At 39.2% G+C, this 907,522-nt stretch overlaps 11 protein-coding genes, 5 non-coding genes and 3 pseudogenes across 58 annotated transcripts; 11 read left to right on the top strand and 8 right to left on the bottom strand.

Annotated features, from left to right (window-relative positions):
- Positions 1–63,769: 63,769 nt before the first annotated feature.
- ADK (adenosine kinase) lies at positions 63,770–553,929 on the bottom strand. Of its 6 annotated transcripts, none has more exons than XM_027595865.2 (11): positions 553,771–553,925; positions 512,311–512,385; positions 489,804–489,857; positions 395,175–395,253; positions 321,064–321,236; positions 317,421–317,529; positions 225,029–225,199; positions 161,006–161,041; positions 151,676–151,790; positions 98,330–98,416; positions 63,770–64,583 (listed from the first exon to the last, which is right to left on the bottom strand). In XM_027595865.2, the coding sequence occupies exons 1-11, from the start codon at positions 553,833–553,835 to the stop codon at positions 64,459–64,461; spliced, it is 1,089 nt and encodes a 362-aa protein (XP_027451666.1). In that variant the 5' UTR covers positions 553,836–553,925; the 3' UTR covers positions 63,770–64,458. The 6 variants fall into 6 exon arrangements, with proteins under 6 accessions (XP_027451666.1, XP_027451669.1, XP_027451671.1 ...); XM_027595866.2 differs by lacking the exon at positions 553,771–553,925 and adding an exon at positions 532,327–532,509 and having other exon boundaries at positions 63,776–64,583; XM_027595868.2 differs by lacking the exon at positions 98,330–98,416 and having other exon boundaries at positions 553,771–553,929.
- Positions 66,313–66,419, top strand: LOC113924029. The gene has a single exon (XR_003520513.1). It is a non-coding gene; the product is annotated as a U6 spliceosomal RNA (small nuclear RNA).
- LOC113923993 lies at positions 143,314–143,392 on the top strand. The gene has a single exon (XR_003520497.1). It is a non-coding gene; the product is annotated as a small nucleolar RNA U2-19 (small nucleolar RNA).
- LOC113923991 lies at positions 143,549–143,617 on the top strand. Its single transcript, XR_003520495.1, has one exon. It is a non-coding gene; the product is annotated as a small nucleolar RNA U2-30 (small nucleolar RNA).
- Positions 183,451–183,885, top strand: LOC113923347 (40S ribosomal protein S19-like). The gene has a single exon (XM_035724224.1). It carries the CDS (start codon positions 183,451–183,453, stop codon positions 183,883–183,885), a length of 435 nt encoding a protein of 144 aa, XP_035580117.1.
- On the top strand, positions 353,002–353,070 carry LOC113923997. Its single transcript, XR_003520501.1, has one exon. It is a non-coding gene; the product is annotated as a small nucleolar RNA SNORD2 (small nucleolar RNA).
- Positions 523,407–524,125, top strand: LOC113923724 (annotated as a pseudogene).
- Positions 551,752–551,824, bottom strand: TRNAK-CUU. Its single transcript has one exon. It is a non-coding gene; the product is annotated as a tRNA-Lys (tRNA).
- Positions 553,930–554,110: 181 nt separating the features above from the next.
- Positions 554,111–576,307, top strand: AP3M1 (adaptor related protein complex 3 subunit mu 1). 6 transcript variants are annotated; one of them, XM_027595862.2, is made up of 11 exons: positions 554,111–554,336; positions 554,494–554,607; positions 559,890–559,956; positions 563,420–563,695; positions 564,360–564,531; positions 567,285–567,422; positions 568,793–568,878; positions 569,847–569,980; positions 570,834–571,041; positions 572,306–572,450; positions 572,931–576,307. In XM_027595862.2, the coding sequence occupies exons 4-11, from the start codon at positions 563,423–563,425 to the stop codon at positions 573,029–573,031; spliced, it is 1,257 nt and encodes a 418-aa protein (XP_027451663.1). In that variant the 5' UTR covers positions 554,111–554,336; positions 554,494–554,607; positions 559,890–559,956; positions 563,420–563,422; the 3' UTR covers positions 573,032–576,307. The 6 variants fall into 6 exon arrangements, with proteins under 6 accessions (XP_027451663.1, XP_027451665.1, XP_027451660.1 ...); XM_027595864.2 differs by having other exon boundaries at positions 554,112–554,336; positions 563,526–563,695; XM_027595859.2 differs by lacking the exon at positions 559,890–559,956 and having other exon boundaries at positions 554,112–554,336.
- Positions 576,308–576,391: 84 nt separating this feature from the next.
- On the bottom strand, positions 576,392–687,196 carry VCL (vinculin). Of its 2 annotated transcripts, XM_027595856.2 has the most exons (22): positions 686,767–687,196; positions 650,728–650,798; positions 624,416–624,566; positions 624,124–624,232; positions 622,337–622,459; positions 620,369–620,529; positions 612,500–612,590; positions 611,545–611,692; positions 604,451–604,604; positions 603,554–603,729; positions 600,384–600,574; positions 598,593–598,792; positions 597,334–597,462; positions 592,617–592,766; positions 590,881–590,989; positions 589,458–589,760; positions 588,049–588,173; positions 586,572–586,757; positions 583,498–583,701; positions 581,324–581,527; positions 580,808–580,912; positions 576,392–578,521 (listed from the first exon to the last, which is right to left on the bottom strand). In XM_027595856.2, the coding sequence occupies exons 1-22, from the start codon at positions 687,079–687,081 to the stop codon at positions 578,375–578,377; spliced, it is 3,552 nt and encodes a 1,183-aa protein (XP_027451657.1). In that variant the 5' UTR covers positions 687,082–687,196; the 3' UTR covers positions 576,392–578,374. The 2 variants fall into 2 exon arrangements, with proteins under 2 accessions (XP_027451657.1, XP_027451658.1); XM_027595857.2 differs by lacking the exon at positions 583,498–583,701 and having other exon boundaries at positions 686,767–687,188.
- On the top strand, positions 671,642–672,456 carry LOC113923725 (annotated as a pseudogene).
- A 24,529-nt stretch (positions 687,197–711,725) lies between the features above and the next one.
- LOC113923584 lies at positions 711,726–712,843 on the top strand (annotated as a pseudogene).
- Positions 712,844–756,097: 43,254 nt separating this feature from the next.
- Positions 756,098–762,190, bottom strand: PLAU (plasminogen activator, urokinase). Its single transcript, XM_027597186.2, has 11 exons — positions 761,802–762,190; positions 761,406–761,493; positions 760,911–760,944; positions 760,653–760,760; positions 760,148–760,322; positions 759,870–759,961; positions 759,468–759,684; positions 759,111–759,259; positions 758,414–758,554; positions 757,907–758,055; positions 756,098–757,237 (listed from the first exon to the last, which is right to left on the bottom strand). The coding sequence occupies exons 2-11, from the start codon at positions 761,460–761,462 to the stop codon at positions 757,061–757,063; spliced, it is 1,299 nt and encodes a 432-aa protein (XP_027452987.1). The 5' UTR covers positions 761,463–761,493; positions 761,802–762,190; the 3' UTR covers positions 756,098–757,060.
- Positions 762,191–791,725: 29,535 nt separating this feature from the next.
- Positions 791,726–847,615, top strand: CAMK2G (calcium/calmodulin dependent protein kinase II gamma). Of its 26 annotated transcripts, none has more exons than XM_027591873.1 (23): positions 791,726–791,902; positions 793,261–793,355; positions 804,329–804,388; positions 811,784–811,838; positions 812,728–812,793; positions 815,188–815,260; positions 815,408–815,510; positions 815,944–816,027; positions 816,453–816,547; positions 817,151–817,273; positions 821,013–821,096; positions 821,340–821,382; positions 823,931–823,993; positions 826,079–826,122; positions 833,390–833,422; positions 835,592–835,660; positions 836,814–836,858; positions 839,120–839,168; positions 840,361–840,474; positions 842,737–842,812; positions 843,122–843,216; positions 844,705–844,949; positions 845,601–847,615. In XM_027591873.1, the coding sequence occupies exons 1-22, from the start codon at positions 791,838–791,840 to the stop codon at positions 844,935–844,937; spliced, it is 1,767 nt and encodes a 588-aa protein (XP_027447674.1). In that variant the 5' UTR covers positions 791,726–791,837; the 3' UTR covers positions 844,938–844,949; positions 845,601–847,615. The 26 variants fall into 26 exon arrangements, with proteins under 26 accessions (XP_027447674.1, XP_027447682.1, XP_027447706.1 ...); XM_027591881.1 differs by lacking the exon at positions 845,601–847,615 and adding an exon at positions 845,294–845,350; XM_027591894.2 differs by lacking the exon at positions 791,726–791,902 and adding an exon at positions 792,644–792,812.
- Positions 847,616–848,105: 490 nt separating this feature from the next.
- Positions 848,106–856,685, top strand: NDST2 (N-deacetylase and N-sulfotransferase 2). Of its 3 annotated transcripts, none has more exons than XM_027588901.2 (14): positions 848,106–848,334; positions 850,648–851,987; positions 852,180–852,267; positions 852,582–852,736; positions 852,902–853,087; positions 853,364–853,492; positions 853,624–853,806; positions 853,901–853,997; positions 854,675–854,798; positions 854,926–855,100; positions 855,302–855,472; positions 855,568–855,677; positions 855,849–855,951; positions 856,048–856,685. In XM_027588901.2, exons 2-14 carry the CDS (start codon positions 850,983–850,985, stop codon positions 856,171–856,173), a joined length of 2,652 nt encoding a protein of 883 aa, XP_027444702.1. In that variant the 5' UTR covers positions 848,106–848,334; positions 850,648–850,982; the 3' UTR covers positions 856,174–856,685. The 3 variants fall into 3 exon arrangements, with proteins under 3 accessions (XP_027444702.1, XP_027444703.1, XP_027444698.1); XM_027588902.2 differs by lacking the exon at positions 848,106–848,334 and adding an exon at positions 849,097–850,560 and having other exon boundaries at positions 855,353–855,472; XM_027588897.2 differs by lacking the exon at positions 848,106–848,334 and adding an exon at positions 849,099–850,560.
- A 112-nt stretch (positions 856,686–856,797) lies between these two features.
- Positions 856,798–871,233, bottom strand: ZSWIM8 (zinc finger SWIM-type containing 8). The gene is given in 27 exon segments (XM_027588867.2): positions 856,798–857,275; positions 857,397–857,575; positions 857,832–857,883; positions 857,885–857,952; positions 858,114–858,290; positions 858,436–858,595; positions 858,833–859,321; positions 859,858–860,081; positions 860,243–860,532; positions 860,709–860,937; positions 861,034–861,192; positions 861,291–861,531; positions 862,215–862,339; positions 862,930–863,028; positions 863,240–863,423; positions 863,530–863,709; positions 863,847–863,978; positions 864,728–865,721; positions 866,094–866,269; positions 866,389–866,590; positions 866,829–866,949; positions 867,084–867,165; positions 867,281–867,388; positions 867,565–867,737; positions 867,917–868,011; positions 868,259–868,412; positions 870,534–871,233. Coding segments are annotated over 27 exon segments (5,505 nt in total). The 5' UTR covers positions 870,742–871,233; the 3' UTR covers positions 856,798–857,071.
- A 450-nt stretch (positions 871,234–871,683) lies between these two features.
- On the bottom strand, positions 871,684–874,178 carry CHCHD1 (coiled-coil-helix-coiled-coil-helix domain containing 1). The gene is made up of 3 exons (XM_027588904.1): positions 874,036–874,178; positions 873,795–873,913; positions 871,684–873,194 (listed from the first exon to the last, which is right to left on the bottom strand). Exons 1-3 carry the CDS (start codon positions 874,157–874,159, stop codon positions 873,084–873,086), a joined length of 354 nt encoding a protein of 117 aa, XP_027444705.1. The 5' UTR covers positions 874,160–874,178; the 3' UTR covers positions 871,684–873,083.
- Positions 874,179–876,560: 2,382 nt separating this feature from the next.
- FUT11 (fucosyltransferase 11) lies at positions 876,561–881,531 on the bottom strand. Of its 2 annotated transcripts, none has more exons than XM_027591294.1 (3): positions 880,714–881,531; positions 879,964–880,589; positions 876,561–878,561 (listed from the first exon to the last, which is right to left on the bottom strand). In XM_027591294.1, the coding sequence occupies exons 1-3, from the start codon at positions 881,419–881,421 to the stop codon at positions 878,414–878,416; spliced, it is 1,482 nt and encodes a 493-aa protein (XP_027447095.1). In that variant the 5' UTR covers positions 881,422–881,531; the 3' UTR covers positions 876,561–878,413. The 2 variants fall into 2 exon arrangements, with proteins under 2 accessions (XP_027447095.1, XP_027447088.1); XM_027591287.1 differs by having other exon boundaries at positions 876,561–878,095.
- A 108-nt stretch (positions 881,532–881,639) lies between these two features.
- On the bottom strand, positions 881,640–906,600 carry SEC24C (SEC24 homolog C, COPII coat complex component). Of its 4 annotated transcripts, none has more exons than XM_027591248.2 (23): positions 906,120–906,600; positions 904,188–904,387; positions 901,988–902,123; positions 893,274–893,449; positions 892,692–893,063; positions 892,252–892,388; positions 889,462–889,573; positions 888,905–889,032; positions 887,606–887,744; positions 887,277–887,392; positions 887,009–887,133; positions 886,668–886,859; positions 886,367–886,460; positions 886,039–886,155; positions 885,511–885,681; positions 884,906–885,002; positions 884,658–884,803; positions 884,293–884,431; positions 884,030–884,148; positions 883,758–883,937; positions 883,321–883,512; positions 882,996–883,085; positions 881,640–882,863 (listed from the first exon to the last, which is right to left on the bottom strand). In XM_027591248.2, exons 2-23 carry the CDS (start codon positions 904,357–904,359, stop codon positions 882,723–882,725), a joined length of 3,291 nt encoding a protein of 1,096 aa, XP_027447049.1. In that variant the 5' UTR covers positions 904,360–904,387; positions 906,120–906,600; the 3' UTR covers positions 881,640–882,722. The 4 variants fall into 4 exon arrangements, with proteins under 4 accessions (XP_027447049.1, XP_027447043.1, XP_027447035.1 ...); XM_027591242.2 differs by adding an exon at positions 904,485–904,613 and having other exon boundaries at positions 884,658–885,002; positions 906,120–906,153; XM_027591234.2 differs by having other exon boundaries at positions 884,658–885,002; positions 906,120–906,259.
- Positions 906,601–907,522: the final 922 nt, after the last annotated feature.

The following is a 907,522-nucleotide window of genomic DNA, read 5'->3' as shown; positions in this document are numbered from 1 at the left end:
AGACGCGGGCAGGAGGGGGGAAACTGCCCCCTCAAGATGCCCTCTCCCGGCCTGCGATGAGCTGGAGAGCTCAGAGCTGCGTTCTGAGTGCTTTCTTGGGCGGTGCAGCCGGATGGCAGAGGTGCTGGGGGCGGGGGGAGTGGGGGAAAGACCGCTGGGGGGCCCTTCCCCCCTCTCCTCTAGCCAGCGCTCTAAAGAAGGCTGATGGCGAAGTTCGGTTTTCCAGGCTTCCCCTGGGCCCCCCGAGTTCCTGAGGCCCACATGAGGGAGGCTGGGGCTCCTCTGGCCGCCCAGGCGAGGCCACTCTGACGCTGCCCACATGCCTCCCAGCGCCCTCCAGACTAAAAAGAGCGTTCCTCGCTCTTCCCGAGGATGGATGGGATGCTGGCAGGGGAGACTTCAGAAAATAGGAAAAGTAGGCTCGAGAAATGGCTCCTACAGAGTTGGAGTTCGAAGTTTCCCTTCTGAGGCGCCATTTCTTCGGGAGAGGGAGAACTATGGCTTTGTAAAAGAACCAAGTTCCAGGCTTGGTGGCCTGGATGGAAAACCACCTGTTGACTGAAGTCTGTCCCTGGAATCAGGGAGATTTGGGGCCCTGGCAGGGTGAGGCAAGGTGCCAGGGAGAGGCCCCCGGCTTCCTGCCCTGGTTGCCTCCAACATCCCCATGCCACTGACACTGCAGCAGCATCTTCAATTCCCCATTCAAAACCACTGTGCAAACTAGGTAGGTACTTTGTTAGTGCAACTTATCTCAGACAAAACAAGCAGCACAACCCTGTCAACAAATGCAGAGCACAATACACACTTCACTTTGTAAAGATGTCTGCTCCTCTGGGGGGTGAGCTGCCCCTACTTACATGCTTCTTGGCAACAAGGTGAGAAAGGAGCTAAGACAAAGGGCACAGAGTTGGATGAAAGGATAGAAAAAGGGAGAGGGGAGCTGAAGAGTTGTAATACTACACTCAAAACTGTCACCGGTTCCATTATAAACCCCTTTTATAGGTGTTTTATTACTTGGTTGTTAGTTTTTAAAACACAAACCTCTTTAGATTAAATCTTGGCATTCGCAGGCTCAGCTCAGGGAAACAAAACACAGGGAAAGTTCCCCCATCCACCCCCGGCTTGGCTACTTTTGAGCTACACTACTTTTGAGCTACATTACTGATAAACAAACAGCGGGTTGGGTTTCCTCAGTCTCTCTCTCTTATTTAGTTATCTTCAGTAGCTGGCTCAAGGTGAATTTTTACAAGCATTAGTTCATAATTCAGCCTAGTTCATTTAGGTATTTCAAAGAGTAGGACATTTATAAGGTAGGCTCTTTAAAAAATGCAGGTGCTGGGGTTTCTCTTCTCCCAAGAAGTTACTACATAAACTTAAGAATCCTGGCAGACACATTAGCCTTTATGTTCTATTTTTCCCCCCTATGGTCTGCCCAGATGCACTTTATTTTGTAACTTAGATTTGAGTCCCCCAGACTGCATTTTATCTCAAGTAATAAAAATAAACCACATCTTAATTAAAAACAAGTTTCAAAACCCCAAATCTGTACACTCAAACTTAAGTATGCTAAAGAAGCAACCGAAGACATTAAAAGCTAAAAAGTCCACATTTAAGATTGAATTGTAGGAGATTTATGAGCATCTAACACTTGCTATCACTAATGAGTTAGCCACATCAATTTCCAGTGAGACACCTTAAGAGCCACCTTTAGAGAGAATTGGTCCTTATTTGCCTAAACTTGTGCTCCCGTAAACCCAGGAGCTGGCAAACACAGAAGAGAGAAATATCTTTACCCAACATCTTGATGTGTTTTTTGATATTCTTTTCTTAGCATAGCTCTCTAACGGCCATGGCAAGGAAAGGGAATGTGTTGCTTTCCCCTTGATATTTCCCTCTGAGGTTACTTGTCCTTTGAGAAATCTTCGCTCTTCAGTTAAGTGGAACTGGAAAGGACCACAGAGGCATAGCCAGAGATACTTAATGCTTACTCCTAAACCTTTCTCTTATCTGTGGTATCTCATGTCCTCTGCTGAGCTGAACAGCTCAATTAAGAAGGTAACCTAGAAATAACTTGATTGAAAACCAAGCATCCTGCAAAAGTTGCAAGCTAACTGTGTTCGAGGATTATGAATCCAGGGGCTCATTTAACCAGTCCTCCTGCCTCCCTCTAAACCGCTGCCAGTAGCCACCTGGCAGAATTACTGGCCACAATTACTGACAAGGACATTCATACTGCTCAGTGAGGTCCATAGATCGCTGGCATCAGAATGATCTGGGCATGAGTGCCTAAAACACAGTTTCCTCAGCCTACCCCAGAGATTTTGATTCAGTAGGTGTCAAGTACGGCTCCCAACTCCACATTTTTAGCCCATAACTTGACTTGAAGCTTATGATCACTGAATTTGAGAACCACTGGCTAGGCTGAATCCTCTTCTTCCCCAGCTGGGAAGGAATGTATATTCTCTCAATGTCTTAACCAGGTTAAGTTCATCTCCAGTACTGGGATGATTCCGAGGTCTGACCTATTTGTCCTTGAGTTGTAAGGAAGGATAAAAAAGAATGCAGAGGAACTTCAGGAGCTGAAGGGAACCTGGAGGGTTTGATCTGTTGGGTTTGTTTACTTGCTCTGAGGCAAGCCAGACAAACCGCCTGATAAGAGGTATCACTTCTACAGACAAGTCCTTCTGGAGGAAATAAGGTAAGGAGGCAGCAAGCAGGGAACGCAAACTGATTTGTCCAGACCTCAGTGCATGATGAATCTACTTATTTCAGTTAGTCATTTAAAAAGCATTGGTCTGCACCCCACTTCCCACTGCCACATGAAATCCTCTCTTTTCATTGACCAGAAACGGTGTCCCCACAGGGTCACAAGGTCTAGTTACATCAGTCAAGGACAGAGGGGTCCTTGATGGGTCAAATCATCCATTTTTTTTTATTAAACTTTTTTTTTTTTTTGACAGAGAGAGACACAGCAAGAGAAGGAACACAAGCAGGGCGAGTGGGAGAGGGAGAAGCAGGCCTCCCGCTGAGCAGGGAGCCCGATGCGGGGCTTGATCCCAGGACCCTGGGATCATGACCTGAGCCGAAGGCAGACGCTTAATGACTGAGCCACCCAGGCGCCCCTCAAATCATCCATTTTTAATAGGCTAGCAATTTTAATCTATGGCTTTGTATGAACAGCCCATATTATCCTAAATACCAGTATTCTGTACCTACATCCCATTTGTGTGTTCCCACTTAAAAATCGTTCATGTCTTTAAAATGCATTCTGGATCAAGTCTACACTCCTTCATTAATCTACTTCTAAGGCTGTGTACATCTGCACACAACCGATTACTCATCTCTAGCTTCTCCCAGCCCAGCACACTCCTCTGTGCACAGCACACAGAGTTCCCTCTGCAGCTCTGCCTCCCTATATTATCTGATGAAGACCTTGAAGAAGGAGTCCTCCAAATCACAGCTTGGCTGCTGCCCCTTCTATGAAGTTTTCCTGATCTTTGCAGGTAGCCCGGAGAACTTTGAGCATACCTTTACTCCAGCCCTGGCACTTGTTAAGGGCACTGTTATTATTTGTTGAATTACAGAATAAATGAAAGTGCTTACCACACTCTCTTTTCATATTTTGCCCTTCTGTTTGCCGCATTAGCTTTTCTACGAATAGACCAGCTTGATCATCTGTGTAACTGCCCTATTACCTGACACATAGAAGCTACGTAATTAAAGAAACACAGTGAGTACATAGCTGTGGTTCCCAGGCCTGGCTGCATGTTAGAATCACCTGAGGAATTTTTCAACCAGCCTAATGCCTAAGTCCCACCCGAGGCCACTTAAATAAAAATACCTGGGGATGGGGGCGCCTGGGTGGCTCAGTTGGTTAAGCGACTGCCTTCGATTCAGGTCATGATCCTGGAGTCCTGGGATCGAGACCCGCATCGGGCTCCCTGCTCAGCAGGGAGTCTGCTTCTCCCTCTGACCCTCTTCCCCCTCGTGCTCTCTATCTCTCATTCTCTCTCTCTCAAATAAAAAAATAAAATCTTTGAAAAAATATCTGGGGATGTGGCCCATTCATCAGGGTTGTTTTTTGTTTTTGTTTTCGTTTTGGTTTTGGTTTTTTAGGGGGTTTTTTGGTTGGTGTTTTACACAGACTCCACACCCAACCTGGGGTTTGAATTCCTGTTGGAGATCAAGAGTCACATGCTCTACTGAGCCAAGCAAGCCAGGCGCCCCTTAGGTTGTTTTTTTTTTGGTTTTTTTTTTTAAAGCACCCTGTGCCATCAGAGTAAAAAAAATTTGATTTATATAAACCAGCAGGATGCCTCAAATTAACTGAGAAACTGAAGAAGAAAGGAGGATGGTAAAAGAGCTCAAAATTAGCTAAATGTTGCTAATTTTAGAGAGGGCAGAGTTCTCAGGGATCTTTCCATTTTTGTTGAGACTCAAAGGTGTGGTGGTCTTAATAAAGATTCAGTTTTTAGCACCAGGTTATCCCTAAGAAAATTTGAACTACCCCAATGGTTAATTTAATGATTCCCAGTTGTTTGGATCTTGAAATTTGGGGAAACTGACAGAGTTGCCAACTTTTCATTTTGATAATAAAGGCATTTTTAAAAAGAACTGCCATCTACTATCTGCATCATCTCATAGAAGAAAGGGCATTTTAGCTCCCAAAATAGTAAGAAAAACATACTCTCTGAATAAAGGATAGCCCCCCACCTCCATGAAATGAAAGTGGGCAACTTCACATCAACATGTAGAATTTTTCTTCCTCCCCCCACCCCCCCCACCCCCCGTTTTCAATGCAGACAGTGAAATCTTATCTCAAGTCTGGCTAGCTGACCGGAGTACATTTAGAAATCACTAAGCTATACTTTTCCAGGGGTTAAGAAACTATACATCATGTTGAGAATCTAACCACTAACAATTTTCTCCAATATGCCTTATGCAATGTGCTCAACTGATCAAAGGTGGTTTTCCCTTATTCTATCTTCAATACAGAAAGAAAATACACAACTTAGAGGGCCAGTTGCAAGAGTATATGGAAGACAGCATCAGGTTAAAAGTAGGACACCAGGTTTTTACCCATCTCTGCCACCAACTAATGTGTGTTCTTGGCAAATCACAGAGTAGTGTTATCTTAAAACTTGGGTTTTCTGGGATCGCATGCCCCATGTGGGCAGCGTAATCCTCAGAGCTTAACACAATGCCTGGTTCATCACAGATGCTCAAGAAATATTTGTGACATTAATGAAGAGATTAAATCAAGGGGGTTATTTTACATCATATATGGAAAATGGTCTTAACCAAGGCTCCAAATCCTACAACTTAAATAGTAAAGTACAAATCTCTGCCCTTATTAATTTATTATTAATTTACCCTGTGATTCCTAAAAGGTCATTATTCTTGTACGTAAAGTGCCTAAAGAATTGATGAAAGAATGAAACTTCTGAATAACTTTTTTTCCCACTGCATTTTTAATTGTAAACTTTTTATACATACTTGTCATAGAAAGTATGGATAATAAAGAAAGAGAAGGAAAATAAGGAGAAACATTAGTTGTAGGTCCTTACACTGAAAGATAATATTTTGGGACATTTTCTTCTAACTTTTTACCTCAGTCAAGATTTGTATTGTTAGTGGAGGTTGAGATAAAATTTTCAGCTAAGGAAACTAGAGAAGTAAAGAGTAACTTACAAGAACTTACTAGAATGCTGAGCCTATCAGAGGGTTATTATTATTCCATGTCTGGAAAAATACCAATTTTTCAATGGCATTACAGACAGAGATCCTGACGTAAGTCTTTCCAGCTATTAGGTGTTCAATGCACTCAACCTCCCATCATTCAAGTTAGCAAACCTAAAACATCCCCAAGAAAGCCAAGGGGATCCGCCTGGTGAACCATAAGACCAGCCTGCTGCCTTTCCTGGTATTAGCAACAAACTGCTCTTGGGAGAACATGGTTGAGCTTGATCATAACAACCTTGCCAGAAATTCCTTCAGGGTTGGACCCAGGGTTGGTTTATATTCTCCAATTTGCCTTGCACCATGGTAATAATAAACGATATTGAGTAAAATTAAAATAGAGGTAAGGAATCTGTTCTAGGGCCCCTGGGTGGCTCAGTTGGTTAAGCGACTGCCTTCGGCTCAGGTCATGATCCTGGAGTCCCAGGATCGAGTCCCACACAGGGTTCCCTGCTGAGGAGGAAGTCTGCTTCTCCCTCTGACTCTCCTCCCTCTCGTGCTTTCTGTCTCTCATTCTCTCTCTCTCTCAAATAAATAAAATCTTCAAAAAAAAAAAAAAAAGGAATCTGTTCCAAAATTCATGAATTAGATTGTAAACCTCATAAGCTTAAAGATTTCTTATGCAGTGTTTTACACATCATAAGCATTCAGGAAATATATGAAGTTTGGATAGATACATTTCCTAACCACTGTAAAAGAGTACTTCCTGTTACCAAATCGAAAACCACTTTTTATGTATGTTTGTTGAGGAGTATCTTTAAACATTTAACATTTTAGCATTTGACCAATGGGTGTGTTTTATTTATTATATACTACATTTGCTTTTTTTTTTTGCTATATATGTATATACACAGACTGGAGCCAGTTCCATCTGACTAAGCTCAAGAGTTCCATACTTCCTCTCCTTCGGAGAGGACGGAGCTCCTCTCCATCCCCACAAAGGTTTTAAGTGCCTCCTCTATAGAGTTTGTGGCCTATTAATCCACTCCATGTGGCTCTTCAGTGGCTGATGACATATATATCTAATAGCTGAGATGGAGATCTTCTGTTTTCTTTCAATTGTAATGCCACATATTGAATGATAACCTTCGGTAAAGTCTATAATGGCTCCTGATTTTGTTTCCTGAATCGTAACAGATGACGTGAAATAACAACTCTTAAGTTCAGTTTATTTGTTTGTAGTATCTCAATCTCTGGCAGAGAGATTAACGTTCACCAAATATTCCCCGTGCTCCCCTACATTTCCTAGCCTTCCTTCCAATTAGGTTAGAACCCTGTGGCTTGTTTCAGCCAATGGCTAATGAGCAGAAGTGGCATGCATGACTTCTGGGTCGAGAGAGTTAAGGAACCAGGGTGGTCATTCTCCATTCCTCTCTTTCCCTTCCGAAGCATCTCACAAGCCATGTGTCCCAGAGGAGGAGCTACAAGTTGGCAGAGCCATAATTAGCCTGGACCCTTAAGTGATTGAATGGAGCAGATTCTTCCTAACCTTCTCCTACACACACCCCACCACTTGCTTTGACATGTAATAGGAGAAATAAACATGGTTGGGTGAGTCCAAGGAGATGTTAAGTTTGTCTACTACAGTAGGCAATAGTGTTGCATAAGCTAAATTAATATATTCCCGAAAATACAATACTTTACAAATACCTTTCTTAAATCTCAGTGGCTGTCACTGAGGTAAGAGCACTTCCCTTCCCACAAATTATCCTTTCCTCCAAGTACCCCACTTGACAGCCCAGTGGCCAGAGTTGTGATGGATACGTCAGCTCTATCAAGTTATGTTGGAACTTCCCCACAGTACTTCAGCAAAACTACTGATGGGATGGAAAGAGTTAAAAAGTGGATTTGCTTCTCCATGTGAATAAAACCTGGGAAAGCCTGAAGCTGGAGTGTCCATTCTCAGGCGAGAATCTACCGTTTTGCCCCAACAGGGGAGAAAAGCAAGTCAGAATAACCTTAGCGCTTCAGTGTGACTACGTTGGCTTCCAAATAATTAACTTTCTCACGACTGTATAAATTGAGCTTTTTTGAAATATGGACATTCCTTGGGAAGACAGGGGCTGCTTCTGAGAGAGAAATTCTGCCCCAGTCCATTCTGTAGCCTCCTTGTATCTCCTCAGCCTAGTCCTGGAGCTCCAAGAAATGAGGAACAACCAAGGAGCTGATGTGCAACGTAGCAAGGAGAAGCACATTCTATTCCTGCTAATTAAAGGAGCAGGGGGACGCCTGTTGGTCCTTGGGTTGTATACTTCTGTGGCTCCACACAAAACCTCTAAAGATAAAAAACAGTGTGGGAACTCGGGATGCTGAAGTGGACTGAGAGAGCATGTTTGCGGAACATGGCTTTAGGGTGCTCCTCGGTGTAACTTTATTATTAATAGCTAGCGCTTGGGCAGTACTTACAGTGCTAAGTCATTTCCGCGAATAGCCTCATTTGATCATCACATTTCTTTTTAAATACTGCTACTGTCTCCCATTTTACAAACAAGGAAACTGTGGCCCCGAGGTGTTGAGCAGCTGGAAAGAGGTCAGAATTCCCACCTGGCTCAACATTGCCCTCTGGGGCCGCCGCTGCGGGGTGTGTGGGGCAGATCGCGAGCGCTGAGAGCCACTGCGCAACCCGCCCTCCCGCACTGCCCGGGCGGCGCCCGTGGGCCAGGGGCAGCCCTGAGAACCGACGCCCTCACCCAGGCACGCAGGCCCGAGGCCCCTGGCCAGACCGGAGACGGGCGCCACCGATGATCGGAACGAACGGAGGAGGGACGCCAGGGAGGGCAACGTGGTGTCTGGGGCGGAAGGAAGGCGTCGCGGCACGTGTCGGAAAAGAGAGAGAGAGAAGGTGCCGGGGCAGCTACGGAGGAAAGAACCGTCCCAGGCCAGGCCTTGAAGAAAGCCTGAGGCCCAACCATTTCCAGGCTGTAAGGACGCTGTAATAACCACTTTTGGGCTTGCAAAAGCCTCTCACTTCATTGCTCCAAGAATCCTTTTACAGGGAGAGAGACGAAGGGGCGAAGACACTACGGCTTCCCCCAGGCAGCGGCGGGAGCAGGGCCTTCTCAGCGCAGGGCCGGTGCCCGCCGTGCCCTCCCCCGCCAGCGCCGGGCGATGCTCTGCGCCCGTCATTCCGCATCGCACGGTGCCCGCTAAGTCACTCAGCTGTCACAATCCGGCCTGGAGCCGCAGGGTACGGAGTCATCCCGGCGAGACCCGGCCGGCCCGGGGGCGGGGGCCAGAAGGCCGGGCAGTGTCCGCGCGCGAAGGAGCACCAGGGGCATCTCGCCAAGCTGCTAAATTAGCCGGGCTGTTGTTTTGCTTTTAATTTTTGTGTGAATTCAAGAACAGGTCGCGGATGTCTTGGCAGCGTGTGAATGCGACCCTTTCCGAAAGAATTCCCCTTGCTGAAGGGCCTCTGTCAGGCGCGCAAAACTCGCAGTGAGAAGCGGGCTTTGGCAGAAGCCTCCTGCTCGCCCTCCTCGCTTCTGGTTACTCGGCCTCCCTTCCCCGCGGGCCTGCCTCCCGGAACCCCGCGCCTCCGGGGCCACCACCTCCCCCGCCTCGCCGGGCCGTGCGCCTGCCCCCTTCCAGCCAGGAAGAGGGAGCCAGGGCCCGAGTCTGGGCCTGGCATGGCCTCTGCGCCCTCCGCAGTCCGGGAGCCCTCGCCCGGCCCAGTGGCTGGGGAAAGCAGGCAGAAGGTTCTGGAAACGGACAGGCTTGCTCCTGGGCGAGCTGTATAAGGCGCTGTGAAAATGTGCGCCTGCCTCCGGGCACTCCAGCCTAGGAAGTCCCGAGGCCATCACCAGCCCGACATCAACAAACGGAAGGAAAGGGCCATTCCAGTGATGATGGCCCCAGACCATCATCATCCTTTGTTGCTCTAGCAGAAAGCGATACACAGCTGGTACATCCTAGTGTTGGTTTTCTTTAAGCACCACACCCAAGTCCTTGCTGCCACCTGCCTCAATCTGCATGTGCGCGATTTCTCCCAGAGGGTTTTGCCCCAGGCCTCCTAGACCTGGCTCTCCAGCTTCCCGGCAAGGCCACAGAGCCACAACACCCCATCTGGTTGCCCCGGCTGCTGCTTTTGCCCACGCTAGCCGGTGTCTTCAGCTGAGACTAGGTTAGAATCGACAGGTTACATTTGTAAGAAAGTTTAATATATTTTAAAAGTACATGGTCAACCATGAACACTTGACGAAAAAGTACAAAACAGCTAATAAATGTATGAAAAATGTTCAGATTCACTAGTTACTGAAGACCTGTGAGACAGTATTTTTTTTCCCTTCCAAAAGAGCAAAATGAAAATATGGAATTCTAAACGCCGGCCTGTGTGTGACAAATTTAGTATTAGTACTCAGTTGGGAGTCTAACCTGGTATGAGACTTCTGGAAAGTGATCTGACAAAGTTTATTGACAGCCTTGCAAACGCTCCACTCAGATGAGTGGGCTCTAAGTCAGGGGCTTGGGAGCCAAGCAGATATGAGTCCTGACCACCCACCATTGCAGCTGTGCAAGTGACTTTGCCTCTTTTAAATCCCTTTTCTCAAATAGGAGGAAAGTGGGGCTGCTCCTCCCTACCTCACAGGGCTGTTGTAGGAAGAGAAAAAATATAGGCTGCTTAACAGTGATGCTTGCTGCAATGGTTGTTATAAATTTTTGACCCGGTTATCTGGATTGTCCCAAGGAAATACGATGAGATGTGGAGAGCGATTCATACACAAAAGGTTTGCGTGCACGCGCGCGCGCGCGCACAGACACACACACAAAGTCTATCTAGCATAGCTTATGAAAACATGGAAACCACAGCCATGTACCCAGCATTAGTGGAAAAGTTAAGAAAATTATGGTATGGTTTTATAAATACATTCTGTGATAGCATATGATATGTACTGTTCTGTACCTTGCTTTTTTCAATTAATAGTATATTTTACAAGTTTTAAGTGTGTCTGCAGGATGAAAGCCTAACATTGGAATTGTTGGGTCAAAGGATGTGCATTTTACATTTTGAAAACTACGGCCAACTTGCCCCATAGAGAGGTTGTCCAATGCACACCCCCCTCACAGATACTGGAAAGCCTGTTTCCCCAGCTCTCTGCAATAAAATTATCAACCTTTTATTCTTGGCTAAGGTGGAAGTGGTAGCCCATTGAAATTTCAATTTGCATTTCTCTTATTATGAGTGAGGTTGAGCACCTTTACATATGTTTAAGAGCCATTCGTATTTCCTTTTCACTGAATTGTAGGCTCAAGTAACTTTGGCCGCAGTTTCTATTGAGTAGTGGGTCTTTTTTTTTTTTTTGCATTGTTTTAGCCCTCGGGCTGACACATATGCAAATGTATTTTTCCTCCAGTTTATCACTTGTTTTTAAGTTTTGGGTGGTTTTTCCATTCACCCTTAAAAAAAATGCATTGTCTAGGTTCTAAACAGTTGCTTTTTCTGTGCGATAACACACTCTATTGTCCGCACCCACCGACTCTTCTGTCTCTGAGCTCCTTCAGGGCAGGGACCATGACTTTCATCTAGTTCACTCCGTGAAGCCCCAGTGGGCACCCACCAGATTCTTGTTCAGTGACTATAGTCCCACCTTGAGAATGAGTGCCAAGAACCTGTGCTCTTGTAGGTAAATTTACACAGTATACAAGGAAAAAACATTCTCGATTTCTATCAACTTATGCCACTTGCCACAAAACAGTCACATTCAAACTGTGACAAACACATAGTAAATTTTCACAGTCATATCCCAGCCTCAGAGGTCACCAGCCTCAACATCCAAAAGCACATGAGTTGAGAAATCCGCCCCTAGCCTCCCAGCCAGCTTAGCCCCAGCCCAGCCCCGGGCAGACTCACTGTGCTCTGGGTCCCCACTAAGCGGGCTGACGGGCAAGCCCCCATCCGCAGGGCCTGGGTCCGCTTTGGAAGACCCTCAACTCGTCTTCTCGGGGGCCTGGGAGGAAAAGGAAAGTCCCTTTCTAACAGCAGAGAGCCGGGTGGCTCAGATTGTGTCATGCAAATGATTAACTCTAATCTATGGAGATTTTGGAGCATTCCTGGCCTCACCAGGAAAAACCAAGAAAATTCAAATTTAAAAAAAGGCAGAGGAAGAGAGATTAGAACTATTTACAGCCTTGAGCAGAGGTGGGCCAGGCGAGGCAACGCTGCCAGGTGTCTCATATATTACTGCTGATCAGGGGTAAAATTGGCCAGAGGTATGAAATTAAACCTTGTCCTCGAAGCTGACTGCATTTTGGAGCTTCGCCATCAGTCTCGGTTTTCGAAGAGCCACATTTCATGAGCAAGGGACATCGTTGTGACATGAGGAGGGCTGTGTTCAGGCTTCCGATACTCTACTCACATGGCTTAACCCCCTCTCCCCAGAAAGCGTAAGGGAGCCACTCGAAACTATGACTCCAACCAGACCAGAGATAGCGGAGATATTTTTATATTTTTGCATATAGTAAAGGCTTTTTTATTTCAAATTTTTTTATTTTGAAAAATGTCAAATTTACAGAAAATTTGCAAAAACAATTCAATGAAATCCCATACACTCTTTACCTAGATTCACCAGTTATTTTTGCTACATTTGCTTTATCTCTCTGTATACAATATATACTATTCGTACCTTTTTAACGAACTATGAGGGCAAATTTAGACTTCTACCCCTAAATATTTCTATCTTTGCTGCTAACATTAAGGACAGCCTTTTAAATAATTACAGTACAATTATCAAATTCAGAAAATTTAACATTGTTAAATTACTGTTATCTAATCTGCAGTTCATATTCAAATTTCACTAATTGTCCCAATAAAGCTCTTAATAGCTTTTTTGTTTCCAGACCAGGATCCAATCCTGGCTCCATTTAGTTGTTTTGTCTTCTTAATTTCCTTTAATCTGGAAGAATTCCTCAACCTGATCTTTATGACCTTGATATTTTTAAAGATCACAGGCCAGTTATTACATAGAATTTCCTTTAGTTTGGGTTTTCTGATGTTTTTCTCGTGATTCGATTCAGATTATGCATTTTTGATAAAAAATACCTTTAATTGCTCATGCTTCTTTGTATAGTATAACCAAATTATCAAGTGAGTCATATTTTGAAACAAATTTTTTCATTACAGTTCATATTCATTTGCAGCTTATTTTCTAATACACTATTTTCTACATTTTTGTACTATTTTGGTCAATTTTCAACATGGTAAAATACATTTTTTTGCATTTAGTGTTCTTTTTTGTTTGTCTTGGATTTGGGGGGGTTTTTTTGTTTGTTTTTGTAACCTTTTGCCCAACATGGGGTTTGAACTCACCACCCAATGATCAAGAGTCGCCTGCTCCACTGTCAGCCAGGTGTTTATTATTTTGAACACAGATCAGGATGTCTCTTGCTGGCTCACTCTCTTTTCGTCAGGTGTTTTTTGCATCTGTTTATAATATTTGGATATTGACAGTTTATCTTGAAATTAAAAAGTCGTTCCCCCCAGACCAAGTCTCTTTTGTTCTCCTTTGCATCCCTGTGTCTAGCAACAGTAATATCTGGCAACACTCAGGAAGCCTTTGGGAAACACTGGTAAACTCAGTGAATTAATTTCGTGGATGCACACTGGATTTTCTCAATTCAGGTCCTATGCAGCAAATGGTGTTGGTTTTTATTAATTACTGGACACATTGAGAAACAGAAGAATTCAGGGATTACAATTTTACAAAAATCTTTTCTACTGATGATTTAAGTATCTCAATCTTCCAATGAGCCCAAAGTCCACCATCTTTGACTGAAGCCCTACTTGAGCACTAGTACATTTGAAAAGGGAAGGCTGTGGCTGGAGGTGGGGAGTTGGCTGGTCAGAAGCTGGGTTTCTCTGAGGAAAGGCTCCTCCCAGAAATGCAGGCAGAGACAGGCCGGGGGCTTTCAGGCTCTACTGAAGGACACCAAGCCTGAATGCAGAGAATGTGACCTCAGTCACTCCTTAGTTTGAACCTTCTAACCTGCAGTCTGGTTCACAGTCACGTCAGCCTGAAGCTCTGGGCACTTGGTGGGCTAGAGTCTGCCCACCTCTCCCGGCTCAGCCTTACCATTGTTCCTCTTCTCTCCTCGGAGTTCGGATGTTTGCTTCACTGATGAAAAGAGGCTCAAATTCACAGAGAATTACACAAAAGTAAACTATAATGAAATATCCGTTTAAATTGATCAGACTGGCAAAGATCAGATAGATTAATTATATCCAGGAATGTGGCCAAAAATACTTTTATAGACTTTCATATATTTTACGGCATCTGCTTAAATTTAAGGTGTCTCTACCTGTGGATCAAACTAGTCCACCCTGGGAATCTTTCCTATAGAAATACTCGCATATGGGCGCCTGGGTGGCTCAGTTGGTTGGGCGACTGCCTTCGGCTCGGGTCATGATCCTGGAGTCCCGGGATCGAGTCCCGCATCGGGCTCCCCGCTCGGCAGGGAGTCTGCTTCTCCCTCTGACCCTCTCCCCTCTCATGCTCTATCTCATTCTCTCTCTCAAATAAATAAATAAAATCTTTAAAAAAAAAAAAAAAAAAAAAAGAAATACTCGCATAAATACAGAAAGAAATACATAAAAGTATGTTTGCTGTAAGTCTTTTGTAGTAAGGAAAACACGGAAACTGCTCACTCAACTGTCCACCAATAAGGGCTTATAGGGAGATACAATTGGCTGTCAAAGAGCTTAGAAAAAGAACAAGGTAGATCTGCATGTCCAAGATATATTGTTAAACGGAAAAAGCAATTTGCAAAACAGATTAAATATGGTTATTAATATTGTGAAAATATTAATTAGCTTAATTTTAATATATGCACAGCTAAAAATCTGGAAAACCTACATTAAACTACAAACAATGATTAGCTCAGAAATGTGGGATTATAGGAGGCTTTCACATTCTCTGTTCTGTACATTTGTGGGTTTTTTTGTTTTGTTTTTTTAAGATTTTATTTATTTGAGAAAGAGAGAGCATGAGCAGGGAGAGGAGCAGAGGGAGAAGCAGACGCCGTGCTGAGCAGGGAGCCTGACATGGACTCCATCCCAAGACCGGAGATCGTGACCTGAACTGAAGGTAGATGCTTAACCAACTGAGCCACCCAGGTGCTCCTGTTCTGTACATTTGTGATGTTTAAAATTTTTGTAAGAAATATTTGAGGGGCACCTGTCTGGCTCAGTGTGTGGGGTATGCAACTCTTGATCTTGGGGTCGTGAGTTTGAACCCCACGATGGGGGTAGAGACGGCTTAAAAACGCACACAAAAAAAGAACTATTATTTGAAAATCAGATAAAAACCCACAAAGATTTAAAAAAAAGCCCACTAGTCAAAAAAACTGGTAGTGTGTGGAACCAGGAAATTGGTGGGGGTCCAGATGCAGCAAGACTGACCACGTGTTGACAACTGCTGAAGCTATGGAAGGGGTATGTAGAGATTCTTTCTATTCTCTAAATTCATACATGTTAGAATATTTCATAATAAAAAGTAAAACAACAACAAAACAACCCACGAGAAAACCTCAATGGCCAGGGCAACAGCAAGTACTGCCTGCATGTCAGTTACGGAACGGTGGAGTTCTACACAGTTCCTTAAACATCTAAGTTTAGATTTTAGTGGGTAGAGAATGAGGTGCATTATTTAGAAGTATGAAAACTGGGGGCACCTGGGTAGCTCAGTCGATTAAGCGTCTGCCTTCGGCTCAGGTCATGATCCCAGGGTCCTGGGATTGAGCCCCTCATCGGGCTCCTTCCTCAGCGGGGAGCCTGCTTCTCCCTGCCTGCCGCTCTGCTTAGTTGTGTTCTCTATCTTTGTCAAATAAGTAAATAAAATCTTAAAAAAAAAAAAAGTATGAAAACTGATTTTTAGAAAAAATTTATATTTTATGTTAAATAAAATTATATTTTATATTTTTATACTTTGTATAAATCTAGTTGGAGAGAAGGATTAGGGGTGAGGAGGCTGACTAGAAATCACTTTGCCACAGGCCAGCAGCAAAAAGGTAGAAAAGAAGGATCCGTTAGGGGGTGCCTGGGTGGCTCAGTCGTTAAGCATCTGCCTTCAGCTCAGGTCATGATCCCAGGGTCCTGGGATCGAGCTCCACATCGGGCTCTCTGCTCGGTGGGAAGCCTGCTTCTCCCTCTCCCACTCCCCCTGCTTGTGTTCCCTCTCTTGCTGTGTCTCTCTCTGTCAAATAAATAAATAAAATCTTTAAAAAAAAAAAAGTATCAGAGGTAGGATGGAAGACCCACAGAAAAGTCAGGGCGCCCCGGCTGGCTCACTCAGAAGAGCATGCGGCTGTTGATCTCGGGGTTGTGGGTTGGAGCCCCGTGTTGGGTGTAGAGATTACTGAAAAAACAAAACAAGGCAAAAAAACCTTAAAAAAAAAAACTGTCATGGTGACTGTTGGAGGATGGGGAGGTGCAAGAGGACTCCCAGCTAACATCGCAGTTCTGCTTCAGAGAATTTGGTAGGCTGGTGGGGCCGTCGACAGACTCAGGAACCCGTCGGTTTTTTGAGTGCCACACTCCCGTCTGCTTTGTCCGCACTGCCCACCCAGGAAACCGCCCCAGGCTCTCTAGCTGCCTTTGAGCTGGCTCTTGCCTGGATTAAGCAGAGCTTGAACAACTCGCCTCTACCTGTATTCCACTTTTTCCTCTCTATTCCAACCAACTCCATTTTCCATTTCTTGTAGGGTTCCGTATTTGGCTATAGGAGTTAGCCAGCAGGGTGTGTGTGGTTGTGTGTGTGTGTGGGTGTGTGTTGTAATATTCATTTATTCATCTAGTGTCTTTAAGTACCTACAAACCCAGATGTTGTTTGAGCACACACAAAAATGAATAGAATAGACAAGTTACTGGTCTTCTGGAGCCTACCATCCATTTTTCCACCATCACATAAGTAGTTGTGTTTGTTTTTCTCCTTTAAAAAATTATTATTATCATTGTAGTAAAATACACATAACATAAAATGTACCATCCTGGGCGCCTGGGTGGCTCAGTCGTTAAGCGTCTGCCTTCGGCTCAGGTCATGATCCCAGGGTCCTGGGATCGAGTCCCACGTCGGGCTCCCCACTCAGCAGGAAGCTTGCTTCTCCCTCTCCCACGCTCCCTGCTTGCGTTCCCTCTCTTGCTGTCTCTCTCTCTGTTAAAAAATAAATTAAAAAATCTTTAAAAAAATAAAATAAAATAAAATATACCATCCTAACCATTTTTAAACATACATTTAGGCATTAATTACATTCATTCTCGCAAGAGTGAAACTCCTCTCCTTACCTATTAAATAATAACTGCCTATTGCAGCCCTCCTCCCTGCCCCTAGCAACCACCATTCTGCTTTCTCTCTATTCTATTTCTGTCTCTGAGTAGATACGTACCTCAGATAAATGGAGTTATACAGTATTTGTCTTTTTGTGCCTAGCTTATTTCATTTAGCATATGGTCCTCTAGGTTCATCCATGTTGTAGCATGTGTCAGAATTCTTTTCCTTCTTAAGGCTGAATTAACATTCTGTTGTATGTATAGCCCATATTTTCTTGGGTTGCTTCCACCTTTGGGGTATTGTGATAATGCTGCTGTGAACATGGGCGTGCAAATATTTCTTTGAATCTCTGCTTTCAAGTCTTCAGGTATATAACCAGAAGTGGAATTGCTGGATCATATGGTAATTCTATTTTTAATTTTTTTGAGGAACTGCCCTGCTGTTTTCTATAGCAACTGCACTATTTTACATTCTCACCAACAGTGAACCACAGGGGTTCTGATTTCTCCAAATCCTCACACACTTCTTAGGTTGTTTGCTTGTTTGTTTTTGTAGCAGCCATCCTAATGGGTGGGAAGTGGCAGGATAGATTTTAAAATATTAAACTGATTTGCAACTAATATTGCTCAAGGATACACGATTTTCAACTCGAAAGCTTCTTTCGCCCTATATTAAACCACCGCAATCAGAGGCAGGAAGCTTTGGGAAGGACCAGCGGTGAGTCCCCTTCTTGCCAGGTGCTTAATCCCAGCATCCTGAATACAGCATACTGGAGGATTCAAAACAGTCTTTTTGTTTTGTTTTGTTTTGTTTTGTTTTGTTTTGTTTTGTTTTAGTGAGCAAGAGAGAGAGCACGAGTAGGGGGAGGAGCAGAGGGAGAAGAAGCAGACTCCCCGCTGAGCAGGGAGGCTGACTGGGATTCGACCCAGGGATCATGACCTGAGCGGAAGGCAGACGCTTAACCTACTGAGCCACCCAGGTGCCCTGGAGGGTTCAGTTTACTCCATATAGAGTTGCACTTTAGATCAGTTTAAGTTTACATGAGTTAATTCATTTAAGCACTTAGAACAGGGCCTGACATATCATAAGCTCTGTGTAAGCACTTGTTAAATAAAATAATAAAAATGTTTTTCTAGTTTTGTGGCTTCTTTGGAGGTACTGATGGAATGTAAGAATTGCATATTATCCTGGAAAGAAATATTAGTTTAGCAAAGCTTTACGGAAAGCCTGTATACCCAAGATTATTTGAGGCACTGGAAGGGGACACAGGAGATGGCCCCTCACTGCGGGGGGACTGTGGCACACCAGTAGGAACAGTTTCTGAACTTCAAGTTTCGGCTTACCCTGAATTAAAAACATGAGTGCTCAGCTTGCATCGACTCTGGAACAGCACCACATGCTGGGCACTGTTCTGGGCATTTTATACGCCATTTCTAATCCTCGCCATAGCCTTCTAAAGCAGAAATTAATCCCAATGTACAGATGATGAAATCTAGACCCTATGGAGTTCAGTGACTTGTCCAAGATGGGGAGCATGGTAGGAGAGAAGTCTAGGAGGGAAACAGGGCCAGCTCACCCCAGAGCTTGAGACCTTCAGGTTCATGAGCTTCTGCCTTTTATGGAGTCTTGCCACAAGCCAGGATAAGCCTTTACATGCAGGACTCATCATGGGGCTCATCATTAGTGGAAGAACCTTCAGGGAGGGACTTTCACCAAAGAGAAACTGGAGGCAGAGTGAAGCTAAATCATCAGCTAGGAAAAAGTGGGTTCATTCCCCAGTTGCCAGACACCTGGAAGGGTGTTTAAGCACTAACTAAGGGTTTAAAAAGAGTCCTCTTGGGGCGCCTGGGTGGCTCAGTCGTTAAGCGTCTGCCTTCGGTTCAGGTCATGATCCCAGGGTACTGGGATCGAGCCCCGCAAGGGGCTCCCTGCTCAGCAGGAAGCCCGCTTCTCCCTCTCCCACTCCCCCTGCTTGTGTTCCAGCTCTCGCTGTGTCTCTCTCTGTCAAATAAATAAATAAAATCTTAAAAAAAGAGAGAGAGAGAGAGAGAGAGACCTCTTGCATCAAAATCACCTTTGCATATCAAAATGCAGACCCCAGGGCCCCCACCCCAGGCCTGCTAAATAAAAATCCGTTTAGGATTTGGATATTTCAATAAAGCTTTCCCTGGAGCCTAAAAATGAGGGAAACAGCCCACTGAGAGTTAAACCATGAAATCAGCATTAAAGAATCCAGGCAAGATACGCAGTCACATCTAAAGGGACAGATGAGTCTTCCTCTTCCCTCTTAACACTAACCAGATTGATTGTATTTACAAAATAAGGGATGGATGAATAGGAGAAAATGTTATGACCTTGTCATAGAGGAGCATTTCTTAAACAAGGCCCAAAAAGTACAAACCTTAAAAGGATTCAAATATTCAACTGTATAAAAATTAAAAACTTCTGTATAACAAAAGATGTCTTTAAAAAAAAAGTGATGACAAGCCAGAGAGGGGAGAAGCTATTTACATTACATTTAATCAACAACAGATTGTGTATAATTAACACAAGCTCAATATCTAAAATATATAAAGAACTTTTAAAAAATCAATTTTAAAAAAGAGAGAGGGGCACCTGGGTAGCTCAGTCGGTTGAACATCTGCCTTCGGCTCAGGTCATGATCCTGGGTCCTGGGATCAAGCCCCACGTCGTTGGGCTCCCTGCTCAGCGGTGAGTCTGCTTCTCCCTCTGCCCTTCCCCCTGCTCATGCTCTCTCTCTCTTTCTCTCAAATAAATAAAAATCTTTAAAAATAAAGATAAATAGGGCGCCTGGGTGGCTCAGTTGGTCGGGCGACTGCCTTTGGCTCAGGTCATGATCCTGGAGTCCCAGGATCGAGTCCCGCATCGGGCTCCCTGCTCAGCAGGGAGTCTGCTTCTCCCTCTGACCCTCTTCCCTCTCCTGCTCTCTGTCTCTCATTCTCTCTCAAATAAATGGATAAAATCTTTAAAAATAAATAAATAAATAAATAAAAGCTTATCTTAAAAAAAATAAAATAAAGATAAATAAATTTTAAAAGGGAGCTATATCTTAGAATATTGACCAAAGGACATGATCAGGTGGTTAGAAGAAAAGCCCAAACCACAAATAAATGTGTGGAAAGGTGTTCAGCTTTACCGGGGATAGAAAAATGCAAATTGAAACCACAGAGAGACATTTTAAGGGCCAGGGAGGCTAGACAACAAACGAAACTTCACACACAACTGATGCCCATGTAAAGTGGGACGCGCTCTTTGCAGAGAAATTTGGCAAGAACTAATAACATTAAAGAGGCAAATACCCCACAATCCCAGCAATTCTTCTAGAAAAATTCTCCCACATCGGCTCAAGGGACAAATAAAAAAAAAAAAAGTCCACTGTATCATTGTATATAATAAAAATGGAGACAATTTAAACTAATAGAGTGAATAAATAAGTGTATATCCTAGAGTAGAACACCATGCAAAAGTTAAAATAAATGAACGAGATGTAACAATAAATATCAAATACTTGAATCAACATTTTATTTTTTTTTAAGATTTTATTTATTTATCTGAAAGAGAGAGAGCACAAGCTGGGGGGGTGGGGAGAGCAGAGGGAGAGGAAGAAGCAGACTCCCTGCTGAACAGGGAGCCTGACTTGAGCCTGGATCCCAGGACCCGGGGATCATGACCTGAGCCAAAGGCAGACACCCAACTGACTGAGCCACCCAGGTGCCCTGAATCAACATCTTAAAATAGAAGTCAGATCATCACATCCCTCCTCTGCTCCAAACACTTCAATGGTCCCCCCATTCCATGAGGAAAGAAAAATTTTCACAATGGCCTACAAGCTTCTCTGTGTTTGGCATCCTCTATCCCATCTCTTATTTTTCTGACATTACCTGGAATGTGCTCCATGACTTCCTCCTTCACTTCCATCAAGTCTCCGTTCAGATGTCACCTTTAACGTGAGGCACACCCCAATCACCCAGTTTACAATTTATAATTACAATTATAAATTACAGTCAAAAATGCCTCTCCCCTAGATGCTCAAGCCCACCTGTCCTGTTGTACTTTTCCTCTCTCTCTAGCATGATCTCCTTTAAATATATCATTCCCATATATTAGTTTTTGTCTTCCCCTAGTAGAAAGTAAGTTGCATGAGGGCAGAGATCTTTGTCAGCTTTGTTTCCTGCTGTATCCCAGACTCCAAGAATGAATGAACACAGCTAAATCTCAAAATCATATTAACCAATAAAATCATGATGCAGAAGGACATTTATGGTATGATATCACACTACATAAAGTTCTAAGACCTGTAAAACAATACTGCATATTGTTTATATATGCATACATTTAGTAAAAGTATAAAAACTTGAGGGAATGATAAATTTAGGATAGTAATTATCTCTCATTTTGGGAGTTGGGGCACGGATTGCAATTTATTTGTAAAGTTTTGTCTTAAAAAATTGATGTGAGACAAATATGACAAAATCTTGACACTTGGCAAAGCTGAGAAAATAATTCTAGTGTTTTCTTTGCAAGGCTTGAAATATTCCATAACTTTAGAAGAAAAAAAAAAATAAATGGCTTCAAAAAGAGTTAGGTTAGCCTGACTAAGCTAGACAAGGACAAAAGCTTGGAGAGAAGCTGTGCCACCAGGAAATCATTGCAGTTCCTTTAGCTAAGACCACTCTATTCTGAAAGGAAGCTATCAACTAGGAAGTACTGAGCCACTAAAGGCCACTAAGTGCTGGCAAGGATGTGGAGTGATTGACACTTTCAGACACACTGGAAAACTCTCTGTCAGCATTATTAAAGCTGAACAGATGATGTCCTATGATACAGCAATTCTGCTCTCAAGGATATAACTAACAGAAATGCATAGGCAAGACCTCAAAAGACATGTACAAGAATATTCATAGCATGGGGCGCCTGGGTGGCTCAGTCGTTAAGCGTCTGCCTTCGGCTCAGGTCGTGATCCTAGAGCCCCATGTCGGGCTCCCTGCTCCACAGGAAGCCTGCTTCTCCCTCTCCTGCTCCCCCTGCTTGAGTTCCCTCTCTCGCTGTGTCTCTCTCTGTCAAATAAATAAATAAAATCTTAAAAAAAAAAAAGAATATTCATAGCAGCATCATTCGTAATCGTCATGAACTGGAAACAACCCAAATGTCCACCAAGAGAACAGATCTATATGGGGCACCTGGGTGGCTCAGTCGGTTAAGCAACTGCCTTCCACTCAGCTCTCCTGGGATCGAGTCCCACATCCCCACATCGGGCTCCCTGCTCAACAGGGAGCCTGCTTATCCCTCTCCCTCTGCCCCTCCACTCTGCTCCTGCTCTTTCTCTCAAATAAATAAATAAAATCTTAAAAAAAAGAGAGAGAGAACAGATATATAAACTGCAGTGTATTCATATTGGAGTACTTAGAACAATGAAAATTAACTACAGCACATACAGCACCACAGGTAATGTTGAATCCAAAAAGCCAGATACAAAAAAATTCATGCTGTATGATTTCATTTATATATGGTTAAAAATCAGCAAAATGAAAATGGGGTGTTAGAAGCCATGAAACTGTTCAGTTTGGAGAAGAGGGAGGAGGTAGTAGTTGGGAGGAGTCACAGGGGGTTAGAATTTCTTGACTGGGGGGTGGTTCCAAGGTTTGGTTCACTTTGTTTGTTTTTTTTTAAGATTTTATTTTTTAAGTAATCTATACACCCGATGTGGGGTTCCAACTCACAACTTCAAGATCAAGAGTCGCATGTTCTTCCTACTGATCCAGCCAGGTGCCCCATGAATATGATTTAATTTCTAAGTGCAAGCCACATTATTTGGTTTCTCCTATTTTTGCAAGTTATTCCTTTTTTTTTTTTTTAGAGTAGTTGTTTGTTCGTTTGTATTTAAGTAGGCTCCACATGCAACGTGGGGCTTGAACTCATGACCCTGAGATCAAGATAACATGCTTTACAGTCTGAGCCAGCTGAGCGCCCCTCTTTGCAAGTTATTCATCCATTAACTCAACAACTATTTAGCCCTCTGCTACATGGAGGATATACAATGATGAACAAAATCGGACATGGTACTTGGTTTTGTGGGGCCTACCGACTCATGCTATAGGCAGTGCTAATGAACCGTTCACATAAAGAGCACTACTGTTTTACACTCTATACATAACTGGCTTTTGGCTATGCTGGAGAATGCTTTATAAAGTTAGTGTGCAAGTTTTTCATGTGAACATATATTCTCATTTTTCTTGCTTTCTTCCTAGGAATGGCTATGTCATACGGTAACTCTGTGATTAACATTTGGAGGATCTGCCAGACTATTTGGTAAAGTGGTTGCATCGTTTACATTCCCATCAACACTGTACAAGAGTTTTAACTTCTCCACATTCTTGCCAACATTTGTTATTGTGTTTTTCTATTATTATTATGGCCATCATAGTGGGTGTGAAGTGGTATTTCATTGTGGTTTTGATTCACATTTCCATGATGGCTAATGATGTTAAGGATCTTTTCACATGCTATTTGGCCATTTATATATATTTTTTTTTTGAGAAATATTTTCAGATCTTTTGCTCATTTTTAATTAGGTTATCTTTTTATTAAGTCAACAATATTTTGTAGTTTTCAATGTACCATGCTGCACTTCTTTGTTAATTTTACTTCAAAATATTTTGTTCTTTTTGAATAAAATTATAAGTTGTAAATTTAATTGTTTCCTTAAGTGCATTTTTGGATTGGTCAATGTCAATGTATAGAAATACAATTAATTTTGGTATATTGATCTTGTATCCTGCAACCCTTCTGAACTTGTTTATTAGTAATAATAGTTTTTTTGTGGACTCCATAGGATTTTCTATATACAAGATCTTATCACCTGTGAAAGAGATAGTTTTATTTCTTTCTTTTCAAATCTGGATGCCTTTTATTTCCTTTCTTGCCTAATTGTCTTGGCTATAACCTCCATCACAATGTTGAATACAACTGGCAAGAATGGACATCTTTGTCTTGTTCCCAGTGTAAGAGGGAAAGCTTTCAATCTCTCATTATTAAGTGTGCTGTTAGCTGAGAGTTTTTCATTGATGCCCTTTATCAGAGTGAGGAAGTTCTTAGTTTGGTGAGTGTTTGGATCATGAATGAATGGTGAATGTTGTCAAACTTTTTCTGCATCTATTGAGTTCATTTGATTTTGGTCTTTTGTTCTATAAATAGGTGAGTTACATTAATTTTTGTGTGTTAAACCAACCTTGGGTTCCTGGGATAAATCCTACGTGGTTGTGGAGTATAATCCTTTTGATATGTCACTAAATTTGGTTTGCTAGTGTGTTGTTGAGGATTTTGCATCTATATTCTTATGGGATTTTGGTTTGTAGTTTTCTTTATGCTGGTTTTGGGATGAGGGTAATATTGGTCTCATAGAATGAGTTTGGAAATAATCCCTCCTCTTCTATTTCTTGGAAGACTTTGTGAAGGATGGTGTTAATTCTTTAAACAGATGGTAGAATGCACCAGTGAAGCCATCTGGTCCTGGGCTTTACTCTGTTGGAAAGTTTTTGATGACTGATTTGGTCTTTTTACTTATTATGGATCTATTCAGATTCTGTATTTCTTTTTGAATAGTTTCAGTAGTTTCTTCTTTCTAGGAATTTGTTGGTTTCATTTAGTTTACCTGATTTGTTACCATACAATTATTCATAGAACAGTTTTTGGGGGTACAACTAACAATTCATTCTTGATTTTAATAATTTGAATATTGTTTCTTTTTTTTCTCTATCAATCAGTCTAGCTAAATGTTTGTCAATTTCATTGATCTTTTCAAAGAACCAACTTTTGGGTTGTTAATATTCTCTGTTTTTCTGTTCTTAATTCACTTACTTTTGCTCTGAATTTTACTATTTATTTTCTTCTGTTTGCGTCGAGTTTAGTTTTGCTCTTCTTTTTCTCATTTCTTAAGGTGAAAGTTTAAGTTACTAAAGTTGAGATCTTTCTTCTTTTTAATATAGTTACTTAAAGCCATACATTTCCTCCTAAGCATTGCTTTCATTGCATTCCATAAGTTTTGGTATGTTGGGTTTTCATTTTCATTCATCTCAAAGTATTTTGTAATTTCCCCTGTGACTTCTTTGACCCACTGGTTATTTAAGAGTATAGTGTATAATTTCAACATATTTGTGAATTTCCCAAATAGCCCTCTGTTATAGATTTGTACTTTCATTGTGATCAGAGGCATATTTGTATGATTTCAATCCTTTTAAATTTATTGAAAAAATTGCATGGCCTAACATATGGCCTATCCTGGAAAATATTCCATGTGCATTGGAGAAGAAAGTATATTCTGCTGTTGTTAGTGTATTCTATAGATGTCTGTTAGTTGGCTTATAGTGTTGTTCAATTTTTCAATTTCCTAGTTGATCTTCTATCTAGTTATTCCACCCGTTATTGAAAATAGGATATTAAGTCTTCAACTATTTTAGTGAATTGTCTATTTCTTGCTTCAGTTCTGACTGTTTTTGCTTCATATATTTTGGGGCTTTGTTATACATATATATATCCATAGATGTATGCTTATTGTTTTGTCTTCTTAATATATTGGCCATTTTATAAGTATATCATCTTCTTTGTCTGTAGTAACTACTTTTATTATAAAGTACATTTTGCCTGATATTTCTGTAGACATCCCAGTCTTTCAGTTACTGTTTGCATGGCATATATTTTTCCATCTCTTTGCTTTTAACCAATCTGTGTCTTTGAATCTAAAATGTGTCTCCCTTAGGGGCGATTGCCTGGCTCAGTTGGAAGAGCATGTGACTCTTCATCTCAGGGTCGAGTTTGAGTCCCATGTTCAGTGTAGAGATTTCTTAAATAAATAATTTTTAAAAGGTTAAAAAAAATAAGGACACCTGTGTGGCTCAGTTGGTAAGTGTCTGATTTCAGCTCAGGTCTTGACCTCAGGGGCCTGGGGGGACCTGGGAGGAGGGGCACAGGGAGAGGGACAGTCTTAACCAGACTTTATGATGAGCACAGAGCCAGATATGGGGCTCGATCTCAGGACCCTGAGATCATGACCCGAGCCAAAACCAAGAGTCAGATGCTTAACTGACTGAGCCACCCAGGTGCCCCATAACAGAAGTTTTATATCAATATCATAAGTAGAAAAGCCCATATCACTTGCCTTCATTCATTTAAATATATATATTAATGTTTATTAATTTAAAAAAAAGATTCCTTTGTGTATTCCCTAAAGTGATCTTGGGTACCATACCTTGGGAAACACCACTTCTCATTCAGCACTCTTCCTATCCTATACATTGCCCATTTACTTGGCATGTGGAATTCCTGATTTCTCCATGTCCTTTGCCTTTGCAAAGGTGGAGATGCTGTGTCCTGTAGAAGACAAAAATTTATTTGGTTTAATTTGAATTTATCTGGAGTAGTCTCGAGATGGTCCGGCAGAGCCCGTCAGGCTTTGGTGCTCCAGTTTGTACTCTGCTGCCCTTCATTGTTCCCATTCACTGCATCCCCCTGGTGCCCACTCCAGGGTGAAGGTGCCATGAGCTGCTTCTGAGTACAAGGCATTAGATTTTAATGATTTGTAAATCTGATTTCCCAAAAAGATGAAGATAAGTGCCTATGTGAATACTTAGACCCACCAGAAAAAAGAAACCTATCATTATTGTACACCAGGTCATGGTCTCCAAATAGCCTGGGACTGGTTTTTATGCTATGGAACATAAAGTATCTCTAAACATGTTAGGAGAAATTATTTTTTTTGGAGAAGTTATTTTTTGTAAAATATCCTACATAATTATATCATTGCCACTGATTTGTAATTTCCATTATAAACAAGTTTGCTGAGAGGTTCATAACTCTGCTTTAGTTTCCATAAAGCGCCTTTTTGGCAGGTAGATTGTTGAATTGGATGCAAATCCTCTCTCCAAATTAAGTGAAAACTTGTTAAGTCACTTTATTTAGATCAAGGAGGGATTTTGATTTATTTCTGGAGAGGGTACAGATACTTTTTGATCCTGCCACTTCCCGCAGCTATAGAAAGGCTGTTTTACAAGGAGAAACTGGGGAGGTTTGCCTTGGTTCACATTTGAGTACTGCTGAAAACTGGAAGGCTGTTTTCCTTCTTGGATGCTGAGGGGCCCAACTGCCAGACGACAGGGAGTTAGAAACCAGTTCCCCTGGGCTCTGCTAGGGGTGAACCCACGCCTGCCTGCAGGTGTGTCTTCCCCTCTGCAGGTGAGGCCCCCTAATGTCCTACCCCCAGCTCTGCCCCTCCTGCCTGGCTGTGGTCACCACAGTTCAGTTCTGCCACGAAGTGGCCTCCAGTGTCAGCAGGCCTGGGCAGGCCTCCAGGCTGCCATATCTGTGGTCCCAACCTCCTGCAGAATTTGATTAGAAGAATTTGGGGGGTGCACCTGGGTGGCTTAGTTGGTTGAGAGAGCAACTCTTGATTTCCACTCAGGTCATGATCTCAGGGTCCTGAGATCAAGCCCGGTGTCAGGCTACAGTGGGGGGCGGGGGGGCGGTGTCTGATGAGATTCTCTCTCCTCCCTTTCCTTCTGCCCCACCCCCCACTCTCACGCTCTTTCTCTCAAATAAATAAATCTTAAAAAAAATTAAGAAGGAAAAGAAGAATTTTAGGGGCCCTTGTGAGAGGGACTGGTCTCTGGCCAATCTGTGACTGGTTAGTTCCCCAGTATCCCAAACTGATAAGTGACTGTGGCAAATACATCACAGTCACTAATTTTTCAAAATGTAAAGTCTAAACATTCCATCCAGATTCTTGGAAAGAATATTAGCTACAAGTTTTTCTTTTAGGGGCCCAGTGAAGTCAATGATGAAGTGGTTTTGGCTTCTCTTGTGTAGGTCTTCTTAAGTGGGTGTGAAGGGGAAGGAAGGTGTCTTTTGACACCTCTCGTTTGCATTTGTTTTTTGAGCATTTTTGTTTCTCAGTGACAGCAGCTTGGTGACCACACGGAGAACAGCAGGGGCTCTGCCTTCCGTCTGAGTCATTCCCAAGTGCTCACAGTTTCATGTTCGTACAGAATAATTCCTATGAAGAAGAATTCATTCTCCGCTGTTAACATACCAGTGATTCCTGCGTCTAATGCTAGGTGTTAACATCCTGTATGTCAGGGAGGCTGCAGTTGCCCGGGCTGGTGCCTTTCATCATTCTGCTTCACCTACCTGGAAAGCCATCTGTGTTTTTAACTGCCCATCTCAAATGCCAAATCATCCAGGTTGCTTTTCCATCTCTCCCTACTGGAAACATCCATAGCACTTTGTGGGTTTCTCCTTGAGCTTCCCTCACTCTTCCCACATGCCGGACTGCGTGCACCTTGAAAACAGGACCTGTGTCACTTCACATCCTGAATCCACCCTGACGACCCGGAGGAGCTGACCACATTATTTATTGAATTCAATCAAATTTCACCTCTCTTTGCTTCTTTATTTTCTATTCCCCCCCCCATTGGAACCCTTAGCTTCAGTCTTCACTAGTTTCTGGATGTACTTTCTCTTTCTATTCATCCAACTCTTCATTCATTGGACATCTTTGTGTGCCTTCCAAGAATAGGGCACTGGACTAGGCACTGGGGAGGTCACAGGAAGCCAAACACTGTCCCAGGTGCCAAGTAGCCCCAGTCTAAGGGGAGGAACAGGGAAGAGGGAAGGACACAGAGCGGGGGAGGCCACTGAGGCAGTTTTGGGAAAATGGGGAGGCCATCCACGGCTGCAGTGCCTAAGCTGAGACCCCTGGCATTTGCTGGTATATTCCCGCTGCTTGGAGGGACTCTCTTCAACCCCTGAGAGCAAATCCACATGGTTCCCTCCCCTCCAAACCCTCCTCCTGGAGGTGGCCTCCTCTCTCAGTTTTCAAGATGGTTGCCCTCCTGGTCCTTTGACATCCTGCTCTGTCTTTCTCAGAATCCAATGGTGTTAGCAAGTTTTTGTTCTCCACCTTCTCCCCATTCTTCCTGGTTGGGCCTACATGTGGATGCGGATGACTTCTCAACGAGTGTCTCTAAGACCTGTCTTCTCGCCTGAAATACATCGCGACCAGCCTGCTGGATCTAGCCTGCTACAGACATGCCGTCCTATCCTCAAACTCTGGCCCTGTAAAGAACAGAACGGGGTGTTTTCCTTCTGAGTAACTGCTCCTGAGACAGTCCGGTTATTCTCTAAAGGTTTTAGGCTGGAACCAGGTAGGAGGCAGGGCACCACCTGCTTTTATCTTTTTAGGTAACTGATACAAAGTCTACCCTTGTCATGTTCTCTCCCAATTAGACACATTCTTTTGTGACAAATACAACCATACCATTTTATTATTTGTCTCTGTTCATAGGTAAGTGTTTCTACCTGCTGCGTCAAGAAGCCCCAGCTCATAGCCTACCTCTCCGATGTGGCATAACCATCGCAAACGGCTGAAGAATTTGGCGGCGCGGGGTGGGGGGGCACCTGGGTGGCTTAGTTGGTTGAGAGAGCAACTCTTGATTTCCACTCAGGTCATGATCTCAGGGTCATGAGCTCCCATTGGTTGGGTTTGCTTGTGGCCGGTCATCTGAATACCAGTCAGTGCTGCTAGGTTTTGGGAAGGGGGCCATTGCTACTAATCACCAAATGCGTCCAGCTCTCAGCCTTTGCAGGACATGGTCGAATTGCATTTCTCAGCCCGCTTGTGGTTGGGTGGGGCCATGTATGTAACTAGTAGCTCGTGAGTCCTCGGGGAAGTACTGTGCCTGGGCTGAGGCATTTCATTTTGAGTGCAAGACCCTTCTGAGGTCCGTCCCTTTGCAGAGTGACTGTCAATACTTGCAACAACAGCTGCTTCCCCAGCCTGGGCCCTGCGAGGGGGAGATGGGAGCAGTGGCTCCAGCCAGCTCATGATAGACACAGAGCTCAAGTGAGAAATAAGGCTTTGTTGTTAGGAACCACAGAGGTTTGGGGTGTTTGTAATGTATCTTAAATTGACTAGCATCCTACTAGTGTGAAATGAAATCCTACTTAGCACCTTTCATATGTCAGGCATGCATCCTCCGATTTTTATAAGTAAATAGCTGACATACGCATTTCCATGAAATTTGTAGATAAAATTCCCCAAAGCAAGAGGTTTCTCTCTCTCTAAACAATGGTTGAAAATATATACACATTCTTAGCGCATATTTTACGCAAACATAACCTGTGTCCAAGCAGACTGTGGAGCGCACTGCTGAGTCCGTAAGGTAGGCTGTGCCCACACCTAGTGGCCGAGCTGCGCGAACAACAGCCCGGCCCACGCTCGCTCTGCGGCTCAGTGCTGACTCGGTGTCTGCGGCCCCGGCCGGCGGTGGCTGCCTCAGGCTCCTTTGTTTCCACTGTCACTCACTTCAACAAGTCAGAAGCGGTGTTTCCACTGGTGTCAACCCCTCCAGTCTTTCTCATCCCTGTTCTAACCTGCCACCAGAGTTCCAAGTTAGAAGTGCCCCTCGTGGTCACACACCCACTTCTCGAACCCCAGGACAAAGAAAGGGAAGCCAGGTGGGACCACCTCTGAGTGGCAGAGGACAGACCCTCCCCTCCCCCCCACGCCGGGTCCCGCCAAGGCCAGTACTTGCAGGTCCTACCATAGACCTCATTCCCTCCGCTTCAAATGCTGCTCCAATCTCTAACCCCAATGTGGGACTCGAACTCACAACCCCAGGATCAAGAGTTGTAAGCTCTACTGACTGAGCCAGCCGGGTGCCCTGCACATAGGTTCTTAATAAAGAAGCTAATGTTCTGGGCGCCTGGGTGGCTCAGTTGGTTAAGCGACTGCCTTTGGCTCAGGTCATGATCCCAAAACCCGGGATCGAGTCCCTGTCGGGCTCTCTCCTTGGCAAGGAGTCTGCTTCTCCCTCTTGTGATCTCTCTCTCACTCTCTCTCTCAAATAAATAAAATAAAATCTTTAAAGAAAAGGAAAAAAAAGAAGGAAAAGCTAATGTTCCATTGAAAAGAGGCAGAAGAGAGCTTCTTCAGCCAGATCTTCTGACTCCATGTTTTCCTTTGGCCCACGTGATCAGGAGTCACTCTGCAGGCAAGTTCTGATGGTGGCCAATGGCCAACTATTGCATCTTTTGAGGCATCTCCATTTCACACCAATTTCTTTCATTTTCGAGAGCATTTAGAATAGGACAGAATCTCCACACAAGGTCCATCCAGGTTTAGACTACCCCCCTCTCTGAAGCTTGAATCTTTCCCACAGGATTATGAATAAATTGTAGTCCTGTCTCTCTATGGATACACCCAAGGCAAGAAGAATTTTTTTGCTTTTTAAGTAGTAAGTTCAGTTAGTGGATGACTTGGAAATAATGGTAACAGCAACAACAACCACTATTTTTTGGGCCCTCACATCAAGGTCAGATATATCATCTCCTTTTAATTCTTAAAATAACTATCGGAGGTAGTTATTATTAGTCCATTTCACAGAGAAGCACAGAGAACTTATTTGCTCAAAGTCACACTATTATTTTAACAGTGCAGATCTAGGTTCAAACCCCAGACCCATCGGACTACAAAACCTGTGTTCCTAAGCACCCTTCCCATTCCAAATACATGGTTGTGGTAGAAAACAGATTTGAGGTTCTCTTCCACTCTCCGGGCACACAGGAGGGCTACATTTCCCAGAACTTTGTTGGTTAGGTGGGATGGTAGTACTATTTCTAGCCTGGAACTTCTAGGCTGAGGCATCTAAGAGCAGGTGTGAGTTCTCCACTTTCTCTTTTCCCTGTTGCAGTAACCCTAGAAGCAGTAAGATAGGGGAGCTATGACATGAGAGGTGCCTGGATCTCGAGTGGCCTGCATTTAATTTGCTTGAGCAGGATACAAACTCTTATGTGTTAAGCCTCTAGAATTTAAGGTTTGTTTGTTCTTGTAGTGTCGACTTTCCCATCCTGAGTATTAAAGCTGCATATTATAATTGCCTCCATTTATTTTCCTTTTGATTGGAGTTCTGCCTTCTAGGCAAGGATATGCCACACAGTGTCAGTTTCTGGCACCTGCTATATCGTTTTATTTGTGTTTGTCTCCTATGTGTTGATCTCATGGCACTGAATAGTTCGGATCTTCTTAGCAGGTCAGAGATTATGTTTTATATTTCTTCTTTATGCTAGCAGCTCTAGGCACAAAATTAGTGTGGAAGCAATGCTAGTTAATTGTTAAATCTGTAATACCCCAAAAAAGACTATTTGTATTTACTCTGGTTTTTATAAGTCACTATTCGTTAGACTTTTAAGTTCAGTTGAGGACACTATTCTATTTATAAGTCTAGAATATTTTAGCAATTTCTCTTAAGGAACTTTTAAATAATAATTTGGTCCCATTTACAGATTCAGTTAAATACTTTCAACCATTTAAAACTGCATTTATAAATGTAATATATTCTATTTCCTTTTAAAAGTACTTCAATTGTCTGGCAAACCCTCCCAAAGTACCTAAGTAATTTGTATAAATCTAATAAATTTTTTTAAAGATTTTATTTATTTATTCATGAGAGACAGAGAGAGAGAGAGGCAGAGGGAGAAGCAGGCTCCCCCGGAGCAGGGAGCCCGATGCGGGACTCGATCCCAGGACTCCGGGATCATGACCTGAGCCGAAGGCAGACGCCCAACCATCTGAGCCACCCAGGCGCCCCTAAATCTAATAAATTAAACATACAGATATGGTGAACCTAATTTCTCTGAAATGTCTTACTACATATAAACTTGGTATGATTTCTACTTAAAAATCATAAATGTAAATCAGTTATCTGATTACATGTTTCTGATACAAATACAAGTTTATACAAAAGTTGAAAGTATAGTACAGAGACATTTTTCTAAACCATTTGAGAATAAGTTGCCAATCTGATGCCCTATCACCTCTGAGTATTTTAGTGTGTGCTTTCTTACAGACAAGGACATTCTCTTATACAACCACAACACAGCCATTCCAATCAGGAAATTAACACTGATGCATCACTATTATTAACCCTCAGACCACATTCAAGTTTTGTCTCTAGTCCCAACAATGTCCGTTAGAGCAAAGGGATTCTGTGGAGCACCATGTGTTCATGTAGTTGTCACTGTCTTTGTTCTCCTTCAATCTGGAACCATTCCTTAGCCTGTCTTTGACTTCCATGTCCTTGATATTTTTGAAACTTGTAGGCCAATTACTTTGTAGAATATTCCCTAGTTTGGATATATCTGATCCTCATGTTAGGTCCAGGGGCGCCTGGGGGGCTCAGTCGTTAAGCGTCTGCCTTCGGCTCAGGTCGTGATCCCAGGGTCCTGGGATCGAGCCCCGCATCGGGCTCCCTGCTCCGCGGGAAGCCTGCTTCTCCCTCTCCCACTCCCCCTGCTTGTGCGCTCTCTCTCGCTCTCTCTCTGTCAAATAAATAAATAAAATCTTAAAAAAAAAAAACAACACAACAACTCTCCTGTCTTTACCTGGGTTTCCTGTGGTAAAAGAAGGTGAGACAAACTCATGTTAGGTTCAGGCTATGTATCTTGAGCAGGAATATCATAGAAGACACGTTGTGTTCTTCCTACTGCATTGTATCGATTGGTGTGCGATTTCAGTTTTTCTTATTACTTTATCATGTTCACTTTGATTACTTGATTAAGATGGTGCTTTGCTGTAAACTTAATTTTTAGTCCCTTTGTAACTTAAGAGTATTTCGAAGGTATACAAATATCCTGATTTTGTAAAAGTTTTTATAAAACCCTTTATTTATTTATGCCTGTACATTTCCTGTTTTGTTCAATGGGTTATAATCCATTACTACTCTTCTTGGTTTTGATTCTCATAGTACCTCTAATCAAGCTGGCTTGTTCCATTTGACATGCTGCAAGGTAATTTTTTTGAGCATTCCTTTGCTTCATGGCACAATAAGATGTTTCAGGTTTCTATTGTACCTTCCCTGCCCTAGCCCTGGAATCATCCATTTCTCCAAGGAGCCATGGAAAATAGTATTAGAAGCCAGGACCTGCCCTTCTGGGTATGCTCATTGCCATTGGGGTAATGTTGCTCCCAATCCTTCCATTGGACAGAAAACAGAGAAAATTGGCTTCCATTGCCCTTCATATGTTTACTTATCTGGTCAATAGCTTTGTATTGATTAATCAGTCAATCTCCCACCTGGGCGGCCACCCACTTTTCCCTGCTTGCACTCTCTCCTCTGAGCCTCCCCCTGCCTGGATCTCCTTCTCATCCTACTTGGGATCTGACGCCCTGCCCTGGTCCGTTGCAGCTCCTCACTCTTTCTGAAGATGCAGTAGATTCTCATCTGAGGTAGTTCTGTTCTATAAAGTTGTTGCAAACACTGAATTAGTGAATACCCAATCTCTGCTCCTAAGGGAAATACAGAGTTAGGTTCCTGAGGGCCTCTGGCCACATTTTTGTCAACCAATCAATACATACCTTGTTTTATGGGCATTTCTTACTATTTAAGCTTCTTATTTGGTAGATATTGTTGATTCATTAACATTCAACTCACAGCCAACAGCACTGTAGCCCACGCCTGAGTGAAGCTTATCTACCACACATATGTTCTCTGTAAGGCACATCACAGCCTTCTTGCATTTGGGAAAAGCAGACAGAACTTCAGGACTACACTTGGAGGCCATCTTAAACAGCGAAATCAGCAATAAATAGAACCAAAATGTGAAACACGCGGCACTAACTAGACCAAGAAAAGGACAGTATTATTTACAGTACGAGAGCTGAGCAACAAGGCAGAGCCTTGTTCAGCCTCAGCTGGGAAGGTGTTCCTGGGGTGTCTCAAATTTTTTGCTGCTCTGTGCATGTCTGTGAATGACTGCAAAAGCTCTGTGAGTATTGATTTTGAGGTTACAAATGCATTTTAGTCCGTAGGTGAATTTGCAAATATGAGATCCACAAATAATGAGGACTGACTACGAATCTATTTTGCTCTGCCTCACCTGATGGCTTTCTTCAGACAGACAGGGAAGGAGAGGGAAGGGGAGGAAGAGGGAGAGATGGACCGCAGATTTGAAATTACAGACACAAGACTGAGCTGTTACACTAACAGGCCAAATTGCTTTCAGCATGATAAGTACATAAAGAAACTGAGGAAGTACAAACATCTTAACCTGAACATATTAATACTATGACTTTTCTTCTTTTCAAAACTTCCATAATTAATTCTAAGATAATCATCCATTAGGGGAATGATATTATCTCACACAATTTCTGGAGTTATCTCACATATCTTTTTTTTTTTAAAGATTTTTTATTTATTTATTTGACAGAGAGAGAGACACAGTGAGAGAGGGACCACAAGCAGGGGGAGTGGGAGAGGGAGAAGCAGGCTTCCCACTAAGCAGGGAGCCCCATGCGGGGCTCAATCTCAGGACCCTGGGATCATGACCTGAGCCGAAGGCAGACGCCTAATGACTGAGCCACCCAGACGCCCCTCATATATCATTTTTGAGGTTGCTGCGTTGACCTACTTGAGGTTGCAAAAGTGCCAGAGAAGTGGCTGCTGATGGGATTCTTTTTTTTTTAAAGATTTTATTTATTTATTTATTTATTTATTTATTTATTTATTTATTTAAATTGTATGTATGAAAGGCTTCCAATTTAATTTTTTTAAGATTTTATTTATTTATTTGAGAGAGAGAGAATGAGAGATAGAGAGCATGAGAGGGAAGAGGGTCAGAGGGAGTAGCAGATTCCCCGCCAAGCAGGGAGCCCGATGTGGGACTCAATCCCGGGACTCCAGGATCATGACCTGAGCTGAAGGTAGTCGCTTAACCAACTGAGCCACCCAGGCACCCTATTTATTTATTTGACAGAGAGAGACACAGCAAGAGCAGGAACACAAATAGGGGGAGTGGGAGAGGGAGAAGCAGGCTTCCCGCTGAGCAGGGAGCCCGATGTGGGACTCGATCCCAGGACCCTGGGATCATGACCTGAGCCGAAGGCAGACGCTTAACAACTGAGCCACCCAGGCACCCATGCTGATGGGATTCTTGTTGGTGACTTTGACAGGACTCAGGGAATCCAAGCCACATGCCTAGGATCACAAGAGCTGGCTGTGCCATCTCTTCCCAGCTCTACATTCTGGGATTGTGTTAGTAATTTGAAATTGGCCATGTTGGGTATATTTACCCCCATGGAAATCTGCAAATGCTACAAGTCAGGGCTTTTTTGGAGAACTGGTTGTTAAATCTTAACTGGCATACCACTGCCATGAACCCTATTTATAGTTGCTGTGCCATTGACTCTGTAACCCAAAAAGGGAATGCTCACAAAGCCAGAGACCTTCTGACCTCTACTCACAGAAGTCTTCAACCCTTATATTGTTTGTTCAGATACTGCATTTCTTTGGCTCTTAAGATACATAACCTCAACTCTAAAGATTTAAATTTGATGGAGTCCTGGGGCTCCTGGCTGGCTCAGTTGGGAGAGCATGCGACTCCTGATCTTGGGGTCATAAGTTTGAGCCCCATGTTGGGTGCAGAGATTACTAAAAATAAGTAAACGAATAAACTTAAAAAAAACCTGGATAAATTTGATGGATTCCTGCATTCTTTTACCTTCTTAGGAACACAACTCTTACAATATGGAAATAAAATCTGCTGAGTCTAGGCCCTCTTTCTCAGCTTTGTCCAGTTCAGTCATGACCTTGAAGGTGATTCTATGTACCCCCCCATCTCCACCTCCTACTTGATGCATGTCCTCCTGCAGTGTCCAGCCCAGAATTCTCATGCTATAAATTTTCCTTTCTTTTTTTCTGTGTAGGGTCCAGATCCAGGCTCCTTTTGTGGATAAGTTCCCTGGCTTCCAAGCTTGGGGTGCAGGGACCCCCTGCCCTGCCTGCAGGTCTCCTTGAGCTGGGTGAGCCGCCATATCCAGCTCCTTTAACACCTGGCACCAGCATGTGGACAAAGAACTCATGCTGTTTGCTGCTCCTGGGGACTCAGGCTGTAAAACTACAGGCCAAGTTGTTAAACTCAGAGGCAGGTAGACAGCCAAACAGGGCCATGGCTGCCTGGCATCTGGGTTTTGGCAGACAGAGCAGTTTCTCCATCTGTGGGGGCCTTGGTGTGGCCTTTCCCTCCAGGAGGCAATGCCAGTATAATTTATTGGGCCATAATTGTTGAAAGGAATAGTCCTTCAGGCCATTCATTCAGGCCAAAAATGTTTCTTTATGGAGCATTCTCAGTGTTCTCAGCCTTGTGCTATGTGGAATGTGTGTGTGTGTGTGTATGTGTGTGTTGAGAGTCACCAGAAAGACCAAGACCCAGTCCCTCTTCTGTGATTTACCAGTTGAGCAACAAGAGAAAGCAGAATATGCTAATTGTAGGGGCATCTGATGGCTCAGTCGGTGGAGCATGTGACTCTTGATCTCGGAGCTGTGAGTTCAAGCCCCACACTGGGTGTAGAGATTACTTACAAAAAAATATTTAAAAATAAATAAAAAAATAAAATGAAGGTATTTCTTAAAAAAAAAAAATATGCTAAATGCCAAATAAGCAGTAGAAACCGAAAATGCTAAAGAATTTCAAAGGAAACACTTTTCATCACCATGATGAACAGCCTTCACAGGGTTGGTTTGAAGGATGGAGAGGATTCAGTCAGTGAAGAGCAAAGTGAGAGAGCACCTCACCGGGAAGAAGAGCTCACAGGATGGGAATGGAAGGACCCAGGACCCGTCCAGGGAGTGGCAACTTGTAGGCATGCAGTTCCCGAGGTTGTGGCTCCTGGGGAAGGTCTCCTGAGAGAAGAGCTGAAGATGTGGGCAGAGGCCACATGGGAGAGGACCTTAAATAACAGGCAAAGAAATTTAAACTCCACTTGGTAGGAAACAGAAACCCTCCCTGAAAGTTGTTTTGTTTTTAAAGATTTTATCTATTTATTTGAGAAAGAGACAGAGAGAGAGAGAGTGAGCGAGTGCGTGCAAGTGGGGGGGAGGGGCAGAAGAGAGGGAGAAGCAGACTCCTTGCTGAGCACAGAGCCCAACATGGGGCTTGATCCCTGGATCCTGAGATCATGACCTGAGCTGAAGTCAGACGCTTAACTGACTGAGCCACCCAGGTGCCCCTCACCAAAAGTTTTTAAGGAGAGGAGTGGCATGATCTGGTCTGTGTCAAATGAAGTCAAAATTGGGATTTCTGTTCTTATCGTTGGAGGTATTTTCTCTAAGAGGAGCTTTAGCGATGTTCTGAGATTGCCAGGCCGAGGGGGTCATGAGTGAAGGAAGAAAGACGGGTTTCCAAGAACATCTCTTCTGTGCCCACGGGGCTGTTCTCACCTGGTCACCATCTGTAAGCAGATGCCAGAGATGATACTGTGGTCCATAATAATAATGACAACCATAACAACAAGAATAGGTAAAATTTACTGATCAATTTCTAGGTGCTAGATCCTGAGCTAAGCACTCTACTATGATTTTGTAAAGTACTTATATCAACTGTATGAAGTAGATACTATTATTATCTCCATTTTACAGATGAGAAAACTAAAGCACAGAGAAGTGAAGGGATTTACCTAAGGTCACAGTGGTCCAAGTGACAAGGTCCAAGTGACAGTGGGAAGATGAGGACCCAGCACTGGCTGAGCTCTGCCCTCCTACACTGTATATATTCTCTTCTGAGATGAGTCGCTTTCTCTCTGGAGCTGTCCCCAGGATATCTGGGCAAGGTTGTGAATGGAAGGCTGGATTTCAACCCAAGCAGGTGGTTTAGCAAGTGGTGGACAGACCACATTCCAAGGGTGACAGAGAGTGAATTCAGATTGCCTTGGAAGGTGTTTTCTAGGGCATGTTCCAGGTTTTGACCACCATCCTTATAGTTCAATTAGCTTAATGATGAATGAATGGGGGAATGAATGAATTGATTGCTAACTGGTGGCCCACAGAATATCTGCTCTACAGATATTTTTGTCCCACATGCCGCTAAAAAAAAACCATAGAGTCAATGTTTTAAAATCAAGTGATTTTTTAAAAAATCCAGAATTCTAAATTCTCTTATGCAATTTGGAAATCTGGCAAGAGTACATTAGCATTTCTGCAGAGCAACAGTCAGCTGGAGTAAGCAGCAGCTGTCCCCCACGCCCGCCCACGCCAAGGGGCTTTATTCCCTGTTCACAGAGCCCACAGCACTCACACAGAGTGTGCACTTATACCAGCCTCGTTGACCCATTTATGTCACCTCCTTGGTCTCTACAGGTATTTGATTTTGAAACCCTGTTGACAGATGCTTCCCTAAATAATCATAGGTGAAGTGAAAATGGGAGGAATAGCAAGAAAATGGATAACATCAAGCTCCAGAAAGATTTAATCAATAGATGTCCATCTAGTGAAAGTTTAATAGAGATAAATATAAAGTCTTACAACTGTTTGTTAAACCAAGTGTGCTGGGGGGGGGGGGGGCACAGGGATATGGCTTAACAGTAATAAACTGAAAAAAAATCCCCACAAGTTTTAGCTGATGAAAACCTCAGTGTGAGTCAATGGCATGATGTAAGTGTCAAAAAAGCTGTGACTTTAGGCTATATTAACAGAAGTATATGGCCAATGTTTTGCTTCCTCATAACAGGGATTAGAGGTGTACTGCATAGCCTCCCGGGAAGAGTACAAATTAATTTCACAGGGTGGACGCTGAGGGAGGCCAGATATTGACTCGGTGGAAGGATGCTGCCCAGAGCTGCCCAGAAGCAGAATAGCAGCTCAGGGCAAGTGGTGTGTTCCCTGGAAATTAGAGTGTTCAAGCATGAACAGGATGACTGCTTGGCACAAATCTGGAGTAGCAGTTGGGAACAGTCAGAGGATGATTTGTCTCAGAGAACTTCAGGTCCATCTTGACCCTCACATTCCATGATTCTGTGTGCTAGAAGTCTCTTTGGAGAAAGGGAAGCGAATAGTAACCTTTGAGCCATTTCATGTGTGAGAGCTACACATATGGTGCTAGTTTGGCAGAAAGCACTGGTTAACTGTGAAAACATTTGGCAAGATCTTTGAAAGCTGAGGCCTCCCTGCCTTAGGCTCATCACTGGCGGGCCCACTGTGGTTCTTCAGATGTGAGTTGGGCAGAAGATGGCATTTTGTCACCTCCTGGGTTTGTGGAATGGCCAAACTTGCAGTAGAGACATGGTGCACATTGAGGAGACACACAGGTGTTGAGGAATTAAGTGATAGCCACTGTATACAAACAACTTGCTAGTTATTGGGGGTCCCTGTGCAGCCTCAAGCCAAATCCAGAAGTCTGCTCCCCGACAACCCTTGGTAAGCAGTGGGTTAGCTGCGGGTCTGTTGTATCTAATGCACATGGTTGCAGCACACAGGAGAAGATTCTATGCAGAGGGAAAGAACATGGGCTCCGGAGTCAGACAGCCTGGGTTCAAATCCTGCTCCAGATTACTCCTGTGTAAAAGGCGGATAATCACACCTACCTACAAGCTATTACATAAAGTGCTTTTAACTTAGGAAATGATCAACAGAAATTAACCAAAGACTTGTTTTTCTTTATGAATATTTTGAAGACTGGCCTGTTTTTCTTGTTTTCGTCCTGCTGTGCTTTGTGAGGCTGCTTGGATTTCAGCAGCTGTGGCCCCTTAGAGAAAACCTGTGTCCAGGAGCCTGGATGGAAGGATTAGGAGACAGGAGCTCCAGTTATGGGCAAGATCAACCCGCTGTTCATACAAAGAGATCATCACTGGCAGTTTTAAAAGGAAGCTCCTGGGGTGCCTGGTAGAGCTTGCAACTCTTGATCTCAGGGTCATGAGTTCAAGCCCCATGTTGGGGGTAGAGCTTACTTAAAAATTTTTTTTTTCAAGATAAAAACTTCAAAAATTAAAAAAAAAAAGGAAGCTCCTTATTTGCCATCTACCTCAGCATCTCCTGTAAGAGGCTCTGCGGGAGGAATTTCTGTCTCCAGCTCCTCAAAGTGCCACCTGCAGGTCCTCAAAATGCCAAGCACACCCTGCCTGGGGCCTTTTTGCTTATTGGTTCTTCTGCCTGAAACAACCTTGCCTCAGATATGTGCATGACTCAATCTGTTTCTTCATTCAAATATCTTCTTGTTGGAGGAAACTTCCCTGAGCAGCATAACTAGAATAGCATCTTTCCCCTTGTCCCGATTTATCTTTCTTGCCCCGAACACCACCTGACATATGATGTAATTAGTTATCTCTGTTGCCTCACTATGGGTGTTCTGTAGGGGCCTGGTCATAAACGGAGCTCTTTCCCCAGGGCCTGGAAACTGCTGATGAAGGTGAGGTCTCAACGAACATTTTCGAGGTGGGTACTTTACTACGACTTTCTGGGTGGCTTTATTGCTTCCCTGAAAACCTCTACCCCAAACCATCCTGACTTTACTCTGAGTAATGGGTCTGTGGCCAAACAGCAATTCCTAGAGAGAGACCACTACCCCCTCCCAACAACCCCCCTCACCCCCAGCCCTGGGCACTGGAATGGGCCTGTTTTGGAACTGTCTCCCCTACCTTTTGCTTCCCTGCTGCTGCAGAAGGTAAACAATAACAGCAAGAGCAGGGGCAGGAGCAGGGGCTCCTGGAAGAATGAGACACTTACTCACATAAAGGGGAAGCAGGACAAAGCACCCCATTTCTATGGAGCCATGCAGAATAATCCCTGGAAATGGGGAGCACTTACCAATCCTGTCTTTCAGTAGTCCAATTGTCTGGCACCACAGAGCTGTTAAAGCTGTTTATAGATGGGCTTTCACACTCGAGCCAGGAAAGAATCTACTTCTGATTGTGCAGCTGAAGGTAGACCTTTAATATGTCTCATCTGTATAGAGCCATTGCGTTTTATTCACAGGGAAGATCATGTTGACTCCTTTGGCCCTTAAAGGGCTGATTCTGTTGAAGCAATTACTCACCACAGTTCACATGCTGTCTCAACCTGGATTTCAAAGCTGCGTTTGGCATTAGAAAGAGTCAACTGGCTCTGTGTGTGTGTGTGTGTGTGTGTGTGTGTGTGTGTGTTTAGCATTTGGCCTTGTTGGGCAGTGGGAACTTTTGGGCTGACAGTTCAAGGAGTATCTTCTGATAGAAAGTGGTCAATAAAAAAAAAATCTTGCCATTTGCAATGCCATGGATGGAACTAGAGGGTATTATGCTAAGCGAAATAAGTCAATCAGAGAAAGACAAGTATCATATGATCTCACTGATATGAGGAATTTGAGAAACAAGGCAGAGGATCATAGGGAAAGGGAGGGAAAAATGAAACAAGAGGAAACCAGAGAGGGAGACAAACCATCAGAGACTCTGAATCTCAGGAAACAAACTGAAGGTTGCTGGACTGGAGCGGGGTGGGAGGGATGGGGTGGCTGGGTGATGGACATTGGGGAGGGTATGTGCTATGGTGAGCGCCGTGAATTGTGCAAGACTGATGAATCACAGACGTGTACCCCTGAAACAAATAATACATTATATGTTAATAAAAAGAAAAAAAAAGTGGCCAAATGGATATGACCATGGATCTTAAATGAGGAGACATTTTTGGATTTCTATGAATACAATTAGGTTTTGCATGATATTGATTTAAAAAAATCTAACTGATAAAAGTAAACAACTCACAGAGTGGGGGAGTGAGGGCTGAAAAACAACATTTAGATTTTAGTAAGCTAATGAATTCAGCAATTAGCTGCATTTTGTATTCTGTATCTGTCCTTCATAACATGCAGCATACGCCGCATTTGTCCTTCTCGCCAGAGCTTGCCATAAGCTGGTTCTGGCCACAGAGAATGGACAGAGGCTCCCACCTTTCCTTCAAAACAGGGGATGGAAATATGGTGAGAGTATGTGTTTGGTGACCCTGGGTATATTCAATGCCCATAAAAAATGGCCGAGCCCAGACAGAAGATTGGCAGAGATCATGGCCTTTTATTAAGGATCTTCAGGCATGTTATAAACCAACTCTGGAACAAGCAAACACGTACCTATTTCCATCTCCATGCCACTCCCCCTCATCTCACTCAATAAGATGGTGAGTCATTAAATGGTGGAGTCTCTGAGTCATTCCCCTGGGTCTAGAAAGTGCCTGGCACAGGGTGCTCAATAAGGACTGTTGAATAGAATTGAATGATCACAAAACAGAATTTCAGAAATGGAAGGACTTCAGAGATCATCTAGGCCAAGACCCTGATTTCGTAGAGGAGGTGAGAGAATTTGCCTAAGAACCCAAAGGCTGGTGGCCACCAATGACCAGGGCTCTTGCTTTCTTGCCAGACCTTTTTTGAAAAACAGGGCTGAGCGTGGCCTTGGCATTTGTGAAACATCTTTCAGGGGTGTGTGTGTGTGTGTGTGTGTGTGTGTGTGTGTGATGTGGCGGGCAGAGCCAGGGCCTCCTTATTCCCTAGGAGGCAAGCCTGGGGTTTTCCTGGATGGCCCAGGACCAGGCTCTCCATGGCACTGTGAACCTAATAGTGCTCATGGGGACGTGAGACTGTGTCATCCTATGGCAGTGCTTAGCACACAGTAGGTGCTCAGAAAGTATCCATTGAATGAATCAGCTACTAAAGGTATTTTGAGATGGACCATGTAGAAAAGGCTATAGAGTTACAGCATAAAAAGAGAAAGAAAACACACACTTTGACAGAACATTTATATCTAAATGAATCTTGTCTTCCAAAGAATTCATGTTTTGAGGCTATATACATTTATTTCAATGTGCTGCTACCGTTCAAAACTTTTGAAAGCTCTCTTTTTGGCATTTCCTCCTGAGTTCTTTAACTAAGTCATATAAAACCAAAGTCAAAAAGGAAAAAAGGGGGGGCACCTGGCTGTCTCAGTTGGTAGAGCATGTGACTCTTGGTCTTGCGGTTGTGAGTTTGAGCCCCATGTTGGATGTAGAGATTACCTAAAATAAAATCTTTAAAGAAAATATGAAATAAAACCAGTGTCATTACTTTATAGTCACGTCTTCTTTTTTGATCTAAACATAACTTCCTCAGTCAACCCTCCCATCATATTCGTTCTATTTTACTTCTTAAAAGATGTTTATTAGAAGTCTTTTGTATGCTGACATTACTGACTTCAAGATTTAGAATCCAATCATACTGTATATATGAGCAGTGAATACTCATCGAACGCCAGTCACTGTTTATAAGCACTTCATAGAAAATGATTTATTTAATCCCCACAACAATTTTATTTATTTTATTTAATTTTTAAAGATTTATTTGAGAGAGGGGGACAGAGTGCACGTGCACATGTGCACAAGTTGGGGCAAAGAACAGGGAGGGGGAAAGAATCTTAAGCAGACTCCCCACAGACCTCAGAGCCTAACATAGGGCTGGATTTCACAACCCTGAGACCACGACCTGAGCTAAAATCAAGAATCAGACACTTTGATCCACCCAGGCGCCCCTCCTCACAACAACTTAAAAGGTAGACATGAAAATTGAAGTTGAGAGAGGTTAAACAGATTGCCTCATGACACAAAACTTGGAAGAGATAGGTTTTGAATATAGGTCTGACTCCAAGCCCAATGGCCTGAACATTCCGCTATTTACCAAGTCAGAAGTTACTCTTCAACAGGACTTTTTAAAGAAAGATTTTATTTATTTGACAGAGAGCGCAGCAGAGGGAGAGGGAGAAGCAGACTCCCCGCTGAGCAGGGAGCCCAATGTGGGACTCCATCTCAGGACCCTGGGATCACAACCTGAGCCAAAGGCAGACGCTTAACTGACTGAGCCACCCAGGAGCCCCAGGATATTTTTTTAAAGGAAGCTCTAGACCCAACATGGGGCTTGAACTCACAACCCCAAGATCAAGAGTAGCATGCTCTACCGACTGAGTCAGCCAGGTGCCCCTCTTCAACATGATTTTTAAGGGCTCTGTGGTATTCCAGCATATACTTGACTATAACTTACCAAAGCAGCTTTCTATTGCAGACCATTTAAATGATTTCCATTAAAAATATTTTAAGGAATTCCATGATGAATATCCTTGAACATAAATCTTTACATATATTGCTTGATCTTTTCTTTAGAAAAAAATTCTAGATACAGCATTTCCAGGTCATATTTTAAAGGCTTTTAACCATCTTCTACAGCGTATGAAGTCCTTGCCTCCCAGTACTTATATTATCATTATTTAAATCATTGCCAGTCTGGGAGGTATAAAAAGGTAACTTATTTTGATTTGTATTTTCATGTTTATTAGTGAGGATAAACATTTCTTTTTTCCATTTGTATTATTCTTTTGTGAATTGCCTTTTGTTCATTTTATCTGAAAGTTTGTCTTTTTCCTTTTGCTTTGCAAGAGTGTTTTTCAAATTAAAGAATAGTCCTTTATCTATCATATTGCCAATATTTTACCCCGTTTGTGGTTTGCCTTTTCATTTTAAAAAAATCAATCATAAGTTTTAAAATTTTATATAGGCAAATCTATGCATCTTTTATTATTTTTTAAAGATTTTAAAATTATTTTTAAATAATCTCTACACCTAACATGGGGCTCGAACTTACAACTCTTGAGATCAAGAGTTACATGCTCTACCTACTGAGCCAGCCAGGTGCCCCCTTTTATGATTTTTGCTTTAGGTACTCTCCTTTGAAAAACCTTTATGACTCATGATTATATAAACACTTTCTATATTCTCCAGTTATTTTAAGGTATTAAAAAAATAACTCATTAGGGCGCCTGGGTGGCGAAGTCAGTTAGGCTTCTGAGTCTTGGTTTTGACTCAGGCTATGATATCAGGGTCGCAGGATCGAGCCCCGTGTTGGGTTCCACATTCAATGCAGAGTCTGCTTAAGACTTTAACTCCCTCTCCCTCTGCCCCTTCCCCCTAAAATCAATCAATCAATCAATCTTTTAAAAAATAACTCATCTATTTGGAGTTTTACCTTGATGATTGACATGTAGTAGGAACTCAAGCTTAATTCTTCCAAACAGAAACCAAGTACCCCAGCACTGTTTGCTAGCATATTTTCCCCCTCTGATTTTTTTATTGAGATATTATTGACATATAACATCATATTAATTTCAGGTGTCAACATAATGGTTTGATATTTGTATATTGTGAAACGATCACCACAGTAAGTCTAGTTAACATCTGTCACCATAGTTACAAATTATTTTTCTTGTGATGAGAACTTTTAAGATCTACTCTCTTAGCAACTTTCAAATATGCAATACAGTATCATCAACTCTAGTTACCATGCTCCATTATATCCCCATGACTTATTTATTTTATAACTGGAAGTTTGTACCTTTTGACCCCCTTCACCTATTTCACCCTCTAATTTTATTTTATTTTTTTAGGATTTTTAAAAAAAGATTTCATTTATTTATTTGAGAGAGAGAGAATGAGAGATAGCACGAGAGGGAAGAGGGTTAGAGGGAGAAGCAGACTCCCTGCCGAGCAGGGAGCCCGATGTGGGACTCGATCCTGGGACTCCAGGATCATGACCTGAGCCGAAGGCAGTCGCTTAACCAACTGAGCCACCCAGGCGCCCTCACCCTCTGATTTTAAATGCTACTTTTATCATATACTAAATACTTGTATATATTTAGGTCTGTTGGAAAGTTTTAAATTTTATTTTACTGAGCTATGCCAAATCTCAATGTTTTAATTACTGTCTTTATACTTGTTTTTAATACTTAAAATATCCCCTCATATTTCTTTTTTCTTCCCCCAAAATTCATTGACTCAGCTCTTCCAAAATCTCTTTTGGATTTTAATGGGAACTGCATTACATTTATAAATTAGTTTGAGGAGAAGTGACATCTTTATAATATTCCATTTGCCTATCCACGGATGTGACATGTCTCTCATGTATTTATCTTTTTTAAAATAGTACACGTTTTATTCTTTGTTTTCAGGATCATTTAGGAAATATTTCTTTCCTTTTTCCATCTTTATTGAGGTAGAGTTGACAATTTAAAATTGTATATATTTAAGGTGTTTGGCTTGATGATTTGATACACATAACCATTGTGAAATGATCACTGCAATGAAGGTAATGAACATACACATCACTTCACATAGTTAACCTTTTCTTTTCTCTTTTCTCTTCTTTTTGTGATGAGAACATTTAGGATTTACCACCCTCTTAGCAAATTTCAAGTATACAATACAGTTTTTTTTTTAAGATTTTATTTATTTTTTTGAGAGAGAGCATGAGGACAAGCCCGGCAAGGGACGGAGGCAGAGGGAGAAGCAGACTCCCCCCATGAGCAGGGAGTCTGATGCGGAGCTCGATCCCAGGACCCTGCGATCATGACCTGAACTTAAGGCAGATGCTTAACCTACTGAGCCACCCAGGTGCCCTACAATACAATATTTTTAACTATAGTTGCATTGTTGTACATATATTTATCTCCTTTTATGTACCTTGGTAAAATTTTGCTCTTTCCTTCAAGTATTTCTTAAAGACATTTTGTTTATTCCTGAGTGAAACATATACACGTATACACACACACACACATATATACACTTATGCATTTTTATATACTTACATAGAATTGCTATAATTGCTACTTGAATGGGAGCTTTTTCTTCTCATTTTACTTTCAAATGGATTGATAGTGAATATTCAGTCATTCAGCAAATACTTATTGTTTACTGCATGCTAGTCATTATGTTGGATACCAGGACAATGCTATGTACCAAACAGACACTGTATATAGTATTAATAAATTCTAGAATATTGATCATCTTTGCATTTCTGGGCCAAGCCCTGCTTGGTAATGGAATAATATTAATATATTGTACTGATGGGTTAGATTTAGTGGTATTCCATTTAGGATGGATGTAAGTTTATTAATTCCATATAAGTAACTTAAGTGAGATTATTCTGGTCTAGACTAGCCTGTGGGTTGTGTGTGTGTATGTGTGTGTGTGTTTATGTTAGCTTTATAAAATAAATTGGAAACCTCCCCATTATTTCTATAATGTATATAACATTGGAATTAAGTGTTTCATTCTTATTCCTTGACAATCACATTAAATCATTAGGTTTAAGCTGTAAGACTAAAATTGGGAAAAGGCCCCAGGTTTTCTGAGTCTCAGACCTTTGAAGAATTTATGGAAACAAGACAGAAGGAGGATTTATACAGCAACAAGCCAGATGGCAAGAAATACATTTCATGTTTTGGTCCTGCCCCTTCTCTGGGGAACAGTGAACTTATATGTGCACTTCTTGGAAGGACTGGCTTTTTTTCCAGGGAGGACACCAAGTATGCCCCCATTCTAGAGCTTTCCAATACTCTTGGTTGGTGCCAGACTGGACTGATGACTGGAGGCAGGGGTGACCAATTGGCTCTGTATGAAGTGAGTAGAAAATTCCAGTGATGGCAAGGAGGGGGCAAAAAGCAGCACCAATGCTGTTCTTTTCTCAAAGAGCCTCCCCATAGAAACCGCAGATATTAGACACGGGTAAAAGTCCAATGTCTCCCACTTCTTGTCTTTATCCTCTGCATCTTTCTGAATTGGTACAGCTGCAGCTAAGTCTTTCAGGCCAGTTCCATGCCTGCTGCAGAACCCAGTGTCAGAGCCAACTCGTGAGCCCAAAGCCCGGGTTCTGTGATATAAGAGAATCCCTCCCACTGTATTTTTATTGATATCCCTGAATGTATCTTCCAATTTTAAAATCTAAGCACCACTCCCCTTACCTTCCCTGACAAAGAATTTTTAAGCACATGGAGTTCCTAAATCTTTTCCTGATAACTCTTGTGTTGGTTTTTTTTCTACCGCCATGTAACAAATTGGCACAATTTAGAAGCTTAAAACAATACACACCTTACAGTTCTGTAATCACCAGTCTGGTGGTACTTTCCTTCACATTTCAAAATGCCTAAATCAAGCTATCTGTAGGGACTTTTTCCTTACTGGAGGCTCTGGGGAAGAATCCTCTAACAAGTTCACTCTGGTGGTCGGTCAAATTCACTTCCTTGTGGTTGGAGAGCTGAGGCCCCGTTTCCTTTCTGGCTGTCAGCGTAGAGCCCTGGAGCCCCTCTCAGCTCCTTAAGGTTTCCTGTATTCCTTGTCACATTGCTTCTACATTTTCCAAGCCAGTGATGGTGCACCAAGTCCATCCCATGTTTCAAATCTGCCTGACTTCTTCTGCCTCATCTCTCCTACTTCCTGCTGGAGAAAGTTCTCTGCTTTTAAAGGCTCACCCAGATTAGACTGGGCTCACCCAGATCATCCAGAATAATCTCCTTATTTTAAAGCCGGTAACCTTAATTACATCTGCAAGGTCCCTTTTGCCATGTTACATAATATGCTCACAGTTTTCAGGGATTAGGGCATGCACATTTGTGGGACTGTTACGCTTATCAAAGCTTTCATTTCTTCATTTTCTATGCAGGATATTTTAGGATCATCTTTTCCCTTGAAAAGGAAGACAGTTCCATCCTTTTGGAAAAAATAAACTGCCAGTCATCATCGTGCCCAAAACTCACACAGACATCATGCTTTCAGTTTATGACCATAAGGTTATTTGATTCTTGCATCAGACTCAGTAAAATTCATTTGGTGGATTTAAAGATTGAGACAGTCAAATATTGACACACCATTAGGTGGCACTTGATTAGAAAGCTTGCTTCTGCCTGAACTTTCCCAAGGCCGCAGTCTGACAAGATGGAAAGGAAACCCTGAAGTAAACGGAGCAAAGTGGGGGATGGCATCCTTAGTCATTACACAAAAATCTTAAAGACAAAAACTATCCAAGACTTGAAAGTAATTTGTACATTCAAACTAACTTTAGAGAGCTCAATTATTACTTAGCAAATGTAAACAGGTTATTTAAAATCTTTTACACATAATTTTTATAAATCCTGGGGTCAAAAAATTACCTCTAATAAATTTTATTGGCTGCAACATTTGTCTTATGTTAATACTGAGCAAATTTCCATGGAGTGCTTATTATATGCAGGAAGGCATATCCTACTTACTCTGGCCCATATTTTGCACCAAGCTGTGTTTCTCTGAAATGGCATTGTACAACAAAAATAGAATTCCAACCATATATGTAATTTTAACAGCTTTTTTTGAAATATAATTTACATGCCATTAAGTTTACCTGTTTAAAGCATATGATTCAATGGCCTTTAGTATATTTATAGAATTGTGCGATCATCACCATAATCTAATTTTAGAATTTTTCATCATCTCCAATAGAAAGCTTTATCCATTAGCGGTCACTTCCAATTCTCCCTTACCCTTAGGCTTAGGCAGCCACTAATCTACTTCCTGTTTCTACAGATTTTGCTTTTCATATAAATGGGATCATACAGCATATGGTGTTCTGTGATGGCTCTTTCACTCAGCATAACATTTTTGATGTTCATTCATGTTGTACCATGTATTAATACTTGATTTCTTTTTATGTCTGAATATAATATTCCATTATATGGATATAGCATATTTGTTTACCATTCATTTGTTTACCATTCATTACCATTCATTACCATTCATCCAATGTTGATGGACATTTGAGTTGCTTCTGATTTTTGGCCATTATGCTGCTATGGAGATTCATGCACAAATTTCTTTGTGTGGATATGTGTTTTCATTTCTCTTGGGTAGATATGTAGAAGTAGAATTGCCAGGTCTGATGATTACTCCATGTTTAGCTTTTTGATTTTTTACAACAGCTATACCATTTTATATTATTAACACATATGGAATTTTATTTTATTTTATTTTTTTCTGCCAAAACAAACTTTATTGCACCAAAAAGAAAAAAAAAACTTCATTTATGTACAGTCAGATATGGAATTTTAAAAATAGCTTTATTGAGGTATAATTGACATACAATGAAATATACATATATAAAGTATACGATTTCATAAGTTTTAACATATGTATGTACCTGTGAAGCCATCTCATACTCAAGATAATGAGCATATCCATCACTCCAAAATTTTCCTTGTTCCTCTTTGAAATCCATTCTTTCCACTTCTCCCTCTTAATCACCCCATTATTCCTGAGCAACCACTGAACTGCTTTCTGTCACTAGGGTTCAGTTTGCATTTTCTAGAATTTTACATAAAAGAAATCACATAATATGTACACATTTTTGTCTGGCTTTTTTCACTGAGCATAATTATTTTAAGATTCATCCTTGTTATTGAATATATTAATAATTCATTCATTTTATTGATGAATAGTTCAATAATTCATTCATTTTTTATTGATGAGTAGTATTCTGTTGTGTGTATATACCTCAATTTGTTTATTCATTCACCTATTGATAGACATTTGGGTTGCTTCCAGTTTAGGGCTATTATAAATAAAGCCACTGTGAACATTCATGCACAAGTCTTTGTATGAATGTAGGCTTTCATTTTCCTTGGGTAAATACCTGAATGGAATGTTTGGATTATGTGGTAGGTATATATTTAATATTTTTAGAAACTTCCAAAATTTTTTCTAAAGTGGTCTTACCATTTTATATCCTGCTAGCAGTATATAAGACTTCCAGTTCCTCCACATCCTCACCAACACTTGATATGGTCAGTTTTAATTTGATTTGATTTAATTTAATTTAATTCTATTGATTCCAATCAGTGTGAAGAGTTACTTCTTTGTAGTTTTAATTTGCATTTTTTCTTTTTATTGAATAAATTTGATAGGTAACATTGTCTAAGTTTAAGATGTACAGCATGTTACTTTCATACATTATATATGATTGCCAATGTGGTGATATTTATTACATTACATAATTGTAGTACAAATTTGTTGTCTATGTTTATTATACTGTATATTAGCTCTCTATGGCTTATTTACCACTCATTACAAGTTTGTGCCCTTAAACACCATCACTCTTACCTCCTCCCACCCATACCCTGGTAACCACCATTTTACTCTGGTTTTTACATGTTTAACCTTTTTTAGATTTTCCATGTAAGTGATATTGTACATTATTTGTCTTTCTCTTTCTGATTTATCTCGCTTAGCATAATATGCTCAAGGTCCATCAATACTGTCACAAACGGAAGGATATCCTCCTTTTTCATGGCTGAATAATATTCCATTGTATATATGTACCACATCTTTTTTATTCATTTATCTGTTGATGAATACTGGCTTGTTTCCATATCTTGTCTACTGAAAATGTAACTTGCATTTTCTTAATGATCAATGATACTGAGCATCCTTTCATGTGCTTGTTTGGTTAAGTATACATTCAAATCTGTCTACTTATAAAACTGGGTTTTTAAAAATAGAGTTTTGAGAGTTCATTATATATTCTTTATACAAGTTCTTTATCAGATGTGTGTTTGCAAGCATATTTTCCCATTCTGGGGCTTATCTTTTCATTCTCTTAACAGTGTCTTTTGAAGAAGAGAGCATTTAATTTTGATGAAGTCCAAATTATCAATTTTCCATTTTGGGATTGTGCTTTTGGTGTCATATCTAAAAACTTTTTGGCCAATTTACTATGAAGATTTTATCCGGTTTATTTTGTATAAGTTTTATAGTTTCAGACTTTATATTTAGGTGTATGATCCATTTTGAGATAATTTTTATATATGAGATATGCAAGATATAGACAGTAAGCGATACATTGAAGGTTTTTTTGTTTTTCTTTTTGTTTTTGCACAGGACTATCCACTTGTTCCAGCACCATTTGTTGAAAATCTATCCTTTCTCCACTGAATTACTTTTGGATTTTTAACAAAAATCAGTTGCCAGAGAATTAAAATTTCAGAAATAAATCCATATGCTTATAACCATTTGTTTTTTGACAAGAGTGCCAAGACAATTTATTCAGGAGAAAACGGACTTTTCAATAGTGTTGAAGCAACTGGGTACTTATGTATAAAAGAATGAAGTTGGACCCCTACCTCACTACCATACAAAAAAATTAACTCAAATAACTCATAGACCTAAATATAAGAGGTAAAACTATAAAACACTTAGAAGAAAATTAGTAAGTACTTATGACCTTGGGTAAGGCAATGGTTTTTTGGATATGACACCAAAAGCACAAGTGACAAACAAAAATAAACAAATAAACTAGGCTACATCAAAATTAGAACATTTTGCGCTACAAATAATACCACCAAGGAAGTGAAAAAGCAACCTAAAGAATGGGAGAAAATATTTGAAGATCATCATCTGTAAAGGAAATCCATAACAAGGCAAATAACACAATTAAAAAAAAATGAACTACAGGGGCACCTAGCTGTCTCAGTTTGAAGAGCATGTGGCTCTTGATCTTGGGATTGTGAGCCCCGTGTTAGGTGTAGAAATTACATAAATAAGTAAACTTAAGAAAAATGAATTAAAGATTTGAAAATACATTCATCCAAAGAAGATGAAAGCTGAAAGCCCACAAAAAGAAGCTCAACATCATTAGTCATTAGGGAAATACAAATCAAAACTATAATGAGATACCACTTCATACCTTCTAGAATGGCTATAGCAACAACAATGAAACCCAAAACAACAATAACAACAATAACCAGAAAATAAAAAATGTTGTTGAGGATGTGGAGAGACTGGAAATCTTGTACATTGCTGGCAGGAATGTGAAGTGGTTCAGCTACTGTGGAAAACAGTTTGGTGGTTTCTCTAAAAGTTAAAAATACAATTACCAGATGACCCTGCAATTCCACTCCTAAGTATATACCCAAAAGATTGAAAACAGGCACTTAAACAGATACTTGTATGATAATAATCACTGTAGCATTTTTCACAAGAGCCGAAAGATGGAAACAATTCAAATGCCCATCAACAGATGAATGGATAAACAAAATGTGGTATATAAACACAGTGGAATAGTATTCAGCTGTCAAAAGGAATGACATTCTGATGCAGACTATATATGCCATGGATAAACTTTGAAAACATTATGGTAAGTGAAAGAAGCCAGAAATAAAAAGGCAAATAATGCATGATTCCACTTATATGAAATACCTAGAAATTAATAGCAATAGAAAGTAGATTACAGGTGTTCAGAGATGGAGTTTTATTGCTTAATGGGTACAGAGTTTCTACTTGGAGTGATGGAAAATTTTGGAACTAGATAATGGTGATGGTCACACAACATTGTGAATGTAATTAGTGCCACTTTGAAGTTGTATACTTCAAATGGCATCCTTCATGTTATATGTATTTTACCACACACACACATAAAACATAATGAGATACCACTTCACATTCACTAGGATGGATATAATCAAACAGATAAGGAATAACAAGTGTTGGCAAGGATGTGGAGAAATTGGACCCTTAATACACTTCTGGTGGGAATGTAAAGCTGTGGCTATTTTATTTTATTTTATTTTTTTTAAAGATTTATTTATTTATTTGACAGAGAGAGAGTGAGAGAGAGGGAACACAAGCAGGGGGAGTGGGAGAGGGAGAAGCAGGCTTCCCGCGGAGCAGGGAGCCCGATGCAGGGCTCGATCCCAGGATCCTGGGATCATGACCTGAGCCGAAGGCAGACGCTTAACGACTGAGCCACCCAGGCGCCCCAGCTGTGGCAATTTTAGAAAATAGTTTTTCGGTTCCTTGAAAAGTAAAACACAAAGTTTACATATGGTTCAACAATTCCATTCCTGTATATCTATCCAAGAGAAATGAAAACATGTCCACATAAAAATTTGTACACAGATGTCCATAGCAGCATTATTCATAGTAGCCAAAAAGTGGGAACAACCTCAGTGTCTATCAACTGATGAATGAATAAATAAAATACACTATATCCTTATGATGTAATATTATTTGGTAACTGGAAGGAATGGAGGGCTGAGGCATGCCACAATATAGATGAACCTTGAAAAAATGATGCTATGTGAAAGAAGCTAGTCATAGAAGACCAGTTGTGTATAATTCTGTTTATACAAAATGTCCAGAATAAGCAAATCTGGAGAGAAAGAAAGTAGATTAGGGTTGCTTAGGGTTGAGGGAGATAGCAGGGGAAATGGGGAGTGGCTGCTAATAACTACAGGGTTTCTTCTTGGGTGGATAAAAATAATCTGTAGATTGCAGTGACTGTTGCACAACTGTGAACTTACCAAAAAACATTGAATTGTACCCATTTGAATGGGTAAGTAGTATGGTTTATAAATTATGTCTTATAAAGCTGCTAAAGAATCACTTGTCATTTATGTTTCTGAACTCTATTCTGTTCCATTTATCTCTATGCAAATGTCACACTGTTTTGATTACTGGGGCTTTATAATATATCTGGAATCAGGTAATGTAAATCCCCTAACCTTGCTCTTCTTTTTCAAAGTTGTTTTGGCTATTATAGGCCCTGTGACTTTCATTTGAATTTTAGAATCAGTTTTCACAAAAGAAGCCGGCAGAAGTTCTGATTGTGATTGCATAGCATCTATAGATCAATTTGGGGACAAGTGGTATCTTCACATTGCTGAGTCTTCTGATCTATGAAGAAAGTAAGTCTTTTTATTTATTTAGACCTTCTTTAATTTGTTTTGGCAGCATTCTGAAAAAGTTGATTCTCACAATTTTTGCTAGTTTTTAGTTGCTCTTATAGAGAGGTGGACTTTTGGCATTCCTTACTTGGTTATTTTCACTGACGCCTCTCTTCTAAGTCTTTCAAAACTGGCTTACTTTAAACTTGCAGAACTACTCATCCAATTAGCCACATTTCAAGTGCTCAATAGCCACATGGGGCTAGTAGCTACCATACTGGATAGTGCAGGCCTGTAAGAATATATTCATTATAGTTATTTAAAAAATATAAATGAGAAACAAGGTCTCTAATTGCTTTTTTGTACCTGGGACAGAACTGATTTCATGGCAAGGTAAGTACTCTATGAACCATAGGTAGCAAATAATAATAATCACCACCTCTTAAGTACTTTACTTAATGCCAGATAACATTTGAAGACTTACATGTATTAATGCTTTTATTCTTGACAACAACCTAATGGGGTAGGTATTATTGTGCTTTAAAGATGCAGAAAACAAAACACCAATAAGTTAAGCAACTTACCCAATGTCTCATAGCTAAAAAGTATCAGTCAGGATTCAAACCTTGGAAGTCTGGTTTAAGCCCATGCTGTTAACCACCACTCTATGCTACTTAGCCGACCTTAAAGAAGGAATTCAGAGAAAATTATTTTGACCAAAGGAGAACAGGGTAGGGAAGAAACACCCCTATACAGAGCATTAAAAACATAATACAGTCCAAAACACACTTGCAAGAAAAAACACCTCACATTTTTATTGAGTGCTATATACCTCTACCTAGCACATTACTTGACACTTAGTAAGCAGTGAATATTTGTTGAATGAATGAATGACTCCTGCATATTTATACATTGTGCTAGTTCTTTGAAAATGTCTCACACGAAGTCATTTTAAAGAACAGAAACTGAAGCTCAGGCTGGTGAAATAATTTTCCCCCTTAGTTGCTAGATGGTGCAGAGATTAGACTAGAGCCCAGTTCTCAAATTCTAACTCCGCTATAGCTTTTTCTGACATGAGAAAGGATCAAGAAGTCACAAAGGATAAAAGCTTGTACCATATCACACAATCATGCTTCATTTATGTGCATGTAGATTATGTAGTTGGGATGGGGAGAGAAGGTGGTCCAGCTGTGGCACCCTGGCTACCCTTTTCTCTAAGAATGAAGTTAAATAAGAAAGAGAGGGTTCTAGTGTGGAGAATGTGATCAGAAATATAGGCAGATGATATAAACAATTATCGCTGTCCTGGCAGCTAAAATCCTTGGTGATTTTGCCATCCCCAAGTCTTTAACTCACCACAGGCATCTGCAGAAATGGGAGAGGACTTCACTGAGCAAACATTTATTCAGCATTCACTATGTGGCAGTGGATAGTCCTACCTTAGAAAAAGGCATATACATCAGTAAACAATTATATATTATGATTGTATAAGCTGAGGTACATATAAGGAAATATGCAATGTACTTAAGGATATAAAAGGACAGAGCAGCAACTAACCTGGGAGGCTTAGAGAAAGCTCCTTAAAGGACCTGACTTTTGGACTGGATCTACAACTCAGTTGTAGAGGGAAAACAGTAATCCAGATAAAGGCGTGAGCATAGTTACATGTTTGGCCTGGAGTGAAGGGTTACAAGGAGGGATGGCATTCCGAAGGCTGTTAAAGTGGTTAAGTGGTGGATGGTCAAGGAGTTTAAACAGGCTTGTGGGGGTGGAGGCTTCTTGACACTGAAGAGAGCAGAGGATTTTAAACAGATGAGGTAAATAACTGAAACATTTACAACCCTTCTGGACCCATACAACCATTGTTTTTCACTTTCTTTCTTTCTGTTTTTTTTTAAGATTTATTTATTTGACACAGAGAGAGAGAGCACAAGTAGGCAGAGCAGCAGGCAGAGGGAGAGGGAGAGGCAGGCTTCTCGCTGAACAGGGGGCCCAATGTGGGACTCGATTCCAGGACCCTGAGATCATGACCTGAGCCGAAGGCAGCCGCTTAAGGGACTGAGCCACCCAGGCGCCCCTGTTTTTCACTTTCAGGACAGTATTCAAACATTACATGAGATATTCAACTTTATTATAAAATATGCTTTGTGTTAGATGATTTTGCCCAACTGTAGGCTAATGTAAGTGTTTTGAGTACATTTAGGGTAGGCTGGGTTAAGCTATGATTAGGTGTATTGCATGCATTTTTGACTTATAATATTTTCTACTTATGATGAGTTTATTGGGATGTAATTCCATTGTAAGTTGAGGAAGATCTGTGTATGATTTTTATGATGTACTGTTTTACCTTCTTCATGAGATGCTGCTATTGATCAAGTTTCATAGGTTTTCCTAAGTATTTTATATTTTTTCCCAATGGTAGGAAAGATTTCAACCATATGGAAATGTTGAAAAGCAAACATCCATTTACTACCTAGATTCCACAATTAACATTTTGCTGTATTTGCTATATATTTATTCATCCCTCTTTCCATTCATCTTATTTTCTGATGCACTTCACTGTAAATTGAAGACATCAATGCACTTCATCTCTGTTGGTATGTATATCATTAACTAGAATTCATTATTTGCTTAGGGTTCTTTGTATGATTAAATAATCATGGAACTCAAGTAGTACATTCTCTAAGTTTTGACAAATGCATACACTTGTGTATCCCCTATGATGACATGGAACATCACTGTCAGCTTAGAAAGTCCCCTCATCTCCCGTCCCAGTTTCCACTTCTACTCTCTCCTACAAAGCCCATCCTTGGTCTGATGTTTTCACTATAGGTTGGTTTTGCCTGTTGTAGAACTTTTTATGGAATCTTAAAGTTTGTGCTCTTTCATGTCTGGCTTCTTTCACTCAGTAAAATGTTTTTGAGATTGATTCATGTTGTTTCATCAGTAGTTAATTTCTTTCTTTTGCAGAGTATTATTCCATTGTTTGAATATACCAGTTTTTATCTATTCTCCTGCTGTTGGACAACTCCCCTGTTTCTAGTTTCTGGCAACAGTGAATAAAACTGCTATAAATAGTCTAATACAAGTCTTTTTGTGGACATATGCTTTCATTCCTCTTGGGTAAATACCAGAGTGGAATGGCTGGCTGAAAGAATAGGTGTGTTTAATTTTATAAGAAACTTCCAGGCCTTTTTCCAAAATGGTTGTTCCATTTTACATGTGTTGCTTCACATCCTCTCTAACATTTGGTGTTGTCATTTAAATTTTAGTCATTCTAGTACAGAGCTAACTCATTGAAATTTTAATGTTCATTTCTCTACGACTAATGACACTGAATACTTTATCATGTGCTTATTGGCCATTCAAATATTTTCTTTTGTAAGGTCATCTGTCTTTTCATTGTTGAGTTGTAGGAGTTTTTAATCTATTCTAAATATAAATTCTTTGTTGAAATATATGTGTTGTGAATACTTTATCCTGGCCTGTAGCTTGTTTATTCATATTCTTAATAGTGTCTTGATGAATAAAAAGTTAAAAATTTTTTGGAGTTCAGTTTATCAGTATTTTTTCTTTCGTGGCTAGTGCTTTCAAAACCCTTTCCAAGAAACTTGTGCCTACCCCCAACTGAAAATATTCTCGTATGTCTTCTAAAAGCATAATAGTTTTGGCTTTTATATTACGGCCATGATCCATCTCAAACTTTTATGTATGGTGTGAGGTAAGTTTCCTTTTTTCTCATATAGATATCAAATTGTTATAGCATTGTCTATTGAAAAGACTTTCCCCACTGGGTTGCTTTGGTACCTTTGTAAAATATCAAACTACTACATATTTAAGTTTATTTAACCATTTATAAAATGTTTTTACATATACATTCTCTTAACATTCTCTCACTGGGGGTGGATATGTTTTCCTCATTTTACAGTTGAGAAAACCAAGGCTCAGAGTAGTTCAAGAACTTGTCCAACGAGATACAGAGCTGGGGACTAGAACACAGAACTACTACTGAATCCTGAAAAAAAAATGTTTACATTTTAAAACTATTTTATCTAATGGAAATATTACTAAATGGACACTTTTTCTGAAGGTGATGTAGTAACAGAAATGAGTAAGTGCATATTTTTATATTTCAACATTGGTGGTAGTTTTAGATTGCCAGCCAAACATTTGCTTCCTTTGTAGGCTTATGTATGTCTAAAACAGTTTTTACATTAGGCATCTTTGTTTTAAAAGGGTAAAAAATTACAATGCTTGCCTTGCAAAATTTGGTAAGAATAATAATAATAGCTTTTAATAGCTTTTGGTAAGAATAAAAGTTGCTTGGACTTTAGTTAAGATAAAGAATGTATTTCCCTCACCCTGATCTAAAAAAAAAAAAAAAAAAAAGTCCTACTTTTTTTATTTTTTCAGAGAAATACAGCAGTATTTGAAGGTACACATCATGAAGATAGATGGAAAAACTGTAAGAAAACACAATAGCTACTCTTGCTTTTTTTTTTTCCCCTTTCTCCCCTACTCTGTTACATACTTGAGCACCCAGCTTGTCTTCAAATGCTTGTACTACCTTCTTTTCCAATCTGATGGAAGCAGTTTTCTGGCAACCTTGATCATTTGCTGAGACTTGGCCAACCTCAATGTTCTAATTCTCCAGATCACCTATGCCTGCTCCTGAATTATCAGTCTTCTATGCCTATCTCATTTGTCCAACTGTGACTCACAAATAAATGGCCTGTCTTTCTGGCTCACTATTCAGGGAAGAACCACCTTTCCCCAAGTACAGGGAGGCAACCTTATTAAAACCACTGGTCCATAATATAATTATATGTTAAAGATGTCACAACTGAAGTATCTACATCTGGTGAATTACATAGACTAAGAGAGTCACACAGGTATTTGAAGCCAACCTGGGGCCAAGAGCTCATGTCTTCTTGGTAACTTCATTATTCTTCTCCCATACTGCATGTCCTCCCCCCAAATATCTGTTAAGCCAAGATGCTATAAAGTGAAACTAGGTTAACTATTCCTCACTCTAAGATGCAAAAACTGAGGCCATAGTGGGGAATGTGTAACAACCAATCGGAGTCAGGTTTCTGAGACCAAGTCTGTTGGGCTAGCCATTACTTTTGTCTTTTATCAAAACAGAGAACTAAAAAAGGCGTCATAAACTCAAGGACAAATACACATATCCCAATGACTATTTTTTATTACAAGAGAGTTGTGTGATCTTTGTGCATGGTAAGTGCTACCAAATAGCACACTTCGGAATCTCCTTCTGAGAGTGACTGTCAGGAGTCTAGGTAGTGAGTGGTACCTGATCAATAGTCTTGGGATAGGAAAGTTTCTCATCAGAAAAAGTAGAAAATGTTTACCAGTGCCCCTCCTACTTACTTAGGAGGAAGACATTCTGTAATAGTTTTAATATGATAAAGGTACCCTAGTGCTCAAACTAATTGTTCTTGAGAGACAAAGTTGTAGGTCTTAACTTCCTGATTTCAAAACTTACTCAAAGCTCCAATAATCGAAACAGTCTGAACTGGTATGAGGATAGACATAAAGACCAATGGAATGGAACTGAGAGTCCAGAAACTGAACCCTACATTTATGGCCAATTGATTTTTGACAAGGGTGCCTAGACAATTCAATAATGGAGAAAATAGTCTTTTCAATAAGGTGCTGGGATAACTGCAAGAGAATTAATTTAGACTCTCTACCTCACGTATCTACAAGAACAAACTTAAAATGGATCAAAGATTTAAATATAAGAGCAAAACCTATAAAACTCTTAGAAGAAAACACAGGTGTTATTCTTTGTGATCTTGGATTAGGCAAACGATTTCTTAGATAGGAAACCAAAAGCACAAATGACAAAAGAAAAAAGAGACCAATTGGACTTTATACAAATTAAAAACATTTGTACTTCAAGGGACACCAACCAGAAAGTAAAAACACCCCAGAGAATGGAAGAACAAATTTGTAAATCACATACCTGATGAGACATATCTAGAATATATAAAGCACTCTTAGAACTCAACAATGAAAGGACAAATCACTCAGTTAAGAATGGGCAAGACAGGGGCCCTGGGTGGCTCAGTAGGTTGAGTGTCTGACTCTTAGTTTCAGCTCAGGTCATGATCTCTGGGTTGTGAAATTAAGCCCTGTGTGGGGCTCCACACTCAGCACAGAGTCTGCTTAAGATTCTTTCTCTCCCTCTGCCCTTCCCCCAGCTTGTATGCTTGCTCTCTCTCTCTCTCTCAAATAAATAAATATTTTTTTTTAAGGTTTTCATTTATTTATTTGAGAGAGAGCGAGAGTGATCACAGAGGGAGATGGAAAGGGAGAAGGAGACTTGCTGCTGAGCAGAGAGCTCGATGCGGGGCTCAATCCCAGGACCCTGAGATCATGACCTGAGCTGAAGGCAGATGCTTAACTGACTGAGCCACCCAGGAACCCTGAAAATAAAGAAATCTTTAAAAAGATAAAAATAATAAAAATGGGCAAGGGATACAAATAGACTTTTCTCCAAAGAAAAAATATAAATGGTCAATAAGCACATAAAAAAGATGCTCAGTATCATTAGTCACTGGGGAAATGCAAATCAAAACCATAATGAAATATCCCTTCATACCCACCAAAATGGTTACAATCAGAGAGATAATAGCAAGCCCTGGGGATGGTGTGGAAAAAATTGAACCCTCAAACCTTGTGGTGAGAATGTAAAATGGTATAGTCTCTTTAGAAAAAGTTTGGAGTTTCTAAAAAAGTTAAACATTGGATTACCATGTCTCCCAGCAATTCCACTCCTAGGTATATACACCAAAGAACTGAAAACATATCCACACAAAAAACTTGTACATGAATGTTCATAGCAACACTATTCATAATAGCCAAAAAAGTGCTAACAACCCAAAAGTCCATCAACTGATGAAGAGATAAACAGAATCTGGTATATCTATACAATAAAATATTATTTGGCAAATAAAAAAAGTACTGATATATGCTATAAGATGCTAAGTGAAAGAAGCCAGACACAAAAGAACACATATTTTATGACTTCATTCTTAGGAATGTTCAGAACAGGCAGATCTATAGAGACAGAAAATAGATTAGTTGTTGCCAGGGGATGGGGAGTGTGGTGAATTGGGAGATACAGTGTTTCTTTTTGGGGTGATAAAAATGGTGATGGATATACAGTTTCGTGAATACACTAAAACCCAATGAATTGTATGAATTATATCTTAATTAAAAAAAGAAAAAGACAAACAAGTATAGCATACCTGAAAGTTTTCCAAAACATAAACAAAAACTTGAACACTTCTCTATGGTTTGAATTCAGTTTTATAAATGTTACCTTTTTTTTTTCTTTTTTAAAGATTTTATTTATTTATTTATTTATTAGAGAGAGAGAGAGAGAGAGAGTAGGTGTGTTAGTGGGGGGAGGAGCAGAGGGATACTGGGGCGGGGGCAAGAATCTCAAGCAGACTCTACACATGGAGCCTCATGCAGGGCTCCACTTGGGGCTCGATCTCACCATCCTGACCCGAAACCAAGAGTTGGACCCTTGGGCGCCTGGGTGGCTCAGATGGTTAAGCGTCTGCCTTCGGCTCAGGTCATGATCCCAGGGTCCTGGGATCGAGTCCCGCATGGGGCTCCCTGCTCCTTGGGAGCCTGCTTCTCCCTCTGCTTCTCTCTCTCTCTCTCTTTCTCCCTCTCTTTCTCTCCTCCTCTGTCTCTCATGAATAAATAAATAAAATCTTTAAAAAAAAAATATTGTAAAAAAAAAAAAAGAGTTGGACCCTTAATCTACTAAGCCATCTAGGCACCCCACCTTTTTCTTCTTCAACAATAATAATCATAGTGATAAAAATAGCAACTTATTAAACACTTACTAGGCATGTAGCAAGCATTTTATACTTGGTATTCTCTCTCAGATCATCTCAATGATCTTGTACATGGAGTTATTATCCCATTTTATAGAAAGGCAATTGAAGATAAAAAAGGCTGAGTAGGGGCGCCTGGGTGGCTCAGAAGGTTAAGCGTCTGCCTTCAGCTCAGGTCATGATCTCAGGGTCCTGGGATTGAGCCCCGTGTAGGTCTCCCTCCTCAGCGGGGAGTCTGTTTCTCCCTCCCCCTCTGCTGCTCCCCCTGCTTGTGCTTTCTCTGTCAAATAAATTAAAAAAAAAAAAAAAAAAAGAGGCTGAGTAATTTGCACAAGGTTATGTAAAGGTAATTAAGTCTGACTCCAGAGGTTCTCTTATGCAATTCCATTTTCCTTAAAACAGTGACTTACCGGTCTCCAATACTAATTTCTTTTTCAATGTATTATGTTGTTCTTTCTATCACCATCAATGAATTAGATATCATTTTGGGGCCTAATATTAAATAATGATCTTACTTCCTTAGTTTATTGAGCACAGAGCAAAGACAGAAAAAATTCCATTATGGTAAGTTTTTATTTGTATCAAATCACAGAGTATCATAGGTAAATATAAGATTATAATTTGAATACTGTAATATAACATAATTTGGCAAATTATTTAATTATCCAAAGTTTATTACATGTTTGAGTATGTGCTAAAGAGATTATTTGGCATAACTTGGCAAGATACATATTTCTCTACTTTATTTGACCATTTATCATTTATCTATGTGGTATACGTATACGTATGCATATACACACGTACATATACACTTACACACACTCCTAAATTAAATATACTTGTATAAAAAGCTGAAGATTGATGTGTTAGAATTAATTCCTGTTTAAAAATCTATTATATTAAACTGCATCTGCATTCAAAGCAGAAATGTAAAAACTGATCAATTTGCTAAATACACATGAATTTACAAAATAATTGAAAATGAAATAAAAATTTCCATTGAAATGTTATATTCCTGTTTAATCAACATTTAAGTGGCACTACCAAACTATGGAAATTGACATTTTTTTAGGTTGAGAGAATAAAGATTCTACTGAGCATTACTGTATTCCCTAAATTAGGAATGAATATTATTATAGTAGGAAAAGAAGGCAGATAATTTTCTTCTTTATTAATATGGGAATTCTCAGGAAGCAATCAGGGCAGTGTCTATACTCCTGGGCTTGGGTTTCCTGCTTTTCTATCAGTGGAAGTCTGGCTTCTCAGGAAAAGTGCAGCCAGTCCGCCTAATTATGACGCTTGCAGCATAGTGACCAGCACGGACGCATTCAGTCAGGGGCTTGTCAGAGACCAGTTGAGACAGAAAACCTGGAACACAGACAAAAGGGAAGAACATGAGTATTGCTATTATAACAGTATGAGAAAGGTCATTTTGGGTCAGGCCAAAAATTAGTCTATGTACCTATCCCTTTCTTCAGTGTTGATAGTTAAGTGTTAAACCTCAAGTGTTAGAGAGTTCTTCCCCCAAACATCATGAGCTTCCCTCGATATTTCTTTTAAAGAGCTCAAGTTGGGACATGACGACTCACCATCAAGTCATTCTAGTCTTTGTATGCCTAAAGCATCATCATGCTTTCCTTTAGTTTTGAGATTAAGAGGTTGTGAGTAAGAAGTACTGGCCAAATAATATTACCTTGGGTTTTTGTAGCCGAGAAGGTATTCGTTATCCCTCTCCATCTGTCTGGACTCCTTACATGTTGTTATTCCTAGCATATTGCTTTTGGGCAAAATTCTATCATCTGGATGTCTCTCCAAGTACAGACTTAAGAGCTGAAGAGTTACAAAGGACCTTACATCTCCCTTTTACTCCAAAAAGCAACAGTGAAGTGATCTCTATAGTCAAACACCATGGACCAGCTTGACATTAAAATAAATGTGATAAAGTAGAAAACAGTGTTGAGGACTTCTGTTTCTGCCCAAGATGAAATAAAAGGAAATACACTTATGCTTTCTCCAGAAACAACTCAAATAAAGACAAAGTAAATGAAACAAGATTTTTCAAATACTGTAAAAGATCCATGAAAGAAGGGAAACAAATGGGATAAACTGTAAAATTGCTCTAGCTTACCACCTAGAGAGAGTTACTAGGCTACAACTCAAGGAGCGACAACCTAGGCAGAGCTCAACAGTCTCACTGAGTTGAGGAGATGGGTTTGGGAGTCTAAGGAGGACAACATTAAACATGTAGGCAGAATGATCAGCAAATAAGAGAGAGAAGACATAAATTACCAGTATTGGGAATAAGAGAGATGATGTCACTACAGAATCTATATACACTAAAAGAATAATAAACATTACCAACTTTGTGCCAATAGATTTGACAAGTTGATGAATTGGACAAATTCCTGGAAAGACACAAACTATCAAAGCTCAAGCTCAGGAAGAAATAGATAACCTGATTAGCTTTGTACCTATTAAATATATTGATTTTACACTTAAAAAGCTTCCCATAAAGACAATTCCAGGCCCAGGTGGTGTCACTGGTGAATTCTAACAAATATTTAAGGAGTAAAAATAATATTAGTCCTATACAATAACCCCTTCAGAAAGCTGAAAACTGAAAGTACTTCTTAACTTACTCCTTGAAGCCAGCATTACTCCTACACCAAAATAAAAAAAAGATGCAAATATTTTAAAGAAAATTTTAGCAAATCAAATCCAATAGTATATTTAAAAATATAATAATTTATTATTATAAACCCACCTAGGAATGCAAGGTTGGTTTAACACTCAAAAATTAGTCAATATAATTTAGCATAACTAACAAAACCATAAGATAACCAAATACAAGAAGAAAAAGCATTTGGCAAAATCCAACATACATTTCTAATAACAACTTTAAGCAACCTAGGAATAGAAGGGAACATGCTCACCCTGATAGAGGGCACTTAAAAAATTTACAGTTAAAATTATTAATGGTGGATGATGGAATGTTTTCCCCTTAAGATCAAGACAAAAATGTTTGTTCTTCAACACTGTACTGGACACTTTAGCCAGTGCAATAAGGCAAACAAAAGAAATAAGTAAAAGGTATCAAGTGCTAACTTTGTCAGCACATATACTAAAATTGGAATAATACAGAGAAGATTAGCATGGCCCTTGCACAAGGATGATAAGCAAATTCGTGAAATGTTTCACATTTAAAAAAAAAGGCATCAAGATGGAGAAAGAAGTAAAACTGTCTTTATTTGCAAATGGTATAATTGTCTAAGTCTATGGTTCTCAATAGTGGATAATTTTGCTCCCCCCCACAGCCCCAGGACATTTGGCAATGTCTGGCAATTTTTGGTTTTCACAACTGGGGCAGAGGGTGCTACCGGCATCTAGTGAGTAGAATGAGGGATGCTGCTAAAAATCTTACAATGTCTATAATCTGAGATTGAGAAACTACTGGTCTTTGTAAAATATCCTATGGAATCTAGAAAAAAGTTACTAGAACTAGGAAGTGACTTTAGTAAAGTTGCAGGATAGCAAGATCACTACACAAAAATCAACTGAATTTCCATACTGTATACACACCATACTGTGTGTATATATAGCAACTGTATGTACAGCAACAGTTAGAAATTGATATTAAAAATAGCTTTTACCATACCATGAAATATGTGTAGTAATTGATACAAGTATAAGACCTGCACACTGAAAAAGGACAAAACAATGCCGAAAATAGTAGTAAAAAAAACCTATAAAAATGGAGGGATAGAAAGTGTTCACAGGTCAGGAGATTCAATATTATTAAGAGCACTAAGAAAATTTTCTGTGGAAAATTCCAGCAAGCTTTTCTTTTTTTTTTAAAGATTTTATTTATTTACTTGTCAGATAGAGAGAGAGAGAAAAACACAAACAGGGGGAGTGGCAGGCAGAGGGAGAAGCAGGCTTCCCGCTGAGCAGGGAGCCCGATGTGAGACTTGATTCCAGGACCCCAAGATCATGACCTGAGCCGAAGGCAGATGCTTAACCAACTAAGCCATCCAGGCATCCCTCCAGCAGGTTTTTCTTATAGAAACTGACAAGCTGATTCCAATATTTATGTGGCTATGCAAAAGACTAAGATTAGTCAAACACATCTTTAAAAACAAGACTACCTGAGTTAAAACTTATTATAGAACTAAAATAATCAAGACACTATGCTATTGGCATAAAGAAAGACAGATCAATGCAACTGCACAAAGAGTCCAGAAATAAACCTACTTCTTTTTTACTTTTTTCCTTTAATTTTTATTGTTATGTTAATCCCCATACATTACATCATTAGTTTTTGATGTAGTGTTCCATGATTCATTGTTTGTGCATAATACCCAGTGCTCCACGTAGAATGTGCCCTCTTTAATACCCATCACCAGGCTAACCCATCCCCCCACCCCCCTCCCCTCTAGAACCCTCAGTTTGTTTTTCAGAATCCATCATCTCTCATGGTTCGTCTCCCCCTCCAATTTCCCCCCCTCATTCTTCCCCTCCTGCTATCTTCTTCTTCTTCTTTTTTTTTTTTAACTGATATTGCATTATTTGTTTCAGAGGTACGGATCTGTGATTCAACAGTCTTGCACACAGAAATAAACCTACTTCTATAACATCAATTGATTTTTGACAAAAGTACCAAAGCAATCCAGTGGAGAAAAGAAAATTTTTTAAACAAATGGTCTTAGAACAGTTGGATGGCATATTTGAGAAAAAAAACAAACCACTTCAACCCTTACCTACCTCACATCACCTACAGAAATTAACTTGAAATGGATCACAGCTCTACCTGTAAGAGCTAAAACTATACAATTCTGAGAAGGAAACATAGAAAATCTTAGTGATTTTGAATTTGCCAAAAAAATCTCAGAAGACATAAAAAGTACAAACTTTTACATAGGAAAAAATAACTGGACTTTTCCAAATTAAATACTTCTACACCTCCGTAATAAGAAACAACCAATAAAAAATGGGTTCAAAAGAGTTGAAGTAACATTTTAGCAAAGAAGATAAACAAATGCCAAATAAGCTCAGGAAAAGATGTTCAACACCATTACTCATTAGAGAAATGCAAATTAAAAGCCGCAATTAGATACTACTGTCAACCCACTAGAATGGCTAAAATTAAAAAAGACTGACCATAACAAGTGTTGGCAAGGGTCTGGGTCATTTGGAACTCTCATATATTGATAGTGGGAATATAAAATTATTAATACCACTTTGAAAACCATATGTCAGTGTCTTAAAAAGTCAAACATACATTTACCATATGACCTAGTCATTCTATTTCTAGGCATTTAACTCAAGGTAAATGAAAGCATATATTCACACCAAAGATTTGTAGTGAATGTTCACAGCAGCTTCATTTATAATAGCCCCAAACTGGAAATGATTCAAATGTGGATGAGAAGAGGAAGGAAGCCAGGATTACAAAAGAGCATGGGAGTAGTGGAGATGTCTACAGTGATGGTTTCATGGATGTGTGTTATGTTAACATTTGCAAGATTATACCGTTTAAATATGTGCAGTTTATTGTATATCAGTTATAGTAAAATAAAACTATAAAAGAAGAAAAAAGGGAGAAAGTATTATAGTTACAAATAAGACAGGTCAAGAACAGAAGAATCTGGGGCTATTTTCCCTCTAGGGAAAAACGTGAGCTGCTTAGCAGTACTCAAATACTCAGAAGAACAGATAATGAGAAACTGTTCTGTAGCCAGGCTTCCAGGCTGTTCCCTAGGCCCTGGCAGCCTGCTGGGGGTGAAGATTAATTGAGAAGCTGTGGTATAATGACCTGTAGAGAGCATTATAAGAGATTTATGTTCTTTCTTCTCTACCACTCTGACCACACAAGCTTTTTCCCTGTCAGATTTGGGGAATGCTCTGTATCTAGTAAAATAAGTATTCCCAACCAAAGAATAAAATTAATTTGGTTAATGGAGTGATATATTTTGAAGACATTTGCTTAGAATGTGAAATCACTCCCTCAAGAGGTTTAGTAAGAGTATTTTATCATTTGAGTTTTCAGGTAACAAAGGTCAATGTTAACTTTCAGCCAAACTGTGAAACTAAAATGCTCAGCCCACACAGTGAATGAAGCAGACACCAAATTCAGAGTCAGATCAGCTTACAATGGAAACACGTCTATGGGAAGCCTTATATGCAACATCTGTTTTCCTCATTCCTTCTGGTATGATCTTTGTGAGAAAAAGAAAAGCTTACGTTTATGAAATATTTTTGTGAAGCATAAGTACCAGCATCCTCTTTCTAAGAGAAGAGCTAGTTGATGTCTGAAGTGAAGTGCTCTGAAGAGACATTTGCATTGACAAGTGGAAAGCCTGAATGCAGAAAAAAGCTAAGACCTTTGCCCCAGGTGAATAACAGTTTTCAATAATCTATTTTGAAAAACCAGCTGAGACAAACTACAGATGTTATATAATTAATTTTAAGTGGAAGCTTCATAAAGTAGCTGATGTGAATCTTAAAGGTTGTGTAAAATGGTTTAAACAAAGGGAGCTTATGTGTTAAGAATCATAGGGAATCCTATTATAACATGAATAAACATTCTAAGATAATTTTTTATTGTGTAAAAGATATATACAACCTAGTTTACCATTTTAACCATTTTTAAGCGTGCAATTCATGGCATTAAGATCATTTTGCAAAGTTGTGTAATTGTCACTTCTATCAATTTCCAGAACTTTTTCATCGCTTCAACAGAAACTCTCTATTCTTTATTTTATTTTATGTTTTTAAAGATTTTATTTATTTATTTATTTGACAGAGAGAGAGACAGCGAGAGAGAGACAGCGAGAGAGGGAACCCAAGCAGGGGGGAGTGGGAGAGGGAGAAGCAGGCCTCCTGCTGAGCAGGGAGCCCGATGTGGGGCTCGATCCCAGGACCCTGGGACCATGACCTGAGCCGAAGGCAGTCGCTTAACCAACTGAGACACCCAGGCGCCCCGAAACTCTATATTCTTTAAACAATAACTCTCTAATTCCGCCATACTTCTGGCCTCTGGCAACTGCTACTCTACTTTCTGTCTCTATGAATTTGCCTATTCTAGGTACCTCATATGAGTAGGATCACAATATTTGTCCTTTTGTGTCTGGCTTATTTGACTTACTGCAATGTTTCCCAATATAATTTTTTAAGTTAGAATTTTTAATTATTAGTTGACCAAAATGTATTTTAAATAAAACCCTTTATTTGGAAATAATTACAAATTCACAGGAAGGCTGCAAGAATAAAGATAATGTGAAAACATCCACATATCCTTTACCCAGATGCACTTATTGTTAACATTTTACTCCTTTTGTGCACATATACTCTCTCTTTATACAGGTTTTAGCTGTATTTGCATTTATCATGCTTCTTTACCTTTAAATACATCGGTGTTTCCTGAGAATTATTCTCTTACATAACCATAGTTATTAACCTCAATAACACTGTTAGAATACCGTTATTTAATTTTACTCTCCATATTCCAGTTTTGTCAATGATCCAATAATGTTCTTTTTGTTGTTGTTGTTAAAGACATTTTTATTTTTAAGTAATCTCTACACCCAACATGGGGATTTGAACTCATAATCCTGAGATCGAGTTGCATGCTCTACTGCCTGAGCCAGACAGGCACTCCCAAATAATGTTCTTTTTTTTTTTTAATGTTTTATTTATTTATTCATGAGAGTCAGAGAGAGAGAGAGAGAGAGGCAGGGGCAGAGGGAGAAGCAGGCTCCCCTCTGAGCAGGGAGCCTGATGCGGGACTCGATACCAGGACCCTGAGATCATGACCTGAGCCGAAGGCAGATGCTTAACCATCTGAGCCACCCAGGCGCCCCCCAAATAATGTTCTTTATACCACTTTTTTTCCTTTCAGGATAGAATTTAGTGTAGGATTTGTTATGTTTTTGGTCTTCTATACTTTCGGAACATTCCTCAGACTTTCTTTGACTTTTGTGACAGGGACTTTTTTTTTAAGATTTTATTTATTTATTCGACAGAGAGACAGCACAAGCAGGCAGAGTGGCAGGCAGAGGAGAGGGAGAAGCAGGCTCTCCACTGAGCAGGGAGCCGGACGTGGGGCTCAATCCCAGGACCCTGGGATCATGACCTGAGCTGAAGGCAGCGGCTTAACCGAATGAGCCACCCAGGTGCCCATGTGACAGGGACATTTTTGAAGCATATAGTCTTCCCCTACCTCCTATATAGCAGAGTGATTCTCATTTTGGGTTTGTCTGGTATTTCCTCATTTAATTCAGATTATACATTTCTGGCCAGCATACTAGAAAAATTATGTTGTGTCTTTCTCAGGGTATCACATTTAGAGGCACATTATGCCCAGTTGCTAGTCACCGGTGATGTTCATTTTGATTACCTGGATATAGTTTCCAATGCTTTGCAGTCACAAAGAATGCCACAGTGGATAACCTTTTGCATATATACCTTTGTGTTGTTGAGGGGTGATGTATCTTCAGGATAAATTTCTAGAAGTAGAATTTTTGGGTTGAAGAGTAGATACATTAAGTAGTTTTGTTAGATATTGCCAAATCCCCTTTCGTAGAAGTTGAATGACTTTGTATTTCCACTAGTAATGTTTAATAAGAGTGCTCATTTCCCCACAACCTCACCAACAGAGTGTACTGTCAAGCTTTGATTTTGCCAATGGGTTAGAAATGATATCTCAATGTAATTTTAATTTGCATTTCTCTTATTATGAGTGAGGCTGAACATTTTATATGTTTAAAGAACAAATCTCTCGTTTGTTCTTATCTTTCACTTATTCTTCTAAAGGATTTTTGGTCTTCCTCTATTTTTAAAAGTTATTTGCATTTTGGGGATATTATTCTAATAAAGTATTTTTTTAGATAGGGAAAAATATCAACAATAGCAATATGCTATTAATATATACAAATACTATTCAGCAAGGAAACAAAGTGATTATTCATATCTTATTCACTGAATGTGGTGAATTTTAAAGAGTACGGTTGGCACACACTATAACAGATAAATATGGCTTGCAGATATATATCAAAAAAGAAGTTTGCTCTCTTTTAGTAAAGATTTTGGGTCTATCAGGAATTCAACAAGAAAAATCTTACATGACTGACTTGGCATGTGTGCTCAACATGAAAAAGTCACCTAGGAACGCTTTTTGTTGGTGCTTTTTTCCTGGTTCTTATGGTCCTCATCAGTACATTATCTTGAAAACGAAGGGTAAGGTTCTGCATATATGCCTTCCAACATAGTCAAGAGAACAAAAACAGGAGGCATAACACTGGAGAACAAGAAACATCAGAACAGGTTTCCAATCAGGAACTCATACGCTGAGGCAGTTGTGCCTTTCTACTTTGGTTCCTCCTCTCTGGTATCTGTATAACTCCTTTCTAATCCTTCTACCAATAGGCTTATTCCCACAGCCTCTTTGACTCTTCTGAAATTTAGGTCATGTCATGAACCTTAGGTCTCAAGCTCTTGAGGCATACGGTGGGTGAAGACTTCTCATTGACAAATGAATTTGGTTCCTAGGGCTAGTGTTGGCTGGCTCTGAATCTTGGAACAATCATAGATCCAGAGCTATCAGAATAAACCTCTGTCCATTAGCAATTAGTGTAGCTTCTTACCTTCTGGTTACTTTCATTTGGATTTTTCTTTTACCAGTGTTAAGGAGAGTGATCGACTTTAGCATAATTGAATGCAGTATTTGAGATGAGACCTGAAACATGCGTTTAAACTGTGCAGAGAGGAGGTGCTAGGCTAGTTTCCTCCAAGCACACAGAGGTGGGATGGCTGGTATGGACAAAAGGCAATATAATTTCCTGACTTAATTTGTCTGTTTTATGTAGTTACCATATTAGAGATATAATACCTAGAATTTCCTCAGTGTCATTTACAGAAAAGTGAGAAATATTGTCAGTAGGTATGAAAGCCTTAATCAAGACACTTAAGAGCTAGGGATATTTTAGAAAGAAATGAACAAAGTCTGTAAGTCAATTTTTTCTTTTCCATAGTTCCTTCCCTAATAGTTTTCATGGTGGGTGGAACTAAAAGCCCAGTAGACTCTATTATTTTTCATTCAATATTGACAACAAAAAGAATGACTTAGCTTTTCTGGTTGTCATAAAATAAGAAAGCCATGCCACACAGATTTTATGAATTTGGAAGAATTAAGGTTTTTGTTGTTGTTGTTATTGTTTGTTTTGATTACTGATTCAATTTCATTGCGAGTAATAGGTCTGTTCAAATTTTCGATTTCTTCCTGATTCAGTTTTGGAAAGTTATACATCTCTAGGAATTTATCCATTTTTTCTAGGTTGTCCAATTGCCATATAAGTTTTCATAATATTCTCTTATAAACATTTGTATTTCTGTGGTGTTAGTTGTTGTTTCTGCTTCATTTCTGATTTTATTTATGTGAGTCTTCTTTCTTTTTTCTTGATGAGTCTAGCTAAGAGTTTATCAATTTTGTTGATCTTTTCAAAGAACAAGCTTCTGATTTCATTGATCTGTTCTTTTGTTTTTTAAGTTTCTGTTTCATTTATTTCTGCTCTAATCTTTATTATTTCCTTCCTTCTACTGGCTTTGTTCTTTATTTTCTAGCTTCTTTAGGTATAAGGTTAGGTTGTTTATGTGAGATTTTTCTTTTCTTGGTTCTTGAGATAGGCCTGTATTGCTATAATCTTCCCTCTTAAAACAGCTTTTGCTGCATCCCAAAGATTTTGGATCACTGTGTTTTCATTTTCATTGTGCCATGTATTTTTTTAATTTCCTCTTTGATTTCTTTGTTGACCCATTCATTGTTTAGTAGCATGTTATTTAGCCTCCATATATCTGTGTTCTTTCCAGATTTTTTCTTGTGTTTAATAAAGAAAAGATAAATAAACAGGAAGGAATACAAACATAACACTAAAAAAGCCATCAAACTACAAGGAAAGAGAGCAAGAAAAGAAGAAAGGAACAGAGAGGAACTAGAAAAACAACCAGAAAACAAGTAACAAAATGGCAAAAAGTACATACTTATCAATTATTACTTTAAATGTAAATGGACTAAACGCTCTAATCTAGACAGGGTGATTGAATGGATGAAAAAATAAGACCTATGTATATGTTGCCGACAAGAGACTCACTTCAGACCTAAAAACACATGCAGATTGGAAGTGAAAGGATAATAGGAAAAATATTTACTGTGCAAATGGAAGCAAAAAGAAAGCTGGGGTAGCAATACTTACATCGGACAAAATAGACATTATTTATTTATTTGTCTTTTAAGTAGGGTCAGTGCCCAGCATGGAGCTCAAGGTGAGGCTTGAACTCATGACCCTGAGATCAAGACCTGAGTTGAGATCAAGAGTCAGACACTCAACTGACTCAGCCATCCAGGTGCCCCTGGGCAAAATAGACTTTAAAACAAAGACAATAAGAGACAGAGCTTTCTCTGTCTACATAAAGGAAACAATTCAACAATTCAACAAGAAGATATAACAATTCAACAATTCAACAAAAAGATATAACAATCGTAAATAGCTATGCACCCAACACAGGCACACAGGAGCACCTAAATATATAAAGCAACTATTAATAGACACAAAGGAAGAAAGTTATTAGTAATACAGTAACAGTAGGGGACTTTAACATCCCACTTACATCAATGGATAGATCATCCAGACAGAAAAATCAACAAGGAAACAGTGGCTTTGAATGACACACTGGACCAGATGGACATAACATATATACAGAACATTCCAACCAAAAACAGCAGAATACACAGTCTTTTCAAGCGCACATGGAACATTCTCCAGAATAGATCACATGTTAGGCCACAAAACAAGTCTCAATAAATACAAAAAGATCAAAATCATATCATGCATCTTTTCTGAACACAATGGAAGAATGAAATTTAATAATTCACCTTTTACAAGTGTTAGCATCTTGTATTATCTCAAATTGCTTCTCCAACGATACTGCATAAGTACAGCAGTGATTATCTCTTTATTTCTTATATAGTCCCCCAAACCTTTTAATATACAGACCATAACAGGCCATAATATGTATATGGAGAGAAAAATATTTGAAAAGCATTTTTAGAATATATGTAATTTTCTTTAAAAATCACATTTTATGCTAAATTTAATTCTTATACATTTGTTTACCTGACAATATAGACAAATGTATATGTGTCTGAAGTAGTTTTTAAGCCATATAATTTAAAGGTCAGAGGAAACTACCAATATGAAATAGAGTAATACCTCTAGTACAAGACTTGAAGCAACAGCAGTTTCCATGGTCATGTATATTACACTTTCAATGACCACCCCTTATAACTTCACTTAGAGCCTATTTAGTTCAAGAACGCAAGGGAAAATTTTTTTTTCTTGATTGTAAAAGTAATAACCAATAAATGTAGAAAAGGTAGGAAAAAACAGTAAAACAGTAGAATTAAGAAGTAAATAAAACACACATAGTCCCATTATAAAGAAAAATCAGTGCTATTTAATATAGCATGGAGAGCCTAACAAGAGCAATAAGACTAAGAAAAAAAATTAAAAAGTGTAAAAAATCAAATAAATTTGTTGTTATTTTCAGTTGAGAGGACTGTATATAGAAAACCCCAAATATGGGCGCCTGGGTGGCTCAGTCGGTTAAGTGTCCAGACTATTGATTTCAGCTCGGGTCATGATTTCGGGGTCGTGGGACTGAGCCCCATGTTGGGCTCTGGGCTCAGCACGAAGTCTTTAGATTCTCTCTCTCCCTCTGCCCCTCCCCCATTCTCAAATAAATACATAAATCTAAAAAGAAAAAAAAAAGAAAACCCCAAATAATCTATAAATTGTTGGACTTAAGGGACTTTGGAAAGATTGCTAGTTATAAGAAAACTATACAAAAATCAATTATTCATATATATATATCAGCAACTATTCATATATGTATATATATCAGAAAACAAAAGAAATTTGAAAAAAGATACAAAAGCAACATAAATTATGCCAGCCTCTAATGAACAAAACTATAAATCCTTATCAAGCAACATTATAAAGGACCTAAATAAATAGAGAGATATGCCAGGTTCTTGGATAAGAAGATTCATTAATACAAAATCAAAGTCTCAACAAGTTTTTAGGGAACTGACAAGTTGATCCTAAAATCTGTATGAAAAATAAAGAATCAAGAAAAGCCAAACATTCCTACTGAAGAAAAACAGGTAGGAAAGGCCAGATCCAACACTTATTATAAAACTATAATAAAAACAGTGTACAGTGTGGTATTGACATAGGTATAAATAGTACAAAGGAAAAGAAAAGATAGTCCTGAAATGGGCCTATGCAAATGTGGAAACTTAAGCTTCAGTGGAATTAGCATTATGAATACATGGTGAAAGGATAGTTTATTAGAAAACAGTGTTTAGGCAACTAATTTTTGATTTAGAAAAATAAAATTACCTTATTCCATATTAAAAAAAATCCAGATGTAGCAAGGAATTAAATGTGAATGGCAAAACTGTAGGACTTTTAGAAGAAAATGAAGAATATACTAATGTTGTAGAGGTAAGAAGGATTCTTAAATAAGACACAAAAAGCACAAACTAACTCTAAAATAAAATACTAAAATATTCAACTATGCTGAAATGAAAACTTCTGTTTCTCCAAAGATACCTTACAGAGAAGGGAAAAAACAAATCGAATTTGTTTTCTGGATATTAATATCTAATTAGTATTAATCACACATATGTATCTCGGTATCATACTATAGATATTGTCATATAGCCCTTTTTCACTTAATATATATTATCTAAACAATGTAATACCATTTTTCACTGAAGAGATCAGTAAAGATAAAAATAGTTAATACACTGTATTATCAAAGAGAGTGAACATAATTATATACTGGAGTGTAAGTTAGCACTATTTTTGAAGGGCACTTAGGCAATATCTACCAAAACTGTAAGTGTACAGGGGTGCCTGGCTGGCTCAGTCAGAAGAGTATGCGACTTTTGATCTTGGGGTCGTAAATTTGAGCTCCACACTGGATGTACAGATTACCTAAATAAATAAACTTAAAAAAGCAAAACCAAAAACCTGTAAGTACACAAAGGCTCCAAGCTCAGCAAATCTTCTAAGAATTGGAAATGACCTCTAAGCTACATTTATGCATATATGTGTACAAAGGCCTATATGCAAGGACACTCACTGCAGCATTGTAATGAAAAAGACCAACTTAATATTAATACTATATCTAATATACAGAACATATTAAAGTATCCTTGCTTGTCACAGTAATATCCTTTATAGATTTTTTTTCCTGCTTCATTTCTAATCCAGGATCACAGTTCCATTTGGTTACCATGTTCCTTTAGTCTCTTTCAATCTAGAAAAGTACCCCCTCCTATTCAGTAGTTCAAAACTGGCATTTTTTAAGAGTCCAGCTAAGTTGTTTTGCTTAATATCCCTCAATCTGGGTTTGTCTAATGTTTCTTCATGATTACATTCAGGTTTAACAAGTTTGGAAGGGGTATCACAGAAATGATGCTGTGTCCTTCTTAGAGTATTTCACTGGGGGTACATGGTGTTGGTTTGTTCCATCCTTGATGATGTTAAGTTTGATCACTTGGCTAAGGTAGTATCAACCATATTTCTTCTTAAAAACACTGTATAATTTATGTTAAAAAAACCCATCAATTTGAAGAGGGGAGTGGCTAAATCCATGGAATGGAATAATATAAAGCAGTTAGCCAGAATGAGGTAGATCTTTATGTGCTGCTATGAAGCAATGTCCAAGATATGAGTAAATGAAAGACCAAGGGTATAAAACAGTAAGCACAGTATATAGTATTCTCATTTGATAAAAACTGGGATATTAATACATACACAAACTTGTACATGTGCAGGATATTTCTAGATGGATTTAATAAAACTAGCAAAGAGGGAGGGGGGTGGGGGGATGGGTTAGCCTGGTGGTGGGTATTAGGGAGGGCACATTCTGCGTGGAGCACCGGGTGTTATGCACAAACAATGAATCATGGAACACGACATCAAAAACTAATGATGTAATGTGTGGTGATTAGCATAACAATAAAAATTATATAAAAAAAAAACTAGCAAAGAAAGCTGCCTCGAGGAGGGGAATTAGAGGATTGGGGTAGGACCAATGTTTACTTTTCATTGTATCTATTACTTCTACTATATATGTATATATCCTTTTTGTACTGCTGTATTTTCTACTTATTTTATTGTTTCTGCAATAAAAAGTATATTATTTTCCCATATTTTTAAATATTCCTAGAGGCCATGCTTTTTAAATGTGGACATAGCAGGGGCGCCTGGGTGGCTCAGTCGTTGAGCGTCTGCCTTCAGCTCAGGTCATGATCCCAGGGTCCTGGGATCGAGCCCCGCATTGGGCTCCCTGCTCCGCGGGAAGCCTGCTTCTCCCTCTCCCACTCCCCCTGCTTGTGTTCCCTCTCTCGCTGTGTCTCTCTCTCTGTCAAATAAACAAACAAAATCTTTAAAAAAAAAATGTGGATATAGCATAATTTACTTAATCCTAGTATTGGCTATTTAGGTTGTTTCTATTTTTTTTTTTTTTTACTACAAGTAACGCTGTGATGAATATCTTTATAAAATTCTTATGGCATTAATCATTATGCACATTTTTAATTTCCTTAGGATAAATTTCCTTAAGGGTAATTAATATTTTTTCAGGCTTTACATACTTATTGACAAATTTCTTTTCAAAAAGATCTTATTAGTGTACACTCCCAACAGCATTTTTGCTATTAAAAAATTCTGTTTGATAATTTGAAAAGTTAAAGGCAGAATCTTGTCTTAATTTAGTTATTTGTTATTAGGGATAGTGAAAACATTTTTGTTTATATGCCTACTAGCCATTTGTATTTCTTTTTATAAACTGAAGACAACTTTTACCCATTTTTCTGTTGGAATACTTCTCTTCTTTTATTGATTTTTAAGAGACATTCGCGGTTTGTCTACTATATATGTTGCAAATACTTTTCCTTACTTTGTCATTTGTCTTTTATTTTTATTGTGATACAGAGAGATTAATTTTTTTTAAAGTATTTTTTTTTAAAGATTTATTTATTTGACAGAGAGGTAGAGAGAGAGCACAAGTAGGCAGAGAAGCAGGCAGAGGGAGAGGGAGAAGCAGGCTCCCCGCAGAGCAGGGAGCCTGATGTGGGGCTCGATCCCGAGCTCGATCCCAGGATCCTGGGATCATGACCTGAGCCAAAGGCAGCCGCTTGACCGACTGAGCCACCCAGGTGCCCAGATTAACCTTTTGTTAATAAATTTTCCACTGAATTTAGGCTGAGAAAGGTCTTCCACACCATGAGATCAGATAAATATTAGACTGCCTTTTCTTTTAGTTCATTTGTGGTCATTTAACTTTTTATTCCATCTGGAAATTCTTTGAGTAGGATGATTGGTAGAGATCAACATTTGTTTTTTCCAAAAAGTTATATTTTTTTCCACTACCATGCCTTAAATAATCCATCCTGTTCCAGTTGTTTTTAAACATTTTATTTGGAAATAATTTTAAATTTTCAGAAGAACTTCACAGGTAGTACAGAGTGCTGTTTGTACCTATCCTACGTGTGTTTCCTTCCATTTTTAGTCTTTTGTAAGATCCATGCAATACACTTTAGAAACTTTTTTTTTTTTTTTTTTTGAGAGAAAGAGAATGTGCATGAGCGAGGGGTAGGGGTGGAGGGAGCAGAGGGAGAGAGAGAATCTTAAGCAGGCTCCACACTCAGGATGGAGCCTGATGAGAGGCTCAATCTCATGAGGCTGAGATCATGACCTGAGCCGAAATCAAGAGTCAGACGCTTATTTGATTGAGCCACCAAGGTGCCCCCACTTTAGAAACCTTTTTATTCAAAATAATAAAAAGGCAAAAATCTTATGTGTATCTAAAAAGGTAACATTATCATTTCCAGATTTCAAAGATGATTTTTTATGTTATTTGCTCATCTCCTAAATATTCTACAATAAGCAATATTACTTTTATAATCCAAAAAAAGCCAATAACAATAACATGGGGATATTTAACTATTCAGATAAATAGTTAAGAATAACTCATTCAAGAATTTCAGCTAAGTGATGTTTTGTTCTAACAGTTTTCCACTTATGCCTTTAGAATTCATTAATAATTATAGCCACTTGGGAATAGAGCTTTCCACAAAGTAAATCAGTGTCAGTATCAGTATAAGCACAATGAAATTGGTCACTCTTCTTAGAAGATTCCTCAAGGACATAAAGGTCTTTACTACTTTCTGTATTCTTACACTTAGGGAAACACAGGCTGTGTGAGAGGACATATCTCAGAAAGTTTCTGAGGAGACTTTACCTCAGTCTTTCTTCCCCAAATGAAGTCTTCCTCTATAGAAACTATATGCCAAGTAAATCAGTCTGCATCTTTTGAAATGGAAATTCAAGGACCAATGCTTCCCCAGAAGGGATTGCTGGGAAAATTCCTGACAGAATTAAGCAGAAAGGATCACTGTATTTGGATAGAGTGGCTATTATGTGCTATCAATGAAAACAAGCTTTTTGGTAAAAACGGTGAGGTCACTGGCCATAAGACACTCAGCACCATAGGACACCATAGCTGATGAAGCTGGGAAACAGGACATACACATACACTGAAGATACTAATAAAATGACATAGGTGGAAGAAAAGTTTTTTCACTTTGGCATTTTAAAAAAATAAACTCTATTTTTTGGAACATTTTTAAGTTTATAGAAAATGGAATGTACAGAGTTCCTTTATACCCTCTCATCCCTCCATACTTCAATTTCCCCTATTGTTAACCTCTTGCATTGGTGTGGTACATTTGTTACAATTGATGAGCCAATATTGATTCATTTGTCGTTTGTTTTTTGAGAGAGAGAGAGTGTGAGTGCCTGCAAGCTTCGGAGGGAGGGGCAGAGGGAGAGAGAATCTTAAGCAGGCTCCATACTCAGGGCCGAGCCCCACGCGGGGCTTGATCTCACGACCTGAGACCTGAGCTGCAATCAAGAGTCAGATGCTTAACCGACTGAGCCACCCAGGTGCCCCAATGTTGATTCATTATTAACAACTAAAGTCCATGGTTTATATTAGGGTTCACTTTTTGTGTTGTTCTTTCTATAAGACTTGAAAAATGTTTAATGTATAGTATAGTATAGTTTTGCTGCCTTAAAAAAAACCTTTTGTACTCTACCCATTTATCTGTCTCTACTCCCCACCCCAACTCCTTGACAACCACTGATATTTGTGTCCATAGTTTTGCCTTTCCCAGAATGTCATGTAGTTGGAATCATACAGTATATAGCCTTTTTAGATGGCCTCTTTAATTTAGTACTCTGTGTTTAAGTTTCCTCTCTATCTTTTCATGGCTTGATAGCTCACTTCTTTTTGTGACTGAATACTATTCCATTGTGTGCCACAGTTTGTTTATCCAGTCACCTACTGAAGGACATCATGCTTCCAAGTTTTGCCAATTAAATTGATCAAGGTTGTTATCGACATGTGCATCCATTTTAACATGGACATAAGTTTTCAATTTATTTGGGTATGTACCAAGGAGTATGATTGCTGGGTCGTATGGTAAGAAGGTGTTTTGTAAGAAATTGCCAAACTGTTTTCCAAAGTGGCTGTACCATTTTGCATTCCCATTAGCAATGAATGAGAGTTCCTGGTGCTGCACATCCTCACCACATGGACCACGCATATAAACTTAAGAAGTTTTGGTAAAATGATATGACCGAAAGAATGGTTTTTCCATTAGAAAAAAAAAGTCTTAATATTTACTTAAAAAGAAAAACTTCCTCAAACAAAATGGACTGTTTAAAAGTATATGCATTATACCAAACTCACTTATCTAGTCCACTGTTTGGTAAATTTATTTATTGTATGTTTTTTGTCTTCAGAAAGCTACACAGTTCATCTCAGAATCCATTGGTACTTTTCTAAGGCTTTGGCTCAGATCCTTGAAGACTGGGTCAATGATCTAATGAATCATTTGAATTCCTGAATGTTACAATACTATGATTTCCCTACTGTCTCCATCCCTTGCCCGACCCCAGCTCATTCATTTAAGTTATCAATGTTCTTTATACATGAGTAATATCAAACTACACACTGTATAGTAGTGACAAGTTAATTACATAGTTATTAAGAGATAATGTGGGAGTAGTAACATAAGTTATCATGTAATTTACCTTTGTTCTTTGAGACATTACCATGTAATTAAAGCAAACCTGATATAATATTTTACAGCAACTAACAGTGCTGAATTCTATATTCCCCCATCCTTCTCCCTGTAAAAAATTTGCTCTCAGTCTTTTCTGGGTCAATTTGATTTTTTCAATTCTTTGTTTGTTTTCCACCTTCCTTAGACATCTACACTTTAGTGATGATTTATGTGCTTTCTTAAACTGGTCTGCTATATCTTCTAGATCAATAGTTACCAGATACATGCTGCCACATGGCACACGAAATGGTCAACCTAAAGGCTGTGTTTTTTTTTTTTAAGGCTGTAGTTTTATTAAATGTAGCTGCTTTAGAGAGTAAGATACATACTAAAACTTTGACTAGTCTAGTCCTCAATTTAGTAGACTCATGCTACTACCACTCCTATACTTAATGTTTTATAATAAGAAGCAAATGAAAAAGAAAAACCCAGAATGCCATCAAAAATCCTTTGATTTATTCAATCAGTCAACAGCTTTCAAGTGCCTACCATTACTAGACATCACGATTCAAAGATGGATAAAGCATAGTGTTTGTCTTTGAGAATTTTATAGTTTTAGGGGAGAAAACTATGTATATACTTTAAAAATAATCCTAGCAGAAGTGTGAAGTATGAACTTAACTAGGAAAGAGATTGTTAGCAGAGAGATCAAACTGGAATCTAGTGCAATATTTTAGGAGCAGTTCTCAAAGTGTGGTCTCTGGATCACCTGAGTCCCACCCTAGACCTACCGAATCAGAAATTGGACAGGGCCCAGCAATTGTCTTTTAACAAGTCTTCCATGTGATCCTGATGCATGTTCAAGTTTGAGAACCACTGTTCTAGGTGATAGATAATAAGGATAGGAAAGAGAAAAAACAGGTTTAGTGATTTGATGTGGGTGCTGATGAAAAGTTAGGCAGTTAAGGACAATTCTGTGGCTTAAAGCTGAGGAAACTGTGTGGACAATGAAACATGGGCTTTGTCCCAGACTCAGTTCATGTCAAGCGCTCTTCACTAGAGATTCTTATTGCTTCCTCTGGGGAGGATCTACTTTTAACTCCACTCCCACCTGCCAGTGGAGGAATGTCAGCAAAGATCCTAGGTAGGACAGGAGAGAAGTGCTGTTATTTGATGCACTGGACCTTCACTGAGCATTTTAGCAAACCAAATTTAGAGATCTACAGATATACACAATATATTCTGTGAAATCTTTTTTTTTTTTAAAGATTTTATTTGTTTATTTGAGAGAGAGAATGAGAAAGAGAGAGCATGAGAGGGGGGAGGGTCAGAGGGAGAAGCAGACTCCCTGCTGAGCAGGGAGCCCGATGTGGGACTCGATCCCGGGACTCCAGGATCATGACCTGAGCCGAAGGCAGCCGCTCAACCGACTGAGCCACTCAGAAGCCCTATTCTGTGAAATCTTGAGTGGAGCCTCTGACCTGTATGCTACTGCCTATTAGCAGGAACTGATTTACAGATTTACAATCTTGAGAATTAGTTTTCTTATTTGTATTATAAATACTTAGGACAATTGATATTAGATGTTGCCTTCTTTCCTAACACATGTATACTCTCCATATTTACCTCTATTTTTTTTGAAGTAATCTCTATGTGTAATGTGGGGCTCGAACTCATGACCCACCCTGAGATCAACAGTCACATGCTCTAGGGACTGAGCCAACCAGGCGTCTCTCCATATTTACCTCTATTTTAAGTAACAGTAAGAAAAAGGTAGCTATGATCAGTCTCTCTGTCACTGGATTAGTTACATACACGTTAGCACGGGTTACTCTTTTTTTAATTTAAAAAACAATTTTTTTTTAGCATGGGTTAACCTTAAATTAAAGCGACCTGATACTAACGTATGGCCTACTCTGCTATTTCCTGACTCATTCCACACCTTCTGACAAAATTCTTTAATAACCAGTTTCTTAGATCTATTGACTAGAATGGTTTTTATTTGATGGTAGGGTACAAGTCTGCTTGCAGCTGGCCATGTGATTGATTGATTGATTCATAGAACTAATATTTACTGCATATTTACTCTATGCCAGGCACTCTGTTGGGTCCTGGGGATACAGTGGTGAATAAGACACATGGAGTCCCTGTTCTCCTGAAGCTTATATTTTAATGAGGGAGATAAAAAAAATCCCAAGTAATAAGTTAGTAATTAAGATAACTAAGATAATAAATAATAAGATAATTCTAGAGAGTGTTAAGTGCTGTTAAGGAAAATAACTGTGTGTAGAAGTAGAGAATAAGAGTGAAGGGACCCACATTACACAGGATAATTAGAGAAGAGGTGACTTTTAAGTTGAAACTGAGAATGAGAAAGAGATAGCCATGTAAAGAGTAGGGGAAGATAATTCTAGGCTAAGGGAGCTCCACGTGCAAAGTGTATAAGGCCTGAAAGAAGAAGACCAATATAGCCAGAGCATGTAAGCAAAGCTGAGAGCAGCATGAAATACAGATTCATGGATAGCAGATCATATAGATCTTTTCAGGCCACTACAGGAGTTTAGAGTTTTAGTCTAAGTTCAACTAAAAGCCACTGAAGCAAGGAAGTGAAGTAATTCGATTTCTTCCTAAAAGCGTTATTTTGGCTACTGTGTAGAAAATGGAATGGAGAGTAAGAAAGAGTGAAAGTATGAAGATCAGTTAGGAGCCACTATAGTAAGTAGAAAACAGGCCTGACCTAAAGTGATGGGAGACAAGTGGACGGATTTGAGGTAAGATGATATGAGATATATTCTAAAAATTGACTCAAAGAACTCACTGAAGGTATGGACAGATGGAAAGGAATGCATCACTTGTACACTGTTGGTGGGAATGCAAACTGGTGCAGCCACTTTGGAGAATAGTATGGAGGTTCCTCAAAAAGTTAGAAGTAGAACTACCTTACAATCTAGCAATTGCACTATTAGGTATTTACCCCAAACATACAAAAACATGAATTCAAAGGGTTACATGCACTCTGATGTTTATAGCAGCATTATTTACAATAGCCAAATATGGAAGCAGCCCAAGTGTCCATCCATAGGTGAATAAAGACGTGGTATGTATATACGCACACAATGGAATATTACTCAGGCATAAAAAAGAATGAAATCTTGCCATTTGCAATGACGTGGATAGAGCTACAGAGTATAATGCTAAACAAAATGAGTCAGAGAAAAACAAATACCATATGATCACTCACATGTGGAATTTAAGAAACAAAACAAATGAGCAAAGGGAAGAAAATAGAGAGAGAGAGAGAACCCAAGAAACAGACTCTTAATTATAGAGAACAAACTGATGGTTACCAGAGGGGAGTTGGGTGGGGCGGTGGGTAAAACAGATGATAAGGATTAAGGAGGGCACTTGTGATGAGCACCGGGTGATGTATGGATTGTTGAATCACTATATTGTACACCTGAAACTAATATAAAACTATATGTTAACTATACTGGAATCAAAATAAAAACTTAATAAAAAAACTGAATCCTAGGTTTCCAGCTTGAGATTCAGGATATTTGAATCACACATGTATTGTGTGATAGATGGACTGTACTGAAGGGAACACTTTTAGGACCATAATTATGAGAAAAAGGGTGTAGATAGGCATACAAACATACACATTGACAGAACCCAACCATCTATCCATTACCCTTTTAAGAAAAATCACCTCCTCTCTAGCATTGCTGAGGGGGTTGGTTGATAGATTTTGTGCATGTAAATCAATCCTTACTACTAACTGAACCAAGGAGAGGGCATATGACCCAAGAGCAAACAACTTATGGTTCTGCCAGTGTCCTACTTATGAATGGCACCAAAACTGAGCTAATGGAAAGCAAAGAAAGACCAGAAAGCTGATTATGAGGTAGGAGGAAGCCCACATGCAATGGCAGCTGAATAACATTACTGTGTAAGCACTGGAGTGAAGATCCAGGAATATCTGCTGTTCAGGTCTCTAGAACTGATTTGAATCTAGAATTACCATCTGGCTCCACTCTCAATGAAAACCTGTCCAGTTTTGGCTCTTGTTTGAGATTCCTTTTATTACAGATAGCACTTAATGAGGCCTTATGATGCTTTACACACATTATTTAACTTTCATGATAACCCAAATGAGGTAGGTGCTCCTTATCGTCATTTTTATAGATAAGGAAACTAAGGCTTAGGAAATGTTAACTAACTTGTCCATAGTCCTACAACTAGTTAATGGCAGTACCAGGACTCAAACCTGTATCTTGTGACCCACTGTCTTAATTATTGTTACAATGTCTTCTTTAATGCTTGTGCGCTTCCTTAAAAAAATTCCTCGTCCTGAGCTAAATGAAATGAGTTTCTATTCCTTTTGTTCAAAGGAGTCAGATGAAATAGTCCCTTAAAACTGAAGTGTGGCTGCCTACTGTATCTTGTCCTCCCTTCCATGCCAACAAGCTCCCTCACATAGTTGTGAGGTAAGAAGATTGAATAGAACAAAATATATTGCTGTATTGAGGGGATTTTGAAATGTACATGTAAAATATAGGATGATATGTGGGGCGCCTGGGTGGCTCAGTTGTTGGGCATATGCCTTCGGCTCAGGTCATGATCTTAGGGTCCTGGGATCAAGCCCTGCATCGGGCTCCCTGCTTGGCGGGAAGCCTGCTTCTCCCTCTCCCACTCCCCCTGCTTGTGTTCCCTCTCTTGCTGTGTCTCTCTCTGTCAAATAAATAAAATAAAACCTTTAAAAAAAAAACAGGATGATATGTTATAATCATAAATCCATATCATTTTCCCCCTGCTTTTGAATACTTTAATATAGAATGAAGATATAACTACAAATGTGAAAGGGGCACCTGGCTGGCTGAGTTGGTAGAGCATGCAACTCTTGATCTTGGGGTCATGAGTTCAAGCCCCATGTTGGGCCTAGAGCTTACTTAAATAAAGAAATAAATACAACTGTGGAAAACCAATTTCCTCTTCTATCTTCTGAAAAATTAAAAGAAAGAGCTCTGGTGGTGTTCCATTATGTAACAAAACTTTATAATCTACTATTTCATGGCTTAAAGACTTAATTAACTCAGGGTAGAATTTGGCTTATAACTACATAGCATTTCAAAGGCAAAGAACCGCAGCTCTCTGGGGTGCCTGGGTGGCTCAGTCGGTTAAGCGTCTGCCTTTGGCTCAGGTCATGATTCCAGGGTCTTGGGATGGAGCCCCACTTTGGGCTCCTTGGTGAGCAGGGAGCCTGCTTCTCCCTCTACCTGCTGTTCCCGCTGCTTGTGCTCTCTCCCTCTTACACAAATAAATAAAATCTTAAAAAAAAAAAACTGCACCCCCCCAACATCTTTCACTGTCCTTTTTGACAGAGTCTGTTGCATCTAGGCTTTAGAAGAGGTCATCTCTCAGATTATCATTATTTTTATTAGTCATTTAGGCAGATTGGGGCAGTAGTACCAGAGGGCATGGGAAGTTCACTATAGTGCAGTGAATAAATGATTACAGCTATGAGAGGAAGACTAATTTTAAATTTAATGGTCAAACTTATTTTAAATAAGTTTTCAGTTTTGTGTTCATCATCCCAGGTGAATGATTTTTTCCAACTATGATGTTTTTCTAGCCATTTGCAAGAGGGCAGGTAGAGTGTTTATATGAATACCTTTCATCAAATTTAATAGCTAGTTCAGTTTCCATAGAAGGTAAGCAACCCCTCAGTCTGACCTTTCCTTTTACACAGATGTGCATCAACTTTTATCTTTAAGATGATGACTAACTTATAGCAGCTAGAATATTTTAGATTTTTCTTTAATGAAGAATGATATTTAGGAACAAGGGTGGCATTGACAGTTTTATATGTCTAGGTCATGTTGTGCTATAAAAACATTTAAGTTTAATAAAGATGTTAACAGGATATTTTTTCTACAACATGTGTTTTAAATATTTTATAATTGCTTTACCACTTCTTTAAAATTGATGTTTCAGAAAAATCACATACTTCTTCTGTTGGTATGAGTATAGATCAGTGTCCCTTTACATTGTGTTCTGGTGTTAATCTAATTACTAGACTGAGAAAAAGTCTGGAAAACCTTTACCCATTAAATTCATATATTTAATAAGTCACAACCTTGAAATCTTGCTCTACCTGAAAGCACCATTAAAAGTGCTTGACTATTATTACTAGAGGAAATTTTTAATAAAAGCTAATTAAGCTACAAAACTCCCAAGCGGTTAACTGATTTTAGGGGCTAAATTTCTGGTACTTCTAATTATCCTCTGATGGCTTTACTTAGTGTTTCATAACCATGACAGATGACAATGAAAAGCTGCAGTGAAATTCATCCACCCTGACACTGTGCTAAGCACCGGTTTCTCCCTCTCCAAGTTAAATCAATACTCTGTTTGAGTAAACACATTTACAGCTTTATTAGGATGTCTTGCTTGTTCTGTAACAGCTACTTGAAGCTGTGGTAACAAATCGACTCAACTCTGTTAAACCTAGAGAGCTGGGTAAGAGGCCCATCGATAAGGTTGTTATAAAAATAAACTGCAGGAGATCAGAAAGCTGGGGCAAACAGTCTGGTAAATGTCAATATTTTCCTTTACAGAGGATGACAAAAACAGTGAGATCATGTGGAAAGTCTTTTTTTCCCCCTTAACAATGTTTCTTGTTTCAATTGGATAAAAGCATTTCTTCTTTTTGTGCACAACTCTTCTGAATGAAATTTTTGCTTCCTAATTCCCATGTGCATCTGGAACAGGAAGCTGATGTAAATATTTGGTATTTTCCCTGCCATTTCAGATACTTTATTTTCCTTCATATTTAGAGGTTTATTTTGGCAATCGGTGACTTTGTAAAGTGACTTTATTCAAGTTATCTGGAGTAGCTGGTGGCTCAGTCTTACCTTCTTTTTATTAATTAAACAAAACTTTTGTCATCTATGTTTGGGAGGTCATTGCCGTGTAGTATTCACTCTTGCTATAAAACCTTTGAGACCTGATGTTGTACTTTCCAAATTAGAACTCCCATATTTATGTATTTAACAAGACCAAACAGTGCTAGCTTTAGACAGGCCACACAATCTCCTGACTAGTAGTACATAAAAATATCTGCTACCTATTAGGAGCAAGCTTCGACAGTGGCGATAGCCCTACCAAACAAGAACTCTCATACCCTCTTTTCAATGTTCACAGGTTGCTCAAAGGACTAACATCTGGCAGGAAATTCCCACTTCAATTTGGCTAGCTTAGACTACCCAGATGTGACAAAGCAATGGTTTCCCCCAGCAGAAAAATGCTCTGCATGTAAAGTCTTTTTCTTTCATTTTCTATGTGGCCTAGTTAGTAAAATTTTGTTTTGTTATGCTTTGACTTCATGTTGACTACCAACTAGTCATGAACTCAAGTAACAAGTTATGACCCATATGCTAGAAAACACAGATTTTTCTGGGAAAAGAAAGTCAACAAACATTACATTTCGAAATAACTTAAAAAGCTACTTTGCCTGCCGGGGTAAGGTCTGACTTAGTAGGTATTTGCATAATGAAAACCAAAGCCTAAGTGGTGTCAGATGGTGCAGTGACTGACATAGACAGGAAGTCAATTCAGAGCAAAGGCTCCTTTGCAATAGCTCAGCACCACACACCCTCCCATACAAAGTGAGCAACTGAGCAGCCCGATAAAACATATAGGCAAGTGGCCAGTGCTATAACTATGAGGATAACTTATTTCCTTTTTCTGGTGACTGAAAATGGAAACCTGTCAGATTCTGTTAACATGGCATGGGATTCTGCAGGCAAATTAAAAAAAACACCAAACCCAAAAACTTTAAATGCCCCCAATTCAGGAAAGACCCTGAAGAGGACCACGAAACAGTATGTTTTACTCATATAGGTAAGTTGCCCTTCTGCCCCAACCCCTTTCAAAATACTGCTTTAAAGATCATTCCTCCTCATGAAACAAAAATGTACAAGATCAGGTTAGAATTTGAATTTTCAACCTAATGTGTGATCTCTTGATGTGGTTCCCAAAACAAAAGTGTAGCATATGCTTCTGTTTATAAGTTGAAGTCAAACATCTTGGATACCCACATGCCAAGAAAAAGTACATCAAAGGCTTCTATCCATTTGGGATATTGACTCTTGACTTATATATTTCCAAGAGGCCTATATAACAGACTGCTCAACAGACAACTTTCATTTGGGTTATTAACATGTATAATTACTGGACCATGAATTAACAAGTCAGGAGATCTGGCTCCTAATATTGCATATTTGCAATTAACTCCTTTTCTTTGGGACTCACTTTCCTCATCCATCGAATGGAGACTTCTGAACAGATCATGGTTTTCATACCCAACATTGACTTATTCCAGGTAGTTATTTTATGAGCCACCAAATAAAATGTAGGTAAGGCCAAATGAGGATTTGTTTAATCTCATTTCATTCTGATTCAGATAAGACCTCATATGAACATAGTTTCACGACTGAAAACAGTTTAAAAACCTGAAAACCAGAAAATGTGATTTTTAAAAATATTCCCTCTCAGGGAATGGCTCAGTTGGTTAAGCGTCTGCCTTCAGCTCAGGTCATGATCCCGGGGTCCTGGGATCGAGCCCTGGATCTGCCTCCTTCCTCAGCGGGGAGCCTACTTCTCCCTCTGTCTGCTGCTCCCCCTGCTTGTGCTCTCTCTCTCTGACAAATAAATAAATAAATAAAATCTTTAAAAAAAGTATTCCCTTTCAGCACTAACATATTAAGTATATAGTTAAAAGCAAAAAGACTCATCAGGACAAGGTCATACCTGCTAGAATAAGGAGATGATAACAAGCTTATTTATGTGAGCTTATATATGTCCTAATTCATAAGCAAGATAACTAATATTGTTATTATTTAACTCAGCTGAAAAACTGTTATTTGATCAAATGACAAGTTCTCAAAGCAGGGTGGTTCTAAAATTTTAAGAGCATTTGATGAAAGAAACTGGTTTTTAATCTGCCATTTATTTCATAGACTAGAAATAAAACAAACATATCTCATCTCTATAAAATGTCAATGTTAACTGGATAATTAAATGAAAAATAAATTAAGAGCCTGTGATCATACCACAGATTTGGGAATTCATATATCTGAAGTGAGAATAGTTGTAAATTTAGTAATTGTGTAGTTAATTTTTGTTTTATTCAGACCTACTGATAGTAAATAGCTTTACAACATCAGAGGTTATGTTTTACACAAATTTTCATATAAGAAGTTTGGCAAGTTGTTTCTAATGACTTATTCTAATGAATAAGACTTCTGTTAGGTCCCTGGATTGGCCAGGCTATGTATCAGTACTATGAACCTGATTTTATTTATTTTGATTTTATTAATTACAAAGTCAATAAAAGGTACAGTGTACCAAATTCAAACATAAATGAGACAAGACTTAAAACTGAATACATTTAGCTTCATGAAAACTTACTATATTGTTCCTACCTTTTTTCATCTTGGTATTAGCTGATAAAATCTGTTAGGTCATAAATAGGCATCAGTCTATGGGCTAGTGTTTAGAAAACCATTTTGGTTATTTCTCCTCCCTTGGAGGGGAAGATAAGATGATATACTAATAGAGCAGAGTATAATAAAATAATTAGGGGTAAGAACTCTGGGGCCAAACTTTGAGTTTGAATCCAGGTTTTCACTGTGATTTTGGGCATACTTAATCTCTTGTACCTCTGAGACTAGAGGAACTGTCCAGCTGAGCCTAGGCCCAGTTGCCAATCAACAGATTTGTGGAGCTAAGTAAATGGTTGTTGTTTTAGGTCAAAAAGTTTTGGGTGTGGTTTATTAATTATACAACTAATACATGTTATATGAATCAGACAGATAGGGTGGGTAAAACTGACCAAATCCATGTAATAGCAGCTGGGGCCACTAATGAATTTGAGTTGGTTCCATTTGACTTACAAATATCAGGAAGCTGATACACATATATTTTGCCATGTCACAATTCTAAGAAAATTAACTTTGCTTAAGACATTTCCTCTGGTCCTCTGCCACTAAATACAATCTTATGAACATCAACAGTGTTTTCTTGGAATAAACATTTCTTAGTAATCTTCAAATATAGGAAACTTAGGTTCATATTTGAGCTTCAGGGGCGGATAGTCTTCATGGCTCAGACTATCTTTGTCGTATCCAAACCTCCAGAAGGCAAAATCCTTTGAATTCCATTATCTATTTATAATTGCTTCTAGGTGAAGGCCATCCAGGATACTAGATCTTTGAGGAAGCATTCATGCTTGTGAGAGATTCCAGACTTTACAACCTAAAATCATCCAGTATTCCATGTGAACTAAAGTTATTTCCCTTTTTTGTCATGGCTTGAGAAGCATCTTTACCTCTTTTAACCAACAAAGGCTTAAATAATCTTAGGCAATGTTCCTGAAATTTGTTCCTGGTCCCACATCAGCTTTTCTAAATGTCTGGATGTTAACACTAGAATAGCATGTCATGAAGTGTTCTTTGAGTGTGCAAGGTGTGAATCTCCCCTCCACTTCCATGAATTTGAGCTGCTATCTGTGATGAATTTCATATTCCTAATGATGAAGTCAATTTCATACCTCATTTGATGGTTTTAAGGAAAACTGCTGCTTAAGAAAGAAAATACCAAAGATGTCCTACTTAAGACAGGGACAGGTATTATTGTTAACAGACAGGGAAAGGTATATTTTCCTTGGGTGTGGGTGTGGGGTGGGTAAGAGTATGCAGTTCTCATCTTGGTCCCCATCAAATAAATCCTCTGCATACAAAGGTCCTATGAAAGTTCTGATTTTTGAGTGAGTTAGTGTGAGAAATAACATATTTAAGTTATTTCCTAGTTTTCTGAGTTGGACAGCTAAGAAAAGAGGTGGTGCAGAAAAAAGAAAAACCCACAAGAATTCTGCACCACTTCTTTGCAGAGTACAATTTAGCAGCAATTAAGAAGAATGGGAGAGGGGCACCTGGGTGGCACAGTTGGTTAAGCGACTGCCTTCAGCTCAGGTCATGATCCCAGGGTCCTGGGACCGAGCCCGCATCGGGCTCCCCCTGCTCTTTGGGGAGGCTGCTTCTCCCTCTGCCTCTGTCTGCCACTCCCCTTGCTTGTTCTCTCTCTGTCAAATAAATAAATAAAATCTTTAAAATTAAAAAAAAAAAGAAGAATGGGAGAGTAAGCTACACATGTTTGGGAACAAACAAACAAGGTGAGACTAGAAAATACAAAGATAATTTAGAGAATCCCCACGACTCTCCAAAGTGTAGCCATGTGCTACATGAAAAGGAAATAGCATCCTTGTTTTAGTTTTAGAAACAAATCTTTGTCTTAACCAAAATTTTTTTTGAAAACGAATTAGAAAGTAAAATTAATGCTTCTTTTTATTAGATGGGAACTAGGGTAATTATTTACATTGGGAATGCTAAGTGGCTTTAATAGTCATGTGTATGCTGTAGGTATTATCTTTTAGGGCAATATATTTTCCCTGCTAAACCTGTCATGAGAAACTTAAAAAGTATTAGAGGTAGCACACTTACTTTACTGTCATTCAAAAGAAACTGTTCTAAGCTATATATGGCTCTTAACCACATTTAACGAAGCTTTTTTAATCCTAAGAATGTTGGTCCTTGGGTGAGGTCTTCAGTCTTTTATCTGAGAGCTATATATATGTGCTTGGGCATAATCTGTCAAAGGTATACTCACTTTTAGTCTAAAGATGATTTGTAGGTCTAGTCCATATTCCTACAGCTGCCATAAAACATACAACTAAATCATATTAGATTAACACAGGCTGGTATTGACAGCCCACTGGGAACATATTGATTAGGTCCTCTTTCATGTTATTTGTTATGATTTTTCTTCTCAGTTTCATTTACTGGGAAGACACAGGGGAAGAGATTTCACCAGGAACAATGACAGTGCCTGTCACAAAATGTTCTCAATGTTTCCATTTGTTACTATGGCAGTGACAAAGAGGGTTCCAAATGAAAAGGCAGACCTGCTGTGACAAAGCACAGCAGGACAACAGGAAGAAATTTTCTCCTGACCTGGGAAATTAGGAAATCACACTTAGAGATTATAGAATTGTCTCCATTTCCAAGGGTACAATCGTACCACTTGGGCTTTTGAGGGAGCATGTGAAAAGGGTAGTTCCATCAGGCCTGGTTACGGACAAATAAAAGGGCAAATGTTACAGAGTGCTTAAGCTCTCCAAATAGAACAAGGAGGCATGCTTGTAGAAACTAGAGGGAATTTTCACTGTTACTGAACCCCTGAGATGGAACTATGAATTTAATTTATGTACATGTGGGATACTCATTTTAAAATTATACATGAAAATCTATGATGTACTCTAGTTGTATATCTCTTATGTGGCTAATAAGAACACATGGCACTCTGGTACTGGGATGTGTAAGTAGCACATGGTAGATGAAGTGATGCTTTATCCAAGAGCTTGAAATTGGGACTGGAATACAGTTATGCAAAGTCACAAAAGACAGAAATACTCTTAAGCCAGCAAAACTTCAAGGTAAGAGGAGGAATATATTATCTATCTAAAGATAGAATGTGTCAATCAGAGAGGAGATATGTTAATAAGGCAATAAAATACAGCAAAGAAAAAGAAACTACATAGTAAATACAAAAGTTGCCATTGCCTCTCCATTCATGTTCAAGGTAGAGAAGTATGTTTCAAGAGCTGGAGTATTTCCAATCCTAGTAGAAAGGCTTTCCCTAGTGTAGAGATGGAAGTTGGGGTTTTTAACCAATGGATGTTTTAGTATTTCCTACTGATAAGACCATCTCTATTGTAAGATGGAATGCATTAGCCTGGTGCTATTAAATGGTTGATTCATATAACTCCTTGTATTTAGATTCCATGCTGACCCAGCAAGTTTATGGTCTGTCTTTCTGTATCTCTGTAGTGCAATCAATTCTACTGCCTAGCAAAAAGCTCCTGGTTCAAACTCACCAGGGACTATAGTCCTTCGATTATTTTCCCTTTCCCTTTCTCTTTTTTTTTGCTGCAACAATCTTACCCTAGAGTCCTCAGAATCCTATCAGGTAACAAAAGCTCCTGTTCAATACATGAAATCATCTATTCAGATAATAGAAAGATTCTCTTTGGCAAAACCCAGCTTTTGTTAGTAAGGCTGGTCTATGGCTCTCAGTCCTAATGATGAGATTTCCTTAAAAGTTTAGAGAAGCAATATAGTGCACTAAGAGCACTGACTCTGGAACCAGACTGCCTGGATCGAATCTTGGCTCTTGTACTCTCTAGCTATGAGACTTTGTGCAAGTTACCTAACCCCTCTATGTCTCAGTTTCCTCACCAGTAAAATGGGGTTATTAATAACCTACTGCAGGGTCACCTGGGTGGCTCAGTAGGTTTAGTCCAATTCTTGATTTCGACTCAGGTTGTGATCTCAGGGTCATGAGACTGAGCCCTGCTTTGGGCTCGGGCTCAGTGGAGTCCGCTTCTCTCCCTCTCCTTTTGCCCCTTCCCCTGCTTGTGCACGTGTGCTCACTCTCTCTCCCAAATAAATAAATAAATCTAAAAAAAAAAAAAAGCCCTGCTTCAGTGAGCTTTTATGAACATTAAATGAGTTAATATATGTAAAATGCTTAAGGTGCTTACTGGCTAGTAAGTGCTATATAAATGCTATCTATTACTATACTGTACAGTTTGACTTACACAGAATGTGCTAAACATGCCAACATAAGTCTTTCAATGCTAAAATGACTTTAGAGTGTTCATGTCATTGCATGACTCAGTCTTTCAGGATCTGATTATCCTACTCAGAGTAGGGTTAAAGTGAGAAAAATGGCTACCAGTAAAGTCCTGCCTAGTGTCAGCCTGCCTTCCACTTTATAGTGATTTCAACAGCATGTAGTGAAACCCAGTGTCTGGATCCAGGGTATGATAAAAGTGAATAAAGTGAGGAAGCTGCCAACATATTACACAAGGGGTTGACAAATTAGAGCCTGAGGGCCAAATCCAGCCTGTGGCCTGTTTCTGTATAAGTGGAGAGCTACAAAAGGTTTTTACATTTTTAGAATGTTATAAAAAAACAAAACAAAAACAAAAAGCAAGCAAGCACACAAACAAAACAAGAATAATATGCAACGCAGCTTGTATAGGACTTGCAAACTTAAAATATTCACTATCTGACCCTTTACAAAAAAAGTTTGTGGCTCCGTGTTCCACACTCTTCCCTTACTACTTACTTCACTGTACCCCAACAATAAATACATAGGTAGACAGAGTGAGATATAAAAGAGGCTGATAATCCTGTAACAGAGAGCCCAGGTGCTTTGGTGAGGTAGTTCATTTATTATCCTTACCACAACACAAATGGGTACCTAGCTGTTCCTACTTCAGTACCCTAAGAATGACTTCTCTCTCCCTCAGAAAGTCCATATGTTCTTACCTAGTACTGGAAACATTCTAGGTAGTTAGGTGTTCATCAAGGAGTCTGTTTTCGCAGGGCTAGGTGGCCCAGGACCCAAGGTAGTGACTAATTAGGTCACCATCATATTTATGATGGCCTCACAATGTGCCTTACTAAATATTTAAAAAACAATAGAATACTTACTGTTTTAAATATTTAAAGTACTTAAATAATGCACACACAAGGGATAAGTTTTAAAAGTTATGTACTAAGATTCCTGGTTTAACCAATTTTACACAAGAAATCCATAGTGTTTCCTTAATGTATTATAGAATTTAGCCCAATTCTGGATATTTTTAGCCTACATGAATTTATAGCTCTGAGGAAATATGGCATAGGAAAAATAGCTGGAAAACACTCTAATCAATGAGGAAGCCTTTCAGAGCAAAGACACAAAAGATACAAGCATTACAGTAAAGTAGAATGCTCTCTGTGGTATGTACTCTTTCCAAAGAATAAGGCATGGGGCATGCTATGAGTCTATTGGTTAACAGCTCACTGAAAAGTAGGCATGAAGTTTCAAAGAAGAAAATATGAAAAATCTATCTTGGTGAAAAAGAGCATTAAAACAAAAGAATATCTATATTTGAAACAATACTATGTTAAAACCATCACATAATTTAAATTTCCCATGATTCAAATTATCTTCCCAGGAAAGGAGGACAAGGGTCAATTCTATTTGCCTTTGTTCCTTGTTCAGCTTGATGTTATAAGAAATAAAGAGAGATCAAGAGGGACTTTTCTCGGTTATCATTCAGGAATCTAAAGCTTTCTAGAGACCACCGTCTAGCTTAACTACACTTAACTAGAAGGGGTTTAGATATATCAAAAGAACTTTTGAACCAGATTTTAGATCAATCTAATTCATCAAGCTAAGAATCTTCCAACTGTCTTCATCTTATTTTTGAGTACTCATTCCAAAAATGACTTAGTCCTTATAAATTGTGCCAGTTCTTACTAAGCCTGAACCAGACAAAAATTTAACCCTTCCTAAAGTACATTTATGAACATTTAACTATTGTCTTAGAAACAGATGTTTTAATCAAATGATATAATCCACAGACATCATCCTTAGTTAATATTCACCACAACTTGTTTTGAAGAACAATAATATGTTAACATTTAAGCCTGAAGGCCTAAGAATATACTATATACTGTACTTGATACAGCTTGTTTATGCAATATTCTCACAGACACAATTAATCTTGTGAAAATGACTGGAGTACAGCACAATAGCAAATTATCTTTGAGCCCCAAATAAGTATTTTTCCAATAGTAAAAATACCCTCATAATACTCACAGTGATAGTAGCATATGGAAAGAACGTTAGGAGTTAATTATTTAAAAGAAGAAATTATTAAATTCATAAATCTTGGCTATGTAGTGGAGGCAAGGGTTAAAGGAATGTTTAAATTGTAAGTATGAAATAAATGAATCTGTACCTCCAACAAATGCATCTCCAGCTCCATTGGTATCAACAATTTCTTTCTGGTTTTGATCCAAGACAGAAAAAGCGGTGACTTCACTTTCTGCAAGTAGAGCCAAAGAAAGGCAGACTGACTTCTCTTTGTAACACTCAATACAGAAACTCACCTAGTAAACTTTGAAGCTCCTGCATCATTCATCATTCAAAGAGAGAGACAACATGAGTTCCATATTCTCCACATGAGTACTTGGGAACCAAGGCAAAGTCATCTGTAAACAATGCTTTTTTTTGGGTAATTTTCAGCATACAGATACTGTATGTGTTTTGTTAGAGTTATACCTAGGTAGATCACATATTTTGGGAATGATTGTAAACCACAGCAGTACCTTTTTGGACAGTAAAAATACTTGAACAGAAACTCCGAGTGAAAGGAAGATTTGTAAGGACTGGATCATGGATCCCTAATAAAGCTTCAAGCCTGACTGCATTCTTGGCAGTGAAATCTTGGATACAGTTAAAGAGCTATAAATTTAAAATATATAAATAAAGAGTCTTGGGTGTTTCTCTACAGAAAAATCACAATGGCATGATAAAAACATAACTACTATTCTGTTATAATTCTTCATGCCAATGTTAAGAATTACTGATTTTACTGGGTTTATTACAAATAACCGAATCTGGTTACTTTTAACAAAGGAGTCGCTATTTCCTTTAAACTGTTAACTAACAAAAGGGAAAGCTAGGTAGAACAAAAGGGACAGTGCAATGGATCCTTGTCTTATAGCAGTCTGGACTAGGGTTTGATTGTTTTGACTATAAAGTAACCTAATACAGTACTTTAAACTTGGCACATGCCAGTGGAATGGAGTTATTTGTGATGAAATTTGGCCCAGAGGACATCTGCAAAAGATTGGACAGTGCTTTTTATTGGTGGCTGGAACTTCTGAAATCACAAATTTGCATCCCTTCTGAGGACAGATGTGGCCAAAACTTGTAAACTTCAGTCTCACCTAAGATCAAGAGAGAGATGGAAAAGGAGATACTGAGCACCTTAGGGTCTTAATAAAGAACCCAAGAATCTCAAAAAGCATATTCTGTCTGTCTTCTGTTACCTGGTATTAATGGATACTTTCAACAAGAGATAAGCACAGATAGGATAATGAAAAAAAAATCCTACTGGAAAGACTGATATTCAAGAAGAGGATTCTTCACTTAGTAATCCCTTTTGACCACATGACTGTAGAGGCTAACAGACTCCATCAGAAGCATCTATTTAAACTCTTTAAGTAACTAACTTTCCACTTTTTAACACCAGGACCTACATGGTAGTTAGCAGGATTTTGATTAATTGGAAGTTAAGGCAGAAATATCCAGGATTAAATTTTTTAGGGAGTATGCAGTACACACTGCTACACAGGCAAAAAAAAAAAAAAAAAAAAAATTAAGCAGACTTTACTAGAAATAATTAGGAAAGGGCTACAGTCTGATTTAGGAAAAAGGACTATACCATAAATATTTATAAAGAAATCTGATTTTATTACTTCCAAGTACAAGTCATACTATAGAGAGAATTAACAACTATAAAGTCAGAACAAACAGCCACTAAATAAGTAAAATGAGCTAAGTTAATGATGCTATTACCATTTATAATAGGGTTACATTATGTAATAATAAAATATGTCTATAAAACACTTTAGGTAATGTAAGTGTTAATATAAAATTAATTACTGGATTATAGATTTGAAAAATAATTACATATAAATGGTAAGTAAGCCATAATTAGATATAATTCCTTGAGTTCTTTGTTAGAAAAAGTCATGGATTTTTGGTTGGGTAAATCTTTATTTATGAATTAGAGCCTAATTCAAAATGGAAGAGATTACTTGTAACTTTGTTCTTGAGAATCGTGACTTCTTGGTTTAAAACTGAAAATTCTAAACGAATGCAGTTTTCTGGATATATGTGTATATCCTTGAGATGTTTTATCCTTAGGTGACATAGAAGTTCAATTTCTTGTAATATAAAGAATTATTTTTAACCTTTTCTACTCATTAATGCAAACAGATATATAAGAATATCAAGACTGCAAAAGAGCTGTCATAAATTGTTATATAGTCCAGTCTCTATTATCTTCTGTATCTAGAGTTATGAGAGCTCCCTTCAAAATAATGACCCTGAAAATTTGCAAGATCCTGAAATGTGTTCTAAATTATTGAAGGATTGAAAAATGTTCAGTAATATTTAAGTTCAATTATGTTTGGAACATTCTGATTTTTTGAAATGAAATGATCTAAGTTAATTTAGAGAGCTATTTAAAAACCCCGAACACATGGGGCACCTGGGTGGCTCAGTCGGTTAAGCATCTGACTCTTTGATTTTGGCTCAGGTCATGATCTCAGGGTTGTGAAATCCAGCCTCACGTCCTTGGTCTCTGCACTCAGCATGGAGTCTGCTTGAGATTCTTTCCCTCAGTCCCTCCCCCCCCACTCTCTCTTTCAAATAAATAAGTAAATCTTAAAAAAAAAAAATACCCCACACAACTAACTTCACCAGCATGACCTAGTCCACAGCCTTCTGGACAATGTATTGAATGACCATAGGAAATACCTCACTAAATCTTAAGATACACTTATAGGCATGAACATTATTCAGCCTGTGAGGCCCAGGACACTCACATGACTTATGTGGACCTAGTTTTCTTAGGTGTAAAATGGGGCTGGAGTAGCTATGGGAAGAAGTAGCAAAAATAACTTTCTATCTTAGTTGTAGAAAAATGACACTGTCAGTTCTGAGCAAATGCTTCTAAATAAGCGCTTAAGACAAGTTAGAGCCTTTTATTCCCGTGCTTTATTCATTCTATAACTGGGAGCCTGTATGTCCCATTCCCTTTCACCCATTTTGCTACTCCCCTCATCTCCCTCCCCTCTGGCGACCATCAGTTTGTCTTCTGTATTTGTAAGTCTGATTCTGCCTTTTGTTTTTTTATTCATTTATTTTGTTTTTAGATTTCACATGTAACTGAAATCACATGATACTTCTCTTTCTCTGACTTAAGTGGAATCACTCTGTTGTACCCCGGAAACTATGTAACACTGTGTCAACTATACTCAGATAAAAGTTTTTAAAAAGTAAAGTGTATAATACATGGGAGAATATTTCTAATACTATATGGAATTAATAATAAAAAGAATTAGTGATTTTTTTTATATCTAATGATCTTTTTTGTTGTTAAAGATTTTATTTTTAAGTAATCTCTACACTCAACATGGGGCTTGAACTCATAACCCAGAGAGCAAGAGTTGCATTCTGCATCAACTAAGCCAGCCAGGAACCCTATATGATTTTTTATACCTTAAAAAAAAAAAAGTAAGTCTTAAGAGCCACTGTTTCTCAAATCTTTCCAAACTTTAGTAAAGTAAGAAGGAAAAGGATTTCCTATTTTCCAGATTTCTGTGAAACCACAAAATCATGAGCTTCCTTGAGCAGACAGGAAAGAAAAAAGAACAATTCAGTTGATACCAGATTTGCTTGGTATCATTTATTAGATAAGATCCGCAAGGCACCTTCATCAAGAACAATGAAATTTAGCTTACTTAAAATACAAAATAATAAAAATCAGACATTTTCTGGCCAGTTTATCTAAGCAAATAATTTACTCTTCACTTTACTATGATATAAGCTTCACTACCTAACTTAGAAGGGCAGTCTGTCTAGAATCAAAACATCTTCACACGCCTATAATGCTAAGTCAATTATGGTAGAAATAGCAAATTCATACATTATTTAACTGAAAAAATGATAAAAAATTCAGTCACTCAATGCCAAACAACTAGATTAAATGCTTCTGTAGCTTTACCGCTACTAAATTAACTATGTTTTAGCACTGTATACCTACAACCCCATGATAATTAATATCCTTAGAAAAGATATTTTATTTTATTTTACTTTTAAAGATTTTATTTATTTATTTGACAGAGAGAGAGATAGTGAGAGCAGGAACACAAGTAGGGGGAGTGAGAGAGGGAGAAGCAGGCTTCCCGCCGAGCAGGGAGCCCGATGTGGGACTCGATCCCAAGCTGAAGGCAGCCGCTTAACCGACTGAGCCACCCAGGCGCCCCTATTTGGACATAATTTTAAGTTAACAGGAAAGTTTGATGAAAAATACAGAGAACTCCTATATAACATTTATCCAGATTTACCAGTTTTTAACATTTTGCCACAATTTTTTATCAATCCTTCCATATATATGTACATATTAATTATTATTAATTTTTTTAAGCCATTTGAGGGTAAGTTGCTTATATCATTCCCTTTACTTCTTAATAATACAGTGTGTATTTCTAAGAAATAGATATTCTTTTAGGTAACCATGATACAGTTGATAAATTTAAAAACTTAATATTTTTATTTTATCTAATCTATATTCCATATTCCAATTTTGTTAATTGTCCTAGTGTCTTTTACAGTTTTTTCCCATTAACTACAGGATCCAGTCCAGAATCACAAATTGCTTTTAGTTGTATTTGCTTGTTTTTAATTTAATGTTTTGAATAGGTAATGCATACATATAGTTAAAAAACACAAATTTATTAAAAGGTAGCCTATAAAAAAGTTCTTTCTCACTTCTTATCTCCAATTCATCCAGTTTCTAATCCTACTGCTTTCCAATCTGATTATCACTGTTACTGCTTTTCTGTATATCCTTCCAGAATTTCTCTATGCATATACAAGTAAACACATTCTTATTTTTTTTCTTTTTTCTAAAAGATATTATTTATTTATTAGAGAGAGGGAAAGAGTGAGTGAGCGGGAGGGAAAGGGACAGAGAATCTGAAGCAGACTCTGTGCTGAGCTCAGAGCTGGATGTCGGGCTCGATCCCACAACTGCAAGATCATGACCGGAGCCAAAACCAAGAGTCAAACCAGAGTCAGAGGCTTAACAGACTGAGCTGCCCAGGCACCCCTCCCTTTTTATTCTTAAAAAAGTATCCATTTATGAAGGCTGCTCTGGACCTTGTTTTTTCACTTGGAAATCTTTCTATGTTGGTAAGCAGAGAATGTTTGCATTTTTATCGCTGCATAATAGTCCATTGTATGGATATACTATAATTTATTTAAGCAGTCCTTTATTGATGGACTTTTAGGTTGTTTTCAGTCTTCTGTTATTACACACACTGTTGCAAGGCACTAATGCTTTTATTTTAAGTAGACCCTGAGTTTAATTATTTTACTTAAAAGCCAAGTCAATAATTACATTCCTACTTTTTATAGGAAAACCAAACTATTATACAAACAACATGAAATATGCCTGTGTCAAAGAAAAACCAAACTATTATACAAAGAACATGAAATATGCCTGTGTCAAAGAATAGGAAAAAAGTGAGAATCCAGGAAATGCTTTTCTTTTCATTAGGATACACGTACCAGGATATGAGCAAAGACACCCTAATAAACAGGGTAATGAAACAGATGACAAATTCTACTAATAATAGAGATTTATAGAACAATCCTAATTAACAAGGACTTTTGGGGAATGAAGAGCTCTGGGTTAATTTAATTTTCTGGTTAACTAAAGAAAAAGCAGAAAGTCTTTTTAGTTAGAAATCTTTCTAAATGTATTAATATAATAATATACCATGACATCCCTGCTTTAATTAGTTTAGTTTATTGAACTGAAAGAAAATTTCTTTGATAATAGAAAATCCTACAGCACATGTTAATGTCATTATTCTGAACATCAATTCTTATTGTAGCTCCAAAGGTGTAAGTGCTTTCATAAAAGGCAGGATAAATGGAATGGTTGGAGGAACACTGGATTAGGACTCAAAAGACCCATGGTTTTAGTCTGGTTTTGGTTCAGCTACTTTATTCAACAAATGCTTATTAAGAGCTTATCATGTATCAGGCACTCAGAGACTGAGAATGTAGATGTGAATAGGACAGACAAAAACCCTGCTCTCATGAGACCTACATTCTAGTGAGGATAGACCGTATACAAGTAACAACAACAGAAAAAATGAACACGATAATTTGAGAAAATAATAAATGCCACAAAGAAGATAAAACAGGATGATGTGATGAAGTACGACCAGGGAGGCGAATTAATTTAAATGGGTGCTACTTCTTTGCTGAGGAGGTGATGTTTGAATTGAGACTTAAATAGCAAGAAGGAGCCAGCCATGGGAAGATCCAGGTGCAGAATATACAAGAGCAGAGGCTCTGGGCTAGCAACAACCTTGGTGAACTAAGCCCGTGTAAGGTTAAGAAGGCCGCTGTAACTACAGTGTAGTGAGTGTGGGGGGTTGGTAGAATTTCATTCTATGTAAAACGGGAAACCATGGGAAGGTTTTAATTTTTTTCAAAGATTTAGTTATTTATTTTGAGAGAGGGAACACATGTGTGGAAGCACAATGGGGTAGGGAGGAAGGGGCAGAGGGAAAGCGTGAGAAAGTCTCAAGCAGACTCCATGCTGAGTGCAGAGCCTGATGTGGGGGCTTGATCTCAGGACCCTGAGATCATGATCCTGAGATCACGACCTGAACTGAAACTAAGAGTTGACACTTAACTGTCTGTGCCACCCAGGCACCCCCATTGTAAGGTTTTAAACAGGGGACTGACATGATCCCATCTTTGATTTAAAAAGATTATTTGGGGGCGCCTGGATGGCTCAGTCGTTAAGCGTCTGCCTTCGGCTCAGGTCATGATCCCAGGGTCCTGGGATCGAGCCCCGCATCGGGCTCCCTGCTCAGTGGGAAGCCTGCTTCTCCCTCTCCCACTCCCCCTGCTTGTGTTCCCTCTCTCACTGTGTTTCTCTCTGTCAAATAAGTAAATAAAATCTTTAGAAAAAAAAATAAAAAGATTATCTGGCAGCCTTATACAGAATGGACAGAATGGTGGGGTTTGGGAGTAGAGTCAATGATGCTACTTTTTAAGACCTTGCACAAGTCACTATGTAACTTACCCTCAGTTTTATTATACTTAGAAGATGAGAGGGGTACCTGGGTGGCTTAGTTGGTTAAGCATGGGACTCTTGATTTCGGCTCAGGTCATGATCTCAAGGTCATGAGATTGAGCCCTGTGTTGGGCTCTGTGCTCAGCCGGGAGTCTCCTTGAGATTCTCTCTCTACCTCTGCCCCTCCCCCCACTTGCACACATGCGTGCTCTCTCTCAAATAAATAATCTTAAAAAAAAAGGAAAATGAGAATACTGGTTCTAGCTATTTTCTGTGATTCTTATATGGATTAAGTATTAACATTATGAAAGCACCCTTTCAAATATAAAGCCCTATCCAATTTTTTTTAATTCTTAGATATGGTTTAATACTCTTGGCCATTTCTGTGCATCACAACACGAAAATTTTGCTGCTTAGGATCTCTCTGTAGAGGTTATAGAGAATGCAAAGGCTATGTTTTTCAACCTCTCATTTATGTGTTTGTATGTGTAAATGTAATGCATATCGGTATATATTGATACATAATTTTATAAGGTGTTCTTAGGAGCTTATTTTCTTCAATCAGGTAACAAATATTTGTTGAGCACTTGCCATGAGCTCCTTATACTCTACTAGATCCTTTGGGGGAGATACAGGAGAAATATTAAGACATCATCTGTCTTCTGAAATAATTTATAATCTAGACAGAAAGAGAAATCTAGCACATGTGAAAGAATTTATAAAGTATCATACAACATAATATTTTTTATAACTGCAACAGGAATTCAAAGAAGGAAAGAAACAATGTGAGTTTAATTAAGTGGAGATGGTTTCATGGAGAAGACTGAACTTAAGCTAGGTCTTGCAGATGTGGATAGTGAAGAGGAGAGGAAATAAAGGTATATATATTCCAGGAGGCAGAGAAAGAAATAAGTTTATATGTTATATAAGGAAAGAAATAATGCAAGATGGGTGGAGTCCAGCCATCTCTAGAAAGACAGATGTTTAGATTTAATACATCAAACAATGGGATGCAATTTCAGTTTTTGAGCTAGCAAAGTGACACTGAAGTGCTAACTGTGCACCAACTGCTTTATATACTTCATATCATATATTTCTCAATGCAATCCCATGAGTTAGGTAATAATGACCTGACTTTATAAATGAAGACATTGAGGCTCACAGAGGTTGTCAACTGCTTTAGGGTCCTGTGGCAAAGGACTTTGGGGCAAAAAAAAAATATGAGAGAATAAAATGGGATTCCAAAGTTACCATTTGACCAACACTGCTATCATTTTTTTCTGAAAAAAGGGTGATCATGGAAAAAACCAAGATTTTGATTAAGCAGTATACAGCAGTTAATTGACATTTAAATTCCCGTTCTAACTCCTGTACTGATAACTAAATTTGACCAAATTAAGTAGATAAATACTCCTAAGGGAACAGAGGCAGTATAATATTGTATTAAGAATATAAGTCAGACTGCGTGGGTTTATATTCCCAATTACTAGTAAATTCCCATTTACTAGCTCATAACCAAGTCAAACTTTATGCCTCAATTTTCTCATGTGCAAAATAAGGACAATAACAGTAATTATCTCATAGTGTTTCTGTGAGGCTAAATCAGTTAATACATGTAGAGCACTTAGACAAAAGTTGGCACATAGTAAGCATTTCATGAATAAATGGACAAGAATATTATTAATCTTAAAATAAGACTCTTGGGTATAGGGGATTGAGATCACACTTAAAACTGCTGCTACTGAAGACATAGTTTTTTTTTTTAAGATTTTATTTATTTATTTGACAGAGAGAGACAGCGAGAGAGAGACAGGCAGGGGGAGTGGGAGAGGGAGAAGCAGGCTTCCCACAGAGCAGGGAGCCCGATGCGGGACTCGATCCCAGGACCCTGGGATCATGACCTGAGCCGAAGGCAGATGCTCAACGACTGAGCCACCCAGGCACCCCTGAAGACATGGTTTTGATATGCAACACTACCATCATTGTTTGTAGTAAAGCCTCCCAGTTTGTTCATGTTTTCTTTGAATTTCCTACAAATGTTTCTAGTAAATGTCAGTTAAAATCTTCAGTGCTGAATATAGACAGAGAGTAGAAGAGTATTTGTTTAGAATATGAAAATAGTTTTCCATAGAAAAGTGACCAAGTGGGTGCCTGGGTGGCTTAGTTGGTTAAGCATCCGACTCTTGGTTTCAGCTCAGGTCATGACCTTATGGGTCGTGAGATTGAGGTCTGCATTGGGTTCCATGCTCAGCCGGGCCTCTGCATGGAGATTCTCTCCCTCTGCCCCTCCCCCCATTCATGCTCTCTCTCAAGTAAATAAATAAATCTGAAAAAAAAAATCCGTAAGAAAAATGACCAAGAAAACAATGATAAATGGAATTACTGCTTTAAAACCTTATTTCCCCTTTGTTTGGTGTCTGCCTCCCTCCCTCCCAAGGTTTCTGATACCTTTAATAGGTTCACCACATAAAGCACATCTCTTTAACCTTATATAAAGCAGTTCATTTAAACTGTTCTCTCTCCGGCGCCTGGGTGGCTCAGTTGGTTGAGCGACTGCCTTCGGCTCAGGTCATGATCCTGGAGTCCCGGGATCGAGTCCCACATCGGGCTCCCTGCTCGGCAGGGAGTCTGCTTCTCCCTCTGACCCTCTTCCCTCTCGTGCTATCTCTCTCATTCTCTCTCTCTCAAAAAATAAATAAAATCTTTAAAAAAAAACAAAACTGTTCTCTCTTCTTTTTTCTATGCACTTGCTCTATTCTCGTATCTATAAAAACTGGTTTCCTCTGTGGCTTAGCTCATATGTCACTGGCCACCTACAGACTGCCTAACCTTGTTGAGATTCCTAGCCCTGATTCAGTCAGCTGTGCCCAGGGAAGCAGCTAGGGCTCATGGCACAAACCTTGGCTACTTAGGTAAGAAGGGCTACAGGAAAGTCAATTTGTCTGATGATCTTTAGTACCCAGAACTATGCTTTGTGCATTACAGGTGCTCAGTAAACATTTGTTGAACAGACTTATTTTTTCATGAGTACAAATCCGATCATACTATTCTGTTACAAACCCTTTGATGGTTCTCTATTGAAGTCTTAACTCTAGGACATGAATCTAGCCTACTGTTTAAACCTTATCTTTCACCATTTCCTGAGCTGTGATTGTTTCTCTGTCATGCTCATAATTTTTCAAATGTGTCATGCTTTTTTTTATACCTATGTACATACATACCTGCTTTACTGCTCAAATCATCTTTCACTACTAGTTCCAAATCCCAGGTAAGGTTCCTGGATGCAGTCCCTGACTTCTCAGGGTCCTGCTTAGAAGCAGAGCTAACTGCTTCCTCTTTTATGCCATCATTTATAACCTTCACATATCTCTAAGAAAGGACTTATCATATTTATAGTTTTACTTATTTACAAGCATTTTTCTCTACTAAACTATGAGCTCCTTGTGGGTAGGAATCATGACTTAATCATAGTCCCAGTAGGCAGTAGGTGCTCAATAAACATTTATTACTGAATGATTATTTTCTACTAGATCTTAACTTCCTTAAGACTGGTCTCTTTTTCATGTAGTAGAGTATGAACTCACGATGTATTTTCTGAATGATTTTTGAGTAAGTGGTATCTAATTATAACATACTTCTCTAGGTTAGTTTAGTAAACCAAGTAAACTAAAGGTTCTAGTTGTCCATGATCCTGTTTTTTAGAGTTATTAGGATTTAGTCTAGCATTCTAAATGCTTGAATGAAAAGAAATCATACAAGTACCTGAAAATCAGAGGGTAATATACTATTTCAATAGTGAATACATTCAACCTTGTGTAACTTGTCCTAAAAATCTTTCCAGATCTAATTGTGCTGAACACATCCTGGAGAAATAATAAAAATATATGATCGGCACCTTCAAGCCAGTTGCTTTCCATCATTAAGAAATGAAGACATTTTTATGATTCAATAAACCTAAGTTCAGATCCTGTTTAAAGATAGAAGGTTCTGATAAAGGGACTTGGAGTTAAATCTTAGATTGGATCAAATCAGGGCAATCAAATGGATCACAGTAACAAGGGTGAGGTTCACCTCATGAAAATACCATATAAGTCCAACCAACATCTATATGTATGTGATCCTTCCTTATAAAGAAATTGTAGGCTGTTAAAACTAGAATAGGAATAGGCATTTGTTACATAATTTGGACCAAGGCATCATGGTTATGAAAAACACTGAGTGATCAAACATCAATGGCTTTCTTAAATTTTTTTTGTGTGGTTTAGTCCTAATCACTGCAGTAGGAGGATACAGGACATTATTGATATTCTAAATGTACCCCTTCCTAATGTCATGTATTTCCTTCTGAGTACAATAGTGAAGATTTTCAAAATGATATGCATATGCAAAGTTGTTCTCTTTTATTAAGAAAAAGCAATTGATGCCACTACTTCTAATTGTGGACTTCCCATCAGTAAGATTTCTGTTTGAATTATTGACGGTGGCAATGGCAAATGTTTATGAAGTTTACAAAGGAAAAGCTGCATCAGATATGACAGGACCAGTGTCTCCTTTTTTCTTTTTATAGATTAGAAGAAATCTTAGAGCAAGAAAGCAATGCTGAAATATCACTGATGTTTTAGTGCAATCTGGTTTGCAGGGATGATAATGCTTCAAGGTAATGTCATAGATTTATGTTGGAAGAAAAATGTTTTTAAAATATTTATACTGTACAATAAAGCTAAAGTTCCCCAAAGTATGAGGTCAATTTCAATGGGTGCCCTGACAAACATGGATAAAAGTTATGAGTACTATCTATCATCCAATAAACTAAACTGGAATCACAGATAACTTGACTACTTGCAGTATAGCGATAAACACCAGTCAACAACCATTCTACCCAATTTAAACAGAATACTTTTCTTTATTGAGTCATTTGCCAATCTCTCTTGCACTTAAAAGTAGATTAAAATGTGTAAACGTATGGTTAATTACCTGTTAAAAAACCCCTCTCAAGTACCATATTTTACAATGCTTTTAAAGGTTGGTTGTACTTCTCATCATTCCTTATGAACAGAAGTTGCAGCATCAGATTTTTAAAAAGTTGCAGGAATAATTTAAGGCTCATACTCATGCCTATCAGGAGATTAAGAAGAATGGCATAGCCCTATTTATTAAAATGATAAAGACCCTGTGTCAAAGCAGGCTGGTGTTTGTCATCCAAACACTGTGCCAATTACTGCAATTCCTCTCAGAATTGGTCCTACTAATGATCCTTAGCTGGTGCTTCCATTTCCCTCCCCAAAATATCATTTTAAATGTCTTCTCAAGTCACCAAATAATTCTCACCCTCAGAGAGAAGAGAAGCTGTTAGGTATCAAGTCTTTACACTTTGCCAGTTATGTTGAACTACTATCAGTTCTTCCATCAAACAATAAAAGAATCAGTATCTTTGTTTCTCAGACTGGAAGGAAGTGGCAGACAATTCAATTTATTAACACCACATTGTATAGCAGTTATGTCACATAGCTATTTATACTCTAGTCTATGTAAACGGCACCTGCTAGACTTGGCCTATTCATAGATGACAATACTATTTATACTTCCTCAGATGACCCAGAGGCAATATACAAATTGGTCAAGCTATAGAAGTCAGTGCAGCAAGGCTGGTGTCATTAATTGTGTGGTATGTGAAGTTTTAATGTTGGTTACATCTGGACAGAAGAAATTTGTGGTGTGCTAGTTAATTCTTTGAAAAGACAAAGTCTTGTACACCCAAAGAAGTAAAAGAAGCAATAACAGCCTTACAGGTCAGATACCCATTTATTCATTCTTTTCTTTTTTTTTCTTTGAGTGAGGGAGGGATGGAGAGAGAGAAAGAAAGAGAGGACAAGTAAGCGTGAGCAGGGGTGGAGGGGCAGTGTGAGAGGGAGAGAGAGAATCTCAAGCAGGTTCCATGACCAGTGTGGAGCCCGATGCAGTGCTTGATCTCATGACCCTGAGATTATGACCTGAGCCGAAACCAAAGTAGCATGCTTAACTGACTGAGCCACCCAGGTGCCTCATTTGTTCATCTATTTTAATACCTCATTTTAGATAATATTTAGGTAAATGTTCTATGTGAGCTGTAATATACAATGAAAGTATCAGCAGTTAGTTTTTGTTTCACTCTAAAGGCTGCTGATAAGGAAAGGGAAAAAAACTCAAAGTTCTGGTTAACTCATTCTGAAAGTCTGGAATTTGAGTGTCTGAGGGTAAGGTCCACATTTTCTGATGATGATGGCAATACCCTAAATACTTTGAGAGTGAAGGGAACCACACAGGTGGCTTCTACTCCTCACAGCCAGTTATCTTGGTTTTAAACGCATGGAGATAGACACAACTTTTATCCCTTCAGGGAATCATGAGCACAAGCTTTCGTGTTCCTCAGAGAACGTGAACATTTTATCCAGCATATTCCAACACTAGGAAGCCACTCTAGATATCAGATAATGCTTCTTTCTTGATTATACATTTATGAATTAAGTGGGAAGAAATGGGGACAGCTATTGAAAGCTAGAAGAGGAGCACCTGGGTAGCTCAGTCCTTTAAGCGTCTGCCTTCAGCTCAGGTCATCATCTTAGGGTCCTGGGATGGAGCCCTGTGTTGGGCTCCCTGCTCAGCGGGTGGTCTGCTTCTCCCTCTGTGATCTCTCTCATTCTCTCTCAAATAAATAAATAAATAAATAAATAAATAAATAAATAAAATCTTTAAAAAAAAAAGAAATCTAAAAGAAAGTCCATTATTTTAGTACTCAATAAATACTCAGTGACTGCCAGTAGAATTTAGAAGACTTCTAAGCTAGCAATCAAGTACATTTTCTAATAAACTAATTTTTATATACTATTTTTTTTGAGAGAGAGAAAGAGAAAGCATGAATAGGGAGGGGCAGTGGGAGAAGGAGAGAGAATCTTAAGTAGGTTCCACGCTCAGTGTGGAGCCTGATGTGGGGCTTGATCCCATAACCCTGAGATCATGACCTGAGCCAAAATCAAGAAGTGGATGCTCAACAGACTGGGTTACACAGGTGCCCCTAATTTTTATATAGTATTTTAACAAGAGAGAAAACTTCTGTATTCATTAGATATTTTCTTAGCAGATACTATGGGGATTACAACTAACTTCCTAAATATATAACAATCTAGTCTGAATTGATACCAACTTAGCCTCAACAGCATACAAATCCTTTCTTCCCATACAGTTCCTTCCCTGCTTCTGTTGTTGTTATAAAATTACATCTTTATACATGTGTGCCAATTAACATATATTTATAATTACTATACAATGTATCTGTCTTTTAAATCATGTATGAAATAAAAGAGTTACAAACCAAAAATGCATTAATACTGGCTATTACATTTACCATCATGGTTACCTTTGCTGGAGTTCTTTCTTTCTTCATATGGCTATGGTCTAGCTTCTGTTCATTTCAGCCTGAAGGATTCCCTTCAGTATTTCTCACAGGGCCGGTCTATGAGACCTGAACTCCTAGTACTGAACTCCTTTAGCTTTTGTTTAACTGGAAATGTCTTAATTTTTCCTTCACTTCTGACTGACAGTTTTGTCAGATATAGAACTTGTGTATTCTTAAGCCCATTTTTTCAGATGTTAAATTACAAACATAATGATCAAAAAAGCTAATTCACCAAGTAAATTCTCCATTATTGATAACGCATTTTAATATGTGGAAGGTCCAAGAAGATAAAATTGTAGTGTGGCCAAAGCTCAGTGCTGAGCTCAAGACAGGAAAGCTTTTCAAAAACTAGTTGCTGATTGTACTTTGATAATTAAATATATGAACCTATGATCCTTTTAGGCTCACCTAATTAGTATCAAATGAGTTTACTTAATTACAGCTGTAAATTAAATGCATAGAGTTTGTCTCATCTCAAAATAATTACATGTGCATTGGAATGTGAATTATGGAACATTAATTTGTAGTTTATCGATTATTCCCTAAACAGAGCCTGGGACTCATTAGGATATAAAGTTATTATCATAGCAGTTTTGATAAATAGCTCTTAGGAAGGGTTCCTGAAAAATGTCTGCATATAAGTTCTTTAAAGGAAAGGTGTACATGTATCAGAATTGGTACTGGACAGACATTTATTGTAAAGCCCCAGCCTAGAAAAATGTGCTCTCTGAAGTATTTGGGTGAGAGGCACAAATATGTATATGTATATGTATAAAATCTCCACCTTCATTCTGCATGGAGCTAGAAAATTTTCAGGTTTATAGTAAAGGCTTCAATTACTTCAAGTCTTTTAGCGCAAGTCAAACTATTACCTCTAACAAACCAGTTCTTAGGATCCCTCAGAGCAAATGATAAGCTAACGATCATGTTAAAAAAGCTTCTGCGATGCTCTTTATACCCAAAAACCACAAAAAAGGGGGCAAAAACTCTTATCTTCCTTTATTCTTTGGCTACTTTACTATAGCAGGGCTTTCCTCCCTTCTTTATATGATCTTTAAAAAAAATGTGAGAAGGGAAGAAAAATTTCCTGCTAGAAAATGAATGGAATTATTAAAGGCATAAATACAGACTAATCAGGTAGAGAAAATATTCTAACTCTAGACTTTTTTTTTTAAAGGAAATAACTATGTTGATCACTTGGGAAAAAATAGTTTAGTTCAAATGGGACTCACTCAACTTAAGATTTTTAATTTTTTGTGAGGGAGAGGAATCTTAATCACCAATTGAAGTATTTCAAATGCAATTTCATGAACAGGCCTCAGATTTTCCTTAAATATAAAATGAATTTAAATAAGAACATGAGATTTTCTTGTTAAAATAAGACAAGCTTTTCAGAACAGTCCCTTGCTCTACTTGCTTTAAATGTACCCATTGTTTTTCCTATTTTCCTATTCCTGCTCAATTGTGAGACAGCTCCCATTGATCACACCAATAACTTACTGTGCTTATATTATTTCTCTTCATTTTTTGTGGATATTTGGCACTGTGTGCAAAAAAGGAACTCTGCTGCCACAGAGCCTAAAGAATGCACCTGGCTGCTTACGGTAAATGCTCCCATTTTTCCAGTTAGGAGTAGTGGCATCATCAGGCTTCAAAAAAGCAACAGAGGTAAAGGCTGAACAGGTACGTTAAGGCTTTCTTCTGCCATTTGGAATTTCTAAGTTTGGCCACCATGGCTTTTTTTCTTGCTATATTTGTAATTTTCTGCATTTTTCTCCCTTTAAATATAGAGGCTGAGGGAAAGACCTCAGCATAATAATTGTGTTTTAATTCGGCCCAATTCTGGCCTATAGCAAACATCTCACTACATTGTGATTAATTCTAAAGAACATAACTTACTCTCATGTTCAGTGGGTCTGTGTTTGAATCTAACTAGTGGCTTCCTCATTTTCTGCTGCCTTTCTTTCTTTTCTCTGTGTTAACTTAATCCCCAAAGTGACTGAGGAATTATAAACTGCCATTCTCCTGCTACACAAAATATCTGTATTATGCAATTCACATTTCAAGGGACTTACATTATTAGTCTTGAATCATGTGTTCAAATTTAGACTTCTGTAAAAAATGACAAGATGAATGAGAGCACTGTAATCTAGGCAACCATAATTATACAATTATTGATGAAGTTCCTGTTGATAAACAATGCAAACATTAGGAAATACTATTTTGCAATTAAATGACGAAGAAAGCTGTTTATTGCCTTCTATTCTATCCTCTGTTAATAAGACTGAAGTTGCAGATGTTCATGTATGCTGCATTGATGTTAAATGGTGCATGATGCTCTAGGTGGTTCCCATAACCTTGCTTTGTCTACTATGAACTGACTCAATTGATATGATAATAGAGAAAAGAGCGGGGCTGAACTGGCACAATTTGCATAGCCTTGAAATTTGCTATTATTGGACAGCCAACTGCTCCTATAAGTTCTTGTTCACTTGTCATTGACAACAATATGTTAGACAAACAATATTTTGAAATTAACCACTCAGGTGGGGGCATCACTTATTGAAGCTTTTATCCCATCAAACAAGGTACTCATCAGTGCATTTCTAAAGCCAACAATGGGAATTTTGTGATCTTTGGGATCAATTACTATTAAATTTAGTACAAAGAGAGCAGACAACTTTCAGGGGTCATAAAACAGTGGTAGTACTTGCTGCTTTTTGACACAGGAATTATATTTGGAATATACCTCTTTCCCTTTCACAGAACCTTTATTTCGATCTCATCATTAAATATTATATTTTAGGTTAAGAAATAATAAAATCTTCAATGTTGCTTAATATTACTTGTTACTTTACTCATGAAAAAAAAAATCATCATATAAGATACTCCTTACAAGAATAGTAGGAATTGCTCTGATCCATGAAAATGACACACTAGAAAACCTCACACACTGAAGAAAATCCCAATATATTCCAAAAACGTTTTGAACAAGTAATAGGAGAATAGCTAGAAAAGTACCACAATTTTAAGGGAGAACTCTGAGTTTAGAATTTATGGGCATATATAATGAATGAAAGGGTAGAAGACAGTAAATATACCTTTGGTGGGTGGGCGATTAAAACAATTAGGAGATGAGAGAAGAATTGCAAATAAATGGGAATAATGTAATTTAAAGTTAAAACAACAAAATAGTTTAAATAAAAAAACCTAGAAAAGCTAATATGGAAAATTTAATGCTCATGAAAGTGTAATGCAAAATGGAAAACACAACTGGGCCATTCTGTAATACCTAGAGGTCAATATTTAACATTTAACTCCCCAAAGAGCAAATTCCTATATGACTGGTTGGGTAAGAGATGGGATAAAGGAATTTAGAGAAATACCCTATGAAAGAAACTGTGCACACACAGAATTAATGTTTTAAAAAAGAGCCTAGAGTGGTTTTTAAGGCAAACCCAATTCTTTAGCTTAATTCAAGGTTTAAACAATAGTTTGTTCTGATGTTTTGTTTTCAGTTGGTTTAAATTCTAAATTACAACAAGACCTTTCATTCTAAGCATTAGTTTTAAAACAAGACTAGAATATATATAAACCCATGAATGAAAATGGAGCCAATGTACATTGTATTCACTGTCCCCCCCTTATTGGGCTTATCCCTGAGGAGAGAACTATAATCTGTTAAATTCATACTTCCTATCTGATCAATATCAGGCTTGGCCATGTGACTTGCTTCATCTAATGAAATGTGAAGGGAAATGATGCAAGAGCTATAACTACTATGTAGTTCTTTCATTTCCCCATCTTTAGTACAAGTAGCATGTTCTGCATTGGGGCTGTCCCTCAGTTTTGGTCCTAGAATAAATACACCATGGAGTAGTGCCTCAGCTAACCAAGTGTAGAACAAGAATGTAACAGAAAAATAAATATCTATTATTGAAAGTCATTCAGATTTTGAAGGTTATTTGTTAGGCTACTACCTGAGCCTAATCCAATTAATAAACATATAAAAAAGGCAACACTATAACTTTTTTTTTTTAAAGATTTTATTTATTTATTTGACAGAGAGAGACACAGCGAGAGAGGGAACACAAGCAGGGGGAGTGGGAGAGGGAGAAGCAGGCTTCCCGCTGAGCAGGGAGCCCGATGCGGGGCTTGAACCCAGGACCCTGGGATCATGACCCGAGCTGAAGACAGATGCTTAACGACTGAGCCATCCAGGCGCCCAGCACTATGACTTTTAATGCAAAGAGAATTCAAAATTATGAGATGAAGGCTATAGAGTAACTGCTTATTTGAATAATGCCTTCCCTTTTTCTGAACCAAGTATAAAATCAGACTGAACATTCAAGAAGTGCTCTTAAAGACTACCTGGATGAATGTGGTACAGATAAGATGTGTATCTGAGGATGTCCTGATAAGACATCCTGACCCTGTTTCCTAAGTATCCCAGGAGTCCAGAGAAATACTAATATTAATTTAAGTAAGTTCTAGGAGCTTTTGATAATGGCAGACTACATAATTTAGACCAACTGTCTCAAGAACAATTAGAACGTCTGGATAAAATGTATTTTTAAAAATGTGCTTGAAGGGGCGCCTGGGTGGCTCAGTCATTAAGCGTCTGCCTTCGGCTCAGGTCATGACCCCAGGGTCCTGGGATCAAGCCCCGCATCGGGCTCCCTGCTCCGTGGGAAGCCTGCTTCTCCCTCTCCCACTCCGCCTGCTTGTGTTCCCTTTCTTGCTGTGTCTCTCTCTGTCAAATAAATAAATAAAATCTTAAAAAAAAAAAAAGTGCTTGAAGGCATTGAAGACCTAATAAAAGAGTGAAGAATTACCAGAATGGGATCTTAAGGATGACAGGGCCCAGTGAGGAGTCTGGTGTTTGAGACTGCTAGGAAGACAAAATTTGGAATCTAGAGCCTGTCAAGAGAAGTGGCGCTGGTAAAACCTCTTTATGCAAGGAAACCCAAAGGGCTGCACCTACGATTAAGGGTAAACAGGAAGTAGACAGGCCTAGGCAATGGACAACAGCTTAGTTTCCAATTCTGAATTCCTAAACTTAGATCAAGATGATTCTAGTGTGCCAGTGTTTCTGTAACTGCCAAAATCAAACATGAATCATCCTATGTCTCACATTATTTCTGCAAAGAATTTTCCAAATACACTGTCTTGCTCACAGTAAAAAATGAATAGTAAATAAATAGTAAATAAGGAGGCAAGGTAGGAAATTAAAACCAGCAGAAATTATATAATAGAAAGTAGTCCCAAATAGTTCCAGATATTGAACTATCAAACAGAAACTTTGAAATAACTATGCTTACTGAACTTCAGCAGAGGACTATAAAGTATAAAAAAATTGAAGTTAAGAATCAATAGGTTTAAATGGAAATTGAAAATATGAATTTGGTGGATAAATTCAACAGAAACTTAGACACAGCCTAGAAAAGAATTAGTGAACTGGAAGACAGATCAGAAGAAAATATCCAGAATGCAGCACTGCCAAGATGGGTAAGATATATTCTACACAGTTCCTGAAACTGGAATTAGGACCAGTGAACAGAAATGATAAAATAAATTCTGTTTAACAGAAGAAAAAACTTTTTAACATTTTGGGGTTTATAAAACTGAAATGAATAGATCTACTAGGTACTGAGTATTTTAAAGAGGATTCCTGAATTGATTTTGGAATATGATAAGATGATGTCTACTCCCTTTTTAAGACCTTAAGTTTTTGTAAGAATTCAGAGACTTATTAATTAAATGGAAGTGTCTCATGAGATAAAGTTTGGAAAAGTACAGTATGATCCTATATATGTAAAATTATGTAATGTGTGCATGGAAGACCTTAGTAGAAAGACGTCTTAAAGGATAATCACTAAATTGTTAATTTTTGCTATCTCTGATGGGGGAATTTCAGTGGATATTTTATTTATGGTCCTATGTTGAGGATGGTATTGGTAATCATGAGATCAGAGCATTATAGCTAAAAGTATTACATTAGAGTAGGTGTTCTCAAATTTTTTGGTTCTAGGACTCTTATGCTCCTAAAAATTGAGAACCTCAAATAGCTTTTGTTTATGTTGAGTTATATTTATCAATATTTACTGTTTTAGAAATTTTAAAAGATGTATTAGTAAACCAGTTACATTTCAACATATTTGTATGAAAAATAACAAAATATTCCAAACAAAAATGAGAAAAGAGTGACATTTATATTTTTACTGATCTCTTTAATGTCTGGTTTAATAAAAGACAGCTGGGTTTTCATATCTGTTTTAGTATTCAATTTGTTGGTATATCACACATTATGTAGTCTCTAGAAAACTCTCCTGAAATTGAGAGTCAAAAAAGCAAATAATATCTTAGTATTATTGTGAAATAGCTTTGACTTCATGGAAGAGACAATTTGAAGGAGTCTCAGAGACCTCTAATGGGTCCATACTTTGAAAACTGCTGCATTACAGTAAGGGTTATAGTTGTCACCATACTGAGATGGTAGACCTGCTTACTCTGGATAAGCTGTAAGTACAAGAGTATGTCAGTTCTGCTGGGCTTACAGCTGTGTTTAGTGGGATAGGCCAGTAAGGAATTAATGCTCTGCAGCTTAAAAAGTGAAGATCCCAAACAGTGCTGAGATGAAAGCAAGCTGGCAAACAAGAATATTTTAGATTTCTCTAGGCAGATAAAGTGTCACTGTGCTGATCCCTTCATGTAATAATAGGCCTGAATTAATTATTCCAGCCCACAGTTGCTTTGTTGTTACAGCAAACAGAAGTAAAGTTTGATATAAATGCACTAGACAAGTAGATTAGCTAAGGCCTGAGGTGGGAGAACTAACAAAGGTCTCCAAAGTGAAGACAGACTGATTTCCACATTAGAATCCTGGTGACTTAAGACCAAGATATAAACCCAACCTGAGACAGAGGGAGATCTGAAGTCGGCCTAGCATGGCAGTCACAGACACACACACACACACACACACGCACACACACACACAGGTCTGCAGCTCACATTATCATGAAAGGCATGATTTAGCCAATTTTATCAGAAACAAAATTAAAAGGCATTGAACTTTGGTCCTACTAGGCTCAAACAATTTTGAGGACTTAAAAAGAATTATTAAGTGTTGTAGACACCATTCTTCTTCCTTAATCGAGAAAGCTCAGAGTTCCTCAATTGCAGAGAATTTAATACAACCGTTTGGTGACAGGATATTTTTATCCTTTTCCCATGGTGTTAAACCCTTATAGTGAAATATCATTTTTTTAAAAGATTTTATTTATTTATTTGACAGAGAGAGACACAGAGGGAGAAGGAACGCAAGCAGGGGGAGTGGGTGAGGGAGAAGCAGGCTTCCTGCAGAGCAGGGAGCCCGATGTGGGGCTTGATCCCAGGACCCTGGGATCGTGACCTGAGCCGAAGGCAGATGCTTAATGACTGAGCCACCCAGGTGCCCCGTGAAATACCATTTTATATTTGACTAATCCTTAAAAGAAAGATGACGGAAAGAACGGTGCCAGAGAAATAAGGTTTACATCCTATCCCCCCAAAATTCTTTTAATTACATTTTCATTATTTTAATATCTAGACCAGGGGATGTCCAACTGTGGCCTGGGGGCTGAATCTGGCTAGTGCCTATTTTTGTAAATAAAGTTTTATTGGAACACAGCTACACCCATTTGTTTATGTATATTGTTACATATGGCTGCTTTCATGCTACAGAAACAGAGTTGAACAGTTGTGACTGCTCTGTGCTGTGCTGCAAAGCTGAGAATATTTACTGTTTGGCCCTTTACAGAAAAACTCACTGACTCCTTATCTAGATACATAGTCTGTTAGAACCACAAGTTATATTAGAGATTTTCTAGTCCTTTCATTTTATGGTGAATAAAATGAAGCCTAGAGAATTGAAAAAAGCAACACAGTGAGCACACAGAAGACAAGTGGAAGCACCCTAGCACATGGGATTCCTTCTTTGCTATTTTCTAGCCTACTCATTCCACACTAGGAATGCTCTGCCTAAAGCAAGAGTCCTGTGGAGTCTCTTAAAAGCCACATATGGTCCTGGCACAGAAATCGTTTTTTCAACACCTGGGTAACCAGGCTGTGTAGGTCCTGGGAGTGCAGCAGTGCCCTCAGCATCAGTTCTAGCCAACCCCTGAGGAGTTAGATCTGAGAGAGAGCCACTTTCAAGGCCCTGCCTCATTAGTCCCTGCTGCCACCAATCTAGCTCAGAGAAAATTGATCCTTCCCTCATGCCTGCTGCACCAAGGCCAGTCTTGGGAAAGAGGTTTTGTTCATAGAGGATTTGTTAATTAAGTCATCACTGTATTAATGAAACCCCAGAGCTTCAGCCACTAGTTGTCTATGTTACTTTAGGGTAGCTAAATTTGTTAATTAAAAGGAATATGTTCCTTTAGAAATACCTAATAATTTAAAAAAATAAAATAAAAATAAGATATGGAAAACACATAGTATTTATCCTCTTACCCCCTATTGTAATCACTCTTGCTATTTTGATGGTAATGGTAATTTTATATTCTGATTTTTTTATACTTACATGAAAGTCCACAAATTTTAAGTTAATGAAGTTTCACAAAATGAATGAACCCATTGTTTTGGTTTACTTTTCATCTAACATACATGTAGTCTCAAACTGCTGCATTATTAATGGTAGTATCAATAAATAACATAGTTTACCCATTAAAGTTCCTTTTAATTTTTACTATTATATGTAAAAATGACACAAATATTTTTCACATGTAGTTGCTCCCATATTTTTAGTTATTTAAATTCCATGAACTGAAGTTACTGTATAAAAGGGTATAAATACTTTCACTATTTATAGTCTAGCAATATTATAAGGGCATCTGACTAACCACACTCCAAGCATCAAACAGTGTATTCTTTTGAAAGATTCTCTTATATCACATATCCCAATTTGAACTTCTTTATTAAAGTCATAGCCAGGGGGCACCTGGGTGGCTCAGTCGTTAGGCGTCTGCCTTCAGCTCAGGTCATGATCCCAGAGTCCTGGGATCGAGCCCCGCATCGGGCTCCCTGCTCTGCGGGAAGCCTGCTTCTCCCCCTCCCACTCCCCCTGCTTGTGTTCCCTCTCTCGCTGTCTCTCTCTGTCAAAAAATAAATAAAATCTTAAAAAAAAAAAAGTCATAGCCAGGATGACATTGTCAGAGAGCCATTTATAGTCTGATTCTAAAAGGAAAGCTCATTAATAAAGCAAAAGTGTACAAAGGTTAGGAGAAAGTTTTATTAAAAGTGTTTATTATGATCTGGGGCACCTGAAACACTGATCATTCTGCATCTCTCACAAGGAAAAAATATTCAAACTAATGTGATATTGATGTATTCTAAAAGCTGCTTAAAAGCCAGTTTAATGGGGCGTCTGGGTGGCTCAGTTAGTTAAGTGTCTGTCTTGGCTTAGGTCATGATCTGGGGTTCCTGGGATGGAGCCCCACATCAGGCTCCCTGCTCAGTGGGGAGCCTGCTTCTTCCTCTCCCTCTGCCCCTCCCCCTGCTTGTGCTCTCTCTCTCTCAAATAAATAGATAAAATCTTAAAAAAAAAAGCCAGTTTAACATCCATCCCAAAGATACCAACTCTCAAGAAAAATTATCACTAGAATCAGCATAGGTTCACAAGCATATATACACAAATGTACAGCTTTATAAAGTATATTATTTTAAGACTCTAGTTAAAAATCACTACACTCAATTCATCATAACTCAGGTAGCCTAGATTTCTTCAAGTTGTGTATATATATTTAAAAATGGCTAACTTTGGGGGCGCCTGGGTGGCTCAGTCAGTTAAGTGGCTGCTTTTGGCTCAGGTCATGATCCCAGGGTCCTGGGATCAAGGCCCGTGTTGGGCTCCCTGCTTAGCAGGGAGCCTGCTTCTCCCTCTCCTCCTGCTTGTGCTCTCTCTCTGTCAAATAAATAAATAAAATCTTAAAAAAAAAATGGCTAACTTTTTTATATGGATGATGGTGCAGAACTAAAAAAATATTATATCTGACTATTCTTAAATTAAGTTAATTTCTTTTACTAATAGCTTTATTGAGGTATGACTGACAATAAACAGTACATATTTAAAGTGTACAGTTTGATAAGTTTGAATAAATAATTCTAAAAATTTCTTTGTGCTTATTAGTAAACCCCCACCTCTTCCTGCCCTCCAGGCCCCAAGCAACCATTCATTTGGATCCACAGTATCAAAGTTTGATTTGGATTTTTAATCAATTACTCTATAATGATTCAGGTAATGTTGCCTATACTAAATGGATTTTTTTCTCCATAAATGGATATGTAATTTGAACAACAGAGGTTACTTTCTAGGAAAATTTCTGAGCTACATATTCACTGGACCAATAGCAGCTTTAAGCATTCTGCTAAGTGCCAGTCTTCTGTAGAGGCTGCCAGTCTTGTCATATATTAACACATAATTACAGACTTCCAGCATTAGCTGATAATTGGTGGTTCTTGAAACAACAGTATTTTAAAACAAATGAAAGAGGAATTAATTTGATTATTTAAAACCAAACCTTTGGAACATTCACAGCAATTCTGTTTCTTCTACAGTTATCCCATATGTATTTAAAGATTTCTTTTTCTTCTGAGTTAAGAAAAACATTCATTCAGGTAATTTTTCTTTTCTTTTACAGTTTGTAATTATTCCAATGGTCAACTGGCACAATAATCAACTCTAGGTTGTTGGTTGACTGTAAGAACCTATGTATTTGATATTTAGACTTTCACTGATGTAGTTCTTAATACTGAGTTCCTATTTCTTTGTATTATCATCTTTCCAGTCCCACTTAAATTCAAAATCTTTGGATCACTTTTGTCTTCTTACATAGTCACTAAATCCTATTAAACCTTCTTTCATGATGTGTTTTTGTCTTTAGTAATACGATCTTTATCTTTCTAGCTTCTTGTACCTATGCTTAGCTTGCACTGAAGGCATATGAAATATGCTCCCTGTGCATGATGCTTGACTCTTCTTTGCCTATGTTTTGGCATACATTGTTTCTTTTGTGTAGATTTTTGCGGGGGGGGGTCTTCTTTGCTTGTCAAGCCTCAACTAACCATCTAATGTAAAATCTTGTATAAAGCACTTCTTAGACTCCTCCATGCAATTAATTGTTTCTTCTTCTTAGGTCTTTATAACACTTTAAGCATTCATCTACTACAGCTCTTACTAAAACAAATTGTGATTATTTCTTTACACATCTCTATTTCATATATTGTGAGTTCCCTGTAGGTAGAAACCACCATATATACAGTATATTACTAGTGCCTAGAATACATTAGGTCCTCAATTCCTATATGTGGGTTAAATAAATTCTTTTCTATTAGCTTTTCACCATTCTAATTCAAATCCCTCCTAGTGCACATCCAAGTTTTTGCTTCCAAATAGGTGTGCTTGATTATAAACCCTGCTTCTTCCAGGTGATTTTATATACTAGCATGGAACTGTATCTCCTAAACTGCTGTTTTGGATCATATTATTTCTCTGCTCAAAACCCTTTAATAGGGGCGCCTGGGTGGCTCAGATGGTTAAGTGTCTGCCTTCAGCTCAGGTCATGATCCCAGGGTCCTGGGATCGAGCCCCGCATCGGGCTTCCTGCTCTGCGGGAAGCCTGCTTCTCCCTCTCCCACTCCCTCTGCTTGTGTTCCCTCTTTCGCTGTGTCTCTCTCTGTCAAATAAATAAATAAAATCTTTAAAAAAAAACCCCTTTAATAACTTCTTACATCCTTTCAAATCAGACCCAACTCCTTAATAAAGGATTCCCAAAATCTCAGTGCAATCTAACCGTAAGTTCTCCCTTTCTTTTTCTTTTGCTTTATCATCTATTCATTTTCCTTACAAAAACTCTATACTAGTCATATAGAAGTACTTATATTTTCTGGAACATCTTGTAGTCTCTATTTTTGCTACATTATTCTTTAAAAAAATAGGTTCTCTATTGTTTGCACCCCCTTTGAAAGAAGACTTTTTTTTTTTTTTAAAGATTATTTATTTATTTGACAGAGAGAGACACCAGTGAGAAAGGAAACACAAGCAGGGGGAGTGGGAGAGGGAGAAGCAGGCTTCCCGCTGAGCAGGGAGCCCGATGCGGGGCTCGATCCCAGGACCCTGGGATCATGACCTGAGCCGAAGGCAGATGTTTAACGACTGAGCCACCCAGGCGCCCCTGAAAGAAGACTTTTTATTGAGGTACAACACCTATACAGAAAAGTGTATAAATTGGAAGCCTGATCCTCAAGGACTGACAGACTAAATGGAGAGACAGAGAAGGTTCTAGCCATCCCTAATGAGTCCAGCCTGCAGCCAACACCTACCTAATGCAGCCACACTAGTGATCACTGTCAAGGCCAGGGGAACAACTGCCCAGCTGAGTCTCTGGCCTTGCAGAACTGTGAGAAAATAAAACTGCTATTATTTTTAAGCTATTAATTTGTGGGGTGGTTTGTTATGTTGAAATACTCTCTTCTTGCAATACCAATCCCCTCCAAGGGTAACCTGACTTCTATTTCCACTGACTTTATACAAACAGAATCACATGGTGTGTTATTTTTGTTTATATGAAAATGTCTTTATTTTACCTTCATCCTTGAAGAAAAATTTTGCTGGGTATAGAATTCTGGGTTGGTAGATTTATTTCAGCACTTTAAAGATTTTATTTTTATATAATCTCCATTGTTAATGCAGAACTTGAACTTATAACCCCAAGATCAAGAATTGCATGCTCTACTGAGCCAACCAGACACCCCCACTTTCAGCACCTTAAAGATGTTGTTCCACTCGCTTTTTACCAACACTGTTTTTGATAATAATTGTTCATATGATTTTCCCTTTGTATGTAATGTGCTACTTTGCTCTAGCAACTTTTAATACCTTCCTTTTATCTTTTGGTTTGGTAGTCTGATTATAATCTGTTTAGTTTTGGTTTTCTTTGTATTTATTCTGTTTGTGGCTCATGGAACGTCCTCAGTCTACAACTTCATGTCTCTGATAAGAATTAGAAAACTTTCAGTCCTTATTTCATCAAATATTTCTCCTGCCCCATTCTCTCTCTCCTTTCCTTCTGGGACTCCAATTACATACACATTAAGCCCTGTGATATTGTCCCACAGGTTACAGAAGCTCTATTCATTCTGTTTCAGTCTTTTTTTTTTTCTTTGTTCTTCGCACTTGTAATCTCTGTAGCTCTGTATTCAAATTGGCTGGCTCTCCTGTCGTCTCTAAACTGTTGAAAGAGCACCTATTGAATTTTTTATTTCAGAGATTGTATTTCTCATTTCTAGAATTTCCAGTTTTTAAAGCTTCTATTTCTCTGTTGAGATTTTCTAATTGTTCATTCATATGAGCAAATTTCCTTTTACATCTTAGAGTACAGTTAAAATAATTATTTTAAAATTGTGTGTTAATTCCAACATTAAAGTCATTTCACAGTTGGTCTCTACTGATTTTTTTTTTTTAAATGTCAGTATAGTTGACACACAATGTTACAGTAGTTTCAGGTGTATAACACAGTGTTTCAACTTCTTTATAAATTATGTTATGCTCACCACAAGTATAGTTATCATCTGCTCTCACACAACACTATTATAATAGCAGTGAGTATGCTGTACCTTTTATTCCTGTGACTTACTCCTTCCATAACTGGAAGGCTGTATCTCCCACTCCCCTTCAGCCATTTGCCCATCCCTCTATTCCCTTGCCCTCTGGCAACCATTAGTTTGTTCTCTGTATTTATAGGTCCAATTCTGCCCTTTTTTCCCTGATTCTGCTTTTTTGTTGTTCATTCATTTTGTTTTCTAGATTCTACATGAGTAAAATCATATAGTATTTGTCTTTCTCAGTCTGACTTATTTCACATAGCGTAATATCCTTCAGGTCCATCCATGTTGTCACAAATGACATAATCCATCCTTTTTTATGGCTGGGTAATATTCCTGTGTGTGTGTGTGTGTACACACATATTACATCTTACTTACACACTTGTCTATCAATGGAAAACTTAGGCTGCTTGCCTTCACATCTTGGCTATTGTAAATAATGCCAAGGCTGGGGCGCCTGGGTGGCTCAGTTGGTTAAGTGTCTGCTTTTAGCTCAGGTCATGATCTGGGGGTCCTGGGATTGAGTCCCACATTGGGCTCCCTGCTCAGCGGGACCCTGCTTCTCCCTCTACCTGCTGCTCCCCCTGCTTGTGCTTTTTTCCTCTCTCTGACAAATAAAAAAATAATAATAATAATGCCAAGGCTGCAATGAACATAGGGCTGCATATATCTTTTTGAATTAGTGTTTTCATTTTCTTTTGGTAGATACCCAGTTCCACTGTTTTCTCTTTTTTTCTTCATTGTGCATGTTTCTTTGTATATCTTATAATTTTATTTTTATTTTATTTTTATTTATTTATTTATTTATTTATTTATTTAAAGAATTTATTTATTTATTTATTTGACAGAGAGAGAGACACAGCGAGAGAGGGAACACAAGCAGGGGGAGTGGGAGAGGGAGAAGCAGGCTTCCCGCCGAGCAGGGAGCCTGATGTGGGGCTTGATCCCAGGATCCCGGGATCATGACCTGAGCCGAAGGCAGCCGCTTAACGACTGAGCCACCCAGGTGCCCCGTATGTCTTATAATTTTAGATTGTATCCTGAATATTGTAAATGAGATGTTTTGGAGTAGGGGTTGGCAAACTACAGCCAGTGGGCAGGTCACCTGATTTGTGAATAAAGTTTTAGTGGAACACAGCCATGTCCCCTTGCACATGTATTGTCTATAGATGCTTTTGCATTACAATAGCATAGTTGAGTAGTTGCAACAGAGACCACTTGGCCTATAAGTCTAAAATATGCAATCTTGGGGCACCTGGGTGGCTCAGTCATTAAGGATCTGCCTTTGGGTCAGGTCATGATCCCAGGGTCCTGGGATCAAGCCCCACATTGGGCTCACTGCTCAGCAGGAAGCCTGCTTCTCCCTCTCCCACTCCCCCTGCTTGTGTTCCCTCTCTCGTTGTGTCTCTCTCTGTCAAATAAATAAAATCTTAAAAAACATAAATAAAAATAAAATATGTAATCTATAACCCTTTAAGAAAAAGTTTGCTGACCCCTGTTGTAGAGACTAGTCAACTGTGTTTCCATGAAGAGGGTTATTTATTTTTTTTTCATAAAGTAGGCAGTTAATCTTTGCTAGACTCAAATTCTAACCTGTCAGTCAGACTGCATGTTTTCTATCAAGTTTTAGGCATGCTACTTAATGCCAATTTGGGCTTGCCCTAGAGATAAAAGCCACAAAAAGAGTAAACTTAAGACCATTCCCTTGCTAATACAGATTCTCCTTCAGTTTCTGCTTAATTTTCATTGTTTTCTAGTGTTCCCAGGTTGTTGCTTTTATAATATTTTGTTCAGCATTACAATTGCTTCCTTGGAGAAAGAATGGTCTAAAAGGAACTGTTTTTACTCTAAGTTGGAAGTCAGGATTCAGTCTTATAGGTATGATTTCTCAACATTATGTCTGTTATATTCATTCATATTGTTAAGTGTAGTAGTAATTCATTCTCTTTTCATTACATATTCCACCATATTAATATATCATTTATTTATCCATTTTACTGTTTATAGAGATTTGTATTGTTTCTAATTATTTTGGTCATTACAAATAGTATTGCTCTGTTATAACAAAAGACTAGAAATAACCAAGATGTACAATGGACGATTAGTAAAATAAATGACAGTGCATTAATGAAATGGAATATTAGGTAGTCCTAAAAACATGGAACAATCTCCAAGATATATTAACTGAAAAAGCAAGGTGTGGAAAAATATGCATAACTGACTTCCAATAGAAGCACTGGTTGACTCTTGGAAAAATAACTGAATAGATGAGGAAAAAGATTAAGAAGAAAAATTTCATGCTTTGTAAATGTATGATACATTAAAAACAAATTTATAGAAAAGCACAAAAGCACAAATACATTATGTATATCTTCCCATGTTAATAAAACGCTTTTATGACTAATCAATTTCTATCTTATAGATATGTTAATAAATTCTCTATGGTTGAATATTTAGACTAGAATGAGTAAGATCTCTGTGAAGTAATATGGAGAGATTTCCTAGATAGGTTACAAAGTGAAAAAAGCAAAGTACAAGAGCGTACCAACAGTGGGCCATCTTTCAAGTAAAAAGGAAGGGGAAATAAAATATTCATGTATCTGCTCATTTGGGCATAAACAAATCTAGGAATGAAATGTCTATCAACTGTTGATGGATAAATAGAATGTGGTATATTTATATATAATGGGTATCCCCCTAAAATTCATGTCTACCTGGAACCTCAGAATGTGACCTTATTTAAAACTAAGGTAGATATAATTGCATATGTAATGAGTTAAGAGTATCCTTATAATAAGAGGTGAGGACAGACAAAGATAACAGCTATAAGCCAAGACTATCAAGAAATGCTAAGGACTGATTGCCAAGAGCCACCAGAAGCTAGGAAGATACAAGGAATTCTTCCCTATAGACTTCAGAGGGAACATGGCCCTGTAATATCTTTATCACTCTACATGCTGATATCTAGAGACTTTTAGCCTTTAGAAATGTGAGAGAATAAATTTATGTTGTTTTAAGCCACCTAATTTGTAGTAATTTGTTATGGTAGCCCTAGGAAATGGAATATTACATGGCAATAAAAAGGAATGAATTATTGATACATGCTACAAAATGGATGAACCTTGAAAACATTATACCAAATGAAAGAAGCTTGTACGAAACACCTTGTAAGAGTACATTTTTGTGGGTTTCTAGAATAGGTATATGCACAGAGATTAGTGGTAGCAAAGGGCTGGCAGAAATTGGAGAAACTGAGGAGAGAGTTTCTTTTCGGGTGATAAAAATGTTCTAAAATTGATTGTGGTGATAGGTGCACACTCTGTGAATATACCAAAAAATTGAATTATACATTTTAAATGAGTAAATTATATGATATGTGAATTATATTTCAATAAAGCTGCTTGGGGAAAAATAAGATGAAATACAGGAAGGATAAATCAGAAACTAATGAATTCAGTTGTCTCCAAGAGGTAAGTGGAAAAAGGACAGAAGAATGGGAAAATGGGAATGGAGAAAGGATGTGGGAAGAGGGACAATTCACTGAGTATATCTTTGTAAATAGACACCATGGTATCTATACAGCATGGTAACTTTCTACAAATCATTAAAAAAGTTAAAATTAACCATGGGGCAAAATGCTGTTGTGTTATATTAGTGTAGGCAATATCAGTATGAACTCATATTTAAATATATATATAGGGGACACCTGGGTGGCTCAGTCAGTTAAGCATCTGCCTTCGGCTCAGGTCATGATCCCGGGGTCCTGGGATCGAGCCCCGCATCGGGCTCCCTGCTTCTCCCTCTCCCACTCCCCCTGCTTGTGTTCCCTCTCTTGCTGTCTCTCGCTCTCTGTCAAATAAATAAATAAAAATCTTTAAAAAAATATATATATATATACACATGCACACACACAGATACAGGAATAGATATAGACAAATAGATATAGAAATATAGAGATGTATGCATATATTCATATATTTCTTAATTCCATCCACAGAGAAACCTAGGAGAAAAAATAAGCCAGTAGCAATGAGAACAGCTAGTGCCAATAAAAGGAACTAGAATTTTGAGAAATGGCTGATTCCATGCTTAGGGCAGGAAAACTTGGAGCATCTTGTATCAGAATATAAAGAAGTCAAAAAATGACAGCAATATGTCAAAAGGGTATAACAGCCATCCTGAAGGCACTTCCAATGTCCAAATCTAGGACAATCTGAGCAAAAAATAAAAAAGAATAGCAAAGAATTTTAATCATAGAATAAAATGAATATCCCACAAGTCCATACTGACATAAATAAGTATATGAATAAATAAATAAATGGGCAGAAGAGAAAGCTCTTCCTGACAATAGAATTCTAATTAATCATGTATGGGGAATAATAAAAATAATCATTATTTGGCTAACACGACAGTAATAATTATTTTTATTCCCCCCCTTTTTTTTTTGAGAGAGAGAGAGAGAAGCGTGTGAGAGCAGGGGGAGGAGCAGAGGGAGAATGAGAGAGAGAATCTTAAGCAGGGTCCACGCTGAGTGTGGACCCCGATGTGGGGCTCAAGATCATGACCTGAACCGAAATAAAGAAATCAAAAGTTGGATGCTTAACTGACTGAGCCACCCAGGCGCCCCCACAGAATAATTATTACTGAGTAATCAGTGGCTGCTAAAATTAGACAGCAAAAGTATGATGAGACCAAAAAAGAAAAAAAAAAGATGAAAGACACATAATCTCAAAGTATTTCCCCACAAGATATTTATGGAGAAATATGAGAGGCACCACCTTAACCAAGTGATCAAAATTAACACCATCACTAATGAGGCATATTGGTATCATAAATGTCCTGATGTGATATGCTGAGAGCATAATTTCATTTCTGTGGTATTCTTACCTAAAATGTATAACCTGAATTTAGTCAAACCCAAATTGAGAGACATTATATAAAATAATTGGGTAGCACTCCTCAAAAGTGTCAAAGTTATGGAAGACAAAGGCAAAACTGAAGAACTATGCCAGAGTGTCAAGAGAAGAGAAGAAATGGACTACTAATGCAATGTGGGGCCCTGGATTGTATTCTAGACCAGAAAAACAACATTAGTGAGAGAACTGGCAACATCTGAATAAGGTCTGTAGCTTTATTAACAGTATTCCTACAATATTAATTTCCTGGTTTTTACAGCTGTACTATGGTTATATAAAATGTTAGTGTTTAGGAAAGCTGGGTGAAGGATATATGGAAGAGCTCTACTATTTTTGCAATCTCTGCTGTAAAATGAGAAGTTAAAAATATTAAAAAAATTTAAGATCAATGCTGTTATGAATATCCTTGTATGTAAATCTTTGTGCATATGCTAAATTATTCCATAGCATTAATTCCTGTAACTAAAATTACTGAGTCAAAGGATATGCATATTTTAAAGGCTTTTGATATGTATTCTCAAGCTGTCACCCAAGAAAGCTGTACAAAATTTCTCTCACCAGCAGTGGGTCTCAATTATTTTTCAAATTTCCAACATGTACTAGATGATCTCTAAGGTCATTTCTAGTTCTGATCTGCACCAAAACCTCACTTATGTTGCACAAACCAGTTTACACGTCACTTAAAAAATATACTGTTTTCCTGATCACTAGTGTAAAGTGAACTCATGCCATTATTTCTGCAGCCCATTTCTTGGTAAAATTCAAATAATGTTTTCTATACACGGTTTTCTAATGTGTATCTCACCTGCTTTCTTTAAGTCTAAGCTCCCTGAAGGAAGGGCCATATACCTTTGTTTCCAATATTACCCTCGCACAGTATATATGCTATACACAGCAGTGGTTCAATTCAGCATTTCAGGAGTTAAGTTGCAACTTCCTTCTTGTCATAGACATGTTCCGATACCTTATTGGTTGATATTTCAAGTCCTGTATTGTTTGCATGAGGTCCTTCCTCGTTTTGCCCTCCTTGTATCTTTCCTGGGTCTTCATAGTTCAGGCTGTACTTGCAGAGTTAGATACCCCAACATTAAGCTAGTCCTAACAAGGGCAGGATACGTATCAAGAGTAGGGCACGGAATTATTTAGACTATGTAAGCTGTGGTAGCCCAAGCGGAACTGCAAAGCTTTTGTTTTACTTTAATAAATTGTCTTCTGCACTAATCAATCCTGAGAACTGGCCCGGGCTTCAGTCTAGATTGTCTATCCTTAGCCCTGAGTGATTATCCTTCCTAACATTCTAGGCTCCACCTTCTAAAAACTAAACTGTTTGCTAGCTCCTGGCAACCCTTCCTTTTAGAAGACCAGCACAGCTCCATTTATATAAGAATCGACTTCTCTGAATGATACTGATTGCTTCCTGAGAAAGAACTTTTTTCCTTTTTCCACTACCACTCCTAGCTCACATAATATCTTGGTGTGTTCATACCAGAATTGCTGAGGCTGCCGTACCCTTGGAGGCTGTACTTAAAATGACTTAGTGCCAGATTTGCTACCGACTCCTGTGTCCAGACACTTTATCTCAACATCTGCCTCACCTGAGTTAAGTTTTTTCCCAGTCCCTGCTGGCTCTGCTTTCCTGACTTTCCTATTTAACCAATCCGCTATGCCTCCATCCTGGACCATTAATCTAACTTACTATAATCTACCTTATCACAGCTTTGACTTGTCAACTATAGAAACAGCACAAAAGGTCAACACCTGGGTAAAAATCATCACCCCAACAGGATCTATTTAATATTTCCATTTTCCTCTGTTTAGGTAAAATTCAGAATAACTCAAAGGGAAAAGCTAGCTATGCTTTGAAGCTGAATTGAAACAACCAAATAATACACAGTAACACATGGAAAACTGAGCTGTAAACAGATCCCAGATTAAATGTCAGTACTGTCAATGGTGACAAATGCCTTTATGCTTTATAGATAAGCTTACAAGTGGCATGCTGGGTTGGGTTGTTGCTATCAGGTGTCAAAGAAACCTAATGACCCCCATTATGATCTACTTCTTATGCTGGCATACCAACGAGCAGGTTTCTAAAAGTTTACTGCAGCTGAATGTTCAGTTAAGGTTTAATATACATATTAAACATATATTAACATATCCATATAACATATAAGTCAATATACTAATATATTTAACAAATATATTACATATAATAAGCATGCATTTATCTTTTTCCTCGAAATGGTTCTTTGTACTTCTAAAACACCCAATAAAAAAAATCTAAATGTAGATATCCTTTATAGAGGCATGTGAAGATAGAAATGGATAAATCTAAGGCTATTTCAAAATAAAGCTTTTTTGATTATCCTTTGTGTCAAATTCTGAAAGGAGCTATAGCCAAGGCTCTAAAAAGCTTATATCTATATGGATTTGCTATAATGGCTTAAGGTTTAAATGCTTTAACAGATTCCAGAATAGCTGACTGCAAAACTATTTGTTTGATCATAACAAAGAGCACTGTTGATCTTTCACAATAATCATGCTATGATCTGTAATTTATGATGGAAATATAATGGTTAATCCTACTGCAAGTCACAAAAATTCAAGGCCATGGTTTACTTTCTAGGACTCCTGGGCATATTCAGATTAACCAGCAGTTTAGACAGAAATATGAAACTCGCTCAGGATCCATGTAACTGTTTCATGGAACCAGATCTTTTGGCTAGGCCTCCACTCATTGTTCCCCCTCCAATCTTTCTTAATACCTAGGTATACTCTAGATATTTAAGCAACATCTAGAAGGAATAAGATCATTTTAAAACAGTTTCTTCATTAAAATGTGAGTCACAGAAAACAGTGTTCTCTAGAAAATGTGATGACAAAGATTTATATGAAAAATTTCACAAAAAATCCACTTTGAATCACAGAATATTATCACATTACACAGCTTGTAAATGTAGACTCTTTAGTGGAGACATAAGCCTACTTCTCTCAATTTTACTTGGCTCTATCATTCACTTATTAAACCCTAAACCAGGAATACCTCCTGGAAATGGGAGATATTTCTCTAGTGTTACCTGCTGTTTCTATATAGATTTAAAAGTGGGGTGAATATAGTTTATTTAATTTTAAACATTATTTTGAACTTCTATTTCTAGCTTCCAGTGTTTATTATCAGAATTTCTGTAATTTTATTAACAGCTATATTATCTCCTAAGTTAGTGTCAACTGTAAATTTTATTAATGGGCTATTACTCTTTTTCTTTAATTTAAGGGAAAAAATACTGAATAAAGCCAATCCAGCAGCATTTCTTTTAGAAAGCACTTTAGTATGAACTGTCTCCATGACTGAATTCATTACCCTTTTGCATTAGTCTTTGTTTATCATCTTTAAACCAAACCAATCTTTATTAATTTTCTAAGGCATTTTCCCTAGTGCTCTTACCATGATTTATATATAGCTCTTTTTCTCTACAATTTTCCTAACCCTATCAAATTTGTCTCACTTCCACCCCATGGGTTTGTTCATTACTAATACCTTTTAGAGGGATTACTGCAGCTTTTATTCTTTGGCATTTAATTAAAAAAAAAAAGATCTTCATGTTTAGTATTTGTTGATCCCTCTGAAACAGGGTTTTATAAACAAATAGAAGTGCATTATGATAAACTGATCACAAGATGTTTCTCAGCCCAAACGAGCTCTTCTTTCTCCGTATGCACTTTAAGATTTTATTTATTTATTTATTTATTTATTTACTTGAGAGAGAGAGAGAGAGAGAGAGAGGGCACGTGGGTGGCTCAGTTGGTTAAGCGTCTGCCTTCAGCTCAGGTCATGATCCCAGGGCCCAGGGATAGAGCCCTACATCAGGCTCTCTGCTCAGCAGGGAGCGTGCTTCTCCCTCTCCCTCTGCCTGCTGCTTCCCCTGCTTGTGTTCTCTTTCTCTGTCACATAAATAAAATCTTTAACAATAAAAGAAGAGAGAGGGAGAACGAAAGTGAGCAGGGGGAAGAGCAGAAGGAGAGAAATAATCTCCACGCTGAGTGCAGAGCCTGATGCAGAGTTCAGTCTCATGACCCTGAGATCATGACTTGAACAGAAATCAAGAGTCGGATGCCTAACCCACTGAGCCACCCAGGCACCCCCCCCCCGTATGTATTTTAAGCACTTAAGCATGTACTGCCCAGCAAAGCATTCAAAGCCTTATCACAACTTACCATTCACACTTACCCACAAGTCTCTCCCCAATATTTTACGTTCTGTAAAGAAGGCCTTTATAGGCCTCTTTGCTTTTTTATCGTATTATTCCATTAATTTACATTCCTTTGTAATCTCAACTTGCCAAAAATGAACTGTATTCTTCAAAGCCTAATCAAAACATCACTTCCTTTGTGAAATTTTCCCCAATTCCTTGTGCCTTCTGTTCTATAAAGGGTAGTTCATTAAAGTCATATACTACTTCTCATTATTGTGTATAGGATTATGTCTCTCTTAGACTTTAAGAAATGGAGTTTTTGTCTTATTTATCTTTATGATCACAATTCCTGACACATAGTAGGCACTCAGTAAAACCATACCGATTTGAATTCATTTGTCCTGTTACTCTGCTGTTTTATCTATAGCTATCTTGCCTCTCTGACCTGTCCTGTTAGAGATTCTCCGATTTCTTTAAGTTCTGTATTACCTGGCATATTCTTAGCACATGATCAAGAACCTTTGGGTTGGAAGAAATGTTAGAAATAGCACAACCCAAAAACTCAACCAATACAAGAATTCATTTTAGTAAATACCTCTGTTTAACTATCTCTCTAATAAGGAGCATGACAATATGGACTGGTTTGCTCAGGATAGCCCTAGTATAATTAATGGCACTGCGTTCACTCTCAAAAGTATCTGAGTTTTGTTATTTCATGGTCATCTTAATAATGAAAAACTGCTTGCTTCCTCACAAGTAGTGGACAGCTGAACAATCCTAATTATTGTATCTTTTGAATTCTGAACCATGTGGATGTATTACCTATTCACAGATCATTTTTAAAAATTTCCCCTTTGTTATAGGTGAGTAAGGGTAGAGTTGTAGGACTAAATGAAATAATTAAGAGAACAGGCAAAATTTAATATGATAAATAAATTAAGGGCGCCTGGGTGGCTCAGTCAGTTAAGTGTCTGACTTAATTTTGGCTCAGGTCATGATCTCAGGGTCACGAGATCAAGCCTGCGTTGGGCTCCATGCTGGTGTGGAGCCTGATTAAGATTCTCTCCCTCTCTCCCCACTTCTGTGTGCAGGCATGTGCACATGCTCTCTCTCTCTCTCTCTCTCTCAAAAAAAAAAAAAAATATATATATATATATATATGATAAATAAATTGAATAGGGGGTTAAGTGCAAAATGATTAATTTGACAAAAGATTAGGACATTTTCTTGAGACTTTAGATTGCTTATTAAACCAGAAAGGCACTGAATATGAGAACTTAAAATAGCTTAATAGAAGCAGAGAAAAGCTAAATAAACTTCATGGGCCAAGATTAAATAACAGGGGAAAATCCTTAGGAATAGTGGCTTCTATTTTGGCTACTTCAAAGGTCAATGAATATAAAAAATGATGTTCACTTCTAAAGAAGTTTAATTAGGATAAACTATCTTGGCTAAGGCTTAAAGGAATAAGGCAACAGATAAGTCTTCATTTAAGTATAGTTTTTAATATCCAATGAGCAACACTGTATTCCTTTTAACCCAGGAAAATTTTAACTGTTCATTTATCTGAATCAGATTTTTCTGCTATACCTACAAAGACTTTTATCTGAGCCAAAAACACGCATGCCATGTTTCAGCCAAACTAAAATTCTGCCGCCAAGCTGTAATGCTCTGAAAAATAAATTTTGGAGTCTAACTGAATTATAGAAGAATCACTCATTAGGTACAAACAATAATTATTCTGAAAAACATTTGGTAATATACTTCTTAGATAAATATCCATTTATAATATATTTTCAAGAGCTTTCAAGAAATTGATTATTTGGAGTATTAAAAGATGGAAACATTCTCTAAGAACCATTTAAGTTGATGTGTACATATATATCTATAAATGTGTAGGTAAATGTAGCTATCATCTAGATATCCATTCACATACACATAATGCATTTATAAGATATATATACACACCTCCACATGAGAATGTTTTAACCAGCTCTAAAAAATTCTAAAGAATTTAAATCTTTATTAATATTCTATATTAAGAAATTAATATATAAAATCTTAAAATTGGAGACTATTTGTCTGAAGCTCTGAGAAAGACAGTTAACCAAATAGCTTCTAGATCATATATGGATGTTTTCTTGAGTCAAAGGTCTCTGGATGTATTCCTACAAGATTTATCCTACTAAAATCTACTGGTATTGATCTAGTGGTTAAGTGTAATAAAGAAGCAGAAAGTGATCCTTTAAATACACATTCTCAGATACAGTATAAGCCAGGGTTTTCCCAGCCTCGGCATTACTGACAATTTGAGCCAGATAAATCTCTGTTGTGGATGGATGTCCTGTACATTACAGGATGTATAAGTGGCATCTTTGGCCTCTATCCACTAGATGCCAGTTGAGTTCCCCCATTCTCTACTGCCCACCCAGCTGGGACAACCAAAAGTGATGGGAAAAATTGCTCCTGGTTGAGAACCACTACTGTAAATAAGTGAGGCAACGTGGTATAGAACAGATTAGACTATATCGGGGTTCAAGAGGTTGGATTCTGATCCAGTTTTTTGGCTCTAACTTTGGGATCTTGCATAAATTATTGCAGTCAGCCATTCTCAAAGCAGGTTATGGATGCTGGTATTGCTAAATCATCTAAGAACCTTATATAACAGATGAATCTACTTAACTTTCTTGGGCCATGTATTTTTCTATTTTATAATTAAAAATATTGACTAGGAACTTTGATTTAGGCCCTAATGCCATAGCTTGTGATAAACCACTTCCTATACCACTTCCTATACAGCTAGAAAAGCAGTAAAAATAAAAGAATAATAAATGGAGGTATGAGAGCACTGTCAAGGTAGCCAAGATTTGCTAAGACAAGATCCCTAAGAGTAGAAAACCTTAAAGAGCTAGGCTGACATTTTAAAAGTTGATTTTCCCCTCAGGGCATTTGCAAATTTTTGGCACTTGATTAGAAGTTGAGAATCTAGGAAAAGGGCTTTTAATAAGAGGTAGAGAAGCCAACAGAGCTTTTGACAATCTCCAGCATTGCTGAGAAACTGGAGTTTGGGGCTGCCAAGGTAGTCAGAATTGAGGTGTCATGTTCTTGAAGAGAAGGAAACATAGTGGAGTAAGCCTGACACTCAGGGCTCTTCTTTGAGGTATTTGTTAAATCTGTAATGTCATAGGACAAGAAGGCAAGACACTAAGCAGAAGACCTCTAAAAGGCAGAGTAGTATTTTTAGCAGTTGTATGGTGCCAATGACAACCTACCAAGGAGTATGGACCCTAGTAAATACTGTAGGATTTCAGTTTTAATTTCAGGAGAGCTATAACATAGGAGTGGAGGCAAATGAGAAGCCTTACAAAAACTGTAAGCCAACCTTTAGTTGGTTCAGTCCTCAATAGAAATGCTGTAATTTAGCATGGACAATATTTAGCATTTAATGAAAATTTATCAGGCAAACCAAGATATAAGGCCCTCTTAAAAGAAGTAAAAAAAAACAAACCAGGGGTGCCTGAGTGGCTCAGTCAATAACCATCTGCCTTCAGCTCAGGTCATGATCCCAGGGTCCTGGGATCGAGCCCCGCATCGGGCTCCTTGCTCAGCCGGGAGCCTGCTTCTCCCTCTCCCACTCCCCCTGCTTGTGTTCCCTCTCTAGCTGTGTCTGTCAAATAAATAAAATCTTAAAAAAAAAAAGGAAGTAAAAAAACCAGACCCATAGATGACTGAGATATTATAATTTTTGGACAGGCAATTTATTATTACTGTGATTAACATGTTCAAAAAATAAATGACAAGGTAGATATTTATAGAATAGAACTGACAGCAATAAAAAAGAATCAAGTAATATAGGAAATAAAAACGTGACTATTGAAATGAAGAACTCAACAGATGTGCTGAAATGCAGATTGGAGAAAGTAGAAGAGAGGATAGTGAACTAAATGCCAGGTCAGTACAAATATATAAGCTGAAACTTGAGGAGGAAAAAATGATAAAAAATACAAAAAAAAATCATAAAAGACATATGGGACACAATAAAAAGGCCTAAGATATGAGTAACTGGTGTCCCAACTGGAAAGAGAGGAATGCAGTATCTAAAGAGATAATGGTTGGAAAATCTCCAAAACTGGTAAGAGTCATCAGCCACAGTTTAAGAAGTACTAAAAACCCCAGCAGGAAAAATACAAGAAAAACCAGAGACAAGTCCAAAGTTAAAGTCAAAGAAAAATTCTAAAAGCAGACAAAGAAAGTAGAAATATATCCAAAGAAGCAAGAATAAGACTAACAACTGACTTCTTGACAAAAATAAGAGAATCCAAAGATTATGGAAGGTCATCGTTAAAGAGTCAAAGAATATAACTTCCAATGTAGAGTTCTGTACTTAGAGAGGCAAAATAAAAGATATCTGCAGGGGCACCTTGGGTGGGTCAGTTGGTTAGGTATCCCACTCTTGTTTTTGGCTCAGGTCATGGACTCAGGGTCGTTAAGACTGAGCCCTGTGTTGGGCTCTGTACTGGACATGGAGCCTCCTTCGGATTCCCTCTCTGTCTCCCACTCTGTATGCAAACTGCCCCCCCCAACTTGCTCCCTTTCTTTCTCAAAAAAAAAAAAAACAACAAAATCTGTAAACAAAAACTAAGAGAATTCACACACTGAGTGAAAAGTAAAAGAAGCTGTGTAGGCAGAAGAAAAATAATAATATAATTCATAATTGTCCAGATGAAAACATGGAAATACAGGAAGAGGAGAAAAACAATGGAAAGAGTAAAATTCAACTACACAAAATGATTAACAGTATTTTGTCACTACAAGGCATTAAAATGTAGAATTAAGGTGACTGACAAGAATAATACAAAAGGTTGGAAATATTAAATGGAATTAAAATGTTCTAAGATCCTACCATTGTATGAGAAGTGGCAAACCTTATAGTTTATATTTGACTTTAATATGTCAAGGATACATTTTGTAATCTTTAGAGCAAACATCAAAAGGATATACAACTGCCAAGCAAATAGAAAAGGAAATGAGAATAAAAAATACCTGTTCAATCTAAAAGAAGCAGGAAAGAAGAAAAAAAAGAAGATAAACATGTGGCATACAGGAAAAAAAAAGTAAGATATGAGATAGGAATCTAATTATATGAGTAATGTATATTAAATATAGACTCCAATTAAAAGATAGAACGAATTAAAAAAATAAAAAGTGCATTCCAATTACAAAAAAAATCTTGTATTTAAGAACATAGAAAGGTTGAAAGTAAAAGGATGGAAAAGACATGCAAATACTAAAACAACCTAAAGCTAGCATAGTTATACTAATCATAGATACAAAAGATATTCAGGTAGGCATCATTAGAGGTAAAGAAGGATATTTCCAAATGAGAAAAGGTTCAATCCATCAGGAAGATACAAGAATTCTAAACTTATATACATGTAAGCTATATACATGTATATATAACTTACACATGAAAGATAGCTTCAAAATACATAAAGCAAAATTAGATGGAACCAAAAGAAGAGATATAAAAATCCCAATCGTAACAGGACACTTTAATAAATGTCTCTCAATAACTGATAAAACAAGCAGACAAAAACTAAGCAAGAGTATAAGTGATCTGGACAACAAACTCAACAAACTTGACTTTACTGTATATACTAAGACTATATTTAAGAATGTCAGCATATTAAAAAAAGAATGTCGGCATATACATTGTTTTCAAATGCACAAAGAATGTGTATAAAATTGACCACATGATGTTCAATAAGACAAAATTTCAACAAATTTTGAAGAACTCAAAATCATTCTGCATATCTGACCACAATGAAATTAAACGAAAAACTAGAAACAAAAAGATAACTGGAAAATCTCCAAATATATTTCAGATATTTAAAAATTAAGCAAAACTTCCTAAATAACTTACGGATTAAAGAAGAAATCACAATAGGAATTAGAAAATGTTTTGTACTAAAAATAACGAAAACAGACATACCAATATTTAGAAATTAAATATGTAAAAAATAGAAGAAAGTAAATAGTATCCAAAATTCAAAAAATAAAAAACCAAACATTCAATGAAGAAAATTAACAAAGGCAGAGTTGGTTCTTTTCTTTTTTAAAGATTTTATTTATTTGTTTGGGAGAGAGAGAGAGAGCACAAGCAGACTTGATGGTGACCAGGGAGTACATCACGGGGCTCAATCCCAAGACCCTGGGATCATGACCTGAGCTGAAGGCAGATGCTTAACCAACTGAGCCACCCAGGTGCCCCAGTTCTTTATAAGACTAATAAAATTGATAAATCTTGTCATGGCCATGAAAATGTGCCTCTCAGATGTGCCAAGGGGAGCTATGCTTTGAAATTCACCACTGCATTCATATTGAGGCCATGCTTCCCATGAGCACAAGAGAAATAGCCTGGAGACCTATACCTGAGATATGTGGGACTCCTCTGGGCAACTCTGGCTTGAGAACTCCTCTCTGGCCTTGTTCAAAACTTAATTAATATTGCAATCTATGCGTCTTCCTGCCCAACTTTTCTTCAGTCCTGCTCTCCAGCACAGGGGTCAGACCTGCACCACAATTTGAGAGGTCTCCCTATTTCCTCTGGCTCCTAACTTATCTTCCATTACAGGTGTTTCCTTCAGTAAATCTCTTGAATGTCTAACTTCATCTTGGCATCTACTTCTTTGAAAATCCAAATTAGCATAAACTTATAGGAAGGGTGATCAAGGAAAAGAGAAAAAGCATAAATTTAATTCTAAGATTAGGAATTAAAAAAGGAACATCACTATAGATCCTATAGTAATTAAGAGGATGAGAGAATATTAGAAATAATTTTATGCTAATAAATTTGAGTATTTAGATAAAGTAGACAAATTCTGAGAGAAAAATAACTTATCAAAACTGACAAAGGAAGAAATAGAAAAACACGGACATTCCTATTCAATTAAAGAAGAATCTGTAATTAACAGCTTCTCTAGGCCCACATATTTTGATGGGTGATCTCTTTCAAATATTTACATGAAAATGACCTCAAGCTTATAAAACTCTCCCAGAACAGAAAAAGGGCACTGCCTAATTCACTTTATAAGGTCATCATAATGTTCCTACCCAAACTAACAAGGACGTTACAAAAAAGGAAAATTAAGAAACAAACTCTTTCATAACAACACTGCAAAAATATGAGAAAAATATAATCAAATCAAATCCAGTGATACATTAAAAGAATATCATGACTATATTGGGACTATCCCAAGAATGCAAAGGTGGTTTACCCTTCCAAAATCAAGCTGTAATTCACACATTAAAAAGGGGGGGGAGAAAAATCATATAGTAATTTCTAATAGATGCAGAAAAGTTATTTGATAAAATTCAACATCCTTTAATGACTAAAAACACCTTAACATCATCAACAATAAAACTCTTTGCAAACTATTAATGAAAGGAAACTTCTTGAATCTGTTAAGGGGTATCTATAAAGAGACTACAGCAAACTTTATCCTTTTTGATGAAATACTGAAGGTTTTCCATAGGAGATTGGGAATGAGATGAAGATACTCATGATAACCATTTCAATTATACTCATATTCATTGTGCTTTGCTGTGCTAATCGTGCAGTAAGAAAAATAAAAAAATAAATACAAAGATTGGGAAAGAAGAGATGAAACTGTCATTATTCACAGATGATGTCATTATATACATAGAAAATCCAAAAGAATCAACAGACATATTATTACAATTAATAAGTGGAAACAATGTCATTGTAAAAAATTTATAAACCAGTGAGACACAAACAGAAACTGAAACTAAAAGGATGCCATTTAAAATGGATAGCATCATTCCCTGAGATCTGCTCTTACTGAAAGGAATCAATATAAAAATAGACAAATCTGAGCATCAGAAGACCTTCTAGTCTATCTGATGCATGATCTCTGTAGTTCTGAGAAGCAAAAGTATTTAAAACAACAAGGGCTTGTATCTGGAGTTGTGAGGTGTGTGTGCATCTGTGTGTACAAAGGTGACAGTGGGTAACTGAGGACTTGTTGATGGATGATGAGATTGGGGGGTGGATATGTGTGTATATGAAAGACTAATCAGTTCTGAGCAATGATGGAAAGGTTTTCTACTAACCTTTATAACTATGAAGGTTTCTATACTTCATCTGAACTCAGAATTAAAAAAAAAAGATAGTATCAAAAAACAATAAGTGGGACGCCTGGCTGGCTTAGTTGGTAGAGCATGTGACACTTGATCACAAGGTCATGAATTCAAGCCCCATGTTGGGCACAGAGCTCACTTAAAAAAATACAAAAAACAAATAATAGGACTATTATAAAAGTTACATATATGAGACCATTATACTGAAAAAACTAACATTTTGAGAAAAATTAAAGACCACTAAATTAACAGAGAAAAATACTCTATGGATTGGAAGACACAATATTGTAAAGATGTCAATTCCTTCCAAACTGGTTCACAGATTCAATATAAAATTCAATTCAATAAAATTCTAGTAAGAACTAAAAAATTCCAAGGGGGCAACAACAATCTGATTCTAAAATTTATGTGGAAATGCAAAGAGGTAAGAAAAGCCAGGATAACCTTGAAGAACAAAGTTGGAAGTTTGGCATTACCAAATAAAAAGACTAATTATAAGCTAAGTAATTAAGAGACTGTAAACTGGTTATAAGGATAAAGAAAACAATGGAATAGAACAGTCTAGAAAAAGACTCACAGATATAAGGTAATGTGAAATGTGACAAACGTGTCAATTTATTGCTGTAAAGGAAAGGATGTTCCTTTTAATAAATGATTGTGGGTCAACTCGTTATTCATATGGTCAAAAGAAAAGAATTATCCCTCTACCCTGTAACCATATATAAAAATTAATTCTAATTCCAGAAGGACTGTAAATCCAGATGAAAAGAATAACATAAAAAATTTAGGGATAAGAAAAGAACAACAGGAAAATCTCTTAATGAGCTAGGGATATCCAAAGATTTTCTTTAAAATAATATGAAAAGTATTACCCATAAGGGGAAAACATTATTAACTGGACTATATTAAAAATGAAGAGCTTTATTTCTCAAAAGATACCATACAGAGAATGGAAAGGCAAGCTACAAGGTGGGAGAATATATTTGCAATACATTTATCTAGGAAAAGACTCGAATGCAGATTGCAAAAAGAATTATACATCAATAAGACAATCTAATATGGCAAAAGACAGGAACTTTACAAAAGAAGATATCTAAATTCTAATAAGCAGATGAAAAGGTGCCCCACTTCACTAAATTAGGGAAATTCTAATGAAAAACACAATGAGAAACTAGAGCATACTCACCAGAATGGCTAAAATAAAAAACATGGACGGTAGAAAATGCTGATGAAAATATGGAAAAATAAAAGCCATTCTATATACTTCTGGTGGTCATATAAATTGGTACCACCACTTCGGAAAACTAGAAGTGGAACTCTTCTGTAGTATAACTATGGTGGTGGTTGCATGATCTTATGCATTTGTTAAAGCACGCAGAACTGTGACACCATGAGGGGTGAACTGTACTTATTAAAAAACCAACCTAGATATGAAAGGAAATCAAAATGGAATACAAACTCTTAGAAGTAAACCTAACTGTATTACAAATGAATAATGTAACCACACCGAAGTGGATGTAAAAGAACTAACCTGAAGTGACTTTGGATAACAGTATTTTGACCAAACATCAGAGGGCTAAAGATAAAAAGAACTGTAAGCAAATATTGTACTCTAGGAAGTAAATATGTTTTGCACAAGGGTGTGGGTAAATAATTCGAAACTACTTTAGGATGGAACAAATAAGTAAATATATTTTAGATAATGAGAGCCAGAATTTTCAATGTCAGAGGAAGAAGTTAAACGGAAGGAAAGGGTGTAGGCTAGAATGAACTCTGTTGTTGGACTGGAATCAAAGGTATCAGCAGTTTCAAGTCATGGAATTCAAATATATAAATAGATAGATAGATATGGAAATAAATACAGATGGATATGTATGCATGAGTTATTATATGTACAAATATTGCCAATCTATTTGCTAAGAGGGTCCCAAAGCAATGATTCTCAATTAGCAATGAGCATGTCTAGCACCCAGATCTGGGTTTCTAAATATCGTTTGCTAATTAAAGGAACCAGGGTTACTTGAAGAAGTGGTTGATTCTAGGACTGTAGCAGGGAAAATACAAGTACCTAAAGCATCATAGGTTGTCAAAAAGTAAGATAATGCTCAAAAAAGGATGGAGACAGAGCAAGATAAAAAGTCTATATACTGGGTGATTCTACTTCAAAAAGAGGGAGAACTAATGGTTAGTAGTAGAAACCAAAATAATAATGGCTTCTAAAGTGCTACAAGTGTTCTGTCTTGATCCGGTGGTAGTGACATAGGTATGTTCACTTAATAAAAGTAGTACCAGCTTCATATGCATAAAACTTAAAAACAAACTATATAAGATGTTCTATATTTTGATTGGTGATTATTTAGTGAAATAATATGTGCACTTTACTATATGTAATCTATACCTCAATAAATCTGACTAAAGGTCCTACCAAAATAATGCTATAATAGGGTTAACATTTGCCTAGGCTAATCTCCCAGGCCTAGGTCTCCCCAGGGCTAGGTCTGAGATCACTATACCATACAAACCATGCCCCAAAGATATTCCTTTGTCAGGAATGTGACAGTTCCACATATGTTATTCTAAATTATTTTTGACTGCTTGGTTAATTAAAGGACTTTGTCTTTTGTGGTTACAAAAATCTAAAAATGGAACATGAGTTAATATTCTAGTTGTTTATATTCCTAGTTAAGAAATATACAGTCTTCAAAATCCAAAGAACATTTTTCTATGAATGTCATACATAGACATTCTGAAAGAATGCTACTTAATTTGTTCTATCTGCACCATCACCAACCTATACCAACAAGATCATCATTTAAAATTGTTTTGGCTATAGTAGAGAACATTTTCAAAAATGACTTACAACAATTTTTTGTAGGAATAGGAGTTGTGATGATGTGCTGACATTATTCTTCCAGCTGCTGAAGTTGTTTTTCTTTAGAGTTTACATTTTCTATTCCACACTTTCTGTACTTTATGTCTACCAGAACTGTAAAGCACATTGACCTTTTCTTATAATGTACAGCACTGAGTACTAACAAAGAACATGAAAACTTAACTAGAAAATGGGGTGACAAGTTTCTTTAAGGTCTCAGGAACATGAAGACAAGTAACTCCAATAACCCCATTTACTTATAAGGAAATGATAAAGGGCACTATGATGTGACTATCTTAAATTATAAGCTAATCAAATGCAGTTACTATTTAAAATAATATATGTAGATTGCTAGTAATAGATGAGTACATGACACTTTGTGATGTATCAAGAGAGAGAAGCATTCACCAAGACTTATTGAAGTACTAGATGCTTAGCTGCTAAAAGGTTCTGCTTCTATTATCCCACAAAATCATAAACTTGAGGCAACATTATCGAATCACCTAATCCAATGGTTCTTAAAGTGAGAGATGGAGGATAGACAGCATTGCTATATTACCTAAGGGATCTTTTCAACAAATACACAACACTACATTTCCCATCCCACAGACTCTATAATTCCCATTCTCATACATCTTCTTGAGGATATATATTCTAATACTCTTCACAGGGATGTATCAGGTTGAATCGAACATACTTCCATGAAGGCAGGGCTATATTTACTAGAAGTCCACTAGGTGATTCTGACATGGCAGCCCCTGTCTTCCAGTTGAAAACCTAATGACCTAATCTATTTCCTCCTATCGGGCAAAATTACAATTCAAACAACGCAGAAAGAATTCTGAAAGTATTCAGAAAAGTCTACAATTTATTCTTTAGTGGACCTATTTCATTGTGTCACATATGAGCCAAAGTGTGAAATGCATTATTTTCAATTTAGAATAAAAATCTTATTGCTTTTTCCAATATTTAGGGACATATTTAGTACAGAAATTTGGAGAAATGTAAACTTTCTGTAAAGACATATATATCTGTATATGTGTATGTATGTTGTATGTATGTATATATGCATGTATATAAAATATTTATTTTTATAATTGCTAGTATAATAAGGTGTTAATATATGAAGACCTCACTAGTAGGTGCTGTCTGGTAGGCAATAAAAATCTTTAGTCTTAGTTTTTCTACATTTATAGACATAGGAATGACTTCCTTGACCTGACTCCCATGCTACCTAACAGGTTCATTTAATATTTATTAAGAGGATCAAAATGTACAGAATCATATTTTCTTTCCTGCTGTTATTCCTGGCTTCTTACTCATTACTTTCCAGTGCTCCTTGTCACTCCCCTTCCCCAACACCCCCAAAAAGCTTGGAACTCAATTAGCCTGCAAGCAATGAGACAATGGTTGATAGTGACAAAACTTCTGCACTAGATGGATATACAAAATGGATACACAACTGAAACAGAGGTGACCAAAAAAAACCAGGATTCACAATTTAGCAAAGAGGAATTCAAAGAACTGCATGTATAAAATAACAGAAAGTGGTTTATAGACACCATATCTCAAAAGGAGAAAGGTCTCTAGAATTAAATACCAAGAAAACGGATTTTGTTACATTATTGTTAAATGCCAAAAACTTAGCAATGATCATTTAAAAATACTCTACCATGTGAGGTTTAAGACAATGATTCCTAATTAGTGTTTTAATAAGTGTGTTAGCACTGCCTTGTGCCATTCTGGAATGTCACTTATGGCAAATTAAGGGACACTTTCCCTCCCCATCTTCCATTAGTATTTTAATGCTAGGAGGTGGGAAAAAGCTGATCCATATTCAAGAGCAAAGGAGGAAAAACAATAACAAATTGGCATCTCTTCTGTGAATTGCCCCACAGGCCAAGCATTTTTATGTTCTTAATCATTATTAAATGACTTAACATGACACCCAGAGCCTGGCAAATGATTGCATCCTGACATGAGAACGAATTACAAATGAAATGAAAGATCAAGCCGTATTAGAGGACTGCCTCTGGGAAATGAAAATCTTTAATTCTCTTTTATTATTGACATTTATTTGGCTGCCATGAATAACAACATAGCAAAGAGATTCGGCTACGCTTGTGCACTGAATAGCTTATCCCAGGGCTCAAAACTACATTAACATTTATCATGTTTGCTTTTGTAGCTGACACCACTGAACAGATTCTCTATCCATCTTGTATTTATCATGCATTGCAGATATAGTGCATCCTCTAATTTAAGTTCATTTTCATATAGTAGGAAGAGCAAAGATTAGCCAATGTCTTTCCTCAAATAAATTCCTGCTAGTAAGTATTCCTAGGAATGGCTTAATAGATTTAATAAAGAACAAAAGGAGTTGACAAAGAAATTTAGTCACAGGAAGGGGGGGCTAATTTTAAAGGTTTCAACTTTGGGGAAATTGTGCAAATTTACAATGAGGAAGACACTTGTATGATATGTATATCAGGAATATATAAAGCCTTAAAATAAATGTCTCCATAAAGAGCAACCAAATAGCATTTTATGAATCTGAAGGCAGTACTACAGTTCCTGTAAGATGTCTGCATGTTTTTCACTTTTCCAAATAGTGTTCCTTGCTAAGACAGAACAGGCCACATACTATACGAAGACAGCAATCCAGATACTTATTATCAATGCAGGGATATCTTTTCATGACATTTCCCTTCTCTCTTGCACAAATTAACAGTGTTGCTTTTTCTGTCATATCAAAGATTATATGGTACCTGATGCCTTTGCACATATGATCCTCTTCACTAATATGACTGGATTGCCCTCCTTTCTTTAAATTCTTCCTAGAATTCAAGGTTCAGCAAGGATATCAATGTATCTTGAAAATCACTTAGTATCTCTGATTTTTTTTTTTAAAGGCTTATTTATTTTAGAGAGAGAGAGGGAGTGTGAGCATGAGCGTGGAGAGGGGCAGAGGGAGAGGAAGAGAATCTCAAGCAGACAGCCAGATGTGGGGCTTGATCCCATGACCCCAAGATCATGACCTATGCAGAAACCAAGAGCTGAACTCTCAAATGACTGAGCCACCCAGGCACCCCTGTATCTCTGATTCTTGACTGAAAATTATTTTTTAGTTTTCTATTTTATAATTTTAATCATGGAAAATTTTAAACATATACACAAATGGAGGTAATAACATAATGACCACCCCTCGTATACCCATCACCCAGCTTCTACAATTATTAACTCATGATGAATCTCATTTTATCTATAACCCCACTTCACTATTTGTCACTCACTGAATTATTATGAAATAAATATTTTTGGAAGTAAGTCTTTGAATCTTGCTTTTGACAATTCTAAAGTAAGAAAGTCAGAATGAATTAATTCTAAGGTTCCTTTTCCCCAAAATTTGACAATAATTTCTTCTTTGACCCTTTCCAGGCTTATAGATTTAATTCAACAAAAATTTACTTCATATTCACTATAACATCTTTCTTCAAGCTTAATCAATTGATCTCCTTCTCTGAGTCAATACAACCTATATAGTCTGTACCAATAATCAAGAAGTATAATTATACTTCTTTGGATTTATATTTTTATGTGTATTAATTTTATTTCCAACTTAGATGCTTAAGGCTCATATCTTAAATTTCTGTTTAACAGTGTACTAAAAGAAACACAAAGGTAATTAATTGCTACTGTTTATAATAATTATTAATTAACTGATGGGTTTTAATTTTAATGGTTCAGACAGAATTAACAGGTTTGTATTTGGCTTTAATAGTAGGTAGCATCATACTGACAGTATTAATCATTTTAACCAATAAAATGCTTGTTTACTAGATGAAATTCCTATTCTATTTCTGTGTCATAAAATAGATGACTGAGTAAAAACAGAAGTGAGGTTTTCTTCTTGAAGTTTAAAGCTAGAGGATGTAATTTCTCTCTGGATTTTATTTGTTTATAATTAGATAAATTCATTTAAGTTAAGCATAGGAATTTGCTAAGTAAAATTTTTTTCAGGAAAGACATTACTAGATTGACAGTATCTCCAAAATACCAGAGTAAATAAACTAAATCAAAGTAGATTTACTCAACTGAATTTTAATAAATTACCTTCTTGAAAATGAAATCTTTCCTACTGAGACAGAAGGTAGGAATATTTACTAAAATAAAAACACTACAAAAGGTACATTTTCACAGAAATAGAACAAACAACCCTAAAATTTATATAGAACCACAAAAGACCCCTAATAGTCAAAGCAATCTTGAGAAAGAATGAGGCTGGAGGCATCACACTTCCTGATTTCAAACTATATTACAAAGATATAGTAATCAAATCAGTATGGTACTGGCATCAAAACAGACACCTGGAAAGGAGTGTCTTCAATGAATGGTGCTGGGAAAACTGCCACATGCAAAAGAATGAAACTGGATCATTATTATGGATGTCCAACAAGTACATGAAAAGATGCTTAACAGTAGTAATCATCAGGGAAATGCAAATCAAAACCACAGTGAGATAACACCTAACACCTGTTAGAATGCCTATTATCAAAAAGATGAGAAATAAATGTAGGTGAGGTCATGGAGAAAAGGGAACACTTGTGCATTGTTGGTGGGACTCTAAATTGGTATAGTCTCTATGGAAAACAGTATGGAAGTTCTTCAAAAAATTAAAAAAAGAACTACCATATGATCCATAATTTCATTTCTGGGTATTTATCTGAAAGAAACAAAAACACTAACTCTATACCCCCATGTTCACTGCAACATTATTTATTATAGCTAAGATAATAGCTAAGTGTCCACTATGGATGAATGGATAAAGAAAATGTGGTGTGATAGAATATTATTCAGCCATAAAAAAAGAGAAGAAAATCCTGCCATTTAAACAAAATGGATGAACCCTGAGTGCATTATGCCAAGTGAAATCATTCAGAGAGAGAAAGACAAATGCTGTATGATCTTGCTGGTATGTGGAATCTACAAAAAAAACAAAGCAAAACTGAACTTACAAATACAGAGAACAGACTGGTGGTTGCCAGATGCGGGGGTTGGGGTAGGGTAAGCAAAATGTACGAAGGTGGTAAAAAAGAATTATGTTGTTTTCAAATAAATTATAATATAAATAATATAGAATTCTGTTATAAATGATTAATCTTCATTATACTGGGCTTTGCATACAATTTCCACACGTACCTGTAGCCATTATAGTATCTTCTCTCCCTTGGGTGAAAATCACGACTCGCTGCCTCTTCAGGTTCACCTTTGGTAGAGCTTGTGCCTTTCTGGCTATCTCTTTAATGTCTTCCGTCTATTAATAGAGAGGAGGAAAAAGTTCTCATAACCAGTACAATAAAGCAAAACTTACTAGTAGATTAAGGATTTAGCTTGTCATGTTCAAAATAGGAGAGATACACACCCCTATTATAAGAGTTACTCTTTTAAAATTTCAATGATATACAAAAGTAAATAGTACAATAGCCTCCAAGGAACCCACCATCAAGTTGCAACAATTTTAAATTTATGATAAATTTTATTTCATCTACAGTCTCACTCACTTACCTTTCATATTATTTTGAAGCAAATCCCAGATACAATATAATATTATCTGTAAATGTTTTATTATGTATCCCTGAAAGGTAATGACTTAAACATAACCACATAACTACTATATTTTTAAAAATTAACAATAATTTCTCAATATTAGCAAGTAGCCATTTTCAAATTTCCAATTAAGGAGATTTTCTAAAGAAAAATAGGACTATTTAATTATTTTAGAGGTTTGGAGAATTATGCTGACTCTGGAAATAATGTTGCTAAAATGCCAATTTTTTCAAAGAACTAAAATGAGAGAAGGAGATGCTGTTTCCTATAGACTTAATTTTATTTAAAAAAGATAAAATTACAAAAAACCACAAGGTAATTCTAGAAACTTGGATGCTATTTTTCATATCACATAGGTCACGAAGTTTTACATCATAAATGTTCTGACTTGAAATCTAACTCTTGAGCTATTATCAGTAGGATTTTTAGAATCATGGTTTTTTTTTTTAAGGATTTTATTTATTTATTTGACAGAGAGAGAGGGAACACAAGCAGGGGGAGCGGGAGAAGCAGGCTTCCCACAGAGCAGGTAGCCCAACGTGGGGCTCGATCCCAGGACCCCGGAACCATGACCTGAGCTGAAGGCAGATGCCTAGCAACTGAACCACCCAGGTGCCCCTAGAATCATGTTTTTTTTAAAAGATTTATTTATTTATTTGTTTGTTTGAGAGAGAAAGAGAGAACACATGCATGAGCAGAGGAGTGGAGAGAGAGAATCCCAAACAGACTCTAAGCTGAGCATGAAGCCCGACATGGGGCTCGACCCGACGACCCATGAGATCACAACCTGAGCTGAAACCAGGAGTTGGATGCTCAACTGACTGAGCCACCCAGTTGCCCCTAGGATCATGTTTTCAACAATTTTAGGTAATTTAAAAATCCATGTTTGAATTCAGTGGGCCTCTAATCATCCATGGTTTGGGCTTTATTGGTACTCTATCACTGTGCAGTTTCAAACAGTTAATGGAGAGAGACACAGACCAGAGGAGAAATATATCTGAGTGGCATCAAGAAAGTTTAATTAGAATATATAAGACAGAAAAATTTAGGTATTCAAGGTAGACAAGTCATAATGATTACAGTGAACATCAGAAACTATGACATTTTTAAAGGTATGAAAATTCTTAGTGAAATATTTGTATGTTGTTTATCCACTACATACTAAGAAATTCCAGATGATACATGAAGCTAAGCTTCTACTACACCTAACATGATGATTCCAGATGACCGTTGTTTCTGAAAAGAACAGCCATGTGTGGTAAGACAATGCTGCTGACCTTTCAAACACGCTGACTATTTCACTTTTGGTTGCCTATTTTAGAACAAAACTAAGCCTGAACTCTGACAATATAAGAAAAGAAATTCCCTCAGTTTTGGGGGAAGGACTATTAGAAATGACTAGTTACAGCTGAAAGGACAAAAAATAAAATAAAATAAAATAAAAAAAGGCACATGACAATGTTTTCACTCTCTCAAATAAATGTATACATTTAATTAAAATGACTGACATATATTCTCCCAATCTCCTTACCACACTTAAGTTTTACAACTGTCAGAGTTTTGCTTACGATTGAGTACATTCATATTTAATAAAGATAAAGGGGTAAAGCCCAGAAACACATTCACTTTATCATCTTGGGAGCAGAATACCATGTACGTAATGTTTTTTAAATAGAGGTCTTTCTTCAATGTGGTATAAGAAATAAATTAAGAATGAGAATCTATGGTTGTCTTCTACCAAGCCAGTGGGAAGATATATGTATTTTTTATGGGAGTTTTGGTAACCTAATCAAAAAAACCTTTCTTATGTCTCAAATGAAATCTTATAAAAATGGCAATTCAAGATTGAAATAAACTTCCCAAATATAAAACACAAATCTTTACAGGATGGTTAAACTTTATTCTAATTGTATCCATGTCCACAGTTCATATGAAACTCATCTGTCACTCTGGGATCACTGTCCGTGAACACCAAATCTAAATTTCTTAACTATGCCTTCGAGGAGCCATTGCTTTGGCCTCAATAGCTGATTCTCATCTAGTATGAAAACTTTTCTTAAAACCTCAATTTTGTTTTCTCAAAGCTAAATATTTCTAGTTCTGCAGCTACCTACACTTCCCTACAGATTCTTCTCCCTTATACTTGGGCTAATATCTTAGCAGAATTATGAAATTACAAGGGACTTGAGAGTGTGACACACCTAGATGTGTGCACCTTGAGCAGGTAAATAAAACTCTATGAGGCTCCATTTCCTCATCTACAAATCTAAGAAAATATTTATGTTAAAAGACACTGGAGGAGGAGTGCCTGAGAGGCACAGTGAGTTGAGCATCTAACTCTTGGTTTCAGCTCAGTTTGTGATCTCAGGGTCATGGGATCAAGCCCTGCCTCGGGCTCTGGGCTCAGAGTAGGGTCTGCTTAAAGATTCTCGCTCCCTCTCCCTTTGCCCCTTGCCCTGCACGGTCTCTCTCTCTGTGTCTCTCTCAAATAAAATCTTTAAAAAAAATGATGTTGTGAAAGAAATATGCCCAAATAGTGGGCAAAAGTTTGAAGAGACTCAGGATATTTGCATAGTCTCAAAGTATCTCCCCTAAGATACTTCTCATTATAGATTAGTAGGTGAAATGAGATATTTGCATAGTCCCCAAATATCACCTCCAAGATATTTAATAAATACTATGAGAAAATAGTAACTTTACAAAAAATAAACTGGCAAACATCACCTTAATCCAGTGATGAAAGTGAACATCATCAACATTAAGACAACGGGACATCATGTGTGTCCCCAATATGATACACTGAGAAGTGCAACTCACTTCTGTGATATTTCTGGCAAAATGCATAACCTCAACTTAATTAACAGAAAATATCAGAGAAACTCAAATTGAGGGGCATCTATAAAATAATTGGCAAGTACTCTTCAAAAGGATTAAGATCATGAACAAGGAAAGAATGAGAAACTGTCACAGATAGGAAGAGACAAAGGAGACATGACAAATAAATGCAATTTGTTTTCCTGGGTTAGATTCTCAAACAGAAAAAGGAAATTAAGGAGAAACTGGTGAAATCAGAATAAAGGCTGTAGTTCAGTTACTGGTAGCATACTAATGTTAACTTCCTTGTTTTGATCATTATACCTTCATTTGTGTAAGATGTTACATTAGGGAAAGCTTAGTGTACTATTTTTGCAAATTTGTAAGTCTAAAATTTCAAAATGAAAACTTGAAAATAATTGTTGTGAGGATGAACGAAGATGAGGTAAGTGGAAGACCTTAATGCAATATTTAGCACATGTTAAGTACTTAATAAATACTAATTTCTTTCCTCTAATGACCATCATTTTAATACTCTCCAAAAGTGTCATATCCCAAAATCTCTAGAAGGGCCCTTAAGAGTTTTGAGTATTGGGAATTCAAGTATGGTATCTAATAAGGGAGGAAAGGAAAAAGGGGGTAGGAGTAGAAGAAAGCTCATACAATTTAGCTATGAGCCATGTATATAGCTCTGAGGGCTCACTAGATCTTAACTTCTACAGGCAGTAGGTATTATTCCTATATCCTCATTTTGTAGGAGAATAAACTGAGTCACAGAGAGGTTAAGAAGCTTCCTAAGGTCACAAATATACTAAGTGGTGGAACCAGGGCTAGCATCCACAAAGTCTGACTCCAGAAATTACACTCTTAATCAATATTCCACGCTATCCGCAGATTGTACTGCTTTTTGAATTCCGGCAACGTGCTTCCTGTTGTTATCACAAAACTATAGCATGTTCAACTGAAATAATTTTTCTGCCACATGCACAAGTCATTACTGATCTTGAATTTAAGTTTGCTGTTTTTTTCTCTTGATTATTCTGGCTTGTATTTTACCCTAGTGATTTTCAATTTTTGATTTCTAAGATATTTCTCATTTTCCAAGGTCATTTGGAAATCTAATCTCCTCCTCCAATATGTTAGGATGTGAGTAAGAAAGAAGTGTAGTATATAAAGAGTACGAGACTCTTTAAGCTCTGGTTCTGGCTCCCTGATATATTAGCTATGTGTGACCTTGAACAAGTCATGTAGCCTATTTTTTTAATCTGCTGAACTGATATGGTAATACACGCCCTACCTACCCCCAAAAGGTTTGTGTGAAAATTAAATGTATTAATCATATGTTGGAAAAGGTTTTATATAAACTGTGAGGCATTTTATAAATGTTAAATTATGCTTTTATTGTCACTGCTGATTACACACTTAAATTTAGCATTGTCTTCCGAATTAAAGAAAACAGTCTCTTCTTTCCATTTTTAACAAGCTGATGATACAAATGTTAATACTGTCATAATCTACCTACTCCTATAGAATACCAATTGTGGTGTTCCCACACACTGCCTCACTTAACCATATCACATTCTTTTGTCTTCCAAACAGAACCTCCTATAATAATTATGGTGTTCACATGACGTGTCAGTCTCCAGTCTTATCTCCTACTACCTCCCCCTCGCTTACTTCATTCCAGTCACATTGGCCTTCTGTCAGTTCTTGGAGTACACAGTACCTTATGCTCTTTCCCTTTTGGGCCTATGTGCTCTTGTTCCCTCTGTTTGAAATTTGTTTCCCTGTTGTTTGTTTGTTTTGCTTTTTTCTGTCAATGCTAGATATCCGTATTTTTCAAGTTTTGCTTTCCTCAGAGAGTCATTCCTTGACTATCGCATCTAAAAAATAGGAACCCCTCCCATGTTCTCTTTCACAGTATACTCTCCGGTCATTTCTGTCTTGTCTTCAGGGTCTATCAAAGTGTTAGGCACAGAGTTAGTGCTCAGTAAATATTTACTGAATGAATAAATGACTAAATGAAGAGCATTAAAAGACTACCTTTCTCTTTCTGTTAATTTACTCTTTTAAAACTGTCCTCTTTTGGGACTCAGTCACCTAGAAAAGCAGCATTGTACTCTCTTAGCCAGCAGGACCTAACATAGTGTCTTATTTCCAGAAACTCTGGGTGATCGTTCATTGTATTCTTTGTATTTGTGAGGAACACAAGAACCTTAGAAAAATCTTGGGAGAATTCTTTGGGAATCAATACCTCCTGAATACTCTGTGGACTTTCTATCCAGTGTTGATCAATGGAATTTTCTGTGATGATGGATATGTTCTATATCTGCACTAATATGGTAGTCCCTAGCTACATAGGCTGTAGAGTGCTTTTGAAATATGCCTATTGAGATTTAGGAACTGAATTTTAAATTTTATTTAATTTTAATTAATTTGAATTTAAATAGCCACATGTGGCTAATGGATGCCATATTGGATAACACAATTCAATACTTTCCTGTCTCAGTGGTATAAGATGATAGAGTCATCAACGGTCAGAGAAAGATTACAAGTTTGAGATCCTCTGGATAGAGTCAGGGGCTGTGGGGAAAGTTGGAAAAGGGAAAAGGATTGCTTTGTTTCCTCTGTGATCAGAAGTAATAAATCTTCGAGATCCAAAATAAAATTAAAATTTGTTGCTTGGAGTAAACTGAATAAATGACCTAGTAGAGAAGGTATGAATTATCTTCATCATTTGGCATAGAGTCCATTGCACAAAGAATGATAATACAAAGAATATTATATTTAGGCTTTGGAGGTATTTTCTTTATTTAATTTAAATCAATTTTCAATACAGCTTTTATAAAAGGTTTCATAATGAAACATATTTTTAAGTTATTTTTATTTAGGTTCTGAAAATATAAACCTTTAATCGCTTCAGTTCAAGATAAAGTAGATTTAAAAACACACTGCAGTCTGAACTGATTTTCCAGAATAATAAAAGGCCTCATGAAACTTTTTACCTCAAGAATTGTCATTTTAAATTCTTAGCAGGTCTGTCATTTAAATCAGGCACTATGCAATTTTCTATCATATATATATATATATATATATCCTCTCTCTTCTGCTTTGTGCTCTGCCCAGCTTCAGTTTTTATCTCATTCTCCAGTGCCCTCCTAAGCTGCCTCTTCTTACTAAAAATTGCCCAATTCATTTTAAAGATTAAAGATTTTTTTAAAAAGAAAGATTATCTAAAATTTGCAGAGAAGCTAACCAGAATATCATAAACAATGCCACTGAAGATATTTCCTGATGAATAAACACTGGTTATTTTTAGAGGCATTTGGACTGGTCTGTTAACAGACATATCACTAGTGGCAATATTCAGTGGCTTTGGGAACTGATTGGGATTTATAAGAGAAAATGAGGGTATGACAGCAGAGCTGGTGGAAAGAAAAAAAAGGCTCACCTTTCTTTTTAATCTTTTCATTTCTTTCCTCATGCATGCCCCCATTTAGAGGTAAAATTAAGGTTGAGAGGGGTAAAATGCAGATTTTGTCTCATTTGTCACAGTAGACCAGAGAGCACTGACACAGTTCTATAGGTATTAAACCATTAAGATAAAGTGATTTATTCTTGTTTGATTCTTTAAAAACACCAAGTTTCAAACCTAGGCTTTCCTATTACTGTCTAATGGACTGAGGAAACTTTAATGACATTTTAAAAATCACTGAATTCCCCTAGATAGCATTCCATATATGGATTATATTTAATAACAAAAATATTCTACTCATGGCTCTTACATATTTTGCAATGCTTGTAGTATTTTAGGGAACCCATGAAGGGTGACATCAAGACACGGTGTGCTTTACCTAATCTAACTATCACTGTCAACATCACCAACAGAGTAGTTTTGCTACGTTAGAAGGTAATAAGATACACTATTATAAACATCATCACTTTGTTTATATGCTGTAATCAATTATGGCAGATTTATGGTTAAAAAAAACAATTCTAGAATTGGTAAATAAGAACTAATAGAAAGGTTAATACAGTGCCGGTTAGCAGAAAATAGAAAAAGTATTTTGTCACTAAGACTGAATTTAAACCAAGCATATTCAAAGCATGTAGCTCAAGTGGGCAATAAAAGTACAAATTTGGGTTTAATAAACTATTTAAAATTATCTGCAGGTACTACGATCATTTGTTATGTAACATGTTATAGTTCTAAGCATATACAAAACCAGTTATTTTCTAGAACTAAAATACATTTTTTAATGTTAGCACTGAAAGCAAGCTATAAATTTACACTGGACAAGCGCTTATCTATGGAGAATATTGATGTAACAAAAGAGAGTATCGATTGTTAATATTAAAACTTAACATTAGGGCGCCTGGGTGGCTCAGTTGGTTAAGCGACTGCCTTCGGCTCAGGTCATGATCCCGGAGTCCCAGGATCGAGTCCCACATCGGGCTCCCTGCTCGGCAGGGAGTCTGCTCCTCCCTCTGACCCTCTTCCCTCTCGTGCTCTCTATCTCTCATTCTCTCTCTCTCAAATAAATAAATAAAATCTTAAAAAAAAAAACAACTTAACATTAGTGAAACCTTAAGATATGACTGAAAACATGTACTTATATTTTCATGATCAAAACATTTAATGTTTACATTGAATATTACCCTGAGTATATTTACTTATGAATACCAATCACCAGTTTGGGAAATTACAAAGTGAAACTTAAATTAGATTCAACAAATACTTGGAAATTTTTATTCCTTCTACATGTGACTCAATCCTATATTTATAAGAATATATTAAAACAAAAAAAGAAAACTCCCAAGCAGCTATCATAGTTCTAATAATCAAGTATTTTGAGGCAAGCTTTTCTGCCCTGATATGGTTTTTTCATAGAATATGTATACCAGAAGCTACTGTCTTCCTCCAAGAAGAGGAAGCTTTATGTCTGGTTGTCAAGTCCTATGACATGGGTAACATGCACATGTATTACTTTGTTGCTCGATAATGAATCTGCCTTTAGTACATTTAAATAATAGTTCCATCACAAATTCATACAACACTTTTCTCTAAAGAGTTCAAAGTGAGCTTACTGATACATCTAATCAATGCTCACAGCTTCTCTAGATGGTAGACAATGCTGAGCATGTAAATAAAGAGTTTCTATATTCCAGCTCTAGTCAGTTTAATTTTTAAAAATTACTACCATGCAACATTCCAAGTTGCTGTAGAGAACACAGCATTCTACATAGTTCTGGCTCAATAAATATGATGCTTATAAAACTTATAAACTCAGTTTATGAATTCTCTGTCAGTTAACCTGGGTTCAGATTAAAGTCAGTGTTTTCTAATAATCAACTAGAAGATGGATATTATATAGATAAAAACATGGTCTTGTCTGTTATCCTAATTTCGCCAACAACCACCACATGGAGTTTTGAATCTTGACAACTAATACTTCCACTGGGAAAACAGAATTAGGACCTAGAAATTAAAGCCAATTATTGATACCTGGTTTCAGAAAATTAATAGATGTTTTATGCTATCCAAAAAAAAAAAAAAAGAGAGAGATGGAAAAAAGGGATTAAAACAGGAAGTTTATATGAGCAGGATTTAAATTAATCAGTTCATAACAACTGTTAAGTACAACCTTTTGGAAATTAATTTGCATAATGATAATCTACATGTGGTAGGGGTGAAATTATTTAAATGACATTATATTTCACTATTTAGTCTTGCTCCACCACTGCTTTAGCAGTGAATCCTTATGAAATGTAATACAGCTAATGAGGTAGCTTTTTAACTGAACAAACTGACAGGCCCCATATCTGCAGAGGCAGCTTGAAACCGTGCCCAACCTCTTGGCTTCCCAAGAGGCTTTTCAAAATTCAATAAATAACATCTGTAGGCGATGTTGGGTGCAGACCTAGCAGAGTGCGTCATAACACTGTGCTGGCAGAACAAAGAAACCATGACGACTGCCAAGTTTCCATGGCAACTGCTGCGAGGCTCTGAGAGTATAATAGCACATCAATCACTGTCCAAAAGAACTTCATTATCAGCTAGAAAAAACCTTTAGGATCTGTTTAGTGTGCAATTGTGGGTTAACTCACCTCAAAGCCTTGCTCTCTAGCAAAAGTGGCAGCTTCCTGAAATAAAAAAAAAAAGAACAGTTAATTATAAAGTGCTAGGTAATGAAGAAATAATCCATTTTGAAACTCATTCAAACAGTCTTCTTTTTATACAATTATCTCAATATACCCACATAGTTCAATTTTTATTCTTACACCAAAAAAGGTTTCTTTTCTTCCCTTGCCATGAAAAAAAAAAGGCAGCATAATGTCAACACACTTCACAAGTTAGAATAAAGAAGATGTAGTGCATGTTTTTACTGTAGCTGTCACAGTGAGTTCAGGTGTTTTGACCCCAGCAAAGAAAGACAATCATTTGAAACCTAAGGAACATACTGGTGGTTGTGTTTTTAATTGAAACAATACCTTTCAGAAAAGCTCTTCTGCAGAGAAGCATCACTGCTAATAAATGTATAGATTCAGAAAAATCATTTTGCAATCCCTAATGAAATTTATTCAGGCAAGGATCATCAATGGATGCTAAATTTATTAGATAAAAGTATGACGGGAAGCTGAGTATTTCATGGAATCAAAATATCACAGATTATATGCCGGTCACGGGGGGCAAAGTGTAACTTTATAATGGAAGGATCAAGCTGTCATCACCTTAAAACCCAGTGATTGATCTTATCAGTTTTCATCATTAATACTGGAATCACCAAATATTCTGTGCCTTCCATTATGATGCAGTATAAAGGACACAGCACCACCTATAAAGTTTTCTGACCGCATTTTTAACATTAATTAATCAAAACTTTGATTCAATAACTGCAGTCTACAGAAGATACAGAGGATAGGAGAACAAGTTAAATGATACAATGAGAAAGTAAATGGACAAATCCATAAAGTAGGACATTCTACAGGACAAATAGCTTGGTCTTTTCAATAAATCAGTGTCATGATAACTTGGGGAGGGGAAAAATAACCAAGAGCAACGTACAGACCTTTACTGAATCTTGTTTTTAACAAACGATTCAAGAAAGGCATTTTTCGGACAATTAGAGAAATTTGATTATGAAACAGGATTGAGATAACATTAGGAATTATTATTTGTTAAGGTACGTGTCCTTAATTTTAGAGGTTTCTTCTCAAGTATTTAGGGATAAAATGGCGTGATATATATAATCTACTTTAGAATACTTAAAAAAATTAAAGTGAAGTAAAAATGGCAAAATGTTATCAACTACTAAATCTAGATGTAGTTTATCACTCAAATTTTCAATATATTGTCATACAATTTGTTAGCATTGTCTTTGTTATTTGATGCTCTTTTCAAATTTGTATTTTGTTGCCTTTTTTTCCAATCTAAGTTTTTCATGGAGCTAACTGCTCAAACATGCCACTTTTTTTGATATTTTCTATTTTCCATTTTTTCTTTCTCACTGAGGTTATTCAGAATTGTATAGTCAGATGTGGGGGATGTTTTCCTGAAAAAAAAAATCTAGATGTATTTAGTAGTTCTATTTTGTCTGTTTGAAAACTTTTATAGCACACGGTCTTCCTCCTCCCCAATTTCTCTTTTATATAGATGACAGGGTAACAAAAGTTGAACATTAAAAAAAGAGTTAAAATTTTTATTTTATTTTTTAAAGATTTTATCTATTTATTAGAGAGAGAGAGAGTACGAGAGGGGGAAGGAGCAGAGGGAGAGAGAGAGAGAATCTCAAGCAGACTACATGCTGAGTGTGGAGCCTGACACAGGGCTGGATCTCACGACCCTGAGATTATAACCTGAGTTGGAATCAAGAGTCGGATGCTTCACCAACTGAGCCACCCAGGTACCCCTAGTTAAAATTTTTAAATTCACAGTTTTTCTAGGTTCCTGAATATCTTAGGGGCACAATCTGATGAACATTACTATATCCACTAATGCTCCTAAAACAGGCTATCAAATGACAAAAACACATCTGTGTAACCAAGTCCTTTCCCTTTCTGTACTCTCTGCATATATTTTAATTTTAGGACTGATACAGAAAATAGAAGCAATATTACTTTTCATCTCAACTTCCCTCTTGAAAATGAAAAAAAAAATACTGCAGACAACTGTCAAGAGCCTCTACATCTTAACTTACATTCCTCCAAAATTATCTTTGCCAAGAGATATTAATAGAAGGATGGGATTTGAGCCTGAGTAGTGAGCAGATCCAACTCAACTGAAACGACTGCCGCACCAAACCATGTAAGGCAGAAAGTAAGTCAGTGTCTCCAGCACAAATTTGGGTACTATCTACGTGTTAAGGAAAACACTGGGAAAAGAAGTATGTATGACTTACGGTCCAATATACTAATGATATATAGAGTTAAAGACCCATTGTGAGGGCTTGAAAAGGTCGAAATGGATGATTACAGCTAAATGCTTAAGTTAATAGAAAGACATAAGCTGAAAGTACAATTCCTTAGGCTGTTCACTAGAGAAGCACAAGGGTGATCAAGTTAGCCTTGGTGATGTAGATTAACGAAAAACTGAATTAATGATCTTAACAATCGGTACAAGCAAGGTTGGCCTCTCTGATTATTTACGTATAATAGAACTTGATACACCATATAGTCAATAATATTTGCTGGCCTGGATTTCAAGGAAAAGGATAAGTTTCAAAAGATATCAATATAATATTTTTCCAAGCTGTCCAATCCAAGAATTAACCAAGCTAATTCTTATATCAAGAAGATAACTGAAAAGCTCTGCTAGAACTGCTTATTTATATAGAGCTTCATCAGAGGCATGAAAGAAGTCCAGAGAACTAGAAGACAAAATTAATATGAAGAATCTGTATGACTAAAACTGCACTAAGACATAAAAAACTCAAAATTCAACATCCAGTGGTTAAAATGCTTTTTTAATGTCCAGTTTTGCCCACACAGATGTAAGAAGCAATTAACTGTGATCTCTTATGGTATAGTGGAACTGACTAATTGCAAGAAGACACATATATAAATGTCAGATCATTATTTTTTAAGGAAACCAGGCCTGGGGACACTTCCACATCTGTAAACTATTTGTAGCACCAACGTATTTCTGATTGAGGAAGGACATGCTGAAGAAAAGTCGACTCAGTATTTTATCTTAGCGCCCCCTCACACAGGTTTGCAGAGCTGTGCCCTATCACTGAAAAGCTAAGCACTTGTTCTATAGCTTAAAAAGATCTTATCTCCTGACTTCCTCCTACCTTCTTTTGATCTTGAGCTGGTGCCCCCAGTCACTCCATTAGAGAAGGCAGCTGGCTCACATCACTGCAGACTTTCCCACAGCTAACCTCTGATCTGAAGGTGTTTGTAGATACAATGATGGAACAACATTTATTTTTCCCTCCCAGCAAAACAAATAATAAAACAACATAGGGGAACAGTTTGACCTAGTGCATTTTAACCAGAGTTTTAGTCCTCAGATTCACTGCATGGAGAGAGGGACAGAAAGAAAAGGCATTAGGTCTGAAAGTAGGGAAGGAAAAAGGGGTATGGATGTGGGCAGAAAAGTAAGGCAGGTTCCAAATATCAGGGTTAATTCCGAGTGAACTGATCATACTAAACTGAAAAGGACTTTTTAGTGTCCTTTTTTTGCAGTAAAAGTGAGAAAAGAAAAGGACTTTTTAGTATCCTTTTTTTGCAGTAAAAGTGAGAAAAGAAAACAAGCATGTCCCCATCTGTGCTGCCCCAGGGCGCCACGTACTGAGTTCACAAATCTAATGAAGCAGTCAGGTTAAAATCCAACCGCAGAGTGGATGTGACGTGTAGAGAACAGCTAGGGTTAGAATAGAGAAGCAGGGCGGTTCCTAATGCAGGTGATTATCCATGTGATAATCATTATATTTACAGGCTTTCCATTTTGGATCTGACATCAAAAATCACAGAGGAGGAAGGATTAAGGAAATAAACAACTGACAGAGGTTATTCCTGCTCCCCTGAGAGTGCAGCACTTTTATTCATGCATGACAAGCAACAAAAGCAAAACCAAACAGGCCAGGAAAGAGTATTTCTGAGAAGGCTGGATTTCACATTAACACTTCTTTCCATTTTGATAACTTTCACTATTATTCAGTTCCCCGACAGGTCACATTTTCAGAATTAGTTCCCATTGTTGTCTATGCTCTAATACAGTATCATTTCTGGTTTACAATGAATGATACTCACATAATATGTCTTTTACAACAGCAAACTCATTTTTTCCTTCCTGGAATTGAGTGTTGTGAATAAAATGACATATAATTAAAGTCTCAGACTCTCATCTACACCATGTTATTTAGGATTTGCAGTAGGCTTGCTGCTTCATCGACCAGGCTAAAAGGGGGCTAGTGAAACAACCACCAAGTATGGGTTTTGAGTTTTTTTTTTTTTAAAGGAGCTGAAATTCATGGTTAATGAAAACTATGGAATACTTGCATTATGAGCTATTTAAAGGGATTAGCAAGCCACTATTAGAAAGCACAGTCCTCAGATTATACAGAAAGGAAGGAGAAACTCAGGTGCACGTTTGTGTGTATCAAAGAGCTATTTCCTTTATATTCAACTGAGGAGAAAACTGTTTTCTCTGCAGTTTGTCTGATAACACCTCAGTTTTAATTTATAAAGCAGAATGATCTGTAATCAATATTAAACTAAAATCATAAGTTGTCCATATTCTTATTTCAATTCCAATTATTTGTTACTACTTATATGGAAATACAAATGATTTCTGTATATTGACCTTGTACCCTCTGACTTTCTGAAATATACTTCTTAGTTTAGGAACTATTATTTTGCTAAAAAAAGATAGTTTTCTATCTTTCTTTACATACCACATACCACAAAGTTATTTTGTGAAGTTAGCAAATGCCTTTAAAAACAAAATTTACCTCTCTTTTCTCCAGGGTGATCTGAAGGGTATGACTACTAACCACTAAGTACCAGCACTCATAGCTCATAACCCTTGCCCCTGCATTTCCTGCTCTTCACTTTAAGGCACTGAATCCATTTAGAACCATTATCTGCTTGCTAATGTTACCACTCTATTTTTGATCTCAGACATGAGGGGTCCTGATATTACCAGGCTGAAATTTCATGGAATGAAACAAAAAAGGAGAAGATCCAACTCGACCAAAGAAAGGTAACTTCTGACTATCCACAGAAAGCAGCCCATCCATCCAAAACAAACTACTTTGTTGCTCCAAAGCATGGAGGAAGCAGAAAATTCAATGGAGGGCTTGCCATGGTCCTCACTCAAGTAACAGGAGTCCAGAGCTTTGGAGAAAGCCAAGGGTGAATGGAGCCACCAAACCAGTAATGTTGTTTTTACTTTGTTACCTCTTCATTCAACAAGTATTTATCTCCTATGTATAGTTTTAGGCTAACAGATACTATTAACCTAGAGGTATATCACCACTATAGCTGTTGCAGACCTTACAATGGTATTAGACTTTGATTCAATAATATTTGAAACAATACTGTAAATCCTAAATGGTGTGGTGTAGGTGAGAGCCTATAACACAGTCTTCTAAGAATGTTATCTGTCTTTCTTTCTATATACAAAATTCACATATTTGTATATACATTTAAATGTATCATGCTTTCTTTGAATGGCCTTAAGTGTAAGATAGTACTGGTCAGGAGGCCAAATGGAAAGAGTACAGGCGGTTGGGTGCCTGGCTGGCTTAGCTGGTGGAGCATGTGACTCTTGACCTTGGGGTTGTGAGTTCAAGCCCCACATTGGGTATAGAGATTACTTAAAAAAAAAGAAAAGAAAAGAAAGAAATCTTAAAAAAAAAAAAAGGAAAGAGTACAGGGCTTAGAATCAGAAGACCTACACTAAAGGTGTAGTTTTACAGCAATCTTGAACAAGTCACTCAGTGTATCAGTTTATATCAATAAAATTGATGCCAATAATATCTGTTGCATTAGATTGTTGCTAGGGATAAATGGAATATTTATAATGTGAACCTTACAAGTAAAATCATTTTGCCTACTGAATTCAGGTTCTTGATAAGATCTCAGTATAGTTTAAACAAGTTCCAGAGCATCCAGAGGACATTCAGTGATTTGTCTTATCTCTGGATCATATGTGTAGCCTCCAGATTGGCTTCCAATGATCCCCTAACTGCTCGCACTCAAACTTTTGTATAATTCCCTCCCCTTGAGTGTGGGCTGGACTCAATGACTTGCTTCTAAAAATATATGACAAAAGTGATGAGATGCCTTGTTTATTCTTTTACTCACATGCTCTCTGAGCTTCTACTCTAGAGGAAAGCTGTCATGAGTATACCTATGGCCCATGGCTAACCACTGGTGAGGACCTGAGGCTTGGCAACAGACATATGAGTGATTATGGAAATGGATTCTCCCCCAGTAGTGATATGATTACAGCCATGGCTGACATTTGATTACAGCCTTTTGAGAGACTCCAAGTTAAAGGCACCAAGCTAAGCTATGTTTGGAATCACCATCCACATTTTATGTATGAGAATGCTAAGCCTTAGAGAGGTTAAGTAACACGGTCCAATTAAGATAGTTCAGATTATGTTAATCCTTACAAAAATCCTCACAAAAATCAAATGGAAGTAAATGTGGTCAGCAGATCAATCACAGGGTGAGCAAATTATGTAAAGATAATTTAGATACATACTATCTAAATGGTTTTGTATAACTGATTATGGTTAACAATTTCTTCTATACAGATAACTGGGATATATTATCTTTTACATAAAATTTGTTTTTTGGCCTCAAGTTTAGTTTCAATTTACAATGTCTTTCATTATTCTGAAGCAATGATTACCTTACTGAGAATAGAGTAAGATATTTAAGTAGTGCCAGATCCTCAGGTGAGAAAAATATTATTGAATCAAAGTCTAATACCATCATAAGGTCTGCGACAGCTGTAGCAGTGATACACTTCTAAGTCATGCTGATATTTAATGATAAAGAACTACCTGCTGTTTATTTCTTTTCATATAATATATGATAAAGACTTATGTTGCTTAAGCTTTTAAATATTTCCTCATGCTGTCCTTCAGACTAAGAATTACCTTTTCTTTATGCTATCTAAAAAGTCATTTATATACTTTTTATGACACTGCATTAATGTTATACTATTTTTAATATACTAGTTTTGATGAGGAAAAGTTTGAATTTAAAAATAAAGTGGGGGTGCCTGGGTGGCTCAGTCAGTTGAGCATCTGCCTTTGGCTGGGGTCATGATCCCAGGGTCCCGGGATCGAGCCCTGCATCAGGCTCCCTGCTCAGTGGGGAGCCTGCTTCTCCCTCTGCCTTTCACCCACTCATGCTCTCTCTCACTCTTGCTCTCCCTCAAATAAATAAATAAAATCTTTAAAAAAATAAAAATAAAGTAAAAGAAGGGTAGAGAAAAATCAGTAAGTAAATTATGTGCCTGGGAACTGCTTTTTAAAATAAATTTTATTTACAAAAATTTCTGTACTGGCTTTTCCAAAGAATATAACACAGAACTTTTTGGGGATTTTCAACCTGTGCTGTGACATTTATTACCATATGCTTCCTGTCTGCAGAATGCTGAATAGAAATATTATTTAACATTTATTGAGTGCCAAAAACTCAGTGGGGCAAAGTATAAGCTAAAAGACATTCATGGCCCCTATCCAACAGATTTATAATAAAAGTTACACAGACAGTATATAAATTATACCTCAATAAACATGACTGGAAAAAAAATTAGGCAGCCAAAACACAAGCCAAAAAAATTAGGTGTAGCTTAGGACATACCTAACCCTTTCACAAAGTGATTTATTAGCTGATGAGTCTATTATAGCAAGAAGAGTTGTTCATTCCCACCTTTAAGCATATTTAATAGTGGTAACTAAAGGCAAACAAAGTTAGGAAAAATACTTCAACAAAATTTGATTGATTAGCTATTTTGGTAACTTCTAGACTAACCCAAGTTTTTCAGATACTGAAGAAAGAGGAGAGATGATAGCATAAGAAAAATCTCAGACCTCTTATTGGATATTATATTTTCATTTTTAATGAGACAACACATGCTTGGCACAAAGGAAACACTCAACAAATGTCTATTATTTTCCTTATCTCATTTGATCCTCATAAAAATACCATTAAATAGGTTTCTCATATCACAGATGTATCTGAATGTTCACAGAAATTAAAGTATGTCCAAGAGCATATAGCAGTAATTGTTATAGGTAGCACTTGGATCTGAGCCTTCCTAAATGGTTTGTGGTGGTCTTCTACTGATGAACTCCTTCAGCTTTTTTATGTCTAAAAAAGTCTTTGTTTTGTTTTCGGTTTTTTTGAAAGATATTTTTGCTGGGTATAGAATTCTAGGTTGTCAATTTTTTTTCTTTCAGTGCTCTATGCTTGCATTGTTTCAGATGCTAAGATTGCCATCATTCTAATCTTTGTTTCTCTGAATATCTGTCTTTAAAAAAAAAAAAATCAACCTGGCTGCTTTTAAGAGCTTATCGCTGATTTCATGCAATTTCATTATGTTTCTTGGTATGGTTTTCTCCTTGTTTTTTCTGCTTGTGATTTGTTGAACTTCTTGATTTGTGGATTTATAGTTTTCATCAAATTTGGAACATTCAGGACTTCAAATGTTTTTTCATTCACTCTCCTCTTTCCTAAGACTCCAAATATGTATATTAGATCACCTGATATTGTCCCACAGCTCATTCATGCATGGTTTATTGTTTTTCAAAGACTATTTTTTTTCTCTCAGTGTTTAATTTCGAATAGCTTCTGCTGCTGTGTCTTAAATTACTTACTTAAATTAATTACTATTTTTTCTTCTGCAATGTCTGTTTTCATCCAGCTCATTTTACCTCTCTAGAAGTTCAATCTTTTTTATGTTTCTTAACAGGCTTATGCTTTCCTTTACCTTCTTGAAATACAGAATATATTTAGAAATGTTAATCCTTGTCAAATAATTCTAACATCTGTGCCATTTCTAAATCCATTTCTATTGTTTGATACTTGTCCTAATTTTGGATTGTATTTTCCTGCACCTTTGCATGCTCAATAATTTTGACTGGATGCTGGACATTAGGACATTTTATGTTTTTGGATGCTGGATTTTTGGTAATACTTTACATATTTGTGAGGTTTATTCTGAAATTCAGTTAGGTTACTTGGAAACAGTTTGGTCCTTTCTAGGTTTATTTTTAAGCTTTGAGAGGTGAAATGAGAGCAGCCTTTAATCTAAAGCAAATTTGGTACCCTACTGATGTAATATCTTTTTGAATACTAAATAAAATATCCCATTTATTAGAGAGAGGTTTCTCCATTCTGGCTACTGGGGACATAAACTGCTATCAGCCTGTGTGAACTTAGGGGAATGTTCTGTCTGCTTCTTTCCAATGGTTTCATCCTTTACCTTGAACACTCTCCTTATACACATGTGCTGACCAGTATCCAGCTAAAGACTCCAGGGAACCCCTTGCAGATATTTAGTGTGTGAGCTCTGTCTCTGTGCAGCTTTCTTCTCTGGTACTCTTTCCTGTAAATTGTAGCCATCTTGGCCTCCTTCAGTTCTTAACTCAGTTGGACCTCTGGTTTTAGTTCATTTGGACCTCTGGGTTTGGGACCCCCCTTCCTGCACTGCAGACTAGAAATTCTGTTTAAACAGAATGCTATGGCAATTGTAGGATTCTCTCATTTGTTTACCTTCTCTGAGGGATCACTGTCCTGTGCTGCCTACTGTCTGGAGACTGTTTTATTTATTTTGTCTGGTTTTACGCTGTTTAAGGAGGGAAGATAAATCAGGTCTCTCTTACTCAATTATTCCAGCAGAAGTTCAGTGTGGGTCCATCTTAAAGTACAGATCCTAAAATATCCTGGCACATTCAACAAATCTGTAGTTTTCTACTTAATGGTTAAAAAAGCTTATGACCAAGCCAAAGACAAAAGAGATTGATCATTTATTTTAAGCATCTCATACATTGCTTTTTGCATCTTATTGTACAAAGGATACAGTTCCTATATTTAGAGCTGCTTCACTAAATCATAAACACTCTACTTTATCAGTAACTAATATTTGAAACTCTCTGAAGAATAACTCTAGTTTTAAACCCTTTTTTACTTACATGTCTTATATAATTGTCATTTTCTTGCTTTTTATCTTACCAACTAGAAAGCCCCAGATAGGTAGTAACATCTTTCCTTTTTAAAAAAATTTTCTCGCGGGGCACCTGGGTGGCTCAGTTGGTTAATCGACTGCCTTTGGCTCAGGTCATGAACCTGGAGTCCCGGGATCGAGTCCCGCATTGGGCTCCCTGCTTGGCAGGGAGTCTGCTTCTCCCTCTGGCCCTCCCCTCTCTCATGCTCTCTCTCTCAAATAAATAAAATCTTAAAAAATAAATAAATAAAAAAATAAAAAATTTTCTCGGGGCGCCTGGGTGGCTCAGTCGTTAAGCGTCTGCCTTCGGCTCAGGTCATGATCCCAGGGTCCTTGTATTGAGCCCCGCATCGGGCTCCCTGCTCTGCGGGGAGCCTGCTTCTCCCTCTCCTACTGCCCCCACTTGTGTTCCCTCTCTCGCTGTGTCTCTCTCTGTCAAATAAATAAATAAAATCTTTAAAAAAATTTTTTTTCTCCCTGATCCTCTCTTTCAACCAATAGAGAGGGTTTTACTATAATGTATGATCAACACATTATGCCCAGGGTCGGCAGCCTGCAAGACAAATTCAGCCCACTGCCTGTTTTAATAAATAAAGTTTTCCTGGAACATAGCAGTGCTCATTCATTTACATATTGTCTATTATTGCTTTCATGTTACCACAGCAGAGTTAACTAGTTCAATAGAGACCATACTAACTGGACTTCTACAGAAAAAGTTTGCTTACCCCTGAATTATGCTACTAGTAGGGTATTTATGTTTCAAAACAGATTTTTTTCTTTTTAATTAAGTTACTAATGAAGAATTGAAGGCCCTATGGGGAGCAGACTCCAGCTTATTAGCCTTAAGAAAAGTAAAATGTGTATCTTTTGACAGGTCTTATTTCTTTCATTCACTGGCAAAGAAAAAACAACAACAAAAAACTAAAACCATTAAAAAGACAGTAAAAGTCATAAATAACCAATTCTTATGAGTTTAGATACATACGTATGCAGGATGAGAAAGGCATTATGGATCAGTGCTAAGTATTAGACAAAGTGAAGATCTCAGATGGGGAGAGATTAGCATTCTTGTTAAGTGTCTAATGATTCCTTTCTCTCAGTTCAAAGGCGTACCAATACATTTTATATTTTCCATATTCTAAGCATGATCCTTCCCAAGTTGTCAAGGTGTGATACCACTGCCACTATAAAGCCCACCCCCTGGGACCACTCTCATGGCCCAACTTATTCTAGTTTGAAAGTTGTACAAAAATTAACTTTTAGAAAATAAGGTAAAAATAAAATGAAAACCATATATAAAACACCAAAATGGACAACTGCACAGGGCAGAGTTGTTTTTATAAACCTTTCTATGAGCAAAGTGGCAAGGGTAAGGTGTGAGATATGGCAGAGGAATATGGATGTCACAGAGATCACCAGTTTCCAGTTGTTCTGACTCTTAAGTTCAGACCTATAACAAAGCTCCTTTATTCCTTAGGTCTCTTGGTCTTCTGAGGAAGAAGAGAGAATATTAATATTCACAGTCCAAAATGTTACTGGACTAAGTAAAAAAGGGAATTTATAGGACTACATTGTGATTTAATAACATAACAAAATATAGTAAAAACAAAAAAGCATCTAGTCTCCTATCTCTAGTAGAAAAAAAACAAACAAGAAAAAGGTAATTTCTCCCCAGGTCTGAATTTTAACCTATGGATATGTATATACAATATCACTTTTGGGGCACCTGGGTGGCTCAGTCATTAAGCGTCTGCCTTCGGCTCAGGTCATGATCTCAGGGTCCTGGGATCGAGCCCCGCATCAGGCTCCCTGCTCTGCAGGAAGCCTGCTTCTCCCTCCCCACTCCCCCTGCTTGTGTTCCCTCTCTCGCAGTCTCTCTCTCTGTCAAATAAATAAATAAAATCTTAAAAAAAAATACCACTTTCAAATATCACCAATAACCAGTATTATTTTCTTCCTTTTCGCTAGCTAATAATAATTATGTACAGATTGTATTATAATGCTGCTTTAGAAGTCCAACATATAAGCATACTTAAATTTTCATAATGGCCAGTGGGAAGTAGCTGGGATAGCCATGGAAGTAATGATCAACACAGGTATCTTCAGAAAGAAGAAAAAGAAGTCAAAGAAAAAAATCCAATGTGCATGAAAAAGAAATTAGCCAAATGTACAAGTCAGGCTATTAAAAAAAAAAATCACAGAAAAGGTAGGAAACACCAAATAGAGCATGTAGCAGGGTCTCAAATGTCAGATGGAAAGTGTGATTTCACCTACCATTGCTGTATGAAAAAGAAATAGGTTTGCAAAGATACTGAATATTTCTGAAAAGATTGGATAATGAAATGGGAGCCAATCATTTTAGTCTAAAAACTAGAATTCAAGAAATGTCTATCTTTTACCTCTTGTCCGAATCTGAGAGAACACATTATCCAATCTTAGTGCTTGCCTGTGGAGTTCTGGAGTCTCCATGACAAAGAATGAGTTTTCACTGGGTATCAACAACACATGGGTAATTGAAGGTAATACAGCACAGAGCTAGTAACAAAATACTGGCATTTTTATTGCACTAAACGTTATAAAGTGATTGGGCTAACAGATGGGATTTTGTTAACAGCAATTTTGACTTACTGTACCTTGTATTACAAGTTGGCTTCCACCTACATCCATTTCAGAGACTGTGTTCTCACCAATCTTAGCCTTTCCTCTTGACTTTTTTGAATAGGACTTAACTGCTTTTCTTGAGGGAAGTAGGATTTCTGCATAGTGTAAAATTTAGGAATAATTTTTAAAAATAAGATGAGTACTCATTTCCTTCTATTCTTTCAGAGGTTTAGTTTCAATCTCCAAATTTCTTTGCATTGCCAATTACTCTTCATTTCTTGAGTAAATATTTTCCCTCCTTTGGGTCTCTGGACAATTTTCTCCAACTTACTCCTGTACATTCAAGCTCTTTTGTTTGGATTTCCCAATTCCAATGGATAATTTAAGAGATGAGAAATGAGACTTAACTGATATTTCAGTTTGAATTTCCTACCCTGTCCTAGAAACTTCCTACTTTTCTGTTGTATATCTTCTTTCCTTTTTTTTTTAAGATTTATTTATTTGAGAGAGAGAGAGAGAGAGAGAGAGAGAGTGATAGTGGGGGGAGGGGCAGAGAGACTCTCCAGCAGACTCCCCGCATAATGGGGAGCCTGATGCAGGGCTTGATTTCATGACCTGAGCTGAAGTCAAGAGTTGGAGGCTTAACTGACTGAGCCACTCAGGCTCTTCTTTCCCTTTCTTCTCTCATCTTTCTGTTGCTTATCTTCTTTCTCATTTGTTAATTCTTTAAAGACAGTCTTTCTCTAGAATTCAGTTACCAATTTTCTGATCTGTTTTCTCTTTACATTTTTTGGGGGGTAATTTCCTCTATTATTTTTACTTGATATCATCATCATATATCCTGCTTCACTTCCAGAGTTCCTTTGACACTTTCTCTTTGCATCTGATAGCTTCAAGTTTTTGCCAAGTACATTTTATAAGCATAAGGCCTATAACATCTGTAACCTTGTTTTCATTCCTACCAACACAACCTTAGGTCAGGCCTGTACTACTGCTTGCCTAGATTAGTCACTTAACCAGTCTTTGGTACCAGTCACCCTCAGCTTGAATGCATCCTTGCACATGACCATTAGATTCACCTTCCTAAATATCAACTTCGATTAGCCTTTGCCCAAAAAGCTATTGCTTACTGATAAAAGTCCTAGTTCCACAGTCTGACTTTCAATGTCCTCCATAAAGTGCCCCTACTTTTCCTTTCTAGCCTGATCTTTTACTATTCCCTTATACATGTACCAGATGCCACTCAAACTAGAATACTTGCTATTCTCTGAACATGCCTCAGGCTTTTTTGCCTTCATGCTACCTTGCACATGTAGGCACTAAATGAATTAGAATACCCTTCAACCACCCTTGTCAAAATCCTATCAATCCCTCCAGGGTTAGTTCAACCATCTTCTGCTTAATGGAAGCCTTCTTGAATTGTTCATGGTCTCTCCTTTCCCTATCTCCAGATGTGGCTTTCTGCATTGCAGAAGAGTTTTGTTCAATTTGTAAAGGTTTCTCTTATGGCAATTATGTGAAGACTGGAAACATAGTTATTTGTATAGACAGTTTATCTTTCCTACTATATTACGAATTCTAAGTGCAGAAACTTTCACTTTGTATCCTAAAAGCATCTAACATATTGCTCTGCACAGAATAGATAATAAATCCTTGTTGATTCACCAAATGATAAAGACAAAGCACTTGCCTACATTAAGCAAAGAAGAAATACCTCTGCAATACCTTTATATTGACTTGATTTCTTGTGTTCATACTTTATTTTTGGGATCAGAGTTCACTAACTTAGTGCTGTGTAAATGCCTCTATTATGCTATTTCTTGCACTGCATTATAATTTATTTACATGGTCTCTTTTCTCCCCTAGTTTATGAGCTTCTTTAGAACTGGGTTTTATATCTTATCCTAGAACTTTGCCTTGCACTTAGTGTGATTAAATAAATGTGCACTGGAATGAGTTAAACCGATCAAAAGAATGTTTTTTAAAAAGGCAAAAGATCTTTGTATGTATGAGTACTGAGATTTTCAAGAATGAGATCTACGATTTGGTGAAATATTTCATAAATTGCTGGTTTGCTGGTTCTGTGAGAATATTTATGCAGTCCATATCTTGGTCATAGCTGCAGTCCTGCTCTGGAAAGTTACCATAAAGGATGTTGGCATTTGCCTCATTTCCAAGTGATATACAAATAACCAGGTGATCGTTTTTCCTAAGAGAATACTTTATTCTGAATTTTAAAATTATAATTATATTTTCAAAGACATAGAGAGTTCAGACATCACTGGCAGATACTGGGTATCACAGAGTACAATATAAGGATAAGTGTCAAAAAATTTACAATAGAAGCAGCAAGAATAGCAAAAAACAAACCAACAAGTTAACTAAACAAAAACCACAAAACACCCTACATACAGATTAAATAACAGGGGTAAATAGTAAACACAATTCAGTTTGAGGACTTGGTAAGCTACCAACTAAGCACTTTTATGACAAGCTACTATTTTACTTTGCTGAGCTGCAAGATAATTAGAAAATTTACAGCATGTGGGATAAAAACAGAAGTCTAAATGAGCTTATAACCAGCAATAAGTCACTATGGTACACTTCACAATTTTAAAATGAAACCTTTCTTTTTTCTCTAGCAAATAAATACTAATATATGCTTGTAGGACTTCTCTTGGTTATGATGATCTGGGTGGATTTCGGTTATCTGTTGTAGGCATAAAAGGGGGTAGCAATAACTATCTTCCATCTGTTTCAAGAACTTTAGCAACCAATTAACATATTAGATACCACTTATTTCCACGGTTATATGGCACTCTGCTAGACTCATCTGATTAACCAAAAATAAGAATAATTAAGATGAATGCAAAAACTGAAGTCAGAGTATAGTAGATTGCAATTGAAATTAAAAGGAAAGAGAACAAAAGAAGGCTTTATGGTGGAAGGGAAATTTTTTTTAAAGTAAACCCTACCCCCAACGTGGGGCTTGAACTCATAGCCCCAACATCAAGAGTTGCATGCTCTACTGACTGAGGCAGCCAGGTGCCCCAGAATTTGATACAAACCTAGAAAGATAGGTAAAAATTTAGGTGAATATATAATAAGGAAGGACATAGAGGTATGGAAAATGAAAGGTGTATTCTGGGAACAAGCAAGTGGTCCAATTTGGCTGGATCATAAGGGATGAGTAGAGGAGCAGAAAGCACTACAATTTGAAAGGTAGAGTTAGTCTTTAATAAGCTAGGACAATGGATTTATTAATTTATTTAACAATGTAGTATGTAGATAGAGAAGGTGAGAGACACTAAAGTTTTTGAGTAGGTAAGTGGCATAATTAGGACTAGATTTGAGAAAGATTAGCTTACCTAGTAGCATTATGCAGACTGGATATAAAAGGGAAGACAAATGAAGATTCCTACATGGCAAATCAGAAAACAGATGACTAATACAAAATATTTTAACTCAAAGAATAAAGTATAGAAATGACAAGTTCTGGGGCGCCTGGGTGGCTCAGTCGGTTAAGCCTCTGACTCTTGGTTTTTGCTCAGGTCATGATCTCAGGGCTGTGAGACGGAGCCCCACGTTAGGCTCCACACAGTGTGGAGTAGGCTTGAGATTCATTCACCGTCCCCTTCTGCTCCTCCCCCCTGCTCACACACACTCTCTCTCTCGAAATAGATAAAATCTTTAAAAAAAAATTAAAAGAAGAAAGAAAACAACAAGTTCTAAGATACACACAATATAATGAATTTTAGGTAAACAATCAGCTTGCTTTCCATGTTCATAAAATAATAGTATAAAAACAGTCCTAGAGTTGGAATAAAGAAACATGATTTCCAATTCTTGCTTTGCCTCTTACTTTACCTCTCATGTGACTTTGGGCAAGACACAAATTCTTTTTCTCAGATTCCTCATCTCAAAAATGAGAAGCTTATAATACTTTCTCAAGTCCTTCTGATTCTAAAATTCAATGACCATAAAAATGATTTTATGGAAGGTCCCTAACAACCAGACAACCTCCTATCAGGGAGAGTTTCATAAGCAAGAAGTCCAGCGACTTTGGCCTAAATCAGTGAGTAGATTTAAGTATCTGTCATTTTCTACTGCTTATATCTTTTTGCAAAAGGTAAAGTAACTTTTTAGAAGACAGGAAGATTCATTCCTTCTTTAAACACCAAAATTCAAGAAACCTTTCGCCTTATTCATGGATACTTAAACCCTTGCCAAGAAAAACAAACTGTAAAAGATGGAGGTTGGAAAATGTGAATCATCACTGGTATTAAAACCTACATTTAATAATTATGTTGTAGTTTAAAACTACTGCTGAATCCCATTAGGTTTTTAAACATAAATTCAATAAGAATTTATGATTTTATAAATGGCATTTAAATGTATTCAGAAGTAGAAACAAGAACCATCTGATAGAGAAGTGATTGTGGTTAAAACGAAAAGAAGGAGAAAATAAAGACATAAGGAGGCCAGAAGGTGAAGGAGAGGAAGGAAATAGAAAGTAATGATTCTATGGCTAGAGTTAGGCAAATGCTTATAAATTCATCTTTTGTGTTATGAATTTTCTTACTTGATGGGATTCTGAATTAATACTACAATAAAAGATGAGGCACCTGTCATTTAAGAAGCAGAAATTATTTCAGCAGAACTTTGTGCCAAGTTCTTTAGGATTTTCAGAACATATGGAAATATGCACCACATGACTGAAAATAACAATTTGGCCTTTATTCCACATCCAATTTGGATTTTATTTAACTGTCTTCTAAAATTTTTATTCCATCTTAATTTTATCATATTCATTAATCTGAAAACTAGAATTGCAAGTGGGGTCTTATAACATTGTTCCTCTTCCTAAAACAGGCTTTATGTCTTATTTTTGATACAACCACTTGTTTAAAAGATCACCAGTGTCATAGGCAGTAATCTTGAATTGTTAAAATCTTTAACTCTCTTAATTCAGTTGTAGGGAATAGTTTTGCAAATATTGTTTCATCAACTCAAGAGGCACTTACTAAGGACACAGTAATGTTTCTGGAGCACTGCTGGAGCTAGGCTGAATTCTAAGACCTGTAATTTGACTTTCCAGGCCGTAACTCCCTTTTTCTCAATGCTTTTACTTTCACCTGACCTTCAGACTTCCAGGGCTTTAAAACCATATTCAAAAAAATTTAGGGCCCCACAAGGTCTATATACTTTTTCTGTCCATGCTACTAAGCAATTTTCTTAGGGTCCTCAAGGACAGAATAGGGAAGGAAAAGAGTAAAATGTCAATCTTTCTTTTTTTTTAAGATTTTATTTATTTATTTGAGGGGGAGAGAGAGAGAGAGTGCATGAGGGGAGGGGCAGAGAGAGAGGGCGAGAGAGAATCTCAAGCAGATTCCCGGCTGAGCATGGACTCCAACATGGGGCTTGATCCCACGACCCTGAGATCATGAACTGCGCTGAAACCAAGAGTTGGTCACTTAACCAACTGAGTCACCCAGGCACCTCATAAAATGCCAATCTTGAAGGGCCAATGGAAAATGCCGAACACAAGAAGTTACATCTAAGCTACTAAAGCAACCGGCCTTGGCCAAGATTCTCACACTCCAAGAAGCATCAGAGCCACTGGACTTGAAGGGCTAACAGTAGGTATCTCTCAGTAGAGACAATGCGGACAGAAGACTTGGCGGGGGTGGGGGGGGATGTTTTACTTCGTGAGAACCTTGAGGAGGTGAAGGAAAGTACCCCAGTAGTGAATTATACTTAGTTTTCCAGGAAAGGGATTTAAAATGGTATTTCATTTAATTCAAGGAAAATAAGATTAAAGTGATTTGGACTGTGTGTGTGGATCATGTGAAATTAAGGAGCAAGAACACAGCAAACACACACACACACACACACACATACACACACACACGCAAAGGCTACAATAAAAAAGTAACGTATCTTTTATCAAATACATGATAGTATAGTGTACAAAAGTTAAGAAATATATACTCACATGGTGAAAAAATTCAGAGTTCAAAAAAAAATGGAATAGGGTTAGTCAGGAAAAGTTTGTTAGAGAAAAAAGGATTTCTGTGTTGTACCTTGAAAAAGCATCTTGGGGAGAAAAACACTAAAAGCATAAGAGCAAAAACTATTACAGGATTCTAAGGAAATCACAGGACTGGGGTACATGGACCATCAAAAAGAATAGATGAAATACCATTAGTTTTCAGGTTTTGAAAATTAAAGGTAGAATGTAATATATTTTCTTTTTTTCAAGTGGCTTTCCTCCAAATCTTGATGGACTCCTTTAATTTAAATGGTCTTTTCTGGGAGATATCAGAGATTCTGACTTTTGACTCTAAGCAAAGAACTATTAGAAGCCAAAGATACAGACAGCAGAGAGATGCCTGGGGAAGTTTATATGTGAAATAGGTTGTTTTTCTAGACATACTTGTTAGGCAATTATTGTACAACAGTATTCACTAAAGTAGTAGCTTTCAAGGTTTCTTAACAGCAACCACAGTAAAATATTCCCTTTACTTTGCAACATGCCATACACAAACATATGTACACATGCATTTATATAAATGTATATCCTTGTATCTTTTATACTGATTTCACTCAGAACTGCTAATTTTGTCCCCTAAAGTAAAAGTAGGTATATTATTTACAAAGTAACATGGGCCTTTGAAATTCAGACTTGAGAAAGTTCCTTAAGGGAATTTTATAGTGACTAGAACATAGTAAGTACTCAATATATTAATCTATCCTTTCACTTAATAAGCACCCACTACGTGCCAAGGACTGTTAAGAACTAGTAATAGAGTAATATTAAGGGGGATGTTTAAAACTGTATTTTAAGGCTGGTTGTGGTGTGGATGAAGAAGGAATCTCTAAGAGATTGATAGTTGAGGCTTAGAGAATGAGTAAGAGTTAACTGGGTGAATAATACTGAATAATGGGGTAAAAATAGGTCAAGGCAGAGGGAAGAGCATTTGCAAAGAGCCTGAGAGGACAGGAGAAAGAGTTCAATGGTTTTTATAACTGAAAATAGGCCAGTGTGGCAGCAGAATAGTTAGTGGACAGACAGTGTTATGGATTCTGAATTTTGTTCTCAGTGAAAAACCAAATAAAGCAAATAACCATATCACAATATAACCAAACAAAGAAAAAATGGTATTTGTTCAATGTAAAACTAAATCCAGAAACCAAATTTAATTTTGCCCTTGACCTGGTTTGCAAGGACAGTTTTAAAGTTATAGAGCATAAAATATAATGCAAGTGTACTTGACACAAAGAACACTGATATAATTTCTTGCCAAAGCAGGCATTTATTGAAAGCACATGTACTACACTAAAAAGGATCCTAAAATTTTATGTGCCACATTTGATAAGGGATCTAATTTATATTCTGGCATTTAGCTGGAAGCCTGGATTAGTGATGCAGTAACATAATAAGGACCTAATTTTCTCTGTTCTTTTATAGATATGTCATATTCACTTGGTCACTGGCAATTCCAATTAGCACAAACTGATGCACTAATTTCAAACAAAGGTTAAAGGTCATGAACAAGGCGAGTAAGACCATCTCTAAAGAAAATGAAACAAATTGCTTATCAGTGAAAATGGATTTGCACCCATTCCAATATACTCTAGTCCTTGAACCCATCCCCAAATCAAACTTTTTATGGCTTTTCTACCTGTTCTACTTGCCCTAGTTCTGTACAAAGTACCCTATAGACATATATTTTTAAAGTCTATATTCCTTTAAAAATGCCATATAGGCCTTATTTATTCAAAAAGCATTTATCAAGTATGTAGTATGTGAAGGCAGTGGGCCATAAAGAAAAGACATGAATCATATTTTTGTACTTCTCCTGTAATGGTATTTTCCACAATTAATGCTGGTGTTTCTCTGGCTCACTTTCCTCCTACACTATCTATCTTGCTCACTGTTTTATCAGGAGAAGTGCTTGGCACCTAGAAGGCAATTAAATATTTTTTGAATTAATAAATGGTTTTTAGGGACCTTTAGTGGTGAGAAGTTTGTGTAAATGCTCAAGAACACCAGATATAAATGACTAAGCACCAAAAAAAACCCTCCCAACTAAATGTCACTTGAATTTAACTGTAGACCATAATATTAGAGGGCAAACTTTGGGGATCCATTATAAAAAATTATAAGGTAAAGTTGGGAGGCAAGGCGATGAAGAAACAGTAAAACTGTGTCACTAATCCTTATAAGACCTTTTACAACATGCTTTGGATCCTCCAAAGAGTACAAAATTCATTCTGATAAAAGCCATGTCTACAAAATTCATTAAATATCCAGATTTTCAATTCTGCACCCTAAGAAACATATTTCTGCATACCAAGATCTCTCATATATAATAGCAATATAAAGTGACAACTAGTTTAATTGAACTGAAAATGGAGTACTTTCAGTGTCCCACCTACTTTCTTAGGTAATTCTTATAGGGCCTCAGGTGAAAGACTAAGTCAATTCAAACATATTCCTAAATGAGGTATTTCTTTTTGTGGTATTAAAAAACAAAAATTAAGTTGAGAGCTTTAATGGGCTTCAGATTTTACAACTGTAAAAAGAAGGGATAGATTCAGATGGCCTCTTAAGGGGACCCTTCTAGTTCTAAGTCTTGTTTTATGACCAGTGACGAAGCTTATTTTCTGAGTGTGACTGTGGTTCCTGTAGTATGATTATATTACTTGAAAATATTTGTGGAGTTACTAGTTGTAGGGAAGTATTTTTTACGATTATTATGATCAAGAAAAGAATTATTTAAATGATGTCTAAAGGATTATGATGGCTTTTTTTTTTTTTAATGTGTCTACTTGGTTAGGCTGAACTATCTTCCCCAGTTATGCAATCGAGCACTAATCTAGTTGCTGCTGTGATGGAATTTTGCAAATGTAATTAGAGTCCCTAATCAGTTGACTTTAAGTTAATCAAAGGGAGATTATCCCAGGTGGGCCTGACTTAATTAGGTGAGCCCTGTAAAAGAGAGCTTAGGCTTTCCCTGAGCTGAGAGACTAACCAGCTTATGTCCACAGGGTTTCAACCTATTTATGATCCTCCTTTCCTAACTGGATTTTGGGTTTACTTTGCTAGCCTCTAGAACTGCATACGCCAATGCCTTATAACAAATTCCTATATCTGTATCTACTTGTTCTGCTTCTCTGTTTTAACTCTGATTCATATAATGATGCTTTATAAATTATAAAAAGGGAACACTTTAAAATATTTTAACAATTCCAATCTATTTCAATAAAATGAGTGAAGCTGAGGAATAGACATGTGTATATTGGGCGGATGAAGTCTATATTCAGAGGAAGGTTTGAGGTGTTCAAAGGTTACCTTTGATGCCCTATCCCCAGATTCACACTGTTCATCTTTTCCCCTTACCTCAGACTACTAGTCTTCTCATTGTCTCTTACTTTTCCTATCCAAAACTGAGATGAGGAAAGGCTCTTAAACTTACTCACACTGTGGTATTAATACTCAACAACACTTAAAATGCTAAAATTTCCAGAAGGTCCTTCAACTTTAATAGAGTAAAAGCTTTAAGACAAAGGAGTAATTGGCAAGTGGTGGAAAAAGCAGACTTAAATTCATAAACTCTCAGATGACTGTGTATTCTGCCTACGTGTAAACTGGCCATGTTCAGTTGTTTTGATGATTTCTTTTTTTTAAATACCATTTCATTAAAATTAAAGTTTTGCCCTTTCCCCTGGCTGGCAGCGCGGAGGCCGCACGATGCCTGTGGTTACTGTAAAAGACATGAACCAGCAGGAGTTTGTCAGAGCTCTGGCAGCCTTCCTCAAAAAGTCTGGGAAGCTGAAAGTCCCTGAATGGGTGGACACTGTCAAGCTGACCAAGCATAAAGAGCTTGCTCCCTACAATGACAACTGGTTCTACACACGAACTGCTTCCACAGCACGGCACCTGTACCTCCAGGGTGGCGCTGGGGTTGGCTCCATGACCAAGACCTATGGGGGACGTCAGAGAAATGGGGTCATGCCCAGCCATTTCAGTAGAGGCTCCAAGAGCGTGGCTTGCAGGGTCCTCCAAGCCCTAGAAGGGCTGAAAATGGTGGAAAAGGACCAAGATAGGGGCTGCAAACTGACACCTCAGGGACAGAGAGATCTGGACAGAATTGGACAGGTGGCAGCTGCCAACAAGAAGCATTAGAGCAAATGCTGGGTCAATAAATTGCCTCGTTTGTAAAATAAGTAAATAAGTAAATAAATAAATAAATAAATAAAATTAAAGTTTGACTGACACATAGTGTTACACTAGTTCTGGGTGTACAACATAGTGATTCAACAAGCCTATACTTTATGCTATGCTCACCACAAGTGTAGCCACCATCTGTCACCATACAGTGCTATTACAGTATCATTGGCTAAATTCCCTATGCTGTACCTTTCATTCCATATTTCACTTATCTGTGGAATTAACAAAAAAAACAGGGGCACCTGGGTGGCTCAGTTGTTAAGCATCTGATTTCAGCTCAGGTCATGATCCCAGGGTCCTGGGATCGAGTCCCGCATCGGGCTCTCCGCTCCACTGGAAACCTGCTTCTCCCTCTCCCACTCCCCCTGCTTGTGTTCCTGCTCTTGCTATCTCTCTCTGTCAAATAAATAAATAAATAAAATCTTTAAAAAAATAAAATAAAATAAAACACAAATGAATAAAAAAACAAACAAAAAGCAGAAACAGACCCATAAATACAGAGAACTGATGGTTGCCAGAGGGGAGGGGGGGTGGGGGATAGGCAAAATGAGTGAAGGGGAGTGGGAGATATAGACTTTTTATGATTTCTTCATTTACATTCTAGAAATGACTGTAGCCAAAGCTTCCACACCAGTAACATTTCCTTAGCAGGTAATACTGCTCCAAAAGAGACAGTTTTTTCTATTGTTTTATTTTGGTTTTGGGAAGGGGTAATCTTTATACATCATTGGATAATTATAATTTATTTTATTATTTAACTTTTTTTTATAAGAGATGGGAACGGGAGAGGGGCAGAGGGAAAGGAAGAGAGAGAATCTTAAGCAGGCTCGATGCCCAGCACAGAGCCCAACATGGGGCTTGATCTCACAACCCTGAGATCATGACCTGAGCCAAAATCAAGAGTCAGACACTTAACCGACTGAGCCACCCAGGCACACCTATCATTTAATTTTTATTTTTAATTTTTTTTCTTTATCATTTAACTTTTAAAGTACTTAATGCTACATATTCCAAACTAGACCACCACGAGCTCTTTGAAGACAGGCTTGTAACTCACATTAAAAACAAACAAATGAACAAAACATTCTAGGGCACCTGGCTGGCTCAGTTAGTGGAGCATGAGACTCCTGGTCTCGGGGTCGTGAGTTTGAGCCCCACATTGGGGGCAGAGATTAAATTAAAAGAAAAAAGTTCCACTACTTCTTTTTCTTGTAAGAGCCCAGCAATAAAACAGGTACCCAATAAATATTTGTTGATTTAATAATTTCTAGAACAGTATGTAGAATGAGGATAATTGTGGTTTGCCTTTTATGTAAAGGAATTTTTCCTGCTCTGTGTGGAAATGCCAGTAGCCATGCCTTTCATAATAATACCATAACTAGGAAAGGTGTAGATGTATTAGCCACAAAACTAATAGTAAATATTAAGACACATAAAAGACTAAACTAGTTAAATTTCATAAAAGGACAAACTACTTATCTGTTGTTATATGTAGCTTTTTAGTTTTGCTTTACATATTACACATTTTCACTTTACAGTAATGTTCAAAAGTAGCTGCTAATAATTCTAGAGAATTTGGTCATGTTATGTGTTAATTTGTTTTACAGCAATATTCAGAAGTACCTGCTAGCCATTCTAGAGAATTTGGCCTATTGCTATGCTAAAACATTGTTGCAAATATGATTATATCTTTAGATTGTACATAGACTATTGACCCATCATCTAGCAGACACCTGATATACCATAGAACTCAGATGGTTAGATTCTGTAAACAAGTGAACGAATATGTACATGAGACCCATATGAAATGGACAACTCAATATTAATAAGGGTTAGAAGCTATAAAAAACAAGACTAATAAATCTAACTATATATAAATTAAAAACCTCCATATACTAGAAAGCACCAAAAATAAAGACAAAAGACAAACTGGAAGGAACATTTACAAGTCAACTAGGAATTTTTTCTAGTGAACAAAGGAAAGGAAACACAAAAGAAAAAAGTTAGTAGGGAAAACTGAACCATCCAAAAGAAAGAGAGACAAAGAATTAAGGAGAGAACAGAAGATGAAAATACAAATGGCTTAGAAACATGAAAAGATGTAACTCTAGAAATACAAATTAAAATGATGAGATGTCATTTAAAATTTATCATTTCAGCAAAGCTTAAAAACACATTTAAATTGGGGATATGATTTGGTAGAAACTCTTAGGGCAATAGGCAATATCTATCAAAATTTAAATTTTCATTTCCTAAGAATCGGCAGTTATAGTTCTAGAAATTGAGCCTACAGAAAAATTTACATAAAAGTACAAGACATAGGGGTGCCTGGGTGGCTCAGTCCATTGAGCGTCTGCCTTCGGCTCAGGTCATGATCCCAGGGTCCTGGGATCAAGGCCCGCATCAGGCTCCCTGCTCAGTAGAGAGCCTGCTTCTCCCTCTCCCTCTGCTGCTCCCCCTGCTTGTGCTCGCTCTCTCTCTCTGTCAAATAAATAAATAAAATCTTTTTTTAAAAAAAGTATAAGACATATATTAACACAGCACTATTTACAATAACAAAAAATAGACAAATCCCAATAGCTTTCAATAGGAGAACAAATTATGGTACAGTCATTTAATAATACAATTATTATAAAAAATAAGGAAGATAAAGTCTGTATTAACAAGAAAAGCAATCTAGGTTGTTAGGAAAAAAGCTGCAAAGCAGAAGTATAGTATGCTCTCAAAATAAATGTTTTTAATACTTCATATAATAAAAAATAATCTGGAAGGGCATACCCCAAACTAAGAGATTATCTCTTATGAGATGTGGTGGGATTACAGAAGTTTTCTTTCTGTATTACCTATTTCTGTAGTGTGCAACCTTTTTTCTTTTTAGAAAGTTTTATTTATTTATTTTTAATTTAATTATTTTTTTTAGATTTTATTTAAACTCAAGTTAGTTAACATATAGTGTATTATTATTTTCAGGGGTAGAATTTAGTGATTCATCAGTTGCATATTACACTCAGTGCTCATTACATCAAGTGCCCTCCTTAATGCCCATCATCCAATTACCTCATTCTCCCAATCACCTCCCCTCTAGCAGCCCTCAGTTTATTCCCTATAGTTAAGAGTCTCTTATGGTTTGCCTTCCTCTATGTTTTTATCTTATTTTATTTTTCCTTTCCTTCCCCTATGTTCATCAGTGTAGTGTACCATTTTTCAATAATGACCAAGAAAGAAAATAATAAGGTTCAAGTACAAGACTATAATGACATCTCTGGTCACTTGCTCTACTTTGTTGTAAATTATCTGGATATAAAAGTACCCATATTACATAGGTTTTTTTTTTTTTAAAGATTTATTTGAGAGAGAGATCGCACGCTTGCAAACACACGTGCGAGCAGGCGGAGAGGCAGAAGAGAGGGACAGAGAGAATTCTCAAGCGGACTCCCTCTTGAGTGCAGAGCCTGACGTGGGCTCAATTCTAGTGCCCTGAGATCATGACCTGAGCTGAAATCCAGAGTCCAACACTTAACCATCTGAGCCAACCAGGCACACCTACATAGTTTATGTAATACTAAATCACATGTTTTTCAAATTATAAAAGGGGATGAAAAAACACAAATATTAAACAATCAACATATATCCCCCATTAGTAGTAGCCAGCCAGACAAATATGTACGCCTATTTAGCTGCTTCTTCCTTTTTTAAAAAAGATTTTATTTATTTGAGAGCGAGCAAGAGGGAGCGAGCTCGAGCAGGGTAAAGGGCAGAGGGAGAAGCAGACTCCCCACTGAGCAGGGAGCCTGATGTGGGACTGGATCCCAGGACTCTGGGATCATGACCTGAGCTGAAAGGCAGATGCTTAACCGACAGCCACCCAGGCACCCTTAGCTTCTTAAATTTACTAATTTGTGTGTGAAGACCAGTGATTCACCTCTTACAAAATTTAGTCAAGAGTATAAGGTAAGGAGGAAATAAAGCACTGGAATCCTCCGCTACCTATAGTGTAGCTGTTTCTAGTAGTTTCAGTACATAATATTTAAAAATTTTAATTTATAGTTCTAGTGACAATAGGTGTAGTACAACTGGCAGCTCAAATTGAAATTTCCTTATATTTCCTTATTTTATTCTAGTGCTTATTTTATATGTTAGAAATAGTTACAGAGTAGCATCATTCACTAACATGTTATAGTACTTGGACTATTTCAAGTAAATATATAAGATCCACAGTAATAGGGGTATGCACCTGTTTTATTTCTTGAGGACTGACAGTCTACTACATACTCTAAAAGAACACAAGAGTAAGGTAGAAGTGGGGACCTGACGGCATCAATCACAGAAATCTGCTGTCCTTTTTGATACACTGCTGTGTAACCCATGCTTAAATCTTACAGAGCAATAATGGTCCTAAAAGGGAACTAATAGTGTATCTCCAGCTGTGCCTGGCATCCTCCTCTCCTCAAATTCTCAAAAGAATCCTATTTTTTAAAAACTTGATACATAAAAGCAAACAGTAGGAGAAAAGCTAAGATTGGTTAAGGATTGGTCAATAAGATAGAGAAAATGTTTCCATCCCTGGTATATATGCCCCTTCCGTCTAATCGCCTGAGTGGTACTGATATTCCAGTAGAAGATACTTGGTTAAATATATAATAGCAGAGTCCCTGCTGGTCAAAGCTAGTAAAGCTGTCCTTTTAGCTCAGTGGCAAAGAATATATACCATATAGTACAAGAAAGGTTGGAGACTTGATATGTACTCTTGCCAATTGCTTTTTACTTTAAAAGCTTTCTAAATCAATGACAAGCTATCTGCACCAAGAAGGGTATGGAATGGCCTCAAGTTGTAGATGCAGCCCTTATGTAGAAAATAAGCATGGCTCATATGGCATATTGCTGTTCTCTATTTTAGAACTAGCACAGGAACCATGTGATGTGTTCATTGCTATGGTAACTACATTTCAGTAGTGAACAGGAGAGCAAACGGGCATGTAAAACATGTATAAGTTGTCAATATTTAAGTAATTGCTGTCCTGGAGCTGCAATAACTTAAATTTCCTTGCTGCATGGCTTATTAAAATAAAATTCCACCCCTTACATATTTTTTTTAAATGAGGTTAATAAGCCTTCACTCCCCATAATGCCTTCCCCATTCAAGAAAACAAATGCATAATGTCTTTCAGACGGGGTTTCAGTTGCTTCATGGAGAACTACTGTTATTGTTACTAGAGATCCAGGCTTCTAAAAAACTATGTGCAGTGTACTATAAGATATAAAGACGAAGGGAGTCTCAGCCTGGTCAAAAGAAAAAAAGTGCTCTGCCTACTTTCTCTAGGGGGTTGAGTCTACTGGTAGGACCAACAAAGTCCAGTTTTTAGGTTGATTTAGGGGGGAAAAAATCTCTGATTCGACATCAGAGTTAGTTCACCTCTATGTCCTCTCTTACCAGTGCAACCTAGAAAGAAGATCCTCCGAAGACTTGGTTATCTTCGATTACCTTTAGATCGGTCTCTGACTGTCCTGCATTTCAATGTATATTTAATTTTAAACTTTTTGTATGATGCCGCTTAGGAACAGAAATCATAACAAGTTTCTCTCCCAATCCTCCCTCTCCTCTGATCCTCCCCCTCTCCCTCTCTTTTGATCCATGGTTCTGATTTGTGAAACAGCAAAAGGGATTTTACACCAATGACTTAAAAAAGGTTAATTAGTTGAATGAGTTAAAAATGTAATTAAGGGGGCGCCTGGGTGGCTCAGTTGGTTGAGTGTTGGCCTCTTGGTTTCATCTCAGAACATGATCTCAGGGTTGTGAGATCAAGCCCCAAGTTGGGCTCCATGCTGGGCGTGGAGCCTGCTTGGGATTCTCGCTCTCTCTCTGTCCTCTGGCACCCCACTCGTGCACACACTCTGTCTCTCTCTCAACAAAAATATAATGAAAAAAGTCAGCCCCTAATACAAATTATATTAAAAAGTTAAATTTATACCAAATTTCATATTATCTTAAGCCTGTGGTTACATTAATAAAATGGCTTACCACAATGACTGTAATACTATGGTTATGGGGGCACCTGGGTAGCGCAGTTAGTTAAGTGTCTGCCTTTGGCTCAGGTCATGATCCTGGGGGCCTGGGATTGAGCCCTATGTCGGACTCCCTGCTCAGTGGGGAGTCTGTTTCTCCCTCTCCCTCTGCTCCTCCCCACTGCTCACGCTCTCTCAATCTCAAATCAATAAATAAAATCTTTAAAAAAATACTATGGTTATGAATAAAAATAAGCTATATCTGCATGTACACAAAATTACGTTTTTATGTAAATACTTTGGAGTTCTTTTATAAAGGACCATTTCTGTGAGAAATAAAACACTGTTTCACTAGAACAAATATTAATATCAAAATGGACTACTAAAAAAACCCATCAGAATTATGGTTATTCTTTATAGTGAATGACAATGTTCTTATAACTTGGTATTAACTTTTACCTGCAACTTTTTTTTGTTACAACCTTCAAATTTAGAAAATACAGTACCATTTATTGGAACATGGAGGAAAATCACACTAATATGTGATAAAGGACATTATATTTACAGTCTATATTTTATACATATAATTATTCATACAGAAATTTAGCTGAAAAGATAATAAATTTGTATAAAGAAGAGTAATTTGTACTTTGTGCTGTTTCAGCAGTAAGAATAATTTCTTCACACTCATTGGTTCAGTGGCACCATATGGGGCATGTGGATCTTCAGATACCAAAAATGTCTCCAAGATACATTTCATTCTAGTGTGTTAAAACTTTCTACCCTGCAGCTGTCATTATAACTATATAATTCATACCCTACTATAAAAATGCAAATCATATAGCTTACTGTGCTTATAGGAATAGAAGGAATTTCTAATGGTATCTATATTTCCAAGTCATAAATACAACTCTTTGTTAGAAGCATTCCATACATGTGAAGTCACTGATAATTTTGCTGATTTAACAACAAATGGGGTCAAAGAATGAGAAAGGAAATGGGACCAAAAAATATTTCAACAGAAAATTATATAGCAATGTAAATTAATAAACTTTTGCTACATACAGCAACATGGATGAATCACAGAAACCTATTATTGAAGAAAAAGAGCAATACCATAATACACCATTTCTATAAAGCTAAAAGGGGGTGAAGCACATAATATACTGTATAAAAACATGTATGTATATATACACACATATATGTATACATATATATATGTACATATGCAAGGGATAGATATATACACCCGCAATGAAATGAAAATACAAAATCAGAATAGGCATAGCTCTGCAAGGGATTGCTAAAAGCTTTAAATACTTCAAATGAAGGGGGAAGCAGAGGCATCTGCTTTGTAACATGTGTTACACATATTCTTTGATCATATTAAATATTTCATTATAAAGAAAAAAGAAAAATATACGACAAGAGAAAAAGAGTTCATCAATGTACAATTACTTTACCATGGTCAAAACATTATAGTTCACATTTTACCACAAGAAATGGTAAGAGAACAGAGTACAAGAGCCTACCGTGGGAAATCACCTTTTTTCCTCAATATATATGCAAAGGCAAAAAGGCAAAATATTCACCTTTTTCCACAGGTAATCTTTAGTCAATTTGTTTAGATAATCTTTTCATAATTTGTACACCATATATAAGTATATAAAAAATAGCATTAAATAAAAAACTGTTTTCTTTCTCTAGAAACAGAGGATTTCTTTTTTTAATTTTTTTAAATTTTTTTATTTTTTATTTTATTTTTTTAAAGATTTTATTTATTTGACAGAGAGAGAGACAGCAAGAGAGGGAACACAAGCTAGGGGGAGGGGGAGGGGGAGAGGGAGAAGCAGGCTTCCCGCGGAGCAGGGAGCCCGATGCAGGGCTCGATCCCAGGACCCTGGGATCATGACCTGAGCCAAAGGCAGACGCTTAACCGACTGAGCCACCCAGGAGCCCCGCAGGATTTCTTTTTTTTAAATTAATTTTATTATGTTATATTAGTCACCATACATCATTAGTTTTTTTTTTTAAAGATTTTATTTATTTATTTGAGAGAAAGAATGAGAGAGAGAGAGAGCACATGAGAGGGGAGAGGGTCAGAGGGAGAAGCAGACTCCCTGCGGAGCAGGGAGCCCGATGCGGGACTCGATCCTGGGACTCCAGGATCATGACCTGAGCCGAAGGCAGTGGCTTAACCAACCGAGCCATCCAGGCGCCCACATCATTAGTTTTTGATGTAGTGTTCCATGATTCATTGTTTCTGTATAACATCCAGGGCTCCATGCCATACATGCTCTCTTTAATACCCATCACCACGTTAACCCATCCCCCACCCCCCTCCCCTCTAGAACCCTCAGTTTGTTTCTCAGAGTCCATAGTGTCTCATGGTTCGCAGGATTTATTTTTCTTATAAAAAATGGTGAGACATTAATAGAATCGCTTGGTTGGCTCACAATTAGCTATTATTCATAGCATTTTGTATTTTCTTGTTATTGAGATATAAATAAATGTACAGTATGATGGCACAGATCTTAAATGTTCACCCCAAACAAGATACAGAACATTTCCATCATCGAGAAAGTTCTCTACTGTCCCTCACTAGTCAATCCCTTTGCCTCCTTAACAAAGAAGGAACACTTTCTGACTTCCATCATAGATTGTTTACATGGAATATAGAATGCAAATATTCTTTTGTGTCTGACTCTTTTGTTCAACATAATATTTTCTGAGATTTATCCTTGTGGTTGGGGACATCAGCAGTTCATTCCTTTTTATTTTCTAGTAGTGTACTATAAATGAATATACTATAATTTGTTGAAAAATTATCCTGTTGATGGACATTTCTGTCTCCCGCTATGAATATTTTTATGTAAGTCTTTTTGTGGATATACGTTTTTGCTCTTCTTGGGTAAATGACTTGCTGAGTCGTAGGGCAGATGTATGATGAACTTTATAAAGCAAACAAAATAACTCCCAAATAATTTTCCAAATTTGTGGTCCCATCAGCAAAGAATGAGAGCTCCAGTTGTTCCATACCCTTGCCAACACTTGGTGGCCCTATTAACTTAAACCACTGAAGTGGGTAGGCAATGGTATCTTCACTGTGGTGTTAATTTGTATTTCCCTCATGATTAAGGATGTTGAGCCCCTTTTCATGTGCTCATTGGCCATTAGAGTATTCCTTTTGTTGAAGTGTCCAAATATTTTGCCCAATTTTTTTTTATTGTGCTGTTTGTCGTCTTACTGATTTGTAGGAGTTCTTTATATATTCTGTATATAATCCTTTGTCAGATAGATGAATTGGGAAATGTTTTCTCCTCATCTGTGGTTGGCCTATTTGTTATCTTAGTGTCCTTTAAAAAAAAGTAATTTTATTAAGGCATTAATTTACACTCTACAAAAGTACAATACGGGGAGGTTAGTGACCCATGTTCAAGGGTCAATATACTAATATTGGCAAGCGGATAATTATTTAACTACCAAGAATATAAAGACTTTAAGAATTGATTGTGCTATCCTGATTCCCTACTACTATGCCAAGTCAACACATGTGTACTATACCTCTATTCCAATCTGTTAAAAACAATGTGGCCATGTCAAAGCACAGAGCTTGTAACGCTACCACCACTGCTCAAAAGCTTCCAATATCTTCCTTTTGTTGCTGCAAGCAGGACAAGACCAGGGGAGAGCAATTATGAGGCTATTGTAATAATCCAGAAAAGTGATGATAGCATCAGGAACCAGAAGGAAGGCAAGAAAAGTGGTAAGATGTAGTCAGATTTTCAATATATACTGAAAGCAGATTCAAAAGCAACTGCTTTGATTAAAGTTAATATGTAACAATGGTTATTAAAGCTTCCTGACTGCCAATCACTAGACATCTATCCCCGACCTAAAACTGCCACTCAAGGTCTATAAACTAAGAACGACATCTAGACACCATAAACTTCTTTAAGATGCTCAAAGAATCAAGAAATAATCTCTTAGATGTATATGGCATGTCTACCGCTATCAAAACCTCCATCATAATTTCAGCGAGTCAACATAAATTTTACACCTATTATACACATGAAAACTACAGGTGATAAAAATAAATCATAACATCTTTTTGCCTACTCTAATCTCTCCTTCCTCAAAGAATATATAATCTACTAAATCATCCATATATTAAGATAAAAAACCAAAGCTGTATAAGAACCAAGTGTGATAGCCTAAAGAATATTCTATAAACTCGGGGAGATGAAGATTTCATAGAAGAAACTGGATCTATCCCTTATGACACAACATAACCCTATCCCCAACTTAGGTTTTTAGGAATATACCCTCATTTTATGTGATTTCAGAACAAAGTACATTCCTTTCATAATATGTGTCTATTTGTAATTATAAGTTAATGAGTGGTTTAATTAATGTTGCCACTCTCATTAGACTAAAATCCATGAGTGTAGAAGTCCTGTCTATTCTTGTTTACCAAAGTATCCCCCATATCTGATAAATGGTAGAAACTTAATAAATCATTATATTTCATTTTAAAAATATCTTTATATTTCACATTTCTATTTCAGTTGAATAAAGGAAGGCAGGATGTCCAAATTTGTCTGCCAGGTATTCCAAACTCATGGAAATTTGATTCTTATCAACTTAGATACAACAGGTAACCTTTGTCCCTAAAGGTCTGATTTTATTCATAGTGCAAATTCATTCATTCATTTATTCATTCACTCATTCTTTCAGAAAATATTTATGGAGTATCTACAGTGTGCAGGCACTGTTTAAGGGGTTGGGGATGTAGCAGTGAATGAGACACAAAGTCTTTATCCTTATGGACTATACTTCATAGAAACTACACTCACTCCTGCTTCAGTGGCATTCTCAAGCCATTCATTCTAGGAAACGTTGTCTTCACTTCCCTCCATCACTATCATGAAGTTTTTCTGAACACTCAATCCTCCAGTAGGGTCGACAGATAAAATACAAAAAACTTAGCTAAGTTTGAATTTCAGATATGCAATGATTAATTTTTTAGTGGATATCCCAAATATTGTGTGTCCCATCTGAAATTCAAAATTAAATGGATACCCTATATTTCTGTTTCCTAAATCGGGCAACCTCATTATCTGGTAATTTCCCCCATTTCCAAATTTCCAATCTAATTATATTCAGAATCATAGAGATTAACATTTAATTATTGCCTTCTGTAGGATTTTTGTTTTATTGCTCCATGTTGTAAGCACTTAACAAACACTTGATAGATGTATTCAGAAATTTAAATTACAATTAAGATTTATTTATAAGACGTTCTTCCCAACTGTATTAGTAATACTAAAAAAATGAGAAATTGTAAAAATGTCTAATACAGGACTAATGAAAATAAAAAATATATAGCCACCCAAAATGATAATTGAAAGAACAATTAATGACACTAGAAAATGCTAAAAATGTACTAAATGAGAAAAAGGATATAAAATTATAATGGAAATAATTTCAATTTCTTGAAATTTTGCATACATAGAACAGTTGGCTCTACTCTTTAAAAATGCCAATATCATGAAAGAGAGAGAATGACCAAGGAACTGTTCCAGATTAAAGGAAACCAAGAGCTATGGTATGTAAAGGCAATGTATGCTCCTAGATTGGATTTTGGAGTAGGAAAACAAAATTGCTAGAAAGGGCATTCTTGGGAGAACTAGAAACATTTGAATATGTACTGTGGTTAGGTGTATCGTATGCCAAGAGAGGGAACGCTCAAAGCATAGGGGAGAAATGTAATTGTCCTCTTCTTACAACTCTTCTCTAAGTTGGAAATCATTTCAAACTAAACAGTTTAAAAATACATATGGAGAGGGGCGCCTGGGTGGCTCAGTTGGTTGAGCGACTGCCTTCGGCTCAGGTCATGATCCTGGAGTCCCGGGATCGAGTCCCACATCGGGCTCCCTGCTCAGCGGGGAGTCTGCTTCTCCCTCTGACCCTCTTCCCTCTCGAGCTCTCTATCTCTCATTCTCTCTCTCTCAAATAAATAAACAAAAAATCTTAAAAAAAAATACATATGGAGAAAACACTGTAAGAAAATACAAGAAAAAATTTAGAGTCATTAATGCTGGTTGATATGATGAATGTTGATTTTAATTTTTTCTTTGCATGTTTCTATATTTTTCATTCTCTACAATGAGCATGCATTATTATTATTATAGCTGGAAATTTAAGAAAATCATTTAAAGGTACTTTGATGAAATATACAATTCACAATTCATTAATTTGTCAAGTTTATCTATTTTGATGTCCCATGTTGATATTTTATAAACCTCAGGATAAGAAATTATTGTAAACATTTTATTAAATGATCATTGTAAAATAAATTACAGGACTGAATATATTCAATTACTTTCCTAAGAAGTAGAGGTAACCAAAAATGAGTGTCAGAAGTTTGTTCATCTACTAATACTAGTCTACTCTTTTACCCACTATCCAGAATATTCTACTGTCCTATAAGTAATTTTTTTAAAATACAGGTAATTTTTAAAGGCTCTAACTTGAAATTGATCTAGGTATAAGCAACCTTTCCAGAAATATTCCCTCTACTCATGTTACTTATCTTACAGAGACAAAGGCAATCTGAAAACTAAAATCAGCAATGTCTTGGGAATATTATTCTATTGCTTAGAAAAAAAAAGAAATACAAATCCTGAGGTGAGTTAACATAAATCTGAGAGTATCTAAAGAAATAGAGATGAGAATATTTCCAGAAAAGGCCTACCTCTTCCTATGCCCTTGCCACCCAGTAATTAATGTATTAAAATTACATTTTTAGAGGCAACCCTGTCTCATAGATCTTCCACTTCTTCCATTTGTTATTTGAAAAACAGTACTAAGTACCATTCAGCTGTGATAATGTTGCTTCGTAAATTTAAAACTTTTTCACCCATTGTGTAGCTGTCGAAATGTCCTCAACAATAAGCAAAAATTCTGCTAATTTATTTTGCAGTATTCCTTGTGGTGCATTTCTAATCCACATAAGAAGAAATATAAACTCTGACTTTAGCGTAACAAAGGTGAAGTATGACTATGAAGGAGTAAACAATGTTCCCCCTGGAAGAGGTAGGAACTGGAGAAGTCATTTCTGAATTAATGCCATGACGAGAGAAAGAAAATATGTATTTCCTCATATGGTAAGAAATTAATTTTCTACAACCTATCAACCCAAATTGGCTTGACTCTGTAAATAAAAGAATTCTATTTATCAAATTAAGAATTCTAACTTAATTTGAATAAATGATTGCTAATATCCACTCTATTAACTACTGTCTTCATGTTTAATATTAGTTTTATTCAGATCAATTACTGAAAAAGTACACTGCCTCTCAAAATGAATTATTCATTATCGCTTATAAATAGCTCATATAGCTCAAAAGGAATCGTAGTTTAACATTAAACAACGATAACGGAAACACCATATCTGTTGGGCTTAAAAATATCTAACACAAATCCTATGAGCAGTCATATTTCTGAATGAATATTAGAACACCCTTCCAAGGAAAAGGAATTAAAAATAGGAGGAGCCCATCAGCTCTTAAATATAGGAAACCATGATAGATTTAAGTCTTCTGTTATTTAGTCAGCAAAATTTGACAACTGGGAGCTCAAGTCCTAGTCCTCTAGCCTTCTCTACACTGTCGATAAAAGCAGAGAGGAAGAAAGCTGACAAAATGCTTTTGGTGGAAACCAGAGTCCCTGGGCTTGTTAAATTAGTACAGGGTTACCATAAAACTTAGGCTTTTAAACTATTTACATTAGCTGGGACCCCTAAATTGGACCTGAATCTAATATGTGAAAACATACTGCAGATTCCTATTTTGAAAAAAGTTGAGAGGAGAGACTGTGATAAGTAACTGACTGTATATAATAGCAGTGCTAACATTATTAAGAAATTTTAGAATACCTAGTACAGAATACCAGGACTGACACAGAATATATTCTCAATAAACTCTGTTCAAATTGAAGAACATTAAATCACTAAGAGAGTACCTTAAACTAAAAGGAAGAAACTAAACTTTTAACTCCATTCCTTTCAAAATCTATCACCCAATAATTCTGTTTTTATATTGATCACTTTGGCAAAGCACACAATTTGGGTATTACCAAAATTGTGAAAGATATTCTTTCATACTTATGCCTGTGCTCAAGATCATCTAGATTCTACTTTACTTGCATTGTATTCTGCGATAACAGAGAGAAGTAAAATAAGATATCACTGACTTGTTTTTACATAACATTTTGTATTTCTGAAATCATATTTTAATATTGACAAAACTAGAGTATACTTCTTACCATTTTTCAGATGAGAAAATTAAGGGCTAGAGAGGTTAAATAGACCACACAGCTTAATCTGCTAACAGATTAGAGGTTCCATTGACTCCCAGGCTAGCACTCTAATAACCATATCATACAGGAGAGTACATCTATTAAAGAAATAAAGTATTTATATATATATATGTATATATATATATATATATACCCCCATTAGTTCTTGAGGAAGAGGCTAAATGGAAATGATATAAAAACTGGGAAATCTATTGTTTATACTTGAACTCAGGTCCAATGTAGATGAGCAAGCCCCAGATACTCTGCTTCATGATATCCTTCTGACTTTGAAAAGGTGACAACTGAAAGTAATATACAAATCTTAGTCACAAATAGTAATTAATTATCCTCTGTGCCATTTTACCAAGAACATGTCATCATCCTTGACTTTTTAAGTTTTTATTTATTTACTTCAGAAAGAGAGAGAGCATGAGTAGGGGGGAGGGGAAGACAGAGAGGAACAAGCAGACTCCCTGCTGAGAGGGGAGCTTGATGGGGGGCTCCATCCCAGGACCCTGGGATCATGACCTGAGCCAAAGTCAGATGCTTAACCAACTGAGCCACCCAGGTGCCCCCTTGACTTTTTCTTTCAATCTATTAATAAATCCTTGTTGGTTCCATCTTCAAAATATATCCAGACTTAAACATTCTCATTACTGCTGCCACTGCCACCTTGGTCTAAACCTCTATCATCTTTTGCTTAGATTATTGGTATAACTTAACAATGAGTCTCTTTGATTTTGCCTTTGCGTCTTTTCTAGTGTAGTCTTTCTTACTAAAGTATCAGTTTAAGAAGGTGGGTATTTTTGTGTTTTGATTCCCGGGATTTAGCACATAAGAGTCACTCAAAAAGTATTTAATTAATAAACACAACAGTCAGAATAATCCCTTTAAGAGGTAAATCTTACCATTTCACTCCCATGTTTAAAACCACACCCATTTCCCTCCTATCTAAATAAAAGTTAAAGTCCTTTAATTGGCCTCCAAGACCCTGAATAATCTAGCACCCCATATAGTCCTACCTCATCTCTTACTGCTTCCCTTTCTAGCCATACTAGTCTCACTGAAGTCCATTTACTGTCCATCTGCCTAGAATGCTCTTTCCTCAGATACGTCCTCCAGATCTCTGCTCAAACACTACTTTTTCAGTAAGATGTGCTCTGATCATCCTACACATATGTTTTAGATATATTTTTAGTGTCTAAAATAAAGATTATTTTTTAAAAAAACACGAGTAAAACATCATTACCCATCTTTAAAAAAAATTAACAGTATTTCCTTAATAGCAACTAATAATCCAATCACTGTTCATACTTCCCCCATTGCCTTGTACGTTTTTCTGTTGTTGTTTTTTTCCAGTTTGTTCAACCGGGATTGGGACACAAAGTCTATGCATTGTTTATTCGTTGACATATCTGTTAGGTTTCTTATAACCTACACATTTTCTCTCTTCCTCTTTTAAAATGGTGAGTCATTTGTCCTGAAGAATGTCTCTGTGTTGTTCCCATGAGGCTTTCCTGAGGAAACCACTACACAATAAGCTTCAGATCAAAACTACTAAAGAAACATCAACACAGAATAAACATCACACTAAATATATAGTTACTTATAGAACTAAGAATAAATGAGAATAACAGCGAGAGAATAACATATAATGACTATATACTCTAAAAATGTAGTATAAATTGTAAAAATGGGAGAAAACAGAATCACAAGTAAAAAATTAAAAATATTTTTGATAATCACATTGGTAGTGGTGGCAGTAAGAATATTATTTTGAGACTGTTGTATATGTTCAATGGCATAAAGTAAATGAGCAAGTATATGGATTTCTACATCTATCATGTCCTATGTTCTAAAGAACCAGGATTCTCAGTGTGAAAAAAAGGGAATAAAACATATACTATAGAGGTTAGGTAAAAACCCTGTAGCCTGAAAGCTGAATTGGAAATAACAGCACAAATTCATGGGTTAGTTAAGTTAAAAAATTAAATACACATACAGATATATATGTGAATATATATTTATAAGAATGTGTGTGTGTGTGTGCATATATAATACTCATATTTCCTAGCTCTATCCACAGAAGAGGACTACAACAATAAAGAAACAATCTTTAAAAAAATTTTTTTTAAATTATTTTTAAAATTCAAGTATAATTAACATAAGTGCTATATTAGTTTCAGGTGTACAATACAAAGTGATTCAACAATTCTACACATTACTCAGTGCTCATCACAGTAAGTATACTCTTAATTCCCTTCACCTATTTCATCCATCCCTCCACCCACCTCCTCTCCGGTAACCACAAGTTTGTTCTCTATACTTAAAGTCTGGTTTTTGTCTTCTCTTCTTTGTTCATTTGTTTTGTTTCTTAAATTCCACATATGAGTTGAATAATATGGTATTTGTCTTACTCTGACTTATTTCACTTAGCATTATTTTTTTTAAAGATTTTATTTATTTGAGATAGAGAGAGAGAGAGCGAGAGAGCAGGAACACAAGCAGGGAGAGTGGGAGAAGGAGAAGCAGGCTTCCTGCTGGGCAGGGAGCCCGATGCGGGGCTCGATCCCAAGATCCTGGGATCATGACCTGAGCTGAAAGCAGACCCTTAACCAACTGAGCCACCCAGGCGCCCCTCACTTAGCATTATATCTTTAGATCCATCCATCTTGTTGCAAATAACAAGATTTCATTCTTTTTAATGGCTGAATAATATTCCATTGTGTGTGTACACACACACACTATCTTGTTTATACATTCATCTATCGATGGACACTTGGGTTGCTTCCATTTTGGCTATTATAAACAATGGTGCAATAAACATAAGGGTGAATATATTGCTGTGAATTAGTGTTTTCATATTCTTCAGGTAAATACCCAGTAGTACGATTACCGGATCATACAGTAGTTCTACAGTCAATTTTTTGAGGAATCTCCATGTTTTCTATGGTGGCTGCACCAGTTTGCATTCCCATCAACAGTGCATGAGGGTTCCTTTTTCTCCACATCTTTGCCAAAACATGTTGTTTCTTGTGTTTTTGATTTTAGCCATTCCGACAGGTATGAGGTGATATTGTAATTTTGATTTGTAATTCCCTGATGATGAGTGATGCTGAGCATCTTTTCATGTGTCTATTGGCCATCTGTATGTCCTCTTTGGAGAAATTTCTGTTCCTGTCTTCTGCCCATTTTTAATTGCATTATTTGTATTTTTGGTGTTGAGTTGTATCAGTTCTTTATGTATTTTGGATAGTCACCCCTTGTTGGCTATGTCATTTGCAAATATCGTCTCTCATTCAGTACGTAGCCTTTTAGTTTTGTTGATTATTCCCTTTGCTGTGCAGAAGCTTTTTATTTTGATGTAGTCCCAATAATTTATTTTTGCTTTTGTTTCCCTTGCCTCAGGAGACATATCTAGAAGGATGTTGCCATAGCCAGTGTCAAAGAAATTACTGCCTCTGTTCTTTTCTAGAATTTTTAGTTTCAGATCTCACATTTAGATCTTTAATTCATTTTGAGTTTATTTTTGTGTATGGTGTAAGAAAAGTGGTCAATTTCATTCTTTTGCATGTAGCTGTCCTGTTTTCCCAACACCATTTGTTGAAGAGACTTTTTCCCGTTTCATATTCTTGCATCCTTTGTTGTAGATTAATTGACCATATAATTGTGTGTTCATTTCTGGGCTTTCTATTCTTTTTTCTAATTTTATTTAAATTCAATTAATTAACATACAGTGTATCATTAGTTTCAGAGGCAGAGTTCAATTATTCATCAGCTGCATATGACACCCAGTGCTCATTACATCACGTGCCCTCCTTAATGCCCATCACCCAGTTACCCCATGCCCCTACCCACCTCTCCTCCAGCAACTGTCAGTTTGTTTCCTATAGTTTAGAGCCTCTTATGGTTTATTTCACCCTCTGATTTCATCTTATTTTATTTTTCCCTCCCTTCCTCTATGATCCTGTTTTGTTTCTTAAATTACACATGAGTAAAATCATATGATAATTGTCTTTTTCTGTTGACTTATTTCCCTTAGCATAATACCTTCTAGGTCCATCTAAATTGTTGCAAATGTTAAGATTTCATTTTCTTGATGGCTGAATAATATTCCATTCTGTGTGTGTGTGTGTGTGTGTGTGTGTGTGTGTGTGTGTGTGTGTGTGTGTGTATACCACATCTTTATCCATTCATCTGTTGATGGACATCTAGGCTCTTTTCATAGTTTGGCTATTGTGGACATTGCTGCTATGAACATTGGGGTGCAGGTGCCCTTTTGGATCACTACATTTGTATCCTTTGGGTAAATACCTAGTAGTGCAATTGCTGGGTTGTAGGACAGTTCTATTTTTAAGTTTTTGAGGAGCCTCCATACTGTTCTCCAGAGTGGCTGTACTAGGTTGCATTCCCACCAACAGTGTAAGAGGGTTCCCCTTTCTCCACATCCTCACCAACATTTGTTGTTTCCTGACTTGTTAATTTTAGCCATTCTGACTGGTGTTGTGCTTTTTATTCTGTTGCATTGATCTATGTGTTTATTTTTGTGCCAATACTATACTGTTTTGATTACTACAGCTTTGTAGTATATCTTGAAATCTGGGATTGTCAAACCTCTAGTTTTGTTCCTCTTTTTCAAGATTATTTTGTCTATTTGGGGTCTCTTTGGTTCCATATGAATTTTAGGATTATTTGTTCTAGTCCTGTGAAAAATGCTGTTGGGTGATCTCATAGGGATTGCATTACGTCTGCAGATTGCTTTGGGTAGTATGAACATTTTAACAATGCTTGTTCTCCCAATCTATAAGTATGGGATATCTTTCCATTTCTTTGTGTCATCTTCAATTTCTTTCATCATTGTTTTATAGTTTCCAGAGTACAGGTCTTTTACCACTTTGGTTAAGATTATTCTAGGTATTTTATTATTTTTGGTGCAATTGAAAATGGGATTGTTTTCTTAATTCAATGGGGAAACAATCTTGTAGCAATGAGTATCCCTACCACCCATGCTGTAGTCTCAAAATAAACATTCTTCCAAATGTCTGTTTTCATTACTTACCTCTGTCATTTCAAATTTTGTGTACTTGTACTTTATCTCCTTTTTATGGATTAGATTATGAGATTCTGTATTCCCTTACCCCAATTACAAAGCTTGTACAAATAATAATCTATTCACTATACCCTTAATGTAGTATAATAAAGAATGTATCTGGTCCTTGTCCTAGGTTCCTGACACAGTTTAAAAACCCTTGAAATTCCCACCAACAGCGTAAGAGGGTTCCCCTTTCTCCACATCCTTGCCAACATTTGTTGTTCTCTGTCTTGTTAATTTTAGTCATTCTAACTGGTATAAGGTGGTATCTCATTATGGTTTTGATTTGTTTTTCCCTGATGGCAAGTGATGTGGAGCACTTTTTCATGTCTGTTGGCCATTTGGATGTCTTCTCTGGAGAAGTGTCTTCTGCCCATTTCTTGACTGGATTACTTGTTTTTTGGGTGTTCAGTTTGAGAAGTTTTTTATAGATCTTCGATACCAGCCCTTTATCTGTTATGTCATTTGCAAATATCTTCTCCCATTCTGTGGGTTACCTTTTTGTTTTGTTGACTGTATCCTTTGCCGTGCAGAAGCTTTTTATCTTGATGAAGTCACAATTGTTCATTTTTGCTTTTGTTTCCCTCGCCTTTAAAGACGTGTCTTGCAAGAAGTTGCTGCGATTGAGGTCAAAGAGGTTATTGCCTGTGTTCTCCTCTAGGATTTTGATGGATTCCTGTCTCATATTTAGGTCTTTCATCCATTTTGAATTTATCTTTGTGTATGGTGTAAGAGAATGGTCCAGTTTCATTCTTCTGCATGTGGCTGTCCAATTTTCCCAGCACCATTTATTGAAGAGACTGTCTTTTTTCCATTGGATATTCTTTCCTGCTTTGTCGAAGATTAGTTGACCACAGAGTTGAGGGTCCATTTCTGGGCTCTCTATTCTGTTCCATCGATCTATGTGTCTGTTTTTGTGTCAGTAACATGCTGTCTTGATGATTACAGCTTTGTAATACAGCTTGAAGTCAGGCATTGTAATGCCCCCAGCTTTGGTTTTCTTTTTCAACATTCCTTGGATATTTGGGGTCCTTTCTAGTTCCATACAAATTTTAAGGTGAACCCTCTTACAGTGTTGGCAGAAATGCAAGCTGGTACAGCCACCCTGGAAAACAGTATGAAGGTTCCTTGGAAGTTAAAAATAGAGCTACCCTATGACCCAGCAATTACACTACTGAGTATTCACCCCAAAGATACAGATGTAGTAGAAAGGGGCACATGCACTCCAATGTTCATAGCAGCAATGTCCACAACAGCCGAAATGTGGAAGGAGCAACGATGTCCTTCAACAGATGAATGGATAAAGAAGATGTGATTCATATATACAATGGAATATTACTTAGCTATCAGGAAGGATGAATACCTACCATTTACATTGACATGGACAGAACTGGAGGGTATTATGCTAAGTGAAATAAGTCAATCAGAGAAAGACAATTATCAGATGGTTTCACTCACATGTGGAATATAAGGAAAAGCACAGAGGACCACAGGGACAGGGAGGGAAACTGAATGGGAAGAAATCAGAGAGGGAGCCAAACCAGGAGAGACTCTTGACTCTGGGAAACAAACTGAGGGTTGTGGAAAGGGAGGTGGGTGGAGGGGATGGGGTAACTGGGTGATGGGCATTAGGGAGGGCATGTGATGTGATGAGCACTGGGTACTGTACACAACTGATCAATCATTGAACATTACATCAAAACTAATGATGTATTATATGTTGGTTAGTTGAATTTAGATTTAAAAAATAAAAATAAAAACCCTTGAAATTTTCTGACTGATAGGAGTATCTTTTTTATGAGGTAACTCATTGTGGGTCCCTAAATAGCTTCAAGATTGGGTTGGAACTTCAGGTCCACCCACCTTCCAAAGATGGGGGAATTAGAGATTGATCAATCATACCTATGAAGAAACTACAATAAAAATTCTGGACACTGAGGCTTAGTGGAGCTTCCTGGTGGGCAAACACACTGGTGTGGTAGGAAGGTGATACACCTTGAGTATAATGGGAGAAGTCATAAAGCTCTGTCTAAGATCCTAATAGATGCTTCCCTATGCATCTCTGCATCTGGCTGTTTCTGAGTTGTATCTTTAAAATAAAGCTGTAATTTTAAGTATAGTGCCTTCTTGGGTTCTATGAGTCATCTAGATGAATTATTAAACCTGAGAGGGTTGTGGGAATCCCCGAACTTGTAGCCAAGTTGGTTAGAAGTGTCGGTGGCCAAAGTTCAGCTGGAATCTTAAGTAGGGGCAGACTTACGAAGAATTGAGCCCTTAAACCTTTATAAGTCTGATGCTAAATCTGGGTAGTTACTGTCACAATTCAATTGCAGCCCACCCTGTTGCTGTGGAAACAATACTAAGGTAAAAAGTGATGATCAAGGAAAAGCAAAGTACACAAGCATACATTGTGCGTGTTGTCACCTAGTGCTAGCGCCTACAGGGCAAGAAAAATGTATGCATTTTTAAACTATAAAAATGATAGGGCTCAGTATTTTTCAGTTTTACTTGATACATATCTACAAAATATTTCTTCACACTGTTGCAAGAGTTACGAATTTTAGGGCTGCCATTCAAATTCAAGAGCCAACCTAATAGCCCATGTAATGTACAATGTTCTATTTTAGGAAGCAATAAAGAGAACATTCAAAGTTTATTTAATTACAGGTTAATTTTAATTTTGCATAGTTTTAATTTTATGTTACATAGAATACATAAAACTGTCAAAGCAAGGATCAATATTTTATTCTAAAAATATTTTAAATGTCAAACATAAAGTAGTTAAAAATTTAGTTTGGTAGATTCAGATTTAAGATCAAATCTTAAATCTTAGATCTCTCTAAGATCAAAAGTGGTGATTAAGTAGGAGCATAAAGATTTGTAAAGGTAACTATTCTCTATAATTTGCAAAGATTCAAACTCTCCCTAGAGAGGAAAAAATTTATTCACTCATTTATTAAATATTTAATAATTACATATATGTTAAGCAGTAGGACTCTAATGAAGAATGAAAGTGTGCTGTGAAGGAACACATTCTAGTAAAAGAAAACCCACTAAGATGTCATTACTAAACAACGTAAGTTGTATAATGACACACAAAATATTACAGAATCACATTTAAAAAAAGACTAGGTGATTGGTGGTGGAGGTGGTGGAGAAGTAGGGGAGAAGGCGTGAAGGGGGTAATATATGAACTGAGGACTGTTTTTTTTTTTAAGATTTTATTTTTAAGTAATCTCTACACACAGAGTGGGGCTCGAACTCACAACCCCAAGTTGCATGTTCTACTGATTGAGCCAGCCAGGCACTCCAGTATATGAACTGAATTTTAATGGATAAGTAGAAGTTTACCAGATAGAATTGGAGAGAAATGAGGATAAAGACAGAAGGAGTGGCATATGAAAGGACATGAAGCCAAAAATGACCACGGTGTATTCTGTAGTACAGGAGAAAAAGGAGCTTGTGGGAGAGAAGTAAGAGATAAAGATAAAAATAAAGGGCCAGAAGGGCGCCTGGGTGGCTCAGTCTTTAAGCATCTGCATTCGGCTAGGGTCATGATCCCAAGGTCCTGGGATCGAGCCCTGCATCGGGCTCCCTGCTCAGTGGGAAGCCTGCTTCTCCCTCTCTCACTCCCCCTGTTGTGGTCCCTCTCTCGCTGTCTCTCTCTCTGTCAAATAAATAAATAAAATCTTAAAAAAAAAAAATAAATAAAGGGCCAGAAAAAAAAAACTAACTAAAGAGTATATAATGGGGATTCATTCATATTTATCTAATGTTTTTAAACAAACAAGCAAAAATGAAATGAGTCTTTAAAATCTATACCTTAAAGAATGATCACTTTTTATTTCTTGGATTATTTCTACTGTGCTAAAATGAATTGGCTCGTAGGGCTAAATCATGTTAGTCTTAATTCAGTTTAATTCTTGCAGCAATTAAAAACAATTTTTTTTTAAGTAAGCTCTATGCCCAACATGGGACTTGAATTCGTGACTCTGAGATCAAAGATAAAATGCTCTACCGACTGAGCCACTGACATAAGGCTAGAATTTTACCCTTTTAGTGAATTCTTATTAGATGGATAATTAAACATTAAAATAACTCCTTTAGATATAGGCATTCATATGCATTGCTGTTGGGAGAGCAATTTGGCAATATCTAACAAAACCACATATGTACTTATCCTTTGACCCAACCGTCCCACTTGTAGGAATTTACCCTGAAAAAACACCTCTATTAACATAAAAATGAGTGCATAAAGTTATTCAATTAAAGACTGCTTTTAACTGCAAAATACTGGAAACAACCTAAATGCCCATAATAACAAGAGAGTGACTGAATAAATTCTGGTACATTCACACAGTACAGGTACAATGCAGCTATTAAAAAAGTGAGGAAGATCTCTCTGAGCTTTTATGGAATAATTTCCAAGATACAATTAACAACAACAAATAAGAGCTAAATGCAAGGAGAAGCTAGAGTATACTGCATTTCATGTAACAAAGAAGGGATATAAGAAAATAAGAAAATACATATGTTGCTTCTAATTTATGCTAAAAGAAATGTAGGAATTTAAGCCAAAAACTAATGAGATTACCCACAGGGCAGAGAGTAGGTGGGAAGAAACAGAGTAGAAGAACGAGAGAAGGAGCAAAGTAGATGAGAAATGAGGTCGTAGGGAGTGACACTTATAAGTAAGTTTTTTGCACACTTCTGGTGTTTAAAACCATGTAAATGTTTCACATACTTAAAAAAAATTAAAATAATTCAGAATGTTGGGGAATCCTAATAGAATGCAAATAGTAGTAAATGAACCTAACTGTAATTAAATATAATAACCACCCTGAGGGATTGGGGGGAAAAAAAAACTGACCTAAGTCACCTAAAAAAAAGTATTTTGACTAATATACTCAAAAACTAAAGACAAAAAGAGTTATACATAAATAGTGAAGTCTAGTTCATAAATCTCTTTTTCACAGCAAGTATTAGTTATCTATTACTGCATGAGAAACTGCTCCAAAACTTAGTGGCTTTAAACAACGAACGCTTATCTCATGGATAAGGAATCCAGGGCTGGCTTCGCTTAGGTGCCTCTTCATCAAAGTCTTTCCAAAGGCTTCAACCATGGCATGGGCCAAGGCCGCAGTCATCACATGTTTAAGGGCTCATGTGCTTCAAAGCTCGCTCATATGGCTGTTGGTAGCCCTCAAGTCCTCTCTGGCTACTGACTGGGGACAACATTCCTTGCTATGTGAGTCTGCCTTTAGGTTTACTCAAAACATGGCAGCTTGCTTTTCCCAGAGTGAGGGCTCCAAAAGTGAGAACAAGAGAGGGAAAATGAGACAGAAGTCATAGTACTTTTGTAATGTAATTTTGGAAATGACCTATTACCACTTTTGCCAGAGTCTATTTGTTACAAATCACTCTACCTAGACCCATGGGCAAGGAGAGGAGACTATATAAGACCATGAATACCAGGACAAAGGGATCAGTGTGGGACATTTTATAGGCTGCCTATCACAGTCTGTCTTCTAGCCTACAATTTATGTCCCTTCTACATGCAAAATATATTCACCTTCTCCCAAGGGTGGTTTTGCAATTCTGAAACTACTTTATATATACTTTAGATCTGAGCAAATAAGTCATTAAATTGTAGATAATGAAAGCCAGGTTTCTTACTGCCAAAGAAAGGAAATATGAATAAGGAAAGAAGGCTAGCTTTAACCCTGTGGCATTAGACTGCAGTCTGAAGTATTATTATGGTGTCATGTTTTTCTATTCTTTTTTTTTTAAATTTAAATTCAATTAGCCAATATATAGTACATCATTAGTTTTTGGTGTAGTGTTCAATCATTCATTAGTTGTGTATAACACCCAGTGCTCATCATATCACGTGCCCTCCTTAATTCCCATCATCCAGTTACCCCATCCCTCCACCCACCTCCCTTTCCACAACCCTCAGTTTGTTTCCTGGAGTCAAGATACTCTCATGATTTGTCTCCCTCTCTGATTTCTTCCCATTCAGCTTTCCTTCCCTTCCCCTATGACCTTCTGTGCTATTTCTTATATTGTTTTTTAATATAAAGAGCTACAGATAGGTGGAAAGATACAGATGTGTATGTTCATATATACATATTTCTTAGATCTGTCTGTTGAGAGGACCCAGAAGTAAAGACAACCAACCAGTAGCACTGAGCACATCTAGTTTCCAACTCTTGGTTTCTAAATATTAATTTCTAATAAATTAGTCTCCAATGAACCAGGACTCTATAGGGAAATGGATGATTCCAGGGCTGAGACAAAGAAAATATAAGATGAACTTCGAATGACTTGTGGTACCAGAAAGTAAAGTGCTCAAAAATTAATGAGTGTACATCAAAAGAACAGAGGAGCCAACATGAAGAAGCTCCTAATAGCCCAAATCAGGACAACTGGAGAAACAACACAATGACTGCAATGGATTATAACCCATAGAATAAAATAAATGTCCATAAATTATAAGTTAAGGAATTAATAACTGGGGAGAAGGTGCAGCACAGAAAAATCACCTTACATGAAAAAAAAACATCATTTGGCAAATACCAAAATAATTACTGGAGGCAAGAATCATCAGATAGATGCTAAAAGTAGTGGGTAAAATATAATGAAAGAACAAAATATTTACATAGTCTCTTGTATTTTCCCATAAGATACTTATTAATTAAATTACAAAAGGAAAAATAACCTTAAAGTACATAAACTGGGTCAACATCTCCTTAACCAAGTGATCAAAATTAATATAACTAGTAATGAGAAACGTTGAAATCTTGATACACAGTATGAAAAAAGACACAACAGCATTTCTGAGATATTCTCGCCAAAAAAGCATTTAATTAGAGGAAATATTAGTCAATCCTACACTGAAGGACATTCTATAAAATAACTGGCCAGTACTCTTCAAAGTGTCATGGTCATAAAAGACACAGAAAAACCAAGGAGTTGTTCCAGATTAAAGAGACCAAGGAAACATGAAAACTAAATGCAATACAGGATCCTAGGTTGGGTCTGAATCAGAAAAAGGACATCAGGAATTTTCCAAATATGAACATTCTACATAACCACTGTAGAATCACCATTCAGAAATGACTGTTGATAAAATACTATTACTAATTTACAGAACCTATTTAAATTTTGCTAATTATCCGCCTAACATCAAAGAGGAAAGGCACAGAAAAAATTCAAGCTGAGTCAAAAACCAGATTTTCTGAATAAAGTCCAGTGCTCTTTCCATTGTCATATAAATTTAATTTTTATGCATAAGAAGTCAGTTTCATTTAAGAAATTTAATAAGACATTTTAAAATGAATTAAATAAGAACTTTAAATATTTACTCATTACCTTTATATCATGGCATACTAGGCAGATGATAATTATGATAGCCACAAATTTGTAGTACAGTAACTGAAATAATCAAATAAAAAGATTAATTGAAATGCTGAGTAACATGGTACGTATGGCATTAAGTAAAATATGATTATCTACAAAGCAATTCAAGCTATTTCAAATTGCTGTTTTTTTGTTTTTTGTTTTTACCAATAATGGATAGTAGTCTGGGAATGACTTAAAAACCTTCCTCTTTGGAGAGACAATGGAGTTGATAAGGGGATGGAGAGAAAGGGAGCAAGAAAGGAAGGGTATATTGGTAGGGATCAGAAGAGAAAAGGAGAAAAGGAGTTAAGGAGAAGGGAAGAAAGGGAGATGTAAATCACATAGTTATATAGCCTTTGGCTCTTTCTGAATCCTTCCAATAGCACATCTTTACAACATGCTACTGACATGAGGAGCCTCCCTTGTGCTACAGTGAATTTTTTCCCCCGGGGCCAGTAAAATATATCAGAAAAACCCTAAGGAGAAAGTTAAATCCAGGAACTAAATAGTGATCTTATGATGCCATAGTCCTGTCTTAATTGAAATTTCATTATCCTCCTATAAATATGTCAAATTTTATAAGAGCACCACAAGTTTTTATTTATTTTTTGAAAGGGTTATGTATCTTCTCTGAAAACATCTCTTTCCACCTTCCTTGACTGATCTTATAACCACCTTAGATTTTGTCTATATCAAAGGCTCCTCTCACTGCTTATAGCAAAGAAAGAGGAATGGAAAGATCTGTATGAACAGTCTCAGGAAGGTGACTTCCACTTTTCCTTGGAAGAAACAAGGCCCTTCTGTATAACTAAAGGGGTAGCATTACCATTTTAGATAATCCACATTCATGATGGGAATACCTTGAAATAAGGAAAAAAAAAAAAAGACCATCTCTTCTACTGTCAGAATATGGATCTGGTGAGAGGCTGGCTCTCTGCAAATGTTTAAACATCATGTATCTTAAGGACTTAGATTTGACAAAAAGATAAAAATTAAAAAAAGAAATTCTCTTAGAATAAAATATGCATAGACTTGAGAGACAAAGAACTTCCAAAATTAAAAATAATAACTTTACAAAGAAGAGAAAGTTTCCTAACCAAAGAAATTATCTGAGTGAAGGTGTATTCATGTATAGCACTTATCATATTTGGCACATGTAATTTATAGATTTATAGATTTTCATATTGAAATAGCAAATATCTTCCATTTTACAGATGTACAAAAACTGAGCAGATAAAACAGAGTTATCAAAGCAGTGCTTTTAATTGTAATTAACCTTTGATAAACTCTGTTTTATCTGAACCTTTGATAATCTATTTTAAAGAATAGATTCTTTAAAAAGAATCAATGGCTATTAGATTAAAATGGACTTAACAGTGTAAACAATAAATACCAATAAAATCCCCTCCCCCACTCCCCAAATAGGTAAACAGAGAAGAAAAACCTAATCTATTCCATTTGGTTTGGTAAAAAGATTATAAGAGTTTACTTATAAGGAAACAGCCATTGATAGGTTTAAAAAAAAAGGATTCAAATATCTAAAGCCAATTTTACATTTCTTTCAAAATGTCCTGATGCATTCTTCCAAAGTAGCATTCGTGTTTTTGGCTGTGTATCACTGTCCTAATGAGACTGAAGAGCGACTCGACAATAACACAACCACATCAACAAACTGCAGAGTTATGATCACTGTTTCGTGACTCATTCATTGATAAAATAGATATATTTTTTAAAAAGTTAAATCATCACTGAGGAAAAAGTAATTTTTGTTTTCCTGGTCTATACCACAGATTTTAAATATAGTGAATCCTCTGTAGGGTCAAGAGGTTTAAAATGGATTTCCCTGCAAGATAATGGGAATATTGCCAGCAAAAGGACTGATGAAACAGAGTAATATATAATCTTTATAAATAGAAATCATCTGTGAGATTCAAAATACTAGGTATATGAGAGGGAGTTTTATCTAAAATGTTATCATTCTTAATCTGTCTGAAATAATTAAACTGAATTCTTCTGTCTGATTTTCAAGCTGTATTTTATTATTTAAACGATCTTAAAGTGCATTGTATGGGTGATGTGACGTTTCACTGTGGAATTAAGTGGTATTTCTTGACAAAGCAGTTATTATCATGAGATAATTGACCTTATTTGAGCGTTAAGCATCCTGAGGCAAAGTTGAGTGTACTTAATCCTGGCAGGTTAATTATCTAGTGATTATGGAGCCTTGAAAGGTATTACTCTTAAGAACCCTTTGCAAAATGACACTATTCAAAAAAACTTCTTAATTTAATAAAAATGAAAAACAAGAAGAATAATCAAGTTCTTTAGTCATGTATTGCTAGATAATGACTACAAAGCAGCTTTCGTTAGCAGGCATCAATGGATATAATTAACTGCATGTAGAAAGTTCTTTATTAAGCTGATTACACGTGATTCCAGCTAACAAATGTTTGTTGCTGAAGAGAAATATTTTAAACTTTGACAATGTCAAAAAAAATTAAAAATACAATATAACATTTAATGAAGCTCTATACTAGTTTCAAAACTACCTTAACAAGAAATTGTTAAATTCAGGTGTGCAGTTTCAAAGTACAAAATGCAACGTAACAGGGCACCAAAAAGTTTTGAGGTAACAGAGAAATTTGTTTCTATGCATTTCTGAATCTCAGTTAAAAGTAAACCACGCAAATCAAAATCACAAAGAGATGGTACTTCACATCCATTAGGAATGCTACTGTCAAAAAAAGGGGAAAATTGCATTAGGAAGGATACAGAGAAATTGGAACTATTGTGCTTTGCTGGTGGGAATAGAAATGGTGCAGCTGCTGTGGAAAAGAATTTGGTGGTTCCTCAAAAAGTTAAACATAGAATCTGGCAATTCCACTTTTAGGTAAATACCTAAAAGTCTTGAAAGGAGGTACTCCAACAGATGCTTATACAGCAGTGTTCATAGCAGCATGATACACAAAAACCGAAAGGCAAAAAAAAATTGAATGTCTATTAACAGATGACTGAATAAACAAAGACAAAAAGTCTGATACATGTTACATGGATAAACACTGAAAACATTAAGTTAAGGTGAAATGACACACATAAACAGACAACTATTGTGTGATCCTACTTAAATGAGGAACCTAGAATAGGCAAATTCATAGACAATAGAATAGTGGTTATCAGAGATGTGGGGAGTTATTGTTTAATATGTACATAGCTTCTGCTTGAGATGATGAAGGGTTCTGGAAATGGATACTGATGATGGCTGCACAACATTGTGGGTGTATTTAATGCTACTGAATTGTACACTTAAAAATGGTAAATTTTCTGTTGTGTTATTTTTTACCACAATGAAAGAAAAGAAAGAAAAAAGTAAATTATATCACTTAATAATTATACTTTGTTTTTTATCACATTGATGCAGCAATGGTATTCCTGCGGACACTTCTACTTTGTGTCTGGATTTGCCCAACCAAATATTTTCAGATATTCCCTAGAGAAGAATATCATTTTCTCTGGGCAAATCAGATAAAAGAAATAGTGAGGATGAGAAATGGGAAAAACTTGGCTTGAAAGGTACTACAGTTGAGCCTGTAATACTAACAATGAAAAAAGAATAACTATCTAAAATTAAATATGGTAGGCATTTTATTTTAGATTTCAGAACAAGGATTTTGCTGATTTAGAATAAAATTGGTCAGTGTTACTGAATATTAGAATATGTAAGAAAATTAATCCTTAGGTTTTTAAAAAACATTTTAAGCTCTAAGAAATAACTTAAAGGAATAGCTGACTAATAAATCAGTAAGTAGATTAAAATAAGGAAAAATCTATGCATTTTATTAATTTATAAATATATATCATTTGCTAATATTTAAAGTAGTGTCAAAACTTTGAGTTTGTGTCTGCTGACTGGTATTCTAGAGTCTTTCTTATAGAACCAAATCCATAATTCATAGTTTCTGATTTCCAGTTTCAGTTTCTTTAAAGCAGAGTGAAAGCTTGTAGACATTTATAAAGCTACTCCTGAGCATATTTACAGCTTTTCTCTTCTTTTATTATTTTATAATTTTCATGCCCACATCTAATTCAAGAGCAACTTTTGAAAGCAATTTATCTTTACTGAATTTTGTACCCCACCTTAATTCATTAATCAAATCCTCATTCCATTTGTAATCACATTTATCAGATTATGTTATAACTAAATAATTAATAATGAAGACAAACTGCATTAAAAAGGTTTAGGAACAAATAAATTGACTCTTGGTAAACAAAGAACACTGTGGGAAGAGAAGTAAGGTGGTATACCAGAGAATAGTCTAATATCCATGAGTTCTCCCTCATTTACCTGTAACTACCTGTTATGTTTTATCAAAGGAATGAGGTGTGCATGTTATCTAAGCAAGCTAGTTAAGTAAAACTTAATTAAGAGAGGAATAAGATCACTCCTAATAACACTACCAATACCACCTAACAAAAACCAAATACTTTTTATGAGTAAAGCTGCAACTTTACATGCATTAGAAAACCAGCCACAGGTTGTGTATATTAAATGATGCTTTTTTAAAGATTTTATTTATTTATTTGAGAGAGAGAGAGAACATGAGTGCACAAGAGCACAAACTGGGGAGGGAGCAGAGGGAGAAGCAGACCCCCACTGAGCCGGGAGCCTGACACAGGGCTCTGTCCCAGGACCCCAATATCATGACCTGAGCCTAAGGCAGAACTTAACCGACTGACAAACCCAGGCACCCCTAAATGATGGTTTTTGTGGAAAACATTTGTAACTTTAAAGCATTACTCAATGGTGGGGTACGATAATTTATAAAAGTCTGTAAGATTAAAACCCAAGACTGTCAAAGCACTTGATAACACCACTGAAGACTGTCAATGGCTTGATAATACCATTGAAATACAAGGAAATCTTTCACAGAAATAACAAATTTGATACAGGGTCAACAAAAAAAATAAATTGGTACTTATTCATTTGACACTGGTTCTTTGGAACTTTTTATTTGAGTGACTCGATTAATTTTTCCTACATTTAAACTTCTATAAATGGAATCACAGTACATATATTTTAAAAACTTTGAGATATAATTGTCATATAATAATCTGCACAAATTAAAAGTAAGTAGATAGGTGTTGACACATGAATCAAGTCCTGAAACCATAACCACACTCAAGATAAGGAACATATCCATTACTTCCAACATTTTCCTAATGTCCATTTGTGTGATCATTGCCTCACAGTACATCTCTATCCCTAGGCAACCACGGATCTACTCTCTGTCACTATAGGTTAGTTTGAATTTTCTAGAATTTACTTTAGATAGAATCATACAGAGTGTACTTTTGCCTGGCATCTCATCTTTCACTCAGCATATATATTCTAAGATTCATCCATGTAGGTGCATATATAAATAGTTCACTTCTTTTATAGTTGAGTAGTATTCTACTGTATGGATATGTAACAATTTGTTTATCCAGTCACCAGTTGATAGACATTTGGATTCTTTCCAGACATTGGTTATTACAAATAAAACTGCTATGAGCATTTGTGTATGTCTTTATATGAACATATGCTTTCATTTCTCTTGGGTAAATACCTATGAGTGGAATAGCAAGGTCATATGGTGGGTGTATATGTCACTTTCTAAGGAACTGGAAAACTATTTTTCAAAGCATTTGTACTATTTTACATTCTCACCAGCTGGGTATGACAGTTCTAGCTCTATACTTTGCCAGTATTTGGTATGGTCACACTTTTTAATTTTGGACACTCGAAGAGCTATACAGTTGTATGGACTGAGGTTTGCTTTTTTGGATATGGGTATTCAATTGCTACAGCATGATTTGTTAAAAAGACTATTCCCCATGGAATGACCTCTGAAACTGCTGAAAAATCAATTATGGGTCTATTTATGGACTATCCCTTCTGTTCCCTGACCTACTTGTCTATCTTTAGGCCAATGCCACATTGTATTGATTACTGTAGCTTTATAGAAAGTCTTGAAACCATGTAATATTATAGGTCCTCTGATTTTTTTTTTTTTCAAAATTGGCCTGGCTATTCTAGTCCAGAATTTTCCATATGAATTTTAGAATAAGTCTGATGACTTCTACCGAAAAAGACTGCTGGGATTTTGATTAAATTATGTTGGATCCATACACAAATTTGAGAACTGACACTTAACAATAGTCTTAAAGAAACATGAATATGCTATTTCTTTCCATTTAATTCTTAAGTTTTCTCAACAATGTTTTGTAGTGTTTAATATATACAAACTTTGCATATCTCTTTCCTCAGATTTATTCCAAATATGTCATACATATTTATGATATCAGAAATAACATTTTAACTTTTTATTTATTTTTTAAAGTTTTATTTAAGTAATCTCTACACCCCACACGGGGCTCGAACTCACAACCCTGAGATCAAGAGTAGCATGCTCCTCCAAACTGAGCCAGCCAGGTGCCCTGGTATCAGAAATAGTATTATAAAAAATTAATTAATTAAGTAATTGTTATTTATTTATTTCTCTCCAGGAGAGAGCCAAGCAGACTCCCTGCTGAGCATGGAGCCTGATGTGGGGGGCTCTATCCCATGACTCTGAGATCATGACCCGAGCTGAAATCAAGAGCTGGATGCTTAACTGACTGAGCCACCCAGGTGCCCCAGAAATAGTATTTTTAAATATCAATTTCCAAGTGTTTGCTGTTAATATATAGAAATACAATTGGTTTTTGTATGTTTATCTTGTATCCCACAACCTTGCTAAACTCTTTTAGTTGTAATAGCTTTTTGCAGATTTTATAGAATAAAAAAACCCAATAATGGTATTTGATAATAGACATAATTTTACTTCTTTCTAATCTGGATGTTTTTTCATGCCTTGCTAGCACTGTACAATGTTGAACAGAAGTTGAGAGTTTTGTTTTGTTTCTGATCTTATAAAGAAAATATTCAGTCTTTCATCACCAAGTATGATGTTAGCTGTACATTATTTGTGAATATCCTTTGTTGGACTGAATAAGTTTTCTTCTACTAGTATTCTGAAGGCTTTTATCAGGAAAGGATGTCGGATTTCATCAAATGTTTTCTCCATCTCTATTCAGATGATCATGTTTTCTTCTTAGTTTTATTAAAATGGATTATATTGATTGATTTCTGCATTCCTGGTCATGATGATTATTTTTTCTATATATTGTTGGGTTTGATTTGCTAAAATTATCTTAAGAATTTTGCATCTATTTTTATGAGGGATATTGGTCTGTAGCTTTTAATTCTTTGTTTGATTTTTGGTACTATTTCTTCTTCAATAGTTTGGGATAGTTTGTATTGAACTGTTCTTATTTCTTCCTTAAATTTGTGCCAGAATTCAACACAGCAGCAACACACTGCAAATCTGGGTTTTCTTTGTGGGAAAGGTTTTAACTAAAAATTCAATCTCTTTAATAGGTAACCTGAATAGCCCTATTTCTATTTCTTCTTGAGTGTGCTTTGGTACTGTATGTTTTTCAAGGAATTTGTCCATTACATACAGGTTGTCAATTATATTGGAATAATACTGTTAGGAGAGGAACCACAGTATCTTCTACTCTAGTCTAATTTGCCCCATTAGTGTTCTGAGTACTCTATCTGGAGCCCCATGAATTATGAGGTTATTTACTCTGGCTCACAGAACAAGAATGATTACAGGTTCTACAAGCACTCTGAGGATTATTCCCTCTAATCTTTTCAGGTGGTTTTAGCCTTCACTACTTTCCTGACAAATATGCACTGATTGGTTCTCAACTGAAGACTTGGGTGGGACTCTGCAAATCTGCATTCCCTGTCTATGCAGCTCTTTGTTTTCTGGTACTCTAGCTGTCCAGCTGTTAGATTTCCCGAATTTTTGGCTCCATCTCCTCAGTTCAAAAGAGACTACCAAGAGGGTCCCCCCTCCGCCTTTGTGCTGTGGCCTGGAAATTCTTTCCAAACAATAAGCTGAGGTAATCATAGGGATCACATCATTCATTCATTGTCTCACAATGATCAATGTGAAGAGAGAACCTTGGTGGACAAGGCATTTTAAAATTTTTAATATTAAGGTTATCAGGAAAACTTTAAAGCATCATTAGTAGTATATAGCCTTCTGAAAAAGGGAAGGTGGTATCAGGTAGAAAATAAGAGCCAAGTTTGTTTTGTTTTGGCTAACTGTTGACATTTTGAAAATTTATGGTAAACACAGGTGTTTTTTTTTTTTAATTTTATTTATTTGAGAGAGGGAGAGAGTGCACACGTGCAAGAGCGCAAAATGGGGTGGGGAGAGAGGCAGAGGGAGAGGAAATGCAGACACCCCACTGAGCAGGCAGCCCAACATAGGGCCTGGGATCCCAGGACCTGGGATCATGACCTGAGCCAAAGGCAGATGCTTAACCGATTGAGCCACCAGGTGCCCCAATAAGCACAGATTTGATTGTTGTTTTGGGGGTGAGGGGGAGAAAGAAACATAAAACAATCCTATATGTATTCTCTGAGGAATATATTTTATACTTCATTGCATTTTAGAAATAAAATGTCCCTTTTTCTCCTGGAGACTTAAAGATAGTTTATGATTACTAAAGTATTCAAGGAGAACAATGAGAGGTGAGATTAAAGAAATAAAACAAAGCCACACTTGCTTTTTATAATCAATATGGACTCATTTACATTTATCCTTATTAAATTTCATCACTCAACTGATATTTCCAGTCTATTAAAGTTTTCAAAAGTCTCATTTTGACATTCAACTTACTTGATATTTGTTAAGGTATTGCATTATTTGCATTCTCTGCATTTGCATTATCTGCAAATACAGCTTTATCTGAATCACTGATAGCTGAGCAAAGCTCAGAATAAACACTGAGACATATCACTAGAAAACTATTTATTTATCAGCAGAAATTTTGAGACTGGTTCAACAAAATACCAAATAATTGCCCTGTATCCAATATTTATTATCCTATAATCCATATTATGACAGATGGTCTCAAATATACTATACATCCATTGTTTATTGGTCTGCCATAATAGGCACTACATATCTACTGAAATGAATTTAAATGAATAGTAATTACACCAACAAAGTAAAAAGCTATCCTGACATGACTTGTAACTTGTAATTTTACAACTTCCTCTTCTAGGTAGGGAAAAACGATTCCTTTAATTTTCTATACTATATATAGATTATAATAGCATAATATCTCTACTATTCTCTAAGTCCTAGTCTAACTTTACTGGTTTGTAGAATAAATCATTTCAACAATGTGGCAAAATATATATAAGACAAAATTTTACCATTTTAAATGTTCAATTCAGTGACATTGTACATTCATAATGTTGTGCAACCATCACCATTATCCATTTCCAGACCTTTTTTGTTATCCAAAGAAGCTCTGTACCCATTAAGCATAACTCCCAATTCCCCCTTTCCTGCAGTTCCTGGTAACCACTATTCTACTGCCTGTCTCTATGAATTTGATTATTCTAGGCACCTCATATAAGTGGAGTCCTGAAAGCCAAACTGTGGAAAGAGCCGAGATGCCCTTCAAAAGATGAATGGATAAAGAAGATGTGGTCCATATATACAACGGAATATTACTCAGCCATCAGAAAGGATGAATACCCAACTTTTGCATCAACATGGATGGGACTGGAGGGGATTATGCTAAGTGAAATAAGTCAAGCAGAGAAAGTCAATTATCATATGGTTTCACTTATTTGTGGAACCTAAGGAATAGCATGGAGGACTTTAGGAGAAGGAAGGGAAAAATGGGGGGGGGAATTGGAGGGAGAGACGAACCATGAGAGACAATGGACTCTGAGAAACAAACCGAGGGTTTTAGAGGGGAGGGGGGTAGGGGGATGCGTTAGCCCGGTGATGGGTATTAAGGAGGGCATGTACTGCATGGAGCTCTGGGTGTTATAGGACAACAATGAATCGTGGGTCACTACATCAAAGACTAATGATGACTAACATAACATAAAAAAAAAAAAAGTGGAGTCCTTATAGGAAAATCCAGTCGTGTATGGCTTATTTCAGTTAACATAATGTTTGCAAAATTCATTCATGTTGCATTATGTATCAGGGTTTCATTTCTTTTTAAGGCTGAATAACAGTCCATTTTATGTATATACCAAATTTTATCCATTCATTTATCTATTGGAAATACTGCTGCCATAAATATTGGTGTGCAAGTATTTGAGTCCCTGCTTTCAGGACTTTTGGATATATACCAATTAGGAGAACTGCTGGATCATATGGTAATAATTCTATGTTTGACATTTTGAGGAACCACCAAATCGTTTTCCATAGCAGGAGCACCATTTCACATTCCAATCACCAATGCAAAAGGGTTTCAATTTCTCCACCTCCTTGGCAATTTTTTTCCCCTTCCATATTTTTGAAAATAATGTGTATCAAGTGGTATCTCATTTTGGTTTTTTAATGCATTTCAGTAATAATTAGTGATGGTAAGCATGTTTTCATGTGCTTATTAGCCATTTATGTATCTTCTTTGGAGAAATGTTTATTTAAGTCCTTTGATAATTTATGAATTGGGTTGTTTCCTTGTTGAGATATATATTCTAGATGTTAATCCCTTACCAGATATATCATTTGCAAATATTTCCTCTCACTCCATGGGCTTTCACTTTGTTTTTTTAAAGTTTTATTTAAATTCCAGTTAGTTAACATACAGTGTAATATTAATTTCAGATGTGCCTTACAGTGATTCAACACTTCATAGTGGCCTCACAGAATGAATTTGGAAGTTTTTCTTCCTTTTCTATTTTTGGAATATTTTGAGAAGAATAGGTATTAACTTTTTATTAACTTTATTATTTTTTTAAGATTTTATTTATTTGAGAGAGAGAGAGAAAGAGTGAGCAGAGATGCAGAGGGAGAGGGAGAAGCAGACTCTCCACAGAGCAGGGAGTCTAAAGTGGGGCTTGATCCCAGGACCCAGGGATCATGACTTGAGCTGAATGCAGACACTTAACCCACAAGCCACTCAGGCACCCCTTAACTTTTCTTTAAATGTTTAGTAAAATTTGCCTTTGAAGCCATCTGGTCCTGGACTTTTGTTTGTTAGGAGGTTTTTTTTAAATTTTATTATGTTAATCACCACACATTACATCATTAGTTTTTGATGTAGTGTTCCATGATTCATTGTTTGTATATAACAACCAGTGCTCCATTCAGTACGTGCCCTCTTTAATACCCATCACCAGGCTAACCCATCCCCCTCCCCCCTCCCCTCTAGAACCCTCAGTTTGTTTCTCAGAGTCCATAGTCTTTCATGGTTCTTCTCCCCCTCCAATTTCCCCCCCAGGGAATTTTTGGTTACTGATTCAGTTTCCTTGCTTGTTATGGGTCTAAGTTTTCTATTTCTTCCTGTTTCAGTTTTGGTAATTTATATGTTTCTAGGAATTTATCCATTTCTTCCAGGTTGTTCAATTTGTTGGCATATAGTTTTTCAACATATTCTAATTGTTTGTTATTTCTGTGGTGTTGGCTGTCATTTTTCCTTTCTCATTTGTGATTTTATTTATTTGGGTCCTTTCTCTTTTCTTTTGATAAGACTGGGTTGAGGTTTATCAATTTTATTAATTTTTTCAAAGAACCAGCTCCTGATCTGTTCTATTTTTTTTTAGCTTCTATATTATTTACTTCTGTTCTTTTTTTTTTTTTAAGATTTTTTATTTATTCATGACAGACAGAGAGAGAGAGAGAGAGAGAGAGAGAAGCAGAGGGAGAAGCAGACTCCCAAGGAGCAGGGAGCCCGATACGGAACTCGATCCCGGGACCCCGGGATCATGACCTGAGCCGAAGGCAGACGCTTAACCATCTGAGCCACCCAGGCGCCCTATTTACTTCTGTTCTAACCTTTATTATTTCCTTCCTTCTGCTGGCTTTAGGCTTTACTTTTTTTTTTTTTAAGATTTATTTATTTATTTATTTAAGAGGGAGAGAGTGCAAGCAGGGGGAGCGGCAGGCAGAGGGAGAGGGAGAAGCAGGCTTCCCCGCCGAGCAGGGAGCTGAATGTGGGGCTCAATCCCAGGACCCTGGGATCATGACCCCAGCCCAAGGCAGATGCTTAACTGACTGAGCCACCCAGGCACCCCTAGGCTTTACTTTTTTGATAGTGTCCTTTGATGCACAAAAGTTTTTAATTTTGATGAAGTCCAATTATTTTTTCTTGTCCTTGCTGTGCATTTGGAGTTTTGTTTTTTTTTTAAGTGAAGACCATTTTCGTATCATCAGCATTTTCTGCAGACCTAATAATCTGTGCCTCTATTTTCTTCTATTCTTCTAAATCTATGCCAAACTTTTAGCTTTATTCTCTGGTTCTATAAATGCTTTCCATCTTTTTTTTTACATGTGTTTAACAGATGTGAGCTTTTGGGGTTTTTTTTTTTAGATTTTTAAAATTTGAGAGAGAGTGCGTGTGTACACACAAGTGGGAAGAGGGGCGGAGGGAGAGAAAGAATCTCCAGCAGACTGTACTGAGCGTGGAGCCCCATGTGGGGCTCGATTTCACGACTCTGAGATCATGACCTGAGCCAAATCGAAGAGTCGGATGCTTAACCGACTGAGCCATGCACACACCCAAATGGGAACTCTAATTAAAGAATTTTCTGTGTCCTCTACAATGTTGTATTTCTAAGGCTCCTCCCTGTTTTCTTCCTAATTATGGTCATTTGATATTACAAAGTCAGAACTGAATTTTTGATGGTATTCAATCCTCCCAAGTTACCTTTAATTATAAAGTCTTTCTTTGGAATGATATTTATCTTTTTAAAAGTTTTAAAAATTTGTCTTTTTAAAGTACAGAGCATATATTTAAGTACTGCCAGTCTGATCTTTCCTAACTACAGAGAACTCTGAGTTCAAATATCAATTTCTCCCAAGGATTCTCAGGCCACCATACTGATGACCAATTCTTTCATGTTGTTTTATTTATTTTTTTTTAAAGGGCAGATTAGCACTTTTCCTAGTTACTTCCTTTTTCCTTCAGAAAATAAAACTAGCAATAAAGGAAATATGAAATGTAGATTTTAATCAAATGAGACTTCCAGCAGATACCAGTAGTTCAAGGCCATTACCACTATTTCTTGCCATTGTCAGTTTATAAATCATCAAGAATGTAGCATTTCCTTCAAAGTGTCTTTGAAGATATTCATACCATATTATTTCTACAAATCACCAAGGTGATCTCATAAATTATGTTGAGGTCAAATTTATGTTATTCTATACAGACAACACAGTTATCTTATTTGGATACAAAATCAGTGAATATAATCAAACTGTGTTACAATGGTATAATTCAAATCAAAATGGATTTCTGGGATAGTTAGTACAACATGTTCACTTTACACATAAAGACCCTGAGATTCATGAAAGTTAAGTGATACTGCCCAGGTCACAAGAAGATATACTGAAGGTCTCTCTTTTTTTCTGGTTCATGGATGTTTAAAGTCTATAGGTTAAACAGAAGCTATAAATACTATGTGAGCAAAAAAATTATTTTCCACTAATTTAGAATAAAAGAAAGTATAATCTTGGTAAAAAGGAAAAGCTGTGAAAGTTTTTAAAAAAACCCTATTTTATCACCTTCAAATACAACATACAAATATTAGCAAAAATGATATTAATAAAAAATTAATACAAATTATAATATACCAACATTTACTCATAATTTAGACTCATACTTTGAATAAATAGTTAAATTCATAAAACATTAATTTTATACCAAATGCCCCTTACCTTAGTCCATGAAAATTTCAGGGGAAACACTATTTAACTGGTCAGAAGAAAAATCAGTTGATGTGAAGGGATCAGGATAAGGGGAAGGGTTGATTGAAAGGATGAAAGGGGTGACAGAAATGATTTTTATCTTGATCGTGGTCATGACTACATATCAGGTATGCATTTGCAAAAGTTCACAGAAATGTACATTAAAAAGAGTTAATTTTATTATATGTAAATTATAAACCTCAATAATCTAACCCTTTAAAAGACCAATTTTTTACTATGAAAGAAAACTAGTATATACTGAATACTAAAAATACTGAATTAGAGGGGTCCAAACTGAGGCAGTTTTGTTGTGTAATTTTCAATTATATTTATGCAAATATTTCAGTTTTTAATCTCTAAACTTATACACAAACCAAAAAAAACAGAAAAAGACCACTTATTTTTTTAAAAAGTAACTCACCGTCTCATTTCCAAAAAGTATGTCAATATAAGGCATAACTTTCATCAATGATTCCTTGTAGAACTGACTAATAAATGGTGCAGACAAATTCAAAGTGAAAACTCTGTTGTTTTCAGAAGCATGTTTAGCCACTTTTAATACCGACTCTGGGGAAACTGTAAGGAAAAAGCCCTGGATAAAGAAAAAAAGGAGGGGAAATTAAAAATGCCATCTCCACAGAGTCATTCTTGGTCAGAATAAAAGACACCTATAAAAACTACAAACGTCTATATAACATAAACTTTAAAATACAATTATAAAATTCAAGGCAGGGCGCCTGGGTGGCTTAGTCGATTAAGCGTCTGCCTTCGGCTCAGGTCATGATCCCAGGGTCCTGGGATCGAGCCCCACATCGGGCTCCCTGCTCCGTGGGAAGCCTGCTTCCCCCTCCCCTACTCCCCCTGCTTGTGTTCCCTCTCTCGCTGTGTCTCTCTCTGTCAAATAAATAAATAAAATCTTAAAAAAAAATAAATAAAATGCAAGGCAGAAAGCAGCAGCATTTGATTAGAAGAAAAATCTATCATTGAGTACAATATGCTTAGTGTGTGCCATTATGTCAGAGTATAACACATTACTTACTTCATATTAGATCTGTATACTCAATACTGAAAGAATTCTGGGAATCCACATAAGAAAAAATATTTCAAAGGTCTCATTTGAGACAATAATTACATTTAAATTACAGAAATAGTAATGAAGGCAGATTGGATTCTTTTAGCTTCTTATGAACAGTTTGGATTCTTATAAGCGACATACTATTTATTAAAAAATGAAATTAGTTTAGAAATGAAATTAGTTTCCTAAAATCATAGCTTGTTAACTTATGCCTAAAATGAATTTTTTAGGAAGATCCTGAGTTGAAAATTTCACATAATGAGAAAATAATACAGTAATAATAGAAAAATATTTTAGTTAAAATTTTGTCAGGAAAGCTGTATTTTAAAATGCTATTTATCTACATTTTAAACATTAATAAAAGCATTTTAAAAATAGATTTATACCTTCTAGATAAAAGTGTAAGCAAAGACATGGATGCTTACAAAGGAAATTGGTTTGAATGGTGCACAAGAGAGTGAAGGAATACACAAAGAGCAACAGAAGATAAAGTCAGAAAGGCCAGGTGAGTCAAGAATGCAAAAGGCCTTGAATGGCAGGTGAGGAGTCAGGGTAGGGTGGGGAACAATGATGGGTAATGAAGATTTCCTTGAAAGAAAGGAATAACAAGCTTGTGTGAAAATTTAAAGGAAAGTTGATCTGGATAGCAACAATTCAACGACAGTCAAAAGCAGAAAAGAAAAACGTAAAGGAGAGTACAAGAAGAAGGCAAATAAGGACAGTAAATGATGACAGAGAAATCCAACAAGGAAAATTTTTAAGATACTTAAAGGTACTGAATGCTATCAATGGATAGAGAAAGAAAGGATGAGCAAATGCCACTGGATTTGATGATTAAGAGAAAGTACTTATGGGATAAATGTTAAAAAAAAAAAAAAGTCAGGGGCGCCTGGGTGGCTTAGTCGGTTAAGCATCTGCCTTCAGCTCAGGTCATGATCCCAGGGTCCTGGGATTGAGCCCCGCATCGGGCTCCCTGCTCCGCGGGAAGCCTGCTTCTCCCTCTCCCACTCCCCCAGCTTGTGCTCCCTCTCTCGCTGTGTCTCTCTCTCTCTGTCAAATAAATAAAATCTTAAAAAATAAAATAAAATAAAATAAAATAAAGTCAGCTGTTAAAGAATGGTGAGAAAGTAGGGGTAAAAATTAAAAATTATTTTGGAAGATTTATCAATGAAAATTAATAGACTCATCTGAAACTTACTGATTTACTGAGCAATTATTGTGTTCCAGGCACTACACTAAAAGTTTTATGTATATTAACCCAATTATTATCATTTTTTCCTTGTATCAAATGTATGAGATGGAGACTGTTATTCTCATTTTTATGAATAAAAAGGGCAAAATAGGCATGTGAAGAAATGTCCCCCCAGGTCATACAGTTTATATGTGATGGAGCTTAGATTCAAATGACTAGAGATAATGCCCCTGGTTTGAATAAGTAATTGAAAAGAAAAGAGAAGAAAGATATTTTACTGGGGGGAGAGGAGTGGGAGAGTTGTTTTTAAGAATAGCATTAAGTTGGAGCATTTCTGATCTTTAACAAGAAGGATCTACTGGAGAAAGAGAAGAATGAAGAAGCAAGATAAGGAGGATGATTAGAAAGAACAAGGAACCAGAGGAGTTAGGGCAGTGGGAACCAGAAGGAAAGAAGAGTTAAGCTTATAAACGGAAGAAATAATCATGCAAATGTAAAGGAAACTTCTTTTAAAATTACAAAAGGGGTACTGAAATATTCAACTACAACTGAGGGACTAACCACTTTCATTATGTAAACTTTAGAAAAAATTTTTTTTCTATTACTTTCAAATTGAATATTAAAAGAATATTAAAAAATTAACTTTGAGGCAGGAGTCATGTATACTTGGATTTGAAGGGTTTATTGCCCTTATAAACTCTGAGATATTAAGAGAGAATTTTCCAGTATAATTGTTTCTTATTAAAGTATTGCTAATGAAATTCTAATAAAAATGTTTCCTTATTATAATAACATAATATCTTCTCATTATTTTAAAATCCATTTATTATTTACCAATATTCAACTGTTCTAAAAGGTAACAAGTCTTAGTCCTAGGTGACGTTATTTTTTAAATGTTTTCACCTTACTTTTTTAACCAACTACCATGTCACTTGCAAACTATGAACATCCAAGCTGTTTCCTTTGCTATTTTTGTCACTTGGAGAATTAAAATGAACAGTTTATATAGCATCTTGTCTCCATAGTAATATGTATGTACTTGCTTTTTAGTCTTTCATTTAATGAGGAGCGTTTAAAGCTAACCCCCCTTCCATCTCTCCCCAAACTGTTCCAGCATGAAATAAAAACCTCCCAGAGCTAGCATTCTGCCAGCTGTGGATTAACCACAGACAACCACAGAATGGTCTACACAAATAGTAACCTGGTCAAATAATTAGGCTTCTCACCAACTTTGGACTGAAAATTTGATCTGTGCTAAAATACATCTGATTGTAATTTAAGGTACTGAACAGTATGCCCCTGGAGTCCAAATCTGGCCTCATTCCAAATGTGTGTATGTGTGTTTTACTTTAAAATGCAACACAAGAGTATTGTGATGTGGACAATATAACTTCCTAAATTGTTTAAATACTAAATATTTACTTAAAGTAAAACAAGAGACTATTTAAAAATTGAATTAATTTAAATTGTGAATTTCCCTCATTTAAAAGCTGATAGTTTTTTATATATTCTTTATAAAATTGACAAAATGGATTTGTGTTCCATTATAGTGCAAAGACTTAAAATTGATGCCAACCATAACTTTTCTTCCTAGATTTATATCCTTTGCTAGGCGACACGTTCTAGACTGTATTATCATCAAAAATAAAAACAGTGCCATTATAAAAAAATTTTTTTGAAGTGTCAGGTTTGCAATAAAAACAGGCCAATGTTTATATGGCTATAGTTTAGAAAAATACTCTATATAATCAACAAACTCTTGTGATTTTTCTAATTAGGGGTTTCAGTCTATACAACAGTTAATCCTATTACTCTTTGTCCCTATGAGTACCAGAAAGCAAAGCAGATTCTAACACTTAAGAGATCTGATAATATTAATCAGTATTGAGAGTGAGGGAAGACGATTTTATCCATTAAAATGGTAAAACAAAACAGAATAAAAAGGAATAGGAGGAATGGGGAAAGACTAAGGCAGAGCCAAAGAACCATTTTTGCATCACCAGACTTAATACTTAGAAATCTCAAATACATGTGTTTGAACTGCACAGGTCCACTTACACGGATTTTTTTGGATAAATATAGCACAGTCCTACAAATGTATTTTCTCTTCCTTATAATTTTCTTAATAACATTTTCGTTTCTCTAGCTTACTTTATTATAATATGTATTTAATAGACTGTTGATGTTATCGGTAAGGCTTCTGGTCAACAGTAGTTAACTATTATCAGTAGTTAAGTTTTGGTGAGTCAAAAGTTATACGCACATTTTTTGACTGTGCAGGGTGCTGGCACCCCTAACCCCTGTGTTCCTCAAGAATTAACTGTACATATGGGGCGCCTGGGTGGCTCAGCCGTTAAGTGTCTGCCTTTGGCTCAGGTCGTGATCTCGGGGCCTGGGATCAAGTCCCGAGTCAGGCTCCCCGCTCCGCGTGAAGCCTGCTTCTCCCTCTCCATTCCCCCTGCTTGTGTTTCCTCTCTCACTGTGTCTCTCTCTGTCAAATAAATAAATAAAATCTTAAAAAAAAAAAATCAACTGTACATAAATTTGTCATCCAACTACTCTAAGTATTTCTTGGTGTAGTTTAATTTTTAAAAAAGATTTATTTATTTATTTGACAGAAAGAGAGAGAGAGAGAGTGAGCACAAGCAGGGGGAGAGGCAGGAAGCCCCATGTGGGCTCGATCCCAGACCATGGGGAATCATGAGCTGAGCCAATGCAGCCGCTTAACCAACTGAGCCACCCAGGTGCCCCTCTTGGTGCAGTTTAATTGCTACACAGGAGGATGTAAGAAATTAAACTGTTTAAATTGCTCTTCTTGCTCTTTACCAGTATATACTTTAATTCAGGAAAATCATTTGATGTTCTTTTTAATTGTCCTTACCTAAGAGCACAAATTCTTTTTATTATTTCCATTAACAATTATCTAAAGAATAGAGGTGTGTGTGTGTGTGCACATGTGCTCATATACATTGTAAATTTTAGGGATTTTTGGAAGTATAAAAATAAAAGCAAACAAAAGACCAGGAAAAACGTCTACAGTAAGTATGACACAGTGTTAATATCTTTAGTCTACAAAGTTTTAAAAATAGATTAAGAATTAAACAAACCTGAGGACACCAATAGATAAATGTGCCAAGAACATGAAAATGCATTCCATTAAAAGCAAAAAAGAAATACACTGATAAATAAATATATAGACAAGTATTCCTTTCTAGCAATTAAAGAAACAACATGGTGAAGAAAGGTTCTTCAGTGATGAAGAAAGGTTGGTGAAATTAATATATTAATACTGCCGGTGGGAGTGCAACTGACACTTTCTCAGAAAATAATTTGAAAATACACATGAGAAACCACAAACAAATTCATACTCTTTGACCCAATAATTCTATTTTTGAGAGTCTACTTTAAGGAAATAATCTAAAATATGGGAAAATATTAATTCATGAACATATCAGTACACTATTTTACTGAAAATCTGGAAACAGTGTAAATACTTAATGATTGAGAAGGAAATAGTCAAGAAAGAATTAGCATATTCTATTTTATCACTCTAACCCTGGCTGTTGATCATTAATAATGTGGCTAGTTAAAAAAAAATGTTACTAGTTCAACTGAAGATCTGAATGTCAAATTTTATTTAATTTTAATTTAAATGTAAGAAGACATGTAGCTAATGAGCACGTGCAATGTGGCTAGTGTGACTGTGGAACTTGATTTTAATTTAATTTATTTAAATTTAGAAATAGAAGCTGCTAAACATAATTTTATTGTTTTGGTAGGTCTACATTTCATTTTGATCATTGACAATCTAATGACCGAACTGATTGCTGTAAATTTAAGATAGACACCAATTTTAAAGGCTTAGTATGAACAAAAGAATGTCAAGAATATAATAATTTTATATAATTACATGTTGAAATGAAAAATATTTAGTTATATTAAGATAAATAAAATACATTATTAACATTAATTTTACCTGTTTCCTTTTACTTTTTCAATGTGGTTACTAGAAAATTTTCAACTATATGTGACATATTTCCGTTGGAAACTGCTGCTCTAGAGAATAACTTTGAAAATTTTTAAAATTATGATTATGGAAAAATTATGATTATGAAAACTAAGTGGAAAAGTGGAAAATGTTTACACCACATAAATGTTAAATGAAACATAAAGCATACAAATAGTGTGCACAAAATACGGTTATAAAGTACACTAAATCAAAAGGAAAAAAATGGAAGAGAATACACCCAGATTAAAATGGTTAAATGTGAGTAGAAAAATTACGAATAACTTTAATTTTTTTTAATTTTTCAAATTTTGGTGATGCCATTCAATTCTCTTCTGATAAAAATTATTTAAAAGACAAAATATTTTGTTATTTGAAGTAAATCTCTACACAAACAAGAGATGTTTATAAATGGTGAGAAGCTTAATTCAATAAACAAGAGTCAGCACATAAACAGCTGGGAGTAAGTCTATCTTGCTTCTTCAAGAAGATGGCAGAAAAAAGGAAAAAACTAAATATGAGACTGGTGACTTTGGTAAACCTAAATCACTATTCACAACAGCAAAAGAGAAAATTAAGAAGGAAGTGTGGTAACAGAAAAATATTTGGCCAACCAAAGAGTGCTCCCAAACCTGGACTACCAATGATGAGAGGGCTGAGAGTTTCAGATGGCTGTGTCTGAAGGCATACCACTGTTGTCTGTTCTAAAGAACATATTTAGTCTGTTTTCCATAGCCTGATGAAGGTGCCATAGTAACACTTGTCAGAGAATGAGGCTGAAAGAATGAATAAGGGGCGCCTGGGTGGCTCAGTCTGCCTTCGGCTCAGGTCATGATCCCAGAGTCCTGGGATCGAGCCCCGCATCAGGTTCCTTGCTCAGCGGGAAGCCTGCTTCTCCCTCTCCCACTCCCCTTGCTTGTGTTCCCTCTCTCGCTGTGTCTCTCTCTGTCAAATAAATAAATCTTAAAAAAAAAAATGAATAAATGAGAAGCCAAAGAACAAATACAACCACCAAATAGTATGTTTTCTTCTTCTTAATAGGATCTACATGTTTTGTACATCTCCCAGAGAGTGTGAAATGTATTTCCTTATAGGAGAGAGAGGACCAAATATGAATTATGACAAAGCATAGTTCCTATGTGCTTGTAAGGAAAATACTGACTTTGACAACCATTAAGATAATGTATAAATTGTTTACAATACAATGTTATGATATGCACTACACTTCATACCAATGACAGCAATAGAATCACTAAAAGAAAAAAGCCAGAACAAATGCATTAGCAAATGCTTGTTACCACTGACTGAACGTAATGCATCAACGGAACAAAATAATTTGCCTAGGTCTTCCTGCCTATGTGGCTCCTTTTGGAAGCATCAGTGAAATCACTCATTCCACATACATTTTAATCTTTAGGAATTAAAATACCTTCAATCTTAACTATTCTATGAACGTATAAGTTAGCTTTTCTTCCATCTGAAATAATCCCCTGAAAAAGCATGTAACAGGAGGCAGCAAGACATAGTGGAAAGAAGATAGGTTTTAGAGGGACATACATAAGATATTAATCACAGCTTTGCTGGAAGTGAAAGGCAGTGTTAGACATCCTGCAAGTCCATTTCTAGGGGAAAAGATAAGGAAAACGTGGTAAATGCACACTATTATATAGAGATTAAAAGCAATAAACCAGAAATATATACATCGGATTGGACAAGCTATATAGTTCATACTTTTATATATTGTGCATAATGTAAACACATATCTAAAAAATGATACATTTTTCAAGGATATAAAACTCATATCAAACACATTAGAGTTCCCATGGTGAGAAGAGGAAAAGGATTAGGGATCAGGAATGATAAGAAAAATAAAATAATTAGAGAGGAGCCATGTCTAAGCCAGATGAAAATAATTTGACAGGATTCACTCAATTCTTAGCATCAGAGAGTTTAAACAAACCAGTATACTTACTTACTTACTTATTTATTTATAAGCAAACTCTACACCCAGCATGGGGCTTGAACTCAACAACCCTGAGACCAAGAGTAGCATGTTCTACCCACCGAGCCAGCCAGATACCCCAACAGCATACTTATTTTTAACACTTTCGCCAATCTGACTACTATTTAACTGTGATTTGGGGTTATGTAACTTCCCTAGGCCTCACCTCATTGCTTTCATCTGAAAAATGGGAATGGTAATACCTATCAATGTCATTGTAAGACCTAAATGAGTGCTTAATACAATGTTTGTCATGTTATATGTGCTTCACACGTTTCCATTTTATTATTACTATTTCTGTAGTAATATGAAGAACATTAGAAAGTTGTTTTGTTTTTGCATGAATGGTGAGTTCTACAGTTATAAGTCGTACTTACAATACTGAACAAAAGTATGCTCTTTAACGTCAATATACAGTTTGATATTTCCTTTGAAATATAAAAACATAAAATCCATCATTCCCTTTCCAAAAGCTCTGCCTCCTCTCTTTCCTTGATTTAATCATCCTATATCCTGCTGACAGATTAATCACCCTAATCACTCTTCTTTTCCTAGCAAATTAAATCCAAATGCCTCACACCCCAGCATTCAAAACTCTCCACAAAATACTCCAACTTCCACAGTAAGCCAGCTGTAACCTCTATTACTCCACAACATATGTCCTTGCTTCAATCATAATGATTTGTTTCTCCCAAAAGAAGTCTTCTGACTCTTTATATTGTTCTTTCTATCCGAAATATCCACTACCTCTACCTGTGGAATTTTACCACTCCATCAAGACCCATTTAAATCTATATTTAAATCTGAATTTCATCCCAAAAAGACTTAACTACGTTCCCACCAAGATGTACTCATTCCTCATTGAACCTCCTTAATATGTAATATGAATTTTATTTTGTTTATTTTTAAACAACTTGCATTTGCCTTATCTCCCTTACCTGACTGTAAATAACCTTAAGGGCCAGTATACTTTTTAAAATGTTTGCTCCAGTACAAAGCACAGTGTATACAGTATACAGATAATTTAAAAATATCTGGTTAAATTTTTATTGAGAGTCCATCTAGATTCCCATGTAACTGGAATGCTATTTTGAAAAAAAGAAAAGAAAAAAGAACTGCTGCATTTTCACATGCAAAGAGAAGAGTATATTCATTTCAGAGCTGGACAACTCTTTAGTTCAGAGGATCTGAAACTTTCTCAGTTCCTAGCACCCTTAGGGTATAAGTAATTTTTTTCATGGTGCTCTAAGACAGGCCTAACAGTTCTAGGTGTTTTGTTTTGTTTTGTTTTTTAACAGTCAGGTCCAAATGACCTAATAAGTACTGATAATGGAAATAAGTACTGAAAATGGAAATAATTTACCCTACACAAGAGAAGTAAATCTGAGTATAAGGGTGGCATTCTGGGGAGCAGAAGTAAGAGGATTTTACAGAAATGCACTCTGACTGGATGATGGCAGTGGGGTACCCTGAAAGTAAAATACAACCAATGAAAACTTGCCTGTGGCTGGGATGCCCTAACAACTTTAGCAGTGATGATACCTAGTAATCAATTTTCATTTGTTTTCTAACCTATGTAGTGTTAAAATCCCTCTCTGCTAACCTAAACTTGCCATAAAAATTAGCTCTTCACCTTCCAAATGTGTAAATAATTTTTCATTTATGCTCAATAAAGTTTGGATTTAAGAATTATTATCTTTGGGGCGCCTGGGTGGCTCAGTTGGTTCAGCAACTGCCTTCGGCTCAGGTCATGATCCTGGAGTCCCGGGATCGAGTCCCGCATCAGGCTCCCTGCTCGGCAGGGAGTCTGCTTCTCCCTCTGGCCATCTTCCCTCTCATGCTCTCTGTCTCTCATTCTCTCTCTCTCAAATAAATAAATAAAATCTTAAAAAAAAAAAGAATTATTATCTTTGTCCTCAAATCCAATGTTTAATGTCTAATCAATTTTTTAAAAAGATTTTATTTATTTATTTGAGAGAGAGAGCAGAGTGAGAGTGACCAGAGCCAAAGGCAGACGCTTAACTGACTGAGCCACCCAGGCACCGATATCCAATCAATTTTTAACTCTGTAGTAACTCTTCCAACTATGCCATCTTTCTCATTAATATAACATTAGTATTAACTTCCCATTAATATACCCTCATTATTTTGTAAACACTACTGCAACAGCTTCCTGTTTTGGCAAAATTCCTTGGTTCAAAGACCTTAAATGGCTCATTTCTTAATAATACATTTAAGTTCCTGACATGGCATTAAAAATTCTCTAATCTATCTTTCCTACATTACCTCTGATGATTCACCTTCATGAAACTCTTATTCTGACCACATGGGTCTTCTAGCTAGCCTAAGTAGAAATCCTATACTTTCCTATATACTTTCATTTGCTGGTGATATTTATTCACTCTCTAGAATCTGTTCTTTACCTTCCACTTAGTCAACAAAAGCAAGGGTTGGCAAATGTTTTCTGTTAAAGGCCCAATAGAAAATATTTTAGGTTTGTGGGGCATATGATTTCTACTGCGAAAACTCAACTTTGCTATTGTAGCGCTAAAGCAGTTATATACAATACAAAGAAGACTGGGCATGGCTGTGTTTGAATAAAACTTTATTCACAATAATAGGCAGTGGGTGAAATCTGGCCCAAGGGTCATATTTGCTGACTCTTGAACTAAAGGGAAAGAAAGAAACACACACTACTAAGTGGAAATGAAAACAATCACTAAAATACAAAGAAAGTTGGTAGAGAATATTAGCAGGAAATCCAATGTAGGGCATAATGACTGTTAGTTTCCTCTTAATAATAAAGAGCATGAAGAAATTGAAGGTTAAAGTGGGTTTAGAGAGAGAATGAAACTAGAATTATATTTCCAGATGTCCTATCTTGAATTGAGAACATCTGACTATTTTCTGAGGTTAGCACTAAGACAACACAAGTTGCTACATTTGAGTAGTACACCCATTTTCCATAGCATACAGATATCTTGTTTTAGGTGTTGTTGCTCCCCATCTGCACCCCTCCATCCCACTCAATGCTTTTCCCTAGAAGTAGAGGAAGTGGTAGAATGTGTTAATAAAGCTAACCAATATTTCTGAAGACAATTTTTGAATTTTTAAAAACAAATCATAATTGGAGTGCCTGGCTTGATCATCTGGGTGAACATGTGACTCTTGATCTTGGGGTTGTGAGTTCAAGTCCCACGTCGGGCACAGAGATTACTTAGAAAAACAAACAAACAAATCATAATCGTGGTAGAAGCCTGGGGTTCACAAACCAGGCAACTGTAGACTATAGTTAAAATACAGGGTGGCTTCTTTGATTGCCAAGGTATTACAGAGAGCAGTGCTCTTTTAATTTCAAACTTTGGCCTGCTTCTTGGCAAATTACTAAAATAAACACTGCTATTCTCACTTTTTAAAAAAGTAGCTGGCACAAATGAGCTTTCTTTGTCTTTATTTTTATGTAGACGTAAAAACTGGAGTAGTATATTCCCCTGAAATACAAAAAATAGCAACAGATAATATAGTAGCTTGTTATAGTTAAAAAAAAGAAATGAGACTAGAAATTCTAGTCTAGGTTTTAAACAAGCTACTTTGAAACATTTGAGCAATATATTTAATCTTGAGCTCTGGTTTCTTCAATTACAAAAACAGATAAAAGGTTGGGTGGATGATCTTCAGAGACCCTTCCAACTCAAAAATAGAATTCAGGGATGCCTGGCTGTCTCAGTCAGTAGATGCAACTCTTGATCTTGGGGTTGTGAGTTCAAGAACACACTGGGTACAGAGTTTACTTAAAATAAATAAATAAAGGGGCATTAAAAAACTAGAACTCAGGTTTAAAATTAACAACTGTTAACTGAGGTGAAATTCATATAACATAAAATTAACCATTTTTATTTAACTTTTTAAAAGATTTATTTATGATTAGAGAGTGAGTGTGCATGTGCGGGGCAGGGGGAGGGGCAGAGGAAGATGAAGAGAGAATCTCAAGCAGACTCCCTGCTGAGAGCAGAGCCCAACTCAGAACTCGATCCCAAGACCTTGAGATCATGATCTGAGCCAAAATCAAGAGTTGACGCATAACCAACTGAGCCACCCAGGTGCCCCAAAATTAACCACTTTAAAGTGAACAATTCAATGTCCTTTAATACATTAACAATGTTGTACACCATCACCTCCATTTAGTTTCGAAACGTTTTCATCACCCCAAAAAAGAAACCCCCTAACTCATTAAAAAGTTACTCCTAGCCACTGGCAACTGCTAATCTATTTTTTGTTTCTATGGATTTATATATTCTGGGTTTTCATATAAATGGAATCATACATTATATGATCTTTTCTGTCTGGCTTCTTTCACTTCGCATAACATTTCTGAAGTTCATTCATGGTGTAGTATGTTGCATATTTGTTGCTTTTTATGGCCAAATAATATTCCATTGCAAAGACATCTCACAATGTGTTTATCCATCTATCTGCTTAGAGGCATTTGGCTTGCTTTCATAACTCATTTTTTTCCATAATATTTTTAGAAGCAATAAATAATATACATGTACATATCAAAAGTGCACTTCGAACATAGGAAAGAGCAAAACTGTCAATAAATACACTTACATTGACCCTGACATTTTCTCCTTTGTGCTGCCAGCATGTCAAAAGGAAAGGAAGGATTGCTTTTAGACTTGAATAATTTCTTTACTGCTGAAGCCAAACCTGATTGCTACCTGATTAATATCCAGCCACTCACAACAGTAGCACAAGAAGTCAAAAAGGTACAGATAACTCATGACACTAGCTATGAAAACTTTATGATATTGAAAGTTTGTATGTTAATGAAATATTATTTTTCAGATCATATATCACTTAGACATTGCCTTCTGGCTATTAAGTTATATGACTTGATATAATTTTTAAGATAAGAAGAGTGACTAAAATGCATTTTTAATACTGATATAGGGCAGTAGTTTTTTTTCTTTCTTTTTTAAGATTTTATTTATTTGACAGAGAGAGCAGCAGAGGGAGAGGGAGAAGCAGACTCCCCGCTGAGCAGGGAGCCCAATGTGGGGCTTGATCCCAGGACCCTGAGATCATGACCTGAGCTGACAGCAGCCACTTAACCAACTGAGCCACCCAGGTGCCTCTAAGACAGTAGTTTTCAAAGTGTAATTCCTGAATCAGCAGCTATAGTATCACTAGGAACTTGGTAAAAATGAAAAACTTAGGTCCCACCCCAGACCTATGCAATCAGAAAATGTGGGTGGGCACAGCAATCTGTTTTCGCAAGCCCTCCAGGTGGTTTTCATCCATGTTAAAGTATGAAAACCACTGATCTAGAATAATAAAAGATCCATTCATCATCCTTAAGACTCTTATCCAACATAGAGAAACTAAAAATCTTTATGAAGATGGCAAAGAGGGGACCCACTAAAAATATAAAACCTATCTGTAGTGGAGGAAATACAGGTTGTATCATTTTGTTCCAAGAGGTAGTTCTAACATTATCTAGACAAAAATTAGGATTAATTCTAGATATGTCTCCTGAGGCCAGGGAAACAAAAGCAAAAATAAACTAATGGGGACTACATCAAAATAAAAATCTGCATAGCAAAGGAAATAATCAACAAAACTAAAAGATAACCTCCGAATGGGAGAAGATATTTGCAAATGATGTATCTAATAAGGGGTTAGTATCCAAAATATATATATATATTTTTTAAATTTTTTATTGTTATGTTAATCACCATATATTACATCATTAGTTTTTGATGTAGTGTTCCATGATTCATTGTTTGTGCATAACACCCTGTGCTCCACGCAGAATGTGCCCTCCTCAATACCCATCACCAGGCCAACCCATCCCAGTATCCAAAATATATAAAGAATTGATACAACTCAATACCAAAAAACCAAATAATACAATTAAAAAATTGGCAGAAGACGTGAACAGACATTTCTCCAAAGAAGACATGGAGTTGGTCAGCCAACAGACACATAAAAAGATGCTCAACATTACTCATCATTAGGGAAATGCAAATCAAAACCACAATATCACTGCACACCTGTCAGGATGCCTAAAATCAAAAACACAAGAAACAAGTGTTGGTGAGGATGTAGAGAAAAAGGAACCCTTGTGCACTGTCGGTGGGAATGCAAACTGGAGCAAGCCACCGTAGAAAACAGTAGGGAGGTTCCTCAAAAAATTAAAAGAACAACCGTATGATCCAGTAATCACATTACTGGGTACTTACCCAAGGAATATGAAAAACCTAATTAAAAATGATATAGGCATGCCTATGTTTATAGTAGTATTATTTATAATAGTCAAATTACGGAAGCAGCCCAAGTCTCTGTTGACGAATGGATAAAGATTTGGTATATAAATACAATGGAATATTATTCAGCCATAAAAAAGAATGAAATCTTGCTATTTGCAATAACATGGGTGGATCTAGAGAGTATAATGTTAAGCAAAATAAATTCAGTCTGAGAAAGACAAATACTATATGATTTCACTCATATGTGGAATTTAAGAAACAAAACAAAGGGGAAAAAATAGACAAACCAAAAAACAGACCCATAATTATAGAGAACAATCAGATGGTTACCAGGGAGGAGTTGGGCGGGAGGATGGGAAGGATATTAAGAGTATGCTTATCTTGACGAGCTCTGAGTAACTTACAGAGTTGCTGAATTACTATATTGTACACATGAATCACTATATTGTACACCTGAAACTGATATAACACTCTATGTTAACTATAGTGTAATTAAAATAAAATAATTTTTACCAAAATTAGTTTGCCTATAACTATGACATCGGCCCAAACACAGCCATTCTACTATTATTTGGTCCATTTATTGGGCTTCCAAATTATTTCCCATGGAAAGAGGGTTCTGCAGCTAAAATATTTAAAATTAAACCTCAGAGAGGTTGCTTTACTTGTCCAAGGTCATACAACTAATGATTTGAGGAGGCACTAGAATTCCAGTTTACCGTCTCTTATCTGCTTACTTGCTTATATTCAATGATGCCATGTTCTATAAATAAATAATGAAACAACTTCAAAAAAAAAAAGGTCAAGGAGAATATAACTCAGATTGGGTTAAGCCTGGGGGTAAAATGAAGTACACAGCACAGGCATCTTGAATTAACTCTGAATCTAGTTCTAAGTTTCTTGACAGCCAAAGCAAAATGTTAAGACATCCAGTTACCTGGCTTTCATTCTTGAAGAGATGAAAAATAACATTTTTGTATGAGAAACATTTGGGTTTTTTTTTAAGATTTTATTTATTTACTTGACACAGAGAGAGAGAGAGCACAAGCAGGGAGGAGCAAAAGGCAGAGGGAGAGGGAGAAGCAGACTCCCCACTGAGCAGGGAGCTCAATGTACGGCTCGATCCCAGTTTTGGGATTACGACCTGAGCTAAAGGCAAACGCTTAACCAAATGAGCCCGGCACCCCAAGAAACATTTGGTTCTAAAACATACTTGTCATATGGTGCATAACATATAGTACACTGATTAATATAGAAGACTATGCTGTCTGCAACAACTTCTCAATAGGAAGTTCAGTCTATATATTGTAACACTCTTCAGTAAAAGACTATGGCCTTGATATTGAAACAACTCAGTGAAGGCAAAGCAGATGGGAGTAAAGACCAAGTAAATAGTTCTCTGATGTCTTAGCATAAAACTTGGAGTTTTTAGAATAAGGATAGACTCTATGTTCCTTAAATAATCCTCTATCAATATCAATTCTCTAAAGCATAGGGTGAGAAAACAGTTGAAGAGTAGACAATTTGAGGTTGTACTTTTTTTTATAAAATCTTTTTTTTAAATTTTATTTTATTATGTTATGTTAGTCACCATACATTACATCATTAGTTTTTGATGTAGTGTTCCATGATTCCTTGTTTGCGTATAACACCCAGTGAGTGCTCCATTCAATACGTGCCCTCCTTAATACCCATCATCAGGCTAACCTATCCCCCCACCTCCTTCCCCTCTAAAACCCTCAGTTTGTTTCTCAGGTTGTAATTTTTTCTAAGAGTCTTCTCATTTGCTACATGTTTCATAATACCAGGCCACCCACTCTATTATATAAGGAATAATCAAATTATTTGTCATGGGAATCTGCTTAGTGGTAAAACCTTTATGATTTATATAAGGTAAACGTCAGTATAAGAAGATATACATTACTGTTCTATAACACAATTTGCTCAAAGAGATTTTCACCAACTATTCTAGGTAGTACTACAATGTACTCAAACTTATCATTTTTATATGGCTTTATTTATTTTTAAACATAACATTCATCACTACCTAACATTATGTTATACATTCACTTATTTATTTTATTTGTTCTCTCTACTATTGGAATGTAGTATCTAGCAGGGCGAGAACATCTGTTTTATTCATTATTGCATCCCTAGAGCAATGCCGGGCATGTAGTTAGAAAAATATTTTAAATATTTTTTGAATGAATGAGTTTACTTAGACTGGAGAGAGGGGTGGAAAAAGAGATGGTATAAAGTTAAAACATATTAATTTGAGAAAACTAGGTAGCTGAAGCAAGGGCTGCCACCTATATTTATCTCTTTCCAAGACAGTACAGAACAAGGATGGAAAAATAAATCTACAAAAAACATGCCCTCAGCATAACCTGAAGACAAAAAAGAATGCCCAAACATCAAAATAACTACAATTAAAAAGAGAGAAACCACCAAGTTCCATTGTAAGATCTCTTACATTCATGCCCCATCCCCACTCTATCATGAGGCCTTGTGGAGAGCAAAGGTAGTTTGACAAAAACTGTTGGGTAAAGAGAATTTGGTAACTGGGCTAAAGGTCAAACTAAAACTACTGTCAGAAGGGTGATATCCATCCTAAATATGAAAATATTAAACAGGTATCCAAGTAGATCCGAGGAGGAAATTAAAAGTACACTAACTTTAAAGGGGTGTTCTTTAAAATGCACATTTCCTGAGGAAGAGAAAAAAGGCAAAAAAGAAGCCCCTTTGGCAACTAAGCAATGAAGATGAAAAGAAGGAAAGGGAAATTTTAGGGTTTTGAACGAGAGCACAAAGTTGGAGAACTCACAATCCCTAACCTATCCCAGAAGAAAAACATACTGAAAACAACTCTTATCCCCACTCCACAAAACAAATCTACTAAAGAATCTGCACTTTGATAGACTGATGGAAGAGGGTACTGTGTTTACTAGGAATCATTTAAAGGACCATAATACAGTCTCCCCCCGCCCCCCCCACATACACATAGCCACACTGACCAAGAGGAGTAACAGACAGCTACGAAACGTCAGAAATGAAAATCAATACATATCAACTGAGGAAAACTCCATCAAGGAAAATCAATCTGAGGCAGGAGAAAATAACAAGGCAATACCACAAATGGAATGAAATATAGTCAAACAAGCATTTGAAGATATGAAAACCCATCATGAATCTGAAATTCCAAAATTAAGAACAGAAATAAATAAAACAACAGAAAGAGAGTTGACTGAACTCAGCAAAGAGAAAGGAAGACAAAGATACAATCAATTCAGAAATGAAGAATAAATTACAGGGTGCCCAAGGAAGAATAAACTCAAATGAAAATTTAATAAGGGACACTGAAGAAAGGCAGGAAACTAAAAGAGAATGAAAATGAGATAATAAGGAGGTAAAAAGAGTCAGAGACGAATAATAGAAATAGAAGACAGGGAAAAGAGGAATAACATTCATACTGTTTGAATACCCTCCTCCCCCAAAATACAAGGGAACAAAGTTAATATTTAAAACTAATATCCCAAAAAACTTTTAAAGAATAAGAAAGACTTGAATCTAGACACTGAAAGGGCCCACTGGATACCTGGGAAAATGAACCCATAATGAGCAACCTGTAGATGTATCAGAGTGAAACTATTATATTTCAAGAATAAAAACCAGACCTCCAGGTACAATAATCAAATAATTTATAAAGGCAAAATAATTTGACTGGTTTTAGACTTTTCAAAACCAACATATGAAACAAGGCAACAATTGAGCAGCAAATTTTTAAAAATTCAAAGAAAGAGTAAACCAAAGATTTTTATATCCAGACAAGCTTTCCATTAAATATAAAGACTTAGAAAAACAGATTTTAATACACAGAATTTAGGTAATTCTGTGCCCATGAGTTGTTTTGAGGGGTCTGTTAGAGAAGGAGTTTTGAAATGATGGTAAACATTTAAAAATATATACATGTACATCTATGACTACAATAAAAATAGAAGTAAGGGTAAAAGAGTAAGGTACAAATTTTATATGTTAGGAAAAGAAGATTATATGGTACAAATTTTATTTGTTAGGATAAAAAGATAATAACCTAAGTAAATGTAACTAAAAATGATACAGAAGTTAACAGAATAAAATAAAGGGCTGTTATATACACAATAGATGAGAGTTAAAGCATACCACCCAGACAAACCAGACAGTAAAAGGTAAGTAAAATAACAGGGGACTTAGAAAAGATCAAAAAGATCATTTAAAAAGGTGTAAGTAGGGGTGCCTGAGTCTGCCTTCAGCTCAGGTCGTGATCCCAGGGTCCTGGGATCGAGCCCCGCATCCGGCTCCCTGCTCAGCAGGGAGTCTGCTTCTCCCTCTCCCTTTGCCTCTCCTCTCTACTTGTTCTCTCTCTTTCTTTCTCAAATAAGCAAATCGTTTTTTAAAAATGTTTAAGTATAAAGGTAACCACTAAAACAAAAATATAAATATAAACCTCTTCCTAATAAACACAGGCAACTTTTCTAAAATTTAAAAACAAAATCGTATTTTTCACAGGCAAACTTGATGAGTGAACTGAGAACATTCAAAAAGTCATTTCTCTTGTCTTTAAGAAGGACTGTATTTGCTCAATGAGCAACAAATACCACTGTTTCTGGCAAATAGTAGGTGATTAATAAATGTATAAGAAATGAGATGAATCTTCATTTTTGGCCACATGTTGGCAGTATGCTATTTTTATTTAGAAATGCTGCTAAAAGAAATGCCACACTTTTGCTCTAATCAAATAGAATATTAGCTATCTCAGACCATAAAACTATTGATTCCTTTTTTTAAAAAGATTTTATTTATTTATTTGACAGACAGAGAGAGAGCGAGAGAGGGAACACAAGCAGAGGGAGTGGGAGAGGGAGAAGCAGGCTTCCTGTGGAGCAGGGAGCCCAATGCGGGGCTTGATCTCAGGACCCTGGGATCATGACCTGACCCGAAGGCAGATACTTAACGACTGAGCCACCCAGGTGCCCCAATATTATTGATTCTTAAATACTTACTTAAATGGATTAGATTATTTAAAAGTCAGAGATTAAGGAAAACTTCATTATAATTATTTCTAACTACTGATAGATCTTAATGAGAAATAATTAAAAGATGTAGAGCTGGTTTTAAGATAGCATTTCTGATGCCGGAGTATAGATATTTCTACACATTCTCTTCTCAAAAATCACCTCAAAATAACACAGAGAATGAGAAACTAAAACAAAACTCCTTTATAAATAAAACTAGAAGATACTGACAATCACGGATTGTAACATCTGAAGGCAGAAAGTACATGGAGAAGTGGTGACAAGATTTGCAGAGTAAAAGACACTAAAGTACAAATTCCAACAAGAAACAAGCTTATTCACCCAAATAACCTTGGGAAGTTCAGAAAACGAAAGTGTCAGGTATCTACTGGAGCTGAAAATTAGGGAAGATGATTAAGAGTAAACTTTGAGATTTCCATTCGCATCCCATATAGCCAGACAAATATCCTTCCCTTACCTCTGCAAGAAAATGGAAAGAAGGTAGGCTAGGAAAGAACTGGAAAAGTTTCAAGCTCAGGAACTCCAAGCATAAAGGAAAACAGAGTTCAAGACCAAGTGCTGAAAATAGGCCGGCATGGTTATGTGAATATCTATATACCACATAGCCCTTCAAACCCTTTTCCTGACTAGTATTCTGGCTTAAGTTCAGTCAAGCATACTGGAGGATCCCATCTTCTCTGGAGAAACTAAATAGCCCTGAAGAAGACTTTCAAATGATCTCTCCTATGAAAAAGCTGTCTTTTATTCAAATGCCCCAAGAAGTTCAAAAAAGTCTCATTTTGTGCAAGTCTAATCAGGTATTCATTCAGTGTATCACTCCAAAATATAAACAATCAGCATTACCAGATATTTGAGAGAGTCTCTAACAAAAAGTGAAAATACAGAAAAGGGAATTCCAATAAGACAGAAAAACAGAAAAAGATCAAGTGAAAAATAAGAAAAGTAGAGGATCAATCCAAGCAATCAAATTTCTGACTAACGAAAGTTCCAAAAGGAAAGGACAAAAAGTTGTAGGACAAAAACTATAAAAGAATGACATTAAAAAATTCTCCAGAACTTCCTTATTGTCTAGATTTATAGGAACCAATAGTTAACACAACAAATGAAAAGACCATTATTATTGGTGAGGAAAATTTAGAAAACCAGAGATAAAGATTATAAATGCTTTTAGAAAAAAAAATCAGGTCACACACAAAGGTCAGGAAAAAAAGACTTCTCAAAAGCAACATCTGAGGTTAGAATATAATACAGCAATTACTGCACAATTCTAAGTGGATTTTCCTTCCTAGAATTCCATATGCAGCCAGACTATTAACCTAGAGTGAGAATAAATGATGGTGATATTTTGAAATATTTAGGTCTCTAAATATTTATCTCTTTTGTATTCTCTCTCAGAAAGTTAACAGAGGATGTGTACCTTCAGAACAAGAATTTAAGGAAGAATCCATGGAATTCTAGAAATCAAGTATTCAACACAGATCAGAGATGAAGGGAATTTCAGGATGATAGTGAAAAAAGGCATTGTATGATCTTTATCTCAAATTAAAACCATTAAGACTTTTATAAATAGCTTAAGTAGTAATAACAGATTTTTTCTTGTGTCCATTTTAAGCTGATACAGTATTTAATATTTAATTGACAAATGCTTGCATATTATCAAATCTTACTATTAGAATTTTATAGGGTCATTATTTTGGGTGACTCAATGTATCACATTTTTGAGATAAAAAGATGACATTCCATTCCACTGAGAAATACATAATTCTTCTTATGAATAAAAGATAAGAATTAAAATAATCACAGATGTACAGATACAAATCTAATCTAACACCTGATACATGAGTGTGTACAACACTATTTCTACCCTGAGTTGCAATCTGTGAGTTACTAAGAGAAAAATCAGTGGAAGTTTCAAGCAAAAGAAGTTTTTGGGATCATCTTCTTGAATCCCACTACCAGGAGAAAACTAAGACAAACATCAACCAACTGAAAAGAACTGTGTTATTCAAGAACTAATGATGTAATGTATGGTGATTAACATAACAATAAAAAAATAAAAAAAAAGAACTGTGTTATTGGCAGAGATGAAAGGTATTAAAATCTTTGGCCTTTTGGATTATTTTGAATAGGAGACTGAAGCTGGAATACTGCATCAACGATTTATTTTTCTCTAGTATTATGGAAATAACCGTAACCATTAAAGCTTAAGTTAGGCTCTGAAGCTTTGTTCTAATCGTGGCAACGTATTCTGGAGATCATATGCTGCATTGGGATATAATATGGTACCATCTAGATATAAAGAATGTAAAAATACAAAAGACTACATTTTCAAGGGCAATTTTCTTCTGTATAATTAAATTTGTGGCTGTTGGTAAATCCCTGGCAATATTTTGTGGGTTAACATAGTTCTATGTTATCACTAATTACGTAATATATACCATACGTTGAACCTATTTAGAGTTAGTATTTAAGTATCTTTACAGAAACACACTGATAAAATCAATATTGCAATGAATGCATAAAGAAGTTTTTATTTCCTCATTTTTATCTAATTTGGAAAATCTCTCCTAAAACATTTAAAACATGCTTATTTTTTTACTTATTGAAATACTTTCCAAATTCAGAATAAGGAAAAGAAGAAATTTGAAAAGAATAAAGGGAAGGAATTTTAAGTATATAGATTATGACTGGCAAAATGATTCATTTTCAGAACTATTAGTTAAATGTTCTAATACTTTCAAAAATATGGGCTCAAATATTATTAAGTTAAAAATGATGTGGGCTATTTGTGATTTAACAAACTTATAAAACTCAAATCATTTTACATGATTTTATAGAATTTCTTAAAAAAGCATTTCAAACCCCACTGTATTATTCCTACTTACACAAGGCTTTTCTCTACCTGACATTTAGTCGTTTCAGTAAATTAGATATAATGTTGTGTCTTAGGTCTAAAAAAATTCTGTGCATTCCATTTTAACTGGATAAAGTGGAAATTGGTTTAATTCTGTGAGTTAGCATTTAGTAGATATACACAGAACTTAGGTTGATCCATCACACTGTGATCCAACTGGAAAATAATCAGAAAATTATCCCATCCTGCTCTGAGTCTGGCATAGTTCACAGCGGCATTTTTAGAACTAGATATACCCCTATTTCAAAAAATGCTATCAAAAACAGGGTGTGGAGGGAAATGATTTCATAACATCAGATTTTAATTCAAATTTAAACATTCCAAAGATTTTTTCTCATATATGTACACACACACACACACACACACACACACACACACACACACACACACACGGTCTAGTCCACTGAATATACAACATATATACTAAAGGTATCTGCACCCTTCCTCAAGTCATTATCTCAGCTGGGAATAAGTCTCCTTTCCTCACTGCTCTAGTCTCTACCCAAAATTGATGACCTTCCTTTACTGATACAAATTTGCTGAATTTATCTGAGTAGTATTTTTTTTATGCTTATCATAAAAGCTTTCTCCTAAGTATATTCTAATGTCTTTTGACCTGCAGTCTACCTTTTATATTGTAGAACTCAATATGATTGAAAAGATGATAAAGCATACAAAGTGTTCTTTTTTATTTTTATATTTTTAGAGAGAAAGAGGGAGTGAGGGAGGAGGGGCAGAGGGAGAAGGAGAGAGAGAATCCCAAGCAGGCTCCATGCCCAGCATGAGCCTGATGCAGGACTCCATCTCACAACCCTGAAACCATGACCCAAGCCGAAATCAAGAGTTGGATGCCCAACTGACTGAGCAACCCCAGGCGCCCCACATATAAGCAAAGTGTTCTATATGAACTTTCTTACTATAAAATGTGTAATTATCTTCTGCGATTCAAACTATGACGTTGTGAACTCAATGGCAGTTCTGTCTTATACTGTTACTCAATTAGCAAAGATCCAGGTAATAAGATCAAGAACTGTAACGACAGCAGCAGCTATACTTTTTAGAGTATTATATGTGCCAGGCTCCTTCCTAAGTGCTCCAAATATATTAACTCATTTAATCATTACTAAAACCCTAAGAGATAGGTACTATTATTACCCTATTTGATATACTTTGAAATTAAAGTATAATTAACATACAGTGCTATATTTGTTTCAGGTGAACAGTATAATAATTCATAAATTCTATACATTACGAGGTGCTCATTAAGGTAAGTGTGTGTGTGTGTGTGTGTGTGTGTGTGTGTGTGTGTATTTTTTTTTAAGGGAAGTGTACTCTTGATACCCTTTATTTCCACCCCTCCTCACTCCCTCCCCTCTGTAACCGTCAGTTTGTTCTTGGTATTTAAGAGTGTTTTTCTTCTTTTTTATCCTTTGTTTTATTTCTTAAATTCACACATGAGTGAAATCATACAGGGTGTATCTCTCATGGACATATTTCACGTAGCACTATAACTCTAGGTCCATCCATGTTGTTGCAAATGGCAGTATCTCATTCTTTTTTATGGCTGAGCAATATTTCATTACACACACACACACACACACACACACAGAGCACATCTTCTTTATCCATTTATCTATGGATGGATACTTGGGGTGTTTCCGTGTCTTGGCTATTGTAAATAATGTTGCAACACACATAGGGGTGTATATATTGTTTTGAATTAGTCTTTTTGTATTCTTTGGGTAAATATCCAACAGTGTGATTACTGGATCATATGCTGGGGTAAATATCCAACAGTGTGATTACTGGATCATATGCTGGTTCTACTTAAGTTTTTGAGGAAACTCCATACTGTTTTTGACAGTGGCTGTACCAGTTTGCATTCCCAACAGTGCACGAGGATTCCCTTTTCTCCACATCTTTGCCAAGACTTGTTGTTTCTTGTGTTTTTTATTTTAGCCATTGTGACAAGTGTGAAGTAACATCTCATTGTAGTTTTGATTTGCATTTCCCTGATGATGAGTAATGTTGAGCATCTTTTCATGTATCTGTTGGCCACCTGTTTATCTTCTTTCAAAAAAGTGCCTATTTAGGTCCTCTGCCCATTTTGGTGTTGAGTTGTATAAGTCTTTATATATAACCTCTTATTGAATACATCATTTACAAATATCTTCTACTCAGTAGGTTGTCTTTTTGTTGTGTCGATGGTTTCCTTTGCTGTGCAAAAGGTTTTTCTTTTGGTATAGTTCCAATAGTTTAATTTTGCTTTTATTTCGCCTGTCTGAGGAGACATATCTAGAAAAATGTTTCTACAGCTGGTGTCAAAGAAATCACTGCCTATTTTCTAACCTAATAGATATTATCGGAAAATTTCATCTGAAAGAAATTTTCCTTTCAAGTGCATATGAACCTTCTCCAGAACAGATCAAATGTTAGGCCAAAGAACAAGTCTCAATAAATTAAAAAAGACTGAAACCATATCATACATATTTTATGACCACAATGGTATGAAACTAGAAGTCAATCACAAGGAAATATCTGGAAAGAACACAAATACATGGGGGTTAAATAACATACTACTAAACAATGAATGGATCAACCAAGAAATCAAAGAGAAAATAACAATACATGGAGACAAATGAAAATGAAAACACAATGGTCCAAAATCTTTGGGATGCATCAAAAGCTGTTCAAAGAGGGAAGACTATAGCAATAAAGGCCTACCTCAAGAAACAAGAAAAGTGTCAAGCAACCTAACCTTACACCTAAAGGACAGAAAAAGAACAAATAAAGTCCAAAGCCAATAGAAGGAAGAAAATAATAAAGATTAGAGTAGAAATAAATGAAATAGAGACTAAAAACACAATAGAACAGATCAATGAAACCAGGAGCTGGTTCTTTTAAAAGATCAACAAAATTGATAAACTTTTAGCCAGACTTACTAAAAAAGAGAGAAACACAAAGAGAGAAACAGAGAGAGAACTCAGATAAATAAAATCAGAAATGAAGGAGGAGAAATAACAACCAACACCACAGAAATACAAAGGATTATAAGAGAATATTATGAAAAATTATATCCCATTTGGACAACCTAGAAGAAATGGATAAATTCCTAGAAACATGTAATATCCCAAGGCTGAATCATGAATAGAAAATTTGAACAGACCAATTACTAGCAACGATAATCAAAAAAACTCCCAACAAACCCAAAAGTCCAGGACCAGGCGGCTTCACAGGTGAATTCTATAAAACCCTTAAAGAAGAGTTAATACCTATTCATGTCAAACTATTCCAAAAATTAGAAGAGGAAGGAAAACTCCAAATTCATTCTACAAGGCCAGCATTACCCTAATACCAAAAACAGATAAAGATACCACAAAAAAAGAAAACTACTGGTCAATATCTTTGATGAACATAGATGCAAAAATCCTCAACAAAATATTAGCAAGCTGAGTCCAAAAGGACATTAAGAAGAATCATTCACCAATACCAAGTGGGATTTATTCCACGAATGCAAGCATGGTTCAGTATTTGCAAATCTATCAGTGTGATACATCACATTAACAAGAGAAAGTATAAATACCACATGATCATTTCTATAGATGCAAAAAGCACTTGACAAATTACAACATCCATTTATGATAAAAACTCTTAGTAAAGTACGTTTAGAGGGAACATACCTCAACATAATAAAGGCCATCTGAGAAAATAATCTCATTTACAATTACCCCCAAAATAATAAAATATCTAGCAATAAACTTAACCAAGGTGGTGAAAGACCTGTAATCCAAAAACTGTAAAATACTGATGAAAGAAATTGAAGATGACACAAACAAACGGAAAGATATTCCGTGCTCATGGATTGGAAGAACAAATATTGTTAAAATGACCATAATACCCAAAGCAATCTACAGACTTAATGTAATCCCTATCAAAATCCCAACAATATTTTTCACAGAACTAGAACAAATAATATGAAAATTTGTATGAAACCAAAAAATACCATGAGTGGCCAAAGCAAGCTTGAGAAAGAAGAACAAATGTGAAGGTAGCACAAGCCCAGATTCCAAGATACAATACAAAGCTAGAATAATTGAAACAGAATGGTACCTGCACAAAAATGACACACAGATCAGTAGAACAGAATACAGAACCCAGAAATAAACCTGTTCATATGGTTAATTAATCCATGATAAAGGAGGCAAGAATATACAATGGGAAGAGATAGTTTACAAATGGTGCTCAGAAAACTGGACAGCTATATGCAAAAGAATGAAATTGGGCCATTTTCTCATACCATACATAAAGATAAATTCAAAAAAATTAAAGACCTAAATGTGAGGCCTAAAACCATAAAAGTAGAAGAACACCCCATTTGATATTTGAGGAACGAGGTCAGATATGGCAAATGATTCATCTAAGATAACACATTTGCTAAGTGGTGGAATCAGGCTATAAATCTGGACAATTTTAGCCTATAAGTCATGTTGTTATCTTTTCTAACAACTACTCCTTCCTAAACTGAAGCATAAATTCATACAAGAAAATATTCTTAATAGCAAATAATACCTTTAGCATGTACAAAAATTAGGTTCCAATCAGTTTAATTACTAAAAAATACTACAAAAAGGGGCTTACTATAAAATATTTATACCCAACCCTTTTCTAAACCAAACTGCATTATTTTCAAGAATATAAGTAATTTTGAGGGCTTTTAATTTTTCATCAAGCTATGATAATCAACGTTTACAAAACCCCTTTAAGAATATAAGGCAACAATTTGAGATGCATGGATGGACCTGCCTGGAGGATATTACACTAAGTGAAATAAGTTAGGCTGAGAAAGACAAATACCATATGATTTTACTCATATGTGGAAACTATAAAAAAAAACAAATGAATAAAAAAACAAAAAGCTGAATCAGACCTGTAAATATAGTGGACTAATGGTTGCCAGAGAGGGGTCTGGGTTGATGGGCCAAATGGGTGACAGGGAGTGGGGGATACAGGATTCCAGTTATGGAATGATTAAGCCATGGGAATAAAAGGCACAGAACAATGAATATAGTCAATGACATTGTAATAGTGTTGCATGGTGAAAGATGATAGCTACACTTGTGAGCATAATACAGCATAAAGTTGTCAAATCACTATGTTGTGCCCCTGCAATGAATATAACATTGTGTGTCATATACCTCAAAAAATTAACTTTAAAAAGTATAAAAAAAAGAATATAAGGCAACAACAGGGCTCTTCTAAAACTGCAAAACTAATCCTGATTAGGAAGCATTCTGAATAAGGACTTCCACATAATAAAAAAAAAGATCCAATGGCAACCATGACATAAGGCACAACTTGACAAGCTTAAATATAATAAATACTGCATCACAGATTTGTGAAATGTGAATTCTTATCGGGAATAAGAAGTGTTTATTGTTCCTGAGAAACATAATAACAAGGATGCATTATCAAGGGCATAGCCTGTGCTGGCAGGATTACATTTGTTATTTCTAATTGTCATCCAAATCCTGAGAAGGAAAATTTATTATTTCATTTTACAGATAAAGAAACTAAGAACCAGAATGGTTAAATAACTACCTTTTGACAAGTAGCTAGTAAGTGCATGACTGAACCGGGACCTAAACTCAGGTCTAATCTCAAAGGGAATAATCCACATCACTCTGTCTCTCAAGGCAATAGATTTTCATTAAAGGAATATACACATATTTATGATAAAGTCTTAAAAATGTATTGAAAGCAGCTTTGTTTAAAACATATATCATTAGCTTCAACACGCTAATCGAAATGGAAGACTGGAATCTGTGGGTGTGCTTCTGATTCTCTACTCTCTTCCACTATTTATTGTAGTACCACTATCACAATATCTTTATTACTTTTGTTATAATTTGGTTGCTCTTTATAGACAGGCAATTAACTTCCTCCATCTTTTTTCGTTTTTTAAAGATTTATTTATTTGAGAGAAAGAGTGAGTGAGTGGGGAGAGGAGCAGAGGGAGAGAATCTCAAGCAGACTCCCTGCTGAGGGCAGAGTCGGACACGGGGCTCAATCTCACCACCCATGCAATCATGACCTGAGCCGAAACCAAGAGTCCGACACTTAACCAACTAAGCCACCCAGGTGTGCTCATCTTGTTTGTCTTTAAGAGGGTCTTGAACACTAATGATTCTTTGAATTTCCAAAAACATTTAAGAATCCATTTGTCAATTTACACATATACACAGTGCTACTTGTTAGGATTTTTACCAGAATTCCACTGAATCTACAGATCAGTCTGAGCACTGATACTGGATCTTTACAAGATTGAGTCTTCTAACCCATGAATATTAAAAATGTATCTTTGTTTATTTAAGTCTCAAGTTTATGTTTATAATTTTTCATTATGTTTATAGTTTTTTGTACAGAGCTCTTGTATATGACTCATGAGATAAAGTTCCAGATATCAGATACAATTAGTGTCCAAAAGTAACAAAATTTACTGGGCTGTAAGGAATTCATATCTTCAACCTTAACAAATAATGAAATAGTGTTTTCCAAAGTATGTTAGAGTTACTAAACTTAATCCTGGGCAGCATTTGAAAGTGTTAAACTTTAAAACGATCTTTTCCTTTATGTTTTGGTGTCGTCCTCAAGAAATCATTCCTTACCACCAAAGTCATATACAGATATTCCTCAGTGTTACCTTCAAGAGGCTCTTTAACGTAAATATTTAGATCTACAGTTCACTTGAAATTGTTTTCTGTGTACGGTATACAACAGGAATTCAGTTTTGTTTTTTTCTTTATAAAAGAATAATCATCCAGCATCACTTGTTGAATAATCAACTATTTCTTCACTGAGTTTGCAATGCTAGCTCTTTCATATACCAAGTTACTATGTATGGGGGGGTCTCTTAGTCCTCCCCAACTATTTCAAAAGTCTTTCTATCATTGTGTCAATAGTGCATTGTCTAAACAACACAACTGTAAAATATTTGCACATATGGTAGGATATGTACCACCTCCCCTTATTGTGCTTCTTCAGGAGTATCTTAATTACTTTGGCTTTTGACATTCCATGGAAACTTATGGTAAAGTTCCCAAGAATCTTATTTGCATGTTCATTGGAATGGCATTGCTTTATGGCTATGTGTAGGGAGAAATGACACTTTAAATGACACTAAAACTTTCACTTTATGAATGTATTATAAGAATATTTTTGATATTAGACTTAAAATTTAATAACCAAAAATAAGAGCGTTTCATCAATAGCTGAAAGTCACTAGAAACTATGGCAAATTTTCCCTAGATATCACCAAAGTTTAATGAAAAGGAAATGTGATATAACGTGTTTGAGGATAATGACAAGAAAACATAAAGTTACTTTTTGTATTTGGTTATTTATGTATTTATGTGTTATGGCATTCAGACCATTAAATAAACTGATGCATATGTATGATAAGGAAAAATCCTGCTATTATGGAACACATTCTTAACCCCTTCCTTATATGAACTTCCTGTAAAATGGCTTAGGGAAAAAAACACACCTTCTTCAAACAGAAAAATCAAAAGGGGACCAGCTGTACAGTGATAAAAGAAAAATTAAACTCAAAATAAATGACACATGAAAGACATTTTATATATATATATATGTATATATGGAACATACAAATATTCATAACTGAATACATATAGATAAATTTCAGGAAGCAAAGATCCCTATTAATCAAAGATATGAAAGCATGGAGAAGATAGTTATATATATTAACAAGGGATATATAACGTGGGTTCAAGGAGAAATGTAAAAGAAAAAAAACCAGAATAGAAATACAAAAGACATTGGTAACAACGTAGTAAATGAAACAGAGGCAGGATGGGGCAGGTAGAGTAAGCAAAATTATTGGGAATTAATGGAAGTAATAAAATAAGTTAGTAAGAAATGGGCAGAAAACCACTGAGGATATTTAGGTCAGTGAAAATACTATATATGAAACTATAATGATGGATACATGCCATTATACATTTGTCCAAATCCACTGAATATACAACACCAAGAGTGAACCCTATTGTAAACTACGGACCTTAGGGTATTATGATGTGTCAATGTAGGTTCATCAATTGTGATAAATGAGCCACTCTGCTGGGAGATGTGGATAATGCGGGAGGCTACGGTTGGGTGAGGGCAGGGCTATATGGGAAATCTCTGTAGTTTCCTCTCAGTTTTGCTGTGAACCTAAAACTGCTTTTAAAAAAGAATATTTTTAAAATAAATAAGTGCAGAATTAAAAAAACCTATAAACACTAAAACAAATAAATCTATGATAATGATATTCCTAAATTACAGTAATAAAATAGATAATAAAAAGTAAAAAATGTATTTGAAGATAACTGCATTCACCTTAAGTGAAATTTTTACTCAAATCCTTTCAATAAGCAACAGTAACAAGGAGAGGAAATAAAACAACACATTATCATTTCTTCAGCTTTACTAAGGTGAAGAATTCAGGGAAGAAAGGAAAGAAAAAGGTAAAACTACTGCAGAAATAAATTACAAAATGTCCAAGAGAGATTATATTCAAATGAAAATATAATACTGGACACTAAAGAAATTAAGGCAAACAACAAAGAGAATAAAAATGAGATAAGAAAGAAAAAGGACCAGAGAGAAAATGGACGACATGGAAGACACGCAAAGAAGATCCAACACATGCACAGTTAATAGTCCCAAGAAATATAAAACACATGGATAGAAATATTTTAAATATCAGAAAAATTTCCAAAATTAAAGAAAATTGAATCTACATATTTAAAAGACTTAAGACTGTATACCTAGGAAAACTGGCCACAAATAATAAAATGTGAGACAAATCCTGGTAAAATTATTTGACTTTAATGACAAAATATTCTCAGAGCCTCTAAGCAAAAAGATACAATTATTCATAAGGGTAAGACAATTAGGCTGGTATTAGACTTCTCAAGAGCACTATACAAAGGAGGACAACTGAAGAGCAATACTTTCATGAAATAAAGTCAAAGATTTGTATCCAGCCAAGCTGTCCTTCAAATATAAAAGTTATAGAAAAAAAAAAAAGAAAACAAAAGAAAACAGGGAATAGTATCTACATGTGCCCCTTTCCTGAATAATCTATTATAAGATAAGGCAAGAGATAACTGGGGAAAACTCCAAGGACTGTTGATGAGGATTCACTATATGTAATTATAGAACTATAATTATAAATTAAAATGATGGAAGGAAGGATCATTTATAAATATTATATACTCTGAGAAAACAGAAATAATGTAATTTAAAAATTGAGAAGGGGGAAAGAAACAAGTAGAATAACATCAGTGACTACAGTATAGGTAGTAAGTGGGGATCAAAGAATACCATTTAAAACTTGATAGTAAAATGTTAAGAAAAAAGAGGAATAAGGGTACTATAAAAGGTATAAATAAAAGTTCACAGTGGAAAATTTACAAAAACCTTTCAAAATAAAAACAGCAAAGAAAACACACCACATGGAGAGAAAAACAGCATACATAATACATTCAGTAATTATCACATAGAATAACATGACAGAGTTGACAGAGTGAGGCTAAATACATCAGTGCCTATTAAAAGAAAATAGTTTTTTCTTTTTTTTTTAGAGAGAGAGAGAGAGAGAAAGAGCGCATGCATATGCATGGGGTGGGGGGAGGGGCAGAAAGAGAGGGAGAGAGAGACTCTTAAGCAGGCTCCATGCCCAGCCAGAGCTCGATCTCACGTGACCTGAGCCGAAATCAAGAGTCGGATGATTAACCGAAAGAGCCACCCAGGTGCTCCTGAAAGAAAATAATTTTCAAATTGCTTCAGGAAGAAAAACTAAACTTTCTGCTATATAGCAAAGACACCCAAACAGAGTCATTCGAAGTAGGTAGAAGAGATAAAGATAAACCAGGCCAACGGGAACAACAGTAACAACAACAACAAAACCCTGAAGTTGCAATTTTGTTACAAAGATACATTTGAGAAAAACTCTGTAGAAATAAAACCTAAGTCTGTAGCTGGAAAGAACATAACTTTGACATGTAACAGTTAAGAACAAGACATACCCTAGTAAAGGTAAGGAATTCAAATCACAAAATGAAGACTTTAGTGAACTAGCAAGAAGATCAAGTAACTTATAAGGATGGAGAATGGGACAGAATCAGTCTATTCTCAATAATTCAACAAATGTTTATTAGGTATATGCTAAGTAGTGAGTACTAACCTAGACTCTCAGAATTCAGCAGTAAAAAATTAGACCATATCCCTTGATTATTAATTTGGCATTTGGCTGGATAGAGACAGACAACAAAGAAATAAAACAAGAAATATATCTATCAGGTGGTAGAAAAGTGAAACTAGAGAAGAGAACAGAGTTACCATTGAAGAGGAAAGAAATACATATGAGTGCTCAGACTACTCAAAGCACCAGGTAGAGCCACAAGACAATGAAGCAATACTTATCATCTCAAGGGAAATCTAGCTAAGAATTTTATATCTGACTAACGTGTCAATGAAGTATAAATGAAATAATAAAACTTCTGAACATAAAAGACTGGGGTATATAGTTTCTATGTGGCTTTCTGAGGAAATCATTGAGAATAAACTTTAGCAAAACAGAGGTGAAGTGACTTAATTATTATAAAACCTTGGCAATGAATGTTTTTAACTGTTAAGAATAAGACCCAAAAGTGTGAGTGGGTCAGAATGATTATCGTTATAGAACAGAATGTAAATGTTATAAACGAGGGCAATAAAGATATATATAAAATACAGTAGATGAGAGAGGAAGGTAAGAGAGTATGAGATTTCCTTATCTTTTATAGCCTGGGGTCAAAGAGATTCTGAAAAGTTGAGAAGTCATGTAATTGCAGTTCTAAGTATACTTCGAAGTATAAAGGGAAAGAAACATTTTGTAAGAAAAAGGAATGAAGCATTCCTCATTAGAATCTATAGTTAATACCTTAAAAAGTTTTATCTTATATAAAGGTACAAATCTAAAGGTAATCATTAGAATAAAAACACAAGCCTTATATATTATTGGAAGAAACACAAACACGAACCAAAGGAAGGGGAGACCACTGCAGAAGATTAAAAAAAAAAAAACCTTATAAAACAGAAAGCATAAAAATGACAGAATTCAGCCCCCCAAAATATACTTTACACAATAAACATGAACTCTTGATTCATACAGCATGGATGAATCTGAAATGCATTTAGCTACGAGAAAGAAGACAGCTCCAATAGGCTACATATTGTAGGATGATTCCATTTAAGTAACACAGGAAAATACAAAACTAAAGAGATGAAAAGCTAATTGTTTCCCAGGGACTGTGGGTGGGGACAGAGGTTGTCTATAAAGGAGACATACTCTTGAATTTTTAGGGTAATAGTATGTCTCTGCACTGGTGTATCCATGACTATTTGTTAAAACCTAGAGAATGGTATGTCAAAATGAGTTACTTTTAGGGAATGCAAATGTTAAAACATCAGTTAGGATGCTGGGAAAACTTAGGATGGAATACCAACTGTGACAAATTAGTCTAACTATATTACATATGTATGATGCAATTTTATTGCAGGTGGTAGGGAAGAAAGGAGTTAACTTAAATTGAACAAAAAGTACTTTGTTTAGATAATATAAGCTTAAAGACAAAAAAAGAACTGTATATTAACACTGTACTTTAATTTGTAAATTTGTTTATTAGAGGAGTATGAGCGTAGCAATTTTTTGAAACTACTTTGCAGGTATACCAAGGTTGAGCAAGTAAAGTCAATATATGTCAATGAGTACCAGCTTTCTCACTATCAGAGAAAAAAAGTTACAAATAAGCAAAAAGAAATGCCACACACACACACACACACACACACACGTATGTATAGGAAATAAATATACTATGTGTGTAATACTTGAGCAAATAAACATAAATATATTTCCTAGCTCTATTTGCAGAGAGAACCCAGAAGCAATGACAACTAGTAGCACACCTGATGTCCAGATGTTGGTTTTTAAATATCATTCTTCAATAAATGGAACCAGGAAATATGGAAATGGAAAAATAAACAGGTTGAGGCATGGCAAGTACCAAAAGGTAAAGAAGAGCTAAAAAGGGAAGAGGACCGTCACAAGGATACAGAAGCCAGCCTGAGAGAGCTCCCCAATAGTCAAAGCCAGTATCTGAGCAATAAAATTAGTGGAGTATTGGATTATAACCCCCAAACTAAATAAACATCCATTATCCATATTGATACATTTTTCCAGCTTTATTGAGATATAACTGATAGATAACATTGTGTAAGATTAAGTTGCATGACATGATTTGACATACATATATATTATGAAATGATTATTATAAATAAGGTTAGTCAATACAAGCATCAGCTCACAGTTACCTTTTTTAATGTGGTAAAAACATATAAAAGTGAGTAATGGGTACACAGGGGTTCAATATGATAGTTCATGTATTTTTATGATTTCATATTTTCCATAATAAAATCGTTCAAAAAACTATAGGTTTTTAGAGCTGGAAGAGACTTTAAAAATTATCTATTTGTCTTCCAATTTTAGAAGAAGTGTAGGCTCAGAACATTTATTAAACTTGAACATTAGCACCAAAACTATGATTAATATTTGAAACCCGATTTGCAATCTAGTGCTTTATCTAATACACAATACAGACTCCTTCATGAAAGCTCTATCAATGAGCACAGAATATATATCATAAATTTTATTGCTGCCTCTATAGCTAGCTAAATACTAAAAACCATTCCATTAAAAATTATTAAAAATTGACATGACAGCAATGTCATATTTGAAAAGGTAACTAGATATGAAGGTTTGGAGAACATAAGTTTATTAAAATTGTGTTGAATCACTATATTGTACACCTGAAATTAATATTACACTGTATGTTAACTAAGAGGAATTTAAATAAAAACGAAAAATATAAAAATAAAAGTAAACTAAAGGCCATCAAAAAAATAAAAGTAAAGGAATTTTTAGTTCATTTTTATTTGAGTTTCTCACCTTAAAAACATCAAAAATACTACAAAGACATCCCTATTGAGTGGCCTCAAAAATAAGAATAGCAATAAGTCAGTTAAGGCACAGCCTTTGTCTGAGAAGGTGAAGGGAGGCTCTCTTTAAGAGTCGTAACTGTACATCTATCTACTTTCCTAAGGGCCTTTTAATACCACTAGCTATAATACCACCTTCTCCCTCTCCCCAGTCAGAATCATTGACCACCTGGGACCCTTGAATAGAAACAGTACTGAGTGGAAAAGGGCACTTGAGAAGAGAAGTATAGTTGTACTTTAACAGTGTAATAAAATACAAAAAGTTAAGAGGAGGAAATTGCCTATAGAGTGCAGTGAGAACTAATGAGGAAATGTGGTATAAGGGAAAAAAGATGGGGTAGTACCTGAGCTTGAAACTGGCTGTCAGAGACTAATGAGGTACGTGACCTCTATCTAGTTCCATAAAGATGACAGTTACCTTATTCAATAAACAGAGATTGCAAACTCAGCTATCATGCAAAAATAAATTATATATAAATCGTGATTCTGAGGCACTACAAGATAAACTTTAATATACAGTGGTAAATAAAAATGAACAATGAGAATTAATATTGTCAACATGAAATATTTGTTATGAAAAATTCAAATAGAGAAAAAGAGTGAAAAGTTATCTATAACCTACTTCCTAGAGATAAAAATGTGTAATTTTTCTATTCATTTTTAACTACCATGAAAAAGAAAAGATTTAATATATTATTATTATACTATGAAATTATCTGGATAATTTCCATTTATTATAATGCAGCACTGAATGTAGTAAGTAAAAAAATTTTGCCTCATTCTTTTGGATTCTGAGTATTAATGACTGGCAATCTGGACTGTGAAATCAAAGACACAAGGAAAGCCTGGGAGATATAAATAATCCGTAACTTCAGGTTAACACTTGCTGTGACTTTATGTACTATCAACTCAAGATAGAGGTGTCCAGAAATGGCAGTTCACTGTTTTTCACTGCACCAAGTAACTCACAGATTCTTTGATACAGACTTAAAACAGTGATAGATAGAGTGTTAGGTTATTCATAAGGTGAAGGGACCAGTAAAAGTACCCATGAATTTTATTTTAATGCTAAAAGATAGCCACTGTTCTTTCTTTGAGGTCATCTACCTTCACTGAAATAGTATACTAGATAAAATAAATGAAAAAAAAAAAGAAGTAGGTAATTACATTGCTGGATCAATCAATAATCTATACTTACAAAAGATAAAATTTTGATCTATATCTTTTCCTTCTATATTTTCCAAAAGTATCTAAAATTAATCATCTCAAAAAATATATATACATACAGAGTAATACAGCCATATATATTCATTTATCATTTTACTCTTCTTAGGAAGATCTGCAATTTCATAAATTAATTTCTTTATCTAGATTAAATTGGATGGAGGATTTTAGATATTGCATGTAAATACTACTAAATCATTAGATGTCTCATGTAACATATTAAATGAAGATATGACATTTCAGCTAATGAAGCAAAGCCATTTATCTTGAAATTTGCTTGCTATAGAAAGAGAAACCTTTAAACGTGGCCTTAAGTTTGCAAAAATCAGCAACTTTAATCTATCCACTTTCTTTGACCTTTACACTCAACCTCAAAAAAATGTTCAGCAACATAAATTCAATCTCAAAAGGCTGCTGCAGATCTCATTTTCTGCTGTTTTTCCATTAGGTATTTATGGGACTTGCTAGTGTTACAAGGGACTAGTAAAACGCCAAAGTAATCCTGCAGTTCCTGTGTATGAATTCAGCTTTTCCCTTTGAGATGATAACTTTTTTTTCCCTTGCCAAGGTCTTTTCAGAATTGAGTATAAAACTAAGACTATAGGTGTAATGTTCTTTTTTAAGGGTAGGATGGGTGAGTCCAGACAAGGAAGAGGGAAAGAACATTAACCAGGTTTAGCAGTTAAACTATTGAAACAAAATAATTTTTTCAAGCCATTAAGGTAGCTTGTTACACATTTGTACTAATTGAAATCACAGCATGATTACATAGGACAGAAACTGAATCCAATGAATTCTGAAGTTCGAAGATCTCAGCTGTGTGCATGCCTTCTCTTAACTGCACAGGAAACCAGCTGCTTCCATTTATGAACTGCATTGAACACATGTGCACCAGTAGAGCCATGACATAACATGTAACACTATACTTTAAACAAGGTTGCCAAGAAGGGGGAGGGTGTACAAATATGTTAGTGAGACAAAAAACATTATATATGCTTTTTAAAAATGTTAGGAAAGAAAACAACTTCAAGTTGTATTTCCATTAATGTGCTTCATAATTCATTACAATATAAATAATGCAATCAATGAACTTAAAAAGAAATCAATTCACTCATTATAAATATATAAGTGTATCAAAGTCCAAATCAAGTCTGAGACAAAGAGAAATATTAAATTAGTCAATCCTATCACTCATTATGGACAATGATATAGGATACTGGGCTATGAGACTAAAACGTCCCGTAATTTATACAAAACTAAACCAAATTCTCTCCATTTCCCTCACTTCAGTTAACAGAAGTTCCATCTTTATTTCTTTCTCACATACCTTACTTCCAATCCAACAGGAAATTCTTTTATACCTAGTTGCAAACTATATTCAGAATCTAATCGCTTTCTCACCACTTCCGCTGCTAATGACCTAATCTAGTCTACCATATCTCTCACTTGAATTATTGCAATGGTCTCTAAATTGATTTCCCTACTTCTATTTTTTTTAAAGATTTTATTTATTCATTTGACAGAGAGAGAGAGAGACAGAAAGAGACAGAGAGAGAGCGTGAATGCACAAGCTGGGGGAGCTGCAAGCAGAGGGAGAGGTTCGAAGCAGGCTACCTTCAGAGTGGAGATCCTGATGCGGGGCTCAATCCCAGGACCCTGGGATCATGACTCGAGCCAAAGGCAAATGCTTACCCTACTCAGCCACCCAGGTGCCCCGATTTCCCTACTTTTATATTTGCCTCATTCAGTTCCTTGTCCACAAAGCAGCCAGATTAACCTACTGAAATGTAAGTCAGGTTATTTTTCTCCTCTACAAAAAGCCCTCTAAAGTATTTTTTTTTTCATTCAGAGTAAAAAAATAAAGTCTTTACAATGTCCTATAAGGTCTTATTCAACATGTCCCTCAACTCTTTCCTTCTATAATTTTATCTCCTACTACTTTTCCCATTGCTCACTCCACTCCAGCCATATTAGCCTCCTTGTTTCCTTTTCAATTTGTTTTTGTTTCTTTGTTTCAAGTTGTTACTTAAATTCTAGTTAGTTAACACATAGTGTAATATTGGCTTCAGGAAGCCTCCTTGTTTCTTAAATATGCTATGCTCCTAGCATAGAGCCTTAATACTTACTATTTATTCCCTGTGTCTGGATTGTTTTTCTCTGGAATATGTGCATGACTGGCTCCTTTAACATCTTCAAATTTTTACTTAAATGTTAACATCTTCAAATTTTTACTTAAATGTTACCTTTTTGGGTAAGACTTTCCCCTCATCGTCCTATTTGAAAGTGTAGCCCCTCTCTCCAAGCCCCAGCACTCTGTAGCCTCCTTTTCTGTTTTATTTTTCTCTATAGTTCTTATTATCATATAATATACTATATATTTTGTTTCAAGTCTTTACCCACTAAAATGTTAGTTCCCTGGGGTTAGTAATTTTTAATGGTTTTGGTCACTCTATATTTTCAGCACATAGAAAAGTACCAGGCACAAAGCCTTTAATAGAAATTAGGTATGTAAAACATTTAAATTTAAGTACATTTCTTTTTTTTTAAGATTTATTTATTTGAGAGAGAGAGCAAGTGAGTGTGCAAGCAGGGGAGGGGGAGAGGGAGAGAGAATCCTCAAGCAGACTCCCTGCTGAGTGTGGAGCCAAATGTGGGGCCAATCCCACAACCCTGAAGTCATGACCCCAGCCGAAATCAAGAGTCGGATGCTTAACTGACTGAGCCACTCAGGTGTCTCTCCCATCCCCACTTTCAGAGAGAAACAGTGCATACGCATGAGGGACAGGAAGGGGGCAGAAGGAGAGACAGAGAGAGAAAATCTTAAGCAGGCTCTACACCTGATATGGCAGCTCAATCTCATGACTTGAAGATCATGACCAGAGCTGAAACCAAGAGTCAGATGCTTAACGAACTGAGCCTCCCATGTGCCCCTAAATATAAGTACATTTCTAAAGATGTTATTTTTTGAACTGCTGTTTCTGTATCTCAAGTAAAAATGATTAAAAGTTCATGAAATATTCTTTCAAGGTCTGATGGAAACAAAAATACAGTAAAACTCTAGAATAGTATCATTCCATGAATTTATAAATTCTTATTTTAATTGACTAAGAAAGAGCACACTCTCCCCTGTTCTCACAAAGATAAAAATTCCCAGAAATCAGAACACAAAGGATACAGAAAAAGCTGAGGGTTGTGTATAAAATGTATCTTACATATAGTCCTGAAATTTTTCTTGGTAGTCATTGTTCATTAGTACAAATGCTTTACGTGGATAATTTTGGAAGCATACAGGTAATACATGTGTACAGGAATCTTTGGGTATCCCAGAATACACCAATTCAGATTAATCATAAAAGCAACAGTCCTTTCTAATTCAGTAAACATCACTTGAGGAAGTTTTGCTTATGATTTTTCCTTATAATACATTTAGGATCTATATATTCCCAAATCATAATCTAGGATCATTTCCTTGAGTTTTATTAGTATTTTATTTACAGTTTGCCTAATTCCTTGAGGATTAAGGTGATTTAGAAGGATGTAAAAAAGGTAAGACCATGACTAAAAAGAGGAAAACAGAATAAACCTTAAATGCATGCCATAATCTACACAAAAGAGATTTGCTTTTAGCCTTCTCATAACCATGGGAAAAAAGAAAAATACAGAGAGAGATAAAACTAAAAATGTACAAAAGATTGGCATCTGGGCAAAAAGCATATGGAGGTTCTTTGCTTAAAAAATATACAAAGATAAAATAATCACATTAGATAGAAATTTCTCAAGAACTTTATAGTTTTGTTGTTTAGTTCCCCCCCCCCCCATGTTTATTAATGATATCTGAGTCATCACCATCTTGGAATTCCAGAAGACAACTATGAGAAATAACACAAATCCTTACACCCATGAAATATGGATATGCTAATTAAAACTTCTCTTTTTATCCTATGTGAGAGTCATCTTTCCTTTATGTGTATATCTAAACCTAAAGCTAATCAGTTTTTCATCCCTACTACAGCTTTCCCTTCTCATTTAAAGGTAATTTTTCAGAAAGAATCCAAGTTCTTATCATTTCAGAAGGGTAACTGTTATTTGATAAGCTGTAGAGAACAATAAAATATGTCATAATGGATGCCAAGCAGGTGACTAGGTTTATTCACTACCTAAGATCATGGCAGATGTGAGCCAAGCTATGAAAGCTAAATTTGTGAACGGCAACGAACTATCTTGTTCTTTCATTTTGAAGTGGATGGCTCAGCTATGACTAAACTGTAAGACTCTACCTGATGGCAAAAACACAAAAATTATGTGGATCTTTGAAATTAGATATGAAACATATATAAGTTATTGAATTATTTTCAAAAACTTTAATAGCTGGTTGTAGGAGAAAATGTGGTCTCTATATTTTTTAAAACTTTCTTTCCTAAGCTTTTTTTCTCTACAGGTTGATCTACAGAATTTTAGAAAAACTCTTCAAATGTACTCTTAAAAACAGTTATATTTTTTGTGGGAGTACCATGATAAATGTGTTTTTTTCTTAAGATGTTGTATAACTCCTAATTTTTCCAAATTGTTGAAAACATTTTCATGTTCCCTATAACAGGTCAATACTTTAAAAAATATATGAATGATATCATAAAACTATCCAAAGCAATGTTGTATGCAAATTTGCTGGTGCTTAGAATTTGCAGTTCTAGTATAAAAACAAAACAAATAAACAAAAAAGACACACAACAAAGAGATTAGACTGTTCTCAAAACCTGTAAGGCATTTGTCTAAGATTTAAAACAGACATGCTTTTAAAGTCAAGAACTTTCAAATGCAACAGTTAATCCACATAATAATTCAACAACCAAGATAGGTTCAAAGTTCTAACAGATACCATATGCAACCTGTAATAAAACCTGAGTTAAGATATTTCAAGCAACAGGATAATTTCATTTTCCATTTTAAGTACCCATTTATTTTTAGTTAACAGGCTATGATATAGCACATGAAAATGTTGTAATTACTGTACAATAAAACCCTAGTACAGATAAGATATTTTATTATTAGCCAGGAAGCTAGGACTTGGGGAGCAATATTTCAGAAACATTTTTCTATGGTTACTACAGGCAATACATACTGAATTTACCATTAATTGTAAAAAGTCGTGAAGTCTAGGAAATGTTAAATCTAGCTAAGAAAGCTGATGAAACAGCAGGAGAGTTATATTTACCTTGAAAATGTATGTGTTCCAAATCATCATCCATTATATTGAGCACCTACTATAAGTAAAGGTCTAGGTCAGTCATAAAGGGAATATATGTTTGTAAGGCATTCTACCACTGCAATGGTAATTACCAAAAAAAAAAAAAAAAAGCATTGAGATACAGAAGGGTCAGTGATATATCTAAAATATTCCACATTTTAAACTGGAAGGAAACAATTAAATGAAGTGCAAACAGAATTGTCAGGACTTTTCTCTTTTCCAACATACAGAATCTAAATCTTTGTCCTGACAATCATAACAACAGAGGATTACATAAGCCATTCCGACTAGGAAGGTGAGAAAAGTTTTAAAATGTAATCAATGTGCAGATAAAATCAGATGTTAGCTGAGTAAAGGAAGAAGTATATTTACTGTTTTTTGCTAACAGTTTTTGAGACAAAGGAACAAGTGTCTGGCAGCTGAAACAAGAAAAGTTGGGAACTTAAACGGCATTGTTAGAAGGAAATATCATTTTCTATTTCTGGCTTCTCAAGTTTATAGTTGGTTTACTCTAAGGACTTATTCTAAGTATTCCTCAGTTTAATCACAGAAGATGTTCTGTAAATTTAAAGACAGAAAACTGGCAACCCTCATCAGCAGTATTTCAATATTACAATAGTGTCTTTTATTAGAAACTCAGTACTCCTAATTCATTCATCTGCTAGACAGAACTTCCTGGCTAAGAGTCCATTGTGATGACATAATTTCTGACAAAGGCATTCTCAGTAAAATGGAGACTACCAGGACTAATTATTATAGTTTTACTTTAAATATTTTCTTAAGCTGTTTGTAATTAATGTAATAAAAGGAACACTTTACTAGAATACACACGACACATCATGTCACCCTGAAGGAGTAACTTCACAGAGCAAAAGGCATAAACAGATAAAAATCCTGTAGATTTCATATTTTTTAGGGATAACTGTGCTTATTCTATAGTGTTTGCAGCACAGTGTGTAAACTGTACGTAGTAGGTATAAGACAAACAGGGTAATCTGACTCTCTGAGTGAGACGGAAACAGTCACATTGAATATAAAATCCTAACTGAAATTTCAGCATCTTTGAATAGGAATCTCTCCATTATTTGCATTATAAAAAAATCAAATGGAATTAATGAACATCTGAAAAAACTACAATCTTTTTAACATTCATGTAACTTTTTTAAAGCAACAATACTATACATGTGAGATAAATAAAAATACAACCCACAAATTGGATATACAAATGTCTGAAATTTCACAATTGCAAAACAGCAGAAGCATAAACACAACAAGTGAAACAAGCTCCACCCTCCCCACTACCCCCAACAACCAAAATGACTTCGTGTGTGTGTGTGTGTGTGTGTGTGTGTGTGTGTGTGTGTGTGTGTGTGTGTGTGTTTTAGTATCACACAGCTAATGTCAAAAGGACCTTTTGGTACACAGAGGTATCACAAGGACTTTTTTGTTTTTCCATCAAAAACTGCTTTATCTGGGGTAAGCTTGAGAAAATAATGTTCAAAGAGTGCTCAATAGCAGGTGTTCTTTCACAGTATTTTCCCCTTGGGGTAGAGGAACAGTTAGTTAGGTAGCCACAGAGAGAAACAAGCTTCCAAACCCAAATCTCTCTCTAATTTGAAATTTGAAAATAAAACAGACTGTCTTGTATTTCTTAAAGTGTAAGTGTAATTATGGGAAGAAATACTCTTGGACGCTAAAAGCAAGAATTGCTCATGGGGGTGGGGGTGTGGGTGGGAACATATTTAGATTTTTTTTTCTTTTTAAATCATTGGGAAACAAGAAAGAACTAATAAAGGTTGGCATGGCAATTAAGCAAGGAGGAAAAAAAAATCACTGCCTTATTTTAGCAGTGAAAATGTATGACTCCTGACTACAGAAAGCTGACTTTTTGTATGAGTATTTTCCAAACTGTGTCTTGCTAAACCCTAGCATCCCCTGAGAAATAAAAAGTTATTTTATGAAAAAAGGGTTTTGTCCCCCAGTAAAGAAATCTGTTCAATTTTTGCCTATCCTTACAGTTGCCAGTTAATTTCGAAATGAAACTCTTTTCTCATGGAATATAACTTGGAAAAAGATTACTTTTCACTATATGTTAAGGTAGGGTATTCATGTGCATATTTATTTATTTTTTTAATTTATTTTTTTAAAGATTTTATTTATTTGAGAGAGAGAGAATGAGAGAGAGAGAGCACATGAGAGGGGGCAGGATCAGAGGGAGAAGCAGACTCCCCACCGAGCAGGGAGCCCAATGCAGGACTCGATCCAGGGACTCCAGGATCATGACCTGAGCCAAAGGCAGTCGCTTAACCAAATGAGTTACCCAGGCGCCCTTCATGTGCATATATAAAGAAAAAATCTTTTAATCAAATTTTCATTATTCGATGTTCTTTCCCATATTAAGCCTTAACTGACCAAAAGAACTCTACAGTTAGGGAAGAAAACTAGATGGTCTGTGGGCTGATCCTAAAGGTGAGGTAGATAAGTAATTCCAAAAGCAGTATGGCAAAGAAAGGTATTTATTATTGCTTGTTTTGTCAGCTGAAACACGTGGAAGCTGGTAGTATAGGTGTAATGTGTAGAATGTCTATACCAAACTGGATCTGCATCAACTTACTAGAAGTAAGGAGCAATAATAAAATTTTCAAAGCCAAACTGAATGAGAATATACAACTTTTCTTTGGAATAGGTCTCAGAGTACCCACACCTGAATGACAGGAAAGAGCAGTAACTTCAAACTCGGGTGTGAGTGGAAACATGAGGGATCTGGGGAATAAATCCGAAGTTAAAATTTCTTAATCATCCATTTTTAAAAAATCATGGAAATACTGCATTAAAATGTTTTCACGCAAAATTAAAAAAATTACTCCCAATTTTGCATTCAAGAAGATGTGTCATACTCCTGATATTTTTCGAGCCAGTTTGAAAGGCAGGGACTTAGGTCAATTAAGAAAACAGCTAATACAAAACTGTTTGCTTGTTTTGCCAAGAGAATAACACAATGATCTGGGCCAATATTTCAAGTATCAGTCTGTCATTCAATTTACTGATCTCATGTTAGGTGCTAACCACCGTCTTTAGGGCCACAAAACATTCTCTCTCCTTTCATGACAAATGGTTCTTGGTCCTCAAAAATATCAAGCATTCTTTACCCTCTGTTCCATTTGTCTGGAACACTGGTATTTCAGATATATACATGACTTGCCCCTCAAATAATTTCTACCTCTGTCAGAAGTACTTTTTTTATCTTTAAAGGGATCTTCCAAGAACACTGTTTAGAAGAGAGTATCCCTATTCCCTGCCAGTTAAGTTCTAACTGTTTCCCTGGTTTATTCTTCTATAAAGTACTTACTGCCACTGGACTTCCATAAAGTACTTACTACCACCTAAATATATACTACATAATTGTTTATTATACCCTACTCCTTTCCTTTGCTTCTCTGGAATGAAAGGTCCCTGGAAGCAAGGAGTTTTGCTTCCGCAGTATACCTGGTATCCTGCATATAGTATGAATTCACTTAATATTTGCTGTTGAACCTGAATGCCAAATGGATTAGGAGAGAGTATATTAAATGGAAGTGACTCAGTCAGGAAGTAATGACTGAGACAAAATCTGATGGAACTGTAGAGTTAACTAGGTAAAGGTAGGTGAGATTATGAGGTTGTTCCAGCAGAGAAGAATGAAATCTAGAAATCCAGTGTGGCTGGAGCTGGGAGAACAATATATGAAGACAGGCAAGATAGGCAGGTAGAAACCAGATAAAGAAAGGTCTTTTTGGTAAGTCAAAAAAGATTTTAAATTAAATTCTTCCTTAAAGATTTGCTTAGAGCTTGAAGAGGCAGAGAATAGTTTTTGCATGTCGTAAAGCCAGGTGACTGCAATGTACATTAATAAAAAAAATCATTTCAGAAATATTCATGTAATTTAGATGAGGCAATATTTTTCAAAAAGAAAGTTAAATATTTTCTATGTTACACAAACGGAAGTCACTTAGGAATCATGAAATCAAACCTGGAGCTTCTGATCATATCACTTAAATTAACAAATCACTTTACTTCTTGTATAAATGAGAGTGTTAGCTCTCCAAAGGTGTTCCTGAACAGCCAAGGAATAGGCAGATGCTACTTACTCGATATAACTCAACCAAAAACGCAAAAGTTAACCACCTTTTCTGAACTGTGAGGTTGTTTTGTACATAGTTCTGTTCCAGTGAACTATAAAGAACTGTCATTATACTGAGTAAACTACTAGTCAAATGTGTTATGTCTTTTATATATAGATTGTCTTTTTATTGGGATCCAACCTCTCTTGTTGGCATTTCTTTGACTTAACTTTGGAATAAATATATATAAAATTTAACATTGAGTCTGGCAAATAACAAAAATATCTTCATAGCAAATATTTGGTGAGCATTTCTTGTGGGCATGCACTGTTCTGACAATTTAAACATGTTATCTCATTTTATCATTATGAGGTAGGTATTATCATCTTCCCCTTTTTGCAGATGAAGAAAGTGAGGTTCAGAAGTTAACTTCCCAATCACACAGCTAGTAAGTACTGAAACTTGATTCTATGTCCTGATACTTTAACTCCAAGGTATACCCTCTTAACCAATACAATATTCTTGTCTTAAAATAGCAGAAAGTTAAGTTCCTAATGAATATTATTATTTTTATATATATTTTAATACAAAATATTAAGAATATTTCTATACATGATTTACATTTCATATACTCATTGCAGTAATTCTAAAACCTGGTCCCCAAGTTGCCTCAAATGTACTCTACTGATGGTTTCTTCAAAATAATCAAGTACAATAATGAAACAAATTGAATCAAGTACTGCACTAGGAAAACAGTTCCAAATAACGCTTTTTTAGATGGAGAAAGAAGAAAAAAATGGCACCAATGATTCCCAGAATGTATAAATTAAGCCAAACAATTTTTATCTAATCAATGCTGTAGCAGTCCCAAAGACTTAGGTGGTCTTCATTTAACATTCTTACTTCTGATGTGCTAAAGAAAGGCCCATTCACTGCAAAAGTTAAGGAACCAAGCATATGGGCATCTGTTACCTATGAGAAAATTTTAAGATATTAATAAAACTCGAATTTACAAAGTGTTTTGCCTTGCTAAAATTAAATATATGTATGCTTTTAAAGTTTTCTGGCAATTACTAAATAATTTTTAGATTCAATTCTTGTCATTGTTTTCTAAATTCATTATGGCGTCTATCATGAATATCCATAAGTTTAAAACAGGTCTTATAAAACAAAGCCAAAAATTTCATTAGTCCTTTAAAAATTGTGTTAATTAAAATATTATTAAGTTATTAAATTACAAGTTTATGAGTTGTTACTTTTTATGAAATCAATCAATGAAATGGTTGTTTCAATCCTTTTTTCTAGAATTTTATAGGTTGGGGAGGGGAGAGAAATGAGAAGAAAAGGAAATAATCATAAAATGATGAAGTAATTTTTTAAAAGCAAAATCACTGAAAGACCACTAATAACTTCAAGTGAAATGCCATATAAAAGCTTTTAATTGCCTTAAATTTGTGAAAAACTACCCAGGAGATCAACAAATTCACATCAATGAACTGCATTATACTAATAAGAGACCCCTGGCCTCTAGCCAGAGAGAACAAACAAAACGAACCATTCTCACATGGCTGCAAATTATCCAAAAGGAAGAGAAAGAGACAGTCAAAGAAACATGTTTGCACGGTGGGAAAAAGATCAAATATTGATCAGTCCAAACTGAGGTAATTAGAGCCATAGTCAAGGAGGAGGGATGTATGTTCTTAGTCCTAAGAATTGCATCCTAAATGTTGAGCATATTAGTTGTTCACTAGGACTGTTGGACTGTCCTTAAAAAAAAAAAAAAAATCCATGAAACATTTGCATGGTACCAGGTGGTCATACTTTTAAAATTTAATAACTTCTTGACCCTTTAAGAAATCATCTCATTTGTGTGATTTTCAGAAAGATTTATAAGATTTGCTTGAATTGTATCTCTATTACCATGAGACTAATCATTTGCCCATATGTTAAACCATGGTTTGTCAAATAACCAGAAAGTAAAATAACTGCAAAATGAAGACAATTTAAAATCACTACATCTGATTAAGTGTCTATACACATCTATAAAGTATGAAGCTTACATGAATTTTTCTAATTTTTATTATAGTAAAACCTAGGCATTTCCCCTTTTTTATGAAGATATCACCACTATCATTGTTGAAAACTTCAGTGGTTACCATAATCTAAAAAAAAAAATGGAAAAAACTCTTAATAGTCCATGGCAAGAAGCAAACCAGAAATTTGTCTATTACTCATTCCAAATGAATTTTTTCATTTAAGATTATTCTAATTATAACCACTAAGTACATAAGATATCTACATTATATGTTACATTAAAATATCTACATTAACAATTTGTGGTCAGGGGTGCCTGGAAGGCTCAGTCTGATTCTTGATTTCGGCTCAGGTCATGATTTCGGCTCAGGTCATGATTTCAGAGTCATGAGATTAAGCGGCCCCTCAGGTCACGCTCTGCGCTCAGTGTGGAGTTGCTTGAGATTATCTCTCTCCCTTGGGGCACCTGGGTGGCTCAGTCGTTAAGCGTCTGCCTTCAGCTCAGGTCAAGGTCCCAGGGTCCTGGGATCAAGCCCCACATCAGGCTCCCTGCTCCACGGGAGGCCTGCTTCTCCCTCTCCCACTCCCCCTGCTTGTGTTTCCTCTCTCGCTGTGTCTCTAACAAATAAATAAAATCTTAAAAAAAAAAGAGAGATTATCTCTCTCCCTCTGCTTCCCCGCCCCCCCAAGCTCTCTCCCAAAATAAACAAAATCTTAAAAAAAAATTTGTCATCATGACATAAACTAGAATGAAAATGTTCACCAGAATCAACTTGCCATGAAAGACTGTTCTCAAAAACACCAGAATAAAAGTTTTATTACTGTTCTGTAGTAATATGAAGCTCTCACTTATAAATTTCCTAACATATATCCAAAGGATTGTTTCTACATCTATTTATAAATTCATGGTTTTATAAAGTTGAAATAAATATAAAGCTTGTAAATCTAACCTTATTTCTTCCTACCACATTCATGTGTGTTGATCAATTACAGACTAATTTTTAAAATTCTGTAACGGGGCGCCTGGGTGGCTCAGTCATTAAGTGTCTGCCTTGGGCTCAGGTCATGATCCCAGGGTCCTAGAATTGAGCCCCGCATCGGGCTCCCTGCTTGGCGGGAAGCCTGCTTCTCCCTCTCCCATTCCCCCTGCTTGTGTTCCCTCTCTCACTGTGTCTCTCTCTGTCAAATCAATGAATAAAATCTTTAAAAAAAAAAAAAAATTCTGTAACAAATAGCAATCATTAACAGCTTTAAGGAAGGCAGTACCACAAAGCTTTTTTACCATAAATTCAGTACTTCAGAAGCAGTCAATAAGTGGAATGAATGCCTATTTCCACATTCTAGCTAATGACATAATTCATATGCAGATAAAATTATAGGTAAATCTGAAAATTTTAAATTCATTTATCTAAAATATATCTTTCATGTTTTCTTATCAACCAAGTCTGTTTTGTTAGTTGCAGTCACTAAAATACTATTTGTTCAAAATAAGGTATATTGTTCTTTTAATCACGCATGATTATATGTAACTTAATTTTTGTGTAACACATCATGTCTACACTATTAACAATTAATTATAGTTGGTTCACTATGAACAAGCAAACAGGCAATTGAGATACTTAATCAATATACTGGTTCTGATTAAGTTCTTTCATGCCTCTTTTCCCAAAATACCAAATACAGGAAAAAGTAAATAAATACTAATATAATCCTTATTTTATATTAAGAGTTATGTTCCTATGCTTTCAAAGAATCATGTATTGTTTTCACCTTTCACACTTTCTAGCATTTTACTCCTTCATTTTAGGATGGTTTTGTTCTATCATTTACTTCTTAACAAAAAGAGAATGAATTACATCCATTTGTGCCAAATGCTTGATCCCAGTGCAGCTTTCACAGCTGGAATAAAATACTCAAATAGTCACTTTAGTAGCTTTGCTATCTATTAGCCCTTCCACCCCTATGTTTTTTTCTGAAATGCTAGAAAAAGTGGATCAGGACATGGGATGAAAATGAACTGCTAATCTAGATGTCACCTCAAAAAAATAGGTTTCATTTCTAAATTTTTCATCACATTTCAAGAAATAGATATACTCATCTTTCATCATTAGCATTTTTCACCATATCTATAATCATGTGATAAAAGCCACCAGTACTCCCTGAGAAAGAGTGCAGTTAAGCCAACTGTTCCCCAGAACACTGCTTTTATCGTCTCTTTGGTAAAAAGTGAAAAAGTAAATACGCTGCTCTGCATTTTGTTACCTAGTTTGCAGATAACTCTACTGGCAAAAATAGATAATAAAGCAGTGTTTATCTTTCTAGTAATAAAATCACTAAGAAGCCATCGGAGTAAGATAGCCTGTGTTCCCTCCCACTCCCCACAAGGAAATGTCTGCATCTTATTGATTGGTATTATAAAATTAGGATCAATTGAAAAATTTATAAAATAAGTACAACTATTACTTTACCTTTTACATAAAAATCCCAGGAAAAACTAATTTAACTATGAAAGAAAATAAAAGCAGGAGAGCCATAGTTCCTACAAATTTTAAAAGCACAAAAAAGAGGAAGGATGTCCAGTTGTTCCTTTGACATTTTTCTAATACTTAGAAGTGGAAACACAGTGGGAAATACAGCAATTTCTGTGTATTAACAGACCACTGACCTACAAATGATATAGGAAGGTAAAAAGATAGCACAGTTAATTAATCTTTAAACCATTTATCTCATAAATCTTTAATCCCCAAACAAATATTTGTACTCAGTAGGATAAAACTACATCAGCTTTCCTTTATATTCAACTGCTTTGCCTTGTTTCACGGAAAAGCTTATAAAGATGTCTTGTTCACTGAAAGATACCAAACCAGAAAAACTTTATAATGCTTTAAGACAAAATAACTGAGCATAAAATTTAAGTACATAAAAGTAGGAATACTGAAAAAATCAGCTTACTATTCTTCAATTACATTATATATTTCAATTATATATTTCAAATATTTTGGTTTCTCTTAGTCTCCAAGGAGATGTATTACAAAACTAAGTTTGGATTTCTCCTGTATGTTGTTTTCAGTGAATTCAACAAGCAATATTTATTATCTTTTAAATGTAAAGCAATAAAGCACTATAAGACAAGATCCAAAACTGCATAATAATTCTTGCCCTCAGAGGGTTCACAGTCTTGTGAGGGAAGATGTGTTAGAAAATGACTTTCTCCAATATAGGAATTGGGGCTGTATTGATTGTTAACTAAGTTAAATATGGTGCTTTGATTTCAAGTACAATCACCTCTGAATGTATAGGATGGATCATGCTATAACACAGGTTTGAAGTTATCCTTTTATTCATTATTTAATCCACTTAAACAATAAACAATTGCAGAACACTTTTTTTCTAGGTATTGTGTCAGGCCAGGGTGATACAAAGAAAAATAACATAAATACCAGCTTTTAGAACGCTCACAGTTTAGCTCTACTCTTGGTGTTATCATCTCTTTATCCTCTTAAGTCACTAAACATGTTCCGCCTCATTCTGTGTTTAATCACACATTGGATCAGATCACTCCTTTTCTGTCAATCCAACTAGAGTTATGATTCAAGGTTTACCTCTTCTATCAATTCTTTCAATGATTTCAGGCAGTATTTGATTGAACTAAGATTTAAGATTTGGAAAAAACTTAAGAGACCTAATGTTTCCTTTTAAAATCTCAGCAAAATACTAGGTATATATAATGTATTCTTAAAAAAAGAGTTAAAAAAACTCAAAGTAATATCGCATGCATAATACATAAAAACAAAGACCAAATACACTGAATTTGCTATTTCTTTCACAGAAATTTATCTCTGATGTTTTTGATGTGATAACTTGGCTAGGCTACAAACTCCAGTTATTCAATCCAATACTAACTTAGGTGTTACACTGGAGGTATTTTTCAGATATAGTTAAAACTCCTAATCAGTTGACATCTAGTAAAGCACTATCCATGATAATCTGGAAGGGCAGACTGAATCAGTTGGAAGGCCTTAAAATCATAGTCAAGGTTTCCCTGACAGAATAAATTCTACCTAATAAGACAGTTTTGGCCTGCGCCTATGGAGTTTGAGCCTGCTGGTGATCTTCAAAGAGATCTTTGTGCTGGTGTCACAAAGAAGGAGGACAGGGTTTTATGTAGAAGTTGCTTAATATCCTGGGGCAAGACAAGAGGTCAAGCAAGTCTATATGGAGGAGGAGGTGACATAAAAGGAATATTTATAATATGCCAGATTATATATTTATATATATATATATACACATTGTTCATTTAATCCTCCTAATTAAATGAAGTAAACATTATTCCCATTTCCAGATGGGAAAGCTGAGACTTAGAGTTGTCCAAGGTCACATAGCTAATAAGTAGCAGAATCAGCATTTGAACACAAGCTTATTTTTAAAGCTCCAATTTTTTAATCTGCATTGTAGACTCTTAGAAGGAAATGATTCCCTAACAATATGAAGGATCATTCCTTGAGTACTTATGATGTCAGACCATTTTATTAAGCATTTAAATGTATTTTTTAAAAAAAAGATTTTATTTATCTTTTTGACAGAGACATGGCAAGAGAGGGAACACAAGCAGGGGGAGTGGGAGAGGGAAAAGCAGGCTTCCCACGGAGCAGGGAGCCCAATGCAGGTCTCGATCCCAGGACCCTGGGATCATGACCTGAGCCAAAACCAAGAGTCGGACTGGACGCTCAAATGACTGACCCACCCAGGTGCCCCTGGACTTTTTAGAACCTTTTGAGGTAAGGATTTTCATAACCTCCATTTTATAAATGAGGGAACTAAGGTGGGAAATTGACACAGAGTAGTAGGATATTAGTCAAAACTTAAGAATCATCTCAATTCAGTGCCCTGGGAGTAGTCCATAGCCGATTTACTTTCTTCTGGGGGGACAGGAGAGTGGAGGGATATTTAAGTAACATAAATATTATGGCTGCTAATTTAAAAATCAGTATGAACATAATAAAAGATGTGTGATAGAGAGTATTACCGGAAAGGTAGAAGATTTGAAATGCTTTCAGTAAAGCATTACAAAAATAAGAATCAAAACCCAGACCTTCCTCAGTAAAAATCAGTGAGCAAGGGGGCACCTGGGTAGCTCAGTGAGTTAAACGAATAACTCTTGGTTTCAGCTCAGGTTGTGATGTCAGGGTCATGGGCCCCACAAATGTTCCACACTCAGCAGGGAGTCGGCTTGAGAATCTTTCCCTCTCTCTCTGCCCCTCCCATGGCTCACGGTTTCTCTAAAATGAATGAATAAATATCAGTGAGTGAGGAACATGGGCTGCTTTAAGACTAATCATATATACTTTGGCTTACAAAATCAAGGCAGAAGTTTGCTTAAAATCATTGTAATACATAAACTAGAGCAAATACAGTTGATGAAACAAGTTTATAACTGTCTCAACATATTTCAAAGCTCCAAACGTAACAAGAAACTGAAGACTACTTGAAGATAGTTGTCTTCCCATTTCATTCACTTTATGTACCTGGAAACCACTAGCATAAAGGGTTAAATGCAAATGTACAATTACCCACCCGCTCAATACTATTCTTCCAAATTATAGTCTCATATCACACTCCTTCTGAAAAGGATTTTATGGTTCCCAACTGCTTACAGTATAGAGTTTATACTTCTAAGCATGGAATATAAGGTCCTTCTGATTTTTTTACATTCTTCCACATGCAACCTAGCTTTAGTATTTCACAATCTGTTCCTCAGGAGAGGTTAATAAGTTCTCTTTGAAAAAAGCTTGAGTGGCAAATAGATTTTTAAAAGCTGCATATCATATCTCCCTCTGGGCAATTAAAAATGAACATCAGCCTATTAAGGGGAGGGGGCAGGTTGGAAGGATTTGAGAAAATAAGTAAATTACACAAGGGTTACACAATTAGTGTCAGAATACCCCCATCCCCCCACAAAGTTCAAGTAATTAGAATAAGGAGATAAATTATCAGTCTTAAATCAGTACAAAAGGAAAAGTTAAAGCCGTTTAAAGTACATACCACCAACTTTAGCATTTACCGGGCAGAATCTATTCCCAAATTATTTACTGGGTTTTGACTAACCTACTATTTAAGTGTAATAAAAAGTATGTTTAAGCTGCATGCTTCAATTAATTCAAAATCACTACTAAAGTCAAAATACTATATATGTTCATTTATGTATTCATATTTAAACAGCTCTTTTTTAAAAAGGTAGAAGTTTCAAAAATGATAGAAGTTGAGTGAATTGCAATCCCTGAGAGAGATGAGAGCAGTTATAATTCTTTCATTTATACTTGACATTTTCCATTACCCGTTCTTAGAATTCTCAGTAAACAATTACTTGCACTCACTTTATGATTTAGGTAAGGCTCAACAGCCACTTCCTCTAAATAAGGAAACCAAGGTTAAGAGAGGTTAAATGCCTCAGAGCAGATCAGAGGTGGAACTAGCTATATAACTGTGGGGTTCTCAGGAAATAATTTACTCTTTCCTTCCAGCAGGTGTAAACATACTAAGACATGTGATATTACTGACATTCCAAGAAAGCTTCTTTTACATTTCAACCACTTTCTTTCACTCAAAGGCACTTAAAAAGTATTGTATAATAATAGAAAAATATATAAAAGAATGAATAGCAAAGCAAGTTATAAACAAATATAGGAATTATTATTACAATCAGCAGGACTTTACTCTTTATTAAGTAAAAATTACATAATAATTGCTTGGTTTACTGGAAAATTCTTAAAGAATGAATAATAAGAAACATAAGGTGTTAATGAAATTGTATTTACATTAATGACATTCACACTTGTTATTAACATGTTAATCACTAAGTATTCAAGATTTGTCAAGCCAGGAGCAGCTGATTTTAACAGAAGATCTTTTCAGCAGAGGCTGTGTATAACTATCTGTAAATTTCATGTCAGATTAGGGAAAGAAAAAATTTTTTTGAAAAAACTGTGAAAGTGTATAAAAACTAATTGTGCATGTAATGAATTAATTCTTTATGAAAATACTGAAAAATCCATTTACAGCCCACTATTTACATTTATTTTTCTAAATTAGTGATTATGACATTAAAATATAAATTCTATCAGAATGCTTACTCTCAATGTCTTCTTTTTCTTTTCTAACCTCTATCTTTAATCTTCTGAGTGTATGTGCACTATAATCAGACGTTGTGAAAATTATACTGTTACAGGAAATGGATTTTGTGATTTCTGGCAAGAAATACAGCAATCAGGCAAATGAAGCATTAGAGAAAAAAACTATTTTTTTATGAAAAATAATGGATCAAGATATTAATGACCACCACCCCTAAACTCATCACTGGATGTTGAAGAAAAAGAATCTAAATCCCTTAAGGCTGAATTAAGAAGGAAAGGTTCTTTAAAAGACAAAACCTTCTTTATTCCACATTATAAATTATATGTTTATACTGCTGTAATCATAGGAGAGACATTGCCAGAGGAGAAGCTGCCTTAGAGGATACTCCCTACATCCCTCATTGCTTTCCATGTCTGCTTACTGAGGTAAGTAAGAACCTCTTTATTTTTAAAAGGGAAGACTAGAAAGCAACTGAAAGATATTTACTCTTTAAAGGTTCCTATCAGTTATATCATCATGAAGAAAGAGAAGATAAGTGAGTCTACTAACTCCCAAATATGTGTTCATCACAAAACGGACACATATGCCCCATTAACAGTACAAAACCTCAGACAGGATTTACCATCAAGAGACTTTTCCTCTGTTTTCACTACAGGTCCTCTGCTTTCACTACAGGTCCCCTGCTTTCTACCTAATTAATGCTTTAATTTAGCTATATTTAAGTGTTAAGGATTTATGGAGTATTGTGGGATATTAACCCACATTTGTACATGGGTTTGATTTCTGTGGGGAAACGAATTTTAAGCTCAAATAACTAAATTACAAATAAACTTTGGGCATGTTGCTCATTTGTTCACATTGGATGAAGTGCCCAAGAGATAATCATGTTAACTGGTAGGTCAGTTGCATATACCTGAAATGGAGAGGCAAGTGAGAGGTGATGTATAAATTTCTGATATCAATTCTTCCTCACTGGATTACCAACATTTGATTTTCATTCTAAATTCTGTAATATATTTAACCAACAAGGACTATGGTGAAATGAATACGTTAACAACACCATGATGTATCATAAAAATAACAAATAAAACAGCAGTAATAATACTTTTACATTATAAATTTCTTCAAGGTGTCCCTCTCTAAATTTATGCTTATAATACTACAAATAAATATACTTCTAAATATTAATTTCTTTGTTCTTATTAGGTATGCCAAGCAAGTCTAAGCAGTCTAAAATTTCTGTAAAACCACCTTTTTTAAAAAATAACAAATTTATTGAGACTAATTCACATACCATACAATGCACACATTTAAAGTGCATAATTAAGTGGGTTTTAGTATATTCACAGAGATATGCAATCATAGCACATTTCTACTTTTTGGGTATTATGAATAATGCTGTTATGAACATTCATGTACAAATTTTTGTGTAGATACAGGCTTTCATTTCTCTTGTGTATACACCTAGAAGTGAAATTCCTGGGTCATACGGTCACTTTATATTCAGCCTTTTGCGGAACTGCAAACATTCCTACCAGCAGTGCATGAGGGAATCCAGTTTCTCCATCCTTGTCAGCACTTGTTATTATCTGTCTTTTGTTTATAGCCATCTGTGAGTGTGCAGTTGAATTGCATTCCAGTTTTGATTTGCTTTTCTCTGATAGCTAAAGATGTTGAGCATCTTTAAACAAACACCTCTGTTTTCTATGTGTTTCAGGAAGTGGATTTAAGGACTTGAGTTTGTAAGGCTACAGAATTAGTACAAAGGTGATAAAATTACAGTTGTTGCCTTTGACAGCTTAGCTGAGGAAACCCTCACATATACTAAGTAAGCATTTACCACTCTAATTTATATTGTAATAGATCTTATCCTTCCTAAGAAATTGGTAGTTCAATAGAGACAGAACCCCTGTTTTCTTCAGGTTGGTATCTGCCAAATTACTTAATAGGATACACAGAGTAGGCAGTCTTTTTTTTTTTCCTCAGAGTAGGCAGTCTTAATCAATGTTTAAACTAATACATTTAATGTCTGATCTCATATTACTTTCACAAATCCCTAAGATAGAATGGACTGGTAGTATTCAATCCCCTTTAGAAAAATAATGATCATAAATAATTATGCTTTCAATTACTGAGACCATTACAAAACTCCAAATTTCCTAATCCCAAGTTTAGTACTCAGTATGCCTTTGATTAGGCAAGAGACTCTTCATGTTCAGATGATCCAAGTTTTAAAGAATGCATATATCTTATAAAGCAGTGTTGGTTTTTTTTTTAATATTTTATTTATTGATTTGTCAGAGAGAGAGACCACAAGCAGGGGGAGCAGCGGGCAGAGCAGGCAGAGGGAGAAGCAGGCTCCCCGTTGAGCAAGGAGCCCAATGAGGGACTCGATCTTAGGACCCTGGGGTCATGACCTGAGCCAAAGGAAGATGCTTAGCCAACTGAGCCACTCAGGCATCCCAATGTCATTTTTTTTTTTTAAAGTAGGTTTCACGCCCAGCACAGAACCCAATGTGGGGCTTAAACTCATGACCCTGAGACCAAGACGTGCGCTGAGACCAAGAGTCAGATACTTAACTGAATGAGCCACCCAGACACCCCTAAAGCAATGTCTTTATTTTGGTGTATGAACACAAATAACTACTTCACATGTATTAAAATTAAAAAATACCATCTCATTAAAATATGATAAAACATAATTTTCTTATTAATTGTGAAATAAGTGATCAATGGAGTCTTTTGTTCCTCACAAGTATAAGAGGCAAAATTGGAGAATATTGGTTTACTTTGATGAACCTGTAATGAGGGCTTGAATTTCAGTTCCAAATCTACAACTTAGGAGTTGGGTAACCTTGACCAAATTATTTAACTTCTCTGAGCTTTAGTTTCTGCATTTTTCAAGTGGAAAACAGAGTTTAACTCAAAGAGCTATTGTGGGGGCTAAATATGTAATGTACTAGCATGTACCAAGCATGTATTGAAAAAAACGATTATTCAAGAAAACATTGCATATGTATCCAATGTGGAATCCATTTGCAAATAAAAAATTCTTTAACCTATAACAAGCCAGTAGGAATACTCTAAAATCTTAGCTTGATGGGGAACTAGGTGACAGAGATGGGAAAGAGATGAACCTGTACCATTTGAATTATATATTATTTGCATATATTATATATTCAAGTTAGTCAACAAAACAAATAACCAAATAGCTTTAATTATTTAATTATTAAAAGAAAAAATCATGTTATGAAAAAGCTATTTCTATATTATATGACCTAATAACATGGGTCGCTAATACCAAATGTATATGCTTATAAGAAATTACACATTTCTATATATTGAAATTCAGCCATGTTGGTTTGTAAAGCAAGTATGTGATTATTTCAAATTGGGACTTAATTTAAACATTAAATTAAATGAACATAAAATGGTTTAACACTAGAGATTTAATTTTATGTGATTCATTTAGTATGTTTGCTTGATTTACTGTATATTATACATTTTATAAACATGAAAACCATATTTACTGATTTAAATAAACATTTTTAATATAAAAGACAAACTTTCTTGTGGAAGCCAAGACAGATTATAATCCATTAATATATCTTTCAACAAAAAGGATGAAATCTTCCACTGGTTAGGCTGATAAACTCTTTCATGTCAAAACTAAGCCTCTTTATCATGATAACCCAGAATAATGGTTGGCTGCTCTAGGCACTTTATCTACTTTACAGATGAAAAATCAGCTCTACTTTCATGGAATTAGATTAATGCCATAACAGGAAATACTTCTGGGGCTGAACTTGCTTCATGCCTTCAAAGCTGCCTGTAAATTTAAAGTACTTCCTGAATTCAAAAGATAAGACAGGAGAAGGAAAAAGAAAAACAGTACAGTGACCTTTTTACTAAAGGAAAATATTGCTTCCTGAAAAAGCTGTTGAAAGCTACTTGCTAAGGGCATTATGCTCTAGAAAGCCTAGGGAAAGTCTGTTTTAGTTGAACATGGGGATTCTGGTTACGTATCAGACAGTTGTTATAAATCTGCTCTTTCTATAATCCTTTTTGATAAACTTTCTTCAAGTCATCATGGTGAAAGCTGAAGTAATAACTTTCTCAGCTTACAGTACATAGAAAACTGCTCACTATTTTACATATAACATTTTATAAAGGATTACAGTTTAACACACTTGGAAAAATGCTGACCCCAAGCTCTAGAATTAAATTTTGGTTCAGAACATGTACCAAAGGTAGCAAATCCAGTTAACACTTATTGGCAGTCTACTTAACATTAAAAAAAAAAGGAAGCATTATATGGAACAAATATAATAAAACAAATGATTATATGATCTAAAACAGAAGGGAGAAAGGAGGATATCGGACTGCAATGAAAACAACAAAGAAAAACAACAGAAATACAACAATCTATCTGTTTGTCTATCTATCAATCTATCTATCTGGCTGCTTACAATGTGCTCAGCACCGTGAAGTGTACAAAAAGGCATCAGGGTGCCAGGGTGGTTCAGTCGGTTAAGGATCTACCTTTGGTTTGGGTCATGATCCCTGGGTCCCAGTGGGCCTGCTTCTCTCTCTCCCTCTGCCCCTACTCCCAGCTCGTGCTCTCTCTCAAAAAATAAAATTCTTAAAAAAAAAAAAAAGAAAGAAAAACATCTATAGAAGCATACTGACTGTACATTAAATACTGGGCACTATACTAAGTGCTACAGGTTATGTGATTATTAAGACAGGCAAGGACTTACTTTACACCTTCTCATCTAGCTAGCATTAGAGGAGGAAATAGACAAGGTAATACCAAATGAGATAAATCAATAAAGGCAACTAGCATGGTCATATGATAGGTAGTGAGTGGGTTTAAAGTGAACAATGACAACAGTTCATAGAAAGCAGGATAAGCAGTTTTAGATAGGTGATCAGAAAAAGTCTTGCTGAGAGGATGATACTTGAGTTGAAAGCCGAAGGGTTTCAACAAGTCAGCCCTTAGAACACTTGGGTCATAAGAGTGAAGGACCTGAAAAGGAAAAGATCTTGGATGTTTAAGGAAGTGTCAATGAGAGAAGGAATGGAATAAGATGATATGACTTGTGAGAAAAAGACATAAGACATTTAGAGTCTTATACATCATTGCACGAAGTATGGACTTTATTCTGTGAGCAACTATCAGCTATGCAAGGGATTTTAACACCAAAGTATCTTATGCTGATTTGTATTTTTAAAAGATCACCCCAATTATTCTGTGGAGAATAGCCTGGAAGAGTTAAAAAGTAAAAGTGAGGAGACCAGTTAATGCAGTAAGCCAGGAGTAAAATAATAATGTGTCATAATAAAATAATAATTACTGATAAAAGAATAAATAAATTCCAGATATACTTTAAAGATTGAGACTTTCTGAAGGAAAAAGGATAATCAAGGATGACTTCTACGGTTTGACCAGACAATCCTGAGCCTTACAGTGGTACCATGTATAGAGATGTATTAGACATAAAGTAGGATCAGGATCAAGAGTAAACATCAAAATAATATCAAGATAATATATTACTAAACAATGAATTGGTCAACCAAGAAATCAAAGAAGATATAAAAAATTACATGGAAACAAACGAAAACACAACAGTCCAAAATATTTGAGATGCAGCAAAAGTGATTCTAAGAGGTAAGTTTACAGCAATACAGGCCTACCTCAAGAATCAAGAAAAACCTCAAATAAATAACCTAACCTTACACATAAAGGAGCTAAAAAAAGAACAAAAAAACCCAAAACCAGCAAAAGGAAGGAAATAATAAGATTAGAGCAGAAATAAATGATATAGAAACTAAAAAACAATATAACAGATCAATGAAACAAGGAGCTGGTACTTTGAAAACATCAACAAAATTGATAAACCTGTAGCCAGACTCATTAAAAAAAAAAAAAGAAGACTCAAATAAAACCACAAATGAAAGAGAAATAACCAACATCAGAGAAATACAAACGATTGTTAAGAAAATATTATGAAAAATTATACACCAACGTATTGGAAAACCTAGAAGAAATGGAGAAATTCCCAGAAACATAACTTACCAAAACTGAAGCAGGAAGAAATAGAAAATTTGAACATACTGATTACCAGCAAAGAAATTGAATCAGTAATCAAAAAACTCCCAACAAACAAAAGTTCAGGACCAGATGGCTTCATGGGTGAATGCTACCAAACACTCAAAGCAGACTTAATATGTATTCGTGTCAAACTATTCCTAAAAACAGAAGAGGAAGGAAAACTTTCAAATTCATTGTATGAGGACAGCATTACCCTGACACCAAAACCAGACAGATTCCATTAAAAAACGGAACTATAAGCCAGTATCTCTGATGAACATAGATGCCAAAGTTCTTAATAAAATACTAAGAAACTAAGTCCATAAGTACATTAAAAAAAAAAAAAAAATCAGGAGTGCCTGGGTGGCTCAGTCATTAAGCGTCTGCCTTCGGCTCAGGTCATGATCCCAGGGTCCTGGGATTGAGCCCTGTATCGGGCTCCCTGCTCTGCGGGAAGCCTGCTTGTGTTCCTGTTCTTGCTGTGTCTCTCTCTGTCAAATAAATAAATAAAATCTTTAAAAAAAGAAAAAAAATCATTTGCCATGATCAAGTTGGATTTAGTCTCAGGATGCAAGCATGGTTCAATATTCTCGAATCCATCAGTGTGATACATCACATCAATAAGAGAAAGGATAAAAATCATATGGTCATTTCAATAGATGCAGGAAAAGCATGTAATATATAATATGATAAAAACCCTCAACAAAGTAGGTTTAGAGGGAACATACTTTATATGAAAAACCCACAGTGAACATCATACTCGACAAAAATTGAGAGCTTTCCCCTTAAGGTCAGGAACAAAACAAGGAATATCCACTCTCACTACTTTTATTCAACATAGTACTGAAAGTCTTAGCCACAGCAATCAGACAACAAAGAAATAAAAGGTATCCAAATTGGTAAGGAAAAAGTAAAACTTACACTATTTGCAGATGACGTGATACCATATATAGAAAACCCAAAAGACTCCACCAAAAAACTACTAGAATAAATGAATTCAGTAAAGTTGCAGGATATAAAATCAATGTACAGAAATCTGTTGCATTACTATACACTAATAAAGAAGCACAAGGAGAAATTAAGAAAACAATCCCATTTACAATTACACCAAAAATAATAAAATACCTATAAATAAACAAAGAAGTGGAAGATGTGTACTCTGAAAAGTATAAAAACACTGATGAAATAAACTGAAAATGACATAGAAATGAAGGACGTTCCATGCTCATGGATTGGAAGAACAAATAATGTTAAAATGTCTATACTACCCAAAGCAATCTACAGATTTAATGTAATCCTGATCAAAATACCAACAGTATTTTTCATAGAACTAGAACAAACAATCCTAAAATTTGTATAGAACCACAAAGAACCCCTAACAGCCAAAGCAATCATGAAAAAAGAAAAATAAAACTAAAGGTATCAAATCCCAAACTTCAAGTTATATTACAAAGCTGTATTGATCAAAACAGTATGGTCCTGGCACAAAAACAGACACACAGATCAACAGAATAGGACAAAAAACCCAGAAATAAACCTACAATTACATGGTCAATTAATCTTTGACAAAAGAGGCAAGAATATGCAACGGGAAAAAGACTGTCTCTTAAACAAATGGTGTTGGGAAAACTGGACAGCCACGTGCAAAAGAGTGAAACTGGACCTTTCTTTCTTACACCATACACAAAAATAAACTAACTCAAAATGGAATAAAGACCTAAATGTCACACCTGAAACCATAAAAATCTCAGAAGAAAGGACAGGCAGTAATTTCTCTGACACTGGCCATTGCAACATCTTTCTAGATACGTCTCCCGAGGCAAGGGAAATAAAAGGAAAAATAAACAACTGGGACTACACTTCTGCACAGCAAAGGAAACAATCAACAAAACTGAAAGGTAACCTATGGAATGGGAAAAGATATTTGCAAATGATAAATGTGGTAAGGGGTTAGTATCCAAAATATATAAAGAACTAGACAACTCAACACCAAAAAAAAAAAAATCCAATCAAAAAATTGGCAGAAGACATGCATAGACATTTCTCCAAAGACATCCAGATAGCCAACAGACATATGAAGATGCTCAACATCACTCATCATTAAGGAAATGCAAATCAAAACTACAATGAGATACCATCTCACACTTGTCAGAATGGCTAAAATCAAAACCACAAGAAACAACAAGTGTTGATGAGGATGTGGAGAATTGACCTTCTTATTTATCATTCTGGTTCTCTTACTTTCTTCCTGTGGATTTAGGTCACCATCTAATGTCATTTTCTTACTTCAATACAGCTTTGGTTCCACCCACCTCCTTTGTGCTGTTATTATTATATATAGTACATTCTGATATGTTATAGAGATAAGAATACAACTTTATATATAATATATAAAGTTTATACTGACATATAAATTTATATGTAAATTGTTTATATATTTTAATTAATATATATTTGTATACACTTGCTTTTTAGTTGAGAAAAACAAATATGCAATAATACGATCTTTCATAATTAACTAACTTTATTGGTACTCTGTTTTATTGTGTATAAATGTGAATTATGGTCTGTTGTCACTTTCAGCTTGAAAAATTCTCTAGCATTTCTTGTAAGGCAGATCTGCTAGCAACAAATTCTTTATATTTGCTTATCTAGGTAAGTATTTTGTCTTCATTTTTTAGATCTTTCTGCTGGACAGAAGGTTATTTATTGATGATTTTTTTCTCTCTGCACTTGAAATATGTCATCTCACTGCCTTCTGGTCTTCATTGATTCTGATGAGATGTCAGCTAAAAATCTTACTGGTGTTCCCTTTTACATGATGACTTTTTTTTTTCCTTTCTGCTTTCACGATTCCCTCTGTTCTCTTTCAAAAATTTGACTATTATGTGTCTTGCACTTATCCTACTTGGCATTCATTGAGCTTCTGAGATGTGTAGATTAATGTTTTTCAATAAGTTTGGGAAGTCTTCAGCCATTATTTCCTCAAATATTTTTCTGTCCTTATTTCCAGACATCATAGTAGATATAAAATAGAACTAGGCATGAAAATATTTCTATCCTCTCACCACGTGATCATCTATCATATCTTTTTCAGCCAATATACAACTGCCAATCTCTTATGTCTTTAGGTGAAATTTCCCTCTCAACAGCACTCATTAACTTTATGCAATCTGCTACTATCATCATCTCCCTGATGTAGTCCTTCTCAAGCTCTCTGTGGTAAAGGACAAATGGGTTATTTTAACCCATTCCACCCTGGACCCATATATGGCACTTCTGTGTATGACTCGTGTACAGATTGTACCACAAGAAGCTCATCACAGCTATTGCCCACCACTGAAGTTGTCCATTCCCGGTTCAATGACGAATCCAGTGATCATGCACCTGGATGCTGGGGGCAATGTGAACTTGCTAAAAAGTTTCTAAATACTTACTCTCAGTTTCTGTATTTAACTCATTGCAGACTGGGATCAAACCTTTCCCAGACCATACTTTGGTCCAGTGATTTTTTTTTTTAAACTGTCACCAGTGGTATAATCAAGGTCTACTACTCAGTTCACTCAGTGATGAACTCTTATCTTTCATAGCCATCCTTCTCTCTATCTCCTCTGTCAGTTTTAATTTTACTTCTTCATTTAGGTATTCATTACTTTTGGTATTCTTCTTCCTATATTCTTTCTCTTGATAATCTCAATACTCTAGAAGTTTTACCAAATCCATCATTATAGCAGATGCCCAAATCTGTGCCTTTAGCTCTGACTCACCTCCAAAGTGCCAGAGTTACAGTTTAGATTACCTATGGGTAATCTGGCATTTCTATTTCAACATGTCCTAAAACAAATTCATTATATATCTAGACAATCATTGCTTCCTCCGGATTTATTAACAGAGCCATATTCTCTCAACTTATCCAAGACCATAACCTCTAACTTGTTTTAGTCTGCCACACACATTCCTTTCCAAAAGCTCTTGCATGCTCTCTCCTTTCTTACTGGTATTTTAGTTAACATCCTTACCTCTCTTGACTTGACCTAGACTAAAGTAACACTTTTCTAATTAGTGTTCCTCTAAGTAATCTCTCTCAACCCAGGTCAGGTTAATATAGCCAGCACAGTTCTGATCTTACTACTTCACTATCTACTCAAAAACTTTCAAAAATACTTCATTGCTTTAGCACTCCACGATATAGCACTAATTTCAAATTTTGCCACTAATATAAATAAGTCTGACAAGCAACAATTTCCTTAACATACCAAGCAACTGTAAACATCAGTTAATAGTTACTGAATAAATAACTGAAATGATGAAAACATTTAGTTTCAAAATAACTCGGATTAAAAATCACTCTCTATTTATATGATTATATGCTTTTATATTACTATTCTTTTTACCAAAACCATCTATAACCAATGCTATTTTCACATGTCTAATAATATTGCTGCTGGTTTTACTTTTGGACGAACTACATTCTAGCCTCCTGCTGTTACTGAGAAATGCATTAAAGCAGGTCACGTGGTTTTCCTCATGTCAACAAATGATGGCTCAATTAGGCAGATAAGTATCTACAGCCCTCAGCAGAATCTTCAGTCCATTCTCAGCAGTTTAGAAAAGCACTCTGGTTAGCATTAGAGCTAAGGAAAGGAACACTTGTAATTCTTTAAGCATTCAATTAAATTTTTAAATTCAAGACTGGCTATTGAATGTTTCCAAACACAAACAGTGTGGAAGTAGACTTTCACCATGAATGAGCACTCTAAAATCTGATGTGTATGTAAATTTCTTAATGAAATGAGATTATGACATTTCTGATTCACTGTTTGCAGTATAAACACTTATGGATGATCCATTTTGCTAATTTTCTCATCAACAGAATAATTCTATGTTGGATTGCTAATTAATGGGCAGTGTTTGCTTGCAATGAAGCAAAGGACCTCCAACTAAAATACATGGAACTACTGATGAGTCACCTTGTTGAATAAAGTCTTACACTTAATGAAAGGAAACCTTAGGAATGCAGAGTACAAATGAAAATCAGGAAGCAGAAAAGGTCCCAGAGTAGTCAAACACCAAAATATTTAGTACTTGACTTATTTACTCTTTTCTTCCTCTTCTTTTTTCTAAAGGTGTGATTGACTGATTGATTGATTTATGGAAAGCGTGAGGAGGCAGAGGGACAGAGGGAGAGGGAGAAAGAAACTCAGACTCTGTGATGAGCTCAGAGCCCAATATGGGGCTTGATCCCATGACCCCGAGATCATGACCTGAGCTGAGCCCTGAGATCACGACCTGAGCTGAAATCAAGAGTTAGATGCTTAAATGACTGAGTCACCCCGGTGCCCCTATTTACTCTTTTCTAAAAATGATACCTACCTAGTAAGATTTTTCACAACCTAAAAAATTAGAAATAATAAAAAAAAGAAGAACATTGTTAATGATGATACATACCAGCTCTAGAAGTGGTAAAATTATTACAAAATATCTAAATGCATTTAAAAGACATAGCACTTTGGGGCCAAGTAAAATAAAATAAATGTACCGTAGAATAGACCCATATGAAAGCCCAATAAATAATAGATACTGTAAATGATGATCTTTAGACATGAAGAAAAACTGATATTCAGGGAAGTGATGGAAGAAGACTATGAATTTGAACCATTTGTATATATAGCTACATCGATATATGAAAGAAAAGAATGTAGAGAAGGTTCCACTAAATATTTTTTTTTTAAGATTTTATTTACTTATTTGTCAGAGAGAGAGAGAGAGAGCACAAGCAGGGAGTGGCAGGCAGAGGGAGAAGCAGGCTTCCTGCCGAGCAAGGAGCCCAATGTGGGACTCGATACTAGGACCTTTGGATCATGACGTGAGCTGAAGGCAGACACTTAACCAACTGAGCCACCCAGGCGTCCCCCACTCAGTATTTTTTTTTAAAGATTTTATTTATTTATTTGACACAGAGAGAGAGTGTGAGCAAGCACAAGCAGGGGGAGTGGGAGAGGGAGAAGCAGGCTCCCCACTGAGCAGGGAGCCCGATGCGGGGCTCGATCCCAGGACACTGGGATCTGCCTGAGGGTCTAGCTTCAACCAAAGGCACCCTCACCCCCCACTGAATATTTTAAGACTCACTACTGTCCTTGACAATTCTGGATGAATATCACTAAACAAAGTTTTAATAATACTAATCATAGTATTAAATTTATCCCGATGAAAAAAAATTGTCTATAGATTACTTATCACTGTTGCCAGTAAAAGGATGCAATGTGAGACATCCCTCAAAGACATGGAAATAAAGGGGTGCCTGGTTGGCTCACTCTGAAGAGCATGTGACTCCTGATCTTGTGGTCATGAGTTCAAGCCCCACACTGGGTGTAGAGATTACTTAAATAAATAAACTTCAAAAAAAAGGTTAAAAAAAAAAGGAAATAAGGAATATCAATACCATGTTTTAGTCAACAATAAAACAACAAAATAAGATGAGATATGCAATATGGCCTGTTTGACTATATTAACAAATCTAGAGAAAAGATTATGCTGAGGTTAGGAATATGGTTAATGTTGACAGGTTGTGAAAGAGAGACAAAGGCAACAGTTAAATATTACCTATTAAAGAAGAGCTCAGGAAGGCTTGATCTATGGACATTTATCTTTTTTGTTCCTAAGGGATGAGATAAATGTAACATACTCAGATGCTATTAAAGTTAATTTATTCAAGTCCTCTTATTCTGACTCCACAGAGAAAATATTTAGCTTCCAACTTAAATTTATCTACAGATAGAGAACGTGCAGATTAAGTGGACACAAACATTTGGGTTTGTGTGATAATTATATTTTCTACTATGAATGAATAAGGTGACCTACAGGTTTTCACATATAATTCTGAACTTGGTAAACTGAATCATCCTTGCCACACAGGGGACACTCCTTGAACACCTGGCTCTGGTGGCCAGGGAGGCTTGCACTCCTGGGTTCCAAGGGACTGTAACAATCAGAGAGACAGTTTTTGGCAGGCTACCACACTCAGGGCACTACAAAGGCCAGACTGAAACACATCCCCAATCTTTTTGTTGGAAAGGTTTATTTACTTGTCCTCGAGTTTCAGCCAGAGGGGCAGGCTTCAGGTTTGCCATATATCTAGATGCAATGGAGGTAGTCGCAGGGAAAATAGGCCACAGGGCCCCATCTTTGCACTCTCTCTTTTGGGGAGGCAAAGGAGCTTATACACTCATCTAAAGCCACATTATTTTGCAACTGTCACCCAAGGGACACCTCCAGATAACTTGTTCTGGAGGCCAGCAGGGTTTATGACTGTGGTCCCAAAGGACTGTATATAATTGCATACTTTAAAAGCTGCTGCCTGAGGGTCTAGCTTCCAATCTAGGTACTGACTGAGATCCTCCCTTCTGAACACTGACAGGTCTTGGCACACTGTAAACAACTGGGACTTATCAAGAATAAGTCAGGTTGCTTACACAATCACAAAGGCTTGAGAGACAACCACAAGCTAAGGCAAGGATCAAAGGTAAGTTTCATCTCTTACAGAAAGTCACTACTTCAAGACCGGGAGAGGCAGCTATTTCAGCTAATACATAAAAACTAACAGAGAGTCAAGTACATGAGGAAATATAGCACTACATTCCACACAACAGAACTAAATAAAATCTCAGGGTGAAAAAAAAAACACAACCTTAATGATAGGGAGGTAAGTAATTTACCCAATAAAAAGTTCAAAGTAATGGTTGTAAAGATGATCACTGAACTTGGGAGAAGCATGAATGAACACAGTGGCAACTTCAACAAAGAGACAGAAAATATAAGAAAGTACCAAACAGAATTCACAGAACTGAGGAATATAATAATTGAGCTGAAGAATAAACTAAAAGAAGCAAAAGAAAAAAATCAGTGATCTAGAATACAGGGCAGTAGAACTCACCCAGAGTACCAAAAAGAAAAAAGAATTTAAAAAAAGTGAGGATAGCTTAAGGGAAATATTGAATGGGATATCATTTGCATTTCAGAGTTCCCAAAAGGAGAAGAGAGAAGGGGGGGGGGGCGCAGAAAACTTATTGAAGAAATAATGGCTGAAAACGTCCCTAACCTGGGCAGGAAACAGATGTCCAGATCCAGAAGCCCAGAGAGGTGCAAATAAGAATCCAAAGAAACACACACCAAGACACATTGTAATTACAATGTCAAAAGTTACAGATAAAGAGAGAATCTTAAAAACAACAAGAGAAAAATAACTTGTTATGCACAAAGAAACCCCCATGAGACTATATGCTGATTTTTCAACAGAAATTTTGCAGACCAGAGAGAGTGGCAAGATATATTCAAGTGCTGAAGGGAAAAAAAACTTCCAACCCAGAATACTTTACCCTGCAAGGTTATCTTCAGAATTGAAGGTACGATAAAGAGTTTTCCAAACAAGTAAAAGCTAAGGGAGTTCACTACCATTAAATTGATGTTACAAGAAATGTTAAAGAAACTTCTTTAAGCTGAATGGAAAGAATTAATTAGTAATAAGAAAACATATAAAAGTAGAAATCTAACTGGTAAGTGTAAATATACAGTAAGGTAGGGGATTAATCATTTATAAAGCTATTATGAAGGTTAAAATACAAAAGTAGTAAAAATAACCATAATTACAATAATCAGTTCAGAGATACACAAAATAAAGAGATGTAAAATGTGACATCAGAATCATAAAATGTTGGGGTGGAGGGAAATAAAAATATACAGCTTTAGAATGCATTCAAACTTAACTTGCTTTCAAATTAAAATAAACTATTATATATATGTGGGCTGTTATATGTGAGCCTCATGGTAACCACAAAGCAAAAACCTGTAGTGGATACATAAAATATAATATAAAGGAACTAAGCATAACAACACTGAAGAAAGTCATCACGAGAAGGGAAGATAGCAAGAGAAGAAAGGAAACATGAAGGAACTACAAAACAGCCAGAAAACAATTAAGGAAATGGCAGTAGGAACATATCTTTAAATGTAAGTGGACTAAATTCACCAATCAAAAGACAATGAGCGGTTGAATGGATTTAAAAAAAAAGACCCATCTATATGCTACTTATAAGACACTTACCTAAGATGTAAGAACACACATAAATTGAAAATAAAGGGATGGAAAAAGGTGTTCCACGTTAATGGAAACCAAAAGACAACTAGGGTAGCTATATTTATATCAGACAAAATAGGATTTAAAACAATATAATAAAAGACAAAAAGGGCATTACATAATTATAAATGGGTCAATCCAACAAGAGGATATAACATTTGTAAATATTTAGGCACCCAACATAGGAGCACCTGAATACAAAAATCAAATGTTAACAGACCTATAGGGAGAAACTGGCAGCAAAACAGTAATGGGGAACTTTAATACCTCACTTAAACCAATGGAAAGATCTTTTAGACAGAAAACCATTGAGGAAACATCAGCCTTAAATGACACATTAGACCAGATGGACATAATAGATATACACAGAACATTTCATCCAAAAGCAGCAGAATACACATTCTTCTCAAGTGCACATAGAACATTCTCCAGGAGAGATCACATGTTAGGCCCCAATATAAGACTCAATAAGTTTATGAACACTGAAATATCACGCATATTTTCTGACCACAATGGTGTGAGACTAGAAATCAATTACAAGAAGAAAACTAGAAAAATCACAAATATGTGGAGATTAAACAATACACTACTGAATAACCAATGGGTCAACAAAGAAATCAAAGGAGAAATCAAAAAATACCTGTAGACAATGAAAATGGAAATACAACTTCCAAAATCTATGGAATAAAAGCCATTTTTAGGGGAAAGTTTACAGGCTTACCTCACGAATCAACAAAAATATCAAATAATCTAACTTTACACCTGAAATAATAGGAAAAAGACGACAAATGAGCTCGAAGTTCATAGAAGGAAGGAAATAACAAATATCAAAGTGTAAGTAAATGAAACAGATGAGAGGTGCCTGGCGGATCAGTTGGTGGGGCATGCGACTCTTGATCTTGAGGTTGTAAGCTCAAGCCCAACGTTACACGTAGAGATAACTTAAAAAAAAAGAAACAGATGAAAAAGATAATAGAAAATATCAATGAAACTAAGAGCTAGTTCTTTGAAAAGATAAACAAGATTGACTACCTTTAACTAGAGAATTCAAATAAATAAAAGCAGAAACTAAACATGAGATTACAACTGAAACCACAGAAATCGAAAGGATCATGAGAAACTACTGTGAACAATTATAAGCTAACAAATTGGACCTAGAAAAAAATGGACAAATTCTTAGGAACATTCAATTTTCCAAGACTGAATCATGAAGAAATGGAACATCTGAACAGACCATCACTAGCAAGGAGACTGAATCAGTAGTCAAAAACCTGCCATCAAAGAAAAGTCTAAAGCCAGATGGCTTCACTGGTGACTTTTACCAAAGATTTAAAGAAGATTTAATACTTATCCTTCTCAAACTTAAAAAAAAAAAAGGGTGGGGGGGGAGGAAATACTTCAAAATTCATTTTATGGGGCCAGCATTACCCTGACACCAAAACCAGACAAGAACACACAAGAAAAGAATTGCCAATATTCTTGATGAACATAGATTCAAATAATATCCTCAATGAAATATTAGTAAATGAATTTCAACATGGCATTCAAAGGATCATACATCATGCTTAAGTGGTTTTTATTCTGGGGATGCAAATATGGTTCAACATCTACAAATCATTAAACATGACATACATTAACAAAATAAAGGATAAAAATCACACTATCATCTCAATAGATGAAGGAAAAGCATGTGACGTTATTCAACACCATTTATGATAAACACTCTTAAAACAGTGGGTATAGACAGAATGTACATCTACATAATAAAGGCTGTATATGATAAGTCCACAGCTAACATCATACTCAATGATGAAATGCTGAAAGCTTTTCCTCTAAGATCAGAAACAAGACAAAGACATCCACTCTCACCATTTTTATTCAATAGTGTTGAAAATCCTTGCCAGAGATATTAGGCAAGAAAAAGAAATAAAAGGCATCCAAATCCAAAAGGAAGAGGTAAAACTGCTACTATGTACAGGTAACATGATATTTTATATAGAAACCCTAAAGATTCCACCAAAAACTCTTTAAAATAAAAAAATTCAGTAAAGATGGAGGATACAATATCAATATACAACAATCTGATTCATTTCTCTACAATAACAAACTATCCTAAAGAGAAATTAATTATATATTTACACAGATATCTCTAATATAATCCATCCACCACAGTGTTCTTTCCTGTGTTTTTACACTTCACATTTCATTTCCTTTTTTCCACAGTGAAAACACAGGTCCCTAATGGTATCAACTCATTTACTCACATGCTCAAAAAAGTTTCAGAATTAGTTTGCCAGCACCCCCAAAATAAACAAATTTACTAAAAAGAGTTTTGGATTTGTTTTTGTAATAATTTCCTCCTCTGGCCCAAACTGAAGATCTATATAGTCCAATATTGTGCTCATAAATTACTTGGATTGGTCTTCCTTTCTTTTTTGTCTTCACTGTGATTATAATATTCATTTCACTTTTGCCAATTAAGTTCATTTGTTTCAGTTTCCTTACAGTTCTAGGTCCCATATCCTACTGATAACATTTTTACTTAAACTTTTGAATAGGTAGGATATTAATATGTTATCATAATTACCAAAAAATATACCCCCAAGAAGTGTTCGTGCCCTCCCATATCTTTTCCACTGTACTTTCTTTTCTACCACATGAAGTTACTGATTTTATTGTCTTCTGCTTTATCCTCCCTGCATATATGGCATGTTTTATTTTTCCTTTTTTTAATATATAAAAAGTATTGCTCTTTTGTGCTTTCCTAACATTTCCTGGAAATCACTCCATAGTGATCTATTGTATATAGTACCGTAGAGTTTATTTAACCAATCTCCTATGATTGGTCATTTATATAGTTTCTAGTATTTAGCAATTATTAATATGCTGCAATGAATAATCTTAGGAAAATTATTTTTATATGCTGAAAAGATTGGATTCCTGGATTAAATTAATTCTCATGTGTGCAGACTTTTATTTTTACTCTCATGTGTAATTAGTGTGGGGGATATTGTGGAGGAATATTTAATGACATGAGCAAACATTCATTAATTATTAAGAAATAAAAATCATATTATGAAATAGTAGATACAGTACAATGCAAATTGTATAAAAACTCAAAGAGACACAAGTATTCACAAAATATAAACATGTATGATGGGACTGTGGGGGATTTTAACATTCTTTTTTTTTGTATTTCTCAAGTTTAATGTAATCATCATGTGTTATGTTTACAATTAAAAAACAATAAATTATACTTGCAAACAAGAAGAAGGAATTCCATTTCTGACAGTAAAGCTGACTTAAGTACCATAACACAGCCCTTTTGCTAAAAACAACAAATGATAAGTTAAAAATAGAAAACAAAAGAATCTTTTTTGTTTTAAATATACTGCTTGGTTGACACGGAATACTCAGAAAGCTAAAACAAAGTAAAATGGAAATCCAGAGAGGTAAGCAAACACTCAAATGTCTTTCATTCAGGGGATATGGAAAACCCATGAATTGAGCTTCAGTTTTCGCAGCCGTGTACAGAGAGCTGGCAGTGGTATGCTGGAGCCAGCTTGTGAAAGCTAACTATACATATCTTTACCCAAATTCATGTTCAGTGACTTCACATTGGTAGCTTGAAATCAGCCATAATATAAAATTCAAAAATATTACAAATAAGGACTTTTCCGCCCCCTCTGGAGAACCAGTTTTAAAATATTTACCAGCATACTACCGAGCCCAAGATTGAGGAGAGAAATCCTATGTATACCAAACACAGGGAGCCTAATTGGAGATCTCCATATAAAGCCGTATGCCTAGTAGAACTTAGTAGAACACCTATCCCACAGAAAGAATCAGCAAGGAAATTTGCCTGTTTCAAACTTGGGTGGAGATAAAAATCTCTTCCCTGAAAATTTAACCAGAAGCCCACCCTCATGAAAGTTTATGGATCTGGAACTCGTGCTACCTATGCAGCCCGCAGAACTTTAAGCCTAAAATTTATTTTAGTGTGTTCTCAGGTTGACAGTATCCCCAGGCTCTTGGCGGATTCACATGCAAATCCTCTCTTTGGAAACAAATCTTCATGTCAGCCTCAGAAATTACCACAAATAATGAACATGAGCTCACACACAAAAAGTGAGGCAGCCTGAAGTACAAGCTAGCAGAAACAACAGACAACAAAATCAGAACTGCAAAAGTTTTAAATATCAGACTAGGTACAACAAAATAGAAAATAATAATTTAATATATTTTTAAAAATAAAATTATTATAAATAGGAGAAAGCAGTGAAAAGTTTATCAAAATGATGAAAGAAGCAGATTTGAGAGAAAGAAATGAAAATCTTAAAGAAATGTATATTAAAATTCAATAGACAGATAAAACAGAATATTAGATACCACTACAGACAGACAGATGATAAAGTAAATCTGGACGAAGTGTCAAGAATGTAGCAAAGAAAACAAAGATACAGTAACTATGTTAAGAGGTGAAGAGTTGAAGAGCTACAGTAGAGGGTGCCTGGGTGGCTCAGTCGGTTAAGCGACTGCCTTCAGCTCAGGTCATGATCCTGAAGTCCCAGGATTGAGTCTTGCAACGGGCTCCCTGCTCGGTGGGGAGTCTGCTTCTCCCTCTGACACTCTCCCCTCTCGTGCTCTCTTTCAAATAAATAAATGAGATCTTTAAAAATAGAATAAAATAAAATAAAATTTGAAGAGCTACAAAAAATGATCAAGGATACATATATGGTTAAGCTATAAAGTATGGTAATAAAAATCATAAAATTCAAGATCATGGTTACCTTTGGGGTGGAGAGAAACATGGGATCACGAGGAGCACACAGAGATTCAAAGATACTAATAATGTCCTGTTTCTTAAGATATATGGTAGGTACACATATTTTATTTTATAAATAATGTTTTATTTGGAAGTAATTGTGGATTTACAGAAAAACTCCAAACATAATAAACAGAGTTCCCATATACCAGTTTGCACTATGTTAAAATATTACCATGGTCCATTTGTCTAAACTGAGAAAACAACTTTGTTGCATTACTATTAACTAAAGACCAGACTTAATTTAAATTTCTCCAGTTTTTACACTAATACCCCCCCCTTTTTTTTTGTTCTGGATCCAATCCAAGAAACCACTTTGTATTTAGCTGTCATGTCTCCTTAGCCTCCTCTTGTCAGTGACAAGTTCTCAGTCTCTCCTTGATTTTATGACCTTGGCAGTTTTGAGGAATATTCTTTAGGTATTCTGTAGAATGTCCATCTGTTTGGAGATTGTCTGATGTTTTTCTCATGATCAGATTAGGGCTATGGGTTTGGGAAAAGAATATAAGATACTCCATGTTCATGTTGCATTTTCCCTGCCCTAGCCCTAGAATCAGCCATTTCTCCAGAGAACTCTAGGTCCTTTTATTGGAGAATGGTATTTACAAACCCAAGTCAGGCTGTGAGGTATGTTTGTCACTACTGGGATGTCACTGCTTCTAAGCCTTCTCAGTAGACAGAACTAGGAAATATATGTCTGTATCTAATCCATGTATAAACATATATCTGTAATTATTTCTGCATTTATCCATTTATATATATTAAGCTAAACCTAAATTCGTAAGATTTTCTCCAACTCTAATCCAGTACCACAGAGTTTTACTCTAGCTCTTCCCCTTGCTTCTCTTGTTTTATTTCCCTCTCTGATGGTGAGAAACCTGAATCACAACATTCATCATTTATTTAGATATCTGTTCAACCCCAGGATATATGCAAAGCAGGCTCAGAATTATTAACCCATACCCTTACAAGAAACAAATTTACCAACTAAAATACAGTGCTTCTGTAATGTTCTTTTGCCTTCAGTTTCACATTTTCCAGTCTAGACACCATTTTCCAAAGTTACTTAGGTCAGCTCCTTTTTTTCTCCCACCCCTTCAGTGAGGTAATGTCATATATTTGTAATAGAGGTAGAGTTATTTGTCACAGACTGCACTACATCCTAGGATTCACAACATTTAAAAAATTTTGCATATATTAAAGTTAACTCCTTGTGATGTACAGTTCTATGGGCTTAAGAAATGCACAGAATCAAGTATCTACCCTATAGTACTATGCAGAACAGTTCTATAACCCTAAAAATGAACATGTGTGTCCTCTTTGTAGTCAACCATTTTCTTTACCTGTCTTTTGTAATTTTTATATCTGAAATGATTAAAAATCAGAGTATAAAAGTTAAAATATCGTGATTCTTCACAGAATAAAGCCTAACATTGTAAGGAGAGTCATTGCTTAAAAGTTACTAGAATTGAGAACTTATAATCTTTCACTTTAAAAGCTCTAGACTGCAGAAAAGTCACCCAAGTTCTTTAACTAGCTTTTCCATGGCATTAATGTAAAACATGTGAGACTATGAGATCAATTTTGACATTGTTCATGGTTGAGAGTTGGGTTCTAGTCCCAAGCACCCATTTTCTACATTTATAAAATGTTCTCCAAGGGAAGAATCCACAATCTTTGCTCACACATATGTTTAGGATTGAACTGTTAATGGCTTATTATAGAGCTATGAAAACATAAAACTATATTGCAATGACAATAAACTAGAAAACTATCTTACAGACTATTCAGTGTTGCTATATCAATTACATGATTATTTCATCTTAGTAGATATGCTCTGATAGCTGCCCAGTATCACAGATCTAAAGCATTCAATTTCAGGAGGGTAGTTCCTAATACAGATAATATAAGAACAATAAATATCTCCAGGCTGCTTATTTGTACTCTCTCCATTAAAAACAAAACAAAACATGAGGCAGGAAAGTTTCCATTTTACTTACACTTAAATAGTGTTGGTAAGTCTGTACAGATTTCACGTACAATTTTAGAATCATGTCCCCAAAGGCAGTGTCATCTGGTAAGGTGGTTAACTGTATCGGTTTAAGCAGTACAATCTACTTGCTGGCAGTAACATCAGTTAAAGACTTAAAGTTTAGCTTTCTCCCCCTGGTGGTAGTGTCTGTGTTGATAACATTTAAAAAATATTTGTATAGTATCTTAATGTTTATGGCTGCTACAGTCAATTATAGGTAGGCAATTTGGGGATAGAAGTAGATTTAAATGGAATCGAAGCAGATATCAAAACACTTCTGAAGGAAGCACTTGTCTCCTATAGTTCCTCTTTTTTTCCAAAATGCAATTACAACCATTACATCATTGTAAATTACATGCTGGGGTTATCTCAGTAGGTAACTGCCAAATGTAAAACTTACAGAAGGTCTTCGATGTAATAATGATGTTTTATCATTTTAATTACAAACTCTTTAAAAAACTCCCTAAAGTGTACCAATTGGGGTGGTCTAAATTAACACTATCTTAGTCGCCCAAGGGTAGTAAAAATAGATTGAACTACCAAATTTCATCATACTTATAGCAGCTGTCTTCCTGCCTCTAGGAAGCTAAGTATTTAACAAAGCAGACAGCTTGGCATTGGCATCTGATTAGCAGTGTGTGTATTGTCAGATAGAATGTGCTTGGCTCTTTTGTTCCAGGGTTTGATTAGAAATCTGGAAAACAGTGCATCATGTAACTTTATTCTTAAAGCTTCCAAAAGGTAAATAAACTGTGATGCTTCCTCTGGTATTGTACATGAAAACTGATCAATGCTTTTCTGGTAATATGCTTTATCAAAACCCAGAAAATTTACATAAAAGAATTATTTTTTTTAAACACATCACAGACTGAAATAGGCAGATCTTATTATCATTTAAAATATTTTATAAATTAAAAATATTTTTATAATTAAGGCTTTGAGTCACATTGAGTCCCATAATTAAAATACTGTTGGTGGGGAGGAAATGATCCTTTTAGAGCATACAAATAGAAGATTCTATTCCTAAAATTATCATCTAGATGGAGATTCAGAAAAAAATTTTAAAACGCCTATGAACATCTTATTGGAAAAATAACAACCTTGTAAGAATAGTATTGTTTTGATGCAGGTGCCCAAACATTAAACTATGAAACGGTGACTATCATTACCTTCTCCCCACAAATTTCTTTGAAAATTTATTACAAATGATTGTGCTTATTGGCAAAGTTCAAAATCAGTAGAGCCCATGCAAACAATCTACTTCAATGAGAAGTACATTCTTTTACTCTATCAAATCCATCGGAGGTAATCAGACTGGATGTTTTATTCAACAGGGCTGAAGAAAATTGTTCTACAATAGGTTAATTCAAAATGGCAGCATAGAAAATGCATCTGTCAGTGGGGATCAAATTACAGGGCAAGCTCCTCTCAATGCTTAGAAAAACAAGTCTGCAGTTCTACAGATTATGTGCCTGTGTGTGTTTAAAGGGGTGGGAAAGGAGCTAAATATCTGAGCTAACCTCCAATTAAAGTCAATCATAAAAACAGCCAATTTAATGAGTGCGGATTTCTTTGGGTAATTATAACACCAACCACTTTTTTCTCTTTTAAATCTGTAATTCTGCCTTCTTGTTATTGCTTGCTTTGTCATTAATCGCCTCAGGACCTTGATTTCCTAGCAACAGACTGCCACCAAACATTTGGCTCCTGTTCAACATTTTCTTTGTGAAAAATGGCACTGCTGTTGCCGCCTGGGCTGCTGCAGCTAGACTGGCTGTGTAAGTGCTCTAATAATGTATTCCACTGGAAAAAAAAAAATCACATGATATGGGGTGCAATGACTGAGCTCAGTTAATTACTGAGCTGGGAAGTTTATCTACAATCTAAAAGCTGTGTTGAGGGGAAGGGGATATAAGGATTAAAAAGGTGCTCCTTCCATTATCAATAATTTACAGGTGAGAATTTACAAAGAAATATTTTATTCTTGAGTTGACAGGCTTCTGTTTAAGTTTACTTAGAAAAGGGTACAAAAAGCCAATGTCTCTTAAATGTTGCTTGATAAATTCTTACTCTATAAAATGGCCCCAAACACACAAAAGAATCACAGAATAACTTGCTGCAATTTTAAAAAGCAAATTAACCTATGTATCTGTCAGCTGTTTCTTTTCTACTTAAGGCAAAAATCATGTGTATATGTAAATATGCTACGAGATGGCAGAATGAGGTTTTCTTTCACAATATGAACACTAGACACAATGAAAACAGAATAATTCAAAATGTTTTGATATACTGTATACTTAAATAACTATTTTATAATCCATGATAGCAGAAAAAAGATGTTTATCATTATTTTTGAAATGAGTCAACTAAGCTTGAAGAAGTCATAATTGGAAACCTAATGATAAGGTAGGTATTTTACCATTTTTTACTTGGTAGGTTTATTAAGATTTTTTCTGCCTTAGAAATACTACCAACCCCAGTAATAATAGTTATGGAAATTAACATGGCATGTCAGATATGGTTCGCTGATACCTTGCTTTAGTTCTCAGAAACACGGCTATATAAGAATGGCATGTTTCAGGATTGCTGTCAGGATATGATAATTTAATATACCCAAGAGTACACTAAGTATTATGGAAGCATCTGTGAAACTAATAAGTCAGTGGACATTCCGATTCTTAGCAATGTCTACATCCTTTATAAAAAACTTCCCACAAAGTACAGTCCCAACTCAGCTCATTTGAGGAAGAGAAAAATGCTACAGGTTTACCTGAAAATATCACAACAAACACCATAACAGACTGAAATAAAAATGACATTCGGGAATATTTATAAAAGAGCAACAGCATTAAAAGGCCGTTGGTTAATTAAGGGAGTTAAAATATACATATATTTTTAGGAGAGAGCAAATGAAGATATTTGAATGATGTTAGAGAATTCTGTATATCACTGGCCTGAAACCACATCATCTCACCACTGAATCTGACTCCCCACTTTAATATATTTTTACAAAAATCAATTCTTAACTGATATAGGAAAGTAAATACATATTCACAATCAGAAAAGTTTTAGAAATTCAGAATGGACATTTTTAAATATGGAACTGTAATGGACTATGTACCATTTTAATTCACCATTTGCTATGACAGAAGTTTTTGACCTGGGCTCCGAGAATTACAAAAAGTCTTTTGAAATCTATAAACTTCCAAACATTAAATGAAAAATTTCTGAGTAAATAAATTTTTCTGGGACAGTTCAAAACTAAGAAAAGATTAAAAATCACTACTCTAAAACTATCAATCTACCTGAGAAATGCTAGCTATATTCCCAAGTAAAATAATATTTTAAAGATTCAATTTAGTTTATTATAGCTGTCAAATTAAATAAATGTTAACCTTACAAGAAGCTATGTAAGTGTAAAAATATTTTTGAGGAATGAATAATGAAATACATGGCGCTCTTTTACTTTCTTACATGTGTATCTTTTTGGAAAAGTTGAACTAAGAAGTTTTTGGTGGGTTATTGTACATTTTATATTTTATTTCATTGTGACTGTTTCTGTCATATCCCCTAAATTTAACAATACTATAATAATATGGTGTGGTCTTAAATTCTTTATAGAATGAAGAAAGAAAGACTTTGAAAAAGGAATATACAAAATGACTAAAAAATTGGTGCCAGAAATCTGTATAGAGGACAAGAGGAATGTAATGTGGAAAAGCAGCAATCTTTCATCACATCTTCCAACTATGTAGAATTTGCTAATATCAGTACAATGTCAGAGTAAAAGATAGCAGGAATATGTCCTAGAAGTCTAGATGGTTCCCTCTAGCTTCCAGAAGCTATTTCTAAGGGGTAGAGAGAAAACACAAGAGGTTAGAGTCAAATGAGCTATACTAAACGGCTTAGAAACCTATGTTGGTCTGAAATTGGGTAACAGCAAATATAAATTTATTTACGAACTTGCCTTCCTGAGTTAAGTATTAGAAGGAAGAAAATGTTTTTTTATGTTTTCATTCCACTTTACCAAATATAATTTTTTAAAAAAACTTCATCTACTGTATGTCATCCATCCAAATAAAAAATTCATTGACATTTTAAAGAACTGATCCCCAAACATTGTTGTATTATGTATCTAGAACAAATAAAAGAACAAAAGCTTGAAAGACCCTTTTAAAGTGCCTGCAAGAGAGAAACAGCAGCAAGAAATCAAAATAGACATATTCCAACTTCTATTACATATGTCAAAGAACAAAGACATATAAATTCATTATTTATCTAATTAGGAACAATTATATCATTTGTAGCCATAACACCTGAATATCACTGAAATTATGATGAGAGATGTAGATATAAGACTGAATCCAGGGGCCACTGGGAATAACTGCTAATGGGTACAAAGTTTCTTTCTATGGTGATGTGAATGTTTTAAAATTAGATTATGGTGATGGTTACAGAACCCTGTACATATTCTATCACCCAACTGTACACTTTAAACAGGTAAACTTTATGGTATATAAATATCTCCGTAAAACTAGTATAAAAAGATTAAAGCCAATTTTATTTATCTAGGATAGACAACAGAACACATGGGTTACGTCATTTAAGATATAAAGCCTCTGTAATGTGTACAGAAAAATATGTTGAAAAACAGACTTACACATACAGATCCTAGACTATTTATGTCCAGCTTACATACAATTTCAAAGATAGGACAACACATAAAAATGTACACTGCCATCATGTTTATAAAATTTCCCTCTCTTAATCATGTTTATTAAAGAGATTTAGTAAACATTTCATCTTCTTAGTCAATTGCTGATTGGTCTGAAATACATAAATAAAGTACATGGATGTGGAAACATTTCAGTAGATGGTTTGTTAATTCATTTGGGGCTCTGTATAAAGGTTTACTGTCTTAACAACTAAGTGCTATACACATGTTTATTTTCTTACTATTCTAAGGCAATTAGCACATAGTGTGGTTTCTAACCTCATATAAAATTCCAGGGCTTCATTATAATGCCACAAGTCCAAAACACAAAAAATTTCCAATCTTTATCTTTAGAGTTCAAAACTTCTTTGACCGATACTATCTTAATTCTACAAAGAGAAAATATTATTCTATTTAATTAAAAATAATCTTACTTTGATATTCCCTCCCCTTGTTAGAGTTTTACATTTGATAACTTGACTAAATAAGACAACAAAAATTATAGGAATACAGGAGTAAATTGCACAGCTTGGAGAAAATATTTATCCACAAAAATCACAAAGTATTAGCCTAAAAAAGTGATAATGTTATTAGCATTTAATGTGCCCCCCCAAAAAAACCTAGAGAAATTGGAAAGTCAAACACTTGAGCAAAAAATACAGGAATAAATCCAAATGATGATCACTGATTTGACCAATATAATGAGAGTTCTAATACATAAGAGTTGAAAACTGCATTTAGAACACAGATAAAATGAAAAGTCAGTGGTAGTTCAACCATCCTAACTCCTTAAGCAATAATCTCAGAAGAATATTATAAAGATTAATAAATTCCAAGTGTTTTGAATTCTATCTAAATGTTTCATAAAGAATTGTGACATCATTAAATCAGATGTCATTTATAAAACAGCTTAAATTTTTAAAAAATTCCATTAGTTACTCTGCCAAAGTATATTCATTTTAAAAGTACACCTTCCAAAAGATAATATTACAAAGCCTTTTTCCATGGTCTACTATCATTTAATACAATGAGTTTAAGTAACGTCCATAAGTCAGTAAAACTTTATCTTCAAACTGTCCAGATTTTAAGCGGGGGTTATAAATCTCAAGCATACATATTAAAGTAATAGTTATGTTTCATTTTTTTTTACATTACTCCAGTTTCTATTAGGTTACCATTATAAGACAAATTCACTCACTTTCACTAGAACCTTTTTCAAATCTGTTTACAAGAGAGCTAAGAATATCAGATGATACATACTGAATTTTGAGCATAATCAAAACAAACTTTAAAATTCATAGCCAAGTTTTACTTGCAGGCATATCTTTTGGTAAATATCAAAAGACAACCTAATCCTAAAAAAATAGTAATTACATATTTTATTACACATTCATTCTAATTAGTCAACCAATATTCATAGAAAACATTGCTAAAAGAAAATTTTCAAATATATGATCTCTTAGACTATATTTCTTACAACTTATCACAACACCTATTTTAAGGATGTTAGTTCTTGCTTTCAAGCAAATGACAAAGGTATTTAAGTGTAACTAAGTCTAAATAACAGTTTTACTAAGATAAATTATTACTCAAGGCATCATTAAGTATTTTAGTAGAAAACCCAACCAGGCCAAACAAAATGAGAGATGTAAAACCCAAACAGTGATTATTACTTGTCCTTTATATACAAATACTCCTATTTCTTTCAAAATATGAACTCTATTCTATTCTTCCAAGGTTGTACACTTCTCCAAACCATGTGTCTTCTACTCATCTCTAATCATACCTTCTTTTATTCCAGAAGCACACTTTAGTAACACTTTTCTTGAACACCCTACTCTCACAAAAGCTATCTTTCTCAAAATGGTAGGATTCTAGGCTGAAAAGAGGTAAGTGGTCAAGACAGAGTTATAAAATAAACATACAGAGGGGAAAAAGAGATCCGTAATCAGCCATGGGAACTGGAAAGAAGAAAATAAACATAGTTGCCAAAAGAAAATTCCAACTACAAGTACCATATTCACAGACAATGACTGACAAACTATGATTCTCTATTCTTTCATTTAAAGGGCTTAATTTTCAATCAGTAAAGAAGGGCACACATCTAGTTAAGTTTATGAAGAATAAGTCACAAGGTACTGAAAGCTTTTCATAAACCTATTTCTTAAATATCTGCTAAACTCTCCCCATGATAAGTCTAAACTTGCAAGCTGATTAGTATTTGAAACTTGGAACCTTTTCTCAAAAAAATGTTATTAGAAATAATGCATAGATTTCTACACAAAATCCCACTGTATTTACAATATAGTCTAAAACACTATAAAGGGGTGATTAAAAATATTAGAAAAAATTACTATAACATTAGTAATTATACACAGATGAATAGCTATATATTTATTAAGCTGAGGATTTTAAAAACTATTTTTAATTGATAAAATGGTAACTAAAGAATTTTTACAGAATCTAGAATAATAGTTTGGGGGAACTTATGAGGCTGAATCAACCTCAAAACCAATTTAAAACACATTTCTTGGGGTGCCTGGGTGGCTCAGTCGTTAAGTATCTGCCTTCAGCTCAGGTCATCATCCCAGGGTCCTGGGATCGAGCCCCATGTCGGGCTCCCTGCTCAGCGGGAAGCCTGCTTCTCCTTCTCCCACTCCCCCTGCTTCTGTTCCCTCTGTCGCTGTGTCTCCCTGTGTCAAATAAATAAAATGCTTAAAAAAAATAAAAATAAATTTAAAAACCCTCATTTCTCAGGGTGGCAACTAACTCTTTGATTTTGGTTCAGGTCATAATCTCAGGGTCATGAGATCGAGCCCCATATAGAGTTCTGCATTGGGCATGATTCTCTCTCTCTCTCTCTCTCCCTTTACTCCCACCCCCACAAAATGATAAAACTCATCTCACCAAAACTTGAAATTTTTGCTGTTACTTGATTATTCCCTCTAACACATTTATTAGTGATGGTTCTTGTCATTCTAGCTTTCAAATAGTTCAAGGAAGGAAAAATAAAATTTGGGGACAGGAAAAGAAAAAAAATAATGAGGTTGACTGAGAACTAAATCTGCATTTTGAAATAAATACCATGTTCCATGAAAGTCAGTATAGAACAATAGACACAGAGATAAATCATGGCTAAGTTATTAACAAGGTCAAATTCAAATTCAAATTCAAAAACAAAATTAGTTAGGTGATCTTGCAGAAAAAGAGAATCATCTAACGTAAAAGGAAAATCAACCTGGGGATTTCAGCTTCCAAACAAGATGGAATAATGGGGAATGGATTTACGCTTAAACAATTTAAACTTAAACAATTATAAAAATGGAAAAAAACCATATAAAACAATCTTCAGACACTGAATAATAATCCAACAAGGAACAGTATCAGGTGAATCCTACAATTGCTCAAACTTACTCCCTGAGTAAGTAAGCTGCATTTCAGACAGCAAGAGTCTTAAGTAGAGTCATTCGTCTCCACTTGGGGAGGCCACAGTGGCCAGCACATGCAAGGGCAGATACTGGACAAGACAGAGGTGACAGAAGGAAGAGATTTGAAATGAAAACTTGAAATCTGTAGGAGTTTCCCATTGAGTCTTCAGCACATGTGCATAAGGAAACAACCCAATGGCAAGGTAAGAACCAGAAAATAAAAAAACAAAAAAACATGTGGAATAAAATTTATAGACAAGGATATTAAAACATCTGTTATAACTACACTACCTAAGTTAAAAATGAGAGATGGCAACATGAATATGTAAAGTAGTCATGGCAGGAGTGAAGAAGGCCCAAATCAAATTTCCAGGGATGAAACTATCATGTCTGAGATAAAATATATACTCTTGTTGGGATTCATGGCAGATTAGACATTGTAACAGAAATTATTAAGTCTAAGACACAGCAATAGTAATTGTGCAAAAATGAAGAAAAGAGAGAGAAAAAAATGAAAAAAGCATTCTAAGGTAAGGGACAATCCAAGTGGCTTAATAACTGGATTTTCCAAGAAGGGATGAGGGTGGGGAGAGAAAATGTTTACAGAAAAATTTCCAAACTGAACAAACCACATTCACATGAAATACAAAAAAAATGATACCAAGGCACATCATAATAAAAATGCTTAAAACCAGTGATAGAAAATCTTAAAAGAGAAAAAGAGATAGATATGGAGAAACAATAAGGATGACTTCCTTTCTAAAAACAATGCAAGGCAGAAGACAGTGGAGAAACAGGGACTGTATATATCCTTCAACATTAAACAAAAACAGAAACAAACATGATGCATACAACAACGGTTTCTAAAAGTATGGACATCAAGGATGAAAAATACTGATCTTTGAGAGATGGGAAACCATCCAGGTGAGCCCTAACACTGAATCAGCATACTGCCTTGTGAGAGGTCCCAGGCTACAGCACCAGATGTTGAAATGGGAAGGACAGAGCCCAGGGAGTCAGGGAGACAGAGCTGAGGGTGGGAAGAAGCAGTTAGAGTGCAGAGGCTAGAACAGCAGAGAAGAGAAAACATTACAGAAGAACACTGGAAATCTGCAGATTCCTCTTGAACATTCATCAGATCAGAACCTAGGAACGAGCCATCCAAAAGAATGAGAGGGAAAAGGATTAGAGGAAACAGTACCTGGGGCACACATAATTCTGGGAATAGTGTCTGTTTCTACCATCTAGAGCAGAAGAACTCATTATTAACAGGGCATTGAACAGAGCACAGGGAAGTCTTGCCTCAGTAGCAGGAAACATGTAGCTTTAGACCAGGGTTTCTTAACCTTGGCTCTACTGATATTTAGAACTGGATAATCCTTTATTGTGCAGTGTGCTGTCTCATGCACTATAGGATGCTCAGCAACATTTCTGTCCTATATTTACTAGTATCAACACTCACTCATCACAATAATAAATATCTCCAGATTTTGCCAAATGTCCCTGAAGGGGAAAATTGTCCCTGGTTAAGAAACCACTGCCATTAAATGAATACCACTCTGGACTCACCTAACAAGGCATAAAAGCAAGATCAAAATACATCAGACTTGCCCCAAGTAACATAACTGCATCCCAGAATAAGCCTCTAGAAGATTTATCAATGATAGGTAATGATTACTATACCTACAAAGAGAAAGGAAAACACAATCCTTAATAAGGAGGATAACTAATCCTTAAAACTACCTGAGAACTGACACAGGTGTAAAGACTAACAGAGAAAGACATCAAAATAGCTCTTTTAACTGTATTTTATGTGTCCAAAGTTAAGTAGAGACAAATCAATCTTATAGATATGAAAATAACAAATGAAATGAAGAATACTCTGAATGGGGTTAATGACAGTTCAGATATTACAGGAGAAAATATTAGTGAACTAGAAGGCATAGCAAAAGAAACTAGCCAAAGTGAAACACAGCAAAAAAAAAAGAATCCATAAAAAAGAAAAGGATGGTATATCCCTGAACTATGAGACAACTTCATGGGTAATTTGAGACCCAAAGTTGGGGGGCAGCTGGGCAGAAAATATATTTAAAATAATGGCTGAAAACATTCCAAACATAATAAAAATTATAAATCCACAGCTGTAAGAAGTTAAACCCCATGTATAAGAAACATCAAAAAGAATACACTGAGGCACAATATAATCAGACTGATCAAAAACAGTGATAAATAAAAAATCTTAACAGCAGCCAGGGTTGGGGGTATGTGAAATGTTACATTCAAAGGAACAAAGGTATGGATGTCAGATTTCTCACTGAAACCAATTCAAATGAGAAGAGAGTAAAGCAACATTTTTCAAGTACTGAAAGAACAACAACAAAAAAAAACTGTCAACCTAGAACTGGCAAAAATCTCTTTTAAAAATAAAGGTGAAATAAAGAAGTTTTCAAACATACAAAAGCTGAAAACATTCATCACCAACAGACCCAAATATATGAAATGCTAAAAATGTTCTTCAGGCAGAAGGAAAATGATACCAGATGGAAATCTAATTCTAAGCAAAGGAATGCAGAGAACTGGAAGTGGTAATTAAATGGGTAAATATGTTTTTTAATTGTTGAAATCTCTTTAAAAGATATTTGACAATTTAAACAAAAATAATGCATTATAATGTTTATAACAGAAGTAAAAGTAAAATTTGTTGTATGGTATGTCAATTATATATTAATAAACCTGTTTAAAAAACAATTAAAAATTTTAAAAAAGGAAAATGTGACAATGATAGCATAAAGGCTTGGAGAGGTGAAACTGAAGTATGCTATTGTAAGATTATTATACTATATGTGGCAGTTTATATTATTACATAAAGGCAGACATGGCTCAGTTGATAGAGTATGCATTTCTTCAGGGTTGTGAGTTTGAGACCAACACTAGGCAGAAACCTTAATTTAATAAAAAATGAAGGCAGACAGTGATGAGTTAAAGATGTATATTATCAACCTTAATGCAGTCACTAAAATTGAAAAAAAAAGTTGAGATATTAAGGCAATGATGGAAATAAAAATACTGGATTAACCTAAAAGAAGGCAGGAGAGCATAAAAACAGAATGAAGGACAAACAGGACAAACAGAAAACAAATACCAAGATGATGAAGTAAAATCTAACCATATCAATAATCACATTAAATGGGAATGGTATAAACAGCCCACTTAAAAGGTAGACATTGTTAGGCTGCACAAAAATTAAGATCCAATGATAAGTTTTCTACAAGAGATGCACTTTAAAAATAAAGACAGGGTGCCTGGGTGGCTCAGTCGGTTAAGTGTCTGCCTTCGGCTCAGGTCATGATCCCAGGGTCCTGGGATCGAGCCCCAAGTCAGGCTCCCTGCTCAGCAGGAGACCTGCTTCTCCCTCTCCCTCTGCCGCTCCCCCTGCTTGTGCTCTCTCTAGCTCTCTATCAGACAAAATAGTTGTGGGTACAAAGTATAATACCACACATAAATATTTCAAAATGACAAGTGGGTCAAATAATCAATTCTACACCTTTAAACACACTGTTTAAACACACTGAAGAAAAATCTGATAGAACTGCAAAGAAGAATATACAAATCCATAATAATAGTAAGAAAAAGATCTCTGGGAAATCTCCATATTTAGAAAATAAACAACATGCTTCTAAATAACTCACGAATCAAAGAAGAAAGTAAAAGAGAAAGCAGAAAATTTTATAAGCTGAATGAAAATGAAAACATGACATATCAAAATTTATGGGAGGTAGCCAAATCAATGCTTACAGTGAAATTTATAGCACTAAATGTCTGTAGAAAAGTCTCAAATCAATGAATTATTTTTCCACCTTAAGAAACAAAGCACAGGTGGAACAGGAATGTAGGATGAGGATGAAGAGTAGAAGAGGAGCAAATCAAATCTAAAGTAAGCAGAAATACAGAAATAATAAAGAACAGAAATAAAAATCAACCTGGGCTCAGGTTTCCCATAAAGTTGCTAAAAAATGAAGCAATATTTACAAAGTAGTACTTTGTTTCACAAAATACTACACCAAGCAAGTTGTCATTTTTGTATAAAGAAACAAGAAGTAAATAAAATCTCAAGAAGAGAGAAGCTCTGAGTCCTTCACTGGGGGGAAAATGATGACAAAATGCAGCCAAATGAGGGATATTCAAAATAAACAATAAAGGAATGAGAAGACAGGGTAAGATAATTGGTGGTGGTTAAGCATTTAACTCATTTAAATGTAGAAACAAGACTGTAAGTATTATGGTTATAGAATAGAATGCAAATATTTAAATCCTCATGCTAAAATGAAGAGCACCTAAAATTTATTTTTTCAAAAATGGAATTAGCTATCACCATAACCAGTAATCCTTAATTACATACTAACAAGGAGTTTGGGAATTTGGTTTAAACTTCATAGGAGATGAAGGTAAAGGGAGATGTAAACACTTATTTAAACTAAAAGAAAATGCTAGTATATGCATATTCCACTTCAGCTTTTTATCAGCAGAGTTTTTTTTTTTTTTAAAGATTTTATTTATTTATTTGAGAGAGAGAGAGAATGAGAGATAGAAAGCATGAGAGGGAAGAGGGTCAGAGGGAGAAGCAGACTCCCTGCTGAGCAGGAAGCCCAATGCGGGACTCGATCCCGGGACTCCAGGATCATGACCTGAGCCGAAGGCAGTCGCTTAACCAACTGAGCCACCCAGGCGCCCTCAGCAGAGTTTTTGATGTGAACTCTGCATTGTAGATTTACTGAATTATGTGACAGAGAAAATGATCAAGGTTTTGGATTTTCTCAATGCTCATGACCATTATTAATTTATGGAATAGTGGAAAGAAGAGCTGAGTATGTAGATCTGGTTTACAAAATGCAGACAGATGTCTTAATTATGGAAATTTGTTAAATATATGTACTGAGCTGCTTCCTCAGACCAAGAAATTTTGAAGTTAAAGAGCTCCCAGAATTTCAACTTGTTAAACCTCAGTAGTTTATAATGATAATGTAAGAAGATTGCTGACTCTATAGAATCAATAGGGAGGAACCCAGCTAATTTGTTGAAGTAAGTATTGATATATCTACTCAATCTAAACTTGTGGTTTGAGCATATGCTAAGAAAAGACTACACTGGATGTTCTGACCTCAAAGGAAAATAAAGGTTTAAAAGAATGTAGAGGTAGTATATGTAAGTGATGAATCACTAAATTCTACTCCTGAAACTAATATTATACTATATGTTAACTAACTAGAAATTAAATAAAAACTTGAAACATTAAAAAAATTAAATTAAAAAATAATAGAAGAATGGCAGAATATTTTTGTACAAATATCATTACATTTCAGAAGAAATTTCACAGATTTTAATTAGTAAGAATTATGCTCTTAGTTAATAGCAAAATAGTTATAGAATATACAGCATCCAAGGTATCCCATAAGACTCTAATATTTTCAGAACTATTTTAAAATAGCCAAACTCTCCACAAACTATTGATTTACCTGGCACTGTAAAAGACCATTCTTTTTACGAAACTGCTGAAACAGAAACTAAAATCTAACAATTCAGCGATATCAGCTGGAATCCATTTTGATATTTGTTTCTGGCTGTTTTTTGACAAGTTTCAAAAATAATTCAGTTTTCCTTATTAATCTGACCCAAAATGATCACTCTACATTTTATATAAACTGGACTTGTATAAATAGTTAATACTATTATAAAAATTCTAATTTACCCAAAGTTGGCTAGATGCATTATAGTATATAATTGTTAAAACTGTAAGTTGTTTGCAAGTTGGGTCTATACTCCTATAAAAATTCCATTCATCCAGGGTTGGCCAATGTTAGTATACATAACTGTTTAAACTGAGTGTTTCCACTCATAATTTGGAGTCCAATTGCCATATATCTAAATAAAAATATAATTGCCTGGTAAATGTAGTTTTCCACCATAATATATTGTCATACTTCACAGCCAATATAAATAATATAACATAAATAATGTCAAATTTTTAAACCATGTGTTGTAAGAAAATCAGACTTTCAAATGTACAATGGTTTGAAATAGCACATAAATCCCCCCTAAAGAATCACACTACAAAAATATGCTCCCAAGATACTAACAAAAAAAATTAGACCATTTGGAGAAATAGAAGATAATCAAGAGGGAATATTTTTTATTTTTTGAAATGTTTTCTCACATACTGTCTAAAGAGCTAACATGATTTCCCTCTATAAAATCCTTTCAATGTAAGCATTTACTTGACATTATAAAGGGGCAGGATTTGCCATACAGAAGAATCAATAATAACCTTGTAAAGCCTAAAGCAGTGAACATAAACATGCTGTAGGAGACATTAACACTAGACTGAAAGAAATAATTATACTTTCAATAAACATGCTCCTACTGGATAATCAATTTTTTACACATCTTTGCAGCTGTTTCACAGCTCAGGTAGTGAATGGCAGCAGCTGTTATATCAAAACCATATATTATATGCATATGAGGTACTTTTAATTTTTCATAGGTATCTACTTATTTGTGATCAGCCACATTTAACTCATATTAAATAAAAACAAGGTATTCATGGGGTGATTAATTCAGGAGGATTTTTAGTACCATCTTATTTTAGAAGTGAATTCTTAAACCAATTATTTTTATGTCAGAATATTTAATAATTCAAATTACATGCTGCCCTTATTCCTAGATTTAAGAGATTTGTCACAATCAATGTTTCTGAAATATTAAATTAAAACGTGTCATGGTAATTACTATGGAATAAACAGCAATTAAGATTTTTTAGGCAAATAAGCTCAAACTGTTTGCAGTGCATATTTATACCACTAATATTTTCCCACACAATGCATGCATCATTCACAACAAGCAGCCTAAAAACACAAAATGTAAATTTGTAGAATTATTTCAACAAATCTTAAGATCTTTTGATTTAGTATGGAATTTGATACTTAGTTAAGAAATATCTATGTATAATGTATCCAAAAAGAGGTAGACTCAAATGTTAAGTAATACAAATAATGTTACCATAAAATGATAATGTTTTTGTTCTGTACTTGTAACATAGAACCTGACATATGCTGTAAATAATTTGCAGGATAAGTAAAAGACAATTATTTAAAAATGTATATGCACTAACAAACTATAATTAATAGTGTAAATATATACCCGAAATTTGAATTAGGTAAATACTTACTGCTATATAATAAACTCTTGCTTTTTCTACCAATGTCCAGTTTTTCTCCATATCAAGATGTTTTTCCTTTTTATAACAATTGGCAGCAGCAAGATTAGCCACAAGGGACCTAAACCAACAACAAAAATCAAGTAGGCTTTAATTCTATAGCTAAAGTTGTCATTAATACAATTAGTTAGCAATACTATTTTCAAATTTTGTTTTACACTTTCTTAATTTTTCAAAATTTCTATACATTGATATTAATAAATGTAAATAAAATTAAATTTGTTTTGAGCACTTTTTGAGACTTCTGTGTTGTCTTTGAGATAGAGATATTAATCTGTGCTCTAAATACCACCTGGTATTTTAAGAAACTGGAATTTATGTTTCCTTTGGTACTAAAATGATAAGATTATCTATTTTCTACATTTTAATAGTTCAAAATACAGTTAGGAAATTAAACTACTATGTTATTATGCAAAAAATTATGCAAAAAAGATATATACATATACATACAACTATACAACTAAACACTTCAGTTTTTAAGTATCAACATACTATATACATTGATTATTTAATCTAATGATTTGAAAGTCAACCATGGGATTAATTTCACAAAACACACCTATAAATGTAGGCCCTATTTACTATGAGGTATTAATTTGCAAACCAGTACATTTTAAAGACTGGAGTAAAATTAGTTTCTATAGTTGAAAACTCCCTATACAGGTCCAGTTTTGCAGCTGAAAAATCTAAGCAGGATACTGCATTTAAAATCTTGCTACACATGGCAGATAGGAATTTTGGTTACTGCCCAACAATTAAAGTTAATAAAATAATTATTTATGTTAAATACAAATTAATAAAAATATTTTTTCTCATTCTGACCCAGAAATTAGAAAATAACTTGCCATGTTTTCACTCTTTCTAATCAAAAGGGAACAGTTATGGTTAAAAAATGGATACATCATTTCATCACTTGAGATTTTTATAATATGGCTGGTTCCTCTGTTAAGGAAAAAATTGATTCTCTGCCAAAACATATTTCTACTCATCTATATGCCAATTGACTACTGAAGGATATCAATTCAATTTATGCTCAATTAAATTATTAAAAATAAGAACAATGTGAATCAGTATATTTATATGCAAGTATTACTATATTATCGAGTTAGGAATTAGTCCCAATTTATAAAAAGTCAGTAATCATGACTTTAGCAAAATTCTGACTGAAATGGTTATATATAAAAATAAAAAACAAACACTTCTGCTACCAGTTACTAAATTCTATTTTGATAATAAAACTACTCTTTGATAGGAAACGACACTGTTTCTCCAAAAGGTAAGTATTCTCACTATCCAAATGAATGTGGTTCAGAGTTTAGAGAGTGAGAACCTGAATTAAGAAGAATACTGCATTACCCCAATTCTTTTATTCCTGGGTTTTAGATAGTGGTAGTAAGAGTTACCAGCCCTATCTAGAACAAATTATCCAAATCTATTAGGTCCTATAATTTAATTGATAATGTATTTGATAGTGGGAGTTTCCCCCCAGTTTCTGACTTCCAGTATTACCTGAACATCAATGATCACTATATCCATAATATTAGTATATTAATTAAGCTTCTGATATCTGGGAGACCTAATATTATCATAACTGCTCTTTAAAATAGCAATTTAGCACCAAAAAAAAAAAAAAACAATTTAGCAATTTTACACTAGCCTGAGAGGTAGCAGATGCAAAACCTGACTTATTTTTCACTAATGAGAAAAGCGCACCTGCATATTAAAGTTGGTTTTAGGAAAACTGAAAACGGAAAAGGTCTAAATAAGTATATTTCAATGTTTGAACAATAAACGGTTTTATTTATTAAAACCTTAATGATAAAGTTCTCCTATACACAAAAAATAAAATTACAGGAAAGGTTTAAAAATGGCTTTGGCACTCTCTAGAGCTTGTTTAAACTTCAGAAATCCTCCCCCTAAGAGGGAGGAATTCACCCCTTTTTGCAAAGAGGAAACGGAAGATTTATTTGCTTTACATCCTTGGCCCCAGCAGGATCCCTGCCGCCGGTGGTGGGGCAGGAAAGTCCAGCCTCACCTCTGCTCCTATCTCCCAGGGGCCTCATGGGCTTGTGTGCCTCTCGGGGCCCACTGCCACATGACACGATATGACCTATACTGCTTTGGTGGGGTGTTATCGGGTTCCAAAGGAATATGCTTTGCCTATGTTGTTCTTATTAGAGATCACGAAGGGGAGTTTGTTTTTGGCGATATTTTAAAAAAATGCTAGTTTCCTTCCAGAGTGGACACTGCCTGAGGGCCAGAACTCTGCCTGCCTTGTTCACATCTATATTCCCAGGAACTAGAATGGTACTTGTCACCCGTGAGGAGCACATTTTTTAAGGAATGAATTGAGCAATACCATGATATGATAACTTGATCTTTTAAAAGTTGTATTTTAGTTATTTAATGACTACTGGCCAGAAGGGTGTCAGGTCCTTAACGTACATCTGCTAAAGGTCAAGGAGTAAGCAAAGTAAGAAAGAGGAAGGGAGCAAGGGAAGAGAAAGAAGGGAGGAAATAAAGGAAGACAAGAGGCAAATAAGAAAGGAGAGGAAGAAGGGCAAGGACGGAGACAGGGAATGGAGGAGGATACACTAAATATTTCTAGGTATAAGGAAAGTAAAATTTCCAGTGAATTGCTATTTAGAAAGAGACATCATTGTTGATTTTAATAACATAATAGCTAGGGGGCACCTGGGTGGCTCAGTCGTTAAATGTCTGCCTTCAGCTCAGGTCCTGATCTCAGGGTCCTGGGATCGAGCCCTGCATCGCATCGGGCTCCCTGCTCCATGGGAAGCCTGCTTCTCCCTCTCCCACTCCCCCTGCTTGTGTTCCCTCTCTCTCTCTGTTAAATAAATAAATAAAATCTTTAAAAAAATAATAATATAATAGCTAGAAAAGTTATTTTGTTTTTCCCTTGCAAAGGAGAAAAAAGGATGTGCTTATGAGCAACATAGTACGTACTGAAGAAAAACCTCCATGTGGCTGCAAGAGGCACGAATACAACCAATGTATGGAAAGTCCTGAGACATAGATTTCAAGTTCATAGAAAGAAGAATTTTCTAAAAAGTAAAACTGTATAGAAATGTAATGATTGGTTTTTTGAGTGGTGCATTACTCATGACTGAAGCTGTTTGATATGGATAGATGACTATTTGCCAGAAATGCTTTACATGACCTAATTCATATGACACTGGATATAACGCAGTATTTTATATATGTTACAAAATACATGCGTTAATCTGTCTATGTATCTGAATATTCCAATCTCAGCATTCTTTTCATTCCAGTTTCAGCAAGAAACTATAAGACCCTGAATAAAATGTTTTCCTTATTTTCCTTTTCTGATCCTAATTACAAAAATTAGAGAGTGGGATAGATAATCTCAAAACTTTCATTCCATATGCCTCATGAATACAAAAGCAGGTATAACAAGGGTACTTTTTTTAAAAGAAAAATTATATAAGAAGAGTTACTGAAACATTGAAAGCAATTAAAAACATGAAATCTAAATTCCAAATTCAGATTGGAATTCAGATTTTATGACTGAAATTCAATGTCAGTTAGTACAAACCTTCTTTGGAATTACACTGACCTGTTGCTACCAGTGATGCACACAGCACAAGTTCCTGTTGTTTGCTCATTTTGTTCATAGTAATGAGCATCCACATGGGCTTCAGCAGCTTTTTTCTTCAAGATCTCTCCAAATGTATCTGTCCCAATACATCCAAAAAATGTTGCTGCTTTGTATGGCTGCTGAATCATCCACTGAAAAACAGGAACATGAATAATTTTAATGGCTTAGAAATATGGTACACATAGAATGGTGGCATAAAAGGGATACTTTGTTAGATGCTGTGGCTGTTATGAATGGAATTCCAATCCTAACGCTTATGGTAACAAACTTGATAAAACAACCACATAAAATCTTATTATACTACTTTCAGGGAGAGAAACAGAGCATAGTGGGGTTAAAAACTCAGAATCTAGTCACCTAGACTCTAGGTCAATGCTAGCTTGATATAGAAAAATAATAGTGAGTCCCAACAGAAGTAGAGTAGCACTGCCATTAAAAGCCCAGAATCTATACTGAAGACTGTCTGGGTTTAAATCCTGCCTCTGCTAATTATTACCTGTATGAGTAAAAGCATGTCACATTTCTATACATTATTTTTAATTATTGTTAATCTCTTACTGTGCATAATTTATAAATTAAACTTTATAATGGTTATGTGTGTATAGGAAAAAATCATAATATATATGGGGATCAGTATATATTATTTCTATACATTTCTATACCTCATTTTCCTCACCTATAAATGGAAAAATATATAAGTACACCTCATGAGGTTGTTGAGAATTAAACTAAATAACTTAAATTAATGTATATGCACTGTTGAGCATAGTATCCAGCACATAGTAAACGATATACACTAGCTGTGGTGGTCACTATTATTTTCATACTTGTAATTCATATGTAAATTAAGCTAAAATATGATTAAGTCTAATAAATTGTTCTAAAAATTCAAAAATAGTGTTAAAAATTATAATTCTAATATCTCAGTATTTCAGTAGTCTCAAACTTTAATTTCCTTGCTATAAACTGACAGTGGACTGCTTTTAAAATGTGCATTTTAAACTATACCATGAACTATTACCTTTCATAATTATCTCAAATTTCTGAGATTTCTAATACTTACATTAGCTATTCTTTTTTTAAAAATGTTTTATTTTTTAATTTAATTTGATTACATTATGTTAGTCACCATACAATACATCATTAGTTTTTGATGTAGTACTATTCTAAAACTGTCATCTATTTTGTTTGTTTGCTTCTAAAACCAGCCAAATATCCTATATACTAAGTCAAAAGACATTAAAAGCTTACCACATTCTCAAATATTTGAGGTATAAAAGAAATGCATATATACTTGAGAGTTAAAGGGATGAAGAGACAAAAAGTAACAAAGAAAACTATAAGATAAATATACAATAACTGTCTAGGGATTTGTTCTGAGGATACATGTCCACAAATATGAAACAACATATGCATAAGTACTCGTTAAGACATCATATGTAATGCCAAAATGTCAGAAACAACTTAAATGCCCATCCATAGAAGACTGGTTGAATAAACTGATATATCCCCTCAATGGAACATCACATAGCAACTTAAAAAAAACAATCAAACAAGGATAAGCTATGCAGAGTAATCCATTTATATAGAGTGATTGCTAGGATCTTTTCTGAAGATTTAAAAAAAAGACCAGAGTTCAAAAGTGTGTCTGTATGTGTGCATGTATACTTTAAGAGACAGTGAGAATTAAAATCATATATATCCTTTTAGTACATACACATATTCTTTCAGAATTTATACATAATTTTAAGTTTCCTTATTTTGTAAAAAGAAACACAGAAAGAATAAACCATGAACTAAAGAAAAATGGTTTTCTATCAGGGTGGGTGGGAAAGGAATAAAGAAACTGAAACAGAAGAAAGATTCCTCTGAATGTGCTACTACATATAAAGTAGCCTTTTGAAATGCTAAAATTGTACATTTTTGAAAGTGTAATTCAATTTGAATTTTAAATTCATTAGGAAAAAAGGTGATAAAGTTGAATACACAGAAATAAAGAAATCAAAGAAAATATAAAATTGTAACATCTCTATAGAAAAAATACAAATAACTTTCAATATACTATTACTTTTCAATATACTAATATAAGGAACAAAAACCAAAAAATATTGGAGGATAGAACATTTGAAATTATTGGCTCAGAAGAGCAAAAAGAAAGAAAGAATGAAAAAGAGTAAAAAGAAACTTACAGAAATGGGCGCCTGGGTGGGGCTGTCGGTTAAGTGTCCGACTCTTGTTTTCAGCTCAGCTCATGACCTCAGGGTTGTGAGATCAAGCCCCATGTCAGCTTAAGATTCTTTTTCTCTCCCTCTCTCCCTTCCCCACCACCTCCCTCTCTAAAAAAAAAAAAAAGAAAAAAAAAAGAAATAATATTTGCATTATGAGAATTCCAGAAGAAGAAAAAAAGGACAGAAAGTATATTTAAGCAATAAGGGCTGAAAACTTCCTGAACAGAGAAACAGAAAGGGACATCCAGATCCATGAGGCCAAATAGGTTGAATATGAATAGGGCTACACTGAGACACATTATAATTAAATTGTCAAAAGTTAAAGACAAAGAAAGAATTTTAAAAGCAGCAAAAGAAAATAGAGAAGTTATATACAAGAAAACCCTCATATGATTATGGGTAGATTTCTCAACAGAAACTACAGGCCAGGAGAAAATGAGATGAAACATTCAAAGTATTAAAAGAAAAAAAAATGTTAATCAAGAATTCTATATCCAGCAAAGCTGTCCTTCAGAAATGAAGGAGGGATAAAGACTTTCCCAAACAAACAAAAGCTGAGGGAGTTCATTACCACTAAACCCTGCTTATAAGAAATGCTAAATGGAGTTCCTTGAGTGGAAAGGATGCTAATTAACAACATAATAACAATATAAGAAGGTAGCATAAAACTAACCGGTAATGGTAAATATGCCATCAAAGTTAGATTCTGTAATATGGTAATTGTGGTACGTAATTCACTTAGAACTTCAGTTTTAAGTTCAAAAACATGAATGTAGTAAAAATAACCATAAACACAATAATCTGTAATTAGTTACACAATATAAAAACATGCAAATTGTAATAGCAATAACTTAAAGTGAGAGGGGGAAGAGAAGTAAAAGTGTAAAATTTAGGAATTCTAATGAAGTTAAGTTGTTATTGGCTTAAAATAGAGTGTTATAATTTTAACATATTTTATGTAAGCTTCATGGTAACCACAGGGGAAAACTTGTAACAATTACACAAAAATACATGATAAAAAAGTCAAAGCATATTGTTACTGAAAGAGATCATCTACAATACATATCTACAATACAATTAAGAAACAATTAACAAAATGGCAACAGTAAGTCCTTATCTATTGAGAATTACAGTAGTCTCCCCTTATCTGCAGAAGATATGTTCCCAGATCCCCAGTAGATACCTGAAACTGCTGATAGTACTGATCCCCACATATATTATGATTTTTTCCTATACACACGTATCTATTATAAAGTTTAATTTATAAATTACACACAGTAAGAGATTAACAATAACTAATAATAAAATAGAAAAATATTAACAATATACTGTAACAATAGTTACATGAATATGCTTTCTCTCTAAGTATCTTATTGCACTTTACTCGACCTTTTTGGGATGAGTGATGATAAAATGCCTAGATGATGAGATTAAGGCGAATAACATAGGTACTGTGACACACAGCATTATGCTACTACTGATGTTCTGATGATAGGAGAGGAAAAGGATCATCTGAATCCAGACTATGGTTGACTGTAGGTAACTGAAACTGTAGACTAGGGCGAAGGCATGGTGGGGTAATACAGTATTTTAAACATAAAAAGATTAAATCCTCCAATCCAAAGACACAGAATGTCTGAATTTAAAAACCAAGATCCAATAAGATGTTGCCTACAAGAGACTCACTTTCAGCCTTAAAGACACATATAGACTGAGAGTGAAGGGATGGAAAAAGGCATTTCAAAGAAATGGTAACCAAAACAAAGCAGGGGCAACCATGCTAATATCAGACAAAGTAGACTTTAAACTAAAAGTGGTACAAAGACAAAGAAAGTCATTATATAATGATAAAGGGGCCAATCCATACATAAGGTTTAACAATTGTAAATATTTATGCACCCAACACTGGAGCACGTAAATATATAAGAAAGAAACACAGCTAAAAGGAGTAATGAAAGCAATACAATAATGGCTAGGGACTTTAATACCCCACTCTTAACAATGAATCATCCAGATTATCCAAATAGAGAATCAGAGAATGGGAGAATGAGAATAAGGTAACAGCGTATTTCAACAAAACTATAGATCAAATGGACCTAACAGAAATATAGCGAACATTCTATCCAACAGCAGCAGAATATACATTCTTCCCCAAGTGCATACAGAGTATTTTCTAGGCTAGTTCATATGATAGACCACAAAACAAATCTTAGCAAATTCATTAAGACTGAAATCATACCAAGTATCTTCTTTGACTACAACGGCATGAAACCAGAAATCAATAACAAGAGGAAATCTGGAAAATGCACAAACACACGAAAATTAAACAACACTCTCCTGAAAAATCCAATGGATCAAAGAAGAAATTAAAAGGGGAACAAAAAAAATTTCTTGAGACAAATGAAAATGAAAAAACAACATACCAGAATTTGGGGGATGCAGCAAAAGCAATTATAATGGGGAAGTTTATACTAATAACTGCTTACACTAACAAGCATGAAAGATTCTAAATTAACAAACGTTATGCCTTATGAAACTAGAAAAAGAAGAACAAACAGCCCAAAGGTAGGTGAAGGAAGGAAATAATGCAGATTAAAGCAGACATAAATGAAATAGAGAACAGAAAACAATAGAAAAGATTAACCAAACTAAAGGCTGATTCTTTGAAAAGATAAGCAAAATTCACAGTGCTTAGCTAGACTAACCAAAGGGGAAGAAAAAAAAAAGAGAGAATACAAATCAAAATTATAAACAAAAAAAGAAAGCAATACAACTGATACCACAGAAATAGAAAGGATCATAAGAGGCTACTATGAACAATTATATGCCAACAAACTGGACAACCTATAGAAGTAATAAAAAAATTCTTAGAAACATATAATTTACAAAGACTGAATAAGGATGAAATACAAAATATGAATAAACCAATTACTATTAAGGAGATTGAATCAGTAATAAAAACTCTCTAAATGAAGAAAAGCCCAGGGCTAGATGACTTCATTGGTGAATTTTACCAAAGATTTAAATAGAAATTAACATCAATCCCTCTCACACTCTTCCAAAAAACTGAAGAGGAGGGAACACTTTAACATTTGTTTTATAAGTCAGCATTATCCTGATACAAAAGCCAAATAAAGACACTAGTTGGGGGGCGGGAATAATGGCAGGCCAATATCCTGATGAATGTAGATGCAAAAATTCTCAACCAAATACTAACAAACCGAATTCAGCACCACATTAAAAGGATCATTCACCATGATCAAACTGGATTTATCCCAAGGATGCAATGATGGTCCAACATACACAAATGATAGAATGAAAGGAAAAAAATCATATGATCATCTTAATAGACACAGAAAAAGCATTTGACAAAATTCAACATCTGTTCATGATAAAAACACTTAACTAAGCATAAAAAAACATATCTCAACAATATAAAGGCCATATGTAATAAACCCAAAGCTAATAACATACTCAATGCTGAGAGATTAAAAGCTTTTTCTCTATGATCGGGAACAAGACAAGAATGCCCACTCTCACCACTCCTACTTAACACAGTACTGAAAATCCTAGCTAGAGCAATCAGGCAAGAAAAAGAAAAGGCATCATTATTGGAAAGGAAAAAGTAAAATCATCTTTATTTGCAGATGCTGTGATTTTATATATAGGAAATCAACCAAAAAAAAGCTAGAACTAATCAATCAACTCAGTAAAGTTGTAAGATACAAAATAAACATACAAAAATCAGTGGCATTTCTATACATTAACAACAAATTCTCTGAAAAAGAATTTTAAAAATTAGTTCCATTTACAATAGTAGCAAATAAACAATAAAATACCTAGGAATAAAGTGAATCCAGGAGGTTAAAAAATCTCTATTCTTAAAACTACAAGATATTGATGAAAGAAATCAACAAGACACAAGTAAACAGAAAGGCATCCCATGTTCATGGACTGGGAAAATTAATACTGTTAAAAAGGCAATACTACCAAAAGCCATCTATGGATTTAATGCAAAACCTATCAAGATTCCAATGGCCTTTTCTATAGAAATAAACAATCCTAAAATTTAGATGGAATAAGACCCCAAATATCCAAAAATAAAGTGAGAAAGAAGGTCAAAGCAGGAGGTGTCACATTTTCTGATTTCGGGCTATACTATAAAGTTATAGTAATTAAAACAGCATGGCACTGGCATAAAAACAGAAAAACAAACCAATAGAACAGAATCAAGAGCCCAGGAATAAACCCAAACATATATGGCCAACTAGTATTTGACAAAGAAGCCAAAAATACCCAAGGGAGAAAACACAGTCTCTCCAATAAATGTGCTGAGAAAATTTGCTATTCACATGTAAAAAGAATGAAACTTGACCCCCTAATTTACACCACTCAAAACATTAATGTGAAGTGGATTAAAGACTTAAATGTATGACCTGCAGTCATGAAACTCTGAAGAAAACATAGGAAAAAAAACTCCCTGACATGGGTCTTAGAAATGAATTTTTGGAAATTACAACTAAAGCACAAATAACAATATCAAACAAACAAACAAACAAACAAAAAAACAAGTGGGACTACATCAAACTAAAAATCTTCTGCATTGCAAAAGAAACCATCAACAAAGTGAAAAGAAAACCTATGGAATGGGAAAAAATATTTGTAAACCATATATCTGATAAGGGCTTAATATCCAAAATATATAAAAAACCCATAAAACCCAGTAGCAGAAAAACAATCAAATTTAAAATGGGTAAAGGACCTGAATAGACATTTTTCCAAAGAAAATATATGATTGGGCAACAGGTACATAAAATGGTGCTCAACACTGCTAATCATTAAAGAAATGCAATTAAAACCACAGTGAGATATCACCTCATGCCTGTTAGAATGGCTATTATTGGGGCACCTGAGTGGCTCAGTCATTAAACACCCGACTCTTGATTTTGGCTCAGGTCATGATCTCAGGGTCAAGAGATGGAGCCCCACACTGGGGCTGAGGATTCCCTCTCTCCCTCTGCCCCTCCACCCTCCCCTGCTCCAAAAAAAAAAAGAAAGAAAAAGAAAGAAAGAAAGAAAAAGAAAGAAAGAAAGAAAGAAAGAAAGAAAGAAAGAAAGAAAGAAAGAAGAAAGAAAGAAAGAAAGAAAGAAAGAAAGAAAGAAAGAAAGAAAGAAAGAAAGAAAAAAAGAAAGAAAAAAAGAAAAAGGGCCATTATCAAAAAGACAGAGATAACAATAATGATGTGGATGTAGAGAACCATTATGAACTAATGGTGGGAATGTAAATTGGTACAGCTACTATGAAGAACAGTTTGGAGTTCCTCAAAAAATTAAAAATAGGGGTTGCCTGGCTGGCTCAGTTTGTAGAGCATGCAAATCTTGATCTCCTGAAGTCATGAGTTCAAGCCCCATGTTGGGTGTAGAGATTATTAAGAAAAAAAAATTAAAAAATAGAACTACCATATGATCCAGCAATTCTATTCTGGGAATATATCCAAAAGGAATGAAAACAATAATTCAAAAAGATATTTGTAGGGGTGCCTGGGTGGCTCAGTCAGTTAAGCATCTGCCTTGGGCAAAGGTCATGATCCCAGAGTCCTGGGATTGAGTGCCGCATCAGACTCCCTGCTCAGTGAGGAACCTGCTTCTCTCTCTCCCTCTGCCTCTCCCCCTGTGCTCTCCCTTTCAAAAAAATAAAATAAAATCTAAAAAAAAAAAAAAAAAGATATTTGTAGCCTCATGTTCACAGCAGCATTATTTATAATAGCTAAGACATGGAAGCAACCTAAGTGTCCATAAAGGGATGAATGGATATATTTTTTTTTATTCATGTAGAAAGCATGGTTAAATGATCAACCATGTCTGTTTTACATGGTAAAATACAAAAACAAAATCAGTAACAAATTTTAGTATGATTATGATTATTTAAATAACTTAATATGCCATTAAATAATAGGAAACTTCATTCAGTGAACGTGAAGCCATTATGATGTAATTAAGCCTAATTAAATCAAAGTTTACATGTTCAAACTACAGTGTAAAAAAGGGGTGATACCCAGCCTTAAATCTGACTTGTAACTCTTCCATTACCAATCAATATTACTTAAACCTGCAAGACAAAAAAAAAAAAAAAGAAAAATAACAGAAATATTCATCAGGTTTTGTTGGAATTCCATCATGGAATATTTCATCACAGGAAACTGGCTAACATCCTATTTTTGATATTAGTATATTGGGACACTTGACAAAAATACGAGAACTTTACTCTTGACCAGTGATTTTGATTTAGGTTTGTCAATCCATTGTGAGAGTTTACTAGGCCAAAGTAAACACACAGAACTAACAGAAGCCAGGTTCACTGCTTCAAAGCACTTAATAACCTGGCTGAGTTATTAAAGATGTTATAATCAGAAAGTTGAAATAAATTAAAAGTAATTTTTTAAAAAGTTTATAATTTGATAAGTTTTATTAAAATTTTAGCAATTCTCTAACTTTATCTCAAATACAATGTGTTACCAATACTTCACCAATCAGTTTCCTACCATTCTGACATCCAGTTAATAAACATTTAATGCATGTCTAGTAGAGGATAAGAAGATGAAAGTGACAGTGTCCCTAATATAGTCACACCATGACATTTTCAGATTCTCCAGAAGAGATTCAACCCTTTTCATAACCTCTTATGATGCTGCTTTTAGCTAAAACAAATTGCTCAGCTTGTCTTTGTTTATGTATGTATACTACATCCTTAAATACCTATCTTTAACTCTCCTAAAATAGTCCAGAATTACATGTATGCTGTGAATAACTAGAAAACAAAACCAGAAGGAAACAAGCACAGAATTTTCAGACACTGGACAAAGGCAGAGCAGGACTGTGATCTCTGGCAGAAAAGAAACAAGGTAGGACCTTCCATCATGTAGGCTCTCTGCCAGTAGGCAATTTCCAGACTGTGGTGTGGGGAGAAAGAAGCCAAACAGAGCCAGGCATTCTAGTGAAAAGAGATAAGTGTTCAAGGAGAGTCAAGAGACTAGAAATTGTAAAAAAAAAAAAAAAAAAAAAAAAAAGTTTCAGAGAGTCGTGTGCTACAATCATACTCTTGAGGCTCTGCCCGAATTCCAACCAATCTGCAAATTTAAGGAATATATGAGATCACAAGGAATCTACATAAATGCTTCAGGATTAAAAATTGAGTTTATGAAGTTCTCAGGATTCAGTAGCAATATACAAAATCTAATGTAATTCTACATACTATCCAGGAACAGTTGAAAATTAAAGTTAAGAAAATATTGTCATTTATAATCACATTAAAAATGAAATATACTGGGATAAAATTTGAGAAAACGAGTGCAAGACCTATACATAAAACACTAAAAAGTTTGCTGAGGGGAAAAAAAACTATATAAATGGAGAGCTATACTAAATGCATGGATTAGAACTCAATATTCTTAAGACAGCAATTCTCCCCAAACTGATTCACAGATTTATTGCAACCCCAGTCAGTACCGCAATAGGATTTCTGAAGATACCAAAAAGCTGATTCTCTAAATCAACAGTAAAGGAAAGGGAACTAGAAAAGTCAAAGATTGGGAGGTATGTCAGTGTGAGGTAAGCCAACATTGCTAAACCCCAATTTCTTCAAATATAAAATGCAGATAATACAATCTATGATCTTATAAGGATGTTTCAAGGTTTAAAAACAGACTAACAAGCCATGCAATTTAGTTCAGTAAATGATACTTATTATAGTTGAATCTCTTTTATACAGAATGAAAGGGCTCACACTACGCTATAAGAACACTTAAGTGGAGATCAAGAAAGCCACAGCCATAATTGGTAACTTTAAATAAATATGTGAATTAGTTGATTTCAATTTTAAAAGCAACACTAAAGGCAGAATGCCAACAGAAAAGACCCAGGAGAGAGATTAATTGCAGCTGAGGGGATCAGAAAAGGCTTCCAGAGACAGGTGACATGATCAATTCGTCTATGAACAATGGGCATAATATTCAAAAATGGCTATAAGCTGCCTCCTTTCCTATCTTAGGAATTTTATCACGGTGTCCCTAAGGCAAAGGAAATTCTATGTATTAAATAGTTAGTTCCAAACAACTTAATAAGTTATTTATTTCCTAACAATTTAGCATGTCATGCACCATAAAATTCTCAAACCTTGGAATCAGATTGCCACCAATCCCATTTCCTGTTTCACCCTGATTCTTGTGCAGTACTTAAGTTTTTTTTTTCTTTTTTACCACCCCAAACCCAGCTTGGTAGAGTATCTGATACTACCAAAGGAATGTAGCAATCTAACTTTAAAATAGAAATATCTGGAGCTAGTGGTTCATGCTCTTTCTGATAGGTGTCACTGTTTTGTTAGAAAAATTTAAAATATCTTGTGGACCCAATGTGGGTTTGTCATAGAATCCACAGATTGGAAAATAAAAAAGTATAGTGTTAACAAAAACAATGAAAAAGAGAAATGAAGAACTATTAGGAATAAAATGACAGAGCACTACGTGGGAGGGAAAACTGTGAGAAAAGATGATCCAGGCCAGATCATTAAATGCCACATTAAGAAGCTGAGGCAGCAGGGGCACCTGGTTGGCTCAGTTAGAACATGTGACTCTTGATCTAGCCATTGTGAATTCGAGTCCCAAGCTGGGTGTAGAGATTATTTAAAAAATAAATTTAAAAAACCTTAAAAGAAAGAAGTTGAGGCAGCATTTTGTAGGTAGACAGGTGCAATGAGATAAGAGATGATGCCTCATTAAGGTAAGGAAGCAGAAAACTTACAACTGAATTTAAATAGGTGCTAAATAAATGACACATTAAGTTTCATGTTAAGAGTCTTTAACAACATACAGAAAGACTCCTAGGGGCACCTGGGTGGCTCAGTCAATTAGGCGTCCAACTCTTGGTTTTGGCTTTGGATTGAGCCCTGTGTCGGGCTCCACACTCAGCAAGGAGTTTGCTTGAGGATTTCTCTCCCTCTCCCTTGGCCCTTTCCCCCACTTGCACGTGCTCTCTCTCTCTCTCTCTAAAATAAACAAGTCTTTTTAATAAAAAGGAAAAAAAGAGAGAGATTTCTAGTAATATTAACTTTACCTTCCAGATGAATTTCCTCCTTGCCACCTAATGTAGTATTTAGGACAATATAACTGAAAATGATGCTCAAGAGCCAGTCACATCTAAGATAATGCTACATACTTTAGTTCAATTTGTAATAGAATAATGAAGAATGACACTAAAATAATGATACTAAAATAGTTGCAGGATAAGCCAAAGATAAGCAATTTTATATCAGAAAACCCAATGAGGAATTTCAGGAAAACTAAACCACAACGAAAAGAAATTATATGTCAACTGGGAAATAACTGCAAAAAGCAGATTGCAAAGGTTTATCAGGAAATCAAAACTGAAGTAGTTGGTTAGGAAACCAGCGTATATCACATGACTTAAAGGGCTGATTGTCTCAGATGACTGCTATGCTACCAAGTGACACAGTGAAACACAAAATTTTCAAAAATATTATTAAAGAATCTATTCTCCCTCAATAACTAGTATGTTATACTCCTTTCCTGACAAAACTGCTGTTTCCCTTGTTGACAGGTGTCCTATTAATAAAAATTGACTTGTGATAGTCCTACTATTATCCCCAATAATCTTTAGTTATTTCTCTTGTTAAATACCTGTTAACATCTATTTCTCAGAAGAAATTTTAGGAAACTTTGGCCTAGTAAGAAAAAAGCATAAATGTTAGGCTCAGATTTATATAAATTCATTCAGTTGTGTGACACTAAATTATATACTCTATCAGAGCTTTTACTTCTTACAGAATTATTGTGAGAATTAAATAAGATAAACGATGTGCCTATAGCAATGCCCGTTAAATAGCATTGATGATGAAAATAATAACAGGGCACTGAGATATGATTAAAAACTTCTAGTCTGATTTCATTGAACTCATTCCATAAATATTTGTGATCATTTACCAGTTGTTGGGCATTATTATAGTAAATAATGGATAAAGCAGCATTTCTCTCTCTTTTGTAGGCTTCCTTTCTTTCCCCTTGGTGTTCTGCAGGCCTGGATCCAAGAATTATCTGCCCTTTTTTTTTTTTTTAATTTTATTTATTTATTTGAGAGAGAGAGAGAGCATGAGATGGGGGAGGGTCTGAGGGAGAAGCAGACTCACCGCTGAGCAGGGAGCCCGATGCGGGACTCGATTCCGGGACTCCAAGATCATGACCTGAGCCGAAGGCAGTCGCTTAACCAACTGAGCCACCGAGGCGTCCTTATCTGCCCTTTTTACCCTACACACTTTTTCTGGGTATGATCTAATCTATCCCCACAGTTTAAATTCCCATCTATACACTGAGACTTCTCACCTCTCTTTTTTGTTTAGACCTGTCTTCAGATTATTGATCTGAATATCCAAATGCCTCTGACCCTATTTTGCCACTAAATCTAGACATTTCTACTTCTCTCTATCTCCATTATTACCACTTAAGTGCAAGCCACCATCTTCTCTCAATTAGACTACTCTCAAAGTTTCTTTAAAAAATTTTGTGGAAATGTATTCACATACCATAAAAGTTATCACTTTAAAGAATATAATTCAGTTGTTTCCTATATATTCACAAGGTTGTGCAACCATCACCACTATCTAACTCCGGGACATTTCATCTCTCCAAAAAGAAACCTGTGTCCAGGGGCCCCTGGGTGGCCCCAGTCAGCTAAATGTCTGCCTTCGGCTCAGGTGATGATCCTGGAGTCCCAGAATTGAGCCCCATGTCCGGCTCCCCGCTCAATGGGGCGTCTGCTTCTTCCTCTGCCCCTCCCCCCACTCGTGTGTGCATGCACACATTCTCTCAAATAAATATTAGAATCTTAAAAAAAGAAACCTGCGTCTGTTAGCAATCATGCCCCATTCTTCTCCCAACTCTAACCTCCACGACCATTTGCAAAAGATCCCTCTGCCTTCAGTTCTTTTGTGTGTGTTTATATTTATTTTATTATATTTTAATTTTTTTATTGTAATTCCAGTTAACAAACAGTGTTGTATTAGTTTCAGGTGTACAATACAGTGATTCAACTCCCTTGCCTTCAGCTCTGCTTCCTTCCAATTCACTACACTTTGAGTTATCTTTCAAAAAAGTCTTTCAAGCAGAGTTCCAACAATTTTATGATTGAACCACCAACTGCTTCTCCAAGTTCATCTAAAGGTATTCACTCTCTGGAATGCAATGTTCTAGTATCATTCCATTCATATTCCCATTCCATTCATATTTTATCTCTTGTTCTTTCTAGCTTAGATTATAGACCTCACTTTCTTGGGTAAGCTATTCTTGAACACTAGACTAAATGCCCATGTTTTATTTTGTCACACTTCACACCAGTCAGAATGGCTAGTAGTAAAAAGACAAGGAATAAGAGTTGGCAAGGATGCGGAGAAAAGGGAACCCTTATGCCCGGATGGTGGGAATGTAAACTGGAGCAACCACTGTGGAAAAGAGTTTGACAGTTCCTCAAAATACTAAAAATAGAGGGGCACCTGAGGGGCACAGTTGATTGGGCATCCGACTCTTGGTTTTGGCTCAGGTAGTGATCTCAGGGTGCTGGGATCCAGCCCTGCATGGGACTTGGCCAGGAGTTTGCTTGAAGATTCTCTCTCTCCCTCTCCCCCTGCTCTTTCTCTCTCAAATAAATAAATGAACCTTTTAAAAAAAATATTCGAGCCAAAGGCAGACACTTAACTGACTAAGCCACCCAGGTGCCCCCAAAAAATCTGATCTTAAAAAGTCTGGAAAATGTCTTCAGAAACAGAATTCAATACAGCACTTCCACAACATTAAGTGAAATTACTAAATTCCCTTATATAATAAAATGATGTTGTTGATGATGTTGTAAATATGTGGCAATATCCTGATGGGGTTCAGAACATACTACTCCAAATTATGGCACACTGGTTGAAGGAATTTGAGAAAACAGCAGAAGCAGGACAGTCACTCTGACCTTCCTCCCCTTCTTCCCCGAAACAGGTCATAAAAACTTCATGTGAGAGGTGCTTTCCCTATATTTGGAGGAAGAGAGCTCCCTCATCTCCAAAGACAAAGGGACTAAAAGAATCTTAAAAAAAGGCCTTGCTAAATTTCCCTCAGTTTTACTACAGTTGCCTCATACTCTCTGACCTATCATGTTTCTACAAAATTTCCCACTATTCATCAGGCCTAGCATAAAAATACTCAGGTCAAACTGTTTCTTTGAGTCTTAATTTTCTAATGAAGGCTCTGTGTCACCACAAACTTATATTAAATAAGTCTGTATGCTTTGTCAGTTTAATTTTCAGATCTAGCCAGGGACCCTGAGAGGGTTTAGGAATACTTTTTCCTCCCCTAACCCCCAAGCAACTTCAAATTAAAGGAGATTGTAGGAAGAGCTGCTGTGGAGTTTAAATGACATTTTTATTCACCCATATGTTTATTATAATTTAAAATTAATTTCTAAAATCATATTATGATTTTTTGCATATATTCCAAACACTTTCCCCAAGCAACTTAAGAAAAACTGCACTAAAACCAAATTAAACGAAAGGTTAGCTAAAAAACATAAAATCAGTCAAAGGTGAATTAGAAAAAACAATATACTTAAGAGCTAAATTAGTGAGTACTTACCATATGTCTGCCATTACGCTAGTTCTTTACCTACTAAGTTATCTCTCAGTTAATCTTAACCACCATGCACAAGGTAAATACTATTCTAATTCACAGGTGAGGAAGCAGAGACCGTAGGTCAGTGGAAGAACTCAAGTCTGTATGATTTCAGAAGGTATACTCTCAGTCATTACTCCAGATATGAGGAAAGAAAGGGAAGTGAAGAAAATCATGGAATGAATGTCATCAGACCTCAGTCATAGAACTAACTGGCTTGAAAAAGAATAGCTGTGTAACCTTGTAGAAGTATTTAATTTCCCTGGTTATCATTGTCCTTCATTGTAAAAGTCAGAAAATTATGGTGATTTTCTAAAAGATCTATCACTTCAAGCTATGAAAAGAACTGAAAAATATATGGTATATATACCAAGGAAAAAATCCAAATAGAACTTTATCATGGCCAATTAAAACTAGTACAGAGAGGTGAGGAGGGTAAGAAACCTTTAGAGAGAAAGCACAGTGGTCTTTAGGGGTAAAAATGTCACTCAGATGCATTTGCCCAGAAATTCTACAAAATCCACAGAGAAGCATGCCAACTAACAACCAAAGAGCAAGAAAAGAATTGAGAAAAATCTTTCCCCTTTACTATTTCTAACATACATGTTGTAAAAAGCAAAATCCCTCCAGGCAGTAAACATCTGCCCATCAACACCTATCAGCAGCAACATCAAAAACATAAGGCAAAGGTCAAGTCAAAGTTTATTGACAATGATGAACTATGACAGCCTCTATTAAATTACCCCTTCCTTCAAGGTGTATGTGATCAAAGCAGCAAAGATATTTTCACTCAGTCACATAACAAGCTATTTGTTGAGATTGAAACATCTGGTCAGTATCTCCTAACACTGCAATTTCATGCACAGTTAGCATTAGGGCACATTTCTTCTCTTCTTACAGGGTCCATAAGGGTGGCACATATGGCTGATCATTTCATTCAAAAAGGATTCAATTCAAGGCATTACACACAATCGTCTGTGCTTTATGGTGTTTTAAGTCTACCTGCCATCGTTTTCCATCATCATTGCTCACTGCTGTTCTCTTCTACTATAAAAGCCTGCAAATATGACAGAGCACTTAAAGCTTAACAGCTTTCCTCCACAGCTTTCCTCCACTGGAGTTAGAAAGCATTTAAGGCAAAGGAATCTATAAAGTGGCAAGTCATTTTCCATTGTCAAAAACTCCCAATACATTAAACTGTTTACCACTTTATTTACCACTTAAGCAAAGATCTAATACAGATTGAAAAAATAATTTTTAATGTCAAATCAAATGCTTGATTTTCTGCATGACAGAATTATGAAAGTACATTCTTTTGGTATAATTTTAAGTTACAATAAATGACTTGAAAACAGTATCATAGAAACATTTAAAAATTAATTTAATAGGGGTTTCAGAATATATTTTTTAACTTCACAAAAAGCAATTCTATACTAAGAGAATAGGAATGCTACAATTTTATCAGTACCATATGCTGAAAATTTTCCTCTTGAAATGCATGCATTTGTTGCCATGGTAACACGGCCCTTTCTTAAACACTTATGGTAGTAAACCTGAACTCACACCATAGATTTCTTTTTCCCTTTCTTCCTTTAGGAAAGGAAAAAACTGGGTGGGGGAAGGAGACATCTTTGAAGCTACTGTTTCAGATTTCCTTTGACCCATCTCCCTGACAAGTAGTATAACTGTATGAGTAGAGTTGTCTTCTGAGATGTAAGAATTTGCACAGACAATAACCAAATGAATTTCAATAAGGAAATAGTCTTCTAGTGATAAAGAACCACTTATGACCACCTTACAATAAGCAATATGCAATGGCTGATTAAAGAAGGAGAATATCAAAATAACAAGACTGAACTAAAATCTAAGTTAGGTGTAATGTCTAGGACTGCTACCCTAGCATATAATGTAAATATAATGTTTATTCAGTTGTTCATTAATTTCATCAGTCAAGCTATTTATTGAATGGGTTTACAGGCCATGCACTATCCCAGCACTGGAACACAAAATTAAACAAGTCGGACATGTTTCTGTCTCACGGAGATTCTACACCGAGCAAAACAAAACGTAAAACAAACAAAAACATTAAACAGAAAAATAACTGTAAGAAATGCTATGAAGGAAAAAACAAATGGCTGAGAAGGATGATGGGTGAGAGAGAGGGGCAAGGAAAAGTATCTACTTTAAATAGACCTAAGGACATTTAAATTGAGATATAAATATGCAAATGAGCTAATCAGGTACAGAGTGAGCTTAGGGGTTGGGGGATTTTCCAAACAGAAATACCAAGGGCAAATCTTCTGAGGCAAGAAAGAGGTTGGCATATTAAAAAAATTGAAAAGCAGTGTGGCTAAAGCTCAGTGAAGGAGATGGAGAGTAGCTAAGATAAATTTGGAAAAATATGCAGGTTTCAGAACATGCACACCTTGCTGGCGATGGGAAGGAGAATAAATTTTATTCAGCATGCAATAGGATGTCACTGAAGGGTCCTAAACAAAAAAGCAAAATTATCAAATTTAAATAAGGATCGCTTTTGCTACTGTATTATAAAAGGATTTTATACTGTATATAAAAGTAGAGGAAGTAGGTAATTTTGTGTTCCAGGTGTTATTCACATCCCTAACCAGTCCTTTGGAAAAGCTTATTGGTTCTATCTTTAAATTATTTCCAGAATTTAACCACTTTTTTTCAACCACTTTCATTAATTCCACTGCTCTCAACCATCTAAGTTACCATAACCTCTTGCTTGGATTGTTGCAATAGTTTCCTTAATCTCCTTACTTCCATCCTTGACATTTTACTTTTAAAATGTTAAGTCAGTGAATGCCATTCCTTTGCTCAAATCCTGCAATGCTCTCCATATCACTCATTGAGAAGCAAAAATCCTTACATTAGTCTGTGAGGCCCTAAAGGATCCAGTCACTCTCCTTTACCTCCTGCTGTCTCTTGCACTTGTCTCTTGCACTTGTCATATTCTGCTCCAACCAAATTCAACTCCTTGCAGGATTTTGAAACATGCCAAGCATGCCCTCTCTTAGCAACTGCTGACATCTCTACCAGACTGGATTTCCCTAGCTAGCCAGATGGCTCTTCCTTCATCTTGAAAGTCTATACTCAAATCTCTTCTCAAGGAAATTGTTCCCACACATCCCATTTAATATTGTAAAATGCCTCTTTTGTTCCAACATTCCCAATACCATATTCTTCTACTTTTTGTTCCTATTCTAATTTCCTCATATATCACATTCATTACATTTCTCCCTTCCACTAAAATACGAGCTCCATGAAGGCAGGAAATTTTTTTTTGATTGTTTCATTAGTTTATTTTTTCCTCACATTGCAGTAATACTTCTCCAGTGGTCCCTACCTACTTTTAAAATACATTTCCTTCCTTAATTTTAAAGTTTTTTTAAAAAATAACTTTCCTATTCAATATGTTACAGTTGCTGAATCAGGATAGTATAAGAAAAGAATGCTTCAAATATATCATATTAAAGAAACAAATTATCATCAAATTGCTTAGAGATTCTGAAGAGTTGAGAAGCTTTGTTTGTCATAATAATCTGCCATTGCTTTTTCTTTAACAATTATCCAGATAATTCTTACACAACTATTCTAAATGTATTGTAAATGAAGTACCAGTAACTCTTAAAATAGTGCTATTAACTGTGAATTACTAATGGGATATAGCCCAAGGGCAAAAGAAAAAACCTCACGGCAGTAAAATCTTAAGTTGTTTTCATAATGTCAGGATAAAATTATCCAATTTTTCCAACAAATCAATGAAAGGGGAAAAGGGAGGAGGGAATTTTACACAATGAAAGAAATTAAGACACATACCAAGGAAATATAATGCTTGGTGGATCTTGTTTGGGTCTTGATTCAAACAACCATAACAACTTTGAAAGAATTGGAGAAATTTGAACCTAGGTGGATATTAAATAATGTTAACCTAATTTCTTAGGTATGGGAATAGCACTGTAGTTGGTTTTTTTTTTTTAAGTCATTAAAAGTTGCAGATGCATAATGAAGTATTTATGGGTGAAAACTTTGAGATAGGAAAATGATGGGCAGATAAAGTGGGCAAATATGGAAAAATATTGATAATTGTTGAAGCTAGTTATGAGTACCTGGAGATTCATCATACTATTCTTCTTTATGGGGTTTGGATTTCTCATAATAACAAGTTTTTTACAAATGACACTGTAAGAACAGGAGTTAACAAAATTAGGACATCCTTCTGAGATGCAGAATCACCACTGCAGTTACAGATGATACCTCTATTAGATAAACTCTCCAGCCTTTCCTTGTTTCATCATTTGACATGGTAACTTCTATCTGAATAATCCTGCTCATGCATCCTACCACATGAATCTTGGGTGTTTTTCTAGTCATGGCAATGGACACATGTAAACTGCTACCTGAGGGCATCAAATTACATGTCCTGTGTGTGTGTGTGTGTGTGTGTGCAGGTTAGTATCTTTCTGCCTCAGTTCCTCATCTGTAAGATGGGGAAACTCACTGTAGCCCTATGTGGTAGATATCTCCACCTTACAGATAAGGAAACTGAGACAAGTTTAAATAATTTGTCCAAGGTTCATAGCTAATAATTATTCCCATAGTTCATGGCAACAAAAGTATATAACTCTGAAAGTTTTCTATATGACTCCACCTGTATATTTTAAAGAATTTCAAGGCAGGAAATTTTTATATTTTGCTCACCAATGCATCCCCAGCACTTGACACATAAGTAGATACTCCATAGGTATTTGATGAATTGTATCTTAATAACAAATCAAGAGATAGCAAATGAGAGAATAAATATCAAACATTTATTTATATGCTATCCATCACATATTCCTAAAACAGCATATTTATTTTAAAACAAGAATAAAATGAGAATAAAATAATGCTTCCAAAAATATTATCTATTAATATTACTGAAGGATGCATGTTATCACAGTCATTATTTAATAGTGTTATGGCCAGTATTACATCTTAAAATTAAATAAAGCACTAAAAACACTGAAAAGGTAAAAACATGTCACAATCTGCAAAAGAAAAGGAAAATATACATTCTTAAGATCTGCAATATTATTGAAAACAATTCACTCTTCATTATAAACCATGAAGTAGGTACACTTATAATTTCCCTTTTACAGATGAATAAACTGAGGCACAGAAAGTGTAAATAACCCAGGATTTGAATCTAGACATTTTACAAACAAAGCCCAAGTTTAAGACACTATTATATAATGATCCCTGAAGAGTATCCACTAAAAAAATATTAGAAATAGTAAAGAGAGTTTGGTAAGATGTTCAGTTACTAAAACATGTATTTAAAAACTTTCTTATATACTATTAATAACCTATTGGAAAAACAATAAGGAAAAATTTCTACATAGAATAGTAACAAGAAGAAACCACACTGAACCCACTGATCAATATTAGCATCACTAAAAGTGGAACAAAAAGATATGATGCGTTACAAATGAGATATAATAAAAATAACAAAGTACCAGTTTTAAGATTCTTGTCTAAGGAAACAAAAGCTGCATCTAAACAAACCTCTAGCTCTCACTATAAGCAAAGACTAAATATGAAGCAACTAATGAAATACAGAGAGTAAGATATTTTACAAATAAGCCCGTTTCTGTTAAAAAAAAAAAAAACTTTAAAAAAGGGGGAAGCAGCGGGACACCTGAGTGGCTCAGTCGGTTAAGCGTCTGTATTCGGCTCAGGTCATGATCCCAGAGTCCTGGGATCAAGCCCTGCGTCAGGCTCCCTGCTCAGTGAGGAGCCTGCTTCTCCCTCTGCCTGCTGCTTCCCCTGCTTGTGCTCTCTCTCTCTCTGACAAATAAATAAATAAAATCTTTAAAAAAAGGGGGGGAAGCAGGATTACTAACTAAATGATACAAAGTATAAATGGAATGTTTGATTCTTATTTAGATCCTGATTCAAATAAACCTATCAAAAACATGTATTTTTGAAACAATTATGAAAATAGGATTTGGAACTGGATATTAAATAGCATTAAGAAATTAATTTAAGGTAATAGTGTGTTGTTTTTTTTTAAAGTGTTATTCTTGGAAAGGCAATCTCAGGATTTAAAGATGAAATGACCAGAGAACTGGGACTTACCCCATTTGAGAAAAAGAAAAAAATTGGGCCAAATGCTGACACTTACTGAAGCTAGATAATGGGCACATGGGGTTCATTATACTATTCTATTTTTTTTTAAGATTTACTTATTTATTTGAGGGGGAAGAGGAAGAGAGAGAGAATCTGAACCAGACTCCCTACTGAGCACGGAGCCCCACTTGGGGCTCAATCTCAGGACCCTGAGATCATGACTTGAGCTGAAATCAAGTCGGACACTTAACTGACTGAGCCACCCAGGCACCCCTATACTATTCTACTTCTGTGTACATTTGAAATTTTCTATAATAAAAAGTAATATACACACATACAAAGTGGGAAATTAAAATGAAAATCTTGATGTAGAAAAAAAAGAAGACATTTACTCTAAAAAGTTTATTATAAAAATATTATTTTCTCTCCAGTGAACCTATAAATTCCAATGTGATATTTTGAAAACATCAATATGATCCTTAAATTAATCTGAGGGGATAATAGGAAAGTACATTCTGAAAAGAATGAGTAATAATGATAGTAGAGGGGCACCTGGCTGGCTCAGTCAGTAAAACACATGACTTGTTCTTAAGGTTCTGAGTTTAAGCCCCACATTGGGTGTAGAGTTTACTCAAAAAAAAAAAAAAAAAAATCATGTGAAGAGGGCTGGGAGGGAAGGATTTACTACCGGGTATTAAAATGTATTATTTGGCAACTGCAATTAAAACAATTTAGTACTGATACAGAAAGAAATCAATGAGAAAAGCAGAATTAAAATCACAGACCCAATGGCAATTACCTATCGCAATACAGTACAGGATACAGATGACATTTCATAGAAATGGGAAAAGAGCAAATTATTCGATATATTGAGCTAAGATAAATAGTCATGGGGGGGGGAACTCCCCTCACCCGTTAACCAAAAATATAAAAAAACAAATATAGACAATTCAGCAACATACTTTAAAACCTTAAAAGTCAGATAAATTTCCTAAATGAATGCCAACTAGTATAAAGGAAAATACTGACAGTTGTGACCAGATACAAACCTAAGATCACTACCCAGAAAAAAGTGTGCATATGTGGCAGGGAATAGAGGGTGCACAGGAAAAGGTGTATCCTTAATACATGAAGCACTCTCAAAAATCAATAAGAAAAAGATCCGAAAGATTGTCACAAGGATGGCAGTGCTTGAGAGAGTAATGACCACAGATACAGGCAATAATACACATACTCCTTTAATTTAGGTAAAAAATATAAGCATTTAAAACACCGAGAAAGCTATACATAGAACAACTGCAGCACTTTGCAAATACAAGAGCAATCTTCATTGGCTTTCAAATCTGTATTAAGGATGTGTTGATGCTATTTCCTGTTCAGAGTGAGGATGCCATATGTCTTTCAAGAAGCTCCCTTTGCCATTCTCATCATACTGCTGAGGTGCTTAAGCTATTCTTGCCTCTCCTGATTGAATCTAAGAGACATCAGCTTTGAGTCTGCCTATCCACCAAGTGTAAATAAGTGGTAATAACTGTATCATAGTACCAAGTGCTAATTTGTGAGGCCAGGTGAATCACAGGACAATTTCCCAGGCATATTTGTATCTCTGGTGGGCCCACACTTTACCCTGTCTGTATTTATTCTTACAATAAAATAAACAGCAATGAACAATAATCATGTATATTTTTTGCAAAGTAGTATCAGAATTACACAGTAACATCAGACAATTAAAATGTATAGAGTTCTTTTAGGAAAAAGATTTACATGCAAATAATTCAAGGAGAATTTTATTAGTAGCTCAACTATAACATCATCAGAATAAAAATGTTATTGGGCACACACCATGGAATTAAATACTTGTTAATCCAATAAACTTCTATTAAGCTCTTATTATATCTAAAGTACTCTATGAGGGAATACAAGCTCAAATAAGACCTTAAGGAGTTCACAGTCTACTGAAGAGCAGCAGAGAAACAATTAAAATACAATGAACATTACAAGAGAGACATGCACAAAATATTCTGAGAGCACCAAGAAGTTTGAGAGTAATGAAAACGTCAAAAAGAAAATGACAAGCTGTTTGTTGAAGGTTGAAGATTTGACCAGGCTGAGAACAAGTAAAAGAAAAGTAAATTGCACACAGAGAAAAATATGTGTAAAAACACAGAGGGATACTATGTTCAAAGCTTACTCAGGGAATTAGTAAAGCAGAGGGTCCATAATAGCATATTTTATGATAGACTAGTCATCCATAATACTGAAAAGCAGGCTGGAATCCGAGTTACATGATAAAAATGTATTTTAGGTAGACAATTTTGGCAACAATGTTCAGGACACTAAACAAAAAAAGTTGAGAGACAATTCTCCATGGGTCTATCATGTCTCTATAGGTCTTTATCAAAAAAAAAAAATTTTTTTTTTTAAAGCAAACAGCCTTAAAAGATAAAGATAGTGACTTTATCTCAGGGTAAAGGTTGGGCAGGTTTCTAGGAAGCACCTTTAAAGATTGGGGTTTCTTAAGTTCAAGATTACTCAATTGTGATATAAACTGCGAACACAACTTCCACCTGGGTCAATCTCCACATTGCCCCTGAGTGACTGGGAAGACAAGCAGAATCAACAGGAATATGAAACTCGTGCTTCCTGCTGTGCCTTGAGAAAAATTCATTTGCCTCTGACACAGTAGGCTCTTGTCTCTGTCAACATCTATGAAACTGTGGAAGACTAATTTGTTAGCTTGCAAGTGGGGTAAAATCCAAGACATTTCACTGTTTTTGACAAAACAAGAGGAGACCAGAGCAGGTCACAGGAAGACCAATTACCAAGCTATGTGGTATTAAGAAAAGAAACAAAGATCTCAACATTAAGAATTTATAAGGAAAGGAGGAAACAGATGTAAGAAACATTTTTTTTTTACAGGGAAAAAGGACAAGATTCGGGACTGATTAAATGTGGGAGGTGTGGAAGAGTGTAGGTTGAGTAGGACTATAGTGTCTCTCATTGGATAACTGATGGATGGTTATGTCATTAACAGGAAAAGATAATATAAGAACACGGAAGCAAGTGCAATGTGAAAAAGCCATAGAGTTTGAATATACAGAATTAAAAAGATATTAATGTAGAGATACTGGACTATTGCAAATTAGGTTTGTAGTTCCAGAAAGAGGCCAGGAATAGAGATAAATCACTGAGACTTAGCTACTGAAAAAGGTTCAGAAGACCCCTGAAAAACCCTGAGAACTTGTCAGGGTATCCACAAAGTCAACTTTTTTATTTTCAATTTTCACACTGTTGAGGCGTTATTTGCATTTTTACTATGTTGACATTTGCTTTCATACTGCAAATTCAATATGAAACTGCTGGCACCTAAGAACAAAAAGGGGCAGTGGAACCAAGTTGTCATAGTAGTCACCAAATTTAACACAACCTTGTGCTCATAAGATACCAACTAAATTTAAGAATATTTTGGAGAAGCAGCAAAAATCATTGATTTTTATTAAACAATGACCCTTAAATACACTTTTTAAAAATTCTCTTTGTATGAATGAAGTACAATGGTTTCCTGAGGAAAAGCACTTACGCAGTTAGTTGAGTTTCTACATGAGCTGCTCTTTTTATAAAAAAAAACAAACTTTTTATTTGAAAAAAATGATTGACAAATGATAGTTATTCAGACTTGGGTATATGGCAGACATTTTCTTGAAAATGAAAAAAAAGGAAGACTGTCACTTAAAAAAATAACTGCCAGGAATATTGCTAATAATAAAATTTAAGCTTTCAACTGAAAATTATAATTGTGTAAAACTTATACACCACAGTGAGATTTCCAATACATAAAAGACCATTTTCTTGAGATGGGTAGTGATATTGACAAATGAGACATTTTACATTTGCAAGATCTGCATAATAAACAAAAACTTTGCAAACGACCAATGCACCTCATTAAAAGTCACATATGGATAGAAGAGTTAAATAGACCAAAGGACTTTTTTTTAACATACAGCTTTGTAGAGATACAGTCCACATACAATACAGTTCATATTTAAAGTGTACAATTCAATGGCATCTAGTATATTCAGAGTTGTTCAAGCATCACTACATTAATTTTAGAATATTTTCAACACCTCCCAAAGAACCCCTTAACACTTAGTCGTCATACCCAAACTCTTGTACCCAGAAGCCCTGGGCAACCACTAATGTATTTTCTGTTGGCATAAATATGCATATTCAGGACATTTCACAGAGACGGAATCATAAAATATATGGGCTTTTGTAAATGGCTTCTTTCATCTAACAATGTTTTCAGGGTTCTTTTATATTGTGGCATGAATCAGTGCTTCATTTCTTTTTATAGCCAATATTCTATCAGATGGATACTCCACATTCTACTTATCCATTCATCAGTTGATGGGCACCGGTTGTTTTCACTTTTCTGCTATTATGACAAATACTGCTACGAACATTCGCGTACAGGATTTTATGCACATACCTGTTTTCATTTCTCTTGGGTATATGCCAGAATTGCTAGGCCATACAGTAACTGTATCTTTAGCCTTTTGAAGAAATGCCAGACTATATCCCAAAGCAGCTGCACTATTTTTTTGTTGGTTTTTAAAGATTTATTTTTTTATTTACTTTAGAGAAAGAGAGCGCATGTGTGAGTGGGGGAAAGGGCAAAGAGAGAGCAGACTCCCCATCCCACGACCCATGAGATCATGACCCAAGACAAAACCAAGAGTGGGATGCTTAATGACTGAGTCACCCAGGTGACCCACAGCTGCACTATTTTAAAACCCACCAGCACAGTTTTTCAACATCCTACCCCCAATTTTTGTATATGGTGTGAGGTAGGGGTACAACTCAATTTTTTTGCATGTAAATACCTCATTTTCTCAGCATCATTTGTTGAAAAGGCCATTTTTTTCTTTATTGGACTATCTTGATATCCTTGTCAAAAATTAACTGACCAAGAATGGATGAATTGCTGGATTCTTAAATCTATGACAACTAAATCTGACAAAGGCACAAAAATAATTCACTGGGGAAAGAATAGCTTTTTCAACAAATGATGCTAGAATTACTGGACAGTCATATACAAGAAAAAAAAATCTTCAACCCATTCTTTATAATATAAACAAAAATACTTCAAAATGGATCAAAATCTAAATGTAAAATCTGAAACTATAAAAATTCCAGAAAATGGGAGAAAATCTCTGTGATCCTGAATTGACTTGGATCAATACATTTTTAAATATAGATTTAAAATATATAACTGACATTAACTAAATGCTAGTGGTATAACTTTTTATCTTGGTCACTTAGTATCTCATACATAGATATATCATAATGACTGTAATTTCTCCCCTGTTGTTGAACATTTAGATTATATTCAATTTTCTAAATTACAAATACTGGCTTCCTATTTTCAATATTACTTATGCACATGACTTAACTAATTTTATCAGATAGATACCTAAACTAGGAATTACTGGGTCAAAGATTATGTGCATGTTAAATCTGTAAAGTTACTGCCAAATTGCTCTACCATAATGTGTATCTTACAGAAGAGTATAAAAGGGTATGAAAGAGTTCTCTGCTTTATATCTCTCCTAACACTGAATTCTAATCAGTTTATTTTTAACAATGTAACAACAAATATGGTAACTTTTATTTTAACTTTTATTTTTTATTGTTAATTAAGGTGAGGAGTTTTTCATTTACTTATAAACAACTCATATTTCTTATATAAATTGAATTACTCATCATATCTTTTGTTTACTTTTCAGTTGGGTTTTTTTTTTTCTTCTTCTTAATGATGCCAAGAATCCAAGAATCTGTTTTCATATTAGGGACATACTACCTCTTTGATGCATTTTGCAAATATTTTCCTTGTTTCTTTTCATCTTTATTTTCTTTCACCTAAAATCTTTTTGGCCTTTTAATGTATTTTGTATCTTTATAATTTATGAGATTAGAAACAATAAAAATTGACAGAGAAAGGTAAGCCAGTAAAGGGTACAGAGAAAGGACATCAAAGAGTTAATAAGCAAAGAACGAAGAGTATCATTTTTTCCTGAAAGATAATGAAAGTTCAGTTTCAAAACTGAGGGAATAATCAACAAATTAAACAACCTCAAGAGGGTCAATTAGGATCCAGATTTTTAAACAGTCATTGGATTTGACAATTAAATTATTAGTGACCTTTGTAAAAAAACATGTTTCCAAAGAGAGAGAAGATTGGGTGTTATACTCAACTAATGAATCACTGAACACATCAAAAACTAATGATGTGCTATATGGTGGCTAATTGAACATAATAATTAAAAAAAAATTGAGATCCCAGATTGCAGTTATTGAACAAACAATGAGTTGGAAAGTAGAGCAGTGGTGATAATAAATGTATAGTACTGGGGGGCTTGGGTGGCTCAATCGAGGCTCTGACCTCGATTAGGGGTCAGACTCTTGATTTCCACTCAGGTCATGATCTCAGGGTTCTGAGACAGAGCCCAGCATTGGGCTCTGCACTCGGCAGGGAGTCTGCTTAGGATTCTCTCTCTCACTCTCCTTTTGCCCCACACATCTCTAAAATAAATAAATAAATCTTAAAAAAATTTTTTTATAGTATGCTGTCAATACATCTGGTAGTGAAGGGAAAGGGGGATAACAGTTTGAAGTTCTAGAGAATGAAAAAGAACAGAATAGAGTTAAAAAGACACAATTATACAAACAAGTTTGAAGACAACAGGGAGAGAAGGTGAAGAAGTTGAAACCTGATGATTTCAATTATATTTACAGAGTTGGATATGAAGTTGCTTGCTGAGGGTAGGGTAAGAGGATACAGGAAATAAAGATTTGAACAAATACATAGAAAAATGACAATTGGAGAAGAAACGGAAAGTACTATAGATGCAGACATTTGTCACTCCCTTATAATGCCTAGAAAAATGTGTTGTACATAGATGGACTCACTGAATGGGTTTAAAATTTAATTTTAGATAATTAAAAAAATACATGCTTTAGGAAATTTAGTCTTTATGTTTTTTATATATAAATTTTATGTAACCAGTATGCTAATATAAGTCCACTGTGATGTGATTTCTCAAGAATAAAGAATAATTCTATTTATTTAATTTCTATAGAAATACATAAAAAATTCAGATTAAGGGTTGGCAATTTGATGAAGTGACAGCAACTGAATTTTATATTTAAAACATAGTATGAAAGATTTGCAAATGTCACTACAAATGGAATATTTAAAATTTCTCTAGGCATTTAATAAATAATATTTTAAATATATATACAACCCAAGAAATAAGAAAAATTTAAAATATTATAAAATGTAAGAATAATAATGAATTAGTCAAGTTTCTATCTAAACTATATTACCAGGAGTAATTGTAAATCATTTCTAAAATAAAAGGAAAAGTAAAAAGTACTAAAATTGTTAATCAATGGTAAAGCTTGTATCTAAACAAGTTAGAATGAATACTTAACTAAACGTATTCAGCTACTAAATGTATTCAGCTACTAAAGGTACTCTGAAAATGATCTTTTAATTAATAAACTAACATCAAGGGGGAAATTAGGTAAGGATTACGTGGGAACTCTCTGTACTACCTTTGAAACTTTTCTGTAAACCTAAAATTATTCCAAATATATTTTTAAAAACTAAAAATGAATTTTTTTAATTTTTTACTTTAAAATAATTTTATACCTAAAGAAAAGTTGCAGAAATAATACAGAGAATTCCCATACACCTTTTACAAAGCTTACCCTAATATTAGCATGTTATATAATGAATATTATCAAAATCATGGAATTGTTTTCAAATTTTGAAGTGCTTATCCTGCATATCATAAAAAAATCTGTGTCATAAAGCAGTATTTTTACTGCAAAATTTCTTTGACATGGTTTGTTCTACTCATCTCAGGTGATTAAAAGAACACATTTCTATTTGCAAGCAGAGTAAAACAAAGTAGTGTTTTCATCTATCAATTACATTCCTCAACTTTCTAGAATGTATTCCTATTTTGGAAATGAGTATACTTCAAGTGGATGAATAATAAAGTATTTATTGAAAATTATATAAGACATTAATTTTCAAAAGAATTTCTAGAAAGCAATCTACAATTTTCAAAAATATTACAGGATGAGCTAAGTGAGGGTTTGAAGACCAAGAATCTGTATAAGGACCCACCCCGTATATTATTATGATTTTCACCTAGTAGTCTCAATATCCAAGGTATGAAAGAGTGGTGGAAGGTAAGTTAGACTGATCTAGAATTGGTGGATAGGCATTGTGAAATAAAAGGACATAAAAACTGAGAGAAAAAATTAAGTGAGGTCAGATGGATTATCCAAGAGTAGTGGAATGGCAGACTTGAAGGCAGTGAAACTTAAGAGGTACAAGGGGTAGGAGAATTCTATGCAAAGAACTGAAATTATATGAGAAAAGTCAGGGAAAGATTACAAAGGATGAGACGCTTTAGTCAGACAGTAGAATATTGGAACATTAGATTTCATACATAGAACTGTAAGGGATGATGATATACAGCATGTAGACATGATAGAATGGGGCTGAAAAAGAACGAAGATCAACAAAGTCTGAAATTAGGATGATTACTGGGTTACAACAATGAAGTCAGGCTACCACCAGTTACATTATTCTATACCTTTCCAGCTTGGGAATCCTTGATAGATACCTATACAAGTCACAATTAAATTCACTTAAACATCTTTAGACTATAAAGATATAAAAGTTATTAAAATGTTCATTTTATCCTGCTTCTGTTGGACTCAAATAAATAACACAATTAAAAAAAAAAGACTGCCAAAGAAATGTTAAATTATCTTCAGAAGGGAGTATTAAGCAGGATTGTCATTTCATAATAGTTTTTTCCTATTTTTTTTAAAGATTTTATTTATTTGATAGAGAGAGACACCACAGCAAGAGAGGGAACACAAGCAGGGAGAGTGGGAGTGGGAGAGGGAGAAGCAAGCTTCCCACGGAGCAGGGAGCCCAATGCGGGGCTCAATCCCAGGACCCCGGGATCATGACCTGAGCCGAAGGCAGACACTCAATGACTGAGCTACCGAGGCGCCCCTTTCCTAGTTTTTCAAATAATGCCTACTATTATTAACTTGAACTGGAAGTAATATAGAGTTACTCATAAAAGTTTTATTTCTTCAAAAAGTAAAATCTGATTTGAAATATTTTAAAATTCAAGAAATGTATTCCAAACCAATGCTATAAAGAAATATTAAGCATTCAATAAATGCCTACTAACTCAGCATGGAAGGATCTGAAGTACATTGTAAAAATCATGCTGAGATTTAATATAAAGTCATTGTTCTGAGGAAAGCAAGAAAAAACAATGACTGAGACTATAACTGATATGAAAATATGAGTGGAATTTTTATTAAAATAAAAAGTACTGATTATCATAAATGTCCCATTTATTAGACAGAGTTAGGATTTAAATAACAATAACAAGTGATCATATAGGCACTAAGTAACAAAAAATAAAGTAAAAAATACAGGCAACTACTACTTCCAAAATTTTAGGTCTTCATTTAGTTCAGTTTTAACAGCTGTAAACACTATATGGACCCCTGGGAGTCAACTAGTATCAAAAATTACAAGTTATTAATAGATACACAAAAAAGTTTATTATTCAGAGAAACTACTACTTTGTAAGGTCCATAAAATAAATATTTCGATTCCGGGATAATTCATTACTCACTTCTAAGAAATAATTGGCACACAATGGAGATTCCTTGATAGACAAGACATGTACATAAATAAAGCATGTAATTAAACGAATGTATAAATTCTCTCTTGCAAAAAACAATCTCTTTCATACACTGATTATCAATGGATATGTCAGCATTATGGCTAAACCTCCCAGTTTTTCCTGAATATAAGTAAACAATAAATACACATCTTTGCAAAATGCATATGTTAGAAATCTAAACCATTTCAGAAAGTTGAGGGGAATTGACTATCTTTTGGCATGAGTGGGGCAGCAAACTTTAGATTATGATTTTTTTAATATATAAACATGACTGATTTTACATTTTTTCCAAACCCCAAATTTGCAACTGTTAATACACACATTTCACTGTGTATTTTTCATTATAATAACAATGAGAGACTATGGACTCTGAGAAACAAAATGAGGGTTCTAGAGGGGAGAGGGGTGGGGGTATGGGTTAGCCTGGTGATGGGTAGTAAAGAGCACATGTATTGAACGGAACACTGGGTGGTATATGCAAACAATGAGTCATGGAACACTACATCAAAAACTAATGATGTAATGTATGGTGATTAACATAATAAAAAATAATATATTGTTTGAAAAGGAAACATTATGATTAAAAATGTACTAGATGATCAGTAAAGCTATCCTGAAACTAACAGTTTACCACACCTCCACAATAAAAATTGCAAGAATATTCTGAAATACCTAAACATTACTCTATATGATCTTTGAAACTGTTAATCAAAGATTCTTAATAATAAATTCTTAAATATTTTCTATCCTAAACACGCATATCCCAAACTCATTTCTAACCATAATCTATTGAACCAATTGTTTATCAGAAGAAATTGAAGGGCTGCCTAGGTGGCTCAGTCGTTAAGCGTCTGCCTTCAGCTCAGGTCATGATCCCAGGGTACTGGGATCGAGTCCCGCATTTGGCTCCCTGCTCGGCAGGAAGCCTGCTTCTCCCTCTCCCACTCCCCCTGCTTGTGTTCCTGCTCTCGTTATCACTCTCTCTCTGTCAAATAAATAAATAAGATCTTTAAAAAAAAAAAAAGAAAGAAAAGAAATGATGGCAATCATCTTTCAGGACTGACCTAAAATGAAGAGAATACTCATTGCTGATCACTTGATTATTTGGACATAATTAATGTTCCAAACGGAATACATGGCATGAACAAGAAGTTGTGGTTTGATGTGAGGTCGGTTAAATTAAACAAAAAAATGAGAGAGAGAGAGAGAGAGAGAGACACTTCAAAAGGTCAATGAGATTAGCCTCCTTGGCTCTAATTTGTGAATACAGAACCATTGCTCCTAGGGGAAATAAAGGGTTAGGTTCCTGCAATGCCTTGGTTACATTCTTTGTCAACAAGTTAATATCACTACATAACTTTGTTTTTTGTGTCTTTTTGTTTAGAGAGACATTATTTTATTTATATTTATATACACACATATAAAAGCTGAACCACCCAGGAGCCCCTATCAGTGGTTTTAAATCAGTGGTTCTTAACCATTTTTGAAGTCTTGGATTTTTTTTTTTTTGAGAATATGATAAATTAAGTATCCTCCAGAAAAATCACACATTAAAAAATTATGTTTTTAATGGATTTAAGGACCTCCAATAGCTCCATAAACAGACCTCCATTTTAAATGATAACCCATAAATCATGGTTTAAAAATGCCAGCTTTAAAGGTTATAGGCAGGGGCACCTGGATGGCTCAGTCGATAAGCGTCTGCTTTCGGCTCACGTCATAATCCCAGGGTCCTGGGATCGAGCCCGCATCAGGATCCCTGCTCAGCAGGAAGCCTACTTCTCCCTCTCCCACTCCCCCTGCTTGTGTTCCCTCTCTCGCTGTCTCTTTCTCTGTCAAATAATAAATAAAATGTTTAAAAAAAAAAAGGTTATAGGCAAATTTTTAAAGCCTTCATTGATAACTATTTCAGATTTCGACTAATGCTTAAATCTTTGTATTTACAAAATAGCCATCATTATACCTATAAGCTTACATTTTCTGAATGCATATTACAATAATGATTATAGTTTATCAGCTAGATACAATATACAGTGAACATAAAATGCATTTGCAGTTTTCACTCTTTCCAAAACAAGTTTTCCTTGCCTTTCTTGCAGAATTACTATTTTTTAAAAATCTACAGAATATAACCGGAAAAGCAATACGTAAACTAATTTGGAGAATTCTTCATGCTTCTTAAAACACTCCAATTTGGGGACATGAACATATAAAGTGTGAAGTTTCATAGCACATCGATATTTTTATCAACTTTATAATTTTATTTGGTTCTCTACATATGAAATATCTAAAAATATTGATTGTAATCCAGTATCCCTTCACTCTCAAAGAAAAAGTTTGACTGCCAAAAACACTTTCATTTAAAATTTTTTTCTTTTTTTTCAAAAACAATTTTATATCTGTTTCACAACTGACACATTAACTTGGTAAATGTTTGTAAAGTACTAACAAGAAAGCAAGTGGTATTTTTTATTTTATTTTATTTTATTTTTTTAAAGATTTTATTTATTTATTTGAGAGAGAGAGAGAGAATGAGAGATAGAGAGCACGAGAGGGAAGAGGGTCAGAGGGAGAAGCAGACTCCCCGCTGAGCAGGGAGCCCGATGCGGGACTCGATCCTGGGACTCCAGGATCATGACCTGAGCCGAAGGCAGTCGCTCAACCGACTGAGCCACCCAGGCGCCCGCAAGTGGTATTTTTTAAAAAGAGAACAGAGAAAACAAATATCAGCAATTACTTTAGCATTAACCAATAACAGTTAATCAACAAAGGAAATTACACCTTTTCCATAATTATATATTAAGGTATGAAGAACTGCTAAGTGGAAACGTTCTATATTAAAAATTTCAAATGGTACTGGATACTGGATACTTAGTATGAAGACTAAAAAATAACTTATTGCATTTTAAGTACAGAGGGTTCAGACATTGAGAACACTTCTTAATGGCTAAAATGATTGCTTAGTAGGAGAAGTTGAGAAGTTGTCTCCCAATAAAGGGATAGGAGACCGGGTAGGGGTCTGAAGATAGGAATAAATTATTCAAGTAAATTCTGAAGAAAATAAGAAAGGTGACTAAAAGCAAACAAAAGAATTGAAAAAAGGTTGACGGCCCAACTTCATCCGAAAACTTGGGTTATTCTGCCTCTGTACAAACAGCATGATTTTATGCAAGTTTCTATCCATCATTTATTCTGTTATCATCCTGATTTCTTCTGGCATGATATGCAATTTGGAGTAACTGTGATTCAGAATATCCTAAGTAACCAGTCAATATTTACAAATTATGTATGCTGCTATTTTTTTCATAATCATCCGTGTCAGACAGTTCTAGCTATACTTCAGGAAATGTGGCTATATTTATGAATGGATATGTAGAGATGTAGTATCTGTAATAAGTGTTTGTTGATGATAGCTTATGTAAAACAAGAATACCGTCATCTTTCTCACATAGCCAAACACAGGATAAAGAATTCCTAGCTCTGGGAATGAAAGGTTTAGTCTATTTCTTATCTCCTACTATGAAATATATAATGCAAATTATATACACATTTAAGTGGGTATGAAGGGGTTTTTAATATAAAATTGTATTAGTAAAGGACTAATCCATATGTTTTTGCATAAACTATTTTATATTCTCTCTATATATAAAAATTTGAAATAAATGGACAATAGGTTTGTATTAGACACAGATGTTAATGTTAAATCAACTGTTCTATATATCACACAGAAACCTATGTTAATGCTAAATGAAGGAATTTCCCTTAAATGTTCCACAAGGTCAACTTACATAATGAGTTACTCCTTAAAACACAGGATTAATAAATAATACCCAAAGTATTACATAAGCCCTATCATTTGAAATCAATATTTATGGATATGAGGCAATTCCATAACAAGTAATATAGAGACGCTCTAATTTTGCCTCTGTCACAATTATGAGATAGATTTAGTTTTTAAACTTTTATTATAAATAAATGATACATTAAGTCCAGTTTTTTAGTTTGCATTATAAATCTAACTACTTAGAAATATGTTAACTTCAAAAATTCTAGAATTATTTTTATTCTCTGGGCATGAAGTAGATTCTTTTAATGAATTATTATTAAAGGTGATTATACTTATTTTTAAGTGTATTATGAAATATATGTATATATTTATACAAAATTTTACCCATATAAATAGAATTTCACCTCTAGATATCCCAATCTCAGCCTACCACCTTTTTTTAGTTTAACATATAGGGGTGGAGAGAAAATATTCAGTCAGAGATCATAAACGTGCAAATGTGATAGAATATTTATGTTATCTGCTTATGCCAAATTCTAGTCATTAGCACTATATTTCCTAGGTATGTTATCCACCTATGTAAGGCTTTAAAGCCAAACTGCAGTTCTGCTACTTACTAACTGCGCAGGCTTGCACTTCCTATAAACAAGTATTAATTCAGAAACCATCAAGGGTCTACCAAATTAGCCAGTGTCTGCCTGTTTCTTTCTCTTTTTTTCTCTACACACACACACACACACACACACACACACACAGAGTGACATAAGGACATGAGACCTCTGGATCAGAGACAAAGACAATTTATTGCTCATGGCAAAGACAGCAGCCAGAGCAATAACCTAGTGCTATATCCCTGAGTTGCAATCCTCATGGGGCAATGCAATGAAGGCTGGATATTACTGGCACGTGCAGCAGAGAACAGCACAGGAGAGTAATCCTAAAACTAAGAAACTCTCATCTTCTAAAGGTTTCTACTCTGCTCCAAAAAGAAAGATTACCCATTACTCTAGTATATAAGCAAATCTACAGGAAGGGAAAGGTGAGGTCTTTTATTTTTAATTTTGGCATGTCTCCAAGGAGGGACATGTTACTTATTTGCCTATCCAGAAATTTTTCCTTATACAAAACACTGGCAATGTAAATGCCTTTGCTTAGAGACTGTGCAGGCACATGAAAAATCTATCAGCCATCTCCCAACACTCAGTTTTCCATCTCTAAATGGGGATAATAACAGATGCAATGAAATTATATTGAAGTATTATAAGGATGGAGTAACTATCTGAGACAGAAAGACCTGAAACAAGGGACGACTGGGTGGCTCAGTCAGTTAAGTGTCTGCCTTCAGCTCAGGTCATGATTGAGTCCCACATCGGGGTCCTTGCTCAGCAGGAAGTCTGCTTCTACCTCTGCCTGCCACTCCCCACAGCTTGTGCTCTCTCTCTCTCTCTCTCTCTCTGACTAATAAATAATAAAATCTTTTTTTTTTTTTTAAGAAAGACTTGAAATAGGCTTGCTAAAGGTGTACTGAACAGTAGGGCTCTTGATTCACTTGATACAACATTTTAAAAAAAGGAAAACTCTAATATTTATAACAAGATACAAACCATCCTATGAAATGAATATTTTATAAAATAACCCAGTAATATCTATTATGTGAACAAGATGGAGAATATTCTTCCATTTATACTAATCAACATCTTTCAATGCTTTTCAAGCAGTAGTATGTGAGGCACTAATGGAGGATGATAACTGTAATGGGTCACAAGCATCATTTTTATAACTAATAGAACAGAATAAAAAACCAAAGTGCCTTGCAAGGTACGAAGGGCAGAAATTATTTAATGAAAAATTTCAGTTAAATATATACACACAGGCATCCATAGAAGTGATGTAAACTGTATTTCTTAGTGTGGATTGACAGACATATATATTTAGATATATGATAAGATAAATAAGTAGTTCTATAACCAAGAATTGGGAATTTATAAATAGTACCTAATATTTACCAACAAATGAGGAAACCTCAGTTTTAAACATAATGAAAATTAGAAAGAATATGGACCAACTGTCCAATTTGAACTGAAGACAAGATAGAAAGAACTGACTAAATTGTAAAAGAAAGAAAAAATTAGATGGTCTTGAGTAAGAGCTAAATATCTTAATGAAAAATTTGAATAATATTAAAAAACCTTCTAAGGACAATAAGCTGTTCTGTTCAGCTCCTGAAAATTCTATCTGTAAATCTTTCCCAACTCACCTGGCCCCACCCCCTACATTTCTAGCAATATCTAAGCATTAAAGAAGATAAAAGCCATATTAAATAACTACTACCCCAAAAGGGGCTTATAATAAAACAAAATTAAGCCTAGTCTACAAACATTGTATCATTAACTCTTGATTGCATAGGACTAAGTATATACTTTATATATCAGCTAAGATGTTTTTCTTCCTTTTTTGGGTCATTTTATTATTCCTCCAAGTGATAGAGAAGTTTTTAAAAAGCTGACATATACATACTTTGTTAATAATTCTAAAAAGTGAAATGATGAAAAAGCAACTAGGTGGTTTAACTTGTAGGAATAAATTTAGTCAGGAAAGCTGGTCTTGAACACTTAGCCCTTACTTATCACAGTACCTAGTCATGTGAGCTTGGCCAAGTAACAAATTCTCAAGATATGCATATAAAATTAGAAAAAATTTGACCGCAGTACAACCAAATCCACAGAGTGAATAAATAGTTATAATGAAGTTTTGGTGATTTACCACAGTCCTCTGCTTGGACTTCATGCATTAAGTGCATATGGCTTAAATAATCATAAGCACACACAGTGGAAGCAGTGAGTGAAAAGTGAGAAGCAATAAGATATCTAGCAACTCAAATTTAATTTAAGTGCTAATAGAACTTTCCCAGACTCCCTTTGAATCTGATACGGTTTTTTAAAAAAAACAATATAATTAAAAATGGAGAGATGCCATGAAATTTTGGAACCATAATAAGCCTTAGTAATCAAGACTAAAATAATCAGTGAATAGATTAAAAAGCTGAAGCACTTCCCCAAGATCACTTACCTACCTGACGGCAGAGCATGGAGAACACCTTCTATCTTGTGAGCTCCCACCATACCTGTCACTTGTTATGACTGTTTCTATCATCCAAGAGGTTTACAAAGTTTTTCTTAAGACTATACAAAAAGAAGTCTTTCTCTAAAGAGCCACAGAAGAGTTGAAATAAACTTCATGTTTTTACATTACCAGTATTCAGAGGTAATATTCATTCAAAACCACAAATGTTTTAATAGTAATATTCAAGGACTTCATTGATAATTATCAAAAAATGTTAAGGTTGAAGGATCTGTGTCATGGGGAAATTTTTATTATTTATAAAGGAATTGTGTAGGAGTCAAAGACATGCAATTTTTCCACAAAAGAAATCACACAAACACTGGAATCCTTCTGTGAGAGTCAATGAGTCTGTGGATGTGATTCACTTCAGGACAGCACAAGGTTTGCTACACAGATAAAAAGATAAAAATTACTATCTTGCCTCTGGCAGGAACTTATTCCAGATGCTCAGGGGAATGATGAGTTCACTTTTTCCTATTCCCACATGAAACTTCTTACTCAACAGCAGTAATCAGTAGAGAGAATAGTAAAGCCAGAGATTTAGTTGCTTGTATTATAATCCATACACCAATTGCTGAATACATATTGTAAGCACTGCTTAAAAGTGATGCTTTTTTTTTAAAAAATGAAAACCTTTTTTTAATGCAAAAGGATTTAGAGCATTTTTAAAGCTTTATTTCTATTCTATGCCTTTTTTTAATTTCAGAAAAGCATTTTTTAAGTCCCTAAGGAACTTTTATACACAAAATCAAATAAACTGAACATTTCAAAAACAAGATTGCTTTTTTTTCTTACATTATGGAATACTTTTAACTTTGCATTTGAATAATTTTAGTGTTTTCTTTCCACATTTAAGAGATTTTTAAGGCAGAAAAACAAAATATAAACAATATTGCTTCAAGTCAGACTGATTAGAAACTGAAAATCAATAAAAATGTAGACCAGTTTGCATTAATTATAAGTTAATTAATCAATTATAGTAGATGAGGCCCACCCATATTATAATTACATTTTATTGTAACTGTAAATCACTTATCAATATCATTAGTGGCATACAGGCATACAATTCTAAATGGCAATAAACTTTCAATACAAATATTTAATCTATCAGAGAAAAATGTAATGGCACATAAATTTAACTAAAGTGTTATATTTAATATTTGTATCTCCATGACAGAAGATAACCTTATAAAATACATAACCACTACTTAATAAGATTAAAATCTAGTATTCAAGAAACACCAAATAACTATTTTTATTTGTTTTTGGGATCTGCACCATGGCATGAAATAAGGGGAATAAACATGAACTTTTGACATATTAGATAACAGGAATTTTTAAATGTAATGAAAATTAAGCTTATTCAAATGTTTTTCTCAAAGGCCTTAGTAAAAAACGAGCTGTTTTATATACAGAGTAGAAGACGTTTTATGGAAGAGCAAACTGACTCCATTCAAATAATATAAAGGAACAAATTTCATACTGTCAGAACAATAATTATGATAACTATATCTAAAAGACATGTATGGGGGTGCCTGGGTGGCTCAGTGGACTGAGCATCCAACTCTTGGTTTCTGCCTAGGTGGTGGTCTGAGGTTTGTGGGATCAGGCCCTGGGTCGGGCTCTGTGTTCAGTGGGGAGTCAGTTTGAGATTCTCTCTCTCCCTCTCTCTCTGCCCTCCCCCTGCTTGCACCCCACTCTCTCCCTCTCTCTCAAATAAATAAATAAATCTTAAAAATAAAGAAATATATGTATGTCTACAGAAGACATATTTTAGATTAAAAGTTACACAGATTAAAAGTAAAAGGACAGAAAAAGATATACAAGTTTCTCTGAAAGTGGAGTATTCCTATGAAACCTTTCAAAAGCCAAAATGGCAAGAAGAAAAGAGTATTCCCTACTTTTCGAAAGTTTGTGTTAGACCACTTCACTTTTATGAAAGACCTACAATTAGAAACTGTTTTTGCTGACCAAAACAGCAGTTTAACTTAGGGGAAGAGAGTTTATAGAAGGCACCAAGGAATGGTGACATTTGTACTAAGTATATGCTTTACATTTTTAAAATCTTTAAACATTTGAAAATACACATATAGTCAACAATTACCCACAACAGCACAAGCCTGAGCATGCTGCTCTTGCAATGCATATTTCTGCACTAAGAAAGTTCATAAATGAACAACTGTCAAAACAATTTTCAATACGGTGTCAGCCAAATAAATATACAAAACTCCAAGAGTAGTTATTTGTATTATGTAAGCAACTACATGAGAGCCAACACATGGTGGATTTTGGATTGAGGACATCCAAACATAAAAAAACTCTGAAGAAGCCATAAGTAGAAAGCAAAAGAAAACAAACGAACAAAAACAGAGAGAGCAAGAAACATAGCCTGATGATGGGTATTAAAGAGGGCACATTCTGCATGGAGCACTGGGTGTTATACACAAACAATGAATCATGGAACACTACATCAAAAACTAATGATGTAATGTATGGTGATTAACATAACATAATAATAAAAAAAAGAAAAAAGGGTAATGATTATAAAACTCCATTGAATGTAGACTTGCCATATCAAGTATAAGAAATTTTGTTGATATTATAGTAAAAATGAATTTAAATGTGAAAGAAACAAATCCAGGACATCACTGAATATACCTTGGTAGTACACTATCAAGGAGAAGAAACATAACTATAAATAGTAAACTAACTTTTGATGTCACAAGGTTATATATAGCACAAGAAAATGAGGACCAAGCGTTCATGAATAAGGGCAGGCATAAAATTTATCTCGCTTTAAATTCCTGACATAAAGGATAAAGGTATATATCTGAATTTGCTTAGATATAAGATGCAAAGGATGTGATAAATAAGACTTACTGAATGACCAAGAATTAATCTTAACAATCACTAAGAAATATCTGTTTGGGAAGAAGTTTGTGGTGTTTTCTTTACAAGTATTTGAAAGGCACTGTCCAATGCTCTACATATTATACTATTACCAGTACAATTATATTCTGCAAATTGACAAAAATTAAATATTGATTAAACAAGTTACTACTGTATAAACATGTCAGCCATTTTAACTTTTCAAAAGTATGTATTTATTTAAATTGATAACACACAGCACATTATAAAAATGATTAAAACAGTAAGAAAGCACATTGAGTGGAAAATAATTCTCCCCAAATACCAATTCCTCAGTTTTCCTATGCTGGTTACCAGTTTTTATATACTCTTACCGAATTTCCATTGCTATTCATGTTTATTTCATCACTCTGTTCTGATCCCTTAATCTGTCAATCTACATACCCCTGAAATATATATACATTAAAACTACGTATCTTAAATTTTCCAGAAGAGTCCAAACTTCTATTCACTTTATCAAAGCAAATAGTACTACCCCTCATTTTCACAAAACATCAATTGCTTACTGTTTTGAATAGTAACATTAAGAGTTCCCAAACTAGAAAACAGAGTATATGATCTGAAATCTGGTTTAGAAAATATTTTAAGAATGAAAAGTCACTAGGTGCAGAAATGAAAACTGTCACATTATTCAAACTGTCAAATAGTATATGGGAATATAGGGAAACAAGTGAGTTCTTATATAATAATATAAACAATGCAAAATGTACATACATGGTGAAACATTGAAAACATTTCCTTAGATTTTTAACCAGTATTCTACAACTTTTCCTCCCCCCCACACACACCCCCAAAAAACACTATTTTTCTGGTCAATAGAGTTGAATTCTAAAATATGCTAAATGAATATAAATCAGTAGGTATTTTTAAAATCAAATGAAAGAATTTATAGTAATAGAATACATTAATATCAGCTCAAATATTTAAAATTCTCTAATATGTAAGAGAAAAATGGCCCTTCAAAACGGAAAAGAATTTCAGCAACGGGTTTTAAAATAACAACGAAATAAAGAGCAGAACAGACAAGACTACTATTGGCCTCTGGCTTCCCTCAATATAGAAGTATTATAAAGGGAAGAGAAAGCCAGCATTGATATAATAAAGAAACCTCCACTTTAATAAATCATTTTTTCAGGAAAAGGAGAAGTCTGCAAAATCTGTGAAAGTGATTTATCTTCAGGTGAATAAAATGAACAGCAATTGATCTTGTACCTAGGGAGTGATTCTTCGTCCACCAGTTACAAATATATCTCTGTTAAATATCACTAGAATGGGTTGGGTGGTCTCATGTTTTGAATAATTTATTTGTACATTTAAGATTTAGGATGTATTCTGAAGTTTTACACAGAATGCCACTGTTTCAGTTGGGTGATTAACTTTCCTATTATTTGGTCATTTTGTACATCTGTAAAATGAATGCAGCCTGGTATAAGAGCATATGAATGGCACTAAACACAGATTTGAAGAGGAATATCAAAGGTAAGAACTCCATGAGAAAATGATGTTTAAGCTGGAGACACATTAAATGGGTACAAATTGGTCAAATGAAGGAAAATCATTTCATAGGCAGAGGAGATTTTATGTTTATGCCAATGAGATAGGTGACCACCAAAAGCTTCAATTTATAGCATAGAATTCTGAAGAAATCGTGAGGGCCCTCTAGTTTTGTCTATAAAGTAGATCAGTTTGAAAATAAAACTATTTTAATTATACTTGCAATCCTGGAATTTTGTGAAGGTAAAAAATAGACAAAGGAAAAATAGTTTAGAAAATTTGTTTTCATCAATTAGTTCTGTAGTCTTTTAAGCCCTTGCTTTGTATTAAAAAAAAATACACATCATGGGATTATTCTGCCATGGAGAGAGAATTAGCTTAGATATAAGATGCAAATTATGTGAATAAATGGGGCTTACTCAATGACTACAGACTAATTTTAGATTCACAACAAACTGTAAAAATAGTACAAAGGGCTCCCACATCACCTTCTCCCAGCCTGCTCTAATGATAACATATTACATGACCATGGTCCATTTTCAAATTCAGGAACCTGACATTGGTACAGTAGTAAATTACTAAATCCATTCAGTTTCACTAGATTTTATATGCACTCTTGCTTGTGTGAGTGTTTTTACAGTCTATTAAAATCTTATCACCTGTATAGATTTGTGAAACAACCATCACCACAATCAATACATAGAACTGTTCCATCACCACCAAGAAGACCCCTCGTGCAACAACTTTATGTTCACACTATCCTCCTTTCCCGTTCATTCCTACCCTCTGGCAACCACTGTTCTATTTTCCAAAACATATGTTTTAAATTTCAAGAACATTGTATCTTTGAAGTCATACAGAATGCAACCTTTCAGATAGTTTTTTCAAACTCAGTGTGATGCCCTTGATACCCATTCAAATTGCTGTCTGTATCAATATGTTATTCCTTTTTAAAGCTGAGTAGTATTCCACTGTAGAGATATATCAGTTTGTTTATCCATTCACCTGTTGAAGGTTATTTGGATTGTTTCTAATTTGGAGCAATTACAAATAAAGCTGCTATAAATATTTGTGTATCAAGTTTTTGTGTGAACATAAGTTTTCATTTCTCTATTTAAATACTCAAGAATTCTGAGTCATATGGAATGTATGTTTAATTTTATAAGAAAAGCCAAACTGTTTCTCAGAGTGGCTATGTCATTTTACATTCCCACCAGCAGTGTATGAGAGATTCAGTCATTCCACATTCTCACTAGCACGTGTTATTGTCAGCATTTTTAATTTTTAACTATTCAAATATATATGCAGGGATTTTGTGTAGTTTTAATTTGTACTTTTCTGATGGCTAAAGACATTGAAAACATTTTATATGCTTATCTGCCATCTTATATATCCTTATCATTTAACATTTTAAAATATATGATCTGAAGAGGGAATATACAATAATATCTCTAAATGTGCAGTTAGGAAGCTCTTCTAGGTAATTAAATAGCATGACAACAGGGATAAATACACAATAAGTTACAGAAAATTTAATTTATCTAGAACATATCATTACAAGGATGACGTGATTAAAGTTATGTATTATAATAATCCAGGAAGGGCACTTAAAAGTCATAAGGGTATGCATCAAATGCTGTCAATGCCCCTCCCCTATCCTTTGGACCTACCCATTTGACCTTGCTCTGGTTACTTCTAACAGCTAGTATCTTCCTGTTTATAACTAAGAGCTTTTCTCCTGAACTGGTGAAATTTGCTATGACCACCTGAGCACTAGACAGGTGAACAATTCTATGGATTGCACTCCACAACCATTAACAGGAAATACACTCACACTTCCAGTCGGTTCATTCTGAAAGCAATTCTGACACTGATATTTCTCAAAATTTCTCCACAGTATAAAGCTCCAGCAACCTATCATGGTATCTGGCTTAATTACTTTTTACTGGTTGCACTGTCTTCCCTGAATCACCTCCCTGCCCCCTGCCGGTGTTACCTATAGCTCTCATATAGACCATTTGCTCTAAAATGTGTGTCCAAGGTTATGTTGCTGGAAAAACCTATAAAAATCAAACCACTCACCGCAACAAAATAAGTCTCCTTTAAAAATAAATATTTAAAACAAAAAGGTAGTGATAAGATGTATGCTTTCCTTTTACTATCTATTTACTTTTTATTAGTCCTATTATTTCAAAATCCCCTTCAACTAAGTAAACAGTACTTTCCTCTGCATACTGAAAAAACATTTTCTAACACATACAATTATATCAAAATCCAATAAGTGAAAATTTATATATCTATAACTATAAATATAAAGCATTTTCAACCTGTAAAATGTAATAATTTCAACTTCCAGACTCATTTTAACATGATTATAGAGACCAAAAACAAAGACAAAAAAAATCCCAAACACATCAAGGGTTACTATGAAGCTGCAGTAATCAGTTCAGCATGATATTGGAGAAAGAATAAATATACAGATCAATGGAACAGACTACAGAGTACAGAAATACAACCATATAATTGATTTTCAAGAAAAGCACAAAGGCAATTAAAACAATTTTTAAAAACTTCAGGAAAGGGTATGGACTAGAACAATTGGATATCCATATGCCAAAGAGGGAGAAAAAGAGGAACCTTGTTCCATATCTTCTTACACATACAAATATTAAATGAAAATGGATCAGAGATGTAAATATAAAAGGTAATTATTTTTATTAGAAAATACAGGAGAAAATCTTTCTGACCCTGGATTAGGCAAAGAGTTCTTAACTATCACATAAAAGCATAATCAATGAAAAACAAACTGATAAATTGCTAAGTACTTCTGCTCGTTGAAAGACACTATTCAGAAAATGAAAAGAACAGATGGGACAAAGTATTTGCAAATCACATATCTGATGATAGACGTGTATTCAGAATATATAAAGAACTCTCAAAACTCAGTAATAATTAAAATAACACAATGTTAACACAAAAACTTATACACAAATGTTTATGACAGCTTTATTCACAACCACCAAAAATGAAAACATTCCAAATATTCCTCTACTGGGAATGAATATATAAGCTGCAGTACATCTATACGATGGAATACTAGTCAGCTGTCAAAGAAATAAATTACTGATACACAACAAAATAGATGAGTCTCAGATGCACTTATGCCAACTGAAGGAAGCCAGACTGAAAAGCTATACACTGTATGATTCCATTCATTTGTGACAAGAACTCCAATGAGCTGCCAGATTCTGTGGGAGTTAATTTAGACAAGACAAAATGTATCACCTACTATGATGCAGTAAGAGGCTAAACCAGAGGGAGTGCCAGCTCTCCACGTCCATTTTCCCTCAAGGACCAGCATACTGGCCAAGGATCAGGTGTTTCAGCACAGATGTGGGGGTTCTTTGTCCAAGGAGACCCTGACAAAAGACTCTGGCAGTTTTATGATCCTAGGTCCCAGGGAAGGTAGAGAGAGAAGAGCTAGGAGTGGAAGAGTCCTGAGTACTAAGTTACAGCAGAGAAAGAGGTCTTCAAAGTTGCCTTCACTTCCCTAGTAAGAAGCTGTTGACAGAGGCATCTGAGGCAGGCCTCTCCGAAAGGCCCAGATAGAGAGGCCCCCAAATGAAGATGCATGGGCTAGGAATGCAGATATATGTGAGAACACATCCCCAGTGGGGGATGAGTCCTTGACCGAAACTGCCTTCAGAAACTGCAATGTACTGGCTTTGCACCAGGCTTTCCCACTAAAACCAGCTACGTAAAACCTTTGTAAATGCCTCTAATTGGGCCTAAAAAATCACACGGAAGATTTTGGCCAGGAGTTGGATTCCTCAATATGAAACACTGAAAAAAGCAGAACTATAGGGACAGAAAAATATGAGATATGGGATTTGATTTTACCCTGTTTAAAAGGCTAACAAAAAAGTCGGTGACTAAATTCATAGATGAAGGCAGAAGACATAAGACTTCTGGGTCAAACACAAAAGACTTTATTACTCATGGCAAAGTATAAGAATACAAGCATATTTGCACCAATTACCCTTCCCCCACATCCTACAGAGGTGAGACAATATGGTTCAAATAGATGCTATGTAGGCAGTGAGTTTGCACTGGCAGGTGAGGAACATCAAGCTAGGGAAACCACTAATTTTATAGCAAACAGTAATGAAGTCCGTTACCTCATATCCTAAGTCCACCAGCTGTATAAACAATGCTCAGAAATGTCCCAGGAAAAAGAGCAGTTAGAGCCTTAGTCTTGGCACACCAAGGAGCACTATCTCTACCAACAAAAACCGAGTAGTGATTGCCAGGAGCTGAGGTAGGGGAGGGCATGGGGAAATTCTATGGGGATGGAACTATTCTACAGCTTATTTCTGGCAGTGGTTACCTGACTGTGTGCATGTGTCATAATGTTATGGAACTGTGCATTAAAAAGGTCAATTTAACTGTATATAAATTATACATACATTTTTCAAATGGAAAAAAATACTGAAAAATAGTAAATCTAAAAGAAAAGAAAAGATACTTAGGACCTTGTGTTAACATCCACATGTAGCCCTTTCTGTATGTCTACTTTCAACTGCCAATTGCTTAATGTTTCCAACATTCATTTAAAGTTAACTGATGATACTTTTAAATATACTTAAGCCACCTATTCAAACTTATTGAATCTGGACTCAGTTTCTAAATCTCTTGTTTTTACAATTCTTGAGAAAGAAATAGCTTAAATTTGCAAAACAAAATAAATAAAATAGTAATATAGTTTACTGTTGCCTTTCAACTTTCTAAATGAAGACATCCAAAATACAGTAACATTTGCCAAGCTTCCCTTCACTCTCCCTACCACCAATATTAACTGACAAACAGAATAAATTTTAAAATCATTAAATTGCCATTGTTCATGTTTCTCCTATTGACCAGTGATCTAAACATTCATTTTAGTTAAGAAGGTTTTTAATAGAATGTAACATCTGTTTTATGTTACATGAGAGACAACAAAATTCTTCCTCTCTGACTGGATTATTAATGTTCATGCCTTCTATGGAGTTATTCTCTTCATTCAGCAGCCCCACACTAGCTCTCTAAAGTGCAACATACCCCCTGATGTAATACATTTTCCTGCTAACTGCACAATACCGTGGATATCATAACTTTAATGTGACACGCTGGTATTTCTTTTTTAAACCACAAATGCATTTCTTATTCTCAATCACAAATTTAAATTTCCTGTATATTCCCAGCCCACCAGGCATTTTTGTTTTAAAACAGCTGAATAAAAATAGATGATTTCTATTTTTTTATTTGTCATCTCATTTTTTATAGACCTCTCCAACTCTTAGAACGGAAAAGTGAAAAGGTATTTGTTTTTATGCTTTTACTACTAAATCAACTCAAGCTTCAGAAAAATTTTAAACTAGTCCATAACACATAAAATTATTTAAAATAATGTTTGCATTAAATTCATAACAAATACCTTTCAGAGAGGCATTGTTCCAGTGTTCAAAACTATTTTAACATGCATGTTTTGTTTTCATTTTTAAAAGTTCTCAAAATTTGGTATATAGTCCTCATTTTGTTTCTGAGATTTACACCAAGATTTATCTGAGGCCATCTTATATATCATGAATTAAAATGAAGGTAAAGTAATAGGCCACATGGAGTTATTATTGCATTTATATTACCATTAGCTTTTCTTGTTTTGCAATATTTTGTTCATTATGAATAAATTCTGACAAAAATGAGACAAACCACATCACTACTGATGATTCTCAATTAGTTCTTCAGTTCATTTCCCCTGCCTAACTCTAAGAAAACTACATATGGTTTAAACCACTGGTATTTTTTACTTTCTGCCAATACACAAATCATGCTTTTTTTGTGTGTTGACAACATTCCCATGAATAATTATAATAGTCTCCAAAGAGACCAGATGGTAATAAACTCTAGAGCAGATCTGGAAGCTAACCATAAATTTACCTTTTCATAGTCTCCCCACCATAATACAGTTCTTTGTGCTATGCTATTAAAAAAAATACTGGTGATAGAAACAATATGAGTATGCTTTGTACTTAAATAAAAAGATATACAATCATGTTAGGGTCTTTCATAACTATACACCCTTCATATTGTTATCATCAGCAATTTTTAAGACAGCATCAATCTGATAAGAGTTATGACATTATTAAACACATTTATAGTGATATTTATATTAGCAAAATTACTATTAAAGTAAAACACAAGAAATATGATCCAGTTAACAGCAACAAATGATTTGAAGTTAAAGAAATAGAAATATATATATAAGCCAAAGTTAATATAGAATTGCCATTGATTTTTATTTTGTTATTCTTCTGGGAAACATAATTAAATTATTCTGGCCATGCTTTCAATTTAAGTAAAATGTCTTGTATAATCATTTATCACTCCAATTATTTAAGAGTACAACTTTTGTGAGCAACAAAATCAACAGTGGTTTGCAAAGACAGAAGCATGTTTCAAAATTTTTAAAACACACCATGGTATATAGATTTAAATTTTAGGCACTTCCCTGCATCTGTAAAAACTAAAAGTTAGCCAAGAACCAAAAGCTAGTTATTTTGTACTTCTTTTTTTAATTTTTTTATTGTTATGTTAATCACCATATATTACATCATTTGTTTTTGATGTAGTGTTCCATGATTCATTGTTTGTTCATAAATTTTGTACTTCTTGATTTAAGCTACAATATTTCCAAATTCATTGTAATATATAGTCTGTAATGTTTCTGTTGTTAAATTATTCTTATAGCTCAAAACAACCAAGATATAAAATTGCAAAGAGAGAACAAAAAAATAAATAAATAAAACGAGACAAGAAAAATAAAGTTTAAACAGAAAACATAAATGCGGGGGAGCAGAGGTTGTAGACAACAGGGATAAACATAATAATATCCAGGGGCATCTGGATGGCTCAGTCGGTGGAGCATGCACCTCTTAATGTGGGGGTCATGAGTTCAAACCCACGTTGGGTGTAGAGATTACCTAAATAAATAAATGCTAATAATAATAATATCTGTCCAAAAGTATTTTATCTTTTGTTTGCTATTGTGAATGAGATTTATAGTTTGTATACCCAGTCTATTAATTTCAGTGCCTTGATACTGTAATTTTAAATCTAGCTAATAATTGAGTCTCTGTTTATAACTTGACTTTATTCCACTGGCGTTTTCCACCATATAATCAACAAAGATAGTGCTAATCTATTTCCCCATTTTATCTATAAAATATGATGCTGGCATTGGAATTGAGATAAAATCTATCATGTTAAAGAGTCATATATCTATCATCATTAATAGATGCTGCTTTAGAATCTTCAGAAAAGATTCTATTACTCCTTCTTTTATTGATATGTGACCAAAATAATAGATTTTGTAGTACTGAACCATCCCTAAATTCCCAGAATTAGCCCTACTTCCCAACTTGGTCACGATTATTAACGTGGTACTAGATTCTATTTCCAAATATTTTGAGATTTTTACAATAGTCACAAAGAGAATTAATCTATACTTTTCCCTTAGTTTTATGCTCACTTATTTTTCTTTCTGCTATCCATGTTGGGTTATGGAATTGATGTGAGACCACCTTAAAACAAAAATCTAAAAGCTTTTTTTCTCCTATGCTACCAAATTATTCAGAATTTTCTCAGAATTATCTGTCCCACATAGGTTTGGTGTATTTCCCCAATGAAGCCAACTAGGATTATTACTCTTGTGGAGAGAAAGTTCTTTGATAACCTGCTCTATTTCTTGTATGGGCATTATTCCATTCAAAGTTTTCATCTCTTTCTAGAGTGAATTTTGGCAATCTATCTCTCTTGGAAAATAGTTCATTCCATCCAACTATTTCATTTCATCCACAGAAATGTAAATGTAAACTTTCAATAGGATATTATTTTTCAAACATCATATTGACAAAGAACATTCTGAATAATATTCTGAATTAGTAAGGCTGTATTAAAACAAACATGTTCAGGGCACCTGGGCGGCTCAGTTGGTTAAGCATCCAACTCCTGATTTCCGCTCAGGTCATGATCTCAGGGTCCTAGGATGGAGCCAGCAAGCCCTTCCCCCCCCCCCCCCCGGCTTAGCAGGGAGTCTGCCTGTCTCTCTCTCCACTCTGCTCCTACCCCTGCTAGCGCTTGTGGGCACGCGCACTCTCTCGCTCTCTCTTAATTAAATAAATCGTTAAAAAAAAGTTCATTTAGTTCTGGTAGAAATAAAAATTTTTACATGATAAAATTTACACATGGAAAAAGCTGGCAACTTCTAAAAGTGTACCACACCTATACTGTTTGAGTCAACAATTCTCTTTCTAAGAATAAATGATAAAAGATTTACATACACAAATAGAAAATGTTACGTATATTAAGGTACTCACTGAAGCATCTTTGTAAGCCACCTAAATGTCCAAACATAAGGGATTCATTAAACAAATGACAATGCTGTCATAGAATCGGCCATTATGGCCATTAAAAAGAATTAGCCAGATCTATTTTGTAAGATACGGAACAATCTCCAATACGTGGTAAGAAAAAATCCAAGATACAAAACTACGTATATAGTATAACATACGCAGATAAAACACATTAATAGATATGCACACAGATGTAAAGGAAGAGAGTATTTTTGGAAGCATGTACAAAAAACTTGCTACGGGAATCACATATAATGAAATCAACTGGGCAAGCAGAGTATGGCCAAAGGAAAAAACACTCTACTTTTCAGTATACACTCTTATATAAGTACATTTAAAATTTTGGATTTTGTGCATATCAGTTATCTGTGGCTGCCAAACATAGTGGAAATATAATCTTACATAGTTGTTATGGCTCAGGATTTTGACAGTGGCTTAGCAGAGCAGTTCTAGCTCAGTATATCTCATTAGGCTGCAGTGAACAAGTGGGCCAGAGTTCCAATCATCTGAAGATTTGATTAGGCTGGCTCTTTCATATGGCTAGCATTTGGTGCTGGTTGGTGGTGGGAAAGCTTTACTCCTCCCTATGTGGACCTTCCCATAGGCTGGCTTGGGTGTCCTCATGACATGGTGGTTGACTTGATGGACATTCCAGAAGAAAATTATGTGGAATTAACAATGCCTTTCATGTTCTAACCTCAGAAATAGCACATGGTCATTGCCACACTTTCTGTGTGGCTCATAAATCTGGCTCATAATCAAGGGCAGGGAAACTAGGCTCCACCTTCTAAATGAAGGAATGTCAAAGAATGTGTGAACATACTTTTAAATAACCAAAGTGTACATATCACATTTTGGAAAATACAAATAGAATAATTTTATGAAATTAAAGCAAAAGATTCACTTAATTGTGGTAAAGACAAGCTTTCATCATTAATCAAAAGAATGATGTGAAAAGGACTGGGGGATTTAACTTTTATGAAATGATAAACACAGTTTCAATCCAAGACGAACATATGTTGACATCTGAAATTCAACCCATAATATGTGCTTCTGAGAAGTCACAGTAGGCAGAGTGGTAATTTAATAAATATATAACTGAAAATAGAAGTCTCTGGGAATATGAATATAGGTCTCTTGAAACTGGCTTTGTCCAGTGCAATTTATCCACGTGCCCCACCTACTTCATATAAATATTTTGTGAAAATACTAAAGAATTAAATCACATAATCTTTGATGATGATGTGGACATGGAACTCTAATAACATCTACCATAACAAAGTTTTTATCTGCCAGCCCTTTATCTACTATTCATACCTTTATTTTATACTTTACTCACACATACCCCAAATGTACATTGTACATTTTACAATGTACAAATGAGCAAAGTGAAGCACAGGAAAGCTATGCAAATTTGCCCAAGTCACACGCAGCAAGTAAGAACTCTCTCATATATTTTAATTGTAAATTTCCCAGAACTAAGCTCCAGAGTCAAGAAATGTATTGTACTAAGTCCATTTTCTTTTATTTGGAATACTATTTTTACATTATTTTCCCTAAATTGTGTTTTGGTGGCTCTATAAAACTACATGAACAAATTAAATTTACTTGAAAAAACAAAACAAAATGTTTTCTCCCCCAAAGAAATATAAAATTGTAGAACTACATAAACACACACACTGACTCACATACAACTGGAAGAAAACAAAACAAAACAAAAAGGTTATTGGTCATTTTTTCCTTTCTTTACTTTTCCAATTTTCTAACATATTATAAGTTTAACAATTAAAACCAATTAAAAATTTTAAAGAATGCTACATATATGCGGGTGTAAGGATAAGATGTAAATCTGCCACAACTTCTGAGATGCCAGGTTTAATTACCTGTAAAGGAGCCCAACAGCTTCTCTACCTACCAGATAGTCTCTCCAAAAACATAAGCCCTGTCAAATCAGAAGCTTTGTGCATGTCCCAAGTTCTATACATTACTTGTAGCCAATATGGCTACAAAATTAAGATTCATCTCTGAGGAACATAAAGGAGATGGTTAAGAATCGACAGCTGCTGCTTTTAAAAAAAAATTGCAACACTAACTACACTATTAGTGACTATGATTTTTCCCACATTTAGTAGAATTCTCCTCAGGGTAGGATTAAATCTGTGAGTTTTGGGAAGGGAAAATGACTCATTTTAAATAATTTAAGTAAGTGCTCTACATATTTAAAGTTTTAAAATTTCTCATCATTTAAGGAACACAATTTATATAAATGCTTCATGGAGATATTACTTCTCAGTTCCCCAATATTTTTAAATAACTCCACATTTCAAATATTAGTTTCCTATGTTAGTTATGTTAATCTACCTGAAGAACATTTCCTTTGATTTTTAATACAGAATAGGTGAGAACTATTACATAAAGCACAAAACCCTGGTGGCCAATAAGTATGAACAATTACTATTTTTAACAGAAGTGAAAAGTAATCTGATCTTTTTAAGAAAACATATCATTGTAATACTTCATATCTACATAAATGGTATGCCATCTTCATAAAGGACTCAACTGGTATTGCTTTTATAAAACTGAATCTAAGTTTCTTTAATTTGATCAGATCTCTAATTTCTAAAATTATCAATATTTTCACAGTTTTCTATTGTTAAATCACTTCTAAATACATAAATAGTAAATGGCAAAGTTTTGGGGTTTTTGTTTCTTTTAATGGCCAAGTTTTTAAGCTTAACTACACACATCTACAACCAATCTCTACTACCAAAAACAGTGTTTCTCAGTGGTCAGCTAACATCTACCCAACTAACCAATTTTCTTTTCCTTTATTTCAAGTCTGCTGCATAGCTGCTAATTTTCATGTAGAGACTTCTGAGAAAGAAGAAAATCCTGGTCTATGATGGAATGAACAGCAATTACTACCAGGTAAAACCTATGAAAATGGGGCCAAGGATTGTATCACCACATATTGAATTGTAAATGCTTTACATGGGAAGGATTCAAAAAGAAGAGTAGAAAATGATAGGGTTCCTTGTGCCAATTCTTCACTTTATCTCATCACATCCTGTATATACACACACACATACCTCTCTTTAGGTCCAAACATATCCAGAGCTTAATTTCAAAACCAGAGAAGAGGTACCTTAGCCTACTTTACACCTTTGTAATATTTCAAATTCCACTAACAGAAAATCAGGGTTTTTATTTCAGATTTTAAGTATTAAACAGGTACATATTCAAATAAGTTTAAAAATCAGTGTGAATACATTCTCTTGAAAATGCCAATGATGGAATGAGACTCTTGACTGCTAAAGGAGTAAACAAAGAAAATAGGAAGTCTGAACTTCAGTCCATTCAGGATTCTGAATGCAAGGCAACAATGCCTCTGAGGGGGAAAAGGAGAGACAAGAAAAGAGAGATGGGTGTTCTGAGGATCTGGTTACCTCTATGCAGTAATGCATAACGTAGTGCATAGGAAGCCAATATTCTGGCTCGCCTTCTCACAGTTAAAAAGGAGTATGAGGCAAATAATAGCACTGGGAAAGTAAGATCACAGATTCTGAAAATTAGACAATTCATTATTATAGATTACAGAATTTGATATTACACTACAATACTCAGACTATATCTATGAAGAATGAAGAGCAATTTCCTAAGATTTAAGACAAACTCTAAATATTTTAACAGATGTACAGTTCATTTACTGTTCAAGATTTTTATCAATAAGCTATTATATTCAAAAGACTAATCATAAAGTACCGTCATAAAAAAAACCAACTCTGTTGTAAGGATTTTCTTTTTGACATACTTAGAATTTCTTCCCCAGTGGAATCACAAGAAAGTTTTGGAAAAATATTCAACTTAAAATTAGAAAAACACTATTTTCCTATACATTTTGTCCTGGATACTATCAACAAAATTCCATGGCTTAAATGATGACCTTAAATGAGTATATCCTAGAAGTGTTTTTAAATTTCTACTTTATGTAACACAGAATGTGTTCAAAATTCAAACCTTTGGCTTAACCCTCAGAAATCAGCTAATCTAGGTATCAAAATGAATCTGGACATTATTTTCTTAAGTATGGTGAATATCTTATGATAGCATGTATTCAAAAGAATGTAAAAATCTTTTTTTCAAAATTTTGTGAACACTTGGGAGTCTTTGTGTTTAAAATGTAAAACATAGCACAAATTGCAAGAGGTAAAATTTCTTTTCTACTGAAATATAATTGACATATAACACTATTATTTTAGGTGTACAACACAGTGATTCAAATTTGTATATATTGGGAAATTATCATCACAGTAAGTCTAGCTGACATTTAGATGACATATACAGTTACAAGTTTTTTTCTTGTGATGAGCAGTGATTTCAAATTTGCAATACAGTATTATTAACTATAGTTACCACACTGTACATCACACCCCATGACTTATTTTATGACTGAAAGTTTGTACCTTTGATCCCCTTAGCTCACTTCTCCAATCCAGCCTCTGGCAACCACCAATCTGTTCTCTATATCTATGAGCTTGGTTTTGTGTATGTGTGTGTTTTAGACTCCACATGTGAGATCATATGTTATCTGTCTTTCTCCGTCTGACTTATTTCACCTAGCATAATGCCCTCAAGGTCCATCCATATTGTTGCAAATGCCAACATTTCCTTTTTTTATGGCTGAATAATACCTCATTCAATATGTGTGTGTGCACATGCATATACATCGCATCCTCTTTATTCATCCCTCAGTGGACACTTAGGTTGTTTCCATATCTTGGCTATTATAAATAATGCTGCAATGAACATGAAGGGTGTATAAAACTTTTCAAATTGGTATTTTCATTTCTTTGGATAAATACCCAGAAGTGGAATTGCTGGATTATATGGTAAATCTATTTTTGATTTTTTTTTTTAGGAACCTTTATACTGTTTTTCATAGAGGTGGCTCTATGTTACATTCCCACCAACAGTGCACAAGAGTTCCCTTTTTTCTACATCCTTGCCAACACTTGTTATTTCTAGTCTTTCTGATAAGAGCCACTTTTAATAGATGGGAGGTGATATGTGATGTGTGGTTTTGATTTGCATTTCCCTGACGATTTGTGGTGTTGAGCATCTTTTCATGTATTTATTGGCCATTTGTATGTCTTCTTTGGAAAAAATATCTCCTGCGATCTTCTGCTCATTTTTTTCAAGAGAAAGAGTGAGCAAGAGCAAGTGGTGGGAGGGAGAGGGAGAGACTCCCAAGCAGGCTCCATGCCCGGCATGGAACCCCACCCGAGGCTCAGTCTCACAACCCTGAGATCATGACCTGAGCCACAATCAAGAGTCAGACGCTTAACCAACTGAGCCACCCAGGTGTCCCTCTTTTGTTCATTCTTTTTTAAATTATTAATTTATTTTAGAGAGAGCGCTCACACGAATTGGGCGAGGGGCAGAGGGAGAAAATCTCAAGCGGATTCCCCACTGAGCACGGAACCCAACGCAGAGCTCAATCTCACAAGCCTGAGATTATGACCTGAGCCAAAATCAAGAGTTGGACACTTAACTGACTGAGCCATGTGGCGCCCCCTTCTGCTCATTTTAAAATCAAACTTTTTTTTGTTGTTTCGTTATTTTTCCTATTGAGTTGTATGAGTTCTTTATTTATTCTGGATATAACCTCTTATCAGATATATGATTTGCAAATATTTCTCCCATTCAGTATGTTGTCTTTCATTTTGTTAATGATTTCCTCTGCTCTGCAAAAGTGTTTTGGCTTGATACAGTCCCACTCATTTATTTTTCCTTTTGAGGCTTTTGCTGTCAGATTAAAAAAATCATCACCAAGACCAATGTCAAGGTGCTTACTGCCTATATTTTCTTCTAGGAGTTTTATGGTTATAAGTCTTAGATTCAAGTATTTAATACATTTTGGATTGATTTTTTTGTGTTGTATAAGACAGTGGCCAAGTTTTATTCTTTTGCATGTGCCTGTCAAGACTTTCTGGCATCATTTATTAAAGAGACTGTCCTTTCCCCACTGTATACTTACTTCTTTGTTGTAAATTAATTGACCATACATGCATGAGTTTGTTTCTGGGCTCTCATCCTGTTTCATTTATCCATGTGTCTGTTTTTATGCCAGGACCATACTGTTTTGATTACTATACCTCTGTAATATTAGCTTGAAATCAGGGTGTGTGATGACTCCAACTTCATTTTTCATTTTCAATACTGTTTTGGGTACTTATGGCCTTTGTGGCTCCATAAACATTTCAGGATTATTTGTTTATTTCTACTAGAAAATGCCATTGAGATTTTGATAGGGATTGCATTTAATCTCTAGATCTCTTTGGGTACTTTGGACATTTTAACAATATTCATTTTTCCAATCCACGATCAGAGAATATCTTTCCATTTATTTGTGTCTTTTTAAATTTCTTTCATTAATGTCTTGTAGTTTTCTGTATACAGGCCTTTCAGGTCCTTGGCTAAATTTATTCCTAGGTATTGTATTTTTTTGATGCAACTGTAAATGAGATAGCTTTCTTAATATCTCTTGCTTGATAGTTCATTATTAGTGCATAGAAATGTAACAGATTTTTGTATATTGATTTTGTATTCTATAAACATCTTAAATATCAACTTATAAAAGGGTATTCATGAGAGCCCCACATTTTACTTTACCTTATCTATTAATTAGGTAATAAATCATCATTATATTGCATTATATGTATGAGTCTAACAAATCAGAAATGATAACTATATATAAAACACATTTTTGGAGTATCATTGAAATGATTGCTTTTACATAAAGCAAATAAGATTTTACAACTCCATGATGTCACACACCAAAAATCAAATTCAACTAAAGCAATGTAGGACAACACAGCTAAGATTTTTTGATCATTTTCTATATGCCAGGCACTATTCTAAGTAACCTACATGTATTATCACATTTAATTCTCTTAAATTACAAAGTTGGCATTGTTATGAGTTATCATCATTTTACTTGTGAAGAAACTATGTGAAGAGCAGAGTTTAAGGTCACTCAGTATGTAAGCAGAAGAACAAGGACTGGAATCCACGTCTTTGCCTCTAAAGTAGTCTATACTCTTTACTGCTTTGTTTATACTGCCTGTCAAAATGTATAAATACATGGCATTCAAAGAAAAAAGTTAATAAATACACTAAAGGAAATACTTATATTTGTATAAAAAGCTGTTTTGGCCTGTCAAAAAATTAAATAAAATTAATACAAGTCATATAATCAAACAGCAAAAAAATATATAGCTTTATCACATAGGGTTATGTCTATTAATTGATCAAATCACTCAAAAACGTTCATTGAATGTCTTTTAAATGACAGAGATTGTTGGAGATGCTGAGGATAAACAGAGAACAAAACTGACAAAGTGCCTGCCATCATAATGCTTGTATTTTAGTAAATACAAAGGTAACTAAAAAGGGAAAAGTATTTAAATATTTTAACAATAGGATGAAAAGGGAAATAAATTATGTAATGAACTAAACACCTATTCTTAATATAAGTTGTAAAAATACGAGGATTAGAATAATTCTTCTCTAACATGGAACACATACCTTTAAAAGCCAATATTAAAATTCTCCACAGAGGTTTTGAATTCTTTTTTTTTTTTAAGACTTTATCTGACAGACAGAGAGAGAGAGAGAGAGAGAGAGCACAAGCAGAGGGAGCCGGCAGGCAGAGGGAGATGGAGAGGGAGAAGCAGGCTTCCCCACTGAGCAGGGAGCCCGTCGACTCGGTGCTCTGTCCCAGGACCCTGGGATCATGACCTGAGCTCAAGGCAGATGCTTAACTGACTGAACCACTCAGGCGCCCCAAGTTTTTGAATTCTTGATACTGCAATAGCATATGAAAAAGCATTAAACAAAAGAAAGGAAGAGAAAACAGTTTTCACGGAACAGGAGTAACTGGAAACTCAAGGAAGATATTAGCTAAAAAAAGTAACAGAATCAGTAAAGGAATGCTGAATCTGAGTATAAAATAACTATATCTTTTCTATACCAGCAATAATCACCTAGAAAGCATGATAAAAAAGAGATGTCATTATAAAGTTGTAGAAATAACAAGAATAAGAATGATATCACACTACACAATGCTTACAACCTATATGAAAGTATGAGGATCTTTATTAAAAAATTATAAAACACTACTATTTAACTAAAAAAACATGTATTTGACTCAGTAGAGATATTGTAATGTCATTCTACTGATCAAAACACAACATAAAGATGTGTGTTATCCCCAAATTAATTTATGACTTGTACCAAATTCCCATCAAACCTCAGGAGGGTTTTTTTTTTAATACATAGATAAAATGATTCTAAAGATCATTCTAAGGAAAGACTAAAGAACAGAAAATAAGTTTTGTGGAAAGAATAATGTACAACTAACTGGACTAAATATTTAGCAATAATTTAAAACTTTCTGAATCAGGGGACCCTGGGTGGCTCAGTCTGTTAAGCATCCGACTCTTAGTTTCTGCTCAGGTCATGATCTCAAGGTTGTGAGATTAAGCCCCATGTTGGGCTCAAGCTCAGTGTGCAGTCTGCTTGAGATTCTTTCCCCCTTCTTTTCCCTCTCCCTCCCTCTGCTTCTCCCCCTGCTTGCACACACACTCTTTCTCAGATAAAATCTTAAAAAAAAAAAAAAAACAAACTTTCTGGGGGCACCTGGGTGGCTCAGTCGGTTGGGCAGCTGCCTTCGGCTCGGGTCATGATCTCAGGGTCCTGGGATCAAGCCCTGCATCGGGCTCCTTGCTCAGCGGGGAGCCTGCTTCTCCTTCCCTCTCTGCCTGCCTGCCACTCCCCCTGCTTATGCTCTCTCTCTCCCTGTGTCAAATAAATAAAGTCTTAAAAAAAAAGAAAGGTTCGGGGATACATCTGAAGAAAAAAAAAAACTTTCTGAATCAGAGAGATTTGGGTTTCTAATTTTTCCCTGGGGGTAGGGCACTGGGGCTGAAGATAAAGAGGAGAAGGAAGTGACCAAGACAACTGTGTTAGAAACATGTTTCCAAATTCCTTTTTTTTTAGAGCATAGCCTTCTAGATTTCTGATTCCATGTTGTTTATACCTTTTATCATCTTTAAGCTATTTTATAAGTCTATACATTACTTACAGCAGTAATTCTTGTGTTTAAATCAGTAAATAAAATCTGACCCTATAGAGAGAATTAAAACCTGCCACCCCACCAAAGAGTCAGTTTTGTAATACTTCTAGATTTATTTCATCAACCACACATGTCTCTGGACTTTGAATTTTCTTTTAAATCAAATGTAACATCTTATCTGTTCATGTTCATTTTCTATGAGATTTATGACTTTACCTTTTTGAAAATATTAGGCTATAAAATTATTACAATTATTCCCATTAAAAAAAAAGAAACTGAAACTTGAAGAAGTTAACTGACTTGCCTGAGTTTTTGCTTGCCCAGTTTTGCTTAATTCCAAAGCATATCCTCTCCACCCCTAATCACTATGCCTTGCTAAAATGTAGACTATTTGGTTTTTTACTTTGTTATCTCAAGTATCTCACCATCAAAAGTACCAAAGAACACAGAAAAGCTCTAGGAAAGCTTTTCTTTAAAAAGCAGGCAGCTTGACAGTACCACTATATAATTTAATTGGCAAAGACCATCCTCATTGCCCAACCAACTAAACAAATGAGACTTTTTCTACCCAAAGAGGTCTGACTTTCTTTTTCAGTTCAAACAAATGAATACATTATCCATAAGACATTTACTTTTAAAGTATCTAAATTCTAACTCCAAAACAGAATGAAAAGGAATGGAACCAAGGCAAGAGTTTTATGCCCTGGATGAAATTAGAAACTGTCACTTGTAATATTTCTTACAGAAGTCTCTTTGTTTTGCTCTTCGGCAGGAGAAACACAATCTCAAATTGTACCCATGTTTAATGTCATACCATAGAACAATGCACCACATTGAAATTTATAAGATTTATACTGGTAAAAGAATCTCTTAATATAAGGTATAAAATTTAAGGAAAAAAATGGAAAGAAAAAAGAAGGAAGAAAGCATAAAGAGGAAAGGAAAGGACTGAGTGGGTAAAGAAGAGAGAGAAGGAGAAGATATATAAATTTTGCTTTACATTAAAAACCCAACAGACTTTCTGGTGGTGATGACCTCCCCAGGAGAACATGCCCCTCACAAAGGACCTTCTCCACCACTCCCAGAAGAGAAGAGGAAGCACAAGAGTAAGTTCGCAGAGCCCCAACTCCTCCTTCATAGAAGTGAAGTGGCCAGGATGCTACAAAATCACCATCTTTAGCCATGCACAAATGGTAGTTTTGTGTGTTGGCTTTTTCATTGTCCTCGGCCAGTCTATAGGACGAAAAGTAAGGCTTACAGAAGGATGCTTCTCTGATGGCAGGAGCACTAAAAATACCCTGTATTGAGATGAGTAGGAAACTATCCCAATAAACAGATGCCGGATAAATAAAAACAATAATAATAATAAGCAAAAATAAATTAAAAAAAATTAAAAATCTGCCATAACTTAGAAAAATGTCACAAATCCATTAAAATATCATTTAGGAAAACAAAACACTGCTTTCTTCACCTTGTTTAGCTACTAAAGTCTCTCACAACCTAATCCAACAAGGAAAAAGATTACCAAAGAAAGGAGGTATTAATTCATATTTAAATTTTTTTTCAACTGCAGAAATATTTTGAATAGTCAACTTTATTTTGTAAGACACAAATTACTTAAAATTATTCATAATCTTAAAATTGGCACCAACAGGAACCTCCTTTTTAATGACATAAGGTTTGACAAGCCTGTGTTGCATCACCATCTGCCACATCCTGCTCTTGTATTTATAAATACAGTTGTGTTATTGACGTTTCCACAACTGTTCCAGGTGTAAGACATTAGAATGGAGAATTCTCTTTGATCACTCCAACGTCATTTCTTCTTTTTAAATGTAAGCAGTATGGACTGCTCACAGATTCCCAGAGGTACATCTAGTAAAAAGCCTTTTAATCTCTAACTGGTTTTTTGAGGTAAAACAGGTCACAAAAAAAAAGAGATAATCAGAAATCTATATAAATACAGAATAATCACAGAGATTAACTGTTTTTTTAAAAGAAAAGAAATATGAAGGTCTTGATTTTCAATTTTAATTTCTAGATATTATGACTCAGTTGGAAATGCTATATGGTTCTTGAAATACCAGCTTTACAATTTTTGGTTCAACATGTTTCTATTCATTCAAATATGATTCTTGAAACTTAAAAAAAAAGGTTTTAGGAACTCAGTGTACATAGTTTGGGAAAGCTTTAAAACACAATTCTGGAAACTGGTTCATAAGACGACATTTGAATCAAAGAAAAACCAAAGCACACCCCTTCTCCTCCAGGTGAAATCCTGTATAAAAATATAAACACTGGTACTTAGTTCTCACAAAATTTAATTAAAATCAAAACAAAAACTTGGTGAAAATTTCAATAGTAGCTAAATATAAATATGGAGGATTATCTAACTAGGAAAAACATGAGAAATTGGAAAACTGGAAAGTTGATGATCTAAGAACCAGGTTAGGAATTAAAAGACAGAAATAAGGATCTAAGAATTCAAGAAAAGACAAAGCTAAATGTTTAATGCCTATGTGAAGAAAAAATTCAGATCCATTACTGATGGTTTTGTATATATGATTAAGGAAGAAAACCTGTAATTAGAAGGCTAGTGTCATCTCTACTACCTAAAGACAAATGGAGTCAGAAGGTAAGGAATATATATACACAAATATAGTAGTTTCTATAAAATGATCTAGAGTACAGCAAAGAAAGAAGTATTATTTTATCCCAAAGATCTCTGCTTTAAGTGAGAGAAAAATATACTTTATTTACAAAGATGGCAGTTACTAAAGTAACAGAAAAATGGTTACTCTTTATTACTGAATAGAGAGTCATAAAAATCCACATAGCCTCAACATTTTGGGGAGTGACAGGGAGAAGTAATAATTTATTCTGTTAAAAAGAAAACCACAGGTCCAAAATGAAGTCACTTATGTCAAGAGCCCCACATTAGCAAACCAAGACTTAATACCTAACCTAACTACAATTTCAATACCCCCAAGAATGTAACCTTTTAACCAGTCAACATGGAATTTCCTGGTCAGCACTAGGAAATGTACTGATAGATCCCTTTCAGTCCTCCTTAGAAGGGCAACATTTGTTCCTAACAATTTCCTTTTTCCCATTCCCTTTCTGCCTTTAAAAACTGTTCCTTTTTGGCAGCTCAGTAGAGCTCTCCTCTACTTGTAAGATGGGATGCTGCCTGATTCATAAATCACAAATCATTTAATAAAGCCAATTAGATCTTCAATTTCAGTTTTGTTATTTAACAATTATAAGGATGATCTACTTATAGTTCAGAACAAACAATGACAAACTTTTAACAACTACAGAACATTAGAAAAATCAGTAAGTCAATTTGCAGGAAACATAAAAACAAGTGAACTTATATAACTGAAAACAACATAGGAATATCACATGTAGCTGGTCATCAGGCTTCTGAAAAATTCAATAATTCAGAAAAAAGCATAAATGTCCAAGGATCAAAAAGGTATCTAAACATCAAGGAAAACTGCTGTCCCTAAGAAGCATGAAAGAAAGAGTTACTTTACTCAGAACTATATTTAAAATGATGGATCCTTGATTTTCCCTGACAACCTTCGATTCTTCCTAAATTGAAGATGACTGTAAGAAGTGGAAAGGGTATGTGAAAACACTCAAAACCTCAAACATATAGACAAGTCAAAACTGAAGTCTTCTAGGGAAGAGGGAAAAATCTCCAGTAAGGAGAGTAATCAGAAGTTCCAGTTAAAACACCTGAGTTCTAACTCTACTTTGCTTAGTTACTCATCATGGCATTTTTGTCTACCTTAATCAGAATCCTTCCTTATTAAAATGGAGACCACATTGTTTTGTCTATCTCATAAGCTGTTGTGAGGATCTAAAAAATAAGGATCACAAAGAGGTGATATTAGTAAGTTAAGTAGGCCAGGTTTAAGAAAACCAACAGCTCCAGTGTGGAAATAGAAAACAATAGGCCACTGGCCTTAATGTAGAGTAACCAAGATTTTAGAACGCTAACCCAAGAAGGGACATATCACACAATATATATATATAAATGATATAACAAATAATTATGGAACAAACTGGTAGACAGCTCCAAACTCGTTCAACAGAAACATCAAAAAAACAATCACCAAGCAGACCAACATATATATTATAGAAATCCAAGGAGAAAGAGAGAGGTATAGAAAAAAGTATCTAAAAATAGAATGACCTAAAACTTGCCAAATTTGATGAAATCCATGAATTTACAAGTCTAGAAGCCCGATGAACTCCAAGGAAGATAAAATCAAAGAAATCCATACCAAGCCTTGACCAAATTATCAATGACAAAGAAAGAATCTTAAAAACAGAGAGAAGTGACTTTTCATGAATAAGGGGTCCTCAATAAGATTAAAAGCTGACTTCTCAACAGTAACCATGGAGGCCACAAAGCAGTGAGATGACATACAAACTGCTAAAAGAAATGTCAACCAACAATTATATATCCAGCAAAACTACCCTTTATGAATAAAGGAGAAATTAAGCCATTACCAGATAAACAAAAGCTAAAGGAGTTTGTTAGTAGACTTGTCCTACAAGAAATGATAAAAGGAGTCCTTGAGACTGAAATGAAAGGACACTAGATGGTAACCTGAAGACATAACAAGAAATAAAAAAACACCGGTAAAGGTAACTGCATAGATAAATATAAAAGCCAACACTTTTGGTTTGCAATTCCTCTTTTATTCCTGTAGGAATTAAAAGGCAAATGAATAAAACAATAATTATAAATCGATATTAATAGGCACACCATGTATAAAGAAGTAATTACTGACAATAACAATATAAAGGGGGAGGATGGAAAGGCAAAGGAGAGGAATGTTTGTATGCCATTGAGACTAAGTTGGTTGGGTGCCTGGGTGGCTCAGTTGGTTAAGCGACTGCCTTCGGCTCAGGTTATGATCCTGGAGTCCCGGGATAGAGTCCCGCATCAGGCTCCCTGCTCAGCAGGGAGTCTGCTTCTCCCTCTGACCTTCCCCCCTCTCATGCTCTATCTCATTCTCTCTCTCAAATAAATAAATAAAATCTTTAAAAAAAAAAAGAAACTAAGTTGGTACTATTTACTAGGTTGTTATAAGTTTAGTATGTTAATTGCAATCCCCAAAGTAACCACTAAAAAAATAACTAAAACACACAAATGAAGTAAGAAAATCAAAATGGTACACTACCAAAAATACAAAACATATAAATAAGTACTTGACATGCTCTGAATTGTGTCCTACCCAAATTCATATGTTGAAGCCCTAAGCCCCAGAACTTAAGAATGCAACTATTATTATTTAGAGATAGAACCTTTAAAGTGGTAAATAAGTTAAAATGAGGCCCTTATCGTGAATCCTAACTCAATTTGACCATTATCCTTATAAAAATAGATACAAACACATAGACACCAGGGGTGTGAAGAGTGACAATTATGTGAAGAGACAGCAACAGGAGAGAGGACTCAGAAGAAATCAAAGCTGGGACGTCTGGTTGTTCAGTTGGTTGAGCAACTGATGTTGATTTCCACCCAGGTCATGATCTTGGGGTTGTGGGATGGGGGCCCCCCACATGGGGCTGGAGCTCCATGCTCAGCATGGAGACTGCTTGGGATTCTTCTCTTCCTCCCCCTTTCCCCTTCCCCTGCTCCTGTGTGCGTGCCAGTCCATGCACGTGTTCTCTCTCTCTCTCTCCCCCTCAAATAAATAAAATCTTAAAAAAAAAAAGAAGTAGAAGAAATCAAAGCTGCTAACACCTTGATCTTGGACTTCTAATATCCGGAACTCTGATTAAATAAATTTCTCTTGGATAACCACTCAGTCTGTGGTATTGCTATGGCAGCCTGAACAAAACAATACAGTACCTATCTGAAAGTATATATTATTCTGTATTATTTACTTTTCTGTTATATAAGTGTTAATATTTAAACAATAGGAACAATTAACAGTGATAATTAGTAATAATTAAAAGTAGGACTAATTAAATAATATGTGTGAGAAAATATAATAATTAGTTTCTTTTGTTAAAATAAATACAGCAACTTATTTTACCTTTTTTAACTCTTTATTGGAATTTAAATTTTATAGGCCATATTGTACATTCTTAATGTATATAAATGAAAGATTTTTTTAAAAGAAGAGTAAAAACAGTTGGATTAAACAGATATTGCCAGTATTTAGAAAAAATAACAATGACATGTTCCTTTTGTCCCATGAAATAGAATAGTTTTACTCTTTGTGTCTCTTTCCAATAACACTTCTCTGAACTGAGTAGAACCATTAGGACAGCCTTCTTTTTAGTGTGGTAAAACTGAATATAGTTAAATGTAAACTTCATTTTAATCACTCTGCCTGGATCAACTCCATATTCTTGGTGTCAGTCCTGTGATGATATCAAGCTAAATACCTCTCAATAAAAGCATCTGAGCATGGAATATTTAGGATTGTACTTACTAGGAATGGCTGGTATTTAGATATGTAAGAATTAGTTTCAAACTCTACAAAATATCCATCTACTTTGAATCTAAATGCTTGTTTTTGTATTCCAACTGTTTATCAATCATGTCCTTTGCACTGATAGTTTAAATTATATATGCTTTCCATGTGTAAAATGAACATCATTTCAGAAGCACACTGGTAATTTCAATTTATGCTGTCAAAGTTGCAATCCAAATGAGTTACAGTTTTAGTAAAGAAATTGAAAAGGTCTTATTTAACTTGGCTGCCCTTTTGTGGTGACTTTTTTTCCCCCACCTTGAGTTGCAAAGCAGTCATATTACACAAAAATGAGACATTTGTTTGTTGTATAAGTTTTTTCTACTCTCCGTATGGCTTCTTCAAATATCATCAAACACTTCTGGAGAAATGGCATATAAATTTCTGTTTTAGTAAAATCTTTTTCTCCATTCTCATCCTCAATGTATTGCCAAATTAGACAAGGACATTCTTCTTGTCTCACACTTTAAAAATATTTTACTGCAGGATATCTTTTCTAAGTCCAACAATTATAGCCATTTTTAAGGCACATGTCCAAGGAGGCTACCTCCTTCCATTTCTTTACAGTCAAAAATCACATTAAGTGCACCTGTACATATTGAGAAAATTGAAGTGTCCCAAAACCTTCACTACGAAACATCAATATCACAGGTAAGCAAATCATACCACTTTTTAGCAGTGTTGTATACAAGGGGTGCAGAATACTTTTCAGGTAAGATTTTCAAATTTTCATTAAAAAGAACTTTACACTGAAATTTTACAAAATTTAAATTTGCACTGTCAAACATGCAGATGAGAAAAGTCTAGAATTGTATTTGGACATCTCAACAATATTGTTTTATGCGGCCTGTGATTACAATGAAATCTCCAAGAACATAATTTAACAAATCAAAGTATCAAAGAACTAATGGAAACATTTTCTTGTTGACATGATTTGCCACATCACTTGATAATATCAAAGTATGGTTGTTGGTCAGATGTGACAGAATGAGCTGTACACTGATTATAAAGTGTTAACCTTTACTCTCTGTATGACTTTTAGTTATTTTTCCATAGAAGTGACGATCTTTGCAAATAATAATCCTTTTCAACATTTCTGCATATTTTTCCGTAGCTACCATGTAAGGTATTATTAAACCACAGAACAAGGAGAAATCCACTTAAACCTAGAACTGTGTGGGGAAATTACCCTGAAGCACTAGTAGCCTCCAAATATATAAACATGCCAGCTATCCCAGAAGGCAAAGAACAAAAAGGGCCTACCACCCAAATTAAGATGTTGATACTACAATTCATCCATTAGAAAACAACCACCACCACAAAAAACAGCAAGAAGCAAGGGGAAAACGCCAAGAATCATGGTGTAATACATTAGGAGGCAATCAAGTTAGGACCTCACTAGCTGAATGTTCAAATGCCCTGTCTATTCACCTCATCAGTCTTCCCTGATGATGTTGGTGTACTTATGAGAAGAGGGTCACAGTTTAAGCAAGGGGACCACAGACAGTAGTGCTTAGGATCACATGTACACACTCTACTTGTCCTCTAAGAGAAACTCAAGAGCAAAGATGCTAAAGCTTGAACAGTCAAGGTTTTATTTGCCTCTCCTGGGTAGTGTGTATGGGGCCAGAATAAGAACATACTAAGTGTCACTAATGAGTGGTTAATTTGGAATGATATAACTATTAGCTTAGTGGTACATGCTCATGATATGGTTTTCCATCCCTTTCTATAAATAATACTCTTATTTGTTACAACACAGTTTTTCTTTAGTCTATCCTTAGCAGTTTTACAGGTTACAAACTTACTGGCTATTTATATACAGAACACCAGATTTGCCTATTTCCCAAGCTACTTGATTATTTACTGTCTATACTTTAAAAAAAGTCCTATGACTTTTGGCTCAATCTTATAACTTACCAGTTTACTATATATGAATTCCATCCACCTGCTTTTTTTTCTTCTCTTTACAGAAGAACTGAGTATTTTCAAAATATATATTACATAAAACACATACAGATACAGAAAATACATATTTCACATGGTATATACCATCAAGAAGTCTATGAAAACTTAGATGGTCACTGAAATTTTACCCTTAGAATAGATCTCATCCTATTTCAGATCTACAGTTCGCAGCATCTGGCAGACATTCAGTTAGTGCAGCTCTACTGGGTTGCTAGTTGCTGCCTAATACTTGCTTCTTTAATAATGCAGAGTGATAGAAAAAATGGAAACCTGTAATCCAGGTGTTCTGGGGAGTGAAGGAGAACTCAAATGGATAAGAAAAGCCCCAAACCAACCAATCAAACACATTAACACAAAACAAAACCCAGTACTTTTCCCTGGTGGGGTATCCCTGTCAACTCCTTTCTATTGTATTTGCCTCAACTTTTTAGACAGCTCTAAGCTCAACCTCAGTGTCCTCATTGAACAAGACTATATCAGAATTAGATACAACTAAGACTGTATCAGGATTGTTCACTCTAAGGCTCTATTTTTTCAGTTTTTTCTTAAAATTTAAAAAAGAGAGCTTAAGTCACCAGTTACTACAGAGCACAATGACTAGAACGTAGCAGACACTCAATAAATATGAGCTTTATCTACAAATGAATCAGTTCTTCCTATTATTGTCTGCCAAGGAAAATCTGAGAAATCGTCCTTCTAAAGGAAAGTACTTCTAATGTACCATTTTTGAAAACTGTGAGGCGTCCTAGGCATAAATTATAATTTAGCAAATATGTAGTTAGATCATCAGATGGAAAGGAAAAGTAGTTTCAAAATATTAGGGGAAATGAAAAGCAAAACAAGATGGTTCAATTGAGGGCTAGACTGAAATTACTATTTTTAAGTGGATGAGAGCCACAATTCTGGTTGTCCTGTCCATAAATGGGTAAATTTAAGTTTTGTTAAGATGAAAAACATTCAGAAAAATAACAAAAAAAAAAGTCTTCAACCCTAGTGGTTTCCAAGCTTTCTTTTTAAAAGTAGTATAATTTTTATAAACATTATCACATTAATCCTTACAACTTCCAAGATAAGCTTTAACCACCACATTTACAGATGAAAGACCCAGATAAGCTGAATAAATTCCTCACGGCTTCAAGGCCAGTAAAGTGACAAAGCTTAAACTCAAACCCAGTTCAAACGTACTCCCATGGTCCCAAGAATAAGCCCATGCTCTTAAGTTGTTATGTTGCCTCATTGATTGCTCAAGAAGCGAATGAAATCTGTAACTTGATATCATTGCCTACGGAAGCATTTTAGAATCTTTTTTTTTTTTTTAAGATTTTATTTATTTATCTGACAGAGAGAGACACAGTGAGAAAGGGAACACAAGCAGGGGGAGTGGGAAATGGAGAAGCAGGCTTCCTGCGGAGCAGGGAGCCCAACGCAGGGCTTGATCCCAGGGCCCTGGGATCATGACCTGAGCTGAAGGCAGACACCCAATGACTGAGCCACCCAGGTGCCCCTAGAATCCATTTTTAAATTTACTTTTTAATTGTGGTAAAACAGACATACACTAAATTTACCTTTTTAATCAGATGTAAGTGTACAGTGCAGTGGCATTAAGTACATTCCCATTGTTGAAGAACCACCACCACTATCCATCTCCAGAACTTTTCCTCTTATAAAACTGAAACTCTATCATCATTAAGCAATAACTCCCCCTTCTTGCTAACCCTTGGCAATCACCATTCTACTTTCCATCTCTATGAATCTGACAACCTGAGGTATCTTATATAAGGATCATCAGTATTTGGCTTTTTGTGACTAGATTATTTCACTTAGCATAATGCCCTCAAGATTCATCCATGTTGTAGTATGTGTAAGAATTTCCTTCCTTTTAATAGCTCTATGTTTTCCTTTCAGCTATTGTAAATAATGCTGCTAAGAAGATGGGTGTACAAATACCTCTTCAAGACCCTTCTTTCAATTCTTTTGGGAATGTAATATGTCTTAGTCTGCTCAGGCTGCCATGATGAAATACCACAGACTGGATGGCATAAACAACAGAAATTTATTTCTCATAGTTCTGAAGGCACGGAAATCCAAGATCCCAGGTGCAATTTGGTTCCCGGAGATGACTCTCTTCCTGGCTTGTAGATGGCCATCCTCTCACTGCGTCCTCATGTGGTGGTGGGAGGGAGGGGCGGTGCAAAGTCTCTGGTGTATCTTCTTATAAGAGAACTAATTCTTCATGATTAGATAACTCATGTCCTCATCTAACCCCCTAATACCCCTCAAAGGCTCCATCTCCAAACTCCAAATACCATCACAATGGGAGTTAGGGCTTCAACACATATATCTAGGGGGACACAAACATATAGTCCATAGCATACTCAGAAGTGGAATTGCTGGATCAGATGATAATTCTATTTGTAATTTTTCTGAGGAAACAACTGTTTTCCAAAATGGATACACCATTTTACATGCTCACCAACAGTGTATGGGATTCCAATTTCTCTATCTCCTTGCCAACACAAACATAAAAAATGTTGATATGACAGTAGGCATCCTAATGGGCCTGAGTGGGCAGTATAACTTTTAAAATAATTCAATATTATATCAAAGTTAATATATAAAATATAAAGTAGAACAGCTCTGCTTTTAGAGAAACAAATCTAGAACAAATCAAGCATCACCCTTCCCTCCTTATGGCAGCTTCTGAGAGGCTCCACTAACAGTTGGAAAAACATCTTACAAAACAGACTGACAGTCTTATGCCAGGGGAGGAAGGGTTCAAGTCAGATAGAGAAAAATTGTTTTCATGGGTATCTCTTTTAGTTTTCCTAGTTCAAATTTAAAACTTCCTAAAATCAAGAACATGAGATAAAAATCCCACTGAGAAAATGGGAATTGTCGTGATTCAACTAGTAACTGAATATCATATTGGAGGTGTCCTTGGGAAGATTATAGAGTTTTACGTTCAGGTTTCTAGAAACCGGAGAAATCACATATGTGAGTACTGATGTATTTTTACTCTGGTTCTTGTAAACGGGTTTGTTTATCTGTCTCTTAGGGGTAGAAAGGATTGTTCCTATAACATTATATTGTACTTAATAGTTTATCATTCTTTCTCTGTGCCCCACTACCCCTTTCCCCAACTATATTTTCATTATAATGAAAGCTTCAAAAGTATGGACCAAGTCCATCATTAACATCTAACTAACATCTAATAGACTGCCTGGCACAGAGTAAGAATTTAATAAGTAATGAAGAAAAAGAGGAAGAACAGAAGAGGAAAATTTAGGATAGTGGTTAAAGAGAAAAGAAATGTTAAGTTTCCCAATATAAGCAAGAATTTTGTAAAAGGAATATTTCTTGTTTATTGATGTGTCTATCATATAGCACAGAGCTTTATACATATCAACACATGTTGGCTGAATTGCTTTGCATATGGTAAAAAAGAAAATGGATAGTCTGGCAATCAGGATACGATGTTAACCCCAAATTTACCACTAATAATAACAAAATAAAAATATTGTTTGATGGCCCAAAATTTTAAATTCTATTTACTTCCTTTTTTTAAAGCTAGGAACAAATAAAGTATTACTAGGATACATTGTTATGGGGCACATAAAATATTATGGAAGTTGCAAAATAATAATAGGAAATGACTGTTTTACTAAGGAGACTAATATCGGGTATAAATCAAATGAAGACTTTGATATTATGTTAAGTATAAACTTTGGAAAGGTAGAAATTAATGAAGATCCTCAAGTAAGGAGAAAATTTATTAGTGGACAGCTAGTAGTCTCCCAGATCCAGAAGGAAAAAAGACGGGGTGCCTGGGTGGCTCAGTCAAATGGGTGTCTACCTTTGGCTCAGGTCATGATCCCAGGGTCCTTGGATCGAGCCCCGTATCCGGCTCTCTGCTCAGTGGGGCTCCTACTTCTCTCCCTCTCTCTCTCTGCCCCTCCACCTGCTTGTGGTCTCTCTATCTCAAATAAATAAATAAAATCTTAAAAAAAAAAAAAAAAGACTGAAGAGGCAGCAGAATGTGCTTTAATAGATTGAGGCTTTAAAAAAATTATCTCTTACAGACAGAACTGTGCTCCTCTCCCCAAAAATTCATATATTGAAGCCCTAAACCACAATATGAGTGTTCTTGGATAGCACCTTTAGTTAAAGTTAAATAAGGTCCTATGAGTGAGGGCCTCATCCAGTAGGAATGATGTCCTTACCAGAAGTGAAACAAACACCAGAGATCTCTTTCTGAGTGGACACAGAAGAAAGGCCACGTGAGGACAAAGTGAGAAGGTAGCCAGGAAGGAATCCTTACCAGAAATCAATCCTGATGGCCCCGTGATTCTGGACTTCTAGCTTCCAGAACTGTGAGAAATAAATTTCTACGGTTTAAGCCACATAGTCTGTGGTATTTTGTTATGGCAGTTCAAGCAACTAATATATAACCTAAGGACAAAAAGTAAATGATCCTATTTTTGTTAAGCTGAGTTCACAAAGTGGTCAGCAGGAAGAGGTTTTACAGAAACAACACAAATCAATCGATAAATACAAGGACCTTCTCCTCAGGCCACTCCACACAAATGACCAGACTACCTTAGAAATTAATTTTTACAACTGAAAATATTTTAATAGTATGATGAAATCTGAGTTTTAGAAGTATGTGGGATAATTACACTGTATGTCTAAGTCAACTAAGACTTAGTTCAAAAAATCAGAAATTGTTCAACTTTTGTCAATTTTCCATTTCTCTAGTCTTTTAAAGTTACTTAAAATACAAAAGGAAAGCATTAATCAATGAGAATTCAAAATGACCTAAGTCCATCAGAGTTGACCTACAACTGCAGTAAGTAGGATTCTGAGCTAGTTTTCAAACCGCAGAGGTTAAGAACCAGAGGTAGCAGGTAAAGCTTTTTCATGTCCCTTGTGATTAGAAGTACACATAGAACATTAACACTCTCATTCAAGATTAGGTTAGGCTGTTGACTTGAAGAGTATATATCAAAATGAATTTATCCAATTATCCACTGGAAGATACAGATGGGTATAGATACAGAGACATGAATTTACACACACATGTAATATGTTTATGTATGTATATATGTATAAAAGGGATATGCCTATACAGCTGCATATAACACAAGAAAATCGGCAGTATCTTGTTATATGAATGTCCTTTCTGTATAATATATGAAATACCAAAGCCATAAAGTTTAATTATGTTTAAAGAAACTAAAAACCTGGGTACCTGGGTGGTACAGTAACTTAAAGGATCTGACTCTTGATTTTGGCTCAGGTCTGATCTCAGAGTCGTGAGATCAAGCCCCATGTCAGGCTCCATGCTCAGTGCAGAGCCTACTTGAGTTTCTCTCTCCCTCTCCCCTTGCCCCTCCCCCCCGCTTGCTTGCTCACTCTCCCAAATAAATAAATAAATCTTTAAAAAAATAAAAACAAAGAACTCTGGCACACTAATCAGAGTTAAAGTACAAATAAGAAATAAATACTTTCAACTGATAAAGGGAATAATATCCACAAAATATGAAGAATTCATATTAACACTGAAAAGTTATAAAATAAACAGTCAATAGATTCGACAAGTAATTAAGAAATATAAATGAACAATAAGCATATTAAAGGATGTTCAAGCTCACCAATAATCAAAGGAATAACAACTAAAATAAAATAATTTTTTTATTAGATGGGCAGTGATTGCTAAAATCCCAACTCAAAACCAACAAAACTATTTGACAGCAATAGTCTAGAGTCATTTTGAATCCATTTCTTTATAACTTTTAAAATAATTAACCAACCTGTGCCACTTTAATTGAATTCTGGGTAGAGCCACCAGCATGATACTCAACTTTGAATTTTTTTATAAGTTCATCAAACCTACAAGGAAATCACAGTAGAAAAAAAATTAGCATCTGTCAGTTGTCACAATGCAAATTTTTCTGACTAGAAGTACATTAAATTACAATTACTAAAATATTTTGAATTACATAATTCTGTTGAATGAACCGAAATATGTACAAAAAACAACTTTGCTGAATTTCAAAACTTAGGAAATTTCTTCCACAAATCCACAATTACAAAAATTTAAAATATATAAGCTGCCCATAATTAACCAATAAACTAAAAAAGGTAAAAAATAAAAATTCATAAATTATTATAAGTAATGCATAGTTTCCCATATTAAGTGATCTCTAGGATCCTTACAAATATATATTCTAATAAGTTTCAAGTTTTAGATATCATAAAGATAATCAGTTTATAATTTAAAGAACTGGGAAACTACACTGGGTTGTATGATTCTAAGCAAGTTGCTTGGTGACATAATTTCTGTATCTGCCAAATAAAGGCATAGAGAAAAATGATTTAAAGCTTTGATATACTTCATTATTTTGGCATCTGATAAAAGATATAAGACTTCTTTCCAGGAAAATACATACATTCACTACAAATGAAGCTTTCCATTTAGGATGATCCATGTACACACCTCCTACTACACATAGCAGCCAAAGGACTATGGACACTGATTTGAATAAATCTCAAATTAGATGGCATTTATTAATGTGGATCTCAAATCAATACTCCCTACATGTCTCTAGCATGTTAGAGTCTGTGGGAGAAACCCAAGGGACATTAAGTATGTAATTTAATTTCAAAGGGCTAACAAGCTTTGGAGGGACAAAAGGATGAATACACATGAGAAAACACAGAAAACTAGAAAACATCAAATTATTGAGTAAGAAAATATATGCAATGTAGGCAGCAAGTGCTACAGGAGGTCGGTCAAAAAGAGAGAGATTGGGAAATGAGTAGCATATTCAAGGAAAGTTTCAGTCTTGAAAAGTATTTTTAAACCTTTAAAAACTTTAAAGATAGAAGTAGATCCTTTCACTAAAATGAAACATTTCACAGAACCTCAAAATAAAAAAGACAAATATAGAGATGGTTATCTTAGGAATAGGAAAAATGGAGTTATACCCACTGCCATACCTCCAACTGCCTTGGAATTATATCTATAAAACCCTGAGATGCCAATAAACAAAATTAGCCAACCTGCCCAGAACTCTTGACAGCAGTATTTGTTACCACTAATAATACATTTAATGTAATAATAACAGTAGAGAAGGCAAAGTATATAGGCACAGATGCAGAGGTGGGTAGTTGCAGTAGTTCAAGGGAAGTTCTCTTCTACTTACTCTCTGAACTGGGTATCAGTTAAGAGTGATGTTAGAGATTAGAGGAGAAAGGAGAGTGAATGGATAAAGTAAACATACAGTGATCAATTGCTAGGTTCATTTGAGGTCCCTCCACTTTCAAAAACCAATTCCTCCAAAGGTTTTCGATCATATTTGTAATGAGTTCAATTACAAATCGGTGGCCTCCGAAAAGATACGTCCCCCCAGAACCAGTGAATGTAACCTTATTTGGAAAAAGAGTCTTTGCAGATACAAGTTAAGGATCTTGATAAGACCATCCCTCCTGTATTACTCAGGTGGGCCCTAAATCCAATAACAAGTCTTAGACCAAAGAGACACAAAGGAGAAGGCCATGTGAAGATGGAGGCAAAGACTGGGTGATAAGCCATAAGCCAAGAAAGCCAAGGAATGCCAAGACCCACCAAAAGCTAGAAGAGGCAAGAAGGATTCTCTCCTAGGCTCTTCAGAAGGAACACAGCCATGCCAACCCCCTTAATCCAGACATCTACCCTCTGGAACTGTGAGAGAATCGATTTTATTGTAAGCTCCCTATTTTATGGTAGTTATAGCAATACCATCCTTTCTCACATTCTCAAGGATTTCTTTCCTTAAGTGATAGCCTTCTTTAATCCATCATCAATTTCCCCCTTCAAACAACTACTAATGAAATAGCTATAATATTTGGGGGGGGGGAATGAGATGGGCCTAAATTTGTTTTATATACTAAAATCATAATAAATCAACTACAGTACATTTCTAAGAACTTGGGAAAGTTTAATGAAAAATGTAAAATGAAATGTCTATTTTGGAAGGCATACACATACTGTTCAACAGCAATCTGAATGCAGATCAGAATGCAAATTGCACCACTTCCTGTGTGTTCTTGGCCACATCTATGAATCCTTCTGTGTTTCACTTTCCAGTGAGGAAAGTAAAATAGCAGTTCAATAGTACCCACCTCATAAACTTGTGGTGAGCATTAAAAAAATCACGATTTGAATAAAATGCTTAAAACAGTAACTGTAGCCATATAATAAGTATTATATAAATGTCAGCTGTGGAACCTAACCCTAAAACCTCAGAGGGTTCTGAGTACCCATAAGTTTTAGGAAAACTGAATGATAGTTAAACAGGCTTCTTCAGAATATCTCAAGGCCTTTAATATGCTGATATGCACATTAAAATTCAAGATGGATATAATACACACACTTCCTAAGCTTTTTTGGTCATGTAATCCTTTTTCTCCAGATCATCTAACAAAATTAATGTTTTTTAAACCAGAATAGTCTAGAAATATTGGTCTAAATAAGGTAGCTACTGGCTTCCTACAGCTATAGACATTCAAATATAAGCTAATAAAGTTAAATAAAATTAAAAATTCAGTTCATCACACTAGCCATGTTTCAAGTGCTCAACAACCACATGTAAAGAGGGCTATCATACCGGATACACAAATAAAGAACATCCCACTCTTATAAAAAAGTACTATTGGATGGTGCAGGGAGAGAGTTCAATAACAAAAATAAACAACAGAGTAAACATGATCAATTTTAGAGATGAAATGGACCTAAAAGAGTGCCTTCATTTAAGAAATGGGAAAAGTTGGGGGCTCCGGGCTGGCTCAGTCAGTAGAGCTTGTGACTCTTGATCTCAGGGTCGTGGGTTTGAGGCCCCTGCTGGGTGTAGAGATTACTCAAAAAAATAAAAAAAAAAAAAAAGAAATGGGAAAAGTTAGGCATAAAGTTTGAGTGGATTGCCAAACAGAGGTCACATATGGCACAGTGGGTGAATCAAAATCAGAACTGTAGTATCAGAATACTTGTTAATCACAAACACACAAAAATCAATGTATATTTCTCCTCATTCCACCCAATGAAGAGAGTTTTCTATAGAAACCAAAATTTTGTTTATTAACATTACTTTTGGAATAAGTTCAAGAGGTACAAAAATATCAGGACCTCACATGTCAAGACAGTTGATGAAGCATATGTTTGCTTCCTCTTCCAAGTCTTACTGGATGTCAAAAAACATGTTTTATATATATTTATACATATACATATATATGAACAAATGTATAACAGCACCACTAAGCAAGCAAAGAGGCCACACACAGACCACAAATTTGAGAAATAATAAATCTAGCTTAACAGAAAGAAAATATAATGGAATTGACAAAGCAGTGATAGGAGACATAAAATAAGAGTAATTCCTTTAAACACTCTATTTGGAACACTCTCCAACCACTCCTACCTTATCCACAAGAGTAAAAGGTGTTTATATGTTCCAATCTGTAGTTGTAAAGTCCTCCATATCCTGACAATTGTGTAGCATCTTAGCCTACCTATTATTTTTTTTCTTAAAAAAAAAAACTGGGGGGAGGATGCCTGGGTGGCTCAGTCAGTAAAGCGTCTGCCTTTGGCTCAGGTCATTGAGTCCCGCATCAGGCCCCTTGCTCAGTGGGGATCCTGCTTCTCCCTCTGCCTGTGCTCTCTCTGACAAATGAATAAATAAAATCTTAAAAAAAATTAAAAAAATAAATTTTTTTTGGTAACAGCTTTATTGAGATACAATTCACATACCATACAACTCACTCATTTAAAGTCTACAATCCAATCATTTTAAATATATTCATAATTGTGCAACCATCACCACTATCACTTTGAGTATATTCATTAACTCATAAAGAAAATCCCCTACTTTAGTTATTGAAACCAAATATCCCCATCCCTAAGTAGCCACTCATCTACTTTCTATCTCTGTACTTTTGTCGGTTCTGGACATTTCATATAAATGAAATCATATAATACGTGTATGATTTTGTTGACCAGATTCTTTCACTTAGAATAATGTTATCAGTGTTCATACATGCTAGAGCATCTATCAGTACTTTATTCCTTTTTATGGATGAATAACATTGTGTTATATGGATATAGCATTTTTTTTGTCATTCACCCATCCCTGGACACATAGGTTGTCTTCATCTTTGGCTATTATGAATAATACTGTGATGAATATTCAACATGCAAGGTTTTGTGTGGACATACTATCTTCATTTCTCTTGGGCATACACCTAGGTTGTTGCTGGGTCAACTTGACTTTTTTTTTTTTAAAGATTTATTGATTTATTTTGAGAGAGTGAGAAAGTACATGAGAGCGGGGAGGGTTAGAGGGAGAAGCAGGCCCCTCGCCGAGCAGGGAGCCTGATGCGGGACTCGATCCCGGGACTCCAGGATCATGACCTGAGCCGAAGACAGTTGCTTAACCAACTGAGCCACCCAGGCACCCTCAACTTAACTTTTAATGGTTAAATTTAATTATTTAACTTTCTGAAGAACTGCTGCACTATATTCTACTACCTGACTAATTTTTTCTCAGAAACAATACAGGAAAATCTGTCTGCCTAACTATATGAAAAAGAAGCAACCAGAAAATAACAGTTTCTATAAATTAGCTTAACCTCTGCTGAAATTTTTACAAATATCAGTAGTTGAAAGGATGACCTGAACAATAAAAATGTGTGGATAAAAAATAAGATGGAAGTAAGAGAGTTGAAAACACCCAGGAAAACACCCCAAAATCCACAGGAAATATAAGAGATGAAAAGTATAAAAGCAAAATTAAGAGGCACAGACAATGGATCAGGTGGCCCAAGGTCCATTTAAGAAGAATGATGGGGGAGACTAGAGATAATGAAGAGTAAGAAAGAAATACCAGAAAAAAAGTCTTCAAAAGAGAAAAAAATATGATCTTCAGATTTGTCCAATATGAAGCAATTCTTTTAGGGAGGGGACTAGGATCTATACTTGGACAACACCTTGTTCAATTTCAGAACTGTTTTTTTTTTTTCAGAACTCTTTATATTAAGAGAAAACCTTAAGAACTTCTAGAGCGAAGAATAACAGATTATCTGAAAAGGAGTAAGAATAAATACACCAGACTTCTTAAAGAATATAGGATGCCAAAAAAAAAAAATTATATTCTATGCTAGAAGAAAAAAAAGATTTTCCAAATAGAATTCAATATCCTCTCAGATTATTAACTCATAAGGGAAAATATAATCTTCACATGTAAGTATTGTTTTCCCCTGCATTTATAAAACAAAAATAATATATTAATTTGGAGGTGTAACAATCAAAAAGAGACATAAGAAAGAAGACACCATGGTTGTTAAAAAAAGGGAAGAAAAAAATGAGAACTGTGTAGGACTTTGGAAGAGTAAAGGAATCCAAAAAGAAATTTAAAGAGGGCCCATTATATCTTATTACATGTAAAATTCTCCCTTAAGTAGCAAAAATTTTAATAACAAAGGAGTGTAGTTTCTGTTCTATGAATCCTTCCAATAATAGTTACCTAGTTATTTGGTAATGAGGTTTTGTTGGTTTTCAATTTTAGAATCTATGCTGAGATACAACATGTAACATTTAATTACAGTTGCAAACATTTTTAACACTTAGTAACATTTACAAAATGTAAAAACATATATAACACTGACATTTTGAAGATGGAAAAAGGGAGAGATGAAAGAGAAGTTTACTAATGTTCTTCATTTAAAGAGTCTAAGTATCTCGAATGTTAATAATCAACTTTGAAAAGAGGTTTTAAGTCTATTGTTTAAAGCCATAAAATCAGTGGAAAAATTAAAATACATAAAAAGCATAAACAAGGCAATGAGAAAGGAAAAAGAGAAAAAACAGTATAAGTGCACTATATTCTTCATCTTCCAGAGGAGAGTCAATAGACATGTAAATTTGTTAATTAAAGAATGGGGCATAACCCACATTAAGTAAATTTATAATGTAAACTAAAAACATTAACTGTTAGTACTTGTAGGTCTGTGGCGTGGAGAAGGAGGGAAGTTATATTGTTGGGCTTTCTTTTGTTTTTTTTATAAATTTCTTAAAGATATCGAAAATAAATGTGCAATTTAAAAAAAGTTATAAAGTAAACAGTTGGGTAACCTCCAGAATCATTATCACTATAGATACATACAAAGACAGAGCGAGAGAGATAATGATATATGTACGCTTTTTTTTTTAAGATTTTATTTATTTTTTTGACAGAGAGAGACACAGCGAGAGAAGGAACACAAGCAGGGGGAGTGGGAGAGAGAGAAGCAGGCTTCCCGCGGAGCAGGGAGCCCGATGCAGGGCTCGATCCCAAGACACTGGGATCATGACCTGAGCCAAAGGCAGACGCTTAACGACTGAGCCACCCAGGCGCCCCGATATATGTATGCTTGACCATCTCTGGGCTCTTAATTCTGACTCATTGATACATATGTCTACCCCTGCACAAACTGCATTTTGTCTTAATTACTATTGCCTTATAAGTCTTAATGAAAAACAAGTACCTTCACCTTGTTCTTCATGAGTGCACTGAATATTCTTGGTCCTTTGTACCTCCATATAAATGTACAACTAGATGTCAATTTCCAAAAAACAATTTGTAGAGATTCTGACTAGGATTGCATTAAATATATATATATGGGAAAATGATAACCTTTCCAATATTAAACTGTCTAAACCTTGATCACACTGTACATCACAATATATTTATTCAGGTCTTTAATATTTCTCAATTAGTTTCATAATTTTTGCCATAAATCTTGCACATCTTTTATTAGAATCACTATTTCATACTTCCTTTATTTTACTACTACTGTGATATTTGTTTAAACCTAATTTTTATTTGTTGATGGTATTTAGAAATATAATTCTTTTTTAAAGATTTATTTATTTATTTTAGAGAGAAAGAGAGCAAGCAAGAGCAGGGGGAAGGGGCAGAGGGAGAGAGAAAACCAAGCACACTCCACACTGAGCATGGAGCCTGACATGGGGCTCAATCTCATGACCCTGATATCAGATCTGAGCCAAAAACCAAGAGTCAGATACTTAACAAATTATGCCACCCAGAAGCCCCAGAAATAGAATTCTTTATATAACAATTTTTATCTATCCAAGTTGCTAATATCTCTAATTAATTCCAATAATTTATCTGTTTTTGCCATATATAATCATCATTTATGAACAATGACAATTTTTTTCTCTCTTTTTCTTGCCTTAGTTCAGAAACTCAGGACCTCCAGCATAACATGCACAGTTAATAGTCGGTAGTAACAGTAGTAAATGGGCAAACTTAGTCTTATTCCAAATTTTGACCTAATAAATTCTAACAAATCCTGATGAAAGGCAGGATAAGTCCATTTCCCAAAGCTAGAAGTCTTGGAGAAGTGTTTAACTTTTCACTTTATTTTTACTGTGTGTATGCACTGCTTTACTAAAGAGCTAAATTTTTTAAAATGTTAGACCTTGTATCTACTGATATTTCCATATATTTCAATTTAGAAATATTAAGTTACCAAAACAAACACACAATATAATCCAACAAAATTACAATATACATGTGCAGAGTGCAAACAAAATTACCCTACACACACACACACACACACACACACACAAGGATCTGAAGAGTACAACCAAGGTGTTAATAGTGGTTAGCTCCAAAGCAGGAGCAAGTATGGATATTATATACATTTATTTTGACAATGTAACAAGCATATAAACTCCTTTGCAACAAAAACATTTTTTAATCTACTTCATTCTATAATGGAAGAACACACAATTTTCCATACAATTATCTAAAAAGAACTGCATATACAACAAAGCTGAATAAAAAGCATAGAACAGAGAAGTGAGTGATTCTGAATGAAAGAGGCAGGGAAAATTTAACATTTGAACCAAATTTGACAGATAAGGGAGAAAAAATACTCAGGACTGAGGGTAAAACAAAAACATGACATATTCTGAGAAACTATTTTTTTTAAAAGATTTTATTTATTTATTTGACAGAGAGAGACACAGCGAGAGAGTGAACACAAGCAGGGGGAGCGGGAGAGGGAGAAGCAGGCTACCCGCCTAGCAGGGAGCCCAATGTGGGGCTCGATCCCAGGACCCTGGGACCATGACCTGAGCCGAAGGCAGACGCTTAACGACTGAGCCACCCAGGCTGAGCCACCCTCTGAGAAACAATTTAAACACAGACTAAAATATAGACCAAAATCAAAGTAGTAAAAACTGGCAATGAAAAGGTAACTCTCTCTGACAGGCTAATAAATTTAGACATTATTCGACAGGCAAGCAGAAATTACTAAAATCTGTTTGCTAATAGTGTGAAAGCAGACTTGTTTTTAAAAATGATGACACCACTGTTTGGAGGACAATGTAGAATAAAGAGAGGCAGAAGACTGCCACATTTCAAATAGTTCATACCAAAGATCAGATGTTGAGCTAAGGCACTAGAGAGAAATTATTAAACTGAGGAAGCGTTTCTGAGGTTGAAGATATAACATGTGATAAATAGCTGGAAGAGGAAGACATGGTAAAGGGATGACAATTCAGAGATTTCTAGTTTGGATGACCAGGTGGGTGATGTTGAGAAAGGAAATATAAGAGAGAAGAAAATTGTACGGAGCAAAGGGAATTCATACATAGTGACAAACAAGAAACATTTCTATTTAGGGAAATGATTGTAATGAGGCAAGATTTGGTTTTTGGTTTGTTGTTTTGTTTTTTTTTAATCTCTTGCAGGGAATGGACACATCTTAATTTTCTCTGTATACTTTTCTAGCTGATACAAAATTTTCTGTTTGTCTATGAATGGTCTACCTTGTCTGGGTCAAAACTACTAATGCAGCCAATGGAAAATGTTGGGGAAAGATGAAGGACTGAGTATCTTTAATGAATGGAAACAAAAATTCAGGCTGAAACATTAATGAGCTTCAAAACTAGGAGTATAACTTGATAGGTAAATAATCTAATCAACTATATAAAAATCTTAAATATTTCCTAAGTTGTTTAGGGATGAAATTGTTTAATAGCTTTACATGTTACGGGAAACTTCAACATATTTCCATTATGGGATATATTTTTTTTAAGAGACGAAGAGAGAGAGGGAGAGGGGGAGGGGGGAGGGAGAGAAAGAGAATCTTAAGCAGGCTCCATTCCCAGTTCAGAGCCCCGACACAGGGCTCAATCTCACAACCTGAGATCATGCCCCGAGCCGAAATCAAGAGTCAGATTCTTAACTGACTGAGCCACCCAGGTGCCCCTCCATTATGTGATTTTTTTCTACAGGGAATAAAGTGTGGCAATTTCAGTACTTGATAAATTCATTCTTACTTTCTCCTTTTGGTTAAATTTCTTTGTCTGAATGGAATGGGCATATCACACACTTCAATCAAATGACTGACAGGATTGAAAAAACAGTAGCTGATCCATTTTCCTACTAGCACTCTATTTGTGAAAGCCCAAATTAATAAAATTTATAGCTTTCATAATGTTTAAAAACTTCCACAGGAAACGTTACTTAAATAAAATGCTAGAGGAAAAACTGGATTCAGTACTTATCAAAGTTCTAGATGACAGTTTCCAGATAATGCAAAGAAAAAAAGAATAAAAATAAATTTGATAATATAAAAATACTTAAAATTTTTCTATATAAAAGCAAAACTGAGGGGCACCTGGGTGGCTCAGTCGTTAAGCGTCTGCCTTCAGCTCAGGTCATGATCCCAGGGTCCTGGAATCGAGCCCCACATCAGACTCCCTGCTCCATGAGAGGCTTGCTTCTCCCTCTCCCACTCCCCCTGCTTGTGCTCCCTCTCTCGCTGTGTCTCTCTGTCAAATAAATAAAATCTTTTAAAAAAAAAAAAGGATAAAAAAATTAAAGCAAAACTGGAATAAAAAAATTTAAATATAAAGATGTTTAGCAATATGAAAAATGGTTATGATATTTACTTACCTATTTTTAAAAATATTTTAAAATATTATTTTACATATTTTAGTATTAATTTAATAAATTAGTTCAGTTTTTAAATGTTATTTTAATATTCTCATACAGAAGAGAAATAAAAATGTTAAGGCTCAGACTAGACAAATGAACAAAAAATAAAAGAAAAATAATAAATGTTCAAAACAATCCGAGATGCATTTAACACATTATTTTTCTTTAGAAATTATTAACAAAATGACCAGAAGAAAATACATTAACATGCCAATGGCATTTTTTATTTATTTATTTTTAAAAAGATTTATTTATTTGAGAGAGAGAGAGCCTGAGCAAGGAGGACAGGAAGCGGGAGAAGCAGGCTCCCCGCTGAGTGAAGAGCCCAAAGCAGGGCTCAATCCCAGGACCCTGGGATCACGACCTGAGCCCAACAAAGACGTTTAACTGACTGAGCCACCCAGGAGCCCCTGGTATTTTTTATATAAGCCTTTTCCTTTTTTATAGTTCCTACAATTTGACCATGTGCTTATATTTATATTCATTTTATAATGACTATTTTTATTAAAGAAAACTTTTACATACAAATTAATGTCACTAGAATATAATTCAGAATTTCTTGTGGACTAACCTTATGGAAAAAAAGCAAAAAACAATATGCCACATACCCCTAAAGAAGTTTTAGGGGTTCTTGTTCTGAGAATAAATAGGAGAATTTAAATTGTAAGTAATGCTTTCCACTCTCATATCACATTATTAAATACTTTATAAACAACTTATAATTCCTGACAATAAGATAGCTATCTTTATATCTGTTTTGCTCTTTGAGAAAAAAGTAAAATACAAGGAAGTAGAGAAGCTTTCAAACACTAATGTTTGGTAGGCAAAGCTGTGACTAACCACTAGTTTTCTGATGCCAGGTTTAATATTAAATCTTTTGAGATACAGTACCACCTCAGCATGGTACTATACACAAGAAAAGGTATCAAATGAAATGATCAAATATGGGAATTTAAAGTCTACTAAAAGATAGCACTGACTTCTGGTAAAAATAAAAATACTATTGATGATCATAAGCATGCTACTAGCAACAGCACACAGCCCAGTTGTGGAAGGTTGGGCAGTAACTAAATTACTAACTTAAACATAAGCTAAGTAACATAATCTGTCCATTAGAATAAAAGCCCCATTAAGCATTAAAATCAAGGTACAACGATTAATAGAAATACATGTATGAAAGTATAATACAAAAAGATTCACCTTTTCAAAATAGTAACTGTACTAAGTACAACGTGAGCAGAAAGTTATGGGAAGGTCAGTAACTGAAAATTTTAATGGAACAGAATTAATTGATGCTATACTGAAAGGAAAGCAGCTCGACTTTGCTGCTTGTCATTAAAGTGGACTGATTGTTTTCTAAGACCTCCAAATAGTTTCCACTTTACAGAGTGAGGAACAAACAGTAATTGATGTTTCAATGAATTTTAAGAGGTGGATTAATAACAGCATAAACACAATAAACATAAGCAAAGTCTAACACAATAAATACAATGAGATAAGCCTACTCTGCTTAGAAAATCTAGCGGTACTGAATAAAGAATACCCAGTACACAAGAATAAAGAAAATCAGGGGTCTGAAACGTAAGGAGGACAACATCTGTTAGAAGATGATAATGAAACAATGTATATTCACTATACTGTAGAAAAACAATCCCAGGACTCTTAATTCCAATGATGATCATCCACACTCAAAAATCTAAATGTAAAAGTAAAGCCCTACTCCTATAACCTAAGGGTCAAAATGCTCCAGTTCAACTTGAAAGATTCAAAGAGTGTTTCAAAATCTATCTTCATTCAGTTTTTAAAAGGTTAAGAAATTTCTTTCAAATAACCTCTTTTATTTAAATCTTTTTTTTTTTTTTTTAGATTTTATTTATTTGACAGAGAGAGACATAGCAAGAGAGAGAACACAAGCAGGGGGGAGTGGGAGAGGGAGACGCAGGCTTTCTGAGGAGGGAGTCCAATGTGGGACTTGATCTGAGGACCCTGGGATTACAACCTGAGTCAAAGGCAGACACTTAATGACTGAGCCACCCAGGTGCCCCAAAAACCTCTTTTTTTAAGCCTAAATAAATTACCCCAGCAATATTGTAAATTGGCAAGACAAATGGCAAAGTTACACAAATGTGAGAAATTTAATAGGAAATTTTAGAAATATAAACAGTTTTATTTTCTGACATTCCTGAAAAGAGTGACTTATTACCAAGCTATGATATTTTTTTATGTTACATAACATTAATTCCTGACAAGTCTGACAACCTATGTTCACTCTAAACAGGTCATAGTGAGTCTAACAAATAAGGGTACCAAAACACTGTTCATAATTCGACTTAAATATGATTGACCTAATATTTCAAAAATATACTTATTGTTATAGAAATAGACTTTTTAATATTATAAATATTAACTTTGAGAAGGATATACTATCCCAAAAATATAAAAAAAAAATTCTCAAAACTCAATAGTGAGAAAAAAATCCAATAAAAATTGGGCAAAAGATTAATAGGGGTGCCTGGGTGGCTCAGTCGGTTAAGTGTCTGCTTTCGGCTCAGGTCATGACCCCAGGGTTCTGGGATCAAGCCCCGCATTGGGCTCCCTGCTCAATGGGGAGCCTGCTTCTCCCACTTCCTCTGCTGCTTCCCGGGCTTTTGCTCTCTCTCTGTCAAACAGACACAGAGAGAGAGGGAACACAAGCAGGAGGAATGGGAGAGGGAGAAGCAGGCTTTCCGCTGAGCAGAGAGCCTGATGCGGGGCTCGATCCCAGGACTGTGGGATCATGACCTGAGCTGAAGGCAGATGCTTAATGACTGAGCCACCCAGGCACCCCAAATAAATAAGATCTTAAAAAAAAAAGAATGCTAGCTTAAAAAAATTGGCAATACTAAGTGCTGATGAAGATGTGAAACAACTGAAACTTTCATAAGTTGCTGATGGAAATAAAAAATGATACACCCTCTTTAGAACAATTTGGAAATTTCTTAGAAAATTAAACATACACTACCAGACAACTTAGACACATGACTGTTTAGAAAAGCCTTATTTATAACCACCAAACACTTGAAACAACCCAAATGTCCGTCAAGTAGTGAATGGATAAACAAATTATGGTACATCCACGCAAAGTTAAGCAATAAAAACAAACAATACATTTAAGAACATGCATGAATCTCCAAAGTATTATGCAATGTAAAAGACGCCAGACATAAAAGGGCTACATACAATATGATTCCATTTATTTGACATTCTGGATATAGCATATCTATAGGCAATTTAAAAAAAAGAAGACTATATTATCTAGAGAAACAAAAAGGAAATTCCAAAAGACTCTCTCTCTCTGCATGTATGTGCATATCTATCTACCTACCTCCACAGAAAGATATACACGTGGATACACAGAGATACACGTGAAACACACCTGAAACTCAAAACAAGCCTATGAGACAAGTAAGATTTATGCAAACATCCCAATTTTCTAAGACACATATTTAGAGTTTTAGTGACTTTTGATTTAGAAATAATTTCAAACTATGGAAGGACTACAATATAATACAGAGAACACTTGTATACCTTTTACCAAGATTCACCAATTTTTAACATTTTGAACATTTATCCCCTTTTCTCTATTCTTACATAGACATTTGTCTTTACAAATCATTTTGGAGTAGGTTATATAGATAATGCACTTTTATTATTTATAGTACCTCAATGAAAACTTCCTAAGAAGATGAAGTTTGTATCTGTGAAATCAATTTTATGGGTTCATATGGCTATCTCCAATTCCAATCCAACACAATTCAAAGCCATTGTCTTCTCCCATTCCTTGTCATCTTTTTTTCATTATGTGTCTCTCCTTCTACATTGAGATCCCTTGCTCTGAGGTCCAGGACATGGTTCAGTACCTATACTGGACAAGCCCCTTCCAGTGTAAAAAAGGAGAAATCTAACTGGAATGGATTGGGAATGGTGTAACGCGAAGAGGGCCTGCTTGATGTTGCTCTATGTCCAAAGACCTGTGCTGGGCTTTTTCTTTTCAAGAGTGACTGTGTCTGTTTTTGAACTACATTCTCCATATCTCTTTCTTCTTCTTCAAGGTCTCTTAAGCACCACCACCGAATCCCTGCTCTCCAAAGGTACAGAAACAAAGAAGCAGTAAGAGCTCTACTGGAATATGTTTCTTCCTCTACTTATAAGAAATTTGATGTCTAGAATATTCTATCTCCTAGCAATTCTGAAGGTGCAGGTTATGTGTGATTCTATTTATAACCTTTGTTTTTTTTTAAATATTTATTTATTTATTTGAGATACAAAGAATAAGCATAAGCAGGAGGGGCAGAAGGAGAGAAAGAGAGAATCTCAAGTAGACTCTGTGCTCAGCACAGAGCCCAACATGGGCTGAGGTCAGACCTGAGCCAAAACCAAGGGTCAGACACTCAACCAACTGAGCCATCCAGACACCACTGCATCCTTTGTTTTAAGGATGAGGAAATTCAGATTCATTATCCTCCAAGCCCAGTTTAAGTGACTTTTGATGGATTTCTCACAACTGTTAAGTAGCACACTAAGGACTGGGAGATCCATCCAATAATTAAGAAAACATTACAATGATATACAATAAAAATAATATTTAGAATAAAACATCTCATGGCCCAAAACTGAATGAATTTCTTTTTAATTAAAGGTAGTTGTGGCTTAATTATTTTTAAGATGCATCCAGAAGATGTATTTTATAAAGCCAGAAAAATGAAAGAAAATGAGAATGATGACGGAAAAAAGGAGAGGAGAAATTAAAAAGAAACAGCTCTTTAAATTTTAATGTGTCATTTTTTCTAGCTATCTGATATGAAGCAAATACTACTTGAAATGAGAAAGATTTCATGACAAGGTCCTGTAACTGAGCACCAGTTATTATTATATGGAAAAAACAGTCCTCATAAAAAAGATATAGTAAGAATTATGAACAGGATAATGTCCACAAAAGCATCCTTTACATCTAGTTCTAACCTAGTGTAACTGCTTCCCACTTTCACAGTAACTAAAGCCTCCTTTTTCTCACTCTTGAGAAAAAAAGAGAAGTCAACATATACCAGGAGATACAGAAGATCTCACATTGTGTTAACATCACCAGAGCACAGAAACAAACATCAACAATTTTGAACATTTCATAAAGAAAGTAAAATAAGACAAGTAAAACCTTTACAGAAAAATTTTAAAAATTTAACTTCCTTAAGAAAGCATTCACAACTGCCAAGTAGGGTTTTTGATGAAGTTCTTTCTTAAACTTCTCATCTAAACAAATAATAAAATGAAAAAAATCAGTAATTCTGAACAGATTATACTTATTAAGACCAAATGTTAATAGAATAATGCAGGGGAGGGGGCAAATACATAAGCAAATTATAAAATTCAAAGCTTTGAAACCTTTTACCACAAATGTTTAGTAAGCCTGAAAAAAAATTGCTTAAATGTCAGTTTGATAAAAACCAAAAGAACATTTCCCACATGTGTTTATATTTAACCATATTTTTAAAAGATGGAAAAGTAACAGTCATTCAAAACTAAGGTTAAGCTATTAGTTCATATGAATTGTAATTTAAAGGTATTTCTCCAACCTCTAATTTTATTTTCTTTGATAAGAAAGTACTTTTAAGCATGTATTGCTTAGGTAAATCTTTATTCCATTCTAAAAAGTTTAAAGGTTTAATTCTTTTCATTTATAATTCTGAAGATTTTTTTTGCATGTAAGATAATCAAATATACTGTTGAAAGCACTTTGTACTTGAATATAATTACAATAAAATGAATTATTCCTAAATTCAGGTGCATATGTGTATTCAGTTTCTGCCCATTATAAAAACACAACAAAATTTCACTAAACCAATTTACAATTTTCATTAAATAGTAAAACTGTCTGACATACAGTTTTAAACCATACCAAAAAAAGCCATAAGAGTTGGGATGCCTGGGTGGCTTAGTCGGTTAAGCGGCTGCCTTCAGCCCAGGTCATGATCCCGGGGTCGTGGAATCGAGTCCCACATCGGGCTCCTTGCTCAGCAGGGAGCCTGCTTCTCCCTCTGCCTGCAGCTCCCCCTGCTTGTACTCTCATTCACTCTCTCTCGCCTATGCTCTCTCTCTCTCTAGCAAATAAATAAATAAAATCTTTAAAAAAAAAAAAAAGCCATATGAGAAAAAGAGAAATAGTGCAGGACAGTGGTTCTCAAAATGAAACATGCAGCTTCCTGGTAAACCTACAGTGTCATCCATATGTCCACAAGCAGTTCCAAAACACAAATTATACTTTTTTCCTCCTTTATTGGTTTGGTTCAGCTGTTATTTCTATCACAGAATCCATGGTTTATAAGGGGGCCTTAGTTTCTCTGATCATAGAAAAATTCTAGAAACATATGTAACAGATACAAAGAGAAAGTATTCATGCAATAATTAATCATTTTTCTCTATCAAACTTTAAATATACCACTCATCAGAAACACTCAAACACTTAAATCTCTTATCAAAACAAAACATATGGAACTTCTAATTCTGAAGAGCATATAGCAGGTGACAGCCAGCATTCATACTGACAACAACTATAAAAGTCATATAAATTATAAAATATAAATCATAAATTATTAAAGGTACCAAAGAGCTGTAGAGGGAACAGGATCAAATGAATACATTTCCAAAGAGGTGAGAACTGTTCAGAGAGCAGTCTAGAACTGGCAGATGATTGTCCACCCTGCCTGAATTTGTACTCAGTAGCATGGGGTTAGAGAGACAAAATCTGACATTTGGGGGACCTCAAACAGCTGGTTTGTCCCATAACACATTTGCTGAATTCTGAAACTGAATGGTAAGCTAAGAAGGTTAACCAAAATCACCTGAAAAGCAGAAAGTTCTCCAAGTCTGGTAGGGCTTAAAAAACAAAGACAGGAATAGAGGAAGAACTAAAAACATAACAGGCTAAAAATGAAATCCCTAGGAGGAATGGAGAATAAAATCTAAAGATAACACAGATCCTTTTTCCCTGGGGACTGGGAGAGGACATATATCTATAGTGCTTACAACTAGAAGCTGGAAATTCAGACCTTGGCCTTAACAGAACACTGGGATGGGGGTGGAGGGCAAGGGGTTTAAAAAAAAAAAAAAGATAGGGATTTCAGCCACTATTAGTACTAAGGTGATAAAATTGGAAACTGAGGCTCTAAAATCAAAGGTCAGTTTCCCACTTGAGATATTTGCCAAATCTTCAAGTGGATTAGGCTGAAGGATAAAAAATTAAGCTGGAAATCTCTGAGAGCAGTTCTGGTGCCACGTTTCAAAGCTGACGAGACAAAGACCTAATGGCCTCAATTAAAAGTCCAAGAGGGTCAAGCTGTAGAAACAGAGGCAAACAGGGTAGACTGAACCTATCAAAACTGAAAATCAACTCTGACCTAGCTTCATCTTTGATTTTATTAAGGCAATCAACCCTCCCATCACTTCATATCAGCCTCAGAGAGAAAAGGGTAAACATTCTGGTAGATGATACAATCTAAAGGATCTACAGGTCTTAAAATAATAGACAGCCGGTAGTTATGCAAAGAGGCAAAATAATTTGACTACAAACAAAAAGGGAACAGCAAGAGATAAAGTTTCAGAAATAATATAGACACTGGAAATAAAGAAAGAGACTTCCAAATAACTATGATTAATATTTTCAAGGAAACAAAGAAAGAATACATAAACTAGATAAAAGAATGGAGAATTGAAACAGAATTAAAAACAATAAAATAAATATCTAGAACTTAATTTGACATTTGAGTTTAAAAATTCACTAAGTTTAATATTTAACACAACCCCTATCAAAATACCAACAGCATTTTTCACAGAACTAGAACAAACAATCCTAAAATTTGTAAGGAACTACAAAAGACCTTGAAAAGCCAAAGCAATCTTGAAAAAGAAAAGCAAAGCTGGAGGCATCACAATTCCGGACTTCAAGCTATATTACAAAGCTGTAGTAATCAAGACAGTACAGTATTGGCACAAAAACAGACACACAGATCAATGAAAACACAGAAATGAACCCATAACTATATGGTCAATTAATCTTCGACAAAGCAGGAGAGAATATCCAATGGGAAAAAGACAGTCTCTTCAACAAATGGTGTTGGAAAAACTGGACAGCAACATGCAAAAGAATGAAGCTGGACCACTTTCTCACACCAAACACAAAACTAAATTCAAAGTGGATTAAAGACCTACATGTGAGACCTGAAACCATAAAAAATCCTAGAGGAGAACACAGGCAGTAACCTCTTTGACATCAGCCATAGCAACTTCTTTCTAGATAGGTCTCCTGAGGCAAGGGAAACAAAAGCAAAAATAAACTATTGGTACTTCATCAAAATATAAAGCTTCTGCACAGCAAAGGAAATAATCAACAAAACTAAAAGGCAACCTATGGAATGAGAGATGTTTGCAAATGGCATATCTGATAAAGAGTTAGTACCAAAATATATAAAGAACTTAAAAACCTCAACACCCAAAAAACAAATAATCCAATTAAAAAATGGGCAGAATATATGAACAGATATTTCTCCAAAGATACACAGATGGCCAACAGACACCTGAAAAAATGCTCATCATCACTTACCATCAGGGAAATGCAAAACAAACCTACAACCTACAATCACCTGACAGCTGTCAGAATGGCTAAAATCAAAAACACAAGAAACAACAGGTGTTGGCGAGGACGTGGAGAAGTGCACTGTTGGTGGGAATGCAAACTGGTGCAGCCACTCTGGAAAACACTATGGACGTTCCTCAAAAAGTTAAAAATAGAACTACCACATGATCCAGTAATTGCACTAATTTACCCAAAGAATACAAAACCATTAATTCAAAGGGATACACACATATCTATGTTTATAGCAGCATTATCTACAATATCCAAATCATGGAAGCAGCCCAAGTGTCCACAGATTAATGAATGGATAAAGATGTGTGTGTGTGTGTGTGTGTATTATATATATACATTTTATTAAAGAATCAAAATCATATTGATTTTAAACTGATCAAAATCAATTTAAGAAACAAAACAAACAAGCAAAGGGGAAAAGAGAGAGAGGGACACACAGACAAACCAAGAAACAGACTCTTAATTATAGAGAACAGAGGGGAGGTGGATGGGGAATGGGTTAAATAGGTGATGGGGATTAAGGAGTTAACCTCTGATGAGCACAGGGTGATGTATGAAATTCTTGAATCACTATACTGTACACCTAAAACTAATATAACACTGTATGTTAACTAACTGGAATTACAATAAAAACTTTAAAAAGGGGGGGGGCGCCTGGGTGGCTCAGTCGTTAAGCGTCTGCCTTTGGTTCAGGTCATGATCCCAGGGTCCTGGGATCAAGCCCCGCATCAGGCTCCCTGTTCCACAGGAAGCCTGCTTCTCCCTCTCCCACTTCCCCCTGCTTGTGTTCCCTCTCTCACTCTGTCAAATAAATAAATAAAATCTTAAAAACTTAAAAAAAAAAAGAATTCATGAATAAGTTTAAGTTTAAATTGTTCTCCCTGAATCTTCCTGCTACTTAGGCCCAGACATGGTATCAGTCATGGAAAGATGCGACACAACTGGGAAAATAAAGCCCCAATTCTCTGGCTAGAGGATCAAAGGCAAGAACTCCAGGGAACCACAAAGTACTAGGGTTCCTGACACATCTGGAAAAAAACAAAAGATTAAACAAAGACATAGAAGATATAGAGGAAACCAAGGAAAAATTTCAGTAATTGAAATTTCAAAGCTCATTAGCTGGGCTCAATTGCAAAACTGAGAAGACAGAATTGAGACTCCATATACTTGAAGACAGATCAACAAAAATGTTCCAGTCTGAACAACAGAGAGAAAAATTATTTTTAAAAAATGAAGACTCAGACACCTATGAGTTAATACTAAAACATCTAACATTTATGTCATTAGAGTACCAGAAGAAGAGAAAAAATATAATGCAGAAGAAAATTTTGAAAAAATAATAGCTTAAAACTTTCCAAATTTGATTAAAGACACACTCCTACAGGCTCAAGAAGTTCAGCAACCCCAAATAGTATAAACTCACAGAAATCTATGCCCAGACACATGAGAAGAACCCAAAGGGTGGAACTGGGTGGTATATCAATATTTAAGAGGAAAAGGACCAACAGAGAGGAAGGGAAACACCCACCTACGCCCCCACCCCCAAAAAAAGAGCCTGGAGAGAGTGAGATATCAAAAAGGAAAGAAGGAATATCCAGCATAGCCAAATTCCTTACTAAAGGACATTAAAGGCAAATTTGTTATCAATATGATCAAAATAGGATTTCATATTGCAAGTCATTAGGGTAGGAAGCATTCCTTAATGGTTTAAAGCAAAGCTCTGTTGTCAGACAGACCTGGCTTTAATTTCATGTTCATCTAATTATCTGACATAGCACAAGTAACTTAAATTCTCTGAGATTAGGTTTCATCACTTGTAAAACATGGTATTAAAGACCATATCTGTTTCTGAATTCTACGATACTTAAGTACAGTGCTTAACAGATACTGGGTATATACATGCTGAAAAAAATTGATAAATGAATGAATGGATGGACAGAGGAATTATGGAAGAATTAAAGGACAGTCTTCTTGCTGCTGGCTGCTGCTATTGGATTTTTTTTGTTATTATGTTATGTTAATCACCAGACATTACATCATTAGTTTTTGATGTAGTGTTCCATGATTCATTGTTTGCGTATAACACCCAGTGCTCCATGCAGAACATGCCCTCCTTAATACTCATCACCAGGCTAACCCATCCTCCCACCCCCCTCCCCTCTAGAACCCTGTTTGTTTTTCAGAATCCATAGTCTCTCATGGTTTGTCTCCCCCCTACGATTTCCCCCCTTCATTCTTCCCCTCCTGCTATCTTCTTTTTTTTTTTTAACATATAATGTATTATTTGCTTCAAAGGTACAGATCTGTGATTGGATTTTTAAGAAAGTGTAGACTACCAATCTGTACACATTTTAACAAAAGTAAGTTTTTCTTAAATATTTTTAGAAGAATTTGACATTGATTTGAATTTTGCCTCTGTGAGATACCTATAGGATACTAGATAAAAAAAAAAAATGCAAAAGAACCTAAAAAACAAGAATGTAGAACATTGTTATTAGTGAAAAATTTAAATAAGATGCAAATTTTAGGTTAATAATTAGACATTATGTTATCTAGTGAGAAAAAAATTATTTCTGAACTGAGATTAGATTAAGGTGCTCTGAGCTGCTCCTCCTATAACAGGCCCAAGATGAGAAAAAGTGTGTGTGTGCAGTGTACTATTTCACTCTTTCATTTTATTTAATAACTTCTTATCTTTCTTTCAGTTAACACAAAGCAATACCACTCAGTTGTGGTATGCAGTGCCCTGAATATAGTGAACACTTAATAAATGTTACCAACTATTTGTCTAATTGTGGAGGAACAACTTGTTGATTTTGCAAAGAATGTTCAATTTGGTATCATCTAAAAAAACTAAATGACTGACATCTTTACAATTTTAAATTCAAACTTCCAAAATTCCTTGAAAACATGTGATGCAAAATATTCTCAATCCCTACTTTATTAAATAAGGAAAAAATAAAATCTATTGCATAACCAAATGTTACAGTTATACAAAACCAATACTAACCCCATAACAATGTTGATTCAAAAGCACATAGCGTCACACAATATTGTTTTTTACATTACTGTTAATGGAATTCGCGTTTGGTATTACTTTTTAAAAGCAAGGATTTCGAAAATTTATCACTATAGAAGTTTTATCTTATGCATGCCTTTGCAGCAAAAGATATTAAAACCAATATGAAAAGTGTTTAGATACTAAGGAGATGTTTTCTTTCATCTTCCAAATACTACAAACAGAGATTCCAATAAAGAAAACCACAAGTTTGCTGAAGTTTAAAACATCTGGGGGATATCTTAAGATACTCATTCTTAAGAGCTCCAAGTTAAAGAACAGCCTGAAGGGTAGATGATAAATCTGCTATAAAAGTAGAAGTGTGTTTTTAATCCCTTTGAATATAAACAGACTTTTAAAAAAAAAAAAGGAACTATAATTCGAAAGCAAAGTGCCAAGAGACAAAAATGTTCCATAAAAGGAAACTTTAAAAATAAACATTAGGGCTCAATTATAAAATAAAAAGAACTTAATTATTAAATAATCATGAGAATATAATGATTTTAGGACATTAGCAACCAGAAAGTAACTGTCAATAATCCTTTGTAATTGCTATTGAAGCGTATTGAGTGATGGGTTCAGATTACAAATATTCTTTTGTAAAAGATGTTTCCCCAGCTGTAAATTCTCCATAATAAACTCTCAGAAGCTATTGTAAGAAATAAATGGATAATTTATATTTTAAAAAACTGAAGATATATCTTTTACATCAAGTTAAGGTAATATTAAGGCAAAAGTCTGTTTCATAAAAAAAATTATTTGCCAAAATACACAATATAGAATGTATCAGGGCATGATACATAAAATCCTAAAACTCATATATATATATATATTCTTTTTCATATCTATTTTCTTAAAGTAAGCTCTACGCCCAACATGGGGCTTGAACTCGTGACCCCGAGATCAAGAGTCATATGCTCTACTGACTGAGCCAGCCAGGTGCCCCTAAAACTCATATTTTTTTTCCAGAATTTACATTAAAACTGCCCATAAAGCTTATTAATTGAAGAGCGTATTCATGCTATTTTTAAAACAGCCGCCAATACTGGACTCAATACAATGTGAAATATATTCTTTTCAGTACATACCAAATTTCGAAAGTAAAAACTTTGAACCAACTATCATCAGCCAATTGGGAAGCAAAAGCAAACAAGACAAGATAAAATAGGCAAAGCCCTGAATTTCCAAGTTATTTAGCTACTACAGAAGAGTGCCCTAACAAGATATACTGATATATAATTTAGAGGTAAATCTGTTTCCCACATTTCAAAGATTTAAATTTAAATTTACATTACATTGACAATAAACTTCACCAAATCCGAACATTTTTAGTACTTTTGAAATGCAATAACTCTAAAATGAGAATAAAGGACAATTAATCCAACGCATAACTGATTTTTAATTAGACAAAGAATTACTCTTTCTGGAGGGGAGGGGAGGTCAGAAAGCTTTCTCTATAAAAGGCCAGGTAGTAAATAATTTAGGCCTTTGTGGGTAAAGAGAAAACTCAAGGATATCTTTTAGGTGGTTGGAAAACAAGAGAGAAAACAAATTTCCAAAAAAATTTTTGCTGATAAAATTAAAAATATAATTGAATAGTGTTTTATTTTTTGCTTGCTAGTCTGTTTTGTAATTCAGGTCTACTAATAAGAATATAATTCTTTTGGGGAGAGTAACATTTCATTTCATTGGTGTTCAACGTTACTGTTCCCTATCATCAAAAATGACTGCAAATGTTCATCTGTTAACGTTGATCTATTATGAGATTTTACATATTTCAACTTTGAAAATGTCTTTTCACACAAATAGATACTGCCAAATACTGATATCAATCCACAAGCATATGATTTTAATTGAGTATATTCATCACATAGAAGGCATTTATAAAATTCTATTATGGGAGTCTCTTGATATTTGCCTTTTAGCATTGTCACTACCTTGTAGATTAATCACTTCCAACTCAAAATTAGATAGAGGTTCCTCAATTGCATTGTTAGAGGATTTAAAATAAGGAAGCATCCTTTGCACTATCATCAAGTTCTGAAAAATACTCCTGAAACTACTGTTTCAGCCTGAAAATTGTATCTGCTATAAATAGTGTGAGAATGGAGATACTACTTCTTGTTTTAACTTCTGACACAATGAGACATACATAAAGTAACTTGACATTATTCACGATTCAAACTATAGTAGTTGCTGTCAAATGACCACTATGGTATAAGTTTCAAATGTTTAAGTGCTAGAGGCCTCACAATTAGACACTATCAGTACCATTAAGAAACAATGTAAAGACTGAAGCAACAGGTAATTTCCAAAGCCATATCATGTACTACAAAATCACTTAACAGAGCTTCTCATCTCAAAAACTTTGACTCTTGACTGTGAACTCAAAATAACTGCAGCAATCATATGGTAGGGCAAGTCAAATAGCTCAAATTTCTGACAAAAGCTTATGGAACTATCTCTTCATGAGATCAAATGAAGCTCACTGCTTATATTACTAGTTCAATTTAAATGACAGATCCAAATATTTTCCACAATTTTGTAATTATAATAACAAAATGAATAACCATAAGCTTTAAAACCTTACATTTTCCCAAACTCTGTAAATGTGTCCAATTAACTTTTTTCTGTACCACATGTATTTTTACCACCATCAGCTATAACATCTCTTAAGGGATTACACCTCAGACTATATACTAAAATTGTGTTTTCTTAACTTCTTTGAAAATAGTCTTGTCTCCAGCTGCTTGATCGAGACTTTCCACGCAGGCTAATTAATGCTCCAATCACCTGAAACTCAGTATCACCTCCGAATAAAAGACAACTGAACACTGTCAGTAAATATCTACTGACTCGCCAAAAGCTAAGGAAAACCACTCAAAATCATTATCTTCTTCTTTAACTGACTGTTGATGTTGCTACCAATGTCCTCAATTGTTAAAGCAACTATTGCCACCAAAAAACCGATGACAGTCTTAAATTCATTTTCTCTAAACACATTTCTTTGCCTACTAAATAAAACACAGTTTAGTTAAGTCACCACTGCTAAATGGCTCTCATTGCCTGGCTAAGAAATTAGACACTCCCAAACCTTACTTTGGGTGTAGCTTCATTTTGATTTTTTGTGTGTATATGTGAAAAAATTCTGTTGTGATAAGCTATTATACTTTAAATTTTCTAATTGTCATACAAATTGCTTTCCTGTGAGTTTGGAATACTGTAAGTGCTTAGCCTAGTAATGGCAATCTATATGGTAGTCTTTTAATAGAGCTTAATAAACCTAATATTTTACCATCTAATTTAATAAAATAATCCATAGTTCACTATCCCTTAAAAACCAGGAGATTCAAAGTCCCCTTTTCTCTCCTTTTCTTGTTTTCACATGATGGGCATGTACTAAAAATAAAAAATAAAGTGTTATGGCATAGTAACACATGTGACACTTAAAACACCATTGAATAACTGTTTCACTGGGATGTGTAGTATGCCAAGCAGCAGTGTGAAGCAATGAGAATGCCACATCAAATCTTCTGTAGCTACTCAACTCTGCCATAGTGATGGGAAAGCAGCCACAGATAATACATAAATAAATGAGCATGAGTACATTCTAATAAACTTTAATTATAGACAGTGAAATTTGAATTTCAATAACTTTCACATCATAAAATATTCTTCTTTTTACTAATCATTTAAAAATATAAAACCCAGGGCACTTGGGTGGCTCAGTTGGTTTAGCGCCTGACTCTTAATTTCAGCTCAGGTCATGATCTCAGGATCCTGGGATCAAGCCCCATATGGGGCTCCACACTCAGCAGGGAGTCTGCTCAAGGATTCTCTCCCTCTCCCTTTGCCCTTCCCTCACTTATACACGGGGACGCTCTCTCTCTCTTCTAAAATAAATAATCTTTAAAAATATATATAAAATATAAAAATACCATATATATACCATATATGGTGTGTGTGTGTGTGTGTGTGTGTGTGTGTGTGTGTGTGTGTGTATATTCTTAGCTTACAGACCACACAAAAACAAGGGGTGGGACAGATTTGGCCCACAGGCTGTGGTTTGCCAACCCCTGCTTTAAATAAGTTACTTATTCTCTTGGGCTCAGTTTACTCTTCCACAATAGGTAAATAAAATAATGATTGTTATACCTATTTACCACGGAGGGAAATGAAAAGGATCATCAAAGATAATATGTGAACAGGTTATGAAACTATAAAACAAATGAGTATCAACAAATTCTATTTTACATTCACAAAATATTGATTATACAACATTCAATGTATTATGCAGTCAATTCAATTCCATAAAGATAACAAAACAAACACTAAGCATTTACCCATAAAATACACAGGCACTTTAGAAATACACTATGTACACATAAAACACAAATACTTTACCTACAAACTCTCTTGATAAATGTTTTATTTCAGCAACCAGTCTTTCCTGTAACTTGTTCCATACAACCAGCACCTAGTCTACCTCATTTTAGTGGGTTCATAGTTTTCCATTGTATAGCTACAACTTAATCTCTAGAATAAACATTTAGGTTTTGTCTAATTTTGTTTGCCTTTACAGGTAATATGAAAACAAAATCCTTACACATATATATAGTTTATAGATCAAAGGGCATTTAAGACTTAAGATTTTGATAAATAATAGAAACTATTCCTTTAAAAAGTTGGGTAATTTATACTCCCACCACATTATGGCTATTCCCTATAATCCTTGCCAATATAAGAATTATCATAACAGGTTTTGAATTCCTCCTATGACCAAGGATGAACATCCTTTCATATGTTTACCTACCATTAATATTAACTTTTCTATCCATCATCACTTCACATTGTTCATTAATAATATACAATTGTTGTTCTTATTGATTTCTAGAAGCTCTTTACATATAAAGATCTTGGACTCTGATGTACTTGGGAATTATTTCTATCAGTTGGTAAAATGTCTTCTGACTTTATGCAAACTTTTTGCCATGTATAAAAACTATATTTTTTAAAGATTTTATTTACTTATTTGTCAGAGGTAGAGAGAGCACAAGCAGGAGGAGCGGCAGGCAGAGGGAGAAGCAGCCTCCCCACTGAGCAAGGAGCCTGAGGCAGGACTCGATCCCAGGACCTTGGGATCATGACCTGAGCTGAAGGCAGACGCTTAACTAACTGAGCCACCCAGGTGTCCCCAAAAATATTTTTAATATGGGCAATCATCCACTGCAGGAAAGTAAAAATAAAAGGAACTGCAAAATAAACCCAAAGATTGTAGAAAGAAGAAATTAACAAGGAGCTGAATATGTAGAAATAGAAAATAAGGCTGCTCTACAGGGAAACAATGCCAAAGTTGGTTCTTTGAAAAGGCTAATAAAATTGGTAAGCACCTCGTCACAAAGAAGGAACAAATAACCATTAGCAGAAATGCAAAAGGGTACTTTTCTCCATTGACCATCTAAATATTAAAAGATCACAGAAAGATATTATGAATATATGTCTATGTACATATTAGACAAAATGTATAAATACTTACAAATACAAATCTTACCAAAGCTGACATAAGAATAAGTGGAAAAATCTAAAAGTTCCTTAGCTTTTTATTTTTTATTTTTTTAAAGATTTTATTTATTTATTTGACAGAGAGAGACACAGCGAGAGAGGGAACACAAGCAGGGGGAGTGGGAGAGAGGGAGAAGCAGGCTTCCTGCGGAGCAGGGAGCCCGACGCAGGGCTCTATCCCAGGACTCTGGGATCATGACCCAAGCCGAAGGCAGACGCTCAACGACTGAGCCACCCAGGCGCCCCTTCCTTAGCTTTTTAAATGGAATATTCCCAAGAAAGAAAACTCCAGGTCTAGAGAGAATTATCAGTGAATTCTTCCAAATATTTAAAGCATAGACAAACCATAGGCACAATAGTCCAAAGAGCAAAAAGGATGGGAACACCATAAAGAGTATCCACATTAAAATGAAGAAGTCTATTCATGAAATGATATCATGACGAGAGTGAAAAGAACCAAGTCAGAGAAGGCATTTACCAAATAAGTCATAACCTGAATATACAGAGAATTCCTGTGAACTGTTCAAAGATTATTAATAGAAAACTGGAAAAAGGAACTTGGAATTCATAAAGAAAGTATATCGAAATGGTCAATATACAAATAAGAATATCCTTAACTGAGGCACCTGGGTGGCTCAGTTGGTTAAGCGGCTGCCTCTGGCTCAGGTCATGATCCCAGGGTCCTGGGATCGAGCCCCCCATCGGGCTCCCTGCTCTGCGGGAAGCCTGCTTCTCCCTCTCCCACGCCCCCTGCTTGTGCTCCTGCTCTCGCTGTGTCTCTCTCTGTCAAATAAATAAATAAAATCTTAAAAAAAAAAAAGAATATCCTTAACTTTATTAGTGGTCATGGTCAAGGAAATATAATTAAAACTATAATGAGATACCACTAGTCACCCACTCACCAGTATGGTTAAAACAAAAATTTTAAAGACTGAAAATACCAGTGGAACAACTGGAAACTTCAGCCCTGCTAATGGGAATATAAAACTTCGGAAATCTCTTTTGATAGTACCTAGTAAAGTTTAAGACAAGGACACCCAGTGACCCAATATTTCCATTCCTATGTGTAATTCCAACAGAAATTGTGTGCACATGAACACCAAAGACACATACAAGAATGTTCATTACTAGCATTATTTGTAACAAAGCCAAACCTGACACAACCCAAATACACATCAACGATAGAATATAAAGTTAAACTGAGATGGATTTGTACAGTGGAATTGGATAGAGAAAAGAAAATGAACAAAGCACTACTACATAAAATGATGTGGATAAATCACACCAACAGAGAGGAGCCAGAGAAGCCAGAAACAAAAAATACACACTATATGATTCCATTTATTTAAAGTTCAAAATAGCAAAGCTAATCTCTGGTGTTATAAGTCAGGATAGTGGATACCTTTGGGGAAAAAAGGAGGGGGGCCAAGGGTGTTTCTGGGCTCCTGGCCAAGTTCTATTTCTAGAACTGGTTGGTGGTTAAACAAGTATGTTTACTTTGAGGTAATTCTTTCAGCTGTACACTTATGATTTGTATACTTTTCTATGTGTGTTATACTTCAATTCATAAAAAGTTAATAAAAGAAGAATGAATGTTGAGTTTTGCAAATGCATTTTTAGCATCTATGAAAATAATCATATAAAATTTCTCCAAAAATCAAATGGTACATCAGTCTGGGTCCAATCAAAAGATTAAAACCACACAATAAGTTAAACTGGGAAATTTTAACATAAAGAATTATTAACTATGATAAAAAAAGAAAGCTCCATATGGTACTCCAGGGCTGACTGAAGAGTACCCAAGGAAGGAAAAATTTATAAAGGATCAGACCTGATTTGAGAAAGTGTGGCTCAGCCACCAGATAGCAGAGTTCATTGGTTTAGCTGGTCTGGTGCTGTTAAGCAAACAACAGAAACCCTCTGGGAAGCAGTTGGAGAAGCACAGTAAATCATATTAATAGATCCCCTAATTCTGAACTATCCTTTCATTTTGGAATAAACCCGACTTGTACTAGTCTCTTGATATCTGACTGTATTCAGTTTATATTGCTCTTAATTTATCATTCGTGACTCTTTGTATTAAGAAAAGTATTAAAAACATATTTTTGTATGTTAATTCTGTAATCACCGACCAAGTCAATGTTGGTTTCTAATTATTTTCCACTTGTTATTTTTTGTTTTACAAAAATATAGTAATTTCACCTGCAAATAATAGTTCCTTTCTTTACCATTTCTATATCTATTTTTATCTGAGTATCATGATCTATGTTATTAAAAAGTCAACTCGTCTGCTGGGCTGAGAATATAAGGAAAGCAGCAAGGGTGGATGGAGAGAGACTCAGTAAGAGGCCATTATAATAATTCAGGTAAAGGATGACAGTGGCACAAAGCACGAAACAGATGGTTACAGCAGGGTAGATGGTAAGAAGCGATATATTTCAAAGGTGGTCCAGCAGAATGTGTGAAGACCTGGATATGTGCTATAAGAAAAAGAAGAATCAAGAATACTTTTAAGGTTTTTAGCCTAAACAACAAGGATAAAGTTGCCATCAAGTGAAACAGAGAAGCCTGCAGGTGGAACAGTTTGGGGAGGGGGCAAGGGAGATAGGGAGTTGAGTTTGGATTTGTTGAGTTTTGAGTATAAAAAAATACAAGCACAATCATTAAATAAATGCTGAAAGAACAAATCAGCCAATCAATCTCTCAAACATGACTGATTCTCCAATATTCCAAAATTGCTATGATTAAGGACACAAAGAATTATGCCATGGCGAACAGTACTTCACTACAAAGAAATGATTCTTTGAGTCCCACAAAAAGAATAGACTTCACAACAGGAACTATCCCCCCATGGCAGAAACTGGCCTATATAGCCTGATGTTGATGTCAAGTGCAAAAAGAACCAAAATGCAGGCTTTCCTAAGGCAGAACCAAAAGGTCAAAATTCCCCTACAGTATATTACACATGATCTTTGTAAATTAAAAAAACCGGTAAAGAACTAGCATACTTTGTATGGCAAACCAACAGTAAGCTCACAATAGTTCCAGATAGATAGATAGAAAGTGAAGAGAGAGACAGATCCACGTTAAATAAATCAATCTGAGAAAAAGGAAAAAAAATCCCATAGTTCGTGGTGGTACTGATTTAGTGCTTTGTGACCAAGAAAGAACTGGCAAAGTTCACCTCAAAAAAGATAATTTGTATCAAAATTCTGAACTATAAGATCTTCATATTTTTCATTATGATATACTTCATTATTCCATGCTACCTCCTTTCATTTCTGCAAGAAAAGTCATGAGGAAAATGCAGTAGGCAAAATGCAGATGAGAAAAATGAAGTAGGCAATCACTGTGACATGTATAAAGGTAGCCAATATTAGAAATGGTATCTCCCAAATCCCTTGCCAACTACCTAACTTTCAAAGAATTTCTCATTTTGTAAAGTTGTAATACTAAATTAAATATGAGGTAACAAAAAAACTATAGAAATTTAGCACATTATCAAAATCCCAATGACTTTTTCTGCAGAAAAAGAAAAATATCCACCTTAAAATTCATATGGAATCTCAAGGGACCCCCAAAGAGACAAAACAATCTTGAAAATGAACAACAAAGCTAGAGGACTCAAACTTCCTGATTTTAAAACTCACTATGAAGCTGCAATAATCAAAACAGTGTGTACTGGCAAAAACACAGACATATAGGCCAATGGAATAGTATAGAGAATCCAGGAATAAACACTCACATATATGGTTAATTGATTTTTGACAAGGATGCAAAGACCATTCAATGGAAAAACAAAAGTCTTTTCAACAAATGGTGCTGGGAAAAGTGGATATTTACATGCAAAGAAACAACATACAGAAAAAATTAATCCAAAATAGATTTAAGGTATAAATTTTAAGAGCTACAACTACGAAACTCTTAGAAAAAAACATAAGGCGGGGCACCTGGGTGGTGGAGTCAGTTGAGCCACCAATTGGTTCAGTTCTGGTTGTGATCTCAGGCTCATGAGATCAAGTCCTGGGTCAGGCTCTGCACTCAGCATGGAGTCAGCTTTAGATTCTCTTACCCTCTCCCTCTGCCCCTCCCGCTCATGATCTCTCTCTCTAAAATAAAGAAAGCTTTAAAAAAAAAAATGGGGTGCCTGGCTGGCTCAGTCAGTTAAGCATCTGACTCTTGGTTTTGGCTCAGGTCATGATCTCAGGGTTGTGAGATCGAGCCCCATGTGGAGCTCTGCACTCAGCAGGGAATCTGCTTGAGATTCCCGCTCTACCTCTTTTTCTGCCCCTCCCCTTCTGTGCTCTCTCTCTCAAAATAAATAAATAAAATCTTTAAACAAACAAACAAAAAAGAAAGCAAGAAAGAAAAAACATAAGGCAAAAGCTTTATAACACTGGATTTGGCAATGGTTTTTTGGATATGACACCAAAAGCATAGGCAATAACAAAAATAGATAAGTTAGACTTCATGAAAATTAAAAACCTTTGTGCATCAAAGACAGTACCAACAGAGTAAAAAGACAACCACAGAATGGGAAAAAATATTTATGAATCATATATATGATAAGAAAATAATATCCAGAATATATAGAGAACTCCTAAAACTCAACAACAACAAAACAAACAGCCTGATTCAAAAATGGGCAAAGGACTTGAATAAACATTCCTCCAAAGAACATATACAGATGGCCAAAAGCACAAGAAAATTCCAACATCACTAATCATTAGGAAAATGCAAATCAAAATTACAAGATACTACCTCACACCCATCAGGAAGCCTACTATCAAAAAACTGGAAAACAACCAGTGTTGGCAAGGATATGAAGAAATTAGAACCCTTGTACACAGTTGGTGGGAATGTAAAATGGTATAGCCACTATGAAAAACAGTACAGTGGTTCCCTCAAAAATTAAAAATGGAATTATCATATGATTCAACAATTTCACTTCTGGGTATATATACACACAAAAAATTAAAAGCAGGGTCTCAGATATTTGTATAGCCACATTCAAAGCAGTATTATTCACAAAAGCGAAAACATCAAAGCCACTCAAGTGTCCACTGATGGATAGACAGATAAGCAAAATATGGTATATATGTAGAATGCAGTATTATTCAGCCTTAAAAAGGAAGGGAATGCTGACATAGGCTACAACATGGATAAACGTGGAGAATATTATACTAAGTAAAATCAGCCAGCCACAGAAAAAGACAAATACTATATAATTCCATTTATATGAGGTGCTCAGAGTAGTCAGAATCATAGAAACAGCAAGTAGAATGGTGGTTGCCAGGGGCTAGAGGACAGAGGAGAAGAGGAATGACTGCTTAATGGGTACAGCGATACAGCTTTATAAGAGAAAGAGTTACAAAATGGATGGTGGTAATGGCTGCACACCAGTATGAACGTATTTAATACCACTAAACCTACACTTAAAAATGATTAAGATGGTAAATTTTATGTTATGTGTATTTTACCAAAATTAAAAAATGGGAAAAAGTTAAGCAATGTAAAATAAAAATACTTTTTAAAAAAATTAGTATTTCAGTAATCATAAAACTTGCCCCAGTTACTAAAAATTATCTTTAAGATTTGACCACTGCTAGTTTCCTCAAAAAATTAAAAATATAATTACCATATAATCCAGTAATTCCACTACTGGGTATTTATCCAAAGTATATGAAAACACTAATTGTAAAGATATATGCACCCCCATGTTTACTGCAGCATTATCTACAAAAGCCACCTTATGGAAGCAACCCAAGTGTCCACTGACAGATGAATGTATAAAGAAGATGTGGTATATATACACAATGGAATATTAGTCTGCCATAAAAAGAACGAAATCTTGCCATTTGCAACAACATGGAAGTATCCTGAAAGTATAATGCTAAGAGAAACACAAATACTGTATGATTTCACATGTGGAATTTAAGAAACAAAACAAGCAAAAAAAAGAGACAAACCAAAAAAATCAGACTCTTTAAATATAGAGAACAAACTGATGGTTTACCAGAGGGGAAATAAGTGGACATGAGTGAAATAGATGAAGGGGATTAAGAGTACATGTATGAGGGGCACCTGGGTGGCTCAGTTGTTAAGCGTCTGCCTTCGGCTCAGGTCATGATCTCAGGGTCCTCGGATCGAGCCCCTCATTGGGCTCCCTGCTCCGAGGGAAGCCTGCTTCTCCCTCTCCCACTCCCCCTGCTTGTGTTCCCTCTCTCGCTGTGTCTCTCTCTGTCAAATAAATAAATAAAATCTTAAAAAAAAGAGTACATGTATGAAAATGAAGAGCACTATTATGGAACTGTTGAATCACTATATTGTATACCTGAAATTAACAAAACACTGTATGCTAACTATACTAGAATTAAAATTTTTACATACATACATACATACATAAAACTTTTAAAAAAAGATCTGACCACTGCTATGTATCCTGTATATAAGAGAATTTCATTGAGTTTATGTTAGCCTCCCATTTGCCTATAAGTCATAACAATCTAAACAATGCTTTGGTAGAAAATGCTTTCTTTTTATTATATGTGACATCAGGATTATTATTTTTTTGTTTTTATCAGCTGAAGATAATAATGAGCAAAATGCTTCTATATTCTTTAGCATATATTTTACATATGGGCCATAAAATGTATTATGAAACAGTTTCCATTTTAAGTTTGTTATTTGGCAGAAAATCTCCTACAGTGTTTAACTTATTATTATTATTTGCTACAGACTCTTCCTAAAAGCAAGAGGCAGCCCATTTTCTCCAGATGACTCATTAACAAAAGTCACAGTAGAATGAAGTGTTCCAACTTGAAATACCAACAGCTAAATATAACCTCTTCTACAACATTAGAAAATGCAGTGCCTCTCTCTTTAGTCTGTAAGAGCAATCTTAAAGGGTCACCTTAACAAAACACATTTAGCACATTAGGTGATCAACAAGAAAAGCCTGAAACAATGTATACTTTTTTAAAAAAGAAAGCATTGAGCAAAAATGGGGAAAACTTTGTAAATCACACACAAAAAAATGAAACTAATTTTTCTCCTTCTGTAGGTAAAACACATCTCTTTCATAAAAGCATTAATGCCTTAGAATATGAATACTGGTCACAAATACTAAAATTTATCTCCTGGTACCTAGTGTAAATTGATAGGCTTTTTTAGCCATTAAACAAATGACAATCTTATCAGAGATGTTTCATCTGAGATTACTCTTTTGAGGAAGAATAGTGAAATACATTGCAAATATTATAAAAATATTAAACCAAACTATTTTTTGCTGGATATTTATCTTGCATATAAATATAAATGTAAAAACAATATATGAAATAACTAATAAACAGTACTAATAATTTTTCAAAAAAGCAAGAAGAAGAACTAGCACAAAACCAAGAAAAGACAGTAGGTCAAAGTAAAAAGAAAAAGGATGAAGTAAAAAAAGGCAGTTTAACAAACAAGACAATTTTTCAGAGACAGATAAAAGGAAGAACAGAAGGAAAAAAAATTCTGGCAGCTTTTGAGTCCTTAGATTTAGTCATCCCTAAGGCCCAACTGTATCCATACTTCTGTGTGTGTGCATTTTAGTGACTTGAGTTACTAAATTCCTTTTTTAGCTAAAGCTAGTACTAGTTAGTTTTCTTGTCACATGTACCCAAGTATCTACAAAAATAAATCAATTTTGAGGTATACTATGACATCATACATTCCATCCCTTTTTCCATAAAGGAGAACTTTCTTCCCTCTATTTTAGGGGGTGGAGGTCCTTTAAAAATCATCAAAAGAAGATTCATTACAGGAGATTGCTTCAAATTTTTTGAAAAGCACCAATTTAAGAAAGTAAACTGACCAAACTTTCCTGAAGTACTCACCTCTTTAAAAAATGTACTGTTTTTAACAGAAAAATTACTTAAAAGGGAATCCAAATGGTAATCTTATTTTATTCTCAGTGGAATTACTGATGATCTTTATATTTTTCATTCTATTTTTATGTATTTTCCAAATTCTAACCAATCAGAAAGAATCATGTTATTTTTAAAATAAGGATAAATTTTAAGTAATCTTAACCTTCATCACACTTCAAAGGACATATTTGCTTGAGGCTTCATCTTCACAGTTTTGAGAGGAAATACATATTCAGTTCAATTCAACAAATATATATCAAATACCTACTATGTGTAAAGCAAAGTGTCATAACAAAAATAGTATGTAGTTCATGAAAGAAGCCATAAAAAAGACTTCAGTGAATATAGAATTTATGTAGTATAGGTATGTGTTGTATTTCTATGTGTGTGTGTAATATCTGAGTTACAATAAAGCTTAATCCAGGCTCTATGTCACAACCTCATGGTTTAATTCATTCTGATATTTTCATTTCCTAGCTACTGACATAATTTTCAAAGCACCCATTCTCCCCCATTCACTTGCAATACAAGCTTATAAAAGCTTTTCATATAAATAATCTCTTAAGGCAAAATAACTTCCATGGATATTAAGAAAGAAAAGTGAGGTGACAATATTACCCAATTTCCATCCCACTTTCTACTGTATTAAATAGTTAAGTTTCCATTCCACAGGTATATAAAGAGATACCTCTAGTATAGCTTAACCTCACTATAATATTGTAATATTGTAATAGTCAATAAATAGGCAAAAAACAGTAAGGTCATTAGGTGAAGAATTCTATAGTCAAGTTTCTAAAGTTTACTTCTATTTACTATGGTCACTTGTTTTCTAAACCACAATACTGATTTACGTGACCCCTAGCCAAAATTTGTTTTCAGTGCTGGAGAATGTGAAAACTGAAAGTTCAGAAGCTATTTAAACTCAAGAGAGTCTACTAGCTGGGTAAGTTCTAGAACTTCCACTGTGCCCCCTCTCCCAGGAACCAGACCGTAACGGAGCTGTCGGGCATTCAGGTAAGGCTTGATAAATGAGAAGGTCTCCAAGCTCACAGCTGGCCGAGGTGTTTGAAAAACAATACTTCAAATTAAATAAATGAAAATAAATACACACACACATACCTATATCTTTATCTATCTACCTATCTATATCTTGGATTGGTACAACTACTCGTCCAAGATAACCTGAGAAATCATTCCTCTCACTCACTTTTTACACCACTATGTCTGTTGATTCCACCTCTCAAAGAGCCTCCAAGTTCTACCTTTCTTCCCCTTCCATCTCAATGACATATTTCAGGACCTTCTTATTTCTTATTTAGGCTACTCCAACAAACTAATTTGCTCTAATCCATTCTTCAGAATGCTTAATCAATTAGCTCTCCTATTTAAAATCATCCCCATCACCTACTAAAATAAATCTAAACTTATCAGCGCATATATGTAATACAACCTGGTTTAATGCCTTAATATCTGCTGAACCCACTCTCAGTTCCCCAACTCAGGCACTATGGTTCAGTCATATTGAGGTCTTCCCATAAAATGTTTTCTCATGTCTCTGCATGTCTTTTGAAGACCGTTCACAAGTACAACCATGCCACACACATACCTTCCTAACTGTGTACTGTTTTTTTCTTTAAGATTTTATTTATTTATTTATTTATTTGAGGGCGAGAGAGTGACTGCGCACACAAGTTGGGGTAGAGTTGGGGTAGGAGAAGGGGAGGGAGAGAGAGAATCCTCAAGCAGACTCCCCACTGAGCACGGAGCCCGAAGCAGGGCTCCATCCCAGGACCCTGAGATCATGACCTAAGCTCAAATCAAGAGCCAGCCATTCGGGCGCCTGGGTGGCTCAGTTGTTAAGCGTCTACCTTCGGCTCAGGTCATGGTCCCAGGCTCCTGGGATCGAGTCCCACATTGGGCTCCTGCTCGGCGAGGAGTCTGCTTCTCCCTCTCGCACTGCCCCTGCTTGTGTTCCCTCTCTGCTGTGTCTCTCTCTGTCAAATAAATAAAAACTCTTTAAAAAATAAAAAGAGTCAGCCGTTTAACCGACTGAGCTACCCTGGCACCTCTCTGTGTATCATTTTTTATAACTAGCATCATATTTGTCTTGAAAGACTCCGCTTAAGGCATCATTTTCTCGGTGAAGCCTACTTTAATTGTTAATCTTCCAATCCTAAAATAGATATCTCTCCTCTATGCTCTCAGAGATCCTTTTTCAAGTAATTATCATAACACTTATCACTTGTTTATAGAATCACTAGCTGTGTGATTGCTCAGGATTCTCTATGATTCAGTTTGCTCACCTGTACAATGACTAACAGTATGTATACTGAAGGACTTTTATAAGAATAAATCCAGGAAGTGCCTAACACTTAATAAAAGTTCTAGTAAATGACAGATATATTTTGTTATTAATATTTTTCTCAAAGGCAAACACTTTAGCATTTATCTTCCTTACTCTAGCAGCTAATCCAGTACTTGGCAAAAAGTAAGCTGCTATACATTTGCAAAGTGAACAAATCCATGTTTCAGAAGGATGACTCCTGTAGCTCTATAGAAGGTGGAATGGAGGAAGTCCTGCAACAGATCCTGCAGGACCTCAGGAAGAAGGAAGAAAATCACTTTTAGGGTGTTTCTAAAACTAAATACACATTACACGGAGATTCAATATTTGGTGCCTCAGTTGAGAATAACTACCGAAAGAAGCTTCTCTTTATTAAGAAGGGGTGGAGGTGGGTGGATGGGAATCCAATCCCTCATGTGTTAATGGGATAGGAAAGGCAGAAAGAAAGAGCAACTGGAGAAATGCAGCGAGAGGAATGGGCAACAGGATTCAATGCAAGAGATGATGATAGGGGCAATAAACTTGAGAGCAGCAAAGACGGGTGAGACCTGAGAGACATCTCAGATGATAAATAAGAGCTGGCAAACAATCTGCTTCTGAAGGTTTAAGGAGTAGAACCAAAGATCACTGAAAACGTCTACTATGATGAAAAAAACTTAATTGTGATAAAAAGTCAAGAAGCAAGGCATGCAATTAAACTGACCCAGGTTTAGAAACTGGCAAGGTCAGGGACGCCTGGGTGGCTCACAGTTGGTTAAGCGTCTGCCTTCGGCTCAGGTCATGATCCCAGGGTCCTGGGATCGAGTCCCGCATCAGGCTCCCTGCTCAGTGGCGAGCCTGCTTTTCCCTCTGCCTGCCACTGCCCCTGCTTGTGTTCTCTCTTTCTCTCTCTCTCTCTCTCTGGCAAATAAATAAATAAATAAATCTTAAAAAAAGAAGAAGAAACTGGCAAGGTCAAAAGGGAGAGAGAACTGAAGGCAATTTTAAAATGTAGTTGAAACAACCAACCACGCCACTCAGGCTAAATAAAGAGAATAAAATAAAAATAAAAGGAGCTAAAAAGAAAGCGGATACAAAAAATTTTTTAAAGCAGTCAAGGCAAGGACTAGGTTCAGAATGTGGAAACAGGGCTGCTGAAGTGGAATGGATATAAAGCTAGTTACAATAGAGGAGTTTAAGAAGTGTAGTAACTGGTGCTGGAAATATCATCCACACAAGAACTAAGAGGGCAAGATTAAAGAGAATATTTGTAGAACAGGTACCAAAGTTTTCAAAGAATGTGAAGGGGTATAAAAGGATGACACTCAAAAAGCTTCCCAACAACCTTTCCTAAGCATGATCTAGTGTTTGCCTTTTGACTTAAGAAGTTATTTAGTTTGCTTCTACTTCCTCTAACTTAACCACTGTCTTCCAGAACAAAACTTCCTTATTTTCTGGTATTTTTTCAATAGAAAGTTCAGTTTGCGGGACAGCCGGGTGGCTCAGTCGGTTAAGCGTCCACCTTTGGCTCAGGTCATGATCCCAGGGTCCTGGGATCAAGTCCCGCATGGGGCTCCTTGCTTGGCGGAGAGCCTGCTTCTCCCTCTGCCTGCTCTGCCTGGCACTCCCCCTGCTTGTGCTCTCTCTCTGACAAACAAACAAATAAATAAAAGAAACTTCAGTTTGTCATGGCCAGAGAGTACATTCTACATGAGGTGACTTTCACATACGATAAAACAAAAATAGCAACAAAAAAATCTGAGTTGACACTAAACAACACTTACTTAATGATCTTATAGTAGAAGATTATCAATGAACAATTATTCATTCTACAGGTTCTGGTAAGAGAATGACTTAAATGAAAACAAGAAAAAAACTTCATGTATATATTTGATATGGTCATGAACACATAAAAATACATGTTTTCTGGGAAACTTCAGTTTGTTATCATCATATATCAATGATTATTCTTATTGTTATGTACAGTTTTAAAAGCAACAAAACAATTTCTTATTAAAGTGGTTAAATCCAAAAACGAAATAAAACAAAATCTTGCAACCCTTAAAAGCATAGGGAATTATTACAATTTAAAGCCACTGATAATATTTAGTACGTTTTAAACCATCCAACTACAGTGTCTTTTCATAAGTACATTGGAATCACCATGCAATTTTAATCCATATGCTTAAAACCTCTTTCACAGTTTACAGGAACAAAGCAGTTTTGATTCACAAACAATGCCCTGCAGTCAAATACGCTCATGAGGTATTAATTTACAACTTCATCTGTGATCAGTTAAACTCCATGTGAAATCTTAAACATCCTTAAAAAGCTCACCACAAATAGTTCAATAAGAGATTTTTTGGTTAACATTACTTTAACAAAAAACATATAAGATTAAATTCTATTGTAAAATAAAACCAAATGCCACTTGCTTTTAAGGATAAGCCACTAACAAAACAATCTTTTAAACTGTCACCTTTGCATCTAAAATATTAATTAAAAATGTAATGCCAGTATCAAAAACATATGCTTCAAAGTTTTGGCAAGACAAGCCACAGATAAAAAGAAAAACCAGTTTCATGAAGAAAATGTACATATTTCAACAAATAAGATGTTTCTTTAATCAGTCCTAAGAGCCAGACTTATTAAAACGTCAGGTCAACCTGAATCATACCAAAACAAAAGATTAAAATTACCAGTTTCACCAAATAGCTAAAACGTCAGATCCACCGAAGTTATGGACGAAGACAACACTAATGAAAGAACATGATATAAATATCCAATTCAGCTTATTTTAGTAAAAAACAATAATTACTAACTTCTCAGAAAACTGCAGTTTTGAGCTTTAATATTTATGTAATTTGAACTTGAGAACATTTATTTACTTAGGATTTCTTTTAGCTAAATACAAGTAATGTTTTATTTTGATTGGTTTTTTAAGACAATCAGAGGAATTATTACCGCATATAACAAAACATCCAAGGCTAAAACAGGTCTGGGATTAATTTATAACTCATCATTTGAGGCCTTGGTTCTAGCCATGTTTTCCCTGTGCCATCCTTAGTGTGATAACTTTTGTCCCTTAATGGTTCAAAACCAGCTACAATTTTTCCAAGTATCACTTTACTTAATGTCCAAAGTTCAGAAGAAAGACTGCCCCTTCTTTATATCTAACAAGAAAAAAAGGGAAAACTTTCTCACTAAACTTCAGGTGTTGCTGGCCACTTGACACTAAATCAATCACTGGAAAAGGGAATTAACTAGCCAAGATTGGTTTAGATTAATTCAGATTCAGCCCCTGAAGGTAAAGAAGAACCCAGCTTCCCATAAAGCACATTGCTATCTAGTGAGCAGTGAAAGCTGAAGTATCAAGTTAACTGTATCAGAAATGAAGAATCAAATCAATGCTATTCTCACACATTACATATATAATAATATACAAAAGTCATTATTTCCTTTACATGCTTCAAATGAATATTACATATGCCAATGTGCCCAACTCTTTTTATAACCATTAATATCTCAATTCTGACCAAATGAACATCTAATCAGGAAATTACTACATAATGCAATAATTTTCCACCTACATTAAGAAAGACAAAATAAGATAAAAGCAATAATTCAAAATATGTCACACTTTAAGTAAAAACCAAGGGACAGAATACATACACAAACTCTGATTCCTCCTGAACCCCAACTAAAATTACTCTCAAAGACAAAAAGGAAACCCTGGTGACAAAAATTTGGATACTGTAAAGCAGAGTGAGGAACAATGATTATTAACTCAACAGACCCAAGAAAGCTGAATCCTAAACAGAAGTGGAGAAAGGCAGAAAAAAACTGGGAAGCAATCAAATTTACACTGTCATACTCCCAAAAGGCACTGACTGGCATTAGGAATCTTTAGAAATGGGAGGGAAGGCAGGACGTAAATGTTGCAGGCAGACTTCCAGAGCCCATCCTGGACTCAGCACATCAGGGCAAATAACCTCTTTCTTATCCAGGCAAAAGACTAAGGAGGTCCATTTTCTGAAGAGGATAAAAAGAGGGCAAAAAATACATTGAAGTATGAGGATTAACAGAAAGATGACACAATAAACTTTGGGATCTCCCAATATTTTTCTCTTTCTTGATTCCAGAAGGCAGTTAGGAAAGGAACCTTCCTATAATCGAACTAGTTTAAGAAACAACCTAATGATAGCAACATGGAATTCTGCTACAAAACAGCCCAACCAGATCATTTAACAGTGACACAAACAGTTTGTCATTTCTACACATCCACAGTACATTTCCTGTCTGTCTTCCAATTTCCCACCCTTAAAAATAAGCAAAGAGACAAATATCACCAGATACTTAAAGAAAATCTCTACTGTGAAAGACTGAGGCCAAAATAAACAAAAATTAAAAATGACACCTTGGAGGAAAGAGAGACATACGATGGGACAAAAGCTTGAGAAAAACTTTATCTTATTATTAATATCTTCAGAGAGATGACAGGAGATATTGCATCCATGAGACAAGAACAGATGCTACTAAAAAACAAAACAAAACAAAAAACATTAAATAAAAACCCCTTGAAATAAAAATGACAGTAAATTTCTCAAAAAGCAAAATAAAATTAGAAAAGTAATTTAGAGGACCAGTCCAAGATGTCCAATGACCAAATAACTGGAGTTCAAAAAACAAAGAATGAGAGAGAGAACAAAGAAAATAGGAAGAAATCAAATAAATGATTCAAGAAAATTTCTCAGAACTAATGGACATGATCCATGTCAAAAGAATCCATCACCAATGTGTCCAACAAAATGGATGAAAAGAGACCCCTACAAAGACATTATCAGGACAAAGAGCCTAAAAGGCTTTCCCTTTTGTAGAATAAAACAAATGTTTCAAACAAAGGATCAAGAATCAGAAGGGCATCAGATTTCACGGCAGGAACACTGAAAGCCAGAAGATAATGGAGCACTGCCTTGGAAATACAAACACAATTTTGACAAAAAAATAAGTAAATAAATAAATAAAAATGAAACTAACTACTGAGACTTAAAATAAAAATGGCCTTGCACAAAAAAGGTCTGCTTTAAGTAAGTTGGTTTTATGACAGCTAGGACCCTAAGAGTGGAGTAAGATCACTCAAATCTGAGCAACTCTAAATATTTCAATTCTACACGAAGGGAAAAAAATGGAATTGTAGTTCAAATCAGGATGCTTCCAACTTTCAGTTTGAAATTTCTGACAAGAATGTCTAATGTTCATGGGACACTTTCTTCCTCCTATTGGAAATCATGCAAAATCAAGGAAAACGAAAACAGCACTTTATTTTCAGTAAAATTAGGAACATATCAGAAGGTATTGTAAATCAATGAGGTAGAGATGGAATAATCGTTGATGGTATGGGACAACCAAAAACATACACTGTAAGCTGCCATGCAGTAGGAAAAAAAGCACAAAGTGGTAACAGAGTCCAGTGATAGAAATTCACTAAAAATAGGGGCGCCTGGGTGGCCCAGTCATTAGGCGTCTGCCTTCGGCTCAGGTCGTGATCCCAGGGTCCTGGCATTGAGCCCTGCATCGGGCTCCCTGCTCCGCGGGAAGCCTGCTTCTCCCTCTCCCACTCCCCCTGCTTGTGTTCCCTCTCTCGTTGTCTCTCTCTCTGTCAAATAAATAATTAAAATCTTAAAAAAAAAAAAATTCACTAAAAATAGCCTACAAAATAACGCTTTTTGAAAGTGAGGGGAATACCATGAAATGCATAACTATACCACTAATTTGCCAAGTGATAACTAAGACAAAAATTCCACTCTCACCACAACCATTTAGCATCACACTTGAATACTAGCCAACACCATTAAACAAAATGAAGGAAACCAGAGGAATAAATATTGGGAATCAAGAAATAAATCTATTACTACTTAAAACTGTTATTATTGCACAGCTTAAAAATTTTTCAAAAAAATTTAACAAAAAACTTATAAAACAGTAAGAGAAGGTGGTAAGGTACATGGGTAAGAAAAATAATGCATAAAAGTCAGGAACTTTCATTTATATAAACCAAAACCACTTTAAAAAGATCTTGATTCACAAAACCAATAAGAGATAAACTTTAAAAATATATAATACCTATGAGACAATAAATTTAAAACACTCCTGAAGGCATTAACAGAAACTTGAAGCAAAAAATGTACAAACCATGCTGTTGCTTAGGAAGACTCAATATTAATATGTCAATTTACCTTCATTTAATTTCTAATTTTAACATAATAATCATATCAAGAGCAACAGGTTTCATTTTTTTGTTGTTTTTGTGGGATGAGTGGTACAGATGAAACAACATGATAAAATTTTGAAAAATAAGGAAGGAAGGATAAACTAGGAAGCTCTAAAAAAAATAATGAAACGAGGGACAAAGCCCAATTGAAAACAAAACTTTCATGATACTTCAGTAATTAAACTGGCACACAATAATGAGCCATATCCATGGAACATGAGAAAAAGTCCAAAACAAACAATAAACATGTAAATTGGGATACAGTTAAAGTGGTATCTCAAAATAATGACAAAGAGATGAAGGATTCAATAAACAGTACGGGAAAACGAAATAACCTACTATAAAAAATAAGAGAGGGGGCACCTGGCTGGCTCAGTTGGTAAACTATGCAACTTTTCATCTCGGGGTTGGAAGTTTGAGCCCCACATTGGATGTAAAAATTACTGAAAAATAAAATCTTTACAATAAAATAGGGTCCATATCCCACACTGTGTATGAAAATAAATTAGGATGGATCAAATAAATAAGAGCAAAAAAAACAGATTTATAAGTCTTAAACAAATTCCACTATACAATAAAAATAAAATTAGCAGAAGAAAATCCGAATTATAACCTTGTAAAAACGTTTGCAACTCATATCACAAAAGGACTTACATTCCTAGCACATAAAAAGCTCCCAGAAATCACTAAAAAGACCAACAATTCCCCTAAAAAGTAAGTGTGGTGCAGAAGATATAAATAGACATTTCACAGAAAGAGAAAAGCAAATGGTTTTTAAATAAGATCCTCAACTTCACTTGTTAAAAAAAAAATACAAATTAGACATAGGCTGAAACACCACTATTTAGTGATTAAGTTGGCAAAAAGCAAAAAACAAAAAAACCCACAAAAATCAGAAGTTTAATAACTCCACTGGCAAGGTTCCAGGTTAAAGCACTCATTTTTTTTAAAAAAGGCAAGAAAGGAGGAAAAAAGAAAGAGGACAATTCTTAAAAATCACAATTATGCTAAAAGAGAAAGATTTTAAGATTAGATTTTTAAAATCCAACTAACGGCTGTTACAAAAGGTATATCAGAAGCATAAGGACACCTAATGTTCTAAAGTGAAAGAAAAAAAAAAGAATATACTGGTCAAATGTTAAAGAAAAGAAAGAAGTTGAACTGTAATTACTATTAATTAAAATAGAAAGGGATATTACATAATGATTTCCTTAAAAGTTCAGTATACCAGGGAGACACAGTAATTCTAGAAGTATGTGTGCTTAATAAACATCTCAAATATATTAAGCAAAAGTCTTAAAATCTTAAAAAGAAATTGACGAATCTAGCATCCCAGCAGATTTCTACATACCTCTTTTCATTATTGACCAGTCAAGAGTATAAACAAAAATTATATGCAAGAAATAACAATTTACAAGCCAGATCATGAGACGATCATATAATTACCTAATTAAATATATGGAACTCCTCATCTAACAACTAGAGAGCACATATTCTTATCAAGTACACATAAAACATTACAAAAGATATTAGAAGAGGAACAACAGATTTAACCCAAAGAATGTAAAAGGAAAGAAAGAAGAGCAAAAAAATCAATCAAATAGAAAACAAAGGTACAACAGAGATCAATTTAAAAACACACACACATAACTGTAGATACAGCGGAGATTAAAGAGATAAAAGACCAATGAATAACAGCAAGCAAACAAATGGGGACCTCAGTCCTACAACTCCAAAGACCTGAATTTGGCCAACAACTTAATAAGCATGGAAGCATTCATCCTTAGAACCCACAGAGAGGAATGTAATCCCACCAACGTTTTGATTTCAGCCTATGAAACCTCAAGCAGAGAACCAGCAGAGTTAAGACACACTGTACCAACTTCTGACAGAACTATGAGATTATAATTGTTGTTTTAAGCAGCTAAACTCTTGGAAATCTGTACAGCAACAACAGAAAACTACTGCACCATCCTTGCTTGACAGTTAAGTGCTGCTCCCTAGCCTTTACTACTCCAAGATCCTATCATCCCCCTTGCTACTTAGACTCCAGTTTTGTAAAAGCATCTTCTACCATCAGCTTCCATCCACAATAAATAGCCACTCTTGAGGCTTCTCAATGATGCTGGTGCTCCCTTCACTCTACATTTCCTATTGCATTATTGACAAACGAAGTGTCTTTCTGGTTTTAATACAGTAGATCCATTCTAGCATGCTCGCTTCTGGGAGTCTTTTGATTCCTTGCTCTACTATCTGCCAGGCAGCCCTGACATCTCTACTTCATTTAATATAGGCCATCATTTCTCCCAAGCTTCCAAGAACCATCACAGCAGCATATTACAACCAGCTCCAGTGGCCCATGCCAGGAAGTTAATTGCTGTGTCACTGGAGAATGCTGTGTCACTGGAGAATTTGGCTTGACTGTTGACCAAAATCAAAGGTTTACAATATTTAGTTTGATCCTAAGTAAAAAAAAAAAAAAAATCAAAAGACTTTCCTTCTTAAGTCTTTGATAAGAAAGATGTGTAGTTTTTAATCTACCATTAAGAATATTCTGAAAGCTATAGACCTTGTCAGAATCATGCATATCCCCAGGGAAAAAAATTGCACAGAATTTTACAAAAGATTCAAAAAACTCCCTATTACAATCTGGATTCTCTAAAACAGACACTGAGATAGTTTGGGGTATAAGATGTTTATTAAGGATCAACCCCTGTGAAAAGGGGAGAAGGGACTGCAAAGGAGGAAGTCAGACTACAGTACAGACCTCACACAACCTCAGGCAACCTGGCAGGGATCTCTGGAAATATATTATTTGTCAGAGTTGTCTCAGGTAAGAACAAAATGGCTGGGCCCTTATATCTCTATCTTGCAGGAGGGGAACTGCCCTGGGAAGACTGGGGTTTATTTAGGCAAGGAGGCTTTCGGCAAAAGACGCAGAGCCTGAAGGAGCTGACAGATGAAAGCTTTCTGATTACTTTCCTCTCTACAGCCAGGCTGCAATTCCTCCTTGAAGGAGGACCTGGGCTGCAAAAGTCCATGTCTACCTCGCTTTTACTCAGGAACCTATTTTATCCATCCTAAAAATCCTCTCCTCTCTTGTACTGTCTACTTCTACTCTTTTCTACTTCTTCTGATTATACCAGTTTGCTTTCTTAAGACAAAAAGCCCAAGCATTTGTGGCCAAGTCTGCGCACTGTAAAGACCTCACAAGAGGTCTACTATAAATCATGGACAGACTGCAGCTGGATATAGGTAGAAGCCCCACTTGGAGCAACAGGACCTCAGTTTATTTGTAAATTGCTGACTAAGACTGTGTAAATGAAATAATTAGATAGGAATACTGACAAAATGATCTAACAGCAAACCAAGTAGTAGACTTCCACCAAACTGAACTGGAATTAAACACAGGATGACTTGTAATTCATCCATCACAATAAGAAGCAATAAGATAGCACTATTTGAGGGCTATAAAATTAAGCATTTATAACAGCACATTTTTATTATAATCAGAATTAGAAAATAAGGCATATTTTTAATGTTTTCATCATACACTGCATTTAAATACATCCTTCCTTCATGTAATAACATTTAAGTTCCTACTGTGTGTCAATCGCTCTTAGGAGCTAGATATAGAAGTCAAGAGGACAAAGCTCCTGCCTTCAAGGAGCTTCTACACTCTAGTTAGAGAAGTTGGATAATAAACAAGGAAACAAAGTCATTTCATATATGACTAGTGCTATGAGAAGTGTCATTTGAACTGAGAACTAAAAGAAGTCCAAAAGAACCATAAGGAAGAGCATTCCAAAAAGAGGAGACAACATATGCAAAGGTCTCAAGGTAGAAATGAGTACCTGTTGAAATAACAAGACAAAGATCAGTGTCACTGAAACATCATGCACAAGGGTACTCTTAACAGGAGGTAAGAGTTATACTCAAAGTTTCAAGGTCAGGATCAATTACCCTTCCTCCTACCTACTCTTTTTATTGTTGTTTACTGTTAGAGAATTATGAAAATGCTTGAGACTGACAGCTGATAAGCAAACACTTTCAGATTTTGCCAGGAACTAGTAATGCTTCCCATCATTTGTTCTATTCCTCTTATATTAAAAAAAGAGAAATCTATATTTTCATAGAAACTGAAGAAACAGAAATAAAGAATGAAAAAATATCTCACATCCCTTACAAGGAAAATTAATTCTATATTTAACATTCCGTAATGCAAAAGATAGTAGCAATACTTTCCCTTTATGCAAATTATCTACATAGATTTTGACTGAGTCACATTAAAGACAGTAAACAAATCATTTGCACATCATAACATAAGTATATGCTGAATAATTAAGCTTTCCCTACATGTTACATCCCTGCAAATAATGTAGTATAAATGGATTTGCAGTGTCGGTTGGTTTCTACGCAGAAGAAACAAGTATTTGTTTGCTGGACTTAACAAAGAGAAGGTGAAGCTAAATATGACAATACCAAATGGCTTTGTCATACTAAATAATTACAATTATTAGAATAAACAAATAAGCAAAATTGCCTTAAAATATATCTGAATGAAAGTGTAAAACAAATACTTTTAATTTCTAAGCATGAAAACTTAAATGGCTAAAGTACGTGATCAGTAGAGTTAGACATAATAGTTCCAACATTAGAGATGACAATTACTACAAGATACTGTCTCCATGCTTCACATTAACAACTGTCAATGTGGAGGTATCAAAAAACCCACAACCTGATGTCAGGGTGAATATATGGTATACTAAGAAAACTTCTCAATACAGAAAGAAGCCCTATTTATAGGTAGGCTAAGTCTCATTTGTTCCTTAATCTAACATAACCAGTCCCTACATACGGTCTGGTCAGATAGAAGATTACATTGTGATCCTCTACTCCTAACTTGATGGTACATGCATTCTACCAGGCTTCTTTCTCCAAAATATTACAGCTTTGTCTACACTAAATATTGGTTGTAAGAGAATTTCTCTCTTCTTGATGATCTGTGCACAAGTGTCATAAGAAAATTTTAGCAGCTATGGTATCCAAATTTGCTGCTCTGCCACTTACTTGGTTATCACATGGATCTGAAGGGCCATAACCCCACAGAACTATCTCTGGCTGTGACAAGTTGGATCACCAGCATCTACACTGCTTTAGACTTTAAACCCTCAAATGCTTGGACTTTACTTTATATAAAGTTAGTAGACATCTGTAATTATAATTCACGATGCTCAATGATACTCAGACTGTCCTATAAATTCAAAAGAATTTCTACCAATATTTCTTATTGATTACTTTCAATTGTATAGACCAGCAGTTCTCAAAGCATGGTCCATGAATCACATGGGTCTCTAAAATTCTTGCAGGGAATCCACAGGTTAAAATTGTCTGCCTTTTTCCAATGTTATTCTTGTACATCTGTCCAGTGAAATTTTCCAGAGGGTACATAACATAACAACATCATTCTGGTGGCATGGAGTGGATGCTTGTGTATTTCGTTTTGTTCTGTTTTGAAAATTTTTTAAGGTAATACCTCTAGGGTATTAATATGTGTGTTTTCAGAGATTAAATTTGTTCTCCAAACTTCTACTGTCCTCTTATGAGCTATACCTGCTATAATCTAAGTATCTGTGTAAGGCAATATTTCATTCATGTATTTCAATCAATATCAATATTTGAACATACATATTTATATCAGATATTTCAATCAATATATTGCAACAGACTGAATGCAGAAGCAGATGAGACTCCATCTGCCTTCTATTAAGTTAGACATTAAAGAGATTTGCAAAAATGTAAAACAATACCACTCTTTTTACAGTATTTTTAGTCTGGGAAATGTAGATTTTTTTTTACAAAACTATGTTACTTATGTTACTCATGGTAATAATGGGTTTATTACAATTATCTTTAAATGTATTAATAAATAATTTCAAATGTCTCCATTTAAATTTTTAAATTAAAAAAAACTTTTTTAAGTAAACTCTACACCCAACACGGGTTTTAAATGCACAACTCCAAGATCAAGAGTCACTGTAAGTGAGCCAGTCAGGTGCCCCCTTTTAAATTTCTGATATGATAAATATCAACAGATATAACCTATTAAGCAATACGTCTGGGGCACCGGCACACTACTTTATACATGTTTAATCACTGGTTTTGTCTTCAAAATAATTCCTGTTATTGCAAAAACCAACTTTTCACCATTTTCCATTTTTAAAAAAAATTCTCTACTTTTAATTACCATCAGATTGATACCTCTTCTCCTTATTAGCATTTCATATTCCTATCGTTCTCACACAAATATTCTTACAAATGAATTGCAATTAAAACACAAACAAAGCGAACATAGTACAGAATAATAAACACAATAACCAACAATAAAATGACAGGGACACAGCTGTTTACAACATCCTTTGGTCTGATGTGACTTTATTTCGTTTACAAAATTTTATATGGTGAAATCTGATAAGAACTTTTTATATCTTATATTTATATTTGTCAGTTATGAATAAAAGATACCAGTATAACACAGCTTGTTATTTAAATATGCTATGAGTCAAATAATGATGTGCCACTATGTTATTTTATAAGGAAAATTTATAGTTCTATTCCATCACTATCAAGAGTTTTATGTGTATTGCTGGCTATTGGAAATGTGGGTTACCAAATATCTAATGTTCAAATAGTTTAAAAACCATTATAGGGGTTCTTTCCTTGAGACTACACACCAGTTAACTTAAATGAATTACAAAAGCCTTATAGTTGGTGAAAAAAATTATGATAAATATAAGCAATATTTTCTAACAAAGATAAATGGTAACTGAAAAATTAATGTTACATTTAAAATACATTCTGAATATTGTGCACAGCAATGAAGCACTTTAATTAAAAAACAAGTTTAAATAATATTTAATCATTCATCTTTCTCTCCTGCTGCCAACTTCCTTCTATTCCTCAAACACATGAAGCTTTTGTATTATTTGCCCAAACAATAAAACCATTTATCATAATTTCCCTATATTTATTGCTGTCTTTAAAGATAATTTATATTTTCCAACATAGATTAATTACAAAAATCTTGTAGGAATGAAATCTACACATTCAATACAAGTATAAAAATACAAATAAGTCGTGAATAGGACAGTATCTTTCAACTCTCATATTAAGCACTTGAAAGTGGTAATCAATAAATTAAATTAATAATTTTTTAAATTATCATTAAAAAAACTACTACATTTGAAATATTGACAGAGTACAAACAAATACAAAATATAGCAGTGTTGATAAAACCCAAAAGTGCCTGGCTCATAATCATGCTCAGAGGTAAATTAACATTTCTAGAATATCTAATATATGCCAGGCAGGAGGCTAGGTATTTCACATGCATTATCTTATTTCATCATCACAATATCTATAACCCCAATTTCTCAATAATGAAATGAATTCTTAGAAGTCACATAACTAATAAGTAGCAGGAATGGGATCTAAGTAAAGACAAAGTCTAGTGAAATAAAATCAAAAGAATGAAAACAGTTTTAACATAACTTTCCTAAATAAGTGACTGTCATTTTACAACCATTCTTTATTCCCAAAACAAGACTCCAAATTTGCTTTTGGGGAACCATCTCTCCCACGTTCTTTTTTTCTCTTCTGTTAAGAGATTTTCTCTCCAACATTCTTCATCTATGTATTTCCAGCAGTGCTAATTCTATATCCAACTGCACAAGCAGGTAGGTAGCTCAAGCCAAGCTAAACAGACCCAATATGATCAAATACCACAACTTTTCTTGGAGCCACTAGAACAAATGCAAGAAAGTGCAAAGGATGTAAACTGACAGCTGTTGGCAGCTACCCTACCTCCAGGAGATGAGAGCCTATTTGCAAAAGGAGCCAAAACCAAGATAAACAGAGGGAACAGTTGAAGAGGGTCCAAAAACATTATTTGAGCCACTGGATCAAGCTTCACCTGAAACTGGCCACACCATGATCTTTTAAATTATGTGACCCAATAAGTTTCCATTTGCTTAAGTCAGTCTGAGTTGGGAGATTTCTGTCACTTGTTCAGTGTACTGATCAGTAAAAATTTAATGGTGGAAATAATCTGCAGAAATCAAATGATGTACTTAATTATTCTCAAACTGAAACCTAAAACAAATTAACAGAAATCAAGGAACTAGTTTCAGTATTTGAAAAAGCTTAATGGAGTTGCACACTGACCTGGAATAGAGCGCCTAACGCTTAATAAAACACTAAGTTCTTTCTGACTACATCATTTTAATATGAAAACTTCAGTTATCTTGTAATAGAAATAGATTTTCATATATAATCTATTTTTAAATTGGAAACAAATTGTTACTCTTAAAATACAATTTGAAAGACAAACTTTTAAAACAGGAAATTTTTCAAAATGATCACTGGAGAAGAAAATATGAAAAACTATCATATTAATTCAAAATATACTTAATAATACAATTCACACCTTTACTATATCAGCAATTCCTGACTAACCCCTTAATTTCTGAATGCCTTTCTATCTATCTTTCTACCCTGAGGCTATTCAGCCCCCTGACATATCAAATAAGCAGTCTAGGCTAATGGCACCACCTAGTGTCCGGTACTGCACTATCTTAGTCACTGTTTTTCACTTTTGCTGGTGAAGAACACAAGCTAGTCTCCCACTGTTGTTCTCATTTATAAATCTTTCCAAATCCAAGTCTTTCTTATTCATTTGTACATACACATTGTCCTAAATATCCTCTCATGCCTCTCCCAAAAACTGTCCAGTTATTTTAGAAACAACTATTTATAGGGGCACCTGGGTGGTTCAGTCGTTAAGCGTCTGCCTACGGCTCAGGTCATGGGACCGAGCCTCACATTGGGCTCCCTGGTCCACAGAGAGCCTGCTTCTCCCTCTCCCTCTGCCTGCCGCTCTGCCTATCTGTGCTCTGTCTGTCTCTGTCAAATAAATAAATAAATCTTAAAAAAAAAAAGAAAGAAAAAGAAACAACTATTTAGTATGCCCTTGATCTTTGCCAGGTAACTGGTGCTTAATGTTAGTTAACAGAAGCACTTTCTAAAGTGGCTTCTATGAGTATCCCATTCACATGCCAAAGCTCACAGATCACTGGACAGGCAGTGTGACTTTAAAACTCATTTTCTTAATTACTACTCACAATGCTCATGTTGCTTTTTCTTAATTCTTCATTTCATACTTGGCCAAACCACCTTTTTTTTTTTTTCAAAAAGTAATCATCCAGTTCTTGTCCAAGATGGCAACACAGAAACACCCTGAATTCATCTCCTTCAAGGAACACATGAAATTACACCTATTTATAAAATGATTCCTCCTGAAGAAGAACTGAGGGCTGACTGAACAGCTTCTAAACAACCAAAGACAGAAAGGCAAAAAAGAACAGCAAGAGAGATGGAGACATGATCTCCAGGAACACCCACACTGGATGCTGCAAATAGCATTGGGGAAGGATGGTACTGCGGGACCAGGAACAGATTCCTCTGTCCTTGGGCACAGAAAAAAAAAAAAAAAGCCCTGGTTTAAATAAGTAAATATCCATTTTTTAAATTCTTTCTAAGTTAAGCCAAGCTTTCCTCAAATACCGTTACAGAAAAAAATGTTCTTGTTCACATCTGCTAGTTGTACTAATAACATTTGCTAATATTTTCTATTATGAATTATAATCCTCCAGCTTATCATCAGTTAAATCATTTTTGGGGGGAGGACATAGACCTAACCACCACTGTTCCTTTTATCTTAAGAAACTTCAAATGAAATAATGGTATAGTGATAAAGAGACCAATGAAACAGAACTAGAGCCCAGAAATAGACTCACACACATATAGAAAACTCAACATATCACAGTGGACTGTTCAAAAAAAATGGCAAGATAACATGCAAAGAACTTCAGTCTCAAACTCTACCTCTACACAAAAATCCTATTCAATTGGATGAAAAGATCGAACTCTATAGAGCACATATAGGAAACTATTTGACTTTGGGGTAGAAGGACTTTCTTAAGGTGTAAAAGCATAAAAGAAAAAGATTGATATGATTACATCAAATTATAAAACTTGTACAAAAGACAACACAAAGTTAAAGATAAGTCACACAGGAAGCACAGATATGTGCAACAAATACAAAGACTTAGTATGCATAAAATATAAAGAACTTCTACAAACAGTAATTTTAAATATTCCAACAGAAAAAAATTTAGCAAAGACACTAAGTGGCAATCACAAAATAGGAAACTTTAGGCAAATAAACATAAGAAAATGTGCCCAGCCTCACATTCCTAAAGTGCAAATTAAAACCACAATGAAATATACTTCACACCTACCAAAACTGAAATAAATTAAAATGTCTACTGATACTAATTCTTAGCAAGACAACTGAGAAAAGGAATGTTCAGATACTGCTGGTAAGAACAATTTTACAATCTAGTAAAATGTAAGAGGTACCTGACCAACAATTCCACAAGCACATATAAATCCCAGGCAGCACTGTCCTACAGTGCTTTCTGGAGTAACAGAAATATCCTTTATCTATAATACCCAATACATTAGCTGTTAGTTACATGTGGCTATTGAGCACTTCAAATGTGGCTAGTGCAACCAAGGAACAAAATTAATTGTATTACATTTTAATTAAATTAAAAACCCCGCATGTGGCTAGTGGCTACCGTATTGAACAACACAGCCCTAGAAAATCACTCACATATGCATATAGAGATAAATACAAGAATTTTAATTACAGTAGTGTTCCTAATACTGAAACATTTGTACGTCCTCAACAGAATAAACTGGCATATTCATACAGTACTATATGGGAAAAAATAAACTATGTTAATAATTATACTAAAAATAAGTATGTATTAACATATATAAATCTCAAGAATATAATACTGCATTAAGAAAGGAATGTGAAGACAGACACAGTAAAAAGCATTTACATAATGTTTTAGAACCTCCAAATCAATCTCTCATATTGTTTATGTGTGTGTGTGTGTGTATATATATATACAGTTAAAGCACTAAAAAAAGTATTATAGTTAAAACACCAAAAACAGCTAAATATACCAGTCACTTTGGGATAAGGAGGAGAATGGGATTGCAGAGAACTAGGTAGAGGGCCCCAATTGTATCTGTAATGTTTTACTGCATACCCCCACCACACTCAAACCTTCCAACAAATACAGCAGTGTTAAGAAACTGGACACATGGGTGTTTTGGTATTGTGAAATTTTACTATATACTTAAAATATTTCATAAGGAAAGTCTAAAAACAAGAAAATTCATGCTCCAAACTGTAGAACACAACCACTTGAAGGCTTCTGAGTTCCAGTTTATTCTTTAATTTCTCTGCCTCTCATTCAGTTTTCTCACATCTACTACTAAAGACAATGAAATCAAATTTGTGAAGGCCTAAAATACCCAACTGTATTTTCAAGATGAAGCATAGCCTATCACTAAAACTGTTTTCTACTTCCTAGTAAAAGCAGTAAAAATACAAGGTTTCTCCTTTTCTTATGACTTTTTGACTCTTATTCAATTCCCCTATGTAGTGTTTGTGGAAATCAAGTATTTAAGTATGAAAAAACAAAAACCAAAAAACAAAACAAAAAACTTTGCCATATAAGAATTACCCTTGGGATAATTCATGGATTCCTGAACCAGGCCATTTAGCCATGAGGTCAACTACAACATATGTTTTAAATAACATTTAATCTACTTTACTGAACCCCTTATTGAATGTTTATGTTTTGCAACAATTGAAGAACTCATAAGGATCACATATTAGGTCTTTCTGCCAAAACATTCTGCTCTCTTCTAGTTTTAAAAATCCAAAAGCTAATAAATGTGTTCATGAAAACAGAAACAAATATAGCTTTCCATTTAAAGAAAGCCTGTCTCTGAATTCAAAAGTTTTCTTGAGCTATTCAATCCTATGGTTGAGAAGCACAAAATACATGTTTTATCAATTAGACTTCTACCAATCCCTGGGACTGTAAGTTCCATGAGAGCAAGCAGAGTACACACTATATCCCCAAAGATTAACACAATATGGATGAATAAATGAAAACTCAATGAATAAAAACTACCTACTTAAGTTTATCGTGAGTATCTAATGTGTTCCACATTGGTTTGTTAGACTTCGTGACTTGGTAAGACAAAGTAAAATGAGAAACTGGTAATAAACTTGCTTGAAAAAGCAATTCTAAATGTTGAAGCTTCACACCTGAATTTGAAGTTCAGGTAGGAGAATCTCAAAGCTCCTCTCTCCCTCTGCCTTAATGGAACCCACTTTCCTTCCTCCATCAGAGGAAGCACTGATAAACAGGATGAAGGCCAAATCCCAATTTTAAGGTTAAAATCTTGTGTCTTATGGCAAGGTCTTCTCTTAGTGCTCCATTTGGCTGGGAACAAGCACCTTTGTCTACAAAATGACAAAGCCAGGAAAAAGGCTTGGACTGGATGGCTTAGGCCAATCATTGTCAGCCTAAAGGAAAAGAGATCTTTTCCGTGACCCATTAACCCTTGAATTGATTCTCTCATGCTATATTTCTCCCATTAGAATGCTGAGATTGGAAAGACAAACATTAGGGTATGAATGTCGGAGAAAATGGCCAAACAGCTCTGTCTGCAGAATGAATAAAAAAGGAGCCTTTGCAAAATATATTACAAATGACAAATAAAACAAAAATGCTCTCAACCTCAGTAATAATCAGAGAAAAGCTTATTAGAACTATTAAATGTCATATCTGTACCTCATTGTAGCATGTGTACATAAATACTATATTATACTCTATCATAAGTAACTGATACAACTTCTATGAAATTTGGCACCCTCAAAAGTTAAAATGTAATAGTATTCCTTTTTGTTATATCTTATTAAAAACACTGGCACAATTTTTTAAAGTCCATGCAAAAAGATTATAAATGTGAGTAGTTTGGGTAGTGAAAAATTAGAAAAACCCTAAGTATTCATTAATAGGAACTGGTTAATAAAAATAATTCACAGTTATAGAGAAAAAGAACAGAGAAAATGGTGAAGTGGAAATTACCAAAATGTATAATAAAAATGGCAGGAAGGACACTCAAGTTTCCAGATTGTAAGGGCCAATCGCATGCTCAGCACAGTGAAAAAAAGAAGAGCCATCCTAAGAAAAATAACATAAAGATCTCTTAAAGTACCAAGGGAAAGAAAAGATCCTATCTAAGAGATTCCAAAGAGAAAAAAACAGATGACATGTAAAAGCTCAGGAATCAGTACATCAGTCTTCTCATGGGCATCACTGGCTAGTAATGGAGAAAGACCTTCAAATTTTTAAGGAAAAATTATTTTCAACCTACAATTCCACACCTAGTTGAAATACCAATCCAATGTGAAGGTAGAATAAAGACATTTTATAGGCTTGCAAGTACTCAAAAGTTTTATATTCCACCCTTTCTTTTTTTAGCAATCTCTGGAGGATATGCCTTAGCAAAATGAGGGAATAAACTAATAAGAGGAAAAACAAACAAAAAACAATTTATCCAACAAAAAAGCAACAAAGGGAAGTGTGATCAGAGAGCTGTGGAGAGTGAAAATCAAAACCAAAACCAAACAAAACAAAAACGGATTGAAGCAAGATAGAGGATTAAGGGAAAGAAGTCGACAGAAAAATATTTATTGAGCTTTAGGGCCTTCGTTTAAGTACTTGAAAAAAAAAATCAATGAGCAATGCCTGAGAAAGCTGCTGAAACAGAGAGGGAAATTAGCAATTTAGCCCACAGGAAACTAGGCAAATGAATAAGCAAGGCAATAAATAATATGGGATGGGGGAAAGGACAAAAAAATGTATTTAAGTATATAAACATAATATAATGCATTATGTTATTTAATACTTACATGGTCATTATAATACAAATATTAAGTATAGATTGTTTATAGACAACCAAAATTATTATATAGCTCCCCAAAATTTTAGGAGTAGTATGCAATATGATCTGAATCCCAAACTGCCATAAAAAGGTCAACAGAAAACATTTAAAATTGGTTCATCCAGGAAAGCTGAGTGAGCATATTATTAGACATAAGGTAGTATCAGAAGGAATAAATTAATGTATTAAAAATGATCATTTCTAGAGAACTGAGCTGTTACTGAATGATCATAGCTGTGGACTCAGGAAATGAACGGGTATAGATCTAGAGCGCTGCCATGGCCAACTGCTCCATCCTGGGGAATCTCAAAGGGGCTGGTCAAATCCAAAGCACAGTTCCTGGCCGGGTTTGCCAACACTGTTGCCAAACAGAGGATGAACTCATTTCAAGAAAAGCCAGTAACTCAAGAGACAAGGGTTTGGAAAAGAGAAAGGAAGACACTTATTTCAGGTATCAGCAGCTGGGAGAGGTTAAGGCTCAAGCCTTAACAACAGACCTCTTCACTGGCAAGAGGGACACCCGGTTTTATGAGGAGAGGCCAAGTGGGTACATGCAAGAAAGCAGGCAGAGGTCACATGATCCTGGGTGGGGGTTAGTATGTGTTCAGCAGTGATCACGGGAAAGGAAGGGGATGTGGCGGGGGTGTGGTCTTGTAGGCATTCTGTTGCTATCAGGATTTTTCTGGTCTGGTGATTGGAATGCTCCAGGCATTGCAAACACCTTCATAAATGCCTCAAGAAAATGTGATAAGAAATAAGCCCAACAAAGGATTTTAGTTCAAGCATGAGTTAAGCAGTCTTGTCTATTTCTGGTTTTAGCTTTTGGGGTCTATTGTTGAGCAAGAGGGCTCACTAACAAGAGGAGGGCAGGAGACTGCTATATCTTATCGTAAACCTTTTGACAACAATCTGTTTTTTACCTATATGCAAGAATTACTTTAATTAGAAAAAATTCTTACGCCCCATTGGGGCTACATGAAAAAAAAAAGTTCCCAGTATAATCAACCTTGATGATGTTAAAATTAAAAGAAGCTGAGAGACAGAAAACAGGGAACAGTTAAGTAAACATGAAATATATAAATTGGAGATGTAAAATAACCAATTTAGGAACTGAAACAGTGATCAAAACAGGGTGAAGAAAAGGTAGAGATGGTGTGAGATGAAGATTCACCTAATCATAGAACACAGCAAAGCAGAAATATCAAGAAATATTATATAATCCTATATTATATATATATCTCGACTATAGGTCGAGATAACCACAATAAGCACTCAAAACAGAATTAGTTAAAAGTGGCTGCCTTTGGGGGAATGGCAAGGGGGAAATGTGGAGCAGGATTTCTCTTGTTTTTCATTATAAGACCATCTGTTCTATTTGATTTATAACCATGTACATATATCACCTTTGAATTTTTAAAAAGTGGCCGTGAGATATAATGGATCAAAGGCCCATGGGGTTCCCTGAAACTTGTTACCAAGAATAAGTTTCTCAAAAGGGTGAAATGCATTTAACATAGTCTTTACAACCTAGAAAAACTCCATCTAGGACATTCTTATAAAGAAATACAAGATAACTGAACAAAAGAATACTATTTTATTGGGAAGAAAGCTGGGCAGGGCAAGGAGTATTCCCAGTAATATGAACATGTAGAGAAAGAATGAGTAATGAAATTTAATCTGAATCACTTAATTCAATGAGGTTATTTGAGAAATATTATCACACTGAGTTCATCACTCATTCCTAAGAATTCGAAGGCACACTTAACTCACCACCTCAACAAAAATAAAACCTTAACAATAGATCACTTTGCTAAAGATTTTCAAGTTAGTTATAACTAATCATCTTATAATTCTGGAAAAAAAATATACTTGAGCACATGTTTACATGTTCAAAACAAACTACTAATAAATATTCTGTGTGAGTCATGACAAGGAAAAGGTTGAAAAGCAATGAAGGTATATATATCCGTATGATATTATATATACAACTATGCTATAAAAACAAATTTGGTAACATTTAAAAAAAGGTAAAGGCTGGCTCGTGACCTCAGCTCAGGTCTTGATCTCAGGGTCGTGAGTTCAAGCCCCATGGTGGGGGCTCCACACTGGGCATGGAGCCTACTTTTTTAAAAAATTAATTAATTAAGTAAAAATTTTAAAAGCTAAAAATTTAAGGGAAAAGCTAGAATATAAAAAACTATATTAATATCTAAAGATATTACATAATCACCATCTCATACCACAGCACTCAACAATGAACACAAATGGCAGATGCAAATCTTCATTTTTAAAAAGATGAATTTCTTAGTTTATTAGAGTTGATATGTGAATTACTTGACATTATGATCCTTCACTTTTTCCCACCTAAATAAAATGCTTCAAATTTTGATCACTTCTAAATCTGTTGTATTAAGGCTGAAACCAATTAATGATGCACTGTACCCAGATAAGTAGAATTAAATTAGTGTATAATTGATTAGTGTATAATTGAAGCAGTTGTAGATTTACCAACTTTAATTAGGATGGCTTATTACAGATAATTTACACTCAAAGAGAGAAAATAGAATCAAGAAGTTCATCAAAACCTTAAATTAAGATCAGAGATACAATATTATAGATTAGAAAGGGCTATATGCTAATACCAAGTACTTTGAAATCATTTTAGTCCAAAATCCTTTAACAGAAGAAAATTGATTATTAACCTTTTAGCCTAGATTTTTCAAGTTATTACACTATTTATGGAAATCTACTATAATAGATGATGCTAACTTATGTGAGTGAATGAAAGCATACCAATAATATTTGGTCTACCTACAACACTAAATTAGACTAAAAAGAACACATATAAAAAATACTTAAATATTTCTCATAACTCCTTTAAAAGGTATTCAGTGAATACCTTTTGTATTCAAGTGAAAAATCCCTTAAGTCTTACCCTAAAAATAAATAAAAACTAATTTACCAACAAGAAGCAAGTAAGGAGAAAGAGCATCTCAGCCACAAAACACAGAAATAAGGTCTGCAGTTCTCTCAATACCCTTGTGGGTGGTAACTACAGCCCAGAAAGTTCCACACATAAATTGCTAACTCCCCCGAGTTTAAAGCCATGGTAATTAGGTTCATTATCTTACATGCTAATGACACAGAGATAATAAGTTTGCAGTGAATAATTCATATACTACCAGCTCTCACTGTGATGCTCATTGCTAACAGTTTATTTACAGTACAAGTTACACTGCATTTTTTCTATAGTTTAAATTTATTGCCTAGATAAACAGGCATTTCCATTTAGTATGGAAATCTAATTTACTATCAGTAATGGTAGTAAATGGTAACAATCTTAAGCATATACTGGTTTGTATATTTGTAGTGTGATTTTTATTCATTATTCATTATTCATAATTGGTTATGAAAATAATCAAAACACCAAAAGAGTATCTTATAGAAAAATTAAGGTACTTATATCTATATAGATGATTATTCTAATGATATTGGATAATGATGATTACTCAAAACAATTAACCAATGTCAATAAATTTTGAATTGCTTTAGTAACTCATATTTTCAAATAAATAGTAATATCACCACAGTCCTTATCAAAAATGCACATATAGATTATTTTAGAACTGTGAATATTAAAGTGCAAATGAAGCACTTAGGTTTATTATATAAATACTGTAAAATAGTATGCTAATATGAAGTGTAAGATTAAATTCAGTGACCGATACAATAGCAGTTGTCTTCAATTTTTACCCAGTTTTGTAATGGATTTTATCACACTTGCTGTATTTATGTCAACAAATTAAAGGTAATTTTAATCTCTTTCAAAATGACTTCCTTATAGATACTTGAAATAACTCATCTCATAGACTCCACATATTATGAAAACCTTTCCATTACTATATACATGACTTACTGTGGTTTCAATACCTCTAAATAAGATTAGGTAAAAATTTTTCTCTAATTTTTATACTTCTACATGATTCCTTCTAAAATAACTATTTCTAAGCTAAGACAGTTTTATTTTTTTTTAAGATTTTATTTATTTATTTGAGAGAGAGAATGAGATAGAGAGAGAGCATGAGAGGGGAGAGGGTCAGAGGGAGAAGCAAACTCCCCACCGAGCAGGGAGCCCGATGCGCGACTCCATCCCGGGACTCCAGGATCATGACCTGAGCGGAAGGCAGTCGCTTAACCAACTGAGCCACCCAGGCGCCCTAAGCTAAGACAGTTTTAATATGCAGGTTGCATCAATGAAGACAGGTCAGGTAAGGTTCAGGTAATATTTATCAGGTAGCAAGTACAAAACCTCAGTGGCTTAAAACAATAAAGTCTTTTTCTTATTTACAGTAGATGTCCATGGGTCATCTAAGGGTTCTATTCCCTGTCTTTATTTCAGTACTGAAGAGGATAGAGCAGTCATCATCTCAAATTCCACTAGTCATCAGAGCAGATGGAAACAGAGCTCCGACAGTCTTGCACTGGTCATTTAAATGCTCCGGACCAGAAAAACACATTTCACTTCTGCTTTTAATCCATTAGTCCAATTATCTGAGAAAGTAAAACCCTGAAAAAGTTTAAATCTTTAAAAAAAGTTTTTAAAGATTTATAAAAAGTTTTTAAAGATTTATTTTTTAAGTAATCTCTACACCCAACGTGGGGCTCCAATTTATAACCCGGAGATCAAGAGTCACAGGCTCTTCCAACTGAGCCAGCCAGGTGCCCCCCCCCCCCATTTTTTTTAAATCTCTCTTGTGATAAGCACTGGGTGCTGTATGTAAGTGATGAATCACTAAATTCTACACCTAAAACTAGTATTACACTGTGTGTTAACTAACTGGAATTTAAACAAAAACTTGAAAAAAATTTCTCAAAGACATCTACTTCACTGAGTCAGTTATAAAGACAGGTTAGATAATGTTCATAAAGGACTTTGAATACAAATAGCACTCCCAATTCCTTTTTGTATTACTTCATTATCATATCACAACAATCTATTCTTGCCAAACCTGCCAAAAGTAGAACAAAGTTAATTATTAAGCACCCTTTCAAAACTGCAAACTTGAACAGACCACCTGCTTAAAATCCTCTAATCACCCTCCATGAAATGATCCCTGCCTGCTTTCCTGTCATCTCAGAACACTCAATAAAACATACAGAATGCTCCAAGAAGACAAACTAATAAATATGCTGTACTCGGGCTTCTCCATCTTTTTACATGCTGCCCATGTCAGAGTGCTTTCTCTGTCACCTCCACTTGATGAAATCATCCTCTTTCTCCAACTAAGCTTAAGCCCATCTCCCCAGCACTCAGTTTTGTACTCCCTCAACAGTGATTCCACATCTCCACTATGACTGTTCATTGGCTACACACTAGATGATGAACTCCTCGAAAGCACTGTCATATTTACCTCTGAATCCCTAGCCCCTGACATTTACTGGCTGATCAACAAATAAATGTCTAGAACACCAACATCCCATAGTCTCAAATGAGATCTGAAAGGAAAGAAACATGTTTTGATAAAGAATAAGGGTCCTGTCAGTTCATGAAGTTACAATTGCAAAAATAAGTTTGCTCAATGAGCCCCCTGCAGTTATCTAAATGCTGGAGTCAGATTGTTGGTGGCAATTCTGATAAAATTACCTTAAAGCTATAGGATATTCAGTTCATTTTTCCTTCATCCATTCCCCAGTCTTTAATTTATTCAACTAAGATTTACTGAATGCCAAGAACTGTGGAGGTTCTAGAGATGGCATTAATTGTCAGTGGAGTTATTGTCATCAATATGAGACAAAAATAGGTCAGTTCTATATTTCGCTCAGTGATGTCTCACCTAATTTTTTCACAGTTCACTTTACCATCACCATAATAGGAGGGCTAATACTGCACAGTGTAATTTTATGTTAACATAATTCACTGTAGTTATCAAAAATTTTGGAACAAATATTATCCATTGGCCGTAAAAGTATTAACTACTTTTAGCTTAAAAATCTTTTTGTGAAGTATATTATAGAAGAACATCTTTCAAGTTCACAATTTTAATATTAAACACCTTAATTAAGCAAGAGCAAATTGTTACATTAAAATAGACGGCTTTATTTTTAGAAGCAAAATGAGGAAGTAAAAAATATGAAGAATTCAGTGGCTGGATCTGAAAGGGTCAATACTGAAAATGCTGCACACAAAAAATTAATAAAAATTATAAACCAAGTATTACTTGTAATGATACCTTACAAATGAAGGATTAAAATCTTTAGAAGTAATAAGACACTTGGAAAAACAGCATGCTCTACATTCCTGAAATATTTTCAGAGAGAGAAAAAAGACAAAGTTATCAGTCTAATACTTAGTCATTCTAGTTATCACCATTTAGTTGCCTAACACATAGCAAAAGAAAATGACTCACACTGCCACTGAACATTTTTTACGAAGCATTGTGCAGAGAATGTATTTTTTAAGAGCATATTTGTTTTAATAATAAAAGAGCTGACTAATTAGAAGCTGTATCTTTTAGTGATGATATACTATTATATAACATCTGTACTACTGCACAAATAACAAGAAGTAATGTTTATTTCTCATTTTCCATCATATAAATTTCATAACCTAACTTGATAGGAACTTTTTCAATTTATGTCAGATACATGTGGGAAGACCATTTAATGAAAGATTTTCTATATTATAGAAATTTTAGCCTCTCATATAACTGGCTTAAATATATTTATAGAATTATGAAGTATGCTGCTGATAAACATAAATTCAACCAAAAAATTTACAAGAATTATAAATGACAGAGCAGCAAAAAATCATTCTTAAAAATTAGGAGGCTACTAAAACAAACAATTGGTTAAAATCATTGTTTTATATAATAAACCTTTAGCACAGAAATTCCACCAGATCTCATGGGTAAAATGTAATAAAAGCTGTTAATGTAATGAAAGGAAGCTCACTGAATAGCTGACTTACTAAAGTATTTTGTTCAGAGACTGGAACTAACCATACCCACTTGTAATACAATATTAAAGTACATTTATTGGTTTTTGAGAAAAAAGAATGCTAAGCAGAGGAAATGGTATGAAATGCAGGAATAAGATATACCTTTTTATTCAAGTGAATAAAAATTCTCAACTGGCAAATACTGTCAAAAAATTGGGGGATGAAATTGGCATATTTAATTGATAATTTTAAACACTCTAAAAGAAATATATGTGAAAACTACAGGTAATAATGATATATTTTAATACATCAGACATACCCAAGGATACCAAAAGACATTAATGTTATAGTAAATAAAACTAAAAATTAAAAACTCTAGTCACCATATGTTCCCAAGCTTAATGAAGAGAACTAAATGATAAAAATAATATATTGTAACTTCTAATTGTAACTTCTAACTTCCCTGTGTAAAACATTTCATGATTAATTTCCGAAAGAGAAACCTGAAACATTAAAGAAAAACATTTGGATAAAAGATCCAGTTTTTAGACCGTGAATCAATAATTGTATTAAATTTGATTCCCAACCAAACAGAATGAATTATTTTAGATTAGGAAATTTCTTTTGCTAAATAGAGTGTATTACCACAGACAACAACCTACAAACAGGATTCCAATTGTGACTTAATAAAAAACATAGAAAAGCAAAAGGCTCAACACTGTACCAAATAAACACATTGCATTGTTCTGTATGCAGTGAACTGAAATGAATTTATGAATAGGTAAGAATACACTTCATAAAAATTTCCAAAATTATAAAAATATTCCTATGATGCATGTTTATATTGCTCTTTTTAGAGATTGTTAAATTGTATTTGTTATTAACTTTCTTATATTTTATTTTATTATGTTTAGTAATAAAAGTACTATTTCCTGTATTCTGAGTTTCAGTCAGAGGAGGGTGTGTCTGTATACATGTGTGTGTGTCTATATGGGCACTTCAATGTAAAATGTATTTCTTGCTGTTAGTTGCAGTTGACAGTATTGTGATAACCACTACCTTAAACAAATTCTTGCATATGTACAAGAGGCACATATAAGAATGTTCATAATCAGTCCACAATAGCCAAACTGTGGAAAGAGCCAAGATGTCCATCGACAGATGAATGGATAATGAAGATGTGGTATATATACACAATGGAATATTATCAGCCATCAAAAGGAATGAGATCTTGCCATTTGCAACGACATGGATGGAACTGGAGGGTGTTATGCTGAGTGAAATAAGTCAATCAGAGAAAGACATATATCATATGACCTCACTGATATGAGGAATTCTTAATCTCAGGAAACAAACTGAGGGTTGCTCTAGTGGGGGGGGTGGGAGGGATGGGGGGCTGGGTGATAGACATTGGAGAGGGTATGTGCTATGGTGAGCGCTGTGAATTGTGCAAGACTGTTGAATCACAGATCTCTGAAACAAATAATGCAATATATGTTAAGAAAAAAAAAAAAGAAGATAGCAGGAGGGGAAGAATGAAGGGGGGTAAATCGGAGGGGGAGATGAACCATGAGAGATGATGGACTCTGAAAAACAAACTGAGGGTTCTGGAGGGGAGGGGCGTAGGGGGATGGGTTAGCCTGGTGGTAGGTATTAAAGAGGGCACGTTCTGCATGGAGCACTGGGTGTTATGCACAAACAACAAATCATGGAACACTACATCAAAAACTAATGATGTAATGTATGGTGATTAACATAACAATAAAAAATTTAAAGAAAAAAAGAAAAAAACTAATGATGTAATGTATGGTGACTAACATAATAAAATAAAATTAATTAAAAAAACAAACAAACAAAAAGAATGTTCATAATCACAAAACAATTGGAAATGACATAAATGTCCATCAATAGATAAATAGAAAAATAAAATGAAGCATATTCATGCAGAATACTAGTTTTTCAACAATGAAAATCAATGAACCAACAAGGATAAATCATAGAAATAGACAAAAGTGTGTTAATTTTATAGTTTAAAAACAAAACTGAAAAACATTGTTTAGGAATACATATTCATGGTAAAACTATTAAAAAATTAATTATATTTTTAAAAAAAACACCAAATCTATAGTCAGGAGGATGGTTACTTCTGGGGGATTTGGAAGAATGAGACCTAGGCAGAGTACAATAGGAGTCTCGAAGCTATTAATAACATTAAATTTCTTAAATGAGTGATGGGTTCAAGAGGGTTAGTTTCATTGGTATGCTTCACAACATGATACATATTCTTTTGTTTATATCAAATACTCTTTAAGGAAATATTGGAAAAATATATACCAAATTATTGGTATTAGTTATCTCATGGGTAAGGAACTGTGGGGAACTTTTGCTTTCTATATATTTATGAATCATTTTGATCTTTCATAAGGAACACAAACCAAAAAGGAACATGGAACCAAAAAAGGATGAATTTTATAATTTTGAAAATTTATAATAACTAAAAAATATGAACTATTTAGAATAGCTTACTGAAGTTATAGCCTCCAGGAAAAAAAAAGCTGTTGATAGTTTATTAGTTATTTTATTAGTTATATTAGTATTTTTCAAATGTGTAACAAAACTTTTACGTACATGTTCAGTACAAATGCATTTAAAATAAATTTTAGGGGCCCCTAGCTGGCTTAGTTGGTGAAGCATGCCCGTCTTGGTCTCAGGGTCATGAGTTCGAGCCCCACATTGGGTGTAGAGATTACTTAAAAATAAAATCTTTAAAAAAAATAAAATAAATTTTATAAAATTATATAACATAGTTAAGAGGAACAAAGTGACCCAATAGCCCAGATTTTTTAAGGAAAATTACACTTTTAAATATTTAAAAATTATAGTTCTTTATATATTTAGGCACACAGAGAGAAGGCAAGAGAGCACATGATGAGTGACAGAAGCAGAAAAATATTCACTTTTAGCTCAGAAGGCTGACCTATCATCTGCATAGTTTGGATAAGGATCAAACAAGTGCTGGTTGCTACATTCTTAAAGGTTTCATGACTGCCTATAGATCTCACCAATAGTTAATATTGAACTGAATGATAAACACCAGAGAAATCTTGTGAAAGTAGTTTTACTAGTAAAAACTCGAAGAAGATATTTATGATCTAATACTCCCTGCAGGTCCCCTTCCCCTTGTTACACTATTAAACGTCTCAAGAATTCTTTTTTGACTGTTGCCCTCAACAATCCCACAACACATGCGCAGGTGAGCACACTACATTAAAAAAAATTTTTGTGTAAATGTTTTATTTTTTTTTAAAGATCTTATTTTTATTTATTTGACAGAGAGAGAGGGAACAAGCAGGGGCAGAGGGAGAAACAGGCTTCCCGCCGAGCAGGGAGCCTGATGTGGGGCTCGATCCCAGGACCCTGGGATCATGACCTGAGCTGAAGGCAGACGCTTAACACCTGAGCCACCCAGGCGCCCCTGTGTAAATGTTTTATTATTTTCAGTAGAGATGAACACAGTTTCTATCTTCAAATAATATACAATTTATAGGAAATGGCAAATTGAAAATAATTTCAATACAACACAAAAAGTACTAACATGGGAGCTCAGGAGAGGTTAGCATGACGGAGAGAGGGGGCTCAGGAAGGCTCTCAGATAACCTCTTAAGGAATCCTGAATTTAGGCAAACCTAAGTTAGTATAATGGCCAAAGCAAAAACTTCCAGATAAAAAACTATGGCAGGGCACAATTAAGAAACTGTAAATAGAACACCTGGGCTAACCAGAAAACTAAAGCCTGAATAAAAGGGAGCAACTAGATAGGGTTCTCAAGTCATCTGAAAGACAACAGTAGGCTATTAGTAGTTCAGTTTTCGGGTAATCAAAAGTTATATATGGATTTTCAAATGATGAGCAACTGGCACCCCCAAGCCCCATATTGTTCAAAGGTCAATTGTATTTACAATTATAGTTTTATTGTAAATAATACAACTCAAGAACAACCAAAAGAAAAGACAAATAAGGTAAGGTCTGCAAGAGTCCCAAACACAGACTTCATGCCTTCTACCTCTGGAATCAGAGTTCAACACATTCCTGCCAAATATTTTGTTCACTAACAAGGAACTTTCACTGAGCTTCAGTATCCAAAGTGTTTACTGGGCTCTCATTACAATGACTGAATCACTGGCCACACAACTGAACTCAATCTCCAAACCCGTTTCCCAGAAGTTACGCTGGCTCAAAGTCCCAACCCTCTAAACAATCACATGATTGAGCCACCCAGGTGCCCTGTGATTCCTGCACTACTAATTTAGAATTTGTGATAACTAAAACATTGCTCATTTCCAAACCAGAAAATGATTGATTCTACCTCCTATATACTCTAAATAACAGGCTGAGATATACCTAACACCACCTCTCTCCTAACTCTTCTTTCTCTTGAGTAGGCCTTTCCTCCACCTACAACTTAAACACCTCCAACATTTCTTTAGATTTACTCCTCCAAACTCAACCTTGCAAAACCAAATTCATAATTTCTCCCAAATCATGTTGCTTTTACTTTCAAAGATAATAACATGGACATTTACCTATAGAAATGCCAAAGATGAAATTTCAAAATCTTCCTGGATACCCTCTCTCTTCACTGATCAGTCACTAAATCCCGTCAATTCAAGCCTCTGAATCATATTTTGAATCCATCCCCTTGTCCTAAAGTCACCACTACCTCATTATAACAGATCATTATCTTACTCATATCTATGATAAAGAGTTTTCAAATTAGTATACCTGCCGCCAGCCTCAACTTCATCCTATATGGTATCAACTGTCTTAGTAAAATGAAAACTAAGCATGTATGCTTGCTTAAAAACCTTCCACAGATCCGAAATACCTCTCCTATAAGAAACTAACAACTTTGCCCAGTATATAAGACCTCTCACAATTTGGCTCCAACCTACATGTATAGCTTCTTCTCTTACCACTCCTTGCATGACGTACCTAGTGTTTTAACCAGACTATACAATATTTCATCATTCTCCAAATACACTTTACTCACTCATGTTTCTGTGTGTTCATGCAGATCCTTGTAATGGGACACACGGTAAACTACTCCTTTGTTCATGTTGATTCCTCTGTTCCCAACTAATTTCTATTCACTCTTCAAGTCCCAGCTCAAATATCAGCTCTTTGAGATAGCTTCTTGCATCCCTCACAGCTAGACTAATCCACTCCTCTTATAAGATTTTATACATAATTTAATCATAGCAGTTTTCACACTGCATGATAGCTAGCTAGCTACTGCCTGTCTATAATCCTAAAGTGACTGAATTTTTAAGTTTTAGGGTTATATCTTACTAATCTCTACATTTCTGGCATATATAATAAACATTTAATACTAATGTTAACTGAATGAATAAGTAGTAGCAGAATATGAACTCAAGTCATTAGACTCCATGTTGTAAGCTATTTTACTCAACATTTTACTAGAAACACTTAGTTAAGAAATTTAATACTCAAATCTGTCCTCACTGTTAGATTGTGAACTCTATGAGTGAAGGAAAACTGTCTGATGCTCTGTATCCAATGTCTAAAGTGAAGCTTTATACATAGTTAAGATTAATATTAGTTAAATGAATACATGAATTAATAAGTAAAAGAAAATCTCACTACACTTACAAAATGGGATGATCACTTAATTTGTCTAACGACAACAGGTTAACCAGGAAACCCTTTCATTCAGTTCTGGTCTAATTTCTTAACTATTTAAATATCACATATAGAAATCTTATTTACACCGTATAACTGAAGGCAAGAATCTACAGTGCCATGGATCTTATTCTGAAAAGAGGTTATAATGTATCTACCAATCAATATCTATTGCTTCAAATTGGCTCATTTCACTCACTCATTTCCCACCTGAACCCTGTAGGTAATTTAACTTAAATCCTATGCCAGGACTTAAATAAATGTCTGATGAACAAATAAAACTGCGTGTGTGTGTATGTGTGTGTGTGTGTGTGTGTGTGTGTGTGTGTGTACAAGAACACTTTATAAGATCTCACTCTTTTTGAAAGTATTAAGAATATAAATAATATATAAAGATACATGCACACAGAATCACAAACATTCCCAAATGAAAATAAAGCCAAATATTTTTTTAAGACTTTTGTTTATCTATTTGAGAGATTGAGAGAGAGAGAGAGCACGAGCAGGGTTAGGGGCAGAGGGAAAAGAAGACTCCCCACTGAGCAGGGAGCCTGATGAGGGGCTTGATCCTGGGACTCTGGGATCATGATCTGAGCCGAAGGCAGACACCCAACCAACTAAGCCACCCAGGTGCCCCAAATAAAGCCAAATATTTTACTATTATTTATTTACTTCTAGTAATAGTAAGAATATGTATTTCCCTCTAGTACGCCAAGAAGAAGAGTTAAAAATATTAGGGTAGACCTTCTCTCCTCTTCTTCCAAAATACTCTGTTAAATTAGTAAGTTACACAACATGTTTTAATGCAGTCATCATTTTAGTGATTATATTACAAAGGACCCTACTACTTATAAAATCACCAACAACTGAGAATTTCACACAGATATGGTTATGGATAGTTTAGTTTGTTGGAATTTATGGAAAAGAAACAGACAAGAAAAGAGGCAGAAAATATTTGTGATCATAAACAAATTAGAAAATAAAATAAACCCCAAAATATCAACTCAATGTACATCTTCAAAATGGCTTTTATCAGGGAGCCTGGCTGGCTCGGTTGGTAGAGCATGTGACTCTAGATCTCCGGGTTGTGAGTTCGAGCCACATGTTGGTTATGGAGCCTACTTAAAATAAAAAATTTCTTAAAAATGAAAATATTTTTTAAAGTAGCTTTTCTCTTCCTTTTTGGTGCTTATCTTTTTCTCTTCCAAATTTTTGCTACCAATCAATCATCTCTTCAAATGGCTTGCAATGAAAGGAACAGATAAAATACACCCTCTTAGGAAAATCAATTAAATTGTTCATGGCAAAACCACAGATCCATAAAGTCATCAAGTTTATTGATTAGTTGATACAAGAGTAGAATATACCTACTAAACCAACTGTCTTTTCAAAATTAACTCTTATTTTTTTTTAAAAGATTTTATTTTATTTATTTGAAACAGAGAGAGAGAGAGAGAGAGCACAAGAGGGGGTAGGATGACAGGGAGAAGCAGACTCCCTGCCGAGCAGGGAGCCCGATGCGGGACTCGATCCTAGGACCCCGGGATCATGACCTGAGCTGAAGGCAGTCGCTTAACCAACTGAGCCACCCAGGCGCCCTTAACTCTTATTTTAAAAATAAGTAAAACTCTTATAAATTAAAAGTTATTTTCAACAAGTACACCCAAGCATATAAAAATAGAAAGAAAAAGGATTATTTAACCCAATTAATTATATCTCCTTGATTCATGTGCCAACTTGGTTAATTTCTACCAAGTTATCTGGTCTATACACTAACACCTCCGGAGAAAGGGAATTCAGTACCTCCCAAGCAAACTTGTTCTATTTTTCTATTTCTTTACTACTAGAAAGTTTTCCTTCTATCCTAAATAAATCAATAGATCCAATAGATCTAATCTCATTTCCACAGGAAGAAAGCTCATCAAATGAAGGAGGGTTATCACGTATGTACTGGTTCTCTTCCTTCCAAGTAAAAACTACCCAGGTTTTCCATCCATCTTCATAACATGATTTCAAATTCCTTCAACAATGAAAAAAAGGAATGTTTTAGAATCCACCATCTCAATCATGAGTTTCAACATGAGATATAATACATAGCTAACAAAAGAGCAATACAGAATTATTATCCTCTTAATTTTTGAAACCTAAGGATAGAATACTTTGTTCTTGTATGAGTGGACTGCCATAAACGTCCAGGGAAGCTTGTAACCAATGTTTTATTGTTGATGAAGAAAAAAAAAAAGTAAAGAAGATAGTGAAAGAGTCTCTAAAATACAAGAGGCTACCTCTTTGCCCTCAACTTTATTTTCTTAATACTAAGGCTACACTATTTTATATGTCAATTCCCTTTTCCTGCTAGAAAGTTCATACTTTATAGCAAGGTTATTTCATGTGTTTAAAAAAAAGACACCATTTTATTGCAGCTGAAAAGTCAGGTCATTGTTCCCAACTTGTTCATGTACTTAGTAAAGTTAAAACATTAAACTAGAAAACAGTTTAAGGAGCTCAGAGTTGGTATGAGTTCAGAGAATATCTAAATAGTGAAACAGTTAATAAAATAACTCAAAGGGGTCAAAAATCAGTGATGCAAGTATCAGCTAAGCCAAAAAATGACGGAGTATACTTGACTAAACCATTTAACCCTTCTGAGCCTCAGAGTACCCTCATTGGTGAAATGAAGATAAAGAATTAGGATCAGAAGATCTCATATGCTTTGATCTCAGCACCTCTTTATACTTTAAAAAAAGTACTGAGTACTTCAAACAGTTGTCATATACATCCCTGTTTACCACATTAAAACTAAAACAAAATTTTTAAATATTTATTATTTTTTAAAATAATAGAAACATTAAATGTCAACATCAGTAACATTTTATGAAAAATAAAGCTAAACTAAAAAAATTTAGTGAGAAGAGTAACATTGTTTTATAATTATTATAAATCTCTTTAATGTCTGGCTTAATAGAAGACAGCTAGCTTTTCATATGCTTACCCATTTAATCAATATCACGTATCATGTAACCTCTGGACAACTACTTTATTCGAGAGAAAATGAGAATGAAAGGGACAAACGATGCCTGAGTATAATTTTGAAAATAGTTCTGCCTTCATGGACTCCTTGAAAAAAGTCTAATGAACCCTCCCAAGAAGCTCTGTACCACACTAATCATCTGTAATTCTCAAGATCCGCATGAACCCAGACTGATGACAAGATTTTTTTTTTAATGAAAATATACCTAACTTCACTCTGATAGAATGCATCACTATTATGATTGTAAGATATTACAGTGAGATGAACCTTTTTAAGCCAACTATAAAAACTATAAAAAGCCATCTTAGAAAGGAAGTATAAGATAAAAACACCAGAATACAGAATACTATTTGTTACTATGGAAATTCCCACAGGGAGGAAAACCTATCTATATAATTTCCTTTGTATTACAATAGTCCTAATACTTGGCATAACAAAGTTACTCTTTTTTAAAAAAATTTTATTTACTTATTTACTGTACCCAATGTGGGGCTCAAACTGATGACCCCAAGATCAAGTCACATGCACTACCAATTAAGCCAGCCAGGTGCCCCCAAAATTACTCCTTATGTAATAAGTATATACAGATCATCTGCTATATGTAAAGCACTGTCCTAAGTGGAATGAGGGAAACTAAAGCAGGAAGAATTTTATACTCTTACAGGAGAGATCTGAAGGATTCCAAAAGTCAAGACAAATAAAAGAAAAAAAAAGACATGTTGTAAGATAAAGCAGTATGGTGGTTCACAATCTTAAAAGTATTATGAAGATGATGTTAACATAATTATGATTAAACTATTCACAAAGTTTAGGAATACAAGAAAATCCATCTATATTTACTAGCCTATAGTTGTATGTTTTATTCACTGAATTCAAAGTAACACATGTACTTTTCCAGAGAAAAAAAATAAAATTTAAGAAATAAAAGCAACTTCAATCTCTAATTTCACACATTCCAATAAAATCATTGTGGGCATAACAACAATGACTTTGGAAAATAGTTACAATAGCACCTACATACTTTCATGCTTCAATCTCATGGCCAGACACAAATAAAAACAGAAGTGATAATAAGACCAGAAAAACTAAGTAAACTAAAATCCTAGGATTACTGGCTGAATTCTTCGTACTTCACTGAGAAGTATATTTCATTAGCTTGCCATTTTTAACTATGATGGATAGTCATTCAATTGTAGCATCTAAATGAACAGTATACGACATACTACTTTCTTCCTAATACACAAATTAATTTAGAAGAGTCATCCTTTTCTTTTGTAAAAATAATGAATTCAAGTCTAATTTTTCTCTTTTATTTGGAAAATTTCAAGATTACATAAAATAATAAAAATTTTTCCCTTAATTTGTAAATAATTATGTAACTCATATAGTAATATTATTTACTTGAAAATGTAAAGAAAACTAAAACATAAATTTTGGTAATATACAATTCCTTTATAAATAATTTTATTTTTCATGCCTATGGAATTATGAGTTAATAGGATTTACCTTATGTCAACCTTAAGAATATCTACTACTTAATTTTAGACTAAATAGAAGTTTCTCTGACATGTAACTCTAGCAACAGCTTCCACCTTTAAGATAAAATTCAGTACTGAATATAAGTTTATGTTTGAATACTTTCCACTGAGCTCCTCTATCCCCAAAATATGCCCTAAAAATATTAGATCCTCCATACACTTTTTAAAAAGTTCTGTATTCATTTATCCTCTGTATTTGCACAAACAAAACAGGCAAAATAGCACCATCTGGTGGGTATCACCTTAGTTTTAAAATAACTGTCTACATTTACCCTATTAATAGTTCTTTAAAAAAACTGCCTAATAGGGAATCCTTTTAAAGTACTATGAATTAATGGTGAAAAGTAGCTTAATTTGCAACCAAAAGTATACTTTAAAACTGAACCAAGGTTGCAGCATTGTTTCTTAATTATTAAGAAGTTAACTGCTTATGTGATGCCATTAAGGATAAAATCTCCTCCGAACTTAACCCTGTGGTCTCAGCTTAAAAAAGAAGTGTTCATATTCGATACAAAAATAATTTCTATTTTTCATACAATACATCTATACTATTCAATGAAAAGAATGAGATGTGAATATAATAATCTTCACAAAAGATAGTATGGTCTATTACTTACACTTAAATTTTTTTTTTTTTAGGTGTGTGTCTATATTATCCGCTGAAATTAGTAAGGCTGATCTCAAGGTTTATTAACAATAAAAGCTTTCTGTGCTGGGGCACCTGGGTGGCTCAGTCGTTAAGCGTCTGCCTTCGGCTCAGGTCATGGTCCCAGGGTCCTGGGATTGAGCCCCACATCAGGCTCCCTGCTCAGCAAAAAGCCTGCTTCTCCCTCTGCCACTCCCCCTGCTTGTGTTCCCTCTCTCACTGTGTCTCTGTCAAATAAATAAAATCTTTAAAAAAAAAAAAAAAGCTTTCTGTGTACTAACACTGTATTGGATAATGGTCAAAACAGAAATTAACTCCCAATTTTAGTGAGCCAAATAAACATGTAACAACTACGGAAAGTAAAAACAAACAGAAGACAAAATCAGAAGAAAGGTTTTTATTTTGACAATTTTCCTATCAGGCTTTCCAAGGTGAAATGGCGAAGGAAAGCAGGATCAAAATACTAAGCCAAACAAAAAAGCAACATGCTTCTTAGATAAACTTTTATCTACAATGATAAAAACTACAAAGTATGTCTTTCTAGTAACTACTGGTTAACCACACATTAGCTTACACTATGCTCTGCACTGTGTATACAATGGAGAGCAAATACAAACACAAAAAAGATACAAACCCATTCTCTTATGGAGCTTACAATGTAGCTGCTGTTTTTCCCACTCTCTGAGCACCTTCCAGATGCACCAATTCTTCCCCATTTTAATTATACTGTTGTTTTCTAATGTAAAGGAACTGAACACCTCAATTTATACAACTTTTACACTAAACATATGCTGACCATTATTAACTTCTGCTTCAACACAAAAGACTTAAAGTTTATCTGTTCCTTGCACTGAAGTGACAATAAACTCGTAAGAACAGTATTTTTGGTGAAAAATATCCATAATATATTGAAGTCCTTAAAGTAACAGAAATACTAATGGCTGACCAAGAACACCAGAGAAGGAGGAAGAGAAGGAAGAAATAAGAAGGAAATAAGTTTATTTGCAGAATCGCCAAAGAACTCAGAGAATCCTGGAGACAAGGGCTATGTATCCATATTAAAAAGCACAGAGATTAAATAAAAGTCTGCACACAGAAGAATAAAATAACCCCCCCCACACACACACACTACTACTACCCCTCTTCCTTCCCCCTTTCCCAACTCTCCCTCTCCTCCTCTCTACTCCTCCCCTTTCTCTCCCTTACCTAACAATAAATAAATAAGGTGGTAAGAGGACATCAGCATGGGAATAAAGTAATGTTCTAGAATGTTCTGATAATTAACTCTATTTTTAAAAGGATTAAGTTATGGATCAAAATCTTTTTCATATTTTCCCAAAATATTCAATACAAAGAAATCAGAATCAGTTTAAATTATCTAACAGTCCTTCTATAAAAAAACATTTTGGATTAATGATTTAAAAATTGATTAATGCTTTAAAACTAACTTCATTTTCCTAAAATTCCTGAAGCATCCCTTTCTTAAAATTTAACTTCCAATTCAAGTAATACTTATTCCATAAGCTACAGACATTCAGTTAGCTCCAACAGCATTCAATGAGCCGATCTATGTACTACAGACAAGCAGAACTGGATATGAAATAGTCACAGGCCTCAATGAGTTCAGTCTAATACAGATAACACAGACAAATTATAGTACAACAGAAGCGAATTTATTAGAGGTAAAGAGGGAGCTTTCTGGAAGAAGCAGCTAAGTTTTGAAGTTACCATAAAATGTTCACCTTTAACTGAGAAGGCTGACCTATAGCCTGCATAATTTCAATAAGGATCAAGTAAGTGCTGGTTGCTACATTCTTAAAGGGTCTCATGACTGCCTGTATATTTCACCAATAGTTAATATCGAAACGAATGATAAGCACCAGAGAAATCTTGCAGCAGTAGTTTTACAAGTAGAAACTCGAAAAAGATATTTATGATCTAATGCTCCCTGCATGTCTCCTCCCCCTCGAGCACTGAAGCGCCAGCTTCATAGAGGGCAAGTGCAAGCCCTTTCCGCCCCCACGCTACTTAAATAAACTTACTAAGTTGCACTGTAAAATGTCTCAAGAATTCTTTCTTGGCTGTTGCGCTCCAAGATCCCACAACATTCTTGACGGCCCTGTACAGGGAGTACGGAATAAATCCAAGAGCCTCGATGCGACTTGGTAAGTCATCTTTACCCCTTTGTTTCGTCCCTGTTCTTTTTCCTTCTTCAGAGATGTCCTGAATAGTATGACCCTTCAGCACATGTCTTCAGAACATGTCTTACTCAAGTGTTCAGGAGAGAGCCTCTTGCCCATGGTGGCTACACTATGGGCAGGGATGGTCCACTGCCACCCAGCTTGATATTAATACCTTGGTCATAATGGCACTGGGATCAGAAATCAGACTCTCCTAACTTTTCCTGTTCTTTTAATGCATATATTCTTGTCAGGCATAGGACAGCAACATTTGTTGTTAGGATGGCCACCAATTCCAAGACTCCCGTGTAAGGTTTCCTCCTAAATAACCAGGAGTGTTACTCAATGAGCATAAAATCCAAGTTATGTCTGACTGTGTACTTCCTGAAAGAGACGAGAGCTATTACGCAGTTGGGGAACTCACCCAATGGGGGACCTTCCCTTGGGACTGGATCATGGATTGAGCTCACGACAAGTTGCTTGGATTAGATAGGGGTTCCATACTTTATTTCTAATACTATATCCAGAGGCTTTCAAATGGTATTATTATTGGTTGCCAAATATATTGGCTGACCCAAAATGGAAAGAGGCAGCCCCAATCTCTGCAGCGATTCAGTCCATTTACCAGCATCTGTTGTCTAGAATGCAATGGGGAAGCAAAGGGAGGTCAACATCCCTTCTTAGGTAGTACAAAGGTACCAAACCAGTCAAGAAAAAAAATGCCTCCCGCCACTGTGAACCCCAGGAACCTTCAGCAATATTCCTGATGGGATGCCATTCAAAACCAAGGGGGATTTTGGTAATGGACTCCTAGGTAGTTAATGTACACTCTCCTCATTTTGTACAAATTGACTATGGGATCAACTTCCTCAATCCCAAAGGATTTCCTTTGGGCTGTCTCCTAACACAATGAAATCAATTTGGAAAACAGGATTTAAAGAAGTGCCTCATCTTCTTCTGTAATAATGCCTGGCCTCAATAGTCTCTGGAGGCTGATTTTATTTTATTTATTTATTTTTTTATTATTATGTTATGTTAATCACCATACATTACATCATTAGTTTTTGATGTAGTGTGGAGGATGATTTTTAAAAAAAACAGGTCCATTAATGGGTTCTTAAGCTTCAATACTGTTTAGCAATTAGACTTTTTTTTTTGTAAGCGTCAAGGAAAATGGACCAAAATCTCATAAGGTCAGGCCTTTATGGCCCTGTATCAAAACACTGATCTGTCCTATAGTCCTCCAGAGGGCCTAAGGACATCCCTCTCCTTACCCTCTACCCCTCAACCCACCATCAGCTCAGCTGCCTCAAGCCCCTCTACTGTTAATCTACAACCTCACCTGTGTTCTCTCCTTTTCACTATGTGCACTCTCCCTTTGTCTCTCTTATAAACAGGTTGCTGCCAACATCCTGTACATGAGTCTCTCTGTTTTTCCTGAGTCACTTGCCTTCTCTTTTTTTGCTGCTTCTTTTGTGTGCCAGATACGAAACATATCTTGACAGGACTGGATGAATGTTGTCTGACTCTTGTTGTATGTGGGGTTTTCGCCATCATTCTTTTCCCAGATTAATGGCTATGATAATTGGAACCAATTGTCTGGTTAGTGTGCTTCAGGATGGGGACTCTAAGGAATATTCCCAAGCAGCTGCTGAAACCCATTCTATTTCGTGGACTCCCCAACAACTGTGTAACTTAACTATCACCTTGATAGACTCTATGTGGCTGGGATAACAAAACTGCTCCTTAAAAGTCAGAGCGTACCCAACTCCATGGGGTTAGCTATGAACTTGTACAGAAAATTGATAGCCCCACTTTCCTTTTTTTAAAAAGATTTATTATTTATTTTTAAAGAGAGAGGGAGAGAAAGAGAGCGAGTGTGCGAGCTGGGGGGGGGGGCAGAGAGAGAGAGAAAGAGAGAGAATCCTCAAGCAAACTCCCCACTGAGTGTGGAACCCAACACATCTCCATCCCAGGACCCTGAGATCATGACCTGAGCCAACATCGAGTCAGATGCTTAACAGACTAAGACACCCAGGTGCTTAGTGGTGCCCTACTTTCCTTTTAATTAGATTGGAGGGTGCACATGAGGATGCCCTTATCTCCTCAAGACAAGTCATCTACTTGCCAGCAATTCCTCATAATTAGGATAGTGTTAAGGCTAGACATCAGGCAAAGAAAGCTTCTTAATGGTTTTATTCCTTAGTCATATTTGTCCTGGGAGCCACCTCTCTTGATGTAAAAATTACAAACAGAAGTGTTAGCCAAGCATACAGAAGCCACCTTTAATGAAACCCAACATGAAGTCACCCACAAATTCGAAAAGTGGCACTCCAAAACTTAATGGCCTTTGATATCCTGACTGCAAATCAGGAAGGAAGTTATTATGCTAATATTAAGATGTGTGTATATATATATATATATATATATATATATATATATATATATATATATGTATCCCAGATGACTCTGCTAATGTAATCCAAATTTTTAGCTCATACACATGCAAATTAAGGCAATGTCTAACTCTTAGTTCTCCGAATGATAAGTTTTTAACTGGGAGGTAGACTATGGTGTACCCTAAAGGGTCTTCCTATCACACTTCTTATTTTTATTATATTAATCCTAAAATGTTGTCACTTTCGTTTTGCTCTATTATCAAGATACATGCAAGCAGTTTCTGACTCCTTCACCCAGCCAACAGATGATCCTTACTACTCAAAACAAATTTACCTCAATGTCCATTCTGAATTCTATCGCAATGGTCTTCCATGGTGGTTACTTGTAGAGACAGATAGTAACCAATTTCAGTCCATAGGTAGGAACATTTCTATGACCCTGTCAGCTTGAAGAAGTTACAGAAGATGAGTCTTTTGCCCTTCAACAACCTTAAAGATTTAAGGACCAAAAATTGGTCAGGGGGTAAACGATGAAGGATAGAAGCAGGAAATGTTCACCTTTAGCCCAGAAGGCTGACCTACAGCCTGCACAATTTCAATAAGGATCAAATATGGGCTGGTTGCTACATTTAAGATTTTATTTTTAAGTAATCTCTGCACCCAACGTGGAGATCAAACTCAAAACCCAGAGATCAAGAGTCCCACACTCCACCAGCTGAGCCAGCTAGATGCCCATTCTTAAAAGGCTGCTACATTCTTTTTTTTTTTTTTTTTTAAGGTTTTTATTTATTTATTTCATAGAGAGACAGCGAGAGCAGGAACACAAGCAGGAGTGGCAGAGGGAGAAGCAAGCTTCCCGCTGAGCAGAGAGCCTGATGCGGGGCTCGATCCCAGTACGCTGGGATCAGGACCTGAGCTGGAGGCAGACGCTTAACGACTGAGCCACCCAGGCGTCCCAGGGCTGCTACATTCTTAAAGGGTCTCATAATGCCTGTATATTTCACCAATAGTTAATATCGAACTGAATGATAAGCACCAGAGAAATCTTGCAAAAGTAATTTTATAAGTAGAAATTCGAAAAAAACATTTATGATCTAATACTCCTTGCACATTCCCTCCCCTTTGAGCACTAAGCAGATAACCACCAGCTTCATACAGCAAAAGTGGACCCCTTCCGCCCATGGGTCCTGTTCCTGTGCTACTTAAATAAACTTACTAAGTTGCACCATACAACATGTCAAGAATTCTTTCTCGGCTGTTGCACTCCACAATCCAGCAACACTTCTAAGGGGAACAGAAGGGGGTCTATCAGTGGATTACCTTGTAGTGCTGATCAGGATTCTTTGCTAATAATTTCCTTCTTTCCATTCTCTGTCTGCCTTAAAAAACCCTTCCTTTCCTGCAGCTCAATGGGGCTCCTTTCTATTGCCAGATATGAGATAGGGAAACTAAAGGGACCCCATGAAAAACTGCTTCCCCCCCATCCCCGCTCCTTTTCCTGCTTCTATTTTTGCTAGGACCTACACCCTTGCTTTACACACGTCTTATAGAAGAGATAATGTATGTCCTCCTTGTAGAAATAAAGGATTTAATAATTTCTTTGGAGTCTTCCAACACAATACATAACATCTAAGGAGTGACCAGGTGGGGTCATCATGAATTTTCCAAGACCACTGACTCATCAAGACCCTGACTCCAGGGCATAAGTGATTTATGGAGGACACCTAAACACTTCTCTGTTCCTGGATTACTGAGAAGATAAGAGGCACCAGACTACCATCCTCAATAAAAACTCCAGGCCCCAAGCAAAGACAAGACTCACCCTTCTTCCTGATACTGTCTGTATCTACCCTCTATGTCTTCAATAAATTCTGCTCTCACTTCCTCTTGGCTTGTGTTTAATTTCTATCCTCCATGAAGCCATGGACCCTCTTGGCTGGTCCTTGGATACAGCCAGTCTTCATGAGATGGGATGCTGCCAGATTCATAAATCATCAAATAAAGGCAAGTTGATCTGTAAATTTACTCAGATAAATTTTGTTTTTTAACAGAGATTAAAGTTTTCCAGATAAAGATCTGAATCTTGAAAAGGATTTGGAGTGGTGAGAGACCTACAAGGAGGAGGTTTTTAGAGGGACAAATACATGTACAAATACATGGACAAGAGGGACATGTTCAATGAACTGCAAAAAGATGCCAGAACTAGAAATTAAAAAGCAAAGAAAGTTATTTAGGTTTCATTTTGCAGAGAAGTCATTAAAAGATTTTAAACCTGGAAGAAACAAGATCAGATTTTCAATTTACAAAAATTATAATAGGCCAAATATAAATAATGTACATATTTGTGTGTCCCCACACTTGAGAACTAGTTAGATGATTCACAAGAATTACGTTATATTAACAATACAAAGGGTGACAAAAGAGCCAAAGAGCTACAACTGATTTGAGTACTCTTGATTCAACACATACACTGTGACCTTGAACAAGTACGTTAAATTTCTAGTACCCTATTCTTCACAGGAGGAAACATTACTATTACTTCAAAAGAGGTCATGACAATAAAGGATAGAACACTTAATAATGGGGTAACTAGGCAACCTGTATTCAAACTAAAAATCCACAGTGTGAAAATTAAGAACAAATCTGCTGCTTTTCTGAAAGGGCATCAATTCAAAATGCAATGTTTCCATAATGCATATATTGGGAAAATGAAAATGACTACGATTTGGTAAAATGCAAAGAACAATGGACTAAAGAGAAAACCCAGTAATGGTCTTTTCCTTGCCAATTATGATTTCTATGCCTCAGCTTATTCAGTACTAAAATTAAAGGAATGATACTAAACGTTTTCTAAAGCTGAGAACATACAAGAACCTGAGGGACATTTTCATTACCTCTATAAGAGAAGAATGGCATAACCTAAAACATTAATACCTTATGAATAACTTTGTGGATGGGAAATGGAATCATTCATTTTAATCAATCATTCATGATAAAACACAACTTTACCACCAAAACAAAATTGTACATAAAAAGGTCATAAGCAGTAGGACTTAGAATCTTAACACCCTAAGTCTTTATCTAAATAAAAGTCCAACAGATTGACAGAAAGCTGTATGCTAAGTCATCCTGGAATTAAGCCTGTATAATGGCTTTATTTATTCTGCCATACAAATGTGGACATCAGGGGATAATGACTAATAACAATGATAATGCTGCCAACAACCCCAGTATCAAAGTCAACCACAAGATCCCCAGAATCCAACGGAACCTTACAGTCTTCCTGATAAACTTTGTTTTACAGTATCAATAAATCATTCCAGACAGAACAAAGACAGGTAATAGACCTATACTTTCACATAGGGGTTTCCCAGTGTAACCTGAAATTACCAATAAAAAGAAGTGCTTCGTCTCATACAATATTTGTTTTTCCAAGTTACTAACAATGGGTTTACAAGGTTAAATTATTACAGTTTTAAAATAAATACTTGGTTTATGCAGGCCCAAGTAAAATGTTTATGGAAACATATATATAACTTTAGAGTATACTTTTACAGACCACAAATCTAAGAACAACAAAAGATTCCCTCCATTATACAAACTAATGGAAGACAATGAAACATTGATACACATTAAGTTCTCAATCAAGTCAATCAACAAATATAATGGCCAACTGAGTCCTGGAAACACAAATGACAGTTTCTACCCCTAAAAAATGTTTAATCACCTTCAAATATCTGATGAGATGTCCTATAGAAAACATAATAAATTTATAATATGCTTACAGGCTTCCAGTTATGGAATAAATAAGTCATGGGAATAAAAGGTACAGCATAGGGCACCTGGGTAGCTCAGTTGGTTAAGCAACTGCCTTAGGCTCAGGTCATGATCCTGGAGACCCAGGATTGAGTCCCTCATCTGGCTCCCTGCTTCTCCCTCTGACCCTCCCCTCCTCATGCTCTCTCTCTCTCATTAAAAAAAAAAAAAATTAAATTAAAATTAAAAAAATTTTTAATTAAAAAAAGGTACAGCCTAGGGAATTTATTCAATGGTACTATAATAAGGTTATATGGTGACAGATGGTAGCTACACTTGTGATGAGTATAGGAAAACATAAAATTATCCAATCACTATGCTGTACACCTGAAACTAATGTAATATTGTATGTCAACTATACTCAAATAAAAACATTAAATAATAAATTTATACTATGCTAACTCCTGAGGGCATAATTAGAATCAACAAGGGAAATAAGAAACATACAAATGATAACAACGACAGTTAAAAGTAATATGAAAGTCTTGAAGAGAAGCTGAAAATTACCAATGTCTCAGGAATATTGTAAAATTAGATACCACTATAATCTTTGAGGAACTGCAACATTATTACTATTATTTTCCAAGTTTCACATTAACAAGAAAAGCTTTGCAGAGAAATGAAAAGCATAAATACATATAAACATTATGAAAGTTAAGGCAGAGCTTTCTCCTTAAAAAGTTCTTCACATGCAAGATAAATGGAACTTTGGTAGTTTGGCTATTACAAACTGATTAGAAGATCCCTAAATTAGACTATGTTAATTATACAATTACCTACCAATATTAAACATTCTTACACATAGTAAGTACTAGAATGACAGACCATCTTGCTTTTTCCAGAGATGATTCAATTCTACTTTTATTCTTTCTTCAAGATGGACTGAACTCAGTTGTTCCTTTCATCAATGGCTAATCTATACATACTCTTTGCGCAGGAGTTAATATATTATGGAGAAGGTCTAATCCTACCTTTGTTAAGTGACTCAGTAAAATAATTCTAAACAAGTTACTGAGTAACAATTTATAGGAGCCTAAAATAAAATCTCCAAAAGTACTAAGACTTTAAACTACCCCCCAAAAAAACTATACCATAATGATGTTTTCAGGAGGCAGTAGAAATGTGATTAGCTTCCCCACTGTGATCCCCTAAAAATATGCAGCATCTCTTTTCAAATATAAAGCATGAACCAAAGCAGCAGTTTATACTGTATACCATTCTTCTGAATGTATTTTTCTACCTTCCCTGGTTTAGAGACAGTAAATAATTTTGTTTCCTTTTAAAGTTGTCCTGCTGGGTTGCTAAGGATGAAACTGGGGAAGAGGCTGAAAATTATATCCAGAAAGAAAGGGTTTCCTGAGGATGTTCCTGAAGCACTGAATTAACCAATCTTTACCTCCAGATTTATTGTGTTAAATAATAAAATTTTCCATTTATAGATTAAGTCATTTTGTTTTGGGTATCTGTTAACTTACATAACCAAAGGCACAAATAGTAAAAACATCTCCCAACTTTGGAGAGAATTAGTTCTGGAAAAGTTTATGCTCTCATCTACCACATATTTTAAAAGAGGAAAAAAATTCTAATTAAAACAACCTAAAATAGACATTAAAAAATTTCTCTCAGAATCCAGACTAAGGGGGCAGTCACACAAATTATTCCAAACTTAATCACCAACACCAGCTGCCTACTAGAATTAGATAGAGGCACTTATAGACAAAGTCAATCCAAACGTTAGAGAAAAAACAGAAACTTGTTTGCTCTCTACTAAGGAAACTTAGGTTGATGATATTTAAGGAACAATGAGAGAAGCACTTAACTAAGGATTCTGATTTTCATAAGGAGCCTGCTGTTAAATTTGATTATATTCATGAAGACAAAACTTGGAAAACAAAACTGTTTTATTAATCATCAACCTTGTAGTAAAACCCAAACAACCAAAATTACTGCAAAAAAACCACTTAATGGTAAAATACACGAATAAACATGAATTGAAAACATCAAAGATACTCTGCAGACTAAAACAGTCTTTAAGTATTCACAAATATTTACTAAATTTCTACTAGGGGCCAGGCACTGGGAATACAAAGATGAACCTTGTGCTCAAAGTACTGAGTCTAAAGAAGGTAAGCAAAAAATAAATAAAAGTAGTAGTAGTTATTCACATGCCAGGCATCATGGAATTCTCTATATATTACTTAATCCCCACAATAATTCTATAAGGTTAAGTGTCATCATTCTCATAATTTAGGTGAAGAAATATTTAAAGGAATAAGTAACTAACCCAAAGTCTCACAACTAGTAATTATCAAAACCAGGATTTTAATTCTGGTCTGCCTGATGGTTTGCACCAAACTAATACCAGAGTACAGAATAGTGTACAAGAGAGAAAGCTACCAGAAAGAATTAACATCTGAGTTAAGCCTTTAAAAGATGAGTAGGGGTGGGGCGCCTGGGTGGCTTAGTCAGTTAAGCAACCAACTCTTGGTTACTATTGGTTTTGGCTCAGGTCAAGATCTCAGGGTCCTGGGATAAAGCCCAGAGTTGGGCTCTGCACTCAGCGGGGAGTCTGCTTGTGGATTCCCTTTCCCTCTGCCCCTCCCCTTGCTCCTGCCTATTCTCTCTCTCTCTAATAAATAAATAAATCTTAAAAAAAAATAAAAGTGTTTTACCTGTATAAAAAAAGTACTTACTATAGCCACTACTGATCCATTATGACCAAGTGATTCCCAGAATACAGTATGTGTACCACTGGTGACACTTGAGACAATTTTTTTTTAAAGATTTTATTTATTTATTTGACAGAGAGAGACACAGCGAGAGAGGGAACACAAGCAGGGGGAGTGGGAGAGGGAGAAGCAGGCTTCCCGCTGAGCAGGGAGCCCGATGCGGGGCTTGATCCCAGGACCCTGGGATCATGACCTGAGCCAAAGGCAGACACTTAACAACTGAGCCACCCAGGCACCCCGAGACTATTTTTTTTTAATTTCCTATTTTGAAATAATTTCTAGCTTATCAAAAAAATGCAAAAATTGTACTAACTCCTGTATACTCATCACCTAAATTTACTTAACATTATAATACGGTTTGACTTATCTCTCACTACATATTACTATTATTACTCATAGTTATTGCTGAACCATTTGAGTACACTGCAAACATCAACACTCTTTACCCCCAAATATCTGTGTATCCTTCCCTCCCAGGATACAATGCAAGATCATGTATTACATTTACTTGTTACGTTTCTTTGATTTCTCTCAATCTAGAGAAGTTTCTCAGTCTTTATCTTTCACAACAGTGACTCTTTTCAAGAATAAAGGCCAGCTGTTTTGTTGAATTTGGGTCTGATGTTTCCCTCACAATCAGATTCATGCATTTTTGTAGGAACACTACACATGTGATAATCTGTCTTTCTCTGTGCATCGCATCAGGAAGCACATGATGTCAACTAGTACTCGAGATAATATTGAATGGCAAACATTTTTTCTTTTAATAGTTCTTATAATCAAATGTATAAAACTCATAATTACACGAGTATTAACAAGATGAGGCTAATTTTTTAAGTTAACATTAAGAAAACTTTAAATAATACAGTTAACATTGGAAAGCACTACTACTATACATGTGACACATAAGTTAAACCAAATTCAAAATGACATGGACTTAAAAGTAGCCAATAATAAAATAAAGGAAGTTCACTCCAGATTTCTTCCAAAGACTAATGGGAGATGGGTTAGTTATCTTTAAAAACTGAAAAGGTAACTGATCAGAAGATAAAAACTAGGGGCATCTGGGTGGCTCGGTCAGTCAGCTGAGCATCTGACTCTTGGTTTTGGCTCAGGTCATGATCTCAGAGTCCTGGGACAGAGTCCCTCCTCGGCTCTGCGCTGAAGCTCAGCACCGAGTGGGCTTGAGATTCTGTCCCCCTCACTCTCCCTCACCCTCTACTCCTTCTACCCCCTTGTTCTCTCTCAGAAAGAAACAAACAAACTCTAATAACCCCCAGGAAAATATTTACATATTGATACAAAGTTTTTACTGACGTAAGAAAACATTATTACTATTTCAAGGACATAATATATGCTTTAAAGATAACAAAGGATGGATTTGTTATATTAATAAAACTAGTTCAATTCTACTCTTTTATTTTCTTTTATTTTTTTTAAAGATTTTATTTATTTGACAGAGAGAGACACAGTGAGAGAGGGAACACAAGCAGGAGGAGTAGGAGAGGGAGAAGCAGGCTTCCTGCGGAGCAGGGAGCCAGATGTGAGACTCTATCCCAGGACCCTGGGATCAAGACCTGAGCCCAAGGCAGACGCTTGATGACTGCGCCACCCAGGCGCCCCAATTCTATTCTTTTAAATAATATCTGATCTAAATTCAGTCAAGGTCAACAAATATAAAAATGAATAAAATGAATTTCTTTGTGCCACCATAATGCATGCCTGTGTTTGCATAAACTACATTACACTTTAACAGAATAATAAATATGTTTAGTATTAAGGAAGGGTTCAAAGATAATTATCCTACAGAATTGTTTAAAAGCTTATTCATGCAAGATCTTAACAACGACATTCAATTCTACTTGGTAAGTAAAATAGTTAAATTTTTCTACATGTGTTTTTTATTATGTTCATATAGCTAAATTTTTATAAATTCAAAGAGCACATATACTTTAGTGCTTTCCTATCTTCATTACTTATATTTTAGTCCCTAGTTATGGTTGATGTCAGTTTGCCCATTTTTCTAAACACCATCTTGGAAGCCAATCATATTTCCTCTGCCCTCAATCTAGAATGGAAAGTATCTTTGAAAAAGTAATTATACAATTTAATATTTAAATATAAGATAGTTTGGGAAACAAAGGAGAAAAAGCAGTGGCAGAAGAAATATACACACTCTTGCAAAGGGAAATCAGTAAGAGGATTTGTTAACAAAGAATTTTCTATACGAGAGCATAAATTTACAGAAATTATATATGTAAAAGATATTTCATACATTTCTTGTTGAATTTTGGGATCCTACTAAGTTATCTCTGCTCTTTCTACCAAGCAGAAATTTTGTCTCTTTTCAACAAGACAAAAAAAAAAAAAAATCCTTCAATGAACATCTTCTCACCCAATTCAACACTGAGAAACTAAAAAAACCATAAATTCAAAATTCAAACTCCAAAACATTTTTTTTTCCAAATCTTCCATTAGACTTTTTTCTAATCTCCTGTCTAACCTAACACAGAGCTACAGACCTAGAACTTGCAAGTATTTCTGGCCTTCCCAAACAAAAAAGCATAAAAGTTGCAGGAATGCTTGAAGAAGGTGGTTTCATTTCGCATGTACTATTAAAATTCAATATATACGAGGTAAGACATTTTTCTAAAAGCAATATTTTAACAAGAAAAACACTTGGAATTATTAGGATATAAAGTAAATTTTTACAATAAAAATTTAAAATCTATTCTAAATGTTTCAATCATTTTGCTAAATAATCAAACTCAAGTTGCAATCATAATGAAGTTCCACAGAGGGAGCTAGCATCACAAAGAATAAAGTTATAGTACACTGAACTTCAAGAAATGACCTAGTCATTTAGAAATACCAGATTTCCATTCATCAACGTGAACTCAGATTATCTAAGATTTTACCTTAGACATTAACAACCCCCCAAAATACAGTATTACCTACAAATTATGGCATATTTCTACTAAACCATATTAAAATTTATGAAATATAATATCCATCACAAGTACCTTTAACTACTTTGTGAAGTAGGTATGTTCATTTTAAATATTATTTCTCCCAAAAGAATAAATATTATTTTTCCTAAGTCACTGAATTTAGCAAGGTACAAAGCAATAAAAATAGACCTGAAATCAAATCACAGTCTATCCTTTTCTACTATAAGACAAGTTATGGAGCCTGTTTCCCATAAAATGGGAATGATTATAATATTTACATTCTAGGATTGCTGTGAGGATTAAATTAAAGCACAAAAGTAACTGAAATAGGGGCGCCTGGGTGGCTCAGTCAGTTAAGCGGCTGCCTTCAGCTCAGGTCATGATCCCAGGGTCCTGGGATCAAGTCCCACATCAGGCTCCCTGCTCAGCGGGAAGCCTGCTTCTCCTTCTGCGTGCCGCTGCCCCTGCTTGTGCTCTCTCTCTCACTATCTCTGTTTCTGTGTCAAATAAAAAAAATAAATAAAATCTTAAAAAAAAAAGTAACTGAAATAAGGCCCTCTTTTCCTTGTTTTTTAATATATGTGTTATTTAATCATTCATACTTTCCAAAAATAAATCAGTAAGTATAGTTAGTAAAGAAAATGTTTTCAAGGACTGGATGAGCTGCTAATAAATACTAAAAGTATCCCCAAATCCGTAACATTCCCAAAAAGTCTGACTCAATCCTTAAGGGGATATAGACAGTGTTAGCATAACCCTTACACTATTTTTCAGGCAGAAATCTGTCTTCATTCTCAATATATTCCTGTTTGGTGCAGACCAAAGAAAATAAGTATTCAACATATCAGCAGTTTCTGCTCTCTCCATCCCATAATGGCCCTAAAGAATATTTACCCCATAGATATTACATATTGAAATACTGTCAAGTAAATTATTTACAACAAAGGATCAATGAACTACACTTAGACTAAAATGCTCTGGATAAAGTTTCAGGAAACACCTCACCCTTCCACCCAAAACATCAGAGATAGAGAACAAAATAATAATAATAATAATAATAAATTTTAAACAACAAAGAGAGAACAAAGAAGTCCATTAGCACTTTCTGCATAAAGAATTTCAGGCTAGAAACTCAGAAACTATACAATGGGATTATTGAATAGACTAAAAGAAAAGTAGCTAATTAAAGACATCATTTGCTTAATGAATAATAATAAAATAGCAAAGCACTAAAATAATCCTACCATGATATCTGAGAGGCAGCTACTCCAAGAGCAGAAGCCAGTTCAAGTTTGCATAAACATCACACTCACAAAAACTTACATCACACAAGTAACTTTATATAACCTTTTCATAGTTCAAAAACTTTTTTACATATATAATTTCATCTAAACCTCATTTAACATATTAAGACAAACATGGAATTATCACCATTTCACAAATAAAGACATTAAATTCAGAAAACTAAATGATTAATCCAAGCATGGTAAATTTTATACTTTGTCAACCAGAACTGTATTTCCCAGCATTTCCTTCTCTGTATGGTTTCAGATTAGGATTAACCACAAAAAAAAAAAAAAAAAAAATTGTGTACAATCTGGCGGGTACAGTGAAGCAGCAGCTATCTTATTCTAGTTATTGGTTATAGGTAGTGAAAGAGAAGTCGAGTCTTGATAAAGCTATTGAGTTCTTTATAATCAGTTACTGAGTCTTGCAATTTTTTAATAAATAATTTTTTAATTAAAAAATAAAATACCCATAAAAGTACAAAGAAGAAAATAAAACTCATCCATAATCCAGTCACCCAAAAATCTACTATTTTGTAATTTCATTCTAGGATATGTATAAGCAAGCTTTTTCACCTACTTAATCATGATAGTAAATCTTTTCCTAAAAAGATTTTAATAACTGCATAATATTCCACAGAGTCACTTTAATTGCACAGGAAAAATAACATCATTTAAGACTAACCCAGTTGTACAGTAGCTCCCATTTTAAAATGGCCGGCAAAATTTGTGTTTTCTATAAAATGTGTATATATTAAATGTTAAGACACAAGTCACGTGGTCACTGATAAGGTTCTAGACCCCTTTCCACCACCTTTTTAATTGAAATAAGTAAAGCAAAGAGTAACCTAGAGAATGTAATTTTTTATTGCTTTTTAAGCAGTGATAACAGAAAAGGTCTAATAATCTAAATGCATTTTTCTTGTTATAACACTATATACAATTTTCTTTTCCAAAGCAATTACATTAGATTAAAAATTTGAGCTATTAATCTACCATAAGACTATATACCCTGAAGAGATTTTCTAATAATTACTGCAAGTTTATGTTAAATATCTACCTTTCCCTCGCAGTCTCCGGTGTGACCAATGATACCCATTTCGAACACAGCTAGCAAAGACCAGGGACAATACTCATTTTCCTCAGAGTGAATGTAACACACAGCCAAAAAGGAGTAACTCCAATATAATCTTAGTGATAGATGTTAATTTATAAAATAATTACTATATAGCATATCCAAAGAGGAATAGAAATCTGCAAGAAGAATGATAAGAACAGGTATGTAACAATCAAATCCAGAAGATGTTCCAAGTAGCCTGAAAAAAAAAGAAAATCCTGGAAAAGGACATGTTATTGACACTGAACCAATATGTTTTATACTTGATACTGTTAACGAGACAAGACTGTACTCTCTAAGGTCTTTTTTTTTTTTTTAAGATTTTACTTATTTGAGAGAGAGAGTGAGAGCAAGCATGAGCACACACATAAGCAGATGGGAGCGGCAGAGGGAGAAAGAGAAACAGACTCCCCACTGAGCAGGGAGCCCGAAGACTCTGGGATCATGACCAGAGCAGAAGGCAGTCATTTAACAGACTGAGCCACCCAGGCACCCCAATCCCTTGAGTTTTTAATTAGAATTCAGTAATACTTTTTTTTGGAATTAATTAATACTTTAACAGAGAGGAATTTATATCAGTCACTACCCTCATTGATTATACTTAGCAGTAAAGAAAGAAACTGAAAAAAATTTCTTGACAACCCACTATGGAGATTATTATCAAATGAGGATAGAACAAAATATGAAAATTGAAAAGCTAGCATAACAATGGGATATATCAACTGTAAGAACTCTTGAAGAAATCATTCCCTACACATGGGTCTTACCATTTTAAGATTAACACTTATTACAATGTCTTCAATATGAAAGAAGAAATAAAATAATTTGAAAAAGGTTTTTAAAAAGTTTTAATAGTATTTTCAAAAATCATTATATAACCTTGAAAAACAATATTTTGTTGGGCGCCTGGGTGGCTCAGTTGGTTAAGCAACTGCTTTCGGCTCAGGTCGTGATCCCAGAGTCCTGGGATCAAGTCCCACATCAGGCTCCCTGCTCAGCAAAGGAGCCTGCTTCTCCCTCTGACCCTCCCCCCCTCTCATGTACTCTCTCTCTCTCTCATTCTCTCTCAAATAAATAAATAAATCTTTAAAAAAAAAAAAGAAAAAAATATTTTGTTGTGTGGACTTTTTGAGTATAGTTGACACACAATGTTACATTAGTTTCAGCTGTACAACATAGTGATACAACACCTTTGTATGTTTTTCTATTCTCATCACAAGTGTAGCTACCATCTGTCACCACACAATGGTATTACAATATCATTGACTATATTCCCTATGCTGTGCCTAAAAATAATAGTCTTGAAGGGCCCTAGCAAAAAAAAGTTATTCTCCATACAGATGTATACAAATTGAAGACTGTATTAAACTAAACCATAAGGGACCTGAGTTCAATGTTAAAATATCTTTAACATTAGGGAGTGTCAAACATTAGAGAAATCCCCAAGCAAGCATGTGAAATTCACCAATATATTTATTAATTAGATGGAACCTTAAGTATTATCAAGAATAAGTGTGGTCCAATGTGAAGGTGTATAGCCAGCCACAGGTTCCTCAAATTCTTAATTCTACAGTATTATCTGACATTAGGTGTTTGCAAAATAATTAAGGTCATCAGAACTTTCTTACTGTATAATGGGAAAAAGAAAGTAGACTAGAAGATAGAAGCATACAAATTCGTTTTTAGGGGTCCTCTTTGGATAATATGATACTGAAAAGATTAAGATGAATTTTTAAAATTCCCAAACCTGTCATTTTTAAATAAACCTCAAAGTTCCTATGAAGTAATAATCTTTTAAATACTACAACAGAGCAGAAATACAGCCATGGAGGGATCCCGGAATCATACTGTTCAAGTTATTTTTACCTGAAAGAACCCTAAGAACATTAAAATTTTTAAAAGGAACAAAATTTTGTTCATATTTCAAACTTCATATTTAAAGTGTTTTGCCTAATGCCAACCAATACTAGGCATTTACCTTTTCATAAAGAAACAAATTTCTCCATCTTAAGCATGAGAGTGGGGAAGTCAACTGAGTAAAAGCCGAAATTAACAACAATTTAATATTTTATCTGGGGAAAGATCATGAAATTACATATTTCCCAATATACCCTTAGTCTAGATGATGCAATACAATACTACATGTTTTAACGTGCATGCAGGAAAAACTATTTCCCATGTTAACTGTTTGTAAGGTAAATTTACCCTAATCTTACTAGAATCAAGGTCATAGTGTTAATTACATCTTTATATTTTATATAATTTTAAAAACCAGATTGTTTACATACATCTCCATAGAGTAAACTAGGGTTTAATGTACTTACAATTCCTTGTGTTTGTCTTCAGCCAAGATTTGGTCATTTGGCTTAAGAGAATACCTGTAACACAAAAAACAAAAAAATACTGGTCATATAAACATAGAAATATGTTTGCCTCATGGACATCTCACTATGGTTATCAACATACAGTCAGTTAACCCCTATCAAACAAGCACTACCACAGTGTTACAAGTCTCTGCCTTCACTGATAAAACATTAATGCCTAAGTTCTTTGTTCTGTTAATCACTTCCACAGACACCTTCCAAAGAACTGAAGTAGGATCAACCTGACCTTCGAAAACACAAGGTATCTTCAGTAGTCGTCTGTAATGAATAATCTGTGGTGTTACATTCATCCAACAGTTCAAAATTCAAGAAACTACCACAATAAGTATGTAAGAGTTCACAAAACAACATGCAGTTATTTATTCATTAAATACATAGTAAAAATCTGTGTACCACACTATGTCCTAGGTAGTGTGACATAGAAGGAAAAATAAGTTTTGGAGTTCCTTGACTAAACCACTTATTAGCTTAATGACCACAGGCAATTATTTCATTTAAGTCTCACTTTCCCTGTCTATAAAACAGAGGTTGCTATAAATACTAGAACAGGTATCTTCCAAATTACCATATATTTGTCGGGCTAAAGGTAAACAGATTTCTGAAGAGTACACAGAAAAAAAATAAACAACAGATGGCAATTCCTGAGTCTTCAATTTCCACTTGTGTTCAACCCTTTCCTAAAAACTAAGCTGCCTGACAATGAGTCAGAGGTCCAAGTGGAAACATGCAGATTCTCCTCTCTCGCCTCTCACAAGTACCTTTACCCACTCTACAAAAACAATGGCATCTTGAATAGAACTGTACTGCAATGGCTGGGGTATATAAAAAGCTCTTTTAAGTGCTAAACAAGAAATGAATGGTTCATAATATTTTTGTCTGCAATGCCTCTTTAAGTGAAATACCATAGAACTGACTACAGGGATTACTGTTTGATACATTATTTCTGCAGAGAATGAAGCTACAAATTATAAATGGGGAACCGTGTGTCACAGGATGCTCTATTTTCAGATATATTATGGAATGGGGCACAAGTTGATTATACTTTTCTTTAAAAAGTTTATCTTTTCCAACCCATGTACATGATCAAAGAATGCATTAGTTGTCAGAAGAGTCCTGTGAAGCAAAGCTACGAGAGTTTCCAATAAAAAACATGAGTGTCAACTTATTCCCTCCAAGCAACAAATTTCAAACAAGGTTCCTTGTCTTTTTTTTTTTTTTAAGATTTTTTATTTTTTATTTGACAGAGATAGACACAGTGAGAGAGGGAACACAAGCAGGGGGAGTGGGAGAGGGAGACGCAGGCTTCCTGCGGAGCAGGGAGCCTGATGCGGGGCTCAATCCCAGGACCCTGGGATCATGACCTGAGCCGAAGGCAGACGCTTAACGACTGAGGCACCCAGGCGCCCCAGTTCCTTGTCTCTCATTTATCTACTGAGGATTATCAGTAGATATATCAGAACATGGTTGTCACAGAAACACAAGTCAAATCATTTATGTGAACTGAAAAATGAAGCCAGACTTTTTTTATCATGAAAGTAAATCTGATTTGTTTGACAATGCAGAACAATTTTACCAATGATTCCAAGGCAGACAATGGTCTTCAACTGAATGAATGATTTTGACTAAAACATGTTTGAGGCACTCAATAAAAACATTTTATCAAGAAAAATCCTTTTGACATAGGTATATTGAAATCAACAATATTTAACTTTCCCTAGCATCTCCTAAAATGTTGAGGTAAACATACGCCTATAAGTAAAATACTAACAGATACAATTACTAGCTATTTAGGAAACCTTAATAAAGGCTTTTTTGGTGTATTTCCTAGAACTGCATGTCTCTAATGTCTCTAATGACTGGAAAGTCAGGTGGTTTCTAATTCTTTGCTTCTAACAAAACTGAAAAAGGACCTAATAAAATAATCAGCTGATAGGCAAATAAAAATAATTTTTGATGATAGATAATTTGATAATAGAAAAGCTGAAATGAGTGATATGGCTGAAATAAAACTTCTCAATTACCATCCAATTAATTATGTGAACACATGTCTCAGCACTTCCACCTGTCAGGGAGCAAGAATTTCTCATCCCTTTCTCAGGGAACAAGAACTCCTGTCCCCTTCAAGGTCCTTCTAGCTGGACTAAGAATCAAATTGACAGATTAACAGGAGAAAATCAAGTTTAATAGGCGTACACACGGGGAATCCACATAGACATGGAAATCCCAAAGACAGTCAAACAAAATGAGGTATATTTATCATTCTTAAATAAGGAGAAGGGGGTGGGAGCCTGGGATTTCAAGGAAAGGAATGCACTTTACAAGGCGATAAGAGATGTTTGGGGAGTGGGGCGCCTGGCTGGCTCAGCTGGTTAAGCATCTGACTCTTGATTTTGTTTCAAGTCATGACCTCAGCATAGTGAGATGGAGGGCTCCCCGCTGAGCATGGAGCCTGCTTAGGTTTCTCTCTCTCTCCTCCCTCTGCACCTCCCTGCTCTCCCTCTCTCTCTGTCTCTCTCTCCCTCCCTATAAAAAAAAAAAAAAAGATATGTGGTAATTAGATGTTTGCGCTATCATATAAATGTGTTGCTCAGATATAATTTATTGCTGCTAACAATCTTATTCTGGGAAAGATCCCCAATTTAGATTCTTCTGTACGGTTAAGGGAGGGACAATAGTTTCTCATGACCCCACAGGGTCTCAAGTGCCTTCAACTCAAAATAATCCACATGCCAAAGTGGCACATTCTGAGGGGGAGCCTATCCTGAACCTCTTCATATTTCTAAAAGACAAAAAGGGAAATAAAAATGATGCTGAGCAACACTGAGTATTATTATCCAAGAAAAGTTGAACTAAATGAAAAAAACTAGATTTGTTTCACCCACCTAATTAAAAGATGCATTTCCAATAAAATGTTTTGTTTAATAATTAACAAAATTTTAATACATTTATGTTGTTTTACTAAGTATATTTTAATTATAATTTAATGACTAGGAGGTATTTTAAAATTCATTTTATATGCATAAAAATATATTATCTTCATAATATATGCATAGCATATTACATAAAAAGATAATTCATGCACAAAAATACATTACATAAGGATAAAATCTGGTCGTAAAAAGTCTAACAGAAATACAAATTTAAACAGAGAAAGGAATATGAAATTTTTCAGTAGTAAGAGCTTGTGTCTTTTTATAAATGGATGATGGTAAAAAAAAATTTTTTAAATAAATGGATAATGTAGGTATCAAACCCCTACAGTATTTAGAGTCCACTAAAAGAATGTTTATCAGTTTTATTTAACATTACAATAAAAATCATAAATATTAACCTAATGAGTGTGGAAGTTTATTAAAGTTCATTAAAACATTTTTATGAAAATTAAGAAATTTGAAACCAGTGGATTTGATGATATCTATGTCTTAGCAAAGTGTTTTGGACATAGACAAGAGCAACTCAATCAATGTTACTTTCCCTCTCCAGCTGGCTAGTGATAGAGAATAACAAACATTTCTTGCACTTAAGGACCTCAAGATTCAGTAAGTGAATCAGAATAAAAATAACTGCTTGTGGTATGATAAGGTTACAATAAAGTGAAGCATAATGTACAGTGTTCAAACAAAACATTGAGTGACAAGTCTCCTTCCTAAGAGAATCAAAAAAGGGACAGCTTTTACCTGTCCCCCAACTTTGCCTTCCTTCCCCACTTCATCTCTTTTCTCTGTTCCTTTCCCATTAAAACAAAACAAAATAAAACAAACAAAATACCCTTCCCTTTAAAAGTCTCAGGATGGGAATGATGAAGGAAGCCAGAAAGAATAAAAAGGGGGGGGGGTCCACATAGGCAAGAAGCAAGCAAGGAAGGATAGCCTGATTTTCATCAAATCGCCAAAAGGGAAATTTTACTCTAATTCACAGAGTACCTCTCCAGCTCCTCAAGAATAAATGTGCAAGATCCATTCTGAACTATTCTCCAAGCAAATTAGTTCCCTAATCCCAAACTCCAAAGCAGTTACTCTTCCCATAGCATCTCTCTCTCATCTGATTTCCCCCTACCCCAAACCAGGCAACTTTTCATCGTATCTCAGTAACTTTCATTTTTCTTCATCTTTGCTGAGGTTTTTTTAATCAATTTAATCTTCCTTATCTCTTCCTTGACTCTTGCACACTGCATTTTAGGAAACTGGACCATACATAAATATCCAAAGTTAGCCAAAATGCAAGGTTTGAGGAAACAGTACCCAATACTATCCTCACTTCTGACACCAACTGCAAGTTCAGGAGGTTCCCAAAACCACCCTTTGATTTGGTAATTCATTAGAAGGACTTACAGAACTCACTGGAAACTATTATACGCATGGTTACAGATTACAAAGAAAGGATACAGGTCAAAGTCCAAGGGAAGAGCCCTGTGGAGCAGTGTCTGGGAGGGTTCCAAATGCAAAGTCTATTCTGGCATCAGTATTGACAATACAGCACATGGCTGTTATGTGACAACGTAGTATGCAGGACTGCCAACAAGGGAATTTCACCCAAGCTTCAGGGTCCAGATTTTTTACTGGGGCTTCATTACGAAGGCATGATTGATCAACTAACTGCCCAAGTGGTTTAACTTCAGTCTCCGGGTCAACTGATATCAGATGACCCAAAGCCTAACCCTAATCATGTAACTGGTCACTCTGTGGGTGTAGCCAGCCCTTATCCTAAACAACACAACACTTCCATCAGGTATGATGTAGATTACCTCCCAGAAATCAAGGGTAAAGTCCAGACATCTCTTTGGACAAGGCTGAAATCTTTACTACACATATACTTATGTATGTTTATTTATTTACGTATGTCCATAAATACACTGACGTGTATGTACGTGTATTTCTTTATTCATAAACTTCTATCTAGATCTACTTTTTGCAAAGAACTTTCCCTTATTAATACTCACTCTACTCAATTTCAGTTGGTTAATAACTATATGAAATGCCACTAGAATAACCTATAGTTATTATCTATCTCTCTGCCTAAATAATATTCTAACTTTTAAAATGGAGCATTGATTTAGTTTACAAATTTAAAAAAAAGGCCCTAGTAGAGAGAAGTGATGTGTTCCTCCATGCAATTTAAATACAATTCCAAAGCTCATAAACTATAACCAAACGCTTTACTTATATAGATGGTTATTCATAAGGGAATAAAAACTTCATTTATTTTTTTAAAGATTTTATTTATTTATTTGACAGAGAGAGAAAGACAGCAAGAGAGGGAACGCAAGTAGGGGGAGTGGGAGAGGGAGAAGCAGACTTCCAGCCAAGCAGCAAGCCCGACACGGGGCTGGATCCCAGGACCCTGGGATCATGACCCGAGCCAAAGGCAGATAACTGAGCCACCCAGGCGCCCCTAAAAACTTTATTTTAAGGTGTTCACAAAACACCTTAAAAATGTACACAAAGAAACAGTACACACCCATAATTGTAAAAATGTTTTAACTAAGAAATACCTCAGATTTATTTTGAAAGTAAGTATAAATTATAAATGTAAAGGTAAATATATCAGGACCATAACCCCTACTAAAAAAGTGAAGCTATTTCTCACTGAAATGTACAGTTGAATGTTTATTTACATGTGGAATTATAATTACACATAGTTCTCATTTTCATTTAGTATGTCCTGTTCTGCCAATCTAACTGCTGTTGACAGAAGATACACAGTGTTTTTAATCTATCACATTTAACTTACTCTCTAAACGTTCAGTTTTATATTTTTTAAGTAGGCTCCAAGACCAATGTGGGGCTTGAACTCACAACCCTGAGATCAAGAGTCACATGCTCTACCTCCTGAGCCAGCCAGGTGCCCCTCAATGTTTTAAATTAGTAAACGTCAAGGGGAAAATTCAACGTAATAGGAATTAGAAAGTAAAGGCCTATACCTCAACTTTATACCCAAATGATAGTTAAGTACAGCCTATTTTTAGTTGGGTTTTGTTTCCTAAAGACATGATTAGATAGATGTTCTGCTTTTATATGCATTTCTTAAATTCAAACATAAACACGGCCCCTAAAAAGCCAGAGACTTCAAAATGGTATAGTGGCAGTTCTCAATCTTTTTTCTGCCTAAATTTACCAGAGGATAAAGACAAGCACTTAACTCCAATCAGCAAAAGATAAGGAAGCTGGAGAGAATACAGGGAAGCCTTCTTTATCTGCCTCTAGCCTCCACAGACAACCTCTGAGTGAAAGAACATTAGAGTAAAAGTCTAAGGCCTGTGTTACTGTCCTGATTCTGCCATTAATTAGCTTTTTGAAGTGGGCAAGCCATTTAATTTCTCTAAGGATGAAACTACCTATGCCACAGGGTTGCTATGTGGATCAAATAAGATAATACACGAAGTGTTCAAGTGCCAGCACATAAACATGGAATAAATACTCACCTCTCCCCCCTTCCTTGTAATGCTTCCACCTCTGTAAAATGACTAATTCAATTAGCTCAAATAGGAAGGGAAGGAAGTTTGAAGTGTTCACATGGGGGCACCTGGGTGGCTCAGTCGACTGAGCGGCTGCCTTCGGCTCAGGTCATGATCCCAGGGTCCTGGGATCGAGCCCCGCGTCCGGCTCCCTGCTCAGTGGAGAGCCTGTTTCTTCCTCTCCCTCTGCCTGCCACTCTGCCTACTTGTGCGCTATTTTCTCTCTCTGTCAAATAAATAAAATCTTTAAAAAAAAAAAGTGTTCACGTTTTGAACCAAATGCATAACTACAAATTTCCATCAAGAAAACATCAGTGTTGTGTATAAGTATGTCAATGAGCATTATTTATGGAAAAGTAAAATTGTAAGCAAATACTACAGAAAGTAGATTTAGATCAGCAAATTATAGCACAATGGGAAAATGGTTCAAGATTAAGTTTAAAAAAAAAGAAAAATGGCAATATACTCCCAAAATATTATATAGATTACAGATTATTTTTATTCTCCTCTTTGTGCTTTTCTGAAATGTAAATAATAAGCAAATTACTTTTGAAATTAGAAAAAATACATTAAAAACAAATACATATAGCACTTAAGAAGCACATAATATTCATCTGGATGTAATTTTCACTTAAATTTTTCAACCAATGAACATTTAAGCCTCCAAAGATAAGTTCAAAACTTTTCTTGTATAAAGTTTTTTTAAATAAATTTGATTTAAATATTTTTATTGTATAAATATGGACAGCAACAGGTGACAAGTGGATAGGAAGAAAGGGAGAAGGAAGAAAAAGAGGAAGAGGGAAAGGAGAGAAATAAGGGAAGAGGGAGAAGGAGGATTAATTTCCTTCATCCCTGTCTGAGCTGCTAAAGGAAGACACACTTGAAGCAAAAAAGAATAAAATCCAGGAATGGCATTCCCACCATCGGTAATGGGAAAATGGCACTGTTACTTAGGTTTATAATTAAATATCAGAACACAAAAATAAAATGTATTAATACATAATAGATAACCATTAAGATATGCTAGAACAGCAGTAGTGTGCAACTAACAGTAATAAAGGTTGGGCCTTAAGACTGAAATAATCATCATTTACTCAAATGTGCTTTCCTTGAAGATTAGCATAACATAAAATTTCAGACCTAGGAAGGTCCTTGAAGATACTGTGAAGTCCAGAAACAGCCCAGTCATAAATGAAATGGCGAACACAGCGTCACACAAAGAGTTAATGCCAAGCTAAGATTTGCTACATAGCAGGATGACAATAAGACATTCCATAAATACTTGCAACTAAGATTGCCCTCTGAGAATTAAACAAGCCAAATTTCAAGACATCTATAAATATTACCACATGGTCCAAAGAATCCTAATAGTAGCATGCAAAGTTTTATAGAATTAGCAGATTCAATCAGATAGACAAGTGTGGGTGTGTCAAGTTTTAAAAAACATGTTTAATTAGCCCTAGCAATTAAAAAGTAAACATATCAAAATATATTCAAAAGGGAGGCCAAAAGTGTTAATCACCACAGCACTGTTTCAGACTATGGCTGAAATTTAAGAGGCTTACAAAGAAACAGATTAAAGGGTAAACCACAGGGTTAGAGTGAAAATAATAGCAAAAAGTTACAAGGTTTATGAAAATAATATTTTAAATTCTCATTAGTAAACTAAATGAGGATTATAACTCAATCACAGAAGGCTGAAGAAAAAGAATTAAACCAGATTTACACTAAAACAAATAGAACTATGCTCTTTGTATTGTTAAATTTTTTTCTTATGTTTTTATTTTAAAAAATAATTGATAGGGGCGGCTGGGTGGCTCAGTCATTAAGCATCTGCCTTCGGCTCAGGTCATGATCCCAGTGTCCTGGGATCGAGCCCCGCATCAGGCTCCCTGCTCAGCAGGAAGCCTGCTTCTCCCTCTCCCACTCCCCCTGCTTATGTTCCCTCTCTCACTGTGTCTCTCTCTCTCAAATAAATAAATAAAATCTATTAAAAAAAAAAAGAACAAAGTGTAGGGACTTGCCCTACCAAACATCAAGATTTATTATAAAGCTGTAGTAACGAAATAAAGACAGAACTGCATTAGTTCAAGGACAAACAGACAAGCTGAAAAAGAATTGGGATAAATAAAATAGATAAATAAAAATTGGCATTGCAGATCAGTGGGTAAAGAATGGACTATCCACAATACAGTGATATAACAGTTGATTTCCCTTAAGAGGAAAAAAATATATATATAACTGGATCCCTAATTTACATCATAAGCAAAAAATCAATTCAAGTCAATTGAAGACCTAAATATACAAATCAATATTAAAACTTCTACAAGAAAATATTTCAAAATAGCTTTATAAAGAAATAACTACAAAAGTGTCAGAGCATTTCATAATTAGTTTTTTTTGTTTTTTTAAAGATTTTTTTTTTTTTTTCATGAGAGACAGAGAGAGAGAGAGAGAGAGGCAGAGGGAGAAGCAGGCTTCCCGCCGAGGAGGGAGCCCGATGCGGGACTCGATCCCAGGACCCCGGGATCATGACCCAAGCCGAAGGCAGACACTTATCCATCTGAGCCACCCAGGCGCCCTCATAATTAGTTTTAAAGCAAAACAATTACAGCTTTTAACCTTACATATGGAGTATCACTTGACACTCCAAATATTGTTTTACTTCAAACCTAATATACATTTATTTACTGAAATAATTCATCTTGATTTATACAAATAATCCAGTTGTAAATTTCTGGTATTGAATAATCAGCACTGAAATTTACAACCAACTATTACAACCTTGAGTATTTTTGGAGTGAATATTACATACTGTCTTTCATTCATGCTTACATTAATCAAGACCTACCTAAGGTCTGTACGACTGCATTATTAAAGATTTAGATTGGTAAGAAAAACATATTTCCTCAACCACTCTAACCTCCCTTCTTAAAACTATTTTCATTTCTAGTGATGATTTTTACTTCCCAATTACCATGTCATTAATTCTCTCCATACCTCTTTACTTCCGTGGCATTTATCTAGTGTCAGGAAAAATCCAAACCTGTCATGTATTCCTTTGCTTCCCTTTAAATATACTTCTTCCTTTACTCTCCATAATTAGGTCAACACTCATCTGGAAGTATTTCTATATTCCACATTTTATCCTCCCTCACACCCAGTGTGTCCCTTCAATATGCTAGAAAATATTATTTTCAATAACCTACTTCCTACCTCGTTTCCTACTTATTTTCAGTTATTATATTTTGGCAAATTGGACACATCAAAACTGACTAACTTAATTCTGCTTTTCTTTCAATTAGATAAAGATCCTACGTTTTTTTTTATTCCAGGGGAAAAAACTGGCTTTATAAACTTTAAATAAACAATAGGATATTCTAGAAGAAGTTTAATTTTTAAGTACAAATAATTATCTAATTGTTATTTCAGAATGATGGCAACGCTTGTTCTATTCTGGAAACAAGTCAATTGTAGGCAACATGTCAACTCTCAACACAAGAAGTGCATTGTTTTTGAAACTAAGTCAAGAAGAGAATTGTTGAGTGTTTCAATCTCTCACACAGGACTTATAATCTACTCTAATGCACTAAATAAAACTAAACATTAGGGCACCTGGGTGGCTCGGTCGGTTAAGCGTCTGCCTTGGCTCAGGTCATGATCCCAGGGTCCTGGGATCGAGTCCCGCATTGGGCTCTGTGCTCAGTGGGGAGTCTGCTTCTCCCTCTACCCCTCGCCCCTATTTGTGCTCTCTCTCTCTCATGCTCTCGCTCTTAGAAAAAATATATTAACAATTTTTAGAGCTAATTACACATATTTTTCTCACCTATACACTACTGAAGGAAAACACAATTTCACTGAGTTTATTTATAAACCTTTACATATCTACCATAATTTACACCAAAAAAATCTGGATATATAATTGAATTTTTCACTTCCAAATTAATACTTCCATAGTAAGGTAGCAGAAAATAATGAATACAAATTTTACAATTAAAACAAACCTGTATTTCAAATCTCTGTACAATGACTTACGTGTTTTTTGGACATGAACAAATTTCTTAAGATCTAAATTATTCTTTTAGCGATACCTACCTCATAAAGTTGTCAAGAGGACTAAACTGATACCATATACACCTACTACATGCTGAATAAATGTTATTTTTATCAGATAATAATTCTTAAAATTTATTATATTCTTATTTTTCTCTATACTCTTAAATGCTTTTCAGATGGATCGTCCATGGTCCTTTTTTTTTTTTTAAGATTTTATTTATTTATTTGACAGAGAGAGAGAGCTGCAGGCAGAGGGAGAGGGAGAAGCAGGCTCCCCACTGAGCAAGGAGCCCGACATGGGGCTCGATCCCAGGACTCTGGGATCATGACCTGAGCCGAAGGCAGATGCTTAACCCTTAACCCTGAGCCACTCAGGCGCCCTATCCATGGCCCTTCTTTAGATTCAACTCTTTGTGGTGCTCAGTCCAACATGCAAAGATCATTAGCATATGATGGTTCTGATTCTTTAAAAAACTGCTCTGGACAAACACATTATATGCAAAATATATCTAAAGGCAAAAAAAGAAAGTATCAATTTCCTCATTAACTTTAAATAATGAACACTTAAAATCCCACTTCATTGCTTTTTAAAGATTTGAGAGAGAGAAAAGGGGGGGGCATACACAGGGGTTGGGGCAGAAGAAAGAAGAGGAAGAATCTCAAGCAGACTCCTGGCTGAGCATGGAGCCTGAGGTGGGGCTCAATCTCATGACACTGAGATCATGACCTGAGCCAAAATCAAGAGTTGGCCACTTAACCAACCAAGCTACCCAGACACTCCTAAAATCCCACTTTAAAAAGGACTTTCCATAAAAATTTTTTTTCAGGCAGATGCTATTTCCCAAGTACCTAACATGTACCCAGCACTATGCTATCATGTACCAAAAATACAGTGTAGTTCCTTTACACCAAGAGTTTACTGTCTATATAACAGATTTACTAAGATATTTTCCCTAATTGTGTCTCTCCCCAACAATGTTTCTAAACCCTGCATGCAAGGCTTATACTATGGATATTTAATTATAAACCTAGTATGGGGGCTCCTGGGTGGTGCAGTCAGTTAAGTGGCCAAATCTTGATTTCGGCTCAGGTTGAGATCTCTGGGTCGTGGCATCCAGGCCTGTATCAGGCTGGGTGCTGAGCACAGAGATTTCCCTCTGCCCCCTCCGCCCGCTCATGCCCACACTCTCTCTCTCAAAAATAAATTAAAAAAAAAAAAAAAAACCTGAGCTTCCTTTCGATAAGAAATTAGGAAGCAGGAAGCAGAAGACAATAAGGGAGAGCCAAGAAATCAAAGGAAACTGTAAATTAAAGGAAAAAAGCTATCTTTTATTCTATACACTGCTTGCTTGAAAAATTATAAGATCACATAAATTATATACATTATTAAAAACTTAGGGAATAAAGCCAGCAATCAACAACAACAACAAAAAACAATTTGAAAAGTAAATAATCATTTATTTAAATAATCATTTATTTATCCAGTGATTGCTCTACAAGGTAGAAACCACGCCTACTCACTTAAAATTCCCAAAACGTGGCATGTAGTTATTAATTCATATAATGTTTTAATTATCAATTAAAACAAATTATAATTAAAATTAATTTAATCTAGTTAAGAAGTAAAGGTAGTTAGTGTGACATGGTGGAAAAGGAAATGAATAAGGGTCAAGAGATATGGATTCTATCTTAGGCTTATACTGCTAACTATAATCATGGGCAAAACAGGGAACTTCTCTGAGCCTGTTCCTTGGTTGTAAAATGAGTAAAGAGATTAAGTTTTCTCCAAATTCCAATCCATCTCAAAAATTCTATGAATCTGTAGTTATATATTTCCTGCTACCGTACATATAATAATTGTGAAATATTACACACACACACACACAAACACACATACACCCCTTGGACTTCCACTTAAATATGGCAGAAAGACTATCTATTCTGACTTCCAAAACTCTGTTAAAATAACAATAAAGGTACAAAAAAAAAAGGTAAAGATCTACAGGATCTAAAAGAATAGTAATATAAGCACTAATAGCCACGAGGGTTCTACAAATCTTTAGAAAAAGGAGAGCAGGGGGGCCTGGCTGCCTCAGTCAGTAGAGCGTGCGACTCTTGACCTTAGGGTTGTGAGTTTGAGCCCTACACTGGGTATAGAGATTACTTAAAAAATAAAATCTTTTAAAAAAAGAAAAGAAAAGAAAAATGAAAGCGAACGAGGAACTTAGCTGAGCAGAAAAAATTAAAATCTCAATTGCAACTGATAGAAGCTATATATATATGAAAGGCAAACCTTGTCTATCTACCAGGAGAAGCCCTAAGTCTCAGAGGAAATGGATAAGACATGGAGCTAAAACTAGAGAAACAGACTACCATCTCACCAAAACAACTTACAATTCCTAAAATAAATTAAGAGATTTCTTCTCTGAAGAAACCAAACAGAAGCATCTCTTAACTAAGAGACAACAGGCAAAACAGGAAAGATAGGGAGAGACAGATCAAACCATCTGCTTAATTCTGGTACCTTTAGCCCTTTTACCCTGTCCAACTCTAAGAATAAAGCAGCCAGGCTTGGAAGACTTTTCTGTGAAGAAACTGAACAGACTCAGAGAATAGCCTTCCAGACATTAATTTAGGGGTCACCCCCTAAAAATAGGCTTTTAGTATAAATCAAGTATAATCAAGCCACAATAAATTCTCATTAGTCAACAAGCCTAACCTATGCATACCAACCTTTCAATAAGGTTTTGAATGTGGGGTATGGGCTGTGTGTGTGTGTGTGTGTGTGTGTGTGTTTGAAAAAAAAATTTTTTTTTGCTTTATTTATTAGTGTTCTTTGGCTATGTAACAAATTCACCCAAAACTTGGCAAATTAGGGGCACCCGGGTAGATCAGTCGGTTAAGCATCCAACTCTTGATCTTGACTCAGGTCATGATCTCAGGGTTATAGGAGTAAGCCCCATTCTGGGCTCTGCACAGAGTCTGCTTGAGATTCTCTCCCTCAGCCCTGCCCTACCTGCCCCCCAACACCTGCTCAAGCACGCTCTCTCTCAAATAAATGAATAAAAGTAAAATCTTTTTTTAAAAAAAATTTAAAAAGGGGGTTCCTGAGTGGCTCCTGGAGGCTCGGTAGGTTAAGCATCTTGCCTTTGGCTCAGGTCGTGATCTCAGGGTCCTGGGATCAAGTCCCATGTCAGGCTCCCTGCTCAGCGGAAGCCTGCTTCTCTCTCTCCCTGTGCCTGTCATCCCTGCTTATGCTCGCTCTCACTCTCTCAAATAAATAAATAAAACTTAAAAAAAAAAAAAAACTTGGCAGATTAAAACACTTCTCATCATCCCACACAGTTTTGAAGGGTCAGGAATCCCGGAGCGGCTTAGCTAACTGATTCTGGCTCCAGGTCTCTCATGAGGGTACACTCAAGCTGTCAGCTAGAGCTACAAGTCATCTTAGGGCTCAAAAGAGGATGGAGAATCCACTTCTAATCTCGCGTACATAGCTGCTGGCAGGTCTCCATTCCCTACTGGCTGTAGACCAGAGACCTCTCATCTCCAGCCACGTGGCTCTCTCCATAGTGTGCGTGATTGTCAAGACATGGCAGCTAGCTTCCCCCAGAATGAGTTATCCAAAAGAAAGAAAAAGTGTGTGCACAAACAAGTCAGAGAACACCCAAGATGGAAACCACAGTCTGACCTATCTGTCAAGTAGCATATCATCACACTTCTGCTGTATGCCATTCCTTACGTAGTTCAGCCTGGTACAGTGTGGGAGGGGACCACTCAAGGGAATACCAGGAGAAGGGGGAATCACTGGGAGCCATCCTGGAGGCTGCCTATCACAGGGTGTCCTCTGCCCTCCTCTCTCCTACCAAGGATCCCTGCCTCTTGTTTTTCATATCCATGTGTAGTGCCCTCCCCCATTATACCAGGTTTGGTATAATTTCTGTATGACCAATAGCATATGGCAAAAGTGACAGCATGTCACTTCTAAGATTAGGTTATAAAAGAGATTAGTTTCCATCTAGGGAAAATGATTCTCTCTCTCTCAAATCATGTATTAGTCCATCAGATGAGGAACTGAGGCCCTCAGTTCAAAAGCTCTTAAGAAACTAAGGCCAGCCAATAATGAGTCAGCTGGGAAGCAAGTCCTCCAGCCACAGTTGAGCCTTGAAATGACTGCCACCCTGGCCAAGAGACTGGAACTTGATCAAAGACATTAAGGAAGAACCACCCAGTTACACCACACTCTCAAATTCCTGACCCTCACAAACTGAGAGAGACTCTAAATGTTACTTTAAGCAGTCAACTTTGGGGGTAACATATTACACAACAATAAATAACTTTATTAAAGCTATTTTTTTTAAGATTTATTTATTTGAGAGAGAGAGAGTACAAGCAGGGGGAAGGGCAGAAGGACAAGCAGACTCAGCACTGAACGGAGAGCCGGCTGATTCCAGGACCCTGAGATCATGACCTGAGCTGAAGCCAGACACTTAGCCAACTGAGCCACCCAAGGCGCCCCAAATGCTTTTTTAAAAAATTATAAAAAACAAATCAGAATTGTTATAAAAATCTTAAACTGTACAGAATGTTGAAATAAAAGTACCTACCCTAGCCAATCTACCCTCCCATAACTGTTACTGTTTACAACATATCCTTTCATATTTTTTCTTATTCCTACACAAATAAATGGAATGAACTTTTTAACGGTTTACCCTTAAATATGAATAGATGGCCAAAGATCACCTAATATTGGAGGAAAGTCTCCATCGTGAAGGAGAAAGACTACAATAAACACTCAGAAAAGAGCAATCCACAAAAAAACTGAGATAAAGCAGGAAACAGAAGATAAACCTTCAAAAAACAAAACCATTTCTAATTAATATGCTTAGACAGGAAAAAAAACTATATCCATAACACAAGAATAAAATGTTACATAATAATAATTTGCTAACAGCAAGAAAAGAAACAAAACAAAAAAACAACAATACTAAAAGCTTCCACAGAGAAAAAGACTGGTGATCTACAAAGGAAGGAGACACATTTGATGCACTGGCAGACAATGGTACATGCCTTCCAAAATCGCAGAGAAAACCCTATCTAACCAATCAATGAGGTGTGAAGGAAAAAAATTTTTTTTAAAGATTTTATTTATTTATTTGACAGAGAGAGATAGTGAGAGCAGGAACACAAGCAGGGGTAGTGGGAAAGGGAGAAGCAGGCTTCCCACTGAGCAGGGAGCCTGATGCGGGGCTCAATCCCAGGATCCCAGGACCCTGGGATCATGACCTGAGCTGAAGGCAGATGCTTAACGACTGAGCCACCCAGGCGCCCAAGGAAAAAAACTTTTAAAGATCATCACACATATGCAAGGATTAAAAAAAATGTACTATATGTTTACTCATGCACTCTTTCTCTGAGGAAGCTACTGAGGCTATGCTACACACACACACACACACACACACACACACACACACGCACACACACGCACACACAGAGGAAACCAATTAAGACGATATGAGGTATAGGAAACAAGAGATCTAAAACAAGCAGACTCAGCGAAGTTCAAGGAAAACTCCTGTTTAAAAAAAAAAAAAGTCTTAACACCACAACCAGTTCAGTTTGGGGCACAAAAATGGAAAACTCTAAAAGGGAGGTCCATCAGAGAAAAAGAGGTTGACAGACTTACTGATTTTGAGGAATAAGGAGTCAGAGGGGGAGGGAAGAGGTTAATAGGCACGTGACAGATTTAATAGACCAAGTAAGTGTACAGAAAATGGTGCAAATGAATACAAGATACAATAAGTTACTGGAAGAAAAACAAAAAGTTTTATAAGTAATCACAGTCCACAATTTTGTTCACAATGATTACTGATTTGTTTTAACATAATTTCATAATATGGCTAAGATGACAAGGAAATGGTGGTAGGTGAAAGAAAGCTAAAGCTTTCACAAACTATCACAATAGGGAGTCAATACACAATATCTAAGACTGACAAACCCAAGGGGCTTCTAGCTGGCTAAAACAGTAGGTAGAACATGTGACCCTTGATCTCAGGGTCGTGAGCTAGAGACCCACCTTGGGGGTAGAGTTTTAAAAAAATAAATAAAAATTTTTAAAAATTTTAATAAGTAAATAAAAACTGACAGACCCAAGAAATACCTAGTAATATGGACCTCAAACAGTCCCTAAGCTTGGGACTGCTAGACAGATAGTTTGCATGAAAAATTAACCTTCAATTCACCTACTGTCACAGTAAACATTCAGAAATGTACATAAGTTTTTACCAATTACTAGAACCTGGCCAGCAAGGAGGTACGTTATCAGAGGCTCTTCAACAATTAAACATCAAGAGATTATAAAAATCCTGGTAAGAATGGCAAAAGCAAAGTTCTCAGACGGCCCGAGGAAATCCTCTCCACTATCGTCAGGAACATGAACATGTTTAGGTTCTCTCTTCCTGCAGGAACCTGAAGATCAAGTGTGCCCCTCCAGCAGAATGCTGTGTTCTGGAAAGCATCCTAATGTAATCATGATCTTGTACCCTTTCCCTATATTAAAGGAACATTTATCATTTGCCTCTCCAATCAACCATCCTTATCAAAATCGCACATAGCAATATTACTGTATTATTTAGAAACAACCAGATACCAAGAAAAAAACAACTAGCAGAATTAAAAATGACTTCTTTTGGAAAAATAGCACTTACGGAGGATAGGGAAAAAGCAAGGGGAGCAGTGGAAGATGTAGCAAAGGACTAACATTATTCCTTAAAAACCTTCAGTACTAGTTTACTTTTTAACTAGCACTAGTTGTACACTGATAAGTATTTTTTCTTATTGAAAACGCCAGAAAGTTTTCTTAAAAATCAGAATCAGAAAACTTACCCCCAAAAAATTGATGGTTAACTCATTTTCATTGTATAAAATACTAATAAATATATATTTCATTTGCTTCGTACCTATCCCTAGAAAATTTGTATTTACACAATTCGAATGTAAAAAATACTTAACTAAACATGGTCTGAAATGTAAATTAAACATAGTCTACTGAAATAATAAGCAACACTTTCAAAGTATATTTTGGAAAAAAATGATCAGGGATGTAAGAACAGGGAAGTCTCTACATTTATGATTAGGGTCCAAAAACTTACTTTTTATCTCCAAGTACTAATTCAAAAATCAAGGTTAAAAATAAAAACCCTCCCGGGGCACCTGGGTGGCTCAGTCGTTAAGCGTCTGCCTTTGGCTCAGATCATGATCCCAAGGTCCTGGGATCAAGTCCCGCATCAGGCTCCCTGCTCAGCAGGAAGCCTGCTTCTCCCTCTCCCACTTCCCCTGCTTGTGTTCCCTCTCTCGCTGTCTCTGTCAAATAAATAAATAAAATATTTTAAAAAAGAGATTTATCTAAAAAAAATAATAAAAATAAATAAAAACCCTCCCAAAATAAAAATATTAAGCTTCAGCTGGCCATTCAGGATCAGCTGCTAATGAAACAAAGAAGCTACTTGAGCTCCCTGTAGTATTAGCACACAGCTGCCAGATCATAATCTGCTCACATTTGCATGAACTTTTAAAAACAAATATCCAGGGGCGCCTGGCTGGCTAAGTTGGTGGAGCATGCAATTCTTGATCTCAGGATTTTGAGTTCGAGCCCCGTCCTGGGAGTAGAGAGAAATTAAAAACAAAATGAAAACTCTAAAATAAATAAATAAAAATAAAAACAAATATCCAAAATATAGTGTAGAGTAAGAAAAAAGCAAATTACCTAAGACTATACATAGTATTAACTCATAAACACAAACACATACCTCTAGGTTGTATATGCCTAAGAGATGTTTGGAGGCATGTTCATCAAAATAGTAACACTGGTTACACACACCATAAAATTTCAAATTTCTTACTTTCTCTTTGTATTTTTATATGCCATTTTTTTAAATAGTGACTATTAATAAGTTGACTGCTTGAACAAAACATCTCACACTAAGCAAATGAAGGAGCTCTAACTTCAGGCTCATGAATTCACATTCAATTGATTTTATTTTTATATTACTGTTTTGTTTATAAAGCTCTGAGGTATAACTGACATAATACACCATATATATTTTAGTAAGTTTTGATAGATATTTATACTCATGAAATGATCACATAATCAAGATAGTGAATATACCCCTTATAATCTCTCCTTCCCATGTTCCAACACACCGTCCCCATGCATATGAAACAAATGATCTGCTTTCTCTATCACTACAGATTAAACTGCATTTTCTATCATCTCATATAAATGGAATCATACAGTATTCTTTTTTGTCTGGCTTCTTTCAATGAACACAACACAACTATTCTGAGTTTCACCCAGTCAATAATCCATTCTTTTTTCATTTCTGACTAGTACTCCACTGTATGGGTGAACAATCAGCTTAATGATTCACCTGCTGATATTTAGGTAATGTCCAAATTTTAGCTATTAAAAACAAAGTTACCATGAACATTAGTGAATAGGTTTCTATATGGACATATGCTGTCACTTCTGTTGGATAAATACTTAAGAACAGAACGGCTGGATCAAATAGTTGATGTACACTTAACTTTTTAAGACCATCGAACTCATTGCAGCTTTTTACATTCTCCTGAGTAGAAGGTTCCAGTTTCTCCACATCCTGGTCAACATCTGGTATGCTCAATTATAAAATTTTAGCCATTCTAACAAATGTGTAGTAGTATCTCACCACGGCTTTATTTTGCATTTCCCTAATACAAAAAGAGGTTGAGTATCTTTTCATGTGCTTACTTGTCACCCACATATGACATATCTCTTGCACATTTTTTAATTTGGTTGTTTCTTTTCTTTCTGAGTTTTGAGAGTTCTTTATATATTCTGATCAGTGGTCCTTTGTGAGACATATGCTTTGCAAAGATTTTCTCCCAGCCTGTGGTTTGTCCTTTCATTCCCTTAACAGTGCCTTTCCAGTAGCAGAAATTTTTCATTTAGATGAAGTCCAAATCATCAATTTTTTCTTTTAGAGAACATGCTCCTGGTGTTATATATAAGAAATCATGGCTTAAACCATAGTCAGAAAGATTTTCTCCTGTGTTATCAACCAGAAGTTTTATAGTTTCAGGTTTGACATTTAGTTTTATCAGTTAATTTTATATACAGTGTAAAATATGGATCCAAGTTGGGGTTTTTTGCATGTGGATATTCAATTGTTCCAGCACCAGGTCTTCAAGAGACAATCCTTTCTCTACTGAACTGCCTTGCACCTTTGTCAAAAATCAGTTGTCCATTTGCATGCGGGTCTTTTTCCAGATCTTTTATTCTATGCCAATAATATGTTTACAGTGGTATCACCATTTTGGTTACTATAAATTTGATTATAAAATTTTACTGTAAAATCGATTACTGAAAATTATTAGCTTTACAATAGTTCCTGAACTTAGTAGTAGTTTTTTGTAGATTTCATTAAATATTCTACATGTCTTTTATTTCTACTTGCCTGATTGCCCCAATTAGAATCTTTAGGACCACTGCATAGAGTGAACATCCTTGAATTGTTCCTAATCTTAGGGGAAATCATTCAGTCTTTCACCATTAAGTGTTATGTTACTTATTAGTAGGCTTTTCCCTAACCTAACTACTTCAAAACTTCCTACAATGCTACAATAATCAAAACAATGTGGTACTGGCTAAAGGACAGACATACAGATCAATCGAATAGAATTGGGGATCCAGAAATTAACCCACAAGTCTATGTGCAATTGATTTTCATCAAGAGCACCAAGAGCAGGGGCACCTGAGTGGCTCAGTTGTTAAGCATTTGCCTTCGGCTCAGGTCATGATCCCAAGGTCCTGGGACTGAGCCCCGCATCGGGCTCCCTGCTCAGTGGGAAGCCTGCTTCTCCCTCTCCCACTCCCCTTGCTTGTGTTCCCTCTCTCACTGTCTCTCTCTCTCTGTCAAATAAATAAAGTCTTTAAAAAAAAAAAGAGTACCAAGAGCATTCAATGGGAAAAAAAATAGTCTCTTCAAGAAATGATGCTGGGACAACCAGATTTCCATGCAAAAAAATCAATTGAACCTTTAACATGCGTCTCATACAAAAATTAAAACAGATCAAACACCTAAGTTTAAGTGCTAAAACTATAAACTCTTAGAAGAAAATGAATCTTTGTGACCTTGGATTTAGAATGAATTCTCAGATATGACAGCAAAACCACAAGCAACAAAAGAAAAAATAGATAAACTTTTGTGCATCAAAGGAAACTATCAAAAATGATTTTATTTTTTAAATACTCTCTACAGCCAACATGGGGCTCAAACCTACAACCCTGAGCTCAAGAGTCGCAGGCTCCACTGACCAAGCCAGTCAGGCAGCCCCCCAAAATATAATCTTTAAATATAAATGAATAAATAAAGAAAAGAACAAGTTTTGGCAAGAAAATGGAATTCACATTTAACACTGGTAGGAATGCAAAAGGGTGCAACCAGTGTAGAAAAGTTAGGTAGTTCCTCAAAAAGTTAAACAAAGAACTACCATACTCGTCAATTCCACTCCAATGTATATATCTTAGAGAAATAAAAACATACGTCCACATAAAACTCGTACACAAATGTTCATAGAAGCTTGATTCACAATAGCCAGAAGAGGAAACAACCTAAATGTCCATCAGTCAATGAAAGGATAAAGTATGTGTATGTGTGTGTGTGTGTGTATATATATATATATACACACACACACACACACAATGGAATATCATTCTGCCATAAAAGGAATAAGGTACTGATACATGCTACAACTTGGATGCACCTTGAAAAACATCATAACATCATGCTAAGTGAAATAAGACAGACACAAAAGGTCACATACTGTATGTTTCCATTTATATGAAATAAAATGTCCAGAATAAGTAAATCCACAAAAACAGAAAGTAGAATGGTAGCTCCCAGGAGACCAGGGCACAGGGCAGAGATGGGGAAGGGCAGACAGGGATGGTGAAATGATTGCTTATTGGGTACAGTTTTCTTTCTGGGGTGATGAAAATGTCCCGGAATTAGATAGAGGTGATGGCTGTACAACATTGCAAATGTACTGGCAGTCACTGAATTATACACTTTAAAATTGTTAAAATTATAAATTTTAAGTGAACTTTACTTCATTTTTTGTTTAAATGGCTGCCCTTGGGCACAGAACTTGCTTTCTCATTATTAATCCTTTTTTTACTACTCAATTTCTTCCTTGTACCAAATGGTATCAGACAACCAGAAAAATAAACACAAACTAATTTCTCAGCTAAGTTAAAAACATTCAAAGTTACTATTAAGGGAGAAATAATATAGATTCCTGGCCTCTGAATTATGTCCTGCATATTCTTCTTGTCCTCTCTAATCCTATTTTTTCTCCCATTTGTTATAGTATCATGACATATGTAGTTCACTGACAGCAATCTAAAAATTTGGGAATTAAATCATTAGGTAAATCATATATACTTCTTCCTTGCACAGAATAAAAACTAAATTTCAAGTGAAACAAGCAACAGGATTGAACAAATGTACCTAAAGTTTTCCCAGGGAAAATTGTGGTCAGTTACTCAACAAATAATGATAGTGCAACTTGCTATTAATGAGTTTAAATTTCCTGAGTTTTCCTTCAACTGAAGGTGCTGAAGTACAAAGTTTTCACTAGTTTTTCTTTAGATATAAGGTTCACAGTGGGGCGTGTGGATGGCTCAGTCGGTTAAGCATCTGCCTTCAGCTCAGGTCATGATCCCAGGATCCTGGGATCAAGCCCCACATTGGGCTCCCTGCTCAGCGGGGAGCCTGCTTCTCCCTCTCCCTCTGCCTGCCACTCACCCCCTGCCTGTGCTCTCTCTGTCAAATAAATAAAATCTTAAAAAAAAAATAAGTTTCACATAGTACATATGAAGAATTTAATACTTACTTATCAAGGAAATCCTTATCCACTACAGCAGTGATGTCAAGAAGAGGATTTCCCATTCCAAAGAGAATATTTTCACTAAAAAAAAAAAAAAAACACACAAAAATGCAACTATAAATTAGAAATACTTCTGAAAGTAAGTTGATGTATAAAATGCATACAAATATAAAAATAAACGTCTTCATTTTACCTTGAAAACAAACATAACATACTAGTTTATTAAACCTTTGATTTGCCTTTTGCATTTCAGGTAACATTTTAGAGTAGCACAAGCCATTTAGAAAGGATGATGAGTGGGGCACCTGGGTGGCTCAGTCGTTAAGCATCTGCCTTCAGCTCAGGTCATGATCCCGGGGTCCTGGGATCGAGTCCTGCATCCCCGCATTGGGCTCCCTGCTCAGCGGGAAGCCTGCTTCTCCCTCTCCCACTCCCCCTGCTTGTGTTCCCTCTCTCGTTGTCTCTCTCTCTCTCTCTCTCTCTGTCAAATAAATAAAAATCTTTAAAAAATAAATAAAAAATAAAAAGGATGGTGACTTTTAAATTGGATGAAATAGAGGAAACCAGATCCTGTGATCTTTTTCATAATATTCAACAGCTAATCACTGAAGCTAATTAATTTCAATGTTTTATTTAAAGGTCTATCATAACAAAGTTCTATACTCAACAAACATGACAATTAATTAACTCTTTTCTAGCTAGTAAGATACTGAACTAACAAAAGTTATTGGGGAGGTTGCAGAAAGTCCTATAGGAGTCCAGCCAAGAGCCCTATCCTTGAACAAACTTGAAGTGGTGAGACCTGCCCAATGGGTATCAAAAATGGTATAATTTTTAATTACATTTAACAAACTTTGAAGAAGTCTGTTTTCACAATGATCACAGTATTGATCAAAACTAAGGGAAAGCTAGAACTCCACAAGTGATGCCTTAAATGGAAGCCCAACTGACAGCAAGAAATGGACCAGTGGCCATCGTTCAGTCAGCCTTGATAGGAGGAATTCTTCTATGTTTTTCAATGAAATCTGCTTCTGTGTAATTTCCCACTGATCTCCAGTTTGCTGAAGATCTCTTCCAATTGCCTCCACACCAGTTACCATCCTCACCATTTGGAGATCAGTAGTATCAATAGGACTGGTACCCCAGAGTTTAAGAGAATGGAATATAACCTATAATTATAGTCTATTGTGATTTAGAAGACTGAATTACAGTATCATATTAAAACAACAGATTTGGGGCACCTGGGTGGCTCAGTTGGTTAAGCATCTGCCTTCGGCTCAGGTCATGATCCCAGGGTCCTGGGACGGCCCAGCATCAGGCTCTCTGCTCAGCAGAAAGTCTGCTTCTCCCTCTCTCTCTGTCCCTCCCCCGCTCCTGGGAATCTCTCCCTCTCTCTCTCAAATAAATAAATAAAAATCTTAAAAAAATAAAAAATAAATAAAATAAAACCACAGATTGGGCAACTATGGCTGAATATACAATGTTATTTGTCCCTTTTTTTCTTTTTAAAGAAAGCTGAATGGGGGAGAGTTAAAATAAAATACATTTATCTATTCAGACTTAAGTTGTATTTGTAATCAGAATAAAAATTTAATAGAAAAGAAAATAAGTGCTTAGGAGATAAAGGATCAACAGGAGATACAGTAAAACTTGATTATTTTATTAGAAAACTTCTCTGATTTATGTATTATTACTCAAACAATAAAAACTCCTATAACTTGATTTTTAAAAAAAGTATGGGGTGTTACTAGGATGCCTCGCTGTTTCTTTTTATTCAGCCTTTTTATTTTTTAGTGTTTGGTTCAATATATACAGTCATCAAACTACCACCAGAATCAAAATAGGGTAGATTTCTAACACCACAAATTATCTTGCTACCTTCATGTCAATCTCTCCACCCCAACTTGTCCCCTCTTGGTTTTAAGGACTATAAGTGTGACATTTCTTTTTCAGAAGTCAATCCTTTGAACACGTCCATTGCACTCCATTTGAAAATTTAGTATATTATTAATAAGTCAGTATACCCTCTCTGGGCCTAAGGTTGCTTTTTTTAAGATTTTATTTCTTTATTTGACAGAGAGAGAGAGAGAACAAGCAGGGGGAGCAGCAGACTCCCCGCTGAGTAAGGAGCCTGATGCTGGGATCATGATCTGAGCCAAAGGCAGATGCTTAACCGACTGAGCCACCCAGGCGTCCCGGGCCTAAGGTTTCTATAGTCAAATTAGTATGAGGGAAAAGATGAGCACACTGAATCACAGAACCCTGTTTAAACTTATATTCCTAAACTTATTTGTCTAGCAAAACTTTTTTTCCTGAATGCAAATGGAGAAGAATACATCTACACAAAGAACAAGAAAATGCTGGTACTGAATCACTCAAATTTAAGACTGGAAGTAATTTTTTATATATTATTAAGAATAATGATGGGGGACACCTGGGTGGCTCAGTTGGTTAAGCATCTGCCTTTGGTTCAGGTCATGATCCCAGGGTCCTGGGATCCAGCCCTTCGTTAGGCTCCCTGCTCAGCATAGAGTCTGTTTCTCCCTCTGCCCCCCCACCGCCCCTGCCATGCTCCCTCTCTCACTCTCTCAAATAAATAAAGAAAATCTTTAAAGAAAAATAATAATTATTGGGAAAAAATTTAACTGGTAGCTTGTTCTTTTATTATTTGTTAATAAACTAAATAATAACCTTTGCCTTGTTATCGCCAAACAATATTACAATTCAGTTAAGGTCATTTGAAGCCATTCTCATAATAAACTAGAATTGTGTGCTTGTCATCTATTCCTTGTCATCCTCCTACTTTCACCCCAAATTTCCTCATTCAAGAGATCTGGATAAAATTGATCCACCCCAGTTCATGGACAGTGAGAGTCTAAGTAGCTTAACCTTGAGGCACAGCAAAGCCAAAACCAATCAGTACAACATATTTCTCTACACTTATTGATCAGAGATAGGCATGTAACCTAAGCCAGTGAAATCAAAATGGACCCCAGGATTTTTTTCTAGGAATGCTCACATACAAAAAACTATCTTCCTTCTGAGTAGATATAAATGCAGAAGGTACTGGGCACCTTTCGTACCTCAAGGTCCCTAGGTGGGCTGTTTTGGGATAAATCTGACATCACAGAGGGCAGAAGAGAAAAACAAAGAAACTGGGTCATCAATGAAGTTGTTGAACCAATTAAGCTTCACCTGAAACCTATATCCTCTTTGGATTTTTCAATTACATGTAGGTTAGCTATTTTGTTGATTACAATCTCAGATTCGTTTTCTAATACGTTTTCTAATAACAGATATAAATTGTATTTCATTTTGTGAATCTGCTTTATTTTGTAATTCATTTTTATTATAAAGCCGTAGTATAGACAAGACTGTTAATATTTGCATTACAAATCCATGTTCCATTAAGTTCCTCTTAGGATAAAGTCTTATTCTCAGGCAGATCTCTTGGATTTCTTTTCCTTCCCTCCACGGGGAGGGTTATATGGATTTTACTTCTGTTACTGGAACAGGGGTCTTGAAAAATATGTTCAACCAACATTTGCCATTTTCTTTGTATATGTCCAATAAATGGTAATAGTAGTTTCATATATTTAAATAAATTCCACTAATTCACATACAGATGCTGCTTTGTGTCTTAACTTATAAAGTTATTTGTAATTCTTGAACTGTACACATAGACTACTTCCCCAAATATAACTCAATAAATATAAAAGAAGATACCAATCAAAATTTTAACATAAATCTTAAAAACATAATAAATTAAGATGGTGTAGAAGTTTCTAGGTTGGTGAACACAACTATTGGGAGAGTCGCACTGCCCATGGAAGTTCATTTCCCCACTCCTATACCATTTTGTGATATTGTGGTTTAGAATAAGAAATGCACACTTGGCTTTCATCCTGGTCCCTGGCAAAGAGCTACTTAAAACTTTGGCATTTCTGGAAGACTGGGATAAAGATGTTTTGTTATGTTCATGAGGCTACTTTTGGAAAACAACTCCGTAACCTAAGGATGGGTGGGGGGGAATCTCAGGTGACTAGAGAATTAGAATTTTCAGTCCCACCCCCACCTCCAGGGAGGGGATAGAGGCTGGAGATTTAGTTCAATCATCAACCATTCAATCAACTGTGCCTTTGTAATGAAGCCTCCATATAAACCCAAAAGGATGAGTTTCAGAGAGCTTCCAGGTGAGTATCTGTGGAGATTTGGTGAAAGTGGCTCATCCACAGAGCATGGAACCACCTGTCCTTTCCCACATATTGACTTATGCATCTCTTCCTTCTGGGTGCTCCTCAGTTAAATCCTTTTATAATGTTAAAATAAATTTCTAGGCCCAAGATGGAGCCATTTCATGCCCAGAGTGCCTCATCAGCAACTAAACTTTTGTGCTCGTGTAAATGGTCCAATTGACCAGAAATGTAGTATATCCAGTTAGCTATTCCCCTTATACCAGCCAACTCTACACTTATTTCCTTGTTCCTTGATCTTTCTAAATAAGATCAGATATGCAACCCTAGCCAATCACACCATTCCCAAGTTTCCCCTTTTATGACTCTATAAAACACACTCTTGCCCGAAATTCCTTGGGAGGAGTACTCCACTGCTTGTAAGGCACCGTACTCCCTGAATCCATGCAGTTTTCCTTTGAACAAAGGACATCAAGCTGTTACCAAATTGTTTTTGTTATCTGACAATAATAAACGGTAATCTACTAAGTAAAATGCTTCTCTGAGTTCTGTGAACCACCCTGGCAAATTACTGAACCCAAGGAGGGGGTCATGGGAATCTCTGATCTATAACTGGTTGGTCAGAAGTACGGATAATAGGGGAGCCTGGGTGGCTCAGTTGGTTAAGCATCCAACTCTTGGTTTCAGCTCAGGTCATGATGTCAGGGTCGTGAGATCAAGCCCCCCACTGGACTCCTTACTCAGCATGGAGTCTGCTTGAGATCTGTCCTCCCTCCCTCCCCTCCCCCTCTGCTCCTCCCTGCCACCTGCATGCCAGCTCACTAAAATAAGTAAATAAATAAAATCGTAAAAAAAACCTAAAAAGAAGTACAGATAATAAACTGGACTTGTGACTGGAATCTGAAGTGTGGGAAGGGACAGTCTTGGGGGACTGAGCCCTTAACTTGTGGCATCTAACACTATCTCCATGTAGATAGTGTCAGAATTAATTGCTTGGTAGTGTTGGAAAACCCACACATTGTACCTGCCCTATGCATCTCTTCCATTTGGCTTTATACTTTATGATAAACAGGTAACAATAAACAAGTATACTTTAAAAACATAATAAAAAGGAAAACATTCAAAAGAAATAAAATTGTATCTTAGGCTAGGTTCTCCCAAAAGCAGAGCCTGAGACAAGGGCTTATAAACAGGGCCCTTATTTGAAAAGTGATTTCCAAAAGCAGAAGTGAGAGATAAGGGAGTGAAACAAGAAAAAGTAAAAGTCTACAAAGATGTTACTGAGTTGGCCATGATGAGAAATTATATTGCTCAATCCCATCACTACAGGTGACTGTGGCTCGAACTTTTCAGGAAAACTTTTTAAAATGTGATTCAGAGATCTCCGTCTAAAGGACAAAAGGGAGAGAATTTATACAGTGACTACTCTCTCCCATTACAAGAAGTATGACGCATGGGCCCTAACAAGAAATGCTATTAGGCCATAATTATCCAAAGCCTGTGTGGAACCTGTTGCAGCAACAATGGCTAGTCTAAGAGGTGGGGACAAAATGGAAAAGTAGCACATAAGACGTGTCTTCACACAGTAAGTTAAAATTATACAATTATTTCTTGGGCACCTGGCTGGCTTGGTTGGTAGAACACACAACTCTTGATCTTGGGGTTGTGAGTTGAGTCCCATGTTGGGGATAGAGATTACTTAAAAAACTATACAATTACTTCCAAAAGCAAATACTTTAAACTACTCTCCATCATTGTATTATTAATATGACTTCATTCTGGGCGCCTGGGTGGCTCAGTTGGTTAAACGACTGCCTTCGGCTCAGGTCATGATCCTGGAGTCCCGGGATCGAGTCCCGCATCGGGCTCCCTGCTCAGCCAGGAGTCTGCTTCTCCCTCTGACCCTCTTCCCTCTCGTGCTCTCTATCTCTCATTCTCTCTCTCTCAAATAAATAAATAAAATCTTTAAAAAAAAATATGACTTCATTCTAACATGACAAATTAAAACTCTGCTAAAAACATTAATTCTTCAAAATGGCCAGTTTCTTAAATACAAACACATACAAACTAGTGTCCAGGCCAGTACATACTAAGACATACATTACACTTCTTAAATGGCAAAGAACCTACGTAAGTAAGCATTTATCATGATCTTGTTCTACTAGATGTAAGCATACTGGGATTACTATTTTGTTCCAAATATTATCAATGTCTTTTTCCTGGAATGGATGCTAAGATGAAAGATACAGAATAATGTTTTTTTGGTCAGTTATTTTCAAATTTCTCATAATTTAGAACCCCAGCAACATAAACCTGTCCTATAATTATTATTTTGTTTGACAGCTAACAAATTTTATGCACTAACACAGGTATCAGAGTAAAAGTTCCTGAGAATAATTTGTCTGGACTTTTGATAAATTAATGTTATCAGCCCTCTGGCTAGCAAAAATGTTTAGTTGCACTATCGTGCCAGAATAAATACTAATAAAGGGTGTCCTTTTTTTAAAAAAAAAAGATTTTATTTATTTGACAGAGAGAGACACACCGAGAGAGGGAACACAAGCAGAGGGAGTGGGAGAGGGAGAAGTGCTGAGCAGGGAGCCCGATGCGGGGATGCGGGGCTTGATCCCAGGACCCCGGGATCATGACCTGAGCCAAAGGCAGACACTTAATGACTGAGCCACACAGGCACCCAATAAAGAGTGTCCTTAACTGTTCTACCAATCATCGTCTCTAAATCCAGAAACCTCAGCTTTATATGTGATTTCTCTTTCCACCAACAAGCACCATCTTACCAGTAACTGCATTTTCTCAGTTTTATTGAACAGTTCTTATACCAGGAACCTCCAAAACATCCCACTGGCATTGCTTTTAATTAGGCCTAAATTCATATATTACTAATTATTTGGCCACAATAAATTCTATACAGGATCACCCGAATTACATTACTTCAACAAATCTATTGTATTTTTCTACTTAAACTCAGCCTAGCTTCCAATTATATATAGGATAAAATCTAAAAGACTTAGCCTTTTTAACATATAGGACATTGAATCTAGCTGGAACCTACCATATTTCATCAAATCTAAGATGCCCTGAACTGTAATATATATTCCAATTTCTCATGATGATTGGCAAAACACAGTTATAAAATACATGCTAACTTCAGGAATATTAAAATGGAAAGAAATGTGCATATTAAAATCACCAAAATATGGTGCCTAACTTTATCTCTCACCATTCTAATACATACATCATCTATTTGCTAATCATCACACTTCACTGTTTCTGAAAAAGACTGACTGCAGTCCTTCCCCTACTTCTTTGGCCTGGCAAATTCCCATTGATCTTTTTAAAATTTCTCATATGACACCTCTTTCAGGTATTATTCTCTGACCAACTCAAACCGAAAGGTTCCCATGTAAAGGTGCACAAGCTGTCCCCTGCACAACTCCAGAGGGTGGTGTTCACAGTATGGATGATAGCTTCTGGAATTCTGTGTTAAGTACTGCTGTCCGTCCTCCCAAAGTTTTATTCATTCTCTCCCCCTAGGTTCTGTAAGTTCTTTGATAAACTTTTTTAAGAGTGAAATGACAGAACACTAATTCAAGACAGGTTGTCGTAAGTTAAAAAGGAACATTGTGCTCCCTAGAGCAATCACTAAACAATAATACAACAAGGGGCACCTGAGTGGCTCAGTCAGTTAAGCATCTGCCTTTGGCTCAGGTCATGATCCCAGGGTCCTGGGATCAAAACCCACATCAGGCTCCCCACTCAACAGGGGAGTCGGCTTCTCCCTCTCCCTCCCTCCCCACTCATGCTCTGTCACTCTCTCTCACTCTCTCAATAAATAAAATCTTAAAAAAAAAAAAAAAAACAATACAACAAAATCCAATAGAGGATATAAAATGAAAAACTACAATATACTCAACTTAGAAAAGGCAGGAAAGACAAAACAACATAAAGGATAAATGGAAAACAAAAGGATGGTATACTAAAACCCAACCATATTAGTAATTATATTAAATGTAAATGGATAAACACTCCAATTAAAAGATAAAGACTGTCACACTGGATTAAAAACTAAATGGGGCAGGCACCTAGGGGCTCAGTTGGTTGGGCATCCAACTCTTGATTTTGGCACAATGGTGATCTCAAGGTCATGGGATGGAGCCCTGCATCAGGCTCCATGCTCAGTGCAGGATCTGCTTGGGATTCTCTCTCTCCCTTTCCTCTGCCCCTTCCCCTACCCCCCGCAAATATGCTCTCTCTAAATAAATAAATAGCTAAAATATTTTAGAAAAACAAATTAAACATAATTTACTAGAGATACACTTTAAATATAAAGGCATAGAGAGTTGGAAAATAAAAGACTGAATAGAAAGATATTCTATGCAAACACTATAAGAAAATTGCAGTGGCTATATTAATATCATACAAGGTAGACTTTACTAAAATATAGCTGACATGCAATGTTACATTAGTTTTAGCTGTACAAAACAGTGATTTAACAACTCTATACATTATGTTAGGCTCACAAGTGTAGCTACCATCTGTCACCATACAATGCTTCTACAGTACCATCAACTATATTCCCTATGCTATTCAGACTTTAAAACAAGGAGTGGCACCATATAAAAAGGATTTCATATAAATAAGTCATTTCATCAAGAAAAGAAAATAAATGGCTTCAAAAAACTTGGGGAAAAACTTGAGAGAAACAAATTAGACAAATATACAATCTTAACACCCCTCCTTTGGTAATTGGTAAAAGACAAAAATAAGAAAGGAATCACACTATTGGACATTTAACCTAGAAAAATGAAAGCTTAAGTTCACACAAAAACCTGTACACAAATGTTCACAACAGCTTTATCTGTAATAATAATAAAAAAATTGGAAATGACCAAATGTCCTTCAACAAGTTAGTAGGTAAACAAACTGTGGTATACCAATACAATAGACGAACAGGGAATAATAAAAAGAAATGAACTATGATATAATTTGGATGTATCTCAAAGACACATGCCAAGTGAAAATAAAAACCTTATCTATGTGTTACATACTGTATGATTCCATTTATATAACAAAGTGACAAAATTATATTGCTGAAGAACTGATTAGTAGTTGCCAGGCCTTGAGGGGAGGGGGTGAACATAGAGGGATAACACAAAGCAGTTTCTTTGTGGTGACAGAACAGTTTAGGACCCTGAGTTAATGGTTACACTAATCTGTATATGTTCCCTAAAATTTTAGGGAACTATACACCACTACCACCACCACCTGGCCAGTAAAAAACTGTGTGCAAAAACTGGTAACATTCCAGTAACATCTGTTGTCAACTTAAGAGTCCTGTATTAATAAGGAAAGTTGGGTGAAGAGTGCACAGGAACTCTACTATTTCTGTAACTTATGTGAGTCTTAATGTATTTCAAAAGAAAGGAAGAGTATATTAAAAATGTTTTAAAGACAATTAGGGTGACATTACAACAAATAAGAGCCTCCAAAGACCATCTCTTCCATTAAAGCAATGAGACATCCCCCCCTCAAAAAAAGTCAAAATCAACTTTTTCAGAACTCTAAATATTAACCAAGGGCTTACAACAATCTGGGGAGCATTAAAAAAAAAAAGGCCAAATATCATTAAAAACAGCAAGCTTTGTGCCATTTTGACTTGCCCTATCCCCATCCTCCTCTTTCCAGCTCGATGGTAGCTTTAAAAAGCAAAATCACACACACACAGTGAAAACCAGGAGCCTAGTAGCTACTGGAGGGGTCAGAAGAGGACTGGAGCTCTTTCAAAGCCCTATTTTCAGAGAACTGCTATTACTTGAGCTTACAGGAGTTCCCTAAAAAACCCCATTCCTGAGGCTTCTTATTTGACCTCAGAGCTTGCCCAGCTCTAACAGCCTTTTCCCCAGGGGAATTTGTCAAAAAACAATCAGCTGCAATTGTTTAACATCCCAGCTTCTGAAGCAGTTGGCCCAAACAAGAAGCTAACCAAAAAACTTAAAAGGAAAAGTGGGGGCATGAGATATCCATAAAGGGTTCTGAAAAGTTCTGAATATTCCTGAGAATCTAGAAGGCCATGTACATGTGCCCAGAGCTGTGGCATGCTCAAGAAAAACCTGAAAGGTCCTAAGCAATCATCTCTGAACCATAAGCCTCTGCACAAGCAGGAAATAAAGGTTATGGCAGAGTTGTAAGCCTGCCTGAGTGTGAAACATATGCTTCTACAAGCACACAGAGCACTCAGCGAAGACTGGGAGACAGTAACAAGTATTGGCAAGAATGTGGAAAAATTGGAGCACCTGGGTGACTCAGTCGATTAAGCAGCCAGCTCTCGATTTCAACTCAGGTCATGATCTCAGGGTCCTGGGACTGAGCCCCCGTGTTGGGCTCTGAGCTCAGCGGGGAGTCTGCTTGAGGATTCTTTCTCTTTCTCTCCCTCTCCCTCTGCCCCTCCCTGCTACTCACATACCCGCAGGCTCTCTCTCTCTAAAATAAATAAATCCTTTTTAAAAAAATTTTCAATCTTCTAACCTTTTACCCAAAAAACATTCCAGGCCCAGATAGCTTCATTACTGAATTCTATAAAAAAGGTAAAGAAAAAATACCAATCATACAAAACTACATTACGACAGTGTGGTACTAGCCTAACAATATACAAACAGATCAACGGATCAAAACAGTGAGTCCTGGAAAAAACCTACACCGATCTAATCAACTGACGACTCTTTCAGGAAACTCTTACACCACGGCAAGAAGATAGTTTAAGATGGATCATAGATGTAAATGTGAAAGCTAAAACTATAAAACTGGTCGCTAGGAGCTCTGGGGACTCCAGTGCACCCACGTGGCGCAGCGCCCGCGCTCACCCTTTTCTCCCACTTCTGTGAGACCATATTCGTTCCCTGTGGAGAGTCGGTCCCCGAACTCACGGGCTACACTTTCCAGTGCCAGCAGTATCTGTTGGAAATGTCAGACAGCTTGCAATGGATTTGATTATTTCTACACTAAGTATGTGTAAGAATGGTTACTTCTATTCTATACCAATTGTCTTGTGCCAATGGTTGGAAACAATCCATATGCAGCTGCAGAAGAAAACTCAACAGAACTCAGTATAAATGCTGAAATACGTCCATTGCCTTCAAAGAAGCTAGTGGCTCTTCAGTTAAGATCCATTTTTATTAAGGATAAATCAAAGCCATTCTGTGAAAAACTGCTTTCCTGGTGAAAAGTAGTAACTGTGCCAAAGTTGTTCTTTCAAGCATTCATATCACCCTAATGATCTACAGCTTCGCAGATGTTCCAAAGAAATCCCAACGGTGGTTCTGCTGAAATTTGTTTCAGAAGGAGACAATATCCCAGATGCATTAGGTCTTGTTGAGTATCTTAACGAATGGCTTCAGATAATCAAACCATGTTTACAGTGTGATGACCCCACAGCATCTGCCTTGCAGTGGAAAATGCCAAGTTCATGGAGATTACCCTTTGGCAGTGGTCTTCTCCCTGTGCTTTTTTTTTTATCTTTTTTCAGTTTTATACCTTATGTCACAAGACATTTATTACCAACACAACTGTTAAAACAACTACATAAAAAGTTATATTATCTGAGAATGTATTAGAAAATAAATCTTTACTTTTCACAAAAAATCTCAAAGAAAATGGATTAACAAAAGTTGTTTTGCCATGCTTTTCACTATATACAACAAATGTAAATTTTGTACAATAAAATATTTCCTAAGTAATTCTGTCTGAAAAAAATAAAAATAAAACTCAAACTTCTAGAAGAAAACGTAACAGAATAGTTACACAATTTTGTGACAGGGATAAGGAAAGATTTCTAAGAACAGGTAATAATCATAAAATAAATCAAATCTATTAATTTGACTTCATCAAAATTTAAAACTTCTGCTCCCAAAAGATACTAAAATGGAAAGACATGGATCAGAGTGTGGAGAAAACATCTGCTAACATATCTTAAGCGTGTGTGTGTGTGTGTAAAATTTGACAAATTGCTTGTGTCCAGAATATAAAGAGAACTACAGATCCGCAACAACAAAAAAAACAAACTATACATTAAAAGACTTAAACTGACAGTTCAAAAGAAAAGATAAGCAAATGGTATATAATCACAACATCATTAGTCATCAGGGCACTGAAAACTAAAACCATGAAATACAACTACAAACCCACCAGAATGGCTAAATAAAAAAATGCCAAGGGACGCCTGGGTGGCTCAGTCGGTTGAGTGTCTGCCTTCGGCTCAGGTCATGATCCCAGGGTCCTGGGATCGAGTTCTGCATGGGGCTCCCTGCTCAGCAGGAAGCCTGCTTCTCCCTCTCCCTCTGTCACTCTCCCTGCTTGTGCTCTCTGTCTCTTTCACTCTGACAAATAAATAAAATCTTAAAAAAAAAAATGCCAAACATTGTTAAGAATATGGAATAACTGGAGGCACCTTAGTGGCTCAATTGGTTAAGTGTCTGCCTTCAGCTTAGGTCCTGGGTCCTGGGATGGAGCCCCGTGTTTGGCTCCCTGCTCAGCAGAGAGTCTGCTTCTTTCTCTCCCTCTGCCCTTCCTCCAGCTTGTGCTTTCTTTCTCTCTCTCTCAAATAAATAAATCTTAAAAAAAAAAAGATTATGGAATAACTGGAAGTTTTATAACACCACTAGTAGGAATGTGGAATGTGTTCAGTTTTCCATTTTGGAAAAAGCTTGATGGTTTCTAAAGTTAAATAGACATCTATCCTAGGACACAGCAATTCCACACCTAGGTATTTACACAAGTCCATACAAAGGCTTAAAAAAATGTTCACAGCAACTTTATTTATAGTAACCAAAAACTAGAAACAACTCAAAGTCCACCAACAGGCTGTTACTATCTCCATATAATGGAATATTGCTCAGCAATGAAAAGGAACAAACTACTGACATACACATCAAAATGGATGAATCTCAAATTATTGAACAAAAGTAATCAGATAAAAGTAAACAGACACAAATAATACTTACTGTATAATTTCATGTATATGAAGTTCTACAACAGGCAAACCAGTATCTACCAATAGAAATCAGAAAATGTTTGCCTGGATGGGAGAGGGAGTAGGATTTATCGAAAAGAGGAAGGGGAAATGCATGTTTTATATATTGACCTGAGTTGTATTTATACAAATAAATAATATATACATTCATATTCAAAATTCAATGAACTTAGGATCTGTGATTTTACTGTATGTAAATTATATCACTGACATTTTTTTCACTAGCCAAGTGAATAGAATAAGGAAATATTTATGTCCCTTAGGCTCTGTAAGGCCAATTCTTGCATTTGTATTCTGAATATGCCTTCTTGCATACTCAAGAAAATGATCTCTGATAAGGTAACTTATTTAATAAAGCTTTTTTTTTTTTACAAAAAATTAGAAGTTTATAGTCTTCCCTACTAATGAGACACTAACTTATGTAGTAAATCTTTTTTTTAAAGATTTTATTTATTTGTCAGAAAGAGACAGAGAGAGCACAAGCAGGGGGAGCAGCAGGCAGAAGGAGGAGCAGGCTCCCCACTAAGCAAGGAGCCCAATGCGGAACTCGATCCCAGGACCCTGGGAACATGACCTGAGCCGAAGGCAGACACTTAACCGACTGAGCCACCCAGGCATCTCAAGTAATAAATCTTTCTGACCAAAAAAAACTCTTCCCTCTGTCCAGCTTCATCTGTTTTTTTGCTTCCTAAAGGATCATTCTTTCCGGCATACAAATAATGTTGACATTTCAGCCCTCCCCACCCCAAAAATCTCCATATATATCTTTAACTATTATTAATTCCCTGCTGCCCATTACAGTAAAACACTTATAAAAGATAGTCTATGCTCTACTAAATAGTAAGTTCCCTTAAACTAGATAAAATTGTTCATTTTATTTAATTCTTTTAGTTATCTCTACACCCAACATGGGGCTTGAACTCATGACCCCAAGATCCAGAGTCACATGTTCTTCCGACCAAGCCAGCCAGGCACTCCAAAATTGCTCATTTTAAATTCAATTTTCAGAAGTACATATGTGACATGACTAACATGTATAATTTGTAGCTTAAATATTTTTATATTACTGTAATTTTTTTTTATGTTCTCTTTAAATCCTCACAATAGCCCCACAGGGTAGGTATTGCAATTATCTCTAACAGAAATAAGAGGTTCAGAATGGTTTTATTTTTTTTTTAAGATTTTATTTATTTATTTGACACAGAGAGAGAGAGCACACGCACACACAAGCAGGGGGAGTGGTAGGCAGAGGGAAAAGCAGACTACCCACAGAGCAGGGGGAGCCCAATGCAGGACTCTGGATCCCAGGACCCAGGGATCATGATCTGAGCCGAAGGCAGTCGCTTAACCCACTGAGCCACCCAGCACCCCAGAAAGGTTTTATAACCTGCCAAAAGTCATACAACAAATAAATGATTCCCAACTTCAAATCACGTGCTTTCATGTTTTATATATTACATCTGGACATCCAGAATTCTCAGTACAATAAAAATGTCTGACCGATGAAAAATACCCAAACCCAGACAAAATACAGGCTAATATTCCATTATCTTATGGTCCTATTTCAAATCTACTACAACAAAATTATTACAGTACACAAGCAGATGACAAGATAGTTTATTACCCAAATGGGACACATTTGAGAATAAAGGAAGAGCTATTAATAATTATGCCAAGATAACTAGCATGATCCAGGACTGTCCTGGGCAAACTGGGACATATGGTCATCCTATTTATAAGCCAGCTTTGATATTTGAAAATAAAAATCCATACTGTTTTGTTATAGTATTTTTTAAATAACAATTTAAAACTGAGGAGGCATGAAGAGATAAAGAAACAAGATCGTGCACCAATGTGACAGGAAAGGGTTAACATTCAAACAGTTTAGGCAATCATTTTGGTTTGCTTCTATCTCTCGACAGTTCTTATTGTAGCAACACTGTGGCTGAAAAGATTTGTAGTTAGAAAACCTTGTATGCTTTTTCAAACAAAGATGACCTATTTACAAATATGAGCATTAACAACTGACAACGTTGCACAGTTCTTTTTTTTTTTTTTTTTAAGATTTTATTTATTTATTTGTCAGAGAGAGAGAGCGCACAAGCAGGGGGAGCGGCAGGCTGAGGGAGAAGCAGACTCCCCGCTGAGCAAGGAGCCTAATGTGGGACTTGATCCCAGGACCCTAGGAAATGACCTGAGCCGAAGGCAGATGCTTAACCAACTGAGCTACCCAGGCATCCCAACATTGCTCAGTTCTGTATGAGAAGGATTTCTGTTTTCATTCTTCAGAATATTTCATAAATGAAACAATTTCATTTTATTTTAAAAAGCTCATTTGCCTAAAAGTCCCACAGCATAAAAAAGTTTGCATAGTAATCTGAAATTTACAATTCTTATAAAAGACACAGGTCCTACAATGAGTCTGAAAATTCCATTTAAAGGCTCCAAAGAAACTAACTCAACAAAGCAAGGCAGTTTCAATCTTAGCCACATTTTAGTCTCCATATGAATGTTCGCCATCTGAGTGGCTTGGCAGATCTTACTGGACGCATCTCAAAAGTCTTGAGTGTTAGAAGAAAAATACCCTAGGACCCAACCCACAGCCCACATAATTTTCCAATATAGGCCTAACCCACAAAAGTAGTTCCAGAATCATCATGTAGGGCAGTCATGTCAAATCCCAGAATAGATCAAATCAGACCTGTCTGAACAGGCCAAAGAATAGGGTTCCTTAGCTCTACAGCAAACACTCTGACTTCCTACCTCATTTTCCTAGTCTTTCTGGCACAAAATCAAGTTCTAAAGCAATGTCCAAAACCAGTATAGGCACTGATGTTAGGAAAACAAGGCAATATTCACAGCAGTATTTTGAAACAGTGTTGTTCAGTGAAAAGTACATAAAGTAGGAGTCAGAAGACCTAAGTTCTATCTTAAGCTCTACCACTGCCTAACTAGGACATACCCTTCACTTTGACCCTCAAGGTCCAGTATAAAGGAAAAGGGTAAAATGCCCTCTAAGATTCTTTTTTTTTTTAAGATTTTTTATTTATTTAATGGAGAGAGAGAAAGAGAGCAGGAACAGGCAGAGGGGTAAAGGGAGGAGAAGCGGACTCCCCGCTGAGCAGGGAGCCCGATGCCAGACTTGATCCAGGGACCCCCCCCCAGATCATGACCTAAGCCGAAGGCAGACGCGCTGACGCTTAACCAACTGAGCACCCTCTAAGATTCTCATCTAGTCCTAACACTGCACATCTTTCGATGTCTCCTGAATTTAACTCAAGCATCAACTTTCCTATTGGGCCAATTAAAAATGACAAAAGCATCAATTTATCAAATATATTCTATCATTTCCCAAATAAAGACCAGTTGGAATCTGATATATATAACAAAAGACAAAAGTTATTCTTCAAGGATTATTGGTTTTAGAGGCTGTAAATTTAGACTTCATCAATAATGATGTAGCAGAATACAAGTAAGTCAAAAAGATAGTATCTCCAGCCAATTTCATTCAAAGATTTTAAGTTTTTTAAAAAATGCTTTTAATTTAAATCATTATTTATGAATTCCTAATAACTGAATGCTAAATTGTAAAGGGCACTGAACCAGGTGTCTAGAGATCTGGATTCTAGTTCAAGATCTGCAACTGCTGGGTTGAGCTTAAACAAATCGCAGTATCTCTTAGCTTCAGTTTCTTGAAATGTAAAACGAGGGAGGGAATCAGATGAGTAAGTTTGCTTCCTATTTAAAAATTTAAAATTTAAACTTTTTTTTCAGACAACACTATTCTCTAAGAGATTCAAATTGCTTTAATGAGAGAACGCTGCATTTATAAAATGCCTTACAATTTAAAAGCACTTTCATACCTACCTAACACTGTGAGATACATATTAGTATCATCATCACTGAATATTTCATTAAACAAATATCCAGAGAAGAAAAGGAAAGGAAAATCAGTGCACTCAAGAAAAATGATTCAGTTAGAACCCAGGTATGCTGACCACTAGTCCTCACTGGTTTCCAATCTTACATTCTGTCATTGCAAAGACTTACATATTACTATATTTAGCAACAATTATGTTAAGTGTGGTGTAAAAAACATTGGACATAAAGTCAGATTTGGATAATTTTGTGATCTGGATCACTCTCCTCACCAGTAAAAGCTGGTCAATAATACCTATCTTTGGGCTACTGTTAGACTAGGTACAAAATGGGAACAAGCCTAATACCATGTTTGTGAAAACTAAAACTGACAAAAATTCACCAAATGCAGTCTTCAGTGGAAAATGGCTGGTATCTGTAGGATTACCAATTCATTCAAAATTGCCACCACATATAGAGTTGCTTCAACTTCAGTAGTCTCCCTGCCTACTCATGAACCTAAGTTCTAAGTTACCAAATTCCTTAGGGGACTAGAGCAAAGCAGAAGAGTTGCTATAATTGTTTCTCACAATACTTGACAATTTTTATCCATAGAAGCAGCTTTTTCAGGAAATTTAAGTATATTGTTTCTATAAAAGCATCATGCAATGCACTACATCACGGACATCTGTATTCAATATCTAACTGCCACTAAATGATTTCGCACAAGGTACTCAACTTTTCTTGGTCTGTTTCCTCAGGTGCAAATGTGGTATCTGGTTTAGATAACATATAAAAAATTTTGGGGGGTCGGAGTGACTGGGTGGCTCAGTCAGTTAAGCATCTGCCTTTGGCTCAGGTCATGATCCCGGGGTCCTGGGATCAAGCCCCACGGGGGCTCCCTGCTCAGAGAGAGCCTGCTTCTCCCTCTCCCTCTCCCTCTCCCTGCCGCTCCCACTGCTTGTGCACGCTCTCTCTCTGTCAACTAATAAATATTATTAAATTATATTTATATTATATATATTTATATTATATATAATATTAAATCATATTTGTTTATAAATAAATGAATAAATAAAATCTTTTAAAAATAAAAAGTAAAAAATTTGGGGGGTCATCATTGTAATTCAAGACTATGTAAAATACAAACTAACATCTAAAGAAACAACCATAAAATTTATCTATTAGCAATTATCAATCCTTCCATAAGTCAAATAAGGCTGATGTCAACCTTTAATTCAGTCTTGAACACAACAGCCATTGAACCCCTACATTAAAACACCCTTCCGGTTGTCACTTGCCAAGCAACAGAAGCTTTAGATTTGTGTTTCTCCACTGAAGAGCAGTCAGGACCATTGTCTAATGGTCCATTAAAATTGAGTCCACATAAGAACTGGTTTTTTTTAATAAAATGTTTTATTTATTTATTCATGAGAGTCAGAGACAGAGAGAGAGAGGCAGAGACAGAGGGAGAAGCAGGCTCCCCGCCCAGCAGGGAGCCTGATGCGGGGCTCGATCCCAGGGTCCTGGGATCATGACCCGAGCCAAAGGCAGACGCCTAACCATCTGAGCCACCCAGGCGCCCCCACATAAGAATTGATTCTTAACATAGAAAGTATTTGACCCACACTCCTAATTAGCAGCAGGCTGCAAGGATGGGAATGGAAGTGGGAGTGAGGTGAGGGGAGATTAACTTGGTTTGACAGCATGATGTTAATTCATCTGAAAACACTCTTAGCATTAAAAGCTAGATTCCCACATCCCGATATAACTTACTGTGAAACCTTTCGAAGTAGGTCCCCAAGTTTTAGCACCTGGATTTCTCCTTCTGCATAATGAGGTAAGTATTCTTTGTCTATGTTAGTATAAAATTATATAATTTAAGAAAGAAACTGTATCCGAGTTCAGCACAATTGCATCTTACCTTATCTTACCTGAGGATTAGGTTTCCAAGTCATCTCTTGAATATTATACAGTCAAAATTGCCACTGAGATATCATCAGGGCTTAGACTGTTGGCAGCTCACAAGCCAAAAATTAATTTAGTTTATTCTCTTCAATTTGTGCTAGAGCCTCCCTTTCCCTGGGACAATGAACGCCAAGGTCTACTTTAAAAGAGGCAGTTCAGAACACTGGGTAAATAAAGCAATTTATCTCTTTCTATAAATAGTCACATTAGCATAGTTAAACATTCAGTCAATGCTACCTGCAGAAAGTGGAGCGGACCATTAAGCTGTCCCCGTTAACAAAATAAAAACAAACAAACAAAAAACCCGAACCTTCACAACTTTGGAAGAGCAACTGGGGTTAAGTCTCCAGTTCATGGCTCTCATTATATACCTACTATCTCACAAAAGTCATTTCACTTATGACTCTCAGATCCAAGTAGGTAAACAGATGGTACCTTGGGGAGCCAGAATACGAATTCCAGTCATAAGCAAACATTTTAGGGACACACAATTTCGCAACCTAGGGGCTATGTAACTGCATCAGAGCAGGGCCAAATATGCTGGTCTGCTCACCACCACCAACGAAGTTGTCAGAAGGCATGACATGCAGGCATAGCCACACACGGTCCACGTCACACTTCCTCAGGCGCTGGGTGACCCCTGGGGGGGGGGGGGGAGGCAGCTGCATTTTTTTCATGAGAAACCCACTACACACACAAGCAAACTTCAAGCCCTGGAATCTGGGCGAGGGTCACCTCAGCGGTGCGGCTAGTTACAGGGCTCCGCCATGTGCAAGAGACCCAAAAACTTCTGAGAGCAGAAATGACCAAATGAAAAGTGCAGAGAGAACCTCCAACGTAAGGGGTACCCGTGCCACGGGGAGGTTGCAGACCACTCAAGAGAAGGGGCGACAGTTCTCAGCAGTCGGGAGGCTAACGCCCAGCAGGCGAGCACTTCAGGCTGCCGCCCTCTCTCATTACCTGATGGACGTCATGGCTTCACTTTCCAGCCCCACGCACCAGCGCTCGCCTCAGATGTTCTGCGTCCGCACCGGCAGCAGCAGCGGCAAGAGCAGCAGCAGGTACCACGGCAACTGCTCCTCTGCTCAGGCACTCGGCGACCGGGAGCGCGTCCTCACACACCCCGAACGCCGGCGGCCCCCGCCGAGCCGGCCCCACGCGCTGATTGGTCGCGCCGGGAGGGGGCGGGCGCTCCGCCCACGGCCGGCGGCCGGAGATGAGCCCGGCGCGCCTCCGGCCGAGGCGAACCGCCCGCGTGTCTAGTGTCCGCTGCCTGGCGCGCTGGCTAGTGCAGTGGCTAGCGGGCGCGGTGGCCATCTTGAGTCTTAGTAACAAGGTTCCCCCTATTCTCGGCTTATGGGGCATGAGGTTGGGTGCCCGCCTCAAAAATGGCCGCCCCAACTGGCAACCGGTCAGTCACATGGCGACGGTCTACCTCTGCAAGCTCAGGTCGCTTTAACAGGACTTCGGACAGGGACGCTGTCAGGGCAGTCTGAGGGGATGGGGTTTAACAGCCTGGAAAACCCATCTGCAGAAGAAAAGCAGCAACCTCCTGGGAAAACCTCAGCCCGGGGAAAATCGAATGCGTGGCAACAGCAGCAGGTTGTGTTAAATTCGAACTCGCAGCCTTTAAGAATCAGTTGCTGAGTCCGGTGGTCTCCAGACGTTCTTGGACTTCAGAAACACTTAGAACGGCTTAATATGGAAGTGTCCAGAGCCCACTGTAAACTTTGTGCATCAGAATCCAGAAAGGTGGGGCCCAGATACTGGTATTTTTAGCGAGTACCAGGTGATCCAGGTACACATACAAAGTTTTAAAGCCTCTGGGTCAAATTAGCCCACTCATACTGCTTACCACACTTTTCTGAAAAGCATGCAAAGCTCTGAAGCAAGCATCTAATGCCATAGAGGGGGGAAAAAATGGAAGGACCCTAACTCCTGGCCTTAACCTTACAATTTAGTGGGGCTAAAGGATTAAGAAACTGATTCTGAACCACTAATAAGACAGGTAAATTTCAACTGCGGTAATGATGGGAGGGAGAAAAATCATTATAAGCTTTATGACCTAAACAGCTTTTCTTTATTCCCTCTTTATTCTCAGTAAAGTAATATTTATATTAACACACTACAGCCTCCAGTGGCATTCACTTACTAACCATATAGGGTGTGATCGATTCCATAGGTCTGAAATCAGTTACATTAGAAACACAACCCAACATATGATACTGAAATGTGCCCAATGTGATCGAAATAACTGAATTTTTTATTTTATTAAATTTTAAAACAAAGCAATGTAAAATATTTTCCATCAAACACAATTTTGTTTTCATTGAACTATATCTCACTTTTTAACTGTTGAAAATTTAGCACCCAAATTGAGACACTGCAATTATAAAATACCAAATTTTTCAAGACTTAGTACAAAAAAAATATTAAGTATTTCAGTAATAATTTTTATATTGATTACATGTTGTAATAATACTTTGCTACACTGGGTTAAATAAAATATATTAAGATTAATTTAAACTGTTTCTTCTTACTATTTTAATGTGGCTACAAGAAAACTTAAAACATATGCGTCTTGCATTACATTTCTACTGGACATTGCTGTTCTACTGTCCAAGTTAGACTTCCTTCTTTTCTTACCTATCATTGCCCCTCTGACAGAATAATTATGTTCGCAAAATGAAATCAGCAGGGAGACCAGTTTATAAAGATCTGTGGTTCCTTGCTAACCATCTAAAACACCAAATATTTCAAGACTTCCAGTTTCATTCAAAAATGCTTTTTTTAGCATTGTTCTCTTTAATTTGGTAAATGACTATCCAGAACGAACCCATGGACTATATCTCTGGTGCGTTTAGTCCAGGACGAAAGACGGTTAAAAACCTAACTATGCTTGGCTGAGCGAGAGTTTGACCAAATACCCACAAGCAGACAAATCAGTTGTTCCTCTGGATTAAAAAAGATCTGAATCAAAGAAGCTGCAGAATAGCAATCTGAAGTGAAGGAGACGAACAATTCAACAGTTTCCCTCCCCCTCTTGTGGAAAATGTTGACAGCCCACATGAACTAAATAAAGTCAAATCAGGAATAATCCTTAGAAAGGATTTCAAAACCTCAATGTAATTTTTAATATGCAATGTAGTATGGTGCTACTTTATTATGCATACATCATCATTTGAGAGAATCTTGTTAAGGGTTGGTCTCTGTGGCCAAGATTTTGCCAGTTCTTTATGCACCCAGATCTAATCAATTGCTTCTGGTCCCATGGGCCATGTTAAGTAGCAAGGTTGTAAAGGTAGCAAGACAGTATTTGGAACCTCTGCTTGACTCCATGACCTTGGGCTGGTCTTAACCTATCTGTCCCTCAGTTTACCCATTACATGCTTTTCAGGGCATTGTGAAAATTAAAAATTCTAGTAAAGCGTCTATTGGGGCCCTTGGCACATGAGGTAAGTACTACTTTGTTATAATCACACGGGTTAAAATTACATCTCTGGGAAGCATGATATGAAATGAACATGAGGGGTGCCTGGGGTGGCTCAGTCGATTAAGCTTCTGCCTTCAGCTCAGGTCATGATCCCAGGGGTCTGGGATAGAGCCCTATGTTGGGCCAGGGAGCCTGCTACTCCCTCTCCTCCCTGCTCCTGCTCTCTCTCAAATAAATAAAATCTAAAAAAAAAAAAAAAAGAAAAAGAAATGAAAATGAATTTGGTCCTATGAAAAATAAAATGCACTTTTCCTCATGCCTAAAATACTTCAGTGATTCCCACTTTTGATTTTTAACAGTAAAGGTTTTTTTAAGTTAATTTTGATACCAAAACAGCTAGACTTGAAATTTTATTTTTTAACAAATATAATGAATTCTGTGTCATTAAAGAGTCTGCAATATTCAAATCTTTAATCAAAATAAAGCCATATCACATCCTCTTCATCTAATAATCTAAACTTTAAATGTTTTTTACTCAGTCAATGCAACTTTCAAAAAGTTTATTCTTTTAAAATGTATTTAGGTACCAGAGTTCATTTCAGCAGATATACACATAAAAATGTTATTTCAGCAAATAGGGCTCATGTGTGATTGTCCTTTCAGAGTCAATCAGGTAGCGACAAGTGTAAAGACATGTTTTTCCATGCAAAAGCAGATCTTTATTCTTTCTCTCCTAAGCCTTTTATTCTTTTTCTAATCTTCCCCTACCGTCTCTTCTACCCAGTTTTTCCCATCTCTCCCTCCTTCCTTCCCTCCCTCCCACATGCAAATACACACACACACACACACACACAGGGCTAATGAGTACTATTAAACTTTTTTTAAGAGTTGTTTTTTTTTTTTAAAGATTTTATTTATTTGACAGAGAGAAACAGCGAAAGAGGGAACACAAGCGGGGGGAGTGGAAGAGGGAGAAGCAGGCTTCCCGTGGAGCAGGGAGCCTGATGCAGGGCTCGATCCTAGGACCCGGGGATCATGACCTGAGCCGAAGGCAGACGCTTAACGACTAAGCCACTTATTTGACAGCGAGAGCAGGAACACAAGCAGGGGGAGTGGGAGAGGGAGAAGCAGACTCCCTGTTGAGCAGGGAGCCCGATGCAGAGCTCCATCCCAGGACCCCAGGATCATGATCTGAGCGGAAGGCAGACGCTTAACCGACTGAGCCACCCAGGCGCCCTACTTAAACTTTTTTTTATCAATTTTTTTAAGTAACTTATTTCAAATGTAATCTTTTCACTTCAGGGAAAAAGCAGCCAACTGAAATTTCTAACTTTCAGTACCTCCTTATGGCTTAAATCGGTGCATCAAGATAAGTGGGTCAGAACAGTTTGCTCTTGGGTAGATAAGTAAATACTCTATTTTATTTAACAGTTTGGTTGGTCAGCCACTATAAAAACAAATAGATAACTAACCCCGAACAGCTAAGTGCCTCCGGGTGGCCTAAATAAATACGTAGACCCACCCTATTACATTTTTCAACAAATGCTTCAAGCCCAAAAATGATAGCAAAGTTCTCTTCAAACACAACCAGTTTGCAGTTAAGGGTGCAATAAAACAAGTACTTTCATACATGCTTCAAGCCCAAAAATGATAGCAAAGTTCTCTTCAAACACAACCAGTTTGCAGTTAAGGGTGCAATAAAACAAGTACTTTCATACATTGTTAGTGGGAGTATAAATTAATACATTTCTAGAAAGCTTTTTGGCAGTATGTGCCACCAATTCCTTTTTTAGGCAACTATCATAAATAAAATAGAACAATGTAAACAAAAATTTGTACACCCATTTATTCATTTCAGCATTAATAATAGAAAAAATTTATGATATTCTAAATAACCAAAATAGGGTAATGGTTAAATAAATTGCAGAAGAATGTTTTGGAGCTATTACAAAATGTTTTCATAGACCTTTTAAGGATGTAGGAAAATACTCATGATATGTTAAATGAAGAAGCAAAATAAACAAACAAAAGGAATGTAGAGTATGATCTTGACTGTGTTAAAAAAAAATACATGCCATTATGCAAAGAAAAAAGATGGGAAAGAAATATACCAATATGTCATTATGGGTTTCTCTGGAAAGTGGGATTATGTGTAATTTTTACTTTCTTTTTCATATTGATCTACCTTGCAAACTTCCTACTATATATTGGTTTTATTAATGTAAAATTTTCATATTATTAAATTTTAATTATATTTCTGAAATATTTTAAAAATACAAAAGTAATTCCTTCTGTTTTTTAAAATGTATTTTTTAAATCACAACCCATCAAAACTACACTTTATTTTTGGAGGAACTGGGCTTATTTTACACATCTCATCTTTTCATGTATAAAGACTGTTTAAAACAGGAATAACAAAAATAAAATGTCTTTATGATTTTCTTGGTTAATTTTAAATCTTAACTTGACAAAAATTAAAAGCATAAATACCACTTTTAGAGCTCTGCATAGCCCTTAAGAGGCCACCTGTCACAACACTGAATGGAATGCCTTCCCTGCATATTACTTAAAAATACATCTCCTCATTTCCTATAAATTAAGATGCTAATAAAATAATACTTCTAAAACCATTTATATCCTACTCCAAAAAGAGAAATTTCTTGTCTCCCTAAAAATAAGTAGTGTGCCATAGCATAAGGTTCAGGAACCTGGGAAAAAGGAGATAGGAATTCTAATCCCAGACCTAACAAAGAACATTATAACCTTTTGCCATCAGTTTTCTTACCTGAAACACAAGGGAGTTTGTTACAGGTGACATCTTAAGCCCTAAAATTTCAGTTTTTATTGGCCAACGAAAGAAAAACGTTCACTTGTGTCTCAATACAACTCACGTTTCTTTAAAGAGTTGATAAATGTTAATACAATTTTAGTTAGCTTTCATTACGGACAAGATTATTCCAAGAAACACTGCTAAATGTATTAACTCTTCCCCAAAGACATTACATATAAAAGGTCTACTATTTTATTTTCTTTTAATTATTAGCTGTAGATTCTTATGTCACATTTCACTTAAACATTACATATTCAAACAATATAATCTTTAAATGGAACCTGACCATTTGTTTCCCAGGAGAATCTGAAGAATATAACATTTGACTGACTGAACTTTATTTAGTAAAAATTCTTAGCAAAACTCCCTCCCCGGAACACCTACACAGTGCTTCTTTATTTCCAGTGAACTACAGATCTCTGAATCTCAAAGAAAACCTCTAGTCTGAAGTATAGGATAACAGTGCTACCCAAATATTTATGCTGCCAAGAATACATTTTTAAATTATACAATTGAATACCGCTACCATTTCATGAAGAAAGGGCATTTTAACATAAAAATGTATGAAGGAGGGGCTCCTGGGTGGCTTAGTTGATTAAGTGTCCGACTCTTGATTTCAGCTCAGGTCATGAGATCGAGCCCCAGGTCGGGCTCCACACTCAGTATGGAGTCAGCTTGTCCCTGCTCCTCTCCCCGCTCGCTCTCTCTTTGCCTCTCTAATAAATAAACAAATAAATAAAATATTTTTAAAAGAATGTTTGAAGGACATCACAAAATAAAGAACAGCTCTTCCCAAAGTATTACTGGAATCTTTCGAAGTATAATTTCTATAGAATAGATTTTTCTTATTTTTATTTCACTACAGATCTGGTCTATGGCACTTACAAACAAGCTTTTAGGAATTATTCACTCATTAACTCAACAAATATTTATTGAGCAGCTACTCGACGGCTCAAGACACTAGAGATTCAGCTACAATCACAAACATGAACTGCCCTTACATTCTAGTGAAGGGATATGGATGAATAATCCAACAGTAAGAACATCAAATGATCCTAAGTGTTATGCACAGAATTAAAACCAGCAGATCAATGTAGAGAACAGGTCCTTCAGATAGTCAGGGAAGGCTTCCAGCAGGAGAGAACTGAATGACAAGGAAAAGCCAGGTGGAGGAAGGTCATTACTGATAGCACTAAAATGATGGCTAGAAGAGCAATGTGAAAAAAGGCAAGGAAGAGAAGAAATGTTGTGGTCAGAGCAAGAAGTAGATCATGTTAGCTTTTATGAGCCTACGAAGTTTTGATTTTCTTTTTTTTTTTTTTAAAGATTTTATTTATTTATTTGAGAGAGAGAATGAGAGACAGAGAGCATGAGAGGGAGGAGGGTGAGAAGGAGAAGCAGACTCTCTGCTGAGCAGGGAGCCCGATGTGGGACTCGATCCCGGGACTCCAGGATCATGACCTGAGCCGAAGGCAGTCGCTTAACCAACTGAGCCACCCAGGCGCCCCCGAAGTTTTGATTTTCTTATAAGCATGACAGGAAGCCACTGTTTTAACGTTTTAAACAGACAAATAACATGATCTAATTTTGTTTTCAAATAACCCTAGGTTATTGTGTAGAGGATGGACTACAGGAGCATGAAAGAGAGAGACCAAATTAGAAGCCTATTATAGTAATAGAGCTGACAAATAATAGTGGTGGACATAGAAGAAGACTGACATTTCAGAGACAGAAAGAACCTGTTGGAGGACTAGATATGAGAGATTAAGGAAAAGGAAGGAATCAAGAGCAACTCCTAGATTTTGGAATATATTGGGTAAATTTGGCCTAAACTGGGTAAATGGTGCTGTTTATTAAAATGGAGAAGGCACAAGAGAAGCTCAGAAGACTGGAGCTCTGGGAGAAGTTACAGTTGGAGATACAGACTTGCCAAACACATTTTTTCTTCTAATTTTTCTTACTTCGTCGTGCCTATTGTTTTCTATTGATAGACTACAAATAAATGTCCAGAATTGAATATGCAGTTTTATTTGAACAGCACCCCAAGAGAGGAACCATTCTTGGAGTCAACTGCTAGCAGCTGTAGGTATGTATATAAGTAGAATAGTAAGTAAAACTTACTGACTGCATAGTATATCCCAGACACCATGATATATATCTTTCAAGTACTATCCCACTTTATCTCTCAAATATGAAATGTTTTATTATTGCCATTTTACAGACGAAGAAATTGAAGCTCAGAGTTTTTTGTTTTTTTTAAAGATTTTACTTATTTATTTGACAGAGAGAGAGAGACAGTGAGAGAGGGAACACAAGCAGGGGGAGTGGGAGAGGGAGAAGCAGGCTTCCCGCTGAGCAGGGAGCCCAATGCCAGGCTCGATCCCAGGACCCTGGGATCATGACCTGAGCCGAAGGCAGACGCTTAACGACTGAGCCACCCAGGTGCCCCAAAGCTCAGAGTTAAATAACTTGCCCAGTCACACATTATAGAACAGAAATCCAAACTCTAGTAGTTTGACTCCAGAACTGGGGCTAATTACTACAGTACATACATAGTGTCACTGGAATAACCCCGAAAGTCTGCTATAAGTCTGAGACTTTTATAAATACCCAAATTTCAGAACACCACACTATGATATCCCCCATAAGATGCAGTGATCCAATGAGAGCTTCCCGATGGAACACCATATGAAATATTTTCAGAAATTACTTCCTTTGTTCCCATACATGCTTAAATAGATTAAATCTATTTAATGAATGAATGAAAATGCCAATGAGTTGCCATTTTAATCTTTAATTTAACCAAGATTCTTAATTAAAACCAAAAATAATTACTTAGATCTCTTAATTTTTCAAAATTTCAACCACAATTTCATTTCTGTCAAAATCACAAGGGTGGTTTTTGACAAAAAACATGTTTTAACCACTCTGCTAGAATTTAGGGGTACACAATGAATAGCAGTGGCTAAGTTTACTATCAAGCTAAGTAAATTCCCCTTCCTAGACATTCAGCTATGTGAATCTAATTTAGGCCTTACTGAGGCCTTGCTTATCAAAATCTTTCAAGACTCAGAAGTTGAAATCACAAATGTTCACAAAAGGTTCCAAAACAAATTTACTTATATAGACCTTAGGTACATCCTTTTTTAACTCCTAGTCTCTACCATTTTCTTTATAAGAGTAAAAATAAATATGGTCTCAAATTGAATATGGAGTTTTATCTGAAAAATGTCCTAAGAAATAATCATTTCTACTTGGTTGTTTTATAAATTTTGGAACGGTTTTCCATTTTCTTTTATTCAACGTTTTTGTTTTCTTTACTGAAAAGTGGTGGAATGTGTCTAGGGAACAGAAGCAGATTTCTCACTCTTTCTGTTTTCAACAAAAACATAACAGCCTCAGACGGCCTGTATGTGAAGCGGGTTATTAAATCCAAATGTAATCTTTAGGCATTATAAGAGGGCAGCTCCTTTCTCATGCCAAATAGACTTTTTAGGTAGTGTCAGAAAACTTAAGACTTCACAGAAAGTTTTGTATCTTTTCTTCAAAAACCAAAAACACTCAGTATTTTATGGAAAAATAATACATTCATTTAAGTTAAATTCTGAACTTTGAAACCAAAACTAGACATATTTTCCAATGGGGAAGGGGGGACTATAAAAAGTAATCATCTTTCAAGGGGCAATAACAGAAATAAAAGCTTGGAAATATAATTCAGTCATGTTTTCCAAAATTATTTTACCATAATTGTAGCAGATTAAAAAATGGCCTGTTTCCTGGAGACAAGAGTCTATGTCCCCTCCCCTTGAATTTGGGCTAGCCTATGACTCCTCTGACCAATAGGGTTTACGAAGTGATGCTATAACAGATTCCAGGCTATCCTTAAGAGGACTGCCAGCTCCTGGCTTGGTCTCTTGGAGCCCTGAATTGCCACATAAGAAGCCCAACTAAGAGGCTGAAGAAACCACACGGAGAGATTCACAAACTACATGGAGAGGAAGAGAATAGGGTTGAGCCAAGCTTTCCAGCTATCCTCAACAAAGCATCAGACAAGTTAAGTAAGGACAATCTGAACACTCCAGACCAGACCTGTTGTCAGCTAAATACCTCCAAGTAATCCTAGTCAATACCACATGGAGCAGAAGAATCAACCAGCCAAACCATGTCTAAATTCCTGACCCACGAAATCATGAACTCTAATAAAATGGCTATTATTTTAAGCCACTAAATTTTGGTATAGAAAACCAAACTCACTGTGAAAAATACATTTTTAATTGCAACCTAGTATGCTATACTTATACCTAATCAAACAATGTTTCACAAAGCAATGCTAATGCTTACCATATTGAATGCACTGGTATTTTCTATTCTATTTTCCTTTTATAAAATACCAGTTGTGCTACAACCAAATTGAGCCATGATGTAGTTTGAAAAGCATTATAGTCTATGCTACTCACTTCACAGGTACATACAAAGCTAGACAAAAACCTTAATATAGTATCCAGTTCATAACAAGAAGTTTCTCACAAACTCTCATTCACAGCTCAGAGCTCAGTAAAAAGCTGAAAAGATGAGATATCTGAGGTTGGAGGTTAGAAATCAGAAATAGCTAAACAGAATCGAGCCTTTTTCTTTTTTATCACCTTTTACCTCCCCTTTCCTGTTCATAGATCTCTATTACCCTCTTCCCACTTCCTTTTTCCTGTGATTATCAAGCATTATGAAATTGAGGTTTTTTAAATACCATTTGAATTTAATGAAATGTTGTGGTCCTATTCTTAAAAGTAGGCTAACGGAACATTTCGTTTCCTTTAAAAGGTTGCCTTTATTATTATTTATATGAGGTTCAAAGCTAATAATGACTATTATTGGCAGGTCATTTTTTTTTTTTTTAAGGTTCTGTTTGACAGAGAGAGACAGCGAGAGAGAGAACACAAGCAGGTGGAGTGGGAGAATGAGAAGCAGGCTTCCCGCAGAGCAGGGAGTCCGACTCTCGGACTCTTGACTCTCGGGGCTCGATCCCAGGACCCTGGGATCGTGACGTGAGCTGAAGGCAGACCCCCGGGATCATGACCTGAGCCAAAGGCAGACACTTAACGACTGAGCCACCCAGGAGCCCCTGCAGGTCATTTTTAATGAAAAGGAATTCTCATCACTACCATCTCAGATCTGGTAGAACATTTTCATAGGATTTCAAATTACTGATAGTATTAAAAGATTAATAGCTTTTTAGAGGATTTGTACTCTAAAAGTACTTGTTTCATGTATAATATAGGAATACTTTTTGAAGCAAAGGGTGTGCTTAATTTTTTTAATCATACAAATCACCATTGATTCCGGCTGCTGTTGGTTATAATATCTGAATATTATAGCTAATTATGAAAAATCTTTAATTAAAAAGACAGATTCAGGTTTGAATCCCATCTCTGCCACTCACTAACTGTGTAATATTGGGCATATTAAACTTTCTAATCAGTAATAGTTACCTCATATTATTATAATTGATAATGCTAAAGACAAGATTGAAACTATTAATATCAGGGGAAAGTGGAAAATCTCCAAAGTAAATTAAAACTTACTAGAAATTGCTCTCTTAACTGAACATTTTAACTCTTAAACATAAGCAAAATTGGTTTGCTCAATGCTTTTTAATTAGAAATCTGCTCAAAATTCACTGTGAATTGTGTAAGACTGATGAATCACAGACCTGTACCTCTGAAACAAATAATACATTATATGTTAAAAAAAAAAAAGAGAGAGAGAGAGAAGATAGTTAGAAGGGAAAAATGAAGGGGGCGGAGTCAGAGGGGGAGACGAACCACGAGAGACTATAGACTCTGAGAAACAAACTGAGGGTTCTACAGGGGAGGGGGTGGGGGGATGGGTTAGCCTGGTGGTGGGTATTAAAGAGGACACGTATTGAATGGAGCAATGGGTGTTATATGCAAACAATGAATCATGGAACACTACAGCAAAAACTAATGATGTAATGTATGGTGATTAACGTAACATAATAAAATAAAATTTAAAAAAAAGTGGCTGAAAAGAAATCTGCTAAAAATTCAAGTTTAAGGAGTTAATCCATTTGCAAAGCATACCATTAAGTATATCTCACAAAGGAATATAGTATTTATTCTTAGGGAGAGGGGGGTAGGCTACATACATGTCAATAAGAGAACTTGAAAGACAAAAACCTAAACAAGGTTACCAAACACAGTGCCACAGAATTTATTTAAATAGTGTGCTTATCTAGAACACACACAATTCAGTTTGACAAGTTCTCAATTTACAGCTTCATAAATGTAATGTAAACAGCAGGAAATATGAGTCCTACATCCTGAGTGTGAATTGAGAGCTCCCTACTTAGGGAATCTTAACTTCTCTGTGTTTATTTCCTCAGCTGAAGACCGTTACGTTCATGCGAGGATCAGTAAGAAAAGGTAAGGGAAAGCAGCTGATAAAATCTTTAAGTACGTTATTCTTATCTCAAAACAAACAAACAAAAAACTTCAAAGAAAACAGATACTTCATTTCTTGTTCCAGAGGATATGACTTGGGATCAAATCTCAACTCAAATACTTGACAGCTTTAAGTAACTAGCTGTGTTACCTGACTATCAGTTAACCTCTCTGGGCTTCATTCTCTCAACTGTACAGTGTAAATATTAGACTGATTTTAAGTACCTCATCAAGCACTAATAATCTAAAGATTCTAAAACATGTCCAAAGAGTTTCTAAAAATTATATGAAATTGTAAATTAAAATTTCAGAGGCACATCTTGGCTGAGATATGCTATTGTTTTCACACCCCAACTCCATAATTTGCAGGAAACTTCAGCTCTGGGAGGTACCACCCTACCAGGGAATTTGCACTCAGTCATCACCTCCCACCCCTGTTCTTATCCCCCCTCCCATCAGCATTTTCCAGCAGTCTTTGGAAACACTTCTAAAAGGGAATAGCTTCTCAAAGCGAAAGGCTAGAGAGCCTGCTAATGAGTATAGACCTGTTTTATGAGTATAAAGATGCAACACCTTGGTCAGCAGATCATTTAAAGAGCTCTGAATTGGACTTGGTATCTATGGGATATTAACAAATCTTCTCAGGAATGTAGTTTATTCAAGCTTCACATAAGTCAAAGGTCTCTGGTGTGTACATGTTTCCATTCGTGGAAAAATGTACTCCTCTTCCCTTATTTGTGCTGAATCTTGGGGAGGAACGGTACACAAGTAGGGGAAAAGGAGTACTAAAGAAGGGATTCCTGCCTGATGTAGTAAGCTGGGCCAAGAAATCTTAGTATCTCTCCCAATTCTAAAGATCTGTAAGTGTAAATCTAGAAGTTTCTATATTTTTCTATAGAGCATCCTTACAATATTCAAACATAGGGAAAGACCCAAAGAAGTCAAACCTACCATGCAGAGAAGAACCTATACTCCCCATACACCCCTCCCCGAAAGACAAATCTTTCCCTTTCTTTTTTACTAAAGTATTATTTTTAATACTAAACATTGAGTAATACTTACTGAATTAAATAGTGTAACTATGTTTTATTGTAATATTTCAAATATAACTACCCAGGTCTATACATTTGGATATGTGCTATGTAAAACTTGTAGAATTTTGTCAGTATACTTTCATGTGCGTCAACATGCTATCCCATGCTAACACGGAATATAGTCAGTTCATTGAGTGTGTGAGAAAAGAGACATAACTGAGGGTGTAAGCCTGCAACACTTCTACAGCTTAACAGCTTTAATCTTCAACAGAACTAAGAAGTAAAAATGATAACTAAGGTCTCATCTCTCTTTAGGAAAAACAATTTCTGACAAACTATTTTAGGAGGAACCTAAGACTTCCCTCAGTCATGCCTATAAAACAAGAAAATGTTCAAATCTCTAATGTGGTTAACTTCAAAGACAACATATTTGAACTGTTTATTTTTAAAGGAAATAATTCTCTTGTATTTCAACTTGTTTACTCAAAAAGTTACATGGTTTTTCAAACTTCAGCTCTAGGGCTCAGGGCGTAAAACAGTTTATATTGCTATATCAAGCTTAAAAGAATTTGAGAAAAACCTAAGACATGTGAATTTGATTCTTTTGCTGTATTTTGTTTTCAACTGACCCCCTCCTAGATGAGTCAACAGAGACAGTTTTCTTTAAAAGACCATTTGTGGTATTATCCTTTGGTTACATAGTACATTATGTTACACAGTACACTACAAAATTAAGAATAGTATCGCTGGGGCGCCTGGGTGGCTCAGTCATTAAGCGTCTGCCTTCGGCTCAGGTCATGATCCCAGGGTCCTGGGATCAAGCCCCACATCGGGCTCCCTGCTCCTTGGAAAGCCTGCTTCTCCCTCTCCCACCCCCCTGCTTGTGTTCCCTCTCTCTCTATCTCTCTCTGTCTCTGTCAAAAAATAAAATCTTAAAAAAAAAAAAGAATTCATTTATTCAACAAAAGTTTAGAGCCTGTTACATTGCAATGAAGTAATGAATTATGAGGCACTAAGAGTTATTCAACTAGCTTCCTGACTTCAAGCAGCAGTGAGATAACACATGCACATTATGCACAGCAGTAATGCAAAGTATAAAGAACAAACAGCCAGAAGAGGCATTTCCAAACTGGATGATTAGGAGAGTTTTATAAAGACAGACTTTGGCTACACCCTGAGGAAAGAGATTATCAGTAGGGGTATGGTTCCTTTGTTTTCACAAATATTTTCTATACATGCTATAAAAATGGGGTTTTCTATGCTATGGATTTTTCTAAGGCCCGGGTGGAGTTATTAGAGTACCCCCCTGAACTCCATCTACACCCCATACATACAAACACCACTGGCTCACAAACCCACCCACATCCACACGGGCACACATGACACACAGGATGAGGCGTAAGAATATATCCAAGGCTGGCCAAAATCCCCACCTCTGATATAGTAACTGGCTCAATAGTGGGTATGTAACCTAGGCAGTTCCAATCAAAGTATTTTCAAAACTAATAATACATGGATGTGGAAAATCTCTTCCATTGGGCTCAGGTGATTTTGGCTTGGGATTGAGAAATGACATCTTTCTTGTTATATTAAGATGGCATATGTGAAAAACAAATCCAATATACCCGAGGACAATGGAGGCAAGAGATGCATTCCTAGAATGAGTCATATCTGGCTGGAGTTACCAGTTATATTAGTTAATTGAGTCCCTTAAAGACTTAGAAATGGTTCTACTAGGGATGCACTAAAGTCTAGCCTCAGCCTATAGAAGGCAAATAGCCAAGTAATCACTTCAATATCATTTCTAATCAGTCCTAATTTTGTGAGTGATCAGTGATTAATGATCACATCGACTACCTTCATATCTATAATCCTGCATTTGCAGGTAACAGCAAAATGGCAGGATTTACTAGCAACTAAATGTAGCTAAATAGCCAGAGGCTGTTGTTACAAGTAACCAAACTGATGTGCCTTGAGAAGGTAAGAATTTCTTACACAAAAATTGCTGTACATATTTTCTTACTCTATTCTAGAAAAGGTATTGAAATCAGCATGCATGCTACATCTGGGTGAATTATTCAGTACTATCTCCCAATTTACTAATCTTCCCCTCAAATATGTTTGGTGTAGAGTTTGATCAACCTAGTTTTTTGTTTTAATTTCAGTAACTCCATTTATTCTCTTATATAGCTATTTATTTCATATCTATTAATTTTTGAATCATAACATTTTTTAATGGCTACTCCTTTAAGGATCTCTGAAATACTTAAAAGTCATTTTTTTTAAGATTTTATTTATTTATTTATTTATTTGACAGAGAGAGACACAGCGAGAGAGGGAACACAAGCAGGGGGAGTGGGAGAGGGAGAAGCAGGCTTCCCGTGGAGCAGGGAGCCCGATGTGGGGCTCGATTCCAGGACCCTGGGATCATGACCTGAGCCGAAGGCACACAGACGCTTAACGACTGAGCCACCCAGGCACCCCTTTAAAAGTCATTTTGAAATTGCTGGGAATTCCATTAGATTTTGAGTGAATTAATCTCCTGATGGTTGTGCTTATTTTTTAAATAATGTTCTTCCTCATTATGTTTGCAGGCTCAAACTTTCCCTTCCTGTCTTTCTGGTGGTTTGAGATAGATTACCCCTCTTCCAGATCACATGACCTCCAAGCTTGGTGCTCTTGTAGTACGTGACAGTGTGAAAATTACGGTTCCCAACTCTGAGCCATCTGGCCGCTCAGCCGTTTCTGTGCGGCCTCTTCAGGTCCACAGCTTTTTAAAGCAGCAGCCAGGAGCAAAGGCACTAAGCCTTCTTTTCATCCGGCCCCTCCCACCCCCCACCCCCCTTACCCGCACCCGGCTCCTAGTTTCATCCATTGTAGGACTCCAGTTCCCCTGCAGTTATTTCCACCAGCTCCTGAACCCAGAGTCTAACTGCATGTTTCCTTCCTGTGTTAGTCCCTGGAGATGTTTATCTTGTTCTCCAATATACCTTATCTTTCTGTTTTCTTTTTTTTTAAGATTTTATTTATTTATTTGACTGAGAGAGACAGCAAGAGAGGGAACACAAGCAGGGGGAGCGGGAGAGGGAGAAGCAGACTTCCTGCCAAGCAGGGAGCCCGATGCGGGGCTCGATCCCAGGACCCTGGGATCATGACCCGAGCCGAAGGCAGGCGCTTAACCGACTGAGCCACCCAGGCACCCCTGTCTTCTTTAATTTGTAGTTGCTGCATTTGGAGCAGAGTAGGGGTCGACAGTAGGATAAACAGTACCATAGTAATAACAGCTAACATTTATTGAAGACTTCTGAGCTACCAATTTTATATTTATTTTCTCATGAAATGAACACTGTTTTGAAGTAGGCATTATTATTATACCCATTTCATAGGTGAGAAAACAAAGGCAGAGGCCAATAAGCAACTGTTCCAAGACCACCAGCTAGGAAGGACCAAGAATCAAACCAGATGTCAGATTCCAGAGACCATGCTCTTTATCACTGCTCTACTGATTTCCATTCTGATTAAAATGCTCTGTATAATTCTGATTCTCTCTCTCTCGTTCACTCTCTCTTATTCACTTAACTGGGAATATTTTGCACACAGGCAGAATTTTAACTGATGGAAGGAAAGTGGAGCCATGTTCCAGGTAAAAAGTAGCACATCAGCCTCGTGTGTGTGTGTGTGTGTGTGTTTTTTAAAGGTTTTATTTATTTATTTGTCAGAGAGAGAGAAAGCACAAGCAGGGGGAGCAGCAGAGGGAAAGGCAGGCTCCCCCCTGAGCAAGGGGCTCAACGTGGGACTTGATCCCAGGACCCTGAGATCATGACCTGAGCCAAAGGCAGATGCTTAACCAAATGAACCACCTCAGCTTGTTTTATTTAGTGTTATTCAGTCTAGGCCTATACCTAAAATCAGAGAAACACAGTTTTCAATGCCTATGTCTTTTCCTAGAGTCCTTTCCACCTTCCCTGAGCTCTAAGCATTTCACACTTGTCCCTAGACACCCAGGACCATCCATACAGGCTTTCCCATGGCTCTCTCTCTACCTCCCTCACTCTGTCCTAGCATCTAATGCCCAGGAAAGCAACTTATTAGGACACCCATGCAAAGTACCTCAGGAGACTTTTATTTTCCACTTTCCTTGATAGTCCAAAACCTTAATCTTAAAGGATTACATTTGTGAATATAAGTGAATGGCATGTAGTATCATCCAAAAAAGAGCAGCCAACTTCAATTTTAGGCTGCGTTATTAAAAATACAAGGTCTAGAAAAGTGAAGGTTTTCAGTCCCACTCTATGCTGTGCTAATAATTCATTCAACAAACGTTAACTGAACAGCTCCTAAGGACCAGGCACAACGCAACACACTAAGGACACATGATCATCCTTGCTCCTTTCCAGTCTGCATATAGTCTCCTCATTTAATCCTCACAATAGACCACTCCTGGAACAGTGTGCTCAGTTTGTAAAAATAATCTTCCAGACAATTTTCTGAAAGAGAAAAAAAATGTTTTAAAAGAAGGGGTTACTAAAACTGTTACTTGGTCACCTAAGATACTTACAGACTTTTCTTCCTATATTTACTATACAATTTTAAAACACAGGGTCCATAGTGAGGTAGGACACACAGAGAAAGAATAAAAGGATTCCAGGGAAGTGAAACGGAAGCAATAATTTGAGAAAAGCTCAATATTTGTTGATTGGAGAACTGCAGTTTGTTTCCTTTTTAATATTACTAAAAGTCATGACCTGGATCAATCTTTAATTGCTAATGTCAGAGAGTTATGATGTGGGCTCTTAGGATTCAACCCTTCCTAAAATCAACTTCAGAGCTTACAAGTATTTGCTATGATGAACAAGTAAAGCTATGCCTGAAGATTAGGAAGAACTGGACACTGGAGGTAGAGAGACTAGTTAGGAAGCCAACAAAGTCTAAGCAAGATGTTTATGCTTGAGTTGTGGCAGCAGGAATGGAAGGAAAGGTGTTTATGAAACATTACTGAAGAAGAAAAGACCAACTCTGATAACTATATGTGGGTGGAAAATGAAGCAAATACCTAGGTTCCAAACTTTGGAGAAAGAGAAGTTAGTGGTGCCATTAAGAGACACAGGGGCCATGGAAGAAGGTGCAGATTTAAGACAACAGATGGATTTAGTTTGATATATATGACTTTGAAGGGTCAGCAAGACACTCAAAAGGAGATATTCAGCAGACAGTTAAAATTAGGTTCTGAGAACTTAAGGATACAGTGATAGATCACACATGTGATCCAGTACCAAAGCCTGGATGCCCTCTACTTTCTGAACCAGTCAGACCAAACCATCTGTAGTTCCCTGACAGAGGCAGCTCTTTCCCATCTACCTCCAAACAAACTTCCCTATAAAGCCAGACACCTTACTTCATATCTGGTTAACTCCTTGTCATCTTTCAGAATGCTCAGGTATCATTTTCCCAAACCTTACTCATTTCCCACCAGGAGGATGGTACCTGTGTCTTAACTCTACATATTAGCACCTAATTTTTAGCACCATGCCTAAAATAGCAGCCATTTAAAGACAGTCTGAAAAAAAAGGCTTGGCATGTGTTCAATAAGCTTTCGAAGGAACAGGATCCTCTTAGAGGTGACCCCTGAAGAAATGAACTAGGATGAGATTTCCAAAGGAAAGAAAAGAAAATGGGTTGTCCTAAATATAGGTATTCATCATGGAACATATTCATCTAGGGGTCAGTTCCCAAAAATGCTTCTCAACTTCTTTCAGCCCCAAATACCTCATCTGTAACACAAGGATTGTTACCTACCTCACAGGTTGCTGGTAACATTAAAGGAGATAGCGTATATAAGGCACCTAGTAATGATGTCTCGCACTCAGTGTTCCCTTCTTTTCCCCAACCCAGTGTGAAAACATGTTAGAGCCTGCTTATTTCTTCACAACTTTAGTAACTGCTACAACCTGTAAAGCAATCCAACATAGAAAAATAATGGATATCTGAAAAAGGGAGGCTAGACCGTCAGATGCTCTCCTTAGTTTTTTTCCTATCTCAACACTATTGTTAATTTTGGCTAGATAATTCTTAGTTGTTGTAGGGAGCTTCATGTGCATTGTAGAAGGTTAAGCAGCATCCTTGAACTCTACTTACTAGGTGCCATTAGCACTCCCTACCAAAAATGTCCCCTGGGAGGTAAAATTTCACCTGGTTGAGAACTACCACCCTAGAGCTAACTGAAATTCTCAAAGTCCTAAGTACTTTCTCTGACATCTACACACATGTCTCATACATTTATTTTTTCCCCACCAATTGATTCTATACATTAAATTTTGCTTAGGCTTTATAAGCCGTTCCCCTTTAAAATCAACCAAAACTGGTAGCTAGCCCTTTAAATGTCAAGCCAGTCATCATAGATAACGCATGCAGTCAACTACTCAGTGCTTTATCACACTGCAACCCTTAAAGCCAAATATAATAAAAGTAGGAATCCCAAAAGGTCTTCACACAAAATTAAGAGATTTGTTCAAGTACTCAAGTGTCTAATCTTTTAACTTCATGCCTACAGATGGCACTAAGTAGATATTATACAACATGAGCTTTAGTTGCCTAAGGACTTTTCCAATTTTTGTTTTTAAGTAAGCTCTTTGCCCAACATGGAGTTTGAACCCATGATCCTGAGATCAAGAGTCACATGCTCTACCAACTGAGCCAGCCAGGCGCCCCAGGACTTTCACAAGTTTTAAACAAACACTAATGACACATACAATACATTCTGGATATTTAAGAATTAAGTATGATATGCCTATATATTGCAACGACAGAAAAAGTTATGTATATTACAACAACAAAAAATAAGCAAACGTAGAGAAACAAAAACAAGGGCTTTTGGGTAATTGTTTGAGGTTAGTTAAGTATAGCATAGTAATTAAGAGCAGAGACCTGGAATCAGACTACCTGGATTAAAATCCCAACCCCACCACTTACTAGATGGGTGACCTTGATCAATTTACTGAATATCTCTATGCCTGTTTCCTCCTTGGTAAAATGAAGATAATTATAGTATCTACCTTCTAGGGTTGTTGTGGGATTGAATGAGTTAAAATAGGTAAATTGCTGAAACAGTGCCTGATACATACTTAAGTATTAAACATGATTATTTATCATTGTTTTTAAGGATACATAAGCAAAGAGAAGTGTTTTGTGGGTGCTTATATAAAAGAAACAGTAGAGTCAAACAACTGACTTGCATCCACTCTGGATTCATATTTCCTTAACGAATTGTTTCATTTGGGCTTCAATTTCCTCATCTGTAAAATAGGAAAGTGCTCTGAAAATGAATTAGCATAAGGGAAAATCTAAGGGCCATATGTTTAGTGGGATAGTGGGGAAAAGTTGCATCTGTCTTCTAATTTGGTAGAGTAAACTTTGTGAAGGACATACCTTTAAAGAAATAACTCTAGAAATGGGCAAAGTAGGGAAAGCACATGCCTTGAACCCAGGAAGGTCTGATTCAAAAAGCCTTTGCTTTATTTACTCTATGGTTTGAAAGCTTAAAGTAAAAATAAAACATCGTTGAGTTGTTATAAAAAAAAGAAAGTTTATTATTTTTAATAAGGTAAGCACACTAATTGAGGGTAGTAGGAATACACTGAAGGCACTGGCACTGGCAGGGATTTGATCACCATCCACTCAAAACAGCATGAAAACACTACCAGGCCCCTAACTGACCTTTCCTTTTCTTTGACGAATGCTTCATTCTTTCGGGGGTGAAGAAGGATGACGTTGGAAAAAATGAGACTTGTCTTGTATCATCAAGGAAAGTCCCAATAGTTTTAAATCAATTTATGTCTATTTTTAGACAAAAATCAATGCCTTCCAACAAACATTTCCAAAATCATTCAGGGCTGTGCATGTTGTACTTTATACTTACTAAGAGGGAATATTTTAACAAACAATTTTTTTAAAAAGTTGCAACATCAATCACACGTGAGGCAGGTCGGTGCTGGGGCGCAACTGTTTCAACTGCTGCCAAAAAGTGCAAAGAAAAAAAGAAAAATCAACAGTTCCTATCTGTTCTGCGAAATTCCGCCCCCGCAAAGCCTCGGAGGCGGGGTATCTGGGTCCCTGCACAGGGTCTTCAAAGGTGTCAACTTTCAGAGTACGTACAAAAAGGAAGGTCAAGGCGACCTTCCGCGACACTTTACGAAAAATCCCCAAGAATTTTTGTCTTTGCCCCAGGGTACAGCAGTCGCTGGACCTCCTCCTCGTTACCCCCCCCCGCCCCCACCCCAGGGAATAGGAGGTGGCCTCATTAGACCCTGGTCAGGTCTGGTCCTCCAGGGTCACACCGGCCCGGCCAGGGGAAGGCTCCCACGTGGCGCCCTCAGCCGGCCCACAGCCGAGTAGGTGGTCCCCAAGCCGACGTTCTGATTGGCCAAGAGCAGCCGGAACCGCTCCGGAGTAGGCAGCTACTCTGCCAAACTGGGGTGGCCGCCGGGCGAAAGGTCACAGCCGTGGGGGCAGCTCTCCGAGCAGCCGGTCCTTGTGCGTTGGCCCCGTGCCGGCAGCGAGAACACCGTTCGCTGCCGAAGCCGCGCAACCCCACGTGGGCCCTGGTTGGCGACAGGCGCCGTCACCCCCCACCCTACGTCGAGTAGCGCTCACCTCAGCGCTTGGGGCACCTCCACCTTCAGCTTTTTGTGCTTCGGCTCCTCCTCGGCTGCAGCCATCTTCGTGCTACCACCCCACTTAGGCTCCGGCGTGCGCCCCACCCCTTCTGCTCCTTGACCCTACCTCCTCCCCTCATCACCGCCTCCTTCTCCCAGAACCCCGCCTCTCCTGACTCTTTCCACTTGGTGTGTTTCACTTCAACAGCCATTGGCCCAGCCCCTTTCTGGCCCCGCCCACCCGGGGGGTGGGGGAAACCCCAGACTGAGTTAGGCCGCGTACGAGCGCCTGAGTCCATATAGTGCGAAACCCGCTTTCTTCTAGGTTCTGGGTGATCTAGGAGATTTAGATCCTAAACCTCAAGAGACATCTTTCTTCTCGTTCAACGTCTTTCCGCTTATTTAATCTTTCCGATACTGTAGCCCGAGTTGGTTTCTTTGAAGCTGTTAGTCAGGCAATCTATTGGGCAACCCAACTGCGGGGTCCTCGCGGCCTTCTCAGCTGCCTCAGCCTGGGTCCGGAGTGGACCTGGCGCCGAATCACTGGCTGGCCCAGGTGTCGGGGTGAGTGTGGGGGGCGGGGAGCCTGCGGATAGGGAACAGCTCGAAAACTGGGGAGCCGACTGAGTAGCTGGGGCTCCGGACTCCAGCTTGGGCTGCGGGAGAGTCTCTGATGCTGACCGCGCCTCTCTCTCGGCCTTCTGGGCTTTCTTGCCGGCAGGGCCGGAAGGGAGAGGTGCACCTGCAGCCCGGCCTTCTCGGGTCCCAGGCCCAAGAGATTCAGACTCGTTGGCGTCCCTCCCCGTGCTTCGGCGCGGGAAAAAGATCACCCACGGTGAGCTGGAGTACCAACAATTGGATCTGAGCCCCAGGCTTATGCTTTGGAAGACAAAACTCCTGACTAACCTGAACAGACGTCCTGTTAGAGGGTGGCGCCTCGATGAGCGTGGGGTAGGGAATACCGTGAGGAGGGTGTTGCAGTTCTTAACGAGAGGTGACAGGAATCTAAACTGAGATGGAAGAGTGACGAGCGCTGTGGCTGGTTGGATTTGGATTGTGCCCGAAGTTGAAGCTTATAGCCTATATGATTAAGAAGGTGGTGCCATTAAAATTAGGAGACCTTACATGAAGAGGAGGAATTTTGTGGAACTTGGGATATATCGAGTTTGAAACAGTGGCTTAGGTGTGGATGGTAGAAAGAGTAAAAGAGGGTGGGGGGAAGAAGGCTGGGAAGTAAGCCGAAAAGAAACTTTCAAGGTGAGAACCAAATCAGGTGAAGTTTCACGAAATAAGGTAATAAGTATTTGTTTTGGTTTGGGGGAAGTTATCAATGACATAAAATGCTGCAAGGGTCAAAGGAGGAAGTTGAAGTCTGAGGCTAGGTAGCTGGATTTGATAGTTAGGAAGTCATTAGGCCATTTGAGAGAGGTGCTTTAATACAGTCAGTAACTGGTAAGAGAAACTGCAAGTGTAAACTATCCTTCATCATTTGGAGCAGAAAGATTACTGAGGATGTCAAGTCGAGGATTGGGGTTTTTTTTTAAAGAATACAAGGCACATTATGTTTTGGGGCAGAAAACAAGTAACCAATGTGTAAGATTAAAGATTCAAGAAAGAGGAGATAAGACCCAAGAAGAGAGAGAATGGAGTGGGATCAAAATTACAAATAGAAGGATTAGTTTTGGAGATAAAGGAGGACACTTTCAATTGAGACTATAGGAAAAGCTGGGGAATGAGGTGAATGAGGAATTACCTGAAATTTACATATCTTTGGTAAGAAAGCTCTCTTTGCAGTAAGGTTAGTTTTTCTTACTAAATCTTGGGATTTTTACAATATTTCTAAACATTCACCATAATGTACTATTGGAGTTCCCTGCAGAATAGATATTTTTAAGTAGCCCAATAATATCTCAATGCATGAGTAGCAAATGGCTTTTATAGAGAAGAGGAACTCTCTCTCCCTCTACACATGATCTCTCCTACTACACAGAGAAAATAGGAAGCGCTCATCTTCCTACAACCAAATGTACAAACCTTCTTCCCTTTTGTTTAAAGAGGAAAAGTGTCCAGGGGCACCTAGGTGGCTCAGTCAGTTAAGTGGCTGCCTTCAGCTCAGGTCACGATACCCAGGGTCCTCAGCAGGGAGCCTGGTTCTCCCTCTCCCCCACTTGTGCTCTCTAGCGTGTGCACGTGCTCTCTTTCTCTCTCAAATAAAAATCTAAAAAAAGGAAAAGTGTCCCTTATTAAGGAAGGCAGTTCCTTTCATCTAGTCTCCCAATACTATCCTCGCCTACCCAATGAGGATCCTCTTTTTTTCAGTTATTTCCTCTCATATTATCTGCCTTTCCCCTTCTACTCACACCTTTCCTTCAGCAGTTAGAAATAATCTTCCTTAACTGTGTGAAATACTCCCATTTATTTTCATGTCTTTTCATCCTCTTCACAGCTAGAGTTCTTGAATGTATCATCTACTCTCCTTATCTCTAATTTTCCCATTTCTTGTTATTTATTTCTTAGCCCATTTCAGCCTGTCTTGTTTCCTGCATTCCACTGAACTATCACTAAAACTACCCTTACGAAACTCACCAATGTTCTCTATGTGTTAAATCATAAATTCTCAATAGGGACAAAAATTGCTTGTGAGGCAAAAAAAAAAAAATACTCTTTATATATAGAACACAGTATATTTACAGTATATAAGGAGATACACAGAAAATATTAAAATTTTATGGGGGAGGGTGTGATTGAAGGGAGTCTGAAAAAGCCCCTTAGCAGGCAATTAAAAAAGACATTTTGTTCTTTTTTTTTCTTTTTTTGTTCAGTTCTTGTAGCTTGACCTCTTTGTGCCATTTAAAATGTTTAGTATTCCATTCTTCTGGAAACACATTAACACATGCTAGTTACTAAAAATCGTAACCCCTTTCTTTACTGCTCTTCAGCCACATCTTCTCAGCCTTTTTTTTAGGCCCACTTCTTTGGCCCACTTGCTATTCAGATGTTGGAGTTCTTTCCATAGGCTTTCTTCTTACTATGCACATTCTCTCTGTAGTGTTTTTCTCCTCGTAGCTGTAATTCCCATTAACAAAAAGTCATGTTTACTCATAAGCGTGTCTCCAACTCAGCATCTCTCTGAAGCACTAGACCTACATATATAATAGTCTTTTGAATATATCCATTTGGGTCAAATATATCCGGATTTGGGTCAATATACAGGACCAGGGCTAAGTGCCTAATTTTTCCTCTCATCTCCAACCCCCAAATCCACCTAATCTGCTCAAGCCTAAACATTTCTCTTATCTTTTTATTTTACTCCATCCCTGCTGTCAACACTGTAGTCCAGGGCGTCTTCATAATTCATCTCTGAACTGGTGTCCTGTTAATCAATTTCCACAGTGCAATCTCTCCTAAAACTGTAAATCGGATTTTATGAATTCCCTGCTTAAAACCATAAAAAATTGCACTGAGAATTAAGTGAACCAATCTCTGCTTATCTCCTTCCCAGTCTCATCTCGCCACTTCCCTTCACCTCCTAAAATTGCTAAATTTGTACTGGATTTCTTTACTTGTGTTCTCTGTCACCTCAAAGATTTGTGGAATTTTGAAGGACACTGTATTTCCCCTGTCATAATAGGAATTGCATCTTACTGTAATAAGTTGTTTGCCTTCTTTGCTGAACTCTAAACACTCTGAGTTCAGGGACTCTTTGTCCACCTTTCTATCCTTGCTTACTATATATAAAACATTCAGAACTACTTATTAGAATGAATAAATGGTTAAAATACTGTCTGAGAATTAGAGAAGCTAGAGTCTTCCCTGGTCTCATTCTCTTACCTTGCATATAGGCTCTTCTATGCCTCCGTTCTGTTTTATGTAGAAGGAATACATTTTCTTTTTTAGACATTATTCCAAGGGTATTTTGACTACCGATCTTCCTCGACTTCTGTTGAGGTTATGTCCTGAAAATATTGTAAGTCAAAGATGCATTTAATATACCTAAACCTACTGAGCCTCATAGCTTAGCCTAGCCTACCTTAAATATGCTCAGAACACTTAACATTAGCCCACAGTTGGGCAAAATTATCTAACACAAAGTTTATTTTACAGTTAAGTGTTGAATATCTTGTGTAATTTATTGACTACTGAAGTGAAGAACAGAATGGTTGTAAGTGTATTTGTTGTTTACTCTGGTGATCAGGTGGCTGACTGGGAGTTTCGCCTTGCTGCCTCTACCCAGCATCTCAGGAAATTATTATATCACTCTCCCAGAAAAAGATCAAAATTCAAAATTCAACGTATGGATTCTAATGGATGCATATCACTTTTGCACGATTGTAAAGTAGAAAAATCTTAAACCATCGTAAGTCAGGGACCATCTGTATTATAATTGCATTGTTTGTGAATCATCAGGTTGACTGTTCAGCATGGGTAAAGAGGATTTATGAAATATTTAAGCTGCAAAGTTCTGGTGGAACTTTCTCAAGTGGCTATAAAATAAGCTGATAGCCTTCTGTTTTCTGATTCAAAAGTCACTAAGAACAAAAAGATGGTTGTGGCTGCACTGAGTGTGTAGCTTTCCCAGAAAGTTTATTAGAATGATGAAAGGAGTAACAGCAGCTACTAAAAGGAAAAGTAACTAAAGAAACAGACTAATTTACACTGCCACATGTGGCATTTATTTAATTCTTATGTGCATTAGGCTGTTGATCATAAAGGAATAGAAGAAATAAGCTCTCTTTTCTTACAATAGAAGGGTAAAGTGGGTTTTAAAGCTAAGCACTGTTGAGAGCTACAAGTGTTAGGCTTTCATTTCAGCACTAAGGATAATAAACCCAGATGGCCGGTTTAACTTACTGTATTCTTCTGAGATTAGAACTATTGCCAACAAAAACAACTTTGGTGCAAACTTCCTGGAAAGAATTTTTCACCAGTTTAAGAGGATGAATAGGAACTTGGCCTCTAAAATAAAGGAACTATGAAATCACTTGCTTCAAGAACAAGCAGCTCTTTTAGGGTATACTGTGGCAACAAAGTACCACAGATCCATGTGAACTATACCTTCTATAGGATGAATGGTCTAAGAAGATAACTTATGTCATCTCTTTTAAATATATTTCTGCTCTAAATAATTTATTAGAACACATTTTGGCTTCTAACTAAAGAAGCACATCCTTCAGCTCTTCTTAAATTATAAGCTCAAAGAGCACATTTGCTGCTCGGTCCAGTATGGTAACCACCAACTACATGTAGTTATATACATTTAAATTAGTTAAAATTAGAACTTCAGTACATCCATTGCATTAGCCACGTTTCAAGTGTTTAATGGCCACATATGACTAGTGGAGACTATATGGGACATCCCAGGTACAAGACATACCCATCATTGCAGGAAATCCTGTTGAACAGTGCAGCATTAGAGTATGTTCCTACTAATTAGTCTCCTGGAGTCGGGTAAGAACAGGAGCCCGAGATTCATCCAGACGTGGGTTTGAACCCTAGCTCTGACACTTACTGTGTGATCTGATTTAACATTTCTAAGACTTTATTGTCTTAGCTGTAAAATGGGGATAAGCGCAGTATTTGTAACATTGAGTCATGAAGATTCAGTGAGATAAGGTAGGGAAGTGCCTAGCATAGTGCCTGGCCTACAGTAAGTACTCAGTACCTTTTAGATATTAATTTATTTATTCTTAATGAATAAAAAACTTTGAATCGAGCTGAAAATTTAATTTTGTAAAAAGTACCATATTCCATACCTAGCTCACTTAAAGTGCTCAAATCTGAGTCTCTGAGTGGATTACAATGTTCTCCTTTCAGCTACACTTTATATTTCAGATGAAGATTTTGTTCTAAGAAAATGTGTCCTAATACAAATTTAGTTGCAGATATTATCATTGGATATTCCTATTTCATTTTTTTCAAGTGTATCAGCAGACATTATAGTTAAAGCCAGTAGGTTCTGTATAGCAAGTCTGTATTCCAGTGACACTACTTAGCACTCAAATAGAAATATAATGCTGACACAAAGAGAGTCCTTAAATGTCAGCTGCTTTCATAAAATAAATGACTTGCTCTCAAAAGAACTGGTCAGGTTGGTGTCATTGTTTTCTGTCTCAACAGAATTGAATGAATCCATTCTGGAAAGTCTTCCTTTCCTCTTTGGAATTTATCTTCATGCAGAGAAACTGTATGTATTCATTTTAAATTTTTTACAGTTAGACTACACTTACACAATAGTATAATTTGAATTAGTTCACCACTAGGCTAAACACCTGGTAAGTATCTACATAAAAGAAAGGAACACGTTAAAGTAATTAGATATTTTTCTACTGTCCCCCATTTGTAAAGATAATAAAGTTTTTATTTGAAATATAGTTAACACTCAGAAAATTATATGTCACAATGTAAAACCCAATGAATTGTCACAAAATGAATATAACTTGTAACTATCATCTAGATCAAGAAATAAAATATATTGTAAGCACCTTAGGAAACATCCCCCATGCCCCTCTTAGTCACTACCCCCACTGTCCATAAAAGATTTCTCAAACCATAGATTAGTTTTGTCTGTTCTAGAAAGTCATATAAATAGGATTATACTGTATGTATCCTTTTGCATCTGGTTTTGTTTGTTCAGTATTGTGTTTGTAAGGTTCATCCATATTTGCTTCATGTAGCAATAGTTTGTTTTCATTGCTGTATAATATTTCATTTTAATAGTATGCTATAGTTTATTTTTCCATTGTACTATTAATAAATACTTTGAGTTCAAGGTTTTCACCATAACAGTATATTTTTATACATATTTTTGGTGCAAATTTGTACACATTTATGTTTAATCCACCTGGGAGTAGATTCGTGTGTCACAGTTACTAAGAATATGTTTTAAGTGAAATATAATTCACATATTATGAAACTCATCATTTTAAAGCATACCATTTAGTAGTTTTTAGTATATTCACAAAGTTGCATAACCATTATCTCTAATTCCAGATTTTTATCACCTTAAAAAGAAATGGCAAACCCATAACCACTAACTCCCCATTCTTTCCCTTCCACCCAGCCCCTGGCAACCACTAACCTAATTTCTGTCTCCATAGATTTGCTTATTCTGGACATTTTAGAAAATGAAATCATACAATATGTGACCCTTTGTGTCTGACTTCTTTTAACTTAGCATAATGTTTTCATGGTTCATTCCTTTTTATGGCTGAATAATATTCCATTGTTGGAAAATTATTTACCTATTCATCAGTTGATAGACATTTGAGTTGTCTCCACTTCTTGACTATTCTGAATAATGCTGCTGGGAACATTTATATACAAGTTTGTTTTGTTTTGTTTGTTTGTATACACGTTTTATATGGACATCCATTTCCAGTTCTCTTGGTTATATATCTAGGAGTACAATTGCTGAGTTATTTGGTAACTCTGTCTTTAACTTTTTGAAAAACTCACTGTTTTCCACAGCGTCTGTACCATTTTACATTTCTACCAACAGTGTATGAGGAGTCCAGTTTCTCCACATTCTTGTCAATACTTGTTATTGTCTGCATCTTAATTATATCTAGCCTAATGGATATGAAATGTTACCCCATTGTGATTTTGATCTACATTTGAAAAGATGTTGAGCACCTTTCCATGTGCTCAGTAAGCATTGATCATTTATATGTATATCTTCTTTGGAGTAATGTCTTCAAATTCCTTGCCCATTTTTTTATTGTTTTTTTATTATTCAGCGGTAAGCATTCTTTTTATATTCTGGATAGTAGTCCCTCATAAGATACATGGTTTGCAATTATTCTCTCATTCTGTGGGTTGTCTTTTTATTTTCTTGATAATGTCCTTCAAAATACAAAAGTTTTAAATTCTGATACAAGTCCAGGTTATCTGTTTCTTTTTTTGTTGCTTGTGCTTTTGGTGTCATCTAAAAAAAATTATCTAATCCAGGGTCATGAGGGCTTAATGAATACTTTTTCTAAGAGTTCTTAATAGTTTCAGCCCTTATATTTAGGTCTTGATACATTTTGAGTCAATTTTTGTATATGGTATAAGGTAGAGGTCCAAATTCATTCTTTTGCATGTGGGAATCCAGTTGTCCCAGCACCATTTGTTGAAAAGACTGTTCTCTCTCCCACTGAATGGTCTTGGCAATTTTATAAAAAATCAGTTGACCACATATGTAAAGGTTAATTTGAGAATTCTCCATTCTATTCCATTGATCTGTATGACTGTCAGTCCGTACCACATAGTACATTTGTAGTAGGTTTTAAAATCTAGAAGTATGAGTCCTCCAAATTTTTTCTTTTTCAAGAATGTTTTGGCTGTCCTTCGCTTTCATTTCCATATGAATTTTAGGACCATCCTCTTAGTTTCCACAGAAAAAGGCAGCTGGCATTATAGAAGGGATTGCATTGAATCTTAAGCCAATTTGGGCGGTATTGCTATCTTAACAATATTAAGTTTTCTAATCCATGAATGTGAAATGTCTTCCCATTTTTAGATATTTTTAATTTCTAATTTCTTCCAGTGATGTTCCGTACTACTCAATGTATACTAATAATGTTCTGTACAGTTTTGTACTAATGATGTTCTATACTATTCAACATATTTGCACTTCTGTTAAATTTAGTCCTAAATATTTTGATCTTCTTGATGCTCTTGTAAATGGAATTTCATTTTCAGGTTATTCATTGCTATGTGTAGAAATACAATTGGTTTGGGTGCCTGGGTGGCTCAGTTGGTTAAGCGACTGGCTTTGGCTCAGGTCATGATCCTGGAGTCCCGGGATCGAGTCCCACATCGGGCTCCCTGCTCAGCAGGGAGTCTGCTTCTCCCTCTGACCCTCTCCCCTCTCATGTGCTCTCTCTCTCTCACTCTCTCAAATAAATAAATAAAATCTTAAAAAAAAAAAGAAATACAATTGGTTTTTTAAAAATACTAATCTTGTATCCTGCAACCTTGTTGAACCCATTTATTAGCTATGATTTTGTGCATGCGAGCATGTGTGGGTGTGTGTGTGTGTTCTTAGGACTTTACATATACAAGACTGTAATCATCTGCAAATTGAGGTAATTTGATTTCTTCCTTTCCAATTTGGAAGCCTTTTTTTCATTTTCTTGCCTAATTGCCCTGGCTAGATTCTCCAGTACCATACTGAATAAAAATGGTGAGAGTGAACACCATTGTTTATTCTTGATATTAAGGGGAAAACTTTTAATCTATAGTCATTAAATATGATGTTAGTTATGGGATTTTCACAGATGCTCTGCTCTCTTGGGGTTAGGAAGTTTCTTTTTCTAGTTTTAAGTGTTTTTATTGTAAACGTGCTAGATTTTATCAAATGATTTTCCTGCATGTTTTGAAATCATTATATGTTTTTTTGTCTTTTATGCAGATTGTATGTTACATTGATTGATTTTCATATGTTGAACCAATCTTCCATTCTTGGAATAAACCCCATTGGTCTAGGTGTATAATCTTTATATGTTGCTGGATTCGGTTTGTTAGTATTCTGTCAAGAAGTTTTACAGTTATTCTTAAGTGATATTGGTCTGTAGTTTCTTCTATTGCCTTTGTCTGGTTATGGTGTCAGAATAATACAAGGATACTTTTTGATGTACACTAAATTTAAACTTTTTTCCCCCCAGAAAATGATCCACAGTCTATTTCTCATAAACTGTTCCGGTGACATATTTCTAGAGAAGCACTGGAAGAGCGTTGTAAGCCAGTCTGTCTGTGATTATTTCTTTGAAGCTCAAGAGAAAGCTGCTGATGTTGAAAATGTACCACCTGTCATCTCAACGCCTCATCACTACCTCATCAGTATCCACCGGGACAGGCTCTTCTTTGTGTCTGTCATACAGACCGAAGTGCCCCCTCTCTTTGTAATTGAGTTCCTACATCGGGTTGCTGACACTTTTCAGGTTGGTTATTCATCAAATCTTTTGAACTTAAATTAATCAAGTTAGTTGGGGGTGGGACACATAATTATATTCTTTAATTATCCAGCTTTGGATGTGTCTTCCATCTGTCTCTTCTTTTCAACTCAGCATAGATTCATAAACCCCTTTTTTTGTAGGGTGCACAGCAGTACACATGCTGCTCCATTCACTGTTTCAGTAGAACATAGTAATCGCATGGTCATGGAAGCCATATTTATATGTATTACAGATTATGTCATCAGGAAACAGAAATGCCCTCTACATACAGTTCTCTGAATGGTTCCAAAAGTTTTATTGGTTATGTAATCTTCTAATATTTACCTTTTATTATCTTGCTAAGTATACCAAATAATTGAAAACTTAATCTGTGTTTTGGGGGGTATCTAATCAGGGAAAATTAAGTTTATAGTTCACATCCTAGTTTAATGTTTCAATGTACTCTCTGTCTAAATATGTAATAGGAATTCAGTTCAGTCTAAAAATATTGAGAAAATATTGAGGAACAGAACTGTAGAGGGTTTTTTCCCCTCTGACTTAGATCTTAAACAATGAATTATGCTACTCTAAGTTTATCCTTCTGAACAGAGTATTTAGAAAGCCTTTCTTCATGCCTTTCATTGTGCAATATTATGTACATTTTGTTAAGGACTACTTTGGTGAGTGTTCGGAAGCTGCAATTAAGGATAATGTGGTTATTGTATATGAGCTCTTGGAAGAAATGTTAGACAATGGATTTCCACTGGCTACTGAATCTAATATTTTGAAAGAACTTATTAAACCACCAACAATTCTCCGTTCTGTCGTCAACTCTATTACAGGTAAGGTGAAAACATGCTGCATTAGGAACTGAGCAATTAAAGCTTTATAAACAACTCCTTGTTGCTTATGATCTGGCAGATTATTAAGGTAGTGCAGTTTGGCCAGAGTTAAAGTTAGCAGTATTGTAAAATGTATGTGTATTTCTTTTCAGGGGGAAACTCGGTCTTAAATGATAAAGAAAACTTGATATTTCTCTTTTATTGTAGGTTTTTCTATAGGCCCACAAAAACATTATTACTATTATTTAACACTAAATAATAAGACTGAATAAATTTTCCCAGTTAGTCCTAAAGAAGCCAATATAGTGAGGTTATAAAAGGGAAACCTATATGTGAGGCTACTTAGAAGAACATTTAGTCTATTTATAGACTGGCATTTTAATATTTAAATTAGCATTATTTTATGTGATGTGATGAAGATGTTAACTAACACTACACTGGGTATTCATTGTAGTATATAAGTGTATCAAATCAACATGTTGTATACCTTAAACTTAATGTTATATGTCAATGATACCTCAATAAATGCTGGGAGAAAAATAAAAATTAATAAATAGCATTATAAAACTGGCATTATGTTGTTACCCCCAAATTACTAGGAAATAGAAAATTTAAGACTCTCCACCACAGAGTACATATTGTCTCCTCCAAGTCTTTCTTTTATACATGCAGAAGACTTATTAAAACAAAGAGAGATAGGAAATTAGTCTATTTGTGAGATCTCACGCATTGTGGGCCTTGTACTTGTGTTATAAATTTCTAATTTTTGTTTATTTCTTGAGTGTAGCTAGAAATTAAGTACATCCAGATGATAGTATTTTTTGAGAGTATTGAAGTCTTCTAGAGAAAGATTTCTGTGAAATGTTACATGCCATACCAGCTCTGCTGTCTGCCATTTTAAACCCCTCTCCAAGTGTATTGACCTAAAAAATGGGGCAAGAGAGGCCTCTGAAAAAGCTTTATTCATCTTCTGTATAAGGCGGAGCATTAGGAGAAATTCAAGGAAAGATAAGATGGAGTAAACGTGCCTAAAACTTATGCTCTGTTTGGGAGATTGGGAAAAAAAATTAAAGCACATAAATAATATAAGATTGTAAAAGGCAATTCCATACTTTATAAACAATACAATGACACTGGAAAGTATACGCGATATACTTTACAAAACTATAAAAATTTCTCTTAATTACACATAAAACATTCGTACAGACAAAAAAGTTCTAAAATGTTTTCAATGACCATCTCCAACTAAGGAACTACATACCATCTTTATTTTTGCTTTACACTAATTTCTAAAATAAACATGTATTTTATAGTTACTAAAACATAGAATAAAAATATATAGGTTATTAAGGCAGTGCATTATGAAATTAAAGAAAATGTTTCAGTAGATGAACTGTGGTGCTTGGCCCCAGGGCAGGGCCCTTGAGAATCAGCAGAATTTAGGGAGAGAGGGAGGAATAAGAGCATTCTATAGATGGAACTATATGAGAAAAAACACAAAGTGAAAAACCTTGAAATGTATGAATTCATTCAGCAGGAACAGAGCTGTTTTTTTTAGCTGAGTAATGAGATATAAAACTTGAGTTAAGTTGAGGAAATTCTTGAATGGTAGGCTAAATATTTAATTTTTATCATAAAGCCCGTGTGGAAACATTGAAAGTTTGAACAGGAAGGTGAAAGCAGTGTTTTTAGAAAATTCTTGAAAGCAAAAGCTTTGGAGAAACAAACACCAATCAAATTAGACTGTAAAGTTGTATGTATAGTATGATTGCAACTATATTTTAAGGTGCAGTCAGAAAAAAAGCAAACTTATCAAAATAGAAAAAAATAAGTGCAACCCATTTATGAGGGAAATGTTTAAAGAAATGTACCAAAATGTTAATGGTAGTTGTAGTTTGGTAATAGGAAGATAGATTCTTTTTAGCCACTTTTCTGAACTTTCCATGTGTTGTTATTAAGCATGTACTACTTTTGAGTTGGAAATATAAATTAACCAAAATGTTAAATATGTCACAGCTCAAGGGTATGTTTTGGACAACTAGACTTATTTTCAGACATATGTCAATTTACCAGTAAATTAGCCAGATACTAAACATGAGCCATATTGCAGCCATATGGGTGTGCCGACCTAAAAATGGGAAAAGGCCAGAATGTGTTCTTCATCCAATTACTCCGCTGAGGCCTGCTTGGCAGCATATCATGTAGAATTTAAGCTGAATACCAAAGGGCCTACTTATCACTCTGTATTCTCAGTGGAGACATTTTATCAGCAGAAGGTTTTAAAACAACTAGCCTCTTTTCTTCATCAGTGGCAGCATAACGAGATTCTGTTGTTGAGCCACTGAAATTAGGTTAGGTTACTGTTAACACACAGGAAGCAAAAGATAAGTAAATGAATTTAACCTGATTTGGCACATAGAGGACCACATGGCCTATTTCTGTCTTCTAGAAATTTGATCATGTTAGTATGGATCTATCTCCAACAATTTTGGGAACTATCCACAACTTCAATGAAGAAAAACCCAAACATTAAAGAAGCAGCTACGGCATTCATTTTTTTTTCCTGTTAATAGCTTTTCTTTCTCTTTTTGTTTTTAAAGTAAACTATACACCCAGTGTGGGGCTCAAACTCACGACCCACAGGTCAAGAGTCGCACACTCTACCGACTGAGCCAGCCAGGCACCCCTGTTAATAGCTTTCCTGATCACCATTTTATGCATTACCTTTGCTTTCTCCTTTTCCGGTTTTCTAGGCAGTAGTAACGTTGGGGACACACTCCCCACTGGGCAACTGTCCAACATCCCATGGCGCCGGGCAGGGGTAAAGTACACAAACAATGAAGCCTATTTTGATGTCGTTGAAGAAATAGATGCAATTATAGATAAATCAGGTAATTGTGGGCATGTGGTCTTATTTGGGAAAAACAGTTGAGCTGACATAAGCTGAATAGAAAATTGAAATCCCTTGGTAGTATGGTTTCAGCAGAAAGGCATTCATTTTCTAATAGCTTAAAAAACTGTTTATTTTGCCCAGAGCTTACATATAATTTTCATAACCACTAGCTGAGATCTGCCAAACCTTTGTAAATCAGATCTCATGCTGCCTTATTTTAAACCAGTTATTACTCTGTATGCCTCTCCCTCTTGCCGTTTTTTCAACATTTATTGTTTATCTGCCATTTACCATACTTTTGCTACCACTGTATATGCAGTACTTCTAATAAAGACCCCAGATAAAACAGCGGTACTGTATTAGAACCATAAAATTTTATTAAAAACATCTAGTCCAACCCTCACATTTTATGCATAAAGAAACTGAGCCTCAGAAGCGTTTAGTAATCTGCTTAAGGTCACACAGCTAGTTGGTGTGTGAAAATGAGTGATTGTGAATTAATAGCCAATATCTTTTCTTCAGTGAGTGCCCTTTTCATTATAAAATTCCATCATACAGAATAATAGCTGTATTATTACAGAATAATGGCTCCTATTTCTTAAAAGTTAATAGCTTAGTCCATTTCAATGAGAAATTTTCCTCATTTCTAAATTCCATTAAAAATATTTTAACTTCACTTTTTTTTTCTAAGAGGGAAAGAGTTGGGGGAGAGGGCAGAGGCAGAGGGAGGGAGAGAGTCTTAAGCAGGCTCCACACCCAGCATGGAACCCAAGACAGGGCTCGATCTCATGACCCTGAGATCATGACCTGAGCCGAAACCAAAAGTCAGACGCTTAACCGACTGAGCCACCCAGGCACCCCAAAAATATTTTAATTTCATATCCAGCTGTCTTACAAGGTTGACTCTATCAAGATAGAGGCAGGTTTGGGGCACCTGGGTGGCTCAGTCGTTAAGCGTCTGCGTTCAGCTCAGGTCATGATCCCAGGGTCCTGGGTTCGAGCCCCGCATCGGGCTCCCTGCTCGGCGGGAAGCCTGCTTCTCCCTCTCCCACTCCCCCTGCTTGTGTCCCCTCTCTCGCTCTGGGTCTCTGTGTCAAATAAAGAAATAAAATCTTTAAAAAAAAAATAGGCAGGTTTGATATTCCTTAGAATTACCACAGTCCTACCAGAGTTAGGTGTGGGCCCTGGTACTCAGTGAAGAAGCTGTCATAACCAATGTAATGGGTCCCCTGTCCACTAACTTGTTAGTAGATGTGCATGTTTCATTATATCTGACACCCAGGAGGCGTCTCCATAACTTCAGATACAGTGATCATTCTAGTAAAGACTCAGATTCCGGTGATTTTATCCCTTTCTTTCTTTCTTCAGGATCTACAGTCTTTGCCGAAATTCAGGGGGTCATTGATGCTTGCATTAAGCTATCGGGAATGCCTGACCTTTCTCTTTCTTTCATGGTAAGTTTCGTTCTCCTGTCCTATAGCTCTTTACATGCCCACTACATATGAAGTACCAAATGAAATGATAAATACTGAGAGATGTTTGTACCTTAGATTTAAGGATTATCTCAGAAATATTGTAAGATTGACTTATTTAGAGAGAGAGAGAGAGCACACTTGAGCATGAGCAGGGGGAGGGGCAGGGGGGAGAGAGAGAGAGTCTCGAGCAGACTCCATGCTGAGCCGGGAGCCCAACATGGGGCTCGATCTCACAACCCTGAGATCATGACCTGAGCCGAAATCAAGAGTCAGCCACTCAACTGACTGAGCGACCCAGGCACCCCCTATCTCAGAAATATTCTTAGCCAGCTTCCCAAGATAGTGACTTACGTGATGAGCATGGCCTTTATGGAAAGCTGAGGAGAGGTCTTCTCCTGGGTGTATTAGAAGTGGCTTAAACAGCTGACTGACTTCTGCAAATCTGTAGTCTCACTTACTGAATTACTTGCTTTGCTGGTATGAAAGGGCATTGATCTTTTGTGTCATTTTAGACTCAGCATGATACACTACTAAGAAAATAGAACAGAGTTCTCATGCTCACTTGTCCTGTCCCACATATAAAATATTTGTGGGGCACCTGGGTGACTCAGTCGGTTAAGCAGCCAGCTCTTGATTTTGACTCAGATCATGATATCAGGGTCCTGGGATCGAGCTCCATGTCGGGTTCCATGCTCGGTGGGGAGTGTGCTTGAGGATTCTCCCTCTCCCTCTCTCACTTTCTCTCTCAAATAAATGAATAAATCTTTAAAAATATATATATTTGAAAGCCTTGTGAAACCATTAAGTTTATGTTATTGTGGTCATAGTAACAAACTCTTAACATGACTACTTTATCCTTAGGGAGTATATTAATTTCTCATAATATCTGAGTAGAGTTGCCATGTTCCATGCACTCTATGAATACTGCCGTCTTGTTTTCCTGGCAGAACCCACGGCTTCTAGATGATGTCAGCTTCCACCCCTGCATCCGGTTCAAGCGCTGGGAATCTGAAAGGGTTTTGTCATTTATTCCTCCAGATGGAAATTTCCGACTCATATCATATCGTGTCAGCTCACAAAAGTATGTTGATGCATCAACTAGAAATCTGCTATCACGTATCATTGTGATGGGTATTCACCTTACCTTTTTCATTCTGACAGTGGGATACTTGAATTCATCACTGCTCCATTTAGTCATGGCTCACCAGGAAACTTGGGAAGAACTGGTGAAAATATGTATCTAAAATAATCAGTATATCTTATATATGAGAATATAAAGTAGTAGTAAAAGAGACTAGTAAACATACCTGAGAACAAATAAGCATTTTGGACTCTGCATAAGCTACGCAAAACCTTGAACCCATGCCATAATTTTACTGTGGTGTACAGACTTCAGAGCTGACGGAAGGACACAAACACATCTCCAGCTCTCTAGGCTATCTCCCAACTAACTGGCTTCAGGTCATTCTTTTGTGTACTAAGGTTTAAATGAATTGGCATTGTGGGTTGTAAATGGTTTGTCCCTTGAAAATATCAGAAGGTATTTGGGTAATATCAGATGGGACTCAAAAGCAGAGGAATTATTTCTTGGCTCTTAGCACATAGGGACTATTTTATTTAGGATAATTTTAAATTATCTCTTCTGTGGGATCTTAATTCTTCAGATGAGGCCTGTTTGCCCCAGTTGTTTATACTATCTTGATTCTTGTCTTGATGTGTATACTTACTGCTCAGAAATTGTGTAATTCCTCATGTGGTGGTTGAGTACCTCTGGTGAGTACCAGTGAATGCTGAGTCTCCTGTTCTGGGGGGGTATATGGCCCTATCGTGGAGTCAGAGGTACAGTAGGATACTCTGGACTGAGGTTTCGATGCTCCCTCAAGAGCTGTCTCACACCATTAATTATGTTTGTGGTTGTGTCTTTCTCTTCTCAGTCTAGTGGCAATACCGGTGTATGTGAAACATAGCATCAGCTTTAAGGAGAACAGTTCTTGCGGTAGATTTGATATTACGATTGGACCAAAGCAGAATATGGGAAAAACTATTGAAGGAATCACAGTAACAGTTCACATGCCAAAAGTTGTGCTGAATATGAACCTGACACCAACACAAGGCAGCTATACATTTGATCCAGTTACCAAGGTACAGCCACCTCTAATCAAGAGTGAGCAAATGTTTCTGCAGGCTTTGACGGCAGGGATGGCAGAGGGAAGGGTTTAATGTCTTGGTTAAAACTAAAGTCCCTCACAAAACCTGGAGAGTGTACTGTGCTGTGCTCTTGCCACTGGCTGTGGAGGGAGTCCCGCATCTGCTGCTGAGATGAACCGAAAAGTGAGACTCGTTCCGTTCCCCTTCAGAGTGTGCCTTTCCTCATCCACTGGTAATCTAGCGGTGTACTCACTGAGGAAGAAGATGTAAAAAGCTTTTTAAAAAGAGAAAAACATTATCTGGATAAAAAGTTAGTATTGTAGTCTATTAATTGTTAAATTTTCTGTAGAAATTGATCATTAAGACCTTTCTTTTTAATTGAAAAGCACTGTTTCATACTCTTCCACAGGGGATGCTGGCTAGGAAAGCTGCTTCTCACCATATATAAATGTGCCTCTAGCAAACGGTTTTCAGAGAAATTGTAAGAGATGATTTTCTGTCAGCTTTCGGCTTGGGTAAAAAGTATGATTCTTTTCAACAGCAGTCATTGAGCTGCCTGATAAGTGAAAAGGCATACTTTTAAATAAAATCACTGAATGTCAGAGATCATCTACTCCAGTCCTAAGGATTTGAAGAACCTCCCCAGAGACTACCCAGGGCTGAGAAATGAAGGGAGAGCTCCACATCCCTGGCCCTTCACCTTGGCTTCAACTGTAATAGCTTCACTTTGTTGACTGTTCCTGAGCTTCCACACTAAAGATTTTACTCAAAGAAAGCTAAAAGTTTAAAAAACACCAGTTTAGATCCATTTTCTCATGTTACAGAAAAGTAAACTGAGGCCTGGAGACTTACAGTGAAGGTGGTATAGTAGAAAGAACATTTGAAATCAGATTAGGTTCAAATCCCAACCTTGCCTCTACACTAGCTGTGTGACCTTGAACAAGTCATTTGACCACTGAGCCTCAGTTTCTTTGTAAAAAGAAGACACAGTCTACATCACAGGCCTCTTTGAGATAATGTATGAATAGTGCTAAGCACAGTGCTCTATCCAAAAGTCGGTAGATGCTCTACAAATGTTGGTTCTCTACCCTCACCATGCCAAGTCCCCGACCTGATTAGTGGTAAAATTCCATGAAGATCCCAGGTCTCTTTGTTTCCAAGACACTGTGCTTCATTCTGTACAAAAGTTTATGGTGTCTTTGTGAACATTTGTCTTTAGTAAATGGTTCAGATTGTATGTTTTTTATGTCTTTTCAAGGTACTAACATGGGATGTGGGAAAAATTACTCCACAAAAGCTCCCAAGTCTTAAAGGACTGGTCAATTTACAGTCTGGAGCACCCAAGCCAGAAGAGAATCCCAGTCTCAACATACAGTTCAAGATCCAGCAGCTTGCTATTTCAGGTAAGGATAAGTTTTGACTTGTGTTTAAGGGTGAACTGAGTTTTGCTGAGGTCAGCTGTCAGGAGCTTAGAAGGGTAGGAGCCTTCCCTCTTTAGAAAGAACAGCAGCTCCAGTTTGCCTGTCACACTGGGCAACGGGGCGGTCCTCTCAGGTACGGTGATTTTGCAGAGCACCTGATTTCACACAGCTTTCTTCCACCGCACCCTCTTCATCCGAGCACTAAGGAAGGATTCATTCCTGCTCACAGAAAGAATTACCCATAAAAGACATTGCTTGCCCACATGGGAATCTAAACTAAAACTACCCCCCACAGTGCTGTAATGTGTGAATAGTAGAAGGGAGATTGCTTGCAAATGGTAGAAGGGACATTTGGCTAATGTCAGATTTACTGGGTAATGTTCATTGCTAAACAAATAACTGTTGGTTACTGTGGCCAGGAAAATAATTTGTTCCTTTCCTTACCTGTTCTTTTTGACACAGGCTTAAAAGTAAACCGCTTGGACATGTATGGGGAGAAATATAAGCCATTTAAAGGAGTCAAATATGTCACGAAAGCTGGAAAGTTCCAAGTGAGAACATGAGAAGAGGCCAAAATTCCTCAAGATCTGTTTGTTTTCCTAGTGTCATTATAGTTTATTACTGTTAGGTACCAAGTGGGTGGGAGTCCATATTCTAGTCCCAGCATTCCTATTGAGCTACACACAGCTAACAAAGTTGCTTAGTAATCAATGTAGGGTTCTGAAGAGCTATAAGCTAAGGAAACTTTGAATGCCTTAGCTGATTTTGTAGGTGATTGCCTCCATAGGGGGACCTCAGCTGGAGGCTGCACATTGTAACAGTAAAGGCAAAAGGCTACAGTGATAACCTCTCCCCTAAAACAAGTGAACTGGTCTCAGCAGGAGCCCGTCTCCATCTGTAATATGATGTTATCACATGCAGCCCAAGCCCTCTCCATCTGTAATACGATGTATCAAGTGCAGCCCAACGGCACACCTGATCTTAGCCGGCCCAAATCAACATCTGTCCCAACAGAGGAAGTTCCCCCCACCCCAAGAAGTTTACAAAAAAACTGCCTCTTCAAGTGTTTGCCTTATTCAGCTTTTCACTTGTGCCATTAAGCAAGCACTGTAGCAAAAGCCACTTCCACTGGCCCTGGCAGGGAGCCCCACGGCTCCAGGCTCCATTTTCACTGTACTTGGTCTTGTATTTTTTATAAATAAGATTTTTACGTAAAGCTCAGATTTTGATTTACAGGGACCTTGCTGCAGGAAGTACCGTCTCAGTTCTGTGCCACTAGTTCAGCTGTTAGATAGCGTAGTCAAAATTATTTGTATCAAAGGGGTGAATGCTTTATTAAGGCAATAAAAGGGAACACTACTCCTGCTTTTAGGAAGTTATTGCAAGCACAAGCATTTGAGATTTGAAGCAAATTAAAGCGTAAAAGAGAAACTTAAAGGAACTTTGCCACATTCGTGTTTTATAAAGCTTATCAACACCACTTAAACCATCGTTAGCCTAAAGGCCTCAAGCCCTACTTCAGCAAAAGAAAGAAAATGTGCCTGCTTCTCACTAGCGTCACTTTTTTTTAATCTTTTATCTTTTTTACTGTTGTTCTTCAGGTCTTGAACTTACCTGCATCCTTTGTCTTTAGGGGGAGCTCCCGTTTCCTAGTGTGTGCTTCCCAAGGCTCCAGTGGCCAATAGGTTCCTTCCTGAATCTTGTCTTAATTGTTACTTGAACGTCTCTACCGTACTGTCTGAGCGCTTGGAAGTACGTGATACTGAGGCAGTAACAAGATCCTCAGTAACATTGACGAAACCATATTGATCGTCTTGGTTGGCAAGTCAGTCTAGAGTTGGATCATTTCACTCAACTTCCTGGCTTTTGATGTCCTTGCCCAGACACTTTGCCTCATTAGACATGAAGAATGGAGAAAGGCTGAGAGATACAAGTGCTTGTTCTTCGTGGTCCCATTTGTTCTCGATTATGCTGTTAGTTTTCTGCTCGTGACTCCATTATTTTCATTCCTCTCGGCTTGTATGTAACTCCCTTTTCCATATCATGCTAAGAATGGCCCTTAAATCCATCCCTTTCTGCTGTCAGGGGCTAGTGGTCAATGCTGCTACAGAGAGCCCACCGGACAGCAGGCTTCTTACCTTCGCCTGCCTAGGGTACCCAGCCTGCCTTTCATCTAATAGGAGATGGCACCTTTTGCAAATTTGAAATTTCTTGGGTAACCAATATCAGCTTGGCAGCTAAAATCAAGACGTTGCCAAATATTTATTCCCTTTGCCTAACATTGATTACCCAGTCCAATTGCTTTTATTTTTAATGTCTTTTAATGTCCTATCTCAAAAGAACAATCAGTATATTTGCTTTTCTTTCTGTACAATCCCTAATCTCAACCATGTATATCTGGACTGTCCAGTTTTCTTTTTGTGCTATCTTCTCTTATATATAAATAAGCAAATCATATGCCAAGAGTCTCTTGTCTCTAGCAATTTCTGCTGAAACTTCCAAGTAGACTGTTTCCTTTTACAATTAAATTATTGTATTTATTAATTTGAATCCAGTATATCCTTTCTTTAATCTGGTTATACTGTCAATAAAAAGATGAAAGCAGCAAGTTGGTTTTTTAGCTTGACTGTTGATTGAGCATTCTCAGATGGGCATACCTCGGTGTCAGAGCAGGCTAAACATGGTCAGTTTTTGTTCTATATCGTCCCATAAGGTGTAACGGTTGCTGCAAAACACTTGCAGGTGTTCCTCTCTTAACCTCAGTATGCTAACGGCCATGGATACTTTCTCTGAGCATCACCCTCTGGCCACAGACTGAGCAGCAAGTGATCAAAGTTACTCTCCCTATCACCACCACCACCACCTACTAATAACAAAGATCCATGAATATTTAGTAGTAGTAGAATATTTTTCAAACACAGAATTCCAGCTAATCTCAGAAGTGCCCCACTTTATAAATTCTTAAAGGAGATTTCCTAAGAGCAAATGAAGTAGATGCTCGTTTTCTGCATAAGGAATTTACCATCATTCAGAGAGAATTCACGTGATGGGTTCATTCCTAAAGTGGTGCTACAGAATAGCCCTTGGAAGATGCTGGTCTTCACTGTTAGAGTCCTCTGATTTGAGAAAACAACTAAAAAATATAATGCAGCAGGAAGGCAGCACCCGTGAACATACGGTGAGTAACAAAAATGAGACCATGAAATCTGTTTTCAGATACTGCCAAGCTAATTCCGTAGCCTTGGACATTTCTCTTTAACTCCAGCAGTCTGGAATCTTGCCTCCCTAGTCAGCAGCACTTCTAAATCAGCCATAAATGTAGTCTGCAGCACTATCCCTCTGTAATGATCCCCTTTCAGATCCAGAAAATCAGGCAAAAACAGTGAGGCGTCCGTTTTCCTCCCAAGTACCTACTCCTACTTCTCGTCAGTTTTTCCTCAAGCAAGAGGAGTATGTCCCCCAAAGCTAGCTCTGCCTTATAGCCTGGGTGGATTTCTGACAGCCCTATTGTTCTATATTGGGCTTTGAAATATAAAAAAAGATAGACCTGTGGTATTCCTGTCCCTGTAACAGCTTCAGCTTCTTAGGTGTGATGGTCTCCACGACTACCTAGCAGTTTTTAAGATGAAAACAGACTACTTCAACCAGAGGATGATCCACATCTTCTGGCTGTTTTCTTCCTATTGTTCACCCCGGTCACCTCCTCCTAGTGTAAAATCCCCAAAGTCGTGCTTTATTACGTAGACCCTTGTTAAGTAAATATGCTGCTGCTACTGTATAGTAGTATGTTGTTCATCCAGTACAACACTAGGATTAAATAAAAGTCTTCAGTTTCCAGATCCTGAGGATTAGTTTCATTGGCTCTTTTTCAAAACAGAGGAGAAAACGGAACTAAACGTTTTGCTAAAATAATATACCCATCATTTAAAGCATTATTTATACAAATGCACTTTATTGTTTTAAACAGAAGAAGAGGCAGAAAATATTTGCATATAACAAATCCTAGCTTAGAAATGTAGTTTTTTAGTGGTGATGTCTCTAATCAGTCTTCAGGGGATTTTTTTTTTTTTTTTTTTTTTTTTTAATTTGCCTCACTGTGTCTTGAGCACTGATATTAGAGAAAAGCACATCGGCACAAAGTGTAAACCAGTGCGAAAGCACTGGAAGAACATGGAGAGCAAACGTGGTTTTTCTTATTTCCTCTAAGTAATCTTTCATAAAACAAAAGGTGATCTTTGGCATAGATTCATACTTTAAAGGCATTAATATTGCATTTATATCAGGTAAGCAACTATACAAATATGCTGAGGGCCTTGAAAATACTATTCATCAGTTAAAACAGAGGAAGCCTGAGTGTACAGTACCGACTGAAGACCAGTGTTACACATTCGATGTTGGGATTGAACACACATTGGAGCTGAGAAGGAAGGACCTTCAGGCAACGGTTCTTACTCCTTTACTCGTCCAGTTCTGGCTTTGGGAAGAAGTAGGATTTCGTGTGCTGGGCAATGCTTAGACAGCAGTGATAAGTGCAAAAAAGGAAAAATTCTTCTCTCTCACTTTGCTAATAGGAAACTTACGGTGCTAGTTAAATATTATACCCATTACTCGCGAGCATTCATACTTGGGAGAGAGGAGAGGATACAGGGCTTGGTTAAGGGAGGTAGGAATATACTGAGGACTATCTCCCATTGATTCATCCCCAACGGTGCCAGTATTCCAGTCTGCAAGTACCAATCTCCCTTAGGTAGGAGGTGCCCTTGAGACAGGACTGCCTTTCTATTAAACATTCCGGGGGGGGGGGGGGGCAAGCACCAGTTCTTAGGACTGAATTTCAAAAGGATAAAAAGGATCTTTCAAAATTACAATGAACAAGCACATATCTTTAAAATCTTGTTTAGGAAGGGTATGAGGGAAGAATACAAAAGCCAGGATTGGAGAAATGATTTGGTTAAAAACTAAATGCAGCATTTCAGCTCAGAAAGAACAGTAAGAGCTAAGAATGAACGATAAGGCCTCAGCACAGACCTCTGCAGGCAGTGACAAAGCATGAGGCGCCTGGGAGTGGCCCTGCCCGGAAGATGGGCAGGGCCTCGCCCGGCTACTCTGCCCCTCCAGTGGCAGAGAGCACCAGGACACACAGTGTGGGGGATGCCTACCTTCACAGGCCGAGGCGGGATATAGGGTGGGAAGTTTCCCTAGCACAGAGGTTGCTCAGGGGCAAGGTAAAGACAATCGTGTGACTCTGTGATTTCCTCCTGAGAGTGAAATTTGGTTTTGCACTGTGGGAAATTAGGATTAAACTGGGGAAGGGCAAGAGGTGAATCCAGGCCCCACAAACTGGGGCTCCCCAGAGGCCTTTTTCCCTTGTAGCAGCAAAGCTCACTTCTGAAAAGAACCCAGATAGCACAGCTGGGCTCAGGAGCAACACGGAAAGCCCAAAACAAATTTTGGAGGCACAGTGATTTCCTTCTTAACAACTTGCCTGGGCCCTGGATCTTGGGAGCCTGGTGGGGAGAACTGGGGATGGGGTGGGGGGTGGCAGTGAAAAGGAAGAAGAGGAACTGTCCCCTAGGGAATGAGGGCAGAGCAGGGTGTCTTGGCTAGTGTTCAGTCTTGGATTCTGAGCTTACATGAAGTCCATGGGCTAGAAACCCAGTCTTCCTATTGGGATAGAGGGTGCAGGAGTCTAACGGTGTTTGAGAATACAGGCTTTATACGGAAAAACAAAGTGTCCATGACAAGAGTATAAATGGTTTCTAAAGTGAAGAGGCCCCATTCCTTTCTGTTAGATCAGGCCAGGATGTGGCCTATAACCCCCTAGCAATTCTCTGCATCTTCTGGGACTCAGATCATTTCATTCTGTTTAGCAGGGGTTTCTGTGCCAGCCAGGTTTGACCAGCTGCCTACTGGTACCAGGGAGTCTTTCTAACCCAGCGCAGTGTAAATCCAGCATCTGTTCGAATTTTGATTGAAGCAGCTTCTGCTTCTCGAACAGTCTCCTTCACAGACTGCATGAGGTTCTGGGCATTGTGAACCAGCATCTCTGTGGCCTGCAAGGAAAGAGAAACTCTCTGTTACTTATCGTCCCTGATGCAGCCCTTCCTCCAGAACCGGCCTAAGCCAGGCGTGGACTGCAGGTTACCCTGCTTGCAGCTGGCATCCCCGTACTTGTCACATCCCTGGTGGGTTAGGGTGAGCACCAAAAAGAACCCAAAAGGCCATCCATGATTATGTACTATACCCTCAGCCGGCCTTCCAGCACATACCCTTTCCTGGTCTTCAAACAAGCTCCTGCTCTTCCCTCTACCTGGAGTGCTTTTCCCTCATGGCTCAGCCCTCACCTCCTTCAGGTCTTTGCTCAGATGTCAGTCACTTTGGTGAGGCAGTCCCTGCTCACCTTATTTGAAATCACAAACACCTTCCCAAGGGACAGCATTCCTCATCCTCCAATTCTTCATTTTTCTCCATAGAACCCATCATTACTAACTGATGTGCTTTATGTAAATTTTACCTAGTTTTTTGTTTTATCTGTTTTACCTGATTTTATTTAAAATTTAAGTTCCACAAGGGCAGTGATTTTTGTGAGTTTTGTTCACTGCTGTGCCCTGTGTTAGGGCAGTGCCTGGCACAAAAGAAGTATTTCATAAATATTTAATTTTAATAATGAATGAAAAAATAACCAAATGAACAAACCAATCATCTTATAAATCCATGAAAATCTAAGTAAGTAAATCTCCTAAACACACAAACTTACAGGACTAAGATCACACTAGTACTCCCAACACAGAAACTCAGAGAACTTACTGATCCATTAGCTCACTAATTTTTTTGAATTCTTAACTATTTTTGAGCCAACAAAAAACTACCTTTGAGCCACAGACCCTTTGAGGATTTCATGCGGTCTTCCCTGGATTCTTCTCTGGAAAATGCTCACGTGTGTAAAATCTGTCCATGCAATTTCTGAGGGCTCATCAGCTCTGAGGCATGACTATGGGCTGGTTCCTGGTCAGCTGATCTTTTCACTCCGTAAACAAAGAGGCTGAGGCCCAGATAGGTTCGGAGATTTGCGACCACACTCACACAATTGTCAGGATGAGGACTCAAAACTTCTGACTTGCCGTCCTGTGTTTTTGCATTCTACCGCCCTGTCAGTTGCTAGCTTGTGTACTGCAATATGAGGGGGAACGTAGTAGATATTCCCAGAATACGTTTGGGTTGGTTAATTAAATGACATGGTCTGAAAGTATGAGTCCTATCCTTCCTTCTCTGCTTCTTCCACTTCCTTTTCTTGGGGCAGATGAGATCACATGACAGGAAATAGCCCAGTGCCCAAACCCTGCCTAGAATACACGGAAGTTAGGGGAGAAGATCCAATCCCCAGGGCGAACGAGGAGGGTGAGGGTGAGAGCTGTTGGATTAAAACATGGCGGTGAGAGCAGCACCACTGACACCAGATGGTAGCCTCCCTTGTCTCCTCCAAGGCGCTCCTGGCCTAGAGATCAGGGATGGTCTCCCAAAGTACCTGGGAGTTCCCCCAGGAGAAGGGACTGTGTCTATTTTTCTAACTCCCCCATACAGTGCCCAATACAGTCTCACACGCACCCCTGTGTCCGCTGAGCCTGTCTGGGCAGTTCCAGAAAAGCCGTGCCACCCTACTGTAAGACGACCTTGGAAGCAGGGCTCACAGCAGGGCCTACTAGGGAGGAGATACAGAGACCAAGAGGTGCTCAAAGGAGGGCTTTCCCAATCATCCTGGGCCACACTTCCAGGAGGGAGCGAAGGAGGACAGACTCCAAAAAGTGGTTGCCAGCCCTTAGGAGAACCCTCCCACCATCCTTATTTCAATGCCTGTCAAAGAATCCAAGAGAAGCACCTCCTTTGGGCTGGCATTACAGCCTCTGCGCACGCCTATCTCAGGCCCCTGAAAAGCCGACACTGTTCACCCTCCCCGAGGTACTTCTCACCCAGTGAGCTGGGAAGCAGAAGTGCTCTCCAGCCACAAAGACACAATGGGCAGGAGTGAACAGGCACTGGAGGCCTCCAGAGAGTCACACCTATTCCACGGAGACAAAGAACTGAGCTGAGTCCCAAGTGTTACTGGCACTTCACCCGAGGCCTCAACTTCTCATCTGTGAAGTGACAAAAGTTGCACAAGAGCTTTCCCTTCCCCTTCGAAGTTTCTGATGCATCTGCCCAACCTTCTGAGAGAGTTAAAGACTCCATTCCGCATACTGAATACTCAAATCACAGGTCAGATTTCCCCCAAAGCTGAAACAAGTTGCTATAAAGTGGCACCAAAGATGTTGGCAAGAAACCAGAAGCAGCAGAACACATACCTGCTCAGACTCCTCGTCACTGATGTTGGTCCGGCCCAGCATGGTGGCCTTCACCGTGGACAGGATCTTGAGTTGGGTGCTTATGGTTGGGATTCGCTCGCATACCTAAGAAGCAAGCTTAGTTTAGCATGTTTCCAATGTTTTCTTTGCCCGCAAGCTCTTTGAGGGCAAGACTTATCCACCTCTGTATTCCTAGAGGCTGGCGTGCAGAAGGCATCCCATATATTAGCAGCAGGATTCCACTTGCTTTCCCCCTAGGATCTACTGATCCTTTGTTCAGAAAGGAAGCATTATAACTTTTTCATTTGATCAGGAAAGAAATTTTCCTGTATCTGTCTTTCCCAAATATACATGTGTATTTCCCCTTTCTGCTATTCCATCAGAACTCCCCCACCTCCTCCTTGCTCATCCAGTTTTCTCTCTCCTGCTTTCTCCCTCCCACGCCCCCGACTCTGACACACACACACACACACACACACACGCACACACGCACGCACGCACGCTTCTCTCAAGTACCTGTAAGAGGTTGGTTCTAATCCGCTTATCTGTGCACTGCTTGGCAACCTCCTTGGCCAACCGCGTCACCTCATCTGAGGCTTTGGCAATGTCCTTGGCACACTGAATCAGTGCCCGCTTGGTACCGCTGCCCCCTCTTACCAGCCGAGACATCTCCGCCATCAGCAGAGCCATGCGCTTGGCTGCTGCAATGATGTCATTGCCCTAGAGAGAGACGCAAAGATAGAACGTGAGCCCAGCCCACACTGGCCAAGTGAGGGAAGGAAGTAGAAGCACAGAGAAGAGAGGAGGGAGCCTGCCGCTCTAGCAGCCTCTGGAAGGGTGAGAAGAACAGGACTGCTCTTGAGCGACAGACCGCACAGGAAGGCGGAGAGAAGGGTGAGCCGGGCGCTCCGCCCTGCACTCTGAGACAGAGCGAGATGACCCCGCTGAGAAAAGGAAGACCTGCAGATTAGTCTGGAAGGGCAACAGGTGTGCCCCTGGCATAGCACTGAGCAAGCACTTCATCTCCAAGTTAATCATGTCAATCAAAATGAGGACGGGACGGAGAAGTTGGTTAAACAGGCATTCTCCTTTCTAGAGGGGGAAAGCGGGAGAGCTAGCTAGCTTGAGGGGAAAAATACAGAGGAGCCTTTCCAGACGCTGAAATCATCCACTTCACCCTAACCCTCGTTACAAATAGCAGCCAAGAACTGTGGCTGCTGAGCTAGAATTTAAACCAAGTAACTATGGTCAGCCTGGGTGAGAAAAGATCTATTTTCTCCCCTAGACAGCTCCTGCCCTCCCTGCTACTGCCTCTTATTTGTCCTGTCAGCCTCAGGGAACATGTTATTTTAATTTGTCACATTTAAAAAGGCCATGAATCAATTCTTCAGTCCTCTCAGCTAAGTGGCTTCAATTAAAGAAACCTTCAGCTAAGAGCAGAAAAATAAAAATGAGTCAAGCTGTACATGGAACCCCCACTCCAGCTCATAGTGGGTTACCTTCGAGGGGGCATTTGGGTTCATTAAAACCTTCGTGGGTCATAATAAAGAGCTGTGCAAGGAATTTACTTTATGCCCTCAAAAGGTGCACCTTTTGGCTGCTAACAACCAAAAATAACACTGCAATGTTCAAAACTACCTCAAAGGTCAGGCCCTACTCATTTTTCCCCTCATGCTTTTCAATTTTCTGTACAAGGCAGTGAGACATACACAAACCATGCCCCTGCAGGGCACCCTGTGAGACACCCCACAGGCATCATGAGGTGGCCGACCGCTATGCTGGGAGGCGTGTGACATCTCAGGCAGTCACGGAAGCCAGAGAGAATACAGGGATGGGAAGAAGTGACGAGAACAGGGGCAGGTCAGACAAGGCCGTCGGGCCCATCTCTTCCAGTGTCGACCTGGGATCATTCCAGGATTCATGAACTTGATTAGAAGACAGTGTGGTGCCGGGGTTAGTTATTACCCATCACTCTTCAAACCCTTTCTTCTTGCAACATGCTACCTTCAAAGGGAAAGTGATTGCCTTCTTCCTCCACTCCCCACACTAGTGTCGGTTCAGTCCCAAGGCCAAAGCTGTGGCTGCCCGTCCTGCAGCCCCGAGTGCTCTCTGTCTCCCAGCCCCGGCCCCTCCCCCTGGAACACCTGGACAAGCAGTCGGTGAAGCCCCCTTCCCTGTGGGTTCCCATTAAGGCCAGCATCTGCCAGGCAGCCAAGTGCAGGGCAGCAAGCAGCCCGCCCCAGGGACTCTGCCGTATAAAGCCGCTTCTCATCCTGGTCCACTCTGCCTGAGCCATCATGACAGGTCAGCAGAGGAGGGGGCGGCGGGCCAAGCTCAATGGTCAGGCCAGGGGCCTTTTAATGGTCTACAGTGGTTCCTGACCTGCAAGCCATTGAGAGATCCATGGCTTCCCAAGGGGTTTAAGGTTCCAATCAGGTCAGTAAGAAAAGGAATCCTTTCAGAAAGTGACCCATCTCTACCCCCCAACAAACATAAATGCAATCCAATTAATCTGGCATTAGCAGACCTATCAAACTTGTGAAGCCAGTCCTAACAACAAGGTGCAGACAGACAGAGGCCCGCCCCGCTCAGACTCACAGGACTCGCACAGATCATGAGTGATGCAATGTGTCAGGCTGCACATGGCCGGATGCATATGGAGCAGCCCCACCGGGGGTGCTAATCAGTACCTTACTAGACCACTTGGTAGCTTCGCGATGCAAGGACTGAGCCGCGGCCAGAATGGGCTGGTTGACCGGCTGATTGGATGGCATTAACAGCAGCTCAGGTTCGAAATCGTCTTCCATGTCAGGGGGGACAGGGAACCCAACAGCATCGGCCGCATCTGCCTCAGCTACAACACCTATACCCACCTCAGCGGCCCGGTTACCCGGCTTTGTCGATGGCAGGAAGGATGAGAAACAGGGACAGGGTTAGTAAGAGCAGTAGGACGGGGGCGGTGGGGTGGGGTGGGGCGGGAGCTAAGCATCAGCTGGTTTAGTAACCAAAGCTTGCCTAAGATGGGAAAGAAAAACGGCATCTCTCCGGAAGCCAAATGAACCAAACTCCACAGAAGGGGGATTCGCAGCCTCCAGCACCAGCCCAGGCCCCCGCTGTTCTCAGTGAGAGAAAGAAAGAGACTCACTCCAGTGGCAAAAGGTTTCCAGAGAAAAATTTAAACCAAGAAAGCAAGTGGCATTCCTTTTTTATACACTTACCACCAAAGTTAAACTTGCCAAGAATAATTTTCATGTCAGAACATTTCTGAGAGGCCAAACAACCAAACAAAAGTAGCTGATTACCTTTAAAAGGAATCCAGAGGGAAGAAGTAAACGCAGCCACACAACTTGCTTTGAATGGAACAAAGTGATCCCCCCCACCTCCCACCCAAGCTGGTTCCTATGGACACTGTTCTAGATCTTCTGGGACACAGGAAGTGACCTGGGTCAGCTCTGCAAGTTGCCAGACACAGATCATTATTTCCAACAGGAGTTAAAAAGTCCCAGAATTTAAAATGATACAGCAGAGGCCACTGACAGCAAACCAGGAAAGAGGCAAAGAAAACAAACGCAATAGTGAGTGAGAAGGACTTTTCAAATACCCCATAATCAGCCCGCCGAAAGGAGCCTCCAGCAGAATGTGCCTCATCCCACTTCCGGTCTAAGGGAAAACCCACACTTCAGAGCGGCTCTCCGCCCCCTCCGGGCCCTCGGAGACAGACGCCTCCACGACCTCCTCCTGCATCCACTACTACCACTGACTCAGAAACCTGCTCCTTGGGTACAAGCTAAATCTCTCCTGTTGCACACTAGGGTTCTCACCCCAACCTTAATTTACATACTTCACACATAACCCAGGAACATAGCTACTGACCAAGGCTGAGTTCAGAGGAGCCCAAATCAGTGCCCACGAGAGAACAGGACCCATGAGGGGGAGAGAAACGATTTAATACCAGGGATGGGGAGTCTGAAAGGCCAGGGCAAGAGGCAGTGTGATCAGATGCTGAAATAGGCAGAGGGGAAAGAAAATAAAAGGAATTGCCTCAGTGAAGCCAAACCATGTATATGAAGAATGGTGAACACAGGTTCTTCTTTAAAAAAAAAAAAAAAATTTTTCCTTTCAGTTATCTCTATACCTAAAGTGGGGCTCAAACTCTTGAACCCAAGATCAAGAATCACATGCTCTACTCACTGAGCTGGCCAGGTGTCCCTGAACAGTGGCTCTTTATATCCAACATCTCGAACCAAGGGGAAGTAAGAGTTTGCCTGGAAGTTATTTGAAGTTGCTATCGCTCCTAAAATTCTTATCCTGCATGGGAAACCTGTCTCCAAGAGGTGATGACAAAGTTGGAGAATTCAGGGCAAATAAGGGGTTCAGGTACATTCTAAACCCTTTCCCTAAAGTCTGTCTCAATCAGGACTCATCCCCATTCCTTAGAGGAGAGGCCAGCTCACTGCTGCTGGGGTTCAGAGTCTCAAAGTGTACAAAAACAGACAAGACACACAAACACATACCACCCTCACCCCTCAAACACACACGGGTCAAGGAGCTCCTGACTCACAGCTCAAAGCTGGCGGTCCTCTGATGCGCCAAGCCTCCAGACAGTCAGACCTAAAGACTTCTGGACACAAACGGCAGAGTGGGGTAAATATGTAGGCCGATGCCGTCTGCCCCTTACGTTTGTTTATGATTCATGTATATTTTATGTCCTGCTACACGATTTATCTGGGTTTATTGTAATGAAATTTAAATTGCCTTTAAAATCTTTGAGTAAAACCAACCTCCACTGTCCCCTCCACCCCACTTTCCACATGCACTGGGACTCTGCAAACGGTCCTAGAGGTGTGCACGCCCCAGGTGGAAAGATACGATTATAAATAATTCCATGGCCAGGCCCAACACCAGCAAGGTCACTATTCATTCCTTCTTAGAACCTAGGCTCACAGCTAACAACACAGAAAAATACAGCCAAGGTCAATTTCCCAGCCTGGAAAAACCCAAGATCAGCTGCATGCAGAAGGTCCCTGAGGAACTACAGTTCCTACAAGAGCTTGAGACGGCCGAGGGCGTGAAAAGGCAAATAAATGATAGGAATAAAGATCTAGAAGAGAGAGTCCTATTACAAACAGTTGAGAACTGAGTTAGAACTACATTTCACTGCCAGGTTAGCAGTAATATTTAGCTCTTATCTAGAAAAGCTACCACGCACTTTTCATCATTTAGGGGGAAATAGGCAAAAGTTATTCACAGGGCCTGACCGCTGCAGCATCCACATTTGCACCGACCACATTCAGATTTGTGGAGCTGGAGTTAGCCTGGAACGGTCTCGAATTGAGGGGTAAGATGATTCCGAGAGAAGGACAGAGCACACGGCTCCTAAGACATCAATCTACCTGCTTTCCTGAAAAATAGAAGGAAAATGCAAACACTTCATCTAACTCTAGCAGAGCCCACAGAAGACTATTTCACATCTGGAGTGCAGATAATTAGCAAGAGAGCATCTAAAGATATTCAGCAATCCCGAGAAAGAAAAGCAATTTCTAAAAGACCCCAATGTCCAGGGTCACAGCAGCTGACACGCGCATGGACAGAGGAAAGGAACCCCCTCTCAAACATCTTACTGAGCCACAAGTAAGAAGAGGATCATGTTCCTGGCAACAGCAGGAACCAAAGCAGAGAGAGGGTAACCTTCCAATCAGCTTCTTCTTCCTGGGCTGTGTGCATGTCTTCATCCTTTTCCAGCAAGAAAAGCCTCATTACTTACCTTGCTGGACCATTTGCGAGCTTCATCATGGAGCTGCCTGGCAGCCATCATCATTGGCTGGTTAATCACCTCCCCGGCTTTCTGCTCAGGGAACTCTTCATCCTTCTCCTCCGGAGGTGGGGGCCTGGGCGGAGGGACCTCACCCTCAGGCAGAGGTGGTTTGGGAGGAGCAAGCTCATCTGCCAGCTAAGAAAGAATTAGTGGGTTGTAAGTAAAACCCTAGGAACTACTCCCCTCTAGAATTTTCCTTTCCTCCAAAAAGCATCCCCAGAAAAGCCACCCACGTTCATTCCATATAAGACCACCCACATGGAGCACAGGGACCACTTGCTTCAATCTCAACAGATGCATATTTTCTTTCCTGCTTCTCCACAAAAAGCCAACAGCTACAGTTTTGGACGTATCCCAGGGAGACATGCACAGCACTACTGGACCAAGGCTCCCCAAAGAGGATGGATCTAATTTGTGGTCCTGACTGTGGAAGGGAAGTTGCACAGGTGACTAACTTCTCCCCCGGGCCTCAGTTTCCCCATCTGTCAACGAGGGGTAGCTAAACCAAATGACCTCTAGGATCTTGATTCTAAGTGTCATGAATCTGTTGATCACATAAAAAGCCAGGCCCCAGAACAGTCCTCCCGCTGGCCCCACCCAGGCACCAAAAGCCCAGCTACAAAGAAGCAAACGAAGCTGAAGCATCAGAGGCTGGAGAAACACTGTGCCTCAGCTTGGGCAAAAGGACCCAATTCTGTCCTCAAACAACTTAGAAACTTCCATCTCTTACTGACATGAAACATGGGAAAGTAAGTCAAGGAAAGTAAATCAAATTATTGCCCTGATGAGCTATTCCCAAAGTCCAGCTACTTCCAATACTGTTAGAATAATCACTATTTCCTATACTAGGATTTGTATCTGTAAGATACTGCCCAGCTAAGCCTCCTCCAAAACCATTTACCTATGGAAGAATAAATTTATGGTACTTTGGGGTACACAAAAAGAGTTTAAATTAAGAGTTGGAGAAAAATTAATTAAAAAAAAAACTATTACTTTTGTTACAAAAAAAAAAGTCAAGTAAAGAAAAATGTACACAAGTCTAGCCACCTCAGTTTTGCCCTTGTCAATTGGGAACACAAAAAATCTCACCACCAGATCATCTTCCCACTCTTCATTAACTCGTCCTATGACCTCATCACTCATCACATCCACACTTCCCAAAGCCAGCTCCTCTGCTCCAGTCAGTCCCCATCACAGCAGGCCAGCCCCCCAGCCCCCCACCTACCCAGCACGCCCGGTGCCTAAGCACAGTGTTAGGACCCTACTGATTTTGGAATGCAAGTCAACTTGTGCGTCCGACTAAGCTTCAGGTAAAAGCTAAACGAAGACACCTCGTCAACAAGGCTCCAGAGCACAGCCTACCTCCCTCTTGCTACAGTCCCAGCACCCTCTGCTCAATTCTCCCCATCGCTCTGAATTTACTTACACGGAGCTGCTCAAGATCCGGAGGAGGAGGCGGGAAGTCAGGCTCCTGAGGTTGGAAGGCTTCTCTGACCTTGGCCACAGCTCCCAGGATCCGATATCCTGAGTCCAGGAAGCTCTTTTGCAGGCCTAAACATAAGACGCCCTCACTTTCAGCTGGGCAGGACAGTGCCCTGGAGCACTGTCTGTCCAGCAGCAGAACTGGTTTCTATGAACAAAAGCTGGATGTGAAGCTGCCAGGAAGCGTCACAGGCAGTGACTGAAGGGGAAGGCACGTAAGGGCAAGGCAGATGCCATAAGGCCTACAAAGAGTCACAAGTGTCACAAACCAGCTAATCCCTGCGCTACAGGGTGCGCTCTTGCCCGTACAATTAGCAAGTACTTAAGCAAGCCGTTCCTGGGTGTGATCACTTTGGGCTGGGGGGGGGGGGGGGGGGGGGGGCTCATCACCTCTCTGATGATGAAGCAGTCAAGACATAAGCCTGCCCAACTCAGGACAGGGGAGATGTCAGTTTCAGATTGGGCAGACATCCCCCAGAGTACGTCTCGCCTTTCTCCCGACTCCTCTGCTCAACTTGGCATTAAGTGTATTAACCCCTAGGTTGAGCCGCCGCTGCTACAGTGTCCAGTCACCTGGGATTCAGGAATTCTACTCGAACTACTAGAAACTCCAATTAGGAAACGGAGCATGTCCTTAGTGACAGTGGGGTGAAGATATGAGAAAGATCCTGCCCGGGCTACGGATGAACAATGCAGCCCTTCCTTCCCACTCCCTTACGCTGCCTGGATTCCACTCATGGGCTAGACACACTGGATGCTCAGAACAGGAAGGAATCCAGATGTTTCTAACCAAAGGAGTGGTAACATCTTCAGTAATACTGAAAACATGCTCACAGATCAGCTAAAGAAAACCTGGATTCTTTGGTGCGGGATCAGGATATTCACTGAGGAGGTCTACAGGTCAATTTAAGCCCTCCAGATGTGACAGAAACAGAAAATGTCTTACAGAGAAAAAAGCATTTTAAGAAAAGCAGAAGAGCAGTTATGCCAGTTACATAAGCTAAATGGTTGATAAAATGGTTTTCGTGCCTCTTCTGAGTAATTTCCAACATAATGACTAAAGAGAGCCAGGAACTATCTAGTCAAACAGGAAGAAAGCACAGAAAGGTTGGTCCAGAGCAACTAACTTGCAATGAACCTGCCAATATTGCAGAAGATAGTCTGTGTCATACTTTTTTTTTTTTTGGACGTAAAAAGATTAATCTAGCATTCTCAACCTAAGGATCTGCGTGCGGTGTTTGCTCTCAGACGCGGTATGTGGTGGTGGCAGGGTGGGTGCGCATCGTCTCGGCACCCTGTCAGCTTCCTGAGGAAACCTCTCGAGTGAGGTGAACCACACCAGGCACCGCTTACCGGGCTCAGAGATGTTTCCAGCCACAGCCTTTGCGTCCATCACCATGGGGGAGATGGTTTTGCTCAGTTCGTCAGAGGCAGCTTTCACAGCCTCACGGAACTTGGGGTCCTCTGAGTTCTCCACTTCCCTCTTGGCCACCAGCAGGATACGGTTGGCCCGGCGGGCGATGCTGGTTGCCCCGGCGACCAACATCTGCGGCTGGATGTTGGCCATGGCTACTTTACACTTGTCCAGGTCTTTTTTAATTGCTTCTTCAGAAGCATCCAACAGAGATTTGGTATCAATAGCTTCGTCCACCAGCCCTGTCGGGAGAACAGAAATGGAATTTTGTTTCCATTTTAGAAGAACAGCGACTCAAAAACCCTCTGGTCCACTCAAGGTTCTCACATGAGAGTAAAACACCCAGAATGTGCTCCCTCAGCTCTAACTCCTTCCTAAACCATCAAAAGCTTCCAGGTGATTACCTTAGATCAAAAAAAAAAAAAAAAGTGAAGATGTCCAGGAGGCCGTATCGATTCACAAGATTCATACCAACCGTGGTCACTGACCTTCTCGTGTCCACCACAGCCCACCGGAATCGCAGCGACAACAGGATGGTGTCTCCGGCATTTACCGCATCGCCACGTTATGCTAATAACACAGTCTCCCTTCCCGGCTCACTCCACAGCCATCTGTTGCTTGTTGGCAGCTTGTCGTGCCCAAGACGAGCCACACAGGGGATTCTAATAAACCTAACCGCCTGCGTCTTGTTTCTGTTAGCTCTCTTCCGACATCCCAGGAGCTCCACTTTCATGTCTGGCTGCAAGGACCCTGTCACGGCAGGCTCTGCAGGGAAGCTGAGGAGCCCACGTTCCTCATCTCTTCCCTCCTCTCCTATCCCTCCCTCCACAGAGAGTGAAGAAGATTCGGAGGTGCCACCTCATTTGCATAGACACATGTTTGTTGGCGGCTGGTTTCTCCTTTTTTAAAAAAAACTACGTAGTTGATAAGTTGGAGGAAACTCTGAGACAAGTTGTATTAAAAGGTAGCCATTGTGGTTCCTTGAAATGTGAACCCGCCGAAAATGACAGGGACACTTACTGTATCCACAAACACCCCGCCTCCCAGCCTCTGAAACCAAACTCTGGTTCAGACTGAGCAAAGGCGCTATTCAAAGAGAAGATAGGAGCCGTAACAATAAACATCACACCGGGAGGGCAGCATTAAAATAAAAGACTCAAAGAGCCTCTCTTCAAACAAAGTTGCAAGGCTTGAATGAGAAGCCCCTGCTGCTCAGCAGCCTTAATCAGGGCCAAGTACACTGTCGGGCACATGACCGTCCCTTCATCCAATTACAGCTGAGTAACATAACCGGTCCTGCTCGAGTTTCTCAGAACTCATTCCTCAAGGACTAGACAGTAAGAACTTCACACGCAACTCTACCTGTCATTTTTTCGACATTATCGATCCACTGGTTCTTCATGGTCTCAAAATGTTCGTAAGCAGCTTGATTTCCAGGATTCCTAAGTAAGATGCGAGCAGCCGAGACGACCTGTCAATGACAAAACCGCCTTTAAACCCCAGGGCGCCCTCCCACTGGAATACAAACCTTCAGCGAAGCTCTCCCCTCTCCACCTACAGATGGTGCTAGAAAGCCAAAAATGCGCACGTCTTTGCAGGCAGAACCCAGGAGACTTGGGTCTCCTAAATAGCTCACCCGAATGGGCCCGCGCAAAAGGTTTTATAGTCACAGCCTGATTTTTGAGAAGGTAACAGAATGACAAAGGAAATGGCACTCACTTGATACTTCAGAACATACACAGAACTGACATGTTTAAACCCTTGATGTAGACTCTTCCATCTTAAAAAGCACCACCAAGAAAAATACTAAAAAAACCCTTAAAGGGGGGTTATTTATGAATATTTATAAAAAAGTAACTGTCTACAGTTAACGAAGTACTTTCACATCCATTATCTTACTGAATCCTCACAACAATCCTATGAAACAGGGCGGGTAATTTCTCCAACTTTACCGATGCAAAAACCAAGACTCAGAAAATGACTTGCTCAAAAGCTCCCAGTGAAGCAGTTACAGCAGTTAGGGAAGGAACTAACATTTACCAAGTATTTGGTAAGTTACAGGCTATACACATATCCTCTTAGTTCTCCAAAATATCCATTAGGAAAGAATTCTCTCCATTTTACAGATGAAGAAACTCAAGGTCACAGACGATTCAATTCCAGACCTGTCTCCAAAATCCTTACTCTTGCTATAGGTTGGTGTCTTTAGTTTTCGTTTTTTTTCTCTTCTTTAGGAATCTCAGTTTTATACAGAAATACCTACATTCGATGTTCCATGTTTTATGGAAATTTTTAAAGAAACTTATACGTGTTCATATTTTATGGAAGTATTTTGAAGAAGTTGGACATGTATGATTTTTCAAGAGAATCTAATTTGTTAACATGCCACGTGGGCAAAAGATAAACAATAAAGGTGTGGGGTTTTTTTCCCATCCTTTCCTGCAAGTTCCCACCAAAATCAGTATCACGGACGTGTAAAGCCTAGCATGGGTCCTGATGTACTGCAGGTACATAATACATATCTGCTGAATGAAATCAATTTTTAAAAAATGAACTTTCTATAATTTGATTAGGAAAAAATGTGCAAAGATCACACTAAATGATGCTGAACTGGTATTTTTAAGAACGCCTACCACACATGAGAACTTTAATTCCTGTCCAATTTGTTTTCTTCTGTCCCCACTCTTCTAGTATACTGTTCACAGCATACTGGCTATAACTTGGTTATATAATGAAGTAGAAAAAAGAAAACAAGTTCTGAATGCAACCAGATTTTTAAAAACTATTCTCAAAGACATGTGGGGAAAGGCATAAGCTGTACAATCAAAACAGACTAACCTCTCAGGATTACCCAAATATTTCTCTAATTATGGGTGTGTGTGAGCAGGGTTTGCTTTACCAGTTTTTTCTACCCTGAAAAGTTATCTATGATCATTGTAGAAAACTGAAACATTATAAAAATGATTCTGACACTGTGTGTTTCTTTCATGACAATGTACAGTAAGTGTTCAAAAATGTATAGAAACTGTTCTGTAATTGACCTTTACTGACCACTATATGGTGAGCATTGAAACAACGAAGAGTGAACAAAACTCAACCTGGGGTGTGAGTTCTCGGGCCGTCTTTACTGATGCCTGAATGCCTTCCACCGTGGATTTATTAGCAGTTCCAACAGCAGCTGCCTTCTCCGCCGTGGCACCAAGCCTTCCCGAATGGTGCTCAAAGTTAGCTGCCCTCTCATCAAATACCTTGAGGAAAAAACAAAGACATTAGGAAAATTTATTTCAATAAAATGAGTCAGGAAGCCTAAGAAAAACTCTCTCTTTAAGTAGAGGCAGCAACGGTTCAGGCAAAGACTTCACAGATGACATCAAACCCTAGTTAATATGACAACAATCTGGCGATTGCCAGGTCTTGGCCTTGCTCTGTCTCCTCAGAGGTTTGGCCATAAGCATCACGCACACGCACCTGAATTTCTGTTCAACCGATGCTTACCAAGTGCAGACAGGACACACAGCACTGTGTAGTCTGCAACAAGGAGTTCAGAGACTGTGAAGACTTCAAAAATCCCCGTTCCCAAAAGTCTTATCCTGTGGTTCGAAGAAGACAGACAAGCCCACGCCAGGCTCCAGGGTAGGTGGCTGGGTACATGAAAAACTCAAGAATATCCGCAGCCCTAAGTTGTACTCCAGCTTCCTCAAGGCAGCATCCCTCACATATCCATTACCATTAATGTTGTAAAAACTCTGCCCCTGACCTCCATGGGAAAAATGATAGCTGGTGCTCACACTCAGACCTGACACCAGGGCAAGGGAGGCTGATTTTTATTACCCCCAAAACAGAACCATCTACTGAATTGTTCATTCATCTCTCAAATTTTTTTAAAAAGTTAGCTTTTCCTTTGATGCGGTTATTATGCAAGGTTGCATACAATGAAGGGGACTATTTAACTCAGATAAAATGACAAAAGACCTTCTGTCACTTGTTTGGATAACAATGCTTGAAAATACAAGGCATCCCAAACAGTGCGGGGTCAGGTTTACACTCTACCCGGAGCATGTCAGGACGGCCTGGCTGGAGCCATCCTCTTCGCCTCCTCCTGAGGGTCTGCCTGCCCTACTCGGAGACCGGCTCTAGCTCCTGGCACACCACCTCTAAAGCTCTAAAGGTCTCCGGGCTCAAGAGCAGGCTCCAGTCACATTGCCAGGGTGCTGTGTGGACCCACTCAAGTCTTTTCCCCACACTGGCCTCTTGTTTCAGTTCAGTCACCTAGGTTCTTGCCATTTAATTCTCAGAATCTCTGTCTAAAGCTCTGATCTCCTAGTCCCCTTCCCCTAGCCTCAGTTCTTAGTTCTTATTTTTTTTTAAGATTTTATTTATTTATTTATTAGAGAGAGAGAGAGAGAGAGAGCACATGAGAGGGGGAAGAGTCAGAGGGAGAAGCAGACTCCCCGCTGAGCAGGGAGCCCGATGCAGGACTCGATCCTGGGACTCCAGGATCATGACCTGAGCCGAAGGCAGTCGCTTAACCAACTGAGCCACCCAGGCGCCCTCTCCTTGCTTCTTATCTTGGCTGGTCTCCCACACTCTGGATCTACAAGGGTTTCGCTTACCCTAGCTAATCATCCCAGTTCCAGCCCTGTCTGCTCCTCCCTCTGATTTAACTGGCTGCTCAGCCCACTTTTCTTGTCACTCCGTCAAAATTACTGAGCACCTACTATGTGCCAGACCCTGGAGTAGGCGCTGAAGATACAAAAATGAATAAGGCACAATTTCTGCATCTCAGGAGCTCACATCCTTGAGGTGTACAAAAGGCCCATAAGCAGATCCTTATAATAGAGTGTACTATGTACAATCATAAAGCTAAGCACTGATATCCTGGGAGCAAAAGGAAAGGCACTTAAACCTATCCAGGAAGTAAAGGATAAAGGATAAAGCGGAACTAGCCAAAAAAGAAGAAGGAAAAGAGAATTAGAGACAAAAAGAACAAGACATAGAAGGGAGAAAGGACAGAGTCTGCAGGAAACTATAAGCAATTAAATACTGCCGGGGCACGAACTGAGAGGCAGGGGTTTGTGGGAAACAGGTATAGAGAGAGCGTATCAGAAGCAGATCCTAGCACTCTGGCTTTATCCTATGAGAAAGGATAAAGGGCTGAGCAGTAAAAATAGGGTCAAATCTGTATTTTTATTTTTTTGGTGGCCGAGTGACAGATTCAAAGTCCAGGCACAGCTGTGCAGTCATTTAGGCAGCAGGGGACAGGGATTAGAACTAGAGCTGGAGCAACATGAATGGAAAATGTAAAGGATTCAAGAACTGTTCGTGAGATCAAATTAGCTTGCCTTAGTTAGTTATTGGTGTGGGAAGAGTCAATGACAACTCACAAATTTCCGAGAGAGAAAGAGAGAGAGAATAGGTGGACAACACAAGCTGACGTATCAATGAACCAGCAGAGACTTTGATCTACTAATCTAAAACTCAGAGAACTCTGGAAGGAAAAGAACAGCAAATCATCCTAGTACAGGGGACCATGAGCTGAACCGCGCCATGACCTAGGCTAGAGAAAGAAATGGGGGTCATCAGCAAATAAGAATTACACAAACCTCCACCCACCAATTCTACCTGGTCTTAGGTGCCTGACCCAACAACCCCTTCTTTGCCGCCAAGGCTTGCTTTCCTAGATTCCGCTACAGCTGGAGCAGCTTATGAAACATAAGCAAAAGTCTCCTCGAGGATTTCTGGGAAAGCCTTTACTTTTATTCATTCAGCAAAAACAATGTGCCAGGCATTGTTTTAAGAACTGGGAATACTTTTTCCTGCTATGTCAAAGATTAGTTGAAGGTCCATTTCTGGGTTCTCTGTTCTGTTCCATTAATCTGTCTGTTTCTGAGCCGAGATGTCCACTGACAGATGAATGAATAAAGAAGATGTGGTATATACATACAATGGAATATTACTCAACCATCAGAAAGGATGAAATCGTACCATTTATTTCGACATGGATGGAACTGGAGGGTATTATGCTAAGTGAAATAAATCAGTCAGAGAAAGACAATTATCATATAATTTCACTCATATGAGCAATATAAGAAACAGTGCAGAGGATCATAGGGGAAGGGAGGGGAAATGGAATGGGAAGAAATCAAGAGGGAGACAAACCATGAGAGACTCTTAACTATGGGAAAGAAACTGAGGGCTGCTGGAGGGGAGGGGGGTGGGGGATAGGGTAACTGGGTGACGGGCATTAAGAAGGGCATGTTATGTGAGGAGCACTGGGTATTATATGCAACTGATGAATTACTGAACTCTACATCTCAAACTAATGATGTTCTATATGTTGGCTAATTGAATTTAAATTAAAAAAATAAATTTTTTTAAAAAGAACTGGGAATAAAGGGGCGCCTGGGTGGCTCAGTCAGTTAAGCATCTGCCTTCGACTCAGGTCATGATCCCAGGGTCCTGGGATCAAGTCCCGAGTTAGGCTCCCTGCTCAGCAAGGAGTCTGCTTCTCCCTCTTCCTCTGCAACTCCCCTGTCATGGTCTCGCTTGCTCTCTCTCTCTCTCTATCACTCTCAAATAAATAAATAAAATCTTAAAAAAGAACTGGGAATAAAGTAGGACAAAACAAACTCCTCGCCTGCATGGACTTTCATGCTAATAATGTGAGGGAGAAAGACAAACAAGAACTGAGGTAAACATGTCAAATGTTGAAAAATGCTGAGGAGAAAAGTCGGATATGGAGATTAGGAAATCCCTGGGGTGGTGGGGAGGACTTGTATCTTAGGCAGTGACCCGAAAGCGACATTTCAGTAGGCGCTGACGAAAGGGAACGAATAATACAAATAATTCTCTATGGGAGAACAAGAACCACGGCCTCAAGGTGAGAACACGGTAAACATAAACAGGGCAGACTGGGAATCCAGCACAAGGTGGTCAGTGTAGACCGAGGCACGTGAGGGGTGAGGGTGGCAGGACCCACGGGAACCAGATGCAGCGGTGTGCTGAAGCCGAGGTCACAACTCCTACCAGCCCCTCAGAGCCAAATGTGCCCGTCTCTTCCCAAGTCTGCGTTCGGTGACCCCATGTGGAGATAGCCACCACGGGAATATTTACATCAGGGAAATAAAGAAACATGACAAACCAGGCCTTTCTGGGCTTTAGACTTTTTTCCTGGAGTGCTGCCCTAAGCACATCACTGGCTTTACCGTCATTGTAAGGACTCTGGCTTCTCTCGGGGACAGAAAGGAGTCGTCGGAAGGGGCTGAGTAGAAGAATGACATCAAATCATTTAAAAGGACTGCCCTGACTTCTCTGTTGAGAATAAAATGTCCTAATAAAAGGGACAGTTGGGACTGGAGTGCCCTATCCCTCACTTCTTACCGTCCTGAACATGATGCATGGGGTTATAACAGCCGGTCTCACACCATCAGGAAAAGACCAAGAAAATCCCAGACATGCCAGCTCTCCTGGTCTCAAGGGCTACCTATCTCCATGTTTCTTGTTACACAATAAAAAGAAAACCCAGTGGCTTTTGTCTCTGAGAGGCAGGTCTTCTACAGCTTATGATTAAAGACAAGTCCTACAGACACTCCTGATTGATACACCTGGAGACTGAGGAAGAGGGGGCAAGGCCTTCCCTCCCCTGCCCTTCCAACCTTCGTCCACAATTTCCCAACCACTGCCCCCCATGCACACAGAAATCACATTTTACCTTTACAAATATACAAATAGATATAAATGTGTGTGTGTGTGTGTGTATGTGTGTGTGTACACACGTCTGGCCAAGAGAAGAAATGAAAGACCTCAGATACCCACTTCCTCCCTACTGGGAGCATTAGGAGGTGCAGTGGCCGCCACCGCCAACAGCTTGATGGGAGTTGTGGTATCGCTGAAAACGTCTGACACCTCCTGAGTCATCGCCTCCTGCATCCGGGCTTTCAGATCCTTAAAAACATTGTTTATGAATAAAAATTACCAAAAATGTCCAAAAAGTACATCTGCCAATGTCCTCACATCCATGACACATTCATCCACTCATTTGATCTTCCATTCAGTAAGTATGTACCATCAGCTATGTACAAAGTACTAAGCCAGCATGGAGGAGGTGTAAGACCTGAATCCCGCCCTCTAAGAGATCAGCCTGTGGTAGGGAGGCTAAGACAGGACCCACATTTCCCTGGAGACCGCTCCGCCCAAACAAGAAATCTCACTTCCTTTCTTGGTGGCTTCTAAAAAATGATACTGAGATTCACGGGATAGAACCCAAAGAAGACTCTGAAATGAAAGAGTTCCTCACCACTCCCAATGCTGGAGGAGCCTGATAATGACCACAGAAACGGTAGGGATCGTTTGGTGGATGCAGGGCCAAATTTCTAAGCATTTTCTCACATTAAGAGTAAAGAAATTAAGGATGGGAATTTTTTTGGATACATGTTTTTTCAGTTAGGTTTCTAGAAAAACTTTAGTAACCAGTCTATGTATCCATTTCTTAACATGGGTCTAAAGAGGATTCTTAGAAGTCATGAAAAGCCTCCTTTTAGTCGAACCTAAGTTTTCTGGATTTATACAAAGAAAGACGTCTCAGTCACTCCCATTGTGTCTCAAGGTGGGTTGCTCATGATACCTGAGATGATTTTAGTTGTTAGAAAGGCCAATGTTCTTATTTTAATCATTACATGTTTTCTTTTAAAGAATAGTAGGAAAAATATAACGAGCTCATCAAGCTCATGATTTCAAGATTATTATAAAGTTTTCTTTTAAATAGATCCACTTAAGTTTAAAAAGGGAGTCCATTTTAAGAAAAATATGGACCAAATAAAGAAGTACAGGTGACACCTGGTAGAGCAAATATCACGAAAGTGTTCCCACTGGACTGAAACTTGAAAAACTTCAGCTGTCGTCAAACACAAAGGAGCTTTCTCCTAATAAGCTCTGGACTTCCTTATATCCTCCTCGATCCACTCTTCACTTTCCCTAGTCTCAAGAAATTATGTATTTTAAAAATCTTCCTCTCTCTCTAGTCTGTCAATAACAGTAAGCGGAGAAATGTCGTGATATGTGCTCCAAAGTTGTACCTTTAAGGAGTCTTGGAGCTGAGAGGCAAGGGCTCTCGCCTGAGGACTCTCTCCTTCCCCTCTGGCAGCCAGGTCAGCCAGCTGGGCCGTCAGCTGGTCCACGCGGTCACACTTTGCAAGAAGATCTTGGCGATACGGCCCCATCATGACATTAGCCAGACGATGCCCTTCGGCCACAAGCCCCCGGATGGCAGCCTGACCTGGATCCAGAGGAAAACAATGTAACTCACATAGACCCAGAGAAGGCAACTGCAGTGCCATTGTGCTAAACTACTGTGTTGTTGGTTTTTGCCCCTAACAATAGAAAAATTTAGGAGATTCAGAAAAGTACAAATAAGAATAGGTTATCCACCCATAATCCTCAGAGACTGATACAGTTGAACATTTCCTTCCTGTCTTCTGAAAAATTATTCTACTAGTATTTATTTATTTAATTTTAATTCCAGTATAGTTCACAGTGTTATATCAGTTTCAGGTGTACAAGATAGCGATCTGACAATTCTATACATTACTCAGTGCTCATCACTGTTACGTGTACTCTTAATCCCCTTCACCTGTTTCACCCAACCCCCCCCCACCAACCTCCCCTCTGGTAACCATCAATTTGTTCTCTATGGTTAAGTCTGGGGTTTTTTTGGTTTGTCTCAATTTCTTTGTTCTTTTGTTTTTTAAATTCTACACATGAGTGAAATAATACGGTATTTGTCTTTCTCTGATTGACATATTTCACTTAGCATTATATCCTCTAGATCCAGATCCACGTTATTGCAAATCTTCCAGTCTTTTTTAATGCATCGCACATTCCTATACAAATACACATTTCTCTTTCACAAAATTGAGATCATACTTTACATTAACTTTTATGCCTCGCTTTTTTTATTTAATGGGAGCATTTTTCCATATCACTGAATATTCTTAAAAAAATCATGATCTAAAAATCTATGTAATATTTTATATTAACTACAATTACTGATCATTTACTTATTATTAAACATTTATGCTGCTATATACATTCTTATGTGTGACTCCTTAGAAAATGTCTCATTATTTCTTATAATAAATTCCTCTAAAGTCAAACTGCTAAGTCAATGAGTATCAGCTTTTTTAAAGCTCTTAACAGGTAATAGTAAATTGCTGTTCAGAATGTTTATACCAATTTTTCCTCCCCCAGTAAATTATATATCTGCCTGATTCCCCAACACTGGGAATCACCATTTAAAAATTTATCTTTTTATCCAACAAATACAGTAAATGAAGTAAATAGATCTTTCAGCTTCAGCTGCTTTGCTATCATAAAATGACCTAAATTCTTACAGATTCATCCCTAAAATCTCCCCAAAATCAAAATTCTAGGTTATGAATTCTACAGGTGACTATGTGATGCAGGAGCCCTTACAAATGAAAATAACCTCAGTAGCTAAGTGCCTGCCTCTTCCTTATTTTCAAAAAAATTACATTTAACTGGGTATTTTCCAAGGACTGTAATCGAAATACAATAGAATGGAAGTATACATAGACTGGAAATAATTAGTTCAAAGTTTCAATTTCAACCTGAGGACCTTTCTATTTATTTGCCCACAGCAAAATCATTTATTTGCGAATTCTTTTTGATTAAATCATAGGAATCATATTGGCTACACTTGGAAATGGAGTCCCACTGTAGAATGACTTACTCACCAGTCACTGAAGAACCCCTTCTGCATCTAATTACAGATGAACAAGATCTCTATCAATAACATGCTTACTTTCATTGAGGCCAGTTTAACGAGGACACGTGCACTTATGGCTTACCAACGCCCCGATCATCCACCGTGGGATTATCAATCCACCGCTGTGCTTGCTCAATCTTGCCCTCCAGGTGGACAGCTGCCTTGGCAGGCCTGCTGTTGGCCACAGCTCTATTGGTTTTGGTCTGCAAGTTCTGCAGAGCTGTGGCCACCTGTTTGGCCAATGCTCGGGCCTCTGGGGAATCTCCTTTGCCCCTGAAGAGGAAAAAAAAAAAGAAAAAAGCCATCCTGTCACAGACACAATTCACACTGAGATGGTTTGAATTGCTATACAAATGCTAATGAGATGACAAATTGCTAATGATTGTTATTAGCTTAGTTTTGGAAGGAGAGTGGTTTATTTAGCACTAAAATAAGAAATTAATAATTTAAATTCAGATTGCATTATCCCAGTTAAAATATTAAATATGAGTTTGAGTCAGTCTACCTCAATCAAGCTCAACCATTTGGTTAGCTGAGCTCAATCAAACATCCCTCAGCCAGCCATCGTGGAAAATGCTAGTTCCCTCAGGAACTAGGTGGGCCCAAGTAGCCATGTATGTTGTGTAACAGTAGTTGAAGCAGTTATAGAACTAATTATAGTAGAACTAGTAGTAGTACAATCTTTTTTTTTGAGAGAGAGAGCACGAGCGGGGGCTGAAAGAGGGTGGCAGGGAGAGGGAGAAGAAGAAACAGACACCCCACTGAGCAGGGATCCCAGGACCCTGAGATCATGACCTGAGCCGAAGGCTGACACTTAACCCACTGAGCCATCCAGGCGCCCAGGAGTACAGTCTTTTGAGTCCCAACTCTGACAGGTACTATTGCAAATACTCTTATATTATTTAATCCTCACAACAACCTTATGAGGTAGATACGAGTATTATCCCCATTATTCAAACAAAACTGAGGTGCTAAAAGATCCTATCACTTCCTTTGGTGGACTCAGGATCCAAATCCAGGCACTTTGTCTGACCTCCGAGTCCTCACTCTTAGATACTTACATTGCTATCAAGTAATTCTCCAGTCCTTGCCATAACTGATTGAACTGGTTATCCAACTCAAAGACAACATGGCCACAGTCATGCAAGACACCTACTTACACTGTGCATAAAAGTCACCTGGGATCTTAGTTTTAAACGCAGATTGTTAAATCTACCATCAAGAGATTCTGATTAAGTATGTTGGTGTGGGGTCCAGGGTATACGTTTTTTACAACCTTCCCAGGTTGATTCTAAGGTAGGCTGTCCTTGGTCCATACTTCAAAAACACTGCATAGTCAACTAGTGGTGGATCTGGAACTAGAAAGTCATACTAAGCCTGGGACATGGAAGGTCAAAGCTAGACGAAGAACCAAATAAACAAAATCAATACACAGAGTGCAACAGACAGCATAACATACAGCTACTAAGAGATGGAGGGAGGAGCTGAGAGCTGCCACCAGACCTGGTCATACTTCAAACAATTAAGTTCCATTAGATACCTCTACATATTTCTAATAAACTTCCACTTTTTACTTGAGTTAGTTCCTTGCAACCAAAAAACTTCAACAAGAACATCAACACAGAAATAAAAAGAAAACCACATTATATATCACAAAGGGAGATTACTGCTCCCAAAATCCCACTCCAAAGACTTCAGATTCTAACCATTATGAACATATAGAGTCTGACGCATTTTATACCTCAAGTCCACTTAGAGAGAACTTCAGGCTAATCTTTTGTGTCCCACCAATAAAAATGAAAATATTAGTCTACCGGCCAGAACGACTGATTTAGATACTCTTAAGAACTCCTTTGTGACTTTAAATTTCTATACCTTCTCCATTATAAAGCTGGACAAAGAAGGTATTTACCATGGCTCTGGTCATGGCTCTCCTGCTACCAGAAAGCTATGTATACGTATATGTTATAGCAGTAAGTAATGATGGCATGTGACCACACAGGGAGGTTTGCCCTTAACACCATTACCATCAATTCTCTCTTCATCATCACGAAACATTAATGAGTACCTGGGACGTATATGGAATTGTGTTACAGTCTTTAAAACAGTTTTCTGTTTTGAGTATTTTTAAACTAATAAGAATGTAAACAGATTATACAAATGGGTTAGCAGTAATGAACACAGACCTAACTGTATAGACATTATATTTTATATTTCATAATTGTCAAATTATTTCTTTTCTCCACCTAAACAATTTAAGGTTTTGGGGTATAAAACAGCGATGCCCAAATGATCAAGCTTGGTATATAATCGAACTTGAGCTGTTATTTAAGTTGGTCTCCATCACAACCTCCTGCCTAAAGTATATCTACTCTGCTCCCACCCATCTCCTATTTCACAGTCCCAGCTAGGCAGGGATGTGCCTTCTTAACCAACATTGTCCTCTTGGTCGATGTAAGGCTTGAAAGAACTCCAAGGTACCAGTCACTGAAAAAAGGTTAGGTACGCTCCCATGGAAGAACAGGAAATGAAATATGCAAGTTAAACAAAAAGCCAAATCTCACAAAATACTTGACTACGGTTACCCCTGGAGAAGTGGCTGGAGGACTGAGGTGGGGAAGAAGCAACTTTTACTTCTGACGTTGTACTCTTTTTTTAATGTTCTTTTAGCATGTGCTGCAGTTTGTTTGTTTAAGAGAGGAAAAATATCAATCAAAAGAACAAAGCAACACCTCTTTTCTATATAATCAAAGTAGATGCCATGAAAGTCTTTAAAAGCAGCAGCTGTGGTGAGGACATTGTATTTAAGGATCTTTTATAATTGTTACATAAGAAATAACCTTGCTGGGGAAAGAAGAAAGCGTCTTCCTGTGCCCCCCTCCACTCTCCTCCACAGAATCTTTTCTTAGATAGCCACAAAAATTATTTTCCTCATATGCCTGGGAAACAGTTATGCCACAAACATGACTTAGCAGGAAAAGTCCTAGCTTAGAAATTAAAAAGTAGGTCTCAAAAAAGGAGTTCTTAGCATCCTAAATGTATTCATTTAAAACCATGTGATCAGCAATAAATCATTAAACCTCAGTTATGTCAATAATAAAATAGAATATATGACCTAGCCATGTCACACAGAATCAACGAAAATACAGTGGAAGAGCATCCTACGTGCATTTAACCTACAGCATTCGACTATCTATGTGCCTGGGGAAGAAAAGAGAGATTAAAGGGCAGTATCAGAAACTAAATACATACTGTCTCCGGAGATCTGCTAATTTAGAAGTCAGAGCAGATATTTCCCCAAGAGAACGTAGAATGTCATCTCTCTCTTTAGGATCATCACATAATTCTGCTATTTTCCGGGCTTCAGCCAAAGCCCCTCGAATCTGTTCTTCTCCTTCTGGTCCACCATTTGGATCTGCAAGCCAATTCTACAGACACACAGAAACAGAAAAAAAGCAAACTGAGATCTCATAAACCACATTTCTCTAAACTCAACAAGGCCGTCAGAAAGATTTCAAAAGTAATCACAAGGCACACCAGTGATCTTTTACAATGCTGATTCTTATTGTTTTACATAGGTTCTTAGCTCAGGTAAAATCGAATCAGTCCTTCATTGATTAAGTGATTTTTTTCATTCCTGTTAGAATAAATATTTTCACAAGCTTTATCTTATCTTTGACTTAATCACACCTTATTAATTCAACTTCTCAAATATTTGTGTTTCTCTGTGAAACACTTGAAAATCATTTTATAGGAGAGTAGCATCAGAAAACTTTAACCCTTTAACACTGCTATGACCAAACATAGTTGGAAATTCTAAGATGAAGAACGGTTTTTATATACTGTGATCTATACCAGGAACTAGCAGTATTCTCTTGGTACTCAAGAGTACTTCCTTTTAACTAACCAAAGTATTCAAATTAAGATCTCTCTTTCAAAATATAGATAAACATGGGTCTAAGTCTAAACCTATGGTGGGAGGAGAGGTGTTAACCCTGGTAATTGCCAGGAATCAGTCATCACTTAGAAACACCCGTTATCCACCCACAGTAAATGAGAGAGACAGACAGAAAGACACACAGAGATGCAGAATAGTTATGGAACATTTGTCTTTTACTTCCCACCCCTCCTGAAAATCATCATTACTACCTGAGCAGCATCAATCTTCTTGGCAATGCTCTGCTTGGAGTTGGTCATAGCTTCCAGCTTGCGGGCTGCATTTTCCACTTTTGCTGTGAGCACGTCCAGACCCTGCGACACCTGCTGGGCTTTCTGCATGGCCACCGGTGAGGCCCCTTGTCCTCTGCTCAAAACAGATGTTGTCACTGTACTCTCTCAAATACTTACTGGCAAGATATCATGAGACGCACAAATATGTCATTTTTGTTAACATGCTTGTCTTTTTCCTTTCCTCCAGTAAATCTGGGATAGCACAAGAAAACACAGAAATAAAGCAAAATACCCAAGCCATTTACTTTCTCCTTTTGCTTTTAAAAATATGCGTTAGCTTCCTGGAATGGCATAACCACTTTAAAGACCAGCCCGCATATTTTGTTAATAATGATTCTCCTCTTGATGGTGATTACATAATCAAGTCTGAACTTCAGGGGGAAAATGTGCTTGTGATCTTCTTGCTATGGAGGGTTTGTTACCATAGTAATGTGTGCTTTAGGGGAAAAAAAATCCCATTAGATTGTCTTATTTATGGGCAAGTATACACTGAAAATGTTTCAGGAGGTAGCATGCACAGTGTTATTGAAAGCACACCACGCTGGGACCAAGCAGATCTGTGTTCAAATCCTTACTCTTGGGACCTGTGACCCTTGTTTACGATGGACTTCAGCTTTCTAACTTATAAAATGAGGAGTGGGTAGGTAACAATACTTGCCCTGCCTACCCAACAGTGGCTTCAAGCAAAAGGATAAACTTAAAAACACTATGGCAATAAAGCAATACAAATATATAACTACTACTGTTATTGAACTGTCATTTATTATAATAAACCTAATAAGAATCTTAAATGTCTACCTTCCACTCCTATGCAATCTATAAATATCAAAACCAGTTGGTACGGTGGGGAAAAAAGCACTGTTGACAAGAAACTGGGTGTTTTTTTTTTTTAACCAAATTCCTGAAGAATTAATTTTACTATTTTCCTCTCTCAGAAGTGGTAGGCTACTAAAAATGATGTGCATTATTAGACACTTGTCTTCTCTTTGTAAGAGACTTTCCAAGTCATAACAAAGTAAGATTTGCCACCGTTTTGCAAGCTCAGATTTTTTAATTCACTCAGCCTGGTAAACTCTCCATGATGGGGTGGCAACTTTTTTTTTTTATGTTATGTTAATCACCATACATCATTAGTTTTTGATGTAGTGTTCCATGATTCATTGTTTGCGTACAACAACCAGTGCTCCATTCAGTACATGCCCTTTTTAATACCCATCACCAGGCTAGCCCATCCCCCCACCCCCCTCCCCTTTAGAACCCTCAGTTTGTTTCTCAGAGTCCATAGTCTCTCATGGTTCGTCTCCCCCACCGATTTTCCCCCCCCTTCATTTCTCCCTTCCTACTATCTTCTTTTTTTTTTAACATATAATGTATTATTTGTTTCAGAGGTACAGGTCTGTGATTCAACAGTCCTACACAATTGAGAGTGCTCACCATAGCACATACCCTCCCCAATGTCTATCACCCAGCCACCCCATCCCTCCCACCCACCACTCCAGCAACCCTCAGTTTGTTTCCTGAGATTAAGAATTCCTCATATCAGTGAGATATGATACATGTCTTTCTCTGATTGACTTATTTTGCTGAGCGTAACACCCTCCAGTTCCATCCACGTCACTGCAAATGGCAAGATTTCATTCCTTTTGATGGCTGCATAATATTCCATTGTATATACACACCACATCTTCTTTATCCATTCATCTATCGATGGACCTCTTGGCTCTTTCCATAGTTTGGCCATTGTGGACATTGCTGCTATAAACATCTGGGTGCACGTACCCCTTCGGATCACTACATTTGTATCTTTGGGGTAAATACCCAGTAGTGCAATTGCTGGGTCGTAGGGCAGCTCTATTTTCAACTTTTTGAGGAACCTCCATACTGTTTTCCAGAGTGGCTGCACCAGCTTGCATTCCCACCAACAGGGTAGGAGGGTTCCCCTTTCTCCGCATCCCCGCCAACATGTGTCATTTCCTGACTTGTTAATTTTAGCCATTCTGACTGGCGTGAGGTGGTACCCCATTGAGGTTTTGATTTGGACTTCCTTGATGCAGAGCGATGTTGAGCACTTTTTCATGTGTCTGTTGGCCATCTGGATGTCTTCTTTGGAAAAATGTCTGTTCATGTCTTCTGCCCATTTCTTGATTGGATCATTTGTTCTTTGGGTGTTGGGTTTGATAAGTTCTTTATAGATTTTGGATATTAGCTCTTTATCTGATATGTCATTTGCAAATATCTTCTCCCATTCTGTCGGTTGTCTTTTGGTTTTGTGGACTGTTTCTTTTGCTGTGCAAAAACTTTTTATCTTGATGAAGTCCCAATAGTTCATTTTGCCCTTGCTTCCCTTGCCTTTGGCGATGTTTCTAGGAAGAAGTTGCTGCGGCTGAGGTCAAAGAGCTTGCTGCCTGTGTTCTCCTTTAGGATTTTAGGATTTTGATGGACTCTGGTCTCACGTTTAGGTCTTTCAACCATTTTGAGTCTATTTTTGTGTGTGGTGTAAGGAAATGGTCCAGTTTCATTCTTCTACATGTGGCTCTCCAATTTTCCCAACACCATTTGTTGAACAGACTGTCTTTTTTCCATTGGACATTCTTTTCTGCTTTGTCGAAGATTAGTTGACCATAGAGTTGAGGGTCCATTTCTGGGCTCTCTATTCTGTTCCATTGATCTATGTGTCTGTTTTTGTGGCAGTACCATACTGTCTTGAGGATGACAGCTTTGTAATAGAGCTGGAAGTCTGGAATTGTGATGCCACGAGCTTTGCTTTTCTTTTTCAACATTCCTCTGGCTATTCGGGGTCTTTTCTGGTTCCATACAAATTTTAGGATTATTTGTTCCATTTCTTTGAAAAAAGTTGGTGGTATTTTGATAGGGATTGCATTAAATGTGTAGACTGCTCTAGGTAGCATTGACATCTTCACAATATTTGTTCTTCCAATCCATGAGCATGGAACGTTTTTCCATTTGTGTCTTCCTCAATTTCTTTCATGAGTATTTTATAGTTTTCTGAGTACGGATTCTTTGCCTCTTTGGTTAGATTTATTCCTAGGTATCTTATGGTTTTGGGTGCAATTGTAAATGGGATCGACTCCTTAATTTCTCTTTCTTCTGTCTTGTTGTTGGTGTATAGGAATGCCATTGATTTCTGTGCATTGATTTCATAACCTGCCACTTTACTGAATTCCTATATGACTTCTAGTAGTTTTGGGGTGGAGTCTTTTGGGTTTTCCACATAAAGTATCATATCATCTGCAAAGAGTGAGAGTTTGACTTCTTCTTTGCTGATTCGGATGCCTTTGATTTCTTTTTGTTGTCTGATTGCTGTGGCTAGGACTTCTAATACTATGATGAATAGCAGTGGTGATAGTGGACATCCCTGCCGTGTTCCTGACCTTAGGGGGAAAGCTCTCCATTTTTCCCCATTGAGAATGATATTCGCTGTGGGTTTTTCATAGATGGCTTTTATGATATTAAGGTATGTACCCTCTATCCCTATACTCTGAAGAGTTTTGATCAAGGAAGGATGCTGTGCTTTGTCAAATGCTTTTTCTGCATCTATTGAGAGGTTCATATGGTTCTTGTTCTTTGTTTTATTAATGTATTGTATCACATTGATTGATTTACAGATGCTGAACCAACCTTGCAGCCCAGGGATAAAACCCACTTGGTCATGGTGAATAATCCTTCTGTAATGTACTGTTGGATCCTATTGGCTAGTATATTGGTGAGAATTTTTGCATCCATGTTCATCAAGGATATTGGTCTGTAATTCTCCTTTTTGATGGGGTCTTTGTCTGGTTTGGGGATCAAGGTAATGGTGGCCTCATAAAACAAGTTTGGAAGTTTATGGGGTGGCAACTTTATCAGCAGACAGAATGTCAAGGCTTATCTTCCTAACCCGAGCTTCTGATTGTAGGATGAACTCCAAAACATCGTTGCTTCTCTTAATAGTAGCATGGTTCTGTCATTCATTTATCTGCCCTCTTAAAATTCATCTTTATTTTTCATCTACACCAATGTCTGAAATAATGAACTCAATAATATTAATTGCCAGGTATATAAAAGGTATATATACCTTTCATCTGTACTTGAGGCTTCCCTTTTTTTTTCTTTTTAAAGATTTTCATTTATTTATTTGACAGAGAGAGACACAGCAAGAGAGGGAACACAAGCAGTGGGAGTGTGAAAGGGAGAAACAGGCTCCCCACAGAGCAGGGAGCCCTATGCGGGGCTCGATCCCAGCACCCTGGGATCATAACCTGAGCCAAAGGCAGATGCTTAACGACTGAGCCACCCAGGCACCCCGAGGCTTCCCTTTTATGTGCAGAAGAGCAGAAGACTCTTGGGACCTTTTACGATTTAATTTGCTTTTTTTCCTTCAACTCTAGTAATTCATGATGAGAAACCTTTTTAGTATATAAGTCCAACTGTGAAAATGTAAAAATATTTATGGGCTACATAATTTTTCATTCAAACTAATAGTTTACTGAGTTCCATGGGAGGAAAAAGAGATCCTTACAACCTAGAAACCCTAGGTGACTGAAAAGAAGCTTATCAATGAGGAAACTGTTGCTGAGTCTCAGCCACTAAAATGTTAAATATCTAGGCATATTTAAGAAAGGCTAACAGGGAGATAGCTTCCTAATCTCTCATCAGGAAAGGACACTGCAGGGGCGCCTGGGTGGCTCAGATGGTTAAGCGTCTGCCTTCAGCTCGGGTCGTGATCCCAGAGTCCTGGGATCGAGTCCCGCATTGGGCTCCCTGCTCCTCCTCTGCCTCTCTCTCTCTCTCTCTCTCTCTGTGTCTCTCATGAATAAATAAATAAAATCTTAAAAAAAAAAAAAAGAATCATTTCTAAAGGAAAGGACACTGCAGGCTCCAATGGGAAGCAGGCCCATAGCTCCTCATCACTGTTCGAGCCTTTTCTCTTTACAGACTTACAGTCGATTCCATACAGCAACCACCTTGTTCTCTTGCTCAAATTCATCTTCCTCTAAACACATACAACTGTGTATTCGAGAATTCCAAGTGAGGACTGTCTACCACACTATGAAAAGGCTGTAGACAAAAGAGCCAGCAGTGAGAAATGAGAAGCGCCAAGAATCTTGTCAAGCGGCTTTGGCATTTCTCCGAACGGGAACAGAACTTCTTTTTGTCCTTTCTGTAAAGTTCTTGTCATGCTCATGACAGGGGAGACTGCTTCACAGCAGGAGAAAAAGGCTCACTGAGCTCAATGAGATCACATTTACTTATGCAGTTCCTTCTCCCTACAAGGTAGAGACTCTTGACCTGAAACTCCTGGAGCTTCCAGGCCTACAGTGAATCCACAAACCTCTGGAAATTATATGTAATATTATATGGGCACATTTATGTGCATCTTTTTATGTACAGATTAATGGCTTTCATCAGATTTTAAAAATTATCTTGATCCCAAAAAAGGTTAAGAACCACTCCTTTAAGAACTGTACTCTTGGGGCACCTGGCTGGCTCAGTCAGTGGAGCATGCGACTCTCCATTTCGGGATCATGGGTTCGAGCCCCATGTTGGGTGTAGAGATTACTAAAAAATAAACTTAAAAAAAAAAAGAACCATATATGTGTGTGTGTGTGTATATATATATGTGTGTGTATATATATATATATATATATTTTTTTTTTTTTTTTTTAAGTAACCTCTACATCCAACATGAAGCTCAAAATCACAACCCCAAGATCAAGAGTCGCATGCTCCACCGACTGAGCCAACCAGGTGCCCCAAGAACTGTATTCTTAAGTCTATTCTGTTAATACATTTTTTTAAAGATTTTTATTTATTTATTGAGAGAGAGAGAATGATAGAGAGCATGAGAAAGAAAGAGGAGGGTCAGAGGGAGAAGCAGACTGCCTACTTCAGGACTCGAGCCCGATGCAAGACTCGATCCCAGGACTCCAGGATCATGACCTGAGCTGAAGGCAGTTGCTTAACCAACTGAGCCACCCAGGCGCCCTATTCCATTAATACATTTGAAACCAGGTCTAACAGTGTACATGTCAAGGGGTGTTACTGAGGCCTGTTTGTATGGAGACCCTGTATATTCCAATTATCTCAAGATGTTTCATGACATTCTTGAAGCCAAATTAAACTCCATCTACATTAGTATCTCAGCATATTTCAATTCTTCCCTAATGCCCATATTATAAAATTCCATAAAAATGAGCATCTTTTAGAACTTCATTGACTCTATGGATGAGGTTTTTTTTTTTAAAGTTTTTATTTATTTATTTGAGAGAGAGAATGAGAAAGAGAGAGAGAAAGAGAGCATGAGAGGGGGGTAGGGTCAGAGGGAGAAGCAGACTCCCTGCTGAGCGGGGAGCCCGATGCGGGACTCGATCCCGGGACTCCAGGATCATGACCTGAGCCGAAGGCAGTCGCTTAACCAACTGAGCCACCCAGGCGCCCAACTCTATGGATGAGTTCTAAAGAAGCCTGTATTATACTGAGTTTTCCTAATAGCAAACTATATATATTTAGTTTACGGGGGGGAAGTTCTAAAAGTCAAGTCTTAAGGTACGTAAAAGAATTATGAAACCAAATGAATAATGATGAAATAGAAACTGAAAAAAGCCTACAAATAACCAACTTACATGATAACCAACTTAACTGGTTTTTTAAATAGTGTGAAATAATTCCAATGTTTTCCTCTTTATGCTTCTTTTTACCCATCCTTCATAAAATATATGCCTACCCATGCCAGACTCCACCACCGCCCCTTATTTATCATAAGCCCATGCCTAGAAACTAAGATACCAGATATCTATTTCAATTTCAACTTTACTACAAGGCATCTGCCTATTTTAAAAGTTCATCAAAGGAAAAGTTCCCTTCAATCTCAAAAGAAAAGAATATAATAATCTGTGTTAGCCATTAGTCGAAAAGAACACAGTATAATTAGCAGAGACTTGCTCTCTGAATCACTCTGTCAGGAGTTCCATCCAATCCGTTACCTAACTTGGGTAAGAGCAGAGGAACTTTACCTGGCTCGGAGGTCAGCCACGTGATCAGTCATCTGCCCCAGCATTTTACAGGTTCCCAGGATCTCCCTGCGTTCTTTGCCTGCACAGAGCTCACCAACTTTTCCAGCTTCATCTAAGATCTGTCTGATGGCCTGCTCACCGGCATCCCCTAAAATAAAGAGATATTCAATATCTACACTGTTGATGCATTAATTATTTAGGAAGGATGTTTTACAAGTCGTTTCATTCATGAAGGAATGGATGATTTTAAACGGCAAGACAAGTGAATAGAAGACAATACATCTGATCACTAACAGCCAAGCAGTGCCCTTAAACCAGAGGGTGAGGTTTCAACCACAGATACTTCTAAAAAAGATACTTGGAATCATATCCATCTGAAGATGATAAGCAGCTTGTGGTAAGAATATGGATGATGAAAATAGGCCCTACTCATTTAATACTACTTAGCACCTCTAACCTCCATTAGGCTTTTCACATTCATTCAAATATTAATCTAAAACTGAATATTAGATTAGAGAATCCATAAAACCTAGCTCGATAACCCATTTGGGTACATAAGTCAACTCTGCTTTCCAATTCTTATTGGCATCATCATTTAATCTGCTTAATTAAGTACTTTGTTGACATAAATGGACTCTGCCCAATGGGAACTATAAGAGTTTCTATTCAAAATAATTACCTTTCTGATTCAGAGAAGAAGTGAACCAATAATCTGGCAAAGAATGCCCAGTTCAGCCTGGCTAATTCCTCCATGAGGAGAGGTGATTAGTCTTTGTCCTTCGTCCTTTTAAGGACCAGTAATGCTTCAATTAGTCAAAACTATCAGAATATGGAGTATGCCCCTAAATGTTGCAGTAGTTATCTCAGGATTATGAGATTATGGGAAGATTTCTTTTCTTTGCTTGATTTTTAGCTTGTGACTGTATCCATTGGAAAAGAAGAACCAGAGGATTACCTGGGGAGGCACTGGGATCACGGAGCCAACCTTTGGCCTGGTTCAGCTTGGAGTCTATCGAGGCCAATGCTCTCTTCATGGCTTCAGTGTCCTTTTGAAAAGAAATACAATTATTTTCTTTGCAAAAATGGAGACACCATGATACAAAGTATGACAGGGAAAAAGTTATAGCACTTAACATACAGTAGCTAAGGTAGTCCTACAACAGCCTTGAAAATACTCTCATCACACCAGAATGCTTATTTCTGTCAAAATGCAGCATGGTGCATGCAAATCTTCAGTTAATTCTATTTTGTTTTCTGGTCTATTGCTAAACTGTGAAAACTGGTAAAAATCACTCAAGCCAAGAGATGCTTCATGTCTGCAGCAGGAAAAAGCCCTGTTGTCACATGCCTCATTATCAGCCTTCCACTCCACATTCATCTGCCGCAGCCCTGGCACAGCCCTCCCTGCATCCAGGAAGCCTCATTAGCACGTGGCGCCACAAATCACAGGTTCTCTTACATCTCGCTCTGAAATACACAAACACTGGATGATGCTTCACGGTACTGAATTAATCTGAAAAACTTGGAACTACTGCTTGGAAAAAATGGGAGAATTTTAATCTAGCAATTTAGTTTTAATTCCACAAATAAACCGCTCCATGTAACACAAGAAAAAAAGTGTTATTGTGGCCTTCCCTGCCACCCTCCCCATCCTCCTCATTCTTAGCTCCCTTACCATCCTAACCCGGGAGAAGAGGCAGGATAAAATAAGTGGGTCTCAGCTGATTGTTTGCAATCAGGATTCATAATGGCTAGTATTAAACCCAGGACACAGCATGAAAAGCTGAAGCAGACTAAAAACACACCAACTGTTTGATGAAGTTTTTAAAATATAGAAAAATGTAGAGAACAATATAATCAATACTCATGTGTTCACCCCACAACTGACAGGCTGGCTATCTCGTAAATCTCTATGTAAACACCTTAAAAGACAAATGAGTGGGTGGCTTAGTCAGTTAAGCGTCTGTCTCTTGATTTCAGCTCAGGTCATGATCACAGGGTCCTGGGATCAAGCCCCGAGTTGAGCTCCACGCTCAACACTGAGTCTGCTTGGGATTTCTTTCTCCCCCTCTCGCTCTGCCCCTCCACCCACTCACACTCTCTTTCTGTCTCTCTCTAAAATATAAAATAAAACAAAACAAAACAAAAAGACAGATGAAGTCCCTTCTGCTCTAGGGAACTGGGTCTTACAGAGTTCCGTGCATGGAAGTGCAGAGTTAACCTCTGAAATTCTAGGCAATGCCCTGAATGCCTAACTTTTTTTCACTTTCCAGTCCTGCAAAACCGGGGTTCTTAAAGGTGTTGTATCACTACTCTTCCACACGGGGGCACGAGGAGCATCCCCACTTCTAATCCAAACAAGACCCAGCACTAGGACAAAATAAGTGCGGGCAGCACTCAGAGGCTTGAGGTCAGCAGCCTGACCACAGCTTTTCCCACGTACCTATGCAAACTATAAGGACTCTCAGCTTTAGCATTTCCACCTTCCCAATCTAAACAGATACAGATTCTTTTAACCTCGGCTATCAAAGGCTCTAAATAGCAAAATTCTCAGTCACAGCAACTAAAGAGAAATGAACTAAATTACTGAAAAAAATGTAAACAAAATATTTTTTATTACCAAGTTATATGGAATTATGGAGGCTATCCCTCAATAGAAGGCAGAGAGTATCTATTTTGAAATCCATTTATAATCAGTACAAGTAGACAAATGGCATTTTTAAGTGCTTTTATTCTCAAATGGCTTAAATATCTTCTCCTCCTCCATCTTGTCCTACATTAATCTACACAGCAAACCCTGCCTTTAGAAGTCAGCTTTCACTTGATTCCAGATTAACAAGGCCCAAATCAATACCTTTTTTTAAAGAGGCTCAGGCAACTCCCAACCTCAGAGAATTAGATAGCCCTTAGGGTCTAACATAAGTTACAGGACTTTGTCTACGTACAGGAAAAAAAAAAAAAACAACTTCACAATCTCTTATTAGGGAAGTATGTGCATATACTCTAAAGAGAAATTATACCCATGTAAAAATAATTTAAAATCTGTTAACCATTTCTCTAATACGTTATTATTTTTTAGAGTGAAAAAAAAAACCGGAGATTGACTTCATTTCAAAAATCTAAATTCAAGGGGAACAAAGATCAAATATTTTGTGTGTCTACTCTAGCATTAAGGGCTACTATTTGGGGGCGCCTGGCTGTCTCAGTCGGTGCAGCATGCAACTCTTGATCGTGGGGTCATGAGTTCGAGCCCCACGTTGGATGTGGAGCCTACTTAAAAAAAAAAAAAAATCAAAAAGAGACAAGGCTACTAGTTTGGAAACTAACTTTGAGGATTTCTTGCATGTTAGGTTCTGTTTTAGGTATTGTTTCCCCTCATTATTTCATTGAACCTCAAATTTAAATATAATTTAATTTTACAAATTAAGAAACAAGGACTCAGTCCTACAAACCCAACTGATCTCAGGTTTGCTGGCACCAAACCTATCTATTTCATATTAAATGAAACTCGTGAATTTCTTCTTTTACCAAGAAGAGTTGCTGAAGATTCTTCTAACCCTTTGTAATAGTCAGCAAGATTTTGCCTTTTTGATTTTGGCTTTGGTTAATACTGACCAGAAAATAAACTCTAGAAATCAAAATCCTAATCCTCACTACCCAAAATGACTTATTTTATTCTTCATTGCCCCAAAATGACTGAAACATAATGAAAAAAGTAGCTTTGCTCTATTCTGTATCCTCAAAAATCATTGCTTTTTTTTTTTCCCTAATAAAGCATGAATGGCCACCACACTTCAAGGAAAGAATCTAATTCTCAGGAAGTGAGTAATTTACTCCTGAGTGGGAAATGATGTGGCCTCAATAAGTTAAAATTAAGAGGTGCTCATTTTCCCCTAAAAATGACCCACAGCAAAGTTGAAATGAAGCTGCATTTTTTAAACTGGGAATTTTAGGTACCAAAGTTTTTAAAAGCATGAATTTTAGACAATTTTGATGATAAAACAATAACTGAAAGGACCATCTTAGATTCTTTCTGGAACAGAGAAAGTTTTGAATACTCATTTAAACCCATTACACTTTAATGTCGTATCTATTAAAATAAAAATGTCCACGGGAACAGATATTTTGGTCTTCTAAGAATCTCATATATACTTCTTTTGAAGGGCAGTATTTATTATGGAATTGACAGAACTGTCATAAGCAGCATAAGAAGTATATTAATACTGGATATGGTTATAAACCAATTCACTGAACAACTGAGACTAGAAGTCAATTTTGAGATATATTTACAAAGCGTGAAAATAACCGTAATCCCATGGTCAACCATACCATGTGTCACAAAGCTTTCAGTTAAACCATGTCAGGCCTAAGTGCCCAGAGTACAATCTGGGTATGAAATACAAGAGAAAAAAAATCTTCATTTGAGTATTTTCTCTGTAAAATCTCAAATTTGGGAAAGAGAAAAGTCTCCATCAATCTCTTCTCTGGGTTTTTGTTGTTGTTGTTGTCGTTGTTCTTAAGATTGAGTGTAAAAAAAAGACCGGATCTAGGCCTGCAGCTTTGGGGACAGCTGGTAGGGATCTGGTCACCTCCCCCAAGGTCCCTCTTACAGTAAAACTCTTAGGAGTTCAGGTTTTAAATGAAAAAACCACACTGGTTTGGCTCTGTCCCACGCACACCAAGAGGTAGAAAGACAACCTTAAAAGAACTCCTTTCTACATCCTCTCCCAGGAACTGAAACACTCCTGAAACGTAATAGAGAGTTAGATCTAAAGAACACTGAATAGTACTGAGAACCACGGAGTTCCTCCTAGAGATAATTAAAAGGAACTTCAGAAGAAAAAGTGAGGTCCTACAATGCCAGCTTCTAGAAAATTTTCAATAAGGGACTAAGGACTCCCTCTTGTTTGCTGCCCAACCTACTCTCCCCTCCCCACACTCCACACTCTGTTCCATTCCTGATGGCATTTCCACCCCTTAATCAGTGTTTTTAAAAAAGATGTTTCTGGAAAGAATAAACCGGGAAGTAGAACAAAATCTTACAAACTACACTGAAGTGACAAAAGAAAGTTGTCTACCCCTGAGACCTCAGGTAAGTTACCCTCCCAGGCTTCAGTTCCTCATCTTTAAGAATACCTTCCCAGCTCTAAAATTCAATGCCACTTATATGCAGACAATCAGATGTACCAACTGAAAGATCACTTGGATCAGAAGGGAAATGTCAATTGTTTTAATATTTTGGGCTTTTCTCCAATTTGAGGGGAGGGGCTAAAATATCATAAATGCCTGAATTAACTATTTATCTCAAACTCCAAGAGATAAGTCCTTTACTGTATTAGCTGCTAAAATAAAACACTCTAAGACTCATTAAGAAGTTCACATAGTGTCAAATCACTATGTGTACACCTGAAACTAATATAACATTGTATGTCAAATATATTCCAGTAATAAAAATAAAACACCTAAAGGAGAATCATTTTAATTAACTGATTCAATCTTAAATCATGTTTCATTTTCATAGTAGACATTCTAATAATAAAGAAAAACACCTCACATGCTTATTTTTTCAAAAATGAAATAAAAAAATCAACACTTAAACCTCAGCCATCTGTAGTAGTTAAGAGCAAGTATTATAGGCTGATGTGTTCTATCCAATATTTCCTTCTTTGGTAGAGTACAGAAATTTTCTGTGCAAGACATCTGAGTCAGTCACCACATTTACCCCACCACCAGCCTAGGCCCACAGCGGCAGGGATCCACCACAAGAACTAATTCTGAATAACAGCATGTAATGACTCAAGGTACAATTTGTAGGAGCACCTACGGAGTGTTCAAAAAATTCTTAGCTTAAAATTTTTCTCACTTCCTCTTAAATCTCAGCATGCATCAAGAAACAATATAAATACAAAAAAAAGAGAGAGAGAGAGATTAAGTATAGATTGCTAAATTTACAAAGGGCAGAATTAGAATTGTGTTTAATTCACAAATTTGTTTCGTAATGTACCCTAAATTAATTTTTAATGATCACCATACAATGACTGCTGATTTCAGGAGGGGGAAATTGTTATTTTCAAAATAAAATGAGGCATTTAAACTCAAAGTACTTTTAAATGTGTAAATCTGTAATTTGAACGTAGGTATAAAAGGTAAAACAATCAGCTACTGTATTGCCTCTTTAAAAACTTAACTTATTCGGCAAGACGCGCTTTTTACCAAAAATTGTTTCCACTTACTTTCTTCCCCCACTTTTCTAGAGGAACCATCACTTTCCAGGAGGAAACTGCACCAATGGGGAAGCATGAAACAAGTATGGTAAGACAAAGTTAATTCTTAATTGGTAGGGTCAAGAGGAGGAAAAGCATGTGTTAAATAGAATGGGGACCCAGGCCACAGACAGACACAAGGTCTGATTAATTCACTGCTTACAGTCGAGCAGTGAAAGAGCGTAATGCTACTAAACTGAAAAATAACCAAAATTCTAGTTACCCGTTTCCATTTTCAAGGTAAAAATTTTTTTCTAATTATTCTTGCAACTAATAAAAACAGTCACACTTAAGGGGTAGGGGGAAGTAGAGTGGATGGGTGGGAAGTAACTTCTGTCATGTATATCTTTGTATAGCATTTTGATTTTTGAACCAGGTAAATGTATAACAAAAGCAAAATGAGATTTAAAAATAAACATTTCTTGTTTGTTCTGATGTCATTATGTACTTGAGCTTCTTTGGGCTGAACTAATTTTTTTTACTTTCTTTCATTCTGACAATTAAGTTTTGCAACACCCATTACAGTCTGGTTCCTTCCAGATCAGCATGAAACCGAGACAGCTATAAGCATGTACACAGCATCTCTCAATGGCACTGGCACAAAATAAAGCTCAGCAACCCCTATTTACTAAATGATGGATAACTTTTCCCCTCCAAACATTGAAAAACATTGAGCAGGAGATTTCCTGCTCTGCTTTTTTGCTATTTCTCATCTGCTAGAAGCAAAGGAGAGAGAATAAGGAAAGAGATTAGGTTAGGGAAAGGTGAGGTCATGGAGAACCACGGCTGATTCACAGCTTGGCAGAACATGCAGTGAACCACGGACTGAAGTTAGGAGAAACTTTAGATACACTTAACTTTTTCCCTTTTGATTTTGAAGGCTAGGACAGGTGCCCCATCTAAACTCCTAAACCTATTCATTTTCACAATGGGTTGAAAACCTCAATGACACATCTCCAAAAGCAAAATTCTAGAGCCTGCAAAGGAGACTGGGAGGAAATGCAAACAGAGAGATGACATTGGCTGGGAGTTTCATTCCCCAAGAGCAGGGTCCACACAGGTCACCTGGAGAGAAACTTGCCCCTCAAATGAAGTCAGTAGGAATGACCAGGCCAAATGGTTCTCAGGAGCCTGTTCAAAAAGATGAAAGCACCCACCAAATATAGAAAGCCTGATATCCCCTTGTAATGTTTTTTCTTCTGCTTTCCCCAAAGAAATCACTCAATATGAGCCAGAGTCAGTCTGCCCGGCACAGCCCCGAGTCCCAGATGAAATGACATTCTGACACATATTCAAGCACAGTGTTACACACCGGCACACGGAAAAAGGCACAGCACACAGCACAAGAAAACCTCACAGACATGCTTTTTTCTCTTTTGAAGCAAAAAAGAGACGAGACGGCAAGAGAAAGCTTACCTTCTAAATGTGAGAAAAAGAATAAAACAAACAAGAGAACAAAAAAAGATGCATAAAGAAGTCATAACAGGGAAGTGAAAGTTGTCAAATATGCAAAAGCAAAATTAAGTAAAATACCAAAGACTTAAAATGATTTCACCATCTAGATTTAAAACACAGTCTTAAAACTCGTTCAAGAACTTTGTGCCTCTGTGAACAAATCCAGAGTTAAGAGAAGCTGATTTCCTTCTGCATATTTAGATTCACTTTCTGGGCAATGTGATTTTCAGACCCCAGCTTTGACCTTACCTTCCTGGTGTCCTGGAGAACAAACACAGCCCTACTGGGTACCCAATGGAAGTCATACTACAAATCCCCTCTTTGCTACCAGTCTGCTGGGGAGCCCTGGAAATATCATTTGGGTCCCACATGGGGAAGCTGGATCCTGCAGACAGTGTGTTTCCCCCACTGCTCATATCTTGGGCTCCTACGAGGAGAGTGTAAACACAAATGCCTCTGTTCTCCCAGTCACTAGACAGAGAGAAGTAGACCAGAGCAGCAATAATATAAGACCACGGCTGCAAGGCTCTGGAAGGAATCCACCAACCCTTTTGGAGGCCAGGAGAAAATTCTAGATAAAGGGTGAGGGGACCCCTCAAAACTCATTGACGAATGTGAAAACTATATTTTAATTAAGCTTTCCTTAAGGAAAATGGTATGACAAATGGACACACCTAAAAATGCCAGGAGTTTCCTCTGTAGATTTCTTAGGTCAGAGGTTGGTTAAGGAAAAGTTTCCATAAAGTTCGGTCACAGTCATGTTCTGTATCTTACTCAGTCACCTAGCAACAACCATCCACATAAAAAGGCAGGGTTCCCACCCAGGGGAGTATACACCATATAGGAATTCCTCCACCAGACCCAATGAGTGTCCAGCTTGAAGAAAAAGCTACACGTCTCAGCCTTCAACCCCACAGACCTACTTATTTGTTCTAGCTTGGGGCAAAGGAAGTTTGCAAAAGCAGCAAGTAACCCATGAAACCCATGAAAAGTGAAGTAGAAATTATTTCATAATACCTGCAGGGTCTTACGCTACCCACAATTACAAGATAAAGTGTGAGGGGAGAATTCAGGAGTTAGCTTATTTCTCCTCCAGTAACACTTACCTTGCTGGCCCAGGCATCTTCATCCCAAGAAGTGAGTTGTAATACACGAATGATCTCATTAATTTCAGCACTCATCTTCTCTACAGTAAAATTGCGGTTTTTCAAAGCTTCTTCTATTCCTTGGTTTTTTGAATTTTTAGTTGTTACAAAAATCTTCATAGCTGTAAAAATAAACAAACGATGAGAAACTAAGCTTGGAATTTAATCTTGCTGTATAACAACATTCACACAAGATGTTCCACACTTCGAGTGCATGTTCTGGGTTTCTTAGGTCTTAAGAAGAATATACTAGGCTGGCTCAGTTGGTAGAGCATGTGACTCTGGATCTCGGGGTTGTAGGTTTGAGCTCCACATTGGGTGTAGAAATTACATAAAAAAATAAAACCTTAACAACAACAAAAAAGAATATATTAAAAACAAAACAAAACAAAAAACACTGCAAGTGTGCCAATAAAGTTCTAATATCAGCAACTTTAAGGTACAAGACATCATTAAAACATGATCAGGGAGCTAATTTAACATGCGTATCCTGAGTAGCTACAATCACAAAATATCCAATATCTTTCTAAATCACTTATCATACCAGCCCTGACACTGGCCCCATCTAACACACACCTAACAGGACAAGATGAAAACAGTAAAACTCTAACTGGAGTATCCTGCTGCACCCAATCCTAATGGAAGATCCCAAAGTGTCAAGTTTCTCTTCCAGAATTTCTCTCATCATGTAGCAGGAAATTTCTAACCCCCAAGAGTAAAGAAGAAAACAATAATAATTTGAAGCACAGGAGAAAGAGAATATCTTCTCAGGAAATAACTGAAATTGTTAAAACAAAGACTGATCAACACTTTATTGAGTTACCCAGATGAGAAAGAAATCTTACTCCCAAACCCCTTTATCTCATGGAACAACTGGCCTCAAAAACATATTTCCCATGGAGATTTTAAGACTCTACTCACAAATGTTTTTGCTTTCTAGTTCATTTAAGGGCTTTCTGAGCTCTTACCTTCACCTCTCCTTTTCTAGCTACTATCTGAAATGACAAAGCAGGGAGGTAGGAGCTGGGGGTGACAGTGACATGCCTCGTAAGCTTCTGAAAATAGAGCTGCCCTCTGATAGTTAAACTAATTAACCCTTAACTGGATTAAGATAACTTATGTAAACCATGAGGTGTCTGGTACATACTAGAGACCCAATGAGTACAGATCCCTTTTGCTAGCTGAGACAGCAGCCACCAGGCTCTACCCAGTAGGGAAGGGGTCCCATGTGGTATAGACTACCAACTCTGTAATGCAGAGAACAGTTAAATTTCTTTTAGGAAAAACAGTGTTAGCATAACACTGAAAGGGTCTTTGGGTTCACTTCTTTATCCTATAATGCTCTATAATATCCATGCCAGCTCCTAATTTCTTTTCATAATACAAATAAAAGTGTAAAAATTCCTATGTCCAAGGGCCGGCTGGGTGGCTCGGTCAGTTGAGCGTCTGCCTTCGGCTCAGGTCATGATCCCAGGGTCCTGGGACCGAGCCCTTCATCGGGCTCCCTGCACCGTGAAGGGCCTGCTTCTCCCTCTCCCACTCCCCCTGCTTACACTCGCTCTCTCTCTCTCTCTCTCTGTCAAATAAATAAAATCTTTTAAAAAAAAATTTCTATGTCCAAGACTAAAGGTTCTAGATATCCCACCTCCCAGCAAAGGGGCCTACTAGAACTTCAGCACAGAGCGAGGCAACAAGAAGGGCAGTTTCAAACAAGGAACAGGAGCCGGAGAGCATTTCGGAAGATGAATACTGGTTCTTAGCCAATCAGCTGCAGCCATCAGGTAGCACCCAATCTATCAGGCCTCGTTTTTACCCTGCCTGAAGGACATGCAACTAAGCAGTAAAAGAAAATTAACATCAGAGTTTAGAATACGATGACTTCTGTTCTTTTTTTTTTTTCCTGTAAGACCAGGTACAGGCAGAAAATACCTGAAATGAGAACTGGCAGCAACTCCTTCACGGTGTTCATGGAGTTCACCAACATCACTCGGTGTTCCTGGTGAGTCAGTTCCTGCTGCCTCTCATCAATCATCTTAGCCATCTTTGTCATTCCTGGGGCACAAGGAATAAATTGTGCAGGGGGAAGAGTGAAACGTTCCAGACTCTGGCATTCTGAGCCTAAATCCATTATGAACGACTATGAAAATCCGAACTGCCCAGAGAACTATCACTGAACTGTAGCATTTATGATACAGAATCTTCTGGACAGGTCAAACTTAATGCAACTTCATTCATTTCAATTGAAAGTAATTTATTAAATGTAAATCCTAAATATGACATCATTTTCACACGTTTGACATAAATACATTCACAAACACAAAAACATACTGAAAAAACAAATATATATTTGTTTTTTTGTTTACATATATATATTTGTTTATATATATATTTGTATATATACCAGGTTCGTGTCACGTTATCTGGCCACTGCGCCTACGTAAGCATCTCATGTGAGCCTAGTACTGAGAAGCCAGTGGCTGAAGAAAATCTTAAGAATTACAACAATGTGTTTTGTTTTCATCTTTATATTTTTCTGTTCTTTCCAATCTGTCCAAAATAAGCATGTACTATTTTTATAATTAGAAACAAACAAAAATTTTATAAAAATAATTACAGTTAGGACAGCAATCAAAAGTATCTGGTGTTTTGGAATCAGCCTGCTAGCCCTTTTTGTTTACTTTGGTTATTATTCAAAGGTGCTATGTGATTCTCTACAGCTTTGGTTTTCAAACTGCTCATAGGATTTCTTAAGGTTTCACAGATCATCAAGGGGTACCAAAGGGAGATGGAAAAGGAGGGGTTGTCCCTGCTCCATTCAGAGTAGCTCCATTTTTGTCTTTTATATGTTGAGATTCTGCCTAAGATTTTATTTGAAGAAATAAACTTCTTTTCCCAATGCTATGGGAAAGTTTAAAGAACACTGCTCTAAAGGCATTTCCTGCTGATCTTCAATGATGGCTCAGAGAAATTCTTAAATGCCATAAGTTTACAGAATGACTGTATCGGAACCTCATGAAAACACTGTTAAGAATCATTTTACCTAATACAAAAGACTTTTATGAGGTGGTATGCGATCTTTAATACTGACAAGTTAAACATCTGATGTTTGGTCTCAATCATACTTTAAGAACCCTCCAGTTCATGTTACATGGCTCTAACAGAAAAAGCTGGTATCTGTTCATGTATTTTGAATATTCAGTTCTCAGGTGACTAAACAATCATTTCAAAAAGAGATTTAGTCACAGTTCTTCTCTCCTTCTAGGTCTGATTATATTATGCAGCCTCGGGCTAGGGCATGAATCCATAATAGTAGGCGGGCTAATTAACGAGCTAAGAGGTCATTAAAGAGCTACAGGCTAGCTGGCAGACAGCGAAGGAATGCTGTATAATGTGGAATGGAGAGGTCAGAATTCAGGGTGGCCTTAAGCATTACAGTGATAGAAAAGTATTTCCTACATTCTCCAGCAACATTTGCAATGTCTAGTTTAATTCATTAGGCAGGGCCAGGATTTGTAGAAAGCAAATTCAGCTTTCAGAGACAATGATATCTCAAGTAGAAACCCAGCGTCAGCTCCATCAAAAGAGGAGATACACCTCAAAGCCCAATGCATCATTACTTATCTTCTGCAAAAGGCAGGGGGGAGTCCTCCTTCCACCTTGATCAGACCTAGACAATCCATAAAAACATTTTATTATAAAAACTGGACATGACTAACCTGGTCCAAGATTCTTTGTGTAGGTGACCAAATCTTCCATAGTTTCCACCACCTCTGCCACTGTAAGATATTCCAAAATTCCTTTGCAAACTCTAATAATTTTACGAACCTGAAAATGCATTTCAGTTTTTAGTCAAGTGAGTGAATAATAAGTGGAAAACATGCTAATTCAGCTGGGTAGCTATTCAACATTTTCTCATTCTAAATCATCACCAATCCTCCATTATTACCTTCAAAACTATCTTTAAGACTTTTGTCTGGAAGAGGTCTGCATGGGCCTCAGATTGCCTACCTCAGCCTCATCGAAGGTGAGGAGCAGGTCTGATGTGCCAGAGAGGATGCCCCTTGACCCATCGATTAGATAATCTCGAGCAGGCACCGAGTAAGGGTCTGACTGAAGCATCTGGGCTGCCTGGACAAGCTTGGTGCAAGCATTCTCAACCCTGTGGGGAGGAACATGGAGTTAACTCCCTGGCAGAACCAAGCAGAAGAATAGAAAATGCAAATGTAAAGAATGTAAAGGGACATATTCACATTTTTTTTCAGACATGGAAAACAGCCAAGACCAAGTTACAACAGGACTTAAGTTTTTAGCTCTTAAAATCTACAATTAAGGGCTACACATCCATTCATCCATCCATCCATCCATTCATTCACCTCATTCAAAGCACTAAGCCCTTGTTCTTTGTTATTTCCTGGCAACAAAAAATGATGACAAAATGTTTTAGACCTTTCACTTTAGGTTGCTATACATCTCGGCAACTCCTTTGTTTTCTTCTTTCTCACCCTATACACACTGCCATTAAAAGACACTACACAAAGAACAGAAAACCTTGACAACAGTTTCAGATTTATTATCTAGAACTAAAATGCCAAAGCACTGGGTTAAGTGAAATTTAATAATCAGATAACAGAAAGGATTAGGAGGAAACAAAAAGTATGAAGTAATGCATAAATTTCCCATTCATCTAGCTAAATGGATTTGACAAATCCACTGGACTGTTTGAAAACAAACCTATAAAACTATATTGTTAATTAAAATGTCACTAGTGGGGCGCCTGGGTGGCTCAGTTGGTTAAGCGACTGCCTTCAGCTCAGGTAATGATCCTGGAGCCCCGGGATCAAGTCTCGCATTGGGCTCCCTGCTCAGCAGGGAGTCTGCTTTTCCCTGACCCACCCCCTCTCATGTGCTCTCTCTCTCTCTCTCATTCTCTCTCTCTCAAATAAAATAAAATAAAATAAAAATAAATAAAATGTCACTGGCATTAATAACTGAACCAGTTATTGATAGTTTAATGTTAATACAGTTTAATAACACAGACAACCTGATCATATGTAACAATGAATGAAAGAATGAATGAATGAATCAGTAAAGAGCAAGACCTCATTGCTGTGGCTTTGGATCACTCTTAAAACTGGTTGTTTACTGTTCCTTTTTAAATTTTAAATTAAATTTTTAATTTAACTTATAGAGATATGTATATTCATACATATGACAGTCAGTGAAAAATCACCTTCTTTCCACTATCTCCTAGTCATTCATATTCCATCTACTTGCAACCAATGTTATGAGTCTCCTCTGTATTCTTTAAAATAAGACACTTCATGCATAAGAAACAAAAACAGGCTTCCTCCTTTTTTATACAAATAGGATCATACCAGGCATACTCTCTGCATTCTGCTTTTTCCACTTAATTTAACTTAGAGATATTCTAATGAAAGTACATAAAGAGCCTCCTCATTCTTTATTTTTTCCTCCTCATTCTTTAATACAGCTACATAACTAGTCCATAATTTATTAGCCTGCTACAAAAAAATCACCTTGAAAAATATCAATGTAAAATGTATATATCTGTAGGATACAGGCCAGAAAGGAATCGCTGAATCAAAGGTGTAGACATTTACAATTTTGACAAATGTTGCTATATTGCCATCCACAGAGGTTATTAACATCCCCCCCCCAATGGATGACAGCAGTACCTGTTTCCTCAGTCTCAACAACTTGGTATAGAATCAAACTTAAGTTTATCTTCACCAATATGAGAGACCAAAGCTGGATTTCAATATAGTTTTTTAACTAAGGTAAAATTCACATAACACAATTAGTTGCTCTAAAGGGTACATACAATTCAATGGCATTTAGTGTATTCACAATGATGAGCAACTACCACCTCTCTCGGGTCAAAACTTGTGATAACACTTCAGAAATGCACCCTGAAACATGGTATGTAATCACTCCCCATCTCCCCCTTTCCCCCATCCCCTCGTGACCACTAATTTGCTTTCGGTCTCTATGAATTTACCAATTCTGGATATATCATATAAAAAGAATCATGTGACTATGTGACTTTTTGTGTCTGGCTTCTTTCACTTAGCATAAATGTTTTCAAGGTTCATCGAGGTTATAGCATGTGTCAGTAGTTTGTTCTTTTTCATACCTGAATATTTTATTGTATGTGTATATGTAAAAATTTGAAAATTTGCTTATCCATCCATGTATTGATGGACATCTGAGTTGCTTCCACCTTTTGGCAATTATGAATAATGCTGCTACTAACATTCATACACAATTTCCATGTGGATTTAGGTTTTCATTTCTCTTGGATATATACCTACAAGTGGAAGTCTATGTTAATTTTTTGAGGAAATGCCAAACTGTTTTCCACAGCAATTGCACCACTTTACATTCCCACCAGCTTTGTAGAAGGGTTCCTATTTCTTCACATCTTTGCCAACACTTGTTATTTTTTGGTTCTTAAGGTTTTGGGGGGTTAAAGCCATCCTACCAGGTGTGAAGTGGTATCTCATGGTTCTAATGTGATTTCTTTACTGATCAAAGATGAACATCTTTTCATGTGCCTGTGGGCTATCTGTATATCTTCTTTGGAGAAAAGTTTATTGAAGTCCTTTGTTCATTTTTTAATTGGGATGTTTGTCATGTTGTTGAGTTGTCAGAATTATTCATATACTCTGGGTATTAAATCTTTATCAGATATATAATTTGCAAATATTTTTGCCTATTTTGCAGGTGCTTTTTACTCAACATAGTTTTAATTTGCATTTATTTGATTATTAATGAAGTTAAGAATATTTTTATATTTTTTAAGTTGTAAAATAAAATTATACAAACACTGTATGACCATTATGCTCAAGCAAGTATCACATATACAACAATCATACTTCAGAAATGAAATATTACCAAGTACTTTAGAAGCCCCACCTAACCAGAACTAATCATTATCCTGAATTTTGTTAATTATTCTCTTGATTTTTTTGTATACTTTCAGCACCTATCTATCCATACATACCTAAACAAGTGCCATTTAGTTTTGTCTATACATATTAAAATCTTAAATTAGTGTAACTGTACTGTTACATATGCTTTTGTTCAATATTATGATTTTGAGACCCATCATGTTGAGGACTATCGCTAATGTGTCATATTCCACTGTATGGATATACCATAATTTACCCATTCGACTTCTGATTGACATTAGAGGTATTCTAGGTTATTATATTTTTTACTGGTGTTTCTATCAATACTACTACTATGAACATTCTTATACTGGCTTCTGGTGCACACGAACAGTATATCTAGTAGTGGAAAAACTGGGTTGCAGAAAATGCTATATTCAAACTCTATCAAGGAAAGCCAGTCTTCCAAAGTGATTACACCAGTTTAATACGCGGACCAGCAGTGTTCACAATTGCTCCACAACCTTACCTTGGCATTGTAAATTTTTAATATGCCAATGCGGTCATTGTGAAATGCTAAATTATTGTGAATTTAATTTGCATGTCCCTGTTACTAATGAAACTGTTGTGGGTGGAGTGGGTTTGTTTTGTTTTGTTTTGTTTTTTAGATTTATTTATTTATTTACTTGAGAGAGAGAGAGAATGAGAGATAGAGAGCACGAGAGGGAAGAGGGTCAGAGGGAGAAGCAGACTCCCTGCTGAGCAGGGAGCCCGATGCAGGACTTGATCCCGGGACTCCAGGATCATGACCTAAGCCAAAGGCAGTCGCTTAACCAACTGAGCCACCCAGGCGCCCTGTTTTGTTTTGTTTTTTAATGTTAATGGGCCCCAAGAGTTTTGACAGGTAGCATTTTTGTTATCATCCAGCTCTAAATAATATGACATCTTTGACAATGAATTGTTGGATGTACTTTTAAAAAAAGGGGGGCTTTTCTAGTTATCTTTTTGCTATTGATTTATCATTAACTGCAACATGCCAGAGAATGTAGCCTGTAAGATAACAAGGGTTTGAATTTTGAAATGTGTTGAGGCTAGCTTGATGGCTTAACATATGATCAATTTTTATAAATTTTCTATGTGTGCCTGAAAAGAATGAGTATGCTCCAATTTTTACGTGAAATATTTTACATATTCCACTAGCTCAAGCTTGTTAATTAAAACTGTTCAAATTTTCTATATCCTTGCTGATATTTATTGTCTTTTATCAATTACTGAGCGATGAAATCTCCTACCATAACAACAGATTAGTCTATATCTCCTTGTAGTTCTATTTGTGTTATATATATATATATATATATATATATATATATATATATATATATATATATATATTGAAGCTAACTTTTTAGGTACATATAAATTTACAATTATTATATAACCTGAACCTATTTATCATATGTAACACCTCTCTATATCTCCCATGTTTGTTGCCTTAATGTCTAATTTGTCTGACATTAATATTGCAAATCAGTTTTCTTTGACTATTTTCAATTTCTCTGTCATTGTGTTTTAGATGTATCTTTTTAAATAACATATAGCTACATATTTTTAATCCAGTTCAGGAATTTTTAACTTAATGATTTAGCCCATTTAAATTTATTAATATTACTGGTATATTTAGAATTATTTTCTTTTTTTTCCAAGATTTTGTTTGTTTATTTGAGAGGGAGAGAGAGAACAGGGGAGGAGAGGGAGAAGCAGACCCCCTGCTGAGCAGGGAGCCCAACTTGGGGGCTCAATCCCAGCACTCTGGGATCATGACCTGAGCAGAAGACAGACGCCCAACCGACTGAGCCACCCAGACACCCCATCCTTTTTTTTTTTTTTAGAATTTTTTTTTTTTTATTAGAGAGAGAGAAAGAGAGGGAAGGGCAGAGGCACAGGGAAAGAGAGAATCCTAAGCAGGCCCCACACCCAACACAGAGCCTGACTCGACGCTCAATCCCACAACCCTGAGATCATGATCTGAGCGAAAACGAAGAGTCGGGGACCTAACCAACTGAGCTGAGCCGCTCAGGTGCCCCTAGAATTATTTTTATATCTTATTATTTATTTTCCATATAGCCTGTAATTTTAACATATTTTTCCCCTTTTTTGGGGGGGGCAAGGAGAAGATTGCTAGTTTTTTCTACCTTTTTCTTATTCCCTTTACAATTTTAAAGGTTATACACTCTGTGCTTTTTGTGGTTACCTTAAATACTTCAGCATGCATACTTGGCGTGTTAAAAATCTAAAATAAAAGCTGTCCTCTTAACACAGCTGGCAGTTCATCAGTCTCATAAAAATCTAAAATGAGTCAATATTTTTACCTTCTTCCCAAACAAAAAATGATCTTAGGATACTTAATTCCCAATCATCCCTTTCCTGACCTTTATGCTACTGTTTTCAAGTTTTGTTTTGTTTACATTGTTTTCATGTATAAAATGTTGTATCTTTCATTTTAAACCTTTAAATCTTGTTATATTTTACATTATTATACTATATAAGTCAAAGTTTGTTTATATTTACCAACAAAGTGTCCCATATTTTGGATAATCATTCCCTTGTATATCTCAGGCCTTACATCTAGAATCATCTGATGCTGTCTGAATTACATTCTTTAGAATTTCCTCTTAAGAGAATGCTGGTGACAAAATGTAACCATTTTTGTTTGTTTGAAAATATCTATTTTGCCCTCTACTTCAAAGACTATTTCAGTAGTACAGATTTCTAGGTTGACAGCTGTATTATTGCACATTGAAGGTATTATTTCACTATGATGTAAAAAAAGAAGCAGAAAAATATATGATGACAGAAGCAGAGGTAAGTGCAACCACTCTGAAAAACAGTATGGAGGTTCCTCATAAAGTTGAAAATAGAGCTACCATATGATCCAACAATTGCACTACTGGGTATTTACCACAAAGATACAAATGTAGGGATCCCAAGGGGTACGTGCACCCCAATGTTTATAACAGCAATGTCCACAATAGTCAAACTGTGGAAAGAGCCAAGATGTCCATCAACAGATGAATGGATAAAGACGATGTGGTATATATACACAATGGAATATTATGCAGCCATCAAAAGGAATGAGATCTTGCCATTTGCAATGACGTGGATGAAACTGGAGGGTGTTATGCTGAGTGAAATAAGTCAGTCAGAGAAAGACATGTATCATATGACCTCACTGATATGAGGAATTCTTAATCTCAGGAAACAGGCTGAGAGTTGCTGGAGTGGTGGGGGGTGGGAGGGATGGGGTGGCTGGGTGATGGACATTGGGGAGGGTATGTGCTATGGTGAGCGCTGTGAATTGTGCAAGACTGTTGAATCACAGATCTGTACCTCTGAAACAAATAATGCAATACATGTTAAGGAAAGAAAAAAAAAAGAAGATAGCAGGAGGGGAATGGGGGAAAGGGGGGAAATCGGAGGGGGAGACGAACCATGAGAGACGATGGACTCTGAAAAACAAACTGAGGGTTCTGGACGGGAGGGGGGTGGGGGGGATGGGTTAGCCTGGTGATGGGTATTAAAGAGGACACGTTCTGCATGGAGCACTGGGTGTTATGCACAAACAATGAACCATGGAACACTACATCTGTGGAGCACTGGGTGTTATGCACAAACAATGAATCATGGAACACTACATCAAAAACTAATGATGGGGCGCCTGGGTGGCTCAGATGGTTAAGCGTCTGCCTTCAGCTCAGGTCATGATCCCAGGGTCCTGGGATCAAGTCCCGCATCGGGCTCCCTGCTCCTTGGGAGCCTGCTTCTCCCTCTGCCTCTCTCTCTCTCTGTCTCTCATGAATAAATAAATAAAATCTTTAAAAAAAATTAATGATGTAATGTATGGTGATTAACATAACAATAAAAATTTTAAGAAAAAAAAAAAGCAGCAGAGGTAAGAGTGATGCAGGGCTACAAGCCAAGGAATTTGAGCAGCTTCTAGAAGCTGGAAAAGGCAAAGAAACAGATTCTCTAGAATCTCCAGAAGAAACACAATTAACCCATTTTGGACTTCTGAACTCCAGAACTGGAAGACAAAACATCTGTGTTGTGTTTGTTACAACAACAATATGACACTGGCCTCCAACTGAAATTTGCCAGACATTAAATAGGCATGAAAACACCACCCACAATGAAAAGAAAAAAAATAATTCAAAAACAACCCAGAAATGACACAGATGATAGAATCAATAGACAAGAATGTTAAAACCATTATTACAACTGTATTCCATATGTTCAAAAGCTAAAGGAAAGTTTGAGTATATTTTTTTAAAGATTTTATTTATTTATTTGAGAGACAGAGAATGAGAGATAGAGAGCACGAGAGGGAAGAGGGTCAGAGGGAAGAGCAGACTCCCCGCTGAGCAGGGAGCCCGATGTGGGACTCGATCCCGGGACTCCAGGATCATGACCTGAGCCAAAGGCAGTCGCTTAACCAACTGAGCCACCCAGGCGCCCGGAAAGTTTGAGTATATTAAATAGATAAATGAAAGATATAAAAACAAGCCTCAAACACAACAACTGGAAATGTGTCTCAGATACAAAAATACACTCAATAAATTACTAGCAGATAAGATACGTCATGAAAAAAAGATCAGTGAAATTCAAGTCATAGCAATTAAAATTATCCAAAATGAAACAAGGGAGAAAAAAAGACAAAAAAAATGAACAGATCATCACTGAGCTGTGGTACAACTCTAAGCAGCCTGATATATTTGCAATTTGAGTCTCCAAAAGAGAGGAAGGAGGGAGACAGAAAACAATATTTGAAGAAATGATGGCCAAAATTTTTCTATATTTAATGAACACTATAAAGCCCCAGGTCCAAGAAGCTCAATAAACCCCAAGCACAAAAAATATCAAGAGAACTACAACAAGGCACATCATAAATTGCTTAAAGGAACATAAATAAAATTGCTTAAAAATCAAGATTAAAGAGAAAATATTAAAAGTAGCAGGAGAAAAATGACACTTTAAATACAGAGGAACGAAGAATAACAGACTTCTCACTGGAAACAATGCAAGCCATAAGACAGTGAAGTACTGAAAGAAAAAAACAAACCTGTCAACCTCAAAAATCTATACCCCAAAAAATATGCATTTCAAAAATTAAGGTGAAATAAAGACTTTTTCAGATATGTAAGAGCTGAAAGAGTTCATCAGCAGCAAACCTGAACTATAGGGTAAATTAAAGGAAATCTTCAGGAAGAAGAAAAATTATACCAGATGGAAACTTGGATTTACAGGGGGAAAAAAAAATGACAACTAACAAACAACAAAATGTTATAAATAACTAAATGTTAACTATGTGAGTAAATATAAAAATAATTCTTATTATTTAAATATGTTTAAAAGACGACTAAAGAACTTTTTTAAAAATGAAGTTTCAAAAAAGTAAATTTGATTCAGCTGACTAGATATACAATAAGAACTGGCTCTGCCAATGATTATGGCAGATGTTTTCCATAAATCAAATGAACCAAAATTACATGGAAACATATTTAAGACAGGTATATAATACACAATATGGCAGAAAATACATGCTGTGCAACTAAACTTATGATTTAAAAATGTTTCTGGAATTTAAGAAACAAAACAAATGAGCAAGGGGGAAAAAAGAGAGAAACAAGCCAAGAAACAGACTCTTAACTGTTGAGAACAAACTGATGGTTACCAGAGGGGAGGTGGGGGAGGAGGGTGAAATAGGTGATGGGGATTAAGGTGTGTACTTGTGATGAGCACTGGGTGTTGTATGGAAGTGTTGAATTACTATATTGTACACCTAAAACTAATATAACACTGTATGGTTTTTTTTTTTAAGATTTTATTTATTTATTTGAGGGAGAGAGCACGGAGGAGAGGGAGAGGGAGAAGCAGGCTCCCCACTGAGCCAAGAGCATATGTAAGGCTCAATCCCAAGACCCTGAGATCATGACCTGAGCCAAAGGCAGATGCTTAACCTACTAAGCCACCCAAGGCATCCCCAAAACACTGTATGTTACCTACACTGGAATTAAAATAAAATAAAATAAATAAAAATTTGTAAATAAAAAGTTTAAAATATTCAAAAGAAGTATTTCAAAAGATCTTTAGGGACGGCCAACCACTCTTTGAAGGCCATTAGTTGAAAGAGCACTGACGTCTTGCTTCAAGATTTTTTATATCCATTCTCACTAATTCAAACACCTCTCCCTCTCTCCCCTTTTTTGCTTTACTAACCACTACTTATTCTCTCAGATTCTGCCTTTAAATGACTCTTCCTTCAGGAAACCATCCCAAATCTACAAGTACCTCTCCTATGTGCTCCCATGAGACTTATCACACCCTCTCAATTTAGTTTTCTCTATTTTCCACAAGACTCTAAGGTCAGCAAGGCCAAGAACTTTGTCTATCTTGTTCATTAATGTAGTCACAAAGCAGAATGCCTGACACATAACAAGTGTCCACTAAATAACTGCTGAATGAACAAATAAATGAATTTTCACCCAGTACAGGCCCACAGAAATCATTAACTTTAAAAAGCCACAAAACTTGATTTTATTTCCAGGTAACATGAATGCTGCTGAAATTAAAGCAAACAAACCTAAGAATCACAGAATGCAATGGTTGTGCTACACCTACTTGCAAGGATCCAGTTACTGCATAAGTGTTTCAAATGTGGGAAAAAAATAAAAAACCATCGTGGAGAAAAGAAACAGAAAAAAAAAAAAGGTTGAAAATCGAAAACCTCTGCAGGAATCAATTTGATTCTCCGACTAATGGTTCCCTTGTGTGGTAAAATGATAGGGCTAAACAGATACTGTACCATTTTTTCTACAGATGTCTTTCTAAGACATCTGATCTGTACATTAAAATTTAATGGCATTCATAAAAGCCAAACAAATCCCACCATGACTAACCAGTGGTTAGAAACAGATAGGAGTCTGTCTTGTCTGCAGAAAATGAGATTTTATTAAAACATTCAAGCTGCCTTACTTCTTAAAGCGATCTTCTACTTTTTAACACAAATCGAAATTTTTTAAAAAGCACTTTGGAGAATGACAGTAGGGAAAAAGGTCTGTTTCCTAAATAATTACATATCTTGACTATATCCTAATAATAGTGATTTAGACACTTTAAATCAATCAACTATTACAAGTTGAAAGCTTCTCTCTGCCATTGAGTCTTCAACTTAACAGAAAATTCTTATTCTGTAGATTAGTGGACCAATGACAGCCTCACAGGACCCAAAATATGTTCACTCATAACCCACTAATCCATTCTTTCCAGGATTACATGTCATATAACTTGATACAATTTAAGATATATGAAGATCCCAGGGGCACCTGGGTGGCTCAGTCGTTAAGCGTCTGCCTTCGGCTCAGGTCATGATCCCAGGGTCCTGGGATCAAGCCCCACATCGGGCTCCCTGCTTGGTAGGGAGTCTGCTTCTCCCTCTCCCACCGCCCCTCCCCTCACTTGTGCTCTCTCTCTCGCTCTGCTCTCAAATAAATAAAATCTTAAAAATAGAGATTGTCATAAGTCATTTTTAAAGGTTCTACTAGACCGCATCCAATCTTAAATTCCTTTAGTTTAATTCTTTCATATATTTGTTCCTCTAACTATTGAGGACCTGCTACATGATATATGAATCCTAGGTATACAAAGTATTTTTAAGTCCCTACCTTTGGAGGGTTACCACCTCCGGAGGAGAAGACATACATGTAAACAAAAATACATTAGTATTTAGAAGTACATCCAGCACATAACAAGGGGACATAAGAATGGAAATAGTCATTTTTACCTGAGAGGTTAATAAAGTGTTGATGGGGAAGGTGGAGACAACATTGCTCCTGTCTCAGAAGCTCAGCACTACTTATAAAGATGATCCTCTGCACAGCATCTCTTTGAGTTCTTTATCCAATGGAATAAATCTCTCTCTCACACACACACACACACACACACACACACACACGTCCTTTCTGCGAAAAATAACATGCATTTGCCATAGACCTGGTTTGACTAGAGAGGGCAGTCTACTATCACAAAGTGCAGGTAACTCACTCACTCTGAAGCCACACAATCTCAGTCAGCTCCTGTAAAAATCACCTAGCAAATGCCAGCTCACTGATTTAGCAGAGGAAAGTAGAGCTCAGAGCTTTGGAACAAAATACTGTAAAGGGAACAGTGTGCTGGGCCTATTTAGACATATACTGCTCCATAATATAAAACGGAAAAGCTCTCTGAAACATTCAACAAGTTAAACTTCACCCCACCACAAACAAACAAACAAACAAACAAACATATTGGGGGGCAGGGGAAATGATCCTATGTCAAAATCCCCGTTTTAATATAATCTGAACTTAATCAGTTTAGCCATTTAGGCTATACACACTGTCACACACACACACACACACACACACACACACGCACGCACGCATTCTGTTTGCTAAAGACTGAGGTGCTGTGGAGCAGAACACCTGAAAATCTGATTTCATGGAAGTTGGATTACCCTGGAGCACACCCAAAGAAGCAGGTGTTTACATTTTGGACCTGTCCTTTCAAGAGAGAGAGTTGGTCAGGCCACAAGCATATCAATCACACAAAACAACATTTGGAAGATAGGAAGGCAACAGGCCAAAGAAGAACATGATCACCTGGTCGGTGAGGCTTTCCCCCCTGTGGCCACTGCACCCAGCACCTCCATCACCGCCATTTCCTACCAGGCTGGCATTGGCATAATTATTTGGCAGGCAAAATTGACTGTCAAGGCTCTTCCTGCTCTTATCTCAATCCTTGTTGAGACTTCTTTTCCTTCCCATCTGTGTAGGGTCTCTCAGAGGTCAAAAAAGGCCCAGATCACTTCCAAGTTTGAGAAGCCCATCATATTTCAAAATTAAGAAATGCAAAAACAGGGTAATAAAAACGGTGGTACACTTAAGTGTACATTTAATCATTTTAAATGCATGATAAACACGTTCTTTTAAGATTTTATTTACTTGAGGGGGGAGCACAGGAGGAGGGAGCAGAAGAGGGAAAGAATCCCAAGCAGACTCCATGCTGAGCCCAGAGCCTGACACAGGGCTCCATCTCATGACCCTGAGATCATGACCGGAGCTGAGACCAAGAGTCAGATGCTTAATCAACTGAGCGCCCCAGGCACCCCAACACCTTCTTTTAAGACTTCCTCTTTTTCTCTACGACTACATATATGGTATCATTTGAAAATAGTATTAAAGTTGAGGCCTGAGCCTGAGAGAGAGGCCAGAGTGTGGGGTACGGGTCAGGCCCTCAAACTCTCTCTGCTTTCCCATATTTAGAGCCTAGCCTCAGTCGAACATACGATAAGTGAAAATGACTGCTGAGACCTTGAAAATTCTCCCTTCACCAGGCATTTAATCATTTAAATTGTTAACAAATGAGCTCCAGTGAAATTTCAGGCATCAGCAACAGACAGTTCAGCCTTTCTAGTGTCCGTCCTATAGGAAGTGCTTCCTCTATTAAGCGATTCATTTCATCCTCAGATCTTGTTGTGTATATACATGTATATACATATATACATTAAAAAGTAATAATAAAAATAACGGAAGTGAATGGGATGCCCAGGCGGCTCAGTCAGTTAAGCATCCAACCCTTGGTTTCAGCTCAGGTCATGATCTCAGGGTCCTGGGACGGAGCCCTACATCAGGCTCCACACTCGGCGGGGAGTCTGCTTGAGGATTCTCTTTCTCCCTCTCTCCCTGCCCCTCTCCGCACTCGCACTCTCTCTCTCTGTTTCTCTCCCTAAAATAAATAATCTTTTTAAAAAAAAAAGAGATGTGAAGATTACAAAAGTCTCAGGGAGATGTGTGAAAATAAATATTTCTTTCATATACTCGCCATCTGGCACAAACTCTACTTTGAAATAGCAAAAGTAGAATCATTCTGTGGCATCCCAGGACTAGAACTAGCCAATTTGCTTTGGTCCTGGTGTTGCCATTTTGAGAAAGGTCAAGGATCCTCAGCCATTAGTCATCTAGAAACCTGAGTGAAGGCCCCAAGAATAGTTACAGTTTTTAGGAGGGAGTTGGGAACACAGAGTACAATGACAAACTTCAATCTAGTTCAAGTAGAAAGTACATGGCAGCAATTCACCCACATGTACACTGTGATAACACTAAAACAGGCTGGTCCAATCCCGGGCTCCCAGATTTAAAGATCCTACAGGCCCCATCCACCAATTATTCCTATCCCTTTCTTAACTCAGTGATAGTATAGGACACTGCATGTATACACCCAAAACTAAAATTAGAAACCACAATGAGTCATATTTAAAACATTCAAAGCCTTTCAAGGGCCACACCAATCTCTTTTTGCTGAACATGTATACTGAGATACCAAAGCTAAAAGATACAAACACCACGGGCTCACTAAATTCTTTTCTTTCAGACGAAAATAGGAGAGTATACGACCAGTTTTAACTCGGTCTTCAAACAGAACAGAATTCTGCCAGAGCTAAGAGATTAACTGAAGAGGAAGCGGCATGTTGGGAAAGAACGTTAAGAGTGTCACTAATGCCCAAACCACATGCTCTTCAAGTCCTGGTAGGCTGCTTATTTGAAAGGTAGAGTATGAGTCATACCCTTTGAATCCTTCAAAGTCTGAATGATTAGTCATAGTCTTTCTCCCCACTTCCTTCACCCCCTGTTCAAATCTGGCATCTGTGAAGGGAGAGGAGATTCCAGCCTGCAAGGTTCACAGCTACCTGTAGGTCCATTGGTTCCTATGGTCCTTCCTCCCACTCATGGTAGGATTACAGCCGAAAACAGAATACAGAAGCAAATGTGTCTTACAGATACTAGTAGGTTTTTAATATATCTTAAAGCTATTGTGATGAATAAAGCAAAATTGTACTTTAAAACATTGTAAAATCACTGCATCTTTCATTCTTATCCATTCTTAATCAAATAATAATAATAAATCTCATTATTACTTGAAGGTCCTTATGCTAAAAAAAGTTGACAATCACTGTTCTACAGCAGAGTGTAATGAATGAGTTAGGGGTATAAATACCTAAATACAAAGTGAAATGGAATAGACACCGTAGGAGAATATTTTTACTTATGAAAAGAAACTGCCAAAAATTAAGATAGGGTTTACAAAAAAATCTGAAGATATAAGTCAACAGTAGACTAACATCAATCAACAGCCATTCTTTAAAAAGGGCAATAAATGGGCACCTGGGTGACTCAGTCAGCTGAGTGTCCGACTCTTGATTTTGGCTCAGGTCATGATCTCAGTCAGGGTCATGGGATCGGGCCACATAGGGCTCCGTGCTCAGCCAGGAGTCTGCTAGAGATTCTCTCTTTCCTTCCCCCTTGCCCCATCCCCTGTTCGTGTGCACGAACATGCTCTCTCTAATGAATAAATAAATCTTTCTTTAAAAGGAGTAATAAATAACAAAATAATTGACAGAATTTAGGACCCAGGGGAATCATAACCTTGTAACCACTTACTACTAATAATATTGCTTTGAAATATATAAAACTAAAGCTGACAATTCTAAGAAAAACTGACAAGCCTACAATTATTATAGGAGACTTCAACATACTTCATCATAAACTGATAGTTCAAACAGACAAAATAGTAAGGCAATAAAAAGTTTGATCAATAATATTTAGTCACGAGCTCTACTGACTCAGTCACCAGAGCATATGACTTTTGATCTCAGGGTTGTGAGCTCAAGTCCCACATTCGGTGTATAGATTACTTTAAAATAAAATCTTAAAACAATAATAATAATAATAATAATAATATTTATATTTTGACCTAATTGATATAAAGAAAACCCTAACCCAAGCAAAAAGGGAATATACTTTCTTTTCAAGCACACATAGCACACTTAACCAAAACTGACCATACATTATATCACAAAAGAATTTCCAAGGAGTGATATTATATCATATTATACCAATCATGTTTTGGGCACAATGCAATTAAATTAGAAATAGAACAATAAAAAGACAGTAAAAAGAATTTTTAAAATTTTAAAACATACTCCTAAATAAAGCATATTTGTTAAAGAGAAATTCACAACCAAAATTACAACCATTAAAGTTTCTATAGCTGGAAAATTCACAATCCCATTTATAACTGCATCAAAAAGAATAACAAACCTAGGAATAAATTTAACCAAGGAGGTGAAAGACCTATATGCTGAAAACAACAAGACATTAATGAAATAAATTGAAGACACAAATAAACAGAAAAGTACTCCAAGCTCATGGATTAGAGGAATTAATATCGTTAAAATGTCCATCCTACACAAAGCAATATACAGATTCAATGCAATCCCTCTCAAAATTTCAGTGGCATTTTTCACAGAAATAGGACAATCCTAAAATTTGTATGGAACCAAAAAAGATTCTGAATAGACAAAACAATCTTGAGGAACAAGAACAAAGCTGGAGGCATCACACTCCCTGATTTCAACCTATGTTACAAAGCTATACTCATTAAAATAGTATGGTACTGGCTTAAAAACAGACACATAAATCAATGGAACGGAAAGAGAGCCCAGAATAAACCCACATATGTATGGCCAATTAATTTATGGCAAAGAAGTGAAGAATATACAATGGTGAAAGGACAGTCTCTTCAATAAATGGTGTTGATAAAACTGAACAGCCACATGCAAAAGAATAAAACTGGACCTCTATCTTTTTCTTTTTTTTTTTTTAAGTAGGCTCTATGCCCAGCACAGAGCCCAATGCAGGGCTCAAACTCCCAACCTGATCAAGACCTGAGCTGAGATCAAGAATCGGATGCTTAACCAACTGAGCCACCCAGATGCCCAAAAACTGGACCCCTATCTTCCATCACTCACAAAAATTAATTCAAAATGGATTAAAGACTTGAATATAAACCTGAAACCATGATACTCCTAAAAGACAACATAAGTGGTAAGCTCCTTGACACAGGTCTTGACAATGACTTTTTTTAACCTAACAACAAAAACAAAAGCAACAAAGCAAAAATAAGTAGGACTACATCATACTAAAAATCTTCTGCACACCAAAGGAAACCACCAACAAAATGGGGAAAAGGCAACCTACTGAACGGGAGAAAATATTTGTAAATCCTATATCTGATATGGGGCTAATATCCAAAATATATAAAGAACTCCTACAACTCAAGTGCAAAAAAACAATCAATCCAATTTAAAAAATGGGCAGAAGATATGAATGGACATTTTTTCAAAGAAGACATACAAATGGCCAACAGACACATCATGAAAAGGTACGCTATATTACTAATCATCAGGAAAATGCAAATCAAAACCACAATGAGATATCATCTTACACCTTACAGAATGGCTATTATCAAAAGACTAGAAATAACAAGTGTTGATGAGGATGTGGAGAAAAGGGAACCCTTGTGCACTGCTGGTGGGAATTCAAACTGGTGCAGCCACTGTGGAAACAGTATGGAGGTTTCTCAAAAAATTAAAAATAGAACTATCATATGATCCAGCAATTCTGCTTCTGGGTTTTTACCCAAAGAAAATGAAAACACTAACTTGAAAAGATATATGCATGCCTATGTTCCCTGCAGCATTACTTATTACAATAACTAAAATATGGAAACATCTTAAGTATCTGTCAATGGATAAATGGATAAAGAAACTGTGGTGTATATATATAATTAAATATTATTTGGCCATAAAAAAAAGAATGAAATCTTGCTATTTGTAACATGGATGGGCCTCAAGAGCATTATGGTAAGTGAAATAAGACAAAGACAAATACCATACCATCTCTCTTATATGTGAAATCAATCAATCAAATAAATGCATGGATGGATGGATAGATGGATGGATGACCAACCAACCTCAAAGACACAAAAAAGAGATTGGTGGTTGCCAGAGGCAGGGGTCAGGGGTGAAAGAAATGGGTAAACTGTTTGTATCCTTTTCTTTAGTGTAAAAACATAGAATAATAACAAAACATACCAATAGCTGCTTCCAAACTTGTAGTAGAATTTAAAACAAAATTAAGAGCCTAAAATATATTTATTTAAAAACAAGAAAGCTTGAATGTAAAGACTGAAATATTGAAAGTAAGGTATTTAAATAATAAACTTAATATGGAATGAGTAAGTCTTGGGACTAAAAGGCATAGCATAGGAAATATCAATGGTGTTGTATGGTGACAGATGGAAGCAACACTTGTAAGCACAGTTCAATGTATAAACTTGTCAAAGATCTTATGTTGTACACCTGAAACGAATATAACATTGTGTGTCAACTCTACTTCAATTAAAAAACAAGTAAATAATAAATATGAAAGAATTTAATGAAATAGACCACTGAGGGAAAATAATAAAACATAAATCTCTAAAAGAGTAATAAGTAAAGAAAAAAGGCAGAAATAAATAACACTGAACAAAAAAGGTGATGTAACCAGAGATGTTACAAATGAAAAAGAGAAATAGGTTACTATGAACTTCATACTAATAAATTTGTGAGCTTAGATGAATGGATAACTTCTTAGAAAAGTATCATATTAGCAAAGTTGACTCAAAATGAATTTAAGACCAGAATAGATAAAGAAGAAAAAAAGGGCACTGAATGAGTAATCAAGTTTCTTCTTCCAAAAGACACTAGACCCAGAGTTTCATATTCAAGTTTGGCCAAACTTTCAAAAAACAGATAATGTTTATTTTATGTAAACTGTTTCAAAAACTAGAAAAAGATCATATTTTATGAAGCTAAAATAAACTTGACACCACAACTGGATAAGAAGAGAACAAGAAAATTATAGATCAAGATACCTCATGAACAAAGAAGCAATATCCTTTTAAAATATTAGCAAATTGAATTTAGCACTGTGTTTTCTTTTTTTAAAACCACAACCAAGTAGGGTTTATCCTAGAAAGGCAAAGATGGTTCACCATCACAAAATCTATATTCATGTAGTAGACCAGAGTCTATCCCATAAAGGATAAAAATTGCATTATCATCTCAATAGCTACAGAAAGAGCTTTAAATAAAAACAAGCAGTCATGTTTTGCTTTGTTTTGTTTTTCTTAAAGACCTTACCATAGGAGACAACAAATTTGGGGAAATTTCTCTGAGAAAAGCTTAAAAAAGTAAGTGACTTCATATTTGAAGAAAAGGACTGAGAAAAAAAGACTGAGAAGCTAAGGAAGGAAGCTAATAATCACCAAATGTCTTTTTTTCTTTCCAGGTACTTTCATATACATTATCTCACTCATTTAAGTCTCACAAAAACTATTATGTTATAAGAAGTTCTTGTAACGAAGAGGGAGTCTTAGCATACTGGAATGAGCACAGCGTGGGAGTCAGTCCAGGGTTTGAATCCTGCCTCTACCATTGATGTACTGGGAGACTTTGCAACAAGTTCCTGAGTTTCTCTGGGTCTTAGCTTCCTCAACTGCAAGATGAGGTGAATTAAAGAATACAACTTAAAGGACCCAGTTCATAAAAGGTATTCAAGAAATGGAGCTATTTTTATAAGGTTCTCTAAGGAAAGAAAAATAAAGATTTTAAACAGATGTGGGGGGAAAAATTTTAATCTTGAGAATTTCTTGATTTGGGACTTGCCCTATATAGGAACAATAAGGTAATAATTAAGGGAATACTTGTGTCTAATTATTCATAGCGTTTCTGTTTGGTTTGGGGCAGTAAGGCAGACAAAGCCAATGACCTCCATTCATCTATAAAATAAAGCAGCTGGAGTAAATAATCTCTAGGATTCCTTTTAACTTTAAAATGTTATGACTTTAACTTCTTTACAGCTTAAGAGTTGCAAGACACTGCAATACATCACAAAGTACATCTGTAATATTCCTTCTGTGGAAATGCTTAGGAAAAGTGTAAACTGCTATCCTCTACGAGTGGTATAAAATTAGCACTGCCTGAGAGAGAAGGATAGACTACATGACTTCGTGCAAGGTCAGAGGGTGGAAAAAACATGGATTCAGAAGCCATGAGACCACCAACAGGAACCATGTCCTGCCACATAACAAGCTGAGCAGACCCTGGGTGCGTTAAAGTTTGTCAAACCTCAGTTTTTTACCTGTAAAATGAATTTATCAATACCTGAAGTTGATGTTCTCAGAAAATGAAAATATGTAACTACCTCCCAATAATATGTACTTAATAAATGTGAGTTCCCTTGGTCCCTTGAGTTCCTTTCAATCATATGATTTTGATTACTCTGTAGAAATAGAAGCCAAAGGATTACACGTTTAAAGTTTGGTTTATTTCTTAAGTAAAGCAAGGATCAAATCCCTGCCAAACTGTTTGGAACTCTCCTGCTAAATTAATAATACAGACTCAGAGTTCATGATTGAGAAGACTAAAAACTTAAATCATTTTTGTTTGAGAAAGTCTGTGAAAAACAGCAGTACCCGATTATGTTTAATGTGACAAGTTCAAAGGTGAACTATTTAAAGTTTGAGTGTTGCTCTAGGTAAATAATGCAGTAAGTCAGCCAGCAGATGTGAATAACTGTCTCACAGAACCTTGATCATCTATGTTAAGAGACAAAAATCCTCTCTTAAATAGCAATGGAAAGGACCACAAAAAACCCAAGTTAAAAAATAAAACATTAGAATCACACACTAGCCCCAGATAAACAAAGTGCATTGAGTGGTATGATCAAAGAATTAATCCTAAAAAGAAATATTCTGGGCACTTTTACTGAGAAGAGTGTTTAAAAATATAAACTTCACCACAGATTATTTTGAGTGTTCAAGATCATAAGCAAAGGAAAAGCTAAATACAACGGCTGGTGATCTAAAAATATGACACCACTATTTTAGGTCTAAAGAGATCTAAATTAAGTGTAAGCATGTTTCAACCCTTTTCAAATTTCTTCTTTATAGTACAGGAATATCAATCAAGGTATAATTATACAAATATTACTGTAATTGGGCTTACCTAATAAAGTTTAAGAGTTAAGATAGGGCAATTTTCTAGGAAATATGATTAATGGCAATCATGCAGATTGTTAATAGTTCATAAACCCTTTCACATAGTATTTTAGGAACATTCTTTTATTCAATAGGCCTAGACATTACAATATGTTTCAAAAATAATCCAAGCTGGTGAATCAACCCAAGTTTTGATGATTTCAAGCAGACTGTTCAGAGCAACACTGAACAGAAAGTGGCAACACTTTGCGGTTCTAAATCAAACTATCATTTGCCTGCCAACAAAGCCACTGATGCCCTTTTTAAGGAGTTCATACCACAAGACCACCTCACAAGTGACACATTTTCATACATTCAGATACTCAACACCCTTGGATAGGGTCCAAAAACTGTCTCCCTTTTCATTTCTGCCCCATCCCAGAAATAAGAATGAAATTCCATTGTACACTACAACAGCAACTTTTTCAAGGCAAATAAAATAGTATGCCATAAACATTTTTTACCTATAAGGAATCCATCTGAAGTAAATCCACACTGGCAGAAAATGAATCTGGTAGGTTCATATAGCTTACTCTCCTTCACTAGCCCTATTACTCATCCAGTATTTGGCTATGAATTGTGAAAAACCACTTTCAGCTTGTCATCTTACTGCTCAAGAACTGCAAAGCTTCTCTGCGGCCCAATTCCAGATTCCTCTGCCTGGCTTCCAAGGGCCTTAATCACCTAGCAGAACTTACCTCAGCTTAGTTCCTACCACTCCCAACATGACTGTCCCTTTCCTCACAGGCCCCATGACTTGCTCCTCTAGTTCATTCCAACCGGAGTATCTTCCTTTTCCCCACATCTATCTTTCCCAAGTCCCACTTCCTACGTGCAGGTTCTTTCTACTATTCCTACCTACAGTGATAGCACTTTCTCTGAATTCCTATTATATAGGGAAAGTCAGTCCGCATTACAGCTCCTTTACTTACTTACTTACTTGAGAGAGAGAGAGAGAGAGCGTGCAAGTGGTGGGGTAGGGGCAGAGGGAAAGGGAGAGAGAAACTCAAGCGGATTCTGCACTAAGCAGGAGCGGACACCAGGCTCAATCTCACAACCCTGAGATCAGACCTGAGCCAAAAACCAAGAGTCAGACACTTAACCGATTGTGCCACCCAGGTGCCCCTCCACGTTACAGCTCTTCAATTTAAAACTTCTTAAAGAATTTTTTTACTTCTTTTTTTAAAAAAGATTTTATATTTTTAAAGCAACCCAACATGGGGCTGGAACTCACAACCCTGAGATCATGAGTTGCATACTCCACTAACCGAGCCAGCCAGGCACCCCCTGCTTAAAGCATCTTAAAAAAATTTCTCTGCAGCAGAAATTTGTTCCTCTATGATACACAGAAGAATAAAAGCCACATGGGGGCGCCTGGGTGGCTCAGTCAGTTAAGGACCTACCTTTGGCTCAGGTTGGATCTGGGGGTCCTGGGATCAAACCCCAAGCCGGGCTCCCTGCTCAGCAGGGACTCTGCTTCTCCCTCTCCCTCTGCCTGCCAATCCCCTGCTTGTGCTCTCTCTCCCTTTCTCTTTCTCTGTCAAATAAATAAATAAAATCTTTTTTAAAAAAAAGGATAAAACCAACATGTATGACATCCCTCCATGGGTGTATCCGGGATTATGCACAATTTCCAGCCATAACAGCTATAATTTCACTAATATCTCTCCTAAAAAAAAAAAAGCATAATATAAAGAAAGTGAATATATTATACTTCAATAAAAATTAAAAGAAAAAAAAACAATTACCTAGTAAACAGGAACGAGAGGGTTGTTACTATACATATGACTTTGAATATGCTCAATTTACTTTAAAAAAATAAAGCATTTGCAAATTTTGGCATTTTATTACTACTAATAAATAACTTATAATAAATCTTACAAGTGATCGTTCATAATACACTGGTAAGAACTGCCATCCTATGTAGCATGTAGTGTGCTAGACATAATAGAAGGTAATCAATAAATAATTAACCAGTGTGTCTAGCTCATTAATCAATTACACATAAATATTACTGCTGCTGCTGCCTGATAATGATGATAACTGACAATGATGCAAAATACTCTTCTGCTACAGTCTCTAAAGGAACAAATGACTTCTTACAGGGAAAATCTAACCAATATTATGCAAATCTAACCAATATTTTAACAGTAAAGCATGACCGTTACACTCCTGAAGTTTATGAAGATTGAGACAGTTTCTGTAGCAATCATCATGCAACCCTACACCTCCTGTGCAACAGTGTGGCTATTATTACAATCTTGGGTAAAATTAGTAAATTGTAAACTCTATCTGCTAGGGCAGTTAGAGATCAGATAACTTTTGCTCCACCCAAAAGAAAGCCTTTCTTTAACAATGCAAATTTTGTTCTATATTAAAATGTTCTCATTTTTACAATAAGGAATTGCCCAAGCATTAGAAGCCCCTCATCGAAAGTTAAAACTCAAATATATAATCTTTAACTGATATTAAACCCATTCTCCAACATATCAACATGCCCTTAACTGCCAGTCACTCAAATAGACTATGACTTGATTTTGACAACCCCCAAATCCTAAAAATGTCACAAGTCCTGAAAATATATCTTTCCCTAAAAAATCTCTAAACATATATCAGATTGCTTAGGTATAAATCTATCTACAGACCAAGATTCTGTTTTCACTAGTCCTGACATTCAAACATTCTAGGAACAGAAATTAATCTAAGAACAAAATTTTAAAACATATTTTATTCTTTAGTGTTGCCTAAGCAGACACTATTTAGAAGTCTTTGTAAAAGTGGATGACAGAGGAAGCTCTGTCATGCCCTGGAAACCTCCAAACATCAACCAAACAGCCCAAAAGAATGTCCTACTCAACAGTTCCAAGGATGTCATTAATTGCTTCCATCTGTTTCCCTCTCTGTTCCCTCCCCCTTCAAGTCAAGGCATCTAGTGAAGTTATTTTCTGCTTCATTTTGCATTCTAAAGAAAAGCATGAAGAGCCGTAATGTTTTAAATTGTGGAATATTTGCCCCCGAAATTTGTTTGACAACCACAGTCATATTGTTTATACTCTACCCTATTTTCAAATAACATATTAAGTTTTATGTACTTTTTAAACATTGCTCAGTAAATTTCTCAGTTGATCATAACACAGTGTTTTTCCCTGATTCCCCACGGAGACCAGGATTTTTCCCCCGTGGTGGAATAAAGGTTAAAACCTCCGAATGGTTTCATCTATTGATGATCCTTACGTAAATCAACTGTTTAAAATTGCATAATTCTATTATGCATAATTAAAATTGCATAATTATGACTTTCTAATTCTATCATTAAGTCCACATTTGTTGGTTAGAATTCCCCTCATCAACTAGGGTTATTAGGCTACTGTGCAAGAGAGTCTGTAGAGGGAAGGCAAGATAGTTACAATTTTGGGTGAAGGGGAGGTAACTTTTAACATCTATTCCCTTAGCAACTTCCAAATATACAATACAGTATTGTTAATTATAGTTACTATGCTGTACATTACATCCCCAGGACTTATCTTATAACTGAAGTCTGTACCATTCAACTACCTTCATTCACTTCCCTCATATTCCTGTGTGTGTATATATACATATAAATACATATATGTATGTATATATACACACACACACAAACATATACAAACATATCATATTTTCTTTATCCATTCATTCTGTGATGTATACACAGATTGTTTCCATGTCTTGGCTATTATAAGTAATGTTGCAATGAACATGGGAGTGCGCATATCTTTTTGAGATAGTGATTTTGTTTCCTTTGGATAAATAAACAGAATTGGAATTGCTGGATCATGTGGGTAGTTCTATTTTTAATATTTCAAAGAACCTCTGGAAAGGCAAGAAAAATGCTTAATTTTTTTCTCTAAATTACCAATTACCAATAAATAAATAAATAACCAATTACCAGAGTAAGGGATTGGTGTCCTAGTTACCACCAAGGGTGATCAATGAAGTTTTATTTTGTTTTAAAGTTACCTACTTTTTTGAAAATATTATCACAACTAACACACACTCCTTAATTTCTCTAAGTCCCCAAAGAAGCCTGTGAGAGCACATAGCATACTTCAAGGATATATCTCTGGGAATGAGCAGAAATGAGTTTCCTGAAGAAATTCATTTACCAAATTATATTCATAGACTTAAATGTCAGGGTTGAAAGGAACTTTCTATAGGGTTATATAGTTCAAATATCTACCTGATGTTGAAACCCTGTACATTATCTCGCCACACTGTGTAGCTTCCAGGGGGTGAGCGGCAAACAGGTACAGCTAGACCTATGTTTCTAACATAACATAAATATAAGCTTAACTATAGTGTTTAACTGACAGCATAGGACTCCTCTTAATATTACTACGCTGATGAAATGGCACATAAAGTAGGCTCATATTGCTTAGAGCTGGAAGAAACCTTGAAGGTTACCAAGTCCAAAGAAGGCAAATCAGACAAGATACTCCCACAAAACAGCCTCTACAAAAAACCAGATGCTTCTGGCCCCTTACTTCCTGACACATGAACATTTTGCAGAATTAACAGAAACACCGTTATGTAGAAGCACCCACTCAAGTAAGTTAGAAATAAGAAGACATCAATATGGGTGAAATTTTGCATCTGTTCAATGAAAATAGAACATAAGGAGGATAAAAATAAAGGAATACTTCTCACTTTATTTAAAATTGTGATATGTAACATACATACAGAAAATTCTATAAAACATGTATAATATAAAGAATAAAACAACCACCCATATAACTAAACACTTATGTCAAGAAATACATTACCGTTTTATTTATTTGTTTGTTTTTACATTATTACCATTTTAGAAGCCCCTGTGTGCCTCTCCCCAAGTATAACCCTCTTCCTTCCTCCCAGAGGTACTACTAACCTAACTTTTGCAATCATTATTTCCTTACTTATCTTTATCTTTTAACCACGTAAGTAGGCATCCATAAACAACACAGTTTATTTCTACATGTTTTTGAACTTTAAATAAATGGGACCTACATATCTATCTACCTACATATCTATCATTCATTTCTCTCAATTATTTTTTTTAAGATTTTATTTATTCATTTGAGACAGAGAGAGAGAGAGAGAGAGAGAGCATGAGCAGGGGAAGAGGCAAAGGCAGAGGAAGAAGCAGTCTGCCCACAGAGGCAGGAGCCCGATGTGGGGCTCGATCCCAGGACCCCAGGATCATGACCTGAGCCGAAGGCAGATACTTAACCATCTGAGCTACCCAGGCGCCCCTCTCTCAATTATTTTTGAGATTCATTCATTTTTTTTAATTAAGGTGAAATTCATATAACATAAAATTAACCATTTTCAATCCTTTTTGTTACTGATTAGTATTCCAATTTATGACTATACCATAATTGTTTTCATCCATTCTACTACGAATAGATCAATGGGGTCATCATAAACAATGTTGACACTAAAATTTTCATATATAGATCCAGTGTGCATGAGCATAAGTGTCTCTAAGAATTGCCTGTCTTCTACTTTACTAACACCAAACTGTTTTCCAAAGTGGCTGCACCAATTTACGTTCCCAACAGCAGTGTATGAGAGTTCCAATTGCTCCACATCCTTATCAACAACTGATACTATCAGACTTCTTAATTTAGAGATTATAATAGAATAATTTGCACTGCTCTGATGACTAATGAGATAGAGCACCTGTTCCTAATTTTTTGGCCATTTGGATTTCCTCTCTTTTGAAGTGCCTATTCAAATCCTCTGCCCTTCTTTTTGTAACTGAATAGACTTACCTTACTCTTGACTTGTAGAGGTTCTACTTTTTTCTTGTCTTATGCATTAGCCTTTACTTTTACAAAGTACTTGACTGCCACAGAAAAAAGCCATTGATCAAAGACAACATAATTAAGAACTTGACAAAGGTTTAACTAATCAGAAGTTAGTATCTCAGCTTTTACTCAGGATAGGCCAAAACACCTGCAAATTGTTTGTAGGAGTTTGGCTGATATATAAATATAACTTAAATTTAAAATGTTACTGAAATACATTGCAATTAATTTTTTAAAGTTTGTATCTATTCTTATTCCCTTATCTCCAAGCAAAAGTGTCTAGCATATTACTCAGATTCATGCCTGCTAAGGTCAGAATGTTTCTGAATCCTTTCCATTCCACACAATGAAACTCAGAAGTCACAGTTTTATTAAAAATTATTATGTCAAAAATACTTAACAGCAATGAATACAATCAACAGTAGGGAACCAGAGTGTTAAAAGACCAAAAGTCAAAATTTCAATTGTAAATACATTAAAAAAAAAAAAGTTGTTCCTGGAATCAGTTAATTTTCTTTCCTAACAAGAGGATTATTCTGCTTAGCAAGAGAAGAAAGTTTTAATTACTCACTTAATAAATGCTGGTGGCATATCTCTCTTCAAAATCTGATCCTCAGTGGTTTGAACAGTCTCTTTTCCAACCTACAGGAGAAAAAGATTCACAATTCAATAATAAATTCTCAGACTTTTTTTAAGAACTATTACTTCAACATATTTGAAATATATATTTTACATATAATCTATCATTGAAGTTTCTGGATTCGAAGAAAATTTCTGGATTTTTAAAATTATCAAGATTGTTCCCATATATGTGTCCACAATATACCTGATAACAATATGGAGTACAAACATAATGTATTACCCCTTGTTCAGAATAATTCATATGAAGGGACCACTGAGCACAGTAAAAAAAAAAGAGAGACAAATTCATCACTGAGATTTATGTGTCTATGTTTAATTGACAAATTGCTATCTCTCTCTTTTTTTTAAGATTTTATTTTTAAGTAACCTCTACACCCAATGTGGGGCTCGAACTCACAACCTCAAGATCAAGAGTCCCATGCTCTACCAACTGAGCCAGCCAGGCACCCCTATATCTTTAGAACAATGCATGAAGTACATGAATCAAGCAAGGTAAGTAGGTTAAAATGTCTATACAGAAAAAAAAACAAATGTTACTGGAGCTGGAAAAAAAAACTGAAGTAGTTATGATGCTGAAACTAGAAACCAAACATATGAAAATACACAACTTCACCCGTCATCTAATAAATTCAAACTAAAACAACATGTTTTTTCCCCTAATTATAGAGCAACTTTAAAAAGTAATATAAAATGCTGAATTCTACAATGGAATAGTTTTATAGCCTTCTGGTGGCAATGTAAACTGGCATACTCTCTTTGGAAAAGCATTTGCTAGTATGAATTAAGAAACATAAAAAAAATATCATATCTAGGGAGCCTGGGTGGCTCAGTCATTAAGCGTCTGCCTTTGGCTCAGGTCATGATCCCAGGGTCCTGGGATTGAGCTCCACATCAGGCTCCCTGCTCAGTGGGAAGCCTGCTTCTCCCTCTCCCACTCCCCCTGCTTGTGTTCCTGCTCTCACTATCTCTCTCTGTCAAATAATTTTTTTAAATAAATAAAATAAAATGTTATATCTAGGAATTCCACTAATGAGAATATACCCTATAAACAATAATACCAAATGTGGTAATAACAATATCCACAAAAATATTCACTATCACGTTAGTTATAAAAGCTAAAATATTTTTTAAATAACTTATACAACAATGAGGAACAGTTTAGTAAATTATGATATATCTTTAGATAGTGTACTAAAGGGCCATTAAAACAATGGTTATAAAGACTCAACACTACAGGAAGATGTTTATGACATTATATTTCATTTAAAAGGAATAAAAATAATAAATACACAATGATTACAACAAACCAAAAAAATCCATATGCATGAAGCAAAACACTGAGAAAGAATACAAAACAAAATGTTAACAGCGGTTATAATGATGCTTAGGAAATTCTGTATCTGTATATCCTATTTTCTAATTTCCTAAATGTGAAGATACAATTTTTATAATTTAAAAAGTAATATTAAAATGTTACTCTGGGTTATTTAGATGCCATTATTTTCTACCTAATAACTGTAGTAATTATGTCATTTCATATAAATCTTCCAAATAGTAGTAGCTAAAAATATAAAAATATATCAAAATATTAAGTCACACTACCCAGATTGTGTATATGTGCAGATGTCTTTATTATACCACAAATGGTACACATACTTGCTTTTTTCAAGATTATTCCTATGTAGGGCTTGGATGTCAATTTTTCTTTCACTGCAGTTATATCACATATTCTCAAGTACTCTAAAAGAGGTTAAACTTGAATATAGTGAATGGGGAAATTCACCCGTTTTATCAATATAAAGCTACATAAAAGTGCTAAATCACAAATATAAACCCACAGTTTAATGCAGAAATCTATGAAAATTTTTAAAACCCAGAATGGAAAGTTTCTCAATCCTACTATTTAACCATTTAACTTTCGACTGAGTTTAAAGAAGAAAAATGAGTAAGAAAAATCCCTAAGTGCACAGTAAATCAGCTAAAGAAAAATACTACAATAAACTATTCTCAGGGAATACAAGTCATGCATAAGTTAATGAATACAAGTTTTTTCTCTCAAGTTAAAAGCTCAGAAAAAAGCAAAACACATATACCACTGGGAAATAGCCAGTGCTTTTGTAGACAATAGACTGTCTGTATCAAAATAAAAGCCTTTCAAATCAGCAGCTGGTTCTCTAGTTTCTCAGATCAAAACATGACAGAATATTTCCAGATATATTGTTCACTATATTTTCCAACTAAAATCAACCATTCAAAAAGCTGTGGGCCATGATTTCATGAAGTAAAAAAATGAAGTTCAGCAACAAAGTCACTAGTTCATACTAAGTATAAAGGGCCTAGAAGGATATTCACATTTAGACACATGGAGATTTCTTTTATTTTCCACATGCAGAGACAGAGCAAGGGAAGAAGAGTAGTGAGTTCCTCTTATATCTCCTTTAGGAAACATTCACTTAGTTATTCAGCATTATTAAGCATTGACTGAGTACAACTACGTAAGTCAGGCACTGTTCTAGGTACTGGGGTAGAGCAGGGAGTAAAAATAAGTCCCCTGCCCTCATGGAACTTATATTCTAGTAGTAGAGAGTACACAAGTAAATAAATAAACCAACAAAATCATCCTAGATAAAGGTGATGCCATAAAGAGTATGGGGTAGGAGTAGAGAGAGCCTTCTTCAAAGAGAGTGGATAAAAAAGGCTTCTCTGAGGAAGTAACACTGGAGTTGAGGCTCTGAAGCTGAGAAGAAACCATTCATGCAAGAGCTGGGAAAGAACACTCCAGTGGGAGAAACAAGAAAAAGACGCTATGGCAGGAAAGTGTGAGTATATTCCAGGAAGTGGAAAGAGGCCAGAGCGGCCAAAGCTCAGTGAGGGGAGAAAGTGTGGGGGTAGGGTTGGATAAAGCCAAGGGCCAGATCGCAAAGAGTCCTGTAGGCGAGGTTAAGATGTGTGGAATCTTTTCTAAATACAGTAAGAAGCAGGAGTGCTAAACAGGAGATGGACGTGTGATCTGATTTTCTTTTTAAAAAGTCATTTTGCCTGTTATGTGGCAAAGTGATCGTAGCAGGCAAGGGGAAGCAGAGTGACCGGCTAAGAGTACACTGCGGTCATCCAGGGCAGAGAGGGCAGTGCCTTAAAACAAGACATGAAAGTGGAAATGGAGAATTAGTTCCTTTGGAGGAAGAAGTAATAGGACATGCTCTTAGACTGGGAGGTGCAGGGGATGGGGAGTAGGTTGAAGGGGGAAAAAAAATCAGGAATGACTTCTAGATCAATTAACTGAAAGGTCTTTGAAGGTGGCAATGCTAGAAGACTGATACATGGCAAAGATTTATCATCAAAAACTAAAACAATCAGGGCGCCTGGGTGGCTCAGTCGTTAAGTGTCTGCCTTCGGCTCAGGTCATGATCCCAGGGTCCTGGGATCGAGCCCCGCATCGGGCTCCCTGCTCAGCGGGAAGCCTGCTTCTCCCTCTCCCACTCCCCCTGCTTGTGTTCCCTCTCTCGCTGTGTCTCTCTCTGTCAAATAAATAAAATCTTTAAAAAAAAAAAAAAAACTAAAACAATCATGAGTACACCCAACAAAACCATTAAAACATTTTTGCAAATAGTCAATATTCTGACCCTGGTGGAGGACATTACTAAAGAATGAATTTTCTTTAATTATTTTATGTCTCTTTTTTAAGGGTAGGGGTAGGTGGGAAAAGAAATATAGATAATAAAAATATATTCAAAGGCGGGCACCTGGGTAGATCAGTCAGTTAAGCATCTGCCTTCGGCTCAGGTCATGATCTTGGGGTCCTGGAATTGAGCCCCAAGTAGGACTCCCTGCTCAGCGGGGAGGCTGCTTGTCCCTCTCCCTGTGCCCCTCCCCTTCTCTCAAATAAATAAATAAAATCTTAAAGAAAAAAAGTTCAAGGCCACTTATCCAGAAGCTATTTTTAAGTATTTAAGTGACAGGCTACTAAATTTGATTCACTATTCTAAGCTGCATTCATACTTGTAGTGATAATATCCACAATCACTGCAAGCTTCATACACTCAGTCCAGAATTAAGTTAGGTACCATGAATAAATGATCCTATTTTTAAGGCACAACACATAAAGCATGACTATGTAGAATGAATGCCGTTTCATTTGAGGAATTGATTTTTAGCAATGCTGTCCAATATGAACTTTCCTTTATGACAGAAATGTCTTACCCAATACAGTAGCCATTAGCCACAGGTGGCTGTTGAGCTCTTGAAATACGCCTAGTGCACCTGAAGAACTGAGTTATCACTTTTTATTTGATTTTAATTAATCTTAATTTTTTAAATTAAGATTTCTCTTTTATAGCATTTTAGGTTTGTAACAAAATTGAGGGGAAGGTGCAGAGATTTCCCAAACATTCCCTGCTCCATACAACGACAGCCTCCCCCGTTAACATGCCCCCTGGAGAAGTACATCTGTCACTACCAATAAACCTACCATTGACTACATCATAATCACCCAAAACTCATAGTTTACATGACAGTTTGTTTGGTATGGTACATCCTATGGGTTTGACAAATCCACAAGGACATGTATCCATCATTATGGTATCATATAATTATACATAATATAATTATATATGTAGCACATTATATATAATTATATATATATATATATATATATATATATATATATATAGTGCATATAATAATATAATGCACTAAAAATCCTTGGGCTCTGGCTATTCATCCCTCCCAGCCCCCAAATCCCTAGCAACCACTGATCTTTTTCACTGTCTCCACAGTTTCACCTTTTCCGGAATGTCATAGTCAGAATCATCCAGTACGTAGACTTTACAGATTGGCCTCTTTCAATTAATTTTAATTTTAATTTTTTAATTAAATTTTAATTTTTAATTTAACTTAATTTTTAAATTTTAATTAATTTAATTTTTTAATTTTAATTTTTAAATTGTTAAATTTCATTTTAATTTTAATTTCCACGTGTGGCTTGTGGCTACTCTACTGCACAACTCAGGTCTGTGGGACTTTCACTGTCTTCTAAAACTGGCCTTCTCACCTCCAGACTTCCTTCTTCTAATTCACTCTTCACACAGCTGCTAGATTAACTTTCATTTTTGCCTCTACTAGTGGTCTCTTCACAGAAGAAAGAAGAAAACAGGCAATGGCTGGGATGTGTTTGAGCTCATGGCTGACTAGACAAGAAAAACAGGCTGGTTGCGCCTCAGCAAAAGAAATGAGGCTACAAAGGAAAGCTCCAGTCACCCTGGGAAGGGCTTTGTATGCCAAGCAAAGGCAGAGAATCATGTAACTTAACCTGCCTATTTATTCAAAGGTTGTCATCCTCTGTTCTAGATCTTTCCAAGTCAGTGTTCTATCACTGAAGGATCAACTCAAGAAATTCCAAAGAAGCCAGTTCCTAAAGATATGTAGGACCAGAAAGGCATCTTCTATTTGAGATCAACTGGCAAAGTCTATCTAGGACAGCCAAGCCAAAGCTTGACATTTTTAAGCCATCAAACAGGAAATGACGGGAAATGCACTTTCCTCCTTCTTCCCCACACTATCTAAACAGAAACAGCTTTTTTAGCACGCATCTTTTCCAAATAAAAAGAGTAGAACAATTAAGAAGGGGATTAATTCACAAAACCTTCTTTGTTAACTAGCAGGAATCTTCAAGGCTTACGGAAAAACATACTCCTAGATGTCAGCCTTAGAACGGGGAGGTTTATGATTCGTAATACAGGCTACGCTTTGCAAACAAGCAGGTCAGTAATAATCTTTTTTTTTTTTAAAGATTTTATATATTTATTTTAGACATAGAGAGTGAGAGAGACAGAGCAGAAGCCAGGGGGAGGAAGAGAGGGAGACAGACAAGCAGACTCCATGCTGAGCACAGAGCCCAGCCCAAGGCTCGATCCCACGACCCGAGATCACGACCCGAGATCACGACCCAGAGATCATGACCCTGAGAACTCAACCACAGCTGAAATCAGGAGTCCGAGGCCTAACCGACTGAGCCAGGCAGGCTCCCCTGGTCAGTAATAATCTTAACAAATGCTTCTCAAACCTGTGCAGCACCAGTCACCAAAACACTTGACTAGTTAAGACAAATGTTTTTGCTACATACATGTTAAGAACATATGCAAAGGAATTTGGTGACTCAGTTTTCAGTTCCAGCTTAATAATGGTCTTGTGACCTCAAAGAAATCATATAATTACTCAAATATTTCTTCCAAGCTATGTGATCTCTTTGGGTATCTCCTTACTTGTCTACTGTAGGTTGGCCAAACTCCCTTTTAATTCTCTGATAAAGAAAATTTACCTTAATCTTTTCTACCTAAGTCCTCATTTATGACCTCAAGTTCTTTTTAGGAACAAGGCAAGATATGAAACGATTAACAAATGCAAAATTTAAAAGCTCTCACTTCCCGTATATTTTATCTATACATTTTGTGATTGTGAGATTAAAGTAGATGCCTGATTTTTTAACCTTAAATCTTACTCCCTCTGGAAAAAAGACCCATAGTTAAAGGGTTAAAAAGGAAAAAAAAGACAGAGAAAAGAATGACAAATAGTCTTAGTTATAGTCTAAGTTCTGAGCAGGCTTTTTCCAGATCAGCATTTAAAAACAGCCCTTTCAAAGTAACTTTATAGTAAATATATTTTATTACTTCCAAGCTTTATTCCATTGCTGAAATTCAGATTTGTTGGTTCTATTCACTGCTAAAACTATTTCTCTTTTATTTTTTTCTTCAGAGAATTGCCTCTAACTCTTGAGGCCCAATTCCGCTCAATTCAATAAACAGGCAGTAAGTGCCAACTATGTGTCCAGTAGGTGGTGGGAAGAGAATGAGATAAGAAATAAAGCATCCTTAGACAGATAAACTGAAATAATGGTAGTGAATGAGTATGAGGCCTGGGGGCATTTTTTAGGGGGCTTGGCAGGAAGCCCTGTTTCTTAAGAGCCCTCACTTTGTTCAGTAGTTAATTTAAATATCTTTTGTTCAATATGTGACTTTAGTTCAAAATTCCATGTGAGAGGCCTTTTGTCTTCTACTGTTGTTATTATTACTCCTTTTATCACAATCTACTCAGTTTGGTTCAGTAATGTAGAGAGATTTGGTTTCTTTCCAGCAAAAAAAAAAAAAAAAAAAAAAAAGCTTGGCTGGTTCAAGTCATTACCCAGACTAAAAAATATGTTAATGTAGATGTCTCCCTTCGCTAAACTAAGAAAACAGGAAGACAAAACACATCAGGGAGGACTTGTGTTACAGATTTGTACAGCAGAAGTGTATAGAACATAGGACACCTATAGAACATTACACTTGAAGAATGCAGGGAGATGGTAATCAACATAAGTTGGACAAGAAGATGCAAATGATGAAAATGCAAGCCTAAAGTACAATTAAAGTTACAGTAGGCCAGCTATGGAGCCAATCGATAGGAACCAACTGATTGTGACCTGACAAGGGAATGTGCACCCATCTACCTGTACTTAGTTTGGCTCAAATCACTGTTTCTACAGTGTATTAGGCTGATCAATCCATTATACTGAACGGCCATTGATATGCAGCTGTGTCCAGTACCACATCTGGGTCATACAAGAATGATAATAATGTATGTGCCCACCATCAGCAACATTTTTGGTTATTTTCCTGCAGTGGTGATGGACTTGTGATCCATCCACCCCCACGGTACCTTCTGCATCATTCACAGATGATTTACTAGAGTCAGGTATTTAAAAAGCCATATATCCAGAAAAACTAGGACTCTCTAACGTACACTGATTTCCGACTCACTCATTTAATCAAGAACTTACTGAGTACTTCCTATGTGGTAGGCACTGTGTACAACACTGTGTGTGATAGCAATACAAAAATCAGTGAGACTCAGTCCTTGCCCTTCACAGAAAGACAAATGTTTAAACAAATCACTGTAACACAGTGTAATGCATGCTCTAACAGAGTTCCATCCAAGCTTCAGCTCTGCGTCAATGAGGCAGGAGAGGTTTCACAGAGAAAAAGAAACTCTAGAAAGGCTGGTAAGAGTTATCCAAGAGTAATGGGATTTGGGGAAGAAAGGATAGCTTCCCGGTAGTGGGGCAGCATATGTAAAGGTATGGCTGGTTCAGGGAACACAGATCCACCGGGAGGAGGTATAGAGAGGAGAGGAGCTGGAGAGGCAGAAAGGAACATTAGGGAGGGCCTCGTATGCAGCGGGCTTAGGCTTTATTCTCTAAGCAACGGGAAATTATTTAATGGTTCTAAGCAAAAGACATTATTAGGTTTGCACTTCAATAAGAAAAATACAGCAGCAAAAATGGATCAAAGATTTAAAAAACTACAATGACAAGTTCATGTGTTAGTTCATTTATTTAACCGAGTATTTATATAACATACGATGTGCCAGGTATTATAAACAGTAATGAAGAAAATACATGTGGCCCCTGACCTCACAGAGCTTAGAGTCTTCGTGAAAGATAAATTACAGATGAGCTGAAGCACCAGCGCTATGGATGGATATGAGGGGCAGACTTAAGAGGTGCATCTACAAGACACTCCATGTGGAGGGTAAGGGAGAAATCTAGAATGACTCCCAGCCTCCTGACTCAATGGACTTGGGAGTAGAGGTAATATAGGAAGGGCAAACCAGATCTGAGAGGGAAACTCATTACTACCCATGGGGTGTTTAGATGGAGATAAGCAAATATTCCACAAGCGACTGAAGAGATGGTTCCTCGGTTTACTTGCCTGGCCTGAAGAAACATTGTAGCTGGTGGAAGAGCAAGTTGGTGAAAAGAGCTGAGAAGGAAATGTCTGAGAGCAGCATCTGGGGAATGGCAGAACGATGCCACGAAAGCCGAAGGAATCGAGTTTCAAGGATGTGAGAGAACAGTCATTAGTGTCAACTGCCAGAGTTAATGGTTTCTAGTATAATCACAGACTTGTGCAACCATCACCACAATCAATTTTTGAACATTTTCATCACCCCATAAAGAAACCCATTAGCAGTCACTCCTTTCATTTATCCCCAACCCTTCTCCAACCCCATCTAGCCATAGGCAATCAGTAATTTACCTTCTGTCTCTACAGATTTGCCTGTATTCAATACCAATGGAACCACACAATATATGACCTTTAGTGACTGGCTTCTTTCATGTTGGAGTATATATCAGCACTTCATTGCTTTTTATTGACAAATAATTGCTTTTTATTGACAAATGTGGTTACACCACAACTTGTTTATCATTCATCAATAAGTGGACATTTGGATTATTTCCACTTTTTTGGCTCTTATGAATAATGCTGCTATGAACATTAGTGTACATGTTTTTGTGTGGATGTTTGTTTTCATTCCTCTGGGGTATATATCTAAGGATAGAATTGCTGGATCACATGGTAACTCTGTTTAAACTCTTGAGGAACTGTCAGAATGTCTTCCAAAGAAGCAGTACCATTGAACATTCCCACCAGCAACAGCAATATATGAGGGTTCTAATTTCTCCACATCCTCAGCAACATTATTATCTTTTTTATCACAGCCAACCTAGTGCAGTGGTGTCTCTTTGTGGTTTTGATTTGAATATCCCTGATGGCTAATGATGCTGAACATCTTTCTATGTGCCTACTAACCATTTGTATACCTTCTTCAGAGAAATGTCTATTCAGATCCTTTACCCATACTTTAATTATAATTTTAGTTCTGTCTTTTGCAAATACTTTCTCCCAGTCTGTGAGTTGTCTTCACTTTCCTGATGGTGTCCTTTGTAGCACAAAAAATTTTAATTTTGATGAAATTCAATGTATCTATTTTTTTCTTTTGTGGCTTGTGCTTTTAGTATAGTATCTAAGAAGGCTTCGCATAACCAAGGTCATGAAGATCTACCCCTATATTTTATTCTAAGAATGTTCTAGTTTTAGCTCTTACATTTTAGGTCCATAGTCCATTTGAAGTTTATTTTTGTGTATGCTGTAAGGAAAGGGTTACTACTTTGTTTAAATAGGAGAATGTTGACAGGCTGAAGGAAAGGAAGCAGGAAACAAGACACTGATTATGAAGCAAGGTCTCCGAAGAGGCAGGGAAAGAACCTGAAGAACAAGTAGAGGGACTAACATTTACCAGGACGAAATCATCTCTTCCTTGGAGACGAGAGGAACGGTGAGGTAATGAATACAACAGAGATATTAACTGTAACTGTGGGGTCTATGAGCTATATCTTCTTAGGAATTTACAAAACGTTAGTTTAAGGATCTAAGATAACCTTCAGTCAGGAAATGTTTAATTTTATGTAATCCACCACTTTCCAAATTATTTCTTAATACCTACTAAACTATGATGAAATTAGGATTTGTAGGATACACTTAGGGAACAAGTGATCTAGGCCACGAGTTACAAACCAGTGGCCTTTGTGCAGAATTTGGATGAAGGGTAATTTTTGTTTTGGCCACATTTTTCTTGAAATCAAGAAATTTCATAAAGATACAAATTTCTGACATCTCTTGAAATATCAAAAGATTTGGCCACATCAGATCTGCATTTCAGCAAAGAAACAATTTGCTAGAACCCAAATGTCCCATACAGGAAATATACTCTCTGCACCACTCCCTATAATCTTAACATCCACACCATTTCACTCATTTATGTCACTTCCTGGTCCCTGTGGGTATCTGGGTTTATCATTTCTGCACTAGGCAACCCTCTCAGTGTCTATACAGAGTGAAAATTCCTGAAGCCACTCTTAGAGATTCCTTGTCCAAGTCCTCTAAATATTTTGTTATAAAAGTGCTCTTCTTCTGAGAGCTATGAGAGAAAGACCAAGAAAAGTATTTATGTCAGGAATGACAAAATGGCAGTGTATGGGCCAGGTGCAATCTACAGTCCTATTTTGTTTGACTTGCACAGTATTTTTTTAAATGGAAAATTTCACATTAAAAAGAAATACAGATTTCTAGATTTTATTGGATATCAGGAAGATCTGGTAACACTAGGCTCTGTTTCCATATGGCATCAATAAGCTGGAGATTGTAGCAGTTGTTTTCAATCAGGTCCTACATGTTTCAGTTTACCACAGTCCCTACCACTCCCCAATGTCCTCTAACTGGTCTGATTCACACATTTACCTATTTAGCCGTGGAGGCATTCTGAGTTTGTGCTACTTGATTTAACAAAAACATTCAGTTCTTAATTAGCACAGTGCACAAGGCAAGATTCCCAACATCATGAGTGTCATGGGAAATTCTACTTATGCCTCAGCTATCTCACTGATGAAATATCCCACTCTCCCCCCAAATACATATCCACATCAAAAAAAAAAAAAAAATGACTGGGAGGAAACAACATGGAAAGTAGAATTTCACGTGATCTTTATTTTCTGCTGAATCTTTTTCTGTACTTTCCAGATTTTTCAAAATAGACTATGGGGGCGCCTGGGTGGCACAGTCAGTTGAGCAGCTGACTCTTGGTTTTGGATCGGGTCATGATCTTGGGGTCGTGAGACTGAGCCCAGAGTCTTCTCTCTCCTTCTCCCTCTGCCCCTTCCACTCCTGCTTGCTTTCTCTCCCTCTCTAAAATAAATAAATCTTTAAACAAATGACTATGTGGGGCGCCTCAGTAGCTCAGTCGTTAAGTGTCTGCCTTTGGGTCAGGTCATGGTCCCAGGGTCCTGGGCTCGAGCCCTGCGTCAGGCTCCCTGCTCGGTGGGGAGTCTGCTTCTCCCTCTCCCTCTGCCTCTCGCTCTGCTTGTACTCTCTATCCCTTTTGCTCTCAAATAAATAAAATTTAAAAATAAAATAAAAATACATCAAATCATCATGTTGTACACCCAAAACTAAAACAATATTACGTCACTTATATCTCAATAAAACTGGGGAGAAAAGAAACATGAAAAAATTTTAAACTTCTTTTAGTAAAAGAAATACAAATTTATTGTTTTTCTTTAAGATCTTATTTATTTGGGGTGCCTGGGTGGCTCAGTCGTTAAGCGTCTGCCTTCGGCTCAGGTCATGATCCCAGGATCCTGGGATTGAGCCCCTGCATCGGGCTCCCTGCTCCGCGGGAAGCCTGCTTCTCCCTCTCCCACTCTCCCTGCTTGTGTTCCTGCTCTCACTATCTCTTTCAAATAAATAAATAAAATCTTTAAAAAAATGACTATGCATTGCCTCATAATCAGAAAAATATAAACTAAATGTCTAAAATGGGTCAACAATATTCTTGGTAAGTAATAATCTATAAAGTAATGAGAAATCACCAGTGCCTAAAAGGTTCAAATTTTGACCAACTGCCAAAAACAGAATTTAAATGTGCATCAATGATAACACAATCACATGAGATAAACAGTAGATGAACCACGTCTGTGGCAAGTTCTAGTGTCAAGCAAGCTCATTTGCTGCATACTTTTCCATAGAACTAGTGTTAAGTTGCCTTGGCAGCAGCTGTTTATTGTAACCCAGTATAAGACTGACTGTATCAATTAAGGCTAGATAAATGTTAGCACATCAGCCTGCTCACCAGATTCCTGTTTATGAAGATGCTGTGGGCAGGCTTCCAATTTGCAAATACTATACTTCATTCTCTCCCTCAACTCAGGATTCTTCTGTACACTTCACAATTACTTACACTTGTGCTCTGGATGGCCACTAATTTAATGATAAAGCATGTCATCAGCACAGGGAACTTCTCCCCACCACCCAGTTTCTCCCGAGCCCTCTCAAGTAAACACAAAATATGCTCCTTCCATGTCACAGAAAATTTCAGAGTAAAAAGAATTTGGGGGGGGGGGGTGCCCGGCTGGCTAAGTTGGTTAAGTGTCTGCCTTAAGCTCAGGTCATGATCCCAGGGTCCTGGGATAGAGCCCCGTGTTGGGATCTCTACCAGCGGGAAGTCTGCTTCTCCCTCTCCCTCTGTATTCTTTCTCTCTCTCTCTCAAACAAATAAATAAAATCTTAAAAAAAAAAAAAAGAATTTGGCAACCTAATCCAAAAGCATCACATCAGAAAGGACGCTCAGAGAGGTAATTTCTCTAAGAAAGTTGCAGGACTTAAATGTGAATCCAAGCCTCTTGGCTCCATTTCCCGTGTTTTTAGGTACACTGCCTAACTTGCAAGCAAGACATTAAGTGACAAATATTCCTACACTCATTTACAGCATACCAAATCCTACTTAAAGTGATTTCTATTTTGTTTTGAAACATACAGAAGCAAATAATACATCACATAAAGTTTCATGGGAAAATAAAAGGACTGTTTTTCATTCAGTTTTTCTAATTTTTTTTCAATATTTTACTTATTTATTAGACAGAGAATACAAGCAGGGGGAGCCGCAGAGAGAGGGGGAGAAGCAGGATCCCCACTAAGCAGGGAGACTGATGTGGGGCTCGATCCCAGGACCCTGGGATCATGATCCAAGCCAAAGGCAGATGCTCAACCGACTGAGCCACCCAAGCACCCCTTTAATTTTTTTCGTTATTAAAAAGATTACTTAAACCGGAACTCAGTAGTAATCACACTAGTCATAATTAAATAACTATCACATATTCATAAATACTGGTGGGGAGGAAAAGATCATCGCATGATCTGGATATAATCTTCAAAAGATGCTTCATGTAAAGAACAAATTCCATTGGGGTCAGGTCTGGATTGTTCTTCCCTCATAGCCATGATACACAGTGACTCGCAAAGTGCTCAAAAAACAGTGCGAACTAGGGACGCCTGGGTAGCTCAATCCATTAAGTGACCAACTTTTGATTTCAGTTCAGGTCACAATCGTAGGGTTCTGGGATCCAGCCCTGTGGCTGGCTCTACGCTCAGCAGGGAGTCTGCTTGTCCCTTTCCCTCTCCCTCTGCACCCCCCATCCCCTCATGTGCAGGCATATGCAGTCTCTCTTGCACTCTCTCTCAAATAAATAAAATCTTTAAAAAAAAACAAAGACAAAAAAGTGCCAACAAAAACAAAACAAAAAATTAACATTTAATTCTACCATTTTCATATCAGCCCACTATACCCTTTACTCCATTCTAATTCCTTCTTTTTCTGCACATTAACTCAGAAGACCTTCATTCTTTTATTTTCATTCATTCTTCAATACACTTACAAACTAATCCTCTATTAAAGTGACTAGCTGGCTCCTTTAAAAAAAAAATCATGGATGAAATAACGAAAAAAAGAAAGCTATTGCCAAGGAAAATTAGGTCGACTCTACAACCTGTCCTATATGCCTTATACATGATTATAAGGAAATAATGCATAAGAATGTGCTCTGTACATCATCAAAGTGTTATCAAATATAGGCTGTCCAGGTGCTATAAATGTTTAGTCCTTCAAAGTATCTCAAAGGCCCCACCAGCATCAAAACAGTCTCCATCTTCTCCTTACTGCTCTCTAACCAAATCTGCTTTTCTCAAAGAAGTATTATTCCACAGAATTTAAAATATACTTTTTGTTTTTCTGCTTTAATAGCCAGAATTGCAAATGCATTCTTTCCTAATAGTTTTAGTTCACAAAATGCAGAATTTCAATAACAATGTAGCTTTTGCAGATTAAGTCTCGGTATGTAACCACCATTTGTAACTTTGTCCCTCCGGAAAAATAACTCCAAACCAATTTGTAGATGAATTTTCAAAATGCAACCCATTTTTATGTAGGGAAATCTGGGGACCTAATGGAAAGTAACACGGAGCTATGGGAAAAGTACTGGGGCTTTGGAATGAATCTCTCCTCCTGCTCTGCTATTATTAATACTGTGTCCTTGGGCAAGTAACTTAATCTCTTTGAGTCTCAGTCTCCTAACCATGTAAAACGGGGAAAAGCAAAATCTCTCTCGGGGGCTAAAGAATGTAATACATATGTAAATTACCTAATACATATGTATCTTCCAGCGCCTGGAAGATAACAGGTACTAAATAAATATTAGTCCCTTTTTCCCTCTGCCACTGTGGTATTCATTTATGACTTCTGTTTTCTCCTTTTTAAAAAATTGTGGGGTTTTTTTTAATTGAGTACATGCTATAAGTTAGGAGCTCTTTATTATCTCACTAAATCTTTATAACAACAACCCTATGAGGTAGGAACCATTACAATCTCATTTTACAGATGACAGAGGCACAGAAAGGTTCCTTGATTTGCCTAAAATTACTCAGATAATGGGGTTGACTTCAGCACACACATGCTCAAATTCTAAACCACTCTACTGTGTATGTGTGTGTTTTTTTAATGAGGGAGAGGGATGCAATGATGTGTAATGTTTCCTATTGTTATACTGCATGATTCTGTAACTCTGTAGAGCTATCAGACGGCAAGGACAAGAAAACCTTCAGGCTCACAACGGGCAAATATAAACCATCACGCTGCTGTCTAATCAACTCATACCCAATTGTTCTGGTTGCCCTTCCCAGAAGCTGGAAAGTTTCCACAGGCAGGACAGGTTAGATTCACTAGGGCTGCAGCTGCTTCAGCTCCGTAACTGTTATTTGCTTAGGAACGATCAACTGAGTCAACCTGACATCCATTAGTTTTTAAAATTGAACCAGGACTGACAAATAATGTAGCCTTTTACTTTTTTTTAAGATAGACTGATTGATTGATTGATTGATTGATTTAGAGAGTGCACATGAGCGGGGAGTGGGGTAGAGGGTCAGAGGAGCAGGGGCATAAATGGGCAGAGGGATAGGGAGAAAATCTCAGGCCGACTCTAGACTGAGCACAGAGCCTGATGCAGGGCTCAATCTCACAACCCTGAGATCACGACCTGAGCCGAAATCAAGAGTCAGACACCAAACCACCTGAGCCACCCAAGTACTTTTCACTTTTTTTTTTAATTACAGGTGTGGTCAAAATTTGAAATAGTAACCCAATGGCAAAAGTCTTTAAGTGTCTTTACTAATGTTGGGAGCCATCTTGCTTGCTAACTGGAGATCGTTCAGAGTCGCTTTTACAGTTTAGTAATTAAATTTGGCTCCAGGCTGTAATAGGCACCCTGACCCATTAAATTACGGCCCGAAGCAAAATTACTTTATCTCTCCACTCAAGCTATGAACACACTTCTTACCAACAGCCAAAACTGGAAGAATTCATGTGACAAGTGGTTAAGGCTACCGATTTAAAATGCCCATAGAGGGCGCCTGGGTGGCTCAATTGGTTAAGTGACTGCCTTCGCTCAGGTCATGATCCCAGGGTCCTGGGATCGAACCCCGCATCGGGCTCCCTGCTCAGAGGGAAGTCTGCTTCTCCCTCTCCCACTCCCCCCGCTTGTGTTCCCTCTCTCTCTGTCAATTAAATAAATAAAATCTTTAAAAAATAAAAAAATAAAATAAAATGCCCATAGATTAAGACTTGTTTAATGGTACCTACACTAAATAAACCCCCACCATTTTACCTTTAGGCTTTTGTTTTTCATGTTTTTACCTTTTCTTCTCAATGACTACAAACATAGTCAGTGTGACTACATATGGACTGAGCAAGACTCAATTCTAAACTCACTGAAAAGTGAAATAAGAACACAGACCAAACTAGCCGAGATGTACGGACAGAAAAAAACCACAACCATCCCCAGCAATAGTGTTTGTGCCTTTGGCAGATTGTATTTCATCACTGCTCCTTGTACAACGTGAACAGATTAGACACAGCCTCGATTTAATCAGAAGACTTTTACAGGAATAATAAGTTTATTTCCTTTCGTTTCACTTACTAATACAAAAATCAGTACTACAACCTACTTGCTGAATAGTTGCCACAGATAACTAAACCCTTTAGTCTAAAGTTCTGTCCTGAGAATTCTATGTGTAAGGCAATGTGCAGGTGACACAAAGATGCAGTTAGGGAATGTATGGCCTGGAAGAGCATCAACACTACATGAATGCCACCAGGGAGGTAGGACTTAGCACTACTGGGGGTAAGTGGACAGAGAGTACAACCAGTTGTTGAGATTAGGGCAGTCTTCAGTATTTGAGCTGAGCCTTAAAGCGTGGATATAATTTCTGGAGGGAAGAAGGTTGTCTTAGAAGGAAATGCAGTATATGCAAAGAAACAGAACTGAGAAGGACTTGAATTTGCTCGTGAAATGCCAAGGAGTCTCACTGGGCTAGTACAGGCTTTGAGGGAGGGGCACTATGGTGGGGTAGGACCACCAGTGGGCTCTGATTTTGGCTTTTCCGCTGTCAAAGGTACCTGCTTCAGATACTCTGTTGATCATGTCTGAGAATACATTTTCTTATTTTTAAAATGAGAGGTTTGAGGGCATCTGGCCAGCTCAGTCAGTAAAGCATGTGACTCTTGATCTTGGGGCCAGAAGTTCGAGCCCTATGTTGGCCATAGAGCTTACTTTAAAAAAAAAAAAGAGAGAGAGAGTTGGATTAGAACATCTCTGAGGTCTATTTCCAACTTTATAAATCTAAAACTCTGGGTCAGGGGCTGGCAAACTTTTTCTATAAAGGGCCAGATAGTAAATATTTTAGGCTTTGTGGACCATATGGTCTCTGTCACAACTTCTCAACACTGTTGTAGGGTGAAAGCAGTCATAGAAAATATGTAAATGAGTGGATAGGGCAGTTCCAATAAAGCCGTATTTATGTACATTGAAATTTTAATTTTATATAACTTCATGTAACATGAGATATTCTTTTGATTTTTTTTTCAAACATTCACAAATATAAACACTATTATACCACTCCTGGGTAGTCCACATTTTGGCCCACAGGCTGTAGTTTGCAGACTTCTCCACTCCCTAGAGAAATAAGAACAGAAAGGGGTTGGGGGTAGTAGCCCCTCAAGAGCTAGAATAAGGAGTTTAGATTAATTTAGAAGACAACTGGAGGAGGTACAAGCTTCTGAGCAAGGAAAGTGTTGAGATCAGAGCTGTACTTAGGTTTACTAAGTAAACTGGCAGTAATGGATGGGAGCGAGAGACTAGTAGGTAACTATCATGGGATACTATTAAAGCCTAATCTAGACTGGTAGCTTTGAGGAAGAAGAAGAAAAAAAAAGATATGGAAGGAAAGATCAACAGAACACTACTTGAAAAGAAAAGAAGAAGAGGAAAAGTTTTATCTGGCAAACATAATAAAAGGGATCAATTCCTGGACAAGAAGGGGGAAGATGGGGATTTTGCATTCCCATTCCTCAGTGCCATCAGTACATGACTACAGAAGACTAATTAAGGAATTTGCCTGTGTATGGAAACTTTAGAACAAACAGCCCAAGTTGGAGCTTCCGGTTCAAAGATAAAAGTTTTCTGGTATATTTCAAGTAAAATATAACATTCATATTTCCCTGTTAGAGATGCAATAGATATAGCAGTTTTAGAGATGATGTTTATTTATTTATGGCTCCTTGTTCTCCAGGGACTTTCAGCAGCCTTCTCAAATGAGGAAACAGTATTCATCTGGTGTATATAGATATATCGTTGCACTCAGAATTTTAAAATCACTCTGCTGACTGTGACTTGGAATTTATATCTATTTCTTCTCCCTCTGATGGAGAAAAAATTGCAGTGCTGCAAATACAACTGATTTAGCACCACACATCTCCCAAGTGCAAGTAATCCCATGGTATGAGAGTACTACATGCCTTCCAGAACTCAAATTTATAAGGTGGGTGAGGTTGGAGGGAAGAGAAGTTCAAACGCATGTGCACATAAGTAGCTCTAATTCATGACAGTATCTGATAAGAAACATAGGTAAGCCTTACAGAGAGATTAATTTCAACTGAGCAGCCTGGAAAGGACTTCATGGAGAAAGTGACATCAACATTGGGCCCGTTTTAACAAGAGAAGAAGGGTGATTCCAAGCATTGAGAACAGTGCAAACAGTAACAAGAAAAAGATATGGGAAAATACCGGATTTATCTTTCTTACTTCAAAAGTGATTTATGTTTATTGTCAGGGGGAAAACATGAATTATGGTAAGAAAAAAAGTGTGTAACCTGACATCCCACCACTCAATCCTACCACATTTTAGTGTATGCTTTTCCACATATAGGATAATACAAAATGGGATCATTCTAAATATATCCCCCTACTGTTTTTTGCCTAACGTCTTACCACAGATATCTGTCCATGCCAGCCTGGAATACATACTGGAGTGATTAAAAACCACTGGCATACCTGAGTTCAAGGTCAAGTATAGCCGTTTCCTTAGAGCTCTCACTACAACTTGATCTTTATCTGTTTTCTGCAAGATCTCTACAGGTAGATCTATGCTACTAGCCACTGTATTTTTCTTTCTTCCATATGAAATCAAAAAGGTATGGGTATAACTTATTTAATAAAATAATTAGTAATTTTAAAACCATTTTGTTTTACTCGTGCATTTCTGAAATTGAGAACACTGGAATCCAAGTGTAAATTAAGTAACAAAGAGGTTCTCTAGAATTTGCCCCCTCTTTCTCTATTTGCACTCCCCTAGTGCTTGAAGGCAGCCTTCACTATCTCTTGGATGGATGGCTCTCCAACAATGTGTGTTTCACTCCCTAATCTATCTTCCTCACCACTACCAGGATTATCTTTCCCAAACCCAAAACTGTCCATGTGATACCTCAATTTAAAATCCTTCCATTGCTGGGGCACCTGGATGGCTCAGTCAGTTTAGTGGCCGGCTCTTGATTTTGGCTCAAGTCATGATCTCAGGGTCGTGGGATTGGGCCCCCTGTCAGCCCTGCACCGGGCATGGAGCCTGCTTAAGATTCTCTCTCTCCCTCTCCCTCTGCCCCTCCTCCCCTTCCCTCTCAAATAAATAAATAAATAAAATCCTTCCACTGACTTATATCCAGTGTTTGGAATGGCCCCCTTCTAGAAATTACCCTATAAATATACTTGCACAGGCATAAAATGACCTAACTGTATCATTCATTGCCACAGTCAGAAATAGCAAAAGATCATAAATACCTAAGGTCCTTCCATAAGGACCTAGTTACATAAATTATGTTACAATCATCAATGGATTATTATGTAACTGTCAAAAGACTCAATATATATTGATAAAAAATGTTCTCCAAAGTATGTTAAGGGGAAAAAAAAAATCAAGGAACCGTATGAGAGGTCACCATTCGTATAAAAGGGGAAAACATATCACCTGAATATGCATAAGCTATCTCTAGAAGCATACCCAAGACATTGGGTTTCCTATGTTCACTGGTTACCTATGAATATAAAATCTTTAAAAAGTTTTTGAACTAGGGAGCCTGGGTGGCTCAGTTGGTTAAGCAACTGCTTTCGGCCCAGGTCATGATCCTGGAGTCCCGGGATCGAGTCCCACATCAGGCTCCCTGCTCGGCGGGGAGTCTGCTTCTCCCTCTGACCCTCTTCCCTCTCGTGCTCTCTATCTCTCATTCTCTCTCTCTCAAATAAATAAATAAAATCTTTAAAAAAAAAAGTTTTTGAACTAGGTGAGTTTTTTACTTGTTCAAAAATTAAAGTTGGGTTTTTTTCTGATTGGTTAATATGGCACATAAGTCCCTTCCCAAACTAACACAATCTACCTTAGTAGTCTCTTTACTAAAGCCGCCCCACTCCCTCACTGGTCATTCACACTCCTGCCCTGCACAGAAGGCTTTCCCATTTTTCTCTGGCTGGCAAGCTTCTTCATGCTTCAAATACTGGCTCTCTAAGACAGAATGAACTTCCCCTCCTGTCTTCCTGCCATATTGTACAAAAGGGCCTTTGGCCTGATTTGATTACATGTTTGCTCCCTGGCATCAGTGGCTGGGTTCACAGTCTTACCTGACTCCATGAGGAGGTTCTACCCCTCAGGGACAAAGTCCAGACCTCAGAAGGCAATAAAAGACTGATGAAATAGCATTATTCACAGTAGCCAAAAAAAAAGAAACCCAAGTGTCCATCAACAGTTGAATGGATAAGCAAAATGCAGTACACACGGAGCAGCGCCGTGGCAGTCGGCAAGAACAAGCGCCTTACGAAAGGCGGCAAAAAGGGAGCCAAGAAGAAAGGGGTTGATCCATTTTCTAAGAAAGACTGGTATGATGTGAAAGCACCAGCTATGTTCAATATAAGAAATATTGGAAAAACATTAGTCACAAGAACTCAAGGAACCAAAATCGCATCTGATGGCCTCAAGGGTCATGTTTATGAAGTGAGCCTTGCTGATCTACAGAATGATGAAGTTGCGTTTAGAAAACTCAAGCTAATTACTGAGGATGTTCAGGGCAAAAACTGCCTAATTTCCACGGCATGGATCTTACCCGTGACAAAATGTGCTCCATGGTCAAAAAATGGCAGACCATGATTGAAGCTCATGTTGATGTCAAGACTATCGATGGTTATTTGCTTCATCTATTTTGTGTTGGTTTTACTAAAAAACGCAATAACCAGATTCGGAAGACCTCTTATGCTCAGCACCAACAGGTCCGTCAAATTCGGAAAAAGATGATGGAAATCATGACCCAAGAGGTGCAAACAAATGACTTGAAAGAAGTGGTCAATAAATTGATTCCAGACAGCATCAGAAAAGATATAGAAAAGCCTTGTCAGTCTATTTATCCACTCCATGATGTCTTTGTTGGAAAAGTAAAAATGCTGAAGAAGCCCAAGTTTGAAATGGGAAAGCTCATGGAGCTTCATGGTGAAGGTAGTAGTTCTGGAAAAGCTGCTGGGGATGACACTGTTGCTAAAGTTGAACGAGCTGATGGATATGAGCCACCAGTCCAAGAATCTGTTTAAAAGTCAGACATTTAATGGTGACAAATAAAAAATCATATGTGTGATGTTTAAAAAAAAAATACAGTACACACATACAATGGAATATTATTTAGCCTTGAAAAGAAGAAAATTATTTTTTTTTTGTCTAAATGTTTTTATTTGAAACAAACAGTTGCACCAAGCAAGAGCTTACTTTCCCCACTCCAAATTAAAACAGAGTAATAGGGGCAAAGGTCATTTGGCAGGACAGTTCCAGTATGTGAACATCCTAAAAAGAAGGAAATTCTGACATAAGCTACAACATGGATGAACCTTGAAGACATTATGAGTAAAATAAGCCAGTCACAAAAGGACAAATACTGTATGATTCTACTTATATGAGTTACCCAGAGAAGTCAAACTCAAAGCAACAGAAAGTAGAACTGCAGGTGTCAGGGACTCAGATGAGTGAGAAATGGGAAGTTAGGGTTTAAAGGGTACAGAGCTTCAGTCAGGGGCAATGAAAAGGTTCTAGAGGTAGAAGGTGCTAATGGTGATACAACAATGTGAATGTACTTAATGTCACAGAACTGCACACTTAAAAATAGTTAAAATGGTAATTTCTATGTTACATATAATTTTACTGCAATAAAAAAATTAAAGAAGGGGCACCTGGGTGGCTCAGTGGGTTAAGCATCTGACTTTGGCTCAGGTAGGGATCTCGGGGTCCTGGGATCGAGTCCTGTGTCCAGCTCTGTGCTCAGTGGGGAGTCTGCTTGTCCCTCTGCCACTCCCCCTGCTGGTGCGCGCGCGCACACACACACACACACACACACACACACACACACACACACTCTCTCTCTCTCTCTCTCTCTCTCTCTCTCTCTCTCTCTCAAATAAATAAAATTTTTTTTAAAAATTAAAGAATAAAAGAGAAAATAATTAGAGACTTCTACAATCTCAAGACAGTCTATATTACCCTGGCATTTCTTCAGATTTCAAAAGTATGTTTCTATTCTCATCCTGGTATTAGCACTTATAGGTTCTACACTCCAACATATTTTTTAACAAACCAAAAAAAAAAAAAAGAGAATATAAAACAATCTTTTTAAAAAGGTCTGGTGAAAGAATAGAGACTATCAAAACTGCAAGTAGATTTTGAGAAAGATACAAACAGAATTCTAGAAGTAAAAAATACTGTCATTTAAATTAAAAACGCAGTAGGGGCACCTGGGTGGCTCAGTCATTAAGCGTCTGCCTTAGGCTCGGGTCATGATCCCAGAGTCCTGGGATTGAGCCCCGCATTGGGCTCCCTGCTCTGCAGGAAGCCTGCTTCTCCCTCTCCCACTCGCCCTGCTTGTGTTCCCTCTCTCGCTGTGTCTCTCTCTGCCAAATAAATTAAAAAAAAAAATCTTTAAAAAAATAAAATAAATTAAAAACACAGTAGATGGATTAAATGACATATTAGACACAACTGTATGAGAATTAGCAAACTGGAAGAGCTGAAGAAATTACCAAGTGGAAAATATAAACTGAGAAAAGATATGAAGGGCAGAGTGAGAAAGTACAACATTTTTCCAACCAGAGTTCCCAAGGGAAAAATAAAATGAGGGAAGAGTTAAAAACTCAAAGAAATAATGGCTAAGAATTTTCTAGGACTGGTTAAAAGAAATCAATCCTCAAAAATCAGGGAGCCCAAAAAAAAATCCTAAAAAAATAAATAAGGTCTTAAAACCCCAGAGAGAAAAGTCATAATGTACAGCAAAACAACAATTAGGCCAATGGCTGATGTGAATGCAGAAACACTGGAATGGTATTTTCAAAGTGCTGGAAAAAAAATTACTATCAGCCCTAATTTGTTGATCTAACGAAGTTATCTCTCAAAAAAGAAGACAAAAGAAAGATATTTTAGGGGCGCCTGGGTGGCTCAGTTAGGCAGCCGCCTTCGGCTCAGGTCATGATCCTGGGGTCCTGGGATTGAGCCCCACGTCCAGCTCCCTGCTCAGCGGAGAACCTGCTTCTCCCTCTCCCTCTGCCTGCCACTCTGCCTACTTGTGCTCTCTATCTCTCTGTCAAATAAATAAATAAAATCTTTAAAAAAAAAGATATTTTAGACAAACACTTAAGAGGTAGGGTGAATCTCAAGAAGTAGAGAGCTATACCTACAAGGAAGATCTATTCATCATTTCTCTTATATCTCAAAGAAAATGGTAAATGTGAGTAAATGGGGAAAAAGCAACAATTTAAGACAACAATAGTTATCTAATTTATGGGGTGAAGAAAGAGGACAGAAACAAAATCTTAGGGGCCCCTGGGTGGCTCAGTTGGTTAAGCAACTGCCTTCGGCTCAGGTCATGATCCTGGAGTCCCCGGACTGAGTCCCGCATCGGGCTCCCTGCTCAGCAGAGAGTCTGCTTCTCCCTCTGACCCTCCCCCCTCTCATGCTCTCTCTCTCTCTCTCATTCTCTCTCTCAAATAAATAAATAAAATCTTAAAAAAAAAAGAAACAAAATCTTAGACAGCCATATATAAAGGGACAATGGAACTAGAGGTATTTTACAATCTTTATATTACTCAGGAAGACAGTAAAGATGCTAATTAATTTGACTTTGAAGTTAAATACACATGTTAAAAAATTTTCCAGAAAACCACTGTAAGACTAGAAATAATAGGTATACCCTCCAAACTAGTAGTGTGACCATCATGTTCGACTCTTACTCCCATGTTGACAGGACATCTTAAAGAAATTCTAGCCCTCCTTTCAGACAAGAGATAATAAGCTCATCCAGTATCTACCATAGTATGTAGTCATTACATATTTGTTACATTAATTTGGTTGTTCCAGAATTAAACGAATTCTATTTCACAAATGGATTATACTTCTCAACTCTGCCTAGAAGGCCAATTCCATCTTATTATTTTAGTGAGTGGCCTGACTATCCCTTCAATTTTTTCTTTTTTAGAAAATAGGACAATGAATGCTTGGGATAAAATACCAAATCCTAAGCCTCATTTCTTGCTTCTAAGCTGGGGGAAAAAATTTTTATATACATGCTTTTCTCCTTACTAATGCTCCAAAGGAGATATCAATCAAAAATTTAGATGTTTGATTTTAATCATGGGAAAATGGCAATCAGAAGCTCAGGCACCTAAACTGTGAGTGATATTTTCCCCACAGTTGGTAAAACTGTATATTCCACAACATATGGAATTCTACTGAAAGCTTTCACTGGCACTTTGCCTTGTTAAGCAAAAGTTAGAAGTTATGCTAAGACATTTAAAAAAAGTGAACACTGCCTTTTCATTAGACTAACATTTAAAATATGACTTAAATACCACGGAAAATATATTAATATATCTAACACTCACTGAGTTCTTAACTATATGTCAGGCATACTTCTAAACATTTTTATGAACTCATTAATCCGTACAAAAATACACGATGAGTCAGGTAGTACTGTGATTAGCTTTGCCTTACAGAAGAGGACCATGAGAAAAAGATTAAATAATTTCCCCAATTTACATACCTCAAAGGTGTCAATCAATACAGGGATGTGAACCCAAGGAGTTTAGCTCTGGGGCCTTTACTCTTAATCATTACACTCTACCGTCTCCCAAGATTCTTGTCTTGTTTATATGCTGATTTACCTTCTATCTATATCTAAAGTCTGACTGTGGTATTTGCTAACTCATACTAGATTCATTTTGCCAAAGTTGTCTATTCCATTTATTTGCAAAGGATTAAAACTAATAGAGAAGTCCAAATCCATGTTATATTTTTACTTACACCTACAAATTCTGCATATTTCTGTACTGGGCGGGATTATTCTCATCTGCACCCCAGGACTTCATGCTTAGAATTTATTCATTCAGGAAACAGGAATTGGATGGTCCTACTACATGCAATGCCCTGTGCTAAGCAACAATTTACAGCTACTTCCTAATTGGCAGTTAAATTTCACCGAGATCACCCATAGCATGATATATATTTTTTCAAAGAAGCATAAAACAGTTTTGGTCGGAAGCAGTAAACAGTCTTCCCATTTGTTCATTCAACAAATATTCTTCAAGATTCTAATATGTGCCAAAGCACTATGATGGGTGCTAAAAATTCAGGGGCAAACACAGCAGAACCAATATTTGCCCCTTAGGGCTGTAGTGGGGAGAAAGACGTTAAATAAGTAATAATCACACAAATAATTACTCATAACTGTGATAAGCAAAAAAAGGAAAAAAAAAAAAAACATAGGAATCATGATAAACGGACCTAACTCAGTTTCAGAGGTAATGTCAGGGAGGGTGTCCCTAAAACATTGACATTTAATATGGAAGTTGAGGATTCACAGCAATGACCCAAATAAAGAAGTCCTGAAGAGTAGTTCAGGCAAGGGAATAGCACTGTGCTTTGGAGGAAATGAAAACCAGGTGTGCCTGGAGTGCCACAAGGCAGCAGCTAAGCCAATGCTCAAAGGTCTTTTCCTCACTACGAGGCCCACCACCTGCTCATTCTGCCGCTGGCCCACTCTTATTTTCTCCATGGCTCCAAGGAATAAAGTATGTGCAGTACTAGTGCATGACCCTTTAAAATGAATAACTTAAATTCTGCAAACAATTTCACTGGTGGAGAGGATGTGGATAAGATAAATCTTTTATAAGATTATAAATTTCATCTGTATTTTAACAACTTGAGGCCAGAGACCACATCTTATATATCCTACTATCATTCAGAACACCTAGCAATGTGCATAGCAAGGATCTGATAACTAATTTTGCTATTTGGAGAGAAAAGCTGTAGGATAAGAAATTTAAGTGTTAGTAGTCTTGATTTTTTTCTATGTAAGAATTACGTCCCCATTCATATATCCTTATCTACTTTAATTGTATGAATAAAAACATGTCTACCTCACAGATAAAAGATGAGCCAGGGCTTCAGAGATGGGTTGGAGAAAGAAGGCTTGAAATACAGGGAGCTGGATAATAGAGGTCCCTCACCTCCCAACTCTAAGAACAAATGTGCTATTTCTCTTTCTTCACAGAAAGCTTACTTCTGGGAATAAGTTAAACTTACTTCAAAAGAAGGAATGACTTTTACTTGGATTGTGGCCAGCTGCAATGAAATTCAGCCACTTTCCTCTTAAAAGTCATTCAACTAGAAATCTTATCAGTGGGAAATTCTCTAAGGGCCAAAGATTCTATTTTCTGCAACTTAACAATATTTGTAAAACATTTTTAGTTCTAAGATTCACTACTTCTCATCCTCTGTACACACATAACCTCCCACATTCATACCAATCCAATGTGCTGACTTCTAACAGAAGTGACATAAAATTTTTTGGACTCTAAAAGTCCAAATATGTAACAACACAATATAACATCATTTATGAATCTTTGTTTCTCTCTGTGATTACATAACCATTTGTATATAGCAACATTTGAGGGCAGGAAAGGAGAATCACCATCCAAAGGAGGCAAGAGACAGTGAGCTATCCTCATCAGAATGACTAGCTGGGAGAGCAAGTATCAAAGCACAATACACTTAGGGAAGGAATACCATGAGCAAGGGACTGAGATAAGAACAGCACTGGAAATATCAAGAATATAGCGCAGTCCTTGCCCTCCAGAAACCAACAGTCTAAAAGGGAGATACCCTAGGGTGGGGCGGAGGGGGGGGTAGCCACAAATCAATCATCAAAGACTAATGATCCAGCATAAGAGGACACAGATCTACCAAGGGACTGGAAGGAAGGCAACAAATCCCCAACTTCCTGTGTCTAATTACCCAAGTCCCCTTTTATCCATTACTCTATCATATTCTACCTATTTGTCTGCACATAATACACATACCTAAATAGATTTAATCAGACTAAAGCCCCCATTATCTTTAACAAGCATGCCCAGATTAGAAATTCTAATCTAACCTAGATTAGATTAGGACCTAGCCCATTATTTTGAAGTCATCTCATTCCACACTTACTGAAACAAGCAGTTAGCTAAGTACATCATGACTCCTTAAACTGCACATGACGAAGTCTTGGGATATTGTATCAGACTACGTCTCCTAGCTTTTCTTTGCAAAATTTTAAACAGGAAAGTGAATTAAAGGGTTTGGGGTTTTTTTTAATGATGAAAAAGGGTAAGAACTGGTGCATCTATATACAGTTTAGTAATCCAGGGAAACACAAATTGGTTTGCAGTAGAGAGAAAAGAGTAAGACAAATCAAGTTCAAATAGACTGAAAAAGGCTGAGAAAACTGAGAGATGACTGACTAAAGACAGATTTTCTAAATTTCAACAATGAAAATGTAATACTTCTGTAACAAGAAAAATTTTGTTCCTTTTGAAAGACCATTATGAAGGCTCAGCATGATAACAGTATACAGTTCAATATTATTTATATTATTATATGAAGGATATAATACTTTAATCATGATAAAAATACAAATGAAAAAAATTCCCTACCTACATATTAATCTATCCTTCCCTAATAAATCTTTTTGTAAATTATTAAGAAAAACAAGGGGGACGGGGCCATGGGTGGCTCAGTCAGTTAAGCGGGCAGCTCTTGATTTCGGCTCAGGTCATAATCTCAGGGTCATGGGATCGAGCCCCACACGGGGCTCCACACTCAACAGGGAATCAGTTTGAGGATTCTCTCTCCTTCTCCCTCTGCCCTTCCCTCCACTCTGTCCCAAATAAATAAATAAATAAATAAATCTTTTTTAAAAAAGAAAAAACAAGACAGTCTTTCCCTCCATAACCATTCCCAGTGAAAACTAAATAAGTACTAAAATGGCTGAAAAAGACAGAGAAGCAGCCACCTCAATCATTCAAAACGTTATGTCATCTGAACTTAATTCTGTGGCCCAATATCCCAAACACCTATTGCAAGAATTCTACAGTTCTGACGTACAAGGAATAGAAAGACAGATAAAAGCCTCCAATGGGAGACCCTACCTCCAATACATCGACTTTCTTCTCTGGGTGTTTTAGAGTCTTATTACATATCCAACTTTACTCCTTAAACCTCACTTTGATGTATTTAACTCCTTAAACCTCACTCTACATATAGAGCACTAAAGGCTGCTAAAGCTTAAAAAAGTCAAGGCTGAAATTTTTTTCTCCTTCTAGTCCTGTCTATATGGGAAGGTTTAAGGGCAGACCTGCCCAAAAGCAACATGAAGTCATTGAATGACTCTTCCTCAGCAAGAATACTGAGCATATAGCATTATTCTAGAAAGAAATCCTGCTGTGATACCAGCTAATCTCTGACATTTGCTCATTAAGGACTGCTACTTCTTTTGATACTGCTCTAATGCTGGTTTATTAGGTAAAAATGTACCCCACTGGCATGACCATGACATAAGGTTCAATGAAAAGGCTGGGCCAGATCAGTCAAAAAGCAAAAAAGACAGTTCAACTTTATGATAGTCCTTGTCTCCCGCCATATGGTTCAAGGACGTGAGGATCTTTTAATAAGGAATTCATGATTCATAGTATGCTACCACACTGTAACCAGCAGGACTCCAAATAATGTATCAACACCTGGTCTAAATTGTTAAACTTTAAGAAGACACTTCCAATTTTAAAAGAATGCAAGATCCCAATGCCTCTTTCAGATAGGAACATATTCTCACATTATGATTTTAGTAAGTGGCCTACGTAGTTGAAATGACTCTGAAACAGAGAACCACAACCCAAAATAGCCTGAACACTTTTGTTATCTCAACCAGTAGGCAGTTAGCCATTCATGCCTTCCTCTTAATATATATTCTACTCGTTTCAGACAAAGCCCACAATAAATTCAATAAGACTGTTCAGATTCAGCTATATCAGATGTCTAAAAGCTGGGGATGAAAAATGTTCATTACACAAGATTTCTATTACAATATTTTGCACATAAAAAGTAAATACTATGTATATGTTCATTTAGTAAAAAAAAAAGAAAATCCTATTGTACACCTATGGTCACAGCCTGACACTAGAAATAAAATAATGAACACAATAGATGTGGTCCCTGCCACTGAGAAACCTAGAGTCTAGTGGAGAAAACAAACAGTGACCAAGTATGGTGAATGTCACTGGAACGCATATACATGCTATGAACTGCAGTAAAAGACCAGGAATAGTAAGAGCCTCTCAGTTTTGATACGTATAAACCATAGGCATTTTATATGTATATAAATGACCAGTAATTATATAAGTATATAAAATGATCAAACTCCTTTTTTAACAAGTATACAAGAAATATTAAAACCCAAATAAGTCCCATCCCCATAAAAGTACTTGCCTTGATGCTGCCCTTACTCCTGGACTGTAACAGAAGGAGGCAACTTAAGATACTGTGGTTAATACCACAAGACTTTTACTCTAACATATTCTGTACCCTTAGAGTTATACCAGTGCTATTTATAAAACAACTTTGGAAAAGCCCAACTTTCTACTGTGCAGATATATAAACAAATATTTTTTTAAAGATTTTATTTATTTAAGAGAGAGGGAGAGCACACACACGCACAAGCAGGAGGAGAGGAAGACCGCAAGGGAGAAGCCAACTCCCTGCTGAGCAGGGAGCCCAACAAGGACGTGGAGCTCGATCCTAGGACCCCAGGATCATGACCCGACCCGAAGGCAGATGCTTAGCCAGCTGTGCCACCCAGACGCCCCTAAACAAATATTTAAATTGGGGCTCTACTAAAATTAAAAACATAGTTGTAGAAATACTATAATCTTCAAAACTCTTCTGTTCTCTCAATCACATGAGTAAATGTTAAGTATTATTGGAACAAAGTTCACAATCTGACCCATTCATTTATCTCTTTTGATCCAAAGTTTTTCATTTTTCAAATGAAACTTCATGATTGCCCAAAGAATCCACAAACCTACCTAGAAAACTATGTAAATACAGAAATCCTATAAAAGTACTTTAAATACTATTCTAATAGGCTTTCAAGCTGAGCAGTCATACAGACCATAAAAAGCCTTTATCTGTTTTGCAGGCATAAATACTTCTATGCTGATCTGTATCTACTCTCATGTTGTTTTCTAAAGAAATGCTGCAAAATGGAATGTTGCTGTGAAACAGAACCCTACCTTCACATCATTCTTTTCATATGTGGGCCCTTCGTGCAGGCCATGCCAAAGCCAGGCTTTAAACAGATAATCTTGCCAGGCCCAGGACACGTGGCAACTCTGTAACTAACGGCATTCTTGTTGCTTCAAATTCTAGGTGGAAAACTTCCACTGATATTTAACAACTTTGCTCTAAGTGGACACAGGATAGTGCAGTAGAGTAAGAAAAGGATACAGAGTAAGAGAAACAGAGTTTGGGTTCAAGCTCTACCACTAACTAGCTGCGCCACTGTGGGCAGGCTACTTAAATTCTCTGACCTACAGCATCCTCATCTGTAAAACTGAGACCACCACAATACCTACCTTAAAGGATTACTATGATAGTGTATATGAAAGTATTTTATTAACTATAAAGGATTATACAAATGTTCTTTTTATTCACTTTATTAACCTTTTCTTTAATGTAGAAATATGTTCATTTTAAAAACTGGGAAATACAGAAAAAATATTAAAAAGAAAAAAATCATGACAGGCCTATCACCATTGTTGTTATTTTATGTATTTATTTCTTAAGATTTTTTGTTTTTTCTAAGTAATCCCTATAGGCAACATGGGGCTCAAACTCTACAACCCTGAGATCAAGAGTCACATGCTCTTCGAACTGAGCCAGCCAGGTGCCCCTGTTGTTATTTATTTTAACGGAAAAAATCTAACATCAACCAAGAAAAAAAAATTAGAGCAAAAATAATTTCAGATGCTAATATTGATCATTTACAAATGACAAAATTAATTGCCAATTTCTTTTTAAGAGCAGAACAGTCTTTCCCATCTATCAGGTTAAAGTAAAGACAATGCTGCTATTTGTACCAGAGCTGGTCTCAAGAGGGTATGATATATGGGCAAGGCTCATAAAAGTCAAGGCCACAGAAACTCCCAAAATAAATATTTCATGAGCCCAAGGAGAAGTTACAACACATGCCCTCAGATGCAATGGAGAAGGCAAAGGGTCTGAAGTCCCATTAATAAAACTACCACAACTGAAGGGTCACAAAGACTGACGGATTGCCATGGGTCAATTCAATAGAAAAAAAATAAAAAAGAAAAATTTATATAGCATGCTATAAGACAGGCAGTCTAAGACTTCTGACTTTTTCACACTGCTCCCTGAATCCCACCTTTGGAACTTCTTACCCCTCCTCTATTCTTCCTTTCTCACCCTTCTTTCTCTTAGACCCCCTTCCTTGTTTTATTATTGCATTAGAATCACTCTCTGTGTTTAAAATGGCCTTATTCCATACAAGAGAATATTATTCAGCAACAAAAAGGAATGAAGTTCTGATACATACTATATGATACCATGGATGAACCTTGAAAACATTATGCAAAATGAAAGAAGTCAGACACAAAAGACCACATATTTTATGATTCCATTAACACAAAATGTCCAGAATAGGCAAATCCACAGAGACAGACAGTAGACTGGTGGTTGCCTAGGACTGGGGAGGTGGGGGATGGGAGAGACTGGGTGACCGCAGTACAAGGTTTCTTCTTGAGGGGGCACAAACTTCCTAAAATTAGATTGTAGTGATAGGGGCACAACTCTGTCAATATATTAAAAACAAAACAACAAACAACAACAAAAAAACCACTTAATTGTATACTTTAAATGGGGGACTTGTATGGTATGTGAATTATACCTCAACAAAACCGTTTTTAAAAAATGGTCTTATTCAGGATCCTGAGTTGAAAAAAGGACATGTGAATAAATACTCCCATCCTACACCTCCCTAAGTGTGCAGTAAAAGGGATGACTCAGTTGTGATAAGATGTGTATGTTAAGTGACCGGACTACACTTGTTTAACAAATATACATGAAGTTACAAATCCAAATGAGTCTTGCCCCTCTAAAAGTAGTCACCTTAATGATGCCCTAAGTCAAAACTTGGTCCTCAGATTCTCAATAATTCTATGCCTTTGTTTGGGTACTTCTTTCCGCTTATAATGCCTTTCTTACCACATCTTTAAATCAAATCCTACCCATCTCAAACGTTACATCCTCCATGAAGCCTTCCGGATTCTCCCATCAAAAGTAATCTCACCTTACCTCTGAACTTCCAGGGTACTTCACTTCCTTAGAGTCACTTAGCACTTTCAATCCAGTATTGTACTTATTTTGCCTAGAATCATGCTTACTGCTTTGACATTAAAAGGGGGTCTCAACAAATACCTATTTGATAAAGGAATGACTATACTTAACAATTGAGACTTTCATCTTCATCTGGTAAACTTTAATTTTGGAAATATCCGAAGTTCATTTAGACTCAAGAATGGCACATAAAATAGGGCGAAGGAATGCCCACTGCAGATGAAATTTTCTTGATGAATTTGACATATGTATGTAAATAATCTGAGAGAAATTTCAAACAGAAGCACTGGAATAAAAACATAACCTCCCAAGGTAATTGAAAGAAACATGAATTACATTAAGTTCTATAATATTTGTTCAAAATTCAGTTTCCTTATTTTATAGTAACACCACATGCTTTTTCCTAGCACAACTGGAGAGTTCTATCATCAGGTTCTATTAACTCTTCTTCTACTATATTTCTAATTAATTCCTTCTCCATTTTCCCTGCCATACCCAAAGTCCAGGGTCTCATTATCTTCATGACCAACCAATTTAAAAGGTCTAATTTATCTCCCCTCCCACAGTTCCTTCTTTCCCTCAGCAATACTTACTGGGCCACCCTGTGTGCCAGTGTTGAGCGTAGGAACTGGGGAGCACATAAATAAATGTCAAATGAGGCTTGTGCCCCAGACACAACCTACTTGGGAAGCTGACACATGTACATAATTCATCACAATACTCAGTAGCATATATGTAAGGGCCACAATTGGCATTGAGAATTTCAAGCAGTGGGCAGGTCCTCTGGCCTCCAGAGAACACAACCTATATAGTCTCCCTCCAACACTATTCTCATCCCCTCCCCCCTCCCACTGTCTTCGTTCATCTTATTGGATAAGACCTTCTGTTAAACTGCCCATATGTCATACGCTGACTTCGTCTCTAATTTCTCTCCAATTTACTTCCTGAGCTAGTCCAGACAACATACTTGTTGTAACCTGAAAATGACTTACCTTTGTTCACTATTGACTATCAGCACGATCCTTCCAACTTTCTCTCTGATTAATTCAAATCGACCAATCCCAAGTCCCTTTTTTTTGTATGTATTAGGATATAACTATATGTAATTTTTTTTTCAGCTCCTGACTGGCCTTATTTCTTTTGTATTTGTCTCACAATGTCTTTGCAGTGTTTCCTAACGAAGCACGTATCACAACCACCTATGGAGCTTCTTAAAAATACAAAACGCCTTGAGACTACCTCATGAAGAGCTCCTCAGTTAAGTCTGCGATGGGAGTTGGACATCTTTATTACTAAAAAGCCCCACGGGTGATTCTGATGCACAGCCCAACCTGAGAACCACTGATTTATTACAATGCTCCCTACACAGCATTCAATTCTTATTAATTCATGCACTGAAGCTCATAAATAACTTTTCTCTAAATAGCCTAACCAGATATCAACCCCTAGACTAAACTAGCTCTGTTCCAAGTGCAACATGTGGTTTTAAGATTTCATTTCCTGAAGTACTCCATGGAGGGACACTATTACCCTGTCTCTTTACATTGTTTCCTATTTGTTGAAAAATGGAGGCCTGGAATGCAGCCATGTTAGACAACACTACATAAGAATGTACTCTGGAGTCTTAGATTAAAATTAGTTATAAAAAGAACAAGAACAATGTAGAACTAGATATTCTGAATGAAGACAGTGTTCTTACTGAATAGATTCTTACTAAATCTATACAGAAGGAAGAAGAGGAATTTGGTCAGTAAAGTTCCCCCCATCTTCCTAATGATCAGTCTCTTGAACTGCCTGAGAAGGGCCCCCAAAAACGAGGAAGACTTTCAGCAGCTACAGTGCGCCTGGTGCATTCAGTGCTCTAATCAGTTAAGTAACCCAAGCCCCACCCAGACCCACAGTTGCCTCCCAACCTGCCAACTACCCTGACACAAACTATTTTCACAGCTCAGTGGGGGAGCAGTATGAACTTTTTCCACATTTGTCCCTCACAGGCAGCAGTGGTCTGAGTCACCCACCCAGGGTGGGAAAGAAAGTGTGATAGTAGTCAGGGCAGTGTTAGGAGACTGGTCACAGCACCTCTTTTCCCATTTCAGGAGTGAGCTCCGCCTCCCCTAGGAACCACCTAAGTTAATTAGTCACAGCTGTGGGCTACCGGGGTCTGCAAGGGCCACTCAGCCACCCACGAAAGTTGTGGGTCGGGGAGGAGACGCCCCGTCCTGCTCTCCGGCAGGGGCCGCAGATCCCAGATTCCACAGGCCTCTCCCAGCACTCCATCTTGCTTCCTGCCAGGAGGAGGGGCCGAGGAGGAGAGCCCCCGGAGTCTGGAAAGGCCCCAGGGGGCGGAAGTCGTTTGACAGCAGGTAAAGCCAGGTGGAAATCTCTTACGGGAGGGAATAAAATGAAAGGCGGCAGAGTGAAACGAAAGAGTAAAGAGGACTCGTGGTCATGAATTATTGCATAAAGAAATATAAAGAAAATTACCCGGTGTTTGAGAGTGCCAGCGGTGTGAGCAGAAGTAGAAATGCCTAGGAAGGAAGGAGGAGATCGGGAGACGAGTGGCCAGGAAGCCAAGTGGAGAAAAGAGCCAGCCTCGGGGGGCGCGGGGGGAGGGTGGCGAGTGAGGCAGGTCTCAGGGTGAGAAGTATTAGAAAGGTGAACAACGCGGCTCAAATAAGAATCCCTGGAAGGAAAGGCAGGGAATCCGTACGGGAGCGCGCCAGCCCATAGGCCAGACTGGGGAGGCCTAAAAAGGAGCTGAGAGCAAGGCTGTCAACGTGAGGGGCGACAGCCTGCTGAGTGAAAAGGACCATCAGACACCCTAACAACTATCATTTACTGAACGCCTACTGTGGGTCATACGCTGCGCTAGGCACTTTACAAATACCACCTCGCTGAATCAAACAAACCCGCAAGGCAGGCATTATTATGATTGCCCCCATTTTATAGATGCAGAAACTAAGGCCCACAGAAGCTTGGGAGCTCGCTCAAGGTCACAGAGTGAGGAAATCGGGATTCGAACCCATGGCCATCTGGCTCCAGAGCCCACGCGCAAAGCCACAGGCAGCTAGCCGGCGAAGGGGAGCCACTGGGATGTCTCCTGACCCCGCTCCCCACCCCAGGCCCAGCGCGCTCACCCGGACAAGGTTGCTGACGGCCGCCTGCACGGCGGCCACGGGAGCGGTGAGGTCAGGGATGGCTTTGCCGTCCACCTCGCCTTCCTCGTGCATGATCACCAGGTGCGAGATCTGCTGCGCCACCGGCTCCAAGATGCTCTCGATCGTGCGCGTATGAAACACCGGCATCGCGGCAGCTAGCGGGGCGGCGAACCGCGGGCTACAGAGAATTGGGAACGGCGGGGCCGGGAACCCGCTGAAAGACCGACTGCGAGCAGCAACTACGGAGACCGGGCTTCCCTCGGCGTAACCAGCCCTGCGGGCGCCCCGCCCCATCGCGCCGCCGCGCCCAATGGTAGCACCGCTCAGACCGGGGCCGCCACGCCTATTGGTCCCGCTTCAAGATGCTCCGCCTCCGCCACAGCGCCGCCAAGACCCCGCCCCGCCCCCATTCCCAAGGGAGGGGCCTGGGATTGGGGCTGCGCCGCAGGGATTGCAACCGGATTCCGGAGTCCTAACGCGGGGCGCTCCTTATAAGGGCATGGTGGGAGCGGAGCGTGCGGCTGGAATCAGTGGCCCCGCCCCAGGAGCCACCTCCCGCCTGGGCTCTGCAGAGCTCCGCCCCTCTGCAGAATCACCTCAGCGGGGCGGGGTCTCCTCACCTCCCGCGGCGCTGGAGTCTCCAGAAAACCTGGGAGCCACAGGTCTCCCCGCCCCCTCCTCAACTTTTCCCTTTGCACAATGCCCTCAAAATGGTCTTTCCATTTCTTCTCAGTAATACATGGAAATGTTTTTCGTAAAACATCCAAATAACAGAAGTGCATAGAGAAACATGAGTGTCCCAGTCATTCACACACATTCCACCGACTCCCATCCTCAGAGATACTCACTGTTAACAGTTTAGTATGTAGCCTTCTAGGCTTTTGCCTATTCATTTTCTTGTACATATATATTTCTAAGTAAGTGGGATTTAACATTTCCTGGAATTTATTTTTCCCCTTAATTAAAATCCCCCGGTTATCTTTCACCATTGATAAATATAGATCTATTTCATTCTTTTTTAGTGGCTGCATGGTATTCCATTGCATGAAATCAAACAATTTACATAACTAGTTTCCTAGTAATGGACATTTAGGTTGAATTCTGCTTTTCAGTATTAAAAAACAATTCTGCATGAGCATCATTGTACTTGTCTCTGTATTGTGCGCGTGTGTATTTCTCTAGGGCAGATACCTAGAAAGGAAGTGCAAATGAAAAAAGTATATACATTTTACATTTTGATACAACCAAATTACTAATCTTCTCACAGTGCACTTTGTGTATATCTTGTGAATGTCTTCCTCATCTCAAATTCTCTCTTGCCCAAACTTTCCCATGCCGAGGTAACACTTTCACTAATACGTCCAAGCTGAAGATCCTCAAGTCAAATGAAAATATTTCTCAAGATGCCTGGGTGGCTCAGTTGGTTAAGCGTCTGCCTTCAGCTCAGGTCATGATCTCAGGGTCCTGGGATCGAGTCCCATATTGGGTTCCCTACTCAGCAGGGAGTCTGCTTCCCCTCTCCTACTCCCTCTACTAATCCTTTCTGTCTCTTTCTCAAATGAATAAATAAAATTATTTTTAAAAAGGGAAAAAAAGAAACTATTTCTCAAGGTCCCAGATTTTGCAAGAGGCCAAACTCTGTGTTTTAAGCTATTTAGTACTCTGTAAGTTCTAGGCACTGTATAAGCCCTTATTCAAATTGAGGTAGATGCAGTGTATACTATTTTATTCTCCCCCATTTTACAGATAAGGAAACTAAACTCTGTAGTTTATCCAAAATTTCACAACGGTCAAGCTACCCAATTTGTGGGACCCAGTGCAAAATGAAATGTGGATCCTCTAGTTCAAAAAGCAGGGAAAACTGCTGTTAAAGACACTAAAATAGGGGCACCTGGGTGGTGCAGTCATTAAGCATCGAACTCTTGGTTTCCGCTCAGGTTGTGATCTCAGGGTTGTGAAATCGAGCGTCTGCTGGAGACTCTCTCTCCCTCTCCCTCTGCCCCTCTCCGCTCTCTAAATTAAATAAATCTTTTTTTTTAAATTCCAAAATATAAAATTTGTTCCCTTCTTTGGCAGCCTCTCAACCTGTAATGGTATTTTTTATTTACTATTTAATGTCACATTAGTCTGAGCAGAGAGCTACCTTTTAGGTGAATACAGAACCCCCACAGGAACTTGGGGGCCCATGCAACCCACTGGCTGCCTGGAGCCCGCACCCCTGCCAGCAGCTAGACTGACATACTGTTCCCAGCTAGAGGCCAGGAAGCCAAGCCAGGCATCTCCCCTTCCCACGGGCCTTCCTCCACAACCACAGCAGATGCATGACCTCAAAAGGCATCTTTTCCTCCACAAGGAGGCTTGCTCAGTAACTGGAACAAGGGGAAAAGAGACCCACTGCCATCTAACAACTGCCAAATAGGCTTTGGCACTGAGCTTGAGCTGAGAATGGCCACCATAATGCTCACCCCTAGACACTATGGGGAGGACACTGGAAATCCTGCCGAAGAGCAGAAACCAGCTGTGATCACTGGACAGGAGTGGGGAGGGGGAGGTGACGTGGGGCGGGAATAGGGGACCAAGACATTGGGGGAGCTGACATATTGACAGTCTCCAAAAACCACTGGTGGAGTTTCTCTTTTGAGCTTTTGCCTACATTTCTTTCCCAACTAGAAAGCTCTCTCTGCTTGTCTAAGTCTTACCTACTGTGGTAGGTAAAATTCTAAGATGTCTGCCTAGAATTCCTATCCTCGGTATAATCCACAAGACTGCGAATGTAATGGATTTTACCTCCATGGTGATGTTTGATAGAGCACAGTTGACCTTAAAATAGGGAGATTATCCAGGCAAGTCTGACCTAATCACATCAGCCCCTTTAAAGCAGAGAGTTTTCTTCAGCTGGTCACAGAAGAAGAAGTTAAAAATTAGAACCACAAGAAGGATTTTACAAACTGTTGCTGGATTAAAGATGCAGGAGGCCACATGTCAGGGAATATAGGCAGCCTCTAGTTGCTATGAGTGGACCCTGGCTGACAGATAGCAGGGAAACGTGGAGCTCATTCCCACAGCTGCAAGGAACTAAATTCTTCCAACAAGAGGTATGATCCTGAAACAGATTTTCCCCCAGAGCCCCCAGACTAGAACTCAGTCCATTCGACATCTTGATTTCAGACTGTGATACTGAGCACTGAACCCAACCACACCATGCAGAATGAATGTCTGATGTTTACAATTGTAAGATAATACAGGAGTGCTGTGAGGAATTTGTTACATTGCCATAGAATACTAATGTACCTACCTTCAAGACCTACTTCTAGTCCTTTCTATATGACTTCCCACCACAAAACCCCAGCATAAACTATTGGTACAAATCCTTTTTCCTTCATAACACTTGCCATAAATGTCCTTTTATCACATGACCATTTTACATTTCTCTCCTGTCTATTACAGAGACTGCTAGATGTCCCCAATATTTATTCTAGTCTTTCTCCACAGGAACAGAACCCCAGATTTATAGCTGAGCATTTAGCCACACCATTCCAATTTGACACACGGCAAGTTAGAAAGCTTTGGTTTTTCTCATCTCTAAAACAGGGATAATAATCTTTTCAATCTTTTTTATCTTTTTTTTTTTTTTAGGATTTTATTTATTTGACAGAGAGCACAAGCAGCGGGAGCTACAGGCAGAGGGAGAGGGAGAGGCAGACTCCCTGCTGAGCAGGGAGCCCAACTTTGAGCTCGATCCCAGGACCCTGGGATCATGACCTGAGCTGAAGGCAGACGCCACCCAGGCATCCCTCAGTCTTTTTTAATACAAAGGGCTTAGCACATAGTCAGCACGACAAAGACGTTAACCAAGGTCAATCCACAGCTGGCATTGGACTAAGAACCATGATGCAACTAAGTCACAAATAATGTGGTGAAGACCATGTGGTCATGTACCAACCAAGAAGAAATCACCATGGCCCTAAGGATAAAAAAGAGTTTATGGGACAGTGGAACTAAATCTGGCCACAAAGGAAGAACAATGTTTGGTTAGGCAGACAAGAGGCAGATATTCCAGAATGAGCAAGGCCTGGAGGTAGGAGCACATTCCAGGACAGTGATTACAATACAGTAGTCTACACTTACTCACGGGGGAATACATTCCAAGACTCCCAGTGGAGGCCCGAAACTGTAGATACTACCGAACCCTCTATACACTATTTTTTCCTATAAAGTTTAATTTATAAATTAGGCACAGGAAGAGATTCACAACAATAACTAACAATAAAATAAACAATTATAACAATATACTACAATAAAAGTTTGTGCATGTGGTCTTTCTCTCAAAATATCTTACTGTACGATATTCACCTTTCCTATTGTAATGCTATGAAATGATCAAATGCCTACGTGATGAGACGAATGAGGGGAATGGCAGGCGCTGTGATGAAGCACAGGCGACTATCCACCTTCCACCATTTGTCAGAAGGAAGATCAGCTGCTTCCACAGTTGACTGTGGATAAGTGAAACCCCTGAAAGTGAAACTTTGGATGACGGGGACTACTGTCATCAGAGTACAGTGACCGTTCACACAGCTCAAAATAAGAAGGAAGGTAAATTTCCACAAGATTATAATCTACCAAGGTTAAGGACTGTGTGACGTTTTCTCATGGTCGCAGCCGGCTCGGCATCACCCTGCCATATAATTAGTCTGAAGGCCACTAATGATAGGGAACCTCGTAAGAGATGTAAAAACTTAGCATTCCTCAGTTAAAAATAATTGGGAAGAGTTTTGGATGGTGGCAATTATTTTACACTGTGCCCATTGGCATGGGGAACTTTAGATTCTTCTTAGTCTACAGCAGTTCTCTGCGATAGGTGGAAAACCAGGAGTACCACTCTCTTTCATTATACAGACTGGGAAATTGAGACATAGTAGCAACGTCGGTAGGAATACAGTTTGTGAAAATTTTAATCAAGGAGAGAGCTGGATATAAAATCTGAGTCTTCTGTATTTAGTTGTATTTATTTGTTTAGTTTCTGTGCTCTCCTCCTGATTCGCTTTTGGGCTGCTCTACTTCAGTACTCTCTAGTATACTTCACACCCACATGAGTAAGTCTACAACTCACACACACACACACGCACTGCATCCCCCAGTTCGCACAGAGGGACCTTCACTATTCAGACTACCTCACCAACCTCTTCCCCACTACTGTCCCCACAACAGAACCACACAGTAGCTCAATTAGAACTTCTTCCTTTTCTTCCCTAAGTGCTGCATGTACACCACACCCCGCCCCCCCACCCCCACTCAAAACCACAACCACTTCCCCCAACACTTTGAAAACAATCTTTTCTTTTTTTACCCCATCTCTATTGAGGTATAATTAACGAAACATATATATATATGTATATGTATATACATATATATATATGCATGCACATACACATAGTGTACAACATAATGTTTTGATATAATATACATTGTGAAATGATTACCACAATTAAGCTATTTCACACATTCATCATCTCATACAGTTACCATTCTTTCCTGTGTGTGAGAATACTTAAGATCTACTCTCTTCAAAAATGTCAAGTATACAATGCATTATTATTAACTCTAGTCACCATGCTATACATTAGGTCTCTAGAACTTACTCATCTGATAAATGAAAGTTTGCACCCTTTGACAAACATCTCCCCATTTCTCCAACTCCCCCCCACACCCCATCCCCTAGTTATCACCCTTATTTCTTTTTTCTTTTTTTTTTTTTAATTTTTAAAACTTGAGTACAGTTGACACACAATGTTACATTAGTTTCAGGTGTACAACACAGTGAGTCCATAAGTTTCTACATGATGCTCTGCTCCCCACAAGTGTAGCCACCATCTGCCACCATACCACACTGTTACAGTATCAATGGCTATATTCCTTATGCATATCTTTTATTCCCACACCCGTTCTACTCTCTGAGTTCAACTTCTTTAGATTCCACATATCGTGTAGTATTTTATCTTTGGGTGTCTGGCTTATTTCACTCAGCATCACGTCCTCCAGGTTCATCCATACTGTCACAAATGAAAGAATTTACTTCTTTGTTAGGGGTAATATTCCACTCTATACATTTACCATATTTTCTTTACTCTTTGACAAGCACTTAAATTGTTCCATGTCCTGACTATTGTGAATAATGCTGCAATGAATGTGGGAGTACAGACATCCCTTTAAGACCTAGATTTCATTTCTTTTGGACATATACCCTGAATTGGGATTGCATTTTCCAAAGAAGACACCCAAGCAGCCAACAGGTATATGAAAAAGTGCTCAATGTCACTAATAATCAGGGAAACGTAAATCAAAACCACATTGAGATATCACTTCACATCTGTTAGGATGGCTAATATCAAAAAGTCAAAAATCGTAAGTGTTGGCGAGGATGTGAAGAAAAGTGAATCCTTATTCACTGTTGGGAATGTAAATTGGTACAGGCATTATGGAAAACAGAAGGGAGGTTCCTCAAAAAATCAAAAATAGAACTACCTTATGATCTTGCTCTTCTCCTTTTTGACCAATTTTTTTTAAAAATTCAATGTGGATTTAAATCATTTTCAGCTTCACACTTTTTCCAGTGTTCTATTTTATTGCACTTCAGCCTTCTACATTGTGTGAGAAAGCTACAAAGAAGGCTATTAAAAATTATGTAAAATTTCAGCTCCCTGAGATAACTACTACTAACATTTTAATATATTCCCTTTCAGCCTTTTTTCTGCTCATATATATTTTTATGTTTGTGTTCATTTTTTTCTCATACACATTTTTTATTGAGATAATTTACACATCATAAATTTCACCCTTTTAAAGTATAGTGTTTAATTTTTATTTCTGCTATTTTCACCTTACCATTATTATATCAAGAACATATGTTCATGACATTGGATATTCTTCAAAACTTGACTTTATATAGTTAGTTTATAGCCATATTACATTTAAAGCGTGCAAGAATCAACCCAAAACCATAAGATACCCAGGAATAAATCTAACCAAAGAGGCAAAGGATCTGTACTCAGAAAACTATAGAATACTCATGAAAGAAATTGAGGAAGACACAAAGAAATGGAAAAATATTCCATGCTCATGGATTGGAAGAACAGATATTTTGAAAATATCTATGTTACCTAGAGCCATCTACACATTTAATGCAATCCCTATCAAAATACCACCAACTTTTTTCAAAGAAATGGAACAAATAATCCTAAAATTTGTATGGAACCAGAAAAGACCCCAAATAGCCAGAGGAATGTTGAAAAAGAAAAGCAAAGCTGGTGGCATCACAATTCCGGACTTCAAGTTCTATTACAAAGCTGTCACCATCAAGACAGTATGGTACTGCCACAAAAACAGACACATAGATCAATGGAACAGAATAGAGAGCCCAGAAATGAACCCTCAACTCTATGGTCAACTAATCTTTGACAAAGCAGAAAAGAATGTCCAATGGAAAAACGACAGTCTGTTCAACAAATGGTGTTGGGATAATTGGACAGCTGCATGCAGAAGAATGAAACTGGACCATTTCCTTACACCACACACAAAAATAGACTCAAAATGGATGAAAAACCTAAATGTGAGACAGGAATCCAACAAAATCCTTGAGAACACAGGCAGCAACCTCTTCGACCTCAGCCGCAGCAACTTCTTCCAGAAACATCGCCAAAGGCAAGGGAAGCAAGGGCAAAACGAACTATTGGGCCTTCATCAAGATAAAAAGCTTTTGCACAGCAAAGGAAAACAGTCAACAAAACCAAGAGACAACCGACAGAATGGGAGAAGATATTTGCAGATGACATATCAGATAAAGGGCTAGTATCCAAAATCTATAAAGAACTTATCAAACACAAAGAACAAATGATCCAATCAAGAAATGGGCAGAAAACATGAACAGACATTTCTGCAAAGAAGACATCCAAATGGCCAACAGACACATGAAAAAGTGCTCAACATCGCTCGGCATCAGGGAAATCCAAATGAAAACCTCAATGAGATACCACCTCACACCAGTCAGAATGGCTAAAATTAACAAGTCAGGAAATGACAGATGTTTGCTAGAATGCGGAGAAAGGGGAACCCTCCTGCACTGTTGGTGGGAATGCAAGCTGGTGCAGCCACTCTGGTAAACAGTATGGAGGTTCCTCAAAAAGTTGAAAATAGAGCTACCCTACGACCCAGCAATTGCACCACTGGGTATTTACCCCAAAGATACAAATGTAGTGATCTGAAGGGGCACATGCACCCCAATGTTTATAGTCACAATAGCCAAACTATGGAAAGAGCCTAGATGTCCATCAACAGATGAATGCATAAAGAAGATGTGGTATATATATACAATGGAATATTATGCAGCCAACAAATAAATGAAATCCTGCTATTTGCAATGACGTGGATGGAACTGGAGGGTATTATGCTGAGTGAAATAAGACAATCAGAGAAAGATAAGTATCATATGATCTCACTGATGTGAGGATTTTGAGAAACAAGACAGGATCATAGGGGAAGGGAGAGAAAAATGAAACAAGACAAAACCAGAGAGGGAGATAAACCCCTTAATCTCAGGAAACAAACTGAGGGTTGCTGGAGGGAAGGGGGGGTGGGAGGGATGGGGTGGCTCGGTGATGGACACTAGGGAGGGTATGTACTATGGTGAGCGCTGTGAATTGTGTAAGACTGATGAATCACAGACCTGTACCACTGAAACGAACAATACATTATACATTAATAAAAAAAATTTTTTTAATGAAGTGTGCAAGAATCATATTTTATTTAAATATCTTCTTATTGGACATTTATGTTGCCTCCAACTTTTCATTATTATAAATAATGCTTTGAAAAATAGCCTTGAGTTTTTATTTTTATAGGCATCAAATTATTATTTTAACACATTTGTTACTTATGAGAGGGGCAAACACCGTTGGTTGCCTACACAATAGGACTTCTCTCCTTCATCCTTAGCTTATAGAATCTCACAGTTTGAAGAGGTATATTAGCTATCTATTGTTGTCTATAAATTACTCCAAAACAACAATCCTTTATTCTCTCTCATGTTTTCTGTGCCTTAAGAATTTGGAAGTGGCTTGGCTGGGTGGTTCTAGTTGAGAGTCTCTCATAAGGTTGCAGTCAGCTAGAGTCATCTCCAAAGCTCCTTCAGTCACATGTTTGATACCTGGACTAGAAAGATGAGGAGAGCTGGGGGCTTAAATGGTAGAGCCTTTCAAGAAGCTCTTTCTATTTCTACATGGTCCCCCCACCATTATCTCTCAAGCACGCCAACTTCAGGGTAGCCAGACTTCTTATACAGGACTCCATACTACAAAAGCACATCTCTCAAGAGATCAAGAGCTAGGCAGAGGCTGTCTCAACTTCTCTAACCTAGTCTTGCAAGTCACAAATAACATTTCCCACCTGAGTCATGCATAGGCCTACCCAGATTCCAGAAAGGGAACATAGAGAAGTGTCAATGTCCCATTTAAGGAGAACATTTGGGAAATCTAACCTGCCAGAAGAGGCAGACATGCTCAGAAAATGTGGAACCCTACCCAGACCTAAGGGATGAACCATGCTTTGTCTGAACCAAGTATGCTAATCCCACTCTTTATTGTTAGTATAAAGGACACTGGTAGCTGTCCACCCAAAATTTATTTCACCTTCCTCCTATCAGAACCCAGCTAAACATACTAAATTACCCAAGCACTCTTGCAGCTAGGATAACCAAGTGATAAATTCAGCCTTAATGAAACTAAGCTAAGAGATCCAGGAAACCTTTCATTTTCCTGATGTAGGTCTTTGCCCCTTTCTGATGCACAAGAATACAGCTCCGGGGATAGTGCCTGATAGGCACGGGCCGATCAATACTGTCTATTTACCTTCTCAGAGTGATTGGTTCAGGAATGAGCATTTGATCCAATTTGGCCCAATATGAGAAAGAGTGACTCCCAGGTATACGAGCTCCCAAAGACGGGCCTTCTTTTTCCCCTCAAGGCATGATGTGAAAATAGGAAGCATCTGCAATCATTTTGCTTTCGTTAGGGGAAAAGTTTGGAGCTCTGAGGAACACCGTAGGAGCTTGAATTTGAAGGCAATGTCAAGAAGTGACAGAGAGACAGAGAGAGAAATATATCTGCAGTGAAATTTTTATTCTGGACTCAATCCTCACCTAAAGCCAGACTGACCTCAGGATTTTTCAGTTATTGAATCTATTAGTCAGGGCTCTCTTAAGGAACAGACCCAATAGGAAAGAAAGAGATTTGTTATAAGGAATTGGCTCATGCCATTATAGAGGAGGGCAAGTCCCAAGATCTGCAGAATGATTGGCAATCTGGAGACCCAGGAGAGCAATGTTTTAGTTCTAGTCTAAATGTGAAGGCCTAAGAACCAGAAGAGCTGATGGTGTAATCCCTGTCAAAGGCCGATAGGCTCAAGACCCAGGAAAAGCCCATGTTTCAGTTTTAGTCTGGAGACAGGAAACAAGCTAATGTCCCAGTTGGAAGGTAGTCAGGAAAGAAAGAAGTCTCTCTTACTTGGGGGAGAGTCACCCTTTTTGTTTCATTCAGGCCTTCAGTTAATTGGATGAGGCCCAGTTACATTAGAGAGGGCAATACTGCTTTATAATAAGGTGGTAAATTTATTTTTTATTTATATGTGTATATTTATTTATTTATATTTATATATTTATTTACCTATTTTATTCTATTTTTAAAAGATTTTTATTTTTCAAGTAATCTCTACACCCAACATGGGGCTCGAACTCACAACCCTGAGATCGAGAGTCCCTTGCTCTACTGATCTACTGACTGAGCCAACCAGATGCCCTATTAGGTTTTTTGTTTTTTTTAAAGATTTTTTATTTACTTATTTGAGAGAGACAGAGATAGTGAGAGAGAGCACAAGCAGGGTGGAGAGGGAGAAGCAGGCTCCCCAGCGAGCAGGGAGCCCGACGACGTGGGGCTCCATCTCAGGACCTGAGATCATGACGCAAGCTGAAGGCAGATGCTTAACGACTGAGCCACCCAGGCACCCCTTTGGTTTGTTTTTTAAGTACACTTTATGCCCAATGTGGGGCTTGAACTCATGACCCCACGATCAAGAGTTGCATACTCTACCGACTGAGCCAGCCAGGCGCCCCCAGTCTACCAATTTAAATAGTATCTCATCCAAGAACACTCTTCACAGAAATACCCAGAATAATGTTTGACCAAATATCAGGGCACTCCATGGCCCAGGCTAGCTACACAAAATTAACCAGCAGAGTGAGCAAATTAATTCCTCTTGTGGTTTAAGCCAGTTTGATTCAGGTTTTCTTTCACTCGCAACCAAAAAAGACTAAATTGTTACAGGGAAGATACTCTGTGCCAGACTGTGCCAGGTGAACCAGAACAGGGAATAAGACAGAGCTTCCTGTTTGACAACATGTGTAGGGAGACCATTGCTTTTTTTTTTTTTTTTAATTTCCTTAAGTAATCTCTACGCCCAATGTGGGGCTCAAACTTAGGCAACCCTGAGATCAAGAGTTGCACCTTCCACTGACTGACCCAGCCAGGGGTCCCAAGACCATTGCTTTTTTTTTTTTTTTTGAGAAATGGTATTAAAGTATAACATTCATATGACCACAAGTTGGTTGACATCTTGAATGCGACCTCATGAGAAACGCCAAACCAGAACCACCCTTATAAGCTGCTTCTAAGTCCTTGACCCACAGACATTTATGTGAGGTAATAACCATTTTTGTTGTTTTGTTGTTGTTGTTGTTTAGAGATTTTATTTATCTATTTGATAGAGTGAGAGAGCACAAGCAGAGGGAGAGAAAGTGGCAGAGAGAAAAGCAGGCTCCCGGCTGAGTAGGGAGCCCTATGCAGGGCTCCATCCCAGGACCCTGGGATCACCACCGGAGCCAAAGGCAGACACTTAACTGAATGAGCCACCCAGGCGCCCCTATTTTTTCTTGTTTGATGCCATTAAGATTTCGGGCAATTTTTAAAGATGTCCATCATCAGATGAATGGATAAAGAAGATGTGGTGCATATATACACAATGGAATATTATGCAGCCATCAAAAGGAATGAGATCTTGCCATTTGCAACGACATGGATGGAACAGGAGGGTGTTATGCTGAGTGAAATAAGTCAATCAGAGAAAGACATGTATCATAAGACCTCACTGATATGAGGAATTCTTAATCTCAGGAAACAAACTGAGGGTTGCTGGAGTGGTGGGGGTTGGGAGGGATGGGGTGCCTGGGTGATAGAAATTGGGGAGGGTATGTGCTATGGTGAGCGCTGTGAATTGTGCAAGACTGTTGAATCACAGATCTGTACCTCTGAAACAAATAATGCAATATATGTTAAGAAAAAAAAAGAAGAAGGGTGCCTGGGTGGCTCAGTTGGTTAAGCGACTGCCTTCGGCTCAGGTCATGATCCTGGGGTCCCGGGATCGAGTCCCACATCGGGCTTCCTGCTCAGCGGGGAGTCTGCTTCTCCCTCTGACCCTCTTCCCTCTTGTGCTTTCTATCTCTCATTCTCTCTCTCTCTCTCAAATAAATAAAATCTTAAAAAAAAAGAAAGAAAGAAAAAAAAGAAGAAGAAGATAGCAGGAGGGGAAGAATGAAGGGGGGTAAATCGGAGAGGGAGACGAACCATGAGAGACGATGGACTCTGAAAAACAAACTGAGGGTTCTGGACGGGAGGGGGGTGGGAGGATGGGTTAGCCTGGTGATGGGTATTAAAGAGGGCACGTTCTGCATGGAGCACTGGGTGTTATGCACAAACAATGAATCATGGAACACTACATCAAAAACTAATGATGTAGTGTATGGTGATTAACATAACAAAAAATTTAAAGAAAAAAAAAGATTACAGGCAATTTTTTACACAGGACTGTGTAATGTAATATACCTCTTCCCCAGATATATACACTAATCTGACGTCTATCATCATCACAGGTTAGCTTTGCCTGTGGAATTCTTACAGTGTGCACTCTTTTGTTCTTGGCTTCTTCTACTCACCATCATTATCTGTGAGATTCATCACATGCTTATATCTAGCAATAGTCTGTTCTTTGTTATTGTCCTATAAATATACCAAAATGTATGCTTTCTACTGGTGGTGGACATTTGATTTTTTTTTCACATTTTGACTATATAAATAAAACTTCTATGAACATTCATATAAGTCTTTTAGTTGGATACATATATACTCTTTTTTCTTGGAAGCCATTTTTAAAATGTAATATTTCTTGCTTCTAACTTTCCCATACTACTGCCTACTCTGATATTTTATTTATCAGTTTGTCCTGCTGTTTTTTTTTAAAGATTTTATTTATTTATTTGACAGAGAGCGAGAGCACAAACAGGGGGAGTGGAAGCCCCATGCGGGGCTCCATCCTAGGACCCTGGGATCACGACCTGAGTGGAAGGTAGACGCTCAAGACTGAGTTCTTTTGAAAATGACTGAAAACTCAATCTCCTCTTTTAAACATCTTCAAACAACCTTTAATTTTGTAAATCTTAACTACTTACAATGGCAGAGGAATAATCAGAGGACACTGTTTTCTTAGCTGTGTGGAGAGTGTGTTCTATCTCCCTCATTCTCATGGGTTTTTTTAATCCATCAGATGGAAATTTCAGTCCTGGATTTTTATGTACAGAGAACTTCTTTCAGCGATGTTTTTGCAGATCCCAGAATTATGCTAGTGAGTAAGACTACTACATAACAAAATTGATGAATGGCTCATTTTGTATATGCCAGCAATTCTCAAATGCTTTGGTCTCAGGACCTCAATACGCTTCTAAAAATTATTGAGGACCCCGAAGCTCTTTTGTTTATGTGATTATATTTATCAATATTTACTGCTTTAAAGTGACTAATAAAACTTTTACATATTTATTAATTCATTTTTAAAATAATGATAAACCCATCGTGTGTTAACATAAATAACATATTTTTATGAAAAATAATGTGGAACCCCTGTAAGTGTCTCAAACACTCAAAGTCCCTGGACTACACTTTGAGAACCACTGGTCCGTGCAATGAGTTCTTTGCCTCCATCATATCATTTTGTAGCAATTATCTTTTATTTTGACTTTCCAGCATCACATCCATCTTTATTTGGTGACAAAACCCTTCTTTCCTTTTTTTTTTTTTTTGAGTTTTTTTATTACGTTCAGTTAGCCAGCATATAGTACATGATAAGTTATTGTTGTAGTGTTCAACGATTCATTAGTTGTGTATAACACCCCGTACTCATCCCAACACATGCCCTCCTTAATACCCATTACCCGGTTACCCCATTGTCCCACCCCCTCCCTTCTGTAACCCTTGGTTTGTTTCCTGGAGTCCAGAGTCTTCCATGGTTTGTCTCCCTCTCTGATTTCCTCCCATTCAGTTTTCCCTCCCTTCCCCTGTGGTCCTCCACTCTATTCCTTATGTTCCACATATGAAAACCCTTCTTTCCTAAAGAGAACCTATTCAAGATGGTTCAGATAAAGCTGACCACACCCCTCTTCTCACTCAGTGATAAGCATGTGACCTATGATTGGCTAGAGATTCTTGGGCACTCTCATGCTGAGCTATTAGGAAATTATTTCTCTCTCAATACTCCCCTCTCTCTTTCTCTCTCTTTCCTTCTCTGTCTTCTGTCTCTACCCCAGGTTGCAAATCATGGCCTAATAACAGCTTTCTTCCCCATTAAGTGGAGAGAGCCTTCTAAGAGATGGAAAGACCCAATCCTTGATGACATCATTTGAATTATTGGAGCTAGCCAGGACTAAAAAATCTCTCCTCCCTTTTCTCCGTTGTGTTAACCAGTTTGCTTAAGTTAGGTCTTTGTCACTGGCAAGTGAAGAAACACTGGTTAATACACATTGATAACATTTGTACAACAATTATAACCTTCAACATTTAAATGTAACATGAAAATTTCAGGATAGTGATAGGACAACAGGCAAAACATTAGGGGCATGAAGTCTTCCAGTCATTTAGGTCAGTAGTTCTAAAATCTGGCTGCACCTCAGCAATAACTAAGGGAGCTTTTTCAAAATACAAACTTTTTTTAAAAAGATTTTATTTATTTGACAGAGAGCAAGAGCACAAGCAGGGGGAGGAGCAGGCAGAGGGAGAGAGAGAAGAAGGCTCACCATCAAGCAGAGAGCCCAACATGGGGCTCGATCCTAGGACCCTAGGATCATGTCCTGAGTCAAAGGCAGACACTTTACCGACTGAGTCACCCAGGTGCCCCCAAAATACAAACTTTTAAAGCCCTCCCAAAATATCTGACTCAGTTGGTCTGTGATGGAGCTAAGGAATATGTATTATTAGTAAGGTCCCTTGGTGATTCTGACAAAATCAGTCCAAGACCTAGCATTTGATAAACACTAATCTAGGAAGCTATCCACTCCATCTGTAAAAACAATATTTGCTATAGTGTGGATTTCTATGCTTCTATAAAGAAAACTCCCTTGGCTGGTACAAGTATGCCATGATTTTCAGAAATTCACTTAAGAGAAATTGTGAAATTTATAAATTTAGTAAAGTGGCACAGCACCCATGTACTTCCCAATCCCTTTCAGCCAAGATCATTTAGAAGTTCCTTATAGATTTTGGATACTAACCCTTTGTCTGATAAAACATTTGCAAAAATCTTCTCCCATTCTGTAGGTTGTCTTTTGGTTTTGTTGACTGTTTCCTTTGCTGTGCAAAAACTTTTTATCTTGATGAAGTCCCAATAGCTCATTTTTGCCTTTGTTTCCCTTGCCTTGGGGACATGGCTAGCCAGAAGTTGCTGTGGCTGAGGTTAAAGAGGTTGCTGCCTGTGTTCTCTTCTAGGATTTTGATAGATTACTGTCTCACATTTAGGTCTTTCATCCATTTTGAGTTTATTTTTGTGTATGGTGTAAGAAAATGCTCCAGTTTAATTCTTCTGCATGTGGCTGTCCAATTTTTCCAACACCATTTGTTGAAGAGACTCTTTTTTTCCACTGGATTTTCTTTTCTGCTTTGTCGAAGATTAGTTGACATTGGAGTTGAGGGTCCATTTCTGGGCTCTCTATTCTGTTCCATTGATCTATGTGTCTGTTTTTGTGGCAGTACCATACTGTCTTGATGATGACAGCTTTGTAATAGAGCTATAAAGAACTTATCAAACTCAACATCCAAAGAACAAATAATCCAATCAAGAAATGCACAGAAGACATGAACAGACATTTCTCCAAAGACATACAAATGGTCAATAGACACATGAAAAAAAAAATGCCCAACATCGCTCAGCATCAGGGAAATACAACCAGGAAATACAAAACACAATTAGATACCACCTCACACCAGTCAGAATGGTTAAAATTAACAAGTCAGGAATCAACAAATGCTGGCGAGGATGCCGAGAAAGGGGAACCCTCTTACACTTCTGGTGGAAATGCAAGCTGGTATAACCACTCTGGAAAATGCTATGGAGGTTCCTCAAAAAGTTTAAAATAGAGCTACCTTATGACCCAGCAATTGCACTACTAGGTATATACCCCAAAGATACAAATGTAGTGATCTGAAGGGACACATACACCCCAATGTTAATAGCAGCAATGTCCACAACAGCCAAACTGTGGAAAGAGCCCAGATGTCCATCAGCAGATGAATGGATAAAGAAGATGTGTTATATGTATACAATGGAATACTAGTCAGCCATCAAAAAAAAAATGAAATCTTGCCATTTGTAATGATGTGGATGGAACTAGAGGGTATTATACTAAGAGAAATAAGTCAATCAAAGAAAGACAATTATCATATGATTTCACTGATATGTGCAATTTAAGAAACAAAACAAAAGAGCATAGAGGAAGGGAAGGAAAAATAAAACAAGACATAATCAGAAAGAAAGATAAACCATAAGAGACTCTTAAAGATTTTATTTATTTTTTGAGAGAGAGCAGAGCAAGAGAGAGCACAAGTGAGGGAAGGGGCGGAGGGAGAGGGAGAAGCAGACTCCCCGCTGAGCAGGGAGCCCGACGTGGGACTCGATCCCAGGACCCCAAGATTATGACCTGAGCCGACTATGACACTTAACCAACAGAGCGACCCAGTTGGTTAGGGTGCCCCAAACCATAAGAGACTCTTAACCATAGGAAATAAACTGAGGGTTGCTGGAGGAGAGGGGGATGGGAGGGTAATGGGCATTAAGGAGGGCACATGATATAATGAGCACTGGGTGTTATATACAACTGATGAATCACTGACTTCTACCTCTGAAACTAATAATACACTATATGTTAATTAATTGAATTTAAATTTAAAAAAAAGTTCCTTGCTATCTTCAAATTTCTATCTTATCCACACCTTTGCCAATGAAATTGTTAACTGTATGTGTTAACATGCATATATAACATACAATTCTGCACAGTATCTGGCAACTTAGCATTTTGCCAACCAGTAACAGACATCATTCAAATGTGCCAAAAGCTACTAATAAGGACATAAATTTAAACACCATAAGTCTGGGCACCAAAGCAAAATTTAGGCACAAGTTTCTAATTAATTGACCATTATCAGACTTTAGCTGCTCTAAAGTTCAGGGTAAATTTTGAGAGAAAATCTTCAAGTCCCCACTCTCAGAAATTTTTAGAAATGGTATTTGCAAATAAGGATTTCTGTATATAATAATTATGAAAGTTTTGTTTTGTGTTCTTTCAATAAAATGTATTGTGCTTTTCACAGAGGTGAATTATTTTATGAAATTTATTTCTAAGTACTCATAGTTTGTTGATAACTGGAATGGCTTTTTAAATTATCCTTTCCAGGAAATTATTTATAATTTAAAGAAAGGTTATTTTTAAATTTACCATAAGATAAAATCTCTTATTAGTTATAAATAAGGTTTATTTTTGGTAGAGTCTCTTGGGTTTTCTTGTTATGCCATCATATCATTTGAAAAATCAAATCTAATTTGTCACTTTATTTCCAATATTTATTCTTATGTATTTTATTTTCTTATCTTACCACATTAGCTACAACCTTCAATATGTCAAAGATACTGATGCTGATAGTCATCTCTTTTTTAATGATAATTACTTTAGTATATCACCCCTTAAAATGATTTTAGCCTTTGTTTGATAAACAGTAAAGATTATGTTTTAGTCAGAATATAAATTAGCCACCTAAATGATTTCAGAGAGGCAGGTATCCATTAAGAATGCTTTAGCTGCAAATAACAGAACCCTAAGACTGGCATAAACAAATAGGAAATTAACTTTCAATTTTGACCGAGATGGAGTAACAGGAACCAGATTTACCCTCTTGCCTAAAAACTAAAAAAAAGACAAAATATTTGAAACAATCATTTTCAAACACTGGACAATAGGCAGTGCATGGTAGTGATCCCGGAAAGAAGGGGAACAAGGGGCGCAAGCTTCACAATTGCCCTGGCTCACTGCCAGAGTCCACGGCATGGAGTTGAGGAGGTTTTGATGGGATTATAGGCAGGTCAGGGTGAATCAAAACTTAAACAAAAAAAGCCATGTTTTGCAGAGATAGAAGAGTATTTCAGAGAATCTGAGAGTAAGATGTACAGCCCAGCTTCATAAGAGAACAAAAGGAATCAGGGAGTGGTCAGGTATAAGAGCGCTCTCTTCTATTTCTGTGTCTTCTTCTGGGGCCCCTTGTTCTCCTGGGCACCTGTTTCATTCTCCTTCCTCTGTAGTCTTGAGTTTCTTTTTCTTTACTTTTTCATCCACAGTCTGGAAGATGACTGTCCAGACTCTCTTTGTTGTCTCTCCATTTTCTCTCACATGCATTTCCCTTCATGTCTTGCACATTCAATAGCATCTTTCTTTTTTTAAAGATTTTATTTATTTATTTGAGAGAGAGAGAGTGAGAGAGAGCATGAGAGGAGAGAAGGTCAGAGGGAGAAGCAGATTCCCCCCTGAGCAGGAAGCCCAATGTGGGACTTGATCCTGGGACTCCGGGATTATGACCTGAGCCAAAGGCAGTTGCTTAACTAACTGAGTCACCTAGGCGCCCCATTCAACAGCATCTTTTTTTTTTTTAAGATTTTATTTACTCACTTGTGAGAGAGACAGAGAGAGAACAAGCAGGGGGAGAGGCAGAGGGAGAGGAGAAGCAGACTCCCTGCTGAGCAAGGAGCCCGATGCGGGACTCGATTCCAGGACCCTGGGATCATGACCTGAGCTGAAGGCAGATGCCCAACCATCTGAGCCACGCAGGCGCTCTCAAAAGCATCTTGATTTGCTTTTTGGAGGACCTGAACTAACAAATTAGCATCAATACATTCTGGTTTATTCAGTCTTAAAAACTATCATATGGGGGCGCCTGGGTGGCTCAGTCAGTTAAGCGTCTGATTCCAGTTAATGAACTGAGGGTCCTGGGATGGAGCCCTGCATTGGGCTCCCTGCTCAGTGGAGAGTCTGCTTCTCCTTCTGCCCCTCCCCCTGCTCGTGCTCTCTCTCAAATAAATGAAACCCTTCCTTCTCTCAGTTTCTCTCTCTGTCAAATAAATAAATAAAATCTTAAAAAAAACCTCAAGATCCAGTTTTTATCAAGGTTATCCATTTTAAATATGTTCTTTCATTTAGTCTGAAAAACAACAATGTCTTCATTCATCTCCATTTTACAGAAGAGGAAACTTAATTTCAGAGAAATTGGGAAATTTACCCAAGGTTGCTTCACTGAGTCTTAGAGACAGAAATTAGAGTTCCTTCTAGCTCACAATCTCGTTGTTTTCATTACTTTTTGAGATGCCACTGAAAATCTAGTTTGCTAAAGTCTTTGTTAATGATAATATATGGATCTTTAAGCAAACTTGCTTGTCCTTTTTGTTATTTTTTTTTTCCTTGAGAGAGAGCTCATGACGTGGGGGAAGGAGGGGGGAGCAGAGGGAAAGAGAGAGAATCTCAAGCAGGCTCCATGCACGGGGCTCAATCTTAGGACCCTGAGATCATGACCTGAGCCAAAACCAAGAGTCAGATGCTTAACTGACTAAGCCACGCAGGTGCCCCTGTCCTTTTTGCTGTTTAAAAAAATGTGAACCGTGAACTGCTTGGTCAAAAAGTTGAATATACATAAATGTTTGCTATATGTTGCTCAAGTTTCTGACACATAAAAAAAAAAAAAAAAGGCTTTTCTTTTCTCTTCCTCTCTCCCTTCACTGGGACTGAGCTTTCCACTGGTATCCAGTAAGGAGTGGAGGTTGGCATGTCCAGGTTAGGCAAATAAATAAATACAGACTTCTCACTATCAGAGAAAAGTGTTACAACTGTGGAAGGTAGGAAGTCCAGAATATATCCTGGAGTGTTGCACAGGAATTGGAAATAGCAGTATTATGGCCTGATTAGATACACAGGCAGATAAATATAATTGTGTGTAGGGCATCTGCGTGGCTCAGTCAGTTAAGCATCTGCCTTTGGCTCAGTTCATGATCCCAGAGTTCTGGGATGGAGCCCCATGTCTGGCTCCCTGCTCAACAGGGAGTCTGGTCCTCCCTCTGCCCCTCCCCCCACTCATGCGTGTGCGCATGCGCACTCTCTCTCGTGCTCTCCCTCTCTCAAATAAAATCTTTTTTAAAAAGCTATAAAAATAGTAATAATTGTGTGTGTGTGTGTGTGTGTGTGTGTGTGTGTGTGTGTTCTAACTCTGTTCGCTAAGAGGGTCTAGAAGCAATAGCATTCTGATAACAATGAGTTTATTTAGATCTTGGTTTCTAGATAATATTATCCACTAAAAGGAACGAGTTCTCCTTGCCGAAATGGCCGACTGTAGGGGAAATATAAGCTGTATGTATTTAGAACATTTTATGACACTAGAAAGTAAAAAAAAAAAAAAAAAGCTTGAAAAATGATGGGGACATGTCTGTAAGACATAGTAACCAGCTTGAAGGGGCTCCTGCTGGTCAAGTGTGGGACGAAGTGAGTATCAAAATAAATAATGATAATAACAGATTGTAAATCTATGAGTAAAAGAGAAATCCTGGAGAAAAAAAAAAGAGAAATCCTGAGTCCATACTGACATTAATTAATAGGAGAGAAAGGAAAGTTCTATCCTACCTAATAAATCTAGAAGGAATGATAAGTTTAGAAAAACCCCATTTCATAATCATCAAAATAATAATTTATTCAGATTAGAATCATTAATCAATGCTAAAACTGGTGAAAATTTGACAAGAAACAAGATATTCAAATGATCTCAAAGATTCTTGTTATAAATAATTATGTTACAAGAGAGAACCTGGCAGACACCATCTTAACGAAGTAATGAAAGTTGACATCACCATTAATGGAACAAATTAACATCATGTGCCTCCTCATATGATTCCTGGAGACTAGCACAGCATACTTCTGTGAGATTCCTGACAAAATGCATACATGATAAAGAAACAGCAGAGAAGTTTCCATAATTGAGACACATTCTCCAAAGTAATTGGTTTGGGCTCTCCGAAACTGTCAAGATTGTGAAAGATAACTAAGAAACTGAGAAACTTCCAGATTGAAGAAGACTAAAGAGACATGACGACTCAATGCAACATGTGATTCTAAATCGAATCCTGGACCTATAAGGGACATTACTGAGACCATGGGTAAGATTTACATGGGGTGTATACATTAGATGATATTATTGGATCAATTTCTTGATTTGGATTGTTGCACTGAATCCTTGCACTCAAAAAATACAAACTGGAATATTAAAGGGTAATAGGGCATCATGTCTACAACTTATTCTCAAATGATTAAGAAATAATAATAAGTGGAGGGTCAAGATGGAGGGTATATGGAAGGTCTGTGTACTCTTTCATCACTTTTTTTGTAAATTTGAAATTATTTCCCCAAGGAGCTCTAAGAACAGTAAAGCCACAAACACCTGTGGGATTAAAAGATTGGAAGACTGCAAACCAAAAATATTCATTTCAATTATTTATGACCACATAATCAAAACACTCCAAAATTCAGTAGCTTTATTGTATTATCTGTCATGATTCTGTGGATTGATCGGCCTCAGTTGGGAGTTCTGCTCCATGTGATGTCAGATGAAGCTGCAGTCATTTGGGTCTCCACTAGGCCAGAACATCCAAGATGGCACACCCACACGTCTGGAATTTTGCTGAGGTTGGTTAAGAGGGGGAGGTCAGAAATGGGCTGCTGGGATGGCTGGGCCTCTTTCTCCATGCAGTCTCAGGGTCTCTCCCTTTCTCCCTGGCCTCTCCTCATCACTTCTCCATGTGATCTCTATGGGGCCACCCAACTGGGTGGAGGCCAGCTGTGCGAGTGTTGACAGAATTCACCCGAGATAGAAGTTTATTGACTCCACTGCGCGGGAGCAGTGGGCTGGACAGTAGAGATAGAAGAGACTGTCTGCTAGGAGGCAGTGGTGGGGGCGCTGCTGTTAAGAGGGAAGGTGAGGAGGTGTGGGAACTATGGAATTTTCCTTTTTTTGTTACCCGTGTCCAGGTGTAAGTAACCCATTCGTCTGCTAAGGCTTATGGATATTTTGAGGTGGGTCGCCTAATAGGACTGTTTGTATTCAGCTAGAGGGTAACTGTGGGCCCTTCTACCACACTCAGGTTTCCATCGTTTAAGTTGGTTGCCTAAAAGTGGTCTCTACAATCTCTCCAGCAGGGTAGCCAGACTTTTTACATGGCACTTCAGGACTCTCCAAAAGTGCAAAAGCAGGGTGCCTGGGTAGCTCAGTTGGTTAAGCGTCAGACTCTTGATCTTGGCTCAGGTCTTGATCCCAGGGTTGTGAGATCGAGCCCCACCGGGCCCCCCGCCCCGGTACTAGACGAGAGCCTGCTTAGGATTCTGTCTCCCTCTCCCTTTTGCATAAGAAATGTGCAAGAGCAAAAATCGCCAAGTATTTGTAAAGCTTAAGTCTAGAACTGACCTAATGTCACTTTCACTGTATTCCATTGGTTAAAACAAAACAAAACAAAAAAGTAGAGAAATGTTCAAAGATACAAAAAGTGAATGAGTGTTCACGCACCCATCATCAAGCTTCAAAATTTTGTATGACACTTTAAATCTAATTTAAAATATTACTAATTAAAAAAAAAAAGGTGAGGTCAATCCAAATTCTGTATGAGAGGGGACCATACAAAAGCATGAATAATAGGGAGTATGTCAGGGGCCATCTTTGGAGCTTAGCTACCATGCCATCACAGCTAGTTTATCTGTCTCCTTTGCCAGAAATGTGTTATGTTTTAAAATAATGTTAGGGACGCCTGGGTGGCTCAGTTGGTTAAGCGTCTGCCTTTGGCTCAGGTCATGTCCCAGGGCCCTGGGATCGAATCCTGCATCGGGCTCCCTGCTCAATGGGGAGGCTGCTTCTCCCTCTGCTGCTCCCCCTGCTTGTGCTCTCTCTCTCTCTCTCTCAATCTCTCTCTCTGACAAATAAATAAAAATATCTTAAATAAAAATATAAATAAATAAATAAATAAATAAATAAAACCATGTTAAAGAAGTCATCTTTAAAATCCAAATATGAGGGGTGCCTGGGTGGCTCAGATGGTTAAGTGCCTGCCTTTGGCTCAGGTCATGATCCCAGGGTGCTGGGATCGAGCCCCACATCAGGCTCCCTGCTTGGAGGGGAGCCTGATTCTCCCTCTCCCTCTACCGTTCCCCCTGCTTGTGCTCTCTTGCTCTCTGTCAAATAAATAAATAAAATCTTTAAAAATAAATAAATAAAATCCAAATATGAACAAATGCAAACTAAACTAAAGCTGAGACGTGTTACAGATTCTTGTATAAGTTTTCTTTCTTCCTTTTTTTCTGACCATTTATGTAACTTTGTGGTTGTTTCTTGTGGTTTTAAAACATCTGCTTTCTCTTCTCATCAAAACCTTGTCACATCTGAGCAGCACACTACCTACCTTGATTTATGAAGGTGTTCTTGATTATATTTTTATTAATTCTTTAGATTTCAAGAACAGATTGAAATAACCCAATGGATTTTGATCATAACGTCCTTTCATTGTCATGAAGTTTCAGCAGCTGTAATGAGAATTACTTTAAATGCTATAAAATTCATACATTTAAAGTATACAGCTCAGTGGTTTTTAATATGTTTACAGAGTTGTGAAACCATCACCACAATCAATTTTAGAATATGTTCATCATCCCCAAAAGAAACCTACCTTTTCTCAGTCACTTCCTATTACACACCTCTAACCCCAGGCCTAGGTACCACTAATGTATATTCTGTCTCTATTGATTTACCTATTCTGGAGAATTCTCGTAAGTGGAATTAAATTATACAGTATGTGGTCCTTTATGATTGGCTTCTTTCAATTAGCATGTTTCCAACGTTCATCCATAGGATAGCATGTATTAGTACTTCATTCCTTTTTATTGCTGATAGTCTTCCATTGCGTGGGTATACCACATTTTGCTTATCAATCAACAGTTCATGGACATTTGAATTGTTTCCACTTTTTGGCTATTATGAATAATGTTGCTATTCACACACATGTTTTTATGTAGACATGAGTTTTCATTTCTCTTGGGTTGACATCTGGGTCCATGAATACTTAAATATATTTTATAATATATTAATTATATATATTTAATTAATTTTATGTGATTAATTATATTTAATTACAGGTATACATATAATTAATTTCATATCTTTTATAATATATCTGATTCACTGATATTTTCATGAGAAAGCTAATGGTGATTTTCCAGTTATTAAACTTTACCTTTCTAATCTACAATGAACAGTAAATAATAGTTAATTTGGGGGAAGACGATTAGAGAAGTTGATGGGACCTTTACTTAAAGGATAAAGGAGTTTAAGAGCTTAGACGTTGAATGCAACTGCATGGTTTTTAAAATCCTGATTCTAGCTCACTCGCGGCAGCCAGCCGGTGCTCCGTGTTCTCCCGCACTCCGCGTTCTCCTACCACCTTCACCGACCTCAATGGAAAAGGAGATCCCAGCGCTTGTCATTGACAATGGCTCTGGCAGGTACAAGGCGGACTTTGCAGGGGATGACACCCCCCCCCCAAGCCATGTTCCTGTCCATCATCTGGCAGCCCCGGCATCAGGGTGTTATATGGTGGGCATGGGCCAAAAGGATCCCTACGTGGGTGATGAGACCCAGAGCAAGTGGGGCATCCTGACCCCCAAGAACCCCATCAAACACAGCATTATCACCAACGGGGACGACATGGAGAAAATCTGGCGCCACACCTTCTGAGCATGGTCCCCGAGGAGCACCCCGTGCTGCTGACTGAGGCCCCCCGAACCCCAAGGCCAACCATGAGATGACTCAGATCACAGAGACCTTCAACACTCCAGCCATGTATGTGGCCATCCAGGCTGTGCTGTCCCTATATGCTTCTGGCCACACCACTGATATTGTCATGGATTCTGAGGATGGGGTCACCCACACTGTGCCCATCTACGAGGGGCATGCCTTGCCCCACGCCATCCTGTGTCTGGACCTGACTGGACAGAACCTGATGAACTACCTCCTGAAGATCCTCACGGAGGGTGGACACAGCTTCACCACCACCGCTGAGTGGGAAATCGTGCATGACATCAAGGAGAAGCTCTGCTACATCGCTCTGGATTTCAAGCAGGAGATGGCCATCACCTCGTCCTCCTCCTTCCTGGAGAAGAGCTATGAGCTGCCAGATGGGCGGGTGATCACCAGTGGCAACGAGGGGTTCCACAGTCCCAAGGTGCTCTTCCAGCCTTGCTTCCTGGGTATTGAAGTCCTGTGACATCCACAAAACCACCTTCAACTCCATCATGAAGTGTGATGTCAACATCCGGAAGGACCTCTACGCTAACACAGTGCTGTCTGGCGGGACCACCGTGTACCCCAGAATCGCAGACAGGATGCAGAGGGATATCACAGCTCTGGCGCCCAGCATGGTGAAGATCAAGATCATCTCTCCTCCTGAACTCAAGTACTCCATGTGGATCGGGGGCTCCATGCTAGCCTCACTGTCCACCTTCCAGCAGATGTGGATCAGCAAGCCCGAGTATGATGAGTTGGGCCCCTCCATCATCCACCAGGAATGCTTCTAAATGGACTGTGAGCAGCTGTGTAGCATTTGCTGCATGAATAAACTCTGGAGTATAAATTTGCCCTGGCAAATGTATACACCTCATACTAGACTCAGGACACTGGAATCAGCCTTTGAGAAGAAATTTGTCCCTGAAGCTTGTATCTGATATCAGCACTGGATTGTAGAACTTGTTGCTGATCTTGATCTTGTATCCAAGTTAACTATTCCATTGGTATGTTTAATACCCTGTACATATCTTTGATTTAAACCCTTAGCACATGTGCTCAGTCACTTTGTCCTGAGGTTGAGAACATGTTTATGGAAGAGAAATCCATTGACTTGAGAATCTGCAAGACCATGAGGTTCTTGATCTGTGCAGGGTATTAATGTGTAAGAGCTGCCTATTTCAAGATTTCTTTAGAGGCTGGCAAGAGTCCTGAAATAGTTGTCATTTCTGTCTTGCCAGTCTGACAGGGTTGGGAAGGTGAGAGCCTTAGGTAAACCCACTCTCCTTTCTTACCAGATGTTTTCCTGCCAAAGCACGGTGGGTTGTTAGTTGCCTTGAGCTGGAAAATGGTTTGTATTTCCAACTGTAAATTTATTCATCCTTTTAATTTATGTAAGGTTTTTATACACAATTCTCAATTATTTAAGAGACATCAACAAATTTTGATTTTCTACCGTCATGTGAGAACATTAGGCCCCAGCAACGCCTTAACGTGTGAGGAAAATAAAGTGCTGCAGTAAAAAAAAAAAAAAAAATCAAATACTGATTCTACCATTCACAAGGTATGTGACCTTAAGCAAGTTACTTAACCTCTCTGAACCTCACCTTCCTTGTCTGCAAAGTGGAGGAAAATATCATAACTACCTTATCAGGTGATTGTGAGGATTAAATCGGATACCTCTAAACCTAGTGCTGGGCACTTTGTAAGCATGTATTAATTGTTAGTAATTATTAGTAATAATTTATATACTGCTGCATTCTTACATTTTTAAAAAAGATTTATTTATTTATTTATTTTAGAGAGAGCAGCAGGAGGGGCAGAGAGAGAAGGAGAGAGAAACTTAAGCAGAGCATGGAGCTGAGATGGAGCTTGATCTTACGACCCTGAGATCAGGACCTGAGCTGAAACCAAGATTCAGTTGCTTAACTAACTGTGCCACCCAGGTGCCCCTGCATTATTATATTTTTAAATTTATATATATTTATATATATTTTTATAATGAGCATGCATTGCTTTTGAAATTCCAAAACAATTTTTAAATGTATGGAATCAACCTTAATTTTGAGCGTTTACTAATTTAAATGCATTCTTAAATTATCAAATCATGCTTTGAGCCGGAAAATTTCACCCTGCTCTCTCAGTGTTTCAGAGAAAATGGAAGTTGCTGACAAGGTCTGAATTATGCTTTATTTATTTGTTTCCATTTTATAAATTTCCTGGGCACAAAAATTCATGAAGTCATGGTACCATTTTTACCAAAATTGATCCTGAAACACCTACTAGCAGTATTAAATTTCCTAATCTACAAAGAGTTCCTTTTAATATTCCATTGGTCATTTAGATCTTTGAAGCAAACCAATTACAACTAAATTTCATGTTGACCCCTAAGCCTTTTTGTTTTAGTGTAAAAGAACTCTGTTAATAATCTAGCATCTTTCCCAAGATCCTGTCTCATTTCCCTTCGGTTGATTTGAGCATTCCATTTTAATTCATTGCCTGTGGAATTGGTAACTATATGAGTTCTCTTGTGACTCCAATCTTAAATAATGATATCCCTCTAATAAGTCTTGTTCTATTTATAGGGCCTAAAGAGAAATTTGATTTTTAAGAGAAAACAGCAGCAATACTAGAAATAACTGTTTAGATGTATTCTAGAAGCCATTTTCTGGCCTGTTTATTGTTGTTTTATTTATGTTTCTGATCAAAAGGTCCGGCATGCAAAATGAGGAGTTTATGAGGTTCTCAACCCAGCTCCTCCCACCAATGCTTGGACTCAACTAGTGGCCACTCACTAGGATCTCCAAATCGATACCAGGGCCATTTTCTAGACATCAGGAGTCCTATAGCCTTTAGCCAACCAACCTGTAAGTACCTACAAGGTAACAAGTACTTTTCTTGAGGCTATCTCTCTCTCTCTCTCTCTCTGTGTGTGTATAACAGCTTTGTTGAGATATAGTTTATATACTGTGCAATTTACCCATTTAAAATGTACAATTCATTGATTTTTAATATATTCACAGAGTTGTGCAATCCTTACCACATGAATTTTACATTTTCATCACTCTAAATAAGAACTCCATACGCATTAACAACACTCCTTTTTATATAATGACCACAAAGCTTACCAAAAATGTATTTAAATTTATCCGACTAAAGCAAAAGAGACAGATTAGAAGGAAATCTCAAACTGTACATAGTGGTCTAGTTTTTAAATTTTGTAATTGTGTTTTGTCTTATCTCAAAATTAAGGATTTTAATGCTTTTTAATTTGGGAAATTTATATTTTATAACTCAAAAGATTGGAATTAAGAAGATACAGAATTTTCTAGCATCTAAAAGTATTAAAATGGGCACCAAGGGGGCTCAGTCTGTTAAGCACTGGCTCTGGCTCTTGATTTCAGCTCAGGCCAGGATCTCAGGATTGTGAGCTCGAGCTCCTCATCAGGCTCCTCATCAGGCTCCTCATCAGGCTCCTCATCAGGCTCCACCCTGGGCGTGAAGCCTGCTTAAGATTCTCTTTCTCCCTCGGGGCACCTGGGTGGCTCAGTCGTTAAGCACCTGCCTTCAGCTCCAGTCATGGTCCCAAGGTCCTGGGATCAAGCCCCACATCAGGCTCCTCGCTCAGCGGGAAGCCTGCTTCTCCCTCCCCCACTCCCCCTGCTTGTGTTCCCCCTCTCACTGTGTCTCTGTCAAATAAATAAATTAAATCCTTAAAAAAAAAATAGATTCTCTTTCTCCCTCTGCCCCTCCCTTCCCTGCCCCCCTCCCCCCACGAGCTCAATCTCTCTCTCAAATAAATAAATAAATAAATAAAATTGTTAAAATAATTAAAAGAATCATAGAAACAAAACAAAACAAATGAATAAGAACTCCTCTTTTCTCCCACCCTAGGCAACTACTAATCTTTTTTCTGTCTCTATGAATTTGCCTATTCTGGAAATTTCATATAAATGGCATCATACAATATGTGGCCTTTTGTGTCAGACTTTTTTCATTTATCATAATGTTTTCAGAGTTCATCCATGTTGCAGCTTGTATCAGTACTTCCTTTCTTTTTATGGCTGAATAATATTCCATTGTACAGATGTGCCATGTTTTGTTTATCCATTCATTAGTTAATGGACATTTGGGTTGTTTCTACTTCTTAGCTATTGTGAATAATGCTGCTATGAACATTCATGTGCAAGTTTTTGTGTAAATATATATTTTCATTTATATTGGGGTGTATACCTGGAGTGGAATTACTGGGCCATATGTTTAACCTTCTGAGAAACTGCCAGATTGTTTTTCCAAAGTGGCTGCACCATTTTACATCAAGGCTATCTTAAGATCTATTTGGTCTTGGGTTAATTGTTGTTCCGTTTGGGTATGACCTTGGGAACAGGCCCTACTGTTCAGGTAAGAAACTTCTGTCAAAGATTCTCACTATATTATGATCTGAACTTAGCAGTCTAAAAGAGTATGTGTTTTTCAACATTTCTGAAAATATGGTGATGAGCATTCTTCTATCTAGAAGGGGGAAAAAAAAGATCCTGTTTATCAAGTTTCCAGAATTGTAGAGACTCTTATGGAGCACTTGCTCTTCTCACCCTAAAAGGCTGAGTAGGCTTTAGGGGCAGGTGGAGCAAGGCATAGTGGTATAAATTAAGGAGCATTACAAAAGAAAATATGTCTTCATTACTGCAGGGAAATTCTTCATTTCACTTACAACAACATCCCAGGTTACAGAAGTCAGAAATTCATATGGGCTAATAAATTTTTACTGTAGTCACTCACACCTTAGCACAAATTATTTTAATAATCACACTTTCCTCTTCACCCTTGGTTAAGTACAGATGAAGGTGTTCTGGTAGCAGAGGAGGTACTTTAAAAAGGATGGAAAACAAGTAATTTTAGAGCCTAAGAAGGGGAATTGGGACATTAGTATGTATTACATTATTAGGTTATTTACTGCATATTTATTAGGTTATTTACTGCTCATGACAATGCCAAGAGATAAGCAATATCATTTTTACTTTATTTTTATTTTTTTTAAAGATTTCATTTATTTATTAGGGAGAGAGAGAACAAGCGCACAAACAGGGGGAAGGGCAGAGGCAGAGGGAGAGGAAGAAGCTGACTCCCTGCTGAGCAGGACCCTGGGATCATGACCTGAGCCGAAGGCAGATGCTTAAGCGACTGAGCCACCCAGGCGCCCTTCATTTTTACTTTAAAAGAAAGGGAAGAGGCTAAGGGCACCTGGATGACTCAGTCCGTTAAGTGCCTGACTCTTGATTTGGGCTCAGGTCATGATCTCAGGGTCATGAGATCAATCAAGCCATTTGTCCATCCCTGTGCTCAGTGAGGAGACTGCTTGGGATTCTCTTTCTTCCCTCTGCCCCTCCCCAGTCACGCTGTCTCTAAATAAATAAATAATCTTTAAAAAAGAAGAAAGAAAGAAAGAAAGAAAGAAAGAAAGAAAGAAAGAAAGAAAGAAAGAAATAGAAAGAAAGAAAGAAAGAAAGAAAGAAAGAAATAAAGAAAGAAATAAAGAAAGAAAGAAAAGAAAAGAAAAGAAAGAAAGAGAAAGAAAGGGAAAAGTCTAAAAAAGTTAAATAACTTACTGAAGGTCACATTATATGTGGAGAGCTGGGATTTTAACTCCTAGCTATCTGATTGCAAAACATCAAAGCATCCACTTTCTGTCCTGAATAGAGAATAAACACTTTCAGGATGCTGGGGCTGAGAAGGAGGGAATGTGGAGAGCAGGCGTGTGCTGAAACCAAATTTTGCCTTCTCTACAATTTTTTTTTCCGTGTAGTGTCCCTGATTGCCACAACCACCTGCTGGCAGCACCCCCCAACCCCAATGGTTCAGCTGTGCAAAAGGCTAATGGGTCCCTAAATGCTTCCTGGCTTCGTGGAAAGTGGAGCTACTGTATTTGACTAAGTTAGGATGGCAGCAGCGGCTGCTGCTTGAGTCCCACACACTGCAGCAAAACTTCCTTATTTGGAAAAGTCTTTTCCATGCTATCTGGGCAGAAAGACTTCAATATCACATTTAAGAAAAACAAAATGCTTTGACCTACATCAGAAGGGGCACTTGAAAACACTGAAACACAGAGAAATGAAAAAAAAAATCAAGTATATTTCTTTTTCTTTCTTTCTTTCTTTCTTTTTTTTTTTTTGAAGATTTATTTGTTTGTTTGAGAGAGAAGAAAGAGAGAACACGAGCGCTTGCAAGCAAGCAAGCAGGGGGAGGGGCAGAAGGAGAAAGAATCCTGAAGCCGACTCCCCTGCCCAGGGCAGAGCCCGACGCAGGGCTCAATCCCAGGACCCTGAGATCATGAACTGAGCTGAAATCAAGAGTCGGCCACTTAACCAACAGGGCCACCCAGGCACCCCGTGATCAAACATATTTCTAAGTATACTTGATCACTGACTTTGGTCAAGTGGAAGGTGGGGGAGGGTGGGGGAGGGAATGCTTCATCAGATAGCTAAAAGAACATTCACGAATCCCTTTTTCTTTAACCCCAGAGCCTGTTCTAGTTAACAGTAAGCTTTGTTTCTCAGTTGTATGAAATGTAGCACACTTGTTACTGGAACGAAGAAAAAATACATTTTGGAATTATTTATGCTGTTCAAGGCAGGAGGGACCTTAGTGGCAGGATGCATTAGTTTCTCAGATAAGGTTTAGCATTGCTTCTCCTCCCCTGTGCAGAGGTTATATTTGGAAAAGGCAGGACCAAGTGGATATTTGCAGGATGGCCAGTGAGGTCAGCCTGAGTGTTAGCTCTTACGGTTCCCGGAGCAGCTTGGTAGAGAGATGAAAAGAGGAGAATTAAGTCTCAACTCTGCCACTAACTTGCTCGGTGAACTTGGACAAATGACTTAACCTCTCTGGGGGGACCTCAGTTTGTTCTTCTTCAAAGAGGGGTTGGACTAAATGACCTCCAACAGCCTTTCCAGAATTGACTTTCTATTCTGTGATTTCCATGTTTTGGAAAAGGGCTTGTCTAGGCAAAAGTGTGCAATAGAAACCATGGGTTTCCAATGTCCTCTAGACACACCCCTCATTTCCTAACTTCCCTCCCAAAAGACCCATTGGTATGCAAAGCACAATAAGCTGAATATCATTCCCAGTGCTTATCAAATTTTATCTGTCCCATGTTCCATTCCCTCAGAGTCAGCTTTCAACCACCTGGCCCTGAGTGATGATGATGGATTAAAGCAGATAAAATAACCCTCACTGAGACTGGCTAACATGTAACCCTCCTCACAAAATACCTTAAAAATAATCAGAATATACATCCCTCCTCTTCAAAGGTCCCGACATCTGCATTATTCATTTATGTGGAAGGAGACAATTGATGGAGGGGTCTTTCTATGCCCTTCAGATTGCCCTAAGTTTGGACTGCCTTCTCTGACCAGTGACACTTGGAGAAGTTGTCCTATCTTGGCAGGAAGATTGTATGCTCAAGATGGAGATTTTGTTTTCCTCTGCATTAATCTGCAGCTAATGCCAGTGAACATTATCCTTGTTTAATTACATTCACTAACCAACTGACACAACTTCCCCTGGGAAGGAGCTTATCTGACTCTGACTCATGCTTTACAGCATGTTGGATTTGAGGAAATGGATAATATACACCCCGCTGGCTTTGGAATTTTAAACAGAAACCCACATGCCGCCAAGTCTCCAGCTTACTCCCAAATATGGGAGAATGTGTGCCCCAGCCTCGATTGCAGGAGGCATGCTCAGTGTGACAAAAGGCAAAACCCACAGTTTGTGCTGAGTGCCAGGCCCAGGCATGGAGAGCCAGAGCAAGCATCCACTTAAAGGAAAAAGAACCACCCCAGAGAAGGGAGGGAGGATGCCACCTCTAAGGACTACGTCCCTTTTCTAGAGCTCTCTTGATGATGACATAGCGAATGTCTTCTCAAATGTGAAATGAATCACCAGCACCAGGGACTAGAGAGGTGTGATTTCAGGGGGCCAACCTTTAGAGGTTTTTAAAGCAGTACTCACAGACACAGCATATCAGAACAGGAGATGAAATGATAGGAGTTTTGTGCTGAGCCAGTCAGGTCACCCTGTACCCACATCATGGCAAGAAACCCTCTGGTAGGGCGCCTGGGTGGCTCAGTCGGTTAAGCGACTGCCTTCGGCTCAGGTCATGGTCCTGAAGTCCCGGGATCGAGTCCCGCATCGGGCTCCCTGCTCGGCGGGGAGTCTGCTTCTCCCTCTGACCCTCTTCCCTCTTGTGCTCTCTATCTCTCATTCTCTCTCTCTCAAATAAATAAATAAAATCTTTAAAAAAAAAAAGAAAAGAAACCCTCTGGTAGCCAGTATGCACTGGGATTCTCTAGAATCAGAGATGTTGCCAGAGGAGAGCTAACTGGGGCAATTGTTCTTCTGTCTGAGCTTAGGGTGCCAGGGGCAGTGACCCAGAGCAGAAAGAGGTGGCTCCTCAGCTGGAGGCCAAAAAAGAAAGGCTCACAGTCCAATTCAACCCCTAACTCCAGCTCCATGGCTAAGCCCCTCCCCACTTTGACCCGCACCCCCTAAGGTTCCACATGCCGTCTTACAAACTCTCTTCCCTTTCAGGGCTGTCCTTGTGTTTTTTTTTTTTTTAATAAAAAAATCTTTATTATTTTTATTTTAAAAATGTGTTTGTTGAAAAATATCAAACAATAGAGAAATATAACAATAACTGCACCTGTTCATGGAGTATTTTCTTTGCATAAGACACCATATGAAAGCACTTAATGTGCATCATTTTACTCAGGTAGGTTTGTTATCATCCCCATTTACAGATAATAAGATGAAAGTTCATACAGGTGAAGTAAGTTGCCCGAAGTCACATAGCCAGTACACAGCAAAGTTGAGATTTGAACCCAAGTGCTTGCTTTCCAAAGGCCATGTGTTTATTATACAGTCTGCCTTAAAGAGTACAAGAAAGAGGGACATATCAACCTTAATCCACCACTCAAAGATAACTACTGTATTATCTTTCCAGACCACTCTTTGCATAAATGTTTGTGGTGTTTATTTTAACCTGATTTTAGGACAATAAAATCTGGGGTTGACTGGGCTTCCAGGAAGAGGGAGAATGAGTCACCCATTGTAATTTATCCAGATTTCTCTTCCCCTTAAAAAGCTATAGCTCAGGGAATCTGCACTTGGCTGAGTCCTGAGCCCTCTGCTGGTCTCCAAGAGGCGTGGGTGTCTTGCTGGGAGCATCATGCCAAGCACACAGTAGGTACTCAATTATTTCTCACCACTGGCATTATCAGGGACAGGTTTTTCGGTGATCCTTGGCTTCCGCTCCAGTGTAGGTATTTAAGAGCTATGAGTTCCTTCCTTCTCCAGATGGCGCTGGTGTTGGTGTTGGAGCCAAATAAAGAACCAACTGCCCAAGTGAGCCTAGAAATGCAGACATGTTAACACTCTGGAGAGCAAAACTGATGTCACTACTGCTGTCCTGGGACTGCCCTTTAAAACCCTTGCTGAAGGTGCCTGGGTAGCTCAGTTGGTTAAGCACCTGACTCTTGATTTCGGCTCAGGTCATGGTATCAGGGTTGTGAGGTCAAGCCCCACTTTGGGCTCGGCGCAGGGCACGGAGCTTGCTTGAGATTCTCTCTCTCCCTCTCCCTCTGCCCCTTTCCCCGTCTCCCTCAAACAAACAAACAAACAAACAAACAAACAAACCTCTTACTGAATTTGTAATCCTGGTCTTTCCCATGGCTGCTGATGAAAAGAAGAGCTTCAGGAGTAGAGATAGTCACAGGCAAGGCTGAATGTGTGTGTTGTGGTAGTGAGGGAACAGAGTGGGATCTAGATTCAGTGACACTTCTAGAGCTCATAGGAGCTCCTGTCATCAGATCTCACCTGACTTCAGGGGGCTGGAGAATCACCCACAGGCAATGAAGGGACTGACTCCAAGAGGCAGTGAATTACCCTGCTTGGTCATGAGATCTTAGCTGAGCAAGCAGAGTGAATGAAGGCAGCATGACAGAAGCTGATCAGGGACACAGGAAACCTGTCTTTCCTTCTCACTTCTCACTAACCAGCACCTTCCCTGCAATGCATACAACCACACATATTCTCTTAAAAAGAAAACCAAAAGCATTAAGTAGTAAATTATATGTTACATATATTTTACCATGATTAAAAAGAAGATACCAACCCAGGTTAAATATTCTCTCTCCTTATTCCTATGTCTATGTATTCCCCAGGGTTTTTTTTCCCCCCCAAGCACTGTAATCCACATTATTGCATTTGAATCCCCTCAGTTTGTGATATAATGAGAGTAGTTATCACTAGTTTCCTAAACCAAGATTACCAATTTTTTTCTTTTTGCTAACTTTTTGTGGAAGTATAACATATACAGAAAAGTACACAAATCATAACTATACAGCTCTATAAATTTTCAAACAGCAAACACCTTCATATAACCAAAACCTAAATGAAGAAAGAGAATGTCACTAGCATACCAGAAGCCCTCCCTTGACCCCTTCCTGTCACTAGTCTCTCAAGGGTAATTCCTATTTGTGAGTTAAAAGCATAGATTAATTTTTTCCTGTTTTTGAACTTGACATAAATGGAATTATAAATATGTATCCCTTTCTGTCTTCTTCCAGTTAACATTATATATGTGATATTCACCCTAACTATAGTATGTAGTTATAGACTATTTTTTCCCGTTGCTGTGTAGGACTCCATTATATGAATTCACCATGATTTATTTATCCCTTCTATTGTTGGTGGACATTTGAATTGTTTCTGGCTTTTAGCTATTATAAATAATGGCACTATGAGCATTCTTGTACATATCTTTTAGTGAACATATGTTTTTCTAGAAATGTGACTGCTTATCGTAAGGTATGCATATGTTTGACTTCGACAGATATTATCAGATATTTTTCCAAGGTGGTTCTAATCAATTTACACTCCCACTAGCAATGTGTGAGAGTTCCAGTTGCTCCATATCCTCACCAACAGGTAGTGTTGTCAGTCTTTTTTATTTTAGCCATTCTGGTGTGATGTGTAGGGATATCCTATTGTGCTTTTAATTTGCATTGTCCTGTTGATTAGTGAATTGAGTATTTATTAGCCATTTGGATATTCTAGGGACTTCTTAAAGTTTTGTTTTTCCCGGTTACTAAAGCAATACCTGCTAATTGAAGAAGGTTTGGCAAATACAGAAAGGAATCATGATGGCTTTGTACTATGTCAACTTAGCTAACCTAGAACTATGTTTTTCAGAATTTTTTTTTCCTTGTCTGGTTCTGGGCTAGAGTTGGCCACAAGAAAATTTGCATAAAACTTGAAGGGTAGACGTGAAGCAGTCATGTTTATGCTCAGAATGTCTGTATAGAGGCAGGCACTATTGCAACTCACACACATTGTCTTAGATCTGCTGGCCCACCTTGTTGGCATGGGAGGGCAGTTGGACCCACACTTCCCACCAGATCTCATCCTTCAACTTGTTCAACTCTTGGGTCAAATATGTGTTTAGCTCCATGCCAAAGGACCCAGCTCCTTTGCAAGTCCCTGACGTCACTGAAGGTGGAGGTTGTGAAGGCAGTGAGAGACTGATGCAGGATCCACGTCACCTTGTGGGTGTCACATTTTTCTTGCAATTTCCAGTTTGCCCTCACTCCCCCATATTTCATGTCTCTTTATTCTTCCTGACTACCTACCCTCCTGATTTCAGGTCCAGCACCAAAAACATAAGCAGCAAGAGCACACAAGCTGTTTAACCAGCTCCCACAATCACATTACATCAAATCCCTATAATAAACCCCTAACTCTGTGTCATTCTTAGAGGTTCTGCATCTCTAATTAACCCTTGATATAGGTGTTGAGAAGAAACCAACTTTACCTGTAATTGCACACCCAGAGTGGACCATGGTCAACATCTCAGTGTGTATTTTTCCTGCCTGGAGTATTTTCATTGAAGAGAATGAGCTCTGGAAAGGTTAGGGGCTGCTCGTTGCTCAACTGGCAAGGTGGCAGAGCCGAGCAGTCAGAGAGCTGGTTTCATCCCTGCCAAGGTGGTGTTGCTTCCACTGTGTCTCAGAATCCCTGCGTGACCCTGTGCTCCTCCAGCTTTCCTGGAGCCCTCTAGCTCTGAGCACGAGCTCTGTGCCTGGGAGAGCAGCTTTTGAACACATCTTCCTGGGCTTTGCAGCCACCTGCTCTTACAGCTTCCCCATTTTGTTCTGACCAAATTATAGGAGTTCCACCTTTCTGTTCCTCTTCAGAAAAAGAACAGTCTTTTGAAAACTAGAGTCATGCTGTGTCATCTACATCCGGAGAACCCACTGAGACGTGACGGCCACCAGGGGGCCAGGAAAAGTCCTGAGGCCTCCCCTTCCCCACAAACCCAGCTATCGTGAAGTCATTTAGAGATGGAGTCCTTTGATTTAAGCATTATTGTCTCAAGAGTTCTCTTTTAAAACATAAGTGCTCCTGAGAGAGGCAACACATGAAATCCATAATTCTTCAGAATGAATTTCCCAGATGTCGTGGTAAGTGACATCGCATCATGATAGCTTTGGTAGAGAACAGGCTGGGCAGGAGATGGCCGGCGGAAGGCGAAGCCAACAACAAAGTGCCTACTGTGTAATTTGGCTAAGAGCCTCCTGGACGCTGAGTTTTACAAAAACAGGGGTCAATAGCGCTTTTCTGCTCAAACTTGAGACTTGGGCCTGGGCTCTGCTCCTCAGCTGGAGGGTAGACCCACTAGGACAGATTTGCTTCCCTTTAGAAGAACAGAACCAGAGGGAAGCATCCGGAGATGGAGTGCAACATAGAAACTCGTGACGATGAAAAGAAACTGGGGACACATACGTTCCCAGCGTGTCAATTCTGCCTGGCTGGTTTCTTGAAGAAGAACAAGAAGTGGATGTTGTAGTTAAGGTTTCTTGCTTTGCTTACTTTCCTCTTCCAACAGCCATCCCCCCTGTGGGCCTCATTCCTGGTTTGTTCCTATCACTGCCCCCCAAGTAGAGGGGACAGTTACCCCACAGGTTGGCTGCTGAGCTGGGAGCCCCGAGGCCACAGCCTGAAGCACAGCAGTGCCCAGGGTAACATTATCCTTCCAGAGCTAACAAGGAACTGAGTGTTTAGAATAACTTCAAGAAAGTCGTGGGTGTTTCCTCTGTCAGAGAAACAAGAAACCACAGTGAGATAATGGATGGCTATATTCAGTCACAGATTATCAGCTGCCATTGCTACTTCCTGTTCAGAATTCGATGAAACTTCTTTCTAGTCACTGGAGCCTCATGGATTCTGCAAGTGACAGCATTTAGTGAGGTGGGGCTTGGGAGCACTGCTAACCAGAGGTGGAACTGGGGTTTTTGTGGAGGTGGGAGAGTGAGGTTTCAGGGGCCTGTTCCTGGTAGAGTAGGAGGTACATGAGGGACCAACAGTGAGAATAATTTTTGCCAAACTCCTGGTATTTTTCAGGCTTTTGGACTTAGAGCTTTTGTGCACTATCTCATTTGACTCTTGTTTTTTAAATACTTTATTTTTAAGTACTCTCAACACCCAACATGGGGTTCGAACTCACAACCCCAAGATCAAGAGCACATGCTCCACCAACTGAGCCAGCCAGGCACCCATCATTTGACTCTTAAAACAAGTGCTACACAAAAGACAAGTGTTGGTGAGGATGTGGAGAACCTGGAACCTTTGTACACTGTTGGCGGGAACGCAAAATGGTGTAGCCACTATGAAAAGCAGTGTGGAGGTTCTTCAAAATATTGCAAATAGAATTAACCCACAACTATATGGTCAACTAATCTTCAACAAAGCAGGAAAGAATATCCAATGGGAAGAAGACAGTCTCTTCAACAAATGGAGTTGGGGAAACTGGACAACATAAAAAAGAATGAAGCTGAACCACCTTCTTACACCAAACACAAAATTAAGTCAAAATGGATTAAAGACCTAAGTGTGAGCCCCCAAACCACAAAAATCCTAGAGGAGAACACCAGCAGGAACCTCTTAGGCATCGGCTGTAGCAACATCCTTCTAGATATGTCTCCTGAGGCAAAGGAAACAAAAGCAAAAACAAACTATTGGAACTTCATCACAATAAAAATCTTCTGCACAGCAAAGGAAACGATCAACAAAACTAAAAGGCAACCTACTGAGTGGGAGAAGATATTTGCAAATGACATATCTGATAAAGGATTAGTATCCAAAATATATAAAGAACTTATCAAACTAAACACCCCAAAAATGAATAACCCAACTAAAAAAATGTGCAGAAGACATGAATAGACATTTGAAAAGATGCTCAACATCATTTGTCATCAGGGAAATGCAAAGCAAAACTTCAATGAGATAGCACCTCACACCTGTCAGAATGGCTAAAATTAACAACACAGGAAACAACAGATGTAGATAAGGATGTAGAGAAAGGGGAACCCTCTTACACTGTTGGTGGGAATGCAAACTGGTGCAGCCACTCTGGAAAACAGTATGGAGTTTCCTCAAAAAGTTAAAAAATAGAACTACCCTATGATCCAGCAATTGCACTACTAGGTATTTACCCAAAGAATACAAAAATATTAATTCAGAGAAAGACTGGGGCACCTGGGTGGCTCAGCTGGTTAAGCGTCCCACTCTTGATCTCAGCTCAGGTCTTGATCTCAGGGTCATGAGTTCAAGCCCCGTGTTTTAAAAAGGCGGGGGGAGATACAAGCACCCTGATGTTTATAGCAGCATTATCTACAATAGCCAAATTATGGGAACAGCCCAAGTGTCCATCAAGATAAAGATGTGGAGGGGCACCTGGGTGGCTCAGTCAGTTAAGCGTCTGCCTTCTGCTCAGGTCATGATCTCAGAGTCCTGGGATCAAGCCCCACGTTGGGCTCCCGTAAAGCAGGGAACCTGCTTTTGCCTCTCCCTCTGCCTCTCCCCCATCTGGTGCTCTCAATCTCTCTCTCTCTTTCACTCCCTCGCTCTCTCAAATAAATAAATAAAGCCTTTTAGTATTTTTTAAAAGATTTTTCTTATTTACTTGACACAGAGAGAGAGACAGTGAGAGCAAGAACACAAGCAGGGGGAGTGGGAGAGGGAGAAGCAGGCTTCCCGCCGAGCAGGGAGCCCGATGCCAGGCTCGATCCCAGGACCCTGGGATCATGACCTGAGCCGAAGGCAGACGCTTAACGACTGAGCCACCCAGGCACCCCAACAAAGTCTTTTAAACAAAGAAAAAAGATGTCACACACACACACACAAACACACACACACACACACACACACACACAGAGGAATATTACTCAGCCTTAAAAAAGAATGAAATCTTGCCATTTGAAATGACATGAACAAAGCTAGAGAGTATTATGCTAAGCGAAATAAGTCAGAGAAAGGTAAATACCATCTGATTTCACTCATATGTGAAATTTAAGAAACAAAACAAATGAGCAAAGGGAAAAAGAGAGAGAGGCAAACCAAGAAACAGATTCTTAACTATAGAGAACAAACTGATGGTTACCAGAGGGGAGGTGGGTGGAGGGATGGGTGAAATAGGTGATGGGGATTAAGGCATGCACTTCTTGTGATGACACTGGGTGTGGTATAGAATTAATGAATCACTATATTGTACACCTGAAACTAATATTACACTGTATGTTAACTAACTCGAATTTAAATAAAAACTTTTAAAAATTGAAAATAGAACTATTGTGCCACCCAGCAATCCCACTTCTGGGTATTTATCCAAAAGAATTGAAATCAGGATCACAAATCAATATTAGCACTTCTATGTCCATTGCACCACTATTCACAATAGTCAAGATGTGGAAACAACCTAAATGTCTACTGAAGAATGAATGGATAAAGAAAATGTAGGGGCACATGCATGGTGTAGTCGGTTAAGCATCTGCTCTTGGTTTCAGCTCAGGTGGTGATCTCAGGGTCCTGGGATTGAGCCCCATGTGGGGTTCTGTGCTCAGTGTGGAGTCTGCTTGGGACCCTCTCTCTCTCTCCTCTCCTTCTGCCCCTTAACCCCCCCCCCACTCACCCACGTGTGTGCTCTTTCTCTCTAAAATAAATAAATCTTTTTAAAAAAGGAAAGAAAATGTATATATACATACAATGGAATATTATTCAGCCTTTAAAAATAAGGATACCCTAAAAACATGACGGCATGGTTGACCTTAAGGATATAATGCTAAGTGAATAAGCCAGCCACAGGACAAATACTGTATGATTGTACTTATATGAGGTATCAAAAATAGTCAAATGGATAGAAGCAGAAAACAGAACAGTGGTTGCCAAGGTCAGGCTGGGGAGTTGCTAATTAACAGGTTTAAAGCTTCAGTAATGCAAAATGAGTAAGTTCTAGAGATCTGTACAACATTGTGCCTATAGTTAACAATATTGTGTTGTACACTTAAAAATCTGTTAAGAACAGCTATCATGTTAAGTATTCTTACCACAATAAAATAAAAATAAAAATTTAATTTAAAAACCACCCTATGAGGGTGCCTGGGTGGCTCAGTTGGTTAAGCATCTGGCTTTAGTTCAGGTCACGATCCCAGGTTCCTGGGATCGAGTCCCACATAGGGCTCCCTGCTCAGTGGGGAGTCTGCTTCTCCCTCTCCCTCTGCCCTTCGCCATGCTCATGCTCTCTCTCGCTCTCAAATAAATAAATAAAATCTTAAAAAAAAAAAAAACCCTGTGAGAACGGTACTATTATTACCCCCATTTTATAGATGAGACAAGAGGATCATAAATGTTAATTTGCCCCAGGGGTCACAGTGGTAGAACTGGGAACTAGAATCAGGACTTGCTCTTCTCTCTCTCTCTCTCTCTCAGTACTTTATTGAACTATCACCTACATACACTTAATATGTATATAGCCATGTGGCCACCACCCAGATTAAAATTAGAGCATTTATATCATTCTGAAAAGCTCCGCCATACCCTTCCCCAGCAAGTACCCACTCCCCTAACTTCCAAGGTAACCAATATTCTGACTTCCATCCTCAGAGATTCATTTGACCTATTCTTGAACTTCATAGGAATGGAATCATACTCTTCCATCTGGCTTCTTTGTTCAGGATAGTGTGTCTAGGATTTGTCCATATTGTCATATGTATCAGCAGTTTATTACTTTTTATTGCTGAACAGTACTTGATTTTATGAATATACTGCCCAATTTACTTATCCATCCTCTTGTTGATGAATATTTAGGTTGTTCCCAGTTTTAGGCCCTTTTGATTAACAGTGCCATGAACATTTTTCATAAGTAAGAAGTTTTACTTTATTAAGTCCTGCCAACCAGTCTGGTTGCTCCACATCTCTGCCCCCACATGGCATTGTTGGTCTTTTCATTTTAGCCACTAGGATGAGCGTGAGAGTCAGCTCTTTCCGATTCCAAAGCCTGCGCGGCACCATAAAGCTCTGGACCTGAGCTCCTGCTACATTCAAGGCTCTCTGCCTTGGGTGGGAACAAGTGGCCTATGTACAATTTACATGCTGGCAACAAGAATGGCAAGTGGCTTTCCAGAACAGCTAGGTGCCAGGAGATCTGCCTCCTCCGTCATTTCTGAGGCGTGCCCATCAAATTCAAAATTGAGTGTGTGCATGTCATTCTCTAGGAAAAGCTCTCTTAGAGAAAGCTCTCCTGCGGCTTCTGGGACGAGGGTGTGCCAAGTGTGTGGCCCGTGTGGTCAGAGCCTACTGTGAGGTTGGGCCTGTTCTTCGCTGCTGACAACTTGGAGTGGTTCAAGCCAGAACACCAGAAGGTTCTCAAGGATGTCCTGGCCCAGGAAGCACTGTAGCCTGAAGCATAAGAACTCTAGAACTATTTTGTAGCTTGACCTTATCCCCCAGTGTGGCCTTGGGGAAGTTATTTAACCTTCTGTGACTCAGTCTTGTAAACTATTAAATGGTGCAGTAATACCTGCACTATATCTCACGCAAGATTCTTCAGGGGCTTCTTACTGTTCTTAGAGGGTCTGTTTTTCCAGCCCATCTTTCCCGACTGTGCCATATGCTTCTACCACACTGACCTATTTAATGTTCACAAGCAAGATATCTTCTTTCACTCCTCCACATTTTTATAAAAGCTGCTGTTATACAGGGTATTTCCTTTCTCTGGAATACCCTTTCCCACCTAGTCCAACTGGCAAACTTCTCTTCATTCTCCAACACTCAGCATAAGCAACACCTCCTCTGTGAAGCCTTCCCTGGGCATTCCTTGACTCTTCTGGCAGATGGATGGCCCCATAACACTTGGTGTTATACATCCACTCCTATCACATGGTTTTCTTGTGAGGCTTCCCCATCAGACTGTGAGTTCCTTAAGAGGAAAAACTCCTAGCCCTGTGTCAGGAGAGCAGTTACTTAATAAACATTTACTGAATTAATGAGTAAACCTTGAAAGAAAAGGGAATATGGAAATAATTTTAAAAAGGAAATTAAGCCTTCATTATTGTCTTCATTTGTAAAAATAAATAATGCATATTACAAAATATTCAAGCAAGAGAAGTAAAGGTTTCCCTTAATCCGCCCCACATCCAGGGACAACCCTATCAGCAATTTGCTTTCAGACGTTTTTCTATACTTATACAACTTATGCAGAAGACTGTACTATATGTGTTGCTTTTTTCACTTAATAGCTCATGGACAACTTTCTGTATCAATAAATATATATCAACCCGTTCTTTCCGATGCTTGCATAGTATTCCTTTGAATGATGTACCATGATTTAGATGTTTTCTAACCCTCTGTTGATACAGTATAACCATTCCAAAAATACTTGTGGAGCACCCATAGAAAAAAATTAAATATCAGTGTGGAACTCACTATGACAGGTTTATCCCAGGATGTTGTGGGAGCCGAGAGGAGACACAGAGACTGGGAACCCTGTATCTGATGGCACCTACAGCATCGAGGGTGGGACAGAAAGTGTGAATCCAAAAGGCCGGCTGCTCAGCACTCTCCCTCTCATCCAGGCCTTGCATCTCATTGGCTAGAACAAGAGAGGATCCAGGACCCCCAGAAGGAGCTTCCAGAACATGAGCTGAATGGAGCAAGCAGAGTTTGCTTTATTTTTTTTTTTTTTTTTTTAAAGATTTTATTTATTCATTCATGAGAGACAGAGGGATAGAGAGAGAGAGAGAGAGAGAGAGAGAGAAGCAGAGGGAGAAGCAGGCTCCCAAGGAGCAGGGAGCCCGATGCGGGACTCGATCCCAGGACCCTGGGATCATGACCTGAGCCGAAGGCAGACGCTTAACCATCTGAGCCACCCAGGCGCCCGCAGAGTTTGCTTTAGATGAACAAATTGATTTTGCAGAAACAGGAAATTTCTCTCATACTTTAAGTCCTAAAATAGAAGAAACATGCTGGGGTGCACAGGGACTTAGGGAATTTGGTTAATGTCGTGAAGTAAAGGTGACGTGCGTTTTGAATCTGACAATCTCATCGTGAGCTATTCCTCACTTCCCAGAAAGGCTTTTATTGAGAATCAAGCAATGGCAACAACCAAGGAATGTTCACCTAGTAGTAGAATGGGGTAGGAGAACACTGCTAAGTATTGCTGGTCTCAAAGGTGCAGGAAATGGAACCCTTCATGCTCCGTTGGGGAGACTATAAGTCAGGCAGCCTAGAGAGTCAAGTGTGGCCTGGTCCAGCCTTCCTCCTCAGCCTTGACTCCAGATTTTCTCCCTGATCCTGGCCCTGGTAACCCTCCCAACTCAGCACACTGTCCACCTGAGGGCCTCTACACAGGCCTTCCTTGTCTGGAAAGCTCCTTCTTCCCCGTCTTCCGCCAGACCCCTGGTCTCTCTAGTCTTCCTAGTCACCCTTGAATTCTCAGCTTTAGGGAGGCTGTCTCTAAACCCCTAGTATCAATTAGGTTCCTCTGTCTACATTCTCCGACAACCCTGTTCTTTTTCTTCAAAGAAGTTACCACAGTCACCATAATATATTGATTCATGTGATTATTTGTTGAGTGATAATGTTTGTTTAGTGATGCAGGATAAGTCTGTGTTGGTTTGCTCCTAGCTGAATTCCTAAGGCCTCATAAATGTCTGACACAAAAATCGTACCCAATATATGTGTGTTGAATAAATGAATGCTTTTAGAGGGTGGTCTCTATCAAAACTGTAAATGTGATACTGTGTGATTCAGCCATCCTACTGAAAGAATCTATCCTGTGGAAATAGCAAGACGGCACTAAGACATAGATGCAAGTGTCCCTGGGGATGCTTCATCTGTATTAGCAGAGGTTCGGAAAATGCCTCATACGGTACATCATTCAATGGAATACTACGTAACCATTCAAAGGAATGATATATATATTATACATATGTTAATTACTGAATTACTGATATGAAAAATGTCCAGGGAGGGATGATTAAGTAGAGCACAGAGGATTTTTAAGGCAATGAAATTACTCTGTATGGTACAAAAATGATGGATACATGTCAGTATGTATTTGTCACAACGCACGGAATGTACAACACCAGGAGTGAACCCCAACGTAAACTCTGGGCTTTGGGTGATTACGGTGTTTCAACGTAGGTTCATTGATTATAACAAATATACCACTCTGGTGGGGGATGTTGACAGTGGGGAAGGCTGTACGTGGATGAGTGTAGGGAATATATGGGAAATCTTTGTACCTTCCACTTGGTTTTGCTGTGAGCTTAAAAATGTTCTTTTTAAAAGTCTATTTTTTAGGGGCGCCTGGGTGGCTCAGTCGGTTAAGCGGCTGCCTTCAGCTCAGGTCATGATCCCAGGGTCCTGGGATCCAGCCCCGCATCGGGCTCCCTGCTCAGCAGAGAGCCTGCTTCTCCCTTTCCCTCCGCCTGCTGCTCTGCCTACTTGTGCTCTCTATCTCTGTGTCAAATAAATAAATAAATAAAAGATATCTTAAAAGTCTATTTTTTAAAAAGAAGTCCTTAGGCCATATATGGGGGATTTCTACCTTTTCATTTACACATTTATGTTTTCTGAATTTGTTACACTGCACATATTTATTAACTACCTTCATAATTAAGTAATACTAGGGGCACCTGGGTTGCTCAGTGCTTAAGCGTCTGCCTTTGGCTTAGGTCATGATCCCGGGGTCCTGGGATGGAGCCCTGTGCCGGACTCCCTGCTCAACTGGGAGCCTGCTTCTCCCTTACCCTCTGCATGCCACTAGCCCGGCTTGTGCTCTCTTTCTCTTTGAAATAAGTAAATAAAATCTAAAAAAGGAAAGAAAGAAAAAGAAAGAAAGAAAAGAAAGAAAGAAAGAAAGAAAGAAAGAAAGAAAGAAAGAAAGAAAGAAAGAAAAAAAAAGAAAGAAAGAAAGAAAGAAAGAAAGAAAGAAAGAAAGAAAGAAAGAAAGAAAGAAAGAAAGAAAGATCCAAAAGAAAGGAAGAATACTGTCAATCTGTATATACGGTATTTATGCGATTGTGTACATGCGCAGTAACAAGCAGACGTGCAAACAGGCTCAGAGCTCTCTAACCAATAATAGTATCCAAGCTTTTCCCTGAACACCTACAGGGCCGCACATTTTCATTCAGTGTAGACCTTGGAGAGGGAGAGGAAAGCTGCTCAACTCTAGGAGATTTGATCAAACCTGGTCCTGGGAGAGGATGAACCTGGGACCCAGTGTAGGTTGGAATCTGTAAAAGACATCCAGGGAAGTGTCTTCTGAGCCTGCACCCTGTTCTTTCAAGTAGGCCCAAATGAGGTTTTATTTTTCTTACAATTTTCTTACAAAAAACATTTACATATTTTTTAAAGATTTATTTACTTATTTGAGAGAGAAAGCAGGGAGGGGGTGTGGGAGGGAGGAGCAGAGGGGGTGGGAGAATATCCCAAGCAGACTCTGAGCTAAGCTCAGAGCCCAGTGTGGGGCTCAGTCTCACGACCCTGAGATCATGACCTGAGCTGAAATCAAGAGTCAGATGCTTAACTGACTGAGTCACCCACGTGCCCCAACACTGACATATTTTTATTGTGAAATTTAGACAATTCAAAAAAGCACAAAGAAAAGAACCAATAACCTACAACTCCACATCCTAGTAATAGCATGACCTAGAGATAAAAACACTTTGGGGTAAATTCTTCTAAACTTAAAAATTCGCACACTTATAAACACATATGTATGCAAACATCTTATATACAACACATACTTGATTGACGTATTTCCGTATTCTCACTTCTTTTTATATGCCTTTGCACTGAAGTTTTCATTTTTTTAAAGAAACATTTTATTTTGTAATAATTTTAGATTTACAGAAAAGTTGCAAAGAGAGAGAGTTTCTGTATAACCTTCACCCACTGATCATCAAAACTAAGAAATTAACATTAGTATAGTACTGTAGTACTATTAACCTAAATTTAGACTCTATTCAGATTTTACCAGTTTTTCCACTTCTGCCCTTTTTCTGTTCCAGGATACCACACTGCACTGAAACAAATAAGTTTTCACAAATTTCATCTGCTTCTTAAGTTGCTACTGTATGTAGCACTAACATGGGTTCAGAGTGTCCTCCTTCATTTTTCTATCTCCTTGCTTTCAGGCCAAACATTTACTTTTCTTATGTGCTTCTCCATAGACTGCCTTTGGGAACCCCATAGACATGAGGTCTCCCTAAAGACTCCTTTGGTCAGACAAATCCTGCTCACTGCCCTTTCTCTGAGTAGAGTAATTCCAGCCAGGAGGTTTGCCTATTAGGAGGCATCTTACCCGGGGCCTGGATTGGATCCATTGTGTTCTGGCTTCCCTCATTGTGGATCTTCCCTATGCTTTCCACTGAAATTCCAACACCATAACTTCCCTGAGCGTGTCACCTGGAAGCCATAAGCCTTTACTTGCTTTCTCACTCATACAATTCCTATGTCACTTTTAAATGATTCCAAGGGTGCCTGGGTGGCTCAGTTGGTTAACTGACCGACTCTTGGTTTCGGCTCAAGTCATGATCTCAGGGTCGTGAGACAGAACCCCTCGCTGGGCTCCATGCTGGGGGGTGAAGCCTGCTTAAGATTCCCTCCCTCTCCCTCTGTCCCTCCCTAAAAAAATAAAATGAAATAAAATGCCTCCAAGATGCCTGAAACATTTTGTGATGACCTTTATGGGTCTTCCTTTGAAACGCCTATCCAATTTTATATAGCTGCCAAACTATTCCAATCATTAAGGGAAGCTCCAGATGCCCTTATTATTGACCAACTTTAGGGGGATAACTTTTTTTGTCTCTGGTACAGAAAGTTGGACAAATCCCTTCAGTTCATTGTACATTATTTCAACATAAGTAGGTGCCTTTTCTTTTCTTCCGCATTCATCCCCCTACACACTCATCCTCTCCTCACCCCATAAGAGGCACTCGCTATAATGAACTTAATACATGTCCTTGGGAGGGGTGGGGGGTGCCTGGATGGCTCTGTCAGTTAAACGGCCAACTCTTGATTTTGGCTCAGGTCATGATGTCAGGGTCGTGGGATGGAGCCCTCTCTCCCTCTCTAAAATAAACAAATCTTTAAAAAGAAACAAAGAAAGTTACAAATCATATGTAACTCTTTTTAAAAAAAGATTTTATTTATTCACTTGAGAGAGAGCAGGAGCAGGGAGAGGAGCAGAGGGAGAAGCAGACTCCCCCGCGAGCAGGGAGCCCGATGCAGGGCTCGATTCAGGACCTGAGCCAAAGGCAGACCAACTGAGCCACCCAAGCACCCCTGTAACTCTTAAAAAAAGAAAAAAAAGAAAAGAAAGAAAAGAAAATTGTTATTAAAAATATACATGTCCGGGGCGCCTGGGTGGCTCAGTTTGTTAAGCAGCTGCCTTCGGCTCGGGTGATGATCCCAGGGTCCTGGGATCGAGCCCCGCTTCGGGCTCCCTGCTCTGCGGGGAGCCTGCTTCTCCCTCTCCCTCTGCCTGCCTCTCTGCCTACTTGTGCTCTCTCTCTGTCAAATACAATCTTTAAAAAAACATTTAAAAAATATATACATGTCCTTGGGTATATAGGCATTCTTAAAAGATACATAGTGTTCTTTTTTGGATAGATGTGATATTAGCCTACATAAATGGTATTATACCATAAATTTTAGTGTATTTCTTCCTTACATGACATATATTTTTAATATTGTTGTGTGTCTCTAAGTACATTTGGTTCATTACATCTGACTGCTGCAGAGTACTGCAAAATGAGCATCCACACATTTCACTTCACCCTTTCTCCAGTGACGAACACCGAGATTGCCTCTGCAGACAATCCTCTAACAAATATGCTTGTTTATCTTCCATTAGGGCCATGTTTGTGAGGTTTTTTTCCAGGGCAGTATACCCAGGAGTGGGATTGCTGGCTTTTTGGGTATAGCATATTTAAATTCATGAAATAGAGTCAGATGCCTTCTAGAATGGTTCTACAAGTTTATACTCCACCCCCCGCCCATGGTTCCCTTTTTCCCACATCCTTGCCAACACTTGTTCAGTAACATATGACTTGTCTAACTTCTGCTAATCTAAGGAACACATAGTGATATGTTTTAATTTCCATTGCTCAGAATGCTCCTAAGGTTGAACATCTCTTCACACACTGGCAAGCCATTCTGATTTCCCTTCTGTGATTTCCTAATCTATCAATTGTTCACTTTTCCATTGGGTTTCTGGTCTTTTTCTCGTTGATCTGTGGGTTTCCTATACATTCCAGATAGTAATCCTGAGTCTGAGCAAACGTGATTTCCTAAACACAGACTGCTCTAGAAATGGGCTTTTTCAACTGTTACAAATATACTTCCCCTCTTTACTGTCCATTGATAAAAAACCAACCACCCCATTGTGGTGGAGCCATAGTCTCCGGCCTGTGAACTCCACAGTCATGACGAGGGTCTGTGCAGTGACCAGCCAGGGCCGACCTGGGCATCTGAATAGAGGGGGGGCATGATTTCAGGGGCTGCTGAACCGGTCAACTGACCGCGGGTAATAGACGAAATGAGAAAGCGGACAGAATTGGGAGCAGGCGCTACCACTACCAACTTAATGGCCCCAAACTTCACCCGTAAGCATTCTTAGTCCACGTGAACCTAGGCTGTTTTTTCTGTAGTCTAAAGTTTCCATCTGCGATATTGGGTGCGAAACAGGGTGAAGGCTGGGGAAAGCAAGTTGTGGTGGCAGAAACTGCTCTCTCCATGAGGACCACAACCTCCGTCTGGCTGAAGTGAGCCTTCGCGAGACCTAAAAGGCTCTATTTCTCAACAACCTGATACCGACCTCTGTCACTAGCGAGAGCAGCTGCAGCAAACTGTGGGCTTCCGTGTGTTATTTTTATCCTAAATACTCACTGGATCCCACTTGGTCACCAGTATGTGGAAAGAAGGGCTTGGGGGCCTGAATGCTTCCCTCTACTTCACGTGGGCAAGAAGCAGCATTTTTATTAAGTGGCTGGGTAAGGTGCCCGCATGCCCTCAGAACAAGATTCTTCAGTAAAAGATGGATCGGAGAACTCAGCTGTGGTCCAGAGGCTTTGGCAAGCCTTCCTGTTCCCTCTCTCTGAATCAGAGAGTTCATGACCCAACCATCTGCATGGAGGAGGTCTGCCCTTCTCAGAGAGGCCAGGCCCTTTATGGTCCATATGCAGGAAGGGATCAGAAGAGAAGAAATTGAGTCATTCATGCCCACCCAGCAACAGACCATTTCTCTCCCTGGGTTAAGCCATCTTGCCCTCACACCTGGACTTGCCTCCCTTCCCCAGCACCACTGTCAGAACGATTTCTAAAACCCAGAGAGTGCCATAAACAACCTGGAGGTAGCCAGAGCTTATCTTCTCTGAGCCCCCTTTGACAGCAAGGTCCACACACTGCCCACCAGACCATCCCACCCAGCCTTTCCTCTGAGCCAGGGTTCTGGGCCCCACCCCATCCGTGGCCGCTTTCACCCCCCCAGCCCAGCAGAGGCCGCTAGAGGAATGCGGATGGAGCCAGAGTTGGCCGGAGCAGGGAAGGAAAGGCTCCCAACAGGGCCTAGGGGCTGGCGTGATAGTCTGTCCTTCGGAAGCTCTTAGTCCAAGCACCCAGCTGGGACAGCACTCTTGAGCCTCCTGCTTGGAGCTCCCCTCATCCCTCTCAGAAGTGAAGATAGGGCCGGAGTACTTCCATTTTATTATTTTTAAAAATGTTTACTATTTCCATTTTTATGGCTCCCGATATGTTTTTTTTAATGTCCCCCCAAATTATTAAAATTGTGGTTTATTTCAAATGTTCATGCTTAGCAAATTAAACTTTGTGATACTCCCAGCCCTCCGACCCCCACCCCCACCCCCACCCACATACTGCAACATAATGGTACCATTCACAAGCTGTGTGAAAACAATTTACAGCACACTGCAGTGGCCATGGTCTGGTAATGGGACATGTTGGGGATGCACGTTTTCTGTTGATCCCAGTGAGTGAGACTGAGTGCAGCTCTGTGATGGATACATAAGCCCCACATGTCAGGTCTGTATTTGAGGCCCTTCATCAGTGAGAGGCCCTAGCCAAATGGCCCTCCTGGTCCACTGCCTACTCTCCCCACCCCCGCTCCAAGGACCAGGCCACCGTGAAATATTATACGTAGTGCAAAGTGGAGAAGGGGGGTGTCAGAAGTCACCGGTCCCCTTTTTCCAGCTCCCAACATGTCACCCTTAGGTGAAGGAATGCACTCAGCGGGCTTGAAGAATATAGCTAGATGGCAAGAGGGAGGCTTTTCTGCTCCCAGCTGTTCTCTGTACAAGCCTCTAACCCCCAAAACTTCCACTCTAGGCCATTATTCCCACCCCATAGGCCCCAGAGCCTTTTCCTGTGGTTGTGTTGTTTTTCTCAGAGCAGGAAGTCTTCCTGGAAATTCTCCAGGAATCCAACATCCTCCTCTTTACCCAGGGGACGCTGGCCTCGGGCGTGCAGCCCACCCCACCCACCCCACCTCTGCTCTGGGTTGGGACATGAGGCCTGAACAACAGGAATTCATCTTCCCAGAGACCTAGCATCTTGCCCTCAGAGTGCCCCGAGCCTCTTCTCGGCAACACTCAGAGCAACCACCTTTTGCAGGTGAAGAGAAAACAACCCATATTTCCACAATGCTGCTTGTCTGCACGTCCCATTTCTTTCCTGGGACCTGGTGGATGAGCACCATGAACCCCGGCACTGCGCCCCCCCCCCAAAAAAAAACCACCTGTGGTTTCTGCTCTGGTGCTCAGCACTTTCAACCTCTTCCTCCTTTTTCAACCGTCAGAATCCGCATCTCATCTGGTTGGCACAGGAAAGGATAGGGCTAACGTGAATGACTGGCTAGGTCCCCAGTGTGTTCCTGTCCTGGGAAGGTTATATTATAGACTAATAGCTCAGGGTATCCTAAAGAGTCTATGCAATGCTAGTCCTGCTGGAAGCTCTTGGAAAATGGGGTTCTGTGGCCAAATATGTTCCAGGGACAACATAACATATATACATATATCTCCATGATCCTTTATTCATGATGTTGAAGTCAAAAAAAGTCCTGAAAACAAAGGTTTTCATCACTCAGGGGTAAAACCTGACCTAAATGATGTGTAGTTTTTCAGATTCTTTATTTAACCTACTTGGTGTGACTGTCCATATGTTTTGCTGCAGCAGTATGTGATTACAGGACCTGTTCCACTCTGCTGGGGATGCTATAGAATAAATAGCATATTCACTACATTATCTTATTAAAATATGCAAAATTCCAAATTCTGAATACATCTGGCCACAAGGGTTTTGGATACTGGATTGTGAGCTGCATAAATCTCTTCTACTGGATATTTATTCTATCCATAGCATTTCAAGGCTCTGAGAAGCCTTGTAGCCAAGGCTACAAGGCTAGCCTTGAGCATTCCCCAAACTTATTTGGCTACAAAACTCTTTGTTCCATTTCATATCTATTAATATCTCACAAAATTTCCATGTGGACACATGAGATGTTTGGAAGAATTTGAGTCTCTAACAGTGGACTCTTAGATGTAGGAGAAAGTGGATCTTCCTGAAAGCTCTTAGAGCCTAGGTCCTAGGCTTAGTTTTTCCTTATTCTCAGGGCTAACACTGTGGGCAAGACAAAAAAAACTGGAATAGGGCAGACTAAGGCAAGACTTTGATGACTCATGTGGGCCTGGGACAGGGACAGGGCCTGCTAGAAAACCCAGTTAGGACAGGCACATGTGTCAAGAGTCAAACCAGAGAGCCAGACGAGAACCAGGAGGGAAACAGTTAAAAGTTCAGCTAAAGATCAGAAATCAAGAAGGCACCTGGTTGGCTCAGTCGTTAAGCTCAGGTCATGATTCCAGGGATCCTGGGATCAAGCCCCCCCACCTGGCTCCCTGCTCCGCGGGAAGCCTGCTTCTCCCTCTCCCACTCCCCCTGCTTGTGTTCCCTCTCCTGCTGTGTCTCTCTCTGTCAAACAAATAAAATCTTTAAAAAAAAAAAAATCAGAAATCAAGAGATACGCAGAATTTAAAGCACTTGGGAGTTCAAGTATCGAACACAAAAATCCTGGAAACTAAGGCAACATTTTGCCCGATCCTACGAGCTTCTATATGCCTCCTATAAAGATCCACACCCATTTTAGAGTTCACAGGTAGGAAGGTAAGTGAGAGCTCCTGGCTGGTGTGTTAAATCAGTGAATAAGCAGCTAACCCACTTAATGTTCTCTCCTGACCCAGATGGAAGGGGTACTAAGGGCTTTGTAAGAATAGCAAATTCAGGCAATAAGGACTTCCAATATATTTCTTGTATTTCTGGTCTCTGGCTGCTGCTGGGTGTTGTCATTCTTTGAAAGTATGGATCGGTACATCACAGTTACCATGTGTCAGTAGGACCAGAGCTGGGAGCTGCGGCCTGTCAGAATATGCTAGTGAGGAGGCGGCCATCCCCTTAGCAGTCTTGGGTCTGTTAGGCGTCAGGAAACTTCAGAGTTAGCTCTGGGTAACTCTAGGATCACTCATTAGTGGCCATCTCTGAGCTCCTAAGGCTGGTGCTCCGAGCAGCAGGAACACACTGGGAAAAGGATGTGCCAAACCCATCGCAGGCTTTGTTGTAGCTGACCCTGCTCTTGCTACTGTGAGCAAAGTACGTTCAAGGCCTTTTTAAAAATGTCTCTTCCCAAAGTCTCACACTCACCTTCTGGCTACTTCCCTGTGCCAGCCCTCAATGGCTTATTCTCAGTCTCAGAATTTCTCAACCATGGCACTACTGACATTTGGGGCCGGATAATTCTTTGCTGTGTGTAGCTGTCCTGTGCATTGAAGGATGTTAATTACCCACTAGATGCCGGTAGCATCTCCCCAGTTGTGACAACCAAAACTGTTTCCAGAAACTTCCAATTGTCTCCCGAGGGACAAAATCACCACTTCCTGTTGAGAACCATTGCTCTATAGGAATGAGGAGGTAGCATGGCAGACTGAGTGCCTGGGTGAGACCCCAGTTCTGCCCTGGACTAGCTGTGTGCCTAGAATCTACACTATTTCCTCTATGACCCTATAATGTTTCTGGCTGAATTTAACCTCTCTGATCCTCAATTTCCTCATAAAAGAGAGAAAAATGATAATAAATATCTCATAGGCTTGTTGGGAGGGTTAAATGAAGTAACTCATGCGAAAAGATTAAAGTGCTTGGCACGAAGGAGCATTCCAAGGCCTGTGGCTTATTTTTTACCCCGGAGCCCTAGGGCTCCATACCTGCTTTCAGGGTGACCACTGACTGACTTTAAATCACCTTATAAAACAGTTCAAAACATTTCATTCTGACCTTCCCTCTCAAACTTTATTTCTTCAACATCGCCTCCAACTCAGCACTCCAGGCTGTTGACTACTTGCCATTCCAGGGAAGCAGCCAACCTTTTCATGGCCCCTGTGCTCTTTGTACTGCATGTACGTTGCTCCTTATCCCTGGTGCTCTCCTTCCGTCCCCTGGCTAACTGCGGCATACCTTCCAAGTCTCAGTGCGGGAAGCACCAAGTCCAGGAAGGCTTCACCTCCCAAGTCAGGGCAGAGAAGCCTCCTTTGTGTTCACCGTCATCATGCTTCTGACCCTCGCCCGGTTCTCCGAACTACTCTCCTGACTGGGATCTCTGTGAGGCAAGGGAGGCTGTGTTGCTCTATGCAGAGGCTCCAGAACCTAGCTCAGGGCCTGATGTCCAACAGGGACTTTGTAATGTGTGTGCAGTCAACGGCTACCTTTATGAACTGCTTCAGCACTAATACAGAAAAAAAATAAATAAATAAAACTCTTTTTCTCTTCCTTACCAGATAACCATGTATTATTCTTTCCATCTCAATAGGTAGTATTTGAAAATGGAACAAAATTGGAGTTATCAAAAGGTATATAGAGGGGGCGCCTGGGTGGCGCAGTTGGTTGAGCATCCGACTCTTGGCTTTGGCTCAGGTTATGATCTCAGGGTCCCGGGATGGAGCCCTGTGTCAGGCTCCACGCTCAGCAGGGAGTCTGCTTGAGATTCTCTCTCTCCCTCTCCCTCTGCCCCACCCACTCATGCTGTGTGTCTCTCTCTCAAATAAATAAATAAAGTATTTTTTTCTTTTTTAAAAAAGGGTATATGGAGAAAAGTAAGGCTCCTTTTCCCATCCTCCAGCTACCTAGTCTCCTCACCTAGAGGCCACTGTAGTACCATGCAGCCTTCCACTGATGTCCAACTATGTCCTTTAAATGGAGCCTTTGTAATTTAGTACCAGGCTTCCCTCTGTGCTACCCCACTGTCAGGACTCCAGTCCAGGCAACCAGCATGAGTCCTCCCCCTTCCCCAAATCCCACTTTCCATACTCAAGAAAATGGATGCACTGAGGCAGGAAACAAACTTTTGACTCTCTTTAAAGGTAGGAGGTAGCAGAGGACAGAGGTGACAGACAGCAAGGGGGAAATCTGGTGGATGCCAGCATGGCCACCACCCCCAAATCTCCCAGACTGTCTGCACACAGACACAGACACATGCACGCACACACAGACACATACCCAGAATAAAAGCAGAAGCTGTGGGGACACTCTAGGGGACATCCCCTGGGGCACTGTCACCTACAAAGCCTCACCCTCTCCCTCACTACCTTGAGAAATCTGAGGGAGAGGGAGCGTCAGGCCCAGCTTCAGCCTTCCTCCTCCCTCCGCAAAAGAGGAAGCAAACTTCAATGCTTAGTCATTTCCCATGGGGTTGGGTTTTACCTGGGAGTCTGAGTCACCACACAGGTGCCAGTGAGGGAGAGGTGTTCGCCACATGACACATCTGCTTGCCCAGGAGTGACGTTAGCCACCGGGAATTGCGGGGACCACTACAAGCCTGACCCTGGATGCTAAGAACCTGTGCTGCTCTGTGAAGGACTTTGGAGTTCCAGGCCAAGGGAAAGGCCTTAGGATCCTTTGCTTGTCTAACACCCTTTCCTTTCTCCCTCTCATCCCCCTCCACCCATGGGGAACCAGCCATCCTGAACTGCAGCTCCCAGCACCCCAGTGGGCAAAGCCACAACCCTCCTGAGAGGGCAGAGGTAAAGGACCCTGGAGTCCCAGGCACTTGGTGGGCCTTCAACAAATGTTATTTGCCTTCTCCTCTCTCTGAATTGAGGAGAAAGTCCAGGGCCTGAGGAGTACCAAGAAGCATACTGATCCCAAGGTAGCCTCAGCACCTGACCCAACATCTCAACCACGCCAGGGGCTTCCTGGAGCTGGCCAGAGGTGACCAACCAAACCCTGGGAAAGGCTGGACTCTATCCTTGAAGTCTTTACCTGGGCTTGACTTTCACTGTGCCTATAGCAACTGATTCCACTCCTTTTAAGCTGTGCTGACTGTAGGAGGCTAAATAATGACCTCCCAAAGATGTCCACATCCTGATCCCTGGGGCTTATGAATCCCAACTTACCTGGCAAAGGAGACTTTGCAGATGCAGTTGAGTTAAGGATCTTGAGATGGGGAGATTATCTGGGTGGGCCCAACGTCATCACAAAGGTCCTTGTAAGAGGGAAACAGAGGAACCGGAGTGAAAAGAGGAGATGTCATGATGGAAACAGAGGTCAGAGTGATATGGGACCATGAACCAAGGAATGCAGGCAGCCTTTGGAAGCTGGAAAAGGCAAGAAAACAGATTCTGCCTAGAGGTCCAGTCTTGCTAACTCATTTTAGACTTTTGACTTCTAGAACAATAAAATAATACATCTGTCTGTGTTATTTTAAGCCACAAAATTGGTGGTCCTCTGTTACCACAACAGTAGAAACTAATACAGATTTTTTTTTTAAGATTTTATTTATTTATTTGACAGAGAGACACAGCGAGAGAGGGAACACAAGCAGGAGGTGTGGGAGGGGGAGAAGCAGGCTCCTGCAGAGCAGGGAGCCCGATGCGGGGCTCGATCCCAGGACCCTGGGAACATGACCTGAGCCGAAGGCAGCCGCTTAACCGACTGAGCCACCCAGGCGCCCCGCTAATATAGATTTTGGTAGTAGGAGTAGGGTGCTGATATCACAGATACCTTAAAAACCAAGTGGCTTTGGGATTGGGCGGTAGGCAGTAGATGGAGGAATTTTAAGAAGAATGATAGAAAAATCCTAGGTTGCCTTGAACAGACTTGTTAGTAGAATTATGGATGTTAAAAACTCTACTGGTGAGGAATGAGAAGGAAGTGAGGAGCACAGTAGAGAAAATCTATGTTGTCTTAGAGAATATCTAAATCATCATAAACAGAATGTTAGTAAAAATATGGACATTGAAGGTGATGCTGGTGAGGGCTTAGAAGTGAGGAATATTTTATTGAAACCCAGAGGAAGGAGAGGAAGGGTCTTTGTTATATAGTGATGGAACACTTATCTGAATTGTATCCTTCAGTTCTTTGGAAAGCAGAACTTGTGAGGAATGAACTTGGATATTTAGCTTGGGAGATTCCCAAGCAAAGTATTGAAGGTGCGACCTGGCTTATTTTTGTTCTTTCTGGTAAAACGTGAGAGGGGATAAGTTGAGGGAAGAACTATAAACAAAAAGGAAGCAGGACTAGTAATTTGGGAAATTCTCAGCCTAGCCAGAGTGGAAAGGATGCAAAAATTAGGAGATTCACTGTCAGAAAGGAATACTCTGGAGAGAAAGCCAAAGGTGTGACTAGACAACCTTTTGTTAATGCCTTGAAAGGATCAAAAGGTATTCATTTACACAGAGGACTCGTCGAAAATATTAGGCATGTGACTCATGAATCCCCACAACCATCTCAGCAGAATCCAGAAATGAGGTGGGATCATCCAGGAAAAATCTGTGGAGGAGGCTTTTGTCTAATGAAGTGAATGCCTGTGACATACGTTGGAGACCCACAAGGTTCTTGTTAATTTTATACCAGCAAATACACCGTCAACCTGAACTTAAAGGGACAGAGAAAAAACAAAATGAAAGAAGGCTGACAGACTCCCAACATTCTACAGGCAAGAAACAAGATGATAAAATCACTCAGCTGCAAACAGAATTACCCTTCAAGAAAAAGGTAGAATGACACAGAGAGAGAGAGAGAGGGGCAAGCCCAGAGGTTAGAGTCTCGAGACACAGAAGATTATTCCCAGGTCTTGAAACCTAAAGGAGTTTGCCCAGCTATATTTTGGAATTTCTTAGGACCCATGACTTCCTTTTTCCTTCCATTTTCTTCCTTTTTTGAGTGAGAATATCTAGAACTATTATTCAGTGCCTATCTCTGGGAGCTGAGCTGATAACTTGTTTCTTGAGTTTCACAGGTTCACAGATGGAGGGAAAATGGTCCTCAGGATGGATTGTATCCAGTGTCTCACCCATATTTTATTTAGAATATTTGGATGGCGAGATGTGAGGATTTTGAGCTGATGAGATTTAGATCAGATTTTAGACTTGAGTTAATGCTCTAATGAGGTTGAGGTTTTGTGGGACGTTGGAATGGAGTGGATGTATTTTGTATTTGAGATAAATGTGAATCTCTGGGGCCCAGAGGGCAGGCTGTGGTAGGCTGACCCTGAAGAATATCCACATCTTAATCCCTGGAATCTGTGAATATGTTAGCTTACATGGCAAAAGGGGCTTTGCAGGTATGATTAAGTTAAGGATTTTGAGATGGGGAGATTATTCCAGATTATCTGGGAGGGGACAATGTAATCACTATGTATAAGGGGATCCTTGAAAGAGGGAAACAGGGGGCACCTAGGTGGCTCAGTTGGTTAAGCGTCTGCCTTTGGCTCAGGTCATGATCCCAGGGTCCTGGGATCAAGCCCCGCATCAAGCCCTGCATTAGGCTCCCTGCTCAGCAGGAAGCCGGCTTCTCCCTCTCCCACTCCCCACGCCCAGCTTGTGTTCCCTCTCTCACTGTCTCTCTCTGTCAAATAAATAAAATCTTTTAAAAAAATTAAAAAAAAAAATAAGAGGGAAACAGGAGGGTCAGAGTGAGAAGGAGATGGACAGAAGCAAAGATTGGAATGACGTGGAGTCATGAGCCGGGGAATGTAGGCAGCCTCTAGAAGCTGGAAAAGGCAAAGAGATGGACTGTGCTCCCCTAGAGCCTCCAGAAGGAACACAGCCCTGCTGACCCATTTTGGACTTCTGACCTCAAGAACTGTAAAATAATAACATTTGTGTTATTTTAAATCACTCACCTGTGGTAATCTGTTCCAGCAGCAGCAGGAAACTAACATACTAACCCTCTTCATCCACCAAGCTCCCTATCACTCAAGCCACACGACTCACCCTTCCACCCGAGGCGCTTTCCACCTTTCTATCTCCTTTAGACTTCCAAATTGACATTTCAAACTAATCCCCCCCCCCCACCCAGGCTTCCACCAATCGTTTCCTTGGCACTCCTTCACTTTCTCCAGTTTCCTGGCCCTTCCCAGATCTGCAATCATCCTTTAACTCGATGGTTTAACCCTAACAATACATTAAAATCATGTGGATGCGGCTGGACGGGCTGGGGGAGGGGGAGGGAGAAGACTTGTAAAAAATACTGAAGCCCCAGCCCAGACGGATTAAAGCAGACTCTCAGGTATGTCATGATTAAAACTCCCAGGTGATTCATTGAGAACACCTGCCAACCTGTTACTCCAGGGTTATCCAACTTTCACATGCATAAGAATTACCTAGAGAACTCTGGATGTAAATGCCAGGGCTTTAGGCCCAGAGAGTCTGGTTCAATACATTAGATACTCAGATCCTTCTCTTCTAACAAGCTCCCCAGAGGGTCAGATGCAGGTGGCATTTGGAACTTTAAGAGACATTTCCACAGCCTTCTGTCTGCTCTCTCCCCAAGAGGCTCAGCTAATTGATAAGATGAATTCCTTCGATCAATGATCCTCAATCCTTGATGAATATCGGGATCACCTAGGGAGCTTTCTAAAAGTACAGTTTCCCAGACACCAGTCTAGGTTCGTTTAACCACATTATGGTTAACAAGCTCCGCAGGTGGTTTGGGTTCATACTGCTGTCTGAGAATCCATACCTTAGATCAGTGATTCTCAAACTTGAGTATGGAACAGAATCACCTGCAGGGCTTCCTAAAACACAGATGGCTGGGCTCCACCTCTAGAGTTTCTGATTCAGTTGGTCCAGGGTAGGGCCTGATAATTTGCATTTCTAACAAGTGTCAGGTGATACTGAAGTTGCTGATTTGAGAACCATCATTGGAAGACCACCGCTTTGTTCGTTTAAACTATCTGCCCAAAATGGGGCTTGAACTTGAACTCACAACCTCAAGATCAGGAGTCCCATGTTCCACCAACTGAGCCAGCCAGCCACCCCCTCCCCCAGAGAACAACTACTTTAGATTAATATTCTAAGCAAAGTGTTTATCTCACCCTGTGCCTCTCTCCATCCTTTCTCCTGATTTTCTCAGCCATGAAAGAGTCTAGCCAAGGAGAAAGCAAGGGCTAGGGAAAGTGGCCAAGAGAGTCTTGACTTGAGGGGGCTACAAGAAGGGTTATCAGAGAAGGACTTCTGGTAAGCTCACCATGGGGCATCCTGACATAAATCTAATAGGGTCTCCAAGGCCAGGGTTGGTGGCCAAATTCCAGCAGAAAATAAAAGTGGTATGATCAATAGCTGTTAACTCCACATACACGTTCGGCCCCACTGGGACCCACGGGCTTAGAGCTTCCCTGGCAGAGCCTCTCAGTCTGGGATGGTGAAGTGTATGCAGGTGCAGTCAGTAATAAGAGAAAATCTGAGGTCACCTTTGTCACCAAAGTAACTAGAGGAAAAGCCAAGCTGAGACTATAGAGTTCTGCTCACCAATGGTATTGACCTCAGCTTATACACGTGCTCTAGAAAGGAGAGCTAAAGAGACCAAAAAGCAAAGATGACAAGAGCCAGGTGAGAGAGGAAGGTCATTCCCTGTCCTTTCAATTAAGAGGGAGTGAAAAATTAAAGGCAACTGGCAGGCCACAGACAGCAGGGGGTTGGAAGGATTGGGCTGGGAACCCAACCAGCCAAATTCTTACAAAATCCACTTTATTTTCACACTTTGCTTGCTGAACTTGGCTATGTGCTAAGGGCACATGACCTGCCCAAACACCAGAAGTCACGTTTCAGTTTTAGGAAGCCAGAGGGCAAACAGCTAGATCAAGTCTGCAGATCCCCTTATATATGCCACAGGCCCACCTACTAACTCACTGACAGTGCATCACAGGACTGGAGGTTTTGGAGAAGTTTCTGGAGTCAGAACCACAGTCACAGGGCTGAACAAACTTGGGATGTTTGGGCAATAAGCATCAATGCCTGCAGGTTTGGATAACATCACTAAGTGATTTTGGTGATCGGGAAGTTCTCCATTTGGGTGGACAGAGTCAGAGAGACCATCAGCAGGTCTAGCTTGCCCTTTAGGGGATCAGATACTGATCCCCTAAATTCCACCAGTAATAACTCTAGTTTGTTCAACTACCTACTAGATATGTCTTTAGGGAAATCACTTATGGTAGAACCTCAGCTATAAAATTATTCAGCGTCTTACCTGTCTGAAGGCAGGGGGCTAAGCCAAATGATCCCTCCATCTCCTTCCACCCCCCAGCCAGGCACCAAGTTAATCCTATCTTCACAAAATCTCCCACATCCGCACACTCTCCTCACACCCCACTACCAATGCCCTGGTTCAGACCCTCTTCACCTCCCACTTGGCTCAGCATAGTGGTCTCTGAACCGGTTTTCCCTGTCCGTAATATTATCTAGGCTCAAGAATCTTCTTTTAATCCATCGTTCACACTGCTGCCACATGCCCCAAACTTTTTATTGACTCTCCACCCCAATAAAGTCCAAAGTCCTTCATGTGGCAGGCAAGGTCCTCTAGGCCCTTAGGTTGCAGCTCTCACCAATCCCTCCAAATGAATCACCTCTACCAAACTTGCTCTTTACCCCAACCACTTGAACCACCTACAGTTCCTTCAGTGCCCCCTTGCTTTCTCCCTCCTCTTTACTTTTGTACATGCTGTGTCCTCTGCTCAGATTGTCATTTCTCCTTTCCATCTTTGCCCTCTGAGACTACTCTTAGTCATCCATGACCACCTTGCTCATCACCCTCTTAACTATGCTCTCACTATACTCCATTCATTTGCTTGTCTGTTTCCCCACTTGACTTTTTATCCCACTGAAGCTGAGACCAGGGCTTCTACCTCCACACCCAGGACACTGCACAGTGCCAGGCCTCGAAGCAACTCTCAATAAGTGTTTGTTAAATGAATGAAAGATAAATCAATGAATCAATGAATATCTTGAGTCCCCTTCCACCCCCAGACCTCATCACCTTGGCCTGAGTGTCCTTCTTTTAGAAGTCCTTTTAAAAAATGCAATGTCCTTGGGCTGGTAGCATATAAAAGTTAATGAGTTATTTTAGACTTTAACTAGGTGAACCCGCAGAACAAGGGCACACACACACACACACACACACACATACACACACACACACACACACACAAAAGCCCCAGGAAGGGAGGTAAAAAGGCAAGGGTGGGGAGGGCACCTACATTTCCTTTAAATGCAAATAATACTGCCTTGTATGTATATACAGTTTACAAAGAACGTTCACATACTTTATCTATGATGCCTGAATCCAGAAAGTTAGGTTGAGTGAGTGTTATTAGCTACATTGTACATACAAGGCTTGGAGATATTCGTGACACTGTAGGAAAAGGCTTATGACAAAATACTCAAAGGAAAAAGACAAGATACAAAATTATGTATAGACTGTGAACACAACTATGTAAAAAAGAAGCAGATAGATAAAAAGGAAAGAAATACATCAAAATGCATTCATTCAATAAATATTTATTAAATGTCTGCCATATTCTAGACATTGTGCTAGGTGCTGGGGTTACAGTAGGGATCAAAAACACATTGCCCCGGGGCGCCTGGGTGGCTCAGTTGGTTAAGCGACTGCCTTCGGCTCAGGTCATGGTCCTGGAGTCCCGGGATCGAGTCCCACATCGGTCTCCCTGCTCGGCGGGGAGTCTGCTTCTCCCTCTGACCCTCTTCCCTCTCGTGCTTTCTATCTCTCATTCTCTCTCTCTCTGAAATAAATAAATAAAATCTTTAAAAAAAAAACAAAACACATTGCCCCTCGTGGAGGTTATAATTTGATGAAAAGGCGAACACTAACCAGATATGGATGCCGCAAAGGCAAGGTTACAACAATTACAAGTGCATCAGAGAGGTAGTACTTGTTGCCATGGGTCCATGGACAAAACAGAGGGACCTTATATAAATATAGGCAGGCCAGGAAAGACTCCCTTGAGGAAATGATCTCTGAAGCACAAGGAAAAACTTAACTAGTCAAAGAAAGTCCCGGGCAGAAGAAACATCATGAACAAGGGCCCCGCGGTAAGAGAGGGACTGATGAGCAAGAGAATGGTACAGTAGGGCAAGACTGGAAGAGGTCAGCGCCAGATGGAGCTAGAGAGGAAGTAGGGGCCAGACGCTGCCTAGGACAGCCAGCCAGGAGCAATGGGAGTCATTAGGCACACTTGCATTTTCAAAAAATTTCTCCAGAATGGATTGGTGGGGATGTGGGAGGAAGTGGGGGTAGGGATAGAGTGAATGGGGGAGGCCAGTTGGGAAGCTATCGTGGTAGTCCAAGCAGGAGATGATGGTGGCTCAACCAATGGTGGTGGTGCAAATGGAGAGAAATGGAGGACTTCGAGAGCCTTGAAGCAAATTGCCAGGATGGGATAAGGGGAGTGAGAGGGAGAAGCGTCAGGATGACTCCTAGGTTTCTGGATGTGAATGGAGGTGGTGCCATCACCTGAGACAGAGAGTGCTGGAGGAAGTTCATCAGGCTGGGGCCTGAAGACAGGGTCAGTTTGGGGCAGGTTGAGTTTGAGGTGCCCTGTGTGTGACAATCAAAAGAGAGTGTCAAGTAGACAACAGAAAATAAGAATAGGTCTGGCTGGAAACAAGCATTTGCAAGCCAACTGTTTATTGGTGGTAATTTAAGCCTGGGTGTGAATGAGACTGACTGTGTGAGGGAGAGTTTAGGGCGGGAAGAGGAGATGGTCTAGGATGAGGCCTTAGGGAACCCAATATTCAAGGCCAAGTAGAGGAGGTTGATTGCAAAGGAGACACAAGAAACCAAAAATGTTAAAAACAGCTATGAAATGCTATGCGAGCATTTTACTTTTACAGTTATTTTATAATTGGGTAGAATTTTTTTAAGATCCATCCATTTATTCGGGGGTGGGGAGGGACAGAGAAAGAGGGAGAGAGAGAGAATTTCCAGGCAGACTCCCTGCTGAGTGCAGAGCCCAACACAGGGCTCTATCCCACAACCCCGAGGTCACAACATGAGCCAAAATCAAGAGTCCAACGTTTAACTGACTGAGCCACCCAGGTGCCCCTATGGGTGAAAATTGTTAGTTAAGGGAAAAAAAAATTTTTTATGGCTCCTTGACTTTAAATAACTTTCAGATTTTGAAAAATAGTATCTGAGGGCAAGAGGTAATACTCAAAATATTTAACTAGCAGGACTTCAGAGTACCAACACTTTCCACGTGAAGTGGAAAGAGGCTGGGTGGTAGGAGGCCACATGGAAAGGAATCTTGGAACAGTAGCTATTTCATGATTACTACTGATTATCAGCCCTGTCTGAGGACCCTCAACAACTGTATCTCACCAGCTCCTCCCCACCCATTCTCTGCCCATTCATTGCCAACACCCCAACTCTTTTCTCTAGCACAGCAGTTGATTCATCCTTTCTTCCTTTTTTTCAAAAGGAACCTTTATGCCCAATGGGGGGCTTGAACTCACGACTCAGAGATCAAGAGTCACATGCCCTAATGATTGAGCCAGCCAGACACCCCTAGTCATCATTTCTTGAGAATGCCTTGCCTTTTCATGTCTTCATGATCTTCCCTATGCCAAGAATGCCTTTCTCCTCCTTGTTTGGCAAATTTCTTTGCATCTTTATAGGCCCAGGTGAAATATCACCTCCTCTATAAAGTCTTCCCTGACTTCCCAAGGCAGAATTAATGGCTTCCTCATCATTGTTCCCTGCACTTTATACATACTTTTATTATAGCACTTATCACATTGAATTGTGGTCTCCTGGCTGGGCCGGAGAAGGAGAGACTCTCCTTCACAAAGTTGTGAGCTCCTTGAGGACTAGGGCTATGTCCCATTCATTCTGGTACTCCAGCATCTAAAACAATGGTGTCCCTTTTTTTTTTTCTTTTTTATCTGTTGAATGACTCTCAATGGGACTGCAAGGTCAGAAGATTATCTTTTCTCCCAATTTGCTATTTAAAACTCAGCAACAGCGTGCCTGGGTGGCTCAGATGGTTGGGCGTCTGCCTTCGGCTCGAGTTGTGATCTCGGTGTCCTAAGATGGAGTCCCACGTCCCGCTCTCTGCTCAGCGGGGAATCTGCCTCTCCTTCTGTGCTCACGTGCTCTTTCTCAAATAAATAAATCAATAAAGTATGGTTTAAAAAAATAATAAAACTCAGCTGATACATGCTACAACATCAATGAAACTGGGAAACACTATGACAAGCAAAAGAAGTCAGTCCCAAGACCACATAGTATATGATTGCAGTTGTATGAGATGTCCAGGGTAGGCAAAGCCACACAGACAGAAGGTAGATCAGGAGACTGAAGGGATGGGGAGAAAAAGGGAGCGACAGCTAACGAGTATGGGGTTTCTTTTTGAGGTGATAAAAATGTTCTAGAATTGGTTGTGTTGATGGTTGCCTTAAAGTGTTCACTTTAAGGGAGTGAATTGTATGGTACATGAATTATCTCTCAGTAGTACTATTATTTAAAAAACACCTCAGCAACTTCTGCCACTGTGTCTGATTTAAATGTTTGCTGCTGGGGAGGAAGATGGACACACTGGGTGTGAGTGTGGAGGGTAGGTGAGGCGCGTGTGGTTGTTGTGGGGGGTTGGCATAAGTGGAAATCAAGTTGAGTCCTTGTGATAGAATGGGCCACAGAATATTTCAGAAGGAGGGGTTCTGGTGAAAACGGAAACCACTTCAATGAAATCAGGTTTCAGCAGAAAAGGATGAGGTTAGCTTGAGAAGAGTGAAATTTTACTTAAAAAATGGTGACTGAGTATGGTCTCCTCACTCGGTCGGGAATCTTTAAAGAGGAAAGGGTTATAATATATAATATAGTATAATATAATATATCATATAGTATATCATGTAATACATAATATAAAATATCATACAGGCAGGGATGGAAATTCTGATACACTTAGCCTAGAAACCCAGCATCTCTGAAGTAAGGAGGGTGAAGGGGGGCTTTTCCCAGGAGAAGCTGGGCCCTGCTGGGAGGTCATATGTCACCGTGCTGGGCCTGTGTACTCTGAAGCCAGCTGAACCCTGGCCCTGCCACTTACTGGATGTGATGCTTTGGGCAAATCACTCAATCTCCCTCTGTGCTTCCATTTTCTCTACTGTAAAATGGGGTAATGATCGCACATTCCTCACAGGACGGTTGTGAGGATTAAACCAGATCACATATGAAGAACTTAACATGGTGTCCAATACAGGGGTTCCTGGCTGACTCAGTAGAGCATGTGACTCTTGAGCTTCGGGACATAAGTTCAAGCCCCATGTTGGACATAAAACTTACTTAGAAAACAAAACAAAACGAAACAAAAACAAAACACAATGCCCTGTACATAGTGAGGACTAGAAGAAGGCAGACCCCAAAGTGAGTGACAGGTTAGTATGTAGAGCCACGATTGTTGCAGGAGTGGCTGTTCCCTGGATAGCCTTGAGAGAGCTTAGAGAAGAGGTAGCAGCTGGTGCTGGTGGGAGCTGGGGGAGGTGGGGGGTGTCAGGTCCGGGTGGTGGCTGGGAAATGGTCTGAAAAGAGTTATCAGTATCATTGCTCAGTCTGGCCGGTGGGGCTCATACTTCCTGTTTTCAGTGTGTGTGAGCCCTGATGCTGGAACGGTTCATGTTAGAACAAGATTTTTCTTGGCCACTGGGAGGGTAACACAGAGGCTGAGAAGCAACTCAGCCTGGGCTGGGCCCCTTAGCTTCACACCATGGCTTTTCTTTCCTGGCAAGTTTCAGCTGCCACAGAACCCACTAATGCAATCCTGCGGTGGAAGAGTGGAGGGGGCTTCCACTCGATTCTGTAAGAATTTACATAGTTTGGTAATAACAGCCATCATGTTTGTGCCTTTATTGGGTGCCAGGAGTTGTGAACTCATGCATCCCTATAACATTGCTGGGAGGTAGATATTATTATCTCTTTTTTAGAGATGGGGTAACTGGGGCACAGAGAGGTTATGAATCTTTCCCAAGTCACACAGCTAGTGCCAGAGCCAGGATTCTAGTCCAGACCACCTGACTCTATAATCCATGCTCTGAACCACTGTATCACAATAAAGAAGACAACATGCTTGATTATAGGGACTAAAAGCAGAATACTCTGGGTCCCTGCCCCTCAGGGGCCCATGGTTTAGGGAGCCTCTGAACCAGAAGCCGAGGAGAACTTGCACCCCAAACTCCACGCAGAAAACTGACTATTCATGCACAGAACGTATACTGACCATATCTTGAATTTACTTGGCCCTTCACATAATCTGGCCAGATGTCCCCAAAGGATCTCAATCAGGAGTGCTTAACAGAAACACCTGAGGAACTTTTCTAAATTCACAAGCCCTGGCACCAGCCCTGACCTGAATCACAATCTCTGTGGAACATCAGCATGTATATATTTTTAAAAAGGTTCTCAGGTGACTTGATTAAGAAACACTGCCAAAACCCATTAACATAGCTTGGAAACTCCAACACTTTAGCATCCAGCTGTACCTCCCCAGCTGCCTTCTTTTTTTTTTCTTTTAAAGATTTTATTTATTTACTTGACATAGAGCAAGAGAGCACAAGCAGGGGGAGCAACAGTGGGAGAGAGAGAGAAGCAGACTCCCCGCTGAGCCGGGAGCCTGATGCAGGGCTCGATCCCAGGACCCCAAGATCATGACCAGAGCTGAAGGCAGACACTCAACCGACTGAGCCACCCAGGTGCCCCACCCCACCTGCCTTCTACACCCTAGTTCTTCAGAAACCGATGTTTGGTTCAAAATGTGTGGTCACCTCCATTAGGATACCACCTAGCTTTAGATTCCAAGTACCCTAATATTAGGGATTGCAGTGACTGGTCATGAGCTTCATTAACACACTGAGAAAACTTAGCACCAGCCCCTCACACAGATAATGGGAAATTGTTTTCTGTTCCCTGAATGCCACACTCAAGCTGGGCCAGGTTTTGGATCAGCAATTTTCATGCAGGTATTCTCCTTGGTTGAGGTCAGCCCCAGGACTGGTATGGGCAGAGTGAAGTTAATATGGTGGGACTTATCCTAGAGGATCACTGGGTACAGCTGTACGAGATGTGCACTGTACAAAGGCATCCGGCTAAGGAGGGAATTGATGGTTGATACGCAGCCTGAACACCAGGCTGTACCTGATGTACTATGGAGGACCTACTCTACAACTCTTCAAGCCTCTGCTTCCCAAAGCCCCATTAAGTCCGGAGATTCGACCCTTAAGAAACTCTGGAGTACATGCCACCATCATTTTCCACTTTTTATGCTCCCCAACTCCCTCCCATACAAGTACCAAGAAAGAACCAAAGTCTTCAGAAAAATCATATTTTATTGATCTTTATTCAAAATTACAAAAATAGACATAAATAAAAATAGCAGAACATAATTATTAAATATTCAGTGTATAGGAGTGGTCCTCACCTCACCCAGTGAGGATTGGATAAACTCAGATGAAAAGTCAGAAGGGATAACTGGCCAAGAAAGAACATCTGTGTAAAAGTAAAACTGAAAATTAAGTGCTGGTCACAGGCCATGCCCCAGAATGATACATTCATAGGCATGATCACATGAGAGACCCAAGAGGCCCTAGGAGTGACCCAGGACCTTTCCAGACAGACCCTTCGATGTGGCATCATAGTCCATTCAGTGTAGGGAAATATCTAGACTTGCAGTCAAACACAGGAACACCAGCTGTTTCTCACACTGACACAGCCTGTGCACAAGTGTGCAAACATATACACACATATATAATATTTCCTGATACATTCATGGAATGTCAGAGCCCTTCTCTCAAGTCATTAATGTCTCCACTCCGCCAGCCACTGGTCCACAGTGGCCAAGCTCCCTCAAGAAACCTCGGTTCTGTTCTACTTCCTAATTGAGAAATTATTCATTTCCCAACGGTGGGCCTCATGAATGCCCACTGTTGGGGTGCTGGCTCTCCTTCGACCCATGCACAGGAAATGGCGTTTTTCACTCCAGGAGGCTTTAGTTCAGAAAAAGACAAACAACTGGTCAATAACCATCCTGGGTCAGGGCCTTCCCTCCATCCTGGCCCTGGGGGATCTGGGTACTCAGCACCCAGGCCTGTATCTGAGGATCAAGCTATCATTGCTCACCCTGGTGGGCAGCACAAACAAAACCATCTCTGCAAGAGCCCATCTTCCTCAGGTTCTTCCTTATATAGAGCTGATGCAGATGGTTCTACAGCAAAAATGACACTCAGCTTGGGAGTGGGTGGTACCCCTCTCTTCCCTTGGCTCCCTGGGGAGCCTCAGAGGGTTAGACCATTCTGTTGCCCAATGTGCCTATGGATCCAAGTCAGGAAGCGTGAGACCCTTGTGTAGACGCCTGGTTTGTCCTTCATGGCACATCCACTGCCCCAGCTCACAATCCCAGTCAGAGTCAGGCGGCCTTGGATAGAGCAGACCAGGGGTCCCCCGGAGTCTCCCTGTTAAGCCAAAGACACGGAAAGGTGAGCCCTAGGAAAAGGGAGAAAGGGGCCATCTGATGCAATCACCCAATCATGCCCAAGAGGCAGACAAGAGAGAGTTTCTTAGAATTAAAGTCCTTCGTGACTCCCCATTTCCTACCATATCAAGTTTAAAACCCTCTGGGGGGCTTTCGAAGCCCTGCTACCTGCCACAACTCCATCTACATTCTCAGACCCTTTCCCTTGCCATCCTGGAGTACGCCACGCTCATTCTCATTTTTGTATCTTTCAACTGGAACGGTCTCCTTTCTTCCCTCGGCCTCCTCAAATTCCTACAGTCACATTCTCTTTGTGGCCACCTAATTGGTACTCACGTCCCACTCCCAAACATCTGATCGTTTACAGCTCATACCACACCCTGAGCATTGACTTGTATCATTTTCTATGGTTTTCCTCTTTCTCATGGTCTTATTCCCTTCCCTTCTCTAGTCTGAAGTGCCCAGCACAGAGCCAGGCTCACGACAGATGTTTGGTAAACACAGAAGGATTAGTTTAACTAAGACCTGAGCTCCTAATTCTGACTTCTGGGGGCTTTGGCTGGAGAGAGGCTCCCCAAAGCTGGCGGGGACAGGCCCAGGAGCCCAGGGGAGATTTGGGGGTGACAGGAAGAGAGGCTGGAACTCTCACCTGGCAGGAATCTGTTTCCCACTGTGGGTCAGCAGCACACAGCATTTTGGTGGTGACTTCAGAACCATAGTAGTGGGGCTGCTGACACTCCCGGTGGGAAACCAACTTCACAACGGTCATTTTCAGCTGCTCTGGATAGAAATAGTCGGCTGGATGGAGGAAACAAGAAGTTTACATTAAGATGTGTCTGTCCAGCCTTCCCACAGGGACTCTCTGCCAGGGAGGGGACCAAAAAGTGTCCCTACCAGGGAAAGCCTTTATTCTTTCCCACCCAAATCTGAGCCTTTACCCCATGTATAGCCCCTCCCCCCATCTATTTACCTTTATGGCCCATCACTCCCTCAACAGTGCTCCCCACTCCATCCCCGTCTCCTCTCATCCCTCCTTCTGCTACCTCCACAATGATCCCATTTCTATCGCCACAGTCCTCTTTAGATCAAGTTGAGCTTACTTCCAGGTTACAGTACTCCCCCAGGACCCTCTCAGCCAGCCCCAAATGTCACTTACTGGTATTCTGTTTTCCAAAGCCAGCGATCTCACAGCTTGTACCAAAATGAGCATCACCAGACCATGGAGGCAGGCAGATGGTTTGTATGTACCTGGATGGCTGTGCACACTGGCCTGTGTTGGAGCGGATCTTCAGCAAGGCTGGGGGAAGAGGGAAGCAGGAGAGGTCAGGGGGAAAGATCTCTACCTGGCCAGGTGGTCACCATCTCTCTCCCCTCCAAATGCTGAAGGATTGGATGTCTATCCCTAAATTGCTTAGGGTCAGAGGTCGTCCTGGAAGGTCTGCTGGTAGCTTATTACCTGAAACAAGCCTCCCCTGCCCCATGCCTCAAGGGCTTTGTTCCAGCCGCTGACATAGGTCTTGGCCAGCCAGGGCTGCTGTATACAGATGTAGGGGTGGCTAAGGTAGATGGGCTAAATTCAGCCCAATGCTCTAAGTTCCAGATCCTGGGACAGGCAGAGGTTGTATCCAACAAAAGAAGGGGCCTCCCAGCCCATGCCATATGCTCACGGGGCCATTGCCATCTAGAGGAGGCTGTCTGGAAATTCAAGGATTCTGCAGAAGAGCCGGAGGCCCTTTGCTACATAAAGCAGCATCTTCAGCTCCCCTACAACCTCAACCTCCCATCTGGGTCTCTTTTTGGACCCCTCTTCCTCCAACTATCATCATTATGGCAGATAAGGCTTTTCCACTCACCAATATCATTGTGGTGAGCAAGGCTGTCAGCATTATAGTCCTCATGCAAGATGAGCTTTTCCACCTCAAACATCATCTCCCCACGTGTCTTGGAGTTTAGCTTTGACCGACCCAGGTAGACAATGTAGTCCTCCTTCTTCTGGTAATGACTGTGGGAGGGGAGACTTGTCAGACAGTCTGAGCTCATGAGATCTTGTCACTCCCCCTCCACGGTGGCCTCAAGGCATGACTTGCCCCCAGGGCCGTGGACTGCATGGAAGGGGCCTCAGGGGGTAGAATTTCAGTGGCATCCTTTGCTGGGAAGGGGAAGGAGATGCGTTCGGGGTAAGGCAGGAGGGTCGGGGAGAAGAGACATACATGAAGCAGTGTGTGGCGCTGACCACCCAGCAAGGACTGATGAGGCTGCCACCGCACAGGTAGGTGACAGAGCCTCCACGGTGCCTCCTATAGATGGCCGCAAACCAAGGCTGGTTCTCGATGGAGGTGAATTCTCCGCCAACAATCTTAAAGCGAGGCCTCAGAGTCTTCTGGCCACACTGAAACTCTTTTTCCGAAGGAGACGGGGGATTTTTTTCTGGAGAAGAAAGAGAGGGATGTCTTGGGGAGGCAAGTAAGACCGTGACCCTCTCTTGTCCTCTTTCCTCCCAGTTCTTCAAGGCCAGGCAGGCCCCCCTCCTCCACCCTCCTAGGATGGAATAAAGGAACACACGAGCTTGTCCCCTTCCACCCTACTGTCATAAACAGGTCAATGACACTCACCAAAAGAGCATTCTTGCACCATGCACTCCCGGACAAGCCGCTGTAGGCCAACCTGCACATAGCACCACGGCCTTCTCTGGTTGTCCGGGTTCCTGGTAATACAGAGTTGGGGGGGAGGGGTGTCACTCCAACCCAGAACGCCCCTCCTTCCCCTCCAGGGAAAACTCAGCCAGAGGCCTTGCTTTTCTCATGCTATGGACAGCACTCTGGGAACAACAGGGGATGGTAGCAAGGGTTCCTGTGGGGCTGTGGGAGGGTCTTTGCTGCCCCCACCTCACCTGCAGTAATTGTGTTTGCCCAGGCCCAGCTGAAGGGCATCGGGCCTGAGGGCATGGTACTCCTTCAGAAGAACAGCGGCAGAGTTCCAGGGCTGGCAGGGCTCGCCCATGGTGTCGGTGTTGGCCTTCCCTCGGTAAGAGTGACCATTCCCCTCAAAGCAGGTTTTCGATGTATCTAGGGAAGAATGTGAGGATGAAAGGTATTAGAAAGAAGAGGAAATTTGGACAGGCATTTTAGAGATCCTGTCAGGCCTCACATGATTTCAGGCCTGGCAGAAAACACTAGAAAGGGTGTCCTTCCCTCCCCGTCCCACATTTGTGCAGCCAGAGATTCATGAAACAGTACGGGTTTGTGTTTGACTGTGTATCTCACACAGGGATGAAGATGACCCCAACTCCACCTCTAGTTCCTAACTCTCGCCTTCTCTTGCACATTCCACCCATCTCTCCCTGCCCCCAAATCTCTGGTGCCCCCCCTCCCCAGTTAGAGTCAGGATCCCCATACCTATCTCGCAGTGCTCCCCTTGGAATTTCTTTGGGCAGCTGCATCGATGAATGTTGGAGAAGTACTTGTAGGACACACATGTTCCTCCATTCAGACAACCGCAGTTTGCTGGGGATGACAAAGATGGTGTGGTAAGCAAGGAGCGTAGGAGGAGGCAAGGGGGAGCCAGCCCTGCAGCCGTGTCAGGGAGGAGCTGCCCCCTGAGGCTTTTTCAAGAGGTCTGTACAGTCAGATATTGTGCAATGGGTGGATACTCACATGCATTAGACAGTGGATGAGGTTCATGGCTGCCCTGGAAGAGATGGAGGGGAGGGGAAAGTTCAGCAAAGGTCCCATGCTCCTGGGACTCAAGGGGGAGCACAAACTGGCGCCAATCCCAAATCTCACCCTTTCCCCTCGCTCCCTCTCTTCACCTTGTTCACATCTAACTAGCCCTCACAGGGAAGATCATAGGTTTCAAGCAGGGAGAAACGGATTGACTCAAGCAAGCTTCACATACAGGGCACAAGAAGAGGGGGGCAGTCTCTGCGGCTTCTTCCTCCCTTGCCGGAAAGTGCGAACTCCCTTAGTTCTCAGAATTCCCACTGCCACACCTGTCCTGCCCCCCCCCCGCCCCAGATGGCGCCGTTAATGGAATCCAGAGGACTCCAGCTCCCTGTGCAGCCCCGTCCCCCCACCCCCCACCCCCAGCGCTGTTCAAGATCCTGCAAGCCCCCTCCAGCCGCCATAGGTCAAAGCGGGAAAGCCACTTACTTCGGAGTGGCCCACTACTAGGGCACAGAGGAGCCCGCACGCCATCAGGACTCTCATGGTGGCGAGGCTGGGGCTCTAGACAGCGGCTCTGCAAGGGAGGGGGAAGTCAGCTTGAGGTAGAAGCGAAGAAGCGAGAAGGTGAGCCGGCTGGGTTACCGCAGTTCAGGGCAGGAATCCCTAAGTCTCCAGCGGGGCTTCCCAGGCCCAGCCGTCCCTCCCCGCTGGGGGCTCAGGGGCCCAGACCCCACAGGGGGATGCACAGGCACCGGGAGCGGTGACTCAGGCTCGGCGACTCAGGCTCGGCAGCTGCCGGGCGGGGGCCGCCGGGGCCGCGGGGGTTGGGGGAAGGGAAGCCCGCAGGAGCAGCCCTGCGCAATTAGGGTGGCCTGCACTCACCGGTAGCTGCGGCAGGAGGGACACGGAGCCGGGACGGCGGGTCGGGTCGACACTCTGACAATCCGCGGGGCTCTGGGGCTCCAGTCGCCGCGCTGTGCTGCTAAGCCGGCTGCGGGGCTCTATATCAGGACCCGCCCCAGCCCGGCCCCGCCCCAGCCTGGGATCTCCCCAACCCTGCCTTTGCCTCAGCTTCCCTGGGGACAGCCGCAACCTGGACCCGTGGGCTTCCACAGCCTTGACTGAGAGCGAGGGGCAGCGCGGTCCCCGGCGGAGGGGACGAGCGAGGTCTGAACAGAGAGATCGAGAGGCATCTAAATTCCTCACCCCCTCCTCCCATTCACCTGGCCTGGGCCCCACCCCAGTGCAGAGGGCCTTCGAATCGCGCTAGAGAGAGACTCTCCTCTGTCCAGCTCTGCTGTCTCTTCCCAGATCCCCTAAATCAGCTCTTCTCCAGTCTTTCCACCTTCGGCCCCCAACTGCCTAAGAGAGTGATTCGGAACCCTGGGTATAGGGGCATAGTGCGCACTTCCTAGAGCCAAGTCTTTCTCAATGTGAAAATGCATTTGACGGGGGCACCTGGCTGGCTCAATCCGGGGAGCACCGGACTCATCTCTGGGTTGTGAGTTCCCAGTCCCAGATTGGGTGTAAGAGATTACTTAAAAATAAAATCTTTGAAAAGAAAGTAAGTGCACATGACACGCGCTAACTCCTGCTAACAAGGGCTGCAAATACTAGCTCCCCAAAATTCATCAACATAACCAGTGAATAGGACAACGTTGAGTTTATCACTTACTGGTAAGGGCCTTTGGTAGTGGCTGGCCGGGGCAGCGTGTAGGCAAGGTCCGGTTTTACTGAGAATTTGCAGTTTGGTTTAAGGGTGGTCTTTGAAAGTGAGGGCTTGGGGCACCTGGGTGGCTCAGTCGTTAACCGTCTGCCTTCAGCTCAGTTCATGATCCCAGGGTCCTGGGATTTTCCAGCCCCACATGGGACTCCCTGCTCAGCGGGAAGCCTGCTTCTCCCTCTCCCACTCCCCCTGCTTGTGTTCCCTCTCTCGCTGTCCCTCTCTCTCTCTCTCTCTCTCTCTCTCTGTCAAATAAATAAAATCTTTAAAAAAAAGAAAGAAAAGAAAGTGAGGGCTTGATAAGGATTGGGTAAGGATCGTGGTATATTATAGGATTGTAGAACAAAGTCTAAGGGCACAAACTATTGATGCTTTCTATTGAAGTATTGATGGATCTTTCAAAAAGTTCCTATAACAAACAATCCCTTTATTTGCCTGGGCCAGAGTATAGTTAGTTAATAAAGACAAAATAATAGTAGAGGCTTGTTAACATAGGCAGGAAGCTGTGGAGGGGTCGGAAGTTGTGTTTTCACATCTGAGGAGAGGAATTGGGGATCTAGACTGTATGTGCTTTTGCACTATTTAAATTTTTGAAAACATGCCTTTGTATCACCCATTCCAAAAACGCAATTAGATTTTTTTTAAAAAAATGCATATGTATTTAGTATTCTAAGACTTCATCATAAAGCCTTGCTTCTAATAAGATAAAATAATTGTTTGTCCAACAAGGTGGGCCTCCAGGAAGACAGACCATGTGGAAAGGACTCCACCCGCTCTTCCTGCCTGAGGGCAAGCTCACACAGTCGTATAGACAGGCACAAGCTCTAATTCCTCAGACAGAGGTGAAGACACACAGCAGTCAACCCCATCCCTTTCCCCTAGTGTTGGGAACCAGGGCTTGGAGGTCACTTCTTTCTACCCAGAAGGACTGTCCCCCCTAATGGGAGGAAAGGGGGCTGAGTCCCTGTAACTCACTAGGGCCCTAAAGCCAGGCCCAAGGCTTGGTCCCTTTTTCTGCCTAGGCCTACAGCATTTTGTTGCCTGGCACACCCGGACCTCAGGTCTGGATCCACTTGAGAGGGGCAAGAGGAAGGCAGGGAGAATGCCAGGAGAGGAGGGAAAAGGAAAGCTTCTTTGCCCTGCTCCTGTCAGAGGTCGCAGGATACCAGCCTCGGCCTGGGGAAAGCGCGAGTTAACCATCCAGCTTTCATGAGGAAGGTGCCCCATCCTTCTCTGTAGAGAGTTCTTCTGTGCCCAGCTGAGTTGGCAGCAGCTCAGGGAATGGACTGAGGTGCTAGAGGTCTCAGAGCTGACTTCACTACTTCCTCTAGAAGACTGTAGCATGTTTTGTTTGGATTTAGAACCCATTAATTGCAAATAAACGTGATCAAAATGTAAACAGAGACATTGCAGCCTGAGGACTTACCCCGAAACTACTAGGTTAGGTATCAGGAAATTCCCAACACACTGTCATGATTCATAGAGCGCTCCCAGCAGCTCTCATGACTCCAGATTACTTGGCTGGAGGCTGTCATGCTGATTCTTGAGGGCAGGATGACCTCATTTCCTCCGGGACAAAGAGGCTTGGAGACCGTTACGCAGCTGACACTCTCCTTCCCCTTCCTTCCCCCTACAGTCCCTTCACCTGGTTGAACAATCCTGAAGCCTCTAACTCTGCACTTTCTTTCCACTCTGCCATCTTTCGACACGCACCCTGAAATCTCCGTGTCCATCTTTTGGTGCACAGCTGGTGCACAGCAATTCTTTGAGGACAGGGACCACATCGTAAATATCTTTATCTCTTCCTCAGCACTGGGCACATGCTTTGTTCACGTTGGTGCTTTATGAGGAATGCATCAGTAAACAAGTGGGAACAGAGAGCTTTGGGGCATCCCGTTAGTTTCCCTACTCTCTTTTCTTCTTGCCATAAAAAAAAAAAATAGTACTGGTATTATTTCTGTCTTGTGCTAAAAAGCACTTTGATACAATCTATTCCTCTTTGTGGCATAGCTGGAAATCATTATTCCCATTTTGCAGCTGAGGAGAATGAGGTGGAGAAAAGATACAGACTTGATGAGCTGGCAAAGCCAGCACTAGGACCCAGGTTTTCTGATCCTTGCTCTCACGCTCTATATCTCACTGCCTCCATGGAGAGGGGTACAAGAGGTGTACAAAACAGAATGCTGTGAAGATGATGGCCAGATGATATACAACGTTCCAGCTCAGGGGAGCCCTCTGGCTGGTTTTGGAGACTGCCTTCCAGAACACTCCTCGGGCTGGGGGTCCCTAGTCCCTGGGAAACCCTTAGTGTGGAATGATTTAGTTGCTTGCCTGAGTTCCAGGAACTAACTTGGTGATGTAGGCTATCTGAAATTCTTATCAAGAGTAAGAGAATAAGGAACATAATTTCAGAATTTCAATCTGTTCCTGACACCCAGAGTCAAACTACCAGCCCCGCCTTTGTTTCAGGGGGCCAAAGTTTCAAGTCAGATGTGGCAACAGAGACTAATAAAAGGGCCCCTTTCTTGAAGCTTCTCATAAAAGAGCAGGCAGAGACCAGGTGTGCAAAGAGAACCAGGATGTCCAAACTTGGCCCTGAGACTACGTCCGGGAAACTGGGCCCCTGGAAAGACTGTTTTCTGACCAGCGGGACCTAAAGGGAAGTTCACATCAAGTCACAGGATCTATTCCTGGGTTGCTACCCCAAGAATGTTCAGCGTGGTACTATATAGAGTATAAGGCGTCTAGCCCCAGGTCGGCCACATCCAAGGTGAATAACCTTAGGCAAGACACTTAACTGTTTTGATCTCGGTTCCCTATCTGTAAAACCAGGCAACACTTGCTCTCCCTGTGCCTCACATTGCAGATTGAATGAGCTCATGCTTATGTGGGAAAGCATCCGTTCATCCCTTTAACTATGTACTCAGTATTTTTCACGGGCCTATTATGTGCCAGGCACAGTTCTAAGATACTAGAGATAGAAGGATGAACCTTTAAGGGCGCCTGGGTGCCTCAGTTGCTTGAGAGTCTGACTCTTGATTTCAGTTCAGGTCACGATCTCAGGGTCGTGAGATCGAGCCTGGGCCCACACTGGGCGTGGAGCCTGCTTGAGACTCTCTCTCTCCCCCTCTGTCTCTCCTCCCTCTGCTTGCACACACATGCACACATGCTCTCTCTCTCAAGAAAGAAAGAAAGAGAAAGAAAGAAAAAGAAAAAAGAAGAATGAACTTTGTAAACTACAATTCCTACCCTGAGTGCCTGCCTTGCCTTCTTGACTACGGCTGTACTGGTCCAGAAGACCAGCAATTCTCTGGAGTGGATCCCAGAATTCCAGTTAAGTGGGGATGCCGTGTCCTTAGCCAGCAGTTCCCAGCAACTGGCGAGCTGCATGTGATGCTCACCCCTCAAAGCCCTGACTCCCATTCCCTCCCCCTCTTGTCCACTGTCTGTGGCCTGAAGCTCTTCTCTTTCCCCCCCCCTACACCCAGGGCAGATGGATTCCTCTGCAGTTCTGGGAAGGAGGCACTGAATGCTGGTCACATAGCTTCCGTCTGATGTTCTTCCGTGTGTTTAGCTTAGCGCTCAGGGAAAAGATGCTGTTGCCACAGCAGGCACTGAAACATCATAGGAACTGCTAGACCCCCAGCAGCCTGCGGAAAGAGTGGAAAGAATAGGGCAGAGGAAGCCGCATACTTGCTTCCTTACTCATGGAAAGCAGAGAGCCCAGGGGCTGCACCCTGAGGTTATACTTTGTCGTCAATAACGCCCTGAACAGAGAGGCCGAGTTGGTCCCTGACCCCTACTCTTTCTCACCCTTCCCTGCCTTACAATTTCTGGCCCAATTCCTAGCCCCACCCAAGCCAGTTAGCTCAGATCGCTGCATGAATATTTTGAGCCCCGGCCAAAATTTTCTTTGTCCTTAGCCCAAACCCACTTACTTCCTCAGTCAGGAACTTGTGACCCGAAAGGAGTGTTGGTCATGGGTTTCCAGACCTAGATTTTGAGTTCCCTCCAGGAAACAAAGCTAGGTCCTGGTCCTAGAAGTTCTGCCTGGGTTACCATGCTGGATGGCAATGGCTGCTTACCTGGAAGCTAAAGGCAATACCCGGGAAGAAAAGGCTGACAAGGCAAACTGTAAACTGGTAGATACTGCCAAGAAGTCAATGGTGTTTAAGGAAATACATTCAGCCAGGAGCTAGTATATTCAAAAATTTGGCTCTGAAGAGAACCAACATAACATCCATAGCCCATATCATGTATAATTTCATGTGCTCATGGCTCCCCGCAAGCTGGATTCTATATGCTCCTCTGTCTTTAAAGCAAGTGCAAGCATTTCCCTTTCCATTACACAGAGAGGAAAACAGAGGCTAATGAAGGGAAGTGAATCATCTGAGTTCATTCACTGAAAATGATGAGATTCAGAATTCATCGATTTTGAGGAAACTCATGACACATCTCCACCCTCTCCCCTCCTAAGTCTGAATCCTTACTCCTCCCTTCCTGACCACCCTCAACCCCCACCCTCAGTCTCTTCGTCTTCCTACCCACCTGCAGAAGGCACTTCTTTTCTCCAAGCAGTGATTGATAAGTGTGATGAAGCAGCCAAGTCCTTGGGCGGGGAGGTCAGTTTCCTTTCAGAAAGTATATAGGATGAGATGTATGGAAGTCTCTGAGAGGAGGGAGCAGGGACACAGCACGGAGCCCTTGAGATAGGTGTGTTTGCAGAATGAATGGAAGAACAGCATGAAGGTTGTTTAACCTGGAGGCTTCTCTTTACTCTGAGAGCAGTGATGGTGGGAAGTGTGACAGCAGTTAAAGAAGAGAAAGGCTAGAGGTACCTGGCTGGCTCAGTCGGAAGAACATTTGACTCTTGATCTTGGGGCTGTGAGTTCAAGCCCCATGTTGGGTGGAGAGATTACTTAAAAAAAAAAAAAAAAGTGGAAGGCCGCTTCCACAAGGGGATATTATAATCTATTCTTTGTTAAAGACAAATGATAGTAACTGACTTTTATTTGCTTAGCATTCATTTCTTTTTCAACCTTAGCAACAACCTTTAAGGAAGGTACTATTATTTTCCCCATGTTATGAATGAGAAAGTGGAGGCTTGCAGAGTTTAAGCAGTTTCCCCAAGGTCACGCTATAGGCAAATGGTAGACTTGAGACTTACACCCATACCGGCTTGATTCCAGGAGGTGGAGAACTATCTCTGATGCAGTATCGCATTCTGTCGGGAAGGTGGGGATGCTTGTTCTTATACCTGGGAATCTTCCTACTTCTAACCACTGGTGCCATCCCAGGGTAGCCCCAGCCATCCAAGTCATGTCCATGTTGGTTCCCGCCTACCTAGCTCAAGCCAGACTTTAATAAAAATGTTCTTCCTTTTCCTTAATATAGCCAGCCACAGCTGGGTCTGGTCAGAGAAGAGATCACTGGGTCTTCTGGCTATGCTTATATATCTATGTGGATTTCTGGAAATATCGATGGCCAGTTTTCCTTTTTTGCAACCATTATTCACCCATATTAAATGATAAGGATACCCTAGGGTTCTTCTGTGGGGAAATAACAATAGCATCTCTTTAGTGAGCGTGCATTTAGCAGGCATTGGGCAATAGTCATGTGCATTCTCTCATTTATGATAATGAGGGAGATGCAACACCCATCCCCACTTTATGGATAAGGAAACCAAGGCTCTGAGTAGTTAAAGTCACACAGCCATGCCAATACCTGGCAGGTCAAACCTAGATTTCTGACTCTAAAGCCTGTGTTGATTATCACCATGATAGTGTTATCTCTTTACTCCTCCCGGAGGGAAAAAATGTACCCTGTTGAATACGTGCCCAGGAATCTGTAATAATAAATATTCACTAATGTTATGTTTCCCGAGCTTGTCTCATAATAAGAATCACCTGGCTTTGGAGCGCCTGGGTGGCTCGGTGGGTTAAGCGTCTTCCTTCGGCTCAGGTCTTGATCCCAGAGTCCTGGGGATCAGGATCAAGACCTGTGTTGTCATTGTTGTTGTCTGTTGTAGGACTCCCTGCTCAGCGGGGAGTCTGCTTCTCCCTCTCCCTCCGCTCCTCCCCACCCCTCGTGCTCTCTCTCTCTCTCTCTTTTTTTAATTTATTTATTTGACAGAGAGAGAGCTCAAGCAGGGGGAGTGGGGGAGGGACAAGCAGACTCCCAGCTGAGCAGGGAGCCCGATGTAGGACTGGATCCCAGGCCCCTGGGACCATGACCTGAGCTGAAGGCAGACGCTTAACTGACTGAGCCACCCAGACGCCCCACCCCCACTCACTCATTCTCTCAAATAAATTTTTTAAATCTTAAAAAAAAAAAAAAGAATCACCTGGCTTGAAGGTTTAAAAAATATAGAATGTTGGGGCGCCTGGGTGGCTCAGTTGGTTAAGCGACTGCCTTCGGCTCGGGTCATGATCTCGGGGTCCTGGGATTGAGCCCCGCATCGGGCTCCCTGCTCCGCGGGAAGCCTGCTTCTCCCTCTGACCCTCCCCCTGCTTGTGTTCCCTCTCCCGCTGTCTCTCTCTCTCTGTCAATTAAATAAATAAATAAAATCTTTAAAATATATATATATAGAATGTTAGGTTACTTCCTTGGAAATTCTGATTCATTAGGTCCAGGATGGGGCCTAGGAATCTGATTCTTAATATGCATCTTAGAAGATTCTTACCACTGGGGCACCTGAGTGGCTCAGTCTTAAGCCTCTGCCTTCGGCTCAGGTCATGATCCCAGGGTCCTGGAATCGAGCCCCGCATGGGGCTCCCTGCTCTGAGGGAAGCCTGCTTCTCCCTCCCTCTCCCACTCCCCCTGCTTGTGTCCCTTCTCTCACTGTGTCTCTCTCTGTCAAATAAATAAATCAAATCTGTAAAAAAAAAAAAAAAGATTCTTACCACCGGGCCACCGAGCCCCCTCCCGTGGCCATCAGCGTTGCCCGCCGCTGAGCCACCCCAGCCAGGCCAGGCTGCAGGGGTCCGCCGACCCCCCAACTGGATGCCGGATGGCGGGCTGCACCCCGAAGGTGCTAACCTGGCCTGCCGGTGGCGGGCTGAGGCCCCCTCCCCCAAGAAAAGGTATTTTTTTATTTTAACGGTTTGCATAATTTTTATTATTATACATAAATAAGCACCTACAGTTTCAAAAAAAAAAAAAAAAGAATCTTACCACCAAACAACTTTGGAGAAAATGTCAGTCGATGCATATCTAGGGAGTGTTGGTTGACTCTTTTACCTGGGAAATGCCCAATTAAATCACAAACTTTCTATCTCCTGGGGCTTTTACTCCAACCCTATCCTTTGAAATGAGGGCCTGTATAGAAGTGGGAAAGATCCAGGGCTGGAAGGCCAACTTCTGGGCAGAATTTCTCAGACAAGGATGAATCAAGAAGGGAATTTACACCTGACAGTTTTGTGCAAACCCAGCCACCCTGAGGCGACTTTTCTGAAGAATCTATTCTCAAAAAGTTAATTGCTTCGGCACTTTTGTACTTGTTCTTTTTTTAGATCCTAGTGATCATTTCATTTTTAAAATGCCAAATGGTTGGCTAATGGAGGGACTTTTCCATATAGAGATTGAAAGAGTTTGGGGAATGAGAGCAACCCTCAAACTCATGGCAGTGGATGAGAAATTGGTGCCCGAGGACCTCAGGAAAATTGGGAGAAACTGGGTAGAGGTGAGAACAAAGCAGAATTGAGAATAGCTGTACTTACTTTCTGTGATAGTTCCTGACGGTTCTTGTGTTGGCACCCTTCTGAGCTTCTCAATTTTTTTTTTCCTCCCTGGGATCTTCTGGTTCCACCTGAGTAAACCTGGGTTTCCAGAGCATTGTCCCTTTGCGGGGAGGGTGGGAACTATCCTCAGCAACAATGGGCCCAGCAGTTTGTGGGATGACCATGATGTTTGCATTTTTAGTCAAGAAGGAAGCAACAGTGACATTCTCCCTGAGCAGACCCTCTGCTCCATGGCACAGTAACCAAAGGATTTATTCAGTCTATCATGGCAGTGAGCTTGTGCTATTTGTAAAGAAAATTCTAGCGGGCTCTGGGTGGATCAGTTGGTTAAGCGTCTGCCTTCGATTCCGGTCATGATCCCAGGGTCCTAGGATCAAGCCCTGTTTCAGGTGCCCTGCTCAACTGGGAGCCTGCTTCTCCCTCTCCTCCCTGCTCGTGCTCTCTCTCCTCTCTTTCACTATCTCTGTCTCCCTCTCTCTCAAATAAATAAATAAAATCTTAAAAAAAAAAGAAAATTCTACCCAAAGTTCAAAAATAAAAAAATTAAGCTCAACTCAAGCTGTTAATTTTATTCAATCAACCAAAAATTACTTTCAAATACCTAAGGTGGCACCTGGTGCTGGTCTGGACCCTGAGGGCACACAGAAGAACCTACGTGACCCATACGCTGAGGAAGTTTAAAAACTGGTAAGGAAGACAAAATGAACATACCTGAAACGATTAAAACGCCATTAAGCAAGATGGGTACTATTTAGAAAAAAGAAAAGAACAGTGTTGGCAAGTTGTGGAGAAACTGGAACCCTTTGGCACTGTTGGTGAGATTGTAAAACGGTGCAGCCACTGTGGAAAGGGGCATGGAGGGTCCTCAAAAAATTAAACACAAAATTATCATATGATCCAGCAATCCCAACTCTGGGTATATATCCAAAAGAATTGAAAGCAGGGTCTCAGAAAGATATTTGCACACTGATGTCATAGCAGTACTGTTCACAATAGCCAAGAGGGAGAAGCAACCCTAGTGTCCATGAACAGATGCATGGATAAGCAAAATGTGGTCTATACACATAATGGAATACTCTACAGTCTTAAAAAGGAAGGAAGTCTTATCACATGTTACAGCACGGATGAACCTTGAGAACATTATAATAAGTGAAATAAGCCAGTCAAAAAAAAAAAAAAAATACTACATGATTCTACATATCTTTAGATATAGAGGTTTCCAAAGTAGTCAAATTCATACATCGAAATGGAGAATGGGAGTTACCAGGGGACAGGAGGAGGGGGAAATGGGACGTTGTTGTTTAATGGGTATAAAGCGTCAGTTTTACAAGATGAAGTTCTGGAAATCAGTTGCACAACAAGAGGAATGTACTTAGGACTACTGAACTGTACATTTAAAAATTAAGATGGTAAGTTTTATGTGTGTTTTTATCATAATTTTTAAAAAAATTACAGGGCGCCTGGGTCGGTTAAGCATCTGCCTTCGGCTCAGGTCATGATCCCGGGGTCCTGGGATCGAGTCCCTGCATCTGGCTTCCTGCTCAGGGGTGAGTCTGCTTCTCCCTCTGCCCCCCTCCCTGCTCATGCACATGTGTGCTCTCTCTCTGTCTCGCAAAAAATAAATAAATAAAATCTTTTAGGGCTGCCTGGTGGCTCAGTCATTAAGCGTCTTCCTTCTGCTCAGGTCATGATCCCGGGGTCCTGGGATCGAGCCCCGTATCGGGCTCCCTGCTCTGCGGGAAGCCTGCTTCTCCCTCTCCCACTCCCCCTGCTTGTGTTCCCTCTCTCGCTGTCTCTCTCCCTGTCAAAGAAATAAATAAAAATCTTTTAAAAATTAAAAAATAAATTTAAATAAAAACAAAACAAAATAAAATAAATTACATTAAACACTCTGACCACTGACCAAAATTGCACTAAAGACAGAGAACAGACACACCAAAGTTAGAGATTTCCTAGGCCTGAACAAATCCTAAAGGATGTGTCATGTTGGATTGGTAGAGCGCGGGGAGGAAAAAAGAAGTTCCAAACAAGAGTCCTGGAAGATGACAGAAGCTGGAATAAACATTGTATAAATTCTGGAGAGTAAATTTTATATGTTCTTAACTGCAGGTGTGTGTGTGTGTGTGTGTGTGTACATGTGTACACATGTATACAATCAGTGAGAAATCTGGCGCAATTAGGAAGAGTTTACACTGAAGAGTAGTGAGAACGAAGTAGTGGTAGGAAGGATGAGGTCTGATTGTAAAAGGTCTTAAAAGCCAGGTGGAAGTCTGTACTTGATACCATAGACTCCAGGCAGGCACTCTAGGTTCTTTTCTTTTTTTCTTTTTCTTTTTTGAGAGAAAGAGAGAGAGTGCAAGGTGGGGAGGGGCAGAGGGAGAGAATCCCAAGCAGACTCCATGCCCAAGAAGGGCTCAATCTCCGGACCCTTAGGTCATGACCCTGAGGCCATGACCCTGAGATGATGACCTGAGCCGAAACCAAGAGTTGGACGCTTAACCAACTGAGCCACCCAGTCGCCCGAAGGCACTACAGGTTCTTAAACAAGGATGTGTATAAGGTTTCTAGTAAAGCTGAAAGTTCCTACCAGTCTCAACTGAAATAAAAGAAGCAAAAAAGAGTGATTTGGATTATATCTGGGCTTGGGCTGGAGGGAATGGGGGAAAGATAACCCCCCAGGGCTGGGTGCCAGAGCGGGAGGGAGAATTGAAATGAAAGGACAGCAGAGGGGAAGTGAGAATGCAAGGGAAGAGAGGAGAGCTACAACCGCCTCCTCATTCTTGGTCTTCAGGAGCTTTTGTTTTTCCAAACTTGCAAAGTCATGTGTTTCGTTTTAAAAAGAGCCTTAGAAAGTTCCTTTCAGGAGCTGTACCATGAAATCCGTATTTGTCGGTCAATACAATAGTCTCATGGGTTAGAGTGGGAAGAATGAGGGTAGAGAGCCCCTGCGCCCAATCCCAGTGGCACCTGTCGAGTACAAAGATCCCATCTTGGAGCATTAGCTGAGAGCTTTATCTTGAGGAAGAGGGTGACTGCCCATGGTGCGGGTTGTGGTTTCAGAGTCAGAGAATGGTATCCCATTCCCAGCTTGGTTGCTGACTCCATCCGTTCACTGGGGTGAATCACTTCCCTCCGTAGGTCTCTGTTTTTTCCACCTGCTTTCACAGAAAAGACCAAAAGAAAAAGAAATGTACATCAGGCAACTAATTTGAGCAAAGAGGTAAGGCCTGGGCTCTAGGAAAGCTCGGGATGTACGACCACGGCGGGGGGGGGGGGGGCAGGTTTGATGTGCTCTGCTCTTGACATCAGAAGTCCACAGAGAAGACGTAAGTATTAAACAACACAAACAAATGTTGCCCCAGAGAGTCTGGGTTCTGGGAATATGAACTGGGAATCCCAACCAAAATTCCAGGTCTCCACATTCCCCTCAAAGAGTCATGAGGTTTATGCAGGAGGTGAATCACCACACCCAGGATCTGTCTTGGAGACCTAAACCACCAAATATGAGCCCCAGCAAAGGAAAGGACTCAATTCAAATAGCGTGGGGTTTGTAACGAGAATATAAGCCATTCCCTTGGGTCCTAATGAGACCAAGAAACAATTTTGCCCAAGGATCTGGATGCTGTTCTAGTTCTGAGGTCAGTGGCAAGTCAAAGCCATAAAGTCAGTCCCCGTGGAGTCTTATGGTCTCTGGCCTGGAAGATTACATGAATAAAAGAGTTCAGAGCACTGTGGGCCTAAAGATATTGAATTTGTTTTCCTCCCAAAGCCTATATTATTTCACAGTCCAACTCTCCACAAGCAAAAGGCGGAGAGATGGGCAGCAGCTTGTCAGAGTTTAGAAGAAGACCAGAGGGTACATGGAGAAAGATGTGTGTTGGCTGCTCATCAGCAATGGCGTTCTCTCTGCCACAGAGAAATGCTAATCTTCACAGCCAGGGGAGGTTCAAGGGTAGCCCAGGGGGAGGAGTGGACCCTGGGAATCTGGAATACTTGAAACACTGTGTTCAAAAGGGATTTCACATACCACTTTGTACCCATTAGGACGGCTGTTACCCCAAAAAGTAGAAAATAACAAGTGTTGGCAAGGATGTAGAGAAATTAAAACCCTTGTGTGTTGCTGGTAGGAATGTAAAATGGTGCAGCCACTATGAAAAACAGTTTGGCAGGTCCTCAAAAAGTTAAACATAGAAATACCATATGATTGAGCCATTCCACTCCCAGGTATATACCCAAAAGAATTGAAAGCAGGGCCTCAAACAGATATTTGTACACCGTGGTCACAGCAGCATTATTTACAATAGGTGAAGCCAAAAGGTGAAGCAACCCAACTGTCCACTGACAGATGAATTTGGGTAAACAAAATGTGGTATATACATAGAAGGGAGTATTATTCAGCCTTAAAAAGGAATGAAATTCTGATACATTCTACAACATGAATGAACCTTGAAAATGTATTTAGGGGCTCCTTCGTGGCTCAGTTGGTTAAGCAGCTGCCTTTGGCTCAGGTCATGTTCCCAGGGTCCTGGGATCGAGCCCCGCATCGGGCTCCCTGCTCGGCAGGGAGCCCGCTTCTCCCTCTCCCTCTGCCTGCCTCTCTGCCTACTTGTGCTCTCTATCTCTCTCTCAAATAAATAAATAAAATCTTAAAAAGAAAAGAAAACACAGTATTTAGTGAAATAAGCCAGACACAAAGGCCACATATCATATGATTCCACTTCTGGGAGGTACTTAAAATAGGAAAATTCACATAGCCAGAAAGTAGAATAGAGGTTACCAGAGTTGAGGGGAGAAGGGATGGAGAGTTATTATTTAACGGGTACAGTTTCTACTTGGAAGGTTGAAAAAGTTCTGAAAATGAGTAGTGATGGTGGTTGTACGACAAAGTGAATGTCCTTGATGCCACCAAATCGAACACTTAAAAGTGCTTAAAAAGCTAAGTATTGTGTATATTTCACTATAATAAAAATTAAGTAATTAATATTTTTAAATGGCTAAAATGGTCAATTTTATGTTACGTATATTTTACTAAAAAAATGATTGCCAGCAAAGAGGGGGACACGGGGATCTGCTGGGCACCAAGAATAAGATTCAGAGAAAGAGGACATGGGAAGGTGGCCGCAGTGACATTCAGAGTCAGGAGCTGAGATGGGGGTGGGGACCGGGATGGAAACAAGGAGCCTGCCCATGAAGGAAAAAGGGTAAAGTGTAAGAGTCAGAGACGAAGGAAGAGAAGTTGACCAGAATGGAGCCCTGTTAGGGAATAGGGCTGAGTAGGGCGGAAGAAATGGGGATTGGCAGGGCTAATTTTTTAAATGAGTCTGAAGTCTGGGTCTTTTCTTTGGCAGGCACGTGGATTTCCATGTTTAACCGCTGCAGGGCTTGTGGTGGATGCTTCCAGGACCTTCATCCACTCTGCAGTGGTCATCTGGCTATTACCCTCGGAGGCTTCCTGTCTCCTTCTAGAGCTGACAGACACCACAGTGAGTCAGTTCTACCAAGACTTGACTCATTTTTGACCCAGTTTTGGTGATCAAACACAAAATCCTGGAATTTGGGACTACGGCTCGAAAGGTATGAGGGGTACATGGTTCCTAGCTGCTGCCTGTTGCTAAACCATTTCTTTGTAAAGGTTGAAGTGAACTACGTTTAAAGATTTTATTATTTTTAAGTAATTTCTCCTCCCAACGTGGGGCTTGAACTTACAATCCTAAGACCAAGAGTCTCATGCTCCACCAACTGAACCAGCCAGGCACCCCAGAAGTGAAATACATTTAAAATAAGAGACTTGAGTCCAAATGCTGGCTTGCCTCTAACTAGCTAGGTGACCTTGGGCAAATTACTTAGCCTCTGAAAGCCATGGTTTCGTCACTTGTAAAATGGAGCTACGGAGCTCTGTAGCCTTGTGGTGGGGATTAGATGAGATAATGTATGAAGAGCTTCTCAGCACTTTGCTTGTCACAAAGAAATTGCCCAGTAAGTTAAGGTTATTATTATTATGACTACTATGAGTACCCTGAGGTCTTTGGTTATCTAGGGTTGCTTTGCCACAAAGGCAATGAAGACATATCTGGAGAGTCAGTAACCCAGGCTCCTATAGCCCTGGATTTAGAACAGGAAGACCTGAATCTGATCTGGGATCCCCAATTTACTAACTGTGTGACCTTGGGCATTTTCTACCCTCTTGGGTTCCTCGTCTGTAAAATGGGGCTGATTACATACAGTTGTTAATTTCAAATTAAATACTATATGTAAAGGCTTCATAAATAACAACAACCACCAAAAAACCAAAAGGTTGTATACTGTACTCAGGATCAGAAGCAAGCTATGTCTGGGCCAAGGTTAAGGTCAAGGTGGGAATCAAGGTTGGGATCGGCACAAGAGCTATAAAAACAACTATGATAGAGATCAGTGCTGGCACTGGGGTCAAAACAAACTTTTGGGCTAAAATAGGGAGGGAGTCATGAACAGGATCACAGTAGGGGGTTGGGTGGAGTTTTTAGTTTGGGCTAGGAATCCATGCGGGATGGTGCACACTGTCTGAGCCCTGAGGGATACAGCAGTTCTGTGCGGTGACTCAGAGGCAGCTGCACTCCCTGGGATAAGGCTGTAATCCAGAGAATTTGGTTTGGGGGAGAGTACAGGACTTAACAAATCCTGAGAGATTTACAGAAGAGTAGGCTTTTAGGCAGATAGTCCAATTGTAGTAGTTCAGCGACCTCATCTCCTTAATCCTTCTCCCTGCAACCTGGTAAGTAGGTAAGTCATATTAAGTATCATCCCATCTCCAGCTCTGATCATCCCTCCTCCATCTTCCATCATCCACCACCTACCCAACATCATCCATTCAATGAAGATTTATTGAATACTTACTATGTGGCCAGCACTTTGCCAGACCCTGGGGATCCAGTAATGGATGGAGGCAAGCATGTTGTCTGTCCTCATGGAGCTTCAGTCTAGAGGGAGAGACAGACAATGCAGCTGATTTCCACCTTCTACATTTGTGTGCATTAGTGGGTGGTGGCAGATTCTAAAATCAGTGCATGAGGCAAAGATTGCAAAATTATTCTTGAAAATACCTTACGTTGCCAGGACCTTGGCATTTAGAAGCACGAAAGCCAAGAAATAACATCTATTTCTCTTTGCACCTTGGGCGTCACCCTGAGATAGTAAATGTCAAGATCTGGCTTTAATGGTGGAGTGCGATTTTAAATGAAGGAATTTCTTTGTTTCTTGCTCTTTCAGCTGAGTGTGTATAGTTGGGTTTGCATAAGTTAACTTCATTAATGATGGGACTCCAGTGTAAATACAAATTACACCAATATGTACGTAATTATTATAAATATGTAGAGGAGGAATGCGGTACACTGTGAATATGTACAGTGGAGGGAGATAGCCTAGTAAGGGGTAGATGAGTAAATGATATGGAAGGCTTCCCTGAGGAGGTAACATTTAAGCTGAGTCCTAAAGGGTGAATATGAGTTAGCATGTCATAAAGGGAAAGAAAGAACTTTCCAGGCAGGGGTATTGACCTGAGGCAGAAAGGAGCTCAGTGCATCTTAGGAACTGAAAGCCAATTAGGTTGATGTTGAAGAGACAACAAAGGGCTTCCCCAAGTGAGCCCCCAAAGTGAGGACCTATTCTACATGCTCTGATGCCGTGTATGTAACAGCACGGAGGTAAGGTGGTCTGAGACTCAGAAAATTAAATAATTCAGAGCACAGGGCTAGAGAAACAAAGTCATCAATCAACATCTTTTGGAATCACTGGGTGAGCTGCCCTGTGAGATGCAAAGAAAAATAAGAAACAAGTTATTGGAAACAGGGACAGTGGGATTCATAGCTATAGCTCTGAAGAGCCTATGCATAGACACAAACCAGGGGTCACAAATGCAAACACCCCAGAGGCGAGGTAGGTAATGTAAAGAGTAAAGCAGGTGGAGTGTCAGACAATGTGGGGGAGGGAGTGTGAGGGCTATGGCAGACAAAGAGCTCTTGTCTTGTTTAAAGGGGTACCTGCCATTCAGCTCTTGCTAATTGTTTCCGAGTAAGAAGTGAGGACCAGTTTTTGCTAGATCTTCCATATTGTAGCAGATGCTGTCAGTTCCAGCTTCTTCTGGCCTTTGGAGCCCACTCTTCTCTACTGTACCACAGGCTGGATGCTCCTTATGAATTAACACCACCATTGCCCCTCCCCACCCCACTCCCCACTCTGTAGCAGCTCCCAGCCAGTGACTGCAGGGTTTGGTGGATAAATATGCTAAATGCCTTTGCCTCTTGGGGGAGATAGCTTTGAGACATATGTCCTACACTGTTTCTCTGAGTTCCCCAGGAGAATTAAGCTCCAGATGTCCAGATGGTAATTTCCTTGGTAACCTTGCCTTATCCCTTACCTTCCCTGTCCCACTCCCTAACTGGAGTTTCCTAGGATCACCTTCCCAATAAACTACTTACAACTGAAGACTTGTTCTGGGAGAAACCAACCTAGGACACAAAAGGTTAAGAAATATTTGAAATCTGGATTTTTAAAAAAGATTTATTTATTTGTTTGAGAGAGAGAGCACGAGCAGGAGGGGCAGAGGGAGAGGGAGAAAGAATATCAGGCAGACTCCCTAAGCACAGAGCCTCATGCGGGGCTCGATCTAATGACTCTGAGATCATGACCTGAGCCGAAACCAAAAGTCGGATGCTTAGCCGACTGAGCCACCCAGGTGCCCTAAAATCTGGATTGTTTTATGTTAAAACTTCCCAATTGAAATTGGGCAAGTCAACAAAAGCACGTTAAAGGGCTGGATTTAACCAACAGACCATCGGTTTGGGATTCCTGACGTAAACTAAGACTTCATCTTTCTTTCAACAATCACCCAGGAGAGGAATAAGTTGGCTAGAGAAAAGTGCTTAGGACTGAGTTGGATGAGAAAGTTCTAAGGGTGAGACTCAGGGCTGCACGAAAATGACTGCTTCAAATATGGGCAATTAGGGAGTTCTCAGCTCCTGCCCATGGCTCCCTGCATGCCTCCTCGTTTGAATACACCAAGGCCCCAGGCAAAGTCAGAGAGCAGAGGCAGGCCCAGCAGCTGCCTATACCGAACTGGTTCTGCAGCAAGAGGGGCAAGCCAGGGCCTGCTGCCTGCAGAGGCCTCAGAATCAGCCACTCCAGGTTCCCAGTCAGGAGCCCTTCCAGGGACAACAAGACAGCTTGCCTTTCTGCATGATCTTAGCCCAGCTTGCCTCTCAGTGCAGGGAGAGGCCCCAAGAGTGTGTGTGTGTGTGAGGTGCCAGCTGCGGGGAGCTGTGAGCCCCCACCCCTGGCACTTCTAGCCAAGGCAACTTTCTAGGTAGTAATCCAACTCAGCCACCTAAAGTGCTGACAGGAGGCACTGTCATCCTCTGTTGCATAGAGGAAGACACACCAGGCCCTGGAAGGTTGAGGGCTGCTACCTGGCCAGGATGCCCAGACCAGCCCACTGGTGACAGGCAACACCTTATGCCCCAAGCTGTCTCCAGCGGTGTTTGCAGAGCCTGTGCTATTTTAGGTTCCTTTGTCATCACTGCAGGCAAACTGGACGGGAGGAGTCTGATTAGAAGGGAAAGAACCGGTTTAACAGAGCTGGGCTGGTGGAGGCTGCTTCCCTAAGTTGGCACCATAGCACCCGGCAGAAAAGCCTGTGTCGCTGCTTCTGAGGCTCAGGACTGGGTTAGGATTTCAGCACTGGCTTTAGAGCAACTTGTCAGACAAAAGAGGCAAAGAGGAGAACTTTGAGGTTCAAGGGCCAGCAGCTGGAATTCCCGTCTTAGGAATAACCATGATAATAATACCTTATTATAAACGTCCTGTAAAATATTTAAGTTCTCTTCATAGAGGTGATCTTATTTGATCCTTACTACAGTCCTATGGGGCAAGCCGGTATTACCCGTCCCACCTTAAATATTAGGAATCTAAAGACTCACCAAAGTCAAAGTGGCTTGCTCAAGGTCACAGTCTTAAGAAAGTGACAATGGAAGGGCCCAAATCAATCTCAGCGGGGGGGGGGGGGGGGGGGGGGGGGGCGCTAGATTTGCACATCTAGAGGTCTTTGAAGGAAAAGGGGGACTCAGGGAGACAGGGGGAGCCCTGGCCTTCTGCTGGTGGCCCCAGGAAATGTGGTGCTTCGTGGATCAGTGGCTGAGGAGTGGACCCACCCACAGAGCCTGCTGGTGGTCTGCACTACAGGGCAATCACAACAGGCCTCGGGGCAGCTTCATCTCCTCTCTTAGCTGGTGGCTGAGAAGGGTTTTTCTGTTCCCCTCATGCCGCCCCCTGAGTCAGCTCTCTGGCATTGCCCTGGCATGTCCTGGGCCCCACGCCTAGGCAGTGAGGAGGTGCTGGCCGATTGCCTGGGAAATGCTGCTGTCTTAACTCCAGCCAAGTCCTAGTTAAGACCCCTTCCCGGAGGCAGTTCAACAATGGCTGCATTGGGAGCTTTGACTTGTAGGCACGGGCTAAGTCTTCCTCACCCCTTGGACTTCCTGGCATAGGTGGCATTGGGCACATGCCTTTACCTAAGGGCTGCAACCTAGGAGGGGATGCAGGGACCAAATACATTTTATAGACTGGCTGAGCCAGGCTGCTACCCCAGAGCCCTGCTTGGGTTTCTGGTCACATCCAAATAGCTAGGGAGGGAGTTGCTTTTGGACAGAGAAGGGGAAAAGAGAGCCAAGACTCCAGCCTGAAGCTGCCTCAGCTGTTTCTGGGGCTCTGACTCAGAAGCTGCTTCTCAGGAATGTTGAGCACATGGGCCTCTGAGCCCCTTGTCCAGGCACAGTGGAATGAACAGCTGGGGCGTGGGGGATGTTTTATTCTCCCCTCTGTTCTCTGAGGATATCTCTCCCGGAGAAACCCTACCAGGATAGATTGAGGACTCATCTTGGAAGGCCCTGGCCTCCTTGTCCAGGAAGGAAGCCTCCTCAGACCACATCAGCCCAAGGGATCGACCCCAGCAATGAGTGTCTACAGCTACCAACTTGTACTTGTCAAAATGCTGCATTGCATGGGTGTCTGTGTTTCCCCCTCATTTTAATTATTTTATCTCCCTAACTGTTGCAACTTCATGTTGCAACATGAAGTCAACTTGTGGACTTCATGCTTCTGGGTAAAAAGGAATAACCTAAACACAAACTTCATTTGATAAAAACATTGACTGACAGATAATCTGAGAAAAAGGAACAAAGAAAAGAAAGAGGCAATGAAAAATCGGTGAGAAAAATCAGTCACACCCCCAAATCTGGGGACTCTCCTTTCCTTCCTAAGCAAAGCCCCCAGGCCACTTGGGAAAAGGAGAGAAGAAAAGCTATGGAGAGGTGGCCTGGCACTTCCTTGCCCCCAGCACCCACTCCAACCCCAAACACCCTCAGATCTGCCAAGGGCCACTGGGAACCCTTTAACCTTGAGAGAGGAGGGGGCTCCACAGTGATTCTCCAAATGTAGACAAAGGTTCTTTTCTCTGCCTCTCACCTTTATTTATTTCATTTCTCTAAAGCAGGTAGATATCCCATGGGATAATCCACACTGAAATGAGACCCAAGGAGAACTAACCCTGGAACAGAAATTATGTTAGCAGCTTATCACACAATACAGTATTTTTAGGCTTGTCTGCGTACCTCCTTAGATCATAAGAGCTGGGAGGGCAGGAACAGAGTCTGTCTTGTTCACCAAGCTAGTCCCAGAGTCTAGCACGCTACATGGTACACAGCCGGCTCTCAGTAGGGTGCTCCATGCATGTTTGTTGATTTGGCTAATTGAGGGGCATCTGGAGCCTGCCAGCATACTCCTGCTATCTAAGGGCCATCAGCCGCTTTTATTCTAGAGCTAACTCATTCCGGGTCCGGGAATCTGACGATCTATTGGAAGGAACTGGAGCCAGGTACACTGATAGGCTGTCTCTGGGGCGGTGGGCTTTAGGACAGACTTGGGGTTGGAAATGACTCCTGGGGTGGGGTCTGCTGAGTAATCCACAGCCCTGATGTCTCTCTAAACCCGGGCCTACTGCGGCCTCTAGTGGACAAGCTGAATCACTGCCCTTTTGGGGGGGTGGAGGTCCAGGTCCCTCACCTCTTTGCCCCCAGGATCTTCAGGTTCTCCACCTGTGGGCCCAGGGTCAAGAGCATACACGATGGCACACAGCAGCAAGATAATGAACCATATCATAACAATAGATCAGACATGGAACAGACCAATCCATTAAAAAGCACCCATTATGTCCAGTATATAGTAGTCTGATAAAAGCATGAGGAGAGGGAAGAGGGAGATATGGGAATAGGCAAGGATTCTGCCCTGAAGAAACCTATGCTCTAACTGATAAGGCAAAACAAAAATTAAAATAAGCCAACCAGAGAGCCTGTAATCAGGTGCCAAACATTTCAATAGCTGAGTTCAGAGAATTAGCTTAACTTCTCTGTGCCTCAGTTCTCTCATCTGTAAAATGGGGATATAAAATTTACCTTGCAGAGTTGTATGAAGATTATAATAAGACGATGAGGAGGGAATGTGGCATTATGTTTCTTGCTGTTACTCAAGTCATCTATGTTCATCATTAAAGAATTTAGAAAGCACACTTAAGGAAGAGGAAAAAGTTCACACTGATACCACAATCAGAGATAAGTACTATTAATCTAACGATGTACAGTCTTCACGTGTTAAGCATGTCTGTAGAAGCAGGGGCATTCTGGGAGTGGCATGAAATCACAAAACCAACTAGGATTACAGAGAATCTAGAAAGTTATACATGAGCATTCATACTTAATTCTGAAGGAAACAGCATTTCAGCAAAGGCATGACCTACTGAAAGCAACATTATTTCCTGCAGATCTCTCTATATATGTTCATCTTAGCAGAGGACCTTCCCTGATTATCCTATATTAAATTCTTCTATCCACTTACCCCACTTTGACTTCCTTCACAGCATTTATCACCACCTGATGTATTCAATATTTATTTGTTCATAGTTTGTCCCTCTCACTAGCAGGTAGGCTTCTTGAGGGCAAGGACAGCATCTATTCTGTCCACTGCTCTACCCCCAGCACTGAGATAGTGCCTGAAAAAAGTAGGTGTTCGACCAATATTTCTAAAAAGAAAGCACGAGAAAGAAAAGTGAAGTATAAAATAGAGTTGGCAAAGGTAGGAGAGTTACTGCATAACTCTGGAGGGTGAGGTAGGCCAAGTCTAGGGTGGTGGGAGGAAAATGTAGAAGAAGGAATGGGCACAAAGACATTTAAAGAGGAAAATATGATGGTGTTGGTTCCTGATGACTCACAGGATGGTAATAATAATAACTACCATTTATTTAGCATCAAGAAGTGAGCCATTAACCTACAAATATTATCAGTAAATTATTATAACAACCCTATAGTGAACATTAAGACATCTTTATTTTACCAATGAGGAACATGAAGCTCAGGGAGTTCAAGTAACTTGCCCAAGGTCACACAACTAGTGCGTGGCAGAATTCAAACCCAGCTCTGTCCTTTAAGTGAGATAAGGGATGAGTCAAAGTTGACTTAGAGATTCTGAACATAGGTTCATTGGCAGGAGAGTCGTGTCTCTGTCAGAGCCGAAGGAACTGGAAAAAAAAAACCTGGACAAGGCAAGAGAAGCAATTATAATAGTTGATATTTATTGAGCCCTCGATATGCAAGGCACTGTTTTACTTTTCTCATGTACTAATCATGTACTCCTCATAAACCCCTATGGGGTGAGTGCTATTATTATCCCTATTTTATAGATGAGAAAACTGAGGCACAGAGAAGTCATAAAATGTGCAGACTCCCATAGTTAGTAAGAGGCCAGGAGTTGGCTTCATTGTTCTTAACCACCATGTTATACTGCCTCTCAATCCAATTAATTTGGATTTGGATCATGTTGAATTGGGGGGGAAAGCAGGACCTTCAGGTAGGACTATTTGGTAAGTAAGTAATCATCTCTAGCCAAGGTCTGGGATCTAAGAGCCTCTGGACCTGGTCTGGACAGAAAGTTGGACGTTGGTCCTTCCCGAAGCCCATCCCTGCCCAGCCCAGAGCCAAATACTATTAACATGTGGCTGGTCCCCAGACTTATGTCTTTTTCCTCCCCTCCACCCCCCCCCTCCAGCTCACCTGACCACCCAGTTTCCCATACACCTGCCAAGTCCTCAGTATCTCAGGGCCTGACGCACACTCTCTTCTCTACCAGCAATGACCCCTCACCTACAACTCCATCTGCCAGCGTCCTTCCCTTCCTTCATCTCCTCCAGTTTTTCCAATTGTTCCAACATGATCTGCTTGCTCCCCCATTGAAAGTCTCCTAGTACTCTGCTTTTACCCTCCATGCATTTACTGAGTACCTACTATCCCCCGGGCACTTGAGAGGATACCAGGACGAACATAAACAGACACAGACCCTACCCTCGTGAAGTCTGTGATCACACAAACACATGTAGGATTACACTTGGGGTAAGTGCTTTGAAGAGGTGGTGGAGGGGACTTTGGGAGGCTGTCATTCAGGGACCTGATCTGTCAAAAGGCCAGGAAAAGCTACTCTGAGAAAGTGACTCCTGAACAGAGAACTGAGCTTAGGCAAGGGGAGGGAAATGCGATTCAGGCAGCCATTTGTACTCTGGTACTAATCTTTTGTTGTATCATCGTTTTATTATCATGCTTATCTTCCTTCCTCCCTTGAGTAAAGCTCCTTTAGGCAGGGCCTATTTCTGGCCCATCTTTTTATCCCCTATAAGAGTTAGGACTGAAGTCTACCCAGGGCAGTGAGACTGTTGTCTAAATGGACGGAGGGGACATTGGCTCTCTCTGCAGAACCCCTTGGCACAACACCCCCAGAGCCCCAGGAGCGCTAAGAGGTCACCCTGAGCCCACCTCCAACACCCTCCTTTGTGGTAGACAAGGACCAGCATCACTTCCAGCTTCAGGCCCATTTTTATGTCCGCCCTTGATGAAGGTATCTTCTGGCATTAAGCTGGGGTTTCAGGTGTCCTGCCTTTGAGAGCATGGAGGCAGCCTGTGACCCACAGTTTGGAAGGAGCACCAGGGGGGGTTGTACCAGGACAGTGGGGTTTACTGGGGCCTCCAGGTCCTGTCAGCTTACCGCTTCCCTCTTGCCCACTCTGTTCCTGCCACACAGGCCTGCTTTCCACCCCTCAAATAAACAGGCCTTTGCTGCAGTTCCTTCCGCCAGGAATGCTCTCGTCCTACACCTCCAAGGACTACCTTCTTATCATCATTTAGGTCTCCCTTAAAAGTCCCTTTCCAAGGGCAGCCATGTCTGAGTACCTCAGTTAAAGGAATTCTCTCTTCTTCCCCACTCTATCCCATTGCTTTATGTTCTCTGTAGAACTTACTCCAGGCGAAAAGGACCGCTTCCCAGGTTCATTGCCTGCTGCAATACAGACCCAACTCCAATGTAAGTTCCATGGGGGCAAGAATTTTGTCAAATTGTTCTCTTGGGTTTCCATGTGACTGGAATGGAGAGGTGATCAAAGAACTTAAGAAATGAATGACTGAGTATCCCCACTGAGTAAGTGCCTGGATTCAGGATGAGGATTCGATTGGGATAAATCTACCTTGGGTTTAAGATTCCAGTCTAGGTCCCATTGCTGGTATGAGCACATCTGAGCGCACCACGCCATTTACTACTCCCCCACCTCAATACCCATTTCTATTCACTTCTCTTCAGTCACATCCTCCCCTACAACATGTTAGTTGTTTGCTCTTAGGCAAGCTACTTTCCTTTCCTTTTTTTTTTTTTTTAAGTAATCTCTACACCCAACGTGGTGCTCGAACTCACGATGATGAGATCAAGAGTCAGATGCTCTACCGACTGAGCCAGCCAGGTGCCCCAACTTTGCTTTTTCTAAACTCCAGTTTCCTTTTCTGTAAAATGGGGCTGATGGCTCCTACACACAGAGTGTGGTGGCAAGGGTTAAATGGAAAAGCGTAAGCTAGAGTACTTAGTGCCTCCGCCTTTCTTGTAGCAGGTGCTCCCTAAAGGTTAGCTACAACTGAGGTTTTGTTATCTTCACCACACCTCTCTTTCTCATTCACATTCCTCTGGCTCCCCAGCCTCTCTCTAGCACCCTGTGCGCCTCAGGTCTGCCCACCAGGGGGCCCCACATGCCTCTCTTCCTGCCCTGACGGACCCCGCTGGTGCAGGCAGCTGGCGCCTTACCCCAGTATCTCCCGCCTTCTCTCCTGACAGTTTTGTCACCTCTCCTCAGGTGCTCCCTCTTCGTCCTAATATCTCCGTTTCGTGCCCGCAGTACTCCATTCATTCTACAAATAATTATTGAGCACCTACTACATGCCAGGCTTTGTGCTACATGTTAAGGATACAAGGAGAAAGATCAGGTACCCTCTGTCTTCAAGGAGTGCAGTCTCTCTAGGAGGATGGTGGAGGGGTGGAGAGGCAGAGAGACTGGACTCGGGGGTGGGAAGGCGGAAATCAGACTGCCCTTTGGAACCAGCCCTCTAGCTAGAAAATGGAAGAGTTTCTCCCGGCCAGTCCCTCAGCTCCTCCCTCCAAATACCACAGCTCCTCACATTATCTACTCCCACAACTCATCCGAAATTCTGAACTCAGCTCATCCCCAGCACCTCAGACCCTGTTCCAAACACTTCATCTCTTCACACCAAAGTTTTCAGCCCTCGCCCTGAATGTCCTCAGCCTCTCACCCCAAAATCTCATCCCCAATGCCCAATCCTTCAGAGCTCAGTCCCTCGCTTTAAATTCCTCAGCTCCTCTTTTAAGAAATACTGGTTAAATCTGTGGTTCCTAATCCTTTTTTCAGCTCTTAGACACGGCAGGGATGGGAAAACATTCCCGCTAAGGACAATGGCTGTTGGGAGTAGTTACTGAGGATGGGGCATATCAACTATTCCGTGCACGGTTGTGATCTGATGTGTTTTCCGGGGGAGAGAGGGGCACCCCTCACCAGACCCCCTAGTTTAGAAATTGTTTATTCAAATGTTTTCATTTAAATGTGTCTGCCTGGCTCCGTTGGAAGAGCATGCAACTCTTGATCTCAGGGTCATGAGTTCGAGCTTCACAATGGGTGTAGCAATTACTTAAATAAATAAAACTTCAGAAAGAAACTTAAGTGTTTTCATTTGTCTTTCTCACTCTTTCTTTCTTTTTTTTTAAGATTTTATTTATTCATTTGAGAGAGAGAGCACAAGCAGGGACAGAGGCAGAGGGAGAGGGAGAAGCAGACTCCCCGCTGAGCAGAGAGCCTGACAATGGGCTCGATCCCAGGACCCTGAGATCATGACCTGAGCCCAAGGCAGATGCTCAACCTACTGAGCCACCCAGGCGTCCCTTTCTCACTCTTTCTTATCCCCATTATCATATCTTGTCACTAGTTTCAAATACCTCATCACTAATAATTTTCTCAGAGTCCTTGGCAAGAGGCCATGACCTCATCACCCCTAATTCTCCAAAACTAGCCATAGAATCTTAGAGTTGGAGGGGATTTCAGAAGTCACTGGTCCAGGGAGTTTCAAACTTTTTTTTTTTAAGATTTTATTTATTTGACAGAGAGAGAGGGAGAAGCAGGCTCCCTGCTGAGCAAGGAGACCGATGTGGGACTCGATCCCAGGACCCTGGGATCATGAACCGGGCCGAAGGCAGCCACTTACCCGACTGAGCCACCCAGGCGTCCCTTTTTTTTTTTTTTTTTTTAAGATTTAAGTTTCAAACTTCTTTCGGGGACTTTTTTTAGCCAAGGATTCTTCTTCAACAAAATCTTAAGCAGAACCCCAATATATATGTTGAGCAGCTGCCGAGGCATGACCATGTAACCTATAGGTTTCTGTGGAATACGGATTGAAAACCCCTTATGGGCACAAGACTAAACTGTCTCCAAATTTATTTTACAACATCCCCCAACAAGCAGATTAACTATTCTTTGTTTCCAAGAGTGTCATCCCCCTTGCATTTGAACACCCCACTTTCAATTGCCCCATTTTCCTCAGGTCTGAAGAATAAGTACCTTCACACTGTAAAACTGCATTCCAGGGACACCTGGGTGGCTCAGTTGGTTAAGCGACTGCCTTTGGCTCAGGTCATGATCTTGGAGCCCCGGGATCGATTCCCACATTGGGCTCCCTGCTCAGCAGGGAGTTTGCTTCTCCCTCTGACCTTCCCCCCTCTCTCATGTGCTCTCTCTCTCATTCTCTCTCTCTCAAATAAATAAAATCTTAAAAAAAATAAATAAATAAAACTGCATTCCAAAATTAGGGAGGGAAGCTTCTCACATTCAGAGGGGCAAGTCCCATGGTGTACTTCTTGGAGACTTCGAAGAGAAAGATCGGAAGAATGGCAGAGGGTCCCACCCAGTGGAGCACCTCTGGTGATTACTGGGGCATCGATTTCATGTGTAATCCCCTGTTCCCCGTGCTGCGGGCAGGGCCTGGGTGCTGGTGCTGCCCAGGGGACTGGCTGCAACCGGAACAGTGCAGCTCGAGGACCCCAGGAGGTTGCCATAGATACTGATGCGCAGGGAGCTGGTGAACTCGTTATTATTTATACGTACCTTCCCTCTAATTGCCGTGGGGCAGCTAGAGGTTGTGTGGGTGCTACAGCAATGGGGATCAGGGGTGTGTGTACGAGGGTGTGTATTTGTGCGTGCACACAAAGGTGTCTATAGGCTCCAGATTGCCGCTCTGGCCACCTCAGAGTCTGACCTGTTGACAGTAGTGAGAGAGGGAGAAGCGAGGTAGAAATAGAAAGGAAAAAGGAGAGATTGATTTGAGTTTTGTTTTCATTGTGACATCTAATTTTCCACTTTATTTGGACCTTTCTCAAAATGAGAGGCAGCGCCCAGCACATAGTAGGGAGCAAAATGAGAGGCAGCGCCCAGCACATAGTAGGGAGCAAAATGAGAGGCAGCGCCCAGCACATAGTAGGGAGCAAAATGAGAGGCAGCGCCCAGCACATAGTAGGGAGCAAAATGAGAGGCAGCGCCCAGCACATAGTAGGGAGCAAAATGAGAGGCAGCGCCCAGCACATAGTAGGGAGGTGATAGACATTTGCTGGAAGGCAGTTAGTCCCACTTACACGGCAGTGTGCGTCATCCCCCAGGCTTCCCCCCACTATTTTTCTCATCACTCTTCCTTTTACCCGGAGACTCCGTGCAAAGTGCTTTATATGGTTACCCTCCAAAACCCAGCATAGAGCGCTCACCCTCAGTGGGGAAGATAGCCCCTCTCGCAGTGGGTACCTGGGAGCTGTAGTCCTGATTTTAATTTTTTCCTGGGAGACCCCCTCTGGGGACTTCACAGCAGCCCTAGCTTGTTCTGATCTCCCTCCATCTTCTTCAAGCCACCTTACATTAATGAATATCAAGCTTCAGCATGAGGAGGTGGGGAACCAAGTTGTCCTGAGGGCTCAGGAAGGGCACATTGATGATTAATATGCAGCCCCTATTTCTGGAGTGCAGACTAGCCATCACTTCTGCCTTTAAGGTAGATGACAGGAACTCGGGACTCACTGTCATCCCCACGTATAATCTCATTGCCTTGCCCCACGCTGGGACTCAGAATGCTGCTCTCACCCCAGTGCTTTGAGATAGGAAGTGGCCTTACTCCCCAGCGCCTCACTTCCTGTTGCCCTGGGGAGGGGTGGGGCATGGTGTTCTGTTGCCTCAGCCCTTTCCTCTGGTCCTTGCTGCCGTCCTCCCAGGCAATCTGTTAAAGCTTTTCCTCTCCCATTCCCTTTATCGCCCCCACTGGGCAGTCTGGTTTTCCCCAGCTCCCAGGGCTGTTGGGTGAGGAAAGTAAGGGAGCCTTCCTTGGGAGCTTTGCTCCACCCGCCCCCTCAGGGAGGCAGCCTGGGAGGCTGGGACGCCTCTCAGCTGCCTTCTCAGTGAGCCAGCCTGCTGACAATGGAGGCCTGACTCCCAGTGGGCGTCCTGCTGTAATCCAGACTGAGCTGCAGCAGTTGGCCCAACTCTGTCCTGCCCAGTTGGGGCTGGCCCCTGACTTGGGGTACAGCTGCCTGGGCAGGGCAGGTTGGGAACCCGCCCAGCTTGTTTCTCCTCCACGGAGACAGTCATGTGCCTCAGTCCTACTGTCCTCTGACAGTGGTTACAGAGGAAGGGATGGTAACTCCCCCTGCGGGGGCCCCAAGTCGTCCCTTCATTCCACAAATGTTTACTGAGGGACTGGGGCTAAGTATACAATGGTGAACAGAGGAGGCAGAGGCCCTGCCCTACTGGAGACTTACAGCTTAGTGGGAAGGTAAATATTAAACAAATAATAATAGCTACCTCTGTCCTACTTAGGTGCCTGGAGCTATGCAAAGTGCTTTAAGTGATTTCGCCCATTTAATACTCACAACCCTGTGAGGTAGATACTATTATTCTTCTCAGTTTTCAGATAAACTATTGAAGCAGAGAAAGATTAAGTGACTTGCCCAACATCACACAGCTGGTCAATGAGTTGCCCAGAAATTCAAGCAGGCAGTCTGACATCAGAATTCACTCTTTAGAGTGAATGTGGTTACATTCTAGCTCTACTGCCTCTAATAGCAGTAAATTGAATATATCATGACAAAATGTGATGAGTGCTATAAAATAAAAATACAGGGTGCCCTGCAAGAAAAATGGGGATATTTTTTCTCCTTCCTTCCACTTGCTCTTCTAGCCCACAACCGCACAAAATCTTTTTAATCGTTCCCACTTCATCCCTTTCTTCCTGGCCTGAGAGAAAACATTCTCTTATCGCCAGGGTTGGAGTGCAGGAAGGCAGAGTTCCACCTGCATCCTTGGCCCTGGCCTGGTCTCCCTGAACAAACCATGCCTGAAGGGTTTTATCTAATAATGGCCCTGATGCTTACACAAGTCTAGACTGTCCGCTTCCAGAGGGAAGGCTGTTGAGAGAACTGGCTCTGCACAGGCTGGGGGCGCCTCCCCCGTGTGCAGTCTGACAGCGGACTTTTTGACCTTGGCCCTCTCTCCACATCGTGTGAGCCGGGCTGGGGGCTAAGGACGGCTAGAAAACTCGGTGGTCCAGACCCCACCACACTCCCAACACACGCACATTCCGAGCCCTTGCACGTCCACCCTGGGACAAACAAACCCACAGGTCGTGAGGCTTTCAGCTGCCTTCGGGTGGCCCGGGGCTGGGACCCCACCCCCGCCCCCTGCTACCCCGAGCGCGCGGCGCAGCCCGGGCGGCTCCCGGGGCGGGGCGGAGCCGACGGCAGAAGGCCCCTCCCCGGGGGCGGTCCGGGGGCCGGGCGGGGGGCCGGCGGGGCTGGGGGCGGGGCAGGCGGGCGGGCGCGGGGGTGTCCCTCCCTCCCTCGCTCTCCCCGGTAAAGTCTCGCGGTGCTGCCGGGCTCAGCCCCGTCTCCTCCTCTTGCTCCCTCGGCCGGGCGGCGGTGACTGTGCACCGACGTCGGCGCGGGCTGCACCGCCGCGTCCGCCCGCCCGCCAGCATGGCCACCACAGCCACCTGCACCCGCTTCACCGACGACTATCAGCTCTTCGAGGAGCTCGGCAAGTACGACCCGCCCGCCTCCCGCCGCGGCCCCCCACCCTGTCCCTGCCGCCCGGGCGCTATGCGGCTCCTCGCCCCGCCCCCCGGCCCTGCACCGGCCGCTGCAGCGCCCCCTCGGCCCGCCCCACCCCCAGCCTTTCCCGCCCGCCGCCTCCGGGGCCCCCTCACCCCCAGCTCCGTGCCCCGCAGCCCCCTCCGCGCCCTGCAGCAGCTGCCCGGGCTGCTGCACACCGCGCTGCCGCGGGGACTGCAGCCCCCGGACCGCTCCTGGGCGCCCTCCAGCCCCGCCCCTCCCTCACCCTTCAGGCGCCCCCCATTCTGACCCCGCTTGCTCGCCGCGCCCCCTCCTCACCCTGCTTGGGAGCTCACTCAGCACCCTGTCCCATGTCCCACGCTCCTGGCACTCTGGACCCTCCCCGGCCCTGCAGCTCCAACCCCGCTGCGGTGCCCGAGTGTGGGGGGATGTTTGGTGCCCGGCCCCGCCCCCCGCTACTGATGCTTTCAGGATCCCAGCCCCGCTGCTGGGCAGTGCTGCAGCACCCCCTTGTCCCCTCCCCCTATCCCTGCAGTGGTCCCGGGAGCCGCGCGCCGCAGCCGCAGCATCCCCCTCCCCTCTGCACTGAGCTGGCCGCTGCAGCAGCCCCGGCCCCCCCACCCCCACCCGCGGCGCCGAGCCCGGCCACTGCAGCCCCCGCCCTGCCCGCCCCCCTAGACGTTTCCAGAGCTAGAGAGTGCGAGCTCCCATTTGGGGGGAAAGTAGTGGAAAAAATCATGGGGTAGGGGAGCTGTTGATGTCTGAGACCTACAACTGGATCCTCTCTTTCCCTGCTGTCAGTTGAGCCAGGGATGCAGTGGGATGAAGCCGGTTGTGGGGGGTTTGAGCCTCACTTTCCTCACCTACCCCCATGATTGAGTGAGATCTCCTTCTCCGAGTCATACCCTCTTCCTAATCTCTCCTTCTCCTACCCTCAACTATTCCCGCTGAGAGAAGGGCAGGGTCTCTGTCCCTTCTCCTCGTTCTCTTGGCCGGTACTGCGGGGCTGTCCGGGAGATGCAGCAGGTGTGTGTTTTAAGCATTGCCCACCAGCTCCTGATGTACAGCCTGAGGTTGGGGCTGTTGCTTTGTCCAGCGAAGTAGATGTGGGGGGTGGGATGGGGTGGTCCTCCACCCACATCCGTTCAGTGTCGTGCAGTGGCCACATCCTTCTGCCCCAGGTTAGAAGGTGATGGTCACTTCGCTGGTGTGTATGATTTTGACTAAAGGGCTGGTGACGGGAGCATCGCTGTTCTCAGACCTGAAAGCGTGTCTGTGTCACTCTGCTCTGCTCCGTGTCCCAGTTCTTTCCCCCTTCTCCCTCCAGGGGTGCTTTCTCTGTGGTCCGCAGGTGTGTGAAGAAAACCTCCACGCAAGAGTACGCAGCAAAAATCATCAACACCAAGAAGTTATCTGCCCGGGGTGAGTGTTCCCCCATCTTGGCCTCTCCCTAGGCTGCCTCCAAGGGCTATAGCTTCTGAAGATGCACCAGGAATTGGGAGTTGTGTATTTTAGCCCCTGCAGAAGAATTGGAATTTCAGGGTTGGTTGACTTGGAAGCCAGGCAAGGAGTTGCATGGGGAACCAGAAGTGCTCAGGTAGAAAAGAATGAAAAAGATGTAAGACATGTAGGTAACTACAGGGAGGAGTGGTACCTGAAGGCTCAAGGGAGTTTGGTTTTTAAGGGAGGCGACATGGGGAGTGATGGGGGCATGGAACAGAGAGCTCTTAATTTGGAGTCTCTGTGTTGCGGGCAGTGGGCAGCCGATCCAGGCCTGTCCTGGTCCCTGCCCCTGTGGTGACTTAGGATGGAAATGCAGTAAGTGAACAGCTCTGACAAATCCAGCCTCCCCCTGCCCACCAGGCGGCAGAACAGACTCCCAAGGGAAGGGAATCTGTAAACATCAGGGGAGGCTGCTGCTGGCGAGGGCTTCTCGGGAACAGATCCTACCAGATGAACTTGATTGCTTTTTTGATCAAATTACAAAGTTGGTGGTGCAGCAGCAGATGCAGCCTGTCCTGGGTGGAGGGTGATGCCTCATGGTCTGGAAATCTCAGTGGCCTGGTCTGGGTAGGAGCAGCATTGCCTCCACGTCCGAGGATTGTGAAGGCCCAGGCCTTGGAGCCTTACTTGTGAGGTCCTCCCAAGTATCTGAGGCCAGGAGGGTGAGGCCCTGTCTTTGTCTTTCACACCTCGAACCTACACTCCCTGAACCTTGTATTGGGTGCTTGCCAGACTCACCTCCTCTGATAGGTATAGACCCAGCAGTGTGTGCAGTGCTCTGTGAACAGGTCCGGTGAGTACAGAGGTATGTGGATGGGTCATCATTGAGGGCTGTGGGGTGCAGCAGGGGACAAAGGTTTTTAGACCCAGAGAAAGGAGTTAGTCGGGGGCAATAGGATGCCCACACATGGATTAGGAGCCAGGACCGATGCCCTGGGGAAGGTGAGGGCTGTGGCTAGTAGTGAACCAGGCGACGCTGGGGTGAGAGCTGTAGTTGATGTCCCTGAGCATCAGAGAAGCTATTAAATTCCACGGAGATGACAGTGGGCTCCTGTCATGTGTCCAGTTGTTCTGGGACCTATTTAGCAAGGCTGTGTCTGCCTCCTGGCTGGGAGGGTTTCTCTTCATCCCCACAAACAGGGCTTGTCTTTCTGTCTCCCTCCCAGCCTCCATCTTTTGCTGTTCCTCTACGTTGGCTATAAAGTTGACTTATTTGTTTGTTTTCTTTCTCTCTGGGTACCTTGAGTCGGAGGCGACGGTTGCCATAGAGATATGTGGGCAGTCAGATGCCCTCCTCCCCTGGGGTAGGGGGATGACACAGTGGGCTGGGCTCTTTGGCAGACATCCTGTGGCCAAGGGTGCAGGGTGCAGGCAGGGACGGCAGCTCAAGAGTGGATACCTCCCTGTGCCCACACAGCAGAGCCCTGGTGCATCAGAAATGGGGCTGGTGTCTGGTGTCTCCAGTTAATGATGCAATGCTTCGTGCTCCTCATCTCACCAGTGTCCTCTGACCCAGGGGTGAGGGAGGGAGGGACGCTGGGAGCCACACTCTGAGATGTGAGGATTGCTGTCTTGGTGACTTTGTGGAGCTGCCTGCCTTCGGCTGTCATTCTCTTCTCCTTCCGTACCCACCTGAACTTCCCTGGCCTGTGTCATCATGTCCCATTCCCTTCCTCACCTCCTTTAAACCCGGCCTTGTCTTTTCCAACTGACATCTTTCTTTCCCTGCCCAAATTGGATGAGGTTTGATTTCTCTTCGATTTTTTTTTTTTTTTTTTTTTTTTTGTCCCTTAAGGAAAGGATTCTTGTGTAAGATCATATGTTTCAGACATCAACTCCCCCTCTTTCGAGATGGTTATGCCAAGACTGGGGCTCTGTTGTGTGGCTTGCGTACCAGGTTAACTTAGGGACAGAGGCTTGGTCCTGGCTGACGGGCACAGATGCCAACAAGAGGGGTCAGGAATCTGTCAGTGCCAGTATGGTTCGGAGGTGGGAGAGTGGGAGGGTGTTGTCTTGGAGATGGAGGGACCAAGCTGGGGGCTGTGCTGTAGGTTTGGGCACAGGGGATGTGAGCTCCTGGAGAGTTGGGCCAGGGTGCCCACTAGGCTGGTGCCCTTGGGGTTAGGGAGTGAAGGCCCGTGGCTACCCTGCAGCCTCTCGGTTTACGCTGTATATTTTATAAAGGTGCAGCAGCTGGGGCTGGGTTTCACTCTTCGCTGTCTGTCTGTCTAGGGCTCCGCAGGTGTTGGATTTCTGTGTCCAGGAATGTGGTGGGCCCACCAGGGTCATCCATGAGGGTCTGAAGGGGCTTGCCCTGTTTGCTGAGTCTCTCTGCCTGTGTTCTTTCTTGTTTGTGATTTTCCGTGCTGCGAATCAAAAGGAAAGAAAAGGGTATCAAGCTGCTTCTCCTGGGCATCTGCAGTGAAGTGCTCAGGAGGCGTGGGGAGAGATCACCTGGTCTTACGGGGGGATTGGATCTGGGTGGGAATCCTTTTACTCCGTTGTTTCTTGTCATTGTGGCCTCAGAGGCCCACGTTTGTTGCTGTGTTACAAGGTAGGGAGTTTGTGTGGCTGTGCATTGAGCACCGTCTTTGTCTGCAGGCCTGTCTACATAAAGTCACTGAAAGTCATATAACGTCACTCCCTCTGCTTGGAACAGTGATAGGTGTGGAGTTGGGGCTCTTAAGGGAGCCCGTGGTTCCAAGCTTAGCTCTCCACTAGGCTGAAGGAGGCATTTAAAATAGGCTTGGATGCAGGAGCTAGTGGGCCAGGTGATGGCAATGATAAGTCGTTATTTTAAGATTTAAGAGCACCCCCCCCCAAGGAGCCTGAGCCCTTATGTCTTTTTTTATTTTTAAATCTTCAGATTCCCTTCTTATCTTTATTCATATGCATATAGATTTTCACCTCGTGGAGCATAACATTTTATATCCTGCTCTCTTGCTTACATCCAAAGCGTTTCCCCATATTGCTATAGTTGAAGGGCAAATGGTCCTTTATTCTTCCGTAGTTTAGGATTTATCCTTGGAACAGTTGGCCTCATAAGGAACCTTTGTATTTGGACCATTTATCTGGACTCCAGTTGCTTTTACTACATGGACACTTGGCCTTACTAAGAGATGCTACCAGAAACAATATTTTCAAATATGTTACAGCGCTTGCTATTTATTTATTAATCTGTGTACCCTATGTGAAGAAGTTTCTATTGAGGCTAAATGTAAGCAAAAGCTTGCTTCTTCCTGAGGACCTGGGAGGTAAAGGGTAGGGACCATATCTATTTCTTTACCTCTGTGTGGGCAGGCCCCAGCAAAGTGCCTGACATATACCTAGCCTATACATGTCGAATGAATGGATTCAGAGGACTACATAACCAGTCATGGTCGTTTCTTGGCTTTGGCTCTCAGAAAACTCAGAGCCGACTTGTAGGAACCCTCGTACCCTGGTGCTGGCTTGGGTTCCCCCTTTCTGATCCAGAGCCAGGCTGCAGGCCTGACACGGCTGTTGGGGAGGACACATGAGGTTAAAGACCTGTGCTTGGGGCATATATAGCAGGTGGGAGATGTAGGAACACAGTGTAGCTTATGATTCTTTCTTCCCTGTCAGTAATGGCCTTATAGGGCAATGTTGGGACTTCCTCTCAGCAGTGATTTTCAATTTTAGTGTGCATATGGATCACCTGAGTACTGGTTAAAAAACACAGATTCCTGGGCTTTATCCACAGGAGGTCTGGCATTGGGCCCCAGAATCTATACTTTAAACAAGTATAGTGAATTTATGGGCCCTAGTGAATTTCATGCCGGTGGTCCCCCAGCCACGGTTTAAGAAACGCCATCTAAAATCAGCAAACGCACCAGCGGTAACTCTTGTCATGTTCTCTGAGATTTCCCAGACAAACCTTGGCCCAGCCTTCTCCAGGTGGCATCTCTGCTGGTATGTGGCCATCTGTACCCATGGGCTTTTCTGTGATTAGGGGCCTCCTTCTGAGCCCCCAGACTGGGGCGTCAGCCTGTGTCCAAGGCTGTGGCGGAGCTGAGTGCCTGAGGTTGTGGCATGTTGGCCACCAGAAGGGCAAAGCCTGTCCCTTTCTGGGTCCAGCTGGCCCTGGGGACTGAAATCAGATCCCCCTGGGTGGTGCCAGCTGTAAGTCCCCACCCCCTTAGTGTTGGCCTGAGTAGCCCCCATGACATTTGTGTCCCCTGTGGTATCTCCAAGTAAGACTTTCCTGTTAAGGATCTGGGTGAAGCGAGGGGAGGCAGGGAGGGGAGGGTGAAGCAGCAGTGCAGGGCTGGGGGTGGGGGGGACATGGGGCGGGGGGAGGAAGAGCGATCTATGCAGCGCTGGAACGCTGGGCCTCTGCTGCTTGAGGAGGCATTTAAGGAGGTTGTATACAAAACTGTGCTTTCCTCCTGAGGATAATAGGCCAGTCAGTTTCTGTTGACAGAGAAATGGGCATCCTGTATATAAATGACTGAGCTTCCACTGACTTGTTCCCCTAAGTAGATGAGAAAGCAGCCTGGAGGTCCCTTCTCTGCCAAAGGCTTTTGCTGGGCCGATCTTGTCATACAGTCAAGCTGTGAGCTATGTGACTTAATTCGTACAACACTGGCCCGTCACCCTGCCATCCCACCCACCTTCCCAGAATGACTTTGGGTTCTGGCCTCATGGGGTGGGGATGGAGGTTGGAAGGTGGCCCCATCCTTGCTCTCTCCCTGCTGCTTGCCCTGGTCTCTTGTCAGAAGCTGTGCTCCAAGCGTCAGGGCTATGCTGAAACCGTACAGGTGAATGGCTGACCCCTCTCTCTGCTGAGGCTAGAGACAGGCAAGGGGAAGAGTGGGTATGACAGGCTCCTGCCCCCAGCTCTGTGCTTGCTCTCTGGACAGCCTTGGCAGGCCGACAGGGGCCTGATCCCATGGGTGCCAAAAGGGTGATGACAGGAAGGGATGGGCACTTTGCACCTCTTGAGTGCCTCTTGGCAGAAGCCTTTTGTCATCTGCCCATGGTCAGAAAGATCTGTCCCAGGGTCAGTGGGGAAACCAAGGCACAAAAGGTTGGTTGGTTTATTTTTGAGCTGTAGGTATGCCAGTGATTTTGCCAGTGCTCAGACCCCAGCATCCTCAAGCAGTATGGTCTTCACCTACCCCGTGGCTCCTCCCTTGAAAACATAGATTCTGGGCATTTTGTTCCTGTGATACGTGCTGATATCCACACCTCCATCTAGGCCCAGAGCTCTAAGCCTGGTGGAGCAAATCCCTCTGGTTTGCTGGCTGGGGCCTCGCTCTCATCTGTACCAGCTCTCTGGGTACAGACCCCTCTGTGGTGGGGATATTTCCAGCCACCCCCTCCCCCCCAGCACCGTCTCTACTTCCTGGGTCCTATCAGCAGCAGCTTCCCATCTGCTCCCCTCTTTTCTCCTCCCTCTCTTTCCCCTCCCCCCCGCTTGCTGCTGCCCTGGGAGGAGCTATTTTTAGGGGCTGCTTCCTGGGATGTTTTACTTGGGGCTGGTTACCATGAAGGAAATGTCACCAAAACAGTGGGCAAAGGCTGCAGGCACCCAGATCCCTGCTGGGGGCATGGAGAACTCAGCAGCTGACCCGGTTCTGGCCCGGAGAGAATCCAGAGTGTCCAGAGGCTGAGCCCTGCCTTCTTGGAGCTTGCAAGTGACCCCATGGGGATTTTCTCCATCTAAGCTGGTTTGGGAGACTTTGGTTATGGGGCACTTGTTGGTGCCTCTCTCCTCTCCCTCCTTAGTTAAAGCTTCTCTTAGGACACAGAGGCCACAGTGGGACCTGGGTCTTTGTGTGAGCTGCTTGAGCTTTGTGTGAGCAGGTCCTGGTGAGAGCTGCTTGAGTGAGGACCGAAGAGAAAAGGAGGTTGCCAGGTTCAGGGACAGAGCCTGGGGGGCTGATGTGAGGACGTTTCGGGCCCCATCCCACTGTACTCACAGCACGCGGCTGGTCCCGGGTGTGTGAGCATGAAGGAATTCCAAGCTGTGACCCCTGCGCAGACATGGTGGATGGACTTTGCTCTTAATTGGAGACTCTTTGCACCTTTGGAGTGAGATTCAAAGAGGAAGGGTTGTGGCATCGCAGTGTCACGATGAGGTAAATGGGATTGTGGCCTGGGATTCCCACTAGTCAGCGCCCAAGGCCAGGGGCTGTTTATAAGCAGCTGGAAATGTGGATTATGACACCAAATCCCTATGGTACCCTTGTTCCTTCTCCTCGGAGTGAGGCCCCGGGGGCCAGACGGAGGCCTCTGCCACTTGGGAAGGACGAGGAGGGCAGCAAGAGGAGATGCTCCACTTGGAGCATCTGAAATTGGGCTGTAGGAAGCTGTAGGCATCTTCTCATCATTCATGTCAGGATCACAGGCACAGACCCTTGAAATACTCTTTGGAAAGTCCAAGGTGTCATCAGGATTGGAACTTGGGGAGGGTCCTCATAGCCGGAGTAGGGCCCTGTGTGTTCTTTCCCGTCACAGAGGGTGGTGTATTTAGGTGGCAAGTAGAGTCTTATGTGAAGCTAGCCCTGGCATTTGTGGTTTTAGGGAAATGTCGCTAAATCAGTCATGTCCCTACAAGGCCATGGAGGACCAGGGGCCAGCCTTCCCTGGCCCCTGGTCCTGTGGGGGGGAAGGCAAGTGCATTTGGAGTAGGCTTCTCGTTTGGATTGAGGGGAGAGGTGGTTCTAGAACCCTGCCTCCCCTTTGCTACATGCTGTCTCCTCATTGCTTCCTCTTTTCTGCCTCCCTTGGCACTGACTCTCTGGTCACTCTTTGCCACTCTTCCTGTGATGGGTACTTGGCCTGGACCAAGGCTTGAAGTGCTTGGGCCACAGGCAGGAGAGGCAAGGCCTCCACGGATGCTTGTTTCTCGGGCCTGGCTCCACACTGGGTGGGCTGTCGGGGAAGGCCCAGGCAGGTCCCTGATAACGGCCACTTCTGCTTTCTGCTCCTGTTGCTACCTCTGCTACTGAGGGGGAAAACCTTGCAGAGAGATGTGGTTGGAGCTGGGCTGAAGGTTGGCCAGGGTGGGTCTGTCCATGGCAGTAGTACACAGGCAGGCAGGAAGTGGCCCTGTGCAGAAGCGGGAAGTGGCTGTTGTCAAACAGGAAGGGGGGGGCTGGGCCACGTGAGGAGGCGGGGAATAGCCCAGTTGAAAGGTGGGTGGGAAGAGGGTCAGCCTCTGAAGGCCTCGGAACAGCGAGCTCAGGGGTCCGTGGAAGGAAGGGTGACTCGAGGGAGAAGGCCATCTTTGGGACAAAAGCACCAGCTGTTGTGTTACCACCTCAGGATGCCCAGGCAGGCCCCTCGTGCTGCTCCTGTGGACTGAATCAGTTCAGTGGCTTCACCCCTTTTGGGGTTGTGATGCTGTGCTTTAGCCGAGACAGCCCTTGCAGTTGGGGAAGATACTCCACAAACCATATTTGTTCCTGAAATGCCACTGCTGCTGCTGGGGTGGAGCCCTCTGCTTTTTTCCCCGGACCAGGCCCGGTCCCCGAAGGGCCTCCAGGACAGGAGGTGTGTGGGGGAAAGAGGCAGGAGACAAGCGCGGGGAGCCTGGGGCGGTGGCCCGCGGTGCCCGGCGTAAGGACGCAGGGAGAGTACGGTAGGCAGAAACCACATGGCTCGTTGAGCAGAGCTTCTGGACGGCAGGACGCCACCGCCTCCAAGGGTGAGGCCGAGGAAGAGGGGGGATCCCGCAGGCAGTGGCACGGCTAGGCTGTCCTCTCTCTGAGAAGCCCCTGTTGCTCTCCTTTCCCCAGGGCGGGCCCCACCCAAAGCAGCAGCTTTGGTACTTCCAGCCCAGAGGGAATACCTCCCCCTCAGGAGGGCTGTGGCGGAGCCAAGTCAGAGGGCTCTGCTGGTGTGCTGTGGACTCTAGCCGGACTCTGGGTCCGACTCGCTCAATGTCTTTGGCTCAGGTTCTCCCCGTGTGCCGGGCACTGTACTGAGCATTTACCCAGTTACTGCATTTAATCCGCAGAGAGCCCTGCCTCCGTTTTCAGAGTGAGGAAACTTCCCCAGGATATGTGCCTGGCTCCTCTTGTCACCTCCTTCAGGTCCCAATCAAACGTCACTTCCTTGCTGAGGCTTTTCCATGACCGTCCTATTTAAATGTATACTGTTCCTTTTCCCTGCTTTATTTTCCCACATTTTGCACTTGCCATGACATTTCATGTGCCATTCCCCTTCTTCTTGTCTGTCCCTCCCCCGCTCCCAGCCCCACTAGAATATCACCTCCACGAAGGCAGGGATTTTTGTCTTGTTTTGTTCACTGCTGTAGCCATAACTTTCAGAACAGTGTATTTGAATGAATGAATGAGGCGCAGATGGATTTAATAACTCACCTGCCATAGCCATGCTCGGACTCAACCCAGGGCTGTCTGACTCCAAAACTGTTGTGTTCATGGATGGAGTACACACTAAGGATCAGCACGAAGACTAAGGAGCAGCCTGGGATTCAGAGAAGACATGGGGACTCGGCTCCTTAGAGACAGGGTTGAATTAAGTGGCTAACAAGGACCCTCTGGACACTGGGCAGCTCCTTTGAGGAGCTGGAAGTCTGAATCTGTGTCTCTCCTCTCCCTGTTCTGAGTCACTGGTAAAGCCAGAGCACCCTTATTTTTAGTGCTGTTACTCTTGTGGGACTGTAACCATTAGCCAGTAAGAGACTTAAGGGAGGAGATAAGCATTAATCTTCCAGGCCTTCCCCTCAGCAGACACCTCTGCATTGCAAGATGCTGTTCTCCTGCCTCTGCCTGGGCAGCCAAGCCCAAGGGTTGTGGGTCAGAGGGCGGCGAGGTGAGTGGTCAGAGGGCGGAATCTTTGGGGCTGGTTCCAGGAGCTGGGAGGAAGGCGGGGTAGCCCTGACATCTTCCCGGCCAGATCTGGAAGAAGCAAGCCCCCCTGCCACTGGGCAGAGCTAGCACTACTTCCTCAACTACCTCCAGGGTGGGCAGGTCCCTGGGACCGATGGATCCCAGGTGATGTGGGACTGTGGAGTCACCTGTGGTTCTCTGGCTGCATCCTGGTCAGTGCTAATGCCAAACTGAGGATGGAAAGGAGGACCTGACCCAGATCTTTGGGCAGCTGGGGTGGATTAGCTGGGTAGCAGGAACTAATCTCTGTCTGTCCCCACCTCCTTCTTGCACAAAGCAGAGCTGTTGCTAGAGGGAAAGTTTAGGACAAAATGGGGGGTGATTGGTGAAACAACAAATGTGAATTCGTTTTAGTCTGTAATCCCTGTGTTATCTCAGACTACATTATTTTGGCAGGCCTGGGTTGGAATCCCAGTTCTTTCCCTTTCCTGCTGCAGGATCTCGGGCGAGTTATTTAACTTCTCTGGGCTTCAGTTTCATTATCTGTGAAAAGGTGACAGTGATAGCACCTCCCTGGTAGGATGGTTGTGGGGGTCATAGGGAGCTCTACAGAGGCTCTTGCTGTTGGGCTGGAGGTGGGGTGGACAGAAACCCCTACCAAGGGAGGCAGGAATTGCTTGGCAGGTGTGGATGTGAAGGCACCTGCCCAGACCTGGAGGAATGCCTCCCAAAGCCCGGAGTCTTTACTAGCTGTCCTCACTTTATCCTGTCATCATTGCATAGTGATGGAGAAAGGGCTCTAGGCTCAGACTGCCTGCCTCCACTGCCTGGGACCTTGGGGTGGGTTACTTCAACTTTTCAAGCCTCAGTTTCCTCATTTATCATGTAATGGAGTTCATCAGATCCTTTACTTCACAGGGTCTCGGTGAGGGTGAAGGAAGATAACCCATGCCTCTGCCTGGCATATAGTGAGTCCTCAGTAAATAATGGTTGTTACTACCATTGGTGTTATTGATAAACCGATACGAAGCCCCTGTCAAGGCAGGAACTCTAGGATAGGAAGCGTCACTCAGAGAGGTCCCACCCTTTGAAGAGCTTGGGACCAGAAGATACTGGACATAATGTACGATGTGAAAATTCTAAGAAGTGCAGCGGAAGATGGGGGTATGCTCACAGAGAAAAGAAGTCACATCTGCCAGGAGGAACAGGGGAGACTTTGTGAAGGAGGGGACTGTTGCAGCAGGTAGAGGGGGGAGGGCTGCTAATCCGCCTTGCTTTGAGTGGTAGCATCCTCTCTTTCTACTTCCTGGAGCTCTGCCTTCCTGTGGAAGGAACTGACCAATGCAGCTTGCTTGTACCTGGGGACTCCTGGATTTGGGTCCTTTCACCAAAACCGAGTAACCCCAGTGCCTGAGTGCCAAGAGGTGAGCATTCACAGTGGGCTGTGGCCAGGAGGATCCTGGGAAGAAGCAGGATTACTGCAAAGTGGGCATCATAATAGTGCCAGCCTCATAGAGTGGTTATGAGAATAAATTAAAAGATGTTTGTACCTGGTGTAGAAGTAAGCTCTCGAGGAATGTTAGCTCTGCTTATCATTTTGTCAGATCATTATCATCTTCATCATCATCTTGGTTGTCAGCATCATTATGTTTCAGGGATACTGTGAAGACTAAATCAGAGAATATTTGCAAAATTCCTAGCACGGTGCCTGGTTCTATAGTGGGTGTTCAATAAAACTTAGTTATTGGTAGTATCTCTATCAAGGAAGAGATTCTGGACGCCCTGGCCCAGTGAAATCCCTGCTGTAGCGAAAAGGGTACCAGAGTTGTAGTCGAAGACCTGGATTCAAGTCCTGACTCTGCCTCACTGACTTGAGAGACTTCCTAGGGCATTTCCTCATTTGAAAAAAGTCATAATACCTGCCTCTAGGATTGCCGTGACTTGCTGCATTAATTCAGCAAATTAGTAAAAAGTGCATAGTTGGTACCTAATCATTGAAGGACTATGAATAGCCAGGTGGCCACAAATAGAACGGATGGCTGATGGTTTTTGTTTTCTCTCTTCTGCTTTTAGATCACCAGAAACTAGAACGTGAGGCCCGGATATGCCGACTTTTGAAACATCCAAACATTGGTAAGCACCTTCGCTCGGGGTAATTCTTGGGCATCTGGTAGAAGGTAGGGAGAACAGAGATCCACTGCTTTTGTGTCTGAAACCAGTTCTGTCCCTGGACCTTTGCCTGGTGTAATTTTTTTTTTTTTTTTTTTTTTTTTGGTCCAAGTGGGATAGCAGTTGTGTCTTGCTCAGAATGCTGGGGCCTTCTGCTCTAGAGACCTGAGGGTCTCCATCCCCATAGTGCCATTTCAGGGCCAGGATAGGAGGTACTAGAACAGGTTTCGGACTCCCTTTCTTCCCCTTCTCCTTCCGTCTTTGGGCTGAGGTCCAGGTCCCGCAGCGTGTGAGACTCCGGGCTAGTAGCCTGCCAGCATCCCTCACCAGGGGCCTTCCACAGCCATCATAAAAGGGTCCGGATTTTGTTTCTGGACTTGAAAGAGTTTTGTTCCTGTTACGGTGTCGTGTGTACTCTGGGGGTTTCCATGGTGCTCCCGTTTGTATTCCCCAGAGCTAGGAAAGCAAGCTGCCCACCCGCCTGGCTTCTCTGGAGAAGGGAAGGCAGGAGCCACTCTCATGGGGAAGGAGAAAAAATTGAGAGGATTTCTCCCTGCTCCCACCCTGACTTGGGGGACAAGAGCACATTGTTGGTTGTTCTAAAGCCTGAGGAGGTTTGCCTGCCACAACCCACTCCAGCTCAGTTTTACATTGTTCAGCTGAAATAGTCTTTGCCAGAAGCGTTGGCCCTGATTTGGTGCTTCTCACAGAGGGGATAGAAACCGGGCTGGCTGCAGTGTCTGAGCAGAAACCCCAGTCTTGACTTGAGGCAGAGCAGGGAGCATCTCCTAGGTTTTTCCCTGAAAGCCCTGAGTCATCACAAAGAACAACACGTGTTCTTTGCTCCTCAGGCATGGCCTAAATATCGGGGCTCCCACAGTGCCCTGGAGGCCGCCCGCTCTGCTCTGTTGGCGGCCAGGGCTGGGAGGTGACTTGCTGAAGCCTGATGCTTCTTCCGGAGCTACCCAGCCTCTGGTCTGCCAGACCTTAGGCTGGAAAGCTTAACGTGAGCTCTTAACGTGGGAGAGCTGAGGTCGTCCTCCAGTCCAAGGGGAGAGAAGTAGCTCTGAGCTAACCAGAACTCCAGCCATGCAGGGCTTTACAGATCGCAGTCGGCAGCTTGGATTACACCCGGAGCGGATTGGCATAGCCGATGCTCAGCTCTGCCGGTGCGGTGTGTCCCACCGAGCCAGCACCTCTCAGCTGACGGGTCCCGGGCTTAGAACTCCTGGAGCTCCCTGTGTGAGCTCCGAAGTCAGACGCTCACCGGCAAACAGCACAGTGGGGAGCAACGTGTCACCTTGGGTAGGAGAGACAATGAGAGGAGCGCCGAGCAGCAGTTGCAAATTCGGGCATGTTTTGTTTGGCCAGCTCAGTGGTCTAAAAATATTTTATTATTTGCCAGTATTTAAAAACGAGATTTTGCATTTTGGGGAAAAAAAAATTCTGTTTCCCAGTTTCGCGAATCAGACATCGGGGCTCTGCTGAGGCCACATCTATATGCGGCCAGAATCAGCTAGGGCTGGGCAGTGGCTGCCCCCCAAAGTCTCCTGGCCAACCGTCCTTTGCCATCTCCTTTGTTACCTTATGTTTGCACTGCCTACCTGGTCCCTGGAGGCTTTTGAGCTTATGACCTCTAACCTAGAAGTTCCAGAACAGAAAGAAAAAGCATGTGGGTAACTAGAGTCATCCACAAGCACGGGAGCATTTTAATGTTCCAGCCCCAGGTCTCAGGATCTGAGGACAGCAACTTCTTTCCCTTATGCTACTCGTGACCAGCTCGTAGAGTTGTTCTCATGCCAGGAGGAGCATAAAAGGTGGGGTGGGCAATGCAGGAGGCAGAACCACATCTGCATCATCTGTAGCACAGACTTGATCGACCCTGGAAGGGTTGGGGTAGATGAAGACAGTTGAGAAATGACCAGGAAGGACAGAAATGGGATTCTAGCTGAAAACAGTCATACCCTTCTTTTTATGCCTTTCTAGAAATTAAATATATACTTTTGACTTTTTTTTTTAAGATTTTATTTATTTATTTGAGAGAGAGAGAATGAGAGACAGAGAGCACGAGAGGGAAGAGGGTCAGAGGGAGAAGCAGACTCCCCGCTGAGCAGGGAGCCCGATGCGGGACTCGATCCCGGGACTCCAGGATCATGACCTGAGCTGAAGGCAGTCGTTTAACCAACTGAGCCACCCAGGCACCCAATATACTTTTGACTTTTTGACCTACTCGGTTTGGTAGCTCTTTCCTTTTTAATCACCTGCCCCCAGCTTGACCTGGGGTCCTAGCAGTTGGGGGACTGCCTACGCGAGTCGTCCACCTTGTTAGGGGCCCCGTGAGATCCAAGCCAGGCCAGGCCAGGCACACTCACTTCATCAGCATCTGATTGCCTAGAACTGTGCTTCATTTCACAACTGCTCCCAGATCTTGAGGGATGTTGGTCTGGGGCCTTATTCTGGGATCAAGAGCAGCGAGAGGGAAGGGTGAGTCAGGACTGTGTCCTGGGAGAGCTGGCTGGCCGGGCTCTCTGGCTTCCGGTGGGAACCAGGCTCCTGGAGACGTGGTGGGGCGGTAGATCCAGGAGGCTGAGGTTGCCATGGATCCTGATCTGGCTTGTGGCAGAGAGGAGGCCGTTTTGTGCCCTAATTCACTATTCTTCCCCTCTCTTCGCTGCCCTGTCCTTCAGAGTTGTGGCCCCTTTCACTCCAGCCTCTTTAACTCCATCCCGTGGGGATACAAGTGGACCAGCCCAAGAGTGGCGCAGAGTTGAGGAAGCTGAGAACAGAGAGTACATGGTCCCCCTCTGGCTGCTGTACTTGAACTCAGAAGGATTTTTGGTGCAAGGAGCCAGGCATCCCCAGTTTTCTTCCCTAACAGATAATTCTATTCCAGGAGTTAAAAAGCCTGCTGGAAGAGCGAATGCTCATGCAAAGTGTGGGGTCTGGGTGACAGCAATGTGTCAGTGTAGGTTCATCGATTGTAACAAGTGTGCCGGGCTGGTAGGGGATGCTGATGGTAGGTGAGGCCATGCGTGTGGGGGCAGGTGGTGTGTGGATGCTTTCTGGACTTCCTACTCAGTTTTGCTATGAACCCTAAACTCAAAAAAATAAAGTTTATTGATGAAAAAAAAAAAAAGCCTGTTGGTTATGAGGCATTCTGCAGAACCTGAAACAGCTTTGGGAGAGTGGCCAGAGGTGTGGAGTGAAGAGGAGGGGCCAGTAGTCGTCCAGTCTGCAGGCTGAATGGAGCGTGTTCTACCTGTGATCTGCTTGCTCCCTGCTCTAAATTTCTCTAATGAATAGACTCTGTCTTCCTTCGTGCTGAGCTGCCCCAGCAGGTTCAATCACAGTCTGGCGTGATGGTTTAGAGCAGCACTACTGAAACTTTTATGTGCTCAGGAATCACCGAGGGATCGTGTGAAACTCAGGGTCTGATTCAGAAGGTCTGGGGTGTACCTGAGCTTCCTTGGGAGTGTGGTCTCCAGGGGAGGCTCACACTGCCAGTCTGTGGGCCGTGTGTGGGGGAGCAAGGTGTGTAGCTTTGCTATTGTGTCGTCCAGGTTTGCGTGTGGGATTTGCTGGTCTGGAGCTGTGACCTCTAGCAGAATTAGCCTCTTCGTGGAGTTGTGAGAGGGTTCAGCGGGCAAAGGAGGCCTCGGCTTGGAAAGAATGGAGGCCACGAAAAGAGGGTCTCCAGCTCCCAGAAGTGACCTTCCCTAAATCCTCAGCCCCGGCTCAGTTCGCAGGGTATTTAAGCCAGGCTGCCATTTATCTTGGACCCAGGGCCCATTCAGCTAACATAAATGGAGCAGAAACAGGGGCAAAGAAAAAGAAGAACACCTTGAATCCTGACCAAGCGGCTCCTAAATCTCTGTCTTGGGTAGTCCTGCCCCCCTGCCCCTGTGGGGGGGGGGGCAGCCTCAGTCCCCCTCGGGCCCCCAGGAAGCAGGACCTCCTTTCCATCGTGCTATTGCTGCAGACACTTTGAACAGTGACACTTTCTCAGAGCTTTTTGAGCCAAGATTTGCTAGTTATAATGTGGCATATTGTTGGGTGGTTTCTAAAGAACCGGAAATAGCCACCGCATTTGGGTTATGGCGTTGTTAGTCCTTGAAGGTATGAAACGTCAAGTGAAGGTATTTAGGTGTTTGGGCCGTTTTCCCCTCCACGGTTTTTAAAGGAAAAATAACTAGTTTCATCGCTGAAATGCAGTAGATGTTTTATCATCCTTTTCAGGTCTTTCTGTCTGTGGACTTGGTCTGGCCCTCCTTGGCCTTCAAGCCATCTACTGTGGGATGGACTGAGTGTCAGGTTATTCTTTTCCCCACACATCCATAACATCCTTCACTTCTACTTCGTAGCCCTTTCCACAGTAGGGCATAGTGACATATTTGTGTAAGTGCTGGTTTGAAGCCCGTCTTCCCCATTGACCCAGAAGCTCCGTGGCAGTGCCACGTGCAGCCACACCTGCTTCCGGAAAGGCGCCTTATGCACACTGTTGGGTGGAACAGAGTGGCCAGAGCTAGTGGGGACAAGTTGGAGTTCCTTTGCCTAAGAGGACAGAGAAAGGGACTCCTCGCAGGCAATTCCCCCATATCAAGGATCTTGCTCTCAGTTTGTTTTGGGTTCAAGTCTCAGTTCGGCCACTTAGGATGACATTGGATGAGTTCCTTTCGGGGCCTCGGTCTTCTCTCCTATCAGATGGGGGTAACAGAGGTAATGTGAGAGCTCAATAAAATAACGTATATAAAGCACTTGTCACAATGTCTAGCACATAGAAACAACTAAATATTAGTGCTTGCTTGGGTCATTATTATCAAGATTCTGCTGGGTAGGCACTTAGGGTGGCACAGTCAAGTTTTTCCTCTTGTTCTCCATTCTCTTAATTTTCTTTACAAATGGAAAAAAAAAAAAGATAGCATCTTGTTCAGCTACGAGGTCTTTTGCACCTGTCCCTTCTTGTCTCAGTGGTACCTTGCTCTGGGGCACACATCAAAGCCATTCTCTGGGCTGGGTGGCCTGGAAGGATTAATCTTCCGCTGCGGCTCTTCTCTTCTGATTCCCCTGCCCTGCTTCCTCCCACTTGGGCTCTGTGTGTGGCCTTCCTGGAGAAGGGCAAGTGCCCATGCCTCCCCGCCTTGGCATAGGCCTGGGCACCTGGACTTTGTGCGGCACTCTCAGCCCCGCTGTGCGGGACGAGGGGGCAGGGCCACGGGGCAGGACTCCCCGGGGAGTGGTTGTTAGCATCCTACCTGCTGTACTGTTAGCCCCCTCCCTAACGAAGCTGGTCTGTAGCTTCTGGGACAGCTGATTTCCAGGGGATTATTTGTGTTGTGCACTTTAATGCTTTTTTATAGCAAATTTTTAATTAAATGGAAAGTCCTTTTGGACACAAGGGAGCACAACTACAACAGGACTCTGTGCGCAGCACCGACTTAGACCAGAGAAGCGCACGTGGGGAGGGGGCTGGCAGGGCTTTGGGGGAGCTCACTTGAGCATGCCCGGGTTGGTTAGGGTGGGAGGAAGGGGTTGGCTGTAGCTCCTTCCTTCTGTCATCTGGGGGCCTAGTGAAGTATGAACTTGCTCGCCCAAGTATGGGAGACAGCATTTGGAGGAGGAGGGATTTTTGAAGTACCCCCTGCCTTTGATCCCAATTGGTAAATCACAGTTGGGGGTGGAATTTGGGGTAACCAGATCAGATCAAATAAAGCAGGCAATAGGAAGTGTCAACAGACGGTAAGCCCTCCATCTAGCCCTGGCAGGCCCGAGTCCTCATTTTTGTCAGCTGAGGAGAACCACGGGGCTGTAGGAATGGCCAAGTGCCTGTAATTTATGATCTTGCTGTGGTGGGAGAGGCTGTAGGGAAACGCCCCAGCCCTGAGGAAACAGTCTGACACGGGAAATGGGACCTGTCGTGTGGAGCGGTTGGCAGGCTGGGTCCCGCCAAGGAAGAGACACGGTGACTCCTGTGTATCCGAGAACTTCACCGGCCGGCTTGGTGTCAGGCCATTCCTAAAAGCGCTCTGTGAGGTGCTCCTGAAACTGCTTGGGGCTGGCGTGAAGGTCAGACAGAGGTTCCGCATCAGGAGGGTTCAGGTGAGGGAAGGGACAGGGACAGCCGCGCGACAGCCTGCCAAAGCATCGCCTTGTGTTTGCATGAGAATGGTACTCGGGGGTTGGCATTTAAGCCCGAGGTGGCTTTGTGGGCAGAAGCTTGAGGAGGAGACCTCAGAAGACATTAGGCTGGTTTTTTGCCCAGGAGCTCTGGAGGCGGGAAGTGGGAAGGGATTCTGCCTGCAAGCCTTTGCCGGCAGCTGGTGAGCTGCCCCGCTCTGCTCGGTGCCGTGGCCTCCCAGACCCGTCCGTGTTGCTGCTGCAGGCGCGCTGGTGGGTAGTCTCTCTCACAGGCTCCATTGCTCTGGTGCCTGGCTGTGTGGGCTACACCACATTTCTTAGAGGAAGCGGTGGTGTAGACCCGTCTTTGGAGGCAGAAAGAGCTGGATTTACATCTTGACCTGTTGCATCGTTGGCCTTTGGTAAGATACGATGTCTCTGAGCCCCCAGCGTCCTCATCTGCGGGATGGGAGGAATCCTCCTCTCGGGGTGGTCATCCGGAAGAATCAGCTCCTCGGGGACAGCCACTGCGTCCTTCCATCTAGCATGGAGTCCCACATATAGCAGGCACTCAGTAAATCCTTGTAGAATAAGTCATGTCTGCAAAGAGCCTAACCCCAGGCCTGGCACATAAGAAGGGCCGAATAAACAGTGATTGTTGTCCTTGCCTGAGTCTGCACGCTGCCTCCCATGCTCACCATCCATTAGCCTCACTCCCTGTGCCTTCCCACTGGGCGTTACCTTTCCAGCTTCTTCCCCACCCTTTAATTCCCCATTTCCCATCTACTCCTGTGAAAGGGCTCTCGGGCCCTCCGGTCTTGTCATCCTCTGTCGCTCAGCGGTCAGCCTCCCTCGGCGCCCCTTGCTCTTGCCCTGCTTTACACCGTCACGCAGCAGATCCCGGGATCTCCTTCTCTGGGACTAGCCCCTCTGGGAAGGTTCCTGCTTCTCTCTGTCTTGTCTTCTTAGCCACAAAGCTTCTCTCTCTCGTCTACATCTGAGGCTGTCTGAGGTGGCAGCCGGAGCACTGGACCCGGGGTCTGGTTGTTTCTCTGCTCTGCAGCCGTGTCACCTCGTCTTGGGTGGGGGGCGGGTGACGGGCATGTCACCGCTTCTCACTGCCACTCCTTCAGAAGACCGTCCAGGGAGGCTGGCAGGCTGGGGCAGGGGTGGGGTTGCTGAGGAGAGGAGTAGGTTTCCAAGGTTTCTCTCTGTTAATCTCTGTCCCCATCTCCTCTCTTGCAGTGCGCCTCCATGACAGTATTTCTGAAGAAGGGTTTCACTACCTCGTGTTTGACCTGTAAGTGCCACTTGCTGAGGGTGTGGGGGCCTTTCCCTCCAGCTGGCTCACCATGAAGGCTTGGAGAAAGACCTAAACTGGGTCTTCAGCCTCTGCCGAGGGCCCCCTCTCCTTTGCCTGAGGGAAAGGATTTGATTTTGACCTTCCTCTGGTAATGGCCAGGTTGCAGAGGGGACCTCATTGCTCACTCACAGTCTCCCCAGGGCTCCAAACCCCCAGATGGCATTGCTCTCGCATTTCTGTTCGGCAGCACACCTTGTGCAGATGCTTTTTTTTTTTTTTTCTTGTTTCTTGGTGTGTTGTCCTTAGTGGAGAAATAGACTACAGCTCTTCGCATGACCTTAAAAATTCTGGGAAATTAAAGGTGGCTTTTATTAGTCATAAACTGGACTCAACTTGGTCTCTCCTCCACTTTGGTTGTGGTTAAATATCTCAAAAGTAGCTCTTCACCTCCTGGAAATGCCTCTCCAGTATTTTCAGGGTTGGGTCTCTGTGTCCTTGATCTCATTATTCTTCAACTTTAGGAGTAGGTCTGTCCTTCTTGGGCAGCTGTGTATCTCAGTATTCATATTGGTCTCAAATAAAGCTGTGACTTTCTGAGTAGGTTGATAATTTTCTCTTAGATCCCTGTATATTCATCTTTGCCTGAGTATTAGCTAATCTGTAGGTTATAGACACAGAAATGTGCAGGAGGAAGGGAGGGCCCACGTTATCCCGGGGAGAAGCCCCACATCATTGAAGGATGGAACATGTTTGGGCTCTCAGATGGAATGCATGTGGAGTTGGGATTTCTTTAAAAGCTGTTCCGTGGTGTGACCTGTTGCCTGTTGGATGCTGGGGTTGGCCAGCTGACCTGCTTCCTCTGACCCTCTCTGTCTGTTGGTTGCAGTGTTACCGGCGGGGAGCTGTTTGAAGACATCGTGGCCAGAGAGTACTACAGTGAAGCTGATGCCAGGTGAGACAAGGACCCTAGAGTTCCGGTGAGTCTTGGCCACTTAAGGGGGGCAGGCTTTGTGCCTGTTTGAAGAGTCTTTGGATATAGATCAGAAGATCTCCTGTCTGGACAGATTCCATACAGCTGGACCTGGGCTGCATGTTATGGGTGATGTTAGAAATTAGATCCGTCTTTTTGGCGGAGGGGAAGCACTTGCAAGTCTCCTTTACCCTTTCACCCCAGAAATACCTTTTCTTTGCACTACTGTGTACTGGCAAGCCTGTCCAAGGGCCCTCCCTACCCCTGCTTCTTTCCTTTGACAAATTTTACTGTGTGCAAGGCACCCTGGGGATGATCCAGAGATGAAGAAAACGTGGTTTGCGTTCTGAAGGAGTGTAAACATCTGGGCTAATCAACCAGGAACCTTCTCAAAAGAGATTCCAGCCTGGATCCCTTAGTCTCCTGACACCACGACCAGCCCTGGTGTGGGGCTCCTCAGGCAGGAGGACCGTTCCTTGGCCACATCCCTCAGCCCCCCGTGGCAACCCTGGCAGAATTCTGCCCACACCGCAGCTCTAGGGTGTTTGCGTGGCCTGTCTTTCCCTCCTCGGCTCCTCCCCCGGGCCCCGAGTTTTCTCCGAGGGTGATGTCCATGCAACCTGGTTTTGATCATCCTGCCTGCAGCTTATCTGGCATATGTGGCAGCTCTGGCTGCCTCTAGAGAGTGGGGGAGTGCAGCTTCCTCACAAATTTCTCAACCTTGAGAGGCCAGTGTTTGCTGATCAACTTCAGATGCTTCAGCCTCAGGAAAACTTCTCAAGTGGGGAGATGAATTCCAGTGCCGGCAGGGGAGGACCAGACCCTGGGGCAGGAGGAGGCGGTGACCGCCCTGGGAGCCTGGCGGGGAGGAGGGAGGGCTGGCCAGGGGGAGGGGCGGGGTGGTGTGTGACTGTACCAGTGGGCTTGGCCTGGCTCTGCTGGGACACTTCGCACTTTTGCCATTTTTGGCCAGAAGACTCTCCCTGCTAGCCTGGCTCTGTTCTAATTATACATTTCTGTGGAGACTCGCCTCTTCAGCTCAGTCTTAAAGTCTCTTTGGCCTACTCATGGGCTGTGTCCTGAAGGGAGGCCTGAGCCTCAGCCTCCAGGAGCCTGGTAAGACCCGTTGGCTCTTGTGGAAGCCCCAGAATCAGATTTTAGAGAAGGAGTCTGAAGTCTGGGTCACCAGCCCAGCACCTCTCTGCAAGCCTGCTGCACATACCTGCTGGTACCTGCCGACGGGGGCCTCATTCTCTAGGCCAGTGATCCTCAACCTCAACACTACTAACATTTGGGGCCAGATAATTTCTTGTTGTGAGGGCCACTCCTTTGCACTGTAGAGTTTTAGAAGTATCCCTGCCCTTACCCACTGGATGCCGGTAGCATCTGCACCTTAATTGTGACAACCAGCAATGTCTCCGGGCATTACCAGATGTCCCCCAGTTTTCACCATTGCTCTAGATCGCCAATGCTCCCTGCCGGGAGTTTGACTGCAAGTATGGCAGGATGTTTTGGAAGGTGGGCAGCCTGATTCAAGATGGCAATGGGGGCGCCTGGCTGGCTCAGTTGGTGGAGCATGCGACTCTTGATCTCAGGGTTGTGAGTTCAAGCCCCATATTGAGTTGAAACCCCGCATTGGGCATGGAGCCTATTTAAGAAAAAAAGAAAGAAAAGAAATAGCAGCTGAAGGTGACCTGGGTTAGTTTTGTTTTGTTTTGTTTTCCTAGCAAAATCATTACCAGAAATGCTCCTCAGTTGCCCTGTTTGGAACCTTCTTAAGGACATCTTTTCTTAAAGGGGTCTGTGTGCTGGGTTTTATCTCCCCTTCTAGATGATAAACTTCAAGGCAAGCACTAGGTCTTACTCATCTTTATAGTCTGTGTGGTACCAAGCACAGTGCCTGGAGGTAGTCAGTCAATGTTTAAATAAATGAATGAGTGTGCCCCCCCAGCAAAACAAGAGTTTTTGTTACTATAGGGGGAAGAAAAGAAGGAAGGGGTTGGATGGTCTCTGTTGCTTAAGAGTGTCCCCAGTCTCTTGTAAATGGACTGGTGGTATTGGCCCTTTACCGTCTAAGGAGGCATGGTGAACTCTGTGTTAGTCTGTCCTCCATCTAGTGTCTTATCTAGTGTCCTCTGTCTAGCCTTTATCTAGTGGGAGACCCCAGACAAACCACTTAATATGGCTGGCCCTCAGTTTATTCTTCTGTAAAATAGGTTGAACTAGATGATGTCCACAGTCCCAAGGTTTTAGCTGTTGTTCGGTGATTTCCTTGTGACTCTGTAACCCAGAGTTCCATGCTTTCATCTGTAGTGTGTGGTCGTGGATGAGTGGCTTAATCCTGTGCTGACATTCCTTCTCCTTGTGCTTTTGCAGCCACTGTATACATCAGATTCTGGAGAGTGTTAACCACATCCACCAGCATGACATCGTCCACCGGGACCTGAAGGTACACCCAGGCTCCCCCTTTGCCTCCTGCTTGTGAAGCGTAGGCGCCACCTGGTGCCAGGTGGTGGGACTGCGGGGACCCAAACTCGGCTTCCGCAGGGCCAGAGGGGGGGTGGGTGCCTCACGAGGTCTTCTCTTCCTTATACAGCCTGAGAACCTGCTGCTGGCGAGTAAATGCAAGGGTGCCGCCGTCAAGCTGGCTGATTTTGGCCTAGCCATCGAAGTACAGGGAGAGCAGCAGGCTTGGTTTGGTAAGAGTGACCCTGTCTTCCTGGAATGTGGCCCCCGCCCTTCCTCCTCTTCCTGATCTGTTTTCCTCTTTCAGAACTAGAAGCCAGACCCTTCACGGACCCCGTCTCCTCAGAGACTGGAGAAGGGGGTGGAGGGTACAGAGCAGCCCCTGGCCCTAGGTGACTCAGTGCAGTGAGTCTAGCTGTTGTCCGCACCGCATTCTTGCTGCCCCTGGGGAGAAATGGGAGTTCCTGGTAGGCACACGGACTTGCCCTCTGATTTTATTCTGGGCACTACAAGAAACCCAGCCTGTCATCTCTCACTGCCCATGTGCTGAGAGCTTATATAGCAAAAACAGCAGGAACGAGGAGGGGCTTGGGGGGAAATTGCTGATGTAGTTTTAATGACAGAGAAAATGGGTTCAGTGTGCCTCCGCCCTTTCTTCTGCTGCAGGTTTTGCTGGCACGCCAGGTTACTTGTCCCCCGAGGTCTTGAGGAAAGATCCCTATGGAAAACCTGTGGATATCTGGGCCTGCGGTAAGCCCCTTCCACACTCTCAGCTTTTTGGTGTTCAGGGCCCTCAACTTCCAGCGATGGTGAGAAAGAAGCATCGCTATTCCTTGTGGGCCCTACAAATGTGGGGGGTGTGTGAAGTCACAGTGTTTGCTCTAGTGTCCCGGGGATGGCTGGTCTCATCACACGCTCCACCCCAAGTGTTTCCTGGATTATACTGCATCCTTCCTAAAGAGGGATTGACCCACGCCTTAGAGGTTGGGTTACGCCTAAAGAGGTCCCCGATGGGGCTCGGTGACATGAGAAGTGAAGCACAGCGTTATCAGCTGATGGCCACTTCGACCTCTGGTATAATCTTGACTTTCTGGGTGGCTGAGCCCTGTGTGGCTTTTCTTGGTTCCTCAGTGAAGTCGGTGACTGACCCCGATGACCTGTGTTCTGTCTCGTAGGGGTCATCCTGTATATCCTCCTGGTGGGATACCCTCCCTTCTGGGATGAAGATCAGCACAAGTTGTATCAGCAAATCAAGGCTGGGGCCTACGATGTAAGGACTGCTTTGTTCTTGACCCTCGGGCTGTATCCACAGAAGGGGGCCTGTTTAGTGTGTCATGGGATACAGGGAGTGTCAAGGGACTTTGAGGACCCAAGGATGGGCATACAGGTCTCAATTCTTGCCACACCGTATCCCAGGAGCAACTTTTTTTGCACAGCCTTTCTTGGTAGCTGTAAAATCGAGGAGCCCACCGAAGCTCTTTGATCCATTATTTGCAGAGAATGGCCTGAGAAGTGTGGTGTGCTGCGTAACATTGGGACAAGAATGGCGTGGCTCCCCGCACGGCCGTGGGGCCTTGGGCACGTTGTGGAGCCGCTGTTTCCTTCTAGTAAGGAGATGGGGTTGAACCAGAATATGTTAGAGTCCCTGCTCTGACTGGATATTCTGGCATTCTAACCGTGATTCTGTCTTCCTCTCCTGGTCTTTAAGTTGACACAGGTACTGGGATGCCCCTTGGCTTCCCCAGCTCTCTGGCGGGTAGGTTTAGATAGCACGGAGTATCCCGCTTGTAGGAGTTGGGACAAAGACAGAGTCTTTGTTTCAGGGTGTGAGGCTCACAAATTTCATATGCCTCCTTTTCCTCTTCCTGCTTAGTTCCCATCGCCAGAGTGGGACACAGTGACTCCTGAAGCCAAGAACTTGATCAACCAGATGCTGACCATAAACCCTGCAAAGCGCATCACAGCTGACCAGGCTCTCAAGCATCCATGGGTCTGTGTAAGTGTCTTCACCCGGGGTGGAGGAGCTCAGGATGTCAGCCCTCAGTGTGCCCTCAGTACTCTCTTCATGCTCCTGTTTATGAGCAGAGAATGATTGTTCTGGGCCCTGAGCAAGGACCCAGCAGAGAGGGAGGGATTCAAGGAAGCAGGTGGCCTCGCTGGCTTCAACCTATCTCTCCCCCACTTACTTGTCAGGTGTGACTTAGTTCCGAATGAGGGCTTTCGTTGACCCTTGAGGCTCTAGGTAGCTGATGAGGGAAAGCAGCTCGCAGAACCCAAAGTGAACTGCCAAGCTTCGGGTGCATATTCAGATCTCAGCTGTCACAGCTGTAATGGAAATGTGACCAAGATCCAACAAATAAACAAAAGGGGTTTCTGGGCAGTTAAAAGGAGCATCTTGAAGTTCATGACTGAAAAAAAATAAAAATAAAAACTCACCCTAGATGAACCCCACCCCCCACCCACCAGGCTGTCAGTGTGGATCAACATACTCTGTTTTCATAAACACTTCTGCAAAAATTCTATAAAGTGAAATGTCTGTTTTCAAACTAAGAAGAGGGTCTGTTACAGTTAGGCCTCCTGACAGCCACGATGCATTTATGTATTTGTCCTTTCCCGTGTTTACTGAATGCCTCTTCGGTGCCAGTTGCTGCGTGGGTCCTGGAGATACAAAGATGAGTGAAGCGTGGTCCCTCCCCACAAAGATCTTAAAAATTATCTGGGGAGCTAGGCACTCAAACAGGCAACCATTCTGCAATGTGACAAGTGCATAAAAGGATCTAATGAGTGCACAGGAACTCTTGCTATCTGGTGAGCAGTGAGATTACTGAAGGCTGCATGGAGGAGGTGACCCCTATCCTGGTTCTTGGCAAATGGCTGGGAGCTCCTCAGGATGATAACCTGCAGGCAGAGGGTAGCATGAGCCGGGGTGAAAGACCATGGGAAATTGTGGCAAGTTGAAGGAATGTTAAGTAGTTTAGTTGTAGATGAAGATACGGCTACAAAAATGCAAGAGAATCAAGCCAAAAAGATTCCATGACATACAAGTTTCTGCCTAATGAGTTTGGATTTTATTCAGGAAGCATAGGGAACCATTTAAGGGGTTTAAAGAGGGAACAAAGGGGTGCCTGGCTGGCTCTGGTGGTGGAGCATGCAACTCTTGATCTCAGGGTTGTAAGTTCGAGACCCACATTGGGTGTAGAGATGGCTTAGAAAAAAAATAAAATCTTTTTTTTTTTTAAGGTTTTATTAACTTATTTGACAGAGAGAGCGCACAAGCAGGGGAGAGCCGGAGTGGGAGAGGGAGAAGCAGACTCCCCGATGAGCTCCCTAGCCCAATGCAGGGCTCAGTCCCAGGACCCTGGAGATCATGACCTGAGCCAAAGGCAGACACTTAACTGACTGAGAGACCCAGGCGCCCCCAAAATAAAATCTTTTTAAAAAATAAATTAAAAACAAAGAATGAAATACACAGTTAAGAAAGGTCCCCTTGGAAGCTGTGTACAAAATGGAACTGAAAGGAAAGGAGGCTGGTGCAGAGTTCAGGAAGCTGTTGTAATTGCCCGAGCAAGACCGAATGAGGTCTCAGCTAAGGATAGTGATAGGAGCCTGGGTGGCATGGCAAGGAGTAGACAAATTTGAGAGATATTCGGCAGATAGGCTCAAAAGGATTTAGTGACCAGTTGAATTTAGAGAGTGAAAGAGAGCAAGGGACTTATGGGGACTGCCAGATTTTGAGCTGGTAATAAGCACAGGGTTGTGCCATTCACTGTCTCAGAGGAAACTCAGAGGAAGAGCCAGTTTGTGGGAAAGGATGATGATCTTAGTTTGATTGAGTGTGGTGTCTGAGGACTTCTAGCCGGAGATATCAGATGGGCAGTTAGCAATGTGGTTCCAGAGATTAGAAAAGAAGTCAAAGTTGGAAATGCAGGTTGCGGTCGTTTCTGTGTGGGTGGTGTTGAAATAAATGGGATTATTTTTATGCTGATCGAATTCCCACTGTGGGTTTGTATTTGCTTCACTAAGAGGAGGGATGGCCACTGAACGCCAGCACGGGAAAGACAGGCAGCGTTAGGGGGGCCAGCAGAGGAGGCTGGGGGTGAGAACTTCTGTGGCAGAAGGAGGTTCAGGAGCAGGAGACCCTGAGAAACAGGAGGTCTTAGTAAGGGAGCGTCTGTAATCAGATGCCGCAGAGAGTCCCTGATAAAGATGGGAAAGAATCCATGGACTCTGACCAATTAAAAGCCAGTTTCATTATTTCACTGACAGAGGCAGTGGGGGGAGAGACCGAAACCTTTCTTCAGTGAGGATGAAGAGAGAAAGAAATGGTACTACAGAGAGAAGATGAGGAGTCAGGAGAGTTTTTAAGTTTTTGTTTAAGGAGAGGCTTGAATATAGTCTGTAGACTGCAGAGAAGAATATAGTCTAGAATAAGGGGCTTAAAATATTGGCTCACTGGGGCGCCTGGGTGGCTCAGTCGTGAAGCGTTTGCCTTCGGCTCAGGTCATGGTCCCAGGGTCCTGGGATCGAGTCCCGCATCGGGTTCCCTGCTCCGCGGGAAGCCTGCTTCTCCCTCTCCCACTCCCCCTGCTTGTGTTCCTGCTCTCGCTGTGTCTCTCTCTGTCAAATAAATAAAATCTTTAAAAAAAGAAATATTGGCTCACTGAGGAAGCAAAGGTTGGGATAGTAAAAAGAGGTTGAAAGCAAATGAAAATCACTTTGTGGATGGGGGTCTGAAGTCGAAGGAGTTCTTGCGTGAGGATCTGTGATTTCTCTTTGTGGAGAAATTTATACTTTGGAGGAAGAGGTAAAATTGGAAGACTCAGAAAAGGTAGAGGAGTTTGGGAGACTTGCTCTGGAAACCAGGAAAAGGAGTGCACCAGGGGCGAGGAACAGGATTGTGGGGCAGCCCGATGGGGTTATGGGCACCAAGCTGCACGTTGTAGGATTTATCTTTCTAGCAGGCTAGCAAGGACAGCAACCGCTAAGGGAGGGGGTGGGCAACTTAAAACGGGTACTCAAAAACTAGGGATATACTATGTTCTGGGAGTCATTTTTGGAGTCCCCACCCTCCACCAACTTATATAACTCAGTAGCCCCTGAGGATGTCACTATATTATGATATTATGCAATAATTCTTACTGAGTCATCAAGGAAATCGTTGTAAATCATTTCGAGTGGACTCTTTAAGGAAGAAGGAAGTTACACTGAAGAAAAATTACCATCCAAAATGAATGCTTCAAGGTGAAGACCCTTAGCTTCTCAGATCACAGCTTTATTCAGGTCCTTGTGGGGGCGTGTTGAGAGGGGCTCTTGAAAGGACTGAACCTTCTCTGTAGAGAGCAGGAGCCCTGCCTCTTCTCTCACTGCTCAGGAATGCGGTAGGTGCTAAGTAAACAGTTGCTGAAGGAGTGAGTGCATGCGGATCACAACAACACACAGGATACTCTCCCCCGTTCCATAGCTTCCACTTCCCAAGGAAGGGAAGAGTGCTGTCTCACGCACCCTCCTAATCTAGCATCAATTATCAGTGGTGTTTTTGTGTTCAGATTATTGTCCTTACATAACCTTGAGTTTGGGTAGTGCTTTTTTTCTAAAAGCATTTTCACATCTATGACTTCATTTTAGCTTCGGATCAACTCTGGGGTGGCTGAGCACACAGCCGTCAGTGCCGGGACTAGGGTGAGGGTCAGAGGGCCCGGCTGGAGGGCTCACAGGCCTGTCTGTTTGGCTTCCAGCAACGATCCACAGTGGCATCCATGATGCATCGTCAAGAGACTGTGGAGTGCTTGCGCAAGTTCAATGCTCGGAGAAAACTGAAGGTGAGTCTTGCCTTTCCAGGCTGCCAGCATCCTGAAATCACAGCTATTGACAGTCCACCCCCTGCCCCAACACAAAAGGAAGCCCCCTTTGTGGCTGGAGCTGAGCTATGAAGGTTATACATGTTGGGGGGCCCCAAAGACCTGAGGTCTTGAAGCTCTGGCCAGTGGCTGCCCTCTGCCTAACACCAGGCTATGCTTTTCTAGAGTCCAGCTGAATTCACAGACCCCTCTTCTTTCCCCCAGGGAGCCATCCTCACGACCATGCTTGTCTCCAGAAACTTTTCAGGTATGTTTCCCCGGCCGTGCACTTTAATTCTGCTGAGGTGAGTGGGTCAGAATGGGGTGTTGCCATCCCGGTGCTGGGTGTCTCAGGCAACACCTTGACCAAGGTGAAGAAGACCCTGTTTTGAGGGGGCTGCCGCTGCTGGGTCCTATAACATGAGATTCTGGGGGACTTTCTCTTGGGTTCACGTTTATGAATTCTATTCCTTAGACCCTCCTAAGGAGTAACCTGCCCAGCCTCCCATTTACCTTGTCCCTGGGGATTCCTATTTAATTCTCTAAAGACTTTCAGCGCTTTAGGATGTTAGCCAGTCGATAGGGGACTGGACAATGGGCTGGGGCAAAGAAAGAAAGAGATGAGGTGTAGTGAATCTTCTCAACCACTACCATTAATTTGTCTACCAGGACGGTGTCTACTTCATTGTGTCTAAATAGTGATGACTAATAGAAATTTTTCCAGATGTTTAATCATTTTCCAGAGACTGTGCTTATAATATGCTTTGCGATACTAGCTGTAAAAGGGAAGAAAGAGAGAGCAGCAGGATGGAGGGAAAGCAACTTGCTTAAATTTGACGGAAAAATTGGGATAAGTTGGGACCAGTAATTTGTAAATCACTTGGCGTTTCTTTTTAAGATGCAAGACACTCCGCCCCACCCCACCCCACCCCACCCCACCCCCACCCCCATCTCCATCTTGTTTGCCCTCAGTGGGGAAGCACAGTGGCTTTCTGTGAGGAAAAGATTAATGTCAAAACTTAACTGAAGGCAGAAGGTCTCTTCCCACCTTGCCCACCGCCCCCGACCCGGCCTTCCCAGTCCTGCAACCCCCCAGTCCCACTGTTCTGGTTGAAGACTCCCTTCTCGCATTTTCATAGCGAGATTCCTTCCCTCGCTTTCCTTCTACACTGATGTGGAGACAGGGTTGTTTGGCCGCCGCTCTGGGCTAAGTTTGCTCCCTTGAGCTTGAGGGGCTTGTCTGTGCTGGTTCAGGGTAACCTAAGGGCCCCGGGTCTGAGGATGCTGTAGGGGAGACGTCCTAGGGCTTCATGCGCTCTAACTCAAGCAAGAGCCACCGGCTGCCGGAGGGGCAGGACTGGAGAGAGAGCCAGGGAAGTGTCCCACCTCAGGCCCATCCCCTGTGCTCCTGGTTTGGGCCTCATTCTTATGTGGGTATCCATGAGGGGAAGATGTGGTTGTGGATTCTACTCTCACAAATGAGAGTAGAGATGGAGCTGTAGTTCCATATCAGACTTCTTGTCCTCAGAGTTACTGGAAGCTTCTACTTTCTCAGAAGTGTGAGGGCCTTTCTGGAGGACGCTCGAGGGCATTTCTGTGCCAAACTAGAATGGTGATCTGTTGTCTCTCCAAGTAGAAGAAATGTGACGACAGGCTACTACTTCCCTTCTAGCCTGGGAAATCCTCCACCTCAACCCCCCCCCCCCCATCCATTTCAGGAAATAGGTATCCTGGTTTCAGGAGACTGGGCTGTTAGGACAAAGCACTTTCATTCATTCCTAAAGAGCCTCCTCCTGTTCTTGTTGCCCAGACCTTGTCAGCCATTGAGCTCACTTTGCCCTGGGTCAGAGGAGACCAAAAAAGTGCTACAAGCATTCTAGGATGACCTCTGCTGCCCTGACTCTGGAACAGGTGGGGACAGAGCCTATCTCTAGAAGCTTCTCTAGAAAGAGGTGTCACCAGGTATAATCAAGAAGGAAGAGCACCTGTGTGGGTTTTTTTTTTTTTTTTTTTTAGACATGAACTAGGCTGTTTGTTGAGTTTACCCCAAACAGGGGGTGCGACCTGGCCTCTAGCAGGTTGGCTAATAGTGGAAACAGGGCTTCTAGAATGTATTGCTTCGGCAGCCTTTGTTTTCTTTCTGGGGGCTCATTTCTTGGGCATCTTCACCCTCGGAATACTGAAATACAGGCTGAGAAAAACGGTCTGTCCTGGCTACCTGCCTGGAAGAAGGAAAGCAACTCATGTCTCTGACGAACTAGAGGATTAAGAGAGGGATAGGGAGCTGGGGCCCATCATGAACTTAGCTGCACCAGGGCCATGCACCCTCCCTGGGCCCCAAATGCCAGAGTTCCTCCTGTTTGGAATATGGCCAGAGGACAGGGCTCTCTGATAATGTCCTCATTTAGGTCCCCTAGGGAGGGAAGATGTGATGGGGAGGCTCCGTTCCCTCACAGCCTCGAGCTAGGGCTCGGCTGCCTCAGAAAGGACACCACCTCTCACCGATTCAGGCTTTTACCTGGAGACCCTGGCCTGAGGCGCTCATGGGACAGGTGCCAGAGCTGTGGTGATCCCCACACCCTGACCGAACCCAGTCCTCTCAGGTCCCCAGACTGCTGCAGGGCTGGCTGCACCTGCTATCAGCCTGCCCCTGGCGCCTTCGCTCCCCCAGCTCGGCTGGCTTGGCCACGCCGCCTGGGCCCTGCTGTGCGTGGGCAGCCAGCGGTTCCCGCGCCTCGTGCTGGGGCATGCTCGCTGCTGACGGGCCCCTGTGGCTTTGCGGCAGCTCTGTGCACTGAGAGATTGTATCCCCTCAGTTGGCAGGCAGAGCTCCGCCCCCGCCTCGCCTGCCGCGAGCGCCGCCGGCCTGGCCGGGCAAGGTACGTGGCATGAGTCCCCCGACCGCCTGCCTCGGCTCCCTGCCACCCCACCAGGAGGGCCAGCATGCCAGGCCCACTCACCAGGGAGGCGAGTCCCATGCTTGCGGGCTGAGATGGGCATGCCGGACGGACCACCTAACTTGGCATCTGCGAGCGCATTGGTGTCACAGAGCCCCCTAACCAGCCATGCATGCTGGGCGCTTGCCAACTCTCAGGAGGCAATAGCCTGGGGACGTGGAGCTGGACAGCAGGAGGATTTCTTCCAGACAGCGGAGAGCCTGGCCTGCCTGAGGGCTGTGGCCGGTGGCAGCTACCCCCCCCCCCCCCCCCCCCCCCGGCCCAGAGACAGTCCTGGGCGTGGCCGGAGCTGCCCAGTGCTAGGACTAGGCTTCGTCAGCACTGCTGGGAGACCCCACAGAGGAAGCCACCAACCCCCTCAAAACTGTGAAGTCAGGCATTTACAGACCTCCAAGTGTGAAAGGCTCTAGAGTGTAGAAGCTGTGGGGAGAGCCGTCCCTGGGTTGGATCCTAGCCCTGCCACACCCTGAGCGAGTCTCGTCAGCCCTCCCAGCCTCAGTTTCCTCTCCTTTCTCTGGTGGCGCTAATAAATAATATGGCGATGATTAAGATCATGTATGTCGAAGGCTCTCAACCCTGCCTGTAGAGGACAGTCTGTCAAACATCCTGATGCTGACACCCCCACCCCAGACAAATAAAATCAGAATCCCTAGGGTATGGGATAGGCATAATGATTTTTGTTAAGCTCCCAAAAGTGATTCTAAAGGGCAGCCAGAGTTCAGAACTCTGATGTGTATAAAGCACTTAACATAGTAGGTGGCCAGGCATCATAGTAAACACATTAAAAAAATAAGTTTCAGATCACCCCAGCATGTAAAAAAATAAGTTTCAGATCACCCCAGAATGACTGGAGATAGGCTCATAGGCCATTTTGGGAGGTCAGAATTCTTGTGAGGGAGGGATCCCTATTCTCACTGGAGAGAGATGGGACCCGGCTTGGGTAGGAATGGCCCCTGAGGGAAGAATGGCAGCAGTAATAGTGACAATGGTTTACACCTAGTGAGTACTTGCTACGTGCCAAGCACTCTGCCTAGTGCTTTTCATGCATGGTCCCCTTAGATCCCCACCCCTGTCCTGTGACCTAGGCCCTATTTTATCCCATTTTATAAGGAAACGGAGATTCAGAGAGATTAAGTAACTCACTCAATGTCATACAGGCAGCAACTGGTAGAGCCAGTGAAGTCCAGGTGGATCAGACAGTTGGGCTGATTCCATCCCCCTGTGCCGCCCAGACTCTCCCATCCCACTGTCTGCTACGTTCCTGTGGCCTTGGTGACCAGCAGGTGTCACCAGCCTTCCTACACAGAGCTCGTCAGCCTTGAGCCTCATCCTGTGCCTGGCCGGAATCCGTTTACTACCTGGCTATTCGGCCCAGTCCTTCCTGCTCAGTGGTTCCAGAGAGTAGACTGAGGCAGATAGGACCCCATAAGCCTGGTGAGGACCTGCCCAGTCAAGGCTTCAACCCCCCTGGCAAAACCCTCCTGTAGGTGGTCCTGGTCTCTGTGTCTCTGTGTCTGTCTGTCCTCACGTCTGGTCTCCTTCGTGAACTGTGACACTCTTGTTTCTTAAGAGCTCTCAGGAGATGTCTTGCATCCTTCCAGCTTGGCCGTTCTGAGGAACTCCATGGCATCTAGGGACGGAGCCCTCACCTTTCACCCTGGCACTCTGCTTCCAGACCTGGGTGGAAGCTGCTGAAGGCAGAGTTCCCAGTACCCCAGGCAGCTCCTGTACTGAATGTGGTTTCTCCTCCCACGTGCAGTGTGTCCCTGTTTCCGCTGAGCCCTCTTCCGTGGCAGGAGAGATCCTGGGGCACCTCCCTGAGGATCTGACGCAGCTTGAGATGCCCTTCTTACTTGGGGGCTCCCAGGAAGGGCCTCTTCCAGGGGCTTCAGGAGACTCCTGGCCCCCTTGTCAGACACAACAGACTCTTGCGGATCCGGCTGCCAGGCTTCAGGCTAGGGAGAGGGGACAATGCAAGAGGCTTGATTTTCCTTTTTGTTTTCACAGCTGCCAAAAGCCTACTGAACAAGAAGTCGGATGGTGGTGTCAAGGTAGGTGTCTCCACCCCTCTAGCCCAAGAGGGGTTCTTGGCTTTGTTCCTCCTTTCCCCAGGAACCTTCCTATCCTTGCTTTTCTGCTTTAAAACCAGAAACCTTTGTGCTCAGAACAGCAGGTTCCATTGGCCTGAGAGGGCAGAAGAAAGATGTGTTTCTTTTGACCCTAGCTTGAACATAAAGACTCAGGGGAAGTGATCTAAATTATGGTTTCCTAGAGCTCAGTCCTGAACCTGACTGCAGACACATGCCTCATCTCCACGGCTTGACTCTCAGGGTTTTTGAGGTCATTTGGGTAATCTTCTTTTTTCCTTTTTCTTTTTGGAGCACAAACCCTTTTTATCAAATGAAAGCAAAGTTGGCCTGGTTGACTCAGGGTATAGGGCTTGGAACCTGAAGCCACTGTCCTTTTAGTTTTTTGTCTTATCTCCAAAGCAATTCCAGAACTCAGCTCAAATGCCACTAAGTGAAAAGTGTCTTCAACTTTCTAGAGGCATAGGCTCCTCAGAAACAGGCAAGGGATGTGGTATATCACAGCTCGCTCCCATTTGATGAGGGAGCTTTTCCCGTGGGATCACAGCAAGAGGAGAGAACTAGGGGCCCACAGCGACCAGCGGAAAGCCTTAGTGGGAGTGGCTTCTTGGTGAGGGGGAAGGAAAGGTGGCTAGGGGTCCTCACAGGGCCCAGAGTGTTCTGTAAATTTGCTTTGGGGGCAGAACGGGTCCTGGGGCTGAGGCATCAGATAGGCGTTCATACTATCTTGAAGCCTACCAATTTACACCATAGGGTATTTCAAACGATGAAATTATCCAAACGTTTACATCCCAACCAAAGTTGAAATTGGGCCTTTCCCCAGGATCTTTTGCCCCCAGCTGAGATATACACGTGTTCCCCATTCCCCTCCCCACTCCCCTTCCTCTTTCCCTCATTCTCTGCATGCCTGCTTCTGTGTGCTTCTGCACCAAGGAGGGGAGCTTGGGCTCCACCCACACCACCTGACATGAATCTGGGGCTGTGACCAGCAGCTCCCCAGTTATAGGGACATGAACTGGAATAGGGGAACCAAGTTAGGAAAAGGTGGCAGGCTTAGTTGGAGAGAGATTTTGCATATTTCTATCCAGGAAAGAAGCTAGAATCAGTTATTCTTTACAAAGTATTTAATAAGTACCTATCAGAGGCCCACAAAAGGTAGAAGAGGTGATGTGGTTTTCATCTAGCTTTGAGAAGTTGCAAGGTTAATTGAGGAAATTGGACACACCTGGGATCAGCTAAGCACTGAATGGTCTATGGTACTGGACCCTTCATTACATGGTTCAGTCCAAGAAGCTACTGGGCAAAAACTTACTGGAGAAAGCTTAAAGGATGTAGGAAGATTGGAGCCCAGTCAGCGATTGCCTCTAGAGAATGGGATTGGAGGCGAGGACAGGGTGGAAAGACACACCCTTCATTTTTCACTTTGTACACGTGTTTTCTTTAAAATGAGAAGGTGTTCCTGTTATAACTTAAAAACAACAAAATATTTTTATGGATTCTATCCTATATATTGATGTTCTCTGCCGAACTGGAAACACGGGGTTTGTGGTAGAAGGATGTCGAAACTACGGCTGGATTGGTCTGGTTGGGCAGTGGGATTGGAGGTTTGTGTGTCAGACCACAGGAAATGTAGGCCACTGAGCAGGGAAGCTACGGGTGAGAGCAGTGTTTTTAAAAGATATTGCTGAGTGTGTAAGGATGACTAGAAGAGGGTGGGAACTAGACACAGAGGTATCAGTTAGGATTTGTTATAATCTGGGCATAGGGTGAAGAAAAGGTGATTAGAAAGGACTAATATTGAAAATACTTCACCCCCAGAAGAACCCAGGCACCAACCAACGAGAATAGGCAGTACCTATGGAGAATTGGTCCAGCTGTCACCAGGAATGTGAGGCTCTGATTAGCTCTTAGCTCTGTTTAGAGGTGTGTCAAAGGAAGTTCGTACTGGATGTGTTTAGAAAGGACCCATCAAAGATGATGTCAAAATTCCTTGAACGTTGGAAGAATTGGTGGTACCTCTGCTAGAAATGGGAGTAGTTGTGAAGGAATACCCATTTTGATAGCAAGAGTTTTATTTGGACCCCATTGAGATGGAGAGACAGGTGGAGATCTGTGGGGGGAGAGGTCTTTTAAGGTGCTGGGGAGTACCTGATGTGGCCCAGGGAAGAGCTCAGCACTACACATGCAGATGGGGACTCATGTGAGTGAATCCCATGCGTTCATTCACTCGGCCAGTTCCATCCTTCAGGAGCTGGGAAGACAGCGACATAATCCACCCTTTAAGGTGTTCAGAGTTGGGGAGAGACAGGGAAACCAGCAGTCCTGGGTGCTCTGGGCAGGTCTATGGAAGGAGGTGTGCTCAGGGCGGGCCCTGGGGGAGCAGAAACCAGCATCTAAGCCAAAACAGGAAATCTTCCTGAAGGAGATGGCCCATGAACTGAGTTGAAGGATCTTGCTAGGTCGAAGTGAGCAGGAGAGGGAGGGGGATATTCCCGGCAGAGGAAATAGCATAAGATATATAGGTTTGAAACAGTGTGATGATTCTGGGAACTTCAGTAGCTCCGAAAGGCTGAAGGAAAGAATGATTGCACAAAATAGGACTGAAATAAAGCAGTCTCAGCCAAGATGGTGGTAAAAAGATGGATAATGGAGCCATTGAAGGATAGACTTCTAATGGAACTTTCCAGATGGCTGCCCCCAGGGATGAGTGTCAGGCACAACCATGTAATATTAGTGGAAGGAGCTAATTAAAAAGATACAGCTTCCAGGGTCCAGCCTGGAATTCAGATTCAGGAAGCCTTGGGTGGGAGGCAGAATCTGAATTTTAATAATATTCCCCTTCTTCCATATGAATCTAAAGCACATGAAGGTTTAAGAGTTCAGTAAAGACAAAATTTCAGGGCCATCTGTCATTGAGAGGCTGGAAGAAGAAGAGGAATCATCAAAAGACAGAAGAGGTGGGGGAAGAACAGAAGTGTGCAACAATGTCGGACCTTACAGAGCACTGAGAAGGATGAGGGCATGGCAAGCAAATGGTTAAATAAATTGCTTCAAATGAGAACATATGTGGGGAAGCTAGTGTCTGACCCTGCTATGAGCCCAGCGAGTTTTGTGCATGAGAAAAGACTTTGAATATAGTGGTGGGAACAAAGGCAAAGATGCAAATGTTCAAGAAGGGAATGACCAGCCAAAATTAAAAGGCCAGCAACAGGTTGAGGAAAATATTCACAGCAGGTGTGATATGAAGGGTTAATATTATTTTTATACAAAAAAGCTCTCTGTAGGGGCGCCTGGGTGGCTCAGTCTAATTAAGCCTCTGTCTTCGGCTCAGGTCATGATCTCAGGGTCCTGGGATTGAGCCCCGCATCAGGCTCCCTGCTCGGCGGGAAGCCTGCTTCTCCCTCTCCCACTCCCCCTGCTTGTGTTCCCTCTCTCACTGTGTCTCTCTGTCAAATAAATAAATAAAATCTTAAAAAAAACTCTCCCTAGCAAATAAGAGTCCCCCCCCCCAAAACCCAGTAGATAAATGGTCAGAGAGGTTGCACTGAAAACCCAGAAAAGAGGTAGAACTGGTTAACAAATGTGGAGGTTTAGCCTCACTAGTATCAGCAAAATGCAAGTTGAAATGAGGCGCCATATTTTGACTCTTAAGTTTGGGAGAGTAGCGTAAATAGCAGTGGCCCTTTCGGAAACAGCCAGCATGTCAAAAGCCACAAAAATTGTCCCTGCTGGTTTTACCCTTTAATTTTACTTCGGGAATTTCTCCTAAAGAAGAAATTCAAGGGGCGCCTGGCTGGCTCAGTTGGAAAGGCATGTGACTCTTGATCTTGGGGTCGTGAGTTTGAGCCCCACACTGGATGTAGAGACTACTAAAATAAACTTTAGGAGTAAAAAGAAATAATTCAAAGTATGGAAAAACTGAAAGCAGAAGGATGTTCAACATGACATTCTAACTGAAAAAATTGGAGACGATTTCAAAAGTCAATAAGATAATGACTAAATAATTACAGGAAACCCATTTACTAGACCTTTAACAGAGTTATTAATTTTTCATGACTATATAATGATATGTTGTATATTAAGTGGAAAAAGTGGGATACAAAATAGAACATACACTGTCATCTAAATTTTGCTTAAAAAAACGATGCGTTTGTCGATTATATTCAGTATATATTATGTGGATAGAAGAGGAACTGGAAGAAACCCCATGAAGTGTTAATAGTAACTTCACTGGGTGATGGGGATTTGGGAAACTTTCATTTTATATATTTTCCTGTACTTTCTATGTTTCTTACCTAGACCGTGCATTCCTTTGAAAATCAGACTTAAAATCAAAATACTATTTGTTTTCAAAAGTAAGGCATCAACTCAGATGTAGCTTATAATGACGTTTCTAAATTACATAAGAAAAAAGACTAGCAAGAGAGAGAGGATTATGGGTGGGGTTTTTTCCCCCTTTGTTTTCCAAGTTGCTCCTAACGTGGCTGCAGACCTTATAGAATTTGGAACGTGTATATAACAATGAATGGCATGGTTGGACGTAAGTGCTGCGAAAGGCAGAGGGGGAAGGCAAAGCAAGATGTGTGGGGTTCAACTTTTCTGGAATCTTTTGAAGGTCAAGGTGATGACCCGTGTGTATGAGTGAGGGAGGCCTGTGAGGTTGCTCAGAAGATGCTGACCTGTGAGCAGCCTGGGTCTCTTATAGACCCCACCTTGCTTTCCCAGCTTCTCCCTTCCCAGTTCCTGGTGTTTAAGGTCTATAGGAAGGTTTCCTCCTCACTCTCCAGAAGCTTTCACAAGATGCTGGAATATTAGCATTCGTTTGAGCATTGAGTCCACTTAGTGCTCTTGAGTGTAGGGACCCCAGGTTCTGATTCGGTTTCTCTGAGAGTGGATACAGGGATCCAGGGTCTGTAGAAGAATGACAGCCACTTTCGAGGACAAGACTGGAGGGGCCACAAACACTCAGATCCCAAGAGGCCCCTAGTTGAGGACAGTTAGTGCATGTTGCTCATCCCAGGCCAGGATGGCCAGCCAGTCTTTAAAAAAAATAAAGGAACAAAAGAAAAAAAAGAAAAAGGGATATAGCCATTTCCTTAAGAACTGTTTGAATATTTGTTTAAGTGTGGAAAGTAGGTTTGAATCCTTTTCTGGCTTCCAATTTTAAATAAATATTTAATTTGTAAATAAAAGTGAGATGTGGTTCTTTAAAAATGATCTGGTATTTAAACAGTGGGCTGGTTGAGAGGAGCTCAGCTGTGCGTGGCTGAGGGCAAAGCCCTGAAAGGATCCGGGAGAGAGGAACTGACAGACGTCTACTAATCCAGTAGAAACCAACCCTTGAGTGGAAAAGGATTGTCTTGGGTTTTCATGCCGGACAGTTGAGGAAAAAGAGAGCCAGCTGCGGTTGGGAATTTCCTCCCCATTAGGTGAAGCAGACAATTGAAAGTGCTCGGCCTAAGGCAGGGTCCAGGTTAAGGCTGCCTGCACCGACCTTTCACAGCAAGAAAGGAAATCACTAGAACCAAGGGTGGGCCCCGTCAGTGCTCCTAGAGTTTTCACTCCAGTGATCCTGGGCAAGTTAGAGACCTGTGCTCTGCTTTAGCCTGAGGGAAAACCAGAGTCAGCAAACCCAGTTCAACTCAGCAAAAGTTTGTTGATCGTATGCAACTTTTCAGGGATTTTGCTAGGCACAGAGGAGATGACAGAGATGGATCTTCCCTCACGTTGTAAACCCTTGGGTTGGATAAAAGGATAAGTATGAATGTAAAGCAATGTCCTCTTTTTGAGGAATAATTTTGGAAATAAAATCCCACATTTGGGGCATAAACAGCAGGCTAATGCGAAAGAAGCCCAATTTGGGGGTGCCTGGCTGGCTCAGTCGGTAGAGCATGCGAGTCTTGATCTCAGGGTCATGGGTTTGAGCCTCATGTTGGGCATAGAATTTACCTAAAAAAAGAAGAAGCCCAATTATTTATAGGCTTTCTTTTTCCTTAGGTATAATCTTAAATTCTTTTATTTTTTTTAAAGATTTTATTTATGTATTTGAGAGAGCGAGAATGAGAGAGAGAGAGAGAGAGAGAGCACATGAGAGGGAAGAGAGTCAGAGGGAGAAGCAGACTCCCCGCCGAGCAGGGAGCCCGATGCGGGACTCGATCCCGGGACTCCAGGATCATGACCTGAGCCGAAGGCAGTCGCTTAACCAACTGAGCCACCCAGGTGCCCATTTTAAATTCTTTTAAATACTTGTAGTCCCCTCCTTTTGAATTGAATATTGTCCTGAAAAATGTCCTCTAAAGTAGGATGTCAGCCTCTGCCTAGAACAGTAGTCACACAACAGATAGTTTCCGAGGGGAGTTCTGTCTCCCAGGAAGCTAATTATAAACTTCTTAAGTGCCTTTCACCTTTGAGACAGTCTTCTGAGATGGGTTTTCAGTGTTCCATGTGGTCTTTATTTTTATGCTCTCGTTTCACATCTGAACATAACGTCCGTGAGCACCTGGCCTGAGGAATCATGCTTTCAGCATCCCCCTTGGTTTCCATCCTGATGTCTTTGTGATCACTACAGTTTTAGTCACCAGCACTCCTGTTCTCCCATGTCCCACTAATTGCAAAATGCAGTGAGATACTGAAATCTTCTGGATGAGCATGGCCATACTGACGAAGAGAGGGATGCCGCCAACTCACCGTTTATCAGATGATTTTCCAAAGCTCACCGTCTTTATTCTGAAAAGCAGTGTAGGGATGCAGCAAAAAAGGCTCAGTTCGGGAGTCCAGTGTTTCCAAAGCTGAGGACAGCCTCGAATGGCTTTTGCTATTTACCTGGTCGCTGCTCAGCCGAATTTTAGGCAGACCTAGTAACAAGAGAAAATAAATAGCCGTACAGTGAGCCAGCTTTAGAAGCCCCAACCTATAAATTTGCAGCCAGATGTTACCTTTATAAACCTGCGACCTTAACCTCTTCACAAAGCTTTCTGTGAGCGAGGCTGAGAATCTTAGAATATACTAAATCTGTGTTTGTGAACCTGACGGCAAAGGGCCCGGAGGCATCTGTGTGCCTGGTGGGCTAAGTGCTGTGTGAATCCTTCTGGTGCTGGGCTCCAGGTCCCCTTCTCCCGCTCTTTTCTCCTGAGGCAGAGCCCGCGCTGGTGCACTAACCTGCAGCATCTCTGTGCTTCTCTTCTTACCTCCTCTTTCCCCTTCTCTTTCCCTTTCGCTGTGGTGTGTCCAGAAAAGGAAGTCGAGTTCCAGCGTGCACCTAATGGTGAGCCTTGCCTGCCCACCCATCTGCCTACTCCATGCTGCCTGCACCCGCCTGCCAGCCACGCAACCCCATTCTGCCATGTGCGTGTACTTCACTCATCCTCACTGCATGTCTGTGCTGTATGGGTACACGCGGCCTGTCCTGCCAGGCGGGGGCCGTGGCCCAAGGTCTCCCAGTGGCCTGACCGGTGGGCATCGGAGTGTACGGTGTGGCACCCCCCCACCCCCCGCCGCTGCAGAGCTTGGACTGCCTCCAGCAGCCCTGGGCAGGATGTGAAGCTAGCAGGGACTGGGGGGAGTCCCAGGGAGAGACCCTCACATGCCGTCGCTCAGGAGGAGAGGCCCTGCTCGCTGGGCACTTCGCACAGACTGGCAGCCAGTGGGCATGTGTGCGGTGGGCAGAAGAGCTGGTCTACAGTAGGCTCACAGCCCCGAGCCTCACTCTCTGGGCCTGTGCCCCTGGGCGAGTGCCCGTGAACAGGCCGTGCCTAACAGTCCATCCTTCCCACCCAGCCCTCACGGGGGACAGCTGAAAGACTAGAGAGAATGCATCTTCTTTCTCATGGGACCCAGGCCACCAAGGGGAGCATAGCAGCCTGAATTGTTATGAAACCATCCATTAAAGCCAGAGGTGGGGCCACGTGGGTGACATCCCAGCCCTCTGCAGATAGGGCAGGTTTAAGGGAGCCCTGGAGTCTTTGCCTCCTGCCACGGTCTCTGTCTCAGCTGGGCTTTGCAGGCAGGACAGCCTTCTCCGGTCAGCCCCAAACAGGTCGGACTTAGTAGCTGAGCGAGGACGGCTCTGCTCCTTCTGGGGGGAATGGTAGAGAGCAGAGTTAACATGAGTTTTGACCCACACCCTGACTCTTCCCGGGACCCCTCTTCTCCAGCCTGAAGGGTTCAGTGGGGTCTGGTAGCACTTGGTGCCTGGCTTAAGGTTCCATGCCTAGCCCTGGGTTTGGGGACATCTCAGCCATTGACAGCAACCTAGGATTGGATGCCTTCAGGTCTGGTCCAAGGGGCCATAAAAGAAGCCTCCAGGCAAGAAGAAATAGGACAGTCTGGATAGCTTTCCGTGTGTATCCTAGGAGAGAAGAAGCACATCCTACCTGCCAGGGTGTCCTCATTTGTGCCCTGCTCAGAGATGGTAGCTACATGTTTGTCTCTCTGTCTTTTGAAGAAGTTGCAGGCATCAGGCTGTTCCTCGGTGGCCACTGGCTCCATCGGGACTCCCAGTGAGACCGAGTACATTGGTGAGGGCATCGTAAGAGGCTCTCTGCCCTGGAGAGCAGCCTCCTTCCTTCCTAATCATCTCCCCAAACCCTCCCTTGCTGTGCCACTCGGTGTAAGGTTTCAAAAGGCAAGGAGATGCCCCAAGATATCCCGGTGGCCTGCTGCTGTTAGGAATGTTGGCCTGCTGGGCAGCCTTCTCTCCCAGGGGCTGGGTTCTGGGGCTACAACCACCTCCCATCCCTGGATTCACCTGCCCCTCCCTGGAGCTCTGCCCTCACTCCTAGTTGAGCAAGTCCACGACTTACCAGGCAGAAAGGCCAGCAGCACAGCCTTGTCTCTGCTCCCTGGGGGCAGTGGGTGCACTCTGTATCCAAAGTCACATCCCGCCCCCGTTTCCTCTCTGGACACTTATCTTCTGGGCGAGGTTTTCTTTCTCTTCGCGTTCCTCCTCTTTTCAGGTCAGGCTTCAGGCTGGTGTCTTAAGGGAAAGGAAATGCAGGTGGCAGGTTGAAAGGGCAGCAGGAGACTGCCCACAGATAGGGGACCCAGAGTTTCTGCATTTTGTTCTGCTTTCTTATAAACCCCCCTTCTTTTTCCTGTAAAATGAGAAGATCCTGAATTTCTTTGGGTAAAATGTGATTGTGCAATGACATGGCATCTGGCATAAGCAGATTTCTGGAGAGATGCTTTGAAGCAAGTCTTTGGCCCGGTCCCACCTTAAGAGTGCCTCCAGCGTTAGGTCTCTGGGCCCCTCCAAATACTCCCCTCGTCCAGTCGATCATCTCTCCGACCATTGCTCCCATCCACACAGTATTACGGAGGCCACCTCAGGCCTAGCTCCTCCGGGCCAGGCCGGGAGGCAAGGGAGGTCTGGGAGTCGAACCTGAGCGGCTTTGGTGACTCCAGAGGAACTAAACCATCTGTTTTCTTGTCTCAGCCACAGAGCAACAACAAAAACAGTCTCGTAAGCCCAGCCCAAGAGCCCGCGCCCTTGCAGACGGCCATGGTACCTCCTGACTCCGGCTTCTCCACCCCTGCCCCTGGCTGCCTTCCGCTCCTTCTCCTTTCCTCTTCTTGCCCTCCCTCCCAGGCCGCCCTGGCCCTTTCCTTCTCATCCCTGTAGAGCAGGCTGCTTTGTGTCCTGCCCCGTGGGCCCCTTCCCCCTCATTGTCCCGTGTGGCCATGCTCCTTCCTGCGCTGCACAACTTCCGCTCCTGCTCCTTCTGCTGTTGGGGGTGGGGAAGAGTGGTCAGGGCTCTCAGCTAACCCTCTTAGCCCCAGGCAGGGCCCCCATGGGTCTGCTATGGGGGCCGGGAAGGTGAGTGGCTTATAAAAGAAGAGGGTAGGAGCTTTCTTGGGACCTGTCGTTCAGTTCTTGGAGGCCTCCTTGTAAAACCTGCCTCAGCCTCTCCTTTGCAAAGCTACAAACAGGAAGGAGGGCTGGGGTCCCCCACCTCTGGATGGTGCTGAGGCCTCTGAGGTCCTGGAGTGCCCCATGCTGGGGGCACCGTGTGCTCCCAGAACTCTCTCTGCTGGTAGTGACTAACTAGAGAGTTTGCAGGGGGGATGCCTGGGAGAGACGGAGGGGTGGTGGGCCTGCTGCTCCTGCCTGCAGCCCGGGACCCTCGTGCTGCCTCACAGCACAACAGGGCCAGGAACTCTGGCGAAGGCCCAAGGTGGTAAAGCAGGCAGCTCCCTGGGCTCAGCTTGCTGAGGGGGCATCCTGGGTCTTTCTGGGAGACTTTAGTCTGGTCTCTCTATGTCCCCGCCTCCTACACACCCCTTGGTGAACGCCGTTGGCAGGGCCTGGCCTGGGCCCTCAGCCCCATGGCTCCTCCAGCATAGTTGTCCTGTGGGGAAAGAACCCTCAGATCCAGCAGGAATCGGGGACAGAGGCCCTTGTCCTCTCAGCTTCTCTGATACCTGCTCCTGTTAAGTGCCAGGCCTGTCCTTCTTACTCAGCCAGTACTATCCCCTAAATCTGGGGCTTCTGGGACCCAGGTGAGCCAGGATATTTTGTCTTGTGGGAATGGCTGGTGGGCAGGCCTCCGTGGTCATCATAGGGTCTAAGAGGGACTGGGCTAAAGGATGGGGTCCCTGAGGGAAGAGCCGTAGTTCTGTCCCCAGGTCAGGAGGATAATTTTCATCTTCTCTCACAGGAGCCACAAACCACCGTGGTACACAACGCTACAGATGGGATCAAGGTGAGTGGCTCCTGAGCTGGTCTCCTGCTTTAGGGACCAGCAAGAAACAGGTGGGCTGGGTCCCAGGGTCTATGGGGCCTGCAGATGGCAGCCTGCAGGCCACGCCTTGAGGCCAGGATGTGTGCAGAGTCTAGGCTGGGGATAGTGTGTACCTGTTTGTCACTCCAGTCCCTGAAAGGGCGTTATGCTTCGTGCCCTATAGTCAGACGGGCCTGGGTTTGAATCCTGGCCCACTGAGTAAGTCCCTGTAGTACTCTGCACCTCAATTTCCTTATCTGTGAATGAAGGATAATAATAATGGCATCTCCCTCCGTGACTTGTGAGGCTTAAATGACAGCAAACAGCTAGAAAAAGAGACAAGAGTATAATCAGACCCTAGAGCATCCTCTGTTGCCTCACCCCATTATGCCGTCAATAACTTTGTCGTCTTATTGGCACCCCCATTAGTAAATATTTACTGAGCCCCAAACCATCCATGGGTCTGGTCTACAGAGGTGACAAGACAAAAATCTCTCTCCACGGGTGTAGGGGAAGCATATAATAAACCAAAACCCATATAAGTAAGATAAAATCCAATAGTGGTAAGTGCTGTGAAGAAAATGACACAAAGGAAAGAGAAGGGTTGAACAGGGCTTTTCTTTAAGTGGTCAGGGAAGGACCTCCCTCGGGAGCTGAGTCTCTGAGCTAAAAACGAAACGGTGGGAAGGAGACAGCCAGGCAGACTCTGGGGCAGAGTGCCCTAGACAGGAGAGCTGCAAGCGCAGGGGCTTAGCCTATATACAGAACAGAGGAAATGAAGCAGAGCCAAGAGTGTGAGGCCGGGGGAGAGCAGCAGGAGGGCTATGACGCTGGAGAAGTCGGAGGCCTGCTACATAGGACTTCATAGCAGTATGCATCGTCTTCCAGCAGCAAGGAGAAGCTATTGGAGGTTCTTAGCAGGGGAGTAATGGAGTCTAATTGACACTTTGAAAAGCCCCTGTGGCCATGTTAGGGGCAAGAACTTTAGGGAGGAGGCAAGCATGGATGCAGGGGGACCGGGAAGCTATTGTAGTCTAGGTACCAGATACTGGTCACTTGGACTCAGTGCGTAGCTGTGCGTTTGAAGAGAAGAGGTAGGGGTGCCTGGCTGGCTCAGTTGATAGAGCGTGCAACTCTTGATCTCGGGATTGTGGGTTCGAGCCCCACGTTGGGTGTAGAGATTACTTCAACATAAAATCTTTTTTTTTTTTTAAAGATTTTATTTATTCACTTGAGACACAGAGATACAGAAAGAGAGAGAGAGAGCATGAGCAGGGAGAGAGGCAGAGCGAGAGGGAGAAGCAGGCTTCCCGCGGAGCAGGGAGCCCGATGTGGGGCTCGATCCCAGGACCCTGGGATCATGACCTGAGCTGGAGGCAGATGCTTAACCATCCGAGCCACCCAGGCGCCCCCATAAAATCTTTTTTAAAAAAATGAAGAGAAGAGGTAGGAGACAGGATTTACTTTGGAGATAGGACTGATAGATTTGAATTTAGGTTGGATAAAGAAAATGTAAGGGAAAGAGAGAAAGCTAAGATTCAACCTAGAATCAAACCTAGAAGAGGACTCCAGGTTTTAACAACAGGATAGATAGTGTCATTTACCGAGTTGGGGAAGAGTAGGGGGTTGGGGAAGACCGCATTTGGGAATCCAGGGTTCTGTAAAAAAAAGTCAGATGGCAAGGGTGAAAATCGAACCTTTTATGATTCTTCCTTGCACCTCCTGCAGGAGCGCAGAACAGCCCCCACTGTGGAAATGGTGTGCAAAGCATACATTCCAAGGACAGGGGTGGGGGTAAGAATCCTGATTGCCTGGGTCCAGTTCATGGGTCCACTGGTTGGTGGTCACGTCCTCTAATTACTCCACCAAAGATATTATATAATTACATTTATATGCAATGTCCAGAATAGGGAAAGCTTTCCAGACAAAGAGTAGATAAGTGTTTACTTAGGGATGGAAGCAGGGAATTGGGGGAAGTGGTGAGTAACTGTAAAGGATACTGGGTTTCTTTTGCAGGGTGATAAAAAATACCCCAAATTAGATTGTGGCGATGGTTACACAATATATACTTACTAAGAAACACTGAATTGTACACTTTAAATGGATGAGTTGTGGCTACGTGAATTATGTCTCAATAAAGTTGCTATTTAAAAAAAAAAAAACCTACTCTGCTTTTGTTCTGCTGGGTTCCTTTAGAGTCCAAGGGCCTGAGTGTATAGAAACATGTTCTTTTTGGCCTACAGGGCTCCACAGAGAGCTGCAACACCACCACAGAAGATGAAGACCTCAAAGGTAGGTGCTGGCCCTTGGTGAGGAAGGGACCCCAGCAGTGTTCCGGGTACACTGGCTCTTGTTTGTCCCCAGAACTGAGAATGATGACTCCTTATACTCTAGGAGAGGGCTTGGCATAAAAAGCTCCTTTTCATGGGCTAAGATGTGAGGTCCCTGTCTGGCCTGGCTGGGCTGGGCAAGAGGCTTCTCTTCTTTGACCCCAAGTCTGGAATAGCTAAACCAGAGCTTTTCCTGAGGCCTTCCAGGGCTAGGGCTCAGAGAACTGTTCCTGTTGCTGATAATGATGTGACATCCCGGTGCAGGAACGTCCTGAGTCCCTGTAGAAGTAGCCCACAAATACAGTGAGTCATTAGGAGGGTGACCCATTGTCCTGATTCCCCTAGGGTTGAGGTGATTCCCAGGATGTGGAACATTCAGTTGTAAAACCGGAACCATCCTGGGCACATTGGGACCAGTGACTCTTGCCACGGAGTCTTGTCATGAATGATGGAATCAGGACCACATTGGGCCATGTCCTGGTGGTCCCTTGAGGACCACCAGCCTAAGTGTGGGCCTGGCCAGAGGGCCATGGGGTGTGGGAGGGCATGGCAGACCAGACCACCGGGGAATCTCTGTCCTGCTCTTCGGTTTGGCCTCTTGGAATTGCTCCCTTTGCCATCAGTAAGTGACCTGAGGCCAGGCTCGCAGAACAGACGGAGAAATGCTGAAGGACAGAGCTGAGAGAGCACACCCAGGGGTAATAAAGGGGCACTAAACCTTTGGGAACCAAAAAATAGAAAGCATAAACATATAAGGTAGTAAAGAACAGTACCTCTAGGGCTGCTGGGATTCAAGCCAGAGCAGTTCAGTTCTGGTGATGCTGTGGAGTGGCTCCTTCACAGCTCTTGACCTTGTAGCCTGGCCCCCTACAACATCTTCCCTGGGAGCAGGGGTCCTTATACAGGCTATTTGAAGGCTCCTCTGGAAGCCACAGGCCCAAGTCTGCACCTTCCTGGGGCTGTCAGCTGGGAGGCCTCTCTGGCAGAGGCGGCAGCGTGGGATGTGGTCCAGGTGTCCACAGCAGCCCGAGGCGTTGCCTTGCCCCGGCTCTGCAGTGCCACGGGCTTGGGTCCTGTCTGGCTTGCTCGCTCACCTGCCTTGTTCTGTTTGTTTTGGCTGCTCTGCCTTGCCCTGCCCTGCCCTGGCTGGCTAGCTGCCCCGCTCCGCACTGGGAATGGCAGCTCGGGGCCTGAAGGACGGAGCTCCCGGGACAGAACAGCCCCCTCTGCAGGCATGCAGCCCCAGCCTTCTCTCTGCTCCTCAGCCAGTAAGTGTGAGGGAGGCACAATCTGGCTTCTGTCTCCCTGGCTCATCCTGAAGCCCCTCAGGGATCTCCCCCCCACCCCCCTAGAGCTGTCAGCCCAGCCCAGCTATCTGTCTTAGTAAGCTTGGGGAGCTCGGCCACTGCTGGGTGGGGGAGCTGTTTGGAGGTGCTGTTAATGCCAGGCAGGGGCCCCTGGGACCAGGGCCCAAAGACATAAAGGAGAGTGGGTAGAAGAACTTGGCATGGTGGGAAGGAACAGAGAGGCCCTGGGGCATTCAGTGGGCCTCACGGCAGCAACGAGCAAAAAAGAAAGGCCGAGTCCGAAATCAGAGTCAAAGGTGGTGGGAGCGGGGCTGGTGCTGGAATTGCCGTAGCCAAGAACCATGTTGAGATGTGGTGTTGCCTGAGGCTCAGCGTATCATATTAAGAGCGTGAGGCTTGGGGTGAAACAGACCCGAGTTTAAATCCCCAGCTACACTACCTCCAGAAATGTGTGAAGCAGCTTACACCTCCCAGAGCCTCAGCCTCCTTCTCTATAAAGTGGGAATAAAACAGCACCTACCTCAGAGCACTGTCATGAAAAATAAATGAGATAGTAGAATGTCTTGGTACGATGACTTGCTGGGTTAATGGTAGCTCATATTTATATTTTAAGTTGTGTCTGTGTAGAGAATGCCTTTGTCTGCTTCTTTTCCTTCTACCATCTATCCTTTTAGAGTTTATAAACACATTCCTCTTCACCCATAGGGCCCCAGTCAGGTCCTGCAAATGGGTTTGGTGGGGTTGGGGAGGGTGTGTGTGTGTGTGTGTGTGTGTGTGTGTGTGTGTGTGTGTGTATCCTTTTAGAGTTTATAAACACATTCCTCTTCACCCATAGGGCCCCAGTCAGGTCCTGCAAATGGGTTTGGTGGGGTTGGGGAGGGTGTGTGTGTGTGTGTGTGTGTGTGTGTGTGTGTGTGTGTGTGTGTGTGTGTGTGTGTGTGTGTGTGTGTGTGTGTGGTTGGGGAGGGTGTGTGTGTGTGTGTGTGTGTGTGTGTGTGTGGTTGGGGAGGGTGTGTGTGTGTGTGTGTGTGTGTGTACACGTACGTACACCTACCTGCTTGCCTCTGGGACGTGGATAGAGCTCGTTTGTTCCCCTAACGTGCTGCCCACTCACCTGGAGCTGCCTCCACCACAGGACTGGTGGCTGTGGGGCCCCCACCTGACCATGTCTTTGGCTGTGCTGCCCTCTTCCAGCTGTTCTAATGCACACGTTTGTCTCGCAGCCTCCCACTCCTGTGAGGAGAGCCTGGGCCAGCCCGGGGCTCTGGTCAGGGTTAGCCTGAGCACAGTCTGAGCCCTCTCTTACCCTCGTGGTGCCCCTGCTCATGGTGGTGCTCCCTGTCAGGATACCACCAGCAGCATTCCCTTGGCTTTGGATGGGGTAGGGGTGGGGGGCTCTGAGGGCACCAATTCTGCCTGCCTGTCATTCTGAGCCTTGTCCTGGTTTTCTTGAGGGACACAGCCTGGCATGAGAGTTGGTGTGAGATTTAGAGCTTTCCCAAGGCTTGTCCAGGGTAAATGGAGCCATCTCTTTGGTGAGAAGCTCCGCTTAAAAAGAATGTTTATAGTTCCAAGATCCTTTATCCCAGAAAAGTCCTGTGGAGGAGATGAGCAGGGTGAAGAGAATTAAGCATCCATCCCAGGGCTCTGTTCATCCTTTCAGAGCCCTCATCCCTGGCTGGGTTCTGCTCTCAGGCTGGCTGTTGCCCAGAGCTAGGTTGTGGACCACTGAGGGGGGGCTAGGGGTGGTGTGGTGGTGGTGGTAATTGAGACCTGACTGAGCCCCTTCAGGTGAGAGAAGTAAGCAGGTGGTGGAAATAGCCATATCAGGGGATGCTTCTTAAGAGAGGCTGAACGTGCTGGGGATGGGATAACGGACCCTGGGCAGAGTATTAATGATGGCCAGGCTCCTCAACTGTAAAAGACAAAAGAGTGTTTTCTGCATCCTGGTTGTTGATGGAGAGGGAGACAAAGGCCAGAGAACCATACCTAATGGGTGGGCTTCGGGAGGAGGGGGCCGTTAGCTCTATAGGACAGCAGAGAAGGAATGAAGAGAAAAGTGGGCTCATTCTTCCTGCAGAGGCCCTTAATGTTCAAGACAGGGAAGAGGGTTATCTTTGTCACAGAGATCACAGGGGATTCTCTGAAGGATTGGGGAGGGCTCTGTCACTTGGGAGCTCCCCAGTTCCGTGCAAGTAAATTGCTGGGTTTTTCCCCCCACAGTGCGAAAACAGGAGATCATTAAGATCACAGAACAACTGATTGAGGCCATCAACAATGGGGACTTTGAAGCCTACACGTGAGTAGAGACCCATTTCCTTGTGACCCAAGGCATCTCTTGAGGCCTTCCCTCCTCCCCAAAATCAACTTGGACCCTGGGAAAAGGGAAAGCTGGGCCTTGGGCATAGTGTCTGGATTAAACACCAGGCCCTTGGGCTGGGATCTCTCCCAGGTAGATACCCTGTGATAGTACCCCGCACCCCCTAAGATCTCAGCCATCTTGTCAGGCCTAGCCCACAGTTAACCTGCTGCAGGACAGATGCCACTGACAAGAAAAAAAGGCAAGTCACCCCTGTAGGAGACTGACAGGCTGCTTTTCTTTCTGCAGGAAGATTTGCGATCCAGGCCTCACTTCCTTTGAGCCTGAGGCCCTTGGTAACCTCGTGGAGGGGATGGATTTCCACAAGTTTTACTTTGAGAATCGTGAGTGGGTTCGTGCTGCTGATATACTCCTGCCTGCCCCTTCACCCCCTTTGCCTCTGTCCCTGCTCACCTTCTCCTCTTCCCAGTTGCCCGCTTTTCCCTTATTTGATCTGCTTGGCTGCACCCTGGTCTATGTGTTTGCCTCCTTGTACCCCGAGGATGGTCTTAAACTGACACCTTGGAAGGACCTGCTCCAGAGCCCCACATGCCCCATCATTTTGCAGCGGCTTTGTGGCAGAACTGGTTTCACAATCAGGGTCACTATTCCATTCAGCCTCACCTCTTTCCGCGAAGACTGGAAACCACTGAGATCAGGTTGAGATGTCAGCAAGTAATAATGAAGCTCTTTATCTACAGGTTTCACAGTAGAGGAAAGTAAAACCAAGATAAGAATATACAAGCAAGTAGCAGGGCACTGTAGGTGATTTGTGAGATCAGAAGCTGTGGCTTGGGTCCCGCCTGAATATGGAGGGAGACAGTGCCGGCTGAGGGGCTGTGCACTCTGGACAGTTCATGGAAGTCCCAAGGGATAAGAAGATGAATCACCACCTCCTCCTATCTTTCTCGCCACTCTCTAGCACCCTCCTCCTCCCTATTTTTTTTTCCCTTTCTTTCCTACTTTACCCTAGGCCTTCCCCATCCTGCCCCGAGTTCTGTTTTATTTTGTCACTGTTTTCTCTACTAACTACCAACCCCTTCATATCTCAGCTGCAAAGGTAAACCCTTGGCTATCTAAGTAATTCTATTAGCCAGAAGCAGCTTCAGAGTTTATAGAAGGCCTAGGGAGGGTCTCAGGTAGCCCCTGTCCCACATTTGAAATGAATTAAAATGTGAATCTCTTTAAAAGCCACCCAATCTGCCTTTGTTCGTGATAATGGTGACACAACTTCTTTTACCTTTCCCCCAGAGAAACCTGAGAACCCTGGGGATCTCCTGAGCTTGGTGCTTTGGTGATTCTGTTTTAACTTTGGACTTTTTTTTTTTTTTCCTAAATCACAAATGCACTTTGAAATCTTAAGCTCTTGATTTTGCTCTGCAGCCAGTTAGGGACAAGCCAACCCTTATGAAATCTAAACATCAGCCTGGAAGAGTGGAAAGATCTTAGGTTTTAGTGAAGAGTCAGATGGTCCTGAGTTCAAATGTTGTGTGATTTGAGCAAATGACTTAACGTCCTTGAACCTGTTTCATCATCTTATAATAAAGATAATCATATTGACCAAGAAATATAGCTTATGTATGTAAAAAACCCCCAGCACGATGTCTGATTAAAGTAGCAGTTGCTATTATCATCGTTCTCCACCTCTTTCTTCCTTTTGGATAACTGAGACTGATGTTCTGGGATTTCCTGGCCTCTGGTGTGTGGGGGACTTAGAGACTCCCAGAATGGCTGCTGGAGAGAGGGTGAGACCTGAAGTGCAGGCGGGGAGGGAAATCCGTGCTCAGGCCTGACGCCCTCCTACCTCCCGCACTCTGCCTTGCCCCCTGCAGTTCTGTCCAAGAACAGCAAGCCCATCCACACCACCATCCTGAACCCGCACGTCCACGTGATCGGGGAGGACGCAGCTTGCATCGCCTACATCCGCCTCACCCAGTACATCGATGGGCAGGGTCGGCCTCGCACCAGCCAGTCGGAGGAGACCCGGGTCTGGCACCGCCGGGATGGCAAGTGGCTCAATGTCCACTATCACTGCTCAGGAGCCCCTGCTGCACCGCTGCAGTGAGCTCAGCCACAGGTGCACCTGGTGGGGGGGGAGGGAGGGGACAGATGGGGTCAGAGGAGGAAGAGGAGGTTGAAAAGTGGCACGGGGCGGGGGGGCAGACGTGGACCATCCCAGAGGAGTGGCAGCAGCCTTCAGACAGACTTGTGTCTGGCCCCAGGACTCCAAGTTGAGTGACTTTGGACAGGTGACTTCCCTACCCTAAGCCTCAGTTTCCTTAGCTGTCAAAAGAGGGGGGGGGGTACCTACTTCACTGAGTTGAGGATTAAATAAGATACTCATAAGTGAAGCATTTGTTCAGCAAATGTGAAGCGATGTTATATTTATTTATTTTTAAAAAGATTTTATTTATTGGACAGAGAGAGACAGCGAGCGAGGGAACACAAGCAGGAGGAGTGGGAGAGGGAGAAGCAGGCTTCCGTGGAGCAGGGAGCCCGATGCGGGGCTCGATCCAAGGTCCCCAGGATCATGACCCGAGCGGAAGGCAGATGCCTAACGACTGAGCCACCCAGGCGCCCCTGATGTTATATTTAAATTCTAGCTTCTCCCCCATCCTCCACCTTCTCAGGCAGACTTGGCCACGTGTGTCGTGTGTTGGAAGTCCCTGGAACTCATCTGTGTGCTTATTGTCCTTTGTTCTGTGACCACATCTGTCCTCTTTGACAGGGGCATTAGGAGATCCAAGCCGGAGGTCAAACCTTCGCAGCCAGAGGCTCTGGAGGGCCTGAGTGACAGCGGCAGTCCTGTTCGTTTGAGGTTTAAACAATTAAATTACAAAGCGGCAGCAGCCAATGCACGCCCCTGCATGCAGCCCTCCCGCCCGCCCTTCGTGTCTGTCTCTGCTGTACCGAGGTGTTTTTTACATTTAAGAAAAAAAAAGAAAAAAAGATTGTTTAAAAAAAAATGGAATCCATACCATGATGCGTTTTAAAACCACCGATAGCCCTTGGGCTGGGAAGAAGGCAGGAGTTTGTGTGACACCCGTCCTGGCACGAGCAGCCGGCTCACCCACCAGCCCTGAAGAGGTGAGCTCGGCCTCTGGCCTCCGTGGACTCAGGGGACCAGGCAAGAACTCTGACGGAGCTTTGGGGGCTGTGATGTGATTGCAGCCCCTGAGGTGGCCTGCCTGCCCCAGGTCTAGGAATGGACTTCTTCTGAACTTGCATAGCGCCTAGAATGAGGCTGATGAGAACATCGTGGCCATCAGACCTACTTGGGAGAGAACGCAGAGCTCCCAGCCTGCTGTGGAGGCAGCTGAGAAGCAGTGGCCTCGGGACTGAGGGCCTGGACGTTGCTGTACTGTTCCATTTAGCGTAGAAGGGAAGAGAATTGGTGCTGCAGAAGTGTGTCCGCTACGAAGCTGATGAGAAACCTCGCGTTAGTCTGACATGTACTCACTCATCCATTTCTATAGGATGCACAATGCACGTGGGCCCTGATACTGAGGCCCAATACCTGCAGCTGGGAAGAGGGAGGGGTTGCTGCTTTGCTTTGTGTTTGTTTTCTTATAACTTAGCAAGGAGAGAGCCAGGCCCTGGTCAGGGCTCCCCTTGCTGCCTTTGGCAGTTCTGTTTCTGTGCTGATTTGGACCATCTTTGTCTTGCCTTTTCATGGTGGTGGTCCCTGTGCTGACCCTCCTGTGGGCCTGAGCCCTCTGCCAAGTGCCCCTGGGGGATGGGAGGAGTGAGGCAGCGGGATTCAGTTGATGGTTGTTTCTATGCATTCAGGCTGCCCTCAGGACTGCCTCCCGTCTTACTCTTCCCTTGCTGCACGTCCATCTCTTTTCCTGTCTTTGAGATTGACCTGACTGCTCTGGCAAGAAGAGGTGTTCTCTTTAAAGAGGCCTCTCTACTGAGCAACTGAAGTGTATGACTTACTGCTGGACAATCTGCATGGGCATCACCCCCACCACCACCACCTGCATGTACCCAAAAGAGGTGTCCAGAGCCAAGGCTCCAACATTCATTGTCCCTCTCTGTGCTCGAGGAGTTCCATTCCAGGAGGGAAAGATCTATACTGTAAGCAGATAGCAGAGAAGATAATGGAGGAGCAATTGGTCATGGCCTTGGCTTCCCCAAAACAACTGTGCAGACTTACCTGCACAAATATCTGCACTTTTGGGGGAAAGGTGGGTAAACCCCAGCTTCCTGGACTACCTTCAGGAGGCACAGGAGCTGGGAGAAGAGGCAAAGCTACAGGTTTACCTTGGAGCCAGCTGAGAAGAGAGCAGACTCACAGGTGCTGGTGCTTGGGTTCAGCCAGGCTCCTCTGAGCACCTCATGCATGCCTCAGCCCCTGGGCCTAGCCCTTTCTTGCCCTGCAGCCTGCAGTACCAGCACGCAGACACCTTCACCACAGGGTTTGGTTTTGCTGGCTTGAAGACAAATGGTCTTAGAGTTCATTAAGACCCATAGCTTCATATGGCTGCTCCAGCCCCACTTCTTAGCATTCTTACTCCTCTTCTGGGGCTAATGTCAGCATCTATAGACAATAGACTATTAAAAAAAAAAATCACCTTTTAAACAGGAAATGGAAGGCATTTGATGCAGAATTTTTGCATGATGACATAGAAATAATTTAAAAATAGTTAGTGTTTGTTCTGAATGTTGGTAGACCCTTCTAGCTTTGTTACAATGAAACCTTGAACTGAAGATATTTAATAAAATAACCTTTAAACAGTCCATTGTGTTACTGCTGTTGGAGGCTTATGGCCAAAGGCCTAAGAGTTTAGCCTCCTGAGTTACAAAGCTTCAGATGGAGAGATGTAGCTTTTCCCACTCCCTTGGGGGCTCATTTTAGAAGAAAACTTCCTCATAAACTCATCAGCCTCCAACCAGCCCACCGGGCTGCAGAGGCGAGTTTGGGGTGGGGAGGAAAGCTGCCGGCTCTTCGCTGGTGGGCCAGGGGTCTCCCCCCGCCCCGAGCCCCGCCCCCCGAGCCCCTCAGTGGGCCGACTCGGCCTCCCCCTCCGCCGGGCTTGAGTGGACGAGCCCGCAGCCTGGGCCCGCCCCTGCCCCGGGAGTCGCGGCGCCTGACGCTCGCCAGACTGTGCCACCGGGCGGGAAGCGGGGGGGTGCGCCTCTGCGGGCGGGGCGCGCAGCCCGGCGTCTCCGAGGCCGAGGCTTGACAGAGCGCTGCGGAGAACCGTTCGGCTGCCCGGCACCTCGGCGGTGCGGCTGCGAGGCCCGGACTCTGCGGGGACCTGAGCGGGCGCCGCGAGCGGCAGAGCGCCGCCTCCCCCCCGGGTGGGAGCGGTGGTTGGGCCCGGCTGCGGCAGAGTGTTCGCTCGGAGATGGCGGAGCCGCCGCGACGCGGCCCGAGGCCCCGAGAGCTGGGAAGCCGGGCAGCCCCGGGACGCGGCGGAGCCCGGGGCCAGCGGGGACGCCGCCTAGTCCGCCGGGTGAGCCGCCCTTGAGGATAACCACCCCCACTCAGAGTGTGACCACCCACCCACGGTCGCCCGCAGGTCCTCCCCTCGGTGTTGCCACCATGACCACCCGCGGGGTGGTCCTGGGCGGCCCCCAGTGCGGCCCAGAGCTCCCCTGTCCTGCATCCCTTCCACTAGCCTCCCTTGTGGCTTCACTGCCCTCAGCACGGGGCTCCCCCTCCCCTCCGGGATCTCCCAGCCCAACGCCTGCCTCGATGTCACCCCAGGCTCTCCTCAGCGCGTCCCTTGCGCGGTCCCCATATCCACCTGTGACCCCATGTTCCCCCTGAGCAGGGACCCTCCATCCGTGACAGCCCCCCCCTCCGCCCCGGTTGTGCCAGCCCCGCATTCCGGTGTCGCGGCTCGGTGCCCCCTCCTCCCACGGCGTCTGCACCGCTCGTCTCCCCGCGCGGGGGCCCCCAGCCCCACCTTCCCCGGTCTCTATCCCTGGTGCTGTCGCCCAGCCCGGGCCTGGGTGACCCCTTTGGTTTCCGCCTCAGAAACCTCCCGCTGCTGCCCACGCGTACAGCACCCCCCTACCCCGTGTTCCTATCCCACCCCTTACTGTACCCCGATAGCTCCCTCAGCACCCCTTCCCTGAATATTGCTGCTGCTTCTAGGTGTGAAGCCAACATGCAGTGGTTTAAGAGCACCGGCTGTGGAGCTTGACAGGCCTGACTCTGAATCCCAGTTCCTCCACTGACTGAGCTGTGTGATCCTGGGCAAGTTATTAAGCTTCTCTGGACCTCAGATTACTCATATGTAAAATGGGGATAATAATAGTCTCTACCTCTTACCTACCTCCCAGGGCTGATGTGAGCATTAAATATATGGAAAGCTCTTAGAAGAGTGTCTGACAAAGAGTAAGCTCTCAGTAATTATTTACATTATTCTTAACATGAAGGGGTGAGACACCCTGAGTGTCCACTTCCCCTCAGTGATGACTTTTCACTACTGTGTTTCCCCTCAAGAGTTTCCTTTAACTCTTAGGATTCACCCCTTCCCATCACCATTTTGATCCTCTCCCAGCTTTCTTTTCACATCAGTTCATTTGACCCAGGCCAAAGCTGAACTGTTCTTAAATTGTCTCTCTCAATTCTGAGGAACCCTGTCTCTGCCTAATCACCCCTGAGATGTGTGTGTCTGGGAGGGGGTAGTAGGGAGGGATTGCCAGTCACTGGCCTTCCTAAGAATGGCTAAGCTGGAGAGAGCAACAATAAAGCTTCTAGAAGTGGTCTATCTATTGAAGAAAGCAGTCCCCAGAATTAGGTCTCCCTGAAACTGTTTTCTGATCACCCTGTCCTTACCCCTCTCTTATTGGTTGGATATGACTTAAACTCCTGTTCCTCTCATCCAGCCCCATTCCATTTGCTCTGTTTTTGTAACGGGATTCAATCCCTCCTGTCTCCACAGGCTAGCTCAGGACCTTTCTGAGCTGTTCAGTGATGGGATATAGTATCACCGAGGCTAAGTTAGGAAGGAAAACTAAAGTGATAGGGAGAGAGACTCTGGACTCAGTTCTCCAGCTTATCTCAGACGCCAGTGATGTGGCCTGCCCTGGGGCTACATTTTTATCATCTCTCCCACACTGGTGCAGGTGAGGTGAAGGGCAGGGGTTGAGTAATTTTTCACAAGCCATGGAAAAGAGAGTCCCCGGGTTCTGGGTTTGGAAGTGAATTGAATGATTAGCTAGCAGCATTTCTCTTGCTTCTTCAGCTCCCCCCACCGTAGTGTCCTCCTGACTACAAGTTCGTTAGTGCTTTTAGCTTGTGATGTTGGGTTTGACTGATGAGGAAGATTAACAGACTCATGAGTTTCCTCTTATCTGATATTTCGTTGGAGCGCGGGACTTGTGGGACTTGTGGGGCTTTCCGTCCCTTCCTCCCAGGCTGACCGGAGCTCCTGCTGGTTGACCGACTGCTCAGTCGTGGGCTGGGAACTTCTTTCAGAGCAGGTTCATTTTCAGCCTCCTGGGCTGTTTGGTCTCTTGCTAGTGGGAGATTTATTCCGTTCCAACCCTTGAATGTACTGCTCTAACTCAGAACTTAACTCAGGAAGGAGACTTTAGACAGTATTCTAAGAAAGGGAACAAGCTGTGAAGTGAAGGTATGAGACTCAGATTGTGGTGTTCTTCTACAGGAGCTTTTTTTTTTTTTTTTTTTTTTTTTTTTGGAGAACAAGTCGTCCTGTGAGCAGGAGGTAAGAGAGATGGGTGAAGAGGGGAGTGGATTAACGATACACTTTCAGGTGGAGAAGTAACCCTTGATTTCTCTGTCTTACAAATAGTGAGAGCAGAGATTATGAACTTTGTTGACCTCTGATGTGAGGAGCGCAGCAGGACCGAGAGTGGAGCCTGGCTAGATTTGCATCCTGAAGCCATGGACCAGGGGGCCATGGTGACCTGAGACCGATGGACTCTGTCCAGTTGCCCCTTGTGGCCCCTTCTAACTCCCCTACCCTAAAATAAGGGGACTTGACTCCAACTTTTCAGGGAACTGACCCTGAGGAATCCTTTTCCCTTGTTTTTCTATCCTTCTACCCTCCTGAGAGAGCCCCAGCCTATAGAACTCCTACCTCCCATCCCCTGAGGTAGTCCCCCTCCCTGCCTCCCCTTCCCCGCCATGCTCAAGCTGTGGAAGGTGGTACGCCCAGCTCGGCAGCTGGAACTGCACCGCCTCATACTGCTGCTGATCGCTTTCAGTCTGGGCTCCATGGGCTTCCTGGCTTACTACGTGTCCACCAGCCCCAAGGCCAAGGAACCCTTGCCCCTGCCCTTGGGAGACTGCAGCAGTGGTGGGGCAGCTGGCCCTGGCCCTGTACGTCCTCCAGTCCCACCACGGCCCCCCAGGCCACCAGAGACAGCGCGAACTGAACCTGTGGTCCTTGTGTTTGTGGAGAGTGCGTACTCACAGCTGGGGCAGGAGATTGTGGCCATCTTGGAGTCTAGTCGTTTTCGTTATAGCACTGAGCTAGCACCTGGCCGAGGGGACATGCCCACACTGACCGATCATACCCGTGGCCGCTATGTCTTGGTCATTTATGAAAACCTGCTCAAGTATGTCAACCTGGATGCCTGGAGTCGGGAACTGCTAGACCGGTACTGTGTGGAATATGGTGTGGGCATCATTGGCTTTTTCCGAGCCCATGAACATAGCCTACTGAGTGCCCAGCTCAAGGGCTTTCCCCTTTTCCTACACTCAAATGTGGGGCTCCGGGACTACCAAGTGAATCCTTCTGCCCCCCTACTGCATCTCACACGCCCCAGCCGCCTGGAACCTGGGCCACTGCCTGGTGATGACTGGACCATCTTCCAATCCAATCATAGCACATATGAACCAGTGCTTCTTGCCAGCCTTCGGCCAGCTGAGCCCCCTATGCCAGCACCAGTGCCTCGCCGGACCCGGCTTCCCACTGTCATACAGGACCTGGGGCTTCATGATGGCATCCAGCGGGTGCTCTTTGGTCATGGCCTTTCCTTCTGGCTCCACAAACTTGTTTTTGTTGATGCTGTTGCGTACCTCACCGGCAAGCGCCTCTGCCTAGACCTTGACCGCTACATCTTGGTAGACATCGATGACATCTTTGTGGGCAAGGAAGGTACCCGCATGAAGGTGGCTGATGTTGAGGTCAGTCTTTCTCCTGACTCAAATTTCTTTCCTCAGAAGCTGTTTCAAGCTCTGTCCTATCAGACTCCCTTGACTCTGAGCTTGTCCTAGGTATTAATCCCTGCCCTTTTCAGTCTGGGAGAACATTACTTTTCGTTTTTCTCCTGCTCAGTCTGCTCTCATGATTTCTCATGTTCCTGCTACCCTTCCCAGGCTCTGTTGACCACCCAGAACAAACTCAGGACCTTAGTGCCCAACTTCACCTTCAACTTGGGCTTCTCGGGCAAGTTCTATCATACCGGTGAGTGTATTCTCCTGCTCCCTCAGCATATCAAGCTTAGTTTGATCTGTCCCTTCACTGTTCATCTTCCTGGGCAAACAAGTTGGACAAGAAGGTCAGGGCTTGGGGTCAAAATGCTGTGAGGAGCTAGCGGTGGATATGAATTTAGGTTAGCAGGGGTGGCTGGAGGTCAAGTCAGCAGGGGGGCAGGTAGGCTTAGGTAGGCAGAGGTCAGCAGTCTTGTCCCGAGAATGGAAGGTGGTCAGTGTTGTTACAGAACAGAGGAGGGCACAGGGCCCGCCTGGCTGTGGTCAGTGGTCAGTGTGTGATCATAGGGACGGAGGAGGAGGATGCAGGGGACGACATGCTGCTGAAGCACCGCAGAGAGTTCTGGTGGTTCCCCCACATGTGGAGCCACATGCAGCCACACCTGTTCCACAATCGCTCCGTGCTGGCTGACCAGATGAGGCTCAACAAACAGTTTGCTCTGGTGAGACCCTTGGATCTCTTCCCCTTACTTTTCTCAGAGATAATCGTTCCTTTTCAGCCTTCCCCTACCCTGTCCATTTTTCTTTCTGTGGAGGCGTCCCCACCCTCTTTACCCTCTACTCCCTGAACCTCACCAGGTCCTGGTGAGAGTCTATGCCATTCCCAGGAGCATGGGATTCCCACGGATCTGGGGTATGCTGTGGCCCCCCACCACTCGGGTGTATACCCCATCCACACGCAGCTCTATGAGGCCTGGAAGTCTGTGTGGGGCATCCAGGTGACCAGCACTGAGGAGTATCCCCATCTCCGCCCTGCCCGCTACCGCCGTGGCTTCATTCACAATGGCATTATGGTGAGGGACCCCCGATACAAACTCGAATCAAACTCCTTTGTTTAGATAGCCACCAACCTGCATTGACCTGTGTCCTGTCAACTACTAGTCCAAGTTCACATAATAGGGGGTAGAGGGGTAAAAAGTCATCATGCACATAGGAAGTTGTATTGGTTAACTCAAGACAGTCCTCTGCAAACCCAGGGAATTCTAATGCTGTAGGACTTTTGTCCCTTACTACTTTTCATTCGCCTTTCAAATCTCATCCGTCTCTTTCTTTTCCCCCCTTTCTTCTAGGTACTGCCACGGCAGACGTGTGGCCTCTTCACTCACACAATCTTCTATAGTGAATATCCTGGAGGCTCTCGTGAACTAGACCGGAGCATCCGAGGTGGAGAGCTCTTTCTGACAGTGCTGCTTAATCCGGTAAGGTGCTGAGAGGAAGGGCTAGAAGACTAGAGAGCCAAAGTGTATGTAGGCTGGGACCTTCGCGCACCAAGCCTGATTCTGAGGTGGGGTAGGCTCTCCGCTTCTGACATGCAGGCACCCCTTTGTAGATCAGCATTTTTATGACCCATCTGTCCAATTACGGAAATGATCGGCTGGGCCTGTATACCTTTGAGAGCCTGGTGCGCTTCCTCCAGTGCTGGACACGGCTGCGCCTACAGACCCTGCCTCCCGTCCCTCTTGCACGAAAGTACTTTGAACTGTTCCCTCAAGAGCGGAGCCCCCTTTGGCAGGTACGGATGGAGCTCAGGCTGACCAGAGAGACAGGATGAGGGTGGGAAGGATTGAAGAAAAGATTAGGCATCTGATTCTTTATCTCACCTTCAGAATCCCTGTGATGACAAGAGGCACAAAGATATCTGGTCCAAGGAGAAAACCTGTGATCGGCTCCCCAAGTTCCTGATTGTGGGACCCCAGAAGACAGGTGAATCATTCCTAGCTAACTTCTCTTCCCCTGCCTTAAACCCAAAGGATTCTTTGGCCAAAGAACTCCCTTCTCATACCCACCCCTCCTTAATCCAGTCTCTTGAGACAGTGATTCTTAATTCTGGTGGTGCATCAGAATCGTGTGTGTGTGTGTGTGTGTGTGTGTGTGTGTGTGTGTTGCATCAGGATCATCTGTTTGTGTGTGTGTGTTGCATCAGGATCATCTGTAGTGTGTGTGTGTGTGTGTGTCTGTGGTGCATCAGGATCATCTGTGTGTGTGTGTTGCATCAGGATCATCTGTAGTGTGTGTGTGTGTGTGTGTGTGTGTGTGGTGCATCAGGATCATCTGTTTGTGTGTGTGTGTTGCATCAGGATCATCTGTAGTGTGTGTGTGTGTGTGTGTGTGTGTGTGTGTGTGTGTGTGTGTGTGTGTGGTGCATCAGGATCATCTGTAGTTTGTGTGTGTTTAAGATCCGCAAGTGATTCTGATGCAGTCAAAGCTGAGAACTACTATTTTAACCCTTCCCTGGGCCTCTCTTAGTCTTTCCTTCTCTCACTATAGTTTGTCCAAAGGGGATATTACTACCCAGAGTAGTTACTATCTCACCTCCTTAAAGTTCATGTTGTTGATCTGGCTTCTTTCCCACAATAGTCTGGACTTTCTCTCCCATTTAGGGACCACAGCTATTCACTTCTTCCTGAGCCTGCACCCAGCTGTGACTAGCAGTTTCCCTAGCCCCAGCACCTTTGAGGAGATTCAGTTCTTCAACGGCCCTAATTACCACAAGGGCATTGATTGGTGAGACTGGGATCCCTTGGAATGCTTCTCAGAGGAACACTCCCTCCCCTGCAAATACCCCATTCCAGCTTCCACTAGCACAGCTCACTCTGCAAATTCTCTGCCTTTTGTCTGTACTACTTCCTAGGTACATGGACTTCTTCCCTGTCCCTTCCAATGCCAGCACTGACTTCCTGTTTGAAAAAAGTGCCACCTACTTTGACTCAGAGGTTGTACCACGTCGGGGGGCTGCCCTCTTGCCACGAGCCAAGATCATCACTGTGCTCACCAACCCTGCTGACAGGGCCTACTCCTGGTATCAGGTGAGCCTGAAACTAGGGATACATTGGGGCTTAAGTGAGGGAGGTGGTGACTGCTAGAGGGACAGAAAGCAAGAGGGTAGGGAAACTAAACCAGTTGCTTTGGGGAAGGATTCCTATGCTATTTATTCACTAGACCAAGAGTAGGGCAGAATAATTCTGTCAAATCACCCATCCCTTCCCTTCCTATTCCTTGTCCTTCAGCACCAGCGAGCCCATGGAGACCCAGTTGCTCTGAATTATACCTTCTACCAGGTGATTTCAGCCTCCTCTCAGGCCCCTCTGGCACTTCGCTCCCTGCAGAACCGCTGTCTTGTCCCTGGCTACTATTCCACCCATCTGCAGCGCTGGCTGACTTACTACCCCTCTGGACAGGTATGATCCCCCAGTAGCCCTTGTTGGGGTCCCCCTTCCCCTCAGCCTAGAGGCTTCTAAGGAATACAGAGGGAACCACATCCCTGTCCCTTTAGTTGCTGATTGTGGATGGGCAAGAGCTGCGTACCAACCCAGCTGCCTCAATGGAGAGCATCCAGAAGTTCCTGGGTATCACACCCTTTCTGAACTACACACGGACCCTCAGGTGGGAGAGTATGACCCAGGGGAGGAGGAATCTGGGGGAAATGGGGAAGCAGGTTGACCATGTCTGTTTGGAAGAGACATGTGTCCCTGTGAGTTGGGAGAGGTAGTGTACGTTTATGGGGTTTGAATTCCCTTTCTCCCTGCCAAACAGTGGCCTCTTCCTGTTGAGCAGGTTTGATGAAGAGAAGGGATTCTGGTGCCAGGGACTTGAAGGTGGTAAGACTCGCTGTCTAGGCAAGAGCAAAGGCCGAAAGTACCCAGATATGGACACTGAGGTGAGTAAAGCGTGGGACAAGGTATCCCTCTCTGCCTCTAAGATCTCATCCTTGTCACACTCCTTACCACTTCTGCCTCCATTTTTCTCCTATTAGTCCCGCCTTTATCTTACGGATTTTTTCCGGAACCACAATTTGGATCTGTCGAAGCTGCTAAGCCGGCTTGGACAGCCAGTGCCCTCATGGCTTCGGGAAGAACTGCAACATTCCAGTCTGGGCTGATGTCCGGGCCTCCTGTACCAGCAAAAGCCCCCTAGTTTCCTAAAGGGCAAGCCCAGAGCAGGGCCCACAAGGGGGATAAGAGCAGCCCAGCCCCTGCCCCTTCTACCTCAGTGGCCCCCAGGCCTGGGATGGCTGAGAAGGGAAGGGCAGTCCTTTCCCATAGCTCTGGGGTCTTATAAAGGGGCTTCCCTTGATACCCCACCATCATGGTACTAGGCACCTTTGACCCATGTTCTTGGAAGGTGGGCAGGAATGAAAGGGTCCAGGCAGGGTGTAGAGGAACATATTAATCCGATGATTTCCCTCTTTATCCTCAGCAGTCTGTCTATACCCGACTATGGGAGGGACCCCCCTACCGTGGGATCAGTGGGGTCTACCTGTGGCCCGGCCTCCCTAATGTCATTCACATTGAATGGGGATGAGGCCGGACAGTGGCTCATAGAGCTAAGTATGAGCCCTAGCTGTGGGCTAGAAATGTCCTTAATAAACATCCTTATTTTTCTGTTTTGTCTGCCTCACTGGAGTGGGAGAAACTTAGACTAAAGCAAGTTATCAGTCTCTTCCCCACCCCGGTTCAAAGCTCATCTGCACATGGAGGGAAAGAAGGCGAAGGCCCAGGCAGACTAGAGTAAAAAAGGAGTTTATATATTTATAAATGCCAAATAAATACCAGAGGCCACCCAATGCCCCCTCCCAGACAGGGCTGTCTCCCCCAACCCTAGGTTTCTAGGGTCTGAGACATCTTGGCCCCAAGCTACAGCCCAAGAGCGGCTGCCAGTCTGGGCTACCAGAGAACTGAGTGGGGATGATCTGTCCAGCCAAGATTCACTCCCTCTGTGTGAGGGGCCCCCATAGCCACAGGCCTGTGTCCCTGTATAGGACCCTAGAGGGGCCAGACTCATGGGGAGAAGGTGGTCATCTCGAGTGAGACCCGCTGCCACAGCTCCTTGGTCTGTTTGCTGCGCTTGAGGTTCTGCAGGATGTCGTTGAACTGCATCATGCCCATGGGTGTCAGGCAGAAGGCGCTGCGGGCACTGCGGATCGCATTCACAAAGTCGTCGTAGTCGGCAGGGGTCAGGTGAATCAAGCGGTGGTGGATGTACTGGAAGAGGATGAAACCACTAAGCACAGCACCAGGCCCGTCCTCCCCAGCATGCGGGGGAATTGGTTCCCTGCCTGCCCAGGAGGGACTCCCCACTCCTCCGTGCGTCCTAGGTTGTCACCTGCATGTATGCCTGCTGGCAGCGCTGCACCAGTTGGTGGAAGGCCGGGGCACGCAGGTGGTTGTGGGCATGAGCAGGGCTCAGCCGCTGCAGCGTCTCCATGACGATCTCCTGCAGCACAAACGGGCTCAGCACCCCCTTGGCTGCCCCCACACAGAACTGGTGCACGTAGTTCACTCCTGGGGGGCAGGGGGAGGGGCATGAGACGGGGGTGGCCACCTCTGCCCTAGGGACCCAACTCTCCTCTCTCAGCTCTGGCCTGGCAGAGAGCCGCCCTCCACCCCAGGAGCTGAGGTAACCCCCCACCCCCCGCGCACGCACACATACCCGACCAAGGCCTCAACTCTGAGCAAGAGCTAGGAAGGAGGTCTGGGATAGGAAGGTGGGGGAAGCGGGTGGGGGGCGGACAATGGTCCTGGGGAGGGGAGGTGTTACCCAGCTTTGCTGCCAGCCCCAGCAACCATTTGACATCATCAGTGTAGGGGGGGGGAGCGGGAGAAGTTGTTGGGGTGATCATTGTGTGCTCGGCGACCCAGCATCTCCAGTGCCAGCATTCCTGGGAGAAGAGGGCGGGCACATGGTGGGGCTACATCCTTTTCCTCCTCTACCCCAACCTGACCCCACAGTAAACAAATGAAGAGCTGTGGGGAGGGAGGGGTCACCGAAGAGCCTGTGGCACAACTGCAGGTGGGGGAACAGAAGGGGTCCTCCTCTCACCAACACGGTAGGCAGCGTGCAGGTGGTGTAGGCTGTGTGGGTTGACAGGCTGACTGTGTGTCTCCTCCTCGGGTGGTGGAAACCCCCCGCTCACCAGAGGGCTGGGCTGTGTAGTCAGGGCAGGCAACGAGGCACCCTGGATGGCTGGAAACGTGGATGCTGGATGAACACTGCTCACTGGGCAGGGCGGGGCAGGGAGGGGGGGAACGAAAGCCGTATGAGCAACTCACAGCCCACACAGGGACAGAGAGGGTTCCTCCCCCATCTCCCCTGCCCGGTGTACCTCCCCTCCATTCACCTGTTCCCTGTCCCCACAACTCACAGGCCACACTGGTGGGCAGTGGGAGCCCTGGCTCTGTGTGGTAGGGATGTACTGTGATGGGTGCCATGGAAGGGACGGGGAAAGACACAGCAGTGGCAGCAAGTGAGGGGGGAGTCACTGAGTAAGGGTACTGAGCCCCCAAGAAGGCAGGATGCACACCCTAAAGACAGGGAGAAGAGAAGGAAATGATACTAAGATGTGTCTCTCCCCCTTTGGCCCACAACTGGGTGTTCCTACATTGCTTAGTTGGCCTGGGTTCCCCAGACCTCCACCACCTCACCAGGACAGCCCTGTTGTTCTCCCAGAGTACCCCACTCCAACCCCACATGAGCTCCCAGTGTTCTTCCACATGCCCAGCCCCCTCCCCCGCCGACCCCCAGCAGAACACCGGTCTCACCTGTGGGTACGCAGAGCTGGGCACAGGGAAGACGGCAGGCCGGGGCATATGAGGCATTGGGTGGGCAGGGTGAGCTGGGTGGGTGAGGTACTGAGGGCTGCAGGGCAGGTGGGGCTGTAGAGCAGTGTAGGGGTGCAGGCCAGGGGAATGACCATGCCCCAGTCCTGGACCTGGATATAAACTAGACCCCACTGAGATGACTGGCACCACTGTGGCTGCTGCTGTCACTGCTGCCGCTGCCACTGTAACCGGCTCAGTCCCTGGGCCCCCCCTGCCCTCAGGCAGCCCCCGCCCAGCCTCCCCAGCTGCCCTGATCCCACCGGCACTACAGCTTGTAGCCCCTTCACGGGCTGTGGATGAGCCACCTGCTGTCTGCTCATAGAGCCAGAACCACTGGTGAGCAACCTCAAACAACACTTCGGGGTATACACCCCCACCCTTGGCCGCCTCTTCCACCGCCATGCAGGCCTTCTCCAGCATCAGGTTATCCTGGAAGGGAGGGGCACAGAGGGTTAAGGGGGAGGGGCTGTACTCAGGCATGGTTTTAAATGACACTCCAACGTGTCCCTCTGAGTTGGCCGGTTCCCAGGGAGGCATGAGAGGTCAGGGCCAATGCTCAGAGTCCGTGTCAGAGCAATGAATGCTTCACACAGATACTGAACAAACAGCTGCTGACCAGCACAAGACCCAGTTTATAGTCCCAGTTCCAGACTAACTTAGCCACTCCCTCCCATCCAATTCCACTATCTCCCCAAAGCCTGCCCTAAGGATTTCAGCCTGGTGATCACCTTGGTCCCTAAAGTATAGGCCTCCATTTCCTTATCTATAAAACAGGAATAAGAGTTACAAGGTAAAAGAAATGTGAAAGTGCATTAGTATGTCAAGTATCACCATATCAGGACCAACTGGATAATTTGTGAACTTCAGGATATGGGAATCAAGAGCCGGGCCGTTAGTTTTCCCCCATGCCTAGTGCCCCTGCCCAGATGCCTCAAAGCAGGTCCCCAGATTGCCGGTAGAAATACCTGCTCCTTGCACTGCACCAGGGCCCGCTGGATCTCATTGGGGTTCAATGCATGGGCATGAGGCAGGCAGCTCAGGGCTAGCTCCGCTGCTGCCCTCACCATATTGGAGTCTCGTGCCCGTGACGCCCTGTCAGCCAGGGATGCAACCTCAGGGGGTGTCAGGTGTCCATCCCAGCATTCTACCAGTATAGTCAGAGCTGCACTGCCAATCTCCATTGCCTGACCTTCAGGGAAAGGAGCAAAAATCAGAATGGGGTTAGTATGGGCACTGCTGGGGAGCAGGAATGGTGTCTTCTCTCCGATCAGTAATTCCACAAGGAGAAGACTCTCCACTCTATCAGTTAACCGCCCCCCTCCCAAACCCAAGTCAAGACACTGGGTTTACCTGTAATCCAGGAAACGTGGGAAGAATAAGTACGTGACAGCCAATTGGGAGAAACAAAGTTGTGCAGGCCAAGGGCATAAAGCCCAATCTCGAAGGCGCAAAGATGCAGGTTGCGGTGAGGACCCTGGTGGCCCCCTGAGGAAGATGGATGTGTGAAAATGGAAGTGCTGCTGTTGCCCCCTGCCTTGATCAGCACCGTCTTCGCCAACTCGAAGTAGAAGTGTGCAGCCGCCTCTGATGGCTGATTGGGTACATGGGGGGCATGACTCTCGGGACGGCGGCCCTTGTACCTGAAGGGGCGACGGGGTAGGGACGGGGATTGGGGTTTCTCTGAAATGGGTAGCCAGGTAGGTCGGGAGAGCCAAGGGCAAGTGGAGTCCCTGGGGGAACGACAGCTAGATGACACTAGGCGGGTGGCTCTGAGGGTGGGGCCAGATGAGAGGAGACGGGGACTTCTTCCACTGACCTGCCAACTTCAACGGTCTTTGCCCGGGCCCCTCCACTGGCACTGGCCCGGCGACTTCCACTGGACGACGAGGAGCCCAGAGAGTCCGAGGAAGAGCTGCTAATGCTGTCACTGTCCTGTCCTCGGCCCCAGGAGGTGGGGGCCCAGCCCCCTCGAAGTGGCCTCCGGCTTAAGGTGGGGGAGCTATCCGACGTGGTTTCAGGGGCACTGCTGTCGATGCTGGCCATGCCTAACCCAAGACAAATCAGTCCTCAGAAGCCGGAAGTTCCAGAGTTCAGACTTCAGGAATATCCTTCCCTCCGTATCATCCCACAGGCTGTCATACCTGTGTGTTTCTTCTTAGGCCGCCCTGGGGAGCCCCAGCCCCGGCCATTGTAGCCTCCACGACTGCCAAGTGCCAGGCGGCTGGGAACCTTCCCTTCTGGCCTTGGGGTCAAAGCTGCCTCAGATGGGAGACCCTCACAAGGAGAATGTGGGGAACTTTCTAGGTGGGGAAAACAGGACATTGGGATAAGCTCAGGAAAGGGGACCCCAACATGGTTCCATACCATTCATCCCCCCTGCCCAGTGCCCCCACCTCACCAGGCACATTCTTCTCTGTGAAGCCCTCAGTGGGGCCTGGCCCAGCCCCTGCCACACTCCCTGGCTGAGCAGGCCCTGCAGAGCCCGAGGTCAGCGGCTGCAGGGCCCCTGGGGCAGATGGGCCCCCATGCTTTGAGGGAGACCTCTGGCTGGCTGTGGCTGGGCGGCTGGATGAGTAGAACGAACTCAGTGTCTGGGGCTTATGCGTCTGGCTCTCTCGGTCCAACAGTTTGTCTAAGATCTGGAGAACAGAAGCAGTGACAAGATGCCCTTTATCTCCTGACTTCTATTTCTATTACCTTCCTCTCCCTTTGAAACAGCTTAATACCACCTCTTCGGGAAGCCTTCCCCAGTTACAACCATAGGAGAACCCTGCCCCAAGATAGGGGCTGGCTTACATATCTTGATATCCTAACAATCACAAGACTGAGGATATTGATATTCAGTAAATACTGAAATAAATGTACAACTGCCTTTATGCTCTCTGCTTCTCTTCTTCCACCCCCGGCCCAAGCACTCCTATGAGAACCACTGGTCATAGTCTTTTTTTTTTTAGCGGCGGTTTTTTTTAGTTTTGTTTTTCATTTTAGAGGGAGAGTATGCAAACAAGTACAGCAGGGAGGGGCAGAGGGAGAAGAGAGACTCCCAAGCAGACCCCACACCCAGCACAGACCCCGACAGGGAGTTCAGTCTCACGACCCTGAGATTATGACCTGCGCCGAAATCTAGAGTTGAACACCCAGCTGACCGAGCCACCCACTCCTCCCTCCCCCTAACTTGGTCTTATTCTTTATGAAGCGTCCCTAAGATTCTCCATTAATCTCCTATGAGCAGAACAGCCCTTTCCTCATTGTCCTGGAATCCTGGAGAAAGGTGGTAAAATTTGCTCCCTGCTTGTCAAAGTCCCAGTTCCTCAGTCCCTACCTTTTTGAGCTTGGCTTGGTCATCCTTGTAAGTGATCATTAGTGCTAGTGCCAGGTCACCCTTCTCCCGACGTGTGCCTTCACACAGCAGGGGATGCTCTGCCTCACTCACTGTTGTCTTCATACCTGTAAGAAGAAGGGTCTCACAGGGACTGAGAATGGCCATAACTCCCAAGACAGCAAAGGTGAACAGGCCAGGGCTGCTGAGCCACCAGCGTATGACATAAGGAGTTCTGGTCCAACCCACATCCCCTGTGGAAGGTCCCCATCGCCTACTACATCCAGCCTTAACTCTGGCCTGCTTTTTAAGACCTTTGTGACCTGGCCCACTCTACCTTCACAGCATAGCCATCACTTCAAGGAAGCGGGACTCCTCACTCTGATCAAGACTTAACTGCCCCTGTGTCTTTATCCATGGTCTTTTGAGCCCCCTATCAAAAACTGAGCTGATCTTTGAACCTACATTTCATATTCTACACCCTCCCTGAGTCCTCTTCCTAGATTTTTGTTTCGCGGCCCTTCTAACCCCCAACAGCCATAGCAAACATTTTGTTCCTAATTTCTTGGCTGTCTCACAGGCACTACCTCGGCTCATTCGTGTCATTCGGGCTATCCCACTACCCTACAGCCCCTTCAAAACGGGGCCATGTCTCACGCCCTTCATGGCCTGGGCCAGGCTTAGTTCACAGATGTGCTCAAGATAACGCTAGACTCACCTAAGGCAGCAACTGCTGCTTCAAATCCCAGCTCCTCATCCCCAGGCATCTCGTTGTTCCAGTTACGACTCGGAGGCCGCGAACCCGTGGGAGAAACCACTAGATAAAAGTTGGAATAAGTCAGCCAGACAGAAGCATGATGGGAAAGAACAAAATGTAGGGAACCCGAGGACACTTATCATTCCAGACCTCTCACGAAGCTGCCTGATGGGTCCTAAAGGCAATTCAGAGCCTTGGGGCTCTTGGTTTCTCCTTAGAGAAAACTACTCCTACCCAAGAGTCCTACTTGCTGTAGAGTCGTGCGCCATACCTGGAGCACAGAGAACGTCAAAGATGAAACTGGCCAACATGAGAGGCAAAACGGGCCGATAGTCACAGAGCGTCCCCTCCCGAAGCTCCTCTGCCCGGCACCGCATGGTACTCATCTCACTCGGACCCAGAGGAATCTTCTTGAGCAGGGCAGCCACCTCAGACTCCTGGTATGCCAGCTTCACCTATCAGTATAGGAAGGAGCTCAGACCTCTAATACTTCGATGGAGATCAAGCTGCAAGGCTCTGAAGAGAGGGCAGTACAAGGCTCAGACAGAAAGAACCTCTGACCTCCAAGGCCTTGGTAGAAGCTGGGGGCCGCTGTAGCTCCAAGGCAAACATGCCAACTCGGAAGGCCAGGTTGTGGTGCTCTGGACGCTCACTTAGCACTGTCAACAGGAAGGCTGCCTTGGTCAGGGTGTTGGTAGCCACCCAGGTCTGACGGCTCGTAGATACCTTGTTCTTCTTGCCCTAAAGAGGGAAGTACAAGGAGGCAGGCAGGTGAATCTGACTCGTCTTGGTGGAGTGAGGAGGAGGCTCTCGCTTGGGGTGCGGCACAGGAGAGGGTTAGGGCTAAGTGGGGAAGGAGGTAGGTGGGGGTCTCTCACCTTGGCAGGGGGCGGCTCTACCTTGAGGTCGGGTGGGTTGGCTAGCAGGTCCTGGGCAAGCTCCACGGTGAGGCGGGAGGCCTCACTGCTGTAGCCATGTGCATGCAGGGCCTCAGCACAGGCAAAGAGTACCTGGAGAGCACGTGGGCAGCGCACAGCTTGAAGCCCTAACTCCAACACCATACTCACTCATGCAGCAAACATCCCATGAGTACTTACTACATGCTAGGCCCTATACTGGTCTTGGGTAGACCACAGGAACTCACAGTCTGATCAGAGAAACAAACACACGAACACACAAACCAGTGTGAAGCCAGCTATCCCTGGGAAAGGTCAAGAGGGGAACAGGTGGGTAAGATACCTCACTGGGGCCTGGGGCAGAGAAGCAATCTCAGGGAAAACTTCCTCGAGGAAGTGATCTCTTAAGATATCTGAAACCTGAAGAAGGAACAGGAGCTGACCGGGTAAGGTGAGAGAAGAACATTCTAGGCAGAAAGGCCAATCTGTGCAAATGTAAGGATGCAAGAGAAAGCATGGCAAGCTAGAGGAATGGTTCAGCTGACCAGTAAAAAGAACAGAATAGCTACATGAGTCTGGAGAAGCAGACAAAGATCAGACCAAGTGGAGCCTCACAGGTCATGCCAAGGACCTTCGATTTTAAACTGGGGGCAGTGAGAAATACTGGAGACTTTTAAGTATCTGAGTCACACCATCAGACAGTTCAGGAAAATCAATATGGAAGCAGTGAAAAGACTGCAGGCAGGGAGGCCAATTAGGAGCCCACTACCGGATTCTAACAGCCTTGCTACAGTCCTGACACCCCCAACTAGAGCCAGCCGGCCCCGCTCCCAGCTGTGGCTAAGGAGCACCCTCCTCCTCACCTCCATGCGGCTCTCCTGTTCCAGTGGCTTCAGCCCGGCAAACAGGTCGTGCTCCTCCCCGGCCCCGCCCTCGGCCTTCTCTTCCTCGCCCCCAGCCCCATCCTGGGCATTCAGATAATATGCCTGGTAGTCATCATCCTCCTCTCCGACTGCGGTGGCTGCCTCTTTGGTTTTGGGGAGCCCACTGGCACTCTCATCTGTGGAAGGGAGGTCGTCCCGGGTACAGACCTCCCCAGGCAATAGGCCACAGGGGCCCGCAGAGCCTGTTGGAGGCTCGGGCCCTTCAGAGAAGTACACACCACCATCTTCTTCGTAAGTATCTGGGGGTTCAGGAAGGAAGGTGGAAGGACCTCGGGAGCCACCGGGAGGAGGGCAGGGTGGCGGGCTCTCAGGGAATCCACCAAAGGTGCTGGCCTCTGCACCCAGGGCCAGGCTGCTGTCATCCAGGCTCATCTCGGCCAGGTCTGGCTCCAGGGAGCTGTCTTCACTGCTCAGCCGCCGCTTGCTCCCACCGCCTGCTGAGCCCTTGCCCCCACTGCCAGCCCCACCCAGTGCCTTGGCTTTGCCCCCACCTGGACCCATCTTATGCAGAGCCTTATCTCCCCCCTCAGCAGAGAGGCGGCGGGGCCCCCGCTGCAACGAGGGGACCCCCTCACCCAATCCCTTGCGCTTGGCCCCAGGCTCCTTGGGCCGCACAGCGGGCTCAGAAGGAAGAGCTCGGGGCCGCTCCCGGGATTCCTCCAGGCCCCCAGATCGGCAGGCGCCGGGCCGAGGCGGCAGGGCCCGGGCCCAGCACAGCGCCAGCTTCCGGTCAGTGCCGCTGTAGGTGACACCGGGAAGTGGGTAGGCCTCTTCCCAGTTGAAGTAGCAGGCCTCCACCGCCGGCCGGAAGCCAGGGAAGAGCCGCTCCAGGGTCTTTTTGTGTTGTCCCCGCTTCACGTTCTCAATCACCTTCAGCTGCCACTGGCGTAGTTGCGCACACAGTTCCCGGCGGCTGTGGGAACAAAGTTGGGGAGGCTGCAGGGAGGCTACATTCCGCCCTGAGAAGGGATGGAAGGAGACAGAGCAGGCCTAAGCCCCAGGAGAGAGGCCCGCGGAAGAGCCTAGGGAAGCACTTCTTGAGCCAGCCCATACACATCACTCCGACACTCAGGTATTTGGCGAAGTGGGAGCTACTTAGGGGAGGGGAGGGAGAAAGCCTCTCAGAAAAAGGACTCCTAAGTCACTGGTAACCCTGCTGCTCAGCACCTGCCATCTCCCCAGGGCTAGAACAACAGCACATTTGTGTGTGTGCAGGACACGAGGGCCGGGTCTGTCCTGGGCTGGCCCAGCATCCGCGCTGTGGTGAGCCCGGGGAGGGACTCACCGCTGGGGGCTGAGTGCAGGGTCCAAAACAGCCAGCCTCCACAGCGTGACCATCTCGTCACACATGCTGGCACACGCGTGGGCTGCCACCTCTGACTGCCCATTGCTACGGCCCGTGTGCCCACTGGCACTGCTGTGTGAGGCGGACGTGCGCACGCTGTACCACCAACCTGTTATCTGCAAACAAAGAGAAAGATAGAGCAGCCCTCCGCAGCGCCCCTGTCAGCAAGAGGGGAATGAGGTCCAGGGAAGGAGAAAATGAGCCACGACGGGGCTAGCCAACTCTGGAGGGTTACCTGCTCATAGGTGAGGCACTGGTCGGTGAGGATTTCCAACAAGGGGGCAGCATTGCTGTCCCTCCGTTTGAACATCTCCCGCACAATGCTAAGCAGGTTCCAGACACCCTCTGGCTCGCGGCCCCTCAGAGGGCGCAGCAGACATGCCCATTCAGCAGCAGCTGGAGGCTCCGTGGAAGAGAGGTACATGGAGTTCACATCACTGTGAAGGCAGGGGAGTGGAAAATGCTCACCCTGAGATGGGGCCGCCTTCAACGGGTCAAAGTGCACCAGGGCTTTGACACAAAAGGGGTCCCGACCCAAAATACAGAGTGTAGGGGGAAAAGGATGTCCAGGACAAAAATTCTCGAAGCACGGGTATTCACAGAACAGAGGATCTGTCAACAGCCTAAGGGACACTCCCTCTGCCACAGACACAGGCATAAAGAGATCCAATTTACCTGAAGACCACAGGCGAGGGTCCACAGAACTTGTGCAGTGTCTTCTTGATGTTGTCGGTGAGTGTCGATTCATCCAAATACCAGGTACTCTGGTCAGAGGCGGAGGGCCCTGCTGTGGGGTCTGGGGGTGATAGGCAGTCAGTTACCTAGAGACAGGGACCTGGATTCGCCTGACAACAGCAAGCTTTGAGGAAGTGGTACTCTGCATGACCCGCTTTCTTCCTTCCTACTGCCCTTCCTTGTCTCCACACTCACCGGGGGCCCCACACACCGTATTGATGGCTGTTGACTGGGAAGAGAGGAGTTCATCCAGAAGACGCTGGGCTGTGGGGAGGATCTGACGGGGAAAGGGACAAAGGCATAGGTGACCCAAGGAGGCACTGGTCTAACGTGAAGACTTATATGGGGTCCCGGAGCTTGGAGTTTGAGGAGGGTCTGCCATCCTCACTCACCTGCTGAGGGAGCTCACTGATGAGGTACTGAGCAAACTTCTGCAGCTGGTCCCTCTGCAGCCGAGACAGGGATTCTGAGACGGGGGCACGCAGGCAGACTGCAGAAGCCTGAAGGGGACACAGAGAGTAATAGAACAAGCTGAGAAAAGGCTTGCTGACGCTGGAGCTGGGGAAAGACAGGCAGATTAAGGGAGGCGAGGGGGCTCACGTTGTGGCCAGGCATGCAGCAGAGAAGGGGGGGATGGAGCGTAGGATAGGGCCGGGATAAATTGGGAGGGCCTCACGTTGTGGATGCGGAAGAGACAGAGTGCCACGACGTGAGTGCACCATTTGGCCCCAGCCCCACAGGTGCAGCTGCAGGAAGTGACCCGACAGCGGTCAAACATCACAGCCACGTTGTAGGCCCCTTTGGGGGGGACCATCTGAGGTGGCACCACTGTAGCACTCAGGTGGAACCCTGGGGAGAAACATGGGTATGGTCAGGGAGAGCCATCAAGACATCACTCTCTGCCCGCACCCCTGGCCCTGCAGTTATTCTGACAACCTGCTCTAGCTTCTTGCAGTAGGTCCTTCGTTCCTAACAAAGGGGGTGGGAGGAGGGGGGGGGGTGCGCACAGGGCATGCAGGCACCCTTACCTATCTGCAGCGGGTCTTTCACAGCCCTCATGCGGAACAGCTGATCCCCTCGCTGAAACTCATCTGCACTGCCGTTGGCGAGGCATGAATACAGCCTGGTAGTGAAGAGGGCACAGGCACAGCTCAGCAAAGAGCCTTCTAGAGGCCCCGTCAGAGACCACAGTGCCCTGGGCACTCTCTCCCCACTGTCACTCCCTCTTGGGGAAAATCCCAGGCACTCTCCTCCCCTTGTCTTCTTCTCACCACAGCCCCAAATACAGTATCTCATTTGCTCTGTACGAAGCCCAGTACACAGTGTGGAATATCAGGACCCACTCCCCACCATCAGTCCTTTAGCCTCACCGGATATCCTCTTCATTCTCAGGGAAGCTCCAAAAAGCAATTCGGAGCTGTAGCTGCTCAGGCACTGGGGGATAAACTTTCTCCACCACTTCAAATGGGATATGAAATGCCACCTGCTTTGCTGATAGCTCCACCAATGGGATCACCAGTCCATCTTGGAAACAAATGTTTGGGTGAGGGTAAAGAGAAGGGGAAATGAAAAGGGCCATGATTACTTGGCACCAATGCCAGTGCCTAACTTCTTGGGCCCCACTTCACTATGAAAGGAAGGGGAGAGCTGGATAAAAAACCAAGGGACTCTCCTGTTAGGATACATTAACCCTTAAGACTCCCATCTGGGGGTGGGGAGCTAATCAACCGCAGCCCACAGCCCGCTACCTAAGGTCTAGAACAGAAGATACCAGGGATATCCCAGAAACTCCTGGCCAAACAGATGTGTTCCAGGATCCCAGCAGGTAACCCCTCTCACATGGCTCGGCATCTAATTTCCCTTATACCTAGCACTTTAGATTCATATTACGTTGTTAATGTCTCTCCTCTGACAGTCTCTTCTCTAATTGCTTTTTTACTCTCCCTTTTTCTCTAGATGACTCTAGACCTCTACCCAAGGAGTGAGGATGGGCCAGAGCCCAGAGCAGTTAAGAGAGCGGGCTCCGGTACAAGAGAGGCTGCATGTCCTTTGGCACACCTGAACCTTGGCTTCCTACAATGGAAGCCTGGGAAGATGGATGGGATGGGAGAAGATGCGTTATCCCAAGGGAACCTGTTATCACCTGGAGCAGGATGGAATTGCCACTCAAGCTTTCCTACACTGTTTTAATCAAAAAGTGGTGAAACACAATAGACTGCATACATATCTCCCCAAATTGCTAGTGAGATTAGAAGAAAGATCAGAAAATCATGGAGCTGAAAGAAACCTTTTTTAAAAAAGTTAATCTCCTTATTTTACAAGTGAGCAACTGAGGATAGCCCGGGATGGCAGGGGGCTTGGGGAAGGACATGCTTTCCTAGATCTTAAACCAATTCAGGAAGATATCAGTATGCTGAGAATGTCCACCAACATGACTTTGGTTACTTCCCTCAAAGTGAAGGAGCTCTAAGCCCCAAGACTACCCACACATGCAAATGTGAAAGAAGCAAAGAAACCATAGAAAACCCACAGTGAAACTGCCTATGATCTTTGTGGGCCTGTGGGTCTGTGTACACAGAACATATGCCACCTCTCCAAATGAAGTTGAACACTACCACTCCTACAAGTGACATGTGTACATTTCTCTCTGTCCCAGAGGGGTGCTAAAAATTTCTGTAGGGCAGTTTGGAAAACAGGACTCTTGGAATGGCCAGAGTAGAATCACAACCCCAACTGCTGAAAAAAGTCAGCTTGCACTGAGGACCAGGACAAAAACTGTGCCACGAGGAAGGCAGGGAAAGGATGTGGTGAGTCTCGAGCCTGTGGAGCTTCACTTATCATCACTCTCTCCTCAATCCCCTTTAATAAAAGGAAAATTCTTCACAGCATTAATCAGTTAATTCACTGAAAGACCCAAGGATGAAAAAAGCTTACAGCAAAAAAGCAGGAAGAGTGTTTCTTATGGAGACTCTAGAGCCAATTACCTACACTCTTCCCCGGGGCCCCAGATGATAGAAATCTAAGGCTCTAAACCAGTAGTCCCAGCCTCGGCTCCTGACAGATGTTCAATATGGCCCAGAACCAAGCCTCTGATGTGAATCTATGTAACTATGGAATCTCTTCTCACAGGTCAGTTCACCTCCACTTTCCTCTGGATGGAATCCCTTCTTGGTGTAGCCAGGATGAGATGGTCATCATCCTTAAGAGGAAGCTCCCAATGCACTCTGCAATAGGGCTGACACACCTCAAGTGGTCCCTTCTTCACAATCCGCCTCTTACCCACCTTCTCTTCTATTTTCTGGCTCGCCACGGGCTGAACTCGGTGAGTATTCCCAAGTCAGACGAGTTTTTTCTCCTACCCCATCTCTAAGGCAAATGAACCACAAAAGATCTACTTTCTGTCGCTAATCCTACCGAACCCAGGATTTCCCAGCCATCACTCCAACACACACACACACACACACACACACACACACACGCGCTGGTGTGGAGAAGCCAACCCCAGGAAGACTGGAAAAGCGAATCCAGAAGTCCGTTCTGGGCTTGGGACAGCTCGCGGTCCGGGACAGCTCCCGAGCAGGGACAGCTCCCCAGCAAGGCCTGAGCAGAGCCAGCCCGCTCCCTTCCCCCTCCGCTCACCCTCACCTCGCATTCTGGTACCGCCACTGCCACCTCCGCCACCGCCGCCAGTGGGGGAATTGGGCCCCGCGGACTGTTTGCGCCATCCCCGCCAGTTCTGGCAGAGGCTCTCGGCCTCGGAGATGAAGGAACAGAGCGAATCCTCCTCAAAGCGGTCCGAATCTTCGAATGAAAAGCGCTCTCCGTCCTCCCATTCCGCGAACATCAGCTCCATGGGGCCTGCACCCCCCGGGGCCGGGTCCCCCCCCGCGGATCCGGGGCCTGGGCCGCCGGCCGGGGGCTGAGGGGAGGCCCGGGGCCTGAGGGGCGAGCCGGGGCTGGGGGTGGCCGGGGCGCTCAGGGCGGCCGTGCCGGACGAGGATCTCAAGCCTGGAAGGGATCTGGAACCGGGCCTCGCCCAACTGCGAGGTGCGAACGGGGATCGTGGCCAGTATCAGAGACTCAGGGCCCGGACGAAGCGCTCGGCAGCCGGGGCCTCTCGGCGGCTGCGGCGCCGCCTCCCCCATCAGCTGATCTGAACTTCCGGCCGCGCCGGCCACCACCACTTCCGCCCTCACGCGCTTGGGAACCGGACCCGGTCCGGGCAGATGTAGAGGACCTGTTTGTTTAATTGCTGCATTTCCTGCCTTTTTTTCTCGAACCCACCCTCAGTTACTGTAAGAGGAAGCCAACCCCCAGAGGTATATGAAATGACTACAGATCCCAGCAATAACTCGGCGTCCATAATGTCCCCAAGGAATAAACAGCCGCCATGAATGCCGGGAATCGTAGGCTGTCAAGCGATAACACAGGAACTATTGGGTGGAGTTATTGTTTTAACTCCGGATAGGCCCTGGGACCGCATCACCTTCTGGGAGTTGTAGTCCAGAAGCCTGCATTCCATCAGCGTTGTTACAGGGTCTCACCAGGGAAGCACCGCGAAAAGAATGCACTTGATTTCAGGAAATGGTTGTACTGTTTTGTCAGTGGGTCCTTTGAGTTCAGATGTTTTAGCCTTTTTTTTGTGCTACGGACCCTTTGGCAGCCTGGTGAAGTCTCTATAGACACCCTTCTCAGATTGTAAATGCACAAAATAAAATATAAAAATTACAAAGGAAACCAATTATGTCGAAATACAATTTTAAAAATAATAAAACAAATTTGTAACATAGTAATACTTCTTTATTTACACATTAAGTAAGATCCAACAGCAAGTGTAATAACTACCATAATTTTGAAGCTAGTGATGGGTATGATATTGAGGTATCTGCAACCTACTACATGAAAATATGATTTCACAGATATTGCTGATACTGTGGTTTGTTTCCCTCAGTCTTAACTGAAATACTAAATTTCAGTTGTGGCTAAAGATAAAATTTGTTTCCCATTCCTGTCCACAGAACTCTTACTGGGAATCTACTGACCCTAGGTTAAGAACTCCTAAGTCCAGTCCAAAGTGCCTAAGCGCTGAGCTTCTTCCTACCGCTAAAAGCCTCAGCTGTTGGAACCAGGCAACTGCCCAGTGCCATACCCAGAGGAGATGAGGACTATAGGAAGAGGTAGCTGTGGGGGTCAGGGAGGCAAGACCCCTTCTTTATCTGAATAATTATCCCAATGGAGATTTAGAAGCCCCACTGATCCCTTTGTCTATTTAATGCTCTAACGTATATAGGAAAGGTTAAGTTAGCTATGCCTGAAAGGGCAGAGTATACATAAAATACTATACAATTGTTTCTAATATCAAGGGGTCACAGAAGTTAATACCTTTAGCAACTAGGTGGATAACTTAATGAGAGTGAACGGGTGATACACAAAGAAGACAACTGCCAAATAAGTTTCAGTTTCACCATTTGAGAGAGGCCAATGCCTGGTATTCTCCAGGTATGGAGAATAGAGACAAATGATAATCAGTTCTACTCGATTATTGCCATGCAGGAATAAGATATTGGTGTTGCCAGATCCTTTTTTTTTTTTTAATGGAAAGCTCCAAAGTGGATTTTTAATGACACCTTTCCTATTTTTGAAGGTGGTCATCTAATTCAAAAAGAAATTTTTAATTGTGTTGGCTAAATAAAATACATCTGCAGTAACTTTGTGCACCAGTTTGTGAACTTCTGATTATTCTGGGAGCATTTTGCAGGGGCTATGCACAAAACAGGCAGTCACTAAATACTTACAAATGATGGCAAAAAAACTCTGCATATAGGCAAACTTCAATTCCCTTATGGCATCCAAAGGCAAGGGTACTAAATGGTGTAAGGACTTCAAATGCAGAACAAGAATAAATCTGTCCTGCTCCTGGGGCAAATCAGAGAGCAAAGAACTTCCAGTCTCAGGGAGGATACAGAGTTCAAGTATGGAGGGAGAACCTAATCTACAACAAAGGCCAAGTTCTCTTTAGAGGATTTTATTTCAAGATAAAGCATAACTTCCATCCTGACAATGATTCCAAAGGGTGAAAAAGGTGTCTTGCCTCCTTTCACCTTTCAAATAGAGCATGGCAGTGCAAACGTCTCCAAACACCTCTGCATAGTTCTCAGTAGCTACAGTCCAGTCATAGAAAATGCTTCTCCATTTTCAACTGACATGAGATTTGTTAGGAAATCTCTGTAACAATTTATTCAGTTTCTTGGGGGGTAAATCCCCAAATTCTCCTGTGTCCTGGATTGATCGCATCTTTCGGGCTCTCTGAAAAGACAGAACAAAAACAAAAATGACAGCTCTACAGTTTATCCTAACCTAAGCCAAAAGTTCTCACAATGCCACAAAGCACATTAATATATTAACCAGCCTGGAAATATCTGTTTCATCTACCCAATCCCCTTTCAAAAGGGACGTGAAACCTAAAGATGACTGGATGACCTGACGCTACCATGCGAGCTTGCAATTAATTTTAGGCTAAAATCCAAATAGTCTGCCCTTCACTATCTTTAGCTCTATTTCAGACAATAATGTCTATTTGAGCAGCACTTTAAATTTTACAAAATGATTTTCCCATTCATTCCTTCATTTAACACTCACAACATTCTGTAAGGTGGGTATTAATATTAACCTCCTTTTACATCTGGTATAGCTAAAGCTTAGAGCAGTGAAACAAATCGCTCAAAATCATAATGCCTTCAAAACAACTTTTTCCAATTTGGCTTAAGTGAAATCGCTCCCACAACTTTCCTCGCCTTTTTAAAATGAGAAGGACTTCCTATCACCTACCAAGAGGCAAGGAGAACAATTACTTGTATCCCCGCCCCATTCTCCTCCCAAGACGGCACCCTAAGGGCCTTCTGTCACCTCAGCCCTCGAAGCACAATCGAAGAAATCCTGGATCTCTTTTCTGCACGCTTCGTCGCGGAATTCATTCTGCTTCCAACACGCCATCATCAACGACATCTCTGTAATACAAGTCGCCTCTGGAGGAGCAGAACGAGAACCCTCAGTCACAAGGAAACCCTTACCTTAAGCCCTCCCACCCAGTCGCCCCGTACATCCCTCCAGCTTCCGCTCTGGAGCCTCCCTGGCTCCGACTGCTCACCGCCCTTCTCCCGGCGTCGTTCCCCAACACGGTTAGCTAGGATGAGGGGCTTGTTGGGCTTCAATATAGGCTTCCGCGGGTTTCCTAGCCGCGGTAGGCGACCGCGCAGGCTGGGCGTCGCCATTGCGCACCGAACTCCCGGCAGGCTCTGCGTCTCCGTGCGTGACCCTGCGTGACCCCTACGAGCTCGACGAGTCTGGGAGCGCAACCTGCGGGAAGCTTGGAGGCACTGCTTGCTCTCTTGGTCCTGTAGGCCCGATGAGGGGATCCAACATCGGTTGTTCAAGACCCGTGTGCAGGTTAGGAGGAGAGTTTTGGGGGCTCGTTCGCTGACCGAGACCGTTCTTTTGTGGGCTCCGGGCCCTGAGGTCTCCGGGCGGTATTAGGCCGGGAATATGCAGGAAAGGACCCGATAAACAGGACACTCGTTTATGGTGGTAGCTGGCTGAACTAGAGGATGATTGACATAGGCAAGGGCAGAGTATGGGAGCGAATCAAAATATGAGACTTTAAGATATTAGGTTGGGACAGATTCTTACTATATTTTGACGAGTCTTTAAGAACTGTTGGATTTTACTACCTTTTAAAACCCCCCCAAAACCGTAAAGAAAAGTTGGGCTCATTTAAACAGTTGCTAGTACTGGGGCACCTGGTGGCGCAGTCAGTTAAGCGTCCCACTCTTGATCTCAGCTCAGGTCTTGAACTGCGGGTTTTGAGTTCAAGCCCTGCACTGGGCTCCACGATGGGTGTGGAGCCTACTTAAATAGGTAAAAATAAAGTTGCTACTACTTATATGTTCTACTATATATTCTTTGCTCTCCTTTGTAATGATCTCATTGGGTAGGGTGAGTTTTAAGCACTTTGGCATTTATCGTCTAATTTAATCCTCTCTCCAATCCTGTGAAGATACTTGGTGGTATCATTAATAGACTTGACCCTTCAGTTGTGATGCCTAGCTTCATCAGACTTGGTTCTAAGTGTCTTTTAGCTGTTTACAAAACTCAAAGATGTGCCAGGATTCTCAGGGCATTTAGAAATGAGCTTCAAGAAATGTTTCTGGTAATGGAAGCATAACTTGAACAGCTTTTAGTTCATAAGAGGACTACTTTGGAGGAGCAATATTTATTTGGTTATGTAAATTTTAGTGTGCTAAAATTAAAATCATTTATCACAGATGTTTAATCTTCCCATTGGATCTCTGCATGACTGGTTCTTTTTCTTCTGTTGAGTCTCAGTTCCTGTCAGAGAGGCCTTCCCTTACGTCCCCCATCCCCCCACCATCAAGCTGTTATATTTTTTTCATAGCACATATCACAGTCTGAATTACCTTGTTCATTTATTGTTTATTTACAGCCTTCCTTACCAGTGACACCCATTTAAAAAATGTAAGCACCATTAGAGAGGGGACCCTGTCTTACTGAATCCCAGTGCCTAAAACAATGACAATAAATACTTGTTAAATAAGCAAATGTTTTGACATATTTTTCCAAGCCTCCAAGTGTATCATACTCAGCCCAGAAATATAACCAAGCAGAAGACTCTTTTTAAAAAGAAGTTATTTATTATACAAAATGAAACCTGAGAAAATAGAAAATTGCAACACATGGAGTAATAAAGGCATCAGTCTCATGCTCCACCGCCACCCCAGCAGCACAAATAAAACTGATTCCTAATCAGACACTTCTACCACCAATAATCTTGAGCCTGTTGCTGTTTACAGAGCAAGCGGGGCCCAAACCAGAGAAAATTCACATTGTTTGCTTTCTCTTCATACTGGTTCTGCTTTCTCTTGTGGAAATGTAGCATCTGGTTTACCGTGCTCTTTTATGAATACTTTTATGGTGATAGGATTAAAGGAGAAAGTCTGGGAAGCACTGTCCACAAAGCAGGCATGAGTCTCCAGCCACAATCATTCATAAACAACTGGCCCACTTTGTACATAAAAGTGCTAAAGGAATGCCAATGTGAACTGCTGTAATTAGGAGAGGTAAGGATGATTATACACTTTGCACTTACCCTTTTTATTGCACATAATGAAACTTGATTCCTAACCTTATTTTGCACTTGAGTAATATGTATTTTGCACTATAAATCAGCACCTGCATTTAAATAGACTGCAAGTTGAGAAATCGGAGTCCTGAATTTGACTTTTTGTGGGTTACTACTATTTTAATATAAGTATGTTTGAAGGTCTATATTCCCCTCTTGTTTTTTTCTGTACAAGCCCAAACAGGTTAACTTTTTTTTTTTTTTTAAGATTTTATTTATTTATCTGACAGAGACACAGTGAGAGAGGGAACACAAGCAGGGGGAGTGGGAGAGGGAGAAGCAGGCTTCCCGCGGAGCAGGAAGCCCGATGTGGGGCTCGATCCCAGGACCCTGGGATCATGACCTGAGCTGAAGGCAGATGCTTAAGGAATGAGCCACCCAGGTGCCCCAACTTTTTTTTTTTTTTTAAGATTTTATTTATTTATTTGACAGACACAGTGAGAGAGGGAACACAAGCAGGGGGAGTGGGAGAGGGAGAGGCAGGCTTCCCACTGAGCAGGGAGCCCGATGCGGGGCTCGATCCCAGGACCCTGGGATCATGACTTGAGCCGAAGGCAGATGCTTAACGACTGAGCCACCCAGGCACCCCTAAGCAAACTTTCCATGCTGGTGTGAAGGGTATTTTTTACTAAAAAATAAAATGGAAAAGGAACCACAATGGCAATGAAATCCAGCCCAAATTACAGCTCTCCTTGGCCATATCCTTAGATGTCACAATATTAAGGGTGGGACCCATCTAACATACGTACATACATACACATACATACACACACATACATCTGGTTGTAAATTAGTGTGTGTATATGTATGTAAAAGTACATAATTTACAAACAGATAAACTGATAAGCTATGGAACTTCTCTAGTGATAATTCATTAATACTACATTACAACCAGAGTAGCACTAAGGTCCAAAGTATTCTTTTTTGTTCCACTGGCCCAGAAAAAGCTAACGGTCTCCCTGCCCATTAAGCTTTATTTTCAAACCACAGCAATAAAAGGGTTTGGCTGTACCCCAAAATCGCCTAACAGCTTTTTATTTAGCCAGCCACTTGTGGCTATCTCTTGCCTCACCTCCCCCTGAGGTTAGGACCTTAGGTGGGTTCCATCAAAATGTAGTCTCAGTAAGTACTATAAAGTTGTACAGACGGATATTGGTAATAGAATGAAGTTGGAATATTCATTCCACATAAAGTGAAAAACGCTACATAATATGAGGTAATTGCTACAACTATATTGCTGGGCTGTTTTTTCCAACATAATCTTCATGACTCTTTGGGAAAAATGAGACTTAGAATTGTAGCATATAAAAACAATAAAATAGAGAGTTCATTAGGCAAACAGAAAAGACTAAAGACCTATAAAAATCTGCAGTTTGATTTGCACTGATCTATTTTAACATTTCAAAATCATTTAAATATTCATATATATATATATATATATATATATATACATGAATGATATATATATACTCTGTCATCATTTACAGCCTTAATCTCTAACCTCAAATAGAGCAGGACAATTCATTAAATTGACATGGCATATATTAGCCATTGAGTCTTTCTGTTCATGAGAAGGAATTCCAGATATGCTCTTAAAAAAAAAAAAAAGCAAACCAGCAATAAAAAAAGCTGTCAAATCTATAGCCAGTTTAATGCAGGGGAGAATGAATGTGGGGATGGTGGCAAGGCTACTGCATCTTCATCAGATACAGTGGACAGCCAGGAAAGAAAAATCCATTTAAAATAAAAAGTTTGACATCAAAGGCAAGTAAATGATATTAAAAAATACAACTCCAAGAACCAGAATACAACCCACCAGGAGTTTTGCTTCACCACCAACATAACAGTTTATAAAGCAGGAGACGAGGAAAAGAGATTAGGAAAGGTACTGAATAATGAAGAATTTAAGGAATAGCATCGAAGTTTTAAGACCATAAACCTGACCCATCTTACCTCATTCTTAGACAAGTACCAAGGTGTTGTTCCAATCACAGTTGAGAGGATGAAATGGCTAGAAAAAGATGCAGATCTTTTAAAATTCTGTTTGATCAGCACTTTGAAACAAGTGGGTGTTTCAGGCTTTTGCTTCCCACTAATCCCAAGAACTGGAGGCTTCCATCTCTCCTTGAGGACAGGCCCTATTACCACAAGCTGAGACACTGGGTACACATCATTAAGATAAAATATCAGTGGCTGTAACTGGAATTCCTTGAACTCATGATAAGACAGTGTTCATTAAGGTTGTGCAGCAGATGCCCCTCATGTCCCATAGTAGAATAAGGACTTCCATCTCCTAGCTCTGCCAAGTTAAAGGCTCTTGCAAGGGTAATTAGAGATTTTGGTTCCTTTTCATGAAGATCTCATGTAGGTAATCCCAAAATTTCATCTGCTTTGTCTCATTGTTGTGGATCATGGCAGTGAGAGCTTCCCCCTGGTCCAGACCTTGCCAATAATCTTGCAGCCACATCTCCTTCCAGCTGAAACATCAAAATGGGAGTTGGATTATGGAACCTCTGCACAGCTATGAGTCCTGCCTTCTCTGAATGGGGTCAAAGAAATCTTAAGCAGATCCAGTAGTCTCTGTCTGGGACAGGGCTCTGCTTTGAAGGGAAGGAAATGTGAAATAAATCTAGTAGTGGTACAAGTGACAGTAAGCTGCAAACACATTATCTGTCACACAGCCCACCCCCAATGAGTTACACTTCCTGTCGTGCCCACTCCGGGTTCCCAAATGTGGAAGGAGTTCAGGGGAAGGCAGGGCAAGGGCCACACTATGGAACCAGAAGTCTCTGTAAGAAAAGCCAGGGAGCCTCTTTAGATGGTTACCTTGTAAGTTGCACCTTTATTTCAATAATCAAAATGAAGGTGCAATGCTGTCCAATGTCTAGATAAAACATATAGTCTTTTTTTAATGTTTTACACTTTTCTTCTACTAAATCATAATACTATGTTCAGCATAAACCAGATACAAATTACTTGATGGAGGACTCCATTCCCAGAACCAAACTGTTGTTGGCAGTGTATATAAACAGCCCTCTGCTGCCATCCACTGTGCAAGTTGGTCTCTGCAGGCCATTCTAACAGTCTTTGCTTTCTTAAGCTGAATAATCTTTTTATCACCTCTCCCTGAAAAGATGTGGTTTGCTGCAAGTGTCTTCAACATTTTCCCACCTCCCATGCTGACCTTGTTTCCCAGTGCACCACCTTCTGCCACTTACTGCAGCAGCTTCCTCACTTCTCTTCCAATTCACACTGCCCACCATTGTTCATTATTATCCATTGAAAGCAGTCCTATCTTGTTTAGAGCGAATGTATATAATTTACCATCCAAATCAGGGTACTTTTGAGAGTGAAAGGAGGTACGATTAGTAATTATGCCAGGTTAACAGATGTAAACCCTACTGCAGACAAACCTCTCTCAAAATACCCATCTTTGTATTGCTCTTCCCCCACCCCACCCTTTAGAAGGTGCTAAATAAACAGCTGAGTTGATTTTCAGGAGAGTCCAACTTCTGAGCCTGGTATTCAGGCTATGTATAGCCTGGCCCCAGTTTATCTGCCCAACTTTGTCTCTCATCACTTCCACTGAACAGGCCCCTCTGCTCTGGTTGAAGCCTTTTCTGAATCACTATTGCAAACACTGCTCACATAAGCTGATCTTCATGTTGTTGCCTTGAATTATATTTTGCATCTTTTACTGAGCTTTTTCAGTTTGTCCTGTCTCCCCCAACTAGACTCTTGACACCTTAAAGGCAGGGTAAGCCCATGTCATCACTTCCTTATACAACAATCCCCTCAGCACCTAGTATTAGTTCGCTGCCCACAGCAAGCAAGTCAGTCATTTGATTTGATGGCCACAGGGACCCCGGCTATCCTTACCTGTCATTCTCAGGAATCTCTTCCACACTGCCAAAGCCAGGTGTGGGCACCGGGCAGTCCATGTGTGAGGGCTGGGCAATGTGAGGTTCAGGGCCAGGGATGTCCCCAGGAGAGGCTGCGTGGGCTTTCTCGGCCTCCAGCCGAGCCAGTTCGTGGTCACAGACGAAACACTCGAAACCATTGAGGTAGTTAGGCAGCAAAGGATCATTCACTCCCCACTCCCGATGCTTCAGACTATCCAGAAGGAACTGGTTGGTGATGCCCCCACGTTGCTTATATGCCAAGTATTTCATGTATTCCTCATCATTCTTGTCCAGAAAGTCAATAAATTCTGCCAGCTTCTGAGGTGACTCAAAGTCATCAATGAGGATGATGGAGTGATTGTTGGGCATCCAGTCCCTCACAGAGGGAGAGCCGCGATACACAGGCACAGCCCCGAGATGCATGGGGCGCCACAGTTTTTCTGTCATGTAGTCATCACAGATGGCATTTTCGAGGGCCAAGTGGAACTTATAGCGAGACAAGAAGGCCAAGAGCTCTGGATCCTCGGTGGTAGCTGTGGCTGTGTCCTGTAACCGCGGAGTGGGCAGCTCCCGATTTTGCAGGCATTTCCCATAGGAGTCCACCTGAGCGGGGTAGAGTACAGCCGTCAAGTGGGTGCTGCATGTCGGCCTGGACGCCAAGGGTCCTGGCCTCAGCCGCACGCGCCCCCTGGCCGCCCCACCCCAGCCCCGTCCCGGCCCCACCCACCGGGATGAAGCGCATCAGCTCGCGCACGTAACGGTCCCGGTCCGCAGGCACGTCGCAGTGGGACTGCAGATAGAGCAGCGGCGCGTAGCCGCGCCGGCGCCACTCCGCGCGCTCCTGTAGCGGAGGCGCGGCGCGGCGCAGGTAGGCGGTCCCGGGTAGCCACTGCAGCGGCAGCGGGTAGTCAGAATGACGGCTGAAGGTGGCAGTGAGATTGAAGAGGCGGATGCCCGGACCGTGGCTCAGCACGAAGTTGTTGAGGGGCGACTCCTCGTGCAGGAGCGCCCAGCTCTGATGTGCCAGGCGCGGCAGCGGCGCCTCAGACGCGCGAAAGTCAGTGCCGTAGAAGAGCAGCGCGCGCGTCCGTGAGTGCCCCCGCACCCGTCGGTCCCGGGACGCCACGCACGCACCGCGCGCGCACTCGATGCGCTCCGAGTCGCCCGGGAAGTGGGGAAATAGCCCTGGGCTCCACCACAACAGCACGGGCAAGTCCACCGCCTCCTCCCTCCCTGGCCGCGGGGTCCCCGGACTGCGCGCCACCCCCACCGCGCCCAGCGCTGAGGGCGGCCGGAAAACCGCACCATCCCAAGGCTCCGTCCACTCCGCCTCCCCGCCGGTCTCCCCCTCAGCCACGGGCCCAGAGCCGCTGACGGCACAAACACTAAGCACTCCAAAAACGGCAAACACAGCCCTGCTGCGGCCCGCCGCCATGTCCACTGGCAGCTGCCCCCTTCCTCCCCCCGCCCCCAACTCCTCCCGGCAGCACCAGACCCCGCCCCGCCGTCAGTCGGGACGGAGGAGGTCCTACGCCCGCGGTGCGTGTGACGCATGCGCAGTTCTGCTCAGTCGGCCACTTCCTGGGGAAGTGCTAGGCCTAGCAGGAATGAATGGAGGGAACAACGGTAAATCACAAATAAAAATGAAGCTAATTGTTACATCTTATTTTATTTCTTTACAAATTAAAGATGCATTGAAAAATAAACCAATGAAGATAAATGAGAGGTCCAGAGCAGGGGAATCCCAGGCTGGGAGCAGACAAGCCTGGCCACCATCAAGCCTAGCCCTTGTCCTGCCCCAGCCAGTTCAGGTTGGAAGATAACTTGTCAGCCACTCTGTCAATACCAAAGCTCGAGTGGTGTCCCGGCAGGAGAGAACAGAGCTCCAGCCGCCTCTGCCTCTCTCCCCAACAACTCCCACCTTGGAGAAGCAGTGTTTCCAGTGGGAGCTCAGAGTGGGATAGGGGCTGGCTCTGTGAGGTATTGCAAGTTGATGACCAGGCTCCCTACACAACCATCCAGTGTTGGAGCCTCTCCAGCTGGAAAAGAGGCTGGTACCTCTCCCAGGTCCTAATATTCTTTGCAACTCATTTCCCAGGCTCATTCATCTCTGATAATGTGCCTCTATGCATTGAGTGATCACTGATCATTGCAGGAGAGAGAAAAGCTAATCAACCACTCTCCCTAACTTTGACTTGGTTGCTGACTTCCAGGCCCAAGAAGGACTGACCAACCACTTCTCTCTCCACCATCTATGGTCTATACCCCAGCTCTTGTGCACCTGTATGTTTTATCCCTAATATAGGAAGTTGTTGATGACACTGAGCTGAATTAGCCCCTCTCCCCCATGGTAACCCTGGGATTCCCACTCCTTCCTGCCTGCCCCTCTCTTCTTGGAGGCTGGTCCAAGGGGACACATAATATTGCCAGAGTCTGGGTGCCTCCAAATCCCCCAACACCGAATCATATACAGTGAACTGAGAAACTACATTCATTACGACAGGATTAGCAGGAAAAGGAGGGTAATGTGAGGGGATAGGGGCACCTTTCATCAGCAGGACATGACAGAGTGGTAGGATACTTGATCCCAGAAAGGTGTCTCCTTGTACCTCCCCCTCCCCCCAAAGAGACTGAGGTCAGCTAACGACTTAGATATGGAACTGTTCCAATTTCTCTGCCATCCTGGGGTACTTTCTGGAAGCTGGCCTGGCACCCTATGCCATTTACCCACTTGCTCTAGCTCAGTAGCTGCCGAATTTCCTTGTGCATATGACACAGAAAGTCCACATAGGATGCTCCCCCGCTCAAGCTCTTGTCTTCCACCAGGAAGTGCTTGAACAGCATCTCCAGCTTGTCCTCCTGTTTCACCACGATAAGCTATGGCCAGAAAACAGTGTCATGAGGCAGGGATTAAACATGCCCTAAAATCCCATTGTCCAATCACTTATTCTCATCCCCCTTTCCAGGAGAGGACAAGGCTAAGAAATCCAGGGTTTAGATCAGTGTTACCTTCATGTACCGTGATCTCTGTGCCCTTAAGCCATCAATGAGGCCTCGCACCTTCTTGGACAGCGGATTATCCAGAACCGGCAGAACACTCTGCAACACAAAATTCATTTATCCTTATGGTAAGATACTCTGAGTCCAGTAAAAAAATGGGCCAGCACAGATTTATTCATCATCTGAAATAAGCCCGGGAATAATGACAGCACCCTCCCTCCTTTCCAAATGTTCCCCGCTATTAAAGGGGACTAGCACACAAACTTTATTGGTTCCCACTCATATCACAAAATGCATTTCCACACCCATATTCCCCTTGACTCCCTGCCCTCACCAAGCCACTGGTGATCTGACTGAAGGAGGAGACACTGAAGAGGCTCTGGACAACACCCTGTTGGACACTTGCTCCCACCCACAGGAAAAGGTTGAGCCCATTCTCCAGCAAATATATATCCCCATTGCTTAGACGTTCTTCAGATGCTCGAACTGCTGGTGGTTCAGTGGCACTCTCAATGGGAGACTTTGTCTAGGCAAAAGAAAGGGGGCAAAAGGTTATTTACCAAAGACTGTAAGACACATTTGCATGCCGCCCCCCAACGAAATTTCAGAGAGCTCAATCTCTCAGTGACTTTTACAGTGTGAAAATTACATCAGATAATGCAGGTTAAAAACAAATTCACTAGTGTCAGACACAGATAATATTAACCCTTCCCTTCCTCCTATGATACCCTTTTCTCAGCACACAATGTCTCATCCAGCCCTCAGTCGCACCAATGGTAGAAGCCGAGGATAAAAGAAGACATTGGTCTCAGCCACATCCATGGAAGTAACCAGCTGTCGGACATAGGCACGGTCATCAGTAGTAACTTCAGCTCCAGGTTGCAAGACGTCACTCTTCAACACACAGTTCAGGTAAACTGGGAGTAGCTTCATGCACTCAGGAAGGATCAACTGCAGGGGTTACCAAAATAAAGTGAATGATCATGAGCAATCTCTCCCAAATGCAAACATGTGTCCCAACAATTCCTCCAGTGCTTGCCCACCTGTCCTGCAGAGGAGGGGCTGGCACAGTTCTTTCTGTAACAGGCCAGGATCTGGGCGCACTGAGTGATGAGAGTATCACGGACAGTCTTCACGGGGCTATTGAGCACCCCCCGGTATGCTGGATGGGGAAGGGAGACAGCACAGTCACTGGCTGGCCACCCCACTGCACCTGCTTTGCTGCCACCACACCTACCTGGGAATGCTGAATCACTGACAACCACCTTTCAGCCCCAATCCCACTTCGCCCTGCCTCTACCCTCACCAAACTTGGCCATGTAGTTGATGAGCGTGTCAGTCTCACAGTTTCGATACAGATCAGCCAGCTGGGTGCAGCAGTTCAGGGCCAGATTGTGGATGCGGAGCCGTCGCTGCCCTGCACAGCTGGTGTAGAGCAGGGCACACTAGGGGAAGGGAGAAAGGGAGAACTCATACCCCTCCCTCCCCAAAGCCCTCTGAAAAACTGCTCCTTTGCCGTATTATTAAGCTAGAAGAAAGACAGGAGCCATCCCTTCCCTGGCCTCTTCCAGTCCTCTCCACCTACCTCCTACCCTCTTCCCTGCAGCCTATTTATATCCAGTACAATGATATTTGACACTTCTTCCCCAGCCCCCGCCTCCCGCCTGCTACCTGCAGGAGGGCTCCACTCTCCTCATTGAGCCGATCGTCATGCTTGAACTCCACAGTCACTGTCTTGTCCCCATCCAGCCCAGCCAGCTCCACATCTGTTGTGTTGCTCATGTAGAAAGCCCCGAAGAAATCTACAGCACGGATACCTGAGGCCACATGGATAAGGTCAGGGCTACAGATATTACAGGTGCCACTTGCCTCCCTCCCGGGTTTAGTCCCCAACCTGCTCTTCTCCAACCACGACTGACCGGTGCTTGTCCGAACGCGCATCACAGCATCAAAGCCAACAACCTTCTGGACATCCCGACGCAGGTCACTCAGGAACCGTTCCTGGTCATTCTCCACCTGCAGCCCCCCAGGGCCAGAGTCACATCACTGACTACATAACAACCTGGAGACTATCTCCCTGCATCCCCTCCATTCTACAAGCTGCTGAGTCATAATAACAATAACAGTGAAGATAATAATAATGATAATGACAATGATAGCTTTTAAGCATTTACTATGTGCCAAGTACCACATTAAGTACTTTACATATAACGACTTGATCCTGATGAAAAATCTTAATTAAGAAATATTAAATTCCCATTTTACAGATGAAGAAACAAGCAATAATTGAGTAATTTCTCCTAGGTCATATTGCTAGTATTCTGGGAGGGCCAGAATAACAACCCAAAACTGATTACAAGCTCCATGCTCCTAACCACTACCCTTATGGCTCTCTTCTTTATATTATAGGGTTTTTTCCTCCACCAGGATTCCTATTAATGAGTCAGCAGCTAAAGAGCTGCTCTGCATGTAGGCAGACATTCTAGTCCTGTTTCCACCTGCCACCCAGAGTCCCATGCCCTACCTGAAAGCAAGCATATTTGTAGACAGAGCCACCAGTGAGCTGGGGTACAACAGAGAGTGTGGCCACATCCACATACTGGTTAGGGAAGAGGAAGAGATCTACACAGCAGCCTTGGGCCACACACTCTTTGGCCAGGGTCTGATAGGCACCTGTCTGAGGCTGGAACAGAGTCTGGGGAAGAACAGAATAAAACATTCAAATAGCTCAGCTCCACCCTACTTGAGAACTATATATTTAATATGGGATATTCAAATATATGTAAGACTTCAGATCTACTTCATAGATATTTGCAACAGTAGTAGAACATTCTCTAAAAAAAAAAAAATCTGTCCCGGGCTTTGGGATGAAATGGGGTAGAGATGTGTGGGAGCACTGGAGAAAGCTGGCAGTCATGGACTTGACACGTGAAAGAGCAGAGTGTCTAGTCCCAGTACCTCTTCAAGCAAGTTAAGAGTATTGCATTGCATTGCAAGAATCACCACCTTCCTCTGTCATGGAAAGTCCTCCCCCCATCTCCCAAACCCACACCTTCTCCTTGTCTGTGTTGATCAACTTCCTGTCGTCTCTGTTCTTCAGTTTCCCTGGGGCCTCTGCAATGGGCAGGGAGGTATGGAACAGAAACAGCTTCCCTGCACACTCAGCAGCCTAGGAAAGAGAGGACTACTTGTTCATTCTTTCCTTTATTCAGCTATTATTCATTCAACCCTTCCCTCGTCATTTATTCAGTGTCAGTTATGTCAGATATGCTGACTCACTGGACAGTCTTCAATCACTAAAGAAAGAGGAGTTATATCCCAGGGTATAAGACGGTCAGAGGAAAGTGAGGCAGAGGAAGTTGTCAGGGTTCTAGCCGTACCTTTAGAGCCTCCATCCCAGCCTGGATAACTGGGGCAAATACTGTCTCTGTCTCCCTCGTGTCTGCAAACATTTCAGGAATCTGATCCAATAAGCTGAAGAGAGAGGTGATGGGAAGCAATCAAAATTGCTATCCAGACTTGATTCCTCAGTCCTTAATTCTCTGAAGAATCATGTGGCCCCTAGATTGAAAACTCTGAGGCACAGTCCCTGTCCATCTGCTGACCCCTCTGCTCAACTGTCTGGCTTCCTGTGCTTGTTTCCGCCCCACTCCCACTTTACCTCTACAATCTGGCTCTTACCTGGTGATGACTGCCCGAGACTCACTGACATTGACAAGGAAGCCATCCAGCAGTGGCACAAACATGTCGGCCACATCAGATACAACCATCATCTGTGGCTGGGCCAAGGAGCTCTTCACATTGTAGAAGTGGAGCACCTTATTATAGGTGACAAAGCCAACACGGATTGCTGACTCTTCTGCTCCGCCCTCCCTGTAGAAGGTAACATCGTTACCCATACTTGCCACCTTCTCCACCAGCCGACTTCATGACCTCAAGCTCTACCTACTGAGTCAACAACCCAGAAACACCCCCACCCCAGCGATTATCCAAGGGAAGCACCTTGTCTCCGTAAGTCTCACCTAGGTAGAAAGTCTAACAGTGACTTGAGCTCCTCACAGAGGAGCCTAACAAGACCACTCCTGATGGCATTGTAGGAGACATCAATCATGAAGATGAAGGCAGGAGGGCTGGGGAACTTATTGTTCTGCAAAGGAAGGAAACGTTGGGGAGAGAGGAGTATTGGTAAGCAGGCTAACTAACTAGAGAGAAGTCAACATCAAAGGGGAGAGTGAAAGAGGAGACAATGAAAAGATACCCACCACTCCTCCCCATGCTAATTTCCCTTACCTTGCAGTAATCTACAGTGGCCAAGAATTCATACGAGCCCAGGGATAACTCCGGACGGTCATAGGCATCCACACGTTTGCCAGTATGATCCAGATGTTGAAAATACTGGGGGGGAACTGTGGGGAGCATGACAGAGTATTACTCGAATGTCCACTCTCAATCTTAGTAAGTCTGGCTCTGGCTGAGCTCACTCTACTGCCCCACATACCCATCTGTGCCCTACTTCCCCAGTTCCTGAGTAAAGGAACCTCACCTATCTCACTAGAAAGAGAACAATGAAGATGCAATACAGAAGAACATCCCCCCAATCCCAGCCACTGTGAACATACCATCATTGATACAACTGCAAAAGCAGCACTGGAAGCGCCTCCCTCCCTCAACGAACTGCATGAAGGGACACATATATGCTTTGCAGCGATTGCAGCGCAAAGGGCCAGATTCCCCATGGTCCACGACATACGGTGAAGCCTAAGGAGCAAAGGGGAGGGGCTCAGACAGAGGAAAGCTACAGTGGGTTGAGACATGTGGCAATAGATGAAGAGCAACAACCTGGAGGGAGGAGGGCATGGCTAAGATATTTTGCCAGAGTGGGGAGGACAGTGAAGGGGAATGAAGATAAATGATGAGGGTACTGGTCACAGGAATGTCCCTAAGGATCCAAATTCTATAGTTCCCTCTTCTTACTCCTCGTCTCCAGAATTCCACTTTTTTGAAAGAAAAGAACTGTGTAAGTGGCCCTACCAAATCAGGGGCTGCCATAGGCATAAGAGGAGAAAGCCAAAGATTACCTAGGATTCTCATTTCTGGCCCTATCTTCAATCCTCTTCACTCTTATCATACCCTAGGGAGCTTAACTCTGCTTCCTTCCCCAGCCAAGTATCTATAACACTGATCCTCCCCTATCCCTGGGTTTCTGTGACGCCTACCAATGTCCCAAGTAGATGTCATCCTACATATAAGAGATCAGAAGCCAAGTGTCTAACCATCCCCACTGAGACCCGGAGAGAGAAAAACACAGAGCAAGACAGAGAGAGGCAGGATGTAAACTGAGTCTTGAGCTTCCAGTTATAGAGAAATCCACCCTAAATTCAATAAGCTAGGCATAAACGTGCCAAAGCCTGGCAGAGCAGCTGACAAGCTCGCTCTCTTTGCATGCTGATTTCAGGTATTGAGGTGATAAATCAGGGCCCAAGTCAGGTAAGAGATGGACTACTGGACCCTAACCTTTTTTTCTTGTATGCTCTCCTAACATTCCTTAACTTACCTGGGATGATAGACAGTATAGAAGAAAAACAGGATAATGTACCTGTAATCATCTGGAGATGACCATGCTATGAGAGGCTTCTGCATTAGGCCGGTCTCCTCCCCTATAAGTTGGCCCTACCTCTTTTCATAGTTTGTTTCCCATATGGATCCTGCTCCCACCCAACAATTTCTTGGGCTTTTCCCTTCATCCCAACCATGCCTGTCAGGCATGGGCCCTGGGATAGAAAGCTATTGAAGATACTCTCCCTTCCCGCCCAACCAAGACTTCTTCCATTATGACTGCCAAAATCATTTCTAGGAAGAAGTCTTATTCCCTCTCTCTTCCTCCCTTTCATTATACTCTAGGTCCCTTCCTGACTTACCTCCTCTGGAGGCAGCCTTGCCAGTGGCTTGATGACAGCTGCCAGGGGCACCTGAGCCTGCTTAGCCATGTCAGATGTGCAAGGGATATTATAGGATGTGCATCGGATGTATCGGGGACTTGCATTCCCTAGAGGTAGAAAACCAGAGTCAGATCAAAGAATCCCTCCAGACACCAACTCTCCATTGCTGATCCACCCCACCACCCCAACAAATGCTAGAGCTGATGGCAGCTTTTCCCCTAGAGACCAAGGAGGGACTGGTCTCTGATTAAAGACTGACAAAAGTAGCGTGCCTGGGTGGCTCAGTTGGTTAAGCAACCAACTCTTGATTTCAGCGCAGGTCATGACCTCACAGTCGAGCCCCACGTTGGGCTCCACACTGGGCGGAGTCTGCTTGAGATTCTCTCCCTCTGCCCCTCCCCCTGTGCGCATTCCCCCCACTTCTCTCTGTCAAATAAATAAAATAAATCTTAAAAAAAAAAAAAAAAAAAAAGACTGACAAAAGCTTTTCCATAAGGAGAAAAAGCCCTCCAGGGAGGAATTAATACCCTTCTTACCTTGGTCTTTCACCAGGAAGTTGGTGGTGACTAAGGGTGGCACCTGTCCCCGTACTCCAGTAACAAATGGCTCTGAACCCCGGTTGTTCCTGTCATCCTCAATAACCTGAATCTGTAGAGAAGAAGTGAAATGAGTGAGGTGACAGAAGAAAGGGAAGTACCAAGTCCTAGAGAGCCAGGAGAAAGAAAGGCTGGAGCTACAGCACGGAAACTAGTAATTTGCCAAGAATACCTCATGCGCCAGGTCTGCCCTCCTTCTGGAGATCACATAAGATGCTACAATACCCATCTTCCACTCTATAGTCAGCAGCAAAACGCTGGACAGGCAACACCGAGAATGGGCTTCTTTATGAATTGCCCTGACCCCCAACCTGTGGTGACCACCCCATTATTCCCCCCACTCCAGGAAAGCTCCAGGTCTCACCACAAACCCTCCAACATGATCAGATTCCGTTTCCCTCCCCCAGCAAGCTTCCCCTCCCCCTCCTCTCACCAAGACACATTCTGAGTCAGAGCAGGTAAACAGACAACAGTAACCATGTAAAAATGAATCTACCTGGAATGACTCTACACTCGATGAAAGTCGAAAGGACAGGGTGAGGAGAGGATTAAACAGAAATGACCAGGTAAGGTGAAGAAGCAGATGCTACCTTATTTTCAGGTAAGCATCAGTGTGTCAATATGGGAGAAGAGGATTAAGTACCCGATCCTTACAAGCCCAATCCTCAGTCCCCCACAATTTTGACAGACCCAGCAAATGGGGGGAAAAAATTTTTGCAAAGTTGGTAATCAGATTTTTGTGTAGGCTGATGACCTTTGGTCAGTTACTTTAAAATGGTTTGGTAAAACCAGAAAAAGTAAAGGGAGAATAAGACTCCATATCCCATAGCAGAAAGAGCTGAAGCTTAGAAATACATCAGAGTCAAACAGACCCTCCCGATGAGAGAGTGGCCCACACTTTCCCAAAGCAGCAGTGTCTTCCCCTGTGAGAAATGCCAGTACCCCAAACTTGTCCATTAGTAGTCACCTACCCAAAGTTTCTCCACAAGCTATAGACAGATCAATCCCAAAGGGGAAGAACCTACCACTCCACTTTGTCCTGTCCTAACAGATGTCACATGCAGGCTCCTGGAGGCCCCAGCAGGACTAAAACCAAAGCTTAACATGCCACCTGGCCCCACCCTGAGAGCCTGATCTACCACCCCACACCCAAGGCGCTGCTAACAGCTTATCATTTCATTACGTGGTGACTTGAGACATGCACAGCCTTCTGGTTTGTAAAAGCGCGGGTCTAAAGGTCTGAGGGAGGAGGATGGAGAGGGATGAGCATGGTGGATGAGGTGAAGATGAGGTCACAGGCGTGCATGGGCGGCGTTAACACAGGGATGACACGCACACACACACCACCCCCTGCACTTACTGGACTAGGAATGGCATCAGGGTCTATTCTGTGCCTGGTTTTCTGCTGAGGAGGCAGCTCATTGAGTTGCTTTTAGTGTTTTAATAATAAAGGCAGCAGGGGAATACAGGGAGGGAGACAAAAGAACAAGAAGCAGATGTTACTTCTCTTGACCCTGACGAGTTAGACATGAATAGCTGGAGCCCAGCTCATACTGCTGAAATCAGGCCCTCTCTAGGTCAGAAATTCCAAGTCTCTCTGGCCCAACACAGAGGCTTTAATGGCTCAGCCAGACTATGACGTAGAAAGTAAGGGGGAAAACAGGAAGCAAGCAGGAGTTTTACAGGGAGGAGCTGAATGGGAGAAATCTTAAGAAAGAGGAAGAGGGATGTTCCCTCCAAAAGGCCAAACCTCCCATCTAAGGACTGTGCTTAAGGAAGCCTTTCTTCACATCCGACCAGACTCTCCTTTCCCTGAAGGAGAGGCTGCTTAATCCTCTAGGGTTCCTCTTAGCCAACAGGGTCCTTCACCATGGTAATTCCCCAAAGGAAGAGGAAAGAGAACAGAATGGAATATGACAATGGCTAAGCATGGTGAGGTAATTGACATAGCAAATGTTGTAGACAGAACTATAAAGTAGCCCCCACTTAGGAGTACGGTCCCAACTTCTATTCCAACTACCCAACTAGGATAAGGAAGGCCCAACTTCTATTCCAACTACCCAACTAGGATAAGGAAGGCCCAACTTCTATTCCAACTATCCAACTAGGATAAGGAAGGCCCTTCTGATGATGGCTCTAAGGGTGAGATTCACTCTCTTCCTGGGAAAAGCAGCTTCCCCACATTGCCCTTATAAACTGTAGATCACTTTTCCTCATCTACACAGCAGGATTCTAGCCAACAAAAGTACTGGAGGTTTCCTCCTAAAACACTGTCCAACTAGGGGTAGAGAGAAACCAATGAGGCTTTCCTTCTCTTAACACCTACCATCAGAGAATTCCCACCAGCTCTACCAATTAAAAAGACTGCCATCCTACCAAATCTAAGAGGACAAGACCTGGATCCAGCTCCTACTCCAAGGGCAGAGGTTACCATGCTACGTCCAATAGTGACGGAACACAGCACTCAACCCCAAGCTCTACCAACACTACTGAACACTCTTGGCTTCCCTTCCCTCCCTGCCCAGCTATGGAGTAAAAGTACCCCCAAAAGATTTCTGGGGCCTCAGGTTCCAGTTCAAAGCGTCAAAAATTACATCTAGGTTCTACAACTACAGGATGAATGAAAAGGGAAAATAATTAGAAAATGCTAGGCAAACATCTCATCTAGGTTAACTCACTTATCTGCCAGCCACAAACTCCTTCCCTAGGACCACAAAAGTATCTACTTACAGGGCTTGGGATGGCATCAGGATCCAGGCGCTTAGGAGGCAGGGGTTGAGGAGGTCCAGGCTGACTGCCAAAGGTGGGTGCTCCTGGGTAGGGACTTCCATAATTGGGCTGAGGGCCCCGGACTGGTCCAAAGGAACCTGAGAGACAAGGGCACAAGGTTGATAAATTCAAAATCTCCTCCCTATCTCTTAAGGCCCCAGGAAAATGACTAGACTCATGTAAGTATAGAATTATGAGGTAATAACCATTCAGAGAAAGACCACACTATCTGAACTAGAAGAAAAAAGAATGTCTTATAAACCCTACATCCTAGTAATAACACCCTAAAGTTGTCCATCTAGTTCATCACTTAGCAATACTAAAAGCAAGCAAACAAACAAACAAAAACACCTGAATAGCTGAAGCCTTTGGCTCCTAGTCAGACTTTGGGAAAAACTCACCATTTTGTTGCAGCTGATAGCCTGGCTGCTGGGAGGAGTGCATAGGTGGTGGTGGTCCTGGGGGCCCAGTCATTTGGGTGCCAGGAGGCAGAGCTTGAGGAGGAGGTGAGGACACATGGTTGGGCTGGCTCACAGAGGGCCCCCCAAAACCCTGTCCAGGCAGGAGCGGACCGGTCATTGAAGGCATCCGAGGACCCCCTGATGCTGGAGATGTGAAGCCGGAAGCCTGTGGTGGGGCAGATCGCTGGGGAGGCTGGGCCCCAAGATGACCCTGGGCCTGGCTAAGAGGGGGAGCCTGGCCCTGAGGATAGGAGCCATACAGACCAGAGTTGGGGAAACTTCCTGAGGCTGAGGCCAGCGATGTTGGTGGGCCTGAGAATTAGAAGAGGTAGAGTCAGATCCCTAGTCATTCTGCCTTCTTATTCAGTAAATCACTCCCTTTCCACATGAGAGGGGCAGGAATGATTGTCCCATCTGCTGGCACTCAGAAGCACAGACATAAAAGGGATGCAGGTATACCCCAGAGTCTGATGCTTCTAAAAAGAAGGGGATAGTAACATTCCTGTGATCATAGCTACTCACCATAGCCCAGCCCCACAGGGGGAAGGGCTGGGGCCACAGCACCACCGATCTGCATTCCGGCCAGCTGAGCAGTCACCTGTGCACTTGTCGGGGGAGGGCCATAGGGCTGAAGCACAGTTGGCTGGCTGACCACAGGGGCCAGTGGGACTGACCCAAAAGGCTGAGACCCAGGAAACCTGTGAAGACAAGGAAGGCGGAGGTGACAAGCAGGCTGAGACACTCTTCAAAGCTGGCAGGAGCTCCACATCATACAAGAAACTGTACTGTTCTACAGCATCTTACTGTCAGCCTGGGCTCTTTTATGGCTTTGTACTTCTGTATACTTGTAGATATATTGTGTTCCTGATGATCTACACTATGATTATTCATGGCAAATCTTGTTTTCTATTAGGTTCACTCCACAAACATATGCCAAGCACCCTCAAATATATACTAGATTATCGCCTCCTCTGACTTAATCCTTTGTTGAAAAACCACCTCAACAAACAAACAAACAAACCACCTCAGTATTCTAAGTAGAAGCCCTGAAGAAGTTGAAAGGGAAGGTGTGCAGAAGCATTAACACAACAGGCACTTAACAAATGTGGGATCGCACAAATGCAGTTTGATTGTTTAACTTTTAAACCAAAGTACTTAACTACTTTATCCTGGCAAAGGTGTTAAGAGCAGAGTAGGTCAGCTGAGTTTGACATTCTGTACTAATCAGAAAGATGATGCCAACTCTACCAGAAGAGGGCTAGAGAAACAGGACATAAACCAGACAGCCTTCTAGCTGGGTTTACCTGGCAAAGGCCTCATTACTCGGACAGCTACACTGGACATTCCCACGGTATTACATGGCACATTAAAATATAAACACAAAATCATTCCAGTATCATTACATATCAACAAGTAACTGCACTGGTGTTTTCTGGTGATATTACTGTAGAAATTGACAACATAGATTATTATACGTAACAAGCTCCACATGGGATTTCATGCATGAATCTTCACAACAGTCAGTTACACTGAAATTCTGATTTATCCTTTCTGCTTATTTTGTCTCTACGAAATAACTTGTACTTTATTATATTTGGTTAGTTCCTATCAGTGTTGCAGTTTAACACTTTTCACTCATTCATTCATTCAACTACTATTTCCTGAGTGTTATGCTAGTGAACCTTACACCTCCCTAAGCTCTTTGTTGGGCTTTGCATTTTTTGTTTTCCATACCACCTAACATACTGTTAGCTCCATGGCCAATGCTCATAAACCCTTGTCAGAATAATTATATTCCATGGTTACTACTCCATTAATATGGATAATACTATCAACTACCCACTGTTACTCCACCACATGCCCTAGTAATATTATCTGTAAATAGCCTTACAGCTTACAAAGCATCTCTTGTAAGTGCTTTAATTTAATCCTCACAGCAAAATGAGGACAGAGCAGATAGAAAAGTAAGACATGAAGAGTATAAGTAGAAAACCAAGCTACAACTAGAGCCCAAACCTGATCTTAGTTCAATGTACTTTACTTTTTAATTGTAAAATATAATGGAAATAGAAATAATACATAAAACAAGTATGTATTCAATAATTATACAAACACCAATGTAACTAAAAACCAAGTCAAGAAATAGAACACAGGGGCGCCTGGGTGGCTCAGTCGTTAAGCATCTGCCTTCGGCTCAGGTCATGATCCCAGGGTCCTGGGATCGAGCCCCACATCGGGCTCCCTGCTCCGCGGGAAGCCTGCTTCTCCCTCTCCCACTCCCCCTGCTTGTGTTCCCTCTCTCGCTGTGTCTCTCTCTGTCAAATAAATAAATAAAATATTAAAAAAAAAAAAGAAATAGAACACACTAGCACCCAAAGGCCTTGTGTGCCTCTCCTCCATCACAGCCCTCTTTCTTCTCCCAGAGGTAACTACTTTCTTAACTTCCTAATAATCATTTCCTTGTCTTTAAAACAACATAGTTCAGGGGCGCCTGGGTGGCTCTGCTGGTTAAGCATCTGACTCTTGATTTCCGCTCAGATCATGATCTCAGGGTTTTGAGATGGCGCGCCAGGGTCAGGCCCTGCTCAAGGCAGAGAGAGATTCTCTCCCTCTGTCCCTCCCTCCGTCCTCCCTCTCTAAAACAACAACAAACCATAGTTCAGTTCTGTCACTTTTTTAAACTTTTGTAAGTAGAATCACATCATACATACTCCTTGGGTTTGGCTTCTTTTGTTCAACCACGATTATGAAATTCATCTATACTTGCACTGCCTTTCATCACTAAATGTTATTCCACTAAATAAATATGTCATAATTTACTTAAGTATTTTAATGTAGATGGATATTTAAGTTTTTCTAATTTTTTAATATTATAGACGACGTTGCTATGGACACTCATATACTTGTTTATATATACATGCATTTTTCTAAGGCATATATCTATGAGTGAATTGCCAGATCAGAAGGTATGTATAGCTTTAATTTTTTTTAATTTTTTTATTGTTGTATAGCTTTAATTTTAACAGATAATTCCAAATTATTTCCCCAAAGTAGTTGTTCTAATTTGCATCTGACCACCAGCGGATAAGAGTTCCTACTACTCCTTTTCCTCAGCAATATTTGGGACTATCAGACTTTTTAATTTTGCCACTTTGATGGATACATAGTAGAATCTTATTTTTTTTTAAGATTTTATTTATTTATTTGACAGAGAGAGAGACAGAGAGAGAGGAAACACAAGCAGGGGGAGTGGGAGAGGGAGAAGCAGGCTTCCCGCGGAGCAGGGAGCCCGATGTGGGGCTCGATCCCAGGACCCTGGGATCATGACCTGAGCCGAAGGCAGACGCTTAACGACTGAGCCACCCAGGCGCCCCTTGTTATGCTTTTTGACTTGTACTTTTCTCATTATTTATGAAGTTGAAGAGCTTTTTAATATGTTCTATCTTATTGTACTACACTCATCCTTCTTCTCATGATAATGTGAGATGATAAAATGCCTACGTGATGAGACAAAGGGAGTGAATGATGAGGGTTTGTGAGGAAGTTACTACTGACCCTCTGATAGTACATCAGAAAGAGGATCATCTGCTTATGGACTGCGGAAAGGGAAACTACTATAGTGGTTGCTTAGGGTTGAGGGGGATTGAAGGACTAGCTAAATAATAGTAGCTACTGAGCTAAAGGATATGGTGTTTCTTCTTGAGGTGATGAAAATGTTCTCAAACTGTGGTGACGGTTGCACATATCTGTGAATATACTAAAAACAACTGAATTGTACACTTTAAACGGGTGAACTGAATGGGATGTGAGTTGTGTCTCATTTAAGTTGTTTTTAAAAATCCAGCCAGGGAACCTGGGTGGCTCAGTCAGTGAAGCGTCTGCCTTCTGCTCAGGTCATGATCCCAGGGTCCTGGGATTGAGTCCCACATTGGGCTCCCTGCTCAGCAAGGAGTCTGCTTCTCCCTCCAACCCTCCCTCCTGCTTGTGCTCTCTCTCTCACATGCTCTCTCAAATAAATAAATAAAATCTTTTAAAAAAATAAAAACCCAGCCAAATAAAACTGCCCTAAAACCTCATACCACCCTCAAGCTTTTGCTCCTCCTTTAGCCAAACATTACAAAAGAATGGTCTATACTCTACCATTACGTCTTTAGTTCCTATTTCCCTTTCTTTTTAAAGATCCTTCTTTCTGGGTTTATTTTCCTTTTTTTCTTTAGTCTATCACTTGATAATTTTCTCAACCAAGGTCTATACATGGTAAACTCTGAGTCTGTCTGTAAATGTCTTTATTTGTGCTTTCTCTCAGCTAGGTACATAATTCTACATTGACAATTGTATTCCCTTAATGCTTTCAGGTCCTAGTCCATGATCTGCTCTCCTCTAATAGTCTCTATTTAGTCTAATCAGTTGTTTTTTTTTCCTCTCTCTCTGAGAATCCTTTACAGCCTGAGTTGAGGGAGTGTGGTTGTTTCACATTTGCTTCTGTAAGATACTCCAACGGTATTGCCACCCAAGATGACATTTTTTTAAAAAGCTTTGAAATACAATTTCCATACCATTAGATCCATTCCTTTTAAGTGTACAATTCAATGAGTTTTAGTAAATTTATAGAGTTCTGCAACCATCACCAGAATCTAATTTTAGCACATTTTCATTACCCAAGAAGATCCCTTGTGTCCATTTGCAGTCCTAAGACATTTCTCCCACCATTTACCCACAGTCAACCCACAAGAAATAAGATTCCTTAATATCCCCCAGTGCCAGTGTGCATATTTTTTTTCCCAGTCTACCTGTTCACTGAAGGTGCAGCCCAGGTCTAGACTTCATAAATAAGGTCTCCAGACCAAACCTCAGCTCAGAAAAGCCCAACGACTCATCCCCCATCCCCAGTACCTCCTTCAACTCAAGTCCCCAAGTTCTCAAAACGATCATTCCCACCCTCTCCAAAGGCAGCCATGGTGTCTACTTACCACTCTGATTTTCAGTTCCCACTTGGTCTCCGGCACTTGAAGATTTCACTTTCTTTCTTTTTAAGCTTGATTATGTGCTTGAAAAACATTTTTTGCTTCTATTTCCTCTCTCCTTTCTAGATGTTTGTAGCAGAAGGGTTTTCAGCTTATATTAATTTACTACCCAAGTGAAACTGTTTGACTCACTCCAACTAGATGGCTGTCTTCATATCTCACTGAAACCACATTTGTTAATGATGCCGAACCTCACCCAACACAATGACCAATTCTCAGTCCTGGTCTCACCTTTCAGCGGCAAATAACACAGCTGATTACTCTCTTACCTTCCTGAAACACTTTCTTCACCTAGTTTCAGGATGCCACACTCTCCTGGCTAATCTCCAATCTCACTACTGCTCTTTCTCATTGTTTTTTCATGGCCCCTCCTCAGATCTCCTTTTAAAATGCTGGTAAGCTCCAAGGCTCAGTTCTCAATTTTCTCTCTTTTTTTTTTAAGATTTTATTTATTTACTTGTCAGAGAGAGAGAGAGCACACAAGCAGGGGGAGTGGCAGGCAGAGGGAGAAGCAGGCTCCCCACTGAGCAAGGAGCCCGAGGCAGGACTCGATCCCAGGACCCTGGGATCATGACCTGAGCTCAAGGCAGATGCTCAACCAACTGAGCCATCCAGGCGTCCCCTCAATTCCGTTCTTTACTGTCAGTGATCACTTTCTTTCTTTTTTTTAATATTTTATTTATTTGTTTGACAGAGAGAGGGAACACAAGCAGGGGGAGCGGGAGAGGGAGAAGCAGGCTTCCCGCTGAGCAGGGAGCCCGATGCGAGGCTCGATCCCAATCATGACCTGAGCCGAAGGCAGACGCCCAACAACTGGGCCACCCAAGCGCCCCCAGTGATCACTTTCTAAATGATTTCATCTATTCAGTCCTATGCCATTGAATAACATCTCTATGCTGAAGACTCCCAAGTTTTTATCTCTAGTCCCGGCATCATTCCTCACCTGCAGATTTGTATATACAACTATATATTCAATATCTCTATTTGGTAGCTAGTAGCTTCTTAAACCTATAATGTACAAAAGAAAACCCTCCAATTCACCCCAAAATCTGCTCCTCAAATGTACCTCACCTCAGTGAACGGCACTACAATTTATCCAGTTGCCTTCAGCCAGCAGGTTAAAAGATACCCAGACTTATTCTTTCTCTCTTATCTCACATCCAATCCTATTGACTCTTACCTATCCCAAATCTCTTTCTCAGCACCTCTACCACTAGCATCCTAAACCTGAACTACTACAACAACCTCCTAATAGGATTCCCTACTTCTACTCTTAATTCCATCAGTCACCTCTTTTTAAAAAGTAAATATTTTTTTAAAAATTATTAGAGAATGAGGACAGTATATGCAAATTTTTAAAAAGATACTGTTTTTAGTAATCACATTTGTGATAGTGTTAGTACTATTGTACTGAGACTGGTGTATATAAGAGATAAAATGAATGAGAAATTATGGCATATTTCAATATTCTATTATCCCCATGGCCTCAAGAAAAGAAGAGACGGGGTGCCTGGGTGGCTCAGTGGGGTGAGCATCTGGCTCTTGGTTTCGGCTCAGGTCATAATTTCCGAGTGTCAGGCTCTGTGCTCAGCAGGGGGTCTGCTTGGCGATTCTCTCCCTCTGCCCCTCCCCCTCACTCACCCACACACTCTCAAATAGATAAATAAATCTTTAACAAAAAAAAAGGGAGAACTGGTCATCTTCAGTAGATAAGAGAGGACCAATTCATTCCCTTATAAACTGGTAAACAAAGGTAAATGAATTGCACAAGCGGTAACCAAATAACACATGAGGAGAAATGTCAATAATGGTATTCAAACAAATAAATGAAAAACAAAAGAATTAAAAAGTATCCCCATTTTGTAAACCCAACGAATTCATATATATATGTATTAATAAACACCAACAACTGCTAACACAAAACTACTATCACATACATACACACACACACACACACAAACCCCCAAGATATTAAGATAACAAGTCTCTGGATCCAGGTGCCAAGTGGCAGAGAATACAGAGAAAAGAGGAACACGTTGAACTATAACATGAATTTGCAACCAGGAGATTCCAGACTGTGGGGAACTCTTCAGGTCAATCAGCTTCAATTCTTCAACAGATAAACAGAAAGAAAAAGAGAGAGAGGGGGAACCTATAGACTTAAAAGACACGTCAAGTTGTTGTTGTTGTTGTTTTTAAATAGGCAAAATTAAACCGTGGGGCCTAGGGATGTACATTTGGGTGTAAACTATATTTTTTTCTTTTAAAGATTTTTATTTATTTGAGAGAGAGAATGAGAGAGAGAGAGAAAGAGCATGAGAGGGGGGAGGGTCAGAGGGAGAAGCAGACTCCCCACTGAGCAGGGAGCCCAATGCGGGGCTCGATCCTGGGACTCGATCATCATGACCTGAGCCGAAGGCAGTTGCTTAACCAACTGGGCCACCCAGGCACCCTGGGTGTAAACTGTTTTTAAAAACACAAGAAAGTGGTTACTGTAAGTTAGGATAATCATTATTTAAGGGGATAAGGAGAGAGTTATGACTGAATTGAGGCATGCAGAAGGGGCTTCTTCTGGGGTGCATGGCAGAGTTCTATTTCTTCATCTGGGTTGTAGTTACAAGGGGGTTCCCTTTATGATAATTTATTAAGCCATACATTTTTGTATGGTTTTTTTGTGTGTTTTATATTACAATGAAAAGATCCATTGCATAAATGAACAAATGAACACATAAATCCAAAGGCTTCTCACTGCAACTAAAATCAAATTTACACTTCTTAAATCTTTTTTTCAAGATTTTATTTATTTGAGAGAGAGAGAATAAGAGAGGAAGAGCATGACAGGGGGAGGGTCAGAGGAAGAAGCCGACTCCCCGCGGAGCAAGGAGTCTGAGGCGGGACTCGATCCCGGGACCCCCCAAGACCTGAGCCAAAGGCAGTCGCTTAACCACCTGAGCTACCCAGGCGCCCAAATTTACACTTCTTACTATGGCTTACAAAGCACTACATGATATGGCTCTTGCCTATATTCCTATCTTACCTCCTGCACTCTCCAGTCTGCTCTAGCCACACTGGCCTTCTTGCTCTTCCTCACATCTGCCAAATAATTTCTCCATCAGGGCCTTTACACTTGTTGTTCCCTCTACCCAAGACACTCTTCTCCCTTCTTCAGATAGCTCCCTTCTTCATTTCACTGAGGTTTCAAGTATCACTTCAGAGAGGCTTTCCTTGAGCAATGCATTTAAAACAGCTCCCTACCTCTTCACCAGGCATTCTGTGTATCCTTACTCTGTTTTATTTCTTATTTCTATTTGTCTACTTGTTATGGTCTGTGTACTCCACTAGATTTTAAGTTCCATCAGGGCAGAGATTTGGTCTGTTTTGTTTACTGCTTTTATCTCTAACCACTAGAACAACAGTCAACACACAATAACACAAAATAAATATTTTTGGGTGGATTAATGAATGAATGAATTCCCTATACCAACATACAAAGTTAGGGAGCATTTCCCAGGCTCTTTCTCCAGGCTATTGTTCTATGCTAAATATGTATATTCTAGACACTTAATAAAAATGCCAGAAAGTGACTCTTTCATTACCACACACCCTACTCACAGTTATACTTTATTCTTTGTTTACCAAGAAATAAACAACAGTCCAACAGAGATGACTGTCTTCCTTTAATGGACTTCCATACAAAGACAGGTGTTTATTGGATCATGAACCACCAAAGTTTTTATCATTTATGTGGTTTTTCTTTGAGTATCTTTCCCTTCATTACCGGTCACACCCAAACTTAACCAAGAAGTCCTACTAACTGCTGACTGAGAGGAAAGGAAGAAGTCAGAAGAGACATAAATCTGAGATCCCTTTTTCCTGTTTCCCCGATGATAGATTCGGTAGGATTACAACTATTATTGAAGATATATGTCTAGTCAAGAAAAAACTCAAGTTTACAGAAAAAGAAAAAATACACAAAAGAATTACTTTAATTACTTAAAAAATACACAAAGAACTTAATGGGTTAATGATCTACAGAGTGGACAACAGCAGCACCTGTAACCTGGAAAAATGAAAATAAAATAAAAAAAAGTGAGGAAAGAGAAAAGAGGATCTAAGAGAAAGGCAAAGCAAAAAGAAGAGGAAACAGGCCCTCATCCGTTCCTAATTCTTCTAGCTTCATCAGACCAGTTTTAGGTAGACCCAAGTACATACCTCTGCATCTGAACAGTGGAGCTTGGCCCATTCTGTACATCTCCTTGGCCAAACTGGCCATATGCAGCCTGGCCACAAGGGGCCTGTGCTGTTGAGGCTGGAGGTGCCTCTGAAGAAGGTGGGGCTCTTGACACACCTGAGGGTAAAGGACAGAAACTAAATGATTGAGAAATAACTTTCTTCTCCGCCCTGAGCAAGGAATGTAAAGCAAGGATAAATAAGCTCAGACCTTCGCTGGCCCAATACTACAGCTTTGCAATGAAAAGGATACCATGAACATGCAACTCTAGTTACAGATTCTGAACATGGATGACCAGTCAGAGTGTCTCCACTCTCCTAGACAGATATACTACAGATGAAGCTGTAACCAGAACTGCAAGAATGTAGGGGCTTCCTGTGATCACCATCCACTCCCACTCAATCCAGGTCAGTCTAATGTTCTTACCCCAGACAAAAAGTCAACTCTTAAAAAAAAAAAAAGGTTTTATTTTTAAGTAATCTCTATACCCAACATGGGGTTCAAACTCACAACCCCAAGATCAAGAGTCACATGCTCCACCAACTTAGCCAGCTAGGCACCCCAAAAAGCCAACTCTTTTAAGGAAAAGATCCAACTCCAGAACTCAGAAACTTAGAGCATATGAGAAAGTTGATGCAGAAGATGATCAAGTAATACACAGAACCAGATTGTAAAGAAAGGCTCCTCTTGGGGAGACCATTCTGTCAGCCTCTTTTTCATATATTCTAATTATCTTAACCATCTTCTTTTCATCCACTTCTAAGTGTTGATGCTCCCAATATCACATGGCTCAGGAAAGTGTTCTCAACAGTTTGGAAATTCTGCCCAGTGGTTCAGTCAAGACAACTGATTTGCCCTCCCATTAGTGCTGCTACCTTTAGCTTCACAAAAGCTGTACTCCATCCTTTTGCCCATCAGAGATGCATCAAAGCTATTTCTACTATCCCCCGCCAACCACCCTTTCTGCATACCATCCCCAACCATCCTTCCCACACGAAATGCAGGGAATTAGTAAGTTGGCACATCACTTTGGAAATGTTGCTGACCTCTGTTCAAACAGTTGTTTTTCTTTTGCTCTGTTCCTCAGTAGAGATCAGACAATTTAGAACCTGCCTACAAGTTAATTAATCTGAACCTGCTCACTAGCTATCACAGAACCAGATACGTTTTCCGTTCAATAACAAAGCTTCCTCTTGGGGCAATGCCAAACTCTATCCTGATAAGCCAGGACTTGAGAGATCAGAGGTGGACTCTGTCCAGCCAAAGTCTCAATCCAGAATAAGGCTCTTCCAAAGATCTGAGACCTAATCTCACCACTACAAATTGTTTTCTCAAAATTATAATTAAAATGGTAATATGTCATTCATTTCCCAAATCTTACTTATGCCCCCTTGGTGCCCTCTTTTCCCCATATCCCTGTATAGAATTTACTATCCTAAAAAGCATAAAATGTTTGGCGTACCCTAAGTCTTCAGCTAGCCTAACCAAAGATCTACTGTTAGCCATTTTCCAAAAAGCCATTCGGACAATCTGTAGAGTACCAGCTGCTCTTCTTGAAAAAGTAACGTAAAAGCCAAACACTGATCCTAAAGCAGCACCAGATTAGTCTTCTCTTATTGCCCTGATACTACAGAGCATCTAAGAAGCAGATGAAACTCAAGCAAAGGCAAAGAATGATATGAGCAGAAAGACAGGAGAAGCACACAAACACTACACTTTTTACCCATGAATTAGTTTCCCTGTCATAGAGTCATTTTATAGATAGAACCATTAATCCAATGAGAGGCATTATCAATATATACGAGGAATAAGTGATTTCAGGGAGACTTTAGGTCAATAGGAAATATTCAATCCTGGTCACAGGCTCTGGAGGAGCTGTGACCACAACCTTTCCATCCAGCTGTAAGCAAAGCAGGCAGCTGAGGCTGTACAGGGTGACATTCACATGAAGTGAACTGCCACTGAAACTGGAAGATGTGCTTCCACTAGATGTCTTAAGGCAGAACTTATGTAAAAACAGGGAAGGGCAGACTGCCCACAAAGTTCTCAGTGACTGAGAGCCAGAGTCATGTTCCTCAATCCCAGCCACTCCAACTCTCTAGGCAGCTTAGGTAGGGCAATACCACCCAACTGAACACTACTGATTCCTCTCCTTAGCTCAAAGGAAACTTGGAAACACACCTGGGAGAGGTGTTTGCTGATAGCCTGGTACTGGGCCATTGTAGGCGCCATAGGGAGTTGGTGGGGCTGTGGACCCTGGTTGCCCACCATAGCTGGATTGATGATACCCTGTGTAGACAGGCTGGGGCTGCCCAAATGGCGGCACAGGTGGAGCTGACTGGTTGACGTTCATTATGAGTGCATCCCCAACTTGGTCTCACCTAAAAGATGAAAGAGAAGAGAGAAATTAGTCAAAATCAACTTCCTAAAGACAGATCAACTATACAGGGTAGGAAGTAGACATAAAAAAGGACTGACCTTATCAGGCAGTTATCAGCCTAATTGTTCCCATACTACGACAGGATCTTTGTAATTTTCTGCCCCAGCCAGTAGCCAGATTATCTCTTCAAAGTAAAAATTTATTACTGTGAACCCCATGTTTTCTCACTGCCAAGAGGGTATAAATTTCAACTTTAGACAAGCCCAATGGAATGGAGAAACAGCCTCCATTCCCCAGGGGTAATGATTTCTAGTGTCTACTCACACAAGGAGTCCTGCCACTGATGAACTACTGTGATATTATAAGTAAGTGAAACAATGTTCCCACCTCCCATTCATTCACTCTAGCATGGACTCACTCAACAAACACTGAATACTCTCTAATGTGCTAGCCATTTTTAATCACTCAGGCTACACATATAAAACAGGTCAGCTAAATTCCTTCCTCCTCAAAAGACAAATTTTAGAGTAACCGATTAGAGAAATGAAATTTTGTCTGAACTGCAATAATTCAAATGTTACTCCATTCCCAGTCTTCCCACCAAAAGAATGTGTGGATTTGAGAACTGAAGCATTAAAATCATTAAATGTAAAGGACACCCAAAAACTCCAGCAAGGTACCAAACTCTATCAAGTGCAGGCCAGGCACAAAAACTTCTCACAATAACCTAAGAAAACAGCCCAAGGATCAATGACAAAGTTAGATTTCATGTAGAAAGATCATCCATCTACCCTTCAAGCAGAGGAACTAGGAGCATTCCAAATCCCATGAACTTCTCCAACTATCCTGTTTCTGCTTTCCTTATATGCCTGTCATGAATCTAGGCCACCACTGAAGTTATTACAATCTTGCCCAGCAACAGAGGAATGAATTAGAGGGCCTTTCCCGGGTCCTTCCAAAAACACTATCTAATCACATCTAAACAGCCTGATCATTCCAACTACTCTATAGACAGATGGGGCACAAGAAGCAGGAGAGTTCACAGCTGCTGCAGAACAATGGGCCTCTCCCATTTGCTAGAGAGGGTCATCTTGAAAAGCCGAGCTGCTTCTGGACTTAAATTCTTTAATCTTGCAGCCATCCAAAGAACTGTTCTTCCAAACCCTTAACCTTGCACAGGTCACAACACTAAGCTTGACAGATGACCCCTTCCCCTGTACCTTCCTAAAGTCAGTGTGGGGGCGGGGGGCGGAGGAAATAAGCTTCTTCTCCAGGAAATAATCTCACACCCAAGAGTTTGGAGCAAGGCTCAAGTCTGGACTCCATTCTGGGTAGACAGCCGAGGGTGACAACCCAGGGGGCGGGGCAAGCTTCCTAGAACTCTGAAAGTAGTTGAGCTTGTGGAGGCTGGGAGCGCCGGGGATCAAGACCAAGAAGCCAAACTAGCCTCTCCAGCCACGACGAGAGGGCTGGTCCATTAAGCATGGAGATCGAGCGTCTTGCGCCCTTCAACAGGCTTGGCGCAGGAAGCGGGAGCCGGAATCTGGGCCGGGAGGAGAGAAGGGAGGGTCTAGAACTGATCCAGGATTGTGGATGCGTGAGGTGAGGGTCTCTCCCCGTGCCCCGCCCCCAGGCTCCTCCCTTCCTTCTCAGACCGGACCCCGATCAAGCCAGTGATACCCCGGCCTCTCCCCTGCTTTCCTACCCACCAACCTCCCGATGCCACTCCTCACCCGGCTCCAGATCCAGGTTCGACTCCGTTCCTAACGTCAAGGCTCCCAGGCCCAACTTCCGGTTCCGAGAGGGCCGGAGCGTCGTACCCGGAAGTTCCTCCCCCACGCTCCGGGGCGGGACACTCCTTTTGCCACGTCTGCCGTAGTCGCGAGCGCAAGAACCCGGATGCCGCGCATGCGCCACTGCTCCCTCCCATTATGGCTGCCCCCTGGGAGGCTCCGTAGATTCTTACGGCTTTCCGCCTTTTATTTTCCCCCAGATGTTCTGGTCACTTTACGGTCCCACTAACTCAGATGCGATCGAGAAGACTAGGTCAAACTATCTTTAGGAACGCCCCCACAATCCTCTTATGACACATTAGTGACCTCTAAGCTAGAGTCCTGTAGCCACTTCCTGCTGACCCCTGACCCCATTGATTTCCGTCCACGAAGTTGCTTTCACCTATGACTTTTGCTGTTTGTGAGATTACGGAACTTATAGTAAAGGGTACTAACTCTGCTTTCAGACTTCATGTGTTCAAGTTCTGGCTCTGCAGCTCACCAGCTTGGGAAGCTATATCTGCTTTAGTTTCTTTCATCTGTAAAATGGGAGAGAATACTAAATGCCTTTCTAATAATAGCTTGTTGAGAGGATGGAATGAGACAAGTCACATAGACTGCCTGGCACCATAACAATCACTCAGTAAATGTCGCATGTTATTAGTTAACCATTTTTATACAGTGGCTTCGTTTAGATGCAGAGCTCTGCCAGAGCCTGAAGATCTCTGCACTCAGGATGCCCCCAGCCTGTTGGAAGAATACAATTCCTGGAGTAATTATTATCCCATTTAATGACTAACAATATTGTAGCTAATAGTTGTGGGATTTTTTAAAAACATACATGACCTCACTTAATCCTTTCAATAATAGTTTTAATTTTAACTTTTTTTTTCTTTTTTTCTTTTTTTAGCACCGCTGTGTGCCAAGCCTTGTTTTTGGTTCTGGGAATACAGTAGTGAACAAAAGTTCTTGCTCTTCTGTGATTGACAGTAAATAAAGTTATTCTGAGGCATGGAGTAGTTCATTCATTGAAAAAGATTGTACTTCTAGTCTGTGCTGGAAGCTATGTTAGGCATTGAGCATGCTTTAGTCAGCAGGCCAATTATTCCTGTCCTCAAGGGTTTATAGTTGAGGTCAGTGGTTTTCCAAGTGTGATCCTAGGATCAACAGTATCAGTATCACCTGGGAACCTTTTAGAAACACAAATATCAGACCCACCTTAGACATATTGAATCAGAAATTTGGGAGGTGAAACCCAGTAAGCCAAGGGTTTAGGCCCTCCAGACAATTCCATAGCATACTGAAGATTGAGACCTACTAATCTAGATTAGTAATTTGCCAAATTCAATTAACATTTGTTGAGC

This window comes from Zalophus californianus, chromosome 15 (genome assembly GCF_009762305.2).
Source record: "Zalophus californianus isolate mZalCal1 chromosome 15, mZalCal1.pri.v2, whole genome shotgun sequence".
NCBI lineage: Eukaryota > Metazoa > Chordata > Mammalia > Carnivora > Otariidae > Zalophus > Zalophus californianus.
The sequence above is the reverse complement of the archived record's forward strand: the minus strand, read 5'-3'. Positions and strand labels throughout refer to the sequence as shown.

Bases quoted from the DNA above. Each gene is read 5' to 3' on its own strand.
- LOC113923347 (XM_035724224.1), top strand. From the start codon at position 183,451: ATGCCTGTGGTTACTGTAAAAGACATGAACCAGCAGGAGTTTGTCAGA.
- ADK (XM_027595865.2), bottom strand. From the start codon at position 553,835: ATGGCTGCAGCCGAGGAGGAGCCGAAGCACAAAAAGCTGAAGGTGGAG. The intron at 512,386-553,770 runs GTGAGCGCTACT...TTTTTTTTTTAG, and splicing joins GAGGTGCCCCAAGCGCTGAG to TGAAAATATTCTCTTTGGAA. The intron at 395,254-489,803 runs GTAAGTACATTA...ATTTCCTTGTAG, and splicing joins GAAGACAAACACAAGGAATT to GTTTGATGAACTTATAAAAA.
- AP3M1 (XM_027595858.1), top strand. From the start codon at position 554,446: ATGCTGACCGCGCCTCTCTCTCGGCCTTCTGGGCTTTCTTGCCGGCAG. The intron at 554,608-563,419 runs GTGAGCTGGAGT...TTTTCCCCCCAG, and splicing joins CGGGAAAAAGATCACCCACG to AAAATGATCCACAGTCTATT. The intron at 568,879-569,846 runs GTAAGTTTCGTT...TTTTCCTGGCAG, and splicing joins ACCTTTCTCTTTCTTTCATG to AACCCACGGCTTCTAGATGA.
- VCL (XM_027595856.2), bottom strand. From the start codon at position 687,081: ATGGGGCGGGGCGCCCGCAGGGCTGGTTACGCCGAGGGAAGCCCGGTC. The intron at 624,567-650,727 runs GTGAGTAATTAA...TCCTCCCCACAG, and splicing joins ATGCCACCAGCATTTATTAA to GGTTGAGAATGCTTGCACCA. The intron at 580,913-581,323 runs GTACTTGAGAGA...CTTGCTTCTTAG, and splicing joins TTAGAACCAACCTCTTACAG to GTATGCGAGCGAATCCCAAC.
- PLAU (XM_027597186.2), bottom strand. From the start codon at position 761,462: ATGAGAGTCCTGATGGCGTGCGGGCTCCTCTGTGCCCTAGTAGTGGGC. The intron at 760,323-760,652 runs GTATGGGGATCC...ATTCTTCCCTAG, and splicing joins AGGGGAGCACTGCGAGATAG to ATACATCGAAAACCTGCTTT. The intron at 758,555-759,110 runs GTGAGTGGAAAA...CTCTTCCCCCAG, and splicing joins TGCTCACCACAATGATATTG to CCTTGCTGAAGATCCGCTCC.
- CAMK2G (XM_027591866.1), top strand. From the start codon at position 791,838: ATGGCCACCACAGCCACCTGCACCCGCTTCACCGACGACTATCAGCTC. The intron at 791,903-793,260 runs GTACGACCCGCC...TTCTCCCTCCAG, and splicing joins CTCTTCGAGGAGCTCGGCAA to GGGTGCTTTCTCTGTGGTCC. The intron at 821,383-823,930 runs GTATGTTTCCCC...GTATCCCCTCAG, and splicing joins TGTCTCCAGAAACTTTTCAG to TTGGCAGGCAGAGCTCCGCC.
- NDST2 (XM_027588901.2), top strand. From the start codon at position 850,983: ATGCTCAAGCTGTGGAAGGTGGTACGCCCAGCTCGGCAGCTGGAACTG. The intron at 855,101-855,301 runs GTGAGCCTGAAA...CTTGTCCTTCAG, and splicing joins GGGCCTACTCCTGGTATCAG to CACCAGCGAGCCCATGGAGA. The intron at 855,678-855,848 runs GTGGGAGAGTAT...CCTGTTGAGCAG, and splicing joins AACTACACACGGACCCTCAG to GTTTGATGAAGAGAAGGGAT.
- CHCHD1 (XM_027588904.1), bottom strand. From the start codon at position 874,159: ATGGCGACGCCCAGCCTGCGCGGTCGCCTACCGCGGCTAGGAAACCCG. The intron at 873,914-874,035 runs GTGAGCAGTCGG...CTGCTCCTCCAG, and splicing joins ACGACGCCGGGAGAAGGGCG to AGGCGACTTGTATTACAGAG. The intron at 873,195-873,794 runs GTGACAGAAGGC...CTGTCTTTTCAG, and splicing joins ATTGTGCTTCGAGGGCTGAG to AGAGCCCGAAAGATGCGATC.
- FUT11 (XM_027591287.1), bottom strand. From the start codon at position 881,421: ATGGCGGCGGGCCGCAGCAGGGCTGTGTTTGCCGTTTTTGGAGTGCTT. The intron at 880,590-880,713 runs GTGGGTGGGGCC...TACCCCGCTCAG, and splicing joins AGCTGATGCGCTTCATCCCG to GTGGACTCCTATGGGAAATG. The intron at 878,096-879,963 runs GTAAGGATAGCC...ATCTTTTTCTAG, and splicing joins GAGATTCCTGAGAATGACAG to CCATTTCATCCTCTCAACTG.
- SEC24C (XM_027591234.2), bottom strand. From the start codon at position 904,359: ATGAACGTCAACCAGTCAGCTCCACCTGTGCCGCCATTTGGGCAGCCC. The intron at 902,124-904,187 runs GTGTGTTTCCAA...CTTTACCCTCAG, and splicing joins TCAGCAAACACCTCTCCCAG to GTGTGTCAAGAGCCCCACCT. The intron at 882,864-882,995 runs GTAACACTGATC...TTCTGGCCATAG, and splicing joins AGAGATCACGGTACATGAAG to CTTATCGTGGTGAAACAGGA.